Genomic DNA, 1,153,433 nt, shown 5'->3' on the forward strand with positions numbered 1-1,153,433 from the left:
TGATACAGAAGATGAAACCACGTGGGATCAGCGGTGAGCTGGTAAAATGGATACAGAACTCGCTTAGCCATAGAAGACAGAGAATAGCAGTGAAAGGGTGCTTTTCTGACTGGATATCTGTGACGAGTGGTGTTTCATTGGGACCAATGTTGAGACTCCTGTTGTTGGTAATATACACATATATAAATAATTTAGAGGAGAATGCAGATGGTATGATTAGCCTGTAAATGACATGAAGATTGGAGGAGCTGCGGATAGCGAAGAGGATAGCCAAAGGATATAGCAGGATCCTGTTTTGGGGTAGTATGGTCACTCAATGGTTAGCATTGCTGCCTCACGACACCAGGGTCCTGGGCTCAATTCTAGGCTTGGGTGCCTGTCTGTGTGAAGTTTGCATGGAAGTGTGCTTTAGAGGATTGTAGAGAAACACAACGATTTGTTAGTGTCATGAGCCATTGGTGTTCCAGGTGCAGCTGATATTAGCAGATTGGAGGCATTCTTACTGGACAATTATAGGATTTGATCCTCCCATCAGCACTTTCATGATCCCCTTAACCTCCTGCCAGATTGCCAGTCACAACGTCTTGGTGATTACTGTGCGTGATCTGCTGCAGAACAGGAAAAGCGGTAAAAGGCATTAGAACATGAGCACCATGCCTATATAGATATACAGATAGAGCACCTATCCCTGGGCATTATCCATGAACTTTCTCATCCAGCACTATTCCGGTGGCGCTCACCCATTTAGTTGCCTCTCTACCCACTCTTGTCATTTTGAGATAGTTGAAAAATTTTGTCAATTTCACCCATGGAGTTACAAACATGTTAGATTTTGTGCGTTCATGTTGTCTTGGTTACCAGAAATTTCAGTTAAAGAGAAAAAAGAGCAAATGAAAACCTTTTGTGCAATTTGACTGCTTTGTAAACAAGATGCAATGGCACAATTTTTTTTGCATGATAAAATGTCACTTGTTGACATTCAGATTTTGCAAATTATAATTGTGAGACAAGAAGTGGGGTTAAATTGAACTCTAAGTGCCTGCCAGATACATATAAATTATGCAGCAATGCTGCTTTTATTTTAGCATCTGCCTCTTATACACTACTTGCTCTATCATTGCCAGAACTTAACAAATCAAAGCAAAAGAAGTGTGAAAAGAACACGAGCAGTATGTTGTCAAGGTGTCTGCAATTTTGGACATTTAACCTAAATTATTTATATTAACTTTGTGTTTATGTTGCAAAAACATAAAACAATAAGATGAGATCTTGAAAAGATACTGTCAAGCTACTATCAGGATCCCTACGGTTACAAGAAGGAATTGCAGCGTTAGTTTGAAATTAACTGCTGATAGAATGGCTTCTGAAATATTGCAAGGCATGATGTTATTTTTATTATGCTATAAATGGGAAATTGTTAATTGCAAAATATTCTACATTTGAGTATAGTCAACTATGTAATAGCTTTTTTGTTCCAGCAAGTAGAACATTTCAGGATTATTTATGATGTTTTGTCAGTACTTACTCTATTCTGTCAACCTCCGTAAAATGTTTTTTGTTAACAACAGATCCAAGATTACAAATTGGATTGCATTTCTTTTCATGCAGGGGCCATAGTTTCTTAACTGCCCACACCAGGCCCAGTGGGGATAAGCAGCATGCACATTTCTTACTCCCTCATCACTTATGATTGTTAGTGTGCAGTGCATTGTGATCATCCATGACTGCTGGCTGCCTGCTCACACAACAAGAGATCTAAGACCATGTGAGCCTTGCATATGCTCTAGCTTGCCTCCAGCTCTTTAAAGCAGTGTGCTCCTCTTAAAAGCTGTGCTGAGAAAATAAGACTGCAAATAACTGAGGTTGCAACAGTCAAAGAGAAGGAAAATAAAACACTAGGTAATGACTCCAAGGTTTTAAGATATTGCTTGGAGGCACTTGTGTCGGACATAAGACCGTAAGAAATAGGACAGGGTTAGGCCATTTCACCCCTCAAGCCTAATCTGCATATTCGACAAGATCATGGTTGATTCAACATACCTCATGTCTACTTTCCTGCATTTTTCCCATAAATAAGACGCACATAAGACCTCAAAGAGAAAGGCATCAGTTTTTCAGGATCCTAGGCTGCTCTGACAGCAGACCATCTACAGGGAGTGGAATAGGGAGGGAAGTGCTAGAGCTTGGCTCAGAGGACTGGGCAGCAGAGTCAGATGAAATTTGAATAACCTAATATACATTATCAAATTTAGTGAATGCATCTAGACATCATCACAGAAACCCATCGAAATATCAACCTCTGATGCTGCTCAATGCATCCCATCAAATCTGATGCATGGGCTTTCCCCATTGTCATACCTGATTGACTGTTTCTACCACATGCCCTGACCCACCAGCCTCCCCTTCCCATCCCTTTGCCACTGCCTGGATGCCCGACCCTTCTCACTTCACTCCTCCTTGGTCCTGAGCACACTCCACGTCTTCTTCCATCATCCTTGGCTCAGACAGGTATCGAGCCTCCAAGCAAGTTGGCATTTTCTTGTTCCCCACCTTTTGCAATTGAATTCAGCAGGAAGATGGCTGATCTCAATGAATATGAACTAGACACGATAAGATTTTTGTGTGTTGTTGGCTTAACATTGAAGGTATGATGCAATTACATAACATTTTAATACAAGGAGTATTTACACGTTGTACATGTATTACAAGAAGGAACTTACTACTGGGCAAGCATGAGGTCTGAGTGCCATGAACGTACCACTGACTGACCTTAGAGCTTGAACCTATTGTCAAGAAAACAAAATTTCACCTCATTCCTAATGAAGTCAACCAGTTTGCTATATTTGTTCTTGCAGGCACCATATTACATAGCCCCAATAACTGGTCTCCCCTTCTTTGCAGAACAAGGCCTTTCATGACAGGTTTCATTAGTCAGGAGGTTAGAAAGACCGTGACATCACCCACTCAGCCTGATGATGGAGACGGTCATTGCAAACCTGGGGCTGGCTGCAAAACAGCATCTGGCATTGTTGAGAACAAGTCGGCTGCACTTAGAGTATTGTGTACAGTTCTGGTCACTGCCTTATAAGAAGGATGTGGAAGCTTCGGAAAGGGTGCAGAGGAGATTTACTTGGATGTTGCCTGGTATGGAGGGAAGGTCTTATGAGGAAAGGCTGAGGGACTTGAGGCTGTTTTCGTTAGAGTGAAGAAGGTTGAGAGGTGACTTAATTGAGACATATAAAATAATCAGAGGGTTAGATAGGGTGGATAGGGAGAGCCTTTTTCCTAGGACGGTGACAGCGAGCACGAGGGGGCATAGCTTTTAATTGAGGGGTGAAAGATATAGGACAGATGTCAGAGGTAGTTTCTTTACTCAGAGAGTAGTAAGGGAATGGAACACTTTGCCTGCAACGGTAGTAGATTCGCCAACTTTAAGTACATTTAAGTCATCATTGGACAAGCATATGGATGTACATGGAATAGTATAGGTTAGATGGGCTTCAGATTGGTATGACAGGTCGGCACAACATCGAGGGCCGAAGGGCCTGTACTGTGCTGTAATGTTCTATGTTCTATGTTCTTTGGGAAGGCGGGAAATGAGTTATTCACCAAAACACTCCTAGCCTTCAATCTTCCCATGTGACCATAGTATTTAGACAGCTGGTCCAGTTTAGTTTTGGACAATGGTAACCTCAGGTTATAATATTTGTAAATTCAATGATTGCCATTGAAAGTCAAGGGGAGATAGTTAGGTTATCTCTTTTGGAGGTGGTCATTATGTGTCAAGAATATTGTTTTTTGCATATTAGCCTAGGCTTGAATGTTGTCCAGATTTTGCTGCATAATATAAGTGCTATACATTTGTATTTTTCTGGACTGAAGTGGGGAAAGAACTGTATGCAAAGGCAAGGATGGTTGAAGGAAGGCTGCATGTTATGAAAGCAAGTTACCTGATACTCATTGTAAATGTTGTTTATACAGCTGTTAGTTCAGGCAATGGATAAATCCTTGTTACGAACAAGCTGGAACCAGGGGATTGTGTAGAAGTAGAAATTTGGCCAGCAACAAGTCGCTGATAGGTCTGTATATGGTGACCACTTATTGGTGGCAAAGACCTTCTGCCTGGCAAAATCTATATGCTGGCTCAAGGTCACTGAACAGCTTGGGGAGTGATTATTCAGATCAGAAGCCATTCAACGCCCAGGGGGAAAGGATCTGCTTTGCTCTGTCGTAAAAAGCAACTCGTATCTGATGTAAGCAATTCATTTCTCCTTATCAGTTGCTATAAGCTGTGACTTATAATTAATCAGTCAGAAATCTCTATAAATGCAAACAAGGCACCCTCTACTTCCTGCAACCAAGTGAATACACTGGGAAAGAAGATTGAGAAGCAGTGTCCTGATCACAGAAGATTATCTTCAGCAAACTCTGTGGACGGGGGCCACTGTATTCTCTTCCCAGTCTTTCCATCTGGCCATAGCATCCATGCATGTGTTTGTCTTTGTTTGTCTGTAGTGTGTGCTTAGAGTGGGTGTTTACTTTTTGGGTTCAAGTTTTAACGAATAGAGATATCTTTGATGGCTAAATATTGATTAGCCACTGTTACAGTCTATTTGTTTGTAATAAACAGTAATTTTTGTTTAGTATAGAAACCTCATCTGTACTTACTGTCAATATGGGTCTAAAAGATAGATTCTTCAGGGAATTCTGCACACTTAATAAAATGTTTAACATTTTTGATGGTTCTGAAAATAGAGGGGCTTGATTTCTGGTAACAATGAGAACATGTGCCTGAGGAGTTGCAGGTGATGCTGAATGTTTTACAATCATTGCGGATCAATTCCCAATTCTGACCTTACATTAAAAGGAAGGTCTTTGATGAAGCTACAACAGACAGTTGGGTCCAAGGCAATACCAAAGGGGACTCTCTCGACAATGTCCAGGGATTATTGACTTTCAATGACCATATCCATCTTCCTTTGTATACTTCTTAGGTATGGTTCCTGTCAGTGGTGAGCTTTCCCTCAATTTCCATTTTGTCCCAGCTCTGGGATGCCACACCAGATCAAATGTTGTCTTGATGACAAAGGTAATCACTCTAACCCACCTCTGGAGTTCAGCTTTTACTGTTCAAGAGGGAGCAGCAATGATTGAGTGACTGGGGTGAAGGTGGACAGGAGCGGTGTTGGTGGATCAGTGACAGAAGGCAATAATGAGTAGGGATCTTCTTTGTTCATACTTGACCTCATGGGTTTTGAACATTTTCAGGATAATTTCCTAATGACTATTTACCACTGCGCCACCAAGGCTGTATTTGTCATTGTCGTATCCAATGTTTACAGTGGTGTCAGGTAGTCAATTCATTCACTTGCTAAACAAATTGAAAGTGCATTTCAGGAATCAGGCTTCCTTCACGAAAGACTTCAGTGAACCTGATGTGTTTTCACAAGAATAAAGAATTGCTCCATGGCCACTGTTACAGAGATTCTCTTTCAAGTCCAGATTTATTAACTGAGTTTAAATTCCACTAGACACCAATAGTGGTGGGCCTGGGCCAGACCTCCGAGCAATGTCAGTGTGGTGACGGCAGTGGAGCGGAGGACACCTGGGTCATCAGCTGGACCCAGAATGGGGGCTCATTGTGACCTGGATACCGGAACACTTAACAGGCACCCCAGCAACATTAGGAAAACCCAGAGCCATGCTTGGCAAGAAGACTGTATAGCTGAACATTATTTCTTCTCTTTTTGCCTTTATATTTCTCTATCAATTGAACAGATGAAGCTCTATTTAAATAATCTTGTTTTATTCATTTGTAATCCAAAATGGTGCCAGACTATGTCTACAAAACACTTTTCACTGTATCTTCCCAAATAATATGTGACAATAAAAATCATTCATTCATAGTTGTTTATTCAGCTACTATGGTGGGTCTGGAACCCAAAGTATTAGCATAATCCTTTGTATTACTAATCCAATGATCTCATCACTGTGCATCTGCCTCCAGAGATTAGGGGTCCAGGCAACTGAAGACACCAATGATGGAGCAGTTAAAATAAGAATTCTGAAGAGGCTTTATAGATATATTGGAGGCCTGGAGGATGGGAGGAGATGATAGAGATAGGGGAAAGACCATAGAGGGATTTGAAAAAACTGGTTGTGTGCCAGTTCAGCAGAGTATGGGGTTGCAGACAGGAAATCCTGTCAAGGATTTAGATCACAGTCATGATGGGACAGAATGCTGGAGAGTGTTGATAAGCATACACACCAAGATCCCTGGGTATATTGACTGCTTTGTCAGGGAGCCTGCTGTCACTATAAGGAGCAGACAGGAACCTAGCTCCAATTTGGTAGAGGGTTTCATGGAGAGCTTGCCCTTGCTGCAGTCCCTGCAATGATCAACTATTTCTGGCCTAGCACCATTAGCAGCCTTTGTGTTGTCTGGTTTCCTGATCCTCAAATCTCCCTGAAAGATGCAGAAATACTCACTTTGAAGAATCTCCAGGTCCTGATCTAGTGTATTCAGGGTGTTGTGGGAAGTTAGGGAGGAAATTGTGGGTCCCCTTGTAGAAATATTCACATCATCTGTAACAACAGATGAGGTGCCAGAGGACTGGAGGGTGGGTAATGTTGGGATGTAAGGAGAAGCCTGGGAACTATCGACCTGTGAGTCTGACTTCGTGACTGCTAATTTGTTGAGGCTGATCTTGAATGATAGAATTTACATGTATTTGGAGAGGTGGGAAATGATTAGGGATTGTCAGCATGGTTTTGTGTGAGGAAAATCATATCTTACAAACTTGATTGAGTTTTCTGAGGAAGTAACCAAAAAGATTGATGATGGCAAAGCAGTAGACATTGTTTACTTGGACTTTACTAAAGCCTTTGACAAGGTTCTACATGGTAGATTAATTAGTAAAGTTAGATCAAGTGGGATTCAGCAAGAACTTGTCAATCAGACACAGAATTGGCTTAACTGCAGGGGTCAGAGAGTAATGATGAAGAGTTGTGTTTTTTGGACTGGAGGCCTGTTATAAGCTGGGTTCCACAGGGATCAGTGTTTTTTTTGTAATGTATATAAATGATTTTGATGTAAATATAGATGACATGATTAGTAAATTTGTGGATGACACCAAAATTGGTGGCATAGTGGACAGGAAAGAAGGTTATCCAAGATTACAAAGAGATCTTGATCAATTAGGTCAAAGGGCTGAAGAGTGACAGATGGGGTTTCATTTGGATAAATGCCAGGAATTGCGTTTTGGTAAAACAAACATGGGCAGGGCCTAAACAATTAAAAGCACAGCCTTAGAGAGGGCTGTAGAACTGGGAGGTCCAAGGTTTCTGGTAAATAATTCTTTGAAGTTTGCAACACGTGTACACTGGGTGGTTAATAAAGCGTTTAGCATGTTTGCCTTCATTGCTTAAACTTTTGAGTGTGGGAGTTGGGACGGCATGTTGTGTTTGTGCAGGCTGTTGGTGAGGCCTCTTCTGGAGTAGTGTGCCAAGTATGGTTATTCTGTTATAAGAAGGATATCACTAAACTGAAGAGGGTATAGAGGAATTTATCAGGTGGTTGCTGGGAATGGAGAGTTTGAGTTATGAAGAGAGGCTGGATAGACTGCGATATTTTTCACTGAAACATAGGAGTTTGAGAGGTAACCTTTATAGAGGCTTATAAAATCATAAAGTGTGTAAAAAGGTGAATGGCAGGTGTTTATTTTTCCCTAGGGTGGGGGATTTCAAGACTAGCGTCATAATTTTAAGGTGAAAGGAGAAAGACTTAAAAAAGACACGAGATGCAATTTTTTTTACACATTCGTGCATGGAATGAACTTACAGAAGAAGTTGCGGATACGGGTTTTGTAACTATGTTTAAAAGACATTTGGATAAGTATATGAATAAGAAATGTTTAGAGGGATATGAGCCAAGTGTAGGCAAGTGGGGCTAGTTTAATTTGGGATTATGATCGGCATTGACTGGCTGGATTGAAGGGTTTGCTTCCATGCTGTATGACTCAATGACTCTAAATGAAACCAGAACAATCACATGACAATTACCCAGGTACCGGAAAAGACCACATGACAGAAACAGCCCGATACTGCAACCTCCTCCTAACATCAGGGGGCAACTGCCATAATGACTAATAGATTAGTCAAACAACAGTCTTACTTAGTCATACTCATGGAATCATACCTTACGGACAACGTCCCAGACACTGCCAACACCACCGCTGGATATGTCCCCTCCCACGACTGGACAGATGCAACAGAGGTGATGGCACAGTGGGATACTGTCAGGAAGGAGCTGCCTTGGGATACCTCCACATTTACGCCGGACCCCACGAAGTCTCATAGTTTCATGTTAAGCATGGGCAAGGAAACTGCCTGCTGACTACCACATACCATTATCCCTCAGCTGATGAATCAGTGCTCCTTCATGTTGAACAACAGTTGGAGGAAGGATTGAGGATGGCAAGGGCACAAAATGTACTCTAGGTGGGGGATTTCAATGAGGCGTCACGGTTACCAGTCTGCCAGTTGCAGATGCGTCTGTCCATGACAGCATCATTAAGGGTGACCATTGCACAGTCCTTGCAGAGATAAATTTCTATCTTCACATAGCGAATACCTGTCATCATTTTGTGTGGCACTATCAACATGGTAAATGAGACATGAGTTAAACAGTTCCAACAATTCAAGACTGGGCATCTACGAAGTGCAATGGGTTATCAACAGCAGCAGAATTGTACTCCAGCACAATCTGTAACCTCATGGCCCGGCATGTCCTCCACTCAACCATTACCACCAAGCCAGGGGCACAACCCTGATTCATTTGAGAGTGCAGAAGGGCATGCCAGGGACAGCACCAGGCATACCTAAAAATTAGATGCCAACCTGTTGAAGCTACCCATCAGCATAATCAGCAAGTCATAGATAGAGCTAAGCAATCCAACAACCAACAGATTAGACCTAAACTCAGGAGTCTTGCCATATCTAGTTGGAGAATGGAGGTGAATAATTAAACAATTCACTGGAGGAGTTGGATGGAATATCCCCATCCTCCATGATGGAAGAGTCCAGCACATCAGTCAAAAGATAAGACTGAAGCGTTCATAACAATCTTCAGCCAGAAGTGCTGAGTGGATGATCCAACTCAGCCTCCTCCTGTGGTCCTTAGCATTACAGATACCAATCTTCAGCCAATTCGATTCACTCCATATGCTATCAAGACATGCTTGCATGGATTGGATACGACAAAGGCTATGGGCCCTGACAACATTTTAGCAATAGTATTGAAGGCTTGTGTTCCAGAAATTGCCACTCTCCTAGCCTAGCTCTTGTAGTAAATTACAACACCGCCATCTATCTGACAATGTGGGAAATTGTCCAGGTATGTCCTGTACGCTCAAAGCAGAGCAAATCCAACCCAGCCAATTTCCGCCCCACCCAGTCTATTCTTGATCATAAGTGAAGTGATGGAAGGTGTCATCAACAGTGCTTTCAAGTAACAGACGCTCAGCAATAATCTGCTCACTGATGCCCAGTTTGAGTTCTGCCAGGACCACTCAGCCCCTGACCTCATTACAGCCTTGGTTTAAACATGCATAAAAGAGTTGAATTCCAGAGGTGAGCTGAAAGTGACAGCCTTTTACATCAAGGCTGCATTCAACCATGAATGTATCAAGCAACCCTAGCAAAACTAGAATCAATGGCTACTGGGGGTGGGGGGGGGGGGGCGCAATTGTCCTGATGGTTGGAATCATACCTGGCATACAGGAAACTGTTTGTTAGAGTCAGTCATCTCAGCTCCAGGACATCTCTGCAGGCATGCCTGAGGGAGTGGTGTCTAAGGCTCAACCATCTCCAACTGTTCCATGAATGACCTTCCTTCTATCAAAGGTCAGAAGTGGGGACCATCTCTAATGATTGCACAATGTTCGGTACCACTTGCAACTCCTCAGATACTGCTCAAATCCAAAAAGATCTGGACAATATCCAGATTTGGGTTGGCAAATTACAAGTAACATTTTCACCACACAAATGCCAGGCATAACCATCTACAAAAAGAGACAATCTAACCACCAGCCCATGACATTCACTGGTGTCCCCATCACTGAATCCCCCGCTATTAAAATCCCAGGGGTTACCATTGACCAAAAACTCAACTGGACTCACCACATAAACTACAAGAGCAGATCAGAAGCTAGGAATACTATGGTGAGTATGTCACATCCTGACTCCAAGAAGATTGTCCACCATTGACAAGGAACAAGCCTGGGTGATCAAAGAAGTGTGATGGAATAATCCCTACTTGCCTGGATAGGTGCAGCTTTAGAAACATTCAAAAAGCTTGACTCCATCCAGGACAAAGCAGCCTGCTTAATTAGCATCACATCTAATTTTTCTACCACACTCACTCAGTAGCAGCAGTGTGTACTATCTACAAGGTACACTGCAGAAATTCACCAAAGATCCTCAGCCAGCACCTTCCAAACCCACATCCACTTTCATCCAGAAGGACAAGGGCAGCATATGTTTTGGAACAAATACCCTTCCAAGCCACTCACCATCCTGACATGGTAATATATTGTTGTTCCTTTACTGTCGCTGCGTCAAAATCCTGGAATTCCCTCCCTCAGGGCATTGCAGACCTACCTACAGCACGTGGACTGCAACAGTTCAAGAAGGCAGTCCCCTGCTTTCTCAAGGAGAACTGGGGACGGGCAATAAATGTTAACCAGCCAGTGATGCCCATGAGCCACGAATCAACAAAAAAAACCTGTCTGCACTGTTTACGTAAATGCTGAGTTATACATGACTTAACACATCTACCGTATACTTGTAACAGTGGATGATCTATTAAACATTTTTTTTGAACAATTTAATTTCAAAAATCAATTATCAGCAATTAATATTAACATTAAAAAGTGCACTTAGCAAAAAGTTTAAGTGTTATTGACTCAAGGAAGGTAGCTAAGCTGGAACTCTCATGAAGCAGAGGTGATATCTGCAATGATACAGTTATGAGATGTTTCAATTACTTAATTTTAATAAGGTTTATAAATTCATTTTCAGTGTACTGCGCCAAAGGGCCAATGCCAGTGAGATCTGACTGCTGTTATTTCACTTCTTGACCCATGTTACTTGTGAAGTTACAACAGCAAAATAGGAGAAGCTCCAAGGAATTTTCCAGCAATATCACTGGCAAACTCGTTTCTTGAGATTTCATCAAATTTATTGCATAATGAGTCCAAAATAAAACTGAGATGAGCCATTCACAGGGTTCACTCACCATTGTTTCATCTTTTGAAACAGGTTTGACCTCAGCTTTGATTAGTAGCCGCAAAACTGACAGCCTTGCTCTGGGAGGCTGTTAGGTTATCTGATGCAGGCAACTGAAGCATTGTGTGAATTTTTGGCTACAGTCTGTTTGCTAGACACAGAAAAGGGAGCATAAGCCTGTGTGTAACCAATGCTATGGTTGACCTGAGAGTACTAGATGTGGAAACTGGCTTTACAATCGACATTATTCAACATTATTACACTTCCCATTACAGATTTCACTTGCCTTGTAAATTAAGTGTCCATTAATAAGATATGGAATAAAGCAAACTGATAAGCAGTGCTAACATACATAAAAATGAATTATGATTCTTCATAGATAGGAGGAACTGCAGATACTGGAGAATCTGAGATTTCATGGTGTAGAGCTGGATGAACACAGCAGGCCAAGCAGCATCAGAGGAGCAGGAAAGCTGATGTTTCGGACCTAGGCCCTTCTTCAGTAATAAAAATGAATTTCTGAAGAAGGGTCCAGGCCCGAAAAGTCAGCTTTCCTGCTCCTCTGATGCTGCGTGACCTGCTGTGTTCATCCAGCTCTACACCTTGTTATCTTATAAATCTTCATAACTGCTTAATTTTAGTTGTGTCATGTTACTGAGCTGTTATTTTCCAAATTTACCTGAAGTAAAGGTAATTTTAAAAAGCAACAGAAATTGTTCCATTTATGCTGAAACAATATGGGCTTATATCCACAATCTGTTAATCATCAATTCATCTTCATGCAAAGATAATGATCATATTACGAATGCTTTTCAATGGTATAAATCACAATTGTTCTTCTCTGCACATGTGTTGAAGCAAAGGAACTAATTGTGAACTTGTCTACACCCTAATACACCTCTAATACTTTAATGCTGGGCTTCGCAAATTCTAAGCTGCATCTTTCAGTTCAAGGCCACTTTAACTCCTTGTGCCCCACCTCAATCTCATATCTCTCCAAGTCTCTGGTCCCAGAACCCTAATTGTGAGGTCCTTGTAATTTTCAAACCTTGGAATAGAATCACAGTGGAGAAAAGTTTGGGAAGTGCTGCTTTTTCAATGTGCCTTTTCTAGTCATCAATTCTATATGATCCAAAACATATCAGATAGAAGCAGGTGGTCAGAAGATGTGTCTGAATAAATACCGATTTGCACTGGATGTAGTAATTCCTTAGGCAGTGCTGGAAAAATTCAGAATTACTTGCATGACTGATAATGAAAATGACAGTTAGTTTACAAAAATCCTCTTCTCCCAAAGGCGTGCACTTAATTGTGAATAAAATTAAAATAGATAATTACACAAAATGGACAGAAATGTGCAGCTAACTCTGATAATTAGTACAACTGATTATATAACTAGTCATCCACATCCAGATGCACTTCAGCGAAGCTGGCTAAAAAGCCAGTACACGCAAAACCATAGCACCATTTGTATGTGTGACCAGATACAGTTACAAATGTTGCAATGGTTTGTTCATTACTCACTGAGGTAAAGTAGGTCCCAGAGCTATTGCAATTGCTTCACAGCTGTCTTCCTTTAGAGCATATGGATGTGATTAGCAGTCTGTGTTCTTAGTCACAGCTCACCATTCAGTAAAAGCCACAAGGATTAACAAAAATACCACACACTTGTCATTGATAATATCGAGGTAATTAAATGAAATTGAAGTGATTACTGCAAAGGTTAGAATTGGATTATCTTGAGAAGTCTTTTGAACTAAATGACGCAAGTTATTAGGCTACACATATCTTTACCATATTACATTTGTTAATGGCTCTGAGGTAAGGTGCGGTTAGATTCTTCTAACACATTAATTCTGATAGCCAAAAGTTGTTGCGCACTAAGGTAAGTAAAAGCATGCATTTTTTTCAGTGGCAACAGTAATTGTTACATTCCGATAGCTCTCACTGTAAAAACAATGAAAGCAGTAGGTATTAGCTTTTGGGAGCACTTCCAGATAAAAACGGAGAATGATAATACTTAGAATCCTTCTCAGATGTTGAGTACGTTTGTATGAGCTGCAGTATCTCTTACGGCTCTAGTTGCAATGTTATCCTTTTGTATACATCTAGATTTATCCTTGTTGTATTCATCAAAGGAAGAAGGATTTAGTGAAAAATACTAAATTACCTACCCCATCTATAATATGATCCAGCAGATTTGAGATTTTCCAATCTAAATTGAGAACTTCAAAGTCTTAATCAGAAATTCATAACAGTCATGCTTAGATTTTTCAATGAAGAGATTTTAAAATTCCCACAATATATTGAACTGTCAGTTAAACTAATTGAAATCTACCAATAGATAAGTTTGCTGCAGGAATACTGGTTTTATCCTTAAGTGGTTAGAATGGGCTTTTCCACTCACATTTTCTTCCCTAAGCTTATGCTTGAACAACACCATTTGTATGACCATGAATATGTGTATTTTTTTTTGATCAACAGCGGGGCAAGCTTTATTATTTTAGGGTTTAACTTAAACATTTTTTGCAGCCTAAACCACTCTGGAAAGATGATGACAATGAGACAGAGGAGATCCTCACTTGTTAATGTGACCTGGTTTGGAACCTCTAAAAGGTTCAATGCATTCTGGTCTAATTTTTACAATCGTCCACTCTCATCCTCTACTTCGAACAATTTAATATCTGCAACACTTCAGCATCTCTTTCAAGTGGGCATGCTTTGAGTTTGCACTGGTCAATCACAAGTGAATTAGGCTTTTTTCTTTCCTTAATGCAGTTCACTGGCTTTAAAATTCAAGTCAAATTGGTATGACATTGGGAGGAATCATTCAAAATTCAAACAAGAGACAATACGCTTGTGAAGTTTTACAGTTTTTAATATAGCTGTATAAATGGCCTGAGAAAAGTGATAACTGCAATTTCAATGTGAATACTTGCAGTGGTCCACACCAACTGGAAATCAAATGAAAGACTACAAACAAAACAATGATGTTGTATTTGTACCAGTTATCATTTTTGTCATCAGCTGCTTTTGTTTGAAATTTGTAATTCTCTTGTGGCTAATTCTAGATAGAGAAAAAAGAGTTCATTTATCTATTAGAAAAGCAGACCGAAAAATATTTGAAACGAGCCAGATCTACAACGCAAAGATAACAGGAAATTTTCTTTTCCTGAAATTATTAGCCTATTTAATCAAGGAGGCCAGTAATGATTATTACAATTGCTTAATGAAAGGAATACTATTTTTTTCAGCTCAATTTGTGAATTTGGTAAACTAAACATTGTTTTTAGTCAAAAACAGCAAATGGAAATGATAGAGGAGAGTCATGTGAACAACTTGCTATTTCACAAATGAATAAGACAATGATATAAAGAAAAAAATGAGATTAAATAACACAGAATAGTTTTTGAGGAAGGATTCAGAGAAATCCACATCAAATCCAGAGCTGAGAATAGCTTTGGGAATGAGCAAATGCATTCTGCAGAAAAAAAAACATAACTTTGCAAGTTCAAGGGCTTAGTAGAATCTCATTAGATCTCTGTTTTAATTAAAATCTCCCATTTGAGCAATCAGACATGCAATAAGTCACACCATACCTGAAAAGAGGTTTATTGAACATGAATGAAAAATCATTTCGGCAGCCATATTGTTTTGAATATGGACACATTTTCTATGGAATTTAAAATAAAACTTCAAGCCTCATCATCATTTATTACATCTTGTGCTTTTTATATCAATGCTCTGGATCACACAAATTCTCCAATGCTGTTTTGTTTATAATTCTAATCCAAATTCTTGCATATAGTTTTTTTTTGTCAATGCTTGGGATTTCAGAGTGTATAATTATGCAATCTTTATACTAAAAAGTATTTTTTGAATTAATTTAAAAGATCAAATAATTTAAACAAAAAGGATCACAGAATTTTAAAACCAGCAAGATGAGAGTAGTCAAGAACAATTTGAGACCACTTGGCTAAGGTCTGATGTGTATTCATGTGACTTGATTGTGACCTTGTCCATTTCATCTTGAGTTCCAAAGGCAACATTACATTTTCCACCCCTGTTAAAGTAGGAAAATAAGATGTAACAATCGGCACAGATTTGGATAATGGGGCAGAGGCATGTTGCCTTCTTGCAGTCTTGCATCAAGTCTTCAATCCCAAAGAAAATTCCGTGCTTGCAAGCTTAAAAATCACAGGGTGATTCTGCACAGTTTGTCTTGTCACTAAAGCGTTTTCACACAGACTGCCTATTTTTCAATCTGAATAGAGATTACTGTAAATAAGTACAATCCATCATCTGTTTGCTACTTCAGCATTGTGCACATTTCCAGAGACCTTTGTTCTGGTCATCGCATTTGCACTCAATAACTGTACAAAGTGGTGCTCCCAATTTTCCATGGGATCACAGGTTGCAAGCCACCTTGATGGCTTTAACTGATTGCCCTGTCCAAGGACTTTGATTGTAACTTGAGTTTCTCTTGGAGGAACGATGCAGGGGTTGTTTACTTTCCTTGCCTGTTATTTCTACGAATCAGCTGCAATACATATACAAAAGGTTCCACACACTCCATTATTAGCAGTGCAAAATGTTTTGTATTTAAATGATTCAGGCAATTCTTCTACATACTTTTTTTTTCCAAATTGAAGGCACTTAGTTTTATGGCATGTCGTCAACAGTGGGTGGTTTAGGTTCCTCACTTCAGACAGATGACTGGTTGTGTTATTGTGGCCACAAGCTACTCTTATATAGCCCAGTACTATTTGAGCCTCAGTTCACATACAGTGGGCAGAAATGCATGCAGAGACACCAAACATATAATAAAGCACAGCAAAGTTAACAGTGAAGAGGTGGGAAAGGAATAAAACATTTGCTAAAGACGGTTGAGAGATCAGGTATTCACAGCAGAATAGACAGCCACAGTTATCGTATGCTTTGCTGAAAACTCTGAAGGCAAGTAATTGTCAGCACTTCTTTTACCCTGTCTCAGTAGGAAATCCCTTTGTTGGCCAGCCATTATGTCTCCTGGTGACAAGCATCTCCATTCAACTGTAATAAAACTAGCCAGATCTTTGTGCTTTGACAGGATTTCTATAGCTCTTTCAGAGTCCACCTTGATGCAGTTGTATTTTCAAATCCCTCTAAAGCAACATGGAAAGCTCTTCTCTTTTTTGGGTCCACCACTTTACGCATATACTTTTTAAAAAATTTGTTTTTGTTTAATTCTGGCATCCTTCCTGATCCCATGATGCCTTCCACCGTCACATGTACAGTTTGAGTCTGCAATCAGCTGATGAATCTTTGGTAATTATTCTCGAAGGTCCATGGATAAAGATTCATCCTTTGTGCAGTGCCCGATGAATCTTTTCACAGCCTCTGCCACAATAAGGTCACCTTCGATGGCTTAGCATGGCGATGAGAAGAGTGACTGGAAACAGCCATATATGTATTAATACGGAGGCTTCACCACCAGTTTTTAAATCTATTTTGAGAAAAAGTGGACATTAGTAAATTTCTTTAAAGGTGCAAACCTGTTTTTGAAAAATGCTGCTTTCATTAATAATAGAGATTTTCAAAAGAAATAAAAACATTTTGTTAAAGGTTAAAAATTGTGATTGCTAGAAGTACAAACTTTGTATAGCAGTGGGTAGATTTTTATCTCATCCCTTTGGCTAGTTAGGGCTATCTAGCTAGAGGTAATTTGTCTGAGAGGAATCACTGTATCTGAGACCAATAATGATTGTTTTATAGGTGATTTCTTTCCTTTGCTATTAATCACCCAGACTTACAAAGACGACATCCATTCTTTGTAGAGAGGAGAGAAGAAAGTAAGGAGGGAAAGTTGGAAGTTCTGAGTCGGAAGTGTAGACCATTTGATTCATTGAGTATATTGTACCAAACAATATGATTTTGGCCGAACTGGTCTTAACTCCTTTTCTTGATATCAACTCATAACCCTTGAATTCCATGTCTATCAAAAATCTAAATTCATTCGTGGCTGAATTAGATAAAGATGTCTAATTCTTGCTTTCTTCTGTGGAAGACAGTCCCTTATAGTAGTAGATATAGCAGTGTGGAGCTGGAAGAACACAGCAGGGCAGGCAGCATCAGAGGAGCAGGAAAGCTGATGTTTTGGGTTGTGGCCCTTCTTCAGAAATGGGGGAGGGGGAAGGGAGCTCAGAAATAAATAGAGAGCGGAGGGGTGGAGCTGGGAAAGGTAGGTGGGATGGTGATAGTTCAGTTTACTAGAGGGTTGCAGTGGGAGACAGATCCACTGAGGTCTTTCTGGAGGGAGGAGAAGAACTTCTTCAAGTGGGCATTTGGCAGAAAAAAATTCTCCTCCTTCTGTCTTAAAGAGGAAATCTTATCATTCAACTATGTTCTTTGGTTTGCATCTCCTTCACAAGACGTAATATCCTCTGGGCATCTACCATTTCCAATCTGCTCAAGATGTTATAATGGAAGAAAGTAAGCACAGAACACAGGAAGAATGAAGCAGAGAAAGAAGGAAGAAAGTTGAAAGAACAAAAGAAGAAAGGAACAAATGAAGGAAAGAGAGAAGGGAGAAAGTGAGGAAGAACAAAAGAAAGAGGAATATGTATGCATAGTTCACACATTCAGGAGTTGCAAAAGCAACAACTATTTATCACAGTTATAATTTAGGAAACAGAGCAGCCAATCCTTGCACAACAAAGCCTCGCAAACATCAATAAATTAAATGACCATGTCTTCAGATTTCTTCCAGATGCTTAGCTCATACATGAAAATGGAAAATTGACTTTTCATAGAATGATTGGAGAGTCACTATTACAGAGACAGTTGCAATCTTTGTAAAAGCAACTGAATTAGGCTATCTTTCAATCTGTTCCCTCAAGGTTCAGGTAATCTCTGTAATGAGAAACAGTTCTGAATTTTGGTCCACCCTTCAGATATTTTGATTGACCAATGTGGAGAAATGCAATTAAAATCAAGGGCCAATTTCCATTTTCTTAAATGTATGTTTCATTATGGCGTGTTTAAATCATATGATAGGCTTCAAAGCAAGCCTTTGATCTTGATATGCCAGCGTTGTCACTATTGTTTGAATTGTGATAATTACATGTTTGTCCACAGGATCCTGACCAAAATGGTTCTTATTCTTAGACGGTGCAATCCACACTTGGTGCCGAAACCATTGTGAATGAAACAAAAAATATTCTGCAAAATGTTCAAATTTTTCTGTATGCTCTCTGTGAAAAGCTAGTCTTTACATTTGTTTCTTTGCAGGGGGCATGTACCACAAAGATAACCTTTTGAAAACTTATGATGCAGAAAATTATGGAAAACATAAACTATGAAGCAAATAGAGTTGCATTTGGCATCATCAGAAAAAGACTACTTGTTCAGATTACAGAAACACATATCCTGGCAATGTTCTCCACACTCTCACGCTTTAAACTGCTGAACAAATATAAGCTTGGTTCTCAGTTTATTTTCTGATACTGTCAATTATGTTGCTGGCCTGCAGCATCTTATCACTTACCAGCTCCTCTATATGGAGAAATATTGTTGAAGTGTCATTATCAAATGCTGACTAACTCCTCGAAAGAATTTGATTCACCATATCATAGAAACAAAAAGGAATATAAGAACATAAAAAAAAAGACTGCTCCACCTCTCAACGAGATCATGGCTGATCTTCCACTTCAGCACCATATGCTCACACTATCCTTTTGATATTTTTAATATGTAGAAATCTATTGATGTCAGCCTTGAACATACTCAATGACTGAGCCTCCACCATTCTCTGGGCCAGAGAATTTTGAAGAAACACCACTCTCAGTGAAAAAAAATTCTCCTTATTCTACTTCCAAAAGGCTTATCACTTATTTTGGGGCTATGTCCCCTGGTTCTGGACGTGCCAACCAAGGATAACGTCTTTCATACATCAATTCTGTTGACCCCTGTAAGAATTTTGAATGGTTGAATGAGATCACCTTTCATTCTTCTAGGTCTAGTCTATTTAACCTTTCCCTGTAGAACATTTGTTTTCATTCCAGGAACTAGCTAGTGGACATTTATTGCACTTCCTCCATGGCAAGCATCTCTTTTCTTGGTAATGGGACAGAAACTGTTATGTTCCAGATGTAATTTCACCAAAGTTTCATATAATTACAGTAAATCACCTGTACTGCTACATTCCAATGCTTTTGTGATAAAGGCTGACATTCCACTTGTCTTCTTAAATGTTTACTGCATCTGACACGTTCAGTTTCATTGTCTCATGCACACGTACACCAAGTCTCTTTGAAGTGCAATATTTGCCAACTTTTCACGATTTGAGCAATAATTTGCATTTCTGTTTTCCTTGGATGACCTCACATTTCTCCACAGAGTATTCCATCTGCCAAATTTATGCTCATTCATTTAGCCTTTCCAAATGTCCTTAAAATGTCTTTACATCCTCCTCACAACTCACATTACTACCCAGTTTAGTGTCACCTACAAACTTGGAAATCACAGCCTGCCAATCTGAAAATGACCCATGTATTTCTACCCTTTGTGTCTGTTAACTGGTTCTCAATCCATGATGGCATATTTTCCCGAATTCCATGAGCACTAGTTTTGTTTGCTGGCATCTTGTGTGGCACCTTATCAAAAGTTTTCTGAAAATTTAACAATATTAAACAATGTTACAACACAACAATAACCCCTTGTCTATTCTGCTAGATACATCATCAGATTCATGTTGACTCTACCCGTTTCGATTTTCAAAGTGTGCCTCTCGTCAGTATAGAATTCAATATTTTCCCCACAACGAATATTAGGCTAACAAACCTTTAGATACCGTTTGCCACTTGCTATTTACCTGCAGGGGCCATTCCAGAATCCATAAAATTTTGAAGATGACTATCAATGTTTCTATTATCTCAACAGCCACCTCTTTCAATGCTCTGGGATGTAGATCATCAACTCCACGGAATTCATCTACTTTAAGCCCAGTTCATTTCTTTAATGCTATGATTTCACTAATATTAATATCCTGAAATTTCTCATTTCCAGGCGTCCCTAGATTCTCCATTTTTATTGGAGGTTTGTGGTATTTTCCCACTTGAATAGTGATAAAATATTTGTTTAGCTTTCTTTGTCATTTTCTTATTTTTCATTATAAATTCTCCTGACTCCACTTGTAATGTGTCAAATTTGTTTTCATTGATCCTTTCCTTTTTATGTATCAACAGAAGCCTTTGTAGTCTATTTTTATGTTTCTTGTTGGTTTACTCTTACATTGTATTTTCCCTTTATTATGTCCTTACTTAAAGAATTCTAAAATGCTCCCAGTCTTCACATTTACCATTTTCCAGCTTCACAAATCTCATTAGCCATGGTTGGAACACTTTCCTTGCTAGATCTTTGCGCATAAAGGAACATATTTTTGTTGTAAATGTTATCAATTGCATCTCTACCACATCTTTTAATTTAGTTTCTTAATCCATCAGAGCTAAATTTTTCCTGATCATTTCACAGTTCCTTGGTTTAGATTTAACATCCTAGCTTCTACTACAACTATACCAGTTTCAAACTTAACATAAAACTTTATCATATTGTGCTTACACATTTTTGAACAAGGTTATTAACAAGTCTATGTTCATTGCGTGATCCTGGATTTTAAAAATAAAACCTGTTCCCTCATTGATTCCTAAATATATACTGCTCCAGAAGCAAATATTTCAAGAATTCACCTTGCACATTAGGATTAATTAGTATTACCTAGACTTTTTGCTGATTGAAACCTCTCATGATTACTGTATTACTTTGTTACATATACCTCTTATTTCTGGATTTATACCATAGTTTGCATTGTCGCTGATATTTGGCACCTCACACCAAAGTTTTGTGTACTTTGGTGTTTCTTAGTTCCACCTAAATTGATTCTACATCTTGAACTTTGAACTATTGTATCAATGCCTCTTTAATTAACAGAGCCATCCCTGCATCCTTCCCCTCCTTTCGGAGCTTTCTGAATGCAACATTCTCTGGATATTCATGCCCTGACTTTAATTTACTTACAACCACATCTATGTAAGGGCCTTTTGGATCGAATGAATGAACTTCAATTTGAGCTAATAATTCATCCGTTCTATTGTGAGTGCTGCAGGCATTTGGATACAGAGCCTTTAATTTAACATTTTTTGTAAACTCTAACCTTAGTTGCTGGCATGCTCTTACATATGGCTTCATTGCCCCGCCCCTTCCTCTCATATTTTGATTATCATTCATAATGGGAACTGCAGATGCTGGAGAATCCAAGATAATAAAGTGTGAAGCTGGATGAACACAGCAGGCCAAGCAGCATCTCAGGAGCACAAAAGCTAACGTTTCGGGTCTAGACCCTTCATCATGATGAAGGGTCTAGGCCCGAAAAGTCAGCTTTTGTGCTCCTGAGATGCTGCTTGGCCTGCTGTGTTCATCCAGCTTCACACTTTATTATCTTTGATTATCGCTACCTTTATTGCTATTCAGGTGAAGTCCATCCCAATGGTACAGCTCCCACATTTCCCAATGCAAGTACCAGTGCCACAGAAATCAGAAGCTACTGCTCCCATACCAGATTAATACCCTTCTTTACTCTCTTCCGAAAACCTAAATAGTTAGAACATCAAAGGAGGCTATTCATTCAATTACATTTGTGCCATAATGTGATCAAAACATAAAACTTGGGTGCTGGAATTATCCACCTAACACCTCAATGGCAGTCCATAAATTTTCATTTTTAATATTTGGCTAGAACTGCCTCAATGTCATTCTGTTACTTTCACGTATGTGAAGTACTCAAAATAATAGTCACTTGCATTTGAATATAAGAACACGGTTAATTAAAAGCTTTAATTGCTGTATAAAATTAATAAATCCTTGAAGGAGAACTCATCTGTGATATACCACGAGAATAAACTATCCTTTAACATTCTCCACCATGTGTTCTATGCTACATGAGGCCTGGCAGCATCTGTAAAGGAAAAAACAGAATTGATTTTCGGGTCTGGTGACCCTTCAAAACGTTATGAAACGGTAACTCTGTTTTTCCTTCACAGATGTCGCCAGACCTGCTGAGCTTTTCCAGCATTTTCATTTGTTCCTGATTCACAGTATCCATAGTTCTCTTTGGTTTTTATTTTGTTCTACGTTACATGTTGGTAGCCATACTGAAAAACAAAATCCCAGCTTCTGACTGGGAGAGGGGGTGTGGAGCAAAGCACAGCCTCTTTCCATTTTACCCGGACCACTCTAGATAATAATCTAAAGTGATACCGTGGGTCTATATTGTTTGTTGTTTTCATTTTGTAGTCTTCTAAAAATATATGGCTCACAAAGGAAATGCTGGCATCAAAGTCAGCCTGGTACAAGGTTCACTGAATGTCTAGCAGCTAATGACCAGCTGCCTATGAAGTGTTGGCAGTCAATAATGATGGCAGTCAGACATTATAACTTAATTTAATGAGGCAATAAAATTTTAACATTACCAAATTAACAGTGGCAATTATGTCAATTATTGGGAGATGGATGTAATTCATTTTCACCAGGCTGCAAACCTGAATTTTTGATTTTGCTTTCATTTTTTGCCGAAGCACACTGAGATTCAGAGTTAAATGTAACATGGTCAATGCAATGAAAAATGTTGATATGAACATTGAAACAATGATTGCTCCCTGGGCATCAGTGTAGCAGGGTTACTTGTGTCCAATGCCCATAGCGGGGGTTAATTACATTGAGAAACAAGAAAGACTTGTATGAAAACGTGCACATCCATAGAATGTCTCAAGCACGTCTGATCAATTAACTACTTTTGAAGTATAGATTGCCTCAGTTTTGTAACAAAATGTGGGAGTTCGCTTATGTAAGTTAGAAAATTAAGGAAAAATTTGCTTCAGGAATGAATGCTAACCAGAACACGAACATTTTTATTCTTTTTTAAAGATCACCACAGATTTTTTTCACATCAAAATGAACAAATAAGCTGCTGCCAGTTCAGTATTTCATCTGAAATACAGCACCACTGACTCTGAAGCATAACACTAAAAAAATTCATAGCTTTGATTAGACGAGACTAGACTGGACCTAAGTCAAGGGACCAAACTTAAAGCTCAATGCATTGGCTCCATTCACCAACTGGTGAGCCTAGGCAAACCCACAATGTCAATTCTACACGCCCAATTTGCAATTTGTTGTTAATCAGGCACTTACAGTGGTTAGTGTTGGGCTCCTTGTTGTGGTCAGGACAATATCCTGTCTTCATAAGACAGAAGCCAGTCAGAGGCCATCAATTTGCTGTATTGGCAGCCCTGGCCCTTCTCTACAGCAGGAAGCTGAGGGTGTAGGATCATCATTAGAGTGAAGGTTTATAAGATGGATTCCCAACAGCCTCCCAGCAGGTTCATGTTGATGGGAGGTGCCTGTCATGACATGTGGGTGCCCATGCATATGATAGATCATATTGTTGGGCACAGGCTGCCACCATGCCACCCCCTCATTAGGCCATAGGTAAACCTAGGCAGGATGTGTACATAGCATAGACTCCACTCACTGCACACTAGGTACCAGTGGAGCTGGGGTAAAAAATTTTCAAGAACCTCAGCTTCTGGGTGGGAAGGCAGTCCTCAACTCTTCCCACCCAAAGTTAGTTGAGGGAGCCAGGCAAGCGACACAGTCTCTAGCTATTTTCCCCAATCAGATGGGAGCCCCTGCAGGGGTTATAACATTACCAATTCCCAGAAAAGAGTGGGAACTAATTTCCACAAAAGATTGTGCTGGAAATTATTGTCAATTCACAGAAGAAAAATGTTTCTCAGATGCATTATTACTTTGTAGTACATGGCTACACTGTTTGAGACTAAGCGCATGTGAATCACTGGGCAACAATTGTTGTGGTGTATCAGGAGGCCATTTCACCCAAGGGGTTTACTCTGGCTTTCTGGCACTTTAGCTCTGTATCACTCTCTTCGTTTTTCCCTTTGTTTCTCCTTTGTTTCTATTTGAGTCATCATTCAATAGGCTTTTGAATCTTCATTGGTCCCATCTTCAGGACACCTTCATGATGTGCATTCCACATATGCTATCTGCGAAATGATTTTTCTCAGATCTGATCTGCTTCTTTGGTGAATCACTTCCAGGCTGTGCCCTATGGTTCTTGATTATGTTTATGTGTTTTCTTATAGTCTTGAAAACTTCTATCAAATCTCCTTTCAGCATTCTCCTCTCCAAGTAAACCAGTCCCAACTTATTCAATCTTTCCTCATAAACGAAGTTTCTCATCACTGGAACCATTCTCACAAACCTCTTCTGCACGTTCTCCAACACATTCACATCCTTCTTATGGAGTGTCACCTAGAAATGTACACAATACACCAGCTGAGGTCTAACCAGTGTCTTATGTAAGTTCATCATAACCTCCCTGCTCTTGGACACTCTGCCCTTATTTATGATGCCTAGAATTGTGTACGCTTTATTATAAGCTCTCTTTTCCTGCCCACCACTGTTAATGATTTACATGTATGAATACCTAGTTCTCTCTGCTCCTGTATACAATTTAGAATTATACTTTTTTACTTCATACTGTCTCACCATGTTGTTTGTATCAAATTATATCACATTATACTTCCTTGCAAGGGCACTTGCGCTACAATGGTCCCTACCGCTGGGTCAGAAAGTCTGAGTTAGAGTCCCAACATGCGTCAAAACATACATGAACAGATTGATTAAAAATATCAACATTTCTTTGCATTGAATTTCTATCTGCAACCTATCTTTTGACTCAACCAATATGTCAATACCCTTTTGAATTTCTATATTGTCCTCTTCACAGCTTACAATTGCATGCAGTTTAGTGTCATCTGTGAACTTTGAAATTGTTTTCTTCACACCAAGCTCTAATCCAATTATGAAGTAGACAAACAGGATGCTGGAAGAACACAGCAGGCCAGGCTGCATCTGGAGGAAAGGAGCAGTCAATGTTTCAGGTGTTACCTTTCTTCAGGGCTGGATGTGGGGAGTTGCAGACAAAGGAGAGGGGAGGGGTGGAGGTGAAATGGTGGTGATAGGTGGACACTGGTGGTAGGTACGACCTGGTTGGTCGATGGGAGCGATGAATCCAGTTGGTAGCTGGAAGGAAGGATCAGAAGGTGGGATGGAAGGGAGGAGGTGGGGCTGGAAGGGGAGGTGGGAGATGGGTGGGAAGGTTATTTGAAATTGGAGAACTCAATGTTGAGTCCTCTGGGGTGTTGGGTGCCCAGGCAGAAGATAAGGCATTGTTCTTCAAATTTGTGTTCCGAGTCGCTGCGACACCGGAGGAGGCCAAGGACGGACATGTCAGAGGGGGAATGGGGCAGGGAGTTGAAATGGGTGGTGACCAGGAGGTTAGGTTGGGTTGGTCGTTACGGGCCAGGGCAGGTGGAGATGCTTGGCAAAACGGTCAATTATATTTGTTAGACGCCTGAAAAATTCCAAAACAAACTTTCTTCAAGCCTAGAAAAGCCCCTTTTGCTTCATGATTTATTACCTTCCTCAAAACCTATTGTGTGACACTGTATTAAATGCTTTTTAGACATCCATGTGCACCACTTCAATGGCCTTACCTTCAGCATTGACCATTTTATGTTTAATCTGATTTTTATTTTTAAATGAAGTAGAATTTGACGGAGTGGCATAATTGTTTAATAATTATTATAACGAATATAATGCGCCTCTGATAATTGTTTTCAGTTCCCAGTGTGTGGCTTGGAGAGTTCTGAGAAAAATAAGACTAAAACATGGATAAACAAAATCGAGGAAAACAATTACAAGCCAGTTCTTTTACTTACTGTTGACAGGCTGGTGTATTTTCCTGCATTCACCTTCTGTTACAGTAACATCATCGATTGCAATGTCCCCTTCTATACTGGGCCCCCGAATACCTTCAAATATCAGCTGCACAACAACAGGCAAAAAGGTTAGTGCTGCGTTGGAAACACAGGAAGCAATAGACTGCTCTGGCGAACATGTTATCGGGAAAACTGTAGAACATTCATCGCAATGTTTAACAATGTCACATCCAATGTGCTTGGGTTCTTTAAAAATTCAAGATATCTTCAGAAATCACTGTCCTCTTCTTTCTAATTCCCAGCATTTTGTACTGTGGTTTTGGTGTAAAGGATGATTCTGTAATCACAACCAAGTGAAAAGTTGCCTTTAGGAGAGCTATTCTCTGGAGATTGGAATAAAAGTTCACACTCTGATTCTCCAAAATGCACAGCTGTGAGCACAGCTCTCTGTTGAGGGCAGAGGACTCCCGAAGCATACCGTGGATGTTTTGATTAAAGTGAGGAATGACAACAATAAGGAATAGCTTATGATCCCTTTCAGAGCCTGGTAACACCATGTTTTCCCAAACTGGGTACTTCTTACATCTGATGTAGGGTTCATTCTACCTAACCTGAAATACCAAAATGTCCATCTCTTGACAACACTCGTTACCGAAACACATTGATTCTTTTACTTGTAAGCTTGTCAAATTAAGGGTCTAGGCCCGAAACATCAGCCTTCCTGCTCCTAAGATGCTGCTTGGCCTGCTGTGTTCATCCAGCTCTACAACTTGTTATCTCAAATCTATGGTTAGATAAATTTAAATTACTCAATGTAATTTGGAATCTGAATGTCTCATCGATCAGGGATGTAGAATCACAGAATCCCTACAGTATGGGAGCAGGACATTTGGCCCATCATGTTCACACCAACTCTCTGAACAGCATCTCACCCAAACCTATTCCCCTACCTTATAACCCTACAATTCCCATGGCTAGTCCTCCTAAACTACACAACCCTGGACACTATGGGCAATTTAGCATGGCTATTCCACCCAATCTGCACATTGTTGTGACTGTGGGAGGAAACTGGAGCACTCCACACAAACATGGGAGAATGTGCAAGCTCTACACAGACAGTCGTTTGAGGATGAAATCGAGTCCCGGGTCCTTGGTATTGTGAGACAACATTGTCAGCCACTGAACCATCATGTATGTGAACACTGTATACCTCAAGGCAGTTTTGTTTTAATAAATCTTGCCTATAAAACCACACCAATTCAGTTTAGAACTGAATGCAATTCACCTGCCCCAGTTTGGTTTGTATTGTGCAAAACACTAATATTTGAATTCAGAATTGTGGCTGGCTGAGTAAAGAGAGATAAAGGAGCTATGTTTATGTAATCAGAAACAAAAACATAAATTGCTGGAGAAATTCAGCAGGTCTGGCAGCATCTGTGGAGAGAGTGCAGAGTTAACATTTTGTGTTCGGTGATCCTTCTTCTGAATTGACTGTAATTGAGAAAAGATTACTATAAAAGTTAAAGGTGGAAAGGGAGGAGGGAGGAGAAAACTTAGAGAGAGACAACAACAGTTGGGCAAAAAAAAAAGACTGGGTAAAGGTCAGCGTGGGAGAATCGTTAGCTGGTAATGGGGAACATTTAAGCCGTCATTAGATGAGCATATGGACGTACATGGAATAGTGAAGGTTAGATGGGCTTCAGAGTGGTATGACAGGTCGGCACAAAATCGAGGGCCGAAGGGCCTGCACTGTGCTGTAATGTTCTATGTTCTATGTTAGTGGCTGACAATGGGTTATTTATGGTAGCGGCCCATGTGATAATGAGGGCTAGTATGTTGGGTTTGGGGTAAGGACATGGGATTAGGTGTTCAGGCCCTAAAATTATTGAACTCTACATTAAGTCCCGAAGGGTACACAAGTGATAATGAGGTGCTGTTCTTCCAGCTTGCACTGAGCTTCGCTGGAACACTGCAGCAAGCCTGAGGCAGAGATGTTGGGCAGGGAGCAGGATGGTGTGTTGAAATAGCAGGCGTCAGCTTGTCTGCCTGTCCAGCTGCTTTTCTGTCTCTTTGGTCTCCATCTCCATTGATCATTTACTTTTTCCCTCTCCCCCACCCCATCATCAGCCAATATGCCAACAACTGATGTCTCAGCTCCAAACAGTTCTGAAGAAGGGTCATTGGTGCTGAAAGATTAACACTCCTCATATGCTGCCAGACTTGCTGTATTTTTCCAGCAATTTCTGTTTTGGCTTCTGATTTCCAGCACCTGCAGTTCTCTTTTCTTTTACATCATGTAGTGCTGTTTATTTCCACAACAAGTCGAAGTGTTTCGCATCCAAGTAATTCCTTCTAAATTAGAATTGGGGCCATTTTATGAGAAAATACTTCAGCCAGTCGGCGCACACAGCCAAACTCACAAAGGTCAAAGAAATGAATCACAATTTCATCTGCTTTTTGACAATGATTTTTCTTTCGGAAAGCTCCCCGCTTCTTTGATTGTGCTAGCTTGAATAGGCAGGCAATTTCTCTGATAATTGCCAAATGAAAGACAGCATCTTTGACTGTGCAGTATTCTGTCAGTACTGTATATGAGTGTCAACATAGCAAAGGTGATCAAGTCCTACAGTAGGGCTTACATATCAAAATGCAATCTTTGCTAGAAATACAAACTGCAATGTATTGTCATGCTAAATTTCAACTTAATCAGTCGATTGGGGGCCATATTCCTGAGTATCTATTATCTGGTGGCCACTTCTGCAAATCTACAATGAAGCAACCTAATTATTTCTCTGTGTTAAAGCAAACATATCTGTATGCTTGGCTGTCTTCCTCTTTCCCTTCTCTAAGAATGGGTTTGAGCTTGGAAATTCTGGCCTGAGGTCAGCAGACAGGTAACAGCAAAACAGCAAGAGTTTGATGGTGATCAGCGGGGGCTAGATTGGCCATATTAATTGAATAGAATTCTGGAACATAGCCATTAAGGAGAACACATTCATAATCTATTGAGAGATCAGAGACCTGGGAAGCAGCATTTTTGTTACAAATAGTGACGTGGTTGTCTCAGGCAGTACAAGTTCAGTTTGTGCTTTCTGCTTCACAAATGTTGTTACATTCTACAATCGGAACTCCTGTGAGAATTGTGTGAAATGTACAATATGTGAATAAATCACAGTCTTTGAAGCAATTAGCAAATGTTGTTAATATTGCTTAGTAATGTTGTTAGCAATACAAGAAAAGCTCAGGTCATGAAGCAGGCTAGTATTGGACTACAAAAACCAACCTCCACTTTTATGTCATCAATAATTAACTTGGTGTTGAATTAATCTTGCGAAGATCACCCAGCAAAACAAATTATTACTGTACATTTATTGGGATGCATTCAGTCATTAAATACTAACATTACATTAACTGCTCTAGTAAAGCATATCAGAAGGAAAAGTGAGAGCAGGAGAATGCCATTCAACTCATCAAACCTGACCTGCCATTCAACATGATCATGACTGGAAAGTGGAATCAGTATAGATAGATCTGTACAGACCGGATGGGATGAAGGGTCTCTTCTGTGCTATATGACTCCATGGTTAAACCTTTGCCTCAAGTCCACCTTCCTACCTACTCCCAGATTCCATAATTCCCTGAGAATCCAAAAACCTGACTGTCAGTTTGAAATATATTCAATGGATTCCGAAGATTCATACGCATTGCGTAAAGAAAATACTCCTCATTTTAGTCCTAAATACTCGGCTACTTCTTGTTCTAATTTCCCCATTCATGGAAACCAGCTTCTCTGTGTGTCCCATGTTCAAACCTCTTCATAACTGTAAATATTTCAATGAGATCACATCTTAACTTTCTAAACTCCAGAAAATATAAACTAAATTTGCTCAATCTCTCATCAGAGGACAATCCTCACGTCCTGGGGTCCAATCTAGTTAACCTTCACTGTACTGTCTCCACGATGAGTAAATTCTTCCTTGTAAAATCCTGCCAAAATCACACACAGCATTCCAGGTAAAATTTCAACAAAACTCCATATTTTGTAGCAAAACTTGCTTCTTCTCGTCGTCCAATCCTGTGTAAAATAAAGCACAACATAATACTTGCTTTCCTGATCTCTTGCTATAACTGCACGCTAAATGTTTCCTCCTTTCTGCTAATGTATCAATTCTCTCTGGACATCAACATTTATATGATTCACGCCTTTTAAACGATATTCTGCTGGATAACTTTACACTTCTCTGCATAATCCTTCCTCTGCCCATGGTTACACAAGCATGACTTTTGATATATCTTTGCTAAGACTTAAAATGAACCAAAATGTACCACCTCTGTCCAGAAGCAGGTCAGGTCAGTCTTCTCATGTAATTAGGTTCCTCTCTGCTCATTACATGTTCAGTGCGTGGATAGGAAGAATCTCTGGACCCCAATTCCCATTTAAAAGGCACGTCGATGGGACTCCACTCATTACAACTCAGGAACTTCACTCAGTCTCTCCACATCATTCCCATCTGGAGATGGCAGGGATCAGGCAAGAAATGGCTCTGCATTTTAACAATGCCACCCCCAAGATTCTCCTGAAGGCTGTTCAGGGGAGAAGTGAGATTCTTTTCCCTACGATAGCAAGATTTGGCCATCTTGATTGATGACCCCAAAGAAAACGAACAATAATAAAACTAGTGACTCAGACATGCTAGACTGACTTGTATGCTTCACAATGGAGGCACTTTCATTTTCAGTTATTTACAACTGCTGGTTAAAAAGTCTCAAATCTGCTTTATCTTGTGACACAGCAATCACCAATATGTCTTCACAAAACCTTGGGCATGGTTGCAACTAACAAATCCTTGTGTTTTCTCAACAGGGTCTGGGTACCACTCTTAAAATAGAACAAACAAAAGCAGAATGCCAGCCTCCAGGCCAATCAACACAGCTACTTGAGTTACACCTCTGAGGAGAGATAGCTGTGAACCTCAAGGGATGGACCTTCAAAGCCTACCTCCCATCCACCACCAGCACAAGTCACTCATCTTGCTGAGTAACCTATCTAGAGTAGGCTTGGGTTCAGATTCTGGTGAGCCCAACACTTGTAGCTAGAGCAAGAAGACATAGTCAAAGTCTTTGAAATGAAAGAATGCTGGGGAACAAGACTCTGCTAGGGCTAGTATAGATAATGAGCCTCCAGATGAAATAAGCTGATGGAGATGTAGAGATAAGTAGAGGAAAGTCTGGCAGAAGTATAAACAATAATTCATGGACTGGGGTGAAGGACAAAGGGGACAGTTCTGACTGACGGTATGCCTCAAGTATGCATTTTCAAGGTTGCCTGTATGAAAGAGGTGGTTGTCACCACGGGCAGCCAGTAGCAGTGAGCAATCAATGTATGTCAGCTTTCTGTAGAGTCCATTACTCCATAATTTGACCCAGTTCAGAGGGGACTGAGGCACTGTGACCTCCCTCCAAGTGACTCTGTCCCCTCAACTGGGGAGGGTGGTGCCATCACGCACTGATGGACAGGAGAAGAAACAGAGAGTCACCAAGAGAGTGCCATCCCAGTATACCCCAGTGGTGCTCTACTGCACTAACGCCCCTCTTCAGGAAGCCAAATGTCTCCACCAGGTCAGACTGATTAAGTTTCACCTGTGTGTGTACAAGACAGCCTCAGCAGGCCAGAAGCCTCCAGCCCTGGACCTTAGAGAACACACACCAAAGTCATCTGAGACAAGGCCTAAAGTAGTGTGCCTTACAGCTTTCTCTGAAGAAACTGTTTCTCCCTTTCCTGTCTGTGTTGTTGGTATCCATGTACACCACACAACAAATCCATGTTTCTATCCAGAACTTAATTACACAATACGGAATGGCTTGAACAGAGTGGATGTTGGGAAGATATTTCCTTTGGCAGGAGAGACTAGTATCCAAGCGCACAGCCATAGATTAAGGGGAAGATCTATGAAAATGGAGATAAAGAGAAGCTTCTTCAGCCAAAGAGTGGTGAATCTATGGAATTCACTGCGACAGAAGGCTGTGGAGGCCAGGTCGTTGAGCATACTTAAGATAGAGATAGATAGCTTCTTGATTGACAAGGGGATCAAGGGTTATGGGGAGAAAGGAGGAGAATGGGGAGAAGACTTGATGGGGCTGAATGGCCTAATTTCTGCTCCTATGTCTTATGGTCTTATGGAGTGAGGAGTTGACTTTCATGCTGACACTGGAATGACAACATTATTATTGGGTCTTGCACTTTGGCTGCAGGAAATAATATCAATTCCTCTAACTAAACGGTCCCTTACCACAACTGCATTCCTCCTCTCCTGCTTCAATGGCTCCTTGGGCCAAGGTGCCATGATCATTTTGTTACCGAGGAAATGTAAATTATTGATTTGGGATGACAAGTTTTAAACTACAGATCTTTATTTTAGCCACTTTTAGCAAGTTACATTCTGCTTCAACCTCACCACGGCTGAAAATAATACACTTACATAAAATATATTCCCACTTTCTCATTTAGGAAAGTAAAATGTAACCAAGTGTGAGCAACTTTGCTTCAGGAAATAGTTTCAACGTATTTTGCACAACTGTACAAAAAGACTAAATACTGAAGAACACAAAAAGCTAACTCCCTCCAGATGCTTCATTTAAGAAAAAGGAACAATCTGCTCTCTGATGAAGGGTCTAGTCCCGAAACATCAGCTTTTGTGCTCCTGAGATGCTGCTTGGCCTGCTGTGTTCACCCAGTTCCACACTTTGTTAATCTGCTTAATATTGTGCAGCTGGAGCAGAAGTCCTCTCTCCCTGGCCAGCTTGTCCCACGTCACTGGCCAGCTGCCTGAACAGTTTGATTTCTATGAGGTACAATGGTATTTGGTGCTTGTATCTGTTTTTATTCTCAGAATATCTCTACACAATACTAGCTTTTAGTGAAAACTGTCAACCTACCATCCCAGTGTGGAGTATTCCAGTGTAACATAACCCTGAATGAATTTAAATGAATAATGTCGCTGCAGTTGGAATTAGAGTGAACAGTAGTTCAAATGTTGATTTATCATGCCGTGTTGCCAGGATTTCAGACATCCAATCGGAAACACAACAGATACCTGCTAACATTCACATCCTGCAAATGAAGAGCTCAATCTTAATTTTCTTTGGCTAAGTGCCAGTTGTGTGGAGTTCTTTTTTGGAGGGATTTTCACTGTAGAGCCTACCAAATTTTCTCACCGCATTTTCGCAAACTCACTCCATTAATTATCGAGCCCAGCCCAATGTACCCTTTACATTAAATTCAAATTCCTTTTAAATGCCCAGAACAACACACCACTGCTGGGATATCCCAGGATCCCTAGCACCAATGCCAATATGTCAAAGACCACTGTGCACCTGGAGTAGCATTGTCAGTCTGGAACTGCCCTGAATAGTTCCTGATATTTATCCAGACATGGCAGTTCGGGGGAAATTGTGCTCTGCTTTTCAGGCAAGGGCCTAATGGTCCCATTGGAAGGGCAGAACACGTGTGGGACCTTAAGGCCAGAAGAGGAAGCCACTTGGATCAGTGCAGAGTCAGCCATATGGAGGAATGCCCAGCATTTTAGGAAAAATGTCAATGACCTTCTCCTGTCCACCAGTGTTGGTACCACACTGTTCTCTCCAAGACCTCACACTCACTCTATCTCTGCTGCTGTAGCCCATTGCCCACCAAGGCTCATGTTCTGATACACTCAGTATTGTTTCTAAAAACTTACTTCACTTGATTTCACCCACCCGAACTCCAACCGTCACTAACTCTGCATAATCTCTGTACAGCCTACTCACTCAATCAGGACATATGCACCAGCTGTACCGCCCACTTTAACTTTCCTTTGTACCTGCCTCCCCTCTTATTCCAGGAGAAGAAACATTCCACAGTGGGACAGAAAGAATTTAGGGGAATAGTGGGCTTCCTGATATTCAGCTCATCATCCGTAATGAGGAGAGGATTCTAACTCTGGCTACCCAATAGCTGACTGACTGTGTCCAAGCCCCTGAACTGGTCTCAGAAGCTATTCCTGATATCTTTCGCCCCTACCCCTGACAGGAGGCTTACTCTCCCCCAACTGAGGTCTGCCAACATCCATGACAAGCTTCCAAGCTTTGTGTTTATGCTAAATGGCATGGCAGTTCTAGGAAACAAAACCGGAAATTGCTTACAAAACTCAATGAGTCTGGCAGTTTCTGTGGGGAGAAAACAATGTCATGAGTCTGGTCACTCTTCAGCCGAACCGTTAGCAGATTGGAAATTGTGATGTTTGTACTGAAGCCAAAATTATGGAGTGAGGGGGATTGTGAGGGTGGTTGATGGAAGGGAGGGGTGAGCGAATGGGGAGACAGAGCCCAGAGAGAGAGATTTGAAGGAGTTGGGTAAACAAGGAGATTGCGGATAACAGGTCAGCACAGAAGAAAAGCTGAATAAGTGATGATAAGAGTTAACAGTAGGAGAAAACAGATGAGCTGCTGTGAAAGCAAGATACAATGCAGAAAGTAATAATAGGCCTAGGAATATGTGAGGATGGGTTGTTTGTACTAGAAGTATTCCATCTCATAGCAGGACCAGGGGATGGGGGGGGGGCTAAAAAAACATAAAAGGATGGCCTCATGCTGTCAAATTACTGAAGTCAATATTGAGTCCTAGAGGCTGCAGAGTCTTCAAAGCAGAAAATCAAATATTGCTCTTTGAACTTGTGCAAAAGCTCCCTGGAACACTGGAGCAGGCTTCCATAAATGCTACTTTTTTGTAGCTATTAACAATGCTGCTGAAGAGTCACCAGGCTCAAAACGTTACCTCTGGTTTCTCTCCTGTTGCTGCCAGACCTGTTGAGTCTCACCAGCAATTTCTGCTTTTGTTTCACATCTCCAACATCTGTAGCTGTCTATTTTATTGCAGCAGTTATGTGAGCCTGGTATCTCTGGCTGGGGGTCAAAGTGCAGAAAGTCAAGGAAAGCTAATGCAAATCAATGATGCTGTGAGCAAGCAGGCATGGTTGGAGAGAGTGAGCATGGTGAGAGCGAGCGAGTAGTTGGAGATGCAGTCTGGCCTAGTTCTTGAGCTGGGTACAAGTCCCTGAGCCCATTGTGTCCTTGCTACAGTATTAGAATGATAGTTGCTGGTGCAGCCCAAGTCGCAGCGTTGAAGTGCAGAAGCAACCTGGAAGTGCACATGTGTTATGAGCATTCTTAGAGGTTGGCATATTTTGGACACATTGAAGTGGACATTGGTGCCTATGTCAACCACTGACGCCCTTTGAAGCAAGTGGCAAGCTGTAGCCATCAGATACCCGCTCTGGCTTCTACATCGAAAATTGGTGACATTAGCTTCTTCAGCATATTTGTTAAAATAGGAAGTTGAATATTAATGCGGAGTGCTATGGTGTTAATAAAGCATTTAAAAGCAATAATTCCCCTTAATTGGCAAGTTGCTGTTGCCAAGCAAGAAACTTGCCAAACCACTCAGCAAATGCATAAAAAATGTGGAAAACGATCTTGATGTTGAGTTAGACCTTTCTGGATTTCTCACCAATTCTGCCACAAATGTTGCAAAACGATTCTGCTCATAACCTTCCTGTGGAAAGTGCTAATTAAGTACAATTTAAATACATCATGTTAAGAACACTATTCAAGCATTCAGTTGTTCTTCTGGCTCCACAAGCTCATGCATACACAATCATGAAGCACTGTGATCACTACCTTTATGTTTCCAACTGCTTACCGCCTTCAGGGACCTACTTGATGTAACAGTGCTGCCTCATTTACAGGATTGCCATACAATGTCAGCAATGCCTCAGATGACAACACTGAACAATGAAAGTAGCAAATATCATCCATCTTCCTCTGATATATGGAGCATGAAGAGAAAGTTATCCAGAAGCTTCATTATGTTTTAGACATTTATCCCTGACAATGTGTTATGTAATTTCAAAACTTGATGTGGAAGTTTACAATTATTTTGTGACATAAATTCCAAAAAGTAAGAATTTGCATTTATCTAGATTTTTTTGATCTCTGAAAATCCTAAAACATTGCACAGCTATTACATACTTTTTACATGTGGTAACCATTGAAATGAGGGAAAGCAACAATCAGCAAGTTTGCACACATTTCTTTTAAGCTCATTTGTGGGATGTGGGCGTTGCTGGCTGGCCAGCATTTATTGCCCGTCCTTAGTTGCTCTTGAGAAGGTAATGGTGAGCTGCCTTCTTGAACCATTGCAGTCCACATGTTGTTGGGAGATCACAATGCCATTAGGGACGGAATCTAGGATTTTGTACGAGTGACAATGAAGGGCTGGTGATATATTTCTGAGTCAGGATGGTGACTTGAAGGGGAATTTAGAGGTCGTGGTATTCCTGTACATCTGCTGCCTTTGTCTTTGTGGGTTTGGAAGGTGCTGTCTGAGGATCTTTGGTGAATTTCTGCAGTGCATCTTGTAGATAGTACACACTGCTGCTACTGAGGGTTGGTTGTGGAGGGAGTGGATGCTTGTGGATGTACTGGGTTGCTCTCTCTTGATTGTTGATATTTGATTTTCAGTGGCTTTGGTGCAATAATCAATGTTTGGTGGGTTACAAGAGGAGAAATTTCTTGCTCTTCTTCAACCAGTGCAATGGTATCTTGTACATCATCCTTTGTGTACGTAGGATTTTGCTTTAAAATTTCTTTTGAAAGATGACACCTCCAACAATGCAGCATTCCCTTAGTGTAGGCTGCTATCTCAATGGTGTACTATGTGCTCAAGCCTCTGGAGTGGGGTTTCAGCTCAGAGCCCTCTGATTTGCTGCTGTGAGAATATTGAGAGGAAAAGAGGTAATGAAAGACCTTGGATTGCACGTGCATAGGCCCCTGGAGGTTGTATACATAAGGTGGTAAAGTAAACACATGAAATGTTTTCCTTTATTGGAAAGACCATAGCTGGAATTTACATACAGTTCTTGTCACCGTATTGCATGAAGGAGATAATTGCTATAGACAGAATACAGAAGAGATGGTGTCACAGCCGGAAAATTGCAGCTACAAAGAAAGATTGGATAGCTAACTCGGTGTCTGTTCAGTCATTGGTCCCTCAAATGTATGTAAATATAGCTTGGTTCAAGGAAGAGATGCCTTTGGTTTGTTTGGGTAGAGCCAAACTCCAATGTTTGTTTCCATGGTATATTACTGTACAGAACCAAACTGTGTTGGTGACTATATATATATTGAGCAAAGTATATTTTAAACTTTAAGTTGTTTCCTTAGAACAGAGGAGGCTGTGGAGTGATTTGATGGAGGTGTACAAAATTATAAGGTGCTTAGAAAGAGTGGGCAGTGAAGACATATTTTCTTGGATTTAAGGTGATTGCTAAAAGGAGTAGAGAGTACAGAGGGAAGAAAAAAAAACAGCTCCTCCAGAGGATGGAAGGTGTGGTGCCTGGAATTCAATGACCAGCATGAAGCCGGATGCAGAAACCCTCAACAAATAAAAACAATGTAATCTTCAAGGCTCAGAACAAAGTGCGAGAAGTTGGGGTTAGAATGGGTGGTAGTTTTCTTCAAATCAGGTTGGCTGAATGGCTTCTTTCCATACTGTACCTTTTCTAAGGTGCCATTGAATACTGAGTCACACTGACATAAAGTATCAAATGTCATGAAGTTAAATTGCTTCCATTCAGTAGCCCGTACAGATTGTTTCAAACACTGTCATTGAATTAGTCTCATAATGTAAGTGTTCTTATCTTTTCTGTTAATGGATGTAGGATGTGATTTATGTGACAGAATCATTTTCAGCCTGGTGTTGCATATTTCTATTATTGTCTGTGAATGTTTGAATACTTATGAGTACCATTGTTGTACAGCATCAAATTGAATGATTAAATTAGGATTGGGGATGAAAGCAGTTGCTCCATTCCCATGATCAAAGGGCTACATGCAAGATCAGTAAATAAAGACTGAACATATGGAAAATGATTGCACATAGCAGAGTACTATTATGTATTATGAATTGCACCGTACCAATTTAATTGATAGTGCTGCAGTGTGTTTCTGTTTTTGGTTAGCAATGGCCTTTCTCTTCTTTGGGTACAGAGGGTACAATCGGCCTGCAATGGCTGGGGAATGTGGTGGGGCATGGATTTGTGATGAGCCACAGTGTCATCGGGCATGGAGGTGGGCTGGAGCAGGAGATAGGCTTGCATCTCGGTGGGTGCATTGGTTTGTAGCAGCGTCGATCGTGGTAGCAAGGTGGCCCTGAGGTGGGAGAATGATGTATCTGTGATCAGGCATGAGGATAAATCCATGACGGAGGCAGGTGATGGGCCTGTAGAGTGGTCAACCTGGGTGGTGGTGGGAGAAAGACATTGTGATGGGCCTGGGCTTGGTCTATAGCATGTAGAAATAGGAAAGGTCTGCTTTGCATGTAACATAGAGGTGCATTAGAGAGCTGATAAATGAGTCTTGCTATCTAATGGCTTTACGTTTGTTTTTCTGAAGGTTGGGATAGATGTTTTCATCACTTCTAGCAGTCTGCAATTGTGAGCACTCTGCCCTGGGCTCTGAATTAACCTTTGTTGTTGTGAATCTAAAGGTACTGAAGGCAAGCATGACCTTGCATGACTTTTGGACCAATTTTGTGCTGCACTAATTTTGGCAAGATTATTTGAGTATTTGGTCCTATCTCTGATAAAAGGGGTGTACACTGCTTCAAGCATTCTGGCAATGCAACTCCACATTAACAGGTAATGTCAACAGTGTGTTGATCACAGAATCCCTACAGTGTAAAATCAGGTCATTTGGCCCACCAAATTTAAACTGATCCTCTGAAGAGCATCTCCAGGCCTGTCCCCTATCCCATAACGCTGCATTTCCCACAGCTAATCCACCTAGACTGCACATCCCTGAACACTTTGGGCAATTTAGCACAGCCAGTCTACCTAACCGGCACATCTTTGGGCTCTGGGAAGAAACAGGAGCATCCAGAGGAAACTCACACAGACACCAAATGGACAGTCATTTCAGGCTGGAATTGAATCTAGGTTCCTCATGCACTTACCCAACCTGCCACCTGGAAAGTGACATTGTGTCACCTGGGTGGGTTAAGAGAGGTGACAGACCTGACTCTAATCCTGTCCTCATTTATTGTCAACAAAACATACTTTCAAAGTGGATTGATCTGGAGGATCAGTCATGGTTCATTTTCATTCGCTTCTTTTGCCCAGGACAATGTGACTAACTACAGAAATCACCATTGGTGTTGTAATTGAAAATCAGCATATAATACAAAACGGAACAATGTCTCAGTACCAGATCATGATACAATTACCCAATGAGTTATCAGAAGATCCAGAAAGATTATTTTAACTGTGTCAATCAGTGATTGTCCCCATTCCTGATATACATCCACAAAGAGTATAAAAAACTTACAAATAATTAAAATGCTATTGTTATCTGATGTGATGCAAATAGTACCATAGTAGGCATTGTAGATAGTTTCATCTTAAAAACAGCTACATAAAAATTGCAGGGCTTTGAATGAATTCCGAAAACCATTCCACAGAATCTTTTATTAATTGAGTGCCTTGGGTCTGGAACCTGTACAATACAAATGATGAAAATTAAGCAAGTGATGCTGAAGGTCATCACTAAATTTTGTTCCAGCAGATTTAGTCGAAATCCAGTGGGCTGTATGTTGAAAGGACATAACTGTTTAATTTAGTAGTCTGGACTCTAAAAGACCCGAGTTTCTCTCGAGAATGAAAACCGTTTTTAGACAGGAAGCTAATTTCCTAAGGAAACAAATGACAGTACAAAGCCAGAGTGATGTTAGGATGACAATTACTAAAACAGAATTGCAATAGCATGGAAAACATTTCATCTTGCCTTGATGGAACAAATCCAGCTACTTACATGCAATTGTTCTCAGAGGGATTTTTCAGGGTGTTAACAGATTTCAGGTTAAGATGACACTATTACCAGTCTACAATCACCCTACGTAACACAGAGACACAAAGAGCCAGCTCTGCCCCCAGCAACCAAGTGGAGCAAAACTTTCAGTCACTGATTGCTAAGGATGTCAACCTTTTACCAAACTCCAACAAAGGGCCCTTTCTAATAAACAGTGTGGATGGCTTGTACCTGTAGAGTCACCAGGCGGGATGGAATTCCAGAAATTCTCAGAGTGACACCTTGAAACTCTGATGGAGCAAGCTAGAGGCTCTTTTTGGAAATAATAACAACATTTCTTTTTTCTCCGATTCACTTCTTTTTTTACTCCTTACACTTTTGGCTACTGCATACATGGGATGGAGCAGGATTCTCTTTGGAGGGTCGCTGCAGAATTGACGGGCCAAATGGCCTCACTCTGCACTGTAGGAATTTTATGAATATATGATCATTTCCACCAAGGTTGAACAAATTAATTAACCTATCATATGCTAGTTAGCTACAGTAGAAATCAATGCCATTAGCTTTACAAAGATGTCTTTGCATTTGCAAATGCTCCTTTGTATTTTTCTCACATAAGATGTGGTTGGCATTTTAAAAAAGTGAATTTTATATGTATACAATGTCCATATTGTAGAAATACCTGTCTCTCTATATTCTTTTACTTTCACATTCTCACCTGGAAAGTTCCGCTTGGATTGATGTTGATATTTGCATGCATCCACTGTTCCCCTTGGTTTCCAGACATAGTCCAGATGAGATTTTCAGTTACTGTTGATCCTTTGAATCGCAAAAACACATTCAAAGTACCTGGAAAATAACACGTTATAAAACAATTTCAATGTTGAACTGCCCTTAGAAACTGCCCAAGACTTTTTTGACAGGTGTAAGTTAGCACAGCTTGGTGAGACACTCTATCATTTCTCATTAAACTTGAATTCTGAAAGATGGCACGTAACTAAAAATACCGATAATTGGGAAAGATGACAAGGATAAAAGTAGTTTCAGCTCCCCAGGGAATCACGGCCCTTTGAATTGCTTCCACTATCACAAAATGATTTTGGACCCAATCCAAGATCAGCATTGACTATATCCAGTCTTACGTAGAGGCAAACTAAGTAGACAGCCTCACAGGTAGCTTTCAAACAAATATGCAGTCGACCTGGAAGGGGCAAGTATCTCAGACATTTGAGCAATAGGTAAAGTTAGAGGTTTCATACTGCTAATGTGTAATAATGTAAGTGGAGTTTGCCACAAACTAAATGTCGTCAAGCCAAAAAGATGTTCTCCCCATCATAAAAATGTTTAATGTGCCGAATGAATTTCTGTCCTCATGTGATGCTAGATATGTAGACTCTACACCTGAAAGACTGGTGAAATGGTGGATTGTATCAACCAACATTTTCCTTCAGAAATTTTCAAGAAGCGACTGTATATAACTAGCTCAGCTTGTAAAACACATTGTCCATTGAGGTCAGCATTTGAATACATTGACCACTGAGGACAATATTGGGAGCACTTGCCCACTGAGGACAATATTGGGAACACTTGCCCACTGAGGTCAGTATTTGGAACACTGCTTTTCATAACTTGTACTACTAACCATGACTTTGGTGTGCAAGTGTTTCTTTCTTAGTTTATGGATGACACAAAACTAGTAAGTATTTGAATTGTGTCATGCGTATTGATAGAGCTCCAAAGGATGTTGGGCAGCTGATGGAATAGGCAGCAATGTGAAAAATGTAATGTAGAAACATGTGAAGTCATGCCTTTTGTTAGGGGAGGCAATATAAACAAAGGAAACAATTCTAAAGAGATGCAGAAGCAGAGGGGCCTTGGGTTAGATGTATACAGTTCACTGGAAGTGAGACAATATGTTGAGAAATTAATGACGAAGATTCACAGGATCCTAGTCTTTATAAAGAGAAGCGTACAAACTGAACAAAAACAAGCAAGTTCTGTTGAACTTGTGTTCAATTGTGGGCACCATAATTTAGGAAACATTCGAAAGGGTGCAGGAAAGATTAATGAGAATTGTTGAAGGGATGAGGGATCTATAGTTATGTGGATAGACTGGAGAAAATGGGGCTGTTCTCTTTAGAGTAAGTAAGGTTGAGAGAAGATTTGAAAGAAGTGTTCAAAATTATGAGGGGTCCAGACTCAGTATACAGAGAAATTGCTCCTGTTGGTGGAAGGATTGAGAACTAGGCAACACTGACTTAAGCTGAATGACAAAGAAAAATGATATAAGGAAAAGCTTTTCTCATTCAACAAGCATTTAAGATCCGGAATGCACTACATAAGAGCTTGGTTGAGCCAGACTCCGTCCAACTTTCGAAAGATAATTGGTAATTATGTGAATGGAGAAAATTTATAGGACTACATGAAACATGTGGGAGAGTCAGAGTGGCTGGCATGCTCTTTCAGAAAGCTGACATGGACACTAAAATTTAAGTGGGCTCCTTATATACTGCTATGATTCTGCAATTAATATATAATATGATCTTCACCCAGACAATTCAAACCATCAAATCAAACTGTGAAATGATCAAACATATTGCCAAATGATCTGCCACAAGTTATTAATGTATTGTGTTACAGAATAAACACAAGTGATTTTCTATTGTGAAATCTAGATCAAATACAGCAGTTCACTGCCTTCAAAAATTTTAACACATTGTTTTAATCAGGCATCTGATCGCAGAGCAGTAGCAAATATTCACACAATAAACGCGACATGATACTTGTATTGATAACACTTTCAATAAGATTCGCTGGATGTGGCTGTTTCCTTGGATGTGGGGTTGGTCTTATGTCTAAAATTGAATGGTTTGAAACCGTACTCATTCAAGTTTAGATGAATGAGAAGAAGTCATTGAAACATAGTAAGCTTGAGGAGCCGAATAGCTTATTTCTGCTTCTCTCTCTTACATTCTCATGAACAGGTGGGTTTATACATCAGCTCGGTATATTTCACTGTAGATTCTCCTTTCCCATGTTTTAACCTGGAGAGAGACAAGCAGGGCTGCAAATCCGGATTTAGCAGCGTGCTGAGGAAAGCTGCTGGCAATTCTGTCAGTAATAACTTTATACTTTTATCAAGGAGCCTACTTCACTTGTTCAACAGTAAAAATAAATGAACTAATAGGTTGAAAAAGTGTTACATTGTGACTTTGATACAGGTTTATTAGCATCCTCCTTTTACTAAACCCAGTAAGACAGATGTATTTACCTTTTCTTCATGATCATTGTGGAAAATTTCACTATCTGTACATAACAGATTTTTGATGTCTGCCCGAATAAACTAAATATAAAATGGTTTCACTTTGTTCTCAGAGTAAAAAGATCAGATAAGAAGGGTTTAAACCACAGCAAATCACAGCATAACATTTGAAAATGCTTATCTTGAACCAAATATCTTTATGTACTTGTTTTGAAAGACCTTTAAACAGAACTGACTGGCTTCAGCAAATTTATTGCACACGTGGTCCTAGAAAGAAAGGGATGACATGTCCATCAGCCTGGATTAACAGCTTTGTGAGGCAGAAAATTATAACAAAGGGCTTTCAACAGCAGCTGGGAATCAACCTGATCATTCACAGATTGCTAATGTCCACTATTCGAGGAAAAAGCTCCTGGACCCTGCCTGCTTCCTGCTGACCTCAATTATTGCCTGGAGATAATTGAGCTCATCCAGTCATTGGACATATTACTCAACAGAACACTTTTGACCTAAACAAAACAAAAATCCCAGTCTTATGAGAAGCATTTACAAGCTCTTCAATCTCAAATATTCCACTCTTTGCCACAGATTTAATAGTTGTGAATCAGACGGACATAAAGTACAATATGTTGCCAGCATTTTTTTTTCAGTCTCATAGATATTTTAATTTAAATTATTATCCTTTAAATTGAGAAGACAATGTCCATGTGCCTTCAATTTTTCTTTCTCTTCTGGTGTTGTTTAAGAGGACCACTGATCACTACCAAATTTAGTGCACTGTTTTATTCACCATGGGAGAACAGTTTAAAGAGGTTATGCATCATTTTGACAATGTGCCATACACAAATGACAGTGAGGTGATTTTCATGACCCTTTAAATAGAATCGACTTGAGCTATATCACCTCTTGGTAATATAGAATGAAATAAAACCTAATTCAAAGCAGTTCAAATTATTTTGCAATAACTTCTTCATTCTAAATACATTAGTCATGTTTAGGAACATAACATTCCTTGCTCTCTGCGAGTTATATTTACTGTCATAAAGCAAAACAAAGAAAAGCGAATCAAGCTCTCAATTCCCAAATGAAGCTGTATGTTACTGAAAATAACACAAGATCGATAATGTTCCATGGACGTAGAATAGCTCGGCATGTGCCCTGATGCTTTATAATGCCAACTTCTGTCATTATGTACAACCTACGTGTTGAATCTTGGTACGAAAATTGATTGGGTTCAGACGCAACTTATGTGGCTCTGAAAAAAAATCTCAAATTACCGATTGTGGGTTACGGCACACAAATCTAAACAGTGGTAGCTGTTTCCTCAGCTGTTAAGTACTGATTCAAGACATGGTAAACCTGAATGTATAAGTGGTCTGCAACTTCATTTCCAGCTTTCCCAATGTCTTTGGTTAGTCAGTTGCACAGAAAAATGCAAATCAGGAGCAGGGGTAGGCCACTCAGCCCCTCAAGGCTACTCTGCAATTCAGTAAGCTCATGGTTCATCTGAGTGATACCTCAAACCCATATTCCTGACTATCTTGATAACCTTTCAACTTCTCCCTTCACAAGGAAACCAGGAGTCGGTAGTCTTTGCATAGTAACGTACATCCCTAATGAAGTCTCAATTAACTTATTGTAATTCAGATCTCTCCACAGTTGACTATGTCATTCCTTCTGTTCTGCAAATTTCCAACTTTGCTGGCTTGGTCTACCAAGGTGCCTGGGCCAGAGGTGCAGGGGTGGCTTGGCATGGATGTGTGGGTGAAGAGTCAACCTGCAGGAGAGATCAGGGCTGCAGATGTTTAGATTTTTGTCCGAGGGACCAGAGTGGTTTTGACACTTTTCTTGGGCTCACTAATAAATGTACTTGACTCACCTTCAAAGGTCTCCATTACTTTCAAGAGATGACACTGAGCCCTTCTCTGAAAAGGATGTAGGTGCCATCAGAGTCCTCTCCATGTGGAAGGACTCTGACAGTATTTATGCTTGAGAATCGCCTGTGGAAACCTCATCCACCAACCAAAACCAGCGTCATTATACACTCAGGATCAATGCAGGTAATAGAGTTACTCCACTTTAACTGAATATAAACTCTGTTCCTGTAGGAAGAGTAAGACGTTAACAAAATTGGCCCTGAAATGCAGTACTAAAAGAAGGATTGGCGAAAGCACTCTAACCCAAACAATATCTGGTCGCGGTTGGTTCTGCAGTAAACAGTTTTGGACATTGTTGTTTAAGTACCACAAGGTAATGACAACAGTGGGAAAAGTCCACTGGGGCTTGGAGATTAAACAAAATTGAGGTAACAAGGAAGTTTTCCACCTTAAAAACTTCATCGCTTTAAGAGTGCACAAGCAGTCAGACAGTTAGAAACTGCAAGTGCAGTAACAAATAAGCAATCAACAGCTTATGTGGAAAGAACAACAAAGCAGGACCAACATTTGAGGATAGAATCTTCACTTCTCACCTGGTAAAGCAGCATAAGCTGGTAAAAGTTTTTTAAAAACTAGTCACATTTGGAAGCGACAGTGAGTTTAGAGAAGAGGGATCTTTAAGGGCCATCTACAATCCGATCCCACCACCCAAGACATTTTTCCATCCCCACCCCTGTCTGCCTTCCGGAGAGACCACTCTCTCCGTGACTCCCTTGTCCACTCCACACTCCCCTCCAACCCCACCACACCCGGCACCTTCCCCTGCAACGGGAGGAAGTGCTACACTTGTCCCCACACCTCCTCCCTCATCCCTATCCCAGGCCCCAAGATGACCTTCCATATCAAGCAGAGGTTCACCTGCACATCTGCCAATGTGGTATATTGTATCCATTGCACCCGGTGTGGCTTCCTCTACATTGGGGAAACCAAGCGGAGGCTTGGGGACCGCTTTGCAAAACTCCGCTCGGTTCGCAACAAACAACTGCACCTCCCAGTCACCAACCATTTCAACTCCCCCTCCCATTCTTTAGATGACATGTCCATCATGGGCCTCCTGCAGTGCCACAATGATGCCACCCGAAGGTTGCAGGAAGAGCAACTCGTATTCCGCTTGGGAACCCTGCAGCCCGATGGTATCAATGTGGACTTCACAAGCTTCAAAATCTCCCCTTCCCCCACTGCATCACAATACCAACCCAGCTCGTCCCCTACCCCCACTGCATCCCAAGACCAGCCCAGCCTATCTCCGCTTCCCTAACCTGTTCATCCTCTCACCCATCCCTTCCTCCCACCTCAAGCCGCACCTCCAGTTCCTACCTACCACCTCATCCCACCTCCTTGACCTGTCCATCTTCCCTGGACTGACCTATCCCCTTCCTACCTCCTCACCTATACTCTCCTCTCTACCTATTTTGTTTTGTCTCCATCTTCGGTCCACCTCCCCCTCTCTCGCATTTTATTCCAGTTCCCTCTCCCCATCCCCCTCTCTGCTGAAGAGTCCAGGCCCGAAACATCAGCTTTTGTGCTCCTGAGATGCTGCTGGGCCTGCTGTGTTCATCCAGCCTCACATTTTATTATCTTGGATTCTCCAGCATCCGCAGTTCCCATTATCACTGATACAATCCTAAACTCTGAGCTGGCTCACCAGTGACACTTGCCACACCATCCTTGCTCCACCATCTCACTGCCAGCTGTGCTGGACCTACTAACAGAAGAGTCACCACTCTTTAGTGCCATTTTTTCACCAGTGGGCCCAGCTCGCTGCTGCTGATACTGATGCTGAGTCCCATGCTGAACCCACTCTCGCCCAACAACCAGGAGTCCTGCATCCGGGCATACTCTGCTGCAGCCGCTGCCTTGCCAACATCAGGAGTTCCTGCTCTGGGCCTACTATAACCAAGAGTTTCTGACTCTGCTGCCAGACCAGGGCTTCACCAAGAATCCTGCCATCCTCAGGGATGTCAACTTGCTGGCACTGCTATTTTGAAAAGCCTGCTGCCACAGCCACCACTTCCAAACACTGGAGGAGCTTTGCCGTTGCTGAAGACAGTGCTATCAACAGGACCAAATATGGGGAGGACTTTCCTGCTGCCACCACCCACTTCTACACAGTTGCCATGAGGAGCCTTGTCCACCACTGACTCTGGCGGTTGGGCATCACTGCATTTCACACAAGGCCCACTCCAGCTGCCATGCTGATTTAGCCCACTAACCCATTACAAACTGCTTCAAAGAACAGAAAAATGAAAGTAAAAATTGAAAGGACCAGAGCAGAAGTAAAAAGAGAAAAGAAAGGAATGAACCTGGGCCAGAGCCTGCATGCGGCCCTGCTATGCCGCTGCCATCTTGAATCAGTCATTAGACATCTTGGAGGAAACAGTACTTAAAGGGACAAAATTACCTCAAAACTGATAATAAATTTTAAGTTATATAAGTAAATATACCACTGCATTCAATAGTACCTACAGTAAAAGAATTATTAATCATAAAAGTGTGAAATAAGGCAGATACTTTTCAAGAAAATCTTTACGTTTTTGGTAATTGCTTTAATTTTGGAAAAAAAAATCAAAATTCTTGAAAAGCAAGGCTTAATAGAAGAGTTTAACAGGTAGAGAAATCCATTGATAACTTCATGAATAATTTCTCTAGATTAATGGAAAATTTTGATTACGGAGCTTTGCAATCAGAATTTATAACTGAGGTAATTGTTGATTGATTTACTGATGAGGCTTCATCAGATTTATTACAGTCCAAAGAAGATTTGAATTTGATGAGAGTTTTACAAAGTTCATTAGAAGCAGAAACCTGGAAGACTCTTATTCAATGATAATGGGAACTGCAGATGCTGGAGAATCCAAGATAACAAAGTGTGGAGCTGGATGAACACAGCAGGCCAAGCAGCATCTCAGGAGCATAAAAGCTGACGTTTCGGGCCTAGACCCTCACCAGTGGCACTTGCCACGCCATCCTTGGTTGCATTGTTGCATTAATTCTGCTCCACTGCAGCCTCAGTATAAAGTAAATCCAAGGCGCTTGACTCTGTCCCTGCAGTTGTGCCTAATGGTGTGTGTTTGCAGCAACAGTGACACCTGTTTGAATGGTAAGTACTCCTCCCTTAATTTATATCTTTCCCAACTTGATCCTTTTACCATCAATTTAGATTTCTTTCCCTCATTGAACAAGATTTTTTTGTTTTACTCTTGGAGCTCAGAAATGCCTGCTTCCAGCTGAGCTTCAAAACAGGACAGCCCTTAAAGATAACAAGGTGTGGAGCTGGACGAAACGTCAGCTTTTGTGCTCCTGAGATGCTGCTTGGCCTGTTGTGTTCATCTAGCTCCACACTTTGTTATCTTAGACTCTTAAACAAATCCTGAGAGGAGAATGAAAACATTATTACAGGAAAATGACAGAATCCATCATGTTGTAAGGTATAAGTATTCTGCAGATACACACCACAAGCCAACACAGGCCAGACAGCAGACGGTAAGAGTCAGTGTCAATGGTATGGAACAAAAGAGCCTCACTAGCGCAAGCAGTACTCAGCTAGGACAAAAGAATGCTACATCTATAAACCTACAGGTCACTGCCAAATTATGTATAGAAGAAGAATGCAGTGTCAGAGCAGCAAAAATGCGAAATGTTCACTCACGTAAAGATGTCAATGTGATGAAATTACTACCACTATGACAGAATCTAATTATGGCGTTAAACCTCTCAATGACATCATGACTTAATTTTATAAATTTAATGCAGGAGCTGCACTATCAGATCAAATACTGAGACTAAAGAAAAAGATGTTACAGATAACAGATACAAAAGTTACACAGTCCAGGTGGAATAACTCTCAACATTAGAGATATTCTCGAAGCAACTTTGTAAGAGAGTTGAAAATGTAGATAATACATAATAAACACTTCTTCCTTTTGAGCTAGCGCACAAATCTTGACTTGAAAATCCTTGTGCAACCAGAAGATGTTCAACCAATGTCAAGGGAAAGCTAACCCAGGAATAAATTGTCATTGATCAACTAATCAAGGCAAATCCAGTAAAAGATTTCAATGGGCCTCCTCGACTCATGGCCAAACTCAAAAAGAACATTATAATCCACTGAGTTTACCTACAATGGCATAAAGATGTGTTTCAGAAGGCTCAGAAGTACCAGTGGCCAGCAAGATGAAAGAACCTCAAATAAATTCAACAAAAATTTCAAGGGAATAGTGATGAAGACTATGCTACCACTTTCCAGTGTTGCAGTGAAGAATGGTCAGATCAAAAGTTCAGTGAATTGGCTGAAAACACACACTTAGCACTCCCACAATTTCAAATATATAGAGCACTCACTAGTTTACGACCAAAGGCCAGTTATTCCAGCAACCCATCAGAAAGATGTCTTGGAAACGATATACCACAGAGCACTATGGGCATTGCTGGATGATGAGATGAACATAGGTCCAATTCAATTTCAATCCTTTGCATTTCATAGCGAGTTATCACTAGTGACAGAGGTCATGCTAAGTAAGCAGCAAACCTCCCATAAGATGGTGAAGATTTTGAAAATGCTGAGTTTGCCAGATGAGATCGGTGGAGGGCAAGTGAAGATGAACAATCAGCTCAAAAAGTTGAAGTCAAGCTCTAACATACTTCAATACAGATGTATCAGATTTGAGAAAAATTGAGATGAACTGTGTTTTACTCCATGGAAGCCAGATCAACTTCCACATATTCATAACATAATTAAGAAAAAAATGATGTACCTCAGAAATTGGGATATCATAAAAAAAAGTACATTTCCATTGAGAAGCCACCGTCTATGGTAACAATTCATGAAATTAAGTGATTCCCAGATGATGCTATGGGACAGCTACAGGAAATGAAGAGTCCTCCAGATAATGTAGTAGACAAAACATTAGGTTTAGATGGAAGAATATCCACCACATAGTACATCCATGAGATAAACGAGCCTCCAGGAGAGAAATGATTTACAGAATAATCAAGGCCAGTGTTCTGAAGCCTGTCTGAAAGTTCAGCCCTGAAATCAAGAGCAAATTTAAATCAGTGAAAACTGATGAGGGTGCTCAGCCAGTGCTTATAAATGACTCGAGTTTTTGTAGACAGATATAACCAGCGGTCAAATTAGTTCCATGATTTCCTCACAGAACATACACATAAATTATATACCTCTCTATGACAACATGTGCACAAGGATTCCTCAGAGAGGAGTACTTAGCTTTGTGCTGCTCTAATCTTCAGCTTCATTAATTATTTGGTGGATATTATTCCAAAAAGCAATATTGTTGATGACACTACCTTCTGCTGAGTAATTAATCTGTCAGGTAAAAGACAAGTTGCAACCAAATTATTGCACAAAAATACATGCAAAACTGCACAGTGGGTGAATAGGTTTTATGTTATCTTCTCTTCGGGAGGCCAGTCATTCTGTCAGGAAAGCTTGACTCAAATGTCACCAATCAATTTCCACAATAAAAAAACTTTTGTTTAAGTAAAAAAAAATGCCTTCTAAGCTTTGTGCAGAAGTTCAATCGATGCAAGTAAGTGCTAGAGGTGACTTGAAATGTGGGCTTTAAAAGGCAATATTTATGTTCTAAAAAGCATATGAGACATACAATTCATTTCTGTGGTTTTTGGGCATGGAGATTGTAATTTGTAGTCTCTGATTTTATTAAGGTGACTCTAGCATTCTGTCAAATGTAACACATGTTGTTGGCTTGACTGAACACTTAACAGGGACTGAGCAGTGCGCATGGTTAGTGTGTGTGTTTGGTTAGTCATGAGATGCCAAGATCCAGGACTATGGATGAAGGCCTGGGGTACATATTGACGTACATGGGTAGGGCTCAGTGAGAAGGAAACACTCGGGGATCAAGCTGAGTCCACTCAATACTCTTACTTTCCAAGGACCAGTGCAGTGTGAGGTTCGGAGAGAAATCGACACGGCCTCCTAAAAGACCAAATGGGTTTGATTACTGGGCCTTTTTCCTGAGATCAGATGGTTTTATGTCAAATTAGGGGCATTTAAACAGTCCTTGGATAAGCATATGGATAATGATGGGATAGTGTAGGGGGAGGGGCTTAGATTAGTTCACAGGTCGGCACAACATTGAGGGCCGAAGGGCCTGTTCTGCGCTGTATTGTTCTCTGTTCTATGTTCTATGTCAGAGAGACATTACTGGGAGGTGAAGGTGGGGAACAGGACTTATTGCCAATTGTATGTAGCCCAAGAGATAGTGGAGAGAGAAGGAAGAATCAATCTGAGACCTGGATTTGGCTATTGAATTATCTGCATGAGGACCAGTTGTGACTATGTTGAATGGGACCGGGAAGAACTGGACAATATCAGCTTTGGGAATGACAAGTGGTAAATGATGTTTGAGCCACATTAGTACCAGGCAATGATCATATTCAACAAAATAAAATCTAACTATCACCTGCTGATATTCAAAGGCATTGCCATCACAAAATCCATCACCATCAACATCCTCTAGGCTAACAATGAAAGGGAACAGAACCGTTCTAGACATTTAAACACTATTGTTGTAAGAGCAGGTCAGAGGCTTGGAATACTGTGGCGCATAACTCACCTCCTTAACTCTCAAAAACCTCTCCACCCTCTACAAGTGGGATGCAATATTCTCCACTTGCCTGGATAGGTGCAGATCCAACAACACTCAAGAAGCTTGCCACCATCCAGGATAAAGTAACCCACTCCAATGGCACTTCATTCATAAGTGTTCTTTCCCTCCACCACCAATACTGTGTAATAACACACATTATCTACAAGATTCACTGCAGAAATTCACCAAGTTTCATTAGGTAACACCTGCCAAATCCACGACCACTGCCATCTGGAAGGACAAGATCAGCTCTGACTCCCTTCATGCCACTCACCAGCCTGACTTTTTGTTTTCATTTTTCATTCGTCGGTTGTGGGCATTGCTGACAAGACTAACATTTGTTGCCTTTGAACTGAATGGGTTGCTTGGCTATTTCAGAGAACAGGCAAGAGTCAAAAATAATCAGCATGAAGAAAAGCTACTTGATCCATCGAATCCACACCGCCTCTCTATACAGCACCTTACCCAGACCCACCTCCCCTCCCTATCCCTGCAACCCTGCATTTCCCATTGCTAACCCACTTACCCAGCATGTCATTAGACACAATGGGCAATTTAACATGGCTAATCTATCTAAACTGCACATCTTCGGGCTTTGGGAGGAAACCGGATCATCCAGAAGAAACCCAAGCAGGGATGAGGAGAATGTGCAAACTCCACACAGTTGCCCAAGGATGGAACTGCTAACCTGGGTCGCTGAAGCTGAGAGACAGCAGTGTTAAGCACTCAGCCACCAGGCCATGCAGTGGATCAGAAATTATACATAGACCAGACCAGGTAAGGGTAGCAGATTTCCTTCCATAAAGGAGTTGTGATCTAGTGATACTGAACCAGATTGTTTTTTCAATGGCAATTACTGTTAGTTTATTGGCACCTTTACTGAGGGTAGGTATTCCAGGTTTATTATCCAGGTCCCATTGAGGGATTTGAAACCATGTCCCACAGAGCATTAGGCTGCACCTCTGGATTACAAGTCCAGTGACACCACCCTGAGCTACATTGCTTTTTTAACAACATCACTTGATCAAAATCCTCGAACTCCCTTTTACAAGCGCTGAGTACATTCCTAACACAACACCGTAGTGATTATAATGAAGTCAGCCAGGTGGACAACATAGAATATGAGTCCCCTGATTGGGATTCTTAATCTGGTCCAATCAGGGAGCACTGGATGACTGATGTAAACTGGGGATTATATTAGAATGATATTCTAACACTCTGAGAGCTGGCTCTGAGGAGTCTGGACCAGTGTCAAGGACTTCCCATGCTTAAACAAAAGGTGACATGGTGATGGGATATTGGCTTCGGTGGAGCTATTTCAGTGGCAATGAGAGAAAAGCACATTCTTGAAGAGCTCACTCACAACTGTAGTTTTTGAGACACAGTAAGCATTTCTAACATTATGCCATTATTTGGGAAGTTTCACTCAATCAACCATGCCATTGAAGACTTGGCCCAATATGGAAAGAATGCATTTTTTTATGGCTAAATGGCATTGAGGCAGATGCGAAGCAATGAGAAATTCTCCTGACAGCTTGTGAGCCCATAGCTTTTTTGATTATTAGGAGCTTAACTTTCCCTGAGGTACTAGATGCTAACGCCTTTCAAGAGTTGATGGATATAGTTAAGGAATATTATGACCCAAATCTCCTTTAATTCTGAAATGCTGTTATTTTTACTTGGCAATTTGAGAACCAGGGGAATCCATATCGGGACTTTTGACTGGGTTAAGGTGACTGGCAGAGGCATGTGACTTTGTTTTAAACCTTAATGAGGTGCTGACAGGCCAGGTGGTATGTGTGTGAATGATGTAACCATGCAAAATTGCTTACTGGCTGATGGCCAATTGAACTATAAATAGGCATGACAACTTGTTGTAGCATTGGAAAATGCAGCAAGTGGAATCTATAAGCTGCAAGGTATTCTGATAGAATTGGACACTCACGTCAGTCTGACTGAGCTCGGAGAATACCACTTAAGTGAAGGAAATTGCACAGCCTCACTCAGGACATATCCTGAACAGAGGGACTCTCGGTTGGCCCACAGCAAAAGCCCAAAACAAAGACAAGCGTCAGCCAAATGATTAAAATTTTCTTCAGGATTTGGAACGGCAAGCCATGGTTGTTGCTGCCAGTGTGTAGATTCAATACAATCAGACCTAAATTCCCATCAGACCTAAATTGAGTAAGAGAACTCAAAAGCCGGCATCAGGAGAGTGCACACACACTGGAAAGACCACCCACATCTGGTTTGGAACGTCAGCTTTTGTGCTCCTGAGATGCTGCTTGGCCTGCTGTGTTCATCCAGCCTCACATTTTATTATCTTGGATTCTCCAGCATCTGCAGTTCCCATTATCTCTGGTTTGGAACTGTTACTTTGCTTAGCAACATCCAAATCAGAACCAATCAAAATAAATGTCTGGTTAAATGGTCATCCAGTTCAAATGGGGATTGATAGCTGTTTCAGTGATTGCAGAACCATCTTTAACAAAATTCATTCTGGACTCCAACCTTTAAGTTTACACAAGACCTTGGCTAAACTAAAGACCTACACTGGGTAACCTTTACAGATTAAGGGTACAATTTTGGTTCTGATCTCTTATGCGAAGCAGCTGGTTCAGTTACCACTTATTGCAATAAAAGTCTCAGGCCCAAGCCTGATGGGATGAAATCAGTTGAAAGAGATTCACCCTAGATTAGCTCTACATTTTTCAGTTAGAAAGTGGCTACCTCAGCGAAGTCTTAATTAAATACCCGGAAGATTTTCAGGAAGAGTTCACAATGGTTTTAAATTTTCTGGACACACTTCCAGTCACAATTAACACATCAGGCTTCAGACACAGAAAGATCCGATCCCAGCAAAGCTGAAAAAGCTGGTGTTAATGAGGGAAATCAAACGGTGGTCTCAACCAGAATGGAAACCTTTTTGGACCCAGACAGACCAGATCATGGACATATAACTGTAGGGAGCAAGAATAATTGCCTTGAGTGAAGGTTACTGCCGGATACTGGCTGGCAATCATTCAGGGGTGTCCAAAATGAAAATATTGGCAAGAAGTTACATCTAGTGGCCAGGATTGGTTACAGAGATAGCTGTGTTGGTGGGAAAGTGCCCAGAGTGCCAACAAGAACAAATTTTAACCATAGTAGCTCTCCCACATTTGTGGAAATGGATCAGTAAACCCTGGGCTCGGTTACACATTGACCATGCAGTTCCTTTATGGGCTGTGTTCTTAGTCATTGTAGACCCCCACTCAAAATGGTTGGATGTGCACAGAGTTCGTTTGTCAAACATGGGAATGACGATGGAAAAACTGCACACATTGTTTTGTGATACGTAGACTCTCGGAAGTGCTGGTCACAGATAACAAGACATCGTTCACCGCTGGGAATTTGAGTATTTCCTAAAGTCGAACAGCACTTGTTATTTAAGGACAGCTCCATACCATCAATCATCCAATGGGCTGGCATTAAGACCAGTCCAAACTTTGAAGACAGGCTTGAAGGAACAGTCTGCAGTCTCACGAGACACTAAACCGTCCTGTTTCCTAACTGATTAGAGGACCACAGCTCATGCAACTTCAGGGATAGCTCTAGCAGAATGCTAATGGAATGAAGATTCCGCACTGGATTAAGTCTGATCATCCCAGACCTGGAGGAGGGTGGTGGGGGTTGGGTGTTGAAATGGCATCAGACACGCCAATGGGCAAGGGACATGGTTGATGCAAGGTCAGGACCAGTAATGTATAAATTTCAGGTAGGAGTGACAGTCCTGAACCAGCATGTGGACTACATGAAAGCCATGACTTGCAATTGGTGTGGGAACAAAATGTACCCAGCTTGTCGACAGCCTTCCCTACTGTTCTCCCTGGATTCTCCCCATCCGTCAAGCATTGACAAGACCTCAGAATCTGAGATGGACATGGTAATTCTCATCGCATTGCTGCCTTTGCTGCCAGTTAGAAAAGAGTGAATTTCTTCCGAGAATCTCTGGGTGCCAGTGGTGAGCTCCCGTGCATAACACGCTGCCTGTATCAGAGCCAGAGTTGGACGATCCTGACCCGGTGCTAAAATGCCCCAGGGAATCACTACAAGACAAAAGACCAGCCTGTGTCCTCACACTCAGAGGGATAGGGCTGTAATGATTATAATGAGGCTAGTCAGGTGGACTTGATAGAACAGGAAACCGAAAGAACTGTGGGTATTGGAAATTGGAAACAAAAGCAGAAATTGCTGCAAAATCTCAGCAGGTATGGCAGTATCTGCAGAGAGAAATTAGAGTTAACGTTTCAATTCCAGTGGCCCTTCTTTGGAAATGATGGTAGCTGGAAAAAAGTTGTATTTTTATGTAGAAGCTAGGGTGGAGAGGATGGGTTAAGGATTAAATGATCGGTGGAGATAGAGCCCAAAAAGAGAGAAGAACAGTTGGACAGGTAAAGGAGTGAATAACCAAGAGAATGATTAGCTATAATGGGTACTTGTAGTGACTAACAATGGCTTGTATATAATATCAGACCATATGATAACAAGACTAGATGGATTGGGGTTGGGGTAAACACATGGGACAAAATGTTTCAAATGCAAAAACTGTTGAATTCAATATTTAGTCCAGAACACTGTAGAATTCCCAAGTGGAAAATTATGTGTTATTCTTCCAGCTTGCACTGAGCTTCATTGGAACACTGCAGCAAGCCTGAGGCAGAGACGTTGGCCAGGGAACAGGATGGTGTTAAGCTGGAGGGCAACTGGAAGCTCAGGGTCTTTTCTGTGGGACAGAATGTAGGTGTTCTATGAAGCGGTCACCCAATTTACACTTTGTTTCCCTGATGTAGAGGAGACCACATTGTGAGCTGTGAATGCAGTAGACTAGATTGTGGGAAGTGTAGCTAGAGCACTGCTTCACCTAGAAGTGTGTTTGGGCTGAGGACCGATATCTTGGATACTGAAGAAGGAGGAAGTAAATGGAAGGGTGTTATACCTGCTACCATTTCAGGGGAGGGTGGCTTGGGGCTGAGGGGTTGTTTGGATGGAGAGTGGACCAGGGTATCCCGGAGTAAACGGTCTTTGCATAAGGCTGACATGAGAGGGGAGGGTATATGTGTCTGGTGGTGGAAGTGGTGGCTATCAATCCTCTGGATGAGGATACTGGTGGAATGGTAGGTGAGGGCAAGAGGGGCTTGATCGCTGTTGAGGGAGAGAAGAGAGGGGTTGAAGGCCAAAATGCAGGAGATGGATTGGTCCCAGCTGAAAAATGAGGGAGAAGGTGCATATTTTGGAAGTTCCCTTGGAGATGGAGAAACTGAGAGAACAAGAATAGAGTCTTTACAGAAAATTGGGTGTGAGGATGTATTGTCAAGGTAATTGTGGTAGTCCATGCATTTGTAGTGGATATTGGTGACTAGCCTATCCCCTGAAATGGAAAGAGCGATGTCAAGGGGGAAAAGAGAGGTGTCAGAGATGAGCCAGGGGAAGATGAGAGCCAGGTGGAAATTGGAAATGAAATTGTTAAACTTTTCTAATTCTGGATAAGACAAAGAAGCAGCACAGATGATAGAACCAATATACTGGAGAACAAAGATGTGAGCGGGTGCTGGAATAGAACTTGAACTGGGTATGTTCCACATACCCCAAAAAGAAACAGGCATGAAGAAAGTGGGAGGAGTTGAAAATGAAGTTGCTCAGGGTGAGGATGACCGTGGCCAGGCAGAGGAGCGTGGTGGGTGGGACGGACGATTCAGCCCTTTTTCCAGGAAGCAGTGGAGAGTTCTGAGACCATCCTGATGGGGATGGACATGTAAAGACATTACACATAGACACTAAAAAAGAAGTGGCTGGAGCACGCAGAATGAAACTTCTGAAACTGACTAAAAGCATCAGAGGAATTTTGGATATAAACGGGAAAGGACTGGACAAGGGAGAAAAAGAAAAGTAGAAAAATACAAAATAGCTTTTGTTATATACTCAAGTTAAATGCTGTCTAAGATAGCAAATTTGATGATGGAGATTTACTCCTTTATAAAGTTCACTCTCTTCAGCACGTTGCACAATCCTCTATAGAACTATGTGCAGAACAAAACAAGAAAATTCTGCTGAGAACTGTCTGAACCGAACTGCTACTTCATAAGAACCAAAGAACTGCGGATGCTGTAAATCAGGAACAAAAACAAAGTTGCTGGAAAAGCTCAGCAGGTTTGGCAACTGTGTTCTGAGGAAGGGTCACTGGACCCGAAATGTTAACTCCTTTTTCTCCTCCACAGATGCTGCCAGACCTGCTGAGCTTTTCCAGCAACTTTGTTTTTGTTGCTACTTCATAAGCCAGATCTCTCTGCACCAGCAAAACATAAGTTCTCATATCTGTCACACCTGAACACAGTTCCAAAATGTTCTGCAATGAATACCAGTTGCAATGCTTTGTTCCCACTCTCCTACCTGCAGAAACATCACCAGAATGGAGTGCAACACCCATCTCTGTCCCTTAAATGCAGTAACTTAAAGGCAGGGCCACTGTAGATTGAAGAATTGTGGAACTGCGAAATGCAGCACAGTCAGGGAAATAGAACCAGAAAACACTGGAAGTACATTCTGGGTTTCACTGGAAAACAAATTCTCTTTTCAGATGTTAATAGAACTTCTGTGCCTTTCCTGAAAGCACTTAAGAATCCGAGCATTTGGGACTCTTTGGTGTGGTTTTCAAACTTGTATCAAAATAAAATATTTCCACGTCATTGGGGGGCTCAAACATCCACATTTGTCATAATTGCTTTACACTTACTTGATGCTATTAAAAAAATGCCTCTGATCTCTTCAACTGAAATAACTTAATTCTGGGTGTCCTCATGCTCATTACTTTCCATGACGCAAGTCTACTGCACTGCCTATAACTGGGAGCATTAATTAAATTCACCTCTGCTAAAATCATAAGCCATGTACAAGTTCTTGTTAACATTAATTTTATAGACGCTTATTTTGAACTTTGTCTATGATTTATCTTTAGTATTCTTTAACATGGATTAAATTGGTTACTTTCTGAATTTGTAATGAATACCTGATAATTACTTATTTTTGGAATCAAGATGAGTAACGTTTGAATCTGACTTACTAACTTTAGCACTCTACTTATTTCAAAAATTAATACTTTCAATATCAATAGAGATACTGAGCCTCTAATCACAATGGCCAAAGTTTTAAATTTTCTCCAGGTTGCAGAATACAGTTTTGTTTTAAGGTAAGTTAATGGCTCCACAGCAATCTGTAATTTCGACTGGACCCCAGAAACTTCCTTGTTCAAAATTTTGCTATTAAACCAACAGCTGCTAGTGGGCTTTGGCAAGTATTAAATGTCAAAGGAGGCAGTGCTGAGAAAGGCAATGAATAATTTAATAAAGACAGAAGTAACTGAAAAGTCTCAAAGTGCAAGTGATAATGATGCATTTTAGTTTTAACATTTTGACCCTGCGTGCCACAGGAATCTTAACTGACCTTTCATTTCTGAGCCACTGGCCACGAATAGGAGTACTTTCTTCAGCTCCTGTGAATGAATGATGATCATTCTGCCCTCTGTAAAAGTATCTGCTATGTTTTCTGATCAAACACTAAAATACATTTGTTGGTCATGTACAAACTAAAGCATAACACCAATAGTGCAAGAGGAGTACCTTTGACAACTACAATACACAGAAGGTGTGTATTTGTGGGATTTCTGTCCAATGGCTAGGTGAACTCCAATCTTGGGAGCAGATGCAATGAGCCGACTGCATTGATGATCAAAGAGTAATGAGGTATGAAAACTGAAAGACTGCAACAGAGTAAAGAGGTCGATGACTCAAAAAGTTGAAAGTTTGTTCTCTTTTACGATTTCCCTGGAGATCATCAGGTAACAGAGCGAGATCCCCTGAAGAGAATTCCAAAAGCAACCCAAACAGAAAAGATTTCAACAAATTTGAATGGCACCTGCACGAAACAAAGCACTGGAAAGATGTACTGAAATTGTTCAACAATCTTAAAACAAAGACAATGGTGCTACAGTGATAATGGGAACTGCAGATGCTGGAGAATCCGAGATAATAAAATGTGATGCTGGATGAACACAGCAGGCCCAGCAGCATCTCAGGAGCACAAAAGCTGACGTTTCGGGCCTAGACCCTTCATCAGAGAGGGGGATGGGGTGAGGGTTCTGGAATAAATAGGGGGAGAGGGGGAGGCGGACCGAAGATGGAGAGAAAAGAAGATAGGTGGAGAGGAGAGTATAGGTGGGGAGGTAGGGAGGGGATAGGTTAGTCCAGGGAAGACAGACAGGTCAAGGAGGTGGGATGAGGTTAGTAGGTAGGAGATGGAGGTGCGGCTTGGGATGGGAGGAAGGGATGGATGAGAGGAAGAACAGGTTAGGGAAGCAGAGACAGGTTGGGCTGGTTTTGGGATGCAGTGGGTGGAGGGGAAGAGCTGGGCTGGTTGTGTGGTGCAGTGGGGGGAGGGGATGCACTGGGCTGGTTTTGGGATGCGGTGGAGAAAGGGGAGATTTTGAAGCTGGTGAAGTCCACATTGATACCATTGGGCTGCAGGGTTCCCAAGCGGAATATGAGTTGCTGTTCCTGCAACCTTTGGGTGGCATCATTGTGGCACTGCAGGAGGCCCATGATGGACATGTCATCTAAAGAATGGGAGGGGGAGTGGAAATGGTTCGCGACTGGGAGGTGCAGTTGTTTATTGCGAACTGAGCGGAGGTGTTCTGCAAAGCGGTCCCCAAGCCTCCGCTTGGTTTCCCCAATGTAGAGGAAGCCACACCGGGTACAATGGATGCAGTTATACCACATTGGCAGATGTGCAGGTGAACCTCTGCTTAATGTGGAATGTCATCTTGGGGCCTGGGATAGGGGTGAGGGAGGAGGTGTGGGGGCAAGGGTAGCATCCCAAAACCAGCCCAGTTCGTCCCCTCCCTCCACTGCACCACACAACCAGCCCAGCTTTTCCCCTCCACCCACTGCATCCCAAAACCAGTCCAACTTGTCTCTGCCTCCCTAATCTGTTCTTCCTCTCACCCATCCCTTCCTCCCACCCCAAGCCGCACCTCCATCTCCTACCTACTAACCTCATCCCACTTCCTTGACCTGTCCGTCTTCCCTGGACTGACTTATCCCCTCCCTACCTCCCCACCTATACACTCCTCTCCACCTATCTTCTTTTCTCTCCATCTTCGGTCCGCCTCCCCCTCTCTCCCTATTTATTCCAGAACCCTCACCCCATCCCCCTCTCTGATGAAGGGTCTAGGCCTGAAACGTCAGCTTTTGTGCTTCTGAGATGCTGCTGGGCCTGCTGTGTTCATCCACCTCACATTTTATTACAATGGTACTGCAGTCTGCCATCGATGCACTGTGATTAAATTGTATGAGAATAGCATTTATTACAATGTCACAGGATTCAAGAGCTCTTTTGAATTCTGATGGTGCTGCAAAGTCCACTTTCCATCTCTAGCCTTTATCTGGCTTCTTCTCTCATATCGTCCCAAGTGCCCATTTGAAAATGATCCTCTGTCTAATCTAGCCAAATGCTACATTTACAGGCACTAGGCACACTATGAGCTGTGTGCTTACATTCTGATCTCAACCATCAGGAAGGCATTTGAAAATTTGTAAGCTTGGGCCTTCATTGCTGTTCACTTCATTCTTGTGTCATTGTCCTGATGAGTGCAAGCGAGAATTTGTTGACTTTTTGCCTACTTTTAGAAATGTTATTTTCATTCACTGCTAAAAAAGCATATGAAGCAGCATAAATCCTATGGAAAATTTTACACAAAGGCTTCTTATAAAGTCAGCATTTACAGACTAATCCTCTTCTCTTTCCGCCCAGATGTTCTGTTCTTTGCATGGAATCTCCCACCTCCAATTATTCACAAGTACTGCAGACATTTATCTCGCTTCCTTCTCTGAACAATGTCAACTGGAATGAAGAACAGGTAGTCCTGAGAGAAAAAAAGTTACAAAATGTCTTTTTGGACTTTCCTGAATTATTTTCTGAGTATTAATCATTTTCAACGGGAATCAAAGAAGGGATCAATCGGACTTAAAATGTAGAGATTGGGTGACAAGATTAAAAAGAGGGGACAATGCCAGAACAGAGATAAATGCGACAGGGAGTGCAAAAAATAGATGGGAGTGAATTTTGCTGGAGAGTAGAGTACAATGGAGCAACAAGGCGCTGATAAATATGGATGGGAAAATAGGAAGAAAGTAGTAGAAAATTCAGGACATGATTTGACAGTAAACAAGAATGTGGTGGGAATGAGGGGCATGAAGGTAAGAAGGGAGCTATTTACTAGAATTTGACCCAGGTCAGAAACATGAAATGGTTGCAGCACAGAAGGAAGTGCTGGTGTTGGTCAGTTTCATAACAGCTCTTTGTAAGACAAAACTAGCCAGTCCAAATCTTGCCGTTTCCCCGTCTATCTTCAAATTTTCTACTTATTAATGATTGTCCAATTCCCCTTTGAAAACCACAATTGAATCTGCCTCTACATACTCTCAGGAACTCCAGTTCAGAACTACTCACAGCATAAGTTGGAATTCTTCTTATCTCGCCTTTGGCTCCTTTGCTAAACAACTTTAAAACTGTATCCTTTCTTCTTAAGCTTCCTACCAATGGCAACAGTTTTGATCTACACTGTCCAGACCTCTCATGATTTTGATTACCTCGATTACATCTCCTTTCTAGGTATGTATTTTCAAAGGGGAACAAATGCAATTTCTCCTATTGTTCCATAGAACTGAAATCTGTCATACCTGGAAATATCTTTGCAAGTCATTTCTACATTCTCTCAAAACTCTTCACTTTATTTTCAAGTGTGGAGTCCAAAACTGGGCTCAATACCACCACCATGGACAAACTCATGATAATTTTTATGCCCTTGTAATCTGTGACGTCATTTATAAAGCCCAGGAATCTGTGTGCACTTTATGCTCATATAACCTCATGTTTCTTTGTCCCTGTCCCCGCTTTAGAAAACCCTTGACTTTGTAATGTCTTTCCTTATTCTTCCTCCCAAAATGTGTTATTTTAGATTACTCTGCAGGAAGTTTCAGCTGCCATATGTCTGCTCACTACACCAGCCTCTTGAATACTATCACCTTCCTCCTCATAGCTGACCATATTTCGACATCTTGTATCACACCCTTTAAGTTCCAAGAACGACGACAAGTGCACAGATTTAACCAGAAAGAAAAAAAACCTGGTAAATGTGACGGAATGAACAATTTTGATGACATTTAACCCTTTATCTAGGATGGAGGTTATGATGAAGAGCAGGAACAAGAAAAGACTAGAAAAGTAGCTTGAGACTGTTGAGGTGCTGAGTCTGAGTGGTGTCAGCGAAGGCAAAGAGAGACCGGAGAATCAAGAAGCAGTACAGGAGTAAGAGTGTTAGTGGTCCAGACTCAGGAAAATGCTCATTGAGCCAACAACAACTACCGAGCTGTTCTAAGCTCATTTTCCAGCTGTTTGGCCCATACCCTTGTATATCTTGTCATTGCAAGTGCACGTCTAAATACCTCTTAAATATTATGAGGGTTTCTGCCTCTACCACCCTTCCAGACATTGATTCCTGTCACTCTCTGGGCGAAATTAGATGCTCCTCAAATCTCCTTTAAACCTCCTGCTCCTTACCTTAAGTGGGGAGGCGATGGCCTAGCGATGTTATCACTGGACTGTTAATCCAGAGGCCCAGATAAATTTCTGCGGACCTGGGTTCGAGTCCCACCAAGGCAAATGGTGGAATTTAAGTTCAATAAATATCTGGAATTAAGAACCTAATGATGACCATGAATCCATTGTTGAGTGTCAGAAAAGCCCATCTGGTTAATGTCCTTCAGGGAAGGAAACTGCCATCCTGAACTGTCTGGCCTACATGTGACTCCAGACCCCCAACAATGTGGGTGACTCTTAATTGCCCTCTGGGTAATGCTGCCTGGCCATTGACGCCCTCATCCCATGAACAAATAAAGGAAAAAATAATCGATGCCACACAGTTACTGATCCCTTCTTCAAGGGAAAAAACTTCCCTCCTTAAACTCTACACCTCAGCTAATAAAAGCAAGAATCCCATATGCCCCCTTAGCCACAGGGAGATAACTGTCCTAACACCTTAACAGAATAAAATACATGCACACTAAGGTCCCTCTAGCCTTCAGTGCTTCTCAGGGTCCTACTGCTCACCATGTATCCCTTGACTTGTTTGTCTGGCCCAACTGCATCACCATACACTTACCCACACTTAGCAAAATAAAGGAGAAGCTGCAGAGCTCAGGAGCTGAGGAAAGCAGCTGTTATAGCTGAAATGAGTTAAAGAAAAGAAAAAAAATCAAAATAACATCCAAAACTAAAGCAAATGGAGTTAATTAATTAAAAAAGAAAATCAGATCGAAGTAAAAACAAAATGTCTAATGGAAGTGGGAAGGACACAGTACTTTGTTGTCAGTGAAATACGTAACTAGAGAGTGACAAAATAGATTGCATATAAACAGTTACAATGCAATGTTTCAATGTTAACTGCTCAGACAATATTAAATGTCGAAAATGTTAAGACAGCTCATCTGTGTAAAAACAATAACTAACTCGTTCAAGCACACGGTCCAAAACAACCATCGATATTTACAGAGAAATTTGAAATCCCTATTAGCTTCTGAAATAATGATCCTGTAGGCCGCTATAGTTTAAAGGAATATATAAGAATCATACAAAACAAACGCTACCAATCAAACATTACCTTAGTTTATCAACTTACAATACAGAAAAAAAAGCAAAATCACTTGTACTTTAAAACTGAAGTCTTCAAATGAACTTTTCTCTTTTAACTTTATTTTCCTCACACAAAGTCTTTGGCTACTTATCAGGCACTTGAAAGCACTTTCAGTTCCTGCAACTAAACTGTAATGCAACTGCACTCAGGAATTTATTTTGATTACGCTCAGATTTCATGCTCTTCTTTGAGTTATGAGATTTCTTCATGTCTACCCATCAGCCTCCAGTCAAATGACTCTTGACCAATTTTAAAGGACCTCACAATTGTAGAAGCTCCAGCTCAACTATGGACTTCATTCGGCTCCAAAGCTTGGTGACTGCACATTAGAATTGCTCTTGATTTTTAATTTCCTTGTTGCTTCTGGTCTGAAGTTGCTTTATCTCTCTCTCTCTTTCTCTACCTGTTCCAAAGCTGACTTGCTTTTTCTCAGATGAAAATTGCAATGCATTTCTTTCTCTCGCTCTTTCATGTCTCTTTCATGAATTGTATCCCTAAACTGATCTGGAGCTCCCACTTATATTACACTTGATGAGTCGTAATGTTAATACTTTAACTGTGTAAGACACAAATCTGGCTAACATTTATCTTTTTTGCTCTCACAACCCAGTGACCTGAAATGTAATGAAATAAACTGTAACTCCCAATATCTGCTGGTTCAATAAATTAAATCAAGAAACCTTCCTAACTCCACCGTCCATCTCCATGGCACTGTGGCAACTCTGAGGTGTTCCAAAAAGAAATGCAAATTAACTAAGACTTACCTTCTCACCATCCTTTTTGATTCTGGAACCTAGATAAATAATTTATATATCTGATGATCCCCAAATCGAGAGTTACTGTTTCTGCTAAGAAACACCTTTGATTACAAGTTGCTTTTAGTTGATTTTGATCTGGGAATCAGATAATTTAAATTGTTGTCAGATAATTTTAGACCCTCTGGTTCCACTGCAAGATTAGAGATCGGTCATCCATCATTAATTAATTACCTAGGGCTGTTTGAATTACTCATGGTGGAGGGTTATTTATCAGGTGTCTATATCAGGTACTTCCATTTGCCTTACAATTAACATATTAATCTTCAGTCTACAGATTATAGTCATAAACATAAAAGTTATGCCTTCAAAATGCATGAAATGCATCAGATATTCAAAACAAGTTGATGTCTTGTGCCACTGCACTGTACAGAGGGCTAAGACTAAGCATGATGAAAGTCTGTTAGACAGCTGTTAAGGTTGTTCAGATGTAATTCAGCTACTGTGCAAGGTCATAAATTCTTTTTTAAGAGATATTGTGGATTGAGAGGTAGTTTGAGGGCACCTGCGATGTGGCTATTTTTGTCAAACTATCCACACTGACTTGTATTAACCTACTAACCAACAAGAAGCCACATAACAAACCCTACAAATTAGCATCTTGCTTGAAAATTAGTGCCTTTATTCTATTTTAGCTGTTAGATATTTCGTTCTGCAAATTCAGGTTAATCTGAAATTGAGTTACAAAATGAAACACAGCAATTAAATAATGTCAAATATGATTAAGATAACACAAATAGCAAGCTTTAATGTTGTGTACCATGAATAATTCTGAACTGGACTAAAGTTGTGGCTTTTATGGATTCAAAGTAATGTATTTTTGGAATAAAGAATATCTATTAAACTGTACTGAAGCATTTCTCCAGAAAGTATAATCCTATAGCTCCATATTTCAATTCTCATAAAATAATATCAGCCTGAAACACTGAACACAGTTGTACCATGTACTTCAGGAATCCCAATAGTAGGACAAAAGGTGTTCAAAAACTGTGCTTGCATGCAGTAGGATTAGTTCAGTGATTTTACCAAAATTGGCCTTCAAATTGGCTGACTCAGAGCCCCATATCCATTTAGGCAAAAACTAGGGCCTCACATTATGATCGGCCTGTAAATATGAAAAAAGACTGAACTTCACACTGTACAAAATCAGTTAAGAGATAAAAGATGCAGGGAGACATGGCTCTCTGAAACAGAGATTTGTTCCTTGATATGACAGAACTATATTTATATGGCTGCATAATTATTACATGAAACAGTCCTGCTTAGATATTAAACACAACCAGAAAGCTTTGATTTACTCCTATACTCCATTCGTGAAGTGCCGTACACAGGCTTTTGGGTTCCTGTGACACACACTGATTATCTACAGCCAAATCTGTCCTTTGACTATAACAGTCACATGTAGAAGCTTTGCTCAATAACTAAATCTTCTCTGGGGGGATTTATCAAGACAATATTAAATGTAAAGCACAGATACTCTTTTCAACTTTAAAAAAAAGTATACATTGATTTTCTAGGAGATAATAAATCTTGAAAAACGCTACTTTCCTTTGCACCACATAGATATACATATTATTAAAATGTATGCATTGTAGTTTTTACTTTTACTTCACTTGTGAACTTATTAAGGAAGGGTGTAAGTTGCAGCCCAAGGTTGCGGGAGCAGGAACAAGCTGCAAGGCCGTGAAAGCAGGCAGTCTGGGCTGGCAGCACGAGCGAAGAAAACCCTGAGGTGGGCAAAATGAAGCCCTTGTGAGGATTGCAAATCCAGCAAGACTTGGTGTTTATGGACTGTGGTGGTGAACTATTAGCTGTGTTTCTTTGTCTTTCTACCTTTTTAGTAAGTAGGTCTGTCATTTTTAATTTTTTAAACTTTATTTTCTGTATTTTTCAGCTTTGTACCAAGTTTCTGTACCTAGGTACCTTGTACCCAAGATGGCGCTTTAAATGGTGATAAGCAAACATTTGCTGTACTCATGACAGTTCATGTGACAATAAATCTAAATCAGTTCAATGCAATTCAATTCAATGTAAATATGTCAGAAATTATTCAGAGAAGGTGTACTAGACTGGAATATCTGGAATGGGAAGGTTGTATTATGGGGAAAAGTTAGACACCCTTGGCTTATATTTCTCCTTATTTCTCCTCCTATATAACTTCTCCTTCGATAGCTCAGCTGGTAGATTGGAGGGCTGCAGAGTTCACCAAGACATCCTTAGGTCATTGGTTTGATTCCGGCTTGAAGGAGACTACTTTTGCAAGCAGCAAGATGGCTCTGTGGTTAGCACTGCTGTCTCGCAGTGCCAGTGATCTGGGTTCAATTCCAGCCTCGGGTAACTGTCTGTATGGAGTTTGCACGTTCTCCCTGTGTCTGTGTGGGTTTCCTCCAGATGCTCTGATTTCCTCCCACAGTCCAAGGATGTGTAGGGCAGTTAGATTGGCCATGCTAATTTGCCCATAAGTACTCAGGGATGTTAAGGTTAGATGTGTTGACATGGGAAATGCAGGGATAGGGGAATTGATCTGGGTGGGATGCTCTTCGGAGGTGTAGTGTGGACTTGTTGAGCCAAATGGCCTGTTTCCACACTGTAGGGATTCTGTGATTTGCTGGAGTTTAGAATTGTAAGAATTGACTTGATTGAAATACATACGTTTCTGTCAGGAATTTACCAGATGGATGTGGAGAGGAAGTACCCTTTTATGGAAGAATTTAGAACTAGTGGTTGCCTTTTAAAAGCAAAGGTTGCCCATTTAAAACAGAGATTAGGTAAGTGTGTTCTTCTCAAAGGGTCATGGGTCATTGGAATTCTCTTCCTGAAAATGCAGCGGAAGCTACATATATTTGAATATAGTTAAGGCAGAGGTGAATAGGTTCCTGGTGAGCAAGGAGATGGAAGCTTATCAGGGCACATTGGATGCCTTCAAGGCAGAGATCGGGACGTTGGATGCCTTCAAGGCAGAGATCGACAAATTCTTGATCTCAGAAGGAATCAAGGGCTACGGGGAGAGTGCAGGGAAGTGGAGTTGAAATGCCCATCAGCCATGATTTAAATGGCAGAGTGGACTTGATGGGTCGAATGGCCTTACTTCCACTCCTATGTCTTATGGTCTTATGGTAGGCAGGAATGCAGGGATGATGTTATAATTATTATTGAATAATGGTGTAGAATTGAGGAGCAAAATGGCCTACTCTGCTCCTTTCCAGTATGTTAGTAAGCATTGAGTTGAATAAGTATTATTAAGGAGTGCCATCAAAAAATTTGTTTTGGGTTTATTTCAGTCATTATTTTAGAGATGCCTGTTAAAAAAAAACAAGAGGCTTTTTGGAAATGAGAGAAAAAGCAGCATCAATGACTGAAAGTTGAAAGGAGGAACATCATACTCAAGAGTAATCCAATCCCATGGCAACCACAAGCATTCACCTCCTATATTTGGATAGATGCCATAGAGGTGAAAGTGACTACTACACCTGAGAATGTTACTAAGCCTAAAATTCATCTGAAGAAAATAAATGCACAAAGTCCAATGATCTTGGTCTCTGTGGCAGCTTGCCCAAGGAGGAGATGTTATCCTGGATGAAGATATGTTCCCAATGTTGTCACCATTTTAATGACCCTTTTGAGAATTCAATGCAGTCATTCAGAAACCAAGTTAAATTTTATTCAACAAAAGTTTCTTAAAGTTCCCCTCCAAGCCAATCATCATCCTGATTTGAAAATATATCACAGTTCCTTCACTGACGCTGGGCCAAAATCCTGGAATTTTCTCCCTACTGGCATTGTGGGTCAGCCCACAGCAGATGGACAGCAATGGTTCAAGATGCAGCTCACCACCACATTCTCAAAGGCATGCAAAGATAGGCAATAAACGCTGACTGGCCAGCAATGTCCACATCACACAAATGAGTTTTTTTTAAAAGTTAACAATGGAAAATGCAATCAGGCTGCAGAATATGCTCTGCAACAATTGATCATATTCATTGTTTTATCTGAAAACTCTTCTCACCCTCATTGACTGCACTGGCTAATGATGGGTTTAAGGACTGGTGAAACTCTGTTGAAGGCCATTCAGTGAGCAGGCCGTAGCCATCAGAAAATTTAATGACCCCAAGGAAATTGTCCATGGGAATGCCTGAGTCTCATCCATAAAAGAGATGGTGTGGAGAATAGTGCGTGACTGAGTGTGGGGTGTTATTATAAGCATAAAACAGATCTGGAGGTATTCTGGCCCCTTTCGTTTAGTCACAGGAGGCAAGTGTGTACATAATTAAGAACAGCGTGGTTGAATTATCCTTTGGATGACAGAGGGTGGTAAGGCTGTTGTCAATACCATAGACCTTGCAAAGCTTCTGTGGGATCTTGCTCTTGAAGTTGCACTTCTATTCAACATTAGTCCGTCACGGAATTCCAAAACAGCCATATCAATTACACACCGTCAGTCTGGCTATAGTTGAGGCCTGTTGGTTACCAGTGGGAACGGAAACTTTTTAGCTTATTATTTGGGAACATCATCAGTCAGTTTGCTGTCCAAAAATTATGAAACACATGTTGTAAATTTTACGCAGCCTGTATTGCTGTTTCCATTTGGTAAATACTAATCTTTGTCATTGATCTTCTGTTGCTATAGATTAAAGGTTTGGAATGTACGCTAATTAAGAAATCATTAAGTATTTTCATTTGAAAGTATTTCCTATTTCAAATCGGTTTATTGCAAGATATATGTTTGAAATAGATATTTTCTGCTGTTCATTTGCCTATGTGAAAATGTAGAGTTTTGATATTTCCATTTTCATTGTTCTTCCTGTTTGAATAAATTAATTTTTGGCCTCTCAAGCCTGACATATCTTAACCAAATTAAAAATAAAAGTTTAGGCGTGAGAAGGTTTGAAGAAAAACCTTTCCAACGAGACCATTGTAGTTGTGCAGGGCTGCCATTTTTACTTGTATTGCCTCCAATATCCATGCTCCTCTCTGCCCATCCTGCTGCAAAGAGACTAATTGGGCCTTAACAAAGCAAGAACCCTGCCAGCCCCACAGCTAATTCACACCACAATCTGTCTCCTGTACACTGCTAAGTAACTTTGTCCATTGTCGAGGAGGTGGCCCAGTGATATTTCTAGATGATTAACCCAGAGAACCAAGTAATGTTCTTGAGATCCAGGTTTGAATGCTGCCACGGCAAATAGTGGAATTTGAAATCAATAAATTTCTGGAATTAGGAGTCTAACGATGACTATGAAACCATAATTGATTGTTGGCAAAACCCATCTGATTCATTAATGACCTTTAGGGAAAGTAAACTGCCTTTATCTGGTCTGGCCTACGTGCAACTCCAGACCAACAGCAATATAGTTGACACTTAATTGCCCTCTGAACAATTAGGGATGGGTAATAAATGCTGGCCTAACCATCAATGCCCACATCCAATGAAGGAATAAAAAGAAAAGGATTGTATCAGGGAGCCTCACGCCACCCCCAATCCAACCTGGCTACTTCCACTTTTCTGTCCCTGGTAGCTGGTAACATTCAGCCTATTTAATCCTGATTCCCTTCCTGCACATATTGCCAAGTACTTCCAGCATTTTCTGTTTAGTTTTCAGATTTCCAGCTTCCGCAACAATCTGGCCCAATGGACCAAGAGAGAGCCTGAGTGATTTTCTGGCTGTAAACAGGACCCTAATTCATTTGGAACACTGTGCTGATTATCAATGTTTCCATACCAACCTGAGAGTTCCAGCTTCCTGTTCTCCAAGAGGTCAGAGCACTTTGCTAAATTGCATCTGATGCAAGACAGATTGCCTTTATGTAAATGGGAGAATGTTGACATTCTGTCACAAGTGTCACCACTGCAGAGTGGATCTGAGATCTTCAATGGTTCTGCTCGGGGCAACCTACTGTGTGTCAAAACCTTGCAGCTTATCACAGACCGCAGCTAAAAAAAATTGACTTGAAATGTGAAAAGTTCTTAGAGTATAATGTGGCCTAGTCAAGCTCTGTTCAATCTGTCATCAGCAACGATCTAAGATTTTAAACAAATTGCCATGTGGTGAATGAGCCTTTGTTTTGAAAAGGCTAGTCACAGAGACGTAGAGTCATACAGCATGGAAACAGACGGTCTAACTCATCCATGTCAACCAAGTTTCCCAAACTAAACTGGTCTTACTTTCTGGGATTTGGCCCATATCCCTCTAAACCTTTCCTATTCATGTACCTGTCCAAATGACTTTTAAATGTTATAACTGTACCTGTATCTATCATTTCCTCTGGCATTTTCATTCCACACACAAACTACTCTCTGTGTGAAAAAGTTGCCACTCAGGTCCCACTTAAATTTTTCCCCTCTCACCTTAAAAATATGCCCCCTAGTTTTGAATTCCCCTACTTTAGGGGAAAGACCTTTGCTATTTACCTTATCTATGCCTCTCATGGTTTCATAAACCTTTGTAAGGTCATCTCCCAACCTCCTACGCTCCAGTGAAAAATATTCCAGCATATCTAGCCTCTCCTATAATTCAAAGCCTCCCAATTCTGGAAACATCCTGATAAATCTTTTCTGAACTCTCCCCAATTTAACCTTTCTACAGGAGGGTGAACAAAGCTGCGTATAGTACTTCAGAGATAACAACGTGTAGAGCCAGATGAACACAGCAGGCCTAGCAGCAGCAAAGGAGCAGGAAGGCTAACATTTCTTGCCTTGACCCTTACCCTCATCTATAGTACTCCAGAAGTAGCCTCACCATTGTCCCATACAACATCAGTATAGCATCCCAATTCCTGTACTCAACAATCTGAGCAATGAAAGCAAGTGTGCTAAATGCCTTCTTAACCACCTATCTAGCTGTGATAAGCTTTCATAGAACCATGTACATGAACCCTCAGGTGTCTCTGTTCGACAACATTACTCAGGGCCCTACCATCAGAAGGTTATGCCCTGACCTTGTTTGTTTTACCAAAATGCAATATCTCACATTTATAAAAATTAAACTCTATTTGCCACTGCTCAGTTCATTTACCCAAATGATCAAGATCCCTTTGTAACCTTGGATGACCTCCTTCCCTGTCGAATATGACACCAATTTTGGTATCATCCGCAAACTTAACAAACATGCCTCCTAAGGTCTCATCCAAACTATTTACATAAATGGCAAAGAAAAATGGACCCATCACCGATCCCTGCAGAGCATCATTGGTCACCGGCCTCTAGTCTGACAACCAACACTCTACCACCACATTCTGTCTCCTACCACCAAGCCAATTTTCATATCTAATTGGCAAGCACTCCTTGAATCCCATGAGGTCTAACTTTATTAATTCGTCTACCATACAGAACCTTGTTAAAGGCTTTACTAAAGCCCATATAGACAATGTCTACCATGCTACCCTCATCATGCGTTTTGGTTATATCCTCAAAAAACTCAATAAGTTTTATGAGACATAATTTCCCATGCATAAAGCCATGCTGATTATCCCTAATCAGACCTTGCCTCTCCAAATGCATATAAATCCCCTCTCTCAGAATCCCCTCCCACAACTCACCCTTCACTGATGTCAGGCTCACAGGTCATTACAGCATTTTTTAAATAAAAGTACAACACTGGCCACCCTCCAGCAACTCACCCGTGGCTGTAAATCAGACAAATATCTCTGCTAGGGACCTGGCAATTTCTTTCTTAACTTCCCAAAAGGTCCTGGGATACACTTGACCATGTTCCTGAGATTTATTCACCTTTATGTTTCTTTTTAAGACCTCCAGGACTTTTCTTCTGTAATATGAACTGTTTCACAGTTATCAATATTTATTTCCCCAAGTCCCCTATCCTCCACTTCTTTCTCCACAGTAAAAACTGACATGAAATATGCATTTAATATGCCTCCCATCTCCTGTGGTTCCACCCATAGAGTGCCTCATTGATCCTTAAGGGGCCCTATTTTCTACCTAGTTGTTCTTATGCTCTTAATATACTTGTAGAATATCTTTGGATTATCCTTAATCTTATCTGTCAAGGCTATCTCATATCGCCTGTCAACCCTCCTGGTTTCCCATTTAAGAATGTCCCCACTCTCCTCATACTCTTCAAGAGTTTCATTTAATCCCAGTTGTCTGTACCTAATATATGACTCCTTCTTATTCTTGACCAGAGCCTCAATATATTTACTAATCCATTGTTCCCTACTCTTATCAACTTTGCCCTTCAGTCTAACAGGAACATAACACTGCTGAACTCTTGTTATCTCATTTTTGAAAGCTTCCCACTTGCCAGTCATTCCTTTATCTGTGAAGAGACTACTCCAATCGACCTTTGGAAGTTCCTATCTCATACTGTCAAAATTGGCCTTCCTCTAATTTAGAACTTAACTTTTAGACAAGGCCTATCCTTTTCCATAATTATGGGGCCAGTGATCATAATTCTGTTAGTTTTAAAATATTATGAAAAAGGATAGTCCTGATAAAAACGTTGAAGTTCTAAATGGGAATAAGGCTAATTTTGACAGTATGAGGCAAGAACTTTCAAAAGTTGATTGGGAGAGGCTATTTCCAGGTAAAGGGACAGTTGGAAATTGGGAAGCCTTCAAAAATGGGATAATGAGAGTCCAGAGGAAGTATGTTCCTGTGGGCGCAAAGGACAAGGCTGACAGGTGTAGGCAATGCTGGGTGACTAGAGAAATTGAGGCTCTGGTCAAAAAAAAAGAAAATAGCACGTATAGAAAGCTATGATAGAGTGAGGCTGGATGAACACAGCAGGCCAAGCAGCATCTCAGGAGCACATGCTGCTTGGCCTGCTGTGTTCATCCAGCCTCACATTTTATTATCTTGGAATCTCCAGCATCTGCAGTTCCCATTATCTATGATAGAGTGAATCGCTCGAAGAGCATAAGGTCGGCAGAAGTATACTCGAGAAGGAAACCATGAGGGCAAAAAGGGGTCATGAGATAATTTTGGCAAATAGGGTTAAGGAGAACCCAAAGAGATTCAACAAGTACATTAAGGGCAAAAGAATAACGAGGGAGAGAACAGGCCACTTAAAGATCAACAAAGCTGTTTTTGTGTGGAACAGTAGGAGATTGGTGAGATGTTAAATGAATACTTCGCATCAGCATTTACAGTGAAAAAGAAATGTGGAAGCTAGAGAACATGGAGAAATAAACAGTGATATCTTGAAAAGTGTCCATATTACGTAGGAGGGCATGCTGGATGTCTTAAAATGCATATAGATGGATACATTCCTGAGACCTGATCAGGCACATCCTCGAACTTTGTAGGAAGCTAGCAAAGTAATTGCTGGGCCCTCTTGCTGAGATATTTGTATCATTGATAGCCACAATTGAAGGGCCATAAGACCGGAGAGTGGCTAATGTGGAAACATTATTTAAGAAAGATGGTAAGGGTCCTGAGGAATAGAGACTGAGGGGTGCAGGTTCATAGTTCCTTGAAGGTGGAGGTGCAGGTAGACAGGGTAATGAAGAAGGCATTTGGTACACTTGCCTTTATTGGCCAGTGCATTGAGTACTGGAGTTGAGATGTCATGACGTGCTGTATATGATATTGGCCAGGCTACTTTTGGAATACTGTGTTCAATTCTGGCCTCCATGCTATAGAAAAATGTTAAATCTGAAAGAGTGCAGAAAAGATTTACAAGGATGTTGCCAGTGTTGGAGGGTTTGAGCAATAGGGAGAGGCTGTATAGGCTGGATTTTCTTTTTTTATTTTCCAGTAGTGTCGGAGGCCGTGGAGTGACCTTATAGAGGCCTGTAAAATGAGGGGCATGGATAGGATGAACAGCCAAGGTATTTTTCCCTCGGTAGGGGAGTCCAAAACTAGAGGGCATAGGTTTAAGGTGAGAGGGGGAAGATTTAAATGTGATCTAAGGGGCAGGATTTTCATGCAGAGAATGGTATGTATATGGAATGAGCTGCCAGAGGAAGTGGTGGAGGCTGGTACATTTGCAACATTTAAAAGGCATCTGCTGGGGTACATGAAAAGGAAGGGTTTAGAGGGATATGGGTTAAATGCTGGCAAGTGGGGCTCAATTAATTTAGGACATCTGGTCAGCATATAGTTGGTATGAAGCATCTGTTTCCAGGCTGTACAATGCTATAACTCTAATAGAATTATGATCAATGGTCACAAAGTGATTCCCCGCTAACATCTCAGTCACTTGTCCTGCCTTACATCCCAAGAGAAGGTCAAGTTTTGCTCCTTCTCTTTTAGGTAGCTCTACATATTGATAAAGAAAATTTTCTCGAACACATTTAACAAATTTCTCAGCATCCAAGCCCGTAACACCATGGTAGTCCCAGCCTATGTTTGCAAAATTAAAATCCTTTACTATTACAATGCTATTATTCTGATATATATATGAGATCTTTCTGCATACTTCTACATCAATTTTCCTCTCACCATCAGGGGGTTATAGGATGATCTCATCAAGGTGATCATCACTTTTTTATTTCTGACTTCTACTCATATAGCTTCACTGGATGATCCCTCAGAAATATCCTTTCGAAGTGCAGCAGTATTGTTTTCCTTTATCAAAAATACCACGCCCCCTCCACTCTTGCCTCACTTTTTATCCTTCCTAAGTCATTTAAACCTCAGAACATTGAGCTGACAGTCCTCTCCATCTCAGCCAAGTTTCTGTAATAGCTGTGATGTTCCAGTCCTGTGCTCCCATATATTCTCTGAGTTTATCTTTCTTACCTGTATGGCCCCTTACATTAAAATAAATTAAATTTAATTCCTCAGCATTACTTAATTGTTCTTGCCTGCCTTTTCTAATTAACTTGCTCTTTTTAAATTTTGAACTATCCTCGTTCGCCTTTTCCCAGCCCTCTCCTTACTAATTTGCTGGCTCCCAAATAGCACTGACAAATTTTCCTGCCAGGATGTTGGTACCTTTCCAGTTTAGGTGAAATCTGTGCCTTTTGAAAAGGTCTTTTCTGCCTCAGAAGAGACCCCAGTGATCCAAAAATCTGAATATTTGCCTCCTGCACCACCTCCTCTGCCAATTTTTGATACCTGTTCTGCCTTTTTATGCCGGCTGTCAGAGGGTCTGATATCGTTGGCCAGATATCAATATTTGTACCTGTACTCTGCTTCCTCTCTGTTATGTATCCTTTTCCAGTCCCATCTGAATTTGCTTCCATCCTTTGGTCACCACCATGGACCATTTTCCTCTATTCCTTCCATCACTCCTTCCTCTGTCTTGTTTTTCAATCTCTTTCCCCCAATTTCTTATTCTCTGTCCCTCATTTCATTCCTTTACCCATTCTTTCTCAAATCTTCTCTACATGCCTCAAATCCATCCCTCCAGGTTTCCCCATTTCTACCATTTCTGGACATTTTCTTCTGATCCCAAAAACTTCTAATTCTTCTCCTCAAGCCTATCGACCACTAATTCTCCTCCTTTGGTTCAGTATGGTATTCCCTTCCCTATTTTTCCCTCCTTCTCTGCTTCCTCAATCCACTCTCTTGTCAGCTTACCTGTATCACTCTACTCTCACATTAACCTCCATCCTAGTCATATCCCAATAATAGCAGTTCTATCTCAGCCTTGACTCAAATAATAGCCCTCTTTAATCTGAAAACTTCATTGTCCTAGCTCTCTAGGTCCAACCCCAGAGAGATTGACAAATTATACATTATGCTATGACATTACATGCTGCTTTCCAAATTTTGCATACACAATGTTTAAAAAAGACATTTTAGAACAATAAACAGTTGTCTTTAACAATTTCTCTTATCACAAACTGATACTACCACATTCCATGGTAATGTTTCTGTGCACAAAATGTAGCATAAATGAATGCTTCCTGTGGGATTCAATGTAAATATTGCAGGAATGCACACTAATATTCTGCTACTTTTAACTATGTCTATTGTTTAACCTATGTCAATTGTCTTCCTGTTAGCAATATTATTTTGGCCACTTCTCTTCTGCGTTCTATTGGCTCTGTACCAAAGAGGTAAATGTTAAACTGAAGATGCTGTTAAACATGTTATAAATCAAACATAAATGAACAAATTTATCTTTACTCACACATACCTATGTGCTTTCCATACATGTTATAGTAGAAGCTGACGCAGTAAGCACTGTTAATGGATCCATATGGATTTTTAGGCAGTGTGCTGAAAATAGGACTTAGGAGTCGAGCCCTTTCACCTTCTGTTCGAGGGCGAGAAGTCTCTATATACATGTAGAAACCTGTAGAGATTAAGGAACAGTGATTCAGCTAAATTTATACAACAAACATTCAAGAGCTCCAATTCACTTCAAATGACGTTTACACAAAATCATATTTAGTGTCAATCAGAGCAATTTTTGAAATTAAACAAAGAACATTAAATGGTACAGCAGAGAAACGGGCCCTTCGGCTCACCGTGTCTGTGCCTACTATGATACCATTCTAAAGTAATTCCATCTGCCTGGATATGGTCCTTATCACTCCAGTCCCTGCCAATTCATGTGTCTGTCTAAATGCTTCTTAAACATTAATATCGTGTTTTCTTCAACCACCTTTCCTGTCAAAACATGCAAGTCATCTACTGTGTCAGTCACTGTGTGAAAAAACTTGCTTCACACATCTTCTTTAACTTTTCCCTTTGCACCTTAAACCTAAGCCCCACCCCAGTATTTAACATTTCTGCCTTGGGAAAAAGGCTCCAACTATCCATACTATCCAAACTTCTCTCAATTTTATAAATTTCTCAAGCCCTCAATGTCCGAAGCTGTAGCGAAAATAATCCAAGTTTGTCCAAGATAACAAGATGTAGAGCTAGATGAACACAGTAGGCCAAGCAGCATCAGGGGAGCAGGAAGGCTGACGTTTCGTGCCTAGACCCTTCTTCAGAAATGGAGGATGGGAAGGAGGTTCTGAAAGAAATAGGGAAGGGGGGAGGCAGATAGAAGACGGAAAATGGAGAAGATAGGTGGAGAGGAGACAGACCGATCAAAGAGGCGGGGATGAAGCCAGTAAAGCTGAGTTTAGGTGAGGAGGTAGGGAGGAGATAGAACAGTCCACGGAGGGCGAACATGTCAAGGGGGCGGGATGAGGTTAGTAGGTAGGAAATGGGGGTGGGCCCTGAGGTGGGAGGAGAGGATAAGTGGGAGGAAGGACAGGTTAGGGAGGCAGGGACAAGCTGGGCTGGTTTTGGGATGCAGTAGTGGGAGGAGAGATTTTGAAGCTTGTGAAGTTCACATTGATACCATTGGGCTGCAGGGTTCCCAAGTGGAATATGAGTTGCTGTTCCTGCAACTTTTGGGTAGCATCATTGTGGCACTGCAGGAGGCCCAGGATGGACATGTCATCTGCGGAATAGGAGGGAAAGTTGAAATGGTTCGCGACTGGGGGGTGCAGGTGTTTACTGCAAACTGAGCGTAGGTGTTCTGCAAAGCGGTCCCCAAGCCTCCGCTTGGTTTCCCCAATGTAAAGGTAGCCACACCGTGTACAGCGGATGTAGTATGCCACATTGGCGGATGTGCAGGTGAACATCTGCTTGATGTGGAAAGTCATCTTGGGGCCTGGGAGGGGGGTGAGGGAGGTGGTGTGGGGGCAGGTGTAACACTTTCTGTGGTTGCAGGGGAAGGTGCTGGGTGTGGTGAGGCTGGAGGGGAGTGTGGAGCGGACAAGGGAGTCGCAGAGAGAGTGGTCTCTCCAGAAGGCAGACAAGGGGGTGGTGGGAAAAATGTCTTTGGTGGTGGGGTCGGATTGTAGACGGCACAAGTGTCGGAAGATGATGCATTGTATCCGGAGGTTGGTGGGGTGGTATGTGAGGACTAGGGGGATTCTTTTCGGGCAGTTATTGCGAGGGCGGGGTGTGAGGGATGAGGTGTGGGAAATGCAGGAGACACGGTTGAGGGCATTCTCAACCACTGCGGGGGGGAAGTTGCGGTCCTTAAAGAACAAGGACATCTGGAACGTGCAGGAGTGAAATGCCTCATCCTGGGAACAGACGAGGCGGAGGCGAAGGAATTGGGAATAGGGGATGGAATGTTTGCAGGAAGGTGGGTGGGAGGAGGTGTATTCCAGGTAGCTGTGGGAGTCGGTGGGCTTGAAATGGATATTGGTTTGTAGGTGGTTGCCTGAGGTGGAGACAGAGGGGTCCAGGAAGGTAAGGGATGTGTTGGAGATGGCCCAGGTGAACTTGAGGTTGGGGTGGAATGTGTTGGTGAAGTGGATGAACTGTTTGAGCTCCTCTGGGGAGCAAGAGGTGGCGCTGATACAGTCATCAATGTAACGGAGGAAGAGGTGGGGTTTGGGGCCTGTGTAGGTGCGGAAGAGGGACTGTTCCACGTAACCTACAAAGTGGCAGGCATAGCTGGGGCCCATGCAGGTACCCATGGCCACCCCCTTTGTCTGTAGGAAGTGGGAGGAATCAAAAGAGAAGTTGTTGAGGGTGAGTACAAGTTCGGCCATGTGGATGAGGGTGTCTGTGGAGGGGGACTGGTCGGGTCTGCGGGACAGGAAGAAGCGGAGGGCCTGAAGGCCATCTGCATGAGGAATACAGGTGTATAGGGACTGGACGTTCATGGTGAAAATGAGGTATTGGGGGCCAGGGAATTGGAAGTTCTGGAGGAGGTGGAGGGCGTGGGTGGTGTCACAGAAGTACGTAGGGAGTTCCTGGACCAAGGGGGAGAAAATGGAGTCCAGATAGGTGGAGATGAGTTCGGTGGGGCAGGAACAGACGGAGACAATAGGTCAACCAGGGCAGGCGGAGGCTGTGGGTGGGAGGTCACCTGCGTTGATGAGATCATGGATGGTTTGGGAGATGATGGTTCAGTGCTTGGGGGTGGGGTCATGATCATTGGGGCAGTAGGAGGAGGGGTCAGCAAGTTGGCATCTGGCCTCAGCAATATCAAGGTCAGTGCGCCATCCTACAACTGCGCCTCCCTTGTCTGCGGGTTTGATGGTGAGGTTGGGGTTGGAGCTGAGGGAGCTGAGGGCTGCTACGTCTGTGACACCACCGATGCCCCCCACTTCTTCCAGAACTTCCAATTCTCCGGTCCCCAATACCTCAATTTCTCTTTGTTGGTGAAACATGCCACATTTATTGGCATCATACAAGACTTAGATGTTTGCTAAGAGGTCTCCGTAGTTCAGTGGTTCAAACAGGATCTATAGTTCAGTGGTTAGAACACTGGTCTTGTAAACCAGCTGGGATTGGTGACAACTTTTATACACTTCCTGTTTTAGGGCAGCTCAGTGGTTAGCACTGCAGCCTCACAGTGCTAGGGACCTGGGTTCAATTCTACCCTCGGGTAACTGTCTGTGCGGAGGTTGCACATTCTCCCCATGTCTGCGTGGGTTTCCTTCGGGTGCATCGGTTTCCTCCCACAGTCCAAAGATGTGCAGGCTAGTTGGATTGGCCATGCTAAATTGTCCGTAGTGTTCAGGGATGCGTAGAGTAGGTGGGTTATAGTGGGGTGGGTCTGGGTGGGGTGCTCCAAGGGTCAATGTGGACTTGTTGGGCTGAAGGGCCTGTTTTGTTGTGTAGGGGTTCTACGATGATGATTCTAATCATGATACTACTGACAGCTGCAGTAGTTGGTCTTGGGCATGCTGGCTTGCTACAATTTCCTCAAAATGGGGCCTTCTTCCATTTTTCTCTGTTTCATTTATTCAGAAGGATTGGATGCGTGTAGAGGAAATGATAAGTTCCATAAGCCTTTTGGCTTAAGTAACTTTGGATAAATCCCATTCGGTATCTGTGCTCTGGCATCTACCAATGGATTAGCCAATTATTTCAACTGGCTATTGAGTGAACTCAAGCCTGTGTATACTAAACTTGGCTCAAAGCAGATCTTTTAAAATCTAAAATAAAATGTTGCCAGGATGTTTGCAGTCATAAACAGAAATACCAGATCATTTTGTTCTTCTTAGCATTTCAGAGTCCAAAGCAGGATAAAAAAAACTGACTACCTGTCACTCTTTATCAGTTATCTGTTTCTTATTAGTCACTCACAAGATGTGGGTCCCTCTAGCTAGCCCAAGCATTTATTGCTCTTTCCTAATTGCCCAGCAGCAGTTAAGAGTCAACCACATTGCTATGGGTCTGGAGTCACACGTAGATCAGACCAGGTGAGGATGGCAGATTTCCCTCCATAAAAGACATAAAGGGAAACAAATGTTTGTTTTTCCCTGGCAATTGATTCACAGACATCATTAGACCCTCAATTCCAGATTCTTCATTGAGTTTAAATTCCACCACCTGTCATGATGGAATTTGAACCTTGGACCCCACAACATTAGCAGAGTTTCTGGATTAATAGTCTGGCTATAATACAAGTTGATCTTTGTCTCAACTGATCATTGAAGATTGATGTTTTCTTTAAACAACTAAAATCCTGACAGTGCCAATGCAATGCCAATCTACAGTTATGCGTTTGCTGCCTATGTTGCTGTTCTTTCGAATGTTAGTGTAAGAACCTGAATTACAATGTTGAGGGTTTCTACACTTCTTGTTGGTTTCTCTGTGTTTCTTTCTTGTATGTTGCTGACCCTTTAAAAAGTATAGACGAGGAGAAGTACCTGGTTGTGCCTGTGCTGACATTTGTAGCAAAATAAGAGCGATGATGCTCCATGGGATTTTTATTCTTTTTTGCACTGATTTGGTAAAATAAATTAAGGAATCAACTGAAATCTAGACGTAGGTAACACCTCTTTAGTACAGAAAGTATTTTTCAGTGTTTTTAATCTGCGTTTCTTTCCAAGAGTATTTGATTTAGTATTTCAAAGAGCACTTAAAATATTCCTTTTTTAAAATTGAGTTAGCAGCAGCCTGTCCTGTTTTTGTTTTAATTAGTGAAAGTGGTAGAGTAGTCACTGTGGTTCAGTGCAGGTTTGTGGTCATTAGTGCTTCAATCTCAGTTGTTAATGCCAACTCTGGACTCAGGTAGGTGGCAAGAATGGATGATTCTTAGGAAAAAACACTTTTCACAAATGTCACCATGGTATCACTTTTTCAACTTTTAATGCCTACTTAGTGTCAACAACTAGCTATCACAACTAACTTTTCCTTCCCAGCGTGATGTTATTTTGCAGTTTTCAATATATCTTATTCCTCGTAACATATATGATGAAGACTGGACTTTATTGAGCCAGGTATCATGAATTATCATTGAAATGTTATTGAAAATGCAACCTTATCCCAGATTTGCACTCTTCCCAGATTTGCACACAAGAGTCCAGGTTTTGTGCTTACGACAATCACTGTGTATCATAACCGATGGATTCGACTGACTCCATTTCACAGAGAGAGTGATCAAAGATGAGGCTGATATCTTTGCACTAGAACATTGCATGCTGCGATGAGTCATCTAATTTCGTTAAAGGTACAGGCCACATGGACAGCATCTATGCCATAATACATCACCACTGATAAAGCTAGGTGAATCCAACATGGCGTAGCTACTTGGCTAGGTCAAGATGGTAAAGGAGCAAACAAGAAGGGAAAACCTACTTGGTCTCATCTTCACCAATGTATCTATTGCAGCTGCAACTTTCCATGATTGGTACTTTCCAAATATTGGTAGGAATGACCACTGCACAGTCGTTCTGGAGACAAAGCCCCATCTTCATATCATGCACACCCGCCATTATGTTCTCCAGCACTACAGACAAAAAGATCTGCCAACTCATAATTAAGTATCCATGATATATTTCGGCTGATGGGCTGTAGCAGCAGACAAAATATATTCATCCAGAATCTGTAAGCTCATGATCCACACTATACCATTACCAAAAAGCCCAAGGTACAGTCCCAGTTAAATGAAGAGTGCAGGAGGACATGCCAGGAGAATCAGCAAACATATTTAAATATCAGGTGCCAAACTAGTGAAGATGCAACACAGGACTAACCAGCAACACACTCACCCTGTGAATGATGAGGAAAGAGGAAAATAGCTGAAACAGTTTGCAATAGACTTAATCGAAAGCAATGGATCAAATCAAAATGCTGCAGGCGCTGCCACATCCTGCCATGAATTATGTTTGTCAATGAAAGAAGTTACAAGAGACGGATGCAGAAATATCTCCTTTTTTTAATGATGGGGAATCCAACATGTCAGTGCAAAAGACAAAGTCAAAAAGAAAAGCACCAATTGAAGTTCCTGACACTGAAATAGTTTGCAACAGTGTCCAAACTTGGACTGATTTATGGTAAGTAACATTTATGCCATACAAATGCCAGTCAATGACCATACTCAATAAGAGTGAATCTACCCATGTCCGCTTGACATTCAATGGCATTACTATCATTGAATTCCCCACTATCAACGGCATTCAGGATGTTCAAAGTGGCAAAGAGTGCTGCCATTGACCAGAAACTAATCTGGAACAGCCACATAACACAATGGCTACAAAAGCAGGTCAGAAGTTAGGAATTCTGAAGTGACAAACTCACCTCCTGACTCTTCAAAGCCTGTCTACCATCTACAAGGCTCTCGTCAGGAGTGTGAATGAACACTCTCTATTTGCTTGGATGACTGCAGCTTCAAGTACACACAAGGCTCAAAGCAGACCACTTGATCAGCACCCTATTTATCATCTTTAACTTTCACTTCCCTCAGAACAAACACATGGACAGCAGTGTGTACTGCCTGCGAGATGCAATGCAGCAACTCCTCAAGGCTTGTTAGAAAATGCCTTCCAAATCCATGCTATTTATCAATTAGAAAATTAAGGGCAGCAATGCATGGGAATTTCACTGTCTGCAAATTCTCATCCAAGCCATAGTCCGACCATTGCAACTTGAAATTATATCACAGTTCTTCATAGTCATCGAATTACAAATTTTAAAACACCTTCATCAGCAGCAGCGTGGGTGTAACTAAACCCCAAAATTAACAATGGCTCAAGAAAACAGATATTGCCATAATAGCTCATAATAACTGCCAATGCCGGAGTCAGAGAGAACACAGTGTGGAGCAGGAGGAACTCAACAGGCCAGGCAGCATCAGAGGAGCAGGAAAGCTGACGTTTCAGTTCTGAAGAGGGGTTCCGACCCGAAACGCCTCTGCTCCTCTGATGCGGCCTCGCCGGCTGTGTTCCTCCTGCTCCACACTGTGTTACCTAAGACCATAAGACACAGGAACAGAAGTAGGCTAATCAGCCCATTGTGTCTGCTCCATCTCTCAGTGAAATCATGGCTGAGCTGATAACCCTCAACTCCACTTTTTTGCTTTCTCTTCATTACCCTCCATTCTCTTACTGATTTAAAATCTGTCTGTCTCAGCCTTGAATATATTTAACAATCCAGCCTCTGTGGCCTTCTGCAGTGAAAATGATCAACAAAGTCATGACCCTTTAATTGCAGAAATTCTTCCTTAATGGGAAACAATGTTTCTGTCCTATCAAGTCTCTTAAGAATCTTCCATGCTTCAATAAGGTCACCTGTCATTCTTCTAAACTCCAAAGTGTACAGGCCCATCTTATTCAGCCTCCTCTCAGAAGACTATCCCTCTATACGTGGGATTATCCTTGTGAAGCTTTTCCAGACTACATCCGTGCCTGTGGAGCATGTAAAACAACATTTTTCAATTTGATTTGCTGTATGTGACCTTCAGGTCAACACAGCGTCAGAATGGGATGCTCCAGTCAGAGTTCCTCCACTCTTTCTGGTTCCTTCTCTTTTTTTCCTCTTTTCTCCCCACTTTGATCTTTTGGCTGGTCTTGGCCTGGTCTCCCAGCAGCTTGTGGTGCGTCCAACCTGGTCCCCCAGTAGCTTGTGGTGCGTCCAGCCTGGTCTCCCAGCAGCTCATGGTGGGTCTCTCTGATGAAGAGTCCAGGCCCGAAACGTCAGCTTTTGTGCTCCTGAGATGCTGCTTGGCCTGCTGTGTTCATCCAGCCTCACATTTTATTATCTTGGAATTCTCCAGCATCTGCAGTTGCCATTATCTCTGATACTATTTTAACCTCACTGCGAAGCCTCTTCCAGGGATGCCTAACCTGAAGAAGTTACCCTCCTCCCTCCGGACTAACCTCAGGGAATATCTCTCCCATTGCAACTCTCTTGTAATCTCTTCGGCCTTGAAACTGCTGGACCATGTCCTGAAGCAAACCAGGTATCACAGCCACATCACCTTCCTCAGCTCTCTGATGAAGGGTCCAGGCCCGAAACGTCAGCTTTTGTGCTCCTGAGATGCTGCTTGGCCTGCTGTGTTCATCCAGCCTCACATTTTATTATATTGATTATAGGAGTTGAGATGTCATGTTGGGGTTGTACAGAACATTGATGAGGCCACTTTTGGAGTACTGGGTGCAGTTCTGGATGCTCTGCTAAAGGAAGGATATTATTAATTAGGAGAGGGTTCAGACAAGATTTATAAGGATGTTACCAGGACTGCAGATTTTAAGCTATAAGGAGAGGTTGGATGGGCTGAGACATGTTTCGCTGGAGCGTCAGAGGTTGAGGTATGACTTTATAGAGGTTTGTAAAATCATGAGGGGCATAGATAAGGTGAATAGCAAAGGTCTTTTCCCTAGGGTGGGGGAGTCCAAAAATAAAGGGCACATTTTTAAGGTAAGAGGAGAAAGATTTAAAAGGGATCTAAGACCAACTTTTTTTTACATAAAGTGTGGTTCGTAGGTGGAATGAACTTCCAGAGGAAGTGGTAGATGCAGGTACAGTTATGGCACTTAAAAGACATTTGGACGAGTTTAGAGGGATATGGGCCAAACATAGGCAAGTGGGACTAGTTTTGTTTGGGAAAATTGATTAGCATGGATGTTTTGGACCGAAGGGTCTGTTTCTGTGCTGGATGCCTCTCTGGCTCGATAAAAAGTCTATAAGAAGTTGGAAAGCATCTGTGATGCAGAGGAAGAACACTCTCAGGCTGATACAGCTCGCTCAAAACGTCCAATCATAGCCAGGGAATCACTTGCAATGGTTTCTCTTCCTGCTTCATACAACAGAGCCTGGCGTCTTTCAAGGATCACATATACACAGATAATACCCAATTCCATCTCCAATTCCATCTGCATTTAGCTATCCAAGTGGTGGAATTCACTCCCCATGTCCCAGTTTGTATGTACATCTACATATGTCACTTTCTACACTCCTTAAGGCTTACTTCTTGAGTCAAACATCTCGTCGTCTTACTGAATATCTGACCTTGCACTATTTTACAATGCAAATAGCACTACATAATGAAAGCTCTTATTGCTGTTGTTTAACTGCAAGCTCGCACCCACACATACCCTCACTTAGAAGTTAAAATCCTGTCCAATGAATTTAGTTGTTTAATCATTTACTGCTGCATTATTGGATGCTCAGAGAGAAATTTGAAATTAAAGCTTCTTCTGATTCTACATGATTACAGAAAGAATGAAGTCTTCTACTCTTCAGGCACTGTGGATATGCTAAATTATCTGGTTGCTGTTAGGCTGCAGAGGCAGGCACTGACAATAGTCATTTGGCAGCTGTTTTTGGTTTTGACAGTAAAACGATACGGTGGATTAAGCCAGTCTCGATTATAAGACCACATCAACTATTTAAGACTGAGCTGTCAAATCTGAAAAATTCACTAACAAACTCCAGTCTTCAGTGTGAAAGCACTCAAGAAAATGATGAACAGCCATGCAAGTAATTTCTAAGGTACCAAGATTACTAATGATAAAATACAAACAGGACGAAATTAGTGGAAAGGAGAAGCTCAGTGAACATGGGAGAGCAGAGAGAGCCGAACTAATGCATTTTTAAGTTTTAGTTTGAATAATGCTTTTACTAATTGTTTGTAATAACTTGCTTTTTGACAGTAACTACTACTAGTGTTTCAGTGTCCAAGTACATAAGGTAAAATCAACAATTCATGTGATCAGAAAGTAAAATATGAAATAGTAACACGCACAGAAAAGATTAAATATTCTGATCAAATGTGAATTATTACTGCATAAAAGCAGAGGAACAGAGGAGCCCTTCACTGCATGACAAAGGGTCATTGGACTCAAACTATGTTCCCTCTCCAGATGCAGCCAGACTTACTGCGTTTCTCCACCATTTCCTGTTTTTGAGCCATCCGTCACAATCAACAGTAATTCATAAACTATGTTTAGATCAACACAGTGAAATATTCATACAGATAATGGGAACATGAAGAATCCATTTACATTAATGATATAATTTCATGAATTCTTGTAATGAAAGCTTTGATTGCATGAAGGACTAAAGCAGAGGATTCTGTGCAATAATACACATTACCATGTTTCCATCACTCCAGTTCTTGCGAAAATAGAAGGAAATATTGCCTCTCTATTGAAGTAGCAAACAATAGTAAAGCCATTGAGTGTTTTCAGAAAATACACTGATTGGATTTCTGCTTCAAAGTTGCACAGCCTCCCACAAAGGGAGGAGGTAGTGTAATAGTAAGATCACTAGACTCAGGGCCTTAGTTTGGTATTCAAGCAACATGGGTTCAGATCCCACCACAGCCGCTAGGTATGTTTGAATTCAACACAAATTAATTTTTAATTAAAAGCAAGCCTAATGTAAAACCTGTTAACTGTTGTAAATCCCCATCTGGTTCACTAAAGCATTTGAGAGAATAAAACCTGCTGAATCCAGAGTCACAGCCATGTGTTTGACTCTAAATAGCAATTAGGGTAATAAATGCTAGTCCAACCAGTGATGCCTGAATGGGTTTCAAAAATAGCCCATAGGTCGATTGTTTAGAATCAATTATTATTCTGTAGCTGAAGTATACCTTGTTCTTATAAATAAGTTTATTTTATGACAACAAGGTGTAGAGCTGGATGAACACAGCAGGCCAAGCAGCATCAGAGGAGCAGGAAGGCTGACGTTTTGGGTCTACACCCTTCTTCAGAAAGATGGTCTAGGCCCGAAACGTCAGCCTTCATGCTCGTCTGATGCTGCTTGGCCTGCTGTGTTCCTCCAGCTCTACGTCTTGTTATCTCTGATTCTCTAGCATCTGCAGTTCCTACTATCTCCAAAAAAAGTTTAACTTACATATTGTTTCATGTGCTGAGATGGCTTTTGTTTATAACTGTTCTTGGGAGCTTGGTGGTTGGAGGTTTGGAGACCTGTTTGTCTACATGCACTTTGGGGTCCAACGACACATACAGACAAAGGAAAATCCAGGAGGGAAGCAATCAGTCACAGTGTGAATGCACCACAGGCTGTCAAACTGTTGAGTCAGAAATCTTTCAGGGATGCTGGAAAGTGGATTTAGAAAATCTGTGTGTTTGCTCTAACGTTAAAAGATTTGAGAATCTGAGATAACAAGGTATAGAGCTGGATGAACACAGCAGGCCAAGCACCATCTTAGGAGCACAAAAGCTCATTGGCCTAGCCAAACTAGTCCTCACACTCAATAACTTCTCTTTCAATTCCTCCCACTTCCTACAGACAAAGGTGGTGGCCATGGGCACCTGCAAGGGCCCAAGCTATGGCTGCCTCTTTGTGGGTTACGTGAAACAGTCCCTCTTCCGCACCCATGCTTGCCCCAAACCCGACTTCTTCCTCCGTTACATTGATGACTGTATCGGTGCCGCCTCATGCTCCCAAGAGGAGCTTGAACAGTTCATCCGTTTCACCAACACGTTCTACCCCAACCTCAAGTTCACCTGGACCATCTCCAACACATCCCTCACCTTCCTGGACCTCTCTGTCTCCATCTCAGGTAACCACCTAGAAGCCGATATCCATTTCAAGTCCACCGACTCCCACAGCTACCTAGAATACACCTCCTCCCACCCACTTTCCTGCAAAAGTGCCATCCCCCATTCCCAATTCCTTCACCACTGCTGCATCTGCTCCCAGGATAAGGCATTCCACTCCGGTACATCTCAGACGTTCTCGTTTTCAAGGACCGCAATGTCCCCCCTCCCACCGCGGTGGTCAAGAACGCCCTCGACCATGTCTCCCGCATTTACCGCAACACATTCCTCAGACCCTGTCCCCACAATAACAACCAAAAGAGAATCTACCTCGTCCTCACATACCACCCCACCAACCTCTGGATCCAATACACCATCCTCCGACACTTCCGCCATCTACAATCCGAACCCACCACCAAAGACAATTTTCCCTCCTCATCCTTGTCTGCTTTCCAGAAGGATCACTCTCTTCGTGACTCCCTTGTCCGCTCCACACTCCCCTCCAACCCCACCAGATCCAGCATTTTCTCCTGCAACCGCAGGAATTGCTACACCTGCCCCCCACCTCCTCCCTCACCCCCAACCCAGGCCCCAAGATGACTTTTCATATCAAACAGATGTTCACTTGCACATCCGTCAATGTGTTATACTGCACCTGCTGCACCCGGTGTTGCCTCCGCCACGTCGGGGAAAACAAGCGGAGGCTTGGGGATGGCTTTGCAGAACACCTACGCTTGGTCTGCAATAAACAACTGCACCTCCCAGTCGTGAACCATTTCAACTCAGATGACATGTCCATCCGGGCCTCCTGCAGTGCCATAATGATGCCACCTGAAGGTTGCAGGAACAGCAACTCATATTCCGCTTGGGAACCCTGCAGCCCAATGGTATCAATGTGGATTTCACAAGATTCAAAATCTTTCCTCCCCCCACTGCATCCCAAAACCAGCCCAGCTCGTCCGTGCCTCCCTAACCTGTTCTTCCTCTCACCTATCCCCTCCTCCCACCTGAAGCCACATCCCAATTTCCTACCTTCTAATCTCATCCCGGCCCCTTGACCTGTCCGTCCTCCCTGGACTGACCTATCTCCTTCCTACCTACAGTCACCTTTACAGGCTCCATTCCCGCCTCTTTAACTTGTCGGTCTCCTCTCCACCTGTCTTCTCCTCTGCCCATCTTCGATCCGCCTCCCCCTCTTTCCCTATTTATTTCAGAACCCTCTTCCCCTCCTCCATTTCTGATGAAGGGTCAAGGTCCGAAACATCAGCATTCCTGCTCCTAAGATGCTGCTTGGCCTGTCGTGTTCATCCAGCTCCACACCTTGTTATCTCGGATTCTCCAGCATCTGCAGTTCCTCTTATCTGTGATACAGATTTGAGAATCTGTTTGCTTTGGGTGTCTCAGAGAGAAATAGTACCTGAAGAAAAGAATTATTGAATGAATATTCACCAGAAGGAAACTAGTCGTAGCTGAGCAAAAAACTTTGGTGTGAAGACTATGAGAGCCAGTGTCAAAGCCCAGATTGATTAGTAATCACTAGAGAAATGTGGATTTTTCTCCCTGGAAAGGAAACATGTGAAGTGATCTGACAAAAGTTTGCAAATATAAATGAGGACAACGCATTAGAACCAAAATAAGAGAGTCAAGGACACTCTGCAATGGGTGGAAAGTGGAGTCATGAAAAATACTATAAAAGTTCATTCTTCATATTATTTATTCATTCAGGATATAAATATCCAACAAGGCCAGAACTTACCATCCCTAGTTGCCTAACTTTGCTACAACTGAATGGTTTACTAGGGCACTTCAGAAGGCAATTCAGAGTCAAGTACATTGATGTGAGATATATAGGTCAGACAATGAGCGGGTAAACGACACTCTTATGCAAAGAACATTAGTGAGCCATTTGGGGTTTTATAATAATCGAGCAGCTTTTCTTTTAACAAAACCAAACATTTTATTAATTTTGCACGTAATCTTATAGATGTATATAAGCATAAGTTTTAAAACTTAATTCAAACTTCCAAACTGTCATTCTGATGACAGTGGGATTATTAGTCCGGACATCTAATTACAAACAAATTACCAATGTAGAACTCTATTCATTGCCCAACACAAATGAAGGTGTACAAACAAGGCGAGAAAGAGATAACAGCTTTTAAGATGTCCAAGAAAGGAAACAAAAGCAAAGATCTGTGACAAATTGAGGAATAAATAACATAAGGAATGATGGTAAAATTCAGAAAGGGTTGGTAATAAAGCAAGTGTAGAAACAATCCAGGCAAGTGGGATGGAATACTCCCCACTTTCCTGGATGAGTGCACCTCCAACAACACTCAAGAAGCTTGACATCATCCAGGGAAAAGGGTCTAATTTAAAAATCGAAAGAACTGCAGATGCTGTAAATCAAGAACAAAAACAAAGTTGCTGGAAAAGCTTAGCAGGCCTGGCAGCATCTGTGAAAGAAAAAGAACTTTTTTTTGAATTCTGAGGAAGGGTCATCAGACCCAAAATGTTAACTCTGTTTCTTCCTTCACAGATGCTGCCAGACCTGCTGAGCATTTCCAGCAACTTTGTTTTCGTGTTGAAAGTGTCTAATTTGATTGGCATCACAATGTCAAATATCCACTCCCTCTCCCACTGACAGGCAGTAGCAGCTGTGCATACTATCTACAAGATGCACTGCAGAAATTCACCAGAAATCCTTAGACACCAGCTTCCAAACCCACAACAACAACTATACTGAAGGACAAGTGCAGCAGATACATGGAATTCTCACCACCTGCAAGTTCCCTTCCAGGCCACTTATCATTCTAACTTGAAAATATTTCACCATTCCTTCAGTATTGTTGAGTCAATATTCTGGAATTCTGTCCTTAAAAGCATTGAGAGTGTTTTTACACCAAAGGGTCTGCAGCGGTTCAAGGGGAAGCTCGCCATTTCCTTCTCACAGGCAACTAGGAATAGGCAATAAATGCTGGTTCAGCCAGCAATGCCCATGCCGCATGAGTGAATTTAAAATGGTGAAAAATAAATATTGAAGAAGTGTTCATTATTTAAAGCAAACTGGAGGCAACAATGCAAAATGTGGCCTAGGATAATGGATCAAAGGGCACATCAGGACAATGGACAACTTGACCAACTATGTCATGATAGGGGATTCCAACCCATGCACTGGTCCATATCTTCCCTCGTCCTGATAGGTCTGAAGCAGCACCCCTCACTGTTAATGCCTGCTATTTGAGAGAAAATGGGAGCAGGATCTAAATCTTCTAACTGCATTGTCAGAAAGCCGGTCGAGCAGAAAGCTCCGGTGCTGTTCATGGTGCTGAGCTTCATTGGAAATGTTGATGAATCCAAAAACAGGGCATTTATGATTTCAATTTCATTATGCCAGCATTTGCAGTCTTGCTTTACCCAAGAAGAAAATTAGGGTATACCTTAATTTTGTTTACAAGTTCCTTTTTAGTACTTTTAAGTTCATGTGCATTCACACATTATGGTCCTGAACTGTAACCAGGGCTGTGGTTAAGTCAGCAGCATTTACAGGGCAGTACCAGACTAAGCTATGGTCAACAGCTACATATTGTGCTCTTTCCCAGCATGTGTTCAGCTTGAATACTGGCCTGTAGCAACCAGTAATATTGTGGGTGAAGAGAATTTACATTTGATCACTGACATTTACAGCGTCGTTATCAACAAAAAGTGTATCTTCTGAATGGAAACTGACATTGTGAATGGATCTCATAGCTTATAGTATAATCAAATACCATTTTACTACCAGTTGCACTTCTTTAATTTTACATTTTCTGAATCTTGAAGCTTATCCCAGGAGGTAAGCTTTAATTCACAAAGATTAGTTCTGTATATTGAATCCATCAATAGATTAACCAGCAATGATGTATATTTGCTACAAAGATGTATATCCACACTGCAATTACTACATCTATAAAGTTTCGACATTAAAAACAACAGGGAGCATTTTATTATCAAATAATGTCACATTGAGGGTTCCATGTTTGGGTAATTGATTGTGATGAGATTTATACAATAAAATATTGTGATTCAAGTGCAATAAATACTGGGCTCAGCACACAGACTGATGGCAAAGATTATCAGTATGAAGAATTCTATTATAAATTTTCTCCAATAAACTGTATATAAAGTTTTTTGCTGCAGTGTAATTTATAGAAAAAAGTTGGTGTTCAATTATTAATAAATTGATGCACTTTAACACTTGCATCAATCATGGCTACATTCCCATTATGTAACATAATCTGCCAACTTACATGGCTTCACTACACCCACAGCATCAATCAGATAAGGTTAGAATAATTTCTTATATTAATTCCTGCTTGTCCCTGCAAAACTCAAATTTTGTGTCTGCATTCTCAAATAATCATCTGTTTAACCACCAGCCCTCTGTTTACCATCACTTCCTATAGTTGCCTTTATTCTCAAACAAAATCCCACCTATACCTTCAATGCTTTTGACCCTATTGAAACCATTCCTTTTCCTCACCTTGACCATCCAGCAATATGGCCCCCTCCTATGCTCCCCCCATCCAAGGGATGCAAACATGGATCAATATGGTGGACATCAAGGTAAAGCCCAGATTCTTTACTTTAAAACTCTCTTAAAATCCATCATTTCCTCCACCCTCACCTGGACCAGCCATGATTGAATAGTGGAGGAGGCTTGATGGGCCAAACAGTCTAATTCTGCTCCTGTGTCTTATGGCCTTATGGCAGGAAGTTTGCAGAGTTCTTTGTATCCAGGCTTGAAACAATCTGATCAGCTGCTTCGGTCATTTCCCTCACTTCCAGCAATTCCTAGCATTCTGGGGTGAACCTCCTTGAAGACTACCTTTTGCCCTTGTCTTGAATATGTTAACTGTTTTAGTTCTTGTCCTTACCTGAGCCTTGTCAGGCAGTTCCTCTCCAATCTCCTCTCGTGCTCATTCCAAGCGGATCTTCTCTACGGGATTTACCATCTGCTCTCTTGACCCTATTCCCACTATAACATGGTGACCACTCACAGATATTGCTCATAATTCACTCTCTTCTTCAAATCTGGCATCACCTTCATCTTCAGAAAAACAATGTTTTAAACTTCTGGCCCTCTAAAATGGCTTCAATTGTGCTGTCACCTTCAAATATATGCTCCCATATACAGAAGCTCCACGTTTGAATTGCTCCTATCAGTTATTTACTTCTCTCTTGAAATTATATGTTGTCTAATATATAAAGCCCTCATTGTACTTCTTACGTTGTCAGCAATCTTTGACGCACTTGATCAAACCATCCTCTTCCGAAGATTCTCCGTTGTCATACATCTGGTCAAGACTACACTTGTCTTGTTCCCTTCTTATCTGTCTACTTACAGTTCATGAACCATCATCATTGCCTTCCCGTCCTATTCCTACATATTTATCGCTGGTGGCTTTCAAAGTTCTATCTTTGGCCCCACTTCCATTTCCCAGCTACATGCTGTACTCCGTGGCACTCAAATCAGTTTCCTTATGAAGGCTGGTGACATGCAGCTCTACTTCACCCACACATATCCGAATCTCTTCACTATCTCTCGATTGTCAAAACTACTTGTCCAAAATCCAGTACAGCGTAAGCACAAATTTTCTCCTAATTAATATTGGGAAGACCAAAACATTATCATCAGGCCCTTCCAGAAATTCTGTTGACTCACCATCAGCTCCAGATTTTTAGATTTTAGATTTATTGTCACGTGTACTCAACTACAGAAGTAGTGGAATACAGCAAAAAGTGTACAATGTTGCCACACGTAGTGCCATCTTAGGTACAAAGACACCTAAGCACAAAAAAATCTTAGGTACAAAGTTGTAAGAGAAATTTGAGTTAAGAAGTTAAGCATTATTTCATTGAATACCACAAAAATAAAGAAATTGGTAATAGTTTACATTGAAGTCTTTTGTAGTTTAAAGTAGGAAAATAATGGAATAAATTAAAAGTTCAACAGTCTTTGATGAGTCCTCCACTTATCTTGCTGAGCTGTCTGTTCTCAGTGTCGCTGCCACACTGATCCCATCGCTGCTGCTGAAACTGCTGTCTCTCCAATTTTCTCCAGTGCCACGGGAACATGCCCGGGCAGGGTCCACTCACATACCGAGCTGTGACATCACCGTGAGCTGCCGAGAGACAAGTCGCCCCATTGCCCTGAGACCAGTGGGAACCCACCGCAACCCACTGAGAGACCAGGCTGAGACCCGCCAAGAGTCCAAATAGGAACGTAAAGGAAACAGAAGGCATAGAGGAGCTCCAGTTGGAAAGTCTTATTCCACCATTGTCTTAACCGCTACGTGGCAACTGTTTTTGAAGCAGAACCAGACTGTTTGCAACTTCAGTGGTGTAGCTGACCCCAAGGTGAGCTTTTAACCACTTATTCACAGCATCATTAGAACTTCATAACAATTGCCCATTTCCACCCCAACCTCAGATTTTCTGCTTTACAAGTATTAATAATGCTCTTGTTACATCTACACTTGCCTTTTCTAATGCACTTTCAGCTGACCTCGGACATATTCTAATGATGTCAGGTCATCAAAACTCTGTTGGTGCTGTCCTAAACTCAGGCTAAATGCCATTCACCTATTATCCTTGTACTTACTGACCTGCACTACTTTCACTTTTAAAGTTTTCATTCTACATTTAAAATTCCTGCATTTTCTGAACCCTCACACTCTCTATATAATCTCCTCTAAGTCCATAATCTCCCAATAATCACCTATTTCTAGCATCTGATGGATGTGATTTCAATCGCTGTGCCCTCACGTCTGAAATACCCTCTGCTAAAGTTCACCAGACTAATTCCTCAGTTAGCCTAGTATTCTCTTGAGGTTTGGTGATTGAGAAGTGATTTCATTCAGTGATTTCATGTTCAACAGTGCAATAGGTGGATGCAGAAGGGATTTTTTTTTCGTGGCTGGAGGGTCCAGACCCAGGAAACACAATCTCAGAATAAAAGGACAGAGATGAAGAGTCATTTCTTCATTCAGGCACTAATAATTCTTGGGAATTCTCTGTGGAAGCTTAGTCATTGACGCTGTTCAGGCCGAGGATTAAAAGATTAATGGATATGAATGACTCCAAAGAGATATGGTGATCCACAGGAAAATGGCATTGAACAACTAAGCCATGAATGGTGGGCAATGCATGAGGAGTTGAATATCCTGCTCCTGCTCCTATGTCTGTAAATTTGCAATGTGACTTATATGTTCCTTTACCTACGTGCAACAATAAAAGCTTTATCTAATATTTCAGTTATCAGTGGTCTACCCAGTATGATAACAAAGTGTGAAGCTGGATGAACACAGCAGGCCAAGCAGCATCTACCCAGTATGACTTGTTTTTAGATATTTAGAGGATCGCAGGTTTGATAGCTGCTGCAGAGGCACATACATCCACCAATTTTCCACAGTCTCTATTTGACCATTGATACTTCCAATCTGAAGACAGTGAACAACTTCAAGCACCTTGATTTGATGATAAGCACCAAGTTCATGCACGAATGAACTTCAGGTTTGATGAGTTATGCCAAGAAACATGTGTTTTGACATAAAGAGCATCTACAAGCCCAAAAATATCAGTGGAACACTTGAAAAATTTAGTACGGTCACCAGTGTGAACTATTACACTCTATGAATGTAAGAGATGGACTCTGAAGAAAGCGTTTAAGCAGAGGGTAACAGCTTTTGAAATGTGCAGGATGCTCAGAATCAGCTGATGGATAGAAAGACAAATGTGTGGGTAAGATCAAAATCAAAATAAAGAAGGTTCTTAGAACTATGAGAGGCAGAAAAATAGCCAAATGTAGAAATTGGAAACAAACTTCAGATAGTCTTGACCAGGCAATAATTGAAGGAAAAATTAACATTATAAACAGGAGGAAAGAGAAAAGCTCAGGTAGTTGATTAGTATTGAGATATGTACAAAGGGAGGTTTGAAGAAAGCTGAGGAGAAGTAAGACATTGCTACCAGGCCCACGAAGGTGATTGTGAAAACTATCAAAGGGACAAAGCATTGAATTTAGTTTAATGGAAAATCAAGAAGTGCACATCAGTCAATCAATTTATTCTTTCTAATAATCCCTCTCACCAGTGAAAATTAAGATCTATTCACGTTTGTTTGAATTATTTTCAAATTATCTCCAAAGGTTCCACAACTCTGTGCAATGATAAGCAGAGCTGGAGATAATATTTTCCATGTGCCTCTCTGACAGGGAGAAATGAGGAAAAACTTTTTGAATAAGTGGTTAAGATCTGGAGCGTGGTTGAATGCAAATTGAATGGAGCCATTCAAAAGGGAGTTAGATCATTATTTGAAAAGAACAACATGAAGGATTACAAGAGGGATTTGGGGGAATGGTACTTGCTGTATTGCCCCTTCAGAGACCTGGTACAGACGCAATGGGCAAAATAGCCTCCTGCACTGTAAGAATTATGTCATGTGTGTTTCATATCTGATTGATCCATTTATACAACTCAATATTTTCTTTACCTTCACAGCAATTCCACATTGCAATAGCAACTTCAGTGTTAATGCTATAATTACATATTTTTCACCCATCTCACTTCAGATTTTCTTTTTAACATTCATTTTTAGAACTCTCACATATTAACATTAATGTTTCATGAATTATACGAAGTGATTTATCTGTCCAGTTGATAAGTCCTGATGTACGTCATACTCCATAATTTTATTATGTGGCCTTACACATTCTACTCTTGATTATCTTATTGAAAGACTTTCTAAATTTGAACAAAGTTGTAAGAGCTGATCCTCAGGGTATTCATCTGGCTACAGATAACCAATTCAAATCGCCTGCAGCCGCCTATGCCTAAACTCTGTGGTTGCCTCCCTGGACATCTCTACCTCTTCTTTTTTATGTTTTAAGATGCCCCTTAAAACCTAGCTCTTTCATCAAGCTCTTTATGTGGTTCAGTGTGAAATGTCAATTGATAATGTTCTTATAAATGCATAGGAAAGTTAACAGCTCTGCTAAAGATGTAATATAAATCTAATTAACTGTTCTTATTGCTTCAGTCATAAGCCACATTATTTAGCTAATACATTTGCTATTTCCTCCTTTGTCTTAACATTTCGCTGAGCCTCACAGGTCTCTTGTGAGGTACTTTATGAAAACCTTTTCAAAATTATCAAACCCACTAACCACACAAGCACGGCGCATCAATTTTGCATCAGAAAATTCTTGTAAACGTGTCAGATATAACCTATCCTTTCTAAGGCTGTGCAAAACAAGAGTGATTACATTTGTTTTTGTTAAATGAATGAACACTGCTCAAATTGTTTCCTTTACAATAAATGTTTCTGCCACTTTTTCCTGGTTTTGATGTCAGCTTTACATTGATGTCTAAGTCAAAAGTGTAGATTATCGGATAACACTAATAAGAACATAAGAACATAAGAATTAACCGCAGGAGCAGGCCATCCAGTCCCTAAAGCCTGCCCTGCCATTTAATTAGATCATGGCTGATCTTATTGAGACTCAGCTCCACTTACCTGCCCACTCACCATAACACTTAATTTCTTTACTGTTAAAATATTTATCTCACCTTGCCTGAAAAAACATTCAGTGAGGTAGCTTCAACTGCTTCTTTGGGCAGGGAATTCCACAGATTTACAATCCTTTGGGTGAAAAAGTTCCCCCTGACCTCAGTCCTACATCTGCTTCCCTTTATTTTGAGGCTATAACCCTGAGTCCTAGTTTCACCTGCTAGTGGAAACAACTTCCCTGCTTCCACCTTATCTATTCCCTTCATAATCTAATTTGTTTCTGTAAGATGTCCCCTCATTCTTCTGAATTCCAATGAGTATAATCCCAGTCTACTCAGTATCTCCTCATAATCCAACACTCTCAACTCTGGAATCAACTGAGTGAATCTCCTCTGCACCCCCTCCAGTGCTAGTATATGTCTTCTCAAATAGGGAGACCAAAACTGCACACAGTACTCCAGGACCCTATACAGCTGCAGCATAGCCTCCCTGTTTTTAAACTCCATCCCTCTAGTAATGGCAGACAAAATTCCATTTGCCTTTTTAATTACCTGCTGCACCGGCAATCCTACTTTGAGGATTCATGCAGAAGGACACCCAAGTCCCTCTGCACAGTAGCATGCTGCAAATTTTACCATTTAAAACATAGTCCATTTTGTTGTTATTCCTACCAAAATGGATGACCTCACACTTATCAACACTGTGCTCCATCTGCCAGACCTTTGCCCACTCACTTAGATTATCTATGTCCATCTGCAGACTTGCAGTGTCTTCTACACACTTTATTCTACCATTCACCTTAGTATCATCTGCAAACTTTGACACACCACACTTAGTCCCCAACTCCAAATCATCTATGTAAACTGTAAACAATTGCAGCCCCAACACTGAGCCCTGAGGCACACCACTAGCCACTGACCGCCAACCAGAAAAACACCCATTTACCCCTACTCTTTGCTTTCTACTAGTCAACCAATCCTCTATCCATGCCAATATATTACCTGTAATACCAGCCAACTTTATCTTATGTAGCAGCCTTTGGTGTGGCACCTTGCCAAATGCCTTCTGGAAATCCAGATACACCACATCCACAGGTTCCCCATTGTCCACCATGCAAGTAATGTCCTCAAAGAATTCCACCAAACTAGTAAAACATAACCTACCCTTCATGAACCCGTGCTGGGTGTTCCCAATGAGACAAGTCATATCCTGATGTCTTGTTATTTCTTCCTTAATGATAGATTCAAGCATTTTCCCCATTATCGAAGTTAAACTAACTGGCATATAGTTACCTGCTTTTAGTCTACTTCCTTTTTTAAACAGTGGCGTCACATTGGCTGTTTTCCAATCTGCAGGAACCACCCCAGAGTCCAGTGAATTTTGGTAAATAATTACTCATGCATTTGCTATTTCCCCCGTCACCTCTTTTAGTACCCTGAGATGCATTTCATCAGGGCCAGGAGGCTTGTCCATCTTTAGCCCCATTAGCTTGCCCAGCACTATCTCCTTAGTGATAATGATAGTTTCTAGGTCTTCACCTGCTCTAACCTTCTTGCCAGTAGTTTTCAGCCTGTTATTTGTGTCTTCCACTGTGAAGACCAATACAAAATAATTGTTTAATGTCTCAGCTATTTTGTCATTCCCAGTTATTAAATTGGTCTTCTCATCCTCTAAAGGACCAATGTTTACCTTCGCTACTCTTTTATGACTTACATATTTATGGAAATTTTTGCTGCCTGTTTTTATATTCTGAGCTGGTTTACTCTCATAATCTAACTTGTTTTGCTTTATAATTTTTTGTGGCTTTCTGTTGGCCTTTAAAGGTTTCCCAGTCTACTAGTTTCCCACTACTCTTTGCTTTTTCGTATGTTTTTTTTTCAATCTGATACTTTCCTTTATTTCCTTAGACATCCATGGCTGGCTCTCTCTTTTCCTACAGTTCTTCCTTATCACTGGAATATACTTCTGCAGAGCACTATGAAAAATCATTTTGAAAGTTCTCCACTGTTCCTCAATTGACCCACCATAAAGTATTTGCTCCCATTCTACCTTAGCTAACTCCTCCCTCATTATTTCATAGTCTCCTTTGCTTAAACACAGGACAAAGGTACTGGATTTAACTTCTCATGCTCCATTTGTGTTTTAAATTCGATCGTGCTGTGACCGCTCCTTCCAAGAGGATCCCTCAGCCTATGTAATTTGCTATTACTTTAAAGAGAAATGTAAATCTTTGGATGTAACACCTTGCACTGTTACTACTACACTTCCTTAAATATTTGAAGTTGCTTTTTACCAGATCCTGCAGCCCTATAGATCCAAAGAATCATTTGCATCAAAGTGTGATATCAGTCAACCAATCAAGCCTGTTGGCTCTCTGTCCCATGGAACAGTCTAGTTTATCGATTTTCACTTACTCCAGTAAATGATTATTTCATGACCAAACACCAATTTGTCTAAGTGAAACCGGTAATGATTTATTTATTTCAATTTTAATTTATACTCATGATTTTGAAAATAAAACAGCCCTGTGGTTTATTTCGAACTGGCAATTAACAAGTTATGAGGTCAAATACCAGTAATTCTCCATGCTGAAGAAAGATTCTACTCTTAGCATCTTGAATAATTTCACCAGGTTTCATTAGTCAGCATTTTTTGATGAGGGATTACTCAATCAGACAAAAAGTGTGGAATAAAGAATACCACATAGATACAGTCAATTGTTCTAAAAACTCATCTGGTTCACGGTTATCCTTTAGAGAAGGCGACTGACATCCTTACCAGGTCTGGTCTGCATGTGACTTCAGACCCACAGCAATGTGGTTAGCACTTAACTGCTTCCTGGGCAATGTGGGAGGTGCAATAAATACTGGCTTAGCAAGTGATGGCCACAAAGTGGGAATAATTTTAAAAAAATGATTTCCTTTGAAACCTAAAGTTCTGATGAAAGATAACTGATCTAAAACGTTACCTTTGTTTTTCTCTCTCAGGATGTTAATAAAAGAAATCACCCTGGTCTCACTCTCTTATCAGATAGAGATGGCTGGTGGCAGATTTAACCTGGGGATCACGTGTCTCAGGCGAGAAGCAAAGTTGAGAAAGAACAACCTTCATGTAGACTTCAGTCGGCACAGCACTGTTAGCATTTCTTTGCATCGCAAACTAACCATTGAGCCGAAAGGGCCAATCAATCCTGTAAGTATGAATGTCGAAGCAGAAGTATGTCTTTCAGCCCAGTGAGCTTGTCTTGCCATTCTAGAACATGGGTGATCATCTACCTTGATGCGGTATTATTGTGCCATTCCCATAGGGCTGACGTTATCAGGAACTTGAAATCTAACACTCTCTGATTTAATTTTAGTTAATGTCTGAGCTTCCACAGCCCTCAACAGTAAAATTTCCCAAAGGATCATTATCAATTTCTCTTCATCTCAATCCTAAATGTTTTGCCTTTTATTCTAAGAGAATTTCCCTGGTTCTGATTTGTACCTGTTCGCTAGTTATCAATCCATGCCAATAAATTTTCCAAATCCCATGCACCTATTGAACCTTTCCATGTTATTTTTATGTTTCTATTTTACATTCATATTCTGTACTCTCTGTTGGACATTCCTCGGTCCCTCCTTGCTGAATCTTAAAATTCTCCCTATTATCAGACTTACATTTATTAACCTTCTCCGTTGAACTAAGACTTTGTTCAACTTCCCTTGTTAGCTATGTTCCTCTCATTTCCCCTGTTGAATGTTTTGCCATAAAGTAATGCTGTATTTTTGTTTGAAAACCAAGCATTAAATCTTTAAACACAAATCATTTCCTACATAATGTCAAACTTTTTAATACATTTTTCTAATCGATCACAGCCAAATTCCTCCCCATAATTTCATAGTTATACTTATTCAGATTTAATTCAGACTGAACTACATCATTATTGTATAATATTATGTCTAAAATAACCTGTGTCCTAGTTGGCTCCTCAACATATTACTTGATCTGCTATTTCTAGCATTGAATCTTTTTATTTCAGGATAAATAACTTGCAACTTCTTTTCAGGACAACAATTTAACCCATCCTTCAATCTTGAACAATCAAACCATGTTTGCTTATTCTCAGGCAAACTTCAGAACAGGTTACATGACCTCACCCAGTTACCTTAAATTAAAGCTACAGTCACAAACTATAAATTGTAATAATTACATAAACAAGGTAAACAACATAATTAAGTTTATCATTAAATATGTTTTATGCCTTTGTATCCACACTTAACTACCAATTAGCATCATTCTGAATAGGTCTAAAATTATGACAAAGATAATTACATTTCACAGCATCTTGTTTTCCTGTAAGTGAATAAGCCATAGTCATACAGCACAAAAACAGACCCTTCAGTCCCTGCTGACCATAATTCCAAACTAAAGTAGTCCCATTGCCTGTGTTTGGCCCATCTCCTTCCAAACATTTCATATCCAAATGACTTTTAAACATTGTAATTGCCCACGCGCACCATTTTCTCTGGAAGTATCCACACACGAGCCAATTTCTGTGTAAAAAATGTTGTCCCTTATGTCTTTTGTAAACCTTTCTCCTCTCACCTTAAAAATATGTTCCCTGGTCTTGGATTCTCCAACCCTAGGGAAAAGACATCTATGTCCCGCATGATTTTATTAAGCTCTATAAAGTCACCCTTCAACCTCATGCTCCAGTGAAAGAAATCCCAGCCTTTCCACATTCTTGAGATTGTTGGCTCGCCGAGCTGGTTTGTTATTTTGCAGACGTTTCGTTACTTTGCTTGATAACATTCTCAGTGCAGCCTCTGATGAAGTGTCAGTGTGTTTTCCTGCCTGGTTTTTAAACTCTGGGGTCCATTGAGATGGATTGCTTCACTTCCCGGTGTCCTTCATAGTGGAAAGTATACGGGGTCAAGTTCAATTTGTTTATTAATAGCATAAAAGGGCAACAACACACTGCAGCAACATGGAACTACAGCAAGAGGAAGAAGAATACCTCTTCCAAGTGTTCAAGGATAATGGATATCCAAAGACTTGCTACTAATAAACACATTGAACTCAACACTATGTACAAACCAGCTCAGCGAATCAACCAACCTCAACACCCATAACCCAAGCTACAGATCTACTCCATATCCAGTTTCTCCTTAAAAATCAAACCCTCCATTCCGGGCAACAACCTGGTAAATCTTTTCCGAAACTTCTCCAATTTATTGATGTGCTTCCTCCGACAGGGTGATCAGAACTGTACACAGTATTCCAAAGAAGCTTTGCCAACTTCCTGTCCAACCTCATGCCATCTAATCCTTTTGCGGGTTTTATAGATTCCAAGAATGAGAACACAATAAAAATAAATGTGAATAGCTTGACATTCCAACAATAAAGTCCCTTTCTCTTGAAGAATAGTTAACCTTCAAGGCATAGAATATAGGCACACCTTTAATAATGAGAACTTCACCTTTGGTTGCTTCAAAGAGATTCCTACTATATTTTGTGAACAATCATGCTGGACTTTTGAATACTCAAATCAGACAAACTTTATAATAAGTAAAAACTGGAAGTAAAAACAGAAAATTCTGGAAAAACTTATTGGTCATGAAGAATCTGTGAAGGGCTGAAATGTCACCAACTTTAAGTGTTAACTCTATTTCTGTCTCCAGAGATGCTGCCAATCTGCTGAGAAATTCCAGCAATTTCTATTCCTACTTTAAATTATTCAGTTTCCATGGTATTTTGTTTTCTGCAGACTAATGGCTCATTTATAAGTAAATCAAAATAAATTAAAAAAAAACTCATGACACAAATACATTCAATTTTTCAGGACTGTTTTATTTAAGAAAGACTTTTCGATATTTAGCAGTCATTGTCTGCAATCATTTTCATGAACAGTGATTAATTGGCAAATGTCTTCAGGTGCCATATTTTGATTCATTAGCATTAGAATTAAAATGAGCTTTATTGTCACATATTCAAATTAGAGAAAGTTTATAAGTCCCCACTTACAGCGCCATCTTAGATCAAAGGTACCTAGGTACAACTTCTTAAGTACAAAATTTTTGAGGGGAAAGTAATTGGAAATATAAAGTTCAGAATAACAATCCTTCCAACCCAGCAGCCCCTGGTATGTAGCTTCCAGACCAAGCTTCATATCAAGGTTGCATGTCCAGGTTGAGGCCACACCGGGCCGAGGGACTGCCACACCAGGCCAAGAGACCACCACACCGGGCCGAGGGACTGCCACACCAGACCAAGAGACCACCATGCCAGGCTGAGGGACCGCCACACCAGGCCATGAGACCACCACGCCGGGCTGAGTGACCGCCCCACCAGGCCAAGAGACCACCACGCCGGGCTGAGGGACTGCCACACCAGGCCAAGACAACACCACGCCAGGCTGAGATACTGCCATGTCGAGCTGAGGGAATGTCACGCCAGGCCAAGAGACTGACATGCTGAGCCGAAACACTGGCACACCAGGCCAAGACACCAAAGCTCCAGGCTGAGACACCGCCACACGGGGCCGAGAGACTGCCACGATGGGCCGAGGGAATGTAACGCCGGGCTGAAACACTGCCATGCCGGGCCAAGGGACTGCCACACCAGGCCAAGAGGCCACAACGCTGGGCCGAGAGATTGCCATGCGGGGCCGGGAGACCCGCCACGCTGGGCTGACACACAGCCACGCAAGGCCAAGACACCACCACGCCCGGCTGATACACTGCCAAACCGGGCAGAGACACTGCCACGCTGGGCCGAGCCACCACCATGCCGGGCCGAGACACTGCCATGCCAGGCCGCTGAAAGGCTGCCACGCTGAGACTGTGCTGAGGCTGAGAGCCTGAGTCTGCACTGAGGCTGGGAGTTCAGGACATCATCAAGAAGGAATAGGGCAAAATAAGCCATGAAAGAGAAGTAAAAAAGAGAAAAAATAAGTAATGAAATGGATGGTGTAGATGAGCTGTCACTTGAGATTCCTGCTACAATTATGGAATAGAATGTTTTTTGATGAAATTATTGAGCAGGCCATGTACAGAGATTGCTCCTGTTCCCTGCAGTTTTCTTGGATTTGTTGTGTGTTAAAAATCATGTTCATCATGCCTCTTGATGGGTGAAAAACATATTGAGATTCTTCAGCCACTGGATTGAGGTGGTTGAGGAGAGTTCTTGAAATGATCTTTCCCAGAATAAATATTCAGAAAATATCTCCATAATTTCTCGCCAGGCCTGTCTCCTCTCTTGAAGGTGATCATTTTCTGTTTGGGGTCCCTGCAGCCCTCCGGACTCAATGTTGAGTTCAATCATTCTACGACCTTTTGTACACCTCAACAGACCCCCACCTCAGCCTTCGCTGCTCCCAAGGAAACAATCCCAATCTATATTAGCTCCCGTCATAGATGAAATGCTCTCGCCCAAGGAATATCCTGGTGATTCTCTTCTGCCCCATCTCCAGTGTAATCTCCTCCTTCCTCTAATATGGCAACCAGAAGTATAGCGCAACATCTGTGGGAATTTTAATGGTAGCATTTCTTCAACACACCTATTAAGCTTTAAGAAACACTGTTTATGATTTCTACCATGGTGAGATGTTATTGGTGCTTGGCAAAGTTGAGAGTATGTGCCACACGTGTGGTGTCATTGGTGACTTTGGGTTTACTGTGCATCATTTATGGTGCTCAAAGAAGGAATGAATTGGAAAAGAGAGAATTAATCTCAATACAAAAATTCAATGATGATGTTGTCACCACTCATAACAAAGGTATATTGTTCCTTATAATAACACTGCTGCATCTAATTGTTCAGGAATGATAAGTTATATATAATTTGTACACGCATGAAGGCTCAATTGGCAGCTGCGCTGCACAATGTGGTACTCAAGCCTAAAAGGTCACAAGTTTCATCCTTAGCCCATGCAGAGCTGGCGGAGGTCAATCGGACTGCTAGCAGAAGCACTTTATTTGGTTGCAGTACTCCAACCCCCTAAACAGGTGCTCTCAATCTTAATTGAATGACTGACTTTGGAAAAGTACATGTGTGGAGGCTGCGTCAGAATTGGCTCTGATGCCCACCTTAATCAGGCTCACATATGGGAAACAGCTACTTTGGTAAAGATTTGTGTCGTGATTATAACAAGGTCAGCCAGGTGGACCTCATGGAATATGAGTTCCCTAGCTCTGGGACCATTAATCTGGTCCAATCAGGGAGCCCTGACTGACAGATATCAACAGGAATGTCAGATACCCTGTTCAATCAGACAGCTGGCCCTGAGGGAGCTGGATCAGTGCCAAGAAATCTCCACATGTATATAAAGGGTTACTTGGTGATCGGATACCAGCCTCTTTGGACTTATTTCAGTTTAGAAAGGCATCTGGTACCATACCACCCAGCCAGGGCCCTCAAGTTAAGAGGGAAGGTAAGTTTGAGGAAGAAAATATGGAAGCTGGTAGTTCCTGACAACAGCTCTGCCCCAATTCCTACTGAGATTATCTGCTTGAGCCAGGAATTGTTGGCCTTGTTTCTAATTAGGCATAGTTTTATTATCTAATCTGTAAATAGCTATATTATTTATGACAATGTATGCTTAACATCACTGCACTTGTCAATCAGCAAACAGAACCAAATGCTCATAAATTCACAAAAGACTATCTAGGGAATTCCTAATTTGCCCTTTCTTTTATTATAGAAAGCGTTAAATGTACAGCACTTGTTCCAAGATGCTTGTAAATGATTATATTTCTGGTTATAAAGCCACCCATGTCCATTTGCAAACACATCATTTACAACAGGCAATTTTCTTCAAATGCAATCTCTGATATTCATTAGCTCTGAATGCTTGCACAACGAATAACATGTGGTTAATGGGCATCAGAGAGGCACCAGCCTTTTCTTATTAAACATTCTACATGATCCCTTGCAGTGTTCAATGACTAAAGTGGTTTTAAAGAGTGATTCATAAGACTGAATTAGGTCAGCTTTGACTTATTATTCAAAACTAAAGGTCAGGCAAGTGGGAATTGAAACTCTTTCAATCAGTCCGTTTTTCTTCCTATCATGGCAGCAAACATATGAGTTTAACTGTAAAACACTGTTATTTTCCCTCCTACTATCTTAATTGCTACACAGTTGCATTTTTGACAAATGGATTTCACAAATTATATCTATCTTTTCACCAATACACTAGATATGATGGGATTTGCAGTGGAATACTGATGTAACAGATATTTCTTTAGTTTATATGAAAATCTCCATTACAAAACTTTGCTTTGGACATGAAATAATGTTCCATTATGATACAGAAAGTTCAGAATAAATATTTGTCAATTTCAAACAACACGGTTTCAGTGTTAGCTACAAACAGCATTAGGGAAATAAACAGTGTGACACACTAATTGTCTTCAGCAGTACGCACGCAGTAAGGATTCCCTTTCCCTGATTTTATATTATAAATAGGAGAAACTTTGTTGAGATTTCCTTTTCTTACACAGATTAAGATGCAAGGTTACCCTGATGCCACTAACCCCGAAGCGATAGACTTTCCAATCCCACCACTCTCTGAATGCTGTTTTTACAACCCTGCAGCCTGCTCACAGCTTCTGAGCAATCCCTCTGTAAACTGATCTGTTGCCACCCTTTGCACACACCATCATAAACATCAAGATTGCATCACCCCTGCCCCCCGCCCCCCATCACAGATTTACACAGTCTTAGAGTCTTCACTGGCTGACTTCCTGGCCAACTGGAAGGTTTGGCTTCTAGTCAGTGATCCGATTGGTGTGAGTTAAGTGAAAGTTCTGCAGAATGTGAGGAAAGCTTGCTTTCCAGGTTCCCCATGGCCCATCTGCTCCAGGCAGGTGCGATGGTTCAGTCCTGTCAATTTGCAGCGTTCATTCATTGCAGCAAAACACCCATCAGGTGGGAAACCGGATGAAGTAGCCAAGCACTGGGACACAGAGTGGAGGGAACACTTCAGGTCATGTGAGTTTGGTAAAAGCAGTGCAGTGAGTTGGACAGAGGAAAAAAAAAGGCAAGGGAAGGTAAAAAGACAGTAAATCAGAATTAGGAAAGTGTGAATGCATCTGACCAAAGGCTTGTACAAAAGAGTAATTAGCTATGAAGAGTGGCTGCATAAGCCAAGATTGTTTTTCTTGGTACAGAGAAGGTTGGGTTTGGGGGTTGTGGGGGGGAGGGGATGATCTGACTGAGGTGTACAAGATTGTGAGGGGCATGGACAGGTTGGATAGAAATCAGCTATTCCCCTTGGGTGAAGGATCAATAATAAAGGATCATAATGTTAGGGAGAAAAGCAAGACATTTAGAGGGGATTTGAAGTGAAATATTTTCACCCAGAAAGTGGTGGGGATGTGGAATGCACTGCCTGGGCAGCTAGTCGAAACCGGAAATCTCACAACCTTTAAAAAATACTTTCATGAGTACCTGAAGAGTCGAATCTTTCAAAGTTGTAGGCCTAATGCTGGAAGATGGGTCCACTGTGGGTTTAGTGGAGTTTTGGTTGTGCCGACTTGATGTGTTAAAGGGCCTCTTCTGTACTGTCTGATTTTATGATTTGATGAGCAGTTTTGAGGTGGACATTGAAAGTAGGTATGACAAAGAATTCAGGTCTGTAATGTTTCTAGTACTGATTCTAAACAGTGGGCTTGAGGGGTTATAGTAGACCATATGCAAAATAGAACTCCAACTCCAACCCAACTCTAATACTGTAAAACTGAAATGAAAATGGCAAATAGCAGCTTTATGGTGGCCCAAGGAAGCACCTGCCATATCAAACATAAAAAAGAAATAGAAAAATTAAACTGTCAATTAAGCCAGTGCATGTTATTATAATTGTGCATAGAGTTCTCGTGAAAATGTTTGTAAATTCCTCTCTCGCGCTGCTCATAGCTGCCAAGAGAAATATTGCTTCCCTTGTTTGAAATGTTGTTTATGGATTCTCATTGTTCTTATGCTAATTTGAATCTGAACACACAATTTACTTCTCACTTGTCTGGATCTGCTGGACTAATGACAAGTTATTCTATTTCTTTTCAATACTTTCTTGAACCAATGAAATATAGTGCGAATGGTTTACAATTGCCTTCCAATTTTTTTTGTCAGCATAATTAAGGTTCATTACACTATATTAATTCTGTTGTTTTCTTCTTATGCTTTATGTTACCATGTCAACAAAACAAGTCTTAATTCTGCTGCTAAAATAACCATGAGGTTCATGGCATTTATGTAAATTGGTGCAAATGCCACAGCATCTTTAGGCATGCACAAATGCACAGTTAAAGTTGTAGATTCAAAAGTCACTGTCCAAGACGCAAAACCCCTCAATTAAGGCTGGATTTCACCGGTTCATTATTTAAGACCATGAGGCTGCTATGTTAGTATGGTCGGTTAGGGCTAAACTGACAACAGAAAGTAAAATCTTACACATTCAAGTATATGTAATGAGCATTAATTGATGTCAGACCACATAAAATTCAGTCATACAGTTGTAACCTGATTTTGATGTTGAAAATTCACTGACTTAAATTTACATTTCCTCCTCAATTTCTGAACTGCTTATTTCCCAATCCTTTAAGATAATTCATTAAGAAGCTATACTGTTACTTGCACTGTTCACGGATGCCCCCGACACACTGTTAGATTCCCAGTTTGTGCTGTTTGCAAATGGTAATGCAAAACATTTCCAAAATTTAAAGACGAGAGCAAGTCTAACATATCGCATGGATCCTGTGACGGGAAATTGTAGCTATTCCTATTTTTCCCTACTGAAAATTGGATCCTGAATTTTTAAAGGTCAGTTTACAACTAAATGTAAAATGCACTGAATTTTTGAAATTATCCCTGTTTTTGTTTTATAACTTGTAGACCATGCAAAAACAAAAGGCATTTGTTCTTTAAAAAAGTGTCAACCTATAAAGGTAACAAAGTGTGGAGCTGGATGAACGCAGCAGGCCAAACAACATCTTCGGAGCACAAAAGCTGATGTTTCAGGCCTAGACATCTCCCCATGTATTTCAGAACCCTGTCCCCATCCCCCTCTCTGATGAAGGGCCCAGGCCTGAAACGTCAGCTTTCGTGCTCCTGAGATGCTGCTTGGCCTGCTGTGTTCATCCAGCCTCACATTTTATTATCTTGGATTCTCCAGCATCTGCAGTTCCCATTATCTCTCTCTCAACCTATAAAGGATTGGGTTTTACTCCAATGAAGTTCACTGCGTCTGTTAGAAACAGCATGGTACTCTGTAGGAGCTCTGGGTTCATTTAGTTCAAGGTGTAACTACATTAATCCATTTTATCCAAGCAATTATTTTTGCCCACGTTATGTATCCATTGTTAATGGTTAAGTTTTAGACCAATTGCATATCCCAGCTCGGAGCTGCTGTTGTATCAACCAAATAAAAGATCATGAGGTAAAATAGTGGCAGTGAAAGGAAATAGGATTATGTTACACGGAATTCTTTCAGAATTGTGAACTTACTTGTGCTTAGTGAGGGACCTTTTGATAAATGTAAATTGCTACTTTACCTTGCTTGGAGCCACTTCGGTCAGCGCTGGGTCCAGTATTTGGAGTGTATTTTGGGTTCCGGGTTGAAGCACTTTGTCTCGTCCAGTCAAAATTATCAAGCCGATCTTGTGTGAACCCACAGATCTTCTCATTTTCAAATGCACAGTTGAATTCTCCTGTTAATAAATACATGCAACTTCTAATCATTTTATTATAGCTGTGTTTATCATTACATATTTTGAATACATGATGGTCCAGCAACAGCTTAAAAATACTAGTAATTAGATGATAGAGGTATGATATAATCATGTTTGTTATGATCCTGTTATAGCTGGAGAAGTCAGATCCAGATTAAACCTAGATTGGTAGATCTTATTTCGTTCTATTTTGGTTTTAATAAAGTAGTCTCTTGCTGAAACATATGGACATAATGCTGCAGATGCTGGCTTGACAATAAATAAGAAGTTTGTTAACAGAATAAACACAAATAAAATAGGATAAACCAAGCCTACTTATATCATGCATTAAAGGATTTTTAACCAAGCAGGGAAAGTAAATTCCCATTATTTCCAAAACTCTCTCACAAATTGCAAAGAAAAATGACAGTTTTTGCATAGTACGCAAACATGACTGATGCATCAACCAAACAAGAATCTCTGTCTCTGACAGCCTAACAAGTGTCAGTCACTTGTGAGTTTAACGTATAAATTGGAACTGAATTGCTCACGTGGTGCAGTGATAGTGTTCCTCCCCATGAACCAGGAGTCCAGGATCAAATCCTACCTGGGTACTACTATCTCTGAACAGCTTGATTAGGGGAAAAAAAGGTATAAATCGGAATTGCAGCAGTGGTGTCTCTACTCCTGTACCAGGAGGCTTAAGTTCAAATCCCACCTGCCCTGAGGAGGTGTGTAACAGCATCTCTGAACAGGTTGTTTCGGAAAGAAATATAAGGTGGAACTGCAATTAACTTCTTCCTGAAATCGCTACATTTTGTGACCAATGATATCATAAATTCAAAGGAATCAGACATTTTGACATACAAGATTCCATTTGTTAACTAAATTCAATGTGGATGAGTACAAAAAGTTGACAAAACAGCATTGGCCACATTAATTTTCCCTACCATTTGATTGTACAACTTCATTTGCCACGCTCTCCAAAAGGCAAAATAACTAACCCGAGAGGCAAAAGAAAAGAAAAGCATCTGAAAAGAATCTGTAAAAAAGAATTCAGAAAAATTCCTCCGTATCTGAATAAGATCCCCATGGAAACGGCAAACGGTCCATATTTATCTATGACTCATCATTAGACATAGTGCAATCACAGAATTTACTCTCATTGTCACTGTCAAGCTGTGCTAATATCTTTGAGAACATAAGGCTATAAAGAACCAGTTATTGATCAAGCTTGGTTAATAATGAGACAATTAGTTGTAAACTTCCAAATATTCATATTGTTGTCATTTTTACCATGTAAAATATTCAGCTCAGTGGCACTGCATCACACCCTTCATCAGAGTCTCAACACATTGACTTCACAGGCTTCACATTAACAAATCAACTCCAACGCATCATCAAAACACTCTGCTGGATCCATCAAGCAAAATGTACAACTTGTCAACCCATTCAGGCCATTTATCTTTCAGTCACAGTTCATATACTTGGTGACTCTGTGGTCTCCTCCCATGTGTAGTCTTATGCACCAAATAGGACAGATTCACCATAATAATAAAGTGTGAGTGATAATCGGAACTGCAGATGCTGGAGAATCCAAGATAATAAAATGTGAGGCTGGATGAACACAGCAGGCCCAGCAGCATCTCAGGAGCATAAAAGCTGACGTTTCGGGCCTAGACCCTTCATCAGAGAGGGTCTAGGCCCGAAACGTCAGCTTTTATACTCCTAAGATGCTGCTGGGCCTGCTGTGTTCATCCAGCCTCACATTTTATTATAATAAAGTGTGAAGCTGGATGAACACAGCAGGCCAAGCAGCATCTCCGGAGCCTTCTCTGATGAAGGGTCTAGGCCTGAAATGTCAGCTTTTGTGCTCCTGAGATGCTGCTTGGCCTGCTGTGTTCATCCAGCTTCACACTTTATTATCTTGGATTCTCCAGCATCTGCAGTTCCCATTATCTCAGGACAGATTCACCATACTGCCAGAAAGTTTGTTATCTCTAAACAGGGCCAGCCTTAATGAATCCGGCAATATTGTTTTGGGGATTTCCATTAGCTGTCAGAATTTTCCATGTATCATGAACCAATGGCAATAGTATGCATGTCAGACAGTATAAAAACAGTTTTCATAATGAGCAGGCATTAACATAATTTCAGAGGTGGAAGATCTTGGTTTGGTAAATTTGCTGCATCTCGTTGAGGATGTGAAAACAGTTAGTTTAGATGACCTTGGTGAATTCTTGGATGTGTTACTGGCAATGGAAAATCCATGGGCTTAGAGCTGGTGCTATTACCATAATTTTACATTAAAAAAAACATAGAATACAGGAGCAGGCTGTTCAGCCCCTCAATCCTGCTCCGCCATTTAATATGATCCTGGCTGAACATCCAAGTCAGGTCCCTGTTTCTGCTTTCTTCCCATATATATTCTCAACATCATATCTCATCCTTGCAAGATACTAGCCCGTCCTGCTCTCTGTACTTCCTACTCACTCACTGAGAACGCTGTACAACCTCTCCTGGTCCTGCATCAGCACTAACTTTTTTTAATTAATTCACTAGGTAGCAGTTATTGCTCATCACTAATTGTCCAGGGGGATGTTAAGGGTCAATCACATTGCTGTGGGCCTGGAGTCACATAGTAATGGTAGATTTCCTTGCCAGAAGGAAATTATTGAGCCAGATGGGTATTTCCAACAATCAACAATTAATTCATGGCCATCGTTATATTCTTAATTCAAGATATTTATTAAACTCAAAATTCACCACCTGCTGTGGCAGGATTCAAACCCAGGTCCCTAGAACATTATCCACTAATGCCACTAGGCCGTTGCTTCCCATCTTCTCTTCCATCCATTGTCATCATACTCAGTGCCTCCTTGTGTTTCATTAGAAACTATCTAGTGCACCTTCATGACAGATGCCTCCACACTATCCCAACTACCAGCCCTGTAATCTTCACACTGGTTGCACTTTACCTGTAAGGTTGGCTAAGGCACAATCCCCAGACTACACAGGCATGGATCCTTTCACTCTGTTCGGACTGAGCACCTAACGTACCATGGGCAGCAATCTGAGCTGAAAAAGGCAACCTGTTAATTAAGAGCTTCCACCTCACTGAGTATTGAAGCAATCTTACAATCTGCTCTGAAAACTGTACTCACACTTTAGCAGTCCTGCCAATCCACAAGGTTCTAAAACAATCATCTACATTCCAAATGAGACAACCCATAATACTAAAGACATTAACCTTCCCACCTCACAATAATGGCAGATCTTTTATTTTACAGGTTCCTATATTCAGATCCACATCTTAGTTAAACACTAATCAGCTCTTCTTTTGACCATACCCTTGATGGAAATTAAAATTATAGGGGCAGACGAAGGGTTAAATCTTACAGTGATCAGCAGGATGATGTACTGATTTATGGAGTGTTACAATAATCAATAGAATGCTGTACCTTAACAGAATGAAGTGAATGAAGCTTGAGCATAGGTTAAGGAAGTGTAAAACAAAGGTAGGACATCTAGGTTAGCTATTAACGGCAGCTTAATTAGGTTAATTAAAGCATGTAACATAGAAGTAAGGACTAGCATGATGTAATGGGCTCAACCCGAGGCAAAGGACCATTGTGGAAAATGTAGTAATAAATAAGAAACTTGGGTACAGGCACAAGATGGCTTCTCAGTGCATATTAGCAACAAAATGGCTTCTAGGCTGCGAACTTTATTAATTCTGCTAGAGCTACATAAATCACTAACCCTCAGACTGCTGCAAAGGAAGACAGTAGACAATGCGCCTTTCGGAATACAGCAGTAACCTGATAAGATAGAGGAGCACTAACCGCTCTGACTGACCTTCAAGTGCAGGTGCAATGGCTCTCTGTCGTGAGATAGAAATGATCTAAGAGTAGTGACATAAGTTGTTTACCAATTAATACCATTGGGCATGCTGATAATTTGAAGAAAATAGGTTAGCAAAAAGGTATAAAAAATGACGAGCCCAAGGATCGGGGGCAATCGGGAAGCCATTTTCTGATTGTTACAGCTTCTGTTTGCAAATAAAAGTTTAACTTCCTGAAGAATTCTCCACGTCTGCTGGTAGTTTCTCCACTACACCCTGAATACGAAGATACATTGGAATCAGTACTTTAGTTTTTGAGATTACTGTTTATGAATAGACAAACACATGGGTAAAACCATTACCTCCCCCAACTTCAGGAGTAGAGGTAATGTGTTATGTAAATACATCCTTAATTTGTGCATGTCACACTTTAAATCAACATCTTTTATTTTTAAGGTTATATCCTCTTTAATTTCAAATGAAGTTTGTACTATAATGTGCATTAAGAATAATGTTGACTCTAAATTTGCGTGAGTTTATAATCCTTGCAAATTAGGTGATAATGAAGCTTCGCATACATTGTCCAATTTATTTGCAAGCTCAGTTCTGCTTATTTTTGACTTCTACACATCAGCACCGAGTCTGTCAAACTGGAAATGGGCAATCAAATCAAGTTTACTACATCGCCTTCTTGATCATCTTTTCAGGTAAATTGGCTTCCCATGCTAGTACAAAATAACACTAATTTTGCACACAGATCATTTTCATTCCCATGAAATCATTGGGATATAAAATGGTAAAAGTGGAAAGCTGTTCCAGGGCTGGGTTTTCAGAGCAGGTCAAGAATCCAAAACCCAGATAAATTTTGGTTCGTAACTCTGCAATGTGATTTTGATAAGTAAATGATCTAATTAGGTGCCCAATTAACGGTGCCATGTAAATTTGGGAGGTGGGAGGTATTTGTCTCGAACCAGCTGCAAAAGCAGGTGGCTGCCATGATGAGGCCTGCATTCATTGGCAGCTCCTTAGAAGAGGCCAGCAGTGTGGACACAGAGAAAAGTGACGATGAAGGTAAAATGCAGGTACTACACTTGACTTGGCACAAGCTGGTTGACGAAACAACCGAATTTTACAAATAAAACAAATTTTTAGATGTCCTATCAAGGGAATCTGACAGCTAGGAACCTGTGTGTATCAAACTGTTTGGCTTTGCGGACTTGCACTTTGAAAAGTCTATTGTCAATATTCGAATGGAGTCTGTCAGGCTGTTAACTGGACCTGAATGAGTTCCTGGCTCCCTGAGCCCACTGGCAGCAGCTCGAGAATTAGAGACTGTCCTTGAGGTGTCATGATTCAGAGACATACTCCAAGACTTTAAAATCCCACCCAGAGTAGGTCCTAGCCTTGAAGACATTTGAAACTCAGGTTTTAAGTACAGGAGCACCCAGGCATTTATGGGGACTCTCTCAGCCTGGAGAAACACTGGTACTCTAACCCAAGCCTAGTCTGCCATTTGGAGGCAACTTCAGACAGTGTTGTCCAATGCCCAGAGACTGACTGGACAATTCGAGTTGGTTTTCAACAATGGACTTCAATAGATCATCATCCGGGAGAATTGGCTAACTGCTACTTGCAGGTGAGTGACTCTGTTGACTCACCCCCACACAATCCTGCCTCCAGGATAATAACTGGGGAGGGGTGGGGAGATGAGGGGGGAGTTGAGACTGATACAGGAAAATGACAGGTCGGCTTGCAGAGAGGTGCTTTGCATTCACCCACCTCTATGCTGGCCCCATCGGGGCCCATACATTCAGTTTCCAACTGTACACTGGTTACACTCAGCTCGACCTCTCACCCATCCACTGCCTCTGTGCTGCTAAATTACTTCACTGGCATCCAGTCTTGGGGGCTCCAGTTTCCTGCAGTTCAACACATAAACTAACTGTATCTTTATCCTGACAGAATCTTTATATGTTTTCCGTTATTTCCTTTGCTCCTTGACTCCTTTATTTTATTGCAAAGAGGGTCTTCATCCATTTCCTTAATATGTCTTGTGGGCATTCCCATTAGCGTCGTCCCACTGCTAAAAATAACTCAATGCCAGGGGTTCGAAACCCATGATTAGTAAGCCATCTCCTGTCTCCATAAAACCAATCCAGCATTTGAAAAACAGGACAGTGATGGAATTACCCCACTTGCCTGGATGGCTACAGCTCCAACAACATAAGAAACTCAACACCATGCGGAACAAAGCAGCCCATTTTACTGGCACCTCATTTGACACCATGAACATTCATTTCCTTCACCACTAACTTACAGTGGCAGTGGTATGTATCATCTAAAATATACACAGCAGGTACTCACTGAGGCTCTTGGGTTGAACCTTCTAACCCTAAGAAGTCTATCACCTAGAAATACAGGGGCAGAAGATATATTGAAATGACACCACTTGCAAGTTCACCTTAAAACTATGTACCATCTTGATGCTGAATTATGGCTGGCATTGTGTTTTCACTATTGCTGCGGCAAAATCCCGGAACTTTCCTCCTGACAGCATTGTGTGTAAACCTACACTGCATGGACTGTAGATGTTCAAGAAAGTGGTCCGGAGCAATTAAGGATGAGCAATAAATGCTGGTAAAGCCTCATCCCATGAGTGGATTAGAAAAATCACACATGGATTGAAAAGTTCATTGCTATGATGTGAGACATTATTAATGTAGCTCTTTACTGATCTATTATTCACAGTTTATATTGGTCTGGCTAGTGTTAATAACTTGAAGACATTCTTCTCATGAGAATACTGCAACATGTTATCTTAAACTTGCATTAATAATGCTGTCATTGTACATAAAATAAAACTTTGTACTCATTCTGATAGGCGTAGAACTCTGCCAATATCCATTTAATTGATTTTTAATTTAATATGAAGGAATAAATTATTACTGCATTTATTTGTACACTGTGAACATTAGGTTTTGTCCACATTAAACTGTTAATGAATAATGTACGTTGTTATCACACCATGTCTTTAATGCATCAATGCCCAAAGAAATTAAGTGGGTATTTTTCAACAAATACCCACTGGAAATATGAAATAAAAAGAGAAAGTGAGCGTAAAACACAGCAATTCCAGCAATATTTGTGGAGAGGGAAGCATGAGTTAGTGTTTCAAGTCTGATATGACTTTTCTTTGGAAAAAGAACTATATCAGATTCAAAACATTAATTATGTTACTCTCTCCACACATGCTAACAGATCTACTGAGTTCCTTCAGCACTGTCTATGTTTTGGGGCATTTGTAAAATTCTGGAAGCACAAAACTGAAGTGTTCCAATGTTTAACTGGGATTTAATCAATTGTAACAATCAACAATTGAATGTCTCTTGTTCATAATTACTGATAATAGTATAAGAAAAATAGGAAGCGTAAGACCTCAGGCCCCTTGGCTCTGCTAATCATAGGAATCATGACTGAACTTCTCTCTCATCTATACTTTCTTACATTTCCACAGAGCTTTAGAGTGCTCTTGCATCCAAATTATTTATCAGTCTCTTGACTTGAAAATACTCAATTATTCTAACACTTTGGATCTCCAGGTAAGCATAAAGGTTCAGCAGGCAGTAAATAAGGCAAATGGTATATTGGCCTTCATTGTGAGAGTTTCGAGTACAGGAGCAGGGATATGTTGTTGCAGTTGTACAGGGCCTTGGTGAGACCACACCTGGAATATTGTGTGCAGTTTTGGTCTCATTTTCTGAGGAAGAATGCTCTTGCTCTCGAGGGAGTGAAGTGAGGTTTACCAGGCTGATCCCGGGGATGGCAGGTTTGACATATGAGGAAAGATTGACCAGGTTGGGAATATTTTTGTATTTTTAAGGTTAGGCACTTCACATTTTTGTTCACTGCATGTTTAGAGCTATCTCTTCAGATCTACTTATTCCACCCATGTCTCACAACGACACAAATACATGGAAGCAGCTTCATGTCAGTTTGCCAGCTACAAATTCAGAAGGTCAGGAGGAATGGGATACAGGGGAACTTAGCTGCTTGGATACAGAATTGGCTGGCCAACAGAAGACAGCGAGTGGTAGTAGAAGGAAAATATTCTGCCTGGAAGTCAGTGGTGAGTGGGGTTCCACAGGGCTCTGTCCTTGGGCCTCTACTGTTTGTAATTTTTATTAATGACTTGGACGAGGGAATTGAAGGATGGGTCAGCAAGTTTGCAGACGACACAAAGGTCGGAGGTGTCGTTGACAGTGTAGAGGGCTGTTGTAGGCTGCAGCGGGACATTGACAGGATGCAGAGATGGGCTGAGAGGTGGCAGATGGAGTTCAACCTGGATAAATGCGAGGTGATGCATTTTGGAAGGTCGAATTTGAAAGCTGAGTACAGGATTAAGGATAGGATTCTTGGCAGCGTGGAGGAACAGAGGGATCTTGGTGTGCAGATACATAGATCCCTTAAAATGGCCACCCAAGTGGACAGGGTTGTTAAGAAAGCATATGGTGTTTTGGCTTTCATTAACAGGGGGATTGAGTTTAAGAGTCGTGAGATCTTGTTGCAGCTCTATAAAACTTTGGTTAGACCGCACTTGGAATACTGCGTCCAGTTCTGGGCGCCCTATTATAGGAAAGATGTGGATGCTTTGGAGAGGGTTCAGAGGAGGTTTACCAGGATGCTGCCTGGACTGGAGGGCTTATCTTATGAAGAGAGGTTGACTGAGCTCGGTCTCTTTTCATTGGAGAAAAGGAGGAGGAGAGGTGACCTAATTGAGGTATACAAGATAATGAGAGGCATGGATAGAGTTGATAGCCAGAGACTATTTCCCAGGGCAGAAATGGCTAGCACGAGGGGTCATAGTTTTAAGCTGGTTGGTGGAAAGTATAGAGGGGATGTCAGAGGCAGGTTCTTTACGCAGAGAGTTGTGAGAGCATGGAATGCGTTGCCAGCAGCAGTTGTGGAAGCAAGGTCATTGGGGTCATTTAAGAGACTGCTGGACATGCATATGGTCACAGAAATTTGAGGGTGCATACATGAGGATCAATGGTCGGCACAACATTGTGGGCTGAAGGGCCTGTTCTGTGCTGTACTGTTCTATGTTCTATGTTCTATGTTCTAAATGCGACAGCCCACAACTTACATGGAAGTCATTGCATTCCTTTGTGAAAGTGCCATGATACCAGTACACTCATGCATGAAACTTTTGCATTGGAATGATACTCTCTCAGATTCACATCATGATATGTACACCTGTGAAATTATTGTCTTGGCTTTGGTCAAGTGAACACCGGCACTTTCATTTTATCCAACCTATTCAGTGTTTCTTGTAGATTTTGCATGCTGCAGGCCCAAATGCACATGATACTGGCTGGAGACTTTTTGAACTCAATTCACAAAGGCACCTTCCAACCAGGAGACATAACAAACAAACAAACTTTTATCAAATTAGATCGGATAGGTTTTCATGTCAGGTCCATGAGGCAAAGGCAGAATGTACTGAGATATTGTGTCATCCTGTCCTTTCGTATTGCCCAGTGGAAGTTGTTATAAAACATCTTTTATTGCACTTAAATTTAGATTTTATGTCAATAGACGGTAAGAAATACACACTGTGAAAAGGGAAGGGTAAAGTCAGACTTAGTGATCAATGAGGAATGTTGCAACATTTTTCAACAATTTCATATCTTTCCCACCCTACCAACTGCCTAGTTTTTAGTTAGATCTTAACAGCTAGGCAGCAAGGAGGGTCATCTTATTGAAATGCAGAGTTTGATGTAAAATAAGTACTGCACTTTTTGTTTGATCATTTCCAGACATTGATGAAAAGTCATTTGATGGACAACAGACTCTTGAACTAACCTTACTTTTCTACACACAGAGGTGCATATAATCCAGTAACAGCTGCCCAGAATTATGGGGGGAGATCTGAACAATGTGGGCTGCAGAGAAACTTGTGCCAGAATTGGACAAGAAGTCCTCAGAGGTCAATCTCAACATCAGGAGCCTCTCGCTGCATCTTTTGGGGTGAATTGGCAGTTAAGAGGGATTGTTGCCTGTTAAATGTTTGTTGACAGTCCAATGTGCCTCAATAATTTTCAGTTTTCTATCTTGGCAAATTTGCCAAACAAGCTAGACACTGAGGAAAACTGACATGGAAATCAGAATCTGATGAATTCAGCTCACCACTTGTTCCAAAGTAGCTCCATGTTGGACATTGGTCAGCAATATCTCAGGCCACACTTAATGGGTAATGGGCCACATGCACTACACATCCATGAGCATTGGCATCTGGTATGCACCAGTCTGTAACTAATCATCTAACATGACAGATTTCCAGTTCACTTACAAGAACTCCATTACCTCAATGCTGCATGGATAACTATCATTATAATGTGGGAGTAAAGACATTCATTTCCATAGACTAGACTAGGATCCATCTCTGGCATCTTCACTTCCTGTCATAGTCCTTATTCACTCTGAGTTTACCTGGATGCCTTACATTGCCTCACCTTGCCTTGCCTTTGTGTGCTTTATTCCCTCAGCCAAAGATACCAGGCTTGTATTACTGCTGAGTTTCTTTGCCTAGTTTTGTACAGTCACGAAGCCAAGAAGTTTGTCATGGCTGTGAGCTAGCTTCAGTAAAATCAAGGGGATAGCCCTTGTTCAGGGGCACCAGCACAGTAAGTCAAGAACAACTTCCGATACCACTCCTGGAGCTTGGAAACTGTCAGTCAGTTACTTGAGGGTGGTCAAAGCCAGGATGGTCTCCACACAAGAGGTGAGGAGCTGAACATCAGCTAGCCCACCAACTGCCTTGAGTTTTACTGCATTACCTGGGGGAGCAGCTTTACTTCAGGACTGAGAAAGGGACAGATATTAAAGGAGACAAAAGTGTGTGGCATAACTGTTAAAGTTTGTGCAGGTTGAGAGGTGTCCTAAGCGAGAAAATAGGCAGGACAGAGGGTATGCAGGGTTAATGGTGTTAGGGATTGGGCTATGTGAGAGAAACAGGCAATAGTGAAAGTGGTGCAGAGAGCCTTGGCTCCAAGAGCAGTGATAGTTTAGATGTCAGATGGCAGCAATTACATTGATGGAGTGGTGAAGGTCATTACCCATCTCTACAGTGCAATGCATTTCTCCAAACAAACATGAATGGTTAATACAGATGGCACTCTTAGATCAAGCTGCATGGTTTGGTGACATGGCCTCCATTGCTGGTCTTTGGGGAAGAGGAACTCCTGCCTCCGCATCACATCACCCAGCAGGAGCTTCAGTTCCTGTCTGCACAGGCTGATGCAAATGTCAGGAACTGTGCAGAGCAGCTCTGGACTAACGATGCTTATCCTGGTGCATGGCAGACTTTTAAAGATGGTAAGGCAAAGGATGCCAGTGAATTCCAGTTTATCTACTGAATAATAAATTGTCCTGGGCATGACATTGTAAAGGGGAGTTACAACTGGATGTGATGGATGCCCAGTAGGTAGCTAATGGAGCGAGTATGAAGACACAGTGAGAAAACTCATAGTGCTTCACAACAGAAAATGCAGCAAAAAATCCGACGCAACTCAGACTTCGCCAAAAAACCATAAGATACAGCCTTATGCTTTAGTTGCCCCATTTTGTGTCATCTTATTCACAAGTTATCATCACAGTCAATAGAATGTAAGTAGAACTTAGTCTTTGGAAACTCGTGCTTGATAAACATTATTCTTTTTTAAAAAATTATATGCTAAATCGCTCATTGCTTCAGGAGTTAAGATGTAGCTGCAGGCTTACTATGCACTCAGTGTATTCTGTTGACATTGATAAAATTGACTCCCAGTGCTCCTCTAAACTGCAGGTAGAAACAAATGGGTCAACCTGAGCTAGCATAAGACTATGAGAAATAGGAGCAGAAGTGAGCCATTCAGCCCAATGAGTCTACTCTGTTGTTCAACGAGATCACAGATGATCTGATAATACTCAACTCTACTTTCCTTTCTTTTCCCCATAACCCTTGATTTCCTCACTGATTGGAAATCTGTTTGACTCAGCTTTGAACAACTCAGCCTCATCAGACCTCTGTGGTAAGAAATTCCATAGATTCACTACCCTCAGAGAAGAAATTCCTCCTCATCTCTGCCTTAATTGTGCAACTCCTTATTCTGAAATTATGCCCTTGACTTTTCCAAAAGGGGAAACAACCTTTCCACATCTAGCCTGTGAAGTCCCCTAAATATCCTGTATGTTTTGTGGCAATGATGTTGCTTTCAAGAAGTTATTTTTTCCAGGTTTCTTTTTGAACGGAGATTGTAGGGCAGAGACGACAAGCTATCTCTAAGAAAGTGAAGCCTTAGGAATTTTTTTCTTAAAAGTTGGAACAATGGAAACAGCCTGGGTGTGGTCAGCTCTCACACACCAGGCTTTGTAGTTTTTTTTCAGGTTTTAGATCTAGCTTGAAGCAGAAGCTTTTGAGGGCCCAATAGAGTTTAAAGCTTAAGTGACTGTCTCTTGGCTGCTACTGTCTTTGAATTTTCCCCTGAGGGTTTTTTTTTCCCTCCTGGATTGGGGTACTGCGCGTGAGAATCTGTGTCTGAATTTTCATTTTGCTAAGGTCTCTATTAATGGGATGTTGTGACATCGGAGCAGTTAGTTAGGAATAGATACTGTGTCTATTATTCTGTGAAGTTTTTCAAAGAAGTCAAATGATTCTAAACTCATCTTTCTTTGGTTGAATTTTTATCTATAGCATATAAATAATTTTTGTTCTTCTTAATGTAAAATACTTTAACCAATCGTATGGCATCTAGAACACAGGACCTGACATTTACCTTTAAAAGTAAGAAAACGTTAGGATCTTGGCAAAATATTTTGAGGGGTTCGCATCTGGTCCTTAACAGTTTCAATAAGGTCATCTCTCATTCTGCTACATTCCAATGAATACAGAACGGCCCATTCAATCTCTCCTCATAAAACAAAAAGTATCTCTCTAATCCCTGAGCTGAACTAAGTTCCTGTTCCCCAGCGATTATGAGGCACAGGCTGGGCATCTCAGTTACCTTCAGCAACAGTGACATCAGCATCAAGCAGAAGCACATTTGGACATTTGAAGAAAATTTGTGTCAGCTAGACAAATGAGGAGCAGCTAATCCAAATGTCACACTATATGTTGTGAAACCTACAGACAGCACAGCCTCCCGGCATTAAACAAAAACAAAGAACCATGGATGGTGGAAATCTGAAACAAAAACAGAAATTGCTGGAGAAAGTCAGCAGACTTGGCAGCATTGGTGAAGAGAGAAACAGATTTAACATTTTAAGTCCAGTGACCCTTCTTCAGAACTGATAGTAGGTAGGAAAAGTTCTTTTATATGTAAATGTGATCATAGCCAGCATTTCCACCACTTCCAGTGGGATGACACTATCAGATACATATTCTCCTCTCCTCCTATGTTAATATTTTGCAGGTTTCCTTGAGAACACCTTGATATACTCCTCCTCCATTCCTAACACCATCTACACCTCTACGGTACCTTCTGATGCAATTGCAGAAGAGACCATTTACCTCCCCACTATCCAAGAGTCCAGACAACCTTCCAGATAAAGCAGCAATTTACGTGTATTACTTCGCTCAAACATGCTTACTGCATTCACTGCTCACAGTGTGGTCTCTACTACACCGGACAAATGAAACGCAACTGGGCAACAACTTTGCTGGACAACAATGTTCACCAAAATCATTCCAAACTTCCAGTTGCCTACCACCATGCTCCCTAGCCAACATTTCTGTCTCAGACCTTATGTAGCGTTCAACTATGCTTAATGCAGCCTTCAGGACTCAATATTGAGTTCAATAATTTTAGAGCCTGAACATGTCCTCTACCTACCCTTACTACCCAGGCCCATTATGATCTGGGCTGCTTTCTGTACAGCCAACATTTTCACCAACTTATGGTCCGCATTTTTAGCTGTTCTTCTCTGGGTTTCTATTATCCATCCTTTTGTCTCCCTGTCATTTGTTATCTCTCTCTCTCTGGGCTCCATCTTTGCCCACCTGTTCACTCCTTTGCCCCTCTACCCCCCAGACCTTACCTTCAGAATATATACCAAATTTACCTGGCTACTATCAGTTATGAACAAAAGCCATTGAACCCAAAACATTAACTCTGCTTTTTCTCCCTGCCAGACTTGCTGACTTTCTTCAGCTAATTCTGTTTTTGTTTTCCCTATACATCAGGACAAGCGTTTAAATAATTCACAACATGTGGACTGTTCCCTCAGCTAGTTCACTCAGGTCATTAAGACAGATATTATCAAACAATAGTCCTCACAGTAATTCCTGCAGGATTCCGCATTATCCAGTTCCATTAATGACAATCTTCTGGTTGCCAAGATGCTACTAATTTTTTATGTAACTTGTTCTCTTGTTCTTCAGTCCTAAATTATCAACATGGTATTTGTGGCATTCAGCCTTGATACTGATCATTTTCAAGCTAGAAACAAGACCACGGCTTCAGAATATTTAACTTGGAGACCTTAACAGGTTTGAAGCCAAAGCCCAATGAAGAAATCTTAGTTAGGGAAGAGTACATTTTCAAGCTTTTTCTTCAAACGCTAATTTTTTTTTAGTGTCACCAGGTATGAATATTCAACAGAAAGCTGGGATTGGCACACATGAATCTGAGACATCTTTGTATGAAAAATTGTATTTGGTAAATATACAGCAGAAAACCCCAATTCAAACTGTAACAAATGACATAATTATGGTCACAATCCTCCAGCCAGAAAATAAATCAAATAATACAAACAGATTGGTGGCTACATTGAAGAAAAAATAGTGTACTTACCTAAATGAGGATTTGTCATGGGAGCTATGGATAAAAGAAAAAGGAATTGTGAATCCCTCCTACATTATTACAGGATTTCTACAGTTTACATATTTCTGTTCATTCCATTTTGTCATTGCCATGCCTTTTCTATCACTTAAAACCAAAATAGTCCAAACATATTGTAGCATATAAATTCATTTACACTTATTTGGCCTCAAGATCAGTGCTACATAGTCACATTTAGACAACATTTTGGTTCAAACATTTCTTTTAAACTGGAGAACCAAAGGCTAGTGATTAGTTTAGAAGATGTGATGACAGTTAGCTACAGCACATCATTAATTGCATAACATAAAACAGTGCTAATTTTTGAAACATTTTTTCAGTCCCTTTTTTACGCATTACAAAAGTTTTTGCTTCAATATTTTCAAATACCATCACAAATCTTAGCTCTCTGTGAATTTGAGCTTGTTTTTCATCTGCTCAGATAATCTTTCAATGTGTCCCTGGAATACAGAGGGAACCTTTCACATAGTTATTGTGCAAATTTAATTCTGTCTCATGTTTTCACATAATCATTGTTTCTGGATGGCAGCAGAATAACGATGCATTCGGTTACAAGACTGATAATTCTCTTTGTACTGTCGCTTCTATCAATGAAGAACATTGTGTGGGCCATGTGTCTATAAGTGACATCACTGCCTGCCCTGGGGAAATCACTGTGCATCTGCAAAGCATCAACAGAAATGAGATGCTACATAAAACAATTTCTCTCCCCATATCTTTAGCAATCAGGTAAAGCTATTAAACATTAACAAATAGATAGATGATAATGTTTATGCATATTATATAAGTTCTAAACTTAACTAGCTCCCTTGTGAACTGGAAAGTAACGAATCGAGAAGTGAGTGGGGGAAATGGGAAAGAATTGATTTATTTTGGGTATTCATTGAGAAAGTTAGTTGACGATAGAGTGAAAGTTTAAGGGAAACTAGTATTGCTCAGATTGGAGGAAGGTTGAAAGTGATGTGCGTAACATCTACTTTGGTTCTTCTCTTTTTTAGAGATTTGGACTTGACAATACAAAAATAGAAAACAAACCAATGAAATCTGTTTGGTGAAGAAAGGATTGTGATTGCGCTTGACTCAAAAAATATGAAAGGTGCGGCCAAACAGAGGGATGTAAAAGTGCAAAGATGTAAACCCCTGAAAGTGCAGATTCAGGTCCATAAGCCCAAAAGAAGACCAATAGCATGTTAAATTTTACACAGAGGAGCATTTTGAAACAAGTGTAAAAGAACAAGTCACTGTTGAAGAATCTTGTGCAGTTTTGCATGCCCAATTAAATAAAAGCCATTATGGCCATTTACTGTGCTCTACACACTGACCCGGACATTGTCAGAGAGAGAAACTGTAATTAGGAGAAGAAATATGAGATACTGGAAATATTTCTGTTGGAGCAGATGAGGTTAACTGGAGGTTGAATTGAATTCTTTTATTAAATGACTGAGAACTTTGCAAAGAATTATTTAACTTGCATCTGTAGGAAGCAGCAAGTGAGCCTTGGGTACTTCTTGACTAAGAGATTGTGGAGATAGCCTAGGAAAAATTTGTCTTCTTGAAAGATTGTTAAACCATATGTCACGTTTGACTCCAAGATGAGCTTCTAGCTACATAGTAATAAATTCAATAAGATTGCCTTTCTACACTACTACCATTTCTCGACATACCCTGTCTCAACTATTCTATTAGTGAAATACTCTTCTATACTTTTCTTCTCTTTAGACTCATCTCTGCTGGTATACCACTGGCTGGTTTCCACATCATATCCTTTGTAAACTTGAGTGTACCAAAAACTCTGCTTTCCCAGTCCCAACACACTTCAAAATCATATTAATTTGTTACTCCTGTGCTTGCTACAATGGTTACTGGGCAAACATCATCTTGGTTTAAAATTCTGTCCTTGTTTTCAAATTTTTACAAGCCTCAAGCTTCTGTACCACTTCCAGTCTTATATCCCTCACGGATATCTATGTTCGTCCAATTCCAGAGTCCCTAATGCCCTGGTGTTTTAATCCACCATTGGAGACCATGCCTTTAATTGCCTGGTCCTACATTCTGGAAATCCTTCTTTAGGCATCTCTGACTCTGTACCCCTCTTTCTTTCTCAAATGCTTCTTTTAAAACATACTTCTTTGACAAAGTTTTTGGCCATCTGTCCTAATTGCTTTGTGACGCTTCTGGAAAAGCCCTGGAACATTTCCTTAACTTAAAACACTGTACAAATATAGGCTTTTGTTGATAGAAAATGATTGAATCATTCCAGAAAGAAATCAATAAGTATTTGAAACAAAGAAAAATACAGAGCTACATGGCCAAAGGGAACATGGCAAATGGATTTTATTTTAATTGTTGGCATAGGGAGTTGAGATATAAGGCGAATTGACAGGCCTCTATGCTATCAATATCTGTAGCATGTATCACAATGTTTCAAAAAACATTTAGCAGCAATTGTTTTGAAGTACAGTGAATGTGTTGTTGGCAATACCAGAGCCAATAATGATGAGCTGCCTAATGAACAGACTAATCATGCTTCAACTTCATATTTCTAACAGGAAAAGGATCTGCAAGAGTTGACTGGTTTATATCAAAGTGTAATCTTTCTTTCAGCACTTTGCAGTACAAATCAGTGAAATTAACAACACAGGAAAAGAAAACTGTTTTGATAAGATTTTAAAGAAAGACCTTCAACTGGAACAGTTAATGGGATAATTTCTTTTCTAAAACATATCAAAGCCTGCTAGGTTACTGCAAAGTATCAAAACCAGACAGTGCCATCGAAACAAAAAGGTATTGTGTAGTCAAAACAAAAGGCCTGTGCAAAATAATGTTCTACATTGATTCACCCTGTGAAATAAACTGTCAACAGGGAGTATCTTAGTTAGACATGTGTGATTTCATCCATCCAGCCATTCAACTATTAATGTCGTCTTCAAATTGAATTTACAGAAAGGAAGTCTAAAGATGGGCAGTGTTATGTGGTTTTAACTTTAAGAATGAAACAAAATGTGATCTATCACTGATTATCTTGATCCAAGGCTGTCATTGATCAGCCATTGAGGCCTTGACGATGTAACATTATGTTCAGCATTGAAAGAAACTAGATGTAAAAGAACCTTGTGGCTGCAGGCACATTGATCAATCACAGAAGGAGAGCTACAGCCAAGGGAAGGAGAATAGCAGTCAAAAGGGGAACGGACTCATCTGAAGAACAAATGTCAGTTTTGTGCTCGGGATGAGACAATTAAGGGGCATACAACCCATCTCTAGCGGAATATTTAAGAAAGCCTAAACCCTTGTTTGGTGAATGTTTAAAGAGAGACAAGCTCATTGTTGCAAAAATATCTATGGAGGTCTGGCACATTATCAGAAGAATAGTGGGAGCCTGACCCATCATCAAAAATAAATCTGCAACAGAAAGCAGTTTACAATTCATGCAACTATATAACAATTTATTAAGCTGGGTATTGCATTGTTAAATCATCTTTACTCTTCAGATAGGCTAAGGAGACTAATTTCTGTTTGAAGAATGTAGCTCTGTATGTGTTTGCTTTCTATAAGCTCTGCAGTTTTGTTTTATTTTCTGCTTTGAACTTTTATTGTAAGTGAAGTCGCAGTATTTGGACTTTTTTCTGCATTGTCTGGGTTGAGCTAATAAAGCTTAATATTTAATTTCAATATTTGTGAATAGTTATGTATGTAGTTGGGTGTCTGTTGCTTCTTTACAAGAGTGGGTCAGATGAACAGGAGGTGGGAGCTAGAGGAGCAGTCTTAAATCCAACTGTGGAGCCAAGAGACCTGCAATAACATATTCCCTGTTCAAGTTGTCTCTCTGTCTATCTTGTGTTCTATTTAAGGTTCTAATGAACGACGAACATAATAACTGGTGACAAGACGGAGATCCGGTCCACAAACTGTGTGCAAAAGCCATTTTGTTTTTGGGGAGGAAGGATGAAGCCCAACCTTTGAAAATGATGTGGGATTGCAAGGGCAACATTGAGGGAAGTGGTTGTGAGGGGGCTTAGGCTGTGGGTGACAGCAGGGAGAATAGTACACCAATATAGCCAGTGAGGGAGGGGCCAGCACAGAGAACATTCACTGAGGGAGCTCAGGTGGCAATGGCTGCTAGACCCGAGCGGCAGAAAAACTTCCACCAGTGGGAAAACGAAATGGTGGGCCAACTTGGAGTGACGGTACAGTTTGTGGAAGAGGCAGAAAGTTGGATTCCGTAGACTGAACATTTTAATGTGTACTTAAAGGCAAATAAAGTGGCTGAAAACATAATGGTTCTTGAGCACCACCGGGACCAAGACCTTCATGATTTTAATTTGTCTGTACAACCCGAGGAACCAACAGAGAGGATATATCAATATTCATGTGAAAGCATTGAGGAGTTATTTTGCACCAAAGCCACTGACGATTATGGAACATTTCAGCTTTTATAAATTTGTGACTGCCTTAAAGAGATTAGTGGAACATTGCAAATTTGGCGGGAATCCTCCAAGAAAGCTGTGGGGCAGTGAGGTTTGTGACTTCCAACATGATTGTGGCCATCCAACAGAAGCTACTAACAAGGAGAGACCTGGATTTAAAGGCAGCTTGCAAAATCAGTACCTCACTGGAACTGGCCACCAACACTGCTGAGTGATAATGCCTGGATACACACAACGGTGAAAGGTCAGCAAAATGCAGTACCAACCACAGAATGCCACCGCTGTGGTAAGAGTGGCTGCAAGGAGTCAATGTGTTGTACTTGAGAAGCTCACTGCCGCAGGTGTAAGCCTGTGGGCCACATTGACCGAAATCATTTGGTACAACTCAAGTAAAAGAAGGATCCCATTCAGTGGACAAGACAAGAAGTACATGGTGCCAGCTAAGGAGTAGACCAGGAATCAGCTGGATCTGCAGGAGAAGCAGGAGACCCAGAGTCAACAGAGTTTCAGTTAAACTTCCTGTTGGCATGAGGCGAGGCTGATTGTTTCTTGGTTTTTCCCAAATTGGAGGCGAAGACAGTAAAGATTGAAGTGGATATGGCTATAGCAGTGCCCTGATTTCTAGATCAGACAACAGAGAGAAGTCAAAGGCACTACAATTGAAGGCTGCCCTTTCCAGAACACGCGGTGCCACTGAAAGGCTATGTACTGGTGGAGGTACAGCAAGGACTATTATGCAGAACTTACTCTGTAAATAGTGAAAGGCATTATCTGGGCACTCCTGGTTGCAGTAATTAAAGTTAAATTAGGGTGTGGTTTACAGACTGGCATACTCAAAAATAAGTTTGCAAGAGATTATGGACAGCTATAAAGCTGTCTTCAAGGGAATCTTGGAGGAAATGAAAAGAGTAGAAAGTAAACTTCAGTTGAAGTAGAGGCTTGTCCTAGCAGCTTGAAGGTGTGGCTAGTGCCATACATCATCTAGATGGTGAACCTAGGAGCAATAACCACCAGGGAATGGACCACTCCAATCGTGCTGGTCTTAAAAACAGATGGTGCAGTGAGGATTGTGGTGATTTTAAGGTCACAGTCAACCCAGCCCTAAGTGCTGATCAGTACTCACTTCCATTCATTGAGGACCCACACAGTGCATTGGCTTGGAGAAAGATATTCTCAAAATGGATCTGCCGCAAGCCTGCTTACAGTTGGAGGTCACAAAAGAGTCCCAGCCAGTGCTGACCATAATGATAAACAGAGGTTTGTTCCACCATAAGTGACTTTGCTTTGGCATCATGTCAGTGCCGGCTCTATTCCGGAGGGCCATGGACCAAATTGTGAGTGAATTGCCAGCAGTCTGACGTTATCTGGACAATGTTTTGATTACTGGATCCTCTGAAAAGGAACATTTGAAAAGCCTAGAATAAACCCCAGAAAGATTGTAGGAAGTGGTAGAGGTGGGCACGATGGCATCATTTAAGATGTATCTAGACAGGTACATGAATGGGCAGGGAGCAGGGGCGTACAGATCCTTGGAAAACAGATGACGGGTTTAGATAGAAGATCTGGATCTTCACAGACTTGGCGGCCGAAGGGCCTCTTCCTGTGCTATAATTTTATTTGTTCTTTGTTCTAGCACAGCCTTCAATTTAAAAGGGAGAAATGTGAGTTTTTGTAAAGAACGCACAGAGTACCTTGGCCATGTAATCAATGGCTAGGGATTACACAAGGCATCCAGGAAGATGAAGGCCCCTCAGCCAGTGAATGTGTCTCAACAGAGATTGGTCCTGGGACATGTAAATTACTCTGGCAAGTTTATGTCTGATCTGGTAACTGTGCTGAAACCCCTGCATTGTTTGTTGGGCAAAAGGCAGGCGTGGAAATGTGAGGAGGCTTACCACAAGGTGAAGCAAACCCTAAGAGGTTGGAAGTGTTGGCTCATTTCAACACGAAATTGACACTGCATTTGGCGTGTGATGCTTCACCTTATGGGGTTGGTGCCATATTGTCACACATCCTGCTGAAAGAAGATGAAAGGCCCATTGCATTCATATTGAGGTCACTAGTAAAGACGGAGGAGGAGTATGCCCAATTGGAAAATCAATAATTGGGCACCGTGTTCAGCGTTAAAAAGCTCACCCATTTCCTTTACAGCAGGCACTTTGTGCTACTGACTGGCCCCAGGCCTCTAACCTCCATTTATGGCCATATACAGGAATGATAAAATATAATTGAAAGAAGGTCCATCTTCATTCCACTGCCTCCACCATGAGTCCTGAACCCTGAGCTGGCTCACTAACAACACCAGCATCATTACCCTCCTCCACCATCTCACCACCACCCACACTAGATTCACCAATATAGGGGCTGCCACTCATTAGGCGTCATCTCTTTGCCACTGTGCCCACGTTGCCAATGCCACCATTGATGCCGGGTCCTGTGCTGGACCCGCATGCCTGCCGCAACAAGGAATCCTTGGCTTCGGGCTAACCACAACCAGGAGCTGCCTCATTGATAATCAGGAATCCCTGCTTTGAGCCTGCCTCAACTGCAGCCAGGAGTCTCTGGCTCCACTGCCACCTTGATGATACCAGGAGGCCTATGGGCATACCATGCTGCAGCCACTACCTGGCCAATGCCAAGAGTCCCTGCTCTGGGTCTACTGCAACCAGGACTCCCTTGCCAGGCCACTTCCCTCCTCTAAGTTGTCGCTGTGCCAGTGCCACCCTCTTGAAAAGTCCACTGCTGTCACCACACCCAAACACCAGGAGGAGCTGTCAGCCACTGCAGCTGCCTTCGACTTGTAGGAGGCTCACACCATTCTGTGCAGGGTCTACTCTTGCTGCCGTGCCAATACCATCAATTAGCCTTCTGCAAAAAGCTTTAAAGAAAAGAAAAACAAACTAAAATGTGAAAGAAAAGAAAGAAAAGGACCGGAATTTAAAACAAAAATGAAAGCAAGCAGAAGGGAACAGTTGAGCCCTGGGCTCAAGGGCCCCGTTACTACACTGCCATCTTGCTCAATACCATTAATTTACCATCAATGGCAGCAGCAAGCCTGTTGAGAAGATCATTGGCTCTGACAGCCTATTCCAATGAAATCAGATACAAAGAGTTCAGAGAAGCACTGCAACAAAGATGCTTTCTTATTAAAACTAGGATGCTCCCGATTGGAACCTGGAAAGTGTGTACTTTTCGCTGGATGACAAGGTGCCAGTGTCAGCCAGTCAGGTGCAGAATGCAACCTGGAATATCCCTGTTTTGAGCTAAGTGGTAGAATTAGTCCTCAGAGGAAGGACTTGTCACAGGAGCTGCTCTGGATTATGCCCTTACCTGTCTGAGAGGTGGAAGCAATCCATATCAGACAGTTTTTAAAAGATTCACTCATGGGATGAGGGCTAGAGCAGAATTTATTGCTCATCATTAGATTCTTAATTCCAGAAATTTATTGAATTCAAATTCCACCATCTGCCATGGTGGGATTCGAGCCTGGGTCCCCAGAATGTTATCTGGGACTCTGGATTAACAGTTTAGTGATAATACCACGAGGCCATGGGGGAGCCATGCTCTTGCGGCAGAAGAGATCGTGGAGAACCTGCAAAGTCATGGAGGCAGACATGTGAGATCGGCTCCATACCACCCTGCAACAAATAACCAGGAAGAGGGATTTGCACAAACCTTGAAGTAGGCCTTAAAGACCTCACAAGTGGAGGGCCCACTAAGACAACGGGGAGAATTAGGGTTGTTACCTTTCTCACCCATGAAAAGGAAAGGTGCTGGAATAAGTGCACCAAGGGCACCCCGGTGTGGTGTGAATGAAGGAAATAGTCAGAAGATACTTTTGGTGGTTGAAGTTGGACTCCCAGATTGAGGAAAAAGTGGGATCACATGAATCATGTGCATTAGCCAAGAAGGTGTCACAGTTATTACCCCTTCACCCATGGGAATGCCTCAATCACAGTGGCAGCAGAATTATGTCAATTTAATGGGACCAGTAGACGGGCAGACGTTACTAGTCATCATTGATGCTTGCTCCAAGTGGCCCAAGGTGGCGATCATGAAGTTGATCTCAGCAGAAGCCGTGATAGACTGACTGGGTAAAATATTTATCAGGCTCAGGAGCCCTGACAAGTTGTGAGTGACAATGGTCCATTGTTTGCGGCAGAAGAGATTGTGGAGAACCAGCAAAATCATGGAGGCAGACATGTGAGATCAGCTCCATGCCACCCTGCAACAAATAACCAGGAAGAGGGATTGGCACAAATCTTGAAGTAGGCCTTAAAGACCTCACAAGGGGAAGGGTCACTAAGACAATGACCCAAATTCCTCAGCATGTGCAGGAGCACACCACACAACAACAACCCCAGTGTCCACCGTTGTCCCTAACTTTCAACCACCAGCTGAGAACCATGTTTGATTTACTGTCGCCAGAAGAGACCAGGGAGGTGGCAATGCGAAATCAAGAAGGACAGCTAGAAGAGCAGGAACCTAAAGGTTGTGGATATTCCAAAAGGGACAGAAAATTTGGCCCAGAATTACACATTTGGGGAAAATGGATCCAAGCAGTGGTGTGAATCAAGCAGGACCATTGTCATACACAGTCCAGACCAGAGATGAAGTGATCTGAAAGTGATACATCAGCAAGCCGGCTGCTGCACCTTCTCCTGGGGGGTGGTGGAGTTCTCCCTTAGAACACTGAGATGCTCCAGGTGGGACCAGTGGTGGCAATCAGGTGTCTCTGAGGCCGAGTTGGTCGTACCCAGGGAGAAGGCAGCAGCTGTGTTACGGGACAATGGCAGTCATTGAGAGAGGGATGTACATGTGAAGGAACAGGACCCAACGGCCTTTGAGGAATCACCTTCTCCCGGAGAGACTGGTCATGTCAACGTAGACCACCAGAAAGCCATCTTCTTTCTCTATGACTTTTCCCCCTTTGTAGATATTCCTGATGATGTAAGTATACTAGCTACCCTGTCTATACAATATAGTAATTGTTGAATGTATAAATATATATTTGGGGAGTATTGAAATAAAGGGGGGAGTGGTGACATGTATGTAGTTGCACGCGTGTTGCTGTTTGTTGACCAGCATGGAAGCTAGGAGATACAGTCTAAAAACTTACTGTGGAGCTGGGAGATCTACCATAAAATGTTCCCTGTTCAAATTTACCCTCCATCTGCCTTGTGTTCTATTTATGGCTCTCGTGAAACACAAACATAATCAGTCTGTTCTCATTATTTCTCAGAATTCTGGTGTCCCAAGTATGAAGAAACCTATTGAAGATGAGAAGCTCCAGTCCTGCAATAAGCATATGACAAATCAGCCATACATAGAGAAGGCAATCTGTAGTATTTTCTGAGACAGAGAACATCCATCATTATTTAACAAATTACATTAGGTATCCCTTAACTCATTTGCACATTTACCAATTGCTCAAAATTAAAATCAACAAACATAACAAACCAAAATGATGAAACAAACAATAACCAATGGCAGCAAGTAGAAAATCAACTTGTGGTCCTTCTTACAATCAATATTCGGGAGCTGGAATAGAAGTCTACGGACGGATGAAGGCTTGAGGATGGGGTCAATGTGTTGCTCAGCTGAGTAGCTTGCTGACATTTATCTGAATAATTATCTGTTCAGCAATCTATTTCGATTTCCAGAAGGCCTTTGACAAGGTGCCATGCAGGAAGCTGCCAAACAAGATAACAGCCCATGGTGACAGGAGCAAGGTACTGGCATGGGTAGAAGATTGGTTGTCTTGCAGAAGGCAGAGAGTGGAGAGAATAAGGTCTTTCTCAGAATTGTAGCTTGTGACCGATGGATTTCCACAGGGCTCTGGTTTGAGACCACAACTATCCACATTATACATTAGTAATCTGGATGAAGGAACTGGGGGCATTGTTGCAAAGTTTGCATATGACACAGAGATGGCTGTAGGGACAGAGAGTGTTGATGAAATGGGAAGACTGCAGATGGACATGGACAGGCTAGGATGGTTGGAAAAGAAGTGGCAGATGGACTACAATGTGGGAGACCGTGATATTGTGCACTGTGGTGGGAAGAATTGAAATGTAGACTATTTTCTAAACAGGGACAGGCTTGGAAATCTGAAGCACAAAGGGGCTTAGAAGTATGAGTTCAGGTACATCTCAAGGTTAACGTGCAGGTTCAATTTGCAGTTAAGAAGGGAAATGTGGTATTCATAATCATTTCAAGTGGATTAGAATTCAAGAGCAGGGGCTACTGCTGAGCTACATAATGTTCTGATCAGACTGTATTTGGAATATTGTGAGCAGTTTTGGGCACTGTATCTAAAGAAGTATTGAGCTGAGCAGGCTGAAAGGGTTGAAATGCCTATTCCCGCTCCTGGTTCCTATGAAGGACACACTGGAGGAGATCTGAAGAATGATCCTGGGGATGAACAGTTTGTCACATTAGGAGTGCTTAAGGACTTTGGGTCTGTACTTGATAGATGTTAAAAGGATCAGGGGATATCTTATAGAAACTTACAGAATACTGACAGGCCTGGATAGAGTGGATGTGGAGAAAATGTTTCCACTTGTGGGAGAGACTAGGACCCAAGGGCACCGCCTCAGAGTGGAGGGATGGCCCTTTCAAATTAAGATGAGGAGGAATTTCTTCAGCCAGATGGTGGGTAATTTTGGAACTCACAGCAGCAGAAGACGGTGGGGGCCAAGTTATTGAGTGTATTTAGGTCAGAGATAGGCAGTTTGTCGGTTTGTAAGCAGATCAAGGGTCAGGGGGAGAAAGCAGGAGAATGGGATAGAGAAACATATTAGCCATGATTGAATGGAGGAGCAAGAGACTTGATGGTCCAAATGGCCTAATTCTGCTCCGATAGCTTATGCTCTTATGGTTTGGTAAGATATCAGAGTACAACAGGACTTCATATCCTTGCAAAGTGTGATTATCTTCAGAGCAGACAGTAGGGGTGCAAAGAGACAAACAAAAAACAATGAAGGGATCCGACCAGCTTAAAACATTCCACAGAGGAGTTGCTAACTACTGTTTACGACTGACTATGTCTCAACTTTAAACTGCAACAAAGGCAGCACTTGACACATGCCACTGGGTTGAAACAGACAATTTTCTCACACCTGATATTTTACTGCAACGTGTGTGGAATTTTCTTTGATAAAGCTACTGTGAGGCGCCTCAGGACATTTTGTACTGCTAAAAATGCTACAGAAACACAAAACGTTGTTGTTCAATTCCAATACAGCTTGCACACCAGGCTGGTAATGTCAGTGGTTCTCAGACTGTGGGAGATAGCCATTCAATAGACAAACAAGCGAAAAATTGTCTTCAATCACAAATCACTTATTCGTATCAAAGTGATAGGCCGCAGTTCAACTTTTTTTGTTTTCATAGTGATAAAATGGAGTAAGTATAAGCCAGAGCTTGGTTTTGAAAACAATGATGTGGGGAAAACTTGACAATTCCATAGAAAGTATTTTGCATAGAGGCAGCTCCTTGCCAAGTTCTTCACATGTCGGTAGTCAGCTTTCCATTGCTACTGTGCACATTTTACTGCTGCACATATTTACCTCTGAATCATTACTGTGGACCCAACCTGAGACTAGTCACAAAGGGAGACAGAGAGACACAAGAGAAACAGATGTACTGAGAAGCCTAAGAAATGGGAAGAAATATAAAAAGTGTCAGAGAGAGATGAAAGTGCTAGACAGGCACAGAGGAGAGGGAGAGAGAGCACACAGAAACATAAAAACAAAGATGCAGATCAATGGGCAATAAAATAGAAAACAAACATAGACACACATGGATGAAGAAATTCTGTGGGACTATGAAAGCACTTGCTAAGTCCAATTGGATATTAGCTTTTTGAATAGTTCACTGAAACTGTAAAAGCAATTTACTATATATTCTGTTGCCATGTCAACATTTCCCCAATGTTTAAGCTTGCTTTCACCATCAGATTGTCATTCCAAGGGCTTGTAAAAAGACATTTACCCTTTAATAACCAATAGGTTGGTGGTTTCAGATATTTGAAAAGATGTTGGAATCAAATTTCACAGTTAATAAGCAACAAAGGCCCATTTCGAGTAATTGAGCATAGGCTTGTACATCCTTCAATCCAACTTGCCCATACCAACCAGAATAAATAAATCGAGTCCCATTTCCTCAAAACCCTTCCAATTGATATACTCATTCAGATGCCTTTAAAATGTAGTTGCATCAACTTAACATAACATTATTTAAAACATTGATTATTTACAGTGGTAGCAAAGGGTTTATTCAGTAGTTTTTTTGTCAAGAAACATTTTCTAAATCCAATTATTGCACATGAGCATTATATCAATTATACCAGCACTAATAGAAAAGTGTCCATACTCTGTCACCAGCTGAAATACTGACAATTTTAAATACTTTGATATTTCAAAAATAAATCAGTGCACAAAGGCAAATAATATTGTTAACTTAAAAATATTGTGCTTTAATCATGTATAACTTTACAATTAGTATTCAACAGTATTTACTCTAGAAAACGACAATGTTGTCGAGGAGAATACTGAGATACAGGCTACTAGACTAGGTGGGATTGAGGTTCACAAGGAAGAGGTATTAGAAATCCTACAGAGGGTGAAGATAGATAAGTCCCCTGGGCTGGATGGGATTTATCCTAGGATCGTCTGGGAAGCCAGGGAGGAGATTGCTGAGCCTTTGGCATTGGTCTTTACCTCGTCATTGTCTACAGAAATACTGCCAGACGACTGGAGGATTGCAAATGTGGTTCCCCTGTTCAAGAAGGGGAGTAGAGACAACCCTGGTAATTATAGACCAGTGAGCCTTACCTCAGTTGTTGGTAAAGTGTTGGAAAAGGTTATAAGAGATAGGACTTATAATCATCTCGAAAAGAATAAATTGATTAGGGATAGTCAGCACGGTTTTGTGAAGGGAAGGTCGTGCCTCACAAACCTTATTGAGATCTTTGTGAAGGTGACCAAACAGGTAGATAAGAGTAAACCGGTTGATGTGGTATATATGGATTTCAGCAAGGTGTTTGATAAGGTTCCCCATAGTAGGCTATTGTACAAAATGCGGAGGAATGGAATTGTGGGAGATATAGCAGTTTGGATCGGAAATTGGTTTGCTGAAAGAAGATAGATGGTGGTAGTTGATGGGAAATGTTCATCCTGGAGACCAGTTACTAGTGGTGTACCGCAAGGGTCGGTGTTGGGTCCACCGCTGTTTGTCATTTTTATAAATGACCTCGATGAGGGCATAGAAGGATGGGTTAGTAAATTTGCAGACGACACTGAAGTTGGTGGAGTTGTGGATAGTGACGAAGGATGCTGCAGGTTGCAGAGAGACTTAGATAAGCTGCAGAGCTGGGCTGAGAGGTCGAAAATGGAGTTTAATGCGGACAAGTGTGAGGTGATGCACTTTGGTAGGAGTAACCGGAAGGCAAAGTACTGGGCTAATGGTAAGATTCTTAGTAGTGTAGATGAGCAGAGAGATCTCGGTGTCCATGTACACAGATCTGTTAAGAAGGCATACAGTGTTTGAGCTTTTATAAATAGAGGGATCGAGTTCCGGAACCAAGAGGTTATGGTGAAGCTGTACAAAGCTCTGGTGTGGCCGCACTTGGAGTACTGTGTACAGTTCTGGTCACCGCATTATAAGAAGGATGTGGAAGCTTTGGAAAGGGTGCAGAGGAGATTTACTAGGATGTTGCCTGGTATGCTGGGAAGGTCTTACGAGGAAAGGCTGAGGGACTTGAGGCTTATTTCATTAGAGAGAAGAAGGTTGAGAGGTGACTTAATTGAAACATATAAAATAATCAAAGGGTGAGATAGGGTGGATAGGGAGAGCATTTTTCCTAGGATGGTGACGGCGAGCACGAGGGGGCATAGCTTTAAACTGAGGGGTGAAAGATATAGGTCAGATGTCAGAGGTAATTTCTTTACTCAGAGAGGAGTAAGGGAATGGAACGCTTTGCCTGCAACGGTAGTAGATTCGCCAACTTTAGGTACGTTTAAGTCGTCATTGGATAAGCATATGGACGTACATGGAATAGTGTAGGTTAGATGGGCTTGAGATCGGTATGATGGGTCGGCACAACATCGAGGGTCGAAGGGCCTGTACTGTGCTGTAATGTTCTATATTCTATGTTCTATAGTTTCCCAGTTGTCACAAATGCAAAAGCTAATCTGCTAATTACATCACTATATTCTTTTGATGTCACACTAAAATCTTCAGTTTCATAAAGCTATCATAAATACAAATAATAAATAAATTTTACCCACAAAGGGTGAAAGAAGTTAACGAGAAATCTGATAGATAAATAAATTGCTTGGTCATGCTGGAATAGCAACACCAAAATCCAAAATGTAACTCAATCTTTCTCAATCTGCCAAAAGAATGGGACTATGTCTTCTAACCCTCAGGCCTGTTTTATTATTAAATGAGCTCTTGGTTAGTCTGTGAATGAATTTCACATACCCTTCTTTGGCCAATATCCCTCAACACCTTCAGAAGCAAATAAACCTCAATCTCAGACTTAAAATTAGTGTCAATTGCTGGCACAGAAGAGTTCCTTAATTCTACCATCTCTTTGTGTGGACATATCAAATTGTCATTTTGACTACCAAAGGGCCCGGCTTCAACTTTTCTACAGTACCTGCGACCCTACCCACCCCAGTGCTGAACTCTCTGACTCACAGATCTAGGATAAATAGAGAGAAAATGTTTCCCATAACACCTTGACAACTTTGACCACATCACGTTGTACTATGTAAATTGTAGGCAATAGAATCTTTGGAGTCTAGGTATCATTTGACAAACTATTCTCTAGTCTTTCAAATTCCAATGTATCTTTTATGGATATGGTGTCCCCAGTACTCCAAGTGTGATCAAATAATAGCTCTGTATGGCTTTGTATGGCCTCTACCTCATTGTATGCTTGTCCTTTAGCACTGAAGGTCTGCATTTAATTGGCCTTTTCTGTCATTTTCTGCTGATTTTCATCTCATTTTTTATGATCTATGTGACTACACCCCAAAGTCTCCGTGGATCTTCAGTATTTCTGGCTTTTCACCATTTAGAAAGCATTCTTGTGCATCCTTTTTCGGTCCAATTTGTCATATCTCACATTTGCCTACACTGAAATCCATCTGCTACAATTTTGCCCACTCACATCGTCTCTCTGAAATTTTACGCTTCCAATTTCACAATTTACAGTTCTGCCTTTCTTTGTGGCATCAATAAATCTGGAAATGTGACTTTTCTAACCCAATATTTAAATGATTAATAAATAGTGAAAAGTTAAGTCCCAGCAAAGAATCATTGTCTCCCTGCAAAAGTATTTCATTTTCACAAATGGCAAGTTCTATTAAAAAAACACAAAATAAGGAAGCATGGGTAAGAAAAATTATACATTTCACATGAATGAAAAGCCTCAGGGTAATTTGTTAAACAAAGTTCTCAGTTTGGAGATTATTTGAAGGACAATGAACTTGGCTTTTGGTTTGAGGGTTCCAGCCTGATATAAGTCTATTTTTTCCTACACAAAACACAAGCTCTTCTTTGCTTACAACTCCAGTAGTCTTCTGAATGTAACCTTTGAATATTGAGAATTAAGATCATGCAATTTGACTCTAACAATCTATTGTGGCCTTATTTAAAGGCATTCTTTGCAGACTGAATTTTTTCAATTATTGGTTTAGCCTTATCCAGTCTATTTTATACAATGCCAATAAATTTATGTTCAATGAGCACATGATGCCTTTAAATTATTTCCTTGATCATGAATGGTATGAAAGTAAAATAGAAAAGACTTAAAAACAGTCTAACCTCTTTCTAATGGTTCTACGATATAAAATGGATTATTACAGATAAAGTCAACACCAAATTTGAAGCTTGGAGCTTAAAGGTAAACCTGACGCCTGAACATTACTTGATCACTAGTCAAGAGATTTGATTATTATTCAGACAAAGGAGCAGTTGCTATTGAGAGTAGTTGTTGGCTCAATAGTGGCACATTCACCTATTATCTGGGGGGTCATGGGGGGGGCGTAGATGAATGACAGTCAACCTCACTGAAACACAGAAATGTTTCCCCTGGCTGGTGAGTCTAGAATCAGTATTCACAGTCTCAGAGCAAGAGGCGTACAATTTAGGAATGAGGTATACGGACTTTTCTTCCCTCCAAAGGCACTAAGGATTGCAGGGATACTGCAGGAAAATGGTGCTGAAGTGCAAGATCAGTCATGATCGAGTTGAATGGCAGAGTGGGTTCAAAAGCCAAATGGCCTCTTACAGCTCCTATTTCCTATGTTCCAGTAATTGAACATAGCACAAAGATTCACTGATACTGCTTCTCTGGGTGACAAGGGCATGAAAGGGAGTTTTGTTCCCTTGAAACAACAGGAGGCAATAAGCTAGTGGAATGAATTAGGTCTGGATAGAAATAGCAGAGGAGGCAAGCAGCCGACTGTTCTGCATATTTAGCTGTGGACCCTTAAAGGGATCAATGGCCTGATTTTTTCTGGCAAAGTGGATGCAGCACATAATATTAAGCTGATGTAATATTAAGTTAAATGTGACTTAAAGTAAATATGGCATTGGAGTAGTGAGGAGACAGTAAGAAAGTAGAAATAGCATTAGTTTCAAATAGGAGGTATTTAAAATTGCAAGAAAAAGCAACAAGCCTGAGGATTGGGAAGGGATTAAAATTTAGCAAAAGAGGACAAAAAGATCACTCATGAAGGGGAAAATAGAATATGAGAGGAAACTTGCAAGAAACCTAAAAACTATATGCATGTTGGCCTTCTTTGCAGGACAATTTGAGTTCAGAAATAAGTATGTCTTACTGCAGTTATACAGGGCCTTGGTGAGACTACATGTGAAGTCTTGAATATCTAAGGTTCTTGAGCATATCTGTAGCTCAGGTTCTGGATGCTGTGGTTGGTTGGTTCACCGAACCGGTTCGCAGATGTGTCATTACCCTGCTGGGTAACATCATCACCGCAGACTCTGATGAAGCGCTGTTGTGTTTTCCCGCCTGTTATTTAAAATCTGGGTTCCACTGGATTTGATGAACTCATTTCCGGTTTTTCTTCGCAGTGGTGTATATAAAGCGTCTAGCTCTACATGTTTGTTGATGACCTTCTTGGTGGAGAGCCACACCTATAGGAATTCCTGTGCTTGTCTCTATTTGACCTGTGCTAGGATCCTGGTGTTGTCCTAATTGAATTGCTGGTTTCCCTTATCCATGTGAATGGAGATGAGTGAGTATTGGTCATGTTTTTTGTTGCTAGATGGTGTTCATTAACAAACACATAGGACTGTATAGTTTTGGCCTCCCTAATAGAAGATACTTGCCATAGAGGGACTGCAGCAAAAGTTCATAGACTCATATTGGGGATGGCAGGAGCATTCTAAAGGAAAGAACATAGAGCATAGAACATAAAGCAATACAGCTCAGAACAGGCCCTTTGGCCCTCGATGTTGTACCGACCTGTGAACTAATCTAAGCCCCTCCCCTTACACTATCCCATCATCATCCATATGCTTATCCAAGGAGCATTTAAATGCCCCTAATGTGGTTTAGTTAACTACATTGGCAGGCAGGGCATTCCACACCCTTACCACTCTCTGAGTAAAGAACCTGCATCTGACATCTGTCTTAAATCTATCACCCCTCAATTTGCAGCTATGCCCCCTCGTACAAGCCAACGTCATCATCCTCGAAAAAAGACTCTCGCTGTCCACCCTAACTAATCCTCTGATCATCTTTATGTCTCGATTAAATCCCCTCTCAGCCTTCTTCTCTCCAATGACCTAAGTCCCTCAGCCTTTCCTCATAAGACCTTCGCTCCAGACCAGGCAACATCCTGGTAAATCTCCTCTGCATCTTTTCCAATACTTCCACATCCTTCCTATAATGGGGTGACCAGAACTGTACACAATATTCCAAGTGAGGCCGCACTAGCGTTTTGTACAGTCGCAGCATGACATCACGGCTCCAAAACTCAATCCCTCCAACAATAAAACCTAACACACAGTAAGCCTTCTTAACAGCACTATCAACCTGGGTGGCAACTTTCAAGGATCTATGTACATGGACACCAAGATCCCTCTGCACATCCACACAACCAAGAATCTTTCCATTGACCCATTATTCTGCCTTCTTATTATTTTTCCCAAGTGAATCACCTCACATTTATTTGCATTGAACTCCATTTGCCACCTTTCAGCCCAATTCTGCAGTTTATCCAAGTCTCCCTGCAACCTGCAACATTCTTCCACACTGTCCACCAGTGCACCAACTTCAGTGTCATTTGCAAACTTACTAACCCACCCACTTATGCCTGCGTCCAAGTCATTTATAAAAATGACAAACAGCAGTGGTCCCAAAACAGATCCTTGTGGCACACCACTGGTAACCGGTTTGACTGGTTGAAAGACTGGTTTGACTGGGCCTGTATTCACTAGAGTTTAGAAGAATGAAAAGGGAACTGATTGTAACACAAGATTGGACTGCGTAGTGTGAAGCTGGATGAACACAACAGGCCAAGCAGCATCTGAGGAGCACAAAAGCTGACGTTTCGGGCCTAGACCCTTCATCAGAGAGGGGGATGGGGAGAGGATTCTGAAATAAATAGGGAGAGGGGGGAAGACGAAGTGAAGATGGATGGAGGACAAGAGAGATCCCCTGAGGTTGGGCTGGAGGAAGGAGGGTAACATGAAGAAGTTACTCTCCTCCCTCCGGACAAACCTCAGGGGATCTCTCTTCTCCTCTATCCATCTCCGGTCCACCTCCCTCTCTCTCCCTATTTATTTCAGAACCCTGTCCCCATCCCCCTTTTCTGATGAAGGGTCTAGGCCCAATACGTCAGCTTTTGTGCTCCTATGATGCTGCTTGGCCTGCTGTGTTCATCCAGCTCCACACTTTGTTATCTTGGATTCTCCAGCATCTGCAGTTCCCATTATCCCTCTTCAATAGAACATTGCTTAATGCGGAACCTTAATGGGGGGAATGAGCTACAGAATACTTGATTCCATAGATATCAATAATGGATTCTGGGAATGATCCTGAGGTGTAGAGATTCAGTACAACCGACTGAATCACTACAGCCTGGGGAGTGTACCACTTCCCATTGGTCTTGGATCTTCTCCCATCACATTGTATGGTCTCACTGGAGAGACACAATCTTTGGCGACACTGCTGCTCCAGCATTTGTGGAAAGCAGGGCTTTGAAAATAAAACATTTCTGATGGGTGGTGTGTTCTATGCAAGAGGCTGGTAGTTCACAAGTCTGTGCCTTTTTTGTCCTTCCAGCCCCTGATCTTGCTGCCTGAGTGCTGCAGTCCTGTTCCCATGGCTGCAACATCTTCCCTCTATGATGCTCCTAACTAAGGATCTCATGATCTTACTGAAAGGGGTATATTGAAAATTGTTGCAATCAGTTCTCAGGGCCTTGAACGCCAAACTCCAAGCATACAACTGCTAAGCCAGAGAGAACACTCAATCAGAATACCTCCATTGTGCCAGTCAGATTTGGTTAGCCTCCGGGCTGGTATAGCCACTGCCTACTCTTTTTCACCCTCCCTACAGCTACCACTTACAATGGTTGCTAACTATAGTAACAACCGATCTTCAATCGAACATCCACTTGAGATTGTTGACCTGCTCACCGAGCTGGCATGGTTTGGTTCAGACAATTCATCCCCGTGCTAGGTGATAACATTGGTGGATCCTCCAATGAAGGGATGTTATTCTACTCCACTGAGAACTTATACTGTCCGGTCTGTTATGGTGAGTCATGTCATTTCCAGTTTTGATCTGTATGGGTTTGTATATGGGGCCCAATTCTACATTTGTTGATTGCATTATGCATTGAGAACCATGCCTCTAGGAATTCCTGTATGTGTTTATGTTTGGCTTGGGCTACTACTCTTACCATGCCCCAGTTAAACTGATGGCCTTCATTGTCTGAGTGTATTGATGTTAAGGAGAGTTTGTTGTGTCATTTTGCTGCTAGCTGATGTTCATGTATTCTGATGTCTAGTTTCCTTCCTGTCTGTCTGATGTAATGTTTGTGGCAGTCATTGCAAGGTATTTTATAAACCACATTGGTTCTGCATGTTGTGGGAACGGGGTCTTTAATCCTTGTGAGTGTTTGTCATAGAGTGGCTGTGGGCTTGTGCACTACTATGAGCTCTAGTGGTTGCAGGAGTCTCGTTGTCAGAAGATAGTTTCCAAAATACCATGCAATGACCGCCACAAACATTGCGTCGGACAGACAGGAAGTAAACTAGCCATCAGAATGCATGAACGTCAACCAGCAACAAAACTGCACAACAAACTCTCCTTAATACCAGTACACTCAGAAAATGAAGGTCATCAGGTCTGGCAGCATCTGTGAAGGAGAAAACAGAGTTAATGTTTTGTGTCCAGTGACCCTTCCTCAGAATACAGATTTACAGCATCCGCAGTTCTTTCGGTTTTTAATGAAGGCCATCAGTTTAACTAGGGCAATGTAACCATAGTAGCCCAAGCCAAGAGTAAACACACACAGGAATTCCTAGAGGCATGGTTCTCCACCAGTAATGCACTCAACAAACACGTAGAATTGGACCCATATATAAACCCTTACAGATCAAAACCCTGAAATGACAGTATTCACTGTAATGGACCATATAGTATAAATTCCAAGCAGAGTAGAATAACATCGCTTCATCAGAGGCCTCACTGATGACGTCACCTAGCATGGTGATGAAATGTCTGAATGAGGACAAACCACCTCAGTGAGCAAGTCAACAAACTCACTCACAGGCTGGGCTACAAATCTTTGATGAAACCTTGAACATTCACTTCCTTAGAGCTGGCAAAGATGAAGCCCTGTTTTCTCATGCTCCAAAATATAAAATCTCTAGTAAAGTAGCTTTTCATGGCCCAACTGTTTAGCAGGTATATTTACCTTCCCATTGCCTTTAATTATGCTTTCTACCTGCCAGAATGACCTCCTGTGGGAACTACCCTCCCCAACAGCAGGAACACATCAGGTTTCCCTCCTGAAGCCATTTTACCATTATTCTTTTGCTCCACCTACCTCTCAGCCATCTCCAATTGTCACAAAACCCTGGGCTAAATCTCAACATATCTTGACTACATGGACCACTGGGAGAATGTATAAGTTATTGTATAAACAAATACAGGACGATCTTAAAAAAAGAATCAGTGTAGTACATTTTCTACTTCACTTTATCTTATAGGCCATTGGTTTGCTTACAACATAGAGTTCGAAATCTTTTTGACAAGATTCTCAAGTGTTCTATTGCGTGTCTTAAAATTAGTTAACATTAACAGGCTGACTGGACTGTCTTGCAGTTTTATCAAATTAGATCAAGATCCGAATCTAAGTAATTATATTGAATCAAAGACCTTTCCAGCATATAAAAAGCAAGGTATGAAAAGGCTATGTCAGTGCTATATGAATTCCTTCCTAAAAGCTGTAAACAATGCCCTGTAGAATCAAAGGATATGTTCATAAATTATATATTGTAAAATATTAAACACGCTGACATATTCCTGAATTTATCTCAAGTAACTTATCTCTGGAGAATTTACAAAATTTTCAAATATCTCTTAGTAAAAATTCTTACCATCAGTGTACTTAATGACTCGAATGGTGGAATCACCTTCTCCAAATCGTGTGATCGGTGTCAAGCGAACTTCATAGGCCTCAGGCTTCAGTAGTTCAGTCAGGTTGTGTGTGATTAATTCTCCTGATTGGATCATAGCATTCATCGAAATTTCTTGTTCCCACCAACGCTGTTGGCCAGTCTGAAAATAAAGTGAGCAATAACACTGATCAGGAAACCGGGAATCACTTCAACAGACTTTTTGTTGTCAGCATCATTCAGAAAACTGACAAGAAGTGAAAAAAAACACCTGAATTTGGCATTAATAAATGTCAAAATTTTCTGTTTCACTAAAACTCAGAATCAAGAACAAGTCGAAGCTGAGCCAAATTTCTCAGAGATAAATCTATATTTATCTGGTAGGATGATTTTCAAATCTCGATGGAGAGGCAGTGAAACATGCACCTGGGAGGTGCTGCAGGACGCACACAAGCTATAATGGCGGGGTCGCAGAAAAACAGATTAAGAAGACCAAAGAGGCTGGTATGGAAGGCTGAAGGCAATTGCAAAGGTACCCATGCTTGTATTACTTCTAGGCCTGACTACTGAAATGAAGGTGGACTCTGGGAATCTAAAAGGAACAAGAAGCATATTGAAAAAACACAGCAGGATTGGCAATATGTAATGGATTGAGAAAAACAGAGATAACATTTTAAGTCCAGTATGGCTTCTTCAGAAATGATCACCCAGACCATTTCTTCTTCTCCTGATTATTGCAATGTACTCCTAATTGGCATTCCACATTGTAAGAATTGTAAACTTCAAATCATTTAAAACTTCATTTCAGTTCTGACTTGTTCAAAATCTTGTTCCCTCATTACCCTGTGCTCACTGACCTAACTACAATGCATCACAGTTAGACGATCCCTCAATTATGAAATTTTCACTGAATCTGAGAGATTCATCTCCTCTCCTTCAATTCACTTGTTTTAAGGGGCCTTGGTTTTAATCCCTCTAATATTGGTGACTGTGCTTTTAGCTACCTGGGCCTATCCTATGGAATTCCTCTCCAGGCCTGTCTTCGTCTCCAACTCCCTTCCTCTCTTCAAGACATTGCTTTAAACTTACCTCTTTGATGCTTTAGGCCATTGGCTCTGACACAGTATCAAATTTTGCTTCATTTTGTCTGTGAAGCTCACAATGATGTTTTGTTATGTAAAAGGTGTGCTGGAAGATGGGAAGCACATGGAAACCAGCAACACAAGGAGTGAGGTTGTAAGCTGCAGAACTTTGTTTGAACAGGAGTACACATTGAAGAACATTGGGAAATAAGAAGTGTTCTGAAATTTGAGACTTCAGGTAATGTAAGGATTTAACAATTTATGAGGTGACTGGCAATAGCTGCATTGAGGTAACGTGGCAGCAATGAAAGTACGTCACTGTTTTGGTGAATGGGATATAGAGTCAATGGGTCAGCTCTGGTCTAACTTGGGCACTGAGACGGTGCTTGGTTTTACATGATCAAGCACAGCAGGAAAGGAAGAAAGTTAAGAGTTGAGATCTTGGCAGGAACTGAATTACATGACTTTACGTACTTCAAATCAGAGTCATATTGCATGGAAACAGACCCTTCTGCCCAACTTATCCACACCGGCCGTGCTCCCAAATTAAACTAGTCCCACTTGCCTGCATTTGACCCATATCTCCCCAAATCTTTCCTTTTCATGTACTTACCCAAATGTCTTTTAAATGCTGGAACTGTACCTGTATCCACCGCATCGTCTGCCAGTTCACTCCACACACTAAACACTCTCTGTGCAAAAATGTTGTACTTGGCATCCTTGTTAAAACCTTCTCCGCACAGCTTAAAAATACACCCCCCTAGTTTTGAACTCTCCCACCCCAGGGAAAAGACACTTGTTATTCACCTTGTCCATGCCCTTCATGATTTTGATAAATCTCTATAAGATTACCTTCAACCTTCTATGCTTAACAGAAGAGATGGACAAATATAAATGATAGGGCCAGGAAATTGGTGATACCCAAATGGCCAAAATTGGAGGAGTGCAAAGAATGATGCAGAGACTGGAGACATATATTCAGATGCCCAAAATGAGCTGGAGAACTAGCCGTGATCAACAGGTAGCCATTCAAATAGGAATTAAAACAGTGAGATCAACCTGCAATGTATTTAAATACATGGAGAGAAGTTTAACAAGCCTGGTCCTTTCTCAGAAGTTCTGGAGAGAGATCTCTCGAGACAAGACGTTGGCTCTGGTTTCTCTCCATGAATGTTGTTGGACCTGCTGAGCTTTTCCAGCAGTTTATATTTTTGCTTCTGATTTACAGCATCTACAGTTCTTTTGGTTTTTACTTTCCTAGCTACCATCAGATCTGAGGGTCACTCAACCTGAAGCAGTAATTCTGATTTCACTCCACAGATGCTGCCAGACGTACTGGGCTTTTCCAGCAATTTCTGTTTTCATTTCTGATATGTAGCATCCACAGTTCTTTCAGTTTCTAACGAGTCTGGAGTGTGGTGGAATATTCTTCACATACCTGGATGGTTATAGTTCTAAACTCATTCAAGAAGTTCTGCACAAGTTTAGAACAAAGGAGCTCAGTTGATTGACATCCCATCTATCATCAGAAGGAAACATTCTCCCTCCCAGTGGAGTATGTGTGTAGCATCTAGAGGGTGCAATGCAGCAACTTATCAAGGTTTCTGTAGCATGACCTTCTGAACCCATGACCTTACCATCTAGACACATGCAACACCATCACTTCTAGGTTATCCAGCTTTGTGACTTGAACATATAGTACTTCACCATTGCTGAATCAAAACTCCAGAACTCTATACTTAACAACACTTCACTTGACAAAGGAGCAGCACTCCAAAAGCTTCTGACTTCAAATAAACCTGTTGGACTATAAATTAGTGGAATGACTTCTGACCTTGCCCACCTCATTCCAAGACCAGCACTTCCACATCATTACAACACTATGGCAGCACCTTCATCACAAGCACAGAAGCAATGGGAAAAGACCCCCTTATAATTGCAATGTGGGATGGGCAAATGTTGATCATGCCAATAACACTTTCATTCTGGGGATGAATTATTCAGAAAAAAAAACAATTTTAAGGTTACTGTCTCAGAATACAGGTTCTAAAGTCATAAAATTTTAAATATGCTTTTATAAACCCACGGCACAACACTGTGGGCCGAAAGGCTTGTACTGTGCTGTACTTTTCTGTTCTAAACCTCTATAAGGTCAACCCTCAAACACGTTCGCTCCAGCGAAAAAAGTTCCAGCCGATCCAGGCCCTCCTTACAACTCAAACCCTCCATTTCTGGCAACATTCTAGTAAATCTCTTCTGAGCCTCTCCAATTTAAGTCTCCTTCTCATAACAGGGAGACTAGAACTGGACATGGTCCTCCAGAAAAGGCCTCACTAACATCCTGCACAAGTTCATGATGGCATAGTATATTACTTCTTAACCACCCCGTCCACTTGTCATGCAAATCTCGTACAATTATGAACCCGAATGCCTCAGTCTCTCTGTCCTAGGTGATGGCCTAATGGTATTAAAACTGGACTGTTAATTCGGAGGCCCAGGTAAAGAGCTGGGGACCTGGATTCGAGTCTCACCACAACAGATGTTAGAATTTGAATTCAATAAAAATCTAGAATTAGGATTCTTATGATGACCATGATAAACATATCTGGTTTACTAATGCCCTATAGGGAAGGAAACCGCCTTACCAAGTCTGGTCTACATATGACTCCAGGTCCATAGCAATTTGCTTGGCTCTTAACTGCCCGAGGTAGATAGGGATGGGGAATAAATGTTGGCCTAGCCGCCATCCTGTGACTTAATTATAAAAACCCTAAATCCCTACTTTTAATTGTATAGGTCTTGCCTTTGTTTGTTTTACCAAAATGCAAGACCTTGCATGTATCCAAATTCAACTCCATTTGTCACTCTTCAGCCAGTTGACATAATTGATCAAGATTGCTTTGTAATCTTAGCTAACCTTCTTCACTGTCCACTATACTACAAACCTTGGAGTCATCTGCAAACTTACTGCCATGCTTCCGAAAATCTCATCTAAATTATTTATATATATAAGTATAAATATATAATTAATACATAAATATATTATTTTTAAATTTATTTATGACGAGCAAAAATGGACCCAGCACCAACCCCTGTGAAACAATGCATGTCACAGGCCTTCAGTTCAAAAAACAACTCTCCATCATCATTCGTTGTCTCCTGCTGTTAAGTCAATCTTGTATCCAATTGGCAAGCTCACCCTGAATCCTACGTGATCTAACTTTGCTAATGAGTCTTCTTTACAGAAATTTGTCAAAGGTTTTATTAAAGTTCATGAAAATAACATCTCATGCTCAGCCCTCATCAATCTCCTTGGTTATTTCCTCAAAATATTCACTCACGTTTATGAGACATGGTTGGGATGCTGGCAAAGCATTCCCACAAGCAATGGCATGAGGATTCCATAACAGGGTGCATGCTCTCTAGCTACTGAAAATTGTTACAATGCTCATTTTGACATGAAATGTGGCAGATTTTAAATTTTTGAAAATTCAGCAGTAGGATTGAGGGAATGTGCCAATGTCAGCTTCCCAGTTGAAGTAGTTTGCTTGTCTGGGTTCTAAAGAAGCTCAGGCTTTCCTTTGGGACAAATGAAGCCTGTTTGGTTAAAGTAAGTGAGACCATATATAAAGCTGGAGAATTTGGAGCCAGTGCATTTTGTATTTAAAAGTTCCCCTGCCTTCAGTAAAACAACTGTCAGCTCAGAATTCAATTACTGTTTATTGCTTCATCAAATATTATAATTTCATGGGTATGCGCTTCCCTGTTAAGAGACAAACCAGACTGTGCATGTGGTACAACTTCATACATATGGGGAATTGAACAGTTCAAGAACTTTTATCTACATTTGTTTGATCGACTAAATAGCCCCAAACCTCAATTATTTTGAATGAGTGGGCATTATGATTCTGCTTAAAAGGTTAGAGTGCGGTTCATCTTTATTATAAACAAAAATTTTGATAAATTAGGTAACAATTTCCTACTTAATTTTGTGTACGTCCTACATAGGTCATGAAATGCATAAAGCGATGACAAACATATTATGCCTGTGTGCGGTGCTGTAGCCACAATGTTGAGTTATTAATCACAATGAAGCAGATCTGAATGGTCAACAACAAAAAAAATAAGCTGTCAACCCCATATTAAAGGTTCGGATATAATTTACTGACAAGCGCCAAAGAAAAATCAATGCCAGTCATTATGAGAGTAAGTATGAAAGAATAAATCCTGATTCCTGCGCTCATTAAGGTAGACAATAAAATTAGTCACCCCTTAAAATATTCATTAAGAGTACTTGGAACAGTTTCTTAAAAATGCTGTGGATCAAAACCAAGGATCAGAATACCTTGGATCTGGTAATGTCTCATGAGACAGGTTAAAAAAAATGCCAGGGTAAAAGAGGCCCCAGGAAACAGGGGGCACAACAGGGTAGAATTTAGCATTCAGTTTAAGAGAGAAAAAACTTGGACTCGAAACAACTGTGCTAAACTTAAATAAGAGTAATTATCAAAGAGCGAGTGGAGAGCTGGCCAGGATTAACTGGGGAAAGAGTTTAGCAGCAAAGCTGATTTAGAAGCAATGGAGATGTTTAAGAAAATAGCTCATGGCTCATTATATTATATATCCTCGTGAGAAAGGAGGATTCTGGGAAGGGATAACCAGCCTTTGTTAATCAGGGAAGTTAATGATAATATGAAATTTTAAAAAAGTGCATACAATGTCTTACCACTCGTCTTTGTTACAGAGACCTAAGAAAGTTTCTAAAAACAACAATAGATAACTAAATAAAAACAAAGCAAGCAAAGATAATCTATGAAAGCTAACTAGCAAGTAGCATAAAACAGAAGGCCAGAGCTTCTTTAAACAAAAAGAGGCCAAGGTTAACACAGGAGCATGAGGCTGGATAAATAGTAATTGAGAACCAAGGAAATGGCAGCCAATTTGAAGAAATGCTTTTCCTCAGTCACAATAGCATTCTAACAATAATAAACACTCAAGGGGTGAGAGGAAGTGATGAAATAAACATATTAACTATTATTGAGGAAATGTAATAGGGAAATTAATGGGTTAAAGACTGATAATTACCCTGGATCTGTCGGGATGCCAGTTAGGATGTGAAAATAAATAGATACAGAGATATTTAAAGAACTGGTAGCAGTCTTCCCTGAGGATTGGAAAACTGGCAATGTAATGTCTTTGTTCAAAAAAACAGAAAAGGAAACAAAAAATTGGGTAATTATGCACAATTATTGATGAATCTGGATAAATAATAATGACAAACCAGAAAATGGCAGAGAATGAATATTTGCATAAGTATTTTGTATAAGTCTTCACAGTGACAGTATGAAGATGGGTCGAGTTGTGGACAGTGTGGAGGGCTTTTCTAGGTTACAAAGGGATATTGACAGGATGCAGATCTGGGCTGAGAAGTGGCAGATGGAGTTTAACCCTGAAAAGTGTGAGGTGATTCATTTTGGAAGGAAAAATTTGAATGCAGAATACACGATTAACGGAAAGATTCTTGGCAGTGTGGAGGAGCAAAGAGATCTTGGGTTTCATGTCCACAGTTCCCTGAAAGCTGCCACCCAGGTGGACAGAGTTGTAAAGAAGGCGTATGGTGTGTCAGCTTTCATTAACAGAGGGATTGAGTTCAAGTGCATTGAAGTTATGCCCCAGCTATACGAAAGCCTGGTTTGGCCACATCTGGAATATTGTGTCCTGTTCTGGTCACCTCATTACAGGAAAGAAGTGGAAGCATTGGAAAAGGTGCAGAGAAGATTTTCCAGGATGTTGCCTGGAATGGAGAGAAGGTCTCACGAGGAAAGGTTGAGAGAGCTAGGGCTTTTCTCTTTAGAATGACGAAGGAGGAGAGGTGACTTGATAGAAGTGCACAAAATGATCAGCAGGAGAGATAAAGTGGACAGCCAGAGACTTTTTCCTAGGGTGGAGGTAGCTATTATGAGGGGCCATAGTTTTAAAGTGAGTGGAGGTAGATATAAGGGAGACATCAGAGGTAGGTTCTTTACTCAGAGAGTGGTCGGGGCATGGAATGCATTGCTGGAGAGAGTAGTGGAGTTGGCCTCATTAGGGACATTTAAGTGACTATTAGATAGGCATATGGATGAAAGTATAAGATAGGGGTGGAGGTTAGATAGATCTTAAGAATAGTGTAAAAGTTCGGCACAACATTGTGGGCCGAAGGGCCTGTACTTTCCTATACTGTTCTGTGTTCTATATTAGTAGATTGTAATAGCATTCCACAACTACTAAACAATCAAGGAGCAAAAGGAGTATAGGAAATAAAAGCAATAGATATCACAAAAGAAGTACTAGGGAAACTAATGAGGCTAGAGACTATTAATTTCCCTGGACCTGATGGGATGCACAGTGAGACAATAAAAGAAGCAGCCACTGAGATGGTGGATGCTGTAGAGATCTTCCTCGAATCCTTAAAGTCTGGAAAAGTCTTGGAGGCTGAGAAAACTGTTAATGCAACATCCATATTCAAGAAGGAGAGACAAGGTCAGCTACCCAACATCTGTTATTGGGAAATTTTAAAGTCAATTTTCAAGAATGTAATGAAAAAGCACTTAAAAATATATAATATGATCGAGCAGAGTCCACATAGCTTCATGAAGGGGAAATCATACATGACAAATTTATTGAGGAGGTAACAAGCAGGATAAATAAAGGGGACGTGGCAATGCACTACATTTTATCCTCCAAAGGCTTTTGATAAGGTACCACACTTTAGGCTATTCAATGAGACAGGAGGCCATGATTTTGGAAATTGCATATTAGCATGGATAGAGTATTGGCTAAATAATGGAGTTCTACATTCAGACACATGGAACAGTCATGGGGACCAGTTTTGCACCCCAAAATGCCAATGTTTACTTGCACAAATTTGAACAAGAATTCTTTACTGTGCAGGACCTTTGACCAATCCTATACACCAGATACATGGATGATATTTCCTTCTTTTGGGCTCATAGTGAGGAATCAATAAAACAACTACATAGCTATGTCAACAAGTTTCATCCCATCATCAGACTTCCCGATGGACTACTCTTTAGAATTGGTTTCATTCTTGGACACATGCATTTCCATCAAAGATGGATACCTCAAAACAGCACTCTACCGCCTGTCAACAGATTACCTCACCTCGAAGATTGGTGGGCTAGCAGATAGTGAAGGGGTCTGTCAGAGATTACAGCAGAATATAGACAGATTGGAGAATTGGGCAGGTAAATCGTAGATGGAGTTCAATCCAGGCAAATGCGAGGTGATATATTTTGGAAGATCTAATTCAAGAGTGAACCAGACAGTAAATAGAAAAGTCCTGGGGAAAAATGATGTGCAGAGAGATCTGGGTGTTCAGGTCCATTGTTCCCTGAAGGTGGCAACGCAGGTCAATAGTGTGGTCAAGAAGGCATATGGCATGCTTTCCTTCATTGGACGGGGTATTGAGAACAAGAGTTGAAAGGTCATGTTGCAGTTGTATAAGACTTTGGTTCAGCCACAAGTAGTGTACTGTGTACAGTTCTGGTCGCCACATTACCAGAAGGATGTGGATGCTTCGGAGAGAGTGCAGAGGAGGTTCACCAGGATGCTGTCTGATATGAAGGGCACTAGCTATCAAGAAAGGTTGAGTAGATTAGGGTTATTTTCATTAGGAAGACGGAGATTGAGGGGGGACCAGATTGAGGTCTACAAAATGATGAGGAGTATAGACAGAGTGGATAGCAAAAAGCTTTTTCCCAGAGCGGGGGACTCAATTACTAGCGGTCATGAGTTCAAAGTGAGAGGAGGAAAGTTTAAGGGAGATATACGTGGTAAGTTCTTTACACAGAGGGTGGTGGGTGCCCGGAACGCATTTTGCCAGCGGAGGTGGTAGACACAGACACGGTAGTGTCTTCTAAGATGTATCTGGACAGGAACATGGATGGGCAGGGAGCAAAGGGATACAGACCCTGAGAAAATAGATGACAGGTTTAGACAGAGGATCTCGATCAGCGCAGGCTTGGAGGACCGAAGGGCCTGTTCCTGCGTTGTCATTTTCTTTGTTCTTTGTTCTTTTTTCACACAATATTGCACTTCTCTAGCTTCTACCCAAAACCCGTCAAAAAAGGCATTCTCTGCGCATTACACAGGATCTGGTCAGATGAGGAAGAATGTGACAGACGCCTGAAGGTGTTGAGGGACACGGTCATAAGAATGAGTTATGATGCACTACTTGTCGATCGCCTGGTCTGATGGGCCACAGCAAAAATTGTAACGATCCCTCAGAAGACAGACATGGGATACCACCAGTAGGATACTGTTCAATGTCCAGTATTTCCCGGGAGTGGAGAAACTGCATCATGTTCTTCGTAGACTTCAACACATTGTCAATGATGATGAACACCACGCCAAGATCTTCCCTATGCCCCCACTTCTCATCTTCAAACAACTGCCAAACCTTAAACAGAACATAGTTCACAGCATTCTACCCAGCCTTCAGGACTACATTGACCACAAAACTATACAACCCTGCCATAACAAGCTCTGCAAGGTGTGCCAGATCATTGACATGGATTCTATCATTACAAGTGCGAACACCACCCACCATGTGTACAGCAGACACTCATGCTACTCGGCCAATGTTGTCTATCTCATATGCTGCAGGCAAGGCTGTCCTGAGGCACGGTACACTGGCAGATGCTACGACAACGGGTGGATGGACACCACACGGCAATCACCAAACAGGGATGTTCCTTCTCCAAGGGGGAACACTTCAACAGTCAAGGACAATTGGCCTTGGATCTTGCCCTCCAAGGTGGACTCCGGGATCCACAACAATGCAGATTCACCGAGCAGAGGCTGATAGCAAAGTTCGGGGCCCACGAGGATGGCCCCAACTGTGATCTTGCGTTCATGTTGCACTACAGGTGACCCCGCCACAATATACATTCATTCACACACACACACACACACACACACACACACACACACACACACACACACACACATGGCTGACTGATTGATTTTATTGTCATGAGTACAGAAATACAGTGAAAAGCTTTGTTTAAGAGCGGTACAGGCAGATCACAGGCAGCAAAAGAAGTACAGATCAAAAAGACTTAGAAGCATACAAGTTACACTGCAGGTTATTTTTTTTGAGGCTGGGGTCCATTCAACAGTCTGATAACAGATGGGAAGAAGCTGTTTCTGAACGTGCTCATGCATATGTTCAGCCTTCTGTACCTTCTGCCTGATGGAAGAGGTTGTAGGAGATCATTTCTGGGATGTAATGAGACATTGATGGTGTTGGCCGCCATTCCAAGGCAGCGAGCTGTGTAAATGGAGTCCATGGGTGGAAGCTTGACTTCTGTGATTCTCAGGGCTGTGCACACCACCTTCTGTAGTTTCTTACAGTCCTGGGCAAAGCAGTTGATATACCAGGCTATTATGCACGTGGACAGTGTGTTTTCAATGGTACATCTGTAGAAATTGGTGAGGATCCATATGGACATGCCAAATTTCCTGAGCCGCCAGAGGAGGAAGAAGCGTTGTTGTGCCCTCTTGACTGTTGTATCTACGTGGGAAGTACAGGTCATTGTTCATCGTCACTCTGAGGAACTTGATGCTGTTCACCTTCTCAAACTGAGTTCCATTGATTAGATAGGGATGTGTTATCATCCCTTCTTTCTGAAATCGATGGTCATTTCTTTAGTTTTGCCAACATTTAGAGACAGATTGTTTTCATTGCACCATGTCACCAAGCCCTCTATCTCCCTTCTATATTTTGACTCACTGCTGGATATCTGTTTCACTATATTGGTGTCGTCAGTGAACTTATAGATGACATTTGTTCGGAATTTGGCAACATATATAAATTCATGAGGGGATTTTGCATTTGCAGATTTGTATTTGCAGATACGTTCTATTTTATTCCAAAAGCACATAGTTTTTAGATACAGTCAGCCAATAAGGCATTTTATAAATTCCTGCTTTGGAAATAAAACCAGTCTGACTCTGTGTCAAAATACAGATTCTAAACAAGGCCTCACACCTAAAATGCGTTGTCTGACCTCTCACACAGACCGATTAAGTTATCTCAGGGCAGTGACTTGAAAGAAACTCTGGGATTTGCATTTTAGTCAATCAAAACCTGCATCTCCTTTTTAACTGATTAAAGATTTAATAAGAAGGAGACAGCCAGCCATTTTAGGTTTATTCAATACATTAGCATCAGTTGCATGATCCTTTGATTTTTATTTTAAAATTCTGTATTTTGATGTCTCTCTCACTACACCTGATTAAGGAACAATGCTTTCAAAACTAATGTTTTCAAATAAACCCGTTGGACCATAACCTGGTGTCATGTGATTTTTAACTGATAGAAGACAGAAATTTGGGATATTTGGGGTCCATCCTCAGCATGGTAATCTGTAAGTAATAGAGTGCCACATCAGTCAGTGAAGGAGCTGTAATTATTGGCAGTATATATTAATGATTGGGATGAGGGAAGTCCTATAACAAAGACAGAGAGACTTTGGGTTCAGTTTCATAATTTTTTGAAACTTGCATCACAGGCAGACAAGGTGCTTAAAAAGGCATTTTACATTTTTGCCTTCATTGCTCAGACCTTTGAGTACCAGAGCTGGGATGGCATCTTGATGTTGCACAAGACTTTGGTGAGGCCTCTTCTGGAGTACTGGGTACAGGTCTAGTCACACTGCTATACAAAGGATATTACTAAATTAGAGAGCGTTCGGAAAAGAGACACAAGGATGTTGTCGAGAATGGAGTGTTTAAGTTACAAAAATAGGCTGGGACTTTCTCATTGTAGCATAGGAAGTTAAGGGGTGACATTTTTGAGGTTTATATAATCATAAGGAGCATAGATAAAGTGAATAGCTAAGGTCTTCTTGATAGGGAAGTTCAAAACTATGGGGCATATTTCTAAGGTGAAATGAGAAAGATTTGAAAAGGACGTAAGGGGCAAATTATTTTAGACAGAGAGTGGTTCATGAGTGGAATAAACTACCAGAGGAAGTGGTGATGCGGGTATAGTTACAACATTTAAAAGACATTTGGATATGTACATTATTAGGAAATGTCTGTGGGATTTTGGGCCAAATGCAGGCAAGTGGGACTAGTTTCGTTTGGGAATGTGGTCAGCATGGACTGGTTGGAATGAAGGGCTTGTTTCCATGCTGTATGACTCTATGACTCAGTGACACAAAAATAGGTAGGGTGTCAAGCGATAAAAATGACACAAGGAGTCTATAGAGGGATATGGACAATTTAAGAGAGTAAGCAAAAGCTTGTCAGATAGAATATAATGTGGAAATGTGTGAAGTTATGCGCCTTGGAAGCAATAGAGGATCTGAATTAAGAAAGGTTGCAGAAAGCTGCAGCACAGAGGAATTTAGGAGTTATCAAGCAAAGTTACAAACTGCTAACAAACAAATTCAGCAGCTAATAGGGAAGGCAAATTAAATGTTGGCTTTTATTTTGAGGGGAACAGAGTACATAGGTACCGAAGTTTTGCTAAAATTATGCATAAAAGGTAAAGTCACCCATAGTCCTGCTCTCTCATTAGAAAGAGATGATTGGTGGTGGTTTAACATGAGGGCAACCAGGCCTCAGGGAGGGGCAGAGGCTGAGAATGAGTGTCCTTCATGTTAACATCATGGTGTACGAATTGAACCCACACTGTTTGCATCACTCTGCAATACAAACCAGCCATCCAGCCAACTGAGCTAAAGGACCCTCAAAAAGTGGACAAGGTCCAAGTCAGACAACATCTGAAATACTGTGGACAGCTTTAGTTCCTTTAGGGAGGCAGTCTAAGGTAGGTCCCTTAGACTGATAACTGGATTGTCAAGAAGAAGGATTGCGCAAGTTGAGCCTTTATGCGTTGGACTATAGAACAGTGAGAGGCAATCTCATTGAAACAGAGAAATATCTTAGCGGACTTGACAATGTAGATGCAGAAATGTTGTTTTCCTGCATGGGAGGGGCAAGAGCAAGAGGTCACAAGCTTGAGTGAAGGTTGCCCATTTACAACAGAGTTGGAATTTCTTCTCTCAGAGGGTATTGTAGTGGAATGCCGAGGCTGTGTCATTAAACATATTCAAGACTGAGATAGATTTAATCAGGAAGGAAGTCAAGGGTTACGGGGAAAAACAAGAAACTGGAGTTGATGGTCAACAATCACACCATCGAATGGCAGAGCAGGCTTGATGAATTGAATGGCCTACTTCTGCTCCTATCTCTTATTGTTTTCCACTGTACTGAAATCCCATTTGAACACCCTGCACTTTCTACCAGAATGTAATCTATTTAATGACATCTACTCAATCTGACAAATGAGATAGAAATATAGCCATTCAGCAGAATCTATCACAACATTCTCCCCCACAAAAAAAATGAGAAAGGAGTTCCGAGCCTTTCCCAACACTGTAAAGAAATCAGTACACGGTACCCTCTTAAACTGAATAAAGACCTGCTATGAGCATCTTTGTTGTCTCAAATCAGTGTTTAATACAAACATTTCCATGCAAATTGAAGCAGTCAATTTCACAAAGAAATACCTTTTATGGAGTTTCTAGCATTGCTAGAGTCAGAGTCATAGAGGAGTACAGCTCGAAAACAGTTCCTTCGTCCGACTCGTCCAAGCCACTTGAACATCCTAAATTAATCCAATCCCATTTGCCAGCATTGGGCCTATATCCCTTCCTATTCATGTACCCATTTAGATGGCTTTTAACTGTTGTAATTGTACCAGCCTCCACAACTTCCTCAGGCAGTTCATTCCATACACGCACCACCCTTTGTGAGAAACAGTTGCCCCAAGGCCCCTTTTAAATTTTTTCCCTCTCACCTTGAACCTACACCCTCTAGTTTTGGACTCCCCCACCCTGGGAAAAAAAGACCTTAGCTATTCACAATACCCATGTCCCTCATGATTTTATAAACTTCTATAAGATGACCCCTCAGCTTCTGCTGCTTCATGGAAAATAGCTTCAGCTAATTCAGCCTTTCCCCATTGTTCAAACCCTCCAACCCTGACAACATCCACGTAAATCTTTTGACGAGAAACAGCTGACAATACCTTGAGAAACGACTAAAACCAAATCACTGAGATAACAAGGTATAGAGCTGGATGAACACTGCAGGCCAAGGAGCATCAGAGAAGCAGGAAGGCTGATGTTTCGGGGCTAGGCCCTTCTCCATTTTCTGAAGAAAGGTGTGAGCCCGAAACGTCAGCCTTCCTGCTCCTCTGATGCTCCTTGGCCTGCAGTGTTCATCCAGCTCTACACCTTTTTATCTCAGATTCTCCAGCATCTGCAGTTCCTACTATCTCCAAAACCAAATCACTGGCAGCTACCCATCTTGAGGCATCATAATAGAGTAAGGAAGCGCTGGATACAGTGCATGCAGAAACTAAAATGACAGGGATCTTGACAACTTTATCTGGCTGAAGGCACGCTTTCAGTGGAGTGCTAGCTACTTCCAATGAGGTTCACCTGGAAATTGGAATGGACAGCCAATCAACAATAATTTCCTGCTTCTGTTCATTTAAACAACACGTGAGAATAATTGACCTAAACAACTTGCAGTATCTGTGATTTCTTTGTTCCACTTGACATATTGAATCATGAGAAATCAATGAGCCAAATGTGTTATCATGGCATAAGAGCCCTGATGTTGCAAGATAGCACATTCCCCTGACTGACATATCGGCACAATTTACACTTTTATACCCAGTATTTGCTTGGCACAGAAAGATAAGCCACTCCCATAAATGAGCACTTAAGTACCAAAGTGACTGATACTTTGGAAAATGTTAACAAGAGCTAAGATGAAGCAGAGAACCCTTATTTTACACACCAACTCCTCCAATCACAGGCATCACTTACAAACATGCCTCAATGTGATTCTTTTTTCATCATAATGGATTAAGATGTACTCTTAGTGGTCTGAGCTTCAGCCTTTTACTTTGTTTACTTCTCTGTATATTTTTCAACTAAATTAATAGCATATTGTAGAAAACTACCTGTTACTACAATAAACATATCTGGCTTGCACTTCTTCATGACATGCAGATTGCTTTATTCTGCCTGATACAGAATATAATAAACTTCCTCTTTAAACAGAGATGATAAACTGAGTTTTACAGTTTGTAACTTCATCTGGCTTCATTCCCTTTCCAGGCTGAATCAACATTTTAAAAACACACAATTATTAATTTGTTGGCTGCAAATCTGAAACTGACAAGAGACTACCCTCTAGGTAAAATAAGCTTGCCACAGAAATACAAGCCAATCTGCTCGAAATCAAACAAGAACAAAGGGTGTTGACATTTCTTAATAACTTCAGGTTGACTGTCATTCAGCGATAAAGTTGTCAATCCTCCAGTTTGGCCCTGTAGTCCTCTGGAATTAAAGAACAATTTCCAGGTTTCTACAGTGAGCAGAATGGGAGTACATTTGAAGAACATGACAAGGTGTGTGGCTTTAAAACAAATTCCAGTGACTTTAAAGTTTTTGAGAAGATTTGTAGCTTGGGTTGTGGATGACGTTGTAGACTTGCCCACCGAGCCAGTGGGTTTGGGTCAAATGTTTTGTCACCCTGCTCGGTAACATCATCAGTGTGTCTCCGGTGAAGCGTTGGAGCTCTGTCCAGCTTGTTCCTTCTATGCCTCGGTTTGCTGGGATGGTTGGTATTACTTCCGGTTCTGTTTTTCCATGGTTTGTACACAGGGTCTAAATCAATGTGTCTGTTGATGGAGTTCCGGTTGGAATAGCAGGCCTCCAGGAATTCCCTGGTGTGTCTCTGTTTGGCTTGTGCTATTATTGATATGTTATCCAAGTCAACTTTATGTCTCTCTCTGTCAGTGTGTAGTGAGACCAGTGAGAATTGGTCATGTCTCTTGGTGGCTAGTTGTGTTCATATATCCTTATAGTCAGTTTTCTTCTGGTTTGGCCTGTGTAGTGTTTCTCACAGTCCTTGCATGGGATTTTGTACATTACTCCAGTTTTGCTGGTTTTGGGTATGGGATCCTTTACATTTGTCAGTAGTGTTATGGAGTGGTTGTCAATTTGTGGGCTACTCTGATACCTGGGGGTCTGAGTAGTCTTGTGGTAACCTCTGAAAAGTCTGTGATACATGGTAGGATGATTAGTGAGCCTGGTCGTGTTGTGTTTCCCTATTGTGGTCTGTCTTGGAGCTAACAGCAGATATAGCTGAAAGGCACAATCCATTGTTACCTCCGAGACACACCACAATGGGAAGACACAACAGGACCAGACTCAGTAGTCACCCTACAATACATCAAGTACATTTCAGAGATGACCACAAGAATACACAGACTCCCAGGTACATGGGCCAAACTGGAAGGAAATTGACAATAAGGATACATGAACATCAACTAGTCACCAAGAGACACAACCAATTCTAACTTGTCTCATTACATATGGACAATAAGGGACACAAATTTGACTGGGACAACACATCCCTAATAGCACAAGCCAAACAGAGATATGCCAGGGAATTCCTGGTGGCCTGGTATTCCAATCGGAACTCCATCAACAAACACAATGAATTATGCCCTGTGTATAAACCATTGACAAACAAAACCGGAAGTAATACTGACCACCCCAGCAAACCTAAGCAAATGAATAACAAGTGGGACAGAACACCAAATCTTCACCTGAGGTGCACTGATAATGTTACCTAGCAGGGTAATGAAACATTTGCAACTAAACACACCAGTTCAGCGAGCAAGTCTACAAGTCTCAAGTTCTTGGAACACTTTCAGTTTTGTGGGCTTATTAACAGCTGACAATGGAAAAAATGTTTCTCTGACATAAAATAACCAATCCATTGGTAATGAAGTCCATTTTGCTTTCTAATTAATGTGACAAGGTTGTGCGCTTAGTGAAGAGGCACATGAGCAACTGATCGTGAGATCACTGTCAGGGCAATAGGAGGAAATGGTCATGCAGTAAAACTCCAGGAACTGGTCCCACCAGAGTTAGTAACTCTAATCAGAGCTATTGCATTTGTTGGAATATTTGTCCAATGCAATAGAAAGGAAGTAAAGAATGGAGTTAAATTCCAGCCTTTTTGTCTGTTTGACTTAAGATCTCAAAGTGGATTACTTGAATAGAATGGCTCTCGGTATCATACAATGCTCCTGAAGTGACTTGTCTAGAATGCTAATCTGTACAAATAGGACATGGCAAGCAATGCAGCTATTTAAAGCCTACTGCATCAAAACATCAGAGCTGATGCAGGTCCTCATGCTTCTGGGGGTGTCTGTCACACTTGAAATGTCACGCTTCAAAGTATAATGGAATTTCATTAGGGAGGAAGAAAAACAGTTATGTCATTATTTCATAGTTCGCACACCCCACCCCACCCCACCAAACAATCTGCAATTGCCTTGCTTCTCTCCATGGGGATTTACAAGAAACTGAGCTACTGAAAAATCCTACGACAAGCAGCCTCTAATTAACGTCATGAGATATTTATTTAAAGTACACCTCCACAAAGTTAGCCCGAGCAGTTAATTTAAGGAGATGCTTCTGTGAAACCTTCCTGCACCTTTACAAATGACTCTTCACATCCATCAGAGCAGATGAAGTAGTTCATTTACTCGTCTAATTGTTTTTTCACTGACACTAACAGTCCTTGGAAATGCATTGGTCTTAGATATTTACTGCTCCATCTGGCTTTGCTAATATCAAGGATTAAGTTAGTAGAAGTGGGACATTAGCCTCTGCACTTCAAGTCACAGAAATTTCAATGTCATATCAAGCCATATTTTTCAAAAGTTAATGGTGTGTGCAGAGCAAAATTAACAATGTTGTTATAATTTCTGTGGCATTTGCATTTCAAACCTTGGCAAATTTTTAAATTATTGGAAATCTTTTTGGTTATCACTGCAACATCATCTGTCACCACACATTTATATTTTACATGTGCTGTACTAAGCATCAAAAGCAATTCTGATGCCTAGTTCAGTACATGCAAACGTCAATGATATCCATTGTGTTTTTTATAAATTATACTTAGTGAATATACTTTTTGTCTTGACGTACTTTCTCTTCAGGGTTTTCCAATATGTGCGTGCACATGTTTGACAATGTTTAATAACATTCTATTATTAACTCATTTTTTTGCCAAGCAAAAATGGGCAGCCAGAATATATTTAAAGATGAGCTTGCATTAGTGAAGAAATAATAAAGATGGGAGTTACATGGGGTCTTAGTGTTTCCTTTAACTATAACGCATTCATGTTTATTACAAAGAAATGAACAGTATACTAACTATAATCACGCTTTTGTATTCAAAATGCAACTTAAGAAAGAAAAGTATTTCATTGTGTATTAAGCATGTTAGGATGTCCTAAGAGATCAAAAGGCATCACTTCAATGTAAGTCCTTGTTATGCTGCATAATAGAACCCTTAAGGCAGTTGTGTTCTGCTCATGGCAATTGGTGCTGAAATTGCATCAAAACCTAGACAGATCTAAATGGGCCAAATTGCAAGAAAAAAATCATGAATTCAGAGTAAACTTAAGATTAGTGATAATGGGAACTGCAGATGCTGGAGAATCCAAGATAATAAAATGTGAGGCTGGATGAACACAGCAGGCCCAGCAGCTCTGATGAAGGGTCTAGGCCCGAAACGTCAGCTTTTGTGCTCCTGAGATGCTGCTGGGCCTGCTGTGTTCATCCAGCCTCACATTTTATTAAACTTAAGATTAGATTTTTGCAGAGTCACAAGCTTTTAAAAATGGTGGGCAAGACCAGGATTTGCCTCACTCCCGTTTCTGACAGATACAACTTTTTTTTCTGTCAGGGGAAGGAGGTAGAGAATGTTTCACATAAGCATATTCAAACTCAGCAGGGCTGTTTGAAATTATTCCTGAATTCAAACAAACCTCATATTGGAGATAATGGGAACTGCAGATGCTGGAGATTCCAAGATAATAAAATGTGAGGCTGGATGAACACAGCAGGCCAAGCAGCATCTCAGGAGCACAAAAGCTGACGTTTCGGGCCTAGACCCTTCATCAGAGAGGGGGATGGGGAGAGGGAACTGGAATAAATAGGGAGAGAGGGGGAGGCGGACCGAAGATGGAGAGTAAAGAAGATAGGTGGAGAGAGTGTAGGTGGGGAGGTAGGGAGGGGATAGGTCAGTCCAGGGAAGACGGACAGGTCAAGGAGGTGGGATGAGGTTAGTAGGTAGCTGGGGGTGCGGCTTGGGGTGGGAGGAAGGGATGGGTGAGAGGAAGAACCGGTTAGGGAGGCAGAGACAGGTTGGACTGGTTTTGGGATGCAGTGGGTGGGGGGGAAGAGCTGGGCTGGTTGTGTGGTGCAGTGGGGGGAGGGGATGAACTGGGCTGGTTTAAGGATGCAGTAGGGGAAGGGGAGATTTTGAAACTGGTGAAGTCCACATTGATACCATATGGCTGCAGGGTTCCCAGCGCCAAGACATTTTTCCATCCCCTCCCCTGTCTGCTTTCCGGAGAGACCACTCTCTCCGTGACTCCCTTGTTCGCTCCACACTGCCCTCCAACCCCACCACACCCGGCACCTTCCCCTGCAACCGCAGGAAATGCTACACTTGTCCCCATACCTCCTCCCTCACCCCCATCCCAGGCCCCAAGATGACATTCCACATTAAGCAGAGGTTCACCTGCACATCTGCCAATGTGGTATACTGCATCCACTGTACCCGGTGCGGCTTCCTCTACATTGGGGAAACCAAGCGGAAGCTTGGGGACCGCTTTGCAGAACACCTCCGCTCAGTTCGCAACAAACAACTGCACCTCCCAGTCGCAAACCGTTTCCACTCCCCCTCCCATTCTCTTGACGACATGTCCATCATGGGCCTCCTGCACTGCCACAATGATGCCACCCGAAGGTTGCAGGAACAGCAACTCATATTCCGCATGGGAACCCTGCAGCCATATGGTATCAATGTGGACTTCACCAGTTTCAAAATCTCCCCTTCCCCTACTGCATCCCTAAACCAGCCCAGTTCATCCCCTCCCCCCACTGCACCACACAACCAGCCCAGCTCTTCCCCCCCACCCACTGCATCCCAAAACCAGTCCAACCTGTCTCTGCCTCCCTAACCGGTTCTACCTCTCACCCATCCCTTCCTCCCACCCCAAGCCGCACCCCCAGCTACCTACTAACCTCATCCCACCTCCTTGACCTGTCCGTCTTCCCTGGACTGACCTATCCCCTCCCTACCTCCCCACCTACACTCTCTCCACCTATCTTCTTTACTCTCCATCTTCGGTCCGCCTCCCCCTCTCTCCCTATTTATTCCAGTTCCCTCCCCCCATCCCCCTCTCTGATGAAGGGCCTAGGCCCGAAACGTCAGCTTTTGTGCTCCTGAGATGCTGCTTGGCCTGCTGTGTTCATCCAGCCTCACATTTTATTATCTTGAAACCTCATATTGGCTCTGGCAAGGACATTGCCCAAAGTGGAGGACTCACACATTGTTAAAATAGATTAAAAATGATCTTCTGAAGGGTAGATAAAGTCTTTTTAATTGTCATGATCGGAAGCTTCCTTTTAAATCCTCTGCTTTTTAAACATTAAAGAAACAGACTGAAGCTGCTCGCAAGGCAGAAGAAAATACCTTTGTGGCTTACTTTGACAGATCAGCTTTTGTAAATTTGAATAAGAAGAAATTGCTTGGACAATTCCAACAGAGGTTTTAGCTGATATTCCCTAATGCCTATTATTATGTCATTTCTAAAATTTAGTTGAGTTTCAAGTGCTATAATCATGTTAGCATGTGTTTCTAAGTTTATAGGGTAATTAGCAGTTTAAATAAGCTATTAAAGGATCAGCTTTCTTTGGTATGGGGTGTCTCTTTTTTTTCTTTTATGAGAGTAAACATTTGAAATTTCAAAGCTTTGCATAGGTTTCATGAATAAGTGTAAGAGTTAGAATCTAATGGACCCTTCATATGGAGACAGTGTAGATTACCATGTACAGTTCTGGTCGCCATATTAACAAAGTCACATTGTGGAACTGCAGGTGAGAAGGTATATAAGGACAATAACACACTGCATTCCAGGAGTGTCCTAGGGAAGGTTCAATACAGGCAGAGCATAGCTTCTCTACTTTGCAAGGATTTCCCTCAAGAAATAATGCCTACCTCTTATTTTGTGTTTCAGAGAACTTTACTAACCAGTAACACAACTTCGAATGGGCATTGTACTCTGCGATCCTTTGTTCTTCTGCTTTGCTGAGACAAGGATGGTAATAGAAATGTGTGGCAATGACAGGATAGGCAAAAGGAAGTTTGAGTGGTACATAAAAACCAGCATGAATTGGTTGGGCTGAATGGCTCATATCTGTACTATAAACCCAAATCAAGATAATTGAATTTTTCAATGGTATTGTTGCTCTTTTTATTTTTAAACGTATGCTTAATGCTGCCAAGTAAAACAGTTTCAGTACATTTACAATTTAATACAATTACATGAATGACAATGGGCAACGGCTGCTCGAGCTTTGCATGCTCCACGAACTATGTGTCACCAAAACCTACTTCCAGGCCAAAGCTCAGCACAAAGTCTCAAGACAACATTCCCGCTCCAAGCACTGGCGCCAGCTCGTCCTGATCCTCACAAGACGCAGCCACCTGAAAAACGTGCTCTTGACTCGGACCTTTCAGAGAGCCGACTGTGACACGGATCACTCCCTGGTTTGCTGCAAATTCAGACTCCAACCAAAGAAGACGCGCTATGCCAAGCCTGTAGACAAGCAGCGTATCAATGCTACTATGACCCAACATTCAGACAAAGTGGCAGCATTCATCAAGTCACTGGAGGACACCCTCCTTGTAGACCCACTGGAAGGAGCTGCTCAGCAGACTTGGGACTCCCTAAGGGACACTATCCATAGCACTGCGTTGAAGACCATTGGGAAGAAGTGGAGCAGGATGCAGGACTAGTTCGTAGCAAACGCGAATGAGCTCAACGTGACCATTGAGGTGAAGCGTGCTGCACTGTTGAAACACAAACACCAACCCACCCAGGTAACACTGCAAGCACTGAGGACAGCAAGAAACAATGCACAGGAGACAGCCAGACGCTGTGCAAATGACTACTGGCTACAACTATGCGAAAGCATCCAGTTATCATTTGACACAGGCAACATACGTGGAATGAAAGCCATCGGTCCAATTCAGACCAAGACAGCTCCACTAAAATCCAGGACAGGCGAGATCAAAGGCAAAAGCAAGCATATGGAGAAATGGGTGCAGCATTACTCCGAACTCTACTCCAGGGAAAATGGCATCTCGGACAACGTGTTGGACACAGCGGAATGGAGGAGCTGGATGCATTGCCGACTGCTGATGAACTGAGCCGAGCCATCGACAGCTTACCCACTGGGGAGGCACCAGGGTTGGATGGCATCCCACCAGAGATCATCAAGTGTGTAAAGGGAGTTCTGCTTAGCCACCTGCTGGAATTACTGTGCCAGTGCTGGGAGGAGGGAACAGTGCCGCAAGACATGAGAGACTGTAACATTGCAGCCCTCTATAAGAACAAAGGGGACAGAAGCGGTTGTAACAAGTGCAGAGGAATCTCGCTGCTGAGCATCGTTGGGAAGGTCTTCGTCCGTGTGGTCCTGAACAGACTACAAAAAAAAATCGTTGAAAGGGTATACCGTGAATCCCAGTGCAGTGTCAGGTCAGAACGCTTCACAATCGACATGATCTTCTCCCTCCGACAGCTACAAGAGAAATGCCGAGAGCAAAGACAGCCACTCTGCGTCACTTTCATTGACCTCACAAAGGCATTCGACCTTGTGAGCAGAGACGGCTTGTTCAAAATCTTCGCCAGGATTGGCTGTCCTCCGAGACTCCTCAGAATAGTCAAATCGTTTCACGCGGATATGAAGGGCATCGTTCAATTTGACGGCTCCTCTTCAGAGGCTTTCAACATCCGCAGCGGCGTGAAGCAGGGCTGTGTGCTTGCCCCAACCCTGTTCGGCATCTTCTTCGCAGTCATGCTGAAACACGCGTTTGGAACATCAACTGATGGGGTCTACCTCCACACCAGATCGGACGGAAGGCTGTTTAGTCTGTCCCGGCTGAGGGAAATATCCAAGGTTCGTGAAGTTCTCATTAGAGACATGTTGTTTGCGGACGACCTAGCGTTGGCAGCACACTCTGAGAGCAACTGCAGCACCTCATGGACAACCTCTCAAGAGCCTGCCAGGAATTCAGCCTGACCTTTAGCCTGAAGAAGACCAATGTGCTGGGTCAAGGCATTGAGCACCCCCCCTGTCATCACCATCAACAACTACAAGCTGGAGGTAGTCCACGAATTCACATACCTCGGCTCCACCATCACAGGCAGCCTCTCCCTGGACTCCGAGATCAACAGGTGGATTGGACGAGCAGTCTCCACATTCGTCAGGCTGACCGAGAGAGCCTGACAGAACAAACAGCTGACTACGAACACCAAGATTGCAGTCTACAGGACGTGCGTCCTCAGCACACTGCTTTACGGCAGCGCGGCCTGGAGGCTCTACTCCAGACAAGAGCGGCGTCTCAACACTTTACACCTTCGCTACCTGTGACGCATTCTGGACATCAAGTGGACCGACCGAGTCACCAACAGCAAAGCCCTCACCCGCGCTCAGGTACCCAGCCTCTTCACCCGACTCCAACAGCGCCGCCTCCGCTGGTTGGGTCATGTACATCGTATGCCAGATAGGAGGATCCCGAAAGATGTGCTGCACGGGGAATTGGCCATCGGCAAGAGAGCACGAGGACAACCTCATCTTCATCTCAAAGATGTCTGCAAAAGGGACATGATGTCAATGGACCTGGATGTTGAGAGATGGGAAGATGTCACAAACGATCTCCCACGCTGGAGACAGGAAGTACGCAGAGGGCTGGAGTGAAGAGAGGAGAAACTGAGGCTTGCCGCTGAGGAAAAGCGTACTCGATGGAAAGACAGCAACACGGCAACACCAGAGGAGAGTGTCTTCAAATGCAGTCGCTGCAACCAAGACTGTCACTCCTGTGTGGGCCTGTCCAGCCACAACAGATGCTGCGCTATCATCAGCAGCTGAATCAAAACTCTCCAGGCACAGATCCATGGTCTCTCGAGACTGACAGATGCCACAATGAACAATTACAGGTTAGTGTGAAATGGAAAATGGAAGTTAATCAGTCCACACAGGCTAATCACTATAAACTAATTCTGATTTGGAGTAAAAGCACAGAATACAAAAACTATAGGTGTCTAGGGTAAAAATTATTGAAATGCTATAATTTCATATTAATCGGATTGAGATGAAAAGAAAATCAAATTAATATTAAGCCTTGAATTTTATTGTTTAACACTGTTAAATGGTGTTAAAATTATATTTATTTTGAGTGATTATTTTCTCCCTCATTCTGGTATTAGTACTTGAGTGATGACGTTCTTCAAAATTGCAAGGAAATCACATGAGAAGAGCAATGTGATAATTAAAACAAAAGTTTGAACATGAAGGAATGTGCCCATTCATGTATTTTGCTCTGATGCATTTCATTTGCACACACTAAACAATAGGATCAACTTTCATTAACACAGTATTAAATTAACTGAGGGCCTTCATAAATGTATTTTAAATAAATAAAAATGGAAAGCAGCTACTGAAGGTGCCATGTATTATCAAAATTAATCAGAATATTTAAAAAATGGATTTATAGACATTTTAAGTGAGATTGGCAGAATTGCACCTTACCCTACTATATTGCAACTTCCAATCCAAGAGAGAGGCAGGTAATCATTTAACTTTGCCTGACTCTCTTGCCCATATCCCACAAACCTAAATGAATTGACTTCTATTTAGTAACAGCATGCATATTGAATATCCTTACGTTTTCAAGATGATGTCTAAAATATTTTTGGTCGAAACTATGGACTGAAGAAGTGCTGTGATATGACCTGACTCTAAAAATGCTTCAATTTGACTCAATAGCTTTGCAGCAAAACAATGCTTGAATATTCTGTCTAATTTTCATGATGCTGGAATGAAAATATCAGCTGTTGTCCTTTTGTGAAAGTATAAAATGCAAACAGAGCATCCAGATACTTGGAGAAGCAATGTTTGATCCTGTAACCAAATTCCCTTTACTGTGAATTTTTTCTTTTTTTTACCCATCTACAAAGAAGTACGGAGAAAAATAAAAGCAATACGACAGAATGATTCTTACAGGAGCCTTGAACCAAATTCTCAAATCCATCAAGGCTGATTCTTCAAGTGCATTCTGATTATATGATTGCTTCTTTTGAATGGTTGACTTTATGTACCATTGAAACATGAAGTCTTTGAATCATAGAGTCTACTGTAGTGAAAAAGGCCCTTCTGCCCATCATTTCTGTGCCAGAATCTACTCTATTCTAATTTTCCAGCACTTGGACATTAATCTTGTATTCTACATTGCTTCAAGTGTACATCCGAATATTTCTTAAAAGCTGTGACAGTTCCCACATCTCCATCCTTTCAAGCGGTGAATTCCAGAGAACCACCACCATTGGAATGAACAGATTATTTCTCAAATCCACTCTAAACCTCCATGCTTTACCTTAAATCAATGCCCCTTGGTGAAGTGTATCAGAGATAATAAGAACCGCAGATGCTGAAGAATCCGAGATAACAAAGTGTAGAGCTGGATGAACACAGCAGGCCAAGCAGCATCTTAGGAACAGAAAAGCTGACATTTTGGGCCTAGACCCGTCATCAGAAAAGTGGGAGGGGGACAGGGTTCTGAAATACATAGGGAGAGAGGGTGAGGCGGATCGAAGATGGACAGAGGAGAAGATAGGTGAAGGGGAGACAGACAAGTTAAAGAGGCAGGGATGGAGCCTGTAGATGTGAGTGTAGGTGGGGAGGAAGGGAGGGGATAGGTCAGTCCAGGGAGGACGGACAGGTCAAGGGGGCGGGATGAGGTTAGTAGGGAGGAAATGGAGGTGCGGCTTGAGGTGGGAGAAGGGGATACGTGAGAGAAAGAACAGGGTAGGGAAGTGGGGATGAGCTGGGCTGGTTTTGGGATGCGGTGGGGGAAGGGGAGGTTTTGAAGCTTGTGAAATCCACATTGATACCATTGGGCTGCAGGGTTCCCAAGCGGAATATGAGTTGCTGTTCCTGCAACCTTTGGGTGGCATCATTGTGGCACTGCAGGAGGCCCATGATGGACATATGGACATGTCATCTAAGGAATGGGAGGGGAAGTTAAAATGGTTCGTGACTGGTGCAGTTGTTTATTGCAAACTGAGCATAGGTGTTCTGCAAAGCGGTCCCCAAGCCTCCGCTTGGTTTCCCCGATATAGAGGATGCACAACGGGTACAGCGGATGCAGTCTACCACATTGGCAGATTTGCAGATGAACATCTGCTTGACGTGGAAAGTCTTCTTGGGTCCTGGGATGGGGGTGAGGGAGGAGGTGTGGGGGCAGGTGTAGTGCTTGCTGCGGTTGCAGGAGAAGGTGCCGGGTGTGGCGGGGTTGGAGGGGAGTGTGGAACAGACGAGGCAGTCATGGAGAGAGTGGTCCGTCTGGAAAGCAGACAAGGGTGGGGAGGGAAAAATGTCTTTGGTGGTGGGGTCAGATTGCAGATGGTGGAAGTGTCGGAGGATGATGCGTTGTATCCGGAGGTTGGTGGGGTGGTACGTGAGGATGACGGGGATTCTCTTTTGGTGATTATTGCAGGGATGGAGTGTGAGGGATGAGTTGCGGGAAATGCAGGAGACACGGTCGAGGAAGTTCTCGACCACTGCGGGGGGTAGGTTGTTGTTCTTGACATAGGAAGACATCTGAGATGTGCAAGAATGGAATGCCTCATCCTGGGAGTAGATGCGGCGGAGGCGAAGGAATTGGGATTAGGGGATGGAATTTTTGCGGGAGGGTGGATAGGAGGAGATGTCTTCTAGGTAGCTGTGGGAGTCAGTGGGCTTGAAATGGACATCAGTTTCTAGGTGGCTGCCTGAGAAGGAGACAGAGAGGTCCAGGAAGGTGAGGGATGTGTTGGAGATGGCCCAGGTGAACTTGAGGCTGGGGTGGAAGGTGTTGGTGAAGTGGATGAACTGTTCGAGCTCCTCTTGGGGGCACGAGGTGGCGCTGATACAGTCATCAATGTAATGGAGGAAGAAGTGGGGTTTAGGGCCAGTGTAGGTACAGAAGAGGGATTGTTCTATGTAACCTGCAAAGAAGCAGGCATAGCTTGGGCCCATGCGGGTACCCATGGCCACCCCTTTGTCTGTAGGAAGTGGGAGGAATCAAAAGAGAAGTTGTTGAGGGTGAGGATGAGTTCGTGGAGGCAGATGAGGGTGTCGGTGGAGGGGGACTGGTCGGGCTTGCGGGACAGGAAGGAGCGGAGGGCCATTGGGCCATCTGCATGAGGAATACTGGTGCATAGGGACTGGATGTCCATGGTGAAAATGAGGTGATGGGGACCAGGGAATTGGAAGCTCTGGAGGAGTTGGAGGGCGTGGATGGTGTCATGGATGTAGGTAGGGAACTCCTGGGCCAATTTCTCCCCTTTGGTGAAGGAGTTCCATACGCCTACTTGTCCTCACACTCAGCAACTTCTCTTTTGATTCCTCCCACTTCCTAAAGACAAAGGGGGTGGCCATGGAACTATCTCTAACACCTTCCTCACCTTCCTGGACCTCTCTTTCTCCATCTCAGGCAACCACTTGAAAACCAATATCCATTTCAAGCCCACCGACTCCCACAGCTACCTAGAATACACCTCCTCCCACCCACCTTCCTGCAAAAATGCCATCCCCTATTCCCAATTCCTTCACCTCCTCTGCATCTGCTCCCAGGTTGAGGCATTCCACCCCCGCACATCTCAGATGTCCTCGTTTTTCAACGATCACAACTACCCCCGGCAGTGGTTGAGAACACACTCAACCACGTCTCCCACATTTCCCACAACTCATCCCTCACATCCTGTCCCTGCAATAACCACCAAAAGAGAATCCCCCTCATCCTAACATACCACCTCACCAACCTCCGGATCCAATGCCTCATCCTGCAACACTTCCGCCATCTACAATCCGACCCCACCACAAAAGCCTTTTTCCCTCCCCAACCTGGTCTGCTTTCTGGAGGGACAACTCTCTGCGTGACTCCCTTGTCCACTCCACACTCCCCTCCAACCCCACCACACCCGGCACCTTCCCCTGCAACCGCAGGAAGTGCTACACTTGCCCCCACACCTCCTCCCTCACCCCTATCCCAGGCCCCAAGATGACTTTCCACATCAAGCAGATGTTCACCTGCACATCTGCCAATGTGGTACACTGCATCTGCTGTACCCATTGTGGCCTCCTCTACATTGGGGAAAGTAAGCAGTGGCTTGGGGACTGCTTTGCAGAACACCTCTGCTCAGTTTACAATTAACAACTGCACCTCCCAGTCGTGAACCATTTCAACTCCCCCTCCCATTTCTTAGATGACATGTCCATCCTGGGCCTCCTGTAGTGCCACAACGATGCCACCCGAAGTTGCAGGAACAGCAACTCACATTCCACTTGGGAACCCTGCAGCCCAATGGCATCAATGTGGATTTCACATGCTTCAAAATCTCACCTCCCCCACTGCATCCCAAAACCAGCCCAGTTCGTCCCAGCCTGCCTAACCTGTTCTTCCTGTCACCTATCGTCTTCTCCCACCTCTAGCCGGACCCCCATTTTCTACCTACTAACCTCATCCCACCCCTGTGACCTGTCCATCCTCCCCAGACTGACCTATCCCATCCCCACCTACACTCACCTTTACTGACTCCATCCTCGCCTCTTTAACTTGTCTGTCTCCTCTCCACCTATCTTCTCCTCTGTCCATCTTTGATCTGCCTCCCCCTCTCTCCCAATGTATTTCAGAACCCTCTCCCCCTCCCCCTTTTCTGATGAAGGGTCTCAGCCCGAAACGTCAGCTTTTCTGCTTCTAAGATGCTGCTTGGCCTGCTGTGTTCATCCAGCTCTATACTTTGTTAGCCTCTTGGTTATTGATTCCTTCACTAAGGGTAAATGTTTAGTCCAATCTATTCTATCATAGATTCAAGATGGCAGTGGGCAGTGTAAGCAGCATCCGAACTTCAGAGCCCGGGCTTGTCCATTTTGCATGCTTTTCTTTATTTCCCCTACTTTTCTTTTTTTTTAGATTTTGTTTCTGCTTCTCTTCTGGGGAGAGCTCGGTTGTGGCATCGACAGCATTGTGGATGAAGGCAGAAGGCATTAGAAAGGTGACTGTGTCAGAGCATGGCAGTGGTTGAGCATGGCGTGGCTGTGAGTGCGGAGCAGATGGCAGAAATGATGTGGTTGGTGATGAGGCGAGCATGGGACCTGGCATTGGCTGCTACACTGGAGGTGGCAATGTCAACGAGGTCGCCCTTGTGGAGCCTGAGGAGCTGTATCTTTGACATCGGTTGGGTCTGGCACTGATGGCAGTGAAGCAGTGGTGGAAGGGTTACGGACTCCCTTTAAGTTATCCCTTATTTTCATTATTCTCAAAATGGCGTCGGATCATGGTGACAGTGGAAGTTTTTCACTGCTTTTACTGTATTTTTCACTGCAAAATACACGTCAAATTAAAATCATTGAAATCATTTACTCACCTTTTAATTCCCCTCACAATCAGATCTGGCTCAGCCTTCTCCGGTCTAAGGAAAACAATATTTGTCTATTTCATCTCTCTCCACAGCCAAAATGCTCCATCAGTCACATGTCAGCACATCAGTCACACACACCACACACTCAAAAGATACAATTATACAGAGTAGTGCAATTTACAAATATTGGACTAAAGGACTAGTCAACAGTTCCGATTTTCAGAGTCCACAGGAAAACAAAACTTTTCCCACTCTTGACTTGTATTTTAAATACTTTCAAACAGCTGGGGTTCAGATATCTGGATTAAAAGCAGGCTTCCTTTGAGGAGAAGGCTGTTCAGCATGTCATGCAGACAGGCACTTGTAGCTGTCATACCAGAAGCTCCAATCTCTTTATAGGTAAACTCACAGTTTGCAATCAGCTTGGGAGGCATTTAAAAATTCTTTCATGCCTCTCAGATTCTTGAAAGGCAAAGCCTTTTCCTGCAGCTGATCTCTTGATGTTATTCTACAGACTGCTCCAGGTCTCTTCTCAGATTTGGGATGCAATAGAAGTCAGATGGTGGTCTTTCCATATCAGGGAACCAGTTTTGGTCACATGTTTAACAGCCGTTGATTTTAACAGAAGGTAGTACTTCACAACTAATTTGTGAATGACTGGCCTCATTAGCTTCCCGTTGTTGTATTGCAAACCATGAGACAAAGAGATTAAGATCCCAGGGTCAACTGCTAAACAGTTACAAAAACTTCCTACATAACAGTCCGTGTTAAAGTTGTGAATATGAAATGCCTTTTAGTAGACATGAAATAAGACCCTTTTGAAACACCGTGCGACCTTTAAATGTTAAAACACCAGTTACCATTGTTGTGCATTTTTATTTCTGACTCTTAAATTTTGCCAAATAATTTTGCGACTTTCTGATTTCAGTTTCTTAATCTATGGAATTTTATTCCCAAACCTCTCCATCTTTCCACTTCTCTTTCATCTTTTAAAACTGTCCTTCAAATCTACTTGTCTAATCAAGATATTGGAAATTTTCCCGTATATCTCAAGTGGCTCAACATCAATGTGCACTACATAAAAACAAAATAAAAGAACTGTGCATACTGAGAACCAAAAATAAAAACAGAAATTGCTAGGAAACGCTTAGCAGGTCTGGTAGCATCTGGGCCATCCTTCTGGAAGGGTCACTGGACCCAACATGCAACTTGTATTTCTCTCCACAAATGCAGCCTGCCTCACAGATACAGCCCTGAGATGGGAGGCTGCCCCTGAGCACTAAGTGTCCTGGTAGCAGCATTACAATGAATTGTACCTGTCCACTTTAAGTGTGTAACATTAAAGTGGAGTACCATACTATAAGTAGATCAAATATGTGCCATGATGATGTGGTGAGGCTGGCCTGTGTCGGATGCCAATGTCTATGGATAGTGTCACTACCCTTGGTTAGTGCCTTGAGTTGTTGGTGCCTGATATCCAAGGTGAACGTAGAAAGTAGAACGGTACAGCACAGTACAAGCCCTTCAGCCCACGATGTTGTGCCGACCTATTATCCTACTCTAAGATCAAACTACTCAACATACCCTACATTTTACTATCATCCATATGCCTATGCAAGAGCCGCTTAAATGTCCGTAATGTATCTGAAAAGGTGAAGGTATGTAGGATGAAGTGGTGAGCTGGAGTTGCCACATAACCGCTTTGACACAGAACGGAAAACTATGAGACAAGATTAACAAAGAGTGAGATGTGAACGTATGCTCATGAGTGCAGATGGTTTTTTAGTTGCTCATTCGTGAGAATTTCATCATACCATTCAACACTTTGTTAAAAAATGGGACTTTTTGCTGTTGTCACTGAATTCTTTGCTGGCCATCTCAGGTGATTCTCTGAATTTGCTCACAATGGCTCATACTATTTGGTGCCTGAGAATGTTGTGGCCTACGTTTTGAAAGTAATTGCTTCGTTGAGCATCAGTTTGGGGCATCATGAGATCAGGAAAGTGGATATATGCAGGCAAGTTGCTCCTATACCATGGTTCATGGCTTTGCTGGAAATACTGATAGGTGATTGCTATTTGCATGCATTGAAATGCTCATTATTAATACTTCAACAGTATTTTGCTTTAACACAGTACAATTCTTACCTCTCCACTGTTTTATAGCTGCAAGCATATGGCATTCATCCAAAAGTTTCTACCGAAAAACTGAAATCATTGGAGAAACAACTCCACTGTAAATATTGGCAGACATTCTACAATGCCAGAGGCTGTCTTTGTATTTTAAAAGAGTGCTGTTTGTCTGTTTACAGTTATAAAATTGGCATATTTTAATAAAAGCTTCTCCTGTGCTATTATCATGCCTTCTAAAGTGTTCTTTTGTCTTTTGCATAATGACCAACTGAGTAATCAGTTTCACTGAGAGGAGGAGCTGGAATTTTAGTCATACCTGTTTGGTGGTTGAATTCCACAATATTCAATTTCAATTTTCATTTACACAATGCAGCAAAGGCACCTCCTGAAGCCAGTACAGCCGTCTCTTATGCAACTTAATCAGAATTGAGCGACACCAGTCAGACCTCTACAGATTTTAATACTGACCAAGTGCTCCACATCATCCATGAACTTTGCAAGTCAGAAAAGAGTCAGGGCACAGAAAAATTCAGAAAACCAATGTTCTTAAGGGTTCCACCTGGAAAGTTTAAGCTTCCTTTCTCATAAACTTTACTCCATCCCCCAGTTGTTCAAACACATCTAAATACCACTGAGCAACCAGGGTCAGTTGCCCCTTTTGCAAGGCTTGCAGTTACATCTTGCCTATTCTATGAAGTGGGTCAACAGCACAATAATGAAATCCAGCAGCTTTAATTTCATCATAGCTTTACTCGACTGTAGGCATGAAACTGAGAGAGTCTTCCTTCTTCTTAAAATCTTATGAGTTGTAAAGCCATTTGTGCACAAAGGTGCCCTACATTAAGGCCTGACATTTTACCATGATGGAGAGACCATAAAACCATAAGATAAAGGGGCACAATTAGGCCATTTGGTCCATGGCCAATATGTTTCTCCTGTCTTCTCCCTGTAACTTTTCATCCCCTTACTAATCAAGAAACTACCTATCTCTGTTTCAAATACACTCAATGACTTGGTCTCCACCTTCTGTGAAGCAATGAGTTTTGTGGATTCACCATCCACTAGCTGAAGAAATTTCTCCTTATCTTAGATCTAAAGGGTTGCCCCCTCACACTGAGGCTGTGCCTTTGTGTCCTATTAGTAGAAATACCTTCTCCACATCAGCTCGATCTATACCTCTCAATGCTCTCTAAGCTTCAAAGTGATCCTCCTCATCCTTCTAAACTTCATGTACAGGGCCAGAGTCCTAAACTGCTCCTCATTTGACAGGCCCTTCATCATCAGGATTATACTTGCAAACTTCCTCCAAGGACAGCATATCCTTCCTTAAATACAGGGCCTAAAACTGCTCACAATATTCCAATTGCAATCTGACCAGAGCCTGATTCAGCCTCAGTAGTATATCCCTGTTCTTATCTTTTAGCCATCTTGAAATGAACGCTAATTTTGCATTTGTCTTCCTAACTGCTGACTGAACCTGCATGTTAACCTTAAGAGAATCCTGAACTAGGGCTCGTAAGTCCCTTTGTGCTTCAGAAAATAGCTAGAAAATTAGAAAATAGTCAACACCTCTATTCTTCTTACGCAAGTGCATAACCTCATCCTTTCCCACATCATGTTCCATCGACCACTCCTTTTTTGCCCACTCACAAAAGCTGTTCAAGTTCTTCTGCAGCCTCCCCAGTTCCTCAACACTATCTGTCCTTCCACTTTGTGTTATCTGCAAACTTAGCAATAATGCTCTCAATTCCTTCATCCAGATCGTTAATGCATAATGTGAGTAGTTGAGGTCCCAACAGAAACCCCTGCGGAACTCCACTTATAACTGGCTGCCAACCTGAAAAAAAATACATCTTTATCCCTACTCTCTGTCTTCTGCCAGTCAGCCAACCCTCTATCCATGGTGGTACCTTGCCCCTAACATCAGGGTTCTTATCTTATTTGGCAGCATCTCTTGTTGAAGGCTTTCCGGAAATATAAATAGATCACATCCACTGGCTCTCCTTTCTTCACGAGTCTTTCCCTTGTGTCAAATTTAAAAGATTAAAAGAAATAACCAAAAATCAGAAATAGCACCCTTCTGCACAGTACCTGCGAATCCCGGGGAACTGACAGTGGGGTCAGGTCATGATTTGGACATGCACATTTTGTGGAAGCAGCTGAGTCCAATCCTGTGTGATATTAGTGACCTGAAAGACTGAAACACTAGCTACAAATATTAGGCTTCCAGGAGGAAGTCTGAAACTTTTTGGAATTTCTTAGGTAGCCAAGGTTCCCTTTTAGAGAAGTAAAGTATTCCTACGGATGTGTTCCCAGAACAGTCTTGGAAGAAGTAGGATACCATTTAGGTGAGCTGCCTTTTGGAATTTTTAGAAGTAGGCATACATGTGTATGAAAAAAAATAGATAACCTGATTAGCCCATTGAAACTGTTTAACTCATTGGAACTGTCAACAGAACTGTCCAAAGCAACTGTCAAGAGGTGTCAAAAGTGTCGAGAGGATGTGTCCAAATCTATTGCTCTTCAAATGTTTGAAAGTCTAAGAGGGTATTGGTGATTATGGGAGTGTATTCATAGCATGAGATGGCATGGGAAGTATATTGGGTTTAAGGACTGAGAGGAGCAAGGTCTGGAAGGATATTTTATTCTTTTTAAATTTTGACACTGTACTGGTGTGCTGGGGCAGGTCTTAATCCCAGCCTATCTCTAACAGTCTCCTACTTTTGAGGTTACCTACTCCAACATCTAATTTAGCCCACCACTCCCCAATCCTGAATGAGAACCTGATGTTCAGATATACAGTTTTAGAAGACAGCCTTGCAGAGCTAAAAAATGCTCTGCTTGCACATCCAACTTGTAGAAAAGAAAACTTAGGTCTAAGAGTTGTGATTCTTTATCTTGGTGTTCCCAATCAAACAATGATATAAAAATACTTCAAATAAAGAAGTCAGTCAGCACAAAAAAAATGACATTTTGTATTTTTGTTAAAATAGAGTGAAAAATAATGCAACATGAGATTGGAAATTTATCTAAGCTTTTGCACTTCTAATAGAAATATGAAATAGATGAGCCAGGACCTTTCAGGAAGTAAATAGAATTTTCTAGATTATTTTTTACATCTGTAACAGTTGTTTCAAGCTTTCAGTTTTTAATACTTTGTCAGTGCTGAATAATTGATCAGCAGTAATTAGTAGTCTCAAATCTGTCAGGTTATGAGGCAAAGTTCCAGGATATTATTCTCTCCACATATCTGCGTCAATTCTGGCTGTTGGCCGACAAAAACAACAATTATTCATGAGCAAGAGATAATGGGAACTGCAGATGCTGGAGAATTCCAAGATAATAAAATGTGAGGCTGGATGAACACAGCAGGCCAAGCAGCATCTCAGGAGCACAAAAGCTGACGTTTTGGGCCTAGACCCTTCATCAGAGAGGGGGATGGGGAGAGGGAACTGGAATAAATAGGGAGAGAGGGGGAGGCGGACCGAAGATGGAGAGTAAAGGAGATAGGTGGAGAGAGTATAGGTGGGGAGGTAGGGAGGGGATAGGTCAGTCCAGGGAAGACGGACAGGTCAAGGAGGTGGGATGAGGTTAGTAGGTAGATGGGGGTGCGGCTTGGGGTGGGAGGAAGGGATGGGTGAGAGGAAGAACCGGTTAGGGAGGCAGAGACAGGTTGGACTGGTTTTGGGATGCAGTGGGTTGGGGTGAAGAGCTGGGCTGGTTGTGTGGTGCAGTGGGGGGAGGGGACGAACTGGGTTGGTTTAGGGATGCAGTAGGGGAAGGGGAGATTTTGAAACTGGTGAAGTCCACATTGATACCATATGGCTGCAGGGTTCCCAGGCGGAATATGAGTTGCTGTTCCTGCAACCTTCGGGTGGCATCATTGTGGCAGTGCAGGAGGCCCATGATGGACATGTCATCAAGAGAATGGGAGGGGGAGTGGAAATGGTTTGCGACTGGGAGGTGCAGTTGTTTGTTGCGAACTGAGCGGAGGTGTTCTGCAAAGCGGTCCCCAAGCCTCCACTTGGTTTCCCCAATGTAGAGGAAGCCGCACCGGGTACAGTGGATGCAGTATACCACATTGGCAGATGTGCAGGTGAACCTCTGCTTAATGTGGAATGTCATCTTGGGGCCTGGGGTAGGGGTGACGGAGGAGGTGTGGGGACAAGTGTAGCATTTCCTGCGGTTGCAGGGGAAGGTGCCGGGTGTGGTGGGGTTGGAGGGCAGTGTGGAGCGAACAAGGGAGTCACGGAGAGAGTGGTCTCTCCAGAAAGCAGACAGGGGTGGGGATGGGAAAATGTTTTGGGTGGTGGGGTCCGACCCCACCACCCAAGACATTTTTCCATCCCCACCCCTGTCTGCTTTCCGGAGAGTCCACTCTCTCCGTGACTCCCTTGTTCGCTCCACACTGCCCTCCAACCCCACCACACCCGGCACCTTCCCCTGCAACCGCAGGAAATGCTACACTTGTCCCCACACCTCCTCCCTCACCCCTATCCCAGGCCCCAAGATGACATTCCACATTAAGCAGAGGTTCACCTGCACATCTGCCAATGTGGTATACTGCATCCACTGTACCCGGTGCGGCTTCCTCTACATTGGGGAAACCAAGCGGAGGCTTGGGGACCGCTTTGCAGAACACCTCCGCTCAGTTCGCAACAAACAACTGCACCTCCCAGTCGCAAACCATTTCCACTCCCCCTCCCATTCTCTAGATGACATGTCCATCATGGGCCTCCTGCACTGCCACAATGATGCCACCCGAAGGTTGCAGGAACAGCAACTCATATTCCGCCTGGGAACCCTGCAGCCATATGGTATCAATGTGGACTTCACCAGTTTCAAAATCTCCCCTTCCCCTACTGCATCCCTAAACCAGTCCAGTTCGTCCCCTCGCCCCACTGCACCACACAACCAGCCCAGCTCTTCCCCCCCACCCACTGCATCCCAAAACCAGTCCAACCTGTCTCTGCCTCCCTAACCGGTTCTTCCTCTCACCCATCCCTTCCTCCCACCCCAAGCCGCACCCCCATCTACCTACTAACCTCATCCCACCTCCTTGACCTGTCCGTCTTCCCTGGACTGACCTATCCCCTCCCTACCTCCCCACCTATACTCTCTCCACCTATCTCCTTTACTCTCCATCTTCGGTCCGCCTCCCCCTCTCTCCCTATTTATTCCAGTTCCCTCTCCCCATCCCCCTCTCTGATGAAGGGTCTACACCCGAAACGTCAGCTTTTGTGCTCCTGAGATGCTGCTTGGCCTGCTGTGTTCATCCAGCCTCACATTTTATTATCTAATTATTCATGAGCACTGAGACGAATAAGCCCCAAGGAGGATACATCATCTTAATGTGTATTTTTCTCATAATGTCCAACACTAGCCAAAACCAGACGTTAATCTAGTTCCCTTTCCAAAATTCCACATCCTTTGACTGCTGATTCCTTTAATGTCCAAAATCATACCTGATTAATAAATGTAGGCAAGTTAATCCAATAATTCATGTCAATACTTCTGCATCACTTTAATTTCCTTCATCCTATATTCTAAATGCATACCTGCATTCCCCCAGTACTTTTGTCTTGAACATCTACGATTTTAATTGTTTTAGCACTGATGGTTGCTGCCTCAGCTATTGAGGCCTGGAACTCTGGAATTTCGCCTCTAAATCTCTCTGCTGCTCTTCATCTCTTTCCATTTTTAATATGCACCTTAAAAAAAACACTTCTTTGTCTTAAATTCTCAAGTGGTGTTTTGTCATATTTTGTTCAATGACGCTTCTGTAAAGCAACTTGGACCAGTTTATGATATTAGAATTATGATATAATCATAAGCTGGTTTTGGTTATTCCAAAGGTTGTTTAAATTTTGTAGTCTGCTTTCTTTTCATTTAAATACATTTCAGTCCATTCTCTTTTAAAGCACAAACCACAGGTATAACCCAATCCAGAAAACATGCGTATGAACTGATGAGAAATGATCAAAAATCCTAAACTGCGGCTTGGTTTACAGTGCCTCCTAATAGAATGTGTGCATCTATGGATGTTAGCTAAGTGCTAGGCTATAATGCCCATCTTGATGAGAATGCACAATTCATTCAGATTGATAATGGGGAGCAGAGGTTTTAATTTGGAGTGTGCCTGCATCCAGAGGCCATCTATAAGTGGCCCCTGTGTAAACTGAGTTTCCATTTCATCAGAGTTGCTCTCTCCACACTCCAGAGAACTTAATCAGATTCTGAACAAGCTGCCGGCACCCTTCCCTTCTTCAAAGTGCAATCTGTATACAAGGGGAAGCTACAACCAGGCACAGCAAGCTGCTGGATAATTTATCTCCTACTTTTCAGGGAGAAGTGATGACACAAACGAAAGAAAGGTCTCTTGGATCTTGTCACACCATCCTGGACTCTCTTGGTTGAGACGTCTAGAGCAGGGAAGGCACCCTGTTTCCAGAGAAGGCTGGAAGCACATCATACTGATCTTGTGAAGGGAATGGGGAAAGGGAATGGGGGAGGTCAATGCCCACAATATGGCCCTAAAGATTTGGCAGTAGGGCCACAAATACCTGCTTATCTTATTTAGATCATCAGAGCGAGTGAATCAAACTCAGCAAATCCTACTTCACTGGCTTTTTCCATAGTTCGAAAAATTATTTTCTTTTCAGTTAATTTTAAAATCCCCTTTTCCAAGGTATTATTGAAACAATTTCCATATAGCATTTCAGATCTTACACACTCATTGCCAAAATGCATTTATCTCCCCATCGTCTTCGGTTTTTATGCTACACTCCACAGCTCAATGTCTTTTGTTTTTCTACTTTTCTGTCATTTGAAGCATCTTCTCCCCTTTTGGTCTGTCAGGAACTTCATGATTTTGAACAATACTGTCAAATCTCCACTTTCTAATGAGAACAGACCTCCAATTTATCCACAAGGTTCCCTCATCCCTGGAACCTCTCCTGGAAATCTTTGCTGCAGCACCTAAAGCCTTCATATTCTTCCTGATGTGCAGTTTCCAGAATTGGACATGAACTGTGGTTGAGGCCCAACCAATGTTTATAAATGTTCACCATAACTTTCCTGCTTTTGTATTTTATACATAAAATTCAGGATTCCTTTGGCCTTATTAACTGCTTTCTCAAGCTACCATTTCTAATTATTTGGTCACAAATATCCCCGAGTCACTGTGCATCTGTACCCACTTCAGGATTGCATCCTTAATTTTAATTCACCTCTCCTCATCCATCTCATCAAAATGTATAATTGTGTATTTCTCCGAATTAAATTCCATTTCAGTAGTTTAATATCCAACCCTGGGAAGTTCCACTATATATTTTCTCCTAGTCTAAAAAACATCCATTCACTACTACTCTGTTGCCTGTCTCTCAGAAAACTTCATATTTACATCAGTACTATTGCTTTTAATCCATGAACTTTGAGTTTGCTGACAAGCCTGTAATGTATCACTTTATCAAATGCCTTTTGGAAGTCCACATAAAACACAACAACTCCATTATCCTCGTAAACCCTCTCTGAAATTGTATGAGAAACTCAATCATGTCAGTTTCCCTTCACAAATACATACTGGTTTTCCTTAATTAATCCATAGCTGTATCCAAGGATGCAGAACAAATTAGCACTGACCCTTTCGAGTGATATTCACAGAAATTCTAATTGGAAGCCAGCAGTCCCCCTAGTTTTCTTTAAATGTCAGACTGTGTCCTTTGTAAGATTTTATTCCTGAAATCATATGCTGCATTTGTGTGCAAAAGTTGTTACTGTTTCGTTCATTTAACAGCTCCCTGTCACTGCTCAACTTCCTTATGGGATAGGTCAATGAGAAAGCAGAGGTGTTGGTATTTGGATACAAGTTATTTTCTTAGAAATGAAATGTCAATATTCATCTCAGGCGTAATGTAATTCTTAAACAGGACAAATCTAAAGGAGTTTTCCCTGTTGTTACCAGTAATGACTTCAAAGTTTCTCGACATGAACATGAATTTCCTTTCAACAATGCTTTCAATGCATCTAATGTAAGTGACTTTACATTATTTTTATGCTCATCTTAATGAAAAATCAGCAAAGAAAGGCACACGCTCCCAAAACGGTTTCAACTGCAACACTGTAATAATGCACAAAAAGGAATCACTTAGGGAAATTTCTATAGTGAAACTCGGAAAAGAAAGGCTGGTTATGACCAGCTGATAACTGATAGAGTTTAATGAACAGAAGGGCTAAGTGTATATTAAATGTGAAGCTATTTGGGTAAACACAAGATGCACAACTTTGGGGCAGGAAGGCAACAGACTAGTCTTGAAAAAGAAAGCAGAGGCAAGCCAGAAGCACTGTTTTAGCAAAATCGTGGAGGATGGAGAGGGTGGCGGGAGATGGCTATTGTGGAAGGTGAGAGGGTAGGATGGGGAAGTGGAGGCTAATGACATTATAGAAGCATTGTCAGAGTGCAAAACATTTTTGCGGTCTCCTTGCAATTGTATTTTGCAAGGAAAATGAATGCCAGTGCCAAAAATATTTACCATGCTGTTTCAGGCTCTAATGGGTCCCTTTCATTAATTGAATTTTATTTCATGTTATCTCAACAAAATTCTGTTCTAGGGAAATTTTTGAGAAAGTATAATGTTGCATTACAGCCTTACTGTAAAACTTAATATTGGGATCCATTGTTGAAAGCTGATTTTTGATTGGCTGATATAGCAGTTGGACTCTCGCTAGTATAGGCGCAAGACCCTCCTCTGTCATCACAGGTATCCATGTAGGGTTAAAGATGCAGATGCATTGAGTGGCCAGGATAAGGCGGTGCAGGTGACAGTGAAAAGGTTAGAACAAGAACCTTGGGTAGGAGAAGGGTAGAGTGGCAGAGATAGAGCAAGTGTGAGGTAGCAGAGAATTGATCACTGATTTTTCTGCAGCACTGCTGTACTGACCCAGGGCCAGCCTCAGACCAGGATGGCAGGGCCCGGGAGCTTGGCCTCCTCTACCAGTCCTGGGGGTTGTGGACAGCCCTTCCCATGCATTGGCTATCCACGAATCTCCAGATCATTGTCCACAAAACAGCCAATTTCGCCTTACCCACCATATCTGGGATAAATATCAATTACCGCACAGGGTAGACAGCACTTGACTGGATATACAACACCGTTTTAAAGATGACACTGGCATCAGAAATCCCAGCATGCCCCGGCTGCATTGAGTTGGAGAATTGGGCCAATGTCAGGCGAGAGGGATGCCACAGTACCTTGTTAAAAAGGTGGGTGCAGGATGATGGCACAAGAAAACTTGTTAGATCTTGCAGAGAGAAGCCCTCCAGGAAACGTGTCAAAATTGACACTTCGCTGATTTCTGCTAAAGTTCAGCCTCATGTTTCTTCAGACAGAAGTGAATCCTAAAACTGATTCCCTTCATCCTTTTTCCCTTCCCATTGCCAACCTCAATCCCATGAAATTGATGTTTCATTTAATTTTTTATGCCACTGAAAATAATTATCAGTTTAATTATTTTTAAGAATTCACTCTGAGTTTCACACTATTCCACCTGAAAGCTTGTGTTCAGCAAAAACCTCATTTTGGAGATGGCTCCATATAATTGCAATCCCATTCCTTGTTATATTTTTGAGCCACAAATTGGATTAGTTCTTCTTAATGTGAAATTTATTCATTGTGCATTGTGTCCACACATAGCATGAAATAATAACACCAGGAAAGTCCAGACAGGACGTACACTGAGTAGAATAACCATCGATTTTCATACCATGTTTGAGACAGCCTTTCTGTTAGCAGTAATCTTACTGAGTAATACATTTGCTCAATTTTCTTATGATTTTTTTCATGTTCCGATAGCTTTAATCATGTAATATGTACTTTCTTGTTTGCTATTTCCCTTCTGCAATCCTTCTTTTGCTTGTCTTTTGGCTGCCACTGCTGGTGACATTACCTTTTTATAGCTCGTTGTGAGCATGTGTCATCTGGATATTTAAGCAAGCAAGGTGCAAACATGACCGTCAATGAGTTCCTATTGTACTTACACCTCTGCTTTTACAACTCAGTTTTTAAGAAGGCGAGCAAACAAGCTCCTCATTTACAGAGTATAGTATACAGGAAATGATCTGGTCTAGTATAAGTTAAAAGTCACATCACCAAAGGTAACATGGGTTAAAGGAGATGTCACCTGGATTATGTGGACTTGCTATTCTGCAATTTCATTGTGTGATTGCAAGGGATGAGCAAATAAATGACTGCTCTTAAGAATCGTGATTTTTAAAGAACATATTGCATATGCCTTATGGTGAAGTGCAAGTGAAATAACCTCAGAGACCTTATTTCAATTTACAAATTATAATCAGAAGACTAGTTTGAATATTAGAAATCTGGTGCAAAGTGTATCGTCACCTCTTGGTACATCTGAATCTACAACATATTCTGCATGCATATGAATGTCAATTAAATTCAAAAGCAAATGTTCTGATTTTTTTTATGAAGTTAATATAGGAGACATGAATTTTAAAATGTTGCAAAATGTAATTGCTCATACAGAAGAAAGGAGGAGAAAGAGAGTTGCTAAATTGTGGATTTAATTTTTATTGCTCAAACCAATATTTGCGCTCTGATGATGTTCATCAACATGAAATCTTAATTGTTCTCTCTCCCTAGATACTGCCAGATCTTCTGAATATATTCCAGCATTTTCTATTATTATTACAGAGGAATAGCTTGATCCATATAATTACGGGTGTAAAGAACCATGTCATCATTGGAGAGATACATTTAATTTTATGAGCACCAAATGTTATAGCTTGCATTACATTAATTTGTTGTGCACCAAGTAAGACAATATCACTTGGACTCTGCAATATAGTGTCTCACAAACGCTGTTCAGAATAAAGCAAATTTCACTACTCCACTCTGATAATGTTGCAGCTGTGGAGTGTGCTGAAGGTACATTTTACATAATGGTTACTCTGCTTGTGCGTAAGGAGTTACATTAGCGGCATTCCATCACGTGGAATTGGAATCTGTGCCTGTAGGATTCCAGTGACATTGCCTCTCAACAGCCCTTGTATGCATTTATCTTTAATAAAGCCTGCTAATGTTTACTTATCTTTGGACCACCGTCAGCTTAACATTTGGAGGCTGCATTGCCCAGTCAGAATCTGAACGTATCAGTGCATGGGAAGATGGTACCCTGATTCTCTGATCTTGGTGTCCTGTCAAAGGATAATGCAAAGGAGAGGCATCCTCTTCCTGTACTGTTGCATCATCCTGGGAGGTTGGTCTGAGATCACCACCTTGGTAAGTTCCATCTCAACAGTACTGATAAATGGCAGCATTGCTAAGAACATCAATGACTTTTACTGCCAAAGTAAATGCTACAGTCTTCTTTCTTCTACCTCAAGTGGAGAGGTGCTGGCCTGGTTGTATTCATTCAGTGACCCAGATAACATTCTGAGGACCCAGGTTCAAATCCTACCTGGACAGATGGTGGAATTTGAATTCAATAAATATCTGGAATTTAGGGTCTCATGATGATCATGAATCCATTGTCGATTGTTGGAAAACCCCGACTGGTTCACTAATGTCCTTCAGGGAAGGAAAGTGCCTCATCCTGTGAATGAATTACCTGAGCACCTGCTTAGTCTCAGGCTGGAGGCGACTCTGTGGTATCGGTCATTAGGGACTTCATCCACAGAGAGGGACTGAAGCAGCAGATAGGAATGTGGGATGTGATGGTCCTTACTGCTCAGAAGGTGTGGTAAGTTACGTGCCAGAGGTAACCAGGCCCTCCATTCCATCTTGCCTGCTCACCTCTGAAAGTTGTACCTGTAGCAGATGAAGAAGACCCTCAGAAATCGATCCATATGGTCCGTAATTATCTCACATTCTCTCAAGGAGAAGCACATTGGGGCTGTTCTTCTAAGTTTGAAGGTTGATTCACATTGATGGAAAAAAAATCGAGTAGGTTTTGCACTTAGCTGCATAGCACTGGAAATGGGAGTGCTTGTTGCTGATGCAAGAGGTCTGAAATTGGAAAAAAATTTGATTCAACAACAATATGTTCATCATGCTCATAAAAGGAAATGTTCTGAACCCCCAGGTAGCCTAGGTTTAATAAATGGATCCCACTGGTGATAAAATGATTTTAATTCTGGGGATAATGCAAATTTTGTCATGATTTAAGATGAATGAATAAACTGACGTAAGGAATCTGTAGTTAGTAAACTGAAAATAACCGTTTAAACACGAAGGTCAAAGTGTTAAGGGAAGAAAACAAACACTTGCTCAGTGACACCCTGAGTCCGCCAGAGCCAGTCAGCTCCTGATCTCCTTACAGCATTGGTTCAAACATCGACACAAGAGCTGATTCCAGAGGTGAGGTGAGAGCAACAGATCCCTTGACATCAAGGCTGCATTTGACCAAGTGTGTCATCAAGAAGCCCTAGCAAAACTGGAATCAATGGGGGCAAACTCTGCAGTGGTTGGAGTCATATCTGACACATAGGAAGATGGTAGTGACTGTTGAAGGTCAGTCACCTCAGCTGCAGGCCATTTCTTCCGAGTTCCTCAGGGTCGTGTGTAGGCCTAGCCATCTTCAGCTGCTTCATCAATAACCTTCCCTCCACCAATAGGTCAGAAATGGGGATGTTTGCTGATGATTGCACAATGTTCATCACCATTCACAGCTCTTCAGATACTGAAGCAGTCTGTGTTCAAATGCAGCAAGATCTGGACAATATCCAGGCTTAGGCTGACAAGTGATGAATGACATTCACGCCACACAAATGCCAGGCTATGACTATCACCAATAAAAGACAATCTAACCACCGCGACTTGAAATTCAATGATGTGGCCATCGCTATATCCCCCACTAGCAACATCCGGGGGTTATCATTGACCAGAAACTCAACTAGACTCACCACATATACACAGCAGCCACAAGAGCAGGTCAGAGCCAGGAATACTGCGGTGAGTAACTTACGTGCTGGCTCCCCAAAGCCTGTCCACCATCTACAAGGTACAAGTCAGAAGTGTGATGGAGTGCTCCCCACTTGTAAGATCATAAGGCCATCCAACATAGGAGCAGAAATTAGGCCATTCAGCCCATCGAGTCTTCTCCACCATCCAATCATAGCTGATAAGTTTCTCAACTCCATTCTCCTGCTTTTTCCCAGTAACCTTTGATCCCTTTGAGAATCAAGAACCTATCTATCTCCATATTAAATACACTCAATGGCCTGGCCTCCACAGCCTTCTGTGGCAGTGAATTCCATAGATTCATCAGTCTCTGACTGACGAAGTTTCTCCTTATCTCCGTTCTAAAATGCCTTCCCATTTCTCTAAGTCTCTGCCCTTAGGTCCTAGTCTCTCCCACTAATGGAAACATCTTCCCAACATCCACTCTGTCCAGGCCATTCAGTATTCTCTAAGTTTCTATTAGATTGCCCCTTATCCTTCTAAATTCCATCAAGTAAAGATCCAGAGTCCTCAAATGTTCCTCAAACATTAAGCTTTTCATTCTAGGGACCATTCTTGTGAACCACCTCTGAAGCTGCTCCAGGGCCAGCACATCCTTTCTGAGGTGTGGGGCACAAGCCTGCACATGATACTCCAAATGTGGCTTGACTAGAGCCTTACAGAGCCTCAAAAGTACACCCTTACTTTTATAATCATGCCCTCTCAAAATAAATGCAAAAGCTACATTTGCCTTCCTAACTATCGACTCAACCTGCAAGTTTACCTGGAGAGAATCCTGGACGAGAACTCCCAAGTCTCTTTGCACTGGCGACCTCTGAATTTTCTCTCCATTTAAAAAATAGTCCGTGCTTTTATTCTTCTTCCCAAAGTGCATGACCTCACAACTTCCCCTATTATACTCCACCTGCCACTTCTTTGCCCAGTCTTCTAACCTGTCCAAATCTTTCTGCAGCTTTCCTGCCTCCTCAGTATGACTTGCCCCTCAACCTGTCATTGTATCATCTGAAAACGTAGCCAGAATGCCCGCAGTTCCTTCATCTGGATCATTTATATATAAAGTGAAAATCTGTGGTCCCAACACTGAACGTTGTAGAACACCACTAGTCACCAGCTTCTATCATGAGAAAGACCCTTTTATCCCCAGTCTCTGCTTTCTGCCAGAGATTCAATCTCCTATCCATGCTAGCACCTTACCTCTAACACAATGAGCCCTTATCTTACTCAGCAGCCTCCTGGGTGGCACCTTGTCAAAGGTCTTCTTGAAGTCCAGGTAGATAACATTCATTGGCTGTCCTTGGTCTAACCTGCTCGTTACTCCCTCAAATAATTTTAACCGGTTTTTCAGGCATGACTGCCTCTTGATGAAGCCAAGCTGACTTTGCCCGATTTTACCATTCACTTCCAAGTATTCAGAAATCCCATCCCTCACTATGGGCTCTAAAATCTTACCCAAGGCCAAAGCTAGGCTAATCATCCTGTAACTTTCTATCTTTTGCCTTACTCCCTTTTTAAGCAGGGGATTTTCCAGAGATTTTCCAGTCCTCTGGGATCTATCCTGACTCTAGCGATTCCTGAAAGATCACCACTAATGCTGGCACTATCTCTTCAGCTATCTCCTTAAGAACTGTGGGATGTAGTCCATCTGGTCCTGGTGGTTTATCCACCTTCTGGCCAATCAGTTTTTTTTGGCACCTTTTCCTTGATGGTGGTATTTCCCCTTTTCGCCAGAACATTGGTCCTAGCTCGGTTAAGGTGGAGACTGTCCCATTGTTTTAGATCCCTCCTGTTCCATTACTGATGCCAGTGCCCCATCAAAAGGACCCCCTCTTTCCTGGACCACTCCTTTAGCCATGTATTCTCATATCCCTATGGAAATTCACACATTGCTCGGGGAGTAATCTGGAGATTATAACTCTTGAGGACTTGCTCTGTAATATTGTTCCTAGCTCCTAATAATCCCTGAATAGATCCTATTTCCCAGCCCTGCCTATGTTGTTTGTTCCTACATGGATCACAATAATTGGATCTCCCCCCTCCCTCTCTGATATCCTTTCAAGTCAGTCAGAGGTATCCTTGATGCTGGCACTAGGCAAGCAACATACATAGATAATAGAACATAGAACAGTCCAGCACAGTACAGGCCCTTCTGCCCACGAGTTATGCCAACCTATTTCCTATTAAGATCAATCTACCCTGCATACCCTACATTTCACTATCCTCCATGTACCTATCCAGGAGTCGCTTAAAAGTCTCTAAATAATCTGACTCCACTACCACTGCCAGCAACACATCCCGCACACCCACCACTCTCTGCATAAAGAACCTACCTCTGACATCTTCCCTACACCTTCTTCCAACCACCTTAAAATTATGCCCCCTTGTAATAGCCATTTTGGCCCTGGGAAAAAGTCTCTGACTATCCACTGTATCTACGTCTCTCATCATCTTGTAAACATCTATCAAGTCATCGCTCATCCTTCTTCGCTCCAATGAAAAAAGCCCTATTTCCATCAACCTTTCTTCATAAGACCTGCCCTCCAGTCCAGGCAGCATCCTGGTAAATCTCCTCTGCACCCTCTCTAAAGCTTCCACATCTTTCCGATAATGAAATGACCAGAACTGAACACAATATTCTAAGTGTGGTCTAACCAGAGTTTTGGAGAGCTGCAGCATAACCTTGCGGCTCTTAAACTCAATGTCCCTGCCAATGAAAGCCAAAACACCATACACTCTTTTTTGCAACTCTATCAACATGGGTAGTGATTTTGAGGGATCTATGGTCATGGACCTCAAGATCCATCTGTTTCTCCACACTGCTGAGAATCCTGCCATTAACTCTGTATTCTGCATTCAAATTCAATCTTCCAAAATGAATCACTTCACACTTTCCTGGGTTGAATTCCATCTGCCACTTCTTTGCCCAGCTCTGCATCCTGTCAATGTCCAGTTACCTACCAGCAACCTACAACAGCCCTCCACACTATCCACAACTTTACCCATCTTTGTGTCGTCAGCAAACTTACTAACCCACCCTTCCATTTCTTCATTCAAGTCATTTATAAAGATCAAAAAGAGCAGAGGTCCCATAACAGATCCCTGCGGCACACCATTGGTCCCCGAACTCCAGGGTGAATATTTTCCATCCACTACCACCCTCTGGCTTCTATTGGACAAGCCAGTTTTGTAGCCAGACAGCCAAATGTCCCTGAATCCCATGCATCCTAACTTTCTGAATGAGCCTACCATATGGAACCTTATTGAATGTCTTGCTAAAATCCATACACATCCATTGCTTGGCCTTCATCGATGTGTTTTGTCACATTGTTGAAGAATTCAATAAGGCTAGTGAGGCATGACCTGCCCCTCACAAAGCCACGCTGACTATTTCTAATCAAGCTGTGCTTTTCCAAATAATCATAAATACTATCCCTCAGAATCCTCTCCAATAATTTGCCCACCACAGAAGTAAGACTGACCGGTTTGTAATTTCCAGGATTATCCCTATTCTCTTTCTTGAACAAGGGAATGACATTTGCCACCCTCTAATCTTCTGGTACTACTTTGGACAGTGTGGACATAAAGATCATTGCCAAAGGGGCTGCAATCTCTTCCCTCCCTTCCCATGGGAACCTTACTTATATCCTGTCTGGCCCAAGGGACCTGTCTATCCTAATAGAAACCAAAAGAACTGCAGATGTTGTAAATCAGGAACAAAAACAAAGTTGCTGGAGCATCTGTGAAGGAGAAAACAGAGTTAGCGCTTTGGGTCCAGTGACCCTTCCTCAGGCTTATCTCTCCTCATATTTTTCAAAATTTCTAGCGTATCCTCCTTCTTAACATATACCTGTTCGAGCATATCTGCCTGTTTCATGCTGTCCTCACAAACATCATGGTCCCTCTCATTGGTGAATACTGAAGCAAGGTATTCATTAAGGACCTCCACTACCTCCTCTGACTCTGCTCACAAGTTCCCTCCACTGCTTGGCCCCACCTTCACTCTGGCCATACTCTTGCTGCTCACATAAGTCTTGAAAACCTTGGGCTTTTCCTTGATCCTACCCGCAAGGCTTTCTCATATCCCATTCTAGCTCTCCTAAGTCCATTCTTCAGTTCCTTCCTGGCTACTTTGTAGCCCTCTCAAGCCCTGTCTGATTCTTGCCTCCTCAACCATAAGTAAGCTTCCTTCTTCCTCTTGACTAGATGTTCCACACGTCTTGTCATCCAAGGTTCCTTCACCTTACCATTCTTTCCTTGCTTCAGTGGAACAAATCTATCCAGTACTTATAGCAACTTCTCACTAAAAAACACTCACATTTCTGTCGTGCATTTTCCTGAGAACATCTGATCCCATTTAATGCTCTGAAGTTCTTGCCAAATAACATTGTAATTCCCCCTCCTCCAATTAAATACTTTCCCATACTGTCTGATCCTATCCCTCTCCATGACTACAGAAAAGGTCAGAGAGTTATGATCCCCCTCATTAAAATGCTCTCCCACCGAGAGATCTGACACCTGGCCTAATTCATTGCCAAGCACAAAATCCAAAACGGCCTCCCCTCTAGTCTGCCTATCTACATATTGAGTCAGAAATCCTTCCCAGACACACCTGACAAAACCTGCTCCATTCAAACTATTTGCGCTTAGGAGGTTCTAGTCTATATTAGGGAAGTTGAAGTGACCCATGACAACAACCTTATTACTTTTGCACCTTTCCAGAATCTGCCTCCCAATCTGGTCCTCAGTGTCTCTGCTGCTGTTGGGGGTGGGTGTCTACAGAAAGCTCCCAGTAAAGTGGCTGCTCTTTTCCTGTTTCTGACTTCCACCCATACTGGCTCAGTGGACAGACCCTCCTCAACAACCTCTCTTTCTGCAGCTGTGATACCATCCCTGATTAACAATGCCATTCCCCTACTTTTTATTTCACATACCATGGCAGACTCTCGATCCTGCTTACAAAGGATGGTATCAGTCCCCCTAATTATAGAGTCCCCTACAACTACCAGTTGTCTTTTTGCTCCCCCTTCTTAAATGGCCTCCTATAACAAGGTGCAATGGTCAGCTGGCTCATCCTCCCTCCAGCCTTTTTCCTCATCCACACAGGGAGCTAGTACTTTGTACCAGTTGGACAAGGTCAAGAGCTGAGGCTCCTCCATTCCTGAATTCAGGATCCCTCTACTTGCCTCACTTGCAGTCACATGCTGCTGTCCCTGATAGCTGACTGAATTTGAAGTATTTAATCTACCAGGTGTGCCTGCCTCTTGAAACACAGTGTCCAGCTACTGCTCCTATCTTGGATGTACCACCGTCTTTGAATCTCAGAGGCAAAGTTCCTCCAACAACAAACACTTGCTGCAAATGTGATCACTGCAGATTGCAACAGGAACTGCCAGCTCCCATATCATAAGGCTACAATGCATCACCTGTCCATCCATTTGTGCTCTATTAATTATCTAATTGAGTTAATTAAATTTATTGATACTTGACAACACTTGCTCCACAAACCCCTGTTTGGAAGTAGTGACTGTGCTGATGCAAATCTTCGTCCCAGTTGCCAATCAACATCGTAGCTGCCCTGTGTTGGACCTAGATGAGTGCAATTCCAACAACACTCAAGAAGCTTGCCATCGCCCAGGACAAAGCAGCCCACTTCATTGGCATGGCATCCACAAGCATCCATTTCCTCCACCACCGACGCTCCGTAGCAGCAGTGTGTACTATCTACCAGAGGCACTGCAGAAATTCACCAAAGATCCTCAGGCAGCACCTTCTAAAATCACAACCACTTCCATCTAGAAGGACAAGGGCAGCAGATAGATGGGAACACCACCACTTTCAAGTTCTCCTCTGAGCCATTCACCACTCTGACTTGGAAATATATTGCCGATCCTTCACTGTTTCGGGGTCAAATGCTAGAATTCCCTCCTTAAGGGCCTTGTGGGTCAACCCACACCAGGTGGACCACAGCGGTTCAAAGAGGCAGCTCATCACCACCACCTTCTCACGGGCAACTAGAGACGGGCAGTAAATGCCAGCCAGTGACACTCATATTCCACAAATGAATAAAAAAAACTGCAGTGTAAAATTAGTGTCAATATATTGTGAGCTCCTGCATATAATATGATGGTACTGGCTAGTTCCATGTCCACAGTAAAATACAAAATTAACAGCTTGATTTGAATTCACCTACTGAACCAGTAATAATTCAATGCATTTTTTCCCAAGGGAAGATAATGTATTAATTAAAACAATGCAGTAGCCTGAAAAATGAGTTATTAAAAAACATTAATTACATTTGCAATAATATGCATTTCTCTCATTAACTTATACTATTATCAAAATAGAACACACAATAAATCATTTTTAAAAATACAAATTAAAATTACTTTATTCATAAGCATGACTTTAAGCAAGTCGATTTACATTATTGTGTCTGCTTGGCCTAGACAAGTCGAATATCATTTCATACACATTGAACTGAGTGTGGCTTTCTATAAGCTACAGCTTTGATAAGATCCATTCACTGCCATTGAGTGTGGTCCAGATTGCATTATTATCTCAGGCTTGAGTGACAGCACCAATAGTCTACCTTTCTAAAGAATCACTCTCAATGAACCCTCCAGGAACTAATTCATTTCATTTGTGAACAATGATGTGTTTAGGCTTCACTAATAGGACGGCATCATTATAAAGGGATATTAACAGGCAGTCAGATCGAAGGTTTCTTTAGAATGAAACAATTTTTGATTCCAGGAATTGAGAAGAACTCCCCTCCAATGGTGTGAAGGAAATTATATATTCTCCATATGAATTTTTCAGTGGGACTATATTTTTTTTCTAAATAAGCTGATTGTTAATTTTATTTAGTTTTCGTTACAGTGAAGAATATCAAGTCACGAATCATTTCCCATTGCAATGACCTCATGCAGTACAAACTAGGTTTAGCTGGGCTCAAGGAAAGAAACATAGAAACAAAAAAAGAAATTGATGGAGTAATTCAGCAAGTCTGGTAGCATCAGTAGGGAGAAAACACAGTCAACATTTCAGGTCCAGTGGCCCATTTGAAGGGTTTGCTTTCACTTCATACCACCTGATGCCTTTAAGATCTAATCATTTATTTATCCCTTCCTTGAACATATTCAGTGACTTGGCCTCCACAGCCTTCTTGGATGGAGAATTCCACAGGTTCGCTACTCTTTGAGTGAAAAGCATTTTCTTCATTTCAGTCCTAAATGATCCACCCCTGAGACTATGTGGCCAAGTTCTAGACTCCCCATTCATTGTTAGCATTTATCTTTCATCTAGTTTGTCGAGCCTGTTAGGCTTCCATATGTTTCAGTCAAATCCCCTCTCATTCTTCTGAACTCTAGAGTATACAGGCCCTGTCGAATCAATCACTCCTCACAGGACAGTTTTGCCATCCCTGGTATCAGCCTAATGAACTGTTACCGCTCCTTTGACCCAATGACAAGCCTCAAGCACAATCTCAAAATTAATCTTCATTAACTCCATGACTGTGGCATTCTGTTTAATTTGCACCAGATACATTGTGGGATTTTTTTCTTTTGACCGAGATTGCCAATTTATTTCAACTTGGCAGGTTGGCACACTCAGTCTAAAGACAATAATAAAACAGAGAAGGCAATCATTCAATAAATTCCTAGTTTAAAATTTCTTCACTAACACGAGCAATATTGGAAGAGTATAGACTTAGACGGAATGTGAATCAGTCATTTAAAGCTATGACGGCATTCTGGATATTGTCTACGTGATTAAATTATCCAAGGTAAGCATCGAAGAACCATAGGTCATCGGTATAATTAACAGTGGCATCTGGGTTAGACGTGAAGAGGCAGTAGAGAGCTGTAAACTCATGATAGAAGGCACACTGCAGGTGAAGAGTTCAGATTCAATCTAACCAACAGCTGGATTTTTATCCAAGAATGGAAGATATATGCATATACTGGCATCATACTGCAAGGTGCAATACTCAGGTCATAACATATATCAATGAATTAGATGTGGATAAAATTTAATATTTTCCAATTTACAGATGATAAAAGCTAAGTGGGCATGTGCATTGTCAGAAAGATGTGCAAAGCAGCTTAAGTAAGATTTGGACTTGCTTACTGATTGGACAAGATAATGCAAGTGAAATATAATGTCGTAAAATCTGAGATTATCAAATTTGGGAGAAGTAACAAATATGCAAATTATTTTTTAAATGGTGAGACATTGGAAAGTGTAGATGCCCCTGTCAACAACTCACTGACATGTGGGAACAGCAAGAAAGTAGGAAAGCCTATACAGTGTTACTTGTATTGCAAGAGGATTTAAGCACAGGAGCAGTGAAGTCTTGGTTCAGTTAGTTAGAAGCTTGTTTAGAAGATACCTAAAGTATTGTGTACAGTTTTGGTTGCCCTATCTCAGGAAAGATATCATTGCACCAGGTGGTGGCACCATCCTATGAAGACAGGTTCAGAAATGGAGCCTGTATTCTCCACAGTTTCAATGATTCAGTTATGATCTCATTGAACCCTAGATAATATTTAAAAGAATAGACAGAATGAATTCAGCTCAGATGCTTCCATTGCTTTGAAAGTCTATTACCAGGGGACACATATAAAGATAAGGGAGACGACACTCAGAATCATGTTAAGGAGAAATTTCTTTACTCAAACAGTGGTGCATCTTTAGAACTCTCAACCTTATTGGGTTGTGGAAGAGATAATGGGAACTGCAGATGCTGGAGATTCCAAAATAATAAAATGTGAGGCTGGATGAACACAGCAGGCCAAGCAGCATCTCAGGAGCACAAAAGCTGACGTTTCGGGCCCAGACTGAAGGGTCTGGGCCCGAAACGTCAGCTTTTGTGCTCCTGAGATGCTGTTTGGCCTGCTGTGTTCATCCAGCCTCACATTTTATTATCTTGGGTTGTGGAAGCTCAGTTTTTGAGTATATTTGTAGTAGAGGTTAGTACAATGGTGTAAATGGTGATGGAGATAATGAGGATTAAAGATTAAGTGTTCAATCAGACATAATTATATTAAATGACAGGGCAGACTCAATGGTTTACTGGCTTATTTCTTTCACTTGTGGGAGTGGGCATTGCTGGCTGGTCAGCATTTATTGTTCATCCTTAACTATCCTTGAACAGAGGGGCTTGCTAGGTCATTTCAGAGGGAAGTCGTGGGTTGACCACATTACTGTGGGTCAGGAGTCACATGTAGGCCAGACCATGTGAGGACAGCAGATTTCCTCTCCTGAAGGGCATTAGTGAACCAGATGGGTTTTTTTTCTGACAATCAACAATGGCTTTACGAACATCAGTAGATTCTTAATTCCAGATATTTTTTATTAAAGCTAAATTTCAACATTTGCAGTGGTGGGATTTGAATCTGATCCTGAGACCTTTCGCTGAATTTGTGGATTAATTTCTAGCGATAATATCTCTAGGCCATCACCTCCTCTTTCTCAAATGTCCTGATGCCATTGTGACACTAGTAGCCAAGTCCATTTGATTGACAAGGAATCAGGCTTGATTCAGGTCTCCCTCACCTTTTCAGTAGTTTGAATACAGAGAGAATCTTTCCCCTTGTGGAGAAGTGCATAGCTAAGAGGTCATCACTACCAAGAAATCCAACAAGGAATTCAGAAGAAAATTCAGAATGTAGAGCTTGTTACCTTAGTGAATGGCTGAAGTAAATAGTGTACATACATTCAATCAGAAGTATATGAAGGAGATATATATGGTTAAACTGATAGATTTAGTTGAAGGAGGATAGGAGGAAGCTTGAATTAAAATCATCATAATCAGCTGCATGACCTTATGCCCAATGTAATTCTACATTTGTACAATATGCATCTAAACTTATTCAGGGCCCTTACAGTTATCTGATAAACAATAAATTAATTTCAAATAATATTCGGTTATTCTATGTATCATGATGTGATTGAATGATGCAAGGTAATGGGAGTTCTGAGATCATGAAAAAATTCAGTGAAAAGGCAAACTACTTCCTTTCTTAAGTTTCAAACTTCGCAATGAGACTCTGGTTTTGTTGCATTTTTTTGCCATTCACTAGCCCTTTGGCATGAAGCATTTTTATGCAGGATTTTGGAAATTTTTGGTAGCATTTCTCAGATCCCCCATCTAATCAACCCTTTCAGCATTCAGGAATACAGATCGGTCTGCACAGCAGGACTTTTCAAGGTTTGTAAAGTAAGCATTGTCCAATGAAAATTAATTTACCTTGATGCATCCTTCTACCGCAATAGCATTTAGGATAATCTATAACACAATAGATTTTAAGATTGGCAAAGTAGAAAATACCATGGGGTTTAAGCACAGTGTGCTGCTGAAAAGAAGGAAGCACTAAAACTATTGATGCATTGGGAACACGTTTTACTGAAAAATTTAGAATACCTAGTGAGACGTAATGAAAAATAACTGAATTATACAACAGTGCTATACTAATGTATTTTCAGTGATGGAAGCAAAGATATGGTTTTGATTAGGTTATTAGGATTCTTCAGGCTATACCTAAGTGAGTATGATGCACTGGTGAACTTGGAAGGATCAAGGGAGTTCCGGAATCAAAGATTGTTCATTTGGAGACAATAGCCTAAATTTTTATCACATGAATCACATGACTCTCTCCGTTGTTGCAAAAATGGCAGACCGTGATTGAACATCAGAATTCCCACCTCAAATATGACACTTCCCATTTTTACAGTTGCAGGAATGGGGTTGGGACTGGATTCCTTTGTGTGTCTTTTACAGAAGTGACCTCCTATAGATGTCAGCAGTCACATTTTCATTCAACAGATTTTGATAGCCAAGGGGTGAGAAACCCAATGCATGAAATGTTGAGGTGGCATGTGGCTCAGTGGTTAGCACTAATGCTTCACAATACCAGGGACCAAGGTTCAATTCCACCCTCAGGTGACTGGCTGTGTGGAGTTTGCACATTCTCCATATCTCTACTTGTTTGCCCTGGTTTTTCCCCATAGTCCAGAGGTGTAGAGCTGGATGAACTCAGCAGGCTGAGGAGCAAGAAGGCTGATGTTTTGGGCCTAGGCCCTTGTTCAGAAAAGAAAGGTCTAGGCCTGAAAAGTCAACATTCCTGATGCTGGTTGGCCTGCTGTGTTCTTCCTGCTCTACACCTTGTTATCTCAGATTCTCCAGCATCTGCAGTTCCTGGTGTCTCCAAAGCTGTATAACTTGGGTGAATTGGCCATGTTAAATTATCCACAGTACATAGGGATGTGTAGTTTAGATGGGTTATGAGGAGGAGAGGTCTGGATGGGATCGTCTGAGGGGTAGTGTGAAATTTTGGGCTGAAGGGTCTGTTTTCACACTCCAGGGATTCTATGATCTAGACCTGGTAAGACCAGGCTGTATAGCCAATGTACCCATCTGGAAGATAGATTACTCCATTAGGTATGATCTGGCAACACTTTTAGGGAGAGAAAATACCCTTTGGGGGAGGATAAGTGTGCTTTGGAATTGATAAAAGTTGGCATGAATGTGCATAAAAAGTGCATAATCTCATTAACAATGAGCTCATCGGAATTGCCAACTGACATATCAAAACTGGCAAAATTGTCAATGGAGTATGTGGGTCACTGAGTTGACAAAGATGGGTTCCATCAGACTCACAATAAGGTCCAAGTAACAGGAAATGTGCCGCTTCTGCTGAATATTTCTGATATAGTAAATCATCACAGTAAATTCACAGTTTGTATTCATTGCCCCAACTATTCAGCAAAGCTGTTCCTCAGTTGGATTAATGTGTTTCCGTTGAATTGAAGCATAAATGGCAAACTTTAGAGAGTCTGTATCATTCATTTAGTGTTTTATGCCTTTCCAGAGGAAACTGTGCCTGCCAACAGGCAGCTTGTTCAGATAAGTTTTGAAATCTTGAGTGAGAGTGGAGATTTCTGACTGACAGCTGCTCGTCCACTCAAAACAAAGTCAGAAAAACAGGGAGAGTAGGAACTGCCGATGCTGGAGAATCTGAGATAACACGGTATAGAGCTGGATGAACACAGCCGGCCAAGCAGCATCAGAGGAGCAGGAAAGCTGATGTTTCAGGTCTGGACCGTTCTTTTCTGTGACCCGCCCACTTCTGAAGAAGGGTCCAGAACTGAAACATCAGCTTTCCTGCTAGGCCTGCTGTGTTCATCCAATTCTACACCTTGTTATCTCAGAACAATAGGTAACAAGCTTATAATAATGTAAGGGATATATGCCTAGTACAAACAGGAAAATAAAGACAAATGCAGTTGTAGTTCTTAAGAATTTCTTGGGTTGCAAGAAAGAAAAGACTTAAGTCCAACTGTTTAGCTGCTATTTTAGCAATAGATCTCTAGGAATACTAGACTAAAACTATACTCAAGCCTTCCAGCCATGAACAACTTAGGGAGATTGGGAAGGGCACAGTTATCCGCCTTGCTGCATCATTCCATCTGACTGGATGCCTCACATTCAGAAAAGGAGACAGAATGAAATACTGCCTGATGCAGATGAACTGCTGTGTAAAGCAGGCCTATTTTCCCATTGGAACAGAGTACCATTTTACAGCTGTCCATTTTCAGGGAAGTACGCAATGACCTGCAATTCCTTTAATAGCTCAAAAAAGCAAATGTTGTCCTCTTGCAGTTAACCTAAATCATACACCATGTTTGAGAACATTCAATCCAAAGCAACCACTTCTGTTTGCTGATGAGTCTGAAATCCCAACAGTATGAACACACAAAGCACAATCCAATTTATCAGTCACACTTTTGGCAAAACATGCATTAAGCAAGAATAAAAAGAAAAGAACTCATTAAACTAAATAAAAGAACTAATTAAACTGCAATAAAAAGTTACCAGGGTTGTTAGAGAGTGATATTTCTACTTTACGGGGTGAAAAGCAAGAAACTAAAAATTATTAGTCAAATAAAATGCACACATACCAAGGCAATTTCATAATTAGCGTCATATCTTCAGAATTTACTCAAGTGTAATTACATAAGGGAAAGAAACACGTATCCTGTGGCAAAAAAAAACTCATCAGACTAGCATTTGAACACAATATTCTAAAGCTAGAAGAAACATTTTCTCCAACGCTGTAATCTAATTCAACGTCTCCTATGAGCTCAATTAATTTAACAACTGAAACTGTTTCTCTAGGTATTGCACAAATAAACATCCACTGGTTGATTTGACTGAAAGGAAATTGTTAAGTTTTCACTTTGCTACAGCAAATCTTAACTCCCTGCCCAACAATTATGAATCATGGCAAGATTATTTTGTCAGTGTCTGAAACCTATTTCTCTTCTTGGATCTGTTTGGACCTCCCAAATCCCTGCGTATTTTCCTTAAGCTTTAAATCTGAATTAGATTTATGTCCCTACCACAGCACTGAAACAGCTCTTACCAAAGCCATAAATGGCATCCTCTGTGGTTGTGATTAAGCTATGTCTTCACTATTGTTACTGGGCTAGATTTTTATTCTGCATAGATCCAGGCCCTTGCCCTGTTTGACAAGCTTTAGATGCATCCTCTGTAATTTTCAATGCTCCAGGCATCTGAAGGCCTGGGATCTCACTCCCCATCCAAGCAGTGACAGCAGGCAGGAGGTCTCCCAGTGCCAGAGGGCCAATCATTTGCAATCAATGATCCTACTATGGCCTCATCCCCGCACTGACTGATGTCAGGCAGCAATGTAGGAAGCTCATGTCCAGGGGTCTTTTCAGCACAAGGTGAAAATGTATGGTTGATGAGGAGGACGGTTTGTGTGGACTGGGAGTGGGGTGGGGTGGGGTGGCTTACAGCAATGTAAAGTGAGGGAACCACCTCCTAATACATAACCTATAACACAGGCTGGGCCACAGCTAAAATCTACACCCTCCACCAAAAAAACCCAGTCCACTCCACCTTACCAGGGGAGTTAGGTCATCCACAGTCATGGCTACGCTGCTATGGCTTGGGTAGGAGCTTTCAATCTGTGCATGGAAACTGCAAAAGGGAGGCGAAGGTTGTTTTAACCTTCTAATGTGCCACAACAGCCTGTTCAGCTATCACACCTATTGCTGACTTACACTGGTTGTTGGTCAAGCAATGTCTTGTTTTCAAAATGCTTGTTCTGTGTTTTCAGTTCCCTCCATGGACAAGGCTTCCCTATTTCTGTAATCTTCCCCAGCCCACAAACCCTCTGAGAATCATGTGCTCCTCTCATTCTGGCCTCTTCTGCCAATCTAGAATTATTCTATCATTGGTGCTATTGCCTTCATTTGCCTGGAGCCCATGTTCTGAAATAACGTCCCTACAGCTCTCGGCTTCTCTACCTCAGTTTCCTCATTTACAGCACCCCTTAAAACCTGCATCTTTAACTGAATCTTTTTCACCTTTGTCATCTCGTTTGATGTCATATTTTGATCTTTATGCCATATGAAATTCTTTCAGGTGTTTTGGTACATTACAGGCATTGTACAAATATAGCAGCTTAAAGATTAAAAATGTTGATGGCTTTTTCTGGCACATTTGAACTCCAAACTGAAAGTTGTCAAATACCGTAATCCTGAAGATTCTTTTCAATCTGACCACAATTCTAGCTACTGTCTGTTTGCCATGGATTTATACTTTATGTTAGCCCTTTGTCAAAAATGTATCAGTCTCATGTTGAAAGCTTGCACACATTTGAGGATAATTTTTTTTATTTATTCAAATATATTCTGCACACGTTTGCCACTCAGAATAAATAAAGGACCTGAAAATAGTACATTTATTCTATATGTCCAACTTACAGAACAGTCAGGCAGAATCCTCCCAGTATGCTACATCGTGGGCCATGGTGGGAAACATGGGAACCTTCTCAGAATTGGAAGCAAAATGTCTCATTTGTCAAGGAAGTTTTGAATAAGGAGACTAGATTCTAACTAGTGAGTAGCCAGAGGCCTATTAGCATGGATTATTCCTTATTATCATGTTTCTTATTACTTAAGCTCACCACATTTTTATGTAGTTTCTCATTTCCCCACCCACTGAATGAGAATGAGATTTCCCTGACTTCCCAAGATTGCCAAGAATTCCCTGACATGAAAGTCAGAGCAAGCATCTGGTTACTCCAGCTTGTATATTGCTTCCTTGGAGCTCCAGCTTATGCTCCTGCGAACAGAATCTCAGCACACACTGTTTTCTCCAGAGCCCTGAGACAGTCTCCGTCCATGGACCTTGATATCTGACATGCACCAGCCTTGTTGCATCATCATGGATCATCTCCAATCCACTGACAGGGCACTTCTGGACTTCAATGTTGTTCTCTGGAGTGCACCAGAACCTTTCATCGCCATGCTGCTGACAAGACACTTTGCTAATAGGCACAAGCACCCACATCATAGACTGGACCAGGCTGCACCTCAGGGTTCTGCACCTGTTCTCTCATTTACTTTGAGTCTTCCTAAATGCTCAGAGTACTTTTGCTTTGCTTTGCCATTCTATTTTGTACTTTGCCCCATTGTCTGGCACTTAAAGCCTCACATTACATCCATCCTGTCCTGTGTTTTAACACTGCCACAACGTTAGTCAACCTGGCATGGATGTCAGCAGTGATCAGGAAATGAAGCGGACATGTCATTTTACAGCACTGTGCTATGCAATCTTAAACCTGCACCTTGTGCCTGCAGTGCACTGCATGTGCTTTAGACAAATGGCCAAGTCTCAAAGTCTGAGGGGAATAACCCTCCATCATGTTAGGGGAGACACCCTTCAGATAGGAGGTTGCAATGTAGTCAAGCAAGGGCAGCATCCAGTACAGGTTCAGGGGCTTGGGCATGATTAGTCAGCAACTCAGGACAGGCACAGTCAGCATTCTGTCTTCATAATGAGTGGGGAACCAGTGTCCAGCATTCCACTACCAGTCTTTGTGCTTTCTGCTTTATTATGAGCCATTTTCTCTGGCAATTAGACAGGTTTATATGGGTAACCCCTTATTCTGAGATCATGCCTTCTGATCCTAGACTTTCCCAAAAGGGGAACAACTATTCCATACCTATTCTTCCAAATTCCTTAAGAATTTTGTACTCTTCTGTAAGGTCACTTCATTGTTCTAAAAAACCTAAGCTTGCTCAATCTCCCGTCGTAAGTCAGTCCCTCAGTACCAGAGGTCAGCCTACGGAATGTTCTCTGGATTGCCCGCAATGTCAGTATGTCCTTCCTTAGATAGAAATTCTGATTTGATCTATTTATTGACACATTTATCTTGTTACAAAATTCAGTGAAAAGTGATCTATAGTGTCACCACTGTCCGGTGCCATCTTAAAACACAGAAAAATAAACCAAAACGTTGAATATGAAGGAAGAAAAATGAAGAAGTAAAGAAAGTTTCCAAATTTAAAGTCCTTCTTGTTATGTGCTCCATCTTTTGCCATGGTCCTAGTGGCCAGGCATGAGTGCCCTTCACCATGCTGCCTCCTCTGGCACTCTTCAGCACTATCTTGCTTACCGCTAACATAACCCACACCGTCTTGGTTACACACTTGATTGTAAAACCAGAATAAAATAAACAACAGAAATAAAGGAATGAGAAATGTCCTGATATCAAACTCTTATTTAAGCCTTGGCTCCATCGAGTTACCTGGGACAAACCACAGCCTGGAGTCTCGGGAGAAGCTGAGAGCTTGCTACTGCTCTCCTCCTGCTGCTGCCACTACCTTCAATTGCTGCAACTGAGTCCTCTAACATGATCAGGTAGGGCACGCTCACAGCCTCCTATTGCCCATGTACCCATCCAGGTGCCTTTTAAATGATTCAATCGTTCCTGTCTCCAACACCTCCTCTGGCAGCTCAATCCATACACGCACCACTTTTCTCTAATTTGCCTTACCAAAATGCAACACCTCACATTTATCTGGATTAAACCTGCCACTCCTTGGTCCATTGGCCCATCTGATCAAGATCACAGTGTACCTGAGATAACCACCTTCACTGTCCACTACACCATCAATCTTGGTGTCATCTGCAAACTTACGAACCATACTCCTATACCTATATTCACATCCAAATCATTTACATAAGAGACAAAAAGTGGTGGACCCAAAACCGATTCTTGCAGCACACCGCAGGTCACAGGCCTCCAGTCTGAAATACAACCTTCAACTACCAGCATTGGTCTCCAACCTTCAAGCCAATTTTTTATCCAAATGGCCGGCTCTCCCGGGATTCCATGTGATCTACCCTTGCTAACCAGTCTACCGTGTAGAACCTTGTCGAATGCCTTGCTGAAGTCTGTATAGTCAATGCCATCGCTTTGCTTTCATCAATCGTCTTTCTCACTTATTCAAAGAAACCAATCATATTAGTGAGAAAAGATTTCCCTTGCACAAAACCATGTTGACTATCCCTAATCAGTTCTTGCATTTCCCCAAATACATGCAAATCCTATTCTTCAGAATCCCCTCTAATACCTCACCCACCACTGACGTAAGGCTGACCCGTCTATAGATTCCTGGCCTATTGTTTCAACCTTTCTTAAATAATGGCACGACACCCGTCAATCTCCAGTCTTCCATCAGCTCACCCATAGCTGTCAATGATACAAATATCTCAGCAGGACCAAGCAATCACTTCCCTAGCTTCCCAAAGAGTTCTGGGATACACCTGATCAGGTCACCAGGATTTATCAACCTTTATTGTGTTTTAAGATGTCCACCACATCCTCCTGAAAATACGAACACCTTTCAAGGTATCACCAATTATTTTTCCAAGTTCTCTAGCTTCCACATTTCCCACAACAATTCCTGACACAAAATATGCATTTTGTACCTCTGCCATCTCTTACGGTTTCACACATAAATGGCTTTATCGATCTTTAAGGGGCCCTATTTACTCTTTTGCCCTCAATGTATTTGTAGAATCTACTGGGACTCTCCTTAACCCTATTTGCCAAAGCACTCTCATGTCCCCTTTCTGCCCTCCTGATTTCCCTCTTGAATGCCCTTATATCCCTTGAGGGATCTCAGCTGTCTATACCTGTTATGTGTCTCCCTCTTTATCTAGTCCAGCGCCTCAGTTTTTCTAGCCATCCTGCATTCCATACACCTCCCAGCCTTGCCCTTCACATTAACAGAAACATGCTTCCTCTGGATCTCATTATCTCATTTTTGAAGGTCTTCCACTTTTCAACTGTCCATTTACCTGTGAATGGCCTCTCCCAATCAACTTTTGAAAGTGTTTGGCTAATACTGTCAATACTCCAATTTAGAACTTTAACTTTTATACCAGGCTGATCTTTTTCCATAGCTGCTTTAAAACTAGTGGAATTATGATCACTGACCCCAAATTGCTCCCCCACTGATACCTCAGTCATCTGTCCTGCCTTATTTCCCAAGAGAAGGTCAGGTTTTGATTCCTCTCTACATCTACCTGCTGAATAATAAAATTTTCTTGCCCACACATAACACATTTCTCTCCATCCAAGCCCTCAAGACTATGGCAGTCCTAGTCTATCTTTGGAAATTTAAAATCCCCTTCCTTTACAACCCTAAAATTCTAACAGATATCTGAGATGTCCATACAAATTTGCTTATCAATTTCCTGCTGACTTTTTTGGGGTGTGCAACAGTACAATCCTAATATGATGATCATTCCTTTGTTATTTCTCAGTTCCACCTAAATAACCTCACCGGACATACTCCCAGGGCTATCCTCCCTAAGTACAGCTATAATGTTATCCCTACCCAAAATCACCACTCCCCCTCTTCTCTTGCCGCACTTTCCATCCTTCCTATAGCACCTACACCCTGCCAGCCCTGTTCACCCCTGAGACATATTTCTGTAATTGCTATAATATCCCAGTCCCATGATCCCAATCATGCCCCGAGTTCATCTGCCTTGCTTATCAGTCCTCTTGCATTGAAATAGATGCTACTTAATTTTATCAGTCTAAACTCATCCTCTTGCCTGCCTTGACTGTTGGACGGCACCTCTTCTTAACTGTACCAGCCACAAACTTACCTCTTTTCTCACTATCTCTTTGGGTCCCAGCAACCCGCTTATTAGTTTAAAGCCTCCTGAGCAGTACCAGCAAATCTTCCCCCCAGAATATTGGACTCCATTCCATTCAGTTGAAACCTGTCTTTCTTATACAGGTCACTTCGATCCTAGAAGAGAATCCAATGATCCAAAAGTACAAATCCCTGTCACCTACACCAGCTTCTCATCTACACATTCATATGCTCAAATCCTCCTCTCCCTACTTTCACCAGTACCTGGCATCGGGAATAATCCAGATGTTGCTAGCCTCGAAGATCTACCTTTTAAATTCCTCCCTAATTTCCTCTTCTCTCTCTTCAGAACCTCATCCTTTTATTTTGCTATGTCATTAGTTCCAATGTGTAAATGACCTCTTGCTGGTCCCTCTCCCTTTTGAGAATATTCTGCACTCTCTCTGAGATATTCTTGACCCTGGCACCAGGGAGGCAACACACCATTCTAATGTCTTGCTGTTGGCTGCAAAAACATCTGTCTGTGCCTCTGACTAGAGAGTCCCCTATCACAATCGATAACTTGGTACCTGATGCACCCCGCATCACATTAAAGCCAGTCTCCATACCAGAAACCTGACTGTAAGTGCTCCATTCCCCTGAGAGCCTATCACCCCTACATTTTCCAAACCAGCATACTAGTCTGAGATGGGGATAGCCACAGGAGACTCCTCCTTTACATGCTTACACCTCCAATGTACCGGACTATATCTAAAAACCAAAAGAACTGTGGATGCTCTAAATCAGGAACAAAAACAAAGTTTCTGGAAAAGCTCAGCAGTTGTGGCAGCATCTGTGGAGGAGAACACAGAGTTAATGTTTCGGGTCCGGTGACCCTTTCTCAGAACTAACTGACTGTATCTGCTGTTCTTCTATCTTCCAGCAAGAGCTAAACATCACTCTCCCAGTTCTTGTCAATTCCTCATTGTCTCTAGCTACTGCACCAATGGATCCATGTGATCAACGCCTTTTGTAGTCCAGTGCAGCTAGCCTCTTTCCTTTATAATTACCCTTTTTTTAGGTTAGTACATTTATTTCCAAGCCAAGTTCCTCCTTCTCAAACTGAACGGTAACTTGTACCATGTTATGGTTATTGTTTCCTAGAGGTTCTTTTACTCTTACATCATTTATTAAACATGCCCCATCGTGTATCATAAGATCTAAAATAGCCTAATCCCTGGTTGGATCCATGACATTTTTGGGAAAACATTCTTGAATACACTGTATTAATTCTTCCTCTGTCAATCAGACTATCCCAATCCACATGTAGATTAACATCATCGACGATTAAGACACCGCTATTTTTACATGCCCTCATTACCTCATGATTTATTTGTCTATCTCATTGTATAGCAACCACTGGGGAGCTTATAGATTACTCCCATCAATGACTTTGTCACTTTTCCAATTCAATGTTTGTATGAACATGAATTTATTAGCGTATAGAGCATAACCCTGGGTCAAAAAGACAACACTTACAAATTACTGTTCTGGAAACTAGGAAAAGTTTTGTGATTTAATTTGATAATTTTGATAGCAGGATTGTCATGGGACTTGCAAGCCAAAGAATTAAGTAGGAGAGCTACTTCTCCAAGTTTCAAATTGGTATATAAGTCTTTTGTTAAGCACAGTTAGGCAGTGAAATCTTCTCATTATGAATGGCATGCTGCAAATCACTGTCACTCTACTGCAATGGTGTTGTTGCTAGTCTGAAGTTGTTTGATGTCTCATTCATTTTCTCTGTCCAGCACCAAAACACTGCTCAGTGTGTTGCTGTAGCTGAAACATTTATACACAATTTATAATAAAGCATGCAATAAGATTGGTTATTGTATTTATTGACGCATGAAACTGGCCTATTAGCATTTTTACGCTATCACTGGAACCATTTCTGCATAAATAGTTTAAATTTGTCAGTTAGAGTCAGCTCAATTGCACTATTGGAATTACCAAATAGTTTTAACATCGCATCACATTTCTAGATAACTATGTTCAGAAAATTGTATTTTTGTCAATTGCAATTACGTGGCACAAAGAACAATCAAAAGCCACAGGAAGAAAATGTCCCTGAAAGTGTCTCATCCATTAAACAAGAATCTTTATTAAACTGTTTGTAATTATGAGCACACGTAAGCAGAAAAACACTGAAATGTAAGATAGCTACGGTACTACTATCGCTTTTTAACTCTTTCTAATTAACAGCAACAGCAGCTTGTAATTAAATGTAGCATCTTTAGCATAGTAAAACTTCCCAGGAGCATAATCAGGCAAAAACTAACACCAAGCCACATAGAGACTTTAAGAGAGGTGACCAAAAGCTTTGTCAAAGATGTTGCTTTAAAGGAGTAATTTAAAGGTGCAGCAAGAGATGAAAAGGCAGAGAGATAAGATTCTGGAGTTAAATGCTTGAACACTGCGTCAAGCCCTTGTCCCCTGGGTAATCCAAGATGGAGGACGGGAAAACGTTGTGGCTGTAAGAGCTGCTCCTTTTTGGAGGTACTTTCAGTGTTGTGGCTGATTTCCTTGAATTCTAGGAGCAGTAATTACTGTCTTATAGCTGCTGCACTGTTTTGGAACTTTGGGAAAAAAATTATCAAAACAACGTCACCTTGAAAAAGGAGACAAAGACAGTGGGAAGGCACATGGTGGAAAATGAATCAACAGAGAATGAATTCTACACTGCTGCCTGACATTGGTTCAGTCATTTTTGAAGCGTTGCATTCAATTCTGGTCTCCCTGCTACAGAAACGTTGTTGTGAAACGAGAAAGGGTTCATAAAAGATTTGCAAGGATGTTGCTGGGGTTGGAGGGTTTGACCTATAGAAAGAGGTTGAATGGGCTGGGGCTATTTTCCCTGGAGTATTGGAGGCTGAGGTATGATCTTATAGTGGCTTATAAAATCATGAGGGGTATGGATAGGACAAATAGGCAAGGTCTTTTCCCAGGTTGGGGGGAGTCCAAAACGCTTGAGGTGAGAGGGGAAAGATTTAAAAGGGCCCTAAGGGGCAACTTCTTCATGCAAAGGGTGGTTCCTTCATGGAATGCGTTACCAGAGGAAGTGTTGGAGATGGGTACGATTACAACATTTAAAAGACATCTAGATGAGATATGAATAGGAAAGGTTCAGAGGGATATGGGCCAAATGCTGGCAAATGGGGCTAGGTTTATACAGGATATCTGGTCAGCATGGACCAGTTGGACTGACGGGTCTGTTTCCATGTCATGTAGCTCTATGACTCTACTGTGCCTTCGATGGCAGCAATAGAGTGCAAATCCATGCACAAATCTCTGATGTTATGATATTCTGAGATTCTGAGAAGGCTCTGATATTTTGCTGGATGTCCTGTTTCTCAAAGGTAGTCATCAACTTGACCATGGAGCCAGCCAGATGTATACATGCCAGAGCCTGCACTGTGCAAATAGCGCTGATGTGGTCCCCCATCCTTCAGTCCTGTCTATTAATGCTTTCTGACATATTGGCCCGATATTCGTGTGCCTGTCTACGCATTTAAACAAAGTCATTAATGGCCTACACCATAGGATCATTTTCTGCCTGGGGCTGAGTAGGCACATCATCTGTCGTAGCCCTCAGAGGTTCAGAGACGTAGGCCTTCTTCCTCAACCAGCTGTGGAAACATGCCAGTGATATTCTCACCAGACTGTGCTTCTGAGCCTAATCTAGAAAGCAAACCCACCAAAGTGACCTGAGCTGGTGGACAGCTTGCATCAAAGTCTTGACATAGCACCTCTAGGGATAGAGTTGCTTCCTCCTCAGAGGTAGAGGTGGGGCTGAGGGTCTCCAGTGCTGCATCTTCCTGCTGGCCCTTCATTAGGTGTCACCAGTGGCAGCATGGGTAAAGAGAGGGAGTGAGTTGTCTAAGTGGGACAAAGCTTGTTCAGGTTAAGAATGAATTAACTTGGATGAGAATGGAAGATTAGCACAGCTCAGTGCCATGAAGCTTAGCTGAACAGTTGCCCTTGAGGTCTCCACATCATCGTGAGAGCAGCTGTGCCCTTCGCCAACCAACTTGAGGTATTTTTTCCTGATGTCTGCTATTCCCTCATGAGTCTTGAACCTGCTGGCCTGGTTATGGGCCAACGTTTCCTGCAATAAGATAAAGTAAGGGATTGAGCTTTAGAAGTTATGGAAGAACAATTAGTAGCGATGCAGGAGCAAGCAGGTCATAAAATGTTCCCAGTGAGTGATTAGCAAGCACAGAGTGCAGAAAGGGTAAATATTTTGGAAGCATGAGGTGACTGGGAACCACTGAGAGGATATACTGTTTCAATAATGAAAGTGTAGTCTGTGAGCCCCTGTGAGAGACATGTGCAGTGGCAGAGTTAGTGTGAGTCGTACCCTTATGAGTGTGAGGTCACAGAAAGCAGTTGGTGACACTTACCGTTGTGGAGCACAGAAAATCATTGGACCTCTTCCTGCACTGCAATGTGTTCTGTTTAACATAGACATGGCACCATCATCGGCTGTGATTTGTGTTTTCCACTTGTTTCGAACTAGTGATGTGCCCCCCTTCACCAGTCAGCAGGATAAGGTGCTGCCCATCCTGTCCATGACCACATCCAGGTCTCTGTGGCTGAAGTGCAGAGCTGCTTTGTCTTTCTGGGCTAGGTGCTCATTGAGAATGGTGGATTACCACAATGTGAGAGACGGGTCCTGTTTGGCAGTGTTTATTGTGGGTGCAGCTGGGCTTCAAACATGGTACCAGCACTTCAGTAATGGAAGGTCTCAGCAGTGGCCAGCACTTCTCCCTTTCTGCCATGTGATTGCACATGAAAGGCAATGTGGAGTCCGGATGCATAACTAACAAGGGTGGCAGGCAGAACACTGCATGAGTAAAGTGACTCCAAGCCATGGCGGATTGGGCATCATGAATCTATTTTAACTCAAAATGAGGAAAAAAAAGCTCACTTCCCTAGATCATCAAAGCAATTCATAATGAGTAAAGTGGTCATGCAGCACCATTAAAGTAACATAGCAAACATAGGTGCCAATTTGTGCACAGTCAACTCCTATTCTCAGTTATAATGGAGGTGACCAGACAATTTAGTTTTAGTGAGTTTGGGTCAGGTGTAAATGGTACGTCAGATTCCCTGGGTTTAAAGTTTTGAGAAGATTTGTAGCTCGTGTTGTGGATGAGGTTTTAAACTTGCTTGCAGAGCTGATGTGATAATGGGAACTGCAGATGCTGGAGAATCCAAGATAACAAAGTGTGAAGCTGGATGAACACAGCAGGCCAAGCAGCATCTCAGGAGCACAAAAGCTGACGTTTTGGGCCTAGACCCTTCATCAGAGAGGCTCTCTGATGAAGGGTCTAGGCCCGAAACGTCAGCTTTTGTGCTCCTGAGATGCTGCTTGGCCTGCTGTGTTCATCCAGCTTCACACTTTGTTATCTGCAGAGCTGATGTGTTTGGTTGCAGATGTTTCATCACCCTGCTTGGTAACATCATCAGTGCACCTCCAGTGAAGCAGTGGTGTTCTATCCTATTTATTATTTATATGCCTCAGTTTGCTGGGGCGATTGGTATCAAATCCCGTTCTGTTCTTCAGTGGTTTGTATATCGGATCCAGTTCAATGTGTTTGTTACGCACTGACAAAGAAAGACATGAATTCGACTGGGACAACACATCCATTATAACACAAGATGAACAGAGACATGTCAGGGAATTCCTGGAGACCTGACATTCCAACCGGAACTCCATCAACAAACACACTGAACAGGACCCGATACACAAGCCACTGAAAGATAGAACCAGAAGTGATGCCAACTACCCCAGAAAACCGAGGCATATAAACAACAAGCAGGATAGAACACTAATGCTTCATTGGAGGTGTACTGACAGTGTTGCCTAGCAGCGTGAAGAAATGTCTTCTACCAAATGCTCCAGCTCGGTGAGCAAGTCTGCAGATTCCCTGGGATTTTTTCAAATAGTGTCTACCCTAGACCACCCTAGACCCTCAGATTAAGATATTTTTAGATATTAAGATATTATTTAGATATTTAACCTGAGTCTTCTAAAGTAAAGGTAGGGACAGTAGCACTGTACCACAAGAGCCCCACAATTCTCACTCTACATATTTTCTAATTAACCTGCTCCAAGATAGTACACATCTCTGGAGCAGGTGGGACTTGATCCTTGATCTGTTGGTCTATGATAGGACCTTGCTATCACTCCACTACCAGAGGGTTATCCTCCATCCTCACACTACACTTCAACTCTACTTGGAAGTGATTTTGTACTGTAGGTTTCTGTTTAGAGGGAACTGGACTAAAATTATCGAACAACATTTTACAGCAAACATTTAGCTAGCTGAGAGAAATAATTGTTCATTAATTGTTTAATATTTATGGTGTGAGACATGAAGGCAAGCCAAAAGATTACAAAACAGAACCCAATACACTGTGAAATTCTGTGAAGAAATTAAACTTTGACTAAATCAATTCATTTTCTACAAAATTATGTTATTGCAATTTTCATTAGAGCAGGATCTATCCATTTGTGATTTGTGCCAAACCTTCATCTTTATCACTTGCATTTTGGCTGATATTTCTCAAAACGATGAAAAATAATGACAGCAAGTCTCATCCAGTGACTGAACCATGCAAAACGTCAATACAAACGGCCGTAAGCAAACATCTTTTGAATATATTTACATATCTTTACTGCTTGTCATAAGTTTCAGAACCTACCCTTAAGGAAATTTGCCACAAGCACAATTCAGACAATTATAAGAAGTGCTCCCATGTTTGAACCCACTTTTGGTGAGCTAAAAAAGGAATTATCCTATGACTAGTTGCTGCCAACATGATAATTATTTTACAGTAACAATGATATTATTTATCGCCACATGAATAAAAAGTCTCATTTCTTCTTCACAACGTCTCCAGTGTACTGAACGAATAAATCACGCGGAGACATTGCACCTTTAAACTCACTAATCAAACCACTGTCACAGCACAACTAGTCAAATTAGTGCCCATCATTGTACCTTCAAGCGATAATCCTTGAAGAACAGCAAAATTATTTCTATGGGAGGGAGAGATAGAGGTCATTAACATTTCATACCTGCCTGATCCCCAAACGATATGCAAGGATACGGTCAACAGCATTCGGGTTCATCTGAGTCCACTGCAACATGTAGGAGTACACGCGTGCTCGGTTTTGCCAGAGTGGGTTTGGCGTATCATAATAGAATTCAGGAGGGTAAGCTTTACCTGGAACACAGAACAATATTAGAGTTACTGAGATACTGTGCCATGAAGTGCACAGTGCATTAAAATAAAACAAACAGTTCGTAATGTGCTTCACCCATGATAAGCAATGCTAACACACCGTGAACAATAGAATATATAAGACGATACATTACAAGCAGCTTTAGAAATCAGTAATTCCAACAAAGCAGACGACATTAACGTTGTAGTGAAATTCACAAGACTCATTATGAATGGTACAACTTTTTTTTCCACTCGGAAGTTATTATTGTTTTTGAAGTCACATAAAATAGAGATTATGAGAAACAGAACTTTCAGAACATATAACTGAACTCCAAATAACAAGGTATGATTTCATTTATAGAAATAGATTATGAAAGACCATTTAAAAATTATTCAGTATTTGCAAAATAATCTTAGGGTATTGAAATACTGAACAAAACAAATCAAAATTTCATAGAAAGTGGATTTGAAATGATGATTTCTTCAGAAGTTTATACAGTGGGGCTTTGCACAGTGAGCCCTCATTTAAAGTTGCCTTGCTTAATGGTGTTTTGCTTTAAATTTGGTAAATTAATGGAGTTTATAATCTCATTAGGTATCATTGAGATTTGTTTTAACATAACCTGATTGGTGCCTCTCCTGTTACCTGACCTTTTGCCTTTCTCCACAATCTTCAAAATGCAGCCTCTACGCCACCCCGAATTCTTTGTTTTGGTCTCTCCATACTCCTGGCCGATATGTTTTGGTCCCTCCACATTCCTCCCTCCATGTTTTGGTGTCTCCACATGCCTGACCTCCACATTTTGGACTCTCTGTGCTCCTGCCCTCCACATTTTGGTCTCTCCACATTCCTGATCTCTGAATTGTGGACTCTCCTCCTCTCTAATCTTTGACTTGTAACTTCTCCCTATTCTCTGGCTTCTGAGTTTCAGCATCTTCCCACTTCCTGACCTCTACGATGGGACTTTTTCTCTTTCCCCAGCTCACTCTGGAGCACTTTCCCTCTCCTGTTCTTGCGTTTCAGATCACAGCTAATATTCTGGAGGTGAGAGTCCTGGGGATTCGGAAGTGCTCAGGTTTTTGTAATCCATATATTTTAAAAATAACATTCAAAGCTATTTCTGCCTTGTTGCCTTTTTCCAAAGTCACCATTCACATCATGGGTTCAGGAGAGGGAGGCCAAGAGTGGGAACATTTAGAAATAACAAGGAATGGCAAAACCCTGGCAGTTCTGAATCATCAGGATCTGCACATCTACATTGGAATGGATTGACTCTGAGTTTCGACTGGAAATGAAAGGGAAGCGATGAGAGGATGGGCTGCAAGGAAGAAAGAGCCCATAATCTGTGGGTCTGCAGGGAGCGGGAGGTTAGGGAGGCAGGATTATTATTGAGGAGGAGGTATGGTAGGTAGGAAAATATGTTTCTCTTTTTAAACATTTTAGTTTAAAAATTGCTTCGATTATGAATAGGTAAATTTAGAATGTAAAATAGTTCAATAGAGTTATCTGATTTTTCTTTTATTCATTTACTTTAAAAAAAATGGTTAGGCTGCACTATGGGAATATTATTGTCCTGTCTGGTCCAGGATGTATTAGGTGCAAACGATGAAGACCAAACGTTATCTGTGCTAGTTTCAAGGGGTTATTTCCACCATTGGTCAGCTGGGCTGTGACCTGATTGAGCAGATATAACATTCTTAAGAACATCTGTAAAAAGTCAATGATACATTCCACCAAGTGACTGCCCAGGTCCTGAAGTTGAAAATTAACACTTCCCATAACACAGAACACTCTAAGGATAAGAAACAATTACAATAAAGTTAGAACTATATCAAACATAAGTTGACAGCCTATTAAAAAAACTGTCAATTTCAGGAAGATTGAAAATACAAATACTTTCTTCTCACATGCAGATGGTTTTAAAGAGATGGGTAAAATCTGTGTTCTGATCTACTGTATTATCAAATCTCCTAACCTGGACAGTGCACTTTTCATATTGTACTTAGTACCTCAAAAAATGGCCACTTGGTGTCCAAATCAGTTAGGATAGCTGCTATTATGGTTGGTTTAAGAACTATGCATGAGTACAATTTGCAGGTTACTCACTGAAATGCAACTAGTTCATCTAATTCACATCATTAAAGGAATATCTAGACAAGCGAAATATAGGCACACAATTGAAAAATATAGTTGCTGCGTGACAGGCTAAACAGAAGAATGATTTCCAAGATATTAAATTACTGTACCAAGTGTTGATGTGGAGGTGATGAGAATGAAGGTGTGTCATTATAAACAATTTATTTTTGAATTTGTTTTGACACTTACATATCAAAGAACAAAGAACAAAGAAAATTACAGCACAGGAACAGGCCCTTCAGCCCTCCAAGCCTGCGCTGATCGAGATACTCGGTCTAGCCTGTCATCTATTTTCTAACGGTCTGTGTCCATTTGCTCCCTGCCCACCCATGTACCTGTCCAAATATATCTTACAAGACGCTAACGTGTCTGCGTCAACCACCTCCTCTGGCAATGCGTTCCAGGCACCCACCACCCTCTGTGTAAAGAACTTTCCACGCATATCTCCCTTAAACTTTCCTCCTCTCACTTTGAACTCATGACCCCTAGTAATTGAGACCCCACTCTGGGAAAAAGCTTTTTGCTATCCACCCTGTCTATACCCCTCATGATTTTGTGGACCTCAATCAGGTCCACCCTCAATCTCCGTCTTTCTACTGAAAATAATCCTAATCTACTCAACCCCTCTTCATAGCTAGCACCCTCCATACCAGGCAGCATCCTGGTGAACCTCCTCTGCACCCTCTCCTTTTGGTAATGTGGCGACCAGAACTGTACACAGTACTCCAAATGTGGCCGAACCAAAGTCCTACACAACTACAACATGACCTGCCAACTCTTGTACTCAATACCCCGTCCAATGAAGGAAAGCATGCCATATGCCTTCTTGACCACACTATCCTTGACTATCCCTGACTATCCCTGACATTATTTGAAAGACATTTGTTGGTTTTAACATTGAGGAATAAGAGTTAAATGAGGAAAATTTCATAAAAAACACTCTCAACTTTCATAGAATTAGTTAAAATAACAACTCACTAAAGCTGTTAATGAAGTTTCACTGACTAACAAATACAATGAAGTTTCACTGACCGACAATGCAAGTGATCTTTTCTCCACAAGATCCTATTAGGTAGAGATTGTGCCTGGTTAGTTCCTTACCAGTTCTAAAGGAAAATCTTGAAACCTGCTCTGAAGTGATACAAACATTATATCCCTAAAAAGGAGAGCAGAGCCTACCAATCCTGATTGTGGATTAACATGTGGTCAACTCTGAAGGACAATTAACTTACCATTATTTGTGGCTCTTATTGAGACTATCAATAACACCTGATTTGCCTAATTCCTCCACTGTATATCAATGTGAGACTTAGGGCTCATATCTAGTATTATTTTAGACAGTTTTGTATTCTGACAAATGATGGCAATAATATTAACTATTCCCATCTGTTCAAGGTTTGCAACAATCTGGCTGGTTCCATGGGTAAATCTGTAAAGTTCAAAGACATGTTGACTGCCAAAAGTACCTCACTGCTGATATAGGTCAAATGAATTACTGATAGAAATGAGCAATAATGAAGGGTCTAGGCCCGAAACGTCAGCTTTTGTGCTCCTGAGATGCTGCTTGGCCTGCTGTGTTCATCCAGCTTCACACTTTATTATCTTGGATTCTCCAGCATCTGCAGTTCCCATTATCTCCAATAAACAGCTTGGTCTGTTTTCCTATGGTATCACTAATTGGCTGAGTTGTCGAGTCCAATCTCAATGCTTTAAACTAGAGATGTTACTTGGCTGTAGGTAACATTCAAAGTGATATGGCTCCTGTTGTATTACAAGACAACATCGTAAATTCTGGGACATTACAAGCATGATCCTTCCTGGGAATGCTGATCTTTTTATTGTTTATAAAATCATTTTAACAACCTCTGTATACATTGCATCCTGCTAGCTAGTTAGAAGAGAAGAGTTTTCCAGTGGATTTCCAACTCCTTTCATCCTAAATGCTTTCATAAGTAATCATCATACATTCACAGAAGAGCTATCAATGCAGAACAAATCCGAGGCACGAGATTCTCATTCACAAATTAGCCACATTCCTGAGGTACGGAAATAAATGCAGAAAGTTACATGCTTCACACAGGCCTCAAGAGACAACCTGTCTGGGCTTTCATTTGAATCCGCAACCTTGACACTTTCACTGTTTTGAACCATTAATGTTCTTTAGTGATTAAAGTGACTGAATTCCCTCTTTTTACAGCTGTGGCTGGAACTACTATTGCCCAAACATCAATCTGAAGTCAAGTGCTAGTCTCAGATGGACAAGAACGTGCATTAAGTGCTAAAAGAAGTAGTTGGTGAATGAAGGGGAAATACTGGAGTTCAATTTTGAGCTATACTATACAAGTCGGATAGTATGCTCAATTCACAACTGTTATTAGTTTTTCCTGCTGGGACAAGAATTTAAAGTTAAAACCAAATTCTGGTGGACCTAATGCAGTTAGTTTTTATTGCTATCTCTCTACAGCCTTTCCTGGTAATTTAAAGACAATTCTGTACCCAAGAAATTAAATCACACTATCATTCAAATCAACCAAGAAACGAAGCACAGCATAACAGTAATTTACTGATATATTTATTACAAAATTTGAATGAAGTGATTGAATAACTGGAATGCATATTTATTCATATATCCTGCTTAATTTTGTTTTGTCATAAACAATAAAATAGAATGTATATAAGGAGTTATGTATATTTGCTGCTAGTTTGTGTGGATTTCAACGTACCCATCAGTAAAATAAATTCCAATTAGCTCACATTTCAAGACCCTCAAAAATATTCATTACACTGTTTTGAGCCACATCCCTCACAAAACTTTGTCAAGCTTCGTTCAGATTTTGTTCTCAGACTGTTAACATTTTCAGCCTGGAGAGGTTACCAGAAATGTGCCATTACAACAACACGCAAGACAGTAAACTACATGGAAAGGAAAACTGGGAAAATTACATCCAACTGAATTGAAAGTATGACAGGGTGACTGAGATTAGTGTTAGCAAAAGGCACATTAAGGGCGGATATCAGCAAGTCATTTTATACACGCACATACAAACCTAATTCACCTGTACTCCTGTGTTTTCATTCATTGATATGATCACTAGCTAGATCAGCATTTATTGCGCATCCCTAATTGCCCAGAGGGCACTTAGGAGTTAATCATATTGTTGTTGGTCTGGAGTCACATGTCAGCCAGACCAGCGAAGGATGGTAGTTTGCTTCCCTAAAGGAGATTAGTGAACCAGATGGGTTTTTCCAACAATCAAAAATGAATTTATGGTCATCATTAGGCTCTTCAATCCAGAGTTTCCTTTTTTCTTTTTATTGGATTCAAATTCTGCCATCTGCCATGATGGGATTCAAACCAGGTCCCCAGAACATTATCTGGGTCTCTGATTAAAAGTCCAATGATAATACCATTAGGCCATCAATCCATGTTCTTTTGATCATTCATTTCACCTTCCATGATTTCTTTCTAATTGAGATGGTGGCAGAACAACTTGGTGTTTCTTCCAGTGTCACCCAGTCCTCCAAGGAGCTCATTTTATAAAAGTCGACAGCATCCAAACTTATTTACTTCCTTCCACCGAATAACCTCATTTAGACTTTGCAATACCAATTCTTCATACTTCTTTGGATCAATTGTAATCCTAAACTCAAGAGGCTATTTCATTATGAAAGGGAGAATGTGATCCTACAATTGGACAGCAGTTGAATGTGCTAAAGTTTACAGTAGAAAATAACAAAGAATCACTGGCCAGGCACACTATGTGGCTCATTTACACTTACTAGAAGCCATGTGTGTTCATATGCAGCGGCCTGTTCTCTGCATAAACAAGGAATATATCTAGGCATTGCACCCTGTTTGAAATAAACAAAAGTATGGGTGACAATAGGAACAAAAGACTATTAAATATTAAAGACCAGAGAGATTTGGGTGTACTTGTACACAAACAAGTTGGCGGGTAGATAGGAAGGCAAATGACATTTTACTGCAAGAGACTAAAGCAAATCACCTGCATGTACAACATTAGAAATGATAGTAAAGATGATCACATCAAGTTGCACAAACTATTGTTGCTATATTTTTCTTGGTGCGTGAAAGTGACTGGATTGTTTTTTGTATGGGGTATGACATGAACATTTTTTCTGAAGTAATCTTTTTAGACTATAAATAAGTTATCCAACTTCATAGCCTCCTTGCAGCATGTGTACGGGTTACTTTCAAAAGCTCTCTGTCACCGTTGTAAGATACTGTTATTGTACTTCAGTGAGCTACCTACTGTTGCAAAGGTCTTTCTGCAGTTTCCACCTCTAAGAAGAAGCTGGAAACCTGGAGAAACCTCAGGGGTCACACAACATTAGATTGCTAATATCTGCATCACTTTACAGCTCTCCAGTTACAATGAAAGACAGTGATTAGAATATACTTCAGGCAAGCTTGGCTCTGATTGTGAATTAACTAACTGGATTTATTGAGAACAAATAATCAAGGAAGAGATATATGATACTGTCCTAGATGGCCCATAACCTGCTGCTGACGGAATTAAACACAAAGGAGTCAATATTAGCCCATAATCAATAGCTTGCTTCAAGGCTTCTTTTCAAGTTTCATTGATCCTAAGGTCATAGCTTTGGGCCCAGCATTAACTGTCTGTACCTAGTGAGAAGCATCAGAGAGCTATGAAAGAAAAAACAAAAATTGGTTATGCCCTTCAATCCCATTTCCATTCTGATGTATTCCCTTGTTAACATGCTCTTCTGAGCTGGGAATAAAGGAAGGAAGCAGGGATTCAGTTTTATTGGGTCCAAGTATGTCATCTAATCTCCAACTGAATATGGGACCTGAATAGTAAAGTGCGTAAGGCAGGAGGGAATGAGAATGATTTTCTGAAGAAGGGTCTAGGCCCGAAATGTCAGCCTTCCTGCTTCTCTGATGCTGCTTGGCTTGCAGTGTTCATCCAGCTCTACACCTTGTTAACTCCAATTATCCAGCATCTGCAGTTCCTACTATCTCCAGGGAATGAGAATAGCTGCTCCTTCTAAGGCAACGCCTGTTAACAGGTTTAAGTTAGGACAAAAGTGGCTCAGGAAAGAAGTTTGAAATGTATTTTACAAATTTCCACACAAGTCAGGAACATCTTCCCACGTCTCACTGAGAACCCTTGTGTATCCTCTAAACAGGTCATCACACTCACCCCCAGACATTTGAAGCCACTAACTCCAGCCCCAGTGCTTTTGTTTGCATCATTTAAATGATGAATTAATCATATGTTGAACACTAAAAGGAACTTTAAGATTAAAGAATAGAGGACAAGCCCTGTAAGAGTCTGAGTGACATGGGCTAAGGGAAGATACATTGCAGAATTGGGCGAGAAGTACGGTTGGGTCCGGGGCCCAATTTGAAGTTGAGATAATATTGCCCCATCATACACTTTTCACAAGTGATATTGTGAAATGCTCAAAAGGCAGAAACAACATACCAATTGTCAGTGATTAACACTTATGAAGGTCTTTATTAACAGCAAAATTCACATTCTCATAGCAATCTTATCGAACTTGCCCAACAAACTAGATGTTGAAAAACTCAACATGGAAACCAGAGCAGGTGTTTAGCTATATCTCTTCCCACCCAGTCCCATGGCCTCACATATCCTTCATGCCAAACTGTGATATATCCATGCCTATTCAACTGCTAAAATTCTCTGAAAAATAAATGAACCTTATACTGATAAGAAGATGTATAAACAAAGCTTTTATAAAATCTTGTTTGCCAGTTTCTACGCTACATGATTCTATAATCATCCCGGCTCTTTATGTTATCAATAATAAAAACGCTACTACTTAAAACACCTTTATTTCATGTAAATGAACATTGGACAACTAACAGAAGAGATTAAAGAAGCATAGCAGTCAGGTGAGACACAGTTTCCCTGAGGTTCAGCTGTTCCACCACCCTAAAAGTTGTCTGGTGACTTCAATTCACCACTAGTTCCAAAGACTTACATCTTAGATACTGGAGTCAAGCATTTCAGAGCAGACTCCAATGAGTGTCATAGTGATTGCAATGAGGTCAGCCAGATGGACCTCATAGAACTGCAGTTCCCTGAGCGGGGATATTAATCTGTTTCAATCAAGGAGCCCTGGCTGACAATTGAGAACAGGAATGGCAGAGGTTCTGTTCCCTCTGACAGCTGGCTCTGGGGAAGCTGGATCAGTGTCAAGGACTCTTCACATGTCAATAATTGGTGACTTGGTGATGGGATACTAGTTGCTATGGAGTTATTTCAGGAGCAATGACGGAAAAGCACGAAATTCACAGTCATCTTTGAGACAGGGTAAGCATTTCAGGCAGCAATCTGTTATTTGGGAAGCTTGATTTGTTTAGTTCTGCTATCAAAGACTGGGCCCAACATGTGGAAAAAATGTCATTTTTTTCCAGGCAAATGATTTGGGGCAGATGAAAAGCATTAAGTAATTCTGACAGCTCGTGGACTCACAACTTTTGATTATAAGCCTAACTTTCCCTGAGGCACCAGATACTAAAACCTTTTGAGAGTTGATGGATTACGACTCCAAGCTGCCTCTAATTCTGAGATGCTATCAACTTTATTCCGCAACTGGAGAGCCAGGGTATCCATAATCAGGATTTTTGTCGAGGTTAAGGTGACTGGCAAGGGCATGTGACTTTGCTTTAACATTAATGAGATGCTGAGAGACTGGTATGCGGAATTAATGATGTAGCCATGCAAAAGCACCCAACTGGACTTCAAACAGGCATTAAACTGATTTCATCATTGGAAAATAGGGCAGGTGGAGCATATGAGTTGCAGGGAATTCTGATGGAAGTGAACATTCTTGGTAGTTTGACTGAGCTTGGGGAATACCACTTGAGTGAATACAATTGCATAGCTTCACTCAGGACATATCCTGAACAGAGGGACTCCAGGTCAGCCCACAGTAAAAGCCCAAAACAAAGCCAAGCCTCAGCCAAATAGCTAAAATTTTCTTCAGGATCCAGGCCAGTTAACCACTGTTGTTGCTGTCAGTATGTGACTGTGATACAGCAAAAAGAGTCCCATTAGACCAAAACTGAGTAAGAGAATTCATAGGCCAGTATCCAGGAGTGTGCACAGCCAGGCAAGTCTGCCTACATCTGGTTTGGAACAGTTAAATTGCTTAGCAACATCCAAATTAGAAACATCAAAATAAACGTGCGATTAAATGGTCTCCCAGTTCTAATGAAGATTGACACTGGCATGGTTTTATCAGTGATTGCAGAACCAGTCTTTTCCAAAATTCGCTTTGATCTCCAACTCGCAAGTTTGTGCAAGACCTCAGCTGGACTGAGAACACAGACCAGGGAACATTTACAGATTAAGGATACAACTTTCAGTTCCAGTCTCTTCCAAGAAGCAGCAGGTTCAATTACTACTGATTGTAGTAAAGGCTTGAGCTCAACTTCTATGGGGCAAAATTGGTTGATTAAAATTCATCTAGGTTGGGTCAACATTTTTTGAATAGAAAATGGCTGCTTAAGTAAGGGCCTAGTTAAATATCAAGATGATTTTCAAGAAGGTCTAGGGAATATCAAAGTTCACTGCCAGATATAGGCTGAACTCCTCCAGGGTCATTCAAATTGAAAATGTTGGCAAGATGTTCTGTTTGGTAGCCAGGATTGGATGAGGACATAGTTGCATTGGTGGGGCATAGCCCAGAGTGCCAACAAGGACAGAAATTACTGCTAGCAGCTCCCCCACATACATGACAATGGCTGGGCAAACTCTGGATTCGACAATACGTTAACTATTCAGGTACTTTCATGGACTTGATGTTCTTAGTCATTGTGGATGCCCATTCAAAATGGTTTGATGTGCATAGAGTTTATTCATCAAATCAGGAAGGACGACAGAAAAACTGTGCAATCTTTTGCAGTACTCGGACTCCCAGAAGTACTGGTAAAAGATAACAGGCCATCATTTAGCAGCAGAGAATTTGAGTATTCCCTAAATTTGAATGGTTTTCACCATACAAGGACAGCCCCATACCATTCATCATTCAGAAACAGCAGTCCAAACTTTGAGGGCAGTCTGAAAGAAATGGCCAAAACCTTCACTAAATACAAAACGATGCCAGTTCCTGATAACAAAGTGTGGAGCTGGATGAACACAGCAGGCCAAGCAGCATCTCAGGAGCACAAAAGCTGATGTTTCAGGTCTAGGCCTGAAATGTCAGCTTTTGTGCTCCTGAGACGCTGCTTGGCCTGCTGTGTTCATCCAGCTCCACATTTTGTTATCTCGGATTCTCCAGCATCTGCAGTTCCCATTATCTCTATGCCAGTTCCTATTTGATTACAGGACCACCCCTCATACTACTATAGAGATAGCTCCAGCAGAGTTGATAATGGGGAGAAGGCTCCACACCAGGCTCACCCTGATCTTCCTGGACCTGAGGGTTTGTGATTGAAACGGTATCAGGAATGTCAGTACCGGACACAAGACTCCATTAAGCGACAGAGACACTTAACAACAGGGAGAAAAGGTTGGCGTCAGAACCATGGGAATTGTCCTGCAAGGGTAAGAGGTGTGGTTGACATGAGGTCAGGGTCAGCGATGTATAGGGTAGGTGTGACAGCCCTGAACAAGCACATGGACCATAGGAAAGCTGCAAACTCACAAATAGTGCGGTAAAAATGTGCCCAGCTCCTCAATAGCCTTTCCAACTGTTTTGGAACCTGTGGGTTCTCCCTCTCTGTCAAGCATTGAAGATACTTCAGAATCTGAGATGGACATGATGGACGTTGCCACCTTGACATCCTTGCCCCTGAAGATGAGAATTCATTTCTTCTGAGACCCTCCAGGTGCAATAAGTGTGATATCTGTATCAGAGGCCGAGTTGGAAGAGCCTGATCCTGTGCCAACATGTCACAGGAGGAGCTACCAAAAATAAAGCTGGTTTATGATCTCAGACTCAGAGGGAGAGGGATATATTGATTGTAACAAGGTCAGCCAGGTGGACCTCATAGATGTGAACTTCCTAATTGGGCTGTTAACCTGAGCCAATCAGGGAGTCCTGGCTGACAGATAAAAATAGGAGTGACAGATATCCTGCTCACTCTGAGAGTTGGCTCTGAAGGAGCTGGATCAGTGTGAAGGGCTTTCCAGGTGTAACTGGAAGGTGACCGGGTACTAGTTTCTGCAGACTAATTTTTGACACTGGCTATGCTCAACCCTTGTCCAAATGTATTGGCCTCTGATATGTGCCAGCCTCTACCAACTGTCATGACACAACTCTCATTTACATTTACATTTACATTTACAAGATGTGTGTCTAGTTCAATGGTGTACCTCAGGGTGTCATTTCAATGTTGCTACAAGGACACAGCTCAGGGATGGGCACCCAGCTCGTGGGTTGGAACAGACCACATCTCTAGGCATATCACTCACCATTGCAATGCTCACTCACTTTTTAAGCCAACCTGGATGTTCACAGCATCTCTGCCTTACATTGCCTTTTTGTGGACTTTCTCCTCAGCCGGAGATACTAGGTTCACGCTACTGTTCCATTGACTTTCTGTTAGTGCAAATAGAAAGGCAGGGTACAAGTCCCGGTTGTCTGTAGTCTTCAGTCAAGTTAAGGGGGAGGCGCTTTGGTCAGTGGGAGCCTGGTTCAATAACTCAAGGCCAGCATCCCATACTAGCCCAGAGTCTTTCACATGATCAGTCACCTGCTCAGGGTAGTCACAGGAAGGATATTTTCCTCAGAAAGGGTGCAGGCTGAAATTTGGGCAGCCAACAAATTCAGCTTAGAGATGGTAAAAACTGCCGATGCTGGAGTCAGAGATAACACATTGTGAAGGTGGAGAAACACAGCAGGTCGGGCTGCATCAGTGTAACAGGAAAGCTGATGTTTCAAGTCGGGACTCTTCGCGGCTTGACTTTTTTTTCCCCCTATTGTGGGTTGTTTGCCTTCTGGAATAAGAGAGGAGCAGGTGCTGTGGAAGATGAAAGTGGGTGACAAAACTAATTTTTGGTACAGATGGGGAGCTGTCCTGAGCCAATGGTTTGGCAGTGCTGAACATATGTGCTATCAAGGGTTGGGGTGAGTGAGAACGAATGCAAAATATGCTCCAGGCAGTAGGGAGAGTGATAGAGCACGAGGTGTGGTGAGGCACAGATGCAGCCACAGAAATATCAGAGAGGAGATGACAGAACTTACACTGATGCTGTGGAAAAACACATTAACCTTCCCATGTTACTGTGTATTCTTCACGATGACTGAGACTGCTTTAACCTAGATGGCAACCATGGAGAAGGCTAGCATTGTCTGATGTTATGTTCTCCTCTTGTTGTCCTGGAGGAAGAGGAAGTCCTGCCTGTGCAGTGTTCCATTCAGCAAGACCTCCAGCTCCCTGCCTGCAGTGCAGCCTTTCTTCCTTGACTGCTATATCCAGGGCAAATGTTTTGAACTGTAGAGAGCATCTCCAGACTGACAGTGATTGCACAGATGCACAATAGGTTTCTAAAGATAATATGGAAGCTTACGATCCCGGGGGTGGGGCTCGCAGCAGAGAAGGATGCTGGGGTTAAAGTTTGATATTACAAGGGCAGATTACATGGAGTTAGCTTTTTTTCACTTGAGCGAAGCTAAATATAATGTTGAAAGGATTCAACAGAAAGGATCTATTTGCTCTCGTGAAGAAATCCAGACCTGGGGGATTGGAAGTGGTGGGATGATATTTAAACTAGAACTAGGATATCTGGGAGAGAAGTCAGGAAACATATCTACAGACAATGGTAGCAGATATCTGGTATTCTAGGAAGCTTGTAGATGATAGACGAATTAAAGATTTTAAGAATGAGATAGAAAGATTAGCTAATGGCATATGGAACAATAGTGCGTGGATGAGATTGAGGCACAGACCGCATGTGATTGAATGGTGGAACTGGACCGCAGAGCTAAATGGCCTCTGCCTGTATTTTCTTTTATTATTAAATACAGAGGGAGTAGATAAAAAGAAATGAAGGACAAATTTGTACCTTTGCAAAAACAGCGTGAGTCATGGACAAGACCCAAACACGCATTTGCAAATCCAACTTACTCTAAAGTGTTTTAATGCAGTGATGAGGACAAAACAATAGGTTCAGGCAGCAACTAATCATAATATTTTTCGAGAACAAAGATTCAAATTTTGCTTTGACCAAGTTGGGAGGCATGCGCTAGCTTTCTCTATTCCCACTATTCCTTAGTCAGAGACTAAATTTAGTTGCTGTCCCCAGGTCCAATTCAAAATGACCAATTGTTTGTTAATTCTAAATTAGACTTGAAAAGAATCAATGCCAAGTTTCTTTATCAAACTCAAAATTATTGATGCATTATAAATACAACTTATTCAATGATGTTATAAACAAACATGGTCAACACACTTATAATTTCTAAGATGGAAATAAAAATATTCAAACCTCCAAATAACCCAAAGCACACACAAACACAGAACCACACAGAGGAGGTAAAGAAGGAATAAAATAAATTCCCTCTGCAGAAATTCGGTTTGAAAAAAAAACTACTTTTGGCCTGTATATCTTACTTCTTGAAGGCAAAAAAAATACAGTGTGAAATTTTCTGACAGTTATCAGTCTGATGTTCCATTGCATAATGGTGGATATCACTAAAAGTGAGCTGATGTCTATGGGATCTTTGCCAACACAATTTGCTCAGGAAACACAATATAGAGGATTCTTCTGGATGCTTTTCATGGGGACAATCAGAAATCAGACTGGACCTAGACTCCAATTAACCACTGTGGGACACACTCCAAAGGCTTTCTCAGAGACAGGAGGGCTGGGTGGGAAAGCTACTTTCATTCCCAGGGTGACCAAAAACAGAAAAAAAATCCAAAGAATCTCCAAAGCAGAATCACAACGGCATCCTGTGTGTCATAAACCCAGACAGGGGCTTGACACTAAATGCTCAGTTTGCACAGGACACGTGACATTTACAGAATCAAAGAATTGTTACAGTGAAGAAGGAGGCCATTTTGTCATTTCATCTGCATTGACTTACAAAAATGCTTTATTTCAAATATGTCCCTCTGTCCTTTAGTTGATTTAGAACATAGAACATAGAACAGTACAGCACAGAACAGGCCCTTCAGCCCACGATGTTGTGCCGACCATTGATCCTCATGTATGCACCCTCAAATTTCTGTGACCAAATGCATGTCCAGTAGTCTCTTAAATGACCCCAATGACCTTGCTTCCACAACTGCTGCTGGCAACGCATTCCATGCTCTCAACTCTGTGAGAAGAACTCGCCTCTGACATCCCCTCTATACTTTCCTCCAACCAGCTTAAAACTATGACCCCTCGTGTTAGCCATTTCTGCCCTGGGAAATAGTCTCTGGCTATCAACTCTATCTATGCCTCTCATTATTTTGTATACCTCAATGAGGGCCCCTCGCCTCCTCCTTTTCTCCAATGAAAAAAGTCCGAGCTCAGTCAACCTCTCTTCATAAGATAAGCCCTCCAGTCCAGGCAGCATCCTGGTAAACCTCCTCTGAACCGTCTCCAAAGCATCCACATCTTTCCTATAATAGGGCGACTAACCAAAGTTGTATAGAGCTGCAACAAGATCTCACAACTCAAACTCAATCCCCCTGTTATATGAAGCCAAAACACCATACGCTTTCTTAATAACCCTGTCCACTTGGGTGGCCATTTTAAGCGATCTATGTATCTGCACACCAAGATCCCTCTGTTCCTCCACACTGCCAAGAATCCTATCCTTAATCCTGTACTCAGCTTTCAAATTCAACCTTCCAAAATGCATCACCTCGCATTTATCCAGGTTGAACTCCATCTGCCACCTCTCAGCCCATCTCTGCATCCTGTCAATGTCCCGCTGCAGCCTACAACAGCCCTCTATACTGTCAACGACACCTCCAAACTTTATGTCGTCTGCAAACTTGCTGACCCATCATTCAATCCCCTCATCCAAGTCATTAATAAAAATTACAAGTCCAGATATCCACAACACTTCAAACTCAAGTCCACAAAATTTACTAAAATGAAATGACCATAAGAATATAATGATATATTCATGTCTGAAATTGAAAATTATAAAGGATTCTCTATCGTACCTTTATGGATACTTCCAGGTCTTCATTTTATCCGATGGCTTTGAGAATTTTAATTTTTGTTTTCATGACAGGCTTCACCAGAAGTGTGACATTGGGCTAAATTATTTCTTCTATCGTTTTGTTGACTAAATCTCTGCGAAATCTAAATGACTAATTTCAGATCTCCTTGGGTCAATGTTTTCCATCGAAAGAATTTCACTTGCAATGCCATTGATTAGTGCAGCTTCACATATTTGAATATTACCGTAGTCCAAAATTTCAGCAATCAATTGTCGACAATTGAACTTAATTTAAAATGCAAGCTCACATCAACCTTTTTAGAGTTATACACGTCTGAGTGATTTCACTGTGTTGATATTAAGACTTCTAATCTTTGAGTCAAAACTTTAATTCCTTCCCATCCATTCTGTAACATTTTCTCATTCTTTCAGTCTCATTGTTATACAATGCACAGCAGGCTTTGCATGTGCTGTGTGTCAGGAAAGTGCACACAGTTTATCAGCTTATACTGCTGAGGTGGAAGAAGGCTTCAAGGATACTCAGAAATGTGAGAAATGACTACCACAAGAGCACCTTCAGGATTTAAAGAGTGGAAGAGATAAAGCTGCATGGAAAATATGGAGAAATTTTGGCCTCTGTTCAGGCCAGTTAAGTCCAAAATAGACTCAATAAAGCCCAAAATGACAAAATGAAGCAAGTATCAAAGTTAAAGCTTTTGTAATTCCAGTATGGCTCACAATCACTGAAAGCGTTCATCCTACAACATAATATGCAGGTACAATATCAGTCCTGAAGATGGTCAAAATTGTCTTATTCACATCACAGGACTTGGAATTGCATATTACAATTAGCATCTAAGGCAGAATGATAAACTCCTATAGAAATGGCTCTGGACAAAATATTAACATTAACAAGGAGGTGAACCAACAAACCCAAGTTTAAGACTGTTGCTGTTCCATTAATGGTGAGTTCAGCAAATGAAAAATAATGGGTTGTCTGTCTGTACCACATTATTATCTTTCTGGGGCAGCAGCTCTAAAAATAACTGCTGCATATCAAGAATTACTCAAAACGTCAAGCTGCATCCATAGAGAGAAAAAGTAAAGTTAATGTTTCTGCTCAGTGACCAAAACTATTAATGTTCATGGACATGAAACCCCTTCAACTTTCAACAGATGCAGCCTAACATGCTGAGTATTTCCAGTAGTTACTATTTTTACTTCAAATTTCCAGCATCTGCAGTACTTTGCTTGTGTTGTTGGATATCAAGCTTATGGTCTTACAATTACAGTAGTTGAATTTTACATGCAATTATTTAATATATACATCAATGTTTATTGCTTCGATGAAGAACGTGAATGTAGTACAGACAAGTATTCAGATGACCAAAAACAGCTGAGAAGACAAGTGAAGAGGTTGACTCAAAGAATCTATAGATGGATATAGACCTTTGTCATATGCAATACAATGTGAGAAGATGTGGGTTTATGCACTTTGGCAGGAAGAATAGAGGAGCTGAGTAGTATTTAAAGAGAGAAAGACTGCACAAAGTTATGGAACACAGGGAATAGGGAGCCCTCATCTATGAATCACAAAAATCTAGCATCCAAGTTCAGCAGGTAATAAGGAAGGTAAATAGAATGATGGCCTTAATTTCAAAGGAATGGAGTAAAAACATTTGGAGTTTTGCTTAAACTGTGAAAGGCATTAGTCAGACCACAGCTGTAATGCACCCAAAATAATGCCACAGGGGCCTGGATCCCATCATTAAGTCACTCTTAATTACACATGGAGAGTCCATTATACTGATCCAGCTCTATTAGAGCCAACTCTCAGGCTGAACAGAACCTCTGACACTTCTGTTCTCATCTGTCAGCCAAGGCTCCCTGATTGGACCAGGTTATCAGCATGAATCAGGGAACTCATCTTCCATGAGGCCTACCAGGCTGACTTTGTCACGATCACTGCATCCACCCCACGGGTCTAAGGGCATAGGCTGGTTGTCCGGAGGTACAACGATTTGAGTGGGTGTCCGCAATCAGTAAGAACATTGAACCCATGAAAGGACCTGCATAGTAAATGTGTAACTAAGTCCAAAGTTCACTTGGCTGTTCCCATGAATGTGTTGGGAGTTGCTGGCGGTAAATGTTGTCCTTGTTTGCACTCTGGCCACTGCCCCACCAACACAGCTATGTCTGCATTCAATCCTGGCCACCAGATATAACTTCTCACTAACATCTTCATTTTGGAAGCCCCTGAATGACCCTCTTGGAGTTGAGTCAGTATCTTTCAGGGACCTTTGCTCAGAACAATTATTGTTGCTCCCATAATAATATGCCATCTTCTACATTAGGGGGAGGTAATGGCCCAGTGGTATCATTGCTGGACTGTTAATCCAGACACCCAGATAATATTCTGGGGACCCAGGTTCAAATCCCACTATGGAAGATGGTAGAATTTGAATTCAATAAAATATCTGGAATTAAGAATCTAATGATGATCATGAATCCATTGTTGATTGTTGGGAAAACCCATCTGGTTCACTAATGTCCTTTAGGGAAGGAAAATACCATCCTTACCTGGCCTGGTCTACATGTGACTCCAGATCCACAGCAATGTGTACACTCTGAGCTACCCTCTCGGCAATTAGGAATGGGCAATAAATTCTGCCTAGCCAGCAATGCCCACATCCAATTAATGAATAAAGAGAAACTGTGAACTGGCCTCTCTTGGTCCAAAAAGACATCAATTCTGGTTATGACAGCCCTTTGGATTCTCCCATCACTGCTAGCCATTTCAGTTTTGCCAGGACCGGATCTTTGTGTCCAAAGTCTGATATTTCAACTGTGACTGGAAGCATGTCCAGAACATTTAAAACCATTATGGACTCTTCCAATGATGGTACCTCTGGTGATGTATCTGCCAGCAGAAGGCAGCTTAATGCATCTGAATTTGTTACATGTCCTCACAGACGGTGTTCCAACTTGTAATTAAATGCACATGCTATTATATCCCATTGCTGAATTTAGGGTGGCACTGCCTTGACCTCTTTAAGTAGACCTAGCAAGGGTTTGTGGTCCATTATTATTAAAAATTTATATGTGTAAATGTAGCGGTGGAACCTCCATACTCCAAATATGACAACTAAATCTTCCTTCTTTATCTGGGTTTATTTATGCTCTGCATTAATCAAAGACCTAGATGCATATGTAATTGGGTATTCCTCTTCTTTGGGCTATGAGTTAATGCTACCCTGATGCTGAATGGGGAGGTATTGCATGTCAATAGCAGTTTTCACTTGAGAACATAGTGCATCAACACTTTAGAGGGCGATAGCTGTTTCCTCATTTCCCTGAAAGCTATGACTTGGCTACGTGAGCATTTCCAAGGCTGACCCTTTATTAAGAGTTGAAGCATAGGTACCAAGATGGAGGTCAGGTTATGAATGACCTTCCTGTAATAATTCACCAGCCCAAGGAAAGGTCCAGTACAGACATGGGAGTTGGGTTACCTTTGATCGCCCTCACTTTATCTTCCAAATGAGGTAACCCGGTCTTGTTGACATTGTAACCCAAATAGACCACTTGGAATGCCTGGAACACATTTTTTTCCCCTTCTAAGGTGCATGCCTGCCTGGGAGAAACATTTAAGGATTATGTCCAAATTCTCTAAGTGTTCCTTATTAGCTTTCCCTGATATTAGCACATCATCTGGATAAATGGCAACCTATGGTAGACCTTATAAAATGTTCTCCATCGTCCACTGAAAAATTGTAAAGGCTGACAATACCCCCAAATGGCACCCTTGCATCCTGATACAAAGCTTTGTGGGAATTAATTGTAGCATACATCTGGGAATCTTCATCTAACTGCAATTGCAAGTACGGATGGCTCATATCCAGCTTTGTGAAGGACAGACATGTACCCCAATCAGCTTTCCATATCACTCCTCTATGCAAGGGCTTGAGCATTTATCAAGCTGCAAGAAGTGGTTTGCCATTTGTTTAAAATCCCCACAAATGTGAACCAACACATTGGGCATCACCATCATTACAACTGGTGCTGTCCCTTCTGCAAATTGGACTGGTTTGATGATTTGAGATGGGATAATGGGAATTGCAGATGCTGGAGAATCCGAGATAACAAAGTGTGTAGCTGGATGAACACAGCAGGCCAAGCATCATATCAGGAGCACAAAAGCTAATGTTTTGGGCCTAGACCCTTCATCAGATGGAAGGTCTAGAAAACATCAGCTTTTGTGCTCCGAAGATGCTGCTTGGCCTGCTGTGTTGATCCAGCTCCACATTTTATTATCTTGGTTTGATGATTTCTTTGCTTTCCAACCTCCTGAATTTTTTCTCTACTTTTGCACATAAGGCAAATGGCCCTGGGCATGCCTTGCAGAATCACTTCCTGGCCAACAACATAAGGTGGCCTTGGGTCCTTTGATAGTCCCTAAACTTACCTGGGAAACTTGCGGGTACTTAATTTAGGCTTCACTCGGTGATGGGGATTAATGAGGGAAATAGATCTGTTTAATTCTTTAGGCAGAGCATTGTTGAGGCTGGGTCATTCAGAATATTCAAGTCTTAAGTAGGTAGGTTTTTAATCAGTCAGGCAATTGACTTTTATGGGGAAAAGGCAGGAAAGTGAAGCTGAGGGACCAGCAAGGGTCTCATTGAAAGGCAGAGCAGGCTTGATGGGCTGAATAGCCCAATTTTACTCCTGTGGCTTGCGGTCTCATTCTTCTGTGATGGATGGTGAAAAGATATCAATTTTAATATCAGGGATTCAAGTACTTTGATATTGTCTCTTGTTTTTCTCATTTATCATCTACAGCTGTTGCAGAATGTATCTCAAAATTATATCTGTAACTTACTTTACTGGTTTTCCAGATGACAACCTCAGCCAGCATTATTAAATTACACTGAAGTGTTACATCCCTCAGCTAGTTTTTCAACATCAAAACATTTTTAAATAGGACATTCCTCTTGTTTGCAGGTACAGTGTGAAGATCATTTGACATTGTAAAGGAAGCACTGGAGCATTATATGAAAAACTTGTTAAAAAAAAACAAACAAAGCCAGTACAGTCAACATCTCCCCCTCATTTTTAACCACTTGCTTGTGTTTTAAAAATAATATTTCAAGTTTACATTGGGAATTTGTAGTTTTTGTTTCAATAAACACCTAGCTCTGCCGGGATTTGCAGGACCATGATGGATAGATTATACCTCTTCTTAGCTTTGGAAAATCTTATTCAGGTCTGTCCCTGAGGGAAAGCACCAGTGTAAGGATTGTTTACAACAGATTTTCATCAGATTTGAGCCAAAAGCATAGAGCATTAACATTTAGCCTGCACGGCAATCAGAATTGCTACAATTGTTTATCCCTACAGTTCAATGACAAAATGAAAACTCCATTACTGTCAAGTCCCTTCTTGGCCACATATTTAGAAATGGAACCAGGATCATAACCAAAGGAACTCTATCAGCTTGTGTAAAATCTGATATTTGGCTCTGAGCTAAGTGCTCCAAGTACGTCAGCACTGAAGTTTGGTGTAATTTGTTTTGTCTTTGTTACGCTGTTCACTTTCATACCTATTGTTTATACATATTTTTAATTCATACATAGGATGTGGCATTGCTGCCTGGCCAGCAGTTATTGCCCGTCCCTAGTTGCACTTGAGAAGGTGGTGTTGAGCTACCTTTTTAAAACGCTGCAGTTGACCCACAATGCCTTTAGGGACGGAACTTCAGGATTTTGATGCAGTGACAGTGAAGGAATGATGATAAGTTTTCAAGTTAGGATGGTGAGCAGCATGGAGGGGAATTCTCAGATGGTGGTGTTTCCATATATATGCTGCCCCGTTCCCCTCGATGGAAGTGGTCCTGGATTTGGATGGTGCTGTCTGAGGATCTATGGTGAATCTATGCAGTTCATCTTGTAAATAGTACACACAGCTGCTACTGAGCATTGGCGGTGGAATGAGTGGATGCTTGTGGATGTAAAGCCGATCAAGTAGGCTGCTTTGTCCTGGACGGTGTCAAGCATTTTGGAGTGTTGTTGGGCTGCACTCATCCAGGCAAGTGGGGAATATTCCATCACACTCCTGGCTTGTGCCTTGTAGACGGTGGACAGGTTTTGACGTGTCAAGAGGTGAGTTACTTACCACGGTATTCCCAGCTTCTGGCCTGTTCTTGTAGCCATTCTGTTAATGTGGTGAGTGCAGTTGAGTTTCTGGTCAATGGTAACCCCCAGGGCATTGATAGTTGGGGATTCAGTGATGATAAGGCATTGAATGTCAAGAGGCATTGATTAGACTGTTTCTTATTGGTGAAGGTCGCATTTGTGTGGCACAAATTTTACTTGTCACTTGTCAGCCCAAGCCTAATATTGTCCAGATCTTGCTGAATTTGAACATGGCTGCTTCAGTATCTGAAGAGTCATGAATGATGCTGAACATTGTGCAAACATTGGCGAACATCCTCAGTTCTGACCTCTGATGGAGGGAAAACCACTGATGAAGCAGCAGAAGATGATTGGGTGTCAGATACTAACCTGAGGAACTCCTGCAGCGATGTTCTAGAGCTGAGGTGACTGATCTCCGTGCTCCAGTTTCCTCCCACAGTCCAAAGATGTGCAGGCCAGGTGGATTGGCCATGCTAAATTGCCCATAGTGTTCAGGGGTGTGTGGGTTACAAGGTGATGGGTCTGGGTGGGATGCTGCATGGGTCAGTGTGGACTTGTTGGGCCGAAAGGTCTGTTCCCACACTGTAGGGAACCTAATCTAATCTAAACCAGAACCATCGGACGATGTGTGAGGTATGACTCCAAACAATGTAGGATCTGCCCCAGTACCCACTGATTCTAATATTCAGTCGAATATGGCCGTCACTCTCACTTCATGTTTGGGATTCAGCTCCTTTATCCAGATTTGAACTAAGAATGTGATGAAGTTGGGAGCTGAGTGGACCTGGCAGAATGCAAACTGGGTGACACTGAGCAGGTTATTGCTGAGCAGATGCGGCTTGATAGTACTGTTGATGACACCTTCCATTGCTTTACTGATGTGTAGACTGATGTGATAGGAATTGGCCGATTTGAATTTGTCCTGCATTTAATGTACAGGACATCCCTGGGCAATTTTCCACATCGTCGTGTAAATGCCAGTGTTGTAACTGTACTGGGAAAGCTTGGCTAGGGGACCAACAAGTTCTGGAGCACGAGTCTTCACCTTATTGGCAGAATACTGTTAAGGTCCATAGCCCTTGCAGTGTCCATTGCCTCCAGCTTTTTCTTTAAATCATGTGGAGTGAATTGAATTGGCTGAAAATGAGTATCTGTGGTGGTGGGGCCATTGGAGGAGGCTAAGGTTGTACCCTCTTGGTTGTAATTGTAAACTTAATGAGGGTGCTTTTCTTCCCAGCTTTTGTTCCAGTCTATTAATATGTTGGTTTACCTTTAATTTTGTAGTTCAGAAAGATTCTGTCCCAGTTATGTGGTGTCTCTACTGATGCGAACAGTCTGATTACGTATTATTACAGTTTCTATCTTTCTAACCATTTATCATAATTTTCCCATAGAATTTACAGTCAACGAACTGGATGTATTGCTAACGATGTTGCAAAACTCATTGTCACATAATAAAAAATGACCAAGGGTCATAAATACTGCATGAATTTCAATTGCCTGTTGTTAACCAATTTGGTGTGCAAAGGAATTAAAACTAATGAGTAAAAAAAATTTTTAATTTTCATTAGATTTGAATTCTATTTACAGTTAATGTTAACTTGTTATCAATGATTGGGGTTAAATCTTGTATTATATGAGCCCTTGAATACTGTAAGATTTTGAACAAGATTCTTTTGCATGCATTATTCAATAATCTGGAAGCTCATTAATTTTTTAATCTAATCTGATGCAATATTTCACCTTAGAGTTAATCTGACTTATTCTAGAAGTTCATTTTTCTATCTTTCCTTAAACCACAATATCAACAACCTTTTGAAATTGTGGATGATTTGGATTTTATTGTCAATATCATATGACGCGTTAAATACATGTTTCTTTGGTAATTATATCCTAAACTTGAATAGCATCATTAAAGAACACAAGCGGTTTCCACTGTTGTGCTGTTCACTTAAAAATGCATTAGCGTTATCATCACTGTATAAGTTCATGAATTTCAGGTTGTAAGTGACCATCAAGTAAAGACAATGGCAACACAGATATTTGGCTGTTTGGCAAGTAATCTGTCATTTATTTCCCCCTATCATCTATGATTAAGCTTTATTATTTGATATCTGGTGTCTGATTAATTTCTTTGACAATAAGGTGACCAGGTGAAACTCTCAAGCTTAACTCTCCCATAAGTATTGTGACAAGGTACCAAACAAACAGTCCACAGGAACGATGGTTTGAAAACTCTGAACTCAAGGCCAGAAATGTCCCTTCTCCATTAAAAAAAGCAAATTATTTACTGATGCAAAATGCTCTCCAAAGAACACTTTTACTGATTCAGTTGGTGCATCTGCATTCATCACTTTTATATAGAGTCTTTCCAATATAAGATGCTTCTTTATGACGGCAGGAGCCTATTCTTTGAAGTGATTATTTTCGAGAAAGAGCAATGACATGATACATGAACTGAATTTTCCTTGTACTGATTCATCTAGTTGTTCCGGGAGTCTGGTTAAGGGGAATAGTCTGTTCTTTATTTATGAAGGAACTGAAGGGGAAGCAAATAGCTGAAGAAATGAGTACGGTGATTGATTTGGCTATGAGTGTGAAGTGGCTTGGCATGTTGCTCTTGAAAACAACTAATCTATGGAACCAATAGCCTGGAATGAACTGAGAAGACCAATTTCCCCTCAGGTCTTATTGAATATAGCACCAGGAATTCACTAGAATTTTCTGCCTCTGTCTCCTAGTCACAGCCAAGAGGTTGTCAAGCAGTCAAGCCTAAGGCTTTGGGCGACATTGGAGGACCAGAAGGGAGGGAGACAGAGATCAAGCATCAGGGAAGGCATCAATGGATTATCTGGTCAAATCAATGACTGGCACAATGATGGTGGAGAAGATTACACATTGAAGATAATATTGGGATGGTAAAATTGTGGTGGTTAAAGTAGGGAGGGGGAAATATTAGGGGGGGTCCAGTCACTGGGGAGGTTAAAAAGTGAGCTTGTTAGACAGCTCTTCCTGATCTACAGGTTGTGCTGGGAGGGCACGTTCTTGTTCTGCACAACTTCCTCACCTCATTGTGGAAATACCTTAAATTGGAAGCAGAAAAAATACCTTGGGCACACAGCTTCATTTTAATATTAGAATGAAGGATCTTCCTAAGAGAAGTTTGGTCTCATGCTTCTATTCCTCCTTTGTTAAAAACAGAAGTACATTGATTCAAGGTACTGAAAACAAAAAATGCTGGAGATCACAGTGACTCAGGCAGCATCCATACAGAGAAAGCGAGCTAACATTTTGAGTATAGATGACCCATCATCAGAACTTGTTTCCCATCTTATCTTCCAACAACCTAAATCCACAAACTGCCAATAACATTTCACTGAGTGAGTAATCAACCTGATGAACACACTCAAAGGGAGAAGCGGTTAGTGCTGATTCATTTAAATTGAAATTAAATTCAATTCAAATCGATAAATTACTTTGGGATATGGTACGTGGGTAATTTGAGATATGGTATTTGATAACTCACTTGGAAGGAACAACTAACCTTGGTTTTCTGGGTCCCAAAGCTCTCTACCACTGGTGTTTGCCTCATGTCATGAACATGACGTGATGGTGATTGATTGCTAGGATTCATGAACAATCCCATGAGCATTGTATCATAAAACCACCACAGTTTTCAAAGCAAATGAAGTGGCCCTCAACCTTTCCTCACTTAGCAATTCTTGCATAAATACTCTCACCAGGTGGGAGTTTTCTGTCCATTCTATGAAAATACATGTCAAGAACAAAGTGGGTGGAAACACAGTGTTCTAGATTTTGCTCCTGTTTTCATTTATCTTATTGCTGCTAAATCTGATACATAATGGACGTCAGGAGGAGAAACGCAGACCACATCAAACAGATCACCACTTTGCCACAATCATGTTTCAAATCACTTGACAATTGATTATGCTAAAGCTGTCATTGAGAAAGAGGAATGAAAAACACAACCAGTCATTTATTTTTGGAATGAAATGCTGCTTTGTCCTTTCATATTCAATGCAGTTGACTTTGCTGGAAATATGTGCAGCATAATGCAGATAAATATGTTTCAGTAAGTTTATCTATTGAGATCATCACATTCATACAATTTTGTTTCGCAGGTTTTGAAACTGATGTATCAATGCCTTTACAGTAGGTGAGGAATATTTTATGTTTGATCAGTGCTGCAATGCAGAAAGACAATGTGAGTATCACACTGACTGAAATCAGAGCTGCTGCTTCAATGTCACAGTAGTAAACTCAATGGCTTATCACAAAAGACAATCCCTGTCGCTCTCCAGTGAATATGTTTCAAAATCACAGACATACATGCAGTGATTCATCAATAAGAATCAGCTTCCCACTTAATTTTGCACCCACACAGGAGCACTTTCACAGCCCAGCTATAATAATATATATGCTGCTTCAAGACTGTAGGGAATTCTTTTGCTACAATGGTTCCTGCATGGAGCAGTCAGATTGCTGCCATAAATCCCATCAAGCAAAGTGAATGAATCTGTATTGTCTTTTAGAGACACAAAAAGCCATTAGCCTCATCAACACATTATTTTTCTGTTGCAAAAATAGGACAAACGTGCATTAAAAATTGGCATTTTTTTTGATTGACTATTGTAGTCATGGGATCACTTGAGTTTTAGCAGTGCCCAATAAAACTAGGTCAGAGTTGACTGTGAAAAAGCAAGTTTTTACATCTATGGTGTATCATGTTTCTATCTGTCTTTCTACATAGGGGTTATTGGCCTTGGTCACCAATTGAGAACAGCTTAACTTGTTTTGAAAGAACCCAGATATGATTTTAGTTCAGAAATCAGGTATCAGTCAATACTTTTGAACTTATTTCTTTATTTTTTCTATTTTTCTATCTGAGATTTTGTACCCAAGCACTTCTGTACCTAAGATGGTGCCATGAATGACAACTTTGTGCACTTTTCACTGTACTCCTGTACTGAGTATACATCACAATAAAACCTAATTTTAATTCTAATTCTAATCTTAGACATTTATTTCACAGAAAAAGATCCTGTTTGAACGCAGACGTGATTGGCAGTTCTATCCAAGTTTAAGAGGTATATATTTCAATTTCTTCTGTCATGTTCAAATTTTGAACGATACATTGGAAATTGTCTTTTTTCAATTGAGTTATTCATCTGAATCCATCACAGAGAAATAATAGGCTGGTGAGGATCAGTCAATGGTCAGAAACTGATCTACCAACCATGTAAAGGTTAATATTCAGGGACTGTGTGCCTGGTTCAGTGCATATCACAGAACATCAAAGTGAGCAACTACGACATATCTACAGTGTATCATTACTACTGTTCAATTAATTCAATAATAACTACTCATCAAAGAAGGGAATGCTAAGTTTGTGTTTTAAATCCCTCCAGCTCAGAGTCATTGAACTGTAGTCATTTTGACAAATGAGGAGGAATATCTAGATAGTTTATTGAAAAACACAGTCAATCCACACTGACATATGTAAGTGCAGTAAGAGTATGACTGACAGAAATGAACCTCATAAACCAATTCTGTTCAACATTATACTTACTATATAGAAGCAAAGTTAATGAGAAGATACAATATATAGCACCGGCAATTCAACATATAATTCAAAATAGTGAAGTAGAAATTTTAGTGGATTCAGTTGTTACGAGGAAAGACTCCATCATCTGCAGGTCTGATGGAGATTTAGGGAGAATTCATTGTGTAACTCATGCCATGTAAGGAAAGCATTCATGACCCTGAGAAGAAACTTGACAGAGGAAAATGAATTACAGGCTAATTGGAAATAGAACAAGAAATGATATCTCATGACTAGTGCTGCCTGATGGGAAACATATTGGTATAGGATTCACTACAAAAGAAATTGGTCAGTCATTGTCCAGACTAGTGACATTAATGGTATTTTTCACTTTGATCTTCCTTGTTGATTATTGGCATCAAAGAAGTCTTGTTTCTAGGCTTAGTAACAAAATAATAAAGGAGTTTTCATTGCTCTGGATTCTTCTCCCCATCTAAAACCAAAAATCAATATCAGATAGATAGTGATGGCTGAATCTGATCAATAGGAGTCTGTAACATGTACAGCCTTTTTATTTCATGTTCATCCACCAATTTGACGAGAAAATGACACTACAAGACACATTGAAAAATAATGTATCAGGAAATGCCAACTATATTGTAGCAGCAAGACTGCAAAATACTGTTAGAACTCAGAATTCAAAACAACTTATTCAGCAACCAACCAGATATGAATAGATAAAAAAGAACAAATGAATTCAAATACAATGCATTGATTACAAAAAGGATTAGCTGCAGGCCAAAGTTAATGGATTCATGGGAACGGTTCATGGGAGCAATTACACTAATGACCACTATTTCAGACTTAATTATATCTGTGAGGAGGCAACTTGGTACTAATATGACGGTGCCAATAAATATCAATTCATTGCTGCAACCTGGAGAAGGAAACCTCAAGATGTTTGTAGTGGGGCCAGCTTGGCAGGGTTCCATTTCAGGACGAGTTATAATCATAAAAAATGGCAAAATAATGACTGCATATTGTCCAAATTACAGGCCTATGCTGTTTAGGAATTTGTTTGGATTTTCAAATTCTCTGCTAAATTAATTAGGCAATTAGACAGTGTAAGAGCCCTGACTGGATTTGCACAATTTTTTTTTCTGGCAGAGATATATACATTTAATTTATACAGCTGAAATAAAAGCTAATTACCTTCTGGGGAATTTGAGTTGACAATTAATTAACAAACTACTACAAAGGGAAAGAAATACTATGTTATCCCACAGAATAAATGATTTGTTGTGCACCTGATCCTGTAGATGGTGTGCAAGTCTACACAACCTGCCAGTTTGGAAGGATACTTCATACATACTGCCCTTCAGGGGAACATATACATGCTGACAAATCACCAACAGACTCCCATTATCATATACAACATAAAAACCAAAAGAACTGTGGATGCTGTAAATCAGGAACAAAAACAAAGTTGCTCGAAAAGCCCAGCAGGTCTGGCAGCATCTGTAGAGGAGAAAACTGAGCTAACGTTTCGCGACCAGTGACCCTCCCTCAGAACTCATCATTTGTTCCCATTATCATATTCAGTTGTAAATGCAAGTAAGCAGTTACATTGTCATTAGATTCCTAGGGAAATCAGACACCACTCTTCCAGTAACATGAAAGAACAGACTTACATTCTCTATGGCAGGTACATGTGTTTACATAGCATCTGCATTTAGAGCCACTTCAAAGAAGTGTATGGGAAATGAAAATGATGCCAAGCCAAACAAAAAGATATTTGTAGGAATATCAACATGTTGGTGAAAGATGTTCATCATGATTTTAAAGGATGGCTGATGGACTCAAGTAGACATATCATTTCGGAACAAGAGACCAAGTTAGTTGAAGACATGGTTGCCATTACTAGTGTGAAGTTCAAGAAGCTATGTACAAAAGCATAACGCCAGTGGAATATAGAGTCATTGAGACTGAAAGGCTGGTGGTGTTAGAGTGTAGTAAGAAACTGGAGATTAAAAGAATACACAACCTGGATGTGTTTTAAAGAGAAATGTGAAGTCAATGTAGGTACAGAAGTGCTGGACTATGCAGAGCTTCCCGTGGAATAAGATTTAGAGATCAGAGTTTTTATTAAGTTGAAAGAAATGGAATGCGGCCGATGGGAGGTTGTCCAGGAGTATATTGAAATTATTCAGTTTGCAGCCGATCTAGCATGGCTGAAGATCGCAACAACGACCTTGTTGTAAGGACAGTTATGGATGGAGGCAGTTAGTCTTGGAAATAACAGCTGAACCCAGAGTTGAACAAAGCATTGAATTTGCAAGTGTTAAGTTTGCTGAAAGGAATTGAGTCTGTGAGAAGGATTAGAGATTGAGTTTGGGGAAAAGGGTGATGGCTTCAATCTTCACAGCAGGGTTTGATCATAGTTTGATGTCAGACGTGCAGTCTGATATTACAAATACAATGAAGGTGTCAAGGAAGGTAGCACGGAGGTCACATTAGCTGTAGAAGTTGACAACTTGTGTATTGGTGATGGTATCAAGAGATAGTATAAACAAGGAAGAGAAAAGGACACGGATCATTTTTCCTGGAGCTCCTAAGCTAGAGAGGTTCTGTCTGCAATTGAATAAGTGAGAGTGAAATCAAGTGAGGCTCTTATTTATAGGGCAAGTTGCCTAATTCTGATCCTATATGTTATGGACTTGTTAGTAAGGGGATCAAGGGCTACAAGGAGAAGGCAGGAGAATGGGGTTGAGAAACATATCAGCCATAGTTGAATGGTGGAGCAAACACAATGGGCTGAATGGTCTAATTCTGCTCCTATATCTTCTTGTCTTCATACGTAAGTCCAGTTCAATATTGTGGAAAGTGGGGGTGTTGAAATTTAATCGAAGGAATTCAAACGTGGATTTCTGTGAAGACTGGAAAGGGAAGATGCATGGGAACACCACCACTTGCAAATTCCCCTCCAAGTCACCCACCAGAAATATATTGCTGTTTCATCAGAGTCATTGGGTCAAAATCCTGGAATTGGCTTACTGACAGGATTATGGATCCAACTATCACACATGAACTGCGGTGGTTCAAGAAGACTGCTCAGCACCATCTTCAAGGGCAACTAGGAACAGGTAATGAATACTGGCCCAGCCAGTGATGCTAATGTTTCATGTGAATTGAATGAAAAAGGCAACAGATAATCCAAGAAATTTTGGCATGGGGAAAAAGGTTGGAGATGGAAGAGCATTTTGCCACTCAGAGGGTTTTTTATTAGAAATGTACGGAACAGTACCGAAGGAAGGAGAACAAATCAAAGTATGAATTATTATGGGAGTTAGTATGAGAAGTTGATTTGTTATATTTTATAACTGCAGTGAAAATAGAGTTGAAGGGAGTAAGAGTCAAGCCTAATGAACAAAATGAATTTGAATGAGGACTAGAGGAGATTGGAGATCTTCTCAGAGTGGCATGGTGACACAGTGGTTAGTACTGCTGCCTCACAGTGCCAGGGACCTGGGTTTGATTCCAGCTTTGGGTGGCTAAAGGAGTACTGATTCACCAACTGAGGGAGGATGGTACGTGGTAATCAGCAAGAGGTTTCCTTGCCCATGTTTATCTCGAAACCATGAGACTTTGAGGGGTCCAGAGTCAATGATGAAGACTCCAGGGCAACTCCCTCCCAACTGTATACTACAGTGTCACCCCCCTCTGCTGGGTCTGTCCAGTCTTTGGGACAGGGCATATGCAGGGATAGTGATGGCAGTGTCTGCGGCATTGTCTGTAAGGTATGATTCTGTGAGCACATCTATGTCAGGCTGTTGCTTAGCTAGATTGTGAGATAGACTTCCCAATTTTGTCACTAGCCCCCAGACGTTAGTGAGGAGGACTTTGTGGGGTCAACAGGGTTGTTTCTGCCATGTCTTTTCCAGTGCCTAGGTCAATGCCTGGTGATCCATCCAGTTCCATTTCTTTGAGACTTTGTAGCGAATGGTACAACTAAATAGCTTGCTAGGACATTTCACGAGGCAACTGAGAGTTAGCCACATTGCTGGACTGTCATGCCATTGAATTCAAAAAAAGATGCTGAGACACTGCAAATGAAATTTCTTTAGTGCACTTATGTATCACGGCTACGTAATCCAGGATTCACTGCAGTACAGAAGTATGGTGGCAACTTTTCAGTGTATTAGGATATTTGTTTCAAACATTTGCTCCCGTATTTTTTAGAAAATTGAGGCAGAGCAACTGATCTAGTCATGGATCTCCTCAACAATATAGGCTTTCTTAGGACGGTGGCTGCTGAGGTATGGGAAGGCTTCAAATTATTCCAGAGTCTCTCCTTCAATATATTTATCAGAGGAGGAATATTTGACTGGCCAGTTGTGGTTGACATTTGCATTTTCATTTAGCAACATTTACGAACAGGTCAAGGTTGTTATATATAGGATTGCAAAGCGTGGCAGTGGTGTCTAAGTTAGGTTCAGAGTGGACAATGACACTGTAGTCACCTGAAAGTTATAGATGGTGTAAATTTATGGTGTTCAGTTTAGTTCTGGCACAAAGGTGATTGAGGTTAAAAAGCTTCCCGTCCAATAATATTTAATACTGACACTAGGGGGCAAATTGATCTTTGATGAGGTGACCGGACAATGTCAGGTATACTGTAAACAGCATGAAGGCAATTACACAATCTTGCTTGAGTCTAGAACAAATTTGGAAGGCATTTATGTCAGATCTCTCAAGGCACTTGTAGTCACATCATCATAAAACAAATGGAGAATGGTGAAAATGGAGTAATGAATAGGAATTGATGCTATTGGTGGGGCTGGGGTCATAGCAGCCAGTTTATCGGTGGAAAATTGAAACAAAAATGTCTACACTACCCTCGGATTCCAGGGATCACAGGGACAATGCTACAGCTGCAATTAAAATGAAATGTATAATTTGCTGTTCGAACAAAAATGAATTCAAATAAATTTGATTCCGACAACCAACCTGCAAAGAACGTGAACAGAAACTCAACCACTAACAGGAAGTACACACCAGTGGGCTGAGAATAATTTTTTTTAAACTTTACCTACTCATTTACACCTTGTAAAAAGTGCTGGAAACATCCCTGAAGCAACAGAATGGGGAATAAGTGGTCGATGATCAAAGCAGGAATGACTTGTTTGCTTTGAATGTCTACTTTGAATGGAAAACTATTCTTGGTCATAATCACAAACTTTGTTTGTAGATTCCTACGTAACAGTTTTATCCAGGGGGTTTTACGTGATTGGAGTATGAGTGGAAGAAAATATCACAGTTCATGGATAATTATTGCTTTTAATACTAAAACTTCTGAGGACACAAAGGCACAATTAAGTTGAACATGTCAGAGAGCATTAGATCATTGGAATCTATGGAAACAGTAAGATTTCCAAGAATCCAAGTAATTTATTTCATCTTTAAAATGGGAATAACATACAAAACATGGAAAGAAGATAATCTTTATCTTCACTGCATAACCTACAGGATGATATGTTTCAACCAAAAAGTGCTGGTTCCTTGCTATTTCAAATCTGCATCTCACTCTGATCGTTCGGCCCTTGGCCGCTAACACGTTTCAAACCGATTTGATCGTAGCTGGAATACTTTGTCCAGTTCCATATACATAAGCTTTCAACACATGAAAGCTTTACAAGCTAAGCAGAAAAGATTTATGAGGATGGTTTCAATTGATGATGGATGGATTGGAGAAGCTGAGGTTGGTCTTCTTAAAGAAGAGAAGGCTAACAAAAGATTGAATGGACATGTTCGAGATCATGAGAGATTTAAACAGTGTAGATGGAGAGAAACTGATCTCAGTGGCAGATGGGTTAAGAACCATATAACAGGAATTAAAAGCCATTAGCAGAAGAGATAAAGACAGCATGAGGAAAACTTATTTCTTAATGCAGTGAGTGGTTACGATCTGGGATGCACTGCTTCAAAGGGTGGCAGATCACTGGCACTGGTTCTCATAGGTTATCAACCACAGACAGACTGTTTGTGCCCAACTTGTCAGGAAATTCAGCGTCAGTGCTTGCAAGAGCTTTACTTTTGGAATTTTATCTATTTTCTGCTGCTATAGTTGTGTTGTATTGTATTATTTTTATGACGGCCATAGAGTTTTCCTTTGCTTCAATTCAAATTGATTGTAATCTGGAAGATATTTATCTTCATGCCAATGAAAAGGATAGTGCAGAATGAGCTATGCCGATCTTAGTCAACACCATTTTGAGGTCCTGACTGATGAAGTTTGATCATTTTTCTCTTGCATTAATTTGTCAGTTACTGACTGTCTTGACTGCTCTCCCTGATGAGCTTCTAATTTTTTGCTCTGAGAGGTTTAATTTGCGTCTTTCATTTCCATCGTCCTGTTGGCATCTGAAAGCTGTCAGAATCTCCTTGAAGCTGGAATATGTGGCCTCCTGGTATCTGTTTAGCTGGACACTTCTTGAAGATTTCAGATCCAAAATTCATAAATTCTATATATATATATATATATATATATATATTCATAACTCAAATGAAATGGAGTTCAACAAATGCTTTGAAACATATTCTAATGAAGATGAATTACTTCTCTCAACCTAGATTTTTGAAATTCAGCTCTAATGCCCATTTCCAAGCTATTAACAGTTTATTGTCCAACAGTGCATTTTCATTCAAAGTAAGAGTGAGAGACAAAAATTCTTGCAGAGAGTGAATTTAACATTAGTATTGGGAATATTCTAAAATATTTCATTATGGACATAGGAAAGCGGTATATGGCAAAGCACAAGAGAGAGATGGTTTAGTTTTTGAAAGGAAAGTGGTATCTAAATAGTCGAACTAAACATTTTACAGAGTCAAACTGGCAATCCTGCATTGATGGCACTGGAGCTAGGGGCCCCAGTTTTTAAATGAGCTGTGCTTGGAAACAGAGGGAACTATATTCAAATTTTCGGTTGATGATAAACAAGGTGGCCCCTTAGATTTGAGCTAAGCCTGTGAGGAGTGAGATCTTGATCTGATGTAAGAATTTGTGCAATTATGTATCACAAGCCACACAGGGCCATCAACGGGAAGGCAGGTAACAGTTTCAAAGGAAATGGAAAAGTGCAGCAAATTGAAAGTGAAAATGAAAGTGAAGCCTGGCTTACTTGCAAGAACAGGGTCGTGAGCTGAATGGCCCACTGCTGTGCACATGAAGTTAACTGAGATAAAGCGCTACTCTGACAAGCAAAAAATTATTCATCTGAAATATTAACTCATTTTCTTTCTTTTAGTTTCTGCATTTTCTGCACATACTAGATGTTTCTCTCTGAAAGTGAGAGCAAGGTAATCTGTTGTGTTGAACAATTGTGATGACAATAAGATTACCAACATTGCATTCCATGATCAGCTTATAAAATATACCCAAGGTAACAATGAAAATAAAAATCACCAAAGAATAAATGTTGCCTGAGTTGATAACTTTGAATCATGTCATTTAGCATCTTAAAGAAAAGTTTTTTCTATTTGGAATTTGTTATCAGCTTGTCTGTGGAATTTACTGGATCAGACATTAGATTAACTTTGCAGTCAATGGAGAACAAGTCATGCAGAACACTTCCTACGCCAGCTCGCAGATTCTCCTTGGACTTCTGTACTGTAACATGCGGCACAAGACAGTCAAACAGTATGGTCTACCACAGAGAGTCTTGGATTTATGTGAAATAACAAAAAAAAACTCTTCAAGCTAAACCTAAACATAGCCTTAACTAGGAACTGCAAGCTAGAAAATTTAATGCAATGGCAAAACTTGCACAGAATGTGAAATAAAGTGAGTGAAAGACAGAAGGGATGAAATAACAAAAAGAAGAAAAAGCATAAAATTAATTAACTTTTAAAATCTCCAACAATAATTCAACTCTGAAGGATGTAGCAGCCACATATTTAAAATTAACAATTTTGGCCCTGGAATATTATTTGACGTGTGATAATGGGAACTGCAGATGCTGGAGAATCCAAGATAATAAAGTGTGAGGCTGGATGAACACAGCAGGCCAAGCAGCATCTCAGGTGCTCCTGAGATGCTGCTGGGCCTGCTGAGTTCATCCAGCCTCACATTTTATTATATTATTTGACTTAATCATTTTTCCCATCCTAGATCCAATGTTAGCTTTTATTGTTAATAGTTCTCCCTCTCAGATACTGTCATACGTCCCACCTTAATACTTTTCTTGCCTCCTTGAAGACACACTTTGAAAACAACATCCTTGACAAGGAGATAACAAGGTGTCAAGGATAATAGGAACTGCAGATGCTGGAGAATCCAAGATAACAAGGTGTCGAGCTGGATGAACACAGCAGGCCAGCAATCATCTTAGGAGCAGGAAAGCTGGTGTTTTGGGCCGAGACCCTTCTTCATTTTCTGTTGAAGGATCTAGGCCCGAAACGTCAACTTTCCTTCTCCTAAGATGCTGCTTGGCCTGCTGTGTTCATCCAGCCCCACACTTTGTTATCTTGGATTCTCCAGCATCTGTAGTTCCCATTATCCTTGACAAGGATATTCGTAATTTGCCCAAATATCTCTTAATGTGGGCCAGTGCCACTTCTTTAGCTGGCAACGCTTCTATGAAGCAGTCTGGGGTGTTTAACTATTTTAAAGGCTCTTTATAGATATAAATATTGGTGTTGACTTAAAAATTCACTTAGATTTGAATAGATGTCTGTTAATGACTTTGGTGTACTAAGAATTGGGGTTTATATCCTCACATGTTTGAATGCCATATCTCTCAGTGAGGTAGCAGTATAGCACAGTACTCAGACAGCAGTTTCCTGATTTCTACATTTAACTAGGCACTTTATGTCTGATTTACTGCTAAATAGCACCAAGGGGGATAACTCACTAACACTTATATGTTGAAATCGGTTTTTATTCGGTATTGCAATACCATATAGCTCCAGCAGGTGGAGCTTGACAATACCGTGGAAAGATTTGCTTCTTGACAAATCTCAGTATTTGTCACACTTCCATGTGGCAAAGCAATACAGTCTTGCGCTGTACTTTTTAAAAATTCTATCTTGGTGTCTCAATAGTAACTGTACCCTTGAGAGATTCAGAGAAAGATCTGGGCCTTCTCTCCCCTCTGGGATCTTTTCAGAATTCTGCCACTTTCTTAACATTCTTAACTTACATTTTCAAACATCGCTGAGCAAACAGATTTTTCAGAATGCTAATGAAACGGAGACATTTTATTTCCATTAGCCCTGGGACACGAGCAACAATTCACAATTCTGTTCTCATGATAGTAGCACAATGTCTCTTTCTCTCTATAGTGTACAAGGAAGTGTATAAATCCTGTAACATCTTCACACCAACTTCGGGATAGGAGGAACTGCTGATGCTGGAGAATCTGAGATAACAAGGTGTAGAGCTGGATGAACACAGCAGGCCATGCAGAAAATGAAGAAGGGTCTAGGCCCTAAACATCAGCTCTCCTGCTCCTCTGATGCTGCTTGCCCTGCTGTGTTCATCCAGCTCTACACGTTGTTATCTCTTTTCTTCACACCAGCTTACTTGTTTTGTGTCAAATTTGGCAGTTTGAGTTGCTAGGCGTCATTCTAAGCTGTAGGGCGCAGAAAGTTTTGTAATCACTTGGGATGAATTAAAATATTTATTGCCAAATTTCCTAACCACGTCGGTGGAAGTCTTCCTACCTTGCAGCAATTGGAGTCTACAAGAGGTGAACAGGCACCAGGCTGGAACATGTCATCACCCTGTTAATGTCACAAGTTAAGGAGGATTTTACTTGAAACCACAAAGCCTAGAGGGATCAAATGGGTTCCAATTGCTAGTTCAATCGGAGTTCAAACCCCAGCAAAATTTCCTTTCCAGTTTGCAACTCAAAAGTGATGTCTATAAACTTGCTGTAATATAAATCAAGTTTGCTTTACAGATGCAAAGGCATCTGCTGATAAATGCCCAAAGGCAGTTGCTGGGAAGTCAGTGAAGTAACACAATGAGCAAAATCTGGCACAGGAATGGACATCAGCCTGTAATTCAGTGATAAAATATGTGGAATCTATTTGCTCTGTGACACGCAATCATCAAGGTAAAGAAACTCCACCACAGATGAAAGGGAGAGGAACGTGTGGACGGTGTACCCCAGACCAGAGCCTTACCACACAGAGACATACCGTGATTGAAGTGTGCAACTGAAAATCTGCAGTGGTGGGAGAACCTCAAAGACATAGAGAATGAGGGGCTGTAAAATCTGAACTATATGTGAATATATGTGCTACCTGTGTGGGTAAAGAAATACGCTGCAGGAGAGATAGCTAAAGGTCTGAATGTCAGAAACTTGAAATGAAAACAGCAAATGTTGTAAATAAAACTGATCAATTAACATCTGTGAAATAAACTTATAAAGATGGATAAATATCCAGGACCCGATCAGATTTACCCCAGAACTCTGTGGGAAGCTACAGAAGTGATTGCTGGGCCCCTTGCTGAGATATTTGTATCATCAATAGCCACAGGTGCTGGAAGACTGGACGTTGGCTAATGCGTTGCCACTATTTAAGAAAGGTGGTAAGGAAAAGCCAGGGAACTATCGACTGGGGGCCTGATATCAGTGGTAGGCATATTGTTGGAGGGAATCGGGAGGAACAGGATTTATATATATTTGGAAATGAAAGGCCTGATTATGGATCATCAACACGGCTTTCTGTGTGGGAAATCATGTCTTACTTGATTGAATTTTTTGAAGAAGTAACAATAAGAATGAATGAGGGCAGAGTGATGGATGTGATCTATATGGGCTTCAGTAAGGGCATTTAACAAGGTTCCTCATGGTAGACTGGTTAGCAAGGGTAGATCACGTGGAATACAGGAAGAACTAGCCACTTGGAAATAGAACTGGCTCAAAGGTAGAAGACAGAGGATGATGGTAGTGTGTTGCTTTTTAGACTGGAGACCTGTGACAAGAGGTGTGCCACAAGGATCGGTGCTGGGTCCACTGCTTTTCATCATTTTTGTAAATCATTTAGATGTGAGCATAGGAGGCATTGTTAGTAAGTTTGCAGACAACACCAAAATTGGATGTGTACTAGACAACGAAGAAGGTTACCTCCGAGTACAATGGGACCTTGACAGGATGGGCCAATGGACCAAGGAGTGGCAGATGGAGTTTTATTTAGATAATTAGATGCATTTTGGAAAGGAAAATCAGGGTAGGACCTATACACTTAAGAGTAAGGTCCTGGAGAGTATTGCTGAACATAGAGATCATCTCAATAGTTCATTGAGAGTGGAGTCCCAGGTAAACAGTTTAGTGAAGAAGGTGTTCGGTCAGCTTGCCTTTATTTCTCAGTGCATTGAGTATCAGAGTTTGGAAGTCATGTTACAGCTGCACAGGACATTGGTTAGGCCAGTATTGGAACACTGTGTGCAATTCTGGTCTCCCCGCTATAGGAAGGGTGTTGTGAAACTTGAGAGGGTTCAGAAAATATTTCCAAGGATGTTGCCTGGGTTGGAGGGTTTGAGCTATAGTGATAGGCTGAATAGGCTGGGGTGACTTTCCCTGGAGCATTAGAGGCTGAAGGGTGATCTTACAGAGGGAAGCTATGCTTCTCCTTCCAACTACAACAGATGTGTTATCGGTCATTTGCTTCTTTCTATACCATTGTTAGGAATATGGAAAATAATTGTCATTCTCATAAGTTACACTCACGAATGCTCACTAATGTATTTCACTGATAAAATCACGAGGGATATGGATGGGATGAATAGCCAAAATCTTTTCTCCAGAGCGTGGGAGTCCAAATTTAGTGAGTTTAGATTTAAGGTAAGAGGGGGAAGACTTAGAAGGTTTTTAAGGGGCAACTTATTCACACAGTGAGTGGTATGTGTATGGAATAGGCTGGCAGAGGAAGTGGTGGAGGCTGGTACAATTACAACATTTAAAAGGCATTTGGATGGGTATATGAATAGGAAGGGTTTTGAGGATATGGTCCAAATGCTGGCAAATGTGGCTAGATTAATTTAGGATATCTGGGTGGCATGGAAGATTGAACCGAAGGATCTGTTTCCATACTGTACAGCTCTGTGGCTTTGAAACAGAAATGTTGATGTTTCAAAATGTGAACTTACATCAACCACATGGAGGAATGGCAAGGTCATAGCCTTTCATAGAAGTAGTCAAATTAAAATAAAATCCATAAACATCACTGCAAAAGCTTTAAAAGCATAGGGAAGATTATTCAGAGATAATGGGAACTGCAGATGCTGGAGATTCCAAGATAATAAAATGTGAGGCTGGATGAACACAGCAGGCCAAGCAGCATCTCAGGAGCACAAAAGCTGACGTTTCGGGCCGAGACCCTTCATCAGAGAGGGGGATGGGGGGAGGGAACTGGAATAAATAGGGAGAGAGGGGGAGGCGGACCGAAGATGGAGAGTAAAGAAGATAGGTGGAGAGAGTGTAGGTGGGGAGGTAGGGAGGGGATAGGTCAGTCCAGGGAAGACGGACAGGTCAAGGAGGTGGGATGAGGTTAGTAGGTAGCTGGGGGTGCGGCTTGGGGTGGGAGGAAGGGATGGGTGAGAGGAAGAACCGGTTAGGGAGGCAGAGACAGGTTGGACTGGTTTTGGGATGCAGTGGGTGGGGGGGAAGAGCTGGGCTGGTTGTGTGGTGCAGTGGGGGGAGGGGATGAACTGGGCTGGTTTAGGGATGCAGTAGGGGAAGGGGAGATTTTGAAACTGGTGAAGTCCACATTGATACCATATGGCTGCAGGGTTCCCAGGCGGAATATGAGTTGCTGTTCCTGCAACCTTCGGGTGGCATCATTGTGGCAGTGCAGGAGGCCCATGATGGACATGTCATCAAGAGAATGGGAGGGGGAGTGGAAATGGTTTGCGACTGGGAGGTGCAGTTGTTTGTTGCGAACTGAGCGGAGGTGTTCTGCAAAGCGGTCCCCAAGCCTCCGCTTGGTTTCCCCAATGTAGAGGAAGCCGCACCGGGTACAGTGGATGCAGTATACCACATTGGCAGATGTGCAGGTGAACCTCTGCTTGATGTGGAATGTCATCTTGGGGCCTGGGATGGGGGTGAGGGAGGAGGTGTGGGGACAAGTGTAGCATTTCCTGCGGTTGCAGGGGAAGGTGCCGGGTGTGGTGGGGTTGGAGGGCAGTGTGGAGCGAACAAGGGAGTCACGGAGAGAGTGGTCTCTCCGGAAAGCAGACAGAGGAGGGGAGACAGTCCCTCTTCCGCACCTATACAGGCACCATACCCCACCTCTTCCTCCGGTACATTGATGACTGTATCGGCGCCGCCTCTTGCTCCCCAGAGGAGCTCGAACAGTTCATCCACTTCACCAACACCTTCCACCCCAACCTTCAGTTCACCTGGGCCATCTCCAGCACATCCCTCACCTTCCTGGACCTCTCAGTCTCCATCTCAGGCAACCAGCTTGTAACTGATGTCCATTTCAAGCCCACCGACTCCCACAGCTACCTAGAATACACCTCCTCCCACCCACCCTCCTGCAAAAATTCCATCCCCTATTCCCAATTCCTCCGCCTCCGCCCCCACGATAAGACATTCCACTCCCGCACATCCCAGATGTCCAAGTTCTTTAAGGACCGCAACTTTCCCCCCACGGTGATCGAGAACGCCCTTGACCGCGTCTCCCGCATTTCCCGCGACACATCCCTCACACCCCACCCCCGCCACAACCGCCCCAAGAGGATCCCCCTCGTTCTCACACACCACCCTACCAACCTCCGGATACAACGCATTATCCTCCGACACTTCCGCCATTTACAATCCGACCCCACCACCCAAGACATTTTACCATCCCATCCCCTGTCTGCTTTCCGGAGAGACCACTCTCTCCGTGACTCCCTTGTTCGCTCCACACTGCCCTCCAACCCCACCACACCCGGCACCTTCCCCTGCAACCGCAGGAAATGCTACACTTGTCCCCACACCTCCTCCCTCACCCCCACCCCAGGCCCCAAGATGACATTCCACATCAAGCAGAGGTTCACCTGCACATCTGCCAATGTGGTATACTGCATCCACTGTACCCGGTGCGGCTTCCTCTACATTGGGGAAACCAAGCGGAGGCTTGGGGACCGCTTTGCAGAACACCTCCGCTCAGTTCGCAACAAACAACTGCACCTCCCAGTCGCAAACCATTTCCACTCCCCCTCCCATTCTCTTGATGACATGTCCATTATGGGCCTCCTGCACTGCCACAATGATGCCACCCGAAGGTTGCAGGAACAGCAACTCATATTCCGCCTGGGAACCCTGCAGCCATATGGTATCAATGCGGACTTCACCAGTTTCAAAATCTCCCCTTCCCCTACTGCATCCCTAAACCAGCCCAGTTCATCCCCTCCCCCCACTGCACCACACAACCAGCCCAGCTCATCCCCCCCACCCACTGCATCCCAAAACCAGTCCAACCTGTCTCTGCCTCCCTAACCGGTTCTTCCTCTCACCCATCCCTTCCTCCCACCCCAAGCCGCACCCCCAGCTACCTACTAACCTCATCCCACCTCCTTGACCTGTCCGTCTTCCCTGGACTGACCTATCCCCTCCCTACCTCCCCACCTATACTCTCCTCTCCACCTATCTTCTTTACTCTCCATCTTCGGTCCGCCTCCCCCTCTCTCCCTATTTATTCCAGTTCCCTCCCCCCATCCCCCTCTCTGATGAAGGGTCTAGGCCCGAAACGTCAGCTTTTGTGCTCCTGAGATGCTGCTTGGCCTGCTGGGAAGATTATTCATTCCTGTTTCCATAGTTTATGGCTACTTGATTCGAGCACTGCAGTATCCCAAAGCTGTAAAACTTTGAGAATCACAGATCTAGAATAGCTTAATGACCAAGAAGTCATGGTTTCATGGTACTTAAGGCAAAATGAAATTGCCTTTTAAGTACAGCAGAGCTTAACACAATCATAGCATTTTATACTGTTCTATCTGCTTCCTTTTTTATTCTTTTTAAAATCAACCTTTATTCAACCTTCATTCACTCAACACATCTGTTATGAGCTGTGCTTCCCTTTTCAACTGCAACAGATGTGTTACCTGGTCATTTGCTTCTTTCTATCCAATTGTTTGGAATATGGAAAATAATTGTTATTCTCATAACTTACACTCACTAATGCTCACGTACATATTTCCCTGAACAACCTATTCTCACATAAAACAAAGCCTGCACAACATTCAGAAGCAAAAACAGAACTTGCTGGAAAATCTCAGTCAGTCTGATAGCATCTGTGGAGAGAAATCTGAGTTAATGTTTCGGATCCAGTGACCATTCCTCAGAACTGAGGAACTTGCATTGAGAAGTACCAAGCAATATTGCTACCAACTGTACCAGTCAACAACCACCTCCAACATGAGAAATTGTAATCATCTGCTTTTGACATTCAATAGCATTGGATTTACTGGAGCTTACAATGTTCGGTGGTTTACTATTGACCAGAAAGTGAACTGGACCAGCCACAAAATTACTATGGCAACAAGGCCAAGTCAGAGGCTGAGAACTTTGCAGTAACTAACTCAGCTCCTGACTCTCCAATGACTGTCCACCATTTACAGAATACAAATCTGATGTGTGATTTTTGAAATGAAGCCCGGATAAAATCAAAAAGCTCAACATCATCCAAGACAGAGCAACATATTTGATCACTTACCTTGGGTTCTACCATTCGTAGTATAATGCCTTGTTTTATTCGCCCTCTCTAAGTGCATTAGCTCATACTTTTTCCTGTTGAATTCTATTTGCCGCTGCTTTGCCCAGTTGAGTAGTCCATTGGCATCTTCCTGCTATTTACAACTATCACCCTCACTATTTACCACCCTACCTATTCATCATGACATTTGCAAGCAGTGTTGATGATAACCCCAATATTTAACATAAATCACAAACTGCAAGAGCCCTGGCACCAAGCTGTGCAAAATCCCACTGGAAATACACCTCCAAGCACTGAAACATCCCTCTATCACCTACCTCTCAGCCTTAGATTCAATGTGTCACTTTGATTTGCATCCTATGGGTTCTTACTTTCTTGACCAATCCATCATGCAGGGCCTTATCAAAAGCTTTGCAAAAGTCCATGTAATCCAGACCAAATGCATTACCTTCAACAGTACATTGGGTTACCACCTCAAATATTTGTTCAAATTTCTTAAACATGATCTTGTCTGAATAAACCCGGCCTGAACATTCCTGATTAATCAGTGTCTCTCCAAGTTTGGTAGCTCAGAATTCTTTCTTACAAAATTCACCATTGCCAGAATTAGACAAACTGGCCTATAATTTCCTGGGCCATCCCTTCTTCCCAGTTTCTTGAATACTGGGACAATATTAGCAGTCCTCCAATCCTCTGGAACCCATCTCACCTGCTGCCAGAGAATATTGCTAAATTACTGATGTCCCCTACTTTGTCTCCCACAGCATTCTGGGTTACATCTCATTTTAGGCTGCAAATTTATCCACTAATAAGTCCTCTCTCTCTATGTTAATGTCTCCTAATATTTCTCCACCCTAATGTGTATACATGAGTTGTCCTTTTCCATTGTGAAGACCAATGTAAAGCATTAGTTGAGGATTATGGTCATGTCTTCCATGTCCACACACAACTTACCCTTATGGTCACTAATAGTATCAAACTGTTCCGTGGTTATTCTCTTGCTGTTTACATAATTAGAAAAACTGCACAATTTTGGTCACCACATTATAGGAAGGATACGATTGCACTGGAGGGAATGCAAAAAAAGGTTCACCAAGATGTTGGACAACAAAATGTGAGGCTGGATGAACACAGCAGGCCAAGCAGCATCTCAGGAGCACAAAAGCTGACGTTTCGGGCCTAGACCCTTCATCAGAGACCAAGATGTTGCATGGGATAGAGCATGTTAGCTATGTACAGAGGCTGGATAAACTCAGGCTGTTTTCTTTAGAGTAGAGAAGGCTGAGAGGGAACTAGATTGGAGGTGTGTACGATTATGAGGGGCATGAACAGGGTGGACAGGAAGCAGCTGTTATCCTTAGTTGACGGGTCAATAATAAGGAGGCATAATTTCAAAGTGAAAGACAGGAGGTTTTGAGGGGGTTTGAGGAAAGGCTTTTTCACCCAAAGGGTGGTCTGGAATCCACTGCCTGGGAAGGTAGTTGAGGTTGGAGGCCATCACATATTTAAAAAGGACTTGGAGGAATACTTGAACTATTAATATTCAGGGCGAAAGATCTAGTGCAGGAAAGTAGGAGCAAACTTAGAATAGCTTTTCTCGGTGCAAACTTGATGAACTGCCAGGCCCCTTCTGTATTGTATGTTTCTATGATTCGCTTATAATTATGTATTTAAAATCCCCCACTATTCATGCCTTATTATTGCCATATTTCTCTAAAATTTGATTTCAAACTCGTTCCTCTGTATCTCCCTGACCATTTGGGGATCTGTAGTTCACACCCAGTGTGTTTGCCCCTTATGTGCTTTTTTTTATATTTCTAACTCTATGGTTCAGTTTGCTGATTCTTCCAAAATATCATCTGCCTCACTATTATAATTGGTCAATTATACGACCCCCATCCTCCCTCTATCCCTATCTCTACCTTGTCTGAAAACCCTATCACCAGAAATGGTGAGGTGCCAACATGCCCATCTTTCAACAAGCCCTAGTCATTGGTTTGATGTTACACTCCCATGTTCCTATCTGTGCCCTCAGATCATCTGTCATATTCTTCAGGCTTGTTGAATTAAAATCTATTCCAATTAGCCTTGCTAAACTTACCTCCTTCTTATTTAGCTCATGTTTTCTCTGCCTTCCAGACTCACTCACTCATGTTGTAACTTCCAAATCCATATCAGTTTCTTTCCCCTCTGAATTACTTAACAGGATCTCATCCTTTTGCCAATCTAGTTTAAATCTCTCTGACAGCATCAGCAAACCTCATTGTGGAGATATTGGCCCTATCCCTGCTCAGATACTACCATCTAACTTGTACAGGATCTACATCCCCTCGAAACCTCTGAATCTAAAGGCCTCCCTCATGCACCGTCTCTCTGGTCACAACATTCACTTGCTCCTTATTTCTATTCCTACAGTCAATACTGTCTGGAACTGAGACCAACCCAAAAACTCTTACATTTGAACTCCGCTTTTCAATTACCGGCTTAACTGTCTGAAGTCTGCTTTCAGGACTTACTTTCTCTTTCTTCCTATGCCATTGGTCTCAGCATGACCTCTGGCTGTTCACCCTCCCCTTTTTAGAATGCCTCTCAGCTGTTCCCTAACATCCTTAACTCTGGCAACTGCGAGGCAATCTATCATCCTTGAGTCACACCTACAGCTGAACTACCTGTCTACTCCCCTCGCTAATCTATCCCTTACCATTATTGCCCTTCCATGCTTCTTCCTCCTACACTGAGCGCCTGAAACATTCATTATGCTGTGGCCTTGCCTCTGGCTGGCTTCCACAGAGGAACTGTCATTCTCACTACTTTCCAAAGCTGAAAATGGGCTAGGAAGTGAGATGCCCTCAGCGATTCTCTCACTGCCTGTATGGTTTCCTTCTTCTGTCTGGCAGTCAGCAAATTTCTCACTGCCTGCACTTTCTTAACTTACGAGGTGACCACGCCCTGAAATGTACCAGCGTTGTGAATGCACTGGAATGCCCCAATGTCCTTCAAGCTCCAAAACCTGGAGCTCAAGTTAGAGCACAGAACATAAGACAGCACCACACAGGAACAGGTCTTTTGACCCCGCAGCGTTGTGCTGAACCTGACACCAAATTAAACTGAGATAATGGGAACTGCAGATGCTGGAGACTCCAAGATAATAAAATGTGAGGCTGGATGAACACAGCAGGCCAAGCAGCATCCCAGGAGCACAAAAGCTGACGTTTCGGGCCTAGGCCCTTCATCAGAGAGCTCTGATGAAGGGCCTAGGCCCGAAACGTCAGCTTTTGTGCTCCTGGGATGCTGCTTGGCCTGCTGTGTTCATCCAGCCTCACATTTTATTATCACCAAATTAAACTAATCCCTTCTGCATGCTCTTGGTCCTTATCCTTCCATTTTTTGCATAATCATGTGCTTATCTAAAAGTATCTTAAACGTCCCTATTGTATCTGCATCTACCACCACTCGTGGCAGCACTTTCCACACTCCTACCATTCCCTGTGCAAAAAGCTTATCCCTCACACCTCCTTTGATCTTTCCTCCTCTCACCTTAAATGCATGTCCTTAGATTTAGACATTCAAACTCTAGGAAAAAGATTCGGACCTATCTATCATCTCATGATTTTATAGGCTTCTTTCAAGATCCCCCCGCTACCAGCCTCCGCAGCTCCAGGGAAAACAATACAAATTTTTCCAGCTTATAGCTCCTTCTCCTTATAGCTCATACCCTCTAATCCAGGCAGCATCCTGGTAAACCCCTTCTGCACCCTGTCCAAAGCCTCCGCATCCTTCTTGTAATGTGGCAACTAGAATTGAATGCTGTACTCTAAATGTGGGTTAGCCAAAGTCTTATAAAGCGTGACATCTTGGCACTTGTAACTAATTCCCTGACCAATAAAGGTAAGCATACTATGCTAGATAATAGGAACTGTAGATGCTGGAAAATCCAAGATAACAAGGTGTAGAGCTGGATGAACACAGCAGGCCAAGCAGCATCAGAGGAGCAGAAAAGCTGACATTTCAGTCCTGATGAAGGGTCTAGGCCCGAAATATCAGCTTTTCTGCTCCTAAAATGCTGCTTGACCTGCTATACGCCCTCTTTACCACCCTATCTACTTGGGTAGCCACTTTCAGGAAGCTATGTACTTAAACCCGAAGATGCCCCTGTACATCAATGCTGTTCAGGGTCCTGCCATTAACTATATACTGTTCCTCAACATTTGATTTCTTAAAGAGCAGCACCTCAAACTTACCTGGATTAAACTCCATTTGCCATTTCTCGGCCTATAACCACAACTGATCTATTCCTGCTGTATACTGAGACAATCTTCTGTACTATCCACAACTCCACTGATCCTTGCATCATCTGCAAGCTTACTAACCCACCCATCTGCATTTTCATCCACGCCATCAGGAGTTGCTCCAGCCAGGGTTACATCCTGCACACGGGATCATGAAGACTGCCAGGAGCAGCTAGGAATTCCACATTGTACAAGGTGACCAAATCGCAGACCAGACATACTTCAACCAAACAGAATATAACCCCTTTCTTTCACTTTATCCTTACTCCTGCTTAAGTATCAATCAGACAAACATCTTTTCTTGTATGTGTCCTGAATGAGGCCCAAAATCTGTATTTCTCCCTCTCTGCAAGGTTCCTCAGTTGTCTGGTCCTCACTGACTGCCTGTAACAGCGTCCTCACCTACACCTCTCAGTAACACTGACTGCCTGTAACAGCGTCCTCACCTACTCCTCTCAGTAACCCTGACTGCCTGTAATAGGATCCTCACATACTCCTCTCAGTAAACCTGACTGCCTGTAACAGGATCCTCACATACTCCTCTCAGTAACCCTGACTACCTGTAACAGGATCCTCACATACTCCTCTCAGTAACACTGACTGCCTGTAAAAGGGCCCTCACATACTCCTCTCAGTAACACTGACTGCCTGTTACAGGATCCTCACATACTCCTCTCAGTAACCCTGACTGCCTGTAATAGGATCCTCACATACTCCTCTCAGTAACCCTGACTGCCTGTAACAGGATCCTCACATACTCCTCTCAGTAACACTGACTGCCTGTAACAGGGCCCTCACCTACTTCTCTCAGTAACACTGACTACCTGCCACACGGCCTTCACCTTAACTGCTCATCTTGTCATCATAGTGCACTGCAGTGGAACCGGAAGTACTATGCCTATTTTTGTGCCCTCTCCTTTGTTGTCCCTCTTTCCACCCCCTCACTACTGGCTGAAGTCCTGGCTTCCCATTCATCACTGGTTCTCTGCTCCCTAACCCCTCGCTGCTCCCCTTACAGTCCTGCTGACCATTCGTCTCACTGCTTCACTCACCATGTGGTCCAGCTCACCACCTGCTTCAGGGAGCAGGGTAAAGTGAAGTGATGGGTGACACACTGAGTGCTCTTCCTGGGCACTGTTCTAGGTCAATAGTTTTCATTTCAAGGACACTAGGTTGCTGCACTAAATACACTTTCAGTATGAAGCCACTGTCCAATTGCTGTGGCTCAGTGGCAGTAATGTCACAGGGCCTGAGGAAGGGTCACCGGACCCGCAACGTTAACTCTGTTTTTGCCTTCACAGATGCTGCCAGTCCTGCAGAGCTTTTCCAGCAATTTTGTTTTTGTCACAGCTCTTGTGTTGGAGGAGCTGTGAGTGTGGCCCATGAAGAAAAGGTGCATCAAACACTAGCTAATAATAATAAAAAAAAATTCTGTAAGGGCTAATTCCGAAGAAAAGTCATGACTGGGCCTAAATGTTAACTCTATTATTTCTTTCTCCGTAGATGCAGCTAGACCTGCTGAGCTTCTCCAGCATGCTCTGTGTTTGTTTCAAATTTCCAGCATCCTCCCTTTCATCTTTTTAAAACCCAGTTCAATGTTCTTTTTCCTTATTCATTACCAAATTTCACTCTTTTTTTCACCTTATTTTCTGTTTTGGTCAATTCTATAAAAGTTAAATTGCCATTTCTTTCTAATAGTACCACAGTTAGAACTCAAGAGCATTATCCTGACTTTTCTCAGTACCAACACAAAAGGGCACATTGTGTTGTTCCAGCTGTCTGTGCTTTTATTTACATAATTGTACAGCTGTTGTAATCACCCAAGATCTCAAAGTACTAGCAAATAATTGAATTTGAACTCTCTTGCAAGAATGATGTGCATGAAGTAATTGGTAATGTACCGGAAGAACTGGTCTTTCAGAATCTAACAAACCATGTTATTGATGGAAGAACGATGGTGAATGGATTTTGTACAAACATCTCAGCTCTTCCTTGTGGTATGTCTGGAATGGATTGTGCTCCCACATAATAAATGTTCAAAACAGACCTTTCACAGAATGCACTTGATGTATAAGGCACATTGGAGCAAATCTTAAATAATTCTGAATTTTTGTAGTGTCTAATGTGCATTCCCAGGAATTGGCCCAGTTCACATCCCTAACTCTCCTGAATAGCATTTACCCTTCATCCAACATGATAAAAACAAATTGATCAGTCATTATCTGATTGCTGTTTGTGGGACCTTGCACTGTGCAAATTCATGGAATCCCTACAGCGTGGAAAAAAGCCATTTGGGTTGACAAGTCCTCACCAACCCTCTGAAGACCATCCCACCCAGACCCTTTCCCCAACCCCTGCATTTTCCATGTCTAACCCACCGAACCTAAACATCCCCGGATGTTATAGGCAATTTCCATGGCCAATCCACCTACCCTGACATCTTTGGACTGTGGGGCGAAACTGGAGTGCCCAGAGGAAACCCACGCAGACATGGGGAGAAAGTGCAAGCTCCACACACAGAGTTGCTTGGGGATGGAATCAAACCCAGACCCCTGGCGCTGCGAGGCACCAGTGCTAACCACATAGCCACTGTGCTGTCCCTTAACAATTTGTAAAGATTCCTACAAAGATTTGCAGATAAGGGTCACTGGGACTAAAATGTTAACTCTGATTTCTCTCTATAGATGCTGCTGGACCTGAGGCTGAGCTTTTCCAACAATTTTTGTTTTTGTTAACAACAATAATGAGATTGTTTCATCAGGTCAGATCTTCTGTCCCCACATTTCTTTGTGACATATAAAATTGAAAGGTGGAGAGGTTGAGACAAATTGTCTGCTGCCTGGATGGTTAGAGATTAGACATGCCCCAGAAGATGCATGGTACACCTCAAAAGTCCCAACACAGGCAGGCACTGGGTATTGACTGGGAAGTTTGAATTTCAGGTGGCCAATTTACTACCTGCAAGATATTCTGAAAAAAATCTGCAGTTCTCCCTGTAATTATACAGGAAATGTTATATAGAAAAGAGATTTAGTCTAAATCCTGTGTGACTTTTGCAAATTGGCACCAATCACTCACACTGACCATCGCCCTCCCACTGTCCCCAACTACTTCCCTGACCTGCCCTTGGCTTTTCCGATCTGATCTACTAATCAATCTGACTTCCTCCTCAGTTAGCCACTGGCCATCTGATTCCCATCTGCCCTTCAACTATACGCTGATCTTTCACACTAACCTCTGACTAACCTTAACTGAACTCCCCTCCAAGCTAACTATCTACCTCCCACAGCTATCCAATCTGCCCATATGCCACCCTATCCTCCTACCCATTTACTTCAGCCTTCTTATTCACATTCACCACTTACCTCACCTAGTCCACTTACCCATGCCAACCTACTATTTCCCCCACTGCTGTGATAGTAATGAGGATCAGCCAGGTGGACCTCAATATGAGTTCCCTGATTGAGGCTGTTAATCTGGTTCACTTAGGGAGCCCCAGCTGGCAGACACAAACAGGGGTGTCAGAGGCTCTTTTCACTCTGACACCTGACTCTGGAGACAGAAGATCTGCACCATTATCATTAATTGAACCTTGCTGGGTCACATTTGGAATAGTGTGAACGATCTCCATATTATAAAAAACAACTTAGAGGCACACAGAAGGTGCAAAGATGTTGTAGAATGGGGCCATTTTGTATCCTAAATGTAAGGCATGCTGAGTGGTGATAGACTCTCAGCCCCTCCAAACAGCGGGGCTGTTCAGCAAATCGCTGGCCATTGCATTGAATAGCTGCCCTGCCTGTGCTGCCAGCCAATCAGAGCACTTCTGATTTGAGACACAAGAGATCATCTTTGCAGGCATGGTCTCCAGAGGATCCAATGACAAGAAGGTCAATCATTTTCTTTTGACTCTCACAAGGAGTGAGGGATCCCAGGTGTTGGAATCATTGTTGGGAGTGGTTTGCAGTAGCAACTCCTCTGATTTGATATGCCTCAGATTCAGAATGCACTGAAGTCATGAAAAGCATTTTTAAAAAATTTCTAGCTGATCAATCTATCAATAATTTGATTTTGAATGATTTAAGCGACTGCTGGACATGCACACGGACAGCAGTGAATTGAGGGGAATGTAGGTTAGGTTATTTTATTTTTGGATTAGGATTATTCCATGGTACAACATCATGGGCTGAAGGGCCTGTACTGTGCTGTACTTTTCTATGTTCTATGTTCTATGTTCTATAAATTGAAGAACACGTTTTCAGGATGTTTTGCATGATTTGCATTATTCCCATGTTCTTACAGTTACTTCATTACAGTCATTTAAATCAAAAGGTACTTTGGATAATTTTTCATGAAACTTGCGGCCACTCAGCTGAACCAAGATACCAAGGAATGCTCTTTAACATATTCAATACTGAAAGCCAAAAAGCCTTATCTTCACATTTTAAGAAAACATTGTGCTGGTTTACAAATTCAAAAAACCTGGAACAGAAACCAAACCTGCAAACCCCATCTTCAAATTTTGGTGAAAGTAGGTTGAAGGCAAGTTGCGAATGTCAATGTTATAATGAGGCCGTCTGTCCTTATTTTAATAGTCATTCTATTTTTAACCACAAAGTGCCTGGTTTCTCAGTTCATCGGACATTCAGCAACTTAAAGAAGGCAGGAATGGTGCATACTATGAGGCAGATGCCTTTACAGCAAGACGTACGTGTTAGCAAGAGTAGAGGTGTTTCTTCCACAACCACAAGCCCTCCAAGGTCTGCCTAATTCCAAAAACACCACCAGGCACTTTTTCTTTTCTTTTTCTCCCTCCTTCTCTTTCTCTCTGTGGTCATGTTATCTACCCCACCCTTTTTAACTACCTAAACGAAGGAGTGGAGAAGGTGTTGGGTCACAACCGGGAACAACGTGGTGGGAGCTGAAGACGTGGGTGGCGTCCTCCAGAGAAGGCGGATCAAGAGTAGACCGGCAAAATATGGCCAAAGTTGCAGCGGCGGTGAGATTGGGCCCGTGAGGCAGTGGCAGTGAGATTGGGGCGGTGAGGCAACGGCGGTGAGATCGGGCCGGTGAGGCAGCGGTGGTGAGATTGGGCTGGTGAGGCAGCGGCAGTGAGATTGGGCCCGTGAGGCAGCAGCGGTGAGATTGGGCCAGTGAGGCAGCGGCGGGGAGATTGGGCCAGTGAGGCAGCGGCGGCGAGATTGGGCCAGTGAGGCAGCGGCAGTGAGATTGGGCCGGTGAGGCAGCGTGGTGAGATTGGGCCGGTGAGGCAGCGGCGGCGAGATTGGGCCGGTGAGGCAATGGCAGTGAGATTGGGCCGGTGAGGCAGCGGCAGTGAGATTGGGCCAGTGAGGCAGCGGCAGTGAGATTGGGCCGGTGAGGCAGCGTGGTGAGATTGGGCCGGTGAGGCAATGGCAGTGAGATTGGGCCGGTGAGGCAGCGGCGGTGAGATTGGGCCGGTGAGGCAATGGCAGTGAGATTGGGCCGGTGAGGCAGCGGCAGTGAGATTGGGCTGGTGAGGCAGCAGCAGTGAGATTGATCCAGTGAGGCAGCGGCGGTGAGATTGGGCCAGTGAGGCAGCGGCGGGGAGATTGGGCCAGTGAGGCAATGGCAGTGAGATTGGGCCGGTGAGGCAGCGGCAGTGAGATTGGGCCGGTGAGGCAGCGGCAGTGAGATTGGGCCGGTGAGGCAATGGCAGTGAGATTGGGCCGGTGAGGCAGCGGCAGTGAGATTGGGCCAGTGAGGCAGCGGCGGGAAGATTGGGCCAGTGAGGCAGCGGCAGTGAGATTGGGCCGGTGAGGCAACGGCAGTGAGATTGGGCCGGTGAGGCAGTGGCAGTGAGATTGGGCCAGTGAGGCAGCGGCGGTGAGATCGGGCCGGTGAGGCAGCGGCAGTGGGATTGGGCCGGTGAGGCAGCGGCAGTGAGATTGGGCCGGTGAGGCAGCGGCAGTGAGATTGGGCCGGTGAGGCAGCGGCGGTGAGATCGGGCCGGTGAGGCAGCGGCAGTGGGATTGGGCCGGTGAGGCAGCGGCAGTGAGATTGCGCCGGTGAGGCAGCGGCAGTGAGATTGCGCCGGTGAGGCAGCGGCAGTGAGATTGGGCCGGTGAGGCAGCGGCAGTGAGATTGGGCCAGTGAGGCAGCGGCGGTGAGATTGGGCCGGTGAGGCAGCAGCAGTGAGATTGGGCCGGTGAGGCAACGGCAGTGAGATTGGGCCAGTGAGGCAGCGGCGGTGAGATTGGGCCGGTGAGGCAGCGGCAGTGAGATTGGGCCGGTGAGGCAACGGCAGTGAGATTGGGCCAGTGAGGCAGCGGCGGTGAGATTGGGCCGGTGAGGCAGCGGCGGTGAGATTGGGCCGGTGAGGCAGCAGCAGTGAGATTGGGCCGGTGAGGCAACGGCAGTGAGATTGGGCCGGTGAGGCAATGGCAGTGAGATTGGGCCAATGAGGCAGCGGTGGTGAGATTGGGCTGGTGAGGCAGCGGCGGTGAGATTGGGCCGGTGAGACAGTGTCAGTGAGGCAGCCGTGTGCAGGGCTGGCTGAGACATGGTGAGAGCTGGAAAGCCGGGAGCGGGACTCTGGCAAAGGCAGGGCAAAGCCTGGAAAACCTGGAGCAGGACTGCGACAGTTGAAAGGGAAATCGGACTCTCTTAAAGTATTTTTTTCTTATCTTACTATAAACTAATGTGAATTGTGCCATGTATGTACAGCGAAGTTATACACTTTTCACTGTATTTTTTACATTGAATACACGTGTCACTAAATGATTCAATTCAATTTGGCTGGTGATTTCCTGAATGACCACTAGGCACATACCTTGCAGCTTGAACCCCAGATGAGCATCACACCTCCCCACTCCACGTGTCCTGCAACCTCCCATCAACCAGAACTCACACCTAACTTCACACTAACCTCTCCCACCTACTGTCCACAGACCCACTGCAATGATCTGACCCTTGAGTTATCACAATCTCCTATACACCCATCTTTTGCCTAGACTGTAGGGCTGTAAGCCAGGCCCCGAGAGAACTCAAATCTGTCAGATTGCAATGTCAATGAAACTCCATTGAAAACAAAGTATAAAAGCAGTCCTGCAGTTAGATTCTGCACTACATTTCAGTATCCTGAAGTTCCCAGGCTTTCCCAACCTCACAATGGCCTCTCCCTCACCCTAATCATCACACTCCAGATCCAAACATACAACGCAGACTCAAATGTCCACAGTTTGCATAAATAGAACTGAAAGCAAGCAGAACTGATATATTACCTCAGAGTCATGCTAAAAGCAACTGTGGCAATAGCTGCACAAACACGACCATATTGTAAATAAAAATGAAGCCAGTTGGGATACTATTAAAGCTGACTGAGACAAGCTATTGAACAAATCCTAAGACTATCAAAAAATTCCCCAAACAGCTAAATTGATGTTGCTCAGCAAAGTTTCATTCATGCATTATTCATTTCACACCTGTGATAGAGAATCTGATTCGGCTGGGAGAAAATAGTGCACAAATCTCAAAAAATTTCTTAGCCATTCGTGAAGTCAGAAAACTATATTTAAATTCAAACTTTGTCTTAACAACTTATCGAAACACAAAATGTTGCAACATAGGTCCAGGCCATTTAACTGATTCAGCAAATGGTATTTTTCCTTATTTGAGACATCAAGTCTCATGTAACTCTGCTTTTTATTCCCCATGACCTTTTAATACATTTTTTTTAGGAATTAATTCACTATTAAAACAATTTAAGGGCTTCACTGTGTGGCAGATGTCCAATTAATTCATCAAATTCCCTCTTATTACCCTCTAAAATTTATTATTAAACAGGTAGAGACGCAGTAAACACTTATAACTGTGGGCTGTGTCACTTTTATTATAATCTAATATTAAACTGAGTAGATATGCATCTGTATTATTTGCTGCTTTACAGAATTTACAGCCAGGAGAGGTATTCAACCCAATGAGGTACAAGCCCTTCCAGTCAGGTGGTGAATTCATTTCACTTGATCTTCAAATGCTTCTGAAATTGCCTTTATACATGCTGCTGGAATGTCACAATATCGATTTGTGCTCATAATTCCATATTGTCATGACCTTGAGGAGGAAATAGCTTCAAAATTTCCCCTTCATTTGTCTCCTGGTAATGCTCCCATTACCGATTCACTAATCAATGTGATCTATTATAGTGTATCTTTTCAAAACCTTTCATAATTTTGGAACCAACTTTTAGACATTTGTTCAACTGAAAGAGCCACCGTTATTTTCCTTTGTAACTAAAAGCTTTAATCTACCTGTGGCCTAACTAATACAATGTACAAATTCAACAGCAGTTGTTTATTTATACACGTAATCCCCCAGTGCCTCCTGATACAAGATCCACTTAAGGCTTTTTACTACCTGCACTCACATCTTTAAAGTTGTACATAGGTCACTCTGCACCTCCACACCTATCGTTAGTGAATGACTTTGTTTATTCGTTTTTTTTCTGCAGAATTAGCTCCATTTTTCCAACCCATTACATGACTCAATAAACTGTCCATTTCTTCATGTAATATCCAAATAGATTACTATTCACTGTCTAGAACAGCGACTAAGCTGGTATTATCAACAAACTTTTTCATCAATCCTGTTGTACTTTAGTCCAAATTATTGATGCAAATGGAACCCAAAAATGGGTCAGCACTGAGATATTGTATTATGATTCTCTTTACTAATTCACTGACAAGTGGCCTATGCTTACTACACCACAATTCCATTCAGTCATTCGTAAAACCGCAATTTTGGAGTACATTTTACTTTTATAAGATAAACTAAATTAAACAGCCCTTCCTCGGCTGCCAACCCATTATTGTTTCTTTACACCATTCAATTCTCATTTGCACCATGCTGCAAGTAGTTTTTAGACTTGTTTCTGTATCAAAGGCTATCCCTGAATAAGTGTTAATACAGTTACCTACTCAGAATAATGCCAAACCTGCCAGCATGTCTCCATAACTCAATTGACAGTATGGAAAGATTATAATATTAATCAACCTGCAACAACCTCTGAATAAGCTGCATGACATCAAACAGTTTCCTCCAACAGCATGTCCCTACAGTCTGCTGCTTTTTATCTCTTTGAAATTTCCTTAGACAATACATACTTCTACAACACTGTACTACCTATTTATAACCTTTATTTAGGACGACCATCTGCTACTAACATATGGATTTATACTTTTTAAATGCATACTAAATAGGGATGCTATTCCTTTAAGAAACTTACTATCAAAGCAGTGTAAGCGCTTAAACCATTCCCTGCTCCCCCAGGACAGATTTCTTGTAAATTTGTGTACAATAGATATAGCTATGTGGTACCTCAGTGCTAAAATTTTAACGTATGTAAAAGCTGTGCATAAAAGAGGCTACTGTAAAACTGCCACCTCAAACTGTGCCTTTGCAAATGCTCAATAAAGAGGCTATTTTCACTACTCACTGATCTCAGTCGTTATTGAACACGATCCCACAGCACAGATTCACTAAGAACATAAAATAAACAAAAATTTCCTTACTTTCTTTACTTGTGCCTCATCTTCTTACTAGTTATGTGGCTCTATTTACTTTGAAATAATTTCTTTTGTTTTCCTTAAGAGGGCTCCTGCACAGTATTGGTGACTTACCCAGGAGTAAGCCCTCTGCTCATTTCTCCATGCTTCACAATCTTGTGTTTTCCCCCTTTTATTGCTCATTTTAAATCTCAAGTCGACTAACATCATTTTCTTTCAGTTTCTTGCTCTAGATCTCTCTTTTCTTCTGTCAATCACCACCTTCATTTCAGATGATATAGTTAATCCAATGTTATTGATTTCTCTTAATATTCAGTGACGATGTTTTCTCCTTCACAATTCTAAGAACTTATTGCTCTTGTGTCCTTTCCAAATGACTCATATTATTCTTCTCCATAACCCCATTACACAACTTTTCATTTTTTAGATGTCTCAAAGTCCATGTTTCAACCCCAGATAAGAAAACACGAGAATCATAGTGTTGATATTCATTCCAATATCTATACGTTGGAAGAATGCATACTTTGCCTCTCATCTCTTGCGTAGCACCTTAAGAAAATCCATGGCTACAACACCTATTCTATTGTCTATACATTCATTTTATTTTTCTAAAAATTTTCAATTAAATCAGACATATTCTGTTATATCCATGCTGGCAATCTCTGTCTAGTCCAGGCCTTCACTAACTTGAATCCAAATTATGAAGTCCAAACCGGAAGACATAGTGGGGCAGAGTGAGCGTGAAGGGTGTTGGACAGGCAGTCAGGAGAGAGAGAGACAGAAAAACAGAGAGCGAGAGATTTAGGGGATAACAACAGGAGGAGAAGCCAGTAACCAGAGGAAGGAAGAACAGAATCAAGACCACAGTTTTGATGGTGGTAAGGTCCTAGCTTGAGAAACCCAACCTGCAGGCGTTATATTTAAATCAGGCTCTCATCTGTATTGCAGTTTTCTGATATCAATTTTATAATGATATACATGGTGTACTAAGACAAAGGACCAGGCATGGAATAAAACCTGTTAACATAAAAATGTTTGCAAGTAGATTGGCAATCGTTTGAGATTTGGAGGAAGAATATCACATTTTTAACATTGTTCCTCCACACACACTCTCCTGCCCATTATGAGGCCTTACTATCTCTGCACAAATGAGGCATTGGCATTTAGTCAAAGATTGACTGTTCTTCTCCTCTCTGTTCAAGGCTAGAACATTTGCTACTGTATTTTGGCGTAACTAAGTTTTAACCTAATCTTTGGAACATGCTTCTCCATATTAACACCTCAAGCAATCACAGTATGCTGAACAACCAAGCAATCCTCTGGTGCACATGTAACATAAATTGTTGTTCCTTTTGAAATTTGGTATTCTTGCATCTGCCCCAAGAAGTGCAAAACAAAACCAAAACCTCTTTTTCTCAACTGTATTGAAAACTTATTTTACTACTGTCCTTTCACTTTTCTGTTCTGTAATTATGAATCTGCACCTCATGGGTCTTTTGAATTCACTATTTTAATTCATTTTCTTAAAAATACAATCATGATTTGGATATTTAACTCCAACAGTGTTTCTCCTGCATCCTTTGTAGCTCTCATTGTTAAATTATCCCTCCTTTCCTCAATCCTAAAAATGGGATGCACTTTTTTATCAATGACAGATAAAAACTCTCCTTTCACTGTATTTTGCTTGCATGCTAATAAAAAGTGTACTTGTCCTGCTTCAATCACCCAGAACCAGATTCAACACTTCATCTATCCTTGACGGATCTGTGCTAATCTGGAAACTAATTTTGGATACATTGTAAGAGTCCTTCCCCACCTTTGAAACTTTTGCCTTCCTGCAATATTTTAGATGTTTATGTGCTCAGGCAGGGAATAAAGGCATACAGACCATATGCAGACTGATGGGATTTGTTTAAAATGGCATCATCTCAATTGGCATCATGGCCAACACCGATGTGGTAGGCTGAATGGCCTGTTGCTGCGCTGTGCTGTACTCTTTGTTTTATGCTCAAATTGCAACAACTTATATTTGTGCAGCACCTTTAACAGTATAAAAAAATCAAAAAGACTTCAAGGAAGCATCCAAAGCAAAAAAAAACTGACACTGACACACATAGGGAAACGTTAGGTCAATCGCCAAATGTTTGCTCAAAATGGTGAATTTTCAGGAGAAAAACATGGAAGGAGAAAGGAGCACCAATGCTTCAGAGGTTTCAGGGTTGAAGGAATGAGCAGATATGGGGAGGGTCATGGTAACAAAGGGATTTTGAAACAACTTTAAAAATATTAACTTCCAGATATTGTTTGACTGCGAGCCAGTGCTGGTCAAGCATGTTGGATGAACAGAACCTGGTGGAAGTTGAGACTTAGGGAGCAGAGTTTTGAAAGGTCCCAAGTTTAAGGAAGGTACAATGTGGGAGGCCAGTCAAACGTGTGCTAGAATGGTCAAGATAGCAAACACTTATATGAAGGTTTTAATAGTTGATGAACTCAGACAGGCTGAAATCAGGTAATGTTTGATGTTCAGAATGATTTTGTAATGTCATGACTATACAGTCAGAAGCTCATCCTGGGACCAAATGTCATTCCATAGTTGCAAACAGACTGGTGAAGTTTCAATCTAGTTGTTAATTCCATCCTGACACCAGTGAAGAGTCTGGAGTTGAGACAATGACTTAACTCCTGTAATTGAAGGAAACCTTTGTATATCTCATACCGGATATTGGAAAGGTAATCTGATAATTTAACAGCTGCGGGAGTCATGTGAAGGTGGTAGTGATGGAGAACTGGGTGTCATTAGAGTACAACTGAAAGTTAATGTTGTGGTTTTAGATGTTGTCATTGAGAGGCAGTGCGGATGTAAGAAATAGAAGATTATGGGTACATTATTGGAAGATTAGTTTTTGGAAGTGAAACTTTGGGTACAAATAGATAAATAGATATGGAACCGAATTAGAGTGATCCCACCCTGCTGGGTGATAGTGGGAAAACATTGGAGAAAGATTGTGCGGCCAACCATGTCAAAGGCAGCAGACAGGCTGGGAAAGATAAGGAAGAAAAAAGTTAGCTTCATCACAGACACGAAGGATGTCATTTGCAACTCCCTTCCCTATGTAAACCTCTCTGAATCACCAATCGATATTACCCTTGAAAAGACTCTTTGTAATCTCTTCATAGAGCCACTGTTTTTAGATATCAGATTTGTTGCCCTGTTCTACACTGCTCTACATTATTTCTTTTTCTTCCTTCATGGGACGTAGGTGTCACTGGCTGGGCCAACAATTATTGCCCATCCCTCGATGCCTTGACAACATGGTGGTGAGCTACCTACATAAACCACTGCATGAGGCATTACAATAACCAGGGTAATATACATTACTTTAGGTGTGGCCACTTTAATATTTTGCAGAGACAAATATAACCCGAGCTGTTTACACTTTTGTCACCAAGTCGGAAGATGATCAGTTCAACCTCCATCACAGAGAATCGAATACAAAGTCGATTGTTACAATGCACCACTGACAATGTTGCAAAGTTAACGGTGTTGCTTTTTGGATCAGATGTTAAACTAAAGCAATCACAACAATGTAAATGATCCCATTGTACTCTTTTAAAGAAAAATTGGTGGGTTTCCATCAGTATGTTGGTCAATGTATTATCCCCTCAGCTAAATGTATGGTCATTTTTTTTTGCTATTTGTAGGAGAACATTGTGCATAAATTAACTGCTGTGTTTCATGTCAACTATACTTTACAAGGTATGCACGTAACACTGGAATAGTTCGTGACATCTTAAAGTTGTGAAAGGTGATATTTTGTGAAATCCAAGTCTTCTTCTAAAAAAAATGAATTCTATGCCCTTGGGCAAACATCACAGAATCTGGGTTGGTTCTTTGTTTACTAATTCTAGCCAAACAGATAGCATCACCAGAATTTTTATTTAAATGCTGTGAATGTTTGAACCCTTTGATTAAATGGCTTGCTCCTCAAATTTTCTTTTAAGCTTTCTGGAAAAGTTATAGACAGGAATACCCAATGAGAGTTTTGCCCTGCCTGAAGTGAACTTTCTATCAACGCTATGATATCATGATCTTCATTTCAATTTGCAGCATTAGTATGCCAACTTTATTTCGAACGTTTTGCATCCTTATACAAAGTCAAATATACTAATACTAGGTATTACCTTTTCCGTTTTAATGTTTTTGGATTATTTCATCATTATGTTCCTTTTCCTACATTCCAAAAATCATTGTATTCAAAACACTAAACCAAAAGATTTTGAGAGACATGATAGAAATACAAGCCTTTCCTTTTTGGGACTTTTTCGAAGTTGGGAACGGTGCTGCCTCAATACAGGTTACTAAGTAACTTTTCAAAGTCAGCCAAAATCTATCAGTGAAATCAATCACCACACACACTCATCCTGTTATAAATAAACGTAGTCAAATTCATAATCTATCTCCTTCCCAAAATAGTCTCTATGATTTTGTCACAGGTTTGATACTATTTTCTTTACAGGCTTCAAAAATGGAATACTCAAATTTCAATCTCCCTATCATAGACTTTCTACCTGGTTTTGTGTTGCACCCTTCTCTATTCAACTGACGTCACTAATATTGCTCCAAGGAAAGTGGGCATCTGAATAATTTCTAATCCTGCTCTGGGACATTTGCAAAGAGCTGTCATGAAGGCTGGCCCAGTGATAACTCTTCACATTGCTTCACCTGCCTGTGCTGGTTACCATGATGCCTATTCGGTTCCTCCTCAGGTGCTGCAACCGTGAATGGGAACTGAACAAGTGTGGGGGGAGGTGGATTACAAGCTTAAATCTCATTACTTCACAACGTTTATGTTCGAGCCTGCTGATGCAACTCAGTGAAGTTGTTCGGCAGACATCTGAAGGACAAACCACACAGGCAAGATTATAATTCTGTCCATGAATGCTGTCAGGAGTTTGAGAATTCTAGTGTTCAGTACAATTATAATCAGAACTGTTTAGTCACAACAATGGTTTAGTCCACTGATCACACACAAACTGCCACTTGTGAAGGACCCCCTGTCAGAAGTGACTGATTAAAGAGCCCATTCTTCACGACAATCAACTCAGTGAATAAAGCCCAGTTTACCTACGAGCTAATTTAAAGTACAGAACAAGTGACCTCTTAGTTAAGCACACTGAATCACTGAGTGCCAGCACAGTAGCCAATGTGCACTGTGTTAACATTCAATACATGGTATTGAACTGAGAACAGATAAGCATTGTGTCCTGTGAGGAAAAGCAGCACCATAGCCAAAGGAAAGCGGCTTTAGTATAATCTGACTTTGCTTTCATACTGCACTTTTGGCATCATTGCAGCATGCTCTTGGGCACTGCATAAATGATGAAAATGCAGCTCATTGCATACAAATATAGATTACAGCAGTGTAACTGGGACCACCTGGGAGAGGTGACAGCAGGTGGGGGGAGGTGGATGCAGCAGACGACTTTCATAAAGAACCATCCCATACATTGCTTCAATCCATATTATAGCAAATTAATAATGATTCAAATGGATTCTGGTCATGCATACTTGTGCAGAGCTGTGAAAGGATTAAAAGAGCAGATACAATGTAAGGCTTGGAAATTCCTCTTCAACACTCCTGAATACACTGAGAGAGTATGTTAGTCCATTTCACAATGTAGCCCCTTTTCAGTGGTTGAAAAATCAAATCTGAGAATGGAAACTTACTTGGTATTTGTGTTGTGGGATGTTGCGGCCGAACATCCACGTCATATTATATAAAGAAATTCACTGTCACATCAGCTTTTTTTTACTGTTAGCCAAACCATTTCTCCCTTTTTGCTACTGCAGTCATAGTCTATGTCTACGTCATGCAGATGATCTTCACTAAAGTCCTGATCTCTCTGCTTCAAACCTCCAGTGTCACTGATTACACCCTCAATTTACAGGGCCTCGCCTACCAGCTGGAGAGCCAGGTAAGAGCCTCACATTGTCTCTTTTCAGGAAACCCAGCCAAAATGAATGCCAATTAAACTCTCAGCTGGGCAGAGACAGACCTTGCTGAGGAAAAAAGAACCTGGGTGGCAGGGATGAATCCCAATGTCTGAAAGCCGACAAATGTGCACTGGATGGACCACCGTGGAAGCGGTGGCAGGTGGTAATACCCATTGATTGTGGCAGTGTTTGTGCATGAGGGATAGTATCAGGGTAGGCAGCAAGGGGAGGTCTCTTTCAGCTGGATCCCTTTCCTAATGTTGGGTTCATCAATCAGTCACAGAGTCTAAACTAGGGAATCCTCACTTGGGAACCTGCAAACAATCCTGACAAGGTAAGCTTGGCCAATTTCTCACTGCCAAGCAGTGTGGGGATGAGGTCCCTAGGTGGGCATTCATGGCTCATTTGCGGGCATCTTATTGGAGGTAGGCAATGGAAGGCAGGCAGTGAACTTCATTCCTACAGTCTTAATCAGGGCAGAGGATGGAAGGGGTCCCCACTTACCACATCCAATGTGATGAAACATTTCCCAGCACTAAGCTCACCTCAGAAGATTGTTAAGTCCTACCCTAAGTCTTACACTTCTGGAACAGCCTCCTTTCAAATGCACGAGCTCTCTTTGCTCTACTATATTTATTTTAAAATGCTCACAATTATTCACAACCATCTCAATGATTTCGGCCCCAACCCAACTACATAAACATTTCCTAATCTATACTTCCAATAAGCCGTCAGATTCTCAGATTCTTTTTACCTCTCTATTTTACCATATCCAGCTGCTTATTCACAGGGATCCTGCTCTTTAAAAGTCTATTTCCCATCTCTCTGACTTTAGAAGCTTCTCTGCTTCCACTTTAGCTTCCCCAGCCTAAGTACATTCAGTGTCCATTTCCCAGAGACAATCCTGAGAAATGCTCTGAAATATCAATTTCTACATGAGGAGCAATATAAAAATATTTAATATGAATTTTGCAAAACTAATTACAGTTTCACAGTGCCACATTTTGTGATTACCAAAATCTTGATTTTTTTTAAATTCAGTCATGATATGTGGGTGTCACTTGCTGGGCCAGAATTCATTGCCTATCTTTTGTTGTCCTTGAGAAGGTGATGGTGAGCTGGCTTCTTGAACTGTTACAGTTCAGATGTAATGTCCTTCAAGTGGGCTGTTTCTCCCAAATGGTGCTAAACTTCTTAAGTGTTGTTGGTTCTGCACTCATCCAGGAACGTGGTGAATATTCTATCACAAATCCCGATTTGTGACTTGTAGACAATGCACAGGCAAAGGGGAGTGGGAGGTGAGTTACTCACTGCAGGATATCTGGCAACTGAGTTGCTATTACACTCACCAAACTTACAATGATTTGCCTAGCTTGGTTTCTAGTTAATGGCAACAGTCCCCCCAAAGGGTGTTGATATTGGGAGCTTCACTGTTCGCAACACCAATGAACATCAGGGGGCAAGGGTTAAATTCTCTCTTGTTGGAAATGGTCACCATCTGGCATTTAATAGTGCGAATGTTACTTGATATTCATAAGCCTAAGCCTGGATATTGTTTAAATTTATCTTAGCATTTGAGTATGGACTACTTCAATATCGGAGGAATCACAAATAATGTTAACAATAGTGCAGTCTTCATTGAACATCTCTGCTTCTGACCTCATGATAGTGGGAAGGGCATTGATAAAGCAGCAAAAGATGGTTGGGCCTAGGACACTATCCCGAGAAACTCCTGTAGATGACTGACCTCTAACCACGGCAACCATCTACATTTGTGCCAGGTATGACTCCAACCAGTGAACGTTTGCCAAAAAATAACCTATTTGTTTATCTTTACCTCTAGCTGTACTGGCAAGAATGAAAACATATTGGGATAACAAGGTATAGAGCTGGATGAACACAGCAGGCCAAGCAGCATCAGAGGATCAGGAAAGCAGATGTTTCAGGCCTAGGCCCTTCTTCAGAAATGGGGGAGGGGAAGGGGATTCTGAAATAAATAGGGGGAGGGGGGGAGGCAGATAGAAGATGGATAACGGAGAAGATCGGTGGAGAGGAGACAGACAGGTCAAAGAGGCAGGGGTGGAGCCAGTAAAGGTGAGTGTAGGTGGGGATTTAGGGAGGGGATAGGTCAGTCCAGGGAGAGCAGACAGGTCAAGGGGGTGAGATGAGTCTATTTTGAAGATCTTGAAGATTTTGAAAATCTCCCCTCCCAAATTGCCTCCCAAAACCAGCCCAGCTTGTCTCCAACTCCCTAACCTGTCCTTCCTCTCACCTATCCCCTCCTCCAACCTCAAGCCAGATCCCCATCTCCTGCCTACTAGCCTCATCCCACCCCCTTGACCTGGCCGTCCTCCCTGGACTGACAAATCCCTTCCGTAACTCCCCACCTACACTCACCTTTACTGGCTCCACCTCCACCTCCTTGACCTGTCTGTCTCCTCTCCACCTATCTTCTCCGTTATCCATCTTCTATCTGCCTCCCCCCCTCCCCCTATTTATTTCAGAATCCCCTTCCCCTCCCCCATTTCTGAAGAAGGGTCTAGGCCTGAAATGTCAGCTTTCCTGCTCCTCTGATGCGGCATGGCCTGCTGTGTTCGTCCAACACTACACCTTGTTATCTCAGATTCTCCAGCATCTGCAGTTCCTACTATCTCTGAAAACATTTTGGACCTGATTTTAGCTCATGCAACTAATTTGGTTTTGAATTGTCCATTGTCAGGAAAGCCTACATTGGTCTTTTTCATACCCACTATCTCTGTCCCTACTTGGCTTATCTTTACCCATGCTTTTGTTATCTCTGGACTCAACTTTCCACAGTTGGCATTTAATAACCATTTCAAACCTGAACTCAACTAAAACTCTACTGGCCTGATATCATAAATATTCACCAAGTCTTGATCAACCAACAACTCTGTTCTTGTTCACATAATTTAGCTTTCACTCCTAACTTTAAAATGATCACCTTTCTGCTGAAATCAGGTTGTGTTTTCACCTATCCCCTCTCCATATATGCCTCTCACCTCACCAAATTCCTGTCAAGCTGTTCTCTTGCTCCTCCTTACACCACCGTTGGTGACCATGCCTTCTGCTAGCTCGTGCCTCCCTCTTTCCCTTGATGCCATTCCTTAAAAGCTACCACTAGAGTATCTCAAGCAGTTTGGCATCAGACTTTGTCTGATAACACTCCTGTGGTAAGACTTGGGGCATCTCATTATGTTAAGGGTGTTATATACAATTGCAGCACTTTACAGATATTCTTGACAGGTATGGAGTCAAGCAGAGCCATTCCAACTTCTTGCATAGGGTAAGCAGCATAATCAGCACTATTTGCTACAGCTCGGGAGAACTAACCTTTCAGAATTATTGAAAGCTGAGGTCAAGGCAAAAAGTGGGGATATTATGTAAATTTGCTTAGATCATTAATTTGCATATGTTAAGAATTTGCACATTGGAAGTTGGATTTTTCCTTCGCCAAAATGTAGCTGGTTAGTATCATGGAAAATAACCTAACACTATTTTCTGCAGCCTTAATCAGCATAACTTACTTACAAATTGCATCCAACCTATACTCCAATCTGTGTAAAGTTCTCTTTGCATTTTCCAAAGAACATGCCTCACACTCAGTCTTAAAATATTCCCAACTGCAACACCGTTACATTCCTTTGCAGCTTTTCTGTATGACTGGGTAAATATACAGCTTAATCACTTTACAGGTGGCATGACACTGATGATACTCAGATTAAAGTAAGCTATTCTAACATTTTATGCAAATCCTTCCTGTATCAGATGATGTCGAAGACAAGGTCTGAATGAGAAAGAAGAGTATGTTAATATAATTCATCATCCAAGTCCAGTGCAACCCCAAGAATAAACATAATTTTACAACTAAACCCTAGATTACATTTACTAGAAGAAAATCATAAGTTCAATAAGTTCACTCTGGCTCCTGGTGCACTGTGAAATGATTCAAGTAACTTCTCACTTGGATTTATCAAATGAATCATGTTTGATTCCAGAGCTACTGATTTTACAATGAGCCTCAGATTTCAACAAGGCAGCTGTGCTAAGTGCAGTGTGACAGCACAGAATAGAGATGGTAAGTTGCAGGTATTTTTTTTTTGTTTTACTTCCTTTCATAGTCCTAAGGAAGAGAGGAAATATCAGTGAGATCCAGGGTGATGAATTCAGTGCCACAAAAGTGCACAACAATGATTTCTCACAATGTACGGCAGAAAATATGATTTATCCAGGCAGTGAGGGATAGCCTTCACTTTCTCTGATCAGCTGAAATAAGCAGAAGTGGTTATGAAATTCAAAAGCTTGACGTGTTGTGTGGAGCTGTCGAGCGTTGAAGATTTTAATGACGCACAGCTGGGAATGAAAAAATAGTGGGTGGAGGCAGTGACTCCAGTCCATATCCAAGCTCAGTGTGCAGTAAGTTGACTGTAAGTTGCACATGATGATTAAAATAAGCTGTTCAGACAGCTGGTAAGGGCACAGGCAGTGTTGCTCAATACTACTTGCATTTCTATTTTGTTGGAAAGGGGGCAGGATGTTAGACTGTATGACATTATATTGGATGACATCACTGACACAGACATTTGACCACAAAGCAAACGTTACTTATAAAGGACGACAAAGAAGATCTGTTGGCTGTGAGGGCTTGCCAGAAAATTTGCCAGGCCTTTGAGTGGACAGTACCTTTGACCTATATTTATTAAGCAGCATTGCATAACCTCAGAATAATGCTGGTAATATCATATTACAGGGTCATACAAGTACCAGGTTACAAAGTTAACTGTTTAATATTGAACCATGCTTGTGTACTGTACCAATGGAATGACTCATATCACAAAAAAATGAAACTGGTATTATTTACAATCCTACACACAATTCTCCCTGGTGTATTTCTTTGAGCTATTTCTTTTATCTCACTGATCCCCGGTTGTAATTCCCCACCTGTCAGTACTGTGAGACCATAACCAATAAAATTTCTCCTTTATCCTGCATCGTAATTCTGGTGTGTGATAAGAAAGATAATCAAGAAATTTACTGGGATGCTAGCAATTTGCTAAGGGCAGGGAGTCACTGAATCAGAAATCAATCCACATGCCAAGTTTGAAAAGTATCTAAAACGTTCCCCAGGAAACTGCTGAGCGTAGAAGATTTTGGAGATGTTGCAGATGAAATACTTAAATGTACAGATGCAATATGGAGATTGAGCCATGGATAAGAATCCATTTAAAACAGATGTGCTGAATATAGGATTCCTTCTCCACAGATAAATCTAAATGAAGAGATCTCTTTTCTTTTTGCACAATGGTGGGGCAAAAAATTCTCAAAGACACTTAAAATCAATGCATAGAGGTGGTGTCAACTACAAACTAAATAGACAGTTTTTTTTTAATGTTGGCTGCTCAAAAGCACAAACATACAAAAATGACAGTTGTTAAACAAACAGTTATACTTGAGTCAAAACATTATCTGTCTCTATCTCTGCAGATGCTGCCAGACCTTTTGAGTTTCTCCAGCACTTTTTACATTTCAAAAATGATAGAGAAGGAGGCTGGTTGGCCCTTTGAGTTATGATGGTTTATCAATCATGGGACAGGCTCCACCCAACTTGGACGTTGTAATCTCCTTATGGAAGAGCAAAAAAAAACAGATAAAAGCCTAAACTTTCAATAAGGGAGAAAAAAAAATGGATAGTTCTACCTTTGGGCAAGCAAATCTCACAAACTAGATTTATATTACAATTTAGCAATATCTTGTACAATTAAGGCCCCAGGTAGAAGCAGATCCAGCTCACTCTTGAAGAAACATAATGAAGCAGGATTCATAGTCCCAGCACCTTTGAGGAAAATAACCAACTATTCAATCAACCATTCAATCTAGTTTTATGCTTACATAACTTGTAAATGTGACCTCTGGTGCTACCTAACCCATTGAGTTGAATTAATTGAATCCTGTAAACACGGTCTTGGTCCCATCACTATTTTATGAACCGAGATCAAATTGCCTGTGAGGCTTTTTTTAAAGTATAGTTTATTCTTTATTATTAAAATATGAGTTTATTTGCTAAGGTGCCAAAATATTGCCTATTTTATGAGCAGATCACAAATCTACAGATACCTAATTAAGTTCTAGTACAAAAACATGAAGGTTATTTGTTTCATAGTGTACTGTCTTGTGAATTAAATTTAAATCCATGCTTGCTTCGGTTAAACTTCATATCTCTGATCATGAACCTTTCAAGTGTGACAGAAAGCTGTTTACCTTTGCTGTTCTGACATTTATGACATAGGTTTGCCAAGTCTTCATCCAAGAAGTACTCTAGTTGACAACATTACCCTAGAATTCTATGAAGAACACCTTCAGATGAAAAGGACAAACTGTTAATTTGAATATTAGCATTCGGAAGATAAAGTTAATGGTTCCAAATGCTGTCATATTACTAGCTCTCACCATTGACTATGTGATGCTGGTGATTGTTGATAACTGTACATACCTTAGCTCCACAATCACCAGAAATTAGTCACTCAATGCTGAAATCGACGTGTGCATCACAAAAGCTGATTCTGTTATGACTAAGATGATGAAGAGAATGTGCAATCGCACCAACCTGAATGAGAACACCAATCTAAGAGTCTACTAAGCCTGAGTCCTCAGTGCAATCCTATAATGTGATGAGAACAGGATGACATATGTGATGCAGAAGAAAAGCCTGAACAGTTTTAACCTTCATTGTCTCCTGCTTATCTACAGCACCTTACATGAAGTAGAGAGGTATTGTCACTGGATGAATGTAGGATCTAGGGACCTGGATTTGAATTCCATCATTGCAGATGCATGGAATTAGATTTTGTTTTAAATCTGGAAATAAAAGAACCATGACAACCGTGAAACTATTGTTGCAATAACCCGTCTGGCTGATTAATTTCTTTTAGCAAAGGAAATCTGGCCTACATGTTACTCCAGACCAACATGGTTGATTGTTAACTGCCCTTGAAATGGTCTAGCAATGTTAAATCACAAAGATATAAAAGCAGGTAGGCCACTTGGGCAGTGGAAATGGAAAACGTCAAACTCAGCTGTGTCAACAATACAAAGCCCTTTTAATTGGGGATCACCCCCAAAATTGGGAAAGCAGTCTCATAGGTTAGTCAAACAGCAGCCTGACATAGTCATAGTCATGAAATTGTACCTTACAGATAATGTCTCAAGAACTATTATGAACATTCCTGGGTGTGTTCAACAAGACAGACACAGTAGATGTGGAAGCATGTCACAAGTCAAGAAGGATTTGCCCTGAGACTCCACAACATTGAATCTGGATCCCATAAATTGTGGCATGAAGTCAAAAGAATAAGAAAAAATGTTGCTGATTATTACTACCATTTCCAACCTCCCCCAGCAGATGAATCAGTACTCCTCCATGTTGAATAACTCTTGGAGGAATCACTTTTGATGACAGAATGTATCTGGGTGAGGAACTTCAATGTCCATCACTAAGAGCAGCTTACAGCACCATGACTGACAGATCTAGTTGAGCCCAGAAGCGTACAATTGCTTTACTGGCTCAAGATCCGTCTTCACAATGAACATATCCTCCATCATGCTATGTGGCACTACCACTGTGCAAAATGGGATAGATTTCAGATTGAGCAACATAAACCTGGCAATTCATGAGGTGTTGTGGATGATTAGCACAGTGTAATTGTACTCAGTCACAATTTGCAACTTCACAGTCTCTCATATCCCTCACTCTACTGTTACTGTCAAGCCAGCAAATCAATCCTGCTTCAGTCAATAATTCAAAAAGGCATTTCAGAAGCAGCATCAGGCATGCCAAAAAAAAGGAGGTGCTAACCTGGTGAAGTTAAAATATAGAGCTACTTGCGTATCAAATAGCATAGGAAGCAACTGATACAAAAAGCTAAGCCATGACCAATGATTTTTACCTGTTTAATTCACACTTAGAAACAAACCATTTTGAAATAACTCTACAGAGGACGGTATCCCATCACCAAGCAACTCTTTCTATACACTCGAACACTCCTTGACTACAGAACTGCCTGTGATAGAGCCAAGTACAAGAGTGGCATTATCTCTGAAACCCAACCATTTTATATCAGCCAGGACCCCTGATTGGACCAGATTAACAGCTCCAATCAGGGAACTCAGAAACCCCTGAGGCCCTGCTGGCTACATCCCTTCCCCATTGAGTCTGAGGACACAGGCTGGTCCTTTTTTTCTTGGAAAGCCTCCTGCGGTATTTTAGCACTGGGTCAGATTCCTCTGACCTGGCATCTGAAATGGGTGACAGATAATGCACAGGAGCTTGCACCAGGAGTGCCTCAGTAGAATTTCACTCTCTCCTCTTCTGGTAGCAAAGCCATTATGTCCATCTCTGAATCCGAGGACTCACCAACACTCAGCCATGGTAAACTATGGGTTCAGCAGCTTTCTGAGAGCTCCAAGGGGGAGGGTACATTTTGTTCCCGCACCGTTTGCGAATTCATGGCTTTCATATGGTCCTCATGCTTGTTTAAGACCATCCCAAACCTTTCACCTCGCTGGTCCTGACCTCGAGCCAACCGTGCCTCTAACCGACGTGAGGCCACTTCTGTGATTCTTACACCCTGTATCAAGCTGTCTCTCTTGCTTGGCAGGGTCTTACATCGAGTTCCTGATGCCGTTTTCCCCTCCCCACCTGGTCCAGGAAGATCAGACTTAACGTGGTAAGGAGGCTTCTCCCCATGGGAACTATCCCTGTGGTTGCATGTGGGGTCCTCCTATAATCAAATAAGAACCATGGCAGCTTGTCACCTAGCAAGGATGCAGGCTGTTCTTATATTCCAGCCTTCAAAGTTTGGACCGCACTTTCTGCCAGGCCATTGGACAATGGATGGTATGGAGCTATCATTTTTTGTAAAATCCCATTTGACTTTCAGAATACCCAAGTTCCCTGCTGGTAAACAATGGCCCATTATCTGTGACCAACACTTCTGGGACTCCATGTATTGCAAAAAATGAATGCAGTTTTCTGTCATCATCCCAGTGATTGACAAATGAATGCTATGCACATCCAACCACTTTGAGTGGGCATCTACAATGGCTAAGAACATTGAATCCCTTAAAGGACTTCATAGTTAATTTGCAAACCAATTCCAAGATTTACCCAGCTATTCCAATGTTGATACTCTGGGTATTGTCCCACCAACTGCCCAGGCCGAGCCACCAGATATAACTCCTCACCAATATTTCCATTTTGGAGGCCACTAGCTAGTCCTGGTGGAGTTCAGCAATTATTTACCAGTGACCTTTGCTTAAAACAACCACCTTTGATCCCTATAACAATAAGTTTCTACCATGAGTTGGTCTCTCTGAACCCAGAAAGGTTTCAATTCTAGTTGTGATGGCCCTTTAGTTTCCCCCATCAATATGAGTTGCTTCAGTTTGAAAAGGACTGGATCCTTCTGAGTCCAAAGTCTGATATTGTCAGCTGTGACTGAAAATATGCCCAGAAAATATACTATGATTACAGACTCTTCCATCGAATTGTATACCCTTTGGCCCACTGTGTCTATGCTGATCACCAAACATCAAACAACAGTAATCCCATTTATCAGCACTTGGTCCATAGCCTACTACACCCTGGCCTTTTAAGTGCTCAACCAGGTGCTTCTTAAATTATGCTCGTGCAGCTACCTCTACCACCCTCTCAGACAGCATGTTCCATATTCCTAACTCTACCATTCCATTTAGCCAGGAAACTAAACCTGCTTTTATGAGGAGCATGTAAGGAGCAGTTGTGACGAAGAATCACATTAGTCTCATCGTGTTAACTTTATTTCTCTTTCCACAGGTGTTGTCAAACTTGCTGCGATATGAAGACCAGCACCAGACATATCTCAAAAATGAGTTATCAACTTGTTGAAGCTACAACACAGGGCTACATCCATGACCAATGGGCCAAATCAAAAGCCAGCTTTCCTGTCACATCCCAGTGTGAATGTGGTGGAAAACTCAACAAATAATTAAAAGGGTAGGAGGTTCCATGAAGATCTCCATCCTTAATGATGGTCGAGCACGTGAGTGTAAAAGAAATGGCTGAAGCCTTTGCAATCACCTTCACCCAGGGTGTTAAGACTATGGTCCACATCATTACAAATGCCAATAATCATCCATTCTAATTAGTTACACCCAATATCCATAAACAATTGAAATCACTGGATACAGCAAAGGCTACAAACTTCAACAATATTTCTTTATTCATTCATGGGGTAAGGGCATCACTGGCTGGGCAATATTTATTGCCCAACCCTAATTGCCCAGAGGTCAGTTGAGAGTCAACCATATTGCTGTGGGTCTGGACTCACATGTATGCCAGACTAAGTAAGAACGGCAGTTTCTTTGCCTAAAGGACATTAATTGGTTTTTCCCGACAATTGGCAATGATCATCATTATGTTCTTAATTCCAGATATTTTAGTGAATTCAAATTCCACCATGTGTTGTGGCGGGATTCAAATTCAGGTCCCCAGAATGTAATCTGGATCTCTGGATTGGCAGACCAGCAATAGTACCACCAGTGCATCCCTTCCCTGACATCCCGGCAGTAGTACTGAAGGCAGAGCTGCAGAATTAGCTGTGCCTCTAGCCAAGCAGCTCCAGTTAAGTCACAACACTATGGCATCTAACCATAACGTGGCTCATTGGAAAGTGGAAAATTATGTCTTGTCAGGTCAAATCCAATCCAACTAATTACAACCCTCTGCACCCACTCTCAATCATCACCAAACCGATAGAAGTTGTTGTTGATATTGCTTACGAACAGCACTTATTCACCAATAACTCTCTCACTGATGCTTAGTTTGGGTTCTACCAAGAGGAGCTGGCGCCAGATATCATTGCAGTGTTGGTCCAAACATGGAAAAACAAATTGAACCCAAGACGTGAGATGAGAAATACCACCATTAACATCAGGACAGCATTTAATCAAATGTAACACCAACAGCTTTAGAAAAATTGAAGACAGTGGCAATAAGGAAGAAATCTCTTTAGCCAGCCAAAGTTGTATCTAGTACAAAGGAAGGCATTTATTGTTGTTGTAGGTCCAATGCCTCTAGCCCAGGTCATTGCTATTGGAAAACATCCGGGAAATGTACATATCAAACCACTTCAGTTGCTAAATCAATTTCTTTATTAGACCAGAAGTGGTGATATTCACTATCAGCTTTGAATTCTACAAGTAACACCTCAGAAATGAAGCCAGCCTTGCCTGTATGCAGCGAGACCCGAGCAACATTCAAGCTGGGGTTGATTAAGTGGTACATAACATTCACACCACATGAGTGCCTGGCAACCACTGCCTACAAGTGCCAGATAATCAAACTGATTTCGCTTGATACTCACCAGAGTTAACTGAGTTGAGTCTCCCACCATTGACATTTTAGGGTTTACCCACTGTCACAAAGATAAATGTATTAGCTGTTAATTTATTGCTTATTTCTAGTTGCCCTTGAGATGGTGGTGGCCCTGCTGGGGTCAGGTCAGTGGACAATAACTCCACAGTGAGTAATTTGTCTTCTGACTCCCCAAAGGCTATCCACTATCAACAAGACACAAACAAGGGTAACAAAGCATGGAGCTGGATGAACACAGCAGGCCAAGCAGCATCTTAGGAGTATAAAAGCTGACGTTTCAGGCCTAGACCCTTTGAGGAATCTGATTAAATACTCTCCATTTGCCTTCGAGAGCAAAGATCTAACAACACACAAGAAAATGATGACGATTCAAGACATGGCTGGCACTCCATCCATTGCCTTAATATTTCTTCTTCGACCACAAGCAGAAACTGGCAGTAATGTATGACAAGAACAAGCGACTTTGCAGCAACTCACCAATGTTCCTTTAACATCATCTGGTGAACCCAAACATTCTACTATCTAAATAAACAAGGGCTGTAGTGCATTGCAACATCAATATGTGCAAATTCCCCTCAAACTCAGAGCCCATCCCAGCTTGAAATTGTATCATTGTTTCTTCATCATTGCAGAGTCAAAATCTGGAACACCATAAGAGCATAAAACTGGGAACACAAGTAAACATTCAGCCCCCTGTGCCTGATCTGCCATTTGATATGACCATGACTGACCTCATTTCAGCTTCAACTCCACTTTCCTGCCTGCTATCCATAAGCCTTCAAACCATTACTACTGAACAATGTGTCTCTTCTTTAAGAGGTAATGGGAACTGCAGATGCTGGAGAATCCAAGATAACAAAGTGTGGAGCTGGATGAAAACAGCAGGCCAAGCAGCATCTCAGGAGCACAAAAGCTGACGTTTCGGGCCTAGACCCTTCATCAGAGAGAGGGATGGGTCTCGGCCCGAAACATCAGCTTTTGTGCTCCTGAAATGCTGCTTGTCTCTTCATTAAATTTGCTTAATGTCCCAGTATCCGCCACACTCTGGAGTAGTGAATTCCACAGATTCACAACACTTTGACAGAAGTAATTTCTCCCCTTCTCCTTTTTTAAAAAAATTTTACTACCCCTTATCATAAAACAATGGCTTCTCATTCCAGATTGTCCCAAATGAGGAAACATCATTTCTACGTCTATTTTGTCAATCCCGTTTAGCATCTTATATACCTCACCTAGATATCCACCTATTCATCTAAAATCCAGAGAGACCTGAACTGCTCAATCTCTCTTTGTAAGACAAACCCCTTCTATGGAACCAATCTAGTGAACCTCCTTTGAACTGCCACTAATAAAACTACATCCCTCCTCAAGTAAGGCATCCCCAAAATTGTACACAATTCTCATTGCCACATTGTGCACATACCGACATCATGCGGTCTGCAGCAGTTAAAAATGGCATCTCATCGCCACCTTCTTAAGGGAAAAAATGAAAAGGGAATAAACTTTATCCTTACATCAATGCTGACATCCCACTGCAGATGAAATAAAACACTTAACTAATTCATCTGAGACACTGACTGCAGAATAAAAGCAGCTTAATGACAATTATATGTGTTGATGCTGTTTGTTAATTTTCCAACATGGATGGGCTATCATAGACCAGATGGTATGCCTCATACATATTAACTTGATGGTGTGTAAACTTTCATTGATGTTCAGTGGAGCAGCACATGCAACATTTTTGCGCATGAGAAAATAAAATGTTTTAATGAGAAGCTATTTTGTTCAAGGTGCAACAAAATGACGGACATGTTATGCCCACTAAAGGGTGAACTATATTATTAAAAAATGAAGTACAAGTTAGAAAGGACTCTTTCATTTTACATCCTTGATATTGACCACATAATGATCTATGAAATCATTAATTAACAAGTTCCACTGCAGAGGTCCCAGTGCCACTGTACAGCAGGAAACACCTGCTCATATGAATAAGTTGGCACTATTTCAGTGGGATGTCAAATTTAAGCAGCTTTAAATTGAAATCCCAGGACATATTCCTATGTAACCTCACTGATTGCCATGCTGACAGTAAAAAATCATTAATGAAGCCAGTGTCAAGCTGCTAATAAAGCTTTATGAACTGAGACAGCTTACGGGCTATAGCACCATACTGCTTTCAGCTATGCTGGGAGTTCAACACATTCTTCTGTCTTTATTGTTCGATATTTCAAACATTTCTATTCACAGAATGGAATAGGTGTAAATTCTTTGCTGGAGTAACGCTGAGTCAACTGGATTCTTTTATTATGAGCCATATTTCCAATCACATTGAGATTTTCACTCCACCCCCTCCTTTTTCAGAAAACCTCAGGGTTCCACATTTCAGACAGGAGATTCTGCTCAGGGCTCCTTCAGATACGCAAAGCTATAATTCCACTCTAATAGCTACCTCAAGTAGGGAACTGTCAGGGCTAGACAAACAATGTCCCTTTTCCACAGCATTGAGTTGCTGTATTTTGAAATTCAAAGGCCCAGAATTGCAGACAGCCTCTGACAACTGTTGTCAAACAAAAGGTAAGTGGTAAGTAAGTGGAAAGGTGAATGAGGGTTATCGGGTCAGAGTCAGGGGGAATGATGTCAGTGGTTTGGAGGAGTTTTAATTGACAGTCTATGAGTTTCATACAGGTGTCACTTGTATAGTTACTCATGGGAAGTCAAACTTCTCCTGAGTAATTATCTTACTTAATTTAGAATTTTAGAATAGAATGAGATAATGTTTCAAAATAAGGTTATTCTTTTTGAGACAGGATGATAAACTTGAATAAGGGAAACTATGAAGGTGTTGACAAAACTATTGATTATGGTGGGCTGGAAAGTTTTATTGTAAAGTATGACTGTGCACAAACATTGGATCGTTTTTAACGAACTAGCACATAGCTTACAGCAACAATACTTTCTTTCAAAGTGCAAAAACTCCCAAAAGGGCAGTCAATCGTGGCTAACAAACGAAGCTCAGGATTATAAAGATTAATAGAAAAGGCCTATGAAATTGGCAGAAATAGCAATAATTCTGAGGATTTGGAGCTTTATAAGGCACAATGAAAGGGGAACCAAGAAACTTTTAAAGAACGATAGAATCACAAATGAACGTAATCTATAAAAAAAAATTAAAATGGACAATAAAAACATCTATACGACTATAAAATAGACCACTTGCAACAAAATTGCCTTGGGGGTAGAAGGCAGAGGATGGTGGTGGAGGGTTGCTTTTCAGACCGGAAAGGTGTGACTAGCGGTGTACTGCAAGGATCAGTGCTGGGTCCCTGCTTTTGGAATTTATATGAATGATTTGGATGTGAACATAGCAGGTATGGTTTGCAATTTTGCAGATGGCACTAAAATTGGTGATATAGTGGACAGTGAAGAAGGCTACCTCAGAGTACGATGGGACCCTGATCAGATGCACCGAGAAGGGGCAGATGGGGTTTAATTTATATCAATGTGAGCTGTTGCATTTCGGTTAGACAAACCAGGGCATGACTTATACAGGCAATGGTAGGGCCCTGGGGAGTGTTGTCAAACAAAGAAACCAAAGGTTCATGCGCGTAATTCCTTGAAAGTGGAGCCATGGGTGGACAGGGTGGTGAAGAAGGCATTTGGCACGCTTGCCTTTATTGGTCAGTGTATTGAGTAGAGGAGTTGAAATGCCAAGTTATGGACGCAAAGAACAATGGTGAGGTTTTAATAATTCTGCATTCAATTCTGGCCTCCCGTCTATCAGAAAGATGTTGTTCAACTTGAGATGGTTCAGAAAAGATTTACAAGGATGTTGCCAGGGTTGGAGGGTTTGAGCTAGTGGGAAAATATTAAATAGACTGGGGCTTATTTCCCTGGTGCTTCAGAGGCTAAGGAGTGACTTTATAGAGGTTTATAAAATTATGAGGTGTATAGATAGGATAAATAGCTTAGGTCTTCTTCCGTCCTTTGGGGAGTCCAAAACTAAACAGCGTAAATTTAAGGTGAGAGGGGAAAGATTAAAAAGACACCTGAGGGGCAATGTTATCATGCAGAGGGTGGTCGATGTATGGAAAGAGCTGCTAGAGGATATGTCAGAGGCAGGTACAATTACAACATTTAATGGATGGGTACATGAATAGGAAGGGTTTGGAGAAATGCTGGCAAATGGGACTAGATTAGTTTAGCATATCTGCACGGTATAGATGAATTGCACTGAAGAGTCTGTTTCCACACTGTACAACTCAATGACTCTATGACCCTATAATGACCGTTTGTTGATGACAAGTGAGTCAGGACAATTTATAGCAGTGAATAGAGAAATGGCAGAGACACTAAATGCTTACTTTCTGCCTGTTTTAATGGACAAAGAAACGCGAAATCTCTTAGTATTAGCGATTTAAGTGATGAGAGAGAAGAAGTTGATGAAAATTAGTATCATAGAATCTCTACAGTGTGGAAACAGGCTCTTCGGCCCACAAGTCCACACCAACCCTCAGAGCATCCCACTCAGATCCATCCCCCGTAACCCATGCATCTCTGAACATTATAGGCACTTTAGCATGGCCAATCCACCTAGCCTGCACATCTTTGGACTGTGGGAGGAACCCAGAGGAAACTCACGTAGTCATGAGGACAATGTGCAAACTCTACGCAGACAGTCGTCTGAGGGTAGAATCAAAACCAGGTCTCTGGTGCTATGGAGCAGCAGTGCTAACCACTGAACCACCATGCCACCAATAGTAAGATTGTACTAGAGACATTAATGGGCCTTAAGGCCAATAAAACCTTGCCATATGATGGTTTACATCCCAGAATGAAGGAGGTGGCTATAGAGATATTCGATGCATTGATGATTATCTTACAAAATTCGATACAGTCTGGAATGATCCCTCTGCTTTGGATGGCAGCATACATCACCCCATTATTTAAGAAGGAAGGGTGAGGGAAAACCACAAAGTAGCGACTTTCCAGCCTTAAAGCAGTAGTAGAGGAAATGCTGGAATTTATTATAAAGGATTGGGTAAATAGGCACTTGCACAATGATAATGTTCTGATTGGATATATTCAGCATGCATTTGTGACTGGGAAAGAGTGTTTGCCAAACTTAGAGTTGTTTTTGGAAATGTAACTAACTAATTGATAAAGGAGAGTTGATGGATGTAGTATACTTAGCTTTCCAGAGGGCTTTGATAAGGATAGTTGCAGCGATTGTTAAGGTATTTGTGGTGACCTTTCAGCAATCACTGAGTCATGGAGGGTTCCAGAATACTGGAAAATGGCTAATGTCACACCCCTGTTTAAGAATGGAGGGAGGTGGAAGACAGGAAAATGGTGGCTGCTTAATTGTTATTGTTAAGATTTTAGAGCCCATTACTAAGGATGACATTTTAGATTACTTGGCAGTGAATGGCAAAGTCCAATTGAAACAAAACAACTGGAAATCATGCCTGACACATCTGTTGGAAACCTTTGAGGGGGTAGAAAGAAAATTAAACAAAGGAGAGCCAGTAGATGCAAAGTATTTGGCTTCGACAAGGTGCCATACAGAATGCTACTGATTAAGATAAAAACAGATGGTGGAGGGGGCAAGTTAAGGGAAAGAAGATTTCCTGACTGGCAGAAGGCAGGGAGTTGGATAAAAAGGAATTTGTTTTTCCAAAATGACAGCTAGTGACTGTTGCAATTCCATAAGTCAGTTCTGGGGCCACAACTAATCATGTTATATATCACAAAAGTCTAGTTAGAAAAATTAAAGAACATGGGACAGAAGCTAGCATATTGGCATAGATTAGTGTTGCTAACAGACAGAAAACAGAGGGTAAATTTTAGTGGATCACTGTCATCTTGGCAAGCTACGAATGACAGCTAGAACTATGACTGGAAGAATCTACATCACTCCACTCCAAACTCTACAGACCTACTCCCCAACACTTTGGCCCTAAATCCCCAGGCAATTCATGGATGAGTGCATGAATAAGTAAAGTTTAAAGGGATATGGGCCAAGTGCAGGCAGGTGGGATTATTCAGTTTGGGATTACCGTCGGCATGGACTAGTTGGACCAAAAAGTCTGTTTCTGACTCCATGACTCTATGGCTAACATCTATGGAGCTGCAGAACTTATTGTGATCCACTCCTTGGACTACAGAGTCATGGACCCAGAGTGAGAACACACCAATCAGTGCCTGACCCTAGCCAATCCCCTGAACTGATACCAGAGGCTGACTTTCACTGTTGGGACCTAGTGACTGACAAGTGTCTCTTCAGACTTCAGTGAGGATTACTCCTCAAATGCTGAAGAAAAGTATAGGTGAGCAGATTCTATACACAGGGGCACAGACAGGCATTTCTGTGGCTATGAGTGAGACTTCAGGGTGGTGTTTTGCCTCCCTGGGGCCAGAGCCAAGGATGTCTCTGAGCGTGCACAGGATGTTCTGAAGGGGGCGTATGAAAGTCCCTAACGGTACTAGTAACACAGGCAGAAAGAGGGATGAAGTCCTGCAAAGGGAATTAGGTAGAAAGTTGAAAAGCATGATGTCTAGGTTTGCAATCTTGGGTTTATTCCCCATGGCACATGCTAATGAGGCCAGAAATAGGAAGATTGAATGAATTGGCTAACGAGCTGGTAAAGGAGGGAGGGCTTCAGATATCTAGATCATTGGGATCTCTTCCAGGTCAGGATCCACAGAAGGATGGGTTGCACCTAAACTGGAGGGGAACTAATATCCTTGCAGGAAGGTTTATTAGTGCCAGTCAGGAGTGTTTAATTAATGTGATGGGGGTTGCAGGAACCAGACCAGTAGGTCAACATGTGGACTAATTGAGGAGAAGCTACAGTTTAAGTCAACTAAGCCTTACAGGAAGAACAGGCAGGGCTAGGTAATAAACATGGCAGGTCTGGCAGTCTGAAGTAGATTTATCTTAATGTAGATGAGTTTAGAGCGTGGATTATTGCATTGGGCTACATATGGTAACCATTATAGAGACAAGTTGAGTGGAGGGCACAACCAGCAACTCAACACTCCAGGGTCTAGATATTTCAGATGAGGCAAAGAGGAATGGTAAAAGGGTGGTGGACCTTCACTACTGATTGAGGAGAATGCCACAGCTGCGCGAAGATGGGACATCCTGCAAGGCCATACGGGTTGAACTCTGGAATAGGAAAGGTGCAAGTACTAAGATGGGCTTATACAATAACCCTTCCAAAAGCCAGCAGGAAATAAAGCAACATATGTGTGTGCAAGTCATGTAAAAACACCAGGGCTGATTTTAACTTTTGCAGTATTTACTGGGACTCCCTTCGTGTCAGGTGTTTGGATGGAACAATATTTTTTAGGTGCATCCATGACAAACTTCTTTGAAACAAAATATAAATAAGCCAATCAAGGAAGGGGTCAAACGAGACCTTATATTAAGGGAATGAGCCTGCTGGTTATTGAATTTTCAGTGGGGATGCATTTTGGGAACAGTGATCATAATTTCATAAATTTCTAAATAGTATTGGATAAGGATAAGACTGACCCTGCGGTCAAAGTGCTAAACTGGGGGAAGGCAAATTATTACTATTAGGCAGGAACTGGGAAATTTAAGTTGGAGGTAGATGTTTGAGGAAGAATCAACATTTGACTTCTGGGAGTCTTTTAAAGGCCACCTGATTGGAGTTCATGACTGGCATGTTCCAGTGGAGTTGAAGGATAAGGGTGGCAAGATTTGGGAACCTTGAATGATAAGACATATTGAAAGTTTGGTAAAAACAAAAACAGGAAGAATACCTAAGGCTTAGGAAAATGGAATCAAACAAGACCCTAGAGGATTATCAAAGAAGCAAGAAAGAACTTAAACAAGGAATTGGGAGGGCTAAAAGGATCCATGTAATGTCCTTAGAAAGTCAGATTAGGGACAGTCCCAAAGCATTTTAAACTTATAATAGAAGTAAGAGGGTAGCCTGGGAATTGATAGTTCCAGTCAAGGCAAAAAGGTGGAAATTTATATGTGCAGCTAAAGGAAACGGGCGAGTTCCTTAATGAGCACTCTGCATTGGTATTCACTAAGGAGAAGGATATGGATGGTGGTAGAATTAGGGAGGAGTGTGTTGATATTCTGGGGCATTTAGCTATTAAGAAGGAGAAGCCAATAGGTGTCTTGAAATACTTTGAACAGATAAGTTCCTCGGCTCTGATGGGATCTATCCGAGGACATTGAGAAAGGGGTCAAGGGAGGAGAGTGCTGGGGCCTTGACAGAGATCTTTGATTCCACTTTAGCCACAGGCGAGACCCCAGAAGGCTGGAGTACAGCCACTGCTGTTCATTTAAGAAAGGCAATTTAGAATATCTAGGAAATTATAGGCTGGTGAGCCTCACATCAGAGATAGGAAAATTATTGGAGGAGAAGATTCTTAGGGACAGGATTTACTTGTGTTTGGAAAATAATGGACTTATTAGGGATAGTCACCATGACTTCTTGGGAGAGGTCTTGTCTTACTAATTTCAGTGAGTTTTTTGAGCAAGTTACAAATATAACGATTGAGGGTAGGGCAATGCATGTTAACTACACTGACTTTACTGAAGCTTTTGATAAAGTCCCTTATGATACAGAAGTTTAAATCACATGGGATCCATGTGATAATAAAGTGTGAAGCTGGATGAACACAGCAGGCCAAGCAGCATCTCAGGAGCACAAAAGCGGACATTTCGGGCCTAGACCCTTCATCAGAGAGGGGGATGGGGAGAGGGAACTGGAATAAATAGGGAGAGAGGGGTGGTGGACCGAAGATGGAGAGAAAAGAAGATAGGTGGAGAGGAGCGTATAGGTGGGGAGGTAGGGAGGGGATAGGTCAGTCCAGGGAAGACGGGCAGGTCAAGGAGGTGGGATGAGGTTAGTAGGTAGGAAATGGAGGTGCGGCTTGGGGTGGGAGGAAGGGATGGGTGAGAGGAAGAACAGGTTAGGGAGACAGAGACAGGCTGGGCTGGTTTTGGGATGCAGTGGGGCAAGGGGATGAGCTGGGCTGGTTTTGGGAGGCAGTGGGGGGAGGGGAAGAGCTGGGCTGGTTGTGTGGTGCAGTGGGGGGAGGGGACGAACTGGGCTGGTTTAGGGATGCAGTTGGGGAAGGGGGGATTTTGAAACTGGTGAAGTCCACATTGATACCATTGGGCTGCAGGGTTCCCAAGCGGAATATGAGTTGCTGTTCCTGCAACCTTGGGGTGGCACCCTTGTGGCACTGCAGGAGGCTCATGATGGACATGTCATCTAAAGAATGGGAGGGGGAGTTGAAATCCTGCAGTGCCACAATGATGCCACCCGAAGGTTGCAGGAACAGCAACTCATATTCTGCTTGGGAATCCTGCAGCCCAATGGTATCAATGTGGACTTCACCAGCTTCAAAATCTCCCCTTCCCCCACCGCATCCCAAAACCAGCCCAGTTCGTCCCCTCCCCCCACTGCACCACACAACCAGCCCAGCTCATCCCCTCCACCCACTGCATCCCAAAACCAGTCCAACCTGTCTCTGCCTCCCTAACCTGTTCTTCTCTCACCCATTCCTTCCTCCCAACCCCAAGCTGCACCTCCATTTCCTACCTACTAACCTCATCCCACCTCCTTGACCTGTCCATCTTCCCTGGACTGACCTATCCCCTCCCTACCTCCCCACCTATACTCTTCTCTCCACCTATCTTCTTGTCTCTCCATCTTCGGTCCGCCTCCCCCTCTCTCCCTATTTATTCCAGAACCCTCACCCCATCCCCCTCTCTGATGAAGGGTCTAGGCCCGAAATATCAGCTTTTGTGCTCCTGAGATGCTGCTTGGCCTGCTGTGTTCATCCAGCTTCACACTTTATTATCTTGGATTCTCCATCATCTGCAGTTCCCATTATCACTGGGATCCATGTGAGTTGGTTTGTGGGATACAAAATTTGCTTGATCATAGAAGACATTGGGTAGTTGTGGAGCAGTGTTTTTCTGACTGAGGGTCTTTGACCAGTGGTATTTTGCCTGGATTGGCTTGGCATCTTCGTGTTTGTAATATATAAATGAATTGGATAAATTATAGATAGTCTGATTAGTAAATTTGTAGATGTAATGAAAAATGGTGGATATGTGTGGTGTGAGGAATGCTGTCAAATATAGATCAGTTGGAAAATTTGACTGAGAAATGGCAAGTGCAGTTTAATCCAGACAAGCGTGGTGACGCATTTTGCGAGATCAATTGCACGAGGAATATTGGGTGTAGAGGGATCTTGGGGTGCCTGCCCAAAGCTCCTTGAAAATTACAAAGCAAGTGGATAAGGTGGTAAAGAGGGCATGTGATATACTTGCTTCATCCATTGGAGCATTGAATATAAAAGCTGACAAGTGAAGCAGCATAAGACTTCATATTAGGCCATATTTGGAAAATTGTCTGCATTTCTGGTTCCAACACTAAAGGAAGGGTGTGGAGCCCATGGAGAGGGTGCAATACAGGTTTACCAGAATATTGCCCTGATTGGAGCCTATTAGCTATAAGGAGAGGTTAGACAATTAAGTATTGCTTTTGCTAGAGCTTTGTAAGCTAGGGATGACCTGATAGAAGCATATAAAAATATGAGAGACATGGATAGGATGGATAGTCTTTTTCCATGGTAGAAATGTCAAATACACGAGGGCACAGGTTTAAGACATGAGGGGAAAGTTTAAGTGAGATGTGTGAAGCAAGTTTTTTAAACATAGGGTGATAGGTGCCTGGAATGCGCCTCCAGAGGAGATGGTAGAAGCACACATGATAGCAATGTATGAGAGGCATTTGGACAGACCCATGAAAAGGCAGGGAATGGGGTGATATGGGGCATGCGCAAGCAGATGGGACCAGTTTACAATGGCATCCTTATCAGCAATGACCTGTTCTAGTGCTGTACTTTGTAATGTTTCATGTTTCTTCCATTTAGCTTTTTGTCAATTCTTATTTTGTCTCACAAGGCAGTGTCGGGAAATAGGGTTTGAACTAACAGAGGCCATTAAAGACAAAAGTTCACTCGAAGTCTGGGCTAAGATGCACCTCTTCAACCCTGGGGAGCCCAAACAGCAAGAGAAAAAAAATTAAGGGAGGGGTAAACATCGAATAGTAGCAGATAGCCACAGTTGGCCAGGAGGAGGTAACTGTCCAGAGCCATTTAGTTAGCAGAATCAGCACTATCTGCAGAGAGAGAAGCTCAGTGTCCATTACCAGGCAAGTGCTTGAACGGAAGTTCTTGACCTGAAATGATCACTGTTTTTCACTTCACATACTGCCAAATCTGGTGAATATTTCCAGCTTCTTCAGGCTTTATTTCAGATTTCCAGTGTCCACAGTATTTTAGCCTTTGTCCTATAGGCCAAAGGGAGGTAAGGCCTCTAGGTATTATCACTAGACTATTAATCTGGAGACCCAGGTAATGTTGTGGGGACCCAGATTCAAATCCTTCTGTGGAAGATTGTGGAATCAGTAAATGATGTTTTGACATCAATACCTCAGTACAACATTGAAATCACAATGCTCTATTCAATAAATGTCTAGAATTTAAATTCTAATAATTACGAAGAAACCATTGTCGATTGTCAGGAAAAAACCCATCTGGTTCGCTAAAGTCCTTTAGGGAAGGAAAATGCTGTAGTTACCTGATCTGACCGACACGTGACTCCAGACTCACAGCAATATTATTGACTTTCAACTGCCCTCTGGGCAATTAAGGATGGGCAATCAATGCTGGCCTAGTCAGTAATACCATATCCTGTGATTGAATAAAAATTAGAATCTCCTGGCTGCACTTTTCATCACTCACTCCATCAATTCAGTTGTGTTGCTTCACATTAGCTCACCTTTTGCCGCATCCTCGACCTCCCCAGGCCTTCCTCTTTCTCTTAGAGTTTCACCTTGTTCCACCTTCTCAGCACTCATTCCAAATATTTGTTCCTTACTGACAGGAATATCATAAAGAAAAATTCTCACAAGTTCTGTTTTCTTCCCTCAGCCTCTGTCATTGCATAACATTGGATCTTCCAGTATGTGATGAGCAAACATTAAACACTGGCATGACAGAAAGTCACTTTATAGACCACTATCTGTGCCCTAGCTACCAAAACCGTCTCTCTTCCTGTCACCTAGTTGAAAGTGAAACAGACTGTTGACAACAATAGCCTCATGTATAATTCTGGGACAAGTTCACAATCATATGCTCATTCAACCACTTGCTTAGCATATTCCCATTTCCATCATATTGCTCAACTTGGCACCTGTCTCACCTCATCAGCTGCCACTTATGCCTTCATTATCTCTAAAATTGACCGCTACAACTCACCTGAAAGTGACCTTTCGTGTTTTATCCATGATAAACTCAGTTATCCTAAACTCTGCTGCCTGTGTCCTGACTCGACCACATCCCATTTTCCCATCATCTCTGTGCTTGCTGATCTACATTGGCTCCCATTCAAACATCATCACATTTTGAAAATTTTCATCCTTTTTTCTTTTTAACATCATCAATGCCTCAAACTTCCCTTTGGGTTCCATGCCCATAACCCTTCATGATACCTGCAATACCTAATTCTGGCCTCTTGGGAAACTTTGATTTTAATTATTCCACTGTGGCATTCCTTCACTTGCCTAGGTCTCAAGCAGAAACAAATTGCTGGAAAAAGCTCAGCAGGTCTGGCAGCATCTGTGGAGAGAAATCTGAGTCAACGTTTCAGGTCCGGTGACCATTCTTCAGAATTACACCCAGAACTCAAACTTTGGAACTCACTTGCTAATCCTTTCCACTTCACTTCCTCCTCTAAGGCAATCCTCAAAATCCACCTCTTTGACCATAATCTTAAGTCACCTGACCTAACATCTCCTCACAGGGCTTAGTGAGATATTTTTGAGATGTGTTTGACACTGTTCCTGGAGACCATCTGAGGCCTGTTTATGGTGCTTAATAAATATATGACTTTGTTGACATTGAACTCCTGCACCTTACCAGGATGTTGAGCCTATAATGGGTTCAACAATGATAATCTCAAAACGTGAGGTACTTAATTTGTTTTCTATCTGGACACAACGACAACCACTTCATCTTTGGCACAGATGTTAATGACACAGAAACGCTTAGAAGAAGCAAAAGCTCAGTTACAGCCAACAACCCTCACCCCACTGTGTGATATTTATACAATAATGTTTGAATACGTGGAGACTCTTGTTGCCAAATTAAGGCTATGTTGAATGATTAAAATCACAGACAGAAATTGATGATTGTTTATGTCCTTAATCCAGGCTCTCACCAATGTAAAACTGCACACAACACTATTAATGTTATTTAAAATGATTGCACCAATGCCAGAGACATCTGTTCTTCAGTAAAGGATGTTTTGACACCAATACCTCAGTGCAACATTGAAATCACAATGCCCTATTTGTTAATGCTTGATTAGATTTCCTTACATTATGGAAACAGGCCCTTCAGCCCAACAAGTCCACAATGCCGCTTGAACCATCCCACCCAGACCCATCCCCCTATAACCCACACACCCCTGTACACTACAGGCAATTTAGCATGGCCAATCCACCTAGCCTGCACATCTTTGGACTGTGGGAGGAAACCAAAGCACCCGGGGGAAACCGACACAGACACTGGGAGAATGTGCAAACTCCATACAGACAGTCGCCCGGGGCGGGAATCGAACCCGGGTCCCTGGCGCTGTGAGGCTGCAGTGATAACCACTGAGCCACCGTGCCACCCTAGGGGTTAAGATGTTGAGACACCCTGAAGGATGAGGTTGGTGTATTTTACTAGATTCTTAGAATAACACAGATAGAACCTGATCTTTCTTAGATTTGATGACCCAGTAATGTGCTGTTCAGCATTTTAAAACAGACCATGAACACTGACATTCCAAAAATTGACTCATCCTATCTCAATATCTGCCTTCACTACCCATGAAAAGCCACTTTAGTTTCCTAAGTAATGCTCAAACATAACTCATTCCCAAATCATTTCCATGAAGGAAAAAAAAGTCTCACTAACATCTTAACGCATTATAACCATGAACCTTGAAAAGGTTTATAAATGTCATCCCCACCTCGAGACTAAAATCTGCCTTTTTACTTGCTACCATCTGTTGCTTGAAGTTCCAATAATTAATTTTAACCATGGTTATTAATTCAATTTATTTCCATTCTAGGCTTGTATTTCAGTCTTCAGGCAGGAGAATGTACCTTTACTCTGCTGCTACTATGTGTTATAATAGCAAGAAGGTGAAAATAATGCCAATGGCAGTCAGAAGTGGAAATGAAGCTACCACTGGATTTTATGAGAGTCACAATCCTGGCCTGCCGCTAGCTTAAAGTTCAGGGTCAATCTACGTACCTTCCCGATAGCTTATCTGCAGCAATTTAACACGGGGAGCATTATCAACAGCTTTAAAGCAAGACCTTGGTCTCTGCAGGACACCCATTTTAGAAAGCTGCCCACTAATCGACACCTCTGTAGACCCACCAACACCAGCAGTAGCATTGGCAATTGTAGGGAGCTTCACCGTGCTAGGGATCTCAAAGAAATCTGGTCTTCGGTATCTCGTAAGAAAATGATAGGGGTCAAGAGTAGGCCATTCAACCCCTCAAATCTGCTCCTCTATTGAGTTCAATATCCTAATCCTACCATCTCCTAATATTCCATTTCTCCTTTAGCCATAGAGCAATACCCATCTCTTTCTTGAAAACACAAAGTATTTTGACCTCAACCACTTTCTGTGGTAATAAATTCCACAGGCTCCCAGTCGCTGGGTTTCTCCTCAACTCAGTCCTATGAGATTTACCCCTTATCCTTAAACTAAGACCTCTTGATGAGGGGTTTGAGGTGTGGTTCAAGAGGCTGGGATGGGAACTGACGATATTTCCTTAGGGCATAATTCCCTGTAAAAGAGGCTCTTCACAGCAATTAGGCAGACCAGTCGGGGAGTTAAAGGCTTCTCATGGGATGTGCTACCCCCTACCCACCCCAGTCACGGATGAAATATCAGGTAGAGATGGAGCCCATAAGTGGCCACGAAATGATGATTTCATGTTCTCAATAGCTCCAAGAAAAGTGTAAAATCCAGTCCTATGCTTCTTGGACACTAAGCTCTTGGTTGCAAACTCTCTGCAAAATGATTCTGCCAGGTGAATTGGACAAATGCAGAAAAGAAACATATTTACCATGCTAAATTAAGACAGCAGGGGAATAAGATGCAGTCTGTAATATAAATGTATCACATTATTGACATTTCAGATGAATACCTGTCACAAGGAAACTACACGTGCCAGCGCCAGCTTCATTGATTATGCTGCAGTTGTAAACTCCATAGCTGTCTTTGGAAAGATTGTCCACTCTGATCTGCGTATAATCTTGTGACTCAAATCGTCCCGTTAGTAAAATCTTATTGCCCAGCTTCCACTCGAAGGTCAAAACCCGGGTTGGGTAAGCTTTCAGTACTCTGCAGGTCATGGTAATGCTCCTGCCTTGACCCTGTCGAATCTCCAGAAATGTAGGGTCCACGCTTGGTGGGTCTGCAAAAGGGAAAGACAGGCCTGAATCAATGTGTTAATCTTGTGATAAAATTTCTTCATGGTAAACAGAAAACGTAGATAAAGTGCCGATTAAAAAAAAAATTCAAGGAAGTATCCAGTGATGTAGCCTATAGAGATGACTATGAACAATTAGCAATATATCCAATTAAGACATATAAAGGGAATGATATCCTTTCAAGAACAAAACTGATTGAAAAAGAAGAAAAAGCTGCATTTTACTCGCACCTTATCAAATTTATCAGAAATATTTAGAAGTATTTTAGAAATTTTAACCAGAATTTGCTGAAAAAGTGCATTTGATCAACTCACACTATTATAAATCTGTACGTTGACCAGTGCATGGTGTTGAGGAAGAGATACCATATAAAGTTTTAGCAAATTAAGCTGGAGAAGTAGAGGGAGTGGAAATGGGAGAACAGTTTTATAATAATCATAGTTTGGACAGTTTTAAGAAATTTGTGGAACAGAACAAAATAGAACAAGAGTCAAAATTCTACTTTGGGGCAAGGCCAATTTTCTAAGCGTGTAGATTTTGCAAAAGTGCTCTGCAAACAGTTAATTGTAGGTGAATCAGCAGCAGACGGGTGGGAGGCATTCAAAGAATTAGAACAAATATGCTGTCACAATAAAAAAAACATGAAGCATACAAATTTAGCTCCCCCCAAACCCCCCGAATGTTAGGCAGTGCACAGGGTAGGGTAAGTCAGAAGAGGAAAGCTTATGTGTGACACCAAGAACTGAATACTATAGAAAGCTGGGAGAAGCATAGACCATGTAGGGCTGAAACTGGTATGAAAATTAGGAAAGCAAAGGGGGAGCAAGAGAGAATAATGGTAAGCAGAATCAACATGAATTCAAAGATGTTTTATTAATTGAGGAAAGACTCAGGCCAATAAAAGACCAAAAATTAATCTGTGTAGAGGCAGCAGAGATGGGAATAAAGCAAAGACTGTGCTTTCTGTGGTTTTGTGTTTTTGTTGTCATTTATGTGGGTTTAATATTTAAGGATATTTTGTGCCTGTCTTCACAAATAAAGCAGATGATGTAGATGATGTATTTAAGGAGTAAGAGAGAGAATGAGTGGATGTGATAAATATTGGGAGAATGCACATTTTAATAGGATTAGCGTAAATCATCACTGCTGGATTAAATGTACACCATCACTTAAAAGAAGTGAGGGAAGAACTCAAAGAAAATCCGATCATAATTTTCTTTTTTTCTGTTTTTTTAAAATTACCTGCGATTAATTTCATATTTTTTTTTAGTGAGGCAGAAAATGAAGACATCCTTTTGAATAGATTTTATTATTATTTTAATTTCCACCACTAGGAAAACTGTTGTGCGGACAATTGAATTTTTGCAAGCGAAGCCTGAAAGGTCACAGACTCAGATTCATACAGCAAAGAAACAGGCTCTTTGGTCCAACCGGTCCATGTTGATCATGTTCTCAAAACCAAACCATCCCATTTGCCTGTGTTTGGCCTATATCCCCCTAAACATTTCCCAGTCATATATTTATCGAAATGTCTTTTAAACGTTATAACTCTACCCACATCCATCACTTCCTCTGGAAGTGCATTCCACGTATTAACCCCCTTTTATGTAAAAAAGTTGTTCCTCATTACCTTTTTAAAATTTTTGTCCTCTCACCTTCAAAATATGCACCTTAGTTTTAAACTCCCCCATCCTGGAGAAAGACACTTGCTATTCACAATATTTGTGCTTCCCATGATTTTATAAACCTCTTTAAGGCCACCCCTTAACCTCCTTCGCTCCAGTGAAAAATGTCCTAGCCTACACAGTCTATCTTTATAACTCCAGCAACATCCTGGGAAATCTTTTCTGAACCCTCTCTAATTTTTAATATTCTTCCTATAGCAGGGTGGCCAGAACTGTACACAGTACACCAGCAGTGGCCTGACCAACATCCTGTACAACTTCAACATATAATCTGTAATTAAAGGTCTGAGCAATGAAGGCAAGCATGTGAGATGCCTTCTTAACCACCCTGTCTATCTGTGACACAAATTTCAAGGAATTATGTACCTGAACCCCTAGGTCTTTCTGCTCTACAACACGACCTAAGGCTCCAATAATTATGTAGGTACTGCCCTAGAATGTTTTAGCAAAATGCAATACCTATTTATCCAAATTAAACACCATCTGTCACTCCTGAGCCCATTGATCCAATTGATCAAGATCTCCTTGTAATCTTAGATAACCTCGACCCTGCCCATTTTTAGGCTGATGCAAACACAATGCTCCAGTGGGCTTTTTTCTTGTTCCGTTGACTATCTATGATTCTATGAATTGCAAATTATCATAAGCCACTAGATATAGAAACATAAAAGGCTTTAATCCCCTATCAATCCCTGCAGTGTGGAAACAGATCCTTCAGCGCGACAACTCTCCAAAGAGAATCCCAACCAGACTCAACTGCCCTACTCTATCCCTGGTCCCAAAATCCTGTTTTTTTCCATGGCAAATCCACCTAACCTACGTATCCCTGGACAATATGGGATAATCCACCTCATCTGCACATCTTCAGATTGTGCGAAGAAACTGGAGCACCCAGAGAAAACCCACACAGACATAGAGAGAATGTCCAAGCTCCACACAGACTGTTGTTTGAGACTGGAATTAAACCTGGGTCCCTGGTGTTATGAGGCAGCAGTGCTAACCATTGAGCCACTGTGTCACCCTCAGCATGACAAAAAGTACGTCATTTGTCCTTTGAGACTGCTTCGCTATTGAATAAGATCATCCAAATCAATAACCTGTTTCCACTTTCATCTCATACACTTTGATTACTTTAGCACTCAGAACAATATTTTGAAAGTATACTTATTTTGGTCTCATCATTTTCTGTGGCACAGAATTCCACATAATCACCACTCCCTTGGTCATCATTTCAATCCTAAATGTTTATTCCCTATCCTCAGAATGTAACTCCTGGTTCTGGACTTCTCAGTAATCAGCAACATCCCTCTCGATTGATTAATTGATTTATTATCATGTGTACCAAAGTACAATGAAAAGCCTTATTTACAAGCAGTACAGGCAGATCATAGTAAGCAGGATATACTGACCAGAGGTTGCAAGATATAGAACATAGAACAATGCAGCGCAGAACAGGCCCTTCGGCCCCCAATGTTGCGCCGACCTATGAACCAATTTAAGTCCCTCCCCCTACACTATCCCATCATTATCCAGAAAGACTTAGATAGATGTATGCAGGTCACATTGCACAGGGCATGCACTAGGCAATATCAACATTAGCAACATTAACATTATTTGAGTCTAGAGATTCCGTTCATCACTCTAATAATGGCCGGGAAGAAGCTGTTCCTGAACCTGCTGGCGCATGTCTTCAGGCTTCTGTATTTTCTGCCTGATGGAAGAGGTTGTAGATCATTACCAGGGTGCGATGGGTCTTTAATGACATTGGCAGCCTTTCGATAGCAGTGAGCAGTGTAAATGGAGTCCATGGGTGGAAGAGTTAGGGAAGAGATAGGCGCCCTGGTAATGCTCTCCTACAACCTCTTCCATCAGGCAGAAGATACAGAAGCCTGAAGACACTCACCAGAAGGTTCAGGAGCAGCTTCTTCACGGCCGTTATTAGAGTGATGAAAGAACCTCAAAAGCCTCAAATAATGTTAATCCATTTCCTCCACTTCAGTTCATCCACTTCACCAGCACCTTCCACCCCAAACTTAAGTTCACCTGGACCATCTCTGGTACCTCGCTCTCTTTCCTGGACCTTTCTGTCTCCATCTCCATCCAACACCTGGAAACCGATATCCATTTCAAGCCAACCGACTCCCACAGCTACCTAGAATACACCTCCTCCCACCCACCTTCCTGAAAAAATGCCATCCCCTATTCCCAATTTCTTCACCTCCGCCGCATCTGCTCCCAGGATGAGGCATTCCACTCCCGGACATTTCAGATGTGCTCGTTTTTTCAAGGACTGCAACTTGCCCCCCGCAGTGGTCGAGAACGCCCTCAACCGTGTCTCCCGCATTTCTCACAACTCATCCCTTACACCCTCTCCCCACAATAACAATGAAAACAGAATCCCCCCATCCTCACATGCCAGCCCACCAACCCCCGGATCCAATGCATCATTCTCCGACACTTCCAGCATCTGCAATCCGACCCCACCACCAACGACGTTTTTCCCTCCCCACCTTTTTCTGCTTTCTGGAGGGACCACTCTCTCCGTGACTCCCTTGTCCACTCCACACTCCCCTCCAGCCCCACCACGCCCGACACTTTTCCCTGCAACCGCAGGAAGTGCTACACCTGCCCCCATACCTCCTCCCTCACCCCCATCCCAGGCACCAAAAAGACTTTCCACATCAAGCAGATGTTCACCTGCACGTCTGCTAATATGGTATTCTGCACCCGCTGTACCTGTTGTGGCCTCCTCTACATCGGGAAAACCAAGCGGAGGCTTGGGGGCCGCTTTGCAGGACACCTACGCTTGGTTTGCAATAAACAACTGCACCTCCCAGCCTTGAAACATTTCAATGCTGCAAGGCGCTGTACTGTTTTGTAATATACAAAAGCAACAGCCAATGATTTTATTGAAAGTTTTTTATTGAAATCAATGATTTGATAACAAATGGCTTCTGATATTCTAGGCTCAGTTCTGTGATGTTAGTGAGAATTCCAAATATCGATCTAATAAAGTTATCTGAACCACCTCCAACATATTTACAGCCTTCCTTACACAAGGAGAACAAAACCGTACACATTAATGAGATGTTGTCTCAGCAGTGCACTGTATAACTGAAGTGTAAAATCCTTTCTTTAATGTTCGATTCCTCTTGTAACAAAGTATAGCATTTAATTAGCCTTCTTAATTACTTGCAATACTTGCACACTAACCTTCTATGATTCGTGATTAACTAGATCCCTCTGCACCTCAGAATTCTACAATATTCTTTTTTGTCTCTTTGGTCCTCTCATCTGGCAATTTCTCCTAGCTTGACATTCAGCTGCTAAGGTGTGGTGCAATCACCAAATCAGATCATGGAGTTTGGGCTTTAGGATCACTTGAAGATGTCCCATCTACCTTCCTTTCTGTTTCTTGTCAATCACTCACATCTTATTCTTCCCTATTTTGGTAAATTGGTATTCCTCCTCAGAGTCATACAGCATGGAAACAGGCCATTCTGTCCAACCAGCCCATGATGACCATGATCCCACATGCATAATGATAGTATAAGGCAGCGGTGGAGGTTAGATAGACCTTAGGTTTTGGGTAAAGGTTCGGCACAACATCGTGGGCCAAAGGGCCTGTACTGTGCTGTACTGTTCTATGTTCTAACTGCCCCTCCTACTCCTCAGACGACATGTCCATTCTGGGCCTCCTGGAGTGCCACAAAGATGCTACCCGTAGGTTGCAGGAACAGCAGCTCATATTCCGCTTGGGAACCCTGCAGCCTAATGGTATCAATGTGGGCTTCACAAGCTTCAACATCTCCCCTTCCCCCAATTGCATCCCAAAACCAGCCCAGCTCGACCCTCCTCCCTAACCCGTTCTTCCTCTCACCTATCCCCTCCTCCCACCACAAACCTCACCCCCATCTTCTACCTACTAACCTCATCCTGCCCCCTTGACCTGTCCATCCTCCCTGGACTGATCTATCTCCGCCCTACCTTCTCAAATACACTCACCTTTACTGGCTCCATCCCTGCCTCTTCGACCTGTCTGTCTCCTCTCCACCTATCTTCTCCTCTATCCATTTTCTGTCTGCCTCCCCCTATCTCCCTATTTATTTCAGAAACACCTTCCCCTTCCCCATTTCTGAAGAAGGGTCTAGGCCCGAAATATCAGCCGTCCTGCTCCTCTGATGCTGCTTGGCCTGCTGTGTTCATCCAGCTCTACACCTTGTTATCTCACATTCTCCAGCATCTGCAGTTCCTACTATCCATGGGTGGCAAGTTGGTTTCCGTGATGGTCTGGGTTGTGCACATTGCCTCCTGTAGTTTCTTACAGTCTTGGGCAGAGCAATTGCCATACCAGGCTGTTATGCACCCAGACGGCATAGTTTCAGTGCTGCATCTGTAGAAGTTGTTGAGGGACCTTATGGACATGCCAAAATTCCTGGGCTGACTGAGGAAGAAGTGGTGTTCTTGTACTGTCCTGATTATCACATCTACGTGGGTAGTCCAGGGAGGGCTTGAATTTAGTCTTTCTATTCCTGTTATAATCTAACAGATTTCTGGAAGTCCACCCATCTTTTTTCGCAACTCTAGCGCACATTAGCCCTAACCAAGCCATTGTCCCTTCATATGTCCTGTGTTCACAGGAATCGGCCTTTATCCTTTGTGGCACTCCCTCTATAGGAAAAATACCATTTCTTAGATAAGGAGACCAAGCTGCAAACAATACTCCAGATGTGGTCTCACCATAGCCCTGTACAATTGCATTTTTGCTTCTGTACTCAAATCCTCTTGCTATGAGGCCAATATACTATTTGTCTTCTTCACCACCTGCTGCTTCTGTAAGCTGATTTTCACAGTGAAAAGGACACTCTAATCTTTTTTTCCTCTCCCCCTTTCCCAATCTATGGCCATTTCGATAATAATCTGTGTCCTTATTTTTGCTACCAAAGAGCATAGCCTTACACTTATCTACATTATAGATCAGCTACCAAGCATTTGCCCGCTCACTCAACTTGTCTGAATCACACTGAAGCATCTCCACATCCTTGCCATAGCTCACCCTCTCACTCCATTTTATGTCATCTGTAAACTTGAAAAGACTCATGCACAATTTCAATGTTAGCATGAGAAAAATGGCATTCCATCCCAACCTTCCCAGTCTTTCACACAGATGTTGCAATTGCACATTAAGTTCCCATTAGAGATTAAGTCTAATGGTTCACAGAATAAGTAATCTTTTAAAGATGTATAAAGTGTTAATGACTCTCATTCAAAATTGAGCTTAGAATGTAAATAATTAAAAGTTTAGTATCTCATCTTTTAAACAGTAAGTAGTTGGAAATTTTAAAATGTCAAAGCTTTGAACATTGAACATTTTTTCTCACTTTTCTTTCTGTCTCCTTGTTTTCTCTACACACACACACACACACACACACACACACACACACACACACGCACACACATCTATGGGGTACATTTATAGATACATTTAATTTTGTTCACAACACATGCAATTTACAGTCAATGTGGCGTTTTATATATTCCTACTTTAGAAATAGAACCAGTCTGACTACAAACTAAAACACAAATAGATTCTAAACAAGGCCTCACACCAAACATGCATTATCCGACCTAAAATGTCAACTCTTCTTTATACTGATAAAACTTCTGGTTCTCTCAGGACAGTGACTTGAAAGGAAATTGCAGATATTAATCAATTAAAACATTCTACTGATTAAAAATTTAACAAGCACCTGAGGTTTGTTTAATACAGTGGTGTGACCCTTTGATCTTTTACTTATAAATTTTCTGTCTGGTACTACCTCTCTCACTAACACCTGAAGAAGGAGCAAGTCTTAGAAAGCTTGTGATTTCAAATAAACCTGTTGGACTATAACCTGGTGTTGTGTGATTTCTGACCATGTCCACCCCAGTGCAACACCAGCACCTCCACATCATCTCAACTCTTTAGCTGTTTTTTTGACCCTAATTTAACAGCATATACATCCCCTTTAATTCATCCTCTTCCTCTTTTACTTCTCAATGCTTACATTTAATTGATTGTAGACATATGTCTCTGTTTCCATTGCACACCAACTGTTCCAGGTTCTCTGCTGCCTGCGTTCACCATCATCAGCTCAGTCCAAACAAGATAGATGGCAAATAAAATTGAAATGAAATGCACAGGGAAGTCTACCTGACTCAGCATATCACAAGATGATGCACTCTAACAAATTCCAGCCAACAAAATAACCAGTTACTGTGCCATATGTAAATAAACACAACAATTTTAGACAAAACAAAACGCTCAAAACAGCAATAATGCTGGGTGGAAATTGATGACCAGAATGCTGAGAGTGTAATTTTTGTAATGGTTAAAATGCGGTTGAGTCCCAGATTAGACTTGCACCAGCATCCATTTGAAGAACAGTATTTTTGACATATACTGAACTGTACAATTAGATCATGCCCTCAGATCTTGGCATGAGGCTTGAACTCAATCCTCAAACTCAAAGGTGAGTGTTTAATGGTGGTTTCAACCTTTTCAGTACGAAGGCACACTTCAATGAGACAAATGATTCCACAGCACACCCACGTTTTTCAAATGTACTGATTGCACAGAAACGTCACATTTTCTTGCACTTACTATGGTCACACCCACTTGTTTCAGTGTTGAACAATTTACGTACTACTCAACATGGTAGTCTCCATAGCCGAAGGTCTTGGAGAGGAGGGACAAAAATGCACAAGTCTCGAGGCTAGACCTTCCATGAAGACTTGCAGCAAAACTCATGACAAAAGACTGTGCAGTAACCCAAGGAGCCCCAGAAGAAAATCCACCCTGACCTGAGAGACCCAACTTTGTGGAAGAGAGCGAGCTTTGCGTCGGAGAGGAAGGAGATTCCAACAGCCCAGCTTAAACATGTGGACCATTCTGGGTAATATTTCCTCTCAGAGAGATTGGCTAGATAAAGAGTAAATATTGTGGGGGTCTGCGAAATGTTCACATAGCGTTTTCAATAAGGACTACGTTGTTTATAAAATCAAGTTGAACTAGAAACCAAATTTAGTGTCCTTTTGTCTGCCTCGCCAGCAACAGCACTTGAATAAAGTATTGGAATTTGCTTGAAGAGTCCAGAACACAGACAACATCTATTTGACATTGATCATTCAAGGTTATTTGTTATGAGGATGAGTTTGGCTATTTCGTTTGAAATATGATGACTGTGCCTATAAATAGAATGTATAATTTTAACTGTCTTGTTCCTAATTTTAAATAGTGCTGTCAAAAAGGGCTTTCACTTCTCCATATCAACCTTGCATTTTCATAGAGTCCCTACAATGTGGAAAGAGGCCATTTGACCCAACAAGTCCACACTTCCCCTCCAAAGAGCATCCCACCCAGAACCATTTGCCTACCCCTGCATTTCCCATGATTAACCCACCCAACCCAAACATCCCCGGGCACTATTGGCAATTTAGCATGGCCAATCCAACAACCCTGCACATCCTTGGACTATAGGAAGAAACCAGAACACCCACAGGAAACTCACACAGACACAGGGAGAATGTGCAAACTTCAAAATGGCAGTTGCCCAAACCTCAAACCAAACTCAGGTCCCTGGTGCTGTGAGGCAGCAGTGCTAATCAGTGAGTCACCGTGCCGCCCATATATTCAGGATATTTTCCTTAACCAAAATTAAGAAGAAACAAAACTTTACTTGGCTCTGGAAAATTCTTGTGCCTTTACAACAGTAATATCAATAGAGTGATGTTTCTGTAAAAGAGGCATGTAGTGCGCAATATTTAAACAAAACTTCCTGCTGACTTTACAACGCAATTCTGCTATTTTCCATCATACCTCATTTTCATCCCCAACCTATTGGTCATATAAAAGATTAAATCTTTCACAATGACTCACTTCCATGATCAGGAATATTCTCATAGAATAAAATCAAAACATTGAACTCCCTACAGTACAGGTAAATGCCATTCAGCCCATCAAGTCTGCACGGACCCTCCAAAGGACATCTGACCCAGCCAACCACATGCCCCCACCTTGTCCTTGTAACCCCATATTTATCATGGCTAACCCACCTAGCCTGCACATCTCTGGATACTGTCTGGCAACTAGCATAGCCAATCCAGCTAACTTGCACATCTTTGGATGGTGGGAGGAAACCAGGGCACAGCAGTGCTAAACAGTTCTAATCTGTACCGGTGCTCTACATCTGCTGTGATTTTAATTTAAATCTCTTATGTAACCGGTTATAATGGTATGGATTTTCCAATGGCTGGACAGTCATTTCTGAAGTGTAGATCAGAGTTGCTGATGCCAATCCCGCAGAATTATCATTGTAGCAGCCTCAGAAGGAGTTGCGTGGGAAATTGAAAACTCCACTGGGCAATTCCCATGAAACTAGAATACTCTGCAAGTATCCATGGGAGAATGTTGAAGGGGCTGCTGCAGTAAAATGAGTAATTAAACCAGCTAACATATTAAATAATTGGTCGAACTTCTGAATAATTATTAAATTGACACACCAAACCTCTGGCAGTCCTCCCCTAGACCCTGCCATGACAACCCCACTGCACTCCCAGAACCTGATATTGGCTTTGCGACAGACTGTGCGTTTGCAGATTTGATACGATAAATTTGTTTAAAATTCTGCATACATGTGGGCACGCATGCATGCAGAGTTGTGAGTAGTGCCAGCAAACACAGGCTTATTTTCCTTGGCCTTTTTCCCATTATTTTGGATCTATACCTTCTAAAAATCAACTGTCGAACCAATGGAAACATTTTCTTTCCATGTGGAAAAGCAGAGACAGGTAAAGGTTTCAAAAGTAGATTGGATAGTCTTTTAATGGAAATAAACTTGCAGGACTATAGGGCTAGATCCCAGGAAGGGGACTGGCTGCTTCCCCGAGAGTCACCATGGATTCAGTGGCTGAATGGCCTCCTTTTGTTCCATAATTGACTCCATCAATTTGACCTTCATGATTTCGAATGCCTCTCTTGAATCTCTGCTTCAATTTACTCGGCTCTGACTAAAATCTGGCCATTCTATTCTCGACTTGATATTTTAATATAAGAACTTCTTTTCCTTCGTCAGAATTTGAAGTCAGTCATGCTAATTAGCTTTACAATTCTTTATTCTGCCAGCTAGGAGGGAAACGACAATAAAACAATTTCCATTTATATAACATTTTTAATGTATTAAAATAGTCTGAAGCAATTACAAAGATGAAAAAGGGAAGATTTGCATTTATATAATGCCTTTCACAGCCTTAAAACACCGCAAAGTACTTCTGAAGAAGGGTCTAGGCCCGAAACGTCAGCTTTCCTGCTCCTATGATGCTGCTTGGCCTGCTGTGTTCATCCAGCTCTACACTTTGTTATCTCAGATTCTCCAGCATCTGCAGTTCCCACTATCTCTCACAGCTAATTAAGTACTTTCAAAGTGTAGTCACTGCTATAAGTTAGAAAATATGGTGGCAAGTGCAATGTGATAACGGCGAAATAATTTGTTTTACTGATGTTGTTTGACAGATAAATAATGGACACAATATCAGTAATAACACCCTTACAATAATCAAATAATCAAAAGATGCTGGAGAATTTTTTTTCGGTTTCTGCGGAGAGAAAAAAAGAGTCAATATTTCAAACCCAATTGGCCGTCTTTAGAACTACAGATGCTGCTAGACCTGTTGAGTATTTACAGCACTTCCTATTTTATTTCAGATCTCTGGCATTTGTAGCATTTGGTTTTACTTGAAGTATAGCTCCTTTGCTCTTTTTCAAAACAAGTAACTTGTAAATGCTTAAATTCACCGGAGAGAGCAGACAGGATTACAGTTTAATATCTCGTCAAAAGACATCATCTCTGACAATGCAACACCCCATCAGTACTGCACAGGAGTATGAAAGATGAAGCTGATGATAAATTGAGAATCACAAAATTATTACAATGTATGCCATTCAATATATCATATCTATGCCTGATCTCTGAATGAGCAATGAATCTTGTCTCATTCTCCTGCCTTCTCCCCATACCCAGACCAAGCGTTCTTTACAGATAAAAACCCAGTTTTCTCTTGAATACGCTAATTGAATGTGACTCCATTAACTCTCAGGCAGCTCATACTCAGTTCGCAACAAACACCTGCACCTCCCAGCCGTGAACCATTTCAATTCCCCCTCCCACTCCTGAGATGACATGTCCCTCCTGGGCATCCTGCAGTGCCATAATGATGCCACCCGTAGGTTGCAGGAACAGCAACTCATATTCCACTTGGGAACCCTGCAGCCCAATGGTATCAATGTGGACTTCACAAGCTTCAAAATCTCCCCTCCCCCTACTGCATCCCGAAACCAGCCCAGCTCGTCCCCGCCTGCCTAAACTGTTCTTCCTCTTACCTATCCCGTCCTCCGACCTCAACCTGCACCTCCATTTCCTACGTACTAACCTCATCCCGCCCCCTTGACCTGTCCGTCCTCCCTAGACTGACCTGTCCCCTCCCAGCTCCCCACCCATACTCTCCTCTCCACCTATCTTCTCCTCTATCCTCTTCGGTCCACCTCCCCCTCTCTCCCTATTTATTTTGGAACTGTCTCGCCATCCCCCTTTTCTGATGAAGGGTCTAATCCAAAACGTCAGCTTTTGTGCTCCTGAGATGCTGCTTGGCCTGCTGTGTTCATCCAGCTCCACACTTTGTTATCTTGGATTCTCCAGCATCTGCAGTTCCCATTATTTCTCTCTCTCTCATACTCAACCTTAACAACCTACTAAAGGTGGTAGAGATTTCTCCTCACATTGCCATTCCTTCTTTTCCACTTATCTCAAGTCTCTGCCCTGCCATTCCCAATCCTTCCACCAATAGGAACAATTATTCCCTATCTATTTTGTTAATACCTATTCAGATTGATACTATTTGATAAGCTATTTAGTTCCATACCAGTTTTTATGAGCTATGTTATGGCTTAGAACAAAAGGATTCTAACAATGTGGATAAAAAAATTTGATGGGAAGCAAGGAGCTGTAAGTTTCAAACTGGAAGAAAGTTTGTAGTGAAGTTCTCCAGGCAGTGGTGTTGGGATACTTGATCTCCTGATTTATATAAGGGAAGGACCAACTCCATATACACAGCACAGTTTCAAAATTTATGGATCATACTAAATTTGGAAGCATTGTGAACAGTGAAAAAGATGGTTTAGAACTGGTGCAATGGGTGGAAAAGTGATTGATGTGTTGCAAAAAATTGTAAAAAAAAAGTTTAATATTGGAAGTGTGACTAGCTTCTACAAAATTCACAAGAATTCCAAAGAATCAGCACTGTTGAGTGAAGAGATTCCTCTTCATCTGAGTTGTAAATCATCTAACTCTTATTCAGAGATTGCCACCCTTTGGACTTTCTTTGGATTTTGACTTGCTATGCTTTAATGAAATCACTAGTCATTTTTCTAAACTCTAGAGAATACAGAGCCAGCCTCCTCACTGTTTTTCTCATGGGATAATTTTGCCAGCCTAGCAGTCAGTCTGGCAAACCTGCATTGTACTCTTTCTGGCAAAGAGAAATAAAAACTACAATATACTCCAGGCATAGTCTCACCAAGTTTCTCTATAATTGCAGCGAAATTTTTCTTTACTTCACTAAACAAGTCTTTTCGTAATAAAGAGTGATGTGCCACTCGCCTTCCTAATTGCTAGCCGCAGCTGCAAGTTGACTTTTAGTTGCTCATAAGCAAGGAAATCAAGTTGTCTTTATGTATCAATACTTCTGAATGCCTCACCATTGCATAATTTATGTTTGTACTATTTAACAAATTTCCCATCCATAAATCTATGTTGATTTTGCACAATCAGATCATTATTTTCTAAATGTCCAGTTATCACTGATATTAGGCTAACAGATAGTCCTTGTTTTTTCTCTCCTTCCTTCCATAATAATGGGGTTAAAGTTGCTACCATAACATGACCGTAACATTTACAAACTATAGATATTTGGATGATGATTACCAATATATCTAATATCCAAACATGCACCTCTTTCAACATTCTGGGATTTCAATTATCTGGCACATGAGATCTATTAACTTTAAGTCCCATTCACTTTTCTTTCACTAATACTACCTTCTATCACCTCCACATCCTTGCTAGTTTCTTGGTTCCCTCATATTCCCTGTTTTTTTTTTAACCTGTTTTTTCATGAAGACAAGCACAGAGAACTTGTTTACTTTCTCTGTCATTTCCTGATTTACTGTTATAAATTTTCCTCTCACTGCCGAGGCTGGGTTCAAATATTTCTTTGCTAATCTTTTCCTTTTTAGATACCCATGAAAGATTTTTAAGTTTCCCACTCGTTTACTTTCATATCATATTTTTTTTAACATCAGTTTTTTAGTCAACCTTTTCCTGAATTCTAAATTGCCCTAACCCTCATGCTTACTACCATTTTTTGAAACTTTGTAAGCTTCTAATACAGCTTTAGTGAGCAAAGGATGAAGCATCATTGGACCCAAAATGTTAGCTCTGCTGCCAGACGTGCTGAGTTTCTCTAGCAATTTCTGTTTTTGTTTCACAATAGTCTTGTTAAATTGCATTTTGAACACTAACTTCACCAGCAGAAATGTAAAGAATTTTGGATAATTCTTTAAAAATCAAAATTTATTTCATATTTGAATTAAAATTGCTTTAGCTATTGTGTCATGAATGCAAATCATATTACTGCTATTTTCGGTGTTGAGCAATTTGCACATTGTTCAAAGTGGTAGTCTCCTGTTTGAAACTGATCACTGAAGGTGAGCAATGGTTAATTAGTTTTCTTACTGTGGTTTTATATCTTAAAGGAAGATAAATTTGTTGCATACCACACATATACTATTTAAATGCTAGCCATTACCTGTCTATTGTCCTATCTTTCAACGCAGTTCCCTGATCTACCACAGCTCATCTGTCCACCTCCTGCTTTCAATTGTTTCCTTTGTTCAATTTAAGAGCCTACTTTCAGATACAATTACAAGATTCAACCACAGCCCGTGCTGAGGAAGGGTCACCGGACTTAAGACGTTAACACTGTTTTTTCCTACACAGATGCTGCCAGACCTGCTGAGCTTTTCCAGCCACTGTTTTGTTTCCTGATTTAGAGCATCCACGAATCTTTGGGTTTTTATTCAGATTCAGCTACATGTTCAAACCTGATGTACAGTTCTAGCAAATTATTGTCACTCTTCTCTAGGTACTACTTTACATTTGGATTATTAATTAGCCTCACCTCATAGATTGGAGAGTAGATAATGTCACTCCAATATTCAGAAAGGGAGGTAAGAGAGAAAGCAGGGAATTATAGGTCAGTGAGCCTCTCATCGGTAGTGGGAAAGATTCTTGAATTCATTATCAAGGATTTTATAGTAGAATGTTTAGAAAGGAATGGCAGGATCAGACAGAGTCAGCATAGATTTATGAAGGGGAAAAGCATGCTTAACAAATCTGTTGGAAGTCTTTGAAGATGGAACCAGTAGAGTTGACAAGATGAAGCCATTCGATGTGGTATATTTGGACTTTCAGAACGAGATTAATGTGTAAGATTAAAGAGCATGGAATTGGGGGAAATGTATTGAGATGGACAGAAAACTGGTTGTCAGAGAAGAAACAACGAAGTTTGAATTAATGGGTCCTTCTTAAATTGGCAGGCAGTAACTGGCAGGGTTCCACAGGGACTGATGCTGGGACCCCAGATATTTACAATATATATTGTTGATTTGGATGAGGGAACAAAATCTAACATCTCCAAGTTTGCAGATGATACCATGTTAGTTGGGAGGGTTAACTGTGATGAGGATGCAGAGATCCTTCAGCATGATCTCGACAGGTTGGGTGAGTGGTCAAATCAATGGCAGATGCAGTATAATTTGGATAAATGTGAGGTTATTCACTTCGGAAGCAAAAACAAGGAAGCAGATTACTACCTGAATGGCTATAAATTGGGAGAGGGGAGTGTGCAGCGGGACCTGGGCGTCCTTGAACACCAGCCTCTGAAGGTAAGAATGTAGGTGTAGCAGGTTGTAAAGAAGGCAAATGGTATATTGTCCTTCATTGTGGGCAGTTTCGAGTACAGGAGCAGGATTGTGTTATTGCAGTTGTACTAGGCCTTGGCAAGACCACACCTGGAATATTGTGTGCAGTTTTGTCTCCTTTTCTGAGGAAGGATGTTCTTGCTCTCCAGGGTTTACAGACTGATTCCAGGGATGGCGGGTCTGATGTATGAGGAGAGATTGACTAGGTTGGGATTGTTTTTTGCTGGAATTCAGATAAATGAGGGGGGATCTCAAAGTCTTATAAAATTCTAACAAGACTGGACACAGTAGATGCAAGGAGAATGTTCCCAATGGTGGATGTGTCCAGAACCAAGGGTCACAGTTCGAGGGTTTGGGGTAGATAAATTAGGAAGGAGAAGAGGAGACATTTGTTCACCCAAAGAATGGTGAGCCTGTAGAATTCATTACCACAGGAAGTAGTTGATGCCAAAACACCAAATGTATTCAAGAGGCCACTAGGTACAGCACTTGGGGCAAAAGGGATCAAAGGTTTTGGGGAGAAAGCAGGATTAGGCCATTGAGTTGGACGATTAGCCATGATTGTGAAGAATGGTGGAGCAGGCTCAAAGGGCCAAATGTTCCCCTCCAGCTCCTATCTTCTATGTTGCTGCACCAAACATTAGATCACAAAGCAGTCCTTTCAAGTTGATTTATTACCATTCTTTCCTAGAAAACCATCTTGTCTAAATACCACAACATATTCTAATTTATACCATACCCTACCGTCCCCCTACTATTTGGTGGCCTATATATAGCTGTTGCCAATGTTTTCCATCTCATACTCTTCCTTAGCTGCACCCAACATGATTGTACATCTTACCTGTCTCACTACTGCACTGTTCTAATCTTTTATTAACGGTGCTAACCATCTCCATTTTTCTTTTTGCCTATCCATCTGAAATGACTAATGTCCTTGAACATTCAGCTGCAAACCTTGATCACTGTGTGTCCTTGAAAATCAGTGAAAGAATATGGAGAAAACCAACTGAGAAGCAACATTCTGACCAGGATAAGAATAATCTCATCAATTTGTAAATAGGAAGCAGTGAACTGCCTCCCGGCTTTCTTCTGCCAGTTGGCCTATTTTTCCCTGTATTGTTGTTTGTCTGTGTGCACGAGTGTGTGTGTGTGTGTGTGTGTGTGTGTGTGTGTGTGTGTGTGTGTGTGTGTGTGTGTGTGTGTGTGTGTGTGTGCGCGTGAGAGGGAGGGGGAGAGAGAGAGAGAGAGGTAAGGAGGACTTTATGAGAGGATTACCCTTTTAACATAGTGTTAAATGCCAATAGTTCATAACTCTTTACCTATACAGCCTAATTACACACAAATAAATTGTCATTCTTGTTAAGTACAGACACGTGGCTCATGCCTTCGACCACATTAGGTCTGAAAATCAGCTAAGTTGCAGAATTTTGTGTATTTATTTTCTTTGTGTATTATTATCGTCAATATTTTTGATGATATCAGCAAAGCAAGGCTGGCTTTCTAGTGCGCTGTCCCAGTGAGATGTTACAAAGTATTACATTACAATCTGTTGTTCCGCTAAATTTGTCATTGGTTCATTTATTATTGACTGAAAATGTCTGCCTGCATAGCAGTCAAATTTCCCATCATGTACCAGCTGCGTTTAGATTACTAAAACTTGGTGTAGGAAAACCAATTGGATGATTCATCATTCGTTATCATCAAAGCTCCAAACTGAGCTACCAATCCAACGTATTATACAACAACTCTATTATTCCTTACACCAAACTGCAGAATATCAGTCAGCTCCTGCTCAGTGCATCAGTAAAATATTAATCCTTCAGTGAGGACATTCTCTCACATCAGCTATAGAGAGTGCTTTGATGGATGGCTACCACAGTAACACAGCAATAGCACAATGTTAGTTTTTAAAAAATACGTGGAAAGGATTACATTTTTTGCAAAGTGTAAACCAATTATACAAAACATTTGGAGGCGGCAAACTGATTTGAGATTGATTGGGATCCATTATTTTCAACACAAGCCTTAAATATTCAGTGCTGCTACTTAATCTCCCTAATTGTTATTCATCATTTCCTTTGAATGCTTTGATGAGTTTACAATAGTGGTATTTGTTCATTAGGTTTTGCGTTAATGCCCATTTCAAACATATCCTAATATCTGCCCGAAGTGAATACCTATCAAGGATGTTTGGGGAGGAATGAGGAAGGCATTGGGAGTATGAAGAAGCCTGGGGAGATTATGCACAAGGTTACAAAGGGGCAATTGGGGTCAGTGGGAGAATGAGGAGTGAGAGCTTGAGGGGCTGATATTCACAATTAGACTGGTACTGATGTCCCAGTAAATGGAGGCAGCTGATCTAGCTTGTGAGCTTGTCCCACCCACCACAGTCCATTGACACCTCAGGCCCACCTCCAGACACAGTGAGTCTGACTCTACCCCAGCCATGACTTCACAGAACAAAAGAAAAATGGCAGCCTTTTTAAAGGAAGCTGGTCAGCAAATTTAATAACTTAACCTTCCCATGACTTTTACAAACATCAAGTCTGTAGCAATGGCAAGGTAGAATGATTTTGAACTGGCCATTCAGGAGAAATTAGTTTGAAGTTAATGTCAAGCTGTTTCTGATTGAATGAAGGGAAACATTGCCCACAATCATTGTTATTTATCCTCCTCAGCCAGCACCGGATACGTCTCTCCTTCTTCCAATGGCTAAGACTGAACAATGCTTTCCAAGCAGAACAGCGTGTTGTAGACCTTTAGAAAGTCTAATTTCAGCAGCTATGTCATGAATCTTAGCAGCCTGCCTGTACTGCTGCTGAAGTCACACTGAATATACTACGCTGAAGTGGCAAGCAGTCTCAGTTAAAGATATTGCAATTTTCTAAGGGGATGCATATGGGTATTTGGCATCATGCTGGCAACTGTCTTTTATTCATATACCACACAATATTTAATGACTATGCCCGGTCTAGATTAGTATTCTACCATGTCTTAGGTGCAAACTTTTCTTTTCACTTGTTTTATGATCAATGCCGTCACATGATAGTATACGTTGGACAGATGTGCAATGTGTAAAATGTAAATGCAAGTCCCTAAGGACCTGCTCTCCAGGAAAGAGTAGGCTGGTATTGAGCTTAACTTAGGGGGCACAATGCATCAGGCTTGGGGCAAGGTTAAGAAGGCAGGATCTTCACATTGACATCAACCGGTGCAGAAATTGAGCCCACGTATCACAAAGCATCACCAGCTGTGCAGCCAATGGAGCTAACTGACTCCCAGTGTAATGGGTACATATAAAGTTGAAGGCTTTCAATGAAAAGCAAACTGGCAGGGAGAGCGAACATGTTGATTGTGGAATTTTGTTTTTTTTCTCTGGTAGTCAACGTTACAAAATATTTTGAACCATTAAAACATTCCCCCAATTCTAGGAAGCAAAATACATTTGTGAAGAACGGTCTAGGCCCGAAACGCCAACTTTCCTGCTCCTCTAATGCTGCAGGGCCTGCTATGTTCATCCAGCTCTACACCTTGTTATCTCAGCAAAATACACCACTGGTCCGGCAATGGCTGCCAAATGCTCATTCTCCTTCTCTGCTTCCTCCTCCTGGACTTCTTTAATGGGCTCCTCAGCAGAAACTGCTTGATGTAGGCCTTGGTCATCTTTCATCTGTGATCCTTTGTACTGTGCAATATTTTACAGGATCCAGCTCACCTTGTTAAAGTAGTGAATGGTGTCTGCAGACCTACCTGAATACCTGCAACACGCATTCAGCCTGGTGGTATCTTCTGGTGTTCCTCACAGGTAATATAAGCCAGGTTTGACAGAGCATATCCCTTGACTCCTACTAGCCTGTTATATTATTTCGGTATCCTCAAGCAGGGTGATTTGAAATTTAGATTGTTATATTGTAAAAGCATCATCAAATATCCTTGTAAACTGGTGATCTTGCAGAAACCTCTTCTTGTCATTAGATACTAGCTGTACATTGATGGAATTAAACCTCTTGTAGATGAAGCTTTCCATTGGTCTATGGTCAGTTTATGTCACCCCTAACTCATGGGAAGACAGGCAGAGAAATAAACCCAGTTCTGAGATGCATCATTCCAGACACAAAATGTTAGCTCTGTTTCTCTCTTCATAGATGATGCCAAACTGTTGAGTTTCTCCAGCATTCTCTGTGTTTGTTCGAGAAATGATGTCAACTGCCCATTCATTCTGGACATTACCATTCAGGGGAAGCATACATGAAACCTGGGTTTTATTAGAGAAACAGAGTATATGATCAAGGTTATGCTGGACTGATATGAGATAGTTCTTACAGCTCAACTGGAGTATTGTTTATTGAATACAGCACAGTTCTGGGTACCATATTACAGGAGGGAATGTGAGCGCATTGAAAAAAGAATGCAGAAGAGATTTATGAAAAACAGTTTGAGAAACTTCAGTTATGAGGGCAGATTGAAGAAGTTGGGACAGTTCTCCTCAGAGAGAAAAAGGCTGAGAGGGGAACTTCAATAAGTATGAAATTCATGAGCGTTTGGGTAACGTACTTGGGGAAAAACTGGTCTGGCTCAAAAGAATTTAGAATGAGGCAGCACAGATTTAAAGTGATGTGCAAAGTAGCAGATGTGATGTGCAAATGAACATTTTCACACAGTGAATGGTGCAAGTTTCGAATGTACTGACAGCAAATGTGGTGGAGCCAGAGTCAATTGAGTTCACTGCTGCTCCCATTTTTTTCAGAAAGAAAATTCCAAAAACTTACAATCCTCTGAGGGAACTTTAAAAACTCTGATGAAATGCTGTTAAATTTCATTTTCCTTTCACTGCACATGCTGGAAATTTGAAGACTGTCTTGGCATCATTTCCTAACAATCAATACATCTCCAGAGAGTAGATAGTTCCCATGCAGCCGTGCGTTACTCCAAATAACCCAGAAGTGAGCCTTTTTAAAGATGGGTTGCATCAACACTTTTTTTTCTTATTTTTCCTTCCCATCTAAATCCAACTTTTCCAATCCTTGATGGTTAAAATCTCCCCTACTGTTCAAACTGGCTGAGGTGGCTGTAAGCTCTATGAACAGTTTTGTGCCTCTTACTTAAGGAAAGATGTACTGGTATTGGAGGCTACTTACAGATCTTGCACCACGCTGATACCAGGTACAAAGGGATTCTATTCCAAGCAGAAGTTCAGTAGGTTGGGCCCATACTCATTGGAATGAGAATATTTATTTGAATAGAAACAAAGCTCAAGAATACAGGGAAAGTGCACATGAATGGCACTAAGTCATGACGCTCATTGGATTGACAGCGCCAACATGATAGCCGGAGTAGCTTCCTTAATAATATGCTTCACCATAACAATTCTACAATTCTGTGGGAAGCTCTCATAAATTGATGTCTTAATAAACAATCTGTGATTTTCCCTGTTAGCCTAAGTGCAACGAAATGAGAGCCTATTGAGATAAACATTGGAAGCTGTCTAAGATGAAGGAATTGATGGCTCTGGTAGCTTTCACATCAACAGAAAATGTGGCAAATGGTTCAGTAAGGAGTATGTCTATACTTTAAAGATGCAGCAGATGCCTGAATCTCCTGCCATTGTCAGTTTGACCTGATCAAAACATTGTTCACTAACAGGGTATATTATAAAATTCAAATAGGTCAAGGAAGTTGAACTTCTGTCTATAAACATTCTCACATGGGTCATGTCTCTCTGACATTAGCCTCTGTATTATTTTCCTGTGTGCTGTTCTTCAGTCTGTCCTTGAAAGCAGTCCTGTGCTCCTTTCTTGAGCATCTGCAGGTCCCACCACAGCACAACGCTGTAGCTGTGGATGGAAAATTCATGGCATCCTGTCACAACCATCAAAGATGCATCATCACACCCTGAGAACTCCAAACTTCTCAAAAAGATTTATATTCACAAGAACTCTCTGCAAAATATTTATCAGAAGGAACTGAAAAAGCAGGTGGAAACATGAACCTTTTTCAATTTCAAGTCATTCGAACACCCAAACCAACAAATTGGAGCAGGAGGAAAGCATTCAGCCACTTGAACCTGCTTACCCATTTAAAAATATCATGGCTGATCTGATTGTCACATAAAATGCATGTTCTGGTAACCTTTCACCCCATTGCTTAACAAGAACCTGTTCACCTCTGCCTTAAAAATATTCAATGTCACTACTGCTACCGTTTTTCAGGAAGAAAGTTACAAAGACTCACAATCCTCTGAGCGAACTTTAAAAACTCTCATGAAATGCTATTAAATGTCATTTTCGTTTCACTGCACATGCTGGAGATTTGAAAACTGTCTTGGCATCATGTCCTAACAATCGATCCAGTTTCCAAGCAGCCTTGCATCACTCCAATCAACCCAGAAGTGAGCCTTTACAAGATGGGCTGCATCCATGCTTTAATTTTTTTTAAGGTTTTCCTTCCTAACTGATTCCAACTTGCCCAATCCTTGAGAGTTAAAATCTCCCCTGTTGCCCAAACTGGCTCAGGTGGTCATAAGCATGATGAACAATTTCCTTGTTTAAGGAAAGATGTACTGGCATGAGAGGCTGCCGAGAGAAGGTCCGTTCAGTTGATACCATGTATGAAGGGATTGTCTGCTGAAAAGAAGTTGAGTGGGTTCAGCCCATACTCCATGGAATTTAGAAGAATGAAGACAACCTAATTAAAAGGTCCATGATTCCTAAGGGACTGGACAGGAGTTGCTGCTTCCCCTTGTGGAAAATATAGGAACATTATAAAAGAAAGGGATTGCATATTTAAGACAGAGCTGAGGAATAATTTCTTCTCTCAAAAGAGAATCTGAGGGGCTGGTGAAATTTCTTTTACAGTAGAGGGCCGTTGAAGCTGTCTCCTTAACAATATTTGAGGCTGTGATAGGCAGATTTTTAATCACTAACATAATCAAGGGTTACATGGAAAAGGTCTGAAAGTGGAGTTGAAAGCTATCAGATCATCCATGACCTTGTAGAATGGTGGAGCATACTCCTGGTCTCAACAGCCTATTGTGTTCCTATGTCTATGGTCTTAAACTCAGCATAATTATTAAAAGAATAAACTATGAAGTTAAGAGCAGGAGTTTTTTTTTAATATTCCCCTGTTCAAAAGAGTATTAGAAAAGAAGTGTTTTTATAAAAGTGATGACTGAGAAAGGCATTCTCTCAAGACGCAACTGCACAAGTACTTGGAAATGAAAAGTGTAAAAGAAGGGGGAGGAATCAGATCAGGACATATTAAAGTAGAAAACATCAGGAGTGCAACAAATCTTTATCAGACTGATTCCTGGGATGATAAAACTATGAAATGAATAAGGAGTGAATCAGTTGTGACTATATTCCCTGGAGTCTAGCACAAAGAGAGGGTTCTCATCAAAGCGTATAATATTCAAGCAGGATTAGAAATGGTAAATGAAAATAGGATATTCCCATTAACTAAAGAAGAAACAGACATCGTGGCATCAGAATATAGAGTAAGCCAGTGAGATGAGGAGAAATTTCTTCCCCTAGAGACTGAGAGTCGGTGGATTCTCTGCCCTAGAAGGAGATTGTGGACAAAACATTGCACGTTTTCAAGAAGGAGTTAGATATACTTCTTAGTGCGAATGAAATCTAAAAGAATGGGGAGAAAGCAAGAACAGGGTACAGAGTTGGATGATCCGCGATGATCATATTGAATAGTGTAGCAAGTTCAAAAGGCCAGATGACCTACTCCTTCTCCTATTCTCTGTATTCCTATGTTAAGACAATTGGCGTGATGCATGTGTATGGTTCTTCTCCTTAGATGAATATGTTCAAAATTATTGCCTTTATTGGTCAGTGCATTGTCAGGCTGCTTTTGGAATACTGCTTACTATTCTGGTCCCCCTGGTATTGGAAGGATATTGTGAAACTTGAAAAGATTTGTAAAAGATTTACAAGGATGTTGCAAGGGTTGGAGGTTTTGAGCTAGAGGGAGATGCTGAATAGACTGGGGCTATTTTCCCTGGAGCATCGGAGGCTGAGGGGTGATCTTTACAGGTTTCTAAAATCATGAGGGGTAGACAACCCCGCACCAGACCGCTTCTATCTCCTTCCCAAAATCCACAAATCTGCCTGCCCTGGTTGACCCATTGTGCCCACCTGCTCCTGTCCCACCGAACTCATCTCCACCTATCTGGACATTATTTCCTCCCCCTTGGTCCAGGAAATCTCTACCTATGTCCATGGCACCACCCAAACCCGGCACCTCCTCCAGAACCTCTAATTGCCTGGTCCCCAACACCTCATTTTTACCATGTATGTCCAGTCCCTGTATACCTGCATTCCCTATGCAAATGGCCTAAAGGCCCTCCGCTTCTTCCGGTCCCGCAAGCACAACCAGTCCCCCTCCACCGACACCCCGATCCACCTGCCGAACACATCGTCACCCTCAACAACTTCTCTTTCAATTCCTCCCACTTCCTACATGGGTACCCACATGGTCCAAGCTATGCCTGCCTCTTTGTAGGTTTTGTGGAACAACCCCTCTTCCGCACCTACACTGGCCCCAAACCCCACCTCTTCCTGCGTTACATTGATGACTGTATCGGCGCTGCCTCATGCTCCCAAGAAGAGCTCGAACAATTCATCCACTTCACCAACACCTTCCACCCCAACCTTAAGTTCACCTGGACCATCTCTAACACATCCCTTACCTTCCTGGACCTCTCTGTCTCCATCTCAGGCAACCACCGAGAAAATGATAACCATTTCAAGCCAACCGACTCCCACAACTACATAGAATACACCTCCTCCCACCCACCATCCTGCAAAAATTCCATTCCCTATTCACAATTCCTTAACCTTCGTCACATCTGCTCCCAGGATGAGGCATTCTACTCCTGTATATCTCAGATGTCCTCGTTGTTCAAGGACCACAACGTGCCCCCGCAGTGGTCGAGCATGCCCTCAACCTTGAATTCCGCCATTTCCGGCAACTCATCCCTCATACCCCGTCCCTGCAATAACCACTAAAACAGAATCCCCCTCATTCTCACGTACCACCCACCAACCTCCGGATCCAACGTATCATCCTCCCACACTTCTGCCATCTGCAATCCAACCCCACCAGCAAAGACATTTTTCCATCCCCACCCTTGTCTGCCTTCCAGAGGGACCACTCTCTCCGTGACTCACTTGTCCGCTTCACACTCCCCTCCAGGCCCACCACACGCAGCTCTTTCCCCTGCAACTGCAGGAAGTGCTACACCTGCCCCCACACCTCCTCCCTCACCCCCATCCCAGGCCCCAAGATGACTCCGTTTCCTACCTACTAACTTCATTCCACCCCCTTGACCTGTCCGCCCTCCCTGGACTGACCTATCCCCTCCCTACCTCCCCACCTACAATCACCTCTACTGGTTCCGTCCCCGCCTCGTTAACTTGTCTGTCTCCTCTCCACTTATCTTCTCCTCTATCCATCTTCGATCCGCCTCCCCCTCTCTCCCTATTTATTTCAGAACCCTCTCCCCGTCCCCCTTTTCTGATGAAGGGTCTGGGCCTGAAACATCAGCTTTTGTGCTCCTAAGATGCTGCTTGATCTACTGTGTTCATCCATCTCCACAGTTTGTTATCGGGGTAGATAGGCATGGTCTTTACCCTGGGGTGGGGTGTTCCATAACTGGAGGGCATAGGTTTAAGGTGAGAGGGGCAAGATTTAAAAGGACATAAGATGCAACTTTTGCACACAGAACGTGGTGCACATATGGAATGAACTGCCAGAGGAAGTTGTGGAGATTGGTACAATTACAACATTGAAAAAAGGTGTCTGGATGAGTACATGAATTGGAAGGGATATAGACTAAATGCTGGCAACTGGGACTAGATTAATTTGAGATATCAGGCCGACATGGACAAGTTGGAGTGAAGAGTCTGTTTCCATGCTGTACATCTCCATGGTTCCATAGACTTTCAATCATAAAGTTTATAAAATTATAATTTTGATTCTTTGATTTGCTTTGGAAAATTGCATTAGTTGATTTTTATTTGCCTCAGTGGAGAGAAGATTACTTTGTGGGATGGCAAAATAAGGAGCAGCTCTCCAGTTCTTGTAAATTACTGCAGTATTCTCAATCGTGCAAAAGTGACATCACTCAAAGATGCTGCAGGCCTGGATAAGTTATGAAGCTCTTCCATACAAGTGAAAGAAGGCCTTGACCTCATCATCAAGGTTAGATATTCTGTTTATTCTGTGGCTGAGGGATTCTTAGCAGGAACATGACACAGGTTTAAATGATTTGTGGAATGCTGCCCATCTCCACCAACCTTTGATTGGAATATCACAGAGATAAATAGCCATTTTTCATTTCCTATGCTTTAAATTAAATATTGATCGAGTGAGCAGTAAATTATGGTATGTTCATGGAATAAACATAAACTTTACATGGGGTCAGCTCAAAAGGTTACCCGACAATGGAATCAGTTTTAAATGTGATGTAATGGGCAATATGTCTGTCTCTGGAAGTTAGACAGTTCACCCAATGCCTCACGGTGTGCTGGTCATGCTGCTAAAAACAAGATGATCCTGTTGGCCAAGGATATCTCACTGCTGTGGCTTCTAAAAAAAACATTTTTGAGGTATGGGCATCGATGGCTAGCCCGGTATTCATTGGCCATTGCTGACTGTTCTGGATAAGATGGCTGAACTGCCTTTTGGAATCGCTGTAGATCTGAGGCCATGGGGACAATCACAAGAGTTGTCAAGAGGAGAGTTCCAGGACTCTGGCCTAGAGACAGTGAGGGAACAATGATACAGTTCCAAGTCAGGGTAATGTGTGGCTTGTAGGGAACTAAAACATTCCCAAGGATCTACTACAATCAGTGGTAACTTAGCCAGCTGCATCTCATATCAGACCAGAACTGCAGTGGTACCCCTAATGTGTAAAGGTTCCCCAGTATTGGTTCTCAGTCTAGTGAGGTCTTTCACAAATATAAGGGCTGGAGTCCAGAGGGAGATTTTTTTTAAAGACTGGTCCTGCAATCATTGATACAGTTGCTCCAGTATCAACCTCCATTAGAACCTGGTAACTATTTAACCAGATATTTATTTTAATTGTTTCTGATTTGGATGCTACTAAATAACTTTTCTGTTCCAAGCAGTTGTAATTAGACATTCCAGGGTGTACACAGTCCTGGATACCAGCCTAGGAGTTCTCTTACTTGATTCAGACCTGGTAGGATTCTTGCTGTCTCCAGTCCAAAGACTGGTAGCAACTATAATGGCTTGCCATTCCAGTAACTGAAGAAAATGTTAACCATTTGGTAGAGACGTGGCTTTGGTTTGGGCCTTTGTTGTGGGCTGACCTAAAGTGCTTTTGTTCAGGATATGTGCTGACTGAGGCTATGCAGTTGTCTTCATTCAAATGGCATTTTGCAAGCTCATTCGGACTATGCCGAGGGTGTCTGCTTCCATCAGAATTCCCTGCAACATGTATGCTCCACTTGCCACATTAATAACAAAGTCAGTTGTAGCGCCTGTTTGAAGCCCAGTTGGGCTTCAGCTAGTAGGTGCTTTTGTATGGTTATATCATTAATCCCTCATACCAAACAGGCTCAAGCATCTGATTAAGGGTTAAATGAAAGTAACATGTTTCTGTCAGTCATCTTAATCTTGTCAAAAATCCCAGCATAGATTCTCAAACTGCTGAGCAAAACAGATAGCGCCTTAAAATTAGTGGAGGCATGAGGCCCTTAACCAAATCTGTCAACTCCTGACAGGTTTTAATATGTGGTGCCTCGGGGAAAGTTAAGCTTCTCATAACCAAGAAGCTGTAGGTCCACAAGCTCTCAAGATGATTACTCATTGCTTTTCATCCGTTCTAATGTCATTTACCCAGGAAAATAATGCATTCTTTCCACATACTGGACCCAGTTTTCAATGGCTGAATCAAATGAGTCAGGCTTCCCAAATAACAGCATGATGCCAGAAATGCTTACCCCAATTCCAAGACAAATGTTATGACCAAATTTCTTCAGGAGTATTTTTTTTCTTGCCGCCACTGACATAACTCCACAGTGGCTGATATCCCATCACCAAGTCATCCTTTGTTTACACATTCATGGTACTTGACATTGTTCTGGGTCCCTCAGAGCCAGCTCTCAGAGTGACCAGATCCTCTGACACTCCTGTTTCTATCTATCAACCAGGGCTTCCTGATTGGATCACATTAACAGCTCCAAGCAGGAACTCATATTCTGTAAGGCCCACCTGGCTGACCTTGTTGCAATTATTACATGCTGAGGCCTGAAACATCAGCTTTCCTGCTCCTCTGATGCTGCTTGGCCTGCTGTGTTCATCCAGCTCTACACCTTGTTATCTCGGATTGTCCTGCATTGGCAGTTCCTAATATCTCCGAACCCATATCAATTGAGATTTTTTTGACAGTCTGTTCCACAGTAGTTTTTGGTTTATCAACATACATGCCTGAACATATCTTGGAACCACTGTCAAATCTGAAGCCCAGGCACAATGAAACAGGTTCTGACACAGTTTGGAAATGACGGTGTTAGATCATTAATGTCTTGGTCTACATTGTAATATGGAGGGGGATGAGTAAACTGAATTGTTAGTTTTCTTATTCCACACAATGTGAAGCTATTTAAAAATTTGTTGAAGTCCAAAGGCAAATAATTCAGCAGTCAAACAGCTAATGGCGTTTTGTCCAAGCTGGGTCCATCTCTGTTCAACAGTAAACGATAAAAATAAAATCCACAGCTCCTCTTTCACATTTAACAGTTTCTCCACATCTGACAAATTGACTAATTGTGTTTTAGAAAAGAAGATAAATGCAAGCACTGAAGGAAATTACCATCACAACGGGCTCTATTCAAAGCCATTAGCAATCTATTGCATGCACTTGTCACTTGGCTCATTTACCAATACTGTATATCAGTTATAAAGTTGCAGAAGGAGTAGGAAAATGCAGAGCAACGTGGTCATGTATAAAGTCTTCAGAAGAATAGTGGTTACTACCTGTGCAATATCCTAAGACTTTGGATGTATGGCAGTAGAAGCAACATATTTGTTCCATTTTGATTCATTGCATTGCTAACAGATCACTTATTAACACACTGGCAGTTCAAGAAGATGAAAACGTGCAAAGAATAATACATTGTCTGGTATTGACCACAAGAAAAACATGAGCTTGCACACAGAATGCATCTTCACAAAGATCCAAGATAATAAAATGTGAGGCTGGATGAACACAGCAGGCCAAGCAGCATCTCAGGAGCACAAAAGCTGACGTTTCGGGCCTAGACCTTTCATCAGAGAGGGGGATGGGGGGAGGGAACTGGAATAAATAGGGAGAGAGGGGGAGGCGGACCGAAGATGGAGAGTAAAGAAGATAGGTGGAGAGAGTGTAGGTGGGGAGGTAGGGAGGGGATAGGTCAGTCCAGGGAAGATGGACAGGTCAAGGAGGTGGGATGAGGTTAGTAGGTAGCTGGGGGTGCGGCTTGGGGTGGGAGGAAGGGATGGGTGAGAGGAAGAACCGGTTAGGGAGGCAGAGACAGGTTGGACTAGTTTAGGGATGCAGTGGGTGGGGGGGAAGAGCTGGGCTGGTTGTGTGGTGCAGTGGGGGGAGGGGATGAACTGGGCTGGTTTAGGGATGCAGTAGGGGAAGGGGAGATTTTGAAACTGGTGAAGTCCACATTGATACCATATGGCTGCAGGGCTCCCAGGCGGAATATGAGTTGCTGTTCCTGCAACCTTCGGGTGGCATCATTGTGGCAGTGCAGGAGGCCCATGATGGACATGTCATCAAGAGAATGGGAGGGGGAGTGGAAATGGTTTGCGACTGGGAGGTGCAGTTGTTTGTTGCGAACTGAGCGGAGGTGTTCTGCAAAGCGGTCCCCAAGCCTCCGCTTGGTTTCCCCAATGTAGAGGAAGCCGCACCGGGTACAGTGGATGCAGTATACCACATTGGCAGATGTGCAGGTGAACCTCTGCTTGATGTGGAATGTCATCTTGGGGCCTGGGATGGGGGTGAGGGAGGAGGTATGGGGACAAGTGTAGCATTTCCTGCGGTTGCAAGGGAAGGTGCCGGGTGTGGTGGGGTTGGAGGGCAGTGTGGAGCGAACAAGGGAGTCACGGAGAGAGTGGTCTCTCCGGAAAGCAGACAGGGGAGGGGATGGAAAAATGTCTTGGGTGGTGGGGTCGGATTGTAAATGGCGGAAGTGTCGGAGGATAATGCGTTGTATCCGGAGGTTGGTGGGGTGGTGTGTGAGAACAAGGGGGATCCTCTTTGGGCGGTTGTGGCGGGGGCGGGGTGTGAGGGATGTGTCGCGGGAAATGCGGGAGACGCGGTCAAGGGCGTCCTCGATTACCGTGGGGGGAAAGTTGCGGTCCTTAAAGAACTTGGACATCTGGGATGTGCGGGAGTGGAATGTCTTATCGTGGGAGCAGATGCGGCGGAGGCGGAGGAATTGGGAATAGGGGATGGAATTTTTGCAGGACGGTGGGTAGGAGGAGGTGTATTCTAGGTAGCTGTGGGAGTCGGTGGGCTTGAAATGGACATCAGTTACAAGCTGGTTGCCTGAGATGGAGACTGAGAGGTGCAGGAAGGTGAGGGATGTGCTGGAGATGGCCCAGGTGAACTGAAGGTTGGGGTGGAAGGTGTTGGTGAAGTGGATGAACTGTTCGAGCTCCTCTGGGGAGCAAGAGGCGGCGTCGATACAGTCATCAATGTACCGGAGGAAGAGGTGGGGTTTGGGCCCTGTGTAGGTGCGGAAGAGGGACTGTTCCACGTAACCTACAAAGAGGCAGGCATAGCTGGGGCCTCTTCACAAAGATCCAAATCAGTTTGATCCACTATACCATGCTCAATAACAGCACCTGTGCTTCGTGTACTAGCACCCGATGTTAATACATTAGAACATTTTTCAGTCAATTTTTCTCACTTTAACATTAGACCAGTGGTACTCATAATGCAACCTGTGAAGGCCTCTGGACGCACTGGGGCTCAGTAGGTACCACTGCTGTCAGGAATCGCTGGATTCAAGTCTCACTCCAGGATATCTTACAAGGGTGTTCACATTGCAGTGCAACTGTTGATAAACAACTCACTAAGAATTTCAACATATCCATATAATAACCTAGAGGGAAAAAGTGGTGCAAAAATGTAAAAGAAATAATAAAAATTAACCGGCTTTCCTCTATCTCACTGTAGGAAACCAGAGAATTATATAGCACATTCATCCTATTTACCTGTTGCAGGTCTTTAAAAAAAACACCCAGCTCATCCCACGGCCTCTGTTCTTTACCTCCGGCCCCACAAGGTCTCCTCCATTTTGAGCATTTGCCCAAACCTCTTTTGAAAGTTATGTTTTAATTTCTTTCATCATATATTATGCACCACTACTGGTGATATAGTAGACAGTGATGAATGTTATCAAAGATTATAAACAGGCCGTAATCAATTGGATCAATGGGCTGAGGAGTGGCAGATGGAATTTAAATTGGAAAATGTGAGGTATTGCATTTTGGTAAAACAAACAGGGGCAGGACTAATACAATCAACGGTAGGGCCCTGGGTAGTGTTGTAGGAGAAAGATACTAGGGGTTCAGGTACATAATCCTTTGAAATTTGTGTCATAGGTAGTCAGAGTGCTTAAGAAGACATTTAGCATGCTTGCCTTCATTGTTCAGACCTCTTGAGTAAAGGAGTTGGAATGTCATGTTGAAGTTGTACAAAATATTGGTGAGGCCTCTTCAAGCACTGTGTGCAGTTCTGGTTGTCCTGGTATATAAAGGATGTTATTAAAGGGCTCAGAAATGATTTCCAAGGATGTTGCGGGAATAGAAGGCTTGGGTTATAAAGATTGGCTAGATAGGCTTGGACTGTTTTTCACTGGACCATAGGAGGTTGAGGGGTGGCTTATAGAGTTGGGTAAAATCATGAGGGTCGTAGATAAGAGACATTTCCCTAAGCTGGGAGAGTTCAAAACTAGGGGGCATATTTTTTAAGGTGAGAAGAGAAAGATTGTAGAGAATATGAGGGGCACCTTTTTACATAGAAAGTGGTTAGGCTTTGGAATGAACTGCCATCGGAGGTGGTAGATGCAGGTACAGTTACAATGTTTTAAAGACATTTGGATAAATATATGAATAAGAAAGGTTTGGGGAGATACAGGCCAACAACAGGCAGATGTAACTAGTTTAGTTTGGGAACATGGTGGACATGTACGAGCTGGACCAAACGGTCTGTTTCCATGCTGTATGTCTTTATGGCCCTCTGATTCTATGATATCTAGTCAGCAACATCCAAACTTAATTGAAACTTGTTGTATAAATAGAAATGCTTCTCTCACCTGTCATTGACTTCTCAGCTTCTTTCTTGATATCAACAGCTCCTGCTGTTTTAACATCAGGATTCTTTTTAAGTATCAGTTTTATTTTAGTAAAGCATTTTAATGGACCGTAAAGGAGCTGATTTATATAAGTTCAGTGGGGAAAAAACCAGCAGGATGGTCATCATTTAAATGGGAAGAAAAGGTTAACTTTTCAGCTTGATTGATCAGCAAATTGTCAGAGCTTTGGCAAAATGTTACAAAAAGCATTCAGTTCTCTTTCAATTGCTGATTAATCTAGTGTGTATTTTCAATTTTTTATGTTGTTATTTTGGATTTTCATTGTTCACCATTTTCTTTTATAGCTACGTTCAATTGCAAGATTGAAAGGCTTTTATTTTTTATGTATGTACATGTGGGAATATTGAGGAAGGGAGTGAAGAATAAAGTTGGAATAATGTATTGTTTCAAAATAAGTCTGCAATCCTTTTTTATGCGAGGTATTCTGATTATCTCTGAAAAGTTCTAGAGAAAGCAATAAAAGTTCAAAAATAGGTTGTGTCATTTCCTAAGATGTTACTGATACACAATTACATTCAGAAATGGCTTTTTTGACAGTATCTTACTTTTAAAACACATTTTCCTGTTCTTGTGCTGTCAAGATGACTGGGATTTGAGCAAATGCTGCTGGTCTTGAAATTCCACCTCAATAGCACTGGTTCATTTCTATTTTCTTTCACTGTGCTGAAAAACTTTATTATATGCCTGGTTCATCCTGAAAGTGCCTTCCTTGTATTTTATGCTCAATCCATCCATCAATCAGTCGATACCGGAGTTCAAATCACTAAATCTAGAAAAAAATGCTTACCCATGAAGCTTTTCTTTGTACTTTGGACCTCTTTCATTTCATTTCATCTAAACTCACCAGGCTGTTAGAACAGTCTCTTTAATGGACATTCTTGTCACTGTTCGATTTCTAAGGTGGAGCTGTGCAATGTGAAGCTAATTACTTCTCTCACCTTTATCAAGGTCACACAGTCAGAAACTCTCCTTCATTTATCATAATGTTTACTTCTGCATCGCAGCAGATTACAATCATACATTATTGTACAATGTCACTCACACAGAAAAAGGCTAAAACATGACTTGTTGCCTAAATCTGTTTGAGAAACCATCCATGGGTGGAATTGAGGCAAAAATAATATGCTCAATGTTTATCTACATAGCATAAAATCAAATTGTAAGAGTTGAGTATAAACATTTCATAACATGAGGAATTTAATTCCCACACATTCGGTAGGTTTCGAGAGGTAGGTATTGTACTACATCTGGAATATTAACTTTGAGATCAGCCTGCAGCTGCTTTGTTGTTTCTTACCTTCATTCACCTTCTGTCTCGCAAGTCAATCCCTTCCATCATTTCCACCTTGCCTAGCCCTGAAATTGTAACATTCTTTCTAATCCCCCCAACAGCTCGCTCCCGATATTTTCTCATCAGCCTGATGTTATTAAACACTTCTGGAGCAGATGAGGCTTAAAGCTGGGCCTTCTGGGATCAGAGGTAGGGATATTACCACTCAATGACAAGAAGCCTCAAATAGCCTACTGTGTCCTGTTTATTTTCTGATTAACTTGCTCTGAGTTTTTTTTATTATACACCTCATGAGAATGTAGGACTTGGATCCAGCCTTCCTATTTCAGAGATACGGGGCAGGACTGGTGCGCCGCCAAGAAATGGTTCAGCTTTGTTTAATAAATATTTTTTAAAAAAACTGTTCAGAGATGTTATGTCACAACTCTGGAGCTCGGATTCTTCTGACTTAAAGGTAGGGACACTATCACAGTGCCACACAAACCCATTTTAAAACCCAAATCAACTGTTCAGACATCTTGTGACACAACTTTGGAAGAAGTGGGGCTTGAACACTGAGCTTCTCGCTCAGAGGTAAAGACATTGCCACTGTGTAACACAAGCTAATAGCTCACGCCAAGCTAATCTTGTGTAAAGCACTGGGTTTGTTAAAATATTGGTCATTTAACATTGTCCTGGTTCCCTTGCTAGTTATCATCATAAAAGCAGTTTTCTCTCACGACGCACTGTTCCTACCTGTTTACAGATAGATCTACTGTGACTGAATCAGGAGAAACAAACATGTAGAAAACAGAGAAGCACAGTGACGGGTAACAAGAGGAGACACAGTCCTCTCAAGCCAACAGTCAGTCAGGGTCAGAAAACTAACCAGGAATAACTAAATACGCTCATAAGGCAGTAGGATGTATTTAACCTTTCCTTGTTCTCAAAAGGGGCATAAAGCTAATTGGACTATGTTACAGTTTGATTATATGTATGCACATCTCTCTGAAATGCTTCAATCTACCGATTAAAGATTGGTGATAACAGGTCTGAGCTGATCACATTGTGTTCTGGGAACTTAGCCAATAATGTAAACAAGTTGCTGGTGCCTGCCAGGCCTCAGTGGACAACTCATTTATTTCTGTGAGCTGATTTTGGGCAGCTCACCGCCTAGACAAGTGCAAGAAGTTTGGCTGAGGAGCACAGTGGCAAATGAATCAAGACTAGGAAGGGATGCAATGATGGCCATCGACACCAACTGAAGAGCTGGTGTGCTGGAAGGGGCATTTCTGCTGCTCCCAGATCCACATGAATTGAAATAACATAAAAATGGCATTAAGGGCTTAAAAGCTAATGCTGTTCCACTATGGGCCTCCCAAATTCAGGAAGGTGATCCAAAACAAACATCAGACCCCTCATGAGTATATAAAAGAAGCCCAATGGCGGAGAATCTTTCAGGACCAATATAGCAGCCAATGGCTTTTCTGGAGATATTGGGATGGAGCATTAGGGAGTGACCAAAAATCAAGGGCCTGTGTCACTCTTAGCCTGGACCTTTGGCTGTGCCCTGAGCACAACGGGCTATGTCCCTGACAAGAGGGCAACAAACGTCCCAGAGCCCTGGCAGCACCATTATTGGGCCCGAAAGTAAAAATCTCCCTACCCGAGCAGCAACATTATGTTTGGCCTTGGGCACAGTTGATCACTTTAAGATAAATTTTCATAGGCAAAATATTGATGACATTTTCCATAAAACTCAATCCAGATTGTAAATGGCTCATTCTGTTACAGCGTCAAGTTGAAGGCACATTGGATATTCCTTTAGGCCAAAGCAAAGAAAACCAGAAATTTATAATGCATAATCATTCAGAAACTATCAGGAGCTGAGCTGAGAATGGGTGTCATATGAAAGAGGGAGAATCAAACTGAAGGAAATGTTGGATGTGAGTCTAAATTGAACATTGGAGGGTACCTATTAGGAGAGTTTTGTAAAAACAAACTACTGGGGATATTGGAAACCTGAAATAAAAGACAAAATATGTTGCAGAAACTCAGCAGATCTTGCACCACCAGTGGAGACAAAAACAGAGCTTTGACAGTGACCTTTCAGAACTGGAGAGCTCTAAAGGAGAACTATATAAAGGATTCAGAGAAGATTGTGATGTGTAAATAGCATCTGCATCGCAAAGTAACAATGCATAATAGTAATGAGAAGCAATCTATCTTGTGTGACATGCACATTGGAACTGAATTCAAATGTAATACTTTAGTGAAGGGCAAGTACTGACGTAATTTAACTCTATGTTTAAGACTTGCAACTTTTAATACATTTTATCAACTCATTATAAACTTGGTAACAGAACTATATTTACACTCAAAATAAAGAAAGGATTCAGTTAGGTGTTAAGATGTGATGTGAGCCAAGAATGCAGGTCAGAGCTTAGTTTAGACATAAAAGTTCCACGCTCATGATTCAAAGACGGCAAAGACGATGTGGCATTCTCTCCAATGTTATTGCCATTATTTATTGAGTAATTAACACATTTCTGCATATGGTACCAGAGATAATGGGAACTGCAGATGCTGGAGAATCCAAGATAATAAAATATGAGGCTGGATGAACACAGCAGACCAAGCAGCATCTCAGGAGCACAAAAGCTGACGTTTCGGGCCTAGACCCTTCATCAGAGAGGGGGATGGGGAGAGGGAACTGGAATAAATAGGGAGAGAGGGGGAGGCGGACCGAAGATGGAGAGAAAAGAAGATAGGTGGAGAGAGTATAGGTGGGGAGGTAGGGAGGGGATAGGTCAGTCCAGGGAAGACGGACAGGTCAAGGAGGTGGGATGAGGTTAGTACGTAGGAGATGGGGGTGCGGCTTGGGGTGGGAGGAAGGGATGGGTGAGAGGAAGAACCGGTTAGGGAGGCAGAGACAGGTTGGACTGGTTTTGGGTGGAGGGGAAGAGCTGGGCTGGTTGTGTGGTGCAGTGGGGGGAGGGGACGAACTGGGCTGGTTTTGGGATGCGGTGGGGGAAGGGGAGATTTTGAAGCTGGTGAAGTCCACATTGATACCATTAGGCTGCAGGGTTCCCAAGTGGAATATGAGTTGCTGTTCCTGCAACCTTCGGGTGGCATCATTGTGGCATTGCAGGAGGCCCATGATGGACATGTCATCTAAAGAATGGGAGGGGGAGTGGAAATGGTTTGCGACTGGGAGGTGCAGTTGTTTGTTGCGAACTGAGTGGAGGTGTTCTGCAAAGCGGCCCCCAAGCCTCCGCTTGGTTTCCCCAATGTAGAGGAAGCCACACTGGGTACAGTGGATGCAGTATACCACATTGGCAGATGTGCAGGTGAACCTCTGTTTAATGTGGAATGTCATCTTGGAGCCTGGGATAGGGGTGAGGGAGGAGGTGTGGGGGCAAGTGTAGCATTTCCTGCGGTTGCAGGGGAAGGTGCCGGGTGTGGTGGGGTTGGAGGGCAGTGTGGAGCGAACAAGGGAGTCACGGAGAGAGTGGTCTCTCCGGAAAGCAGACAGGGGTGGGAATTGGAAAAATGTCTTGGGTGGTGGGGTCGGATTGTAGATGGCAGAAGTGTCGGAGGATGATGCGTTGTATCTGGAGGTTGGTGGGGTGGTGTGTGAGAACGAGGAAGATCCTCTTTGGGCGGTTGTGGCGGGGGCGGGGTGTGAGGAATGTGTTGCGGGAAATGTGGGAGACGCGGTCAAGGGCGTTCTTGATCACTGTGGGGGGAAAGTTGCGGTCCTTGAAGAACTTGGACATCTGGGATGTGCGGGAGTGGAATGCCTCATCCTGGGAGCAGATGCGGCGGAGGCGGAGGAATTGTGTGTGGAGCCTGAGGAGGTAGGGGAAGCCCTAAATGAGTTTTTTGCTTCTGTCTTTACGAAAGAAACGAACTGTGTAGTGAATGAAACCTTTGAGGAGCAGGTGTGCATGCTGGAATGGATAGAGATAGAGGAAGCTGATGTACTGAAAATTTTGTCAAACATTAAGATTGACAAGTCGCCAGGGCCGGATCAGATTTGTCCTCGGCTGCTTTGGGAAGCGAGAAATGCAATTGCTTCGCCACTTGCGAAGATCTTTGCATCCTCGCTCTCCACTGGAGTCGTACCTGAGGACTGGAGAGAGGCAAATGTAATTCCTCTCTTCAAGAAAGGAAATAGGGAAATCCCCGGCAATTATAGACCGGTAAGTCTCACGTCTGTTGTCTGCAAGGTGTTAGAAAGGATTCTGAGGGATAAGATTTATGACCATCTGGAAGAGCATGGCTTGATCAAATACAGTCAACACGGCTTTGTGAGGGGTAGGTCATGCCTTACAAACCTTATCGAGTTTTTTGAGGATGTGACTAGAAAGGTTGATGAGGGTCGAGCTGTGGATGTGGTGTATATGGACTTCAGTAAGGCATTTGATAAGGTTCCCCATGGAAGGCTCATTCAGAAGGTCAGGAGGAATGGGATACAGGGGAACTTAGCTGCTTGGATACAGAATTGGCTGGCCAACAGAAGACAGCGAGTGGTAGTAGAAGGAAAATATTCTGCCTGGAAGTCAGTGGTGAGTGGGGTTCCACAGGGCTCTGTCCTTGGGCCTCTACTGTTTGTAATTTTTATTAATGACTTGGACGAGGGAATTGAAGGATGGGTCAGCAAGTTTGCAGACGACACAAAGGTCGGAGGTGTCGTTGACAGTGTAGAGGGCTGTTGTAGGCTGCAGCGGGACATTGACAGGATGCAGAGATGGGCTGAGAGGTGGCAGATGGAGTTCAACCTGGATAAATGCGAGGTGATGCATTTTGGAAGGTCGAATTTGAAAGCTGAGTACAGGATTAAGGATAGGATTCTTGGCAGCGTGGAGGAACAGAGGGATCTTGGTGTGCAGATACATAGATCCCTTAAAATGGCCACCCAAGTGGACAGGGTTGTTAAGAAAGCATATGGTGTTTTGGCTTTCATTAACAGGGGGATTGAGTTTAAGAGTCGTGAGATCTTGTTGCAGCTCTATAAAACTTTGGTTAGACCGCACTTGGAATACTGCGTCCAGTTCTGGGCGCCCTATTATAGGAAAGATGTGGATGCTTTGGAGAGGGTTCAGAGGAGGTTTACCAGGATGCTGCCTGGACTGGAGGGCTTATCTTATGAAGAGAGGTTGACTGAGCTCGGTCTCTTTTCATTGGAGAAAAGGAGGAGGAGAGGGGACCTAATTGAGGTATACAAGATAATGAGAGGCATAGATAGAGTCGATAGCCAGAGACTATTTCCCAGGGCAGAAATGGCTAGCACGAGGGGTCATAGTTTTAAGCTGGTTGGTGGAAAGTATAGAGGGGATGTCAGAGGCAGGTTCTTTACGCAGAGAGTTGTGAGAGCATGGAATGCGTTGCCAGCAGCAGTTGTGGAAGCAAGGTCATTGGGGTCATTTAAGAGACTGCTGGACATGTATATGGTCACAGAAATTTGAGGGTGCATCCATGAGGATCAATGGTCGGCACAACATTGTGGGCTGAAGGGCCTGTTCTGTGCTGTACTGTTCTATGTTCTATGTTCTATGAATTGGGAATAGGGGATGGAATTTTTGCAGGACGGTGGGTGGGTGGGAGGAGGTGTATTCTAGGTAGCTGTGGGAGTCGGTGGGCTTGAAATGGACATCAGTTATAAGCTGGTTGCCTGAGATGGAGACTGAGAGATCCAGGAAGGTGAGGAATGTGCTGGAGATGGCCCAGGTGAACTGAAGGTTGGGGTGGAAGGTGTTGGTGAAGTGGATGAACTGTTTGAGCTCCTCTGGGGAGCAAGAGGCGGCGCCGACACAGTCATCAATGTAACGGAGGTAGAGGTGGGGTTTGGGGCCTGTGTAGGTACGGAAGACGGACTGTTCCACGTAACCAACAAAGAGGCTCGCATAGCTGGGGCCCATGCGGGTGCCCATGGCCACCCCCTTAGTCTGTAGGAAGTGGGAGGAGTTGAAAGAGAAGTTGTTGAGGGTGAGGACGAGTTCGGCTAGGCGGATGAGGGTGTTAGTGGAGGGGGACTGGTCGGGCCTGCAGGACAGGATGAAGCGGAGGGCCTGTGTTTTGTGAAACTGTCTGTGAGATTCTCTACCTTACAATTGTGACTACATCAGAAAAAGTGTCTAATTGATAGCAAAATGCTTTGAGACATTCTAAGAACATGAAAGGCAATATATAAATGCCAGTCATTCTTTTTCACACTGCAACCAACTTTCCCAGGTAACATCTAATATAACTGAGAACTTGTTCATCCTTAATTGAAAAAGTTGGCAGAAAGGCTCTGTTTTATAATCAGGGACTTGTCAATCTCCTGAGGCATTGCTGATCGCGACTTAACACTTAGAATTGCAGGCTTGGAGTGAAATCGGGTTAAAGTCAAGGAAATAATTTTGCCAAGATGTTCACATCAGGTTCCCAACTTCAAGTTCAAAATTCTATTCTGATTTTTATGCTTCTCTTGTTGATTCTTCCATACCTATTTATAATAGAAACTCTCAATGTCCACTTCTCAGAAAATTATGCAAACATCTGCCTCCTAACACTTTCTTTCTCACCCCTTCTCTAGCTTTCCATCTTCTGTCGTTATTTCTCTCAAGTGCCCTTTCTACCTCCTATTCCACTCAAACTTCCAACCCCCTTTCCACCCTTCTCTCAGAGTCTTTGGTTGTTTTCAAAATGCAGATTCCTTAAAAGGCAAAATATCAAATTAGAATGTGGGAAACAAGAGAATAAACAATTTGTGGGTATTTCTTTGTAGTGTCTTTCACACTAGCTGACCTCATCTCTCTCAGAAATGTTTTCAATGAGAATTACTCTTTCAAAGGTAGGAACTATAGTGACTTTTTTAAAGGATAGACTAAACACAAGTGGGGTCATTATGTATTCCATGTAATTAAACTTCGGCATGAATAAAAATATTCTTATCTACTTCTCAGCCTTTCAATCCATTACTCTCTGTTCCATATCTGTACAAAATTCACACAAAAGATTTGAAGTGTGAGGCAGGAGCCTCTCCACTATTCTTAAAAAAAAATCGTTGTGAATTCAACATTCTAAAATTCATCAACTAGCTTTTTTATTGAATAAATTTAATTGAACTTTTGAGTTGAAACAATAGTAGAAGTTAAAGAACAAAGTGAAGAAATATAGCTGACACACCCTAGAAAATATACTCAGGAACAAAAACAAAGTTGCTGGAAAAGCTCAGCTAGTCCGGCAGCATCTGTGATCGGAGAAAAACAGAGTTAACGTTTCGGGTCCAGTGACCCTGGAAAATATATTACTCTGCGACTGCCTGAGAGAAAAGATCAAGTGTCACTGGGCAATGGGATATGGGGCTACAGTGTTCCCATTACATAATAAACATCAGGCAGGGATGCACCTGCAGCCTCGTTGTATTGATCCATAGCCACTTAGGGACTCTCAGGCCTTTGAATGGTTAGCACCCTATCAAAGCCTCTAAATATGTCAGGCATCTAGTTCCACCTGCTCTGCTCAGAGTTATGGCCACTTCTGAAGAGAAAGTGAAGATAGTACCCAGATTCTCCATATGTTTATGGTCTCCACAGGACCAAATTGGCAAGCTACAGACAAGGATTTTTTTCTGCTAGGGATGCTGAAGCTGCACTTGACAGATCAGGGAGGAAGGGAAACCTAGTAGCACAGAGGAAATCTGGTAGAAATACCTTGAATTTGTCCTCTATTGAATACATCTTAACATTAAGCAACAACTCTTCCCTGCTTTGCTACCAACAGCATCGACTGGCAGCATAAATATTTAATGTGGGCTCCCAAGTACAGGAAAAATCCAAAAAATAGTAGGAGGATGGCCTAAACTGACCATGTGTGTGCATCTGATGCCCCGTCATCATGGATAAAAGACCTATGAAGTCTATGAAGTGATAGTTATGGTATCACTGCAATGGTAATTATCCACCTGCTCCTCTCTGTCATCCTTATCTCAGGAAAAGTGTAAATCTTAGACCATTAGCACAGCTAAAAACAAACATTAACTGAAGCCCATACTTTCAGTCAAACCTGAATGCTCCAAGTAAAAACAATCTTAATTTTAATTAAGAAAATGGAATTACACAAAAGCAGTTCAATAGATAAATCTAAGTCATGGTATTGTGAAAAAAATGCAGTTGTTAAAAAAAAGTTAAATTTTCCATTAAGCCTTGATTATGAAATATCTACTGCTTAAAAATAGGGGAAAGCACTTAAAAATTAAAAAGAAAACATTTAAGGATTGTGAGAAACTTGTGGATGTAAAACAGAATTAGATTTATGAGTTTATCCAAGTGTTTTCTGATATGTGCACAAAATCTTGAAATTGATAATGGCAAAGGGTGGTTTGAAACTGTGTCAGAAACATATGAATGCAAAGGTAAATGAGAAAAGTCTGCACAGACATTATGAATTTAAAGTTATCATGGACCGACTGACTTGTTAATTACACCAATCGATTAGCGTAACAACACGTAAATTAGTCAATACATGTAGTTCTCCTATAACATGATAGTTATGCTCTTGTCTGATCTCACGCTACAGAAAATTGCACTTTAGAAAATTGCCATAGAAAATCACGTTATAGAAAAATCACTATAGAATATCATTATATCTGTACAGTATAAAGTTCGCTTTACCCAAACAGCATCCACTGTACATCAATCGTGTTACAGCTAACGCGAGTTAAGGAAACACGTGTTATAGCAGAGCTACATGTACTTCCAACAATTTTTAAATAAAAGTTTATGCTAATTCATCAAAATAAAGTATCTCTTCAACTTTCCACAGGTATTAGAACCAATATAATCTGAATTTTCACTCATCAGAAATTCAAATGTCAAGAAAATTTCTGACTCAGCAAAGCCAACTCGGGAGAAAGTGGTTGAAACACGGAAAGCACTTTCATCAAAGGTTCTTAAAAGATGTGATGTAAAACAAAGAGACATTGGTCAAAATGTTCTAAAACATACTGGGTTCTAGGGTTAGAAAGATTAGAAAACCACTGTTGTGATATCCTGTTCAAGAAGAGAGGAAGATAGAAAGCAGGAAATTACAGACCAGCTTATCTTAATATCTATAGCTAAGTCTACCCCAGCCCATGATTAAGGAAGAAATAACAGGATATTTAGAGAAGCTTAATGCAATCAATACAAGTCAACATGGTTTTGTGAAATGAGAATCATGTATGACAAAATTGCTTGTATTCTTTGAGGATACAACACACACAGTTGTTAAAGGAGAACTGACAGATATTTGAATTTCCTTAAGGCATTTGATAATGTGCTGTATGTAGGTTATTACACAGACAGCATAGACCCGCTTCAGTGGACCTCTACTTTAAAGAAAAGAGCATAAGAACCAGCAGTTTAGCCCTCAGGCCCTCACACCCCTTGTTCTCCTATTCATTTGCTATGCCAAATCATGCCACTTCATCTCCCCAATCACATCCCATGTTCCTTCTTTCCCTTGACACCAACCCTTGCCTCCCTCATAATATTTTCTCCTTCTTACACAATCTCTTATAGCCAAGGATTAATTCTTTCCACAATGAAATTGTGGTTCTTGATGTGATTAAGTAGTGAAATGTTGGATCTGCAAAGACCTTCACAGGTAGGGAGGTGGTTTTTGCTGAAGGAAGTGAATTAGATACTTGGGTTCTCGCATGGTCCTTCAACCGTTTGTGTTTTGGGTCCATCAGAGTTACTTGGAATGGTTGACAACTTCACGTATTATAGTTCCTGAGCCAACTCAAACTCACTATCCCTCCCAGCCATTTCATTTTGCTCTTACAATCTCAATGCTACTCATCCAGTATCGATGATGGACAAACCCCAAGAGCAATGCTAAGATTAAACAGCTGTGTATTTGGTGATGATTCACGGTCAAATAAAAACGCTTTCATCCATTACACTAAAATTCCTTCAAAACCTTAATTTCTCATAAAAAAAGAATTCATAACCACCTTCATTTGATAATCATACTGTGAAATGGACAAGCACCCGTCTGTGATAATAATAGATTGTGGAACAGTCATGTATCGTGAATCCTATCATAATAGTAATTAGGCTTTTGTCATCAGAGTGAAAGAAACAAGCATTTGTCTTTTAAAGCAACCAATTTTTTTCAAGGCCTGGAGATTTAAATCCTTCATTAAAATAAACTGAAGAAACTGTGGATGCTGTAAATTGAGACAAAAATAAAAATTGTTGGTAAAGCTCAGCAGGTTTTACAGCATCTATGCAGAGAAATCAGAGTTAATAGTTTGGGTCAAGTGCTCCTTCCTCAGGCCCTTCCAAGGATTGAAATCCTTGACATTTGCCAGTTCAAATAAATTTTACAGTTCCAATGAGTTTATTCATATCTGGGAATAATAATTGCAAAGGTCAGTTAAGTCTTCCACTCTCCCAAAACACTCTCTAAAACTATCCAAATAGGTCACTTGAGCTATCCAAATGAGTCCATGAGTTCTCCAAGGAAACTCAATACATTTTGACACTTTGAAAAGTATAAAGTTCACAAGCCATGCTTCAGAATACCACAGTTAAAAACTTAAATCTATTGGCCCTCTGTGAAATAGCTCTGTGCAAGATACAACCTGCTTTTCACTCTCCTCAAAAAAAATGTCATGATTGGATTCAGGAGCACTATTTCGGCCACATCAGAAATCCTCTCCATCCTTTTTTGTATTTCGAAGAATGTTTGTTGCTTCACTAATATTCTGGCTAGAGACAGACAATGAGGAAACCAAAGTTTCTATTTGTATTATAAAATAGATTTATATTGGAACGTTCAAAGTAGTAAAATTATATTAAGCATATGGTCTTAGACCAACGAAGTCTGGCATCAAGAGCCTGAAGAATGAAGAGTATTGTTTCATTAAAAACAGAGCAAATAATTTTTCAATGGTGCCCATCTGAGAAAAATGTCTACTTCTACCAATACTGGGCATTGTGTGTAGCTTCCCTACCAATTGTACAATTGACAGAAGGGTAAAAAGCATGAGTGTGGAAATTTGAAAATGTTGAATTGTAGATTGGACTCCTTGTAAATTATATGTGATGGCTCAACCTATTTGCTGGTGATGAGGTGCCTGCCACCAAGTAACGCCTGACAAGGCAATACAAAGAAATTGAAAGGGAAACTGCACAAGGGAAACCATTTTGCCTTCATCTGGTGCTTGCTTACCATTTCTGAGAAAAGTTAGTGATCTAAAGAAGATTCGCACTTCAGACAACTTGCATGGCACATTCAGCAAATTCCATGCAGAGGAATACCACACAGAACACAATAATGTTTCCGAGTTACAACAGGCATTAACGATTGCTGGAAACATTCTATTTAATAGAATTTATTGAACTCCATACAAGATAGATTTTCAGCTACAATGCTAAAAGGTTTTGTCTGAAAACTGGGAAGTAAGAATAAAGGAGACTGGTTCAGGCGAATCAGCTAACATAATGGAAGGTATTCTTCTGAGAATAAGCTCAAGCTGGTACATCAAAATCATGCTGCACCTTTCACTGCAACTGAGCCCGTGATATCTGACGCAGGAGCACTTAACACGGTGTGAAAGAAAATGTTTTATTTTCCTGCTCTGTCTTCATCACCTTCAAAAATACACACAGCATAGTCAGCAACAGAAGCTTCCAAAATGACACATACTAATTGCACAACCTGCAGCAATATGCCACAGAAAGACTGAAAATTCTATTGAATGAATGAAAACCAAAAGGTAAAAATGGCTCTGAATGTTGATAACTGATGGTTAGCCGAACATATCCCAAGCTGATTAATTAAACTGACAAAAACTTTATCTAGATCACATCAATAGGTTTAAGACAATCTAAATCAACAGCATTACATTAACTCAGTGATAATGGGAACTGCAGATGCTGGAGAATCCAAGATAATAAAATGTGAGGCTGGATGAACACAGCAGGCCCAGCAGCCACTCAGGAGCACAAAAGCTGATGTTTCGGGCCTAGACCCTTCATCAGAGAGGGGGTTGGGGAGAGGGAACTGGAATAAATAGGGAGAGAGGGGGAGGCGGACCAAAGATGGAGAGAAAAGAAGATAGGTGGAGAGGAGAGTATAGGTGGGGAGATAGACAGCAACTCATATTCAGCTTGGGAACCCTGCAGCCCAATGGTATCAATGTGGACTTCACCAGCTTCAAAATCTCCCCTTCGCCCACCGCATCCCAAAACCAGCCCAGTTCGTCCCCTCCCCCCACTGCACCACACAACCAGCCCAGCTCTTCCCCTCCACCCACTGTATCCCAAAACCAGTCCAACCTGTCTCTGCTTCCGTAACCTGTTCTTCCTCTCACCCATCCCTTCCTCCCACCCCATACCGCACTTCCATCTCCTACCTACTAACCTCATCCCACCTCCTTGACCTGTCCGTCTTCCCTGGACTGACCTATCCCCTCCCTACCTCCCCACCTATACTCTCCTCTCCACCTATCTTCTTTTCTCTCCATCTTCGGTCCACCTCCCCCTCTCTCCCTATTTATTCCAGAACCCTCACCCCATCCCCCTCTCTGATGAAGGGTCTAGGCCCGAAACATCAGCTTTTGTGCTCCTGAGATGCTGCTGGGCGTGCTGTGTTCATCCAGCCTCACATTTCATTATCTAGCATTACATTAACTGCTGTATTTGCAGCTCATTGGCATATACATTTTAGACTAAGATCAAAACACTGAGTATAAATTGCAAGAAAAAAATGCAAGAAAAAGTCCCATAGCACTTCCAAATAAATTCCTGAAAAATATGATGTCCTCTTAGCCTTTGTGTCTCTTCTAATGAGTAGCAAAACTCTACAATCATCAAAGGTCATTGTCTATCCGCAGAAAAATGCTGAATTTGACAGATATCTTCTGACTGCAATTAGAAAACTTCCTTTCTATAAATGCAGAGTCCAATTTTTCAAATTATCTGCTGGGATTTGAACACATGGTGTCTGAATTATTAGTCAGAAAGCTTATAATATGAACAGAATACTGACGTACCTAAAAGGTTGAGTTTTTTGTTGCTGCACAGGGAGTTGGAGGTGGCAGGGGTGGTGGGCGCCTACTGGGACATGACAGGGAATGAGGAGCAAGAGGCCGGATGGTAGGGGAAAGGCCTGGAAATAGACCCAGGATAAAAGATGAGAGTGGTGAGGTGGCAACTGCAGTGGTAGCGGCAGAAAAGGGAGTAAGTGGAGGGAGAGCAAATGAGGGAGAGTCAGTGGAGAGAAGTGATTTGGAGGAAGAGGCTAAAGCATCCCAATGCAGGCTCAAAGTCTCATTTTTAACCACAGGCACATTTCCAACTCTCACTGTAATGACCATCACCAGAGGTAACCACAACTGAAAGACGTTAAAATATTTATAAAGTCTATATTCAACTAACACTTTCTGCATTTTAAACTTTTTAAAACTATTCACTACAGGTAACCTTGTTTATTAACCCATTTACAGTGAAAATCAGATATAGTAGGATCAAGGCTCTGAACAAGTATTCTAGAGACCCGGATTAGTCATCCAGAGATGTTAGAATCTATAACCCACCACATTCATAACTCTCTTTCAGTTTACACTACAAAACAATTAGCTTACGGCATAGATCATCTCACAAAACTGTTCGTTTTGCATTCCTCAACGAGCCTCGGAAAGCTCAATTAAATCTTCTCTTCATTTCTTGTTAACTGTTTGGATGACTATAGTTTATTTCTAAACAAACGCTTCTCATTAACCTAATTGCAGTCCTTCTACCAGTATAAGGATATTGAGGCTAAGGCATTCATGCAGGTTCCAAGATAAGGACTGTTCATTTTTAAACACATGCACATTTTTAACTGTTAAATGCTGTTTGTGCTGTAGTTTTACTTGCAATATACTTCTCACCTTGGGAATTGTTCCAACTGGACAATGTAGTTTCATCTTTGTAGGCTGATTTTCTATTTCTTCAGCCATTAAATCTGATCTGACAGTGTAGTGACCCCTGTTCCTGTATCAGGCTTCATTATCACCAGATGGACATTGGCTTCAATATGTTCTATGTAAGTCCCAGTTCGGTTGAATCACTAATTTTGTTTCATATCTCCTTGGAATAACTCTGGTATCTTTTCTGCCTGAGGTATCTTGTCTAATGCAAGTTGCATTTCTAATTGAGCTAAACAACTGGAATATCCTCCAAGAGAAATTATTTACTGTTCCAAATCTGTGCCCTACTTCGGCATGTTTTATGGAAGTGATCAGCAACTTACAGAAGCAGCATTACTTTATCCTGGTCAGATATTACCTATGTCTGTAAAGTTCTTGTTCTTTCACCACACTGACATTGACTCTTAGAATTTGCTTTTGACTTGCTCCACATTGGCTTCTCACATGCCTCTTTATAATATTTGTTTGTTATGAAGTGATTGGATCTGTTGCTCACCTAAGATAAGGTTATTTTCCTTCTCTTACAATCTGTCTGAGAGCCTAAGATAATAAAATGTGAGGCTGGATGTACACAGCAGGCCAAGCAGCATCTCAGGAGCACAAAAGCTGACGTTTCGGGCCTAGACCCTTCATCAGAGACCTCTCTGATGAAGGGTCTAGGCCCGAAACGTCAGTTTTTGTGCTCCTGAGATGCTGCTTGGCCTGATGTGTTCATCCAGCCTCACATTTTATTATCTTGGAATTCTCCAGCACCTGCAGTTCCCATTATCTCTGTCTGAGAGCCTTTCTGGTTTTTGCTTTGAGAACAATTTGAATGCATTTCTCCAAAATTAAATCTTCCTTGTATTATATAAAAAAACTAACAATAGCGCATCAATAATTCTGAAAACAATCCTGTTTCTTATAAATTTTAATATCAAATCTCCATTGTCAGTTTTCCACTTATCTACAGAGGTAATTAATGGAACTGAAGTTCCTCTGGAATGCAAACTCTTCTATTAAATTTGGTTTGATTTATTAATGTCACATGTACCTAGGTAGAGTGAAAAGTGTCATTTTGCATGCTGTATGGTCAGATTGTACCATACAAAGATCACAGGGTGTTTGAACAAAATATGGCTGTGAAGAAGGTGCACAGAAAGCAAGATCAACATTAGCTTTGAAAATTGAAACGCTCATGACCATCTCCACCTCAACACCATTAATGTTGCTCATTAAAGAATCATATAAAATATATTTTTTTTGTTTCAGATTGAAGTAATTATCAAAGGTTTTTAAAACTTTATCATAAAACTTCATCACAAATATTTTATTTGTTTTGATATTCTGGCATCACTGCTCACCATGTTTTTTCTCCTGATGACAAACCACTAGTGACTTGTGGCTTAAATAGATTTCTGCCATCAATCCTTTTTCTGAGAACCTACCTAACTAAAAGTGAAAGAGGAGAGGCTACTGGAGAGTTTTAACAAGAAGAAACACTTGTCTTACTTAACAAGATGCAGTTAATTGCATAAATCTATAGGTATATTAGCATCAACTAGTTAGGCATTATACAACTATTAGGAGTTAAGTATCTTACATTCGTTTCCATCTGGCCGAAGCACAAGCTGAACTGTTCCTTAACTGAACAACAATGCAACGTCATCAGATTGGGTGAAGTTCAATAGAGGTCAGTAATAATTCTCTTAGAACCATTAACTTTAACAACAAAGCACAAAAGAGAAATTGAATAGAAGGATATGCTAATAAGATTAGAGAGGAATTATCTATTTCTGAATTGCAACTTCTACACATTTACAAACAGGTTTATATGGTATACATGTTTTATGACAAATTCCATCAATTCTTTCAAGCTGATCCTTGGCTGCTTCAGTTCAGATGTGAAGAAGCCTAAGCTCAAAGTAGTTCACTTCTTTCCACAAAATCACAGCTAGCTACTGTCAAAATAGCTGACCAGATATAGCTAAGAACTTATATTATCCATATTTTGCTTTTCCAAAGAAAAATCTTACAAATGTTGCCCTTTTCTCTATCTTAAAATTATAATCATAGAATCTCTAAAGTGCGAAGCAGACCATTCAGCCCACTGAGTTTGCAGCAAATCACCAAACAGCATTCCACCTAGACCCTCACCCTTCCCACCACACCCCACAACTCACCTATCTCTGTAATCCTGCATTTGCTATGGCTTATCCACCTAACCTGCTCATTTGTGGGCAATTTAACATGATCAGTACAGGCCTACACATTGTTGGACTGTGGGAGGAAATCACAGGGAGAATGTGTAAACCCCACTGAGACAGAGATGGAGACAGAAACGTTCACCCAAGGGTATGATCAAACCTGGGTCCATGGTGCTGGGAGGCAGTACTGCTAACCACTAAGCCCCTGTACAACCCTAAGTTAGCTGGGGTTACTCACACTATCAATCATTTGCCTTTTTGGTTTCTGATATTGAAGGGTAAAACACTGTTTACAGTTCAATATATATTAATATCTTGCTTTTGTTGTTCAGTCAAATCCACATGGAACAGAGTATTTCCAAATGCCCAATATTGTGCTATTTGGAAAAAAATTCTGTATTAACATTTACGCCCATTTTGCTTTTTACTCCAGTTTTATCACAGCATATTCTTTCAATTCCTTTGAGTTTGATTCCACCAAACTTTCAATTTTTGCAGAGCACTTTTTAAAAATATTTTTCTAGTCTCAGTATGAAAGATTTAACACAATTAAAGTTTATTCTTTGTGCACCTTATTACTTCATCTTCTTTGATTGTATTCTTGTTCAAAGCTTACAGCTAGCAATATATTTCCTCAGCCAGATGCCCCAATTGATACAAAAAGTATACAATCAGAACCATTTAAATTACCATTTCAGAAGGATAATGAAGTTGAACAAATGCTAAAGGTGCACAGTTATCTTCACGCTATTACTTTGCTTCTTAATGAAAATTTTGATGCTTTTTTTTGTTTTCAAAAGTTCTTACTTGGAAATAGATCGAAGATATTTCTTTGCATTTGCCTCCTCAACTCTGTTGTTACTGCAGACAAGATTGCAGTGTTGCCAAAACTTTCCAACCAAAAGCAGAAGTTATTTTGCTGGCAGTTCAAAGCTGAAAGTGTACCACACTCCTGACTACAGATCAAAGTGATTGGTTTTAATAATATACCCAGTGCTATCTACAGGTGCCGGAATGATGCTGCCAAGATGCCCTTAAAGGCATTTAGGTTGGCATACAGTCTGTGAGAGCTTGCTGTAGGCACTGGTAAGAAGCACCTTATCACTTCCTTTTCATGTGATTTAAAACAGCTTCTGATTAACTCAATGTTTGCACAATATCCATTCTTGGGGAACAAAATAGTTGTGATAAGGAGGCACTTTTCTTAGTAAGGATGGAAACTGAAACATAGTCTGGCACAAGAGTGGCATTTTCTGCTGATGACACTATGCTACTGTAACTGAATACATTCGCTATAGACTTGTGCTTATATTCGAAGCAAATGACTCTCGACGCCATATTTTATTTAGGATTAAGTGGCACAGTGAATGCATCTGACTGCTGAAGCACTGATGGTAAGTCAACATTTCCAATGCTGGGGTTTCTTTGGAGAATTAATTTCATTAATCTTCTAATCAGGCATTATTGAAGTTGTCTAACTTCAATGGTTGGACATGGGAATCTGACATTTTTACAGTGAGAAAAGATCACTGCAGCAGTTCAACATTAGGTTTTCTTGACTTTAGATATACGCCACATTTTTATTAAAGTGGGGATACTTTAACAAGCCTGCCCTCCCAGTGTGCAGCATTTCGCACCCAAAGTTCAGATCAACTTAAAGAATTCAGTGATTCAGTCATAAAATTCTAAGTCACTGTTTTACACTTTCAATATGGTTTTCAGGCAAATCTACATTTCGTCCAGAATCAATAACCTTTTTACCTGCCTGAATCTCAGTTTGACTTAGTTAATCTCTGTCAAAACAGCCACAAGTAGGATCCTTTTTCACTCAGGTCATTGACCTGAAACATGTATTTTGTTCTTTACTTATGTTGTCAGACCCACTGAGTATTTATAAACATTTCTGTTTTGTTCACAATTCAAGAATTTACACTATTTTGGTTTTGGATTGCCTTCCCTTTTCCAACTGTCTGTCTAAAGGCAGTTCCTGCAAAATAAATGCACAGAGGGTAGTATCCTATCACCAAGTCACCCCTTGTTCACCTTCGACACTGATCCATCTCTATCAGAGCCAGCTCTCAGAGTGAGCAGAACCTCGGACTCTCCTGTTCTTATCTGTCAGCCAGGGCTCCCTAACTGGATCAGATTAACAGCTCGAATCAGGAAATTCATATTCTATGAGGTCCAGCTGGCTGACCTCATTACAATCACAACATCCGTTCTTCTCGGACTTGGAAGACATAGGCCTGTTGATTTTTATTGAAGCTCCCCCAGAGTGTTTTATTACTGGGTCAGGATCCTCCAACTCTGCCTTTGATGGGAGCAACATATAACACATAGTAGCTTATCTTTTGTGCACAGAGCTGCTTGTAAAATATTCATTTTCTTCTTCAGGTAGTAAAGGTGTCACTGTGGTGACATCTGCCATGTCCAGCTCAGATTCCAAGGTATCTTTAACACTTGATGGAGTGGGATAACCCACAGGTTCCGGAACAGTCCGAAGGATTGTCAAGGAGCCAAGAACGTTTTGGGCCCAGCCTGTTTGTGAGTTTGCAGCTTTCATATCATCCACGTGCTTGTTCAGGACCAATGGGCCTATCCAAACGTTATAAGTCACTGACCCTGAGCTCACATTGACTAGCCGTCTTACCCATGCAGGGCCATTCCCGTTGCTACTTCAAATTGAAGTAAGTGACCCTCCCAGTGAGCAGAGTTTTTTTTCCAGCATTGGCATTCCTGATGCCACTTCACCACCACACACCCCATGTCCGGGAAGATTAAATTTAACCTGGTGCGATGTCTTCACCCCAGTAGCAACCCTGGTGGAGTTCTCCCTGCGGTTGCATGAGTGGTGGTCGTGTCATCAAATAGGAACCGAGAGAGTTTGGTATCTAGCGAAGCTGCAGGCTGTTTCTTTACGCCTGCCTTCAAAGTTTAGAGTGCTCTTTCTGCCAGACCATTGGAAGATGAATGGCATGGAACTGTCCTGATATGTTAAATATCATTCGAATGCAAGAAATGCTCAAATTCCCTGCTGGCAAACAATGGCCCCGTATCTGTGACCAAAACCTCCGGGAGTCTGTGTACTACAAAAGATGTGTGCAGGTTTTCTAGCATCATCTCCGTGTTTGATAAATGAACTCGATGTACGCCCAGCCATTTGAATGGGCCTCCACAATGACTGAGACCATTGACTCCATGGAAGGACCTGCATTGTCACTGTGTAACAGATTCCAGGGTTTACCTGGCCATTTCCATGAATATAGGTGAGTTGCTGACAGTAATTTTTGTTGCTGTTGGCACTCTGGCACTGCCACACCAATGCAACTATGCCTACATCTAATCCTGGCCACCAGACATTTTTTTATTTGGAAACCCGAGTGGAGTTCAACTAGTATCTGGTGGTGGCCTTCACTCAGGATAATCATTCTTGCTCCTTGTAATAATATGCCGTCCTCTACAGTGAGCTGATCTCTCTGGGTCCAAAAAGGTTTCAGTTTTGATTATGATGGCCCTTTTCTCTCCCCCATCACCACCACTTGTTTCAGTGGTACCAGGATCGGATGGCTCTGTCTCCAAAGTCTGATATTGTCACCTGTGATTGGATGTGTGTCCAGAAAATTTAAAACCATTACAGACTCTTCCAGTGGCATTACCACCAGCGGTGTATCTGCCAGCGGGAGGCAGATCAATGCATCCGCACTCGCTACTTAGCCTCCCAGATGGTGTTGCAACCTGTAATTATACACATTTACTATTAGAGCCCGGAGCAGAATTCAGTCTGACGCTATGGGTAACACTGCCTTGTCCTCTTTAAGCTGACCCAGTAAGGGTTTGTGGTCCGTTATTGTTACAAAGTTACACCCATAAAGGTATTGGTGAAACTTCCTGACTCCAAACATGACCGCCAAACTTTCCTTTTCTCTCTGGGCATACTAATGCTCTGCATTAGCCAAAGTGCAGCATGCAGATGCAATTGTGCATTCCTCTCCGCTAGGCGACCTATGAGCTAATACTACCCTGATGCTATATGAGGAAGCATCGCATGTCAGTACCAGATCTCACGCAGGAGCATAGTGTGCCAATGCCTTAGAGGATGATAACTATTTCTTCACTTCAATAAAAGCTATGGCTCGGCTACGTGACCATTTCCAAGGCTGGCCTTTTTAAAGAGTTGTTGCAAAGATGTCAGGATAGGCACCCAGTTATGTACGAACTTTCCGTAATATTTCTCTAACCCAAGGAAAGACCTAAGCTCTGGTACAGACGTGGGAGCTGGGTTACATGGATCACCCTCACTTTGTCTTCCAACAGGTGTAACCAAGTCTTGTTGAGTCTGTAGCCGAAGAAAGTCACTTGGGGGGCCTGGAACACACATTTTTTACCTTCGAAGGCATATGCCCACCAAGGAGAAATGTCTAAGGACGATGTCCAAGTTCTCTAAGTGCTCCTTATTGGTCTTCCTTGTTATTTGCATGTCATCGAGATAAATGGCAACCTGGACCTTGTAAAATATTCTCTACTGTCCACTGAAAATTACACAAACTGATGATACACCAAATGGCAATCCTGATATTGGTACAAATCCTCATTCATCTCAATTGTAACATTTTTCTAGGAATTCTCATCTAACCTCAATTGCAAATAAGCACGGCTTATGTCCAGCTTTGTGAAGGACAGCCCACCCCCGCCAACTGCAGATGTCTGACACTTTTGTTCTTATCTGTCAGCCAGGGTTCTCTGTTTAGAGCAAATCAACAGTCCCAGTCAGGGAATTCATACTTATGAGGTCCACCTGCAGTCCCAGCATCCACTGCAGTCTGGGTACCTGCTGTTCTCTAAAATAGTGCCATAGGATCATTTACACCCAACTGAAAAGCCAGAAAGGACCTAGGTTTAACAACTCATCTGAAAGATGGCACTTCCAACAATGCTGTGCTCCTTAATACTACACTGGAGTTCTAATCTTATGCAGCACAGGCTTGGCTACGGGAGTAACAGTGTGTGCATGTGTGATTGTGTGCGCGTGTGCGTGTGTGTGCGTGCATGCGTGTGTGCTTTTGTGAATATGTGTCTGATTGTGTGCAGGTAAAATGGGCTGTAGTGACTGATTGTTTGACCCATGTAGGCTTGAGTGAGATTTCCGTCATTACGCTGAGTTTACCTATATTTATATAGAATGCTGAGCTTCAAATCATGGCTTTTTTCACCAGCCATCCTCATATGTTGTCAATCATACAAACATTTCCTGGTCAAAGGAAATGTAGTTCATAATGGACTAAATTTACATAAGCATCATTCTAAACAAGAAACTTAAATCTTCCCTATTTATCATCTGCATGATGGACAACCATATTTATCTATTGTATAGGCTTCCAAAAGTACTGATTTAGACAACACACAACATATTATCAGTTAATGTTTTGGCATGGACATTTTGACACAATAATGTAGTCAAAAATACCACAGCTTTAGAGTTGGTAGGAACTGCAGATGCTGGAGAATCTGAGATAACAAGGTGTATAGCTGGATGAACACAGCAGGCCAAGCAGCATCAGAGGAGCAGGAAAGCTGACGTTTTGGGCCTAGAACCCTCTTCAGAAAAAAGCGTTTTACAGTGGCAGGTCAAGCACCGTCTGATTATCATTGAGGTCCATCACGCCCCATTCCTGAGACAATGAACACCAGATGGTGCGAGTAGAAAGCAGCTTTGTTGTGAGGGATCAGTACAATGTGCGCAACAGTTATCAAGGCAGCATCCTATGCAAATTAGGAACCTCCTGTAATTTTCCTAAAAGCCTCAGCAGCACACCAGTCACTCAGCGGACATTAGGAATAAATAGCAATGGGGAGATTTTGTAGGATTCTTGTCATGTTTTTCAAAACGGTTCATTTTTGTCAAATGGTCCACATCTATTTGAACTTCAAAGGCCAATGCTTGGAAGCATAAAAGGTTGGTAGTAGACAGGTAGCCAGCAGTCCTTCTTTCATGCTTTTTACACTTGTGGTGCATCAAGTAGGAAAACAAGAAATGACACTAAAATATTTAAAAGTGAACTTTACTGTACAATTCTCATGATGGACAAGCACAGTTATCAAAAAAAATGCCAACAGCAGGAAAATGGTAACATAGAACAGAGAACAGGACAGCACAAAACACTTCAGCCCACCATGCCTGTGGCAACCATAATGCCATCCTCAACTAATCCATCTGCCTGAAAGTGGTCCATATCCCGTATTTCCCTGTCTGCTGATGGCTCTTTCTAAGTACCTTTCAAACATTTCTTTTGTATTTTGCTTCTTCCACATCTTCTGGCAGTTGTTCCAGGCACCTATCGCACTCTGTAAAAAAACTTGCCTTGCACATCTTTTTTAAACTTTTCCCCTCTCATTTTAAAACCTAAGCCCTACACTATTTAATGCTGACACCCTGGGGGAAAAGCATTCCAATTATCCACCCTATCCATGTCTCTCATAATTTTAAATACTTCTCTTTGGTTGTCACTCATCCTCTAACACTTCAGTGAAAACAATCCAAGTTTGTCCATCTCTCCTTATAACTAATATACTCCAATCCAGACAACATGCTGGGACCCTTCCAAACTCTTTGGCACACTCTCCAAAGCCTTCCTATAGTGTGGTGACCAGAAGTGCACACAATACTCCAAATGTGACCTAACTAAAGTCTTATACAGCTGCATTGTGAGTTGTTAACTTTTATGCTTAATGTGCTGACTGGTGAAGGTACAGAAGTCACATGACACCAAGTTATGGTCCAACAGGTTTGTTTGAAATCACAAGCTTTCGAAGTGCTGCTCCTTCGATAAGTGAAGGAATTTCATTGGCGAAGGAGCAGTGCTATGAAAGCTTGTGATTTCAAATAAACCCGTTGGATCATAACCTCGTATCATGTGACTTCTGACTTTGTCCACCCACTCCAACACTGGCATCTCCACTTTCACTTTCTTGTACCCCAAGAATCACCTGCATATCAGTTCTCCTAAGGATCCTGCCATTCACTGTATTTTCCTGTTGCATTGATTTCCCAAGATGCATCACCAACCAGCCACTTGTTTGGATTAAACTCTATTTGCCATTTCTCCACCCAGCTAGTGGGTGGAGAAACCTGCTGTATTCTTTAATGTCCTATCTCATCATCCACATCTCCACTGATCATGATTTCATCAGCATATATAAGCAACAGAGGTGCCACTACTGGTCACAGACATCCAGTCAGAAAGACACCTCTCCCACAGCTATCCTCTATTTTCTACGACCAAGCCAGTTTTGTATTTAGCTTCCCAACTCATTCCCAGAGACTTAATCTTCTGAGCCCAGTCTATCACAAGGGACCTTGTCAAATGCTTTCGTAAAGCCCACGTAGACAACGGAGGCTTGGAGACCGCTTTGCAGAACACCTCCGCTCAGTTCGCAACAAACAACTGCACCTCCCAGTCGCAAACCATTTCCACTCCCCCTCCCATTCTCTAGATGACATGTCCATCATGGGCCTCCTGCACTGCCACAATGATGCCACCCGAAGGTTGCAGGAACAGCAACTCATATTCCGCCTGGGAACCCTGCAGCCTAATGGTATCAATGTGGACTTCACCAGTTTCAAAATCTCCCCTTCCCCTACTGCATCCATAAACCAGCCCAGTTCATCCCCTCCCCCCACTGCACCACACAACCAGCCCAGCTCTTACCCCCTACCCACTGCATCCCAAAACCAGTCCAACCTGTCTCTGCCTCCCTAACCGGTTCTTCCTCTCACCCATCCCTTCCTCCCACCCCAAGCCGCACCCCCATCTACCTACTAACCTCATCCCACCTCCTTGACCTGTCCGTCTTCCCTGGACTGACCTATCCCCTCCCTACCTCCCCACCTATACTCTCTCCACCTATCTTCTTTACTCTACATCTTCGGTCCGCCTCCCCCTCTCTCCCTATTTATTCCAGTTCCCTCTCCCCATGCCCCTCTCTGATGAAGGGTCCAGGCCCGAAACGTCAGCTTTTGTGCTCCTGAGATGCTGCTTGGCCTGCTGTGTTCATCCAGCCTCACATTTTATTATCTTGGAATTCTCCAGCATCTGCAGTTCCCATTATCTCTCGTAGACAACTTCTATTGCGTTACCCTCATCAATCATCTGTTATTTGATCAAAAAACTCAAATTTGTAAGACAAGATCTCTCCCACATAAAGCCATGCTGACTATCCCTAATAAGTCCATTATTTTCTAAATATGAATAAATCCTGTCCTTAAAAATCTTCTCCAGTAATTTCCCTACCATTGATGTAATGTTCTCCAGTTTATAATTTCCTGTATTAAACCCTCCAAAGTGGCACTAGCGAACCTCCCTGTCAGGATTTTAGTGCCCCACCAGTTTGGGTGCAACTCATGCACCTTTTGCAGATGGAAGAGATTCTAATGATCTTGATATCTGAATCCCTTCCTTATACACCAGCTCTTTAGCCAGACGTTCCACTGTATTATCTTTGTATATCTGTCCTCGCTGGCATGTGCACAGAGAGTAATCATGAGATTATAACCAGAATGGTCCTGCTTTTCAACTTCCTACCTAACCCCTTTCCATGACCTTATCTCTCTTTTTGCCTTTGTTGTTTATACCAATATGGACTACAATGTCTGGTTGCTCACCCTTCACTTCCAAAATATCCTGTGCCTGCTCAGAGACATTGTTGCTCCTGGCACCAGGGAGGTAGCACGTTACCCTGTAACATCATGGTTACCTCTCCTGACCAATAAAACGAAATTCGCTGGAGGTCTGTCTATCCTTTATCTCATACCTGGCCACTTAAAATAAACAAAAGAACAAAACTATATTTCCCTCAAAAATTCCTGGAGGCAACAATTGGTGAAAAACAAGCAGCAAGTTGCAAAAATCTTTAATGTACCAGTGGTGATACCAGTATCTGTGAGAGAAACATTTAGTAGAAAGAAAACCAGAATGGGGGAAAGTGCTCGCATTCATGAAAGGATTGGGAATGAGAGGCACAAATTTAAAGTCTTCAAAGAGTCAAAAGTGATAGAAAGACAAATATTTTCAAACAATCAATGATTAGGGTCTGGAATGCACTGGCTGACAGTATGATGGAGTCAGGATCTATTAAGGTATTTACAAGAGAATCAGATGGTCATCTGAAAAGGAAGAAAGCACAGAGTAATGGAGGAAGGCAGGAGAATGAAAGTACATGTGATGCACACTTGGAGGGCTGGCACAGGCATGGTGAGGCAAACAGCCTCTTTCTGTAATACTACAACACATCAGTGATTCTATGAAAATGTTTTCTCTCTTTCAACTTCCCTACCAGGTGCTGTAATGATTGGAGATGTGATTCAACAGAGGGACCTATCTTTTTAACTGTAAGTTGACCCAACATTAACTATCCTTGCGTGATTGTAGCACACATTACTCTGCTTTTCCAATAAAGGAGGCACCATGATTCAATGAGCATGGAAATAAATGCTTTCTGCTGCCATGTTTTTGTCCTTGTATTTAAATTGACCATCATATCTAGCATTAAGAAAATAATCTGCTTCTGATGGTTGAAAAATGGTTTGCATCTGTCCCGCCAGCAAGTGAATGGTGGCCATTCCACTTTGAAATGGAAATTAATACCTGTGCTATCAGTGAAACAGAAAAGGTTTGTCATGACCATTGCTCCATTATGTGTGTTTGGCTGAGTTTCAAAAGCTCCAGCTCCACAGGCGGTCTTCACAGAACAGAATTCTATTTTGCCCATTTGCCTGAACTGTCTTTCTCAGTAATATTATGTAGTTCCAATCTCCTGCATTTTCATCATAGTCCTGCACATTCAAATCATCATCCCAGGCAGTGTTGAATGCCGCCATTGAGCCTGCCTCCCCTACACTCAACAGTCCACAGCTAGGTAATACTTTCCAAGCACTGACTACCCACTGGGTGAGGATCTCTTTGCTAACATTCTATTTACTTCTCTTACAAAACACTACATAATAGTGGCCTTTGGCTCACAATCCTTTCATGAGCATAAATGTTTCCTCCCTATTAACTCTATGAGGATCGCCCCTGATTTGGAAAACATCAAATATCGTTTCAAGATAATAAAGTGTGGAGCTGGATGAACACAGATGCTGCTTGGCCTGCTGTGTTCATCCATCTCCACACTTTATTATCTTGGATTCTCCAGCATCTGCAGTTCCCATTATCACAAATATCGTTTCAGCCTTCTTCTCTCCAGAGGAAACAGGTTCGAACTTCTCCAAATGAACCTTGTAAGTGAAGCTTCATAGTGTCAGAGCCATTCCAATAAAATTCTTTTGTGCTGTTTCTAATTCATTCACATCTTTCGTAAAGTTTAGTACCCAGAAGTGTACACAATACTCCAGCTGAGGCCTATCCAATGTCCTGTACAAATTCATAACTGACCTGCTCTTGTATTCCATGTCCCTATTAATGAAGTTTAAAAAACTGTCTGTTTAATAAACAGTTCTCTCCCGCTGCCCTGCCAAATTTAATAACTCATGTATAAACATCCATACCTCTGATATATAGTTTCTCCAGAATTTCCCTTCGTTTATACTCCATTTCTTTACAAATTATGGCCAGCATTCTGTTTGGCTTCAGTATTATCCCACTGAAATCGAAAGCTCGCTTTTTGAAATTCTCAGCCAAGGACCCCAAATCCCTGTTATCCAAAGCTTTCAGCAGTCTTTCTCCATTTAAATAACATTCAGCTCATCTATTCTTCCTGCCAAAGTGCATAACCTCATATCGCCCACATTCCCAGTGCTGAGTGGTGACCCGCAGGGCTCTGTTCTTGGGCCTCTGTTCTTTGTAGCTTTTATAAATGACATGGATGAGGAGGTTGAGGGGTGAGTTAGTATGTTTGCTGATGACATAAAGGTTGGAGGTGCCATTGATAGTATCGAGGGCTATTGCAGGCTTCAGCGAGACATTGACAGAATGCAGAGCTGGGCTGAGAAATGGCAGATGGAGTTCAACCTGGATAAGTGCAAAGTGATGCATTTTGGAAGGTCAAACTTAAATGCTGAATATAGGATTAAAGGCAGGATTCTCGGCAGTGTGGAGGAACAGCAGGATCTTGGTGTTCAAGTGCATAGCTCCCTCAAAGTTGCCACCCAGGTGGATAAGGTTGTTAAGAAAGCATATGGTGTTTTGGCTTTCATTAACAGGGGGATCGAGTTTAAGAGTCGCGAGGTTATGCTGCAGCTCTACAAAACCCTGGTGAGACCACACTCTAATATTGTGTCCAGTTCTGGTCGCCCTATTATAGGAAAGATGTGGAGGCTTTGGAGAGGGTGCAAAGGAGGTTTACCAGGATGCTGCCTGGACTGGAGGGCTTGTCTTACGAGGAAAGGTTGACTGAGCTCGGACTTTTCTTTCTGGAGAGAAGGCGGAAGAGAGGTGACCTGATCGAGGTGTACAAGGTAATGAGAGGCATGGATAGAGTCGATAGCCAGAGACTTTTCCCCAGAGCAGGATTGACTGCCACGAGGGGTCATAGTTTTAAGGTGTTAGGAGGAAGGTATAGAGGAGATGTCAGAGGGAGGTTCTTAACCCAGAGAGTTGTGAGCGGATGGAATAGTTTACCAGTGGTAGTCGTGGAAGCGGAGTCATTAGTGACATCTAAGCCACTGCTGGACATGCACATGGACAGCAGTGAATTGAGGGGAATGTAGGTTAGGTTATTTTATTTTTGGATTAGGATTATCCCACAGCACAACACCGTGGGCCGAAGGGCCTGTACTGTGCTGTACTTTTCTATGTTCTATGTTCTATTTTCCATTCTAAGTTTGTCTGTTTGTCTTTGTGTCAGTGTGGGGGCTAGAATCAAAGAAAATTAGATTTAAATCATATACATTAATTTTGGCTGTAAGGAGAGGTTGGACAAACTTGGATAGTTTTGCAAGAGCATCAGAGACTGAGGGGTGACCTGATACAGGTGTATATAAAATTATGAGAGGCATAGTTAGGGTGGATAGTCAGAGTTTCTTCCATAGCCTGGAAATGTCAAATACCAGGGGAATTTGGCTTAAGGTGAGAGAGGGAAAGTTTAACGAAGATGTGTGAGAATAGTATGTGTCTGGAACACACTGCCAGGGGGGTGATCAAAGTAAATATGATAGCTGACAGAGGAGATGGTTGAAGTAAAAATGATTACAAGTTTAAGAGACATTTAGATAGACACATGAACAGGCAGAGAATAGTGGGATATGGACCATGTGCAGGCTGGTGGGATTAGTTTAGAAAGACATCATGGTGATGCAGACATGGTGGGCCAAAAGACTTGTTCCTGTGTTGTAATATTTGATGCTTTATCAGTCAACTTTTTGCCTGCTCGCTTAACATGTCTATATTCTTCTATAGCCTCATTGGTAATCCTCACCACTTGCCTTTACCCACATTCGTGGGTCATTCACAAACTTGACTAATGTGCAGTCACTTTCCTCATCCAAGTTATTAATATATATAGCAAACAATTATGGCCTCAGCACGTATCCCGAGGGTGCATCACTAGTTACAGGTTGCTATCATGAAAACGTCACTGCTCAATGCAGAATCTGTCTGCTATTAATTAGTTAATCCTGTACCCATGCCAATATACCACCTCCTATACTATGGACTTATTAAATAGCACAATATGTGTTGGACCTTATCAAACATCTTGTGCTGAATTACTGTAGTTTATTCAATATATCTTTTAATTTCATTGTTGGTAGGGGTATGCAGGCTATTTGTTGAACTGTACAATCTCTTTAAACTATGTGGGTAATAAAGGGCTGACTTGTGCGTGGTGGACCTTGAGTTTTTGCAAAGCTAAGCCACTTAGTTGGAGAATTGGTTGTGTCAAAGCTGTCCGGAAACAGCCTATGGAATCACATCATTTATATTTGTGAAAAAAGGAAACATCTTGATTGTGTGGCATGCAACTATTCAACATTCAGAATCTGCAGAAGGAACTTGCCCTGCACAGTTTTGGGTGGCCTTGCAACAAGTGTTGGAGGTTTAAACCTTCATGCTGAATAGACTAATAGACTGGCTTCTAAAGCAAAGACCTCAAACTAGTTGATCATGCATCTTTTCCCTCGCAATACGTTTGGCAATAATTTCCAAATTTCATAATTTCCAAATCTTGGTTTTCCCTCTCTCCTACATGTTATGTTCATTGGATGAAATTCAAAGATAATTGAATATCTGAGCTTTTACGTTACAACACACATTTTGTTCGGGTCAAACCCCACTTTGTTTCAGCTCGACCTTCTGTTTATCACATAACAGCCCTCAGTTCAAGGCTTCAGCTGTCTCAGTGCAACATCTGGAACTGAGTTAATTTGGATTTGCAACATCCTCTCCACATTTATGAGCATCTTCAAAACTTAAATTTTCAAAAGATCTATTAATTCTTTATTTGACAATTGCTCAATCTATTTTCTTCAACAAATGAAATGTCGTGGGATGTTTTGTTATGTCAAAAATTCTACATAACCATGAGTTAGCTATTTGTAGGGTGCTGGAACTACAGATGGTGACATTAAGAGCCTAGCTTCCTTGAGGTCCCCACCTTCCTTATATCCCTTGAAGCTGTTTTCACTAGTTGCTTCCTCCAATGTAGACCAAATATGATTACCGAGCTAATAAGCGGAATTCTTACAATAGATGAGACTGTGCAACTTCTCCCGAACTGCTAAAATCTACATTATAGACAGTGGAGTTATTAATTCAGTATAAATGAAAAAGAAGAATTCAAATGTTAAAAAAAACTGAAATAAGAAAAAGGCAATCCTAGAAATAAATGATCAACTGTAAAGTGAAAAATCATGTTAAACTTCTAATAAGAGGATTCTAGGAAATGGTTAAGTTAACCATGGTTATCATGGGTCACAGAATCTCTGCAGTGCGTAAAAAGGCTATTCGGCCCATTGAGTCTGCACTGACCCTCCAGAAAGCATCCCACCCTATCCCCATAGCCTTGCCTTTATCATAGCTAACCCATTTCGCCTGCATCCCTGGGTCATTATGGCAATCCACCCGTACTGCATTTTGAACTGTGGGCAGAAACTGGAGTACACTGAGGAAACCCACGCAGGCATAGGGAGAATGTGCAAACTCCACATAGCCAGCCATCCAAGGCTGGAATCGAATGCAGGTCCCAGCTGCTGTGAGGCAGCAATGCTAACTATTGAGGTACAATGCCCTCGTGAAATGAAGGATATTATCAAATAGAAAGAAAAGAAAATCATACAAAGTGGCAAAGATTCGAGGTAGTAAAAGTGGAGATAAAGGTGGAAACGATCTTGCAAAGATTAGCGGTGAGATCAGAAAAATTTGAAAAGGCAACAAAGGATGACCAAAGAGGGAGAAAATAAAGCTTTAAACGTAAGCTGCCATCTAACATGAAAAAGGAAAGTAAGAACAAATCAGAAAGGTTCATTACTTTGATCCGAGACATGGAGGGTTTTCTTATGAGGTTTGAGTAGGTTGTACTTGTACCCATTGGAATTTAGAAGAATTAGAGGTGATTTTGTTGAAACATGTAAGATGCTTAGGGAATGTGAAAGGATGATTCCAATCAGGTTGTGTTCCCTTTTGGGACCATCATGGGCCAGAGAATGTAACCTCAGAACAAGGGGTGCCCGTATAAAACAGAGATGAGGAAGAAATTACTCTTCTCAGAAGGAAGTGAATCTAAGAAATTATTTACTCCAGCATGCTGTCAAGGCTGGGTTGTTAGTGACATTCTAGACTAGCATTTTCAATCAGTAAGGGAATCAAGGGTTGTAGGGAAAAGGCAGGAAAGTTTAAATGAGGATAAAAAAATCTTGTTGAACAGTGAATCCTAGAAACCCAACAGTGTGGCAAGAGGACATTCGACCCATCAAGTCCACACTGACCCACTTACATGGGTGACCCAAACCCTCACCCTATCCGTTTAACCCCACATTGTTTTTTACTATGGCCAATCCACCTAACCTATATATCTTTGGACTGTGGGGCGAAACTAGAGCACCCAACCGAAATTCATGAAAGCACGAGAAGACTGGCTGTAGAAGGGGAATTGAGTATCAATGAAAAGCAATAAAATCTTTTCTAAGGAGATAGGCTGATTGCTTCCATGATTGGTGGAGCAGGCTGCTGGGAGTGAGAGGCACATTACTGAGGAGATGAAATTGAACACAACCGTGAAATCGGAACAGCGATTCTCACAGTGGCATTTTCAGTCTTTTGGTGACTGCAGTGCTGAGGGACTACAGTTCATTTTATATTCCCTCTATCTCTATGTCTTTATGTCTCTCTATTGCCGCGTTTTTGTGATTTAATATTAGACGAGTTTCTCCAACAGCACAACAAGCAAACACCAGCTGGAGTGCAGCAAAGCCCATCTGAGCAGACAGTGCACCACAACATTCTAAGCCTGTGTGCAATGTAAATGGGGCCGGTTACCAGTTTGAGACAGAAGGTGACAATCAGTGCTCATTGGGGAAAGAATGTTGAATGTGGGAACAGAGCGGACAGGAATCTGACCAAGGGTACTGTCCACAGAATCTGTCTCTGTTGCGCTGGGCCGGAGTTCCTTCCAGACTATGTCCCAGACACCACCATCATCATCGTCCTGTCTGACCAGCAGGACAGATCCAGCAGAGATGATGGCATAGTAATATACACTCAAGAGGGAGTTGTCCAGGGATTCTTCAACATTGACTTTGGACTCATGAAGTCTTGTGAATTCAGATTAAAAATGGGCAAGGAAACCTCCTTCTGATTACCATGTACCATCTTCCCCTGACTGATGAATTGGTACTCCACCATGTTGAACATTACAAGCAGTGAAGATGGCAAGGGCACAAATGCACTCTGGGTGGGCAACTTCAATGTCCACCGTCATGAGTGGCTTGGCAGCAGTACTACTGATCAAGTTAGCTGGGTCCTAAAGGACATAGCTGCTAGATTGGGTCTGCAGCAGGTGGTGAGAGAAACAACAAGAGATAAAAACATACTTGACCTCATCCTCACCAATCTGCCAGCTACGGATGCATCTGTTCATTACAGTATTGGTACAAATGGCTACTGCACAGTCCCTCTGAAAACAAAGTTCTGTCTTCACATTGAGAATAACCTCCACTATGTTGTGTGGCACTAACACTGTGCTGAATAGGTCAAATCTCGGACAGGAACAAAAACAAAAGTTGCTGGAAAACCTCAGCAGTCTGACAGCATCTGTGAAGGAAAAAACGGAGTTAATGTTTTGGGTCTGGTGACCCTTCCTCAGAACTGAGGACGACTTCAAATAGGTCTAGCAACTCAAAACTGGGCATCCAAGGGTCACTGTGGGCCATTAACCCAGGAGAATAATACTCCAGCACGGTCTGTAACCTCATAGGCTGGCATATCCTCCCACTGAACCATTATCATTGTGCCAGGGAACCAACTCTGGTTCAATGGAGAGTATAAAGGACAAGCCAGGAGCAGCACCAGGCATACATGAAGATGAAGTTTCAACCTGGTGAAGCCATCAAACAGGACTAGTGGTGGACTGAGCTTCATGAGCCCACAACCAATGGATCAGATATAAGCTCTGCAGTCCTGCCATATCCAGCCAGGAATGTGGTGGAAAGTCAAACAACTCACTGAAGGTGGAAGCTCCACAAACACCTCTATCCTCAACGATCGAAGAACCCAACAAATCAATAGAAAAAAATGAGTATGAAGCATTCACAGCAATCTTCAGCCAGAAGTGCCAAGTGAATGATCCATCTTGGCTTCCTTAGTCTGCAGCATTGAAGATAACAGTCTTCCGCCAATTTGATTCATTCCACATGATATCAAGAAACAGTTAGAGGCATTGGATACTTCAATAGCAATGCACACTAATAACATTCTGGCAATAGTACTGAAGACTTGTGCTCTAGAACTTGCCCCTCCCAAAGGCAAGCTCTTTCAGTCAAATTACAACACTGGTATCTATGCGACAATGTAGAAAATTGTCCAGGTATGTCAATTGTAAATAAAGGATGTTGGTAAGAGGGGAATTCAGTGATGGTTACATTATATGTAAAATGCAGGGCAAATCTAACCCAGTCAACTACCGCCCCATAAGTCTCAATCATTAGTAAAACAAAGGAATGTGTCAGCAAAAGTGCTATGAAGTAGCACCTGCTCAGCAGTAACCTGTTGAGTGACACCAAAGACAACAAGGTGTGGAGCTGGAGAAACACAGCAGGCCAGGCAGCATCAGAGCAGCAGAAAAGTCGACTTTTCAGATCGGGGCCCCTCTTCAGAAATTTTCTTTGAGGTTTTCTGAAGGAGGGTCCTAAATCAAAACATCAACTTTCCTGCTCCGCTGTTGCTGTCTGGCCTATTGTATTCCTCCAGCTCCACACAGTCTTATCTCTGACTCCAGCATCTGCAGTTCTTACTATCTCTCAGTAACACCCAGTTTGGCCACTCAGGCCACTCAGCACCTGATGTAATTGCAATTTTGGTTGAAAAATGGACAAAAGAGCTGAATTCCAAAGGTGAGTTGAGAGTGACAGCCCTTGACTCAGCCTTGAATGAGTGTGGCATCCAGGAGCCCTACTGAAACTGGAAACAATGAGCTTCAAAGGCAAACTCCCACTGAGTGGAGTCATACTTGACACATTGGAAGATGGTTGTGGTTGTTGGAGGTCAGTCATCTCAGTTCTAGAACATCTTGACAGGAGTTCCTCAGGGTAGTGTCCTCAGCCCAACCATCAACAGCTGCTACATAAATGATCTTTCTTCCTTCATAAAGGCAGAACTGAGGATGTTTGCTGATGATTGAACAATATTCAGCAGTGTTCACAACTCCTCATATGCTGAAGCAGTCCATGTTCAAATGCAACAAGATCTGGACAATATTCAGGCTTGGACTGACAAGTCTGTCACACAAATGCCAGGCAATGAGTATCTCCAATAAGAGACAATCTAACCGTCTGAATTCCTCCATTATCAACATCCTTGGTTTACCAGTGACAAAAAACTCAATTGGACTCAAAGCATAAACATAGTGACTACAAGAGCAGGTCAGAGGTTAGGAATACTGCAGCGAGTAACTGACCTCCTAAAGCCTGTACATTGTTCTACAAGACACAAGTGAGGACTGATATGGAATACTCCCCACTGGCTTTGATACGTGTAGCTCCAATAGCACTCAAGGAGCTTGATGTCACTGATGACAAAGCAGCCTGCTTGATTGGCACCACATCCATAAATATCCATTCCCTCTATCACTGATACTCAGTAGTAGCAATGTGTACAATCTACAAGATATATTGCAGAACTTCAGCAAAGGTCCTCTCAACCCACAACCGCTTCCATCTTGAAGGGCAAAGGCAGCAGAAATATGGCAACTCCACCACCTGCATTTTCCCCTTCAAGTCAGTCACCATCCTGACTTGGAAATATACCACCATTCTTTCACAGTTGCTGGCTCAAAATCCTTAAATTCTCTCCCTCAGGGCATTGTGGGCCAACCTGCAGGATGTAGACTCCTGCAGTTCCAAAAGGCAGCTCACCACCTTCTCAAGGGCAAATAGGAGCAGGCAATAAATGCTGGGCAAACCAATGATGCCCACATCCCAAGTATGAATAAAAAAAATGAATAAAGCTGCTGTGAGAAGGAGCTGGAATTTTATTGGAAGAAGCTTAAAGATTTGAAGGATTTTGAGGTTGAAATTATATTATGTGAGTTGTCTAGCAGCTCCATGGGGCCTATCATAGGTGTCTCTTCTATTCAAAGCATATTTTCTATTTCGTATTGACTGCTATTTAACTTCTAATTCATGTTTACCAATCACACCTAAATCAACATAAAATCAAAGTCAACTCTTGTTTATTGATTTCCTGGTCTGGTTTGAGCAGTTCTTTTGGTTTATTAGTCTCCAGAGGATCATGACAATATCAAAATACAGACACTGTTAGAACTGTGTCCTGAGCATCACTTTGATTGGTACTTCCTTCTCCATGAACCTGATCTTGGCAGTCCTTTTGAATGATAAACATGTTTATAATTTCTCAATGAAATTCTTGTAAGCCTTTCTGTGGTGATTATTATTGAAGATTTTTATTTTATTTGTACCTCTGGATCGATGCCAAAGATTGCACTTGACTTAAAGCATCTACATAAAAATATATCAGGCATTATATTGGGTCTTTTCCATTTCTGCTACCTCAGTTATGAAGTTCATTATGATTGTGTTAAATGTCAGTACTTGGGAAGAACCTGAGCTAGTGCAGAATGTACTTTTCTATGTGGGAAAATTAAGCTAATTTGGAAACGTTTACTCTCTCAATTCAGAATGTTTGTTTGCCCTGGTGGTCAATGTGAAGCTGTAAAGCCAGCAATATCCCTGAAAAGTTATACATACAGTCTGAGGATTCACCGGTAAATCATTAGTGATTGTGTAGTATCTCCAATGTGAAACAAAGCTGAAGAAATATCAACTAAAATATCGTCCTCACACTCAACAACTTCTCTTTTGACTCCTCCCACTTCCTACAGACTAAGGGGGTGGCCATGGGCACCCGCATGGGCCCCAGCTATGCCTGCCTCTTTGTAGGTTACGTGGAACAGTCCCTCTTCCGCACCTACACAGGCCCCAAAACCCACCTCTTCCTCCGGTACATTGATGACTGTATCGGCGCCACCTCTTGCTCCCCAGAGGAGCTCGAACAGTTCATCCACTTCACCAACACCTTCCACCCCAACCTTCAGTTCACCTGGGCCATCTCCAGCACATCCCTCACCTTCCTGGACCTCTCAGTCTCCATCTCAGGCAACCAGCTTGTAACTGATATCCATTTCAAGCCCACCGACTCCCACAGCTACCTAGAATACACCTCCTCCCACCCACCCTCCTGCAAAAATTCCATCCCCTATTCCCAATTCCTCCGCCTCCGCCGCATCTGCTCCCACGATAAGACATTCCACTCCCGCACATCCCAGATGTCCAAGTTCTTTAAGGACCGCAACTTTCCCCCCACAGTGATCGAGAACGCCCTTGACCGCGTCTCCCGCATTTCCCGCAACACATCCCTCACACCCCGCCCCCGCCACAACCGCCCCAAGAGGATCCCCCTCGTTCTCACACGCCACCCTACCAACCTCCGGATACAACGCATTATCCTCCAACACTTCCGCCATTTACAATCCGACCCCACCACCCAAGACATTTTTCCATCCCTTCCCCTGTCTGCTTTCCGGAGAGACCACTCTCTCCGTGACTCCCTTGTTCGCTCCACACTGCCCTCCAACCCCACCACACCCGGCACCTTCCCCTGCAACCGCAGGAAATGCTACACTTGTCCCCACACCTCCTCCCTCACCCCCATCCCAGGCCCCAAGATGACATTCCACATTAAGCAGAGGTTCACCTGCACATCTGCCAATGTGGTATACTGCATCCACTGTACCCGGTGCGGCTTCCTCTACATTGGGGAAACCAAGCGGAGGATTGGGGACCGCTTTGCAGAACACCTCCGCTCAGTTCGCAACAAACAACTGCACCTCCCAGTCGCAAACCACTTCCACTCCCCCTCCCATTCTTTAGATGACATGTCCATCATGGGCCTCCTGCACTGCCACAATGATGCCACCCGAAGGTTGCAGGAACAGCAACTCATATTCCGCCTGGGAACCCTGCAGCCATATGGTATCAATGTGGACTTCACCAGTTTCAAAATCTCTCCTTCCCCTACTGCATCCCTAAACCAGCCCAGTTCATCCCCTCCCCCCACTGCACCACACAACCAGCCCAGCTCTTCCCCCCCACCCACTGCATCCCAAAACCAGTCCAACCTGTCTCTGCCTCCCTAACCGGTTCTTCCTCTCACCCATCCCTTCCTCCCACCCCAAGCCGCACCCCCAGCTACCTACTAACCTCATCCCACCTCCTTGACCTGTCCGTCTTCCCTGGACTGACCTATCCCCTCCCTACCTCCCCACCTACACTCTCTCCACCTATCTTCTTTACTCTCCATCTTCGGTCCGCCTCCCCCTCTCTCCCTATTTATTCCAGTTCCCTCTCCCCATCCCCCTCTCTGATGAAGGGTCTAGGCCCGAAACGTCAGCTTTTGTGCTCCTGAGATGCTGCTTGGCCTGCTGTGTTCATCCAGCCTCACATTTTATTATCTTGGAATTCTCCAGCATCTGCAGTTCCCATTATCTCTGAAGAAATATCAACTGCTGTTTTTACAACTTTACATTGAATATCAGGAGAATCAAATATTTTGCGACCAAAGGCTGTCTGCAGATACATGATGGATTCTGGTCCTGCGCCTAAACATACTCATCAATTTCCCCAACTGAACCCTTAATTGTATTTACCTGCAAGAATAAAATGTGACTATTTGCTCCAAGGTGTCTTGAAGGGCCACGAAAGATGTGGAATACACTATATAAGTGCACAGTTTATTTTAGTTACTGCTTTATTACCTTGAGCAAGGAATAGCACTCCTAGACCATAAAGTAACATATAAAAAAGTTAAAATTTGAATTTGTCCTCAGTTTGCAACAAATTCAAGGAAAACCATTCATGTAATTTTCTACATTAACAAAGTGAACTGCAAGTTTAGAATGCAAGAGGAAGTTTGATTTTTTTCAATGCTGTTTACAAGACTATTTCATTCTGTTTATCATGTATCACTTTGATAGTGTGACTTGAAGGAACACTGTGAAGGATTCACTACATAAAGGTTACTGCTCCTTTTCTGCTGTGATTGCATATTGAAGAAAAGTGTTTGCCTTGAAGCTATATCCTGAGTCCCGTTATGCTTGTGCTCAGGTTTGTCTTTGTCAGGGTGAGATGGTCTTATTGTTTCCTCGAGAGAAGTCACAACAAGCCTTAATTGGAAACAGTTGCAAAAGAGCAAGAGACATGTCAACGTTGTGATCTGTTTCAGCACTACTCTTCTGAGATCCTTAACTCAAAGACATAAATGGCTTCTGGCACTTTAGAAGTGAAAGCAATTAAAACAGACAGCAAACCACCACAATGCTGCAGAATAGATCACACAGTGAAGATTGTAAACTTCAGGGTGAATAATGGACCACAGAAATAAATATGGAAAACGCAGAAAAGGGAGAAAGGAGCAGAATCTGACAAACTGTAACCAACATCCACAGACATGAATAAACTTTTCATTTCATTGATAAAAAGCACAGAAATAAAATACTTACATTTTGCTATATGCCTGACTTCCAACTTTGCCTTGCCAATCAGAGGAGCATCCCAAGAGCTAAGCATTAGCTGTTTCTACAATCCACTGCAACTGAATGGAATAGGAGTTCCAGATTGCTCTCTGGTGGGAACTAGTACTAATGCATTACTACCACATTAGTTCAATGTTCTGCTTTCAGAAACTTACTGATGTTGCACTGAAAACACTAACAAATATAATTTCCTGTGCTTCAGCTTCATAGGACACTCAAGTACGAAGAATGAGTCATTGTCTGAATTTCTAGAAATCCTGAAAAGTGGAAAGCAAAGCAATCTTGGCACCCAGAAGTTTTCAGCAAGGCGGTTAAATGAAATCAACATGATAAATACACAAAAGCATTGTGTAAAGCTTTTCACACAAGAGCTTTAGCAAAACTGACATTATTTAATGGTCTCCAACCAGAGCACTGAATAATTGGTTTTGTGTAAAAACAGTCATGTGAAAGCTGTTGCCATAGGGATAAAACAGCTCTACTAACCTGCACTGTTGGTATTTAGAACACTCTTAAAATAGATAGCTTTGACGCACTAGCAGAAACATCAAGAGCCAGTTCTCTAGTGCATTGCTTGGAATACAGATTGCTCATTTTGGAAGTGACTTACTCATGTAATCTCTCCTCTTAATCCTGCACACAGGTGAAAACAATGTTAATTAGGAACTCTCAAGCAGTAATTCGGCATGAACAGTTCATCCTGAAAGTAATAGTCATCCTGTCATTTCCACACACAAAGGAGTTTGTCATTTGAATTGCAAAGCAGTGAGAAGCAGTGAGAGTGCAAGAATCATCTGCAGTTGAACACAAGTCAAGTAGTCAAAGGCAGGAATGCTTTAAGTGGCAAATCTTACAGTGCTGCTTGGCTGCTTTTACCTTCTTGCCTCTATTACCTCAAGCAAGCAAATAATCTAATTTGAGGGAGGCTGACTTCCAGTTTGACCTGACCTACAGTTAAATTACATACAACTTTACTCATTGCATGGCTTCACCTACTTTGCTGTAATTCTATGGAAGTGAAAGAGAATAGTATGGTTTTGGACATAATTTCCACTTAGAAAGTTAATACAATGTTCCATAGACCATACTATATAAGAGGTTCATGGCATACATCCATATTTTCCTGTCTTTGCTGGAACCATAGGAATCTATTGCAACATTTCAATCTGTTGATTCAATGACAATTCTTCACTCAAATATATTTCATCTCCATAATTCCTTTCAATAGCCCCCCTGTATTAGCATTTATCCAAAATCTCTTAAAAGGTTTCAGTCTCTAACATTTATGTGGCAAAACATTGCACATTGTAACTATCTCTCTTCTCAGTCCCCATTCGCAGTCTGTGGCTGATAATTTTAAATTGATTCCTCATTAAACACAATCAGTTTTCTCCATGGAAATCTTTCATGAATTGACAAAGCTGCATTCACTTTCTTTTTAGCTTTCTTTGTTCAGTGAAAATAGTTTCAGCATCCCGGGTCTTCCTTTATAACTGTCGTGTCATATGCTTGGCATCATACATCCACTATGGTTTTAATACTGCTGTTATATTGATGTTAAAAGCACCTCAAGTAGCCCTCTTTGTGGCTTTACTAGCACTTTATATAAATAGAGTAATGCTACTTTACTCTGAGCCCTCTATACGCGATCTATTAAACTAAAAATAATTTGCCGCTGCCCTTTCAAAGAATGTTGCATTTAAGCCTTAAGTCTATTTGCTTATTCATACCTTTTTGTAAATTTCCATTTTACGCATTCTCATATTCCTTGTATTTTTCCTAAAATATATTGCCTAAAATTCATCCACACTAAACAGAACTCAATTCCAACTTTTGATTTCCATGAATCTGACTTTAGAACATAGAACATAGAACACTACAGCTCAGTACAGGCCCTTCAGCGCTTGACGTTGCACCAACCTGTGAAACCAAATCAAAGCCCATCTCGCCTACACTATTCCATTATCAAACATATGTATATCCAATGACCAGTTAAATGCCCTTAAACTTGACAAATCTACTACTGTTGCAGACAGGGCATTCCAAGGCCTTTCTAATCTCTGAGTAAAGAACATACCTCTGACATCTGTCCTTTGTCTATCACCCCTCAATTTAAAGCTATATACCCTTGTGCTAGCCATCTCCATCTGAGGAAAAAGGCTCTCACTGTCCACCTTATCTAATCCTCTGATCGTCTTGTATGTCTCTATTAGGTCACCGCTTAACTTTCTTCTCTCTAACGAAAACAGCTTCAAGTCCCTCAGCCTTTCCTCATAAGACCTCTCCCCCATACCAGGCAACATCCTGGTAAATCTCCTCTGCACCCTTTGTTTTCTTCTTTTATAGCATTGTGTCACTGTTTGTCAAATTGTCTACTTTCTTGTCCTTAGCAGATATTGAGGTGGTGGTCTGTACGATACCCAAGGTGTGGAGATACATTTTGGTATTTAATGGCTTTTCGGCAGAAATCCAATCTCCCTCTACATCTTCAATGCACACACACACACACACACCTCCACTGAGACTGGGATTGCTGTTTTCAATCAGGGAGGAAAATGAAATTTCCTCCTGTGTACCATTTTTAACTGTTCACTTGAGGTTTTGAAAACCTATTTAAACAGTCATTTTTTGGAAATTTGTGAAGGAAATGGAAAGCCTGCTGGGCAGTCAGGAGCATTCTGGAAGTGTGAAGTGCTTTCAAACCTTCAAATGTCATTTTTTGCTGCAAGATCATAATGTAGATATGCTTTTCATGCAGAGATGTATCATGGACATTTGACCTTTAAAGGTAAGGTGATCTTTACATTGAGCAACCTTGTGTATTTGTTCACATGCATCAAATTACAATTCTACTGGAGAAAACACCACAATGTTGCATATGAACATATGAATTAGGGGGAGAAGTAGGCCACTTAGCCTTTTAAGTCTGCTCTGCTATTAAGTAAATTCATAACTAATTGGATTACATCTCTATTTTGCCTACCCTGACAACCTTTCACAATCGACCTATGTCTTAAAAATATTGAAGAACTTTATTTCCACTGCCCTTTGAGGAAAAAGGCTCCAAAGAGTCATGCATGATCTTCTGTAAGAAAAATTCTCCTCATCTCTCATAATTTCCACAACTCCTTAATTTAAAACAGTGACAACTAGTTCTAGATTCTCTTCTAAGAGGAAACACCTTTTTCACATCCACTCTGTCAAGACCTCTCAGGATCTTACATGTTTCAACCAAATCACCACAATGTTCAGTTCTGAAGAAGGGTCCCGACCTGAAACATTGACCTTTCTACTTGTCTGATGCTGCCTGACCTGTTGCGTTCCTCCAGCTCCAGACTGTGTTGCTCTGTCTCCAGCATCTGCAGTTTGTGGTATCTTCATTCTAGGTCATAGTCAAGTAAACCTCTTCTAGTGCATTCGTATTATTTCGTAACTAAAGAAAACAATATTGTATACAACATCCAAATATAATTTCACCAATGCCTTGTATCATTGAAGCACAATCCTCCTACTTTTGATTGCATTCCCCTCACAATAAATGGTAACTTTCTATTATTTTTTCTAATTACTTAATGTATCTGTAAGCTGACCTTTGGTCATTCATGCACAAGAACACCCAGATCATGCTCTAATTCAGAGTTTTGTACCTTTCACCATGTGGATAACATGCTCTTTCTTTTTCCTCCTATCGAAATGGACAATTGTACAGTATCTCATGTTATACTCCATTTACCATATTTCTGCCCATTCATTTAATATTCACTTCTATGTTTCCCTGTGAAGCCTCCATTTGTCCCCTTCTCAATTTACATTCTTATTTATTTCTGTGTCACCAGCAAATTTAGCCATGGTATCTTCAGTCTCTTCATTAAAGTAATTTGAATAAATTATAAAATATTGAGGCCCTAGCATTGATTCCTGTGGCACACATTCGTTATGTTTTGCCATCAGAAAATGTTGGCACATTTATGCCAACTCTTTTCTTGTTAGCCAGCCTGGCTTCTATCCATGTAGCTATATTGCCTTGAACTTGTAGTTTCTGCAATAACCTTTTGATCTGGAACCTCATCAAATGCTTTCTGAAAATCTAAATACTGCATACCCATCAGTTCTCCTTTATCCACAGCACATATAACGTCCTCAAAGACATCAACAAACTGCTTAATTGTGATTTCCCTTTCATAAAAGCATGCTGACCTCTGACTGATTACTTTGAATCTCTTTGAAACCACTGTTGTAACTTCTGTATTCATGAGTCCACCATTTGCCTTACAACAAAGTTTAAGCTAACTGGCCTGCAGTCCTGCTTCTGCTTCCCATTTAAATGAAAGGACTAACATTCACTATATTCCAATCCAATGGAGCCTTTCCTGAATTAAGAAATTTTGGAAATTTCAAAAAACACATCAATTATCTCACCAGCCAGTTCTTCTAAGACTTGAGGATGAAGTCCAGCAGGACCTGGGGACACTTGTTGGTTTGAAGCTCCAATCACTTTCTCAGAAACACTTCCCCGAAAATTGTAATTTTGATTTCCTGTCCCCCTTCCATTTCCTGATACAAACTATTGCTGAGATGTTTCCTGTATCACCTGCAGTGAAGACTGATGCAAAGCACTGACTCAATTCATCTGCCATCTGCTTATTTTCCATTATTCTCCAGATGCACTTGCTATAAGAACAGCAAGCACTTTGTAAACTCCTTTCAGTTTTAAATATCTATGACTTGTTTTTGTTTTTCCAGATAACGTTCTCATATACTCAATTTTATTTCCCCGCCTTTTAGTCACTTACGCTGTTTTTATATTGTGTCCAATCTTCTGGCTTGTTGCACATTTTTACATAATTATCTCCTTTTTATTCGAGCCTGATATTATTTTTAATTCTTTTAGCTAACACAGGTCCTTGGAATTTTTCTTCCTCTTTGGAAGAATCTATCTTGTGTATTCTGAAATGTCTCCCGAAAAGTCAGCCTTTGCAGCTCTAGTGACATATCCACAAAGTTAAAAGAAACAAAAAAAATGTGGACACTGAAAATTGGAAACAAAAACAGGAATTGCTGATAAAAGCTCAGCAGGTCTGACAGCAATAAGGTGAGCCTGGCTGCCTCACAGCACCAGGAACATGGGTTTGACTCCAGCCTCAGGTGATTATCTGTGTGGAGTTTGCATGTTCTCCCTGTGTCAACATGGGTTTCCTCTGGATTCTCTGGTTTCCCCCCATAGTCCAAAAGATATGCAGTTTAGGTGGATTAAGCCATGGAAATGCAGGGTTACAGGGGTCTGGGTGGGATACTCTTCAGAGGGCTGGTGTGGGCCTGACAGGCTGAATGGCCTCCTTCCACACTGCAGGGATTCTATGATCTGTGGACAAAATGCAAAATTAACATTTTGGGCCCAAGGACCCTTCTTCAGAACTGATTGCAGCAAGGAAAAGGAGAAGGTAAAGATACATGCTGGAGATGAAGTGAGGTGTGTGGGAAGAGTAAATAATAGGTGGAGATGGAGCCTAGAGAGAGAGAAAACAGCAACTAGGCAGGTAAAGAAATGGGTAAAGGCCAGCCTGGGAGAGTCAATAGCTGCTAAAGAGGGCCAATAGTAGCTGACAATGGGTTGGTTTGTCATGGAACATGGTGGTGTGTTTAATAGCAGGCAACAGGAAGCTCAGAGTCATTTTTATACACTGACAACACTCTGATCCTGGCCAACAGCTCTGTCTCAGGCTTGATCCTGTGCTCCAGTGAAACTCAGTGAAAACTGGAAGAACAACATTTCATTTTCCACTGAGGAACTCTGCAGTCTTCAGGACTCAACGCCCCATTCAACAATTTTAGGGCCTGAACACCTTCACCGACGTCCTTAACCCAAGCATACCTCTGCTGCCCCCCTGCCACACTAGGCTTTGTCATCAGATCGGCTGTTACCACAAACATCTCATTGTCAGTTATGAATGGTCCCTTTTAGCAGCTATTGTTTCTCCCAGGCTGATCTTTACTCATTCCTTGTTGATCCCATCTATTTCCAATCTATCATAATTTAAATAATGCTTTGTCATTTTGTATTTGCTACCGAATTGGATAACTTCACAATTCCACACATTTGCATCTGGCATGTATTTGCTGGCTCATTCAACTTTTCTGAATTATCTTGAAGCCTGTTTACATCCTCCTCATTACCCTCAATTCCACCTGGTTTTGTGCTGTCATCAAATTTGAAAATAGCATATTTGATTCCCTCATTCAAATCATTAATATATATTGTAAATAGCTGTGAAGGTAAAATTCTACCATATTATGATCACTGTTACCTCATGGCACATCCACTATAAGATCATTAGTTAACCCTGTCTCAGTGTACAAATCCAAATCAAGTGCAGCCTGTTCTCTGGTTGGTTCCAGAACATGATGTTCTAAGGAAATAACTCAGAAATAATGTATGAGCTCCTCATCTATGCCACCATTGTCCACCTATTTTTTAACCAGTCTACTGCATGCTACTGCATCAATCTGTGAGCAATGTATTCACATCTCTAACCTTATTGTCTAGTCACAAAAATGTCCTGAAAGTCTCTGCTGTTTTTTTTCTATAACTCTTTTAAATGGCTCTAGTTAATAACAACTTTGCACTATAATAATAACTTTGACACTTGAAACGTCTTACTGCCTACTTTCTCATAATGACTTGCAAGCACTCTGCTTTGAAATTAAAATAAACACCTCTGTCTTTCCCTTCTCAGGGAGACAGCTATTATTTAGACAGATATGGCCATTCTGAATCCTTTTGAGTTTCAAACGCACACTGTTTTTGGCACAGTAGGTGTTCCATTCATGTGAGATTAAATAACAGTTTCACAAAATTCTTGTCCATCTGCTGCCTTCATTCATCTAGATGGTAAAGGTTATAGATTTGTGAGATGTGATTGAAGAAGCCTTTGTGTGTTAGAATCATAGAATTTTACAGAAGGAGGCTATTCAACACATAATGCCTGTACTGGCTCCCGAACGAGTTACCCAGCTATTCCTTCTATCCAGTCCTATCTCTATAGTCCTCTAACTTAAGCAATTCCAAATACATATCCAGCTCCCTTTTGAAAGTTCCTATGAAACCTGCCTTTACCACGCTCTGAGGAAAGAAGTTTCTCTTTATCTGCCTCCTAGGTCTTTTGCCGACAATCTTGAAATTGTGACCCCTGATTACTGACATAACAACTAATAAAAATAGAATATTCTTCTTTACCCTGTCAAAATTGTTAATAATTTTGAACATATCAATAAGGCCATCTTTTAAGGGCCAGATGGTCTACTCCTGCTCCTGGCTCTTATGTTCTTATGTTCTTAAGTTTCTAATCTTCTCTGCTCCAAGGACAATACGTCCAATCTGTGTAATCTTTCCTTGTATGTAAAATCCTTTGTTCCTGATATCATTTTGGAAATCTCCTCTGAACTCACTCTAGTTGATACAGTGCATTTGGTAGATGGAACACACAATGTACCAATAGTGATGGAAGTAAATGTTGAATGTTCAAGTGAGCTTTTTTGTCTTAATTGTTTTGAGTTTCCTGAGCATTGCTGTAGTGGGCAGGATTCCATCATACTCTTAACTTCAACACTGTAGTTGGCGAGTAGGCTTTGGAGAGCCTGGAAATAGGCTCCTCAGTGATAAATATTCTGCCTCTGACCTACCATTGTAGTTATATTCTTGTCTATTAGAGTTAGCATTGCAACCAAAGAAATCTTTTTTTTATCGCCAAAGTTGTAATGTTGCAAACATAGCAACTATTTTACACAGAACTGAGTTTTGTGAACAACAATGTCTATTTTCCAAAATTAATGCTCAATTTCCTTCACATTGTTAGTTGGACATAACAATATTGAAAGATGAGTAACTGTTAACAAAAGGTATATTAATTTTAACATTATTTTGAATTTGATTTGTTTTTACCTTGACAGCCTGGATCCCGGGGGAGCCAACTAAGTGTATCTCTTTACCACATCTAGCTAACTTTGCAAAATAAAACTGATATTTATATAAATGAAGTACACCACATGGGTCTAACAAATTATGCATGTGTCGGACTAGCCAGGAAATTTAGGCCGGTGCACTTGAGCAGAATGTTGAAGCAAGCTGGCATCATACATCATTGCTGTGACCGATTAGGAATAGTGTGTGATAACCTCATACTGTCACCACAAGAAGTGACCCTGCAAGCAGAGCCAATCAATGAGGGTCTGTGAAATAAAAAGTATTTCTTGTTCATTGAAAATAAAATATCCATCTGGTTAACACCGATGTCAGAAGCAAAAGGCCAAAGAGTAGTGCAAAATCAGCTGTAAAAGAGAACAGTCGCAAAGCATGCCAATAGTCTTCAATTGATTTGAGTGACACATTGCGGTTTATTCCAACTGAGAAAAATCCAACAGCTAAAAGTATGCTTTTAGAAAATATTGAAGGGTTATTTCCCTTTAGCAGATTTAAGTCATGTTAGAAAGTGCACAAAAGAATGTGCAGGATTTTAAGTAGTCTGTTACTTCTTATATCCCTAATTTTTAAAAATCCCTCTGGTGCTCTAGTGAGAGGGAGTAGGGGAGAAGCTGGCTTACTGGCATTATCACTAGACTATTAATCCAGAGATGGAGGAAATGTTCTGGGGATGCACACATAATTCTGCCATGGCAGATGGTGGAATTTGAATTCAATAAAAATCTGAAATTAAGGGTCTAATGATGACCATGAATCGATTGTTGGGAAAAGCTCATCTGGTTCACTAATGTCCTTTAGAGAAGAAGATTGCCAGCCTTACCTGGTCTGGCCTACAATGTGACTCCAGACCCACAGCAATGTAGTTAACTCTTAATAGCCCTCTGGGAAATTAGGGAATGGAAATAAATACTGGTTTAGATACCAATGCCCTCATAGAGTGAATGAGTCACATTGTTCAATAGCAGTGCTGGCAATACCAGAAAAAGCCACCTAGACCCACCATTGAATCAGTGTTGGCTCAAAGGGAGAATTCTCACCAGTGAGTCAAAAAAATGTGAACTGATTATGGTTCTGTTACTGAGCACAGGAGCTTGGCTTGCTATTCAATACTGTAGTGAAGGTGTACTGTGCTATCAGAAATGTTGTCCTTTTCATGAAATGTTAAACAAAGCTGGCCTCTCAGGCAGACATAAGAAGAGGCATCTAATGGCTTTATTCCAAGAAGACCTAAAGAGTTAGGTCTAAATGTACTGGCCAACATTTATTCTCCATCGATTTTTGTACTGCAGATTATCGGTTGATGGTCTCCATGTGGGCCAATGCTGTAAGAACTGGCTGCTGAGTTTGCCTACATTTCATTAGTAATGGCACTTCAAAAGCTTTAAATTAGCTGTAAAGCGTTAATTGGGAAATCATGACTCTGTGAAAGGAATTAAATAATTACATGTTCTTTCTTTGACTGACATTTTTAGCAGTCATCCATATATATGAGGTGTTCTGCATCGAAAGTGCGCTTCTAGCTGAATGCAACAAACTGTGGTTATCATATTGTTTGCAACAGACAGGCGACAGGCAACTTTTTAAAATTAACTTTCATTATCACTTTTTCCTTCTTTCTTTTGCCTACAACAGAGGCCTCACAATAAAAGGATTTTTAAAAAAATGTTAATTCTTCTGGGATATGTGGACAACACTGAATCCTCTGGTCTCGGATGTCTGCCATGTAGAAGACATTCTCACAGTCTACTGCCTCTGCCTGTCATAATTTTGTTAAGCCTCTATCAGATTGCCTCTCAGCCACAAAAACAAAGTTGCTGGAAAAGCTCAGCAGGTCTGGCAGCATCTGTGAAGGAGAAAACAGAGTTAATGTTTCGGGTCCGGTGACTCTTCATCAGAACTTACCTCTCAGCCACATCTGCTCCAGGGAAAGCAAACCCAGTCTATCCAATCTCTCTTCATAACTGAGACTTTCCATCCCAGGCAACATCCTAGTCACTCTGCTCTGCACCCCTTCCAGTGCAATCAACTCCTTCTGACAGTGTGGTGACCAGAACTGCTTGCAATTTTCCATCTGTGGTCTAACCAATGTTTTAAAGAGCTCCTATATCTATTCCCTGGCTAATGAAGGCAAGCGTGCTGTATGCTGCCTTCACCACCCTGTCTATGTGCTGACACTTTTAGAGATCTATAGATTTGTAAACTAAGGTCCCTTTGTTCCTCAGTACTCTCTAGGGACCTACCACTCATTCACTAAATCCTTCTCTTGTTAGGCCTCTCAAAGCGTATCGCTTTGCACTTAGTGCGATTAAATTCTGTCTGCCATTGCTCTGCCCAATTTACCAGCTAAGTAACATCAGGCATTAGCCCAAGAATACCATCTCAGTATCAACAACACCCCTAATTTTCATGTCACCTGCAAAATAACATCCTCTACGTTCATATCCGTGCTGTTAAAGTAAATAACACTCAGCAAGGGTCTCAGCACTGATCTCTGCGGTACATCGCTGATCGCAGGCTTCCAATTACAAAAACAAGCTCCACCATCATACTCTGCCTCCTAATTGTTTGCCAATTTTGGATCTAGTTTGCCAACTCACCTTAGAACCATGGGTTGTAAGGTATCATTTGGCTGGATAGCACAATGTTTTTCACTATCCCCTGGCACAAGTGACGATAATAAATCGCATCAAATCAAGAGAAGGTACATTAGCCAGCATGAGCAAGTTTACTCTTCGAGCAAGCCAGAGGCACAGTAAATGGACGAAAAAGACTTCTGGTTTAAAGTGCATTGATTTTAATGCACGAGGCCTGACAGGTAAGGCAGATGAGCCCAGAGCATGGGTTGGCTTTGGGGGCTAGTATGCTACAGCCATATCAGAAACATGGCATCAGGTGACAGAAGCTACAGGTGTGACAGAAGTACAAGTAAGTGAGGAGGGGGAGGTTGCCCTTTTGATAAGGGATGACATAACAAAAGTGCTTAGAGAGGATATTCTTAAGGGTTTATCAACTAAGGCCATATGCTTAAAACCTAGAAGCAAGAAGGGGATGGTTACTCTGGGGCTGTACTATAGACCCCAGATAGCCAGCGGGTACCTATAGGAATAATAATGTAGTATTGGTTGGAGATTTGAAATTCCCCTGTATTATCTGGGCCACCAGTGTGTAAAAGGCCCAGACAGGGTGAAATTTCACACGTGTCCAAGAAAGTTTCCTGAATCAAAATGTAGAAGACCCTACTTGAGAGGATGCAACACTGGACTTCCTCTCAGAAAATGAAGCAAGTGACTGAAGGATCAATCAGGGGCCACTTTTGGTCCAGTGACCATAACCCTCTCACTTTTAAGATAGTTATGGAAAAAGATAGGACGGCTACACAGGTTAACATGCTGAACTGGAACACAGCTAATTTTGGATCCACGAGGCGGGATCTAGCAGAGGTTGACTGGGTGAGACTGTTTGAAGGAAAAACAATGACTGGCAAATGGGAGGGTTTTGAAAGTGTGATATCAAGCATCCAGGGACAATATGTCCCTGTTACGATGAAGGGAAAAGCTGGCAGGTTTGGGGATCCCCGGCTGATGAGGGATTTTGAGGCTTCTGTCAGAAAAAAGAAAGCTGCATGCACTGAGTTTAAGCCATCGGGCTCAAGTGAATCCTTAGATTACTATAAAAAGTGTCGGAGCGCACTTAAGAGGAAAATCAGTAGAGCAAAAAGAGGATAAGAGATGGATCTGGCAGATAAGTTTAAAGGTGATCCCAAGAGGTTCTGTAGCTATATTAAGAGTAAAACAGTGGCTAGGGAGAGAATAGATCATCTTAAAGATCAGCCATCTATGCGTGGAGCCACAGGAGATGGGGGTGATTTTTAATGAATATTTCTCTTCAGTGTTTTGCAAGGCGAGAGTCATGGATGCTAGGGAAACAAATGGGGATGTTTTGGACTGCATACATATTACCAGAGAGGTGGTATTTGCATCTTTAGATCGCACTAAGGTGGATAAATCCCCGTGGCCTGATCACGCCCTTCCTGGGATGTTGTGGGAGGCAAAAAAAAAATTGCAGAGGCCCTTCCAGAGATTTTTGTTTAATTTTTAGCCACTGGAGAAGTTCCGGAAGACTGGAGGGTGACTAATGTTGTTCCATTGTTTAAGAAAGGCAGCAAAGACAAGCCAGGGAACTATAGGCTGGTGAGCCTGACATCAGTAGTATTGGAGAGGATACTCAGGGATAGGATCAACCAACATTTGGATAGTCAAGATCTGATCAGGCATAGTCAGCATGGATTTCTCCATGGGAAGTCATGCCTGACAAATCTTTTGAGCTTTTGAAAGAAGTAACCAAGATGACCGATGAGGGTAGGGCAGTGCATTTTATCCATATGGACTTCAGTAAGGCCTTTGATAAGGCCAGTCATGAAGGTTAGGTCACATGGGATCTAGGGATGAACTAATTGGATTCAAAATTAGCTTGATGGTAGGAAGCAGAGGTTGTTTCTTAGACTTGAGGCGTGTGATTAGTGGTGTGCTATGGTTCAGTGCTGGGACCTTTGTTATTTGTTATTTACACAAAAGATCTAGATGTGAATGTACAAGTCATGATTAGTATGTTTACACATAATACAAAATTAGGAAGTATTGTTTGAAGTAGGCTGAGGATGGTCCGATGCAATTCAATACAGATAAAAGTGAGGTGTTGCACCTTGGAAAGTCAAACCAAGGTAGGATTTGTACAGTAAATGGTAATGTCCTGAGGAGTGTTGTGGAACAAAATACATAATTTGTTGAAAGCTGCATCAGAGGTGGACAGGGTGGTGAAGAAGTTGTTTAGCATGCTGCTTTCATCAGTCGAGGCAGTGAGTTCAGGAGTTGGGTCATTATGTAATTGTTCTGTAAATCGTTGGTAAGGCCACACTTGGAGTATTGCGCACGGTTTTGGTCACCCTGTTGTAGTGAAACTGGAAAGTGTGCAAAGAAGATTTACAAGGATGTTGCCAGGACTGGTAGGCCTGAGTTACAGGGAGAAGTTGGCCAGGATTAAACTTTATTCCTTGGGATGTAGGAGAATGAGGGGTGACCTTATTGAGGTGCATAAAATCGTGAAGGGCGTAGATAGGATGAATGCATATGGTCTTTTTTCCAGGGATGGGAAATTGAAAATTAGAGGGCACAGGTTTAAGGTGAGAGGGGAAAGATTTAAGAACGAAATGAGGGGCAACTTCTTCCTGTAGAGAGTGGTGTGTACATCAAATGCGCTGCCAGAGAAAGTGGTTGAGGAAGGTACAACAGCAACATTTAAAAAAAACATTTGGATATGTACATGACTGTGAAGGTTTTAGAGGGATATGGGCCAAATGTGGTAGCTGAGTGGCCACCAGGGTCAGCATGGACCAATTTGGGCAGAAGCACCTGTTTCCATGCTGTATTACTCTGACTCTAACACTAGCAAGGCCAGTATTTGTTACTCATCACAAACTGCCTTTACTGAAAGGTTTGTTGATCATTGCAGAGCGCAGTTAAGAGTAAATGTTGTTGTGTAGATCTGGAAGCACGGATAAGGCAGATATGAGTAAGGACTGCAGGTTTGCTTCCCTAAAGGACAGTGGGGAATCAGATGGGTTTTTACAACAATCAATGATTGATCACCATCACTTATAACTCCAGAATTATCAGATGACTTCCAATTTCACTAATTGTCATGTTGGGATTTAAATCATGGATGAAATCTCCCCAGCTACAGAACAACATGGGCCACAGTGAGAAAGGTGGAAAATCATTTGATGGCTAATGAGGTGCTTTCATGACGTCAAGGGCAAAAAGTTCAATTTTCCAAGCAGGCTCTGAACAGTGAAATGAGATGCTTGCTAGTGAGCAGAGAGAGACCTATTTGGATGCAATTGCAAGCATTAATATATTAATATAATTTAATATCATCTCATTAACACATAGTTTCTCATTCTCCACCCACAGAACAGAAACTAGACAGTGACAATTCCCAATGTGAAAGTCAGGACAGGCCCCTAGCAAGTTCAACATGCCATATCCTTCAGCTTGGATACGAAAATCTCAGGGCATGCTCCATTGATAGCAAACACATGCAACCTCCATCCATGGACTACATTACCTGACAAGTACTAGCCTCACTGCATCATGGCACATTTCTGATCACTTCAATTTTTCACCTGGAAGGGTACTGTCACTTTTCATTGGAATGGTGCTACTAGAAGAAAACTTCGCACTAAGGGATAGGCACTCAACTCATGGATTGGATATGTTGCATTTCAAAGCTGCTTGCTCACGTTCTCAGCATTCACGTGATGCTTATTTCAAGGCTCACTGCACCTTTGCCATGACTTTTGGCATTTTACATCTTCATCCAGAGCTTAAAGACCTATGGTCCTTCGGTCTTGCCTTCCTGTTTAGTGCAGATACAAAGTCAAGCAGTTTGTCACAGTTACCAACGAACAAGAGGGTGGACATGTGATGCAACACCGTGCTATGTCAATTTCTCACTTGCAGCATGTGATAGCAGCTTATGCAGCAGATACACTACACGTGCATCAACTAGTAGTCATGTCCCAAAGACTATGGGGAGTAATCCTCAACAAATTATATTTTTATTCATTCAGGGATATAGACATCACTGGCCAGGCCAGCATTCATTACACGTGCCCAATTGGCCCGGGGCAATTAAAAATAAACCACATTCCTGCATGACTGGAGTCACACGTCAGCTAGAATTGGGGCGGCATGGTGGCTCAGTGGTTAGCACTGCTGCCTCACTGCACCAGGGACCTGGGTTCAATTACAGGCAACCGTCTGTGTGGAGTGTGTACGTTCTTCCCATGCCTGTGTGGGTTTCCTTCAGGTGCTCCAGTTTCCTCCTGTAGCCTAAAGATGTGCAGGCTAGGTGGATTGGTCATGCCAAATTGTTCATAGTGTTCAGGCATGTGTAAATTAGGTGGGATGGGTTTGGGTCAGTGTGGACTTATTGGGCCAAAGGACCTGTTTCCACATTGTCAGGATTCTGTAAACTCTGGAATGGGTTGATTTCTTTTCCTAAAGGATAATAGTAAACCAGATGGATTTTTATGACAATCAACAGAGATTACTTGATCACCTTTCAGCTCGGAACAAAAACAAAGTTTCTGAAAAAGCTCAGCAGGTCTGGCAGCATCTGTGCAGGTAAAAAACAGAGTTAACTTTTAGGGTATGGTGACCCATCCTCAGAACTATTCTGAGGAAAGATCACTGGAACCAAAATGTTAATTCTGCTTTTTACCTTCACAGATGCTGCTAGACCTGCTGAGCTTTTTCAGAAACTTTGTTTCTGTTCCTGATTTACAGCATCTGTAGTTCTTTTGGTTTCTACCTTTAGGCTAGATTCCCAGAGTTTTATTGAATTCACCATCTGAAATGGTGGGGTTGAAACTCATCTCCCCAAAACATTAACCTGGGTTTCTGGATTATAACCCAGTCATATTAACACCAGCCACCACCTCCCCTTATTCAAACAGTTGTCGGGTCTGGGTGCAATAAGTCATGGGCATCATCCAACTTCAGTCAGAGGCTCGGAGATGGTCAGTTGACCGCTTGGGGTGGAGACGTCAGCAGTGAGTATCACTACGGCTCAGAAAGTTGGCTATAGTCAGCCTTCTGGATCCACTGCAGTCAATCAGGAGAGTTTTAGTCGGTCAGTGAGGGTGCTGCACAAAGATCAACTGGAATCTGGTCAGTTATCAATCAGGAAAATCCATTAAAGTCAAGAAATAAGTTTCACTGAACAATGTAAACAAACTGGGCTGCCTTGAACATCAGAAACAGTAGTAGTGACTTAAAATTGGATGAGACTAAGGACAAACACATTGTGGTGGCTTGGATCCTAAACAGCAAGAAATGCAAAACAATGCATTTGTATGCCATGAAGTGTCAGCCCCGTCTCCTGTGAGCACTGAGAGGCATTAATTTGTGGTTGCTTTTTCACTGAAGAGCAACTCTAGACTGCCAGCACTTGACAGGTTTATGGGCTTCAAATGTATTTCTTCTCTATGTCTTATAGCCTTAAGGCCTACTCCTACAGCCACAGTCCCTACACGTCAGGCCCAGTTCAGTGTTTCATCAATGCCAACTGTCTATATGTTGGTAGTGAAGGATTGAGAGATAGTAATGCCATTGAATGTCAAAGGGGGAAAGCTGTATTTCTCCTGCTGGAGTTACCCATTGCCTCACATGGATTGTGTGAATGTGACTTGTTACTTATTTGCCTAAGCCTGGATGCTGTCCAGATCTCACTGCATGTAGACATGGACTGCTTTCAAGGAGGAGAACCAACCAGTGCAATTTCAAACTCATAATTTTGGGAGGAATAACAAGAAATTCTTCTTTATACAATGAAGAAGGTCGAATACCTTTCTACATTGACAAACAGAGACTAAATCCATGAAATAATTTGATGAAAGTTTGAATTTTAAATGAATTACTTTCCGGGTAAATAAATTAGATTGAGTTGACCAAATCCCTCCTCCATAATTATCTTATCATGTACTGACAATCCCTGGAGAAAACAGCAACAATTACCATCCAAATATCCATATATCTGAATACAAGATCCAACATCTCAGTAGCCAAGTCCTTTCAAAATGCTTTCATGAGTGAGACTTGTAGCTAGTGAATGGCTTGAATGAGTAAAGACAACAAATACGATCTATTGCATGATTCATTCTTGTTTTTGCAAAAATAAAATATCTACTTTCACCTCTTCAAACCATGAACTGACTATAAGACATATTCAGAAAGACAAAACAGTCAAATATTGCTGATTTATGTTCTGTTATTATTTGAATTCTTAATCATGGCAAACATTACTCGAACTACCTCGATCACAAGCACAGCTCCAGTTAAGGGGACTGTCATGTACAAGATATCCTTGGCATGATGTCACAATGTTCAGCACCTTTATTAACTTCTAAGACACTGAAGCAGTCCATGTCTACATGAAGCTTTCAGCCTGACTTGACAAAAGAGCAGCGCCTTAAAAGCTTGTGATTCCAAATAAATCTGTTAGATTATAATCTGGTTTCATGTGACTTTTGTGCTTGTCCACCCTAGTCCAACACTAGCACCTACACATCAGCATTTATTTGGACATTATCAACATTGCTTCCAGCTTTCAGTACCGCATTCGATTAAGTTTTATTTGACAGGGATTTGTTCAATGAGTTCAAACTTTCAAAATCGTAGCGTGGGAACAATCATCAAATGAATGCATTAAAGCACTATGGGAACGCAATGACTAGATCACTCTAATTTTGTTTCAATGCTGTGGACTGAAATGACAGGGAGCTGTTTTAAAACAAGCATTTGAAAGGATGGCAAGATATTCTGAAAATAAGTAACCTGATGATCATGCCAAGCATCATGTAAACAAATGTGTGAACAGGCAGTAATTGAAGCTTGAGTTTTCGGCAACTTAAAGCCAAGGGGGTGTACAGATACAGCTCTGGTTGACAACAAGAATTTGATTGTCTATGGACTAATAACCAGTTATTGATGACACACACTTTTTGCCTATCAACAAATGTGTGATTGGCCTTCAGGTAAACTGAACAGTGTGGAGCTGGGACCAAGTCACAGAGAGAAGTATTCAGTTCTTACACAGTTAACGATGTTATCTCTGTTCTCTGCAGTTAAAATGAACTTTAAATCTAGAGAAACCAGTTTATTTTTCCAGCAAGAGTTGTTGCAAACTGTGACTTTTAGCTGAGAAATCAGAGATCTTTTACCAATGAATCAGTGACCTCATATCTGTTGACAACCAGTGGAAGCATCCAGAGAAAGACAACTAAAGCAATGTGCTGACCAGGAGAAGAATTATAAGCATCATTTCAACAACAGAATCTGGGAACAAAGGAAACTGAACTGTCTTTCCTTTTTCTACTCTCTGCCCATAACCCATTTTTCTCAATCTGTTTTTCTGTCTGTCAGTGAGAAAGAAGAAGTTTATAAGGTGGGGAGAGTTTTAATTAATAGCATAAATGCTGACAGTTTAAACTGTTGACCTGTAACTCTCTCACCCTAAAATCCTGGTTCATACTTCTATTGTCAGCTTTCCTGCTCCTCTGGTACTGCCTGGTCTGCTGTGATCATCCAGCTCTACACCTTGTTACTTCACACTTTCTATCAACCTGAGCCTGAAAGTCACATAATTTGGGAACTGTGCATACTTTATAAAATCTTTAACTTTTATAATGACTTCAGGAATAGGCATTCATGATTCCCAGAGCGCTATCCTCGCGAGGTGTAATACTTATCTGATAATAAATTATATAAATCACAATAACTTACCTCCCATTTTTTTTCTTTTCAAATAACGTTTGATAAATATCTTCTAATTGCCTAAAAGATTCTACTTCTGTTTAGGATAGATTTCAGTGCAGGCACGCTACAATATTGATTCAGAATACAGATTCTTCACAATAACTTCAATATAATTTTAGGCTTATCCTTCTTACAACAAAACAAAACTATAGTGAAAAGTTTTGTTTTGCATCCAGCACAGGCAAATCTTGCGGTACAAAGTGCATTAGGGTAATAAAACAGAGAGGCCTGATGGCCCAGTGGTTAGCACAGCTGTCTCACAGCACAAGGGACCAGGATTCAATTTCACCCTTGAATGAGGGAGTTTGTGGAGTTTGTACATTCTCCCCATGTCTGCATGGGTTTCTTCTCACAGTGCAAAGATATGCGGGCAGTGGATTGGCCATGTTAAATTTCTCGTAGTGTTCAGGGATGTATATAAATTATGGGTTATGGGGGATGGGCTGGTTGGGATGCTCTGAGGGTTGACGTGGATTGTTGGGCTGAAGAGCCTGTTTCCACACTGTAGGGAATCAATGAAACATGCCTCAATATCTAATACTCCATCATATCCATGGGCAAATTGCAAAGTTAAAATTAAAATATTCTGTAAAATAATTCTACAGTATTTAAGGCTTTAAGGTGACCAAACGCTTTAGAGTACAATCTGCCCTCAGTTTCACAATATAATGGCATTAACAGATATCGATAGACTTTGAATGGAAAACATCATTGTCAGAGAAATTGTAGTCTCCAGAAAGTAAAATCTATGAGACATAGAAGCGGAGATTCTGCAATACTTTCAGCTTTTTAATTATAGCAGGTAAAAATCCATGGAGAATTAATTAGAAAGTACGTGATAATCTCATTCTTCAGCTTACATAATTTAAATTTCATCTTTTGAATTTTTGTTCTCTGCTGACACACAAAAATGAGAATGAATTTTGCATTGTGGAGAGGACTAAGGAGAATGAAGCTTGTAATCAAACTTCTGCAAAAACCTGTCATTGTGTTTTCCACATGTCATCGGCAGAGATCATAAACTGAGCACAATCCAATAAAATTAGAGAAAATTGAAACATTTATTTCAGTAAACTACACCAATTTAGAATGTCGGTAGTTAACCTAACATCTGAAATGGACTTGTCGGAAAAGTACAAAAACGCAAGACAAAAGAGGGCTGTATGGTCTGATGGTGTATTTCAAAGTTTCTACAGAATGATGTTTCCAATTGGCAAAATGACCTCAGTCAATTTAGAAAAATTACTTTGAATCCATCATAAACATTTGCCTTTACAAAACATTTTCCCACTTTTTTGTGCCATTCTGTTCAATACTTATTCAAACACATGGACAATTTGTTCTCTGAATTTTACCAGTTGCAATCTATAACTTGGGAACACATTTGTCTCAGGTTCATTCAAGTCATTGAGATATACATATCATTCTCAGTGCACTATAGTATACTATGGTCACCTACTTCTCAAATTATTTACTTCTCTCAACATCAGCGAAATTACTTTTGGACCAGTTTTCCAAAGTGGTTGCACATAAAATAGTAGCTGTGAAATGAATTGCTTTTACATTGACAACATCTTGAGTTGAGCATTCAGTTCCTAGTAATAACATTGCCGTGTCTGTCAGATACATTCAAATTAAAGGTTTGAAGGTATACCATGACGGCTTGTTTCAAAGTTAGCAAATTAATAAAAAGAAGGAAGGGTCTGAGGGAGGGTCACCAGACCCGAAATATTAATTCTGTTTTTCTTCACAGATGCTGCCAGACCAGCTGAGTTTTTCCAACAACTTCTGTTTTTGTTCCTGATTACATCATCCGCAGTTTTTTTGGTTTTTATTTAGTAAAAAGAAGGAATTAATTATCACTATTGATGAAGGAGACAATCAGAAGAATCTATTCACAGAGAGACATAACAACTCTTTTGTGCGAATGGTTATTTAGGCTGAGAATATATATTCTGTTGGTGGAAAGAAAATTGCATAAGTTTTGAAAGGTTTTGAAAGAAAGAAAAACAAAGTGATAGGATACAAGAGAAAAATCATAGAAAAAAGATTAGAACAGCAAATTCTAATTTCAAGAACAAACACAATCACTTCAGTCAAAAACAGAAATTGCTGAAAAAGCTCAGCAGGTCTGGCTGCATCGGTGGAGAGAAATCAGAGTTAATGTTTTAGGTCCAGTAACCCCTCTTCAGAACTGATGGTACCTAGGTAAAAATGACCTTTTATAGAGAAAATAAGGTGGAAAGATGGGGCAACGAGTAAACAATAGATGGAGATAGAATGCAAAAAGAGGAATAGGCAATTGGACAGACAGTTGAGTGGATAATGATCAGCCTAGGAGAATGAATAGCTACTAAATGGGGACTGTTTGTGATTAACAATGAGATTGTGTGTAATACTAGACTGTGTGAGAACAAGGCCAGGTGTGTGGGGTTTGGGGAAAGGACTTCACAGAAAGTGTTTCAAGCCCTAAAGTTGTTAAACCAGAAGGCTGCAGAGATGGAGATGTTGGCCAGGGAACAATTTGGTGTATTGAAGTGACAGGCAACTGGAAGCTCAGGCTCTTTTTTTTTATGGACAGACCATAGATGTTCTGCAAAACAGTAAACCAGTCTGGGGTCTATTTCCCCAATGTAGTGGAGACCACAGCGTGAGCAGCGAATCTAGTAGACCAGGTTGCAGGCATGCTTGCTGTGCCGGTGTCTTTGATTGCAGACGATTCGGAAATGATTTGGATGTAGGAGTGGAAGGATGGATTAGCAAGTTCACGGACGATACAAAGGTGGGTCACGTTGTGGACAGTGCAGAGGGTTGTTCTAGGTTACAAAGGGACATTGATAGCATGCAGAGCTGGGCTGAGAAGTGGCAGATGGAGTTTCACCCTGAAAAGTGTGAGGTGATTCATTTTGGAAGGACAAACCTGAAAGCAGAATACAGAGTTAAAGGAAAGATTCTTGGCAGTGTGGAAGAGCAGAGGGATCTTGGGGTTCACGCCCACAGTCCCCGAAAGCTGCCACCCAGGTGGGTAGAGTTGTTAAGAAGGCGTATATTAGCTTTCATTAATAGAGGCATTGAGCTCAAGAGCCGTGAAGTTATGCTCCAGCTATCGAAAAGCCTGGTTCAGCCACATTTGGAATATTGTGTTCAGTTCTGGTTGCCTCATTACAGGAAAGATGTGGAGGCATTGGAAAATGTTCAGAGGAGATTTACCAGGATGCTGCCTGGAATGGATAGAAGTCTTATGAAGAAAGGTTGAGAGAGCTAGGGTTTTTCTGTTTAGAATGATGAAGGATGAGAAGTGACTTGATAGAGGTGTACAAAATGATCAGAGGTATAGATAAAGTGGACAGCCAGAGACTTTTTTCCTAGGGTGGAGGTAGCTATTACAGGGGGCATGGTTTTCAAGTGAGTGAAGTTAGATATCGGGGAGACGTCAGAGGTAGGTTCTTTACTCAGAGAGTGGCCAGGACGTGGAATGCATTGCCAGAGAGGGTAGTGGAGTTGGCCTCATTAGGGGCATTTAAGCAGCTATTAGTTAGGCATATGGATGATAATATCGGGTAGAGGTGGAGATTAGAATGGCCAGAGGATTAGGGTAAAAGTTCGGCACAACATTGTGGACAGAAGCGCCTTTACTGTACTGTACTGTTTTATGTTCTATGTTACCCTACTTGATAACATAGTCAGTGCACCTCCAGAGAAGTGTTGGTGTTCTGTCCCGCTTGTTATTTCTATGCCTTGTTTTGCTGGGGTGGTTGGTATTACTTCCGGTTCTGTTTGTCAGGGGTTTATATATTGGGTCCAGTTCAATGTGTTTGTTAATGGAGCTCCAGTTGGAATGCCAGGCTTCCAGGAATTCCCTGGAGTGTCTCCATTCAGCTTGTGCAGTTATGGATGTGTTGTCCCAGTTGAAATTGTGTCATTCTTTATCCTTGTGTATTGAGAGCAATGAGAATTGGTCGTGTCTCTTGGTGACTAGTTGGTGATTATGTATCCTTATTGTCAGTTTTTTTTTCCAGTTTGGCCTATGTAATGTTTCTCACAGTCCTTGCATGGTATTTGGTATCTGAAATTAGTTTCATTCATTGTGGGAATGGGATCCTTCATGTTCGTTGGTAGCTGTCGCAGGGTGGTTGTTGGTTTTTGGCTAACCTGATACCTAGGGGTCTGAATAGTCTTGTGCTCGCATCTGATCTGTCTCCGATCGGGTCACTAGTGTGTTTAGCTGTGTTGGGTCTTCTCGTTGTGGTCTAGCAGGATGACAAAACATCTGCAAACAAACACACCAGCTCGGCGAGCAAGTCTACAACCTCATCCACACCCGTGCTGCAAATCTTCACGAATCCAGTTGACCAGACTGACTGAAGTGCAGGTAAAGTGCTGCTTAACCTGTGTTTTGGCCCTTGGATACTGAGGAGGCAGAAAGTAAAAGGATACACTTTCTGTGGCTGCAGGGGAAATAGACATTGTGCTGCGGTTGGAGGGTGTAGGGAGTGAAGGAGGAGTGGACCAGGGTGTCCAGGAGGAAATGGTCCTTGCGGAAGAATAACAGGGAGGGGCAGGTGGCATCAGTCAGTGGAAATGGCTGCTAATGATCCTCTGGATGTAGATGCTTGTTGGATGGATGGTGAGGACAAGGGGGGTAATATTGTTGTTGCGGGAGGGAAGAGATGGGAGAGGGATGAAGTGCAGGAGATGGGTCAGACCCGGTGATGGCCCTGTCAACTACGGCCCTGGGATTCCTCAGTTGAGGAAGAAGGTGGACAGATCAGAGGCCCGCTTGTCAAAGTTGATATTTTCAGAACAGATGCCATGGAAACATAGGAACTGGGAGAATGGAATAGAATCTTTACCGGAAGCAGGGTGTGAGGATGCATTGTCAAGGTAACTATAGGTTTATAGTGGATATTAGTGGCAGTCTATCCCCTGAAATGGAAACAGAGATGTTGAGGAAGGAAGGGAAGAGTCAGAGATGGACCAGGTGCAAGTGACAGTGGGGTAGAAATTGGAAGCAAAATTGATAAACATTTTCAATTCTGTATCAGAGAGGGAAACACCACTGTTGATATCATTGATTTAGTGGAGAAAGAGTTATGGGTGGAAGACAGAATAGGACTGGAACAAATATTACTCCATTTACCACACAAAGGGACAGGCATAACTGCGACCCATGCGTTTACCCACAGTCAGCTGTTTGGCCTCAAGCAAGTTGGAGGAGTTAAAAGAGAAGTTGTTCAGGGTAAGGACGAGCTAGGCCAGCTGGAGGAGGGTGGTGGTCGATGGGAACAGTTTAGGCCTTTCTTCCAGGACAAAGCGGATATCCCAGAGACCACCCTATTAGAGGATGGATGTCTAAAGGGATTGCACGTCCAGGGTAAAAGGAGGCAGCTGGAGCCCGCAAACTAGAAAATCTGAAACTGACATAAAATATCAGTGGAATCATAGATGTAAGTGGTAAGGGGCTGGACAAGGCGATAAAAAAATTGAGTTGAAATAGGAAGAGATGAGTTCTGTGGGGGCAGGAGCAGGCAGAAACAATCTGTCAGTAAGTCACAACATAAGGACAAAAGCAACATTTTAGTCTCACAAACCTGTCTTGCCATTCAATGAAATTAAGTGTAATCTGTGACTTAACTGCATGGAGTGAACTTTCAGTGGTATTATCGCTGTACTGTTAATCTAGCTACCCATGTAATGTCCTGGGGACCCAGGTTCGAATCCAGCGATGGCAGCTAGTGGAATTTGAATTTTGAATTAAGAGTCTCATGGTCGTCAGCCATTGTCAGTTGTTGGGGAAAAGACCCATCTGGCTCACGATTGGTCTTTAAGGAAGGAAACTGCTGTCTTTCCCTTGTCTGGCCCGATTTGACTCCAGACCCACAGCAATATAGAGCCATAGAAATGATACAGGGCAGAAGGGACCATTCAGCCCATCTTGTTCATGCTAACCCAAAGACACCCGTACATACTTGCTAATCCCATCTGACTGCATGCAGCTTATAGCAGATCCAGGCACTTTTTGAAAGGATTTTAGGGTCTTTCCACCACCAACTCAGGCACTGAATTCCAGACACCCACCAGCTTCTGCACAATAAAGTTTTTTCTCATGCCTCCTCTAATCTTTCTGCCATTTAGTTTGAATCTATGACCCCTAATTTTGAACTGTCTGCCAAGGGACACAGATTCCTTCTGTCTATCTCTACCCCTCACAATTTTGTATACCCCAATTATGTCGCCCCTCAGCTTTCTCTATTCCAAGAAAACAACCCCAACCTGTTTGTTTACAAAAATCTATTGACCTTGCAGATGCAAAATTAGCAACTGATCTGGCTTCAACTGCTGTTTACAAAAGAGAGTTCCAAACTTTTACACCCTTTCTGTGCGTTCCCTAACCTCACTTTTGAAAGTGATGCATCTAAGTTTTAGGCTGTGTGCCTAGTCACGGACTCACTAATACCAGAAAGTTAGTTTCTGCTGTCATCTTGTTTAGTGTTCATATTATGAAAACTTTGGTAAAATTACCCCTTAACCTTCTAATTGCCAAAGAATCAAACTCTAATTTGTTCAATCTCTCCACATATTTAGGCTCCAGCAATACTGCACTCCCTCCCATATCACTGTATCCCTCCCAAAGTGTTATACCCAAAAATGAACTCAGTGTGGTGTAATTAAGTAATGTATGGATGACAAATAATTTCTACTCCCTTGCACCCTCAGATATTAGATACAAAATCTACCACTTCATGAAACTTGTTTTTATTATTTTTAGTCACTGTCAATGATATTTGCATGATCTATATTCGTGAACCCTTGAGTAGTCAATAAATAGAATAAATTTCAAGCCCCCAACATTGCTCAACTTCCTGTGTAATCTTTCTTGGCTGTATCCTACAGCTACTAAATTTGAACCATGTCATAAAGGTCAGAACCCAGAATTTGTTTTACTTACTACAAATATAGCACTCTCATGTTTCAAAATTAAAGTAGCTTGTTAGTAGATCTCCTGAGGAACTACTTGAGTGAAATGTGAGAATAAATTTTGTAACAAAACAACAGCTATGTCATGCATCACAAAGTATAATATTGGCTTTAAGATTGTCTACATGCCATCTATGTTCTCTGCTATGTTCCTTCAAGATTAACAAGCCTAATAGCTGACAAGTGATGCTACTCAGTGAAGTAAATTGCTATGATAATCAAATACCAGTTCCAAGTCAAAAGAACAAGCAGCAGGGCATGGCTTTCTTTTAAGCAAAACTATTTCTTTATTTCTATGTGCCCTGTCTCATCAATCATAATTTTTTATTGTTGCTGAATCTAGAGTTTGAGGCTAAATGTTGCACAGATTTTTCACAGTTGCTATTTTCAAGTGGGTCAGATTCAATAATCACATTACCCTTATCTTTCTAGCTCCGTATTAGATGTTTATGTCTTCCTCCTATGCAGTCAATGATATAAGTTTGCAAGTGATAATAAATCATTTAATTCAAATTCAAATTCAAACATCTCCTGACCGAAACATTTACCCTTGGTAATTATCCATTTGCTTTCTTTGTGAAGATGTTTTAAGTCATTGCTTGACTCGGTTGATAGCACATTCATGTCACAATCTGAAGATAGCAACATGTGGAGCTGGGTGAACACAGAAGATCAAGCAGCATCTTAGGATCAAAAAAGCTGATGTTTCTGGCCTAGACCCCCCGCAAGGGTCTCGGCCTGAAACATCACCTTTAGTGCTCCTAAGATGCTGCTTCACATGCTGCGTTCATCCAGCTCCACACTTTGTAATCTCGGATTCTCCAGCATCTGCAGTTCCCATTATCTTTGACACAATCTGAAGATCTGGGTTCAACTAGTTCTAGTCAGATACTTGAAAATGTAATTTCACCAGATACACCAATGCAGACCAAGATATTGACACATTTTCAGAAGGGCTATATTTTATGTGAAACGTCAAACTGATGGCCTATTTGCTGAGATGGGTTAACAACATTGGTCAACATTTTGCAAAGCAGAGATGGGAGTTCTTCCATTGTCCAAGCCAACTTTCAGATCTCAACCAAGAGACTGAATTTTTATTTCATTATTTTTGAGCCTTTGATGTGCATAAATTAATTGCCTTGTGCACCTACAAAGTGACAGTGATTGCAATTGGAATATATTTGATTGGTTGTAAAGCACTTTTTAATATTCTGAAAATATCAGGTGTATGGTATTCCGTTGTGATCTGGTTAGAAATGTTAGTAATTGAAAGAGTGTAAGATGATTGAGCAGCTCTATGCAAAAAGATTATTGTCAATTCTTATTTTGCTTGCACATTCCCCAAAACTGTGGATCTTTCTAAATATATACGTTGACAGTTAACCGTTTTGAAGCTTGAATCTGAACCCCACATACTCTTTTGTAACTTGGCTTTACCAACAGCTTTGGAAAGGAATATTTGGTATTCTCCACATCTTTGCAGAACCATTAAAATCTCATTTGAGTTACATCAAACCTTCCTGTATTGCTCTACTGTCATGACTGGACAGTACTCTTGGATTTATAGGCCGTTCCAGAACAATATTTGATTTGCTTCATTAAGTATCCACTTGCATTACTGAAACTTTGCAATGTTTAATCTTACAATTACTGCCAAATAGAAAGTCAATGTATGCATTTAAACAGCAAGTTATCATTATCCTCAGGACAAGCTCATTATGCTTCAGAGTCATCGAGTTGTTTTGAAGAACATTGAAACAAGTTAAGATGTGATCTTTCCACACAAGTCCACAGTGAAATGATAACTGCTTTTAAGATATAATCCCAGAATTATATTCCTTATTTAATAACAATGAATAATTCACTCCTTTTGGTTTTGGAACACCTACATCAATAAATGCAATGAGCATTTATTGCCAATTTGCTAGCTGGTCGGAGAAGTTGATAGTGAACCTTTTCTTTGGACTGGTTTGGGAATGGTTGTGTCACTATAGTTCTTGGTAGGGATTTCCAGCATTTTTAATCATAGGAACATAGGAACGTTAAAACTGGAGTTGGCCATTCAGCCCCTCGAATCTGTTCCAACAAACAGTGAGACCATGGCAAATTTGTGACCTAACTCCATATTCCTCCCTTTGGCTCATATTCCTTAACACCTTTGCTCAACAAAAATCTAACTATCCCAGATTTAAAATGAATAACTGATGTAATATCCACAGCCATTTATGCAGTCAGAAGTCACACTGAGGGAGCAGCGCTTCAAAAGCTTATGATTTCAAGTAAACCTGTGTGACTCCTGACTTTGTCCAGTTCAATCCAACACCGGTACCTCCACATTTATAGAAGGACATCTATCCTTGTGCGTAGAAGTGCTTCTTAACATGTGAAGACATTGGAATCATCGTCTGCGTCCAAGTCAGGATATTAAGAGTTTTGATGAAATTAGAACAGGGGACAAGAACAAAGAATAGTACAGCACAGGCAATACTGTGGCTCAGAGATTGACACTGCTGCCTCACAGCACCAGTGATCCAGGTTCAATTTCACCCTGGGGCAACTGTGTGATGTTTTCTTTGGATGCTCTGGTTTCTTCCTGCAGTCTAAACATGTGCAAGGTAGGATGATTGACTATGTTAAAGTGCCCATTGTGTCCAAGGATGTGCAGCTAGGTGGGTTAGTCATGGAATATGCAGAGATAGGATAAAGAGGTGGATCTGGGTGGCATGCTTTTCAGAGGGGTGGCAAGGACTCGATGGGCCAAATAGACTCTTTCTGCAAAGATTCTATGAACACTGGAACAGGCCCTTTGGCTCACCGAGCCTGTACTGACACATGATACCTATCTAAACTAAAACCCTTTTGCCTCTAAGCTATCTATATCTTTCTATTCCCTGCCTGTTCACACATCTGTAAATGTTATTCTTAAATGTTGTTATTGTATCTGCTTCTACTACCTCCTCTGGCAGCATGCCATTTGCTGTGTTGACCACCTTAACAACTTGTTCTGCCACTTTCAGGAAATTGTGGGCCTTTATGTCTGGATCCCTTTGTATGTTAATGTTTCTAATGGTACTTCCATTTTCTGTATACTTCCCTCCTGCATTAGACCCTCCAAAATGCATCAGCTTACATTTGTCCAGATTAAATTCTACCTTCTATTTCTCCACCCAAGTCTCCACCCTCTCTAGATCTTATTTTATCATCTGGCAATTCTCATCATCCACAGTGTAACAGTACTGTGGCTTTAAGAGGTGAATGTAGTTCTGTTTTTTTATGAAGAGAGGTTTTTAGACAGCGGTACAGAATAGTCTACTAAAGCCATGAGAGTAAATAGCTTGTGAGGATTTTGTTGTTTTTTTAAAGTTGGAACAATAGAAGCAGCCTGAATGAGTGTGGTCAAGACCACGGAACTAAAATTTTTAGTTTTCGCTTTCAGCATTTGCTGTTGAAGTCTTGAAGAACTCTCCTCATTAAAGCCACAAGCTAAGGGTTCTCTGCCTGCTGCAGGAGTTGCATGTGAGACAATCTATTTTCTGAATTTTCCTTTTGATAAGCATGTGTTTATGAGATGTTACTATATTGGAACAGTTACTTAGTAATAGTTAATGTATTTATTATTCTGCTAAGTTTTCGAACAAAATTAAGTTATTCCAATTCCTGACATTTCGGGCCTAGAACCTTCATCACTCCCTCTCTGATGAAGGGTCTAGGCCCGAAACGTCAGCTTTTGTGCTCCCGAGATGCTGCTTGGCCTGCTGTGTTCATCCAGCCTCACATTTTATTATCTTGGAATTCTCCAGCATCTGCAGTTCCCATTATCTCTTATTCCAATTCCTTCTTTCTTTTGTTGTATTTTATCTATACAGGATAAATAAAGTGCGTTTTACTTTACATCTGGTAGTTTCACCAATGGAATTGGTTCTGGAATGCAACACTTCCATTTCCCTTTAAAATAAGAAAACAGTCTAGGCAATCTTCTTAAAATGTTTTGAGAGTGTTTGGTCTCATGCATAATGGCTGTTCCCCAAATCATTGTATCATCTACAAACTTACTAATCAAACCACCCACATTCTCCTCCAAACCATTTACATATGTATTACAAGTTACAGGTGTTCCCAACTGTGATCCCTGCAGAACATTACTGGACACACATCTCCAGTCCGTAAAACATCCTTCCACTGCTACATTTTGTTTTCTATGAGCAAACCATCTTACCAACTCAATGTAGATCCTACATGACTTTACCTTCTGCATCCATCTACCATCAGGGACCTTGTCAAAGGCCTTGCTAAAGTCCATGTAAACATCATTCAATATCCTGCCCTCATCAATCATCTTTTTCACTTCCTCAAAATACTCATTCAAGTTTCTGAAACATGACCTGCCTCTGCATAGAGCTCTGCTGCCTATCGATAATAAGTCCATATTTTTCCAAATGTGAGTAAATCCTGTCCCTAAGAATCTTCTCTATAATTTGCTTACCACTTACATAAGGGTCACCAGCCTGTTATTTCCCACATTATCCCTGCTGCCCTTCCAAACCACAGGAACAATGTGGGCTATTCTCTCTTCCTCTGGGAATTCTCCTGTGACTAAAGAGGATACAAATATTTCGTAAAAAGCCCCAGTAATTCCTTGTCTCACTTCCCTCATTATTCTGGGATAGATCTCTTCAGGTCCTGGGGACTTGTCTACTTTGAAGCTTTTCAAAACACCCAACACCTCCTCCTTTTAATATTGACATGTGCTAGATTTTTTTTCTATTCATTTGTGGGATGTGGGTGTCACTGGCTGGCCAGCATTTTATGCCCATTCCCCATCCCTAGTTGCCATTGAGAAGGTGGTGGTGAGCTGCCTTCTTAAACCGCTGCTGTCTTCCTGCTGTGGGTTGACCCACAATGCCATTAGAAAGGGAATTCTAGGATTTTGATCCAGCAATAATGAAGGAACGGCAATATATTTCTAAGTCAGGATTGTGAGTGGCTTGGAGGGGAACTTGGAGGCGGTGGCGTTACCATATGTGGGCCACCCTTGTCCTTTTAGATGGAAGTGGTCGTGGGTTTGGAAGGTGGTGTCTGAGGATCTTTTCTGCAGTGCTTTTTGTAGATAGCACACACTGCTGCTACTGCGTGTCAGTGGTGGAGGGAGTGGATGCTTGTGGATGCAGTGTCAATCAAGCGGGCTACTTTGTCCTGGATGGTGTCAAGCTTCCTGAGTGTTGTTGCAGCTACAGGTAAGGGATAAATATTTCACTTCACTTCTGATTTGATTCTCATAAATGATAGTAAGAGATTAAGGAATCACTCAGTCAGCACCTTCCAATTCAACAACCTTTGCCAATGAGCAGGAAAAGGGCAGCAGATTCATTTGAGCCACCACCCTTTGCAAGTTCCTCTCCAAGACACAAACCATCTTGACTTCGAACTTTCATGCCCAGCCTTCAGTGTCACAGGATCAAAAATGATGAAACTTCTCTCTTAACAGTCATGGGGGTGTAACTGCACAGCAAGGACTGCATTGGCTCAAAATGGCAGCTCATGATCACCATCCCTGGACAATAAATAATAGCTTGCTATTCATGAATGAATAAAAGAAACAAATCTCACATTAACCTGATGATAATACTTAAGGCCACATCCTTGTTCCTTTGTTAAAATTAGAAATGCATGAGCTACATTTGAACAGTTGAGCTGCTCTCTGAAGAGTTTTCTGAAGGCAGTCTACTTTCTCCTTTGCATTCATCAAAATTCCCAGGTGTTTCCATTCATTTTGAGGTATCTAATGTCTGCTGTCAAAGCATTAACCTTCTCAATAATACTTCCACAAATGTCTGTCATCTTTATATGCTCCCCTGGTGGCCCAGCTGTCCAAATTGCAGGATCGGTCATGGTTTCATAGTCCTCTCTTGTAATAGAAAACACAAGTGGAAAGCCTTCTCCTTTATGACCAAAGCACTATGTTTATCCATTAGGTCAAACTGGTTACTTAATCACAAAAACACAATAAACATATTTTTTTAAAAATTGTCTTCTATGGAAAATGTGGCTTTTATAACTTGATTGAAATTTTGGCTTTTTTTTTTAAAAAATGTATTTCAATCCTCTTTTTACCTCAATTTTTTTTAGCCATAAATCTGACTATCTTTCAGTGATACTTCTGTCTGTCTATTCCCATTTTATACTCCAGTGTGTAAAGTACATAAATAGCTTTTTCTAGGTTCAAATAAATGGCCACTTTTCAGAGTGTCTAGTCATCTATGTTAGCAGCTAAGCATCTGACAAACACACTAGAATCAATTAACAAGATGATATATTTAAAGAAAAACAGTGAAAGGGATAAAGATTGCTTAAATGTGAGAACATTGGAGTTAAATTTTCAAAAGAGGGCCATAGTCAAGTATCCCTTTTATTTGTCTGGCTTTTAAATGTAATGATTTCTAATTTGATAACATGGACCATTGACTCAAAATTAATTTTCTTAATTAATGTATTATTAATTCCACTTGATCATTGCCAAAGTAACACATCATTTACGGATGAGGTTATTTGCTTTCTCTCAATGTAATTTAAATTTTAAATATGCTTTAGTCTCAAAAATGTTCAGAATCAATTGGCTTGAGCCCTTAAATTTCTAATACTTGCATCTTCTGCCTGAACAAAAACAGCAGGTTATGAGTAGCTACAGTTACTTGCATTTAGTCACGTAGACCTATGTTTTAAAGGAAGGTCAGAAACTAAACAAAGCATGCTTTACTCCCCAGTTGAGGTTTTGCCAGTATTTTCATTAAATATAACAAGAAAATTACCATGGAATTGTCTGTTCCACAGACAGGCTCTCATGCTTGAAATAAAAATATGAACAAAACACCACGCTACACAAGATTAAAATGATACCAGTTTGTTGTTTGATAGTACGTGAGCATTGTTGAAAAGACACACATTTTGTTGAAGTGTTTCATCTTGCACTCATCAAGATGGTTTGAAAACATTTCAATTAAGGAGGAAGCCAAAATGTATACTGTCTGAGGAAAGTGGTGATTCGCTGACAAGTAAGATTTGATTGGTAGATACATTACTATGGCAAATGCATCCCCAATGTAGAGGAAGCCACACCGGGTACAATGGATGCAGTATACCACATTGGCAGATGTGCAGGTGAACATCTGTTTAATATGGAAAGTCATTTTGGGGCCTGGGATGGGGGTGAGGGAGGAGGTGTGGGGGCAAGTGTAGCACTTCCTGCGGTTGCAGGGGAAGGTGCCGGGTGTGGTGGGGTTGGAGGGTAGTGTGGAACGTACAAGGGAGTCACAGAGAGAGTGGTCTCTCTGGAAGTCAGACAAGAGTGGGGATGGAAAAATGTCCTGGGTGGTGGGGTCAGATTGTGGATGGCGGAAGTGTCGGAGGATGATGCGTTGTATCCGGACGTTGGTGGGGTAGTGTGTGAAAACGAGGGGGATCCTCTTGGGGCTGTTGTGGCGGGGGCGGGGTGTGAGGGATGTGTTGCGGGAAATGCGGGAGATGCGGTCAAGGGCGTTCTCGACCACTGTGGGGGGAAAGTTGCGGTCCTTGAAGAGCTTGGACATCTGGGATGTGCGGGAGTGGAATGCCTCATCCTGGGAGCAGATGCGGTGGAGGTGGAGGAATTGGGAATAGGGGATGGAATTTTTGCAGGAGGGTGGGTGGGAGGTGGTGTATTCTAGGTAGCTGTGGGAGTCAGTGGGCTTGAAATGGACATCAGTTTCTAGCTGGTTACCTGAGATGGAGACTGCGAGGTCCAGGAAGGTGAGGGATGTGTTGGAGATGGCCCAGGTGAACTTGAGGTTGGGGTGGAAGGTGTTGGTGAAGTGGATGAACTGTTCGAGCTTCTCTGGTGATCAAGAAGCGGCGCTGATACAGTCATCAATGTAACAGAGGAAGAGGTGGGGTTTGGGGCCTGTGTAGGTGCGGAAGAGGGACTGTTCCACGTAACCTACAAAGAGGTAGGCATAGCTGGGGCCCATGCGGGTACCCATGGCCACCCCCTTTGTCTGTAGGAAGTGGGAGAAATCGAAAGAGAAGTTGTTGAGGGTGAGGACGAGTTTGGCTGGGCAGATGAGGGTGTCGTTGGAAGGGGTTTGGTCGGGCCTGCAGGACAGGAAGAAGCAGAGGTCCTTGAGGCCATCTGCCTGAGGAATACAGGTGTATAGGGACTGGATGTCCATGGTGAAAATGAGGTGTTGGGGGCCAGGGAATTGGAAGTTCTGGAGGAGGTGGAGGGCGTGGGTGGTGTCACGGATGTAGGTAGGGAGTTCCTGGACCAAAGGGGAGAAAATGGAGTCCAGATAGATGGAGATGAGTTCGGTGGGGCAGGAACAGGCTGAGACAATGGGTCAATCAGGGCAGGCAGTTTTGTGGATTTTGGGAAGGAGATAGAAACGGGCCGTGCAGGGTTGGGGAACAATAAGGTTGGAGACTGTAGCGGGGAGGTCCCCTGAGGTGATGAGGTCATGGGTGGTATTGGAGATGATGGTTTGGTGCTTGGGGGTGGGGTCCTGATCAAGGAGGCAGTAGGAGGAGGTTTCGGAGAGTTGGCGTTTGGCCTCGGCGATGTAGAGGTCAGTGTGCCATACTACCACTGCTCCTCACTTGTCTGCCGATCATTAAGTGATGACTCTACTTGGAATCTCTTAAATCACATTTCAATCGCCAACAAATCAGTAACCTTCTCTCATACAGTATAAATATTGGTTTTCCCTTGAATTGATATTATTGTGAATTGTCCCAATGTTTCAAGGGGATGAACTTCAATGAAATGTGTCATTTTTCAGCAATGCCAGCTTGTACTCAATGATCCCCAAGAGAAGTTGTTGATTTCTCCAAAAAGACAGTGTCTGAAAAGCTCTTCACCACAGGCAACAGAGGAAAAGAAATCAGGTTAAAAAAAATGAGCTCAGTGTGCTCTAGTACACCTCCTTTCAGTTGTGGTCCTCATCCTAATTGCTAGCATTCTTACCGGAAGGGAAGAAGGTCATAGGTTCAATTCCCACTCTTGGGGCTTGAGCGCACAATTGATATTAACGTTCCATTGGATAGGCTGGAACTATTTTAACTGAAGTGTAGGATGTTGATGGGTGACCTTACAGGGGTTTCGACAATCATGAGGGGAATACATAAAGTGAATGACAGCTGTCTTTTCCTGAGGGTTAGGGATTTCAAGACTCAGGGCCATATATTCAAGGTGAGGAATGAAGGATTTTTAAAAGAAATGAAGGGCAATGTCTTTACACAGAGAGTGATTAGTGTGTGGAATGAACTGCTGGAAGGAGTGGTGGATGGGGGTACAGTTACAACGTTTAAAAGACATATGGATAAGCACATGAATAAGAAATGTTTGGAACTAATAAAGTTTAGGATTATGATCAGCATGGAATGGTTGGACTGAAGTGACTGTTTCTGTGTTGTGTGACTCTATGACTCTATAACTGAGGGAGGACTGTCAGTCAGAGATGCTATCCAGCAGATGTAATATTAGACTAAGGCCTCAAGCTGACCCTAAAAGAGCCAAAGAAGGAATAGCGATTTTCTCTGTGATGACAAAGTAAAAATATTTTCTTCAACCAAAATAACAAAGCAGATGATCTGATCATTACCACATGACTGAGGGAGTCTGTTGTTTACAGTTTGGCTGATGCATTTCCTACATCAAAGCAGAGGCTGCACTTCAAAAGGCTATAAAGCTGTGCAATATCTTGAGGCTGTCAACGATACTATATACATGAAAAGCATCATTCCATTCATGGAACCACACACCAGCATCATCAGTGACAGGAGTTATTATCTAACAGATCAATGACATTTTGGAAGACTCAAGATTGCCCGTTAGATCACTTAAATGGGTATTATAAAGATGGCAGTAACAAAGTGAACGAGTAAAAATATTGACATAATAACCAAAAATGAAGTCATAATTTGACCCACTATTAGGTATCTTTTTTTGGTGACCTGTTAAAGGGATCACATTAATGGACTTCAAAGATTTTTCAGAAAAAAGATACATAGCTCATAAAAAATAGGAACGGGAGTAGCACATTTGGTCCATAGAGCTTGCTGTGCAATTCAATATGATTTTCCCTGGTCATCCAACTCTCAATTCCTGCTTCCCCCAATATTCTCTGATTCCTTTAGCCTTAAGAATAATATCTATCTCCTTCTTGTAAACATTAATAACAGTTGGAGAAAAGTTGGAACAGAATGTTAGCATGAAAATGTTTGAGTGTAACTTTTACAAGATTCCACACTCTTGATGTAAAGCTTTGTTTGATGGGAGTGTGGATTAGAGAATGAGGAAGAGAGGTCAGCATGCCCTGATTCTGGTTAGGTTAATTTAATTGGGCATAGTGACCCCTCCACTTTATTTGTTAATTCACACTCCTGCCCGGGATCTTCGAATTTTTTTCTCACATTGCCAAAGGTAACAGCTGCAATCTTGAGATTATCTTGTGCCTTTTGGAGTCCAGTTCACCAAAAGCTCAGCATTCTATGCATTTTCTAATCCAATGATAGAACAAAATAGCACATATCTGAGAGAATGAATGCTATTTCTCTTATGTAAAAATGACAATAATATTTAAGTCTACAAAAATAGTGCCAGCTTACTCTGAAAGCAATTGAAGTATTAAGAAGATTACCAGTGATAGATATTTTATCTATCAATAAACTTCTAAACTATCAATGACAAGTGGTATTATATCAGATTACAGGTTAGTTGTAGCCTCAACAATTTCTCAACAGTGAAAATTTGCTTTTGTGACCATCATTTCTCTCACACTCCAGTATTTTATTGACACTAGTGACAAATATACAATTGTAAACATATATGAATCACACCATGAGAAAGATTCTTCACCCAGTTTGTCCGATCTTCCACATGAAAGAAAAAAAAATTAATGCTCATTTTATCAAAAAGCATTAATGAATTTTTATAAGAATACTAAAATTAACTTTAGAAAGCAGTGTTATGAAATTACATTCTATATTGCTTATCAAATGTCACCCATACTTGTAACTCTGGTCATAAATGTCCGGGCAAAATATTATCTATTAGTTCACATTTAGTGAGCTACAGGATAGATATTAGTCTTAGAACTGACTGCAGCATAAGTCACTTGCAACCTTCACCAACCGTTCAGGCTTTTACCAGAAATGTTTGCAATACATAAGTAGGTATAGTCTGAGCATGCACAGTAGGACAACTGGCCTTTCGAAAATATTTACAGGGCATGGAGATGATTCACTTCAGTGGGGATTTTCACAACCCATTCCTCTTCATTTTACTTATTCTGGCTGTAACGGCTTTCTTTTAATGAAAGATGGCATATTGTATGTAGGTGTTACAATTCAGTACACTCACCACCAAACTTTTTTTTCATTAAACAATTTTCACAAGCACAAGGCTCAGCAGTCAATGAACTGCGACTTTACCCATCTGGCTCTGACACTGCAGTTAGCCTGTGGATGGCAGCTGAGTGATTTCCTTTCATGAAAATGAATCACAGCAACCAGACATGGACAACATGAGACATCAGGACCTTCAATTTTATTCCCCAGTGGGATCACAGAGTCAGTATAATTCCTGGCTCTGTTAATTCCACCCCACTGTTAACTCAACCCAGGGAGAGAATGCCCAGGCACTTTGTATTTAGGCACTGGGGTCAGGGCGTTTTGGGAATTATGGCAGCTTTCCAAAAGGATTTAACCTTTCTCTTACTTGGTCTGACTAGTTACAAGCTACATTGGCGTGGTAACTATCATTAGAAGACTGTGAGGAAGATCCAGGTGGTGGAATTTACATCTTTGAGATCTCCCGTCCAATCAGTAAACCGTTATCATAGTGGATGGTGTTTAATGGACTCCTTAGTATTAATTCTTTCTTATTCTTATGCCAGCATGCAACTTCTCCAACTCTATGAAAACCCAGACCATGGAATGGGGTCTTTCCTCATCTGTCCAAGTAAAAGATATCAATTCCTCATGCTAAGGGAACTTGTGGTGGCATGAGCTTCATTGAGTTCAATCTAGAGCTATTTATGATTTCTACAAAGCAAAGGATACCCTGGCACTGGGAAACCATTGTTCCAGTCTTGTTTCCCTTTCAGATCATGATAAGATTGTGGACTGGCAGAATATGATAGCATTTTCAGAATTGCCAAGATAGAAATGCTTTCATTTGAATGATTTGATTACCACAGAATGGGTCTATATGCTCTTCAAATAGGCCATAGTGTAAATGTTGCCGTCCAACTGCAGATAAAATGTAGCACACTTTTAGGAAATCCTCCCACAAGAAAGGGTGGCATCTTTTATCTTCACTCAATGAGAGAAGCATTTATATTGCCAGACTCTGCCCTTGCTGTTCATTTTACATTGTGATCTTCAATCCACTAAGTGAATTTGACAATATCCTAACTTACAAGGGCTTGGTACCACATAGGTAAGAACTTGTAGTCGTGAGTAGAAATACTGCGGTGTTGAAACATTTCTGCAACATGGACTGAAGGAGAAGGAATAAATCATTGATTGTATCCTCACTAAAGTGGAAGCTGCAACGGCAGATCTGTCTTGACATTCCCAGGAGCCCCACTATGGTAAGGGCAAGTACATCATAACATCTCAAGTGTAAACAAATATATCTCTTTTGTCTGTTCCTCTGTATCCAAATCTAACAAGGTCAATGGAATCCTCAATGGGATCTGTGTTGAGCCTATTTGGCTGCTGTAAGTAAAAGAGCAGCCAAGAGCAAGGCTGCTATTTGAAAGAAAAGGTGGAGAAGAAAATACTGAAACACAAAAAGTGAGCCCTAAGGAGTAAGCAATGAAAGCAATGATCTAAACACAGAGAAAGGAAAGCAATTATTTCTTCTGCTATTTAACTCGGGCTTCTTGAAAGCTTGGACGCTATCGGTCTGAAAATATTCACAGCACAGTGAATCAGGCAAGGTTCTGCTCACCAATCTCCTACAATAAGTCAGGAGGCTCCCAGCGCAAATTACAAAATTGGTTCAAGTAAAGATGGCTTCAGGACATCAGCAATTGTATTTTTATGATGTTTAAACAAAGCGACAAAAAAAGATCCTCACTGGAATCTGCTCTGTGCTTTCCATTTCTTTGAGTGGATTTTACAGCATAAGTTGCATTAAAACTTGAGAAGGATCCCTGATTACAGGTTTCCAAACATGCTATATCCAAGAAGTATGAATGATAGTTAAAACAGCAAACATGTTTTCATACAGAAGGCGGAAGTAAGTGTTTGCCAATTTTCCTAAGCTCCTTTCCTTTTACCCTGATATATGTCTCTCCTCACTTTATGCATGGTCTATCTGGGGATCTTTGAACCTGACTTGACAATGACTGAATGATCACATACTGCAGTCTGTCTTTTTGATTACAGATCATATTTGTTTTGTTTTGTTTTATTCTTCCATGTAATGGGGCTGTCACTGGCAAGGTCACCATCTTGACTGGTGTTGGACTAAGTGACTGAGGGTAGTTGAGTCAACTATTTTATTATGGGTCCAGAATCACCTGAAGGGCAGACTTTCTTCCCAAAAGAAGATTAGTGGAGCAAATTTACTTTTAATCACATGGTTAGCAACACTTAGACTAGCATAATATTTTAACTTTATTCATTGATTTTTAAATTTTACCAGCTGTTATGGTGGGATTTGAACCCCTACCCCTGAGTATTTTCCTGCCCATCGGATTACTAATATTGTGATGTTATCTCTACTCTTCCAACTCTCCCAAATATTTTTGGCTGCATCCATTTTGCATTTAACAAAAAGCCAGCATTCTGAAATATAATACTGTTCAGAGGGCCAGCACAGTCTTAATGGGCTGAACAGCCTCTATCTGCATGGTAGGGATTCTATGACCATGGGATGCTGGGAGAGGTGATTACTGTGGAGGTTTAGGGAAGGTAAGTATGGGATTTTGGGGTGGAGGGTTGTCACTACCAGGAGATAGGGATCTATGAGAAAAGCAGAATTCAGTCCTTGTGCAAGAAAGTAGATGATTGCCATTCCTCAAAAATCCAGACAATCACATTAAAAAATGCCCACCTATCTCACTGTGTTTTCTGTAGTCAAACATCAGTGACAATCTGACCGCGATACCTCTATCGCAGCTTGGTATCTCCACGCCTTGATGCAGTGAAGCTACACATCTCCCACACCTGCCATAATATCAGAAGTCCTGGGAATACCAACAAACAGGAGAAGCAAACAAGACAAGGACTTAGATGGAAAGTTAAGTCCAATGTAACTTCTGTAGCATTTTTTAAAGATATGAAATGGAATGACAGAATCATAGGATTTTACAGTACAGAAGGAAGCATTCAACCCATTACATTTTTACCAGCTTCTGAAAGAGCTGCTCAGCTAGTCCCATTCTCCAGCCCTACCCCACTGCCTGCTAACTTTATCAATTTCAGATGTATATCTAGCTCTCTTTTGAAACCTCTTATGGAATCTGCTTCCACCACTCTCCCAGGTAAGGCATTCCAAATCTTTACAACTCTGAGTTTCTCCTCATCTCATTCCGAGCTCTTTTGCTGACAATCTTGAATGTGTGACACTTACTTACTGGCATACCAACTAGTAGAAACAGAATATCCTTTTCAACCATGTCAAAGTTGTGCATAATTTTGAACACCTCAATAAGGCCACCTCTTAATCTTCTCAGCTCCAAGGAGAACACACCCAATTTGTCTATTCTGTCCTTGTATCTAAAATTCCTTATTCTCCATATCTTTCTAGTACATCTCTTTTGAATTCTTTCCAGGGCAATAACAATGTTCCTTAAATACGACGCTCAGAACACGATAGTGGTCTACGTAATGATTTGTACAGAAATAGCAGTATTTCCTTGCTTTTATACGATATACATCTACGTATGAACCCAAGGATCTTATAAGCCTTCTTAACAACAGTTTCAGCCGGCCTGGCCGCCTGCGGACAGAGGAGGTAAATGGGCAGGTGTTGCACACTCACCGGTTACAGGGGAAGGTGCCGTAGGGCTGTGGGGAGATGTCGGGGGTGAAGGAGGTATGGACCAGGGTGTCCCAGAGAGAACAGTCCCTGCGGAAGGCGGTCAAGGGAGGGGAGGGGAATATGTGTCTGGTGGTGGCATCTTGATGGAGGTGGAGGAAATGGCATCTGATGATCTTCTGGATGCTGGTGGGGTGGTAGGTGAGGACAAGGGGAACCCTATGACCGTTGTGGGAGGGAAGAGAAGGGGTGAGGGCAGAGGTACAGGAGATGGGTCAGACCCGATTGAGGGTCCTGTTGACAAAGGAGTTGGGGAATCCTCGGTTGAGGAAGAATGTGGACATTTCAGAGGCTCCCTTGTCGAAGTTAGCCTCATCTGAATGTATGTGATGGAGACGGAGGAACTGAGAGAATGGGATGGTGTCTTTATAGGATGTCGGGTGTGAGGATGTATAGTCCAGGTAGCTGTGGGAGACAGTGGGTTTGTAATGGATAGTAGTGTCCAGCCTATACCCAGAAATTGAAACAGAAATATCGACGAGAAGTCAGAGACAGATGAGGTGAAAGTGAGGGCAGGGTGAAGAGTGGGGTACATGGAACATTCCTTGTTCCAGTCCTATTCTGGCCCCCACCCACAACTCTTTCTCAGATACATCAATGATATCATCGGTGTTGCTTCCCTCTCTCGTTGAGAATTGGAATACTTCATTAATTTGGCCTCCAATCTCCACCCTGCCCTTAGTGAAGCAACTTCACCTGCACTTGCAAGAATCTAGTCTACTGCATTTGCTGCTCACAATGTGGTCTCCTCTACATTGGGGAAACAAAGCATAGTCTGGGCGACTGCTTCGCAGAACATCTACGTCTACTCGCAAAAAAGACCCATAACTACCCCTTGCCTGCCACTTCAATGCACCACCTTGCTCCCTGGTCAATATCTCCGTCTCTGGCTTGCTACAGTGTTCCAATGAAGCCCTGCGTAAGCTGGAGGAACAACACCTCATTTTCTGCTTGGGGGCCCTACAGCCCTCCGGACTCAATACTGAGTTCAATAATTAGAGCCTAAACTCTCCCATGTCCCAGCCCCCCACCCCACACACCAGGCCTTGTTACCACATAGCCTGCACTACACACCCCCTGTTGTTAATCACTAACAGTCCCCATTAACAACTATTCATCTTCCCAACCTGATCATGAGCAAATCCTTTGTCTGCCCAACTGTCTTTCTCTTTCTTTTGGCTCTGTCCTATTGTTTACTCGCTACCCCACCCACCTCCCTGTTTTCTGCACATCGACTGACATTTTCCAGCCACCGTCAGTTCTGAGGAAGGGTCATCGGGCCCAAAACGTTAACTCTGTTTTCTCCTTAACAGATGCTGCCAGACCTGTTGAGCTTTTCAAGCAACTTTGTTTTTGTTCCTAACTTCTAATCTATACTGCCAAGGACCCATCAATCCTAAACATTTTTAATTTGCTTACCAACCTGCCATATGGCACTGCATCAATTTCTTTCTGAAAGTCCAAATAGACATCATGCATAGCTCTAACCTCATCCACTGTCTTTATCGTATCATCAAAGAATTCAATTAAATTTGTCAGACATGACCTGTCTTTGACAAACCAATCTGTGACAGTAAGAACTGCAGATGCTGGAGTCAGAGTCAACATAATGTAAAACAGGAGGAACACAGAAGGTCAGGAAGCATCAGAGGTGAAAATTTTCTGAAGAATGGTCCTGACCCAAAATGTCAACTTTCCTGCTCCTCTGATGCTGCCTGGCCTGCTTTGTTCCTCCAGCTCCACACTGTGGTGTCTTTGACAAATCAATGTTGACTGTCTAGTGTTAACTTACTTTTGTCGAAGTGTATAAATTTAACTTGCCATATTATAGGCTCCATAGTTTTCCTATTATTGATGCTAAACTGGCAGGTCTGTGGTTTCTTGGGCGTTCCTTTGCCCTCTTCTTAAACAACAGTGTCACATTTACAGTCCTCTAGTCCCTTGGTACTATTCCTGTGTTCAGAGATGCCCAGAAAATTTCTGTCAATGGCTTCACAATTTGTTGCCTTGCCTCCCTCAATAATCTAGGATACATCCCATCCAGGCCTGGTGACTTCCCTACCTGGAGTGCTGGCAGTCTTTTTAGCATCTCTCCTTTATCTATCACTATACTGCGCAGTTGCTCAACACCCATATTTTAACCCAGGCCATTGCCACTATTTTCTGATTTGGTAAAGACAGAAACAAAATATTCATTTAGCATATATTGCCTCAGTGAGCAACTTTCCCTGTTTGTTCTTCATGGGCCCCATTCTACCTTCATTAAGCATTTAATATTAATATATTTGAGGGCATTTTATGATTTGTTTTAGTGCAGCTGTCATCCTTTCCTCATGCTTCCTCTCAGTCTTCCTTATTCCAGTCTTAGCTTCTCTCTTGTTTTTGAGATACATTTCCTCATTGATTTCTATTGCTGTTAAAATTCCAGCCTGCATCGTATGTCTCCTTTTGCTACCTATTCTCATCAATATCCTTATCCATCCAGGGTACTCTAGATTTGATTCCCTATAAATTTTTCTCACAGGTACGTATCTAGCTTGCCCCTATTCAGAAACAAGAGCTGAAATTGCTGGAAAAACTCAGCAAATCTTGCAGCAAATGCGGAGAAAAAGCAGAGTTAACACTTCGGATCTTGCTTTAATAGGGCAAGATAAATATACACTTAGAGAAAAATACATTAACACTAGACAGTCAACATTAATGGGCAGCACGGTGGCTCAGTGGTTAGCACTGCAGCCTCACAGCACCAGGGACCCAGGTTCAATTCCACCCTCAGGTGACTGTCTGTGTGGAGTTTGCACATTCTCCCCATGTCTGTGTGGGTCTCCTCTGGGTACTCCAGTTTCCTCCCACAATCCAAAGATGTATAGACGAGGTGGATTGGCCATGCCAAATTGCCTGTGGTGTTCAGGGATGTGTAGATTAGCTGGGTTATAGGGCGATGGGTCTGGGTGGGGCTCTGTCGGCCAATGTGGACTTGTCGGGCTGAAGGGCCTGTTTCCACACTGTACGGATTCTATGATATTCTGTTGTTTTGATAAAGGCACCGCAGTGTGAAGCTGCAGGAACACAGCAGATCAGGCAGCATCAGAGGAGCAGGAAATGACCCCTCTGCACTCTACTTTCTCTCCACAGATACTGCAAGACATGCTGAGTTTTTCTAACAATTTCTGCTTTAAGCACTTGTTCATCTCTTTTGAAATTCTCCCAATTTACACCCACTGTTTTATCCACCAAAATGTTTTTCCAATCAACATGCTCCAATTCAACTTTTAGACTATTAAATCTGCCCTTTTCCAGCCTCTGATTCCATTCATTGACTGATTTTTCTACTTCATCGTTCTTTTGACTTGTATTCTTGTTTCCTTTAAATAATTAATGGCATTTTTATTTACGAATTGTAAATTTGTAAATAGACTTTAAAATCTATTTTAAAGATTGAATCTCACTAGCATTTAATAACTGAATACAATTAGATTTTCTTAACATTTTTCATTCATTCACCATATGCGGGTGATGCTGGCTGGGCCAGAAGTTATTGATCGTCCTTAATTTCCCTGGTGGTGTGATAGCTATCTTCACGAACTGCTGCAGTTTGCGGCATGTAGAGACACCCACAGCACTGTTAGGGAGGGTATTCCAGGATTTTGACCCAGTAACCATAAAGAAACAGGAGTGCAGTTTTGAGTCAGTATGATGCATGACGTGCAGGTGAGCTGCAAGTGGTTGGTTTGCTCATGTAATTCTTGTCGAAGTCCATCTCAATAGCAGAGATCATGGGTTTGGAGGATGCTATCTTAGGAGCCTCGATGAGTTGCTACAACACATCTTGCAGATGGTACACGCCGTTGTCAGTTTACGTACATAGTGGTGGGAGTAAATGCTGAAGTTTGTGAATGGTATGCCAGACAAGTGGGCTGCTTTGTCCTGGATGGCTTCAACCTTCTTGAGCATTGTTGGAGTTGGACTCACCCAAGCAAATGGTGAGTATTGCGACAAGCTTCTGACTTGTGCCTTGTAGATGGGGGACAGGCTTTGAGGAAACAAGAGGCACATTAGCTGCAGAGTTCCTAGCCCCCGACATATTTATTTTAACATTCACCAATAGTTCATGATTACTGGCAAATGATTGTGGATGAGTGAGGTTAGGGAATCAGTCGGGAGCGAGGTACGTGGGTGAGGTAAAGTGATGTCATAATGCAATTGAGGACTGGTCAGGGTAGGTGGGATGTTGGAATTAGTAGGGGTTATCGGGGTGGGTCAGCGAGACAGAGTGGAGAGTTGGGCGAGTGAGGAGCTGAGTCATGGATGTGAGTTCAGCCCTTCCCCAGGGATTAGAGCAGGTTCTACTCCTTCAGCTTTTCATGGGTAACTAGTAACTCAATCAGAACAGTCTGAAATCTTCAACTTTAACACAAAGCTGGGAACTCTTTGAGAGTGTATGCTCATCAGAAGCTTCAGCTTCCTGGTTATTCCTGCAGAATCAAGTACAGGAGGAATCCCGCTGGGTCCGGTCACACACAATGCCAGTTCACAGTTCAGCAACAACTATCTTCTAAACAGAGCATCTGGGCTGATTGATATTACTTTTGATGAGCTCTCTCTTTAAGCACTTAGAGACTCTTATTACAATTCAGTTTACAGTGTGCAGAGCAGTGTTTTCCAAAATGTTCTCATTGTGACACCATATTGATAATTAAAAACTGCCTTGACCCAGAACTGACAGATCACCAGGACTGGCAACGGGGAGGGGTCAGGGTGTTGGTTGCAATGGAGAGCTGTGAGACCAGGGCGTAGCTTTTAAGTAAAAAAACTGGGTTTTTCAGGATAGGGATCAGGGCTCGAAAACCAACCAGTTAGGTTCTACACCCACTATTAAAACAAAGATGAGATTTTAAAGAGCTTCACCATTCTTCACACTCTGTCAGAGCTCTGTGACAGCTCCTTCCGAATTCAAAATCACAAAACTCTGGCTAATGACACTCATTCTCTGGGAAGCCCTGCCAACAGAGAATACAGAACTGAAAACGGACAGAACGCTGCATTACCTGTGCTTGGAAAATATGCTGCTATTCTTGTGTCACTGCAGTGGCCAGGCAATTGAATGTTAATGGTCACAAAGTCTCGGTAAGTGAATATTAATGAGCACAAGTGCTGTTGCAATTGATTATTAATATTCAATATGACAACATGCATATAATAGGCCTATAAGTCTTTAAACCAGCACTGTGCTCATGCTTCGCTGCAGTCTGACAAGCTAACACAATCTGATGAGTAAGAGGTGTACAGAAAATGTCAAACGAAGCTGAATGGGGCTGGAAGCAGTGAGGAGTTGAAGGCAGTCACCTGAGGTAGAACTTATTTTCAGGACAATTCAAAGACAATACAAAGCAATAATTATTTCATTTACACGTGAAAAACTGCAAGTGACAGTTGCTGTCATCCAACACCTCTTGAGCACAACTTTGCGAATCACTTGTGGTAATTAGTTGGGTGTAACTTATTTCAAAAAGATGATATTCCACTATTATGCAGCCCCTGAATCAGGGTTATTTAGTCATTCGTAATTGGGAAAATAGTGCACTGAAAAGATCATCAAAATACACTCAAAAATAATTTAACTTTCCCTTTAATATATTGATTTCTTTCTCGATTAGAATTCTTTCAGTCAAGGCCAAAGAGTATTTATGCTGACCAATAATAGTGTCAACCAAGTATTTGAGGCATTCTAGTCATTTGCTTTAGGGACATGTTAATCCCACCAACCTAAATTTTCATCTACTTGTTGCACCCAAAAAATATTTAATGACCATTCATAGAACATTTGCAGGCTTTCCTTCATCAGACAGGGTATTGAATACAAGAGTTGGCGGGTCATGTTACAGTTGGATAGCACTTTGGTTCGGCCACATTTGGAGTACTGTGTACAGTTCTGGTCACCACATTACCAAAAGGATGTGGATGCTTTGGAGAGGGTGCAGAGGAGGTTCACCAGGATGTTGCCTGGTATGGAGGGTGCTAACTATGAAGAGAGGTTGAATAGATTAGGATTATTTTCATTAGAAAGACGGAGATTGAGGGGGGACCTGATTGAGGACTCAGTATGTCGAAGGGCCGACAAGAGGGGAGGCCACACTGGGTCTGGTACTTGGTAATGAACCAGGCCAGGTGTTTGATTTAGTGGTAGGTGAACACTTTGGAGAGAGTGACCATAATTCGGTTATGCTTACTTGAGCGATGGAAAGGAATAGGAAGATGTCACAGGGCAAGAGTTATAGATGGGGGAAGGGCAACTATATGCAATTAGGCAAAACTTAGGAGGCATTGAATGGGTTAGCAAAATGCAGGGGATGGGGACAATCGAAATGTGGAGCTGGTATAAGGAACAGATATTGCATGTCCTTGATCGGTATGTCCCTGTCAGGCGGGGAGGAAGCGATAAGGTAAGGGAACTGTGGTTTACTAAAGAAATTGTATCTCCTGTTAAGCTGAAGAGGGAGGCTTATGTGATGATGAGACGAGATGGTTCAGATGAGGTGATGGAGAGTTACAGATTAGCCAGGAAGGATTTAAAGAGAGAGTTAAGAAGAGCAAGGAGGGGACATTGGCAGGTAGAATAAAGGAGAACCCTAAAGCTTTCTATAGGTATGTGAGGAATAAGAGGATGACCATGGTAGGAATAGGGCCAGTCAAAGACAGAAGTGGGAAGTTGTGTGTGGACCCTGTGGAGATTGGAGAGGTGCTAAATGAATATTTCTCATCTGTTTTCACTGAGGAACAGGAGAATATTGTAGAGGAGATGACTGAGTTACAGGCTACTAGAATTGAAAGGATTAAGGTTAGTAAGGAGGAGGTGTTATCGATTCTAGAAGGTGTGAAGGTAGATAAATCCCCTGGGCCAGATGGGATGTTTCCGAGGATTGTCTGGGAAGCTAGGGAGGTGGTGGCAGAGCCTTTGGCCTTGATCTTTGAGTCCTCATTGTCTACAGGTTTAGTACCAGAGGACAGGAGGGCTGCAAATGTTGTGTCCTTATTCAAGAAGGGCAGTAGGGATGACCCAGGTAATTAAAGACCTGTGAGCCTTACGTCTGTTGTAGGAAAAATTTTGGAAAGGATTATAAGAGATAGGATTTATAATCATCTAGCAAGCAACAATTTGAGTGGAGATAGTCAGCATGGATTTGTCAAGGGAAGGTCGTGTTTCACAAACCTCACTGAGTTTTTTGAGAAGGTGACCAAGCATGTGGATGAGGGCAGGACAGTGGGCATGGTGTACATGGACTTCAGTAAAGCCTTTGATAAGGTTCCACATGGTAGGCTATTGGAGAAAATACAGAGGCACGGGATTGAGGGAGATTTATCAGTTTGGATTAGAAACTGGCTTTCTGTATGAAGTCAACGAGTGGTGGTCGATGGAAAATATTCACCCTGGAGCCAGGTCACCAGTGGCGTGCCTCAAGGATCTGTTTTGGGACCACTGCTGTTTGTCATTTTTATAAATTACTTGGATGCAGGCATAGATGGGTGGGTTAGTAAGTTTGCAGATGACACGAAAGTCGGTGGAGTGGTGGACAGTTTGGAAGAATGTTGCAGGTTGCAGGGAGGCTCGGATAAACTGTAGAATTGGGCTGAAAGGTGGCAAATGGAGTTTAATACGGATAAATGTGAGGTGATTCACTTTGGGAGGAATAATAGGAAGGCAGAATACCGGGTCAATGGAAAGATTCTTGGTAGTGTGGATGTGCAGAGGCTTCTTGGTGTCCATGTACATAGATCCCTGAAAGTTGCAACCCAGGTTGATAGTGCTGTTAAGAAGGCTTAGGGTGTCTTAGGTTTTATTAGTAGAGGGATTGAGTTCCAGAGCCGTTATGTCATGCTGCAACTGTACAAAACGCTAGTGCGGCCTCATTTGGAATATTGCATGCAGTTCTGGTCGTCCCATTACAGGAAGGATGTGGAAGCATTGGAAAAGGTGCAGAGGAGATTTACCAGGATGTTGCCTGGTCTGGAGCACAGGACCTATGAAGAAGGGTTGAGGGACTTGGGTCTGTTCTCATTGCAGAGAAGGAAGCTAAGAGGGGATTTAATAGAGACATACATGATGATCAGAGGATTAGATAGGGTGGACAGTGAGAGTCTTTTTCTGAGGATGATGACTTTAGGTTGTACAAGGGGGCATCGCTACAAATTGAGGGGTGATAGATTTAAGACAGCTGTCAGAAGCAGGTTCTTTACTCAGAGAAAGTGGTAAGGGCGTGGAATGCCCTTCCTGCCAATGTAGTTAACTCAGCCACATAGGGGCATTTAAACAGTCCTTGAATAATCATATGGATGATGGTGGGATAGTGTAGGGGGAGGGGCTTAGATTAGTTCACAGGTCGGCGCAACATCAAGGGCCGAAAGGCCTGTTCTACGCTATATTGTTCTATGTATAGGTCTACAAAATCACGAGGGGCATAGACAAGGTGGATAGCAAGAAGCTTTTTCCCAGAGTGGGGGACTCAATTACTCGGGGTCATGAGTTCAAAGTGAGAGGAGGAAAGTTTAAGGGAGATATGCGTGGAAAGTTCTTTACACAGAGGGTGGCGGGTGCCTGGAACGTGTTGCCAGTGGAGGTGATAGACGCAGACACGTTAGCGTCTTTTAAGATGTTTCTGGACAGGTACATGGATGGGCAGGGAGCAAAGGGATACAGACCCTTAGAAAATAGATGGCAGGTTTAGACAGAGGATCTCAATCGGTGCAGGCTTAGAGGGCCGAGGGGCCTGTTCCTGTGCTGTAATTTTCTTTGTTCTTTGTTCTTTGTAGAACAGGAAGACCTTTGTCATGACAAGCTTTACACTGGGATCTTAACACTCAGCTCGAGATAACCATGGAAACATTTACTTAAACAAGTAATATGGCATTGCCCAGACTACCAATAACACATCTTCTGATGCTTTCTGCTGCTAATTGTGTCTGCTTTAGCCACTTGGAACCTTGAAGCACTTTTATGCACATCTGAAAACCACCAAACCCCATTTCATACCTAAAGGATGCTAGACACTCCAGGCTTAAGCAAGTGAAATGTGTACCTATAGGAAGAGAGTACACATTACTTTCTGAAGCAAATGGAAACTCTGTATAACTTTACAGGAATCATATTAGAGTTTCTTAAATGCACAGATGATTTTCCATGTGTTATACATTTGCAGGAACATGTTTTTGCTTTTGAACCACCAAATGTAAATGGCTGAAATTTGCTAGAAATGTAATGGCATGTGATCCAGGTGTATTCTTCCCAACGTGAGATCAACTTATGCCATGTGCCAACAATCTCAATGCTGTACCTCAGATAGGGTCTGACCAAGTTTCAGTACAACTGAAACATTCAATCCTTTGTTTTGAATCATTCAGCCATTAATTGGGCACCTAAGGGCCTCAAGTTGGTGGTGAGGTCAAAGGTTGACCACAGACCTGTCCAGACATGAGTTAATTCTGGCATGAGTTAATACCATCCCACGTAATAAAATGCTTTTTTCCACCTTCAAGCTTGTCATTAAGAATTGGTAGAGGATCCTCCCTGTGTTTTTGATTTTTGTATGTGAGTATTGTTATTACAGTCCATGGCATATCACGTTATTGCTAAGATCTAAAACATGCTGAGTGAGCAGAGAATTCCAAATTCTAGGTACAAGGGTATTTTAGTATAAAAGTGCCACTTACCAGCTGGGGAATGTCTTATCCAGTTTTGATTCATATTAATCCAAAGTCCCATGTAGCAGAAATATGTGAACATGCCATATTTCTGGACAATGTCATTTCCTGTATTTTATTGTTATCATTGCATTCAAATGGACCAGCAATATTCAATTTTCTTAATTTGATTTGACTTAAAGTGGCTGCTGCGATCAAAACCAAGTCCAGGCAACTCAGATGGAATACATTTCAAATACAATAGGAATTAGTATTTTAATCAAGAAGCACCAAAATTTTCTAAGGGTCAAGAAATTTCCACCTCTTGTTTTACTCATACTTATATGATAACTTCACATATTGATGATAAAAGGTTACTTGCTTAATGTTCAGTTTGGAAAAGGCAATGGAGCTAGACTTGAAGTATAAAAATGAACCATATTTCAATAGGTGGCAGTGAACTAAAAAGAGATAGAAAGCAACCTGTACATATAGCAAGATAAGGAATGTTCCTCTCCCTCTCAAAACTTCAATCTCCGTGAACAAATATCAGTGAAAAATAAGCTTGAAAATACATCAGTTGACTAAGAAATCAAGGCAGTCCTAAATATTGTCACTCCAGAAGATACAGAATGGCAGTGAAGCAGTTGGGACATAGGTTTCACTTCTGCAGCTCAAAAACTTAAAAAATTGGTAAATTGCCTTAATCTTCCTTTCTTTACGAGGTAGCTCTCCTTCTCTATCTTCTTTGTAATCTCATTGCCTGTGTTTTACATGTGCCATGTGTATATATATCTATCTGTTTGCATCACACTTTATTATTCTTTGGAGTGGAATAAAGCTCGACTTTTTAAGACTCAAGAAAATTGGTCTTCCTTGATTATTTTTAATCTGGTTAAATAAGTTCAGTTAAAATGTTACACCTCCACATTTCAAAGGGAGAAAAGCCGCAACTATTTGTTGATACTAAGTGAGGGACAGTTCAAAAAGGGTGAGCACTTATCTCTCCTTAGCTGCTTGTAACAGAGTGAATGGTGACAATGATTTGGTTGTTGTTGTCACAGAGTGTTACCCACTTCTTGTTTACGATTCCTCAAGACTTTTCTTATTGATTTTTCCTCCTTTGAAATAATTGTTATTTTGTGTGCAACTTACCAAATGAGGGATCAAGCAAATATGTCCCTGGCTTTGCAGCATGTCCCAAAGTAATTGATATAGTAGAACTCTTGCTACGTCTGGTGAAATATATCTGGAATACAGATGCACGGAATGCATTACTGCATTACAGAGGCCAAAACACATGCCTGTTTTTATGACATGCAACAGTGAATTTTAGTCCAAAGCTAATGACACAAAGGCAGATAAGCAGGAATCTCATTCAATGGCAGAACAAGATCAGTTATGGTATGTGTGTGCGTGTGTGTGCATGTTTGTTGGTGGGATGGGGGGAGGGGGCTGTCTGAGTGCCCTGTTCCTGTTTCAAAATTCATTTAGATAGAAGCGTAGAAAAACAGAAAATAGGTGAAGTAACAGGCTATTGGGCCTTTCGAGTCTGCACCACCATTCAATACAATCATGGCTGATTATGCAATTTCAGTATCCCACTCCCACTTTCTATCCACACTCCTTGATCTCGTTAACCGCAGTGCCATGCCCAGCTCCCTCTTGAATATATCTAAGAAACTGGCCCTAGCAGCATTCTGTGGTAGAGAATTCCATAGGTTCACAACTCTCTGAGTGAAGAAATTCTTCTTCACCTCAGTCCTGAATGGCTTACCCCTTATTCTTCAACTGTGACCCATAGTTCTGGACTCCCCAACACTGGAAGCATTTTTTCTGCATCTACATTTTATGAGGTTCTATGAGATTCCTCCTCATTCCTCAGAGAGTACAAGCCAGGTTGATCCATTCATTGACAGCTGGCTACTTGGATTACATGAAATCATCCTACAAGAAGGAGCTATGAGGACATGATTCAAACTGGAGGTCCAAATGGAAAACACGGTGGTTGGAATTGTTCCTTTCGGTAAAGAACATAAGGAGTAAATGTAAGTAACAAAGATAAGTTATAGTGCATTTTTTCTGCAGATAAATGGTCATCTGTCAAGGCCACAACAAATTGAAATCATCTCATAAGTCATTTCTTCGAGCTGCACTGAAAAAGATGGTGTGGTTTTGCATTGGAGAAAGCATGTCATACAGTCATAGAGCCCTACAGCATGGAGACAGGCCCTTCAGCCCAAACTGGTCCATGCTGACCAAACTGTCCATCATGTTAACCCCATTTTCCTGCACTTGGCACATATTCTTCTAATCCTTTCCTATCCATGTAGTTGTCCAAATACCCTTTAAATGTTGTTAATGTACCTGCCTCAACCATTTCCACAGGCAGCTAACTCCATATGCGCACCACCCTCTGTGTAAATAACTAGCCTCAATTCCCCAGTCTTGGGAAAAATACTGAGTGCATTCATCTGATCTATGCCTCTCATGATCTCACACGCTTTGAAAAGATCCCCCTCAGTCTCCTACACTCTATAGAAAAAAGTCCTAGCTTGTCCGAACTCTCCCTTTGGCTCAGTCCCTTTCGTCCTGGCAAAATCCTTGTAAATCTCCTCTGCACTCTTTCCAGTTTATTCATATCCTTTGTATAGCAAGGTGACCAAAAATCATCGCAATACTTCAAGTGCAGCCTTACCGATGTCCTTTACAACTGCATCATAACTTCCCAACTTCCATAATCAATACCCAGACTGATAAAGGCTAGTGTGCCAAAAGCCTTCCTCACTGCCCTGTCTACTTGTGACTCCACTTTCAAAGAACCATGCACCTGAACTCCAAGGTCCCTCTGTTCCACCAAACTCCAAAAGGCCCTACCATTCACCATGAAGCTCCTAGCTTGATTTGACTTTGAAAAATGCAATACCTCACACTTTTCTACATTAAACTCCATTTGCCATTTCTCGGCCGACTTCCCCAGCTGAATGAGATCCTGCTGCAATTTCTGATAACCTTCCTCACTGCCCACGATATCACCTATTTTAGTGTCATCTGCAATCCTACTAATCATGCCTTGTACATTCTCGTCCAAATCATTAATACAGAGTGACTGATATGGTAAAGAACAAACTGTATAGTAAATGGAAAAGCCCTGGGGAAAATTGATGCACAGAGAGATCTGGATGTTCAGGTCCATTGTACCCTGAAGGTGGCAATGCAGATTGAATGAGTGGCCAAGAAGGCATACAACATGTTTTCATTCATCGGACGGGGTATTGAGTACAAGAGTTGGCAGGGCATGTTACGCTGTATTGGACTTTGGTTCAACCACGTTTGGAGTACTGTGTACAGTTTTGGTAGCCACATTACCAAAAGGATGTGGATGCTTTGGAGAGGGTGCAGCGGAGGTTCACCAGGATGTTGCCTAGTATGGAGGGCACTAGCTATGAAGAGGGGTTGGGTAGATTAGGATTATTTACATTAGAAAGATGGAGGTTGAGGAGTGACTGATTAAGGCCTACAAAATCATGAGGGGTATAGACAGGGTGGATAGCAAGAAGCTTTTTCCAGAGTGGGTAACTCAGTTACTAGGGGTGATGATTTCAAGGTGAGAGGGGAAAGGTTTAAGGGAGATATGCTTGGAAAGTTCTTTACCCAGAGGGTGATGGGTGCCTGGAACATGTTGCTAGGAGGTGGTAGAGGCGGGCATGACAGCATCATTTAAGATGTATCTAGACAGATACAAGAATGGACAGGGAGCAGAGGGATACAAATCCTTGGAAAATAGGTGACAGGTTTAGATAGAAGATCTGGATCGGCACAGGCTTGGAGGGATGAAGGGCCTGTTCCTGTGCTGTAATTTTCTTTGTTCTTTGTTCTTTATAACAAACAAGAATGGGCCCAGCATCGATCCCTGAGACACACCACTAGTCATAGACCTCCAGATCAACAAGAATCCTTCCAGTATTACTCTCTGCTTCCTACATTCAAGCCAATTGTATGTCCAATCTACCAGCTCCTTCTTGCACTCTAACCTTCCAGAGAAGCCTACCATGGGGAACCTAATCAAAAGCCTCACTGAAATCCACGTAGGCTACATTTAATGCCCTTCCCTTGTCAACCTTCCTCATCACTTCATCCAAGAACTCTAACAAATTTGTGAGGTATGATCTCCCACGCACAAAGCCATGCTGACTACTCTTAATCAAACTCTGTTTTTCTAAAGGCATGCATATCCCATCCCTCAGAATCTTCTCAAGTAACTTACCTACCACAGATGTTAGGCTTAAGTGCATACTTCCTACATTTTTCTTTTTAGCCCTCCTTGAATAAGGGCACAACATTGAACACCCTCCAGACTACTGGGACCTCACCCATGGCTAATGATGAAGCAAATACGTCAGCCAGGGCACCTGCAATTTCCTCTCTAGCCTCTTGCAGTGTTCTTGGATATATCTGGTCAGGACCAGGAAATTTATACACCTTCATACATTCTAATAGTCCAACCCTCCTCTACTGTCACCATATCATTACTAACTTCCCCAAGTTCCAATATCTTTGCGTCTTTCTCCATGGTAAACACAGGGGGAAATATTGAGGACCTTGCCCATCTCCTATGGCGCCACACATACATGTCCAGTTTTGTCCTTGATGAATCTTATTTTCTCTCTAGTTATTCTTTTTCCTTTAATATACTGAAAGAACCTCTTTGGATTCATCATAATCTTCTCAGCCAAAGCTATCTCATGTCCCCTTTTTGCCCTCCTGATTTCCTTCTTCAGTAAGCTCCTGTATCCCCTATACATCTCCAAGGACTCCTTTGATCCCAGCTGCATGTTCCTGAGACATGCCTCCTTCTTTTTTCTGATCAAAACATCAATATCTCTTGTCACCCAGGGTTCCCTACTCCAACCAACTTTGGCCTTTACCCTCACAGGAACATGTAGAACTTGAGCTCTAGCTATCACACTTTTAAAGGCCTCCCACATTCCAGACGTCCCTTTGCCTGCAAACAAACTACTCCAATCAACCCCTGCAATCTCCTGTCTAATTCCATCAAAATTTACCTCTCCCCAATTTAGAACTTGAACCCCTGGAACAGTTTCGTCCCTCTCTATAACTATTTTAAAATTAATAAAACTATGCTCACTGGTTCCAAATTGCTCCCTCACTGTCACCTCAGTCACCTATTTCCCAAGAATAGGTTGAGTTTTGCCCCTTCCTGAGTAGAGGTCTCTCCATACTGCTTAAGGAAACTTTCCCGAACACACTTAACAAATTCCACCCCTCCTCAGCCCTTAACACTGTGGCAGTCCCAGTCTATGTTAGAAAAATTATAATCCCCCACTATGACAACCTTCTTACTCCTGCAAGTCTCCCCAATCTCCCTGCATATTTGTTCCTCTAATTCCTGTTGACTATTTGGGGGCCTATTGTATAACTCCAATTATGCCGCCATCCCCTTCTTACTTCTTAGCTCCACTCACAAAGCCTCACTGGATGATCCCTCAGTCATTTCACCTCTGACTCCTTCTGTGACACTCCCCAAATCAAAAATGCAACTTCTCCTCCCTTCTTTCCTCCACCTCTGTCCCACCTAGAACACCTGTACCTGGTACATTAAGCTGCCAGTCTTGTTTCCCCCTCAGCCCTTGTAATGGCTATAATATTCTAGTCCCATGTATCTATCCCCACCCTGATTTCATCAGCCTTATCTGTCAGCCCTCTTGCATTGAAATAGATGCAATTTAATCCACCAGGCATTCCTCGCTCCCTGTCGTGTTCCAGCTGACCTGTCTCTTCGACTTGCTGCTTCTGTTTGCTGTATCTCCTTCCAGCCTCACACTTGCCTCCCTGCAGTTGAGGATCCCACCCCTGCCAATCTAATTTAACCCCTCCCTGGTACTTTATCAAAATCCTAATCTAAAGCTCGGTCTTGACTGGATTGCTGATATTGTGTGAACCTAAACCGCAGCCTCGGATTTATACTAATTCCTAACAGGGGTCCTAGGATGTTTACCTCTATTATAATCTCATGTCTGTAGATTTGCGGCTTATTTTACAATCCTCAGTGGGTGCAATTTATTTTTACACAATTTCTTGTCAAAAATTTCATCAGTTATTTTTATTTTCTGTCATATCTATTTCCATTTTCTCAATACAGTCCTGTCTGTAAATGCATTCCTGCAGGTTTTACAAATCAATATTGCAGAGGGGTGAGTTACATTTTTATATAGTTTTGTATCTGTGTTTCAGACAGCCCTTGTCGGTGATCTCTGACTATGCTCTGAATAGTGTTTACCCTTGTCTTTATGTATTGGCAAGCTTGATGATGTGCTCTGAATTACCTTTCTCTAGATTTCTTTAGCTATTAGTTCTCTCCTGTTCCCACTGGCCGTTCTCATGTTCAAGACCTCTGAAGTAGCACACTCAGTATTGCTTCAATGTCAACTATATTTACTATTAGCAAATGAATCAGTAATTTAGTTGCAGAATTATTTCACATAGCCAGCGAATTAACCTTATAAATTTATAAAATGAATAGTTTGTTACTCTGCATTAAACTAATGTCTTGTTCATCAATTCCTTATGATGGAATCTCAACCTTTTTCCCCTCAACTGTAGATATAGTTAAAACCTTAGCTAACACTCTTGCTTTGTCCCAAATAAATTAAGCTCAAAGACTCTCATAAATTCAATTCATTTGAAAGCTTAAGTCTGATAAATACCTCCAAGGACTGTTGTGGAGCAATGATAATGGCCTTACCTCTGATCTAAATTGTCTGGGTTCAAATCAATGGTGTTACTACCACTGAATACCCCCACTATCAACATCCTTGAGTTATCATTGACCAGAAACTCAGCTGGACTCATCACATAAGCACAGTTGCTATAATAGTAGGCCAGAGGCTAGGAATACTGCTGCAAGTAACTCATCTTTTGACTCCTCCAAAGCCTGTCCACCATCTACAAGTCAAGAGTGTGATCAAATGCTCACCACTTGCCCGGGTGGGTGCAGCCCAAAAAGAGGCAAGGAGCTTCACACCATCCAGGACAAAGCAGTCCACTTGATTGGCATTACATCCACAAGGATCCAAACCCTCCACCACCGACACGCAGTAGCAGCAGTATGTACTACCTACAAGGTGCACAGCAGAAATTCACCAAAACATCCTCAGGGTAGCACATTCAGAACCCACGATCATTTCCATTCCGAGGGATAAGGGCAGTTGAAGGGAACACCACCACTTTCAAGTTCCCCTCCAAGCCGTTCACTTGGAAATATGATGCCATTCCTTCACTGTTGCTGGTTCAAAATCCTGGAATTCCCTCCTTAACTGCATTGTGGGTCAACCCACCGAAGGTGGACTACAGCAGTTCAAGAAGGCAGCTCACCACCACTTTCTCAAGGGCAATTAGAAACAGGCAATGAATGTTGGCCAGCCAGCGATGCCCACATCGCACTTAAAAGAAGTGTCAACTGCCTCAGGATAGTTCTTTGAGGAAGTCACGAGAAAGGTTGATGAGGGTCGAGCAGTGGATGTGGTGTACATGGACTTCAGCAAGGCATTTGATAAGGTTCCCCACGGCAGGTTCATTCATAAAGTCAGGAGGTGTGTGATACAGGGTGATTTGGCTGTCTGGATTCAGAATTGGTTGGCTGACAGGAGGCAGAGAGTGGTTGTAGATGGTAAGTATTCTGCCTGGAGGTCAGTGCTGAGTGTGTCCAGCAGGGCTGTGTTCTTGGGCCTCTGCTCTTTGTAGTGTGTATAAATGGCTTGGATGAGGAGGTTGAGGGGTGGGTTAGTATGTTTGCTGATGACACAAAGGTTGGAGGTGCCGTTGATAGTATCGAGGGCTATTGCAGGCTTCAGCGAGACATTGACAGAATGCTGAGCTGGGCTGAGAAATGGCAGATGGAGTTCAACCTGGATAAGTGCAAAGTGATGCATGTTGGAAGGTCGAACTTAAATGCTGAATATAGAATTAAAGGCAGGATTCTCGGCAGTGTGGAGGAACAGCAGGATCTTGGTGTTCAAGTGCATAGCTCCCTCAAAGTTGCCACCCAGGTGGATAAGGTTGTTAAGAAAGCATATGGTGTTTTGGCTTTCATTAACAGGGGGATTGAGTTTAAGACCTGCGAGATTATGCTGCAGCTCTACAAAACTCGGGTGAGACCACACTTGGAATATTGTGTCCAGTTCTGGTCGCCCTATTATAGGAAAGATGTGGAGGCTTTGGAGAGGATGCAATGAAGGGTTACCAGGATGCTGCCTGGGCTGGAGGGCTTGTCTTACGAGGAGAGGTTGACTGAGCTCGGACTTTTCTCTCTGGAGAGAAGGCGGAAGAGAGCTGACCTGATCGAGTTGTACAAGGTAATGAGAGGCATGGATAGAGTCGATAGCCAGAGACTTTTCCCCAGGGCAGGATTCATTGCCACGAGGGGTCATAGTTTTAAGGTGTTAGGAGGAAGGTATAGAGGAGACGTCAGAGGGAGGTTCTTCACCCAGAGAGTTGTGAGCGGATGGAATAGTTTGCCAGTGGTAGTCATGGAAGCGGAGTCATTAGTGACATCTAAGGGACTGCTGGACATGCACATGGACAGCAGTGAATTGAGGGGAATGTAGTTTAGGTTATTTTATTTTTGGATTAGGATTATTCCACGGTACAACATCATGGGCCAAAGGGCCTGTACTGTGCTGTACTTTTCCATGTTCTATGTTCTATGACCAATCAGCATGATTTGACATAAAATTTTAAAAACATAGTTGATCTCAGGAATAAATGCTTCCTGAAACTATTATCAACGTTCTGTGAATTTAATTCTTCTGGTGAATTTAAGCTAAGCCAAATGATGAATATTTCTGCTGGGGAAATGGAGCACCATTCAATAATTGTTTTACTTCCTTTTTTGAAAAGTTTTGTTCACATCTTCTAACACAGGCATCAAGCACACACCAGTTATAGTGGTGCATAGCCACCTACAGTGAAAGGTTTCCTCCACACCTTTCAAGTGCTTTATCTGAAACACTGTGGAGAATCCCTTGTTTCCATTTCCTAATCAGTAGCTCTGTTGCCATTCTGAGTTAGTTGGCCCATTATTGCCAAATGAGAAACAATTCTGCTCAAAGCTTTCTCAGCTAAATGATACTGCCCAAGCTTTCTTTACAAATGTCCTTGACATCCAAAAGACAGAAGTGATTGTTCACAGAAAGAGCTGGATAAAAATCCAAGACACTGAGGAAGATGCAGGACATATCCTGAACTACCCAGTTATGTACCTTTTAAATCTACTTCCATGCCTTTATGGCTGACAAAAGCATTCAATAAAATGTAAGAATAATTAGCCTCCTGATTGCTTACTGCGAGATGGAAATCTAGGACTGAATCTTACATTTCATTCAGCAGTGTCAATTTCATTGAGTTGCATGAAGAATTTCTTATCACAAAGTCAAGCAAGTTTCTCACTATGCCTTACGATGAGCACTGGCATTCTGAAGTTGCACTGCTTGATGATAGACTCTCATTCTGAAGATGCCAGAGGAGGGAAACATGCTTCTGTGATTCTCTGATATGGACCTGGAAGTTATGGTGGATAAGTTGATGCAGAGGAGAGGCATTCCTGTACGACTGGCAGTGGAGACCACCAAACCTGGTTCAAAGTCACTTCCTCAGTCAGTGCTATATCTACACCTGAAGGAATGGACAGCACTAATGAAGGAAAGTCAATGACCATCTCTGCTCTGCCAGGGTAAGTGTCACACCGTGTGGAAGGGAGTGTCTGAAATCTATTCACGGGAATTGGGGACTAATTTGGAGGAAGGGGGCAGGACAACTGTAAAGGGGCAGCTGTATGAATGGCATACAGTAAAACATGAATAGGGTAATGCAGAAGCATAGTTCGTTGAAGTATATTACCCAGATTAGTTCCTTAGTAGATTAATTTAATCTTAGTAAACCCATGATTGTTTGTAGCCTGATCTCATTGGAACATCTTGTGTCATAATTAGTTTGTCTACTCTGAACATGCTAGTGAAGTAGCTTTATTGATGCTATCTTACTACCTTTGTGACAAGGTAACTGGACTATTGCATAAAACATTATCTCTGCTAAGATTATAGATTCATTAGATTTTACACAGCTGCAGGAAAATCATGTGACTGCAATCAGGCAGAGGTCATGCGAATGCAACAACGGGCCACGTATCCAAAGCTATCACTACAATATCAAATTCCCTTGATAGTCCCTTCTCATATTCTACAGTTGTAAAGTTTTATTAGAGCAGAAATAATCTCTGTTGAGAAGCTCCTCTTAAAAATTGTAATAAAACAGTGTGTCTTGAGTCAAAAAATCCACGCTGAGCATTTGCATATGCTGTGTCTTTTCAGGCGTAGGAGTAATCTTAAATTCTTTGCAGGATTCCACATGAAACTCATTTTAACTAAATTTGACACCTGGCACCCTGATGAAAGTATAAAACATTGAATTATTGATCTTAACAGTACAATATGCCAGTTGTTGCATACTAAATGAAAAACGGCTTCAACCTCTGTGCCAGATCCTTTGTTAAATAGGATCCTAGGGCTACGGCGAGAGAGCTGGGAGAATCAACTGAGAAATAGGATTACTTGTTGCATTTACAATCAAGAGTTGTGATGATATTCTCACTAGGCAGCAGCAAGTTGCCTATTAAGTGGGATTATTGCTTGCTAACAGCCTCATTGATGATGAATTGCACTTCATTAATATGCACTTTCCCACTCTACCACTCACTGTGAAGAAACCAGATGTCAATAATTCACAACATGTAAATCAGAGTGGGTACCTGGCAACAACAGCTCACCCCTGGATCTTCTAAGCCGCTATCATTGACACCCGACACGTATCAGTACATGCTTCAGGGCACCACCACATGCACCCCACATTCATGGACACTGGCATGCAAAACCTGTCTGCCTCTCAGGACTCTCGCGGTCACTCTGTGGCTCACTTACATGGTGGTTCTATGCTTTAAAGCTTCACTTGGGTTGCATTGTCAGCTATCATTGGAATACTGTTGCAAGAACTGGCACCCATCTCATGGATTGGATCAGATTGCATCTCAGGGTAGCTAGTTCACTTTCTTAGCACTCATTCACTTTAAGTATCTCTGTCTTGCCTTGGCTTTTAGCACTTTGCCCCCTCAGCAAGAGATACTAGGCTCGTATTACCTCTGTCTTGATTTTCTGTTTGGCAACTCACAATGCCTGGATGCTTTATGTCATTCAATCCCTTTCAATCAGAGAGTCACGGGTATACTGAGTCAAGGCAGCCACCAGCATCTGTATTGAGACTTGGGCATGTGCAGTATGATATATGGAACTGATAGGGTCACGAGCTTCTACTCTTAGGAAGAGGAGCAGAATGTCAGGAAGTACACCATCTATCTTGACTCTTTCTGCGCTATTATGCACTATTTTCTCCTGAAATGAATGGGAGAGACTGAATAAGATGAAAGTGAGTGGCACAACTGTATTGGTGTAATTATGGTAAAAGTGAGTGGTGAATTGTCCTGAATGAGTGTTTAGGCAGTGCAGAGGGTATACATGGCAGTGCTGGCTATTGGGATGGGCAAAGAGTAAGGGAAGGTGTTGTCATCAATAATGAGAGTGATAGAACTTGACTCCTGAAGGCAAGTGGATGCAGCAGAAGTTGTAGAGTTAGTTCAAGATCATGGCTTACCTAGAGAGCTTAGACAGCACTGACCCTTTTGTAAATGTCAGATCAGGCTGGATGGATCTGCTATTCTGGCATCGAATACCAGTCCGAGCATCATCCCAACCAACAAGACTTCCAGAACCTTGTCAAAAAGCAAGATGTCAATCTCCCCTTGTCCGCTATGTACGGGGAAAATGTTATTTACTATGCAGGACAGCTCTAGGTTGACAGTGCTTGTCTGGGGAAATAATCCCCTTTTAATAATGGTACCAATACCACAGATGATGGCCTATTTCGAGATATCCTGATGTGACAAGTCCTGTTGGGTATGGCAAGTTAACGCAACTGTGTTAGCATCAGATGAGTGCATCACCATGAGATGGCGAGCTAATTAATGAGGAAAATTTGGCACTATATGATAAGAAATTGGTCTAGACCATAGACAGAGAAACATTGATATGACAAGGTTATGCTCATTTTACAAAATATACAGTTTTTTTTCAACATTATATGAATAGGAAGGATTGATAAGGATATGGACCAAATGCTGGCACATGGGACTAGATTAATTTAGTTTAAGATATCTGGTCAGCACGGATGAATTGGACAGAAGGGTCTGTTTCCATGCTGTACATCTCTATAGCTTTTTGACTCTACTGTTATACACCAAGCTTGCAAAAACACAGATTTGGTCACATCATAACCTGGAATTCAGATGTGAACCACAAAGTGTAAAACAATACAAATCTACCAGTTTTCCCACTATGATTTGACTCATAATCACGAGGAAAGGTTTACTAGACAGGTTCCTGGGATTGCAGGGCTGATGTATAAGGATCGGTTAAAATTATAATCACTGGAGTTTCGAAAAATGAGATGGGAAACCTTTAACATTCTAATAGGGTAAATATGAAGGATGTTCTCCATCACCCGGGAGTTCCAGAAGTAAAGCTCACAGTCCATTGAGGTGAGGGTAAATTTCTTCATCTAAAGAGTGGTAAGCGTGTGGACACCAAAACCAAATGAGGCTAAAACACTGAATGTTTTTAAAAAGAATTTAGACATAGTTTTTCAGGCTGAAGGAATCAAAGGATATGCGGAGAAAGTGGGAACAGGCTATGGAGTTGGATGATCAGCCATGACCATATTAAAGAGCACAGCAGGCTCAAACAGATCAGTGGCCAAACCTTGCTCTTATTTACTGTGTTAAATTGATTGAAGGCATTGACATCAAGTAACATTTGCACAGACAAACAATACTTCAGTCAGTAAGTCAATGCTGCACCAGAAGAACTCAGCTTCTAGAACTCATTACAGCCTTAACTCAAATATGGACAAGAAAACTAAATTCCAGATCTGAGGTAAGTGTGCTCTTAAACATCAAAGCAGCATTTGGTTGAGTGTAACATAATGGAACTCTAATGAATCTACAAGTCTAATTCTTGAGTACAGGTAAAAACATTACTTAAATCATAGGAAGATACAAGTACTTATCAGCAAAGAAATATCTGGGTGGAAGTGGTGGGGGTACCTTAGCGATGCTCAAACACAACACATAGTTTCGTACACTGAAATGACTGAAAACGAGAAATGCAAAAGAAATAGATTGAACTTTCTAGGGGTGCCAAACTAAAGTGGATAATGATAATGGAAGAGGCAATGCAGAATCTATGGAATGGATTAGACTAAAGTCTTGAAAGTTTAAATGATGAAAAAAGTTGCAGAAACCTGGGCTTCTCAATGCAGAAATATACATCTGAGGTATGATCTTAAAGAAGTATAGGGGATTGTAAAATGAAAAGTAGAGCTAAAATTTGCTTCAAATTAAATTCAAAGGTACTACAAAAGGAAACAGGTTCAATTTAGCAATTTTAGGATTGCATCACCAAATTCTTGTTTAACCAACTAAAACATAGAACATAGAACATTACAGCACTTTCAGGCCTCGAAGTTGTGCCGACCTGTCATACCGATCTGAAGCCAATCTGACCTACACTATTCCATGTACGTCCATATGCTTGTCCAATGACGACTTAAATGTTCCTAAAGTTAGCAAATCTACTACCGTTGCAGGCAAAGCATTCCATTCTCTTACTACTCTCTGAATAAAGAAACTACCTCTGATATCTGTCCTATATCTTTCACCCCTCAATTTAAAGCTATACCCCCTCATCACCATCCTAGGAAAAAGGCTCTCCCTATCCACCCTATTCAACTCTCTGATTATTTTATATGTTTCAATTAAGTCACCTCTCAACCTTCTTCTCTCTAATGAAAACAGCCTCAAGTCCCTCAGCCTTTCCTCATAAGACCTTCCCTCCATACCAGGCAACATCCTAGTAAATCTCCTCTGCACCCTTTCCAAAGCTTCCACATCCTTCTTATAATGCGGTGACCAGAACTGTACACAATACTCCAAGTGCGGCCGCTCCAGAGTTTTGTACAGCTTCACCATAACCTCTTGGTTCCGGAACTCGATCCCTCTATTAATAAAAGCTAAAACACTGTATGCCTTCTTAACAGCCCTGTCAACCTGGGTGGCAACTTTCAAGGATCTGTGTACATGGACACCGAGATCTCTCTGCTCATCTACACTACCAAGAATCTTACCATTAGCCCAGTACTTGGCCTTCCAGTTACTCCTACCAAAGTGCATCACCTCACACTTGTCTGCATTAAGCTCCATTTGCCACCTCTCAGCCCAGCTCTGCAGCTTATCTATGTCTCTCTGCAACCTACAGCATCCTTCATCACTATCCACAACTCCACCAACTTCAGTGTCGTCTGCAAATTTACTAACCCATCCTTCTACGCCCTCATCCAGGTCATTTATAAAAATGACAAACAGCAGTGGACCCAACATCGATCCTAGTAACTGGTCTCCAGGATGAACATTTCCCATCAACTACCTCCTCTGTCTTCTTTCAGCAAGCCAATTTCCAATCCAAACTGCTATATCTCCCACAATCCCATTCCTACGCATTTTGTACAATAGCCTACTGTGGGGAACCTTATCGAACGCCTTGCTGAAATCCATGTACACCACATCAACCAGTTTACTCTCATCTACCTGTCTGGTCACCTTCTCAAAGAACTCAATAAGGTTTGTGAGGCACGACCTTCTCTTCACAAAACCGTGCTGACTATCCCTAATCAGTTTATTCTTTTCTAGATGATTATAAATCCTATCCCTTATAACCTTTTCCAGCACTTTACCAACAACTGAGGTCAGGCTCACTGGTCTATAATTACCAGGGTTGTCTCTACTCCCCTTCTTGAACAGGGGAACCACATTTGCAAACCTCCAGTCGTCTGGCACTATTCCTGTAGATAATGATGAGTTAAAGATCAATGCCAAAGGCTCGGCAATCTCCTCCCTGGCTTCCCAGAGGATCCTAGGATAAATGCCATCTGGCCCAGGGGACTTATCTATCTTCACCCTCTGTAGGATTTCTAATACCCCTTCCTTGTGAACCTTAATCCCACCTAGTCTAGTAGCCTGTATATCAGTATTCTCCTCAACAACATTGTCGTTTTCTGGAGTGAATACTGATGAAAAATATTCATTTAGCGCTTCCCCTATCTCTTCTGGCTCCACACACAATTTACCACTACTATCTTTGATTGGCCCTAATCTTACTTTTGTCATTCTTTTATTCCTTAAATACCTATAGAAAGCCTTAGGGTTTAGCCTGATTGTATCCGCCAACAACTTCTCATGTCTCTTCCTGGCTCTATTTTGAGAAAGAACATTAAAATGTGGAAGTTGGAGGTGAGATTGAAATCATTTAAGGGCTATTTTGTTAAAACAACATTGAGAGCTTTAAGTCATTCTGAGTAATTGAATAATAAGAGAGCAAGTCGTCTTCTCCATCCATAATAATCTTGGCTCGTCACATCTGCCCCTCAACTAGACATATCATTGACATGTCATCCTGCAAATGCAACACTGAGAACATATTACAGAACCATTGTACAATTTCTCTTCTTTGTTTTTTAAGTATTAATTTGAAAATAATTTCATCCATTGCCTATGGATACAAAAATAACATGAGAAAAACCAATCATGTGTTGTACTGTTAGAAATATCGCATTCTGTTCAAATTTTATCTGCTTGGTTAATGGGTGCCATTGGCACAGTTGAAATTGATGCATGATGACCTGTATTAGAAGAGATTACCCGCTCTGTGAATGAAACCATAATGAATTGATTGATCTGATGAATTGATGTCTTCAGTTTTGTGTCTGGAAGTACCAAATGGTACAAAAGTTAGGTGCAGTGCAATATACCAGACACGCTGCTGTTAATATCTTTCTGCATAGCGTCAGGAGCTGATATGGATCTCATATCCCATTCTGGCTAAAATGTAGCCTCCTTCAGAAGATCAAGAAAGTGACGAGAGCAGATTTGTGTACAAAGTGCTGGTTATGAAAATATGTAAATGCATGCTTTATTGCCTCAAACCAAGACTGACTGTCGTTGAGAAGTATACTGCAATGATAAATGGAAACCAAGATACACCCATGATGCAGGGCTATAAGACTAAAAGACATCTGTTTTATTAACTATGTCCTACTCTCCTAGCAGGAACACACAGATACAACTATCCTCAAAAAGCAGGTGGTGCTCTCCATCATTGTTAGCAGCCAATGCTAGGAGGGTTAAAACCTTGAAGACAATGAAATCTTCAGACCTAATTCTATATTTCATGTCTAAAACTGACCCTAACCCCCAACACCCTCACTCCCATCACACAATCTATTTTGATGAGTAACAAATGCAAGATAAACTGATAACCAGACATTTGTTTCTCCAGATAGTCTCATAATGAATGCTTGGCTGAGCACGAAGATGAAAAAGTGAACTTAATCCAGTAAGGGTTACTAATAGAAAGGAGGGTGGATGGGAAGGGAGAGGAATGGATTCTTGTCTTTGTTTGATTAATAGACTTATAAGCTTATCATAAGTTCATCAACAGCAGACTATTTGCAATATTTACGTTGACTGTAAGTATTCATAGGGTAAAGTTTAAACAGGACTAAGGCTGAAATCTGCACAAGTGTATGAACAAAAATGGATGTCATACTCTATAATACAAAAATGGCACCTAAGAAGCAAAATGTATTTGATTTACATTTTGTTTATTTGTAGAAAACAGATTTTATCAATTGATTACTCAAAAGTGGAAGATAACTGTGTAAACTTTAATAAAGATCAAATCAGCCCCAGAATCATTTCAACCAAAAGCCTGTTAATGCCAGTAAAAAGCGTAAAGTATCCAATAAATGCAACACTGATATGAGAATCTGACTATTGTTAAACAGATGTTATCACTTCACAGCAAGATAGCAACCATAGTAACAGAGCAGCTTTGAACAGCGTCACCAGTATCTCCATTAATCCAACACCAAGACCAGTGATTTATGATTTACTTGGGAAAAACAGATGGAATGAGATAATTCAATTCACAAGACCATGAGAATAAGTCAAAAGTCCTATTAAAAAACAAAGAATTTGACTTTGTCAACCTGAAGAAGGAGTGAAGCCTGTTGGACTGTAACCTGGTGTTGTGTGATTTCAGACATTGTCCACCCGAGACCAACACCGGCACCTCCACATCATTTAATATTCAGGAAGGATGTTAACAAAGTTGAGGGAGGCAAGTAATGGGAAAGGTTGAGGGACCTCAAAATATAGAAGACCAAGTCCTGGCCACAGTTTTCAAAATTATCAGAAATTTCAATAGTGCTGATGAGGACAAATGGCTTCCATTTATAGATGAGATCAGAGCAAGAAGTATAGATATCACAAACAAAATGAAGTAATTTAAAGACATCTTTCCACTTTTACAGAGACTTGTGAGAATGAAATATTCACTAGAAAATAGAATAGGTTAAGTGAATGAATAACAGTGATTGAAGGGAAAGCAGGAGAAGCACAATAGGAAGAATTGCGAAAGGCAATTAGATTGGGATGGGATAACATAGTGTAAAGCTGGATGAACACAGCAGGCCAGGCAGCAGCAGAGGAGCAGGAAAGTTGATGTTTCAGGTTGGGACACTTCTCTAAAGAAAACAACTTTCCTGCTCCTCTGTTGTTGCCTGGCCTGCTGTGTTCCTCCAGCTCCACAGTGTTATCTCTGACTCCAGCATCTGCAGTTCTTGCTACCTCTAGATTGGAATAAGGCTCATGTGGAGTCTATAGCATAATTCTAGTTTACATCTATATTGTAATTCCTATGTGAAAGCACATGAAGATGATCAGGTCAGTGATTGGTTAGCACTAACTAACTCCAGTTTGTCAAATTTTTGTTCTCTTGACTTAATCAACAGCTTGCTAACTGATAGCCATCTCCTCAGTCTCCTACCCTTGACCCTGGTTCAGTTGTTACTTCTATCCCTTCTCAGATCTGAGGGTTGCTGACTTATATCATTCTGTGCTTGACCAACCTAGCTGTCTGCCACATCTGCCAGATGATGGTGGCAGGGTGGCTCAATGGGTAGCACTGCTGCCTCACAGTGCCAGGGACCTGGATTCGATTCCACCTTCAGGCAACTGTCTGTGTGGAGTTTGCACATTCTCCCCCTGTCTGCGAGTGTTTCCTTCAGGTGTTCTAGTTTCCTCCCACTGTCCAAAGATGTGCAGGCAAGGGGGATTGGTGTTCTGGGATGTATAAATTAGGTGTGTTATATGAGGGATGGGGCTGGGTGGGTTGCTTTGACGGTTGGTGAGGACTTGTTGTCCGAAGGGCCTGTTTGCACTCTGTAGGGATTTTATGATCTGGCCAGACCACCTTAAACAGAGACATGGTATTCTCCCTGTGATACAACATTGTTCAAATCCAGATTTACACTGGAGGATAAACATGAGATTTTGCTTTTACTCTTACTTCCAGCTCAACATTGCTTTGCTAATTTCCCATACTACACTACACATTTACTATCATTTGTTGTTTAGGTGTCCTCCTCCAAGCACTATTCTCCCAATACTTCTGCTCTTGTAATTCATAAGTTACCACGAGGAATCACTCCAAACTCACTCAAAAATCATTAAAAAGCCCACACACTGAATTCAAAAAGTTTGCGCTCATTTACAAATTCCTCAATGCATACTTTGTTAGTGCAACCCTTTCAATTTGATGTGTCAGTGAGCTTGGCTTGGTTTAAAATCCCCTATCCTCCTTCTTCTCCAACAGAGGCAAGGCCTTTAATTCGCTGGGCGCTAAACTCTGAACCTCTTCTTCTAATCCCTCTACATTGGTACAGTTGACGGGTCCTGCTCAACAGTGTTTCACACTGAACCATTGCTTCGCTCATAGAAATTTGGAAATGTACAGAACAGAAGCAGGCTTAATGGCTAGGTCTATGAAACAGCAGTTATGTTAAACCCCATGTACCTCTTCCTTTAGCTGTAACCCCAAAGTTCCTGATCGTCAAGTTCCACGCTTTTTTAAAATTTTGTTCTAAAATTAGCTTCCAGCCTGGTCTGCCATTTAATACAGTCATGGCTGATCTCATCTCGGTCTCAACTCTACTTTCTTGCCCACTCTCCATAATCCTTCAACCCACTACAAAAACCAGTCTATATTCTCTATAAGTTTACTCAATGTGTAGTGAATTCCACAGATTGATGATCTTTTGTGAGATTCTTGCTCAACTCTGTTTTAAATCTGCTATCCCTAATCCTAGAACTATGACCCTTCATGACAAAGTGAACTCTAGAACTTTAGTAACTTCATGGATTGAAAGAATCAGTAATAACCCTTTCTGGAATAAACCTTTTCATGAGATGAAAGGGACAAGGACAAACTGTCGTAATGGAATTAAAAGCAACATGCTAATTGACCGTGATAACAAGGCGTGGAGCTGCATAAACACAGCAGGCCAAAAAGCATCCTAGGAGCAGGAAAGCTGACGGTCTAGGCCCAAAATGTCAGCTTTCCTGCTCCTAAGATGCTGCTTGGCCTGCTGTGTTCATCCAGCTCCACATCTTCTTATCTCAGATTCTCCAGCATCTGCAGTGCCTATTATCTATGCTAATTAACCATACCTGGGAAGAAGGAGTTGAAGCAACATAACACTGCAGCCTGCTCGTATGCCTGCATGTCTGTCCTCAGCAAGCTGCAGTTCTCCAGTGAATCACAGCACAAACTGGAGGATCAACATTTCTTCTTCAGATTAGGCACTTTATAGCCTTCTGGATTTAATATTGAGTTCAATACCCTTAACTGTAACCATTTCTTCCCTTTCCTTTAGTTTATTATCACCTTGTCCACTCCCCCCATCCTAATTACTGCCCTTTCAAGTCTGGCAGGAGACACACCAATGTTTTGCCATTCTCACATTCCAAACACTTAATCTGAACTATCAACATCTTTTCTTCACCAGCACCACTATTCTCCATACCGCCCCCACCACTCCCCCAAAAGAACGAGCCAAAATATGGTGCCCTCCACACTTCCCTTCAGCTCTGATGAAGAGTCATCTAGACTTGAAACGTTAGCTTGCCCCTCCTCCATGGACACTGTCTGACCTGTTGTGATCTCCAGCATTTGTTCTTTTACGGATTCCAGCATCTGCAGTAATTTATTCCTAAACAAGCTGTTTTCTGGGAGAGAGGAGATAACAGCTGTTTGATAATCTGCTGCCTTATGACAAAAGGGCAACTAAGAGTGCCTATCGAAGGAATGTCCTGATGTGAAGAGGCTAATTATAGGACAGGCTGTTTAAAATAGATAGCTAACACCAAATATAACAAGGATCAGGAGATCTACTTCTGATAAGAAGGCAAGCTACAGACCTAAGGACTCCAGAAGTGTAATCAATGTTGGGGATGAAAGAATCTAAAGGACCATCAGTAATGTCACACCGCATACTTGAAGGAGGGAAAATTGTATAAGAAAGCAACTCTAGAACTTTCTCATAGTATAGTTTTGAAGAACAACACTGCATAAGGATCAAACGGGCCTAAACTGGTCAATCTCTCTTCATAAGATGAATACCTCATCTCTGGAATGAATCAAGTGAACCTCCTCTGAACTGCTTACCACTACACCTCTCCTTCAAGTAAGGGGAACAGACTTGTACAAAATCACCAAGTATGGACTCAATAATGCCTGGTACACATTCAGCAATGCTTCCCTAGTTCTATACTCTACTCCTTTGGCAATAAATGCCAAAATTCCATTTGTCTTCCTTATTACCTGCTGTACCTGCATAGTAGTTTTCTGTGATTCATGCATAAGGACACCCAGATTCCTCTACAACAAAGAACTGTGACATTTCCCTCCATTTAAATAATAACTTGCCTTTCTATTCCTCCAACCAAAATGGATAAGTTCACAATTATCCATGTTAAATTTCATCCACTGAATTTTTATCCATTCACCTAGCCTATCTATATTCATTTTTAAATTCCTTATTTCTTCATTGCGACTCACCTTACCACCTATTTTAGTGTTATCTGCAAGTTTAGCTACATTACTTTCTATTCCCACATCCAAGGAATCGGGTGTCATGGCGGCTCAGTGGTACTGCAGCCTTACAGCGCCAGGGACCCAGGTTTGATTCTAGCCTCGGGCAACTGTCTGTGTGGAGTTTACACATTCTCCCCATGTCTGCGTGAGTTCCCTCCGGGTGCTACAGTTTCCTCCCACAGTCCAAAGATGTGCAGGGCAGGTGGATTGGCCATGCTGAATTGCCCGTAGTGTTCAGGGGTGTGTGGGTAATAGGGGGATGGGTCTGGGTGGGATGCTTCAAGGGGCGGTGTGGACTTGTTGGGCCGAAGGGCCTGTTTCCACACTGCAGGGAATCTAATCATCAAGTTATTTATACAGACTGTACATAGTTGGGGTCAAGGACCGAACCCCGTGGTACCCCATTGGTTATGTCTTGCCAACCAGTAAAAAGTGCCATTTATCATGACTCTCTGCTTTCTGTTGGTTAGCCAATCCTCTATCCAAGCTAATGAATCAACCCTAACCCTATGTGATCTCACTAATGTATTACCTTTAATATAATGAAATGCCTTCTGGAATTTCAGATGTACTACACCTACAGTATCCCTGTTATCCACATCGCTTGTTACATCCTCAAAGAACTCTAGAAAATTAGTCAAACATAATTTACTCTCTATTGTCTATGCTGACTCTGATGGACTGTAATTTGATTTTCCAAATATCCTGCTATTAGTACCTTTATAATAAAGAACAAAGAACAAGGAAAATTACAGCACAGGAACAGGCCCTTTGGCCCTCCAAGCCTGCGCCGATCAAGATCTTCTGTCTAGCCTGTCATCTATTTTCTAACAGTCTGTGTCCATTTGCTCCCTGCCCATCCATGTACCTGTCCAGATATATCTTAAAAGACGCTAACGTGTCTGCGTCTACCACCTCCGCTGGCAACGTGTTCCAGGCACCCATCACCCTCTGTGTAAAAAACTTTCCACGCATATCTCCCTTAAACTTTCCTCCTCTCACTTTGAACTCATGACCCCTAGTAATTGAGTCCCCCACTCTGGGAAAAAGCTTCTTGCTATCCCCCCTGTCTATACCCCTCATGATTTTGTAGACCTTAATCAGGTCCCCCCTGAAGTCTATTAATTTCCCAACAATCCAGGTTCAACTAACTGGTTTATAGCTTCCTTCTTTCCATATCCCTCCCTTTTTGAATGAGGATGTTATATCAGCATTTTTCCAATCCACTGGAGCCTTCCCCACATCCAGGGAATTTTAGAATATTGTAACCAATTGATCCATTATTTCTGCTGCACTTCCATTAGCACCTGAGTATGTAGGCTATCATTCCCTGGGGACAAATCAGCCTTCAATTCCATAGTTTGTTCATTACTTTTCTTTCCCATGTGATGTTGCTTGTTTTAAGTTTCTCCCTTTCTTTAACAACTGCATTATGTGTTACTTTTGGGATGATAATAGTGTCCTCCATTATAAAAACTGAAGTAAAATATTGATTTTGTGACTCTACTATTTCTATGTTCCCCATTATTAACTTCCCTACCTCATCGTCCAAGAGACCAACATTCACTTTAACTACTTTCTTTCCTTTCATATATTTATAGAAGCTTTTCCTATCTATTTAGATATTTGTGCTAGTTTTCTTTCAAACTTTACCTTTGCTTTATTTTAAAAGTAAAACTCTTTGTTGATCTTTAATGTTTCTCATTCTTCCACTGGCATTTGCAATATGGTATATCTTGTTTTTTGTCTGTCTATTACCTTTAACTTCCTTGGTTAACCATGAATACTTGTACCCTGCTTACAATTTTTCTTCCTTTCTGGAAAATATTTTACTTGGGGCCAGTTGAGTAACTCCTTAAACATCTGCCACACCTGACCAACTATCATAGAACCTAGAACATAGAACAATACAGCGCAGTACATGCCCTTCGGCCCTCGATGTTGCGCCGACCTGTGAACTAATCTAAGCCCCTCCCCCTACACTATCCCATCATCATCCATATGCTTATCCAAGGACTGTTTAAATGCCCCTAATGTGCCTGACTTAACTACATTGGCAGGAAGGGCGTTCCACGCCCTTACCACTCCCAGAGTAAAGAACCTGCCTCTGACATCTGTCTTAAATCTATCATCCCTCAATTTGCAGCTATGCCCCCTTGTACAACCTGAAGTCATCATCCTCAGAAAAAGACTCTCACTGTCCACTCTATCCAATCCTCTGATCATCTTGTATGTCTCTATTAAATCCCCTCTTAGCCTCCTTCTCTCCAATGGGAACAGACCCAAGTCCCTCAGCCTTTCTTCATAGGACCTGCACTCCAGATCAGGCAACATCCTGGTAAATCTCCTCTGCACCTTTTCCAATGCTTCCACATCCTTCCTGTAATGGGGCGACCAGAACTGCATGCAATATTCCAAATGAGGCCGCACTAGCGTTTTGTACAGTTGCAGCATGACATAACGGCTCCGGAACTCAATCCCTCTACTAATAAAACCTAACACACTGTAAGCCTTCTTAACAGCACTGTCAACCTGGGTGGCAACTTTCAGGGATCTATGTACATGGACACCAAGAAGCCTCTGCACATTCACACTACCAAGAATCTTTCCATTGACCCGGTATTCTGCCTTCCTATTATTCCTCCCAAAGTGAATCACCTCACATTTATCCGTATTAAACTTCATTTGCCACCTTTCAGCCCAATTCTGCTGTTTATCCGAGTCTCCCTGCAACCTGCAACATTCTTCCAACCTATCTTTCAGTCGTTGTGTCCAGTCCACTAGGCCCGGATCTGTACTCATGCCTATATAATTATTTTTACTTAACTCCAGAACTCTGTGGGAACTCCAGTTCCTTGCCCTTCAATTGATATTGAAATTCTAGCACATTATGATCACTCTTCCCTAGAGGATTCTTTCTTATGAGATCATTAACAAGACCAAGCCCACAGAGACAGTGAAGCAATCTCAAAGCAAGTCGACCAACCACAGCGTGATTAAGAATCAATGAAGTAACATCCTATTAACTTCACAATGACAAGCTACATCCTCACTGACTCTAACTACCTTAGTGACCATTTAACTTCAGGGACAGTGCACTGACTTTACATTGACAGACTATCAAACTGTGGTGAGAGTCTGCTAGTGAAGCATAATAGCACAATGGGTAAACATTGAGCAGGACATGTGGCTGTGCTTTCTGAAGCTACTTCGTCATATTGAGAGAATTGCTGCAATAATTTTTGATAGCAATTAAAAAATAATTGTGTTGCTGAGTATTCATGGAATATTATAATATTTGAGGGTGAAATCTCAGAAGCCTGAAGCTGGAGGACTCATTGAAAGATTGTATCATTCTCAATGTGGAAGAAACAGCAAAAACATATCGCATGTAGTGTAGTATGGTCAGCTTATCTCTGGATATTCAGACCTCCTGTGTAAATGCTAATGGTCTTGAACAGGATCATTGAAAGCATTATGTCTCTGATGCTTAAACTGTTACCAATACCGATTCAAATTTGAATGATTAAATGCAAAACCCAAGGGAGGTCATAAACTTATCAAATAGGTGAATTATCAACTTTCAGTAATGCTAATATTTAGTAGGTCTTATCTATCCCACAGCTATCATTTAGCATTCTGAAATAAACCGATTATAAAACTTTATTGTTCTAAACTTCTGGGTTGAAGCTTCTCAATAGGAGACAGCATACCTGAATTCAATATGTGAGAACATCTCAGCTGTACCCAGGTATCAATGTATCTCAAGTAATGAATAAATTGGTCTCCGATTACATTATCATATGAAATGCACACAGAACTTGTCCTGATTACAACAGTTAAAACCAATGAATAGAAGCATTGGCATCACTTTCAAACATGAATACATTAGTTTCAATCTCTCACATAAATTTCCTAATATTTTGATTCCCTCTGTAAACAGTACATCTTATTTCCTGTTAATGACACAACGAATAATTACTTAATGCTACAAAATGGTTGAGTCCAGACTATATGGACAAACACAGTAATGATTTGAGTTGTGTTACTGGCATAACCACACACAACAACATATTTTGTAAAATGAACATTCTACATTTTTATCTTGTGTCCGAGTTAAGTTTTATCTGGAGTATGAAAAATTTCTGGGACAGACATAATGTGCAGAAATTACTTAGCTGCTGCATTGCTGAAAAAAGACAGTTTGGCGAAGGAGAACAGTTCACTTCTCAATCAACCAGCACTGCCCTCTCATACAGTATTTTTCCCCTTTACTGGTATTCTCACAAATTGTCCTGATGAATAAAGACTAAAAAACCTGGACAAAGTGCCACTTTTTTCCAGCAATACTCAAGTTTTGCATGACAAAATATTTATACTTAACTATTTTTTGCTTCTACGTATTTTTATCAAGAGATGTGGTGCTACTCAAATTAACATTATCCTATAACATACTGTATTTCCATTAATCCATTGCAATATTTCTAACTTCAAACAAACTCATTTCATCTATTTCTTCAGTAATTTCTAATCAAAATACTTCTTTGGAAATATTCTGAACATTGAGGACTCCACATAGTTGTACTGTGTTGTGTTTTCTCTTTAAATGTGGATAATGTTATTAAGGGACATGATCATTCCTGCAGTAATATTAAGGGATCATTTACTCAGGACCTGACTTAACCATTTGTACTCAAACAGAAGACTCATAGTTCAAATGGTAGTTTAAGTCAGAATTCCAATTTAAACCAAATCAAGTTTAAATCAGAAGTTTGTTTCGTTCATCATGGGATTTGCAGAGAAAGTTATTTTGAACAGAAGTAAATACCATTTGGAAATGTTTGACAAGGACTGGCAAAAGGTCAAGTTGGAGTTTTCCAAAGTTCATGTGAAGAAATATTCATACATTAGAATATGAGACAGTGAATTTCTGCATACAATAAACCACACAGGATGGTTGCACACCAAAGATGAGTGCTGCAAATGCTTTGGAATATCATTACATAAAAGTTCTCCCCCAAGCCATGCACATTCTTATCTGTGTCTTGATCCACTAGGATATTGCCCTTTAAACCGAGTCCTGCTATTCCCGGAGACATAGCAAAATGTTGTTTTTTCCTAAGGTACTTACAGAACCCCAGTTTATTTGACTTTCAGACCAATGTTGATAGAAACTATAGACCAGTTTTCTGTATTGAACAGGAATTATGTCATTTTACAAGTAATTACTCTAAAAGTAAACAGATATAAAGCATTGGCATGTAATACTACTGACTAAATCCAAAATCCCCTGAAAAACTCCCCTTACACATTATCACATGCACAAACCAACAAATAACGAAAATAAATTATAGACAAAGCTAGAACAAATGGAATGACCATTCAATGCTCTTTGCTTTCAGATTCTGATGTTGAGATGATAATTCATCGCTGGACCCATTGTTGTTCAGATGTGTTACTTTGAAAGCTTCCATTAATTTGCATTAAGTACAGACTGATTCACTTGGAAATTCAATTTAAAAGGCACGACCAACAGAACTCCTGAACTTAATGTAACTGGTTTGTTGCAGGTTTAAATCTGAGTTTTTGGCCACAGAGAGCAGGAAGCTTCTAGGCTGGGAGATCTGCTAACTTCATATTTTCTCTCTTTCAACATCCTGCAAATTCCTCCCTAACAGCATTTTGTGTGTTCCTATACCTTGACATGTGCAAAGTTTCAGGAAGACAACCACCATTACCTTTTAAGGGCAATTAGGAACAGGTAGTAAATGCTGTTTAACTAGTGATGCACACTAACCATGAAAGAATTTTAAAAAGCTCTTGGATGTTTAACTTGGTCTTGGGCAGCAGTGTAAATGGGCGGAAGAGAAACATGATTTGACCTGTGAGAAAGAGTATGGATATTCTGCAGTAATTATTGATGTAGCTGGTCCTAAATAAAGATGCTTCAGGTTTGGGGATGTCTCCATTTATAAAATCTTCTCTGGACTTTCACATCGGTTCAGTTACATGTTGTTGGCTTCATGCGGTCTTTCTCAAGTGATTAAATGCAGAGTCTGAAAGCTACTTTAATCACTCATAAAGTCACAGAGATGTACAGCACAGAAACAAACTTTTCAGTCCAACTCATCCATGCCAACCAGATATCCTAAATTAATTTTATTCCGTTTGTCAAAATTTGGCCACTTTCCCTCTAAACCCTTCCTATTCATATACCCGTGCCTTTTAAATATTGCAATTGTACCAGCCTCCACTAATTCCCCTGGCAGCTCATTCCATACATTAAATTCCATTCTCTGATATAAACATTACAGTGCAACTCGGATTAACCAAGTCAACATGCAATCTTGCGGCCCAAATGTTATCTGTCTTAACCATTCCAGTTGCAATAATTTTGACATTGCCAGCGTTCTTCAAATTAATTGAAAATAAATAAATTCTACAACTTTAATCAGACTTGTTAGTGGCTATCTTTCAGTTTTGCTTTCTGTTTTTGGGACTTATCCAAAACTGAAAACGCTTTCCTGACTCTATTCATTTTTCTATTTACATATGTAAAACTAGTGTCTCTGCTTTGTCCTTGCTAGTTTCTTGTTTGTTTCAAGTGAGAAATTAAACGTCAGCTTTATCTTTCATTTCTTTTTGTGTTTTAATTGTAGTGTCTAAATACGACACTTCCCATCGACCTTTGAAATGAGAAAAAGTTAGGGTCTAGGATAGCTTCTTAAAACATTTTGATGGGGTCTGGTCAGGTCCATAACAAACTGGGGACTCGTCCAGGATCGAGATCTATAATTCCAAGTTTGGGTTATGATTGTTTCGGCTGTTGAATTCAGTTGGTTTAAACAAGATGTGCCTTATATAGCAATGGTTCTTTCAAACAATAAGAGTTTGGGGTTGGAAAAAGTAAACAAGGCAAAGCTGTTGGAACAAAAACAAAGTTGCTGGAAAAGCTCAGCAGGCCTGGCAGCATCTGGGGAGGAGAAAACAGAGTTAATGTTTCGGGTCCGGTGACTCTGTTCTGAGGAAGGGTCACCAGACCCAAAACGTTAACTCTGTTTTCTCCTTCACAGGTGCTGCCAGACCTGCTGAGCTTTTCCAGCAACTTTGTTTTTGTTTTATTAGATCTGCAGTTCTTTAGGTTTTTATTTTGCAAAGCTGTTGGAATTGGCAGACAAGCTGGAGTTGAGGTTGCCTTTTTCTGTGAGGAAACAAGAGATAATTGCAGCAATAGCTCAACATTTAAAATTGCTGGAAATGCCAATCTTTGAAAATGACTCAAATTCAATTGCACATGAAGCAAGCAAAAGCAAAGGAAGGAATATCCCGAGCAGAACGAAGAGACAGAGAGAAAGAAATGAAACAGTTTCAATTACGATTGAAAGCACAGCAAAAAGAAAAGGGGAGGAAGGCCCGAGCAAAGAAAGAGAAAAAGAGAGAGAATTTGAACTTCAGAATTTGGCAATTAGAAAGGAAAGTAGACTTAAAAGGGCAGAATGAAAGTTAGAGCTTAGTAGGCTTAGTGTGAAGGATAGTGAGCACGAGCAATTTCCATCCTGCCCTCACTTTCACCTGGTCTATCTTGGACTCCTCCCTTCCCTCTCTCGACATTTCTGTTTCCATTTTTGGGGATAGACTGGCCACCAATGTCCATTACAAACCCACTGACTCCCACAGCTACCTGAACTATATATCCTCGCACCCCACTTCCTGTAAAAATTCCATCCCATTCTCTCAGTTCATCCATCTCCATCTCATACATTCAGATGAGGCCACCTTCGACAAGGGAGTGTCTGAAATGTTCACATTCTTTCTCAACCGAGGGTTCCCCAGCTCCGTTGTTGACAGGGCCCTCAATCGGGTCCGACCCATCTCCCACACTTCTGCCCTCACCCCTTCTCTCCCCTCCTGCAACAGAGATCGGGTCCCCCTTATCCTCACCTACCATCCCACCAGCATCCACATCCCGAAGATCGTCAGACCCCATTTCTGCCACCTCCAGTAGGATGCCACTACCAGACACATACTCCCCTCCCCTCCCTTGTCTGCCTTCTACAGGGACCATTCCCTCCGGGACACCCTGATCCATACCTCCTTCACCCCCAACACCTCCCCACAGCCCTATGGCACCTTCCCCTGTAACCGGCGAAGGTGTAACACCTGCCCATTTACCTCCTCCCTCCCCAGTATCCAAGGGCCTAAACATACCTTCCAGGCGAAGCAACACTTCACCTGCACTTCCCAGAATCTAGTCTACTGCATTCGCTGTTCACAATGTGGTCTCCTCTACATTGGGGAAAGGAAGCGCAGACTTGGTGACCGCTTCGCAGAACATCTATGTTCTGCTCACAAAAAAGACCCTGAACTACCTATTGCCTGCCACTTCAATGCACCACTCTGCTCCCTGGCCAATATCTCTGTCTCTGGCTTGCTACAGTGTTCCAGTGAGGCTCAGCGCAAACTGGAGGAACAACACCTCATTTTCCGCTTGGGGACGCTGCAGTCCTCCGGACTCAATATTGAGTTCAATAATTTTAGGGCCTAAACTCTCCCATGTCCCAGCCCCCCACCCCACACACCAGGCCTTGTTACTACATAGTCTGCCACTACACACCCCCTGTTGATAGTCACTAACAGACACCATTAGCAACTATTCGCCCTCACATCCTGATCATTAGCAATTCCTTTGTCCGTCTAACTGACTTTCTCTCTCTTTGGGCTCTATCCTATTGTTTACTCCCTACCATACACCTCTCTTTTTCTGCATATAAACTGACGTTTTTCCAGCCACCATCAGTTCTGAGGAAGGGTCACTGGACCCGAAACGTTAGCTCTTTTTTCACCTCAACAGATGCTGCTAGACCTGCTGAGCTTTTCCAGCAACTTTGCTTTTGTTCCTGATTTACAGCATCCGCAGTTCTTTTGGTTCTTGTGTAGTGAGCACAAGCAAACTCATCGTTGCCAAAGGGCTGGTGGGGATCTGTTTAAATATGTTCAGGCATTGCTTAAATTTGACAAGAAGGATGTCGAAGCCTTTTTTAATTTCATTTGAGAAAGTGGCTAAGCAAATGAAATGTCTAGTGACCATGTTGGTGTTGTTGGTCCAAATAAAGTTGACAGTCGGTAGAGCTAGCGAGACATTTGCATTACTATCAGAGGAGGTATCTGGAGAGGATGAGGAGGTGAAGAAAACTATCTTAAATGCCTATCAGCAAGTAGCAAAAGCCTACAGGCAATGTTTCAGGAATCTTAGGAGGGCCTCTGTTCAAATATACAGGGAGTTTGAAAGGATCAAATAAAGTAATTTTGCTAGGTGGATAAGGGCATTGAAAATAGATCAAACATATGACACTCTTAGAAAGTTGATTATTTTGAAGGAGTTCAAAAATTCACTTCCTGAAGTAATGAGAACCCATGTGGAAGAGCAGAGAGTTAAAACTACAAGAATTTATCAGTTGAAATGGCCTATAATTGTGAGTAGGCTCATAAATCAAATTTTGGCTTCTGACATCAATCTCAATTTGTGAGGGATTGGAAATGGGGAAAAGGGAAATCTTGAGGTAGTCATTGAAGATAATAAAGATCATTTATCACAGGGTGAAAAGGAAACGCATGAATGGGAAAGAGAACTAATAAAGCTCAGGCATTTTCACTGTAATAAAGCAGGCCACATGAAGCGGCAGTGTTGGTGGTTTAGAAAAAGCACCAGGAAGATGGATAACAAGATATGTAGCTGGATGAACACAGTAGGCCAAGCAGCATCTCAGGAGCACAGGAGCTACACACTTTGTTATCTTGGATTCTCCAGCATCTGCAGTTCCCATTATCTCTGACCGGGAAGATGGATATGAGGCAACAGGATAAGCCAGTATGTTTTGTTGAAGTGGTAAAGGAAAGCATAGTGGAGGCTAAAAAGCTGCATTGGAATTTACAACTTGGTCAAAAGTTGGTTGAGAAGAAAGTACCAGATCTTCTTAAACCATTTCACTGCGAGAGAAGGTTTACTGACATAGGCCAGGAGGAGCAGGTTAAAAAATTAGTTTTAAGAGATACAAGATGACAATCTTTGATGTGGTGAGATGAGGATATATGTCATTCAGGAGGACTGTTGTCGGAAGAAGTGGTAATATGTGGAATTCATGGTGAAATGAGAAATGTTTCATTATGTAAATAAGGTTGGAGCATACGGTGAAAAGTGGAGAAGTGGTGGTTGGAGTGTGAGAGGAACTCGCAGCTCTAGGGATACAGCTTGTCCTTGGTAATGACACAGCGGATCACAGGTGGGAGTGCTGCCCACTATGGCTGAAAAGCCAGTGGAAAATCAATTAACTGAGGTACCACAGGAAGTACATCCTGAGATTTTTCCTGATTCTATGATAACAAGGTCAGAAAGCCACCTGTTGGAGCAGGAGAAGAAATCAAAGAATACAGATGAGGAGGCTGAAATAAAATCATCAGAGACCCTCTTTGATCAAATGGTTGGATAAAAAAACAAGAACAGGTGGAGGACAAAGTGGACATTTTTAGCTGAGAGAGATTACCTGCCTCACGTCAGAAAAATGAAAAACTGAAGCAATTGTATCAAAAAGCATACATAAGAGAAAACTCAATGTGTAACTTTGAATGTTACTATCTTAAAAATGACATCTTGATGGGGAAATGGAGACAATCATATTTTGAGGCAGAAGAGAAATGGGCAGAAGTTCATCAAATTGTATTACTGGTGGGTTACGGAATGGAGGTCCTGTGGTTAGCACAGGAATTACCGATCGGGGGTCAATTGGGAATAGGGGAAGGTTCAAGGCAAAATACAGAAACATTTTCGCTGGCCTGGACACATAGGGATGTAGTTGAATTTTGCCAGATATGTCATATGTGTCAGTTAATTGGAAAACCTCAGGCAATGATAAAACTAGCACATTTAATATATAATTTGAGGAACTTTTTCCAAGGGTCTTAGTTGATTGTGTAGGACCCCTACCTAAAACAAAAAGTGGGAATCAGTATTTGTTGACCATAATGGATATGTCTACTAGATTCCCAGAGGCCATTCCATTATGCAATATCACAGCTAAAAGGATCGTAGAAGAGTTACACGTATTTTTCACCAGATATGGACTACCCAAAGAGATACAAACAGATAAACTATCAAATTTTGCATCAAAATTATTCAAGGAAGCTATGGATAGATTAGAAATAAAACAATTCAAAACCACTGTGCACCATCCAGAATCACAGGGAGCATTAGAACAGTGGCATCAAACTTTGAAGAATATGTTGAGACCTTACACTCAAGATTATCCAGAGGATTTTGATAAAGAAATTCCATTTATTTTTTCAATTAGGGATACACCAAAAGAATCTACCAAATTCAGTCCATTTGAATTAGGTTTTGGGCATGAGGTGAGAGAAGCACTGAGGCTAATTGAGGAGAAACTGGTGAGTCAGAGTTCAGAGACTACATACTTGGACTACATGTCAAATTTTCAGGAAAGATTAAATAGAGCAGGGGAGTTGGACAGACAGCATTTAATTGTAGCACAGCATATAATGAAAGAGGAAGCAGACAAGAAATTAAAATTTCTCAATTTTGCGAGTGGAGGTAAAGTGTTAGTATTACTTCCAGTGATAGGGGTCCCTTTAAAAGCAAAGCTTATCAAATCAAAAGGAGATTGAGTGAGATGAATTAGTTGATAAGAAAGCCAGGCAGAAAGAAATCTCACAGTGGTGTGTCTTGTGACTATGTTCAAATAGTGTTTGATAGGGAAGGAAAGCAAAAGGAGAATGTGTTACTAGGTACAACACAGAGTGTAGAACAGGTTTTTGATTAGGTTGTGAATTAGACATCCCGCAAATTAAATTGGACAATGACATTCTCAAAAATTTGGAGAAATGATGAAAAAATGAGGAAAACTGAAATGGCCTGAAAGAGTTATTACTATCGCATGAGGAGATACTTGGAAATATGCTGGGAAGTACTAGTCTAATTACACATGATGTACATACAGGAAATGCTGTACCAATTAAGCAACCTCCTTACAGACTTAGCCTTCTGAAGTTGGCACTGGTTCAAAAAGAGATGGCGCGCATGCTCAAAACCAACATAATTGCAGTGAATTGCAGTGACCAGAGCTCACCCACAATAATGGCGCAGAACCAGATGGTACCCAATGATTATGTGGGCGCTATTGCGAAGTCAATATAGTTACAAAGTCTGATTTATACCCTTTTCCACATTTGGAAGACTGTATTGAGATGCAGTTTGTATTTTCTATTTGGACTTACTCAGAGGTTACTGGCAGGTACTTCTATCTGAAGGAGCAAAGACAATTATGGCTTTCATTATACTGAATGTACTATACCAATTTGGTATGAAATTGCCATTTGGAATGAAAAATGCCCCAGCCACATTTCAAAGACTAACTAATAAAATCATTTCTGGATTACCCAATTGGGTGGTGGACATTGATGCCTGATGATTTTCAGTCACACATGGAAGGAACATTTGCAACATTTATTGGAATGGTTTGACTGACTTCGGGAGGCAGGCTTGGTGATCCACCTGTCTAAGAGTGAATTTGGAATAAGCCCAGGTCATGTTCCTGGGCCATGTTATTGGACATGGACAGATGGCCCCATGGAATGTGAAAATAAAGGCTACAGGGGATTTTCCCATACCATTGATGCAGAGAGCAGTACTATGATTCCTGGGATTGAGTGGGTTTGATCAGAAGTTCATACTGAATGTTTGCAGTATGGTTGCTCTATTGACTAACTTATTGAAGACGTTCAGAAAATTTCGGTTGACGGCAGACTGCCAGCCTGAAATCTGTGTTAACCACTGCCCAAGGGTTAGCCACACCTAATTACACAAAGCCATTCAAGGTCACTATCGATGTGAGTGATGTGGAAGTCGGTGCTGTGCTCTTTCAAAAACATGATGAGAAATTAGAAAGACCTATCGGGTATTTTTCCAGAAAATTGAATACTCATCGACAGAAATATTCCACAACTGAGAGGGAAACCTTGAGCTTGGAGTTGCCATTACAATATCTCAGCAGCAAATTATCAGAATTGTGTCTGAGACAATTGTAGATACTGATATAACCCATCAAGATTTTTGGAGAAATTTAAGGACAAAAATTCCAGACTGTTTAGGCGGACATTATTATTGCAGCCATTCAAGTTGAAAATTACAGATGTGGCAAGATGAGAAAACATAATTGCTGACACATTGTCGCAACTTTGATGAAGAAAGATGGAGGCGTTTGTTGGCAAGAGTAAACAGACTGAAATAGAATGTCGTAGTGAATGTTTGCAAGCTTGGAGTCAATATAATGTATATGTATTGTACTGTACTAATAGAGTAAGACAAAGTGTTTTAAAGATGAGACCATCTTTGTGTATCGATGTTTTTTGAGCGGGGGGAACAGTGTGACGATGCTATCACTTCAAAGGGTTATTTTGTCATTATTTTTTGAGAGAAGTTGTAAAGGCAGGGGTACAGAACAGTCTACCAGAGCCACAAGTATAAACAACATGTGAGGCCTCTCTGATGAAGGGTCTAGGCCCGAAACGTCAACTTTTGTGCTCCTGAGATGCTGCTTGGCCTGCTGTGTTCATCCAGCCTCACATTTTATTATCATGTGAGGCCTTGGGTTTGTTTTTGCCTGAATGGGTGCGGCCAGCTCTCACAGACCAGGCTTTCTAGTGATAACAAGGTGGGGAGCTGGATGAACACAGCAGGCCAACCAGCATCAGAGGAGCAGGAAAGCTGATGTTTCGAGTCTGGACCCTTCTTCAGAAGTGGCTTTCACTTTTTTTAAACATTTGGCAGCAAAAACTATTTGGAATCTCAGAAGTGCCAGAGGGGCTTCAGTGAATGATTCCTAGACATTACCTTCTCTGAAATTTTGCTTGATATCTTTTAAACCTGGATTAAGAACTGCATGTAAGGATCTGGGTCTGAATTTGCCTTTTCTGCTAAGGGGTGTGTTTATTGGACATTACTATATTGGGACAGTTAACTAAAAATAGGTACTGTGTCTGTGATTTGGTTAGGTTTCCTAATAGTTAAGTTATTCTAAATTCATCTTTCTTTAGTTTGTATTTTAACTGTAGTGTTGAAATAAATTGTGTTTTGCTTAATATCAAGTCATTTGACCAGTTGCATTGCATCTGGAACACAAAACTTCCCATCTACCTTTGAACTGAGAAAAAGTTAGCATCTAGGATACCTTCTTGCAATATTTTGAGGGGGCCCGGTCTAGTCCATATCAGCAGGGAATATTCTCTGCCTTTTGACTACCATTTCTTCCCTGAAGAAAACCATCAAAAATTGAAATGACTAGTTCATTACTATTTGTAGGATATTATTATGGCAAAGTAAATGTCCTTATTGCAAGCAGAACAGTTAGACCATTCAGAGATCAATTCATTTGAAGTGCTTGAAAACAGTTTAAAGCAACCGAGCATTTCCTGCATTTACCTTTTGATTTGTCGACATTTATCTATGATAACTTACACAATGTGGAAAAGAGAAAAATAAACTACTACAGCAAACCATTCAGAAGCACATCATGTTCATTAATTATGTAAAGTAGCACAGATTGACTTGCAATAAAGATGAATCTTTTGAAATTAATGGAAGATTCTTTTTCAAGCAAGGTATACTTCTGTTGCCACTTGACATTGATCTTGTTATGAGAAACGAAGGGTTTCCAACTCTTTTTCAACAATGCAAAGCAGCTACAATGTAGGTTTCACATTAACTAATAATATTGTTACAATGATCAGTATCAGGGACAGACATCATGGACCCCCGAGCTGCACAAAATTTGGCCCCCAGACTCCAAATTGAGCACAGTGGAGTCATCTCCGACTGGAGCTCAGCAACCACTCCCCACACTTACTAAATATGTTAACTTTAAATGTATATCATTTACAAGCAACATAAGTTTCTTACACAAAGCTCCAAAAAACTCAAGTGTCCTATCAAACCTTTTCTGTTAACTATACATTTAATGCGAGACAAAATTTCTTAAGTAGTTGGACAACACAACTCACAAATAAAATCATAACCCTTTGTAAGAGGCGCTTTGTGGTTTTGTTGCCTGTCTAATCTAGAACATTTTGTGTTTTCTTGTCAACATTATGAATCATGTCCATATATATGCATATAATGCAAAAATTTGAGTTACTTGGTAAATTTACTGCCAGATGCCAGTGCAGACACAATGGGCCAAATGGCCTCCTGCTGCACTGTAACAATTCTGTGATTCTGCACATCTTTGGACTTACTTAAAAAGCCATCCACATTTATTAACTAGCATCTCCTCCTTCCGTCAATCTACTTCTGAATTTATAGAACTTCATACCAAAATTCTATCCATGTGTAGAGACAGGAAGTTATTAATCTATGCATTAAATTATATTTTCAATGAGTTCATCTGAACACCAAGTGATAACCTCAGAAAACAGCCATTTGCATTGTTTCAGGAGACATAATGACATATTGATCCCAAGCAGGTTTGGACCAAAATTTCTAAAGTGCTTGTCCAGGCCATAATGATCACACTACTCTGATAAAGTTATAGTATTCTTTACAATAATCCCAAAATTCTGATTTGCAACTGTTTTTCAGTGTCCTTCAAACCTCTTCCAACTGTTTCACTGCAGAAAAATCCTTGAGAATCACTTGCCTGCCCAGATTCATATTAAATGTACGCAGGGGAACCTGAAGCATCTGCAGTCATTTCATGCTTCCTCCCAGTGGAATTAGATTGAACACATCAACTAGTCTGACAATTTATTTGTGCTCAGATTAAAGCTTGTCCAGACTGTCTAAAAAAAGAAGTGACTGGCACATAATTCCCTTCAAATCTTTCATTTTAGTGGGCTGTAAAGATACTAAATCAAAATGCTGCCAAGAAGTTGGATCTTTAGAAGTTGGCATGTGTAAGGCTGAGAGCATAAAACTGATATGAATGCTGGGAAATTTGTAAACTGGATTAAAACTTTTGCTCAATAGTTAATTATACGGTGTTTGTTAAGAACCAAAGAACTATAAATGGATGATAATTTGACTGACTATATACTCAACAGAAATTAGCTGAATTTCTAATTCGTCAAATGAAAAAGTCTCTGGTAATACATCAATTGCAGAATACTGCAATAGTTGGAAAGCATCAAGTTATTAGTATCCAGGAAGTTATAGTGCAAAGAGAAATATGATTTACTCACACTGTACGATAAGCTGCACGGCTGCTTCCCTTGGTTTCACATTAAACCCATTATACTGGCTTGTTTGGCATTTGTATATTCCATTCATATCCCTCGACACATTCACAATACGTAGTAATCCATCATAGCTTTCCATCAGCATGGTGCCATCAGGCATTGGGAGCTCCTTTTCTTTTTCCTTATCAAAGCGGGACCAAAGAATTATGGGTTTGGGTTTTCCAGAAACCAAACACTGTAGCTCCACCGTGTCACCTTCTCGTGTTACCATTGGTGACCTTCCTTTTGGGACGGATAAAGTTGGTGGCACTTGTAAACAGAAATAAAAAACAACTCAGTTTCACCAAATAGCTCTTCATCTCATTGTCACATCATGAACTGAGCACTAGAAACATTGAGAAAGCTCGGAAAATCACAGCATTGCAATGCTTATTAATAGTTCCTCGGTTCCCATTATTTCACTATATTTATGTGAAGTAACTAGAGGTCATATTGACCCTGAGATAGTAGGAACTGCTCATGCTGAAGCATCTGAGATAGAGGTGGATGGAATCAAGAGTAACATTTCAGGTACTGTGAATAATTTAATTAAAATGTTAATACCTAAAGTACTTCACAGGCGAAGTATAGAACAAAATGTTACAGTAAGTTTCATGAGTGAAATCTTGATAAAAGCTTAATCAAAATGGTGAGTACAGGAAGTGTCTTAAAGGAGGAATGTGAGGTGGAAATGCAGAGTATCAGGGAAGGAATTCCAACCTTTAGAGCTTTGACAGGTTGTGGTATGACCACAAATAGTGTAATAATCAGAATTGAGGATGCTCAGAAGACATAATTACACCGATATCTTGGAGAGTTCTGAGCTGGAAGAGTTTATAGAGATAGGGACGGACAGGTCTAGGATGGATTTTAAAATAAGGATGAGAAATTTAAACTTGAGTCATTGTTTAATTGGGTACTAGTGCAGGTCACCAAGCACAGGGGCGATGGGTAAGTAATGTTTGTTGTGTATGAGGGCACACAGAGTTTTGGATATCTTCAAAGTAGCAGAGAACGGAATGTGGGAGAATAGCCAGTAATTATCCAATAGTCAAGTCCAGGCATAACAAAGGCAGAGCTGAATGTTTTAGCAGCACAAGAGCCAAGGCAGGTGAGGAGTTAAGTGGAAATAGTCTCAGGAAGAATACAGGTATTTGGTTGAGGGCTGAACTCAGAATGCTATATAACACCAGATTTATGAACTATCTAGGTGGCCTCAAGTCATTGTCAGGGTAAGGGATGGAATTGGTAGCAAAAAATTGTCACTGGGACTTATGATATTGGTATTAGTCTTGCCAATATTTTACTTGGAGAATAAACCATCTGACTATTTTAGAGATAGTGAAGGGGTGGCTGATGTTAGGGTAGTCCTGGAATTTATCAGTGTACTTGAGGAAAATTCAGATGATATCACTGAGGGGTAGGTAAATCCTGTGATGGGCTGTCACCTGAGGTATCTTGATTTAACCATCAGGCAGTTGTCCAACACACTGATGTTGTTGGTTTTTTTTTAACTCACTTATGAAACGTCACTGCCTGGGCCAGCATTTATTGCCCATTTCTAGTTGTCCTTGAGATGCAATCTGAGATGAACAGTGACAATAACAGCTTACGCTTACATAGTGCCTCAAATGTAATGAATTATCCTAGAGTACTGTATAGCAGGTGTATTGAACTCAGCATGATGCCAACATATTGAAGGGGACATACAGTAGGACTCGGAGGTAATCCTGGATTAGAGGAGTGAGCAAATTACTAGGATTTGAATGGCACAATGAAGTTTGATTTGACAAAAGATGACATGATATTAATAAAAAGGAAATATTGTGTTTAAGAAAAGGTGACCAGTGAACTTCCAAAAAGTGGCATAATGAAATCCCATTTATAAATGATTTAGAATTTGGCTTTAGCAGCAGTTTTATTTGATGACCAAATCTCAGCATGGATATAAATTGTGTCAATGTCATCTAGGATGCTGGCCATGGCTGTACAAAGAAATCCATGGCCTCTCATAATGCTCATGTAGTTACAAGGTAACAGCATGGAGAAGTATGGAGAGCATGGACTTCAGTAAGCCTGAAACAAGGTTCTTCTGGTAGACCAGATGGCAAGGATAGATCTATTGGGATACAGGGAGATCTAGTTATTTGGATACAGAAGTAGAAGACAGAGAGTGGTGGTAGAAGGTTGCTTTTCAGACTGGAGGCCCCTGACCAGAGGTGTGCTATGAGGATCAGTGGTGGGCTCCACTGCTTTTTGTCATTTATGGAAATGATTTGATGTGAACATAAGAGCAATGGTTAGTAAGTTTGCAGATAACACCAAAATTGGAGGTGTCCTGCACAGTGAAGAAGATTACTTCAGAGTACAATGGGATCTTGATCAGATGGGCCAATGGGCCAAGGAGTGGCCGATGGTGTTTAACTGAGATAAATATGAGGTGCTGTATTTTGGAAAGGCAAATCAGAGTTATAGGACATAGTACATAGAACCATACAGCACAGCACACAATGTTGTGCCGAACTTTTACCCTAAACCTAAGGTTTACCCTTATCCTCCACTGCTACCTTATGCTATCATCCATATGCCTATCTAATAACCGCTGAAATGCCTCTAATGTGGCCGACTCCACTACCCTCTCTGGCAATGCATTCCACGCCCCTACCACTCTCTGAGTAAAGAGCCTACCTCTGACGTCTCCCCGATATCTACCTCCACTCACTTGGCCAAACCAGGGTTTTGTGTAGCTGGAGCATAACTTCACAGCTCTTGAACTCAATCCCTCTATTAATGAAAGCTAACACCATATGCCTTCTTAATAACTCTATCCACCTGGGTGGCAGCTTTCAGGGAACTGTGGACATGAACCCCAAGATCCCTCTGCTCCTCCACACTGCCAAGAATCTTTCCTTTAACCCTTATTCTGCTTTCAAGATTTCCCTTCCAGAATGAATCACTTCACTCTTTTCAGGGTTAAACTTCATCTACCACTTCTCAGCCCAGTTCTGCATCCAATCAATGTCCCTTTGTAATCTAGAGCAGTCCTCCGCACCATCCACAACTCGAGCAACCTGTAGCGACAAGTTCCTGGGAACAAAAGACCTTGGAATGCCGGCCGGTTCATAGTTCCTTGAAAGTGGAGTCGCAAGTGGGTAGAATAATGAAGAAACGTTTGCTACACTTGCCTTCGTTGGTCAGTGCATTGATTATAGGAGTTGGAAGATCATGTTGTGGCTGTACAGGTCATTGGTTAGACAACTTTTGGAATACTCATTCAATTCTGGTCACCCTGCTATAGGAAGTATGTTGTGAAACTCAAAAAGGTTCAGAGAAAGATTTACAAGGATATTGCCAGGTTTGGAGGGTTGAACTATTGGGAGAGGCTGAAGAGGCTGGGGCTATTTTCACTGGAGTATCGGAGGCTAAGAGCTGACCTTATAGAGTGTGGGAGTCCGAAACTAGAGGGCGTAGGTTTAGGGTGAGAAGGAAAGGGTTTAAAAGGGACCTAAGAGGCGGCTTTTTCACACAGAGGGCTGTGCATGTATGGAATGAGATTGCTAAAGGAAGTGGTAGAAAATGGTACATTACAACATTTAAAAGGCATCTGGACATCGATATGAAAAGGAAGGATTCAGAGGAATATGGGCCAAGTGCTGGCAAATGGGATTATATTTATTTCGTATATCTGATCGGCATGGACTACTTGGATCGAAGGGTCTGTTTTTGTGCTGTATGTCCCTGTGACTCTGTGACTCTAAGTTTAAGTGTAAACTACCATTCACGATTCTGTAACCTAAGATTCCCAATGTTGATTCATCTATGCAGATTGGCATTCAATTTCTCACAAGATAATGAGTTCAATGATCTTTCCTTTACATTTTTAAAAGTCTTCTCTCTTGTTTCATTCCCTTCATAATACCAGGCATACCTCCTTGCATTTTTCCCCTCTCTGATATTTTACCCTACCCCAAATCCAAATTCTTTTCTCAAACGTACATTTTATCATGACATTCACACTCCCTTGGCCCCATCCCAGGCTCAGCAAACTTTTTAATAAGATCCATTCTCTTCCTGTGCCTCCCTGAGCATTCTCTGGGGGCCAATGAAGAATTAATCTTTGGCTACTAACGAGCAGCAATTCTACGTATCCTATTGCACTCTCTTAGTAATTTTCATCCTAGCACTTGCCGGAGACTAACCTCAGTATCCTCCTTCCCATCATTACTATTCCTTTCATTGTTAACTCTCTCTAATTAGGCAGCAGATCAACAATACCTGCCCTTCCACTTGTCCCTTCAATCACTTATAAACGAGGCCTTTGTTATTCATGTCCTTAGCCCATCAAGCTTATGTTCTTGATGGAAATTTCACCATCCTCTTCTTTGGCTCAGTGTTCATGTTTATTTGTGCATGCTTCTGTGAATCAGTTCAGATTGTTTTACTACCCTACAGGCACTATAAAAATTCAATTGTTGTTAATTGCTCGATAGTAGCAATTGCTGTTTTCAAATCAACAAGCGCAAGGAAATACACAACATGACCACGCAGCCTTCCAGCAGAAGAAGGAAATCATCGGCATTCTGTGGTATTCCAGTGGCCCAGCGACTGGATAGAAAAGTAGTAAAATCCATATCGATACAATCTAACTCTCCCATCAACTTCAGACCCACATGAAATCCCTGTACAGATCATCTTACACACTTCCTATGATAGCCCATGTCGTCACATTCTTTAAAATGCAAAAAGGCAATGCTGGAGGAATTGAGGAGTGATATTGAAATGGAAGAAAATACTGATCAGCAACTAATTCAGGATAAACTGGTCATCTCAACCTTGTTTGAACACTCACCAGTACTGCTGGAGATGTTTACGTCAATGCTGATGTCAGGTACAGCCTGGCTATTTAGAGATGCTACACAAGTGTATGTTCCAAAATCAGTGAACCTCAGGTCAATTATGTCCAGGCTGGTTGTGCCAGGTGAGACATCAGGATCTGTTGTTGAGATAACCATTCTTTCTGAACTCCGAAGAGGACGTCCATTCTTGAACCAAGAGAATGTCAACTCATCTGGAGGAATGGCCTCCACCTGACAGGAAATTTTAACTTCACGGCCAATCTGAATGTTGTCATCATCATGGTATGGATCTGGTGTAATCCAGAAACGTCCTTTTCTCAGAGCTAGTAAAAAGAGTAAACATAATTGTCATTAGATTATTACATAAATCACAAGAAGAATTAAGCAGGTATTCCTCACACTCTGAATGGAGAGATATAACTCATGTCTAATAAAAGCAGAATACTGTGGATGCTAGATCCAAAATATAAGTCCTCAAATATTGAAGAAACTTCACAGGCCTGATAATATCTGCAGAGAGAGAAAAGCAGAGTTATCTGTCTGAATGAACTGACTCTTTGCAATTTAACTTTGGTTCCAACGAAGAGTTATATTGGACTCAAAACTTTAACCCAGTTTCTCTCTCCACAGATGCTGCCAGGCCTGCTGAGTTTCTCCAGCATACTGTGCTTGTGTTTCATGAGTCATGTCTAATGTGTGTAAACGACATCAACATAATGCCCAGAGTAGTTATCAGATCACCAATGCAATGGAGATGTTTGCATTTCCCATCAGAATGTAGAATTCAAATAAAAGGGCTCATCACCACTTACTGTATTTAATTCAACAACAATGCTTCTCCATAGCTTGATGATTAAAATTATGCTCACAAAGGTACTGAAGTATAAAGACCCAAAACATCCACATTTGTTCTTGAACCTGAGCTGTCTGATTTCAATGTGTGGCATGGCCACAAGCACCTAATTGTCTGGACTCACACAGGAAGACTTCTTGTAACCCGCACAAAGCAGAGAATGCTAAAGACAAACAAATCTGCCATATTATTTTTTACATTTAATCTCTTCAAACATTGATATTACTAGACAAGTACCCTGAACAGTATCTTTCAAGCAACAGTATTGGAATATTTCAATAAAAAGTGCAACATGGAACATTTTATAATTTTTTTTAACAGCAGAAGTGGAGTCGAATCCACAGCTTTGATAACATCAGCTAAAACGTATTATGGCCTTGGTGTGATGGCTGTATGGTTGCTCCATTGCTTTCTGACTTTGTAAGTATTTTCATACCACTGATTTAATTTAATGTATCATAATATTTGGAACCTTTCAAGGTGACATCGAAGGCTTACATATTGTAGATAATTTCTCATTGCCTCATGAACATCACAGGCAAGGACTGCCCACTTGCTACCCCAAAACTTCAGTAAAAGCCCCTCTCAAAACACGCTGCAAGGGATGGCTTCAGTTTCCATCCCGATGTGTTTAAATGCAGAGGCTAGTTGGTGAGCTGCAAGTGGAGGAAGTTCTGAGGAATGGTCACTGACCCCGAAATGGTAACTCTGTTTTTTCCCCTCACAGTTACTGCCAGACCTGCTGAGCCTCTACTGCAACCTTGTTTTTGCTCCTGATTTACAGCATCCTCAATTCTTTCAGCTTAGTTTTTAGCTGGAAGTAGAAGTTGCCTCATGGAAATACGATGTACTGTCTATAACTGACAAATGGCCCACATAAAGGGAGGGTAGAAATGTTAATATTCTTGGATGTACAGTAGCTCAGTGGATAGCACTACTGCCTCACAGCACCAGGGTCCTGGGTTTGTTTCCAGCCTTGGGCAACTGTCGGTGTGGAGTTTTCACATTCTCCTCGTGTCTGCATGGTTTCCTCTGGGTGTTTCAGTTTCCTCCCCCAGCCCAAGACGGGCACATTAAATGGGGTGGCCATGCTAAATTTCCTATAGTGTCCAAGGATGTGCAGGATAGGTGGGTTAGTCATGGGAGATTCAAGGTTACAGAGATAGGGTAGGATGGTGGGCTCGGGGTAGGGGATGCTCTTCACACGGTCAGTGTGGAATCAATAAGCCGAATAGCCTGCTTCCACACTGTAGGGATTCTACGATTGTATACTAGGTATTTAGGAAAAGTAGAACTGGCCAAAAGGGGAAGCTAACAACTTTGATACAGGAAAATTATTTCAATGCTAGAAAGAAACAATGTTTTGCTGGGCTATGACAAAACCTGTTTAGTTGAAACCAAAAATCAAAAATAATTGTTATGCTGCATAGTATGTCTGATACACCAACAAGCAATGGAAAAACAAGTAAGAAATTGATTTGCCACAGGATTACTGAGTGGTACAATATCAGTCTGCTAATGGGAGGCTTTAAGTAACCTGATATCGGATGGGGCAATGACTTTGCTGATGACAGAAAGGTTATTTTGATTAGTGTGTAGACAGAATCACACACAGAATTGTTGCAGCACAGAATCATAGAATCCCTGCAGTGTGGAAGAAGGCCAATCAGCCCATCGGGGCCACATGAATCCTCTAAGAGAATTCCATGCAGACCCAAACCCCGTGCCCCTGTACCCCGTAACCCCGCATTTATCATGGTTAACCCATCTAGCCTGCACCTCCCCTGGCACTTTGGGCAATTTGGCATGGCCAATCTACTAACCTGCACATCATTACCCTGTGGGAGAAAACCCAAACAGACACAGAGAGAATGTGAAAACTCCACACAGTCGCCCAAGGGTGGAATTGAACCCGTGTCCCTGGCAGTGTGAGAGAGCAATACTGAGCACTGAGCCACTATGCCACCAGAAGGAGGCCACTCATTTGGGTTCATGCATGCGTGTGCATGTGTGCGTGTATGTGTTCTCCACAGGAGTAATTACCTGATGTAATTCTCATATCTTTTCCCCTTGGTTCTATGTATTCATTTTCAGAAAAATATGCAACTGCCTCATGAGATCCTTAACTGAGCCTATTTCCACAAGTTCCCTAATCTGTATACATAACTGAAGTTCCTCATTTCTGGCACCATGCTCATGAATCTTTTCTGAACTCTATCCAAATCACTTATTTAATCTAAAGTCTTCACCTCTTTTCAATCTCCTAGTTGAGGTCAAAACACTGTTCTTTAAAATTTAACATAACTGATTTGATTTTACTCTTTATTTCCCCATTAATAAAACCTAGGATGTTGAGACCTATGTTGTTGCTCTATCTGAGATACAAGGTGTAGAGCTGGATGAACACAGCAGGCCAAGCAGCATAAGAGCAGGAAGGCTGACATTTCAGGCCTAGACGCTTAATTCTGTTGAAGGGTCAAGGCCCGAAACATTAGCCTTGCTGCACCTATTATGCTGCTGGGTCTGCTGTGTTCATCCAGCTCTACAACTTGTTATCTTGGATTTTCCAGCATCTGCAGTTCCTACTATCTCTGATATTGTTGATCTATCCTGCCAGTTTCAATAATATATGTACACCCAGGAACCACCTCACATTGATATTCTTTATTTTGTGCCTCTGCACTCTTTTGTTCAAAATGAAACACTTGACATTTCCCTGAATTAGGTTTAATCATTCCACCAATATCCATGTGAATATTGCTCTCACAAATTATGATTCTTCCATTATTGTATCATCTACAAAATTTGAAATGGGGTCCTGTACACCAGGATCTTGGACATTACAATGTACCAGGAAGAGCAAGGGTCCCAGCACTAATCCCTGGAACTCCGTTGCAAACTTTTATCTTGTCTTCAAAACATGACTGTTTGCTTCACTCAATCAATTCCATATCCATGTTGCTACTGTGTCTTTTATTCCACAGGCTATAACTTCATCCAGAAAGTATTAGCAGTTGCAGCAAGCTTAAAATTGGATCTGTCCCCAGGCCCAGATGAGATTTAAAAATGGAAAGAGCTGTGGATGCTGTTAATCAGGAATAGAAACAGAAGTTAATAAAATGTGAGGCTGGACGAACACAGCAGGCCAAGCAGCATCTCAGGAGCACAGTGCTCCTGAGATGCTGCTTGGCCTGCTGTGTTCGTCCAGCCTCACATTTTATTATCTTGGAATCTCCAGCATCTGCAGTTCCCATTATCTTAGAAACAGAAGTTGCTGGGAAAGCTCAGCAGGTCTGGCAGTGTCTGTGAAGTGAATATCAGAATTAACGTTTCAGGCCTAGTAAACTTTCCTCAGACCCTTTGGAGGAAGTGTCACGGATCCAAAGCATTAACTCTGATTTGTTTTTCTTCACAGATGCTGCCAGACTTGCTGGGATTTTCCACTAGATGAGGTATATCCCAGGCTGCCGTGGAAGGAAAAGGAAGAGATTGCAGGGGCCTTGGCAATAATGTTCAAATCCTCTCCAGACATAGAAGAGGTACCAGAGAACTGGAAGATTGCTCATGTGGTACCATTATTCAAGGGTGATAGGGATAAATAAGGGAAATATATGCCAGTGAGTTTAACCTCAGTAATAGGGTAACAGCTGGAAAAAATACCTGAGGGACATGGTTAATCTCTACTTGGAGAGGAAAAATTGATTAAGGAGAGTCAGTTTGGCTTTGTCGCAGGAAGATCATATCTGACAGGTTTAATTGTTTTTCCAGGAGAAGACTGTATGTATGGTTCAGGCTCCTGTAGTTAATATAGTCTACATGGATTATGGTAAGGCATTTGACAAAGTCTTGTATGGAAAATTGGTCAAGAAAGTGACAGCCCATGGAATCCAAAACTGGCTTAGTAGCAAGAGGCACAGGGTAATAGCGAAAGGTTGATTTTGTGAATAAAAGCTTGTGCCCTGTGGTGTACCATAGTGTCCCTTGCTGTTTGTAGTCTACATTAATGGTCTAAACAGGAATGTAGGAGGTTTGATCAGTAATTTCACAGATTACATAAATACTGAGGAGAAAAATGTTAGATCAAAGAACAATACAGCTGGGCAGGTCAGGTAGCCTCAACAGTGGCAAATGGAGTTCAACCCTTGAAAGTGTAACAAGGATTAGCAACGTATGGAGGGAATGGTAAAACTGTAGGATGTGAATGGGATCAGAGGGACCGTGGAGTGCATGTCCACAGATCATTGAAGGCAGCAGGACAAGTGGATAAAGTGGTTAAGAAGGCATATAGAATACTTGTCTTTATTTGTTGAAATATTGAATATCAGAGCAGGGACATTATAATGGGTGCTCTGGATGCAGGAAATCTGAAAGAAAAACAAAAATTGCTGCAGAAAATCAGCAGCTCTGGCGGCTTCAACGGAGAGAAAGCAAAGTTAATGTTTTGAATCTAGTGAACCTCCTTCAGAACTCATTGGACTCAAAACATTAACTTTATTTTCTCTCCACAGATGTTGAGACTATGATGGAGTTGCATAAGATGATAATTAGGCCATGCTGGAATATTGTATGCATTTCTGATTGCTACACTATATAAAGGATGTGCATGCACTGGAGAGAGTACAGAGGTGTTTCAGCACGGTGTTGCCTGGCCTGGGGAATTTCAGCTATGAAAAGTGTTTAAGTAGATAATGGTTGTCTTCCTTAGAGCAAAGAAGCCTTTCATTTGACAAGTGGCTATTCATTTTGTCCAGAATATTAAGTTGCAGAAATTTCCTAACCACTGAGATTGGATTAATTGGCCTGCAGCTGCTGAATTTATTTTTACACACTTTTTTAGATAGGGGAGTAACATTTGCAATTCTCCAATCCTCAGGTATCACCTCTCAGTCCAAGGAAAATAAGAAAATTATTGCTAGTATTTGCATTTTTCCAATCTAACGTCATTCAGTCTGTTTGGATGAATCCCATCAGTTGTACTGCTTTAGCAACTTCAGGTACAGTCAATCCAACACGACTGCTTGATTAATTTGAAATCCATCAAGTGTCAGAAATGTTTTCCTCTTTCACCATGACCTGTTTGGCCTTTCTGAAAAAGAATCCCTTATCCCTTTTCCAAAGAAGGGTCCCAACCTGAAACATTATCTTTCCTGCTCTTCTGATGTTGCCAGGCTCGCTGTGTTCCTCCAGCTCTACACTGTGTTGTCTCTGACTGCAGCATCTGCAGTTCTTTCTATCTCCCTTGTCCCTCTTACTGTTTCGTGCCCATCAGCCGAGTCCCTATTGTGCCAATATTTTACCTCCAACACTGTGGGCCCTAAGCTTGTGAGGTAACTTGTCAAATGCCTTTTGGAAGTCCAAATACAATATATCTACTAGTTCCCTTCTATCAACTCTGGTTGAGGCTTCCTCAAAAAGCTCTACTCAATTAGTCAGATTTGACTTCCCTCTCATGAATCCATGCTGCTTTTGCTTGAGTAGCTGACAATTTTTAAAATGTTCTGCTTTTACTTTCTTAATTGATTCGAACAATTTCCAATAGATGTTAGGCTAATCAGCCTAAAGTTGTCTGGTTTTTGCCATTTTTTGGGGTTTCCTGTTTTTCTAAATAGGGGTGTCATATTGGTACTTTTCTAATCATCTGGTACATCTCCTAAATCCAACAACTTTTGGAAAATTACAACAAGTGCATCCACTATCTCTGTAGCTAGCTCTTGTTAGATCCTATTACGTAAGACATCATAACCAAGGGACTTATCTGCCTTATGCCCAATTAGGTTGTCTAATACTATTTCTCTAGTGATGGTTATGGTACTTAATTCCACCTATTCTTTAGTATTAATGCGATGTTTGAATAATTTTCCACTGTAATGATTGAAGCAAAATATCCGTGTAACCCCTGTGCCATTTCTCTGTTCCCAAAACCTTCTCTTCATATTTATTTTCTAGGGACCTATGTTCACTTTGACCTTCATTTATTGCCAGTTCTTATATTTCAGACTAGCTTGACCTCATAGTTTATTTTTTCTGTCTTTATTATCTTTTTAATCCTCCCTTGCTGAATTCTGAATTTATCCCAGTCTTTTAGGCTATCATTAACTTTGGTCTCCTTATGCGCATTTGCTTTCAACTTAATATTCTCCTTAATTTGCTTGGTCAACCATGGCTATTTATCACTCTCGTAGAATCATTCCTTCTTGCTGGCGTGTACAGTTTGTTTGGTTTTGCATCCTGATGACAGCAGGAATAATAGTAACTGCACCTCATGGTTGCACATTTTGGTGTCAACCCACAAGGTCTTCATATTTTTGGCCATCTTTTAACACTTTGGTAATATCCTGACCTTCCCTGTTACTCTAAAATGATTCTTTGGAAGACTTTGATTGGTGTTGAAGCTGTCTAGTGGTAGAGGTGATAAAATCCACACTGCTATGGTTGTAGCATATATCGTGGTTTACCTGAACCATCTGAGATGCTTTAGGTAGAACCTCTGTCACCAATCCTTCTTTTTGCTATTAGTTCTAAGTGTCTGACACCAAGGATGCCCAAAAAAGTCTTTGGTAGAAGACAGGTTTAGTCATGATTGACAGAAGAGATTTGTGGAAGAGGACTTAATAGCTAAGTACACCTGGGTTACATGGAAGACATCATGTCAGGCATCAGGCCAGACATACCACCATGGGAATCCTCCTAGAAATAGTCTTTTATAACCTGATAGGTGGCATTTACCTCATGATGTCAGTTAACTCTTTCAAGTATAACACCCTGATACAGCAACTAGCTACGTTATCCATTCCGACAGCTCAGCTTCTGAAAACGTCACAATCTTTAACTGTGTCGCTGCAATCACTGACAAAATGATCAATGATCTTTTGTGGCTGTTACCTGTAAGCCACAGGCTTCAATTGGTATATTCTAAGGTTCACTTTTGCAAAAAGCTTTTGCTGCAGTATGTTCTGCAGCTTAAGAAGGTCTTTCTGATCATCCACCAATAAGTCTGAAGTGTTTCTAATGGTCATATTTACTTTCACCATGTGTTTATCGATTTTGTGATGAATAAGTTTATAGTGGATAACCCCATCCTTTGTTTAAAACAAAACTTTGTGGCTAAGTCAAGTGGCCTTCCTTCTTTTTGGTGAATTTGGTGGTCATTATAATATTTCCAGTCTTTCACAGACCTTTCTGACTAATGGGGGATTTGTAACCGTTTTTCTCCTCCGAGAGATTAGTTCATGCAGCTGCTGTTTTTTTTTCGTTTGCCTCACTCCTTTCTCAGCTCAGGTTCCGATTTTCATCCTGGTGGCTCTGTTTTCAAATTTCACTTGCCTTTTGTCCTTAATGCAGGAATAGCACCTAGAGATGTTTCAAGGAACCTGTAGTGTCTTTGCCCAATTCAAAACCAACTTCACAACATGATTCTGAACTATAATTACAACTGAACTTGGCACTCAACATTTCTGGAAAGTATTGTGTGTGAAGGGACTGTATGTTGCAAGATTTCAATTATCTGTGGCCTCTGTATTGCACAATACTTAGTCTGGTACTCACCAGGCTGGGTTTGCCCAGCATGCAGGCTCCCAGTCAGATGAGCAGAGGCAAAGCTCTCCCTCACTCAAAGGGATTAAATGCCTGCTTGGTACATAACAAAATCATAAGATGTAGGAGCAGGAATAGGCTATTCAGTCCATTGGGTCTGCTCCACCATTCAATTAGATGAAGGTTGATCTGATAATCCTCAACTCTCCTGCCTTGCCCATATACCCCTCAATTCCCTTACTGATTAAATTTGGAAGGCTTCCACTAAAGAAAGTGGTGCAGTGCTCCCTTCAGTACTGCCACCAGGGAGCAAGACAACAATTACTCTGATTCAATCCACATAATTGCTAGGCTTATCCTTAACTCTTTCTTTGAATAAAAGTGTACCATTTATAATTCATCAGTCCTCTGCCATCACCCTTGTAACTTTGAAGCTCTGAACGGTTATGGACAGTGCCTCTAAAATTTCAACCCTTACTTTCTTTGGACGTATTTCATCTTGTCCCAATGACCATGAGAACAGGCAGCCTAAATAATATCTCCTCTTTGTCAATTTTTGTCCCTTAAAGTGTCTTAACCACCACCATTTTGTGTTTGGTCTAATTAGTAAGTTTCCGGACGATGCAAAGTTTGTTGAAGTTGCAGATAGTGAGGAGGATCATTGAGCGGATGTAGCAGGGCATAGATCAGTTGGAGGCATGGGCAGAAGAATGCCAGAGGATGATTAATCTGGACAAATGCAAGGTGATGCATTTTGGAAAGTCAAGTACAGATGAAAATTATACAGTGAATCGCAGAACCCTTGGGAGTATTGATATGCAGAGGGATCTGGGTGTGTAAGTCCACAGGCCACTGAAGGTGGCAACGCAGATAGATAAGGAATTAAAAAAGGCTTATGGCATGCTTGCCTTCATTGGAAGGGGCATTGAGTATAAGGATAGACAGATTATGATACAGCTTTATGGAACTTTAGTTCAGCAACACGTGGAATATTGTATATAATTCAGGTCACCACACTACCAGAAGGATGTGGATGTTTTGGAGAGGGTACAGAAAAGGTTTACCAGGATGTTGCCTGGTATGGGGGACTTTAGCTCTGAAGAAAAGTTGGATCGACTAGGTTTGTTTTCACTGGAACACAGGAGGTTGAGGGGCAACCTGACAGAAGTTTATAAGGTTATGAATGGCAGTGGAAAGTATCAGGCTTTTTTCCCCAGAGTGAAAGAGTCAATTCCTAGGAGACACAGGTTCAAGGCCTGGGGAGGTGGGAATGCTAAATGAGATGTGCAAAACAAGTTTTTGACACAAAGGGTGGTGAGTGCTTGGAACATGCTGCCAGAAGAGGGGCAGCATTCATAAAGCACTTGGAAGGATAGTAAGGGAATTGAGGGATACAGATTCTGTAAATGAAGATAGTTTTAGTATCGAAGGCAAAATATACTGGCTCCTGCTTGGAGAGCTGAGGGGCCTGTTCCTGTGCTGTGTTGTTCTTTGTTCTTTGTATTTCACTTTGGCAAACCACAGCGTCCACTCCAGTGCTCAAGCTATACAATGAACCTCATGCTCTACCAGCTGAGCAAGCTGAATAACAGATGTTTAAATATCATAGTGTTATTGACTATGGTTACGTTCACACAGTATTTGGATTTCATCATCATGTTTAATATGCAATTCATCTTCATTTAACTTAAAACTTCTGTTCCACCTTGGATTGACTTCAAGTCTGATGATTTATGTTTGAAAAATATGAGTAATAGACAAATAAAGATAAGCGCGATCATGATGAAAATTCTGTAGGAATATAAGAGCAGATTTTATGATTGGAAATCCCAAGGAAGATTGAAATTCACAGCAGTACTCAAATGTAATCAGAAAGCCCTAATCCAATGTGTCATCCAAAAAAGGATCAAATGTTTTGAGTATTTGGTCTTACACATTCCATGTTAACTTAGCAACATTTTGGACAATTGGCAACATTTTCTGCTTAATGTGAAATCAAGTATAACAGAAGATCTAATGGAGGTTTACAAGATGTTAGAGTAGCTGTAGAAAGTACGTTTCCATGCGGAACAACCTAGGACAAGAGGTCATAGTTTTAGAATGAATGGTAGCAGATTTAAAACAGAGATAAGGAGAAATTACTTCTCTCAAAGGATCTGTGGAATTCACTATCCCAGAATGCAGTGGATTCTGGGAATATTGAATAAATCTAAGGAGGATACAGACAGATTCTTAATTAGTAATGGGTAGAACGGTTCTGGATAATGGGCAGGAAAATGGTGTTTCATCACGATCATGTCATTGGCAGAGCAGGCTTGAAGAGCTGACTTGCCTATTCCTGCTCCTAGTTCTTCTGTTTTTGTATAAAAATAGTTCCAGAATTTGGCTATCTCTGTACTTGACACAAATGCCCCTCCACAGGGAACATACCATGAATTGTTTTATACAAAATTTAAGGCATCATCTACAGGTTTCTAACAGATTTCATCAAAATGTCTCAGTACTAATTATCATCTTGTTAGCCTTGATCTTTGACAGATTGGCTGATGTTTTTGACAGATGTGAAAGGCTTTTAATTGCCTTGGCAAGCAGGCTTGTTGTGTTATCTCCTTTGAGTGCTGATTAGAGTCATGCATTGATGAAATATTCCACAATGGAGCAGTATGAGCTTGCAACTATTCAGTACGATCATAAATGGAATTGTTTGAAAAATTCAGTATCAACAATGGAATTAGCTTTGTATCAATTAGCTTTGACCCTGACACAGAGCTCCATTGTAAATGCAATAGAAGATGATGAAAATGAAACAGCTGATTTCAGGTGCATGCTAGTAATCACACCACTTGAAAAACAAAAGGTTGGCGTGGACAGCATTGTACAGAGTACTGTCTATTTCAATCCAAGCAAAACAGCCTGGCTCAGAGAGAAGAATCTTTTTGCAAGGTCACATTTGTACACTGAGCTCATAATGGCAGGGGGAAAGCAAAATGTTTGCAGGAAATGGTAGTGAGCAGAATCCATCTCTTCAGGTGACTGAAAAATGCAGTGAAGCGCAAATGAAAGCAGGGTGAACAAATCCACGGATTGTGAAGGGGTGGAGTTGGGGGCGTGCGGGTGCGCGTGTGGAGCAGTGATATGGAGATGGGTGCAGTATTAGCTGCTGACCAGAAAGGAACAGAGGTTGGATCCTGACTACGCCTGAGAAGCTTCAGATGAGGAGGACGGCAAGGTTTGGCAAAACCCAAGGCCCAGTCTGATTTGTTCACCACTCCTTTTTCAGCTTCTCCCTTTCAGAGTGAGTCTCCAAAGACCCCTCTTATTCTGTTCCACTCGGGCCAGCTGAGCAGCCATATCTTCCTAACACCACACCCACCGCTCCCCAAAATGGACTGGGAGGGCTGCCACTGAAGCAGCCATTACCAAACCTGAATGTGGAGAATCACGCATCCAAGGAGGCCTAAATTGCAGCTGACTGCCTGGAGAATGAATAGCTGCTAATGGGAACTATCAGTGGCTAACAATGGGTAGAGTGTAATAGCAGACCACGTGTGGGGTTTGTGATGGGGAGCAGCTATTCATTCTCCCAGGGCTGATCATTATCCTCTCCTTTGTCCAACTGCTCTCTCTCTTTAGACTTTATCTCTACCTATCATTTACTCCTCACCCCTTCTCTTCACCCTATCTTCCACATTAAAAAAAAACTCAGCTACCATCAGTTCTGAAGAAGGGTCACCAGACCCAAAATGTTATCTCTGATTTCTCTCCACAGATGCAGCCAGACCTACTGAGCACTTGCAGAAACTTATGTTTTTGTCATCAATTTGCGAGATCAGGTTGTATAAATGTAACTTGCATTTCATTGAATTAAGAATATTGAAGGGTGTTTCAATTTATGTGGAAGATGATGGTGTAGTGGTGATGTCAGCTGGACTCACAATTCAGAGACCTAGGCTAATAGAATCATAGAATCCCTACAGTGTGGAAACAGGCCCTTCAGCCCAACAAGTTCACACCAACCCTCAGAGCATCCCACCCAGCCCATCCCCTTCTAACCTATCTAATCTACACACCGCTGAACACTTCAGGCAATTTAGCATGGTCAATCCACCTAGCCTGCACATCTTTGGACTGTGGGAAGAAACCAGAGCAAGTCTGCTACTGAAGGCTAGACTTAATGACAGTAATCATGAAAACATTATCACTTGTTGTAAAAAGCATATCTAATTCATGAAAATTTTAAGGAAAGGAGCTCTGGCATCATTATACGATCTAACCTACATGTGACACCGAACCCATAGGAATGTTTTTGGCTTTGAAATGATCTTGTAAACTCTTAATTCAAGGGCTGTTAGGGATGGTGAACAAATGCTAGCCTTAAAAGCAATGCCCATATCCCATGAAAGAATAAAAGAAAGGTTATTTAATGGTGAAAGAATTAGATAAGGTAGATACAAATGCATCATTTCTTCCAATGTGGGAATTCAGAACAAGAGAAATAATCTTAAAATTAGATTAAAGCTCTATCAAAAATTAGGAAGCACTTTATCCAAAGACAGGGAGAAGAACCTGCAATTCTCTTCCCAAAAAATCCTGCAAACATTGTGTAAATCAAAAATTTTCAGGCCCGAGGAGGACTGACTTTAGTTATTTACAATATCAAACAATATTGAGTTGAACAAAGGTTGGCAAACAGCTTAATGTATAGATCTAACAATGACTAGTTAAGTGAATAAGGCCTACTCTTGTTTCTATGTTCCAATGATTCAAGGTTACAGTTTCTAAAGCCTGGTAAAATTACAATTCTTTCTCATCACATCATATCAGAGGTACAGAGAAAACAGAAATCTAAGAACGCATTCACCAGAAATTATTGGGAAGAATTACAATCGAAAGGAAAGATATAAGGTAAAATGTCTTCTAAATGAAAACGACATTCGTAACTGACAATGTTTCATCTCTTTGTACTGCACTGGAATGTGAAGTGGACCTTGAACATATAGGCAACTGATTCAGAGATAGAATGCTTTTAATTGAATGACTGGAAATGTGCTACAATACATAATTACTTGATTGATTGATTAATTGTCACATCTACTGAAATACAGTGAAAAGCTTTGTTAATGAGTGGCACAGGCTGATCATAGCAAGCAAAGGATGTACAGATCAAAGGACTTAGAGGCATACTGGTTACATTGCACAGGGCATGCACTCGGCAAGATCAATGTTCGGAAGATCAATGTTATTTGATAATAGACAGTGCATTTATCAGTCTGATAATGGTCAGGAAGAAACTGTTTCTGAACCTGCTCGTGCATGTGTTCAGGTTTCTATATCTTCTGTCTAATGGAAGAGGTTGTAGGATATCATTACTGGGGTGTGATGGGTCTTTGATGATGTTGGCAGCTTTTCTGTGGCAATGAAGTCAAATGGAGTTGGCAAAAGGTTGGCTTCTGTGATGGCTTGGGCTATGCTCTTCTGTAGTTTCCTATGGTCCTGGACAGAACAGTTGCCATACCAGGCCGTTATGCACCCAGACAGTATGCTTCCAATGATGCATCTGTAAAAGTTGGTGAGGAATCTTATGGAGATGCCAAATTTCCTAAGCTGCCTGAGGAGGAAGAGGCATTGTTGTGCCAACTTGACTGTCGCATCTACATGGGGACTCTGATTTTAAAAATAAACTCTACATTTTGTCAGAAAACCTAAGCATTGAAAATAGTAACCATGCTTAGTTATATAATGTAAACATGTCATGTGATGGCTAAAATGTGAAATTCACTACCTTAAAGAAATACATATCTGTATTTTCAACATACTTCTGCATACGCCTTATAATAACAAATACATTTATGTCGCATTTTTTACTTCTATACAATGTAATTCATTTTCCAGGAGATTGTCCCAGCTTCCTTAAGACATTTAAAAAGAAAATTCTTATTTTGCAGTTGACAGTCTTTATCACATTCCTCATTTTCTTTGGCATTACTAGCACTTAAATGATGGGGCATTATAATTAAAATGAAACCTTATTCACTTTGGCTCATACCTGTAGCAGCCTGAATCTAATAAGTCAAAATGAACCCATGTTCATATATCACTTTTCACATTCTCAAGAGGCCCCCAAGTATTTCACATATGAAGAAACACATTTGAACCATAGTCCTGAATATAAAAACATCAGCCTTTTCACGTGACCAATAGCCCACAAGTAGCAGCAAGATAAATGACCAGATAATCTCAGAACAGTGATATTGATTAAGAAATAATTATAGTAGCGTCACTTGAAGGACTTTGCTATTGTTCATTGAATAAGGTCATGGAAGCTTCTACAGTCATTTCTTGAGATGGAAAACAAAGTGTCATCTCAGCAAAAAGAATCCAGTCCCTGCCACATCTCAATGTTCAGTAGATGAGCTGAAATTAAGCACTTGTCTGTAGCATGGGGCTTAAATCCACAACATTCTGTCTCAGTGATGAGAAAGCTCCCACTGAGCCAATGTTGCCATATTCTACCACATTGTTCACCAATCTGCCATAGCTGATTTGCTTCAAATCAAACATTATTTGAAAATGGAAAAACAGCAATAACAGCAGATAATACAGGGCAGCCCAGTGGCTCAGTGGTTAGCACTGCAGCCTCACAGCTCCAGGGACCCGGGTTCGATTCCCACCTCAGGTGACTGTCTGTGTGGAGTTTGCACATTCTCCCCGTGTTTGCGGGGGTTTCCTCCAGGTGCTCCGGTTTCCTCCCACAGTCCAAAGATGTGCAGGTTAGGTGGATTGGCCATGCTAAAATTGCCCATAGTTCTCAGGGGTGTGTGGGTTATGGGGGATGGGTCTGGGTGGGATGCTTCAATGGGCAGTGTGGACTTGTTGGACCAAAGAGCCTGCTTCCACACTGTAGGGAATCTAATCTAATCTAATACCACAATGCATGCGTTTTAACCACGTTTAGACATATTTCTATATCCTTGTTTGACTACTTATCTCCCTTTTGGTATAATTAAATGCCTGTACCAATAAACTCCTTTGGCAAAGTCTTCCCAAAGAGAAATTTTGGACAGATTTTCCAGGCCAACATTAAAATGGTCAGATAAGAGGTAGAATGCACTAACCTTCATGGCTCCTCATATTCATTGATGTCCTGGACTTTCCAATTGTCAATAACATGACATTCAGGGCCACACAAGGGCAATAATGGGGCTATACAAGGCCAAAACACCATGCTGTAGGTGAAAAGCATCTCAGCAATTTGGGTCAACAAATTCTCAGTTCACTGCAGATATTGTAAATGTTCTTGAGAAATCTGGTTTTATAATGAAAATGAAAGGATAATGACAAAATAGATGAAAACATAAGTCTACAGGAGGACTAGGGGCACAAAAGCTCAGAATGACAGAAATGTCCGAAAATATTTTGAAAGGTGAATTAATTATACAAGGCAGATAGCCTGAAAGAAAGAATGTCTAAAGTAAAAATTTAAACTCAGAGATAAAATTTGTTGACAGTGACAATAATTCTGTGAAAGGGCACCCTGTACAAAAGTAAGACTTGCAGTGGGTGCCCGAGGGAAAATTTGCGACGACAGGCTATTATCCAAATTTTGGATTATGTTTTCCAGCCCTTTTCTTCAAATGTGAGTCTTTTTTCCAGATCTATTATGTTAAAGAGGGTGGGACAAATATATATCAAATAATTGTCGCAGAACAAAAGTCCTGTGGAAAATCATTGTCCAAATAGCAGACAGAGTGATTTTGAAGGAAAACACTGATTGTTTAAAGTTATCATAGGTTAAGGAGCCAGTTTAGGATTTTACAGATAAAAACACACAAATAGAAAATACTGGAAGGTCGCAGTCGACTGCCACTATATGTAAAGCAAAACTACAAGTGAATGCTTCTGATTAAAAGCCTACACTTGATATGTTAAGTCTTTACTCTTTACAGCTGTGACCTTACCAAATGTGCATTTCCAGATTTCTCAGGTCTCTTTCAGATGAAAAATTTGTTTCATCTTTTTATGTAAAAAAAACTGAGATATTGCATGACATAAATAATATGATTTCTTTGGAATAGTTTGCCAAAAGTTTAGTTGAAAAATTAGAGTGAGAGATAACAGGTTGAGCAAAGATATAGGAATGGGCGTAAAAATGGTTGGATCATATGTTCTAGAGAATTACCTGCAGTTATCATGTGACGTTCCATTTGAAGAAATATTAAACATTCGTAATATGGAAACTGAAATTTGTCCAATAAATCTGTAGTTACATGGATTGGACTTGGTCGACAATGTCAGCTAGGATTTCTGTGCCTTATGCACATGTCAAATTTATAGGTGATACAAAATATGAATGAGCAACAAAGGTTCATACTATGATTCCACGGGGATCTCGTTAACATCTTCTCTAGGAGAAACTAAAATTTATTAATTGCTTTCAGAGGTATTCACATGATTTATGCATTTTAGTAAGACAAATGACAAATTACATTTAATACTGGCAATGAACAACACAAGCACAGGATGTGAGTTTGCTCGCTGAGCTGGAAGGTTTGTTTACAGACGTTTCGTCAGCATACTAGGTAACATCATCAGTGAGCCTCCGACGAAGTGCTGGTGTTATGTCCTGCTTTCTATTTATCTGGTTAGGTTTCTTTTGGTTGGTGATGTCATTTCCTGCATTGGTGATGTCATTTCCTGTTCTTTTTCTCAGGGGATGGTAGATTGGCTCCAAATCAATGTGTTTGCTGCTGGAGTTCTGGTTGGAATGCCATGCTTCTAGGAATTCTCGTGCGTGTCTCTGTTTGGCTTGTCCTAGGATGGATGTGTTGTCCCAATCAAAGTGGTGTCCTTCCTCATCTGTATGTAAGGATACGAGTGATAGTGGGTCATGTCATCACTAGCCACAAAACGACATGACCCACTATCACTCATATCCTTACATACAGATGAGGAAGGACACCACTTTGATTGGGACAACACATCCATCCTAGGACAAGCCAAACAGAGACACGTACGAGAATTCCTAGAAGCATGGCATTCCAACCGGAACTCCAGCAACAAACACATTGATTTGGAGCCAATCTACCATGCCCTGAAAAAAGAACAGGAAATGACATCACCAACACAGGAAATGACATCACCAACCCAAGGAAACCTAACCAGATAAATAGAAAGCAGGACATAACACCAGCGCTTCGTCGGAGGCTCACTGATGATGTTACCTAGTATGGTGATGAAACATCTGAAAACGAACCTTCCAGCTCAGCGAGCAAACTCACATCCAGAACCTCAACCTGAGCTACAAATCTTCTCAAAACTCGCTAACATAAGCACAAAATGAAAGGATTAGTTTAGCAGTGAAAAATTCAGAAAGGGAGTTGGCAGCAACAGCGAATCTATAGGCAATGTGGCGAGTCAATTAAATCAAATAAAATACTGGATATATAACCTTTCTGAATACAAGTCTATTGAGGTTGTAAAATGCACTTGCCAAATTCTGCTGACAGTAATGTGTATCGTTCTGGTCACAGTATGGTAGAAGGATTGGGGAGAAATGATGAAAAACACTATGCATATGTTGGGAAGAAGCAGTGAAAGACAACATTAATAATTCCAAGTAGAAAGGATGTGAGGGGGCGGTGTTGTATCTCTGAAGATTCAAATGGCTCAATTTTACAAAGTGGAAAGAAGGCCGTTAGTTAAGGGGGAACTTTCTGAAGCATACAAAACATTAATAAACTCAGATAAGGAAAAGTAGACCCTTGCTTCAGAGTGAGAGACACTAGTAAGACTGGAGATCATAAGTATAACTCGCACGTGAGTGTGTCAGAGAGTGATAAACATCTCGGGTAGATAGCAGTAACTTATTGCTTTGGAGCATTCATGCTTCAATTGGATGCTGACTGGAAGAGGCTGAATGTTATTTTATTAATAAAATGAAGTTGAGTTTGGTGAATAGTTTTAATTTGGCCTTCAGGATCATCCACTGATTGATTGCTTACACGTTTGTACGCATGTAATATATTGAATCAACACTGAAATCCAGCAATTTAATTTAAGTGTGAGGGATAGAGAGAAATCTAAATCTTACAAGCATAATGCATGTGAGATGAGATCTTGGGAGGAGAAGAAACAGATAAAAATAAAGAAATTTACACAACTGTCCAAGGCATATTATTGTAGGGGTTTATTCAAAATAAATCAAGTTGTTTGTAGGCAGGTCGACAATATCACCAAGAATCGGCTCCTTACTTAGTGAAGATTAGCACAGACTCTTCATCTTTCTACACTGGTGCCCAAATGTAGACTAAAACCCACAACCCTCGAGCAATGAATCAGCCACTAGAAAATCTTATCTAGTCGTTACAGTGAATTTTATTGCTCAGGAATCGTTCAGTGATAAACCAGTGCAAAAGATTGCCAGGGTAATGCCTCTATTGGAACTGCTCCTCCACAGAAACCCTTTCTGACCACTATATATTATAATAGCAGATGTGCTTTGTGTTTGCGTAAACACAGCATCTGTTATATGCTCAGAAACAAAATCACAACCATCCACTCGCACAAACAGCAAGCAAATTACAGCTGCGCTCTTGTCCCTCTGCGAGAATCTAGCAGAACAGGTCAACTTCATGCAATGTACCCAGCTGAATTCATTTACTGTGCCTGGATGAAAGCACAAGGCTCATGTTAAACAAAGTTGACAATATAATTAAGTTATCGCGATTCCATCTATCATTTATAATATTATCACACATATAACCAACAGGACCAGCATTAGGAACTTTGCCCTCACACAGAGACATACACTTTTCCCATAGCTTCTGAGAATTAGTTTAATGCTGGTTGAGTAGTAGAATTTTCATAACATTTGCTTAATAACAGTTAATTGATAATTATTCCACGAAGATACCTTCCAAGTATTTGCCAGAGAAGCTAAGAGTAAACAAAATGGAATTGCAGAATTCATGCTGGATTATTCTGCAAATGAAGAAGGAGTAAGTAGAGCTAAGTTTAACCTAGAGACATCCTTTAGCATTGCCCATTCGACATTGACTTCAGCCTCAATTTAAACAGTCACGCAAACAGGCACCCCAATGCACTTGTAACATGGAATCAAGTGCTAGGGTCATCAGGCATTTTATCCTGGGAACAGATGTGAGTGACCTACTCAGAATGCCACTCAATCATGGCCAAGATACAGCTCCTGGGTATAGCTGCTCATAAATGACATACATGGAAAATCCATCATTGTTCACAAATCAGTGTTCAACGAAAACATATTGTAGATTAGGTGAGAGTGAAATCTATGTGAGACTGTGCAATCAGTACCACACTCTCTGTGCATTTTAGTTTAAACCTTTGTACTCAGATTAGTTTAATCTTTCAGTACTGAAGGAGTTTGCTGTAACTCAGTTACTTTGTTAGGTGGACAATTAAATATTAGGAAATCATTTAGCATCTCGAATATCTCCCTTCTAACACAACTGACAAGATGTGAGTATGAGCTGACTGCTTGCTGCAATTATGCAAGGCCTTGTTGAGGTCACACCTGGAATCTTGTGAGCAGTGTTGTTCTCCTTATTTGAGAAAGTGTGTTCTTGCTATGGAGAGAGTGCAGCAATGTTTACCAGTCCAATTCCTGGGATGGAAGAACTAAGATATGAGAAGGTATGGAATCAGAAAGAACTATATTCGCTGGAGTCCAAAAGAATGGGGGAGGAACCTCAGAGAAACCTTTAAAATTCAACAGGACTGGACAGGGAAGATGCAACGAGGATGTTCCTGTTAGCAGGATAATCCAGAAACGGGGTCAGAGTCTAAAGGGGTAGGACTGAAATGAGGAGAAATTTATTCTCCCAGACTGGTGAGTCTGTGGAATTCACTTGCACAGAAAGCAGTCAAGGCCAACATTAATATGATTTCAATTTTAATACTCTTACTATAGATGGGGCAGCACTAGACCTAATCCTCGGGAATGAAGCCAGTCATGTAGTTGAAGGCAAGCATTTTGAGAGTAGTGACCAAAACTTGCAAAGTCATTAGTGCAGAAGTAAAGTCCCTTAAAGTGTGGGAAAGTCAATTTTAATTTCATTAGACAGGATCTGAAAAACATTGACTGTGAGCAGTTTCCTTCAATTAAGTCTGCATTTGGAAAGTGGGAGGCTTTTAGAAATATTGCAGTGAGAATTCAGGGCCAACAGGTTTTTCTAACACTGAAGGGCAAGGGCAGCAAATATCTAGGGATATCGTAAGTTTAGAAGAACAAAATAACAAAACATATGTCAGGTACACTGCATTAAAAACAGGGGAGGCCCTCAAAAGTATACAATATATAGGAGGTGCTTATGAAAGAAACCAGGAAGGCAAAGAGGGGCCACAAAACATCTTTGGCAGGCAGCATTGAAATATCCAAAGCTTGTTCCAAGTATAGTAAAAGTAAAGGGATTACCAGGGAAAGTTTAGGGCCTATTAGAGACCAAAGGGACATACTGTGCATGGAAACAGAGTGTGGGTGAGATCTTAAATGAACAATTCTCATCTGCATTCACAAAGAAGAAATACATTGTAGCCAAGGATTTCAGTTGGGTTGGTGAGGTTCTAGAGCATGTTAACATTAATAAGGAGGAGGACTTAGATGTTTTAACAGGTGTGCAGGTGCATAAATCACGAGGGTTTGATGAGATGCATCCCAGGCTGCAATGAGAGGCAAGGGAGGAGATGGCTGGGGCCCTGGCAGAGATATTTAATACTTTGCTGGCCACAGGTGAAGTGACAGTTGACTATGGGATAGCTAATATGGTTCCTCTGTACAAGAAGGGCAGCAGGGATAGTCTAGGCTATTACAGACCACTTAACTTGATGTTAGTGAGAGGGAAATGATTGGAAAAAAGTTCTGAAAGACAGGATTATTCAATATTTGGAATGCAAGGATAATCAGCATGAATTTAGCAGTAGTAGCTCCTATTTAATTAATTATTTTTTTAAAAAATAGTGACTAAATATATTGATGAGGTTTAATATATTCATATGGTTTACGTGGACTTCTGTAAGGCCTTTTAGAAGGTCCCACATGAAAGGTTAAAAGGTAGGAGCCACAGGATCCAACTCAAGTTGGCAAAATTTGGTATGCAAACAATGAGTGATGGTGCAGGATTGTTTCTGTTAATGGGAGACTGTGGTCAGCAGTGTACCACAGGGACCCTAGCTGTCTGTTATGTACATTAATGACTAGGATGTGAATGTGAAGGTATAATTAGTAAGTTTGCAGATGGCATGATAATTGGTGGTTTTGTTGATAGTGAAGAAGATGGTCTTAGTTTACAGTCTGATGTTGATCAGCTGGTAAACTGGGCAGAGCAATGGCAGATGGAATTTAATCCCAATAAGTGTGACGTGATGCATTTTGGGAGGTTTAATAAGAGAAGCATTTACACAACGATTGGTAGGTTCCCCAGGGACTACCAGAAAACAAACCCACAGGTGTACAAATCCACTTGGTGTACAAATCCACAGATCCCTGAAGGTGTCAGCACAGGTGGACAAGTTGGTGAAGAAGGCATAAGGGATGTTTGCCTTCATTTGCTGTGTGTAGAATAGAGGAATAAGGAAGTCTTGTTACAACTTTATATAACATTAGTCAGGCCTCAGATAGAATACTATGTGCAGTTCTGGTCACCACACTATCGGAAGAATGTGATTGCGCTGGAGTGAATACAGAGGAGATTAACCAGGATGTTGCCTGCGATGAAAAGTCTCAGTTATGAGGATATTGAATAGGCTAGATTTGTTTTCCCTGGGGTAGGCTGAGGTTGGATTTAATGAGTTGTACAAAAATATGAGACATATAGACAGGGTAGATGATGAGAATCTCTTCCCTATGACAGACATATCTAATACTAGAGGACATAAGTTTAAGGTAAGGATCAAGTAGTTTAAAGGTGATCTGAGAAAGAGGGTGGTAGCAATATGGAACTTGTTGCCTGAGAGGGTGGTAAAGGCAGGTATTCTCATAATATTTAAGAATAATCTGGATGAGTGCTTAGAATGCCAGGACATAGTAGGCTATGGACTAAGTTCAGGTAACTAGGATACTGTAGTTGGTGTTTCATGGTCATCATAAAGATGTTGGGCCAAAGAGCTTGTTTCTCTGCTGTATGGTGCCATAAGTTGAATATAGCACTTGGGGCTAAAAGGCACAAAGGATGTGGTGAAAAACAGGAAGAGATTATTGAGTTGGATGATCAGCAATGATCATAACGAATGGCAGAGTAAGATTGGAAGGCTGAATGGCCTACTCTTGCTCCTATTTTCAATGTTTCTATGTGTAAGTGTACACATAAGTTCATGTGAAAGTACAGGTAGTGCTCCATTCAATAATTCAACCTTCCAGTCCTTCCTTCATTCAATCAATCAGGCATTTATTCACTGAATCACTCAATCATTCAGTTATTCATTTAATCATCCAATGAGGTGAAGCAGGCCTACTCCACTTTTGTGTGTTTCTAATAGTTCACTATTCTAGTCACTTGCTTGTTTACTGTTTCCCATTTCTTGGACATAGAATTCAATTAGGTTCCAAGAACTCTTTAGCTTCACCTTTGTCTATTTTGGCAATACCCATGAAGTACATATACTGCCTATTTATATATTTTCCCTCTGAACGATTTTACACTTATCTCATTAAGCTTCATTTCTGATTTTGGTATCTACTTTTGGATTATTTTCTAACTCAGCCTGGACATTCTGGCTTTTTAAATATTATATATTTCCATGTTAATACAGAGTTCCCTATTTTTTTTTGACAGAACTAACATACACATGCATTCAACCTGTTTCCGTTTTCCAGAATAAGTGACAGCTATTCTCTTGGTTTATTACTTACAGTAATGCCACAAATAATCAAATATCAATTTGTCTGGTTTAAATTTAAATAAAACCTGGCAGTTAACTGGCTGTTATCAATGTGGTGCATTCTCTACTACAAAATCATTACCAATCAGAGTCAATGTGCTGACCAGTCAGTATCTCTTGTCATACTATTATGAAATATTGTTCACCTTGATGAGCATTAGATGAAAAGCTTCAAAAGGTGTGTTTTTTTTCACCAATAATATTGTTTAATATATTCACTAATGGGAATAAGGATTGGGGGAAAATGTTGTAGAAGGTAATAATAACTATCTAATCTGAAGATGTCATAGTCTTTAGGTAGAGGCAAGGAATTCTGCTTTGGCCTTTATAATGAACAGTTGTAATCTATACAGCTCCTCAAAGTCCTCAGCAATTATAACTGGCGACTAATGTGAATTGTACTTATTGCTGTCTTACCAATAAACAATTTTATCTAAGACAAATGCCTCTTTTGTTTAGGCTGTCAATTGGTCTACCTCTACCACTGATAATTAGACAGGCTTTAGACCTAGCATGGCTATTTAAGAATTGGTGGCAGCAAATTACCTCAAATAACCCTTACTCTGAGCCACAAACTGCAGAGGTAGCAGACATCATTAGGTGTCAGCAGTGGCATTCCGTGCAATTAGCACATATAACAATCCTTTAGCCCATATCCCACCAAGATGTTCACAGATGACCAAACAGTTTATTGTTAACCAAGAGCTTTTTGGGTGTTGCATATTGTCATTTTCTTTCTGCTTGGTAAAAGGTAGACTGTATAGAGAAGACAGTAACATAATTAATGAAGAGAAGCTTTTGGAGCATTTCTGAAGATAATTGTTGTGGTTTCTGAAGATAATTGTTGTGGTTACTTGCCTGCCTACCGATGCTCTAGATTAAATATTAACTTTTGTTTAGCTGGTGCCATAAGTTATAAACAAACACTCAACAGAGTTCAGAACTAAAAAAAATTCTTAAAATGGACCTATTCCACTCTCAAAACTGTAAAGAATCATGAACTCTCCAGGGCAATTTTCTTGTTTTCCTTCACAGTATGAAGCCTATCCACGACAATCTCTGTTTAAAGGAAACATATGGCTACACTGAAGAGCCTTATAAAATTCAATTTATTTTTAAACTAATATATAGTTTACTTTCTCAAGATCTATTGATAAAAAAAACATGCTATTATAGTATTTACCTGTGTAGTTAACTTATTTTATAGATATATCCATGACATGTTGATAAATATTTATAGGTCATACATGAAAATAAATCATAAATGTCACAAACTAAATTTCACAGGACATAGACATCCAAAATGCAACAATAATTGGAATTCAAGTTTCCATTTCATCCTGTTATCAGTTCTAGCTAACTATAAAGACCAGGAATCACTGAAATAAACCATTTTTTGTCATATAATCTCCATAATATTTGTCCATAGAAATTAATCTGCTGATAAAAGTGCATTCTGCATTCCCAAAATGATCAACATATGATTATACTTTAAAATGCACAACTAAAGAAAATGCCACTCTGAGATTTACATTGATCCAGATCAAAACTACATCTTATTGTTTTGTGTCCTTTATATTACACATTTGGTATTTGTACATAAAGAGCACCTTTTACACAGTATCTATCATGGATAAAGAAACCAGATTGGGTGGAGCTGTAGACGATAACGGATTCATTTCTTGTTCTGTAGCCACAAATATCAATACTCAGGCCAAACTACTATTTCTTATTAATAAACCAGCCAGTCAAAACGAGAATTGTTCTATTTTCGTACTTTGTGATATTCAGCACTGACAGAATATCCAGTAACTCCCAGCTAATAAGATATTGTGAATTTTCTATCAAAGAAAATTCATTTGAAATTGCAAAGAAAATTATGCTTTATTGTTTAGATCAGCAGCTTGCACCATAAACTTAACGCGACGCAACATTTGATGCATCTTTCATGGACCAATTTTAACTGAGCCCAAAAAACTGAACAGATTTTTTAAAATAAGCATAGCTTGAAAGCAAACTAAAGTAAAAGCGTTTAACACTAAACTTCCAATAATGCCATAGTCCTTAGAGCTCAGTTTGGAGCTGCAGTAGATTTAATAGATATAGATCACAGCCTTATAACACTCAATAGTACGTTGCAATTTTCAATGGTATATCCTTTCAAGAATGTAGCTATGCAATTTTGCAACAGGTTGCATTTGGTAAAATCTACCACACTGGTATAAATAGCACTGATACCAGCTTTTTCACATCTGATTCCAGGAAGACAATTTATGATTGCCTGTCTTCAGGTATTTCTCTCAAGTTGGAGGCTAAAGGTCCCAGGTGAGGAAGGGACACCGGACCCAAAATATTAACTCTGATTTTTTTCTTTGCAGATGCTGTGAAGATGCTCAGCAGTCTCATTCTCAAATCTATTCTTAACACTCACTGTTTAAGCTCATATAGAATCAAAAAAATCATAGTAACATGCTGTACAGAAGAGATCTTTAGTCCCAGTTGAGCTGCACTGACAAAAACTATTCTAAATCTACACTTAATTCACGTTCCAGCACTTGGACCATAGACTTGAGAGATATGAAATCTTAAGATTCCTTCCAAGTACTTTTAAAGGTTATGAGGTTTCATGCCTCAACTATCATTTTAGGCAGTACTTTCAAATTTTCCACTGCCTTCTGGTTGAATGATTTTTCATCAAATCCCGCTACACCTCCAGCCTTTCAGCCTAAAATTATGTCCCCTCGCATTGACCCTCCAACTAAGGGGAACAGTTGCTTCCAATCCACTCATTCCATCCTATTCTTAATCTTATACACTTCAATCAGGTTCCTCCTCAGCTTTCTCTGCTCAACAGAAAGCAGCCTGAGCTTATCCAGCCTCTCTACATGTTAAAATGCTTTATCTCGGGCAACATCCTGGTGAATCTCCTCTGCACCTCTCCAGTGCAATCAAATCCTTCCTGTACTGCAGTGACTAGAACTGCACACAATACTCCAGCTGGGGCCTAACCAAATCTTATACAGCTCTAACATGACTTCCCTGCTCTGACAATACGTGCTTTGTCTGTGCTCTTAACCACCCTATTAACCTGTCCTGCCATCTTCAGGGATCTGTCGACAAGATGCCTCAGTTCCTCTGAGCTTCCCTGTGACCTGCAGAGTACAAATGAAAAAAGTTGCCTCATTAATATACTCCAGTAAGAAGCCAAAACAGTCAAGAGATGAGGGCTGAGAAGGTTAATAGAAAAAAGATGCTGGGAAGGACAAACAGCAGATGAAGATTTTGGCAATGAACATTTGGAAGCAATTAGCTGCTTACATTTGATAAATGAATTGTTCTAAATTATAACACCTTATGGCAGATCGGATAACAGAAATTCAATATTTGTCAAAAAGATTGTTTTGCCAATTTCCAGGTGGTGCTGAATCCTATATGCTCCACAAGGCCTCAACTATAGCATAGTAGTGTATAATTAGTGTCAACATCAGTAGCCCTTTAAGGAATGCTTACGATTGCTATTAAAATGCTGAATGAACAACTGATAGAGATTCAATATTTCAGAAGTTCCATCCTTAGTTACAGCACTAATTACCACATCCCAAGATGCCTTACTCGGAGGTCAGCAGACTTGGGGATTGAAGCTGCCATTATTTCTTAATTATGGAACATTTTTTGTTAATTACAAGTGTTGTGTAGCCAATTATAACATTGTAACATTGTTCCTTTTTCAATTTTCTATTTTCAACAATTCATGTCTCAATACCGAGCTGGTCTATTACGTCTTGCTAATACTGAACTCTGTAAAGAAAGAAAAACATTAGACTGATTTTGGTTCCTGAAAGCCTTTATCCATTTTGACAAATCTGCGACAGGTGACAGTCTTAACAGCTAAACATCAAGAGTTCCTTCCTGTTATTGAGCATTATCTCAGCAACAAGCTTCATTTATCAGCACAAGACTATTCTCATTTCATCAAAAAACTAATCACATTCAACAGATTTTTTTCTGCATAAAAGCAGAGCAGGAATTTAAAATACACTTGCATTAACTATCCTTCTTGTCATAGTATACAGTCTTATCACACCATTTGATGACTTTGGCAATACTGGAACTTCCACAACAATGAATCCAACGAACAAGTTGTTTATTCACCAAACTTTAAATGAACAAACTCGTTTTGCATAGACATAGAACATTACAGCACAGTACAGGCCCTTCAGCCCTCGATGTTGTGCCGACCTGACAGACCGATCTCAAGCCCATCTAACCTACACTATTCCATGTACGTCCATATGCTTATCCAATGACATATTAAATGTACCTAAAGTTGGCGAATCTACTATGGTTGCAGGCAAAGCGTTCCAGTCCCTTACTACTCTCTGAGTAAAGAAACTACCTCTGGCATCTGTTCTATATCTTTCACCCCTCAATTTAAAGCTATGCCTCCTCGTGCTCGCCGTCACCATCCTAGGAAAAAGGCTCTCCCTATCCACCCTATTCAACCCTCTGATTATTTTATATGCCTCAATGAAGTCACCTCTCAACCCTCTTCTCTCTAATGAAAACAGCCTCAAGTCCCTCAGCCTTTCCTCGTAAGACCTTCCCTCCATACCAGGCAACATCCTAGTAAATCCCCTTTCCAAAGCTTCCACATCCTTCTTATAACGCGGTGACCAGAACTGTACGCAATACTCCAAGTGCGGCCGCACCAGAGTTTTGTACAGCTGCAGCATAACCTCTTGGTCCCGGAACTCGATCCCTGTATTAATAAAAGCTAAAACACTGTATGCCTTCTTAATGGCCCTGTCAACCTGGGTGGCAACTTTCAAGGACCTGTGTACATGGACACCGAGATCTCTCTGCTCATCTACACTACTAAGAATCTTACCATTAGCCCATTTATTATAATGTATTGTCACATTTAGCTACAATTTAGGGCATAATTAAACTAAATGTTCACCACTCTGAGTTTACTGAATTACTTTGAGTTAATACAGGACAGTAATTATATTCTTTAATGAAATATATATCCTGGAAACAATGAAGGGGATAAAATAAATTAAGCTGTCTATTTAAGTTCAGCACTATTTAAATTAATACAGCTGTTTATTAATGGTTGTAGGATTAAGAACTTTAAGACTCAATTTAACTTATACAGAGTAAAATACATTTTAATTCATTCACAGAATGAGGTCGTCTCTGGCTAAGCCAACATTTATTGCCCATCCTTAATTGTTCAGAGGGCATTTGAAAGTCAATCACATTGCTACAGGTCTGGGGTGCAATGTAGGCCACACCAGGTAAGGATGGCAGTTTCATTCCCTAAAAGGCATGAGTGACCCAGATGGGTTTTTCTGGCAAGCAGCAATGGATTCACTGTCATCATTGACTCATAATTCCAGATATTTATTGAATTCAAATTCCACTGTCTGCTGCAGTGGGAATCAAACCCAGGTCCCCAGAACATTACCGGGGTCTTGGGACTAACAGCCTAGTAATAATACAACTAGGTTATTAGCTTTCTAAGCTGCCAAGTCCAAGAGATGAACCATCATGGGATTGTTTCATTGTTATGGAGTTGGCAATAAGCACAAATGGATGGATTTTTCCTCGCATCAGGTAGTAGAATTCCAGATCCATTTTCTGGATCATCATACCCTCTTCAAAGGAAAATGCATCAAATAGCAGAATCTTTATTCTGGAGGGGTGAGATGTGCATAATGGATTTGGGCCTTGACCACCCTACCAGAGGTGGTCACAGCAGCTGCCCTCTGTTAAGGCAGGCTGTTTAAAAGTTCTGCCCTGGTTCCCTGGGATTTGTTCTCAGTTGATTTTTTTTTAAAATATTAGGTCTTATTGCCCTTGAATCTTGCCCTCAAGATCCCATTCATTCTTCGTTGCATACATGCCAACAGATTACCAACTATCCATCCATCCCCATGAAGCCTGTAGACATTATGCCAATATGGTGCTAACTCATGTCACTCTTTGACCTCCCATTCACATCCCCATGCCATTACACCTCAATGCCAACTGATACCGACAATACATAGACCTCAGATGCCATGCTGTGATTAAATGAAATATAAAAAAGAGCTTACAATATTAAAAACTCACACCACAGATAGCTAGTCCCTTAATAACCTCTTTATGCTGTTAAGCAAACGTTGAACATACAGCATTCCTAGATGATAATGATCCTTGTGGAAATCAGACAAGCTATATTATTCCTCTAATGACATTATTTAGGTTTTTAACTGCAAACAGATATTGAAATTTCTCAAAAGTTTGTTTCAATTTTGACAGAAAGCAGGCAGGCAAATTTTATTTCAGACTTCAAAGGGTTCACCATTTAACTAACTTGTTGGTTTAAAGATTTTCTTGCTGACTGCTTTTTAAGTTTTTAAAGGTCTAATAATTTAAATAATCTGACAGCTTTGACATTTTTCAACTTTCAGACATGGGCAGACAGCTTTTGTTTTAAAAGATTGACAATGAAAGTAACTTTGTAGTTTGATGTTTCTAAAAGCCTTGTCTTTTTTAGACTTCTTTAAAGTTTTACCATTCACACGCTGTGGATGGAATCTGGTAGCAGTCTGAGCAGCATGGGCAATGATGGAAATTATGGAAAAATCAGATGAAAAGACCAACATTAGGACAATTTTGCTCAATCTTTTAGCTGTGTTTTTGGTTGCATGAAAAGGAAAAGTAAAATTATTCTGTTTTTTGTCTTAACAAACTTATTGACTTGAAACTTAGCATTTAGCCTGAAGTGCTTTTAGTGTTTTGTTGATCCTTTCAGCTATTAACTGCGAGTTCCACTTTATTTTTAAAAGTCATCAGTTTCTGTGGAGATTGACAGAGTAGGAATGGGAAATATGGGCATATTTCCTTTCTACATTCCATTTACATCTTCGGACCTCAGATCCCAAACCTATAGCACTCAATTGAGATAGCTAGGTACCATGCGTAGGTGCCTGTGTTGGACTGGGGTGGGCAAGGTCAGATGTCACACTACACCAAGTTGAACAGGTTTATTTGAAATCACAAGCTTTCAGAGTGATGCTCTGAAAGTGGCTTCACCTGAAGAAGCAGCACGCTGAACGCTTTGATTTCAAATAAGCGAGTTGGACTGTAACCTGATGTAGTGTGATTCTGAGATAGTTAGTTACAGATGAGGGTGAGTTAGATGCCTCTTTGTCTCTACAGGAACTCGTTAACAGAGCAACCAACCTTCTACTAAAGTGGAGAATTGGAATTGCACTCTTGATTTGAAGGAATCGTGAAGCCTTCCATCTCCAGGGCAGTCATAAAAGCGACACTACTTTTAGTGATTTTTAGAAACTATTAGCAGGAGAAAAGACTGATGAAGCTAATGAAAAACACAGAACGATAACAATTTGTGTAGGAGGACATACAGATAGTAGAATCAGAGCTAATATGTGGCCTTTCACAGTACACAAATGTTCTAAAAATATTTTGTGAAAATGATTTTCTGCTAGACACAAGAGATATTAAAAAATGGAAGTGGAATAAAGGGAAAAAAAAGCCCATACCAAATTGATCTATAAAAGTAATAATGCAAGTGTTTTCAGCACATTTTGCTGTAGAGTGGCAAAGGTAATTTGTTTCTTTTGTTTCAGTTTCTGGTACAAAGTGAATTTTTGAAAATTCCTTGATATGAGAATGAACAACTTAAAAGAATCATAGAATTCCTACAGTGTGGCTTCAGGCCATTTGGCCCAACAAGTTCACACTACCCGTCCAAACAGCATTCCACCCAACCTCCCCTATCCTGTAACCCTGTGTTTTCCATGTCCACCTAACTTACACAGCTTTGGACACTACACAGGCAATTTAGCATGACCAATTGACCTAACCTGCCCATCTTTGGACTGAGCACCTGGCGGAAACCCATGCAGGATCAGGGACAATGTGCAAACTCCGCACAAGGGTGGAATCAAACCCAGTTGCAGTGAGGTAGCAGTGCTAACCAACATGCCACTCAAAATATCTGTATAATGTTCTTGATGTGACCACCACCTTTCGTTCTATTCACCATCTGTTGCTTAGTTTGTGATTTTGGAACCATTAAGTTTTAATTAATGTAATTTCTACAAGTGTGTGCTGTTACAAATTAGATCATTGTTTTCTCATTGTATCCAAATATATGCATATTACTTTGCAGATACTTCAGTCGTGATTTTGCTTTTGAACTGCATTTAAGTTGTATATTCTTTGGACTTCTCATTTATAAATAGGGTCTTGGAATTTATAATCCACTTCAAGTCTAAATGACCCAGATTTTGTGTTGGACTGTGGGGAGGACGATAGTGACCATTTGACTTCAATAGCTCTTTGAAACTGACAATAACTCAAGGATTATGGGTATGCACAGGTTAACACAGAAATATTTTGAAGATGTGACTCAAGGCTTTGCCACAGCTCAGGTTTCCCAGAGCCAGAAAACATTTAAATCAGGAAGGATTTCAACATCGTCATTCTGCTTTCACTGTCAGAAACTCTACTAAAGAATATACCTTGTTCAATCAGGTATAATTGAATTTTAATTGCACTGTGAGCAGAACTAGCCCCAAGAAACTGCTCACATATTAATTGTCCTCTGTTAATTAAAGTATTTTAAAAACTAAATCTTCTAATAATTTAATAATAACAGAAAAGCATAGCTTCTACCTTTATCTCATGTGTATGTCCCATCTTGAATGCGTTCTGTCAAATGATTTTTGAAATGATTTTGGTTACCGGCTTGGATGTCTGTGAAAATTCATTCATCTGATTGGTTGCTTGGACAGAATGATGACGTCAACCCACTCTGTGCTGGACATTTCTTGGAAGGAAGGCTGCAAATGGCTGCAATAGCACTGCATATTGATGAAGGTAAGTGTCTCAGCAAAGACATCTCAACACAACCATTGTTCAAGATTAGAGATAGCAAGGTGGAGATCTGGATGAATACAGCAGGCCATGCAGCATCAGAGGAGCAGGAAGGCTGATGCTTTGGGCCTAGACCCTTCTTCCTGTTCCTCCGATGCTGCATGGCCTGCAGTGTTCATCCAGTTCCACAGCTTGTTATCTCAGATTCTCCAGCATCTGCAGTTCCTATTACCTCTGAAACATTGTTCAAGATTAACAGTAAAAGCCTATGCTTTGCTGATGACTACAAGGTCTAAATTATTATTTGAAAGTGTCAATGTGATTATTCATTGTGCTCTTTATAATTTATGATTGTGTACCCAGAATGGGGAAACATTAAAGACTTGTTAAAGATATCAGTGTAGATTTTATTTGGCTAAATTGTACTTCCGTATTTGTGAAACACTGAGACAAAACTTATTTGGAATTTTCAAAGTACTTTGTCTTACTTGGAGTAGAACTGGAAGTTGTGATTGCTTTATACAGTTTTAGTTAGAAATGTGTGGTCTCACTTCAAATTAACTTAAGTGCTCACAAGACACTATTCTCTTAATTTGGTTTCTTTTGGTCTGAATTTCCCAGTCGCTGAGGTTCCAACAAGTAAAACACAATCAGAAATTGTAAATTGAGTTCAGAGTTAAAGACATTCAATTAACCTGTGGTAAAATAAGGAGGAAAAATAAATATTCTTCCCCATTACTACTGCCACAAGTTGAAAATATTCTATTATTTTTAACAGAGTACATATTTAAAAAGCTGGTATAAATGTTTTGCAATTCATCAACTATTGGAATCTCCTCCCTTTTTGATCATATTGTGTGAGAATGTGGAAATTAACCTCTTTTGTTAAATTCAATATCTGTGCAGTAATTTGTAAAACCAACATAAGAAGGAAGAAGATAACACAAATTGCTCTTTTGATTAATTTATCTGGTCCTTACTGTATTTAGTTAATAAGATATTGGTTTGAATAATGTAAAATGAGCTTAATTAAACTACTAAATTGTGGAAATCTTAACTTTTCTCATATTTCTGAAATTGCGCCAAGGACTCAGTATTGACTGTGATTATCTTAGTGGTACTGGAACGTATGACCAGAAAAAACAATAGAGGATTGCTGAGCCGTAGCATGATATCATAAAGACATATTGTAGTTGAAATGCACCACTGAAATGCAGTATTTTTAAAATGCTATAGTGACGCTGCTAATCTGCATTTTTATAAACCTGGAAAGGAGTTAATCATTTCAACTGATGATTATTTTTTATTTAATTCACCAAGCCACAAAGTCTACATTTTTGAATGTAAACTAGTAAATTGGCCATCATTTGTTACTGAAACTGCAACTGATTAGATGAGTTATGAGAAGAGCTGTTTCAATAAATGAACATTTACTTTCAGCAATCAGTTGTTTGGCTCAGCTGTTTGTTTAGAACATGATCGATATAATTGTATAACGAAGTGTGGATCTGGATGAACACAGCAGGCCAAGCAGCATCTTTAAGATGTTATTGTTATTTGTTATTTTGGATTCTCCAGCGTCTGCAGTTCCCATTATCTCTAATATGATATAATCGTATGGTCAGTTCTTACACTAGCACCTTCTCAGTTACTAATACTGATGATTTTGATTTACTAAGGATCGTGTGTTGGAATTCAGGACTACAATGACATAATATTATTGGACAGGCGAGTAAGCATGTAAAGATATGACCCAGACAAAGAATAGAAAATTATGGGAATTTGGAAATGGAATTCTCACAGCTCACAACTAACTGGATGTCCGATGCAACCTGTGAGGTCAGCGCATGATGAGTTAAAACAGCTTTCTGCTGAGCATGGGATTGTCAAGTATGTATTACATTAGGGAGCTTAAGGCAACCATATCTCTACATATAAGGAAGAATGATGGAATGTATAAAATTCTCTCAGCCATGTCCATGATGATCTGGAATACGTCAGCTTCAGTACTGGTGTTTATGAGAAATGGCATTGAATTCAAGAAGACAATTTGACAATGGCAATATGATTATTGGAAGAGATTAAGCAAGACTAAAAATCAAGACTAATTTTTCAGCTGTCCCTTATATGTATTTTTCCTCCTTTACAATTTATTTATAATACGCAAGGAAGTTTTTTTTATTAATTCACAGGATGCAGGTGCAACTGGCTCGACCAGCATTTACTCTCAGAGGGCAGTTAAGAGTCAGCCATGTCACCGTGGATCTAGAGTCACATATAGGCCAGACCAAGTAATTTCGGCAGATTTCCTTCCCATAAGGGTATTAGTGAACCAGTCAGATTTTTCCTGATTATAGGCACTGGTTTCACGGTCATCATTAAACTCGTGATTCCAGGTTATTATCGAATTCAAATTCCACCATCTGCTGTGGTGTGATTTGAAACCAGGTCCCCAGAACATTACTGGGGCGCTGGATTAATAGTCTAGCAGCAATACCACTAGGCCATTGGCCACCCCAAATGATCAAAGTGGATCATACAATGATCGAAAATAAAAAAATAGTATGAGCTGAATCTCACCAGAAAGCAGTTATGTGTAATAGTTGGCAAGTTTCAGAGAAAGTTTCTCTCTGTGAGCATGAGCAACATTGTTCAAACTTGTTTCATAAAGTACGCAGCCTAAGGCCCCCCAGTGACGGCATTTTCCAACTCATTGTAGGTATATGTACTAGCCACTGCCCCGGAGCTACTTTCATGCTTCTTCGGTGACTGATGAAGATCCAGAAGTGGAAGTGGCAGGCTGGAGTTTCCTGGTTACTGTCTTCCATGCTGGGAATTGTCACAACCCAGTTTCTATGTAGGGGATGGAAGAATGGGAAACTGCATATCAATGAGTCAAGATGATACATAAGGATGCTGATTGCACTCGTGCCTCACAATTGAGAATTGCATCTCATCTCACTGTTCAACACCCGCATGGAAATGGGATTCTTGTTCTCAATGATGGGAAGCTCCTTGTTGTCAATACCACATGATTCTCCCAACTTTCTCACCAATGTCAATGTCATTTAAGGCTGGGTAGATTCCACCCTACGTTTGTGTGAGAGAGCAATATGGGAGCATTGCATGCAATATTCCCAGTGAGCTACACAACAACCTTCAAGATAGCAAGAACTGCAGATGCTGGAGTCAGAGTCAACACAGTGTGGAGCCATAGGAACACAGCATCCGTGGAACAGAATAGTCAACATTCTGGGTCAGGACCCTTCTTCATACCTGGGGAGGGGGACGGGAGCTGGGAAATAAATAGGGTGGGGCGGGGCTGACGAAGATAGGTGGGGTGGTGATAAGTGGATGCAGGTAGGGATAGTGGGATTGGTCAGTTGAATGGATGGGGCAGATAAGTGAAAGAGATGATGGACAGGTTGTGCCAGGTCAAGGAGGCAGGGATGAGAGTGGGAGTGGGGAGATTTTAAAACTGGTGAATTTACACTCAGGCTGCCAGGCTGTAGGCTCCTGGGGCAGAATATGAGGTGTTGCACCTCCAGTTTGCATGTGGCATCATTGTAGCGCTGGCAGAGGCCCAGGATGGACAAGTTATCAAGGGAGTTACTGGCCAGAATGTGTTTATTGTGTTAATGTGATTATTACACACAGAGCACAGATGTTCCATGAATCAGTCCCTGAATCTACGCTTGGTCTCACTAACATAGAGAAGGCCACACCAGGAGCAACAGATATAGTAGACTGGGTTGGAGGATGTGCAGGTGAACCCCTGTCGGATATGGAAAGCTTGTTTCGGGAGCAGATAGGTGGAGGTGGAAGAATTGGGACACTACCTGTCCGTCTTCTAACCCATTTATCTGCTGCACACTGACCAATCCCTACGGCCCTCTACCTGCTTCCACCTATCACTATCCCACCATCCCTCCCCCACCCCCACCCATCTTCCCTCTCACCTCCTCGACCCGACACAACCTGTCCATCTTCTCTCCCACCTATCCGCCCCACCCTTCTCGCTGACCAATCCCCACTCCTCCCTACCTGCATCTACCTATCACCACCCCACGTACCTTTCCCCAGCCCCAATCATCCTCCTTCTCAAGGGTCCTGACCTGAAACGTCAACTTTCCTGTTCCTCTGATGCCGCCTGACTTGCTGTGTTCCTCCAGCTGCACACTGCATCGGCAGTGACTTGCAAGTTGCCACACAGGCCACTCACAAATCATCTTGCTTCAAGATAGCACACACACCTGTGGCTGTTTATTTTAGTTCAAAATTATTAAATTTGCATGAAGACTGCCTACAATAGAAGACATTTAAATGGGGCAATACTATTAAATATGAATATCTCAATAAAGCTTCATCCTACGTTATTACAAATATATGTGCATTTATACTCTGTAGCATAAGGTCATAAAACAAATTTAAATAATAAAGCAATCCAATATGCATCAGTGTAGCCAGTAAGTCATTCAATATAACTTTTCTAAACAATTATCAGGTAATTAAAATTTGGTTACTCACAGATGGTGGACTGGGCACTGACAGAAAAACAAAAACAGAAAGAACTGCAGATGCTGTAAACCAGGAACAAAAATAGAAATTACTGGAAAAACTCAGTAGGTCTGGCAGCATCTGTGAAGAGAAAAAACACAGAGTTAATATTTTGGGTCTGGTGACTGAGGAAGGGTCACTAGACCTGAACTGAGGAATGGTCACCGGACCCGAAACATTAACTCTGTTTTTTTCTTCACTGAATGGAAAACGTTTTTTAATGACGAAACTACTTTTAGGTGTTTAAGCAATACTCTATTACCACTCGAGGATAATAATGATTTTTACAAATGTAGTATATTAGAGAAGTACTTTATAAAATACCACCTAAATGTGCTGGCCCATAACAGATTCTCCATGTTGCAATGTACAACTATTTATGAATGGAAACGAAACAAACAACTATCATGTCTCAAACTACTATACTTTACTGTCAGATTGCTCTTGAAATTGCATTGTTTGGTCATAATTTTAAAACATTAATTTTCAGAATATGGCATTAGTATAAAGCTGACAGGTATTGTCCATTCAGTTTCCCTCATAAAATGATTGTGGTTTTTCTTCTTGAACTATGGCAGATTATAAACCTTGTATCCTACATTCAGTTCGTAAATGGCATGTCCGAACTAATCTTCAGCCTGTTTTCCAACTTCTGAAACATATTACAATCTGACATGCCCCTGTCCCCTTGTAAGATCTTTGACAACCAAGGTCCTCGTGTTTCTCTTCCCTGGCTTCTCCAAAAGTTCAGGCCAACCTATGCCCCTTTACCCATCCCAGATAGCAAATGTCAATATGTGTCCTTCTCCCATCACCCCTTGCTGTGCTTTATAGCGTCTAAGACAATTTACTGGCCAACTCAACTCTACCACTGCTTCCCATCCACCACCTTTTATTCTTAAATCTTCTGTGCTAATTGTACAAGCATTGATCATGTGCAGATGGGACACATGCAGAGATGAAAAAATTCTTAAGTGTCTATTAAGACACTATTTAAGAAAGAAATGCTTTCATTGATAAAAGTTTATGAATGACATTTAATATCCTTTAATTCATTATAAAAGCAAATATTTCACAGTCCCACTTGAAGCATCAAACTATGAATTGACAATAATTCCACTGTGACGATGATAAGCTGTATAATTGGCTACATAGCATTAATCATATAATGACAATCCTCAGGTTATTTGACAACAGTGTTCTGGACTCATATCCAAAAAGATATCTGACCTGTCCAAAAATGAACCCTCCCCTACCAAAGGGCCCCTGTAAATTCAGATTCTCTCCTGTTGGGTCTAATTGTACATGTCATGTTTTGAAAATCCCGCTAATGAAACTCAGGTCTACTAGAAAGCAGCGGCACTTTAACAAACGCTAGTGTATCCATGAAGCATGAATGCACAAACCACAATTTTCTATCCTCCACCATTCCCCACCTCGCCAAAATGTTTGGGAGTATGTTCAGCTATGGCATAGCTCGATTTGAGCCTCTGGTGCTATTGTAGCTTAGTCTCTCTGCAAACAAAAATAAATCGGGGCTTGCTCTTCAGTTCTGGGTGATTTCCAGCTTCACCAGCAAAGTGTTAAATTGGTGAAGCAGATTGCTGCTCTTCATAAGATCTACTACCCCACTGCCCAATTTAAAATTGCAAAGCAAGAATTATCCCTAAATACAATATTGCTTGTGAACCCTAGGGAAGTTGTGTTTCCATAGTCTTACCAGACTATAGGGCTGTTCTCTCCTCAGAGAGAGACACTGAGTGATGATTTAACCTGAGGGCCACTATATGTTGGATGAAGGGAAAGGTTGAGAAGGAGAGGCCTTGGTGTTTATCTTAGCTAGGATAGGAATTGAACCCACACTGATGGCATCACATTCTCCACACACCAACTGTCCAGTCAACTGAGCTAAACCAACCCCCAGGCAAGTTGGCCAATTTTATCTTGATTAGCTGTGATTATTATCAAAAGAAAAACAATATCATGAGGTACTATTATACATGAAACATATGGAAGATGAACAAGTTAAGGAATAATTTGTTTTCACAAGTTAATCCATTTCTAGAATGGAATAACAGTAAAAATGATAAACTGTAGGCTGCAATACAGATAAAAAATTGTATTTAAAATCAGGTATCTGACTAACATCATGGAAAACAATGTGGACAAGATAGTGGGAGATTGATGTAGAAACTTACACCAACCAAGAAATTATTATTAAAAATCTTAAAGTTGTTTTTTTTTACTTTTCCATGGGCTTATCCTAAAATCTATAATGGAATCAGAGTACATTGTCTCATATTACAATTCTAGTCATAGTTTCAAAACATTCTTTATACTTGTGTGGTTTTAGATCATGATTATGCAGAGTAAACACTTGCACTATTTCAATGAGCAGATAGCAAAATCCATTGGTCCTTTAAAAATTAAATCATTGATAACTGGCAGAAAATGGAATAGATATTCAGGTACACAAAGCTAAAGGTTTTAGAATTTCTGCAACAAGGAAATCATCCATTAATATTTATTGGCCCATTAACAATGTGCTGAATTCCTTCTTTTGGTGGTGTACTACCCTGAGATATCAAAATGTAAATATCTTACATTGCCATGGCTAAGGTAGAGACCAATGCTTCATCTTTCACCGTCAATCCATAAGGTTACCTTTGATTCTCTCCATAGGCAAAGTCCAACCTATTGTGTATTTCTACCATTTTATATCTATTTTTACTTGAGCCTACATTTGTAAATATATTAAATCCACCTTCCCAGTTAGATCTATTCACCATGCTGGTATATTGATGGACAATATGATCTGGGTAAAACCCATTCCTTCTTTCAGTAGTCACCATGTTGGCCAAAATTTTGATACCTTTTTATCATCCTCAAGAAACTGAACTTTCTGTGCACAAATGACCTCATTTAATTTTTCTTTCCTAGAAGAAAATCTGACTTTTCTTTTACAACTGATAGCAGCATATAGCCATTATCATTTGTTGTAAAAACCCATCCATTTCAAAACTGTTCTTCAGGAAATTAAATGTACCGTCCTTACTCTGATCTGACCTGTGTGTGACTCCATACCCACAGCAATAAATTCTGGCCTAGACAGTGATGCAAACAACTCATGAATGGATAAAAATCCACTTCTCTCTAAGTCCTTTTCCCTCCTCATCTGCATTATGATCAGTGACATCCACTGGACCTTACAGACAAGATATTATTACACAGACAATTTATTGTTGGATACGTCAGAAGAAATGTTGCTTTGGATTCAAGAAACCCTAACATGCACACGTAGGTGCTTACAAACTGCAAACCATACCCACACATGATCTCTCCTCCAAGCCACTCACTATCCTGACTTGGAGGAAAAAAATCACCATTCTTTCAAGATAACAAAGTGTGAAGCTGGATGAACACAGCAGGCCAAGCAGCATCTCAGGAGCACAAAAGCTGACGTTTCGGGCCTAGACCCTTCATCAGAGAGGGGGATGGGGAGAGGGTTCTGGAATAAATAGGGAGAGAGGGGGAGGCGGACTGAAGATGGAGAGAAAAGAAGATAGGTGGAGAGGCAAGAGAGTTGCAATGGGAGAGAGATTCTCTCAGGGTCCCTTCAAACCTGCAATCAGTTAAATGGGCTTTCTCTGGACTGCCTCCAATGCCAATATTCCTTTCCTTAAATAAAGGCCCCAAACAGTTGACAGTGTTCCAACTATAGTCCGACTAATGCCTTTTTGCAAAACCATCTTCCATTCTCTTTGAAATAAAAGCCCACTCCTCTGTCCTCCTGACATTGGTAGCATTCCACTCTTTGGTAAAGGCAAGTACAAAGTATGCACTTTACACCTCAGATATGGCCCTTGCCTCTTGGTGTAAATCATCCTCTTGGTCCATAATTGGTGCTATTCCTTCTTTTACCATTTATATGCTGATAGAAGACTTTAGAACACCTCTTTAAATTGGCTGATAGTTTTTTTCTCATAATTCATCTTTGTTTTTCTTGTTTACTTTCCCATCTCTGCTCTAAATTTTCAGTTTTTCTTTTGACTCTCAATTTTATTTTCTACTTGACTGCTGTCACAAGCACGATTTTTCTTCTTTATATGAATTTCTATCTCCTTTATCATCTGTGGAGCCCTCAGTGCTCCCTTTAATGGCAATGGAAATGGTGAGAAACCTTTTAAAAATAAGAATCTTGACATCAAGTTGAGAATTTCCCATCTTCTCCTCAATATATATCTGACATGTTCATAATCTCACTAATGAGTGATGATTACCATCTTTCCATGCATTTTCATTGTTATTAGCTAATTTCTATGCAGCACCACTGAATTCTTCTCTCCTTCCCAAGAACCCAGACAGCTCCGATACCCAGATGAATGTCAGAACAGTAACAGCTCCTGGTGGCAGCAAACACCACTTGCTTCCCTGGTCCTCTGTCCTCATCCCAACATAGACACCATCCTAGATAAGGAAATGTGAGGCTGGATGAACACAGCAGGCCCAGCAGCATCTCAGGAGCACAAAAGCTGACGTTTCAGGCCTAGACCCTTCATCAGAGAGGGGGATGGGATGAGGCTTCTGGAATAAAAAGGGAGAGAGGGGGAGGCGGACCGAAGATGGAGAGAAAAGAAGATAGGTGGAGAGGAGAGTATAGGTGGGGAGGTAGGGAGGGGATAGGTCAGTCCAGGGAAGACGGACAGGTCAAGGAGGTGGGATGAGGTTAGTAGGTAGGAAATGGAGGTGCGGCTTGGGGTTGGGAGGAAGGGATGGGTGAGAGGAAGAACAGGTTAGGGAGGCAGAGACAGGTTGTACTGGTTTTGGGATGCAGTGGGTGGAGGGGAAGAGCTGGGCTGGTTGTGTGGTGCAGTGGGGGGAGGGGACGAACTGGGCTGGCTTTGGGATGCGGTGAGGGAAGGGGTGATTTTGAAGCTGGTGAAGTCCACATTGATACCATTGGGCTGCAGGGTTCCCAAGCGGAATATGAGTTGCTGCTCCTGCAACCTTCGGGTGGCATCATTGTGGCACTGCAGGAGGCCCATGATGGACATGTCATCTAAAGAATGGGAGGGGGAGTGGAAATGGTTTGCGACTGGGAGGTGCAGTTGTTTATTGCGAACTGAGCAGAGGTGTTCTACAAAGCGATCCCCAAGCCTCCGCTTGGTTTCCCCAATGTAGAGGAAGCCACACCGGGCACAGTGGATGCAGTATACCACATTGGCAGATGTGCAGGGAAACCTCTGCTTAATGTGGAAAGTCATCTTGAGGCCTGGGATAGGGGTGAGGGAGGAGGTGTGGGGGCAAGTGTAGCATTTCCTGCGGTTGCAGGGGAAGGTGCCGGGTGTGGTGGGGTTGGAGGGCAGTGTGGAGCGAACAAGGGAGTCACGGAGAGAGTGGTCTCTCCGGAAAGCAGACAGGGGTGCGGATGGAAAAATGTCTTGGGTGGTGGGGTCGGATTATAGATGGCGGAAGTGTCGGAGGATGATGCGTTGTATCCGGAGGTTGGTGGGGTGGTGTGTGAGAATGAGGGGGATCCTCTTTGGGCGGTTGTGGCAGGGGCGGGGTGTGAGGGATGTGTTGCGGTAAATGTGGGAGACGCGGTCAAGGGCGTTCTTGATCACTGTGGGGGGAAAGTTGCGGTCCTTGAAGAACATCCCAGATGTCCAAGTTCTTCAAGGACCGCAACTTTCCCCCCACAGTGGTCGAGAACGCCCTTGACCGCGTCTCTTGCATCACATCCCTCACACCCCGCCCCCGCCACAACCGCCCAAAGAGGAACCCCCTCGTTCTCACACACCACCCCACCAACCTCTGTCATACCTGCTCCAGAGATAAGTCATGCCATATATTATAATAGTATTTTATGCTGTTTCAAACAATCTCATTTCTGGAGGTTATTATGAATGCATGATTTTGTCAATAGATTAGTATATTACGTTATTATTCTTTTTAGCTCAATTGATAAGTGACAATTCTGATTAACTTAAAGCAATTTGATTTTTGTTTGTTTTAGGATTCTGAAATTAGAGGTCTCATTGGCAGTAGCACAGGTTTATAAAATTATGCTTGAAGATTCCAATGAGGATCAATGACCAAATTTCAGGAATCTGCTGGTGGATTCTTGACATCAAAGGAAATTTTGCAGTTATGTTCGTATATGGTAATGGTAATAAATCAGCCCAGATTTTCAAACTAGTTTAAAATTAATAAGTTATCATTAGCATCAAAATAATGCCAATCAAACACATAGTTTGTCACAGTTATACTAATAACCCTTAATGGCAGATCATCAATACTATCTATTTAAGCCATGTGAATTCCTCTTCCAGAATTAAATCTGAATTTCTAGTTAAATACATGGTTAAATCTAAAATGATTAATATGGTTGCAAATAGTCTCCAGATGTTCAAATTGTTTGGGGCACTTTGCAAGTCTTCATTGCACCATCTTTAATACTTCAAAGATACACTTAAATGAAACTAATAGCATTACATTTAAAGAATTAGATTTCCTGCATCAAATCATTCCTACTAGTTAAAATTTTCAGTTTAGACAAACTCAGAATTAGCAGATAGTTAAAATGACAAATGCTTATTCTCGAGGATCATCTCTTCCATCCCTTGAAAATATTTCCATGAAACATCACCAGTAACTGAAGGAACTAAACATTTGCTTTGTTACAAGTTAATTTAGTGCCCACCTAAATGAAGGATGTGAAGACATTTATTTCTCTATTGAACAGATCACTGGCATATTCCTGACCAGTTTGTTCCAACACAGAATAGCTGCTCTTGTGGTTGCAGCTTGAGAGCAATAGCCCAAGGAATCGAGTTCATCTGCACACATAACACAAATTTTGAAACAAGCCTTTGTCTTCTACTTCAGTTGTTGCTGGACCCCTTCAGACTGGAGTGTCTCAGAGAACTGAAGCTGAAATCAAGGTGCAAGTGTTGTTTGGGAGGGATGCATGTGTCAAGAGGTCAGTGCTATTTATTCTGTTTATTGGTAATTCATTGATTGAGGTGGTGGAAGAGAAAGCGTGCGATATGACCTCTAACTCTTGCAGGTGAGACACACTTTAGCTGCAGTTGTCAGCACTGGACGTGAATGGACGAAATATTAGGCAGAGTTGAAAGCCATACAGCACAGAAACAGACTCTTCAGTCTAAATCATCCACACCAATCAAGTTTTCCAAACTAAGCTAATCCCGGTTGCCTGCAGCTTGCCCATTTCTCTCCAAACTTTTCCTATCTTTTAAATATTTTAATGGTACCTACATCTAACACCTCCTCTGGCAGTTCATTCCACCCTCAGTGTGAAAAAGTTGATCCTCAGTCCCCTTTTAAATTTTTCTCCTCTCACCTTAAAATATGTCCTCTAGCATTGAATTTCCTTGCTTTAGGGAAAAGACTCTTAATATTCAGTTTATCTATACCCCTTATGATTTTATAAACTTCTATAAGGTCACTCCTCAACTCCTCTGCCCCAGTGAAAATAGTCCTAGACTCTCCTTATAACTCAAACCCTCCAGTCCCGGTAACATGCTGGTAAATCTTTTTTGCAGTCACTGAAATTTAATAATATCCTTCCTATAGCAGGGCAATCAAAACTGGATACAATACTCTAAAAGTGGCATCACCAACATCCTGTACAACTGCAACATGATGTCCCAACTCTTATAGCCAATGGTCTGAGCAATAAAGGCAAGTGTGCCAAATGCCTTCTTAACACTCTGTCTGAGGTAATGTGGGAAGTGCCCTCTACCTTTCGTAAGCAGCTTTAGAAGTGTCAGGAGATGAGGTGATCAGATAGAGGGAATTTCTCTTCCTTCTAAAGAGTATAGTACATCATGCCAATTTTCCCAGCATCAATGAGCAGAAATGGTAGGACATTGTTGTAAAGCTGCATGAATTGCAATGATCCCAACTGACACTGTTAAGGTAAGACTCTGCTCTCATCTTTTACTCTAATGTTAACCATGCACCAACCATATCCCTCTCCATTTCAAGCTGCACCTTCTCTGCTTCCCCTCACTCTCCTCTAAACTTCAAACAGGATCTTCTGCTGAACAGCTGCATACTGCACCCACTACCATGACATGATAATGCTTAGACTTTTGTCATCTTTCAGGAACCAACAACATGCATTCCTCAATACTGATACTTTCACAACACAGCAGTTACACATGATTTGCTCACCATAGACTCTCTCTGTTCTTGCCATTATCTTTTTGTAAAACACTCTGCACATCAAAGTTAAGTAGTTTTCTAGTTGCCACTCATCATTAATTACTAACCCTTGCAGCTGTCTTCCCTTTCCATTGTTCACATAAGTCTTAGGCTCAGCAGAAGCTGGAAGGGAGAAGACCAGAACAAACTGTCACCAATTCAGAAAGTGCCAGCCCACATGATTTAGATACTCAGTTAGATAATGTCTACACTGGGAAATTCACTGAGTGCATGTGCAGCGGTGCCAGGACAAAGGATTAGGATGTCCCGGGAAGCAGTTTTTTTTAAATCTCTGGCTGAAAAACATGGAAACACTAATAACAACTGACCAGTAAACTTAAAATAAGACCAATGGGTGTGCACCTTTAACTATTTGGTCTGTCAGGCTGCTCGTGTGTGGGGGCCGAGAACATGGAGCAATCTGGTTGCAACTTGGTGGGCATTTGCTGAAGTCATAATAGGGCTTGTAATGCTGTATCCTCCATGCTCTGTTTCAACACCAATCTGCCTACCAGAAAACTCATCCATTTTAAGAGAACCTTGTCTATATTCTGCTTAAGCAATTTCGCATTCTGTTCTGAGCTGCAAATCAGAAAACAGATAAAATTCCCTACATTGTGCAAGCAGACCTATCCCCCTATAACCCACCTAATCTACATGTCCCTGAACACTACGGGCAATTTAGCATGGCCAATCCAGCTAGCCTGCACATCTTTGGACTGTGGGACGAAACCAGAGTACCCAGAGGAAATCCACGCAGACACAGGGAGAATGTGCAAATTCTACACAGACAATGACCCAATGGTAGAATCAAACCCAGATCCCTAGTGCTGTGAGGCAGCAGTACTAACCATTGATCCACCATGCTGCCCAACCACAATGCAATTAGCTTTCTGATTACTTCTGCTTTGTCATTGTTCATCACCATAGCAATCTCAAATCACATAGGGGTTTCTTATAAGATAGTGATGTTATAATCAGGAAACCAATAGCCAACTTACGTATCTGTGGCCATTTTCTTCCAAAAGGGACATTCATTGTAGAAACGAAAGTACAGGCTTTTCCCAGCACATAGGTTATCACAATAACATAGGATGAATGGAATGGCATGGGATGATGATTACATAGGAAAACAGGGATGGCTAGGGAGGGATGGGTGAGATGATAGAAGTGCAGACAAATGTCTGATACAATTCATTGCTTGAAACTTATCCTTGTGATAGAAATGAAAATTTGTGGAATTTATATAGAAACTTGCTGAAAAATTGTTAGGTGATTCAAAAGAATAGTTCAGCTTTAATTCTATAGATGAAAATGATGTCGGCAGTCTATACCATTCTTTGGAATTCAAAAGAAGAGTTATATTTTCCAATCCCTTTCAGTTCTGCAGAAGAGTCATTTTGGAGTTGGAATGTTAACATTGTTACTGTTGCCACATATTCTGCCAAAACTGAGTTTCTCCAGCACTTTGTGTTTAATATTTGTTATGAAACCATTTCTTTAATGATAGATAGTGATATTATAACAGTCAGATTACAAGGAAATTGTGTGTTTAATATAATAATATTGATCCTATCATAATAAAGCTGCCTTTTCAAATCAGGAGAAAACAGTTCCAAATTAGGCTTTCGGGTTGTCCGACTATAAACAAACTGCATGGCCAGACCATTGACAAGATTTGCATTTCTACTTCAAGGACCTTTCTTTTAAAAACAGACAACAGTCATGTAGCTTTTTGCAAAGGGTGATGATTTGATTCTACTAAGGTCTTAATAAAATAATACATTCTACATTTAAAATATTGTTGCAATAAGGATTCTAATTTGATCACGTGTTTTGTGAGTCTCTGTCAATAATAAATAATTCACAACAGACAATTCCTTAAGCGAATAAAAACCGCATGGGAAAAATGTTCCGAAAATGTTACCAAAATAAAATAAAAATGCTACGGGATCAAAAGATTTGGTTTTATAACATTTTTTTAAAGAATAGCAAACTTGAATTTGGGGAAATTAGCAATTCAGGTAACATTATTAAGCTGAGGGGAAACTGAGTGAATAAATCACCAAGAAATATAAAAATGTAAAAGATTTTATCACTGTAAAAGGCAAGTGATTAGCAAATGTGCACGTGGGCAGCTTAAAGGCAGAGATAAAAGATATTAGCTCAACCCTTCCAACCAGCATTGTAATAATTACGTCCAACAATAATCAGACAAAGAAGTAAACACTTATTGGGATCTGACTTCCAATACAGTTACTAGAAGAACGGCCTCCTTCCAGGAATCCACACAGACATCAGCAAAGTGAATCAGTGCAGAAGATATGCCCTGTTTTTATGGCACTAGCTGCCTTAAAGAAAGTTTAAATATGCAGTGTGAATGTAAATGAATGGAAGAATGGATGAATAAGTGAATGGATAGGGCCTCGTGGTATTATTACTGGACCGTTAATCCAGAGACACAGATAACCTTCTGGGGACCCATGTTTGAATCTTGCTGTAGCAAATGGTGGAATTTGACTTCTATTTTTAAAAAATCTGGAATTAAGAATCTAATGATGATCATAAATCCATTGTTGATTGTTGTAAAAACCCATCTGGTTCACTAATGCCCTTTAGGAAAGGAAGCAGCCATCCTTACCTACATGTGAGTCCAGACCCACAACAATGTGGTTGACTCTTAACTACACTCTGGGCAACTAGGGATAGGTAATAAATGCTGCCGAGCCAGCAATGCCATCATCCCATGAATGATTAAAGGAAAAAAAACAAATGAGGTATGTAAGTGAATGGATAGGAAGACTTGTGGGTAAGTTGGTTCATGATTAGTGTTTTCAGTTGGCCGATGGAGAGAATAGCAGATGGGCAGCATGCATGGGGATGAGAGGGTAAAGGCCAAGCTGAATGGTTGCAGGTAGGCATGATGGGGAGCATGAACTGCTAAGAGAGTATTTGTCAGGTTAGTGGATGGCCAGTTCAGGTCAGAGGGTAGTCAGATGAAGACAGTTGGTCAGAATTATAACCTGAAATTGGAGGTTGACGTTAGGGGAGAGCTGGTTAGGCTTTGTTGAGTTTGGACCTGTGCTGGAATTTGGCAGAAGCCAAATAAGATGCAGATTTGGGCATCATATTCATCATAGATCACAGATTATGAGGGGTTTCTAGAAATGACGTGTCTTACATAATTGTGTGAAACATAAAACACACCGGGAAAAAAATATTTAAAGCTGATCTGACAAAAATATACTTTTATTAATGTACGGCTACACAATTACTGCACAAATCAATCCTGTTTGTCTAATAAACATGTTCAGAAGTCTTTGATTTACTTCTAGTCTCCACTACAACAAGGCAGGAGTCAGACTGCCAGTCTCCTGTGTCTCACACTAATGAATGTGGGTCAAATACACCTCCATGGTGCTGACCCCTTCCCTTCATTTCTGACAGCCACGTGATCGATTTTGAAACTTTGATCATGAAATAAAATTGCCTTCTATGGCTTTTTCAAGGCAACACTAAATATAAAATCGAGTTTGATGAAAGAGAACTCAAAACAAAATGAAACCTGCCTGATGTAGAGACAAGTGTGTGAATAAAAAGGGGGGGTGGGAACGAGAAAAAACTAAATAAATAAATAGTGGTGAAACACAAATTCTGATGAAATGTTTCTTCTGAGAGACACTTTTCAAGTGACCTTCATTAATCCTATGCTGGATGCACTTGAAACGAACTTGAAGAAACAGCAATCATACAAAAATGTAGCAAACATATTTTATTTTTGTTTGATTTGGATGTTGCCTATAAAGAGCTGTCTAAATCTTCGAAGCTTCTGACGAAAGGTTACCCTGGTGATGTGGATCTTAATCCTGTTAGAAAAGTAACACACTGTCAAGTTTATATATAGGAAAAAGAATTCAGATAAAGGACATGCATACCACTATGACCTGTATGAAGTTATCATCCAAGGTAGCACTCAGTTGACTTCCCTGGATGTTGAAGCAATATTGCAACTCTTCCTGAGTCTGCTGGTAACAAACTACTCAGGAGAAAGGTCATTTTTTGCAGTTGAAAAACGCCAAGAATGAATCGCAGCCAACGACACTGCAAAAAAAGAGCTCACTGCTGTCAGCACTACCTGCAGAGAAAGTGATAAACTTCATAGCTTATCATTAGAGGACATCATCAGCAACATTGGTGTCCAAAAATCACAAAGAAAATGTTTCAAATTTTATGCAGGTGATATTGTTGCTTCCATTTAGTGAGAGCTGATCTATATAAATGACCTTGAGTTGCTGCAGATTAAATGTTTTTACTTCGCTGACTTAGAAATTATAAAGCATTTTCATTTTAAAGTATTTTATAATGGGAATGGACTTATTGCAAGAAATATCTTCCTTTTTTTTAGTTGTGATGTCATTTATTAAATGTGCAAATATATAGCTTTCATATTTCTATATTAATTGTCCTTTCTGCTAGAATAATAATTTATTTTTGGGCATACTGTTGAGTGCCTTAAAGTAGACGTGGCTAAGGGCCTCAGCATGTTTTAATCAGACCCTTGGCAGAAGGAATAATCAGGTTGATTAAGAAGGGAGTCATCAGTGTGGATAACTGGTAGTGTGGGGGGCGGTTAGGGTTGCTGGGTTTGGGAGGCAGTGGGGTAGGCTGTGATGTATCAAGAGGTCAATTGTATTGGAATCCAGGAGTTGGGCTAGGAACTTTCTGTTTAAGATTTCATGAGTATCTAGCCAGGTGAGGTCTCTGACTCTAACTGAGTTAGAAACTTTTCTAGATGTCTCAGATGTGCAAATGTCCCAAGCAATTGCTATTGTGGAATATTGTGGCCAATGCAATAGGGAATAAAGAAATGAATTAGACATACATGGATCCGTTCGTGTATCTATTTTCAGAACAAAAGATATAGCCATGCCTAATCTTAGATGATGTGGAGGTGCCGGTGTTGGACTGGGATGAACAAGGTCAGAAATCTTACACCTAAAGCTTGTATTTTCAAATAAACCTGGTGAACTATAACCTGGTGTAATGTGATTTCTGACTTAATCTTGGGTGATTTAATGACTTAGATGAGTCCAGTGTTTCCAGTTTTGCTAATGATTTAAAATAAAGTGGGAAAGTAAGCAGTTGGCAAGGACACATAGTCTGCAAATGGAAACAGACTGGTTAAGTGTAAGTGTAAGAATGCGAAAATAGCATATAATGTGGAGACATCTTTTAAAAATGTGGGTAATTGGGAATATGAGTATTCAGAAAGACATGTGTGCCTTCTTACACAAATCAAAGAAAATTAACATGCAGCTTCAACAATCAATTAGGAAAGCAAATAGCACTTGAGCCATCCAACAATTACAATAAATCATCAAATTAGATAAGTCTTACTACATTATATAGGGCCTTAGTGAAACCCATACCTGGAATATAGTGCACTGTTTTGGTTTCATTCCAGCAAGAAGGCTACGTTGTGAAATTAACAAAAGAAATAGGAATAGGAGCAGGCCATTTGGCCCCTCAAATCTGCTGTACCATTCAGTAGGAACATGGCTGATCGTACATTCCTCACATCCACTTTCCTGCCTTTTCCTTGTAAGTCTTGATTCTTCCACTGTTGAAGAATCTATCTATCTCAGAACTGCATGTAGGTATGATCACAGAAAAGGAGTTGAATCCATCCATGATCTCATTAATCTATATCTCTGTTAAGCATGACACCAATGGGAACATCTGACGCAATCTACATTTTGACAATGATACACTCTGCCATTTTAAACATAACTCCGTATAAAGGACAAACTCAAAATAGAATTCAATGCAATTGAAGGCGCCAATGTTATCCAATAGGGTCACACATCACATCTATTGGAACAATGCCATCACTTGTCTGTTTAAAAAAATATATACTATATGTTATTGTTTTGACTGCAGCTAACTAAATCACACATTGAAAAGATGTCCACATTGGGCTATATCCGGACAATAGTAACAATGAATCATTAACTCTGCAGGTACATGACATTACAAGCACTGAAAGTATTGCATTTAAACAATAATGACAACTTGTTTACAGTAATCAGTACACATTAAACTACAATAGCAGACAATATGTAACTGCATAACTTGGCAAAGCCACATCCACAGAATTGTAAAAGAGCTTGATTTAATTGGATTATACATCATTGAAATGTTATCTTGATTTGAAATTCTCATGGGAGAAATCCTATTCCATAATCAGACAAACATGCACATTTTAAACAAGGGTTAGGTATTGACATTAATGTGACATGTCATATGATATTCTGGTGTAAAGGTATTAGTTTCTTCTTGAGTGGTTACTGCTATAGTTTATAATCAATCAAGAAAGCTAGTTAGCCAACCAGTCTGAGCCCAGAACATCTGATTGAGCTGGACTCAGTTTAAATGCTCTATGAATAAGTATTGTGTTACTATTTCAGAGTAAGAAGTCAATCTCAGTGTTTATATTACCAGAATTAGTATCATCTCCCCAGCATACATACAGGTAGATTCACCCTAGAAGAAATGTCCTCTCAGCTGATTCCTGAAGTGGGTATAGTTGTCTAATCAGATTGATAGTCTCAGATAAATTTTCATTGAATTTAGAAGAGTGAGAGGTGATCTCATTGAAATGCAGAGAATTCCTCAGGGGTGAGATTGTAGACAGCTCGCCGAGCCCATGGGTTTGGCTACAAAACATTTCATCACCCTGCTAGGTAACATCGTCAGTGCACCTCTGGTGAAGTGTTGGTGTTCTGTCCCTCTTGATATTTATAAGCTTTGGCTTGTTGGGGTGTTTGGTACCACTTCAGGTTCTGTTTCTCAGCAGTTTGCACACAGGGTCTAATTCAATGCGTTTATTGATGCAGTTCTGGTTAGAATACCAGGCCTCCAGGAATTCCCTGACGTGTCTCTGGTTGGCTTGTGCAATTTTGAATGTGTTGTTCCAGTTGAATTTGTGTCCCTTGTTGTCCATGTGTAGTGAGACAAGTGAGAATTGGTCACGTCTCTTGGTGGCTAGTTGGTGTTCATGTATGCCTATTGTCAGCTTTCTTTCAAGCATTAACAAGTGGGACAGAACACCGACACTTCAGCACAGGTGCACTGACGATGTCATCTAGCAGATTGACAAAACATTTGCAACCAAACCCACGAGCTCGGTAAGTATGTCTACAACCTCATCCACAACCCAAGCTACAAATCTTCTCAAAAACATTAAATTCTTAAGGGGCCTGAAAGGGTGGGTGCTGGGGTATATTGGCCTTGGCTGGGAATCTAAATCTAGGTATACAGTTTCTTGTGATAAGACATTGACTTTTTAGAACTTAGATGAGGAAAAGATTCTTTGCTCAGATCTTGGTTTCCCTTTTGAACACTCTACCTGAAGGAGCCATGGATGTTCATTCATTCAAAATATTCAAGAAAGAGGCTCGTGGATTTTTAGACATTAGACCATGTGGTGAGCTTGCCAACTGGATTCAAAATTGGCCTTACCGAGAGGAGACCAAGGGTAATGGTGGAGAGTTGCTTTTTGAACTGAGGCCTGTGGGCCAGCAGCGTTCCAAAGGGATCAGCATTTGGTCCACTTCTGTTTGTCATTTACATTAACAATTGAAATGAGGATATAGGAGGCACAGTCAGTAAGTTTGCAGATAACACCAAAATTGGTGGTACAGTGGACAGTGAAAAAAGGTGATCTAAGATTACAAAGAGATCTTGATCAATTGAGTCAATGGTCTGAGGAGTGGAAGATGGAGTTTAATTTAGGTAAATGTCTTTGAAATTTGCAACACAGATAGAGAGGTTAAAAATGCATTTAGCTCACTTGCCTTTATTGCTGAGGCCTTTGAGTTTCGGAGTTGGAATGTCATGTTGAGGTTGTACAAGACATTGGTGAGACCTCTCCAGAGGGCTGTTATTGTGCCTTGTTATTGCAAGGATATTATTAAACTGGACAGGGTTCAGAAAAGATTTACCAGGATGTTGCAAGGAATGGAGGGTTTGAGTTATAAAAATAGATTGGATAGGCTGGGACTTTTTTCAGTGGAGCATAGGAGTTTGAGGGTTGACCTTATAGCGGTTAATAAAATCATAAGGACCATAGATAAGGTGAATGACAAGGTTTTTTTTCCCTAGGGTGGAGGAGCTTAAAACTAGGGGGCATATGTTTAAGATGAGAGGAGAAAGATTTAAAAAGGACAGGAGGGGAACATTTTACAAAGAGAATGGTTGGTGTGTGGAATTCACTGTCAGAGAAATTGTGGATGCAGGTACAGTTACAATGCCTAAAAGACATTTGGATAAGTGCATGAATAGGAAAGGTTTGGAGGCATATGGGCCAAATGCAAGCATGGGGGCTAGTTTAGATTGCAAACATGGTTGGCATGGACTGGTTGGATCAGAGAGTTTGTTTCCATACTATATGACTCTATAAACAATGAAAAGTCAGTGTGAGGTTGAAGATCAACCATGATTTTCTCAAATAGTTAGTAAGGCATGTGAATGACCTTTATCTGGTCCTTTTCTTTATGTATTTATTTGACAGGTTTGTCTTGCTTTTGGTGATATGATTCCTTTGCTGTTGATCCATGTTCCAGCTGTAGGTTGTGGAATTTGGGAAAATCAATAAAATAGACCATTTTTACTTGCAGCACTGTAACATACATCAGAAGTATGTCATTTACATGTACATTTTACAGTATATTGCCATTTTCAGTTCTCAGATAGCAAGTATTCTTAGTGTCAAGGCTGGAGGGTTTTGGGCTTGATCCAGTCTAGGCTTTTATAAGGGGAAAGGACAGCCATAATTTTAACCCATGTATATATTCTCAAAGGCCAAATTCAAAGCTTTCAAAACTTGTTTCTCAACCCACTACCAATCCTCCGATGAAGCATTAGTATAACTTGTCGACACGATTGAAAATACAGGAATAGTTAAAAAAAATAGAATAAGGGAAAGAGTAAACTATCAACAGTAAATGTTCAAGTTTGTTATATGTCACAGATGGTGTCTATACAGCTAAAACATTTTTCACAGCCCAACTGTCAAAGTTTGCCTTTGAATCAGTGGAAATCAAATCTGAATCAGTGCGTATTTCAGGTTTGACTTAAGCTAAGATTATAAATTGTCTATGAGGCATCAGCCTTGTTTAATTTATTCAAGAGTCAGATTACTCAGCGTAATTAGTCGGACTGAAAAAAAGTGAGACATTTCTGGTGGAGCAATCCAAGTGGACATTCTAGGAGCATTTTTTAATTGTTCAAGAAGAAGTATTATCATTTCACAGATAGTAGGAACTGCAGATGCTGGAGAATCTGAGATAACAAGGTGTAGAGCTGGATGAACACAGCAGGCCAAGCAGCATCAGAGAAGCAGGAAGACTGAGGTTTCAGGTCTGGACCTTCTGAAGAAGGGTCAGACCCGAAACATCAGCTTATCATTTCACAGTTCCGTGACATCACATTTACGTGTAAATCTCATCTCAAGACTGCTGTTCTGTATTTTTTTTTAAAAATAGGTTTGCTAAAATCAATTTTGGTGTCCCTCCTCATTCAAATATTTTTCAAAATGATCTCCAGCTTACAATATTAGTTGATAGCAAATAGCGCAGCTCTGCTTCTTGACTGAATCTCAATGTGAACTTAATATATATGCAAACTTCAATAAACAGAGTTATTTCAATTTAAATGTAAACCATCAGAACTAAAGACTGAGAAGCTCACGAGTTTAAGATTTTTAATGATATCTCCTTGAATTTCTTGGAAATGCTCCCTCATTCAAATATTCCCTGAAAACTGATTCTCACATCAATCTGTCAGAACCTTTCATTATCTAAAGGCTCTAGCAGTTTATTGTTCTTATGTTCAAATGCATGTGAAGGCCCGCAATGGATATTCAGAATTTTTTCTTTTAGAAAGTAACTGAAGTGTTCACTGTAACAACATAAAAGGCATTTTATGTATCTGTGGGATAATTTTTCATGGTGTTTGAGAGGCAATCTCATTGAAATATATCTGATTGGCATTGGCATTTTATTCCTCTCGGCAGATAATAAATTACCTCTAGATACAACTCTATAAGATGATGACAAAAATATTTTGTTTCTCATTAATTTTTATTATTAGGAGAAAGTGGTGTCAGTGTAATATTGTTGGACTGGTGTTTCAGAGGCTCTGTTAACATGGCTTCAAATTTGACTACGTAGCTGGTGCAATTTATCTTAATTAGTAAAAGAAATCTAGAACTGAAAGTTAATGACTGTAATAGTGACCATGAAATTATCGTCCACTGTTGTGAAATCTCATCTTATTCACAAATATCCTTCAGGAAAGGAAATCTGTCACTCTCACCTACTCTGGCCTCCACATAACTTCAGATGCATGGCAGCGGTTGACACTTAATCATCCCTCAAAGTGGCCTGGCAAGTCAATCAGTTCAAGAGCAACTAGGGACGGGCAACAAATACTGGAAGTAGCAGGCATGCTCACATCCCATGAAAAAAAATGTTTAAAAAGATCTCTAATATTTCAATTGTGCATCCTCCAAATATATGACTTATATCAGTAAATGTGGAGACAGAAGTCAGGAAAGTGGTCCAATATTGAGAAAGAGTGTTGCACATAGCCTCAGGTGTTAACCCTTATAAGCTGAATCTAACTTTACAGAAATGCTATAGAAGAACTGATAATTGTGACAATAGTTACTTCTATAGAATTGCACATGCCTTAATTGGTTTTAGGCCAAGAGGCAGTACTGGATCAAGTTAGAGGGCCAGGCCTACTAAACAGACTCCTGCTGTCTATGGCTAGGCCTAAACAATATTATGGGATACGAAGTGAAACGGTGTAAGGTACCGGTCAAAGACACATCCTTCCTTGATGTGTTGGATGCTTTCTATGCTCAGTTTGAGCAGAATATCACCAGCGTAGCGGCACCTGCCCCGACAGCCCCATTCACACCTGTTCCCTCTGTCACAGCTTTAGAAGTCAGATCAGTCTTCCTGGGAGTCAACCCAAGGAAAGTGATGGGCCCGGACGTTGTCCCCGGCCAAGGACTGAGATTATGCAAGGACCATCTGGTAGAGGTATTCACTTTCATCTTCAACCTCTCCCTCCTACAAGACAAAGTCTCCATCTGCTTCAAGAAGACCACCATCATCCCCGTACTCCAGAAAACACACGCAGTATGCTATAATGCCTACTGCTCAATAGCTCTGACTTCAATAATCATGGAGTGCTTTGAGAGGCTGATCATGGCCCACATCACCTCCAGTCTCCCAACCTGCCTCGATCCCCTACAGTTTGTCTACCAATATAACAGGTCCACAGAGAATGCCATATACCTAGCCCTGCACCCATCCCTGGAACATCTAGACAACAAACGCCTATGTCAGACTCCTGCTTGTTGACTGCAGCTCCACTTTCAACACCATTATCCCCTCCAGACTGATCTCAAACCTCCGTGACCTTGGTCTTGGCTCCACCCTCTTCAACTGAATCCTCAGCTTTCTGACCCATTGGCGGCAAACAGTGAGGACAGGCAACTGCACCTCCTCCACAATAACATGCAACACTGGAATCATCCCTCCTCCCCCCACACTGCCACCCCCTCATGCCAAGGATGGGTCTGCAGCCCCCTAATGTATTCCCTCTACAGCTATGACTGAGTTGTCATATTCCGGACGAATGCCACCTACAAGTTCACTGATGACATAATCATGGTGGGACAGCTATCTAATAATGATAAGTCAAACTACAGAGGTGAGGTAAAGGGCTTGGTGACATGGTGCAATGAAAATAATCTGTCTCTTAATGTTAGCAAAACAAAGAACTGATCATTGACTTCAGAAAGAAGGGAAGAAAACATACCCCAAATACATCAACAGAACTGAGGTCAAGAGAGTGAAGAGCATCAAGTTCCTCAGAGTGATGGTAACCAATGACTAGTCCTGGCCTTTCCAGATAGATGTGACAGTCAAGATGGCATAACAATGTCTCTTCTTCCTCAGGTGATTCAGGAAGTTTGGCATGTCCATAACGTTCCTCACCAATTTCTACAGATGCACCATTGAAAACACACTGTCTGGATGCACAATGGCCTGGTATGGCACTGTCCAGGACCACAAGGAGCTACAGATGATGATAAGCACAGCCCAGACTATTATGGAAGCCAACCTTTCATTTACTACTCTATTTACTCAATTTACATGTTTACTCAATTTCCCATTGATGGGGAAAGGCAGCCAACATCATCAAAGACCCATCACACCCTGGTAATGATCTCCAACAACATCTTCCGTCAGGCAGAAGACACAGAAGCCTGAACACACGCGCCAACAGGTTCAGGGACAGATCCTTTCCAGCTGTTGTCAGACTGTTGAATAACTCTAGCCTCAAATAATGTAATGAACAATGTAACCTGTACGCCTCTGAGTCTTTTTGACTGTGCATCCTTTGCTTGTTGTGATCTGCCTGTACTACCCATGAACAAAGCTTTTCACTTCAATTTGGTACACGTGGCAATAGAAGACAAAATCAAAATCAAACTCTCCTTGTTTAACGATGTACCTTGGGAATGAAAAAAATGTCATTTTTTGAGCTTTTGGTGCATTTGACATTTATTCATTTTCAATCTCTTCACCATTACTGAATTAGCACTTGTGGGGATCGGGTTTGAGAATAATTGATAAGCTGTCTTATTTCACAAGTGAAATCGAGAGCAATTATTATAACCAGACTCATTGATTTCAAACAGCACAAAACAAGTTACCTTGAAAGAATGATAGAAAGTGAATATTACACATGCTTTCTTTTATCACTTGGTTTTCTATTCAAACAATTTGTCTGTTAACATTCCCCCAGCATGAGGAGATAACAAGAGCTGCAGGTGCTCGAGTCAGAGTCAATGCAGTGTGGAGCTGGAGGAACACAGCAGGTCGCGCAACATGAGAGGAGCAAGAAAGTTGACATTTTGGGTTTACACCCTTCATCAGGACTGGAGAGGGGGAAGGGAGCTGTGAAATAAATAGAGAAAGGGGATAGGGCTGGGGGAAGCTAAGTGGGTTGGTGATAGGTAAATGCAGGTAGGGGGTAGTGGAGATATGCAGTGGAAAGGGTGGGTTGGATCACTGAGAAAGAAGATGGACGGGTTGTGTGAGGTCAAGGAGGCCGGAATGAGAGGAAGGGTTGGACATTGGATGAGTCTGGCGATGGGGAGGTTTTAAAACTGGTGAATTCCATGTTCAAGCCATCAGGCTGCAGGCTCCCAAGGCAAAAAGTGAGGTGTTGCTCTTCCAGTTGAGGGTGGTGTCACTGTGACATTGGAGGAGGCCCATGATGGACATGTAACCAAGGGATTGGGAGGGGGAGTTAAAATGGTTGGCAACCAGAAAGTGCTGTCGATTATAGCGTACGGAGTGCAGATGCTCCAAGAATTGATCACTGAGTCTGCACTTGGTCTCACCGATGTGGAGGAGTCCACATCAGGAGCAACAGATACAGTAGACCAGGTTGGGGGATATACAGGTGAACCCTTGTCAGTTATGAAAATTATGTCTTGGACCTTGGATGGGGGTGAGGGGGGGAGATGTAGAGGCAGGTGTAGCACCTCCTGCAGTTGCAGGGAAAGGTGCCCAGTGTGGTGGAGTTGGTAGGGAGTACGGAGTGGATGAGAAGTAACTGAGTGAATAATACCTATGAAAGGCAGACAGGGGTTTGGAAAGGAAATATCGCTTTGGTGGTGGGGTCAGATTTCAGGTGGCAAAAATGATGGAGGAGGAGGCACTGGAGGTAGAGCTTGATGGGATGGTATGTGAGGACCAGGGGACTCTTGTCCTTATTTTTGTTGGGGGAGGGGTTTGAGGGCAGAAGTGCGTGAAATGCTGGTTGAGGGCATTTTGGATCAACAGAGAGGGTAAGATGCAGTCCTTGAATTAGGAGATATTTAGGATGTCTGGAAGTGGAACACTCCATTTTGGGACCAGATGTGGAAAAGGCAGAGGAATTGGGAGTAAGGGATCACATTCTTGCAGGAAGGTGGGTGAGAGGAGTTGTAGTCCAGGTGGCAATGGGAGTCTATCAGTTTGAAATAGATATCAGAGCTGAGATGGTTATTAGGGATGGAGACAGAGAGGTCCATGAAAGGGAGGGAGGTATTGGAGATGGTCCAAGTGAATTTGAGGTTGGGGTGAAAGGTGTTAGTAAAGTTGATGAACTGTTCAAGCTCCTTGTAGGAGCACGAGGCAGCGCTGATACAGTCAGAGGTGTCCCACATATCCCATGAATGGGAAGGTATAGCTCGGGCCCATGTGGGTACACATAGCCAACCCCTTAGTCTGTAGGAAGTGGGAGGAGTAAAAGGAAAAGTTGTTGAGAGTGAGTACGAGTTCTGTTAAGCAGATGAGGGTGTCGGTGGAGGGGGATGGATTGGGCCTGTGGGAGAGGAAGAAGCAGAGGGCTTTTAGGCCATTCTCATGGGGGTACAGGTGTACAGGAACTGGACGTCCATGGTGAAGATGACGTGTTGGGGGTCAGGTCAGCTGAGGTGGAGGGCATGAGCGGTGTCCTGAACGGAGGTCGGGAGTTCTTGATCTCGGGGGAGAAAAAGAGAGAAATTTCTCCAGCCTTTCTGACTTTATTAAAGCATATAATGTTTTAAAGCATAACTCTGTTGTGGGCTTTCTTTCCCTTTTACTTCTCTCTGTTTGGGCACTGGATAAAAGACTCGATGATTGTATCATGAACATTAGGTACTTTTCCTCAATTACCTAAACAAGCAAGAAAAGCTTTATTGTTTAATGTGTGTGGAAAGCAATTAGCATTGATTGGAATGACCATCTTGCATCTGGAGGCCACTTAAAAAAGGGGTGCAAGAGTGCAGTGCTTTAAAAGACAAATAAAAGTAACTAATTTATGCGCAAATCTCTTTTCTCAGAATAGTCTAAAATCACTGCAAGTGACGAGAGCTAATGGGCTTCTCATTGAATTTACCGTTCTTACAACCTCAGTTTGTCTGCTGAGCTGACATCTTTGCAAATGTTTAAATTATGTTCTGCTCTCCAGTAAAACAATTTGCTTGATTTTAAGTTTGACATGAAAATGCTCCACTATCCTCACCAAACAAAATTAAGCAAAAATGTGAAACCCACAAAAACAAAAGGAACCAAAGCCTGTGCAAAATGTACATTGGAAACAATTGCATCAAGAAATTAACCACCTTTAAGAGATCCATTAGAGATGACACTTTCTTTTACACCCACTACAGATCAATTCACATCGTGGCCCCATCCTAAACTGAATAAAATTTTGCTGTGTTTCGTTTAAATCTACTTAAATGCATTTTAACATTTAAACTGAACTGTTGAATTTTAGATGACTAGAAGGTCACGTGCTGGCCAATGGATGTAAATCAAGTACGTGCTGCTCTCTCCAATTTCCCATTCACCAATCATCTGTTCCACCTTCTACACTAGCAGTCATGGCAACTGATCATAACATCCCACCAGAGAATGCTGTGCAGCACAGGCTGAATCTTTGAAGCACAATTAATGAGCAGACAGTATTTGATTAGATTGACATTTTACACATACAGAGTGATGAGTAAGCCATATGTGCAACCCTGAAGCTGATTTGGATTGCTTGCAAACCTTAAGAATACATTTATGTCTTCCACCAATTTCCATCACATGTGTCTCTCCTGCTTTCTACTCTCACTTCAATCATTCCAATTCACCTTGTCATCTTTCTCTTTTTTTCTATTTTCCTCCATTTCACTTCTGCTCATTTTCTGAATGTTCCTGTTCACACTTTTCAGTTATCCTTGGCCTTCCACACATTTTCCACATTCACTTCATGCACACTTCTCCTTCCCAATCACATTCTTCTTCATTGTCAAGTACTTTACATTGTCTCCTTATTACTTCAATCTCTTTTTTCTCCCTTCACTGTTTGTTCCTTCACATCTTGCCCGCTCTCAGATAGGAGGGGGTGATGTGACAGTGCTGAGACTTGGGCAAGTGATTAGAGACACCAGTTGGTGGCTTTTGCAGGATTGTGAATTCATAACAGAGCAAAACTGGAGCTGCCAGATGTCAGCTTGCAGTGCACCTGCTAAGAAAGTCAACATTTTTTTTATCAAGTTTATTTAAATTCCTGTAATCCCACAGGGTTTTCCAGAATTGAGCACTTTTCATTAACAACACCAACTCATGTAATTTTATTGATAGCATTGTGTGGGAGGAATCCATTAAGTTGGAGCACCACGAACCAGATGAAACTATTTTTGATGTACAGCCACATAGTATCCACAGGAAAGGAAAACAATGAAAACATCTCCAGTGAAATGCTCGACAGAATTTTGTGTGAGACTGTGAACGTCACAGATTTTTGTGATGCCTGTCCCATGTGGGTGTGAACCGTGGTTGATTTATTTGCAACCTGAATGATATTGCTTTTCCATCTTTGGCACATTTGCAGAATTTCTCTTTCAACTGATTTCCTTTCAATTGTCACTCTTCACTCACCTTCTCATGTTTCATTCTGGTTCCTCCCCTCCCAGGCATCTTTCACTATCTCTAATCAAGGAAGAATTGGAAATCTTGCTGTACAAAATCCCTTAGGACAATAATAAGATAAAATTCTTCATTTAGATGAACTTTGATGTAGATGCTTCCGAGACCCGCGACCTGATCATAAATAAAACATAAAGTTGCCATAGTGCCAGTGGATTGACTTTTCATGAAGACATGTCTGGCAAGGACTGATGTGGAGAAAGCAGAACCTTTGGGTTAACCTCAGCTGGTGAGGGAATTAAACACTGGCTGCTTGCGCCACACTGCAGTACAAACTAGCAGTCCAGCCAACTGAGCTAATCAACTCACTTAAATATGGGAAACTACAAAGAGCTGGCTAGGATACCTTGGGGAGTATAACTTAAAGGGATGACAGCAGATAGGCAATGGCAAACATTTAAGGGGTGGATGGATGAACTGCAACAATTGGTCATATCTGTCTGGCACAAAAATACAACAGAAAAGGTGTTCATGGCCAACAAAAGAAATTAGGGACAGTAAAAGATTCTAGGAAGTGGCTTACAAATTGGCCAAAGAAAAGGAGCAGACCTGAAGGTTGGGAGTAGTTTTGACTTCAGCAAAGAAGGACAAAGGGATTGATTAAGAGAGTTAAAACAGAGACCAAGAGTATGCTTGTGGGGAACATACAAACTGATTGGTCATATTGCACGATTCTCTAAATTCTGGAACAGTTTGTCTGTAGGGTAGCTAATATAACCCCACTATTTAAAAATAGACCAAAAAGAAAACAGGGAATGATAGAACGGTTAGCCTGACATCAGTACGGGGAATTGCTGGAGTCCATTATAATTGATTTAATAACGGAGCACTTGGTAAACAGTGAGAAGATTGGAGAGAGTTAGCATGGATGCATGAAAGGGAAACCATAATTGACAAATCTTTTGGAATTTTGAGGATGCAATGAGGACACTTGATAAAAGGGAGTCAGTAGATATGGTTCACTTGGAGTTTCAGAAGGCATTTGATAAATTTCCACATGAATAAAGTGAAAGGTCCTGGGATTGGGGTAATGTACTGTCATGGACCGGTTGACAGACAGCAAAGAGTAGGATTGAATGAGTCTTTTATACAAGTAGCAGCCAGTGGCTAGTAGGGTGCTGCATGGATCAGCACTTGGACCCCAGCAATCCACAATATACATTCATGATTTAGATAAAGGAGCTAAATATAACAACTGATGACACAAAGCTAGGCAGAAGGGTGTACTATAAGGAGATTGCAGAGATGCCTTAGTGTGATTTGAACAAGATGTGGAGGTGCCGGTGTTAGATTGGGGTGGGCAAGGTCAGAAATCACACAACACCAGGTTATGGTCCAACAGGTTTATTTGAAATCACAAGCTTTTGGACCCTTGGTCCTTCTTCAGGTGTTAGTGTGGTGGTATCTGACACAGAATTTATAGGTAAAAGCTCAAAGGGTCACACCACTGATGAAGATATGTTAAATCAACCTGAGATGATGTTAAAGTTTTAATCAGTTAAAAGGTTTTAATTGATTATTATGTGTATGTAAATCCCCAAATTCTTTTCAAGTATTGGCCTTGAGAGAACCAAAGGTTTTATCAATGTAAAGAAGAGGTGACATTTTACAGACAATGCCAGTTAGGTGTGAGGCCTTGCTCAGAATCTGGTTGTGTTTTGGTTTGGAGTCAGATTGGTTTTAGTTTTAAAGTAAGAAAACACACACACATATATTTTTGTCTCTGATCCCACCTCACTAATACTTGTGTTTTTAAACAAACCTGTTGGACTATAACCTGGTGTTGAGTGATTTGAAAAAGTTGAATGAGACGGCAAATCCATGGCAGATGAGGAATAATGTGGATAAATGTGAGGTTATCCACACTGGTAGCAAAAGCAGGAAGGCAATTAGTTAACATGAATGGTGATAGATTGGCTGGTACAAGGAGACCTGGGTGTTCTTATTTATGAGTCACTGAAAGTAAGAATGCGGGTGGAGAGGAAGGCACATATTGTGTTGGTCTTCATAGCAAGAGGATCAAATACGGGAGCGTGGAGGTCTTGCTGCAATTGTGCAGGACCTTGGAGAGACAACAGAGTATTGTAAACAATAAGGCATGCAACAAAAGTTTACTAGGTTGATTCCTGGGGTGGCACGGTTGACATGAGAAGAACTTGAGGGATCGGTTAGGACTATATTCTCTCCCAAACAATGTCCTTACTTTCCACCTCTGGCCTCGACATTGAACCAGTGCTATTTCCACCCTCTCCAGTGGGATGGATCCACCAAACACATTTTTCTCTCAAGCATTCACAAGGAACTTTTCCCTCAGCAACAACCTGATCCATTCGTCAATCAGTCCCTGCCTTCCCACTGTACTTTATCATGGAAACACAGGAAACGCCATCAATGAACATGGGGATCATGCACAGAGATGGACGTCATCCTGGATCTGCTTGAACAGCAGGTTGAATGGCCAACTCCTGCTCCTGTTTCCTGTATTCTTATGAAATGCAAACCTTTTTATGTCCACTTAACTCAGGGGCCTCATGTACTCTTTCCAACTGAAACAGTAATTTCCTTGTCCTGTCTCTAAATCAGAATCCAGTATTTGCCATCACATTGATCTCCTCTACACGAGGGGAAATCAAACACGAGCTTGAGTGAAGAACTCCATTCTGTCTACAAGGCCTCACCCTGAGCTTCCAATTGCTTCTTATTTTGAATTTCTGAGCCATTCCCATTCATCTTACTTGTTATCTTACGCTGTTCCAGTGAAGCTCACTGTAAACTCCAGGAACAGAATCTCACCCTTGATTAGGCAATCTAGCCTTCCAAGCACAAACAAATCTAAATTATAGCTCTGCCTCCAATCAGTTCAGCAGAAGTTGCTCTTTGTAATTCTCCTGCTGCCGTTTGAACCTTTTCCTGTCCCAAATTTTGTCCCTTTATCTTGTTGCATTCCGATCTTTCTTTTTGCCTTCCATCATCAACCCTTTGGCAATTCAGTCTCTCCTGACTTGCACCATATCAAACATTCTTGCTCAGGTTTCCATGTGCTAAGCAGCGTGGAATGCCTCTGACAGACTTTCTTCCCATGACATGTTGTGTTTGACCAAGTCAGCTAACAAAATCTAAAGGGATTGCAGATTAAAAACACAGTTGCAAACCACATTGAAATTTTACAGGAAACAGCTTTTGAAACCTGTAATGAAGGCCACTAACTGATTAGAAACCTCAAGCAAGCAGAGAATGGAATGTTCAGACACACTTTCCTTTTCATTGTGAGGTTTCAAATCGATCAGAAGCAGGTGAAATGGCAGGGAAATAAAAGGACTCTTGAAATGTTGCTGCAGGTAAAGAGCCTGACGATAGGAAAGCTGATTAAGGAAGTGAACGGCTACAGTTAGGGCTGGGAGAAAGTGAACCAAGCAGTCAACATCGTTAATACAGGGGCAGACTGTAATGAGGAGTGCTGTATTGGAACAGCCTGCCTTGACCAAGTGTTAGACTTAATTTACAAGTGTGTTGAAGTGTCTTTCTGAATTGACACCTTAGAAGATACACAAATGCATGAATGAAGAAGTTATGAATGATTTTAACTCCAATCATTATTTAGAGTCTTTGAGCTACATTCTGTTTTCATTGTATTTGCCGCATGCTTCCTGTTTCGAAAATGTAATAGAGTGACTGAAGAATCAAACAGAGCAAACCACATTACAAAATTCAAGCACTCAGTCAAGGGCTAGGCAGTGATCATCCCAACAGAAAGAACCCCGCCACCTGGTACACTACCTCACACACCAGACAATTACTTATGTTGGGGGATTACAATAGCATTCCATACCACAGTCCAACCAGCAAATAAAACCTATCCCACTAGGAGGAGCTCTGGAGCAGTCCACAAAAACCACTCAGACCCTAATAATCAGAAGGGGCTCATAGAAACTGCATAATACATTTCATACCAGTATTTATTACATGCAAAAAATATTAAAAATAAACTTTATTGGAATTACACAGCAGCACTGCAACTGATATCCATTGAGAACTAAAATGTATAACAAATGTAACAAGTAAAAATCCTCCATTAATGTAATGAAATGGAAAGCAGAAAAGCCCACAATAAATATATAATCTATTGTTAGTAATGATGCATAGGAGGGTACCTATTGTGGATTTTAGATCACCAGTGTTTATTGCAGGATTCATCTTCACCTTGTGCCAAAAATAAAAACCTATAATGAAGAGCACACATTTGAGTTCATTGTGTCTAACAAACCAGTGTCCTGGATCCCTCATTGTCACCCTGTACGTCATCTATTCTGTTTCTGCTGTTTAAGCACCGGATATACCAATGAACAAGACTTTCTTAAATGTATGCATTTTTTTAGAAAATGAACTTTCCTATTATGTCCTTGTTCAGTACGTTAGCTTTAACTATCAGCTATCTAATGATTACCACCACATTAAGTGCTAGGAGTCAAATGCTGCATTTCAATATGCCATTAGTTTCAGTACCTGCTAACTACTTGGAGCATTAACTCATGTATCTTTCAAAGTACTTGTCTCCCAGCTTGTCGGCATCAAAGTAACCAGATTACAGAGCAAGTTGTGTTCAACATCATTGCACTAAAATTATTGAACATTTCTTATCTAACTGAGCATATTTTAACTTTGAGCATCGCCCAGCTGCAAAAGCTAGATGCACAGCCCTGCATTAACTTGGATTGTTTATAATAACAATTCATATTGAATGACATCAAGCCACTTCAATTACCAATAGGTGTGTTTCATTGAAGATTCTACATAAAGAGGGCCATGTACAATAAAAAGTCCAATTTTCAATCAGAATTCAAATTGGACTCTATATTAAACACAGTTCAAAGATTTGCCTCCCAATGCACTGAATCTAGTTATTGTATGCTGAATGTCTGAGGGCTCTGGTTATTTCAATACAATTTTCAGCAAAGGTAAATACGTCAATAATTGACAAGGGAACACTTGAGTGTTCCCAATCAGACCCCAGTTTTCATTCTTTTCATTCTTTCTCTCAGTTACTCTACTGAGATACAGTTGCAACTGGTCATTCCTCCTGTTTGAACCAAGCCAACCAGTATCTATGGGCTTTTTGTGCCTTCCCCTATGCATATCATTTGTTCAAATAGTGTATCATCAGCTCCATGGCAATCAGAAACAGGGATTAAAGCCAACATTTCCCTCCCTAGAGCATGGGCGCTGATGCCAGTTGCAGCACCGCATAACATCCCAAGTGAGTGTGGCTAGCCTACATGAGGCCAAATACTCTCAGCACCATTATAGCATGATCATTTTGAAACAGGCATATCTAGTGTTGTAAAACTTCCTTACCTCGCACAGTGATTGTACTTGACTTTTTGGCAGGGTTGCCCACATTGTTGTTAGCAAGGCAGCTGTAAGCTCCGGCCTCCTCAGCATTGATTGAGTGCAATGTTAATGTCCCTCCCTTCAAGACACTTGTTTTAGGCAGAGATCCAATGGCCTTGACCCAGGTTAGGGTGGGAGGGGGGTCTCCTCCAGTCGTGACACACACCATCGAAAGTGAATCCCCAGGGTTTACAACAATATGCTCAGGAACCAACAACTTGATGGAAGGGGAAGCTGTAAGGAACAAAAGTAGTGGCAGAATTATAAACACAGATGTTTGCTCATGTTTTACCATGTCTGCAAAGAGCATGCCTTTATCAGAAAATTAAAATTTTTATGTGACGGCACACAGCTTAGTAAATGGCCAGTAATTAGATGGTTATTCATCAAAAAAAGCAAATATTTCTATGGTCTGTGGTACATTCAACATAAAGGTATTAGTAGTGAGAAAAAAATTAAACAGTTCAGTTATATTTTGAATTCTAATATTGAACAATCAGTAATATTAAGATCTGCAAAGCCAATTTGTAGCTTATCGGTGGAACCATTTACTGACATTCCTGGTCATTCATGTCAAAGCAGCATCTCTTGCCATCTGTGGACGCTCAAATGAACCACCTCTATTGTTGAAAGGAGAGAATCCACTTAAAATGGGATCATTTATTCACCAGGTAAATCTGCCCTTAATAATGCTTCGTAACTATCGTGTGGGAATGTTGTTTTACTGAAAGTCCCATTGTGTATACAGTACATTTTTTATTTACTCTTTAAGGCAGTACCTAATGTTATCTCACACATTCTCCATTCATGCGGCATTTTAACATAAAACAAGAGCAGCATGCATTACAGTCTATGGGCACCATGCAAGTCTATCTTGATCCATGAGATGACTCTGAAGCGGGTTGAGAAAAATATTGATCTCCGGCTGTATGATGGACGCACAATTTCATGAGTGCAAGTTGAATGTCAGGATCTTGGATTTTTGGTTTACATAACCTACTATAAACTAAACTCAATGGTTCTACCCCTATTCAGTGGTCCATCACAATTTAAGTCCTGTTTAGTGTGTGAAGGTTCTTGCCCTTCTGAGATTAAAGTGACTGATTGACAATTTCCATGCAGCCTAAATAAATACCTGGGCTGTCAATCATGATCATATTTCAAAGCATATCAGGCAACAAGTCTTAAGACTAATCGTTTATCTTGGATACTCTCTGTAAGCGGGGTGTATAAAAGGGCGTTTTGGTGCAGGAGTGGCCAACTGAGTTACAAGTGACATTTTAAAACCCTGTGTGGCAAAGCTAATTATCTCTCTTTGTAAATTTTCCTCAATGTTCAAGATTGATTTTAGTAAGAACAATAATGGGCTCATTCAATGGGAATCACCTGGAAATCGCTGGTTTGAAGCATGGTGGTCTCTGTCTATTTTTAGTCCTGATTTCACAGTGGAGTGTTCTGGACCTGCAGGGAGTGCATGTCATTATTCATCTTTCCCATTGGTAATAATCAAGCCGGCTGGTGCATGTGGCATATGAAGGTCATTGTGCCTGAAGCGGCAGCTTGTTTTCCTACCGATAATGTTTCTGCACAGAGGCTCATAGAAAGATATTATGTGTCAGTAACTCATCCTGATTTAGCATATTCATTGTAATACAGTAGCTGCTTTTCACCAGCCATGGAGGCAAAGTCAATAGGCTAGACATCATACTCCATTTATTGAGAGCAATTGGTTCCTAGAAACAACAAAAATGCCCCAGATGCCATATGCAGTTTAAAGACTATTACGTGACCAACAAGATAAAATTATGATGTGAATTTTCATTAATACTAACATCGTTGTCAGGAATAGGCACAATCAGTGTTACAATCCCATCACTGTATAGCAGTGAATTCACTTCAAATGTACTGTACATGATTGACTATAAGGCAATTTGGAACACACTGGGATCATGAAAGGATCTGTCTGATGCAGGTTCTTCTGTTTTTATCTCCCTTTATTTATTGTAGCACCACGAATTTGATCTATTCATGTTTTCCAAGCTGCTGATTAGTCAAGTCTAAAGTTGAACCAATCCAGATGTTACACCATGTAAATCATTTTTTCAGCAATACAATGAGGAAACTAAGCTTGGAGATGACTCTGCAAGACTGCCAGAAATAATGTCTGATTTTGTTTATTCCAACATGCCTTCAGCTTTCTCTGTTTATCATAATAACCTTCACCATATATTTTTGCAGCATGAGTGTTATTTCTTGTCCCTGTGGGGGTTATCAAGACATTTGCGGATTACATAAACTTATGGGGAGGTAAATAGAGAGGACAATAGCTGCACACTGCAGAAGGACATCAAAAGACTAGTCAGGTGGTCAGAGCAGTTGGCAAATAGAATCCAACCCAGGAATCTGCAAAGTAATACACTTGGGAGGATGAGTTTGGCAAGAAATAACACCATGTATATTAGGTCCCTGAGAAGTAGTGAACATCAGGGGGATCTTGGTGTACATATCTATAGATCCCAGAAAGTAGCAGGGTAGGCACATAAAATGTTTAGGAAGGCATATGAGTTATTTGCCTATATTAGCGGAGGCATTGGATACAAGAGCAATGTGGTTATGTTAAAACTATGTAAAATGTTAGAAGTAATGTGTCCAGTTCTAGTCACCACATGATATGAAGGGTGTGATTGTACCAGATAGGGTACTGAGGAAGATTTACAAGGATGTTGTCTGGGCTGGAAGGTTTGAGCAATAAGAAAAGTTTGGAGAGACTGAGTTTGTTTTCTTTGGAGAATCAAAGTTTGAGAAAGAACCTGTGGAGAGACGTATAAGATTATGAGTATAGGATGGATTGGAATGCATTTTCTTCCAATGATAGAGGGGGCTACTAACCAAGGGGCAGAGAATACTGTAAGTGGTAGAAGTCGAAGAAGAGAGTTGAAGAGAAACATTTTTTGAGAGTCTGAAACACATTGTCTGAAAGGACAGTGCAGTCAGCAACTCTCATAACATTTAAGTAGTATTTAGTTAATCACTGCTATTGTCAAAACCTTCAGGTCTGAGTCAAAATCTATAAAATGGGTCGAGTGTATTCAGATTATGTCAGCTGGTACAGACATGATCGTCAAAATGGCCTCCTGTGGTGTAAAAGTCTTTGAGTCTCTGAGTTAAGATTTTGAAAATTTGAGAAACTCTTACTGAGTGAGAGCACTGTGTACAATGGCAGGGAGTAGCTATGTTGGAGGCTTCACAAAGATACATTACTCCCTGTTTTGAGAGGTGTCAAATGTGCATTATGTAACGTGAAAATTTCTACAGCAATTTGAGTTTCACATCAATTTTATGTATGAAAGCTAACTTGGGCAATTAAACACATTATTTCTCATGTAAATGCACACAATACTAAAAATACAACCTTCCAGAATCAGTGAACATAACAGTGCTCAACAGCGTCCTCCCAAACACATGATCCAGTGAAAATTCATACAATTTGCCTTGCTGTGTCTTTGTTGTGTACTGAAACTCTAACCAGACTGCCACCCCTGTTAAAGTTACAACTCCCGATGCATATACAAGCTGCTATGGTTAGTGCTAAACTCAGTTATTAAGGCTAATGAAAAGGTATTTGCATCGATTGAACTGGGTGGCACTTAGCAGCAAAGGATTCAACACATTAGCATCCTGAGGGCTTTTAACCTCAAAAAATGCCTCTGCCTGGAGTTAGAAAGGCCACAAAAATCAATAGAATAGATGCAAGCCATTCATAACAGGGAAATCAAGTGCAGTGCATTGCTGACAGTTATGTGGTCTGTAGACTGCTTGGAATCACTTGCTGCTTCCAGAAACCCTTGTAACCCTGTAGTACAAAGCTCATCTTTCACTGTGAGCCTCTTGTGCGCTCATTGAAAGTGTTCAGGTCTCTTGTTTGTATGATAATGCTTGGCATCTGTGTTGGGCTTCACTGCCAAGGTGTGAGGCAATAATTACAACTAAATGCCAACACAGTAGCTTAGCCCTCTACTTGTAAATTGTGGTCAGCTTTCTTTTGGCTGCTGCAGAAAAGATGATAGCCAAACATCTGGCCCATCTCAGTAGTCATCTTAGGGACGAATAGTGGTAACGAAAGGAAAATAGATAAAGGTAGGACAGTGAGAGGGAATATGTTCATAATGGTAACAAAAACCCAACTGATGCAAAGATTTCCTTCATTATAGTAACGATTTTGAAGCATTTGAAACACGTTAGTTATAATGATGACACTGAATTAGTTTAACAGAATTCTGCTTTACTTTCAGTTTGTAATAGCAATTTTACTGGCGGTCAGCTGGTAATTCAGGTTTGATGGCCTACTCAGTTAACTAGCATGTAATCACTTAACAACTGGAGCTCCTCGAAGAATCATAGAAAACCAGTGGTCTATAATGGCCCAGATTTTGCTGCGAGCAATGAAGGTTGAGGTTTCACCATTCACCTTGCTTACAGCTGCCCACAGACCATTTGCAGGTTTATTGGCAGTGATTTCCAATAATCCGGTGCCAGTTTGAATTCAGTGCCCTGTGAAGGACATCTCTGTGTTGTTTATGGAAAGGACAAGTAAACAGGCAACTTTTCAACCAATCAAATTAAAGAACCTTTGATAAAACACAATCAGTAAAAAAAAGCAAGGAAAAATCAGGATATATAAATTACATATAAATCATATTTGAAGAGAAATCGAGATTGATTAATGCACATGGGAATGAAGAGAAGATATGCAAACGAAAGACAGGAAAATATTTTCAAAGTTTAAATAAATGCAAAGTTAATGTCTTTATTAGTGCAAAATTATTACATTTTTTCCTTCATGGTTAGAGGGGTTGTTCAGTTGTCCAAAGGTCCACAGAAGAAGAAAGAAGGTTAAGCTCAAAATGGATATAGGAGATTCTTATATCAAGTATGGCATCCATTTGGTCCATTATGATTTTCTAGCTCTTTAAAAATGTTATCCTATTAATTCAATGCCCTAAATCTAATACATGTATCTTCCATGATGACACTCAATATTGTCTGCATTAATATTGGTTCATTTAACTTTTAACCAGTCTTCAAGTGATTGGCTGTGTCATGCATGCATATTTGTTTAGGGGTAAGGTATATGACAGCAGCCCTTGACTATTAAAAAAAAAATCACATTTCTATCATTGCCAATAACCTCCCCAAACATTGCTGCTTCTACCTTCAAAAGCTTCCTTAAAACATAATTTTTTGATCTTCAGTAGCATCCTCTAATTATCCTGCTGTTTTAACTTTGCCTGAAGCTGTAAAAGTATTTTGCATTGTTTTGAACAGTCCATAAATAGAAGTTGCTATCGAAGTAGGGTGCAAGATTCCAATTGCACTTTAAAAAAAAATTTATGCCAAGTCAGGGCTGCACGACAAGCAGCGACACTTCAGGGCAACTCTTCCTGTTGTCACACTGACTAATGCTATACTGTTTGAACCAATAAACATAAGGAATTGCTCAGCTTGAATACCAAATACCTGGTTTGAGGAATATGTACCTCAATGAGTTCTTGGTGGTTGCTACATCTAGTATGTCTTTTAGCTCCTACTAGTTTGGAATAATTGCCCGTTTAGATTCAAAATCTTCATCAAGCCTATTTCGTACAGTTCTCCATGTGACTGCATGGAGGCTCATTGCACAGTGGGAGTTAACAGTGAAACAGTGAATGTGACACCCAGGGCATCCATTCCATTAAAGATCAATTCATAACTTTTTTGTAACTATAAAACATCCTCACTTCTTTAAAGGCGTAATGCCTCTAGATCAATATAACCATTACAATCATTAACTTTGTATTATTTAAACTGTATAAGGTTAATGATCAACTGCCATAATTTAACTGAACACCTTAAGAATCTGTTTTGGCTGTTTTTCTCAGTGTATTACTCATACTATCACATAGCTTTTAGGGTTTTGTGTTTCTATCTTGTAGATTTGGCATTCATTATTCTTATTGGAGAGTTGGCGCACATAGTATTGTTTTGAAATTATGATTTCATCACACAAGTATTCCAGAATCAAGAAGTATGATATTTTTAAAACAATGGGGACTTGCAGATACAGCATTTTAAATTATTTTAACTTTGAATTAGAGTGAAATAAATCAATTCAAATTAGTGCCATTGTAGCAAGAGAAAAATTGATTGAAATATACAGATTAAAAATATTTTGCCATGCAATAATGCATAGCTACTGCTCATGATCAACTGTGAGGCTGATGTTGTAAAGTCATTTAGGAATTCCAAGTAAAAATGTACATATAGAATCTTTTCAACAGGCATCTAGTGAAGAGGAAATGGTCAGCTAGCTCCTTTAGTGGGCTGAAAAGAAAAGGTAAGAATTTATGTAATGCTGTGAGATGAATGGGTTTGAGAATAAAAGTCAGGTCAGAGCTTTTCAGAAACTCAGCTCACCCTCTCATGCCATAGTCAAATCATCCAACTCAGTGCCATGAGTTTCAGAACTGAGGCAGGAGTCAATTAAAACTGTTGAACATCTTAGTAAGTGTTATGATCCTAACTGATGGTAATGCTAGACAAGTCAGGTTCCAGAGTAAAACCTGTTTATTTTTAGACCATAAGTGTAACTTTTGCTTTCTGTTTACTTAGTGATCAGTCACTGATCATGTTTCCAGTAGGATTGCCAATGTACATTAAACAAAAGTTTGTCACAGAAAAGAAAACAAAAACACAAACTTCATTATTCTATAAAGGAACTACATGAAAAAAATCTTGTTACAAATATCAGATAGATAGATTCAACCCTTTAACTCACAATAACTACCTACAAATTCTAAAACCTCAGTGAAGGTCATCTTGTGTGCATTCTAGAGACCCTTCCTCTGTCAGTATGATTGTAATCAATTTCTTTTTTGGAAACATTCTGCATTCATTTGATGCTCCTTTTTAATTTATACATCTCCCTTGGACCCATTAATAAATTGCTAACACAGCTCATTTATATCTTAACATAGAATCCCAAAACTCTTCTTCCATATCTTCTGTTTCCGAGAAATTTTCTTGTTGTGGCTCTTTAGCCACTCAAGACTGTTCTTCATCCTAAACTGCTTTGGAAACTGGAAAACTGCACAACTGCTGATGCAGGCTTTTACTTTCTGAATGACCTGCTTCTCTCCAACTGAAAACCTACACATTGCCTTTCAAAAATAATTTGTTTATTGACCTGTTTACCTGTGTCATTGGACATCTTGTTGCTAAGCAACAGGGTGGTTATTGTTCTCTCCTCTACGCAGGTTTCTAATGCACTGAATTATTCACCCCAAATGTGTTTAAAGTTCTCATCTAAATGTGTGCAAACAAGCTTCCAGACAACACCACTCCAAGAACTCAAAAATGAAACTTAAACATATGTTCTTCTCTTCTTAACAATATAGAAACACAAATCAAACTCAAATTAATACATAAGTTTTCCACTTCAGAACCTAAATTTCCAAGTAATAATATGTATCATAGACACATAACTTGAAATTGAAAGATACAGCCTGAAAATGTAATTTCAGGGAAACAGATGGATCAGTTTATTTAGGCCTTGCGTATCCTGAAGTACAAAACAATTTGATTGGAAAAGACAAGCTTACAATATTGCAGGCTGTAACTCAAGAAGGCACAACTAGATGGACAAAGACACTGGCAGCCCAAATGGCTTCAGTTAAGACAAGAGAAAAGCACTAGGACTGATACAGTGAAACATCAACAAAATAAGGTACACCAAGCAGAAGGAAAGATGTACAAAGCTGTGGACAGTCGCACAAATTCACAGACAAAGTAATTTATGGATAAGCTACAGAGCATGTTGGTCTGTGAACAAAAACAAAGTTAATATTTCAAATTTGAAATGTCTCTTCTTCATAACTCAATATGATGGCTTTTATGTTGTTTGCAAAGGAGTAACAGCAAATGGAACAGGTTGTGGGGCGTCCAGAGAAAAAGGGGGAGTACTAACATTGGTAATGAAAATGTAGAGATTTGAAATGGGTGCAAATGAAGGTCTGAAAAAGAGAAAATCTGTCTGCTATGCTGAGAGCAGAAATGATAAGAGAAGAAATATGGAGGACAGAGATCACACTATGAAGTGTTTTTTTGTGGAATACTGAGTACTTGAGGCTGTAAAGCCTAAGGGGAAAATGTGATGTTGCTCCTAAAGCTTATTGTTGAGCTTTGCCGAATCACTGTGGCAGGCCCAGGATGAAAATGTTAGCAAGGCAGCAAGGAGGCTAATTGGAACAGTTGGAATGTTAGAACTTGCCTATGGACAGATTGGAGGTGTTTTGCAAAGTGACCTCCCAGTCTACATTTGCTCTTGCAAATGTGATGCAGACTGCATTGTGAGTGGCAAATACACCAGACTTAAAGAAATACAAGTAAAATGCTGCTTGGCCTTGGATGGTGGGGAAGGAGGGAAATTGAATTACCAAGTGTTAGGGAAGATACCATGGGAGAGTGAAGAAGTACTCGGTGTGATGGAGGAGTTGACCGGGATTTTGTAGATGAAATGGTTATGTTGAAAGATGAGACTTGAAGGGAGGGGAGGACACGTCTGGGTGTGGTATCCTGCTAGGAATGGTAAAGTGGTGGAGGAGGATCCTTTGAATGCGGGTGGGATGGGAAGTTTGAACATAGGGAAACCTATCACAGACTGGAAAGGATAAAACAGTGAGAGCATAAGTGTGGGTGATGAATCAGACAGTTGAAGGCCCTATCAACCACAGTGGGGAAATCCTTGGTTGAGGAAATTGGACACCATGTTGAAGGCACCCTGGCGGAAGTTGGTATCAACAGAATTGACAGAGATGGAAAAAAAGAACAGGAGAATGGAGTGGAATCCTTGAAAATCAAACTGTGAGGATGTCTAGTCAAGGTAACTGTGGGAGTCAGTGGTCTTGTAATTAATATTGGCAGATAGTCTATCCCTAGAAATAGAAACAATGATGTCAAGAAAGGACCCAGCCCCGATGAAGGGTTTTAGCCTGAAACATTGACTTCCCACCTCCTTGGGTGATGTCTGACTTGCTGTGCTTTTCCAGTTCCACATTTATGGACTCATGCTTCCAGCATCTGCAGTCCTAATTGCCTGCAAAACACCGGAACAAAGAATATTCCATATATCTCACAAAGAAAAGATCATACCTGGGATCTGTATGGGTAACCATGGCCATAACTTTAATTTGCAGAAAATGAGGTGAGTTAATGTAAAAATTGTTTCAAATGAGAGTGAGCTCAGCCAAGTGAAGAAGGGTAGTCATGGATAAAGACTGTGCAGGTCTTTTTTCAAGGAAGAAATGGAGTGCCTCCAGGCCATTCTGATGGGGAATGTATGTGTGGAGGAATTGCGCATCCACGGTGAAGAGGTGGTGGCTAGCGCCAGAAAACTGGAAATTGTGAAACCCCAAAGTAAAGTGTCAAAATAAATGACAAATGTAAGTGAGATTGAGAAAGAGAAGCAAACATAGAGTCAAAATAGGAAGAAGTAAGGTTGGTGGGGGGAGAACAGGTTGAACAGATGAGTCTGTCAAGATAGTCCAGTTTGTGGATTTTAGAAAGAAGGCAGAAGTGGGCTATGCTTGACTGGGACTTTTGAAATGGGAAGCTGTGCAAGGGAGAACTCCAGGAGAAACTTCAGGGAAAAACACCCGGCACCTTCCCCTGCAACCGCAGGAAGTGCTACACTTGCCCCCACACCTCCTCCCTCACCCCCATCCCAGGCCCCAAGAAGACTTTCCACATCAAGCAGGTGTTCACCTGCACATCCGCCAATGTGGTATACTGCATCCGCTGTACTTGTTGTGGCTTCCTCTACGTTGGGGAAACCAAGTGGAGGCTTGGCGACCACTTCGCAGAACACCTACGCTCGGTTCGCAATAAACAACTGCACCTCCCAGTCGCGAACCATTTTAACTCCCCCTCCCATTCTTCAGATGATATGTCCATCATGGGCCTCCTGCAGTGCCACAAGGATGCCACCCAAAGGTTGCAGAAACAGCAACTCATATTCCACTTGGGAACCCTGCAGCCCAATGGTATCAATGTGGATTTCACCAACTTCAAAATTCCCCCTTCTCCCACCGCATCCCACAACCAGCCCAGTTCGTCCCCTCCCCTCACTGCATCCCAACACCAGCCCAACTCATCTCCTCCCCACACTGCATCCCAAAACCAGCCCAGCCTGTCTCTGCCTCCCTAACCTGTTCTTCCTCTCACCCATCCCTTCCTCCCATCTCAAGCCGCACCTCAATTTCCTACCTACTAACCTCATCCCACCTCCTTGACCTGTCCGTCTTCCCTGGACTGACCTATCCCTTCCTACCTCCCCACATATACTCTCCTCTCCACCTATCTTCTTTTCTCTCCATCTTCGGTCCGCCTCCCCCTCTCTCCCTATTTATTCCAGGAACCTCTCCCCATCCCCCTCTCTGATGAAGGGTCTAGGCCTGAAACGTCAGCTTTTGTGCTCCTGAGATGCTGCTTGGCCTGCTGTGTTCATCCAGCTCCACACTTTGTTATCTTGGATTCTCCAGTGTCTGCAGTTCCCATTATCTCAGAACTCCAGGGGAGATGAGGTCACTGGCAGTCTTGGAAATGTATGGGGTAGAGACAAAGAAGTGTCTGGGAGTTGGCTGTCAGCCTGCATAAGGTAAAAGTCAGCAAACTGAATGACATCAGCACTACCCTTCTAAACTGGTGTGATAGCAAAGTCAGGGTTAGCCCTGAAAGAATAGGATGCAGCAAATACAGAGGGAGAAAAGTCAGATGGGTGAGGGGACCAGATAAAGCAGCTATTGTCATATTGTCAGTTCTCAAAGAAGAGATCGGGTGCAGACAAAAGGCCAAATGGAGTGCTCTGGGTGGAGACAGATCGAAAGGGCCTTCGAGGTGGGCACAGGTTAGGGTTAGGGTTATACAAGCGAAATGGGCGCTAAGGCGTGCCTGCAACCATGATACGTTATCGTTCCATTCTTGTAAAAAATAACTGAATTTCAGATGTTTTCTGTTCAAAAATACAGTTGCTGGTGGGAAACACTGATCACAATACTCGAGCTTTATTGAACCAATTTCCCGTTTGGTGGTCTGATACATTGTGGTTTGTTATGTAGCTGCGATGTAACAATAAATGTAACACAGCCAGACATACATTCCAATACTAATTAGTTCCTAACTCTTACGTATAAGGCAACAAAATAGCAGCATCAATCTATTTTGCTTCAGTCCAGTGTGCAACCTGTCCACAAAAAAAGTGTTTCCAACCATTTAGAGGATTGGCCTGCCATCTCCAGAGATCAGAGACCGACCTCTCAAAGACAGCTCCAAACAATGTGATGGATCATGTGATGAAACCTCCACAAACATCTTCAACTGAAGTCATGATCCGTAAATTATAAAGTATAGAGGAGAAAGAGTGGACAATGTGAGGCACAATGCTTCCAAAAATGTGTTCTATTTGCATTCTGTTTTTTATGGAACTGACGAGAAAATATTAAGCATTAAGCCATGATAGAAACCGTAACAAGTTATTGCTTGCCACCTCTTGTGTGATGTTAAATATTCACCACAGATGCAGTTGTTTCTTGCAATGATACATTAGGTCATTGTGTGGAAGCTGATGAGGTGAACATACTGCAATATTTAGGTAAGATATTTCGTTACTAAGATATGCATTTTGATTCCAAAGTGATTTCCATTTTTGCATAAACAATGAATGCAATAACATGCACTTCTATTACCTATAAGTGAGTTTGAGTCAGGGGCATAATACAACATAACCACAAAGATTTAAAAGCACATGATCATCTATGGAATTTTGCTAAGTTTCAGTTATGAAGCTGATTTAGTAAGGATGTTTTATAATGTTTTTCATGTTTCAAATGAGAGGTTGTCAACTGGCAGCTAGCATATGAAACATTGACCTGCTGTTATTTCTCCATAGATGTTAAATGGCTCTCTGTGTACTTCCAACCTTTACTGATTTTATTTCCCACCAGCCTTGGTAACATAATTCATGGAATGGTACTTACACTCCCTATGCCAACATCACTAAAGGACTGAACTGCCATGTGGCTCTCAGAAGGTTGTATTCTAATAGAATACGAGGTTGCCCTTCGAGCAGTGCATATTGAATCACTCCAGTCTGTTCAGTATCAAGACCATGTAAAAATTAGCAGTTTGAAGGTTTGGCAGAAGTTTGAGAACTAAGTGTCTCTTCAGCTTTCACAATAACAGTCAACACTAACCAAAAAGCACATAAGTCAGGGATTTGCAGATAATAAACTCACCCAGAAAAACACAAACTGGATCCTAAAACACAGTGATCCCTCAAAAATTGTACATATCAACTCATTGCTGAACCATCACTAAACACGAAAATAAGTAAAATGTCGTTGGGCTTTGCACATTCCTATGCTTGCATGGTTCTGAAGATGTGACAAATTTGCACCTTAATGATCTGCTTATACAGATGTATGACAGGGTGGTTATTCATTCCCCTCATCTCCACCGATACTGTCTGAGTGATACATGATGGTATACATGATGGTAGAGGAGGCTAGAAATATGCAGTGAAGTAATTCCTGCCCACACCAATTACAATTTGGCTTTAGGAGTAATAATTGTTAAAGTAGAACCATTTGAAGTGCTATGGAAATATCTGACAATATCAATATATCTTTTAAAAATGAATTCCAATTTTTCATCAGAATTTTTTTTGGTTAGTGGCCAAAAAGAAAAGTGCATAACTATTACAAATAAGTGATTACAGTTTAAAGCACCTTCCTGCAATGGTGCCAATCAGTGTGCATTTATTACCTTATTATCACGCATCTAGTGACTCAACAATTCATTATTACAATGCACTGATATCTATAATTCTAGCTTGTGTTTCAGCCAACAGAGTGCGGTCTTTGTTTTGTTACTCATAGAATTTGCAGTTACAAGTGCTGCTTACACATATCTCTGCGTTATATTGTCCTATGGGATGTTTTTGCTTGCTTCTTGGATTGCACCCACACAATGACCCTCCCTCGACCCAATGGTCTATGGAACATTATTTTTGCATGGAAGTTATTTCTTGTCATTCAAGATGAAGCTCTGGTGTGTTTACCATCAATAGAGATCGGTAGAGTTCTGGACACAAAACATTAACTCTGATTTCTCTTCACAAATGTTGTCAGATCTGCTGAGCTGTTCTAGAAATTTCTGATTTTGTTTGTGTTTGGTAGAGTTCTGGTAGGCACACGAGTGGCTGCTAAGGCTAATTTGTGCCGAGAATGCATAACCATCCTGTCACACATCAGTATAGGCAGATGATTAAGATGCAATTTTGTCACATCTGCAGGTGTGCTTTAGACAAGCTTCTTGTCCTGGATTGCCTCAATCTTGCATTTTCTCTGTACTTGTGATCTGCTTACTTTCGAAGGACGCACATTCAATTTGGTTGTACCAGATGAAGTGATCCTGAACTTTCCCCATTACTCAGCAATTATTGCCCATCTGTTGAGAAGCTGGTGGTGAAATATCATCCTGAACTGCTGCACTCCCCGTGGTGCAGGTACACAGGCTTTATTACATGACCATCCCACCCCAGTTGTGACTGTAATAATATGACATGTACTTGGCACGCCAGTTTGACTGAGCACCTCAGTTTCTTGCATTTTGTCCTGCTGTCTCACCTTCAGAAATTTTGAAAAGTAGCTCAAGTAAAAGATGTCAAGTTTCTTAGCCTGGCATTAGTACACAATCTAATCCTCACATGCAGAGAGCAGAGTGGGTGGGAGTGTCCCTCTATGGACTTAGTCATCCTCATTTCCTACTACTGGATGAAGTTTAAGAAGGATACAATTGCTTTGCCAAATTTTATATGTTTTTCATCATCAGTTTGGACAACTAGAGACAGCCAAGATAAGTGAAGATATAAGTTGACAGCATCTGGCCAGGGGCTTTGAGATCCATATACAACTTTAATAGAGCAGGCTGGTAAATTACTTCAGTATTCTTCATGGTGATCATGAGGCTAAAATTGGATTTATAGGAGGGCAAAATCATGTTACATTGCATTTCCAGCTCTGAGACAACAACAATCACTTGCAAGCAAGAAATCATGAAGTATGTCCTTTGCCTGGAGTCTTTTTAACTAGAATGTCTAAAAGTTCAATGGAATTTGAAACATCTGCTCCCAATTTGGAAAGGGCTTGTTGAATGAGGTGGGAAGAAAATGTTCCTTGAAAGTTTGGCTCTGCTTTGGCCAATTTTGTGCTCAGACACTCAACATCACTTTTACTATGGGCATTCATTGAACTACAATGCAAAAATAAACCCCACCACATTACTGTTCAAAGTTACTGATATGAAGAAGTCATCATTCAAAGCCATGATCCTGAAATGATGAGCTAGGACACAGTGTACAAACAATCAATGGTCATTGAAAGTCCTATTTACTAATATTTCAGTCAAGGTTTTAGCCCTTTTTTTCAAAAATGGGTTGTGGTTTTTGCTAAGCAAGTATAGAAATAAATGTACAATGGGGTAAGTCTCTACATAAGTGTGACAAAAAATGTAATTTAGCACCCCGGCATTTGCCCTATTCTTATGCATTTTGACCTTTCTCTTATTGTGGTGTTTAATAGAAAGTAAACCATGAAAAAAACATTTAGCATCTGTAAAAATTACTAAATGTTGCAATGATTGTACACTTTCTAAAATAACCTTATTACATGCAATAAATCAATTGAAAATGTTTTACCATTGTTCCTGTAGTATTTTGCATTTTATAGTGAGAAACCCAAGAGAAACATTTAAAACGTATTTAAGTTGTTAACTTTCCGAAATCATAGTTTCTATTACTCACCAACACGCCCAATCTATTGTAAGAAACTATTTATGAAATGTTGTCTCTTATAAAGCATGCCCTACGATGAAAATTACCTTAAATATCACAAATACCATGTATAATCACAAACATATCATTCATAATGACCATTTATCTTTAATTTTGGTGAGACAGCATTGACTTTGGCTTGTAGCTCCATTTAGAAACAATTTATCTGTGAAGAGCAGCTGTGTGGACTATAGTGATGACCATTTTAAGTAAATTTCACTGTGTAAATTTATTGCAGTCCAGCAATAACACTGCAGGGCTCTAAACTGCAAAGCCCGTTCCTTAAAGCCAAGTGACTTGATGATTTGTATTGAATAATACAAACAATGCTCATAAAATTCTGGTGCCCCGAGGAAATAAATATAAGCCAACCTTCAGACACATCCATTGCACTAACGTCGTAAATTACATAGTTAGGCTGTCAGGCCAATAATATAAGTTCAGTTGTAAGGTAATAATCAATAACCCATATTAGAGCAGTGGGATGAAAGTTAATTACATACATTGACATTGTGCATTTTTAATGAACGGTATAAGGTAGAAACAATATATTTTACGTTAAGACTAGAAGGTGGTCATAAATTATACTTAGAAGAATTATAAGCCACCATACAATTATGTACATTGAGGTGGGAGGCTAAAATGAATGACACATGTTAGAGCTGTAAAATGATTTCATGCCAATTCATGATGATTGCATCATATGTTGCTGTGAACACTGTCACTATTGTCTATATGCTGAAGTGTGCCTAAATATTTTGAATCAAACAGATTTCACTGAAATAAGAATATGCTTTTACCAAGAGACATTTAAGCAGATAAATCAGTGGAGCAGACGTAGAATCAGGTCTATCATTCAATCTGAGACGTACACAGTACCACGACATGTACTGAAACTGCCCAATGTCCCCTTATCAATATGAGTCTGATTTTGAAGTGAATAGATTTGAAGTCGTGGATCAGTTCAGCATTCATGGCAAGGCCTTATCCAAAACAGGAGCCATGCTTGCTAACCTACACCTACATCTAATTCACCAGCCACAGAATTTTTTTTTAAAAGGTATCATTTTTGTTTTCAAATCATTCCCAGGCTTTGCCTGTCCTGATCTCAGCAACCTCCTTCAGCCCTACAACACTTATAAATTTCTGCACTTCTCTATTTTTGGGTCTTCTACATACACAGTTTTCATCACTTCTTCATTGGACCTAATGCTCCTAGCCATCTAGAACTCAAGCTCTGAAATGCTTTCCCTGAATCTCTCTGCACCTCTATCTGTCTCTCCTCCAATGAGCTGCACCCTAGAATCCAGCTCTTCAGTCAAGCACTTGGTCACCTGTCCTAATATAGTATTCTCTTAATTTTGTGTTATTTCACTCTGATTAGTTAGAGGTGCAAAATAATTGAAAATTATTGTTGCTACCGTAACCGGCAGATGACGATGATCGTGTTTAGTGGCTCAGAAGAAACAGAGAGCTCAATATATGTAACTGAAGCTGCATTAAAATAAAACTGCCTTCCTTGGGCAGCCAGGTACATACAAAACCAGTATGTAGTTCAATAACTAGTCTGGAAAGCACAGTGTAAATGGACAGTGGGCATCTCTGCTCACAAACATTTGAGTAGAAGATAATTGATTCTTTCCAGCAGCCCACCACATTGTACATGTGTTGTGCTACACATTGTGAACTTACAGGGCTGTTGCCAAGGTACCATAAATCAAAAAGGACTCAGTGGATACGAGTTGACTATTAAGAGGAACAAGGCACCTGGAAAGGCATCATCTTTCTACATGGCTGCATTTAAAGTGAGACTTTACCTACCGGTAGCATTGCTGAGCTTGAATGAAACCATCTTGTCAGGGATATTACAAACATTTCTGACTGATGCAATACAACTATAATTCGCATAATCCAGAGGACGTAGATTCTTCAATTTCAGGATCTTTATTTCACCCTGTTTAAAAAATAGTAATTGAGTAAAAATATATTTTTTGTAATGTAACATTGAATAAACAATCCACTTCGTGCAAAAGTACCCCAAAAGGTAGCAACATACAATAGTGAGTGAAAATCGAAACTCAATGACCCAAACTTTTGAATAGGTGTTATTATTTCATGAAATGATGTAACAATACTGAAGATTCTTGTAACTGAATCTGGTTGATATCTTGGGCTTGGCTTTAAATTATACAGCAAACTTGACATGGTAGAAAATGTGAAATGTTTACAGTCTGGAAGAAAGCACAGCCTACACTTCAACTGACTAGATTTCAGTTTTCAAAGGAGACGTGATCATCAGTTGAAATTGTGGTGATGTTAAGCTTGAATTTGACCTCAGTTGAGGTCGCTATCGCAAATTACAAACAAAGCAGGCTGAACACATTTTTAATAGCTGATATGATCCAGAGGCATTTATTTTTGAGGGAAAGAGATTTACACCTCGACGATCTTAGTAATTACTGTGCTTCAATTGGTGATGTTAACCTGAACGAGAGGACTCTAACTTCTAAGTTATCTTCTAACATCAAATGATTGAACCAAATAATCTGGCAGTGAAATACAAATGAAAGCTCTTATCAAATTTAAGACAACATGAGACCCTAATACATTTCATCTTCAGTCTCATATTTTAACCATGTAATTAATCCTCAATTTACTCATATCATTTTAATGTTGTTCTGATTATAACAGCTGTACTCGATGACCAGCTAGTATTCATGTCTCGTTTTCTTTTCTTTTACTGAACTATAAATTTCCCTACATTCAAAGGTCTATTTAAATTTCAACATGATCTTAAAAGGCAAGTGGTGAAACAACAGTTTTTCTTCTTTTTTGAACTTTTTTATCCCATGATGAAAAGGGAGCACTTAACCTAGAGTGGATAACTGACCACTTCTGGGTACTAAACATTGAATGTACTTGCAATCGATTAGAACATAGCACATTAAACTAAGTATTTTACTACTTTATGATCAATTCATAGACTTCAAATTATTTTGCATGTCAGTGTTCAATTCTCAAGTACAGCATGTAAATATATTTTCAAGAATTTAAGTACCAGTATATTTCTGCATGTGCATGTTTTTGAATCAGTAATTACACATTTTGTGCTAGAATATACAAGTTATTAGAGTGGACTAGCAAAAGTAAATTAACAAAACTTCTTTAATGATCTCAAACTGAAATTGGTTAACAATGGGAGGTATACTAAGCAGCAAATCCTGGTTTGAATTAAAATTAAATTGAAATAACAATTGTAAGCAGATACATAGATTCAAGTGTATAGATTTGCAGTTGCTGCCTGTTTTGATCAGCAACGTATATGCCAGATAATTCTCTCAATCAATTCGAAATTCAGGATCATGTTTCTTTAGTGATATAGAAGATTTAAGCCTCAAGATCCTTCTGATCTTTTGGGTTTAAGCAAGTGATATCAGAGAAGTTACCCCAGGGATAACTGGTTCGTAGCAACCAAACATTCATAGTAGTGTCAACTTTGGATCCTTCAGTGTCAGCTCTTCTATCATTGTAAAGCAAAACTCAGCAAGTATTGGATTTTTCACCTACTAATAGGGAATGTGAGCTAGGATTAGACCATCATGAGACAGGCTAGTTTTAGCCTCCAGCCGATTGTGATGCTGCAATGCTAATCCTTCTTAGTACGAGAGCAACTGCATTTTCAATATGTTAAAATGAGTGATTACTGGGTTAGCTGATGCATGATAAGTATATTCATTTCCAGATATTACCCTCTGGATATTCCAAAATTCCTTAAATTCAGGGAAGGTTCCAGATTGGAAAATAGTTAATATAACTCCTTTATTCACAATGCAAGGAACACGGAAGTCTGGAAATTACAGGCCAGTTAACTTAAAGTCCATTATAGAGAACATGTTAAAAACTTTTATGAAAGATGTTGTAATAGAATGCTTAGAAAAATTCAAAGTAATCAGGCAGACTCAATATAGTTTTGTGAAAGTGAAGTCAAGTTAATCCAATTTGTTAGAATTCTCTGAATTACTAACACATTGATGAAGGACAATTAGTGGATGTACTGTACTTAGGTTGCCAGAAAACACTTCATGAAATGTTTCATTAAATGTTATTGTGAAAAATAAAAGTTCACAGTAAAAGTGTAACATATTGGTCTGGATGAAAGATTGGCGAGCAAACAGAAAACAGACTATGGACAAATAAGTCATTTTCTGTTGACAAGATATAAAGAATGGTGCCTCAGGGATCAGTGCTTCAGCCCCAACTTTTTAAAACTTATATAAATGATTTCACTGAAGGGAGCTAGGTATGATTGCCACATTTGCTGATGACAAAATGATAAGTTGGAAAGTAAGATTTGAAGAGGACATAAAGAGCCTACAAATATGGAAGTTCAGTGAATAGGTAATGACCAGGCAAATGGAGTATGCATCATGTCTACGCCAACCAACAAACACCAAACCTCACGAATCCCTTTTACCTGAACTTGGCCCATAGCCTAATATATCCCAGCCGCTTGAGTGCTTGTCCAGATACTTCTTGAATGTTGTAAGAGTACCTGCCACAACCACCCTCTCAGGTAGCACATTCTCTACTTCTATCGCCCTCTGTATGAAAACATTTTTTTTCAGTTAGCAAGTTAGGGGAGAAATTGTGTGACCCTTAGCAGAGATGGTTATATCATCAACAGCTACAGGTGAGGTGCCAGAGGACTGGACGTTGGCTAATGTCGTGCCTTTATTTAAGAAAGGCTGTAAGGTGAAGCCTGGGAATTATAGATAAGGTGAATGACAGGTGTCTTCTCCTCAGGGTGGGGAATTTCAAGACAAGGGGGCATATTTTTAAAGTGAAAGGAGAAAAATATAAGAACGGCAGAAGGGGCAACTTTTTTACATGGAGAATGGTTCATGTGTGGAATGAACTTTGAGAAGAACTGGTAGATGTGGGTACAGTTACTGCACTTAAAAGACATTTGGATAAGTAATGAATAAGAAACATTTGGAGGGATATGGGCCAAGCACACGCAGATGGGATTTGTTTAGTTTGGGAATGTGGGAGCATGGAATGGTTGGACAGAAGTGTCTGTTACCATGCTTTATGACTCTATAATGCTATCTCCTTCCAATAAATCTATGGCGACTATTCTTGATCAATCCTTGCCTTTCCAATTGTTTATTAATCCATTCTCTCAAATTTTTTTCCAATGATTTTCCTCCCACTAACATCAGACTAACTGTTCTGTAATTACATGGACTATCCCTACTGCCCTTCTTAATACAAGAACCACAATAACTATCCTCCAATTATCTGGCACTTTACCTGTGGCCAGTGAAGTGTTCATATCTCTGCCAGGGCCCCAACAATCTCCTCCCTTACCTCCCATAGCAATCTGTGATTAAGTCACTTCAGGCCCTGAGGATTTATGCACCTTTATGCCAGCCAAAACATTTAATATCGCCTCCTTATTAATGTTAAACATGTTCTAGCAATTCACTTCTCAACTGAAATATCCAGCTACAATGTCTTTTTCTTCCATCAATACAGATGGGAAGTGTTTATTTAAGACCTCACCCATATCCATTGGCTCTAAACACAGATTGCTCCTTTGGCCTCTAATAAGCCTCACATTTTCCCTGGTAATCTTTTACCCTTAACATACATACAAAATGGCTTGTGTTTTTACTTATTCCTACCTGCCAAAGTTATTGCATAGCCTCTCTCTCGTGCCCTAATTTTTTTTAAACAACCTCCATACGCTCTATACTTCGGAATGCCAGCCCTGTTTTTAATGGTCTATACACGACATATGCTTTCTTCTTTTCTTCATCAAACTCTCAGTATTCCTTGTTGTCCAAGATTCCCTAGATCTGCTGCTCTTCACTCTTCAATCCACACTGGCCTGACTCTCAGCATGATTCTTTTAAAAGAGTCCCATTTCCAAATTTAGACTTAGCTGAAAGTAACCGTTCCCAGTCTCTCTTCGCCAGATCCTGTCTAATGACATTAAAATTGGCCTTCTCCAATTTATACACTTAACTTCTGCAATATGCTTAAGGACTTTGAAACTGATAGAGTTATGGTCACTAACCCCATGCTCAGCCTTTGATACTTCAACTACTTTTTCTTTTAGAATCCCTACAGAATGGAAACAGGTCCTTTCAGCCCAAAAAGTCCACACCAACCCTCCGAACATCATCCCACCTAGACCCATTCCCCCTTACCCTTTCCCTGTAACCCTGCATTTCCCATGGATAACATTGATAATCTAAACATCCCTGAACACTACGGGCAATTTAGCATGGCCAATTCACCAAACCCGCACATATTTGGATTGTGGGAAGAAACCGGAGCACCCGAAGGAAACTCATGCAGACATGGGAAGAATGTGCAAAATCCACGCAGACAGACAACCGAGAGTGGAAGCAAACCTGAACTTGACCAGCTTCATTCCCTATGATTAGGCGTAGCACTGCCTCATCTCTATGACAAACTACGCACTGACAGAAAAAGCTCTCCTGGGTACACTTTAAAAATTCCACCTTGGCCAGTCCTTTCGTACAAAAGTGATCCCAGTTAACATTAGCAAAGTTGAAATCCCCTAATACTATAACTATATTCCTCTCACACCTTTCTGTGATTTGTCTACATATCTGCTTTTCTCTCTCCCTCTGACTACTAAGAGACCTTTAGTGTAATCCCAACAATTTGATTACTCTTTTTTCATTTCCAAGCTGTACTGAGATGGCCTGATTTGAAAAGCCTTTTAAGACATTCTCCGCCTTTCTGCAGTGATGATTTCCTTTATCAATAATGCCGTGCCTCCACCTCTCTAACACCCATCCCCTAACATGCCTGAAACTTCTCTTCCTTCAAATACGTCTGAGTGAATGCAACAATGTCATATTCTCACGTGCTGATCAATGAGCTAAGTTCATCTGCCTTAGCAATCAAGCTCTTTGCATTAAAATAGCAACAATTTAGCCATCCCATTCTCTTGTGTGCCTTATCATGGGCATATCATTTCTGTCTACTGAACTATCCTAGTATTCCTGAAATATCTGATTGGATATCACTTCCAACCTTACATCTTCTGTATGTCAAATTAGTTTAAAATCCTCCCTAAAAGCATGGGAAAACATCCCAGAAAGGATAAGGAAACCATTCTGGTCCACCTTGTACAAGTCTTACTGACCCTAGAAACTGATCCAAAAATCTAAGTCTCTCCCTCCTACACCATCACTTTTAGCCATGAGTTAAGGTGATCTTTCTTCTTATTCTCATACTCAGTAGCATCTGGCTCTGGAAGTAATCGGAGATTACAATCTTCATACTCTTCCTTTTCAATCTATTACCTATTTATCCAACTTTCCCTTGAACAATCTAATTTCTTTTTTTAATACATATTGTTGGTATTGACATGTGCCAAGGCTATTGGCTGTTCACCCTCCCCCTACAGAATGCCCTGCAGCTGCCCCAAGACATCTATGATGCTGACATCAGGGACGCAACATACCATTTGGGAAATCCACACAGCTGCCTATCAGCTCCCCTTACAATCACGTTCTCAACCACTAAAGTTCTCCCAGTTTTTTCCCTCCCCTGCCATGCAGCAGAGCCAAACATGATGCCACAAACTTGGCTGACACCCCTTTCCCCAACAATATCCAGCATGGTATAACTGTTTGAGATAGGATGACCACAGGAAACTCATCTACTGCCTGTGCACACTTGTTTATCTTCCTGGTGGTCACCCAACATTTTTCTGCTTTTAGTAGTGGTGTGACCAGCTTGCTAAACATGTTAGGCACAATGTCCTTGACATCATGGATGTTCCATAGTGAGTCCATCTGCAGCTCCATGTAGTGAATCAGGAGTTGCAGATGAACACATTTCCTGCATATGTGATCACCGTGGACACTGGAAGTGTCCTCAATTTCCCACATGTGAAGAAATATTGGAGTGAGTGGGAACATGAAATAATAAAATCAGCTATGACCTTATCGAACGACAGAGCAAGAATGAAGGTCTGATTGGCATCACCCAACCCACATGTTTTGAGTTTGTAAAGGAACAGAAAACTCTGGGAACACTGAACGAGCCACTCATGATCTCTGGAGAAAAGATGATTGAGTTAATGTTTGAGATCGATGACCATTTGACAGTTATCAGAAAGGACTTGAATTGTTTACCCAATGTTACTCTCTATGGACGCTATGGAAGTGTCAATTTTGTTTCTATTTCATTCTTTTCCGTGCCTGTGGTATAGTACTTCGAAACTTGTCTGACTGTTTATTTGCACTATTTATGATTAATCTGTGTGCTGGGCAATCCCAAAAGCAAAAAGCCCAAAGCATGAGAATGGATATTTCAGTGGCACTTGGAAACAAAGCTCACGTTACACACATAAAACCTACATATTGCCAAAATATAAAACACAATAATTGGCTCCGACTGACTTGTGCTTTTTGGGGAGTCAGTAAATTAGTTAATTCTTCGCCTCTGACCTGTTCTTGTAGCCATACGATTTACATGCCATGCACAGTTCAGTTTCTGGTCAATGGAAAGCCTGCAGATATTGATGGTGGGTGTTTCAAAGTTGTAGATGCCCTTGAATGTCAAGAGGAGATTGTCCTTTCCTACGACTTATATGGTATGAATGTATAGTGCTCGTTATTAGCCCAAGCTTGAACTTGGGGTATTGCTATGTGACAGCAGGGATTGCTTTATTATGTGAGAACCTACTTTTGGGTGGCATGATGGCTCAGTGGTTAGCACTGCAGCCTCACAGCACCAGGGACCCAGATTCGATTCCAGCCTTGGGCAACTGTCTGTGTGGAGTTTGCACATTCTCCCTGTGTCTGCGTGGGTTTCCTCCGGGTGCTCTGGTTTTCTCCCACAGTCCAAAGATGTGCAGGCTAGGTGAATCGGCCATGCTAAATTGCCCGTAGTGTTCAGGGGTGTGTGGGATATGGGGGATGGGTCTGGGTGGGATGCTTTAAGGGGCAGTGTAGAACGTTTAGGTCGAAGGGCCTGTTTCCACAGTGCAGGGAATCTAATCTAAACCCATAATAGAACTGAACCAAACAGCAAACATTCCCATTCTGGTTATATGATAGACAAAATGCCATTGATCACGTAGCTAAAGGTAATTGGACCTAGAGCACTGCTCAGATGAACTCCTGAGCCAATATTCTGAGGTTGAGATCGTTGGCTTCCACCAATCACAACCATCTTCCTCCATACTAGATACTGGGGCATAAAATCAGTTCTCACTGATTAAAAGGACTGAATTCCAGAAGAAGAGTAAGTGTGTTTTTTGTTGTAAATGTTGAGATTTTCCACTCTTAGCCCCCAAAGTGGACAACATCACGTTTTTTCCACATTATTCTCCATCGTCCACATTTGCGTCCACTCCAAAGGGACTTTGCTGGCTGTGTTAGGCCTTCACAAAATTGAGGTCGCTGAGGACCTTGCTCCTGCTATTTGTTATAATAAAACAAAAAACTGCAGATGCTGATGGTCTGAAACAAAAACAGAAATTGCTGACAAAACTCAGCAAGTCTGACAGCATCTGGTGAAAGAAAGCAGAGTTAATGTTTTCAGTTCCGTGACTCTCCATGATAATCCTACCATTCGTTGTTTAGATGTCTAGTGCCACACACAAAACTGTCCATAGCGAAACTGCAGAGTTTTAATCAGTTCTGCTAGTTGCAGCATCACTTTGATTTAACTACCTCATGATGCCTCCACTGCTTTTGAAGGATGTTTCCTTCTGAGGAAATTCCTAGATTAAGGAGGACAGGAACTGTCAGATTTACTCAGGAGTAACAATCTCATGCAGTTGCCACTTTGCCCCTTCTTTTTCCAAAGGAGAGGATGGAGCTCCATATTCCCAAGAGGAGATTCTGATCAGGGTACCTTCCAAAAGGTGCAGCTGTGCTTTCATTCTCTCAGTTCTTTTGTAGCACCGACCTGTGGGGAAAATAAACCAGAGGGCCTTTCACAGCAGTGAGCTGTCATACTCAGGAATATAAACATCCAGAGTCATTGACAGGCTCATTGACAGCTGTTGTTAAAACATAAGCACACACTAAAGTGTGAGGACATAGTGATTAAAGGACAAGGTGCAGCTGGTAGGAGGTAGCCTGCCAAATGGATAGGATGCCAACTGCAAGCTCACAAGGGGAGCAGGAAATGATACAACAGTGAGGATGTGTAACAAAGTGTGGAGCTGGATGAACACAGCAGGCCAAGCAGCATCTCAGGAGCACAAAAGCTGACATTTCGGGCCTAGACCCTTCATCAGAGAGGGGGTTGGGGGGAGGGAACTGGAATAAATAGGGAGAGAGGGGGAGGCGGACCGAAGATGGAGAGAAAACAAGATGGGTAGAGAGGAGAGTATAGGTGAGGAGGTAGGGAGGGGATAGGTCAGTCCAGGGAAGATGGACAGGTCAAGGAGGCGGGATAAGGTGGTAGGTAGGAAATGGAGGTGCGGCTTGAGGTGGGAGGAAGGGAAGAACAGGTTACGGAAGCAGAGACAGGCTGGGCTGGTTTTGTGATGCAGTGGGGGGAGGGGATGAGCTGGGCTGGTTTGGTGATGCAGTGGGGGGAGGGGAAGAACTGGGCTGGTTTTGAGATGCCGTAGGGGAAGGGGAGATTTTGAAGCTTGTGAAGTCCACATTGATACCATTGGGCTGCAGGTTTCCCAAGTGGAATATGAGTTGCTGTTCCTGCAACCTTCGGGTGGCATCATTGTGGTACTGCAGGAGGCCCATGATGGACATGTCGTCTGAGGAATGGGAGGGGGAGTTGAAACGGCTCACGACTGGGAGGTGCAGTTGTTTGTTGCGAACCGAGCGGATGTGCTCTGCAAAGCGGTCCCCAAGCCTCCGCTTGGTTTCCCCAATGTAGAGGAAGCCACACCGGGTACAATGGATACAGTATACCACGTTGGCAGATGTGCAGGTGAACCTCTGCTTAATATGGAAAGTCATCTTGGGGCCCTGGATGGGGGTGAGGGAGGAGGTGCGGGGGCAAGTGTAGCACTTCCTGCGGTTGCAGGGGAAGGTGCCGGGTGTGGTGGGGTTTGGCCAGTTGCTGGGATCCAGCAGCATGGTAAGGGGTGTTGAGTTCAGAATGGGAAACGAGGCAGCATGTCCACCTGCAGGGGTGGGTGAGACATATAGAGGAAGGGAAGTAATGGTCCGGTATGATGGAGGACCAGGGGGTCGGTGAAGTACAGAGGACAACAGTTTCAGGTCAGGGTTGGTGGAATACACATCTTCTGGGGAAGATGCAGTTGAGGGTGTACGAGGTAAGTATGGAGTCAGCTGAACAGCTATCAAGAAGTTAAACTATATGTTTAATAGTCCTATTTTTCCTGACTTTTGGTTACCCTTCATTTTATCAGAACCATCTGAATTCTTTGATTTAAATGGAGACTTTTGGTGGATTGCAGGTAGAAACAAATAGCCCAGTGAAATCTTCAAAATCATGGGCGATTCCCTAAAATATAGGAGCAGAAATAGGCCATTTCAACCTGTTGAGTGCCTGCCACTCAATGACAACGTGGATAATCTGATAATTCTCAACTGCTCTTTTCTAACTATCCCTCATAACCTTGATTCAGTTAGTTGTTAGATAGTGTCAGCCTTGTATATACCAAACAGATGGCCCTCTGCGGTAAAGAGTTCTGTAGATTGGCAGCCCTCAGAGAAAAAATTTCTCCTCACCTCTGTGTTAAATGTGGGATCCTTTATTCTAAAAGTATGACCTCCAGCCCTAAACTCTCCCACAAGGACAAACTTTTCACAGGCACCCTCTCAAGTCCTTTAAGAAAAATGTATGTTTTGGTAAAGACACCTCTCATTCTTGTAACTGAACTCTACTAACAACTGCCTAGCCTCCCAGAAAATCTGGGCCAATGTAAAAATTTTAGTAGACGAGGAGGGAATTTCTTCCTCTCATATGTTCAAATGTTTGAAACTCTCTTACCTAGAGTGCAGTTGAGACAGAGTCCTTTTTTTTAAAGGCAAAGATAGATAAATTCTCAGTTAACAGGGGAGTTAAATCTCACTCGGGATAATAGGAACTGCAGATGCTGGAGAATCCGAGATAACAAAGCGTAGAGCTGGATGAACACAGCAGGGCTAGGTTAGAAGGTAGAGTTTCTGCCACAATCGGATCAGCCATAATCTTATTGAATGGCAAAGCAGGCTTGAGGAGCTAAATGAGTTTACGAATTATGAAAAATATAGTTACCCTGCAAATGTTGGCTCATAGCTCCCAATGATAATCAGGTTTTTCGGTTTAAACCTATTATAAACTGTTCTGAATCTGTCTCATCCAGTACTCCAGTTCTGAAGAAGGGTCACTGGATCGGACACATTGCATCTGCTTTCTCTTCACAGATGCTGCTCAACCTGCTGACTTTTTCACAGCAATTTCTATTTAAGTTTCACATTTCCAGCATCTGCAGTTTCTGTGTACCTTGGTCATATCACATCTGATACCTAAGTCAATGGTGACACTTGCCCTAACCTATCCTCATTTGCTATACCAGGGGGAACTTGCTTGACAATTTTAGAGGACAGCTAAGAGTCAACTACAATGCCATGCATTTCAGATTGCACATAGGCCAGAACAGATAAAGATTTTCTTTACTCATCAATAACCAGTTTGACTTATAATGTCAGTCTCATCCTGGGACCAGCTTTCTATTCCAGATTTCTTAGAGTTAATTGTATTTCAATTTCCTTAGCTGCTGTGGTGGGATTTGAAATCATATTTCTCAAGCATTCATCCAGATGTCTACACCAATGGCTAAATTACATTATTACTATGCTACCCTTCTCATTTTCAGTTTTAAAAAAAACAGTAAAGTAAGAAATGCATCAATAAAGACCCTTCCGTAATCTCAGGTCATCACAAAACAGTTAATACACAGTAAAGTATTTTTTGAAGTGTACGCACTGTTGTAACATTGGAAGTGAGGAAGTCAATTTCCACAATGCACACTCCCACAAACAGCAATGTGATAATGGCAAGATAATCAGCCTGTGTGATATTGATTGGAAGGGGATAGAGGGAAATCTCTCTTGGCTGTTCAATATAATGCCACAGCAACTTTTGGTTTTAAATGAGGGAGCAAACGTATTAGTGGTTTCATATCACATCTGAAAAACATAGCTCTGGCTATGTAAAATTCCTTCAGTAGTGCCCTGGAGTGTCAAACTATATTTCCTTGCTCTCGTCATCAAATGAACCTTCAACTTACATCCTTGTGATTCAGCCATTGAACAATGGCTAACACAATTTGCAGACTTACTTCATCCCAAACTGTTGATAATTCAAGGACATGTTAGGACTAACAGCCCAGTTTCATGAGCATTTTTTTAAAATGTAAGAATTTTGCTCCAAAGTTAGTATGATAGTTGATATTAATTTAATTTGCAGCATCATCTACTAAGAAATTAATTTTTAGGATGAATATTGAAGTAGATAATGAAACCTGCAAGGGTTTGAATTCTCAAATTTAATTAAATCATCAGGTGAACAGGAGAAATTTTCTCTCCACTTTGGCGAAGGTGGCTGCAGGTAATTCTTCAGCTCAAAACATCAACTTATTTTGTTATCAACAACTTTGCATGTTTTTAATGTTAATTCAACTATCAAAACAACAAAAGCAATTGTAATTACACATTAATCCAATTTACCATATCACTTCATCTGTGATAAATATGTGTAGAATTTGAACTGTAAAATAGATTTAGTAGACAGTGACTTCTGGATGTAGATGTTTTTTTTTCTTTAATTAGGAATAGTGGCAAAAGGCAGACAGCTGGAGCATGCTTGAACAAGTTGGCTGATATTGCGACTTTGGGTGAAGCAAAACCCTGCAGTTTCCCTGAAGTTATAATGGTGGGATATTTCTTTCAGTTAATGGTATCTAAAATTCAGATGGGCAACCTGCGCTGAGAATACTTCCTTTTACTATTCATCTCCTGAAATCAATAGTAAAATTCAACACATTTGTGGCACAACAATAAGACACACTTTGCTCTGATCTGTTCAAATGGACAAGTCGGCATTACCAAGGGTCCAATTGTTTTTATGTTTCATAAATTAAACTCAATAGCTAGTGACGGTTGAACAATGTTTAGAAAATCCTATAGCTATAGTTGTACAAATGCTGAAAGAGAGCTACTCCATCTGTTCATCTGCTCCAGGCCATTACCACAATCTGAGGCTTTTATCATTGTACAATTAAGTGGACAGACCTTGGGTCAAAGAGGATGCATTAATCTTGGATCACTTGAGCATACTGTTGTTAGAAAACATATCTCTCTGATTAGTGACACAGCTCGATCTTGTCACAAAATTGGTGCCATGGAGAAAAAAAATGGGGTGGGAGGTGTGCAAAATCTGCAATTGTGTGAAATGCTTCCATCAGCACAATTTGCTATTAATCAGCATGCTGTAATTAGACCAGTTAGAAGAGCATTAGTAAAATAAACGCACATACAAAAATTTTGCGTTTTGCATTTTATATTAAAAATAGATAATTAAAGTATATTTTAACAATAAATATTTAAAATTTTACATGTGATATCTGACGACTTCCATATTGCACTATTTCACCAGCAACATCAGCTTCATTCATTTAATTTGTTATATCTTAATTTGCATCAAAAGTTTTGTTGTGAGGAAGATTGCCCATGTGCAAATACTCCTAATGCAGACAGTCTGGAGACTGGCTGAACTATCAAAAAGTGAGCATGGAGGGAGAGTGCAGTTAGATTATTTTCCTGAGCCATTATCCCAAAGTTGAAGCCAATTTGGAACACACCATACTAGGATGCATTTTCAACCAGGCCATCGACAAGCAAGTCACATCTGCTATATTACTACAAATCAAATGAGATTCAGTTACTTTGTTCAGATATTGACAACAAGATTTATAATGTACCTGGGTAAAAAAGGGTTCATAGATCTCAATCCCCTTGTCTGATCCCTGTGATAGAATTTCTCTTCCTCGGCGCCAACTGTATCGGACAGGGGGATTTGAATTGACTGAACACCTAAGGAATACAGTTCGTTCAAAGTAAAACAATTCCTTTGCTTCACCTATACTATGATGTATCGTCAGTACGGGATCATCCAAATCTGCAAAAGACAAAAAGAAAATTCCTCAGTTGAGTTGCATAACTTTTAATATCCATCGGTTTTAATACTGTTTATGGAATTTGTATCAGAAACATTAGGTGAAATGTTAGCTAAAGCTTCAGAAGCAAAGTACTCATCTAACTTTCCAATGACTTAAACTGATGGGGGAGATATCATTATGTTTTTCTGCTACTCAGTTTTATGAAATTTGTGTTCAAGGTTAATAATGTCAATGGCAAGAAACAAAATTTTTTCTATTTGTTTCGAATCCTGTCAACAACAAACATTCTCAGGGAGTGACCAACTTTCCCTCAACCCTGTCAAAGTGTCTCAGTCTCAATTCCTGAGAAGGGCTCATGCCTGCGCCAGTATAAGATTAAGTGCTCCCTGGCCTTTCTGAACATGTTTTTCAATTTAGATTTGATCAACATCCAAGTAACAGTAGATTTTGCTGTAAGACATAGTCACTAGATTTAGGCAGTTCAAACTGGACCCTAAGAGGCTGTAACTAAGAGAGAGATTGAAATTAATGAGAATGCACAACTAATACGAACAGCAGGCATGAGCAACCTAGAGCTAATATGCTCAGTTTTAACTCCATGCAAGTTCTGCAGAAGTTAAAATTTCACCCAATGAAGAGAAGTTTTAACTGACCCTACCTTCATCCAAATGGGTGTATTTGTGTCAAAAGCATGAACAGAAAACATCTCAGGTATGAAGGTAACATGTCCCAAAGTGTCCAAAACTTCCAGTTTCGATGGCAGGTGACTGACCAACCTATTGCTGGGAAGTGGGTTGGTCAGGGAGCTTCTTTTTCTTGCTCCAACATTAAGTGATGCCTGCTTGGGCTTTCCAGATCTCAGAAAATTCCAGAACTAAAGGGAGGAATAAACTGATGCAAAAAATAAGCAAGGTCTTTGCCAGCACTGTTTGTATTCAAGGAGTAGGATTGCTTCCCACTGACCCACCAGGGACACCTTTCTATGATCACAGCAATCAAACAGTTGTTCATGAATCAATGTTCTCCTGATGTCTACTTTGACCTGATAGCCTTGCCTTCAGCTCCCCTGTCATTTGCAGAAATATCACAACCACTCCTCCTTGATCTTCAAGCCTTGTTGAATTCTTCTCTCCTCTTCCTCTGATTTCCCTAAGAAGTTTGTTGATGCCCCTCAATAACCCTGCTTCTGCCTGCCATAGCCACATGCTGAGGACCAACCTGCCCAACAGCTAACCAACCTCACAATCAGGTTGACAAAATTGAATCATAGAGTCATAGAGATGTACAGCACAGAAACAGAACATTCAGTCTAACTAGTCCATGCCAACCAGATATCCTCAATTAATCTAGTCCCATTTGCCAATGTTTAGCCAATTTCGCTCGAAACTCTTCACATTCTTGTACCCAAATGCCTTTTAAATGTTGTAATTATACCAGCCTCCACCACTTCCTCCAGTACCTGATTCCATACACGCAACACCCTCTGTGTGAAAAAGTTACCCTTCATGTCCTTTTTAAATTATTCCCCTTAAAGCTATGCTCTCTAGTTTTGGATTCTTTACCCTAGGAAAAAGACCTTGGCTATTCAGCCTTTCTAAACCCCTCATGATTTTATCAATCTCTGTAAGGTCCCTGGGAAACTGATTCCAAAAATACTAATCATGCCCTGCAGCTAAATTTGTCATGAACTCCAGAGAATACAAGTTTCCTAACGACTAAACTTTGTACCAGTTACCACTCCAACTCACTACAGCTCAGGATTTATACCAGGACAATGAAGCATCTGTGGACAGTGATCATGTACGTTAAATTTTAATGCGATCATGAATATAATAGATCTCAACCACTGAATGATAGAAAATGAAATTATCTTTCTTTTACCAATTTTTTTTTCACACAATGTAGATTGATGGAAGGAGTGTAAGATCCAAATTTCTCAGATTGAAATAGGTTTAAAATGAATCATCATAAAAAGTATCAGTCTTGGTTGAATAATAAGGGTTTGAAATTGAGTTAAAAGAGACAGAATAATTATTAAAGTACAAGCTTATTGAGAATGAAATTATAACACATTTAGTTTTCTAATTCAAGGCTTCACTGAAAAACAACATAGCCATTGAGATTTAAGTAATTAACAACAACCAGGAATGCCTATACAGTCTTCTCTGAAATCGCCATGATTCAAACTAATTAAGATGTATTGCTGGTCAATGACTGCTAAAAGTTACGCAAGGTCTCTTTAGTGGTCTCTAATTATTCAACAGTTGACACAAATCCTAATTAAAGACAGCTAGCAAACAAACTACTTGCAACTGAAGGCCTTAGTTACAAGTCAATACCTGTATATCAAAGTCACTGCAAGACATTGCAGACTAACAGTGTACAAGCAGTATTATGCATTCGAATCAGAACACTGCACACTTGCAATAATCTAATAGTGTACTCATTAATGAGTACCCACTTCATTATACTAAAAATCTCGGACTTGGTGTCAAACAGTTGTCTTCCCTCAGATTTGACAGTTTATCAGGAGAGGTAATGTCATGAATTCACAGTCATGTTTCTAAGCTATGTTACACCTTATGAAATAATTCCACAGGGGTCATCATCCCATCACCAAGTCACCCTTTACTTACACGTAAATAGTATTTGGCGCTAGTCTGACTTCCTCAAAGCCAACTCTCAGAGTGAACTGACACTAACACTCTCGTTTATGTCTGTCAGGACCTGGTTAACAATCCTAATCACGGAACTCATATTCTATGGCATCCATATTGTTGGCCTCTGTATAATCACTACACCTTTCTTTAGTACAGCACATCCAACCTGTGAAAAGATGGAGCCCCCTGTTACAGAGAAGGACCATTGCATGCTCATCTATATGCAAAATTAATAAACCAGCTTTATTAAAGCCTTCCCAACAGAGGGAGCAATAGAGAGGGCAATATGGCAAAATTCTCAGATCTTAAAATATACCACAAGCTAGCCCACTTTAAAAAGAATTGTACATTAAAACATAAGATAGCATGTGCACAAAATTTCCGAGAATACAATAGGACCAATCTAACAGGAACAATCTAACACATTGGATTTCATATTTGTTCTTACTGTAGTTACAAATGAAACTTACGTCACTGTGTCCAGGCATGTACAAGCCAGGTGGATTAGTCTGGGTTACAGGGATAGGCTGGCAGTGTAGGGCTGGATAGAATGCTATACAGAGGGTTAATGTGGACTCAATGATCCAAATGGTCTGCTTCCACACTGTAGGGATTTGATTTGGTGATGAAGGGTCTAGGCCCGAAACATCAGCTTTCCTGCTCCTAAGATGCTGCTTGGCCTGCTGTGTTCATCCAACTCTACAGCTTGTTATCAGGGATTTGAGTTGATTTATTATTCTGAACATTTCAAAGAAGTTGGGTGATGGCACTGTGATTCTCTGACTGGGACTTGAGGTCCTGATGGATGGGGTGGTGTAGAGGATGGGCATGGTTTTCCCAGAAGTCCACTGGAGAAGGCCACGCCACCAGCCTCCTTGTACCCTGGAGGTCATCATTTTAGTCACTGCCATCTCAATGGTGTGGAATAATCGCAAGAGATGCCATAAGACTGACAATAACATGTCAGGGTAACTGCCATATTCATCTCTCTGCTGTTCAACAATTACCATTTCCCTGCTACTCCCAACTCCAACTGAAGCTCATACTCTGTCACCCTCACTTTCACTTGCAACAACTTTCCTGTCTTTCTTTCATCACCATTCATCCATGCCCCAACACCCCCATGTCCCTCTCCACGTATATGCCTCCCCCTTACCAATCTCCCATACCATGTACCCTGCATGGCCTCCGCTATTTGCTTACTTGGAATACCTCACCACCCCACTTGCACCAGCTGGAAAACCCTTGCCACTTACTTTCAGTTCATTCAATCCCTCCTTTTCATTGCAGGAGGATGCAGCCCAGAACAGAGCAGACATTTAACTCCTCAGCCCTGGTGAGGAGAGATTCTAGGCCCTCACAGGATGGAATTGGGATCAATTCTGTGGAGAAGCCAATACATCCATGTCAAACCAACTGAACAATTACTATTCTTCATTCCAGGTTCGATTCCACCCTTGGGCTGTGTGGAGTTTGCACGTTCTCCCCGTGTCTACGTGGGTTTCCTCTGGGTGCTCTGGTTTCCTCCCACAGTCCAAAGATGTACAGGTTAGGTGGATTGTCCATGCTAAATTTCTCATAGTGTTCAGGGATGTGTAGATTAGGAGTTTTATAGGGTAATGGGCCTGGGTGGGATGCTCTGAGGGCCAGCGTGGACTTGTTGGGCTGAAGGGCCTATTTCCACACTGTAGGGAATCTATGATGATTCCACTGCAACACCCACATTAACTTCATTGTCAGTGTCAGTCATTACACACGGTGGCTTACCACAGGTTATCACACCCTCATTACCTTTCATCTTGCAAGTGACGCCTACATCTCCACCAGGTCCATGGTGAAATGGCCTGCTCTCCCAGAAACCACCCACTCAGGCCCCAGGCTGCCCCCTGCACAACCAGCAGCACACATTCTGACACCTGACTGCGAACATGAGATTTCAAATTTTAGTGAGCATAAACTGGTCAGTACCTCGGCTTCACTGTTGGCCCAGATGAGATACTTCAGGCCATTTGGTACTCAGAGGACTGCTAGAGAGCAAACACCTGTTCAGTGCCAGGCAGCAGAGGACCCTGTGATAGTTGACCATCAAGGATTTTTGCCCAGATGCACAGAGACAGACTTGAGCAGCAGATGGGTATGTGGGACACAAAGGGTCTCAGTGCTCAGAAGCTGTAGCAGTGCTGAGAGTCATGCAACCATTTGTCCATCTGAGTGCAAAGGTTGATGTCTGTCATGGAGACCTGGGCCTGCTGAAAGGAGGCCCACGTCTACACCCCGTCACCCCACCCACTGGTGGTCAGGCTCCCCAGCTCCATCCTGCCTGCTAATCCCAAGGAATGTCAAATTGCCTCTGGCTAGCAGCCCCGCTGCACATCACAAAAGATTCTACTCCATCCCCTAGGTTGCACACCTAAACCTCCTTGGTCACAGGGTTCCACTGCAGAGCAGGCTCTCTCCACCCAAAAGTGGAACCAGGGACTACACTGAGATACAGTGAGAATGAAAGAAAGAGGAAAACGTATTGACGGCACATTCGTGGTACAGGTTACATTGCACTTCATATGGTGTCTCACATTTGTATAAAGTCCATTGTTTTACAACTACATCTGTCTGCTTGAGACTCTGTGCAGTTAAGAATGTAACAGTGCTCGCATGATACCAACTTCAAGTCCACACAGGATGCATCAATAGATCAATGTCTGCATTGAGAGTCTGCTGCAACATCTGGAAGCAAGAGGAACAAGTCTTTCTAAAACCATCGCCCCTACCCTGCAACATCCTTATTCTTGCCTTGGCTTCTGTATTCAAAAGTTTGTGAATGAGTTAGTCAGAGATATATTGGAAAGGGAGATATGCAGCACACAAGGAGCATTAATATCTTCAGGGATTAGGGGCCCTACGCATGAATCAAAATAATTGTGAAAGATAATTCTCACCCACCATCGGAGTTACCTTTGTTTTGTTTATTGCACTAAACAAGACTAACACAGGCTGAGCTGTGGGTAACCATTGTTGAATAAGCTTATTTATACTTCCCTAACAGAGAAGGGGCCAGAAAGGATAAGATAATGGGATGGTCAGATGGTGAAACATACCCCAGTTTCAGCATTTTGCTTATCTAACAGTAACAAATTGTGAAACTTTGCTATTGTAGCTTTATGTGTCTTGATGTAGGGTGAAAGCATCTTGAAAGGTAGCTCACTGCACTTGCAGCAACAGACTGGTCTGAAGAAGGGTCTAGGCCTGAAATGTCAGCTTTTGTGCTCCTGAGATGCTGCTTGGTCTGCTGTGTTCATCCAGCTTCACACTTTATGATCTTGGATTCTCCAGCATCTGCAGTTCCCATTATCACTGCAGTCAGACTATAGCATGGTTTTCAATTGAAACTAATCAAGATATTGGTCCTTTAATGTTTTGTACATTAACACCAACTTCAATGCTGATTTTTAATTATCATTGATGAATTTTTAAATTGAACTGGAATTGGCATTCTTAATAAGTCAAATAAGATAAACTTTTAGATTTTTCTTTTCATTGTTTTGGGATTTGGTAAAATTAGCAAAGGATACTAAACATTGTTCTGTAAATAGGCATCAAAGTAGTTTTCAAAAATGTGTGAAGGTTTATGCCGATTAACCCTATACATTGAAAATAAATAATATGCAAAAGCCATGAAGTGACTATTGACTCAAGATCAAATCTCAGCAAACACACCAAACATTTACATTAACTGTTCACAGGACTAGATCCATTCTTGGGATAGGGATTGGTTTTGCCCACATTACAGTTTTAAAACTGTCATTAAAACAATCACATTAAAGCCATTAAAAGTTCAATAAATCTAATCTAAATCTCATTCAAGCTCTAGTTACAGGGCTAAAGATTATTTATTCTATTGAAGGGCTCCTGGAAACGTACACAGGGGAATATTCTATAATCATTTCATTTTGCGGAGGAAATCTGTTAATGAGGGTATTTGTTACTGAGGTTTGTGGTTAGAATGAATGAATGTATGACTTAGAAATAAAACAAATTGTTCCCTTTCATCGTGGTTTCTTCAGAATAAAATTTCCATTAAGCTAAGGCACATTTTTGTTCTCACGGTGTACATTTTCCTCACATGAAGTAATTTTCTTCACGTGTTTCATTAGCCCCCAAACAACACCCACTGCAAATGCCAACCCACCCCTGATGAGTAGATTTGTTTTGTGCTTCTTGTACATAAGTATTACTTAGTTGAGAGAGAAAGATAGATGAACTATTCTTTGGCTGGTGCCAGAGCTCTTCTCTCATCATTCATTAGGATGGATGTAAGAACAAAGTGACAATGATCTGTTTGGCATCTTTCTTGATTGCACTGGGGGGATTTATGTACACACTCCAAAGGTGAATGCCAAAATGGCCTTGACAATGTAATTCAAGAGGTTGCTGATTGTCCTTTCTCTTCATGAAAATTCCAAAAACTGATCATTAGTTACGGAAGGATATTTGGATCTATCTATTGTGTTTGAATGATAGTTTAATAATCTGAAACATAGGTCATCTTTCACAATCTACTGGAGAATGTAGTCTTAGACTGTTTGTTACTGTAAAAGTGATAATGCAGATGCTGGAATTTTGAAATAATGAGATAATTTTTTCAGAAATATATAACAGTCAAAATTTGTGAAGGGAAATGCAAAACTTAATTTCACATCAAATTTTCATTACTCCCGGGAGATCCAATTCTGATTGTAAAAAGGTTTCTGTCTCGAAGATTCAATTCTACCTGCTGTATATTTTTAGCATAGTTTCTGAAATGAACAGAAAGCCTTTGCAATGAAATCCAAAATGCTTCTCCATTGGAAAAGCTAGAGGAAGCCACTGATGAAGTTTTCGGAGAGATAAAATTATTAAACAAGGATATATCCACACCATATCTAATTCATACATTCCTACAGAGTTCCATAAGCTTCCTTAGTTCCATGAACTAATTTATAAATACTTGAAAAGAAATTAATAAATTTACAATAATTTTAGTATTGATAACCCATAAAGCTAACCAAAGGAACTTGTAAATTGAAAAACATTATGAACTTCCTATTTATCAGACCTGGACCCATTGGTTTTCTTTTCTGAGACCACAATTGATTTCACTCCATAAATTTTGATGAACTTCTGCCTTATTAGATGGTTTTTCTTATCATTAATGAAATGACCTTGTTACAAGGCACATCTATTAAACATTGTTTTAGTTTACTTATTTTGACAGCAGCCAGACAACACCAGGTTATAGTCTACAGATTTATTTGAAATCACAAGCTTTTGAAGCTCAACTCCTTCATCGGGTGAAGTAGAGAGAAGTGCACAGGCACAGAATTTATATGCGGAGAGATAATGGCAAGACAATTCCAGGTAATCAAGAGTGTCAAAAGGTAAATACAAATAGTGTGAGTGGAGTGTCACCAGCTGAACAACAGGCCTTTGTAGTTGATCAATTGTGTCAAACGTTGTAAGCAAAATGTCAACAGCTGAATAACAAGTGAAAGAATGACCGATGATAATGGGAACAGCAGATGCTGGAGAATCCAAGATAACAAAGTGTGAATCTGGATGAACACAGCAGGCCCAGCAGCATCCCAGGAGCACAAAAGCTGACGTTTCAGGCCTAGACCCTTCATCAGAGAGGGGGATGGGGAGAGGGAACTGGAATAAATAGGGAGAGAGGGGGAGGCGGACCGAAGATGGAGAGAAAACAAGATAGGTGGAGAGGACAGTACAGGTGTGGATGTAGGGAGGGGATAGGTCAGTCCAGGGAAGATGGACAGGTCAAGGAGGCGGAATGAGGTTAGTAGGTAGGAAATGGAGGTGCGGCTTGGGGTGGGAGGAAGGGATGGGTGAGAGGAAGAACAGGTTAGGGAAGCGGAGACAGACTGGGCTGGTTTTGGGATGCAGTGGGGGCAGGGGACGAGCTGGGCTTGTTTTGTGATGCAGTGGGGGGAGGGGAAGAACTGGGCTGGTTTTGGGATGCAGTGGGGGAAGGGGAGATTTTGAAGCTTGTGAAGCCCACATTGATACCATTGGGCTGCAGGGTTCCCGAGCGGAATATGAGTTGCTGTTCCTGCAACCTTCGGGTGGCATCATTGTGGCACTGCAGGAGGCCCATGATGGACATGTCGTCTGATGAATGGGAGGGGGAAGTTGAAATGGTTCGCAACTCGGAGGTGCAGTTGTTTGTTGCAAACTGAGTGGAGGTACTCTGCAAAGTGGTCCCCAAGCCTCCGCTTGGTTTCCCCAATGCAGAGGAAGCCACACCGGGTGCAATGGATACAATATACCACGTTGGCAGATGTGCAGGTCAACATCTGTTTGATATGGAAGGTCATTCTAGGGCCTGGGATGGGGGTGAGGGAGGAGGTGTGGGGGCAAGTGTAGCACTTCCTGCGGTTGCAGGGGAAGGTGCCGGGTGTGGTGGGGTTGGAGGGCAGTGTGGAGCGGACAAGGGAGTCACGGAGGGAGTGGTCTCTCCGGAAGGCAGACAAGGATGGGGATGGAAAAATGGCTTGGGTGGTGGAGTTGGATTGTAGATGGCGGAAGTGTCGGAGGATGATACGTTGTATCCGGAGGTTGGTGGGGTGGTATGTGAGGACGAGGGGGATCCGCTTTGGGCGGTTGTGGCGGGGGCGGGGTGTGAGGGATGTGTTGCAGGAAATGTGGGAGATACGGTCAAGGGCATTCTCGACCACTGCGGGGGGAAAGTTGGGGTCCTGAAAGAATGTGGACATCTGGGATGTGCGGGAGTGGAATGCCTTATCCTGGGAGCAGTTGCGGCGGAGGCAGAGGAATTGGGAATAGGGGATGGAATTTTTGCATGAGGGTGGGTAGGAGGAGGTGTATTCTAGGTAGCTGTGGGAGTCAGTGGGCTTGAAATGGACATCAGTTTCTAGCTGGTTACCTGAGATGGAGACTGAGAGGCCCAGGAAGGTGAGGAATGTGTTGGAGATGGCCCAGGTGAACCAGCCCAGTTCTTCCCCTCCCCCCACTGCATCACAAAACCAGACCAGCTCGTCCCCTCCCCTCACTGCATCACAAAACCAGCCCAGCCTGTCTCTGCCTCCCCAACCTGTTCTTCCTCTCACCCATCCCTTCCTCCCACCTCAAGCTGCACCTCCATTTCCTGCCTACCACCTCATCCCACCTCCTTGACGTGTCCGTCTTCCCTGGACTGACCTATCCCCTCCCTACCTCCCCACCTATACTCTCCTCTCTACCTATCTTGTTTTCTCTCCATCTTCGGTCCGCCTCCCCCTCTCTCCCTATTTATTCCAGTTCCCTCTCCCCATCCCCCTCTCTGATGAAGGGTCTAGGCCCGAAACGTCAGATTTTGTGATCCTGAGATGCTGCTTGGCCTGCTGTGTTCATCCAGCTCCACACTTTGTTATCAAGGAATGATCGATGAGCCGGTTAATAAACTACCCAGCCTTCAGAAGAACTGTGACCTCTACACCACACAGCCCTGCTCTGGCAACCTCTGCAAAGCTTGTCAGATCATCAACGTGGATATTACCATCGTATGTGGGAACATCACCCACCACTTACACCGTACATACTAATGTGACCCAGCCAATGTTGTCTACCTCATATGCTGCAGGAAACGCTGCCCCAATGACACCATGCACATTCTACAACACTGATGAATGGATACCACAAAGCAATTGCCAGGCAGGACTGTTCCCTCTCAACCAGGGAACATTTCAGTCGGGTAAAGGACATTCAGCTTCCAACTTTCATGTAAGTATCCTACAAAGTGGCGTTCGAGATACACTACAATGCAGACTTGGTGAGCCGAAACTTATCACCAAATTCTCTACCCATAATGATGGCGTTAATCCAGAAATTGAGAGAGGAAAGGAGGACCAATATTTTGACAAAAATCTTACGTACAGCTTTGGGAGAAAAGGATTTATGGCCAAGAAAAGAATTTCAAAGACAACAGAAGGATGAAAAGCAGCAATATCCTTGAAGGAAGGAATGGAGTAAGGGGAGATATTTGATGATGGGAGACATGATGCTATCACCAGCAGTTTGATCAGAGCAGATAGTACAAAGTATAGCCATATAGGGACCTTTCAGTGAAGAGTACTGTCACCAACACAGGGGTGAAGTGAATTGAATTATTAGCTCAGTTCTTGTTTTCTGTCCTTAATAGGGCTGGATTTAAATTTAGATTTTATTTTTATGCATTTCATCTTTGAAGTTGTGTTGTTGTGCATGCGTCCCAAAATCCTCTACTTGTGAAGAGCAGTCTTTAAATGATTCACAACAAACAGTCTTTATTGTTATTTATGCAAGCAGTCAATCCAGGGTATATGGTTCACCACTGCACCCCCAACACGCACGCGCACGCACACACACACACACACGCACACACACACACTGCAGGGGAAGAAAGAAAGGCAAACAATGGAAAAGAAGAATTACTGGGAGACAAAAGTTATGGCATTAATTCACATGGATTTAAGCCTAGTAAGTCAATGTCTAGTTACTATGATGGGAAGACGGTAGCATAGTGGTAATGTCAAAACCTCGAATTAAAAGGAAATCTAACGGCAATTGCTGTTTAAAAAATACACCAACCCAGTTCTCTAATAGCCTTTAGGGAATGAAATCCAGCATTCTTACCTGGTCTGGTCTCTGTATTACTCCAGACCCACAGAAAAGTGGTTAATTTCTAACTGGCAAATAGGGATGGGTAATAAATACAAATTTAGCCAGCAGCGCCTGCATCCCACAACAAATATATTTTTACAAAACGAGTTCTTGCAGTTGGCTGAACTGGTAGAATTCTTTTCTGTACAAGCTCAGATGTAGGTGGATTTCCCTAAAGGCTCAGAAATGCACTTCTTGTAGGGTAGGAAATAAGTCCACTTTGACGTGTGTTTTGAAAACACTTTGTGTTTTGTAGCAGTTAACTGTGGGACCATTAGTGCTATATCAGATATAAGGAATTTTGATAGCCCACCCTTTGTTCAGAACTGCCTGGTATTGACAACCTCTCTGCCAATCTTTTATGATAACAAAGCGTGGAGCTGGATGAACAAAGCAGGACAAGCAGCATCTTAGGAGCACAAAAGCTGACGTTTCAGGCCTTGACCCTTCATCAGAAAATTTTCTGATGAAGGGTCTAGGCCCGAAACATCAGCTTTTGAGCTCCTAAGATGCTGCTTGGCCTGCTGTGTTCATCTAACTCCACACCTTGTTATCTCGGATTCTCCAGCATCTGCTGTTCCCATTATCTCTGTCATTCTTTTGTGTTAGTTTGACTGGAGAATCACCAGTAGTGTGACATTCCAGGAGGACAGTGTAAGTTTTTGTCCCATCTTTATTATGGATCAGATAACAATTAAAATAAAGGAGACAGATAAGCTTATGACACGGATCAGGTTAAAAAAAACACAACTGAGAACCAAGATGAATGTAGAAGGTTCAAAGAGGATATGAAAAAGCATGTTAAAGACATGAAGAAAGGGATAGATTATGAGAAAAGTTTGGTGACTAAGATAAAGGAGAATCCCAAAGTCTTCTACATGCATATCAATTCTAAAACAATGATAAAACACCAATTAGGGGCAAATAAAAGGGATTTACCTGTGTAAGCAAAAGTCATGGCTGAAGTGTTAAATGATAACTTTCCATCTGTCTTTACCAAGGAAGCAGATACTGTGTACGAAACAAAGACAGAGCTGGAAACTGTCACTATCAGGGTTCAAGATTGATAAGAATGAAATGTTGAATCAGCTATCACCACTTAAACTTGACAAGACACCAGTATCAGATGAGATGCATCTACAAATATAGAAGGAAGTGGAAACTGACTACAATATCTTAGTCTTAACCAGACTCAGGAAAAATACCAGAGGGTTGAAGAACAGGAGGCAGTTCAATAAGGATATGCCTAGCAATTTCTTATTTAATTTCCTGGAGGGAAAGTTTCCAAAACAAATTAATCAGAAAAAAAAAATCATATGGAAAATGATAGATTGTTTAAGAAGAGTTGGCATGGATTTAAGTCATGGTTTTTTTGAGGAGTCAACAGAAAAGGCCAATGAATGTAGTACAGTTTGGTGTGGTGGGTTTGGACTTTCAACAGGCATTTGATCAAGTTCCACACAACAGGTGTTTGGAGGAAATGTTATAGCACATGGAATAATAGTAATGGTAACAACATGGATACACGATTGACTGATTAATAGGAAATAACGTATAATGGTCAATGGAAATTTTGAGCTGGATGTTGGTTTGTGGTGGGGATTTCAAGGGGTCTGTATTGGGACCCTTACTTATTCTGATATATATTTATAATATAGATCTTCTTATGCAGGGGGCAATTTCAAAGTATTTTGATAATACAAAACTGAGAGGAATTGTAAACTGTGTGGAAGACAGTGTAGATCGCCAGACAAATTGATGGAGTGGTCAGAAAGGTGGAAGTTCAAAGTGGATCAGCATGTGGTGATGTATTTTGTAGGAAGAACATTGACAAACAATGTAAAATAGGGGTTATACTCCTCAAGAAGGTGCAGGAGCACGGGGACCTGTGTGTGTATATGTATGTGGATCACTAAAGGTGACAGAACAGGTATACAGAGCAGTTGATAAAGCAAACAACGTCCTTGAGCTGTATTAATAGTGGCATAGATAGCAAGGGGAGGAGAGTAAGCTGAACTTAGACACGACGTTTGTTAGACCTTGGGCAGGATATTGTTTACATTTCTGGGTATTTATACCATAGAAAGGATGTGAACATATTGGAGATAATCCAGAAGTGTTTTACTAAAATGGCTTCATGGATGGTAAACTTCAGTTATGAGGATAGATTGGAGAGGTTGGGACTATTCTCTTTGGAAATAAAGAACTAAAATGTATACTGTAGAAAGTGACAAGTAGTAAACTTTGAGGCAGTTAAGCTGTATTATCAAAAGCTAGCTAAATCCATTGTATATTTGCTTCAGATTTGAGGCAGTTGAAAAGCTGTTAATGTAGCAAAAGCAGAAATGAAAGGCTGTTGGAGATATCGTGAGGACAAGGACACATGAGTTAGAGGGAAGTGATTACACTGGAGAGGATGCAGAAAAGAATTACCAGGATGTTGCCCGTGCTGGTGAGTTTTGGTTATGAAGAAAGATTGGACAGAGTGGGACTAACAAAAACAGAAATGCTGAACTTTGTTTTCTCTGCATAGTTATTGCCAGAGCAGCTGAGTTTCTCCAGCAATTTTTATTTTTGTTTATTTGAGATCTCCACTTTTCTTTGTTTTATTTATTTCTTTTATTTGTTTTTGGAAAGGCTGGGGTTGCTTTCCTTGGAGCAGAGGAGACTAAGGGGAGGACTGACTGTGATGTTTAAAATTATGATGGGCATGCATAAGGTACTCGCAAAGGAATTTTTCCCCTTGATGGAGCGATTAAAAAGTGTGGGGATGGGGTGTGACATACATTTAAGGTAAAGTCAGGAAGTTTAGAGGGGATGTGAGGAAAGATTTTTCTTCAACCAGAGGATGGTGGGAATCTGGAACTCACTACCTGTAGGGGTGGTCAAGGCAGAAAGCCTCATAACATTCAAAAGGTATTTAGTTGCACACTTGTAATGCCCAGGCATATAAGTCTATGAGTCAAGCACTGGAAAATAGGATTAGAATAGTTAGGTGCTTGTCTTTAATGGGCACCGAGCCCATAGGCCAAAGGGTCATTTTCTGTGCTGTAAACCTCTATGATTCTGTGATTCAGACAGAAACCTCTGGACCCACTGAAACCCTTGTTCTATTTCTACATTCTTTCTGGCATACACAATCTTACCAATCACTCCTGCTCATCAGCTTGCTCACACTGTCTCAGCCTCAGACTCAAGTCCCATCCTAGCACATACTCAGTACCTCCATTGCATGCACATTTTTTTTCAATTGAAGCCATTTGAAAGATCAGATAGTAACATAAAACAAAGAACTGAGTATGGTGGAAATCTAAAATAAAACAGTGACTCAGCAGGTCTGGCAGCATCTGTGGAGAGACAGCAAGGTTAATGTTTTGGGTCCAGTGACCCTTCTTCAGAACAGAAAGATTAAATCATTTTGTAGAAAGCAGAAGGTTGTAGTAATGAGTCTGACTTTAAAGTTCAATGGCATTTGGAAGCAAAAGAAACAAGGAGGGAGATCACCTGAATCCCTCCATTAGATTACTGTCCAGCATCCGTGACTTAGACGTTTTATGGAGCTTTTAGATGACGCCATTGGAACACCCACACAATATTGATCGAGACGTTACAGCTTTTTGGCTATTAGTGAATAAATATTTCAGAGCGTTAATCATTCACAAGATAAATCAGCTCATTTAAACTGAAGTAACTCTTACTTATATGTTTGAGCCTTCCCTCTGATTAGCTGCAATCCAACTACTTTGACTGAAAACTGATTTAGGTTTTGCTTTTAACATTGGTTCCTGCTTATTTCAATACACATGGTATTATTTGTTCAAACAAGTTTAAATCACAGCTCCAATAAAAATGCCATCTGTTTATGGGCCATTTTATATCCTTCACACTAAGCCAGTATCAGTATAGCTCAAGAACTAGAGCAAGAAAATCGCAGGCAATCAAGGGCTTTGTTTTGAAGCCTTCTAGCAAATCAACTGATAAAGTACCAGTTCCACTGGAAACAAGCTGACCAAGGCCGTTTGCAACTTACTTATTCCCAAACTAAGATTCTGGCCAAAATGTCCATCACAACATCTCCACAGCATCACTTGTCCAAACCTCAGGCCAATTTACTGCTAAGACCTCAGGAATATCCAGATTTGACTATTCTTTAATGGCCTTGTTGCTGGCCTTCCACACAAATTGTCAGCTGATACAAATCTCTGCTGCTCTTATCATTCTACCAAAACCATTCCTTTGCTGAATTGCTTCAATCACTAATCTCAAGGCGTTCAATTGAAAAGTTTACTCTTTGACAAAAATGTCCCCATGCCTTCACCCTTCTCAACATGTCTATACTTTTGTCCCATACCGCAGGCATAGAACCATAGATAATAGGAGCAGAGCTATGCTGCATAGCCCTTCAAGCCTGCTGCACCGTTGAATTCCCTCTTGACTGATCATCCAGTTCAGTACCCTGTTCTCACTTGCTCCCCATACATTTTAATCACTCACTCCTAAGAACTACATCTACATGTTTCTTGAAAGCCTTCAGTATTTTGGCCACAACAGTTTCCTGTGTCAGAGAATTCCACAGGCTCACCACTCTCTGGTGAAGAAATTCCTCCTCATTGCTGCCTTAAAAGGTCTACCTTTTATCTTTCGGCTGTCACCCCTGGCTCTGGACACCCTGATCATTGAGAACATCCTTCTTGTACCCACCCTTTCTAATCCTGTTTTTATAGGTTACTGTGAGAAGCCCCTCTCATTTTTCTAAACTCATGTGAATATAGCCCTAACCAACTCAATCTCTCCAATTACATCAGTCCCACCATTTCAGGGATCAGTCCAGTGCAACCGCAGGAAGTGCTACACTTGCCCCCACATCTCCTCCCTCACCCCCAGGCCCCAAGATGACTTTCCATATTAAGCAGATGTTCACCTGCACATCTGCCAATGTAGTATACTGTATCCATTGTACCCGGTGTGGCTACCTCTACATTGGGGAAACCAAGCGGAGGCTTGGGGACTGCTTTGCAGAACACCTCCACTCAGTTCGCAATAAACAACTGCACCTCCCAGTCGCGAACCATTTTAACTCCCCCGCCCATTCCTCAGACGACATGTCTATCATGGGCCTCCTGCAGTGCCACAATGATGCCACCCGAAGGTTGCAGGAACAGCAACTCATATTCTGCTTGGGAACCCTGCAGCCCAATGGTATCAATGCGGACTTCACAAGCTTCAAAATCTCCCCTTCCCCCACTGCATCCCAAAACCAGACCAGTTCATCCCCTGCCCCCACTGCATCCCAAAACCAGCTTAGCTTGTCCCCGCCTCCCTAACCTGTTCTTCCTCTCACCCATCCCTTCCTCCCATCTCAAGCTGCACCTCCATTTCCAACCTACCAACCTCATCCCGCCTCCTTGACCTGTCCGTCCTCCCCGGACTGACCTATCCCCTCTCCACCACCCCAACTATACTCTCCTCTCCACCTATCTTCTTTTCTCTCCATCTTCGGTCAGCCTTCCCCTCTCTCCCTATTTATTTCAGAACCCTCTCCCCATCCCCCTCTCTGATGAAGGGTCTCGGCCTGAAACATTAGCTTTTGTGCTCCTGAGCTGCTGCTTGGCCTACTGTGTTCATCCAGCTACACACTTTGTTATCAGTCCAGTGAACACTTTTTTGCATTCCCTCAATGGCCAGAACATCTTCCCCAGGATAACGAGACCAAAACTGCACACAATACTCCTGGTGTAGTCTCACCGAAGCCCTGTACAATTGCAGCCAAATATCTATGGTCTTGTATTCAAATCATCTCATTATGAAGGCCTACATGCCATTTGCTATTGTCACCGTCTGCTGTGCCTGCATGTTTGTTTTCAGTGACAAGTGTATGAGGACACCCAGGTCTTGTTGCTTCTCCTCCTTTCCCACACCATCGCCAATTACAGAATCATCTGCCTTCCGGTTATTGTTCCCAATATTGATAACCTCTCATCTATCCACATTCTATTGCATCTGCCATGAATTTCCCACTTACTTTATATGTCCAAATCACACTAAAGTATCTCTGTATCGTTCTCAAAGTTCAGCCTCCCACTCAGATCTGTTTCATTTGCAAACTTGGAGATAAGACATGTAGTTTAGTAATCTGCTACCGCTTCAAATTCTCCATTCATGTTTCCCTGCTTTTCTTTTTAGTCTGCTAGATCCCATATTATGCGAGTGTCTCCTAAAATTCCTGTCTCTTTCTTCTCCATCTTAAATGCCCTCCTTAAGTTGATACCTTTGATCAAAATCTTACCTAATATCCTCTTTTGAGGCTTGCTATCCATATTTTCTATTTATACATTGGTAAATATTTTTTCTATTTTAAAGATGCTACATTAATAGAACCTATGGTTATCACCACAATCAGAGAGTAAGTTTGAATCCGTGGAAGTTAGCATTCCTCTATAAGAAATGCAACTGTCAAAGGTTTCACATCAAGATTCATCACAGTTAAGCTCTTCCAATTTTGCCACACAAAATATAATGAGGTAAATTCATCAATCTTATGTTTCTCATGGAAAACTACATTAAAAGGCACCATGGAGTGGAGAGTGGAATCAGTAGTCTTTTTCAATCCTAGGCTTAGATATTCTGATCCCTGGGTAGTGAAGAATGGATGGACCCTAAGAGACCCCTTGGAAGTCCCAACATAATAATCTCATAGTCATTGCCCAGAAAGTTCAAAGTCCCAATGGCTAATGACCTTATGTCTGGAATTGGCTAAAATATGCACCCAGCTCTGGGATAGAGTGGGGCCTTCAGATGGTTTTACCTCCCTTATCTGATCTAGGAGACATTAGACACATTAAAACCTGCTATAATTCTTTGTTAAGAGATAGTAACAACTGCCGATGCTGAAGTCAAAGATAACATAGTGTGGAGCTGGAGGAATTTAGCAGGCTAGGCAGCATCAGAGGGGCAGGAAAGCCAACAATTCAAGTTTACACCCTTCATCAGAACTGGGGAGGAAGAAATAAATAGAGGAGTGGTGGGGCTGGAGGAAGGTAGCTGGGATGGTGACAGGTGAGTGCGTGTAGGCAGTGGTGGAGATTGGTCAGTGGGATGGTTGGGTGGATAGGTGGGAGAGATGATGGACAGGTTGTGTCAGGTCAAGGAGGTGGGAATGAGAGGGAGGGTTGGTCATGCGATGAGGCCAGAGGTGGGGAGATTTTGAAACTGGTGAATTCGATGTTAAGGCCATTGGGCTGTATGCTCCCGAGGCAGAATGTGTGGTGCTCTCCTCCAGTTTGTGGGTGGCATCATTGTGACATGGAGGCTTCCCTCTCATCCCTGATACAACCTGTCCATCTTCTCTCCCACCTATCTGCCTCTCCCATTTCACTAACCAATCCCCACCATTCCCTACCTGTACTCACCTATCACCATCCCACCCACCCTCCCCAGCCCCACCCCTCCTCTCTCTATTTATTTCAGACCTCCCTGCCCCATCCGCATTTCTGAAGAAGGGTCCTGACCTGAAACATCAACTTTCCTGCTTCTCTGATTCTGCCTGACCTGCTGTGTTCCTCTGCCTCCACACTGTGTTATCCATAATTCTTTGCTAACTGTTTTACTGAGTTCCTCCAACTCCTCATTATCCCATATCATAAGGTTTGAGCTACCATCCTTGGTTTGTGTTGTTTTCAAACCTGACTTCCTATTGGTTTAGAATGAATGAAGGTGTGACTAAATCTTCTTACTGTTATTTATTACTTAGATAATTTTGAGAAATGTTAAATGTAGACAACTATATTATACTGACTACAGAAATTGTAGTTATTTGGTTATTAATGAATAAATATTTTATGAGGGTTAATCATTCACAAAATAAATCAGCTTGCTTGAAATCACTACTTTCTATTTAATTGTTTGAGTCTTCCTCCAATTATTTCCAATCCAATCTCTTTAATTGAACACTTATTTATACAAAGTAATTAGATCTTTCTTTTAAAACTGATTCCTGTGTATTTATTTGCATGAGCTTCTCTTTATGCAAACAATTTTGCTGTTTTATCCACCAACGTATCTGTTCTTTCCTCAGATTATATGTTATATTAAATGGCGTAGTGTTTTCCCATGCTTAGAAAAATGAACATGTTTATATTAAATTAGTTTCAATATACAAAGTACCACAAAGAATCCAATTGCTTCAAGATTTGCCACACAGTGAAAGAAGAGATAAGTGTTTGATTTAAGTTGCAGCCAGACTCCAGGCTTGTTGGGACCTTTGTGTTTGAATCAGAGTTTCTGGGTTCATAGCCCACTATGAGCAGATGATCTGTGCTGACACTTTAGGTCAGTAGAGAAGGAGTGAAACTCTTCAGGGATGCCTTCTTGTTTGATGAGACATTAAACTGTCAAGGCTTTCTTAACATCTCAAGATGGGAATTAAATTGCTCCAATGCAGCCACTGAGCATACAATAGGATGATTTCATTAAATGTGTATTCCAAGTGCATTCAAAGATGCGAAAGGATAGAAAAAAAATCATCACGTATTCAACTCAGTTCCAGAATGACTGAATCAAATAAAATCAGCTTTACTGGGCTCCTGTGCCAGGATGACTGGCATTGAGCATCATCATCACCAGCACTGTGTCAACAAGAATGGTGACAAAATATATGGCCTCTTGAATAGAATGCAGCAGTCTTCATTGCCTGACAGAACAACCAAGGTCACAACCTTAAAGAGAGCATTCCAGCAGCTCAAAGCTGAACATAGAACATAGAACACAGAACAGTACAACACAATATAGGCCCTTCAGCCCACGATGTTGTGCTGACCTATTATCCTACTCTAAGATCAAACTACCCTGCATTCCCTCCATTTTACTATCATCCATGTGCCCATCCAAGTGTCACTTAAATGTTCCTAATGTATCTGACACCACTACCACCGCTGGCAGTGCATTCCACACACCCACCACTCTCAATGTCAAGAACCTACCTCGGACATCTCCCTTATACCTTCCTCAAATCATCTTCAAATTATGTACCCTCGTAATAGTCACTTCTGCCCTGAGAAAAAGCCTCTGGCTGTCCACTCTATCTATGCCTCTCATCACCTTGTACATCTCCATCAAGTCACCTCTCATCCTTCTTCGCTCCAATGAGAAAAGCCCTAGCTGCCTCAACCTTTCCTCGTAAGACCTGCTCTCCAGTCCGGGCAGCACTATGGTAAATCTCCTCTGCACTCCTCTGCCAAAGCCATTCAAAGATACAAATCCAAAAGATTTCAATGAGAAGAGAAAATTCAAGAGACCCAGTAGACTGACCACTGTGACATACAAAGCTTTTTTGAAGCCACCAGGGCCACCAATTGACTAAGGCCAAATTAACAAAACTTCTCTTCATTCATAGCATGGTGATTCTCTTCTTGAAGATGATACTGTTATCTGTCAATCTTGAAACAAACACTTTGAACAATTCCCCATCTGTGAATCCACAGTCATTGATGAAACTTGCGAGACTGCTCCCAGCGCCCTGTGGTAGAATCCACAAGTGAACCATCTTCAATTCCAGCAAGCAATCAAATGGATGAAAAATAACAAATCCTGTAAGAGAAGCAGAAATACCTCACTTGGTTTCTCAAGCCTGCTGTGCCATTCAGTAAGATCATGGCTGATCTGATTTTTGCACACTCTTGCTTATGCCTAATAACCTTTCACCTACTTACTTTTCTAAAATAAGAATCAAGCTCTGCCTTAAAAATATTCAAAGATTCTCCTTCCACTGCCTTTTGAGGAACAGCATTCCAAGACATATGCCCCCTGTAAGAAAAAAAACTCCATAGAGGTAAAATCTTATTGTGAATGATTTTTAAGTAGAGACCCATTGTTTATATGTCTCTCACAAGGGGAATCATCCTTTCCACATCCATTCTGTCATGCATTTCAGGATTTCATATATTTCAATCAATTGACATTTATTCTTTTAAATTCAAATGACAAATAACAGCAGTAGAGAAACCCCACCAAATCATCTGGATTCAATGAGAGGACCAAATGCTGATGCCCTTCTTGAACTTTCCCCCATAAGCATTCAGGCAAAAATACTAAATTAACTTAGGTGGACTGGATACAGTGACCAGATGACAGAAGTCCAAGTTCCCCACCAGTTCTTGTTTTCTTAAATCTCAAATGGCTAATATTCAGATGGAGGAAAAAGAGAACATTGTAGAAACGTTCTGAAACTCTCCTTGAAACAAAGCAGCATTCACACTGACAGGTGACCAATTTTTCAGAATGGAAGCAAGCTCTTCTTCAAGCTACACCACACTTCTGGTCTCAATGCCTTAATTATGAGACTGAACTATGGCAGAGAACTGAAGGAAAGGAGACAAGTCCATCTGTCTGGATCCCATTACCTCATGGGCCAACATTTGTAGAGAATATATGTTGAGAATCAGCCTACTCAAGTCAAATGGTGTCCATGCCTGAAACTTGTGATCCTGAATTAATGTCATCCTCCAAACAAGGACAGCCACTGATAACAAGATTAAGGAGAATAAAGAAAGTCCCATGGCATTATTTCAAAGAATATTGAGGTTCTGCAGTTTCTTGCATAATATTTATTATCAACCATCTTCATTTAAAAAAAATAGATTACATGTACATGATCACACTGCTGCTGGCAGGGCCTTGCTGTGCGAAATTAGCTGCAGCAGCTCTTACTTAATAGCAGTGATTACACTTTAAAAATATATTAAGTGCTTTGGGATGTCCATTACATAAACTCAAGGCAAAGGCTTTATTGTTGTCAGCAAATCAATGCTCGTTATGGGTCTTGTAGTAGTAATGTTCCTATCTCTGGGCTAGAAGACCTGGGTTCAACTCCCATCTGCTCCAAATGTTGATTAAACATATTCATGAATATATGCCCTTTCTTTCTTAATACTTTCTGTTCTATACGTTAAATGTCATAAAGCTCTATTCAAATGTGCTACGAACTAAGCATGGATTAAAATGCTCCAATTAAAATGCTCCATGCAAATATTCACTTCTCAAAACTAGAGGGTTAGTACAAAAATATGCATAATTACAGACTAGTATATTCTCCAGAGTAACAGCTTTTAAATATGATGCTGGAATAGAAACCAGATTGTTATGGGAGTGGCTCCTTAATTAGTTAAAATCTCCTTCTTTCAAGAGACAAGATTATGCATTCAGGCAGGACAGCGATGACCTCTCACAATACCACTTCCAAATTCTAATTGCACTGTAGATACTTGTGTCCCTCTATGCATTAATGGTTGTCTCTGCCAATTTGTGTATGAAATGTGTAATCTATTAATAATTTATAACACATCTTTAAATCATTTATTAGTATAAGCAACACCAACACACACCAGAACAATTTGGATGAGACTGCTAAACAGAACTTTGGATTCAAATTTTATGTTATTTATGATCGACAAATATACCTTTAAAATTCTGTGCCTGAGTTTTGTTGGAATGATAGTGGTCTCTTGCAGCAGTTGGATAGCAAGTGGATATCCCACGTCGATTGCACAGGGAGGTCTGATGGAATCAAGTACCCTGCAAGCACCTAACTGGCATCTCTCAAGTCTTCCCCATGCCTCCAGTTGCCAGTAGTGGAGGTTTCACTCACTGAAGGGCTGGAGGCTAGGGCTGAGAGGTGTGTTTTGGCAGCCATTCCCTTGCCTGAAGCCAGGTCCCTCGATTGGGCACAGAGTGCCTGATGGCAAGGGACCCTTTTCCTACATGGTCCCTTCCTCCAAGTCTCGCACTACCTACTGTCCACCTCAGAGATTGAGAGAAAGCCTGATGTGTTTTGCTGAGCAAATTTCTGAGGAATCGGGAGACCTGTGCTGCTTTCTTTTAATCTCTTGGCCGCTCGGAAATTGTGCTAAGCTCAAGGATATTGGACTTTAATTGGACTCATTAATGAGCCTAACTAACATCTTGTTGCTGATAGCTCAGAATCCCCTGCCAGCCACTTCCTGTCTTTCTGACCTAATCTAGAAAGACCCTATCATTGACATGATGCAAGGCCTGGGCCATATTTAATTGGGCCTGGTTGCCATGGTTTCCAACACACACGTCTGCATTAAACCCAAACCCTGCAGTTGGTTGGGGAATCTTTACTAAACATTTAAAACTCTCGACCAACGTTCTGGTATGCAGGCAAAAAAATCAATTTTGCAAAGGTACTTTATATTTTCATTTCAACATCTGCCCGAGAGGAGAGCTGTAATGTTGTCAAACAGTACTTCTATGATGTGATTTCTGCTCTACCAACCCCACACCAGGGCTCCATAACAACCTTTGAAATCCTCCAGTACACACAGAATGAGAATTTACAGCAAAACATGGAAAACCTGGGGAATTTTTAATCAAGTCTTTCTACGTAATATCTATGATGAAAGGTGGGTAATTCTAGATCACTGTCAATTGCTTTAAACTAGCCAAGACCTCATGGTCAGGATTATGCCCACAGAAGGCAAAATATGGGATACACCAAGAAATAAAAGCAATCACAGTTATTTGAAATGGTCAGTCAGTAGGGATGCCAGTATAGGCTTTGTCATAAAATCATAGAATTCCTACAGTGCAGAGAGACAGCCATTTGGCCTATTAAATATGCATCAAGCCTCAAAAGACTATCCCACCCAGACCCACACCTCCATCCTATCCCTACAGTTACCATGGCTAACCCACCTAACTTACAGCTCTTTGAACCGTGGAAGGAAACTGGAGCACCTGGCATAAACAGGGAGAATGAGTGAGCTCCATGCAGACAGTTACACAAAGCTGAAACTGAACCTGGGTCCCTGGCATTGTGAAGCAGCAGTGCTATACCACTGCTATGGAATGTATGACCTCCAAGGGCTGAATTTTAACATGTGGACCTGTTCTCAACAGGGCTGGCCAATGGTGGGTAGAAACGTGAACATTTGAAGAGTAGGCTTTCCCAGGGCTTTTTGACACAGGCATGGCACTAGCATTCCACATTCAGTTTCCTGACCAATTGATGCAAGTGAAAGTTGATGATGACCAACACATGACTGTCTCCAGTTGGACAGCAATTAGGGCCACAATTTATCTACTCTCAAAGAATCAGTATACGTCAACATGTGCCCCACCCTCCCATCCCTCCAATTCTCTGAGGCACACCAGGGGCTTGTGTTACAGGCAAAGAAAGGATGCATTATTCAGAGTGGCCTACAGATAAAGATCAGAAACTACAAGCTAACAGACACAGTTGGTTGTTGCAAAGTTGATCAACGGCAGGGGTGTGGTCATGTAACCCTGGATCCAATATGGAGTGAGATGATGTTATAGGGACAAGACGGTTGAATGACACACCAATTTCAATCATAAACTTCTCACATTATACCTGTGGTTATCTCCAGCACAGCACTTGTCAGACCAACTTACTTGCTTTCTTTAGGCATTTACTTATATTCTACATCCGAACAGCCAACACAGCCAACCACTTCCTTATTGCCATCCTCCACAGTCCCGTTTCATGAATGTGCAAGCATGCTTTAAAAATATTCCATTTCATACACTGACAACTCTCTTTTTTTTCTCTTTGCAGAAGTCAGAAGTAGAACTCAAGGGAGAGGCAGAGAATCAAATGTGCTCCTCCTGTTGTCGGTGCACTGAGCACTTGCAAATCAAATACATCAAAAATCACCAAGTTATAGAATGACTATCCACTGGAGACACAGAAATGAGGACCTCCTAGACATCTAATAGATATTTCACAGACATAAACCACAGTAAACTCATAAATCTTAATGTCCTGTCACCCAAAACGGAAATTCAATCAATCATCGGCACAATTAGAACTTTGAACCTTTTCCCTTTGTGAGTTACAGTATGTGTTGTTCTTCTCCTGCAAAAGTTTCAAGCATGGCACAGGAGCTGGTGCAGGGAGGAGCAAAGGAGTTCTTGGTCAAGGTTGGGCACACTGAGGAATCACATTGACACTTTCTATTAGCTCAGACACAGACACCTTGTTGGTACCTTCAAAACACATAGTTGCATTGTAGAATAATCAGTTACAAATCACAAGTGAGCTGGAGTACAGAGATAATGGGAACTGCAGATGCTGGAGAATCCAAGATAACAAAGTGTGGAGCTGGATGAACACAGCAGGCCAAGCAGCATCTTAGGAGCACAAAAGCTAACGTTTCGGGTTTTTGGTGAAGGGTCTAGGCCCGAAACGTCAGCTTTTGTGCTCCTAAGATGCTGCTTGGCCTGCTGTGTTCATCCAGCTTCACGCTTTGAGCTGGAGTACATACTGGAGACAGCAGTTGGAGGCTGTACAGTCTTCCAATGTCTGCTCAGCTAGATGTGGATGCTAAGCTTCAGAGTTCATTGACAAAAACACTACTATTGGAGCAGCAGCAGAAAATACAGGATGTTAAATTAGCATTTGCTGATGTATTACTCAGTACTGTGTCGAGAGATTGGAGCAGTGTGTTTCCACAGAAGAACCAGGATATCTCAAGCATTTGTATTGTTTCTACTTCTTTTCAGAAGATCCAGATGTGAAAGGAGCAGAGTGTATGCCAGCCCCCAGCAGTGGCCTGCGTTCTCCATTTGCAGAATCAAACAGAATAGAAAAAAAACCCTGCAAAGACCAGCAAAGTCCTTGGCAACTTCTGGCCAGCAGAAAAATGCAGGTGAGCAATAAGAAGGAAGATACAGAAGTGAGACAGGGCAAAAAGACATCTGTTCAAGGAGCTCCTATTCCTTCTTTGTCACCCTCTCCCCCATCCCATCCTGATGGCCGGGTCTGCCCCTGCACTGTTGCACATTCAGCAGGGCCCTTACAGGCTCCAAACTGCAGAGAGAGTCAGCACAAGCAGTTCAACTGCCAGTGTCTGCCAATAGTTCAAGTGATATGGATAGCATCACATGGGAGTCATCGCTGAAGGACAAAACGGACCTTGTATCCAGGATACAAAATTCACTTGGGCACACAAATGTCTGTAAATCTGTTCACTTTATTGCAATTGTTAAGCACCATAAACTTTATTTCAAAGCTATTGTCTCTGCATCACCATGTTCACCTTTTAGCAGCCAAATGGGCACAGCTTTAGGTAAACAGCAAAATGGAAGTAGTAGTTGAGTTGAGTAGTGTCAGTGAATCAGAAGGGTGACTGTGAGAATGTTTTATATTGGAGGAGGGAGAGGGTATTGTGGTGAAGCCTCACATCTGAACAGCTTCAGATAAATTGAATTGTGCCTATATTCTGATCCTGAGTATCACTGGCAGCTAAGTGTGCAGCTAGAGGCACATAAGGTTCATCCTTCATCAGTCCTTCCTTCTTTTCCTTCTAAGATGCAGTATTGTCCTCACTTACCACCTTTGATAAATGCAGACCTCTCAGCTGGGATATGTAGTGCAAAGCATAGCAGACCAATGTCATACTCATTGGTGTTTAATGATGGGCGTTCCCAGATCTGCCAAGGTTCCTGAATTGTGGCTTCAGTATCTGAATAGATAACTCAATTACCCCACTTGTGCTCATATGGTTTTGGTTGCATCATTTAATGATAGGGCTCCTGACCGGGTGCCGCTTGCCTCCACTCAGTCTGCTTAAACTTGGAAGATATGTGCAAGATCCAACAAGCACAATATGACTGGGATTATAGCTACTTCCCAGAAACCTTACAGTGACATGCATGGTATCTTTTGGTGGATTCCAGTGAATAAATCTCCCTGATTTACATAAATCCCTGAGAGAAAAAAAAACATGACACCTAATTCTGGATTCATCCACAAACAGAAACATCCTTCCCATATTCACTTTGTTAAGACTGATCAAGTCATGTCTGTCATCTTCAAAACTCCAATGGAGACAATCCCAGTCTATCCAAACTCTCCCTTATCAATCAACACATTCATTCCAGTTATCTATCTAGGAAATCTCCTTTGAAATATCCAATCTACTTGTATTCTTCCTGAAATGAAAAAAAATACCGTATGCAGTTTGCGATGTGGTGTTACCAAAGGCCCTATGTTACTGAAGTATAATAATCTTCTGTTTATATCATTAAGTAAAGCATTTCATTTGCCTTTTTAATTACTTGCTGTACCAGTATGCCAACTTTTTGTGGTTGATGGAATGCAGGGTTAATCTGCTTCTCAGAATTCAATAGTCATTCTCCACTTAAATAATACTCTGCTTTTTAATCTTTCTGTAAAGTGAACAATTTCATATTTACACACATGGCTCATCTGCCAGAATTTTGCTCACATATTAAACTTATCTGAGCCCACCCATATCTTCTTTGTATCATCCTCACAACCTACTACTCTACCTATCTTAGTGTCATCGGCAAGTTTACCTGCTGTACCTTTGCTGATCACTTCAAAGTCACTGGCAGAAGTTGTAAAAATCGGAGGCTTTAGCTTAGGCTCATGAGAAACTCCATTCATTTCATTCTGCCCTTATAACACAAAATCTATTTTCTACCAACCAGCTAATTTTCTATCCAAGCTCTATGTTTGCTGTACACCAAATCCTACTTTACACATTAATCTTTTATGTTTTACCTTGTCAAATGCCTTCCGAAAGTGAAAGTACAGTATGTCTACAGGCTCCAGGAAATCTGTAGTGCATGTTACTTTTTCAAAGAATACCAACAAATTGGTTGGACATGATTTCTTTTTCACAAAACCATGCTGACTCTTCCAAACATCTTCAGTTTTCTAAAATGCCCAGCTATGGCTTCTTTAAGGATCGATTCTTACATGTTTCCCACGAGAGACATGAAGCTAACTTGCTATAATTTTCTGAGATAATGGGAACTGCAGATGCTGGAGAATCCAAGATCGCCTCCCCCTCTCTCCCTATTTATTCCAGAACCTTCACCCTATCCCCCTCTCTGATGAAGGGTCTAGGCCCGAAACATTAGCTTTTGTGCTCCTGAGATGCTGCTTTGCCTGCTGTGTTCATCCAGCTCCGCACTTTATTGTCTTGCTATAATTTTCTGTTTGCTGCCTTCCTCACTTCTTGAATTGAAGAGTTACATTAGCTATTTTCCAGCCTGATGGAACTTTTACAGTTTCTTTATTGGACATTGCAATCCAAGATGGAGCTTGATATTGCAATAGTGTCAGGTCAGTGTAGTAATCTGTCCAACATTGAAAGTTAGATATACAGTTGTTGTTAAGGGAATCTGATTGCTACAGTCAGTCAAAGGGATAAGTGACTTGGTTATTTACTGAAGAAACTATGCTCAATATGAAGCATAGGTGACAATATGTATCGTCCCTTGCATTATATTTTGCAGACTGTATGCAGTATCCATTGTATTACAATCATACAGTGCTGAAGAAGTGCTTCAGCACATCAAATCTGTGCTGACAAAAACTCTTCTAAATCTTCAAGCATTTGGCCCATAGTGTTGAACATTATGACATTTCAAACGTTCATGAAAATATTTTGAAAAAGTTGTGAGATTTCCCACTTCTACTATTCTCCCAGGCAGTGCATTCCAGATATCCACCATCTTCTGAGTAAAAAAATATTTTCCTCAAATCCCTTCTAAATCTCTAAGCCTTTCACCTTAAAATTATGCCCAGTGTTACGGACTGTTCGACTAAGCGGATCAACAGCTTTTTATCTACCGTGTCCATGCCTCTCATAATCTTTTATATCTCAATCAGGTTCCCTCTCAGCCTTCCCTGCTCTAAAGGAAACAACCCAGCTCATCCAGTCTCTCTTCATAGCAAAATCTTCAATCCCAAAGCAACACTTATCAGAGTTAAATTCCACTTTCAAATGATCTGTTCAGCTGACCAATCCTTCTGTATCCACTCATAACCTAAGACTTTCTTTCTTACTGTCAAATGCCCAGCCAGTCCTGAGTCATCCGTAAACTTACATATCTTTCACCCACCCCTACATTTTCTTCTGTATCATTTATGCATATCACAAACAATAAAGGACCCAGTACTGACCCCTGTCATATGTCATACACAGCAGCCTCCAGTCACACAACCAGTCTTCTACTACCACCCTCTGACACATAACACTCAGCTAGATTCGGGTCCAGTTTATCTAGTTATACTGGATCCCATGTGCACTTACCTTCTTTAATAGTCTCGCATGTGAGATCTTATCAAAGACTTTGCAGAAATCCATATGCATTGCATCAACTGCATTACCCATCTACACATCTGATCACACCCTTGAAAAGTTCAATCAAATTTGTTAGGCATAACCTCCTTCTGACAAAGTCACACTGGCTATCCCTAACCAGACTTTGCTTCTCTAAATGGAGATAAATTCTGTCCATCAGAATTTTCTCCAATATTTTCCATTTTACTGGTGTAAGGCTCATTGGCCTGCAGTTCCCTGGCTTACCTCTAGCACCTTTCAGGAAACTTGGAATCACGTTAGCATCCTCCAGTCCTCTGGCACCTCCTTTGTGGCCAGAGAGGTATTAAAGGTTTGGATCTGAGGCCCTGTAATTTCCTCCCTTGGCTCCCAAGCCTGGGTTGCTCATATTGACCTGGGTTTTATCACCTTTTTTAGCCTCATCAAAATCTCCATTACCTCCACATTCTCTATGCCAAACTAACCAAGAGCCTGACACACTCTCTTTCTGAATTTTGTCCTGATTCTCCCGTGTGAAGACAGATGTGAATTACTCATTTAACAATCTACTAATGCTCTCCAACAACACTCACAGATTGCACTCTTGGCCCTGAATGTGCCCTACTTTTTTTTCCTTGGTATCTTCTTCCCCTTAACACACTGATAGAATATCTAACGATTCTGTGTAATCTTATCCACCAGGGGTTTTCTACAAACCCCTTTGTGCTTAAGGCATACTCCAACAAAATAATAAATAATAATAATAATAATAAATAAAAGTCTGTGTTGATTTGTTCCCCTTGCATTTATTAAAAGTCTTTAATTTTCTTCTTATTGAATCTTTAATATTCTTAGACATCAAAGGTAGCTCCTACATTTCATCCGAGAAGGAACATGTTGGTTCTTTCTCTCATCTATTCCATTTCGAGTGCATTCCACTGACCTGCTGTAGATTTTTGCAGAAGTAGCTTCCCTCAGTCTACTTTGGGTATATCCTGTCTTATATTAATAAAATGTGCATTGATAGTGACAGTTGTGATCTGGGTCCCCAGAACATTACCAGGATCTCTGGATTAAAAAATTGACAATAATATCATTAAGCCAATGCCTCTGAAATGGAAAACTGATTTTTGAGCAGAACACAAGGGATTCTTGCACTAAATATCCTTCGGCTTCTTGATAATCACCAGCTCTTTTCTTTCCTCCAGCCCCTTGAGCTGTGATGTGACCACCTTTACAAATGTCCTATCCATGTAACTCTCAGCATCATGGATGAGCCACAGAACTAAAAACTGGAACCAGACTAAGTTGGGGTTGAATATACAACCATTTCAGCAGTATCGTGGTAAATTTACTGTAAAAGTCCATCGGAAAAGCTATTGATTGTTGGGACAATGGTAACTACAAGCTTGGATATTAAGAATAGTTAGTTGCTGTTGGCATGAAGGGAAGAGGGAGGGAGGTAAGCAGTTAAATAGCTTTTGTGTTTTCATAAAGTTTAGGAATGGGAAAGAAGATACAACCGTGCAATGTGGGCTTTGCCTCCAGCAGGGTATTTTACCTGGTGCAGCAATGATTATGCTATCTCTTGTAACATCTGAAATTAGGTATCGATTACATAATATTGATATTCATTCTTGCTTGTAATACATAAATAACATATATATCTATATATATATACCTATATATAGATAGTCTCTTTAGTCTCTTGGCAAGTATTAGGCTATTTGCCTGCAGCAAAGGACCAATACTTCTGGGAATTGATATGCTTCAAATGATCCACATTGAGATGGAGTTTAAGACCTTCAAACTCTCAGAGCACATATCAGTGATGAAACAATGTGTTTTTATAGGTACATTGTTATATTTTGTTGCTTAAAAGTGTACTGACATACTGATACATAATGAGCCAATCATGTCACAAGGACACAAGTAAGATGAAACTCTTGTGCAAAATGCAATTTCTGGAGCTCAAGAAGAACAGGAGGAAGTTCAGGTGGTAAATGATTAGCAAAGATGGGAAGTGTGACAGAGAAAGCATGGAGGCCAAGAAAATCTACCTTTTCCTGACATGCTCATGGAGGTTCAAATGCGGACCTAACTATCTCCATACACATTGAGGACAGCAAAGTCTTCTTCAATCCACCCAACATAGACCTTCCTCGTGAGTCCACCTTTCTATTCTGTTTTCTCGGTGCATGGAAATTTGCACAAAAATATTAATGATTGGAGTTATCCCTCATCCTTAGAAACTCATGACCACTCTTATTATCAAAGTTCATCTTGTTGAGATTTGCAATCCTCTCCTCATTGTATTGATCCTTCCCTGTTAAAATTTGCGAGAGTTTATAAATAGTACAATTCCATTGTCTATTAATTAAAACTATTCTTTCAATCATTAAAATTCATCACCACAAATGATCAGTGGCCAACATTTGAAAGACAAAGAAATCCAACTTAAATTTTAGGCGTCATTTTGTATTAAGTATGATAAAGTTATAAAGTTAACTGTTTGGCAATTTCCATGTGATTTATACAGGTTAGTTGAGCAGTCACAATTAACACTAAAAGGGATGCTTTGTATGCCTAATAAAAAAAAATGAGGCCATGCTCCACTAACCTGGTAAGATGTCAGTCCTTTGATAACTTCTCCACAATTTCACTCGTCTGCCAAAAGGAATCAGCTCAGTCATTCATCTGCCTCTTAGCAGTGATATTCAAAGTTTTAATAGTTGGATAGTACCAGATAATCAAAAGTTAGATTGGTGCAATCTGAATCCTAATACAAATTGTTCTCAAATCAAGAAGTTCATTATTCAATAAAGTGCTTGCCATAGTTTGGAAAACTGCATTGGAAGATTTTCTTGAATACATGATTCACAAAACAAATGAAAGCAGATTAATTAGATTGAACTCAGGAGGTGATGGCCCGGTGGTATTATCACTGGGCCATTAATCCAGAGGCCCAGGATATGTTCTGAGGACTCAGAAGCAAATCCCACCATAACAGGTAGAATTTGAATTCGACAAAGAAAAACCTGGAATTACAGGTCTACTAATAATCATGAATCTATTGTCAGTAAAAACCCATCTGGCTTCCTAATGTCCTTTAGGGAAGGAAACTATTATTACCTGGTGTGGCCTAGGTGTCACTCCAGACCCACAGCAAATGTGGCTGACTCTTAACTGTTAGGAATGGGTAATAAATGATGGTCTAGCCAGCAATGCCACCATCCCATGAATGATTTAAATTATTAAAAACTCAGGCCCTTATACATCTTAGAACCATGTTATGATTTTAGTAATGGAACAGGTAACAAATGATGGAAAATGATTTATGGTCAGTGTTCCACATAAAGCCATATTGAGAAGTGAAGGTAGGCTTCATATCATTCCAAGTTCTATTATATTTTTAGTGTTGTCATTAGACATGAGCAAAGAAAATCCATTTCTTCAGTTATGCACTTTAATAACTTTGGTCCTTAGTCTGCTGTAAAAACCCATAAACTTATTTAAGAGCCATTTATTATGTGCTAAATCTATGTCTTAAATTTACATCATCAATTTTCCTGACAGTCTGAAAGCAGTTTTAGATTATCATCTAAGATTATCCATACCTTTAGTCATTTAGTGCATATAATTTGCATAATATCTCGCTTTTGATTGCATTTTGAACACACATCGATTGATATTTGAAAATAATTAGCAGATGAAATGCACAACTGAAATTTTGTACACAATCATTCCTTTCCAAAATCATCCATTTAGTTTCACATGGAAAAACTCCTAGGATAAATTTGTTCCTTCTACAGAAACAAATGCCTGTTTCAATCCTTCTCCCACGTAATCTCAAATGTGAAACACAGCTAGTTTATAACCCCATATTTATTCAACTAAAATGTAAGTCATGCTACCTGTTAAAATAAAATTGTTGCTTTTTTTATTGCAATCCTTATGTAGTTTAGCAAATAATTCGGTCATGATGGAACCTGAAACATTTGAAGCATACGAACAGAAAACGAACATACGAACATACGAACATTAACAACATTTATCGTATGTAGACTGGTTGCACAATTGCAGGAATGACCAGCAAGTCATTAAAACTAAGAAAAATCAGTCTTAGAAAGGAAGGAGCATTTATGCATTTATTTTTATCAGAAGTAAGTTCAATTTGGAAAAGGGAGTGTCAATGAACAGCATATTTATTTCATCAGTTGAATGCACAGCCACAACCAGGACAGGTGTAAATTGTACATTAAATGTAGCCATCATCATCCATCTTAAATAATCAGTGGGGTAGACTTTATAATGACAAGTGCGCCATCTTCACATCAGTAAATATGAAATCAGAAAAGCTAACCTTGTCTATCGCAAACCTAGATGCTGCCTAGTCAATCCCTTGAGGAATCCCACACAGTATTCTCAGTGAATGGGTTAGGCAGTTTCACATTAAGGTTGAGAAGCTTTAACAATGCATGGAGGCTGGAAGCTACAGCCTTACTGATTAGCCCAGCAACTTCTCCTCACAGAAGTGACTGACACAAAAGCCACCAGCCCTTGGCCACATCTTCAAAAGCTGTTTTTCCTTTCCAAGGTCCTTTCCAGTGACATTCCTACAGCTTTTCTGTTATCTGCCTGGGAATCTCCTGTTAAGACCGAGTTTACACAGAAATAACCAGATACATTAATTGTGACCCTATGTAGGATCCGCTAAGAAATTTTCAATAAAACACTGGAAAAATATTAACAATGCTGATCTGTGTTACATTCCTGTCGGAACATCCAATATCAATTCTGATTCCCACTGGAAAACATGGCACCAAGATATGGAATAAACCGAGTTACTTATCACCTAACAATTCCATCATATCTAATGAACCTTCCTGCAGATCAGTTGCTTCAAATTGCTAAAATTAATGTATTTAAGGCTTATTGGGATTACAATTTATAACTTACTGTTAAATATCTTTCAACTCATAAAGTAATTTGATTGGATAATAATACAGACACCCTCTCTTCCCCCATATATATTTCTAATAATGCAGAAGACACCCTCTCTTTCCCCATATATTATTGGCTTCTAACTCTTCCTCTCAAGTCAGCTCACTAGTTTCTCATTAGTTTCATGACTTTCTCTAAAAGGTTACTTATTGAACACATTCAACATTCTATCTAATTATTTTGACTGTTAATTACTTCCTCAAAAAAATCCAAATGATCAATGACATGTGACTTCTCATTTATGGCTGAAGAATGAATGAAATGAACAAATTATTGTACAGAATGTTCAATTCTTCTCACTGAGCAAAAATGGAGTAAATGTACAGTTAAAATGGAATGGCTTCCGGTCCTGATCCTTGCCTGTCTCTCTCAGGCTTTAACACAATGGGCTTTGGCAGCTGATGACTGGGCAAACAGATTCGGGAATTGGGGATTAAAGGTTGGGGAAAGACGCCCAAAAGCTAGTTGCATGTTGCTTGTACAATCTAAATGGCATTTCATTGGCAGGCTGAACAGGAAAGCCTACTGTTAGGCTCAAACAGTTGGTAGTCAGAAGGGCAAAGAAGAGCTGGAGAAAAATTCCCTTATGGAGTGAAGAAAAGCACAAATCACCTTTTGGATTCAACAGGTAAAGTCATGATTTTCCCTCATCCAAACAAAAGAAGAAATCACCTCCTGAATTTCAAAACCAGCCCACCATCTACAGGCACAAGTCAGGAGAGTGACGGCATATTCCACACTTCCCTGGATGATTGCTGCTCCAACAATGTTCAAAAAACTTGAGGCAATTCAACACAACGATGTCCACTTGATTGGCATCTCATAGATTCCCTACAGTGTGGAAACAGGCCCTTCGGCCCAACAAGTCCACACCGACCCTGAGAGCATCCCACCCAGACCCATCCCCCTATTACCCACCTAATCTATACATCTCTGAACACTATGGACAATTTAGCATGGCCAATCCACCTAGCCTGCACATCTTTGGGCTGTGGGAGGAATCTGGAGCACCCGGAGGAAACCCAAACAGACACGGGAGAATGTGTAAACTCCACACAGACAGTTGCCTGAGGGTGGAATCATTGCGGGTCCCTGGCGCTGTGAGGCTGCAGTGCTAACCACTGAGCCACCGTGCCAGTCTAACACTTTTAACATTCATTCCATCCTCATCAATTCCAGTGGCAGTGTGTACCATCCACAAGATACACTTCAATCTCTGAGCAGGGCCCCTTAGACAACCTTTGAAACCTATGAGCTCGACCATGTAGACAGACAAGGACAACAGATACAACAGGCTATCACTTACAATGTAAAAGGAGCAAATCAATAGAGGCCCTGGTAGAGTACAGAAAACGTGGGAGAGCTTAAGAAAGCAATTAGGCAAGCAAACAGGGCAAAAAAAAAACACTGGCAGGTAAAATTAGGGAGAATCCCAAGATATTCTGACAACATCTTAGAGGGAAGAGAATAACCAGTTAAAGTGTAGGAGCCTTTAGGAACCAAGGGGGCAATCTGCGTATGGAACTGGAGGATATTGGCAGGGTGTTAAACAAATCCTTCACATCTGTCTTCATTTGGGGAAAGCAGAGCGTAGATATAGGATTCGGATAGAGGGACTTTGAGGTTCTTGAGCAGATTGACATAGGGAATGCGGAAGTATTCGAGGATATGACAAGCTTTAAAAGTTGACAAATTCTCCACTTGCAGAAATAAAATTTGATCTGGGATAATCAGCATAGTTTTGACAGAAGGTGGTCATGCCTAACAAATTTACTTGAATTTTTCAAGAAGGTGGTCAGGTCTGGAGATGAGGGTAATATAGTTCATAGAATTCCTAACAATGTGGAAACAGGGCCTTTGGCGCAACAAGCCCACACTGGCCCTTGAAGCATCCTACCCAGACCCATCACCCTATAACCCACACAATCTACAGACCCCTGAACACTACAGGCAATTTAGCTTCGCCAATCCACTTAACCTGCACATCTTTGGATTGTGGGAGGAAACTAGAGTACCCAGAGGGAACCCACGCAGACACGGGGAGAATGTGCAACCTCCAGACAGAAAGTCACTCAAGGATGAAATTGAACCCAGGTCCCTGGTGCTGTGAGCCACCGTGCGGCCCTTGATGTTGTGTATATGGATTTCAGCAAAACCTTTTGACAAGATCTCACGTGAGAGGTTATTGAAGAAGGTAAAAACATATGGGATCCAGGATAACTTGGCCAGATGGATCAATTTAAATCACAGGAATACAAAAGAATATTCAATAAATAGCAGGACAATAGGAAGCTCAAAGGAATGGTGGGATCTTTCAGTACTTATTAACAGATGCTGACAAGTAAATAGGACAGTTAAGAGGCCATATGGGGCATTTGCCTTTATTAGCCATGGCATCAAATATATGAGCAGAAAAATCTTACTGGAGACGTACAGAGCGTAGGCAACAGCTGGAGTACTATGTGTGATAATGGGAACTACAGATGCTGGAGAATCCAAGATAACAAAGTGTGGAGCTGGATGAACACAGCAGGCCAAGCAGCATCTCAGGAGCACAAAATCTGACGTTTCGGGCCTAGACCCTTCATCAGAGAGGGGGATGGGGAGGGGGAACTGGAATAAATAGGGAGAGAGGGGGAGGGGACCGAAGATGGAGAGAAAACAAGATAGGTAGAGAGGAGAGTATAGGTGAGGAGGTAGGGAGGGGATAGCTTAGTCCAGGGAAGGCGGGCAGGTCAAGGAGGTGGGATGAGGTGGTAGGTAGGAAATTGAGGTGTGGCGTGAAGTGGGAGGAAGGGATGGGTGAGAGGAAGAACAGGTTAGGGAAGCAGAGACAGGCTGGGCTGGTTTTGGGATGCAGTGGGATGAGAGGACGAGCTGGGCTGGTTTTGTGATGCAGTGGGGGGAGGGGAAGAACTGGGCTTGTTTTGGGATGCAGTGGGGGAAGGGGAGATTTTGAAGCTGGTGAAGTCCACATTGATACCATTGGGCTGCAGGGTTCCCAAGTGGAATATGAGTTGCTGTTCCTGCAACCTTCGGGTGGCATCATTGTGGCACTGCAGGAGGCCCATGATGGACATGTCGTCTGAGGAATGGGAGGGGGAGTTGAAATGGTTTGCGACTGGGAGGTGCAGTTGTTTGTTGCGAACTGAGCGGAGGTGTTCTGCAAAGCGGTCCCCAAGCCTCTGCTTGGTTTCCCCAATGTAGAGGAAGCCACACCGGGTACAAAGGATGCAATATACCACATTGGCAGATGTGCAGGTGAACATCATACAACGCATCATCCTCCGACACTTCCGCCATCTACAATCCGACCCCACCACCCAAGCTATTTTTCCATCCCCACCCTTGTCTGCCTTCTGGAGAGACCACTCTCTCCGCGACTCCCTTGTCCGCTCCACACTCCCCTCCAAACCCACCTCACCCGGCACCTTTCCCTGCAACCGCAGGAAGTACTACACTTGCCCCCATATCTCCTCCCTCAACCCTATCCCAGGCCCCAAGATGACCTTCCATATCAAGCAGATGCTCACTTGCACATCTGCCAAAGTGGTATACTGTATCCATTGTACCCGGTGTGGCTTCCTCTACATTGGGGAAACCAAGCGGAGGCTTGGGGACCGTTTTGCAGAACACCTCCGCTCAGTTCGCAACAAACAACTGCACTTCCCAGTCACGAACCATTTCAACTCCCCCTCCCATTCCTCAGACGACATGTCCATCATGGGCCTCCTGCAGTGCCTCAATGATGCCACCTGAAGGTTGCATGAACAGCAACTCATATTCCGCTTGGGAACTCTGCAGCCCAATGGTATCAATGTGGACTTCACAAGCTTCAAAATCTCCCTTTCCCCCACTGCATCCCAAAACCAACCCAATTCTTCCCCTCCCCCCACTGCATCCCAAAACCAGCCCAGCCTCTCTCTGCCTCCCTAACCTGTTCTTCCTCTCACCTATCCCTTCCTCCCACCTCAAGCCGCACCTCCATTTCCTACCTACAACCTCATCCTGCTTCCTTGACCTGTCCATCTTCCCTGGACTGACCTATCCCCTCCCTACCTCCTCACCTGTACTCTCCTCTCTACCTATCTTGTTTTCTCTCCATCTTCGGTCCGCCTACCTCCTCTCCCTATTTATTCCAGTTCCCTCCCCCCATCCCCCTCTCTGATGAAGGATCTAGGCCTGAAACGTCAGCTTTTGTGCTCCTGAGATGCTGCTTGGCCTGCTGTGTTCATCCAGCCTCACACTTTGTTAGCTGGAGTACTATGTGCAGCTCTTGTCACCACACTAGAATCATAGAATCCCTACAGTGTTGAAGCAGGCCATTCAGCCCCTGAAGCCCACACAGGGTCCCTAATGAGCATCCCACCCAGACCCACCACCCTACCCTAACCCTGCATTTCCCACAGCCAATCCACATAATCTGCACACTTTTGGGCTGTTGGAGTGAACCAGAGCACACGGAGGAAACCCACACTGACACATGGAGAATGTGCAAACTCCATACAGATAGTCATCTACATCTGGAATCAAACCCAGATCCAGAGGCACTGCACCACCCTTAGAAGGAAGATGTGATTGTGCTGGAGTTGGTGCAGAAGGAATTCACCAGAATGCTGCCCATGATTGAACACGGTAGCTTTTAAGAGACGCTGAATAAGCTCAGCATGTTCTCTTTAGAGCAGAGAAGGCTGAGAGAGGTCATGATTGAGGTGTGTAAGATTATGAGGGGTATGAACAAGGTGGAGAGGAATCAGCTGTTTCCCCTTAGTTGAAGGGTCATTTAAAACAGGCATTTTATGAGTAGGCAGAACAGGAAAGCTCAGGAGTTGGCAGTTGGATGCTTAAAGATGTGACTGAAGGATGATTCTGTTGAGGTGAGGAAAAGCAGTAATGATCTTTCAGTGAAAGGCAGGAGGCTTAGAGGAGTTTTGAGGAAAATAAAATTTCACTTAGAGGGTGGTGGGAACCTTGATTGCACTGCCTAAGTGAGTACGGAAGGTAGGAAACCTTACAACCTTTAAAACATACTTGGATGTGCACTTGAAATATCATGCTTTTCAAGAATAAGGCCAAGAGCTGGAAAATGAGATCAGTATAAGCTTAGGCTTAATGGGATAAAGGGCCTCTTCTGTGCAATATGACTCCATCACCACTTATAAGTTCTCCTCCTATTCGCACACCAACTTAATTTCGAATTATACTGTCATTCCTCACTGTTGGAAATCCTGAAAAAAACCCATGGTCCCTTACAGCACTGAGGGCGCACCCATACCACAAGAACTAGTATGGTTTAAGGAGCTAGTTCAAAACCACCTTCTCAAAGGTCTGTAGAGGTGGGCAATAAATACTGGCCTAGCCATCAATGCCCACATCCTATGAATGAATTTAAAATAAACCTTATGAAGAGCAATTCGAGGTTAAGCAACAAATTCTAGCATAATGATTGTCAAATCCCATGAATTAATTAAAAAACACCCCTGCCATTCTAGCAACATATGTCAGCTGGTGGGTGGGTCCGTGCCAACCAATGTTTGCCTTCATGCAGTTTCACTGGATCTTTTTCTGATTTTAGGTGGAAGTACAGCAGTGTTGCTTATGTAAGGCTAGACGTCAAACATAGGTCTGTAAGCCAATTATTGAAATTTCTCACTTTTGTTCTCATTTTCCCCATTTTCTTCCTTTTCTTACCTGATCAGTTCTCAGTTAACGACATATCCCTGACTATCACACAAACAGAGAACATTCATCAGAATGAAGAAAGGGGGAAAGCTCATGGAAGTAGAATTGAGATTCCAATAGTGAACTCTTCCCAACAGCATGTCTCATTCACTCCAAATCCTGGCATCAAGTTCAGCTGGCACGCAAAAGACTTCCACTGTTGTGTCCCATATCAAATTCAGTAGAGGGTGACCAAAAGTTTGATTTTTTTCCCTCTTTTCTTATACATTCCTTCCTTGGCATCTAATGCAAAATTCACTGCATTTTTTTTCATATGGTGCAAAAAGTGTTGTATGTTGTTTCTTCAGTTACCGCTAGTATTGCCTGCGGACCTGTCTTAGATGCTCTCTATTTCTTATCTACATGCTGAGATGGCATGTGGAAACCAGGGCAGGATCTTTGATCTTAGACCCTGACTGAACAACAGGATAACTCACAGTTGGGAACCTGAATGACTAATTTGTATGTCTTGCTGCTGTTTTTCCTTAGAAGAGTTTAAATATCGCTCTACAATGAGAGGCAATTGAAATTCAAGAGAAAGCCTGCATGTAGGCATTCATTGCACAGTAATTATTTTCTGGTAAGGAATCTGGCTGTTTGGTCAGTCAGTGCATTGATGGCTACGTGAATGCAACTGTCGACTCCTGGACCTGAGGCCCTCCCTCAGAGGCAGCAAAGCCGACAGCTTATTGTGCCTGCATTGTCCTGTCTGTCTCAAAATGGATACAGTCTCCAACTCTCTGGAGCTTGATGGCTGAGAGCTGCCATATTGTCTGAAGCTGCTATTTGGAATCTGCCAAACATATCAAGATTCAGCATCATGGTCACTTTGATTGAACCAAAGCACAAATGTCCAAAGCCATCTGCCTGGATTGCCATAGTCTCCTGCAGCACTGGTGGCCTGTAATTTGCAGTTAGCTGACATTTAGGCGATACACCCAGAACAGAATTTCCATAGAATTCTTACAGTGTGGAAACAGGTCATTCAGTCCAACAAGTCCACACTGACTTGCCAAAAAATATCTCACCCAGATCCATCTCCCTACGCTATATTTCTCATGGCTAACGCACCTAACCTACACATCCCTGAATACTATGGGTAATTTAAGCGTGGCCAATCCACCTAACGTGCACATTGTTAGACCTTGGGTCAAAACAGGGCAGCCCAGCAGTCACCCACGCAGACACAGCAAGAATGTACAAACGCCACACAGGCTGTTGCCCGAGGGTGGAATCAAGCCGGGGTCCCTGGTGCTGTGAGGCAGCAGTGCTAACCACTGAGCCACCGTGCTGCCCTTGATGTCTTGGGCAATCCTTTCTTCCCTTTATGGCCTCCACTCTGCTTCTCTGACCTTCCAGACCAGGACGATGTATGAAGCTTGCCCTCATTGCTTTGTCCAATATCAGAGTTCCCTGTTACTTTTTCAATGCTGTCATCAATTGGTTTACTCTGGATTTCCACATCAACTGATGCCCAGGTGATGCCAGGCTAAATCCTTCTGAAAAGGCCAACTACTCACTCCTCACATATGCAACCTCTCAGTACCAGTGATGGAAAATCTGTGCCACTGGTTCAGCATCTGAATACATCTCTCCTGTTTCACATAACTGCACTCATCGATCCCTGGTCTCTTCCCAACAGCCACGCCCTAATGCATCACAGAGCCTCCAGTTTCCCATAGTCCTTCATGAAACAGTGAAGAGGGCAGTTCCCCAGGCTGTTAAAAGGTTTTACAATTAGGTCAACAATCCCATCCTGCCTTTGAAAATCACAATGTGTTCCAGGGGAAACTATAACCAGTGATGAATCTGATTTTGATATTTTCAATATGTATCCACATCACCTCATCCTCACGGGCCTTTTAAATCCAGAAACTGTTGACAGCTCTCTCTTAACGACAAGCACACACCACTCCGCTCCCCCCCAACCAAGTCAAAAGTCATTTCTATTGAGGATTGCTGACATATCAGAGGCTAGAAGCTCAATTAAAAAGCAGCACCACTCAGGAAATGGCATAAAGTTTTCTTTCCCATGCTCTCCTCCTTTAAGATCATCCATAAAATGGTCATCTGCCTTAAAACCATCTTACATGCTGCAATGACAAATTTGGTCTGATAACATTCTTGTCAAGTGCCTCAAGGCATTTTATTGAGATAAAAGTGCCATATAAATAAGTCATTGCTTTTGTTGCATTTTGAGGTATTGAATATAATCATAGAACTATTTTTATCTTATCTACAAGAGATCAAAAAATAATACTAAAGGAGAAGTAGAAGATTACACTGATACTGGTAAGAGTTGGCAGATTCATCAGCAGACCACTGTGCAACTTTATTTAATAGACATGTACTCTTTTATTCTTACAACTAAACAGTCAGACTCATTTCTGCACAACATGACTCCACATCACATTATAATTCATGCGCCCAGTTAACACAAGTACTGTCAAAAGGATCAAAATTGTATAAAATTCAACTGAAGAGCAAGCTGATCTCAGATTATTTCTTTCAAGATCTTGTTACATTTGATTCTAGAATCAGCTACAAAATGATGGAATAACTATCTCAATTTCTCTTCACTTCAGTTAATGAAAATATTCAATGATATTCCACATTCACTCAATGTCAGGAGTTGCTAGAACAAACTGCATTGTGCTCTTCACAGATTAGCCTCATACAAAGTTCCAGGAGCATTCATACAAATTGAATGGTCCTCCTCAGGGAGACGGGTTAGTTTTTTTTTAACAAAAAGCCAATTGGACATTCAGCTATTGCCCATAGATAAGAGGAGCTAGATGGCAGGCCGAGGGAAAATATTCTATCAGTAATCAAATAATTTCTAATTAAGAGGTTTATTTGGAATAGATTGAAATTAATGCCTTTTTACTGCTTCATTTAATTGTTTCAAAATCATTCTCACATCCAGTAATTGTTAATCCAATAAACATTAAATAAATATACTTTACAACAAGTAAACAAAATATTCTGAGCTTCTTTTAATCTAATATGATGTAAACTGTGGTATGTGTACATATAATTTCTAATGTTCTTTGTTGTCAGTTTGGGTTTCTGTTTTTTCTGAATTTGTAACCGGTGGGTTTTCTATGTGCCTGGAGTTAATAATTCGCTTATAATCATTTCTATAACCAATGGTAATTTCTTTTACAAACAGTTTTTGAAGCCTGGCTTTGCAGTGAATAGGTTTTGTGAAATAATAGTGGGCTTTTGTTTATTTAGATTGTTTTGTAAGCCAGTATGGTAAAGTGCTGGGACATTAAAGCTTGTTAGAAAATCCCACAACTTGATTTTTTTTAAACGGAACTGAAGTCCACAGCTGAGACTCTGTGTGTGTGTGTGTGTGTGTGTGTGTGTGTGTGTGTGTGTGTGTGTGTGTGTGTGTGTGTGTGTGAGAGAGAGAGAGAGAGAGAGATGGTCTTATCATGGGCAGTCCTGTGAAGTTGTTAGAATAGGATGGCTGTATAGACATGTGATTCTCAGTAGGCAAGGATATACAGTGAACTCGGCTACCTTAGAGTAAAGAAATAATGTTAACCAGTATTAGGTAAGTTAATAAACCTGCCACAACAAATTTTTAACTATGAGAAAAGTATCCACTCGAGATAGTAGTGATCAAGCAGCACTGGAAGATGTTTCCTGGATTACTGCTTTCCTGGAAGTAAACCTTTTTCAGTCACTTCTGCAACAATATTACATCCCCACTGCAGTCTACAACTCCACCACGACTACAAATAATACCCTCAAAGCTACAAACATTTCAATCTTTTCTCATAGGCTTTGTGCTTATTTAAACACTGTACCTGCTGAGCTATGCAAGCACTGACTAACATTCACTTCTGTTTAATATTAGGCTCCTTTGTGTAAAGTTTTACTCATCCACAGTATGTGACAATAACTCAGTTCTTAGGATGCTCAGCAATCTTGGCACTGGCTTATGAAAAACATTGAAGTCGGAACCCAGAGGTCAACAAAACAGTTCAGTGCTGTGTCGGAGAAAGGAGTCTTCCGTTCATCAATTCAGTATATCATACAGATGATCAAATATTATACACTAGAACTGAATTTGCAAACATATATAGTTTAAAATAACAGAGTCTGGGAGCGACCAAGGTCAGCATTCAAGCATAAAAGAAACCAAAAGACTTCTCTTTATACTTTTCACAATAGACTAGAATATAAATTTTCTGTGAATTGACTATGAACGAATTTTAAAAATCTAGCCCTAGGACATTTTAGCTCCAAACTCAACACAAGCTGAAAGAGTAATAATCACTGACAAATGCATGCCAATAAATGTAATTGATGAGTTGGTAACAGGAATGATTCTGGACTGCCCCAGTCTAGTTCAGGAGGAGTGTAGGATTCAGCAGTATATTGTCAATTGCAAGCATCAAGGTTTATAAACATGCCTGGAGATGAAACAAGTTGAATCAAGGGGAGGAGAAAGTTTCAAAAGTCTCATAGACAAATCAAGTGAGTGAGAAAAACTGCAGCAGTTCCAACTCGATGTAACAAGGTGCAAAGCTATACACAGAAATATAGAAATAGGAATAGGATATTTAGTCCTAGAGTCTATTCCACCACACGTGAGCCAAGAGGTAACTCCATACACCCATCTTCACCCTATACCCTTTTACACCTTTGCTTACAAAAAAAAGCAATCTCAGTTTTAAAGTTAAAAACAGATTTAACATTGATTGCAAACTGCAAAAGAGAATTCTAAACATCGACCATGAAAAAGAGTTTACGAATATCACTTGAGAAAAGTATGGACGCAGGCAACCAATGGCCTGAAATGGGGATGCCAGCCACCCACGCCCAAGTGGTGATAGCCCGGTGCAGAGCGTGGTGGCAGCCAGCAGTCAGACCACATGGAGGGCCCCTGTGCTGGTCTGCTGTAGAGAACCTTCGGACAGAGACTGTGATCTTTGCCTTTGTAACTTTGCTTTCTGTTTCTGACCTATTGTTGTACTGTATATAGCTGTAAAGTAACATTTTTTTCCTTTCATTTCTCTATTCTGTAACTCAGGATTGTACCTAGGCACTTTTGTAGCAATGGTAGTTCAGTGAGTGGCGACTTATAAATTTTTCACTGTGCTTATTTGAGTACATGTGACAAGAAAGCTAATTCAATTCAATTCAATTAGTTATAACCTTTGCACCATACACCCTCAAGCTACTGGAAAAGTTTCTCCCAAACTACCCTATTTATTCCTTTCAATATCTTGATGACTTTGAAGGTTAACAGGGCGTTTTAATCAAATTCCAATGAGTACAACCCTACTTTGTTTAATTTCTCCTTGCATCTTCTCCTTTAAGTCCTGTTATTATAACAATCAATGCTGAACTCCCTCAAAAATCAATAAACCTATCTTATGAAGTGTGGTGCTAAATAATCAATCAGAAGTGGTCAATTCAAAAATGAGGAGGTTATGTTCAGTTGCACAGAGCCTTGGTCAGTCCCCCTCGAAACAATTTCAATTAGTTGTACAGTTAGAACCTCAGGAATATATGCTAGTCCTGAAGGATGTATGGCACTGATTTACCAGAGTGCAATCCATGCATAAGAAGTTAAATTGTGAGTATATGACCTGAAGACTGGACCCCGAACATTAACTCTGATTTCTCTTCACAGATGCTGCCAGATCTGCTGAGCTTTTTCAGCAACGTCTGTTTTTGTTTCAAATTATGAGGATAGTTTGCATAAATTTTAATATGAATCTGAGAGTGATATAGTTGAGATCATTAAAATTATTCAAAAGGTTAGATGAAAAGAAATTACTTCCTTTGGTGAGAGAACCTAAAAGGAGGCATAAATCTAAAATTAGAACCAAGCCGTTTAGGAATGAAATCCAGAAGTGCATTTTCGCACATTGTAGAAATCTGAAACTCTTTTTTTTCCCCAGAAACCTGTAGACATCAAGTTAATTGAAATGTTTAAGCCTGACATTGATAGATTTATATTAGGTAAGGGTATTCAGAAATATACAACAAAGGCAGGAAATCAATTTGAAGTACAGATCAGTCAGGATCTAATTGAATGTGGATTAGATTGAAGAGGCTAAATGACCTACTGTTGTTCCCAAGCCTTATGTAGCATGAATAAATTGGCTGGAATTTGCATCTCTGAATAATCAGAGATTGGGCATTACCTGAAAGATGCATGTCTGGATCACTCAGAGATCCTGATGCAATGATTACATGGTAATTGACAAGAAGATTACATTTCCAATGGGGAATTATCTGCTGCTTAAAACCCTCCAAAAAAAAGTCCATATTTCTGAATGAGATTCAGAGACTTTGGAAGGTTTTGGTTCATTCTCCTTCATAATGAGGCAAGAAAAGTTACAGAAGTGCCCCTAGTGCCGGGTGAGGAAATTCTAATGTACAAATAAAAGTTAACAACTTGAGACGGGGAAAATAACTTTTATTTTTCCACTCCAACATCTTTCATCATTGTCGAGAGTACAATCTAGTCAACCTGATCAAGTTCTTTTTTCAACAAGAAACATATAATCCTGCCAAATATTTTACTGACACTATTCATTAATCGCATAATGCTGATGAATTTTAGGGACACAGATGAACAAGAGAAGCAAGATTGGTCGTCTTCAATATAGAGATAGTAAGAACTGCAGATGCTGGAGTGAGTGATAACACAGTGTGGAGCTGGAGGAACACAACTGGCCATGCAGAATTAGAGGAGCAGGAAAGCTGACATTTTGGGTCAGGACCCTATCAACTTTCCTGCTCCTCTGATGCTGCTTGGCCTGCTGTGTTCATCCAGCTCTACACTTTGATATCTCAGATTCTCCAGCATCTGCAGTTCCTAATCTCTCTGAAGGAGAATATAGCTGCCTTGGTGACAGTAGAGTGAAGTTTCCTTTATTGAGAGGACTATCTTCTAATAGGTTGAATATACTGCATCTAAACACTTTACAGTTCAGAAAAATAAGAGATGGCCTAATTGAACCATATAAGATTATGAAGGAAGTTGGCAGAGCAGGCACAAGGATTGTTTCCCCTGTTGGACAATACAGAGCAAGGACGCAGGGTCTTAGGTCAGGGGCTTGTCATTTGGACTGAACAGAAATATCTCCACTCAGAGGGTTGTGAATCTTTGAAATAGTTAAATAACTGTGGATATTCCATCATTTAACTCATTTAAGACTGACAGAAGTTTGATCTTTCAGGGGATGGAGAGCAAATGGGAGAGTAGAGTTGATGTAAATAACCTTCTATGATTATCGTGAATTGCAGAACAAACAAAGGTTATATGGTCTGCTTTTACTCCAATTTATGTTCTCATATTTGAAAGAAATCTATTGTAAGCTTATGACAGGAATGACTATGTGGCTAAAAGGGATTATGTAAATATATGGATATTCAAAACATGGAAGTGATCTGCAAGAGACTTGTTAAAAAAATTACTGACTTATATTTTGAGAAGAATATTAACTCACGGATTAAAATCAGATTTACAAATCAGAAGCAAAGTTAAGTTAAATATTACATTTTAAATGCTGACATTATGGAATGGGAAAGTAATGTTAGTCAGGTGTCAAGGCTGAGTCCAGCTTGGTGCATTCATGGATAGTTGGATGCTTTGGACTTGAATAAAAAGAGCACAATCTCAAAATTTGTTAAATGCACAAAATTAAGCAAACAGCCAAAATCTTGAGGAAAGCATGGACGCCTAATGGCTATAATTCAATGGCGATAAGTGTAAGTAGAAAATCAAAAGATTATATTTTGCATTCAATGAAAAAAGCTGAATGGTGTAGGGCAGGTGGGACCTGAAATTAGGCATTCTGGCTCAGAGGTAGGATGACAAGATCCTTTATAAATTTCAATACGATTAATTCAGCCGTTCTCAAACATGTCTCCTCGATATTTGGCATCCTCTTATACAAATTACATACTGACATGGATGAACAAAAAGAATAATATTGTGCTAATATATAACTAAAATATTGCAGTGCAGAAGTCCTGATATATTTGTACAAAACATTACTCATGCTATGAATAGAGTGAATGCAGCTTTGGCTACTTTTGGAATAACACTAACATCATACAGCATGGTTGATTCACTAGAACAATGATAGCGATAATAATGTATAGTTCTGAAAAGAGATTCCAGATTTTGGGTCAATTTTCATTGGAGTAGAAAAGTGTGAAGAGTTTGGTTTTGCCCAGTTTTGCGAGCAGAACAATAGTAAAGCTGCCAGTAATATGGTTGTGACACTACTAAAACGAACAACAGGGAGTCTGTACATGAACAGAATAATGCAGAAATTCAGAAAATGCTATCAGTTATTCTGCACTTCTAATGTTCTTGATGATTGCCCCTGTGCTCAATGGGAAATCTTTGAATAGACATAAACATGCACTTTTATATTAGCTGTAAAAACCTATGAAAAATTATACCTTGAACTGAATAAGGTGAAATTGAGTATTTACAGGCTAACTAACTTAATTATTACTCTCATCGAACTACAGGTCTGGAATAAATAAATATTAAAAAACATTGTATTGAAACAAACTCTTCACTGTAAAGTCACTGTTCTACCCAGAGCATGCCTACTGCTCCAGATAAACTTGTGGCAGGTTTGGTGCAAGACCTGTCCTCAACAAATAAGGAAAGTTACTCCAAAGAAATGAATCTATATGGAATGAAATGTCAACATTCCCTATTATGATGAAAAATATTGTAAACATTTTAAAAGTAACATATTAAAGAACATTTGGTTACCTTCAGTTCACCACCTATCTTCATCGAACTGAAAAACTTTATTTTATCATTTAAAAATTTAAGAATGAAGGATAATATTCTGGGGAAATCATGAAAAAGGCATATCATTTTATCACAAATAAGGAAAAGTGTTCATAAAATTGTTTTCACACAGAGAAGGTAAATCAAGAACATGAAAAAGAATGCAAATAACCTTCTCCTGCATTCTTGTATTGATTGTTTCAACAGAGGAAGTATGTAATTCATTTTACATGTATTAGCAAATCTACTATGTTAAAGGACAAAGCAATGCCTTATATATCCACTAAACACATAAATAAAAACATAATTTTTCAAGGCATTTTGTTAGCCATCTGCTTCACCATTTGAACTGTCATTCTTTGAAAAATTGTTGAATGTTGAACCTCAAGCAATTAAAAATCAGTAACATTTTACAGCACAATGTGGCTCCAACATTCAACAAGCTACTATAGAGACAAGCATGTTCCTTTAAAATGTTGCTATTCTTAAAGCGACTCCTACTGCATCAGATAAACTGGTAGAACAGGTATCAGTTTGCTGTATATAATAAAATGTGAGGCTGGACGAACACAGCAGGCGAAGCAGCATCTCAGGAGCACAAAAGCTGACGTTTCAGGCCTAGACCCTTCATCAGAGCTGCTCTGATGAAGGGTCTAGGCCCGAAATGTCAGCTTTTGTGCTCCTGAGATGCTGCTGGGCCTGCTGTGTTCATCCAGCCTCACATTTTATTATCTTGGAATCTCCAGCATCTGCAGTTCCCATTATCTCTGATATCAGTTCGCTGTATTTTGGTCAGGGCACATATGTTCAAAGCAGCAATCTGGGCAGTGTTCCAGCCAGGCCACTGTACTCAAAATGTTTTCAAATTACATAGTTTCAATTAACGAATTGTTAAGAAGTAAAAAAAAAACAAATGTCCAATTCTTCCACTAAACGCACATTGAGGGAGAATAAGGGATGTGGAACTTGTGCTGGCCCGGGGCCAGCAATGCCCATGTCCAATGAGTCAATTTTTTTTTATTCACTGATTGGACGTGGGCATTGCAGGCTGGGTCAGCATATATTGTATGTTCCTTGTTCTCCTAAAGAAGGTGGTGGTTAGCTATCTTCTTGAACAGTTGCAGTCCATATACGATAGAATCAGAATTTCTGAGCATTTCCAATATTCTGTGTTTACTCTTAGCTTCTACAGTCTTTTTTTGTTTTGCTCCCTAAGTATTTTCAACCCTTTTTAAAGTCTAAATCCAAACTAGCTGCCCAAATACAAACAAGCTCCTAGTTCTAATATTCCTCTCACGAAAAATGACCTCATTTCAAACCCCTGGTGTATACTGCATAGCAACATCGGGTACTATCCCCTATATTACACTTCTCTTCATGCCCCAGGAGTGCCTCTGTACAACAACACATCCAGCAGCATGAGACAGAGCAGTAGATTAGTCAGCAACACTGTCAATCGGCTTATGGTTTCCTCTTGTATCTCTTCATTTCCTCTCATGATTGAAGCTACTTCGCCAGAATTGTCACAAATATGCAAAGTTATCCTGATCATTTCCAAATTTGTATCTGTGTTTTATCTAGTGCCTGAGAAGTAACAATATGACATGGATTACTTACAGTATACATCTACTCTGATGGATTTGATTGCAGGGGTACTCAAGCCATTGTCAGCCTTGCAGTAGTAACGGCCTCCCTGGTGACGCTGGATTTTTGTGATCCTCAGAGTCTCATTGAAGACACTGTTGTCATGGAACCTGTCAGAGGCACTTCCTGCTGTTTTGGTCCATCTGATCTGAGCAAGCATCATTAGAAATGGTTATTATATACTGTACTTAAAGGAGAAGACACAAGAAAGAGCCTATCAATTAACAAGATAGGTTGCTGAGTTATTTAAAATCTGTTTCTTTGTGATAGCTTAGATGAACACAGAACATAAAGATATTTTAAACAATTTTGATGCATCAAAAGATTAAAAAAAGTTGGAAAGATTCAGAAATATACAGGGTTCCTGAGTCTAGCGTAAAAGCAGCTAGTCTGAACAACATCGAGGCCGAACTTTGCACTCAATTAGCTGACATTACCTAATGTTCCACTGGAATACTACAGTGTAATTTCATCGTTCCATAGGAACTGTGGATAAAACCCAATCTCCTCCCATGACGTTGTGCCTGGGAGACTCCCACATCCATTAATAAGATGGTTTTCATTAACACATGGTGTTCTTTTTTGCTGCAAAAAGGCAACACTGAAGGAAACCATTTTGCAAATTTTCAAGAAACGCTGAACCTTTCGATTTGAAACTGAACATTCACTGCATTTAATATTATATTTAATTTTGAGAGCATCATGTTAGGTATAAATATTGAGTAACCTTAATCTTCAGGGCCAGGAATCAGGAGTGAGGACATTGAAAACTATCCCGAGGAGAAACAGTCACAGGCTTAAGATTTTTGTAGAGGTAGCCCATTAACTGGTATGGTTACAGTCTCCCTGTTTAATTAAGGGGGTGTAGAGAAAGGCATTCTCTCAAAACTATTTTCAATTTGTCTTGTGTTCATTGGCAGACGGCTTGGTTGTACTTTCCCAAAGCTGAAATAATGCCTCCTAGTGCTGTTAGTACATCCCAGGCAATTAGGAGGAGTCTCATGAAATGACGATTCCATGATGCAAGAAAGGTTAGGGTTGAATAGAAGTCTTTGAAGCCATTAATAGCTCACCATAGTTGAGAGTGGGGTGAAGGAAGCACATAAGTAACATTTGCTTGATTCATTGGAAGAGGGCTGATGCTAATAGAAATTCAGTGGCGACTTGATGAAATGAGCTACTTTATAATAGATGGTAACCTTCCGGTAATTGGATGCTTGTGAGCAATCTCAGAACTGCTGGAGAATTCAGTTCCACGAGATGAGATCTAACGATCAATATGTGAGCGACCATTGAGGCAGTCTCAGTAAGAGAAGTTTTAAGAGAAACCGTTAAAAGCGCAGACTTGGAATTCCTCGCAAAGGAAATAGATTTTAATTAGTTTCAGTGGCTCTGTGTGGGATCTATCTTGACCACATTGACTAACTGAAATAGAGTTGGCAAAGTATTTGACCACATTTATATGTTAACATGTATTTACCTACTATTAACACTGATTGCTTATAAATTATATACATATTACATATGGTTAAGAATTATTATCTAAAATATTCAGTATATTTACTTAGTTACTATTATTTATGTTTGTTTTGTTCAAAATTGTATAATAAATTGTTCTGTATGTCAACTTAACTGTTGAAACCAGCCAGTTATTTCTTACCATATGCTCTTCCACACATTCAGTTCCTTAAAATATTATGGTCTACCAAGCCTGATCTGAAAGATCTGGTTTGTCGAGTCTTTCATAACTGAGATCATCAATAGGCTGTAGCAAGATCTAAAAATATACTCCACATGCCTTCACAAGATTATAAAATCCTTAAGGCCAAGTAGGATTTTCAAACCTGTAGAAAAAGATGATTCAATCGAACTGCTGTGAAAGTAAATAAACAGAATGTTATGACGAAATTGATGGTATTTGTTGAAAATGACTCAGTTGTACAACTTTTCTGAAGAAAGCAGAAGCAGCTCTAGTCTTTAAAAATGATAGTATAGGGAATAGCATGAAGCAGTTCCTTGATTATGTTGAGCTTGTCAAATTCTCCAAAATTGCCATGGCCAGATACAAAAAGCCTATTGTCAATAATGAGCTATTGAAGGAAAAATTGATCAATGTGGAGATCCAACCTTTGCCAACAGTAAATAAGTTTGCTAATGAAAACTAAGAGCTATTGAGAATAATTCAGTGTCGATCACTGGAACTAGGACACTTGAATGAGGGCTGAAGCAAACTGCATTGTGATAGATCTTCAATTAAAACTTGATGAATTGCAAGTATCAGAAGTTTCTATCAAGCATTGTGAAAAATACCTTGAAAATAACATGAAAAAGAATTGCTGATGAATCAAAACATTGCTTGAATGTAGAATTTAAAACCAAGAGGGCTAGTAATGTGTCAGAGAAAAATGTAATGCAAGTTTTGAGCTCCAGTATAATTTAGGGAATGAAAAGACTGAGATGAGTGATATAGAAGAACACATCAAGATCTTCAAAGTAGGAGGAAGCCAGGGAAGGTAAAATTCACAAAAGAATGTTTAAAACTGGAAACTGTTGACTTTCCATACAAAGAACGAAATAAGAAATTTTGGAATGGAACCAAGTCAAAAATCAGTTTTAACAAGAATGTAACGTAATATCATGTGAACATAAAAAAAAGTCAATAACAACAACTTATATTTGTTTAGCACTTTTAAAACGAGATGTAGTAAGATTAGTCCCAAATGCTTTCCGTGGGACTATAACACATAGAAAACCAACTGATATAAGGAAATATTAAGTCAGATGACCAAGCAAATTAGGCAAACAGGTAGATGTTATAATGTATTTGAAGGAGGCAGGCAAGGTAGAGAATGGACAGGTGTAGGGAAGTGATACCAACACTTGAGATCTAAACAGCTGCCGCCAGTGATGGAGCAATAATGTCAGGAAATGCAGAAGGGACTGGAATGAAAAGAGTTGGGTATCCCCGGTGCTTATAGTGCTTGAGGAGATTAGAATGATTACAAGTGATGACTCTGTAGAGAAATTTGAATACAAATTCAGAAAATGAAAACAAAGGTATTGTTTGTCTGGGGTCAATTTTGGTCAGCAAGCACGACACAACTGGCGAAAGGAACACGCTGTAGTAAAGTTTTGGATGACTTTAGTTTTATAGTCAGTGGAATGTTACAGACCAGCCATGAGTGCTTCAGAAGAGGTGATGCTAAAGATAATGAATGAATGAGGCTATTCCTGTGGCAGATCAACTGAAACAGGGTCAATGTTGACTAATGTTATAGAAGTGAAAATTGGCACTGTGAGTGAAGACAGAAATATGTGCTTGGAAGCTCATCTCAGGATCAGATATGATGCCAAGGTTTTGAGCAGACTAGCTTCATCTTAGATTTCTGTCAGAGAAAAGGACAGAGCTAGTAGCTAGGGAACAGAGTTTGAAAGCAGGAATCAAAAACAAGGGCTACAATCTTCCATACAATAACTTGGAGGAAATTTCAGCTCAATGTTGAATAAGCAGAAAGGTAATTTACAAAACACTGCAACAAAAAAGATTGTGGATTCAATTGATCAACACAGTTACAAGAAATATATTTAAGAATGCAAACTTGTTTTCTCAAACAGGTTCTGGACAGGCTGCCTAAATATTTACAATGAACAGAAATGACTAAAAGTGGATTTACTGCCTTCCCAAAATATTGCATTCAGCCCTGAGGTTTTGGTGTAGAATGACATTCTACCAACTATGTAGCTATGTGTTAGATGGAGTCAGCAAACACTGACATTTTGTGAGCATTGGAATGAATTGAATTAGTTCTAGTCGGACAATACTTCAGAATAGTCAATAAAGTGTGAAGCTGGATGAACACAGCAGGCCAAGCAGCATTTCAGGAGCACAAAAGCTGATGTTTTGAGCCTTGACCCTTCATCAGAGACCCCTCTGATGAAGGATCTAGGCCCGAAACGTCAGCTTTTGTGCTCCTGAGATGCTGCTTGGCCTGCTTTATTCATCCAGCTTCACACTTTGTTATCATTTTCAGGTATGTCTGGTGCTGCTCCTGCATTCCTCACTGAACCAGGGTTGATCTCCCAGCTTAATAGCAATGGTAGATTCACTCAACTAGGCAGTAAATTACAGCACTGATTGAGCAAATTTCCGTTATCACTGAGCGGTGCAGATAAAGTCAAGTTGCCTTTTCCTTCATGTTCGTTCCCTTTCCACTTGCTGGCAGATACAGTTTACCAGCTGTATCTTTGATGAATTGTTAGGACTCTTAAATCTGACTTTTTAAATAAGCCTTTCTTAAAAATTTCCTTGCAATCTTTCAGCTTGTGATTTAACCCAACATTTATGCCCACGTCTTTAATTTGCTCTCTGCAATATGTTTTTTTTAACCAGAATTTGAATATTACTGTTTTTCATTTCCAGGTTTGCTATTCATGAGAATTCTTTAAAATAATTTCCTACTTAGTTAGCTAGCTGATATCATTGAAGCTCAATATTGGGAACACCCATCAAACAACACTGGAATCAACTGTCCCTCAAGAAAAATAAACGTCATATGCCAAAATGGTCACAAAATCCACTGAAGCATAGTTTTCTTCAAGATCAGCAACAATCACCATCGCTTTGCACCTGACTGCAAGTTGAGATGAAGGCTTTGTCAAGATGGTACTGCAGCTCTCCTGTGGCATAGATGAAATTGTATTCTACATTCTGGAATGGTGTGGAACACACTGTACTTCACCTCAAAGATTATCCTTGTTAGAAGAAGTGATAGCATAATCCCAAGCTTCAAGGCAAGTTTTTGATTCTCATCAGCTATCTCTGCAAAACTCTCAGCTTATCAAATAACACCATCATAGGATGAAAGCATGTTTGAAGCTGACTGGGAGGAGTAATGGTCATAATATCCATTGCTACATTTGACCTAATTATTCTGGAGTGATAGTGTTTTCTGTTTCTGAGCATTTGCCTCAAGGTAGCTGTCTACTATGCTAAAAGAGAATATTTAATTGCCCAAGCTGCAGCAATACCTCAGGCACCTTGGGCCACATTGGCAACCATTGTGTAAACTTAACGAGACCTTATGGGGTAAAGAATCAATTGAATCAGGTAGGGGAGTACTGAAATGGAATATTCATGAAATGCGCTTAAGCTTCTTAAGGACAACTTGTCTAACAATGTCACCTTCAAATTCTGCAATACATTGTTACTACAGAAATAAAGGGCAATTCTAGGATGCCTGTCATAATGGATGTCATTTTGGTCCCATGGAATTTTGTCTTACAAATTCATTAACAAGAGAATGTAATTCTTCTCTTCTAAGGTTAACACTGAAAGGTTTTCCTTGTTGGATGAAATGAGTCATGAATATATACAGTACATACTTATGTGGTGAGAAATGTTTTTGTTTCCTTCATCCATGTAGTTTCCAGGTGTTGAGCATTTGCAGCTGCCTGAAGCAATTTAATTTTGAAGCATGGTGTAGCAAAATCAGCATTAATATTCCAAACAGAATGACTTGCAATCAGAGTTAACAAAGAAACAGATGCTTCTGAATACATCATTCTGTTCAAAAAAATGTCGGATTATTATTGTACAGAGTTTTTGGCCAAATTGTATAAGGAGGTAGATGGCTAGGATTTGTCACCTCCAAAATTGCTTTAGAATTCTACCAATTAGGCACTCCTTTCGAATTAAAGTTGTCAAATTCAGAAGATTTAAGAAAAGAAGCGCTAGTAAGGTTAAGAAATGAACAGTATTCCCATCCCCAGTTAATGCCACAGAAAACTTACCACAGTCAAAATCACCAGTATCTTTTCTGGGCAGCTGGAGATTGGGTACAAATTGGGAGTTGTGTCAGAACCCTGTGGAATTCCTCGTGCACATGCTTGTGTGGTAATTGCCTGGGAAGTTTTAACTTCCAACGGGTTGGTTTCCACTGTATTTCGCAAGTTTTCCAATAGTGTCAAAGGCCTGGGTCATAGATAGCTCAGGCTAGAGCTGTTACCCTGGTTGATAACCTGGTCTGATTCAGTGATTAAACAACATAACCAACTGAGCACCGCAACCATCAACTACCACCAGATCAAACTAATCCTCACCCGACCACCCATCTCAGTCACTCTTTCACCCACACACCAATCCACCAAAAGACTTGGATTTTTAAAAATACACTGAGATACATCAGCTAAAGTATGAAAAGTGGTGTGTCTTTACATTGTCTTTTCTTGTACTCAGTGGTCTACCCATGGATGTTGCATTGACCCGTCAATGCTTCAATCAGCATCAAAAGATAAAGAATGATGCAAGGATTGTAGCGCAAAAATCCACATGAACAGCTTCAGTGCACTGAGCATTGATTCTGACCAGAAGATTTTGGGCGCTGGGTTAAATCTGCTTTCTTTCAGAAAGATGGGGATAACTGTTAAGGCAAACTAAATTTTTGAGTAACTTGAACATAATTTTATTTAGGTTTGATGGAAATCAAGCCTGTCGAAATTCTATTTGTTCATGTGGTTGTGCAACATCAATGTCAATGACAATCTAATGGGTCGGTCTGTACAAGATGTCAATATAGCTGATAAATTTGTATGCATTTATAATCTTGGTTATTCCACTTCAGGCAGAATGAAAAATTAATGAAAATGGTACAACATAGATTCATTACGCAATTACTAGCTAGTCTGCAGGAGCAGTCGGAAGATGGAACAGCAGCACAGAGTGAGTATAAAACTAACTGAGCTCAGGGATTGTGGCCCCTCTGCAGGGAGCAGTCAGAAGGTGGAGCAACAGCACAGAGTGAGTACAAAACTAACTGAGCTCAGGATAACAAAGTGTGGGGTTGGATGAACACAGCAGGCCAAGCAGCATCTCAGGAGCACAAAAGCTGACGTTTCGGGCCTAGACTCTGCATCAGAAAAGGGGGATGGGGAGAGGGTTCTGAAATAAATAGGGAGGGAGGAGGAGGCAGACCGATGAAGGATAGAGGAGAAGATAAGTGGAGAGGAGAGTATAGGTGGGGACGTGGGGAGGGGATAGGTCAGTCCGGGGAGGACGGGTAGGTCAAGGGGGTGGGATGAGGTTGGTAGGTAGGAAATGGAGGTGCGGCTTGAGGAGGGAGGAGGGGATAGGTGAGAGGAAGAACAGGTTAGGGAGGCGGGGACAAGATGGGCTGGTTTTGGGATGCAGTGGGGAGAGGGGATGAGCTGGGCTGGTTTTGGGATGCGGTGGGGGAAGGGGAGATTTTGAAGCTGGTGAAATCCACATTGATACCATAAGTCTGCAGGGTTCCCAAGCGGAATAGGGGTTGCTGTTCCTGCAACCTGCGGGTGGCAACATTATGGCACTGCAGGAGGCTCATGATGGACATGTCATCTAGAGAATGGGAGGGGGAGTGGAAATGGTTCGCAACTGGGAGGTGCAATTGTTTATTGTGAACCAATCGTAGGTGTTCTGCAAAGCAGTCCCCAAGCCTTCGCTTGGTTTCCCTGATGTAGAGGAGGCCACACCGGGTACAACGGATGGAGTATACCACATTGGCAGATGTGCAGGTGAACATCTGCTTGACGTGGAAAGTCATCTTGGGGCCTGGGATGGGGGTGAGGGAGGAGGTGTGGGGGCAGGCGAACTCAGGGATCGTGGCCTCTCTGCAGGGAGCAGTCCGAGGGTGGAGCAGCAGCACAGAGTGAGTATAAAACTCACTGGGCTCAGGGATCATTGTAACTGTGAAGAAAAAGCTGGAGTGATGTCACAGGGAAGCTGTGACCCGATTAGCTGGTAGGAAACCTGCACTAAATTTGAAAAAGAATAGTGCACGGAAGTATGAATAAATTAATTAACTCCTTAATATATCTATATAAATAACTAAAGTAATTAACTAAGTCGAGATGGCTGGACAGATGATGTACTGTAGCTGTATGATGTGGGAGTTGGCAGTTCCCATTGTGAATGGCAGTGGTCACATCTGCAGCATGTCAAGAGCTTCGGCTCAGAGTTGATGAGCTAAAATCTGAGCTTCAAATGCTGCAGCACAACCAGGAAGGGGAGAAGTACCTGAACGCTGTGTTTCAGGAGGCAGTCAAACCCGGTGGATTAAGCACTCCAAATTCAGTCAGTTATCAGGGACAGCAGCGTGTGACTGCAAGTGAGGCAGGTAGAGGGATCCTGAATTCAGGAATGGAGGAGCCTCAGCTCTTGACCTTGTTCAACTGGTAGAAAGTACTTGCTCCCTGTGTTCATGAGGAAATAGGCTGGTGGGAGGATGAGCCAGCTGACTACTGCACCTTGTTACAGGAGGCCATTTAAGAAGGGGGAGCAAAAAGACAACTGGTAGTTGTAGGGGGCTCTATAATTAGGGGGATTGATTAGCATCCTTTGTAAGCAGGATCAAGAGTTTGGTATGATGTGTTGCCTTCCGGTGCCAGGGTGAAGGGCATCTCTGACACGGCTGATGGGACATTGGAATGGGAGGGCGAGGATCCAGTTGTTGTGATCTGCTTTGGGGCATACAACATAGGCAAGGCAAAGAGTGCTTGTTTGTGGACTATCAAGCACGAGGAACAAATTAAGGAACAAGTATTCAAGGGTTATAATCTCCAGATAACTATCCGAACCATGTGCAAATTGTCTTAGGAGTAAGGAAATTAAGAAAGTGGTGAAGGGAGTTGTGTGGTTTCAGTTTTGGAATAGATGGGACTGCTTCTACCTGAACTGATCTGGGACCAGTGTTCTGGCGAAAAGGATAAATAGGGTTCTCACTGGGACAGACAGAAAGGTAAGAGGGTTGGTGTAGCTCTGATATTTAAGGACGACATCAGGGCTGTAAATGAGAGATGATATAGGTTGTATGAAGAATAAGGTTGAATCAATTTTGGTGCAAATTAGAAATTATAAGAAGAGAAAACCACTGATAAGCATAGTCTATAGGCTGCCATAGAACAACATTGCATTGTCCAGGTGAATGGGGGGAAAGGAAGGCGAAAATGACATGAAGTATAACAGTAACTGGGAAAGAACAGGTTAACATGTGTGCAGAAGGGTTTAACCACATTGAACAAGATGAAAGAAGTCAAAAGGAAGGAAAGCTCAGGAGATATTATTAATACAGTTGTCAGAATTCCAAAAGAAGGTACATAAACTAGCATAAAAGCACTTTACCTGAATTCTTGTAGCATTCAAAACAAGATAGGTGAGTTAACAGCACAAATTAATGCGAATGGCTAGCATTGTGTAGCCATACAGATACATGGTTGCAGGATGATAACGACTGGGAATTAAACATCCAGGGATTTCAGACTGTTCGGAAGGACAGACAGAAAGGTAAGAGGGTTGGTGTAGCTCTGATATTTAAGGACGACATCAGGGCTGTAAATGAGAGATGATATAGGTTGTATGAAGAATAAGGTTGAATCAATTTTGGTGCAAATTAGAAATTCTAAGAAGAGAAAACCACTGATAAGCATAGTCTATAGGCCGCCAAAGAATAACATTGCATTGTGGCAGGCAATAAACAAAGAAATAAATAATGCCTGTAAAAATGGCGCAGCAATTATCACAAGGGAATTAATCTACATGTTGATTAGTTTAACCAGGTCAGTCAAGGCAGCCTTGAGGAGGAGTTCATTGAACGTATCTGCTGTAGTTTTCTTGCACAGTATGTAATGGAATCGGTGAGGGAGCAAGCTATCTTAGATCTGGCCCTGTGTAATGAAACAGGAATCACTAATGATCTCATAGTTAGGGATACTCTAGGAAGAAGCAACCACAGTATGGTTGAATTTAGAATACAGATGGAAAGTGAGAAGATAAAATCCAATGTCAGAGTCCTGTGCTTGAACAAAGGAGACCACAACAGAATGAGGGAGAAGTTGACTAAAGTAGACTGGAAGCAGACTTTATGGTGGGACAGTTGAAGAACAGTGGAGGACTTTCAACACAATTTTTCAAAGTGCTCAACAAAAGCATGTGCCAATAAAAAGGTCGGACTATAAGAAAAGGGTTAATTAGCCATGGAAGTCTAAGGAAATAAGGGAGACAAACTGAAAGATAAAGCATACAAAGTGGTAAAGACCAGTGTGAAACTAGAAGACTGGGAAAAGATTTACAGGAAGCCACAAAAAAACGCTATAAAGAAAAGTAAGGTAGATTCTAAGAGTAAACTAGTTCAGAATATAAAAAGAAATAGCAGAAGTTTCCAAAAACATATAAAATGAAAAAGAGTGGCTCAGGTAAACATTGGTCCTTCAGAGGATGGGAAGTGGGGTTTACTAATGGGAAATGAGGAAATAGCTGAGGCATTGAACAGGTATTTTGAGTCAGTATTCATAGTGGAGGACACGAATAACTTACCAGTAATTGATGACAAAGAGACCAAGGTAGGTGAGAAACTAGACACAATCATTATCAAGAGAGAGGTCATGTTGTGCAAGCTACGGAACTAAAAGTAGTGAAGTCTCCTGGCCCTAATAGAATGTATCCCAGGGTACTAAAAGAGATTGTGGGAGTAATAGCAAATGGACTCATGGTAATTTTCCAAAATTCACTGGACTCCGGGACAGTTACAGCAGATTGGAAAACAGCCAAAGTGATGCCACTGTTCAAAACAAAAGGTAGGCAAATGATGAGGAATTATAATTTGGTTAACTTCTGTAGTGGGGAAAATGCTTGAATCTATCATCAGGGAAGAAATAACAAAATATCTAGATAGACTTTGCCCCATTTGGCAGATGCAGTATGGGTTCATGAAGGGCAGGTCATGCTTGACTAATTTACTAGCATTCTATGAAGACATTATGAGTGCAGTGGACACTGGGGACCCAGTAGATGTGATATATCTGGATTTCCAAAAGGCATTTGGCAAGGTGCCACACAAAAGGCTGCTGCATAAGACAAAGGTGTATGGCATTACAGGTAATTATTAGCATGGATTGTTTAACTAACAGGAAGCAAAGAATAGGGATAAATGAGTGATTTTCTGGTTGGCCATCAGAGACTAGTGGTTTGCCTCAGGGATCAGGGTTGTGACCATAATTGTTTATAATATACATGGATGATTTGGAGTTGGGGACAATGTGCAGTGTGTCAAAGTTTGTAGATTACACTGAGATAAGTGGTAGAGCAAAGTGTGCAGAGTACTTTGAAAGTTTGTAGATGGATATAAATAGTTTAAGTGAGTGGGCAAAGGTCTGGCAGATGGAGTACAACATTGAAAAGTGTAAAGTCATTTATTTTGGTCAGAATAACAGTTAAAAGGTCCATTTTTTAAATAGTTAAAAAAACTTGCAGTGTGCTGCTGTGCAGAGGGACCTGGGTGTCAAAAAATGTTTCCGAACCGAAGTGTCATCTTTCCTACCCCTTTGATGCTGCCTGGCCTGCTGTGTTCCTCCAGCTCCACACTATGCTATCTCTGACTCCGGCATCTGCCGTTCTTGCTACCTACAACCTTGGTGTCCTTGTGCATGATTCGCAGAAGGTTATTTTGCAGGTACAATGGGTAATTAAGAAGGCAAATGGAATTTTGTGCTTCATTGCTAGAGGGATTGAGTTTGAAATTAGGGAGGTTATGTTGCAACTGGTGAGGCCACACCTGGAGTACTGGGTGCATTTTGGTCTCCTTGTGTGAGAAAGGGTGTACTAGCACTGGAGGGGAAGCAGAGGAGATTGGTTAGGTTGATTTTGGAGTTGAGGGGGCTGGCTAATGAGGAGAGACTGAGTAGGCTGGGATTATATTCATCAGAATTTAGAAGAATGAGGGGGGATTTTATCAAAATTATGAAGGGAATATATAGGATAGAAGCAGGGAAGATGTTTCCACTGGTGGATCAAACTAGAAGAGGGCATAGCCTCAAAATTGGGGGGGAGCTGATTTAGGACTGAAATGAAGACGAACTTCTTCACCCAAAGTGCTGTGAATCTATGAAATTTCCTACCCAATGAAGTATATGAGGCTTCCTCATTGAATGTTTTTCAATCTAAAATAGATAATGTTTTGAACAGTGAAGGAACAGGATTATGGTGCAAGGGTGGGTAAGTGAAATTGAGGCTACAGAAAGATCAGCCATGATCTTATTGACAACTGACAATAGACAATAGACAATAGGTGCTGGAGTAGGCCATTCAGCCCTTAGAGCCAGCACCACCATTCATTATGATCATGGATGATCATTGACAATCAGTATCCTGTTCCTGCCTTATCCCTATAACCCTTGATTCCACTATCTTTAAGAGCTCTATCCATCTCTTTCTTGAAAGTATCCAGAGACTTGGCCTCCACTGCCATCTGGGGCAAAGCATTCCGTATATTCACCACTCTCTGGGTGAAGAAGTTTTTCCTCAGCTCTGTTCTAAATGGCCTACCTCTTATTTTTAAACCGTTTCCTCTGGTTCTGGACTCACCCATCAGCGGAAACATGCCCCCTGCCTCCACAGTGTCCAATCCCTTAAAAATCTTATACATCTCAATCAGAGTCCAGTTGCTCCAATCTTTCAACATTTGATAGTCCCGCCATTCCAGGAATTGACCTTGTGAACCTACACTGCACTCCCTCAATAGCAAGAATGTCCTTCCTCAAATTTGGAGACCAAAACTGCACACAATATTCCAGATGCTGTCTCACCCAGGGCCCTGTACAGCTGCAGAAGGACCTCTTTGCTCCTATACTCAATTGCTCTTGTTATGAAGGCCAGCATGACATTAGCTTTCTTCACTGCCTGCTGTACCTGCATGCTTGCTTTCATTGACTGATGTACAAGAACACCTAGATCTCGTTGTACTTCCCCGTTACCTTTCTCTTGAATGCCGGAGCAGGCTCAAAGGACCAGATGGCCTCCACCTGCTCCTGGTTTTTATGTTCTTATAATCAGAATTATAGTTAGCAGAAGGAACTTGTGAAGTTAGACCTCTTTCAGGTCAGCAAAATATGTTAAGTGGCGACCAATCATGATCATGGTAGGCCAACTAAATTGTTTTTACTGGCCAATCAAATTGGTCAAGAAGGTCACAAATTTAAGTAATGAACAAAAAGAATTTTAAGTGGATATTAGAAAGACATTCTTTACAAGTTTCTTTTTTAGTTACAGAGTGCAATTTTCTTTCATAATTCTTCTGAGTGGAAAAAATGATATTTAAATATAAGGATGGGGTTAATGAAGCATTGGATCAGACAAGGTCAAAATCGCTTTGTCTCTTCTGTGACTTCAGTTAAAGCTTTAAGAGCATATTATGGTCTGTTAACTATTTGATGAAAAAATATCCTTAATGATTTTTGTGTTTGACAAGAAAAATATTTCTGAGGCACACTTTATCACCAGAGAAGATTTAACAGATAAATTTTAAATAATTGCATGAATGTTGTTGAGCCTGCAGCATAAGTTGGGCCTTCTCCCAGTTTATTAGCTGAATTGCTATATGTTTAAATAACTGTTTTTTTTCATTATCCCTAATTATTTACTGCTCTGTTTAGAAAATGGTTGGTAATTTTTTATGGCACGTCAAATTTTCCAGTGCTTCCAGCTGTTGCAAATATTCCTTGGCTGAGGGTGAGAGAGAATGTTCTTTGCTGGATGAACTTAGTCTACATATGCTATTATTGAAACTTAAAGCATATCTAATTGAAACTGGCTTCATTTGCTAGGAAACAAAATTAAATCTTTCAAAACAATTAACTCAAATCACTCTCATCACTAAGGATTCTTGTATTTTATTGACTTCTACCTGAAATTTGTCGGTACATAAACTGAAAAGGTTCCCTAATCTCCAATCATTATAATAATGGGGTAACTTTTAAAGTGGCCATAGAGACTGTAGAAAATCTTGAACATTTGGAGCTGGATCTTTAATGCCCCCACCCAATGTGTTTTCAGTAGGGGATTGGTGGGGGCCCTTATCTGACTGTTCCATTGACATCTGTCTAAAGTCTACTAGGAGCAGTAGGTTGTGTAGAACTGCTGCCTCACAGCACCAGGGACCCAGGTTCAATTCCACCCTCGGACAACTGTCTGTGTGGAATTTGTACATTCTCCCCGTACCTGCGTGGGTTTCCTCTGGATGCTCCAGTTTCCTCCCATAGTCCAAATATGTACAGGCTATGTGGATTGGCCACGCTAAATTGTCCGTAGTGTTCAGGGATATGTAGATTAGGAGGGTTATATGGGATGGGTCTGGGTGGGATGCTTTGAGGGTTGGTGTGGACTTGTTGGGCCGAATGTAGGGATTCTACAAACATTTCTTTTAAGTATTTTTATTCAAGACAGGAAATTCAATTTGGAACATTGACCAGCTCAGCAGACTTCCCCTACCCAGAAAGTGTTTTGGAGGTGGCCACACAGATATGTGAGAGTAAAGCCAAGCTGATTTGCAAACCCTGCTCTGAAGCTTTGGCTCAGTTGTATAAAAGGCCTTAAGCCTGTAAATGTGACTCTTAAATCCCTACCCAAACCCATGCCCCCAGAGGTCAATGAACCAGTATTTATCATCCCTTGGAGATTTGAGAAAGGAATTCAAATTCCTACAATCTAATTAAACTCTCACTCATAATCATTTGATACTGAAAAACTCCCAATCATGAAATTCATTCAAAAATGTCATATTTCTACAAGTGGTCAATCTGTTGTCAAATCCAACTTCTATTCACAAATCACATCAGAGACAGATCATGTTGTAAAAGTCTCTTAAAACTGTCAATCAAAATATGAACTGTGAAAATATTTGAATTTGATATTAATTTAAAACAGCCTTGCTGAGTTTGAGTTCCTCACTCATGTGATTGTTATCCCCCATCTATTCTCCCTGCAGTCAGAAATAGAACCTGTCAGTACAAGGGGAGGTGATGGCCTAGTGATATTATCGCTAGGCTATTAATCCAGGGACCAAGGTAATATCCTGGGGACCTAGATTCATATCCTAACATGAAAGATGGTGTAACTTGAATTCAATTTAAAAAGTCTGGCATTAAGAGTCTTACAATGACCATGAATCCATTGTTGATTGTTGGAAGAATCTATCTAATTTGCTAATGACCTTTAGGGAAGGACATTACCTGGTCTGGCCAGCACGTGACTCTAGGCCCACAGAAATGTGGTTGACTCTTAAACAATTAGGGCAATAAATGCTGGCCTAGAGAACAATGCCCTCATCCTGTGAATGATTCAAAGAAAATGCTGCGCTTCAACAGATTGTCCTCCATTATTAAAGTTGGCCTGATATATGAAAATCTGATCCTATATGTGCATGTCTTTCATTTTTATTCACAATGGTTTTGATTTGGAAGAGAATGCTTTCAGATATGCACATGGTGAGGAAATTTTTTTTTTTAATTTGAAAATGGTGCCAGTGCCAACTCTACCTGTCAAAAGTGCAAATGAGTTGCAATGTGTTTGACAAGTGCATTTTCAATCAGAGAAAATAGAGTACTACGCACCGTAGAGGTATAGACAGATTATGAATCACTGCATACGTCAGACTGAAGGCAATCCAGAGTGATGGCTAAGGTGGAAATATGCTGATAAAAACACCAGCAAGCAAATTGGAAGATGTTTTGTGATACACTTATCTTAATTTTTACTTTCTTGTACCTCAGAATGATGTTAGTGCCATATATTTTTCCACCCAATGCACCAAAACCAATACACTCAAATACAGGTAGTTCTCCTATAACACAATAGTTGCGTTCTTGGGTGATCTTGTGTTATAGAAAACTGCACAACAGAAAGTTGCGATAGAAAATCGTGTTATACAGAAATTGCTATACCTGTACAGGACAAAGTTTGCGTTATCCAAAGGGTATCCGCTATTAATCAATTGTGTTACAGCCGATTCACGTTAATGAAACAGACTTTATAGCAGAGATATCTGTAAGTTATGACAATTCAGTCTAACAACTCTGGTCCCCCATTAATCTGTCCCAGCTCCAACATGAGGAGAGCACTCCTGATGTCATGAGAGAAACATTTGTTCCCATTTTTCCCAGCAGCAATTTTATGACCACAATTAAGTTGCAAATTTGCAGAGCCAATAAGAAGCAAATCAGGTATGTTTCACGAAATGTCCTATTTCTACTGGCCACAGGATTGAAGTAGCTCATTGTCAAGCTAAACACTTAGCAGACGGGCAGTTTCATTGTATTTCTCTGCAAGCATTGAACTGAAAGACCAACATCAACCCATTGCATTAAGTGCCTCATAACTTATATTTGCAAGGAATATATTAATATTTTAATTGTTCATTGTGTAAAATCAAATTAATAAAATAACTGCGTAACAAAGTGAAGAAGACGTATTGGTAACTTCAGTTGGAAAAGGATTTTGGATTCACCTGTGGTCGAGGGTGACCTCTAACAAGGCAGGTTAGCTCCAAGGTTTCTCCTTCCCGAATTGTGTACACTCTTTCTGTATATCTTTCTTCTTCTATGTTACATGCTTGACCAGAGTGCATGATGCTCACAGTTGGCGGAGCTGGAGAATAATAAAAAAAAGTGATGTCAGTGCTAATTATACAATGCCTGATTAATATTTCCTGTTCAGTGAAAATCCAAGACCTTTTCTATCCCGATTTCAATCAATTCAGCTGCTGTAAATTCCTATTTTCTGAACAATGTTCCATCCAGATGACATTTGTAAGTTTACAGCCCAGAAGCTGTACTCAGCTCAGTGAAATGAGCTGCTAAGTGGCAGTAATTCTGTTTTCTTCAAGTTTGCAGGAAGTTGCACCTGAAATACTTCATATTTCAGAATATTCTGGAGGAATTGGCCAGTCCTTACAAGCATCTGACTCTGCAATGATTATGTGCTAATTGGCTAATGCAGAAAGGACAGTTGTGCAGAAAAAAAACAAGATTAAGAAAATAGTGAATGGGAGAAAGGCAAAAAATTGGTTTCTTTTCATTGTTCGTCAGTGAGTGACAAGGCAGGATGTGCATACACTCCAATATTGTTTGCCCATATAGTGCTTTCCTCATGACTAGTGAACCATCAAAACAGAAGATACTTCTCCAGGGAACGGTCAGCACGAGAACAACATTGACATTGACTTGAAAATAGTTCACTTATATTCCATACAACAGCTTGGTTCAATAATATCAAACACACGTAGATATCTGAAGACTGTTACATTGAACCCTACTTCAGAATTGCAGCATGCAATTTGAACTAACACTTCAATGAAGAATTGAGAGACTGCCACTCTGTTGGAGATTCTATCTTTCTGACTGAGTTAAGTTCAAGATGTACACCAGATAGATGTACAATATGCCAATATACAACAGAATTCATTGAAAGACAGAGGATTGCTCTCATTTTTTGACCAATATTTCTCCCTCAATCACCAATACCAAAATAGGTCAAAAGAGAGCTATTTGTGATTGTAATCTTAATATTGCCTTCTGAAGTACAGCTTTCTATAAATACAACACTATACTCCAGAGTTAAAGGAATTCTGTACTGAAACAGTGAAGTATGTGAAAGTAATTTATAAGAATCATGTTAGTTACGCCTGTAATATTGCCGCTGTGAAGAAGGACAAGTAAAGATCAGCTGCTGCACTGAGCCTATCCCATTCTGGCACCGCGGATCTTCTGCACATAATCATCCTATTACTCCACTCTGCTGCTAAAACAGCCAAATGATTTTCTAGAGAAAGTATAAACATCACTAAACACTATACCCAGCTGTGCTAAATATTTGCTGGATGATATTACGAGATTGAAAACCCACAAAGATATAAAATGTCAAATGATATTGACTATCACGCTTAATCGTTCAAGGACAGCAATGACTGAATAGTATACTTTATCTTATGAAATGCTCTGATAAATTGAAAAAAGCTAAATTATCATTGTAGCTCAGTCTTGTACATATAATAAAACTGATCTACAACTAACGTTCCTCTGAATAGCAGAATGAATTGTTCGCTTCCTTCAACTGTTTCATTACAAAATAGCATTTCAGAAACTGTTTTAAAATTTTTTAAAAAGTTAAAAATGATTCTAAATTAGAATTTAGTGTACTGTATGTTGAAAATCTGAAATTAAAAACAAAAAATTGCTGGAAACACTCCAGAGATTAGACAGCATCTATGGAGAGAGAAAACAGTGAAGGGCACAGAAATTTCAATGGCCAGTTGTTGTTTCTGTAAAGTCGATAGAACTGCACATGGAACTGTGTGAAAATCCCAAAATGCAGCTGATTCTATGGGAGGAAATAGAAATTTTCTTCGGCTAATTACCCCGCATCTGAAACTCTCTGAAAAGGTCGCTTATAATTGTCAATTTTAGAGGGCTCTTATTCATTTTAAATATGCATAATGGGAAAGTTACAAGATTAAAAACCTATTCTAATTCCTGGGCAACTATTAAACTGAACCACTGACTCACCACTAACCCATATAAAAGTACACATACCCAACATCTGCCTGTCTCCCAAGACAAAACCACCAGCACAATTCAACCCAACTGGACCTGATACTAGCTCTTTTCTCAACACTTTGACCTACCCTAAGCACTCATCTATTTCCCTGATACCAAAGGATCTCACTTATCTCCCTTCCTGACCCCTCACCCACATGGTACTCCAATTCCCTCATGTGTCAGCCATCCTACCTCGACCTTCCATCTGCTACCACAATGCCAAACTCAACTGTTGCACTAATCCTTTACGCAACGACACCCTAATCTTCCACCAACCTGGTGCATTAGACCCTACCCACCTGGTACCCTAACCCCTTACCCACTGACGCTGTCACCCACCAGCCACTCAATGTCTTCAACCACCTAGTATCCTAACCTCTTAACAAATTGGCACACATGCCCCTACCCCCTCCACTCTCCACTCTCCAACACCATATGTGCCATCTTAACCACTCTCAGCTGCTGTCGGAACACCTGAAGAACCTTGAGACTACAAAATGCAACACGTTGTAAACAGGGCATGGTTTCCTAACTGATTCTCCCTACTGCTGGATTGGTCTCCACTGTCTCATACAAGGAGGCTCCTGTCCAAGAAATTCCAGGACAGAACTGATCAAAGGTAAATATGTATGTTTTAGCCCAACTAGACTTAAAACAGTGTTTCTGACCCTGTTTAGAATAACTGGACCATCACAATACTTCAGGCCATTGATCTTTATTCAGAATTGCAAGAAATCAGCACAAATTTGGAAACCAAGTTTCTAGAATTTTTAGGAAAATGCATGTTTGAATGTAATGCTCCCCTCATGTACTTGAACCGACAGTGCTACTGTATCAAAATGGCACTATGTTTATGGAATATAAGACAACATGCATTAATTCACACATCTACAGTATTCCAATTATTGAATTGAAATCCTTTCAAGGAATTAGCAAATTTCTGTTTTCCCTCCTGCTTACAAGATTATTTTGCTCTATCCCTCTGACACAGCAGCTGACAGCTTTACATAATTACAGATAATTTACCCTTGAAATTCCTATCAATAAACCAAGATGGCCACTCATCATCAACACTGCTCTAAACATCACAGGAATTTGTCTCTGCACTGTGATGTCCCAGGTGAGATAAAGACAGAACAGGCTTCTCTAAAGGTAGCACTAATCAGCACCATAGAATGTTCAATAATAATATCCAGAGTATCACCAAGCTGGCTATTTGCTGCCTGGCAAGTTCAAAGCATTGTGTATATCTTTGTCCTCATTTATGCAGACTCTGTCAAAGACTTGAAGGTTTTCTGGGAAAGCATTATGAAGGACCCGGTAAAACACATTGAATACAAGTTCAATTCTGTCATGGATGTGGTCTGTGTCCTCAACTGCCAAGGAAACCTTCTCTATGAATTTAATGGTGCGAAACTCTGAAGGAAATATCTCAACACTGCGCTGGCATCCTCAGTACTTGCTTAGATCGGTAATCTACTATCCCAGTCAGCCACAAAGAGCTATTCTGGTATGGATATTATATCTGTTAGCATCTTGTTGGCCTCGTTTGACTCTTCTTCAGGAAAAGAATCATTAGTTAGTTCCAGCACAGTTCGCACCATTTCAGTCCTTAATAGTAAGATAGCGAATCTTGCAAGTTGTGAAAGGAACACGACAATTCTCAATAAATTGTACAAATGCAGTGTAACTATCCTCCTCGTGATAAGAATTCTGCCCATCTCTTTGAATGACAGTTTCACCAATTGGAGATGCAGACTGTTGACTGCATCTCCATTGATTGCTGAATTATGATCATCTCAAAATCACACAGAAAAGAACCCGAAATCATTCATTTTTTGACAATCATGGTAGGAAGGATTCCTCTGGACCACTGTAACAACAGACAAACAATAAACCCACAGTAAAACCTCAGGAGCACAAAAGCTGATGTTTCGGGCCTAGACCCTTCATCAGAGAGGGGGATGGGGAGAGGGTTCTGGAATAAATAGGGAGAGAGGGGGAGGCAGACCGAAGATGGAGAGAAAAGAAGATAGGTGGAGAGGAGAGTATAGGTGGGGAGGTAGGGAGGAGATAGGTCAGTCCAGGGAAGACGGACAGGTCAAGGAGGTGGGATGAGGTGGTAGGTAGGAGATGGAGGTGCGGCTTGAGGTGGGAGGGAGGGATGGGTGAGAGGAAAAACAGGTGAGGGAAGCAGGGACAGGCTGGGCTGGTTTTGGGATGCAGTAGGGGAAGGGGAGATTTTGAAGCTCGTGAAGTCCACGTTGATATCATTGGGCTGCAGGGTTCCCAAGCGGAATATGAGTTGCTGCTCCTGCAACCTTCGGGTGGCATCATTGTGGCACTGCAGGAGGTCCATGATGGACATGTCGTCTGGGGAATAGGGGGGGAGTTGAAATGGTTCGCAACTGGGAGGTGCAGTTGTTTGTTGCAAACAGAGTGGAGGTGTTCTGCAAAGCGGTCCCCAAGCTTCCGCTTGGTTTCCCCAATGTAGAGGAAGCCACACCGGGTGCAATGGATGCAGTATACCACATTGGCAGATGTGCAGGTGAACAACTGTTTGATATGGAAGGTCATCCTGGGGCCTGGGATGGGGGTGAGGGAGGAGGTGTGGGGGCAAGTGTAGCACTTCCTGCGGTTGCAGGGGAAGGTGCCACGTGTGGTGGGGTTGGAGGGCAGTGTGGAGCGAACAAGGGAGTCGCGGAGAGAGTGGTCTCTCCGGAAAGCAGACAAGGGTGGGGATGGAAAAATGTCTTGGGTGGTGGGGTCGGATTGCAGGAACAGCAACTCATATTCCGCTTGGGAACCCTGCAGCCCAATGGTATCAATGTGGACTTCACAAGCTTCAAAATCTTCCCTCCCCCAGCATCCCAAAACCAGCCCAGTTCTTCCCCTCCCCCCACTGCATCACAAAACCAGCCCAGCTCGTCCCCTCCACGTACTGCATCCCAAAACCAGCCCAGCCTGTCTCTCCTTCCCTAACCTGTTCTTCCTCTCACCCATCCCTTCCTCCCACCTCAAGCCACACCTCCATTTCTTACCTACCACCTCATCCCGCCTCCTTGACCTGTCCAACTTCCCTGAACTGACCTATCCCCTCCCTACCTCCTCACCTATACTCTCCTCTCTACCTATCTTGTTTTCTATTCATCTTCGATCTGCCTCCCCTCTCTCCCTATTTATTCCAGTTCCCTCTCCCCATCCCCCTCTCTGATGAAGGGTCTAGGCCTGAAACATCAGCTTTCGTGCTCCTGAGATGCTGCTTGGCCTGCTGTGTTCATCCAGCTCCACACTTTGTTATGTTGGATTCTCCAGCATCTGCAGTTCCCATTATCACTGATACAAAATAAACCCACAGTGATGTCTTTGTGGTCTGGAGGCAATGTCATACCAAGTTGTCATTGAGCCAATGGATTACCCAAAAATTGGAAAAATCCACAAGAGTATTGCATTCATAGAAATGCTTCGAAACCAAATCAGTGAAAGGTAGTGGACACCTCACTGTGTTGCCTACCTAAACACGAATGGGGAGGTGTTAGGTAATGTTTCACTAAATTCCTAAAAGCTGGTTTAGGTAAAAACTGATCGTTCATGATGACTTGAAAATCAGAGCTAGGGGCAGTCAAAGTGCCTCAAAGTTGGGAGTTTTATTTGGGGAGCACATGACTGAATAATATGATTGATTAAAAAGCCCGATGACTTGTCATGCTTAAACTAATGTAACATCTGTTCCAAGTATCAATGGCTTGCACAGAAAATATTGCCTCAAACAGATTGTTTTGAAGTATTAACTTATTCACCATCATTAGGTTCTTTGATTGTTCATGGAAACATATAGCTGAGTAAACAGTAACTATAATTAGCAATGAACCTATAGAAAAACTCACAAATGTAATGATGAGATTAACTAGTGAATTGATTCCATGAATTAATTCAATATAAATTGATATAACTCGAGGATTGGCCATTCAAATAGGACTGCCCTTTTAACAACATATCAATTAAACTTGGTATCCAAAAATCATTTATTTAATCATGTCCTTTCTCATACGTAACATGTACAAGTGGATCTATGAAACTTAAAGAACACACATACAATTTAGAAACATATGTTAATAAAATCTACTGTTTATATCTAACCTTGTACATTTCAAAAGTAATTTACCTCAATAACACGATTATAAATGCTCTCTAAACAATGATGTTGCATCTAAAAGAAGTTTCAACTTCCCTTTCCAACGTTTTGCACTAAAACCGAGGTTGATGCTCTGGTGCTATTCTGAAGGACTCTGCACCCTTGAAGGTGTCATCTTTCCGAGACTCTGTTTGGCTGCCCGAATGAATAACAAAGGATCACATGGAAGTATTTTGATAATGAACAGAGTTATCCTCAGTATCCATTGCTAAATCAGCTTCAGAAAGGCAGATTAGCTTGTCATTATTACATTGCTACTGAAATAACTCCACAGAGGCTGATATCCCATCAACAAATCACTGTTTATTTGCATGTCGAATGTCCTTGACATGATCTAGCTTCCTCACAGCCAACTCTTAGAGTGAACAGAGCCTATGACATTCCTGTTTATACCAGCCAGTGCTTCCTGATTGGACCAGGTCGGCAGCCCCAAACTGGGAACTCATATTCTATGTAGTCTAGTGATAATGGGAACTGCAGATGCTGGAGAATCCAAGATAATAAAGTGTGGGGCTGGATGAACACAGCAGGCCAAGCAGCATCTGTGATCCTGAGATGCTGCTGGGCTTTCTATGTAGTGTACTTGGCTGGCCTTGTTACATTCACTACAGCTACCTGTGGCAGCTTGCTGTGTACAAATTGCTTGTCACGTTGCCTACATTACAGCATGATGAATATCTTTTTCTGTTGTTTTGGTATCTTTTGTCTCAGGATTTTGGCCAAGAGATTGCTGTGATGATCCTTTCAACATCGCTGGTAATGACAGCATGGCATCTCTGAGGAATCAGTATTGAAGCGTTAGTTTTCATTGCCCTTTATTGGTTGATAAGAGTGACATTCAGAATTGCTGTACCTGTGGAAAATGGAAGCAAAGGAGGAACCCACGATAATCACATTCACGGGAGAAATGATACAGAACATATTATTGAATCTGGGAGCTGACAAATGCCAAGGTCTCAGTGGACTTCTTCCCTACGGTCTTAAAAGAAGTGGATAGATAGTCGATGTGTTACGTTTTAAATTTTTAATATTCCGTGGATTTTGATAAATTCTATTAGATAGACATTAGTGAATGTAACTGTTTTTATTTAAAAGGGATAGAAGACACAAAACAGGAATTTACAAAACAATTAGCTTAATATTTGCCAGAAGAAAGACATTAGATGCTTTTATTCAAGATCTTACAGCAGAAACTTAGAAAAGTTCAAGATAATCAAGCAGATTGAACATGGATTTGGAAAGGGAAATCATTTTTTAACAATTTGTTAGGGTACTGCAACAAAGTGTCGTGCACCGTTAAAAAACGGGAAACAGAACTGAAGCAGTTCTGAGGAAGGGTCACCGTATCCATAATGTTAACTCTGATTTTTTTTTCACAGCTGCTGTCAGGCCTGCTGAGTGTTTCCAACAACTTCTGTTTTTGTTCCTGATTTACAGTATGTGGTGTTCTTTTGATTTTTAGAAAGGAGCGATGTTTCTGTTTGGGAAGAAGGTAGTGTTGCAAAATTTACTGATGATACAAAGAAAATTAGGAAAGTAAGTTGTGAGGAGACTTAAGAAGTGTACAAAGTGATAGAAGTAGGTTAAGTGAGCGAACAAAAATCTGACAAATGAAGTATAATGTGAGAAGATACAAAATTTTCCAGCTCAGCAGAAGGAATGAAAACAAAAGCATATTACCTAATTGAAAAGAGGTTGCTGAGATCTGAGATGCAAAATCGTGAATAGGAGTAGGTTACAATGCAGATACAGCAGATAATTAGGAAAACTAACAGAATGTTATCACTTATTGCAAGGGGAATTGAATATAAAAATTGAGAGGTTATACTTCAGTTATAAAAGAAATTGGTGAAACCACACATTCTGCATTGTGTACAGTGTTGGTGTCCTTATTTAGGGAAGGATTTAAATACATTGGAAGGTTGACTGGACTAGTACCTGAAATAGGTTTATCATCTTATGAGGAATGACTAGAAAGGCTAGCCTCGTATCTGCTGGAGTTCAGAAGAACAAGTGATCACTTGATTGAAACATATAAAATGCTGAGAGGTCTTACAGTGTAAATGTAGAAAGGATGTTGTCTCTTGTGGGACAATATGGAATTAGGATTCACTATTTAAAAATAAGAAATTTAAAACAGACTGAATCTCTCTTTCACATAGCGGGCTGCAAATCTTTAGAATTCTTTCTCAAAATACAGCAGAAGCAAAGGTTTGAGCACCCTTAAGGCAAAGGTAAATAGATTCTTGATAAGGAAGTGAAAGTTTTTTCAAGGGTCTGCAGAAACACGGAATAATCAAATCAGCCATGATCTTTTGAATAGAGCAGTCTTGAGTGGTCGAACGTCCTAATTTTGGTGGAATGGATACATTCGTACATATGGATGTTTGGAGTATCCATAGTTGCTTGCATGAAGATGTATCCTACCTGGCTCCTTTTCTTTCCCTTCCTCCTACTAAGGTAGCCCTGAATACTAGAGTTAAATGTTGCATTCCCATACAAGATGTACCATTAACTTGAACTCTGCTCTAATGAGAACTGAGAACTCTTTAATCCTGCCTGTTATAGTATCCATGCAAGTACAAAGCGCTGAGCAAGCCACCACTGATTACGGCCAGAGGCATTGCTTCGTCCATTTTCAATTTCTGTAGATTTCTTTGAAACAGCTCCAAAGCTGGTCAAGCCATGTCTTGTGACCTTAATGCTCTGTAAGTTCACACTCATAAGAGCAATTCGATTGGAAAGCAGAAAGTTAATGGAAGTCAATATTTCCAAGTTTTAAAATATGATTTTAATCAATTGGTAAAACAATTAGTGCAGAAATCATTTTTGCTTTACGAACGGAAAATGAGAAATAAAAGATCAAAATAAACTTTTTGAACTTTGGCAGCCATTTTAACTGTGCATGAAAAGGTCAATGGATAGTTTGACATTGTTTGGTTTATTTTTATTTATTCCGAAAGATGTTCTGAAAAGATGTATAAATGCCCTTTTCGAAAACACATGATGAACGGACAACATAATAAACACAATTCCTGACATGTATGATGGAGCTGTGAAATACCGTTGAAATTAATACTAAACAAAACTTTTGTCATTTTAAACAAATACAGTAGAAAAAATAAATTCACTTTCCGCCTTTATTACCGTTGAAAGACTTTCTATGTAAATAATTTTAAAAAGACAATTGCCTTATTTGTTTGAAATTCAATTATTATTTGCATTTTTAGAAAGGTCAGAATTTGCTATCACTGTTTCAAGGACAAACAAAACACAGGTGTTTACATACAGCTTTCTATCAAAGCAAAATGAAAACATATTTATAGCGATGAATTCCAGAACCAGTTTGATTACTTGCTAGAATTGACGCACACAGCACGCAAGTTGCTGTAGTATCAGCAGCCTTGCTAATTTCATAATAGATGGAGAGGACAACTCTTGAAAGGATAAGTGCTCAGGAAATGTGGCTTCTCAGAGCAGGCCTCAGAAAAAATGATCAATGTCGTGGTCATCAGTCAAGTTACTACTTTCCAGAACGTGCAAAGCTCCATTGCTCAGAATTATACTCATCCCATTAACTTTATTCCTGCACTGCTCCTATACCTTGATTACCAATACTCAAGGACAAACTAAGGACCATCTTCAAAATGTGCAAATTCTGTATTAAATTAGCGCAAAAAAACTAAAATCTGTGTGCAGTCCTGACTATTGCCAGTTGACCAACAGACTCATAACAAACTTTCTGCATGACAAAATGATAGGAATTTCAGACACAGCAGTAACTTTCACTTCATAAGCAGTCAATTCAAAAAGATTTTCCTGATGCCTTCACCCCAGTCTCCACCCCATTCCCTCTCTTTGTTCTTGGTTTTATTATGCTACTAACCCTGAATAAATCAATACTATCCTTCGGCCTCCACTGGCAAACGGCACAGAGGTTTGGCTAGTTATACATTTTATTTTGCTCATAGGAAATGCATAATAATTTCAGGTGCAATTGCTTTGTTTATATACTGTTAGCTAGGGGGCTGTTTAGCTCAGTTGGGGTTGCATTGCTGCTTTGCAAAATGGAGTGATGCCAACAGTGTGGGCCCAATTCCCATACCAGCTGACCTTCCCATGAAGGGCCTTTCTTCAACCTCTCCTCTCACTTGAGGCACAATGAGCCTCACTTTAAAGCACTGCGGGCATTTCTCTGTGATGAGAGAATAGTGCTATTGTTCTCAGGGACTATTGCAACTTCTACCACTTTATTGTTCTTTCAATAAATCAATCATATGGTCAGTTTTTGTTTTGTTTCTATTTCATTGAGAATAGAGGAATTCAAAGTATCAACGATAACAGTATCAGGCCATGATGGGGTAAAAGGGCTTCTGGTGACTGAATTGGAAAGTAGAGTTACGAAGGCAATAAGAATAATTTGCCTTTAAAGATTCCATTCAGCGCCCTGCTATATTACACATTAATTTTGCCCTATTATGCATAAAGTGATAGAAAACTAAAGCATCCACAACCCTTCTTTCTTTTATATCCAGCTTTTCATTTGTCAACGTTCAATGCTATTTGGGTCATAAATCCATTGTTTCATGGACGTCTGACATTGATACCATTGCTTTTCACTTGAGTTTTACAAACAGGTCGCTTCCAAGAATCATTTCCTCAGAGGAGAGGAAATTATGTGAAATTATATGCCACCTGACCTTGTTCAACTGCAGAAAGAGAACAGAAAGGAGAAGCTCACTTAACTGCCTTCCAAGTTTCTCTGTCGTGGCAAGCTTTTAAACATTTAAAGGAAAAGCCCTGAGGAGTGACAGTAGGTTTTCTTTTTAAACAGAATTGCTTCTAATTAAATCTGTGAAGGTTCATCTGCACTTTATGGACTGTTGTGTTTTATGAGGTGCTCTGTCTTTCATTGCATTTGGCAAAAAACTCTTAAAATGGTTGTGCTCTATTACTTCTCATCTACGATGTTGTAAGACATTTATAGGCGAAAAGACAGAGATCAACCAGCTGAATCTATCTTTTAAATTATCTTTTCTATGTCTTAGTGGCTGCCAAGATCTTCTAGCAGCAGGTTTCAAGATTTTGGAACAATCTGGATGACACTGAGGGATTTACCCCTCACACTGCCCCCACCGTCACTCATTCCTATCTCCTAATGATACGTAACACAGCGAACAAAAGGACTGAAGGAAATTTCATAAAAGAGAAAAAAATTGCAGCTCAGCTAATTTAATAAGACACAATGAATGCTAGTTTAGCAAAAGGGAATTAATATATCCGATTAGCATTTGCATTGTAACTTTTGCTACCAAAAATGTATATGTTCAGTTGAATATTTTGTGCAAAGGTTATACAGAAAGCTGAAAATACGCTGTATTCAAATTTAACGCATTGCTTACTAATTTCACTTAGAATCAGTGCTACAGTGCCACTACAACAGAGCAAGCTATTAATTCAGCTCTGTGATTTTGGATGTAGGCTGTAGCTAATGGTAGAACTATGGCAATGTGAAGTGGTCAAGATAATGATAGTTGTGGGAGGAGTTTCTGCTAGAATTAACTGATCTTTTTTCAGCTCAACTTGCCAATGTAAGCCAAAGCAGCATTAAGAAACAAGAATTGTGGGCATAAATTCTATCCAAAGAAAATTGATTGCCTAAAATGTAGTGGGCGAGATTAAAATTGTCTCGCACCTGGCCCAGCACACAAACTGATGAATTCCATCTCAAATTAGCCACAATTGGAAACTTCAAAGAGGATCATAAAATCAAATTGTCCTCTTAGCCACAAAGATATTAATGATGCCTTTTAAAAGTTTGCATTTAGTAAGGAACTGATTATTGTACACCACTGAAAAGGCTAGTTGTTTCCTCATAACTCTTTGGAATAATTTTCAGTTACTTAAAATCAGACTATTTCCATGCAACAAACTAGAAACTGATAAAACAAAGTTAATTTTTTTTGTCTCATGAACTTATACACAGTTGTAGTAACTTAACTGCATCAAGTTACCACTCAAATATATCCAGAAATATTGATTTTTATGCATTTTTTTCAGGAAGCTGAAATACTGTTTTGCAAATGTTCATAGAATTCCTTTTTTTAATTCAGCAACATGCATATAGATAACAGTAGAAGTATAACGAAACAAAAATTTCTAAAAGCTAGCACAATTTTGAACATAATTTATCCTTTGATTACCAATTATAGATAAAGCAAAAATACTTGACCACCATGCTTAATTTGCATGGATCTAATTTTATACTGATCCACAGTGTCTGTTAAGCTGTGAAGGAATGAATTTGCTTATTCACTTTCAAATTATGACTTATATTCTATCATGGAATATCCTAGATTAGAAATGTATTGAAATTGTTACTTCATCTCTTGAACCCCGGCCTGTTAAGTGTGAATATTGAATTCTGAGACACAACGTATGCAAGATTGTTATATAAATAATCTGAATCCTTACAATGAATGCAGAAAGAATAGTCTGAAATTATTTGTTTCCGGTGCCACTTCAGAAGCTTAAAGTAGCTCACTTGGCTCTCTTACAATCACCAACATAAAACTTTCTAGCAAGTATTGCACCAATCATTAAACAAAGTGCATGACCTTTGAAAAATCATTTAATTTGATTCTGGATATTGCATGTGAGAATATATGTGCTCTATCTGAAAATAGGTTCTTGGTTCACTGTGCTTTGGTGCTTTGAGCCATTATATTGTCAATGATAGGTTTTCTCTGCTTTCTACTCTCAGTGTCAGGATAAGACAGATCCACAACTGGTTTTGGAATTGCACGCATGTTGTTGGCGTTAATCTGAGCCTTATTCCAGCCACCTATCTGCCTGACCTACCTGACCTCCCAGACTTATGATTGCATGAGACCAAAAAGAAACAGCAGTACAAAATTATTTTTCATGTCACTTTTACTTTCCCATCTCAAAGCATGTAAAGACAAAGTTATCAAAATTCTCATTATAAGGAGCATAATAACCTGGCTTCAAAATAACTTGCAGTTTCTTGGCCAAACGATCAATAGCAGTCAAATTGATTCAAGTCAGTGGCAACTGTAAAAAAGATTGCACATTCCTTGTTATAGCAATGCCCATAACATTGGATCAATACCTGCTCTTTTAAATTCATTTGGCTTTGTCTCTTCTTACAATGGGATGATGATCGCATCTGGGTTATGACTGTCATGATTGTTCTACATTCAGCAGTTCTTCAGACTCAACCTGTGTCTTGTCACTGTTAGCTTATCCCCATTAGGAATGAGAGCAAACATGTTCAAACTGAATCAATTAATCTATCCAATTGTTAAACCAGGGAAAGAAAGGCAGGCAGAAATCTTGGGGTTATAATATTGATCAATGTTTGACTTGAAATAATAAGTCCACACAGTGGGTCACAGCATCTAAGCCATCAGGAAATGGGAGGTTATCCCATGTCAAAATCACTCCTTAAAGACAGAAAACAATGCAGACTGTAGTGCAGTGAAACTCAGAGGACAATATCAAAAAGTCAGAGAAGTGGTCACCTTAGCCAATACTCGTGTGATTCAACAAATTTACAGAGTAGAAGCAAAAGTAGCTGCAACCCCCTTTTTGGGACTGGAGTACATCAGTCTAGAATTTTCGCATAACCTCAAAGGCTTTCCAGCCAACCTCGGGCCAAGCAGAGCTTTAAACGTGGCCGGGAACTAATTTCACCATACTACAAATCCAATCTCTCCTCAGTTACATGATCTGATGGCCTAAAGTATCTCCAGCTTTGTCAGTGAGAATACCCAAACAAAAAATAAATTCAGAATAGAACTGTGAATCAGAGGAGAAAGCAAGCAAGTACTTTCTCTGAATTTACTAAATAGGGATTGTAAATGATTGAATCAAAAATTTAAACAGGGTGCAGGTGGAGGAACCTTTTATGCTGATTTATTCCCTGCTAAATTTTTGTTGATATTTTGTAGCCAACCTGTAACAGAAGAAGAATAAACATTATTTTGCAATGTAGTTGCATATTTTTGACTTCTTTTTCAAAATAATTAGGAATTGATTCTGCAGCTAGTATTATAACTTCTCATATAAATACAACACTAAAGCTTTTTCCTGCCATCTTAAAAATGCCCCTATATTTCCACAATCTGGCTCCAAAAGTGAGTTATTATTACTCTTGGTCACAGTAACAGTGAAAGATTTTAGATCCATGATGGGGGATTTTCAAAAACCACAAACTTTAATTAAGTTCAGTTTCACAGTTTGATTGAAATATTCCAAATTTTGATTTAAAATTAGTTCCACCTTGGATTTAAAACTTTGTCCAGTCAAACTTTCTAACAGCCAAGGTTGGTTTGCATGACTTCAGCTAAAGCAAAGGAAATTGTAATTTTAGAAATTTTGAACATATCTACAACAGTTTTTTTAATCACTTGAGATAAGTCCAGCTCAAAATGTTTTGAATCAAGTTATTTTGTGTTGGAGGAGGAGGAAGAAGTTGAGTTGCACGATTGGTTCCAAAGGCAATAGTGTGAATACATTCACTTTACAGATTTATAGCTCACATTTACAAAATATTCATTGCGTGAATTGCATCTCTATCTCTTCTCTACAGAAATAGGATCCAAAGGGGGCACTTTAAAAGCATTTCCAAAAAATTCAATAATTCCACTAATAGCTTTGCTGAAATATTAACAAATGTATTCAATAAGCAACCAATGACCTTTACTGGCCTCATTCACATCTTGTGAACAAAGAAATATTGACCACCTCACCATTATTTTATGTAGAGAATGCTAGTCCAATCAGCTGAATCCCAAAAAGAACAGCAATTAGCCGTGGTGAAATGTGCGACCTTCACTCTCAACTGCAGAAACCATGGCAAAGGAGAAATACACAACAAATGCAAAAGATGGGAGAATGCAGTATCAGCCATCTGGAGTTTATATCCTTCTGCTCTTGTTTTAAATTATTTGCAACTTGTGTCATAGATAATGGTAGTTAATGGTTTGCATCCTGGTAGTTGTAATGACTAAGCTGGTCTGCTGGCTCTGGAGTCAGGTGAATATTGAAGGGGCTGGTAGAAAGTCCCATCCCAAAACCACAAAATATCTGCTACGTTTATAAAAGACAGTTTGATCATCTAGCTCTAAGCTCTCCAATATACTCCCATGCCACTTTGTACCACCTCACACCGTTCCACCTCTGTACCAACTCATCTAGTATCCACCAGGGAACCAAGTAGAAAAAACAAAAAGACGAAGAGATATCTCACATCTACACAATTGGAGCAAAAAAAAACTCTCATTCATGACTCCCGTTTAAAGATTTTAAACACTCTCAAGTGGTCAGTCTGTTACAAAAACAAACTTCGAATCAGTCACCACAACAAAAAAACAGCATTTATTTTTTATAAGAGATAACAAGGTGTAGAGCTGGATGAACACAGCAGGCCAAGCAGCGTCAGAGGAGCAGGAAGGCTGACGTTTTGGGCATAGACCCTTCTTCAGGTCCTTTTTCTGAGGAAGGGTCTCGGACCGAAACATCAGCTTTCCTGCTCCTCTGAATGTGATTGGCCTGCTGTGTTCTTCCAGCTCTATACCTTGTTATCTCAGATTCTCCAGCATCTACAATTCTTACTATCTCTGAAACAACTTATTTTTAGTAGCCTCTTTAAACTGTGCATTCAAATACAAACTCAGCCTCCCAGCAGAGGTAAGTGGTTGTGGAAAATTCAGCCATTCAAAATGAGCTAATAGTAATGGTGGTACACTGAAAAACATCAACAATTAAGGCTATGGTAATTGCAGCAGCAGATAAGTACATAGTATTGAATTTTATCCCATGTAAAACCAGATGATGCATCAATCAATGCACCACCATAGCACTTTTTAAAAACAAAATCGTTGACAGCTGCACTTTTTTAAAAAACAATTACACTTAAAGTGCTGGACATTTGAATGACTTAATGGCACTTAAACAAACTTTTCTGTCCATCAAGAACATTTACATCTCTCTCATCAATTCATGACTTGGACCCTGCAGGTGTAGGCTGTACGAACAGACGGAGAGTCTGCTTGAACTGAGGACCAAGTTTTCGGTGGCATCAGGTTTCCCACCTGTGTGATTCCTGGCCTGCTCCCTTCCTCTGGCTGCCAACACTGGAAGCTGCTGGAAATTGGAGCAGGACTTGTTTATCCATCCCATCCACGCCCTGCCCATCATTTTATGAATGCGTCAGGAGTCAGCCCAACTGTACAAAAATTCAGCTGGTCATCTATCCGAAATTATCTGGCTTGTGTCAGGCACAGAAGGAATGTTCAAGAATTGATTCTCAGGCATTAGAGAAGGGAAGGTTAGGCAATACTTCTATTCCAGATCACAATCCAGCAATAACTGAAGTGAATGGTTTATAGTTAAGATAGTAGAGATTATCAATCGAGGAAGACAGGAAAGGAATTCGAACAAGAAAATAAATAACTCCACGAGTAATCCCAGGACTTTCAATATAAGGAGCTGAGCTGAAGATCAAACAAGTAAGCCATTCCAAAACTACGGCCTTCAACATTGCATGTAATTCTTCAAACTTTCACCATTAGCACCTTCCAAAATGCTTAGTACAAACCCGACATTAGTCTCTAGCTGTTTACTGGATTTCACACTTCTAAATTGCCACTCTGAAAATTTATAACTGAATCAAGACAATGAAATTATCCATTACTATTCATTATTTACAAACTAATTCTGTTAAAGTCTACAAAAGCATTAAAACATTTTTGTTAATTTTGACGAGTCAACTTAAATCAGATTTGATACGGTATTTAGGGCTTTGTGAAAAACACAGCTATCTGCAGGCCAAAAGCATTTTCCAATGAAGTAAAATTAGCTTCTCTGTCTCCAATTCCATATTCACAAATTGCTTTCAATCTAGTATTTTAATTAAAAATACAGACAGATAAACAAGGCTGGTAACTGGATGACAAGCATTTGAAACTCATAACAGGAATGCTGATCTCAGTGTTTGGGATGAGACAAGGAATTTAAGGTATCACGATCTAGCAACCCAAAGCTAATTGGGGTCCTGTAACACATACAACAGTGATTCAGCTTCTGGATGAAATGTGCACTAAAAGTTGGTGGAATGTAGTTAGGGAAAAAAGGTGCTGTTGAGAAGGATTCGGGGAGTAGTTGTCTCAATCATTGTGATTGCGGGACGGGGTGCAGAAGAGCTGGTGTCAGTGAATGGTGCAGGGCATCCATCAGAGGGCGTTCCTGAGAAGGATTCTGGGAGGAGTCATCTCGGCCTCTGCCCAGGAGTGAAAGAAAGGAAGGCAAACTTAAAGCAGAGCTGCCATTTTGAGATGGGCAACTTTGCTTTGGAAGTGATGCTGGAAGTTTAACTGTAAGGTGCAGTGAATACCGGGCTTCAGTCAGGAGGGTGAGCAGCAAAGAGGTAAGGCATTTGGAGAAGGAGCGAACAACCGCAGCTGCTGAAGACATGAAGGAAAAGGTGTAGTGGAAGAAGTTTAACAGTAAGGTCACAGGCAGCAGCTAAGTGAGTGGCAGGTGACTGGTGAGTGGTTTTTCCTCTCTCTTATTTCCTCTTTGCTTTACTATTATTGTTAATTTAAGGGTTAAATCATGCCATGAGATCCCAGACCCAAGTCATGCTTCTCCAGTGCGATGTGGGAATTCAGAGACCATTCCAATGTCCCTGTCTCCTTCATGATCAGGAAGTGTGTCCAGCTGCAGTGTCTGCCTGACTGCTTGACAGCTCTGGAGCTGCAGCTAGATTCACTTTGACGGTCGAGGTGCAGGGAATCATAGATAACATGGTCAGTAAGTTCTTTACAGATAAAAATTACTGAGGAAGATAAGGAATGGGTGACCAAGAGACACAGGAAGTGTAGCAAGGTAGTGCAGGTGTCCCCTGCGGTCATCTCCCTCCAAAACAGGATACCACTGTGGATACTATTGGGGGAGATGGTCGTCAGGGAAAGATTGCAGCAGCCAAGTTCATGCCTCTGTGGCTGGCTCTGCTGCATAAGGGGGCAGGAGAAAGAATGGCAAAGGTATAGTGATAGGGGATTCAATTGCAAGGGGAATAGATAGGTGTTTGTGTGGCTGCAAATGAGAGTTCAGGGTGGTATGTTACCTCCCTGGTGCTAGCGTCAAGGGTGTCTCGGAGCAGCTGCAGGAAATTCTGGAGGGGAGGGTGAATAGTCAGCTGTGCTGGCCCATTTAGGCACAAATAATATCGGTAAGAAATGGGGTGAGGTCCATTGGGCTGAGTTTAGGGAGTAAGGAGTTAAACTAAAAAGGAGGACCTCAGGATTGCTACCAGTGCTACATGCTCATCAGAATAGGAATGGCAGGATAGCTAAGATGAATATGCAGCTTGAAGGATGATGCAAGTGGAAGGGATTCAAATTCCTGGGACATTGGAACCGGTTCTTGGGGAGATGGAATAAGTACAAAGCAGATGGTCTGCGCCTGGGAAGGACTGGCACCAATGTCCTAGGAGCAAGTTTGCTAATTCTGTTGGGGAACTTTGAAACTAACATGGCAGGGGGATGGGAACCAATGCAGAAAGTTGGAGGCAAGGAAAGTGGGGAACAGAAACAAAGGACAGGAAGGGGAAAAGTGAAAGTGGAAGGCAGAGAAAACAAAGATAAAAATCAAAAAGAACCACATTACACCATCACTCAAAAAGGGCAATAAACGTCAAAAGAATGAACGTGAATGCTTTGTGTCTCAATGGGGGGAGCATTTGTAATGAGGTGGATGAATTTACTGCACAGACAGTTACTTTTACATATGATGCAATTGGGATCACAAACACCTGGCTCCAAGATGATCAAGGATAGGAACTCAACATTCAGGGTCATTCAATTTTCAGGAAAGATAGATGAAAGGGAAAGGGAAGTGAGGGAGCATTGGTGCTTAAAGAGGAGATTAACATAATCGTAATATTAAGGGAGAACATTAGCCTGGATGATGTGTGGGTGGAGTATGGGTGGACTTGCGGAACACCAAAGGGACAAATACATTACTGGGAGATGTGAACAGACACCAGACAGTATTTGTGAGGTTGGGAACTTATCAACCAGGAAATTAGAGACGCATACAGTAAGGGGGCTGCAGTTATTATGGATGACGTCAAGCTACATATAGATTGGACTAACCAAACTGGTAGCAATGTGATAGAGGAGGATTCCCTGGAATGTATGAGGGTTGATTTCCTCAACCAATGTGTAGAGGAACTAGAGAGTAAGCCATCCTCGACTTGGTATTGTGTAATGGGAGAGGATTTGTTAGCAACATTGTAATACCAGATCCATGGGAAGAGTCGCCATAATATGGTAGAATTCTTCAGTAAGATGGAGAGTGACACAACTAAATCTGAAATGAGGGTCCTGAACTTAAAGTAAGCTAATTTTGATGGTATGAGGCATGCACTTGCTAGGGTAAATTGGCCAAAGATACTTATGGTTTCAATGGGCAATGGCAGACATTTAAAGAACATATGGATGAACTTCAACAATTGTACATCCCTGTCTGGTGTAGAACAGGGAAGGTGGCTCGACCACGGATAACAAGTGAAATCAGGAACAGTGTTAAAATCAAAAAGGAGGCATATAAATTGGCCAGAAAATACAGCAAACCTGAGGACTGGGAGAAATTTAAAATTCAGCAGAGGAGGAAAAAGGGTTTAATTCAGAAAGGGAAAATAGAATCTGAAAGTAAGCTTGTGGAAATAGATATATATGTGAAGAGAAAAATTCTGGTGAAGATAAATGTAGGTGCCTATCAGTTAGAATCAGGCGAATTCATATTGGGCCACAAAGAGACGGCAGACCAGTTAAAAAAAAAACTTTGGATCTGTTTTCACGAAGGAGGATACAAATAATCTTCAGATAATGCTAAGGGGCAGAGGATCAAGCATAAAGGAGGAACTGAAGGAAATCCTTATTAGTCAGGAAATGGTATTGGGGAAATTGATGGGATTAAACACAGTAAGAGCCCAGGGCCTAGTAAGAACTGCCGATGCTGGAGTCAGAGATACCACAGAGTGGAGCTGAGGACAGTGGGCCAGGCAGCATCAGAGGAGCAGGAAGGTTAATGTTTTGGGTCAGGACCCTTCTTCAGAGCCACCCCAACAGCCACCAGATTTCCAAATAGCCCCAGCCCCAATCCCTGCCAGGTCTTCAACACCGTCCCAGACCTCCCCCTCACTGAGGATAAATGGTCAGTCCTAGTAAAGGACTCACCTTCAGCATCCTCTGCCCACACATGAATGAATACCGTGCATGCCTGGACCTTCAACAGTTTTTCCACCGCCATCACAAACACGCCTATTTCTTTAACCATTAGCCTAGCCCACCCTTTACAGATCCCTTCTCCTATCTCCAACGCACCCCATCCTCATGGACACCACTCCAGTGCCTCCTACCCTCCCTCAACTGAAAAAAAAGCCATTTCTGAAGAAGGGTCCTGACTCAAAACATCAACTTTCTTTTTCCTCTGATGCTGCCTGGCCTGCCGCACTCCTCCATCTCCACACTGTGTTATTTAAGACCCCAGGGCCTGAAGCTTTGCATCCCAGAGTACTTAAGGAAGTGTCCCTAGAAATAACAGATGCATTGATGATCATTTTCCAGCATTCTGTACACTCTAGAAGAGTTCCAATGGATGGAAGGTAGCTATGTAACCCCACTCTATCAAAAAGGAGGGAGAGAGAAAATGGGGAATTATAGGCCATTTAGCTGAGTCAATTATTAAGGATATAATACTGAGCATTTGGTAAGCGGTGACAGGATCAGTCCTAGTCAGTGTGGATTCACTAAATGGATATCGTACTTTACAAATCTTCTGGATATTTTTGAGGATGTGACCAGAAGAGTGGACAAGGGTGAATCAGTCGATTTTGTGCATCTGGATTTTCAAAAGGCTTTTGACAATGTTCCACAAAGGAGACGAGTAAGAAAACTTAAAGCTCATGGTATCAGAGGTAATGTATTGGTATGGACAGAGAAGTGATTGGCAGACAGGAAGCAGAGGCTTGGAGTAAACAGGTCCCGATCAGAGTGGCAGGTAGCGGTGGGTGGGGTACTGCAGGGTTCAGTGCCGGGACCCAGCTGTTCATTATATACATTAACAATTCAAACGAAGGAATTGCATGCATTATCTCTATAAGCTGGGTGGCAGTGTGTGTGTGAGGAGAACGCTAAGAGGCTACAGGGGGACTTGGACACACTGGCCGAGTGCACAAATACTTGGTAAATGCAAGATAATGTGAGGTTATCCATTTAGTCACAAAAACAGGAAGGCAGATTATTGTGTCTCAGCCTGTCTCTGCCTCCCTAACCTGTTCTTCCTCTCACCCATGCCTTCCTCCCACCACAAGCCGCACCTCCATCTCCTACCTACTAACCTCATCCCACCTCCTGGACCAGTCCATCTTCCCCGGACTGACCTATCCCCTCCTTACCTCCCCACCTATACTCTCCTGTCCACCTATCTTCTTTTCTCTCCATCTTCGGTCCGCCTCCCCCTCTCTCCCTATTTATTCCAGAACCCTCACCCCATCCCCCTCTCTGATGAAGGGTCTAGGCCCGAAACGTCAGCTTTTGTGCTCCCGAGATGCTGCTGGGCCTGCTGTGTTCATCCAGCCTCACATTTTATTATCTTGGATTCTCCAGCATCTGCAGTTCCCATTATCACTGGCAGATTATTATCTGAATGGTGGCAGTTTAGGAAAAGCTGAGGTACAACAAGACCTGTGTGTTGTGGAACAGTCACTAAAGGTTGGCATGCAGGTGCAGCAGGCTATGAGGAAAGCAAATGGCATGCTGGCCTTCATAGCAAGAGGATTTGAATATTGGAGCAGGGATGTCTTGCTGCAGTTATTCAGGGCCTTGGTGAGGTCACACTTTGCGTATTGTGTGCAGTTTTGATCTCCTAGTCTGAGGAAGGGCATTCTTGCTATTGGGGGAGTCCAGTGAAGATTCACCAGATTGATACCTGAAATGGCAGAATTGACATATGAGGTAAGACTGGATTGACTGGGCTTACACTTGCTGGAATTTAGAAGAATGAACGGGGACTCTCATAGAAGCATATAAAATCTTGATGGGACTGGACAGGCTAGATGCAGGAAGAATGTTCTCGACATTAGGGAAATCTAGAACTAAGGGTCACTCTCTCAGAATAAGGGATAAGGACTGAGATGAGGAAAGATATCACACAGAGCTGTTAGCCTGTGGAATTCTGTCTCACAGGAAGTTGTTGAAGCCAGTTCGTTAGATATATTCAAGAGGAAGCTGGACGTGGACCTTGTGGCTAGAGGAATTGGGGGTATGGAGAGAAAGCGGGAATGGGATGCTGAAATTGCACAATCAGCCATGATCATATTAAATGGTAGGGCAGACTTGAAGGGCCTAATAGCCTAAGCCTGCTCCTATGTTCTCTGTTTCTATGTTAATACACAAATGTTGAGGCCAATTCATCCTTACCACATGGGTGAACCATTTTGTTAGCAGTCTGATAAATCAACAACAAGGCTGAAGAAGGCAACAGGCCAGGATAAATTGAGAATCATCTACTGTTTTAAAACACCCTCTGACTAGGAAGGGCAAAACTACATCCTCCCAAGACAACCACCCCCACTGGCTCACAAGGAGAATTACAAATCCTAAACCACTGAGTGCTGTTTGTTTATTCCTTCACACTAACTCCAACTGATTCCACCCTCTCAGTCCTCCCCTCCTTTAATCCTGATTTTTTATACCTCCCCGAACTCCAAATTTGACTGTAACCTCTCATGCCTCCACCTTCCCAATCGTTGCCAGGTCTGCTCTCGTCTCCCCTGCTACTGACTGCTAGGCAGGATTCCCATTGGTTTCTGGCTACAATCTCCTGGTACTAATATTAGTCCTGCCCATCATGAGGACATTCCATTAGCTCATTGTCAAGTAGGAGTCTGCACTGATTTATCCAAATAGGCCCTTGCCCCTGCAGGGTATTTTTTTGTCCACTAATGTGTTTAACTCAACCCGTCCACCTCAGAGCCATGATTCTTAACCAATCACATAACCTTTCTTCAATTGCTGGTCTTCAATATTTCTGTTACCATGCAGAAAAATTCATTTTTCTTTCAGTAAAAACATGATTTTACTTCTATTTTCATATTGATTAAATACTTAAGTCAATGTTCCTTTAAACTTTCCTGGCTCACTATTTCAATGCTCAGAAAAGAACCATACAACACATCATTCTTTGTCATTAAAACTCATTATCCAATTGTAATCCAATGTTCCCAGACTCTGAAAGCTGTGGCTGACCATTCCTCTGTCAGTCTTCCCATTTCCAGTTTGTCAAGACCCAAGAATGGATGCACCTCAATGCTCTTCCCAGCTCTACCTCCTTAGTAGTTTTATTTTTTCCAATTGTGGTGATTTACAATATGATAGATCATACTATTACCTGTGGTATTTCAGTATAAGGCAGAAAAACAACTTGTTACTTTGGTCAACATGTAAATATTTTGTGCTAATTCAATGCCTTATATTCATAAGAGAGATTACTGTTGCAATAACATTTCAATTTATCACAGGTCTAACACAGGTTGACAATCAAAGAATTTCATCAATCTTGACTAACTAATTCAGTTAGAATTTTAGTCAGTCACTGCTCTCATCCTTACATTCAAAGACCCAATTCCACACTCAAGGGGTTGCTCAGCATATTGCTTCAGGACTGTCATATTTTGTGAAGGGAAGGTCGTGCGTCACAAACATTATTGAGTTCTTTGAGAAGGTGACCAAACAGGTAGATGAGAGTAAACTGGTTGATGTGGTGTATATAGATTTCAGCAAGGCGTTCAATAAGGTTCCCCACAATAGGCTATTGTACAAAATGCGGAGGAATAGGATTGTGGGAGATCTAGCAGTTTAGATTAGAAATTGGCTTGCTGAAAGATGACAGAGGGTGGTAGTTGATGGGAAATGTTCGTCCTGGAGACCAGTTACTAGTGGTGTACCTCAAGGGTCGGTGTTGGGTCCACTGCTGTTTGTCATTTTTATAAATGACCTGGATGAGGGCATAGAAGGATGGGTTAGTAAATTTGCAGACGATACTAAGGTCGGTGGAGTTGTGGATAGTGACGAAGGATACTGTAGGTTGCAGAGAGACATAGATAAGCTGCAGAGCTGGGCTGAGAGATGGCAAATGGAGTTTAATGCAGACAAGTGTGAGGTGATGCACTTTGGTAGGAGTAACCGGAAGGCAAAGTACTGGATTAATGGTAAGATTCTTCGTAGTGTAGATGAGCAGAGAGATCTCGGTGTCCATGTACACAGATCCTTGAAAGTTGCCACCCAGGTTGACAGGGCTGTTAAGAAGGCATACGGTGTTTTAGCTTTTATTAATAGAGGGATCGAGTTCCGGAACCAAGAGGTTATGCTGCAGCTGTACAAAACTCCGGTGCGGCCGCACTTGGAGTATTGCGCACAGTTCTGGTCACCGCATTATAAGAAGGATGTGGAAACTTTGGAACGGGTGCAGAGGAGATTTACTAGGATGTTGCCTGGTATGGAGGGAAGGTCTTACGAGGAAAGGCTGAGGGACTTGAGGCTGTTTTCATTAGAGAGAAGAAGGTTGAGAGGTGACTTAATTGAGACATATAAAATAATCAGAGGGTTAGATAGGGTGGATAGGGAGAGCCTTTTTCCAAGGTGGAGACGGCAAGCATAAGGGGGCATAGCTTTAAATTGAGGGGTGAAAGATATAGAACAGATGTCAGAGGTGGTTTCTTTACTCAGAGAGTAGTAAGGGAATGGAACGCTTTGCCTGCAACGGTAGTAGATTCGCCAACTTTAGGTACATTTAATATGTCATTGGATAAGCATATGGACGTACATGGAATAGTGTAGGTTAGATGGGCTTCAGATTGGTATGACAGGCTGACACAACATCGACGGCCGAAGGGCCTGTATTGTGCTGCAATGTTCTATGTTCTATATTTAAGCAAATATTGTTACTTAACACTTTTCAAGTAGTCTCTTTCACAGAACATTAAAAATGTTATGAGGATGTATAATTCTAAAATCAAAACAATTAGTTCCATGAGTCTTCCATTCAACTGCAAGGTTTTAGTTCTAAAAACACAAGCTCTATCATTCACCATAGCTCAATTGATCACATTTTTCCCTTTGAATCACAATGTTTTGGGTTCAAGTCCCACTCCAGGACTTGGAGAATTGACGCTTGAGCCTTGGGAATTGTCTGGAGTCGTGAAAACTCAGACAGAACCGTAAGAGTCTTTGGCAATTAAATGCAGCTGAAGATGGGGGTGAGAGAAGCCGTAAGCAGTATTTGATTGACGTAGTTATGAAGCATTCCAGTTTGAAGAAACCCAGGAGCAATATCAGCATTCTCTTGGTGAAGCCAACCGTTTGTGAAGGAGAGGAAACTGTGTCTTGAGAGTGGATAATGGATCACAATCTTGAGAATCCAGTGGAATGCTGTCTCAGGGGAAGAGATTGTACACCAGAATGTGAGCTGTTTTTGACGCAGTCTAAGATGGAGCAATCTTTGAGACACTTCCAAAGTTAGAGCTTTGAAAGTGAAGAAATGGAACCTCTTGTCAAGAAGAAAAATATTTAATGGTATTTAGTGAGACAGAGTCTCTAAGGTCTGGGAGTCAAGAATGGTGAGAACTGTTTTGAACACATTTAGTGTTTAATGGCCTTTGCTAAGTGCTGAATTATATGTTACCCGTATTTACCTCATTTTCATTCTTAGCCTATTTATTTGGGGGAGAAGTTGTATGTGGTAGATTGTTTTACTATTCTTACTTCATAAAGTTTAGTTCATTGGTTCAAAACCAGGGAATTGTATGGCCTTATTCTATTATTAGATAATAAAATGTGAGGCTGGATGAACACAGCAGGCCAAGCAGCATCTCAGGAGCACAAAAGCTGACGTTTCGGGCCTAGACCCTTCATCAGAGAGGGGGATGGGGGGAGGGAACTGGAATAAATAGGGAGAGAGGGGGAGGCGGACCGAAGATGGAGAGTAAAGAAGATAGGTGGAGAGGGTGTAGGTGGGGAGGTAGGGAGGGGATAGGTCAGTCCAGGGAAGACGGACAGGTCAAGGAGGTGGGATGAGGTTAGTAGGTAGCTGGGGGTGCGGCTTGGGGTGGGAGGAAGGGATGGGTGAGAGGAAGAACCGGTTAGGGAGGCAGAGACAGGTTGGACTGGTTTTGGGATGCAGTGGGTGGGGGGGAAGAGCTGGGCTGGTTGTGTGGTGCAGTGGGGGGAGGGGATGAACTGGGCTGGTTTAGGGATGCAGTAGGGGAAGGGGAGATTTTGAAACTGGTGAAGTCCACATTGATACCATATGGCTGCAGGGTTCCCAGGCGGAATATGAGTTGCTGTTCCTGCAACCTTCGGGTGGCATCATTGTGGCAGTGCAGGAGGCCCATGATGGACATGTCATCAAGAGAATGGGAGGGGGAGTGGAAATGGTTTGCGACTGGGAGGTGCAGTTGTTTGTTGCGAACTGAGCGGAGGTGTTCTGCAAAGCGGTCCCCAAGCCTCCGCTTGGTTTCCCCAATGAGGAGGCTTGGGGACCGCTTTGCAGAACACCTCCGCTCAGTTCGCAACAAACAACTGCACCTCCCAGTCGCAAACCATTTCCACTCCCCCTCCCATTCTCTTGATGACATGTCCATCATGGGCCTCCTGCACTGCCACAATGATGCCACCCGAAGGTTGCAGGAACAGCAACTCATATTCCGCCTGGGAACCCTGCAGCCATATGGTATCAATGTGGACTTCACCAGTTTCAAAATCTCCCCTTCCCCTACTGCATCCCTAAACCAGCCCAGTTCATCCCCTCCCCCCACTGCACCACACAACCAGCCCAGCTCTTCCCCCCCACCCACTGCATCCCAAAACCAGTCCAACCTGTCTCTGCCTCCCTAACCGGTTCTTCCTCTCACCCATCCCTTCCTCCCACCCCAAGCCGCACCCCCAGCTACCTACTAACCTCATCCCACCTCCTTGACCTGTCCGTCTTCCCTGGACTGACCTATCCCCTCCCTACCTCCCCACCTACACCCTCTCCACCTATCTTCTTTACTCTCCATCTTCGGTCCGCCTCCCCCTCTCTCCCTATTTATTCCAGTTCCCTCCCCCCATCCCCCTCTCTGATGAAGGGTCTAGGCCCGAAACGTCAGCTTTTGTGCTCCTGAGATGCTGCTTGGCCTGCTGTGTTCATCCAGCCTCACATTTTATTATCTTGGAATCTCCAGCATCTGCAGTTCCCATTATTTCTATTATTAGATAACTGGGATTTCAAACTTTCTCAGCTTGAAACACAAAAGGTTACTGGTCCCGGGTGAGAGCAAATAAATTTGGTGATCTTAGTTACTATTACAACACTGCCTTCTATTTAAGATGTGAACAGCCACTCAGATCTTGATAGTTCTGAATTCTTACTCTTTGCCAAGGGGTGGCATAATTAAATTGGTCAAGGGGCAATGCCTTGCGGCATATGGATGTAAATGTAGAATTCTGTCTCAATACTAGCTCATTAGGGTCATACTGCATTAAGCAGTCAGTTTTATACAGGACAGTACACAGATCCCAGCCACTGCAAGGACATCCTAAAGACTTGGTTGATGCTTATAGCAGTGAAACAGACAGCAATTAGATTAACAGTAGCAGAAATTTCAGACTGAAATTATGGGAGACTATATTGGCAGACATTTCCATATATTAGCAGAATTCAAATTAACTCTATTCCTCATGGCAATGTTTGTGCCGTCAGTGATGACCAAAAAGCATTTTAAAAGAGGGCTGCAATTTCAACTTTGATTAGTATGGAACTAACTATTTCTTGGAACTGTTGTTTATTGCATTAGTGCCAAAATATCTATCATTTCTAAATATTCTGTCCTAACGCCATTACCCTGCAGAACAATAGGCTGCAGAGCTGTCAGCTCTATGTCATGTTCTCCTTAGTACCATTGAGCAGCTTCCAGACGCCAGCCTTTCTATCAGGTGCCTCATAGGTAGATGACAGCCTCATTAATATTTAGACTTTGGAGTCTTATAATGCAAATTAGAATTAAAACAACAATTTAAACTGTCGATTATAATGGTTGAGCAAAGTGTCAGATCTTCCAGTGAAACCTGACAGTCAGTCAAAGTAGGACCTGGAGACAAGCTCTTCCCACCCACCCCACACAACGTCCTTAGTTTAGGATGAAAATATTGGATCCTAGACGATAACCCGAGTGTTCACTCCCTCTTGCTGAACAGCTATCTACAAGATCTTTAATGATCTGGTCTCCAGTTTGTCAGAGACTAGATATCCACTGAAAGATGTATACTCAAATCCTTCACAACTCTCAACACAATGACTATACAAAAGTTTAAATTTCTGGTGGAACCTGGAACCTGCTAAAAAACATTTACAACTCTGAATGAGAGTTGGAAACTTCAGATGGTTCGGCTTTAACTATCTGGATAGTTACCCAGGAAGTGTTACAGGACTAACACTTGCTCTAATTCAATCACTTACGTGCTGCCTAACCCTCCCCTTTCCAACAACACCTGACAACTTTTACGCTCCTTGGAAGGCACATGAAACTCAAAAGCTCTGTTCAAAAGGACACAGATTTTTATCGTCAGGGGTTATCAATGAAGAGGACTATTCTGGAGCAGAAAGAAAAGATGTGTGTTTCTTTTGGTACTTCCAGCTGCGTTGTACAATGTTGGAGAGAATGATTGGAGACCATTCAAAGTATCAACACCATGATGCTTCAGTCCTTTGCACAGTATCAAGAACCACAGAAACATTAGTCCCATGTATGGTAATCAGATGCCTCAAGTAACGATGTGCTTGATGCCCCGAATGGTCTGCAATCAGCCTGCAGCATTAAACAGGACAGACGAAAAACTCAACTTAGTCATTGAGAACATCACGAATGTTCAAAGTGCTCCCCTATTCTTTGCTGATGGAAAAACAGCCATGGGAGAGATGATAATGAAAGCTAATGATAATACCTAATAAGAGTATGTAAAGCTCCTTTCAGCTGGGGCTGTACTACAGGCCTCCCAACAGCGAGCGTGAGATAGAGGTACAAATATGTAAACAGATAATGGAAAGGTGTAGGAGAAACAGGGTGGTGGTGCTGGGAGATTTTAATTTTCCCAACATTGACTGGGATTTGCTCAGTGTTAGGGGTCAAGACGGAGCAGAATTTGTAAGGTGTGTCCAGGAGGGCTTTCTAGAGCAGTATGTATGTAGTCCAACTCGGGAAAGGGCCATACTGGACCTGGTGTCGGGGAATGAACCCGGCCAGGTGGTTGATATTACAGTAGGGGACTACTTTGGAAATAGCAACCACAATTCCGTAAGTTTTACAATACTCATGGACAAGGATAGGAGTGGTCCTAAAGGAAGAGTACTAAACTGGGAGAAGGCCGACTATACTAAGATTTGGCAGGATCTGGGGAATGTAGATTGGGAGAAACTGTTTGAAAGTAAATCCACATTTAATATGTGGGAGGCTTTTAAGGAAAGGTTGATTAGCGTGCAGGAGAGACATGTTCCTGTGAAAATGGGGAATAGAAAAGGCAAGATTAGGGAGCCATGGATGACAGGTGAAATTGTGAGACTAGCCAAGAGAAAAAAGGAAGCATACATGAGGTCTAGGCAGCTGAAGACAGACAAAGCTTTGCAAGAATATCGGGAATGTAGAGCGAATCTGAAACGAGAGATTAAGAGGGCTAAGAGAGGACATGAGATATTGCTGGCAAACATGGTTAAGGAAAATCCCAAAGCCTTTTATTCATATATAAAGAGCAAGAGGGTAACTAGAGAAAGGATTCGCCCACTTAAGGACAAAGAAGGAAAGTTATGCGCTGAGTGAGAGAAAATGGGTGACATTCTTAACGAGTACTTTGCATCGGTATTCACCAAAGAGAGGGACATGACGGATGTTGAGGTTAGGGATAGATGTTTGCTTAGTCTAGGTCAAGTTGACATAAAGAAGGAGGAAGTGTTAGGCATCCTAAAAGACATTAAGGTGGACAAGTCCCCAGGTCCGGATGGGATCTATCCCAGGTTACTGAGGGAAGCGAGAGAGGAAATAGCCGGGGCCCTAACAGATATCTTTGCAGTGTTCTTAGACACGGGTGAGGTCCCAGAGAACAGGAGACTTGCTAATGTTGTCCCCTTGTTTCAAAAGGGCAGCAAGGATAATCCAGGTAATTATCAACCGGTGAGCCTGACGTCAGTGGTAGGGAAGCTACTGGAGAAGATATTGAGGGATAGGATCTATTCCCATTTGGAAGAAAATTGGCTTATCAGTGAAAGGCAACATGGTTTTGTACAGGGAAGGTCATGTCTTAACAACTTAATAGAATTCTTTGAGGACGTGACAAGGTTTATTGATGAGGGAAAGGCTGTAGATGTCATATACGTGGACTTCAGTAAGGCATTTGATAAGGTTCCCCATGGCAGGCTGATGAAGAAAGTGAAGTCACATGGGGTCCAGGGTGTGCTAGCTAGATGGATAAAAAACTGGCTGGGCAACAGGAGACCGAGGGTAGTAGTAGAAGGGAGTTTCTCAAATTGGAGACCTGTGACCAGTGGTGTTCCACAGGGATCTGTGCTGGGGTCACTGTTGTTTGTGATATATGTAAATGATCTGGAGGAAGGTGTAGGTGGTCTGATCAGCAAGTTTGCTAAAGACACTAAGATTGGCGGATAAGCTGATAGTGAAGGGGACTGTCAGAGATTACAGCAGAATATAGATAGACTGGAGAGTTGGGCAGATAAATGGCAGATGGAGTTCAATACGGGCAAATGCGAGGTGATGCATTTTGGAAGATCAAATTCAAGGGCGAACTATACAGTAAATGGAAAAGTCCTAGGGAAAATTGATGAACAGAGAGATCTGGGTGTTCAGGTCCATTGTTCCCTGAAGGTGGCAATGCAGGTCAATAGGGTGGTCAAGAAGGCATATGGCATGCTTTCCTTCATCGGACGGGGTATTGAGTACAATAGTTGGCAGGTCATGTTACAGTTGTATAAGACTTTGATTCGGCCACATTTGGAGTACTGCGTACAATTATGGTCGCCACATTACCAAAAGGATGTGGATGTTTTGGAGAGGGTGCAGAGGAGGATCACCAGGATGTTGCCTGGTATGGAGGGTGCTAGCTATGAAGAGAGGTTGAATGGATTAGGATTATATTCATTAGAAAGACAGAGGTTGAGGGGGGACCTGATTGAGGTCTACAAAATCATGAGGGGTATAGACAGGGTGGATAGCAAAAAGCTTTTTCCCCAGAGTGGGGTCTCAATTATTAGGGGTCATGAGTTCAAAGTGAGAGGAGGAAAGTTTAAGGGAGATATGCATGGAAAGTTCTTTACACAGAGGGTGGTGGGCACCTGGAACGCGTTGCCAGCAGAGGTGGTAGACGCAGACACGTTAGCATCTTTTAAGATATATTTGGACAGGTACATGGATGGGCAGGGAGCAAATGGACACAGACCATTAGAAAATAGATGACAGGTTAGACAGAGGATCTTGATCGGTGCAGGCTTGGAGGGCTGAAGGGCCTGTTCCTGTGCTGTAGGTTTCTTTGTTTCCTTGTATTCCTTGCACTCCTGTCCCAGTCTGTGTTTTACCCTTAGTAATAGAAACCTGTGATGAGGGTCTGCCAGGCTGCAAACCTGGAGGAAATATTGAGCTGCAAATCCAGAGGACATCAGCCAAGAGCACTGGAACCACCACAGCAGGAATATGAACAGCCTGCCTCAAGATCCTCTGACACCATAAGAGTTGCATCATGTGGGAGTGGATGAGAAAGGAAATGTCATTGCTCAAGGGTATGGAGCTGGTTACATTTTTCAATACCGTTATGACGCAATAGCAGTTAATGACGTGTAATGCTTATCTGTGAAACTTGTTGATTGTGAGACTAGTTAGTGCTAGAGTTTCATAGGAATCAGTGGATTCAGAATGTGTGTGCCATCTGCTGCACTGCCTCAGTCTAAATCAAATGTGTTGAAATCAGACCATCCTGAACATGTTGTGATATTAGGCCTATTGTATCTATTGTATCTTAGCTGTACCCTGTTTTTACACTTGGCAAGTATCATCAGCCATGTTTTTCAAGGTTTTCCATCAGTTTACAAGTGCCATCCGCTGCCTCTGATCCAGGTGTGAGTACCTTGGGGAGGCTTGTTTGGCAAGAGGTGAGAGCAAAGTGGCATATTTTTGTATTTAGTAATCCCAGAGATCTAATTTTCAGCACTGATTCATCATTTTACAGGAAAAAAAAAATTTTTAAATCTTTTCAGCTGTCAAAAACTGTTGCTGACATTTCAGTTTTGAATATTTTCATATAATGCAGTTTTCAGTGAAAGATTTTGTACCCAATGTGTTTGCCTATATCCTTCCTTGTTCAGTTTCGGCTGCTTGCTGTGTATGAAAATAAAATTAGCAATAATTAACTTGCATTTTGCAAGTCAAGTCTGAGTGTTGTCATATGATAAATACAAGGTTTATGTTGCTGGATCAAGACAGAATTGAAACAGTTCTTGACTTGTCTAGACAATACACTGTCAAATTCCTGGAGACTGTAGATCACAGCACCCACTTCAGAACAAGTGTCCAACTGTCAAGCATTGTCAAAAATCTCAATATTATTGGTTCCTTGGGGTTCTACATCAGTTGAACAAACATCGCATACAAGTTTCCATGTGACAGAACTCAGGCACACATGTGACCCCGTGTCATTGTTTCAAAGACATTTGCCAACCTCTGGAAAATAAGCTTGCTTTTCCAGTACTCTAACGGAATCAAAACTATGGTTGCACTGCTGAGAACATTTGATGAAGAATCATCAACCTGAAATATTAACTCTGTTTTTCTTTCAACAGATACTGTCAGACTTGCGGAGTATTTTTAGAAAGTTTTTTTTTCAAATGATTATCCACATCTGCCTGTGTGTTCAGAACAATTGAAATTAGTTTGAACCAGATCTCTTCCTACATATTTTCAACATTATCCATCAGCTTGTATCAGCAATAATGCTTAACACAGTAATCCGTTCTCACAGCAAAATGTTGCATGTCATTTTTGAGAATTACGAAAGCAGACGGATAGCAGTTTTCACCTTTAGTGATAGGCTTTGCATAGCTAGCTCAATAATTCAACTCACTCCCTGCCAGAAAATATCTTTTTAAAAATTATGATTCAGGTGTTACATGGTTTGCAGAAATAACAAAACTTTGTATTTATATACCAGCTTTAATGAATTATAATGCCCCAGAGCACTTCACAGGAGAATGTGTATTTTAGGTTAATTTCTAGTGCCTAAATTTGAGAGCAGAAGGGGTGATAGAGACAATGTACCAATGAAGCTCAACGCAAGCTTTCAGAGTAGCACTTAACATGCCTGAAAGATTTAAGCATTCTATAGCCTCTAGAACTCAATATTGAATTCTACAACTTCAGAGAATGACCTCTTCTCCTCATTCTGTCTTATGGCTATCCAGTGAGGGGGCCAGCTTTTCCATCAATCCAATACTTGTCTTTAGTTCATACATAAATGTACTAATCACATAAAAGGAAACAATAATGTGGGTTCTTCATTTGTAGATAAGACAATATACAGTTATCATTCAGTAAGACCCACAAATAGTCTGATCCACTAATACACTGCTTTTTCAGACTGTGTCAAGTAAGGGAACTAGGACTGATAATAAAGTGTGAAGCTGGATGAACACAGCAGGCCAAGCAGCATCTCAGGAGCACAAAAGCTGACGTTTCGGGCCTAGGCCCTTCCCCGAAACGTCAGCTTTTGTGCTCCTGAGATGCTGCTTGGCCTGCTGTGTTCATTCAGCTTCACACTTTATTATCTTGGATTCTCCAGTATCTGCAGTTCCTATTATCTCTGAACTAGGACTGATGTGGTGTGATATACTGATGATCTGTAACTATCATACTGTGATATTTAAATTAGCTTTTGTAACACAAAGACAAGATGTTGGTCATGTTACTGAAGAATCCACAAACCTTTATTATACTTTCTGGCATTTACATATATACACGAAAATCAAAGACACTTGTGTGTCTGACCTAACGCTCAGTACTTTAGATGTACTTTCGAACACTTCCCTCAGTATACCCTGTAGCAAAAGGACAGAGTTCAATAAGATGGAGACATTGGGTCACGTTTCATGATTTATGGATAGTGACATTATTATGGAGTGGCACAGTGGCTCACTGGTTAGCACTGCTACCTCACAGTGCCCAAAAACCTGGGTTCAACTCCCCCCTGCAGTGACTGCTAGCTTGGAACTTGTACCTTCTCCTTGTGGCTGTGCAGGTGTGCTCTGGTTTCCTCCCATAATCCAAAGATGTACAGGCTAGGTGACCGGCAATGCTAAATTGCCCCTAGTCTTCAGGAATGTGTGGGTCTGGGTGGGATGCCCTGAGGATTGGGTTGGGTTGAAGGGCCTGTTTCTATACTGTAGGGACTCTATAATAACATAAAGAGTAGGTCATCTGGCCTGTCAAGCCTGCTCCACTGTTCAATAAGATCATGGCTGATCTTCTAATGGAGTCAGCTCCACTTACCCACCCACTCACCATAACCCGTAATTCCTTTACTGTTCAAAGACTTACCTATCTTTGCCTCAACTGGCCAGGGAATTCCACAGATTCATAACCCTTTTGGTGAAGAAGTTCCTCCTCAACTCAGTCCGAAATCTGCTCTGCCTTATTTTGATGCTATGTCCCCCACTTCTAGTTTTACTCGCTGGTGGAAACAATTTCTCTGCTTCTATCTCATCTATTTCCTTTATAATTTTATGTGTTTCTATAAGATATCTGCTTCCCCCCGCCATGCTGCACACACATTCTTTGAAATTCCAATGAGTTTAGTTCCAGTCTATTCAATCTCAATTCCAGAATCAACCTGGAGAGCTGTCCCCTTGGCAGCCATCTGGTGCCAGTTCCTTAACAACACCTTACAGGCATTTGTATATTTGCTGCAAGGGCTTCGATATTTCTTATTTCTGGGCCAGGAGGCCCGAGTTCAAATTCAACCTGCTCCAGATGTGTGTGATAATATCTGTCAACAGGCTGATTAGAAAGGTTGGTTGCGTGGCTGAGTGGCCTAAGGCAGTGCATTTAGGTTCCAGTCTCTGAGGAGGCCTGGGTTTGAGTCCCACCACTGCAACTAGCCATAAGGGGCTGACCGATTAGCTCAATTGGCTGAGTGTCTGGTTTGCAAGGCAATATAATGTGCCAGTAGCATGGGTTTAATCCCTACAACAGCTGATGTTACCACGAAGGACTCTATTTCTCAACCTCTTCCTTCACTTGATGTGTGGTGACCCACAGATTGAACTACCATCAATTATCTCTCTCTAATGAGAGTCCTGTGATCCAGTAAAACTAAGGCGTCTTTACATTTAGTCTCTGTGGTGCCATCAGTTAGTGTTCTTGGCTGATAACTGGGCGGTTGGTGGTTTGAACCCACCAGAAACAATGACCTCCCTTGCTTTTGCATGGGTCAGTTTTTTTAATTCATTTGTGGGATGTTGGTGTTGCTGTCTGGCCAGCATTTCATGTCCATCCCGAGGTGGTAGTGAGCAGCCTTTTTGAACCACTACAGTCCTCCTGCTGTGGGTTGACCCACAATGCCATTAGGAAATGAATTCCAGGATTTTGACCCAGCGACAGTGAAGGAACGACAATATATTTCCAAGTCAGGATGATGAGTGACTTGGAGGGGAACTTCAGTGTGGTGGTGTTCCCATATGTCTGCTGCCCTTGTCCTTCTAGATGGAAGTGGTCGTGGCTTTGGAACGTGCTGTCTGAGGATCTTTAGTGAATTTCTGCAGTGCATCTTGTAGATGGTACACACTGCTGCTACTGAGCTTCGGCGGTGGAGGGAGTGGATGCTTGTGGATGTAGTGCCAATCAAGCGGGCTGCGTTGTCCTGGATAGCGTCAAGCTTCTTGAGTGCTGTTGGGGCTGCAATCATCCAGGCAAGTGGATTCTGTCACACTCCTGACCTGTGCCCTGTAGATGGTGGACAGATTTTGAGGTGTCAGGAGGTGAGTTACTCACCATAGTATTCCCAGCTTCTGGCCTGTTCTTGTAGCCAGTCTGTTAACGTGGTGAGTGCAGTTGAGTTTCTGGTCAATGGTAACCCCCAGGATGTTGATAGTGGGGGATTCAGTGATAGTAACACCATTCAATGCCAAGGGGCAGTGGATAGATTGTCTCGTATTGTTTATGGTCATGGCCTGGCATTTGTGTGGTGCAAATGTCACTTTCCACTTGTCAGCCCAAGCCTGGATATTTCCAGGTCTTGTTACATTTGAACATGGACTGCTTCAGTACCTGAGGAGCCACGAATCGTGCTGAACATTCTGTAATCATTGGCGAACATTCCCACTTCTGACCTTATAATGGAGGGAAGGTCATTGATGAAGCATCTGAAGATGGCTGAGTCTCTAACACTACCCTGAAAAACTCCTGCTGAGATGTCCTGGAGCTGAGAAGATTGATGTCCCACAACCATGACCATCTTCCTATGTGTCAGATATGACTCCGACCACCGGAGAGTTTGCCCCCTTATACTCATCGATTCCAGTTTTGCCAGGGCTCCTTGATGCCACACTTTGTCGAATGCAGCCTTGATGTCAAGGGCTGTCACTCTCACCTCACCTCTGGAATTTAGCTCTTTTGTCCATCTTTAAATCAAGGCTGTAATGAGGTCAGAAGCTGAGTGGCCCTGGCGGAACCCAAACTGGGCATCACTGAGCAGGTTATTGCTGAGCAGGTGCATCTTGATAGCACTGTTGAAGTCATCTTCCATCACTTCACTGATGACCAAGAGGAAGCTGATGGGATGGTAACTGGCCGGGTTGGATTTGTCCTGCTTTTTGTGTACTGGACATACTTGGGCAATTTTCCACATTGTCGGGTAGATACCAGTGTTGTAACTATTCTGGAACAGTTTGGCTAAGGGAACGGCAAGTTCTGGGGCACAAGTCTTCCGTACTATTGCCAGAATGCTATCAGGACCGGTAATCTTTGCAGTATCCAGTGTCTCCAATCATTTCTTGATATCACGTGGAGCGAATTGAATTGGCTGAAGGCTGAGATAACAAAGTGTAGAGCTGGATGAACACAGCAGGCCAAGCAGCATCTTAGGAGCACAAAAGCCGACGTTTGTTATCTCGGATTCTCCAGTATCTGGAGCTCCCATTATCTCTTATGATTGAAGGCTGATATCTGTAATGCTGGGGATCACTGGAGGAGGCCGAGGTGGATTATCCACTCAGCATTTCTGGCTGAAGATCGCCGTGAATTTTTCAGTCCTATCTTTTGCACTGTCTACTGGGCTCTTCCACCAATCAGGATGGGGATATTTGTGGAACGTCCTCCTCCAGTGAGTCGTTTAATTGTCCACCACCATTCATAACTGAATGTGGCAGGACTGCAGAGCTTCGATCTGATCTGTAGGTTGTGAGATCATTTAGCTCTGTCTATCACTTGCTGCTTTTGCTGTTTAATGTCCAGGTATTCCTGTTTGGTGGCTTCACCAGGTTGATACCTCAGATGGAGCTAATAATGCCAAGGTTGTGCGTTCAGTCCCCATACTGACAAAGTCTATAGGTTTCTAGCCATAAATCTGGGGCAGCAGGTTGGCCTAGTGGTTAGCACTGCTGCCTCACAGTGCCAGGGACCCAGGTTCAATTCTACCCTTGGGTGACTGTCGTATGGGGTTTGCACATTGCCTGTGTGGGTTTCCTCCAGGTGTACTGCTTTCTTCCCAGAGTCCAAAGATGTGTAGGTTAGGTGGATTGGCCATGCTAAATTGCCCAGAGAGTTCAGGGATATGTAGCTTATGTGGGTTATGAAGGGGATGGGTCTCATTGGGATGCTTTGAGGATCAGTGTGGACTTGTTTGGCTGAAGGCCCTGGTTCCACACTATAGGGATTCTATAATTGTGATTTTCTAAAATATCTATATTTGCTACAACATAAAAACACCACATTCTACCATGGTATGTAATAAGTGACAGCAATTTAAGATACCCTCCCTTAAAGGTATATATTATCATAACACAACACTCAGTTTAGCAGTAATGTTCTGAGGAAGGATCACTCTACCTCAAATGTTAATTCTGATTTCTCTTCGCAAATGTTGCCAGACCTGCTGAGTTTTTCCGGCAATTTCTACTTACGTCAAAGTTGCACGTTTGCTGACATCGGAAGAAGTTTAAATGAAATAAAACTACGGATGTTACCAAATTGGATATTGCCACTATCAAGACAGATACTGATGTTTGAGGTTGGCAGTGAAGAAACAGGTCCACCCAAGTGCAAGAACATTTAAAAACTGAAAGAATTGAGGTTGCTGTGAATCAGAAAGGGTCTGAGGAAGGGTCGCTCAACCCGAAATATTAACTCTGATTTTTCTCAACAGATGTTGCCAATCTGCTGAGCTTTTCCAGCAATCTCTACTTTTATTGCAAAGACATTTCCTTCGGCAGTGAACAGTGAAAAGGTGTAAACCCAAAACGGCGACCTTCTTGCTCCTCTGATGCTGTCTGCCCTGCTGTCTTCCTCCAGCTCCTCATGGTATTAACAACGAAACCCTGGGATGGACAAACCCAGCTAACAGAATACACATTCATTTAAACACAATTCCTGAGAGTAACTGAGTACACTGAAATTGAGAAAGTGAATGAACTGAAAGATGATATTTGACTGAGAACGGCCATTCAAATTACCAACGTTACAAATTAAGATGGAAAGAGAGCATTAATGTCCTTTCAGTCCTTTTGTGCCTAAACTCTTGATGTGAGCCAACTAGGATATTTTGTGAAAAGCAGGAATTCGCACTGGTGTTTCAATGGATGGGAATTCCATTCAAGTCACAGTGCTTCTATAAAATATATTCTCCTTGATTTCCTCTGCCAGGCCATTTGGAGGCATTATTCAAAAGCACAAAGCAAAGGCACACCACTGATAAAAAATAAATGCTGGTCCTCATTTCCGGGTATTATTATAATGCATTCCCTTCACAACTAGGCAGTACATTGATAAAGTTACTTCTTAAATATCATGCTTTTAAAAGATAGAAGGATAAGTGCGGGGCCTAGTCGTCAAGTAAAATTGCAAAGAATAAACTGTTTTCCTTTTAATTGATTTCTGCTTTTGGAGCAAAGAGAAATAGGGAGGTCTTGCGGATAATGAAATGAGGTCCAGGAGAAGAATGCAAAGTACAAGTGCAGTGTGATGCGGAAATGAAGCAAACAGTCCTTTTCACTGTCGTAAAGTTGAGCAGAATCCCAACATTGTGCTGAGCAGATGAATGTATCACAGAAATACTTGAACAAAAATAATTTTGATTCTGTCTAATTTGGAATCTTGACGTTAACTGTCAGCAGAAGCGGGCAAGAGCCAAGACAAATGAGAAATCATTTAGCTCACAGTATCGTGAAGGTTGGGAGACCTGAACTCCCAGGCCATACTAGCATAGTTCGCAAGTGATTCCTGCCTGAATATAGCTTTAAGTTATAAATCAACTGGATGGCAAAGGCGGTCTCTCAGGCCAAAGTAGGTGGTGGGAGGAGTCATAAGAAGGTCACAATTGGATGAAAGGCAGCAGAAGCCCAAAATTTTATTGTGGAGCATCTCAAACTATAACACTGTAGAAATTTATAACAATATAACAATGTCACTCAGGTCTTTATTTCTGCCAACTCTTTGCTGCAGCTGTTTGTATTAAATCCACTGCCTCCCTTGCTTTCGGAGCTCCTTGATTTCAAATATTCCTCGATGATGCAATAGTCCCTACCAATGATCTGTTCCATTCTGTGCAAAGACAGAAAATAAAACAAGTTTGCCATTTCCACCATTTAGTATTTCAACATGTGAACTTATCTCAACAACAGCAATTAGTCGCAAATTACCATCAAGATATGCTTAATTAGAGTAAAGCTCTGCAGGGAGTAGTTTAGCAAGTGGAAGATTGGATTTCAGCACCAGTCCAGTTAAAGTTTGAAGCCTTAAATCAAATTAAACAAAGCTTCACCTGATCAGCAGACAGCTTACGTCATGGCATTCATTTTGTTCAGACTCAGCTGTGACTAAGTTGGTAACGGTCTTGCCTCTGAATCCAAGATTCTGTCTGACCGCAAGGCTTAACAAAAAAAAATCTACGCTGACATGCTCGTGCACAACCAAGAGAGCGCTGCATCGTTGATTCTGCTGTCTTTTAGATGAGCAATTAAATGAAGACCCCAATGCCTGCCTGTTTGGATGTAAAAGATCACATAGTAATATTCTGAATAAGAGTTAGGGGCATTATCCCTTGGAATACTGGCTGACATTTATCCCACAGTCAAAAATATTACAACAGATTAGCTGGTCGTTATTACATCGTTGTGTGAATGTTGGCTGTCACTTTTATTTCTGACATTACAACAGCGGCTACACTTTGAATGTACTTAATTAGCTGTAAAGTGCTTTGAGGTGCCTGGTGGTCATGAAAAGTACTGTATAAGTGGAAGATTTTTTCTCTATTTGTGGAAGGGCATTTAATATACCCCTCATTGATGCAGAATAATAGGTTGTAAATTAATACTTGCATTTGGTGTGTGTTTCCATTTTGTTATTTTTTCGCTTGAAGCGTAAAGAATTAACATTGAACCAACTGTACTTTCAAACATAAGGTTGAATTTTATCCACAATCAGCCTGATGTCAGTTTTTAGGGAGTTTCATGGTGGATTTCTATCTGTGAGCATTAGTGAGCTCATTCACACTAATCTTCACAGCTCACATCTTTTACAACTCAGCACAACTCGAGGGTGCCCCACTTGCGCTATTATCTGTTCACCAGGTACTCTCCCCTTCCAGGGCCTTGGGGATTCTTGGTGCTCTTTTGTCTGCGTATAGCAGAGTGGCATATTCCAAAGTGCAGTACTACATGCTAAGGTATGTACTAAAGCTTAGACCACTATCTAAGGTCTTTCTGCCAAAGTATAAGGGGGGGGTCTGTTTGGAACATGGACTCTCTTGTTGCCTCAATATATGTAAATACAGTCCTGCATGTGTAAGAAATGCCCTTGGTTTTATAATAACAGGGAATGTCAAATTCCAATGTTTGTTTTTGTTAATATGCAAAGATTATACAGAACTGTTTCAATATCTGAGGATGTATGTAAAGTTTTTTTATGAATAAAGTATATTTTTGCAATTTAAAAAAGTTAAAATCCATTATGCACCAGGCCAAGTGTCATACGTCCAGATATGCCCTGCACAGCATTCCTGTCTGTGAGGAATTACTTGGAGATAGCCAAAACAGGGAAGTTATTTGCCTGCTTTAATGTCAGGCAACTGGAGGTCCTGGAGGATAGGGTGGTGAGGAGCAAGCCCATCCTTTTTCCTCAAGACCACAAAGGGAGCCCATGGCACCAGACTATGCCATCCTGGTTTAGTGCCATTTCCACAGACCAGAGAAAAACTCAGAAATGCTGCAAGAAGATTAGTGAAAAGGTTACAAGGCAAAGGCAGGAAAGCAGATTTAGGGATTATCAGATCAATGATCTCATTGAATGTCTCAGCAAAATCAGTGGGCTTTATGGCCTACTTCTGCTCCTGTCTCTTAATGCTTTATGGTTTAAGTTTTTATATTTCATAAGGTTAAGTGCCACCATCTTGTCTCTGTTACCTCAAACTCACCTTAATTCTGCACCCACACCCAGACAAAGCTTATGGTCCACAACTCTCACTGCTGCATGCAGCATTTTCCCTCACTCACTGCCACCCGCTCAAACCTCAACATTAATATCATTACATGCTCTCCACACTGCTTTCACACTCACTCAGGACACCAGACCCACTGCCTTCCCTTGTCCATGCCAGCACGACCAGCCGTGCATCTCACTCAATCCCTTGCTTTTTTCTCATTCCAGGAAAGAAAATGGCTCACAACTGGCCAGAGGGAGCCAAGGTAAGTGGTGGGAGTGCCCTACATCTGTGTTCTCAATCTCTACGAAAAGAGGGTCCTTGCCTTAGCACAAGTGGATGAAGGCAGCTCATGTGAGCAGGCTGAATCCTCCATGTCCCAACAATAACATAAGAAACATTGTTGCTGTCCTGCTCTCCAAATACCAAATACTCTCATCATGCCTAAATAGTTATCCCTATTTGGAAATTCATTTTCTTTTCTGTTTCCTACAGGTGCCAGGCATCTCCACAGTCTCTGCCCTTAAGAGAGTGGCACTAAAAAAAATTCTCATCCTCCATCAACTCTGAAGGAGAAAGCTACACATCCCTGACAGGATGCACCAGCAAAGGCTGCTTCCTGCATTCTCACAGACTGACACATTGGTGGGTACATTAGAATACTGTTGGGTACGCACGCAACGGGGACATCATTGCTATGTCTCTGCTGCTAATCAAGGTAGAAATTCTCCAGGTGACTGATATTCGAAGGACTGCAGAAACCAGGCATTTGCTTTGCCCCAGACAGGAGAGGACACCTTGGTGTCAGCTGTTACAAACTTCATCCAAATGTACAAACAGAAACAAAGGCACAGGGAAGGTTTCTCAGAGGCCCTGGAGTAAGCTGACGCAAAGGTTGGACAACTCCACCAATGCCATTTGTAAGCACGCTGCCTCTAGTATGTGAACATCTGGCTGCCTCAGGGTGGCAGATGCCATGGAGAGCCAGGTTCAGCACCCTCAGGGTCTGTTGGATGTGCTTATAGACCTGTATGTCATTGCCCTTGACACTGTGCTCAATACCAGCAGCAAAACGAAGAATGAGGGAACTCGATTTCAGTCCAAGTGCCTTTTCCTCGCATCGATACAGGGCAGTAGCAGCAATTACCCCTTCAGAGGAGGAACCACATAGCTGGGAGGGCATTTGAGATGGGAAACGTCACAACCTTTAAAAAGTACTTGGATAAGCATTTGCAATGTTATAACAATCAAGACTGTAGGTGCGGAGTAAAAAAGTAGGACTGGTGTGGATTTAGAGAAGTTTTTGTTTAGTTGGTGCAGATTCGATGGGCCTCTTATGTAATGAATGATTCTATGACTAGGCAAGTCACCAGACTGGTTGAACTAGGTTTGCAGGGCTGACCATGGCCTTCTCCCCAGGCTGTAGCGTTATGAACCCCTGACCCTGGATACCTCAAATATCCAACCAACTTGTATCCAAGCCTCTGCATTGATATTGAACAATCTCCTTGGTTGGATGTGTCACTAGCCCCTGACTGAAAGCAGATGGCTCCCTTTAGCCCTTGAGGCATTGCATCTGATTAAGCAAATGATCATGTGCATTTCTCTGTATGCTGCTGGCACATGGTGCAGGTGGGAGAGTGATGTAGCACAGTGCCACACAGTACCATGTCTGCCCCCTTGACTGATGACTGCTGACAACTGCCACAAGCTGCTTGGCTTTATTATGCACCAAAAGAAAGGACAAAAGCACTGTGAGCCTTTGAGCCATGCATACAGAAACCAAGTGCAAAAAGACAAGGCAAGGGATGGTGGATCAGCCACAGGCAGCTGTCCATGTGGAGTTTAGATGTTGTCCCCATGTCTGTGTGGGTTTCCTTCAGGTGCTCTTGTTTCCTCACACAGCCCAAAGATGTGCACTTTAGACGGATTGACTATGTTAAAGTGACCAGGGATGTACAGGCTAGGGGCATTAGCATTAGATATGGGAAATGCAGGATTACAGAGGTGGGTTAGGGGGGTGGGTCTGGGCTTGATGAGCCAAATGGCCTGCTTCCACACTGTCTGGATTCTCTCTAAGAGAAATGACGCGCAAATCCATATAGTGATAAAAGTGATGAAGAAGGAATCTTGAGATGTACCCTGCCCTAATCCATACAATGAGTGTTTGGAACAACATGCAAAGTGTCTGGGCAGCAATATTGTAACGAAAGGTGCTGGTGCAAGCCAGAGATCAGAACTGAGGTGGAAAATTGTAATGCATGTGGGTTAGAGATACACCATGAGTGTGCAGAAAGACAGGCATTGATCTCCATGGATATGTGCGCTCCATGGACCTGTGGACAGTTACTGTCCAGGCAGCGCACATACAGACATTAGTGACTGCTGTACAAGATAGAGCCCCACGACAGCAAGCATCCATTCTCTAGATACCCATATTAACTTTCATGGTGGGAAATGTCACCCTCTTGTATCTGTCTGGCAAGTGAGGGAATACAAAAAATGCATACCAACGAAGCAAAGTAAGGTACTAAATAACATTAAAATAGGTGTCTTGTCACTCACTTGTTTTTCATCTCACCATTCAAAACATTGTTGAACAACTGGTCTTTTCCTTGCTTGACATTGAGTATCTACTTTCTGCCAGTATTGGCATAATTTCCCAACTGACTCACCACATAGCCCATCACTCAGGGGCAGGGAAGATTCCACCCATCAATTTGTTTCATGCTGCAGGCTTTCTTATTTTGATTTTTGACTAACTAATGCATATTAAACAATGTCTTACTCAAAGCATGCTTTAATTGTAGAGGGAGGTGCAGAACCACAATACGTAATAAAAATTAGCACACAACGCAGCATTAACCGAATTAAAAGCAACAGATTGCTGGGCCTAAAGTGCTATTTTCATACCAATGGCAACTTGTTACTTTATAATCACTTTATTCGGAGGAATTCAGGCCTGAATCACATCAGGACTGTTTCACAGTTATTAGATTTCCACAGTCCCAGCCACACACCAATCCATGAAGCAAGATCAGCCTCCATTGGGTAGGCTTGAAAATTGGTGGAGGGTGGAGCAGGGAGTTGGGAGTGACATCCAGGAATCCTATTTCTGGGAATTTAGAACAGCATTGGCTAAGCATGCAGGTTGCTTGGCCACATGCAACTGTCCTGACATTGCAGTCTCCACTGCAGAGATGGTCACTTCAGATTCTTGCAATTCTAATATGTTTGGGCCAACTTTTAAAGACACCATGATTCACACTCGTTCAGCATTTTCAGAAGCTTCTGAGTTCGGTTCTGGTCTCAGGCACTTTGATCTTCCTCATAACCATTTCATTCAAAACAGGTTGCCAAATTCACTTCTCAAAATGAAATGTTATATGATAAACCACATATGTTCAAGTGCAACAACTATAGTTGTGCAATGGCATCTCATTATGAATGTCTAGCTGAACTCCAAACTCTGTAATAGATTCATCTTAGCAGGAGTTGTTGATAGCAGCTGTTAAGCTGTGAGCTTAGTAATTTTGATGATTATGTATGGCTTCTTAGTAGTGTAACATTTTGAAATGGTTTTTGATAGTCTGTTTATCTGAACAATTTTATGAGGCTTTAATATGATTATACTTTCACAAGTGCATTATGATTGTATATGTTGATATTTTAATGCACATTTAAAATACTTTCCATTGTTATTACAGCAATCCTGAGTTTAGACATAGTGGATAGCGGGTCAAGAAAAACATGGAGGGAGAGAGGGTTGAGGTGGTGAGTGGGTAGGAAATGAAGCATAGGGCCCAGTTCATTTGCCAAACTAAGGTGGTGTTCCAGTGAATACAGGCAAAGGTCTTAACCTTCCAGCATTGGCATCCACATTTCTCCAAAACTACCTCAAACTTACTTCTGGAGACAACAGTCTTCGCTTCAGCTCATCTCTCTGTCCCATCATGCATATAGCTGGGCAGGATTGTGAAGTCAGAAAATGCCCTGACTCCGAAATTCCACATCAAAGATGAGCATTTGGCTCCCAGTCTCTGATTGGAGGAGCTGTCCACAAGCAGCAATCCCATTTTGTTTCAGTAGTATTTTTTTTCTCACCACACGCAAAAAAAAAACTCCTGTGTTGAAATAATTTTTCAACAATGTTCCTCTGTTTTTAGGGACATTGTTGGAAATGAATTGCAATTTTGCTTTGTTTTAATTGTCCAATGAAGGTACAATAAAAAAAATTACCTCACAATTATATTCCCAAGACTAACCTGAAACATTCTCATGTCAATTGTCAAGCCAGTGTATACCCTTGCATAGATTTTCACAAAAAAAGCCTTGATCTTCCCCTTCCATTAACAGTCTGATGCATGATGGGTACACTCTTGCCAAGTTAACTTCACCAGCCCATTCAGCTGACTGATTCCTTACATTCAGTGGACTCCTTATTAGCTTGGATGCCTTCCTGCTATTAAAACTATTATTTTTATGAGCCCACCAATTGTCCAGGCTTTAACATGAATGCAGGGCATCCAGGTGACACCTGACATTCAGACATCTGCAGCGCCTCAGCAAACTCCCGATGTGACTAATGTTTGAACTACAGAATTAACTAAAACAAACTGGATAGCATTGAGACCAGAGAATCTGCACGAAGTTTTAAAACCCAATGATGTGGGAGCAGAGAAATGGTGAACTAAAACAGTACGTTATGTGGCCATGAGAGTGGTTGCAGAAAATGTGCATGCACTCACAATGGTTTAGAGACAAAGAGAGAAGGCATGGGCCTCATTCAAACTAGACCAGCTATCTATCAGAAACATTAGCATTTGAAGAATAAGGTAGGGCCTCAGTGAATCAGATCTGGGTAATACAGCAGGACACCAACTGATATTAATGTGATAATGCTCCCAGTCAGAATGTGAATTGATAAGAAGCTGTAAACACAACACAAGATAATGTAGGAAATAATAGAAATTGTTTTCTTGACAGGAATACATGGCAATGAATACAATAAGAGAGACGCTTCAAATGGTTAGATAAAATGGGCAAAACTTGATGGAAATAACGGTAGATCCACTAAGTGGCCTCTTTCTAAAGAACTACAATACCTCTATTCTTGGGAGACTTCTATCAAGTTGCTGACAGGAGTACCCTTACACAATTTTCTCATTTAATATCATTTCCACTAAATTTGCCATGCAATAGGTGTTAGGATTTTTAGCTGCTCCCTTACCGACCTTTCTGCATCATAATTGAGTTATGTTTATTTTTCCTTTGCCACGTTAATTTTTGCTCATCCACCCCTTCTGTCTTGCTACGAGTTCCTTACAGTTTGAAGTGCATTGGAGGACCTAACCTATTGTCTCACCATTTAACATAATAAAGACAGATAACCCTAAGGGTTTCAAACTCACACCTTCAGCTAAATTTCTATTTGAGAGCAAGGTTATGTGTGGTTAATTATGTGGACAAGCTGAACAGTGGTTATATGTACTGCAGTGAACATCTGACCCATTTTGTATCAGTTCCCTAACCAGTACAGGCTGAACATCATTTAGATCTGCATCAATTTGAAGAAAACAATCAATGGGCAAATGACAAGACATCAATGTAAAACTTACCACAATTCAGCAAAGTTAAACTTCAGCATAATATTCTCATCAGCACAATAATACTAGTGGTCACTGTTCTTAAAGACCAAGTTTTCTCACCTTAAACTGATCATCATTCACTTCCTTCAAGATTTGCCTAACTTGTTACACTGTGAGATCCATGGTGAATGAACAACATCCTTTTCTCTCACTCAATTTCTAATGAAAAGCGTGACAATTAGAAAAGTATCAAGCAAAAAGAAATTAAATTCCAAAAGAGCTACTTGGCATGCAACCATGAGTAATGGTTGCCCTCCGCTCAGTTCACAACAAACAGCTGCACCTCCCAGTCGGGAACCATTTCAGCTCCTCCTCCCATTCCTCAGATGACATGTCCATCATAGGCCTCCTGCAGTGCCACAATGATGCCACCCGAAGGTTGCAAGAACAGCAACTCATATTCTGCTTGGAAACCCTGCAGCCCAATGGTATCAATGTGGGCTTCACAAGCTTCAAAATCTCCCCTTCCACCACTGCATCCCAAAACCAGCCCAGTTCTTCCCCTCCCCCCACTGCATCACTTAACCAGTCCAGCTCGTCCCCTCCCCTCACCGCATCCCAAAACCAGCTCAGCCTGTCTCTGCTTCTCTAACCTGTTCCTCCTCTCACTTATCCCTTCCTCCCACCTCAAGCCACACCTCCATTTCCTACCTACTAACCTCATCCCGCCTCCTCCTTGACCTGTCCATCTTCCCTGGACTGACCTATCACCTCCCTACCTCCCCACCTATACTCTCCTCTCCACCTATCTTCTTTTCTCTCCATCTTCGGTCTGCCTCCCCCTCTCTCCCTATTTATTCCAGTTCCCTCTCCCCATCCCCCTCTCTGATGAAGGGTCTAGGCCCGAAACGTCAGCTTTTGTGCTCCTGAGATGCTGCTTGGCCTGCTGTGTTCATCCAGCCTCACATTTCATTATCTTGGATTCTCCAGCATCTGCAGTTCCCATTATCAATGGTTGCCCTTGATTTGCTAAAAGAAATCACTGGTCAGAACTTTCTAGCTCATTTCAAGCAATGAAGATCACAGAACTGAGCTCAGCTCCAAGGAACAGCAACACAGGTTGAGGTTCATTCTGGAATCGGCCAAAAAAGGTGTAGCATAGTTTCACTGTTTTTTGATAGGTTCCTAGATTTGTAAATACAAGACAAGACATTTTTGGTCCCCTTCAGGGGCAGAAACTGAGGTGGGCCTGGCCTGAAAACATGTCAATTTTCTGATGTCCTTCTGGGCACCGTCCATTTTAGAGGAGGTGAGATCACTGTTCACTGAACTATTTGCTCTGATGTGAAAGCCGATTAGGTTCACAAAGTTCCCTTGTCTAACTAATTTACTAATAAACGGCTTTATTTTTCCAGTCAACCTCCAGTTTCAGACATTAGCAGCAGTCAGTTCAGCTTCTTAGAGGCAGGCATGATGGATTCGACAAGAGGAGAGCACTCTAGGAAAGGCCTGGAAGTCCTCGCTACCAACTTGAATGTAAATACAGTCCCATGCCATCATAAAGAGGTGCCTTATACCCACAGCAGTGATATCATTGGAAAGAAAAATACTTAACTTTAAAGCCTTAGTAACATCAGTGATGAGGCACCTTCATGTTGAAGCATCTTCTCTGTTACTTACCTGTCATCACACTCTAGTTGCTTCTCCCTCGCTGGAATGCCACATGATAAATCATCCAGCTTTGGGTAGCCATCAATTACCTTTAATTGGCCAAGCAACCTGTATCGATGCTAATTATGAAGACCATTCTGAAAAGTAAGTGACCAGATGCGGGTGTGTGCCACAGAAAAAGTCCTGTCTTCTGCTGCCTGCCACCATTTGCAAAATTCAGCCATTTCTGTCAGACTGAAATTCCATTATGCCAATGTTAAGTGTGTCTCCATTTGTGACCAAGGTAATAGTTAATTTGAAGGTTGAATCCACCCGAGCTCCATTGGGGGTGGTAAGGGTAGGTAATTATGACAAAACAAAAAAAATGTATTTTGTTATATAGTTTTAATATGGATTCCTTTAATTTCCGTCGTTCAGTATTGAAAGGTTTTGGCTAAAAGCCAGTGTCAGTGAAATTAAAAAGTTTCAATGACTGAAAATAAAATCTCCTGCAAATCCATCAAAGATTTTAAAATTGCATCAACGGACCTATGCTTTTTTAAAACAATTTACTATTTACAGGAGCTAAAATATTAAATCAGATGGACAAGGTTGATCAAGGCTCAATAACAATTTCAAAAAACATACTCCTAAATTCCATTCATTTTTCCATAAAATTGAGTACTTAAAAGTTGCAGACAATATTAAAATCAATCAGCTATCATATGTGGAGGATGGCAACTTTATTCCTGGGAAATGTTAATGTAATTGTTGCAATTAATTTATTTGGTTACTAAAGATTTATGATGTTGAACACAATCCCAGATATTGATTTGTGATTAGATTTACTTACAATCTACTAAAGTGATTACAAAGGGATCAGCCAGGTAGGCTTCATAGAATTAGAGTTCCCTAACTGGGGCTGTTAATCTGGTCTAATCAGAGAGCCCTGGCAGACAGATATAAACAAGAGTGTCAGACATCCTGTTCACTCTGACAGCTGGCTCTGAGGGAGCTGGATCAGTGTCAAGGATTCTCCACATGTAAATAAAGGGTGATTTGGTGATGGGATGCCAGCCTCTGTAAGGTCAGTTAGCCTAAATAACATTGATCTTTTAGAGCATTTATTTGGCCTTGCTGAATTTGTAAATATTACTACAAGTTGTAAAACCCTCCAATGAAATCATGGGCTAATGGCGTGTTTCCAGTGAGCTTAAAGCATATTACAGGAAATCATGGCTGATTTACCATGGGCAGAAAATCACAGGCTATGCACCTGCGGATTTCAATGACGCACTGCCTAGGAACACCATGATGCTTTGGGAGTACAGTGCTAAGCCTTTCCAAACACATACAGTACCTGCCTTGCTGCTGTAGTCATGTTTGCTCCATCCCAATCATTTATCTAAAGACAGATGGTTTCATGGCAATTAAAATAATTGTCACATATCTTACCTAGAATATTTCGTTGAAGCTATGAGGTATCAGGACAGTGCTGTGTGCCAGGACATTGGCATAGCACTGTCACAGAGTGTACTTATTTGCTGGACTGTAATTTTTGCCATCTGTTTTGCATCTGAGGCAGAGGGTTCACAGAGTCCATGCAAATTTCATTAACAAAAAAAAGCATTCTATAGAGTTTTCGTGAAATGAAAATATCCCAAAGTGTTTCACAGACTACATTTCAAAATGTTTGGTTGACATGTTGTAAGGTACATAAATTTTATTTCATCATGGGATTGTGGGCATTGCTGTTTGGACTACCATTCATTGCCCATCCTTAGTTGCCCTTCACAAGGTGGTGATAAGCTGCTTTCTTGAACCATGGCAGTCCATTTGTTGTAGGTACCTCAACAATGCTGTTAAGGAGGGAGTTCTAAGATTTTGATTCAGCAACTCTGAAGGAACAACAGAACATTTCCAAGTCAGAATGGTGTGTGGTTCAGAGGGAATGTGCAAGCGGTGGTATTCCCATGTAGCTGCAGCCCTTGTCCCTCTAGATAGTAGTGTTCATGGATTTGGAACGTGTCAAGAAACTGAATTTCTGCTAACTGAATGTCATTGTGGAGGGTATGAATGTTTGTAGATGTGGGTATCAATCAAGTGGCCTGATCTGTCCTGGATGGTGTAAAGCTTCTTAAGTATTGTTAGAGCTGCATTTAATCAGGCAAGTGGGGAGCATTCACTCTCAGTTCTGACTTGTGCCTTGTGGACAGGCTTTGGAGAGACAGGAGGTGAGATTCACCACTGAAGAATTCCACATTGCTGAATAGCTGCCAGTTTTGGAGCTCCCATTCTGCTCTCTTCATTCAACCAGAGTCAATTGCCTGGCTTAATGGTAATATGTCAGGCCATGATGTTGTAGATTGTGTTGGCGTACAATTTGACTGCTGCTGATGATCCATATTGCTTCATGAATTTCCAGTCGTCAGTTGCTAAATGTTTGAATTGTAGAATCATACAGTACAGAAGAGGCTCTTCAGCCACTGAGTGTGCACTGCACCAATGTCCCACTTTCCCATAGCCCACGGCCTTTAAAGTTATAACATTTCAAGTGCTCATCCAAGTGCATTTTAAAGGTTGTAAAATGTCCTGCTTCAACTACCCTCCAAGGCAGAACATCCCATATTTCCAGCACGCTTTGGATAAAAAAATACTTGTCCTCAAATCCCCTCGAGACGTCCTGCATTTCACCCTAAAATAATGTCCCCTTGGTGTTGATCCATCAAATAAGGGGAACAGCTGCTTTATACCAACCATATCTATGCCCCTCAATCTTATACAGCTCACTTCAGTCTCCTTTAAAACTTTTCTGATCTAAAGAATTTAAATTCAGCTTATCCAGCCACCCTTCACAGCTAAACCACACCTCCATCCCAAATAGGTAAGCTCATGGTGAATCTCCTACACATCCCCTGCAGTGCTATTACACCCTTCCTTCAGTGCAGTGATCAGAACGGCATACTGTACTCCAATCTAACCAAAGTTTTGTGTACCTCCAACATAACGTACTGCTCTTTTAATCTATGCTATGATTGATGAGGGCAAGCATCCCTTATGCCTTCTTACTACCCTATTAACCTGTCCTGCCATCTTCAGATATCTGTGGACAACCAACCCATGATTCCCCTGTTCATCTAAGATTCTTATGATCCTGCTATTCATTGAGCACTCCCTTGTCTTGTTGCTTCTTCCAAAGTCCATCACCTCTGGTCAAATGCCATCTGCCACTGATCTGTCCATCTGACCAATCAGCCTCTATCCTCCTACAGCCTTAGACACTTTACCTCACTATTAACCACCCAGGCAATCTCCATGTCACCTGCAAACTTATCATCCTCCCAACATTTTCTTCTGTAATAGAACATAGAGCATAGAACAGTACAGGGCAGTGCAGGCGCTCCAGCCCACGATGTTGTGCCGACCTGTTGTCCTACTGAGATCAGTGATCACTCAGATACATCACAAACAATAAGGGACCCAGCAATGACTGCTGTGGGCATCAGCCTCCAATCAGGCAAACAGTCTTCAAACAGCACCCTCTGTCTTCTACCCATGATACCCTAGATACCCATGTGTGACTTCATCAAATGACTTTATGAAATCCATACAAGCTACATCAACTGCATGACCCTTATTTACACACCTGGTTATGTCCTCAAAAAACTTAATCAAATTTAGTAATGACCTTCCTTTGATAAAACAATGTTGACTATTCCTGATTAAACCTTGACTCTCCAAGTGGGGATGAATTCTGTCCTTCAGGATTTCCTCCAATACTTTCCCTATCACTGATGTGAAACTCTCTGGTCTGTAATTCCCTAGTTTATTTCTACCAATCCTCTTGGAAAGTGGAAGCACCTTAGTTGTCCTCCAGTCCTCTGGCACCTTCACTTTAGCTCCAGAGGTATTAAAAATTTGGGTCAGAGTCCCTGTAATTTCCTCCCTTGACTCCCGCAGCAGTCTGTGATAAAACTCATCTGGCAATCTGTTGCCTTCTAAACTTACCAAAACTTTCAATACCTTCTCACCTCCATGTCAAACTGTTCAAGCACAAGACTCTCCAACTTCATAAATTTTGTACCTTTGTATTTTTCTAATCAGCCTATTCAGAGATTTTATTGCAGAGCTCTGGAGCAGGTGGGATTTGAAATAGGGACTCCTGGTTCAGAGAGAAGGGCACTACCACTGTGCCACCAGAGCTCTAATTCTGACCCCACTCAAAGTGAAGACGGATGTGAAATATTTGTTTAATACCCTATCAATGTCCTCTGGTTAAATACACAGATCCTTGGTCCCTAATGGTCTCTGTTCTTTTTCTCATCTTTTGAGCCTGTAATCTTCCCCAATTCTATTTACAGTGTCGCCACCCCATTGTTTTGCTGTAGGTTTACCCAGAAGTGACTGCTCCCATTTACTTTGGCCAGATCCTGCCTTATTTTAATAAAATCTGCCTTCACCCAATCCAAAACCTTTTTTTTTTGAAGATCACCTTGTCCCTTTTCTACACCAAACTCAAAACACATACTTAGCACAGTGTGGAACTGGAGGAGCACAGCAGGCCAGGCAGCATCAGAGGAGCAGGAAAGTTGACATTTCCGGTCAGGACCCTTTGTCCAAAACATCAACTGTCCTGCTCCTATGATGCTGCCTGGCCTCCTGTGTTCCTCCAGCTCCACACAGTGTTGTCTCTGCAGTTCATACTATCTCAGAGTGATTTAAAACACACAATGTTATCAGAGATAATGGGAACTGCAGATGCTGGAGAATCTGAGATAACAAAGTGCGGAGCTGGATGAACACAGCAGGCCAAGCAGCATCTTAGGAACACAAAAGTTGGCGTTTTTGTGAAACGTCAGCTTCTGTGCTCCTAAGATGCTGCTTGGCCTGTGGTGTTCATCCAGCTCCACACTTTGTTATTTCACACAGTGTTATGTTCACTTTCACTAAAATGCACTCTCACTACCTCTTCATCCCCCTGTCTAACTTTGCTCCCCAGTATTAGGTCCAGCCCTGGATTGTCCCTTGTTGGACTTTTCTCATGTTGATATATAAAGGTCTCTTGAATATACTGAGAAATCTTTCCCCTCTCGATCCTTTACACAATGACCATCCCAATTAATGCAGGAGAAGTTGATATCCTGTAATATAGTTACCATTCGGTTTTTACACACTTCAGGTAAGTCATCTACATATCTGCTCCTCTACTGCCCACAGGCTATTTGGGTACCTATAATACACTCCCAGCCATGTGACTGCACCCTTGTTCACTCCAAGCTCTACCCACAAAGCCACACTCCCAACTGTAACAACAACTGACTCCTTTAATAATAATGTGACACTACCTCCTCTTTTACACCCTCTCCTGACCTGCCTGAAGATCCCATCTCTAGGAATGTATATTTGCCATTCCTGTCCTTTCCTTTACATCTGTGATGTCAACTATTTTGCAATTCCATGTGTCAATCCATGCCTTTTTCTCAACTGCCTTATCTATAGTATGCCTAGCATTAAAGCATCTTATTCCCTTGAAACTCAACATGGCTGAAATCCCTCTCTCTTTACTAAAACTGCGCCACTCCCCCAGCCAAATTAGTTTAAATTCCTCCCAACGGCACTGCCAAACCCAATTGCAAGAATGTTAGTCCATCCTGGTTCAGGTGTAGACCATTCTGCTTGTACAGGTCCAACATTTCTAGAAAGGATCCCAGTGACCCAGATATCTAAAGCCTCCCCTTCCTGCATCAACTCTTGATTCATATATTCATCTCCCCTCTTCTATTTCTGTACTCACGAGCCCATTTGAAGTCTTTTGATCGCCATTCTAAAGTTGGCATATATACCAAATTTGCTTAAGTAATGCATTTTATAAGGATGCAGCACCTTTAAAGTTTGCAAGGAAAAGTGCCGCAATTTGAAGTTGCAATTTACAATGTCATTTAGTGCAGGTGCTGGTGTTGCATGAGGGTGGACAAAGTCAGAAGCCGCATGATACCAGGTTATACTTCACCTAACGAAGGAGCACCGGTTCAAAAGCTTGTGATTTCAAATAAACCTGTTGGACTGCAACCTGGTGTCATGTGACTTCTGACTTTATCACGTTTAGCACAGTGATAGTGTCATACAAAATGATGCAAGGTATTTTCAAAGTAAAGATGGGACTTAGTCTCCAAAGGGTCTGTGTTGTGGACACTCTTACTGACACTATCATGGACAAGTGTATATGCAGCAGAGTGGTGACGATGAAGTGAAGTATGTTTTTCCCTCTTGTTAGTCTCTTCACCACCTGATGCACAGCCAGTTGGGAGCTATGTACTTTGGGACTCGAACAACTCGATCAGTGCTGTCAATCCACCATTTGTGATGGACAATGAAGTCCCCTACCCAGAGTACATTCTGCCCCCTAGCCACCCTCAATGCTTCCTCCAAGTGTTGTACAGCATGGGAAGTATAGATTTATCAGCTAAGAAGCTAATCAGCAGGGTTCCTTGCCTACATTTGCCTGATGACATGAGATATCATGGCATTCAGACTCAGTGTTGAGAACTCCCAGAGAAACTTTTTCCCAATTCTGTACTACTGTGCTTTCACCCAAGCTGGTTCTATTTTATTCGGGGATAATGATGGCGTTATCTGGTACATTGTCTGTAGGGTATGGGTCTGTTAGTATGTCTATTTCAGACTGTTGTTTGACTAGTCTATGAGATAGCTCTCTCAATTTTGGCACAAGCCCCCAGGAATTAGTAAAGAGGCCTTTCCGGGATTTACAGGCTGTGCTTACTGTTGTTAGTTGAAGTGTCTTAGTCAATACCAAGTGTTCCACCCATTTAATTCTCCTTTTAAGACTTTGTAGACACTTAATCCCGTTGAATGGCTTGATAGGTAATTTCAGGGGGCAGTTAAGTGTCAACCATGTTGCTATAGGTCTGAAGTCACTTGTAGGCCAAACCAGGTAAGGATATTTGTTTTGTTCCTTATTGGACATTACTGAGACAGGTAGAGTTTTACGACAATGGTTTCATGGTCAGCATTAAACTTTTAGTTCAAACCTACCTGGCTAGATCTCCAGGACATTCCCTGAGTCTCTGGATTACTAGTCTAGCAACAATATCTCTGGATCATCACCTCACCCCAATTTCGCTTCCAGATTTCAGAAAGCCTACGTTCCCCTTCACACTTGTATGAGATTTGCATTTTGTTTGTTCTTTCATCATACAGTTGACTGATTTATTGGCTTAATACTTCTAGCACTGACAACACAATGATGTGCATCTCAACATTGAAAAGGTCACCAATGTTTGACATCACTCAACATGCAGCTCATCTGGATCATGAGCTAACTGCATCAGTGTTAAAATTTTTTGATGTGTGAAACCCTTTGGACATGCAAGACATTGTAAATTGTAACTTTAAATTGCGGCACTTTTCCTTGCAAACTTTAAAGGTGCTTCATCCTTATAAAATGCATTGCTTAAGCAAATTTGGTATACATGCCAACTTTAGATTGGCGATAAAAATCTTTGGTGCATGCTTTATCTTCTATTTATTTTAATCTGCAGGAAAAGCACTTAATGGATGCAGTTACAATTTCTCCTGCATCCAATATTACTTTGTTCTCAGTCAGAAGACTGTCTACATCCAAGGAAATGTGAACAGGGAACACATTAATCATTTACATGATCTCGGGCTGGTAGAGATTAGTATATTCATGCTATATGATCCAAAGAAATGCTGTTTTACCATCACACAGATCAAGATTGCCCCAGTCGATTTTGTCGAGCTAACCAAGTTATTTTAATCTATTACCCATCTATTTTTGAACAGCAAAAATCTGCTAAGAACCAAAAAGCCATGCACAGCTTCTAATCAACTAAAGCTGGGAAGATCTAACAGCGAAGTGTGGAGCTGGATGAACACAGCAGGCCAAGCAACATCTCAGGAGCACAAAAGCTGACTTTTCGGGCCCAGACCCTTTATCAGAGGCATTCTATTGTCGTGCCAATAATCGACTGCCAGAAGAGGTTTAAAATACATTAGTGGACATCAACTTCTAAAAGTTAAATAAAAGTGTATTTCAGAGACCAATGATATTAGCAAAATCAAAAGCTGGAATCTTGTACTTCTAAGCTCATTATTGACAGTTTTCCTTACAGTAAGGAAAATGCATCACAACTGCACATATCTTGGTCAAAAGTTTGTTGTAATTCAAATTGCTGTTTGCTTCCAAATTGCCTTGAATAATACCATTCTCCAAGAGAGTAGCAGTCTTGTGAACAAAGAAAAAACTGGTCAGTAGACAAAAGATAATTCTGAACCAAATCCAATCAAACAAAGCTCAAATTTTCATTTGAGTGTATGTACGGTCAAAACAGCTTTGTGAAGGAAGCGAAAAAACAAATAATTTGTGGTTGCATAATACCTCATCACATTGCAAGGTCATGCCAAAGCATTCTAAATCACTGTATTACCTTGTAGTCCACTCACTGGCATTACATAAGCAAATTTGACAAGTAATTAAGGTCTCTCAAACAGCAAAGGATTATCTGGTTTTAATGGTGTTAGTTTAGCCAGGACGCTAAATGAGTCCTTAGTTCTTCGTTGGCAGTCAATGAGACATTTTACAGCAATTCAAACACACAGCTGGGGTTAGTTCAGTCTGTAAGTCTAAAAAAAATACCCAGAGAAATGTCAGCCTTCTTTACCGCACCTGCAGAAACAATATTTAACTCAATGGCAAGAGTGTTACCAAGCTTACTAAATTCACACAGTAAGAAAAATAAATTGTAATTCTCCAGATTACATTACTTAAATATATTCAGGAATTTTTAAAAAACTAGAATACTTAGTTAGTAGTTGTTGCCTTTTGCCAAATCGTTATGTGAGGTCAGAAATCAAATATCTTCATTTTAACATGTTCGTCATTAAAAATCTAAGCGACTCCAATCAACACCAATGTCATACCTTTCTGGGATGTCATAAAAATTGGAAAAAGATATTGACTAATGTTGAAATATTAAGGATAAATAATTTTTCATTGTCCACTTTATATTTTAGAACTTTCTAGACAGCCTGGCTATACAGTTCAATATAAGCTAGGTGGTAAATTGTGTCTAAACATGTATATTTAGCAGAGGCTCTGCTCAGATAATAGCACATGACATCTTATCATGACAGGGTCTGTTCAAACAGATAATTAGTTGATTGATCTCTACAGAGAATTTCAAATCACGGAAAGCTAACGAAATGATTTCTGCTCTCAAAATGCCTTAAGTACCATGTCAAAATGTTCAAAGATATTTCACAAATGGGCAGGGGGAGAAAATGAAAGATAAATGGAAATGCAAGAGGTGATGATAATGAAAATATCAAAAGAAAGCAGTGTATGAAATCACAGCATGGTATAGCAAGGCAGAACGGTTTAGAGGGAGAGATCTTCAGCTACCAGCAAACAGTTCCATAGTACTTTGAGGTGCCTGTTAAGTCTCTAAGAGCCTTGTTAAAGTCTGTAAAGTGTATAGGTGTGCAGGCAGAACTGCTGCTCAGTAAATCACAATGTTAGCTTCACATTTGAGATCTACTCCATCATTAATCATTTCCTCAGTTCGCTGAAGGCAGAAATGAATTTTGCAATATAGTCCTACCTTTGCTGAGAGCTGGTGGCCAAAAAAAGTTCGCATTTTCTCGGATCTTGCCATTGATCTTAATTGATGGTGAGTCGGGAAGCTGGTTGGAAGAGGATCTCTGCTTTTACACACTTGGTATACTTCAGAGGAGTAGATGACAATGAATCACAGCTTAGTTTTCATACTGAAGCTTTATGATTGAAGTTGGAGATCATGGGAGTAACAGGTGGTAAGGCAACATGTGTGGAGGAAGAGGTTAGTTTGAGTATTTTTAAGCTAGGAAACTCCTCCCCAAACCTTTCTAAACAACACAACTAGGCATTGGCACCCACACACGTAGCCTACTACACTGCAACGCAAACAATGCATATTACCTGAGCATGAAAATCTGACATTGGAACAAGTGTAGCCTTCCCCTATATCAATGTTATCCCACTGTTCAATATGATCACAACTGATCATCCACTTCAGTGCCTTTTCCTCACACCATCTCCATATTGCTTTACATCATGAGTATTCAGAAATCAATTTCTACTTTAAACGTATTCAATGCTTGAGCCTCTTTAACTGTCTTGGGTAGGGAAGTCTCCTCATCTTTTAATTCTTAGCTGTGTTGAGGGAGGACACATCGGAGGCATCTTGCAGTGAGGCATCATGGGTGGAGCTCAGGAATAGGAATGGTGAAATCATAATGCCTGCAGTTTTCTATAGATCTCCCAATGGCCTGCGACACACCGAGGAGCAGATATGTAGTCAGATACAGGAAAAGTGTGAAAAAAGCAGGGTAGTTGTGGTGGGTGACTTCAACTTTTCTGTTATCGACTGTGACTCCCTTACAGTCAAGGACTCTGATGGAGAACAATTTACTAGATGTGTCCAGGAGAGCTTTTTGAATTAGTATGTTGACAATCCAAACAGAGAAGAGGCCATATGAGCCTTGATACTCAGCAATGAGCCAGGAAAGATGATCAGCGTTTTGGTAGGAGAGCATTTTGGGTTAGTGGCCATAACTCCTTAAGAATTGAGTATTCACAAGTGGCCTTTGGGTGAGTGGCTTCATTGGGCAAAGGCCAATTGTATCCACATTCGACAGGAACTGGGGAATGTGGGTTGGGAGAAGTTATCTGAGGGCAAATCTACATCTGGCACATGGGAGTCTTGAAAAGACAAGATGATTAAAGTGCAGGAAATTCTTGTCCCTTCAAAACTGAAGAATAGGGATGGCAGGAACCAAGAACCATGGATGACAAGGGAAATTGTAAACTTCATTAAAAGGGAAAAGGCAGCATATGATAGGCCTAGGCAGCTACAAACTGATGAAACCCTTGAGGAATATAGAGAAGGCAAGAAGGAACTTAAACACAAAATTAGGAAGGCCAAAACAGGCCATGAAATGTCTTTAGCAAATGAGGTCAGGGACAATCCCAAGGCCTTTTATGCATATAATAGAGGGAATAGGGTAGCAAGGGCAAAAGTAAAACCACTCAAGGATAAAGGAGGGAGGGTATATGTGGAGCCACGGAAAGTGGGGGAGATCCTTAATGAATACATTGTAATGGTGTTCACCAAGTAGAAGGACATGACTGATGTTGAGCTCAGGGATGAGTGTGTGAATACCCTAGAGAAGGTCAATATATTGAAGGAGGAAGTTTTGGGTATGCTAAATTGCATTAAGGTAGACTAGTCCCCAGAACCAGAGGGGATCTATCCCAGGTTGTTGCGAGACGCAAAGGAAGATGTAGCTGGTGCATTAGCAGATATCTTCACATCCTTTTGGACCACAGGCAAGGTTCCAGAGGACTAGAGATTAGCTAATACTGTTTATAAGTTCCTTGATTAAGAAAGGAAGCAGGGCTAATCTAGGAAATTATAGTCCAGTGAGCCTGAAGTCTGTGGTGGGGAAGCTCTTGGAGAAGGTACTGAGGGACAAGAAGTTATTTGAGGGCACATTTGGAAGGAAATGGACCAGGTAATGACAGGCAGTATGGTTTTGTGTGAGAAACCTGATTGCATTTCTTGAAGAGGTGACAAAGATAACTGATGAGGTTATGTAGTTTAGATGGAATTTAGTAAAGCATTTGATAAAGTCCCTGCCATTTTGTACCATGGCAGGATGGTACAAAACTAAAATCACATGGATTCAGTGTGGGTTGGCTGGATGGACACAAAGCTGGCTTGGTCTCAGAAGACAGAGGGTAGAGGTGGAAGGGTGTTTTTCAGAATGGAGACTGGTAACTAGTGGTGTTCCACAGGGGTCAGCCTTAGGTCCTCTGCTGTTTGAAGTATATACATATGATCTGGAGGAAAATGTGGGTGGTCTGATAAGCAAGTTTGCTGATGACATGAAGATTGGTGAAGTTGCTGACAGTGCCAACGACTATGGAAGGATACAACATGATGTAGATAGATTGGCGACTTAGGATAACAAATGGCAGATGGAGTTTAATACAGACAAATTTGAGGTGGTGTATTTTGAAAGATCAAATTTAGGCATGAATTACACTGTGAATGGCAGAACCCTTAGGAACATTAACATACAGACAGATCTGGGCATGCAGGTCCACAGTTCCTTACAAGTGGCCACACTGATGGCCAGGGTGATGAAGAAGCTTGCCCTCATCAGCCTGAGCATGGAGTACAAGAGTTAGCAAACCATGTGGTAGCCATATAAAACCCTTGTTAGGCCACATTTGGAGTATTGTGCACAGTTTTGGGTGCCACACTACCAGAAGGATGTGGAAGCTTTGGAAAAAGTACAGAGAAGGTTCACCAAGATCTTGCCTGGTCTCCAGGGCACTGACTATGAGGAAAGGTTAAAAAGACTACAATTGTTTTCACTGCATAGGCGATGGCCAAGAAGAGACTTGATAGAGGTCTACAAAATTATGAGTATCATAGATAGGGTCGATAGTCAGGGGCTTTTTCTCAGGGCTGAAGTTTCAATTACAAGGGGGCACAGGTTCAGGGTGAGAGGGGAAAGTTTAAGGGAGATGTGTGAAGGAGGTTTTTCACACAGACAGTGGTAGGATCCTGAACGAACTGCCAGAAGAGGTGGTGGAAGCGAACATGTTGGCGACATTTAAGAGACTCTTGGATGGTTACATGAATAGGTAGGGAATAGAGGGATATGGACCAAATAAGGGCAGAAGGTTTGTTTTTGTTTTAGATTAGTCAGGGCATGATGATAGACATAGTTTGGAAGTGCTGTACTTCTCTTTTATTCTTTTGTTCTTTTGGCTTCCCCATTATTTTGAAACTGTGTCTGCTGGCTTTAGACTCCATATCTTACCTGAATCTACGCTATCTATCCCTTTGAGAATTTCATTAGTTTCAATGAAATCATCTCTCATTCTTCAAAACACTGAAGTAAACAGTCCTAGTTCTCCAAATCTCTCTTTGTAGGACAATGTTACCAGACCAAATCTGCTGGGTTTCTCCAGCATTTTCTGTTTTCATACTACATCTACCAATTCCCCTTTATCAATCTTGTTTGCAACATTCTCAAAATCTCCAAAAAAGTTAATCAGGTAAGATTTTCCATTTACGAATCCATACTGACTTATGCCCATCAGATCATGATTATCCAGGGTCCATTTATCACATTCCCAATGCAAAACAGAAGTTAGACATGAGACAGAGTGTGTTTCTGAAGACATAATTGCACCTGCCTTGCATGTTGCTGGTCCAAGATAAAAATCTGGGCGCACAAGTCAAATTCTGTCAATTGTAGCATATGCACTTTGCTCTCTGTCCTCATTCCCAGTCCATTTTCCCAAACATGCAAAACGTTCCCTCAACTCTGCGCACTTTTTTTTTGCTAATAATCTTCTGGTTTTGTGGATACTGATAACATAACAGCTCACCAAGACTATTTTATTATGTTGAACATCTAGTCCAGTCACATTCTATCAATAGAATTTTATAACTTGGAGGTTTACGGTAGAATTGTCGACTTGATAATTATTTGTGAACAAGAACCCTGTTTTCACCATGTTTTTCTGGTACACACATATTTTTACATCAAAGTAATTCTCAAAGCCAAGCCATTCAGTGAAGAAATCTCACTTCTGACCATAAGACATGATGATATCACTCCTCATAATTTCAATCCAAAACATTAATTCAAATATCCACATAGCAGAGCTTAAGCTCCATTGGAGAAATAAAATACTAACAACTTACAATTTCTGTCAGAAAAGAACACCGTTTTGAGGGGGAGTTTCTGACCAAATTGTAACATCATCTCTGACTGCTGCTAAAGTGCAAAAGCCTTTTTATCCAGCGCAGCTTGAGTTTGGTGATTGTGGAGCTGGGAACAGACATCCTTACAGTCTATCACATTAAATGTAGACACTAATGTAGGGCTCAGCAGGACTTCTCACATACATCAATCATTCAGATGTTTGGTGAGGAAGAACCTGAGGACCTGCAATACAAACACAGGCTGTCCAGGTTAGCAGGATTTCCTGCAGGGCATTTAGCACTGGCAGAACTCCTTGCTGTTATTGTCTGAGAGCTTTGCCTATGAAAGCAGGCAGCATTATTTATGTTCCATTGATTACAATTATGCAGAAAGGGTATCTGAAAGCATATTTCTAAAATTAGTAATGATTGTTAAGATTCATTTCTCCATGAAAAATCAAAGCGGAGATACGTAACTCAGTTTTGCTGCCACAAAAATTTAAAACAGGTATGATACCACCATCTTTACTTTGGAAGCACTAAGTGCAAATAAACTAACATAAAGAACAATAAGTGACCTGGACTTTTGAGCCTCTCCCAATATTCCATAAGATCACGGCTAAGCTGAGTGTTCACATTCATATGTACCCCTTATAACTTTTCGCCCCTTGCTTATCAAGAACTTAGCCCTACCTTGAAAAAATTCAGAATTTCAGATAGAACATTCCAAAGACTCAGTACCCTTGGAAAAAAAAATCATTCCTTGTCTTCATTTTAAATGGGTGACCCCAGATTTTTAAAATAGTAAAATCATTCTCCCACAAGAGGAAAATCCTATCCACATCTATCCTATCAAAAACTTTGAGGATCTTGCATCCTCCAATCAAGTCACCACATACTCTTCTCAACTCCAGTGGACACAAGCCCAGCCTTTCCCTCATCAGACAACTAACCTAATCCAGATATTGATCAAGTAAACTGTCTCCGAACATTTTCCAATACATTCACCACCTCTTTTAAATAAGGAAATTGATGCTGCACACAATACTCCAGCTCTGGTCTCACCAATGTCCAGTACACCTGAAGCATAACCTCTCTACTTTTGTCTTCAATTCCCAAGCTCATCATAACCATGAAAAAAAACGAAAGAGATGCAACCAAATGTGGAAAAAAAACCCAAGAGCAAAGAAAAGCGCATGAAATCAGGCTCAAGAACGTCAGTTTGACTTCATCTAATGAACTTAAACAGAACATGTCAAATATCTTTCATAACACTCATTAAAACAATTGCACTTCAGCTGAAGATGAGCATCAATGCTGGAAATGCAGCATAAAGAGTAATTCTTTAGCTATTCATCCAATTGCAAATATCTAATTCATAATTCACATGGTTGGAAATATAAATTTTGGAACTGCAACTTTTAAACGTAGAAAATTTGGATTAAATACAAGTAAAGCAAGCTTGACACTACATTGACTGAAGAGGTCATGAATTAGAAAGGTACGATCAAAAAAACAGCAAGTGGATGACCTCTTGGTGGAGTCAAGGTTCATTTATTTCTTCAGATCAAAGAAGAAATCATGTATGAGGGATAATTAACCTGAAGGTCTGTTTGAGAGCATCCCCAAAGCATGCCACATTGTCACAGAGATGTGTGAAGCTTAGAAAAATTCCCTGGTTTCAAACTTAGCTGGATTTTTGCTGTGAGTTTTAGTTGTAGCTTGGACCTAGTGGCATAGTCACAGGGGCCTTGACACAGAACTGCAGGTCCATATTCTACTCAACAGAGTGAAATAGCTCAGTTAACCAGGGTTTCCATGAACATCAGCAGGACAATTGCTTGTCTGAACCAAATACTAAGAGAAATTTCCCATTTTGCCTCAGCTCCATCAGTCATTTCCCCAAATATACAACCAAAGCCAGCTAAACTCAAGTTCTGGGTATGAGGTCATAGGTGTTCAAGATCAGCATTGGAACTTAAATCAAAAGTAGAATCCACCACAAAAGCTGACCAGTGATAATCCATGATCAGACCCAATTCTTTCATGGTCAATCTATAATGTCAAGTATAAAGTCAATCGCTGAGAGGATTAGGACACAAAATAATCCAACATCCCATAATTTATCTATCCATGCCCTTAATCTCTTCAGCATTCAGTGATATTAGTGCAGCACAGAAAGCTATTTTCAAAGGAAGATTCATTTGGATAATTTCTTTCAAAAGCTGATTTTCTGTGTCAGATGTGCGTGCCCAGCTTAGCCCATTTTTCTCCTGGATTTAAAGTCTTAGAACAAGGTATTTATAAAGTGTTGCAGAGCAAGTTGCATTTCATTGGTGATTATTTTTTTCCATCACGGCTTAGATTCTTTGTAATCCATCACAAATTATGTCAGTTCCAAAACAAGACCCCTTGATTACAAAGTTTGTTGGCATTGTTTGACATTTTAGGCATGAAAGTATTTCAGAACTACAACCCTGTTCAATGCAGAAAACTGTAAGCTCAATTCATAATATTTATATGAAAAAGTTTGATTAGATTCCCTACAGTGTGGAACCAGGCCCTTTGGCCCAACAAGTCCACACTGTCCCTTGAAGCATCCCACCCAGACCCATCCCCCTATAACCCACACATCCCTGAACACTACGAGCAATTTAGCATGGCCGATCCACTTAGCCTGCACATCTTTGGACTATGGGAGGAAACTGGAGCACCCGGAGGAAACCCACGCAGATGCAGGGAGAATGTGTAAACTTCACACAAACAGTCACCTGAGGCTGGAATCAAACCTGGGTGGCTGATGCTGTGAGGCTGCAGTGCTAACCACTGAGACACCGTGCCGCCCCAGGTTAACCTTAACAAATGCACCTGCCAATTGCTGTGTTTCAAATGGAGACTGATGTACCTTTTGTTTGAAGTCAAACAGAATACATTTGTAAATGGTGACTGCCTCTTCACAGCATCAATATTTCCTGCCAATTAGGCAACAGGAAAGTTGAGGTATAAAAGCTTGATGCTAGAGTTTATGTTTACACAATAAAACAAGCCATTTATATTTCCTATTGCCATATAATTCAAAGAGGAAATTCCTGGGAATCAGACAGTGAATGATGCAGCATATCTGGAACTGTATTTACAAAATTGAGCCTGAAAATCAACGCACCTCTGGCATCTGGAGCGTCAATCTCTCCTGCAAGTGGCCTGAGCATTATACTGACCTGCCCCTGCACACAAATGGATGAGTGCCTAATAGATCTTTGTGACCAGTATTAGATCTTTGAGCTAAATCTTACATATTTTGGCTAATTTGGAGCTTGCCACATAAATTAACTATCAGGGCCCAATGGTGTGTCACATTGGAATTCCATCCCAACTCACCATGTGACATCACCAGAACAAACCCCCACCTCTCAGGTATCTCAAAATTCACTGGCGTCCCTTGCAGGGAGCCATGTATAAAAGCTCCTTGTGCACCCAGACAAACATGGTCAGCCCAGAGTTACCCTGCACAGTCGCTGACCTTTGTCCTGGATATGGCATACAGGAGGAAAATCAGTATCTTGCTCTGTGGGCAGGGAGCTGACATAGAATAGCCTCCTCAGTCTCCCAGACCAGCGGTGGAGGCCACGACGCCAGAACATGCCAGCCTGGACTGAGACTGCCACTCAGGTCTGCGTACTTTCAATCATCAGGAGGAATGCACAACATTGTAAGGAGAAAGTCAATGTCTTTCTCCATTTCACCCAACTCTCTACTCAGTCATCTTTCTCTGAATTGCTCACACTTACTCCCTGCTTCTATATCCACCTCCCACTAAGGGTCGCATAACTATTATTCTCACTAAAGGCCTATAACATCTTCCTGACTCACCCTCAGGAACCCCAGTTCCCAACGCTATTAACTCTACATGACCTCTGCTCTAATTTGTATCAACAACAATAGTGATGCTACATACTTCAATTTCTCATAATACTTGCATTTCTCTCATTCCATGAAGGAAATAGCTCACAATAGAGCAGAAAATGGTCACATCAGATGGTATCCTGTTAATAGTCAGCTCCTAATCCCTTATGAAGATAAAATCCAGAGTCTTACTGGCTCATGCATGGCCTGGACTGGTGTCAGTGGCTGTCCTTGATTTACTGAACTGGAACCCCCTGATAGAAGTCTGTTCCCCTGGTTTTGACTGAGCTAATGAAAGTCATGACAAGCTTCCTGCTGTGTGACTACATTAAACAGTACAGGATTAATGAGAGCCTGATATCTCTGGCGGAAGGGGCAAAACACAAAAAGGCAAGGGCAGGTAATACAAAGCGTGGATATTGTGAGCATCCACCTATCGGTTCGGAGTGAGTGAGCATTATGACAGCCAGCGAAGAGCTCAGAGATGTAGCCTGGTGCAGTCTGTGAGTTGGATGAGTGTCCTTGAGTACAGTGTCCTTGCTGTAGCATCATAAAGACAGCTCGCAGTGCAGCCAGAGGTGCAGAAGCGTACTATAAGTCGATTGGAAATGTGCAAAGACGGTTCTTACAAACTGGTACATATTGGATGCCAACCGATGTGGGCATGGGGTGTGTGTGGCCAGTGCCCATGAGATGCATCTTGAGATGTCGGTGCCTGGTTTCCAACATGGTTGCAGCTCAGAACAAATGGTGAGTTGATGGCACAGGGGCTCACTCTGGTCCCGTTATCAAATTTTCTGATGTTGACATTGTTTGGTGAATTGTTAAGATGGGACGTTTAATATAAATGAGATGAGTTGGGCTGTTATCAAGGCGTTTAACAAGAAATAAAAACCATCAATTAGAAAATCGCCTCTGCCCAGTGAGAATCTTACCATATCCCTTGTCTAAAGCATAAAAACTTACACCTTCATTACCTCTGCAGGCTTCAGACACACAGCAGTTCTTGACAAGGTTGAGTTGATTTATTTAAGTAGCAGTTATGATTAGATTCATTTATTTTAGTCACAATCTATACAACAATACTATGTGTCAATATATTCATGGCTTCAGCACATTCCAATCGTTCACAGTAGAGGATGAATATGTTTTGCTGAAATTATACAAGTCTTTCATATTTTGACCTGTAGTCCAAGGAAAAACCCCCAGCCTTTGCATCTTATAGATGGAATTTAATTCTACTTCACAAAGATGTGGCCTCTGTCACATGAGACGTGTGGGGGAAGGGTGCCAAGTAAAACCAGAATATCTTGTCCTGCTGAAGATCTGTTCAGAATATCTCAGAAGATGAGCGAAGGATCATCAGTTGCTGAATGACAACTTAGTAAAACAGGGAAAAACGAGCTCAATGGAAGCTGGGAGTAACTTTGAAATTGCAATCCTGCAGACTGCATGCTGCAATCTATAACCACAATGAATGCTGTCAACTGTAAATGTCGCTTGGCTTTGAGTACATTATAACAATTATAATGATATCAGTTCTAAAGAACTGGACGTATAACGTTAACTCTTCTTTCTTTCTCCACAGATGCTGACAGGCTTGCCCAGTGTCTCCAGCAATTTGTTTCAAATGTCCAGCATCTGTGTCCTTTGGTTTTAGCTACCAGCTGTGCTGATTTTTCACTACAATTTCTGGTTTTCTTTCATAATAATGTATTTTCTGTAGTTAATTGCATTAGTTGTTAATTAAATAATGATCAGTTGATGTTGCATTTAGTTTATTGCAGTTAAAATCCTGTCCGAGGATCGCTACCTTAATATATAGGAGATACTTGAACTTTATATGATGTTTGTTTGAGCAATGCAATTGGGAATCTATTACTCTTGGCGGGGCTACCCATGATGGCAAATTCAGAGAGGGGCATGTCATATGATTGGTGCTTAATTCAGCAGGTCTTCCTGAAAGACGGCAAATGTGAGCCCTTCCATCCTCAGTGTGAAATTCCGATCATTAAATGCCACATAATGATGGTGAGGTAGGATTTGTCAATTCCCAAGAGAAGCTATTAAATTCTAATGTTACCTTTTCAAGCAGCAAACATGTTCAGCCTTTTGAGAGTGCACTTTTGTTTAGAACAATAACAATTTCTCATTTTCAATTTCTTTCGACCAAATAGTGACATTAATACACAGAATGTGATAGATATCGTGTAACGTAAAGTGAATCAAAAATAAAGCTGTGCAACTTCAGTATTATAGCCTTACAAGGGTTTGTTACAGGAAATAATATTTGCTTGTAGCTAGCAAATAAAGTAGAAATTGCAAGAGCTGTCATTCCAATTTTTAAAATTTCTTTCTGTAATTAAAACAGTTCAGTTTATAGCTGTAGAAAATAATTTGTTTCTCTACATGGCTGCGAAAATCTAATTTCATTTGATTTTTTTTTCGCAGTTATATTAATTGCTTCAGTCCCAGAAAGAGAACATAGGATATTGTTGTCAGGAACACAAATAATTTAAATTTACATTTTAGAAAGGGATATTGACAATTTACTTCAAGGGTTCTCAGTGGTTAGTATAATAGAAAAGACGTTTTGTAGCACAGGTAGCATTAATACTTCTTGGAGAGCTGGGCACATTGGTCAGTAATTTATCAGCATGGAGCAGAAACTGGGCATGCTGACATTTTTCACTTTGGTTGGAGGAAAATATATCTGTACTGTATAGAGTCAGTACTTTTGACATAACAAAATACCTTGGCAGAGTGGGCACTCAGTGAGCTATTGCAAAAGGGTCTTGGAAACCCAATTTATTCTGGAAATATCAAATAACAGCCTGTCTGGCTTTATAATCTTGTTGGTATTGTACTTCAGCCAAGTTACCGACAAAATTTTAGAAGCCTTGACCCAGGAATTTTAAGCTGCATCTAAGTCTATACCAGCAGAATGACTGATGTCAGCCAAGCGAAAGCAAATCTGTTTCCCTAAACACTACATATCTGTTAATGGTACATTCTACTAAAAGCAGCAGATGGCAATGCTGAAGTTTTCCATAAATACTTAAGGCTACACTAAAACAGATGAACTGATTTAGTGCCATCCTCCAACAGAGAACAATAGCAACAGAGCCCATCCAATCACAGGATTTAAATGCACCATGGCAAATTTGTGGAATTGTAAACTCAAGTAAAGACCCAATGTAATATCTTTCAGCTCAGTCATGAAACAAAGCACAAGCCTCAGTACCTCATACTTAAGTATACAATTTATTGTGTGTAAACAGTAGTCTGTTAAAATTGAACACCAATTCCAGTAAATGTCTTGAGATTTTTAGTTATTGAAAGTATGAGTTACTCTTGAGTTTCACCTTTTCAAGAAATCAATAAAAAAAAGTCATCCAGGGAGGTGGTGGCATAATGATAATGTCATTCTACTAAATCAAAGATCCAGCTGAATGTTCTGGGGGCATAGGTTCAAATCTGGCTACTGCAGCTGGTGGGATTTAACTTTAACTAATAAACTGGAATTTTAAATATCAACTTCATAAAATGGCCTAAAACAACTATCATTGATTTTTGTATGAAAAATAACTTATCTAGGTCAATAATGTCTTCTTTTTGGATGGAAAATCTGCCATCTTTACCCAATCTGGCCTACATGTGACTCCAGTCTCTTGGTGGACTTTAGCAAAGCATTCGACAATGTTCCTTATGGCAGACTGCTTAGTAAGTTTAGATCACATGGTATTTAAGGGGAGCTAGTCAACTGATCACAAGGCTTGAAGGCATGAGACAGATGGTGGTGATGGAAGGTTGCTTTTTGGGCTGGAAGCATGTGACTAGCAGTGTGCCACAAGGATCTGTGCTGGTTCTGCTGTTTTTTGTCATTTATGTAAATGATTTGGATGTGAACATATCAGGTACAGTTAATAATTTTGGAGATGACACCAAAATAGGTGATGTAGTGAACAGTGAAGGCAATTATCTTCAGTGTACAATATGACCATTGATCAAACAGGCCAATGAGCCACAAAGTGCATGTATTGAATGAGCTGCCATAGGAAGTGGTGGAGATGAGCGTAATTACAACACTTAAAAGACATTTGGATGGTATATGAATAGGAAGGGTTTCAAAGGATATGGGCCAAATGCTGGCAAAAGGGACTAGGTCAAAGGGTCTAGGCCTGAAACTTCAACCTTCCTGCTCCTCTTGTGTTGCTTGGCCTGCTGTGTTCATCCAACTCTACACCTTGTTATGTCTAGGTCAGATTGGGACGTCTGGTCAGCACAGTGTCGGACTGAAGGGTCTGTTTCCATTCTGTATGGCTCTATGAGTGGTTGGCTGTTAACTGGCCTCAGCTGAATGGCAACCAAGGATGAGGAATAAGTGTTTTCTTGCCAACTATGGACACATTCAAAGAAATAGTAAAAAAAAATGAAATTGGCTGAACTTGCTGGGAGTCTTATTGAGGTTCTGAATGTGGTGAAGAAAATTGGCACTCAATTTGTATGGTTAGTTAGGCTCTCAGTTATGTTTCTAGTACAGATCCTGTGGCTTCCCAATTACAGCAGTTGTGAGCCAATCAGCACCCATATCTCAAGATAATACCTCTCACCAGCCCTCCCCACCAAAAAAAGGCATCATATTTATCATGTTGCCTTCCCCACCAACGTTGCATCTTGAAAATCAATCAGACGCTTTGGTTGCACAATGGATATTTTTCACTCACCATAACTTTGTGCAATGTCATCTTTTGTTATATTTACTAACTTTCACACTTCCTTATGACACTAGTTCTGACAGTTCTTATTCATTCTGCCTAAATGTGAAATTCTGCATTTTCCTCTGGCCCGTCACATAGCAAGAAGCCAGGCAGTAACTATCGAGGCAATGGCTTTACCAAGCATCACATTCTGAAATAAATGTCCCTTTGCAAACTTTTCTGCACGTATCCACATCTTGAAAGCATCACTGAAATAAACATTCAGATGAATTTCAGGAATTAAAAATACACTGGAAGAGAAATTCATTCATGTATGCCACTCATAGATATGAAAAGGAAGTTCCAGGGGCTGCACAGGTAATGATGTCTGGCACTGCCAAATGGGGAATCAAAGTAAGCCTGCTGGTAACATCTCTTCGTAAATGAATTTCTTCTGACTATGTTTGATTTGTAGGTAATTGCTGATTAGAGATAAAGCAAAAAAGCAATGCTGTTAGGTACTGATGTTTGAGCTAAGGATACAATCTATGTGATCAAAAATAAGTCATAAAGCAAAATGAATTGCAATGATTCCATGTTTTACACAGTTACAAAATAAGTTGTTGTTTATATCAGTGCATTAAGTTGTTGGTATAGATTTGCAATATATTAAGGAATGGATTAACAACAGGAGTCTAAGAAATCTTCACGAAGTGATGCAAGGCCACATGACTAGATGGGAATCTGCAGCAGTCCCATTAAGGACACATTCAAAGTTTATCTGCAATGATAATTAGGAAGTTTGTAAAAAAAAAACTTGTTGAAATGGAGACAGATCACAACAGAATTAATAAAAATATAATTAGGCAGAGCTTCAGGATGAAAGGTTGAGCCTGTACTCAATGAAGTGTAGAAAAATGAGAGGTAACCTTCTTGAAACATACAATATTCCCTGAGGGAATTGACAGGGTAGATGCAGAAAGGTTGTTTCTCCTCATTGGAAGTCTTTAGGGCCAGATGGTATAAACTCAGAACAAGGGGTCACACATTTCAGGTACAGGAGGAGGAATTTCTCTCTCAAAGGGTAGTGAATCAATGGAATTCTTTCCCGCAGAGGGCTATTGAATCTAATTACTGACCCAACTTCAAGGCTGAGATAGATAGCAAAGGAATCATATGTCATCGGGAAAGTGGAGTAGTGGATTATCAAATTAACATGATTTCATTGAAGGGTGGAATAGATTCAATGATAAACAAAAACAGAAAATGCTGGAAAAGATCAGCAGATCTGGCAGCTTCTGTGGAGAGAAATCAGAGTTAACGTTTCCGGTTGAGTGACCCTTCTCAGAACTGAAGTGAGACTCAGTGGGCTGATGTTCTACTTCTACTACTACATTTTATGGTCTGAACAGCTCAACAAGATGACAGAACCCACACAAGATACTCAGAAATAATTGGGAACAACTGGAGTGAACATCACTTTTGAGTTTGTTAGCATGGTTTAATCAGAAAATATTGCAGGCAGATAACATTGCCTTTAAGAATAGCACTCCTTTAATTCTGCATTTAAACAATACTATGTTTCCCCTTTGCTAGCCTCGTATCAAATTAGATTTGGGCCACAGTTCTGCAGCCTGAATGGACGGGAAATGGGGTATGAACCCAACCCAGTAAGCCACAGAATAGATCACATGATGTGATAGAATCTTCTGGCAGTGCCAAGGTCATGAGTGGTGGGTCAGAAGGTGAGCATTTGTTCCACTCAGAATGGATTGGCTGGATATACATGACCGTGCAATAGCTAGCTAATTACCTATGCATGGTTGAGGACTATGGCATACAACACAGCAATGGCAGTAGAAGGTCAATATCTCACCATTATCTCAAAGCACCAAAGGTATAAGTCATCATATTTAAGGCATACCCAGACAGGTGTTTATTTCTTACAAGCTAGCTTCACTGTGGCTGTGTTTGAAGGCTCAATAATTATTATTGCCATCCTTTCAAACTCCCAGAAAGCCAACTGCCACTACCATAGACCATCAGCTCATGTGTGCAGTTTTTCCTGGTCTATCTTAACTACACCTGTCACAATCTTTTCCAACCCTACTTGATCTTGCCCTAATCTCCGCTAGAGATGTGAGGCTATGTAAGAAGGAACACCAGAGCTTGGGTCATGACAACTGAACGTGCTGTTGCTGTCTCAAACCAGTCTTCCAGCCAACTGCGCTTTACAAATGCACAAAGCCCATCTGTCTAATTGACATATTAATTGTTTACTCACTAATAATAACAATTGCATGTGTAGTTGATTATGTTTCATGATTTCTTGGCTATGAACAGAAATATTGCACAAATTAACAAAACAATCCCAAACTTCTCAACCCTCTCACCGAACATTTAATTGCAATAACTTTACATAACTTGTTTGAAAGGAAAGTGATAAAGTACAACTTTTTAACTCATTGAGGAACATTGCCTAGAGTGGTCAAATTTGTACATACCATCCAAGAACTATAATCTTTACTAAAACAAGAGGTCCCAGTGATATGGCATGGGTCATTGTCATTGAACTGCTGCAGCTTAAAAAGTTAAGAGGACTCTTCTTAACCATTTAACTAGAAAGCAGTCTGGTCAAAGGGGACAGTGTAACATGAGTTTTCAGTGAATACAGGATTGGAATTCAAGTAGTTCTACTTTTTGGTACAAATATGAGACAGCAGTGCCCAAGAACAAATCTGCACAATTGAATAAAAGTGCAGGGCCATTTAGGGAGAGGACAGTTGGTCGGCGAAATGTTTTGCCGGATCAAAGAAAACCAACACATTGAATTGTTTTCAGCTTCTGAAAGGAGCCAAGTCCAGGAGAATTGTTCGTATCATATCATCATGCATTTCTAAACAATTGGAAGAGTTGAAACATGTCATGCCCAAACATAGCACATGGAATTCAAAACACAAAGATAAATATCAAAGGTTTCAAGAAATCAATGGCACAAGTCACCATCACTCCTATAATGAATACTCCCATGGCAACAACTTAGACAAGGACAAAATCATAAATTTCACCTGCACTGTCAGCAACTGAAGGATTCTGATTTTTGTTGGAGGAAGAACACCCTTGCTGTCTTTAGTGTTTTTTATTAAATATGTTTAGCACTCTTACTGAATAAATTCTGCTTTGTCTCATAGAACATGGAACATAGAACATTACAGCACAGTACAGGCCCTTCGGCCCTCGATGTTGTGCCGAACTGTCATATCGATCTGAAGCCCATCTAACCTACACTATTCCATGTACGTCCATATGCTCATCCAATGACGACTTAAATGTACCTAAAGTTGGCGAATCTACTACCATTGCAGGCAAAGTGTTCCATACCCTTACTACTCTCTGAGTAAAGAAACTACCTCTGACATCTGTCCTATATCTTTCACCCCTCAGTTTAAAGCTATGCCCCCTCGTGCTCGCCGTCACCATCTCCTTTGTTGATTATTTCTTGTAGGTGACCTGTAGAAGTATTTAAGGCACAAAGTTAAATTACCATTAGAAACTTGCAATCTGAATTTTAAATCAGGTCTGGATTGTACAATTATTTGCAGCAAATTCGGCAATCAACAAAGCAAACTTGCACAAACACCAATGAGATAATGACCAGGTTATCCGCACTTTTGTTTACAGGACAAAGACATTTACAACAGAGAAGGTGGTCATTTGGTCCATCCTACCTGTACTGGCCAACAAAGATCTGACTGCTCAAATCCCACTTTCCAGCTTTGGCCTATTTCCTTGACACTACGGCAACTCAAGCAAATATCTAAAAGCTGCTTAAATTGACGCAAACATTCTTTCAGGCAGTGAGTTCTAGGCACCCAAGACCTCAGGGGGAAAAATTCTTAATTCATCTCAGCCTTCCATTTGTTACTTAAATCTACTCCCTGGTAATGACCCCTCCTTAAATGGAAGAATCCTTTCCAATCTCTCACATTCACCTCTGGTAGGTGCCCTCTCAATCTTCGCTACTCCAAGGAAAACCAACACCCCTGAACTAAATCTTTCTTCATAGAGCAAACGCTGTAGCTCAGGCAACAACTATTAAACCTTCTCTGCACCCTCATTCGTGCAATCACATCCTTTCTATCATGCGACCACCAGAAATGCACACAGTGCTCCCGTTGTGGCCTAACCAGTGTCTTATACAGTTCCAGCATAACCTCTTTGCTCTTATATTCTATGCCTCTGCTAATAACAGGCAAGTAGCTTAAATCCCCTCTTAACCATCTTGTTGACCTGCCCTTCTGTGGATGTGCACGCCAAGTCTCAAAGACAAAACTTAAAATGTGCAAAATGAAGTGTATCTGTAAAACCTCAAAATTGACTGCAGCAATTATATGAACAATGTGCACTTAATGATAATATCATGCTATTCCAAACATAATCTGCATTGAGCATTACATTCATAAGACTTTTGAAATATTTATACTTTATGACCCTGGTGGTGTTGCACTATTTCTGCAGCCATCATTATACAATGCACTGTCTCATCACAAACTTTACTGACAAAACAGCTTGATGGTATTTTGTGATCATGGAAACTTGAACAACATTAATTTCCCAACAGTTGCTGAAGTGCACAAAAGTGGTGTGTGGGAACTGTGAGGATAATTGCTGGTTGTCATTTAGATTAACAGTGGTTGGTTTGACTCTTGCCAGTTTCGGTGAGCTTTAATGATGTTCAAAATAAACTGATTTTACTTTACAGACTTTCTCAACAATTGGAGGATCTAATTCCACATCCTCACTGCTTATCTGTTCCTCTAGAATGTAAAGAAATGATGAATAGGAGCAAGGCATTTAAGGCAGGGCGCTGAATGCAAGTACAGCAATTTCTTTCCCATTTCCTTTACTTTACAAACATTACAAAAAATTAAAGGTTGTTCTGATTAAAATAACATACATAAAACTCCTCTTAGTTTTATAAGAGACTCCATAATGAATATTTTCCAATAGCTGTCCCCAGTTTAAATCCTCTATTTCTAGAAACCAATCTATAACATAAAAGAAAGGAAACAGGCAGAATGCAAAGAAGCAAGAACAAAGTCCGAATAATAATGAGCAACAATCAATTTCATATCTCTGCCACTCAGGACAAAATACTATAATCCTCTTTCACTTATTTAAGCATTGTGATTTATTGTTGAGAAAACCAGTGGATGCAGAAGCTCGTGAACTGACTGTAGCTTCACACTGCATGAAAAGGGCACTGTCTCTACTGGTATATTATCAATCATCTTCAAGGCCTGCCAGGATAGCAAATATCATTATCATTGCATCTTTAAGTGATAGTGCAGTTTTGGAAAACTGCCTGTAATGCAAAACTTGCCAGTATTATAGATTGTTACAGAGTTAGAAGAGGGCACCAGCTGTTTAAAATGCTATCTGCACAAACAGGTGAGCAGGCTTCTGGTCCTAGTTCTCAGCAGATTCAGATAGTTTGGTCTGCATTGCTTTGCTGGAATCAGGATGGACTCTGTGTGGCTGGTTCGGCTGGGCTTGCTTTTGGAACATAGTGATCATTGCAGAAACCCAGAAACCCTCAAGAGGTTAAGCAAAACAAAACAACTGAAGCAGGAATCTAGTACCCTGGTCAGACATTTTGGTTCTCTTTTTAGCTTTGAGGCTTCTTCACACTTACCTATATCTTCCAAACTTTCCAAGAGCCAAGCTGTCTGAATCAACAGCCATAGAATGTCAAAAGATAGCATTCAATTATTATGGACCTCAAAGGTGAAGAATTGGCAGGATCATCTCTACAAGTTATAATTTAAATTCTGTTAGTATCACAATTTCAGACAACAAAGGCAGCTCATCAACTCTGTGACTGTTCTCTTAAAAAGTCGCCGGTTAGTCCCCTTCTTCAAAAGGCTTAATCAGTTTTCACTTTTCAACATTTTACCATAAAATATTTTTAACAACAATATTATATAAGGAGTTATAATTTGGGATTTGCCACATAAATAGATATGTCAAATGTAAACTGAAATATTGCTGGATACTGGAGCTAAGTATACAGATGTATCCTGAAATGGACTAGGACAAAATAGATACTACGTGATGCAATCAGAGTTGTCCCTTGAAATGATGTCTGATATTTAATACATTCTTTAATTGATAATTGTGTTATTTATTCAGTTACTGTAAGAGAGGCTTCTATCATTATTTATGCAGTGAGCCAAGTACATTTAAAGTGCCATCACTCAAATGGTTTCACAAATGCATTTGTTAACACTGAGATACAACTGACACGTCCAAACAGACACAGAAACAGAAATTGCTGGTAAAACTCAACAGGTCTGGCAGCATCCGTGGACAGAAAGCAGAATTATCATTTTGAGATAAGAGTTCTTCAGAACTGGACTCTGGTCTCTGGACCCAAAATATTTGCTCTGTTTCTCCCTCCGGAGATGCTGCCTGATCTGCTGAGTTTGTCCATCAAATTTTGTTTCCTTGTCTGCTTTCTAGCATCTGCAGTTTTTTTTGTGGTTTGTACAGCTGAATAGACCTTGCTGTCAACACAAAATGGTCTTAAGGGAGAGCCTGTGTTTGATAAGTGAAACATGTGAAGTAAATCAACAATTGCTATGGTTAGTAAAATATAAATGGAATAAATGTAACAATGATGACTTTTGATCCTGTCCAAAAACAGAACAGCAAAAAGGATCCCTTTTCAAATGTTGGTTATGAGCGTGAAGCATACGCCCATGATGAATGAGCATAAGGGATTTAACCTTGCCAGGTAAGCAGCAAAACTAGCAAATGAGCTGGTGTGGAAATTACTACAGGCTTGTTCTTACCATAGCATTCAAGATTCCGTTCAACTGGGGTCTTGAGCCTGCACTTGCTGGAAGTTGGCACAAGATTTCCGGAAGTAGCCTCTTATTAAGAATGGTGGGCTAGCTTCCGATGTTACTGGCCAAATCAGAGGGCCAGCAGCTCTGGAACATTGGAAGTCCAGGTGGGACATTTGTCTTTAGAGAATGTTCCTCAGGGTCTGAATGTTTCCTATGTTGCCAGAGGGGTGCTTAGTCCATTAAGATAGCAGTTTCTGTGCATGATTTGGAGCTATTCCACCAGCGCCAAAATGTGAATGAGACGGTAAACATCCCTCGTGTGGGACAGGCTGACTCAGTCAGATTACCTGCACTTTGGGACATAAAAGTAGAAGGAATTTAATAATCATGTAGAGGAATATATGACAATGTGGTGGGAAACTTGCGCAAGTAGTTATTGGGGGGGGGGTGCAGGGTGCACGGTGGCTCAGTGGTTAGCACTGCAGCCTCACAGTGCCAGGAATCCGGGTTCAATTTCCGCCTCGGGTGACTGTCTGTGTGGAGTTTGCACATTCTCCCCGTGTCTGTGTGGGTTTCTTCCGGGTGCTCCGGTTTCCTCCCACAGTCCAAAGATGTGCAGGCTAGGTGGATTGCCCATGCTAAATTGCCCGTAGTATGCAGGGGTGTGTGGGTTATAATGTGATGGGTCTGGGTGGGATGCTTCAAGGGGCGGTGTGGACTTGTTGGGCCAAAATGGCCAGCTTCCACACTGTAGGGAATCTAATGTTGACAGAGCCTTGCATCTACTTAGCTCAAAAAAAACAACATTCTGCAGTGTCCAGAAGCCAAGATGGTGTTATCTAATCTGCATGCAACTGGAAACTAATTGCTACCTAATCACTGTAACATGTTGATTTCTGCTGTGCGCCAACAAAATGTTTGCTATAACCAATTGTATTAAGTTTGAGCAATTTGAAATTCTGAGAATGCCCTTTCTCCAGGCTTAAGTCCCCAGGAACTGGATGCACTGTTGCATTAGGTTTAATGAGCTCATGAGTGGTCATAGTGAATGAAAGCAGCTTGACATGCCATATCCCATTGCCTACATTACTAGCCTCAGATACAGCTCAATTCACATCAACCCCATTACTCACCTACCAACAATTTCCTTCAATTAGGACACATACTTAGCATTCATATGCTTTGCTTCACCTTCACATTTAGCACTGCAGCAATGCACATCAAACATTAATAGGCATGTCCAAATCTAATGTGCACAGAGAAATCTATTGCAAGTGTCCAGTGATAATTTCTGTAAGAAAGATTAAACGGTTGATAGCTGTGATCAAAGAGTTTCTGTGACAGTCGACTGCCTCAGGCTTGAAATCACTGTCAGCAGTGTGATGAGATACAAAACAACAGTCAGCATTCATTCGATTTTGAAAGGTTCTGTCTCATGTCAGCTTATTTTGGTCAGCTTGTTACCTGGTTTGCAAAATCCAATCACCAAGTTCCGAGTCTCCGAAACCAAATTGGTTGAGAATCCACAGTTACTTTGATTTATTTGAACTGGGGTCCCCTCTCTCTATTCAACATGACATCCAAGTCTGGCAAATTTGGGTTAGTAAGTTTTCAGATGACATCAAAATTGGTGGTATGGTGGACAGTGAAGAAGATTATCTAAGATTACAAAGGTATATTTATCAATTGGGCCTATTGGCTGAGGAATGGCCAATGGAATTTAGTTTCAATAAATGGGATGTATTGCATTTTGGTATGGCAAACAAAGGCATGACTTATACAATTAACGGTATGGCTCAGTGGGCTTTTGCCAAACAGAGATTCCTAGGGGTTCAGGTATGTAGTTCTTTTGAAAGTTGTGTCACAGGTAGGCAGGGTGGTAACAAAGGTTTTTGGCACGCTTGCCTTCGTTGCTCAGGCCAATGAATATAGGAGTTGGCACATCACGTTGTGGTTGTTCAGGATGTTTATAAGGCCACATTTGGGGTGATACGTACGGTTCTGGTTGACCTGCTACAGGAAGGATATTATGAACTGGAGAGGGTGCAGAACACATTTGTAAGGATGCTACTGGGACTGGGGGGTTTGAGTAATAGGGAGAGGCTAGGTAGTCGAGAACATTTTTTCACTGGAGCAGAGGAGATTGAAAAATTACCTGATGGAGGCTACGAAAACATGAGGGGCATAGATAAGGTGAATGGCTAAGGTCTTTTTCTCAGGGTAGGGGAGTTCAAAACTACAGAGCATATTTTTAAGGTAATAGGAGAAAGATGTAAAATGGCCCTGAGGGGCAACTTTTTCACACAGCATGGTTTGTATATGGATTGAACTGCCAGAGGAAGTGGTATATGGAGGTACAGTTAGAGCATTTAAAAAACATTTTGACAGGTATATGAATAGGATAAGTTTAGAGGGATATGAGCCAAACACAGCCAAATGGAACTAGTTTAGTTTGGTAAAACTTGGTCGGCATGGAACAGTCAGACCAAAAAGATGGTTATTGTGCCATATGACTCTAGTTAGACTCTTCAAGAATGCAAGTGTGCGCAGTTGAAGTTTAGCAAAATAAATTTCAGCCATCCAGCAGAAGGGAGTACAAAGTTGCTAGTGTTGAGACACCATGACCACTCCAAACCAGAGTGCTGGCTGAAAAAAGTTGAACTTTTGGTTCTAAGTTTATTAGAAAATTGCTGATACTGTCATGTGGTATTATGGATCTGCTAACCTCTGATTAGAGTTTACCAATTTAGTGCCAATGTGCCGTTATCAAATCTGCCACTTCGAAGATCAGTCACTGCAAAGAGTAACCCTTCCATTCATAAAGAGAAAGCTATTAGAATTATGTTGGTGATCTATCTGGTATAAATTTTAAGCCTAATGTCAGCAATTTTCCCAGTTGCATAGCATGAAGACAAAAGAGAAAGGAAGGAACGTATATTTTTCTCTGGCCTAAAAATTTGATTTTATTTCTACCACCAAACATCGTCCAGTTGGAGATAGCAAGAACTGCAGATGCTGGAGTCAGACACAACACAGTGGGGAGCTGGAGGAATGCAGCAGGTCAGACATTATCAGAGGAGCAGGAAAGTTGACGTTTTGGGTCTTGATCCTTCTTCTGAAGAAGGGTCCGAACCCAAAACGTCAACTTTTCTGCTCCTCTGATGTCTGACCTGCTGCATTCCTCCATAACACCCAATTGCATTGCTGTAACATTTTACAGGGCTTAGCGATTAAAATTGATTATAGGGCAGTTTGACATCTCAGAATCTTTAGAACACAGAAGGGAGCCATTCAGCCCATTACATTTTTGCAGGGTCTCCAACTGAGTTTTTTCACTGCCTAATTCCATTATTCTGCACAATCTTCCTTTTCAAGTAGCAACCTAATTCCTTTTTGAATCTCAATTGAACCTACCTTACATTGCACTTTCATGAAGTTCATTCTAGATCCTAAATGCTCACTGCATGAAAACGTTTTTCCTCTCATCATTTATGCTTCTTTCTTTAAATCTGTGTCCTTGTGTTTGTACCTTTCTCAAGTGGAAAAATATTTTGCTCATTTACTCGGTCTGGACCTCACTGGATTCACCATTTCTTTGAAACTTAGTTTAGAATATTTGCAGCAATCAAACAGAGCAGCATTGCAGCACATTAAACTGACCTGTGTTAAGAGTAGGATTCCAGAGATTGTAAAAATGGATGCTATTCATTTCTGCCTTTTATCACCATTTAGGTTCAAGGTTCCGGTGGAACTTTCTTGCTCTAAGAATTACAAGGGACTCTTGTAACAAATTACCTCAAAGGTTCTGTCAGATTTTTTGATGTCTCATCCTCCCTATTACATGACAGATTAGTGAAAGTTCTAATAAGATGACATTTCGAGACATGAAACAAGAACACACCAATTGGAAAAATCAGTCCTGTTTGTTTTATATTAGTACATGTTTTAAACATTTGCATTGTATATAATTCTATTGTTTCATTTGACATTAGAGACCAGAGAACTAAACAGTCTATTCAAACTCTTTACTAGCAATTCTTCACTGTGAATTAATTATCAAAGTTATCTTTCATTAAGCCTGAAGGCTAATTTATTTAGTGTTTTTTATGTAGTTACAAGAGACGCTCTAAAAGAGCTTGTTTTTAAATAATCGTTGTCATATGCAAGAACTGTACTGTTTTGGGATCCATCCTGAAGATTGGCCATGGGGTCATTTGGCAATCACAGAACCACTCAAGCAAGAGTCAACACCTTCAGCAGAGAAGAGGAAATGAGAGCCACCCTATCAGGATAAGCATAAAATATCACGGAAATCTGAAATAAAACCAAAGTGCTGGAGAAACTCAGCAGGCCTAGCAGCATCTGCAAAGAGAGAAACAAAGTTATTGTTACAAGTACGATATGACTCTTCTTCAGAGCTTCAGAGTCTCGAAGATAAAAACATACTCTGTACTGCATCTTTTTCAGAGAAATGCTTCAGTCAGCATAGCCATCATATGCAGGCACTTGAGACATGAAAGCAATTGTAATATGCCAAACATCACAAAAGTATCTAATGATCAAACATTGGCTGTTTACCAGTTCAGTCAGGAATTATCAGATTTCAGCTGAATTTTGTCAAGTCGCACTGTTTCTCTGATTGTAAATTTAGGTCATGTTTTGCAAAGGGCACTTGTCACATAATTATCTGTAGGCCTTAGCTGCAACTTGCTTCTGTTCAAGAATAAATCACTAATAAAGAATACATTTCAAAGAGGTCAGAAAATAGAAAGAAAGATCTAAAGAAAGATCCATTCCAAAACAAGGTGTCTGGTCAACCTGTTTCAGGGGGAAATATATTAAGATTTGGTTTATATTCCTGAAATCACTCATCGCTGAACTAACTATTATTGCTTCAGATATGATTGCTCTCTCAAACTTTGATTCATTTGCATTTAGTGATTTGAATCACAAAAAATCATTTTTGCACAATCTTTTATACAACCAAGCCACACATCACATCTGAAGTTTATTAGAGTAATCAACTCAAGAACAGTTCCCTTATTGTTATCAGATTTGATTCACATTAAAATTCGTGAAATGATTATACATATGTATTTTCAAATTCCAAGGCTCAATAAATCTTATCTAAATCAAAAACCAGGAATGTAATCATGCTGCAACTTATCATATTTTGAGAGAAACTTACAAGACAAAATGCTTAACACAGAATCCCTTCAATTTCTCAAACTCTAGCAAACACCAAAAGTTACCCTGGATGTTAAATTCTCCAAAATAAATTTCAACAGCAACCTAAAGAAATCAAGGCTACGTGCACAGCAACTTACGTAATCCTTTGAAGATAACAGGCCATGCAGAGCTTTTTCTTTGATTCTGCTTTTAATGTGCATTCAGCACTCCTTCACTTCAGTATCTGGATGGCGATTGATGCTGGCAATGATGCCAATCAATTCCATATATTATAAAGTATGTTGACATTTAATATCATACATTACGTGTACAGTAATGAACTCTGCACAATTTAAAAAGTGACAACTTACACATTTATGAATGATAATGGGAACTGCAGATGCTGGAGAATCCAAGATAACAAAGTGTGAGGCTGGATGAACACAGCAGGCCCAGCAGCATCTCAGGAGCACAAAAGCTGATGTTTCGGGCCTAGACCCTTCATCAGAGAGCTCTCTGATGAAGGGTCTAGGCCCGAAACATCAGCTTCTGTGCTCCTGAGATGCTGCTGGGCCTGCTGTGTTCATCCAGCCTCACACTTTGTTAACTTACACATTTATCACCTGTTTAATATCACAAAATGCCCCAAACACTTCAGGCAGTCAAAGAGATAAATTTTAGGACAATATAACAAAGTACTGCAGGTGATAGAAGCCTGAGGTAAGGAAATCCTGGAAAAGAGTCCCTCTGCCGGCTCTACTTGGCTTGTTAATTATTCTAGCTGTTATTGCTTCCATTTTAAATTTAAAGGTGGTTTTCAAAGAAGAGAAGAGGGTATATGGTGGAGACATTCAGTCAAGAGTGTCCAAACATAAGAACTAGGAGCAGGCACAAATATTTCAAGACTCAAGCATGCTCCATCATTTAATATGATCATGGGTGATCTCATCTCAGTCTCAACTCCACTTTCCCACTCATTCTCCATATCTTTTCAACCAATTATTGATGAAATCAGTCTACCTCCTTGTTACATTTACTCCATATCCCAGCATTCACCATTCTCTGGGGCAGTGAATTCCACAGATTCAGAACGCTTTGAGAGAAGCAATTCCTGCTCATGTCAGTTTTAAATTTTACAATGCTTATCCCAAAACCATGACCTCTCATTCTACATTGCCCCATGAGGAAACATCTTTTCAACATCTGTTTGGTCAATCCTTTTTAGCATGTTAGATCTCCTCTCATTCTTCATAACTGGAGAGTATGGGCATAAACTGCTCAATTTCTCTTCATAAAATAAACCCCTCATCTCTGGAACCAATCTAGTGAGCCTCTTCTGAACTGCTTCCAATACATTCTTCCACAAGTAATTTTTTTTTAATGGGTGCAATGCTACATGAAAATTTCATAGTTGAAGCTGGAATGGATATCAAAGAGAGAAGATCCAGTAGAGCCGCAGAAAATCCAGAGCAGCAGGAGGGGTATTACAAGGCCATGGAGGGCCTGGCAGACAAAGGAAAAATCTTTATGGAAAATTCAATGTAGTGGCATTAAAAAGTTGGCTTAGGACAGGAATGAGAGAGGAGTGGAACTCTGCATTTTAAGCAAATTATTCCAAACACCTACTTTTAAACAGGCTCACTTTCAGCCAGGAATACACTTAAAGTCCAAGAGTGTTTTTTTTAAACACGTGAATTATATTTCCATGCAAAGGGTATGAAATAACTCATTAACCAGAAAGAACAAGGTGGCCCAAAATTGATGAAAGGAAATGAAATTTGCATTATCTTAATGTTTCTAAGCAATTATCATCGAATTGTGACCATGGGATAACACAGGAGAAAAAAATTGAACATGACTAAATTAAGTATTTGGTCATATACTTTTATAATGGCTAAGGTTAGTGCAAGTGAGTATTTAGCCATCAGATTTCAGCATAAAGCCTAAATACTGCAACAGAATTATGGTAAGCCATATATAGAAACAGTTTGTCATCACTGAATTAATTTTGTTTTGTTTTTAAACCAGACTCCATGCTGTGGTAAACATAATTTACCATTAATTTGTTTTTGTTGTGTTTTGCCCTGCAGGACACAACTGTGAAAATGCTATCTATCCTGCAATCCACGACGGTGCTTTCATGTTGTGAACTGAGACTCATGACTATCTATTTCACCAACATGACATGCTCCACCATTTAAAGAGGAGTGCCTAACGAAGAGAACTGGGGTCCATTTTGTGAAGCTGAACGTAAATATCGCTTCCGCCAAAAAAACTCCCCAATTTTGCAAGTGCCCAGGCATAATGGAAACGGTACACTTTCTAACATTAAGTTTTTTTAATTGATTACAGTAGCAGCTGTAAAGTTACTTTCAGAAAGAAAATCCAACCCTGCACAGCAGAAAGTTGAATGATGGCACTTCAGCAAACACAAAGAAAAAATATTGTGAGGAACACAAAAGATCATGTTTCAGTTACACGTGCAAATCTGAATTGTTCTGAATCTCAAGGCTCTATGAGCTATTCAAGGCAAAGGGCTTTCAGGCAATCTGAGAGCTTTTGAGTATTAATGATATAGACACGTTATCGGGAAGATTTATGTCTCGGATACATCACGACAGTCTGCAAGAAATACGATGGCTGAGAGAAAACATTTAAACTGTATGAGAGGAAATTGTTGATTGATAAATCCATTTTCATGGAGAATGCACCATTGCCAATGACTGACGGCTAACTGGAAGTTTTGCCTAAAATTAAACCAGATAAGTTGACTTTGAATGATCAAGGTTATGTCACGAGAAATGAATCTGAAAATGGCTATTGCCACTTGCATTGAAATAGATGCAATATGTGTCCATGTACTTTCTGTCTGCAAACACCAGAGCTCTGTGTATTAATCTATGTAGTTTCCAGTATGGGCTTGCACGTAAGTCTGACTGAATCCTAAATTGAGTGTCAATGTAATTCTCAGCACACCCTGCTCTATTTAGCAAATGTTGCAAATCACAAAATCACATATAAATTTTAACATGGTGTTTTAAGTTTTGATTGGCTATGCTTGTCAAGAAAAGCTGAAGAGATATTCAACTTGATATAATCCACCAGTGCTTGGCATCTATGGTCGACATGCCATGCATCACATTGGAACTGAAATTCAAAAACAACATTCCTCATTTGTAAGAAAGGCAGGATCTCTTTCTGGTTTGACGGCAACACCCTGTTTTGGTGAACACCACTCATGTTGCTACTACACAGCATTAGTGTGTTGCAGCCACCATCACCTGTTGCTTGAATGTATGAGACCCCCTAACCTACTAGGGTAACCTGAAACAGACTGGGCACTTCTATACTATCCATCAAAACTTCCAACAGTGAATGAGGGAGGCAAAACTGAAACAAATAGTTTTAAATGCAATATCCCAATAAGGAGTACGTTGGCCACAAGCTGTCGGTATTCACCATTATTAGCCCTCTGTAAATGAGCACACTCCAGGTTCAGGTTAATTTCGGAATTGTGAAGTTGTGGACTTAGGTCTTTGGTACACCATGGGCCTCCCACAGAATCAGCCATCATTGCAATCAGTGAGAATGCCAGTTTTATCACTCCCACATCACTGTCAGAAACTCTAGCAGAAAATAAACATTATTCAGGCAAATGTAATTGGATTTTTAATACCAATGTGATTAATAAAATTTGACGTATAATTGAATGGAGCCTGAAGAAATAGTTTTATATTTGTGAAGTATCATTAAATGATCGACTATTTTTAATGTTCGTTTTGCCTTACTGATTTAAAAGAATCTTTTTCAGAATATTTCAGCTTCTCCCTCCATTCCACGTGTAAGTATCTTAGAACTTTTAATTCACCCTGTGCAAAAAATTTTAAAAGCAACTTTATTTTACTGCTTTGTGTTTCTGGTATATTTGTCTGTGAAAATCCCTTAATGTAATCACTACAGCTCGACAGTATGAATGCCCAGCAAAGGATACTGGAATCAATTGCAACAGCAATGCTTCATTGCTAATTGTAAACTCCATGTCAAAGCTTTATTTACTACTGGACAAATTCCAAGAAGTATTTTCCATCACAACTGTAATAGCATGGCTGTATCAAAAATGGTGTTTGTTTAAACTCCTCATTAATCATATTTAGGCAGAGAGTGATATCAAATTCAGGTTACATAGAGCATGACTGAACTTTGGGACAGAAGTGGAAAATGGCATATTCTGATGACTGATCATAATCCACATTATAGGAAGGATGTGATAGTTCTGCAGAGGAGGTTTACTCATTGAGATGTATAAAACTATAAGGGACATAGATACAGTAGATAGAAGAAATATTTCCCCTTGGAGGGATCAATGACTAGGGGGCACAGATTAAAGGCAAGGGGCAGGAGTTAGAGAAGATGTGAGGAACAGCTTTTTCACCGAGGGTGATGAAAATATGGGACTCACTGCCTGTAAGAGTGGTAGATGCAGAAACCATCAGAACATTTATGGACCAATAGAAAGTTGATTGTTTTTGACTGGCTCAGACTCAATGGGCCAAAGGGCATTTTAATTGAGCTGTACATCTCTATGGCTCTATCAATTAATAGTTAAACAATTCAAACTATTTGGTTAACAAGAATGATTGCAGTGAAGGTAATTACAATATGGGTTTAATTTTCATATTTGTGTTTTCCTTATTTACAAAAAAAACACATAATTCCTCATACCAAACATTTTCTGTTCCCATAAGAACTTTCAAAGAAATATAATTTAGTGCCAGGCTTACACTCCTGGACAAGATAAAGGCAAAGCATTTCTTGTCTCACCTCTAATATTCAAAGTATTGAATCAGTGATCAGTACCCCTCTAAACTTTCCATCTTAGTTTCCTTTGCTATAAATCTCTCAGTTTCCCTCTGCACGACATGTTATCATTAAGAAATTGATGATCTTTGCAAAGTTTTTAACTCATCATTTATGAAATTGTTTATTTTTTAATTCCTTAGCCTTGCCTTTCTTTACAAGGCTCTGGCAGTCCAATCTGGCATATTCAAAAATGTACATTCAAATAGCGACATGTTTGGGGGCAGTTAGCCCAATTGACTGGATGCCTGATTTGTGATGTCGAATTACAACAACAGTGTGAGTTTAATTACTGTACCAAATGGAGTTGCACCTTCTTGACATTGTCCTACTCCTGTGGCATGAAGATCCTTAGGGTTAAACTATCACCTGTCATTGCTTTCTCATGAGAGATTAGCGTTTGGTCCTCTGGTGACTTTACTTACTCACTATTTCAAATAGTTTTGTCTAATTCCACCACCCCAACGCTTCTGTCCCTTGACATTCCTGGCAGAACTGCACTGTCAAATGTAAAGTCCCAATGAACAGAACAGCATTTGAAAAATGATGAAAGGTCACAATTTGAAAGATTTACCCAGTTTGTTCCTCAACAGATACTGCCAGAATGCTGATTTTTTTCCATCATTCCCTGTACCAAATTCAGATGTGCAGAACCTGCATATTTTTTTGCTGTGACATTATTGAAGACTGCTGCTAGAACAGGGTCTATCAGGCAGTTGATATTGCCAACTATGGTCAATAGCAAGTGAATACTACTTTTTCTCCCACTGGATAAGCTTGAAAGAAAAATATTTGCAGTCAACTAAAATGCAACAAGCTGCAGAAGTTTCAGCACAGAATTGAAATGCTGATCATTATACATTTCCATAAAAGTTAAAAATGAAGATTTTTTTTAAGAGAGTAGAAACAGAGAGACGTTGGGTGATACTGCCCTAACCAGATTCATATCAGCAATTCTGAAATGGAGGTCTCAGCAATGTCCAGAAATTAGACAGGTAATCAAGTGATCATTTTGAAAATACGTCTCAGTAAATATTACAGGGGCAGAGTCCTCCACTTGAAGTTACTGATTTGTTTCTTTGTGATAAATTACAATTCCATATACTAAAGTTATTTTTGTTCACGGCAAAAAGTCTGTTTATAGACAGTATGGATATAAAAAATTGTGAGCTATTTCATGTTAAGTGGTCTTCCAGGTACTTTATTTATACGAGAATTATTTTGTTGTTATTTGGACTAAAATATCACCGCAGGTTTAATCTTTTCCATTCTATATGTTCAAGCTGACAGCAACTTCAAAAGAACACATGAGCTCGGAGCAGAACTACACATTTAAGCTGCTCAAGCCTGCTCTGCCATTTAATACAATCATGGCTGATCTCAACTCAGCCCAACTCTACTTTTCTGCCTGTTGCATAACCTTTCAACTAATGCCTGATTAAAAATCTGTCTCCTCAGATTTATGCAGTGTTCTAGCATCCAACTCACTTTGGGAGGTGAATCACACAGATCCATAATGCTTTGTGAAAAGTAATTTCTCCTCATCTATTTTATAAAGCTGCTAACTCTTAGCCTTGAAGACATGAACTCATATTCTGGGTTGCCTCATGAGATGAATCATCCACTCTATGCCTATTTTGTCAGCGATTTTAGTATCTTCAGTATCTCAATTAGATCTCCTTTCATTCTTCGAAAGTCTAGTGAGTTTAAAAGGTTAAGGTAAAGTCTCCATTGCCTTATCAGTTCATAGGGCTACTTTCTCACTTGAGAGAGACTACCTTGTGGTGCTTTAACTGAAAGGTCACCACACCTCAGATGAGGGGATAGATTGAGAAGGAGAATCCTTCATAATAATATTGGGCAGCACGGTGGCTCAGTAGTTAGCACTGCAGCCTCACAGCACCAGGGACCCAGGTTCAATTCCCGCCTCGGGTGACTGTCTGTGTGGAGTTTGCACATTCTCCCCGTGTCTGCGTGGGTTTCCTTCACGTGCTCGGGTTTCCTCCCACAGTCCAAAGATGTGCGGGTTAGGTGGATCGGCCATGCTAAATTGCCCATAGTGTTCAGGGGTGTGTGGGCTATAGGGGGTTGGGTCTGGATGTGATGCTTCAAGGGGCGGTGTGGACTTGTTGGGGCGAAGGGCCTGTTTCCGCACTGTAAGGAATCTAATCTAATATTAACCAGTGCAGGAATTGAATCTACACTACTGGCATCACTTTGCATTACAACACAGCCATCCAGCCAACCGAGCTAACCAACACTAGTATAACCAGGTAGAGGCCTAAATTGCTCAATCTTTGATCATAAGAGAAGGCTTTCATCTCCGGAATTAATGTAGTAAACTTCTTTGAAATTCCTCGAATGAATTATATACTTCCTAAAGTAAGGGAATGAAAATTGTGAACAGTATTCCAGCTGAAATATCTCTAATGCCTAGTACTGTTGCAACAAACTTTCCTACTTTTATATTCTGTTCCTTTAGTGATGGATGCCACAATTCCATTTGCTCTCATTATATGCCGTATCTGTATAATAGTTTTCTACGATTCATGCACGAGGACACTCAGCTCCTGAAGCACTAGAACTTTCTCTCCATTTAGAAAATAATTTGCCTTTCTATTCTTCTGACCAAAATGGATAACCTCACAATTATCCATGGTAACCACCAACTGCCAAGTTTTGGCTTCTTCATCTAACTTGCCCATACCCACTCATAAATTTCTTATTTCTTAATTGCAACTTACTTTACCACCAGTTTTAGTGTCATCTGCAAATATGGCAATAGCATATTTAACCATTCATCCAAGTCATTAATACAGATTGCAAATAGTTGGGACCCTGAGGATTAAACACAGTGGCACCCCACTGGTTACAGATTGTCAACTAGAAAGAGGTCTATTTATTCTGAATTCTGTTGATCAGCCAATCCTTTGCCGAAGCAAATATATTACTCCTTACCCTGTGTGATCTTATACTGTTTATTAACCTTTTGCACAGCACCTCATCGATATGTTGCACGTACAGGACCTCTTTTATTCACTTTGCTTGTTACACCATTGAAGAACTCTAGAAAATTACTTAATCGTGCTTTACCTTCATAAAACATGCTGACTTTGATAGATTGTGTCCAAATGTCCTGTTATTATTCTTAACTAATTCTTATAATTTCCCAATGACAGATGCTACACTAACTGGTCTATACCTTCCTACTTTCTGCCTCTCTCTTCCCTCTCTCAACTTTTTGAATTCTTTCACATCGGGAGTTTAATATTAGATAGCTTAAAATTAAAGGGCATGGTAGTCTTGACCTATGTGCTGCAGCTCAGCTCAATTTCTTCTTGGCATGATGGAATACTTGACCAAGGTTTGAGTAATGTCCATCTAGCAATTGTAACAATAACAGTCTGTGCAAACATACCATCATTGCTGCAGAGATGAAGGGGATAAGAGTAACTGAAGACTAGAGAAGACGGTTGAGTCACCATGGAAATTTGCAGACCATAAAGTGAAGGTTAAGATTACATAGACCTACATGAAGTTGAGTATTACAGATATGAGCTGGGTAACCGAAAACCTCTCCCTTGCATGTGGTTGAATAAAATGTTTGCTTCCTTGGCTCATGCAGACTCGGATGTAACCATTTTTCATCATGACCTGCCTAACTCCATTGTACCTTAAAATAAATCCAGTTTATTAAACAGTGACGTAAATTAGCCAACTCACTGATGGAGATGGAACATGAATACTCAGATGTTTCATTTAGTATATTTAAACACAAAACATTTGAGCATTTGAGACCAGTATTTACAATGAATAAACTGAGCAATGAACCAGTGAGTGAACCCAGAATATAAGATGACCCAAAAATCATGTTTTGCATATACACTGCATACTAAGTCAACTTCCTGTGTACTATAATATTGTATGTCCTCAGGAGTGGATAGCCTCAATTTTCCATCCCACTGATGCATGTCTTGCTTGCCTTATAACAAAGGTACAAGATATTGAGTAGGTGATAAGGGTTATACTGTGCATTTAGAACATAGAACATAGAACATTACGGCACAGTACAGGCCCTTCAGCCCTCGATGTTGTGCTGACATGTCATACCGATCTCAAGCCCATAAGGGGCAAGAGTTTAAGATGTCCACACAAGCGGCACAGTGGTTTCGTGGTTAGCACTGCTGCCTCACAGCACCAGGGACCTGGGTTCAATTCCACAGTCAGACGACTGTCTGCGTGGAGTTCGCACATTCTCCCGTGTCTGTGTAGGTTTTCTCTGGATACTCCGGTTTCCTACCACAGTCCAAAGATGTGCGGGTTAGGTGGATTGGCCATGCTAAATTGCCTGTAGTGTTTAGAATGTATAGATTAGGTGGGTTATAGGGGGATGCTCCAAGGGTTGGTTGGGCTGAAGGTGCTGTTTCCACACTGTAGGGATTCAGTGATCCAGAGTAGATCTTGCATGCTAAATGACAAAGAGAAATTAGTCTTCCAACTAAATGAAGAAGTATGAAACTGGTTACAGGTATAGCGTTTTCTTGTCAAATAACTGTGTTACAGAGAGGAAGTTTGGCATAACTGAAAAATTGGTGTAAGAATGAAGGAAAAGGGAATCTTCCTGAAGATAATTGTCAAGACGAAAGTGCCATGAGAATGGCCACCAGCCAATGGAATGATCTTGCAGTGGATTGTTCCATGAAAATCATCACCAGAAATATGAAGCAAATAGAGAAACTTAAGTGGGTCAAATCAAACCTTGAGTTCATAGAATCTTCACAGTATGGAAACAGGCTATTCTGCCCAGGAAGTCGACACTGACCCTCAGAGCATCCCATCCAGACACATCCCCTACCCTATCCCTATAACCCTGCATTTATTGTGGCTAATGAACCTAACCTTCACTTCCCTGACCACTATGGGCAATTTAACATGGCCAATCCGCCTAACTTACACGTCTTTGGACTGTGGGAGAAAAGCAGAGCATCTAGCGGAAATCCAAACAGACACAGGGAGAACATACAAACTCCACACAGACAGGTGCCTGAGGCTGGAAGCAAACCTGGATCCCTGGCACTGTGAGGCAGCAGTGCTAACCCCTGAGCCACTGTGCTGCCGCCAATCGAAGATTTCAGAGCATCGGCTAATTGCTATAGTCCTTGAATGGCACAAAAGATATCACGTGTTGCAGCAGAAGACTAAGATCAGCCAGGGACTATCAAAAGACCTTGATACCAAAATGAACAGCATCCAGCAATTCTTCAGACAGCATCAAAAACATAAGTGCCCATAATGTCTTATTGAGAATCTGGATTTTTAATGTCCATTCATGTGTTGAGGGCATCACTGGCAGGCACAGCATTTATTGTACATTTCAGTTTCAGAAGGTGGTAGTCAGTTGACCCACTGCAGTCCATTTGTTGTAAGTAGACTCATAATGCCACTAGGGAGGGAGTTCCAGGATTTTGACTCAAGGACAATAAAGGAATGAATGGTAATATATTTTCAAGTTAGGGTGGAGAGTATCTTGGGTGATAACTTGCAGTTAGTGCTGTTACCCCCCTTGTCCTTCTAGTTGGGAGAGGTCAAGGCTTCGGAAGATGCTGTCTAAAGAGCCTTAGTGAATTTCTGCCAAGCATCTTATCATTAGTACAACAGCTGCTACTGAGCAGCAATGGTGGTAGGAGTGAATATTTTTAGATATAGTTTCAATCAAACATCCAGCTTTTTTCTGGAATGCATTAAGGTTCTTAAGGATCGTTAGAACTGGGCTCATACAAGCAAGTGGAGAGCACACTCTTGAATTGTGCCTTATAGATGGTGGGTAGTTCTTTGGGAAATAGAAGGTGAGTTATTTACTGAAGGATTCCTAACCTCTGACCTGGACTTGGGGCCGTCGTGTTCATACGGCTAGTCCAGTTGAGTTTCTAGTCAGTTGTAACTGACAGTATGTTAATAGTGATGGATTCAGCAATGCAAAACCTTTCGAATATGAAGAGGTAGCAAGACCTTCAGATGCTGGAGTCAGAGATAACAAAGTGTGGAGCTGGAGGAGAACAGTCGGCCAGGCAGCATCAGCAGAGCAGAAAAGCTGATGTTTCGGGTTGGGACCCTTCTTCAGAAGTGGAGAGGAGCAGCTCAGGAACAAAATTTTATTTCTGAAGAAGGGTCCCAACCCAAAACATCAGATTTCCTGTTCCTCTGATGATGTCTGCCTGCTGTGCTCCTCCAGTGCCACACTTTGTTATCTATTGAATATGAAGATGGCTCAGTTAGATTCTCTTGATGGAGATTGCCATTGCCTAGCACTTGTGTGATGTGAATGTTAGTTGCCTATTGTCAGCCCAAATCTGGATATTGTCTACATGGGCGGCCGCCATATCCATAAATTTTAAAATGCCTTGTAACTGACCTATGGCATTGAAAGGTTAAAACACAATCCTCATGAAAACCAGATAATAAAAGATGACAAAATTTGCTGTGCTTTTACCCAGCATGGCTTTTGCAACATTAAAGCTTCTGGTAATTTTCAACATAAAACCATAAATCAAATTCCCTGCAGAGGTTTTTTTGTGTCCATGACAATGTTGGACTAGTTGAGGAGGATGGAGTGAAGTTATGATTGTGAGGGGATTTAATATCCTTGTGGCCTACAACAAGCCTACAACTCATTAGTGTGATACACGTTGCTATCACCAATAACCAATGAAACCAAGATGCATCTGTAAAATGGAACATTTACATTGCAATTATACCAAGGGGATTAACATCGGTGGACTAAACCTTTTGATATTTTTTACAACAAGCCATTCAAGGATGGATGCTCGATGGAAATATACATTTTCAAAGTGAATGTATGTGATGTTTTGTGTAGTTTTACCATCAAGCCATGAAATCCTAAGAGTGCAGAAAGTGTCATCACATACATTCCAAAAAAAAGTATATACCATTTTCAATGGATAGGTGGGAAGCTTATGTGTTGTGGAGGGATAATCGTGAAATCAAAGCCGCCACATCTGATCCATAGTGCGAGAATGATGCCATAACCAAAGTGCGTCAGAATGAATTTGATGAATTATTGCATCTACTGATAAGGACAATGACATTGACATGCTTTAAATACTTTCACTTTCTTTAAAGGTGACTTTATGCAATTAAGTTATTTAATGATCTGCACCACCTTAATTTAATGTGAATTACCAATGATATGTCATGCTTCTCTCTTTTCAAAATAGTGAACACCCTCTGTGTGTAGGTCATATTTGGATCAACAAATGTGGATACGTTAAGATTCACCTGCAAGGCAGGAGGAACTTGAACCCAGACCTTCTAGTAGGGATGCTACCACTTCACCACAAGACGCTCAAAGATCAAATTATATGATAACATATTCTTGCCACTTTTTAATAAAAATGACAGACAGCCTTTCTGCCAGAAAATAAAGCCTGCAGATGAGAAATAAAATATTCCAAAGGATGGAAAGCAAAATAAATTTAAATTTCTCAGATGAATCTGAAAATTAAAATGCTTAGCAGTGGGTGTAGCTATGGTGTTAATCCTTGGATATACAAGTGTTCTAATTGAGGGTTGTGATAATTGCTAAATCAGACATCAGTATTTAGAGGTCACTCCACACTATATTGTATGCAATCTTTGACCAAATAAGGTTGAATATGGCAATGAAAAATGTGCAGCTGTTGGTTAAGCTTAACAATCCATTTTATTTACAAGTAAACCAATGCTTATCTATGAGGATATATTTTACAAATGGTACTGTTGTTTTGGGGGTTGCAGAGCTTCTAAAGTAAATGGCATGTTGCCTTACAATTCTCTATCATATTATATGAATAGAGCTCTTTGAGGAATGCCAATAGCTGTACATCTTCAGTACAAAACCTAATGACTCCAATGCCCGAGAAGCTGAATTCGCACGTCTATGGCTCATTTAAAAAATGTAGCTGTACTCAAATAAACAAAAAAAACTACTGGCAAAAACCCATTAGGTCTGGCAGCATATGTGGAGAGACGGAGTTTAATATTAAGATATGAATGATTCTTGCTTGGACAGGTCAGTCATAGAGTCAGCATGAAGACACACACTTCAGTCCAAATTGTCCACGCCAACCAGACATCGCAATCTGACCTAGTTCCATTTGCTAGCATTTGGCCCACGTCCTTCTGGATGTTTCTTATTCATCCCATCCAAATGCCTTTTAAATGTAATTGTATCCACCTCCACCACATCCTCTGTCAGCTCTTTCCAAACACACCCAACCTTCTGTGAGAAAATATTACCGTCCAGGTCTTTTTTAATCTTTCCCCTCTCACCTTAAACCTATGCCCATAGTTTTGGTCTTCCCTGCCCTAGGAAAAAGACTTGGGCTATTCACCCTATCTGAGCCCCTTGTGAATATATAAACCTCTATAAGGTCACCCCTCAGCCTCCAACGCACTCAGGATAAAAGCCCAAGTCTATTCATTCTCACCTTATAAATTCAAACACTCTAGTCCCGGTAATGCCTTTGTAAATATTTTCTGCTCTCTCTCAAGTTTAACAACATCACAGGAAGGCAACCAAAATTATAAGCAGTATTCTAAAAGCCGTCTCACTAATGTCTTGTACAGCCACAACATGACCTTACAACGAGTTTTGAGAAGAGTTGTAGCTCAGGTTGAGGTTCTGGATGTGAGTTTGCTCGCTCAGCTGGAAGGTTAGTTTTCAGACGTTTCGTCACCTTTTATTTTATTTGCAAAAATATATTTTATTCATAAGATGTACAAAAAATAAAACATATTTATATACCTACGCAGTCATGCCAGCCGCTCCGGGTTACCCAGGGGGTACGTACACCAACTAAAGGAAAAAAACAAAACAAAGAAGAAAAAAAAACAAAGCAAAGAAAATACCCCGGCAGTCATCTCCCCGCACAGTCCCCATTGATCCCCTGACCAGTTGGGGAAGGCGCCAGCTGGGCCCAGTTACCAGATAGGGCCCTTTTTTTCTATTCTGGACGAGGGGTTTCATACCGTGGTCTTTCCCCACCGCGCCTTGGCGGCGGCTGCCCCAAGCTTTAGCACGTCCCTCAGCACGTAATCCTGGACCTTGGAGTGCGCCAGTCTGCAACACTCGGTCGGGGTCAGTTCTTTCAGCTGGAAGACCAGCAAGTTGCGGGCAGACCAAAGAGCGTCTTTCACCGCATTGATGGTCCTCCAGGCGCAGTTGATGTTGATCTTGGTGTGCGTCCCGGGAAACAGCCCGTAGAGCACGGAGTCCCACGTCACGGACCTGCTGGGGACGAACCTCGACAAATACCACTGCATCCCCCTCCAGACCTCCTGCGCATAGGCACACTCCAGAAGGAGGTGGTCGACAGACTCATCCCCCGACAGCCACCTCGAGGGCAGCATGCGGTGGTGCAGAGATTCCGGGCATGCATAAAGGATCTCACTGGCAGGGCCCCTCTCACCGCCAGCCAAGCAATGTCCTTGTGCTTGTTTGAAAGTTCTGGCGATGAGGCATTCTGCCAGACAACTTAGGCAGTCTGCGTGGGGAACCACATGAAGGGATCCACCCTCTCCTTTTCCTCAAGGGTCTTGAGATACTACACGCTGACCACTGCTTGGTGGCCCTGTGGTCAAAGGTGTTTCCCTTCAAAAATTTCTCCACGAAGGACAGGTGGTACGGGACGGTCCAACTACTCAGACCGTTCCGCGGCAACGAGGCCAGGCCCATCCTTCGCAACACCGGGGACAGGTAGAACCTCAGTAAGTAGTGACACTTGGTGTTAGCGTACTGAGGATTTATCACAGCTTGATGCAGCCGCACACAAAGGTAGCCAGCAGGGCGAGAGTGGCGTTCGGTACACCCTTTCCCCCAATTTCCAGGTCTTTGTACATGCTGTCCCTGCGGACCCGGTCCATCCTCGACCCCCAAATGAAGTGGAAGATGGCCCGGGTGACCGCAGCGGCGCAGGTCCAGGGAATAGGCCTGGCCTGCGCCACATACAACAGTACCGAAAGCCCCACACACCTGACAGCCAGGTTCTTACCCGCAATGGAGGGGGACCGGAACGTCCACCTGCCCAGCTTCTGCTTCAGTTTGGTGATACGCTCCTCCCAAGTCTTAGGGCACGCCCCAGCTCCACCGAACCAAACACCCAGCACCTTCAGGTAGTCTGTCCTGACAGTGAAGGGCATGAAGGAGCGGTCGTCCCAGTTCCCGAAGAACATGGCCTCGCTCTTACCCCTACTGACTTTGGCACCCGAGGCCAGTTCAAACTGGCCGCAGATGTCCAGCAGCCTACTCACCGACCGATGATCGGTGCAGAAGACGGCAACATCGTCCATGTACAGGGAGGTCTTGACCTGAAGGCTTCCGCTGCCTGGGATAGTCACACCCTTCAGGGTCATGTCCTTCCCGATGGATGCAGCGAAGCACTCCACACAGCACACGAACAAGGCAGGAGAGAGCGGGGCAGCCCTGCCTGACACCAGATCTGACGGGAAAACTGTCCGATTCCAACCCGTTGATCGAGACTGCGCTAACGATGTTGGTGTAGAGCAGCCGGATCCAATTGCGGATGCCCTCCCTGAACCCCAGTTTGGAGAGGACGTCCCTCATGTAAGTATGAGAGACCCTGTCGAAGGTCTTCTCCTGGTCCAGGCTGACAAGGCAGGTGTCCACCCTCCTGTCCTGCAGGTAGGCGATCGTATCCCTGATGAGCGCGAGGCTATCAGCGATCTTCCTGCCCGGCACAGCACAGGTTTGGTCAGGGTGAATCACCGACTCCAGGACAGACCTGACCCGGTTGGCTATGACCTTGGCCAGGATTTTGTAGTGCACGTTCAATAGTGAAATGGGACGTCAATTCTTAATTTTTTCCCTCTCCCCCTTCCTCTTGTAAATGAGGGTGATGATGCCCTTCCTCATGGACTTGCACATTTCCCCTGCCCGAAGCGCACTATCGTACACCTCCAGCAGGTCCTGGCCGACCAGCTCCCATAGAGCGGAATACAGCTCGACCGGTAAGCCGTCGCTCCCGGGAGTCTTATTCCTCTCCAAGGACTTGAGGGCTCTGGCCAGCTCATCCAGGGATATCAGCCGGTCCAGCCACTCCCTTGTGCCATCATCTAAGACCTCCATGATAGACCGCAAGTACGACTTGTAGGCCATGCTGTCCGTGGGCTTGGCGTCGTACAGTCCAGCATAGAAGGATCTGCTGATCCTCAAAATGTCGGGTCGAGACGACGTCACCGAGCCGTCGTCCTCCTTCAGCCAGCTAAGCACAGAGCTCTCTTTGTGCACCCTCTGAAAGAAGAAACGCAAGCACGTCTCGTCCTGCTCCACGGACCAGACCCTGGACCGGAAGATTATCCTGGAGGCCTCCGCAAAGAGCGGGGCTTGCTGGCCCCTCACCTCGCGAAGGTCGTCCGTGACATCAACCCCCATCAACTGCAGAAGGAGCAGGTTCTGCACCCTTTTCTGGAGTCACGACAGCTTTCCCCGCCTCTCTCTCGCCTTCCGAACACCCTTGAGAACAAAGAACGTTTTGATGTTCTCCTTCACTGTCTCCCACCAGTCGCCCGGAGACTCAAAAGAGGGGCTTCACGGTTCTCCAACCGGCGTACTCCCTCTTCAGCTCCTCGACGTTCTCTGGGGTCAACAGAGTTGTGTTGAGCTTCCACATCCCCTTGCCGGCCGGCTGGTCATCCTGTAAGTGACAGTCGGCCAGCAGGAGGCAGTGGTCAGAGAAGAACACCGGCTCGACGCCGGTGGACATGACCGAGAACTCCCGTGACACAAACAGGAAGTCTATCCTTGAGCGAATAGACCCGTCTGGCCACAACCAGGTGTACCTCTGCTGCGCTCCGTCTTCAGGGGTGCTGAAGACGTCGAGCAGCTTGGCGTCCTTCACAGTACCCAGGAATCTGGACGTGACGTCCAGTTGACTCCCCCCACCCGCTGTCCCCACGCCGGATCTTCCATCTGCATCGATGATGCAGTTGAAGTCTCCGCCTACGATGACCGGCCTGGACGTAGCCAGCAGGGGTGGAAGCCGCTGCAGGATGGCCAACCGCTCACTCCGTACCACTGGGGCGTACACGTTGATTAGCCTCAGGGGAGCGTTCCTGTAGGTGACGTCAGCCACAAGGAGACGCCCCCCCACCACCTCCTGAACTTGAGAGATGGTGAAGTTGTGCCCCCGCAGCAGAATAGCCAGGCCCGAGGAGCGACAGTCGTTACCCGCCGACCAGATCGAAGGCCCACAAGTCCAGACGCCGGACTATTTCCCGTAACTGCTGAGGTGCGGTATCCCGCACTCCTGCAGAAACAGGAGGTCTGCCTTGACGGTGGTCAGGTAGGCCAACGTGGACACACATCTTGCGGTGGACTTGACGCTGGGCACATTAATGCTCGCAACCCGTACCCCCATTGTGGGCCATGACTGCAGTACACTCCCCAAGTCCAAGGTCCAGCCCCTCTATCTGTCCCTTCATGCCCATTGCCCGGGCTAACTGCTGGACGCTCTCCGGGCTCAGGAAACCGTCCGTGCTGCCTTCCGGGTGGCATCCCCCCGTCGGGGGTACGGAGGCAGAGAGTCCGGCTCTGAGTCAGGCTGGGGACGCGCTGTTTCCTCCTTCCCGCCTGAAAGTCCTGGGGGGCCCTCCAGGGTGCCAGCAGCGCATGGCTGGGTGTCGGATGGAGCCTCAGGACACCTCCCATCACCTGGACTCGGGGTGCTGCTTTCCTTCTCCCTTGAGATCTTTAGCTTCTACTTTGGGCGGGCCACCTCCGAATCTCCCTTGTCAGAGGAGCTCTTATAGCCCCCCTGTAGCTGCCACTTCCCGCCTGATGGTTGCGGTACCGGGGCCCGCCGGCGTGCCTTCCTCCTCACTTTCCGGACGGTCGTCCACTCCCCTGGGTCACCTGTCGCCTCCTCCATCGACTCCGGGTTGTCAGTGGAGGGGAGCAGAGCCTGCAGGGGTGCTTTGCTGGCCTCGGGTCCATCCTGCGGGGCTGGGCCCTCCTGCACGACCTGGCCCTCCTGCACATTAGGGGGGGGTCCTTGCAGGGCCCTGGTGCCTTCCTTTCCTCCGGGGGGGCTTGCCCTGCATTGCCCCTGCCGGTGACCTGGGCGTGGGTGGTCCCCCGCTGCGGGCATGCCCTATAGAGGTGGCCCACTTCCCCGCAAAGGTTGCAGCTTTTTTCTTTCGGGCAATCCTTTGCAAGGTGTCCCTCCTCCCTGCAGTTCCTGCAGATGGTGGCTTTGCTGTCGGCCGCCACGTGATCTGGCCTACCACAGGCATGGCAGACTTTAGGTTGCCCTGTGTAGGTCAGGTAGCCCTTGCTCCCGCCGATCGCGAAGCTGAACGGTGGGTGTACGATGCTCCCGTCCGAGCCCGTCCTCAGCGTCACCCTGACTTGCCTCTAACTGTTCCAGATCCCGAAGCGGTCCATGAAGTTGGGTAGGTCCCCTTCCACCTTCACGTACCTTCCGAGGGAGGTCAGGACATCAACTGCTGGCACATACGGGTTGTACATGTGTACAGTCACCATACGGCTCCTCTGCACCAGCATCACGAACAGCGCGACAGCGGTCAGTACAGAGAGGGGGCCCTCACCTCCTTTCTCCTTGAAAACTTCCAGGAAGCACTCGTAAAGCTTGGCACTCCTAAAGGTTACATCGTAAAAACCTCCTCCAGGGAAATCCTGCAGGCAGTAAATGTCCGCAGCAGCGAACCCACAACAGTCCAACAGGACCCTCTTCACGAAGAAGATGCAGTCCACAGGTGCACTTTCATCCACCTTCTTCACGGAAACACGGATGGTGTTCTGGACCCCCTGACCTGGGGCACGAGCACTTGCCGCAGCCATCGTTGCAGGTTGGCTGCTCCCCTGAACCAGCGTTAGGCCGAAGCCAGCATTAAGATCCACCAGTTGCAAGGGTGCACAGCCAACCCAACATCTTCCTTCCACCTCCAACACAGTCGCACTCTCCCCTTCTTGGTCCACAAAAGAGTGGGTCTTTATTTTGTTCCGGATGTAAGCTGGTTCACTGAGCTGGAAGGTTTGTTCCCAGATGTTTCCTCACCACTCTAGGTAACGTCAACAGTGAGCCTCCGATGAAACGCTGGTGTTATGTCCCGCTTTCTATTTATCTGTCTAGGTTTCCTTGGGTTGGTGATGTCATTTCCTGCATTGGTGATGTCATTTCCTGTTCTTTTTCTCAGAGGATGGTAGATTGGCTCCAAATCAATGCGTTTGTTGATGGAGTTCCGGTTGGAATGCCATGTTTCTGGGAATTCTCGTGCGAGAACCAACGCAGAAAATGACATCACCAACCCAAGGAAACCTAAACAGATAAATAGAAAGCGGGGCATTACACCAGCGCTTCGTCGGAGGCTCACTGATGATGTTACCTAGTATGGTGACGAAATGTCTGAAAACTAACCTTCCAGCTCAGCGAGCAAAATCACATCCATGACCTTACAACTCCTATGTTAATGGATGCAAGTGTGTTGAAGATCTTCCTCACTGCTTTCTTTATCTGCGACTCCATTTTCAAGAAACTACGCACCTGCACCCTGGGTCCTTATGTTTGGCAACACTCCCCAGGGCCCTACCATTAACTGTATAAGCCCTGATAATAAAATGTGAGGCTGGATGAACACAGCAGGCCAAGCAGCATCTCAGGAGCACAAAAGCGGACATTTCGGGCCTAGACCCTTCATCATTTTGTGGTCCTGAGATGCTGCTTGGCCTGCTGTGTTCATCCAGCCTCACATTTTATTATCTTGGAATTCGCCAGCATCTGCAGTTCCCATTATCTCTGAACTGTATAAGCCAATCTGGTTTTCCTTCCCAACATGCAGCACCTCACATTTATCTAAACTAAATTCCATCTGCCACTCCTCAGCCCATTGGCCATTCCCAATGAGAAACATGAACTGTTTTTCCGCAAATGCTGCCAGATCTGTTGAGTATATCAGTACTTATTGTTTTGTTATATTTCATATTTCCAACATCTGAAGTACTTTACTTCTTTTTTAATGCAACAACACTAGAAGAAACATGTCACTAATACCATGGCATTAGTATCCAGCGTTTCTATCAAGATGGTGGCAGAGTAGTATGCTCCGATTGGAGTTCCTCTGCTCGCCAGCCCCATTACCTTTTTCTCCATCATTTTTTCTCTCCTTTCTGTGGTTTTCCCTTTCTTCACCACTCCCACACACTAACCCTATCCGGACAGCAGCGTTTCAGAATTGCGGGCCAGGTGCCACAGTGGACGGAAGAGAGGACAGGCTGAGGCCCACGGTGGAACCGGCATGGACAGCAAACTCTTGTGTTGTGGGGCCTGCAGGCACATCCCGAGAGTGCCAGGACACCACCAGCAGTGAGCCCTGGAGCAGTGATGGGAAGAAGCCTTGCAGCAGCACATGGAAGCTGCACACAGGCAGCGAGTCCTGGATGGAGACCAGTGTGAGGGAACAATCCTTACCTTAGAAAAAAGTCATGTTAACTCCTTAGTATTTTCCTATTTTTAACTTATTTTCAACTCTGTAATTCAGCAATTACTTCTACTCCTCTGCTATATCCAAGAATTGCACATAAGTACTTGTACCTAAGGTGTTCCCATAAGTCGGCAGACATTATAAAAGATTTTCACTGCACTCCTACAATGGAGTACATGTGACAATAAAATAATCAGTGAACACCCCATTCTGACATTATATGTTGTAAATAGGGGGCCCTCACTGACATTAATTTGATTTTTGTGATTTATCGTAGGGATAACGTATATTGATTAATGGAACTGAATTGTGACAAGGACCTACAATAAAAGCTTTAGATAACATACCATGTATGGTCTGGATGCTGTGCTCTTTAATGCAATTGGTTTCATGCAACGTCATTACACAGCTGAAGTAAAATAATCTGGAAATGGTAGTCAGTGACAATAAGTGCTATTCTATTCTATTCATTAGAAGTAAAATATGCATTAACATATTTCTCGTGATTATAAGTCCCATTTTCTTCATGTTTTGTTCATGTAAATTCGCTGTAATGCAGTTGTCGTCCTAACGCACCAAGCCACTACAGCAGGAGTTTCTCAGGGCTATGACCTGGGCCGAATCTTTTACATTTGCTTCATCAATGATGTTACCCCTTCATAATGTCAGAATGGGGTGTTCACTGATTATTGCACAGTAATCATTTATCATTTCTCATACAATGAAGCAATCGACACTCACAGGATTCAAGACCCAGTTGACAATGCCAAGTGGCAAATAGTATTTGCACCACTCAAGTACCAGACAGAGATTGTCTCAAGCAAGAGACAGTCTAACCAGTTACATTCAATGACATTGTCGTCACTGAATCCCCCACTATCAACATCTTGCGGTTGCCATTGACCAGAAACTAAACTGAAACCAGTCATACAAATGCTGTGCTTACAAAAGCAGGTTACAGGCTGGGATTTCTTGAAGAGTAGGTGATCCGTTTCTCCAGGAACATCAGGAGTGTTATGCAATGCCCCCAACTTGTCAACTTGTGTGGATGGGTGCAGATTATCGCATGAGAAGTTCAACAGCATTTAATATCTCAATTCATCCACCACTGAAACACCACAGCTGTAGTCTCTCATATCTACAGTACACACTGCAGCAACTCATCAAGAATTCCTCAAAAACATCCAACAAACCTACAGCTTCTGCTGCCAGGAAAGAATCGGGCGAAAGATACATGGGAGTGTCATCATCTGCAAGCTCAGGTTCAAGGCACATACCATCCAGACTGGGAGCCACACGGCAGTTTCTTCTTTTTGGTCGGGTCAATATCCTGGAATGTGACCGACTGTATGGAACCACTTTCTCAAAGGCAGTTACTGATGAAAAACAAATGCTAGCCTTGTGACAATAATAACATAATCTGACCAAATTTAAAATTAATTTGGGTTGCAAAAGGCAACAGTGATGAGTTACACTAATTACCATACATTCCTCCTATCAGGACATGTGGACATGTCCTCACACACAAATGCTGATGTCCAAATACCAGTTTGGTAATAAAACATTTTAATTAGTAGGTTGGGCATTATCACTCCTTGGATACAACCTTTCATCATGTGTTTGTTACCATAAGCGATGTGGGCTATTGCAGAATTTGTGGCCGAATCAGACACAATGTCTGAGGAGACATATCATGACGTTGAGAATATCTCACTGCTTCTTAATCCACTTACTAAGCGGCAAGCCAAGGCTCCAATCAGGCAGCAACAACTTGCCAATTAAGACTTGTTAACCACCTAATAATTCCACACTTCACCAAATTAATATTCGGCTCCCAATCTTACCAAATATGAACAAACCTTGAGTCAGATGTGAGAGCAGCTACCTAACGACCCCAGGAACATGCAGCAAGCTAAGGATTTCAATGATGGAAACCAAGTGACATCTACTCAGGAAACACTTCTTGGGTATCAGCCAGTGGTACCCCATATCCACTGACAAGGGCATCTGACATATGCCAGCTTCTAATAACTTTCATGGCATAGATCTCCGATCCACTTAATAGTACTATTTTCCAATTCAATGCTGCACAAGCAGCTATTATTGTAATGATGCAGCATGGACATTTTGCACTCAGTGACACCCAGCTCATGGACTGCACTCGGCAGCGTCTCAGGGCTCTTCACTCTTGGCCCGATTGTTAACTACCCCAGACGAGCTGATGCTCACAGCATCTCTATCTTACTTTGCTTTGCTTTTTTGCACTTTATTCTCCCCAACCAATCTCACATTTCTTCCGCCTTGCCTTGCCATTTAGCACAGGCACATTCCGGGAAGCTTTTCATGATTGTCAATAGTCTTCAGTCAAGTCTAAGGAGGTAGCTTAAGGGGGTCCTGGGATGGCAAGAGCAGTCTCCATTAGCAGATCTGAGACATAGATGTGGTGGGCAGGTTGCTCAGGATGGTCAGAATCAAGATGTTTTCCATGCAAGGGGTGAAGTGCTGAGCAATAGGGAGCCCACTACCCATCTTGATTCTTTATGCCCTATTGTGGGGTCCTTCTTTTGGAGATGTAGGTACTATGGGAGATAAACTGGACAGCACATTGTTACTTCAAGTGAAGTGTCTTCTGTGAGTGAGCAGGCAGTACAGAGGGTATGCAGGGTTAATGGCGTTATCATTGGGCTGGGGTTGATAGTATATGGGTAAAATTTGCAGACAATAGTGAAAATAGCAGAGCATAAGCATAAGACACTCTGATGCTGCCTGGCTTGCTATGTTTCTCTAGCTCCATACTGTGTTATCTCTGACTCTTGCATCTGCAGTTCTGGCTGTCAGAGAACACAAGTGCTGTTGGGTACAGTAGCAGGGATGGAGTGAGTGAAAGATGGTGGCTCCTACAGCGGAAGATTGGAGAGTGTTGACTTGCTCCTATTGCACTGTGCATTCCTCCAGACAACCAAGTCTGCACTGACGTCAGCGGCAACTTCGTACAAAGCTGCTACCTTGTGTCTAGTGTGCTGTTTCCCTCTGCTGGGGTTGGGCTTTGGGAGGGGGTGGCAGGGAGAGAAGAGACATTCCCATCTGCACTACCCCATCCAGCAGGATCTCCAAGCTCCTGCTGACAAAGGATTCTAATTTCTTCATCTACCATGTCAGAGCTTCAGTTGCAGCTGCAGGGCAGCTTCAGATGGAGTGCACTTGTCAGGGTGAAAAATGGCCTTTTAAAAATGGCATAGATACATGGAATGCTGCTATTTTGGCGAGTACCCAGCGAATAACAAGTTGTCCTGGGGTGACACATGGTAACCTAGGGCTAGATTTGGGACATGAGACAGACCACTAAGGTGAGGTAAGTAGTTAATTTTCCCCTCAGTATTTATTTCAGAGACTCTCACATTCCACTGATATCTGCTTTGACCCTTGCAGAAGGTTCTAACTCCATCCACATTGTGAAATTTCTCCCTAGTGGTGCACAGCTGTGAGACCACTCAAGGTTGTTCCAGGCTCTTAATTCCCTTACTTAACAAATTAATTCCAGAAGCATTACTTCTTAGATTAAAAGTTAACATTCTGAAATGTTTGAATAGTTTACTATTCAATGTGTTCTGGCTGTAATTCAGGAATAGTTTATGTGAAGCCATTGTATTGAGACCCATATCCTTCAGAATCCATAACAGTCAATATATTCTCAGACAGCTCTATTTTGTGGCTTCATTTAACCCGAAACGTCAGCTTTTGTGCTCCTGAGATGCTGCTTGGCTTGCTGTGTTCATCCAGCCTCATATTTTATTATCTTGGAATTCTCCAGCATCTGCAGTTCCCATTATCTCTGATACTATTTTAACCTCACTGCGAAGCCTCTTCCAGGGATGCCTAACCTGAAGAAGTTACCCTCCTCCCTCCGGGCCAACTTCAGGGAATCTCTACTCTCCATCTTCGGTCCGCCTCCCCCTCTCTCCCTATTTATTCCAGTTCCCTCTCCCCATCCCCCTCTCTGATGAAGGGTCTAGGCCCGAAACGTCAGCTTTTGTGCTCCTGAGATGCTGCTTGGCCTGCTGTGTTCATCCAGCCTCACATTTTATTATCTTGGAATTCTCCAGCATCTGCAGTTCCCATTATCTCTAACTACTTTACATGGGTTGCTTTGTATTGACGGGATATGAAAACCACACCGAACCAAAATAAAACTGCAGCAGGAATGAACAAAAAATAAGGTACAACACTCGACCCTTTAAAAAGGAAGAGAAGGTTCAGTGCATGTTTGTGGGATTGAGGCAACTATGCAGATTGATTTATCTATGCTGTATAGTTTGCGACACAGTTTCAGTTTCACACATGCGGTTCAGCCTTCTTTCATGCACCCTGCTGTTTTATTTCTTGCCTTCATTTGATGTTTTAATGTTCAAATGTGGAGAAATTCTATTAGTCCAGAAAACATACAGACATCATTCGACATCATCATCAGAAATTGGAGCAGTCTCATTTTAGAAAAACATTAGGTTGATTATCTCAACATCAAACAAATATGGAAGTGCCAAAAACATGTTGTAAGTCAATAATCAAGGTCCTTACTGACAAGGGCATGTGGCAAATTCAGTACATTTTTTCCTCAAAATGTGCAAATCAGTATCAGGTGAGACCAGCTCTCTGGGGTATAACTAGTTTTAAGAATATTCAGTAAATGTCTCTTAGTGTACAAGATGATAGGTGGCCGTAAATATATATTTTGCATCACGCTATTTGCCAGGTTGGAAGTTATCGCATTTTATTTTAGACCTCAGAGTTTCACCCTTAACAAGGTTGATATTTAAATGTGTGAGACATTATAAATGATAATTCACAGTGTGAATTCACCAAATGCTGTATACACAGTTCCTGATTGAATAGCAGCACAGCGTCAAGGTGCACAGCTACAGAATGAACAGTATGTTTCACTTTGACAATTTTACCTTCAAGAGTATGAGTTTGGAAAAGCAAAAATGACTTGCCTCTAACAGAAGTCTAGTCTCAAGATTATGCAACACGGATCACAGATAAATTGCTTTAATGATAGCAGCGCTCATAAGAAAATCAGACTGCTTTTATATAGTAGCTGTCTGAAGCACATTTAGCCTCTTCTGCATATTAAAGCTTCTATATAAAAGAAGCTTTAAGATGCAAAAGGCGCCAAATGTGCTTCATACAGCGAAAATAAGACAAATTCAAAGATATATATTTGAGGCATATCTTAAAGTGAAAGTACTACTGCATTTTAGGGAATAGCAGGGCACAGGGCCAAGTTGTCTTATATACAATTGATAGTCGTTAGCTGATAAATTGTGGGCAGGACAGGGGTGGTGGTTATCACTGGAGAGATGGAAGGGAGGCAAAGTTGGAAGCAACTGTCAAAGGGTTGGAAAACTCTGGGAAGGAGTGGGATTCTGAACATGTCTGGACTAGAGAACAACAAGGTCATGAAGCTGTTAAAAAGACACATGAGGATTTTAGAGATAGTAGGAACTGCAGATGCTGGAGAATCTGAGATAACAAGGTGTAGAGCTGGATGAACACAGCAGGCCAAGCAGCATCATAAGACCAGGAAAGCTGACGCTTCGGGCCTAGATTCTAAAGAAGGGTCTAGGCCTGAAACGTCAGCTTTCCTGCTCTTATGTTGCTTGGTCTGCTGTGTTCATCCAGCTCTACACCTTGTGACTTTACATGAGGATTTTAAATTAGATTAGAGAGGTTTAGATTTAGTGGGAGACTGTGAACCAATGTAAGTCAGCAAGAACAAGATTAATAGGTGAGCAGATAAAACAGTGTGGAGCTGGAGGAGCCCAGCAGGCCAGGCAGCATCAGAGGAGCAGGAAAGTTGATGTTTCAGATTAGAACCTTTCTTTTTTTCTGAAGAAGGATCCCAAACTGAAACGTCAACTTTCCTGCTCTTTTGATGCTGCCTGGCTTGCTGTGTTCCTCCAGCTCCACTCTGTTTTAACTGCGGCTCCAGCATTTGCAGTCCTTACTATCTCTAATAGGTAAGCAGCTCTTGGTCCAGAATTGGATACAGACAGCAGGGATTTTGATCAGTTGAAGTTTATAGAAGGGAGGTAATCAGGGGTCTACTGCACTGTTTCAATCAGAAGATGCCAAACAATGGGCAACAGTTTTATAACCAAAGGAGCTGAAGCATGGGACTGAGGTGAAACAGGGAAATCTTTATGAGGGAGATTTCAAAATCTCAATTCAGAGTTTGATAGGATGCTGAGAAAAGTTTGTTTCAATTTGAGACAGTGACAAAGAAGGGAACAGTATCAGTGATAACTAGAAAGGATAGTGGCAAACAAAATCACAACAGAGTTTGTGTTGAAGATTAGAAACAGTGGCATTGGTTTTCTCGTATTCATTAACTGGAGGAAACTATATCTAGAATTCATTAACTGGAGGAAACTGTATTCCATTGAAGACTATATTTGGACATTCATTCTGAAAGCAGAGGCAAAGATGATGACAGATATGCATCATCAGCATATACAGACAAGCTGACTGTACATTGTCAAATTAACTCACCAAATGGATTACAAGCAGGTTATAAACTTCTGAAGGTTATTATTCAGGTACAGTAAGTAATCAGGAATGCTAATATGATGTTACTTTTTATTGCAAGGGGAATTGAATGCAAGAGTAAAGAGGTTATGCTTCAGTTGTACAGGCATTGGTGAGACTGCATCTGGAGTGCTGTGTACAGCACTGGTCACCATACTTATGAAAAGACATTGATGTTTTAGATACAGTTTAGATAAAATATACTAGACTAATGCCTGGAATGAGCAGATTGCCTTGTGAGGAATGGCTAGACAGGCTGGGCATGTGTCCTCTGAAGTTTAGAAGCGTCAGAGGTAACTTGAATCAAACATAAATCCTGATGGGACTTGACCTGATGGATGTTGATTTGTCTTGTGGAAGAATCTAGAATTGGGGGTAATAATTTATAAATAAGGGGTCACTCATTGATGACAGATGAGAAAACAGTTTTCTCATCATTCAGAATCTTTGGAAATCCCCTCCTCGAAAGGCAGTGAATTCAGAATCTTTAAATTTTAAGTAGAGGTAGACAGATTCTTGGATAGTGATTACTAAAACCCCCAGGAAGATGAAACATTAATCAGTGATACACAAGAATGTTAAAATAGGATTGGCCATGATCTTACTGCATGTGGATCTAGCTTCAAAGACTGAACAGCTGACTCCTGCTCTGTTTGCATTTTTGCATGTAGGGGTGGGTGACAGAGTGGATTGATTTTTGTGGAATTCCAATAATAACATTATCAGGCAGAGAAAAGAATAGATTACTTGAGATAACACGATGTGAAGCTGGATGAACACAGCAGGCCAAGTAGCATCAGAGGAGCAAGAAAGTTTGATGTTTCGGGTCAAGAACCTTCTTCAGAAAAATTACTTGAGTTTGTTTCTTTAATAATGGATATGTAAGGATAAGCCCAAAGAGTGCCTCGGAGCTGGGAAAGTGCACTGAAACATTGAAGCAGGAGACTAAGGTGGTCGGCTGTGTTAGTGAAAATGAGAGAAGTGTACCAAGGCCACAGAGAAAGAGGAAATAATTTAGGCCTCTGATTAGCGTACATTAGAGAAGTGTCATTGCTCTGGCCAGTGTTGAAATCTATGTAAAATCATTCAACTGCAGAGTTCCAGGAAAAAGTGACACAAATTTGGTTCATCTATCATATGAACTTTTATCTAGCATTATAGAGGTTTTCCAATTATTTGACATAATCCTGTACGAGACCAGAATGAGATATGTATTTATCTTTCACTCAGTCAATAGGCTGACTACTTTAAACAGTTTCAGTAATTGCAAAGCATTAGCCTCTCCTAAATATAGCCACTTCAATTATGGCTTGAAGAGAAGAATTCAGCAACAGAAGTTTAATCACATGCTTTATAAATTCAATTTAAATATACATCAAACTAATTGGCAAAGTAAAACACTAATTCAAAACTCATGCTTCACCAATAATTCAGAGCATTTGCATAAGCCAAAGTTAACTTAGCAATCTTGATAGTGAGCAAATCTAAACTTAGTGCATAAAAGGTACAACATTTGATATTACAACGGAAAAAGCTGCTCATCTCTGCTAAAATCGGATGGTGAGTTTTGGGTACATCTAAGTCATATTTCCTCAAAAGGGAAATGGATAGGCAAATCCTAAACTCCCTAATAATGATATAGAAATTAAGATGCAGATGAAAAAAAATAAGTTTATGATGGATACCAGGTAGGAAATGCACTTGAGAATCAAACTGAATTAAAAGCTGAGCAATGAGACTGAAAAAGCAAATAGCTTTCATGAAATATGACTGGCAGCTAACACAAAGGAGAATCAGAGACCTGCTCCTGCTCCTCTGATGCTGCCTGGCCTGCTGTGTTCCTCCAGTTCCACACTGTGTTATCCCTGACTCCAGCATCGGCAGTTCTTACTATCTGGGAACTACAGGCCAGTGAGCCTGACAGCAGTGTTAGGCACGTTATTGGAGAGGATACTGAGGGACAGGATCAGCAAGTATGTTGAAAGTCGAGATCTGATCAGCGATAGTCAGCATGGATTTGTGTGCAGGACATCATGTCTGACAAATCTTTTAGAGTTTTAAAAAGAGGTAGTGAGAGGATGTATGAGGGTGGGGCAACGTATGTTGTCTTTACGGACTTCAGTAAGATCTTTGACAAAGTCCCACACAGCAAGCTAGTAATGAAAGTTAGGTTGCACGGGATCCAGGGCGAGCTAGCTAATTGGATTCACATCTGGTTCAATGGTCGGAAGCAAGATGATGGTTGAAAATTGTTTCTCAGACTGGAGGCCTGTGACTGCTGGTTAGCACAGGGGTCATTTCTAGGACCTTTGTTATTTGTTATTTACATGAATGATCTGGATGTGAATGTACAAGGCATGATTAGTAAATTTGCAGATGATACAAAATTAGGAGGTATCATTGATAACAAAGCAGGTTGTTAAAAACTACAGAGGGATCTTGGCCAGATGCGAAGTGGTTTGAGGATTGGCAAATGTGATTCAACACAGGTAAGTCTGAGGTGTTGCACTTTGTAAAATCAAACCAAGGTAGGGCTTATACAGTAAATGGGAAGGTCCTGAGGAGTGTTGTGGAACAGAGGGACCTGGGAGTACAAATGCACAGTTCATTGAAAGTGGCTTCACAGCTGGACAGGGTGGTGAAGGCGGCATGAAACATGCTGGCCTCCATTATTCAAGGCATTAAGTATAGGAGTTGGGACCTTATGTTACAGTTGTATAAGTTGTTGGTGAGGCCACACTCAGAATATTGTGTACAGTTTTGGTCATGCTGTTATAGGAAAGACATAGTTAAACTAGAAAGTGACCAAAGAAGATTTACCAGGATGTTGCCAGGAATAGCAGGCCTGAGTTGTAGGGAGAGGCTGGACAGGATAGGACTTTATTCTTTGGAATATAGGAGAATGCGGAGTGACCTTGTTGAGGTATACTAAATCATGAGGAGCATAGTTAGGATGAATGAATATCGTCTTTTTTCCCAGGGATGGGGAATTGAAAACTGGAGGGTGATAATGGGAACTGCAGACACTGGAGAGTCCAAGATAATAAAATGTGAGGCTGGATGAACACAGCAGGCCCAGCAGCATCCCAGGAGCACAAAAGCTGACGTTTCGGATCTGGACCCTTCATCAGTGAGGGGGATGGGGTGAGGGTTCTGGAATAAATAGGGAGAGAGGGGGAGGCGGACCAAAGATGGAGAGAAAAGAAGATAGGTGGAGAGGAGAGTATAGGTGGGGAGGTAGGGAGGGGAGAGGTCAGTCCAGGGAAGATGGACAGGTCAAGGAGGTGGGATGAGGTTAGTACGTAGGAGATGGAGGTGCGGCTTGGGGTGGGAGGAAGGGATGGGTGACAGGAAGAACAGGTTAGGGAGGCAGAGACAGGTTGCACTGGTTTTGGGATGCAGTGGGTGGAGGGGAAGAGCTGGGCTGGTTGTGTGGTGCAGTGGGGGAAGGGGACGAACTAGGCTGGTTTTGGGATGCGGTGGGGGAAGGGGAGATTTTGAAGCTGGTGAAGTCCACATTGATGTCATTGGGCTGCAGGGTTCCCAAGCGGAATATGAGTTGCTGTTCCTGCAACCTTCGGGTGGCATCATTGTGGCACTGCAGGAGGCCCATGATGGACATGTCATCTAAATAATGGGAAGGGGAGTGGAAATGGTTTGCGACTGGGAGGTGCAGTTGTTTATTGCGAACCGAATCGTGGTGTTCTGCAAAGTGGTCTCCAAGCCTCCGCTTGGTTTCCCCAATGTAGAGGAAGCCACACCGGGTACAATGGATGCAGTATACCACATTGGCAGATGTGCAGGTGAACCTCTGCTTAATATGGAAAGTCATCTTGGGGCCTGGGATGGGGTGAGGGAGGTGGTTTGGGGGCAAGTATAGCATTTCCTGTGGTTGCAGGGGAAGGTGCCGGGTGTGGTGGGGGGAGGGCAGTGTGAAGTGAACAAGGGAGTCACGGAGAGAGTGGTCTCTCCGGAAAGCAGACAAGGGTGGGGATGGAAAAATGTCTTGGGTGGTGGGGTCGGATTGTAGATGGCGGAAGTGTCGGAGGATGATGCGTTGTATCCAGAGGTTGGTGGGGTGGTGTGTGAGAACGAGGAAGATCCTCTTTGGGTGGTTGTGGCGGGGACGGGGTGTGAGGGATGTGTTGCGGGAAATGCGGGAGATGCAGTCAAGGGCGTTCTCGACCAATGTGGGGGGAAAGTTGCGGTCCTTCAAGAACTTGGACATCTGGGATGTGCAGGAGTGTAATGCCTCATCGTGGGAGCAGATGCGGCGGAGGCGAAGGAATTGGGAATAGGGGATGGAATTTTTGCAGGACGGTGGGTGGGAGGAGGTGTATTCTAGGTAGCTGTGGGAGTCGGTGGGCTTGAAATGGACATCAGTTACAAGCTGGTTGCCTGAGATGGAGACTGAGAGGTCCAGGAAGTTGAGGGATGTGCTGGAGATGGCCCAGGTGAACTGAAAGTTGGGGTGGAAGGTGTTGGTGAAGTGGATGGGCTGTTCGAGCTCCTCTGGGGAGCAAGAGGCGGCGCCGATACAGTCATCAATGTGACGGAGGAAGAGGTGGGGTTTGGGGCCTGTGTAGGTGCGGAAGAGGGACTGTTCCACGTAACCTACAAAGAGGCAGCATAGCTGGGGCCCATGCAGGTGCCCATGGCCACCCACTTTGTCTGTAGGAAGTGGGAGGAATCGAAAGAGAAGTTGTTGAGCGTGAGGACGAGTTCGGCTAGGTGGATGAGGGTGTCGGTGGAGGGGGACTGGTCGGGCCTGCGGGACACCACCCACGCCCTCCACCTCCTCCAGGACTCCCAATTCCCTGGCCCCTAACACCTCATTTTCACCATGGACGTCCAGTCCCTATACACCTGTATTCCGCATGCAGATGGCCTCAAGGCCCTCTGCTTCTTCCTGTCCCGCAGGCCTGACCATCTTTCTTTCTCAGCTTGAACCAATGCCCTCCAGTTTTGAATTTCCCAACCCTAGGGAAAAAAACCTTTGTTATTCACCTTGTCTATGCTGTTTATACTTGTATAAACTTCTATAAGGTCATCCCCAATGCTAGAGGTCAGCCAATAAAAAGGGATGGGAGCAAATTGAATACAAATTGCCTGACTTATTGGAAACAGAGACTAGAAGTTAATTGCTATTTTTCAGACTGGAGGAATTTCCCAGTGGTCATTATTAGGCTTTGTTTCTCCTGATACCTATTAAGAACAAAATCCTTGTTGTACATCGGACAGTTTCAAAGTTTGTTGATGATGCAATACTTCCCTGATTTGCATACTATAAGGAGAACAATGCAAAACGTTACAGAACATTGACAAGTTGGTGGGCTTGCAAATTGGAAACGGACATCTTCAGTCAAATAGATTGTCCTCAAACTCAACTTAGTGCTCTGAAGCAAAGTCATCGGACTTTAAATGTTGACTCTCTTTGTCCCTCCATGGATACTGCCAGACCTTCTGTGTTTCATCACTACTTTCAGGTTTTACTTTGAAGCTTTCAGTTTTGTGATTATTCATATATGATGATTTCACAATCCACAGGAAAGAACTGTTAGAATCAGATGAGTTGAATGTCAGGACTTGAATTAGAGGGATTCTTTTTCTGGCTTGTGTTGAGGGAAATAGATTATATGTAATTTTATTGTTTATTGTAAAGTCTTTCAAACTGTGTTCTGTTGAGAAAAGCTTGGTTTGCTTACTTTTCCCTTTTGTGTAATAAACTTCTATTTTATTGTTAAAGAAATTCTGTAGTCTTGTTTGTTTATGTGTCAGTGAATAACCACAATATTGAAATTTTTTTTAAAAGATACATTGTCAGATATAATTCTGGATCTCACTTGTCCAGCACTAACATCAACAGTTGATTAACATCAACTGTATTTGCAACTCTGGTGCATCTACAAATGCGGGATTTGAACCCAGGTCTCTAGGATTAGAACTTTCAGTCCAGCAACTATACCACCAATCTCCCACATTGTATTTATACTCAATTCCCTTTACTTGGCTTTGATTAACGTCTCACGAGAACCACAACCGAATAAAAATCTGTCCTATTCAACCAAAATTTTTAATTGACGAAGCTTCTGAAATTGTTGGGGTGATCTTACTATTTTACGATTTAATTCATTTTAAAAAAACCTCTGATTTTATTCCTTACTTTAAATTAGCATTAAGCCCATTCATTTTAGGTTCTCTCCTGAAAATAAAGTTTGTTTGCATTTGCTCCAATCATTTGAAAACAGCCAAATTTTATTACCTTTCAACTTAATTCCCCTCAAGGGAGTGAAAGTTTCCAAAGTCTGTTAGCAGCTGATGGCAGACTATATCAGAACAGGATTTTTCAGTTAACCCTTTCGCCTAATGTAACATGAGACACAAGAATATAAGTCTTGGCATTTGGAGTTCTCAGAAATGGAACATTATTCAAGAATGTGTTTACCTGAAGAATCCTGGCATTTTACATTATTTCTTTATTTTGGGTCTTTAATTTGCAACTTTACATGACTAAGAATTCCAACTGCTAGCTGTAGGACACCCTGAGCTAAAAATATTGGTCAACAAGTTATACAATCCAGCACCTTAAATTGTAATGATCTCAGATCAATCATATTATTGAACAGTGTCACATATTGAGTCACATTGATTCTGCAGTAAGCAACAAGACCATTTGCCACATCACAGTATTTATATTCCACACAAGACTCCTCTCACTCTTCATCACCCAACCCTAAAACCAGAGCCTTGCATTGTTTTCTCTTTGTGTACTCATCCATCTTCCCCTTAAATGTGGGATACACATGCTTATTATTCTTTGTGTGAGGAAGTTTCTGCTGAGTCAATATCATATTTAAGAGCAATAATATCATATTCATGAGCTCTAGGTTTGGGCTTCCTGTAAGCAGAAGCATAGTCTCCAAATCTTTTTAGTAAAAAACTTTAAGACCCCATCAGTTCATATTGTTTCCTAGAGAAAAGCACCTTAACTGGCTCAATCCTTCCTGATCCAGCTTGCCCATTCTTCTTGTAAATATTTTGCCCCTTTTCCAATTGGTTGCAACATTCCACATCTATACCGTTTTGATATTGTTCCGAGTACAAATGCAACATTTCCTTATAAAGGAAATGAAGTCTCTCCAGGTCTTGTTATGACCTTAAAATGGCAGTAAAAAAAAGCTGCCTCAGAAATATTGATGTAAAATCAAGGCTCTGCTGAAAGACAAGTTCTATGGGGTCTGTCTCATTTTCTGTTGCCCTCAAAGTCCAGGCAGAATACTGATTTAGAACATCTGTCAATCACTGAAAGGTCATTAAGATAACCATCAGCTTAATTAACAGAGATAATGGGAACTGCAGATGCTGGAGAATCTGAGATAACAAGGCGTGGAGCTGGATGAACACAGTAGGCCCAGCAGCATCAGAGGAGCAGGAAAGCTGATGTTTTGGGTCTGGAGGCTTCTTCAGAAATGGGGGAGGGGAAGAGGCTTCTAAAATAAATAGAGATGGGGGGAGATGGGTGGAAGATGGATAAAGGATCAGATCGGTGGAAAGGAGACGAACAGGTCAAAGAAGCGGGGATGGAGCAGGTAAAGGAGAGTGCAGGTGGGGAGTTAAGGTGGGGATAGGTCAGTCCAGGGAAGACAAACAGGTCAAGGAGGTGGGGTGAGGCTGGTAGATAGGAGGTGGGGGTGGGGCTTGAAATGGGAGGAGTAGTTAGGAGGGAGGAAAGACAGACAGGTTAGGGAGGTGGGGATGAGCTGGGCTGGTGTTGGGATGTAGTCAGGGGAGGGGAAGTGGCCTCCTCTACATCGAGGAAACCAAGCGGAGGCTTGGAGACCTTTTTGCGGAACACCTACGCTTGGCTCATGACAAACGACTGCACCTCCCAGTCGTGAACCATTTCAACTCCCCCTCCCACTCCTTGGACGACATGTCCATTCTAGAACTCCTGCAGTGCCACAATGATGCCACCTGAAGGTTGAAGGAACAACACATCATATTTCACTTGGGATCCCTGCGGCCCAAGAATATCAATGAGGATTTCACAAGCTTCAAAATCTCCCCTTCCCCCACTGCATCCCAAAACCAGCCCAGCTCGTCCCCGCCTTCCTAACCTGTCCACCCTTCCTCCCTCCTATCCCGTCCTCCCACTTCAAGCCCCATGCCCACTTCCTACCTCCCAGCCCCATGTCACCTCCCTGACCTGTCCATTCTCCCTGTACTGGCCTATCCCCTCCCTAACTCCCCACCTACACTTACCTTTACTGGCTCCATCCCCGCCTCTTTGACCTGTCTGTCTCCTCTCCACCTATCTGCTCCTTTATCCAACTTCCAACCACTTCCCCCTCTCTCTATTTATTTCAGAAACCCCTTACCCTCCCCCATTTCTGAAGAAGGGTCCAGACCTGAAACGTCAGCTTTCCTGCTCCTCTGATGCTGCTTGGCCTGCTGTGTTCATCCAGCTCAACACCTTGTTATTCATTTATACACATGCTTTCAGTAGGAAATCACGCATTCATTTGAAAATTGAGAATTGCTGGCAGGAAGCAAAAGATGTTAATTCTCATCCTGGGCAGGGTTGCAAGTCATTTATATAAAACAAAGAACTGTGGAAGTTGGAGTTCTGAAACAAAGAAAAACATGAACAAAAATTGCTGAAGAATCTCAGCAGGTCTGGTCACTCCTGTGAGGGAGAAACAAAGTTAAGTTTAGTGACTCTTCTTCAGACCCTTCCGAAGGGTCACTGTATTGGAAACAGTTAACTTAGTTTTCTCTCCCAAGGTGCTGCCAGACTTGTTAGTTTCTCTAGCAACTTCTGCTTTTGTTTGTTTTAAAACTCATTTGTCTGGTCATGGTAAAAGAGTTGTGAGCAAAAATAATCTGCACAAATATTTTATCACAAAGCATTTGATACTGTCCTGGAAAAATTAATACATCATTCATCCCACCACCCTTTCTTAAAAGGCAACAGATTAATTGGCAAAGAATGTATAAATACTGAATTAAAAAAGGTTTACCACGATACTATTTTCCAGTTTTGATCAGATGTCATCAACATACCTTTTGCATGATTGATAAAGAGGAAATGTGACATTTATTGTGCCTGGATTTCCATTTGTTTTATTATCCAGCTGGAAATGGATATTTGTCACAATGGGATCATGAACCTCTCTATTATGATTTTCACATTACAGAATGAAATCTTTATTGTACGATGATCATTTTAGAAAGTATAACGAAGAATTGATTATTGCAATGTTCCAGAATACTATTATTTCTGTAATTTCAAACAGGGCATGGGATTTAAATAGAAAGTAGTGAAGTGGTGTACAGATGTAATGCATTGGATAATGTGTGTATGTGGTGAGACAGAATGTTAATGATGTAACCAGGGCAACCTGAATATAAAGAACAATAGCAGACGGAGAATGAGAGCATAGTCACAAAGCGAATAGGGAATGTACACCAATAAAGAAGAATGATGTGTTGAATGCAAGGACAATGATCATTACAAAAAGAAGAGCGGAAGAATTTATGACTAATAAGAATCATAGAATCCCGACAGTGTGGAAGCAGACCACTTGGCTCATCAAGTTCACATTAACCCTCCTATTTCGCTAACCTATCCCTGTAACCCTGCATTTCCCATGGCCAATCCACATGGCCTGTACATCCATGGATACTTTGGGCAACATAGCATGGCCAGTCTTCCTAACCTACACATCTTTGGACTGTGGGAGGAAACCAATGCAGGCACAGGGAGAATGTGCAAACTCCACACAGACAGTGACCCAAGAGTGGAACTGAATTCAGGACTCTGGTGCTGTGATGGATCATAACTCAGCCATTGAAAACTTTGATAGCAATCCATCATCAATAAGGATGAAGAGTCAGCTGATCCATTGGAGGATCAAATACAGTGAAGATACAGAGCAGGATGTAGACAAACTTCTTGGAAAACTGAACACTGGTCTTCAGAATTCAATTTTTTGAAAAAGATGGCAATAGAATATAAATAGTTATGGGAATTGTTATTTGAAGTGGAGAAAATAGTTGAAGCATGAAATATGAGTTGAAAGCTGTAAATAATTTTGCATATACACTCACATCAATCTACTCCTGTGCCCATTTCAGAGTAGCAGCTTTTGTTTTATGTTGACTTTGCATTTTCTTCACAGAAAAAATATATTCGCTCACGTTATCCACCACCCATCTGACACAAATTTGTTCACATCTTTTTTGGAGTTCTACACTCGTACCAATTTCAAATGCTTCCAAATTCCATGACATTCAAAAATTTTGAAATTGTGCCCTACACCCAAGTGGTAAACCAGTGGGGGTAGGTTGGCTTTAGGGAGTGGCCCTTGATTGATACTAAAGTGTGCATGATGGAGGGCACAGACCTAGGGCAGTGGGGTGTTGCTTGAGAGCTGACCACTGCCCTTTCCCCTGACCTTCCACTGCCCTCATCACAGAAACTGTGCCCCATGCCATTCAAAAGCATTTCATTAAGATCATGGTCCTTGTGATCTTGGTCACCCATCTGGCAGTGCCAACGCATTCTCAGTGGAGGCGCTAAGTGCAAGTTCTGCTGGTTTGCTGCTGATAACCCTGTATAGGTGGGACTTCTGCCTCTAGGGACATGAATTCAAAAGGAAAGCATGCTGCTGTCTTCCAAACTGCTTGATTGGAGGAAGGTAGAGCAGACATGCTCTGGAGAGTCAACTGAATGTCTCTTTTGGCAAGTGAGGCACCCAATGAAAATGGAAGATGCTGCCTTATAAGCAGAGGTGGGAATGGAGGCAAGAGGATAAATTTGTGCTGTCACCTGACATGTCCATTTTCCAAAATCACCCCAGCCCCAGTCTATGTTCTGAAGGATGGATCAGTGGCAGAATTGCAAGCAACAGGTAACTGAAGAAGCCAATTAAGCCATTGGTCAGAGTCAACTGGAATTTTGCAGTTTACTGTGCCCATTCCTATTCTCATCCTGCCCTACTCCAGTAGTACGGTGCATGGAAGACACCTCCCAAGGTTAGGGAGATCTTGAGGCCCATTCCCCACTTGCCCAACCACCGTTGTGTCTGCACCACAATAGCAGGACTGGAAACTTTGGTTACTTTTGACTGCAAATATTTAAGCTGGAGATGCTTGCTGTTTATGCTGCAGGTCCTTTTATGTCAGGCGGCCTTCCATTGGCCAGGAGATCACCTACCACCCTTCATGGTTGGCAATGCCACCCTCTGGCTGCTAATCATTTACTCCAGGCAAAATTGGTATTCAATAAAAACCAAAAGAACCAGGAACAAAAACAAATTTGCTGGAAAAGATCAGCAGGTCTGGCAGCATCTGTGAAGGTTCTGAGGAAGGGTCACCAGACCTGAACTGTTAGCTCTGAATTTTTCCTTCAAAAACATTGATGTTCAGTTTGACTAATCCCAACATGGTAAGGGGCTCATTTCAGCATTTGACAGAGACAGCAGGGTCTCAACCCAAAATACAAAATTCCACCACATGTTTTGAACAGGCTTTAAATTTAGAGCCAAAAATGTACCTCTCACCATTTTGAAAATGCAACATAAATTACAAATTTTAAACATTTTTCAAGAAAATAAATGTTAACAATATCACTAATACAATGCTGAAAGATTTAAATATCTTAAACAAGTGTGACTGCCCTGTAAATTCCAAGGACTGATAAAATTTGGAAAACACTTATCCGTTTAACTAAATTAGCACTAAGCAGCAAAAGTGACCTCCTGTTCTTTAAATTCTCAGAGGAATCAAGCAGCAATACAATAACTACTACCCTGGTGAAAGATGGCAGAAAAAGGCTGAAATGTATTGCCTTTTAGATCTACACATGTTGGGTTTGATTTTCAATTGCCAAAGGCATCAGGAGTTGGTATGAGCAATGAAACTGGAGATTATTTTGAGATTATTTTGCAGGGCTGTTCCAGATTTTCAAAGAGAGGATTATGGGAGAAAGTGAGGAACATGGATACTGCCAAATTAATGGCCTTTGAGCACCTTTTAGGGAGCTTTTTTTGGAGCTGTCTCAGACTGGGATGGAATTTTCAAAACTTTTCAGGTGAGCGTGATCACTCTTGTGCATGTCAATGCACCACTGTCAGCTTTATTGCTATGGGACCTAAATAACTTCATTGGCAATCATTTGGGGGCAAGAAATGACTGTACAAACTTTGCCATGTTGAGTTCCTTTCCACCATCTTCCACTTAGAGTTGTTTTCTCTAACCTGCAGGATAATGGAAGCCCCTTACATGACTGCCACTTGCTTTTGATGTTGATGCAAGACAACAACCTGTCCCTCCTGGTAAATTAGGCCATTGAAACTTGAAAATCATGCTGTAACAGAGATGCAGCTCAGGTATAGGGTTGGGATCCTGAATTCATCTGAATACTAAGTTTCTCATCCCTCCATTCAAAACCTGGACCAATACATTAGTGGTTGATGTGAACAATTTTATTCTCAACCCCTCATTCTCTTCTGCCATTGCACCAACATCTACATCCAGAGGATTATTAGGCACCATTTCTGCCACCTCCAGTGGGATGCCACCACCAGACACATACTTCCCTCCCCTTCCTGAATTTTGGCAGGGACCATTCCCTGGGACAGCCTGGCTCATTCCTCCTTTACTCTCAATATCACCCCGACCCTCCACAGTACTTACACATGCAGCAGGAGAAGGTACAACAGTTGTTCTTTCACTTGCTCCCTCTTCACTATCCAAAACCCCATATATACTTTCAGATGGGATTCAGATTGCGATTGCCAATTGGATACAGACTTGGCAGCAGACATTGGGTAATGGTAGAGGGTTGCTTTTCGGATTGGAGGACTGTCACCAACAGTGTTCCACAGGGATCGGTTTTGGATCCTCCCCCACTTATCATTCATATAAATGATGAGGATGAGAAGGTAGAAGGCATGGTGGGTAAGTTTGCGGGAAACACCAAAATTGGTGGCATTGTAGACAGTGAAGAACAATTTCTACGATTACAAATAAATATTAATTAAATGGGTCAATGGCCTGAAATAGCCTGGAGTTCAATATGGATAAATGCAAGGTATTGCATTTTGGTACAACCGACTAGTATAGGGCTTATACAATGAAAGGCAGGGCCTTGGCTAGTGTTGTAGAACAGAGGGACTTGGGCATTCAGGTACACAATTCTTTGAAGTTTACGTCAAATATAAACAGGGTGGTTAATAAGATATTTGGCACACTTGCCTTCATTGCTCAGTCCTTTGAGTACACGAGTTGGGAAGTCACATTGAGTTTGTACAGGACATTGGTGAGACCTCTTCTGGAACATTAGTTTTGGTTGCACAGTTATAGGAAGGATATTTTTAAGCTGGAGAGGGTTCAGAAGAGATTTAGCAGGATGTTGCTGGGTTTGGAAGACTTGAGTTATAAAGGAAAGCTGGATCGGCTGGAACTTTTCTCACTGGAGAGAAGGAGGTTGAGGGCAACCTTATAGAAGTTTATAAAATAATGAGGGACATAGAGTAGTTGTTCTTTTCCTAGGATGGGAGATTTCAAGACTGAGGGAACATTTTTAAGGTGAGAGGACAGAGGTTTCAAAAAGACTTGGGGTAAATCTGTCACACAATGGGTGGTCTGTGTGTGCAATAGACTTCCTGAGGAAGTGGTGAATGTGGGTACAATTACAATGTTTAAAAGACACTTGGATATGTGCAGGAATAGAAAAGACTTTCAGGGATATGAGTCAGGAGCAGGAAGGTGGGTTTAGTTTATTTTAGGATTAGGTTCGGCATGGACTGGTTGGACCAAAGGGTCTGGATCAATGAAGCACCAATTTATCTGGAATTTGCTCAATCTAGTCGTGTGCATACGCTGCTCACAATGCTCATTTACACTGGGGAGATGAAACACAGACTGGGAGACTACTTTGCAAAACATTTACATTCATTCTGCAAAAATGATCCCAAACTTCTGATTGCCTACCATTTCCAAATACCACTGTGAGCCCCTGCCAACATTTTGTCCCATGCTTGCTGCAGTGTTCCAGCAAAGCTCAGTGCAAGCTGGAAGAACAATTCACTTTCCACTAGGGGACCCTGCAACCTACAGGACTCAATATCAAGTGGAATAATTTTAGGGCTGAGCACCTTCTCCCATTTTCTTACCCTAAACTCGATACACCAGACCTTGTACTATATGGGCTGCTCCAAAGAACCCATTGTCAATCATTGATTGTCATTGACTGACAATCATTGTCAGTCCCCATTAGCAGCTCCCAGGCTGACCTTTGTCTGCCCTACTGCTTTTTTCTCTCTCTCTGAGCTCAATCTCCACCTAACATTTACTACCCCCCTCCTTCTGACCCATTCTTCAGCGTATTTGCCAATCTTTTCTGGCTAAAATCAGTTCTGAAGGCAGCTCACTGGACCTGAAACATTAATTCGACTTACTCTCCACAGATGCTGCCCGATCTGCTAAACTTGACAGCAATTTTTGATTTTGAACGATATTGTTGCTGGAACTTTACAAATATATCTATATCTCTCATATTGCATTGCCCACTGATGGTGGTTTCAATCTCACTGATAGAGTTGATAGATGCAAGCAAAATCCCTAATATGGTCATCAAAGCTGTGAAACGTTTTTAGGTGTTTGTAGGGTTTACTCATTGTGATTTTTATCAGCATTCATACATTTTGCAGAGAATTTGAAAAACGTTCAAGATTATGCCTCATGTCACCCCACAAACTTTCAAACATGTTGCCTTGCTGTGCACCTTTTCATTGGAATTTCAATCAGAAATTATTTTCCAATGTCAAAGTTTTGATTCACAAATTTCATCCACACTCACCAACGAAATTCAAGTATTGCCACCAAATTTCATTTCAAACATCAGTTGTGATGCTAACCAGAAAAGTTGCGTAATTGTAGTAGGTTCACATTAACCAAACTGCTGGACCTATTCTAATTAAAGTTACTTTCCATTATGGGATGAAAATGCACTTGTCCTTGCTGTGGTAATGCAGTTTAAAAATAGCAGCTCCTTTTAGTTCAAGATGATTCGGGGCTGCAATGCAAAAATACTCCATGATATGTGACAGGGCAATGGATTACACATCAAATTGCTCATCTCATCTATGATAGAGGTGAAAAAGGGAGGTATCTGACTGAGTTTATAGAAGAAACAATTAACAAGAATAAAGACAAACAAAACCATGCATTCAATTGTCCAACAGAAAGAGGTAATAGCACAAGCTTAAGATTGCATTGTCAAATGCCAGAAAGCTAGTCTCAAGTGAACAGTAGCTAGGCATCATCATGGGTAGATTACAGGGTTGCAATTTCAGCTGGGTCAAAAGATTTTTCTTGCATTTCTATTTGACATGAATCTCCACTATGTGCATGAATGCATCATCAGGACAGGATTGTGAATGATAAAATTAGAACGAAAGTGAGTGAGTGATTATAAAAAATCCTTAGGTACCCAGCATAATTTTAAGACTAAATTTAATATCAATGCTGTGTACAAAGGTTCTTATTATCTTGAAAACAGTGCAGAAGACTAGGTGCATGGGGTGATCCATGGGACATTGAGAAGAATGGTATAAACCTCATGAGTTGTTAAGATTTGAATCATATCAACTATAAAAATCGTTTTCTGAAAATGAAACATCAAATTCCAAAAGATTTCTATGGAATAAGTAAACAATCCAGTTTTGTCTGAGAAAGGGTTATAGCACTGTTCTTTCAGACCTGTGACCCAAATTTAAATTTAAGACTAGTATAAAAATAACTCATGTTAATTGAGTTGGGTAGATGTAAACCAGTTTCTTGTATTGCAATTGAGCATAAAACAACCCGTAACTTGGAATAGTCACAAACAGACTTTCTGGTCATTTTAAAATCAAAAGAAAGGATAAATATTTATTTTCACAGCAGCCAAACATAAATACGACACTCATACCTCGACAGTACAAAGAAAAGATAATTTGAGAGATCGAATAGGCACTTAAATTACTTGGAGAGTAAAACATAAATAAATCACATTATGCAGTTCTTATGATGGTGGCTTAGAATGTTGTGGGTCTGCAGACTTCTGTCCTTGATAATGGAGTACAGGGGGAGGAAGGAAGCATATGCCCTTTACAGTTGGTGCCAATATCCCATTTTGCTGTTTTAATGGATGGAAATATCCATTTTGATTAAACTTTGCTGATACAGCATGAGTATAAAGGGTATTTGGCACTTCCTGATGTAGCACGAACTAGAATAGTTTGTGATTTAATCCCTGATTTTTATTTAATTAGATACTTTCAGATGCACCAGCATTGAAAGATGAAGAAAACAATACAATTACAGTCTTCCACTTTGTAAGATGGTAGTTGACATAATGGTGAGCAACTCTGTTTAAACATCACCTGAGCACAGGAACCTCACTTTGGAATAGCAGTCTCTGCTGCATTTGTTGTCCTATCTTTTCACTGGATAGACTGCTCGGTCAGTTAGGAAATGTCTTGAAAATAGGTGAGATAACTGAAAAACCAAATTAGTTCGCCTCCATAGGCCACAGATATCAGCTTTCATCTGCCAGTTGTCATGGCCCATACCCATCATCTTCATATTTTGGTTGGAAGTGTTCTTGTAGTGGAGCAATACAACAGGTCCTCATTCTGTGGCTAGTAAGTTCACCACACAGAATATCTTTGTGTATGAAGCTATCTCCATCTGATGAATCTCACTGAGCCACAGCAGATGCCATTGCCTCAGTAAGGAGTGCACCATGCTGTTTGTCAGATACTGGTTTAAAATCATTGTGTAATAATGGAGTGAGTCTTGGGGAATTGGGCATAAAAGGAAATTGTATAAAAATGTAAATAACAGTAGACTGCTTCCATTGTTAGGTGAGGCAATATGGGCAGTAGAAAACTGGAGTTAAATATGGAAATTCTATATGGATTTGTAACTCTATAAATTCAAAGTTTGTTGGAATTTGTAATCTCAGGTCATAAGTTATTGCAGAAGCAAGACCAATTAATTATTCTCATAGAGAATTAGTTGTTTGAAAGAATGAGAACAATTAAAAAGGATGGCATTGAATGGGATACTGTTTCAAGTCTAGGCAACTCATATGATACAAAATGCCAAGACAGCACTATTTCTGTGTTGAAATATTCAATAATCTCACAATGTGCTATGCCACAAGCACTTGATGTAAATTATCTGCTGGCGAATGAATTCATTTGTAAAGTTACAGAGCGCAAAATACTTTTAGTATATTTCTACAGTAAAACCATAAACAGGACCTAAGTGGACAGCGACATTTTTCTATCATTCCTTCTTTGCAAAAAGGATACTTGATTCTTTAAAAATGAGTCTGAATTACACTTATTCCTCTCAGATTCTGTCCTACCTGGCAGCTGGGAAGTCACCTATTTGATGATTTGGTATTGAGGTGTGTAGTCATCCAGCATTGAGAAATCCAAAATTATTAAAGCTAGGTTAGCTCATAACCACAACACATTTTTACTAATTTAAATATCTGCAATTGACAACAATAAAACTTAATTTGTAATAAATAAATGAGGTCCTTTTTGAATTTTCTTTTTTGAAATAACAAGCAACCTGCAATGCTCGCTCAGTCACATCATTCTCTGTGGCTCTGAGCTACTTAAATGGACACATTCGTAGAAAAGCAATTCGCATGAGTGCTATCCAAATTACACATTAACTTCGAGTTCAGGATGATCCAGATTGTTTCTACTGAGTGCATCTTAGAAACCAATTTAAATGACTTTCTTTCATGGCTTTTGTTAATCTCATTCTTAACAGGGAGAATGAATGCATTCTGAGTGGACTTATTTTCTGTTAATCATCCAGAAAGTTGTGCTGTTTTTTTTCACAATGAAGGACACTTGGTTTAGGATCCAGTATAACATTGGAGGCTATAATCTGCTTAAGTGCATTTCAATTATTGTTTCATGTCTTCAAATGAAAACAACATTGCCAACATTTCAGTGGATTTATACATAGGCTCGAAATTGCGAGAAAAGTTTGCTGTAAAATGGCCAGCTATCATAGTTGTTAGACTAGCTGCAGCATATGATGTCACTGGTGAAGTGGCTGGTTAAGGTCTGACTTTAATACACAGAAAACCATCATGGACAGCCAGTGAAAGGCACAGGCCTCACTAATAACAGGCTGAAATCGAGTGTATCCATGCCTGAAGCTATCTAGAGTGATGTCAAGACTGCTTGGTTGGAGTTGGTGCAGGGGGTCAAAAGCCAGACCAGCGTACATACAACACACAGTCCATTTGGCCCGACTACCCCATGCTGGAGTTTATGTTCCTCCTGAGATTCCTTCCATCATTTCTCATCCATATACATAATTGTAGCCCTCTGTACATTTTATTTGTCTAGCTTCTCCCTTAATGCATCTATGCTATTTGCTTCAAACTCACCCTATTATAGCAAGTTCCACATGCTCACTACCTTTGGTGAAAGATGTTTCCCCTGAATTCCCTACTGGATTTCCTTGTGACTATCTTCTAGTAATGGCCTCTAGTTACGCTGTTCCCCACAATATGAACCATTCTCTCTGTATCCAATACCATTAGTCCAATAGATCACTCTTTTTTTGTCTGTCTTTTCCTGGTATGTACCATAGAAGTCATGCAGGAGCAGATGTCATAGATCAATCATGGCTGGAGGGGCGGGGTGCCCATGGTATCTTTACTTCTTTTCCTGCTCTTCCTGAGCCCAAACAGCCTTCAAAATACACACACATACATACATACTTAGAACATAGAACATAGAACATTACAGCACAATACAGGCCCTTCGGCCCTCGATGTTGTGCAGACCTGTCATACCGATCTCAAGCCCATCTAACCTACACTAACCTACACTATTCCATGTACGTCCATGTATGTCTTCTGTTCCAGACTACGTCCTGATCATCCATCACTGCTGTTCTTCCTAACCCAATAGCAAATGTTTGTAATTGATGTCCTGAATATAAAATCCTCATTCATTCAAACCTTTCACTCAATCTCATCACTGTGACCACCTCCACTTTTGCATTCTCTCACACACTTTTTGGTGACACCATTCCTGGCAATTGTTTCAAAACAGTGGCTAGTCTGCAGAATACTTTATATACCCATTGTAAGATTAGGACAAAGTGCAAGCAAATTTACATGACTATTCGAACTGATTTATCACATCCTGTCCCATCAGTGAGCAGTGGAATTACTGGAACCTGTCAGATCCCAGATTTGCCAGGAGTTTCCAAAAGCGTCTGCCCTTCCCAAAGAAGGAATAAAATTGATTTTTAAAAATTCATTCACTGGATGTAAGCATCACTGGCTCTGCCAGCATTTATTGCCCATCCCTAATTACCTAGATGTTAGTTAAGCGTCAACCATACTGATGTGGGCCTGGAATCACATGTAAATCAGACCAGGTAAGGATGACAATTTCCTTCCCTAAAAGACTTTGGTGAAGTAGCTGAATTTTTCCCAACAATTGACAATGGTGTAATAATCATCATTAGACTCTTAATTCCAGGCATTTATTGAATTCACATTCTGCCATAGCAATATTTGAACCCAGGTCACAGAACATTACTTGGGTCTCTGGATTAATAGTCTAACCATAAAACCATGAGGCTATTACCTTCCCTAGAGCAAGAACTTAGCAAAAAGGGGAGGAAATGGGGAAAGATAAGTCCAATTTTTTAGAGGTTACAAAGAAATGCGCAAATTGTTTTATCATCACTCTCCCCATCATACAGCCATTGGTAAGAAGTAAACAAAAGGATTGAAATTTCCAGGAACCATCAACACATACGTCAGAACCATGTGGGTCCCAAGCCTGTCCTTGTCACTGGAGCACCAGATGCAGCAGTTTTACATGCGGCAGGATCCTAATTTCTCACACACACATTTGCCATCAACTGGGGAGAATGGCTGGGCTTCCAGGAGTGAGCAACTGGCACTCTGGGTGGGAGAGGTGGGCATTGATGAGGCAGAAACCACAATATGAGTGGACCTCACATTCAATGGAAATAAGCTCAGATACCTGCCAAAAAATTTTTAAAATTAAAAATTGATATAAAATGTTAGAAATGGAAGGGAGAAGCCCACCACAGGAATGGTTTCAAGCATTACTGATCTTTTCATAGTTGTGGCTCATTCATTGAAACAGCAAGAGGAGACACTGATAGTCCTCTGGCTAGCTCCAGAGTCAGTGGGATAGGGGCCAACACCAGAGAAACCAGAGTTCTGGAAATATGTCCTAAATGGGGTCTTAATTTATTTCCCACCAAAATGCAGTGAGCTGCCCATTCCTTTGGTAATCTTTACTGCAAAATACTTGAGAATGGGAGAGAATAGGGGAGCCATCCCAACTGGAAGCTGTCTGAATTCCCTTGACTCCATTCACAACCCCAACTATGTATTTGTATACAAAGAATCATAACATTCATAACTCTGAACTTACTGAAAATAAGAAACCATAATGTGATATCATATCCAATGTCAGTGCCACACACCAGCGTCTTCAGGTTCTATACAAAAAAGATTACAAACCACCAGACAGATATCTGAATGACAGGAGGTCTGCTGGTCCAAGGGGAATAATGATAGGCAAATGCTTGGTTGGGTTTTACTTCTGCTTATTCACCCAGGAAAAATCTGTCCTGGTTACTGCTAAGTTCAGGTTCCCAGCACACTTTTTTAAACCATTGGTTCATCCACTTCTTTGCAGGTTGTTGTGGAGATGGTGATAAAGAAATTTTCATGTTAGTTGCAAATTTGAGCAAGCAATTACTCACTTTTTTTGAAGAATTTAAGGAATCTTTTACAAGATTGATTTTGATTGGTCTTTATAACAAATCTAAGCAAAGTGACACTCAACATTTTAAATGCCTGTCTCCCATACTGTCCTTAAACCAAATAGAACAATCAACATTCTGAGATCACAATGAGTGAGACCATGTTGAAAGGCACATCCCCATCACACTTTGGGACTAACTAACTTGTTTTAATTATTAATACCTCATGTCATTTGACAGAAAATCCCACAAGTGTCTTAGGACAATAGGGAGAAACAGGAAAATGTCACTTGTGCTATCTTAGTTCAAAAACTGAGCACAGTGGTGCAGTAAATCCAAGCCACACAAATTTATTTTCAGTTACATACTGATCTCTCTGTACTCTAGAACTGCAATCAAACAAAATGTATTTTTCATTGTGAAAATCAGTTTGTGAAAACCGCCTGGACTGGTTGTTAAGGGGCGTACAGTTGATCAAGCGTCCTGACAGATTTCCTCTCCTCCCATATGCATCCTCCAATCTGTGTGACTCAGAGAAGGAGTTGAAAAATGTAGGGGAGTGAAATTACTTCCACCCACTGAGTGACCTCACACCTTTGTGCTCTTGTGCATGGCAACGCACAACTCTCCACTGTTTTTTTTTCTCGCAACAATGAAAGAAGTGGCAATGTATCAAGAAAAAAGAACTCAAAATAAAGCACAAATGAATAGTAGGAAATGCTGCTGCTCAGTGGTATTCAATGAACACCATACACTCAAGTAATTGATGATCTCATGTATGCATTACCACTGACTTTAGACACCCTAATCCTAGGTTTGTCAGAACTCTTATACTAGCTTTTAGAGTAGGGTTGGTGGTAACAGCTTCTTGAGTGTTTTTCACAATTTGTTTTTCTTATGCAAATGTCAGAATATTAGTAGGTCACCTGGCACAGGCTTTCCCTGCTGAATGTCAGGACCAAAGTCAATGTTATAGAACACAAGTTTGGATGACCAGTGTTGATTTATTTTTTCCTTTATTCATTCACAAGATGAGGGTGTCACTGGCTAAGCCAGCAGTTATTACCCATCCCTAATTACCAAGAGGGCAGTTAAGAGTCAACCACATTGCTGTGGGTCCAGAGTCATGTGTAGGCCAGACCAGGAAAGGATGGCAGTTTCCTTCCCTAAAGGACATTAGTGAACCAGATGTGTTTTTGCAACAATCGACAATGAATTCACACTCATCATTAGATTGTTACTTCCAGATATTTTATTGGATTCAAATTCCACCATCTCCCCAGGCAGGATTCAAATTCAAATCCCCGGATGGGTCTCTGGATTAACAGTCTGGCGATAATACCATGATTGGTCCCCCACAACTGGCATCACACATCAGGACCATGCGGAAATTCCAATGCAGCTGAGTGTGTATGAAATGTAATTTACCTGACATCTGAGTCTCTTTTAAGAAGTCCCTAAGGGTTTGAAATTGTTGAATTTTTTAAAATTCTCTCATTGGATGTGCTTGTCACCTGCTGGGCCAGCATTTATTTCCCATCCTTAGTTGATCTTCAGAAGGAAGTGGCAAGCTGCCATCTTGAATCACTGAAGTCCATTTGGTGTTGGAAGATCATTAGGGAGAAAAGTCCAGGATTTTGACACAGCAGCACAGAAGGCAATGTATTTCCAAGTCAGGATGGTGACTGACTTGGAAGGGAACTGACAAGTGGTGGTGCCCCATGTGATAGGGTCTGGAACAAGGGCTCTCAACACCAACTGGAAAATCTGGGACAATATTGACCATTCTAAAAATCTTGAAATCTGGAATTTCAACTTACTAAAAAGTTAGCCTATTATTTTTTGCCTAAAAGAGTTCCCAAAGAAAACCATCACAGATAAATATGGCTTTGCAAACAATGTGCAGGATTTCACGTTTTAATAAAGAAGGAAAATTTTACTGGCATCTTCACTATGGTGAATAATTACACACCTAAAAGAACTGAAACTCAAATTAAGTCAGAAATTTCATTATTTTTGTGTTCAAAGATGTAATTCAGCACAATAAGTTTGAAAAATTCCTGATGTGTATATTTATTGATGCAGCAATTTGATAGGAAATAAAGTAAAATAACTCCAAATTACCTATATCAGTAGGGCTTTGGTCTTCCTACAAGATTGAAGACCGCAGCAAAGTTGAATGGTTTCCAGTACAGTATGGCACTAATTCAGCTCATTGAATCCTTTGCAACACTGCCTTTATACTTAGATTGTATTTTCTTCATTTACTTACTGCCAATCTTTCCTTTATTCTTCTTACAGCCTAGGTGTATGTTGAGGTACTGTTTACAGAGTCACAGGCACATTGTGGAACTAAATATTTTTTGTCTGACAATCAACATCAAACACGACTACATCAGGAAGTTTGGATTTCCACCAGCAATATCAGTGCAGAGCAGAATGAAGAAATCAGCACCAAAGATTGGGGAATTTTTAAGTGTAAATTTTATACCCTCAAATCATGGGTAGGTGTTTCCCCCAATCTTTTGTACTGATTCTGCCCATAGCACCAGACTAAACCCCTCAGTCAAAATTGAAAGATTGAGGATTCCAGCCTCTGATCTGTAATTATTCAAATTAGTGTTAGAAAAGATGGAAACATTCTCATCACATCAATCCATCAATGGCCCTGAGAAGTCAAAGAATATTTACTGATGCCTGTTCAATTCCAAATAAATAACAACTTTATGATGTCTCCAATAATTTGCTTTTGAACAAATCTGAATGAACAGGAAGTTTGACAGATGACCCCAGGACCTCGGCTGCTAAAACTGACCTTGGCCATTTGACAGTAAACGTGGCTGCTAAACTTTTACTGTACAACTTATCATCAAGCAATTCAATTTCCATCAGTGGTGTATTTCAGGCCAAACATTCATTCTGGATTCTTGCCTGCTAATTCAGCCAAAACTCTTGCTCCAATAATGTTGCTTAGGAAACTGATGAAACTTTGAGGACTCCTGAATCTACAAATTGAACTACAATATTTTCCATTTTATATCTGCTTCACTGCAATTAGAACTATTTTTTCACCCAGCATGACCTCAGTGTGAACTGAAATCTCTGCTCACTTATGCCAGTAGTTAGGGCAAAATTGATGAAGTAAGTACCGAATGATCCAGGAATGTTACATACAAGTGAGTTATACTTAAAATCACTGACATTTATGTTTTGCATTATCTTTTATGTTGTTTCAAGATATAGTTGACCCAAATCAGGCTCTATATTGAAGACTTATCACCGCACCATGTCAAAGTTCAATGACCTCACATTCACGCAGCAGTAAAGTTCTGTACAATGAGCTCACATTACGGAATAAACTTTGCCTGCAGCTACAATAAACTCTTCTAAATATGATGGGCATGTTCCCCCCACCCCCGCACCCCCCATTATCTCCATAGAATTCAGGCAGAAAGCTTTGCAACTGACTTTCATTTTTCTGGTGCACATGCATTACTGGGTATATTTGAATCTCTTTTCAAAAAATATTCTTCATGACAAATTATTAGACATCAAAATTATAATGGTCCTGCATTGTTCTTTTAAAGCCATTTTCAGTGATTTGAAATCAAGATTACAGTAGACAGGATATTATTACTAAAATGCCTATTTTTTCTGGAAACTTACTTTCAGCTGTACTAAAATTGCGTTAGGCTATCACCCTTAAATACATCCAGGTAAAGCTTCTGATTGGAAATCAAACCAAATTAAATAATTACTTTCTTTGTTGCAGTTTCTTGGAGGTTTGTGACAATGTCAATGAATATTGGCAGAAACCTGAATTATAAATGTGACTGTAATTTAAATGCATTTTGAGTGCAATTTCCTAATTGTGCTCAAGTGGACCCTTTAAACCTTTGTGTTTTGCATTAGGAATTTAGGGTTAATTATAACAGATTATGGATCAGATTACGGATCATTAAAACAAACGATGTGGAGATAGTTTTAATTTAAATTTAAGAAGTCATGATGGGAGTCATAGTGGGTAGATATGGAGTGTTGTATGAACCACCTGCACTACAGCTCCCTGTACTATTGCCGACTATAAGATAGATTTTTTTGTACTATCCTCTTACAGGGCAGAGACCTATAAAGCTTGCTTGCTCTAGCATAACTGAGCAATACCACTTTGGAATCTAATAAACGGCTCTTGTCTTAAACAAGATGTAGTTTGTTCCAACTACACAAATGCCAGGTCTCACTCCCTTGAGATCCTAAGCTAGCAAGCACACATGACATAATGATAGAATGAAGACCCTACTCGGCTTTGACACTTTCATTTGCTAACAACTTTATACAACATGGAGGAATTCAACTTGACTGGCTGAGGAAAACAAGTCAAATACAATTACAAGCATGCAAACGCCAGTTGAGCTTGTGGAAATACTTTCAACTGAACTGTACATTCAGGACAGATACATGACTTTAGCAAATAATATAGGCTATTGCCATTCACAACAGGAACAGACCTGAACTTAGCACCCAATTACACCTTTTGTCTGGTCTTCACTTTTTGATAACCCTATTCGCAGAATTTGTACAGTGTGGAAACAGGCCCTTTGGCCCAACAAGTCCACACCGGCCCTTGGAGCATCCCACCCAGACCCATTCCCCTATAACCCACCTAACCTACGGACCCCTGAATACTACAGTTTTTCCCAACAATCATATTATCTAAGAAGTCAATGGAAGCAGGAACCAAAACAGCACTGGATTTTCTAATTTTCAGGCAGTTTCACTGGCTCACAACAATTTTCAAACATCATCTTCTGTTGCTCACCTCAATTTATGCAACCAACTTCTTTAAAGTCCTTCTCATTGAATCATGTGCAGCCGACATGACATTTCTCCACTGCTGGGACCTTTGGATATAGCAGCCCAATGATACATCCTACGCAAATGCATATTATTCATGTATGTCCAGGTACACAAAGTGACCTGACAAGAGCATACAATTCAAGGGTGGTCCTGGACTCCAGAGTGAAGTCCTGAAGGGCTGAAATGAATTCTGAAGTTAATCCAAAAATCGGCCAAGATAATGTAGTGAGTTTGCCAGTACCAACTCGGCGAACAAAGAATGGAGGAGGACATGGCTGATAAGCATTTAAGGACATTTAAGTGAAGGGACAACAAAGTGAATGGAAATGGTGAGCTGCGTCTACCAGGTAACCACACTGACTTTCAGGTAAGGAATAGTGAACATCCAGTTTCTTGGGAGAGGACTGAAGAATGGAAAGTTGCATGCTAATGAGGGAATTGACAAGTTGCAATATCATGGAAATAAAATGATTGTCGCTTGTCAGAAAGATTCTGATCTTGATGTGAAAGATGTAGGAAAGAACAAAGTCTATTTCTCAATGTCACAAACATTTCATTTTCATTCTAACTTTATTTTACCACATTTTTCACCATCTCTCATGTTGACTAAGGTTTGGAAGTATTCCAACCAATGGCTTCAGTTTGTCAATATTAATTTGGAGGAAATTTGGGCTCATCCGGTATTGGATGTCAGATGAACAGTCTGATCATTATCAACAGCGTAGGAGTCAAGAGAGATAGCCTTGAAATGGACAATATTTACTTCTAAATTTACAACAAAAACAGACGCATTTTCTTCATATTTCTGGAACTCTTCTGTGGTGAAATTAACTCACAGTATTTTTCTACATTACAACAGCAACTATGCTTCTAAAGAAACAAAAGCTATGCAACATGATCAGATATGTTGAGACACAATACCATTGCATTACTTTTTAACTGTCATTTACGGAGAAAACCTTGAAATAAATTTGGAAAATTAAAAATTCACACTTGCAATTTAATGAAAGAAAGTGGTTCAGGAAATAGCAAATACGCAACTTAAGTTTGATGGTCAATAGTAAAATGCCATTAACAAATATTAAAAAAAACTTTACTTTGTTCCAACGCTGCATTTTTATAATTTTTCATTCAGTTCAGCGGTTAGAGCTCCTAATGAAAATTAATGAATAATTTGATATTTTTTGTCGCCCATGAGGAGTAACAACATTTTGCATAGAAACAGAAGAATTTATTGATGAAGAATGCTTTGCCTGCATTAACCATGCACCTTCTGCCTGAAGAATAGTATGGATGCAGAGATGGAATCAACCTAGCATTATATCCTGATACATACTCTGAGGTTAACTTAGATGGATGACTTTTCGTGGCTCTGGATATTAAATCAGTCCCTGGGTCATTTTTATCCTGTCATCAATGATATATTATAGATTACCAATATACCAATATAGAAAAGATTCCTGAGTGACCTGTGAAAACCACTGATCAGATGGAAAATGGTTCTGAACCTAGAAAATGCCCAGCGTTGTTAAATCTTCAGCTTCACTTTTGCCAATGGGGTTTTGCTCCAATTAAAGTAGAGGAATTGATGGAACATGTCATTAACTTCAAGTCGTTCTTTTGACTCATGGGTTCACTCTCACAAGGTCTCAGATTCCAGTGTTAAAAATTTACATTCATAAATTACATTTACATTCAGCATGTAAAAGAGGGTTTCATAATAATTCATTTGAAGAGGAAAGGAGGGTGAAATTAATTATATGAATAAAGAGCTAGATTTTAGGAAATATTTGAAGGTGTGAAGAGGGTGACTTCACCCAAGTTGTTTAAGAAGTGAATTCTACCCATCATGCATTTAATGGTGATAGCCTAAACTTCGATAGTGGAGAACATTTTTGCTCGAAGTACCAGAGAGTTCCTTAAAGGCATAAATCAAGAACTTCACAACACAATAATTGTGTGGTATGCGAGGTAAAGAGGTTTGATTAGCCAATACCACATCATTAGTCAAAAATTTGCTGTACCAATTATTTACAATCTATATTAATGACTTGGACGTAGGGATAGAAGGCACTATTGACAAATTCAGCATGTGAAGCTGAAATAGATGAGAAAGGAAGCAGTAATAAAGAAACAAAAAAAATTATAAGTGGAAGTGGATAGGTTAGGTGAATGAGACAAAATCTGGCAGATGGAGTTTAATATGGATGAATGAGGTTATCTAACTTGATTGGAAGAATAGAAAGACAACTTATATAAATGGAGAGGAACTTTATAGTGTTTTGATGCAGTGGAATATGAGTGCCCTTGTGCAGAATCACAAAAATATTGTACTCTATTAGATTATAAGGCAAATGGAATTTTGTCATTGATTGCTAAAGGGATGGAGTATCGAAGTAGGGCAGTGTTGCTGCACTGTACAAGGCAACAGTGAGACTGTATCTGGTGTTTTGCATACAGTTTTGCTCCCCTTACTTGCGGATGGATGTAAATGCATTGGAGGTTCACTAATCTGATTCAAGAGATTAGGGGCCTGTCTTATGATGAGAATTTGAACAGTTTAGGCCTATACTGTCTTGAGTGTAGAACAATGCAAGGAGATCGAATTGACGCAAACAAAATGCTGAAGAGGATTGACAACGTAGATGTAGAAAGGGTGTTTCCTCATGTGGGGGTATCTAGAATGAGAGGTCATAGTTATTGGATAAGGGATAGCAGATTTAAAACAGAGATGAGGAGAAGTTACTTTTCTCAAAGGGTCGTGAATCTGTGGAATTCATTATTCTCAAGTGCAGAGGATGCTGGCACACTGAGTAAATTTGAGGCAGAGATAAACATATTATTAATTAATCAGTTGAAGAGCTATGGAGAGCAGGAAGGTGGAGCCGAGACTGAGATGAGTCACCAGTGAACATATTTAATGGTAGAGAAGGCATGGGGCGGGGGGGTTAAAGTTGCTTACTCTGGTTCCTAGATCTTACTAATTAGTACAAGTAACAGCAAGGATAGAAAGTTGGAAGAGTTACTTCAACATAGAAAATTACGTTGTAATTATAAATAATTACAAATTAATTTTGTGATTAAAACATAGAATGTGGAACTTACTGCTGTATGTAGTTGAGGCAAGTAACACAAATTCACTTAAAAAGAAAAGCTAGATAAATACATGAGAGAGAAAGTAGTAAAATAACAAATATTTCAATCTATATTTGAAAGGAAGTGTTAGAGAAAAGCTTTGCCACATACTAGAAAAGTATTCCCTGGATACAGATGTTCAATTTTTTTGTTCATTACCTATCTCAAAGAAGAAATGCATGCATTTCCTTGAGCTCCACCAACATCAGTCTATAGCTGACCTGGGTTAAGCTCACGACATATTACTACTACAAAACATTCGATTCTGATCAATGTTGATGAGCTTCATTTCAAGAGAAAAACCTATAATTATCCCACTCATATCTTCCTATGGTCGATGATTTTCACATTAAGATTCTTCCCTCGATTTCTCCTTGCAAATTCCTTTCAGTACATTTACACTGGGAAGTGCTGGTAATCGGGAATTATTTCACTGCTGTTCACAAAGTTACATCTTTGATAATTGTTTCATCCTGCACCACTGATGTGCTGACAAGATGCCTAGATAGATAATACATATCTGCAGTGAGTTCAGGAAAAAAATGATGACTCATTGCTCTGTCGAGATAAAATTGTAATTATAAAGAAATTTACTGATTATTTTGCAAGACAACGTACAGTGAGTCAACACAGCAAATTGTATGTATTGCAGGATTTTTTTGTCAAACTGTGAATCACCAGTACAATTAGATTAGTACTCTGGTTCCCAACCAGGACATTGTTTTAATTGTTCCAGTCAATGAGGGGGCTTAATACATTCTGTTCATCTTTTAGGCACTACTTGTATCAGCCCATCCACAATTCTTTAAGGCTGGCTTTGTTGACACTGTCATGGTCACAGTCCCAAAATGTCTGGCCTTCAAGGCAATTACTTCAATCAAATTCATTGCAAGAGGATTTGAATGTAATGTTAGGTATGTGGAGACTTGTTTCAATTGTATAGGAGCTTGGTTAGACCACACCTGGAGTACTGTGTGCATCTTTGGTCTCCTTGGTGCAGGAAAGGTATCATTATCACAGAAGGAGTATGACAAAGATTCACCAGACTTCTTGCCAAGTTGGCAGGACCATCTAGTGAAGGTTGGGCAAATTGGGCCTCTATTATCCTGGAGTTTTGAAGAATGAGAACATTGAAACTTACAAAATACTCAAAAGGATAGACGTGGTAGATACTTACAAGATGTTCCCCCTGGTTTGGGAGTCAAGAATCAGGGACAAATTTAAATGCAAGGGTGATGCTACTTAGGTCCGAGATTAGGGACCTTTTTCTTTAAACTCAGAATGCTGTGAAATTTTGGATTTCCCTACGACAGAGGGCTGTGGAAATTCAGTCTTTGAGTAGGGATTGATGGATTTCTGATTGCAGTGATGTGCAGTGTTATCAGGACTGGGCGAGTAAAATTCATTGAAAAGTTGATCAGCCAGGACCATATTGAATGCTCAGTTGGTTGAATGGCATTCTCTTGGTCCTGTGGTGCTAGATTATTACAATGCGCACATGAATATTATGTCCCTGTCAGTTGGAGTACAGTTTAGAAAGAAATGCAAAGAAGAGTGAAACATTTAAGTGCTTGCTACTAAAAAATCTGTCCAAGAATGCCTTTGCTAATGGCCAGTTGTTTTGTTTGTATGGAATAATCCAAACACCTTTTGAAACTATGCATTAAAACTATACCTCAACAGTGACTACATATCAAAAGTTTTTTTCATGTGTTGTACACTGTTTTAGGGTACATTAAGGTAATGAAAAGTTCTATGTAAACACACGTTCTTTTGGGATTGGAAGGACTACTATAAAATACAGTTTGCAATTTCTTGGAAACTTCCCACTAGACTGTTACCCACTAACAAAAAGACTAAGGATCACCAGACATTATTCACAACAGACAGGCTCCAAGCATCGTGTAGATGATGACCACTTACGTACCTGGAAATGAGACCACACGAAACTAGATTTGCAATTCATATAAACATTCCTTCTGCTCATTGCTCAGATTCTTGGCATGAACTCCGAGTTCAGTCTCTCAATGCTGCTCTCAAATCCAAGGAGACACTGTTGCATTGGTAGAATCCTATTGCATGGTCGGGATGATATTTGGTAAGAGTCAGACACTGAAAGAATCAACTAACATCACAAGACAAACTCCACTCATTAGGATATAAATAACTGCTCCTGAGAGGAAATACAACTTTTCTCCATATGTTCTCCTTTAGCCATTCAACACCAAATCCTTGTTTCCTACAGAGGTAAGAGCATGGGCCTCATCTGGACAACCCTAAACAAGGATAGTAGGATAATAAAATTTCCTATCAACTGCATAGGACTGCACTCTCTACCAAGACCTTTCCATTAGGGAAAAAAGTTGGGTCTGGGATTGACCTCATGAGTACACAGACGGGTAGATCATGCATTTGTGAACACCAAGGACTGACGGTAGTGCTTAGTGATTGTTACAAATGCTAGTTAATGCAGTAATCTGTTCTTGATCTTTACTTGAGCCTGTTGTCACATCAGGGAACATCATGCATCTCTGATGTAATGTAACTGTCTATTAAGTAATAAGTAATAAGCTTATTGTCTATTCATCAAGATTAAACCGTGGGCATTTTTCCCTGCACAATATTAGTAACTTAATACACCAATAAGGATTGATGGCAGCAAGTCTACCTGAGTTTTTCAAATGGCAGACACACCGTTTTAAAGAGGTGGGGTCATTCGTGAAAGTTTTGGGAGCTCAAAAACTGCAGAATTTCTATAAGCTACATCAGGCACCCTATTCAACAAGAGTAAGAGGTAGCAGCAATAGGACAGGATACAAGAGTGTCACTTTGACTTAAAGAAAGAATTGTAAGAGGGAGGAAAGGTCAAGCACTCCAGTATCTGTGTTTCAGTTGAACTATCTCCTACCTGACATCATCTTATTCCATCAGTATACCCTTTGATTATGGGCTAGTAGCCATAAATTTAAGAGTCATTAAAAATACGAAAGGGAATTTGAGGTACTTAATATTCCCAGTGTGGTTGAAATATATCAGACACTAAAACACAATAGTTGGAGGTGAAAGATGGATGCAAGATGTTATGGAGAAAGGAATGGAGGTATAAATGAAATAGTGTGGAAGAAGTGTTTGTATGGAACAATCCAAGAAACTTTTGTAAAATATGCATTAAAACTTTAACTCAATAGAGACTACATGTCAAAAGTTTTTTTCATGTGTTGTACATTGTTTTAGGGTACATTAAGGTAATGAAAAGTTCTATGTAAATGCATGTTCTTTAGGGATTGGCAGGACTGCTACAAAATACAGTTTGCAATTTCTCGGAAACTTCCAATGCTGCATTACCAGCTAGGCTGAATGGCTTGTTTTTTGCGCTATAAATACTGTGTAAATACTTAATCTAGCTTCCAGAAAGGTGGGAGAATGGGTAGAGTTAGGCTTAGGATTCAAGACTACCCATACAATTAAGGTTATCTACAGTAACACCATTTTCTCTGCAAATAAGGGTCTGCTGTTGCCACAGACTGGTAAAATGATAGCGATTGTACATAGTTACATCTCAAGTTATGAAGAACCTATTTCTAGCTAACTACTGACTATAATTTTCACAACTATGCTCTTGGTGAGTAGGTAATTTGGAATGTCATATCTCCTGCTTTGATTTTCTAAACATTAATTTTGATGGATGTGAAATGAAATCTTAGAGAAGAAGGATGAGAATATTGCCACAACATGAGTATTTCTAAGGTGTCAGCTCATTTGAAGCTGTTGACTAGGTTTTGCCAGTTTTTCATATCAGTTAGATTAAAAAGGAAAACAGAGACACCTGCCTTTGATCTTGTGCATTTAGTTAAAGCTGCCAACAGTTTCTGTGCCAATTGTGTTGCTTTTGAGAGGGCACAGAAAGGGGAATATTCATGGCAAAAGGCACATTTGGCACCAGTACTGCCTTTTCTAAATTGAGTGCTTCAAAATGATACACTAGGAATTCATGAAAAACAAATACAACAGCCTGAATCATGCATCCAGCGCACCATTTTTCGAAAGGAATTCTGATCACCAAACAACACAGGGTGGAATCTTATCAAGCTCTGAACAAAATGGACAAGTGAGACATGTGTAAGTTTCAGTAAGACCCATTTTGATGTTGAGAAATTTTCGCTGCATCATTTTATTAAGTTCCACATATTTAATGGAGAGTTGCCCATTAAAGGGAAATTAGTGCTTGCTAACAACCTAATTAAGTACTCATCTCACTTCATCAATATTCAGTTTCCTATCTCACCATCCATTGCAAATAAACAAGATACCAAGAAGTTCAGGTGAAAGAAGGCAAAGCAGGTACTTGGAGACTTCATCTCACTATTAGCTGGAAAGTGCCTCCATGTTGGTTGTCATGCAACAGCATCCAGGAGATGATCCATAGGCACCAGCCACATGCAGCCACTTCCAAAGACAGTGGTATCTGATAATTGCAAATCTCTCAGGAGCCTCATATCACCTCCCTGGTCTACTCACAGGAAACTTCCACTGCAGGGTGAACCAGCAACTAACATTTGAAAAGCTGCTGTAGGTTTACTGCGTGAAGGGACAAGCACCCAGTTTGCTGAGTGGACAAGGCTGTATCTCAGGGCTGCTTATCTGGCACCCATGTACTGACCGCCTAACTCATTTGGAGCAATTTCTCCAACTTGCTGTGCCATGAATGCTAGTGCCTTCAACCAGAGCTTAAAGGCTAATGTACTGCTGTGCAAATTAGCTTTCCCCACAGTCTCACACTCTCTCACATGTACATGGACACACGCAAAGCACACATACAACACACACAGGCTGCTTGACATGTATTTCAGTAGGGGCCTGCCATGGGGCAGAGGGTTGGTGGGGTACTTATTGCTGAAAAGTACAGCATGACCATGTCAGAAATTGGATTTTTGGGGGGGTTCATGGTGGAAGAGGCAGGCGAGGTGGTTGTCATCATGCCCAGTCCCCAGGGGATTTCACTGTTGTTACTCTTAGTTCACAGCCCATTAGCTGTAGACCATTGTCCACTTGGGTCTCACGTGATCAAAGATTGTGCCTAACTAAAGTCCAGCTAGTGGGCAATGGTCAGTCCTGCAGTGCCATCACAAGCAGCCAGAGAATCAGATATCTTTAATTGGTGAGCTACACACACAGTGTTCAGTCACTTCCATAGGCTCTTCAAAGCTGGTCAGGATCAAATTCAATCCAGTTGAGTGTGGTGGGTTTGGTGGGGAAGAAGAGTGTGGCAGATAGAAAACAGAATCATGAGCCCAAAGACACTAACTACAATTGGAAAATGGATTGAACAACAGGCAGAAACAGTGTATGTTTGATGAGCAAAAAGCAGAAGATACACATCTGCTGGAGGCTAGAACAGTGAAGGGCCAAATCCATGAAATATGTGTTTGCAAATTGCAGCCATGTTATAACAATTTCATTGTTGATTTAGAATGCATGCAGAGTGAACATGTTTAGGGTTCAAGTGCAGGTCAAAGATGATTTGCACCATGCCATTAGTCCCAGCAAATTGCATATGGTCTTTAATTTCTGAATCATCAGATGTTGATGACTTAGAAAGTTGAATGAAGGCCAAAATGAGCCATAACCTGTGACATCTGCAAGATGCTGTGGAAGGCAAGACAATTACTTCATCATCTACCATGCATTATCATGGATTGCACTGAAGATAAGTGTCATGGTTGAAGTGTGCTTGGGATGAGAAAAGATTTTTGATGAAATTGATGTTGATCACTCAACCAGCACGGGGCCTTCATTTTGCTGAGACTGAGAATGAAGCTGAATGAGTGATGGAGACATGGCTCTCATTATTGGGCTGCTGCATGTCTCACTGTGAGGAGAATGTGCAGCCTTCATCTGCAGGAGATTCCATGACTGACTATGCTTTGAGGTAAAACTTATTTGGCTCCCTACATTCCCAGCGGCTTGTCGAATGTTGGTCGCATCCTCAGAAGTTGAATGCAAATGTGCTACGACCAGGGTTGATGGTAAGCCTAGGAGCAGCAGGAGGAAGAGGAGATTGCAGCTCAGATATCACAGCCACAGGGCCACTCAGGATATGCCTTTTCCACAGGAATTGAAGTGTATTGCAAATGTAGGCTCTGTATGTCCTCAGACACAGAACAACGGACTGGTCCAGAAGGGGTGTGTATGTGCATGCGTGTGTGTATGCATGTGTGTGCGTACGTGCATATTTGTGTGGCAATCCTCTCCCAGGAGCTATGCAGGTGAAAGCCATTTTGAACTTCCACATGAATGGACCTCCTCAGGGAGAGACAGATGACCATGTGGGGCCTCTCAGCCAAACCCACACAAATGCATCCGGACAGTGACCGACACCATCAATGCAACATCACAGTGGCTCATTTTGTTTCCCCAGTGACAAGGTCAGTGCAGTCATTTAGACAGTAAGATTTGGAAACATAGCAGGCTTCCCCAGAGTACCATTGGCTATACACTACATGACACTGAGGGGGCAATATCATAACGCTGCAGAATTCAGCAACAGAAAGGGATTTCATTTGATTAACATGCAAGTCATCTGTCAACATCATTACTTGGAGACTAGTAGCTCCTACAACACCTACATCCTGGAGGAATCTCTTGTATCTGGTGCATATCAGCGGCTATATGCCTCAAGGGGGGATACTGGGGGATAAGGGCTACCCACTATGACCATGCCTGAAAGATGCTGAGCAATACTCTGACCGATGTGGAGTAAAGCTATGATGTCACCTGCGCTTAACCAGGCCTGCAACTGGAGCAGATAATCATCTTCAGCGTCCCACCCTGGGATCCCTGTAGTACAGTCTAGAGCATGCCACATCATCCTGGAGTACTATGCTCTGCACATTTGTAGCAATGTAACAGATGCTGAGGAATTAGACAATTTAGGAGAGATATTTTGAGGACAGGCTGATGGAGAAAGTGAAGTCACAAGGGGTCCAGGTGTGCTCGCCAGATGGATAAAAAAACGGGCTGGGCAACAGGAGACCGAGGGTAGTAGTAGAAGGGAGTTTCTCAAATTGGAGACCTGTGACCAGTGGTGTTCCACAGGGATCTGTGCTGGGACCACTGTTGTTTGTGATATATGTAAATGATTTGGAGGAAGGTGTAGGTGGTCTGATCAGCAAGTTTGCTAAAGACACTAAGATTGGTGGAGTAGCTGATAGTGAAGTGGACTGTCAGAAATTACAGCAGAATATAGATAGACTGGTGAGTTGGGCAGATAAATGGCAGATGGAGTTCAATCTTGGCAAATGCGAGATGATGCATTTTGGAAGATCAAATTCAAGGGCGAATTATACAGTAAATGGAAAAGTCCTAGGGAAAATTGATGAAGAGAGATCTGGGTGTTCAGGTCCATTGTTCCCTGAAGGTGACAACGCAGGTCAATAGAGTGGTCAAGAAGGCATATGGCATGCTTTCCTTCATTGGGCGGAGTATTGACTACAAGAGTTGGCAGGTCATGTTGCAGTTGTATAGGACTTTGGTTCGGCCATATTTGGAGTACTGTGTACAGTTCTGGTTGCCACATTACCAAAAGGATGTGGATGTTTTGGAGAGGGTGCAGAGGAGGTTCACCAGGCTGTTGCCTGGTATGGAGGGCGCTAGCTATGAAGAGAGGTTGAATAGATTAGGATTATTTTCATTAGAAAGACGGAGATTGAGGGGGGACCTGATTGAGGTCTACAAAATCATGAGGGGTTTGGACAGGGTGGATAGCAAAAAGCTTTTTCCCCAGAGTGGGGGACTCAATTACTAGGGGTCATGAGTTCAAAGTGAGAGGAGGAAAGTTTAAGGGAGATATGCGTGGAAAGTTCTTTACACAGAGGGTGGTGGGTGCCTGGAACGCATTGCCAGTGGAGGTAGTAGACGCAGACACGTTAGTGTCTTTTAAGATATATTGGACAGGTACATGGATGAGCAGGGAGCAAATGGACACAGACCGTTAGAAAATAGATGACAGGTTAGACAGAGGATCTTGATCGGCACAGGCTTGGAGGGCCGAAGGGCCTGTTCCTGTGCTGTAGGTTTCTTTGTTCTTTGTTATTTGTTTGGCAAGGGCGCTCTCCTTGTAAATGACTGAATACGGCTGTATTGGGCACCTGATTCTAAGAGCGAATGGGCGCAGCATGTCATGATGGATTGTAAAATAGTTGTTGCTCATGGTGCCGACATTTGATTTCCATCGTGCAGGCAAACTTCAGCCATTTTTCATTTCACAGGTGTTCCATTTTGCTGTCTGAAAATAAAAACTCATCTCTGGATTTGTCCAACTACATATGAGGTTTCCTTACTGGGAAACACCAAGCAGCTGCAAGTTTGCAGTGGGCACTGGGGACAGAATAGCAGTAAAATAGAGCGTGTGCTTAGATGGATATTGCTGGATACAGATAAACTATGTATCGTGGTAGATATACAGGAATTAGGGTGAGTGAGTGACATTATACATGTGACAGAGTGTCAGCCTTTCCAGCTATGTGCAGTGAACATTGTGGCTTTTTGGATGGTGAGCTGTTATGTTGCTGGTGAAGGGCATCGTGAGTGACATATAGCCAAAAAAAAGGTTTAAAATTCAGTGAGAATACCACATTCTTCTCTGCACTATTGTTACACAAGAGGTACCTATAAAGAAGCGATGCAAAACTATGTTGTTTCTGTGACTAATTATAAGCTCTAAATGTCAGAAGTCATCAAAATACAATCAAATACATCGGTCAGGGTATTGCTCAGCATCTTTCAGGCATGGTCATAGTGGGTAGCCCTTATCCCCCAGTATCCCCCCTTGAGGCATATAGCCGCTGAAATGCACCAGATACAAGAGATTCCTCCAGGATGTAGGTGTTGTAGGAGCTACTAGTCTCCAAGAAATGATGTCGACAGATGACTTGCATGTTAGTTAATTGCAAAATGTACGCCAAAGATGCTATAATAGTTTTCTATAATAGTATTACATCACAAGTGGAATGGAAGAAAGCATTAAGCACGTACTCACATGTTCAAAACAGCACACTAACAGGTTTCAGTGAGCTATAAGTCTACAGTACAAATTGATTGTATTTTGATGACTTCTGACATTCATCTTAATTAACTTTTGGTATTATGAGACTTATAGTGACAAATTTGAAATTAAGTAAAGTTATGGTCTGATTACTTATAGGATTGTGTACACCATAATGATCACACAACAATGATACTCTGCCTGCAACAATTTTTCTGTAAAACCTTTCTAAAGCCTAATTAGACAGAGGCAGAAATTTGTCTTGGACAGTGGTGGAAAACAATGGAATCATTTAATATGTAGCAATAGATATTCTGTTTATTTGTAGTCAATGGAATTGAGAGACAGACATTGTAAATAATAGGTGCTCAATCCAATAATTTATGTTTTGCACCACCACCAGTGAATAAATTTCTACACCAAGGTTTTGAAGTTGCTTATATGAGCAAAGCTGACTCAGTATTGTGAAAGAGCAGAGATAATTGAGGTACAGGTTGCTGGACAATTCCTTGGATTGACCTAATCTCTGGAGATATAGAAGACAATAGCTAAGTGATAATGATTAGCCCTATATAAAACCATAAGGGATCTTAGAATATGTACGCTCAATACTATACATAAGATTTTGAATCTTTAGAGAGGTAACAGTTTCACTTAGAGGCTGTCTGGTACGGGTATAAATTATTCTGGAAACAATTTGAAGGATATCAATCGAGTTTTCACTGTGATTCATCCATGTGTGCCAGAAGCTACATTTATTCACACATGGGATCTCTTTACTTGGCAATAAAAGTAATATATCTTTTATTATCATTGCACCTTTTCACTCAGGATAGGACTATGGAGACAACAAGTCACTACTGCATCTCCACAGCAGTCAAATTTGACTTAACTGGTTTGAATTTAATTAGTTAACCAACAGTTCCAGTTGTATCACCATGTCTAAAATCAATCCAAAATCAGCACGCTCTTCTGTTGTGTAAATCGTTCTTTCTTACTAAAGTTCTATTTTTGTACATTTCAGTCCTGATGAACACAAGCTGAAATTTCAAGTCTTTTTTTTGAAACAATTGTTAAGTTTTGCACTCAAGTCCTTTAAAATTGATAGTTAGATTATGGGGCAATATCCTAGAAATTTAAAATAAAAGGTTGGGACATGTCGATAAATCACGTGGTTTCCAGCAGAAGGGTGAAGAACAAGAGGCTAAAGATACACGAATAATTATAAATAGTCTAAAATCGAGATCAGGCCTGTGAAGTTGTACACTTCCAGGTTTCGTAATGTAGGAAGAATTAACGTCAAGACCAGATTAAATAAACAGATGAAGGAAAAGGCATTGACGAGAAATGTAAAGAAGCTGGGTAAATGTGAGCAGACCTAATTTGAAATATAGAGGGTACATGCTGAAGTATTGCTGGATCAAATTATTTGTTTTCAATGTAAATTGTTTTACATCTGGGTGTTACCTGATGAATGTATTTGCTGACATAGAACACAGAAAGCACAGCAAGTGTCATTTTTTTGAAGCTTTAGTGCAGCAATGCAGATTAACAAAGTTGTAATCTATGAGACAGAAAACCTGCATGTCTCTCAAAAGAATGAGAATAGCTAAAATGCGTCACTAGTAATTCACAAGCCCACTCAAGCTAGTCGAGCACATGTATATAGATCATACAGTAGAAAAATCTACTAGCTTATCCATATTAAACAAATGTTGTGCGACTTAATGTTAAATGGATGTGAAAGGAAGTGAACTCAAGTTAGTGTTTCAGTGAATTGTTTCTTAATCAAACATGTCTAAGTGACCAAAATGGAGAGCACAGCAATCAGATGACTAGAAGAATAAGACACTTACTTGAATGTAAAACGATGAAATAACAGGGAAAATGAAATTCTAAGATTCAACTGCAGTTTATTATCCCAAAACATACTGAATACAGAAGCAATGGGAGATATGGAACTGAAGGCTTTCCTCAAGCTGATGATAGGACTATCATTTCCTTTTTGCAATATATCTTACTGAGTACCAAAGTTCGGTGGAGGAAGAAAACAATAAGTACAGTAGGAAGAGGTAACTGCATAACTACATTCTGCTTCACTGAACCAATTCTGTTTCTCATGAAATGAGAAGAACACAATAATTCAGTAAACAGTGCCAACAGAAAACAGCAACTCAGCACATTTTTATGTTATGATTACCAGCATAGCTGCACATCCTTAGTGTCATCCTCAGTGTGGTTCGAAAGAGCGCAGGTAGAGATTTACAGTGTAAAAGTTGAGAATGAGGAAGAAATGTTATCTGGACAAATTTAGGCATCTCATGATGGATATTACTGACCCTAGTACTATGCTTCAAAATGCAGATCTCACATGAACTGCTCAGACAGTTTTGGATTCAGCAGAATTGTCCATGTGATTCATTTGTCTCCATAACACATAAGCTCAGGCAATGGGTATACACGAATGCAACATACAGATCTACATAGTCCTGGTGGATGCTTGGCTGCAATGGAGTAGTGAACAGCATTAGTAACTTCTGAATGATCCAGCTCATGGGGGCAATGAGGATATCTGAGAGTCTGTATAGGTTTCAAACTCCAAGGTACATTCTCTGTCTAAGGAATGACTATAGACAACTTGGCCGGGTTTCCACAGGTGTTATCAGCATTCATTATTCTACATTCTCAAAGTGCTTCCAGAGGTCAAGCATGAAGTGATTGCTTTATATAATAATACAACACTCAATCCAATTAGCACCTGCCCAGTCATAAACATACAAATAAAAAGCAGGATTAAGCCTTTGGCTCCTTGGGTTTGCTCCCCTTTCAATAATAAGGCAAGTCAGATTGTGGCTAAATTCTATTTTACTGTCTACCCTCTAACAGGATCAAAACATTTAAAAAACAGGATGAGACAATCAGAGTCCAAGATTTGGATGACTCAGATGCTACATTTGGGCCAACGGTATCTGGAGTTTTTATACTACTACAATAGAAACAGCCTGCAGTCTTTAATGTTATTTCTAACTGCTGAGACTATATTGCTACCCATAAATTCACAAACAGTAATACAATTCAGTTTATGCATTCAAATTGATCAGCACAATGAGGCAGCCAGAGCTGTTTCACCATCTCCAGAAAATGATTAAGACAAAGTCAGCTGGGAGTCCAATGCCAGAGTTATTTAACATGTAAGTGGGGGAAAGGTCATAAGTAAACAATGCTGACGACACTCACTGCACACAGAATGGCAGAAATATAAATATTAGGCTGGAATTGTACATAGCATTTATCTTAAGAGTGTGCCGGACACTTTCCTACATCCTTGTAAGACTACTGCTGTGATAAAAATGTATCATCCTTTCCTACTGATGCTTTGATCCATCTGGAATGATTGGCTTAACAAAAGAGAAGCCATTTGTGACCTTGGGAATGGATCTCACCATGGAGCTTATTATAACACAGACATTCAAATTAATGCTTAAAGCAAATGCCAGTGTATACTTGGTTAAATTCCATCCAAGTGGGGAAGAACTAGTAATAATGTGAATCATGCAACCACCCACAAGATCTTATTCTTTAAATTAATCAATCTTTAAACTAAAGCAAAGTAAATGGGTTGACTAAATTGTTTAAATGATTTTATTTGAGAACAATTGAATCTTTGTGGTGAATACCAATGTTTTTTTTCTTTTTTCTTCAAGTGAGTGTGAAAAAATTAGTGAGAAAGTTTGTCCAAAATGACACACTTATCGAAAGTGCACGTTGTTTCTCATGTGTGACTAATGCATTTCTTATCATCGAGTTACTGCTGCTTCATTGTCAAACAAATTGGTGCACATTGGAGACCTCTGCCAATCAATTCTCGTTTGACACCTGGGTTTTGTTCAGAATAACTAAAATAGGTTATTACGCAGAATACCTTCTGCTTCTAATTTTTGCTCATTTACTGTGCCAAAGCTAGCCATTGATTGCTAAACAGTACTGCTGACATAAATGCAATCATATCCAACAGGAGCTGGTTTACTGACAGAGAGTTTCTCAGTCAGCAAGTACCACAAAATAGAAGGTGATCCACCAAATCTATATTTCAAGGGCTTCAATTATAAAGAATGCGATCAAACTGTTTCAGTGCCTTAGAACATAGAACATAGAACATAGGAAAGTACAGCACAGTACAGGCCCTTCGGCCCACGATGTTGTGCCGTGGAATATTTCTAATCCAAAAATAAAATAACCTAACCTACATTCCCCTCAATTCACTGCTGTCCATGTGCATGTCCAGCAGTCGCTTAAATGTCACTAATGGCTCCGCTTCCACGACTACCACTGGCAAACTATTCCATGCGCTCACAACTCTCTGAGTGAAGAACCTCCCTCTGATGTCTCCTCTATACATTCCTCCTAACACCTTAAAATTATGACCCTTCGTGGCAGTCAATCCTGCCCTGGGGAAAAGTCTCTGGCTATCGATCATTCTCAGAGTCAGGGTTATAATGTGCAGTTACAGGAATTCACCACTCGTAATTTCAGTTCAATCCACACATGACAAAAACACCTCCTAAATAATTTCAGGGAAGAGTATTGCCACTTACTGTTGCTCTCTGATTCCTCAGCCTAAAAGTACTATTCACTGTTGTGTTCAAGCATCGGAAGTCCTGTTCTTCAACTTCACTGAAATAAGACATTTCTTATCTCAGGTCAAATCAGATCCAAAATACTTTCCAGTATATTGAAACGTTGATTATATCACAATCACTCAAAATTTTAAAACATTGCAGAAAACAGTGAGAATTGGAAGCAAAAAGGTTCAATTTTGATTCCTCTTTACTGATTTTCTGTCTAGAACTCCATTAGGTACATAACTCCTTGGAACTGTGGCCATGAAAAGATCAGCCATGATCTTATTGAATGGCAGAGTAGGTTCAAAGGGCAAGATGGCCTTTTCCTGGCAAAAAATAGTTGAGGAAAAACATTAATTATTTGTCCTCTGGTGCCTCTGTCTGGGTGGCCAATTACACAGTGAGCCCTGATAATGTGACTACCTGACTGGCTTACATGCATGGAAACCATGCAGTGAAAATAACTCACCAGCCTACATTTAACCCTTGCAAAAATGAAAACTGAGGTTGCACTGGAGAACACCAGGACCATTGTGACCCAGACCTTCTTTGGTACTATAACATAAGGAGGGCAAATACTGAAGCAAAATGTCTTCCCTCTAACTCGGACTGTAGCGTATTCTGTCCTCCCAAGCTAAGGAAGAGGTCAATGCCACTTGTCTTCAGGGAAGTGCAAAGCAAAGCATCAACATGAAGAGTAGTGGGTGTTCAATCATCCCACTTTAACAGTTGGATGGACCTGGTCCAAAAAAGAATTCATGCAGGTCATTAGATGCTACACAAATAGAAAGTTACATTTAATTTGGGTAAGTATGACAGACCAGAAAGACTGGTCTAGGGTTAGAATTTATTAATTATGATTTATAGTCTAACTGACCATGTAGCATATTCTATTGAGAATATTTAGTTATCCCAGGTGTGGCAGTTAATTGGTAGGCTTAAAACATAAGAGCAAATATCCTCTCATTGTCATTTAAATTTGTACAATCATGGTTGTCACATGTAAACAAAGCATATTAACAATGTTATATAAACCACTTAAAACAAAGCTGCCAAATAGCCTTATGTTCCTCGATTTCATACAGGTTCCAATGTTCAGACTTTCTTGGAAATCTAAATGATTTTTTCTTGACACAGAAGGAAACCGCAGAGCTGAACATATCCGGATGAGTCCAAAACTAGAGGACATAAGTGTAAGTTATTAATAAATACAATAAGGGATTTAGGAGTAACTTACTCACAGGTTGGAATGTGTAATTTGCTATCACATAAATTAGTTGAGGAAAGAAATATACAGGCATTCAAGGAAAATCTGGATGAATAAACGTGGCAGATAGGAATAGACAAATTTGTTGATAGGATTGTATGAAGGAGTCAGAGGAAGCTTAGAGAGTACAACACCAATTGAAACACTTGGCCTGTTTCCATATAGATATTATTCTTTCTTGGAACAAGAGTCACAAACCCAAATGAAGTAGTAACCATTTATGAAAATGAACAATTGGAGTGAAAGTAACACTAATTGTAATAGAGTTCTAAAGATCAAATAATATCATCCAATAATCTAAGCTCTGCAGTCCAGCCAATCCAGTCATATATGGCGGTGGACACTTAAACAATTCATTGGAAGAGGAAGACAAATATCGCAATTCACAATAATGGAAGTGCACATCAGAGCAAAACATAAGACTGAACCATTTTCAGCAATGTCTTGCCAAATGTGCTGAGTGAATGGTCGTTCTCAGCTTCCTCCATTGCTCCCCAGCATCAGTTAGCAATCTTCAGCCATTTCAATTCACCCCAGTGATATCAAGAAATGGGTGAAGGCATTGGAAACTGCAAAGGCAATGGACGCCGAAAATATTCCTGGTCTGCACATAATTCAAGATAGTACTGAAGACATGTATCCCAGAACTTGCTGCACTTCTAGCCAAGCTATTCCAGTACATCAACAACACTAGCATCTACCTGACAATGTCAAAAATTGCTCAGGTGTATCCTGTACACAATAAAGCATGACAAACCCAACTTCACCATTTACCATTTCAACAGCGTACTGTTAATCTTCAGTAACGCGATGGAAAGTGTGGTCAATGGTGCTATCAAGCAGCTCTTGCTTAGGAATAACTTAATCACTAACAAAGAGTTTTGGTTCCTCCAGTGCTACTCAGCCCTGACCTTATTAAAACATTGGTTTGGACAAGAACAAAAGAGCTGAATTCCAGAGATGAGGTGAGAGTGACAGCCCATGACATCAAAGCCACATTTGACCAAGTATGCTATTAATGAACCTTACCAAAACAGGAATTAATAAGACTCATGGGAGCAAACTCCATTCCTTAGCCAAACCTAGCACAAAGGAAGTTGGTTATGGTTGCTGAAGTCATCTTCACTCTAGAATATCAGGAGTTCCTCAGAGAAGGTTTTTTTTTACATCAGTCTGTTCAGATGTGTTAGGACACATTTCTGGACAGATGGGACTTGAACATGGACCTTCTGACCCAGAGAGAGGAATACTGTCATTGTGCCACACTATGCCCTGAGCTCCTCAAGATGTTGTCTTAGGCATGACCAATATCAGCTGCTTCAACTATCACCTTTCCTTCATCATAAGGTCAAAAATGGTGATGTTTGCACAATGTTTATCAACATTCATGACTCTTTGGATATTAAAGCAATCCACGTCCAAATGCGGCAAGATGTTGACAATATCCAGGCATGGCCTTGTTTGATAGAAAATGACTATGTCCAACTTAACATTCAATGGTATTACAATCACAGAATCCCCTGCTATCCAGGTGATCACCATTGACCAGAAACCAGACTAGCCATATGAATACAATGGCTATAAGGGAAGTGAATATCTCAGCTCCTGACGCCCCAAAGCCTGTTTACTATCTGTAACACACAAGTGAGGAATGTGACGGAATACTTCCAACCTTCCTGGACAGCTCGAATATTCAAAAGATTTGATACCACCCAGGACAAAGCAATCTGATTGATTGGCACTATCTCCACAAACATTCACTCCATTCACCACCTGTAGTACTTAGCTGTAGTCACAGTGTGCATGGTTTCTTATTTATTCTTGTGTGTTTAAAAGCTGTGGACTAAAATGACAAAGAACTGTTCTTAAAAACAGGGACTTAAGAGAATGACTTTATAGCAAGGAATTTAATACCTACTGTAATCTAGAACATAGAACATAGAACATTACTGCACAGTACAGGCCCTTCAGCCCTCGATGTTGTGCCGACCTGTCATACCGATCTCAAGCCCATCTAACCTACACTATTCCATGTACGTCCATATGCTTGTCCAATGACATATTAAATGTACCTAAAATTGGTGAATCTACTACCGTTGCAGGCAAAGCGTTCCATTTCCTTACTACTCTGAGTAAAGAAACTACCTCTGACATCTGTCCTATATCTTTCACCCCTCAGTTTAAAGCTATGCCCCCTCGTGCTCACCATCACCATCGTAGGAAAAAGGCTCTCCCGATCCACCCTCTCTAACCCTCTGATTATTTTATATGTTTCAATTAAGTCACCTCTCAACCTTCTTCTCTCTAATGAAAACAACCTCAAGTCCCTCAGCCTTTCCTCATAAGACCTTCCCTCCATACCAGGCAACATCCTAGTAAATCTCCTCTGCACCCTTTCCAAAGCTTCCACATCCTTCTTATAATGCGGTGACCAGAACTGTACACAATACTCCAAGTGCGGCTGCACCAGAGTTTTGTACAGCTTCACCGTAACCTCTTGGTTCTGGAACTCGATCCCTCTATTAATAAAAGCTAAAACACTGTATGCCTTCTTAACAGCCCTGTCAACCTGGGTGGCAACTTTCAAGGATCTATGTACATGGACACCAAGATCTCTCTGCTCATCTACACTACTAAGAATCTTACCGTTAGCCCTGTACTTTGCCTTCCGGTTACTCCTACCAAAGTGCATCTCCTCACACTTGTCTGCATTAAACTCCATTTCTCACCTCTCAGCCCAGCTCTGCAGCTGATCTATGTCTCTCTGCAACCTACAGCATCCTTCATCACTATCCACAACTCCACCGACCTTAGTGTCATCTGCAAATTTACTAACCCATCCTTTACGCCCTCAACCAGGTCATTTATAAAAATGACAAACAGCCGTGGATCCAACACCGACCCTTGTGGTACACCACTAGTAACTGGTCTCCAGGATGAACATTTCCCATCAACTACCACCCTCTGTATTCTTTCAGCAAGCCAATTTCCGATCCAATCTGTTTTTGGGGCTATTGGTTCTTGAAATCCATAGATGATCAGAAACTAAGGAGTTGTTCACAACTCAAACTGATTGATCAATTCTCAGCTAACGGAGCAGGTAGGAACTGGAAACGAGGTATAGAGACACACACACAGAGAAAGAATGACACAGAAAAGTGGGCAATTATTCTCCCCGGCAGAACCTGCCTGTTCTCTGCAGTAAAACAAAACTCACTTTAAACCTACAGCTATGAGCTGTGACATTATGATTGATAAATGGAAAGTATTTTCTGAGGGGGTCAGTAACTCAGTGTTTCTTATGAACCTGTGGAAGCTTCCAAATAGAGATGATCGAAACCAAGGCCTTAGCTAGCTGAAGTGGGATCATCTCATCAGAGGGAAGCAAAGAATACTTAATTGATATTGCATTTTTAGTACCTCTGCCAATCGTCTCTTTTCCCTGACTGTTTGTCTGAATGTGTGAGGGGGAGTTAAAAAGGGAATCAGATTTTTAGTTATGAGTGTTATATGCCAGTGGTTTATATCTGTTTATCTTTAGCTGTAGTTTCATTACATATATACTAAAGAATAATTTTGGTTCAGTGCAAAAATGTGGTCTAAATTTCTGTCAAATGTTTGTCTGCAAGTCAGATAAATTTGGGTAGTGTGCATACTTTAAAACAAAGACTTTAAGAGAAATGGTAAATAACAGAGCTTTAATTACAGCGTACAATCCCAATAGGCCATAACCATACAATCCTCAAGAAGAACTTTAGAAATTCACTGATACCCCCTTGTGTCGCTCCTTCAAACACATGACCACTGCCATCATGAAGGACAATGATATCAGATATATAGCAAGACCACCACCTGCACGTTCTCCTGTCTCCGGGGCAAAATCCTTCATGAAAGCATTGTAAATAGACTTACACCAAGAAGATCGTAGCACTTTAAGAAGTTACTCTCCACTTCTCCATTAGCTTCTCAAGGGTAACTAAGGGTGGGGGATAAATGCTAACGCCGCCACTGAGGCCACAAGCCTTAAGTGAATGTTTTTTTTTTAAATTGATTCATGGTAGACACAAATAGTTCTCTTAGAAAAGTTTTGAGAATTTCTTAGGGCAACCCATAAATGGGTATTAACTTAGATGTTGAAATAAATGAAAGAATAATGAATTGTAAGTTTATTTCTCTCCTTCAAATTTTCTGCTGCACTGTCTATCTATTTTCCAACCTTCAGTTTTCTTCCACTTCCTTGCACAAGTGTGGAATCGTGGGTAACAGGAGCTGTTCTCCGGTACATTAATCATTCTTCATATTTAACCTCAAACCTCTGGAAATGACAAATTTAGTTCAATGTCCCATGTATTCTGGAAGTTGCCAGATAGCAGTCACACATGGGAACGCGAGATGATCGTCCTCCACAATCAATTGACACAAGATGTTGACTGCACCAATACCTTTCCATGGTTTGTGATTGATTTTGTTGGCACAGAAAAGGGTTTATTGTCTTGGTTGGCATGATTCACTTCCACTAAGGGTGGGGGATAAATGCTAACGCCACCACTGAGGCCACAAGCCTTAAGTGAATGTTAAGTCAACCTCTTGTGTCAATTGATTGTGGAGGAAGATCATCTCGAGTTCCCATGTGTGACTGCTATCCAGCAACTTCCAGAATACATGGGACATTGAACTAAACTCGTCATTTCCAGAGGAGCAAAACACCTCCCATCTGAGTTTATGGGTGAACTGAGAGTTGCTGGTATACTCAGTGAATATCACAGTTACTCTATTTACAAGAAATTTGAAGAACGTTTATTGAAAAAGGGCAACATTAACAGATTCATTGCCAATTTTTTTTTACAGTTATAATGACTTTGTTGGTGAGTGAGACTCCTCGTCTCAGTCATTTTCATGGAACAGTATGGATTTCAGCTTATGTGGCTGCAGCTGTTCTTTCAGTAACCCTGACTGCCAGTATTTCAAAGAGATTCAGTTCCTCTTAAGATACAATACTCAGGTCAGATTTCACATTTCATTAATTGAAATACTTTGGCTGTTTTTACTCCTATTATCTGCTCAATAACAGGAATTTCTCTTCCAAATGCAAAATTTTAGCAACTTTAAACATTTCCAACTTCTTAAGAACTAGGTAGGTAAAAATCAATGGTGGCAGTGTCCTGAGGTCCCTGTAACAAACGGATTACGCTTCCATGTGAACAGTATCGCTCTTATCAAAACACATCACGCTCATTTGGACCAAAGTGGGCCAATCAAGCCTCAATTTCAACCGAATGCAAGAACATGTCTAAAGTATTTATGATAGAAAAGTCAGCAATATCACTGACACAAATCATTAACAATAACCGGCGGAACTTGTCGAGAAATCACTACCCAAAATGCAGCTTCCTTGCACTTAGTTGGACGTAGAGCACATTATAACGTCCAGAGGTCATGAAAGCCACTAGCCAGATGCAAAACTTTTCCTTCACACTATTAACACATGTAACATGCATTGAAACATTCTCTGATTTTGTGACATTAGTCATTCCTGTCATAGTCTGAGAATCTTACTAGTGGTAGGGAGACATGGGTTGACGAATATTGCCTGGTAGCAACTTGAACAAAAAAAAGAGCAAAACAAAGCACTTATGACCTGAGATAATAGGAACTGCAGATGCTGGAGAATCCAAGATAATAAAGTGTGGGGCTGGATGAACACAGCAGGCCAAGCAGCATCTCAGGAGCACAAAAGCTGACGTTTCGGGCCTAGACCATTCATCAGAGAGGGGGATGGGGTGAGGGTTCTGGAATAAATAGGGAGAGAGGGGGAGGCGGACCGAAGATGGAGAGAAAAGAAGATAGGTGGAGAGAGTATAGGTGGGGAGGTAGGGAGGGGATAGGTCAGTCCAGGGAAGACGGACAGGTCAAGGAGGTGGGATGAGGTTAGTAGGTAGATTGGGGTGCGGCTTGGGGTGGGAGGAAGGGATGGGTGAGAGGAAGAACCGGTTAGATTGGCAGAGACAGGTTGGACTGGTTTTGGGATGCAGTGGGTGGAGGGGAAGAGCTGGGCTGGTTGTGTGGTGCATTGGGGGGAGGGGACGAACTGGGCTGGTTTAGGGATGCAGTTGGGGAAGGGGAGATTTTGAAACTGGTGAAGTCCACATTGATACCATTAGGCTGCAGGGTTCCCAGGCAGAATATGAATTGCTGTTCCTGCAACCTTCGGGTGGCATCATTGTGGCAGTGCAGGAGGCCCATGATGGACATGTCATCTAAAGAATGGGAGGGGGAGTGTAAATGGTTTGCGACTGGGAGGTGCAGTTGTTTGTTGCGAACTGAGCGGAGGTGTTCTGCAAAGCGGTCTCCAAGCCTCCGCTTGGTTTCCCCAATGTAGAGGAAACCACACCGGGTACAGTGGATGCAGTATACCACATTGGCAGATGTGCAGGTGAACCTCTGCTTAATGTGGAATGTCATCTTGGGGCCTGGGATAGGGGTGAGGGAGGAGGTGTGGGGGCAAGTGTAGCATTTCCTGCGGTTGCAGGGGAAGGTGCCGGGTGTGGTGGGGTTGGAGGGCAGTGTGGAGCGAACAAGGGAGTCACGGAGAGAGTGGTCTCTCTGGAAAGCAGACAGGGGTGGGGATGGAAAAATGTCTTGGGTGGTGGGGTCGGATTGTAGATGGCGGAAGTGTCGGAGGATGATGCGTTGTATCCGGAGGTTGGTGGGGTGGTGTGTGAGAACAAGGGGGATCCTCTTTGGGCGGTTGTGGCGGGGGCGGGGTGTGAGGGATGTGTTGCGGGAAATGCGGGAGACGCGGTCAAGGGCGTTCTCGATCACTGTGGGGGGAAAGTTGCGGTCCTTGAAGAACTTGGACATCTGGGATGTGCGGGAGTGACCTTATGACCTGAATCCGCTTTGTGCCTTTCAAATGAGAACTTTCGAGTCTTGTCAAAAGTGAGCTGAACAAATGTTTAGCGGAATGAGGCATGATACATGTTATTAATTAACTTCTTTACCACAGAGCAAGTCAAAATACAGAGCAACCTTAATAATGGGACTCAATCACTGGTGGCTAGAATTCATTCCAAAGCTGATTGCATCTTAGGGTAACACAATGCATGCACACTTCCAGCTGACAGATGGAGATTTCATCCATTTTTCCCCACCTGTTCCTAGTCAGAACCAGTGAAACACATTCCAGGGTGTAAGCCCAAGTCCTCCCTTTTTTTTTGGCTGACCTACTGACTAAATATTTTAAACATTAGTAAGTGATCAAGAAAGCCCATGCAGTATCACAATTTCACTTTATTTACTTTCCATTGCTGGTTCCTGCTACTATGTTGAATCTATTAAGGTAGGAGAGACAGTTTGAGTTAAATACTCTCACAGCCATTAACATTGCATCAATATCCCTGGGTGGTCCCACTTCCTTGGGGAGAAACTTCTGTAGCCAAGCTGTTGAAGTTTTGGCAGTTCCAGCGTTAAAACTTCCATCACCGTGTGATATAAATCTGAGGGTAGGACAGAAGTATAGAGGTCACAGCTAGATTGTTGAGGAGGTGGGTTACAACTTAAGGGTTGTTTCACATTTGAGAGAGCTGAAAATGCCTCCTTAGGTTCTTTGAAGTCACTCATACCCAAATCTAGGCTGAATAATTTTTTTTTGGAGCTGACTATACCTACTTGAAGACATTGTAAAATAAGGATTCAAACATAGCTAGCCGTTGTGATCTGACTTAAATATTGGTTTTTTGCACATGTTTTTGTTCAAATTCTCTAAATGCACTTTGAGTGCACTTGGGAGTTAAGGACTGACATGAATCAGTAAGTCGCATTATTTCCCATCTGCTAAATATGCATAACAATAACTATGACCAGATTTAGATGTTTCCATCAGCAAAACTGGTCTTGCATAGTAAAACAGAATAATGAACTGTACAATCCCAATTTAGTTGGTTGGCATTAGGCTAATTTTCTACCTCCTGACTCTTGTATTCCGTTTTTCTCTTTGCCCTTTTTCTGTCTGATTTGCACTAGCTTCACAGTTCTGTTTTTTTTAGAAATCTGGCACTAGTGTCATCTTTTAGTCAAACATAACCCCCTACAGAGCAAAATGAATCAGCCTAACTTGGCAACCCACACTGCAATGATCTAATGAATAGAGTTGATGCAAAAGCAATGGTGAATGGTGAACAGAATGTCAAACTATCTTTTATCATCTCTAGTGATGAACACCAACTGAAATAAGCTTAATGCCTTATCATCTGCAAGGTTAACCCTTTAACTTTACTTAGATCATTGCATTCTCAATGTATATCAAGCCAAAGTTCCAAAACACGATTGAAGACTTATAACTATGGCAGAAGCAAGGGAATTGAAAAAAGAGATATTTCTGTAAAGGTCGAGAATGAACCAATTCCTACAAATCATGACTGAAGAGGATCTACGTGAATTATTAATAGCAAAACCGAAGTGACAGTCAAGATTATACTCATTTTTGCAGTCATACTTATTTAGGCTATATTGAAAAGCTCAAAGTGTGCAGCTTGATTGAAAAACTATTTTAATCTTGACAGAGGACACTTATAGATTTCATGTAGCATAAAATCATGATGACAATGCAACATTTTTGCACTGAGAGCAAAGTTGGAAACTAAAATTTTTAGCTAAAAAGATGTTTGCTGACTTTGGTTTTGATGAAAAACAGTTAGGAATTATCCAAGGGTTAATTTTTTTCATCAATCACATCAATTATAGATTGGAATGCCACAGGGAAAGCATGGGCGCCCCAACTATGTCTGAACTATGTTAAATACTTTTATAAAGTGTATTACGGCCAAATTTGCCAGTGGTACAGAAGAAAAAGTCAGAAGGCAAGTTGTGAAATGGGCAGAAATATTTCACAAAGGGATATAGATAGGTTACATGAATGGGTACATATTTGGGAGGTGAAGAATAAATGTGAGAACATTTGATGTTGTCCACTTTGGCAAGAACAGAAGAACTAAATGAAGAGACACTGCAGAATTCTGCAGTAGAGGGAATGGGTTTCTTCATATACAAATTGCAAAAACAAAGCAACCAGTTAGTAACTGGGAGGCAAAGGCAATATTCAATTTTATTACAAAATGTTATAATCTAAAAGGAAAGACATATTTGCATTGTTTGCAATTAAGAGAAGATAGGTAAGGTTGATTTCAGTAATTAAGGAAAGGTTATGAATAAAGGTTGAGCAGGTAAGGCTGAAAATCATTGGAGTTTAGAAAAATGTTAGATGAACTCATTGAAGTGTATAACAGTGATCTTGACATGATAAATACTGAGAGAACATTTCTGTGTGATAGTCCAGAAATAGTGGGTACATTTTCATAATAATACTGTTTTCTTTGTTAGTGTGTGACGATATTATGACTTTAAGAAGTACATTTTGTCCTTTTTTTTTGAACAGCTTTTAAGGCAGAGGTACTGAGCTGTCTATTGAAACCTCAGTAAACAGCTGTGAGGTCTTGCTTTTTTTTCACATCAGAACAATAGAAGCAGCCTGAACAGGTGTGGCCAGCTCCCAAAGAACCAAGGCTTTTAGAGTTTTTTTTAGTGGCAGTAGTTGTTGCCGAGATCTCAGCATGGTTTGGAAGCTGCCGCACAGCTCTCCCTGCTACACTCTCCCAGAATTATCTCTTGATGTTTTTCCTCCTGGGCTGCTAGAATTCCATGTGAGACAATCTATTTTATTGGCTTTGCTTTTGCCATCTGTGTGTTTATGTGATGTTATTATATTGGCACAGTTAGGGTTTAGGCATGTCTATTGTTCCCAATGTGGTTAAATTGTTCTAAATTCCTCTTTCTTTTGTTGTATTTTTAACTATAGTGTGTGAATAAGGTGCATTTTGCTTCAGATCTGGTAATTTGACCAATCTATCTGCATCTGGAACAGAGTATCTGGTGCTTTGACTTTAAAATAAGATAAAATTAGGGTCTAGGTGATCTTGTTAATATAGTTGAGGGGGTTTGGTGTCATTTATAACAAGAGGAAGATGAGGAACTCTTCTCTCAAGAAGGTAATTAAGCTTTGGAATTATCTACCTGGCATAGTAGAGGAAGTTGACGTTTGTGTCAAGACATATAAGGCAAGAAAGTGAAAATAAAGTCAACCATGATCTTATTGAATAGTGGAGCAGGTCTGAGGCTAAATGATCTAAACTCCAAATCTGATTTTTCATGCTCTTAAATTATCTGCCAATTTATTTTTCATAAATGGCAATTGACATATTTCAAGTTATTGTCTTCTCATAAACAAAGTCTTCATTTTCTTCCCAAATAAAGCACTGGCCTTCAGCCACTAAAAAATATCAAATTTGTTCTAAGTTTCATCATGAAAAGTACTTTCAACCACATGATCGCAAATACTGCTTGTTGGTTCATTTAAACCTATATTTGACAGAAGGATTGCTCTTTTGTTTTTCCATTGGCAATTAAAATTTAGTTTTGAGAAAACAAGAACTACATCAAAACTCAAACTGTACTCTTTTTATTTCAGATGAGGCTGATATCTGAAAGTGGCATTCAATGAAGACATTGGAAAGCCATACCGCAAAACAATCTTCATCGTTCTCTTCCATTAATGAAATTATAGTAGAACCTGTACCAGAGCAGACTTATCAGAAATGCAAGAAACGTAACTCAACTGGAGGTATGGGTGATTCATGTTGGATTAGAATGTTTTCTGTCATTCACGCTGAGAAACAACATGGGCAGTTAATTTGGACATATTCTCTCCTTATATCTGGAAGAGGCTTGAATGAAATACATGCAATTCCATCTGCACAGTATTTCTCACACTTTAGCACCAACTAGCAGTCTCCCATAGAAATGGCACAGGATAGATGATGCAGGCGAAGTCAAAGTCTCACAATGGCAGGCTGTAACCTCAGGCTGGAGTTGAGGTGTCTTGTTTTGATCAGGAAGAACTATGCATCACCAACATACACTTAACTCCACTTGGGAATCCTGGGTGTCTTCCCGAGGAGAGGTACACTTTGTTTTCAAGAGCGTTTGTCTCCCAAAAATAGAAAAATCAACTTAAACTGATGTGGCTGGGTGTGAAATTGAAATTTGTGCTTCACTGATTATGCAATCCATGCCTTTCAATTGTTTAACTGTTAATTTGCTTGGATCTGAACCTTCAATGATGAGGATTACAATTCACTGAAGATAGTGAATAATCTATCCATGGCAAAATGTTATGTTTTATAAGAAAGAAGCTGATGACATTTGACTAAATAAAGATTAAACACTGTCTATGAAATCTTAGGTGTTGGAAGCAATGTTGTGATTTGAATGCTGACAAGCAATTACAATGGATTTCATACAGTTCTGCATAAAATTCTCCACCTTTTTCCTATTTTCCATTTCTATGAACAGTACGTGCCTAAAGTCCTACATTCAAAGCATGGTCTTTGATAGCTGAGCAGTGTCTCAAATACAGAGCCTAAACTTTATAACTCAGATTGATATTGAGAAAGGCTTACCTTGTAACATCTGATGTGTTCAGGAAGAACAACACATAAATGTGTTCTACTGTCTACTGTCTACAGTCTTATTATACCACATTACTAAAAGGTCAACAATAACTGATCTTAGTATCAAATTTTCTGCATAAATATACAGGTTTGTAACAAAGAAGTTGATTTTTAAGATTTAACATATTAAATTACTTAAAACTGCAAAAAGTGTTCTTTTGGTGCAATCTCCAAAATAAAAACACAGGTTGACCATTAATGAGAAGAAAATTAGGTCACCATTTCCATCAACAAGTAATAGACATGATTTAAGACTCAAACCATACGTCTGCTAAAATTCAACTCATCTGTTAAATGTATCTTGATAAATTGGGTCCAAGTTATGGAAAAATGTACTTTTAAGAAGCAGCACAATTGTAGACAATAGTGAAGGATGAAAAAGGGTTAATGCATATCTACAAGTAAAGTCTGTTTAGTGAGTGGCTCAGATGTTCCAAATGGTTCTACCTTAATGCTATTAATTTGAAGAGAACTTCTCTGCAATCTCCAATGCAGTGATGAATTGTAAATGTGCCAGCACAGCCTTTGTCGGAATTTGCTGTTGACAGCACACAGCATGTACTGGATTGCCAAAGGGCTAAAGGAACACAAATATACATCTAACAACAGCTTCTGAGTATTAAGTAGTTCTGATTGATTAGTTACTGGCCAGCTGCTTTAATGCTAAGACAATAGTGCAATCAAAGTAGTTCTCTATTGATGTCGACACTGCTTGAGTGAATTGTTGAAGCAAGAATGGTGAACAGTTTTCATTATTCATTTCACTCATTTTTAAAACACATACATATCATATCCAATGGAGCAGGACAGATAAATCTTCTGAAAAACTTCTGAAGAAGGGCCTAGGCCCAAAACATCAGCCATCCTGCTCCTCTGATGCTGCTTGGCCTGCTGTGTTCATCCACTTCAACACCTTGTTATCTCAAATAAAATCATACTACAGTTACAATGGACAGAACGTAAGAACATAAGAACATAAAAACTAGGAGCAGGAGTAGGCCATTCGGCCCTTTGAGCCTGCTTGACCACTCAATAAGAACATGGCTGATCTTTTCGTGGACTCAGATCCACTTGCCCGCGTTCTCACCAAATCCACTAATTCCTTTATTGTTAAAAAAATCTACCTTAGCTTTAAAAATGTTTACTGAAGTAGCGTCAACCTACTTCACTGGGCAAGGAATTCCATAGATTAATAACCCTCTGAGTGAAGAAGTTCCTTCTCAACTCAGTCCTAAATCTGCTCCCTCTAATGTTGAGGCTATGCCCTCTTGTCCTAGTTTCACCTGCCAGCAGGAACATGCTCTCTACTTGTATTTTATCTATTCCCTTCATAATTTTATATGTTTCTATAAGATTCCCCCCTTGATCTTCTGAATTCCAATGAATATAATCCCAGTCTACTCAGTCTCTCCTCATAAGCCAGCCCCCTTAATTCCGGAATCAACCTCGTGAACCTCTTCTGCACACCCTCCAGCGCCAGTACATCCTTCCTCAAGAAAGGAGACTAAAACTGTGCACAGAACTCTAGGTGTGGCCTCACCAGCACCTTGTACAGCTGCAACATAACTTCTCTGCTTTTAAGCTCAATCCCCTTAGCAATGAAGGACAATTTTATTGAACAGTTGACATGGGATCTAAAACTCTCTTCTCCTTCAGTGTAATTTTTAAATACTATTTTAAGTGAGTATATGGTCCATGTTTCTATAGAAATGCAACAAAACATTTCCTGCTCTGATAACTATTTGTGTGGAAATAATTTGGACAATCCTATTGTTCTTCCAGTCATAATTGTACTAGCCTTACATGCCTTGTGTCAACATTTTGCCAACCAGTACAGACAACAGAGTTAATTTCAAACTTGAAAAAAAAGTGAATGGAATTGGAGTAGTTGAGATATTAAAGCATAGGCCAGTAGTTCCCCAAATTATTTTACTGCCATGACTCTATTTTGAAGAACCTACCAGTGAGAACTGAGAGAGTATAATCCTGTTAGAGTGGGGTCATTAGAGCAGGGATACAGTTGTTCTGGATCTGTCAAACTTCCACAGTGCACACTGTCCACACCTCGACTCCAAACTTTCACCTTGTGGCACCAGGGGTCCTACTTGAGGAATATAAGCAGTTTCCCAATCCAAATCTACTTCTGGCTTTAAATGAAATGAGAATGTACCAAGAAACATGGCAGCTCCATCAAGGTGAACTCATGGCAGATTTAGGAGAGAGTGACTTTCCACTAACCTCTTGGATCTAGGTACATGCTGGAGAGGATCCACAGTTGGCTAGCCCTTTGCCCAACACTAATCACCCCCTCAGTCCCCAGCTCCACATGACCTTTGATCCCCTCATGGGCCTTTCCGTTTCCTTCCACCATGAGACCTCGGATTCCACAGTCCACCACGAGGATCACCATCACTTTAGCATCAACTCACTGTGAAAACATCTGCCCCAAATCCTTCAGTCAGGGGTCAGCAACCAATCTCATGGACCTCCTCTTGAACAAACTGTCACCCTCTCCCTCCACCTGCCTCAGGTGTTGCCTTACTTGGCCATGTGTGTTTTTCAGTCACATGTTCTTGTCTTTCTCTATGCAGCCTTTCTCCATTCTGTTCAGTTAACTTAATAGGAAAAGTTTGAATCACGAAATGTCACCCATTGCAAATTCTCAGTGAGGAGAGCTAAATATATGGAAATTCAATTCTATGCAATGTATACATAAAATTCTAGTTGCTAAGCAAATTTTCTGAAGAAGATTGCTTTAAAAAATGGCACAGCATACATCAAAACATTCTGTTGGAGTTCAACTATGTACAAGTGTAAAAATAGGGAAGTTGTCATAAATCTTCATGAAACATAGACCTGGTCTCAACTGAAATGTTGCATTCATTTCTTTGAAAAGAATGTCAAATCATCACACAGAGACCACTGGAACAATTCATGAGAAAAATTCCAGGAATGGAGAACTCCCATCACATAGATAGATTGAAGAAGTTGTCTTTTCTCCCCAGAGAAAGGAAGGTTCACATTTCTACAAAGTCATGAAGAGTCCTCGATGGAATACATTTGGAGAAACACTTCCCAATAGAACAATCAAGAATCAAATGACATTGATTTAAAGTGATGGATGAAAGAAGCAATAATTGCATGAAAGAAAGCATTTTTTAAATGCAGCATGTGTTCTAAAATATACTGCCTAAAATTGTGGTGTGGCAGATTCAATCGTAGCTTTCAACTGCTAACTGGACAATTATCTGGCGATGTAAAATTTTCTGGGTTATGGAGAAAAGTAGGACTAGGTGAACTGATTTAGCATGGAGGCAATAGATACAATGAGCCAAATAGTGTACTGCAACCATTTTGTGATCCTAATTGTCAGGAATCCTAGACATTAAACCTAACGCCACAATTGAGGTAAAGGCCTATAACAAAACTTGTGCCATGAATATCTGTTTTCAATAATTGAGGATGGTCTTTTGCAACTGAAATCAGGTCCAAAGGTTATAATTATCACAAACGTTCTACTATTTCAAATGTTCCAGATCTAGATCTAGATCTAATCATCATTAGATCTCCCATTGTCTTTTTTCTGTTCGAGCAAGTAATCTCGAGTCATTTGAATCATTTTTCTTAAATAGAAACCTTGATTTCTTGGTGGCATTTTGGCACATCTTTGCAATAGACTTTTCACTAATGGTGTGTCCAAAACAGCACACAATTTTCCACCTGGGGCCTAATTAGTGTCTTTCACACTGTCAACAATACCTTTTTTCTTTTGTACTTAACTATAACATACCTAGGGTCCAATTTTCTTTCCTGACCTTTTCTATGTGCACTGACTACTTAAAAGGCATATATGCATATCTTTTGATCATGTTTTATTAGTGTACATTTAACCTGTTAACATTCATTGTCTCTACATGCACTTCTTAATTTCACTGTATTGAACTCCATTTGCCACTGAACTTCCCACTGATCTAACTTGGCCCTGTTTTCCTACTACGTTTGTATTCTTCATCAGTCACCCATGCTTCCCAGTTAGCAACAAGTATTAATTTTATTCCTCTGTAATAATGTTTAATTAATTTAATGAAGGAAAAGATGACACATCATTATTCATAAGCTCGGTGGATTGTGTCTCCGAATTATCTCTCTACCTGTGGCTAATTCCTTGCAAGGCCACATGCCTGATTTTCTTGTTGCAATAAAGCTGTTGGTGTTGCACACATTAATAATGGGTAGCGTAATAATGATATATTTTGTGCATGCCCTGTTCTGACAGTGTGAGGCCCATTATTTCAATGACATTTCTTCCTTATCGCATAGATTTCAAGGTCTGGAGTTTCCATACAATTGTGGTGTGAATTGATCACTACTGGGGAGCTTCTGGTAACTGTATTCATTTGTAGGCCTTTGAGGAGGCTGTCAAAACTCTATTCTATGCGAGGAGAATAAAAAGGTCATTATCGAGCCTTGATTGTTATTTCCAATGTCGTCACTATCAGGAGATTTGACAATTGCAGGTGAACCAGTTGTATGGAGTGGTCATAAGAGGAGTACAATGGAAATGAAGTGCCATTAATGTGAATTTAGTATAAATGGAAATTTTCTTGTCAGTCTTGTTGAGTATATCTAAACCTGAAATTGAGTTGAACATTTTAAATTTCAAAAAGAAATTTTACAACTTAAATATACTGGAAGTTATGTCACAAAACATGCCTGTCAGCAGCAGTAAACTACAAATCAGCCAGAGCAATATTACATTTGGTTTACATTTATGTTAAAGCGGGGTATGAGAAATGTGGATCCGTCAAAGTGAAACAATAATACTGTTGATGAAAGCGAGAAAATGGCAGGCATGCTAAATAATGACTGTATATCAGTTTCTAAATATTGATGAAGAGGTCACTATTCCACACAGCCCACTGAAAATCATCAGAAATGATGTGAGCAAAATAAGTGAAGAGAATAATGTTGCTAAGAAGTGGCAAAAATAACCCACTCAGATGGTTTAAATCTCAGGACTTTTAACAGGCTAAGTGAGACCCACTGTGAATGCCCTTTCTATAATCTTTTAAGGTTCTCTCTGTTCAGCATCATTCCTTAAGTTCGGAAAACTCCACATCAGTCCATTGTGTAAGAGAGGAAAGAGGAGAAGACCATGACATTATAATACAGTTAGCCTAACCATCATCATAAAGAAATTGAGACTGAGCATGTTAAGTTTTCAGCCAATCAAAGAGAAACAGCATGAATTTGGAAAGGTTAGATTGTGCCTGGCATACGCATTGAATTTTTCGAAAAGGTGACACTAAAGTCTTTGACAGTGTAATTTCTATCAATGTATTTTCCATGGAAGTATGGAAGGTATTTGATTAAGTCTCTCAAAAGATACTGTTAAATAAAGCTGAGCTCAAGAGATTGAATAAAAATAATTTACATTTTGTAAAAATTGGAGTATAGCTACAACATTAGCATCTACCCGGAAACATAGAAAGTTGCTCAGGTATGTCTTATTCACAAAAAAACAGGAAAAATCCAAGCTATCGAATCCCTGCTTCATCAATCTAATCTCAATGAGCAGCAAATGATGATTCAACAATGCTATCAAGAGGCATGTACACTCAGCAATTACCTTCTCACTGATGCTTAGTTTGAGTTCTGCCAGAGAGACTCAACTCTTGATCTCATTACATACTTGATCCAAAGATGGTCAAAGACTGGGGAGAAAGTGATTGATCTGACATCCAGGTGGTATTTGAATATAGCATCAAAAAGCCATGGTAAGCTTAAGTCAATGGGAATCAGGGGAATCTCACCACTGATTGGAGTTATACTTAACACAAAAGGAGATAGTCAGAAGTTGCATGACATCTGGTTATAGTCCAACAGGTTTATATGAAATCACAAGCTTTCAGAATGCTGCTCCTTTGTCAGGTGAAGTCAGCAACATGAGGTCCTCCCAGTAATGCTCTCAGTCCAAATAATTCTCACCCACTTCATTGATGATAGTCTTTGCACCATAAGGTCAGAAGGGTGCGCACTTGCTAATGATTCCACGGTCTTCAGTGCCACTCACAACCTTTCTGGTACTGAAGCAATTGGCCCACATAGTGTAAGACTGGACAAGATTCAGCGTTGGCTTGATAAGTGGCAAGCAATATTTTCTCAGATTGGATGCAAGGCAATGATCATTTCCGATAAGACAGTACCTAACCATTGTACTTTGATGTTCAACAGCATTGTTATTGCTGAATCACCCCCATCATAAACATGCTGGGAGTTACCACTGACTAGAAACTTAACTGGGGCATAGATTTCGTGCCCAATATCTTGCCTTCTAACTTGCCAAAACATCTCCAATATCTACACGGTAAAAATCAGGTTTCTGATGGAATGCCCCTCACTTACCTGGATAATGTAATCACATGTATTAGTTCAAATATGATTGGATAATATAGCTCTGTGTATGAGTTTGAATGTGATTGGATAATATAGTGCATTAACTTTGAATGTAAACTGTGCAAAAATGACTGGGTAGAGATAAGAGTAAAGTGTAACATTTTGATTCCAAATTATTATTTGCAAGAAAGGAAGCTTGTTATATGTTAAAATAATATAAAGCCTGATTTCTTCTGATAAAATTTTGAGCTGTATACTATTTTCTTGACGTGTACATCTCCTGTGTATACACAAATAAACATTTAAATGAAGAAACCCGAGCCTCATCAATCTAAGAGAAAATAAAGGGTAGAGCTCACTCTTTCAATACATACATTAGGCAATTCAATGTGTATTTACACTTGTTTTGTTTACCTAATGTTTGAATATTTTATGGGATGTAGACAGTGCTGGGAAATCCAGTATTTATTCCCCATCCCTAATCATTTTGAGATGGAGCTCACTGTCTAGAGTACTTTCCTTTAACTTTTACATCGATGAATCAATGCTAAAACTGAACAAGTTATACTTTATTGCCTAGAAGTAAACTTCATTATTCAATGGACTGTTACATAGCGCCTGGTGTCTTCTTATGTTTCATTGTTAATTCATAAACAAACATCCATTGGGAATGTCATCATAGCCCTTCTGCCATTGGATTATAATCCAAAGGTCTAGACAAATGATCTGGAAAAACTAGTTCAAATCCCCTGCTGCAACTTGGGAACTTTAATTCAGTTAATTAAATAAGCCTATCATAAAGAGCTAGTTTTAACAACAGCCACCATATAACTGTTAATTGTAGAAACATGCTGGGTCAATGGTTAAGACTGCTGCCTCACAGCCCCAGGGACCTGGGCTTGATTCTAGCCTTGGGTACTGTGTAGAGTTTACACATTCTGCATAGGCTTGTTTCCCAGAATCTGAAGATGTGCAGGTTAGATGGATTGGCCACGACAAATGTGAGGTAACTGAGGCAGGATAGGGGGCTGGGTCTGGGTGGAATGCCCTAGAAAGGACTCAATGGGCCAAATGGCCTCTTTCCTCACTGTAGGAATTCTGTAATATAAAAAGCCCATTCAGTTCACCAACAAAAGCAAAAAAATGATAGAAATATCCACCAGGAAGGATAACAAAATGTGAGGCTGGATGAACACAGCAGGCCAAGCAGCATCTCAGGAGCACAAAAGCTGACGTTTTGGGCCTAGACCCTTCATCAGAGGAAGGATCCTGCTCTTGTAGTTATGATGAAACTCACCAATAACCCTTATGAAAGAAAATCTGTCATCTTCATCCGGTGTGACCTATTTAATTGTTAACTAACTTCAGAAATGGTCCGTCAAAGAAAATAGCTCACTACCACCTTCAAGAAAATTAGGGATGGGCAATAAATGCTGGATTTCCCAGCACTGCCTACATCCCATAAAATGTTCAAAGATTAGGTAAACAAAATGAGTGTACAAGTGGGTGATTATAAAATCAATACTCTTTTGTCAGTAAGAATGAGTTTCAAGGTATAAACCAGTTTCATTTTTCTTGAAAAATAAACCATTTACTTGCTCTTTAATGTTCTGATATCTGATTAGTCTAAATAAGTCAGCTGTACAGACTGTCACTCAGCTGATCCTTCAGAAATCCTTGTTGTGATGATTATGAACTGGTTTTGTAATGTTGTTGAAATATTTATGAGTTCCTGTAGCTTGTTCTCAAACAAAAATCTATCAAAGTCCGTTTCAGTGGTATATGCTAATACCTGTGTACAATTTAGAAATTCTGTGACTGAGACTCAATCAAATAATGAAAAGAAAGAAAATTGATGCCTTTCATCAATATCCATTGAAGTGACACATCTGCTATTGTAAATTTCTTGAGCTATTCAAGACAGAAACTGAGTCAGCCAAGGATCCTATCACATTTTCTGACCAATGACCCATAAAGTTGGTATCAGGTGAAGAACATCGGATGCAGAATGAAGAGACAAATATCTACATCTAAGTTCAGACAACCACCTTCCATGAAACTACAATAAAACCTCTGCACCAGAATTAATCAGTGGTTCTGGTCAAGAAGATAAAATTCTGTGGCCAAACAAAAGTTACACAATTAGATCACCCTTAAATAAAACAAGCAAAATTGACTTCTTGCATTTAGATATTTGTGAAACATTGAAGTTGTATAACATTTCCTTGGAATATTGTTGGAAGTTTAAAAACTCTGTAAAGATTCACAATTACACAAGAAAATCAAAAATTCTGTTCTGGTTGTTGGACCATTTTGAAATGTACACTCTTCAAGAATGGTACAGTCATAGAAGGAGGCCATCAGCCCATTTTACCTACTCTGTGCCTTCAAAAGAGTTCTTCAGCTAATTCCACCTTCCTGATTTTAACCATAGCCTTGCAATTTTTTTGCATTTCAAGTGTAATTCCATCACCTATTTTGATTCTGCTTCTAGGTATTCATCGTAGACATGAGGATCAGAAATTGGCTTGCTGAAGGAAGACAGAGGGTGGTAGTTGATGGAAAATGTTCATCCTGGAGACCAGTTACTAGTGGTGTACCACAAGGGTCGGTGTTGGGTCCACTGCTGTTTGTCATTTTTATAAATGACCTGGATGAGGGCGTAGAAGGATGGGTTAGTAAATTTGCAGATGACACTAAGGTCGGTGGAGTTGTGGATAGTGATGAAGGATGCTGTAGGTTGCAGAGAGACATAGATCAGCTGCAGAGCTGGGCTGAGAGGTGAGAAATGGAGTTTAATGCAGACAAGTGTGAGGTGATGCACTTTGGTAGGAGTAACCGGAAGGCAAAGTACAGGGCTAACGGTAAGATTCTTAGCAGTGTAGATGAGCAGAAAGATCTCGGTGTCCATGTACACAGATCCTTGAAAGTTGCCACCCAGGTTGACAGGGCTGTTAAGAAGGCATACAGTGTTTTAGCTTTTATTAATAGAGGGATCGAGTTCTGGAGCCAAGAGGTTATGCTGCAGCTGTACAAAACTCTGGTGCAGCCGCACTTGGAGTATTGTGTACAGTTCTGGTCACCGCATTATAAGAAGGATGTGGAACCTTTGGAAAGGGTGCAGAGGAGATTTACTAGGATGTTGCCTGGTATGGAGGGAAGGTCTTACGAGGAAAGGCTGAGGGACTTGAGGCTGTTTTCATTAGAGAGAAGAAGGTTGAGAGGTGACTTAATTGAAACATATAAAATAACCAGAGGGTTAGAGAGGGTGGATCGGGAGAGCCTTTTTCCTACAATGGTGATGGTGAGCACGAGGGGGCATAGCTTTAAATTGAGGGGTGAAAGATATAGGACAGATGTCAGAGGTAGTTTCTTTACTCAGAGAGTAGTAAGGGAATGGAACGCTTTGCCTGCAACGGTAGTAGATTCGCCAATTTTAGGTACATTTATGGACGTACATGGAATAGTGTAGGTTAGTTGGGCTTGAGATTGGTATGACAGGTCGGCACAACATCAAGGGCCGAAGGGCCTGTACTGTGCTGTAATGTTCTATGTTCTATGAGTAATCACAAAAATGCTGAGAAATACACAAATAATTCATTCATTTTACAGCAAGGTAAGCTAACAAGTAAAAATAGTCCTTCAACATCAATTGTCACTTTGCACAAATTATTCCAGGACTTTTAGTGACAATGTAAACAAGCTACATGATTTCTTAGACTTACATATGGAATATATACTATATTATGCACATATATTTACCAGCAGGAATCACAATGTAATGTTAGCACAATCCTAGATTTCATAGATCATAGAATCATAGATCGTAGATTCCCACAGCGCGGAAAAGACCCTTCGGCCCAGCAAGTCCACACCGAGCCCAGAGCAACCCATCCAGAACCATCCCCCTGTAACCCACCTAATCTACACATCCCTGAATACTATGGGCAATTTAGAATAGCCAATTTACTTTACTTGCACATCTTTGGATTGTGGGAGGAAACCGGAGCACCCAGAGGAAACCCATGCAGACACGGGAAGAACGTGCAAACTCCACACAGACAGTCACCCGAGGGTGGAATCAAACCCGAGTTGCTGGTGCTGAGGTAGCAGTGACAATGAGCCACCGTGCTGCCCTTTTTGATGCTTATCATTACCATTTGAAACCAATCAAACAAAATGGAGAAAAAAATACAGAGGGAGCTTGGACTTTCCTTGAATCACAGGCAGAAAGTAGCTTGGCCTCATATTTATACACCAAGAATGATGTATCTCCCACATGTTTACCCCTTCTGTGGGCAAGATTAGTACCTTTTGTTTTAAATTAACAACACTTCTTTTCATTCATTCATTCATAGGATGAGGGCGTCACTGACTAAGCAGCACTTATTGCCCATCCCCTAATTGCCCAGAGGGCAGTTCAGAGTCAACCACATTGCTGTGCGTCTGGAGTCACTTGTAGGCCAGACCAGGTAAGGATGGCAGTTTTCTTCTCTAAAGGGCATTAGTGAACCACGTGGGTTTTTCACGACAATCGACAATGGATTCATGGTCATCATTTTACTCTTAATTCAAGATGTTCATTGATTCAAATTCCACCATCTGCTGTGGCAGGATTCAAAGCTGGCTCTTCAGAATGTTATTTGGGTCTCTGGATTAACAGTCTAGTGATAATACCACTAAGCCATCACCTCCCCATACTGGCTTGGACAATGTATTAAATAACTTTATACAGTTAACTTTGAGACTAAAATTTTTCAATTTTTTTGACCATTTCCTGGGAAATCTTTCCATCAATTTCCCATAATTAGCAATGGGATCCTTTCTTTTTTTTCATTTTAATTGACAACTGAATAGATGGCAAATTTATGGATTACGCTTTTATTCGGTGTGTCACATTTGTCGTCAATTGTGGAATGGTAATGGTGCTGTGTCAACATAAGACTATTTTGATTTGACACATTCCCTTGAATAGTTTCAAACATTTGGCTACTATGAATTCTCACTTCTATTTTGATGGGTGCTTTTCACTTTTGATCTTCTCTCTTAGCCATTACTTCCTGTGATCTTATGGCCTAGTTTTGAGTGCTTTTCAAAATTAAACTCATTTGCAAATCACATTGCTTTCACTTCATTTCTGTGCACATTATTTGTGGAGACAAGCTTAGTCACAGACCTAAATGTACCAGTACTTCCCACGGTTGGCCATATTAATGAATAAAGGCAAGCCAGAGCCATTTTCTTTACTGGGGAAGAAACAAAATTGTGTCTTTTTGTTCATTGAATGTTCATGCTTGAGATCAGTGCTGTACACACCACTCTATGATATGACAGAACTTGTCGGCTTAACTAATTATTCTGTCTACGTGTGGTAAAAGACACTGACTAAGAGCAATCTTAGTGGAAATAATCAAAATATTGTAGCAAAACTCAAAACTGTAAGGAGTCTGCCAGCCTAAAATGGTAAACATTTGATCATACTGCCTCTCACTTTCTTACACTGACAAACTGTCCCCACAAAATCTGCCCATCCACCCATCACACCCAGGAAACGAGGTCCTTCAAACTTCACTCCACTATACACCTGACCCTATCTTCTATCCTTCCCTGGTTCCTCTATCCTCTATACTCCCAACCCAATCCAATATCCCTGTTCACCGCTCACTCATGCTTGTCAGTCCTGAACCATATGCAACAGCACATTCTTCTGCTCCTCCCTTATACCTTTGACTTAAATAATTCACTGATCTCACACACACACACACACACACAATTGCACAAAGTTGACAATTGCTTGCCACTTTTGAATGTCCATGAATTAGATGCCATGAGATTTTCAAGTCTCCTTTTATTGTGGAGGCAGGACATTATTGAGAACTGTTTCTCAGTATTACATTAATGTAATTTTCTTCAAATACATCACTGACATTATCACTGCATCCCAAACAGTCTTCACAAAACTGAAAATTCACAGCCTGCCTAATTAAGTCACCCACCACAACACATTGCTCTTCCCTCTGGCATCCACAAAATCCAACCTACCACAGTATTTACATGATGAAGAATTATATGGAAGATCAATATTTCAGTTGCTACTTGGTTTTAGTTTCTCAGATCACTTGGGTGCCAAAAGCACAGCTGCAGTAAGTTCAACTTTGTCTTCAAGAATCAATCTCAGTCCAGATAATGCACCTTATGAATATTTTATTCAGTACAATTCATGGATTCATTTCCCAAAACGTTTCTTTATTTCCCGAGCCATTTATATGATCGTATCCTATGCATCTTTGAATATTTTGATCAGCATTATTAGTGAGCATGCAATCAGGACCTGATAAAATGCTCATGAATGTTTATAGCCAAAAAGCCCAATCTCATCAAACAAAAATCAGTTCTCCTAAATTAGAATGAATAGTATTCCAAATCCAATCTACTGAAGTCAAAGGAATGGAAGTAAAAGCACAGAAAGACTCTCCATTGCCATTGGGTTAGTTGAATTTTTTACCATAACTTATTGAACAAGAACCATGCGGAGTTGGTGGTTAGGCAAACTCTCATTTCCTACATTTTTCATTCACTTGAGTGGAGTTGAGTTCATTGCATTATAAAATTCATCTTGGTTCCATGTTATTGACGTTATTATGCAAAAGACATACCTTTCTGAGTCACTATTCCTTTCAATCATAACAGTCTTCTGCCATCAAAACTCTCATTACTATTTAAAGACAAGTTTAATAAATATAAATCTTTTAAACTCTTGAATCATTGAACTAGCTCCCATGTTAATGTTTCAACAGACTTCTATTTATAGGAACTAGATGCTTGAAAATTGAAGTCACTATTCCCAAGGAGGTTGGTATGAAGGGAATCTGAGTTTTAATCCCAAAGACAAGTGATTCTCCAGTAATAGATAACTGATGCCCTTAATTGAAGAAATAAAAATGACAAAAGACCTTTGAGGCAGATCAGCAACGTCTATCATTAAAGCATTTTAATAATTCCTATGTATGAGTTTCAATGGAATCAAACCACTGTGAGTAAAGATTGCCACCAAGGCCTCAATGCACCAGAAACACAGTGTTTTATGTTTTCTTTTCATAGAATAGAATTCCTACAGTGTAGGAATGGGCCATTTGTCCCAATAAGCCTACACTGGCTTTTCCAAAAGCATCCACCTAGACTCACTCCTCTATCCTATCCCTGTATTTCCCATGGCCAATCCACCTAACCTGCACACCTTTGGACTGTAGGAGGGAACCCACATAGACTGGGGAAAAATGTGCAAGTTCTACATAAATAGTCACCTAAAACTGATTGAACCCAGGTCCTTGGCACTGTGAGGCAGCAGTGTAACCACTGAGCCACCGTACTGCCTTAAACAATACATGAGAACCAAAAAAGGACCAGTCATGATTCAACAATGATACCAATGGCATTTCAACTGGATCTGGAGAAACTAGATGTACTGAAAATGTAGTAAATCGGTTATTATCAGCTCTTATGTTTCCACTGGTGGTCACATTAAAAAGAAACTCAGTGCCAAAGTTTTGTAAAGCAATAAACTAGAAAGAACAGGTTCAATTCTTATACACATAAATAAATTGATCTCCTCTGAGTATTGGTGAGGTGCTACAATTTGCGTAATTTTCCCAAGCACTTGGAACAAAATTAAGGAACAGGTCCTCAAGGATTATAATCTCTGGATTACTACCCAAGCCATGTGAAAATTGGCTTAGGGGTAAGGAAATTAGAGTAGAAAACACATGGCTAAAGGAGTGGTGTGGGAAAGAGAGGTTCCATTTCATGTGGCATTGGCATTTTGGAACAGGAGAGATCTATATCGTTGGGAAGGTCTCTACCTGAACCGAATGTTCTCGAAAAATGAATAAATAGGACTTTGAACTTGCAAAATGGGGATGGGGGCGTTGGTAAGGAGGAGAAAATGACAGGAATTATATTATTAATAGAAAAGGAAACAGCAGGTTAACATTTATGCAGAAGGCTTTAACCTAATCAAGGATTATGAAGGAAATTAGCACGAGAGAAAGTTCAGGACATATTATTAATGGGAATGTTAGAATTCAAAAAGATCAGCGTAGTCTATAAGCCACCAAATAATAATGTCACATTGGAGCAGGCAAAAAACAAAGAAATAACTAATGCCTGTAAAAATGGTACTGCAATTATCATGGGGGATTTTAATCTACATATCCATTGGTTGAACTAGGTTGGTCAAGGCAGTCTTGAGGAGGAACTAATTGAACGTATCTGCGATAGTTGTCTTGAACATTATGTATTGGAATTAATAAGGGAGGGAGTAATCCTAGATCTGGTCCTGTGTAATGACACAGGATAATTAATGATCTCATAGTTAGACATCCTCTTGGAAGGAACTATCACAGTGTGGTTGGATATAGAATACAGATGGAAAGTGAGAAGATAAAATCCAATACCAGGGTCCTGTGCTTATACAAAGGAGACCACAATTGGATGAGGGAGGAGTTGGCTAAAGTAGACTGAAAGGAATGACTGTATGGTGGGACTGTTGAGGAAGAGTGGAGAACTTTCAAAGCAATTTTTCAAAGTGTTCATCAAAAGTATATGCTAGTGAAAAGGAAGAACTGTAATAAAAGGCATAATTAGTCATGGATATCTAAGGAAATGAGGGAGGTTATCAAACTGAAAGATAAGACCATAACGCCATAAAACACAGGAGCAGAAATTAGGCCATTTGGCCCATCACATGTGCTCCATCATTCAATCATGGCTGATAAGTTCCTCAACCCCATTCTCCTGCTTTCTCCCCATAACCCTTGATCCCCTTGATAGTCAAGAACCTATCTATCTCAGTCTTAAATGTACTTAATGACCTGGCCTCCACAGCCTGCTGTGGCAGTGAATTCCATAGATTCCCTACTCTCTGGTTGAAGAAGTTTCTCCTTATCTCCATTCTGATAGGTCTTCCCTTTACTCTAAGGCTGTGCCCTCAGTTCCCAGCCCCTCCTACAAATGAAAACATCTTCCTAACATCCACTGTGTCCAGGCCATGTAGTATTCTGTAAGTTTCAATTATATCCCACCCCTCGTCCTTCTAAACTCCAATGAGTATAACTCAGAGTCCTCAAACATTTCAAATATTTTAAGCTTTTCATTCCTGGGACCATTCTGGTGAACCTGCTCTGAACCTGCTGCAGGGCCAGTACATGATTCCTGAGATATGAGGCCCAAAACTGCACACAGTACTCCAAATGTGGCCTGACCAGAGCCGTATGAAGCCTCAGTAGTACATCCCTTATCCCAAGATAAGGCATACAAAATAACAAAGACTGTGAAACTAGAAGATTGAGAAAACATTAAAGATCAATAGAAAGCCACAAAAAGGGCTATAAAGATAGGGAAGATAGATTATGGGGCTAACATAGCCCAGAATATAAAAACAGACAGCAGAAGTTTCTATAAATGTGTAAAATGAAAAAGAGTAGCTAAAGTAAACATTGGTCCTTCAGAGTATGAGAAGGGGGTTTACTAATGGGAAATAAGGAAATAGCTGAGGCATTGAACAGGTATTTTTTGTGTCAATCTTCACAGTGGAGGACACAAATGACTTGCCAGTAATTGCTGCCAAAGAGACTAAGGTGGGTGACGACCTAGACACAATCGTTATCATGAAACAGGTAGTGTTGGGCAAGCTAATGGAGCTAAAGTGGTGGCCGTGTGGACTGCACTGCCAGCAGTGATAGTGGAGTCAGATACGTTAGAAACTTTTAAGTGACTCTTGGATTGGCATACGGAAAAAAGTAAAATGTAGGGCATGCAGGGTAGTTTGATCTTAGTCAGATAATAGATCAGCACAACATTGTGGGCCGAAGGGCCTGTACTGTACTGTACTATTCTATGTTCTATGTTTGTTAAAAGTAGACAAGTTTCCTGGCCCTAAAGGAATGCATTCCAGGGTGCTAAAAGAAATAGCTTCTAAAAGAGATAGCGGGAGTAATAGTAAATGCACTGGTGGTAATTTTCCAAAAGTCACTGGACTCTGGTGCAGTAATAGCAGATTGGAAAACAGCCTAAGTGATGCCACTGTTCAAAAAAGGAGGAAGACAGAAGATGGGGAATTATAGGTTGGTTAGCTTAACTTCTGTAGTGGGGAAAATGCTTGAAACCTATCATCAAGAAAGAAATAGCAAAATATCCGGATAGAATTTGCCCAATTGGGCAGACACAACATGGGTTCATGAAAGGTCATGCTTGACTAATTTGCTGGAATTCTATTACGAACACGTTGGACACTGAGGAACCAGTAGATGTGGTGTGTCTGGATTTCCAAAAGGCATTCGGCAAGGGGCCACATAAAAGGCTGCTGCATAAGATAAAGGTCACAGCATTACAGGCAATGTATTAGCATGGATCAAGGACTGGTTAACTAACAGGAAGCAAAGAGTAAGGCTGAATGAGTGCTTTTCTGGTTGGCGAACAATGACTAGTGGTGTACCTCAGGGATCAGTGGTTACAATTGTTTCCAATATGCACAGATGATTTGGAGTTGGGAACCATGTGCAGTGTGTCAATGTTTGCAGATGATATTCAGGTGTGTGGAAGAGCAAACTGCATAGGATTCTGATAGCTTCTGGAAGGACCTAGATAGTATAAGTTAGTGGGCAAAGGTCTTGTAGACGGAATTCAATATTGATAAAAGTGAGGTCATCCATTTTGATAGGAATAACAGTAAAAAGGGTTTTTTTACTTGAACAGTAAAGGACTGCAGCATGCTGCTGCTCAGAGGGACCTGGATGTCCTTGTGCATGAATCACAAAATAGTGGTTTGCAGGTACAATAGGTAATTAAGAAGTCAAATGGAATGTTGTCCTTCATTGCTGGATGGATTGAGTTTAAAAGCAGGGAGATTATGTTACAACTGTATAGGGTGCTAGTGAGGCCACAGCTGGAGTAGTGAATGCAGTTTTGGTCTCCTTACTTGACAGAGGATGTACTAGTGCTGCAGGGGATGCAGAGAAGATTCACTAGGTTGTTGCCAGAGTTAAGAGGCTTAGCTTATGAGGAGAGCCTGAATAGGCTGGGAGTGAGGGGGTCTTATAGAAACATACAAAATCATGGAGGGAGTAGATAATATAGAAGCAGGGAGGACGTTTCCACTGGCAGGTGAAACTATAACTGGGGAGCATAGCCTCAAAATGAGGGGGAGCAGATTTAGGACTAAATTGAGGAGGAACTTCTTCACCCAAAGGGTTGTAAATCTGTGGAATTCCCTGCCCAGTGAAATAGTTGAGGTTTCCTCATTGAATGTTTTTAAAGCTAAGATAGTTAATGTTTTGAATAGTAAAGGAATTAAGGGTTATGGTGAGAGGATGGGTTAGTGGAGGTGAGGCCATGAAAAGATCAGCCATGATCTTATTGAATGGCAGAGCAGGTTCGAGGGGCCAAATGGCCTACACCTGCTCCTTCTGCTGGTTCTCATGTTCTTGTAATAACACTGAAAGAAATCAATGAGGATTCCTTGCTCTGGTTGCTAATTAGATATTTGTGGGGTGAAATATAAATATCTACTGTGCAGATAGAGAAATTCAGCCCATTGAGTCTGCACCAACACTCAGAAGTGCATACAATCCAGACCTACCTGCACACCTCCCCACCCCCACTCTATCCCTGTAACCCCACATTTCCCATGGCTAATCCACCTCACCTGCACATCTCTGGACTGCGGGAGGAAACTGGAGCACCCAACAGAGCTCACACAGACATGGGGAGGACACGTAAACTCCATATAGTCACCCAAGGCTGGAATCAAACCCAAGTCTCTGGCGCAATGAGGTAAAAGAGCCAGCCACTGTGCCACCATGCTACCTTCAGGGTAATACCAAGTGGTATTATGTGTGAGAATATCAGGTGAGAACAAGATTAAGCTCAGCTCAGAAGATGGTACCGTGGGTAACCTCCCTGCCTCTGATCCAGAAGCTGCAGCATCAGGATCCACTTCAAGACTTGATGGACAAGGAATAGGCACTCATATCATAACTGAAAAGTCTGAAAGTGAACTTGTAAGTCTTAGAGACTTAGATATAGGAACAGCAGTAGGCTATTCAGCCCTTCAAGCACATTTGGCCATTTAACATGATCATAGGCAAGGGAAACATCCCTTCATCCAAAATGTCCACTTGTATCACAATTTTACATTTCAATGAAATTCCCTTTGATTGTTCTGAACTCCAGTGAACACAACCCAGCAAACCTTATTCCTCCTTAAATGATGAAGCTGCCTACTCAGGAATCAGTCTGGTGAACCAGACTTCCTTTAGAACTGCATCTCTGGCAAATAAATAGTTTCTTGGGTAAAGAGTCCAAAACTGCACACAATATTTCAGGTGTGGTCTCACCAAGGCCTCCTAAGGAAGTAGTAATAATTGCTTGACCTATTGCTCAAAGGAGGCTAGAATTTGAGGCTTTTTCATCTTGCAGTCATCTAGGTAAAGATGCAAGAAGCAAACATGAGACAAGAGATGCCATTTTATAAAGCATGAGAAGGGGGACATCATTGAGACATCATTGGCATGGCGATGTAGTAAGGGCAATTCACTGCTAATTTTAATTATCAGACCAGACTGGTCTGTAACAAATCTGTTAACTGTCAATCTTAATTCTGAGAAGCAGGCAGAAAGACTCTGATTAGTGAGCATGTTGCCATGGGGATGGAGAAACAATCACCTCCATTTTATAAAAAAGGTGGAATGTTTGTACAAATTCATTTTACCTTCATCAAACAGTACACAAAAATGATAAGATAAGAAGGTGCAGAGCTGGATGAACACAGCAGGCCAAGCAGCAACGGAGGAGAAGGAAAGCTGACGTTTTGGATCCAGACCCTTAGATTTTTTTTCTGCAGAAGTGTCTAGACCCGAAACGTCAGCTTCTTTGCTCCTCTGATGCTGCTTGGCCTGCTGTGTTCATTGAGCTCTACACCTTGCTATCTCAGATTCTCCAGTATTGGCAGTTCCTACTATCTCTGTAACATAATATTTGTATATAGCTTCTAGCAGGTGCAAAGCCATCACTCTCCCAGCCTGATTGATGATCTGTAACTGGTTGCCAGTGTAACTTTTTGCACTGTCTGGAAAATTATCTTTCCCTGCTATAGAAACAGCCAGTCTCTGCTGTGTCTCATTGGCTACAACCTGACCAATTGGAGCCTATCTGCCTGCTTCTCAGAGTTAAGATTGACAGTTCACAGTTTTTGATGTATCTCCATGCATGGCACAACTAGTCACCAACCTCTTCTCACACTATATAAAATGATGTTTTTTATTTCATGTCTCCTTCTTACAACAATTTACGGCGAGGTGATGGCCTAGTGGTATTCTCGCCAGGCTGTTAACCCAGAGACCCAGATAACTTTCTGGGGACCAGGGTTTGAATCCCGCTTTGGCAAAAGGTAGAATTTGAACTCAACAAAATATCTGGAATTAAGAATCTAATGATGGACTATGAATCCATTGTCAATTGTCAGGAAAAACCCATCTAGTTCACTGTTGTCCTTTAGGGAAAGAAACTGCCATCCTTATCTGGTCTGGCCTACAAGTGATTCCGGACCCACAGCAATGTGGTTGACTCTCAACTGGCCGCTGGGCAGTGAGGGATGGGCAATAAATACTGGCCTGGCTAGCACTGCCCTCATCCCATGAATGATTTTCTTTTTTAAAATGCATCATTCTGATGAGCACAAAACACATGCTTTCAGTGACCAGTGTAGAAAGATAACCAGGTCCCTACGGCCATTGACATTTCCAACTCTATCATTACTGAACTACCATTCCGCCATTTTAATTTCGATCAAAGTCGACAACGGTACATTTATCAGCATTATATTGCATCTGCCGTATGTTTGCCCACTCACTCAGCTTGTCTAAATTACCTTAAAGTCTCTCTACAGGATCCTCACCACTCATAATCCCACCTAGTTATGTGCTAACAGCAAATTCTTTTCATGTGTTAATGGCACATGATAAGATTGGGAGATATTCCTGGTCAGACATGTGTGGGAAAATGTTTGCAACATCCAAAGCCACAGCAACTCAGATTTCTTTGGTGATGGTGGCGAGGGTGGGGGGAGATCTTCAGCAGTGGCATTTGTCTGGACAATATGGCTGGCAGACATTAGATTGGTACCAACTGTGTAGGGTTCAACCTCTACTCTGGCTGGAGGGGATTTGGAATCCATTGTCTTCACTATGTTAAAGTCATGACAATATTCCTGCCTTCAGGGGGAGAAGTCAAGAACAAGAAGAAATAAATCAGATTTTTATTTGCATGATACTCCCCATCAAGGTTCAGACCTGAATAACAAGGCTTTGTGCTTGAGAGTTATCAGCACTCTGAAATTTATACTTGATCCATATTTACCATTACAGTATGCAAGAAGGAAAGTGTAAAACTCAGTTATGAAAACCAAGTCTGATATTATTTGATTTATACTAATGCCTGTGACTTCACTAACTGACTCCATGACTATCTTCCAACCCAGATATGGATTATAGAATGAGCTAAACAAGGTCATTGAAAGCATTTGTTTTACTGTGATCCAATACAGTGATAAATATCTTCATCTGTAATTGGGTTTTAATAGAGGCCAGGCAGCATGAGGAACAAGACTATGAATCTTGACCTTCTGGCTTCCTGTTTGACTGCATGTTAATTGTCCTGTGCAAAATTTACTTGAACTAAGATGCACTGTTTTTTGCTCCCCACATTAATACTGTGACATCAAGAGCATATCTAGGGAGGTTGGACAGTGAGTTGAAAGTTTGTTATGCAATGCAGTAATGGATGGGTTTTCTTGGAGGTTAATTCAACTCATTAATATTGTTGATTAATAAATATTTAAATGGCTCCCTATTTAACATGCATTACTTATTCATTAAGATTATTTTCGAGAGCCACCTATAAGGTCTTTATCCCTGCACTGACTGGGCACAGAGATAACGGTTGACACAGATTACTAATATCTTTCCAAGCACGTTAGAACCACGGCAGTGAAAGTACTAAATTCTGATTTGAAAACGGAGATGCAAAACTACCACTGTCCTGTTCCTCTGATGCTGCTTGGTCTGCTGTGTTCATCCAGCTCTACACATTGTTATCACTGTCTATTGTGAATTTTTAATAACCAAATTATTACCCTAATTCCAGTATCAGTTTGGCTCAGTGGGAGCATTCTAATCTCCCAAATAGCCAAATTAGTGCTCAAGTCACATTTCAGGACAAATACATAATCTAGGCCAACATGTCAGTGTAGTATTGAAAAAGCACTGCAATGTATTTCACATGCAATCCAATAAATGGCTTTTTGCAACTGAAGCATTAAACCAGGTCCCGCCCACCAGTTCAGGGGGATATATGATTTGATTGGCGTTCCTCTGAAGAGAAGTAAGTAGTTTCCTAGTGTCATCTCCAACGTTTATCTCTGCACACACTGCACCAACACAGATTGAACGTCATTCATCCCGTTACTTTTTGTAGGAAAATTGACATTCACTTCTGTTTGAATGACAATGATAAACAAAGATTAATTAATTGGCTGAAAAGAACTTGAAGGCATTTTTATTTGCTCAAGAAATATAAAGAAATAGAAGCTAGGCAATCCTTATTTCCCATCCCCAGTTGCCTGAGAACACCAAGGGCCAACCACGCTTTGTGGGACCCGAGTCGTATATAGAAATGATAGAGACTTCCACGAAGGGCCGTTGGTTTTTACAATAATTGAATGTTATAACAGTAGTTGTACTGGGTAACAACTGGTCATATTTATTGAATTTAATATCATACTTAACAAATGGTGGAAACAGAAGATAGTTCAGAATTTCGGGATGCTGCCTGGACGTCAGGGTGTGAGCTATAAGGAGAAGCTAGAAAACCTCAGGAGTTTCCTCTGGAGCAGTGGAGGCTGAGCAGAGACATGATAGAAGTCTATAAAATTATAAGATGCATAGATAGGGTTGATGGTCAGAATCTTTTGCCCAGAGTTGAAATGTCTAATACTAGGGAGCATGCACTTACGTTGAGAGTGGAAAATTTCAAAGGAGATGTAAGGGTCAAACTGTTTTAAAACAGAGATTGGTAGGAGTCTGAAAAGCACTGTCAGAGATAATGGTGGAGGCAGATATGGGTACTTAGGGACTTTTATATCAGTAACAAAATCAATAACTTTTAAAGGAAAATTGATGATGATATCATCTAGCCACCTGTCATCTAGATGTCCCAGCATCTCAGTAGTTACAAATATGCTGATTCTTGGTTCAGTAATCACATCCAATCTGTACTTGGTGTCAAAAAGTTATAAAAGCTTCAGAATAAATCCTCAAGAATGCCTAGCTCTGCTTATCACTATCAAAGACTTTGCAGTCCTCCAAAGTATTTGACTCAGCTGTGATTGACTATTTGGCCCTGTCTGGCACACTTCAATGTTAACCATGTTGGGGCAGTGATGTCATGGAAGTAGTTTGTCTAATTAACATAATAACAGAACTGTATAGATTAAAACTGGAGCAGTACCAAAAGAGTAGCTATCCTTAAACCAGAAAGGCAAAATTTTGTGTGAATGGCAAGTAGAATATCTACCAATACCAAGTGCCACACTTGACAACACAAGAGCAATTTAAAGAGAAAGACCATCACTAAGAATATAAAGCTCTCATTATAGCTTTAAATTCTTAAATAGTTTGCCTGCATTCCATTATTCTGAAGCCAATGCCAAGTGTTGATAACAATCTGTGTGAAGAACTTCCTGGAACCATACCTTATCTTGCCTGTGAGCTCTCTTCTACAAAGTGTCACAACTGTAACTCCATTCATCATTTACAGAAATCTAAATACAGAATGAACCTGAACTTACTCAAAACATGCATTAGTCTACAGTAAATCTAAGAATTGCTCAGCCCCTCAAGTACTACTTCACATCTTTTGCTGCCCCAGCAGCTATCAGAATTCAATACCTTGAAGTACCTCGCTAAGTTGTTGTATCATCCAATACATTTTGGAAAGAAAAGAGGGTGAAAAACAGGTTGATGTGGCCATTGTTTCCCCAAACTTTTGTAGTGCTTCTCCAAAATGTTATAATACAATGTTGCACAATGACGTATAAAGCCCCGTCCTATAAGAATCTGTGATGCATAGTTCCCTTAACAAAATAAATCATTCTATAGTGTATCACAGAGAGGTACTCAACAAAAATGGACTCCTCCAAATCAAAGGACAAAATGTGGAGCAATTAAATAGCTGGTAACATTCACGCCATGCAAGAACCACGAAATTACCTTTTCCAACAAGAGACAATCTAACCATTACCCCTTGATGTTCAAGAACATTACCACCACTGAAGTCCCCATTATCAACATATTGGTTACTATATACCAGCCCTAAATACAAGAGCAGTTAGAGGGTAGGAATTCCATGATGGGTAACTCAACTCTTAGCTGCTCAAAACATGTCCACCATCTATAAAACACAAGTTAAGAGCGCTATTAGGGAATGTCTAGATAACTGAATATGTGCAGCTCCTAGAACAATCAACAAGTTGGATACCATTCCAGGGTGAAGTAGCGTGCTTGGCTGGCATCCTAACCGCCACCTTCCGTGTTCACTTTCTACACCACAATTGCATAGTGCAGCAGCGTTTACTGTCTCTAAAATGCCCTGCATAACTCAGTAAGGATCCTTTGGCAAGATCTTCCAAACCTGAGACCTCTGCCACCTAGAAGGACAAAGGCAGCAAGTGCATAGGAACAGCATCACCTGAAAGTTCCCCTCCAAAATGCACACCATCCTAATATGGAACTAAACCATCATTCCTGCCCTGTTACAGGGTCAAAACTCTGGAACATCCATCCTACCAGCATTGTGGATATCCCAACACACCAGAGACAATAGCTGTTCAAAAAGCAATCTCACTACCACCTTCTGCAGTGTACTTAGAGATGCACAATAAATGCTGGCCCAGACAGCAGTAACCACATTGCATGATACTTTTTCAAAAAAAAAAGGAGCACATTATCACATTTCAAATGTTCATACTTCAAGACTAAGTGCAGCTCTCAATATTACTCATTTCTGCAGCATGCTTTTCTATACAGGAGTCAGCCAGGCTTCTTATGGAAAAGTGACGGTGTCCCTCCATCTAGGACAGAAGGCCCTGGCCCACATTTGTGTTGTAATATGTCTGAGCAAGTTGACTAAATATATCTACAGGATATAAAAAAGTTAACAGCTGCCTCCACTTTCACCATCAAATTAAGGGCAGGAGGGCACAGATTTGGCAAGATGGCACTCATGCCAGTAGACCATGCTGACACTGGTCAGAGAGATTGCGTGCACCTTGAAATAGGCAATCTGCTTAATTTTTGTATATTGAATAAGTTTTTTGTTCACTTACTATGGAGGGGAGAGCCCTTCATGAGAATGGATTTAGCTCAGGCTTCAACATTTTCATTGCTGCAGCATTCTGTTGGGCTCGTAAGAGGAGGAGCCAATAACTCAACGGCCACAGAGGTGAGAAAAGGTACAAAACATCTTCCTCATCTCAGGTTAGAACAGAGGGATCTGAATTTTGGTTTGATTTATACAATGACTGCTGCTGATGTATGATTCATATGTTTGAGTGTGGAGCTGTGTAGATGTACTCAAGAAGCTGAGCAGGCATCCAACCATAAACTGCTTCATCAGATTGTCTGTGGGACCCCAACTGTTCAGTCAAATAAAAAGCTCTCATGTCACATTCTTTGAAGCAGCAGGAAATGCATTAAAATGTTTGCTCATATCAGATAGCCATTTAAAAATGAACCAAGACTTTAGTCCCACAGAGCAGGGCAAAAGAGATGGTGGAGGAGGGTCCTTCCAATTGTGCAGCTCACGCCTCATTGCAGAATGTATCAAGTTATCTGTACCTACGTGCATACACAAGTAGATAATCATGGTTAAAATTTTTTAAAAAGAAGAGATTAAGCAGGCGGATTAGTACATTTTGTGAAGTATAGGGGTCGAAACCATTCTCCAGCAGTAATAAAAAATAAACAGTGAGTTGGCAGTCTTTTCTACATCCCACCTGGTTTCTTTCCCTTTGATTCATTACATTTTAAGTATTTTCATAGTTAATCCAAGAGAAAAAGTAAGTGTGGGTTGGATATTTAAACAGAGCCCAGAGACCCCTAAAATCTATCTCAGATATGTTCATTCCCCACTGAGGCACACAGTCATGTATTGGCAATCTTTACTTCTTCTTTCAATTAAAGCTATGCACCCCACAAGTCTTCCACTCTGATTCAAGCTGGTAGATTCCTTATGCCATTTGGAGCTGGCACTCTTCTTCCTGCCCACAGTCCAAGGTGGCAGACAATTATACTCCTTATGCAAACAGCATACTGCTCACCTCAGGTGGAAGGTTCACTTGTCTCTGCCTCCTGGTTAGTACGCTATTGAATCCCATTCCCTTACATAGTCGGCAGACTCAATGTTCCTTGGAAAGTTGCTTGCCAGGGCATCAAAGTTCAACTTAAATAGATACATGGCCAGGAGTCTCTCACAATAGCTAATTTTCTGAAATTGGAATTAAAACAGAGCCAATATAAAGCAGCTTGTTTTGGAAGAACAAGAACAGAGCTGTAGTCAGCAAATATAAGGCAGTTTGCAGTCTTCAAACAATGTCTTTCCTCCCTATCCACAGTTATTTGGAAGTGAATTATCTAGATGTGAAGAGGATGGGTGGCTTAGATTAAAATACTGGATAATGGATTAACTATTCACAATATAGGCAGACTTGCTGATGTATAGTTAGAGTCTTGGTTTCATTGCCTATACAGAGTAGACTGGAAGAAACTTTAAATTATATTGCACCTTTTATTTGATGTGGTTCACAACAAATCATTTTTGAAGAGCAGTCACTTTTAAAGCCAATGTTGTATTTACTTTCTGCAGTAGGCACCATTAAAATGGTCATGAGGTACATTGATAACAAAGTGTGGAGCTGGATGAACACAGCAGGCCAAGCAGCATCTTCGGAGCACAAAAACTCACGTTTCGGCCCTAGGCCCTTCATCAGAAAAGGGGGATGGGGAGAGAGTTCCGAAATAAATAGGGAGAGAGGAGGAGGCGGATCAAAGATGGACAGAGGAGAAGATAGGTGGAGAGGACAAGAGAGTTGCAGTGGGAGACAGAACCCCTGAGGTTTGCTTGGAGGGAGGAGGGTAACTTCTTCAGGTTAGGTATCCCTGGAAGAAGCTTCACAGTCCGGTTAAAATTGTGATCAGAGATAATGGGAACTGCAGATGCTGGGGATTGTCCTGAATGGTTTTGTTTTCATACTTTACCTCCATTTGATTTTTTTTCTTCATTTTTTACTGAGATTTAGCATTGCTTGCCAGGCCAACATTTACTGTCCATCTCAAACTACCCTTCAAGCTATCTATTTGAACAGAAGACCAGATAGTGAAAGTACTCGATGAACAGTGAGGTTTTCATTGTACAAACAGGAAGCAGAAACTCAGCAGTTCTGGAAGCCTCAGTGAAGAGACCAATAGAGTTAAGGTTTCAAATCCAATACGACTCTCTTGCAAAACTGTGAAGGGGCTGGAAAAGTGATTTTTCTTTATATACCGGTATCAGGAACATGTGGAATAGACGGGAAAGGGTCCCCAGAGAAAAAGGCAAAGAGAGTATGAATAGCTGAAGAAAGGAAACATAGAGGAAGAGTAAGTATAAAAAGCAAAAGATAGGTTAGCTCTGCTGAGAACAAAACCATGCAAACAACACACTGCAGGGGTGAAGAAGGGGATGATTCAAAATGAAGGTCAGAGTTCATGGTCTGTAGCTGTTAAATTCAAATGTGAGTCTTGAAGGTTGCAAAATGCCTGAGGGAAATATGGCTCAATTCCTCCAGTTCACTGGCTTAGGACAGAAATGTTCACATAAGAGTAAGACAGTTTATTGAAATGGCAATGGAAGATCAAGTCCATTCATACACACAGAGCAAAGATGCTCTGCAGAGCGATTCCAAAATTTGTGCTTGGTCTCATCAGTGAAGAGGAGACCACATTGTCAGAAGCAAATACAGCAGACTGGATTGAAAGGAGAAGTAGTAAAATGCTGCTTCACCTTGAAGGTGTCTTTGGGCTTTGAACAAGGAAGTGGTGACTGGGCAATTATTACAGTATCTGAGATTGCATTGGGAAAGTGCTAATGGGTGGTGAAGAGGTGATGGAGTTTTGGATCAAGAAGTCACAGAATAAAAATTGAGGGATGTCAGAATTCTGTGAATGGAAGGGAGGTGAAGTTATGTTTAATTGTGGCATCCTGCTGGAGGTGGCAGAAGTAGCAGATGATGACCATTTGAACTCAGAGATTGATGGATAGAAAATGAAGACAAATAGAATCCCATTGTTATTTGGGAGTGAAGAGATAATATGAGTGGTAGAAGTATGAGAAATAGACTGGACATAGCTCAGGGTGCTGTCAAAAACAGTGGAAAATAAAACTCAGTTGAGGAAAAAATATATTGTAAGTAAGTTCCCATTTCTGGTTGCAGCAGCAGCGCGAGTGGGAGCTTGCACCAGGGGCCTGTCGGGAAGCTGGTGAGTCACTGTTTTTGAATCTATAAAAAGCTTACCTTGTGAGTAGGTGGAGGTACGCTGAGCAGGAGCCGACACGGGATTGGTGAGTGAGTGAGATAATATATTTGTGTGGTTGCGTTACCCGAAACACTACTCGGGTAGTATCTCCCACCCATCCTCCTCCTCTAACCAAAAAAATGGTTCTGTGTGCCTGATTGGTAAGGGAACAAGTTTATTTTTTATTTTTCATTTGTTAACAGCCTCTTTGGGAATTTAGAACAATGGGAACAGAGATCAGGGCAGTTGAATGTTCCTCCTGCAGAATGTAGGAGGTAAGGTCACCACTAGTGTCCCTGCTGACTACATCTGCAGGAAGTGCACCCAACTCCAGCTCCTTGAAAACCGCGTTAGGGAACTGGAGCTGGAGCTGGAGCTGGATGATCTTCGGATCATTCAGGAGGCAGAGGGGGTTATTGAGAGGAGTTACAGGGAGGTAGTCACTCCTCAAGTACAGGAAAAAGCAGATGGGTTACGGTCAGGGGGCGGAAAGGGAACCGGCAGGCAGTGCAGGGATCCCTATCAGCCATTCCCCTCAACAATAAGTATACTGTTTTGGATACTGTTGGGGGGGACGACTTACCGGGGAAAGTAGTGGGGCTCAGGTCTCTGGCACAGAGTCTGTACCTGCTGCTCAGAAGGGAAGGGGGAAGAGGAGCAGAGCAGTAGTCATTGGGGACTCCATATTTAGGGGGACAGATGGGAGGTTCTGTGGGGACGAGAGAGACTCATGGTTGGTGTGTTGCCTCCCAGGTGCCACGGTGCGTGATATCTCTGATTGTGTTTTTGGCATCCTTAAGGGGGAGGGGGAGCAGTCCCAAGTCGTGGTCCACATAGGCACCAGCGACATAGGCAGGAAGAGAGATGGGGATTTAAGGCAGAAATTCAGGGAGCTAGGATGGAAGCTTAGAGGTAGGATGAACAGAGTTGTTGTCTCTGGTTTGTTGCCCGTGCCACGTGCTAGTGAGGCGAGGAATAGGGAGAGAGAGAGGAGTTGAACACGTGGCGACAGGGATGGTGCAGGAGGGAGGGTTTTGGATTCTTGGATAATTGGGGCTCTTTCTGGGGTAGGTGGGACCTCTACAAGCAAGATGGTCTTCACCTAAACCAGAGGGGTACCGATATCCTGGGGGGGAAATTTGCTAAGGCTATTCGGGTGGAAGTGGTATGATGGAAAGGGATAGGTGTACACCACTGGGCAAGTGTTATAGCTGGGGGAAAGGCAATTACGATGAGATTAGGCAAGATTTAGGGAGCATAGGATGGGGAAGGAAACTGCAGTGGATGGGCACATTAGAAATGTGGAGCCTATTCAAGGAAAAGCTCCTGTGTGCCCTAGCTAAGTTTATACCTGTCAGGCAGGGAGGAAACGGTAGAGCGTGAGAGCCGTGGTTTACGAAGGAAGTGGAATCTCTAGTCAAGAAGAAGAAGAAAGCTTCTGTTCGGATGAGGTGCGAAGGCTCAGTTAGGGTGCTTGAGGGCTACGAGGTAGCCAGGAAAGACCTAAAGAGAGACCTCAGAAGAGCCAGAAGGAGACATGAGAAGTCATTGGCGGATAGGATCAGGGTAAACCCTAAGGCTTTCTATAGGTATTTAAGGAATAAAAGAATGACGAGAGTAAGATTAGGGCCAATCAAGGACAGTAGTGGGAAGTTGTGTGTGGAGTCAGAGGAGATAGGGGAAGCACTAAATGAATATTTTTCGACAGTATTCACTCTAGAAAACGACAATGTTGTCGAGGACAATACTGAGATACAGGCTACTAGGCTAGGTGGGATTGAGGTAGACAAGGAAGAGGTATTAGAAATCCTACAGAGTGTGAAGATAGATAAGTCCCCTGGGCCGGATGGGATTTATCCTAGGATCCTCTGGGAAGCCAGGGAGGATATTGCCGAGCCTTTGGCATTGATCTTTAACTCATCATTGTCTACAGGAATAGTGACAGACGACTGGAGGTTAGCAAATGTGGTTCCCCTGTTCAAGAAGGGGAATAGAGACAACCCTGGTAATTATAGACCAGTGAGCCTGACCTCAGTTGTTGGTAAAGTATTGGAAAAGGTTATAAGAGATAGGATTTATAATCATCTAGAAAAGAATAAATTGATTAGGGATAGTCAGCATGATTTTGTGAAGGGAAGGTCATGCCTCACAAACCTTATTGAGTTCTTTGAGAAGGTGACCAAACAGGTAGGTGAGAGTAAACTGGTTGATGTGGTGTATATGGATTTCACCAAGGCGTTCGATAAGGTTCCCCACAGTAGGCTATTGTACGAAATGCGGAGGAATAGGATTATGGGAGATATAGCAGTTTCGATCAGAAATTGGCTTGCTGAAAGAAGACAGAGGGTGGTAGTTGATGGGAAATGTTCATCCTGGAGACCAGTTACTAGTGGTGTACCGCAAGGGTCGGTGTTGGGTCCACTGCTGTTTGTCATTTTTATAAATGACCTCGATGAGGGCGTAGAAGGATGGATTAGTAAATTTGCAGACGACACTAAGGTCGGTGGAGTTGTGGATAGTGACGAAGGATGCTGTAGGTTGCAGAGAGGCATAGATAAGCTACAGAGCTGGGCTGAGAGGTGGCAAATGGAGTTTAATGCAGACGAGTGTGAGGTGATGCACTTTCGTAGGAGTAACCAGAAGGCCAAGTACTGGGCTAATGGTAAGATTCTTTGTAGTGTAGATGAGCAGAAAGATCTTGGTGTCCATATACACAGATCCTTGAAAGTTGCCACCCAGGTTGACAGGACTGTTAAGGCGGCATACAGTGTTTTAGCTTTTATTAATAGAGGGGTCGAGTTCTGGAACCAAGAGGTTATGCTGCATCTGTACAAAACTCTGGTGCGGCCACACTTGGAGTATTGTGTACAGTTCTGGTCACCGCATTATAAGAAGGATGTGGAAGCTTTGGAAAGGGTGCAGAGGAGATTTACTCGGATGTTGCCTGGTATGGAGGGAAGGTCTTATGAGGAAAGGCTGAGGGACTTGAGGCTGTTTTCGTTAGAGAGAAGAAGGTTGAGAGGTGACTTAATTGAAACATATAAAATAATCAGAGGGTTAGATAGGGTGGATAGGGAGAGTATTTTTCCTAGGATGGTGACGGCAAGCACGAGGGGGCATAGCTTTAAATTGAAGGATGAAAGATATAGGACAGATGTCAGAGGTAGTTTCTTTACTCGGAGAGTAGTAAGGGAATGAAACGCTTTGCCTGCAACGGTAGTAGATTCGTCAACTTTAGGTACATTTAAGTCATGATTGGGCAAGCATATGGACATACATGGAATAGTGTAGGTTAGATGGGCTTGAGATCGGTATGACAGGTCAGCACAACATCGAGGGCTGAATGGCCTGTACTTCTGTGAATGCTGACATTATCCAAACAGGCATGATGGAACATGCCCAACAGCTGATTCCACAGTGGTTTAACTCTTCCAAAGATTCACCACCTTCTAAATGAAAGAATTTCACTCCATCTTAAATAGTCTACTGCTTATTCTGAGATTATGTCCATTATTCCCTTATCTAGTTTTCTAAACGGTTAAGCAGCAAAATACTGCCTATATGTTCTTCACCTGTTAATGTTTGAAAGTGAAATCTTGACCAACAGTTTTCTTTCCATTGGTACCATGGGAATTCCTTTCTTTTTGAAAAGTAATCAGTCATTATTGGGATTGTAACAGTAAAAGCATTGCCTGAGCACCTGAAATTTCCTCTCCAAGCCACTCGCCATCCTGACTTTGAAATATACCACCATTCCTTCACTGTTGCTTTGTCAAAATCCTGGAATTCCCCTCCTAATGGCATTGTGGATCAACCTACAGCTTGTGGACTACAGCAATTCAAGAAAGCTGCTCATCGCTACCATCTCAAGGACAATCCCGGACGAACAATAAATACTCACACAGCCTTCGACATCCACGTCCCACAAGAGAATAAAAAAAATGTAACAAAAACTCACACCAACCAAAAATCCAAAGAATGCTCTTTATCTGATTGACTTAATTGATCTGAAGCAATATTCCTGATTGCGCTCCAGGTAGATTCAGCATTTCTAGATTAGGAAGGAGAAAAACAAGACAGTGTTCTTTGTCCTGATTGTTATCCAATGGCCTTTGTTAGGAATCTTAAACCTTTTCTAATCAACTTGTTTGGAGATGGTGTTACACACCTCTGGGGCAATTGGGATTTGACCCAGGCCTCTGGGCTCCATGGTAAGTACTGTACCATTGTGCCACAAGTGCCCTTCCAAAGCCCCATAGATTGTTACAGTGTACAAACCAACCTCAGCTATGGTATGCCCATGTTTAAATTGGCAGCCGATGGCCCTGTGGAAGACAGCAATTTTGGCAAATTATCCAAGGGTTGTTCATGTCAATAAGGATTTAAACCAGGAGGCAATATCATCAGAAAAGACAAAAAAAATGGAGAGGATATGTGGAAACAAATGCTCGCTCCAGACGTGATCAGGTGAGACAGTACAGGATGGATATCCTGCTCTGACCTGCCCCCTCCTGATTAGGCCTGGATGTCAACTGGGGTTCTTTATTGTCAATGTAATCCTTATTTGAGGAACATACTCTGCTGCTACAACTGGTATTCAACTACTGGCAGTCAGGCAACTTGCCATGCTGGGCCACTGCCCAGCAAGGTCTATTGGATTTGCCCGTGGTATAGCTGATGGGGGTGGGGGAAGGGATCCAACTTCTATCTAAGGTCCTTGGTTTCCAAGCCAACTCCTAGCTGATAGCCTGTTTCCTGCTCCACCACCTGGCCTATACTCAGTGTAATTTGGGGATCATCAGTGAATCTCAAGGTAGGCCTTAGCATAGTTCTATTGTGGGGACCACTCCTACCAATATTGGAGAGCTCCTGGCTTCAACTGTTTGGGAAGCAAAAGCTATCCAGGCAGGTTCCTGCTGATTTCAGAATAGTGCATGCTGCCTCTACGGGAAAAGCTGCATGGGACTCACTCCAGTTCTCTCACTGTTGAGCGAGTGCTTCTGGCCCACACTGGCCCAGGTATGATAATGGCAGAGGCTGCTGTGACTGTGCTGTTTTGCTGCTAATATGAATTGGAACATAATAGAATCTCGCATCTAACTATGTTACTCCAGATGTAGAGAAACTAATCGTGTATAACCAACAGGAACATTTCTAGTTATTACCCATGTCAGGTCACAGCATCTACATTGCCTTACCAGTCAATTCAACATAATCACCTGAATTCCCTCTGTACACATAACTACAGCTTCGCGTTTTGTCTCTTAGCAGGCTCTGCGTATTTAATAACATTAAGTTAACTTTAAGAAAATGGATGCTAATGTTTGCCCTGGGTTTCTATGCTGGAGGGTATGCTTAAAAACTGTTGTTTCTTTCATTTTGCAGTTCAGAAATCAGCATTATCACTGCTATTATCCCTTCTTGGTTGCAAAGCCAATTTCCTATTTAACATTTATTCCCTATTTAACATTTATTCCTCATTTCGTGTCCTGATGTTTATTACTGGGCTTGATCCTCATCCAGGATCAAGATAATCTCAGGCAAGAAGACACAAACCAGACGCAGAAGCTCACACTATTGCACTGCACTGCACAAAAAGTAACACACTGTAATCTGCTCACAATGTAAAATTAAAAACAGCTGGTCATCCAAGACAAAGTAAAAGTATAATCACAGGAGTGAAACCAATCCAATTTGTGCAGCTTTATGCATCTCATTGCAGCGCCGCAGTACCTTAAAAGCAGACAGTGGGTTTAATTCAACTGACATTTATCAAGCACTACCTACAGATGTCACTTTGAATTACTTCAGGTAATTCAAGATTCTTGATAATTCTTGCAAAACTTAAGCCAGTTGCTTAGCCACTGAAGATTGAATGTGTTTAAAAATCTTTTTCTAACATCTTCAGCAAGCAAGACTAATAATCCAGCTGCAATTGTTGCCAATCCACAATGCAGACCATCAATCATTTTTCTAAATCAAACTGTTTGGTCATGTTATGGTATACCTCTGGGACAACAAGAAATGAACCTAGACCTTCTGGCCCAAAGATGGGGAACTAACTTTAAGTTATATGAATGCAATACATTGAGCTCTTTATGGTGCAGTGATATTGCCCTCTCCTTAAAAAGCCATGAGGTCTGAGTTCAAGCCTTACCTATTCCAAATTTGTGCCTGAACAGGTTGATTCAAAATATCTAGATACAAGTGACAGTAATCTTGAAATGATTGCAGGCACATGGGTTTGTTACTAAAGGCTAGCATCATTGTTATTTTGATCTTTAAAAGTCAGATTTGAGAGCATAACATTGAAAGGTTGTTTCCTTTTTGTTATACCATTAATTCTGATTTCATGGCAACAGACTTGTACACTTTAGAGTGTGGGGTCTTCCAATCTACAATCAGCCTGCAAAAACTAGATTTACTGGCAAATGGCAGGAGGTGCCATACAGACATTGGGCCATTGAAAACCAATCAGAAAAACCAATATTAAAAGCCTATGGTAGAACAATTGATTCCAGGAAAATGGAACTAGTTCTTAGCTTAAATCACCAGAGAGTTATTGAAGGGATGTTTTCTTCATTTGCCAAAATGTAAGATAAAATGTCAGTTGGAATTTGATGTGGAGATTTCATTCAGACAGGATGTTAAGATTTTGCATGATTTGCTTCAGCCATGATGGACTGGAATGAGCGAATAGTGAAAGGTTGTAATTGGCTTTAATTCATCAAAGAATTGGTATTGGCCAGGCTTTTAGATAACACTCAAGTGGTAATGAGGAAGGATAGATATTATTAGCAAACATGGAAACTGGTCTCATGAGGATGAGGAGAACATTGGATAGATGCTTTGGAGTTTTGGAAGTAAATCATTTCGGAAGAAAATGCGTGGCAGCATTCAGCCGGATAAGAGTGGAACCATGAGGGTGGTCCCCTGAGGATAGGTGACTGGGAATAAAGTTTCCAGAAGATAGAAAGTGAATTTGATCTGTATCATTTCAATGCTCCAAGAAAGCAGGCTGCAGGGAGTCCACCTGAATTTGTTAAATATTAACATTCTGATTCTGAAAACTATAGTCTCAAACATGTTTTGACATTTACTTGTTTAACCAGACTTGCAAATAATGCTTTTCAAAAAAAGCAACAAGTTTTTAAAGATAACCTTTTTACATTGATGCGCGCTACTTTTAAAGGTACCAAAGGTCAGATTTCTGAATTTTTATGGAGTTGAAATTGGATAATGAACATTTTATGTTCTGTTCAAATTAAATGCTGCCAACATGATCAGATTGTCATGAGGCTCTGGAGCAATACACCTGCTTTAGCTCTCGAAATTGATGTTTGAAAAAATATAAATTTGATAAAAATTAGCTCTTATCCTCAGTATATATTTCATTCCAGGCCTGATTTCTTTATGTTACATCAGAATGCACATATACGGGCCGAGTTAGCACTTGTATTTCAGATTGATGTCATTTGAAAAATATACTGGCTCTTAATGAACTACTTTCACACACCATTTCAGTAGGTATGCCCTTGTGGTATTACTGCTAGGCTGTTAATCCAGCTAATGTTCTAGGGACCTGAGTTTGAATCCCACCATGGCAGATTGTAGAATTCAAAATTTCTAAGAAGAGTCTAATGATGTCAATTTTCAGGAAAATCCTACCTGGTTCACTCATGTTCTTAAGGGAAGGAAATCTGCCATCCTTACCTGGTCAGGTCTACAAGATGACTCCAGACTCTGATCTAGCTAGTAACACCCACATTCAATGAATGAATAAAACACAATAACTTTTATAAATTGGGTCATATTCAGTTGGACACTGCACCCTGAATACAACTTATTTATGTTGTTCAAAATACAGTTACTACAGAATTGTCTACAAATATTGCCTGACCTACAGAGGGTCATCTGACATTTTCTGTTTTTATTTAAGATCTCCAATATCCATTCTAATCTGCTCAGCTCCATTGGGTGGAAATTTCCAGCCTCTCTTGTGTTTGGAGATGCAAATGGAAATTAATGAGGTAGTTTGGCAGTCTGCCTGAACTCTGCTGCATTCCTGCCTCCACTGAAATTAAGTCATAGTAGTAATCCCATGGTAGACTTCCCACCCCCACTAACATAGGCTGTTGTGGTCATTAACGAGCATTTATGTCTTCATTCCACAGTTGCTGGAATGAACCTGGTTGAGTCTGTCAGCAAGCAGTGTGCATAACAGGAAAGCTAGTGTGGCGTGCTTATAGTCTGTGAAACAAGACATCAGCAAGGTGTGTGGGAAACGCCGCAGAGTCACTTCCCTGCCTTTGCTGCCAACCTTCCCAAATCCTTCTAACCGCCCACCCCATAAAACTATATCCACCGTTACTGACCTGTAGCATGGGCTTCTCCTCAATCCTGGGCCTGCAGTGGTTGCTGTCCTAACAATAATCATGGTCACTGCAGTGGCCCTGCCATTCAAAACAGCTGCCATCCTCTAAGTGACACAATACAGAGAGGATTTCCTGGAGGAAGCACACAATCTCTCACCATCTGGTCTAGTTAGCAAATAAGATTCCAAAGCCTTCATAAACCAGCCTTGAATCTATACCTTGAAAGTTGAAATAACTGCACAGGTGCCGCTGTCCTGTCAACAAGTCACCCTCTATTCACTAGTTCACAGTAAACTGGTTGTGGCCAACCAGCCCAGAGTCAGTCTTCCATTGAGGATATTCTAATCTCCTGGTTATATTGGTCAGCTAGGACTTTCCTGTTTGGCCTAGATTAACAAACTCGATCAGGAACCTCTTAGTTAATGAAGTCCACCTGGATCCAATCACTACATCCTTCCACCACTAAGTCCAGGCATGTAGGCCTGGTCTTTCGCCTGTAGCTTCTTTTGTGATGCCTTCGCTCTGGGTCTGGTTCCTCTGGCTCAGACTCATACACAGGCAATGTGTACCAGGCTATTCCTTACGTCCAGAACATCTCAGAAGAGTCTATTCCCCTTCTTCCAACATCAACAATATCAACGCTGCATCTATTTCAGTCTCTGAGGTTTCTTCAACACTAGACAGAAGGGGAGCATCTGCAGTTCCTGCCCGTCGTTCCGGCTGATCTGAGGGGCCAGGTATGTTCTGGTCCTGCCCGTTTGCGAGGTAACAGCTTTTAGGCAATTGATATGTTTGTTCTGAACTCTATCACCTACCTGAACTTCGTAAGTCGTGGGACCTGACCTCACGTTAACCTTGCCTTTTACCCATACAGGGCCATTTCCAACAAACTTTATCTCCAGAATTAAATTTTCTCTCTCGCTTAGAGGAGGCATGTGGTTGCCATGTTACGCTCCACTCCAGGTCTGGAAATATCAGGTTTAATGTGGTATGGAGTCTTTGCCCCATCAGCAGCTCTGCTGGACCTCTCCCTGTTATTGCATGTGGCGTGGTTATATGATTAAACAAGAACTGGGACAAAAACAAAATTGCTGGAGAGGCTCAGCAGGCCGTTGGCTGCCTCTTTAAGCCTGCCTTTAATGTTTGGATCACTCTTTTCACTAGGCCATTGGACGTTGGGTGCCATGGAGCTATCCTTATGTGCCAAATGCCACTGGGCTTCAGGAAATGTTCACATTCCCTGCTGATGAACAACATCCTCTTGTCAGTGACCAATACTTCCGTGAGCCTGCGTATCATGAACAATGATAATAAAATGTGAGGCTGGATGAACACAGCAGGCCCAGCAGCATCTCAGGAGCACAAAAGCTGACGTTTCGGGCCTAGACCCTTCATCAGAGAGGGGGATGGGGTGAGGGTTCTGGAATAAATAGGGAGAGAGGGGGAGGCGGACCGAAGATGGGGAGAGAAAAGAAGATAGGTGGAGAGGAGAATATAGGTGGGGAGGTAGGGAGGGGATAGGTCAGTCCAGGGAAGACGGACAGGTCAAGGAGGTGGGATGAGGTTAGTACGTAGGAGATGGAGGTGCGGCTTGGGGTGGGAGGAAGGGATGGATGAGACGAAGAACAGGTTAGGGAGGCAGGGACAGGTTGTACTGGTTTTGGGATGCAGTGGGTGGAGGGGAAGAGCTGGGCTGGTTGTGTGGTGCAGTGGGGGGAGGGGACGAACTGGGCTGGTTTTGGGATGCGGTGGGGGAAGGGGAGATTTTGAAGCTGGTGAAGTCCGCATTGATGCCATTGGGCTGCAGGGTTCCCAAGCGGAATATGAGTTGCTGTTCCTGCAACCTTCGGGTGGCATCATTGTGGCACTGCAGGAGGCCCATGATGGACATGTCATCCAAAGAATGGGAGGGGGAGTGGAAATGGTTTGCGACTGGGAGGTGCAGTTGCTTATTGCGAACCGAGCGGAGGTGTTCTGCAAAGCGGTACCCAAGCCACCGCTTGGTTTCCCCAATGTAGAGGAAGCCACACCGGGTACAATGGATGCAGTATACCACATTGGCAGATGAGCAGGTGAACCTCTGCTTAATATGGAAAGTCATCTGGAGGCCTGGGATAGCGGTGAGGGAGGAGGTGTGGGGGCAAGTGTAGCATTTCCTGCCGTTGCAGGGGAATGTGTTGGGTGTGGTGGGGTTGGAGGGCAGTGTGGAGCGAACAAGGGAGTCATGGAGAGAGTGGTCTCTCCGGAAAGCAGACAAGGGTGGGGATGGAAAAATGTCTTGGGTGGTGGGGTCAGATTGTGGATGGCGGAAGTGTCGGAGGATGATGCGTTGTATCTGGAGGTTGGTGGGATGGTGTGTGAGAACAAGGGGGATCCTCTTTGGGCGGTTATGGCGGGGGCGGGGTGTGAGGGATGTGTTGCGGGAAATGCGGGAGACGCGCTCAGGTGTAGCCTCACCATTGTCCACTGTGCAAGTAATGTCCTCAAAGAATTCCACCAAATTAGTTAAACATGACCCACCTTTCATGAACCCATGCTGGGTGTTCCCAATGGGACAATTTATATCCAGATGTCTTGCTATTTCTTCCTTAATGATAGAATCAAGCAATTTCCCCACTATCGAAGTTAAACTGACTGGCCTAAAGTGACCTGTTTTTTTGTCTACTTCATTACTTTAAACAGTGGTGTCACATTGGCTGTTTTCCAATCTGTGGGAACCACCCCAGAGTCCAGTGAATTTTGGTAATTAATTACTAGTGCATTTGCTATATTTCCCCTGTCACCTCTTTTAGTACCCTGGGATGCATTTCATCAGGGCCAGGAGGCTTGTCTTCCTTTAGCCCCATTAGCTTGCCCAGCACTGCCTCCTTAGTGATAATGATAGTTTCTAGGTCCTCATCTGTTATAACCTTCTTGCCATTAGTTTTTGGCATGTTATTTGTGTCTTCCACAGTGAAGACCGACACAAAATAATTGGTTAATGCCTCGGCTATTTCGTCATTCCCAGTTATTAAATTGATCTTCTCGTCCTCTAAAGGATCAATGTTTACCTTCACCACTCTTTCATGATTTACATATTTATAGAAACTTCTGCTGCCTGCTTTTGTATTCTGAGCTAGTTTACTCTCATAATTTACTTTACTTTTTATGGCTTTCTGTTGGCCTTTAAAGATTTCCCAGTCTAATAGTTTCCCACTACTCTTTGCTTTTTTGCATGTGTGTTTTTCAATCTGATACTTTCCTTTATTTCCTTAGACATCCATGGCTGAGTGTTTCCTTTCCTACAGTTCTTATCACTGGAATATATTTCAGCTGAACACTGCAAAAAAATCATTTTGAAAGTCCTTCACTGTTCCTCAACTGAGCCCCCATAAAGTTTTTGTTCCCATTCTACCTTAGCTAACTCCTCCCTCATTATTTCATAGTCTCCTTTGCTTAAGCACAGGACAAAGGTACTGGATTTAATCTTCTCATGTTCCATCTGTATTTTAAATTCGACCATATTGTGATCGCTCCTTCCGAGAGGACCCCTAACTGTGAGATCATAAATTATTCCTGGCTCAGTACACAGGACTAGATCTAGGATAGCTTGCTCCCTCATAGGTTCCATTACGTATTGTTTAAGTAAATTATTGTGGATGCTTTCTATGAACACCTCCTCAAGGCTGCCATAACCAACCTGGTTTGACCAATCAATATGTAATTTAAAATCCCCCATGATAATTGCTGTACCATTTTTACATGTATTAGCTATTTCTATGTTTATTGCCTGTCCCACCATGGTGTTATTATTTGGTGGCCTATCAGTGACTTCTTCTCCATGCTATTTCTAATTTCCACTCAAATGGATTCATCCTTTTGTTCAATAGAACCTGTATCATCTCTCACCACCGTCCTGATATCATCCTTAAAAATAAGAGCAACACCACCTCCCTTACCTTCCTGTCTGTCCTTCTCAACAGTTTCATATTCCTGGATATTTAACTCCCAGTCATGACCATCCTATAACCATGTCTCTGTAATGGCCACTAAATCATACCTATTTGCCATGATTTGCACCGTCAACTCGTTTGTTTCAAATGCTCCAAGCATTTAGATAAAGTGCCCTTATGCCAGTTTTTGCACCTTCTTTTTGAGTCCTATCACCTCCATTGCCAACTTGATTTCTCCTTCCCTTTAATTTTTTTCCTAATTTTCAATGGAATTGAAGCTTCCTTGTTGCATGCTAACCTGCTGCTTTGCCTTCTGTTTATTGTTATATTCCCTGTATGCTCACTCCTCCCTTCTGCCCTACTTACTAGTTTGAAGCCCTTTACTTTTTACCACGAAATCGGTTTGGATAGTTTCAGTGTTGTGGGTTTATTCAAATGTAACTAGAAATACGCAAAGAATATTGTAGGATCTATTCTTCTGAAGTTGTAACAGACTTGATTGACCTTTATTTTGCCTCAACTGCACTGAAGCTGATCTGGCCCAGAAACTCATGAGCTGTCTCCTGTTTTCCAATGTTCACAACCTTAACCTTGCCAAGCAAACACAATAAAACCCTTGTGTATATGCTCAGATTTTTAAAAAAATGTATTCCACTTCAAATAAATTTGGCTCAATGTAGATAACAAATGTAAGTTTAACCAGATATATGAGCAATTTAATACAAAAATTACAACCTTGAGCTTCTATTACACGTGGATTTGTGGGAAATAAAAAGTTGATTGGTCCTTTCGCATGTGAAAACAGAAATTAAAACAGAAATGTTACACAAGGTTCTGCGGTGAGGTGGACAATAATGTTCAGGGTAGTAGGCACGGGACAGAAAGTAAATTGAATGGATTTGTAAAACAGGCTGCCTATTTGTTATGGGAGATAATGGGAACTGCAGATGCTGGAGAATTCCAAGATAATAAAATGTGAGGCTGGATGAACACAGCAGGCCAAGCAGCATCTCAGGAGCACAAAAGCTCCTGAGATGCTGCTTGGCCTGCTGTGTTCATCCAGCCTCACATTTTATTATCTTGCCTATTTGTTATGGCTTCCTTTCTGTGGCATCTAAGATTACTTTCAGTCCCTAATTACTCAGAGAGAGAGAGAGCACAAGAAATTGAAGGAAACTTTAAGATAATCTGGAGGTAAACAAATTAATTTCAAATATTTAATGACTGATTCTATCAATCTACTACTTCTCAATTTTCCTTGACCCGACTGTTCATTTCAAAGTTCAATATAATTTGACTTATTTTCTTTCACCAATACCTAGCACAATTTCATAGTACAAATCAATCATAATACAATTTCAGTAGTTTGTCCTTTATTTGCATTTAATATACTTATAGAAAATACAGCTACTGCTTTTACAACCATTTGCTTTGCCCTTGAACATGTTCCTTCAAAGAGAATGTTTTACTTTATGCTTGTGTGCTCAAAACATATTTCAATACATTACTTTTGGCACTTATGAGGTGCAGTGAGCAAAATAATTATTTGATTCTGAATGATTGCTATGGGACAACTTTCAGTTGGTATGAGATAATTTGTGACAGATTAGTTTTCAATAAGGCTGAAAAAGAAGTCAATATTATGAGGAATCTGAAGTTGAGGGGACAGAAGAATTCCCACATGAACATTATAATCCACCACATAGGATCATCTGTTTATATCAATGTTCTTCAGTAAACTGACAAGGCAATTATGTCACAAAAATGTAACCTTTCACATTACAAAAGAGTATGATTGTGGCCTGAGGCTTAACAAGATTAAACATTTTCCTAGATATACGAGAAAACAAGCAGTTAGAGCTCATATGCCAAAATTAGGCACAAGTGACAAGGTAGAACATTAACACATATCATTTACATATTTTGAGATGGATGTCTATTGTATCTATCAGCTTCAATAACTCATGTTTATAATTTACCACTAAGAGAAATACCATAATGTACTTCATAGAAGCAGAATCGGACAAAACTGGAAGCAAAACCAATGCAGAGATTATAGAAAAGTTAGCCCAAAGCTTAAGAATAAGAAGCTACTATTAGGGAAGTGTGCGTAAAGAGGTGCAGGTCCTAGGTATTTGATCATCCAGGCATTACAATTAACAATTGTGAGGTGAAGAAAGAACAAGAGATCAGAGCTGGAGGAATGGAGAGTGGTCAGTTTAAAGGCTAGTAAAAGTTACTTAGATCAGTACATACAAGATGATGGAGGAATTTAAATGTGACAAGGAGGATTTTAATATAGAGGATTTTATGCGCTTTGAATGACCAATATTTACAGAGTATGGAGGATCTGAGGTTGACCAGAATTTCATTGGACTGCTCAAATTTACAAAGAAAAAAAAAGTTTAGAATAAAATGTCAACACCTGATGAGCAGACCATGTTACAGAGACAGGTCTGGGTTACATTTGCGCTGGAAGAAGACATGGGTTTAGTAGCTCATCTAGCAATGAGGACACCAAAGTTTCAAGCAGACTAGGTTAAACTAAAAATGTACCCAAAGATAGGAAAAGGTAGGCACGGATTTAGGATCAGCCCATAGGATTTGAGAGATAAAGAAGCAATACCTGAGGACAAAGAAATGTTGATATTGTAAACTGACAATTATAATTGAGGATGAGTAAAGGGAGCAGGAAGTGCATGGACAAATAATCTTCGAACGGGAATTCCCTCCCTCCACCTTGGGTATACCACATCAGGATAGATACAGCGTAGATTTGTTTAATCTACACAAATGCCTTAATAATTCATGAAGACTGCTTCAAAAGCACTTTCTAAACTCAAATCTACCCAAACAACTACCTAAATGGGTGGGCAATGGTCTATTGGTATTATTGTTAGACTATTAATCCAGAAACTTTGTTAATTTCCTGGAGACCAGGGTTCAAATCCCATCAGAGCAGATAGAGGCATTTGACTTCATTTTAAAATATCTGCAATTAAGAATCTACTGATGACCATGAAATCATTGTCCATCATCAGAAAAAACCCTCTGGTTCACTAATGTCCTTCAGGGAAGGAAATCTGCCACCCTCACCTGATCTGGCCTACGTGTCACTCCAGACCCACAGCAATGTGGTTGATTCTCAATTGCCCTCTGAAATGACCCAGCAAGCCATTCAGTTGTAGCAATGACTACAGGATCTCCAAGAAATGAAACTGGACGGGTCACCTGGCACTGACCTTGGCACCGGAAAAGGCAATGACAGAAACAGCTCTGTCAACCCTGCAAAGTCCTCCTCGCTAACATCTGGGGGCTAATGGTAAAATTGGGAGAGCTATCTCATAGACTAGTCAAGCAATACTTGACATAGGCATGCTCATGGAATCATACCTATAAGATAATGTCCCAGACACCACCGTCACCATCACTGGATATGTCCTGTCTCACCGGCAGGACAGATCCGGCAGAGGCGGCAGCACAGTGAGATACAGCCAAGAGGAAGTTGCCCTGGGAGCCCTCAACATTGAGTCCCACCCCCATGAGTTCTCATGACTTCAGGTTAAACATGGGCAAGGAAACCTCCTGCTGATTACCACGTACCATCCTCCCTCGAGCGGATGATCCATGTCAGCCTCCTCCAGTGGCCTCCAGAAGTACACATGTCAGCCTTCAACCAATTCAATCAATCCCATGCGATATCAAGAAACGATCAGAGATGCTTGATACTGCAAAGGCTGTGGGCTCTGGCAAAGCTTCCAGCAATAGTATTGAAGACTTGTACCCCAGAACTTGATGTTCCCCTGGGGGGAAGCTGTTCCAGTACAGTTACAACACTGACATATACCCAACAATGTGGAAACTTGCCCAAGTATGTCTTCTAAATAAAATGCAGGACAAACCCAACCCTACAAATTAACACCCCATCAGTTTACTCTTGATCGTTAGTAAAGGATGGAAGATGTCATCAACAGTACTATCAAGCAGCACCTGCTCAGCAATAACCTGCTCAGTGATGCCCAATTTGGGTTCTCCCAGGGCCACTCAGCTCCTGACCTCATTACAGCCTTGGTTCAAACATGGACAAAAAAGCTGAATTCCAGAGGTGAGGTGAGAGTGACAGCCCTTGACATCAAAGCTGCATTCGACCAAGTGTGGCATCAAGGAGCCCTGGCAAAACTGGAATCAATGGATATCAGTGGGCAAACTTGCCAGTGGTTAGAGTCATACTTGACACATATGAATATGATTGTAATTGTTGGAGGTCAGTCATCTCAGCTCCAGGACATCTCTGCTGAAGTTCCTCAGGGTAGTGTCCTAGGCTCAACCATCTTCAGCTGCTTCATCAATGACCCTCCCTCCATCATAAGATCAGAAGTGGAGATGTTCACTGATGATTGCACAATGTTCAGCACCACTCATGACTCTTCAGATACTGAAGCAGTCCAAGTTCAAATGCAACAAGACCTGGTCAATGCCAAGGCTTGTGCTGACAGGTGGCAAATAAATTCATGTCTCTCAAATGCCCAGCATCAATAAGAGACAATCTAACGACCGTCCCTTGGCATTAAATGATGTTACTATCACTGAATCCCCCATTATCAACATCCTGGGGGTTGCCATTGACCAGGAAGTCACCTGGACTCACAACATAAACACAGTGACTACAAGAGCAGGCTAGAAGCTAGGAATGCTGCAATAAGCAACTCACCTCCTGACTCCTCAAAGCCTGTCCACCATCTACAAGGTACAAGTCAGGAGTGTGAAGGAATACTCCCCACTTGCCTGGATGAGTGCAGTCCCAACAACACTCAAGAAGTTTGACACCATGCAGGACAAAGCAGCTCGCTTAATTGGCACTGCATCCACAAGCATCCATTCCCTCTACCACAGACATTCAGTAGCAGCAGTGTGTACTATCTCCAAGATGCACTGCAGAAATTCACCAAAGATCGTCAGACAGAACATTCCAAATCCACAAACACTTCGATCTAGAACGACAAGGGCAGCAGACATATGGGTACACCACCGAATTCAAGTTCCCCTCCATGTCACTCACCATTTCGACTTTGAAATATATCACCATTCCTTCTCTGTCGCTGGGTCAAAATCTTGGAATTCCTTCCCTCAAGGCATTGTGGTCAACCCATAGCAGGGCAGCTAGGAACAGGCAATAAATGCTGGCCAGCCAGTGACACCAATATCCCACAAATGAATAAAAAATGAAGAGGACAGCAGGCACATGTGAACACAACCACATGCAGGCTTCCCTCAAAGCGATGCATGATCTTGGCTAGGAGCTGTATTCCTGTTCCTTCATTACGGCTGGATTCATTGTGGCAGTCCTTTCTTAAAAACACTGCAAAAGTGCCTCACTCCATTGACAGTGTTAATTCATCGTCTCAGCACTGCTCATATCCCATGACTGCAGAAATACGAGCGGGATAGACGGGAGTACAGCAACTGGCTAAGGCAGAGAAAGCAGAGGGAGAGACCTGATTAGGATTGCAAGTGCAAGAGAGAAACTCACAACTGAATGCATCTTCTTGCATCAGTAAAGCTAAATCTAAGGGAAATTGGAAAATTAGCTCAATTCCATCATGCCTTCTTGTTTTTGGTGTGCTAATAGATAAAGCAATTCATATATATGCAGGGGTATAAGCAGCATAAGACAATAAGAATGAGGTGGAGTGGAGTGAGTAATTTGGCTGTTTGAGTTTGCTACACTACTCAGAAGGATCGTGGTTGATTCTTTGTTTCAATTCCAAATTCTCACATTATTTCACATCCCTTAATTCCCTTATGATCTATAAATATATCAACCTCTGCCTTGAATATACTTAACGATTGAATGTCCATAGCTCTCTGAGGTAGAATAAGAAAATAATCAAATATTCAAGGAATATCAAGATGTAAGGTTTTCAAAACTTTGTTTCATATCTAGATAGTTTATCAAATTCATATTTACATAAATATTCTAAACATTCCTCCAGAATAGTTTTTTTGTGACAGAACTGACCCCATACCCTATTTAATATAAATAATGTCTGCTTAGAGTTCTAATTCCTATCTCTGTTTATTATTCATTCTATTTGCCAATAACCATTCACACATCTTCATCCAAACAAATGTGCATAGGATCATATCTCTGCATCAGTCGTACAAATACACATTGTTGAGTGTCATATCTGAGCCTTCACAATCTGAAATTAACAGAAATCACATTTAGTTATCAATATGGAAATGTATGAATGAAATTAATTTGAACTGGGATTTATAAAGAGCATTAGAGTCAGGGTCTGGTGTGGGCAGACTTTCACAATTGTGATTTGACGGTGCAGTATGATCCTGTGCCTCCAGAACAGTTGGAATTTTCAAAACACAGGAGGGGTGCAGAATGTGGGAAATATGCTTGCAGCCAATTAATGGTCTATTCAACTTCTTTTTTGGGGGCTTGTTTATTCACAAACACAATTTTAGTTTTTTTTTCCATGAACAGTCATGTGCACATCTCTGTAGAGTTTTCAGGTTTGCTGCAGAGCTAAACAAATTTTTGTTGTTTTTGAAACTTTTTTAAAAGGGCCAACTTTCATCAACTAGTGGTACTGTCAATGGGTGAATAATACAGAGGCCCACACAAATTCTCTAGTGATGTGAATTACAATCCCATTCTGATAGCAAGTGGAATTTAAATTCAAGTAATGTACCTGGAACAAAAAGGCCATTTGTGATGGTGACCATGACAACGATCATTGATTGTTGATTAAAAATAAAACGTCTGGATCCCTAATCACCTTTTAGTCTCCCATCTTAATAACTTGTTCAACCTGAAGTACAAAAGTGAAATGTCTCAGAGATTGACACCAGGCTGCTAAGAGCTTTAAACTCTGCCCTATCACACATTGAGTACAGCTTACTTCCAGCATTACCTTGTGTGTGACAATCTGTTAACATGGGTCTGACTGGGACTGAAATGATGCAGCTATTGAGTAAGAAAATCTAAATTTATATTTTGTAAAAATGAAATGTTGTTTATAGCTTATAGTTAGCATTAAACTGAAGGCAACAGTCTAAATTCTGAAGTGCCAGCCTTAAGCAGGGTTTCTTCCATTGAAAGTGCAACTTAGTTGGAATCAGTTGAAAATTGATCCTCATTAACTAAGTTAAATGGCCCTTTTGTGTTAATAACATATACACCTAGCCAAACGAGTGCAACTTAGTATTTGAGTGAGACTTCCAATAGAGTACTGTAGTTAAGTGAAGGAAAGCAAAGTGGTCATATTAGAATTCTACCATTCTACAGTATGAAAAGAGACCATCATGCCTGCAATGGTCATTGAGCACCTTTTTACTCTAGTCCCATATTCCAGTACTTGGCCTATAGCCTTCTATTCCATGACACTTCAAGCACACATTTGAATTCTTCATAAACGTTATGGTGGTTCTGGTCTCTACCACCCCTTCAAGCAATGAGTTCCAGATTCCCACCACCCTGTGAGTGGGGAACTATTCATCTACAAATCCTGTTTTCAGCTTCTTCCTTTTACTTTAAATCTTTGCCCTTTGTTTATTGTTCCCTCTGCTAAGGAGAAAGGCTTCATCCTGTCCAATCTATCAATGTTCTTCATAATTTTGTACACCTTCCGAGTCTCCGAGCCTTCTCTGCTCTAAGCAAAGTAACCCCAGCCTGTCTAGTCTGTCTTCAAAAATGAAGTGGTCCACTCTAGCCAATATCCTGGAAAATCGATTCTATACCCTCTCAAGTACTCTCACATCTTTCCGACAGTGTGATGACCAGACGTATACACAGAACTTCAGCTGATGTACCCCCATAATAACCTGCATCTGTCTAATTTCTCCAGCTGCTACATGCAGCTCTGAGGTAAGACGAGATTTTGAAACACAAAACTTTTGAAGATTTGTGAGAGAGTATATGTGAAGAGGATATTTCCTCTTCTGAGAGAACCAAGATCTAAGTTCTGTTTAGAAGGCCAATTAAAACAAATTTAAGGAGATTCTTCTTTTCTTTCTGAGAAGACTATGAGGCTTTTCAATGCTCTTGTTGCAAATGTAGTGGAAGCAAAGTGCTTAGATATTCTTAAGGCAGAGCTAGATGGATTCTTGTTGAGCACGGAAATGAAAGACTATCACGGGTCTGTGAGAATGTGGATACAGGGTTAGAATCAGATCAGCCATGAATTTACTGAGCATGAGAACAGGCATTAGGAGCCGAATACTTTACTCCTGCTCCTGATTCATATATTTCTGTGGCTGACATGTGACTCTAGATCCATAGTGGTTTGGCTGACTTAAAAATAACCACTGAAGTGGCTGAGAAATTCTACCATACTGTAGAATGGTAGAATTCTATTATGACCACTTTGCTTTCCTTCACTTAACTACAGTACTCTATTGGAAGTCTCACTCAAATACTAAGTTGCACTCATTTGGCTAGGTGTATATGTTATTAACACAAAAGGGCCATTTAACTCTGTTTAAGGCCTATTAGGGATGGACACAAAATGCTAGCCTTGCCAGCAATGCCCCCTTCCCATGAAAGAATAAATTTTAAAAAGCATGAACACAGCTTGTAGTGGAAAACTATTGTCCATCTTGAACCGTCTCCTTTTCCTCAGCAGGAGCTGCTGTTCCAATTGGCAAGGTAGCATTAGCAACCCCCAGCATAGCCGCTGCTTGAGTGTGGCATGGCTGCCAGGCAGGCAAGCTTTCTTGAAGGTGCTCATCAACAATTATTGAGTAAATAAAAACAAAGTTGCTGATAAAGCTCAGCAGGTCTGCAGCATCTGTGAAGGAAAAAACTGGTGTTTACTCAGCCACCATCTTAGTTCAGAGCAAGGGCCACCGGACCCAAAACATTAACTCTATTTTTGCCTCCACAGATGCTGCCAGGTCAGCTGACCTTTCCCAGCAACTTTGTTTATTTTTCTTCATTTACAGCATCCACAGTTCTTTCCGTTTTTATTTAACAATTACTCAGTGCCAATCCCACCTCCAGACCAATCAGATCATTTACATTTAAAGTTTGCATTCCATAAGAAGCTCAGGAAACAGTATTGGAACACAAAGTTCACCCAAATGTCAAGTTGCCAGCATTACTCAGAAAATTCAGAGCCTATTCATGATGATCCTGGGAATTACAGGTCAAATTTGTCAGCAATTTTTGATCCGATTATGAAAAATCTTGCAATGATTTTTTTCCGGTTGCTTAAAGCAAAACTGAAACAAGTTGGAACTCTTTTACAGTGCATGCTCTGAACTTATTGTTGTAGGACATTTTGCTAATTCTACAATGCCACAATAACATTTATCTTGTCCTCTCATTAAAAGCACAGTGGAGAATACTGAGTGACCAAACCATATTCATTCACATAAATCAGATGGTATCAGTAAATGTTCAAAGTTTGTCTGATAATTTACACATCAATCTTTTGATTTTGAGTGCTTCCTCACAAACCAAATCCACAGAGCCCTCTTTAAGCCTGACTGAAATTAACATATTTTTGCCTTAGAGTCAAATATTAATTTGTGAACTGATCTGTGATGTTCAAACTATCACTGGAGCCAAGTTCCACTCAATACACCATAGGGCAGAGTTCAAGGCTCTCAGGAGACTGGTGTCAGTCTCAGAGACAATTCATTCCAGCATTTTAAATCTAACAAGCTGTTAAGAGAGATTGAGATTGATCTTGAAAATATCAAATTGCTTCTGTTGGCAACATGAGAGAGATTGTCACTGCATTGTCTCAGATTGCATTCCATTTCTAAAATTATTTCACAGATTTAATAGTCTTTGTTATGGTTTTAACATTCATGAGGTAATATAAATACACCCAACATATTTTTCAATAAAGTTCACAATCATAAGCACAGTCAAATATTCATGAAATCCAAATTCATTTTGCTTAAGATCCACATAACCTCATTATTTCTACAGTTTTACAATCAGAAGCAGTCTTTCCTTGTTGTTTAGATTTTATTCTATAAATATGAACCAAAACCATTTGGATTCTACATCCCATGCTGTGCAATTGAGTATTCTTTTCTAATAGAACCATTATTCTGGTCCTGAGATTTTGCATACTGAGAGCTCAAGAGTTTGATTTAGCTTGAAGGACATTTTGTTTGAACTCACCATGATGCACTGCGGGTTATTATGATGTTACCTCAGAGCTTTCAGTTCCAACATATGCTGCTCTTTATATGCCATGTTTTTCATTTGCTGCACACCATTTTTACTTCTGCCACAATTTTCTTTCTGGTCTAGTTAGGTGATACCAGGAAATGGATTCTCTTCTTTTAGTCTTTTGGGCAGCACAGTAGCTCAGTAGTTAGAGACTTGGTTCAGGGAAGGGCAAGATTGGTAACTAAATATCCCAGGATAAAGATGCTTCAGGCGGGATAGAGAGGGAGGTAAAAGGGATGGAGGAGTTGTATTACTGGTCAAAGAGGTTATCACAGCTGTGCTGAAGGAGGGCACTATGGAGGACTCAAGCAGTGGGGCAATATGGGCAGAGTTCAGAAATAGGAAGGGTGCAGTAACAATGTTGGGGCTGTACAAAAGGCCTCACAACAGTGAGCATGAGATAGAGACACAAATATATAGTCAGATTATGGAACGATGTAGGAGTAACTGGGCGGTGGTGATGGGAAATTTTAATTTTCCCAACACTGACTGGGATTCACTTAGTGTTAGGGGTTTAGATGGAGCAGAATTTGTCAGGAGCATCCAGGAGGGTTTTCTGGAGTAGCATATAAATAGTTCAACTCGAGAAGGGGCCATACTGGACCTGGTGTTGGGGAATGAGCCCGGCTAGGTGGCTGAAGTTTCAGTAGGGGATTACTTTGGGAATAGTCATCATAATTCCATAAGTTTTAGAATACTGATGGACAGAGACAAGAGTGGCCCTAAAAGAAGAATGTTGAATTGGGGAAAGGCCAACTATAGCAAAATTCAACAGGAGCTGGGGAATGTGGATTGGGAGCAGCTCTTTGAGGGTAAATTCACATTTGATATGTGGCAGGCTTTTAAAGAGAGGCTGATTAGAGTGCAGGACAGACATCTCCCTGTGAAAATGAGGGATAGAAAGGGCAAGATTAGGGAACCATGGAAAAATGAAACATACATAAGGTCTAAGTGACTGAAAATGGACGAAGCTTTGGAAGAATATTGGGAAAGTAGAAACCAATCTGAAAACGAGGAGTTAAGAGGGCTAAAAGGGGTCACGAAATATCTTGAGCAAACAGGATTAAGGAAAATCCTAAAGCCTTTTATTCAAACATAAGGAGCAAGAGGGTAACTAAAGAAAGACTTAGCCCACTCAAGGACAAAGGAGGGAAGTTCTGCGAGGAATCAGAGAAAATGAGTGAGATTCTTAATGAGTACTTTCCGTGAGTATTCACCAAGGAGAGGGACATGACAGATGTTGACGTTAGGGATAGATGTTTGATTACCCGAAGTCAAGTCGGCATAAGGAGGCAGGAAGTGTTGGGTATTCTAAAAGTCATGAGTGTGGGCAAGTCCCCAGGTCCAGATGGGATCTATCCCAGGTTGCTGAGGGGAGCGAGAGAGGAAGTAGCTGAGGCCTTAACAGATATTTTTGCAGCACCCTTGAGCACAGGTGAGGCCCCAGAGGACTGGAGAATTGCTAACGATGTCCTTTTGTTTAAGAAGGGTGGCAAGGATAACCCAGGAAATTATTGACCGGTGAGTCTGAAGCCAGTAGTGGGGAAGCTGCTGGAGAAGATACTGAGGGATAGGATTTATTTATATTTGGAAGAAAATGGGCTTATTAGTGATAGGCAGCATGGTTATGTGCAGGGAAGGTCATGTTTTACCAAATTGATAGGATTCTTTGAGGACGTGACAAAGTTGATATATGAGGGAAGGGCTGTAGATGTCATATACTTGGACATGTCAAATACATAAAGTTCCCCATGGTAGGCTGATGGAGAAAGTGAAGTTGCATGGGGTCCAGGGTGTACTAGCTAGATGGATAGAGAACTGGCTGGGCAACAGGAGACCAAGTTGTAGTGGAAGGGAGTTTCTTAAAATGGAGAACTGAGACCAGTGGTGTTCCACAGGGATCCATGTTGGGACCACTGTTGTTTGTGATACACGTAAATGATCTAGAACAAGGTATAGATGGTCTGATTATCAAGTTTTCAGATGACGCTAAGATTGGTGGAGTAGCAGATAGTGAAGGGACTGTCAGAGAATGCAGCAGAATGTAGATAGATTGGAGAGTTGGGCAGAGAAATGGCAGATGGAGCTCAATCCAGGCAAATGCGAGGTGATGCATTTTGGAAGATCCAATTCAAGAGCGAATTATATGGTAAATGGAAAAGCCCTGGGGATAATTGATGCACAAAGAGATCTGGATGTTCAGGTCCATTGTACCCTGAAGGTGGCAGTGCAGGTCATTAAGTGGTCAAGAAGGCATATAGCATGTTTTCCTTCATCGGACAGGATATTGAGTACAAGAGTTGGCAGGTCATGTTACCGTTGTATAGGACTTTGGTTCGACTACATTTGGACTTAAATTACTAGGGGTCACGAATTTAAGGGTGAGAGGGGAAAAGTTTAAGGGAGATATGAGTGGAAAGTTCTTTACGCAGAGGGTGGTGGGTGTCTGGAACACCTTGTCAGCAGAGGCGGCAGAAGCGGGCACGATAGTCATTTAAGATGCATCTAGACAGATATGTAAATGGGCAGGGAGCAGAGGGATGCAGATCCTTGGAAAATAGGTGACAGGTTTAGATAGAGGATCTGGATCAGCACAGGCTTGGTGGGCCAACGGGGCTGTTCTTGTGCTGTAATTTTCTTTGTTCTTTGCTCACTGCTGCCTCACAGCACCAGGAACCCAGGGTTTATCCTAACCTTGAGTAACCGTTTGTACATTCTCCCTATTTGCGCCAGGTGCTGTAGTTTCCTCCCATAGTCCAAATGTGTGCAGGTTAGGTGGATTGGCCATGCTAAAATGCTCCATAATGTCCAGGGACATGCAGACGACATGGCTTAGCCATGATGATTGGGGCAGGTCTGGGTGGAATGGAAGAGTTAGTGCAGACCTGATGGGACAAATGGCCACTAGCTGCACTGTAGGGATTCTAGTCCATTCTGACTGTAACTAATTTCATAGCTGACTCATCAATTTATTCATATCTATACACTATATGACGTATCGTTACTAAGCCAGCTCTCTGTTTTCTGGCACAGTTTATGCATCAATGTAGTCTTTCACTGAAGCAACACAGACTTTAGACTGGAGTATGGTGCATTTCCAGACAGCAAAGTATTACAGGTGCCAAGGTGGCAATTGCCCATTGAGTGGCCATTTAACAAATAAAAAGCAATTTGCTTATAATGTATTTTGTAAAAACTACATTGAAACTATCTATCAATTCTCAATTCATACCAATACTTTTATGTGTGGCTAGCAGTTTTCAAGATCAATTATGGGGAGACAATGGCCTAATGGTATTTTCACTAGGCTGTTAATCCAGAAACTCAGTGAATGGAAGACGGTGGAATTTGAATTAGTTAAGGAATCTGAAATTAAGAGTCTAATTAATGATGACCATGAAATCATTGTTGATTGTTAGGAAAAAAACAAAGAATTCACTGATGTTCTCCAGGAAAGAAAATCTGTCATCCTCACATCGTCTGGTCGACATTTGACACCGAACCCACAGCATCTCGTGGGCTCTTAACTGCCCTCTGTGTAGTTGGGGACAGGCAATAAATGCTAACTCAAACTTGAAAAGCTGGGTTGAACTTGAAATTCAGGAGTGAAATTTCTCAGCAATTGGCACCAGACTGGAGCCATGCACCCCAGCATACAATACAGTTTAATCATCAGGAGAGTTTGGTTCCAGCCATTATATTTTATTTCAGCTTTCCCAAAAAGACTAAAAATGTGGACATGGACCTGAGCCAACTTAATTGAAAATATCCATTTAGTTATTTATTTCTAGTCTGAAAACTGGGAGATACTCCCTGTGTCCCAGTCAACGTTTAACCTTCAATCGACAGATCAAAAACAGGTTATCTGGTCATTATCACATTACTATTTGTCACAATTTTCTGTGTGTAATTTAGTTGCTAATTTGTCTTGCTGATATACTGAATTACGATGCTGGCTACATTTCAAAGGTGCTTCATTGGCTATAATGCACTTGAGGCATCGAGTGGTCATGAAAGACACTATACAAATGCAAGTCTATTTCACTGTTTGTCATTACCTAAACCCTGCATTTTGCATTTCATTTCAGAGGATGGTGTCAGGTTCAACGGTCAGAAGATGTACCACCTTCATCCTAATGGTAACATCTGTTCATAATACCGCCCAATTATTTTTCCAAAAGATGTGTGGACCTAGTTTAATTCATTCCATTCTAAATTATGGACCCATGGTGTCAGGGCAACTGTCATGGTGGATCTGCTTCAATAAACTTCATTTGGAATAACAGTACTTATCAGTGTGTGGTTTATGGTTTTACAAAAACACAAACTAATATTGTCAAAAAAGTAATAGATCTTTAATGTTTATGCAGTATATGTACACAAATAGGTTTCACGACACTAGATTCTTGTAGTAAAAATGGTGCACTGTCATAATGGGTTAGATTTTTAAATGGATAGAAATCTAATGCAGATTGTAACTCAGGCTCCACCATGTTATGAAAGAAGAGGCTCTGCATTTCTGAGGGGAGGTTCCATTCAGGGTTCCCTCATAGCGTGGAACTGTCAGCAGATGACAAACTGCACTCTCATTTCACAGCAGTCAGCTGTTGTAAACTGAAATTTCAATGTCCATACAGCTATTTGGACAGCTGCTGTCCAACTGTAAGTAACTAAAATATGTATGATGTGACGGTGCTTGGAAGGTGGGTGCCAGGCGGCTGGTTGGATGGGGTGTCATGTCAGTAGTGTGCCAGCGGGGTAGAGTTCCAGCTGGGAAGTGTATCAGCTGTGGAGAAACAGAGTGCCAGGGGTACAAAGCAAGGGGTTATGGTGCCAGATTAATAGAGTGCTAGCTGGGTAGGGTGTCAATCAAGTAGGGTGTCAGCTGGCTAGAGTACCAGCTCGAAAGGGGGCACAGTATCAGATAAATAGAGTGCCTGAAGGGTGAGTGCCCAGCTCCAAATAAATAGACAGCCAGCTGAGTAGGGTGTCAGCTAGAGAGGGTGGTAAGGCACCTGGTATAAGGTGCCAGATGAGTAGGGAGCAGGGTGCCAGGTAAGTAACAGGATAGATTAATATGGATATGGTACCAGGTGAGTAAAGTGATAATTGGGAAGGACTTCAGCTTGTTAGGATGTAGGATTTCCGGGGTATGATACCAAGTGGGTCAGATGCCAGCATGCAAGGTGGCAAGGTAAATGATGCAGTGTTCAGGGTAAGTCTATATGGGTGCATATAGGTCCAGCAGGAGGAGAGGATGGTATGTGCGAGGTCTACTTCTTTCAGGTCCAATGTGGGGAGCAGGGGGTGGTCAGGTCATGTCAAGTCCAGTGGCATGCGACAGAGGGTGGTGGAAACTCATGTCCAGTCAAGGGGGACAGGAGTGTCAGGTCCTGGGGCCGTTAGTTCAGTGTCTGGGAGCATGAGTGATCTGAGGGAGAAGTGATTTCAAATAAACCTGTTGGACTATAATCTGTTGTTGTGTGACTTCTGGCTTTGTCCACACCAGTCCAACACCGGCACCTCCACATTACATGTACTTAATAGTTCAAATTTTCCTGAGTAATTATGTACTTAATTTCTTTGATATCCTCTAAAGTCTCTGATTTAAATGCAGTCTTTCAAAGACTTCTTGGCAAAGAAGAATTGGCCAGTAGAAAGTTACATTTCTGAGACAATCTTCTCAGACTGTGTATTATGGAGATTCCTATACTTTTAGAGCTGGAAACCAAGAAACCAATGAAACAAAAACTGAAGAACTACGGATGTTGGAACCAAAAACAGAAATTGCTGGGAAAACTCAGAAAATCAGGCAGCATCTATAAAGAGTAACTAGAATTAATGTTTTGGGTTAAGTGACTCTTCTTCAAAACAAACAAATGAAGATTCGTATCCAAACTTCTCATTCATATTTCCAGAAAACTTGTATGTGTGATAAAGGAAACAAGAGAATAAAATGGTTGCCTCAGAGGTCACATGATTAAAGCCCTGCTTCGAGAAAATAAAGCTTTCTATCCTACTCCTTCGAACCTCTACTTACATTTTTACATTGCAACATGGAATGTTGTACCATATTACTAGTACGATGGATTAACAAGGTATCTGTTCAATTCTCTCCCTCGCTCTGCTGAAAGGCATGTATTCTGGTGTGTGACTAGTCCACTGACATAGACTATATGACCATGTCAGGCATTAAAGTCAAGTTGGATCCTGTACAAAGATGTGAAGCTTTAAGCATGACAGTGCAATAGTCATGCATGGAATACATAATTTTTTTAAAATCTCTCTTTCCTTTGGGATCCTGAAGTCATCAGTAATACTGTCTGAGGACTATTTGCTGTGATGTAGCCGCAGGGCAGCTGAAGCCATTAATACTATCATCTGATCTTCCTGGCAGTGAATGCCAATGGATGGCCCTGTAGCTGCACCAGGACCAATAAACATCACGTGCCTTAGGATCACAAGGCAATACTGCCATCCTTCTGTAAAAGAATTATTTTCAAGCATCACAATTTATATTCAGTGTCATGAGAATAATTACATGGCTGTAATGCAATCTATGGGCACAGACAATATAACAATGCACAGAGTGAATCATAGGTTTCTAACAGCCATTGCAATAGAGTTGTCGTGTTACTCCCTGCCAAATGATATTTCTTGACACTTGCACTATCTTCATTATAAAACATGTGGTAGTTTTTAATGCAATCAGAAGGTATTAACTATCTACTTCCTACTAAAGATGAATCAAGAAGTTCAAACTAAACAAGCGCTGCATTTAAAATTTCCAGAACAGTCAGCAATTTTTCAGGGACTCAAAGGTTTATGTAGGACATAAAAAATAAAAACATCTTGGCCATGTGCTACACTATGATCAATGTCAGTGCTATCAACCTTCATTCATTTCAGTTTGACAATGTACCTTCTTTAGATGTATCTCCATACTGAGCCAATGTCTCCTTCCTTCTCAGCTCACTCATTCCTGTTGATAGCTGAACCAATGTAAATTGCAAAATGCCAAACATCACATATATGCGTGTGGAAGATACCCCTCGGCTCCTAGATTCTTGGGAACAACACTCAGCGTGAGTCTACTTTGAAAATTACTAAGAACATTGCAGAGAGAAAAAAATATCATCAGTGGAAGACAGTAGTACTCCAATCTGAAGGTACTCTAGTGATAAAAGTTAATCAAGCAATGTTTGTATGGCACAAGAGGCCATTTAACTACCACAGTTACACAATAATCATTTAAACCCACTGCTGTTCACTGGTCTTTATTTTTTTCATTTGATTATAAGTTTTAAATTATCAAACAAATGTAACATTTTACTGAGCACTCTACTGGTCATCTAATATGGTCACAGTTTGGCCCTTAAGGGGTCTAACTAGTTCTTAAGTTCCTTTAGCACAGACATTGGAGGTTTCTCAGCAAAAAGGCAATTTATCATGTATTTATTAATTCTTCCCAAAGGTAGTGAATCATATTAGAATTCACATCTTTGGTGCCAGAGCCTCTGTCTTATCTTGCCAATATGATCATTCTTCATCAACAATGGCGCAAAAGAGTTTAACTTGAGGCCAGGAGGGAAAGGATTTCTGAAACATGACCATTGACACATTCATGCAGTTTCTGGAAAACCCCAATGCCTCCCAATGGCCTTTGAAGTTAATGCATTGCCCAACAATAGCCCAAGAGCAGTTTTAGTCAAATGATCGACATATTGGCTAAGAAATGGATCAGGAAGTCAGACTAGGAATAACTGCTAAAACAAACAGGCTATTGAGCAAATCACAGCATGTGTAAGGAAATAGCATGCAGTATCTTTTTATATGCTGTTTTAAAGTTCTAATCAATCATTTTGGCTATCACCAGGGTATTATCTAACTGGCACGTGCTTGAATCTTCTTTAGCTATGTAGCTAAATTACAGGGTCAGAATATACATTTGGGATTGTGTTTCACTGTAATTACTCATTCACATCATAAATGTAATCCTTTTGGATTCAACTTATACCAGGCACTATATTTGGTACCAGCAGAGCAACATACCCCTTTTAAAAGAGCATGATCAGTGGCCAGGATAATAAAACTTTAAGAACTAATTGATATTTTGTTTAATTACAGTTGGAATCAAAAGGATTTGAAAGCAAACAAAAAGAAGTTTGGTGAATAAAACAGACTTGATTACTTTTGAGAAGTTTCTGTTTGAAATGCGTATTTTTCTCTAGATCAAAGTTGAGAATTTTATTTTAACTTGAGGAAATCTGGAAACTGTACCCTGCATTTTCAGCAGTTGTTTTCTGTGTAGTTCATTAAAAAATGCTGTGTAAGGAGTTAGTAACGTGTTTTTCATAATTGTTAGTGTGCATTATCAATGATTCAGATCACATGGAGCTGAAACCTGAGAAAAACTCTAACTATGTCCTGCAATATATAATGCAAATAGCCAACTAAAGTTTCTTGAGTTATAACACAATAGTTTCCAGCTCTGTTCTATCAGTCAGCTGAAGATGTCAGCTGCTGTACAGCATATTTCTGCAGTAAATCTCAAACAATCTACAGCTGTGTTTACAATTCCAGTAGACAGGTTTCTACAAGGGTTAACTCTGCACATAAAAGTATCAGTTCTGCATTGTCTTTTCCCCCCATTGCTGGCTAGTGGTTTCTTTTACTTCTGAACCCAACAGGACACAGCCAAGCTCTTTGGGAAAGGAAACTCAGGCTGTGCACCCATCTAGCTGGTATCCTAACACAACTGCCATTCTATTTACTGGAAATAAAATTAAATAAAGACAAAGCAGGATCTAACAGCTGGTTAGATCATAGAGTAAAGAGCTGCGCAGTGTTCCTTATGGGTCACCTCATGAGCACATGACTCCAAGTCAACTTGAGACTGCAAACACCTGTGTGATCCACACCGACCATCTGTTCAAATTTGTGTTGTCTCTCTGCATTAAATTAGAGCATTTTTCAGATGATCAAATACACTGAATTACAAAAACCAAAAACCCCACCATTATCTTATAGTCAATGTCAACTATTTCAAAACAAATCATTGTAAATAAAATACAAATCAAGCAATACCGGTTGTGACTATAATTTAAGCAACACCATCATTTATCTTAGTATTAATTCAACTCTGATGAAATAAAATGCAAAAATATTCTTTTTTAAACAGTTTATGTAAATGCAAATGAAAAACAAATCATGCAAATGATTTGTGGGAATATCAGTATAACGGTTATGTAACGGACAATATTAATAGACTAGTAATCCAAAAACACAACTTTAATTCCCACCTTCACAATTAAGGAATATAAATTCAGTTAATTAAATAAGTTAGCATAATAAGTAATGGTGATGATATATCCAATGGAATGTCATATCAATAAAAAAAACAACTTGGTTTACAACTGATCAATTTCCTTTGGGAAGAAAACCTGCCTTCCTGCCCAGCCGAGCCTATGTACAAATTCATTCCTCAGCAGTCTAATGCACAATACATTTCTGAAGGGCCTAGCAAGCTACTCAGTTGTTAAGAAGTTGGTTCACCTCATTGTCTCAAATGCAATTCACCAAGGCTCCTCTGACAGGACCTTCCAGACTTGCAATCTCTTCCATCTCACAAGACAAGGACAGCAAGTGCATGGAACAACAAGCTACATGCAAATTGCCCTTCAAGCTACGTGCTATCCTGACTTGGAGCATAACCATTGTCATTGGAGAAGCTCGTTTGTATACCCCATCTGCAAGACTTTGAGAAGTCAGCCAACCACCACCTTCTGATCTAATTAGGGGTAGATAATAAATATTGTCCTCGCCAGCAATACCCACATCCCATGAACGAATAAAATAACATTGACGTTGATAATAAATGCAGGGCTTGCTAGGAACAATCACACCTCATGGACAACTTAAAGACAGCAACATTGTATTATGCTGATTTACCATTATATAGCAATGATCCAGAAGCTTACTAAAACCAATTATAGCAGTCAGCAGTTAGGAATAATAGATAACTTGGCGCACAACTATGATTGGATGTGAAATCCTCCTAGCCTGTGACAGTTAATAAATATTAGGTTAAGAACCAAAAACGGTGGAAATAATCAGCTAGTTTGGTGACGGCTGCAGTTCTGAAAAGTATCATATTTGATTGAAATATTAATTCTTCTTTTCTCACTCCATAGATGCTACCAGGCATGTTGAGTAATTTCAATGCTTTCTGTTTTGTCCAATTTGCAAGATCCACAGTATTTTGCCTTTATAATAAATATTAGGCGTTGTTTTTAACTCCTGAGATGTGGGTATTACTGGTAAGGACAATATTTATTGTCCACCGCTAATTGCCACCTCCTCAACCAATAAGCAAGAAAGGCCACATCAGTGAAAAAATTCAACTGGTTTGTCAAACCTCTAGAAACGCACTTAAGCCAAACCTAGCAAAACAATACCAGATTTCTTTCCCTAAAGGAAGTCAGCAAACAACATGGATATGAATATAGGAGGCATGGTTAATAAGTTTGCAGATGACACCAAAATAGGTGGTGTAGCGGACAGTGAAGAAGGTTATCTCATAGTAAAGCAAGGCCTTGATCAGATGACCCCATGGGTCAAGCAGTAATAGATGGTGTTTAATTTAGGTAAGTGTGAGGTGTTGCATTTTGGTAAGGCAAACCAGAGCAGAACTTATACAGTTAATGGTAGGACACTGGGGAGCGTTACCAAACAAAGAGACCAAGGATGCACATGCATAGTTCCTTGAAAGTGCAGTCACGGGTAGGCAGGGTGGCGAAGAAGACATTTGGCATGCTTGCCTTCATTCATTAATGCATTGAGTACAGAAGATGTATGGCTGTACAGGACATTGGTGAGGCCACTTTTAAAATATTGCATTCAATTCTGCTCTCTCTGTATTGGAAAGATATTGTTAAACTTGACAGGATTCAGAAAAGATTCACAAGGATATTGTTGGGACTAGAGGGTTTGACATATAGGGAAAGGCTGAATAGGCTGGGCCTTATTCCCTGGAGCATAGGAGGCTGAGTGACCTTAAAAATGTTTCTAAAATCATGAAGGGCATGAATGCGGTGAATAGCCAAGGTCATTTTCCCAGGGTAAGGGAGTTCAAGACCAGAGGGCATAGATTTAAGCTGAGAGGATTAAAAGGGACCTCAGGGGAAAACGTTTCATGCAGAGGGTGGTGTATAAAATGGGCTGCCAGAGAAGGTGGTGGAGGCAGGTCAATTAGAACATTTAAAAGGCATCTAGATCGGTTTATAAATTGAAAGGGTTGAAAGGGATTGGGCCAAATGCTGGCAAAAGGAACTAGATTGGTCTAGGATATCTGATCGGTGCATACGAGTTGGATAGAAGGAACTGTTTCCATGCTGTACAACTCTATGGCTCTACGGGTTGGATTTTTAATAGCAATCTTATGGATACATGGCCACAATTACTGATACTAGCTTTTTTTTCATTGCAGATTTATTTAATAAATTGAATTTAAGTTCTCCAGCTTCTATAGTGACAATTGGACTCATCTCACTGAATCATAAGCTCAGGCCTCTGGACTACAGATCCTAGAGCATAATTGTTATATTGCTATTCAGATTATTATATAAATTATTCATTGTATATTTACATAAATTGTTTATTTAGCTTTACAGTCCACTGCTTATCACTACCCAAATTTACAAGTTAACAGTGCAGCAGTTTTTGAAATTAGCTAATTTAGCTAAGAAACAAAAAGGGTTTCATTTAAAGGAAATGTCCTTGCATATTTTACCCTGGTTACCCGATGATTAAAAAATTGGATATGATCAAAATTTTAAAAAAAGATTTTAATACTAAAATGTCATTGATTACCCAACTTATTTTTTCAGTGAAACTGCTATGGCTCAGTCCAACAAACACTGTAGAGCTAATTCCACTTGAACAAATTTTTTTAGCTCAATGTGTAGCACCATGCTAAGCATAATAAGCTATGCATGTATTTACGTAACATCTCACTATCGCTATGGTTCATTGACTTGTGGAAAATTCAGTTATTTCCTTTAATTAAAAGCACTACGTTCAGGGATTTCTTTTCAAACAAAAAAATAAGGTTATTACCATACTCTCGGCAAACACAAAAGTTACAACGCATCGCCCTCAGTCTGGCCATTGTGATAATGTGTATGAGTGATCTCTGATGATTTTCTCTCTAAAGTAATGGCAAATGTTCATTCCAGAAGAACTGGTAAGGTCAGGTTTGAAATCAATATATTCATCAATCAGTATCTTCCAAAGGAGGCATTTGGGAGATTTTACTGGCAATCCTCTGCTGTAATCTGTTCATTGAACTGAGGTAGGGCAAATTAGAAAACGGAACTGAAGCTATAATGCCCTATTATTGAAATATCTAGCTCTAGTTTTCACTTGAGCAACAGCAATACGGTCCAACTGTAATAATAAAATGTTCCATTTTTCAGAACGTAAAACATAAGTGACCAAGAAAAGCCCAACCAAGTCATTGTGCTGAATTCTCTCATTCTCCCATAATGTGTGTGGCAAGACAGTTTCATGGTGCCCAGTCTACTATGGCCCTGTGTCAATGTACTCACATAATCTCAACATAATTTTCGCTTCACTCATCATTATACCACGCTCTTAGACACAACTCTCAGAAAATCACATGGCAGAAGTGAACCTTTCCAGCAAACATGTCTCTGGCACCATATTTAATGCCCAGATGCACACCACTCTGGATGCTGAAAACAGGAGCTACCTCTCAACAGCAGTGTTCAACCTTGAAAATATCACATAAAAAAGGCTAGCTTGCTCTTTGCTTCCAGGACAGGAATCTGAAGGTGCTGGACGGGGTGGTGGATCGGATTGATATGCCTACTCCTGCAAAAGGAGGCCAAGCCATCAACTAGCACGGAAAGAAATTTCAGTATGAGTCGATGCTATGTTCAATATCAAAAGAGTCGTACAGCAAAGTCATGTGTAGATCAAACATTTTCTGCTCTCTGCAAGAGGAAGTGCCATAATTTTCCCTCCAATATCTCACACTCACATGGGTAGCACTTACTCGCACTCTGCCACTGCATGGAAATCTTACCAAGATTTATGGGTGGCAACTCACAATTTTCCATTCACCTTGTCCATTCAAGGGTTCATATCTACCTCATTCTCCAAAGCTACTAACTTTTCCTGCCCTCTGCAATTACTACTCACTTACTTGGGACACCTCACTAGTACTTCTGCTCCTGCATGACCAATAACTGCTCTTGCATCTACTTCCACCATAATCAATCTCTTCCTTTGTCTCAAGCAGGAGAGGCAGGCTCACTATCTTGCTGCGACAGTGACATGCAGATTGGGTAGACCTGGGAGATAAGGTTTCCTCTTAGAGAAGAATCTAGAACTGGGTGTCACTTTAAGAATAAGGGGCTGCCAATTTATATCCGTGATAAGAAAATATTGAGAGTCTTTGGAACATTCTTCCTCAAATTGTACCGAAAGCAGAATCTCTAAGTATTTTTAAAGGGAGATTTGTTCAGGTTTACGGTAAGCAAGGCTTGGGGGGGGGAGGGGAACGGAATTGCTTATTAGCATTAGGCAGGAAAATAGAATAATTCGATCAACAATGAGCGTATTGAACGGCAGAGCAGGGTTGAGCAGCTGACCGGCCCATTCCTGCTCCTAATTTGTCTTTATAAATAATAATTTATACAATATTTGAATATTCTTTTTAACAGTACACCTGATGACCTCTGATGGAAATAATAATGGTAATAATAATAATCTTGTGAGTTGTCATTAGCTAGAAGCACAAGTGGGCTCTCCACACAAATGTTATGCTTATTACAACCGCATATACTCTGAACAGCTCAACTAAATCTTTCCATAGAACGTAGTCCTTTTGTACAGTGGCCTATTGTAATTATCCCTTTCTCCATTGGTCCATGTACCTACAGTACACTCTAGCTGTAAGATAAACTTTGTTAATTTGTCACTGCTTCTTTAATATCAACTTCCTAACCTGGCCTGAAATGTTAACTCTGATTTCTCCCCATAGATGCCACCAGACCTCCTGAGCTTTTCCAGCACCTTGTGTTTTCGTTTCCAAACCCGTGATCTCAATAACCAGAAAGACAAGATTGGGAGGAGCAAGAACATAAACATCTCCAGGACATACCGTTCTGACGAGAACACTAGATCCTGCCAGCCTGCTCCAAGGTTTCTACCCAGGTCAGCATCTTAGAGGAATGGCGAGCAATGCAGGAAGAAGATCACTGACCCTCTTCACTCCAAGTAAGTCACTTACCCCATCCAGTCTGGGTATGGGTACAGATATTTTCATCTCCATTATATATTTCCAGCATCATGAAGCAAACAATGATTGCACCTCCAGCACTGAGCCTCAGGCTCAGCCTCTCCATCATGGTGAACACCCAAGTATAAGCATTCCCTTCCTGTTAGGCCAAGTAATAACCATAGCCAAACAAAAAATCATTAGTCAATTCAGATTTTGGATTCCTAACTCATTCAGTTCAATGGCAATCATAAATCACAATACCCCACACCATACCATCTTTCATTTTCCTCAGAATCACCAAATCAAATGACTGAGAAATCCACACATGTAGAATAAGACCAGAAGACAAGAGCAGAAGTAAGCCACGTGGCCCCTCACTCTACTCCACCATTCAATTAGATCATGGCATTTAATAAGGTCATGGCTAATCTGATGATCTTTAACTCCACTTTCCTCCTTTTCCTCATAATGCTTGACCCTCTTAACTGATGAAAAATCTCTCTACCTCAGTCTTTAATATACCAACTTCAACAGGCTCTGCAGGAATGAATTCCACAGTCAATGAGAAAAAAAAGCCCCCCCCATTACTGTCCAACACATGTGGTCCCTTACTATGAGAATAATCTGCTCTAGAATGCCCTCTCTTGCTAGATTTCCCACAATGGAAAATGACCTCTCGGCATCTAACATGTCAATCCATCTAAATATCTTGTATACATTCAAGTGGGGAAAGGAATTAGGAATGAAGTTGCAGTAGGGGACAGCAAAATTAGGGGGATAGATACTGTTCTCTGAAGCTGTAAGTGGAAGTTCCAAAAAACTGTGTTGACCACTGATGTCAGTGTTAAGGACATTTTCTCAGGGCTAGACAGCAATTTGAAGAGAGACCGGATGAATCCATCAGTTGTCATCTATTTTGGTGCCAATGGCATTGATAGGATTAGAAAGGAGAAAGAATTTGTTGAAAGAATTTAACAGTTAAAACCTAAATTGGAACACAAAACCTCCAAGACAATAAGCTCTGGATTATTACCGGAGGCATGGGCAACATCGGACAGGGTAAATGTAGTCAAGGAGTTCAATGCATTGTTCCATGATTAATATGTGTAGAATGCATTTCAATTCATGAGGCACTAGCACCAGTGCTTGGGTAGAAGGGAGCTGTTCTTGTGGGATAGGTTCACATGAACTGTACTGGGACTGATGTCCTGGCAAATCAATAACAAGGGCGGTAGAGAGAGATTTACACTAATTAAAGGCAGGAGGGTTTGGGAGAGAGAAAATGTAGGTTTACATTTACAAGACAAAAAGGCAGCATTGCAAGATAACTATTTGGATCATGATCTATAGAGTGGGACAAGAAGGGACAGAGTACACAAAAATCAGCCAGAAATAAGATCAAAATGGGAAAGATGGTAAAAGGGCAAAATTTATGGCTGACTATTTAAATGCACTTTATTCTGACCATTTAAATAATATGGATGAATTAAGTGCATTAAACACAGGCTAATAAATATGATTTCATAGTCATTGCAGAAATATGGGGTCACAAGGAGATCAAAGCTGAGGACTATATATTCAAGGAATATGACTTTTTGAAATGACAGGCAGGAAGGAAAGGATGGTGGGAAAGCTTTGTTAGCGTGGGACAGGATAAGTACAATAGCAAGAAATTATCTGGAATCGGAAAAATCCATACTCTGCAAGTAAGAACAAAAAGGGAAAGAAGACGCTCGCAGAAGTAGTCTATAGGTCCCTTGACAGTAGGTATAAATCAGGAAAAATGACAGCATGCAACAAAGGCACTATGTTGATCGTAGATTACGTTAATGTTCTTGTAGATTGGAATTGCAGAGGAAGCTATGAGGAAAAATTCAAGGAGCTTACTCAGGACAGCTTCATACAACAATAAGTTGTGGATCCAACCATGTTATTTTGGATCTGGTGATTTATAACGAGGCAGGTGATAAACACTATCAGTGTAAAAGATCCCCTAGGAAACAGTGACCTCAACATGGTAGAATTTAGCATACATTTTAAGGGGGAGGAACTTGGGCCAGAAACAACTGTGCAAAGCTTAATTCAAGGTAATTTCAAAGTTATGAGGGAAGACCTGGCCAGAGTGCGCTGGAAACAATGTTTCGCAGCAAAGATAACTCAGGAACAATGCAGGACAATTCAAAGGCAAAGGTTAAGAAAATAGTTAATAGCTCACAGCAAAAATATCTTTCAGTGAGGAAAAAGGATTCTCTGAATGGGATAACTCAACCATAGTTAACCTGGAAAGTTAAGGACAGCATCAGATTGAAATAAAAAGAATGATACACTTACTTTGGAGGCTGACCCTGGGAATGAAGAGGCTGTTTTATGAGGTGTTGCGTAGATGGGCCTGTACTCATTGAAATAAAGAAGAATGAGAGGTGACATTATTGAAACCTACAAGATTCCTAGGGGACTTGACAGGATAATTGTAGTTTGTTTTTTTTTCACATCGTGGGACAATCTATGAGCAAAAGGTAGAATCTCAGAATAAGTCTTTACACATTTAAGACAGAAATGAACAGAAATTTGTTCTCCCAGAGGTTAGCGAAACTGCAGAATTCTTCAGGGGACTATTGAGGTTGGATTGTTATGTATATTCAAGGCTACGATGGGCAGGTTTTTCATCAATAAGGCAATCAAGGATTTTGGGAACAAGGTAGTGAAGAGGAGTTCAGGATTATCAGAGCAACTATGGCTTAATTGAATAGTACAGCAGACTTGATGGGCTGAATAGCTGACTTCTGCTCTATGCTTATGGTCTCATGCTTTTAATAACGTCTCCCTTCATTCCTCTAAACTCCAATAAGTACAAGCCTAACCTCTCCTCATAGCAAAGTGCCTCCATACCTGAAATCAACCGAGAGAACATTCGCTGGAATGGTTCCAATGCCAGTCAACCTTTCCTTAGATGAGGGGGCCAAAATTATTCAGAGTAATCTAGGTGTGGTCTGACCGGTGCTTTACATAATTTTGGAAAGACCTCCACATTATCTATATTGTCTTCAAGTCCACTTACCTTCCATTACCCACTGAACTTGGGTGCCAGCTTTCTGTGATCCTCAAATCTCTCTTTACTGCAACTTTCTGCAATCTTTTCCCATTTGTACATTCTTCTATTTCCTGTCAAAGTGCATAACCTCACATTTTTCCACATTATGTTCCATCTACAAAGTTTTTGTCCACTCACTTAACCTGTCTACATCCCTCTGTAAACTCATTGTGTCATCCTCATGACATGTCTTCCTAACTACTGTTGTGTGCTTTGCTATAGTACATTCACTTCCATTATCCAAGTCATGAATACATATTGTATACATTTGGGGCTCCAGAACTGATCCCTACAGCACTCTATTAATTGCAAGTGGCCATACTGAAAACGCCCCCTTATTCCAACTTTCTGTCTTTTATTAATTGGCTGATCCTCTATGTGAATATACCATCCTCAAAACTATGGTCTATTTTCTTAATAAGTAGCTTTCTATGTGGTTGTTAGTAAATGCCTTTTGGAAAGTCAAAGATACAGCATCTACAGACTCCCCTTTATCTTGAACAGACAGAACATTTTTCCTCACCGGGGGATACAATACATTTAGCATAGAAAATAATTGAGACATCAGGACTGATCCTTCTGGTGCTTATCTAGTTATATCTTTACAACCTGAAAATGACCCATAAATCCTGACTATCTTCCATGTTAACTGATTGTCAAATATCTAAAATCATCCTCTAAAATCTAAAATCTTAATCATTCTCTAAAATTGTCAGAACAGGTCTGCCATCTTCCAGAACAAAGCATATACAGAATCTTATTTGGAACAAATAAAACATGAGTCTAGGGAAGATTTTAGAGCAACAGCAAAACTTGATTTGAAGCCCATGGCCAGTCAGACTGTAAAAAGACCTCAATTCTAAAGCAACCAGTTACCTGCAATTTCTCATCAGATGGCAGAAAAAACATGAGTTGCCTTAATGCAGTTAAAAACAAAAGCATGGAAAACTCAGCTGTTCTGAGAGCATCTGTGGAGGATGAAATAGATTTAACGTTTCAAGTTCAACATCTTTGCAACTTCAAACATAAAATGTAAACAGTGTTTGTGTCCACAGATGCTGCCAGGCCTGCTGAGTTTCTCTACTACTTTCTCTTTATTTCAGATTTCCAGCATCCTCAGACTTTATTTCAGCCACAATGCCATATTGACAATGTGCTTGAAATGTTCATGATTTCTGTTATGCCTGACAACTGAGTTGTGTTGTGGAAAGTTTCAAAAACCTCTTGTGAAAACAACAGGATGTGAGTAGATAGGATTTATGGCTGTACAACTGAAAGAGCAAAATTAATGTCTTTGTTTATTATCAGATATAAAACAATGTCACAAGTTCTCTGTGGTTCCCTTAATTCAAGATACCATCTGATGAGAAATCGCAGGTAACTGCTTGCTTTAGAATTGAGGTCTTTTTACAGTCTGACTGGCTGTGGGCTTCAAATCAAGTTTTGCTGTTGCTCTAAAATCTTCCCTAGACTCATGTTTTATTTGTTCCAAATAAGACTTTCCAAAAGGCATTTACTAAGCCATAGAATCATAGAACGTTATAATATAGGAGGAAACCATTCAACTCACAGTGCCTGTGTTGACTCCTAAAGGAGCCACACAACTACTCCCATTCTCCAGATCTACCTCCATAGCCCTCGAAATTCATTATTTTTCAAATATAGGTTCAGCTCTCCCTTGAATCACATGGAATCCTAAGTGCATTCTCTGTCTCAACCTTCACAATAAAGGAGGTGGACATCTTACCAAACAGTTAAAAAAGCTAAAAATGAATTAAGGAGAGGAAAAGCAGATTTCACATATGCAAAAAGTGAAAATATAAATGGGATTTAAGATAAACGAATTTCAGGTGTATGATGATTTTCACCCCAGAGTATTAAAGGAAATAAATGAGAAAATTGAGAATGCAGAAATCATGGCCTCCATGTTGACTCATTCCCCAATAACCTTTCATATTCTTCATATCAGTTTAATAGCAGCTCATACTCCAAACATAATTCATTGATCCTTATGCATCCTCTTTAAAATCTTTATGCCAGTTTATCTGCCTCACCCACCCTTAGATTCCCTCCATCACTGCTCACACAAAATCAACCAGGGAGTGAGTTCAGAAGCCATGTGGAGATCAAAGAGTAAGCTTCTAACCATCTAAAAGCATCCTTTTAAATACTTAATAGTGAAAAGAACTCCCATTCATTGAATCCAGTCAGGCTTTTATTCAGAGATAATGGAAACTGCAGATGCTGAAGAATCCAAGATAACAAAGTGTGAAGCAGTTTTTGTGCTCCTGAGATGCTGCTTGGCCTGCTGTGTTCATCCAGCTTCACACTTTGTTATCTAGGCTTTTATTCAGATCCCACATGACTAGAGGTAATCCTTTCATGACCTCTTCAAACTGTCAATCAAACTGTGAATGAAGAAACACTTGCTGAGATGGTTAGAGATTTGAAAGTCAGCCAAACATTCAGAATAACTTATTAGTAGCTCTTATATAGCCATCAAGAGCATTTATGTATACTCCACAACTTATGACAGCCATACTGCAGGCTAAGGCCCGTGCATCAGCCAAAATGGTCTACTTGAAGGCTGAATTTATTTGAAATGATGCTCTTCAGTTTGGGTTTTGGAGTATCTGGGTCCCCTAAAACACTTTGAAAGGCCTATGGAATTTTAATAACTTAGAGAAAATCCAACACAAGTACAAAACTCCAAAAAGTAGTAATTTAACCTGTCATGACCCTATTCGCTTCTAATTTCAACAAATTTGAGCTGATGGTCTGCAAGACATCTGCAGTATGTAGCTTTTATGTAATTGTCTGCTGATATTACCTAAATGGGCTTCCAGAAGTTATTTGATAAAACTGGGTGCAAAAGGCTATTAGTAAAAGTGACAAAATTCACAAAATTAGATATAACCTCATGGTCCACGTTGGTTGTTAGCAAACCAAAAGTAAGGACAAGTGAGACAAAAAATAGAGATCAAGGATTCGCTCTTAGATCAACATAATGTGGCAAGTGATGCTCTCCAGAAATCTGCAGTTAGACTTCAGATTTTTATCCAGCATATCATTGTCATGGATGAAGTAATTGAGAGTTATATAACTTTGTTTGTAGGTGACTTTTAGTTAGTTGGATTGAAAAAAAAGTTGTGTTGATAGGACCTAGAAGTTAAAAATGAATATACAGAGAGTACAAAGCAATGGCAGATGGAGTTCAAGGGAGGATATAAGGTCAATCATTTTCATTCTGAGAAAGACAAAAATCAAAATATTCGTCTAATGTCAATGTAATCATTTTGGAGAGGCAATGGGCTTTGGGTGTCCATACACACAAACGTATATACAAATGCAAAATGTAACGAAAGATGGAATGCTGGCTTTTGGGAATTAGAATATAACAGTGAAGCAGTAATGCTTCTGTTGTACAAAGCTCTAGTAGACCTTATCTTGTTACAATTGAGACCAGAGAAAATGATGGAAATCATGCCCCAGTACACTATCAGTCACAGCAATTATGTAAATATTTTGATTCTACCTGTCATCAAAAAGATCACTTTTGGTTCTACTATGCAAAATTTTTTAAAAGCCTTTTGCTGGATTCCCTTAATTCACTCAAAAATAATTAGTTTATTATAAATGAATTCTCAATGGTAAAACTGGTTAACAACTCAGCCACAATTTAGAATTAACACTATATTCTCTTTCAATCCCAGCACAAATGCACCCACACAATACAAAATACAACAACTCTGCAGAGAAGATATTTGAAAATAAATAAAGAAAACAAAATCACATTTGTTGGACAATGATCTGAAAAATAAAAGATAGAATTTGATAAATTCACAAAGTTCACCAGATTTGTTGTTGATGGCAATGGAAGATCTTCCAGGTAAATGTTGGCTTTTATGAAAATTGGATTGATTCCGGAAAGTGGTCACAGTTCATCTTTTCAGGATTTACAAAGTAATCAAATTACCAAGACATGGAAACTCTATCAGGTTTCTGATTATTTCAACCAAGAGAGAGACTTGCACCTTTGAACGTTTTTCTTCATTATGACTCCCTAAGATTTTAGAACTGAAACCAGCATGAGAAAGGATTGGTCATCACAGGGTCCGAATGCCTCTTCCAATGCTAAGTTTTTTTTAGCAGTTAAAGGCATTAAACCCTATCTCTTTTATCCGCAACAGATTTGCTTGGCTATTTTTCCAAAGTCATATGGCTTCAGTATCAGCCAATGGCTTACAATCCAGAATATATGTTGACCTTATTTCTAATTAAAACCTGGCCCGACACACACACACACACACACACACACATATACATAGGAGTGTGTGTGTCTGTGTGTCTCTGTAAGTGTGAGTGTGGGTGTGTGTGCATGAGATCCCAGTAATCTGTAAGAATGTATTCAAGTTTGGCCAACAAACTTCTGTAAAGATATGTTGCCCTTGTAAATAATGTAACATGATGATACTAGGACTTAAAAGAGTCAATGAACAAGGATAGATTGTTTATATTTGGCGTCTACTTTCAGATTAGAAGGTTGAGATGTGATCTGTAATTGATTTGTTTAAAATGATAAAAAGGACTCCGCAAGGTGAATCAAGAGCAACTGTTAGTAGAGGATCAAGAGCCTGAACCTTAATCTAGTCCTTATCGGAGTGAAGCTGGAAGGTATGCTTTGCCCTGTACAAAGTAATGGAAATCTGGAAGTCTCCTTGCTCCTAAGGGGTTGTGAGCACTAGGACAATTGGAATTTTCATGATTTAGATTCTTCTTGGGTAAGAGCATCAAGGGCATGGAAGAAAAATAAGAGAATGATTTGGATTTTAGTTCTCACTCAGCAATTGACAGCGAACAATGCAGTGCAATATCATTCTGGTGACCACAGTGTGACACACAACAAACCTTACAGAGAAACAAAAGAAAAGTGTGGAAGCTGAAATAAAAACAAAAAGTTCTGCAGAAACTTAACAGTATCTGTGAAGAAAGAAATAAAGTTAACATTTTGAGTCCAATATGACTCAAAATATTAACTCTGTTTGTCTCCTCAGACACTGCCAGGCCCACTGAATTTCTCGAGTATTTTCTGTTGTTATTTAAAACCCTATTGTTAAGTGGTTCCACTAATTAGACGATCAAATGGAATAAATACATCATCAAACATTTACACAAAAGGTGAACAAGAGATTATGGTGATATATAACAGCAGTTTTCAACTGCAGCTTGGATGATGCATTCAAAACCTGAATAGTATGTGTTTAATTGCCAACACTCTGTATCAATTAGAAGTACAATTTGGAACTCATTCGTTGAGAATGAGAATGTGGATCCACACAGATGCCAGAATAAATACAAGAGTATGTTTATAGTGTCTGTACTACACTGATTGATCAATGTGTTTGCATACCACTGCCTCAATAACAATTGCAGGTAAGACAACATAAAATGCAGCCAGTGTGAAAACAAGAATTGAATGTCAAATAGCTACAGCAGCATCTTGGTTACAAAGTTGGCCAAGGGACAAAAATCAGTGTGCGGAATGAACAGTTGCTTCTCAGGCTGGAAGGGACTATGTAGTGGTTTTCCCCAGCAACTATAATAAGCGCACTGTCTATTTCATTTATGTAAACAATCAAGGTGTTAAAGGCATACTTTTCCAATATTTAATGTGATGACTTGGAAATGTAATAAACAGTCAGAAAGATACAGACTGACGAAATAGGCAAATGGATGTGAAATTACATTTAATGCAGATATGTGAAATAGTAGGTAGGAAAAGCGATGACAGGCACGATGAATGAAATGATACAATTTTTGACATGCTGCAAGAAAAGTGACAGCTGAAGGCATACGTACATGAATCCTCAAATGGGCTGGGATCAGATGAGAAGTGTGTTAACAAAAAACAGATGAGATCCTTGACTATATTAACAAAGGCATTTGTTAATATAGTCATATTAAAAAGTAAATAAGCAGGTAAGTTATCCCAAACCTTTGCAGAACAATGGTGAGAACTCAGGTAGAGTTCAATTTTGTGCACTACCCTTTGGGAAGGATGTTAAGGCCTTACAGAGTGTTAAGGGAGATTTACGTAAATGGTACCAGGGATGAAAGATTTAGGATACATAGAGAGATTGAAGTAATCAGTGTTGCTCTCGCTGGAGCTGAAAAACTTGAGAAGACATTTGATAGAGAGGTTCAAAACCATTCAAAATTCTCAAGAGCAAATCCAAAGAAACTCTTCCAAAAGTAAAACAGGCAGGAACAATGGGGCTATAGGTTTAAGGTGACTGGCAAGGTATTAGAGATGGTGACATGAGGAAACTTATATTTTGCGATCGCATACTGAAATGTTGTGAACTGATTGTTTGAAAAGATGAAGGAAGCAGATTCACGAACATTCAAAATAGAATTGGGAAAAATTACGTTAAGGGAAAAAGTATTTAAAAAATGGAATTAAACAGCTGTAACTACCAAATAACCAACATTGACATGATAAGATGAAAAGCCTTCATCTGTAGTACATTCACTTGTTTAATGTATAAATATTGTAAATCAGTTAAAGGTGAAAGACACCAGCTCATTCCTGTTTGATATTTTTAACCTCTCCACATAACTTATAAATTCACTTTTTTACTCTTATTTCCATTGCTTTTTACCTTTGTATAATGTTTCCATAGTAAAACATTACAAATTCCTTATTATTATGCCTAAAAAGCATATATTTTAAATGTCTATAATTCAGTGAACAGCATTCTTATGTCAGTCAGTAGGTTGTAAGTTCAAGCAGATTTAATCACATAAACCAGGTTTTTTTTGATCTGCAGGGAAATCCCATCCCTTCCTCCCTTCTTCCCCATTCCCACCAGAAGAACCAGGAAAGGCACTGCAGCTATGCTGGCTTCCCTGCTGCCATTCATTGTTCAGTAGGGCCATGGACATACAACTAAGAGTGAGACTTCCAACTCCACCCAGGGAGAGGCTCCTTCTTAGATAGCTGCCTGTCAATCTAATGAGCTAGCAGCTTTATATCCCAACAGCACAGAATTTCAGCAGTAAAGGAGATAATGGAGGCCAGACTTTGTGCAAGTCCAGGGTATCAGTGTAGCCTAGCTACAGTGCACAGCAACATGATGTGGGGCTGGCGTCTAGGTTTGAGAGAGTGGGAAAAGGACTGAAGGAGCTATCTCAAATCAGTACGGGCATCAAAAGACTTCATTACCTGACACCTGCTTGCACAGTAAAAGCTGCCAGGCTATGCAGCCAGTATGGGTGGGCACATGCCACAGATAAATTAATGGTGGAGGTCGGATAAGGCATTGAAGTGACTGTTAATTGGCTGCTTAAGTGCCTCAATTTGCCCAAGGATAAGTGGGCCACACAACAGCTTTACTGCCTCCTTGCAGAATGGAAGGAAGGAAAGATTGATGGGTGGGTGATGGGTGGCAGGCTGCCCATATCTGCTATTCTATCAGAGACTCCCCTCCTTCTAACCCATTAGCAAGGTCTATAAAATGTATAATCTGGGTAAGCACTTCACTGCAATACTGATTAAATGCTGTATTACCGGAGATGTATTAAAATCAAGACCTGCCTTCACTTTGATTTCTTATGGACTTGACCCAACAAAACAGCAGCAGAGAAATCAGTAAATGAGATTATCTAGTCATTAAAACATTGATGTATGCAAATTCTTTGCTGCATTGCCTAAGTTGTAACAAAAACACATCAAATAATTTTCTTACCAATTAGTGCTTGGGGCAGCTTAAGATTTGCATAAAACTACAGAAATGGAAGTTCTTCTGCTCATTTATAACATGAAATCCAGTTGTAGAAATGGAGTTGGAATGCTTACTTTCAATAAAGAACTCTCATGAGTGCAATCACAGTGAGTCAAATGATAGCTTTCTACACAGAAATTTCCACAACCTTCTATAGATAGTGGCATTTACAAGGAGTTACGCTGGAGCTTCAATAAAATCAATAGCTTCAACATAATGAAGGAACAATAAATTGTATAATCAATTGAATTTCCCACTAATGATGCTGAATTTTAAAAAAAATGGATAAATTGCATCCAAAACTAACCTCAGCAAAATGGAATTACTCAGATGATAGCATATATTGGTCTGGATTTTGTGACTGTAATGGTGACAGTGATACTAGTGTTCATCAGCATTACACCTCTGAAACTGACAATCATTTCTAGAGTCTGCTAATGTGTTATTAAACACAGAATTCCAAAACGGTCAGTGATTCTAAGTTTTTCCTTCAGGTTGAAGGCCCACAGTTACGTTCAGTTAAATATCACTGAGCTCATCAGCAAAAACTCTTCTGAAAGTTACATCATGTTAAATAACATGGGTTTTAATAGCATACTCAGTTTAGAACTACTGTTGCACAACTTTTCTGACCTCGAAAACTAATCTTGTATATTTTTAAAATTTTAAAACGGTATAAAGTATGTATATAATATTTTTGTTCTATCTTTACCCTTGTATATAACCCCAATAGTTTATTTGATTCTCTTATAACAATTGAGCTTAATTGTAGGATGTATCAGCCTTTTAATCTCGTGACTTATTGTCTGTGAGAATTTCAAGTTTATTGACTGTTCATGTAAATTGATGACGTTACTGTTGCTGAATGCCTTGAGATTCCCTCGAAGGGTCTGTTTCTGTGCTGTATGTCTATGGCTCTGTGACATGGCCTGCATTCAAACTAACATCAGGAGAGGTAAAATTCACACTACAGAAATTTTGAGATATCTCTGTACATCTTTCTTTGAGGTCAATAGTAACTACCATCAGTTCACTGCTAATTGCCAGAAATGTGCCATTATGTCTGGCACATGTTAAAATGTTATTCATGAATTTGGCTTCTAAAGGTTATAAGCAATCAGAACTGCACCCTGACACGAGTACTTTATAAATAGTTACAATCACAAAGTGTTTTAAAAAAGCAGAGTTTGGTTGGCAAACATCAGGAGAATGCTCTGGGCAAAAGTTATGGTCAATGTAAAACACACTGAGGAAGTGAGGGCAAAAGAATTAAAGTAACTTGCCTTGCAGCCTGGCAACCCAAGTAAATATTCCAAGGACACAGGTTCATAATCCCATCATGTTAGATCATGATATTTGAATTTAGGAAAAAAAATCGGGAATTACAAAGCTACCTTAGTAACAACTGTGCAACTATTGTTGTTTGTCAGGAAAAAATCCATGTGGTTTGCAAATGTCATTTTGGAAATGAAATCTGTCATCTCTACCTGGTCCAGCCTACTTGTGACTCCAGACCCACAGCAATATAGCAGACTCTTAACTGCCCTTTTGGCAATAGGAGGTGGACAATAAGTGATGGCCCAGCCAGCGATGCACACAATCCACAAATAATAAAGGAAAATCAATAATTTATACAGATAGTACAGATACAATTAGGGGAAGCCAGATGGACTCAGAATCATAGAGACATAGAGATGCAAAGCATGGAAACAGACCTTTTGATTCAACTCGCCCATACTGGCCAGATATCCTAAATAAATATAGTCCCATTTGCCAGCATTTGGCCCACATCCCACTAAACGATTCCTACACACATACCCATCCAGATGCCTTTTAAATGTTGTAATTGTACCAGCCTCCATTACTTCCTATGGCAGCTCATTCCATTAACATACTACCTTCTGTGTGAACAAAAATTGCCCCTTAGGTCCCTTTTAAATCTTTCCCCTTAAATCTATGCCCATTAGTTTTGTGCTCCCTTATCCTGGAGAACAGACCTTTGGCTGTTCACCCTATCTGTGACCCCTATGATTTATAAACTTCTATAAGGTCACCTCTCAGCCTCTGATGCTGCAGGGAAAATAGCCCCAGCCTATTCAGCCTCTCCATGTAGTTCAAACCCTCTCACCCTAGCAACACCCTTATAAATTTGCTCTCAACCCTTTCAAGTTTCTCAATATCTTTCCTACAGCAGGGAAACCAGGACTGAATGCAATATTCCAAAAGTGACCTAACCAATGTCTTGTACAGCTGCATCATGACCTCTCAACTTCCATACTCAATGCACTAATCAATAAAGGCAACAATACCAAGTGCCTTCTTCACTATTTAATCCACCTGCAACCCCACTTTTAAGGAACAATGAACCAGCACTCCAAGGTCTCTTTGCTCAGCAACACTCCCCAGGACCTTACCATACCGTGTATGTATAAGTCCTGCCCTGATTTGTCCTACCAAAATGCAGCATTTCACATTTATCTAAATTAAACTCCATCTGCTACTCTTTGGCCCATCAGCCTATCCGATCAAAGTCCCACTGTACTCCTAGGTAACCTTCTTTGCTGTCCACTATACCACCAATTTTGGTATTGACCTACAAACTAACTAAACATACCTCCTACATTTGCATCGAAATTATTTCTGTAAATGACAAAAAGCAGTAGAACCCGACACTTATCCTTATGGCACACTGCCGGTCACAGGCCCCCAGTCCAAAAAGCAACCCTCCACCAATACCCTCTGTCTCCTACATTCAAGCCAATTCTATATCCAAATGGCTAATACTCCCTGTATTCCATTCGATTTAACCTTGTTAACCACTCTACCATGCAGAACTTGTCAAACATCTTACTGAAGTTTATATAAATTACATTCACCAATCCTCTTCATCATTTCTTCAAAAAACTAAATCAAGTCAATGAGACATGACTTCCTGCGCACAAAGCCATGTTGACTACTCCTAACATAATTTCAAAACACATATAAATTCCATCCCTCTGAATCCCCTTCAACAACTTGCCCACCACTGATGTCAGTCTCACCAGACTATAGTTTCCTGCCTTTCCCTTACCACCTTTTGTAAATAATGGCACCACGTTAGCCAACCTCCAGCCTTCCAGCAGCTCACTTGTGGCTATCGATGATACAAATATGTCAGCAAGGAGCTCAGCAATCTCTTCCCGAGCTTCCCACAGAATTCTAGGTTACACCTGACCAGGTCTTGGGGATTTATCCACCTTTATGCATTTTAGGGCATCCAGTACCTTGTCCGCTGTAATACAGATACGTTGCAAGATCTTACTATTTACTTCCCCAAGTTCTCTATCTTCGGTATCCCTTTCCACAGTAAACACTGATGTAAAATACTCATTTAGTAACTTCCCTATCTCCTGCAGTTCCACACATAGGCAGTCTTGCTGATCTTTAAGGGGTTGTATTCTCTCCCTAGTTACTTTTTTTTATCCTTTCTGTATTTGTAGAATCCCTTTAGATTCTCCTTAACCCCATTTTCCAAAGCTGTCTGATATCCCCTTTGCGCCCTCCTGATTTCCCACTTAAGTATACTCCTACTGCCTTCATATTCTTCTCGGAATTCACTTGATTTCTGCTGTCTATACCTGACATATGCTTCCTTCTTTTTCTTGACCAAAGACTTAATATCTCTAGTGATCCAGCGCTCCCTACACCTACCATTCTGCTCTTCTCCCAATCAAGAACATACTGTCTCTGGACTCTCATTATCTCATCTTTTTGGAAGTTCTTGCCTGAAAGTGTCAAAATTGGCCTTCCTCCAATTTCGAACATGAACTTTTAGATCAGGTCGATCCTTTTCCATCACAATGTTAAAACTCAAAGGAAAGAAGAATAGAAGATGCTGATGGAGATCGGAAAGGAGTAGGTGCTTCATATAGAGCAGAAAAGCCTGAATGGATTGTCGTACTTCCATATCACGGACAGCCAATTCTATGTAATTTATGACAATCCACAAAAAAACCTTCAAGTCCTCCCAATACAGCAACTCATTTAGAAAACAATGTGTGTTTTTATTTTGTCATTGCTACTGGATCTTAACTTTTGGTTAGTTCTGTCTGGATGAGCAGAACTTGGTGAAGTGCAAAATTTTATATTCATCTTTTATTACCATGAACTTCTGGCCTATGTCCTACTTTTGCAACTTTATGTTAATTCATCACAATCATCTTTCCTGTACAATTAACTGTTTTAAGTGCCTCCACTTCCAGCTGTTAAATAAAAATAGAATGCCAAATATGGGTTACAGCAGCAGGAATGAATTTCATCGATGGAATGAATGTCTCCCTCTTTCTCTCTTTGTAGATTTAATACAAAATAAAATTCAAAGTTTGATCTTGTTCTTCATATTCTTACTATAAAAACATAAACTGCACTGAAATATTGCCACATTGTAAAAAGTCACTGAAAATCAATCACTTTGGTAAATGAGAGAAGGAAGGGCACCTCTGCAAAGTTATCCAGGAACAAAACAATGATGTTCTCACTGATTCAATCAGTCCATTTGCTAACTTGAATTCATAACTCAACTTAATGGAATATATCTGGCCTCCACCGGGACTGACATTTTCAGCCTTGCCAGCAGGTTTGGTAAATGACCAATTTCAGGATTCTGCCACCAGATAACTGTAATTTGTGGGCAGAGTCAGTTCCTATAAAAGAATACCAAATTTCCAATGGAAGTTTATTTCAGCTGAAGCAGAAAATTGTAACCCAAGTTTTATGGCTGATAAGCTCAAATCTTATCTTGGCTTTGTTTTAGGGCAGACAATTTTAACAGAAGCCGAACTAATCTGGTTACCAAAGCCAGCTGTCGGTATATCCTGATAATTTTTATAATGCGAAATGTCACTTTAGTTGACTGCCTTCCCCTTTAATTTGTTTGATCTTGGATCTAAGCAGAGAAGCCATTGGCCTTGACAAGAGTGATTCTCACTTCTGCATCGAGAATAATCCGTACATGTGCCAACATCTAAACTCTACATTGAATACGTCTCTCTATATGACTAAGTTCAGTTCGCTGTTCTCTTTTACAAATTACTTGCGCTCACAGCTCGTGATCCGGGCATTTCTGGACAGTCACAAAGCCAGGGGTTTACAGGAAACCTCCAAGACTTACACAATCAACTATTTCCCTATTAATCATTTCACGAGTTGTTTTAAAATTATAATATGATTTGTTTAGCTATTTATCTTGCATAAGAGCGGAGGCGCGTACACAACAGAAACTGACATTTACAAGTGCTTCTAATAGATTTGATTTCCCACGAATCCTGTAATATTGATTGGTCACCAGGGGACAGGGCTGTCAGTTTCACTCGCGAAATTAACATAACTACTGACAGCTCGCTGCTGAACTCATGCGTGCCAGCAGTTGGTGACTGGCCAGAAACTGAGAGGTTCAGGCATTAAAATCCACAATCTCAGCGAGCAAATTTGCGGCGCCGTCGTTCGAGAGGGTGCACGACAGTTATATTTTTGACAAGGGATTGAAGTCTGAGATAGTGGCGGTGAGAAGGAGGAGTGGGGAGTGGAGGCGGGGGGCGTGGGTGTAGGGGGCGGCTTAATGGTGGAGTCAGCCGAGTCTATTGATCGCTTCACAATGGGACCTCTGCGACCATCTATATTGTTAACCACTTCCCCGATATTAATCTGGGGTTTTTTTTTATTTTATTCCCCCACAGGTTCCGCGTCAACCCGTGAACATGCCGGTTGCAGAATCGGTTAGTGTGACTAAACTCGCATTTCCGCTAGGCGAACCACCTTCCTCTTAACCCTCTGCTTTCGGGGTGAGGGGAGAATAAATATATCAGGTGGTGCGACTCACTGGAGCCTGGATGCTGCCATCCACGACAGCGCTGTCGGATCCATCGCTCGGCAGTGTTAAACATTATCTAATGTTAGAATTTGATGCAGAATCTGCAGCATGGGACAATATGTTGACAGTTAAGGCAACACCTTCATTTCACGGCTTCCGTTTGAAAGGATGGGAAATTGGGGGTGGGGGGGTGGGAGTAATTCCATGAAACAGGTGGCACCGCTTTTGCAAATATTTTGTCATTTCGAAGTTTAAGAATGCAACAACTCTCCTTGAGGAAGGAAGCGCTGAACCGAACAGTTGCCAGGCCTCTCTTTTAGCAATATACAGGGGTTTGCCTGCCAGGAAAGATATCACTTCCCTTTAAAATCCTGAGCAAAAAAAAATATTTAATTTGCATAAATGGTAACATTGCCCTCTCAATCCAGTTGACACAGAGTGTGACGGGAGTAAATAACTAGGGAGGTTATTAATGTTTAACAGCGCCCACTCCAACCACCCCCCCCCCGCCTCAATGACAGGGGGCAGCCTTTATTTCTTATTATTGCACTTTCCAAGCAAGCTAGAGATGACAATGCCGGTACGTTTGCTTTGGTGTCAGTTTCTTTTTCCCACACTTTGGAAACTTGGCGCTTAAACGCCGCAAATCAATCAGGAAGGAGCACCTCGAACAGCGTCTCCTTTCGCTTCGGCAGCTCAGACTCCCAAGTTTGAGATCGCACTTTCATCGGGGCTTGCTGTGTCACGTGTGCAGAGCCCCTTGAAGATATTTCAAACCCAGGCACACTGACAGAGGTGGAAGTGGGTATCTCTCTCTCTCCCACACACACACACGATTCAGCTCCACATATCCTCAAATACAAGCGTTCCCACTGCACAGCGCTCGTCACATTCACAGTGTGTGGATGGGAGAGAGCAGGACACGTTCCAGAGCAGCTCTGACCGCCTTGAAAGCGTTTTACAGGAGCTACACTTTAATGGGCCAGCGGATTACGCGCCGCGGTTTCAATGATTTCCCACTGAAGATCCGTATTTGCATTTACCACAATGGAGTCACTCAGTGCAAATCAGTACATCAAACGGGATTCTACCTGCTGGAAGGGAAAACACGCTCAGAGCTTTCAGCCACTGGTCGGGGGCGGGAGGGTTGTTCAGCCACCGGCTAGCAATTTGCCTCGGCCGAATGCAGCGGTAAATTCATGGCAAGTGTAGAGAGACGCTCCGGTGTGCAGTCAACGGAGGACAATTCGGTACCCATTCCCAGAAAAAGGGGAGTCACTTCGGCTTTCAAACTTACCGTACACCCCCTGGCCAGAAACGCTTTCCAGTGCGAGTGTCAGCAGCCACGGCAAGAGATAAGCAAAATCCATCTTCACGTTGGTGTGAACATATCCGTTCGGTGAGCTCGCTCTGGGTACGGGGGTCCTCCGTCACCGATGCCCCTTCCCCCTCTGCCAGTCCCGGGGGTGGGCGAGCACAGGAAGAGGCCACACCAGCTGCCGGGTCACTTGCTCTGGGCAGCACGATGGAGGGGGCGGTGGGGAGGGGGCGGTGGGGTGGGGGTGGCAGGATCTGGGCTCTGGCGTCGGCGGGTCAAGGTTCCGGGAGCCGGGTCGAGGAGCCCGTCTCTGCTTGGGGCACAGCTGACAGTAAAGCCATTGGAAAGCGGTCCGTCCGAGCAAAAGGGGTTTTTGCCAGCTGCGAATGGAGAGGTGGGGGTGGGAGGGAAGGGGAGGGAGAAGAGCTTTCCAAGTAACTCACGCTAAGCTCCCTGAAGAACGATTAACAAAAGCCTATCGGTCGCCGCTCAGCCACATCAATCCTCTAAGTGCATTCCGCTCAGATCAGCAGCAGGCACTAAAAATGAAACAGCAAACTCCTGTGTCTCCCGGATTTCAGCCGCTACACATCAGGCTGTAACCTGTTTCCGTGGGGGGAGGGGGTTGGAGAAGGTGTCGGCCGTCCAAGTAGCAATCTGCCCCTCCTCTTTACATGCACATACAGACAGGGAGAGCTTGATCCGCCAGGGTTCACACGCAAACACATTAAATCACTGAAACAAGAAGTTGAGGACGTGCAGAGAGAGAGACGCTGCTTCACCGCTCGATCCGGGCTTAAAGGAGACTGTGAAGATGTCACCGCGCAGGAGAGAGACAGACAGGCAGCTGCAAACCTTCCCCAACCTCCCGTTCGCTGGCAATAACTGGAGGTGAGAGAGCTGGGAGGCAGAGCCACGGACTGGGCACTGCTGCTGCTGGAGGGGTGTGGAGAGACGGCTGAGATGTGGAAAGTAGAGATTGAGCGCAGCTGGGAGAATCACGTTGCTCAGTACGTGCCCCCGACGCTGTGCATGAAGCTCGCCCACAGCCGGAGACGTACAGACTGCGTGATTGAAGCTCGTCAGCAGCGAGAGGGCAGCTTCCAAACGCGCTCCATCTCACTCAGTGAGCGCTGCCCCACTTCCCCATACCCCTCCCCTCAGTGCTCACACCCACCGGTTCCTCATCCCGACACCGAGTCCTCAGGGGGCACCACGCAAACCCTTTCAGCAAAGCTTTTTATAACCGCGCTGCTATTATTTTTATCTCTCTCGGAAAATAGATTCCGTTTGGCCGGGGGTTCCACATTATCGGTTGAGGCACATTTGCAACTTGGTAGAATTTACGAGGGGGGCCATTAGGAAAACTTCAAAGCCCAACTCCAAAAGGGAGTCCTCCCTGCTGAAGGCAGTGAATCGGCACTGTTGGAGTTTTCTGTGATGCGTTGAGAGTGTTGTGTCTAATGGTTTCCGGTTCCACACTGGATCACTTGGAACTGTGATTCTGCTTCCACTCGCAACTGGGAGAAAACACCATTAGCAAAACAAGAAGTCAGACTTTATTCTCTTTTTTTCCCCAAAAGTTCAACTGGATGCCTGGCATAGCTGCTTGTCAAACGACCCAGAAATGTTTACTGTGTGTATTCCCCATGGGGACCAGACCCGACAGTGCTGCCCCTCGGAGCTCGGGCTAGAGTGCTGTTCCAATGTGTGCAGGGGAATAGTGAAACAGGACAGGTTCCTCCTACTCCCTCCTCCCAAACAGTCCAAAAACACACAAACTTCCCAACAGGAAGCGTCTGCAATCAACGGGAGCCAGGCAACAAAGCCACCCTCCAGGTATCATAGCTGGTCTTAGCTGGGTAAGAATCAGTTCGCTGGTGTCGTGGCCCCATTATGGGAAAACTCACCGGCTCCGTCCACAATTTCTAACGTCAAATATGAGATCTTGGAGTCACCCCCGACTCTATCAGCTACACCCCAAAAAAGTCAGCTAGTGTTTGGTTTTTGAGCTGGTCTATAACCTTTTCTTCTGATACACAATAGTTCTCATCATTCAATTCCATGACATATGACTTGATATTTCTGCCTTTCGAGCCCAGCGACACATTCTACGCTCCTCTATTACCTGAATCCAGGTCCTCCTGTGGGGAATATTTTGAAACAGCCGTGTCTGGCCTAAGACTGACATCCCTAGCTGGATTCCCACTCCCCTGCCCCATCCGTCATGTACACACTTGCACCTTGGAAATCACCCTGTGCATTACAGCAGGGTCAGTAACTACTCCATCTGCACCAGCTCAGCTGACAGCTTTTGTGTTCCTAAGATGCTGCTTGTCCTGCTGTGTTCATCCAGCTCCGCACTTTGTTATCTCGGATTCTCCAGCATCTGCAGTTCCCATTATCACTGACGCAATTTTGACCTCGTTAACAGTGAAAGTGCCTTATAGAATCTTCAATTGCCTACAGTGCAAGAGACCCTTTGGCTCCCCCTTGTCTCTGCCTTTGTATGAGCTATTCCTCCAGTCCAGTTACACTATCCGCCTTCTCAAGGACACTGCATTTTCCCCTGTTCAGATAATGACACAAATACCTTTTGAAAGACCCCACCTCACTCTTCGGCGGATCTGCATTCTAGATCTTTAACACCTGGCTGTCTATATTTAAAAAAATTCCATATTGCCATTCATTCATTTGGAATTTATCGTAAATCTTTGGCCTGGATTCTGGAACCTTCTATCAATGGAAACAATTTCTCCCTGTCTACTCTATGCAGATTTCCCTTGCTTGTAAATACCTCGATCAATTCTTAACTACTTTTCTATGAGGACAGCAATCTCAACTTCTCTAAATCTCCCACATAACTGAAATTTCTCATCCATGGAACCATTCTCCTGGATTTTTTCAGTCCCCCCAAAACCTTTACATCCTCAAGTGTGGTGCTCAGAACAGGACACAGGTACACCAGTTGAAACTGAAATTGTATTTTTAGACTGGTTAAATATAAGCATGCTTTTGTACTCTGTGCCATTGTTGGGCAAGTGCAAGATGCTGTATGTTTTTCTAAACACTCTCTCGACCGGTCATATAACTTTCAATGAACTGTACACATATGCACCCAGAATACTTGTGCTTCTGCATCTCCTTTAGAATTGCACCCTTTAGTTTAGATTGTCCTTCCACATTCTTCTATCAAAATGAATCATTTCACACTTCTCTGTATTAAATTTAAACTGCCATTAGTCTGCCCATACCACCATCATGTCAATTTGTTTTTGAAGCCTTAAATTACAATTTTCATGGTTAATAGTACTTCTGAATGTTGGCTCATTAGCAAATTTTGAAATTGTGCCTATACAATGATGGCAGTATCAAAGTCAGTGAAATCACAAACAACGTCATAATGACTGTGGCTAGAATCAGGCAGCAAAAGTGAAGGAACAAAACATTTATTTGTCTTGCAGTTGGCAAGATTTTGCTATCAGAGATAATGACTGAAAGCTAGCATTCCCAGGAATGGAAATAATGCCACCATTAAAACTAGCTGCAGTCTTTTCCAATGCTCCCAATGCACACATACCCTTGAAGTTAACCTTGCAAAGTAACTAGCTGATAATAGACCATAAGACCATAAGACATAGGAGTGGAAGTAAGGCCATTTGACCCATCAAGTCCACTCTGCCATTTAAATCATGGCTGATGGGCATTTCAACTCCACTTCCCTGCTCTCTCCCTGTAGCCCTTGATTCCTTGTGAGATCAAGAATTTGTCGATCTCTGCCTTGAAGGCATCCAACGTCCCAACCTCCACTGCACTCTGTGGCAATGAATTCCACAAGCCCACCACTCTCTGGCTGAAGAAACGTCATCTCATTTCAGTTTTAAATTTACCCCTCTAATTTTAAGGCTGTGCCCACAGGTCCTAGTCTCCCCGCCTAACTGAAACATCTTCCTAGTTTCCATCCCTTCTAAGCCATACATTATCTTGTAAGTTTCTATTAGCTCTCCCTTCAACCTTCTAAACTCTAATGAGTACAATCCCAGGATCCTTAGCGTACATTAAACCTATCATTCCAGGGATCATCCGTGTGAATCTCCGCTGGACATGCTCCCGGGCTAGTATGTCCTTCCTGAGGTGTGGGGCCCAAAATTGGACACAATATTCTAAATGGGGCCTAACTAGAGCTTTATAAAGCCTCAGAAGCACATTGCTGTTTTTATATTCCAACCCTCTTGAAATACACAACAACATTACATTCACTTTCTTAATCATGGACTCTACCTGCAAGTTAACCTTTAAAGAATTCTGGACCAACACTCCCAGATCCCTTTGTACTTCTGCTTTATGAATTTTCTCACCATTTGGAAAATAGTCCATGCCTGTATTCTTTTTGCTAAAGTGCAAAACCTCACATTTACTCACATTGAATTTCATTAGCCATTTCCTGGACCACTCTCCTAAACTGTCTAAATCTTTCTGCAGCTTCCCCACCTCCCATAATAATAGGTTAGTGGTGCACTGGACTACAGTGGAATGCTTGCTATTAATATGTCTTTATTTTCTTTTTGTAACTTGAATGTTGGACATGGATGAATATCCCTCACTGTGCTACACCTCATGAAAGCAAGAAAATGAAAGATCCACCCCAAGCCAATTGTTTATTGTCAAATTGCAGATTGTAAGATCGTAACCCTTTGCATAATATAATAGACTGAAATGGAGTAAAATTGCTCAAGCTGTTTCACGCCAAGCTCATCAGACAAAACTTGACAAAGAGTCAAAGATGCTTTGTCAAAGGCTTGAGCTTCAAGGGAGATTTGAGACAAAGAGAGAGGATTGGGGAAGGATTGAATGGGATGGCTTGAATGACATTCAGAGAGAATTAATCAAGGTTGACATGTCAAGGTTTTCATATGCCCAACAATACAATGAGGACTCTGGGGTTTAGATAACACACAGGCTTCCTTTTGTCTGTTCAGGTTTAACAGGAGCTGAGTGGAAAGAATCCCTCCAACAGTCAGAGTTCTCTGTAATAAGCCAGTCCGGTGTGCTGAGCATTAACAGTGGTAACTGCTGTACATCTCAGAACCAACTTATGATTCCTCTTGTATCTAACACCTCCCATGGAAGAAGGGATACTGTTTAAAAAACATTGTTATCTGTTGGTTCTTGAAAAGGAACTGTCACCTGCCTGAAAGCAGCAAGCGATGTGACTTTGTACACATAGGCAACTGCCCCTTTTTGATCATGGATGTTTGGGGCAAGATTCAGTATCAGGTGGTTCAACAGTGCAAAATTGCTTGTGGCTTTGGACTGATGGTGTGATAAATTAAATATCTATTGGAGAAGATCATATGAAAATTAAAATGCATTTATGTAGTGTATTATGGACCAGAGCAGAACCCCTCAAAACATTTTAAGAAGGTTGCTCTATTCCCAACTTTTTTTTTCTTATTTAAAAGGTGAATGTGAAGTGCTGTATTCCAAATGCAGTGCGACTGGTCAAACTACTTGACATTCAATCAAACACAATTTATTTAAACACTACCATTAAAATACAAACAAAAGAAACAGGATTCAGAATAACTTAACCATTGGAAAACCTAACCAAATTTTAAAAACAATACCAATTACTAATTAACTGTTCCAATATAGTAACATCCCTTAAACACACCCCTTAGCAAAAAGGCAAATTCTGACACAGATTCTTGCATGTAGTTTGCCAATCCAAGAGGAAATAACATCAAGAGAAGGTACAGAGAGAGTAGCAACTAGGAATCTTTCAATGAAGCTCCCAATTCTTTTGGGATGCCAAACAGTTTCTGATGCTGAGGGAAAAACAAAGCAGAAATCCCAATCTGTGAAAGTTGGCCACATCCATTAAGGCTGTGAGAAAAAAACCCAAGGAGTCACCAGTTAACTCGTCTTTTTTCTGGTACACTGCTTGGCATCCACCCTTCAACTGCCTTCAAAACAAAAGAAAAGACAAAATAACCTTTCAAAGTGACAGCATGGCCACAAGTGCCTTTTCACTTTCTGGAGCTTCAGATGCCAACAGGATAACGTGCGACCTGAAATGTGGAGGCTAGCACTGTGGTCCACGGCAGGGTCCGACAAATACCTGACTCACTGATCTGTTTCAGTCAACTTATTTGAGAGAGGAATTTTGGTTGAAACATCTGAAGACATCCTTATGCCACTGAATCTTGCATACGTACTAAGTAGGCTGATGGGCCTAAACCCAAGGTCTCAGCCGAGACACGGGCAGTTCTGAAACGGAGGGTTAATCCTTGTGAAGATCTAAGTCTATACTCTTCCTCATCCTGGTGTGCTACATTCTGTCATTGAATGTATGGTGGAATTTAATTTCCGACTCTTCCTTCCCATTATCTTGATAAGCGCAGCGAAGGCGCCATTAATTAGTGAACAACGGAATCGGGAAGTTGATTCTGGGTTTGCCTCATGTAAGTATAGAAGTCAATTAAAAACTCCCAGTTATTAACAACCCTGCAAAACAGAAGACTGGAAGCTCCAACAAAGCTTCAGGGATTTATTAATGGTATCCTTAAATCCACTGACTTTTACTAAAATAAAAGATGTGAATGAGGTTGAAGGTATCCTCTCGCTGGTTAGAACTTCCATTTCCTGCACGTGGCTCTGAGGGAATGTTCGCCCTCAGTCCAACATCAACGTAGTTATTTCTAAAATGGTTCCCATGGAAACCAAAATTACATACAGTAAAATACGATTTTCTCATCTTCTTCATTCTGCAACTGTGTTATGGCCGAACCGAATGAATATCGAGACGTCACACATTGATGACCCATTAACAGTTCAATTAGGGTACCAGATTCAATCGATTTAAAAAGGCAGAAAATTAATGCTCTTATTAACTTATACATACTGCCTCGTACAACCTGAATCTCAATACAAAACAGAACCCTCCGTACGGACAGGGGGAGAGAAATATAACCCAAACGATATATGTTTGCTTTCCCTGCATTTCTAGTAGGGATATGACAAGTCTTTGCTGAACGCGAGCCCTTGCGCTGAGTTCATTCAAAATTAGCAAGTTTTCCCTGTCGGCTTACTTCTTCTGTGAGGTTGAATAAGAAATCAAAATATGCCACTGCTTGATATAAACGTGCTCCCAATAAATATACAGCAGGGCAAATGTGCTCAGCACCGGGTTATTCGCGGAAGGCAATCTCCTTAAACTGAATGCCCAGTATCAAATTCCCACAGGCTCCATCATGTGAAGTGCAATATGAGTTCCTACCATTAGCATCTCCGAGTTACACACAGATTAGCAGCATGCCAACAGAACACTCCTTCTTTAAACTAGAAGTGGAACTAAAGCGGTTTGCAGACGCGATGATGATTAACGCTAACAATGTTTCTTTAAGAGGCTTAATTGTCACGCAGCCTGCAGAAAGACACACACGCCGGGGAGACGCTGACATGCGCTCTTTGATTCAACGTACCCTTCCCCCCCCCCCTCCCCCCCAACTCGTGGATCTACGATTTACATCCTTCAGTAAGACTGTCGATGATTTTTGGCTGGAATCTTTGACTGTTATGCTCCTGTGAGAGTTGATGCTGCTTTCTGTAGCTCGACTGTTCGTTACAAAACAGGAAGGCGCTCTAACAAGATTCCATTTTTTCTAAGTAGGCTTTCTTGATTCAGAATCTCCCAAGTTGCAGTTTATTGCCTTTGGTGCAAATTTTGAAAATTCACAAGTAAACACATTGAGCGTGAAAGGGCAATGTCAAACATTAATGCGTCTTTGCACCCTGTCCGCCCCCTCCCCGCCGTTACTAAATCATTTTTCTTTGATAATCATTCCCGCAGTTTTAACCGCAAGTTAACAATATTGGTATTGTTTTGTCAAAGCCAATTCAAACAAGCTCTACTGTGTAAATCTACATATGGGAGCATGCACATATCGTACGGTTCAGTATTTTTATATGATCTCATGAGTTGTCAATGTCTCGGTTGTTCCTGAACTTGGCCGCAACTGGCCTGGATTTCAACACTGCCATGCTGCTTTGGCCTTTTGACACTTTACAACGATAATGCCTTCCTTGCAACTTGAACAGTCGAGGCCGATGGGCATATATGAACAATTGGCTGCCATGCCTGAAATTCTTCATTGGCGGTCATAACAGACGCTTATTCTCGAGACTTATCCTTCCATTGCGATCAAGTGTTCGCAGCTTTTGAATGGTGCTGTCATAGATTTCCACCCTGCCCCATTCCCGAGATATGCTGTTTAATATCCGTGCATTAGTATCAGAGTGCAGCTTAGCAATGAATGATATGTTATGTCGCATGTTTCTTCTTAATATGTTGCCAATGTCGTGAGAATTGGAGTTCAGAAGGTTGCGAACAAGTAAAACCGGACTTTAAACATTAAAGTATGATCACTGGGCGCAGAAGTTGGCAGATGACAATCATCTACTGATAAGGGCACTTCAAGTGATCCCTTGCCCATTGTTCGGATTCTCGGCAGGTGTTAGCGTGCAGCTTCAGACAGACCCATCTCTCTGAATGGCCAATTAGTTTCTCGCTTTCCCTCAATGACTGTGAGTTCTCTGCTTTCCTGGAGCACATGCCACGACTGAAGCTAAACGGCAACTGCGCTGAGGGACAACATGAGCTAATATGCACTATGCAGCACTGCTGCACCGTGTCTGTCCAACACCCGCGACCGTCAATTCTTCAGCAGCAAAGATACGGGATGGAGTAAGCTTTCTGGTTACAACTGTTGCATCTGGTACAATAGAAATGATCTGGTGAAAAATAAACAGTTAAATCATGTGTTTCCATATTAATTCGGAATAGGGTATATATATATGTCATTATCCTGACAATTGTTTACCATGAATGTCCATGGTTCTTTTTAAGGGCACGTAAGCAGATAGAAACTAAATATACAGTTGTGTGGAGGCAGCCAGTCCCAAACCTCTTGCAGTATTAATGTAGTGAGTGCACTCTGCTGGCCAACAGGCTGAGCAACACGTAGACATCCAACAGCGCGAGTCCATCTGCTGCCGTTCCACTCGATTCCGAGTACATTCATGTCAAACCCAATTGCAGAGAGCTAGCACAGGAGCGTTACAAAATCAGTTTGTTGCCTTTTTGATTCAAACCAAGGTTATCCATGCCAGCCGATGTCCCTTTTGCCATTAAATATATGACTCGAGGCATTCAAAACTAGTTTAATGTTAACTGCTCTACTCGACAAAAAAGAACTAAGTGACACGAATCCGGAACAATGAGCCCAAACTCATATGTATATTTCGTAACGTCTGTTTATTTTAAAACATGGGAAATTCAAAGAAGACTTCCTGACTGTATTGGGCGAGTTTTCTAATCCACTTGTGTGTGAATGTGGGTGTTAAGTACCCATAAATATGTATAATCAACATATGCTGTTTCGTTAACTTCAGAAAAATAACTGATGAAAGATGCCTTCTAGTTAGATTTTTTTCGGTCTTAATCTTCCTAATTATAATGAATCAACAAACTGTCACATCATTGATGCTTTATTGTATGGTAAAGATTTAAGAATTTTTTTAAAAGAAGAATTCAACCACACACACACGAATTCAGTCCAAAAGAACAGTTGGCACTGGTTGGCATAAATAGTGGAATTACTCAAGGTATATTACATGGCCAATTAATTGACAGCAATAAATGTGCAAAATGGGTGTCACTGTGCGCTACGTGTTGTTTGTTTCTGCAAGCTCTTAGCGATTTGAACGCCACTGCATTCCCCGCTACCCCCACCCCACCCCCACCCCAACCGTCAGTAAGATCACAGCAGACATACAAATGTTGAGCTGCCGGTCTCTAACATTGCTGCTTGGTATAGATAAGACAGACTATCTGCACAAAATGCTTGAGCTCTTCCTTTCATAAAGGATCGTGCGACCGTAAATAATCGGTCGTTATTTTTAGAGTGGAGTTAAATAATCCAGGCTTATAGTCTCCCTGTAGATGCCTGCCACCTCAAGGAAGAAGGGGCTATTCATTTGGCAGAGCAGATGCCTTTCAGTAATAATTAGTATATCCATTTGAAAAGTTCAGCAAATAACCTTCAATTGATTTTTTTCCTTTTGCGAGGTAATTCTTTCAAGTGACGATGATAACCGCAGGATTTTAAATAAAGAAAATCATGATGCGTTGTCTTTATGTCAATGCAATAAATGACGAAATGAAAGAAATGGTCGTTTTAAATAATCACAACTATAAGAATATGGGTCAAACTAGTTCCTAGCAAATTAACAACATATCAACGTGACATTACTGAAGCCCCACAAATGGACAAAGAACTGCATTAAGGGCCGGGTGGTAAGGCGGTTTGTTTCCTGTAAGAGGCCTGCATCATAATTGACAGATCCCGTTTTTTCAACTTCAATCAGCAAACAACAGGAAGCCGGTAAACCGTTTATTAATGTTCTCCATCATCATATGATGGCATGAATGGAGCTTAGCTTAAATTTTGATTCTCACTTATTTCACCCTATGAGCTCAGTGAAGTTTAAAATTAATTCTGATGATATTCCATTTTACTACAAAAATCATTGTAACTATTAGCTTTAAATGATTATTTAGTGTCTATCATAACATAGGAGAATAAGGAAGAACATAACATGTTAGAGGAAGTGTTTTTCATGGGGACAGAATATTTGCAGCTCAAAAGGAATCCATTTGACCCACTGTACTTGCGCAAGTTCAAGCACACATTTCGGTTCTTGGCCTGTAGCCTTGAGAGTTTTGACGCTTCAAGTGTTATGAAGCAAAGTAAGTGGAAATAGGGTTTTTGCTAAGGCCCAGACCATGCCCAACAGCTCCTGAGTGCCACATCACACATAACCCAACAATCATCATCTACCATCTGTGTGAAATTCCAAAATTCACTTCACCACTCCTCTCTTCTGCCAATTATTTTAAATTGCTGCCATTTGAAATGATATCTCTGCTGAGAGAAAAATTCTTTCCTATCCATTCAATTTACTATTCTTTGTTCGGGATATCTCATTTTAACAGTTCCTCAGACTTCTCTGCTTCAAACTCTCCAATTTTTCTTCATGGCTAAGATTTTCCATTCTGCAAATATTGTCACAATTCTCTTTTGTGTCTTCTCTAGTGTCATCTTATTTTTCTTCTAACATGCGTCCAGAATAATAGGCACTGGTCCAATTTGTCTTTTATGCAGTTTCCAGTGTATTCTTCTGCTCTGATCTTCTATTCCTCAAATAATAAAGGAAAATGTCCATGTACTTTGTTATTTACTCATTTTGCTGCCTTCAGAAATCTGTAGATATTTACTTTCAGGCTCCTCCACAGTTTCTCAGAATCCTGTAACTTATTGTGCATTCCTTTGCCTCATTTGCTCACCTGAAGTGCATATTCATTTGTTTGAAACAGCATGTTTTTTTTCTTATGGGGCATAATGGAGAAGTATTGGAAGGATTAGTAGGCTGATTATGAACTGACTGAACTGCATCATGAATGTCCCTTTTGTCACCAATAAGTCTTGAAACTGGGGCTTGAACCTGAAGCTCCCAGTTTAGAGACAGGGAAATTACCAGTTAAGCCACAATATTTCCTCCTCAAAGCCATTTCACATTTCTTCAGGTTGAATTCCATTTGCTGTTTTCCTACTCACCTGACCAATCCAATTATATCTGCTGGTATTCTTCAACTTTGATCATTACCATCAAGCACAGAACCAAGTTTTGAATCATCTGCTAACTTCTTAATTATGACCCATGCATTTACAAGTAAATAATCAAACAGAAAGCTCGGACACCAGTACTGAACTCCATCAACCTCTACTGGAAATAACCTTTTGACCACCAAAACACTCTTCCAACATTACCTGTACCCTCCTGCCACTGTGCTGATTTTGGATTAATCTTGTCACATACGCATCATCTTCTCTCATGCACCCTTACTTCCCTGACTTGTCTACTATGTTAGAGCTTTACCAAAGCCTTGCTAAAGTCATTGATGACTGCACTAAGACATTACCCTTATTGATTTTTCTTGTTACCTCTTCAAGTATTTCGGTGAAATTTCTTGACAATTTTCACTCTGCAGACTTTTTTTTGAATATGTATATCAAAACCCAGAGAGTAATTAACCAGAGATAATGGGAACTGCAGATACTGAGAATCCAAGATAACAAAGTGTGGAGCTGGATGAACACAGCAGGCCAAGCAGCATCTTAGGAGCCCAAAAGCTGACGTTTTGGGCCTAGATCCTTCATCAGAAAAGGAGTAAATAACCAGACACTACAGTTGATGTAAAAGGTTGGAAAGCATTACATTACATTGGAAGTGGATGAGTCACCAGGCCCGGATGAAAACTGTCCTACGCTATTAAGGAAACAAAAAATAATAACAGATGATCTAATATTTTAAAAAAAAAACTCTGACTATGGATACAGATCAAAGAACTGAAGTGCAATTAATACAGTGCTTTTGTATAATAAAGGGGGAAAGCAACAGACCAAGTAATTCCAGGTCTGCTACTCTGATCTTGGTGGTAGGAAAAATATTCCAAAAATTTTCAGGGATGGGATAAACATTTAGAAAGATACAAATTAGTCAGTCAATTTAGATTGTTACAGGAAATTAATGTCTGATTTAATATAAGTTTTTTTTTGAGAAGGCGCAAGAAGGTTCAAGTGATTGATGAGATATCGTATTACTGACTGGCCATGTAACAGAATGCCCGTACTGTAGGATCCAAGGAAAATAGGCAATGTGGGTTGAAATTTAGCTCAGAAGTTGGAGGCAAATACTATTGGGTATTTTTATGAGGAAAATTGTTTCTAATAGGATTCCAAAGGACTTAGTATTGAGTTGAGGACATGAGCAAGATGTTTCCTAAGGATACAAACATTGGTCATGAGGTTGATGTGAAGAAAAAAAGCAGCTGCAGGATGCAAGAGCTATCAAGGGACTGAAGAAGGATCTTTGGACCTGAAACGTTAACTCTGATTTTTTACATCACAGATGTTGCCAGACCTGCTGAGCTTTTCCAGCAACTTCTGTTTTTTTCCTCCTCAAAGCCATCACTTCACATTTCTTCAGGTTGAATTCCATTTGCCACTTTCCTATTCACCTGACCAATCCAATTATATCTGCTGGTACTCTTCAACTTTGATCATCACCATCAAGCACAGAACCAAGTTTTGAATCATCTGCTAACTTCTTAATTATGACCCATGCATTTACAAGTAAATCATCTGTTCAGTGGGATTGTTCAGTGAGTGCACTGTAGCAAATAGATTTCAACCAAGACAACTAGAAAATAATGCATTTGGAGAGAGCTAACAAGACAAGAGAGCATATGAAAAATATAATGAGAAGGGTAGTGCAACAGCTAAGAGTATGGTTTTCATAGTGACTGCTGCAAAATATAAAAATGTGCTAACATGTTGGACCAGTGATGACCAAACACTCTGAGCCTAGCCAGCAATGTTTATGTTCTCTGAACAAATGAAAAGAAATCCTCGTGCGCATATTTGCTTCACAAGTATGTCAACTGCAAAACTTAGTCTGACTGAAATGTTCCAGTTAAATATATATATTTAAATCAGAACTTTAATCAGAATATGCCTCACAATTAGAAAGAGAATGCAGTCCTCCTGGAACCTTTGACATTTTTTCATGTACGTAATGGCTGTTGTTCAATTTGGAGGTCACTGAGCATAAATAAAATGCGTTAAAAATCTTATTCTAAGCACTTCTCCACATGTCATTTTCAACATTGTTTAGATTCAACTTTTTAAAAATGATTATTGCATTAATTAGCAAATCCATGCAAAATACTGAAATCTGAATACAAACAGAAAATTTTGAAAATACTCAGCAGTTCTCACAGCACTTGTGGCAAGAGAAACAGAGTTAACTAAGCAGGTATATGACCTTTCATCAATATACAATATATCATGGTTATGGTTTTAATATTATGTGGAGTTCATGCATTATCTTGTTTTTGACTAGTATAGAAAGAAAGCCGATATAAAAATTACTTTAACTCTGCCAATAATAACTCCCCTGAGAGCACTCATCTGCAATAGCTTTCCATTCATAAGAAGGCAAGAGCTACTAGAAAGAACTATGAATGCTATGCCTTGCTATCAATCACTCTTTAACAATGTTGCAAGTTCTTAAAAAAATGTTTGAATCATATTTACAATCTGGGAAATCTTTTATTGTCGGAATGATAGCCCTGGGGAAACCTCCTGAACTTCCTGCTGACAGTTCTTATATAGATGTGATTCTCCAAAGGAAAAGCATTTCATACATAGCAAATGCACTTGTTTGGAAAATGTTTGCTTGTAATGGTTTATACCTTGTTTATATTGTAACCTCACATGAGTGGGAAGTATCAATTTAATGGAGAAATCAAGATCACAATAGAAAGAATTGCCTAAATAAATTTATGCCATTTTACTTGTCATTGTTTTGACATGCTTAACTTTGATTCATTTATTGTCAGGAATGGAGTCTTTCATTCCTGCTTGCAGTTGTTAATTGCCATGTTTCCACTTGGACTGATTTGTTGCTCTTTATGTAAGTGGCAGTTCAGTTATTCAAGTGCAAGTGTATTGTGTAACACAAACGATGCTTGAAATGTGACATCTAAGGTGTGGCGAGAAAAGGTGGCATCTGAATGCTAAAATGAGATGTTTACCTCCTTATAAATACCTGTATACACATCTTATTAGCTTCTTATTATATGTTTTTCTGTTCATTTTAACCTGTCACACTGTAATTACACCTGCCACGAGAAGAATTACTACAGTGATATAAGTTTACGCAGGAAACCTCCATTATAAAAGTGGGTACAGGAAATTTCAATGGAAAAGAAATGAAACCCATCTTTTGTGTTGTGTATATGAAGGAGAGTTAATTTTAACTAAATTAATCAAATTTTATTTTGACTATGTTAGTATGGACTTGTGAAATTTCTTCGTCTTTCTTTTCACTTTTTCTGGACAGTCACAAAGATGATTCATTCTTTATTTAAGACTAATTAATTTGAAAAGATTGAGAACAGATACCTGAAGTTGTTTTTAAAGGAGACGCTAAAAGGACGTTGAGACTTTTTTTTTCAGAAGAGAAATTTTGGAAGTCACTTGACTTAAGCTGGTTGCTTCAACTTGTTTACTGGAAATCACAATCCTACTTTTATGGTAATAAAATGTGAGGCTGGATGAACACAGCAGGCCCAGCAGCATCTCAGGAGCACAAAAGCTGACGTTTCGGGCCTAGACCCTTCATCAGATAGGGGGATGGGGTGACGGTTCTGGAATAAATAGGGAGAGATGGGGAGGTGGACCGAAGATGGAGAGAAAAGAAGTTAGGTGGAGAGGAGAGTATAGGTGGGGAGGTGGGGAGAGGATAGGTCAGTCCAGGGAAGACGGACAGGTCAAGGAGGTGGGATGAGGTTAGTAGGTAGGAGATGGAGGTGCTGCTTGGGGTGGGAGGAAGGCATGGGTGAGAGGAAGAACAGGTTAGGGAGGCAGAGACAGGTTGGACTGGTTTTGGGATGCAGATGATGTTCAGAGTTCATCTGAGATACAGACTACTAAGAAAGATAGAGAAGCTACCTGGCTCATCTTTTTGAGAAAACCTTTTCAAAGACTCCACTGATTGAAGAACTGATTCTATCATTTAAAATCAGGTCTATTGAAATGAAGGAAATTTAACGTTCAGTGAAATCATGTCAATTTTATTCCAATCAATGATGATCCAGTCAGGTCATGTATTCTTTATAGATCTAAGGGCAAAATCAAACAAATAGGCTAATGACTTCTGGATATTTGAGTTTAAACACACATCTGTAATTTTTGCATCAATAATGATGAGAGCTGTTAACTTGAGTTACTCTCGTTGCAAATTATGGCCTTTGGTGCAATAAACCTGCCTATGTGACTTGTGCTTATCGTGGAAGTTATGCAGTACTGGATCTCACAGCCACTAAAACTGTTCTTTCATGCTGAGGTTGTCCATGGTGCTGAAAGCGCTGTAACTATACCGAGAGAAACCTCGGTGTTAATTTACCGTTCATCCTATCCCAAAGAGCTTTCCAGCCAATGAAGCAATTTTTCAAATGTGGTCGAGGAAACCGTGTAAGTACCACGCTAAATTGTTTCAGAGCTTCATACTAGGCTGCTCAGGCTATGCTTAGAATTTAAATCCCACAACTGCACAACACATTTTGAACCTTTTGATGTTGGATTTCTGGTGAGTGCGACTGCAACAGAAAGAGAAAATATCAGAAACTGTGAAAATTTTTTTTTACGGTCACACACGGTTATTAATATTTTTGTAAAGCTCCATGAAAACATCAGAAGACTATTTTTTAAGCGAAACACTAGTAAATGTGTTGTGGGAAAGTTAAATCGAGAGCATATCAATTTCACAATTAAAACTGTTTAGCAATTCCATTGAGACATTCTGCAATTGTTTCAGGCTATGGAAAGAATAATCCACAAATAAAGATATCGATGTAGTTTAGGATCATTATACTTCAAATTCTTCCAATGTTTTCAAATAGCCATTCCGTTAACATTGCTTTGACTCACAAAGTGCCTAAAAGATAAATTCATTATTGTCAAGAGCTTTCCTTATCCAATGCTACAATATATACTTTTCCCAGATCTCCATCTCAAACAGTGCCTCTAGATGTTGAAGCAAGAAAATTTCATCGAGCGGCAGGCCCAGACTTTTGATACTGGAGATGGAGATGTGAAGTCTGCGTGTAGAGCATTCAGACTACACGCTGTCCTTTTGATCTCACTCAAGTAAGCGAGGCATGGGCACCACAGTCTGAATGGGTGGATGTGCAATGGTCCAGGCCGCAACAATATGACCTATCTGCACATGTTCCAGACATTCTACTCAAGCGGGAACAATCATAAAGAACATTGAACCATAACTTTAAAATACCTTTCAAGAAACGAAAATCATTCATCCCTCAGATTACTTTGAATCTACCCACTTTTAACTGACTGAATGTCCCAATTGCAATGAATGCTTAACAATTCAAAAGATTGCGCACGCCCTTTGCATTCGCGGTCATGATTTATGGCTATTTCTAGCTTAAATTTAGAAGGTGATTATAAAAGACAGTATAAAAAAAAGATAAGAAGTAAAACTCAGTGCCAGGCAAAGGATCTTGTTGGGGCCGAAGGGAAGATAACTTCTAGATTCAGGGAAGCAAGAAACAATGAAAATATGAAATGTGGCAGGCAGCCTATGACTCCCCCTCGTGGCTCGCTGTCAGAGACCGAAGAAAAACATTAGCGAGCATCAGGGGTGCCAATTCGCCCTGTAATATACAATGGAGAACACTCTTGAAGAATTCGGATGAATGGAAATGATGCACATACATAATTACCCAAAACAGTCAGAGTGCAAGCAGAAGAATTTACAAACAACTGACAGATAGGATTTAAGATCTTGTAAGTTCATAAAGTTCAGATTTTTTTACACATCTGTTGTTGGGTTACCCATCAGATACTGTGTTGTTGAGTTTTGTGCTCTCCCAGGACCTTGAAACCTCCTGTAACCAACAGTGTAGTTCAGAATGTGGCCAGTAATAAGAAATTATAATTGTGGAGGACTTTTTTTAGCTTTATTCATTCACAGGATGAAGGCGTCATTTCCCCCGACAGAATTTATTGCCCATCCCTAAATGCCCCAGAGGGCAGTTAAGAGTCAACCACATTGTTGTGAGTCTAGAGTCACATGTAAGCCAGACCAGGTAAGGATGGCAGTTTCCTTCCCTAAATGTCATTACTGAACCAGATGGGTTTTTCCTGACAATCAACAATGGAGTCATGGTCATCATTAAATCCTTAATTCCAGATTGTTATCAAATTCAACTTCCACCATCTGCTAAGGTGGGATTTGAATCCAGGTCCCCAGAATGTTATCTGAGTCTCTGGATTAACAGTCCAGTGATAATACCATTAGGCCATTTGCTCCACAATTTGGGATGCTGAGACTGTTCTCTCAGAGAAAACATAGCAGAAAATTACTAGAGATTTAAAGCAAAAATTCAAGATCTGAATTATTTAGAAGAAGTAGAGAGTGAGATTTTGTTTTGTTATTGGGGATTCAGTGACATAGGTCATATTGTAAAATTACCACTCAGGAAGTGAGGAAAAGAATAGGTGGTATTTCTGTTGAGAGAGGATCTTTGGAATATGACCATGACAGGAAATGGTCCATGTACTGTTTTCGAGAAAAAAAGAACAATTGGAAAGACATTGTAAGACACTGAAAATGCAAATAAAACTCTAAAAATATAATTTTAAAAACAAAGATTGCATTTTCTAAAGCAAAAGGAGAAAGAACACCTCTTCGATTTGACCATATTTCATCTGATTCCAACTCAGCCATTTGTAAATACTGGACAAGTCAGGCAGTGTATATGGAGAGAGAAAATCACAATAATTCAGGTTGTTAAGCTTTCATTATAACTGACAAAAATTGAGGCAAAATAAGTTTTGAGCAGATGCAAAGAAAGGAAGCAATAGAATAGAATCCCTACAATGTGGAAACAGGCCCTTTGGCCCAACAAGCCCACACTGAATCTCAGGGCATTCCATCCAGACCCATCCCCCATTAGCCCACCTAATCAACACAGCCCTGAGCACTATGGACAATTTAGCTTGGCCGATATACCTAGCCTGCACATATTTAGACTGTGGGAGGAAACTGGACACCCAGAGCTAACCCATACAGATACAGAGAGAATGTGCAAACTCCACACTGACAGTTGCCTGAGGCTGGAATCAAACCCAGGTCCCTGGTGCTGTGTGGCAGCAATGCGAACCACTGAGCTACCGTGCTGCCCTAAAAAATGGCAAAAACTAAAGGGTTGCTCAGCAAAAGGATGGTTGGCAGGATAGTTTAAATTATGTTGTGATATCTGAGTCATATGTTTTAGAATATAATCTGTATTTTTGGAAATTAATATTTTAACATTAGCAAATTGGTGAAAATTCACCTAAAACTGGTAAACATCTGATGTGATGCAATATAACTAAAGTGGGAGGTCATACACTTAAAAGGTCAGAAGAAAAGATTTAAAATGCTGAGTAGAAAACTGAATATGACCAAACAGAAAACAGAAACTGAAAAGTGAAACAGAAAATGTTAAGCAAATGGACAAATAGTTGGCAAATAGAGCAGAATGTGGGAAAATGTGATGTTGTTCATTTTGGAAAGGAGAACAAAAGAACTGAGTGTTATTTAAGCACAAAAATCTTCAGCACAAAGGGACTTGGGAGTACCCATGCATGAGACATAGAAAACTAGCACACAGGTACAGCAAGTAATTAGGAAAGTGGATGGAACGTTGGCACTTAATTCAGGGAGGTTGGAATACAAGAATAGGGAACTGTTCAAGGCACTCGTAAGACCACATCTGGAATACTGTGAGCTATTTCTGTCCCCTTTTCTAACAAAATATATCATTTCATTGGAGACAGTTCAGAGACAGTTTTATAGGATAATCACTGATATGGAGTGATTGTTTTATGAGCAGGGTTTTCATCTGAGTTCAAAAGAATGAGAGCTGACCTCACTGACGTATATAAGATTCTTATGGAGTTTGGCAGGGTCAATACTGAGAGGATGTTTCCTTCATAGGAGAGTCTAGGATGAAGAGCAGAGTCTCGGAATTAAGCTAGCAGTTTAAGACTGAGATGAGGAGGAATTACTCCTACCAGACCGTTGTGAGTCTTTGAAATTCCTTGCCACAAACAGCTGTGGGGGCAGAGTCCTTGTGTTTATTAATGGTTGTGATAATTGGATTCTTGATCAGTTGAGGAATCAAGGGTTATGGGAAAGGGCAGGAAAGTGAATGTGAGGAGTGTCAGATCAGCCATGATCCTACTGAATGATGAAGCAGGATCACAAAGCTGAATGGCCTACTCCTGTTCCTATTTCTGATACTCTTATAGCAGAATAAGGAAAAAATAGAGATTAGGTTACTTAATAAGATGAGCCCATGGTGTTGAACTTTGTATATTAGCATGGATAGAGGACTTACTAGCAAGTAGCAGATCATGAGTGGGCTATTTTCAGGATGGCAACCTGGAACTTTGTGGAGTGGAGGAGCACAGGGATTAGTGCTGGGCTTGCAAATATTTACAATATATTAATGACATGGATCAGGAAAGTTTACAGGTGACAAAAAATAGTTGGGAACGGAAGTGATGAAGTTGACACAAAGATTCTGCAAAGGGATATAGACAGAATGAGCATGTGGGCAAAAACTTGTCTGAAGAATTACAATGTGGGAAAATGTGAGGTTGTGCAATTTGGCAGAATTACAATGTGGGAAAATGTGAGGTTGTGCAATTTGGCAGGAAAAATAGAGGAATTGAATATTATTAAAATGGAGAAAGACTGCAAGAAGCTATTGAACACAGAAAATTGGGAGCCCTCATCAATGAATCATAGAAAAGTAGCATTGAAGTTCAGTGAAAATAGGGAAGACAATGAAATATTGGTGTTTTTAATCTTGAAAATGGGGAGGTTTTGCTGAACAAGGCATTAGTCAGTCTACAGCTGAAATACTGACCAGATTTGGGACACATATTGAAAGACACAAATACCGATATTGGTGGCAGCCCAGAGAAAATTCACACAGTTGATACCAGGTACGGATGGATGGTCTTGCGAGGAGACGTTTACTAGATTGAGCCTACACTTGTTGGGATTTGGAAGAATGAGAGGTGACCTTATTGAAACATGAACGAATCTCAGGGGACTTGACAGGGTCGAGATGGAAAGAATGTTTCCACTTTTGGGCAGCCAAGGATCAGAGGACATAATCTCAGAATAAGTGGTTACACATTTAAGATAGAATCAAGGAGGACTTTCTTCTCTAGGAGTGTTGTGAATCTGTGGAACTCTTTACCACAGAGAGCTCTTGAGGCTGAGTCATTAAGTATATTCAAGGCTGAGATTTTTCATCCGTGATGCTATAAAGGTTAATGAGGAAAAGGTAGGAAAGTAGAGTTGAGGGTTTTCAGCTCAGTTCTAATTGAATGGTGGAGCAGATCTGATGGGTAAATGATTTACTTCCGCTCCTATGTCTTATGGTCTTGTGGCCTAAAGCGTAACTGACCCTCCCAGTTTCCAAGAAAACACAAACTGAGCCTTAGCTTTGGAAACCAAAGCTTCTGAGCAAAGTGAAACTGGTTGAGTCTTTGTGTAGGGACACATAAACCACTGTACATAGACCTGGGCAGTAAATTTTTACTTAACTTGATCATTTTGGTTATTTTCATATTGTAGTCTCTTGCAAAATGATGAGGCTAAATAAGCCATTCTGAGACTATCTCGGGTTTGAAGAAGGAATTCTGTATTCTTTGCGTTCTGTACTTTGTAATTATTAAAATACATTAATCAAGAATTACTGTATAATTAATAACCAATCAGAAATCAGGGTTGACTAAGTGATGAGTTTCAAATAAGCTACAACTGAATAATTCATATTTAATTAATATTTGTATTAATAATGTTAGGCTATGCTAAAATAACTTTAAGCTTGTCTTAAATCTATTAACTAGCTATTGTAACTTCATCCTGTAGAAAAAAAATATGCAATTAAATGCTATGTGCAGTCTGGAATCTTCCTGGTGCTGGACCAGGCTTGTCCAATCATTTTACATGGAGGACAGCATTCCAATTTTTTGCTCACTTGGGTGAGCAGGGAATGCATTCAAGAAAGAAAGCATTTACATTAATAGTTAACAATAAAATTAAGAAATAAAACTATTCCCAAAGCAAACAGTTTGGGGTGGCATGGTGACTCAGTGGTTAGCACTCACAGCACCAGGGACCTGGGTTTGATTCCTCCCTCGGGCATCTGCCTGTGTCGAGCTTGCACATTCTCCTTCCCGTCTGTGTGGGTTTCCTCCGGGTACACTGGTTTCACCCCACAGCCCAAAGATGGGCACTTTAGGTGGATTGGCCATGCTAAATTGCCCGTAGTGTTGAGGGACTGTGTAGGTTAAGTGGGTTATCAGGGGCTGGGTCTGGGTGGGATGCTCTGAGGGTTGGTGTGGGCTTATTGGGCCAAAGGTCCTGTTTCCACGCTGTAGGGATTCTATAATCTAAATAGTTAATTATTTTAATGAGTAATTAATACAAATGACTGATAAACCGTACCAAAGAGCAAAGCTGATAAAAATGTTTGCCTTTTCAGTTAAGAGGTAAGGCTTGAGATAAACAGAACAAACATCAAGTACTGATCACCGGGGAAGGGTTAGGGACCAGGACAGAGCTAACGACCCATTTCTGAAGAAGGGTCTAGGCCCAAAATATCAGCTTTCCTATTCCCCTAATGCTGTTTGGCCTGCTGAGTTCATCCAGCTCAACACCTTGTCATCTCAGAGCTAAAGTGTCAGGTTTAACTAACACTGACTAGTGGTGCACACTCAGAGCTGGCCTCAGCAAATTTCATTCAGAAGTGGCGGTTGGAAGCAGGTTTGCCTTTAGCCTGATTTTTCCTCCTCACCCAGCCTACTTCGCAGATATGTTTTCCCTTCCTGTCCAACTTTCATTCCCCAAACTCCACCAGCCTGTCTCTTAATGGATTTTCCAAACCCTACCAGATCTATTCTCACTCTGCCTAACAAAAGAGTTTGAGCATTGTACTTCTCCAGCCTGATCAGTCTCATGAAGTTGCAAACAGTATTTTTTCCTAAAATTGTTAAGTATTATTTCTTTAAAAGTTATTATCCAGAATTCTGCTTTTGCGTCAATAGGATCACATCTTGTCCATTCAGAATAAACTTATTAAGTTCGCAAGTTGAGGTGATTAAAATCAATTAAGTTGCAAATAACTGAACCAGATATCAAAAATTATCATAAATTCTCCACATTAACAGCAGCCCTAATATGAGCTTCCTATAATAATGCATTTCATAACCTCACAGGCCACTTTGTAAAATGTTTCTCCTCTTTATTCAAAACTTGTCACGCTTAATCCCCCATCTAAGTCATTTCTTTGCAGATTGCTCAACCATTGGAAACATTCTGGATAATTTAATATTGTGTGACCTTACAATAATATTCACTTGAAAGTGATTGGTAGAAGTTTATTGTAATAATGACATCAGAAAAGTTTGTCTCAGTATACCAAGGCTTATTGATCCAGTTAGTAACTGTTTGTAATTTTGTGTAGCAGTGACTCTACAAATGTATGAACATGCATGAAAGAAGGCTAGGGAAAGACCAATGGGCCTGACACAGATATTCCAATGAGATGGCCTTATCTCAGTGCAACATATAATGTGCAAACTATTATTGCCATTCTCTATGAACATCATGATATTTGTTTGATTGGAAAAATACAGGAATATTACAAGCCAGTTTTGGGGAAAAAAAACTAATCTAGGAAGTTCCTCTTTGGTTGTGAAAGGTACTTTATCAAGTTTCAACAGACTTCAGTGTTTTTAGCGACAGTTTCATCATTCTCAAGAATTTGTCTTTCTCTTTTGACCTTTTACAGAAAAACTACACTCAAGAAGGTTGAGCAATTTTCAAGGTCTGAAATTAAATATTTTCTGGCATTAAACAAATCTGATTGCTTTTGTAACTTTTATGTTCTACCATTCTTCCAAACCAACCTAACTAAAGTAGCTTAATGGCCCACTCGTGCCTAATAGAGTGTGTTCTCGCAACAGTGGCATAATAGAAAACATGTATCTTGAATTTCACTTATTATCAACTCCTCCACAAATTTCAACATACAAAGAAGAAAATTATGAATCTGTTCAGATCTACGTTGCTGACAGATGTACTTTATCATTGTATTTATCCAACATTATGAATACTTTTGAAATAATACTGGCATGACATAAACAAAATCAAAAACCCCTGTTTTAAATTTATACAGAAATTTAATAGTTTATTTATAGATGTTAAAAAAACCTTCGTTGCAATATATCTAGCTATATTGCATTATATCTGCCATGGAGAGTTAAAAATCAATGCCCACTATTCAGAATAATTAAGTCAATCTCTTTGCCAGGCAGTTCATATTCTTAGGTCAGTTTAAGCACCCATTTAAACTATGCATTATCAAAGAAGCATTCATAGCTCTTTTTCTTTAAATGCCCATAATCCCTTCACCACACCAATTAGTCCTTTTGTTATAAAGCAGAATGTCTGTGACGCGGGAAGCATGTCTCAGCTAATGCATACATTAGTAGCTTGTTGCTTTGAAAGGTCTTCTTGGGGATAGACAGTCTCTTGTGATCTTGTATTGCATTTACTATTCAAAAAAGACATCAAACTGGCAAGTAATTTGCTAAATCTAGTTTCCTTTCAGAATATTAAATAACCCATATTTAGCCAAAGTGTCTGACTTTCAAATTGCCTCAAGCTAATCTTGACTAACTTGCAATGTATCCTAAAGTTTGGCAGCTGGCTAACCATTAAGCCGAACTCACAAATGAATTCTTCCTAACTCTCTTCTCCCTTGACTAATTTTTACCCCTACTCATCCTGGACACTGTCCAAGGCTGGCTAGAAAGAATGAACATTTAATAATTATTTTTAAGTTAAATTTACAATGCATAAATATATTGATACATCAACTGTGATTTACATGGATCTTCAATTTTCATTTGCAAACTGCCACATACCAGTCAGATGAGCAGGGAAAGAGTTTGGAATAAATTTGACACAAGTAACATAAATAAATAACCAACATTAATTCAGCAAGTCATTATGTTTCTCTTAAAATTCTAATTTTTATTTTATAATATTAGATTACATCATTAACCAAGATTAAAAATTTCCCACTGTGTGGTCATTGTAATTATGAGGGCAGAAAATGAATGGTGAAGGTGAAGGCAATGTGTTCCTCTATCTAACAGCATTTTAAACCACCTCTAGAGGACATATGTGCTGCTGAAATACAGCCAGATGCTATTACGTCTAGGACCTGAAATTGTGTGAGCCAAAAACTAGATAGCATTAGTTTAAGGTGAGAGGGGAAGTGTTTAAAAAGGACCTGAGGGGTAACTTTTTCATACAGATGGTGTTGCGTGTATGGAACAAGCTGCCAGAGGAAGTGGTGCAGTAATGACTCAATGACTCTATGTTCCTGTCAATAGCACTAGAATACACATATTGGTGTCTTCCAACTTTGGCCACATCGAAGCATTTCATTTTCTATGTGGCATCGGATTTCTCATGCCATGATTGCAACCAACCGTTTCTTGCCTTGCAGTTATATTCTTCACGTGATTCAGGCCCAAGTCGTATAAGATAACAATCTGTAACAGATTCATATTAATGTTGTTCTCATACCACTGGGTTGCAGTATTTCATAAAAGGTAATAAATAATATCACATGAGGACAAGGTTAGTCAGGCTTGAAACCCTTGTTGACTGAAGACAATGTGAAACAAAGTTCAACTGTCCACTAGATTGCTATAATATTTATAGACTCTACTTGTATTCTATTTGGTATCCACATGTTCACCGCAGTAATGTTTTACTTTCCTACCAAGCTAAAGTCATAGTGAATCTTGGTAATGTAATATCCAAACCACGCCTGTCTCTAATTTAGTCTTATAAGTTTGCTATTGCTTCTCTTCTGATCTGTATCTCATGACCTTGTGTGTTAACATTGAAAGCATTCCAAATCAGATATTGATTAGTCTGTTGTGTTGATGCTGCAATTACATCAGTTATTTTTCTACTGAATTCTGTAATTATATGAACATGCACTTGGAGTAGAGTTAGTAATTTGGCACCTCAAATCTACTCCATCATTCAATAAGATCATACAATATACATGTTCTTTCCCCTTTACTTTGATATTTCATGTGAATTGTCCTGATGGAGTGCAAAATGAAAAGCTTTGAGAAAAGTGCAGACATTATGCCATAGTTTACAGTTCATCAGTGAGGCCACATTTCAAATACCATGTTCAGTTCTGGATGTAAGTTTGCTCGTTGAGCTGGAAGGTTAGTTTTCAGACGTTTCGTCACCTTTTTTTTGATTTGAAAAAATATACTTCATTCGTAAGATGTACAAAAAAAAACATATTTACACACCTACCCAGTCATGCAAGCCGCTCCGGGTTACCCAGAGGGTACATACATCAACTAAAGGAAAAAAAAACAAAGAAGGAAAAAAAAACAAAGCAAAGAAAAGACCCCAGCAGTCGTCACCCCGCACAGTCCCTGTTGGCCCCCCTGGCCAGTTGGGGAAGGCGCCAGCTGGGCCCAGTTACCAGATAGGGCCTTTTTTTCTATTCTGGACGAGGGGTTTCATACGGTGGTCTTTCCCCACCGCGCCTTGGCGGCGGCTGCCCCAAGCTTTAGCGCGTCCCTCAGCACGTAGTCCTGGACCCTGGAGTGCGCCAGTCTGCAACACTCGGTCGGGGTCAGTTCTTTCAGCTGGCAGACCAGCAAGTTGCGGGCAGATCAAAGAGCGTCTTTCACCGCATTGATGGTCCTCCAGGCGCAGTTGATGTTGGTCTCGGTGTGCGCCCCGGGAAACAGCCCGTAGAGCACGGAGTCCCGCGTCACGGAGCTGCTCGGGACGAACCTCGACAAATACCACTGCATCCCCCTCCAGACCTCCTGCGCATAGGCACACTCCAGAAGGAGGTGATCGACAGTCTCATCCCCCCCGCACCCACCTCGAGGGCAGCGTGCGGTGGTGCAGAGATTCCAGGCATGCATAAAGGATCTCACTGGCAGAGCACCCCTCTCACCGCCAGCCAAGCAATGTCCTTGTGCTTGTTGGAAAGTTCTGGCGATGAGGCATTCTGCCAAACGACGTTGGCAGTCTGCGTGGGGAGCCACACGACGGGATCCATCCTCTCCTTTTCCCGAAGGGTCCCGAGGATACTATGTGCTGACCACTGCCTGACGGCCTTGTGGTCAAAGGTGTTTCCCTTCAAAAATTTCTCCACGAAGGACAGGTGGTACGGGACGGTCCAACTACTCGGAGTGTTCCGCAGCAACGAGGCCAGGCCCATCCTTCGCAACACCGGGGACAGGTAGAACCTCAGTAAGTAGTGACACTTGGTGTTTGCGTACTGAGGATCTACGCACATCTTGATGCAGCCGCACACAAAGGTAGCCGTCAGGGCGAGAGTGGCGTTCGGTACGCCCTTTCCCCCATTTCCCAGGTCTTTGTACATGGTGTCCCTGCGGACCCGGTCCATCCTCAACCCCCAAATGAAGTGGAAGATGGCCCGGGTGACCACAGCAGCTCAGGTCCAGGGAATAGACCAGGCCTGCGCCACATACAACAGTACCGAAAGCCCCTCGCACCTGACAACCAGGTTCTTACCCGCGATGGAGAGGGACCGGAGCGTCCAACTGCCCAGCTTCTGCTTCAATTTGGTGATATGCTCCTCCCAGGTCTTAGTGCAGGCCCAGCTCCACCAAACCAAACACCCAGCACCTTCAGGTAGCCTGTCCTGACGGTGAAGGGGATGAAAGAGCGGTCGTCCCAGTTCCCGAAGAACATGACCTCGCTCTTACCCCTATTGACTTTGGCACCCGAGGCCAGTTCAAACTGGCCGCAGATGTCCAATAGTCTACTCACCGACTGACGATCGGTGCAGAAGACGGCGACATCGTCCACGTACTGGGAGGTCTTGACCTGAAGGCCTCCGCTGCCTGGGATAGTCACGCCCTTCAGGCTCACGTCCTTCCTGATGGATGCGGCGAAGGGCTCCACACAGCACACGAACAAGGCAGGAGAGAGCGGGTAGCCCTGCCTGACTCCAGATCTAACAGGAAAACTGTCTGATTCCCACCCGTTGATCGAGACTGCGCGAACGATGTTGGCGTAGAGCAGCCGGATCCAATTGTGGATGCCCTCTCCGAACCCCAATTTGGAGAGGACGTCCCTCATGTAAGCGTGAGAGACCCTGTCAAAGGCCTTCTCCTGGTCCAGGCTGATGAGGCAGGTGTCCACCCGCCTGTCCTGTACATAGGCGATCGTATCCCTGATGAGCGCGAGGCTCTCAGCGATCTTCCTGCCCGGCACAGCACAGGTTTGGTCAGGGTGAATCACTGACTCCAGGACAGACCTGACCCGGTTGGCAATGACCTTGGCCAGGATTTTGTAGTCCACGTTCAATAGTGAAATGGAACGCCAATTCATAATTTCTTCCCTCTCCCCCTTCCTCTTGTAAATGAGGGTGATGATGCCCTTCCTCATGGACTTGCACATTTCCCCTGCCCGAAGTGCACTATCGTACACTTCCAGCAGGTCCTGGCTGACCAGGTCCCACAGAGCGGAATACAGCGCGACCGGTAAGCCGTCGCTTCCGGGAGTCCTATTCCTCTCCAAGGACTTGAGGGCTCTGGTCAGCTCGTCCATGGATATCGGCCGGTCCAGCCACTCACTCGTGCCGTCGTCTAAGACCTCCGTGATAGATGACAGGAACGACTCGGAGGCCGTGCTGTCTGTGGGTTTTGTGTCGTACAGTCCGGCATAGAAGGATCTGCTGATCCTCAAAATGTCGGTCCAAGACGACGTCATCGAGCCATCGTCCTCCTTCAGCCGGCAAAGCACAGAGCTCTCTTTGTGCACCTTCTGAAAGAAGAAACGCGAGCATGTCTCGTCCTGCTCCACGGAGTGGACCCTGGACCGGAAGATTATCCTGGAGGCCTCCGCGGCGAAGAGCAAGGCTCACTGGCCCCTCACCTCGCGGAGGTCCTCCGTGACATCGACCCCCATCAACTGCAGAAGGAGCAGGTTCTGCACCCTTTTCTGGAGTCGCGACAGCTTTCCCCACCTCTCTCTTGCCTTCTGAACACCGTTGAGGATGAAGAAAGTTGATGTTCTCCTTCACCGTCTCCCACCAGTTGCCCGGAGACTCAAAGAGGGGTTCCACGGTTCTCCAACCGGCGTACTCCCTCTTAAGCTCCTCGACGTTCTCTAGGGTCAACAGTGTCGTGTTGAGCTTCCACATCCCCTTGCCGGCTGGCTGGTCATCCTGTAAGTGACAGTCGGCCAGCAGGAGGCAGTGGTCAGGGAAGAACACTGGCTCGATGCCGGTGGACCTGACCGAGAACGCCCGTGACACAAACAGGAAGTCTATCCTTGAGCGAATAGACCCGTCTGGCCGCGACCAGGTGTACCTCCGCTGTGCTCCGTCTGCAGGGATGCTGAAGTCGTCGAGCAGCTTGGCGTCCTTCACCGTGCCCATCAGGAATCTGGACGTGACCTCCAGTTGACTCCCCCCACCCGCTGTCCCCACGCCGGATCTTCCATCTGCATCGATGATGCAGTTGAAGTCTCCGCCTAGGATGACCGGCCTGGACGTAGCCAGCAGGGGTGGAAGCCGCTGCAGGATGGCCAACCGCTCACTTTGTACCGCTGGGGCGTACACGTTGATTAGCCTCAGGGGAGCGTTCCTCTAGGTGACGTCATCCTCTAGGAGGCGCCCCCCCACCACCTCCTGAACTTGAGAGATGGTGAAGTCGCGCCCCCGCAGCAGAATAGCCAGGCCCGAGGAGCGACAGTTGTTACCCCCCCCGACCAGATCGAAGGCCCACAGGTCCAGGCGCCCGACCATTTCCCGTACCTGCCGAGGTGCGGTATCCCGCTCTCCTGCAGAAACAGGAGGTCTGTCTTGATGGTGGTCAGGTAGGCCAACGTGGATACACATCTTGCGGTGGACTTGACACTGCGCACATTAATGCTCACAACCGGTACCCCCAGTGTGGGCAGTGACCATAGTACCCTCCCCAAGTCCAAGGTCCAGCCCCTTCATCTGTCCCTTCATGCCCATTGCCCGGGCTTACTGCTGGACGCTCTCCGGGCTCAGGAAACCGTCCGTGCTGCCTTCCGGGTGGCATCCCCCGTTAGGGGTGCGGAGGCAGGAGGGTCCGGGTCTGGGTCAGGCTGGGGACGCGCTATTTCCTCCTTCCCGCCTGGAAGTAAGAGACAGGTCAAGGTGACGCTGAGGATGGGTACGGACGGGAATGTCATACACCCACCATCCAGCTTCGCGATCGGCGCGAGCAAGGGCTACCTGACCTATGCAGGGCAACCTAAAGTCTGCCATGCCTGTGGTAGGTCAGGTCACGTGGCGGCCGACTGCAAAGCCACCATCTGCAGGAACTGCAGGGAGGAGGGACACCTTGTAAAGGATTGCCCACAAGAGAAACGCTGCAACCTTTGCGGGGAAGCGGGCCACCTCTATAGGGCATGCCTGCAGCGGGGGACCACCTACGCCCAGGTCGCCGGCAGGAACAATGCGGGGCCAGCAAAGGAGGAAATAGCGCGTCCCCAGCCTGACCCAGACCCGGACCCTCCTGCCTCCGCACCCCTGACGGGGGATGCCAACCGGAAGGCAGCACGGACGGTTTCCTGAGCCCGGAGAGCGTCCAGCAGTTAGCCCGGGGGGCCCTCCAGGGTCTCCAGCGGCACTTGACTGGGTGTCGGAGGGAGCCTCAGGACGCCTCCCGTCACCTGGAAGCAGGGTGCTGCTTTCCTTCTCCCTCGAGATCTTTAACTTCTGCTTCGGGCAGGCCATCTCCGAATCCCCCTCGTCAGAGGAGCTCTTATAGCCCCCCTCTAACTGCCTCTTCCGCCTGATGGTTGCGGTTCCTGGGCCCGTCGATGCACCTTCCTCCTCGCTTTGTGGACCACCGTCTAATCTCCTGGGTCGCCTGTCGCCGCATCCATCGACTCCGGGTTGTTGGGGGGGACCGGAGCCTGCAGGGGTGCTTTGCTGGCCTCGTGCCCATCCTGCGGGGCTGGGCCCTCCCAAACGACCTGGCCCTCGTGCACATTAGTGGGGTCCTTGCTGGGTCCTGGTGCCTTCCTCTCCTCCGGGGGGGCTGGCCCCGCATTGCTCCTGCCGGCGACCTGGGCGTAGGTGGTCCCCCGCTGCGGGCATGCCCTATAGAGGTGGCCCGCTTCCCCGCAAAGGTTGCAGCGTTTCTCTTGTGGGCAATCCTTTACAAGGTGTCCCTCCTCCCTGCAGATGGTGGCTTTGCAGTCGGCCGCCACATGACCTGACCTACCACAGGCATGGCAGACTTTAGCTTGCCCTGCATAGGTCAGGTAGCCCTTGCTCCCGCCGATCGCGAAGCTGGATGGTGGGTGTATGACATTCCCGTTCGCACCCATCCTCAGCGTCACCTTGACCTGTCTCTTACTGGTCCAGATGCCAAAGGGGTCCATGAAGTCAGTTAGGTCCCCTTCCACCTTCACTTACCTTCCAAGGAAGGTCAGGACATCAACTGCTGGCACATGCGGGTTGTACATGTGTACAGTCACCATACGGCTCCTCTGCACTGGCATCATAAACAGCAGGACAGTGGTCAATACAGAGAGGGGGACTCACCTCCTTTCTCCTTGAAAACCTCCAGGAAGCGCTGGCAAAGTTTGGCACTCCTGAAGGTCACATCGTAAAAACCTCCTCCGGGGAAATCCTGCAGGCAGTAAATGTCCACAGCAGCGAACCCACAACAGTCCAACAGGACCCTCTTCACGAAGAAGGTGCGGTCCACAGGTGCACCTTCATCCACCTTCTTCACGGAAACGTGGATGGTGTTCCGGACCCCCTGACCTGGTGCACGAGCACTTGCCGCAGCCATCGTTGCAGGTTGGCTGCTCCCCTGAACCAGCGTTAGGCCAAAGCCAGTATTAAGATCCACTGGTTGCAAGGGTGCACAGCCAACCTGACGTCCTCCTTTCACCTCCAAGACAGCACTCTCCTCCTCTCAGTCCACAAGAGAGTGGGTCTTTATTTTGTCCCAGATGTAAGCTATTTCACTGAGCTTGAAGGTTTGTTCCCAGATGTTTTGTCACCATTCTAGGTAACATCAACAGTAAGCCTCCGACGAAGCACTGGTGTTACGTCCTGCTTTCTATTTATCTGGTTAGGTTTCCTTGGGTTGGTGATGTCATTTCCTGCATTGGTGATGTCATTTCATGTTCTTTTTCTCAGGGGATGGTAGATTGGCTCCAAATCAATGTGTTTGTTGATGGAATTCCGGTTGGAATGCCATGCTTCTAGGAATTCTTGTGCGTATCTCTGTTTGGCTTGTCTTCGGATGGATGTGTTGTTCCAATCAAAATGGTGTCCTTCCTCATCTGTGTGTAAGGATACGAGTGATAGTGGGTCATGTCGTTTTATGGCTAGTTGATGTTCATGTATCCTGGTGGCTAGCTTTCTGCCTGTTTGTCCATCAACAAACACATTGATTTGGATCCAATCTACCACCCCCTGAGAAAAAGAACAGGAAATGACATCACCAACACAGGAAATGACATCACCAATCCAAGGAAACGTAACCAGATAAATAGAAAGCAGGACGTAATACCAGCGCTTTGTCGGAGGCTCACTGATGATGTTACCTAGAATGGTGACGAAACGTCTGAAAACTAACCTTCCAGCTCAGCGAGCAAGCTCACACCCAGAACCTCAACCTGAGCTACAAATCTTCTCAAAACCCGCTACCATGTTCAGTGTTTGTCTCCTTGTTTAAGAAAGGATGCAATTGCTTTAGTGATGGATCATGGGAGTTTTGTCACTGATAACTGGAATGAGAAATTTGTCTTATGAAGAAATGTTGGGCAGACTAGGATTATTTTCACTGAAGTTTATAACAGCGAAGGTGTGACTTGATTAAAACATATAAGATCGTGAACAGTCTTGAGGAGGTGTACAATAAAATGTTGATCCTGCTTATGGGTGAATCCAGAACTTGGAAGTATTGTTCAAAAAGTAATGACCAACTCTTTAAGCAGAGAAGAGGAAAATCCTTTTCTTTAAGAGGGTTGTTGACTTTGGAGCTCTCTGTCTTAGAAAGGGAGACAGTGGCTATTATTGCTGAACTATTAATCCAGAAGCTCAGCTAATATTCTAGGGGCAGGGTTCAAATCCTGTCATGGCAGATGGTGGAATTTGAATTCAATAAAACTATAATCTGGATTTGACAATCTATTGATAACCATGAAGCCATTGCTGATTGCTGAGGAAAAACATATCTGGTTCAACAATGCCCTTCAGGAATGAATTCGACCACCCTCACCTGGTCTGGCCTACATGTGACTCTCAAATGGCCTAACAAGCCATTCAGTTTAAAGGCAGCTAGGAGTGGGTAATGAATGCTGGCCAGCCAGTGACACCTATGTCCCACGAGCGAATGGGAAAAAAGAAAGTAGTGGAGGTTCTGTCATTGACTATTTTGAAATGGACATAGATAGATTATTGTTGGGGCATCAAAGGCTATCTAGGCTAGCTAGGAATGTGGATTTCAGAGCACAAAATGATCAGACACGCAAATCCTCATGCCCATTAAGGATTAGGCTATCCAGCTGGCTTTGGAAGAATACAGCCATTTCTGTAGCAATAGGGATATAAGAATGGCCCCCGAATCCAGTAAGAAATAATATGGTTTGCTCTTCCCAGATGTGAACAAAGGCAAACACTCTGCATAGGTGTCTGATAATTTCACATCACCTTTTGAGGACCTAGCAACACCCAGGAACAAATCCAACAAAAGAAACTGTAGCTTGACCCCGCTGTACACCAGCATCAACTTTGAGGAGGAAGTTTGTGGCAGAAACCCAACCAGTAAGTATTCTCTTGCACTAGCACAGAGATGGTTACCTTGCTGGGTGCATTGTTTAGCTAAATTACACCCAGACAGACAATCTGGTGAGCACATCACTGACATACGTTCACAGCTCATGGAGGAAGAAACAATGGAGTTCTCTGGCATTTTGAGGACCACCAAAGATCAACTGCTCTGTCCCATGCAGTAGGTGAGTCTCTGTACTTTCCCATGCTCAACCTTAAGAACGAAACAAAGGGACATCAGACAAGTGTGCCAGAGGAGTCAGTCCATGTTCTCAATACCATGGTGCCTCTAGTGTTTGAGTGCTTAAGGGCTGCCTCCATGGAAACTATGGCGGCCAATTGGCGATTCATTCAGCCATAGGTTCTCCGCATCAATGGCAAAGTATGAGGAAGATGGGGCACTGTGACTGCATTCCAGCAACCTCTGCTGCTCAAAGACACAGGCAGTGCCAGGAACCACCCACATGAAGGAGGACAGCAAGCTAGGCACCCTAACAGCCTCTTCTCAGGACACCACAGAGGTGCCCTGCCCCTCCACTTTGCCTCTGTCTGTGATCACATTGCCTCGACCAACTGAAGCCGAGGAGGATGAGTCTGCACCTCTGTTGAAATCTGCAGAGAGCAGGACCAGTTTAGGCACAGAGCCACCAGAGGTCACCACCATGTCTTCAAAGTCACCAAGGCATACCAGTCAGCAAGCTAACTTCACCTAAGCTGTGGATGTCAGGCCTGCACCTCAAACCAGTGAAAAAGAAACCTTTCTAAGGGCACATCAGTGGCATGGATGTTCATCATTGTATATATTAACCAACTTTTGTAAGTATATTTTCACTTGCACTGTTCTAATGCCTGTTGTCATCTTATGATACCAAGTGTATCTTCTACTATCGGAAGGATGCACTGCTTTTCACAATAATTCTTACCCTCAATCTTTATAGATGCACCATAGAAAGCATCCTATCTGAATGCATCAAGCTTGGTTTGGCAACTGCTCTCCCCAAGGCTGCAAGAAATTACGGTGAATTGTGAACACATCCTGGTCAATCAAGAAAGCCAGCCTTCCATCCATTGACTCCATCTACACTTCCCACTGCTTCAGGAAAGCAACCATCATAGACCCCACCCACTCTGATTATGCTCTCTTCCACCCTCTTCCATTAGACAGAAGATACAAAAGCATTAAAATACATACCAACAGATTCAGAACAACTTCTTCCCCGCTGTTATTAGACTAATGAAGAACTTGTCATATATTAGAGTTGATCATTCTCTGCACCTTCTCTGTTGCTGCAACACTATTTGCTGCAAGCACACAGAACAATAACTTTCACTGCATCTCGGTACAGATGACAATAATAAATAAAATCAAACAATAAATCAAATCAAATCAAATGCTCAGACATTGCAAATGTATTGTGAAGATTCATTGACTTCTGTAGTTCTGCTGGGATTTTGAGAGTCTAAGGTGTATGGGGAGTTGTCTGAAGATATGGGACAACTTATTAGTATTCATCCACAAGTGGACTTTCTCATGTGATTCATGGAGTCTTTGCTGCAAGGATAATTTTATTCCAACAACCCTAGAGTGCATGGTTGTGGAAGTGCTCATTGTATCACAGTTGCTTTACTGCTAACATTGACAGCAAGGTTTGTACCCACACACTTTGGTTTCACAGAAGTGAGAAGACCTGAACCAAAGTTAGAAGAAAAAGTTGCCATTTGTTACATAGATAAATTAAATAGAAAAATAACTCATTCTTGACGAATGTGGCATACAGTAAGCAGATGGGTGACAACCAATTCCTTCACTGTAAGGCATTTGGATCCCTTAGTGGTTCAGTGGGTAATGGTGGATTCCTTTTCCAATGGAAAGCATTTTTCAGAAGAATTCCACATTGCTCAGAGAGAGTTAAGCACTGTGTGATATTTTTGTGATAATGATTTGCAGGCATGATTAGGAAATATGGCCAATGAGTCAACACTGTGTAGTTGACTGTGAAGTGAATGGCTGTTAATGTCTGAATGAAGGTTTGGTTGAATAGGCAGAAAAGAGGGAAATGGAATTCAATTCAGACAAGATTGAAATAATACACTTGTGGAGAATAAATGAAACAAGGGAATGCACATAATCAGGAGAATGTTGAGTGGGGTTGAGGAAGTGAGAGACCTCAGAATGCATGTCCCTGATGGCATCAAACAACTAGATAAAATGGTGAAGAAAGAATGTGGAATGTTTTCTTTTAATGAACAATGTATATAATACAAAAGCTGAAATTTAATGTGGAATTTTTATAAAAGGCTTGGAATCAGTTGGAACTTTAAGTACAATCTGGTCATGACCGTCCAGGTAGGAGAACATCCAGAGGAGACATATAGTAATGTTGAAAACTGCAGCTGTAAAGAAACATTAGACAGGCTCAGGCTGTTTTTCTTAGAACAGAGGAAGCTGGGGAGTGACTTAATTGGGTTGGACAAAATAATGAGGGACCTGGATATAGTGGACTGGGAAGATTTCTTTTCTCAGCTGAGAAGTAAGTTGCAAGATGTGATGTATTTGGTAGAAGGATTAGAGAGGACATGAGGAATAACTTTTCAACAGAAGTTGATGGGTGTGTTGAATTCACTGCCTGAGAGAGCCAGAGGCTTCAACTAGTTTAAAAGAAGCCTGGATCTATGCCTGAAGTGCTGTATAGCATGTTGGGCTGAATGGCCTTTTTCTGTGCTATAACATTTTGATGGTTCTATCATTCTATATCAATTCAGTGGCAGTCTGTGGATTTCTTAAAGGTATAATGAGCCAGATGTGGATGGTATATCCCAATGCCAAGCAACTATTTTTGTATGGGCCAAGGATCTTTCAAAGTGGATGGCTCCTACAAGGAGTCCTGGAGCTTTGAGGCATGGTAGCTCTGTAATTATTGGGTGTAGACCTGCATTATCTGGATGTTGTGGTCACAAAGGATTCGAACATTAGGGATTGCAATCCTTTCTTACTGACCATCACTGCTGGCTGATGATGGGAGACTGATCGGTAATGCACCATGAAACCAGTGCCACCTGGAAAGCTTAATGCCCTAACTGCTCGATATCCCTCATGCCACCATAAAAAAGGGCAAAAGTAATGAATTGGTGGCTATTGCAAGACAGAATAAGTGACATTCCAAATGTTCCCAATGAGTTGATAACCGTGAAAGGCCACAGCATAACTCACAGAAATTAGTCACTGGCAAAGAACTTGAGGGAATCTGTTACCTTTAGGGCATCTGAAATGAATTGTACCTCTGTCCAATGTTCCCTCTCAGCTGCAAAGTTGCTGGGAAACCCAACAGCATGTTGATCATTATGCCATTTTATGACTTCCACATCTGGAAGCTGCTGCCACACATAAACCTTAGGGATCGACGTGGGAGGAAGTGCAATTAGATAGAACATTCGCCTTTGCCCAGCAGCTTGTGTAGGTATGAGACAAAAGCTTAGGACATTCTGAGTTCTCAGAGCTGGCTATCACTCATCTGCTGATAACAACATCTAAACTGTAGATTCTGTCTTGTGCTAGGGGTCTCCTTCTCTATCACGGTTCTTATCTTGCTGCTTCTCCCCATGCAGGCTACACCATTTTCTGCTGCCATTGCTGTAATAGCAGTTTTTAGCAACAGCTCTCAGGAGTAGCAGATTAATAACAGGCTTGATCACTGGCATGATCCTTTCACCTACAGGAGATCTATAAGAATTAAATGTAAATGAAAACTTACTGTCTTGAGAAAGGCACATTTTACCCCTGACGTCCTTCTCCATGAAGTGCCAATTTGTGCTGTCACAGAAGTAAGCCCCATACCTAGAAAAGTCAACAACCAGCATACCGCCCATTGTCAATCTTCATTGATGTGTGGCTTGAGAGGACAGGTCCTTGCCACCAGAATCACAGAGTCTTTGAAGTAACTATAACTGTATCTTCTAGCCAGCCAATATCCCTTCACATGTGCACTTGTCATGCTGACCTCATTTAGTGTTGCCTGAAGTGTCAATGTGGCAATGACCTAAAGCTACTGCCCCTCTGTCCTATTTCCCTGAGCCTTCCTCCCGCAAGATTGTCACACTGGTTGATATTGACAGCACATTTATCTATGGATTGAAATGGTGAACTTTAGAATTAACATTAACCGCAGCGAGTTGCAGGCTTTCCTTGTGATGTATACTATTTCCAGTTTTTCACCTCTTTCCCCATCTCACCATGTCCTCCAACTGTTTCAGCAATGACTCTTCAACCTTACCTCTTCTTTGGTTGAAACCTTTCATATTACTATTACGGTCCTCAATTTAACCCCAAATCTCCTGACCTACTGGGTTTTTGATGCCCTCACTGGCCCTGCACCATCCCCATATCAAGGTCAGTGCTATCATAGCTTGCTTTGACCGTGCACTCTGTTTGCTGCGTATGCACAGAAAATATATCAAATATTGATGGAGCTTTGTGACCTCCAGCCACAGGTATTCTGCCACTCATGCCCCTTTCATGTTGATGTTTCACTGTTCCTTACAGACACAAGCTTCCTCCTTGCCTATTGCACTAAATTACGAGTCTGAGATAAAAGCTGTTAGCTAACTCTTATGCACTAAACTGCCACTGTAAGCAGAAACTGGTGTGTTGCTGCTCTCTGCTTCTGAGATAGGCTAGGGGCAAATTCTGCCTGCGTCTCTTAAAGATGGCTACTACAGATGTAAAGCTAACAGCAAAGGTAAAGTTGATGAACATTGAGAAGGTTTCACTGGCAACCAAAGCTCACCTAGACTAGAGGCTGAAACGTAAGTCAACAAGTCCATATGTGATGTATGTGGTGGAGTTGCTGAAACCAAATGTCTCAACTGGACAGGAGGTAATTGATAAGGCAAAGTTAATGCCACAGAGTTGTGAATTAATGAGGGATAAATACACACAAATCAGCTTTTTGCCACCTGATGACAAGAAATGATCTCATTTAAGTGGGGAGGAACTTAATTGCTGATATTTAACTCAAAGGCAAGAATCTGATTGTTTGGACTCTCGCCCGATGACGTCATTACACTTGTCATTATACTCACCCTCTGTGGGCAAATTACACCCTATGCAAAGGCAGATTATTGATATTGCTGTTGCTCATTCATTGATACAATTTTCTATGTGCATTTGGTACTGAACTTAAAAATGCTCCAGATTCTCCCTATTTAGCCTCTATTATTCTTCACTCCATTTCCAGGATCATAGGAATAATAAATCACTTCAGAAATAAATAAATAAATAAATTCATTCTCATACCAATTGTTACACATTGTAAGTGTATGCCTAGAGTTAATGTTCTGCTTATTTTCTACATTGTCTTGTGATGCAAACACCATGTAAACATCTCCCAGAAATCATACCTCCACCACCAAAGTCAAGAACTCTATTAAAGAGTTACTTACAGAAGTCTATTTCCAGCACTTCATGACATTGACTCAGAACATAAAAAAAGGTGCAGGGGTCAACCCTTCAGCCTTGAGGTTGCTCCGTTGCTAATGAGATCATGACTGAATTTTTGTTTTGAGATCACCTTCCTGAACTATCACTGTATTCCTTGATTTTTTTTGTTTAAAATGTAGAAATTTAACAATTTCTGTCTTGAACATTCTCAGCTATTGAGCCTCTAACACCCACTGGGACATAAAATTGAAAAGATTCACTACTGCCTGAACGAAGAAATTCTTCTCATCTCAATCTCAAGTTCTTGTGATATGGTCAACATAGACGGAGAAACGTATTATTTCAGTCTAGTCACTCCAAAGCTGTTTAAAATTAGTGTGGAATAGGAGGATCCTGTAGATCAGACAGAGCTGGGAGATTTCCTTATCCTAAAAGCCTTTATAGGTTTATAACAAGTGGCAGCTTTCAGCTCATCTGAAAGTCTATCTCATTGAATATCTCTGTTTGTTTTTGTACTACCTTGCAATGCTCAGCTCACTACTTTGTCTGCCTTCAGTGGATACTCTCCTTTGAGACATGTTTTAAAATTCTTGTGAAAACCATAAGTGCCATTCATTACACAATCTGACAGTCTCCTCTTTGTGCCAAGAATTCTCCTACATACCTGTAGTGCAAAACATCTGTACAGGTGATATATAGTTTGAACATATCTCACAAATGAACATACAGATTAGGAACTGGTCATTCAGTCCCTTGAATCTGCTTTAACACTTGCTAAAATCATGTTGATCTCATTGTGGCCTCAACTCTACTTTGTTTTACTTTATTCATTTGTGGGATAAGGGCATCTCTGGCTGGGAAGCATTTATTGCCCATCCCAGAGGGCAGTTAAGAGTCAACCACATTGTTGTGGGTCTGGAGTCACATGTAAGCCAGATCACGTAAGGTTGGCAGTTCCCTTCCTAAAGGACATTAGTGAATCAGATGGATTTTTCCCCTGATAATCAACAATGGATTCAGGGTCATCATTAGATTCTTAATTCCACCACCTGCCATGGTGGAATTCAACCCTGGATTCCCCAGAACGTTATCTGGATCTCTGGAATAGCAGTCCAGTGATAATACCACTAGGCCATCGCCTCCCCCTGACGAGTCCTATATTCTATGATTCTCCAGTCAACCAAGAATCTATCTAACACAACCCTAAAGGTATTGACTGATTCTGCCTCCACTGTCATAGAATCGTAGAGTCATTCACACAGAAACAGATAGTTCATTTGAACTCGTACATGCTGATGAGGTTCCCCAAACTGAACTAACCCCATTTGCCTGCATTTGGCCCATATTCCCTTAAACGTTTCCTATACATGAACCTGTCCAACTGTCTTTTAAATGTTTTAATTGCACCTGCCTCTACCACTTCCTCTGGCAGCTTAATCCACATGTGCACCACCTTCAGTGTGAAAAAGCTGCCCCTCAATTTTTCCCCCAATACCTTAAACCTATGCTGTATGGTTTTGGACTCCCCTACCCTGGAAAATACCTTAGCTATTCAGCTTATCTATGGCCCTCATGATAATATAAATCTCTATAAGTTCACCCCTCAGCTTCCTACCCTTTACAGAAAAATGTCTCAGCCTATCCACCGTGCACCCCCGACCCCCACCCCCCGTTATAATTAAAACTTCCAATCTTGGTAACATTTATATTTTGTGCTCTTTCCAGTCTAATAACATTACTCCAACAGCAGGGTCTCCAGGATTGTATGCAATACTGCAATTGTGACCTCATACAACCGTAACATGACATCCTGACTCCTGACCAGTGCTCTGACCAATGAAAGGCATGTGTGCCAAATGCTTTCTTTACCGTCCTGTTTTTCTTTGATGCCACTTTCAAGGAACCATGTACCTATACCCATAGGTCTCTCTGCTTGACAACACTCTCCACAGCGCTACTATTAACTGTATAAGTCCTCCCTGGTTCGTCTTACCAAAATGCAACACCTTGCATTTATCTAAATTAAACTCCATCTGCCATTCCTCAGCCCATTGTCACAGTTAATCAAAATGCTGTTGTACTCTTCAATAACCTTCTTCACTCTCTACTGTACCATCAGCTTTGGTGTCATCCACAAACTTACTAACTATGTTTCTTATATTTTCATCCAAATCATCAATATAAATGATGAACAACAGTGATCCATTGATTCTTGCAGCAAACTGCTGGTCACGGACATCCAGTCTGAACAACAACCCTCTACACCACTCTCTGTTTCCTACCATCAAGCCACTTTTGCATCTAATTAGCTAGCTCTCCCAGGAACCCAAGTAATCTAACCTTATAGAGTCATAGAATGTTACAGCACGGAAACAGACTTTTCGGTCCAACCAGCTCATGCCAAACATAATCCCAAGCTAAATTAGTCCTAACTGCCTGCTCCTGGCTCATATCCCTCCAAACCTTTCCTATTCACGTTTCCATCCAAATGTCCTTTGAACATTGTAATTGCACCTGAATCCACCACTTTATCTGAAAGTTCACTCCACACATGAACCACCCGCTGTGTAAAAAAGTTGCCTGTCATTTCTTTTATAAATCTCTCTCTCCTCTCACCTTAAAAATGTGCCCCCAGCCTTGAAATTCACCATCCTAGTGAAAAAATGGCATCATCAATTCTATCCATACCTCTCATTATTTTATAAACTTCCAATCAAGTCATCTTTCAACCTCCTACACTCCAGTAAAAATGTCCCTGCCTATCCAGCCTTTCCTTAGAACTCAAACATTCCACAGCTCGCAACATCCTGGTAAATCTCTTCTTAACTCTTCCCAGTTTAATAATATCCTTCCTGTAACAGGGACACCAGGAGTGGACACAGTATTCCTGAAGAGGCCTCGCCAAAGTCCTATACAACCTCAACGTGACTTCCCAATTCCTATACTGAACGGGCTGAGCAATATGAAGGCAAATATGTCAAACACCTTTCTTTTACTACTCTGTCTATATGTGTTGCAAACTTGAAAGAACTATATATTATATGTATTATATAAAGAATTAAGGTCCGTCTGTCCTACAACATTATCACTGACAGTATAAACCCTACCCTTTGGTTGTACCAAAATGCAGTACCTTGCATTTATCCAGACTGAACTCCATCTGCCATTTTTCAACCCATTGATCCATTTGATCAAGATCCCTTTGTAATCTTAGAAAACTTTCCTCACTGCCTACAATGCCACCAACTTTATTGTCATCGGCAACCTTACTAACCATGCCTTCTGTATTCTCATTCAAATCATTGAAATAAATGATAAACAAAAAAGATCCTGGTGGAACACTGCTGGTGACAGGCCTCCAGTCCAAGAAAAAACTCTCCACCATTACTCTCTGTCTCCTGCTATTAAACCAATTGGCGAGCTCACGCTGGATCCCATATGGCCCAATTTTACTAATTAGTCTATTGTGCAGAACCTTGTCAAAGGCTTTACTAAAACCAAAACAAACAACATCTACTGCTCTGCTATCATCAATCTTTTTGGTGACTTCCTCAAAAATGCATTTAAGTTTGTGAGACGCAAATTTTCTCGCTCAAAACGATGTTGGCTACCTCTAATCAATTTCTGCCTCTCAAAATGTTTATAAATCCCATCTTTTATAATCACCTCCAACAATTTACACACAACCAAAGTCAGACACACAGGTCTATAGTTCCCCTGTTTCCTTTACAGCCTTTCTTGAAAAGAGGTACAACATTAGCCAGCCTCCAGGTCTCAGGTACCTCACCCCCAGTTATAGTTGATGCAAATATTTATGCAAGGGGTCTCATAATTTCCTCCGTTACTTCCCACAACTTTCTAGGATACATTAGATCAGAGTGTGGAGATTTATCTACCTTTGTATTCTCTAAGGCCACCCGAAGTTCTTCTGCTTTAATGTTTTTAAACCATCAACATTTATTTCTCTGCATTCTCAACACTCTTTTCTTTCTCCAAAGTAAAGCTGATGTGAAATATTAATTTAGTATCTCTCATCTTCTGGTGTTCAATGCAAAACAACCTCCTTGATCTTTAAGAGGCCCAGCCCTCTCTCTATTTACCCTCCTACTCCTAATATATTTGTAGAATCTCTTTGGATTATCCTTAACCTTATTGGCCAATGCTATCTCATAACTCCTCTCTGCTTTCCTGATTTCTCTCTTAAGAATGCCATTATACTCTTTATACTGATTAAGAAATTCAATTGAACCAAGTTGTCTATGTCTAAAAAATGATTCTTTTTTTATTCTTGACCAGACCCTCAATATTTTTATGCTTCCATTGTTCCGTTATCTTACCAGCCTTAGCCTTCAGTCTAACAGGAACAAAATGCTTCTGAACTCTCATCATCACACTCTTGAATGGCTCCTACTTGTCAGACATCCTTTTACCTGTGAACAGGCAACTACAATCAACTTCTGAAAGTTCTTCTCTCACACCATTAAAATTTGCCCTACTCCAATTAAAATCTTTAACTTTTATGGAAGGCTTATCCATTTCCGCAACCATTCTGAAACTAATAGAATTATAATTGATAGACCTAAAGCATTCCCCTACTTTAACTTTACTCATCTGCCCAGACTTGTTGCCCAAAAGAAGATTTAGTTTTTCTCCTTTTCTAATAGATTCATCCACATATTGATGAGGAAAATTTTCTTGAGCGCATTTGACAAATTCTTCACCACCCAAACTTTTAACACTATGGTAGTCCTGTTCAATGTTTGGAAAATTAAAACCCCCATGATTGCACTCTTTATCATGTTTACATATATCTGAGATCTTCCTGCACATTTGTTTCTCAATTTCTCTCTGACAATTGGGTCGGCCTAAAGCACAATCTCATCAAAGTGATTTTCCATTTTCACTGGATGATTTTTCAGAAATATCTTCCCTAGTTACAGCATTAATGTATTCCTTATTCAGAAACACCACATTCCTTCCTGTCTTGCCTCTTTTTCTGTCCTTCCTATAGCATCTTTAACCTGGAACATTAAGCTGTCAGCCTTGTCTGTCTCTCGGCCAAGTTTCTGTAATAACTGTGATGTTGTAATCCCATGTTCTTAAACATGCCCTGAGCTCATCAGCCTTAACTGTAAGACCCTTTGCATTGAAATAAACCTTGCTATGCAGAACCTTGATGAAGGCCTTGCTAACATCCATGTGGACGAACATCTACTACTCTGCCTTCATCTATCTTCTTGGTCACATCTTCAAAAAACTCAACCTGGTTTGTCAGACACAGATTCCCATGCAGAAGGCCATGCAGACTATCCCTAATCATGGTGTGGAGATGTCAGTGTTGGACTGAGATGGACAAAATCAGAAGTCACACAACATCAGGCTATAGTCTAACAGCTTTATTTAAAATCGCAAGCTTTCTGAGAGCAGCTCCTTCATTAGGTGAAGTGGAGGGAGATGCACAGGCACCGAATATATAGACAGAGATAATTCCAGGTAACTAAAAATGTCAACAGATAAGTACAAATAGTGTGAGTGGAATGTCGACAGGCTGAATGACAAATATTTGCATGTAATCAAGAGTATCAACAGATTAATACATATGGTGCTGAGTAAAGTGTCAACAACTGAATAACAAGTAAAGGGTTGACCTATGAACCAATTAATTAAGGCTGAGAGATAATTACAAAATAATCAAAAGTAAGATGGTGCTAGAAACAAACCTTATTGCTTTGGCTAGACCCTCATCATGCAACTCTAATGCTTACTCGTGATTCCAGCCGTTTGGTTTGTCGTAATTGCATCAAAGTGATCAACACATTCATATTTCTCAGTTCCATCCATTTAGTTTCACTGGATGATCCTTCAAGAAAATCCTCTCTAAATTCTGCTCTGATGCTTTCCCGAATTAAAAATACCACTCCCCCTCCTGTCTTGCTTCCCTTTCTATCCATCCTATAATATCTGTACCCTGGAACATCAAACCTCCACTCCTATCCCTCTCTCAATCATGTTTCTGTTGTAGCGGTGATAACCCTGTCCCATGTTCCCATTCATGCCCTGAGTTCACCTGCCTTACTTGCCAGGCCTCTTGAATTGAAATAAATACAGTTTAATTCATCAATCTTCCCTCATTCCCTGTCATGCTCTTGGCTGCCTGGTTATTTAATTTTCTGCCTTTAACTTCTGTACCAGCCCCAGCCTTCTCTCTTATATCACTGCTGCTTGGGGTCCCTACCCTGAATTTAAACAGACTAGTTCAAACCCTCCCACGTAGCTCTAGCAAAGCTCCTGCCAGGATATTGGACCACCTCCAGTTCAGGTGCAACCTATCCCTGTTATACAGATCACTTCTGCACCTCAATGATCCAAAATTCTGAATCTCTAAATAATGTCATCAGGCTGTGGAATAAATTGTAAGATTTTATCATTGCTGAAAATTATATTTCCCTCAAAACAATAATTATTTTGATACTTAGCAATTGCCTGAGATGCAGGAAAGCAAACAATCCCAGAGGTAGAACATGGCCAGACCATAGCTCCACCGTAATGGAAGAGTATTTGGATAGTTATATAAAAGATATCTAGTACATGGTGAGAAGAAATTTCCTCCAATTAAGTTTTGGAATCATAATAATTGTATGTATTTCCCAATCACTGATTCCATCCCTTTCCCTGACAATTGTTTCAGGTCAAACCATATTGCAGCATCAGACTCAAAAACAATCTACATATCACATACTCCATGTTATCACTCGCTCCATCATTACCATGACATACGGCCTTATGTTAACCATTAGCTACACATTTACACTGGTACAAAACATTGCCTAGTTCCACCTCCATTATATTGCATGTGTCTGCCCGTATCATTCCTCATCTGATGATGATATATTTATTACTCATAATCTTAGCTATTCCAAAGTACTCCTGGGTGGTCACTTATGCTCTATTCACCTTAAACTTGAGATCATCCTAATGGCCTTATCCTAATTTGCTCAAAATTCCTTTCATCCATCTGGCCGGTGTTTGTGGACATACCATGTTCCCTAGTGAAGCAGTGGTTTTAAAACGCTCATCCTCATTTTCAAATTACTCTGCAGCCTCTCCTCTCTCCACCCCTGTAATGTGTTCCAGTCACAAAAGCATCCATTTCTCGACTCTTGAACGTCGCTGATTTGAATTGTTCTACTGCTGTCAGCAGTGCCTTCATCTGCTGAAGTCCCAAGCTTTGGAATTTTGTCCCTTAAACACCCCCTGTAACCCATCTCACTGGCCTCCTTTAAGACACTTTAAAACTTAATTATTTTACCAAGTTCAGTGTAAACTTTTGCTGGTAATCTTTCAATAAAGGGCTTTGAAATGTTTTATTACATTAAAAGTGCTGTATAAATGCAAATTGCAGTTGCTGTTCCTGATATCATTACTTAACAAACATCAGAAGTCTGACAAATCTTATTTGGTCTAGTATCCACAGCATTCTGGGGAAGGCATTGTTTGTAAAAGAGTAATCTCACTCTAAATTTAATATTATGCCCTGTTTCTTCTGTATTCCCTCATCAGAGGAAATCATTTATTTGTTTCTACGTTATCAACTATGTTTTTCATTCTAAAGTCATTAATTCAAACAATCTTCAACTTTTTTTTATCTCAAGCCAATACAAGACAAGTTTAGCCAATAAAATCAGAAAATGTTGGAAATGCCTAGTCGATCAGGCAGCAATGTCCAGAGACAGAAGCAGAGCTCATTGGCTCTGAAGAAAAACCATTGACCGCAATAAAGGTTCAGTACATTTGTGGTGAGAAGTAGGTGAGGTGAAGCTGTAAGCATCACTGGGAGGAGAAGCAAGTTAAGGTCGCTGAAGCAGGCAGCCAGTATGAGTGTGAGGGGTAGGCAACGTGAAGACTTGAAGACAGTCAGTGACAGAACTAAATTCTTTGGAACCAATTGGAAATGGTTAGTGTTGTCCTACAGAGAAATAAACTAACTGTTCTATTGCCTTTAGGGAAAGATGAAGGGTTTTTAAAACTTTTAGAAGTTGATATAATATAAGATTTGGTGGTACAAGGTGTTAAAGTAACTAAAAGAATGTGAAGAACATAGTTTTACTTATTCGTACAAATCTGCCTGCTGCAGGTTCATTTGCCTTTGAATGTGTAAGTACGAGTGAGCACTTTACAGGTCATGCACCATGTTGTGTGGCATTAACATGATGCTAAATGGGATAAAGCGCAAGCAAGTCTAGATTGGGCTCCCAAGTAGAACTGTGAGCCATCAGCAGCATTGGACTTGCACTCAAGAACAATGTACATTTCCCTCACTCCATCATTACCATCAAGCCAGTGGTCAAAACTGACTCAATGAAAAGTGCAATAGAGTATGCCCGGAGCAGCATCAGGTATACTTAAAAATGAGGCATCAACTTAGTGAACCCCACAAGTAGTGTCAAACTACATAAGCAGCAAGTGATAGAGCTAAGCAGTTGCACAAGCAATGGATCAGATGTGAATGGTAATAAATAATTTAACAACTCACTGGAGAAGGAGGCTCCACAAGTATCCTCAATGATGGAGGAGATCAGCACATTAATGTAAAAGATAAGGCTGAAGTATTGGCAACAACTTTCAGCCAGAAATATTGAATCGATGATCCATCTCAGCCTTCTCTAGAGATCACAGGTTCCAGTCTTCAGCCACTTTAATTCATTCTGCATGGTATCATAAAATGGCTGAAGACACTCAATACGACAAAGGTGGTGGGCCTCAAAAAGATTCATATTGATATATTTCTACAATATAACTGTTAACTTTTCTTGGTTTTAACTTGTTTATAATTTTCCAGGCCTGTGTGGTGAAATGTATAAAATTCGAGAGGACTGCAGCAGAGCAATTGAAACATTCATTGAGGTGGCCAAGCAAAGACTTCCAAATACTCAGAAATGAGTAGGCCATCATCACATATCCAAAACTTATATTATACAAAGAAACCTTCAAAAACATCAATATGATTAACAAGAGATAGAAGGAACTGCAGATGCTGGAGAATCTGAGATAACAAGGTGTAGAGCTGAATGAACAGCATCAAGCAGCATCAGAGGAGCAGGAAAGCTGATGTTTCGGGCCTAGACCCTTCTTCAGAAATGGAGGAAGGGAAAGGGGTCCTGAAATAAATAGGGAGAGAGGGAGAGGCGGATAGAAGATGGATAGAGGGGAAGATAGGTGGAGAGGAGACAGACAGGTTAAAGAGGCGGGAATGGAGTCAGTTAAGATGAGTATAGGTGGGGAGGTAGGGAGGGGATAGGTCAGTCCAGGGAGGATGGACAGGTCAAGGGGACGGGATGAGGTTAGTAGGTAGGAGACGGGGGTGGGGCTTGAGGTGGGAGGAAGGGAGAAGTGGGAGGAAGGACAGGTTAGGGAGGCAGAGACGAGCTGGGCTGGTTTTGGGATACGGTAGGGGGAGGAGAGATTTTGAAGCTTGAGAAATCCACATTGATATCATTAGGCTGCAGGGTTCCCAAGCGGAATATGAGTTGCTGTTCCTGCAACCTTCGGGTGGCATCATTGTGGCACTGCAGGGGGCCCATGATGGACATGTCGTCTGAGGAATGGGAGGGGGAGTTGGAGTTGTCGTGAACCATTTCCACTCCCCCTCCCATTCCTCAGACGACATGTCCATCATGGGCCTCCTGCAGTGCCACAATGATGCCACCCGAAGGTTGTAGGAACAACAACTCATATTCCGCCTGGGAACCCTGCAGCCCAATGGTATCAATGTGGATTTCACAAGCTTCAAAATCTCCCCTCCCCCCACGGCATCCCAAAACCAGTCCAGCTTGTCCCCGCCTTCTAACCTGTCCTTCCTCCCACCTATCCCCTCCTCACACCCCAAGCCCCACCCCATCGCCTACCTACTAATCTCATCCCGCCCCCTTGACCTGTCCATCCTCCCTGGACTGACCTATCTCCTCCCTAGCTCCCCACCTACACTCACCTTTACTCGCTCCATCCCCGCCTCTTTGACCTGTCTGCCTCCTCTCTACCTATCTTCCCCTCTATCCAACTTCCATCCGCCTCCCCGCTCTCCCTATTTATTTCAGAACTTCCTTCCCCTCCCCCTTTTCTGAGAAAGGGTCTAGGCCCAAAACGTTAGCCTTCCTGCTCCTCTGATGCTGCTAGGCTTGCTGTGTTCATCCAGCTCTACACCTTCTTAATACGATTAACAAACCTTGTTTCACAAATGAGAAGACAGGTGTTTATTTCTAACTATTTTTTGAGTATATGCGTATGCCTCACCTGACAGTCAAGTGTTAATTATTTAGATACATAACTTGACCAGTTTAGAATAGAAAATATATGTCTAGCAAATAGCAAGATAAAATACATGCCATGGGTGCAAATAACCTAATTTTCAACTTCATTGCATTCTGTTGAGTGTCTGGCTGAAAGTACTGTTTATCCAAAATAGCTCTGATATTCAATTCATCAGATTCAAGCTGAGATTTCCTGGGGGAAATTAATGTACAAAATGGCAATGTTAATCCAAGTTTTCATTTAGTTGCCACAATAGCATTTTGCCTAAAATAATTTACATCCAGCATTTTAAACAAGATCAGTTGTTTTTATCTTCAATTTAAATTTGAAAAACAAAATTTAAAAATGCAGTTTTTAAAAAAATATGAGCTTGATCATATCTGGTATTCTGAGGAGCAAATTTACAATCTACACCTTTTTAAATGTCTCAGCAGCAGCAAAAACAGATGATTGCTGGAATGCTGCTTTGCAATTATTTCATTAGTATTATTCTTGATCCAGATAAATGTATTTCGTTAAGTGAATAACTTCAATCATTAGTTTAATTATTTTTGCCTCATTTCTTCACTTTTCCCTTTTGCTTTGCGAATTCTGACTGTACTTTATTTCTTATTAATCTTTGTCGAATAATGCTTTATAGATAGCATTGACTGAAGTTCTGAAATATGAATTTAATTGAGATATTTTAGTTTAAGATTTAATAATAATTGTATGATAGGTTCTCAATTCTCGAAAACTGTTTGTACCTCTTGTATGTTAAGGAATTCTAATAGGTCTGTTTTTATAAATTGCAATATATTTTTCCTTATAACTAGCATGAAACTAAACACTCTCGTTAATTAATGTTGACTGTAATCCTGTTTCACATTACAATAGCTCTCCTGCGATTGACAGCAGATGTTATTTATGTAAACTGTTTTCAAACCTGAAGAAAGGTCTAGGCCCAGAACATCAGCCTTCCTGATCCTCTGATGCTGCTTGGCCTGCTGTGTTCCTCCAACTCTGCCCCTTGTTATCCTTGACATCTTTGCAAGGATTACCCCAAACTGTGGAAAATGCATTCAATCATAAAATTATTGTTTCCTCCATCACTTTCCATCCTCACAGCCACCCCTTGCCCTGCACATTTTTATGCAACTGCAATAGATACAACACCAAATCGTTCTTAATAAAAACCCATAGAACTGCAGATGCTGTAAATCAAGAACAAAAACGAAGTTGCTGGAAAAGCCAGAAAATCATTCTTATATCATTTTTTTCCCAGAATGCCAAAAAACTTAGCTTCCTCAAGTTAAAAATACTGTTTCACTGCTCACAGCAGCATCTTTTTTGTACTGGGGAGGAACAAATGTGGATTAGGTGATTTTCCCTGCTCTATTCTCAAATGCGGCCCTAAGCTCCCTGTCGCATAAAACTTCAAATTGCTGTATCACCCCTCCCAATACGCCATTCAGAGAAATTCTCAAGCTTCAGTATTCCAACCCTACTCAGAGCATGTGTTCTTTTATAAATCAACGGATTAGTATTTTTATACACTCACAGAATTTGGAATCATTGACTGGCCAGCATTTTATCACTCATCCCTAGTTGCCTATGAAAAGGTGGTAGTGAGTTGCCTTCATGAACACTTGCAGATGGTGGTGTTCCCATGTATCTGCTGCTGTTGTACTTCTAGTTGGAAGTGGATGTGGGCTTGGAAGGTGCTCTCTAAGGATCTGATGAACCTTTGCATTGCTTATTGTAGATTCTACACACTGCTGGCATTGTGGAGGCACTGGATGATTATGGATCTAGTGCCAATTGACTGGGCTGCTTTGTCCTAAATGGTGTCACACTTCTTGAGTGTTGTTGGATATGGTCCCATCCAGGCAAGTGGGGAGTATTCCTTCACACTCCAAACTTTTGCCTTGTAGTTGGTGGAGAGGCTTGGGGAATCAGGAGGTGAGCTACTAGCTGCAGTATTCCTAGCTTCTGACCTGCCTTTGTAGCCACTGTATAAATGTGGCAAGTTTGGTTGAGTTTCTGATCAATGGTAACCCCCAGGATATTGATATGGGAGATTCAATGATGGTCACACCATTGAATGACAAGGATCAGTGGTCAGCTTGACTCTTATTGGAGACTGTAATTGTCTGGCATTTGCGTGGCACAAATGTTACTCGTCACTTGTCAGCCCAAGCCTGGATATTGTCCTAATATTGTTGCACTTGGACATAGACTGCGAATGGTGTGGAGCATTATGCCATTAGCTGCGAATGACACCCCCCTTCTCTCCTTATGATGTAGGTCAGATCATTGATGAAGCAGCTTAAGATGTTTGAGCCTAGGACACCACCCCGGGGAACACCAGTAGAGATATCCTGAAGCTGAGATGACTGACCTCCAACAACCACAACCATCTTCCTATGTACCATGTATAACTTCAACCAGCAGAGAGTTTGCCCTCGCGTACCTATTGATTCCAGTTTTGTTAGAGCTCCTTGATTCTACACTTCATCAAATCTTCAGCCGACGTAGCAAGTGGATGATCTATCTCGGCCTCCTCCAGTCATCCTCAGCATTACAGATACCAGTTTTTAGCCAATTTGATTCACTCAATGTGATATCATGAAATGGTTGGAGGCAGGTGACAAGGTAAAGATTTAAAAGGCACCATGCCTCATAATAAAGAATTGTTAACAACAATACTGGAATTATGTGTTCCCAAGCTTTGAATCATAAGGAAGTCAACAAAAATCTGATGCACTTTGAGCCAAACTCTTTGAACCCTAAACTGTCAAACTCTAGCTATCATACCAGCACACTAATCACATGTGATATTCTGGCACCCAACGTGAATAAGATTACGCAATCTAATGCTGTTAAAAAAGTGCATAAAGCCTTGTGCAAGTCCTTTAAGATTCTTGTTATGCTGATACGTCAAGCAAAGTCAGAAGTCACACAGTACCAGATTATAGCCCAGCAATTTTATTTGAAATCACAAGCTTTCAGAGCACTGCTCTTTCATCACTTCACCTGGCAAAAGAGCAGTGCTTCAAAAGCTTGTGATTACAAATAAACCTGTTGGATTATAACCTAGTACTGTGTGACTTCTGACTTTGTCTGTCCCAGTCCAAAACTGGCACCTACACATCAATACATCATGCATTTCAACATCTATACCCATCAAACTTTTTTATGTACATTGCCTCATCAAAGTCCTTACTTGAGTCCTCTACAGCAGAACAATATGTGACTTGGCTAGCTGAGAGCTGTACTGTCCTTTTCCCACTGCCCTGGTTGCAGGCCACTAATTTCCAGAGTTCACTTTATCTGCAGATCCTATCTCAAGGCCAGACTCTAAATTATTCGTAGTATTGGTATCTGAGCTAGAACCTGTGAATATGAAAGCAAGTGGCAGTCTTTCTTCATAACAGTCTTTTGTCCCTCTCCTGCCCTGATCTTGAATTACTGGTGACAGTTCTTTCTGTGACATCTGAAAAGTCTAACATTCAACAGTAGGCTTACTATGAGGAAAGGATCTAAGGAAGGGTCACCAGACCCCAAGCATTAACTCTTTTCTTTTTCTTCACAGATGCTGCCAGACCTGTTGAGTTTTGCCAGCAACTTCTGGTTTTGTTCCTCATTTGCCTACATTTGGCCCATATTCCTCTCAACATTTCCTATCCATGTACCTTCCCAAATGTCTCATAAATGTTGCAATTGTAATCACCTCTACCACTTCCTCTGGCAGCTTGTTCCATATAAGCACCACCTACTGTGTGAAAAAATTGGCCAATTATGGTTTTGTTGAAGTGTCAAAACCAGACAGCAAGCTGTAAAGATAAAAAGTATAATGGGTAATGAGGACCTTCCCACTTTACACATGTCAGGTGTTATAAGAAGAAGCACAAAAGAATCAAATACCATATGGTACATCTTAGTAGACGAAGTGTACTGTGAACAAATTCATTATAAACTTCCAATGCTCTTCTCTTTCCATCATATTCTGCTGTAGAGCAAAGGGAAGAGATTGCCAATCTTCTGACACAGGTTTGGCTAATAGAATCATCAAATAGGTGACAACAACAAAGCCTTTTGAGGTTTATCAAAAGGGTCTCCTGTAAAAACTAAAAACTAAACTGCTTGAGGCTCTACTTAAGGTAATAAATAAATATAAGGTAATTGTTGCAGAGTGGCAAAGTCGACAAGCCCTGTGTGGAGCTTCAATAATTGGCATGGTTGCTAGCTGAACCAAGTCCTGCAAACCATGTGGAAGATATTGTCTTGAGCATGCTACTCACAGTCTTCTGGCACATCATGTGATGTGCGAGTCTTGGGACAAAGGACAGTGGAAACACCAACTTAAATAACCTTACAAAACAGATATGATCAAAGCTCATGACAAAACCTGGAGAGGTGATAAAAAAAATACAACACTCTCTCAGGAAAAGAGGCCATGACAAACCCATTGGGAAGTACATCTAGGAAATGGCTAGAAAAACTGAAGAAGAGAACAATGACCAAGGCCCTAGACAATACAATGACCAAGCACTTGAAATGATTAATATCACAAAATGCAGGAATGCTGTTGCACCATTCAAAGATTTGTAACCATTAACATTATCAACTGTAGAAAGCACATATCACGAGCAAAGATTGACACTGGAATGAGAGCCAATATCATCTCTCTTGGAGTTCTAAAGGTCATGCACATACTGAAATGGAAGACAACGTCACCCCCAACAAGCGCAAAGCTCATAACTTCAATGGATCAACACTCTGTGCTTTAGATCCATAACACTGGGGTGCAGGTACATGCAAGCCTAATAGTCATCATGTTTATTCTACATCATTAATACGAAAGATCCAGCAGCTGCTGGCCTACCAGTATGTGGAGACCTGACCTCTCTATAATTCATGGGATTGATCAACTTCCTGAAGTAAGATCAGATCAAAAGAACAATTCTATCAATTTGGTCTTCAACATTACATTGCAACATTCATTTCTTTTCCAATTTACATTCACTCTAGGCTTATCTTTTATTTATTTACAAGTCTCACTACCATGTCCATTTTTCTTGCACCATCAACTCCTTTGCAATTTAATTTCTCCTGTCTTCTCTGGGACCCCAAGGCTTTTCCTTTTTCCTAAACATTCCTTGCCACTCCTCTTTTTTAAAACCTAGCTTTTCCCATTCTGATGAAAGGTCATCGAGCTGGCTTGTCAACTCAATTTCTCTTAACAGTTAAGGACAGTTAAGAGTCAACCACATTCTGTGCGGCTGGAGTTTCATGTAGGCCAGAGCAGGTAAGGATGGCAGTTTCCTTCCCTAATGCACATTAGTGAACCAGATGGGTTTTTCCAACAATTGACAATGGATTCTCAGTCATCATTAGATCCTTAATTCCAGATATTTATTGAATTCAAATTCCACCATCTGCCATGGCAGGATTCAAACCTGGGTCACCAGAATATTACCTGGGTTTCTGGAATAACAGTCCAGTGATAATACCAGTAGGCCATCACCTCCCCCTTATTACTTCAATCAGAAAAAATGCTGTAAAACAGGCATTAGTTTAACCTGACTTCCTACCCTGTGTGGGAGGTATTTGCTAACATTTGCCTTCTTTTTGACATTCATATGACTATTCCAGGAGGTACATTCCTGCCAAATAGCTCTTTGGTTCATAAGAACACAAAAGCTTCCCTCTTGCATCAATGCATAATCTTTATGGAAAGAATTAAGGAATATGATGGAGAGAGAAGAACAGTGGGATTTCATAATGAATTTGTGTTGCAGTACAGAAGCTATAAGTGGGGAAAACACCAAACATACTCAATTTCAGCCACATTAAATGGGATGGTAGATGGAAGCTGATTGTATTCATAAAAGCAGAGATAGTGGTCTGGAAAGGGCAGTGGTACAAATGAAAATCTGCAGTATTTTAAGATGTCATGGTAAGGTATAAAAAATATTTTAAGACAGCATGAGGGTAGTGCATTGGAGCAGTTGTACATTTTTATTGTACAACATAAACACAAAGAGATATGGCATCTCTTACTTCACTGGATTTTCCTGGACCTTCTTATGGCACTCTGCCAGCATGGTGCTAGACCCCATCTTTCGTCATATCACTGGGGTCACAGTGGGTCTGCAGACTTTTTATTGTACATTTTGCGCAGAAGTTTACTGGTCTCCAAACAGGAAGGAACAACAGCTTACCTGTTTAAGAGTTTTAAAGATGATAACAGTGCATAATTTTCCAAGCATCACCCGGTGAGTTCCCAAACACAGATCTTTGCAATATCTGAAGCTCAGCAACAATATTTAAATTAGACACAAGCCAGCAACTCATGCACTATCACCACACTATGGTTTGGACAGGAGAGACGATTTGTATACTGCATTAGTTCCACTTGAGCTTAAAACTGACTGGATAATTCAGACAAATGTCTTCTGTGCTGTTGGGTTGTGACATGTCTGGGGAGGCTAGACATTGACTACAGATGACAGCAGGCCCAAGTTGCATGGTGAAAAAATGAGGACACATAACAATTTTGCTTGATTATTCTTGCAAATCTGTGAACACAAATGGAGTGCACAACATGATGAATTGTTGTAGGATTAGGGTCAAGTTGTTGTTATTCTGTTGTTTAAAATATATACGGAAAATACTTAATTTGTTTTCTTGTAGATGGCAGTAACAAGTCAACACAGTAACCAAGCTACAATCAAGTCAAATGCCCATATATTAGTAAATTCCTTCTTTTTATTTAGTGACTAGAGTGTTCCATTCTCTTGCTGTAACTCAATGTTCAGCAGACAACATCCAGAAATGGAAAGAACCATGGGAAACTGGGAGGATGCCACACAGACATTACTGGTGATCAATCCTTAGGGGATCACGTAAGCAACTAAAATTCTCCAAACTGAACAATTTAACTAAAAAGACAGACTTCTTATTATTGAGAATATTTTCAGGTGCAATTATGATCAGTCCTCAAGATATTCTAAACCTGTGAATTCTAATTATTCAAATTATAACCTTGTTCAAAGCAGCTGTCAGAATAATCCCATCAATTAAAAACCAGTCAGTTCAATTTCTGTAATGGGGAAACTTTCATAAATAATTATTCAGGATAGAATCAGTAGTCACACAGATAAAGGTGGGTTAATTAGAAAGTTAGCATGAATTTCTAATGGGAAAGTCAACTAACTGGCTGGAGTTTTTTGAAAAGGTAATGGAAAGTGTTGTTGAAGATAATGCCTTTGAAGTGGTTTACATGGGTTACCAGAAGGAATTTGATACAACTCCACACAACAAACTTGTGATAAATGTATTAGATCATGGTATAAAAAGGACAGAGGCAACATGATTATAAAATTGGCCGTGTGATAGGAAACGAGAGTAATGAGCTATTTGCATTTTTGTGCACTGGACAGAGGTTTGTAATGCAGCTCCGAGAGACCTATTGGGAACTTTGCTTTTCCTGATTTATATTAATGACCTAGATCTTGAGGTGCAAGGGTCAATTTCCAAGCTGGCAGATGACACTAACCTTGGAAGAATTATAAACTATGGGGATAGTGTGAAACTCCAAAAAGATATTGACAGGTAGGTGGAGTGGGCAGATAGATGGCAGATGAGGTTCGATTCAGCAATGTGTGAAATGATGCACTTTATTTGGTGGAAACTGAAAGAAAATATTAAATAGAAGATAAAATTCTAAAGGGGATGCAGGAGAAGGAGTTAGTGGTATGCTTGTACAGATCATTGACAGGAGAGGTTGAGAGAACAGTTAATAAAGCATGCAGTGTTCTCAGCTTTATTATTCCGGGCAGAGAGTACAAGAGCAAAGAGATAATGTTGAACTTGTACAAGACCCTTAAGATGTTAAGAAATAAGAACAGGACCAGGCCATTCAGCCCCTTGAGCCTGCTCCACCATTCAATAGATTGATCTGACATACCGAGTGAATTTCCAGAAACAGTGACCAGGATTCTCACCTTTAGTGAGGCCTGATCATCTTGGTACATGTCCCATTTTGTACATAATTGAAACCATTATGAAGGACAGTCATTTGAAACTATGAATGTTTCACAATAATCACATCATAATTGTTCTATATACCATGTAACACATCAGCACATACACTTGATAAATGACCACAGAATTCCTCTATAATACCAGTATTTAAAAAAATCTTATTCCAAGATAATTTTCTCATCTTCTGTATTTTGTTTTTGCTATGCAATCTTAAATGTTTTGATATAATTATCCTACACAGTCTTCTTCTCAGCAAAGTATAAGTAGTACAATAAGCCCATCATGCTCTGCCGCAAAACTGTTTTATAACTTTGCATACAGCTAGCAAAATCAACCATTGAGTGGCTTCCTCTTCAGTGGTATTATTTGGTGTTGTAGCAAATTAGTACACTTAATTAATGCATTTCATAGTGTTACTTTATTATCACATTATCTCAGGAAGCCTTGTTTAGTGACTTCATTTCATCGCTGATTTAATCCTCCTCAACATTTCAATTTTCTCTTTCTTCATAAACAGGAACTTAAATGAAGAAATAGATGATCAAATTGTGATGGCTGAGGTAAGCAGCTCCTCAGGAGAAGTATTGGTTGTAGCAAAAACTGGCTCCATCAATATGTGCTTGTTATTTTCAAGCTGAGACTTGAATTGCTGCTGAAAATAACAAACGCCAATACTGATTGTGGTGACATTGTTCTTCTTAAGTAAAGTGATTTCTATTGTTAATTTATTTGTCATAATCATGTTCCCCAGGTATCACAACATGACTTCTAAAACCATTTTGCAGGATGTTCTCTAAGGCTACAGAAAGAGGAACTCAGGTGAGAAATGTCAAAGGAGGCAACATCAATCATGGTTATCCCTGTTGGCTTATTGGGATTAAATAGACTATAAAAATAACTTTCCCATGCTACAGTTTTTTAGAGTGGAAAAAAAATTCTATCTGAGCTCTTCATTGACTTGCAATAGGTGCAAAAGTGTTAGTGATTAAACACTTATCAAATGGTTAGGATAATGCTCTGGCATTATGCACCCAATCAGAGTATGCAACTGCTGGGAGTGCATTTTAAACTGCATGTTGCACTTTATAACTTTGGTGGCAAGTATTTTGCAGCGTTCGGCAATATTTCTAACATATCCAAAAACATTAAATTAAAAGTTCTTCTTATAATGTCTGTATCATTAGAATTAAGTAGGTTATTACATAACATTTCATAAATACAATTACAGCAAGCACAAATTTCAACTACAGACTTTTAAAATTTACTTTGAAATTTGTTACAACCAAATTATCAGAAAGTTACATCTATGTAGTATCTCTAAATTAGGGGAGATTCTCAAGACACTTCACAAGGACATAAAACAGAAATAGTTATGTTGGTCCAAAGATAGAGATACCAAGAGGGATTGCAAATACAGGGATATTTTAAGTGAACAATTACATCGCTGGACTTGTAAGCCAGAGACCCGGACAAATAATCCAAAGGATATGACTTAATAGCATAAAATATCAGGATCAATAGATCATTCAGTATCTTAAGCCTACTTTGCCATCTGAAATGATTCTCTCCATTTTCTTGCATGTTCCCTACACCTCTTGATTCCCTTAGAGACCAAAAAATCTGTTAACTTCAGTCTTCAATATGTTCAATGATGGCATACCCACAACTATTTGGAATATAGAATTCCATGGAATTACAATCTTTTCAGTGAAGAAAATTGTCCTCATCTCAGTTGTAAATGACACTGCCCTTATTCTGAGATTGCATCACTATGTTCTCAATTCCCCAGCCCATGGAAACAATCTCTCAATGTTGTCCTCATCAAACCCTTTTAGAATCATTCCTGTTTCAATGAGATTGGCTCTATTATACTAAACTCAAAAATCCTCAAACTATTCAGCATTTCATCATACGGTATTTAAGGCTAACGCATGGCTTCTGATCATTTTTAAATTGGATCCTTCAAAAAACTGAAAGAAGAAATAAATAAGCTGTACAAATTCACAGTTCACAGGCTTGTGAGGTATTCCTTAGTAATAAATTCCAGCATTTTTCTGATGACTGCTGCTCAATCAATCTAACCGTAAAAGTGCAATAATATGGAGTATCACATGAAAGTAGAAAAGTATTGACATGAATAGCAGTGCTGATAAAGTTGGTAGATTGTGAAAACAACTCAGCTGGTTCACTAATGTCCTTTAGGGATGGAAACCTGCCATTATTTCCTGGTCTGACCAATATGTGACTCCAGACCTACACTAACATGAGTGACTTTTGATTATTCCCTAAGTTAGCCCTGCAAACTATTCAGTTGTCAAAAAAACTACAGCCAGATGTTCCAGATGAAGACCCATCATTACCTTCTCCAAATAACTAAGAATGGTCAAACTGTTCCAACCAAACCAGCAAAACCTGTATTCGAAGATGTTATTTAAAATCTCGAACTTGGTCAAAGAGATGAGTTTTAAAATGACCCCAGTAGAAGAGTGAAGAGGCAGTCAGATGGGATTCAGAAGAGTGGAGGCCTGGGCCAGATTTTGTGGTGCTGTGATGGAAATGGAATCAGCGAGAAATTGCTGCCAAGTGATGAAAATGGAATTCCAGCCTCTGTTTCCATCTCCAGCTACTCTCCAGCATATTGAAAGGGGGCAGATTGTGAACTTGACTTGCACAGAATTACAAAAATAGTGGTGCCATTTTGTGAAAGTGCTAACTTCAGAACTTACAGATTTTTTTATAAAACAGGCAATGAGTTGGAAAACTTCATGAACTGTTGGTACACTGTGGAGACAGAGATGTTATGGTAGGCCATTCAGAAGACACATAAATTATAGAATCGTAGAATGCCTACAGTGTGGAAACAGCTCCTTCAACACAGTAAGTCCACACCAACCCTTGGAGCATCCCACTCAGACTCATCCCCCAGAAGGGACAGACTGGAACTTGAGTACTCATGGTCACTTATTATCATTCTGACTTTTTCCACTGTGTCACGCTAATATATATTCTTTTTAACTCTGTAACAGCACTGTTTTTTAACTCTGTAAGATTTGTACCAAAGTACCTGCACCTAAGATGGCTCATTGAAGGCAGCTACTGTAAAAACTTTTCACTGTTAGCGAGTTTTGAGAAGATTTGTAGCTCAGGTTGAGGTTCTGGATGTGAGTTTGCTTGCTGAGCTGGAAGGTTAGTTTTCAGACGTTTTGTCACCATTCTAGGTAACATCATCAGTGAGCCTCCAACGAAGCGCTGGTGTTATGTCCAGCTTTCAATTTATAAATAGAAAGCGGGACATAACACCAGCGCTTCGTTGGAGGCTCATTGATGATGTTACCTAGAATGGTGACGAAACGTCTGAAAACTAACCTTCCAGCTCAGCAAGCAAACTCACATCCAGAACTTTTCACTGTATTCCTGTACTTCTATACTGGAGTACAGGTGACAGTAAAGGATATTCTATTCTATTCTCCTAAGTTACATTATCAAAATGGTGGCAGTTTCCTAAGTTCGAAGTATAGAGGGATTTTGGCATTCCCATGTATGAATTGCAAATAGAGGTCCAAGCAAGTCATTTGTAAAATTAACCACAAATGGAACTGATAACTGATGTTGCTATTTACACAAGAGGAATTGAATAGAAAAGTACAGAGGTTATGCTTAAGGTGCACAGGGTGCAAATGAGTATATACCCAGAATATAGTATTGCTGATCTTATTTAGCAAGGTCATAACTGCATTGAAACCAGTTCAGAGAAGGTTTATTAGATTTTTACTGGGAACTGGGGGGTGTGGGGGTGGGTGGGGAATTGGAAGGGTTCTTTACAAGGAAAGGTTGGAGAATATCAGCTTTTAGCCACTGAGTTTAGGATAGTAAGAGGCGAGCACCACATGTACGATTAGCAAGGGGGTTCAAACGTTGGGAGTGATTAGGCAAATAGGAAAAGGAAGACATTGTGGTGTTTTATTGCAGTTATCTTTGCAAGAAGCTGCTTTGTTGTCGAGGTGTTGCTGGTTAGATCTAAAAATGGCCCTATCTGAAAACTGAGCTTTGCTGAAAAGATAAGCACCAACAATGTAAGGGCGAGGGAGGATTTTTTTTTCCCCTAAGTGATCTAGATGTTAAAGGGCCAAAGATTGCAGCCAATGGAGTGGTATTCTCCTTCTGTCAGATGTGGGAGATCAGGGAGCCGATGAACATCCCTGGTAACTATGTCTGCAGGAAGTATGTTTGGCTGTGGCTCCTCTTAGGCGCATAGATTTATTGGAGTAGCAGTAGGAAGCACTGAGGAGCATACAGGAGGCAGAAAGTGTGATAGATAGTAGGTGGTCACACACCACAGGATCAGTCAGGTAGATGGGTGATTGTCAGGAGAGGTAGGCAGGTAATGTAGCAGTCTCCTGTGGCTATCCCACTATGATACCATCTTGGAGAGCTGGGGCAATAGCATCTGAAGGGAAAATAGCAGCAGCAGCCAGTTCTTTGGCACCATAACTGGCTCTACTGTAAAGCAATGCATGGACAAGCCCAAGTGAGCATTTGTGATAGGGGACTCTTTCTGGTCAGGGCGCAGACAGGCATTTCTGTGACTGTGAATGAAAGTCCAAGAATTTGCATGGTCAAGGATTTCTTGGAGCAGTTGCAAAAAATTCTCAAAGATGAGCTGAACAGGTAGAAGTTGCTGTACACAATGGTACCAATGACATCTGTAGGAAAAGGGATGAGGTCGTCCGGAGTGTACTAAGGGAGTTAGGCAGGAGGTTAAAAAGCAGGACCTCAGGATTAGAAATCTCTGGATTGCTTCCAGTGTCACATGCTGTTGAGAATAGTGTGGCTAAGGAGCTGCTGCAGGGTGCAGGGATTCAGATTTTGGATCATTTGGATCTCTTCAGAGGCAGATGTGACATGGACAAGAGGGTTAAGTTGCACCTGAACTGGAGAGGGACCAATATCCTGATGGGGAGATTTGCTAGAGCTATTCGGGAGGGTTTAAGCTGGTCTGGCAGGGGAGTGTGATCCTAAGAGTATGATCCAACAGAGAAGGTACAGAAGTTAAAGATGTGCAGACATGGTTAATTTTGTATGCACATCACCGTATCTCTAAACATTATTGTTGAATTATTGTTTATTGTTTTATTAATCCTTGTCTTTGATGGTTATGTTAATACTAGAAATAACCAATAGAACGCCCACTGCAACACCATGCTCACATCAATCTCTTCGATGGCCATATACTTCTGGAAGGGGGAATTACCATTAAAACACTCTCTTGTGAAGATTCCCTTGCAATTTGTGTGCTCCTTTCCCCGCCTTTGCCAGGAGCATTGGAATTCCATCAATGGCCTCAGCCATCTTGTGGTGAATGTGTTTTTGCAAGGACCAGAAGATAGGGGAGATGATGCCATGAAATGCAGCATAGAAAATGGCAGATCCTTCAGATGATTTGAGTCAATATTTAATCAGCGCTGTGCAAACCCATTTAAGCCAGCTTTGCCTGAACACAGAAGCACTGAGAGCTGACAATCCTCCAAAGACGAGGGGCAGCATATGTCCTGTATCCACTTTAAATACTGTGCATTTTAAATACTGTGAGCCAAAGGGGCCTCTTTGAATAGTGGGAGGTCTCACATGCCTTTCTAGACCTCACAGTTTATGGATAGCTAGAGCCATCTGTTATTCACCCTTTAGAGATACCTTACCGCAGAGTAATCTGAGACAGACTGAGCTCTTTGCAGCAACAAAAATGATGACCTTAGGTCTGTTCATAAACTTGCATGATATGCAGTGAGAAGCAATATGATCAGTGTAGTCATCATCAAGCAGGATCACTGAGATGCACCTTGCTACCAGATTCAGTATCAAGCTTGCAGAGTGGAAAAATAGCTTAGACTATTTTTTCATGCTTTACAGTCAGGCCATGTTGTAGAGTGTGGAATTGCAGAAATCCTAATGTGTATATTGTCCTTGAAGGTAGACTTGTGGTAGACCATAGTAGAAAACCACCTGACTGATTCCTCAACTAGGGAACTCATTTGACTTCCATTTCAAAGGTGAGTTTGAGCACAGCATGCAGCCCATTGAGATATCTCAGGAAATTCTTACATAAACCCGCAGAATCAAATTTACATTAATGTATCATCGACATTTCAGAAATGTGCAGCAGGATAAATAGTTAGATGTTATTCTAAAAGACAAGTTTTGAATCTGCTGCTCTTCACTGCCACTGCTCGAGTCAAATTTAAACCTCCCCCACATCCAGCTAATGAGCCAGATGAAAACAAAACAAATGTTTCTTTAGTCTATCAGGCATTTTATTTCTAAGAGGCAAGGCTCAGATCTTTCAATAATCCTCATAAAATGATTTAATTTAATTTAAACTCTACTGCTAACTTGGCATAATTAGTTACTGCTTCCTTCAAATATCCAGATGCCAACTATATCCTTTTACAGCAAGCCTTTCTGCCTCATTGTCTTCACTACTGAAGGTAGATGAAGTTAACATTTTTGCCGTTGTGGATTAGTTTGTCTACAATTAAAAATGTCGAGGACTTATGGATTTATTTCAGCAAAACAAAGTATACAGATAAGGTTTGACCCTGGTAAGAACTAAGTCGTAATTGGCAAGGATGAAAATCTAGATTTTTTTTAAAAGGATGTTAAAATTGGATAAACTAACTATTTTAAAAGAACATAGTGCGTTGCTTGATTTAGGATGTTGTGGGATTTTCTCAGCTGTTATGGTGGAATTTTTCACAGCATTCAAAATGTGAGCACAGTTTTCAGTGTGGGCTGCTGGATATGAATTGACCTCAAATCTTCTCAGTGAGATGGAAGCTCTTAATCAATTTTCTTTTCGTGCAAGAGTGGCCTACATTCAGTATCACAGTGAAGCACATTGGGAAGAATTGCTTTCACACACCATTGAGGTGAGGCAGACTGGGAAGAGAGGCCTGCAGTCAATTCTTATTCAGAAAATCAAGATTTGTATCATAAGAAGTTTATAAGATCATTGCCTGATGTTGGAAAGGGAGGAACTGAAGCCAGAAGTCCGGACCTGACACAGATACTTGTTTGTCACAAAGACTACCTTTTAATTAGTTAACACTTACTTTATTCTCAAGTTTTAACCTTGTATAAACATTGCTGGTAAAGTTAATTGTATGTAGAAAAATCAAAGTAAATAAGTAAACAATTCTAGTAAATAAGTGACAGAAATCTCTTTAAAAGTGTCAAGCATCAAAGCTGTAACACATGGGAGCTCACAGGCTAACATCTCCACTGTGTGATCCAAAGCCAACATATCCATTGTATGATCCAGGGCTAACATCTCCACTGTATGATCCAGGGCTAACATATCTGCTGTGTGATCCAGGGCTTAAATATTCACGGCCAGGCACTGGGGTTTGAGTTGGTTTAGCTCAGAGATTGAGCTAGAGGCTGGACTACATACTCTGCCATCATGGAGGAGAAAAGTTACCTGGTTTCTTTATACCAGGAAGTAGTCACAACCCATTGTGTAGGGTGTTCTGATATCAGCGCAGGCAGGAGAATGTGATTGTAAATGAAGAAGGTAAGGGAACCCAGAGGACAGGAGTGCAGGTGTGTTAGCCTCTGCAATTATCTAACGTGGAGCTCTCTCTGCTTGTTTGGATAAGAGCAAGGGTTGTGAGATGGATGAGCTAAATAGTCATGGCACAGTTGTACAGAAAGCTGTTCAATCAGGGGAGTCAAAAGGAACGTAATGGTTGTTGGGATAGCATGGTCAGGGGATTGACACCGTTTTCGGCAGCAAAAAGCATGAGTCCAGGTGGCTGTGTCGTTTGCCCATCACCAGGGTTTAGGATATCAGCACTGGTCTGGAGAAGAATTTGCAGGATGTGGATCCACTTGTCATGATCCATGCAGGCCTTAATAATATAAGTAGAACTAGGAAAGAGGTTCTGTGCTGCCAGTATGAGGAGCTGGCCAACAAATTAAGAAGTAAGAACCACATATAAATTGGCATAGGATAACAAGGTTAGAGAGATGAACGTGTGGCTCAAAGACCAGTGTAGGAGAAATGGCCTCCAATCATGGAGCACTGGCACCAATGCGGGCAAAAGTGGGATCCACACCGTGAGGATGTTCTAAACCTGAACTGTGCTGGGACCGGTGTTCTTATGAACTGGATAACTAGGAAAGTTGAAAAGGTCTTAAACTAAATTGTGGGGTAAAGGGCCAAAATTTAGAAACGTATGATGAATCAAAGAGTGAGGAAATTGCAATTCACGCAGGAATTAATACAGGAAGTGACAGGACAATGACAGGAATGGACAAAATGCAGATCGAAAAGCAATCTAGAATTTACAAAATTAATAAAAAGACAGAGTTTGAGGCATTTTATTTGAATGCAAATAGTAATCAAAATGAAACAGACAAACTAGTATACAAATTGAGAATTATAAATACAATCTAGTGGCAATTACTAAAATGTGGCTGCAGGATGATCTAGTTTGGTACCTGAATATTGATGGGTATAAAACATTTCGGAAGAATAGGAAGATAGGAAACAGTGGAATAGTGATTTTATTAATTAAAGATGACGTTAACACAGTAATTTCTAAATTCAAGAAACCTACGATATAGAGTCAAACTGCACAGAGATGAAGAATTACAAAGGCAATAGGTCACATGTGTAAGTTGAGTTCAGGCCTCTTAACAGTAACAACATAGTAGGACAGGGTATCAAGGAAGAAATAATGGGAGCTTTTCAAAAGGCTACAGCAATCATTATGGGGGATTTTATCCTGCATACAAAGGAGAAAAATCAGACAGAAAAAGTTTCAAGGTGGCGACAATGGGGTGGCAGCGATAGGGTTCCTATGCCTGGGCTTGTCCTCTTCGTCTGCATTTTTTTCCCTTTCTAGCCCTTCATCTTTCTCCAACTTACCTGATAAAGAGAACTCTTTGGTAGGGGGTGGCTTCAACATGCTCTGGAGCAACAGTAGCAGTGTCTTCAGAGGCACCGTGGCTACAGAGTCAGTCTGTCAGCCTGTCAAGCCTGGAACTGGGCCCTTGCTTTGGCGTGGAGTGGGCCCCTGGTGGAGGTGTGGCAGGAGCGGGGAAGACCAGTGCAGGACTCTGACAACAACATGCTATAGCAGCAGGAAAGGAAAAATTGGACTGTCTTTAAGATTTTTAAAATGTTATTCCAAGTTATTGTGACTGGCACATATGTACTGGAGACAGTACACACTTTTCACTATATTTCATATTGAATACATGTGACAATAAAGGATATTCTAAATTCTAACCTAAATGAAGACTTCATTAAATGTTTTAAGAATAATGTCTTAGACCAGCATGTGATGACACTAACCAAACAACAGTCTATTCTAGACATGCTGTTGACAAGCAAAAGAGAATAAATTACTAACCTCATGATAAAAGCACCTCTGGGTTGCAGGAGCCATAAAATAATTGAATTTTACGAACAGTTTAAGGGAAAGAAGTGTGGATCCAAGACTCCTATTTTAAATCTAAAGAAGGGCAATTGTAAGAGTAAGAAAGCAGACTTAGAAAAATTGTAGATGGTACTTAAGTAAAACAGATAGGTTCGTAGGAACATAATGGCAAGCATTTAATTGGGATTTCCCAGAAAGTGCAGAATCGATGCATTCAACAAATAAGGAAAATTTTAAAGGATTAGATTAGATTTCCTACAGTGTGGAAACAGGCCCTTCAGTGCAACAAGTCCACACTGCCCTTTGATGAACCTATCAACTGTGTTAACTAAAATGTCAAAATAGTATCAAACTCAAAGAAAAGATTTATGTGCAAATATAGCTGGCAGGTCATAAAATTGAGCAGAATATCAAAAAAAAGAATTACTAAAATGTTAATAAGAAGAGAAAAATTGGAGTACAGGAGCAAGTTAGCTAAAAATATAAAAACAGATAGAAAGCATATTTTCGAATACATAAAAAAAGAGTGAAGAGTGAGCAAAGTGTTAGCCCTATAGAAAATGAGTCTGGGGAATTAATAATAGAGGATAAAGAGATGGCAGACAAATTGAACAGATATTTTGTGTTCATCATTACTAAACAGGATATAAGTAATAAAGAAGAAATAGCTGTCAATAAGGAACTCATAGAGAGGGGGAAAAGCAGAAAATTACAATTACCAGGGAATTAGTACTGAATAAATTGTTGAAACTGAAATTGGACAAGCCCCCAGGTCCAAATGGATCTTATGCTAGGTTCTTAAAAGAAGTAATTAGTGGAATAGTTGATGCATTGGTTTTAAATTTTCAAAACTCTGTCGAGGTAAGTTCCTTTAGAAAATAGCTATTCCTACTCTTTTATTCATTAGAAGAGAGAGGCAGAAAGCAGGAAACTATAGAGCAGTTAACATTTGTCATAGGAAAAATGTTAGAAACTGTTATCAAACATGTTAAAACAGACAACTTGTATAAGTTCAAGATAATCAAGCAAAGCCCACATAGTTTTGTCAAAAGGAAATCACATTTAACCAATTTATTAGAGTTATTTGAAAAAGGTAACTTCTGCTGTAGATGAAGCGAATCAGTGATTCACAGTATTTAGATTTCACATCAAAAGGTTATTGCAGAAAATAAAGACAAATGGTGCAGGAGTAACTTAATGACTTAGAAGATTGGCTTGCTAATGGGAAGCAAAGAGTAGGAATGAATGGGTGCTTTTCAGGCTGGCAACATGTTACAAGTGTGTTATAGGGCTCAGTACTATGGCATCAACTTTTTACAATTTAGATAAATTTTTGAATGAATGACTTGAAGGTGTGACAGCTAAAACTGCAGGTGACACAAAGGTAAGTAGGAAGGCGAGCTATAGAGATAAAATAGTGAGTCTACACAAGTTATAGATAGATTATGCACAAAGTGGTCAAGTACAGGTGGAAGCTATGCAGTAAGTGGCAGGACCATTACAAGTATTTATATGCACAGGGATCTGGGTGTGCAGGTCCACAAATCACTGAACGTGGCAGTGTAGGTAGGTAAGGTAGTTTAAAAAAAAGCCTATGGCATGCTTACCTTCATTGAAAGGGGTATTGAGTATAAGGATAGACAAGTTATGCTGCAGCTTTATAAAACTTTAGTTCGGCCACACTTAGAATATTGCACATAGTTCTGCTCACCAAATGACCAGAAGGAGGTGGATGCTTTGGAGATGGTACAGAAAGGGTTTACCAGGATGTTGCCTAGTATGGGGGATTTAGCTATGAAGAAAGGTTGGATAGACTGGGTTTATTTTCACTGGAACTCAAGAGGTTCAGGGGTGACCTAATAGAAGTTTACAAATTATGAATGGAGCGGATAAAGTGGAAATTATGAGACTTTTTCTCAGGATGGAGGGGTCAACAACTAGGGGACATAGGTTCAAGGTGCAGTGGGGGGTGTGGAGTTTAAAAGAGATGTTCAAGGCATGTTTTTCACACGGAGGATGGTGAGTGTCTGGAACACATTGCCAGAGGAAGTGGTGGAAGCAGGCACAAAAACAGTATTGAAGAAGCACCTGGATGAATGCATGAATAAGAAGGCAACAGAGGGGTAGCGATTTGGTGAGTTTAGTACGGAAGGCAAAATGTGTCGACACAGACTTGTACAGCCAAAAGGTCTGCTCCTGTGCTGTATTCTTCTTTATTATGTGAGTGGTCAAAGATCTAGCAAGTAGAAAGTGTAAAATTGTCCATTTTGGCACAAAGAATAAATTTGTTATTTAAATGGTGAGAGGCTGCAGAGCTCTGAGATGCAGAGGGATCTGGGTTTTTTAGGGCAAGAATCACTGGATATTAGCTTGCAGGTACACAAGTAATGAGGAAGGCTAATAAAATGTTATGTATTATTGGAAAAGGAACTGAGTACCAGAGTAGAGAGGTTATGCGTCAGTTATACAAAGTATTGGTAAGACTGCATCTGGAATATTGTGTACAGCACTGGTCACCATACCTATAGAGGGATGTAGAATCGAGGTTAAACTCAGATCGGCCATGATCTCACTGATTGTGTGATGAAACTATGGCTTGAAGAGGTGTACATGGTCTTGGGTTCTTTCATGAAGACAGGCTGGGACAGAGGTGGTGAGCAGTCTGTTCCAAAACCAATAAAGTAAAACAGCTTGTGGAGTCTTGGCTTTTTATTAACATTTGAACAATAGGAGCAGCCTGAATAGTTAGAGTCAGGATTTCTTCAGTTTTAGACTGTAGTAGCAGTTTCTGCTGGGGTCTTCAAGCTGGATGTGGAAGCTGTTTTTCCTCCCATTGTCACAGCTAAAAGCTGGGGGTTCTCTTTTTGCTGCTACAATTATATGTGAGACAATCTATTTCCTGAATTTGCCTTTGCTAAGGGTGTATTTATGGGATGTCATAATATTGGAACTGTTACTGTTTGGTAGTTAAATAACCTAATATTCTGGTAAGTTTTTCATTAGAGTTAAGTTATTCAAATTCTTTCTTTTGTTGTATTTTAACCAGAGTGTATGAATAAACTGAGGTATACTTCAAGATTAGCTGTTTGAACAATCAAGTAGCATCTGCAACACAAGCCTGGCATTTACCTTTAAAATAAGTTATGTCTAGGCTATCTTCTAATATACTTTGAGGGGCTTTGGTCTGATCCATGACATGGTGATAGGACAGGCTTGAAAGGCTGAATGGCATGTTCTTGTTCTTGTTAGCACGTTTAGCTTTGTAGTCATACACATCTATCAGGAAGGGACAAGCTGCAAGGAAAAGCAGTGTAATGGTAATAAAATTGACTTAACACAATCTGATGGAGGTAAATGCTCCACTGAGAGCCTGCTTCCCTTGCTTAAATATTGTTTATACTGGCTATGTTGGAATGTTATATGTTACAACAGTTTACTGCATACAGTTCTGATCGCTGCATTACAGGAAGGAAATGATTGCACTGGACAGAATGTAGATGAGATTTTAGGATACTGCCTTAAATGGAAGATCTGAGCTGTGAGGAAGGACTGGATTGGCTAAGTTTGCTTTCTTTGGAAGAGCAGAAGTTGAGAGGGGATGTGATAAAGATGCATAAGATTACGAGGGCTGTAGATAAGGTGGCTCAGAAGGCAATTTTTGCATTCATAGAGGAGTCAATAAGGAGAGGGGGCACAGATTTATGGTAAGCAGAAGGCTCAGAGATCAATTGAGGAGAAATGTTTTATCCAGAGAATGGTGGGAGTCTGTAAACTCATTGCCTCAAAGGGTACTTGTGTGAAACATTTATATCATTTAAGCAGCAGTTAGATATTCACTTGCGCTGCTGGAGCATTCAGACTCTGGGGTGAGAGCTGGAAAATGGAAGTGATATTGTCAGATTGTGGATGGCATGGACATGATGGGCTGAATAGTCTCCTACAGTGCTGTGCTTAAGTGTCTACTGACTCTAAGTGAATATTCCATGAATGATATGTGTTCAATGCATAATTTGATTGTGTTAGCACTATGTCTGAATTAAATGTTCAAAAGAAGAGACTGTGCAGATGTCGTTTGCTTAGGTTGTGGTAGGAGAGAGGATTTATCATTTCAGTGTTGACATTAATATTCTAAAAATGGAAATTATGGTTTTTACAGAGCTTAAGAGATTGGGATAGAATCTATCAAAATCAATAATGATGAAAAATTATTTTGCTCCAACTCATATTTCCAATTCAGGAGCCAAACCTAGGGAAAACATTCTAATCTCTATCACAATTATCCCAACAAGATAAAGAATAAAAGTCCTTCAACATGTATTTACATGTAGCTCTGAGTTCAATCAGTATATTTTTCATGAAAATGTGAGCCCTTTTTAACTTGCATTAAATATTAAAAATGTTTTTGTATAAAACACAAACTAGTGATGACTGATATATTGGAATAATTAAGTGAGGTAATGTGAGGCTGTGTTAAACTATGCAGTTAATGTCACGGCTGAGTTCTTTTGATTCTTGGAAGTTATCAGTGGAACATTTGAAAACAGCAGCAGTAAATGCACTAAATGCAATCCTGCCTTACTCATATAAAATTGGATATGAAATTTCAAAAACAAAAATGGAATTTGCAATTTCTTCAGCAGTGGGGATGTTCTTTTATCTATTTTTTAGAATTATTTAATACAGATAAGATTTTTTCACCATCTTTCTCACAGAGCATGCACCAGACTTGGCTCCCTGACTGTTTTAATTTATAAATCTACTTCTTTATACAAACACCCAATTAGACTTGAAATGTCTGCTTCCAAAATTGGTTTTCTATATCTCCCGTGGCTGTCTGGAGAGCATTAATCACAGCAAAGAAGTTTGTGTTGAAGTTAAACATTAAGTATTTTGCTCTTGGTAAATTTTGCTTACTATCTCTAATTGACTGCAACTTTCTACTTACTTACATTAACGTGTTTTATGGTCTTAAACAGGTGAGTCTGATTTAACACATATCCCCATAACGTAGAACAGAGACATGCCATTGACAAGATTTGGGTTTTGTAAAGGTGTGAACATAGAGAAGACCATTTTAATGTTACAGTTATTTAAAGTGGTGGAGGTTGCATTTTACATAATTTACTGTAAATAACAATAAAAGAGCATAGTCTCAATGGGTTGCATTTATTTTCACTGCAATTGTTGGAGGCACATTTACCAGCTATGTAGATGCAGTGCCTGGGACATTAATATTGGTGGCTTCCCCTAATATTATTATTACAGGTAACAGCTTATGTCAAGGAATATGACAAAAGGAGTTTATGAGTACAGAACTTGATCATTGTCAATAAAAGACACATTTTGCTGAAGATTTTCATCTTGTATTCTTCAGGATAATCAGCAAGGATTTTATTTTTAAGCAGAAAACAAACTCAGTGCATGGGAAGTAAGAGTGCCCATTAGTTGTCAAATGAACTCTGATTAGTAAAGGCGGTACAATGTCAAATGCACCAACTAATGATGATTGACAACTAGCTGTCAGGAATTGTTAAGTTTTAAGGCAGGCAGGTTGACTGACTGGCCAAAACATTACCCTGAGAAATGAGCTAGTAAATGGCTGTCATTATTTTGTTGAGTTGAAACAGGTAATTGTACTGCCATACTGTACAAGGAGTAGGGCCTTACATATTAATATATAATTATATAATTAATACATGTAATGTCCAGTCCACGTCTGCACATTAAACTGCGAGTTCAAAATAAAAGTTCTAAATTGGCTGTTATCATAATACTTTTTATATTCAGGATTATTCAGTAAATGTTGACCAAAGCAGATATTCAAATGATCATGCCTTGTGTGGTTTTCAGGCAAACACCATTTTAAATTGTACTGTAGAGATCGGGACCCTGAACATAGGCCAGGGTAGTGCATAGGGGGAAGGGATTATACTATCACAACTCGTCCAGGACCTTTACATGTAAAATCTAAAACACCACCCTCAGTTTTGGCTACACATTCCAGCCAGGGTAGGCCTAATCAAGCTCACAGATATCCACATGAGGAGTGAGATCTTTATCAATGTCAGTGACGAGCTCTGACAAACATTTCAGAAGATTATTGGGAGAAGTGTGACATTAACATTGAACTGCTACCAGAAAAATTATAGCAGGTCAGGCCACAATTGGCAAATGCTCGTCCAATGGTAGTGGGTTATCGTTGATATTTGCTTACAGGTGGCACGGTGGCCCAGTGGTTAGCACTGCTGCCTCACAGCACCAGGGACCTGGGTTCAATTCCACCCTCAGGCATCTGTCTGTGTGGAGTTTGCATGTTCTCCCTGTGTCTGTGTGTGTTTCTTACGGGAGCTCTGGTTTCCTCCCACAGTCTGAAGATGTGCAGGTTAGGTGGATCGACCATGCTAAATTGCCCATAGTGATCAGGGATGTGTGGCTTAGGTGGGCTATAGGGGGATTGGTCAAGTTGGGTTGCTCCAAGCGTTGGTGTTAGGCTTGTTGGGCCAAAGGGCTTATGTCCACACTGTAGGAATTCTTTGTTTTTGCTACTGTTATTCAGCAGACAGAGCAAATTCAGAAGGGTATCAGTGAAATTAAAGTGACTAATTGGTATGCTGACTTCTGGAACTGGGTCTGAAACATGCAGATATATCTATGGGTGTGTCATTTATCATACCTCGCTGTGTTCAACCTGTTTATTTTGATCTCCCTCACTGTCCTAATGTTAAATTTGCCTGTTGGAAGAAGGAACTCATCCAGAAACTAATTCTCTATTTTATGGTCCTACGGCAAGAGCCAAGAAATCAATGAACATAGACTGCGCCATGAAAGGACTGTGTAAATTTTTCTGCAGTACGACTGTAATTAGATGGTAATTAGATTATACCTACAGGTAAACAGGTACAAATTATCAACATACACACTCTCTCTCTCTCTCTCTCTCTCTCACACACACACACACACACACACACACACACACAAATGTACACACACACATATCTTGAAGTATTCTTCAGGGACCCTTGAACTGTTTTATTTGATAACAATAAGCCCCACCCCTAACTTTTGCAGCTGTTGGAACTCAGATCAACAACCCTTTGATCTATATGTTTCCTGAATGTTACAATGTTTGCAGTGTGCTGACTTAGTACAAAGTACATAAAACAAAAAAAAGATTTTGTCAGAAAGCTCATTCTCTGACCTTAAGAAACAAACAAAAATATTTTTGATACTGCATCCACGCCATCAGGAAAGTACTGTTGTATTAACCATACTTTATTTCTGCTTTAGTTTCCTTCTAAGTGCTTGTAAGAAGAGCCTCAGGTAGCTATCAGAAAGGAAATATCTCTGTTCCTTCCAGCTCCTGCAATGAGGCAAGGACTGCAACAAAGAACCAAGTAATCAGCTCTTTGACTTTTTGTTTCAATTCAGAGACTCTTTCCAAACAACCTCTACATCTACAGTGGGCATTTGCATGAAGATCATAGAATCCCTACAGTATGGAAACAGGCCATTCAGCTCCACAAGTCCACACCACCCCTCTGAAGAGTTTCTCATCCAGACCCATTCCCTTACATTTCCCATGTCTAACCCACCTATCCCTGAACAATACAGGCAATTTAGTGTGGCCAATCCACATACCCTGAACATTTTTGGACTATGGGAGGAAACAGAGCACCCAGAGGAAACCCATGCATACACAGGGAAAATGTGCCAACTCCACACAGTCATCCAAAGTTGGAATCGAACCCAGGTCCCTGGTGCTGTGAGGCAGCAGTGCTAACCACTGAGCCACCGTGCCCCCATAGCTTTAACACAGAAAATCATGCAATTGTTGACACAGCCAACAAGGCCTTTTTCATTGATAACTGATCAGCATTTCTCAGAGCAACCCAGTTATTTATAGCTGGCTGAATTTCTATTGGTACACAGTCCTTGGCTCCAACTAGTCTGTAATTAGAATTTCCCATTTAGACTCACAGAGTCATAGAGGTCTACAGATTGGAAACAGGTCCTTCAGTCCAACTTGCCCACATTACCAAATTGTCACAATTTAAAGTTGTCCCACTTGCCTGCATTTGGTCTATACTTATCCCATCCATGTACCTAAATGTGTCGAAATGCTTCTTTAATCACAAAATTATACTAGTTTCCACCACTACGTCTGGCAGCTCGTTCCAGGCACTCACCACTCCCCGTGTAAAAAAATTGCCCCTCTGGACCTTTTTGTATCTCTTCCCTCTCTCCTTAAACCTATGCCCTCTAGCTTTAGACTCCCCTACCCTGGGGAAAAGCTGTTGGCTATCTACCTTAACTATGCCTCTCATGATTTGATAGGCTCTATAAATCACCCCATGCTCCAGGGGAAAAAGTCTCAGCCTATCCAACCTCTCATTATAACTCAAACCTTTCAGTCCAGGTGGCATCCTAGTAAATCTTTTCTGCACTTTTCTAGTTTAATAATATCCTTTCTACGGTAGGGCGACTGGAACGGCATGCAGTATTCCAAGTATGGCCTCATCCACATTTTGCAAAGCTGCAACAAGACATCCTAACTTCTACACTCAGTGCCCTGACTGATGAAGACAAGCATGTTGATAACCTTCTTCATCACCCTGTCTACCTGTGACTCAAGTTTCAAGAAACTATGAACCCGCACCCCGAGATCTCTTTATGATACAACACTCTCAGGACTCTACCATTGACTGTACAAGTCCTCTCTGGTTTGCCTTACCAAAATGCAACACTTTGCATTTATCTGAATTAAATTCCATCTGCCATTCCTCAGCGACTGGCCCAGCTAACCTTCTTCACTGCCCACTATACCACCAATCTTGGCGTCGTCCACAAGCTTACTAACTATACCTCCAAAATTCTCATCCAAACCATTTATATAAATAATGAATAACAGAGGAAGCAGCACCGATCTCTGTGGCACACCAGTCTGAAAAGCAACCCTCTACTACCATCTCCTGACTTCTACCATCAAGGTAATTTTGTATCCAATTGGCTAGCTTCCCCTGTATCATAGATCATAGAACATAGAACTTAGAACAGTACAGCACAGAACAGGCCCTTCAGCCCACGATGTTGTGCCAACCATTGATCCTCATGTATGCACCCTCAAATTTCTGTGACCATATGCATGTCCAGCAGTCTCTTAAATGTCCCCAATGACCTTGCTTCCACAACTGCTGCTGGCAACGCATTCCATGCTCTCACAACTCTCTGTGTAAAGAACCCGCCTCTGACATCCCCTCTATACTTTCCTCCAACCAGCTTAAAACTATGATCCCTCATGTTAGCTTTTTCTGCCCTGGGAAATAGTCTCTGGCTATCAACTCTATCTATGCCTCTCATTAGCTTGTATAACTCAATTAGGTCCCCTCTCCTCCTTCTTTTCTCCAATGAAAATAGTCCGAGCTCAGTCAACCTCTCTTCATAAGATACGCCCTCCAGTCCAGGCAGCATCCTGGTAAACCTCCTCTGAACCCTCTCCAAATCATCCATATCTTTCCTATAATAGGGCGACCAGAGCTGGACGCAGTATTCCAAGTGCGGTCTAACCAAAGTTTTATAGAGCTGCAACAAGATCTCACGACTCTTAAACTCAATCCCTCTGTTAATGAAAGCCAAAACACCATATGCTTTCTTAACAACCCTGTCCACTTGGGTGGCCATTTTAAGGGATCTATGTATCTGCACACCAAGATCCCTCTGTTCCTCCACACTGCCAAGAATCCTATCCTTAATCCTGTACTCAGCTTTCAAATTCGACCTTCCAAAATGCATCACCTCGCATTTATCCAGGTTGAACTCCATCTGCCACCTCTCAGCCCATCTCTGCATCCTGTCAATGTCCCGCTGCAGCCTACAACTGCCCTCTATACTGTCAACGACACCTCCAACCTTTGTGTCGTCTGCAAACTTGCTGACCCATCCTTCAATCCCCTCATCCAAGTCATTAATAAAAATTACAAACAGTAGAGGCCCAAGGACAGAGCCCTGTGGAACACCACTCACCACTGACTTCCAGGCAGAATATTTTCCTTCTACTACCACTCGCTGTCTTCTGTTGGCCAGCCAATTCTGTATCCAGTCAACTAAGTTCCCCTGTATCCCATTCCTCCTGACCTTCTGAATGAGCCTACCATGGGGAACCTTATCAAATGCCTTGCTGAAGTCCATATACACCACATCCACAGCTCAACCCTCATCAACGTTTCTAGTCACATCCTCAAAGAACTCAATAAGGTTTGTGAGGCATGACCTGCCCCTCACAAAGCCGTGTTGACTGCATTTAATCAAGCCATGCTCTTTCACATGGTCATAAATCCTATCCCTCAGAATCCTTTCTAACACCTTGCAGACGACAGACGTGAGACTTACTGGTCTGTAATTGCTGGGGATTTCCCTATTTCTTTTCTTGAAGAGAGGGATTACATTTGCCGCTCTCCAGTCCTCAGGTATGACTCCAGTGGAGAGCGAGGATGCAAAGATGTTCGCAAGTGGCGAAGCAATTGCATTTCTCATTTCCCAAAGCAGCCGAGGACAAATCTGGTCTGGGCCTGGCGACTTGTCAATCTTAATGTTTGACAAAATTTTCAGCACATCAGCTTCCTCTATCTCTATCCATTCCAGCATGCACACCTGCTCTTCAAAGGTTTCATTCACTACAAAGTTCATTTCTTTCGTAAAGACAAAAGTAAAAAACTCATTTAGGGCTTCCCCTACCTCCTCAGACTCCACACACAAGTTCCCTATGCTATCCCTGATCGGCCCTACTCTTTCTTTGACCATTCTCTTATTCCTCACATAAGTGTAAAATGCCTTTGTGTTCTCCCTAATCCGTTCTGCCAAGCCTTTCTCGTGCCCCCTCCTGGCTCTCCTCAGACCATTTTTGAGCTCTTTCCTCGCCTGCCTGTAATCCTCTAGAGCTGAGCTTGACCCTAGCTTCCTCCACCTTATGTAAGCTACCTTCTTCCTTTTGACAAGAAGCTCCACCGCTCTCGTCATCCAAGGTTCCTTTATCTTACCCCTTCTTGCCTGTCTCAGAGGGACATATTTATTCATCACTCGCAACAACTGTTCCTTAAACAGTCTCCACATGTCTCTCGTGCCTTTACCATGGAACAATTGCTCCCAGTCCATGCTTCCTAACTCATGTCTAATCGCATCATAGTTTCCTCTTCCCCAATTAAATATCCTCCCATTTTGCCTAATCCTCTCCTTCTCCATAGCTATGTAGAATGTGAGGCAGTTATGGTCACTATCACCAAAATGCTCCCCCACCACAAGATCTGATACCTGCCCCGGCTCGTTTCCGAGCACCAAGTCTAAAATGGCCTCTCCCCTCGTCGGCCTGTCAACGTACTGAGTTAGGAAACCCTCCTGAACACACCTTACAAAAACAGCTCCATTCAAATCTTCTGCTTGAAGGAGGTTCCAATCAATATTGGGAAAGTTAAAGTCACCCATTACAACAACCCTACTACGTCCACACTTTTCCAAAATCTGCCGACCGATGCTTTCTTCAATCTCCCTGCTGCTATTGGGGGGCCTGTAGTAAACCCCTAACGAGGTGACTACTCCCTTGCTGTTCCTAATTTCCACCCATACTGACTCAGTAGGCAGATCTTCCTCGACAATGGAAGCTTCTGTCGCTGTGATACCCTCTCTGATTAGTAGTGCTACACCCCCTCCTCTTTTTCCCCCCTCCCTATTCTTTTTAAATGCTCTAAACCCTGGAACATCCAGCAACCATTCCTGCCCCTGAGAAACCCATGTCTCTGTTATGGCTACAACATCATAGCACCAGGTACTGATCCATGCTCTAAGTTCATCACTTTTATTCCTGATACTCCTTGCGTTAAAGCAAACACACTTTAACCGATCCCTTTGTTCCTTCCCAGGAAAATCCTTCCCACTAGCTAGCCTACCTCTTGCTATTGCCTCACCTGCATCAACTCTCACCTCCAGTATACAGCTCAGGTTCCCACCCTCCTGCCATACTAGTTTAAACCCTCTCAAACTACTCGAGCAAACCTTCCACCCAGGACATTGGTCCCCTTCCAGATGCAACCTGTCCTTCTTGTGCAGGTCCCACCTTCCCCAGAAGGCATCCCAATTATCTACATATCTGAAGCCCTCTCTCCTACACCAGCTGCGCAGCCACGCGTTAAGCTGCGCCCGCTCCCTGTTCCTCGCCTCGCTATCTCGTGGCACCAGTAGTAAACTAGAGAACACTACTCTGTTCATCCTGCTTTGCAGCTTCCATCCTAACTCCCTGAAATCACTTTTTATATCCTCAATCCCTTTTCTGGCTATATTATTAGTGCCAATATGTAACACGATTTCTGGCTGTTCGCCCTCCCTTTTTAGAACCTTATACACCCGATCGGAGACGTCCCGGACCCTGGCACCAGGGAGGCAACATACCTTCCGGGAATCCCGATCCTGACCACAAAATCTCCTGTCGATTCCCCTAACTATTGAGTCCCCTACCACAAGTGCTTTTCTATTCTGCCCCCTTCCCTTCTTTGCCACAGTGTCAGGCTCAGTGCCAGAGAACTGACTACTATGGCTTTCCTCTGGTAGGTCATCCCCCCCAGCAGTATCCGAAATGGTATACTTATTGTTGAGGGGAATGCCCACAGGGGATCTCTGCACTGTCTGTCTGTCCCCTTTCCTCCCCCTAACTGTAACCCATCTATCCTTGTCCTGAGCCTTAGGAGTGACCAACTCCTGGTAACTCCTCTCAGTTACCCCCTCTGCCTCCCGAATGATCCGTAGTTCATCCAGCTCCAGCTCCATTTCCCTAACACGGTTTTCAAGGAGCTGGAGATGGGTGCACTTCCCGCAGATGTAGCCAGCGGAGACATGTGCCACATCTCCCAACTGCCACATTCTGCAGGAGGAGCAAGCAACTGCCCTAGCATCCATACCCCACTTATCTGAACACCCACTCAGAACTAAAGTAGAAAGCTTAGTTCAAGTTGCTATAAAATTAATAACAAACTTATATTCAATAGAGAAAGTTTAGAATGAACCTTACCTTATTAACTAGGTTAGAGGAGGAGGGCGGCTGGGAGACACTACAGTTGTAGAGTCTCGGGTTTAGCCACCTTGCTGATATATATGGTCACTGTTTTGTGAGATATAATCTTATTCAACAAACTACCCTACAGTACCTTGTCAAAGGTCTTGCTAAAATCGATGTAGACCACATCGGTCGCATTGTCCTTGCCTCTCCAAATACCTGTAGATCCTGTCTCTCAGAATCCCCTCTGATCCCCTTTACCCACCATGGATATCAGGCTCATTGGTCCATAGTTGCCAGGCATTTCCCTGCAGCCTTTCTTAAATGATGGCACAATATTAATCACCCTCCAACTTTCAGGCACTTCACCTGTAGTTGATGATGGTACAGGTATCTCTGCTAGGGACTACACAATTTCCTCTCTTGCCTCCCACAAAGTCCTGGGATGCACTTCATCAGGTTCCAGGGATTTATCTACCTTTGTGCAGTTTAGAAATTTCAGCACCTCTTCTTCCATAATGTGGATTTTCTTTCAAGACATCACTATTTATTTCCCTGAGTTCCTTAACATCCATAACTTTCTCGACAGTAAATGCTGACAAGAAATATTAATGTAGGATCTCACCCATCTCACGTGGCTCAGCCTGTAGATGACCTTGTTGATCTATAAGAGACCCTAATCTGTCCCTAGTTATTGTTTTGTCCTACACATGCCTGTAAAATCTCTTTGGGTTCTCCTTTACATTATTTACCAAAGCCATCCCATGTCCCCTTTTAGCTTTCCTGATTTTTCTCTTAAGTGTATTCTGACACCCTCTATATTCCTTCTTGTATAAACAGCACTTACAATGAGTGTCAGGTAACTTGCTTTTAAAAAAAGTTGCAGCCAATCCTTTTGCAATCCTTGGCTTTTAAACTGGTCTGTTCTCCATTTAAGTCCACAATCAAAAATACAGAAAAGAAGTATGGTCTTTTAGATCGAGCATTTATTTCCTTCAAAATTCTTCCAATTTTGCCACTGCAGTTCATATAATTTATGTCTGTCTTCCAAAAAACAAGCCTGCAAATGATTGCTAGTGCTTCAGATTTGCCTTAAAGAATGGAACATCAATTTCCTACATACTACTCCTGTGAGCTACTCTGGAGAAAAATTATAGGAGAATTAAAAACAATTTTATGTAATTTCATTTTCTATTGGCTAAAAATTTCTTTTCTTTTCTATAAATAAAGAAAGCCTGGAAAGGAAAGAAATTCCATTTGCCTGATAGTTTGGAAACACCCAACAGAGTAATGTAGAGTCTATTAATTTTCTAACTGGCCATGGGATGCCATGATAACCATTGTGTTCAGCAGACGGTGATGAGATTGCGAGCAGACCAACTAGCAACAGAAAATCAATGGATGAACTTTTAAGGAATGAATCAGAACTTGCTGTTAAATTGTTAGTCATCTATTTGCCAAAGCTGGAAGCAGTTGTCTTCTACAGCTGTTTATTTATATTAGAGGATGTCCAGTTTCACAGTTACAGCATTGTCACTGACAATCCTTAGGAACAAGAAAGGCTTTCACACTAACATTTGCTTGCCCTCAAGTCCAGCAGATTTGTGTGAATCTGCTGCTTCTGCTGCCTGCCTGTGCTAGTCAAAATGCAATAAAGCAGAAAGTGCTGTTGGGGAAACGTTATTGTTGACAAATTTCCTTTATTAACACAGAGGTCGCTCAAGTACACAGAACATAGAACATAGAACATTACAGCACAGTACAGGCTCTTCGGCCCTCGATGTGGTGCCGACCTGTCATACCGATCTCAAGCCCATCTAACCTACATTATTCCATGTACGTCCATATGCTTATCCAATGACGACTTAAATGTACCTAAAGTTGGCGAATCTACTACCGTTGCAGGCAAAGCGTTCCATTCCCTTACTACTCTCTGAGTAAAGAAACTACCTCTGACATCTGTCCTATATCTTTCACCCCTCAATTTAAAGCTATGCCCCCTCGTGCTCGCCGTCACATCCAAGGAAAAAGGCTCTCCCTATCCACCCTATCTAACCCTCTGATTATTTTATATGTTTCAATTAAGTCACCTCTCAACCTTCTTCTCTCTAATGAAAACAGCCTCAAGTCCCGCAGCCTTTCCTCATAAGACCTTCGCTCCAAACCAGGCAACATCCTAGTAAATCTCCTCTGCGCCCTTTCCAAAGCTTCCACATCCTTCTTATAATGCGGTGACCAGAACTGTACGCAATACTCCAAGTGTGGCCGCACCAGAGTTTTGTACAGCTGCAGCATAACCTCTTGGTTCTGGAACTCGATCCCTCTATTAATAAAAGCTAAAACACTGTATGCCTTCTTAACAGCCCTGTCAACCTGGGTGGCAACTTTCAAGGACCTGTGTACATGGACACCGAGATCTCTCTGCTCATCTACACTACCAAGAATCTTATCATTAGCCCAGTACTTTGCCTTCTGGTTACTCCTACCAAAGTGCATCACCTCACACTTGTCCGCATTAAACTCCATTTGCCACGTCTCAGCCCAGCTCTGCAGCTTATCTATGTCTCTCTGCAACCTACAGCATCCTTCGTCACTATCCACAACTCCACCGACCTTAGTGTCGTCTGCAAATTTACTAACCCATCCTTCTACGCCCTCATCCAGGTCATTTATAAAAATGACAAACAGCAGTGGACCCAACACCGACCCTTGCGGTACACCACTAGTAACTGGCCTCCAGGATGAACATTTCCTATCAACTACCACCCTCTGTCTTCTTTCAGCAAGCCAATTTCCGATCCAAACTGCTATATCTCCCACAATTCCATTCCTCTGCATTTTGTACAATAGCCTACTGTGGGGAACCTTATCTAATGCCTTGCTGAAATCCACATACACCACATCAATCGGTTTACTCTCATCTACCTGTTTGGTCACCTTCTCAAAGAATTTTTGCAAACGCTTTTCAAAGCTACTGCATCTGACAATGGAATGGTCAAATAGCAAATTTTAATAAAAGCATTCTTTATTCTGTATAAGACCATATCTAGCAATCATATTTGTAAGGAAAAATGTTACCAATAATCAGTACCATTAAAATTTTTCTCATATCTTATCGCAATTAATTGAAATGCCTAGTTATATTAGCAGCAGGCAATAGCTAAAACAGACATTTTGTTACTAAAATATAAATGTGAATTTAGGATTAGATGCCTGTTCCTTTTTTATCTCTCTGTTGAGATTGTTGAAGATATTTCTCAGCAAGTTATGCTCTTGAAGTGGATCTGACACAAGGCATTCAAAAGGAAATGATGGAGCCAAAGACAGTTTTCCAAGCCTGTTACTGGTGCTCTCCTCTGCAATATCGATTCATGTCTTAATGTTAAGTCTGGCGCTCCTGAGGAAACTGAGTTGCGTGGCCAATGTACAATCCCCAGTTCTCCAGATAACTGGCCTTTTCATATTTGTGGCAATGAGTGCCAATGGATCATCTTTCCACAGTTTTAGATAATCCAGTGTAAGCACTGAAAATCCACTTGAGAGGCCTTGTGGCACAGTGGTAGTGGCCATACTTGCGGGGCAGAAGATGCAGGTTCACAAGCCATCTGATCCAAAGTTTTATCATAGCATGTCTGAAAAGGTTGATTAGTCTAAAATTCGTTCATGCACACTTTCCAGGAAGAATCCTTGAATAGCAATCAGGCGTGTGAAAATTTGACATTCAAAATGGTATGAAAGTATGCGATGGAAACTTGGTTAACTGGGACAGTGAACCAAAGAATGGCAGATGGAGTTTAATTTAGATAAATGCAAGGTGCTGCATTTTGATAAGACAAACCAGGGCAGGACTTATGCAGTTAATAGTAGGGTCCTGGGGATTGTTGTAGAAAAGAGAGACCTAGGGGTGCAGGCACATAGTTCCTTGAAAGTGGAGCCACAGGTAGACAGGGTGGTGAATGCAGCGTTCGGGATGCTTTCATTCATCAGTCAGAGCATTGAGTACAGGAGTTGGGATGTCATGATATTGGTAAGGCCACAATTGTGGTCGCCCTGCTATAGGAAGGATGTTATTAAACAGGAAACGGTGAAAAAAGGATTTACAACGATGTTACCTGGAGTGGATGGTTTGCAATATAAGGAGAGGCTGCATGGGCTGGGACATTTATCCTTGTAGCTTCGGAGGCTGAGGGAAGACCTGATAGAAGTTTATAAAATCGTAGGGGCATGGGTAAGATGAATAGTCAAAGTCTTTTCACAAGGGTATGGGGATCCAAAACAAAAAGCCAAAAAGGTTTAAAGTGAAAGGGGAAAGATTCAAAAGGTATCTGAGGGGACAACTTTTCACACAGCAGGTGTTGTGTATTTGGACCTAGCTGCCAGAGGAAGTGGTAGAGGCAGGTACAATTACAATATTTGAATGACATTTGAACCGGGATATGGATAGAAAAAGTTTAGAGGGATATGGGCCAAATACAGGCAAAAGGGACTAGTTTAGTTTAGGAAATCTAGTCAGCATGGACGAGTTGGCCTGAAAGGCCTAGCTCTGCCTTGACTGAGGACTACTGCCCGCACACTTTGACACATTGTCATTTGTTTGAGTCACATGCAGTGTCTTTGCTTTGTACACTGTTGGCACATGGTGCAGGTGTGAAACTGACATTGCACTGTGCTGTTCAGCAATATGTCTACCCCCTTGACAGATGAATGCTGACAACCATGACAAGCTTGCTGACTCTGCATCTGTTAGCAGCAAGGTAGAAGCACTGTGAGTCTTTCAGCTCTGGCCGAGGAGCAAAGTGCCAAAAAGGAAAGACAAGGCAATGCAAAACAGGACATGGCAAGGCAGGTCAGGACAATGAACAATGAAGTAGGTATAAAGTGATAGAATATAACAAGAGCAAACAAGGAACCCAAAGATGCACCCTGGTCTAATCCATGCAAAGTTTCCTGACAACAACATTACATTGAAAGATGCTAATGTGCTACAAAGTGCAGTTTTGGAATGCAGAACCACATTGTAAGTGGATGGAAGATGTACCATAAGGGTGTGGTGTAGCTGGTACATGTCCAATGCCAATGTCCATGGACAAGATTAGAGTTACATACAGTCACTGCCCATGAAGCATACCCTGTGATGTTGATAATTGCTTTCCAAGATAGAGGGCGTTAGAAGCAAGTCGTGGCTGAAGTCATGAGGTAACCATTCTGATGTGAGTTGTCACTATTTAGACAAAAGATTTAAAAAGGGCCTGAGGGGCAACTTTTCACACATGGGATGGTGCATATATGGAAGTAGCTGTCAGAGGAAGAGGTAGAGGCGAATACAATTACAACACTTAAAAGACATGTAGACAGGTGCACAGTTAGGAAAGGTTGACAGGGATGTGGGCCAAACACAGGCAAATGGGTCTAGTTCACTTTAAGAACCCCGGTCAGGATGAAATAGTTGTGCCGAAGGTTCTTTTTATGTATTATATGTTTGCATGAATTGATGACTGCCACCTTAGCTGAAGTCAGCTTTCTCGTCACAGATTGAACTATGTGGTTCAGGTCAATGTAACACAGTCATAGGCATTCAGTGCACGCTCTCCAATAGGTAATGTTAGGAGCAAACCATCAGCTCCCATTTGCTCCCATTTCCCACTTCATGAAAAAATATATTGCAAAAGATAGAAAGGATGCAGCTGATAATTAGTTATAACTCTGACTTCATTAAAGAGTTAGTGACAATGGTGCTCATCGTTTAAGTATGCTTTTAGCCATCTAATAACAACTTTTACATGGTGACCTGTATCCTTTCAGAAATAAAATGTCAAACATTTTACAAAGAAAATAGATGGCTCAGGTTGGTACAGTTTTGAATTTTATATTCTGTCAGATTGTTAATTTTAAGTTTATTACAAGTATCCATAGGGATCTCTGATATTTAAGTAGTGTTGCAGTAAGCCCATCATGAACTGATGGTGCCTGAAAATGGTTACAACTCTGTCAATTTCAGAAATTAACAGCATGTGAAATTGCAAGGACAAGGGGGTGAAATAATAAATGAGAGTCTCTGATGCAGCCGTGAAAATCATACAAACCTTGTCAGTGCAGTCACCTATCTCAATAAAAGCATTTATATCACATACTAGTGCACCGTTTTAAGTGCCAAGATGGTAAAACTATTGAAATAGAACATCTCACAATGGTAATGCACCAGTACAACTTTTTATTTAACTCTAATTGGTTTCCTAAAGTAGTCATAACATGAAGAAATCAGCCTTCAACTCTGGACAATTTCTAAAACTGGTTCAGTGCTGCATAGCTGTCTTTTATTTTCTGTTGTTTATGAGCCCTTATAGATTCCTTTTGCCGTGATTTTCCAGCTGTCAGTGGCTGAAATTCTTCAAACCTGCTCCCTAATATATTCTTAGCATGTTTCTGTCTTTCTTTTTGTTTTCTCATTTTCACTCATTCAAATGACTGTCCCAATTAGTCTTCTTACGAGGGCACCATAAACCAAAATTACCACATTTTTCAAATGTCACCAAAATCAAGCGATGACCAGGAATTCACTGTTTGTCACATGTATTTTAGCACAAATCAGTACCTATGCAAATTAAACCTGAATTATAGACCAAATGGCAATAAGATAAATTTCATTTTGGTTCTTCTATTATGTTGTTCTACAAATGCAACCCCTTGCAAATGTACCTTCCCTGTTCTCTCCACTGCTCCAGCTCTCTTTTCTGTCTTGTCACCTGATTTTCATATGTTGACTTGACACTCAGTATTACTTCTAGGTCAAGGATCTCCAGGTCAGATACTCCTATGTTTCTTACTATTCAAATAAAATATATATGATTCTGATGCAACTGATGCCAATTCTGAAATTATTGAAAATTCTTTGAAGTGTTTGGAGATTACGTGGTCATTTAAAGAAATTAGATATTTTCCTTATTTGCTTCTGTGTCAATGGCCATCACAACTCTTCACTCAAGCTTTGCATCTACACACATCTTCTGAATGACTAACCCTGTAATAAAAGGAGTTTGAATTCTCAATGCCAGTGACCCAAAAGGACTGCAGCTCCATTTTTGTTCAACCAGGAAATTTTCCTGTAATGTAGGTCATTACACATATAAAACAATGGCGAAAAAGGGAACTGGTTATTGTAGCTGAAGTATCTGCATTACAAGCAAAGTTACAGAGGGTGTATTATGCTAAATGAACAACTCATGAGGCAGCCACAAGAATCAACTCATGCCTGTATCACTCAATTGTTATTTTCTCCATTTACATGTTGTATTGCAGAAGTGTATTTAATGACCAGGACGAAATGAGAATGAAATTATTGAGGGAATGGACCAATATTTATTTCTGTGGCTATCAACGTGTGTCCTGGATAGTATGTTGCCTTCCTGGTGCTAGGATTAAGGACGTCACTGAATGCCCACTGGATATTCTTCAGGGGAAAGGATTAACAGCCAGATTTTGATGTCTATGTTGGTACCAAACCCATAGGGAGGTGGAAGGATGTGATCCTAACATTAGAATTTAGGGAGCTAGGTAAAAAGTTAGCAAGCAGGACCTCAAATGCAATCAACTTTGGATTACTCCCGGTGCCACATGTAAGTGAGGACAGAAATAGCAAGATAAAGCAGATGAATGTGTGGGTGGAAAGATGGTTCAGGGGTTTAGATTACTGGGACACTGGGACTGGCTCTGGAAAAGATGGCGCTTCGACAAACTAAATGTGTTACATCCAGACGGAGCTAGGACTAAGGTCCTTGTGAGGCATTTGCTTGTGCCATGGGGAGGCTTTAACCCAAATTGGCAAGGGATGGGAACAAAGGGATAATGGTAGAGGAGAGTAGCAGTGTTCTTAAAATAGTTGGGATACAAATGCCACTGGATTAGAGAACAGCAATTTAATGGGTGAAGTTAATGTAGGGAACAAAGAAAGGAACTCTAAAACAGAGTTAATATCCATGTGTGTTAATGCATGGAGTATATAAAAATGGTTGGGCAGTTACAGTTGCGGATCGCCATGTGGAAGTATGCTGTCAGGCAATACCACAGACTTTGTTCAAGGAAAGGCAAAACTGGATGTTGAATATTTCAGTGTATAAGTTGTTCATGAAAACTAGAAAAGAACAACAAAGATCAAAGAACAAAGAACAATACATTGAGGGAGCAGGCCCTTCTGCCCTCCAGGCCTGTGCTGACAGATTTTCCCCTTCCATATAAAGACTGTCTTCATTTACAGGGTGTGTACCCTCTATTCCCTTCCTAATCATGCATTTGTCCAGGTGTTTCTTGAAAGCTGCTATAGTGTCTGCTTCCACCATTTCCTTTGGCAGCGTGTTTTAGGAACTCACTGCACTTTGTGTGAAAACTGTCCCTCATACATCTGTTTGAAACTCCCCCCCTCGCACCTTGAACCTGTGTTGCCTGTTAATTGACCCCTCCACACTAGGAAAAAGCCTCATACTGTTCACTGTATCCATGCCATTCGCAATCTTATAACCTTCTATCAGGTCGACCCTCAACCTCCTGTTTTCCAGTGAAAACAAACGCGATCTATCCAACCTTTCTTCATGTCTAAAATCCCCCATATTAGGCAATACCCTGGTAAACCTTTTCTATACCCTCTCCAAAGCATCCACATCCTTCTGGTAGTGTGGTGACCGGAACTGTCTGCAATATTCCAAGTGTGGCCTAACTAAGGTTCTATAAAGCTGCAGCATAACTTGTCTATCTTTATACTCAATGCCCATTCCAGTGATGGCAACCATGACATAGGTCATTTTTTTGCTGCCATTTCAGTGACCTGAGAACCTGCACACTCAGGTCCCTCTTCATATTGATACTGGGGAGGTGATGGCCTAGTGGTATTGTTGCTGGACGGCAAATCCAGAGACCCAGACAACATTCTGGGTACCCAGGTTGGAAGCCTGCCATGACAGATAGTGGAATTTGACTTCAATTTTGTTTCATTTTAAATCTGGAATTAAAAATCTAATGATGACTATGAATCCACTGATGATTGCTGGCTCTCTAATGTCATTTAGGGAAGGAAACTGCCATCCTTACCTGGCCTGACCTACATGTGACTTCAGACCCACAGCAAGGTGGTTGACTCTGAACTGCCCCCTGGGCCTGCCTGGCCAGCGACATTCTCATCCTGTTAATAAATAAATAAATTCCTAAGGGTTCTGCCATTTGCTGCTTAACTTCCACTTGTACTTGACTTTCCAAAAGGCATCAGCTCACATTTGGCCAAATTAAACACCATTTAACATGTTTCTGCCCACCCTGCTAGACCTTACATCTGTTTCTTTTTCCTTTTTGACCAAGGTTATAACATCCCTAGTCATCCAAGGTTCATGTAACTTGCTGTACCCATCTTTCATTCTTATAGGAATGTGCCACTCCTGAGCTCTTATCAACTGTCATTTGAAATACTCCCATATGTCCAATGTGGATTTATCCTCAACAGCCAGCTCCAATCAATGTTCTCCAGCTCCTGCCTAATTTTGTTGTAGTTTGCCTACCCCCAGTTTAACACCTTCACCCAAAGATTGCTGTTGTCTCTATCCATGAGTAACTGAAAACTCTCGGTATTGTGACACTACTACCAAAACGCTCCTCTACTGAAAGTTCACTTACCTGGCCAGGGTCATTTCCCAAATGCAGGTCCAGTACAACCCCTTCCCTGGTTGGACTGATTATATACTGGGTCAAGAAATCCTCCAGATCAATGCAGAATCACCAAGCAGAAACTGATAGCCACGTTGCCTACCTATGAAGATGGCTTCAACCGTGATCTAACACTCATTTTATGCTACATGTAACCTTACTATACTGTTTTATATTTGTAAAATCTTCCTTAGTGCCCTGTTTTGACACTATCACCTTGGTATCTTCTTATGGTCTCTCTATTTTATTTGGTTTGTACAGTTATGGATTACTTATTACTTTGGTTAGACCCTCAGCATGCAACTCTTTTACCGACACCGTCATTCCATATATTTGGTTTATCTCCAGCACCATTTTATTTTTACTTTGTCTAATTATCTATCTGCCTCAATTAATTGAATCATAGATCATTACTTCACTTGTTGATGCTTTACTCACACTATCTGACACATTTGATCACATGCAAATACATGTTATTCGGCCTATCGACACTCACACCATTTGTACGATCTTTTGACCCCTGTGCCTATAAATTCTGTGTTTGTGTGCTTTTCTCCACTCCACCTGATAAATGAACAGTGCTCCAAAATCTTGAAATGTCACATCAAACTGTTGGACTGTAACCTGGTGTCACGTGACTTCTGACTCTAAATGTTATTAAAGGGACAAGACCATCCTGTATCTCACCACAATACTTATCAACTCCCTATCAACAGGTTCATGCACCATTAAGTAACATCTTTAATACTCATCTGAAGAAGGATCATTGGACACAAAATGTTAACTCTGCCGATCTTCTCCAGAAATTTTGATTTTTGTTTCAAATCTTCAGCAACAACGGTTCTTTGTTTAATTTTATCTTCCATTCCTTGCTCAGCTATTGCCATTTCACGCGGATTCCATTCATTGGACTTTTCTGGTTTGTTTCTCTGTGAATATTTTAATATTCATAGCCTGCCTAAATGATAATATGATGAGGTCTAAGGGTACATTTATGGACCATTCTATTCTAGTTTACTATTTTAATGTATTATTTACATTGGATGTGAAATGCTGATGAATGTAGGCCGCAATTTGCATTTCTCAATTCACTAGCAATGGATGTGTGTTTTTGATTGAAATACAGTATACATTTCTGTCATGTGAAATCATAATTAGATAACAAAATATGGTAGCACAGAGGGACATATTGGATTAAGTGACTAATATTTGTCAAATTACACATAGTCATATGCACACGTTATTATGCCTTCATAGTCATTTAAACTCAACTAATCAAATTTTGTTCACATTTGGAAGCTAATGAGTTAGTCCAGATAATACAATATTCATAGAGTAAAACTTACTGAAAGTTAGGAAGAATAATGATTATGTTCAGTAACAGGGAACATTTTAGTTCAAAAAACCATACCACTGAGCACAGCAAGATGGAACAGGAAATATATTAGATTTCAAAAAGCCATGCTGATAATTTTACTTTAACTAAAACACATTTTCACACTAAGTCTAAACCCTGCTGTTCTAGCAGTTCTTTTCTGTGTAATATTCGATATTCTTGTTGCTCTGGGGTACCAAAGAATTAACATTCTTAATACTATGAAAAGTCCATGCTAACAAATCTTAATAAATACACCAAAAGGATTATAAAAAGGCAAGGCCCAATCCCTGAGAGTTTAGCTTATCTACTGGATACTGTAAAAAGATATGGGGTGTTGCTAAAGGTTTAAAACAAGTGCAATGATAGCAAAGAGTTAACTTTGAAGTAAAACTGAAAACAAAATTCATAATTGCCAATTACAATCTCTCTGTTACATGATTTGAGTGGCCTTGTTTTTATCAAACCTTAAATCAAAACTCATATGACAGATCTTTCATCTTATGTTAGACTATAAATTAGTATTTCAGGAGCAGAACCTGTGTTCATATGAGTGCAAGAACAAAGAAATCTTGCTTTAATTGTACTGAACACTGGTGAGACTAGGACATTATGTGTAGTTCTGGTTCCCTTGCCAAAGGAAGGAAACACTTGTCATAAAGGGAGTGCAGTTATGTTCTCAACGTTATTTCATGAGATGGTGGGACCATCCTTGGGCTTGAACTCTCTAGAATTCAGAAGACTGAGAGACAATACCATAGAAGCTTGTAAAATCCTGAAAGGCACAGAGAGAAGATGCAGATAAGATACATCTCCAGCTCTGGGACCTAGAGCAAGGGGCCTCAATCACAAAACAAAAGGGAAAACTATCTAGGACTGAGATAAAGAGGAACTTCTTCAGTCACAGGGTGGTGAATCTAATGTTAAAGTAGCTTGCAGGACTCTGAGGAAAGATCAAGGAAGACAGATCAAATAGGTAGCTCTTTCAATAATACCAGCTTAGAAAGGTGGCCAATTTGTCCTTCTGTGCAGTATAAAGATGTAATTCCACCATATCAGTCCAGAGAATCTCAATGGTTTTCCAGCAGTAGTTTTACTGCTTAGAATATCTTACCTGCCAGTTTAATGGAATTTATGTGTAGATTGTATAATGAGTGCAATGGCACAAATGACAAGTGACTATATCACACAAATGGTGCACTTTTATATTCATGTACTTTTTTTTAGATTAGATTCCCTACAGTGTGGAAACAGGCCCTTCGGCCCAACAAGCCCATATTGCCCCTTGGAGCATCCCACCCAGACCCATCCCCCCATAACCCACACACCCCTGAACACTACAGGAAATTTAGCATGGCCAATCCACCTAACCTGCACAACTTTTGGACTGTGGGAGGAAACCAGAGCACCCGGAGGAAACCCACGCAAACACAGGGAGAATGTGCAAACTCCACACATTCCCGAGGCGGGAATCGAACCTGGGTCCCTGGCGATGTGAGGCTGCAGTGCTAACCACTGAGGCACCATGCCGCCCCACATAATAGTTTAAAGAATATTTTTCTATCTATTTTCTCCAAACATTTCACACCACAATCAAGGTAACTGCCTACTCAATGTGCTGCAAATATCAATCTGTAATTGAATAAGAAGTGCTGAGTGAGAAGAGTTTCATAGATAACAAAGTGTGGAGCTGGATGAACACAGCAGGCCAAGCAGCATCTGAGAAGCACTCTGATTACGAGTTTCATATATACATTGGAACATCGGGATTAGGAGCAGGAATATGCAATTCAGCCTTTAAAACCCACTCTGCCATTTGACATGATTCGGGCCAGACTTATCCTAATTTCAACTCCACTTTTCAGCCTGCTCCCCATGTAATACAATATTCATAGTGTAAAGCTTAACTGTAAGTCAGGAAGTACAATGATTTTTTTTTCTGAAGAAGGGTCCCGACCTGAAACGTCAAGCTTTTCTACTCCTCTGATGTTGCTTGGCCTGCTGTATTCATCCAGCTTCACACGGTGTTATCTCAGACTCTCCAACATCGGCAGTTCCTACTATCTCAGCATAATGATTAAGTTCAGTTACAGGGAACATTTTAGCTCAAGAGACCATACCACTAAACACAGCACGATGGAACAGGCCTGCTTCCCATATCCTTTACCCTGCTTTTCATCGGGAACATATCTATTTCTTTCTTGAATCTGTTCATTGATTCTGCCTTTGTGGGAGTGTGTTCCACGTAATAACGAACCTCTGGGAGAAGTAGTTTCTCCTCATCTCAATTTTGAACCTACCCCCCTAACACTATACCTATGTCTTCTTATTTGAAACTGTCTTACAGGGGGAACATCTGTTCAATGTCCACCTTATCAATCCCTTTAGCATTTTATATACCTCAATCAGATCCCCCATCATTCTTCTGACCTCCAGTGAGTACAAGCCCAAGCTATCGAACCACTCCTTTAATCCCTGGAATCAATCTGGTGAACATTCTCTGAACTGCATCCAGTGCCACCACATCCTTCCTCAAAGTAAGGAGACCAAAACTAGACATAAAATTTTAGGTCTGGTCACACAGACACTTCATGTAATTGTAACAACACTTCTTTACTTTTATAATCCAATCCTTTTGCCTTTCTTATTATATGCTGCACCTGAATACCTACTTTCTTCAATTCATACACAAAGACTCCCAGATCCATCTACACTGACACATTTTGCATCTGCTTCCTATTTAAATAATAATTTGCTATATTATTTTTCTGGTCAAAATGGACAACCTCGCACTTACCCTTACTAAACTCCATCTGCCAGATTCTGGCCCACTTTCCTAGGCTAACAATATCCATCTCTAACTCTTTATCTCCTCATCACAGCCTACTGTCCCACCTACTTTAGTACCATCTGTGAACTTTGCTATGTTACAGTCTGTCCCCGCTTGCAGGTCATTTACATTGATTGTAAATAATTGAGGTCCAACAGCTGAATCCTACAGCACCCCAGTAGTTACAGTTCAGCATTCAGAGAAGGACCCATTCGTCTCAAGCCTCTGCTTTCTTTCAGTCAGCCAATCCTCGATCCAAGCCAAAACTCCATCCCTAGCTTCCTGGCATCTAACCTTCTGGAATTTTTTTTGTAGCACCTTTTCAAATGCCTTCTGAAAGTCTAGGTACACTGCAACTACTGGATCCCCATAATCGACTTTGCTGGTTATATCCTCAAAGAACTTGAGGAGTTTTGTTAAGCATGACTTGACCTTCATGAAACTGGGCTGACACTGGTGAATTGAGCTTTGCTTTTCCAAGTATTCAGTTATCTCTTCCTTCACGATTCATTCCAGCAACTTCCCCAAGACAGAGTCAAACTATCTCGGCTGTAGTTCCCCAATTTTTGCCTATCCCCTTTTTTGAATAAGGGTGTCACATTGCATTCATTACCTCTGCTGTCACCTCCTTTAGCATCCTAGGGTGCAGGCCACCAGGCCTTGGGGACTTATCTGCCTTTAATTCCATCAGTTTATTTCATATTCTGTCCCTAGTTACAGTAATTTTGCCAAATTCCTCTGTAGCAATAAAAATAGAAGCTCCTGGAAAAACTCAGCAGGTCTGGCAGCATCTGTAAAGAGAAATCAGAGTTAATGTTTTGGGTCTGGTGACCATTCCTCAGAACTGATGGTAGCTGGGAAACTGTAGATTTAAAAGCAGAATTTAGGGTGGGGGTGGGAGTAAGGAGTAAATGATTGGAGTGGATAAAGCCCAGAGAGAAAGAAGGACAGTTGGACAGACAAAGGAGTTGAAAACAATCTGGCTAGCAGGGTTAATAACTGTTAATGGGAACTTTTGGTGACTAACAATAGATAGTGTGTAATTGCAGGCTCTGTGATAACAAGGCCTGGTGTGGGGGGGCCTGGGCCCTGGGAGAGTCCAGGCCCTAAAATTATTGAACTGTTCAATTATTAAGTCTGGAGGGCTGCAGGGTCCCCAGGTGGAGAATCACGTGTTATTCTTCCAGCGTGAGATTCACTTCGCTGGAACATTGCAGTAAGCCTGAGGCAGAATTTGGCCAGGGAACAGGGTGGTGTGTTAAAATGACAGGCAACAGAAGCTCCGGGTCTTTTTTGTGGGCAGAATGTAAATGTTCTATGAAGCCACCACTCAGCCTACGCTTCGTTTCCCCAGTGTAGAGGAGACCACATTGTGAACGGCAAATGTAGTAGACTAGATTGTGGGAAATGCAGGTAAGGTGCTGCTTCATCTGGAAGGTGTGTTTGGGCTCTTGGATACTAGAGGGAGGAGGTAAATGGGCAGGTGGAAGGTGCCATGGGGTTGTGAGAGAGTGGGGATGGTGGGAGTAAAGGAAGAGTGGACCGGGTTGTCCCAGAGGGAATGGCCCTGGGGAAGGCGGACAAAGGACAGGAGGGGAATATGTGTCTGGTGGTGGCATCACGCTGGAGGTGGTGAAAAGGTGTTTGATGATCTTCTGGAACTGTTTGCTAGTGGAATAGTAGGTAAGTACAAGGGAAACCTTATCACTGTTGCAGGAAGGGAGAGGGGGGGTGAAGGGCGAAAGTGCAGGGTATGAGTCAGACCCAGTTGAGGGTCCTGTTGACAATCTTTTTTGTCATCTTTTGTCTTTTTCAACTCTTCTTATTGATTTCTCAAACATTTTTCTTCAGTTAGCAATCAAGTCAGTTCTGGACCAAAAGAATAGCAATAAATTCTTCTGGTCACACCTTCTGAACAAAAGCCAGGAGCTAGGAACAGAGAAAATTAAGTCAATGACAATTTATCTTGCACTGAAGTTGAACTACTCGCATTGTCATGTATTCTATCCAGCCACACCAAGTACAAGTTACGTGCTTTCTTCTTGCAAAGGAGAGATTCTAGACAGTGATTTACCCTGGATTGCAGCCAGTTATTGAGCAGCATTGGCAGAGGCCAATAGGAGATTTTGCTATTGGCCTGGGCATACTGTATACATGAGTCACTGAGCATAGATCAAGGCAATAAGTCTGAACATATCATCAATTATAGCATTTCTCATTTTCTGCACTGATTCATTGTCTTAACAAGATGATTTGGTGTGATCATGAAATATTTACAGCAGCAATCCCTGATCAAAGGTATTAATCACATGATTCCTGAGTTGCACAATGAATATGAACATTATTTCAATGAAGGCTACCAATCAAATATGAATCCTGTAGAATATTGCAAAGAAGTTGCATTCCAGATTTTTGTTTCATCTACCTCAGGGAGCAGAGGAAAGCCTCATAGAATTTTTCTTCAGGGAACAAAACTCTTTGAATAACATCAATGATAAACCAGGTTCTACATTGTGGAAGAAATAACCTTGATCAGAAGGATAATGGTTTCCCGGTTCATGTTCTGTATGTGTTTTCAATCATTGCCAATGCTATGGTAAAAAAATCTGTATGTGTTTATGATCTTTGCCAATCGTATGTTAAAGAAAAGCAATATAATGAAAGCAGTCAGATCCTTCCTGGCCATCAGGCCTTTTGAAGTTGATGATAAAGTAATTTTCAAAAATACAACCACCAGATATAGGAGCAGAAGCTGGCCATTCAGCCCATCAAGTGCGCTCCATCACTCAATGAGATCAAGGCTGATATGATAATTCTCAATTTTACTTTCCTGCTTTTTCCCTATAAACCTTGACGCCCTTATCAATTAAAAATCTGTCTATCTGAGAAATGGTTTTGTGTTGTACATGATGCTAATCAGGACATTTTTTTCTCCCTGAGATGTTGCGTCTTAATGATCATGGAGTCACAAAGTAGGGCCTTTGATTGTATGAATAGTAAGTAAGTGGCTTGGGGTGTATCTCTCCATAAGTTAAAATTATTTTTTTTTCTCTGATACAGCAGATTCTGCTGCAACCAGGGTGTACAGCTAATAGGGACAAGTCTTTCACTATGGGTCCTGGGTAACCTGGGGGCAGTACACAGTGTGAGTCAGAGAATACACATGCAAAGAAATCTGTCTGACTGTCTTTCTATCTAATAGCATAAATGAAGCTGGTTCTGGAACAACAATAGTTGATCCATGCAGTAATAAGAATTCAAAAACGGAATTTTGCCTTATTGCTTAAGATTTGGGTACTCACGAATTTAGATCAATGGTTCTGTAGTAAAATATTTATCACTATCTGAATTGCCTTTTTAAGTATCCTTAAAGCAATTGTTACATATCCTCCCACTACAAGCAATACTGCTATTGCATCTGCAAAAGATTTATTGCCTTTCCAACGAGTTACTACATATTTTACTTTCATAGCATTACAGCAGCTGAATCAGAAGTAGTAAGCTGATGAAAATTCAAATAAACAGAGGGAGAAATGATTTATAACATTTGAAAATAAAACAAAGCTTTCTTATTGCTGGAAAAAAGCTTTTTGATTGAAGCATTGTCCAATGTGTATGCAAAATTTGGAAAATTGTGCATTTAACACATCTACAAAATTATCAATAAGCTTACGGCACATGCAATTGTTCCAAGAGCTCCCTTATAGATGTGATGCCTTTTATATATGCCATAAATTATGTGCAGCTGCCTGGTGTTATATTTTAGTAAGGCATCACCTACAGATACAAATATGAAGAAATATGTTTGATGGATTGGCACCAGCACAACAATCTCCATCTGCAACTGTGCCAAAGAATGAGCAGTCACATTGTGGTATTTTTGTGGGCAGGACAGTAGCAAGCAGAAGGATGAAAGGTATTATCACTGTCTGAAAGTTGCCAATATTCATGACACATGCACTAACAGATGAAAATGGTATATGAAGATAAAAGGTGCCAAATCCTAATTCAAAGATTTCTTGCACATAATAATTCAGTGTGCATGGTGAAATGAAAACTAACTTTTACTGTTCAAAAGTACAGCTTGTAACAAACTGTAGTACACAAATGGTGCAAACTCACAAACAGAAAGAGAATTCCATTAACAACAGGTGTCCATGCTGTTTTCCATTATCACTTTAAATTAGCTCCCCCAATGGCCCTGCTAGCCCAGAAAATGAGGCACAAAAGCCAGGAAAGTTTGACATTAAAGATGAAATCTTCCAGTGCCAGAGGTGGTGGGGCTGAGGGCAGACACGTAACATCACTGGGTAGGATAGTGGTAATCCAGGACCAACTTCAATCTGGCTGTGAGGCCTTAAGTTGTCAACAAACAATCACTGAAACATCCGAATGTTTCCTGATCCCAAAGTGGGTGGGCTGTTGGATGGAGCAGTGTATGTGATGGTGTTCCTCAATTTGTAGTGATTTGCACACGATTGAGGGCCTGACATAGGGCAGAGTGATGACTGCAGAGTTCACCTTATATCCTTGCTGAAGCTTGTCAGCTCCTGACTTCCACCATTGTATGCGTAGTGTTCACGGAGGTGTAGATTAGGTGGATTATAGGGGGATGGGTCTGGGTGGGATGTCCTGATGTTCAGTGTGGACTTGTTGGGCTGAACGGCCTGTTTCCACACTGTGGGGATTCTCTGAGAAATATTTTACTCACACAATGGTGGAAGTCAGGAGCTGATAAGCTTCTTGTTAAAGCAGCAGAAGCAGTGACCCTGCGGAGTGATGAATGACAGAAAGCTGAGATCAAATGCACAATTCTCCAAAGTAGTAAAAATACTTCTAAAATTATGTAAGTTGCGTCTCAGAACAAGTAAGGGGGAGGTGTTGACCTTGTAGAATCATGGCTCGACTATTAATCAAGGGGACCGGGCAATGTTTTGTGGACCTGGGCTCCAGTGATAGATCATGGAATTTGAGTTCAATAAAAATCCTAAATCAAGGGTCTAATGATGACCCTGAAACCATTGTTCATCGGCAGAGAAGTAAAGAATCTGGTTCACTAATGTTCTTCAGGGAAGGAAGCTGCTGTTCTCACGTAGTCTGCAACACAGGTGACTCCGGACCCACAGCAATGTGGTTACCTCTTAAATGCCATCTGGGCAATTAGATATGGGCAATAAATGCTGGCCTAGCCAATGATGCCCATATTCCGTGATCAAACAACAAAAGTAATGTGAGTAAAAACACTTTCACTTAGACTGGATAAGTGGTGGAGGACATTGGATCTGCATTTAGTGTCAGAGTCAGACTTCGGTCTAACTCGTCAGCACTGACCATACATCCCAGTCTTACCTAGTCCCATTTGTCAGCATATGGCCCATATCCCTCTAAACTTTTCCAAGACATGTACCTATCCAGGTGCCTTTTAAATGTTGTAATTTTACCAGCCTCGACCACTTTCTGTGGCAGCTCGTTCCTTACACACACCAACTTCTAAGTGAAAATGTCGCCCTTTATGTCCTTTTGAAATCTTTCCCCTCTCACCTTAAACCTACGCCCTTGTGTTTTGGACTCTTCTACCCTGAGTAAAAGACCTTTGCTGTTTACCCTATCCATGCTCCTCATGATTTTATAAACTCCACAACGTCAGTATTCAGGCTCCGATGCTCCAGGAAGGAAAAGGCCCAGCCTATTCAGCCCGTCCCTATAACTCAAACCCTCCAGGCCCAGCAACAAACTTGTCAATCTTTTCTGCACCCTCTGAAGTTCAACGATATCCATCAATGTCCTGTACAGCCACAGCATGATGTCCTAACTCCTATACTCAATGTTCTGATCAATGAAGGCAAGCATGCCAAATGCTTTCTTCACCATCCTGTCTACCTGTGATGCAACTTTCAAGGAGATATGTACCTGCACCCCTAGGCCTCTTTGTTTGGTTACACTTCCCAGTGTCCTAACGTTAATTGTATAAGCCCTTCCCTGATTGGCCTTATCAAATGCAACACCTTACATTTATCTAAATTAAACTCCTTCAGCCACACCTCGGCCCATTGGCCCATCTGATCGAGGTCCCACTCCTCTACCCTTCTGATTTTCCCACTATCGGGAATAATACATTCCTTAGTTGATGGAATTTAGAAAGATGGATGGGCATTTCATTAAAATTAAGAGAAATGAATAGAGTGGATGTGGAGAAGATGTTTCTACTAAGTTGACAGACCAGGAGCTGAGGGCACAGCCTCAGAGTGAGGTTATGACCCTTCAGGACCGAGATGAGGAGGGATTTCTTCAGCCAGCGGCTGGTGAATCTATGGAACTTATTACCACAGAAGGCTTTGGAGGCCAGTAGTGTCATTGAGTGCCTCTAATACAGAGAAAGGTAGGTTTGTGATTAATAAGGGGGTCAAGGATTATGGAGAGAAGGCAGGAGAATGGGGCTGAGAAACATATCAGCTACTATTTGAATGGTTGAGCAGATAAGTTGGGCTGAAAGGCCCAATGCTGCTCCTGTATCTTATGATCTTATGATTTAGACAAGGAACTCATTGTTAGACCTTATTATTTCTATAGTATTCCCTTGTCATACCTTCAGCCTTTTTAATAGCCACCAAACTCTCACTTCACGTTCAATACTGAATTCCAGAAGGCCCAGGAAACGTGTACACCTACAAAGTTGAAATTGCTGGTAATAATCTTCTAACATATCTAATTAGCAACCTACAACTCCCAATGGCATTTTTCACACAAACAGTAAGTGCTGAATGCACTATAGAGATCAGTGAGTTGACCTCCTGGCATGCTTCGCCGAATCCCGTTGTCAAAGGCACTTTCTCCCATAGCGCATTTCTAAATCCCTTCATCCTTTTCAGTTATAATTTCATCAATGGAATCATAGGCACAACTTCTAGACTACTGCATGAAACTGGGCACGTGTGGACTCCAGAGGTTGGTGTCAGTTTTAGCAGAGCAATGAAGGTGGAGACTAATAATATTGCTCTCACAAAGGTCATGCCAATAATTTGAGTGTTAAGAGCTATGAACACAGAATGGGAATTTGGGATTAAACTGATGGAGCTACCACAGCTAACAGAATGCAGAGCAGGTTTGATGTGCTCAATCACTTCTTCCCATCCCTTTCTTCTTGATCCTAATCACTTATAAAACACTGTGACTGGATTTGCTTACCCATTAATGTGAACTCTCAATTGGTCAAATAGCTTGCTGCAACTCACCAACAATACTTGCACTTCATCAGTGATTCCATGTGTAAAGCCAAGGAGGGTAAACTGTCCTCAGTACTGATAGGTTAGAGACAAAATAGAGGAGAAAAGAAATTAATGTAGAATATCAAACAGCAAACTCTAGTGAAAGCTTTGTTTACTGCACTTCCAAAAACACAAGCACATTTCATACAGAACTGTGATGTTATTGCTATCACAGAGATATGATTGAAAGGGGACTGGATCGGCAGCTTAACGTTCTGGGATATCAATGTCTCAGACAAGACAGAGGAGGAAGCAAAAGAGGTGGGGGAGCCACATTGCTGGTTAGGGAGGATATCACAGTTGTATGAAGGGAAGACACACTAGAGGGATTTTGCAGCAAAGCATTATGGGTAGAGATCAGGAATAGGAAGGGGGCAATCACAATGGTGGTATTGTACCACAGACCTCCCAGCTACCAGAAGTAGATAGAAGAAGAGATATGTCGTCAGATTCTGAAAAGATGTGAAAATAACAAGGTTGTTGTGCTAGGGCCATGGATGGGGAGCAATTTGGTAGGTGTGTCTAAGGAGGCTTTTTGAAATGGTATGTTGATAATCCAAGAAAAATGGGGGCCATATTGGATCTGCCAGTGGGAAATGAGCCCAGTCAGTTGATCAAAGTTTCAGTGTGTGAGCATTTTGAGAATAGTGGCCATAATCCATAAGTTTTCAAATGCTTATGGATAAGGATGAGAACGGACCTCAGATGAAGGTATTAAATTGGAGAAAGGCTAACTAAAACTGCATTAGAATTGTAAAGTGTGGATTGGTAATGGCTGTTTGAGGGTATATCCACGTCTGACAAATGGGAGTCTTTTAAAGACCAGTCGATTAGAGTGTAGGACAGGCATGTTCCTATGAAAATGAAGGTCAGGAATGGAAGGATTTGAGAACCATGGATTACAGAGGGAAATATCAGTTTAGTCAAAAAAAGGAAACATATCTAAAGTCTAGGCAACCATAAACAAATGAAGTCCTTGAAGATTATGAAGGAAGTAGGAAAGACCTCAAATGGGGAGTTAGGAAGGCTAAAAGGGGTCATGAAATGTCCTTGACCAGCAGGGTTAAGGAGCATCTCAAGGCAAGAGTGCAGACAGGGAGAGAATAACCCCACTCAAGGATCGAGGAGGAAGGTTACGTGTGGAGCCAGAGGAAATGAGTGAGATCTTTTACAGTGGTATTCACCAAAGCAAGAGATATGAGGGATATTGGTAATAAGGTGTTTAGCACACTTGCCTCCATTGCACAGACTTTTGAGGATAGAGTAGGAATGTCAAGTTGAGGTTGTACAGGACATTGGTGATCTCTTGTCTGGAGTACTGTATGCAGTTCTGTAAAAGGAAAGAAATTATTAGACTGGAGAAATTTCAGAAAAGTCTTACCAGGATGTTGCTGGGATTGGAAGGTTTGAGTTATAAAAATAGACAGCAACTTTTTTTCATTGGAACCTAAAAGATTGAGAGATGACCTTATAGAAGTTTTTAAAATTATGAAGGGCATAGATAAGGTGAATAGCAAAGGTCTTTTCCCTAAAGTGAGGAGCTCAAAAGTGAGGGCATATATTTTTAAGGTGAGAGAGGAAAGATTTGAAAAGGAAGTGAGGGGAAATGTTGTTTTTACACAGATAGTGATTAGTGTGAGCAATGAACTGCTAGAGGAAGTGATGGATGTAGGTACAGTTACAATGTTTAAAAGTCATTTAGATTAGTATATGAAAGGAGGGATTTGAGCTAAATACAGTCAGGTGGGACCTAGTTTGGTTTGGGAATATGGTCAGTGTGGACTAGTTGGACCAAAGGGTCTGGTTCTATGCTATATGACTGTATGATAAGGTGGAGGAAAGGCGTGTGAATATTTTCAGGCAGGCCAACATAATTAAGGAGGAAGCATCGGTATCTTCAAATGTATTAAGGTCCACAACTCCCTCTGGCCAGATGGGGTCGATCCTAGGATACTGTGGGTGGCAAAGGAGGAAATAGCTGGGGTGTTAACAGATACCTTTGCATTCTCTTTGGCTTCAGGCAAGGTCTACAGCACTGGAGAATGGCCAATGTTGTTCCCTTGTTTAAGAAGGAGACAGAGATAATCCAAACAATTACAGGCCAACGAGCCTGACATTAGAGATGGGGAAGCTATTGGAGAAAATACTGAAAGACAGGATTTATTCACATTTGGAAATGAATGGACTTGTTAGTATAGGCAGCATGGGGTTGTTAGGGGAAGGTCATGACTCATTAACTTGATTGGCTGTTTTGAAGATGTGACTAGAATGATTTGAAGGTTTTGTCTACATAGACTTTGGTAAGGCATCTGATAAGTTATTCATGGCAGGTTGGTACAAAGGGTTGAGTCTCACGGGATCTGGGCTATGCTGGCCAGATGGATAGGGAACTGGCTTGATTGCAGAAGACAATGAGTATCGATGGAAGGGTGCTTTTCGGAATGGAGATCAGCAACTAGTCGTGTTCCACAGAGATCAATGCTGGGACCTTTGTTGTCTGTAATATGTATAAATAATCTGGACAAAACTGTAGGTGGTCTGATTATTAAGTTTGTGGATGACTCCAAATTGGTGGAATTGAAGATAGTGAGCAGGATTATCAAAGGATACTGAAGGGGAAAGAACAAAGAGAAATAGCAGATGGAGCTTCATCTAGACAAATGTAAGGCTTGAGTACAGGAACAAGGAAGTATATAGAAGGATATAGATAGTTTGGAGATTTGGGCAGAGAAATAGCAGGTAGAATTTAATCTGGACAACTGCAAGGTGATGCATTTCGTAAGATCAAATTCAGTTGCAAGTTATACAACAATGATAGAACTCTTAGCATCATTGACATACAGAGGGATCTAGACATATCGGTCCACTGATCTCAGAAAGTGGCAACACAGGTCAATAAGGTGGCCAAGAAGGCATACAGCATGATTGCCTTGGTCAGACAGGGAATCAAATATAAAAGTTGGCAAGTCATGTTTCAGCTGTATAAATATTAGTTAAGCCACATTTGGAATTTTGTTGCAGTTCTGATCACCACACTGCCAGAAGGACGTGGATAGTTTGGAGACAGTGGAGAGAAATTTCACCAGGAAGTTGCCTGGGCTGGAGGGTTTCAGATATGAGGGCAGCTACACTTGTCCCCACACCTCCTCCCTCACCCCCATCCCAGGCCCCAAGATGACATTCCACATCAAGCAGAGGTTCACCTGCACATCTGCCAATGTGGTATACTGCATCCACTGTACCCGGTGCGGCTTCCTCTACATTGGGGAAACCAAGCGGAGGCTTGGGGACCGCTTTGCAGAACACCTCCGCTCAGTTCGCAAAAAACAACTGCACCTCCCAGTCGCAAACCATTTCCACTCCCCCTCCCATTCTCTTGATGACATGTCCATCATGGGCCTCCTGCACTGCCACAATGATGCCACCCGAAGGTTGCAGGAACAGCAACTCATATTCCGCCTGGGAACCCTGCAGCCATATGGTATCAATGTGGACTTCACCAGTTTCAAAATCTCCCCTTCCCCTACTGCATCCCTCAACCAGCCCAGTTCGTCCCCTCCCCCCACTGCACCACACAACCAGCCCAGCTCTTCCCCCTCACCCACTGCATCCCAAAACCAGTCCAACCTGTCTCTGCCTCCCTAACCGGTTCTTCCTCTCACCCATCCCTTCCTCCCACCCCAAGCCGCACCCCCCGCTACCTACTAACCTCATCCCACCTCCTTGACCTGTCCGTCTTCCCTGGACTGACCTATCCCCTCCCTACCTCCCCACCTACACTCTCTCCACCTATCTTCTTTACTCTCCATCTTCGGTCCGCCTCCCCCTCTCTCCCTATTTATTCCAGTTCCCTCCCCCCATCCCCCTCTCTGATGAAGGGTCTAGGCCCGAAACGTCAGCTTTTGTGCTCCTGAGATGCTGCTTGGCCTGCTGTGTTCATCCAGCCTCACATTTTATTATCTTGGAATCTCCAGCATCTGCAGTTCCCATTATCTCTGATACCATTCTCTTGGATAAACTCAGACTGTTTTCTCTGGAAAGACACAGGCTGAGGAGTTACCTGATAGAGGTTTACAAAATTATGAGAGGCATAGATAGGGAGATAGTGAAAGATTTTTCTTCCCCAAGTTGGAAAGGTCAACTACAAGAGGACACAAGTTCAAGATGAGAAGGGGAGGTTTAGGGAAAAGCGCAGGGAAAGTTTTTTGCACAGAGGGTGGTGGGTGCCTGGAACGCAATGCCAGTGCAAATGTTGGAAGCAGGCTTGTCAGCAACATTTAAGGTATACCTTGACAGACACATGAAGGAGAGGCAAAGAGAGGGATAGAAATCACATGCGGGCAATAAGTCGTGGGTAAAAATAAGGACTAAGAATTGGTGGAGGCTTAGTGGGCCGATAGGCCTGTTCCTGTGCTGTAATGTATTATATTATTGTATTATTACAATAGAAGGGATGGCAATTAATGCCAACATTATCAACGACACCCACATTCCATGAAAAACAGGTTAAAATTGATTCATGATTTTGTTAAATGTAACATACAAAATAAATCGTCTTCCTCTGTAACAGATCTTAGTTTGCTACAAAATTGAAAGCCAAGTGATATTTTCTTAGAATAGACTTTCTGCCTTACAAAAGGTAAAAAGCAGAAACCAAGAGAGGGCAAAGCTTTGCATTTGCAATTTTGAATGGCAAACAACTCTATTCTTTCAAGTTTGTGAGCTCTGCCAATTACAAATGGTTTTGATTTAAAATGACAAGCTGTCCTTTCTAATTTTGTATTTTGTAGCCCTGTTTTCTCTTCCTTATCTCAAACATGATGTGCAATTATTATCAAAAGTATAATGGAATATTCATGACATTACAATGCAAGAGTTGTTTCCAACTGTCACATACAAAAACTAGTAGTCTAAATTAATTGGTGGTTGAAATCTTTTGTGTGGGTGCTTTTCCTTACATTATTTTCTATTGTACTTGTTGCTGAAAAGCACATCTTAGTAATTCAAAGCAAATGCAGTTAATTGTAATAACTTAGGAAATGTTGTCAGGCACTGTGTCTCTCTAGTATGTAATGACAAAGATGCACAAAGCAGGTCTATGACCCCTGGCTGTTGCTGACATTCAGCCAGTTTTTTAAGATACAATGCATTGTGCCATCTTGGAGCAATAAATATTTCTACCGGTTCTCACTCAGAGTCTTTATGAAGATTGAAGTGTGCAAAACCAAATCACTTCTTTACCATCAGTCAGCCTTTGTCAACCTTACAAACAATTTTCCAAATATTCACTGGAGAATTCCCACTCTTACACAACCATACTTATTACTGCACAACTATTAGGGACGTTTTGGTTAACTTACACATTCATTGTCATCAAAGACACATATGGGATGGAGGGAAGCCATTCTAAGAAAAAAATGTACTTATTTGATAACTTTCCCAATAACCGAACATCACAATCTATAAAGTGCAATCACTGTTGTAAAGTGGGAAATGCAGCTGCCAATTTGCGTGCATTGACCTCCCTGAAATGCCTCAAAGAGAAATATGATAATAACAAGTAATGTGTTTGTCATACCATTGGAGGGATGAATGTTGCCCAGATGACTGGAGATAATTCCAGTTCTTCTACAAAATAGTGTTATGGAATCTTTATGCCCACCTGAGAGGACAAACAGTATCTTGATTTAATCTGATTTTTATATGTCCATGGACTATGGTATCACTCACTTAGCTACCATTTAGTAAGAGTTAACTGCATCGCTGTGGGTCTGAAGTCATATGTAGGCAGACCAGGTAAGAACAGCAAATTTCCTTCCCTAAAGGCCATTAGTGAATTATAACAATCAACAATGGTTATCTGGTCACTATTAGGCTAGCTTTCAATTTCAGATGTTTGTATTGGATTTAAATTTCAACATTTTCCATGGTGACTTTTGTACTAAATATTTAAAATATGGCCTGGGACACTGGGTTACCAGTCCAGTGACATTACCTCCACATCAACACCTTCCACCATCTCTTCCAACAGTACAGCCCTCCCTCCCTACTGTTAGACTCTGCCCAGATCCTTCTATTTTTGTAAAATGACTTGAATCCTCAACTCTTTCATTCAGATATGAGACTGCCACCTTGGGATCACAGCTGGAACTGCATCCACCACATTGAAATAGGAACCAATTATGCAGTTCCCTTTTGAAAGTTAATATTGAGTTTTCATCCATCGCTACTTCAGGCATGCAGTCAAATTCATAACAACTCACCATTGTAAAAGACTTTGAAATCTCACTTCTGGTGTTTGTGCTAATTGAGTTACAGCATCCCAAGACAAACCTCAAATTGAAGAGAAAGGCCATAGAACGCATCAAATCATCAGAGGATTATTCCTAATATTTGTTCATGAGATGGACAACCAAATATTGGGTCAACAAGTAGTGTTTGAAAAGCTTTTTAAGGAAGATGAGCAAAGGTTCACCTCAAGTCTCTAGGGGCAGAGACAAAAGCAACTGCTCCCAAAGAGAGAAAACAGACATGGCTGAAAGGTTTCTACAGAAGCAAATATAAACCCTGCCAACAAAGGCAAACATGGATTTGAAGCCAAGGACATAGCTTTGGGCTTAAAAGAATAATCAACGGGAGAAAAATTGTGTTGCTTGTGTATTTTGGCAAGGATGGAAAATGGATGGGTAAGCTTGACTTATGAGTCCATTGGAATGAGTTAAAGCTTTTGGAGAATGGAGCATGAGAAGCCAGTAAGAAGGATATAGGAAAAATTAGGAGTAAAGTTAGATTGAGGAAAGCAACCTCTATGCTAAAAGGTAAAGGCTTGAAGCTAGATTGAAAGTGTGCTTCAGACCACCTTTTAATTGGTCCAATGAACTGTAGAAACCTACAGCACATTACCAAGCAGCTTGATGATAAATTGGATATAACTGTAGCAGTGGTCATCAGGTAGATCTCATTGGACGGACAGGTCAGAGAGAAGCAAGCTTTAGGGAGGGTACAAAGCAGGAGTTTGCAATGTCTTTTGAGATTGATGTAATGCAAAGTAAAGTGTTCTATGAACAAAGAGTCAAGCACGTTTTCAACTATGATTACCTATACTTCAGCCTATGACAATATGTTGGACAATGTAGCTGTGTTTCAGAATCCAACCGTTGTTTCAATGTTTCAAAGGAGAACAGATAGCCAAGGCTTAGATCTCAGTGAGTGATTCTATTTCTAAAATTTTATCTTACCCACAAGGAATGGACTGGCAACCCTTCCTGCTCTCTCGGCTGAGAGCTGTCTACCCACTGATACAGCTAACTTGATAGGTCTTGGTCAGCCTGTCCCCTTCATCTGTCCTTTGTGCCTCCCTTGGTTCCCAGTTAGGAATGCGCTCTAGTCAGTGATTATTAGTCTCAATGGCACTGCAGGTACTGAGCAGCTGTCAGTCCTCTCATTGGCTTTCAGGTCCTGTGGAAAAAGAGTTGTTCTTCACTTTCCAGACAATTATTGCAGCCATCATTTTCATATTAACTCCAGCTGATCTGTCCCCTGATTAGCCCCTAATCTATCCAGAAAGTTGACTGGAAGAGTATCAGTTGAATTGAATTGAATTAGCTTTATTGTCACATGTACTGAAATGAGTACAGCGATAAGTTTACAGTTACCACGTTGGGACTGGTGAGTCCACAAGGCCTTCTGAACTTTTGTGTCGCTTTCTCCTTTTCCTCCATTACAAACTAATTTACTTCGACTCTACCTTCGTGGCCTAGGTTAAAAAAAAACTGAAAATAATTTTGTTCTCAACACTTACTATCATGTTTGTGACTCTTCTGTTCCACCATCTTGAGTGATACCAGTCTCTCCCCACAAATTAGCAAGAAGAAATCCAAGACAATAATAATTGGAAACAATGACCAATTTCCCCTTTCCGCAACTAGGGCTACGGAGGCCAGTTCTGAAGAAGAGTCATAGTGAATTCATAATGCTAAAACAACTTCTCCCCACACAGAAGCTGCAAGACCTGTTGAGTTTCTCCAATCTTCACCTGTTCTTTCTACTGAAGCCTATTCTTGCACCACTCATCTTAAATCAGCCAAATCATCAAAATTATACATCAAGCTTTAAATTAGCTAATTTTTTTAATGATCCTGCTTAACAGAGTTCTGGAGGCAAATTTTTATGGCCGCATTTTATTTTATTTGGAAAATATTAGAAGTAAATTTCAAACGAGGGTGTTGATTGGAATATTAGGTTCAGTAGCATTTTTTAATGAATTGAAATCCCTCTGCTGCTCATGAAGTTGTTTCAGCCCCAACTCAAATTTAGTGAGATATAAATACCTTTCAGTGAAATTTACTTAAGCACAGGCCTTGGTACATTGTCAAATAATTTATATTGGAAGACCTATGTAATGACTTATTTTGTATTATGCTGGTGTAAAAGTATAAAGGTCTTTCTTTATGTTACTTGCTCTTAGCTTTCTCTTATTTCTGACCTGAATGTGGACAGAGTTCAAAAGAAAGTTAAGCTTATCAATGCAGAACTCCACCTGTAGATTTTGCTCATATGCAATCTAGTGCTTTTTAAACTGAAGGTGACATGCCTGTCAAATAAGCACTTGTAGGGCAACCTCAAATAATAACTACACACCTGGATTACAGGGAGGTTGGTTGACTTTATCATAATCAACTTCCTATACAATATTAACAAATAAAAGAGCCAAATAAAAATGATAGATAGTTGTTTCATAGTACAGAGCAGCAATAAAGAAATGATTTTTTTTAAATATTCGTTTTTAGCCAGCAGAAAAATCACCCAAGGTACAATGTCTCTCTCCTTTCTGGATCAAGATATCATGACCCAACCTTCACTCTAACTTCAAGGAAATGCTGTCATTAAAAATAAAAACATTACTTCTGAAAATCCATCAAACAATCATCACAAGATTTAAACACAATATTTTGCTGAAATGCCTTTGTTTAGGAACTTAATAAGTTTCATTAGTACAGATTGTGCTAGACTGATAGCCTGAAAGTTTTGAAAGTTTTGATGAAAGTTTTATCTTCAAATAAATATTTCCGTTGGAAGTGATGATTTTATGTTCTGGATGTGAGTTTGCTCGCTGAGCAGAAAGGTTAATTTTCAGACGTTTTATCACCTTTTTTTTATTTGAAAAAATATGCTTTATTCATAAGATGTACAAAAAATAAAACATTCATATACCTACCCAGTCATGCAAGCCGCTCCAGGTTACCCAGAGGGTACGTACACCAACTAAAGGAAAAAAAAACAAACAAAGAAGAAAAAAAAACAAAGCAAAGAAAATACCCCGGCAGTCGTCACCCCGCACAGTCCCAGTTGGCCCCCTGACCAGTTGGGGAAGGCGTCAGCTGGGCCCAGTTACCAGATAGGGTTCTCTTTTCTGTTCTGGACAAGGAGTTTCATACGGTGGTCTTTCCCCACCACGCCTTGGCGGCGGCTGCCCCAAGCTTTAGCACGCCCCTCAGCACGTAGTCCTGGACCCTGGAGTGCGCCAGTCTGCAACACTCGGTCGGGGTCAGTTCTTTCAGCTGGCAGACCAGCAAGTTGCGGGCAGACCAAAGAGCATCTTTCACCGCATTGATGGTCCTCCAGGCGCAGTTGATGTTGGTCTCAGTGTGCGTCCCGGGAAACAGCCTGTAGAGCACGGAGTCCCGCGTCACGGAGCTGCTCGGGACGAACCTCGGCAAATACCACTGCATCCCCCTCCAGACCTCCTGCGCATAGGCGCACTCCAGAAGGAGGTGATCGACAGTCTCGTCCCCCCCGCAGCCACCTCAAGGGCAGCGTGCGGTGTGCAGAGATTCCGGGCATGCATAAAGGATCTCACTGGCAGAGCCCCTCTCACCGCCAGCCAAGCAATGTCCTTGTGCTCGTTTGAAAGTTCTGGCGATGAGGCATTCTGCCAAACTACTTTAGCAGTGTGCGTGGGGAACCACACAACGGGATCCATCCTCTACTTTTCCTGAAGGGTCTCGAGGATACTACGTGCTGACCACTGCCTGACGGCCTTGTGGTCAGTGGTGCTTCCCTTCAAAAATTTCTCCACGAAGGACAGGTGGTACAGAACGGTCCAACTACTCGGAGCGTTCCGCGGCAACGAGGCCAGGCCCATCCTTCGCAACACCGGGGACAGGTAGAACCTCAGTAAGTAGTGACACTTGGTGTTTGCGTACTGAGGATCTAAGCACAGCTTGATGCAGCCGCACACAAAGGTAGCCATCAGGGCGAGGGTGGCGTTCGGTACGTCCTTTCCCCCATTTTCCAGGTCTTTGTACATGGTGTCCCTGCGGACCCGGTCCATCCTCGACCCCCAAATGAAGTGGAAGATGGCCCGGGTGACCACAGCAGCTCAGGTCCAGGGAATAGGCCAGGCCTGCGCCACATACAACAGTACCGAAAGCCCCTCACACCTGACAACCAGGTTCTTGCCCGCGATGGAGAGGGACGGAGCGTCCACCTGCCCAGCTTCTGCTTCAGTTTGGTGATACACTCCTCCCAAGTCATAGTGCACGCCCCAGCTCCACCAAACCATACACCCAGCACCTTCAGGTAGTCCGTCCTGACGGTGAAGGGGATGAAGGAGCGGTCGTCCCAGTTCCCGAAGAACATGACCTCGCTCTTACCCCTATTGACTTTGGCACCCGAGGCCAGTTCAAACTGGCCGCAGATGTCCAATAGCCTACTCACCGACCGACGATCGGTGCAGAAGACGGCGACATCGTCCACGTACAGGGAGGTCTTGACCTGAAGGCCTCCGCTGCCTGGGATAGTCACGCCCTTCAGGCTCACGTCCTTCCTGATGGATGCGGCGAAGGGCTCCACACAGCACATGAGCAAGGCAGGAGAGAGCGGGTAGCCCTGCTTGACTCCAGATCTAACAGGAAAACTGTCTGATTCCCACCCGTTGATCGAGACTGCGCTAACGATGTTGGCGTAGAGCAGTCGGATCCAATTGCGGATGCCCTCTCCGAACCCCAATTTGGAGAGGACGTCCCTCATGTAAGCGTGAGGGACCCTGTCGAAGGCCTTCTCCTGGTCCAGGCTGACGAGGCAGGTGTCCACCCGCCTGTCCTGTACGTAGGCGATCGTATCCCTGATGAGTGCGAGGCTCTCAGCGATCTTCCTGCCTGGCACAGCACAGGTTTGGTCAGGGTGAATCACCGACTCCAGGACAGATCTGACCCGGTTGGCTATGACCTTGGTCAGGATTTTGTAGTCCACGTTCAATAGTGAAATGGAACGCCAATTCATAATTTCTTCCCTCTCCCCCTTCCTCTTGTAAATGAGGGTGATGATGCCCTTCCTCATGGACTTGCACATTTCCCCTGCCCGAAGCGCACTTTCATACACCTCCAGCAGGTCCTGGCTGACTAGGTCCCACAGAGCGGAATACAGCTCGACCAGTAAGTCGTCACTCCTGGGAGCCCTATTCCTCTGCAAGGACTTGAGGGCTCTGGTCAGCTCGTCCAGGGATATCGGCCGGTCCAGCCACTCCCTCGTGCCGTCGTCTAAGACCTTCGTGATAGACGACAGGAACGACTCAGAGGTCGTGCTGTCCGTGGGCTTCGTGTCATACAGTCCGGCATAGAAGGATCTGCTGATCCTCAAAATGTTGGTCCAAGACGACGTCCCCAAGCCGTCGTCCTCCTTCAGCCGGTTAAGCACAGAGCTCTCTTTGTGCACCTTCTGAAAGATGAAACGCGAGCATGTCTCGCCCTGCTCCACGGAGCGGACCCTGGACCAGAAGATTATCCTGGAGGCCTCCGCGGCGAAGAGGGAGGCTCGCTGGCCACTCACCTCGCGGAGGTCCTCCGTGACATCGACCCCCATCAACTGCAGAAGGAGCAGGTTCTGCACCATTTTCTGGAGTTGCGACAGCTTTCCCCGCCTCTCTCTCACCTTCCGAACACCCTTGAGGACAAAGAACCTCCTGATGTTCTCCTTCACCGTCTCCCACCAGTCGCCCGAAGACTCAAAGAGGGGTTTCACGGTTCTCCAACCGGCGTACTCCCTCTTAAGCTCCTCGACGTTCTCTGGGGTCAACAGAGTCGTGTTGAGCTTCCACGTCCCCTTGCCGGCCGGCTGGTCGTCCTGTAAGTGACAGTCGGCCAGCAGGAGGCAGTGGTCAGAGAAGAACACTGGCTCGATGCCGGTGGACCTGACCGAGAACGCCCGTGACACAAACAGGAAGTCTATCCTTGAGCGAATAGACCCATCTGGCTGAGACCAGGTGTACCTCTGCTGCGCTCCGTCTGCAGGGGTGCTGAAGATGTCGAGCAGCTTGGCGTCCTTCACCGTGCCCATCAGGAATCTGGGCGTGACGTCCAGTTGACTCCCCCCACCCGCTGTCCCCACGCTGGATTGAAGTCTCCGCCTAGGATGAACGGCCTGGACGTAGCCAGCAGGGGTGGAAGCCGCTGCAGGACGGCCAACCGCTCACTCCGTACCGCTGGGGCGTACACGTTGATCAGCCTCAGGGGAGCGTTCCTGTAGGTGATGTCAGCCACTAGGAGGCGCCCCCCCACCACCTCCTGAACTTGAGAGATGGTGAAGTTGCACGCCCGCAGCAGATTATCCAGGCCCGAGGAGCGACAGTCGTTACCCCCCGACCAGATCGAAGGCCCACAGGTCCAGGCGCCGGACCATTTCCTGTACCTGCTGAGGTGCGGTATCCCGCACTCCTGCAGAAACAGGAGGTCCGCCTTGATGGTGGTCAGGTAGGCCAACGTGGACGCACATCTTGCGGTTGACTTGACGCTGCGCACATTAATGCTCGCAACTCGTACCCCCATTGTGGGCAGTGACCGTAGTACCCTCCCCAAGTCCAAGGACCAGCCCCTCTATCTGTCCCTTCATGCAGTTAGAGCATCCGGCTAACTGCTGGATGCTCTCCGGGCTCAGGAAACCGTCCGTGCTGCCTTCCGGGTGGCATCCCCCCGTTGGGGGTACGGAGGCACGAGAGTCCGGCTCTGGGTCAGGCTGGGGACGCCGTGTTTCCTCCTTCCCGCCTGAAGTCCCGGGGGGCCCTCCAGGGTCCCCAGTGGCACTTGACTGGGTGTCGGAGGGAGCCTCAGGACGCCTCCCATCACCTGGAAGCAGGGTGCTGCTTTCCTTCTCCCTCGAGATCTTTAACTTCTGCTTCGGGCGGGCCCTCTCCGAATCTCCCTCGTCAGAGGAGCTCTTATAGCCCCCTGTAGCTGCCTCTTCCAGCCTGATGGTTGCAGTTCCTGGGCCCGTCGACGCACGTTCCTCCTCACTTTCCGGACCATCGTCCACTCCCCTGGGTCGCCTGTCGCCGCCTCCATCGACTCTGGGTTGTCGGTGGGGAGCGGAGCCTGCAGGGGCGCTTTGCTGGCCTCGGGCCCATCCTGCGGGGCAGGGCCCTCCTGCACGACCTGGCCCTCTTGCACATTAGTGGGGTCCTTGCTGGGCCCTGGTGCCTTCCTCTCCTCTGGGGTGGCTGGCCCCGCATTGCCCCTGCCGGCGACCTGGGTGTAGGTGATCCCCCGCTGCGGGCATGCCCTATAGAGGTGGCCTGCTTCCCCGCAAAGGTTGCAGCTTTTCTCTTGTGGGCAATCCTTTGCAAGGTGTCCCTCCTCCCTGCTGTTCCTGCAGATGGTGGCTTTGCAGTCGGCCGCCACGTGACCTGACCTACCACAGGCATGGCAGACTTTAGGTTGCCCTGCATAGGTCAGGTAGCCCTTGCTCCCGTCGATCGCGAAGCTGGGCAGTGGGTGTACGACGTTCCCGTCCGCGCCCATCCTCAGCGTCACCTTGACCTGCCTCTTACTGGTCCAGATGCCAAAGGGGTCCATGATGTTGGTTAGGTCCCCTTCCACCTTCACGTACCTTCCAAGGAAGGTCAGGACATCAACTGCTGGCACATGCGGGTTGTACATGTGTACAGTCACCATACGGCTCCTCTGCACTGGCATCACAAACAGCAGGACAGCGGTCAATACAGAGAGGGGGCCCTCACCTCCTTTCTCCTTGAAAACCTCCAGGAAGCGCTCGCAAAGCTTGGCACTCCTGAAGGTCACATCGTAAAACCCTCCTCCGGGGAAATCCTGCAGGCAGTAAATGTCCGCAGCAGCGAACCCACAACAGTCCAACAGGACCCTCTACACGAAGAAGGTGCGGTCCACAGGTGCACCTTCATCCACCTTCTTCACGGAAACACGGATGGTGTTCCGGACCCCCTGACCTGGGGCACGAGCACTTGCCGCAGCCATCGTTGCTGCTCCCCTGTACCAGCGTTAGGCCAAAGCCAGCATTAAGATCCACTGGTTGCAAGGGTGCACAGCCAACTCGACGTCCTCCTTTCACCTCCAAGATAGCACTCTCCTCCTCTCGGTCCACAAGAGAGTGGGTCTTTATTTTGTTCCAGATGTAAGCTGGTTCACTGAGCTTGAAGGTGTGTTCCCAGATGTTTCGTCACCATTCTAGGTAACATCATCAGTGAGCCTCCGATGAAGCGCTGGTGTTATGTCCCGCTTTCTACTTATCTGTTTAGGTTTCCTTGGGTTGGTGATGTCATTTCCTGCGTTGGTGATGTCATTTCCTGTTCTTTTTCTCAGAGGATGGCAGATTGGCTCCATTATGTTCCATTTATGTTCCATTTAAGTAGGCATCTCTTGGTTCACAAAATTGAACTACTCTGCTCCTTATAGTAATTGGCATTCTGTACATTTGAAGTGAGAGAGACAAATCCAAAACAAACAGGGTTCCTCTTACTCCACTGGAAAGCTTTATCAAAAAATACATTTTTCAACTTTTAATTTTGTTTTTTTTTCTTGATGCTTCACATGAGCTATTGGGAGAGAGCACATCTTGTGAGGCAGTGCCTGAATGAGCATGGGGTTTATGGAATTTGGAATTACATGGAAATTGAACTAGTTTTTTTTCTGTCCTTTTCTTTAAGTTTAAAATTCAGTAGTGTAGTTAAATGCTTAATATCTATCTGAGCGTCAGTATTCGTCAATCACCTAAAGCCTGAATTGATCCTCAGTAAGTTTTCATTTTGAATGAAGTTTCATGACCCTGAATTATTTCAATTCATCTCATCTGTGGAGAATTTGGATTGCTGTAGGAATTCAGGGCAGAGGGGAAGGACTGATTTTGGCTTGTAGTTTACAAGGCTATATTTTTCAGTTGCAACTGAGCAGAGTGAAGGGCATCGTCATGTCACAGTAGCAGCTTCAGAGGTCTGCGGATTAGGACAATAAGTTTGCAACAAACAACAACAGTAACAAACCACTTCAACTGCCCTTCCCACTCCTTGGATGAAATGTCCATCCTGGGCCTCCTCCAGTGCCACAATGTTGCTACCCAAAGATCGCAGGAACAGCACCTCATGCAGTCTCGTGTTATAAAGAAATCGTGCAATAGTGACACCTTTAAAATTAATGGGGCGAGAATCGGATGATAGCCATCACTGGTAAGGAACACTGCGTTCTACAAATAGCAGTCTAACTTCTTCAATCAAGTTAAAGTAATTTACACTGAAAAAACACACTTTATATTAGAACCGACAGTATGAGTATGATTAACTTGGCTTCATAAAAAGGATGAACTCAGGGGTTTAAGGGAAATCATGGCAGCAGAGCTCACACCCTTGACATGGTTCTCCTGTGCTATATAGAAAATCACGGAAGCTTCAGTTGTCCCTGGTGACCGCGTTTGCAGGAAGTGTGTCGAGGTGCAAATACTGGCCAACTGCAATTCAGAGCTTGAGCTGTGGAGAATCCATGGTGCTGAGTGAGTTGTGGATCACAGTTTCAGTGTTCAGGGTCTGTTATGGCTATCCCCCTTCTAACAGATATATCATTGTGGATTGTTGAGGGAGAAACTGGACAGGGAAAGTAGTGGGAGACCACTTCATGGAATCGTTCACGGAACTGCTGTGCAGGCAGGGTGAAGGAGAATGGCATAGCTAAAGCGGCAGTGGATTCAATTTCAAAGGAGTAGACGGGTGGTTCTGGGGCTTAAAAGAGAATATAGGATGGTATCAGAGACAATGGGAACTGCTGATGCTGGAGGATCCGAGTTAACAAAGTATAGAGCTGGACGAACACAGCAGGCCAAGCATCATCCAAGAAGCACAAAAGCTGACGTTTCAGGCCTAGACCCTTCATCAGAAAAGGGCGAGGGGGTGAGGGTTCTGGAATAAATAGGGAGAAGGGAGGAGGCAGATCGAAGATGGACGAGGAGAAGATAGATGGAGAAGAGACAGACAAATTAAAGGGGCGGGGATGGCGCCAGTAGAGGTGAGTGTAGGTGGGAAGGTAGGGAGGGGATAGGTCAGTCCAGGGAGGACGGACAGGTCAAGGAGGCAGGATGAGGTTAGTAGGTAGGAAATGGGGGTGCGGCTTGAGGTGGGAGGAGAGGACAGGTGCGAGGAAGAACAAGTTAGGGAGGGGGATTGAGCTGGGCCGGTTTTGGGTGCAATGGGGGAGGGGAAAGATTTTGAAGCTGGTGAAATCCACATTGATACCATTGGGCTGCAGGGTTCCCAAGTGGTATATGAGTTGCTGTTCCTGCAACCTTTGGGTGGCATCATCGTGGCACTGTAGGAGGCCCAGGATGGACATGTCATCTAAGGAATGGGAGGGGGAGTTGAAATGATTCCCGACTGGGAGGTGCAATTGTTTATTGCGGACCGAACGGAGGTGTTCTGCAAAGCAGTCCCCAAGCCTCCTCTTGGTTTCCCCAATGTAGAGGAAGCCACACCGGGTACAGTGGATGCAGTATACCACATTGGTGGGTGTACAGGTGAACATCTGCTCGATGTGGAAGGTCATCTTGGGGCCTGGGATGGGTGTGAGGGAGGAGGTACGGGGGCAGGTGTAGCACTTACTTCAGTTGCAGGGGAAAGTGCTGGGTGTGGTGGGCTTGGAGGGGAGTGTGGAGCAGACAAGGGAGTCGCGGAGAGAGTGGTCTCTCTGGAAAGCAGACAAGGGTGGGGAGGGAAAAATGTCTTTGGTGGTGGGGTCGGATTGCAAATGGCAGAAGTGTGGTAGGATGATACATTGGATCCGGAGGTTGTTGAGGTGGTACGTGAGGATAAGGGGGATTCTCTTTTGTGGTTGTTGCGGGGACGAGGTGTGAGGGATGAGATGCGGGAAATGTGGGAGACAAGGTTGAGGACATTCTCGACCACTGCAGGGGTAAAGTTGTGGTCCTTGAAAAACGAGGACATTTGGGATGCACGGGAGTGGAATGCCTCATCCTCGGAGAGATGCGGCAGAAGAGAAGGGATTGGGAATAGGGGACGGCAATTTTACAGGAAGTTGGGGTGGGAGGCGATGTATTCTAGGGAGCTGTGGGAGTCAGTGGGCTTGAAATGGATATCAGTTTATAGATGGTTGCCTGAGATGGAGACAGAGAGGTCCAGGAAGGTGAGGGAGGTGTTAGAGATAGCCCATATGAACTTGAGGTTGGGTAGAAGGTATTGGTGAAGTGGATGAACTGTTCGAGCTCATCTTGGGAGCATGAGGCGGCACCGATACAGTCATCAACGTAACGGAGGAAGAGGTGGGGTTTGGGGCCAGTGTAGGTACAGGAGAGGGATTGTTCCACGTAACCTACAAAAAGGCAGGCATAGCTTGGGCCCATGCTGGTACCCATCCGCCCACAGCCAATGCCGACATAACCCCGCCCACCACTGACACCGACATTGCTCTGCCCACAGCTTCCACTGCCAGCCACTGCAGAGGAGACAGCCACACTGAGCCCGGCCAAATCTTCACCATCCGCCCAGACCTCCCCTGACTGAGGGCGCATGTTCAGTCCTCAGTAAGGGGCTAACTTTTGTCCCCCTCCATCCACACATCAACGAATACCAGTCACGTTTGGACATTGAGCAGTTTTTCAGCCGCCTCCGCCTCCATGCTTACTTCTTTAACCGGGAGCCTAACCCTCCCTCCACTGACCCCTTCACCCGTCTCCAACACAAGTCCTCCTCCTGGACACCACCCCAAGGCCTCGTACCCTCCCTCGACCTCTTCATCTCCAACTGCCATTGAGACATCAATTGCCTCAACCTCCCCACCCCTCTCATCCACTCCAATCCCTCCCCCGCAGAACGGGCAGCCCTCCGCTCCATCCGCTCCAATCCCAGCCTCACCATAAAAGCCATGGACAAGGGGGGTGCAGTTGCAGTATGGAGCTCTGACCTTTAAATCACTGAGGCCAGATGCCAACTCTCCGACACCTCCTCCTACTGCTGCCTTGATCATGTCCCCATCCCCGAGCACCAATCCATCATCTCCCAAACCATCCACAAACTCATCACCTCAGGTGACATCCCACCCACAGCCTCCAAACTCATTGTCCCCCAACCCCGTACCGCCCATGTCAATCTCCTTCCCAAAGCCGAAAAACCTGACTGCCCTGGTTGACCCATTGCCTCCGCCTTCTGCTGCCCCACGGAACTCACCTCCACCTATCTGGACTCCATTTTCTCCCCTATGGTCCAGGAACTCCCTGCCTATAGCCGTGGCACCACCCATGCCTTCCACCTCCTCCTGAACTTCCAATTCCCCGGTCCCCTACACCTCATTTTTACCATGGACGTCCAGTCCCTATACACCTGCTTTCACCATGCAGATGGCCTAAAGGTCCTTCACTTCTTGCTGTCCCGCAGGCCCAACCAGTCCCCCTCCACCGACACCCTCATCTGCCTAGCCGAACTCGTCCTCACCCTCAACAACTTCTCTTTTAGATTAGATTCCTTACAGTGTGGAAACAGGCCCTTTGGCCCAAAAAGTCCACACCGCCCCTTGGAGCATCCCACCCAGACCCATCTCCCTATAACCCACATACCCCTGAACACTACGGGCAATTCTTCCCACTTCCTACAGACAAAGGGGGTGGCCATGGGTACCTGCATGGGCCCAAGCTATGCCTGTCTCTTTGTAGGTTACATGGAATAATCCCTCTTCTGCACCTACACTCGCCCTAAACCCCACCTCTTCCTCTGTTATATTGTATGACTGCATTGGCGCCGCCTCATGCTCCCATGAGGAGCTCGAACATTTCATCCACTTCACCAACATCTTCCATCCCAACCTCAAGTTCACCTGGACTATCTCTAACACCTCCCTCACCTTCCTGGAGCTCTCTGTCTCCAACTCAGGCAACCATCTAGAAACTGATATCCATTTCAAGCCCACTGACTCCCACAGTTACCTGGAACACACCTCCACACACCCACCTTCCTGCAAAAATTCCATCCCCTATTCCCAATTCCTTTGCCTCTGCTGCATCTGCTCCTGGGATGAGGCATTCCACTCCCACACACCTCAGATGTCCTGTTTTTTAAGGACCGCAACATCCACACTGCAGTGGCCGAGAATGCCCTCAACCGTGTCCACCGCATTTCCCGCAAATCATCCCTCACAGCCTGCCCCTGCAACAACCACCAAAAGAGAATCCCCCTAGTCCTCACATACCACCCCACCAACCTCCGGATACAACGCATCATCCTCCGACACTTCTGCCATCTGCAATCCGACCCCACCACCAAAGACATTTTCCCATCCCCACCTTTGTCTGCCTTCTGGAGGAACTATTGTCTCCATCACTCCCTTGTACGCTCCACACACCCTCCAACCCCAACGCACCCGGCACTTTCCCCTGCAACCGCAGGAAATGCTACACCTGTCCCCACACCTCCTCCCTCACCACCATCCCAAGCCCCAAGAAGACTTTCCACATCAAGCAAATGTTCACCTGCACATCTGCCAATGTGGTATACCACATCCGCTGCATCCAGTGTGGCCTCCTCTACATTGGGGAAAGCAAGCGGATGCTTGGAGATCAAGATAACAAAGTGTGAAGCTAGATGAACACAGCAGGCCAAGCAGCATCACAGGAGCACAAAAGCTGACATTTCAGGACTAGACTCTTCATCAGAGAGGCTTGGAGATCGCTTTGCAGAACATCTACACTCGGTTCGCAATAAACAACTGCACCTCCCAGTCACGAACCATTTCAACTGCCCCTCCCACTCCTTGGACGACATGTCCATCCTGGGCCTCCTGCAGTGCCACAATGATGCCACCCAAAGGTTGCAGGAACAGCAACTCATATTCCGCTTGGGGACCCTGCAGCCCAATGGTATCAATGTGGATTTCACAAGCGTTAATATCTCCTCTCCCCACACTGCATCCCAAAACCAGCCCAGCTCGTCCCTGCCTCCCTACCCTGTCCTTCCTCTCACCTATCCCGTCCTCCCACCTCAAGCCGCACACCCATTTCCTACCTACTAACGTCATCCTGCCCCCTTGACCTGTCCATCCTCGCTGGTCTAACTTATCTCCTCCCTACCTCCCCACCTACACTCACCTTTACTGGCTCCAGCCCCACCTGTTTAACTTGTCTGTCTCCTCTCCACCTATGTTCTCCTCTATCTATCTTCGATCCTCCTTCCTCCCCCTATTTATTTCAGAACCCTCTTCCCCTCCCCCTTTTCTGATGAACGGTCTGGGCTCGAAACGTCAGCCTTTGTGCTCCTAAGATGCTGCTTGGCCTGCTGTGCTCATCCAGCCCCACACTTTGTTATATCGGATGGTTTGTTGCTTTCCTGCTGCCGGGAACAGTGGGATCGCTGAACAGCAAGCAGACAGAAATCATGGCACATATGGGTGGCAATGACATTGGTAGAGAAAGGGATGAGCTTCTGAAAGCAAAGATTTGGAACCTGGGAAGTAAATTGAAAATAGGACTCAGGCCCTAGTAATCTCTGTCTTAACTCTGCTACCATGTTCTAGCGAGTACAGAAATAGGTGGTTAGTCTAGATGAATGCGCGGCTGGATAGGTTGTACAGGAGGGAAGGCTTCTGGGACATTGGGACTGCTTTTCGGGGTGGTAGGACCGATATAAGGCAGATGAGTTGCACCTGAATTGGAACGGGGCCAGCATCCTCATTGGGAGATTTGTGAGTGCTGCATGGAATAGTTTAAACTAATTTGGGAGCAGTTGAGATATAGGAAGAATATTCAGCCGGCGATGAATGGCTAAAATTAGAAGAAACAGCAAAGGAATCAAGAAGGCATGGAAATTATAGACCAGTTAAGACACAAGGGAGTTTGGCAAGATTGGATGGTATGTATTTTAGTGAAAGGAGTTAAATGAACAAGGGGATTGAATTGAGGCTATAAATTAACATATTGAGGTATGACATAATTGCTTTCACTGGCACTTGGCTGAGAGAAAGGGGCAGCATTGGCAGTTCTCTATTTCAAGATATTTGGCCTTCAGGTGAGAAAGGAACGTGGTAAAAGAAGAGGGAATGTTGCATTCTGGATCAGGGAATCAATTACAACCTGAAGGAAAGATGGCATCTTAGAAGGCTCCTCAAATGAAGCTAATGAGTAGAACTTAAAAACCAAACATTGTTGGGATAGAGTATTGTTCTCCTGAAAGAACTAGAAGGCCAGGTATGTGAACAAATTTCAGAGAAGTGTAAAAGTAATAGGCTAGTGATAGAAAGAGATTATAACTTTCTCAGCATTGAATGGGGCTGTCATAGTGTGAAAGGTTTAGAGGGAGCAGAATTCTCAAAATGGATCCAAGAGAGCTTTTTACAGACCCTACAAATCCTGGCCTTAATTTTAGGTCATGAAGTAGGACAAATGATAGAAGTTTTAACAGGAAAGCAGGTTGCAGACAGTGATCATAACTCAGCTAGATTCAAGACTGTTATTAAAAAGGAAAGGAATTGGCCTGACAGCAAAATTCTAAACCGAGGGAAGGCAAATTTTGATAAGAACACGTGATTTTGGCAAAGTGGAATAGAGTAATTTCACTTGGGTGGATCTGTGTCAGAGCGGTAGGACACATTCAAGAAGGAAATAAGGAAAATACATAACCAACATGTTCCAGGAACGTCAAAGGGTAACACCAACAAATCTTGTGTACCCCGAATACCAAGGGATGTACAGAATTGAATAAAGAGAAAAAGGAAGGCTAACGGCTGACGTCAAGGCTGCAAACAGCAGAAGTCCTGAAGGAGTACAGAGTTTGCAAGGGAAAGTTTAAAAAGGGAATCAGGACAGTAAGGAGGAGGCATAAAGGAATAATGGCAGATAAAATAATCCTTAATGTACAAGTGCATTGAAGATAAAAGGATATCTAGGGAAACAGTAGGGCCTCATAATGACCACAGCTGTAATTTGTGCATGGAGCCAGAGGGTGTAGATAGGTTTCTAAATGAATACCTCATTTTGGTATTCCCTACAGAGAGAAACAACGTGGGTATAAAAATCAAGAAGGGCTATAACATACTCAAACAAGTTAGTATAGATTGAGAGGTTATTCTGTACGGTCTGGCAGCCTTAAAGTTTGATAAGCATCCAGGGCTGGATGAAATATATCCCAAGCTGTTGAGTGAGGAAACAGCAGAATGTTAGCAATATTTTTCATTTCCTCTCTGGTGCAGGAGAAGTGCCAGTGGACGAGAGGAAAGCCATGTGGTACCACTATTCAACAAGGGACTAAAGGGTAAACCAGGATACTACAGGTCAGCCAGTCAGTCTAACCTCAAAGATGGGGAAACTATTGGAAGCAGTTCTGAGGGACAGACTTAATCAGCATTCATTAATCAAGATTAGCTAAAGGATTAATCAAAAAGACTGAGCATGGCTATGTTAAGAGAAGGACATGTCTGGCCAACTTGAGTTAATTTTTCAAAGAGGTAACCAGGTGAGTAGATGAGGGTAATGCATTCAACATGGCCTACTTGGACTTCCGCAAGGTTTGTGATAAGGTCCCGCATAGGATATTGAAAGCAAAGGTAAGGGCCCATGTTATCCAAGGAAATTAGGCAAATTGGTGACAGAATTGGCTGAGTGGCATGAAGCAAAGGGTGATAGTCCAGGGGCATTTTGACACAGGACGCTTATATTCAGTGGAAGTCTGCAGGGTTTGGAGCCTTTGCTGTTTATGTTATAGAAATGATTTAGACTTGAAGGTAGGAGTGTTAATTAGTAAGTCTGGGCAAGATACAAAAATTAGTTGCAAATGAATGAGTGAATGATTTGAAGGAACGATTTTATTGTCATGTGTATTTTACAGTGAGAATCCAACAAAATACCATGAAAAACTTTCATTTGTTGCCATGATTCAGTGCCATTTTGAATAATTAAGAATAAACAAAAAAAATGAAAAATATAGCTTACAAAGAGTCCAGCAGTCCTGAACCAGCTTGTCACCATCAATAATGCCTGCACCACTGTCAAGGTTGAAGTCACTGATCCTCAGCCATTGGGCCAATACACCTCCACCAGTGGCTATGCAGGACCAACCAATGTCAGAGCCGCCTCTCTCGCTGTTGAGCCCACTTGCTGCGATGGCCTTCCGCTACTGCTTCACTGCCGCCAGCACTGGACTGAAGTCGCCAATTCTCAGACACCGTCTTTCACTCTTGGGCCTACCTCACCATCATCGCCTCTGCTGAAGGTAGCAGCCATCAATTCCAATGCTAGGCCCTGTGCTCACCCCACGAAAGTAAGTCAGGGCTCGCTCAAGGTCCATGCGCTGGGCCCACTCAAGGTCCGCATGCTGGATCCACTCAAGGTCCACCCACTCGCGATTCATGCTGGGCTCTAACCACCACTGATGCCAGCCAAGCTCACCACAAGAGGTAAGTAAAGGTATAGAAAGAGAAAAAAAGTGTTTGGAGAGGATGAGCTCCAACTGTGGAGCTGTGGATGCCATCTTTCTCATCTAACTAAATAGTGAGGAGTATAGCCTTCGACTACAGAAGGATATAAGTTCACGGTGATGCACTTGGACAGGATAAATAGGGAAGGGAACACATGTTGAGTCATAAGATCTTAAAAAGCACGGAAGATCAGAGGGACCTTGATGTGCATATCCATTAAGGCAGTGATACAGGTAAATAAAATGATTAAGAAGGCATAGGGCATACTTGCCTTTATTCGCTGAAGAATAGAGTTTAAGAAAAAATTCAAAAGAACTGCGGATGCACTAAATCAGGAACAAAAACAAAGTTGCTAGAAAAGCTCAGCGGGTCAGGCAGTATCTGTGAAGGAGAAGACAGAGTTAAGTTTTCAGGTCCGATGACCCTTCCTCAGAACTGCATGGAATTTAAGAGCAGGGAGGTCTGAACTATGTAGAATATTGATTAGGCCACAGCTAGTATATTGTGTGGAGCATTGTAGGAAGGGTATGATTGCATTGGCAAGAATGCAGATGAGATTTACTGCGATATTGCCTGGGCTGGAGAGTTTTAGCTATGAAGAGATAGACTGGGGTTGTTTCTCCTTGGAGTATTAGGTCTGACAGGGGACATGATTGAGATGTATAAAACTATGACAGGCAAGGAAAGGGTGGACTGGAGGAATCCTTTCCCTTTAGTGGAGAGATCAGCGACCATGGGGGAAAGATTTAAAGTAAGGGGCAGATGATTTGGAAGAGATATGAGGATTTTTTTTTTCCCAACCAAGAAGGGTGACAGTCTGGAACTATCTAGCTGTCAGTGTGCTAGAGGCAAAAGTGTACTTGTGATGCCAAGGCAGACAAGGCTGTGGGCCAAGTGCTGAAACGTAGTTATGTGATTGTTTTTATCCATCACAGTCTTAATGAGTTGGAGGAAATTCTTCTGTGCTGTAGGCCTCTATGATGTTAAGACTTACGGAAGTTTTGGAAATCATCGAGACCGTTATTTTGCTGTATGATAATAAAAAGGGACACATCATTATTGGCTGTAGTACGTTAATGCCATCAGCAGATGGCAGATGCTTTTTGGAAGCATTCCAAACAGTGTCTTGAAAACAGATTTATTTATATTGGTGTAATCAAAGAACATTTTTAACTTGAAAGAATCAATTGAAATGATGTAAATGTCAGTAAGTGGGAATACTTATTTAAAGGGAACAAGTATTACTTTACTTCCTATACATTACAATGGCAATGCGATAGCAGTAAAGCTGTACAAACCTGCTTGACTGAAATAAATTCAGGCAGTGATATATGATTGGATTCACATAAATTAAACTAAAACCACGTGCAGAGAGCCACTAGTACATAACTGGTAAAGCAATGTCAGGTTGATTGAATACAAATTTCATGTTCAGTTTTTTTTAATGTTTGTTTAAGTGAATCCATTTGCTCTTGAAGTTCACTCAGTTAAACTTGGGTGTGGACTCAAGGAGAAGTAAAGAAAGCTGCAGAAAGAGTTGGAAGTTGCTAATAGCATGCAGAAGGCATATTAAAATGTAAGCAAAAGCTGATATATAGCAAACTAATGTCACCTTTTAACTGATCTGAGCTATTACATTGACAATAACGAGGATTTTTATAACTGCGTGACATTCCCAATCACCTGCTCTGTACTTCCAGTTAGATGTAGCTTAGTGATTTAAATCGAAATAGCTACAAAGCCCATGAATGCCAATGGACACTGGATATATATTTTATGGTTCTAATGAAGTCATAGAGCTGAAATGTTGTGGATCGAATTTATGGGTCAATTGCTTGGTGTTGTGGCATTATACAACAAACCAGATAGATAGTGTAATTTTAATATGACATTACAGCATGTGCTCTCTGAGTATGACGGAGTAAGTGCAGTGTGTTCAGTCAATTATACATTTGTCATAAACTGTAACAACATTAAGCACAGCATATAGACTCTGTATAAGTCTATGATAGAATAGCAATGTAAAAGTTAATGTTACAAATAAACTTCAAGATATCTGCCTAAGGTCCCGGTATTCATAGTATATGTTACGTCTGTTAATATATAGGACAGCACTCAGACTATAACATACTGGCGGCATGGTTCCATGTATTGGTGGCAGGAGTTGGGCATTAAAATTTAATGGTGTCAGCAGATCAATGGCAGCTAGTTGGTACTGAAGGCTGGAATGCTGATTACAACAGACATTGTTCACTATTTACCTAAGTTCAAAGCTGATGTTACAACCACAACCAAGGCAAAAGCTCAATAAGTCTGCATTGAAAAACAACAACCAGACATAAAATAACATTTTGAATTTGGGAAGGCAGATCAGAGTCGGATTTATACGCTTAATGGCAAGGTTCTGGGGAGTGCTGCTGAACAAACTGACCTTGGAGTCCAGGTTCATAGTTCCGTGAAAGTGGGGCCATGGGTAGATAGGATAGTGATGAAGGCACTTGGTATATTTGCCTTTATTGGTCAGTGCATTGAGTTAGGAGTTCATGTTGCAGCTATACAGGACATTAGTTAGGCCTCTTTTGGAATACTGTGTGCAATTCTGGTCTCCCTGCTACAGGAAGGATGTTGTGAAATTTGAGAAAATATTTACAAGTATGTTGCCAGGGTTGTAAGGTTTGGTCTATAGGGAGAGGCTGAATAGGCTGGGGTTATTTTCCCTGGAGTGCAGAGGCTGAGGGGTGAACTTATAGTGTTTTATAAAACTGAGGGGTATGGAGAGGGTGAATAGCCAAGGTCTTTTTCTGGGGTAGGGGAGTCCAAAACTAGAAGGTAAAGGTTTAAACTGAGGGGCAAAGATTTAAAGGGTACCTTAAGGACAACTTTTTCACACAGAGGGTGATGGAATGAGCAGACGAAATGGTGGAGGCGAGTACAATACAACATTTAAAAGGCATCTGAAAGGGTACATGAATAGGAAGGCTTTAGATGGGTTTGGAACAAATGCTGGCAAACAGGACTTGTTTAGTTTAGGATATCTGGTCAGCTTGGACGAGTTGGACTGAAAGGTCTGATTCCATATTGTACATCTCTATGACTCTTTGATTCTATGAGTAAATTTTATTACTTTTTAGAAAAGCATAGCAACACCTGATCCAATTTAAAAACAGGATTTTTAAATGTGACTGGAGGGCAATGACAATTTATCAAATTACCCAGAATAAAATACAGCTGTAACTAAACTGTTTTTCATGTTAATAAGTTTCACCCACATCTAGACATCAGTGAACTGCACCATCTTTACCCTTGAAATTGTGTGAAAATTAAATGAAAGGTACATGTGGTGTCACAATACTTTTTTAAAAAAAATCTGACCATTGTCTGCAGTTACAAGCATATAGTTTTTAATTATACTTAAAAACAACAGAAAAATACTCTAGAAGTACATACTGCCCTGCAATACATATTCATACATTGACATTTCAAAAGAATATAACCAACACAGTAAAATAGAAATCAAATATTTGAGCATGAACTGGAAATCAACTGACATTCTGCCAGAATTTTGTTATATAAAGAAAGAATCATTCATTCTCTCTAGATCAACAAGTAGCTTTCAAAGAAAGACAGGCATTAAAACCCTTGATAACAAAGTGTGAAGCTGGATGAACACAATAGGCAAAGCAGCATCTCAGGAGCACAAATGGCTTTATTGCTTTGGGAAATGAAGGTTCAAGAAGAAAAAAAGACAGTGTTTCTAATGCTGACTGCAAAAATCCCAACAATCCTGTCAGGATTGTAAGATAAACTTAAAGTTTGAGTCAAATTCAGGGTAGACCAGCTTGAGTCTTTTCATACCAATAACAGCCAGGTGGAACAATTGGCCAACACACAGGCAGATTTTGATACAAAGGTGTGGTACATATTTTAACAAAAGTCAACACAGCTAAAGGCTAATAGAACTTGTGATTGGTTATAAATGTATTAAACTTTTCAGAAAAAAAAACTAGACCAATCCAAAGAATATATCATTGAAACATAGTTCAAAGAAGGACTAAGATAACGAAGTGTGGAGCTGGATGAACACAGCAGGCCAAGCAGCATCTCAGGAGCACAAAAGCTGACGTTTCGGGCCTAGACCCTCATCCTCTGATGAAGGGTCTAGGCCCGAAACGTCAGCTTTTGTGCTCCTGAGATGCTGCTTGGCCTGCTGTGTTCATCCAGCTTCACACTTTGTTATCTTGGATTCTCCAGCATCTGCAGTTCTCATTATCAAATAAGGACTGTTCAAAGCAATTGCAACTTGTCAACAACATCTGCAGGTGTCTGATTTTCCAACAACTGATATGTCCTGTTAGAATCCTTGCTGATATTTCATGGTTTTCCTTACTTTTGTTTTATTAATTTTCAATAATGAGCTAAAAATGACTGGTGGTTTTGAGACAGCTTGAGGAAAAATGAAAAGAACAGACCCAATAGGCTTTGTTATGCATAACACAGTGTGGAGCTTGAGGAACACAGCAGGCCAGGCAGCATCAGAGGACCAGGGAAGCTGACGTTTCAGATTGGGACCTCACAACTCGAAACATCAGCTTTCCTGCTTTTCTGAAGAAGGGTCCTGACTCACAACATCAGCCTTCCTGCTCCACTGATGCTGCCTAGCCTGCTGAGTTCCTCCAGCTCTCCACCTTGTTATCTCTGACTCCAGCATCTGCAATTCTTACTATTTCTTGTTTGTTGCACAACCAGAGCTAGAGGCTGAACATTAATTTAAAAAAAGGTTCTAACGGACACTTACACGAGGAAGAGCATTGTGTTTAAATAGATAGCATGTTTTGGCTATTAATGAGATCAGCACCTGGGAGTTGATACTGGGAAGTCTGGAAGAGCCCCTGTGTTCAAGCAGATGGCAGTTGTTGAATGGTAATTGAGGCCTCAGGCAGACATGATCAGTGTAACAGGGCAGAATCTGAATTAAAATTAGATTTTTTTGAACAACGTTTTCTGAGACATGGTTCTGGATTGTTGTTGAGACAGTATGAAGATTAGAAAGGCCTCTGCCTAATCTCATACACCAGTTTCTAGAAACCCAAAAGGAGAACATGGAGTTAGAAGCATTGCTACCTGCTGTTGGGTGAGCAGAGAAAGAGATCCTGATCAATGATTCAGAAAATCAACAAAGGTTTCCACATTTGTGCCTGTGAAACAATGCATTTTGAAAGGTTTTTAAGAAATCTGGACAGTTTTGTTATTTTCTTTTGTTTTTCCCTTATCTGTGTTTGTTTGTCTACCATTTTTATGAATGGAAGTTGAAAACAAATGTTTCAGGTTTAAAGCATAGATAGTAATCAGATTACCATGGTTTTAAAAAATTCTCTCTGCTAAAGTTAGTGAGTACTTAAAAATAGTTAAGTCTTTCATTTGAGTTACAAAACTGATGTCTGGAAATCATTCTTCACAAAGCCTGGAATTGGTTATTAAAAATAAAAATGCAAAGAACTGTGGGTGCTGTAAATCCGGAACAAAAACAAGAATTTGCTGAGAAAGCTCAGCAGGTCAGGCAGCAGATGTGAAGACAAAATCAGAATTAATGTTTCAGGTCTGGTGATCCTTCCTCAGAACTCAGACCCAAAATGTTAACTCTGATTTTGTCTTTTCTGTTGCTGCCAGACCTGCTGACCTTTACCAGCAGCCTCTGTTTTTTGTTCATGGTCATTCAAAAGTCTGGTTAGGAACCATTAGAGTGACTATTTGGGTTCTTCAAACTTTGTTACAAATAAAGAGATAGAAAGGCAGATTTCATTCAACTGGCTGTCTCCGTCTCATAACAACATGTCAAAATGTTCAACAAAAAAGGCACATCTTGTATAACATGTGACTCGTCTTGCCACAAATACAATGTCCACCATTTTGTAACACATGCAAGCTAGAAGATTCTGCTGAGCCATTTAAAAAATCCAACTGCCTAGGGAAACCCAAACCACAGTGTTCTGATGGAGCAAGTAAACAAGAATCAAACAAGGAACAACTCTGGGCCATTTCCAAAGTATCATAGCTGGCATGCAATTATGTCAATGAAGTCCACTGGGTATCTGACATAGCTTACACACCTCAGTCAGGCAGTATTTGAGGTTAATTTGTCGCATTGTATGGACAACATCAGAGAAGTTGGTGTTCTTGCTTCTACCTAAGTAATGGTATACTCCAAGAGGAAAAGACAGCATGTACCAAGTGCCAAGATTGACAATGATTATTCTATTTCACATTTTCCATGAGACACTTTCAAGGAAGTGGCACAATATGATGTAGCATAGGAGGACCAATGGGGGCCATTGGGACCATCGCACCTCAACTAATTCTATTATCCAGTGCCAACTTCCTCCCTTTTCCCCACATTCTGGAACACCATTTCTATCCAATAATCGTGCCATGCTCTCTTGAATGCCTCAATTCCAGTCAGTATATTCCACCTCTGATTAGTAGCATATCAGTTTGCACAGAAATACATATGATCGTGATCCATATGGTTAAAAATCCATCACAACAACATCAAAAGGTTCTAGAGTGCAACAGTGAATCTAGCCATCACCTCAACAATCGACAGAACCTCTGATTCCACATGAGAGTCCTATAGTGCCATGATGCAGTATTCTGATTGCTTTTTACTGTGTCCAAGGCCGTGATTAATTTCTGGTGACTGACTACTTCATCAAGTTCCCTTTGTGTGACAAAGAAAAGATATCCTGAATCATCAGTAATTGACACATTAATTGTCATGTTTGCTGTGTACCTCAACAAATTATGTCTGACTACAGTCAACAACACATGGGTGCACATTCCAAAACATATTGAAAATGTATTAATTTGTTTCCTCACTATCCTCAGTTTCATAGTTTCAATAAATGCACTGGTCAAGCACTAAAGTCCATGATAGTCAAATCTGAAGTGATTTGCCACGATTTCTGGCTGGCTACACTAAATCATTCTGCTACTTCTCGAGGTAAAACTTTGCGTTCACAAGCAGCTGTAATGTTTGGAAGACAATCCCAAACAGTTCTTCCATCCATATTTTATCCAATCAAACATGTACATTTTTGAAAAAAAGAAGAACATGGTCAAATCACAAAAAGAACATAATCGACAAACATAGAGACCGTTATCTCAGATTGAACTAAGCACTGAGATTTAAGATTTTCATACAAACACGTAGGTTTATTGCAATGATATGTCAGTATGTTCAACCTAGTTCATACAATGTTGCAATGAGCAGTGGTCAAGCCCTGCAGTGAGATAGGTGATGTGTCCAGACTATACATAATCAGACACAGTTAACTCAGGATGATAGTGAGGATAATGAGGATATAGAAATATAGAAACGAGAAGGTTAGTCCATTTGGCCCATCAAGCTCAACTCACCATTCAACATAACCATGCTGATCCACATTCTCAATAATGTACTCCTAATCTCTCCCCAAACCCCTTGACACCTTCATTCTCCAGAATTATCTTCTTCTTACATAGTTTCAGTGACTTGACCTCCACAGCTTTCTGTGGCAGAGAATTCCACAGTTTCACCAACCTCTAAGAGAAGAATTTCTCCTGATCCCAATTATTAGAACCCTTGCTGAGAATTCATTATCTTATTTCATTCTTTTCATCATTTTTGATTTGGAGCTGTGAATTGGGAGCTGAGACCTAAAAGATGACCTTTGGTCCGCGAGTAGCATCTTATGTTAAGAAAATGACACTAAACAAATTAAAGATTGTTTTGAATCCAGGACTGAACTTTAATTGCAGGTTGTTTCTTGTTAAAAAAAAGTGTTCTACGTATGCTTTGATTCCAGAGAAACTCTGTGAAAATCTGTGAAGAAAAATATCAGAGTTCACGTTTTGTATCCAGTGCCCCTTCCACAGAACTATGTTTTTTATTTCGCAGATGTTGCCAGATCGGCTGAGCTTTTCCAGCAACTTATGTTTTTGGACCTCAAGGGTACTGATCTCTGGGTTACTCCCAGTGCCACATGCCAATGAGTATAGAAATAGAAGACAGGCCAGATGAATGCCAAAGCTATCTTGTGATCCCCTTTTCACCCTCCTGATTTCCTTCTTCACTAAACTCCTGTACCCCCTCTAAACCTCCAGGGATTCCCGAGATCTGGGGTGCCATGGTGGCTCAGCGGTTAGCATTGCAGCCTCACAGCACCAGGGACCCGGGTTCGATTCCAGCCTCGGGCGACTGTCTGTGTGGAGTTTGCATGTTCTCCCTGTGTCTGCGTGGGTTTCCTCTGGGTGCTCCGGTTTCCTCCCACAGTCCAAAGGTGTGCAGGCTAGGTGGATTGGCCATGCTAAATTGCCCATAGTGTTTAGAGGTGTGTGGGTTATAGGGGGATGGGTCTGGGTGGGAAGAGTTGTTGGGCCGAAGGGCCTGTTTCCACACTGTAGGGAATCTAATCTAATCTAATCTAATCAAAGTAGTATTATCTATATACAATCCCTACAGTGTGGAAACAGGCCGTTCGACCCAACAAGTCCACAACAAACCTCAGAGCATCCCAGCCAGACCCATCCCCCTAAAACCCACACTTCCCTGAGTACTACAGGCAATTTAGCATGGCCAATCCACCTAACATGCATATCTTTGGACTGTGGAAGGAAACCAGAGCACCCAGAGGAAACCCCCGTAGACACGAGGAGAATGTGCAAACTCCACACAGACAGCCGCCCGAGGGTGGAATGGAACCCAGGTCCCTGGTATGTTTGGAGATTTTAATTACCCCTGTATTGACTGGGCCCCCAAAGTGTAAAAGGCCCAGACAGGGTGGAATTTGTCAAATGTGTCCAAAAAACTTTCCTAAATTACTATGTAGAGGGCTGTACTCGGAGAGTGCAACACTATGACACCTCTTAGGAAACCAGGCCAGGCAAGTGACTGAAGTGTCAGTCAGAGAGCATTTTGGGTCCAGTGACCATAACGCTCTTGGTTTTAACACAGTTATGGAAAAAGATAGGACAGGTCCACAGGTAAAGGGGCTAAACTGGAGCAGGGCCAATTTTGGGGCCATTAGGCAGGATCTAGCAGAAGTCAAGGTAACAAAGTGTGGAGCTGGATGAACGCAACAGGCCAAGCGGCATCTTAGGAGCACAAAAGCTGACACTTCAGGCCTAGACCCTTCATTATCTCTAGCAGAAGTCAATTGGGTGAGTCTGTTTGAAGCAAACGGAAACCCTGGCAACTGGGAGACTTATAAAAGTGCGATATCAAGAGCTCAGGAACAGTATGTCCTGTTAGGGTGAAGGGAAAAGCTGGCAGGTTTAGGGATCCCTGGCTGATGAGGGATATTGAGGCTCTGGTAAGGAAAAACAAAGGCATACATTGTGTTTAAGTTATTGGGCTAAAGTGAATCCCTAGATGACTACGAAAAGTGTAGGAGCACACATAAGAGGGAAATCAGAAGAGCAAAAAGAGGATATGAGATGGGTCCGGCAGATAAGGTTAAAGATAATCCCAAGAGATTCTTTAGTTATATCAAGAGTAAAAGGGTAGCTAGAGAGAGAATAGGTCCCCTTGAAAAATCAGCATGGCCATCTATATGTGGAGCGACAGGAGATGGGGGAGATTTTTAATGAATACTTTTCCTCAATGTTTACTGAGGAAAGAATCATGGATGCTGAGGAAATATGGGAAACAAGTGCGGATATTTTGGAACACATACATATCACCCGGAGAGGAGGTATCTGCAGCTTTAAATTGCATTAAGGTGGATCAGTCTCCTCGACCTGATCAAGTATATCCTTGGACATTGTGGGAGGCACGAAATTGCAGAGAACCTTGCAGAGATTGTTGTTTCATCTTTAGCCCTGACGAAGTTCCAGAAGACTGGAGGGTAGGGAATGTTATTCCATTTTTAACAAAAGTAGCAAAGACAAGCCAGGCAACCACAGGCCTGGGAGCCTGACATCAGTGGTCAGCAAGCTATTGGAGAGGATATTAAGGGACAGGATCAACCAACATTTCAATAGTCAAGGTCTGATTATGGACAGTCAGTATGGATTTGTGCAGAGGAAGTCATGTCTGGCAAACTTTTTAGAGTTTTTCGAACAGGTAGCCAAGAGGATGGATGAGGGTAGGGCTGTGAATGTTGTCTATATGGACCTTAGTATCACTTTTGACAAGATCCCACATGGCAGGCTAGTCATGAAAGTTAGGTTGCGTGGGATCCAGGGAGAGCTAGCTAATTGGATTCAATTGGATAGTAGGAAGTAAAGGGTAAGGTTGAAGGTTGTTTCTCAGACTGGAGGCCTGTGGCTAAAGGTCTGTGCCACAGGAGTCAGTGCTGGGACCTTTGTTATTTGATATTTACACAAATTGTAATTAAATGGTAAGGTCCAGAGAAGTGTTGTCGAACTGAGGGACCTAGAAGTACACATACATAGTCCATTGAAAGCTGTGTTATAGGTGGACAGGATGGTGAAGAAGGCATTTAGCATACTGGCCTTCATTAGTCAAGGCATTGAGTATAGGAGTTGGGACGTTATGTTACAGTTGTATAAGTCTTTGGTGAGTATTATGTTCAGTTTTTGTCACCCTGTTATATGAAAAACAAAGTTAAACTGGAAAGTGTGCAAAGGAGATTTACAAGGATGTCGTAGGCCTGAGTTATAGGGAGAGGTTGGACAGGGTAGGACTTTATTCCTTGGAATGTGGGAGATTGAGGGGTGACAGTATTGAGGTCTATAAAATCATGAGGGGCATTAATAGGACGAATGCATACAGTCTTTTTCCCAGGAATGGGGAGTTGAAAACTAGAGGGCATAGTTTTAAAATGAGGGGAAAAGATTTATGAAGGACCTGAGGGGCAACTTCTTCACACAGAGAGTGATGTATATATTGAATGGGCTGCCAGAGAAAGTGGTTGAGGTAGGTTCTGTGGGAACATTTTTAAAAATACATTTAGATAGATACATGATTGGGAGGGATTTAAATGGGATATGGACCAAATGCAGGCAATTGGAACTTGTTGGATGGGCACAATGGTCAGCATGGTGAAAATACCACCAGACCACCGCCTGCCCATTTGCAAATTTCCTTAAATAAGCTCATCAAAACTGCACACAGTACATAAATGCAGTTTCACCAATGCCTTGTGTAACCAAAGTAAGTACACAATAATATTTGAGATATCGTAGAACGTCTACAGTGCAAACAGAGACCATGTGGCCCATTGAGTCTGCACTGAGCCTCCAAAGAGCATCCCATCAACACCACCCATTCTTTGGGCTGAAGGGTCAGTTTTCCATGCTGTATTACTCTCTGACTCTATGCCTCTATGATTTGATTGGCCTGTCTGCCTCTGAAATGTGACACAGTCCAAAATGATCTACAGCATACTCTGAGACTGTGACTCCTTGCAATGGATCTGTCAGCCAGGAGTGTCACCATCCTGCAGCCATGTCAGAAATCATCGATATATGCGGTGAATTAGCTATAGCTGAAAGGGTAATTCCTGTGGCATCACGCATATCACTGCTTTCCCCCCTGGAAAAGATCCTTTTATTCACAATGCATGTTTCTTGTCTGCTAACCAATTCTCAATCCATTCCAGTTTACTACCACTAATCTCATGCATGTTTGACTTTGCAGACCAAAGTCCTCACATGCCAGGCCACAACCACACATGTACGACAAATGATACACATCCATCCACAATGGGCAGCACACAGCAGCATGGAGCTAATTAACTATAATTACTTTCTCTAATAACCAGCCTTGATCTGGGTTGGGTTGTACATCTATGAAAGCCTTATCTAAACATGTAGAAATAAATAATGCATCTATACATTTGGCTAACTTGCTCTCATTTCCTGCTTTCTCTTTCCTGCCCTCTTTCACAGGTCTATCACATTAACAGTTTCACAATCTGCTGGAAAACTCATGGAATCCCATAAGCCTGGAATATTTCAGTCAATGCCTCCACCCTCTCTGTAGCCACTTCTATTAAAACTTTTGGTAATGGGTCATCAGGCCCTGGAGACTTGACATCTTTCGTCCTATTAGTTTGTCAATTATTTTGTTCCTCAGGATAGAAACTGTTACAACTTTTTCACCTACCTTTTGGGAGTTTATAGTATCCTCAATTATGAAAGCTGATTCAAAGTATTCGTTAAAAATTTGGCATTTCAACATTCCCCATTCTTAATTCCCCAGTTGCATCCTCCAAGGGTGAGTTTCTTAGCCATTCTTTGAATTTATTTACTAGGATTTTGCTGTAGCAGCATGCTTAACTGTCTCTTGATAATACATGGAATGCAATGGGCTGACTGAAGACTGGCATCTATGATATTGGTGATTCCAGGAAAGCAAGGTGGAACGTTCTCTCTGCCTTTCTGGTGGAAAATAGATTCAAATGCTTTTGCTTTATTTTATACTCTTCCAGGCTGGACTCTGTCTGGTCATTTTACTGGTTGTGGTAAAATTAGAAAACTTTGATCCAATCTAGTAATTGATCTGCTAATCGCCGGCCTTTGGTATGTGGCTGCCACCGTCTCGCTTATTCGTAATCCTATGTTGCAGCTTTTCATTAAACAAATAATTGTCAGGATGCAGGCAGTGTTGGCCAGCATTTATTGGCCGTCCCTAATTGCCTTTGAGAAAGAGGTGATGAGCTTCCTTCTTAAACCACTGTATTCCAAGTACACCCACTGTGCTTTTAGGAAGTGAGTTCCCGAATATTGGCACAGTGACAATGAAGGAAAAACAATATATTATCAAGTCATAATGATGGGGAATCTATAGGGAAATTTGTAGGAAGTGGAATCTCCTGCAACTACCCTCCTTGTCCTTCTAGATGTTCGAGGTGGGGCTTTGGAAAATGCTGTTAAAAGAGCCTCGGTGAGTTTTTGCAGTGCAGCTTGTATACAGAAGGGCTTAAGTGATTCCACACTTAATGGATTTAATCTCTTGCCATTATACCACATCCAGTCATGAATAATAATTAAACAAATAAGAGAAGGATGATCCATAAATATCCACATCCATGCAATAAAGAAGACTGAAGCATTTACATCCATCTTCAATCAGAAATACTTTGAGAATGATCCATTCTGGCCTCCTACTGATCACTGTCACTGATGCCAGTTTTCAGTTAATTTGATTTACACTACATGATATCAAGAAACTGCTGAGAGCATCTTATGTTATAAAGCTTAGGAGCCCTGACAATATCCACAATAGTACTGAAGACATGTGTTGCATAATTAGCCATATAACTAGCCAGGCTGTTTCAACACATCTACAACACTGACATGCACTGGAACTTTGGCCAAGTTTGTCCATGTTGTAGCTGCACACTGAGAAAAACTCAAATAATGGGGCAGAGTCTGCATGATTTGTCAAGAGAAAACCATGTTTAGTCAATTTATTAGCCTTTTTGGAAGAAATAACACAGGTTGTGGATAAAAGGGAGTCTGTAGAATTCCAGAATGCACTTCAGAAGGTGCCACCACAGAGGTTGGGTGTTCTACTACATGAGTCATATATGTTTAGTTTGCAGGTACAGCAATTATTCAAGAAGGATAATAGGATGCAATCCTTTATTAGGGGTGGAATTGAATATAAAATTTTACATTTGCATGTAATAATATCAGAGGTATTTGATGAATAAAGATGTGTAGTTGAGGTGGATTAGCCATGCTAAATTTTAGCATAGTGTCTAGGCTTGTGAAGGCTGGGCAGATTAGCTATGGCATATGCAGGATTAATGGGGAATGAGTGGTGTTGGTGGGATGCTCTTTGGAGGGTCAGTACAGACTCAATGGACCACATGGCTTCTATCTGCACTGGAGACATTCTATAATATCTCAAATACTATAGTGTTCTTAATTTTGTTACACAGGGCATTGGTGAAACTGCATTTATGTACGTGTTTTGATCTCCTTACTTAAGGAATGATGCAAATGGGAAAGCAACGGTCTGGTGGTAGTATCACTTGACTCATAATTCAAAGATCTAAGTAATTACCTCTTCTGGGACAGAAATCTATCCATTGAAAGAAAGAGTAGGCTATCATTTTGGTGCACATTTAAATGGAACTGAGGTAGTTGCCAGGTAATTATCACAACTCAAGAGTTTACAAAAAATAAATGAGATCTACATATGTAGACTTTCTATTTCAATACTACTGAGTGCACGTTAACCCCATCTGAAGACATGTCATAAACTCCCTTACATCTTGGGTGCTGGTAGTTTTAGAGATTGTTTGCAAGAGTACTGCTAGAGTTTAAAAAGCTAAAGCAGATTAGATTTCACTGTCTGAGATGGAGGTCAATGAGCTTTGAACTGAATGCAACGAAAAGCAATCCTCACAATATCATCCGTTTTATATTTGTGTGAGCTGATCAGTTAGTTCAGAACAAGGCTTAATGAAGCAGGTACTGGCGTTCTCAATTTTTTTTTCAATGTCTATGTGAACGAAAAAGTGAGGGGGAGGGTAGGGATAAAATCAAAGTAGATTTCGAGGGGTAATAAAGCAGTCCACACCCCACAGTACCCACCTCTCTCAAAAGGCATCGAGAACACTGCATGCTCCCTTCCTGCACATAGCCATGGAAGAGGGACAGACATTCGCCATAACGACCCCTCCACAACCCACTGCCAGGGCCTATTAAGGACCAGCTTGGGCAGGCCCAGAAGCAGACCCGTGAGGAGATCCTCAGATCTGCCCAGCCCCTTCCACAACAGGTGCCCAAAGATCAGGAAGGTGGGGCTGAAGTCCAACCAAAAAGACAAAATGAAATCTTTAAGATAACTGACAAGGGAGTGCAAGTGTCCACACCCAATGTATACATGGTCCATGGACTCCACAACACCACAAAACAAACAGTTGGACTGGGAGTCCATGAACCACCACAATCTGCAATTACAGGGGACTGCTGTGTGCAACACCCTCCACCCCAAATCCCCAAGAGAAAGAGACAGGACCCTACCCCCACCCCATGTATAGAGCCCTCTACTGGGGATCCCCACCACCCAGTGGCAAATGGGCAACTGGTGTTCTTAATTGCTGTGCAAATTAATTGATGATCTTCAATTAGAGTGTAACTGCGGAATGGAGCATGAAGGATGGAAGGTGTTCAAAATATTGGCAAAATGTGGAATTTAAATTAGACAAGCTGAGCTGATCCAATTAGACTCACTGTCATTAATTACAAAAAGGAAATGTTGTATGATAAGATCATAGGCGTAAGGGATCCTATTCATCTTGTCTACTAAGCTGCAGGACATATATTTGATTGTTTGTGAGGAATTTGGTTTGTTAATTAAATATAGGCTTGGTATATACTTGCTTGTCAGTTTCTACTTCCATGTAATTACTTTCATTCTTTTGGTACACATGTGCAGTAAACAGATATAGCAGTCATGTGAGCTAGTAGGTTGGGGTTCCAAAGGTGAGACTTTGAACAGCTCCATTCAATCCAATTACTGAAAGAATGCATTTTGATGGATTTAATTCAAGTCAGCACATTTATTGGTGTTTGATAGTATGTCTGTTCATGTTGGCCTACAGTTGATAAATGGGGCTTTGTTTTTATTGTGTTGTATCTTGCCTTACCAAAAATTAAAAGGATAAGGTTGTAGAGTCTCTTCATTTGAGAGTTTTTGAAAAAAGTGAAAGTTGATGGATAGATTAGTGTTCAAAGTGTTAGGGATTAGACTAGCTCCTCCAAACTATATTATGGAGATAGCTGAGATCCAAATTTCTGATGTATTTTGAAAGCAAGTGTAAGCTGCTGTGTTCCAGATATAATTCAATTGGTCCACCACTAAGTTTTAATCAAAACAAAATTCGTCCTTACAATGCAATTAGATGGCATAAAAATGAAGAATCAATATAACTTTATGCCATTGACATAGTTAACATGATCATGGATTATTTAACCATTAATTATTAGCTGTATAAATATTGGCAGTATCCCATAAACAGGTCATTTAGCAATATGCAAGATAACAAAGTGTGGAGCTGGATGAACACAGCAGGCCAAGCAGCATCTTAGGAGCACAAAAGCTGATGTTTTGGGCCTAGACCCTTCATCAGAAAAGCCTTTTCTGATCTTGGATTCTCCAGCATCTGCAGTTCCCATTATCTCTGATCATACTTTAGCAAAATGCAATGTAGCTTTCAGTTATTATTCTCACGTGTTGTCTCTCTCCAGTCCAATAGATTTCTAAGAGGGAATCTCTCAGATTAAGTTTTCAAACTAACAGCAGAGAGAACTGTAGCAGTCAGCTCCAGTAGCTATCTGACAAAAACAACTCACTGAAAGCAATGCCAAAGTCCCCTTGTTCTATGTAAGCCTGACGCTGAACAGTCATGATTCTTTTGGCTAACTCTTAAAAAAAACACCCAGGGAGACACCCAAAGCTAGTAACAAACTGCTTACTGGGAGGAGACACCTTGGTACCATCATGACAAAATCTGCAACAGCTATTTCTGCACACAGCAGACTTCCACAAACAACAATCTGTTTCTTGCAATGTTTAGTGAGGGATAAATATTGATCTGAACATGCTGGTAATTATCCTGCACCTTTTCAACAAAATACAGCCACAGGAACTTTTTTGCTGGCACCCAATCAGGCAAAAAGGAAGGAGGCAAGCCTCAGGAGCAGGCATCCATAGAATCCCTACAGTGTGGAAACAGGCCCTTCCACCCAAACAAGTCCAAACCAAACCTCAAAGCTTCCCACCCAATATATGTCCCCTACCTCACTGAACACTATGTACAATTTAGCATGGCCAATCCACCTAACCTGCACATCTTTGGACTGTGGGAGAAAACCAGAGCACCTGGAGGAAACCCATGCAGACATGGGGAGAATGTGCAAACTCCACACTGAGTGTCGCCCAAGGCTAGAATTGAACCTGGGTCCCTGGTGCTGTGAGGCAGCAGTGCTAACCACTGAGCCACCGTGCCACCCCAGATCTCAGGAATTCCTGGAGGTTTAGAGAGGATACAGGAGTTTAGTGAAGAAGGAAATCAGGAGGGCAAAAAGGGGGTCACGAGATGGCTTTGGATGAGAAGCTTAGGGTGAATCCAAAGAGATTCTTCAAGCATGTTAAAGGACAAAGAGTAACAAGAGAGAGATTAGGACCAGTCAAGGGCCAAAGTGGACATGTATGTGTAGAACTGCAGAATATGGGCAAGGTCCTCACTAAATACTTCTCCTCCGTGTTTACCATAGAGAAAGACCTGAAAACTTGAGAACTGGGAGAAGTTAGTGGCAATATCTTGAGGACAGTCCGTAACATGGTACAGGAGGTGTTTGTAGTATTAAAATGTATTAAGGTAGAAATGTCTCCTGGCCTTGACCAGATATATCCAAGAACCCTGCAAGAGGCTAGGGAAAAAATTGCAGGTGTCCTGACTGATATATTTGTACCATCATTAGCTATGAGTGAGGTCCCGGAAGACTAGAGGGTAGTGTTTGTTGTGCCCTTATTCAAGAACAGCTGCAAAGAAAAACCTGGGAATTATAGACCAATAAACCTAACAACTGTGGTAGGTACGTTACTTGAGAAGATTCTGAGGGATAAGATAGAATATAATTGATTAGGAGTAGCCAGCATGGTTTTGTGCATGGGAGATCATGCCTCACAAATTTGCTACAGTTCTTTGATGAAGTCACCAGGAAGGTTGATGAGAGCAGGGTATTAGATGAAGTCTATATGGATTTCAGCAAGGCATTTGATAAGCTTCCATATGGTAGGCTGCTTTGGAAAGTTCGAGTGAATGGAACCCAGGGAGAGCTGGCAAATTGGATATACAATGGATTGCTGGTAGGAAGCAGAGCATAATACTGGAAGATGCTTCTCGGACTGGCGGCCTGTGACTAGTCGCATGTCTCAGGGCTTAGAGTTGGTCCCATTGCTGTTTGTTATCTATATCAATGATTTGGATGAGAATGTACAAGGCATGATTAGTAAGTTTGCAAATGACACTAAAATAAGCGATATTGCGGACAGAGAGGAAGGTTGTCAGAAATTGCAACAGGATCTTGATCAGCTGGGGAAGTTGGCCAAGAAAGGAGTTCAATATAGGTAAGTGTGAGGTGTTGCATTTTGGAAAGTCAAATCAAGGTCGGAACTTCATGGTAAATGGTAGAACCTGAAAGAGTGTAGTGGAAGAGGGACCTTGGAATTCAGGTACACAATTCTCTGAAAGTGGAGTCACAGGTAAACAGGGCAGTGAACAAGGCTTTTGGCACACTGGCCTTCATCAGTCAGAGTATTGAGTACAAAAGTTGGAAAGTTATGATGCAGTTGTACATGATGTTGGTGAGTCTGCACTTGGAGTATTACGTTCAGTTTTGATCACATTGCTATAGGAAGGATGTTATTAAACTGGAAAGAGGGCAGAAGAAATTTACAAGGATGTTGCCAGGACTCAAGGAACTGAGTTATAGGGAGAGGTGGGACAAGTTGGGGCTTTTTTCACGGGGGGGGGGGGATCTTGTAGAAGTGTATAAGATCATGAGATGCATGGATAGGGTGAGTGCACTCAGTTTTTTTTCCCCAGGGTAACAGAATTGAGGAGCAGAGAGCATCAGTTTAAGGTAAGAGGGGAAAGAATACATGGGAACTTGAGGGGCAACTTTTTTACGCAAAGGGTACGCATATGGAATGGGCTACTAGCAGAAGTGGTTGAGGCACATTGACAACATTTAAAGGGCATTTGGACAAAAGCATACATAGGCAAGATTTAGATGGATATGGGCCAAATGCAGGGAAATAGATGATCATCTTGGTAGGCATTGACCCAGTGCACTGCAATTTCAATCACAAAAGTTGTTATTTGATTGTGCAAGGCTGCTGACCATCACAGCCTGACATGAAACAAAAGGATATTTACCGAATGCTCTACATCTACTTACATAAGTACTTACATTGGGTCTGTCTCTGTGTTGTAGAATTCTCTATGACTTTCTATGTTTTGGGGACCTGAGCTCAGATCCTGCAATTGCAGATAGTCAAATTTGAATTCAATATAAAATCTGGAACTAAGTGTCTAGTGATGACTGTAAACCCATTGTCGACTGTTGGAAAAACTCATCTGGTTCACTAATGTCCTTAAGGGAGGGAAACTACCATCCTTAACTGGTCTGGCATTTACATGACTCCAGGTCCACAGAAGATCGTTGACTCTTAACTGTGCTCTGGGCTGCTGGGATGGGCAATAAATCCTGTCCAAGCCAGCAATGCCCTCATCCTATGAATGAATTGAAAAAGGAATGCTTTACAAATGCTTCAGAGGAGATTTATTTGATGGGTAACTGGAATGAGTGGATTGTCTGATGAGGATAGGTTGGGCAGGTTGTGCCTGTTCCTCTCGAGTTTAAAAGAGTGAGAGGTGACTTGATTGAAGGGTATAAAATCCTGAATGATCTCGACAGGTGGACATGGAAAAGAATTGAGTCCAGAATTCGGGAACACATTTTTTTAAAATTTAGTTATCACTCTTTCATGATAAGGACGTGCAAAAATGGGGTTTCCCCCAGAGGGTTGTATGACTTTGGAACTTTCTGCATTTGGAAGTTGTGGAAGCGGGGTCATTGAATTTTACTTAAGAAGAGGTGGATAATTTTTTCTTCAGCTAGGGAATGAACGGTTCAATGGGAATGTGGGAATAAAAACCACATACAGATCGGCTGTAATCTTATTGAATGGTGGACCAGACGCGAGAGGCTGCATGGTTGACTTCTGCTCCTATTTTGTATGTTCCTGTGTCTTTTTCCATGAGAAGAAATGGTAAGTTCCATAGAAATAATTTCACCTTAGTCGTCACTGCACTTTGAAGTTAGTAATTAGGAATAATTCTGGCTTTATATACAGTGGTGCAATTAAGAATCAACAACTTGTTTTGTGTTTTCTCCGTTGCTAACTTTATTGACCTTACAAAAGTGGAGCTTATGTAAGTAGATGTAGAGCATTCGATAAATATCCTTTTGTTTCATGTCAGTCTGTGATGGTCAGCAGCCTTGCACAATCAAATAACAACTTTTGTGATTGAAATTGCAGTGCACTGGGTTATATTTAACAGAGTAATCCATCGTTTATGTATTATAATTAGGAACAAAAACAGAAGTTGCTGGAAAAGCTCAGCAGGTCTGAACGTATCATTGAAGAAAAAATTCAGAGTTAATGTTTTAGGCCCAGTGACCCTTCCTCAGAACTCTGTATTAGAATTAAAGTTGTATGCTATGCATTGAGTGCTTTGCTTTCATAGGCCCTCTAATATTCTACAAGGTAGAGAAAATCTAATGCATTTCAGAGTTGTGATCAATATAGAAAGTTGAAGGAAAGAAATCATATTTACACAGCAGCCTTCATGTCCTCAGGACACTCTGAAATACTTCATCAGTTGTCACTGTTATAATGCTAAATGAGATAGTATCCTATTTGTGCAGAGTGAAATCCCACAAAAAGCAATGAGATGAATGTCCAGGTAATCTAGTATGGTGGTGTTGATTGAGGAATAAATATTCATAAAAATTATTAAGCAATCACCTTTACTGCTCTTTGATGAGTACTGCATGATTGTTTACATTCGTCTAAATAGGGAAATGGGTCCTACACAAAAGAATACAGGCTTCCTGACTGTCAGGTGAATTTACATTCTAGACATTTTAAAATCCTGTTGGATTCCTAGGTAAAGGACTAGACTACTATTAAAATTTATTAATGAGGCTTCCTTCTAAGTTTGGCAGGCATCTGCCATTAGTAAAGAACAGGACTGAGATTGAAGGAACAAATAAGGCACTTGCTTTTAGTTCCCTTGCTGCCTGAGCGTCAGATATAGATCAAGCAGTAGCATTTTTGCTTCTGAGTTAAAGGGTTATGAATTCCAATCCTACATCAAAATCTTAAATAAAATATTGCAATGATGGTGCTGAATGTGTGCTACACTGCTCAAAGTGTTGTCTTTATGATAGGGCCCTACAACTGAACATCGGTCTATATTAAGGAGGATATAACAGCTTCAGTTTGAAGAAGAGCAGGTGAGACATCCCTGACATCTTGACTAATAATTGTCAAGAACTCAACATTACTAAAAACAAGATAAACTGATTAAAAGCACATTGCTGGTTCTGGGTCTTACTGTAAGCAAATTGGCTGTTTGCTATATCGTAGTACAGCAGTTACACTCCCTCAAAGGCGCTTAATTGACTACAAAATGCCTTATATCCTGAGGTTGCAGAAGATGCAACAAAAATAAAAGAATTTGCTTTTCTTTTTGCATAAAAGAGGAGTTAAACTTCCCAACTGAGGCCTAAACCAACACTGTTCTGAGTTGGAGATAGTAAGAGCTGCTGATGCTCGAGTCAGAGATAACACAGTGTGGAGCAGGAGGAACACAGCGGGCCAGGCAGCATCAGAGGAACAGGAAAGTTGATGTTTCAGGTCAGGACCCTTCTTCAGAAAAGGGTCCTTTCCGAAAACATCAGCTTTCCTCCTTCTCTGATGTTCTGAGTTGGAAAGGACACAATTAGATAGAAGATTATATTAAGTATATTCGGGCCATTTCCCGTCCAGCTTCTGAACACTGAAAATGAATGTGTTTCAGGAAAAGGACAGCCCCAATTGCAATGTATTTCTTTCAATCTTGAAGGCACAAGGAAAGACGGTGAAAGTCACTTCTAGTACAACAGCTACAATTGTTCCCTTGATAATTGCATTTGTGGTTAATTGCAGTTTTCCCATGCTGGGGTTATGTGATAGTAATTAACAGGTGTAAACTGATTCCTTACTTCATATAGTTTGATGTCTCCTGGGACTGACAAGGACACAAAAATGTCACCAGTCTGTACTTATACATCTATAGCTAAGTAGTGGTAAATGTTCTTGTGACAATCACACAAAAATTCTAGCTGTACTCTATCCAACGATTTCTCATAGTTCAGAAAAAGTGGACATTTCTGCATCTATTGACTGCTTTAATTCAAAATATTTAAAGAGTTAGAAAAATTCGGATTAAAGATTCATCATAAGAGAAATATACATGGTAGGCTGCTGAATTAATACAAATATATCTTGAATGTTCAATGGAATTATTGAAGGAATTGAATCAAGACACATGAACTCGGCTGTACGCTTTAGTAAATGTCCAACTGGACTATCCAGCTCCAGATCACACAACGCTTCAAAACAAACTGATCTTACACAGTGTGATTGGAAATGTCTGGAACAAAATATTGTAAACAAACAAAAGGATCTCCATTGGAAATGGGAAAATTTAAGAAGGGGAATTGAATGTCAATTGAAGAGGTAATCTTTGAAAGCCTTTGGGATGAAGGGTAAATAGTTTGGGGAGGGGGTTGGATAATGGGAGAAACGGAACAAAATGGCAAATAATTTATATTGCCCAATCTGAGGCTCTCCCAAAGCTTTTCACATCCAATAAATTACAGGAGTCACTCCTGCTGTGTAGACAAGCACAACAGCCAAAAGAGAAAGAATGGGAATCTTTCCGGGTAAAGCAGAATTTCACAAGTATCTTTGCTTTTTAGAACACCATGCACAAACATGATCCCAACCCTCCTGTAGCCAGTCATTTTAGCACAGCATCCTGTTCTCAATCTGACTGGCCTGGCCTTGGCATACAGTTGTGCTCCAGTGAATCACAGCACAACCGGAGGAACAGCATCACATCTTCAGACAAGGCACTTTACAACCTTCTGGACTTAATATTGAGTTCAACAGTTTCAGATTGTGAACCCACTCCCATTCCTTCCCTTTTTAAAAAATTACTTTTTGCATTTTCTTTCACCGTGTCCTCTCTCCCCTCCCCCAACTCCATTAGGATTGTTTGTGCCTTCCCGTCTGGCAGTTAGACACAACCAATGTTCTGCCATTCTCATGTTCCAATCACTTAATCTGCACTCTCAGCATCCTTTCTCCCCCCAGCACTCCACGCCCCCCACCCACTATTGCATCAGTATTACCCCCTCCACACTAAACTTGAAACATTAGCTTTCTCTCTCTCCATGGATGCTCCCTGACCCAATGTGATTTCCAGCATTTATTTTATGTTTTCTGTATAGATGTCAGTATCTGCGGTAATCTGCTCCAGGAAAAATCAGCTTGATTTATCAGCTCTACAATAGCCACCGACAAAATTCAGTCCCTCCATGCATTCATAATCACACAGATACAACATCCACAAGTTGCACAGTAACAACTTGTCAAAACTTCTTTGAAAATACCTTCCAAACCTGTGACTTCTATCACTCAGAAAGCCATAACAATAGTCAGAAGGAACATTACAACCTGCACGTTCATTCCAAGTCACATGCAAACCTGGCTTCAAATTATTTTGTCATTCCTTCATTTGTCACTGGATCAAAATCCTGAGACTCCCTTCGAAAAAGCATTCTGTGTGTACTTATACCACAGAGATTGAAGCAGTTTAAAAAGTGCAACCCCTCATCAAGACCAGTTCGGGAGCAACAATTGGCTGAACCAGCAATGTTTTTTTTCACACATGTATGGAACTTGGCCATCGCTCACTGGACTAGCGTTTATTGCCCATTCCCAGTTGCCCTTGAGAAGATGGCAGTGATAGCTTTCTTGAGCTGCTGCAGTCCATGTTCTGTATGACCCATAATGTCACTAGGAGGGAATTCTGGATTTTAGCCCATGACGTTGAAGAGATGGTAATATATTTCAAAGTCAGGAAGGTGAATGGCTTGAAAGAAGACTTTGCAGATAGTGGTGTTCCCATTTTCTGCTGCCCTGGTCCTTCAGCTGAAAGTAGCTATGGGTTTGGAAGGTGCTGTCTAAGGATTTTTGATGAATTTCTGCGGTGCATCTTGTAGATGATACATACAACAAGCACTCAGCATCAGTAGTGGAGGGACGGATGTTGTGTCAATCAAATGGGCTGCTTTGTCCTGGCTGGTGTCAAGCTTCTTGTTGGAGCTGCATCCAACTGGACAAACAGAGAGTATTCCATCACACTTTGACTTGCACTGAAAACGTCAAAATGCCGGAGGTCAGAGTGGGTCGGGCAGCATCTATGGAGAGAAAGAGAGCTAATAGTGATGGCTCTCCATCAGAATTGACATGAAGTGTGGAGGGGGCAGCATTTATTCAATAGTGGGAGGGTGGAGTGCTGGGGGAGAAAAGACATTGACAGTTCAGATGAAGTGATCTGTACAGATTCCAGCATCTGCAGTAATTTTCTCTTGCACTTTGACTTGTGCCTTGTAGAAGGTGGACAGGCTCTGGGGAGTCGGGAGTTGAGTTACTTGCTGCAGTATCCCTCGCCTTTGATCTACTCTTCTAGCCATTGTACTTACATGGCTACTTCATTTTGGTTTTAGGCAATGTTGTCATAGGATATTGATAGCAGGGATGTTCTCTGTCTTTAAAATAATTTTTAAAAAAGACATGTTGATCAGAATATCATAAAAACTCCCCTGATTGGCATTAGTTAGTGCCCTTTTGTATTAAGCTGAAGCAGTGGAGTTATTCATATATGATCTAAGATACAGCATCATTAATATTATGGAATATTACACCAAAGTGTGATCCTACCTTTTGTGTTCAAGCCCTGGAATAGGCCTTAAAACCACAGGCCGTCATTTAGAGGTGAGATGATTTCAGTGCACTGTGCTGAATCTTGAAGTGCATATGCATAATTAAAATGACGGTCATTAGTGATGGAACAAAGAAAATGGAAAATCTATCACATTATCGTTCAAATTGCAGTAGAATTTTTTTTTGTGTGGAGAAAATTGGTTAGATGGGATGGTATAACATTAATTATAATGCTGTCTGCATCTAGATCCCTAAAAATACATACTTATGCCATTATTTACCAACTTCCCTCAATCAACTTCCATTCATACCTCTCATCAAACTTTGTCAGAACGAAGGAATTTCACTTGCATTTCTTATTATAACTTCGCTGGAGGTGGGTAATTGGGTTTTTCACCATATTTCTGAAGCAGTAATAGCAGGGGACCAACTCCAAGGAAATTCTGGACCAATATCTGTATGCTAGCCTAATATGGTTTGAAATTCACTTAGTAAATATGTGCCCAATGCTTCTCACTGCTGTAGTTCCACTTAACGACAGCATGTAAACTATGTGCCTTTTTCATTAACTTCTGTTGTTTGTGAATTCACTTTCTCATGGAAGCTAAGTGCTAAGATCTGCTACAGGGAGTACTTTATTTCCTATTTTGTGGGGAGCTGGCCTATATGTCTTTTTAGCGACAAGTTTTAGTGCTGAGTTGGAGGGCACATAGCCTGTGGTCATCATCCATGCATCTTTCCTGGCCATGGGCTCTGTTTCCCCACAATCATTAATCTGGAGGAAGGTGTACATAATATTCTCAGTGTACTAAGTGAAGGACTGTGTGTTGGTTCTTTGCAAATTGTTACAGAGCCTGACAATAATGCAAAGATGGCCCTCTTCATTCTGCTGTCTGAAGCCACTGGAGCAACACTCTGAATAGGAAGCATAGATTTCTGAGGTAGCATTGATCGCTGTATAAATTCTTGGAACTCCATTATGCTCCATGGCAGATTGCTAGTACAAACTCCTCCTTATAAACTCCCAAGCTGCCACCCAAGCTGTTACCTACAGAACATAGACTGACATGGATTCCTGCACCTGCAGCATTCTAACAGCATAGACCATGAAAATCAACTTAGAGGTGATGCCTTCTAATGCACTGTACCTTCCTGCACACATGCCACCACTCTCTGCTCCTACTGATTTGTGCTCTGTCACAAATTGCACATGGGTTAGTGAGGACTCTTCAATTTCTGGCAAAAATCTGCTTGTGAGGAAAGTGTCGTAATAACATGTGATCGACTTCTCTCACCAGAAGGCATTAGATCATTTTCAACTGCCCACTGTCAGCTGTATAAATTCTGGATGCCAATAAATTCAAATATGACTGTCATCCAGCATTAAGATGGCCATGATGAAAAACACAATGCTGATGATATATGATGATTTGATGATGCATTCTATTATACAGAGTAAAAGAAGAAAATAAATGTGGAGGTACATACAGACAAGGACCCGTGCCAGGTACCTTGCTAGAAAACTGGCACAGCTCAGACAAAAGCTGCCTGCCTAAGGCAGTAAATGTGTAGACAGTATGGCCAACTCCGTTTACCTTAAATGCCTTTCTGCTTTGATAGAAAATCCGAGATGCCGATTACCTTACTGTATAATCCTGAGATCCTCTCATCCTTTCAGAAGCTTCCGCTCCCTGTCCTGTTCCTAAACTCTGGTCTGAATAATTTCTATATCAATTTTGTCAAATCTCAACACTTTGTGCCCTGCAGCCAGTATGAGAAATGTATTGAATGTGTTTGTCCCTTCAAACTCTTAGCATAAAAGCGTGCTACAGCTTATCCTTTCCCAGATCGAATCGAACAGCTCTCTGAGAGAGACATTTACAGTACTTGATACTTTGCTGTGCTTTACACATCAGGTGGACCTAGAAATTGTGGTGATCCCAGCCCAGCAAAGGTCTCCCCCATTATCTTGTTCTGGGAGACACATCTCAAGAAAAGATTTAGATTTGTGTGGTAGAATGCCACTGTGAATTTGACTTTTTTTTTAAAATAACTCAAAATTTCTTCATAAATGGCCATTCATATTTTAATTGAAACATATTATTTGATGCAATTTATTGAAACTAAAATGCCAAGGCTTATCATATTGAAGCATTTAAAAGCAAGGCTCAAAAGGAAGTGATTTATTGGAAGGCAAAACACATCTTGAATTTTCACTTCAATCATTTAGTTCAACATCACAAGTTCTCTATGCTTCGGAGAATATAACGGAAATATCCATTGAATTGTAATCCCTCTTATGTTGTGTAGAGAATAATTGCCATTTTAATCAATATGCATCAATTCTCTGTTCAGCTGAGCCAAGTATTGCAAAAACTGTCAGTCAGTTTTAAACAAGTAGTGTCTGCAACGTGGAGATACAAAGAAATCAGAAAGATGTAGCTTGTAAGCCAATGTCTCGGAGGAACGAAAGCACTGCTATAGTACTCAGTGTATGTTTCAGGGTATCTTGGTAAGCTGGAACCCTATTGTGACATTGAAACCATCACCAAGTCTTGTGAGATAATTACTAGTTTGAACATGATTCCCAATAAGAATATATTTCAGAGATTACTGTTATTTGGAGGAAGACAAGATGCTCTTTTTTTAACTGAAATAATTAAGAAAGGGGAACAGCAAAAATAGCTAACATTGATGTCTTGAAGAGCTGTTCGATTGCCTTGACTTCACTAGTGTATTTTGTATTCCAACTACACTTTGAGATATTGTCTGAAATATATGTTGCCTCTGCTTCTGCCATAAGTCAAACCAAAAACGTACTAGTTACTGCATCTGCACGGTTAGTTGTAATTAAGTCAGCAGAATATTCTTCCCCGTTTCCAGCACAAAACTATGGGAACAGATTTGCAACATCAAATTATAAGAAAATGATGGCCAAGCCATTTAAACTAGGAGAATATTTTGGAAAAATGAGTCAGAAAGGAGGGGCAATAGTTGAGGCAAATAGCTTCAACAGTTTCAAAAGGAATTAGATATGCATAGGCTACAAAAAAGGCAAGAGAAAAATATACTGAAATGTGGAATTGTATGAGATGAATGGAAACTCATGTGGCATTTAAGTGTCAGATAGGAATGTATATCTATCAGAGAGCAATATATATTGGATGCTCACATCCAATGAATGAATTTTTAAAATAATCATCACTCCCAAAATATATTATCTTACATTTTTCTGCACTGAATTTCATATCCTATGTCTGCCTATTCTACAAGCCTATCTATGCCCTATTGAAGCCTATTGCTTTCTTCTTTAATATTGTATTACATTTCTAAGTTTTGCACCATTTGCAAGTTTCAGATATGTTGCATGTACCTCTAATTCCAATACATCAGTGTACATCAAAAACAATAGTGGTCCCAATGCTGAATTAAGTGTGGCACTGATGCAAATCCCTCGAAGTCTAGCAGAAGCCCTTTGGATATACAAAGAGTATTGAAAGAATTATTTTCAACAACAAAAGTACCTGAGTATTTGAGATTTGTTTTGCAATACAATTGAGTTTTTATTGACACTGAGGTGCTGAGTTAGGGGAGATACATTTGGTAAACAGGAGAATGAAGCTAGATAAATAGAAGATACACTTACGGCAGCCTTTACTCATCTTGATTACGTGTGACTCCATTTGATTCTGTTTTTCATTGAGTAACAAATTTTGGGATGGTAGCTATATAAGTGCATTGTATTGTCCAGTCTTGTTTCAAAATTGGTTACAGCTGTATTTTGATCTGTAGTAAAATTCCAATGATGACACCGTCTCCCCTCATCTAATTATTAACAAAGGCAACACCTCTCAAGAATTAAATACATTCTGCAAAATTATCACTTCAAAGCTATATTTTGCTTCTAGTTAAATTATTACGTATAAAATGTCTCTATGGTTGCTTCTATAACAAATACTATTCCATGCCTAGACTGAATCTAATGCACGTTACATATGAAATAACCATATTTCTAAAATGGTTAGTTCTGAACAAATTTGGTTTTAGTATTCATATACAAGACATGCTATGTATTTACTTTCCGACGTTGGCTGCCAAGAATTGGAACAAAATATCGAAGAGCAGTCTACAACTAGGTGTAGCCTGTAATTAATTTTACCAATGTTCCCCAGTGCAGATACTTTAAAATGAATTGTAAGGAGCATGCGTTTTCCTGGTGATAGCTGCTTTAATTTTGCCTTCTCCATCAAATGTAAATATTGTTATAGATCATTTGAGCCTTAGGTCAATTGTCAAAAATGGATTGGAGTGTTTGCATAATGTAAATTTTAACCCAGATATACCCAGATAATGCATCACTGATTTGAGAAATAAGTGAATACCTGTGTTATAAATGCATTATGATGACGGCACAGTGGGAAATGCTAAAGCACTCTGCCTATTATCAGATAAAAAACAGTTTGAGAGTAGTGTTAATGACACATATTCTTGCGTTTATGTAACTCTTCAACTAATACAACAGCAGATATACAAGTGAAATCGTTATGTCCTGCACTGAGTAAGACAAACACATGTTCCACTGCAGGCAGCCATTACAGAGGTGTATTATTTACTCCTCCCCCCGTACAGAAGACAGTATAAGAAAATGCTCAGAACTTCAACATACTGGACTCCTTTCCCACTTATAATCAAAAACATACGTATTAAAATGGGAATTTTTTGAGAGAAAAATAGAAATAAACCAAAATCAACAAGCTGAAATTTAACAAGTTGGATTATATGCTTCTTTTTTTACTGTCATCACTACCAAAATACACATATAAATAACATGCTCAGAGTAATGTGCATAGAAATGTCATCAAGTATTTAACAAAAGCGTCATCATTTGACAAGAAGTAATGAAATACACAACTCATTTCCTCTTCCTACCTACATTTTCTCGATTAGCATACCTGGCTTCTCATTTTCTTTGTCTATCTTCTTCTACTTCCATTTACTTGATTAATCTCTCTCAACACCTCTGACTGTGTCAATATTGAACTTTGATTTTGGCTACAAACTGGACTGGGACTTTAACATTGCAACTCTGTCCTTAATTGATTTATTGCAATCCAAAATCCTGACTCACATTGATTAAATGGTGGATTTTGCAATACTAGAAAATGTTCTGATACTTTTTCACTGTCATTTTATTTTAGGTTGTCAGGACGAATTTGGATGATGGGATTTTTATCATCCTCTGTCTTTGTCAGATTTCCTCTTTCAAGCAAATTATTTACCTGACACTAACGGACTATCCCTCCAATCTTCACTCAATTGTGAACGCATCTAGTCTCTTTCAAACAACATCAGTTGCATCGTTCTTATCACCACCATGGGTTTTCACAATGACATTTGAATCAGCATAGAACTCTTTCATTTTCGTGCCTGATGTATTACAACTCATCTTCAGTTTATGTTGTTTTCTATTACTTCACTATCATATCAGGTTGAGCAAACCAAATCTTGTCCTGGGAGTGTATATGAGTTAATTTCTCATCTTTCTGTTTTTATTAAGGTTCATTTATAAAAATCAAACTCACAGAGGCATTCTATGACACAAATCTAAAGCATTCCTACACTAACTCTTCAGCTGAACAACCTAATGTAAACTGAGGAGTTATTCTGGAAAAGAACAAAAAACAAATTCCAGCTTGCATTGAAGAAGAAGTTGGAAATTACTGCCTGGCTTTTCATCTAGAAAATGCTTCAGGAAAGGCCCGTTGACAAACGATTAACTTATTTTTGTAGCATCATTCAGTAGTGAGTGAGATGGTAACATCACAGTTTGTTTGATTCTTCTTAATAAGAAATATTTCAACCTCTTCCGATGTAAATGAGAGATATTTATCAGACACCAACATTGACAGGATGCAGATATGAGCTGAGAGGTGGCAGATGGAGTTCAACCTGGATAAATGCGAGGTGATGCATTTTGGAAGGTCGAATTTGAAAGCTGAGTACAGGATTAAGGATAGGATTCTTGGCAGTGTGGAGGAACAGAGGGATCTTGGTGTGCACATACATAGATCCCTTAAAATGGCCACCCAAGTGGACAGGGTTCTTAAGAAAGCATATGGTGTTTTGGCTTTCATTAACAGGGGGATTGAGTTTAAGAGTCATGAGATCTTGTTGTAGCTCTATAAAACTTTGGTTAGACCGCACTTGGAATACTGCGTCCAGCTCTGGTCGCCCTATTATAGGAAAGATGTGGATGTTTTGGAGAGGGTTCAGAGGAGGTTTACCAGGATGCTGCCTGGACTGGAGGGCTTATCTTATGAAGATAGTTTGACTGAGCTCAGACTTTTTTCATTGGAGAAAAGGAGGAGGAGAGGGGACCTAATTGAGGTATACAAGATAATGAGAGGCATAGATAGAGTTGATAGCCAGAGACTATTTCCCAGGGCAGAAATGGCTAACACGAGGGGTCATAGTTTTAAGCTGGTTGGAGGAAAGTATAGAGGGGATGTCAGAGGCGGGTTCTTTACACAGAGAGTTGTGAGAGCATGGAATGCGTTGCCAGCAGCAGTTGTGGAAGCAAGGTCATTGGGGACATTTAAGAGACTGCTGGACATGCATATGGTCACAGAAATTTGAGGGTGCATACATGAGGATCAATGGTTGGCACAACATCGTGGGCTGAAGGGCCTGTTCTGTGCTGTACTGTTCTATGTTCTATGTCTATAGGTATGTGAGGAATAAGAGGATGATTAGGGTAGGAATAGAGCCAGTCAAAGACAGAAGTGGGAAGTTGTGTGTGGGGCCTGTGGAGATTGGAGAGGTGCTAAGTGATTATTTCTCATCTGTTTTCACTGAGGAACAGGAGAATATTGTAGAGGAGATGACTGAGTTGCAGGGCTATTAGAATTGAAAGGATTATGGTTAAGAAGGAGGAGGTGTTATCAATTCTAGAAGTGTGAAGGTAGATAAATCCCCTGGGCCAGATGGGATTTTTCTGAGGATTGTCTGGGAAGCTAGGGAGGTGGTGGCAGAGCCTTTGGCCTTGATCTTTGAGTCCTCATTGTCTACAGGTTTAGTACCAGAGGACTGGAGGGCTGCAAATGTTGTGCCCTTGTTCAAGAAGGGCAGTAGGGCTGACCCAGGTAATTATAGACCTGCGAGCCTTACGTCTGTTGTAGGAAAAATTTTGGAAAGGATTATAAGAGATAGGATTTATAATCATCTAGCAAGCAACAATTTGATTGGAGATAGTCAGCATGGATTTGCCAAGGGCAGGTCGTGTTTCACAAACCTCACTGAGTTTTTTGAGAAGGTGACCAAGCATGTGGATGAGGGCAGCACAGTGGATATGGTGTACATGGACTTCAGTAAAGCCTTTGATAAGGTTCCACATGGTAGGCTATTGGAGAAAATACAGAGGCATGAGATTGAGGGAGATTTAGCAGTTTGGATTAGAAACTGACTTTCTGTAAGTAGGCAACGAGTGGTGGTTGATGGAAAACATTCAGCCTGGAGTCAGGTCACCAGTGGTGTGCCTCAAGGATCTGTTTTGGGACCACTGCTGTTTGTCGTTTTTATAAATGACTTGGACGCAGGCATAGGTGGATGGGTTAGTAAGTTTGCAGATGACACTAAAGTCGGTGGAGTGGTGGACAGTTTGGAAGAATGTTGCAGGTTGCAGGGAGACTCGGATAAACTGCAGAATTGGGCTGAAAGGTGGCAAATGGAGTTTAATACGGATAAATGTGAGCTGATTCACTTTGGGAAGAATAATAGGGAGGCAGAATACTGGGTCAATGGAAAGATTCTCGGTAATGTGGATGTGCAGAGGGATCTTGGTGTCCATGTACATAGATCCCTGAAAGTTGCCACCCAGGTTGATAGTGCTGTTAAGAAGGCATACGGTATGTTAGGTTTTATTGGTAGAGGGATGGCATTCCAGAGCCAAGATGTCATGCTGCAACTGTACAAAACGCTCGTGCGGCCTCAATTGGAATATTGCGTACAGTTCTGGTCGTCCCATTACAGGAAGGATGTGGAAGCATTGGAAAAGGTGCAGAGGAGATTTACCAGGATGTTGCCAGGTCTGGAGCGCAGGCCCTATGAAGAAAGGCTGAGGGACTTGGGTCTGTTCTCATTGGAGAGAAGGAGGCTAGAGGGGATTTAATAGAGACATACAAGATGATCAGAGGATTAGATAGGGTGGACAGTGAGAGTCTTTTTCCGAGGGTGATGATTTCAGCTTATACAAGGGGGCATAGCTACAAATTGAGGGGTGATAGATTTAAGACAGATATCAGAGGCAGGTTCTTTACTCAGAGAGTGGTAAGGGCATGGAACGCCCTGCCTGACAATGTAGTTAACTCAGCCACGTTAGGGACATTTAAACTGCCCTTGGATAAGCATATGGATGATGATGGGATAGTGTCAGGGGACGGGCTTAGATTAGTTCACAGGTTGGCACAACATCGAGGGCCGAAGGGCCTGTTCTGTGCTGTATTGTTCTATGTTCTATTTTCTATAACCCATAAATTGAAAACAACTTCTCAAAACATTAATAACTTTGGCACTTGAAGTAATGATCATAGAATATATCCTAAATTCAGTTTGTACACTTGCTATTACTTTTGACTGAAACGATGTACCCTTTCCCTTCTGATTTAAAGAAATTGACATGTGGTCATTTCCACTGCTTCCTTGTATTTGATTACAAAATGAAAGGATTCTTGGCTTGATCATTTGTCATTCAGAGACATTCTTCATAACAGCTCACCAACTCATTAAGTTCTCTACCTTGCTTTGAATATATGAAAAAGTTTCTTGTTACTGCTTTCGTACAGATTATTTCTTTGTGTTCATGTTGAAATTTCTCTAGCAATCTTCCTCTAAATCTAAGATAACAAAGCATGGAGCTGGATGAACACAGCAGGCCAAGCAGCATCTTTGCTTCACAAAAGCTGACATTTCGGACCTAGATCCTTCAGGCCTAGATATCAGAAAAGCTGCTTGGCCTGCTGTGTTCATCCAGCTCGACACTTTGTTATCTCGGATTCTCCAGCATCTGCAGTTCCCATTGTCTCTTCCTCTAAATCTAATTGGAATAATGACTGTTAAACCTCATAAGAGACTCTTTAAGCTGTACTCGGTTTCGTTTTACCCGTGCAATACGCCTGCAATTTCTCATTGTTACACTCCAGGACTATACTAAGCACCCTTTCCTTGTGAGTTTTTTTTTAGCAACTTCTCTGACAGTCATTGTCATGTGACTTGCATACATAAATTAATATCCAGGTAAAGTAGTGACTAAAAATAAACTCATCTCAATAGGAAATTTTAAGAGAATGCCAACATTTGTATGATCTGCTGACTTCTTGTAGGGAGGATTAGATCACTTTGTGCACTACTGTGAAAAATTCTCTCAGTGTAACTGTATCACTTTCAGACAATTCCTTCTACCAGTGAGACTTGCTTCCCACTTATTACACAAAATGGCAAGTAATAGGATACAGTATCATATTCCACTCTGATACAACCTCACCCAAAAAACTGTTATTAAAGTCAGTTTCACAAAGTGTGGAGCTGGATGAACACAGCAGGCCAAGCAGCATCTTAGGAGCACAAAAGCTGACACTTCAGGCCTGGACCTTTTCGATGAAGGGCCTGGGCCCGAAATGTCAACTTTTGGACTCATAAGATGCTGCTTGGCCTGCTGTGTTCATCCAGCTCCACACTTTGTTGTCTTGGATTCTCCAGCATCTGCAGTTCCCATTATCTCTGTTTCAAGTCAGTTTAGACTGGTTTTACATAAATGGATGCCTGCATTTGTACTCTTCTTCTGATATTACCGACATAGCTGCAGTTGTTTCAGTAATGGAAGTAAATTATAAATTTCTGACTTTCATTCGTACTGTGGGTGCTGGGCTTTTATCTTAGACTCTATTATCCTCATTTTCTATGTGGTGTTTGGCTTTTCTCCATGACCTAGTACCCAACACTGCTTAATGACATTAACCTCCAATTCCACATCTACCACATGCACCTTCAAAGAATTACAGACTCCAAAACTGGCTTTAGATTTTCAACAATATTGACCTGGTACAAGGCTAAGCTTGAAACAGTGCTACTTTCCCTACTCCACAAGTTGGAGAGGATCGACTTTCCCACAGGAATTGTACTTTGATTGGAAATACATTGGAGGCAATCTAAGTGGAGAAACCTATTTTCCTGACACCCAGGTGGTGAACTTGGCAATCCTGGCCTGGATCATACGGAAGTCTAATGAAACTCCCTGCTGGTTCAAAAAATGAACCTGCTTGTAAACTAGAGATAATGGGGACTGCAGATGCTGGAGATTCCAAGATAATAAAATGTGAGGCTGGATGAACACAGCAGGCCAAGCAGCATCTCAGGAGCACAAAAGCTGACGTTTCGGGCCTAGACCCTTCATCAGAGAGGGGGATGGGGGGAGGGAACTGGAATAAATAGGGAGAGAGGGGGAGGCGGACCGAAGATGGAGAGTAAAGAAGATAGGTGGAGAGAGTGTAGGTGGGGAGGTAGGGAGGGGATAGGTCAGTCCAGGGAAGACGGACAGGTCAAGGAGGTGGGATGAGGTTAGTAGGTAGCGGGGGGTGCGGCTTGGGGTGGGAGGAAGGGATGGGTGAGAGGAAGAACCGGTTAGGGAGGCAGAGACCGGTTGGACTGGTTTTGGGATGCAGTGGGTGGGGGGGAAGAGCTGGGCTGGTTGTGTGGTGCAGTGGGGGGAGGGGACGAACTGGGCTGGTTGAGGGATGCAGTAGGGGAAGGGGAGATTATGAAACTGGAATCATAATCTCCCCTTCCCCTACTGCATCCCTCAACCAGCCCAGTTCGTCCCCTCCCCCCACTGCACCACACAACCAGCCCAGCTCTTCCCCCCCACCCACTGCATCCCAAAACCAGTCCAACCGGTCTCTGCCTCCCTAACCGGTTCTTCCTCTCACCCATCCCTTCCTCCCACCCCAAGCCGCACCCCCCGCTACCTACTAACCTCATCCCACCTCCTTGACCTGTCCGTCTTCCCTGGACTGACCTATCCCCTCCCTACCTCCCCACCTACACTCTCTCCACCTATCTACTTTACTCTCCATCTTCGGTCCGCCTCCCCCTCTCTCCCTATTTATTCCAGTTCCCTCCCCCCATCCCCCTCTCTGATGAAGGGTCTAGGCCCGAAACGTCAGCTTTTGTGCTCCTGAGATGCTGCTTGGCCTGCTGTGTTCATCCAGCCTCACATTTTATTATCTGCTTGTAAACTATTTCTTTCTCCGTTTCAATAGCTGTGCATTCATCTCAGACCTCTTCAATATCTACCTATTGTGTTCATTTAAAAACTTGGCAAAGATTTTACTGTTCATTAAGCCACATACAGATGTGTTTCTTAAGTTCATTGTATGCCATTGTCTTAGTTGATAACTGTCTCATTTCAATACAACTCTCAATGCAATCTCATTCTTAGTCATGCTTATAACAAGTCCATAATCTCTGTTTCAGACCTGCCCACAGTCTTGGCATTAGTTAGGCACCATCATGATGAAGAAAGTGTACTTTTCTTTTTTTTTCTGTATTTTATTTACTTTCACACTAATATTTGTACTCATTCTGTTTGGCAGGGTTGAATTCCCCCATGTCCAAAATATGCCCTTAGAGCTGTAGTGATGTTAATGAAGTCAGCCAGCTGGATGTCATGGAGTATGAGTTCCCTGATTGGAGCTGGTCCAATCCAGGAGCCCTGGCTGATGTATAAACAAATTGAGTGTTAGAGATATTGACAGTCTGGTATCTGACTCTGTATGAGGCAATTCTATAGTTAAGGACTGTTCTTGTATAAATAGTGACATGATGATGGGATAGCTGCCTCTGTGGAGTTATTTCAAGAGCAATTTCTGTCCATGTTTGAACCAAGGCTGGAGTCAAGACAGGGGCTGAGTTGCCCTGGCAAATCTCAAACTGAACATCATTGAACAGCTTCAGAGATAATGGGAACTGCAGATGCTGGAGAATTCCAAGATAATAAAATGTGAGGCTGGATGAACACAGCAGGCCAAGCAGCATCTCAGGAGCACAAAAGCTGACGTTTCGGGCCTAGACCCTTCATCAGAGAGGGGGATGGGGAGAGGGAACTGGAATAAATAGGGAGAGAGGGGGAGGCGGACCGAAGATGGAAAGAAAAGAAGATAGGTGGAGAGAGTATAGGTGGGGAGGTAGGGAGGGAATAGGTCAGTCCAGGGAAGACAGACAGGTCAAGGAGGTGGGATGAGGTTACTAGGTAGATGGGGGTGCGGCTTGGAGTGGGAGGAAGGGATGGATGAGAGGAAGAACCGGTTAGGGAGGCAGAGACAGGTTGGACTGGTTTTGGGATGCAGTGGGTGGGGGGGAAGAGCTGGGCAGGTTGTGTGGTGCAGTGGGGGGAGGGGATGAACTGGGCTGGTTTAGGGATGCAGTAGGGGAAGGGGAGATTTTGAAACTGGTGAAGTCCACATTGATACCATTAGGCTGCAGGGTTCCCAAGCGGAATATGAGTTGCTGTTCCTGCAACCTTCGGGTGGCATCATTGTGGCACTGCAGGAGGCCCATGATGGACATGTCATCTAGAGAATGGGAGGGGGAGTGGAAATGGTTTGCGACTGGGAGGTGCAGTTGTTTGTTGCGAACTGAGCGGAGGTGTTCTGCAAAGCGGTCTCCAAGCCTCCGCTTGGTTTCCCCAATGTAGAGGAAGCCACACCGGGTACAGTGGATGCAGTATACCACATTAAGCAGAGGTTCACCTGCACATCTGCCAATGTGGAATGTCATCTTGGGGCCTGGGATAGGGGTGAGGGAGGAGGTGTGGGGGCAAGTGTAGCATTTCCTGCAGTTGCAGGGGAAGGTGCCAGGTGTGGCGGGGTTGGAGGGCAGTGTGGAGCGAACAAGGGAGTCACGGAAAGAGTGGTCTCTCCGGAAAGCAGACAGGGGTGGGGATGGAAAAATGTCTTGGGTGGTGGGGTCGGATTGTAAATGGCGGAAGTGTCGGAGGATGATGCGTTGTATCCGGAGGTTGGTAGGGTGGTGTGTGAGATCGAGGGGGATCCTCTTTGGGCGGTTGTGGTGGGGGCGGGGTGTGAGGGATGTGTTGCGGGAAATGCGGGAGACGCGGTCAAGGGCGTTCTCGATCACTGTGGGGGGAAAGTTGCGGTCCTTGAAGAACTTGGACATCTGGGATGTGCGGGTGTGGAATGTCTTATCGTGGGAGCAGATGCGGCGGAGGCGGAGGAATTGGGAACAGGGGATGGAATTTTTGCAGGAGGGTGGGTGGGAGGAGGTGTATTCTAGGTAGCTGTGGGAGTCAGTGGGCTTGAAATGGACATCAGTTACAAGCTGGTTGCCTGAGATGGAGACTGAGAGGTCCAGGAAGGTGAGGGATGTGCTGGAGATGGCCCAGGTGAACTGAAGGTTGGGGTGGAAGGTGTTGATGAAGTGGATGAACTGTTCGAGCACAATATGAATCATCCACCCAGCACTTGTGACTAAAGATTGTTCTAAACTCTTCAGCCTTATAATAAGACCGTGAGAATAGTTTGCATTGAAGGGTTGGGTTTCCGCAATATTGAGGATGGGATATTTTTGGGGACTCCTCCTCATTTAAGTTGTTTAATTATCCAACACCACATGGCAGGATCTGATCCATTGGATGTGGAACCACATAGCTCTGATTGTCACTGCAGTTCGTCACGCTAGTAATCCTGTTTAGTAGCTTTAGCAGTTGACATCACATTTTGCCCTGGTGCTTCTACATTCTTCATTGAACCAGAGTTGATCTCTGGCTTGATGGTAATTGGAATTGCTCTATGACTAACATTATTGATCAAACCTAATTTGTACTTCCACCACAGAGAGGACACAGTATAATAAAGGGCTCAACATTGCAGAAATTCAGGAAAATTCACCCTCTCTGTCCCTGCACATTCCCACAGTTCATTTTTATTGCAAGTTCTTCAGCAAATGCCTTTCTTTCTTTCCCATGGTTCATGAAATAGCATTTTCAGTTTCAAACCTACCATTTACTCCGGCTTTCTCTCGGCAACCTACACCCTCTTCTACTTTGGTACTGAGCGCTCAGGCACATGTTAGCCAAAACAAAGCTTAAGAACTCACAGATATGCTCAGTGATAGCCCAAGGATCAAACCTATGAAGCGCACAGAAGCTCAGAAAACTGACAGGTTTTTTTCACCAGGAGTCCACCTTCTACTATCAGGCAGCAATTTTCTTACCACACATCTTGGCATTGTCATGCTTCTGAAATTGTGCACACAAAGGTTTCAATTTAAATTGTTCCTGCCTGAAAGAATCTCGGCTGGAGGTGAGGTTGCAGTTTAATTAAGGTGAGTCACTTAGCAAATCAAATCATGTTAAACTTCGCCCTTTCCCACAAACTCAATCCATGTCTGAGCTGTGAACAGGGTTCCCTTAGGAACAATATGGGCTCCTTTTCTAAAAACACAGATTGGACCATGCCTTTAAACTATCGCGAATGATATTATGAAATGATCTTAGGGCAGCACGGTGGCTCAGTGGTTAGCACTGCAGCCTCACAGCACCAGGGACCCAGGTTCAATTCCAGCCTCGGGTGACTGTCTGTGTGGAGTTTGCACATTCTCCCCATGTCTGCGTGGGTTTCCTCCGGGTGCTCCAGTTTCCTCCCACAGTCCAAAGATGTGCAGGGCAGGTGGATTGGCCATGCTAAATTGCCCGTAGTGTTCAGGGGTGTGTGGGCTATAGGGGGATAGGTCTGGATGGGATGCTCCAAGGGGCGGTGTGGACTTATTGGGCCGAAGGGTCTGTTTCCACACTGTAGGGAATCTAATCTAATATAATCTTCAAAATCCTGCAAGACATGAATGAACTGAAATACTAAGAGTATTGAGGCTCACTGTTAAAAATAAAACTACACAAACTTAAATTGGCCTTTCACTGACTTTGTCGAGTGGTGGGTGCCCTGTAGTAAGCAATGCAGAAATATGTGCGGTATTCATGGATAATTTATTAGCGCCTCCACAATTGACAACACAATGTGGTATTGCTCTGGATCTTCAGAGAAACAAAGCTTTAACAATAGTGATGAATAAGCAGCCTGAAATCTTACAATCTGTTCATGCAAAATTCATCATTTCAGTGGCCATGAAAATAAATGCAAACTTCGCCCCATCACCCTTTGCTCATTGGAAGGACTCTGATTCAGATAATGTTGTGTTCGTAATCCCATACCTCAGTGTGTAATCCAGGTTGACATTTCAGTGTAATTGCCTGGGAGTACTGTTTTGAGATGCTTCCTTCCAAAGCCCTGTCTACTGTCTCAGATGGACCCATGGCACTATTGAAGAACATGAGACGGCTTCTCCACGTGTCCTGGTGAGAAATTATCAGTCAACTAACAGAATATCTAATCATACTGTTCTGAGCTTTTGCATTGCTGCACATTCACTAGGCTTAATTGTGCCACTAGCACACCAATCTGACATTGAGATGAATTCCAATTCCAGAACAGAGAACTGACCGATGTGGGACATTGGTTAAGCATAGAACATAGAACATTACAGCGCAGTACAGGCTCTTCGGTCCTCGATGCTGCACCGATCTGTGAAACCAATCTGAAGCCCATCTTTATTGGTAAGATTTTAGAATCCATTATTAAAGGTAAGATTGCTGAGTGCTTGGAAGTGCATGATAAAATAAGGCTGATTTGGCACGGCTTCATCAAGGAGAAGTCATGCCTGGCAAATTTGTTAGAATTTTTTGAGAAGGCAGTAAGTAAATTCGCCAAAGGAGAGCCAGTGGACATGAATAATTTGGATTTCCAGAAGGCCTTTGATAGGGTGCCACAAAGAAGGCTGATAAATATGATAAGAGCCCATGATGTGAGGGGTAAGGCACTGGCAATGATGGAGGATTGGCTGACTGGCAGAAGGCAGAGAGTGGGGATAAAGGAGCCTTTTTTAGAATAGCAGCCAGTGGCTCATGGAGTTCCACAGGGACCAGAGTGGGGCCCCAACCAAGCAAGTTATGCATTAATGTTCTGATGAAGGAACTGAGGGCATTGTTGCTATGTTTGCAGATGATGCAATGATAAGTGGAGAGACAAGTAGTGTTGAGGAATTTGGGAGGTTGCTGAAGGGCTCGAACAGGCTAGGAGAGTGGGCAAAAAGGTGGTAGATGCAATACAATGTCGGAAAGTGTCAGGTTAATGCCCTTCCATATTAAGAAGAGAGATGTAGGCTGTTTTCTAAATGGTGAAGGACTTTGGAAATCTGAAGCACAAGGGACCTAAGAGTCCTAGTCAGGATTCTCTTCAGGCTAACATGCAGGCTCAGTTTCAGTTAGGAAAGTAAATACAATGTTAGCATTAGAATTGAAAGGGCTAAAATACAAGAGCAGAGAGGTACTGCTGAGCCTGTAAAAGGCTGTGGTATCTGACGGCATTTGAAACATTGTGAACAATTTTGGGCTCTGTAGCTAAGGAAAAATGTACTAGACTTGGAGGGGATCCCAAGGGGGTTTGCAAGGAATGAACCTGGAAATGAAGGGCTTATCATACGAGGAGTAATTGTAGACTCTGGCTCTGTACTCAACTGAGTTTAGAAAAATGAAGGGAATCTGATTGAAACTCATGGAAGACCAAGAGGCCTGGCTAAAGTGACATGGAGAAGACGTTTCCACTTGTAGGAGAGACTAGGGCCCAAGGGTACATCTTCAGAGTGAAAGAATGACCCTTTCGAACTGAGATGAGGAAGAGGGCGGTGAATCATTGTGAAGGTCACATTTTTGAGAGATAGCTAAGTTTGATTAGTAAGGGGATCAAGGATTACAGGGGGAAGCTAAGAGTCCTGAGCAAGGGGCTCACCTTTGTCCCCCTACAACCACACATCAACGAATACCAGTCACGGTCGGACATAGAGCAGTTTTTCCGCCGTCTTCGCCTGCATGCCTACTTCTTCCACCGGGAACCCAACCCTCCTTCCACTGACCCCTTCACCCGCTTCCAACACAAGTCCTCCTCCTGGACACCACCCCCAGGCCTCCTACCCTCCCTCGACCTCTTCATCTCCAACTGCCGTCGAGACATCAACCGCCTCAACCTCTCCACCCCTCTCACCCACTCCAACCTCTCCCCCGCAGAACGGGCAGCCCTCCGCTCCCTCCGCTCCAACCCCAACCTCACCATCAAACCCGCAGACAAGGGTGGCGCAGTGGTAGTATGGCGTACTGACCTCTACATCGCCGAGGCCAGACGCCAACTCTCCGACACCACCTCCTACCGCCTCCTCGATCATGACCCCACACCCGAGCACCAAACCATCATCTCCAACACCATTCATGACCTCATCACCTCAGGGGACCTCCCACCCACAGCCTCCAACCTCATTGTTCCCCAACCCCGCACGGCCCGTTTCTATCTCCTTCCCAAAATCCACAAACCTGCCTGCCCTGGTCGACCCATCGTCTCAGCCTGCTCCTGCCCCACTGAACTCATCTCCACCTATCTGGACTCCATTTTCTCCCCTTTGGTCCAGGAACTCCCCACCTATGTCCGTGACACCACCCACGCCCTCCACCTCCTCCAGGACTTCCAATTCCCTGGCCCCCAACACCTCATATTCACCATGGACGTCCAGTCCCTGTACACCTGCATTCCGCATGGAGATGGCCTCAAGGCCCTCCGCTTCTTCCTGTCCCACAGGCCCGAACAGGCCCCCTCCACCGACACTCTCATCCGCCTAGCGGAACTCGTCCTCACACTCAACAACTTCTCTTTTGACTCCTCCCACTTCCTACAGACTAAGGGGGTGGCCATGGGCACCCGCATGGGCCCCAGCTATGCCTGCCTCTTTGTAGGTTACGTGGAACAGTCCATCTTCCGCACCTACACAGGCCCCAAACCCCACCTCTTCCTCCGGTACATTGATGACTGTATCGGCGCCGCCTCTTGCTCCCCAGAGGAGCTTGAACAGTTCATCCACTTCATCAACACCTTCCACCCCAACCTTCAGTTCACCTGGGCCATCTCCAGCACATCCCTCACCTTCCTGGACCTCTCAGTCTCCATCTCAGGCAACCAGCTTGTAACTGATGTCCATTTCAAGCCCACCGACTCCCACAGCTACCTAGAATACACCTCCTCCCACCCACCCTCCTGCAAAAATTCCATCCCCTATTCCCAATTCCTCCGCCTCCGCCGCATCTGCTCCCACGATAAGACATTCCACTCCCGCACATCCCAGATGTCCAAGTTCTTTAAGGACCGCAACTTTCCCCCCACGGTGATTGAGAACGCCCTTGACCGCGTCTCCCGCATTTCCCGCGACACATCCCTCACACCCCGCCCCCGCCACAACCGCCCCAAGAGGATCCCCCTCGTTCTCACACACCACCCTACCAACCTCCGGATACAACGCATTATCCTCCGACACTTCCGCCATTTACAATCCGACCCCACCACCCAAGACATTTTTCCATCCCCTCCCCTGTCCGCTTTCCGGAGAGACCACTCTCTCCGTGACTCCCTTGTTCGCTCCACACTGCCCTCCAACCCCACCACACCCGGCACCTTCCCCTGCAACCGCAGGAAATGCTACACTTGTCCCCACACCTCCTCCCTCACCCCCATCCCAGGCCCCAAGATGACATTCCACATTAAGCAGAGGTTCACCTGCACATCTGCCAATGTGGTATACTGCATCCACTGTACCCGGTGCGGCTTCCTCTACATTGGGGAAACCAAGCGGAGGCTTGGGGACCGCTTTGCAGAACACCTCCGCTCAGTTCGCAACAAACAACTGCACCTCCCAGTCGCAAACCATTTCCACTCCCCCTCCCATTCTCTTGATGACATGTCCATCATGGGCCTCCTGCACTGCCACAATGATGCCACCCGAAGGTTGCAGGAACAGCAACTCATATTCCGCCTGGGAACCCTGCAGCCATATGGTATCAATGTGGACTTCACCAGTTTCAAAATCTCCCCTTCCCCCACTGCATCCCTAAACCAGCCCAGTTCTTCCCCTCCCCCCACTGCACCACACAACCAGCCCAGCTCTTCCCCCCCACCCACTGCATCCCAAAACCAGTCCAACCTGTCTCTGCCTCCCTAACCGGTTCTTCCTCTCACCCATCCCTTCCTCCCACCCCAAGCCGCACCCCCAGCTACCTACTAACCTCATCCCACCTCCTTGACCTGTCCGTCTTCCCTGGACTGACCTATCCCCTCCCTACCTCCCCACCTACACCCTCTCCACCTATCTTCTTTACTCTCCATCTTCGGTCCGCCTCCCCCTCTCTCCCTATTTATTCCAGTTCCCTCCCCCCATCCCCCTCTCTGATGAAGGGTCTAGGCCCGAAACGTCAGCTTTTGTGCTCCTGAGATGCTGCTTGGCCTGCTGTGTTCATCCAGCCTCACATTTTATTATCTTGAGAAACAAATCAGCTATGAAAGAATGGCGGAGCAGGGTTGATGGGCCGAATGCCTTTATTTGCTCCTATGTCTTATGATTCTATGTTCTTAAAATTTTCATCATATTAGAGCTAGTCAACTAAGAACACGTCTTCATGAGCCCCAACAAATTAAAGATGATGACCAGTCCCTGCCATCACTGGAGCCAATTAGCACCTCTCCTGCCTCCTCCCCGTACTTGGGATTACTGGCCACTTCAGCTGTCTGGGAAATTCCTGGCCAGGAGGAATGGAAGCAGAGATAAATAGCATCTGTTGAAGCAGTTATAAGTATTAGTTGAGACATCAGTCTCCATGAAGTGGCTGCCAGGGCATGTCTGCTACTTGGGGTTAGATCCCCTGTGGAATAAGTTTAACTGAATTCCACTGTTTCTGGCAGCCTAATGTCAAATCCTCGAATCTGTAATATCCATGAAAGACACTGAAGCTGTTCAGGGAACACTGGACCCTCAGGCATTGACAGAGAAAATTGAGATATCTAAACCAAACCAAGGGTAGACTCGTAATCTGTGTTCACTTGATGCTATAGGGGAATGAGACCTTACCCTTGGTCGGATTTTCTACTTGCTGAGAGTAGGTTTCTGGATAGATTCTGGAAGACTGGAAACAGAAAGCAGGACAAATCCAACCCAGCCAATTAATGCCCCATTAGTCTATTCTCAATCAAGTGTAAAGCGATGGAAGGTGTCAGCAACAGTGCTATCAAGTAGAACTGCTTAGCAATAACCTGCTCAGTAAGCCCAGTTTGGGTTCTGTCAAGACCACTCATCTCTATTCCATCACTTCCTTGGTTCATACAAGCAGAATAGAGCTGAATTCGAGGGATGTGGTGAGAGTGACAGTTCTTGATATGAAGGCCACTTCTGACCAAATCTGGCATCAAAGACCCATTGCAAAACTGTAATTAATGGTATCAGGGACTAACTCTCTGCTGGGTGGACACCTGACACATAGGAAGACAGTTGCAGTTGTTGGAGGTCAGTCTTCTCAACAATAAGATATCTCTGCAGGAGTTCCTCAGTGTAGTACTCTTTGTCCAACCATCTTCAGCTGTTTCATGAATGACCTTCCCTCCATCATAAGGTCAGAAGTGGGGACGCTCACCAAGGATTGTGCAACATTCAGCACTATTCACAATTCCTCTGCTGCCAAAGCAAGGTCCATGTTCAAATGCAGCAAGATTGGGACGATATCCAGATGTGACAAGTGGGAAGTAACATTTGCACCACACAAATGGCAGGCAATGACCATTTTCAATAAGAGATAATCAGACCACCATGTCTTGACAGTCAATCGTGTAGCCCCACAACCAACACCCTTGGCCTTACCAGGCACCAGAAACTTAACTGGATTCATCATATAAATACAGTGGGTACAACAGCAGATCAGAGGGTAGATACTGTGGTGAGTTACTCAGCTCCTGGCTCCCTAAATCCTGCCCATCACCAACAAGGCACAAGTCAGGAGTGAGATGGAATACTCCCCACTTGCCTGGATGAGCGCAGCCCTAAAAACACTCAAGAAACTTGACATCATCCAGGACAAAGCAGCTGCTTGATTGGCACCACACCTACAAACATCCACTCCCTCCACCACCAGCACTCATTAGCAGCAGTTTGTACTAGCTACACAATCCACTGAGGAAATTTACTGAAGATCCTCAGGCAGCACCTTCCAAACGCATGACCACTTCCATCAAGGAGGACAAGGGCAACAAAGACACTTCAAATCCTGGTGTGGAGATACGTCACTGTTCCTTCACTGGTGCTGGGTCAAAATCCTGGAATTCTGTCATCGACAGCATTGTGGGTCAACCTAAAGCATGGGGGCTACAACTGTTCAAGGTGACAGCTCACCACTACCTTTTCAAGGTGCGAGCAATAAATGCTAGCCGATCAGCAATGCCCACATTCTACAAATGAGTTAAAAAAAACAGAAATTCACCTTGTCAAATTTTCTTGTTCTCCAGATTCCAAAGCCTGCCGACCTGGGAAAGATCAACTGTCTCATGCAGTGCTCGCAGGTCAGCATTTCAAAAGTACTTTGTGGCTTTAAAGCACTTTAAGATGATTTGAGGTTGTTAAAAGAAGTATAGAAATGCTCTTTGTTGATTTTTATTGTATGATAGAAGAAGATACATAAATTCAGATATATGACCTTTTTGAATCCAGAATATAATAATGTAAGGAATAGAACCAGAAATTACCTAAAATTATCAGCAAATATGAAAGCAGCTATGAATAGAAAATAGATTCAATGTTTCAGATCAATGATCTCTCATGAAAACCAGAGACAGTTAGAGATGTAACAGGTGTTAAATAAGTACAAAGGGAGGGACAGAAAAAAAGGACCAGCAATGACAGAAAAGTCCATAAAAGACAAGGGGGAGATGCACAACATTTTCTCAGCGTGCTGTTAATTTTTGACAAGACAATGTAACTCCTAACTGTATTCTAGAGGGATAGCTGTGTCACTGGGTATCATATCTTCTCATTTGCTTCAAAAACTGTGAGTAAATGAGGACTATTTAGAATCACAGAATCCCCATTGTGCAAAAAGGGGTCATTCAGCCCATTGACACTGCACTAACTCTCTGAATAGAATTCCCCCCAGACTCAGAATCGCACATTTCCCATGGAAAACTTGCACATCTTTGGACTATGGGAGGAAACTGGAGCATCTGGAGGAAACAGAAACGGGAGAATGTGCAAACTCCACCCAGGCAGTCACCCAAGGGTGGAATTGAACCCAGATCCCTGATATAAGGAGGCAGCAGTGTTAATGCTATGCCACCGATTTCCCAAAAGGGCTTCCATTTATTTTAGTAACGTGATTTTCTTATTTTTGCATTAATCCTCTCGAATTCTAAAATGAAATGAAAAATCGAGGGAATTTGTAATGGGGCCTCCAGCAATAGGTGGCAATAGTCAAGGTGGGAAATGAACGGAGAAATAGCCATGCTAACCCTCTCCGAAGGAAAGGATATCATAGAGGGATGGAAAGACAGACAATGGATTTCATCAAATAGATGAAAACTATTAATCTTATTAACTATTTTCCCTTGCTGGTTTAATTTTAATTTCTCTTCATGTTTATAAAGACTCGATATCTTTGGAATAAAGAATCTTTAAATTTCATGTTGCAATTCTGGCACAGTCAGCAGGATTCCACAAAATGGACATCAAGCCAAGATAGATAACATTGAAAGCAGCCTGGAGCAGATGGTAGAAGAGTTGAAATTGGAAATGTCCATGAAGGAAGCTGAAGATATTCCAGGATCATTGGAGACTCAGGCATCAACTGTGAAAATGGGATATCTTGACCAAACCCAGGAGAGACTCGCCATGTGTGGTGTCTTGATGCTTTAGAGGAAAGGCAGCTAAAGGTGTGCTGTAAGGCTCTATGACTGCCTAGCCAAAGTGATGACAGATAGGCATGTTCAGATGGAGTTGAGGAGTGACAATCCTTAAACATCTTTCATTGATATGTGGGATCATGTCAATTGGATAATAGGAACATTTGGACTCCTGAGAACAGGATAGAGAGCACCATCTGACTGTGGATGACAATATAGATATCAAACTGTAGAGCCAAGCAAAATAGATTGCTAACAGACAGTGCAGATCCAGTCCTTGCTGTCCTTTCTCTACCTTATATCTCATGGTTGATGCTGTCCAAGGGGTGTTCCAACAGGTCTTACAATAGTAACATTGCTGGCCACTTAAAATGAGACTGCACTCAATAATAAACAATTTTAAAAACTCACTGGAAGAGGAATTACCTTAAAATGCCCATTTCAGCCTCCTCCAGGAGGTCCCCATCGTCAATATGCCAGCCTTCCGCCGAATTCATTCACTCCATGTGAAATCAAGCAACTGGGTGCTGAAAAGGCTATGGCCCCAGACAACATTCAGGTAATAGTACTGAAGACATGCTCCAGAACTTGCTGCACCACTGTAGCAAAACTGAAGTCCATGCGAATCCAGGTAAAACCTTCTGCTAGTTGGAGCCACATAAGTTGATGTTTGTAGGAGTTCAATCATCTTGGCTCCAGGACATCCCTGCAGGAGTTCATCAGCATGTTGTCCTTGGTTCAAACATTATCAGTGTTTCATCAACGGTCTCCCCTCCATCATAAGGTCAAAAGTGAAGGTTGCCAATAATTGCACAATGTTCAGCACATTCACAGCTCCTCAGATACTGAAGCATTCCATTTTCAAATGCAGCAAGAGGTGGACAATTTCCAGGCTTGAGTTGTAAAGTGACAAGTAACATTTGTGCCACACAAATGCGAGGCCATAAGCATCTTCAATAAAAATAATTTAACTATTATCCCTGGACTTTCAATGACATTACTGTCACTCGGTCCCCATCTACCAATCATCTGATGCAAGAAGAGAATGCTGGCACTAATGTGAATGTTCTAGTCATCATGGTACAATCAAACCTGCTGGTTGCGCTGCGACTTAAGAAATGGTCACTGTGTGCTATGTGCAGTTGCATGGATGGAAAGTCACAAGCAAGGAAATGTGCACTGAGTTCTCTGTAGTAGGTAATGATGATAAGGGAGGAAACTAAGGAAAGGAAATTTGAGCAGTCAACTGGATCCTCTCTGAAGGATCTTTGTCAGAAAAAAGACACATGTTGAGATGGAGAGGCAGACTAAGGATTTTATCAAACCAATATGAACTACATGCTTGATCTCACGTATACATTCTGTGTATATAGTTTATCTTAATATATGTATGTAAATACCTGATGGCAGTGGACTGAAGAATTCCTCATTCATAATCTTTGGGCTTCCCATGTGTTCAAATATCAATTTACCGAGCTCACTTCAGGTAATTTGACACTTTACATTTTTGGCAAGACCACGTAAGAGTTCCTTAGTAATACTTAACATTTGAAATGTCACTAAGCTCATCAGTTCACAAAGAATGTTTTATTTGATGAACTTTTGATTATTCTGGCCTTTCCAGAATTAACTTTGTAGAACACATTTTACAGAAATTAAGTCTGCAGGCAGAGTAGCAACACTGCTTCTGCGTAGAGAGCTTTTAAGACAGTGGCTACTCCACTTTAGATATTGGAATTTATTCGAAAGCCCTTAATAGCAATGTACCTGAGAACTCCTGGATGCAGTCAGTATCATGGCGATAGATAAAGTGTCAAAAGGTTGAGATACATGTAAGAAAATTACAAATGTAGTGAAAGAGTCTTAAAGAGATGTCACACTCATATTTTCCATTGTACTGTTGTGAATGAGCAGCTCCCAAAACACATAATGAATTCACATGAGGTAATACTGCTACACATTAACTTGGTAAAAATATCCTTCTGAATAGACAGCACTTAACCCCATTTCCAATGTGACTATTAATGGAAGACAATAACATGGATCTATGATGTGGCAAGTGGCTCATTGGCTTCCCTTTCTCAGGTCGAATGCTTAACAATCACTCTAATTGTTATTCTCATCATTGTCAACAATGTATTAAATTGTGCTTAACTGGCTGTGGAAAAAGGAAGCATGAAGTAATTATGGCAAAGTCGGATTACAGCCAAAATAGTAAAGTGTGAAGCTGGATGAACACAGCAGGCCAAGCAGCATCTCAGGAGCATAAAAACTGACTTTTTGGGCCTAGACCCTTCATCAGACAGCCAAAATAACCATTTTGTTATGTAGCAAACAAGTGCTAAGATTACAGGAGGCAATACAATTTCACCCATGACTATTGTATACTGATTGAATCACATTTAGTCTGCAAGCATTGTTCTGAAAGTGATGGAAATAAATAAATTTCATGTGATTATATTAGAGAATGAAGCACATATTCCCTTACAGCAATGTGAGTCCCCTTACTTTATTACCAAGTTTTACTCTTTCGTTTCATGCCCCTCATGCCTGGTGCAACCCAAATAGCTTCAGCTATTGTAGACAGGCTACTCAGATCCATGACTCCAAATGATCAGATCCTCTTGGCTGAGATCTTTCCAAATTGTCTTACAACATTGTATATTTTTAATAAATATATGTACTTCTGTTAATGGTATTGGCAGACTTAAAGTCATAGAGTCATACAGCACAGAAAACGGACCTGAGGCCCATTCAGTCTCTGCGCTGTTCAAACACAATTACCTAACTATTCTAATCCCATTTCCAACACTTGGCCCACAGCTTCCTATGACTTGGCTTTGTAACTGCACATCTAAGTACTTCTTCAATGTTATGAGGTGCCTATGTGAATGTATTTACTGACTGACTGGCATGATAGCCAAATTGCGAATATAAAACTTTACCCCACAGGACCTCATGGATTTTCCCATACTATCTTCCCAAGCTTATCTTATTACCCATGCTCTGCCATCTTAAGGTGCCACTAGTTGTACTCTCCCACTCACTGTTGGTAGATGTACTGTCCATTATCATATCCACCCAAGATTTAGCACTCCGTTTTGATGACAAGGATCTGAAAGTCCTAATGGGGTGAAGCATGTAATTGGTGCCCATGGAGTATTCTCTGAGATGTCTGTGATGGATAGGGATCCAGAGTTGAGCTGAACATTGTGCAATTATTGGCAACCTTCACTTTTGTTACTGCTCTGACTTTCATGTTAGTAATTGTTACCTTCTGGTTTCTTGCTGGCAAGTGGGGGAATGGGAACGTGCATAGCAATGAGTTGAGATGACATCATACTAAGGATGGTAATACAATGCTGACAATGTTAAATTGGCCTCTTGCCACTCACCAGCAAGAATCCCTTCTCAGTGTTCAATACTTGGTTGGAGAATGTGGTGTTTTGCTCTCAACATCGAGAAGTTTCTTGTTGACCATCTCATAGAATTCTCCCAACCTACTAGCTATTACCCATGTCTCTAAGGGTCTGCAAAGACTACAACCAGTGTTTTCCTTAACTGAGGAGACTTGGCAACTATTCCAGAGCAACATAATCAGGCCGAGAATATTGAAAATCACTGGGGAGCTAACGTTGCTCCTTTATCCTTCCTGTGCTGTCATTATAACTTCTCATATCACTGTTCAATGTAAGCTCTGGTTGACAGTTGAAAATCTTCACCTCTTCAGAATTGCATGCCACTGGTATTAAAGGACATTCTAGGTGATGTTTCATTGCTCAGGATAGATCTTCACATTTAGTGTCAGCGGATTTTTTTTGGATTGCTTCCATAGTATGACATCATAATCTTGCACGAACAAATGCAATTGCTGTGGTGCCTGAGGCATGGCCAACTATTCCCTGATTTACTGGCTCCTGGTGGAATGGGTTTCCCCAGGTCATTAGATAATTCATGTGCGTTCGACTATAGATCAACCAGAGAGGTGATAACAGTGTGCGGAGAGGAGGTCACAATCTTAGAGGTGGACAATGGTAAAAGCTTAACCTGAGTCCCTTTGTCTTTTCCTAGAAGCAAGATTGGTGAGGGTCTTTGGCCCTTTCTTCTCAATGTAACTTGCCTTTTCTTGAGCAATGCCAGCAAGTATAAGATATGTGTTAACCATTTTTATTAGTTTCAGACAGCCAGGAAAATCTCTGAAAACTATACTGAAGATAGGTTTCAATTTCATGCAAAGATGATAGCATCCTCAGAATAGGAAAGCATGGTGAGCTGCTGAGAAACACAGAGCAAGGGTAATTGTTTATATTATTCTCAGATTAGTTCCCTACTCAGAGTTCATCAGGCTCCTTAACTATCACCTTCTCTTTGCTTTGACCTTTGAAGCATAGGGTGCCATTTAATATTACTCCAAGTTAAACTGATGTAAAATTGTGTGCGAGTACTGTCTCAAACAAATATGGGCTCATACATTATTGACCAATTTGGTATGATGCACGTTATTAAAAGATAATGTGATGGTCCCTGAGAGGTCATATTCAGTCTGTGGATCCTCCTAGAAAGCTATACCCAACACTGATGTTTGGAAAGGTAAATAGAAAATGTTGAGGAAAATATCGTCCAGTTTGTGTAATATCAATGAATGGAAACGCTTTGGAATCCCCACTGAGGAAGGAATAGAAAACATGTAGGAATGTAAAACATCATAACAGTGACAATGACAATGCAATGAACTTATAAAAGTGCATTTTGAAAGGTTACTTTGCAAAAACAAAAGATTGAAATTTAAAATGGTTCACATAGCAGACAATTAGCCAGAATTGTAGTTTCAAATTCTCCCTTAACTCTGGAGGAAACAACAGAAGATATTCCCAAACATAAAAGATATTTCAGAATTCAGTGGATGTCCACAGAAGTAAATAGACTCTACTTTGATTGCCTTCATTCAAGCACAACAACATCTAACTAAGAAGAATCTTTAAGATGTGAAAGCCATTGACTACCTATAGACTATGGTGGTGTATGAATTATTCAGATTGTGAAATAAAATTTTGACAATGCCTTATCTGAAACATGATTCAGTATTTGTTATAGAGTCCTGTGATACAGTGGCCATCTTTCCTCCTTGTTTAAAATCTGGTTGCATCATAAGAATGCCGCCACAAGTAAGCAGATACAGAAACTCTACCTTCCAGTACTGCATCACTGCCAAGTGGCAAACACAGCTGGCTTCTAACTGCAAGAATAGTCTATTTAGTCAGACCCTGGATTCAGTAAAGCAGCAGCTCCTGAGTGCGAGGTTGTGCAATATCTTTGGTACAGTCAGTATTTCTTCAAATAATGTCACAAACTTCAAATAATGTTGATCTTGCTTTCTGCACCTACATTACAGCTATAACCTTGTTTGTCTTGCTCTGACTAAGGACCCTATGATCTGTATGTCTGTGTTTGCTATGCATCGTCTGTATTGCGCTAAAAACAAACTTTTCACTGTGCTTAGGTCCATGTGACCACAATAAATCAAATCAAATCAAATTCACCCCAAATCTAAATTCATCCCAGAGCCGATCTCTCTCTTTGCTCAACACAAAGAACTGCCTGGCTTCACTGCTCCTTTTTTTTTAATACATTTGTGGGATGTGGGTGTTGCTGCCTGGTCAGCATTTACTGCCAATCCCTAGTTGCCTCTGAGAATGTAGTAAAGAGCTGCCTTATTGAGCCGCTGCTGTGGGTTGACCCATAATGCTCTTAGGGAGGTAACTCCAGCATTTTGATGCAGACAGTGAACAAATGGTGATATATTTCCAAGTCACGCTGGTGAGTTGCTTGGAGGTGGGCTTGCAGGTGATGATATCTGCTGCCCTTGTCCTTTTAGAGTTCGTGAATTTAGAAAGTGCAGCCTGAGGATCTCTGGTGAATTTCTGCAGTGCATCTTGTAGATCATACATACTGTTGTTACCGAGCATCAGTGATGGAGGGAGTGGATGTCATGCCAATCAAGCAGACAGCTTCGACCTAGAGGGTGTCAAGCTTCTTGAGTATTGCTGGGGCTGTACTCATCCACGCAAATGGAGAGTATTCCATCATATTCATGACTTATGCCTTGTAGGTGGTGGACAGGCTTTGGGGAGTCAGGAAGTGAGATACTTGCTGCAGAACTCCTCACCTCTGACTTGCAAGTCCAGTTGAGTTTCTGGTCAATGGTGATCCCCAGGATGTTGATAGTGGAGGATTCAGTGATGGTAACACCATTAAATGTCAAGGGGCAGTGGTTATATTGTCTCTTATTGGAGATGGTCATTGCCTGGCATTTGTGGGACAAATGTTACTTGCTATTTGTCAACCCAATTCTAAAAGTTGTCCAGATCTTGTTGCATTTGAACATGGACAGCTGCACTACCTGAGGAGTCATGAATGATGCTAAACATTGTGCAATCATTGGCAAATATCTCCACTTCTAGTTTTATGATTGAGTGAAGGTAGTTGATGAAGCAGCTGAAGATGGTACTCAACAGCCAGTGCTACTTTACTAGCCTTTGCCTCTACTTCCAGCATTTGCCCAAGCTCCTAGATCCTCTATCCCAAGCTCCCTTGGTCAGGCTGAAGTCTGGCTTCAAAAGGGCGATCCGTGAATGTACAGATGATGATATTATTGCATATGAACTGTAACACATGTGTAGACTCATTCTGGCTGTAGGGTGGTCAGCTGCTAGTAACTGACAGTACCCAGTCGGTAGTTTTAACCACCACCTTTGTGCTTGGGCTAATTATTTTGTTAAACTGTACCAAACAGCTGCAAACTGAAAGGTTCTCTGACCTGGCAATGTTCATCAAGGAAAAAAGGACTAACAGAGCCTGCTATCGTATTATAACCAAGATGTAGAAGTTCACACCTCTCGCACTAACCTGAAACTAACCTCTCGCTGAATGACACAGATTAATTGAAACCAGGGAACCCTCTTAACTTGCACCCATATCTGTGACAATGTAATGAAGAAGGGAAGCCCTTCTCTCCTTCCTCACCTGTGATCACAATGAATTAAGGCATTGTAGTTGCAAAGGAACTAGCCAAAAACAAGAGAGTGGAGGTGATGTCTACTTCTGGTTCTGTTGTCAAGAACAATCGTCATAGGTTCAAATTTCAGACAACATGCCTACAGGACCTTCACTAGTACATACAGAGGCTTATACAGACCTCTAGCTACATATGTAAGCTTTTACATCTTACATTTTCTTTGAATACTTCTGCTGCTTTCTAATATCTCAGCTTTCTCTACATTTTTCCCTTGCTTCTTTCCTGGCCACCTTCATGTTGCTTTTTCTTGCCATTTGTGTACTGAAGTCTTCACTTTTCATTGTTTTTAATTTTTTTTCTCCTTTACAAGTCAATGGGCAGTACTATAAATCCAAGCAAAATGATGAAGAATGCTACAGGAACTTTCGCACCTTTATAGTTGCCTAAACTACATGGTCAAAATTCTCTGTCATGTATAAAACTGAAATTTCCAATCTTTGAAATCAACCTTAACAGTTTTAGTCCCAGAGAGAATCTTGCTGAGGTTGAGAAATGCAATTATTTGAGCTGCTGTCAAGAACACCTGTCAAAACATCTTGGTGATTTTCAAATATTATTAAACAATACTTACAAGGTCTTTATGAAAATGGTACTGTTGAAGTAAATTAATTGTTGCATGTAGAATGGTACAAATTGAATTTTTGTAAATTGCAAAGTAATGTAATTTGACAATTGTGATTCTATACAGTATCTCTACTGTATAAAGAAAGTATAGATAGCACTAAGTCTGTCCAATGACGTTATGTTTTGAGTCATTCATTTTACATTCAAGACAACTGAACTGTACCAGTTGCTTTCAGTGGTTCTGTTCCATGCATGTATTATCTTAATGGGCTTACCAGAAATACAATGCTGTACATATATTACATGGACTATGCATTTACCAGATGTCTCTTTTTATGGTCTTGTGGTTTCAGCTAGTCAAGTGCCATTGTTATTGATCTTATGCATTTTGTTCTGCTTTGCTTTTTATTTTGGTAGAAATTCCATGATAGGTTTACATTTACAAATAACAAAGAAACAAAGAAAATTACAGCACAGGAACAGGCCCTTTGGCCCTCCAAGCCTGCGCCGATCAAGATCCTCTGTCTAACCTGTCATCTATTTTCTAACGGTCTGTGTCCATTTGCTCCATGCCCATCCATGTACCTGTCCAAAAATATCTTAAAAGACGCTAACGTGTCTGCGTCTACCACTTCCGCTGGCAACGCGTTCCAGGCCCCCACCATCCTCTGTGTAAAGAACTTTCCACACATATCTCCCTTAAACTTTCCTCCTCTCACTTTGAACTCATGACCCCTAGTAATTGAGTCCCCCACTTTGGGAAAAAGCTTTTTGCTATCCACCCTGTCTACACCCCTCATGATTTTGTAGACCTCAATCAGGTCCCCCCTCTATCTCCGTCTTTCTAATGAAAATAATCCTAATCCATTCAACCTCTCTTCATAGCTAGCACCCTCCATACCAGGCAAGATCCTGGGGAACCTCCTCTGCACCCTCTCCAAAGCATCCACATTCTTTTGGTAATGTGGTGACCAGAACTGTACACAGTACTCCAAATGTGGCCGAACCAAAGTACTATACAACTGCAACATGACCTGCCAACTCTTGTACTCAATACCCCGCCCAATGAAGGAAAGCATGCCATATGCCTTCTTGGCCACCTTATTGACCTGCGTTGTCACCTTCAGGGAACAATGGACCTGAACACCCAGATTTCTCTGTTCATCAATTTTCCCTAGGACTTTTCCATTTACTGTATAGTTCGCCCTTGAATTTGATCTTCCAAAATGCATGACCTCGCATTTGCCCGAATTGAACTCACAATACTGATAGCACAATACTGAATGATAACAGCTTTTTTTCTCGCAGTGGCACATATCAATGCTGCTCAGCAACATATTGTCATTAATTTATTTTGTTCCCTCAAGCTTTTTCTGCAGCAAGCTAATTGTACTGAAAATAAAGTAAAAGTGAGTAGCAACTTCCATTTATGCAATACTTTTAACATGGCACAACATTCCAAAATACTTCACAAAATGTTATCAGAAAAAATTTGACACTGACCTACATATTGAAAACTCACTCAATAAAAAGTCTTATTATTAAAAAGTTAAATGACAGCCTCAGCTTCATGACATATACTCACACACAAAACTAGCGGACATTGATTACAAATCACTTTAAAGGCTGAGATCAGGATTGTTTTTCTTACAAAGGGTCAACAGAGTGGAATTGTCTTCCCCAGAATCTAGTGGATGCTGAGGTATTAAATTCTTTTTCCTTTATTCATTCACAGGATGGAGGGCGTCACTGACCAGGCAGCAGTTATTGCCCAAATTGCTCAGAGGGTAGTTCAGAGTCAACCACATTGCTATAGATCTTGAGTCACATGTAGGCCAGACCAGGTAAGGATGACAGTTTCCTTCCCTAAAGGGCATTAGTGAACCAGATGTTTTTTTCCAACAATCGAGAATGGTCATCATTAGATTCTTAATTCCAGATATTTTACTGAATTCAAATTCCACCATCTGCCACCTTTAATCAAGGTTGAGTTAGATATATTTCTGATAGACAAGGCAGTCAAGGGTGTGGAAAGTCAAGGAAAGTGAAACTCTGACCAGAACCAGATCAGTTCTGTTCTTTTTGAAAGGTGGAGATAGCTCAAGGGCCAAATGGTTTGCAACTCCTCCTAAGTTCAATGCTCCTTGTATCACATTAGCATTCAAGCAAGCAGATCAATATACATTAAAAACTGAAAGAGGTGTAGATGCTATAAATCAGAAACAAAAATAGAAATCACTGGAAAAGCTCAGCAGGTCAGGCTGCGTCTTGTGGAGAAGGTCAGAGTTAATGTTTTATGTCGAGTGACACTTCCTCAGAATGCTCGGAACTCTCCACAAGATGGAGAAGGTCAGAGTTAATGTTTCATGTTGAGCGACCCTTCCTCATAATTCTTGGAACTCTCCACAAGATGCTGCCAGACCTGCTGAGCTTTTCAATAATTTCTATTGTTGTTTCAGAACAAGATGCATTGTTGGGAATAGGTGGAACTGAATAATAATTACAATTCATGCAGGAGAAGGTTATACGTTCTGATGCTCAATTTGAAGTTCTAGTGAGGAGGGGCAGTGGGGTTAAGCCAAACTGGTTCATTTGTTCATCTGAAAGCACACAGTTCCAAATTGTACTCTAATTTGAGATTTGGATTTTAAAATAGAAACAGATAAATTTTAATTTGTGAAGTTTATATTTTTCTCAAAAGTCAGAAAAGTATTTCGAACAGTGACCTAAATACATTCTTTCCTATTAGGTATATTTCTTCAGTCAAGGAGGCCTATGGTGTTAATGGATGGAATGTTCACATTGCTGAGTGCACAAATAAACCAGAGGCTACTAGTTCATATTTGACAACATTTCAGTGTAGAAAAATCAAGAGGTCAATTCTAAAGGGACAACTGACTTTTATTTTGCTAGCAGGAGAACCAGGTAAGAACTGGAAGTCAAAAAGATGCTTAGGATACTAGAAGCTAGGAGAAACATAGCCTAACATCGAACATAGTTTGAAACCAGGAAAAAAAAATGAAATCAAGGGCACTGTACCCAAATGCATGCAGCATTTGCAACAGGCAAATGATCTAAAGGCACAAATAGAGATCCATGGACATGGTCTAATTGCCGTTATGTGTCTATATGGTGACCAGGACTGGGAACAGAATATTCAACATTTAGGAGGGACTGACAAGAAGGAAATTAAGATGGCGTTGTTCTGATATTATGGGATATATCAATATATTAGGAAGGGAGAATCTGTAATCAGAAAATCAACGGATGGAATCTGTTTGAGTTGAGCTAAGAAACAGAAAGAGCCAGAAGAGACTGGTTAGAATTATTTAAAGGCCATCGAATAATATTGGTAGTATGGGGCATTGTGCTAATCAGGAGATGGGAGAAGCTTGTAGCGTATGCAACGCAATAATCATGGATGATTTCAATCTGTCTATGAACTGAGTAAACTGGTTGAGCACTAAAGCTGTGGAGGATGATTTTCTGGAGGGTAATAAGGATATTTTTCTAGGGCAATATGTTGTATAGTCAAATAAAGCTGAACTATTTTAAACCTAGCATTATGTAGTGAAAAAGAACCAATTAGCAATCTTATAAAATAACTTTTAGAGATGAGTAGCCACAATATGATAAAACTTTTAAATGTCTGAATAAGAGGTAGTTCATCCTGAACCAAGGGTGTTTAATTTTAATAAGTGAAATTATGAAGCCATCAGACACAAATTAGCTAAAATGAACTTATGAAGTATATTAAAGGTACGACATTATACAAGCAATGGGTAATCTTTAAGGTTCTATTGTCTGACTTACAGCAACTTAATATTCCCTCAACGTGTAAAAACTCAAAAAAAGTTCTATCAACTGTTTCTAACAAAGGTGTTCAGGACTATGTAAGATTAAAAGAAAAGGGCTAAACTGTTGCCAGAAATATTAGTAGTTAACAACAACAAAAACAAAGCTGCTGGAAAAGCTCAGCAGGTCTGGCAGCATCTATGGGCGAGAAAACTGAGTTAACGTTTTGGGTCTGGTGACCCTTCATCAGAACTGACGTTGGCTGGGAAAACGTCAGTTTATATGCAGAAAATAAGGAGGTGGATGGGGTAGGGAGTAAATGATAGGATAGAGCCCAAAGAGAGAAAAAAAGCAATTGGACAGACAAAGGAGTTGCTGACGATCAGGCTGAGAGGGTGAATAGTTGTTAATGGGGACTGTTAGTGACTAACAACAGGGGGTGTGTAGTGGCAGGCTATGTGATAACAAGGCCTGTTGTGTGGGGTGGGGTCCGGGGCATAGGAGAGTTTAGGCCCTAAAATTATTGAACCCAATATTGAGTCCGGAGGGCTGTAGGCTCTCCAAGTGAAAAATGAGGTGTTGTTCCTCCAGGTTGCGTTGGGCTTCACTGGAACACTGTTACAAGCCAGAGAGAGAGATCTTGGCCAGGGAGAAAGATATTGCATTGAAGTGGCAGGCCACAGGTAGTTCAGGGTCTTTTATGCGAACAGAAATCGTAATTAACAATGTTGGGTGTTTGTCAAATGGAACAAAGGAGTACCAAGAACCTGACAACAAATTGAGAATTGAATAAGAATGTAATCTATTGATAAACAATAAAAGGACTGTAAATGCTTCTATTGGCACATAAAAAGGAAACATTTGGCTCAAACAAATGTGGTTCCATTAAAAGAATTTCAAGATAGAAAATTGCCAAAGATGCTAAATGTCAATTTTCACTGAGGAAGATACCAAAAATATCCTAAGGTAGAGATCTGATTGGTCCAGGAGGATGAGAAATTGAAGCAAATTAGCAAAGGTAAGAATTATTTACTGTATAAATAATTGTGGCTGAAGTTAATAAACCTCCAGAACCTCATGGTCTACATCAAAGAGTGTTGACATAAGTGCCTTAGAGAAAGTTAATGTTTATCTTTAAAATTCCATAGACTTGAAAATGTTGCCTGCAAGTTGGAAAGTAATGAATGTCACCCCATTATTTAAGAAGCGAGTGAGAGAGAAAACAGGGAACTACTGACCTGTTAGCCTTACATCAGTGGTGGGGAAATGCAAGAAACTATTATAAATGATGGATGATACAGACATTTGTCTGATAATGACCTCATTGGGCATAGTTAATGGATTTGTGAATCAGAAATTATGTTTGATAAATTTGCTGGAGATGTTTGAAGATGTTACTGAGAAAGTTGATAGAGGAGAGCCAATGAAGGTGGTACAGTTAGATTTTCAGACAGTTTTTAATAGGTCCACCATAGAGACTGGTTGGAAAGATTAAAGTTCATGGGATAAAAGGTATGGACTGGCATGGATTAACAATTGGCTAATAGATAGAAAACAGGGAGCAGGCTTTCATTGGTGAAACTCATGTTGGCAGGCTGCAGCCAGTGGAATACCTCAAGATCAGTGCTTGAGACCCAACTGTTTGGAATAATAATTAATGAGTTGGAGTTGGGGACCAATTGTAATATTTCCAAATTTACAGCTGATGCAATACCACATGGAAGTTTGTTTTGTGAGGAAAATGTAAAGCAACTTCAGGAAGATTTGATTAGCCATGAATATAAAATATAGAATATAATATAGGAAAATGTAAGGTTGTGGCTTTGATAAAAGAAACAGATATACATTGTATTTCTTCAATGGTTAAGAGGATGGAAAGTGAAGATGTGTAAAAGGAACTGGATATCCTTGGAAGTATGTTACTGAAGGCTAACATGCAGGCACAGGGGGCTATTAGGAAGATGAATCAAATGTTAGCCTTTACTACAAGACAATTTGTGTACAGGAGTCATGAAGACTTGCTTCAATTGCAGAAGAGCTAAGTTAAACCCACATATAGTGCTGTGTGCAATTTTGTTCTCCTTATGTCAGTAATGATATTACAAGAATAAAGAGTCGTTCAATTAAGAGAGAAATGGTAATTTTGACTTTTATTCTCTCGAACTTGAAAGCATAAGAGGTGATGTCATTGAAGCTAACAAAATACTTAAAGTGATAGACAAGACAGATGCAGGTCACATCTTTCAGAAATGAGAACTCACATCCGCAGAGACATTTGAAATCTCATTGTGGTCTGTATATACAGATAATGAATTAGAATTATTCCAGCATATCCTTTTCATAGTGTGGTACGTGGTTTCATCCGTTGTTTTTGTAAATTTCTATTACATTTGGGGACTTTCAGGTCAGATGATTTTAGCCATTTTAAAAAGTGTCCAAGATTATATTTTACTGCTTTTTCTCAAACCACAGTCAAAGCTGTTTAGCTTGTTGACAATACTTAGTTGATGATAGTGTGTATTGTAAAAAAAATGCCTTTCAACACATACAAGGAGCTCGAACCACAACAAGAATGATGTTAAATCTCATTCTTAGGCCCAGTGCTGATCGATGTGCTGTTTCTAGGACAAAGGCTCTTGTGTTAGCTTTACTTAAAATATGTACATATTAAAATTAAACAAAAGTAACAAGCCAGATGCTAAGCTATTTCAAAGGAAGTCACTTGGCCATAATTAGTAACCTAGTCAGCTATTCGGAGATATTTATACTGACATGTAAGCAATCAAATTAATGAGCGACAGGACTTGTCATATTGTCCCAATCCAGTTGTTTATATTTACTTTTAATAAATATGATAATTGACAAACTAAATTACTCAGCCATATGCACACACAAGTCACTTTGCAATCTTTTTTTCCATCATTTGATATGATTGCTACGAGGCAAATTTCTCCTTGTTTTATTTACTGAGCTAATTATTGGGGTGTTTTTCATTGAGCACAAGAGGAATCTGACCTGTTTGATCAGATCCAGTGGAGGGGGCCAAGCACATAAATTTGGTACAGCCACCTCAATTACTTATCCTGGCATAAGAGGAATGGCCTCTGCCCAGCTAGCCGGTCTTACCTTCAACGGCGATTTGAACTACATTAATAGCACATGATGCAACCAGCTTTCCATTCCTAAGGACAGTCTGTCCTGCTTAAATGAAAGTAGCACTGAATTACTGTAACTTTCAATAAGAGAAATGGAACATAAAAGACAAGGCTCCAGAATCATAACTGCAGAGCAGGAGACTTTGGAGATGAACAGAAGGAGCGATGCTATAGTTCTTCAGAGGGTTTAAGAGCCCCTAAAATATAACTCTCAGAAGGCATTTGGATCAAAAAGCCAAAGACACCAATTCCTGGCATTTAGTGTCAAGGACCAGGCGGCAGTGCCACAAGAAGTGATCTCACACAAGTGGTCAAAGTCAGCAAATTCAAGTTTGCAGGGCGTCTGTCATCGGCTGCACCACTGTCAGATGTTGTGGAATGTACCACACCCTCAACACACGGCCAGGCTATTGACTGAATAAATGAATGTTTTTATTATCATATGTACTTTACAGTGAAAATTGTTTCCATTGTTACCATGATCTGAAGCCATTTTGAATAGTTCTAAAAATAAGAAAATAAAAGTTATAGTTTAAAGACAGTTCAGCGGTCCTAAGCCAGCTTATCATCAATGATGCCTGTGTCATCAACCTCCTTCGCTGCCTCACTGTTGTCTACACCAGGCCCAACCAATGTTGAAGTCGCCACTGCTCATGTGCCATTTTTCACCGCTGGGCCGAATCCCCCCTATCGCTGCCTTGGCACCACCTCTGCTGAAGCAACCAACATCAGAGTTGCATCTCTCACTGCTGGGCCCACCTATCAATGTCACCGTGATGCCCTTCTGCAAACATTTCAATGCCACCAGCGCTGGACTCAACCAACAAAGTCATCGACCATCAGGCGCTATCTTTCACTACTGAGCCTACCTCATCAATGGCGCATCTGTTGATGTTGCAGCTGCCATTCCTGATGTCAGGTTCGGTGCTCATCCCAGAGAAGTAAGTAGGGGCTCCCTCACCACTGCCATGTGATCGTCGTCCCTTCTCACCGGACCACTATCCAAGAACTCAGCTCATGTGCTGAGGATCCCACCAGGGCAGACAGTAGAATTTGAATCCAATTTTAAAAGTTTGGAATTAAGAATCTACTTATGACCAAGAAACCATTGCTGAAACCACATCTAATTCACTAATACAGGAACAAGAACAGAAGTTGCTGGAAAAGGTCAGCAGGTATGGGCAGCATCTGTGAAGAATTAATGCTTTGGGTCCAGTGACCCTTCCTCAGAACTCTAGTTCACTAATGTACTTCAGGGAAAGAAATCTGCCATCCTCAGCTGGTCTGACCTACAGATGACTCCATGAGAACATAAGAAATAGGAGCAGGAGGAGGCCAAGTGGCCCATTAAGTCTACCTCCCGCCCCATTCAATAAGATCATGGCTGATTTGTGGGCTCAGCTCCACTTACAATCCCACCCAGCGTAACTCTTAATTCCTTTACTGTTCAACAATCTACTTAACTTTGCCTTAATAAAACATTCAATGGGATAGCCTTAACTAATTCGCTGGGCAGGGAACTCCACAGATTCACAACCCTCTGGGTGAAGAAGTTCTGCCTAATTCAGTCCTAAATCTGCTCCACCTCATTCTGAGGCTCTGCTCTCTAGTTCTATTTTCACCCCCGCCCCCCACCCCCCCCCCCCCCCCACCAGTGGAAACAACATGTTTGCCTCTACCTTATCTATTCCCTTCATAATTTTACATGCTTCTGTAAGATCCCCTCTCATTTTTCAAAATTCCAATGAGAATAGTCCCAGTCTACTCAATCTCTCCAGACTCATAGAAATATGGTTGACTCTCAATCGCCTTCTGAAATAGCCTAGCAAGCCAGTATAGTCACCACAAAGTCTCAAAGAAATGAAGCAGACGCAACATGGAATAGATCGCCTGACACCGACTACAAAAGCCAATGGCAGAAACAGCCTGTGAACTCTGCAAAGTTCACATTAACATTTGGGGGGCTAGTACCAAAATTTGGAGAGCCATCTCATAACTAGTCAAGCAACAGCCTGACATAATCATCCTCACGGAATCATACTTCATCAACAATGTTCCAGACACCACCATTACCATCCCTGGATATGTCCTGTCCCACTGGCAGGACAGACCCAGCAGAGGTGGTGGCGCGGTGGTATGCAGTTGAGACGTTATTTCTCTGGGAGTCCTCAACATTGATTCCAGATCCCATGAAGCCTCATGGCTTTGGGTTAAATATGGACAAGAAAACCTCTGTTACCGTCAGCCTTCAGTTGAAGAATTGGTACTCAACAGTTGGAGGAATCACTTAGGATGGTAAGAGCGCAAAATGTCAATATCTATCACAAGCGTAGCTCGGCAGCAGCATTACTGATTGAGCTGGTTGGTTCCTAAAGGACATTGCTGCTAGTCTGGGTCTGTGGCAGGTGGTGAGAGAACCAACAAGAGGGAAAAACATACTTGACATTATCCTTGCCATTCTGCCAGCTGCTGTTGCATCTGTCCATGACAGTATCTTAAAAGTGATTATCAAACAGTCCTGCAGAGACCAAGTCCTACCTTTACTTCCCACTGTGTTTGTGGCACTATCATTGTGCTAAATAGGACAGACATTGAACTGATCTAGCACCTCAAGACTGAGCATCCGTGAGATCCATCGACAGCCGCAGAATGTACTCCAGCACAGTCTGTAACCTCACAGCCCTGTATGTACTCACTCAATCATTACCATCAAGCCAGGGGAAGAATCCAATAGGAGGACATGCCAGGAGCAGCACTAGGCATACCGAAAGATGAAGTGTCAACCCTGGTGAAGACAACTAATGGGCCTACTTGCATATCAAATTGCATAAGCAGCAAGTGATAGAAAGAGCTGAGCGACCCCACAACCAACAAATCAGATCTAAGCTCTGCAATCCTATCACATCCAATCATGAATGGCAGTGGACAATTAATCAACACACTGAAGGATGAGTCTCCGCAAATATCCCATATGTCAATGATGGAAGATCCCATCACGTCAGTGCAAAAGATAAGGCCGAAGCCAAAAGTGCTGAGTGGATGATCCATCTAAGCCTTCTCCTGAGGTCCCCAGCATTACAGATGCCAGTCTTCAGCCAATTTGATTCACTCTACAGAATATCAAGAAATGGTTGGAGACACTGAAAACAGCAAAGGCCATGGGCCTTGACAACATTGCTGCAATAGTACTGAAGGCTTATGCTCCAGATCTTGGTGCTCACCTAGTCAAGCTCTTCCAGTACAGTTACAACACTGGCATTTACCCGACAATGTGGAAAATTGCTCAGGTATGTCCTGCGCATAAAAGGCAGAACAAATCTAACCCAGTCAATCACTGCCCATCAATCATCAGTCATGTGATGGAAGGTGTCATCAACAGTACTATCAAGCAGATCGGTAGCAACCTGCTCAGTGACGTCCAGTCTGGGTTCCGCCAGGGCCACTCAGCTCCTTACCTCATTATAGTCTTGGTTCAAAGGTGAACAAAAGATTTGGATTCCAGAGCTGGGGTAAGAGTGACAGCCCTTGACATAGGCTACATCAAGGAATCCTAGAAAAACTGAAATCAAAGAGTAATGGGGGCAAAGTCTCCAGTGGTTGGAGTCATACATGGCACAAAGGAAGATGTTCATGGTTGTTGGAGGTCAGTCGTCTCAGACCCAAGACTTCTCTGCAGGAGTTTCTCTGGGCAGTGTCTTTGGCCCAACCATCTTCAGCTGCTTTGTCAATGACCTTCCCTCCACCATAAGGTCAGAAGTGGCGATGTTTGCAGATGATTGTACAATGTTCAGCATTATTTGCATCTCCTCAGATACTAAAGCAATCCATGTTCAAATTCAACACGATCTGGACAATAGCCAGGATTGGGCAGACAAGTGGCAAGTAAAATGTGTGCCACACAAATGCCAGGCAATGACCATCACCAATAAGAAACAGACAGACAATCTAATCACTGCCCTTTGATATTCAGTAGGGCGACCATCACTGAATCCACTGCTATCAACATCCTGGGAGTTACCATTAACCAGAAACTCCATTAGACTCACCACATAAACACAGTGGCTACAAAAGTGAGTTGGAGGCAAGGAGGTCTGTAATAAGTAACTCTCCTCCTGGCACCCCAAAGCCTGTCCAGCATCTACAAGGCACAAATCAGCAGTGTGATGGAATATTCCCCAGTTGCCTGGTTGGGTGCAGCTCCAACAACACTAAAGAAGCTTAACATCACCCAGGACCAAGCAGTCCATTTAATTAGCACCATATCTACAGCATCCATTCCCTCCACCACTAATGTTCATTGACAGCAGTGTGTACAATCTACATGACGCACTGCAAAAGCTCACCGAAGATCCTTAAAAAGCACCTTCCAAACCTACAAAGACTTCCATCTTTAAGGACAAGGGCAGCAGATGCATGGGAATACCACAAACTTCCAATTCCCCTCCAAGCCACTGACTATCTTCATTCGAAAATATATCATCGTTCCTTCACTGTTGCTGGGATAAAATCCTGGCATTCTCTTCCTAATGGCATGATGGGTTAAGTCACAGCAGGTTGGTTATAATTGTTGAAGAGGCAACTTGCTACCACCTTCTCAAGGCCAAGTTGAGACAGGCTATAAATGCTGGTCAGACTCTGGGCCCACATCAACAAATGAATAAAAAAAATCCTGTCCCTCAACATTCATCTAGTCTCAGCCATCTTTAGCTCATTCTTCAACTAAGTAAACCTTCTCTGAAACACGTCAAACGCTTTACCATCCACTCCTAAATAAGGAGTCTAAAACAGCAAGATGTAGTCTCACCATTGCTCTGTATAATGAAGCATAGCATCGTTACTTATACTTTCAATTCTTCACATAACAAATGATAGCATCCCATTAATATTCTTTAATCATGTATGTACCCCTACATACTAACATTTTTGTGTCTCATGCACCCAAACATCTAAATCCCTCAGCATATTGGAATTCTGCACTCATTCTCAGTTTGAGTAATATACTGCTTTTTCATGCTTGCAACCAAAGTGAACCACTCCACATTTTGCCACATCATATTCCATCTCCCAGATGTTTTTGCTTACTCACTTAACCTATCTATATCTGTCTGCAACGTCTTTATGGCTTTTCCCAACATGTAATCCTGCCTATTGTGATATCATCTGTGGAATTAGCGACCATGCCTTTTCTCCCGCATCTATGTTATTTGATCCAGCACAGAGCTCTGGAGCACAACAATCAACTTGTCCTGCCGTTCAGGTAAGGATTAATTTGTGCATACTCTCAGCTTTCTACCAGCCAGCCAATCTTCTAACCATACAAGTGCGTTACCCCTCCCCCACCGAGTCTTTATTTTCTGCAATAACCTTTGACGTGGTGCCTTATACCTTCTGGGAATTCGAGTATTATATGTATGCAAATTCCCCCTTAAACACAGCATAACTATTCCTACAAATATCTTAGATGAAACCATGCTGACTCATTCTGATCACCGTGAGGTTTTTTACAGTTATAATCTGTTTAATGAACAATTCTAACACCTTCCCATGTCTGACATCAAGCTGACTGACCTACAGTTTCCTGTTTCCTGCATCTTTCCCGTCTTCAACAGAGGAGATATATTTACTGCTTTCCAGTCTGATAGAGCCATTCCTGAAACTAGGGAATTTTGAAAAATTGTCATCAATTTACTTACTCGTTAGCAACCCCTTATAAGATCCTGGGATAAAGAACAAAGAACAAAGAAAATTACTGCACAGGAACAGGCTTTTGGCCCTCCAAGCCTGCGCCGATCAAGATCCTCTGTTTAGCCTGTCATCTATTTTCTAAGGGTCGGTGTCCATTTGCTCCCTGCCATTCCATGTACCTGTCCAAATATGTCTTAAAAAACGCTAACGTGTCTGCGTCAACCACCTCCACTGACAACGCGTTCCAGGCACCCACCACCCTCTGTGGAAAGAGCTTTCCACGTATATCTCCCTTAAACTTTCCTCCTCTCACTTTGAACTCATGATCCCTAGTAATTGAGTCCCCCACTCTGGGAAAAAGCTTCTTGCTATCCACCCTGTCTATACCCCTCATCATTTTGTAGACTTCAATCAGGTCCCTGCTCAATCTCCGTCTTTCTAACGAAAATAATCCTAATCTACTCAACCTCTCTTCATAGCTAGCACCCTCCACACCAGGCAACATCCTGGTGAACCTCCTCTACACCTTCTCCAAAGCATCCACCTCCTTTTGGTAATGTGGCGACCAGAACTGTACACAGTACTCCAAATGTGGTCGAACCAAAGTCTGTTACAACTGCAACATGACCTGCCAATTCTTGTACTCAATACCCCGCCCAATGAAGGAAAGCATGCCATATGCCTTCTTGACCGCCCTATTGACCTGCGTTGTCACCTTCAGGGAACAATGGACCTGAACACCCAGATCTCTCTGTTCATCAATTTTCCCTCGGACTTTTCCATTTACTGCATAGTTCGTCCTTGAATTTGATCTTCCAAAATGCATCACCTCGCATTTGCCTGGATTGAACTCCATCTGCCATTTATCTGCCCAACTCTCCAGTCTATCTATATTCTGCTGTAATCTCTGACAGTTCCCTTCACTATCTTCTACTCCACCAATCTTAGTGACATCTGCAAACTTGCTGATCAGGCCACCTACACCTTCCTCCAAATCATTTACATATATCAGAAACAACAGTGGTCCCAGCACAGTTCCCTGTGGAACACCACTAGTCACAGGTCTCCAATTTGAGAAACTCCCTGCTACTAGTACTCTCTGTCTCCTGTTGCCTGGCCATTTTTTATCCATCTAGCTAGCACACCCTGGACCCCATGTGACTTCACTTTCTCCATCAGCCTGCCATGGGGAGCCTTATCAAACGCCTTACCGAATTCCATGTATATGACATCTACAGCCTTTCCCTCATCAATCAACTTTGTCGTGTCCTCAAAGAATTCTATTAAGTTGGTAAGACATGACCTTCCCTGTACAAAACCATGTTGCCTATCACTGGTAAGCCCATTTTCTTCTAAATGGGAATCGATCCTGTCCCTCAGTATCTTCTCCAGTAACTTCCCTACCACTGACATCAGGCTCACCAGGATGATAGCCATCTGGACCCAGAAAGGAGATAACCACAGCTCCATCAGTTTGATTAGTATTATTTTAGTTGTTATTGAAATTTCAAAAAGTTCCACTTTCCTTTCCTTGTTCTGATTTACAGCTTTTATTGGAATAGTTTTTGTATTTCTTTTAATATTTGTAGTCAAGTTTAATTTTTGAGAACAGCAACATTAGCCATCTAACCTGATTCCTTCGATAAAAAGATGTCTAGGCACTCTAACAAAGCCAGTTAAATCACAAATTATGTGCCTTGATGCACTTTTTTTAAAATCCTGACTCAGCAAACAGCTTGACTGTCTTGAGATAATTTGTAAAAATTTTTTTTAGTTGGCATTGGAAAAAGGGCTAGATTTTTTTGGGTCTTTACTCCCATACAGTGAGGAAAGTTGACAGGGAGCCTGCCTACAATCTCAATAGGTGTCTGCAACAATCTAATACCAGGAGCAGCATTAATTGCATTCTACCAAGATATCCCTCACCCCCAACCTTATCTTGGGGAAAAAGTTCTACCTTTTACACCCACTTGCCAATTGGACAGACATTAGCTCTCCCACCTCAGCAGCACCAACTGTTTAGTGGCCACTCACCCAAGAAGCCCCAGCAAGCTCAGGTCCATTGACTTGGAGTTAGGAATGAATGCCAGATTCAAATGTCTATAGGGTATTCATTAAGGGAATTACCTTTGGGGTAGATGTGTTCATGAGGCCCAGATTTCCAGGGGAACAATAGGACACTGACTGAGAATCTGCACAAGACTTTTTCTCATGGTTGCCCATCTGATGAACAATGATGGAAAGCAAGCCTTTGAGGTTGCTGAATAGTCATGGTTGATGAATGTACAATGAAAAATGCAAACCCCAGTTTCTTGGTGAAGCGGGCATCATTATTTTCCCTCATAAATGAGCCTGGTACATTGGTGTGCTGCCAATTGGGATATTCTGGATATGTGTCTGGTACAACCTTGGAATGAAATAGTGGCAAAAATAGTTTAGGCCGGTGCTCACTTCACATCCAATAGTTTGTACGTGGTCGCTACATCCAGCAGGGAACAGGACTTTTACTAATGGGCTGCAGATGTTTACTATCATCTGGCAAAATATGCTCAGTATTGACAGCCCGTGGTGTTAGTAACAAAGAGCAAGGAGGTGGAGCTATCTGCTGTGCAGTGACGGCAGTTCAGAACTCTGAAGTAAGTACGGACATACTAAACTTCTCGTCACAATATGTGTTTTTTTCTTTAAAAAGGACATGCAGCTAAAAGGTGACTGTGTTGTAATTTCAGTTTTTTGTCAGGAGAGGGAATGTTGCACTTGAAGATGGCAACCGTCCGAAGGGTGAGAGGCAACTCTAAATGAGCTGGACTAAGACCTCCAGCAAAAACAACAAACCACATCCCCACCCCAGCAGTAAGCCATCTCCTGCGGATTATGTCCCAAATTGCAGACGTGTTTGTATTTTTTTCCTTCCAAGGATGTATGTGAATGGGAGTTTGAAGCAACCTTCAACAATGGCCTGTATTTATTGGTGAAGTTGTGTGCTGTGAGGCTAACAACTTGGAAAACCATTAGCTATCCCTGTGCTACAGGTGAGAAGAAAGGAAAATCTCTCTCTATCTCACTGTCTTTGCTGAATCCAGAAAACACGCCAGCCAATACTAAAGGAAAACAGAACAAAAGATTTTCCACTGCCATGTTTTGTTAAGAACCTCAAAATCAACTGCTCAACTAATAATGTATCTGAGATAATGGGAACTGCAGATGCTGGAGAATCCAAGATAACAAAGTGTGGAGCTGGATGAACACAGCAGGCTAAGCTTTTGTGCTCCTAAGATGCTGCTTAGCCTGCTGTGTTCATCCTGCTCCACACTTTGTTTGCTCAGTTAATAATGACAGTTCTATAGGTATCACTCTGTGTAAAGGCTGCAATATCCCATTGTCTCAGTGATGAAGGGTCTAGACCCGAAACGTCAGCTTTTGTGCTCCTGATATGCTGCTTGGCCTGCTGTGTTCATTCAGCTTCACACTTTGTTATCTAATATCCCATTTTCTACTGTTCACAAGAACCAAAGGTCCATAACAGGATTTTAACTTTACTTTTGGACTCAACTCTTAATCTGTGTGCACGTGTGCTACATTATTAATTTTTCTTGAGTTTAGTAACCAATGAACTCAATCTCCTATTAACTCAAAAGCCTGATCACATTGGCTCCTTAAAACATATATCCATTTGGTCTGATTAAAAGGGAAGAGCTGTTGTTAAAATTAACCTCACTGTGTCAAAATAAGAGGGCAGTTGAATAAAGAAGGGGAGAAAATTCATCATTCCTTACTCACATGGTTGACAATTAGGTATTCCATCTGGAACTGCAAGATATTGGAGAAAATCACTGAAAGATTGATTATCACAAAATCTTTTTATACAGACCATTCTTCCCCAAGGTCCAAACAAAAGCAGCCCATGGTGTCAGCCATCTTGATTTTGATCATATTATGACGAGAAGTTTAGTATGTCCGTGCTTACTTTGGAGCTTTGAACTGTCATCACTACACAGCAGGTAGCTCCACCTCCTTGCTCTTTGTTACTAACACCACTGGCTGTCAATACTGAGCATATTTTGCCAGATGATAGTAAACATCTGCAGCCCATTAGTAAAAGCCCTGCTCCCTGCTGGATGCAGCAACCATGTATGAACTATTGGATGTGAAGTGAGCACCAGCCTAAACTATTTTTGCCACTATTTCATTCCAAGGTTGTACCAGACACATATCCAGAATATCCCAATTGGCAGCACACCAATGTACCAGGCTCATTTATGAGGGAAAATAATGATGCCCACTTCACCAAGAAACTGGGGTTTGCATTTTTCATTGTACATTCATCAACCATGACTATTCAGCAACCTCAAAGGCTTGCTTTCCATCATTGTTCATCAGACGGGCAACCATGAGAAAAAGTCTTGTGCAGATTCTCAGCCAGTGTCCTATTGTTCCCCTGGAAATCTGGGCCTATTGGAGACATCTACCCCAAAGGTAATTCCCTTATGCAGTTTAGACTCTCATTCTAATTATTCAAATAACTCCCTTCCCAACGGGAGGTAATGTGAGTCCTCTATATTTACCAACCCAAATGTATCCAATAGCTTGCTGTTGATTCTCTTTGGTGTTCGGTTCAAAGAACAATTTCCAGAATCTCAGGAAACCTGTGCACATGACACTAAATCTGTACAAAAATTTCAATTTTCCAAATTTCAATTGTATATTCCTTAGCCCACTTATCTGGAGGAGCTTACAATTTTGCATAAAAATACTCAGTACTTAAATTCTGAAGCCGATGCATTGGATCAAACATGCTGTGTACTATGAAAATTTTCTTCCTTCAAATGAGAATATCTGCAGTGTATCCTAAGGGGAAGAAAGAAAGCACTAATACAAATAATGGAAGTACACACAATAGAGAGAAGTAAAATCTATGTCTTGAACATTCAAATTATTTCAAGGATCACATAGGCCTCATACTGCGAGTGCTGCACTGAATAAAATGTTTCTTTTGCCTCTAAACTTCTGAATTTTAATAAGGGTATTGAGTCACACCAAGGTACGAAATTGCCCTTACACATACAGATCATCTATTGATCAATCCATTATGCAGCAATCAGACAAAGTGAAATTCTCAGGACAGACAGAAAACATACAAATAGAAGCTATATTTGGCATCAATGTCAGCATTTCTATCATTGAATGCAGATGTATATTTGGTGACCTGAAATGCAATTTTTTTATATTTTCTGAAATTATTGCCTGAATAAATAAATAATGTTAAATCGACAAAATTTTGAAAACTGTCCTCCCAAAGGTTGGGATGCCACTGCTATTAAAGTAGTTCAAGACATACTGTTTGAAGTCTTTGATCTAAACAAGACATGATTTTGATTATTTTCCAATTTTGAAGTGGATTTTCCATCTTGTTTTGGGTATTCAACCATCAGACCTGGTTGCCTGAGTGAAGGAATAAACAAAAATCTACCTCTCAGGTATCCTCCACTACTGCCTTAAAGACTGCAGTGTGGAAATGTAAAATTAATTTAATGCTGGAGGAAAATGAAACACTTCAACTTACTGGCTTTGAAAAATGACTCAGAGACTGCAAGAACTGCAGGTTCTGGAGGTTGGTGTTTCACGTTAAGATCGTTCTTCAGAACAAAGCATCGTGACCCAAAACATCAACTTGCCTGCTCCTCTGATGCTGCCAGGCCTGCTGTGTTCCTCCTGCTCCACACTGTGTTGACTTTCAAAACTGTTTTCTAAAGGTCTTTCTCCTTGCATTGGGGATCTAATCTCCATCCTCACATTGATCAGCTTGACCAGGGTCTTCAAAATGGCATCAGAAAACCTAGCAAGCCAAGTTATAGGCTTTGAGCATTATTGCTTGAGTGCTGCTTTTCTGTACTTGGTCAGATGCAGCTTCTCTTTAAGAGCTAGTGACTGCCATTAGGTTGTACCAGAGAAGCTTATTTCCCAGCCTGGCCAAACGGGCTGCAGTCAATCTGTTGCAGACATAGCATTGGCTGGATCTGCCACCTGTTAAAATGAGCTACCTAAACTAATTTCATGAGGTCCTTTGTAGTGATTATAATGAGGTCAGGCAATTGAATCCCAGAGAATATGTGTTCCTTGTTTGGGGCTGTTAACCTGGGTCAATTGTGGAGCCCAGGCTAACATACAAACAAGTGTGTCAGACATCCTGTTCATTCAGAGCTGGCTCTGAGGAAGGTGGATCAGTGACAAGAACTTTCCATGTGTAAATTAAGAGTGACTTGGTGACAGTATCCTGGCCTCTATGGAGCTATTTCACCTGTGCTCACGTCAAGGAATGCTTCTAGCATAAGCACTGTCTCTGCATGTCTGTTTTTAAGTGTTATCAAACTCCTAGGCCAAGCTCTTAAAATGGAGAATACACCATGGACATTGATATAGCGAAGACATCAGAAAGCAGCATCAAGACAAGATAGAACCCAAAGCCTTTGCAACAGAAAATAGATGAAAGATCAATACATTGTGGAGAGCAGTAGTAGTTAAGTTTTACTGTGCATTGTTTCCACAGGCAGAGATAGTGACTCATAAAGACCTTTATGATAAAACTGAGATTTTAGAAACACTCAGTTGTGATGCCAGGCTAATTTCGCATACATTACAGTCAATTCAACATGAACACAGAATCCAAATTAAGGTTAATTAATTCCATCCCGAGCTGAAACATCTAAAAATGAATAAGAGTTTAAATGAAAACTAAAACCTGATATAAACTTGACTTACACAGTATGATCCAAAGTCCTCAAGGTCCAATTTAGATCAGCAATATCAAACATTGATGAGAAGGAACAGGTAAGTACTTATTTTGTGAATTCATTTCATCGTACACTTCTAGCGAGTACTTTATAGGGAACATCTTATCTCCTATGGAATTAAATTTAAAATTCACAGTTGCTGACATTCACTCTAGGTGTGCTCCTCTGAATATATTAGAGGCCTGAAGGTTTTATCCAAGGGCTAAACAGCAAGCTCAATAATTATACCCTACATTTTCTGCAAAGGGATTAGTTTCTTTCATGGAAATGAACAGTGTATCACAGATAGTGACCTGAGGTTTGATATGTCAAGTTTGAGGCAGGAGTGCAACATCTGTACAGCTGTATTTTTTATATATTAATAACAAACAGTTCAGTAAGTCACAAGATTTTTTTTCCTCAGAAACTGCTTAGTACAGCAATAGTGTTCTTTTTTTTCAACCTAATGCCCAGGGGCAACAAAGATGAAATAACAGAAATTGGATTCTTTCCAAAGTTCAAAAATACACAGGCAATATTTTCTTCACAGCTGCCATTTCTTTTTGTAATGCTGCAGTAGCCTCACAAACATTGTCATTTTAAATCCAGTGTGATTGTCCATAATGCCAAAATGGCTGATCCACATGCACATTTGCACTGTAATCTCAGCTAGCTGCGACAGACAGCCTACAGAAAGCATCTGTGTATGTGCATATATTACATCAAGGGCTCATGTGGTGCAGTGATAGCATCCCTACCTTTGAGCTAGGAGGCTTGGGTTTAAGTCTCACCTAATGCACAGGTGAGTAACAAAATTTCTGAACATGTTGTTTAGAAAATAGCTCTTTTGTTCAAACATTGCTAGCATCACAAGTTTGGTGAAGACGAATCCAAGGGGGGTGGGCTGACAAATTTGAGCTTCCCTCCCTGGAAGTATCTATGGAGTAGTTTGCTGCACTCATTCCAGCCATAACACTGCCCAAGGAGAGGCCCTTCCTGAGGTTAGGATGCCATACCCAGGGGTGGAGCCTGTTTCTGCACAGTTACCTGTTTGTTGTTGCAACCACTGTCAAAGAGTGATCCACCTCCTCCACCCTGATGTCAAAATGACCACTGATAGAATTGCAGACAGGGTCAGTGACATCATCTGGCCTCAACACTGTTCTTGTGTGTGTTCTAGCACTCCTCATTCCATCTGATGGTGGTGTTTCCAGTAAATGCAGCTTAATAAGTTAGTAAAGATGTGAAGTACATGTAAGCAAATGATTCCATGATGTGGAATGTCTTTTCAATTTAAATGATGCTTGGATGTACATCAACAAACTTATCGTACACATTGTCATTCACCTTGCTTGGTTTAGCTGACTTGTTAACACTTTGGCATTATCCATGGCGTATGTCGCTGAGAGAAATTTCTTCCTCAATGTGCAACTTGAGTTTATTCTATATTCAATGTTGCTAAAATTGATTGGGCATCTAAAACCATTTCTCCAAGGGATAACACTAATCTCCTAGCAGCTGGAGGAGAACATCTGTATAATTTCAGTCCAATGCAAATGATCACTGTGTCCTTTCCATTTTGAAGCTGTGGAATGTAAATGACAATGAAAACAAAAGAAAACATTTTAGGACCATGGAGAAGGAAAGACTGAATTGAACTTTCAGACAGATTTTCTAAAGAGCTAGCACTGATATGATAGGATAAATAGTCCCTGTGTTACTTTTGTTTCTATGATTCCACATGAAATTGAGGGGTCTGCTATGATCCATACATTAGAGTAGGTGCATGGATTATAAAACACCACAAGGTGTAACAGTCTTGTGTCAGTACTATTGGAGCAGCGTTTAATGTTTCTGTCTATAGCCCCAAAACTTACCCTGAGCACCAATAGCTGTGAATCCACCATAACCGGCGTTTTTGCTTTTTTAAGAGTCTCAAAAGAAACAGTAATTTCATAAGCTTTGGCATGAAATGAAAATGTTGTTATTGGAACTTAACACTGATGTTATAACAGTGGGAAGAATGACATAGTGTGTGAATCTCCAAGATGTACCAAGTTATTTTGAATAATCATATGTGTTTATTTTTCTGTTATGAGTCTGGAAAATGAGTTGGACATTTATCTCGAAAATATGTCAGAATAGACAAGCATTAGTTAACTGCGTTAGAAGTAAAAAACAAAACTTGTGGAAAGCGTGCATCTGGTCCAACAACACCTTCGAAGGACAATGATATAATTTTGGCAGAAAACCCATCATAAAAATCAATTTAGTTTGCAACATTTTCTACAACTGCACTTGTATTTGTTGGGTCTATTATCAAGGACTATTTGATTTGTTCCTAACATTATTGAAATCTTCTTTAAAATTACCGTACAGAATACCTACAAGGAGTCAATAAATATGTACGGGCACAAATTACCACAAAACAAATCATGACACAAACATTTTGTTCATTTATTGACTGCTTCATTGATTATTATTCAATGGTCATGACCTCTCACGCAGTGTAATCATAAAAGGATAATACCAATTTTTTACAAGTTGCCCTCAACATCTCAGAACTGCACCACATGAACAGATTTTGCATTGATCCTGTCACTTTCCTTCACAGCCTGAATTCAATGAAAAACAGACTAAACCATAACTTAAACTGCAAAACATAACTTGACCATACATAAACACTTAACCCTGTAAAATGCCAGGAGGCTCAGGAAATAACAGCCTCCTTGGATTCACCTAAAACTTCACATGTTTTGGTCACAAATACCTGGGAATATAGTGATAAAAATGTCGAATGAAAGTAGGCCTTCATTACTGTTATGTTAATCAGAAAATGTAAAATGAAGTTATGGGAACATTACCATTTGCAAATTACCTGCTAAGTAACCCATTATCCTGATTTGGAACTAAATCACTAATCCTTCATTGTTGTTCAGCCAAAATCCTGGTACTCCCTTCCTAACAGCATGGTGTAGGAAATAACAGTTCAAGAAAACTGCAATTAGGGATGGAGAACAAATGTTACACTTGTCAACAACCACATCCTGAGAATGAAGGAAAGTAAAATTAAAATATACAGTAAAATCCTGAGTCAGCCTGCTTCTGCTATCTACTTTGTGGCCCCCAATTTCTATTTCGCTTTATTCCATCTGATTTTGTTTATTCTACTTCTTCTGACTCAAACATTCAAAATTACTTAAGTGTTGCCTTCTTGGGCTCAAGTGGAGCAGCTTCCAGAACAAGGCACTTGATAGGCAGGTAAAGAAATAGGAGTCTTAGAGCAGGAATAGATTTTAAGCCTCTTCATTGGCCAAGGAGCTCATGGCAGATCTATGATCAACTCTATATACCCAGACTGCATGCATTGTTAAAATCATTTAGTTCTAACTACAGCATGCCACAGTGGAAGTGGTATGCTATAGTCAGAACTAAGTGATCCTGTAATTAGAACAATACGGCACAGAACAGGCCCTTCGGCCCTCGACGTTGCGCCGACCTGTGAACTAATCTAAGCCCCTCCCCTGACACAATCCCATCATTATCCATATGCTTATCCAAGGACTGTTGAAATGCCCCTAATGTGGCTGAGTTAACTACTTTGGCATGCGGGGCATTCCACGCCCATAGCACTCTCTGAGTAAAGAACCTGCCTCTGACATCTGTCTTAAATCTATCACCCCTCAATTTGTAGCTATGCCCCCTTGTACAAGCTGAAATCATCATCCTCTGAAAAAGACTCTCACTGTCCACAATATCTAATTTTCTGATCATCTTATATGTCTCTATTAAATCCCCCCTTAGCCTCCTTTTCTCCAATGAGAACAGACCCAAGTCTCTCAGCCTTTCTTCATAGGGCCTGTGCTCCAGACCAGGCTGCATCCTGGTAAATCTCCTCTGCACCTTTTCCAATGCTTCAACATCCTTCCTGTCATGGGGCGACCAGAACTGCACGCAATATTCCAAATGAGGCTGCACTAGCATTTTGTACAGTTGGAGCATGACATCATGGCTCCGGAAGTCAATCCCTATAAATCCCGTGACTGTACAAAACGCTAGTCGAGTAGCCTGTATCTCAGTATTCTCCTCGACAACATTGTCGTTTTCCAGAGTGAATACTGTCAAAAAATATTCAATTAGTGCTTCCCCTATCTCCTCTGACTCCACACACAACTTCCCACTACTGTCCTTGATTGGCCCTCATCTTACTCTCGTCATTCTTTTATCTTTTATCTTATTTATCTTCATGATGTACTTTATGAACAATACCACACATCCCCACATCACTTTAAACCTTTGGAACCTTAACAAGTTGTAGATATCTCCAATTAGCTCACTTCTTCGCTTGAAGCAGAGCAAGGACTAAGTCCTGCACGGTGAAAATGTTAGCAACAACAATGAGCACTGTCCTGCCGAGCCTTACCTAACTTCGTTACTGACCAAACTACCAGCACCCAGTTCAAAGTTGCACAATTGCTCAAGCTTTGCATTTCAGAGAGTGACTATTGTAAACATGGAAGCTAGGAGGAGGGAGGAGGCCAAATGGCTCTTTGAGCCTGCTCCACCATTCTTCATGATCATGACTGATCATCCAACTCAACAGCCTAATCCTGCTTTCTCTCCATAACACTTGATCCCATTCACCCCAAGTGTTATATCTAGCCATATCTTGAATACGTTCAATGTTTTGACATGAACTGCTTGCTTTGGTAATGATTTCCACGGACTCACCATTCTTTGGGTGAAGAAATACCTCCGAAATCGTCTATCCTGAATCCTCATACTGTGACCCCTGGTTCTGGACACACCCACCACTGGGAACTGCATCTATCCTGTCCAGTCCTGTTCGAATTTTATAAGTCACCTCATTCATTTGAATTCCAGCGAGAACAATCCTAACCGAGTCAATCTCTGATCATACATCAGACCTGCCATTCCGGGAAACAGGCTGATAAACATGCGCTGCACTGATAAACTATGAGAGCAACAGCATCCTTCCGCAGAAAAGGAGCACAAAACTGCACACACTATTTTAGGTGCGGCTTCACCAAGGTGCTGCGTAACTGCAACACCACATTCTGGCTTCTGTACTCGAAACCTCTCGGAACGAAGGCCAACAGACCATTTCAGAGACGGGAGGAACTGCCAATGCTGGAGAATCTGAGATAACAAGGTGTGGAGCCGGATGAACACAGCTGGCCAAGCGGTATCAGAGGAGCAGGAAAGATGACGTTTCGGGTTTGGGCCCTTTTTCAGAAATGGGGGAGGGGAACGGGATTCTGAAATAAATAAAGAGAGAAGGGGAGGTGGATAGAAGATGGATAGAGGAGAAGATAGGTGGAGACAGATCAAAGAGGCGGTGCTGTAGCCAGTAAAGGTGAGTGTTGTTGGGGAGTTATGATGGAGGTTCATCAGTCAAGGGAAGACAGACAGGTCAAGGAGGAGGGGATGACGCCGGCAGGTAGGAGGCGGGGCGGAGACTAGGGTGAGAGTTCGGGTTAGGGTTACACCCTAACCCCACCCCACCTCCCACCCACCAGCGTCAGCCCCGCCTCCCCGACCTGTCCGTCTTCCCTTGACTGGTCAACCCCCTTCCTAACATTTGTCTTTACCAGTCTCTTTCTCTTCACGTATCTATAGAAACTCTGTCAGTCTTTATGTTCCCTGTATGCTTACTTTACTGCATTTACCCCTTCTTAATCAATCCCTTGGTCCTTCTTTGCTAAATTCTACTATGCTGCCAATCCTCAAATGTTGTTTCCATGGATCAGATACTATCGCTAATTGCCTTTGTTAAGTCATGGATTGGTCCTCTTACCCATTTTGCTTTCATGCCAGACAGGAATAAACAGTTGTTGTAGTCCGCCCACGTGCTCCTTAAATGTTTGCCATTGCCTATCCACTGTCATCCCTTTAAGCAACTCTTTGTGATCTATCAAGGCTAATTTCATGCCTCATATCTTCAGCTTTCATTATTAAGATGCAGCACCCTGGTCTCCAAGTCAACTCTCACACTCTCCATCTTGATTGAAAAAATTCTATCATGTTGCGGCCACTCATCTCGAAGAAATCTTGCACAGCCAGATTGGCAATGATTCCCTTCTCATTACACAGCATCCAGTCTTAGATGCACTGCTTTCCAGTTGGTTCCTCAACATATTGCTCAAGAAAACCATCCCGTATCCATTCCAGGTCTGTTCTAGTTCTGTTATAAACTAGTAGAGCTCTCAACAATAAATTAGAAGGTTATGGCTTCAAGCTGTAATTTATATTTAAGCATAATTTTTAGAACATAGAACATAGAACATAGAACATAGAACAGTACAGCACAGAACAGGCCCTTCAGCCCACAATGTTGTGCCGACCATTGATCCTCATGGATGCACCCTCAAATTTCTGTGACCATATGCATGTCCAGCAGTCTCTTAAATGACCCCAATGACCTTGCTTCCACAACTGCTGCTGGCAACGCATTCCATGCTCTCACAACTCTCTGCGTAAAGAACCTGCCTCTGACATCCCCTCTATACTTTCCACCAACCAGCTTAAAACTATGACCCCTCGTGCTAGCCATTTCTGCCCTGGGAAATAGTCTCTGGCTATCGACTCTATCTATGCCTCTCATTATCTTGTATACCTCAATTAGGTCCCCTCTCCTCCTCCTTTTCTCCAATGAAAAGAGACCGAGCTCAGTCAACCTCTCTTCATAAGATAAGCCCTCCAGTCCAGGCAGCATCCTGGTAAACCTCCTCTGAACCCTCTCCAAAGCATCCACATCTTTCCTATAATAGGGCGCCCAGAACTGGACGCAGTATTCCAAGTGCGGTCTAACCAAAGTTTTATAGAGCTGCAACAAGATCTCACGACTCTTAAACTCAATCCCCCTGTTAATGAAAGCCAAAACACCATATGCTTTCTTAACAACCCTGTCCACTTGGGTGGCCATTTTAAGGGATCTATGTATCTGCACACCAAGATCCCTCTGTTCCTCCACGCTGCCAAGAATCCTATCCTTAATCCTGTACTCAGCTTTCAAATTCGACCTTCCAAAATGCATCACCTCGCATTTATCCAGGTTGAACTCCATCTGCCACCTCTCAGCCCATCTCTGCATCCTGTCAATGTCCCGCTGCAGCCTACAACAGCCCTCTACACTGTCAACGACACCTCCGACCTTTGTGTCGTCTGCAAACTTGCTGACCCATCCTTCAATTCCCTCGTCCAAGTCATTAATAAAAATTACAAACAGTAGAGGCCCAAGGACAGAGCCCTGTGGAACCCCACTCACCACTGACTTCCAGGCAGAATATTTTCCTTCTACTACCACTCGCTGTCTTCTGTTGGCCAGCCAATTCTGTATCCAAGCAGCTAAGTTCCCCTGTATCCCATTCCTCCTGACCTTCTGAATGAGCCTTCCATGGGGAACCTTATCAAATGCCTTACTGAAGTCCATATACACCACATCCACAGCTTGACCCTCATCAACCTTACTAGTCACATCCTCAAAAAACTCGATAAGGTTTGTAAGGCATGACCTACCCCTCACAAAGCCGTGTTGACTGTATTTGATCAAGCCATGCTCTTCCAGATGGTCATAAATCTTATCCCTCAGAATCCTTTCTAACACCTTGCAGACGACAGACGTGAGACTTACCGGTCTATAATTGCCGGGGATTTCCCTATTTCCTTTCTTGAAGAGAGGAATTACATTTGCCTCTCTCCAGTCCTCAGGTACGACTCCAGTGGAGAGCGAGGATGCAAAGATCTTCGCAAGTGGCGAAGCAATTGCATTTCTCGCTTCCCAAAGCAGCCGAGGACAAATCTGATCCGGGCCTGGCGACTTGTCAATCTTAATGTTTGACAAAATTTTCAGTACATCAGCTTCCTCTATCTCTATCCATTCCAGCATGCACACCTGCTCTTCAAAGGTTTCATTCACTACACAGGTCGTTTCTTTCGTAAAGACAGAAGCAAAAAACTCATTTAGGGCTTCCCCTACCTCCTCAGGCTCCACACACAAGTTCCCTATGCTATCCCTGATCGGCCCTACTCTTTCTTTGACCATTCTCTTATTCCTCACGTAAGTGTAAAATGCCTTTGTGTTTTCCCGGATTCCTTCTGCCAAGCCTTTCTCGTGCCCCCTCCTGGCTCTCCTCAGACCATTTTTGAGCTCCTTCCTTGCCTGCATGTAATCCTCTCTAGCTGAACTTGACCCTAGCTTCCTCCACCTTATGTAAGCTACCTTCTTCCTTTTCACTAGAAGCTCCACCGCTCTCGTCATCCAAGGTTCCTTTATCTTACCCCGTCTTGCCTGTCTCAGAGGGACATATTTACTCATCACTCCCAACAACTGTTCCTTAAACAAACTCCACATGTCTATACTTCCCTTACCATGGAACAACTGCTCCCAGTCCATGCTTCCTAACTCGTGTCTAATCGCATCATAGTTTCCTCTTCCCCAATTAAATATCCTCCCATTCTGCCTAATCCTCTCCTTCTCCATAGCTATGTAGAATGAGAGAGTGTTATGGTCACTATCACCAAAATGCTCTCCCACCACAAGATCTGATACCTGCCCCGGCTCGTTTCCGAGCACCAAGTCTAGAATGGCCTCTCCCCTCGTCGGCCTGTCAACGTACTGCATTAGGAAACCCTCCTGAACACACCTTACAAAAACAGCTCCATTCAAATCTTCTGCTCGAAGGAGGTTCCAATCAATATTAGGAAAGTTAAAGTCACCCATTACAACAACCCTACTGCGTCCACACTTTTCCAAAATCTGTCGACCTATGCTTTCTACAATCTCCCTGCTGCTATTGGGGGGCCTGTAGTAAACCCCTAACGAGGTGACTACTCCCTTGCTGCTCCTAATTTCCACCCATACTGACTCAGTAGGCAGATCTTCCTCGACAATGGAAGCTTCTGTAGCTGTGATACCCTCTCTGATTAGTAGTGCTACACCCCCTCCTCTTTTTGCCCCCTCCCTATTCTTTTTAAATGTTCTAAACCCTGGAATATCCAGCAACCATTCCAGCCCATGAGAAACCCATGTCTCTGTTATGGCCACAACATCATAGCACCAGGTACTGATCCATGCTCTAAGTTCATCACTTTTATTCCTGATACTCCTTGCATTAAAGCAAACACACTTTAACCGATCCCTTGGTTCCTTCCCAGGAAAATCCTTCCCACTAGCTGGTCTACCTCTTGCTACTGCCTCACCTGCATCAACGCTCACCTCTGGTATACAGCTCAGGTTCCCACCCCCCTGCCATACTAGTTTAAACCCTCTCGAACTACTCGAGCAAACCTTCCACCCAGGACATTGGTCCCCTTCCAGTTCAGATGCAACCCGTCCTTCTTGTACAGGTCCCACCTTCCCCAGAAGGCATCCCAATTATCAACATATCTGAAACCCTCCCTCCTACACCAGCTGCGTAGCCACGTGTTCAGCTGCGCCCGCTCCCTGTTCCTCACCTCGCTATCTCGTGGCACCGGTAGTAAACCAGAGAACACCACTCTGTTCGTCCTGCTCTGCAGCTTCCATCCTAACTCCCTGAAATCACTTTTTATATCCTCAAACCTATTTCTGGCTATATCATTTGTGCCAATATGTAACACGATTTCTGGCTGTTCACCCTCCCCTTTCAGAACTTTATACACCCGATCGGAGACGTCCCGGACCCTGGCACCAGGGAGGCAACATACCTTCCGGGAATCCCGATCTTGCCCACAAAATCTCCTGTCGATTCCCCTAACTATCGAGTCCCCTACCACGAGTACTTTTCTATTCTGCCCCCTTCCCTTCTTTGCCACAGTGTCAGGCTCAGTGCCAGAGAACTGACTACTATGGCTTTCCTCTGGTAGGTCAACCCCCCCAGCAGTATCCAAAACGGTATACTTATTGCTGAGGGGAATGCCCACAGGGGATCTCTGCACTGTCTGTCTGTCCCCTTTCCTCCCCCTAACTGTAACCCATCTATCCTCGTCCTGAGCCTTAGGAGTGACCAACTCCCGATAACTCCTCTCAATTACCCCCTCTGCCTCCCGAATGATCCGTAGTTCATCCAGCTCCAGCTCCATTTCCCTAACACGGTTTTCAAGGAGCTGTAGCTGGGTGCACTTCCCGCAGATGTAGCCAGCGGAGACGTGTGCCACATCTCCCAACTGCCACATTTTGCAGGAGGAGCAAGCAACTGCCCTAGCATCCATACCCGACTTATCTGAACACCCACTCAATACTAAAGCAGAAAGCTTACTTCAAGTAATAATAACAAACTTATGTTCAATAGAGAAAGTTTAGAATGAACCTTACCTTATTAACTAGGTTAGAGGAGGAGGGCGGGTGGGAGACACTACAGTTGTAGAGTCTCGGGTTTAGCCGCCTTGCTGATATATATGGTCACTGCTTTCCTTCCTTGATAGGGTTAGATCAAAACTCTGCAGTTCTACCACATCAGGTTTTGAATAATGATGGACAATTAAAGAACTTTGGATGAAGCAAGATTCTTAAATATCCCCAACCTCAATGATGAAAGAGTCCAAAACACCAGTGCTAAAGATAGGCCTGAGCACTTATGATTACCTTGAGGCAGAAGTACACAATCAAAGTGTACCTCCTCCGGATTGTCCACCTTCATAGAAGTGGCTGTTCAGCTACTTTGATTCAACTCACGTGATTTCAGACAAGAACTGAGTGCACTGGAGACAGTAAAAGCTATGAGTCTTGACAACATTTCACCTGAAATGCTGACAGCCTACGCTCCTGAACTGACAATGATTCATACAACCTCCTCCATTGAAAGTCAGCAGCTGTCGGCAATTCATCCTGCAGCTGTTCTAGGGTAGCATTGTGCAGCAAAACAGAGAGTCAAAAACACTTAACAAGGTAGGGATAAAGGAAACACACAGCAGTGAGTAGTTCTGTTTTATTTGTATAATTGAATAAATTCTTGGATAAGGTCATTAGGGTGTATTTAATTTTGAAGCATCCTTTACTTCAGGATTTTCACAGACAGAACACTGTGATCATTTGTAGCTGAGGGATTGTAATATCTGGAATTGTGAAGCAATGGTAATCTAGGAATATTTCCAGAAAACCAGAATCTGACGACGTGGACAGCCCATACCGAGTAATGATGCTATCTTCCTTTCTCCTTTTCCTGATCTTCCTTTTTTGAGGTGCTTGCCAAAGCCATGCCAACAAGAATTGCGCCCCCACAATCGTAGGGATGTGGAGTATGCAGAAGGCACTCCTAAATTTGTAAGAGACTCCTGAGCATATAGGAAGCCACCAATACCCCCTTTCCCACACTTTAGTCCTTGCAAATGACTGTTGCTTCAGATGTTGATAGTGTCCTTCCACAAGTTTCTGGTTACATTAGGGTTATGACATTCTTACTTAAATTAAACTCTAATTACCATGCTTTTGCCCACTTAACTTTTGATATCCCCTTGCAGATTCTTTATCTCCTGATCAACACGTGTCCTCCCATCTATTTTGATATCATCAGCAAATTTGGATACATTATACACTGCACTCCTCCAAGACATAGACAGTAAAAAATTAAGGCCCATGCTGGCCCTTGTGGCACCCCACTAGTTGTGTCTTTCTGATCTGAAAACGACCCATATTCCCAACTTTGTTTTCATTGTGCTAACAAATCATCAATCCTTCCCACTATTTTAACCAAATATCATGACCTCCTAATGTTTCAATGATCCCATATGTGACAACTTATCAAATATCTTTTGAAAATCCAAATACACCAATTCTCCTAGCTCCCCTTTTATCAACTCTTCCTGTTATGTCGTCAAAGAACTTTGGCAAATTTGTCATACCTGAGGTCCCTTCCACAAAAAAAACCATGTTAACTATGTTTGATTGCATTAAGCTTCTCTAAGTTTGCTGCTATTCCTTTTTAATAATGGGTTCCAATTTTTCTAATGAGATCTTTGGCTAAATGGTCTATAGTCTCCAGCATGATGTTTGCTGTTTTCCAAACTGCTGGATCTCGCACAATCCAGTGAGGTCTGGAATATTTTGACCAATGCCACTACTTCCCTTTGCAGTTAATTCTTTTGAAACCATTGGATTCAGACCATCAGGTTCTTGTGACCTGTTTGCATTTAGCCCCATTAGTGGGTCAAACACTTTGTTCCTCATTTTAGAGACTATTACAAGGTCTTTCTTCCTACTAGGACATTAATTATCAGTAATCTTTGTGATTTTATAACATCCTCCACATGAATACCAACACAAAACGTTGGTTTAAATTATCCACCATTTCGCTGCTCTTCATTATTACTTTCACAGATGCATCTTCCAAAGTCCCATACTCACTTCAGCTACACTTCTTCCTATTGGGCATTGTAATAGACCTTGCTGATTGTTTTCATGTTTGTTGCCAATTTACATTTGGAAACAATTTTATTCCTCTTTATTAAATTTTTCATCTGCTGCTATCTCCTAAAATATGTCTAGTTATTTGGCCAATCATTAATTTTCACTGCCAAACATGCCTTTGGCTTTGATTGAAAACACTCCCTGACCGCCTTTGTTAACTACGCGTGGCTCTTCCTTTTGTGCAGAATAAATTTTTTGCTGATTGTTATGAAGTGTCTACTTAAATGTCTACCACTACCCTGACAGTGCTCTGTGAATAACTTCTTGATGTTTGCTGTCTCTGCTCTGCTCCAATATAATGCTTTAGGTCAAAAGGAACTTTAACTACAGCCTTCATGACTAGGAGTGATTATTGTACTTCTAAGCTTTTAGATTTAGGCAACTTGTTCCAAAGTTCTCTGTTGTCATTTGAACAAAAGAAATTCCAGCCACTTCACTGACAGCACACTTACTCCACTCGCTCTGCAAAAGCAAAGGGAAATCAAGAGGATCTCATCAAAACGTTGAGTGGTGATAAATTTAAGTAATTCCAGCAAGGATGACAAGGTCCCAGCACAGCACAGCACTGGAATTGTGTGTGACCCAGATCACCACCAAATCTTTCTCACTTCCCATCTTCAGCCGAAACCAGCCGCGCTACAATATGAATTTTGTGGAGCAAAGTTAGGGCAATTCTATTCTAGACACAGCCAGAATACATCAAACGAGAAAGCTTGGTTTTGAGCACCACTCCAGGCCTCATCATCAACAAAGGAAGCAACTGCAACTTCAATTATTCTGTTTGTGTGGATACTCAGCCAGAATATTTTAAGGCCCAATTCGTGTTTTCATGCATCTTTAAAAACAAAATTCTGTTACGCTAACACCTTTATAGGATTTTCTTTTCACAGGCATAACTACATTAACTGATCTAATCATTATAGTAATAAATACAATTGTTCTGCCTGTAACACTATACATTCTTTCTTTTTTTTGATAACAGGGTAGTTTTCTGTTGGATATTTAAATTGAACCTGCTTCCAACACAGGAGATTCATTCCATGCCTTAACTCTCCAATGTGTGAAAACTTATTTCTTATCCTAGGCAGACTAATGAGCCCATTCATTCAAAGAGGTGATAAAAAAAACTTGTTGACAGTGGTTAATATTTTCAGTTCTCAGGCATTGAGTACCATTTTCTTATTAATCAGGGTCTGCACAAATAATAAGTGACGTTTGACTTTAGTAGCAGTGCAGAAGAAATCACGGTACATTGGCAGCTGGTTTTACACTCTGCTCAATCTACCTCTCCATTGAAATAGGAAGTCCATTAACTATGGCTCATTTTTCGCTGTTGTCCAGACTGAATCTCTCTCCCAGTAAAATTGTCAGATCAGGTGAATGCTGCAACCAAAATGGTGTTCTGGAAGCTCCAACTGCAATAATGAAAGGTCATTTGGCATTTTAAAATAAATTCCTACAACACAATGAATTATAGCAGTTAATCCCTGTTGAGCTAAGTGTTGTAAGAGACTTAATGCACAGTGCTGTGGGCAGCTAGCTTGGAGACAAGGCTCTGTGGACATGTCTCGATTCGGTAGAAACTACATATATAAGGCAACCATAAGGCATATAATTACAGAGCTTAAATTCATGAAAAGGCTTGTAACAATTCTAACACTTGTTGCAAGTGCTATTGGCCTATTTAATAACACAGGAAAGAAACTGGAGTTATTTCCTTTTGAGCATAATTACATACTGAACTAAATATTATGTTTTTAACCATAGAGAATCATCCTAATACCAACACATCAAACCTCCCCTAACACCCGGATTTAAGGCAAATATCTTCATTTCTCAGGAAACAAGGAGCTATAAAAAGGCTGTGATAAGCAACAGTTACAGTTACAAGCAACAGCTGGAGAAAAACAGGAAGATTGTTTTCCAGATGATAACTTCCTTGATTTGATTTATTACTGTCATGTGTACCAAGGTACAGTGAGAAGTGTTGTATTATGTGCCTTACGGGCAGGCCATACTGTGCAAGTGCATCACAATAACAGAATAGAGTACAGGATACAATGTTACAGCTGCATTAGGGCTATGAGTAAATGGTATCATGTTTAAGCATGACCTGCAAAATAAGTCCCTCAGAAAGAGTATTTGAAATATATAGCAAGGCATAAGACAGCATGGATGAGGATAGATACCTTTCTGGTCTAATTAGAAAGCCTCCTGTAGTAAATAATATGAATTTATTGCATTATGTTAGTGATTGGTAGATTACATGAATATGATCTATATCACTACAGAGACTATCTTCCACCAGCTGCTGCATCACAGTGGCCAAGTCCCTGTGAAATTATTACACCAAGTGATGCTTAATGCACTCATTCATTCACTTACACTTTCTAATCCTTTTTGACCCATAAATAGCTTCTGTCTCCCCTTCATGCAGTTGTTTTTATGCATTTATATATTCACATTTACCAATTTACCGCTACCACATCTCCCTTCCTGCCCCTGCTTAAGTTTTTACAAGTCTAGGTAATCTGGGCTTTTTTAATTCATTCTGAGCATGCTATCTTCTGGCTTGTAGATTGGTAACATGTTGATTCGAACATCATCGACATGCACAGCCCTCCTGACAGCCTCAGGTCTATAGTCTATCTTGAATTGAAGAGACATTAACATTTTGCATTTCTTTTACAAAAGGTTTCACTGAAGCTGCTGGAGAAGACACTGTGGGAAAGGATCTATTTACATTTGGAAGAAAATGAACTTATTAGTGATAGGCAGCATGGTTTTGTGCAGGAAAGGTCATGTCTTACCAACTTGATAGAATTCTTTCAGGAAGTGACAAAGTTGATAGATGAGGGAAAGGCTGCAGATGTGATATACATGGACTTCAGTAAGGTGTTTGATAACATTCCCCATGGTAGGCTGATGGAGAAAGTGAAGTTGCATGGGGTCCAGGGTGTACTAGCTAGATGGATAGAGAACTGGCTGGGCAACAGGAGACGGATATTTGTAGTGGAAGGGAGTTTCTCAAAATGGAGACCTGTGACCAGTGGTGTTCCACAGGGTTTCGTGCTGGGACCACTGTTGTTTGTGATATACATAATTGATCTGGAGGAAGGTATAGATGGTCTGATCAGCAAGTTTGCAGATGACACTAAGATTGGGTGAGTAGCAGATAATGAAGGGGACTGTTGGAGAATGCAGCAGAACGTAAATAGATTGGAGAGTTGAGCGGAGAAATGGCAAATGGAGTTCAATCCAGGCTAATGCGAGGTGATGCATTTTGGAGGATCCAATTCAAAAGTGAATTATACGGTAAATGGAAAAGCCCTGGGAAAATTGATGCATAGAGAGATCTGGGTGTTAAGGTCCATTGTACCCTGAAGGTGGCAACACAATTCGATAGAGTGATCAAGAAGGCATACAGCATGCTTTCATTCATCGGATGGGGTTTGAGTACAAGAGTTGCAGGACAATTTGCAGTTGTATAGGACTTTGGTTCGACCACATATGGAATATTGTGTACAGTTCTGGTTGCCACATTACCAAAAGGATGTGGATGCTTTGGAGAGGGTGCAGGGGAGGTTCACCAGGAGGTTGCCTGGTATGGAGGGCGCTAGCTATGAAGCGAGGTTGCGTAGATTAGGATTATTTACATTAGAAAGACGGAGGTTGAGGGGGGACCTGATGAGGTCTACAAAATCATGAGAGGTATAGACAGGGTGGATAGCAAGAAGATCCCCCCCCCCCCCACAAGTAGGGGACTCAATTACTAGAGGTCATGATTTCAAGGTGAGAGAGGTAAAGTTTCAGGGAGATATGAGTGGAAAGTTCTTTATGCAGAGGGTGGTGGATGCCTGGAACATGTTGCCAGTGGAGGTGGTAGAATCGGGCATGATAGCATCATTTAAGATGCATCTAGACAGATACGTGAATGGGCAGGGAGCAGAGGGATACAGATTCTTGGAAAGTAGACAATAGATTTGGGCAGAGGATCAGGATTAGCACAGGCTTGGAGGGTCAAAGGGCCTGTTCCTGTGCTCTAATTTTCTTTGTTCCTTGTTCTTTGATGTATATCCTTGCTTTATAGCTGTCAGTGTGGTTCCTGCTAAATGCAGATGGTTTTTTGTTTGTGTTATCTTACATCGTTTGCATGTTGTTGGCCTCTCATTCATGGTATCTTCTGCAGAGTTGCATTATATCTCCAATTTGATTCAGTGGAATATGCTTATCATTCCACCTGTAGATCTGTGCTGACCTAGATAAGCTATCACTTAAATATCTTGAAAATGTTGGGTTTTGCGTTTCCCTCTCAGTGATTGAATATTGGTGAAAACAGCTTGTTCACTTTGAACATTTATGTTACCTGGAGATACTACCTTGCTGGTAAGATACCTTTTATTGTTAGAGGTAATGGGAACTGCAGATGCTGGAGAATCCAAGATAGTAAAATGTGAGGCTGGATGAACACAGCAGGCCAAGCAGCATCTCAGGAGCACAAAAGCTGACGTTTCGGGCTTAAACGTTAGGCCCGAAACGTCAGTTTTTGTGCTCCTGAGATGCTGCTTGGCCTGCTGTGTTCATCCAGCCTCACATTTTATTACCTTTTATTGTTGTTGGTGATCCTTCCTCGGAAGATAGGGCAGTAGGACATTTTTGTGAACTTGTCCACTATTAATCACCTCAGTCCTTAATGGCAGTTTGAATTTGGAGTGGAAAATTGTTCACAAGGCCATGTGTAAATATGACTCAATTCAGTTGAAGATGCTTTTATTTGCTGAAATAATGATGGTGTATATCAGTTGTGGTCACCATCATTGAATCCCCTATTATCAATATACTGAGTGTTGCCATTGACCAGAATTTCACCAAAGTTCTTCGGATAGCACCTTTCAATCTTGTGACGATTACCATCTAGAAAGACAAGGACAGTATGAGAGCACTGGCAGCTGCAGGTTCCACTGCAAACAACACACAATCCTTTATTGCAACTAAATTGCTGGTCTATCATTGTTGCTTGGTCAGAATTCTAGAACTCCCCTTCTAATAACATTGTGGGCGTACCTAGATCACCATGGATTACAACAATTCAAGAAAGCAGCTCACTACCAATATTTTAGTGACAACTATGGATGGGCAATAAATGCTGGATTTGGCAACAACAGGATCATTCTGTGAATAAAGAAAATGAAACCCGTTCTTGTGGCACATTTGAAATTCATGAGATATCCCATTGATATTGACAGCTGGCTGTAAAATGTTTGGCCTAATTTACTAATGCTCCTTAAGAAAGCCTTGGAATTATCTTCTACAGAAAACTGTTCTACCATATTTATATTTGTGTGTTTCTGTAGTTTTGCTTTTTAATCCTGTTTCAAGTGTCTAACTTCTAACAATAAAAGCATTTTGTTTTTTAAAGATAAACAATGCCCTTGGCTGTGTGATCTCTTTCTCAGTAGCATTGCTATACGTACTTTTACTGGTTGGTGTCTATCTCACCGATCCCATTAGATTAGCTTCTCTGATATTATTTCATAGTTTTTCTTTTTACCTTAACACATTAATAGGTTCCATATATGTTCTCATGTTAGGATTTATCTATTTGCTTCAGATCGTTCACCATCTGAACGACATTTTCTGTGTTAGGTCTTCTTTGGGATCTCATAAATCTGACAAAGACTCATCTGTAATGCTCAGGACAACTTAACATTCAGTTTAGAAGCTACTCCATACCTCAAAAATTGTGTTCTCCACTTGTCTAATTTCGAGGCCTTTTTGTCCTCTCCCTGAAATTAAATAGAAAGTTCTGCATTTTAGCAAGCTCTACTTTTCAGTAATGACATACCTCATTCTCACCTTAAAGTGAAGAGAAAAAGAAACTACAAAAATGATTGGAACTGCTTATATTGTCCGAAATTCTGATTTTATTATCAATATCTTTGTAATCCATCAAAAGACACATCCTATTGAATCTGAGAGCAAGTTTTACAAACTTAAATACTTATCATGCAATTGTAAACCAATACTTACTGTTAAGGAAAAGCAGCTGTTTTGATGGAAGGAGGAACTAAGTTTTCATTTCTGAAGAAGGGTCCTGACCCAAAAGGTCAATCTTCCGGCTCCTCTGATGCTGCCTGGCCTGTAGTGTTCCTCCAGTTCCACACTGTGTTATCTATAACCTTCCATTTGAACCCATCTTTATGTTACATTAATTATACTGTAGCTTTTATTGCATGGTTTGTGGCCATACTGTGAGTCTCGGAACTTTACAAGCTTATCATAGAGAAAGCAAAGTTAAGGAACTGTCTTCAGACTTCAACTTCAAACTAAAATTGTTTATTATAGATTAAAACTAAATACTGCTACATGTGGACATAATGGGCTCTGACTGATAGTTATATTTAGTAATGACTGACATCTTTTTTATGTGCTGAAGTCCATGTTTTCATGTAGGTCTTCAAGTCTTGCAGTCTGGTGATGTTCTTCCAAAGTGTTCTAACTCTGCTCACTCTGCCATTTATACTCAATGATGTGCAATTCTATGACAGAATTGCAAGGTTGCTGCAGGGTCCTGATGTTCTTTCACAAAATAGCAGAGAAACTAATCAGAAGATACACCATAATTTTTAAGTTGATTTCTCATTCCGCATCATTGAACAACAGATTAAAACAAAACATTTGGACCTCCTGGACACTGAACAAGGTGATGAGCAGGCACCAAATAGTAAATAAAGGAATAAGAGCATCAGCATGACCAAAGAGAAATGCATTTAGGGCTTCCGCTGTGATGCAGCATAAATGCACAGATTCACAAAATAGTTGAGTAAGCAAGTCAATATCTTGAGGGAAAGGAATAAATTTTAAATTAGAAACAGCTGCAGCTAAATACTCCCGTGATGGTCATTGTTATCAACATTAATGAATGATTAATGAACTTCAAGTTTTGGTCAAAATCCAGTTACAGCACATACTGCTTGATTTGCGCCTTTTGATTGATTGCTCGTCTAACTCTGTAAAACTGCTCCAATATGCTGTAAAATTGCTGTTCAATGTGCTAAACTATTTGGACTGCCTGAGACTATGGAGGTCATGGTGCTTTTAAAAGAAATCACTGATAGCTCAAAGTGAATATCCCATTTGAGACTGTTTTCCAGCTCTTTATGCACTTGTTGATGGTCTAATATAAGTGCCATGATTTAAGGCAGTGAATGAATGTCTATAACATGGATAAATATTCTAGTCACTAATGTGATGGCAATTCTGGCAGAATTGGAAGGAGTAAATGAGGCTTAATATAAGAAAACCATAGATAGTGTGGCAGTTCCCTTGGGAAGTTATGAGAACAACTCTGGTGTGGGACAGTACCTTGATAGGGCCTAAAGTCATATGACAGAGCAGCAGAAGTAGGCCATTCAGTCCTTTCAGTCTACTCCACCATTTATTGAGATCACAGTGAATTTGATTATTCTCAACACAACTTTCCCACCTTTCCCCCAGAACCCTGGATCCCCTTACTGATTAAGAATTTGTCTCTTTCATCCCTAAATATTCTTAACGACCGATCCTCATCACTTTCTGCTGTAAAGAATTCTACAGAAACTCTACCTACTGGGAGCAGGCATTTTTCCTCACCTCTGTCTTAAATGTGTATTGCTTAATCTGAAACTATAACCTCTAATCCTAGACCCTCCTAGGCAGAGGACATGGCCTTTCTACACCTACCATGTCAAGCCCCCAAAGAATCTTTCTTTTAATATATTCATTCATGGGATATGGGTGTCACTGGCTATGTCTGTATTTAATACCCATTACAGCATTTATTAAGTGTCAACCGTATTGCTATCGGTCTGGAGTCATGTATAGGCTAGACCATGTAAGGACAGTGGTTTCTTTCCCTAAAGGCCATTAGTGAACCAAATGGACTTTCCCAACAAGCAACAATGGTTTCATGATCACCATTTGACTCCTAATTCTAGGCATTTATTGAATGCAAATGCCATCATCTACCATGGCAGGATTCAAAACTGAGCCCCCAGAACATTACCAGGGTCACTGGTCTAGTCTTCTAGTGATTATACCACTGAGCTATCACCCCTCCTTTATGAGTGCAGGTCCATCTTACTGAACGTCTTCTCATAACGAAATCCATCCATTCCTGTTAACAACCTAATGAAACTTCTCTGGACTGCTTCCAATCTTTCCTTGGATAATGGGACCAAAACTATTCACAATATTCTCAGAATGGTCTAAGTAGTGGCTCATCTAATTTTAACAAAGCCTCCAGACTAGGTGGCTCAGTGGTTCGCAGTGCTGCCTCACAGTACTAGGGGACCTGGGTTCAATTCCAGCATCAGGCAACTGTCTGTGTGGAGTTTGCATATTCTCACTGTGTCTGTGTGGGGTCCCTCCCACAATCAAGAGATGTGCAGGTTAGGTGAATTGGCCATGCTAAATTGCCTGTAGTGTTCAGGGCTGTGTAAAATAGGGGGATGGGTCTGGCTGGGATGTTCTTTGTGTTGGCATGGACTTGTTGGGCCAGAGGGTCTGTTTCCACACTGTAGGGATCCTATGGTTACTTTTGTATTCCATTCTTTTTGATAAAACAGCCAAAAATCTATTTGCCTTCTCTGTCACTTGCTGAGGTTAGATGTCAGTTTTTTGTGATTCTTGGACAAGATTCCTTCTGTGCTATAGCTTTCAGCATTGGTTTTCCATGTAAATAATATTCACCTTTATTTTCCCTGGAAAATGTATTACCTTATATTTTCCCACGTTATATTCCATCTGCCAAGTTTTGCCCAATCACTTAATATGTCCACATCGTTCTGTAGGCTCTGAGCGTTATCCTTACCAGTTGTCTTCTCAACTATTTTTGTGTCACTTGCAAACATGACTAAATTACATTCACTTCCCCCAACCAATTCAGTTTCCTTTCAGCCTACTCTGCCCAATGGTGAAGGAATTGATGCTTGCAGTGGGATATTGTTTCTGCTTTTCAGGTTGTGACTGTTGTATAAACATGTGATGCCAACTATCGCCAACATGCTGTTGCCTAGACTGTTACTACTCTCCTCATTTTTTAACAGGGTCTACTTGGTCTTAAGTGTTAGAAAAATCAAACAAGAAAAGGGCCTTTTCGTAGACATGTTATAGTTTATTGCATGACAGCAATAACATAAAAATTACGTTAATCGGATAGACATTATTATTTAGATTACTAGGAGAGGTTGGATAACATATTTGACCTTTTCAAGATCTCATCACTTTTGCATTTCCACAAGCAAGTACTTAGAATATATTTAGGTTCAGATGAAGCTTAATGCATCAACACTTTCAATACCAAAACTAATACAAAATTTTCTGCCCTTTTAAGTTCTTTTACCAGTTTCTTTGTGCTGTCGTAATGTTTCCACTTAGCACAACCAACTCCTCTCTCATCCACTGGGGACCTTCCAATGGAGGACTATGTTTGACATCTCTGTTCTACATACACTTACTGAACTCTGACATAAGAAAATGGATAGGGGTTAAGGTCAATAAAACCTATTGCTGGTTTTTGAGGAAATTGAATCTTGTACAAAACAGCAAATATTTTCAGCTATCTCATGATTTCAACAAAGAACAAAGAAACCTACAGCACAGGAACAGCCCCATCGGCCCTCCAAGCCTGCGCCGATCAAGATCCTCTGTCTAACCTGTCATCTATTTTCTAACGGCCTGTGCCCATTTGCTCCATGCCCATCCATGTACCTGTCCAAATATATCTTAAAAGACGCTAACGTGTCTGCATCTACAACCTGCGCTGGCAACGCATTCCAGGCACCCACCACCATCTGTGTAAAGAACTTTCCACGCATATCTCCCTTAAACTTTCCTCCTCTCACTTTGAACTCATGGCCCCTAGTAATTGAGTCCCCCACTCTGGGAAAATCTTTTTGCTATCCACTCTGTCTATACCCCTCATGATTTTGTAGACCTCAATCAGGTCCCCCCTCCATCTCCGTCTTTCTAATGAAAATAATCCTAATCTACTCAACCTCTCTTCATTGCTAGCACCCTCCATACCAGGCAACATCCTGGTGAGCCTCCTCTGCACCCTCTCCAAAACATCCATGTTCTTTTGGTAATGTGGCAACCAGAACTGCACACAGTACTCCAAATGTGGCCAAGCCAAAGTCCTATACAACTGCAACATGACCTGCCAATTCTTGTACTCAATACCCCGTCCAATGAGGGAAAGCATGCCATATGCCTTTTTGACCACCCTATTGATCTGTGTTGTCACCTTCAGGGAACAATGGACCTGAACACCCAGATCTCTCTGTTTATCAATTTTCCCTCGGACTTTTCCTTTTACTGTATAGTTCGCCCTTGAGTTTGATCTCCCAAAATGCATCACCTCGCATTTGCCCGTATTGAACTCCATCTGCCATTTATCTGCCCAACTCTCCAGTCTATCTATATTCTGCTGCAATCTCTGACAGTCCCCTTCACTATCTGCTACTCCACCAATCTCAGTGTCATCAGCAAACTTGCTGATCAGACCCCCTACACCTTCCTCCAGATCATTTACATGGTTCACAAACAACAGTGGTCCCAGCACAGATCCCTGTGGAATACCACTGGTCACAGGTCTCCAATTTGAGAAACTCCCTTCTACTACTACCCTCTGTCTCCTGTTGCCTAGCCAGTTTTTTTATCCATCTAGCTAGCACACCCTGGACCCCATATGACTTCATTTTCTCCATCAGCCTGCCATGGGGAACCTTATCAAACGCCTTACTGAAGTCCATGTATATGACATCTATATTTCAGTCCCAGTTTTTACTCAGGAACAAAACAGAAATTGCTAGGAAATCTCAGCAGGTCTGGCAGCATCAGAGTTAATGTTTCGGGTCCAGTGACACTTCCTCAGAACATTTTTTACTCAATTCATTCAGCCAATTGTCTGGTAACAGATCTGCATTGATGACACCATCATTTTAAAAGTGGCTTTTCATGTGTCCCTGCAAACCAGCCCAGCCTCTTTGATCAATCTATCTTCTCTCCACCTATCTTCTCCTCGATCCATCTTCTATCCACATCCCCATTTGTCCCTATTTATTTCAGAACCCCCTTCCACTCCCCCATTTCTGAAGAAGGGTCTAGGCCTGAAATGTCAGCTTTCCTGCTCCTTTGATGCTGCTTGGCCTGACATGTTCATCCAGCTCTACACCTTGTTATCTCTCAAGTCCTTAAGCCCTCTGTATATAGCCCTAATGCACGATTCAAGATGCTCTCGTCAGCTTGGACAATCTTCACCAAATCAATTGTTACACCTGCTCCATCGGTTTTCTTGTCTGAGATGAAGAGATTGCAGCAGGCCCACGGCCATCCAGTGGTTAGTTGTCTTCTTATTGCCCTTGCAGTAGAACATACCTGAAAGCCAGAAAGTAAAATGTTCCAAAACTGATTTTGTAGAAATGGGGAGGCCACCTCTCTTGGCATGAAAGGCTCTGAAAACTCATACAAATTATTGAACAAAGGCCCAGTTTCAGACTTCTATGTGGAGCATTATCTATTGGTTCTGTACCCAGAAACTGGTCAGAAATAATCCCTGCTACTAACATCTGTGTGTTCCCTTTCAGCTGCTGCTTCACCGGCTCTCGAGTCCAATATTCTGTGTTCATATTTCAGATTTTCCCATTGGGGTGATTTTAAGTTAACTAAATGATTGGAAAATTAATGGAATGAGATCACGGGCCAGATTTATACCTCATATGATTTGTTCTGGCTCAGTGTTTGTGTTGAAATGACACCTATTGATTTATTATGCAAAAATGTGTGAATGTTCATCCATGGTGCACTGATAGTGGATCCAGAATAAGCTTTCAGGAGGTAGTTGTATCCGTGGGGAGGTCTACCCTATAACAGAGAGCCAAACTAACATACATTCACAGACATCTAATCTTCATGTCCCCCAATTTTAGTGGTAGGGAGACAATAATAGGAATAGTTCAAATCAGCAATTCTAGTATTTATGTAAATAGCAACTTTCTTGAAAGCTATTGCCTGTACTCTCTACAAGTGGTCTGAAGATGATTTAGTTCAACTTTTAAACAAAAAATCTGTGAAAACAGCATTATAGGAATCAAAATACTTGAACCTTTTATAGCAAGATTTTCAGCACAGTATGGTTTCCCAGCTGAATGTGAAAACATTCACTGAGACTGTTACTAGACAAGGAATGTGGAAACATAACATCATCCAGCTATCTTAACTTACAGTAATAAAGAGACAATCACTCTGTATCTTTATAAAGTGAGCCGCACTGCTGATGTCCTACAGAGGTATTCCATTAACTGGCTCATCTCCTTTGTATACCCTTGGAGGAGTAACTGATATAAAAAACTTTGCAGTGTTTGAAAACTAAATTGGAACTTTTAAAAAATATTTCAGCTAAAGCTTGGAATTGCTGACTGTGCACTAGTTATTAAGAAATACTATTTGATCACTCAGTTGACTATTAATTAGCTTATCAATTAGACTGAATATCCCATCACTGTTTCTCATTCCACTTTTGTCTAACACTGGAATAGCTGTTATAGGGACATAAGCATATTCCCAGGCCACAGTAGAACAAGCAAAGATTACTGATGTTGGTCTGCAAAACCCTTTTGAATGAAACTGGTCCAAAGAGCAACAGTCTGATGTAGACTTTGGTAGAAATCCTGCCATAAATGTTAGCATGAACCACACGGAATGTGGTAGTGCTGGCTCTGAATGCAAACCCTTCCATCCCTTAAACAGCTAACTCGCGCTTTACAAGTGATGTGAGCAGGTCAGGCAACCATAACTCTCCTGGTCGTTTTTTGGGTACCAGCTCATTGTCATGCTGTAAACCTAATAGTGGTACAACAAACAATGCACTCAAATAAAAGGTTGTGAGCAAAGTTTTGAAATAAAAGGGTCAGTGGGTCAGTAGCCACCTAGATGCAATGTTGACTGTGTGATAGGAAACAAAGAATAATGGTCAGTGGATATTTTTCAGACTGGGGGAAGGTACTGGCACTATTGCCTTTCCAGAAATAGATTAACGATCTGGATCTTGGTGTGTAGGGACACTTTCAAAGTATGGCATAAGGATTTCAAAAAACTTGGAAGATATGTATACTGTGAGAAGGACAGTGTAAAATGCCAGAAAGACAAAGACAAGTTGATAGAATGGGAAGATAGGTGGTAGATGAGGTACGATGCAGAGGAGAGAGAGATGTTACACTTTAGTAGGAAGAATATAGAAAGACAATATAAAATAGGGAGCACAATTCTAAGGTGGGGTGGGTGCGTGTGTAAGAGCAGAGGGAACTGAGTGTATATGTGCACAGATCATTGAAAGTGCCAGGACAGTTAGAGAGAGCACTAAGTAAAGCATACAATATCCCTAGTTTTATTAAGGAGGCATAGAGTACAAAAGTATTGAAATGATGTTGAATTTGCATAAGGCAGTTCTTAGACATCAGCTGGAGTATTGTGTACAGTTCTTGGTGACACATTTTGGGAAGGGTGTAATGCTTGAAGACAATACAGAAGCAGTTGATGGGAATGTTTCCAGGAATGAGGAAGTTCACTAATAGTGATAGATAGAAGGAGTTGGTGCAGACTTGATGGACTAAAAGGCATTTTCCAACTTTATGGTTCTACGATTTTGTAATTTGGAGACTTGGAAACAATAAAACTGAGCAGAGATCGACTGGAGCCTAGATCTATCTTTCGATCATGGCCGATATGTTTCTCAAGCCCATTCTCCTGCCTTTCCCCTATAATCCTTGCCCCCCCCCCCTTATCAATCAAGAACCTATCTAGATTGGCCTTAAAAACACTCAATGACTTGACCTCCGCAGTCTTTGGTGGCAATGAGTTCCACAGATTCACGACACTCTGGCTAAAGAAATTCCTCATCATCTCAGTTCTAAAGAGTGGCCCCTTCATCCTGAGGCTATGTCCTCAGGTCCTAGTCTGTCTTCCTACTGGAAAATATTATCCATGTCCACTCCATTCAGACCTCTCAGTATTCTGTAAGTTTCAATCAGATACCTCGCCCCTCCAAACTCCTCTGAGCACAGACTAGATATTCTTAACCACTCCTCATATGACAAGCCGGTCATCTCCAGGATCATTCTTGTAACCACCTCTCCTCTCCACCAAGGCCCAAAACTGCTCACAATATTCCAAATGCAGTCTGGCCAGAGCCTTATAAGCCTCAGCAGTACATCTCTGCCCTTGCATTCTAGCCCCCTTGAAATGAATATTAACATTATACTTGCTTTCATAACTGCCATCTGAAACTACAAGTTAATCTTAAGAGACTCCTGAACTAAGACTCCTAAGTCCCTTTGTGATTCAGATTTCCAAAGCCTTTCCCCATTTAGAAAATAGTCTACATCTCTATTCTTTCTGTCAAAGTACAATACTTCACACTTTCCCACATTGCATTCCATCTGTCACTCCTTTGCCCAGTGTCCTAGCCTATTAAAGTCTTCCTGTAGGGTCCCTGCTTCCTCAACACTATTTGGCTTGTCATCCATCTTTGTATCATCTGCAAATTTAGCAACAGTGCCCTCAGTTCCTTCATCCAGATTGCAAATGTATGATATGGATAGTTGTGGTCCCACAATTGACTCCTGTAAGGTGGAGCAAAAATCCACCTCAGTTTGTGGACATACCATGGAAGTAAACATCTCTGAAGGCAGAAGTTGTGGAAATTATACTGTATTGGATTAAAGTCAATGAGACTCCAGAAACCATGAGCAGCAACTGAGTCAGAAAGAGGCTGGCTGGGACAGACTGAGAAATATACAAGCTCATGGGCAGATGTCTAGGACAGGGATTAGCTAACTGAAATGAAAGGAAAAGCCCATTCATGTTTCAGCTAAAACAAAGTAAGCTAGTCTACAGGAAATAAACAACCTCAACAATTTAAAGATAGTAGGAAGTGCTGATGCTGGAGAATCTGAGATAGCAAGGTGTAGAGCTGGATGAATACAGCAGGCCAAGCAGCATCAGAGGAGCCGGAAAGCTGATGTTTCAGGTCGGGAGGCTTCTTCAGAAATGGTGCAGGGGAAGGGGTGATTCTTAAATAAATAGAGAGGCGGGGGGAGGTGGATGGAAGATGGATACTCCATCTATCAGCTCCTTTATCTACCTTCCATCCACCTCCCCCCCCCTCTCTATTTAATTCAGAATCCCCTTCCCCTCTCCCATTTCTGAAGAAGAGTCCAGACCCGAAACATCAGCTTTCCTGCTCCTCTGATGCTGCTTGGCCTGCTGTGTTCATCCAGCTCTACACCTTGTTATCTCAACAATTTAAGCCCCTTTGGATCTTATACAGATATATACCCATTCAATTCCAAATCATTGTGTTACATGCAAACCTGTCTCAACTTGGGTGTAAAAAAATACTTCACACCACTATGCAAACTGAACAAATCCACAACCAAGGGAAATGCTGGACATTCCACACCCATCAAAACCATTCACATCTACTCCAGTTTTCAGGAAGCCCATTCAGCCCCATGAGGAGGAACAATAGCTCAACAGATTTGGAAGGTGATAACGTAGCAGACAGTCCATTTAGCTGCTAGCTCTGATTTGAGAGTAGAGAGAGAACCATCCCCGCAGCTACCAACAGAAGAGGGATTCCAGACAGCTACTCCCGCCAAGAACTATCTTCACAGCTATCTCCCTGAAGCCTACAGAGACAGGGCTGTTCCATACCAGGGGATCCAATGGCAAACGGGCACTACCAGATCAGATGACCAACGACCTCCAAAAACCACCGACATGACTGACAAGGCCTCAGGCACATCCCGGAGGAGAAAACCAGCTCACAAAACGACCACAAATGTAGAAGAAAAAGTTCTCAAATCCAACTGAAGGCCTACACCGTCCGAAGTCTTCAGCAAAGCACCGGCTACGTCAATTGGGAACAGCCAGCTGTATTTGAAAATCGTGTTTATCCCCAGTGATGGGCCTATTCCCTCAAGATCCAAAGTACCCAACCTAGATATCAGGGAGGGCAAGGTGGCTTGGTGACAGTGCAGGGACCCCCAAGGTCAGGGCATCTGATTAAAATGTCTGTGTTTAAAACTACTGTTTTAGTTTCTTATAATAATTAGCCTGTGTTATGTTAATAACTGATTGTGTCAGTTTCATTGTTTGCATTTGCCTTCTTAACTCTTGTTTTGTTATTAACCTTTGTTTTATTTCCCTGTTAATTACTTTTGTCTTTTCTTGTGATATACTCTCCTTTGCATTTAATAAATGCAGTGATTCTTTGCTCTGAAACACCTTACTACTGCCTTCTTCATTTCACATTCCTAAATTAAGTCCAGTGCCAGAACCAGGAAGCTGGGGGTGCTTTGAACCGCCCAAAAATCAGCAGATTACTGATCATAAACCAGAAACCCCACTCCCCTGCAGAACGACACTGGTCACCAGTTGCCATCCTGAAAAGACCCCTTTTCCCCTACACTGTGCCTTCTGTCAGTCTTTATCCCTGCCTATACCTTAGCCCCAACATCAATATCTCTTACCTTCTTTAATAGCTTCCTGTATGGCACCTTGTCAAGGGGACTGAGAACTGGGACAACTGATTTTTAATGCACCAAAATTTCACGCATGCTCATTAAAACACATAGTTAACAATTTCAGTCACACCATTGTGATTAAGTTAGCTGAAAATGAGAAACTGCCTTCAGTTTCGTCACTGGATAAAGTTGGCAACAGCAGATAAGGCAGTCCTGCTGGTTTGAAGGAGGAAAGAGCAACTATTGTTTTCTACAGGGATCTGGCAAGAGAAAGGTACACTCTTTATTGACTTCAGGTAATGATTGTTCAGAGAATTGGATCATGACTTTCCTTGTGACAAGTTCCAGGTATCCAAATGTGGCAGCAGTTTCAGTTCAAAAAACTGATGCAGCTGACTTTCAGGGAGTCAATGCCCTTTCTGATATCATTTAAGTATAGCCCTCAGACCTTTGACCCCAGAAGGCTATGATAGCGGTCAATGATTGCTTCCTACTCCTCTGCACTGTCTAATCAAAGGAGCTCAGGATCTGAGACTGTTATCATTTAGAACTCAAGACACATTCTTCTTTTGAATAGAATTCATTGATTTTTAAGTCACGCAATTTCTACACAGTTACTTAATCAATTAACTTCAGACAGAAGCCTTAACTATTGCGATCCTGACATGCTCGTAAAGCTAAAGAACTGATCAATAACTTCAGAAAGAAAGGAGGATAACAGGCCCTCATCTACATCGACAAACTGAGGATGAGAGAGTGAAGAGTGTCAAGTTCCTCAAGTGACAATAACTGATACCCGTCCTGGACTTCCCATGTAGATGTGACCATCAAGAAGGCACAAGAACACCTCTTGTTCCTCAGGCTGCTCAGGAAGTTTGGCATGACCGTAAGGTCCCTCACCAACTTCTACAGATGCACCATTGAAAGCATGTGGCCTGGGTGCATAATGCCCTGGTATGGCAACTGCTCTGCCCAGGACTGTAAGAAACTACAGAAGGTGGTGAACACAGACTAGACAATCACAGAAGCCAACCTTCCATCCAGGGGCTCGATTTAAATGGCTTGCTGCTATGGAAAAGGCTGCCAACATCACCAAAGACCCATTGCACCCTGTTAATGATCTCCTCCAATCCCTTCTGTCAGGCAGAAGATACAGAAGCCTGAACGCATGCACCAGCAGGAACAGATTCTTCCTGGTCATTATCAGACTGATGAATAGACTCTCTAGCTTCAAATAACACTGACCTTGCTAATGTTGATCTCGCCTAGCACACACTCTGTGCAACGTAACCTGTGTGCCTCTGTCTAAGAGGTACACGTGACAAGAAATCAAGCAATCGATCAATCACAATTGACTGGGCCTCTTGTACACGCATAAGTCATTGTATTTTAGAATGATGAGAGAGTAATGAAGGTATTGCAGACAATAGCGAGAATGGGAGAACATGAGCCTTGGTTGAAGGTGGGTACATGAGCAAAGAGTAAGTGTGAGGTATTGGAGAGAAGATAGTTCCACTTACCCTGGCTGAGAGCAGAAAAATGTTGCCCTTCTTCCTACAGTGCTGGGCATTCCTCAAGTGGCTGAGAATGTTCTAACTCATGTGGCAACAAAGATCCAGGCTGGCATAATATCTGGTATCCTGATCTCCACTGCTGATCCTGGGGGAGTAGGGAGTCCCAATCAGTACCACCCATCCAGCAGCAGCTCCAGAAGCCTGGCCATAAGGTGTTCATCCAGGAAAAGTACATGTAGAATACAGAGATTATGCAGAGCATGTGACTATGTAAGGACATTTCGAGATCAAGAAAGAAGTGGTATTGGATTTCTTGAAGAGGATTAAGGTAGATAATTCCCCAGGGCCAGGTGATATCTACCACGGGTTGTAGGGGAGGCAAGAGAGGAGATTGCTGGGGCCTTGGCTAAGATCCTTGTAGCCTTGTTAGCCACTGCAGAGGTCCCAGAAGGCTGGTGAGGAGCTATTGTTGTTCCTCTGTTCAAGATGGAAAATAGGGTATCCCAGTATAGACTGACGAGTCTTACATCAGTGGTTGGAAAGCTATTAGAGAGAATTCTTAGGGTAGGATTTATGGGCATTTGGAAAAGCATGGCCTAATTAGGGGCAGTCAGCATGGCTTTGTGTTGGCATATCATACCTTACTAACTTGATTGAATTTTCAAAGAGGTGCCAAAGATGATTGATGATGGCGCAGCAGTTGATGTTGTCGACATGGATTTCAGCAAGGCTTTCAATAAGGTCTCTCATGATAAGATCATCCAGAAGATTAAGATGTATGGGATCCATGGTGACTTGGCGACCTGGTGACTTTGGATTCAGAATTGGCTTTCCCTTAGAAGGCACAAAGTAGTGTGGAAGAGTGATTGTCTGATTGGAGGTCAGTGACTAGTGGTGTTCCGCAGGGATCCATACTGGGACCTCTGCTGTTTGTGATCTATATAAATGACTCGGATGAAAATGTGGATGGGTAAGTTAGTAATTTTGCAGACATTACAGTGGATTTGTGGATAATGTAGAAGGTTGACAAGAGATATAGTGGGATATAGACAGTTGCAAGTTACGGGTGGAGAAATGACAGATGGAGTTTAATCTGGGTGAGTGTGAGGTGCTGCACGTTAGGAGGTCAAATGTTAAGGGAAAGTATCAGGGCAGGGCCCTGAAAAGCACTGATGCCCAGAGGGATCTTGGGGTTCAAGTCCATAGCTTCCTGAAAATGGCCACACAAGTAGATAGGGTGATATGGAAGGTGTATGGCATGCTTGCTTTTATTGGTCGGGGAAATAAGCACTAGAGTCGGGATGTCATGTTGCAGCTTTATAGGACTTTGGTTAGGCCACACAGCATTCAGTTTTGGTTGCTACATTACAGGAAGGATGAGGAGGCTTTGGAGAGGGTGCAGATGAAATTTATGAGGATGCTGCCTGGGTTAGAGGGTATGAGGTATAAGGAGAGGCTAAAAGAGCTCTGATTGTTTTCTCTGGAGCTCAGGAGGTTAAGGGGAGACTTGATACAAGTCAAAAAAATTATGAGATGCATAGAGAGGCTTGATGGTCAGAATGTTTTTGCCAGAGTTGAAATGTCTAAAATTAGGGGACATGCATTTAAGGTGAGAGGGGCAAAGTCCAGAGGAGATGTGAGGGGCAAGTTTGTTAAACAGAGACTTGTAGGAGTCTGGAATGTGCTGTGGGAGGTGGTAGTGAAGGCAGAAATGATAGGGGCATTTAAGAGACTTCCAGATAAGCACATGAATATGCACGGGATAGAGGGATAGGGACCAAGGGCTTGCAAAAGGGATGAGATTAATTTGGCATCATGTTTGGCATAACAACATGGGCTGAAGGGCCTGAACATGTGCTACTGTTCTATGTTCTAAGGCACGGTGCTAATTTTCTCCTCTTCACCAAGGCTGGGGCAAACATCAAGAACCAATGCAGCTCCAGATTGAAAATGCATCTCTGAGTGCCCAATGGGCTTTTAAAGATGGTGCAGGTGTAAGAAATGCCAGTGATTCATTGGATATCCTCAGAGCAGCAGGTTATTTCAGGAACAGCATACGGTGAGATTTGGTAGAATTCGATTGTGAGAGACTCCATTCAGGTGTAACAGGTAATTTATGAGATAAGTTTAGTAAGACAGGTTAAGAGAAGTTGCTGTGCCCCACGAGCAAAATACCAGTGAACACCTCATTGAGACTCAGACTTAGAGTCATAGAGTCATTGACATACAGAACAGAGACAGACCATCTGTCCAATTTATCCACGCTGACCAGACATCGCTGTCTGACCTAGTCCCATTTGCCACCATATGACCCATATCCTTTTAAACCTTTCCTATTCATACTTCTACGTGTCTTTTACATGGTGCAATTATACTAGCCTCCACCACTTCCTCTGGCAGTTCGTTCCATATATGCACCACCCTCTGTGTGAAAAAGTTACCCCTCAGATCCTTTTTAATAAATCTTTCCCCTCTCACCTTAAAACTATGTACTCTAGTTTCAGTCACCCCCATGCTAGAAAAAGACTTTGCCAATTTACTTTATCATGCCCCTCATAATTTTATGAAATTCTAAAAGGTCACCCCACAGTCTCCGACAGCCCGGGTAAAAGATGCCCATCCTGTTCATCCTCTCCATATAGCTCAAACCGTCCAGTCCGAACAACATCCTTGCAAATCTTTTCTGCACCCTCTCAAGTTTAACAACATCCTTCCTATTGAAAGGCAACGAGTGTTATACGCAGTATTCCAAAAGTGGCCTCACCAATGTCCTGTATAGCTGCAACATGACAATCCCAACTCCTATACTCAATGTCATGACCATTGAAGGCAAGTGTGCCAAATGCCTTCTTCATCAACCTGTCTATTTATGACTCCACTTTCAAGGAACTTGTGCCATTATGAAACCATTTTCATGCATTTCGGGTTTCATATTGGAGAATGATACAAAAATTATTTCTGACAATGACTTTTCGATCAGTTGAAAAGTCAGTTATGTTGAAAAGTAATTGTGGAACTAAAAGGTCAAGCTTTGATGAATTTTAAATGATAGCTGAAATAAAATAAAGTGTTTTGCAGATTTGAAAGAATATATAAAGCCAGGTCTCCTTTCAGACAGTTCAAAGAACCTGAGAAAATAATATTTCTACTTTTGAAAGTTCAGACAAGTAATAAAATTGATGACTCATCTATTTTATATGTATGAATGTCAACATTTTGACAAAATAGTTAGAGAACAGAATGGATAGTGTCTGGACTAGATTAAGTTGGTTTCTTTTTGAGTCAAGCTTTTTTGTAATAGCAAACTGTTACTTTTTATCTCTTTGGGCCACAAGGCACATTGATGTCTACATAATCTTTGCTTTCCATGGCGTGGCAAGGTAACTAATAGAATGGACCAAAAGTATTGCCAGTTCTCTTTGAGACAGATTGATAACATTCTATGATTGCACAAAATTATAAGTTACTTACGGATGAGGAAGGTTATTGAGTTTGTGCTGGCTGTCCAAAAGGGGAAGTTTATGCTCCCTCTGTTAAAGCATCCAGTTGGCAGCAAGGCTCCATTGTTCTATCCAAGCATCCAACGAAGTGTTGAGTGCTCCTTTGGAGAGAATGTCACCTTCCTGTAACATCCCTTCCCCCAGTTTTACCCATGGCCCATTGTCCTAATTATCAAGGAGTGGACCTAATCTTTCCAAACTGTTTCAATTTTGGAATTGAAACAAAACTTGGTCATTCTATCCAGATACTTCAAAGAAAGACTCCCCACAATGAACAGTTCACTATGTCTCTTTAACTGTAATGGATAGCCTAACTCCAGTTCACATCTCAAATGAATAAAAAAGTTGTTCTTTTTTTAAGCCAGGGCCTGTGCATGAGGAATTTTCTTACAAATTTGGCTTCTTCACCACAATATCAGAAGGGACTTAGCAGAAATCCTGGGTGGGCTAGCTGAGGGCAAGAATTTCACTCAAAACAAAAGATGGCATAGGAATGGATGAATTGGGGTTTAATTCTGACTTGATTTTTCACTGCCAAATGCAATTCTCATCAAATTGCTCACTTTATTTTACAGGGTGAAATGACAGGGAGCAGCAATATCAGAAATCTAATTAATGCAGGCAGAAAGGTACATATTGCCCCAATTAACATCATGAGAAGATAGTAATAAAGTCTTTGCAAATATGTTTTAACCTAGCTCAAAATTTAATATGTACAGCACAGTTTCCCTGAGGGCTTGGGAAACTGAGTGGAGACCAGAGATGAGTTTAAGCCAGAGATAATGGGAACGGCAGATGCTGGAGAATCTGAGATAACAAAGCGTGGAGCTGGATGAACACAGCAGGCCAAGCAGCACTTTAGGAGCACAAAAGCTGACGTTTCGGCCAGTTTTGTTAGGTATTTAACTTCATCTCTGTCTCTTCAGAATAAAAACTCAATCACTCTGGCAAATACTTGGAAAGAGTGCTTGTGAAGATGCAGCTTTTTACCACACACAGAGGCTTCAGGATACAAGGTGCATAACGAAAAGAAGAATATCACCATCTGTAACAGTAATGACATGCAGTGGTGGGATCAGCAATTACGCTGGAGAGAAGTGCCTATCCGAGACTCCAGGAGGAAATTGTACAGTTTGTAACAGCACTGCAGGTTGATTTACATACTAACATATGAATTAACAACAGACAAGATTAGGCTATTTAACCCCTTGACTCTCTTCTGACATATCATAATATTATAGCTGATCAAATCAGAGACAGAAGAACTGCAGATCCTGGAGTCAGAGATACCAACTAATTAGATTTAAACTGATAAGACATACATTGCCTTCATTGATCATGGCATTGAATGTAAAAATTGGTAAGTCATGTTGCAACTGTATAAGACTTTGGCCAGACTACATTTTGGAGTATTGTGTGCAGTTCTGGTCACCGCACTTATAGGAAGGATGCGGAGCTTTTGAAGAGGGTGGAGAAAAGGTTAACCAGGATGTTGCCTGCATTGGAATATATTGACTATAATGAGAGTTTGGACAAAATTGGATTGTTTTCCTTGGAGCACTGATGGCTGAGTTGTTACCTCACAGAAGTTTAACTAATTTTTTGGAACTGTCAAGCTGCCAAGGGGAAATAAAAAGCTCTTAAAGGATTTAAATATCATTTTCTATCAATTTTAAAACAAACTGCTAGCAGTATATTTTAAAAAAGTTAATGTTTGCTATTTCACTCTATCTGTTGACGAACTGGGAGGGCTGTCATCATTTTATTTGTGATAGCTGACTGATTTCACAATTAATCATTTGCATAATGGGATGCCTCACAGTTTGATTCACACATCTCCACGTGCTTGTAAAGTTAGTGAGTTGTGGTTATGATTACAAATGTTCACTTTTTTAAGGTATCAGTTAACTTAAGGATGTTAAGTACAACAAATGGAGTTTTATCAATGAGAGAGTATTGCTTTTTAGACCGTAAAATCATCATGGACACTTAACATCTTGAAATCATCTGAGCATGAGAGCTGATGTCTATCCATTGTGGATACTCAGTGCATTAGCACATGTATGAGCAAAGAGAGGATGACAATTTTGGACATGCATATTGGGCCTATGTTGACATAGGGGCTAAAAAAAATCCCTGGTGGTAAAGAGGCATATGCAGACATAGACAGTGTGTGACCTCCAAGACAAATAAAGTGCAAGGCACTTTCTCTTGAATAAAAACAGAAATTGCTGGAAAAACTCAGTAGGTCTGGCAGCATCTGTGAAGAGATATCAGAGTTTATGCATCAGGTCCTGTTAGCCTTTCTCAGAACTGACACTTTCTTTTGAGTCTGAGTTTGCCCATTCAGGAATTTTCTCAAATATAAGTTCCTGACTCAGAGGTACATTCAGTGTTGTATTAGCCATGGTCATAATTACAGTGGCTACATGGCCAAGGTAGAGGCTAGAGGTCCTGAAGCATGTAATTCACCTCCTAACTCCCGTAGGTCTATCTATCATCAACAAGGCACAAATCAAGACTGTGATGGAATATTTCTCACTTACTGGGTGGGAGCAATTCCAATAACACTTGAGAAGCTTGACACTATCCACAATTGATTGGCATCCACAAATATTTGCACTATATATAATGGATGCTCAGTAGCAGCAGTGCTTACAATCTACAAAATGTTTAAATCTACTGCAGAAATTCACCAGGGTTGTTCAGAAAGCACTTTTCATAACCATGACCACTTCCATCTAGAAGTAGAAGGGCAGCGGATACATTGGAATGCCTCAGCCTATAAGTCCTCTTCAAGCTACCTACTATCCTGATTTGGAAATATATTGTCATTCTTTCAGTGTTGCTGGGTCAAAATCTGGGAACTTGCTCCCTAATAACATTATGGATGTATCTACACCAAATGGACTGCAACAGTTACAAAGGCAACGCACCATCACTTTCTCAGAAAAACTGGGGATGAGCAGCAAATGCTGGCCCAATCAGCAATGACCACATGCCATGAATGAGTAAGAAATAATATGGTGCTGGATATTGTTCAATCAGCAAGAGGTGTTTTTGTCCATGTTTGAACTGATGCAGTGAGATTTCATGAGGTACAGAGTCAAATTTGAGGATTTGCAGGGCAGCTCCTTCCTGACTATATACTACTGTGTTGCCATGTTTCATGAATCTGAGGTGCCAATGGAACTGAACATATGTAGGGATGCTGGTGATGGTATCTGGGACATTGTCCATAAGGTATAATTCTACAAGAATCACTGTGTCGAGCTATTGCTTGACTGGTATGCGGGACAGCTCTTAGATTTGTTGCTGGGATATGTAGGGTGAGTGGGAGGCAGTAGCATTGTAGTAACTTCAGAGGAAAAGTCATCCGAAACCACAGGCTAATGGTTTGAGGACATGGATTCAAATCCCACAATGGCAGATGATAAAATTTGAATTCAATAAAAGTCTGGAATGAAAAACTAGTCTCTGGATGGCCATTTAATCAATCATCATAAAAGCCCATTTGATTCACTACTGCCCTTCAGGGAAGGAAATATTTGCTGGTTTGACCTACATCTGACTCCAGATACACAGTCATTTAGGTTGACTGTTTTCTTCCCTCTGGGCAATTAGTGGTAGGCGATTAATGCTGACCTATCCATCAACATTCACATCTCATGCACGACAAAGTTAAAAAACAGTTGGCACAATCCCTCAGATATTCGTAAAGTCAACTTTGCAGGGTTGATAGAGCTATATGTTTCGTGGCTCCTTCCTGTCCCTTGGCCAGTGCAGGGCAACCAAACTGGTTTCATTCCTTTGTAGTTGTTATATACAACTGAGTGCAATTAAGAGTCACCCACATTACTGTGGGCTTGGAGTCACATGCAGGCCAGGCCAGGTAAGGATGGCAGATTTTTCTTCCCTAAAAGACATGAGTGAACCAGTTTTTATAGGGAGTGGTTTCATGGTCACTATTAGACCAGTTTTTAATCCCAGTTTAGTTAATTGAATTCAAATTTTACCAGCTGCAGTAGGGAGACTCAAACATTTGTCCCCAGATCATTAGCCTTGTCTCTAGATTAATCGAAGACTATCCCATTAGCCTTCCCCTCTTCTCCAACTTTGGTTCTTGAAGCTGCTGTCGACCTTCAGGTCTTCTGAAACATAATGATGCATCAGTCCAGCTAATTCCTGGCAGTGCAAAGAGAAAACAAATGTAGTGAAGGTTACAAAATCTTTTCATTTTAGACTGTGAATCGCAATTACATTATAAAAGTCTCACTGTATGTTAAACAAAACTTCCAAGTCCAGTGATTAAAATATCCCTAATTGGAAAGAAAGTGATGGAAATTCACAACATATCAGTCAACATCTTCAAAAAGAAAATATTATTGATGTTTTGGATGATAATTCTGACTTGACAGGCAACAGCAAAGATGTTCTTTGCTTTTCTTTCCAAATATTGTAATTCTCAACATTTCAGGATGAATCTTACAGGGTCCACAGTGAGAAATATGACAAGAGTCATGTGAGAAGTCCAACATGATCTAGCTCAACATTGGAATAAACTGTCCTGCACCAAAACTAACAGCTGTACCAACCACTTTCATCTCCTGAAATAACTACCTCTAACAACTTTTAATTACATTCTGGGTATCAAGGCAAAATTTTCACTTGGCAGTGATGAATTGTCTATTAGCAAGATTAATTATTTGTCTTTATTAACTGCCTCACTACGGTGCAACTTTCCATGGTCGCATCCACTGCAAGAAAATTCTTGAAAGGGAAGTCAGAGCGGGTACCCGACAGCTTCAGCTCACTGCTTGCTCCATTCTTGGATATTAGCAAATGACACATGCTGGGCTCAAACAGCCCTCATAGCACATCTCCAATCCACCCATAAAACATTTCTGCACTTCAATTCTGCACTTTGGGGTACAATGGCAATGATGTTTGTAACATTGCAGCAAGGACACTTTGCATTCAGTGATGGCCAGCTCATGGGCTGGACCAGGTTGCATCTCCAGGCTGTTTGCTTGTTCTTTTTGCACACACTCACGTTGAGTCTCCCTGGATATTCACAGCAATCCTTCCTTGCCTTCCCTGTCTGCGCTCTGCCCATTAGCCAGAGATACTAAGCTCACAGTACTGTGTGCTGGCCTGCCATTTGGCGCAGACGCTAAGGGAGCTTATCACGGCTGTCAATAGCCCTTAGTCAAGTAAAGAGAGATAATCTTCACTCAGGAGGGCTTGACATGATAAGTCAAGGGCAGCCTCCAATGATAACCCGGAGCCAGGAAACTTGCATTGGTTGTCAAGGGTTCCTGGTACATTATAAGTAGCATCAGGTGAATCCTGGCTCTGTTTGGAGTGGTCAGGCTCCTCTCTTCATAAGAAGTCAGAAGCAGAATGACAGGCAGACTACCAACCATCTGGGCTCCTTCTGGAATGAGAGAGAGAGATAGTTATTTCAGGAGATGAAAGTGGTTGGTAGAGCTGTTAGTTTTGGTGCAGACAATGGTTCCAAGTGAGTAAGTAGGTGATGCAAAAGTGTTATGCAGGGTTAATGGAATTTAGGGGTTGGACTGGTGAGACCAATTGAGGAAGACATTTGCTGGCAATTTTGAGATTAAGAACGTGAGTTTTAGTGAGAGATGGGAACAGTAACAGTGACAGAGTGAGTGGAACATATCAGAGAGAAGATGATGTCACTTACGCTTCTTCCTACAGTACTGGCTCTTCCTCCCAGTAGCTGAGACGACAATGGTCCAAGTGGCAACCCCAGACCAAGCTGAAATAATCCAGTCATGTGGTCCCCACCGCTGGTCCTGGGGAGGAGGACAAACCACCTCAGTACCACCCATGTACCAGGACCTCCAGGTACTGATTATCCCTTCACTGCCATGTCTAAGGAAATGCAAAGAACTGTACAGAGGAACCCAAGACTGATATGCTTGTCTGGGTCCATTGAGGCCTTTTAAAGGCGGTGCCAGGGATACCTGACCAACTGAGTTATTCTGGAAGTGGCAAGTTGTTCTGTCTGTTAAATGGTGTAATTGGGATAGGAACAGTCAAAAGGGGCTACATGGGTGGTGTGGTTAGTTAATGAGGCCTGTTTGATAAAGATATGTAGAGAAAACAAGCAGAACCACATGGAGAGAAATGCTCCAGGATACTGACACCACCAAAAAAAAATAAGATTTAGCCCTTCGTGTTTCAATTTCGACATTTTTTTTCTTTTCATGTTAACGTTTGCATTATTATTCACCACAAATCTCAGCATATTTACAAGAGAAAGGATTTAGACATTTTTGACTAACACTGATCATATCAATAAAATTGTGAAAGCTATTTGTAAAGATGAAATTCCAGTGAAGCCTCTGCACATTAATAACTTATTAAGGAACATAAATTCAGAGTTGAAGATTTCTGCAAAATCTTCTTTAATTCTTTGAGGTTACAGATAAAGAGGAGTGGATATATTTTATATAAGCTCGCACAACGTCTTTGACTAAGTCCCACGTGATAGGTCTCCAATGAAACTGTAAGCTACAGTTCCAGGGTAAATCTTGGAAATGGATCAGGAGTTATTTAAGATAAGAAACTGCCTACTCAGAATAGGAAGAAAGTTGACTGGAGTCCCACAGAGGCCGTTGCTTGAATCCTTGTTGCTTCTGTTCTACATTAATGACTTAGCGATATAAATTATATATATAAACTTGTCATATGTATTAGTCTAATAAAGTCTAATCTGGAAAGGACCAATTGTTGCAACAAAGGATCTTGGGTAAGATTTAGATGGGACAATTTGGCAGCTGGAATGTAAAATCTGATGCTCATAAATATTTTAAGATTTGCACATTCAATAACTGTTCTCAGAATAATAAATCCTTGGAATAAGTTTCCAAGGAAGGTTGCAAAGCAAAACTATGAAGAATTTTATAAATAAGGCTGATGCTATATAGGGAATGTTGAAGCACTTAAACGAATGAATTTTGATGATCCAAATGCCCTTTGGCATCCTTGAAGTGACAATGTTCTTCGAAAAGGCATTAGTTATTGAAAAGTCTAATGAAGTTGAGGTTTTTGCTGTGAATTACCCATCAGATGAAAAACATTTCTGCTCCAGAGAAGGTGACCTAATTCTCCATGATGTTTCTGACAGATGTTAATGTTGTGGAAGTGTTCTCAGGATCATCCCTCTATATTAATCTCAACTTTGATCTTGAGGATAGGTTTAACTGCTCTGTTTAAGCCTGTAGAAAAGGAAGGTAATCTGTGTGAAATGTCAGCTGAGGGGTGGATAGATATGACATTGACAGTCTGCAGTGTTTATCCACCATTTCAGATTTGATTGGGCTAATTAGAAAAGTCTTTTTAGTCAGATTTACTTCAAGGTAAATATTTACACCAGTTGCCCTGTAGTTATTTCGCACAAAAACATCACTCCCACTCTTTCCCATGGAACCTACCATGAGCATTCTCATATTTGTTCATGGCAGAACAAGAGAAAGAGGATGTGAAAGGATAAGGTTAAAACAGAGGTGGAAAAGACATCTTCAGAGATAACCTTTCACTGGAGCATGCAGACTCTTTTCTTGTCTATTCACCCATGGGATGTGGGTATCATTGGCTGGACCAGCATTGAAAGCCCATTCCTCGCTGGCCTTAAGAAGGTGGGTGTAAGTTTCCCTCTTGAACTGCTGCAGCCCATAGGCTGTAGGTGCATCAACCACCCCCTTGAGAATGTCGCAGGCAACAGTTCAACAATGAGACATAAAGGGGCAATGCTCGCGTCTGAGCAATTGTGTAAAAGATGGAGAGCTGATTCCTGTATGCTGCAATGAAAATGAGCAGTATTTCAGGAGCACGTTTAATAAAAATGTTTCAAGATCACGGAAAGCATCATGCAGGTGAATTCAGGTCTGTCACTTCTGCTGGACCTTGAATTTATGTTGGCAACCCAATTGTATCAGACACATCCTGCAGACCCTGAAAGATATTATTGTAAATAATTTGCCTTTGTAAAGGGCACATTCAGAATTTCCATGCTGTATGACCCCATGACTCGATTCAGTGATCACGCAGTGTTGAGATCAGTGTGAAACCAACTCAGAGGCTCAGAAATGAACACGAAGACATTATAGTAGCGATTTTTGATACAGTCACAAAGTCAATGAACTTCGTTGATTGAAGCCATTTTGAGAAAGCTTCTACTCACAAATTCTTTTGTCTGCATTCAGCCAAGTTGGATAAGGAATATCCAATTTTGGCATAGATTATAAGAGTAGGGAGAAAATGCCCAAAAAATTCTGACAATAGTAATCAGAAACTAAAACAGACATTGCTGGAAAAACTTAACAGGTCTGGCGGCATCTGTGAATTGAAAGTAGAGTTAAAGTTTCGTGTCCAGTGATCTTTCTTAAGTACTGATTTTAGCTCAGAAAAAAGTTGGTATATATCAATGAGTGTCAGGTTATTTGCTTTTAAAAAATACAGTTATCCTTCAACAGCCTTTGCTTTTGAAACCAATTAACTTCTTATTTTAGCTTGATCAAATATACAGCAAAATATAAAGATATGGACTTTTCATAAGTAACTCATTTCTAAATTGGGGCAAGTCAAATTTTGATGGAGTTAGACAGGAGCTTGCAGGAGTTCACTGGAGTAGTTTGCTGGAAACTGGGCCTTTGGCAAGTGCAAGGCCTTTAAAAGTGTGGTAGCTCGAGTTCAAGATTCTTATATTCCTGTGAGGGCGAAGGGCAAGGTTGGCATGAGTTGGCAACCCTGGATGACAAGAGATATTAATGCTTTGACCGGAAGAAAGAAGGAGGCATGGCTCAGGAGCAAGCAGCTGGGATCAAGGGAATCCCCGGAGGTATGTAGGGGATAAATTTTATTGAAGAAGGAAATCAGGAAGGTGAAAAGGAGGCAGGAGATAGCTTTGGCTGAGAAGATTAGGTGAATCCAAAGAGATTCTTTAAGTATGTTCAAGGAAGAAGAATAACTAGAGAGAGATTAGGACCTCTCAAGGACCATAGTGGACATGTATGTGTGGAGCTGCAAGAGATCGGTGAGGTCCTCAATGAATACTTGTCCTCTGCGTTTTCCAGGGAGAAATACAGACAGACTTGGAAACTTGGGGAAGTTAGTGGGGATAACTTGAGGACAGTCCATATCACAATAATGGAGGCGTTGGAAGTATTAGAATGTAAAAAGGTGGATAAATCTCCAAGATATATCCAAAAATCTTGCAAGAGGCTACGGAAGAAATTGTGGGGGCCCTGGCTGATATATTTTGCATCACTGTTAGCCATGGGCGAGGTCTTGGAAGACTGGAGGGTAGCGAATGTTGTGCGCTTACTCAAGAAGGTCTGCAAAGAAAAACTTGGGAATTATAGACCAGTAAGCTTTACACCTGTGGTAGGTAAGTTACTTGAGAAGATTCTGAGGGATAAGATATACATGCATTTGGCAAGACAGGGTTCGATTAGGAGTAGCCAGCATGGCTTTGTGCATGGGAGATCATGCTTCACAAATTTGCTGCAGTTCTTTGATGAAGTGACCAGGAAGGTTGATGAGGGCAGGGCAGTAGGTGTAGTCCATATATAGATTTCATTAAGGCCTTTGATAAGGTTCCCTATGGTAGATTGTTCTGGAAGGTTAGATCACGTGTCATCCAGGGAGAGCTGGCAAATTGGATACACAATTAGCTTGATGGTAGAAAGCAGAGAATAATAGTGGAAGGATGCTTGTCAGACTGAAGGCCTATGACTAGTGGTGTGCCTCAGGGGTCACTGCTGGGCCCATTGCTGTTTGTTATCTATATCAATGATTTGGATGAGAATGTACAAGGCATGATTAGTAAGTTTGCAGTTGACACTAAAATAGGCAGTATCATGGACAGTGAGAAAGGTTATCAGAAATTGCAGCAGGCTCTTGATCAGCTGGGGAAGTCAGCCGAGAAATGGCAAATGGAGTTTAATATAGGTTAGTGTGAGGTGTTGAATTTTAGAAAGTCTAATCCAGTTAGGAGTTTCATGGTGAATAGTAGAGCTTTAAGGAGTGTAGTGGAAGAAAGGGACTTTGGAGTTCAGGTCCATGATTCTCTGAAAAGTGGAGTCACAGGTAGATAGGACAGTGAAGAAGGCTTTTGGCACACTAGCCTTCATCAGTCAGGGTACTGAGTATAGAAATTGGGTAGTTAAGATGCAGTTGTGCAGGACATTGGTGAGGCTGTACTTGGAGTATTATATTCAGGTTTGGACTCCTTGCTATAGAAAGGATATTATTGAACAGGAAAAAATCAGAAGGAATTTACAAGGATGTTGCCAGGACTCAAGGGACTGAGTTATATGGAGAGGTTGGACGAGTTAGGAGTTTTTTCTTTCGAGTGTAGGGGAGTTCTTATAGTTGTGCATGAAACCATATGAGGCATGGATAGGGTGAATGCACTCAGTCTTTTTTTCCCAGCGTTGAGGTATTGAGAAGTAGAGAGCATCAGTTTAATGTAAGACAGGAAAAAATACATGGGAACCTGAGGGGTAAATTTTTCACACAGAGGGTGGTATGCATATGGAACGAGCTGACAGCAGAAGTGGTTGAGGCAGGTGCATTAACAGCATTTAAAAGGCATTTGGACAAACACATATGGATAGGAAACGGTTACAAGAATATGGGCCGAGTGCAGGGAAATGGGCTTAATGTGGATGGTCATTTTGGTTGGCACGGACCAGTTGAGTCAAAGGGCCTGGCTCTGTGTGTAGGACTCTGTGACTCTATGGCTCTATTTGGGAATCTACATCAATATTAGTCAATGTTTATGATAAAGGAAAAAAGTTTTGGGAAGTGTGTTGAGGGAAGGCTTTTGCGCAATCTTGAGATGACTCACATTGAGCATAAACAGCTCAATGTTAACAAAAATGGTTAGGTAATGAGATGATGAAAGATAGAGTTCAGATACTGTTCTTTTAGTAAGTAATGGCAAGATTTGAGCCTTGTATGTCTCAAATATCATATATGTGTATTTAGCATAAATACAATATGAGGACTTCTAAATTGGCTGGACATAATTTTTGACTTTGCCTTCTCCTCAATGAGCGTGTCTTGAAACCAAGCTCATGGCTTTGGACATAGAACTGCAAAAAAAAAACAAGCTTGGAACTTCTGCATCATCTTGACTCACATTTCCCACAACATTGGATTGCTAGCTTCACATTGGATCTGGATCTTGAGTGGGAACTCAGGTCCAGGAGAGGAACGCGCCAAGTGGGTGAGTCAGGGAACTGGAGATGCTAAAACCTGGAGATCAGTGAGTAGGGAGAGACTCCAACTCAGAGCTTGGGCTTGGCAGAGGTTCCAACTCAGAAGTTGGGTTTGAGAGAGGTTCCAACTCGGACGCTGCAGTTGGGAGAGGGTCCAGCATGGAGGTGGGAGTGGGGAGATGCTTCAACATGGAGGTTGGAGATGACAGAGTGTCCAATTAGAGGCTGGATAGTAGAAAGAGACTACGGCCTGGTGGTTGGCGTCCTGGAAGGGGCATTAGTCAGAGGTCAGGTATTGGGTAATGTCCATTCAATGGCAAGAGGTTGTGATTCAGAGGTAGTAAAGTGGGAAAATGCTTAACTCAGAGGTGGGGGAATGGGAAGAGGTAACAACTCAGACATTGATGAGTTGAGAATGCAAAAAAGAGTTCCAGGTGAAGTTCTTGACACTTTTCTTCCTTTTTTCTAGCATTTGAATCCAGGTCAGAGTTTCCTCTAGACGGTTGGCTGCCACACTTCATCACTTAGAGAACTTTGTAACCAACAGGAAATTAGGCCGTCAGGAGAATGTAGGTTAGAGTTTCCAGACAATCACTCTTGAGATTATCCATTAGCTTTGCACATTTCAAGCTGCAAAATTTAAAGTTTTCTTCCTTTGACCACAAAGTTGGTGGTTCCACAGAACGTAGTCCTGTTTCTGAGAACGCAACACAACTTAGTTCTCAAGCTTTTGTGCTCCTGAGATGCTGCTGGGCCTGCTGTGTTCATCCAGCCTCACATTTTATTATCTTAGTTCTCAAGTAGCTTTTCTTGTTCCTCCCCCATTTAGCATCCTGCAGGCAACTGCTCAGTCAGAGATGCTTCTGCCCAAGGCAACCCTGTGCATCTGTCATCTATGTGTGAATTGTTGACCAGGGGCTCCCAGGTCACAACGCTGTCTCTATTTGCCTATTCATTGCAGAACTTGGCAGATGGAGCCTGGTAAAAACCTGAGCATGTCTTTTTTTAACATGGGACATTGGAGATCCAGCATTGCCCATGCATTCGCAGTTGGTGGTGAACTGCAGATGACATGTTAAACCATGAGGACCACGCCTACATTATCATTACAGTCTTTTGTATCAGTAGCCAGTGAAACATACCCTTCCCTGTTCTGTTTTAGAAGACTGTTTGGAGCAAATTTTGCCCAGAACGTCTTGACCTTGTCACCGTGGGTGACATTACCAGGAACAAAGAGCTCCTGAAAGCAGCACTCAAAGATTCATTAAAATGCACAAGTCTCTCCATCACGTCAAGATGGTAACCCACTAATGGAAGTGTAATTTCAGAAGGTTTATACATTAGGAACATAATTTCATCCTGAATGTCCTCAGCAGCCCTCCCCGCCAGACCTCAGTGATTGCTAGCTATGTGATGTGGAGTACTGTCTACTTCAAAGGCCTCAGGAGATGCTGTCATAACTGTCAGCGGTAGGTTCTATGCTGTTCCCTGTATTATGCATGACCTTGGCCTCCAAGAGAGGAAGAATGTCAGTAAATGTGCTGCAGTATGTTTGCGGGATGCACTGTCAATGCGGAACCTCTAGAAGGCTGTAGAAGCTGCAAAAGGTAAGTGCATGGATAAGAGTATTGTTGATGGGTCAATGAAGGGCCATGATGCACTATGCAACATAAAAGGTACAAGACGTAATTTAAAGACTTACTCAATGACCATTATGTGCTGTATGACGTTATTGAACTTATTAGCATTACAACCAAGTCACAGAAATTAACTGTCACAGGCACCTGCTTCAATTTGCATTGCAAGATGCGCCTTGAGGATTTCCTGACCCACGTGGAAACATCCTCTCTCTGGACCTCTCAATCTTCAGCACAAGGCTTCCAGCATCACTTCCAAGATGATGGGACTTGTCCCCTTTGTCTGTGGCCCCTTCATCAGCCTCCATTCTTCTTTAAAACACTTTAGAACATGATTTCAGCAGCTGAAGTAAAGTGTGTACCTCCCCTTTGTGAGGGATGGACCGGCTTTAAGAAGTATCAACTGAAAATATCTCTTAGCAGCTATGCATAACCTGGATCCCTGCTGTATATGCATCCAGTCAGCAGGGTGGTTAGGACTGGGCTGTACGCTACAATTAGCATGAAGATTGCACGCTCCCTGTTTCAACTTGATTTCGTGCAGAGTCATTTCATGTGGAAAACAAAACCAAAAGAACTGCGGAAGCTGTAAATCAGGATCAAAAACAGAAGTTGCTGGAAAAGCTCAGCAAGTCTGTGGAGAAAGAAAAGTCAGAGTTAATGTCTCAGGTCTCATGACCCTACCTCAGAACTGTCCCTTCTGAGGGAGGGTCACCGGATCCGAAATGTCAACTCTGATTTTTTTTATCTCACATTGAGAACCCCACAGCAGCTGACTGGCTAAAGCAAATATTTATCTCAAGAATAGAGATCATAAAGTCTCAAACAAAGTCCATGACCCCTTTACAATGTTCTGAACATTTTTATTGAGAGAAATAATACTGTGTTCCAATTTTATGTTTTATTCACAAAGTCAGTGGAGTTGATCTGACAACATTTCAGCATTTATTTTTCTGCTTAGCTGAAACTTTTTCAAGATGAAGCATCCTGATTACTGTCATTAATCCCAATGTGCTTTTAACGCCTTTTCATTTTTGTTCCTTTCTGCTAGAAAAATCAAGAATTTAATTAAAATGGTAATTATATGCATTGCCTTTCTTATGTACTTCTCAGTCATAATTTAAATGAATTAAAGATTTAAAATAAGCTGTAGAGGTCTAGAAATATAATTAGGAATTTGATGCTTCATCTCATACTGAATGATGAAATTCTGTATTCTTCAAAACAGAACGTTTGATCGAACCGTGTAATAACCATTTAATCGTATTCCTTCCACTTTCTGAAGCTACTGCTCTAGTTGCACAGTTAGTGTCAATATTGTCACTTAAGGCTTGCATGGTAAATACAATCTGTTTTAATAAATATAGAAGAGAATGTGGAACGGGTCAATGCAGATCGGAAAACCAATGCACCCTCACGAGTTCTACCACCCAGTAATTGCTGACATTAGTTGAAGGATAGTTAGCCTATTATCAAGTCTGATACAGTAAATTAATTTAAAAGAAACCTCTGCTCTCACACAACTGATTGTAACTAAATTATCATTTCATGTTTAAAAGTCAATACTGACATACTCCCCACAATGAGGAAATAAAGACTTTATGCTTGATTCACCTCCAGGATGGCATCAAAGTAGTGTTACAAATTATTATACACATTCAAGTGGGTCATCTTAATTCTCAGACAGCTCCCCACAAACGTCAATCTCAGATAAAGAGCTCGCGGAACCCATGAGCCAAAATGTTTTTAATCTCCTCTAACTCCACCCAATTATTCACATCTCTGACACACCTATATATCCTCATGGATTAATAATTACAAATTGTCATAGATTTATTGATATTTGAATTAAGGACATGAATAATTTTTCACATGATTCGACTTCCATTATCGATATTTTTAAGTAAATTTGTGCTTCATTCTGAGCTGCGAGATGTAATATGACTTGAATAGACAAGGACATCAGACTGTGATTATGCTTCAATTCTGATAAAAACATTAAGCCAAGTGTCGCAAATGGGTTCTGAAGATTTTATTAATCATTGATCATATAATTAACTGGGCGGGGATTACACTGGGTTTAGACTTGCTGTATATACTGATCACATATGCAATCCTGCCATATACATTTTGGTTAGCTAGAGGATAAAATGCTAAGTAAAACAGTAGGTGGAAAAGATGAGACCATTTTTACTAACATTTACTAAGCTGAGCTTGGAACAACAGATAAAATTTAATTTGAGCTGGATGTGGTACAAATGTTGTAATTCTGTGGTTATTCCCAGTTCTGACTTGGCTGATACCAATGGGAAGGAAATTATCACTTGATTTATTGCTTAAAACACGCAAAGTATCAAACCCCTACTTTGAATTGAACTACAAAACCTTTACTTTGTCCCTAGATATTTCCTCTGTGATATAATTGACCTTTGCAAATATGAAATACTGTGTGCGCTCTCTACTAAATACTTGTTGCAAAACTATATTAAGTTCACAGATTTCCTCTCTGCCAGCATCACTAAATCAAAGGTTTAAGGTGTGTACTGCTGATAAGTGGAGTCCCTTTTTCTAACCAATCAGGCAAAATATTTTGATTACATGTCCCAAAGCTAAATAAAACCACTTCTATTTTCACATTGATAGGTTGGGTGAGTGCTTCAAATGATTGATAAAGTAGAAAATTAGTTTGTTTTGCTTCTGATTTGGTGATTTGGGATGCAAGATGTTGTGTTGTACCCACAAAAGACTTGGTTCTATTTTTGTGGCAATCAAAAATCTTGCTGCCCAACTGGGTAACACAAAATTCAATGACAAGTCCAAAATCAGGAAAAAACTAAAACACTTCATTCAACAGCAAGAAAAATAGGTCTATTTCCCAACTTACTGTTGTGACATGACTTTGTGTCAATGAAAATAAAGGCACAGCTATACAGGAGATTTGATGCAATGGATATGGGATAACAGTCTCATGTGCGTGTTATTCAGGGTTTTTAGCCATGGAAAGTGGAGCTTCACATGTGATTTGCTGCTTATTGAGTGGTATTTTATTTTCAACACTGTTGTACTGGGTGTGGGGTCAAGTGAATTGCATAGAATATACAGACCAGAAACAAGTTGTTCGGTGCAACTTGGCTGTTTTGGTGTATATAGTCTCTTCTATATGTTTCATCTTAGCCTTTCAGATAAAAGAAATGCTTGCACTGGAAAGGATGCAGAGGAGATTTGTAATAATATTGCCCAGACTGAAAAATTTGAGGAATCGAAACCGTCTCTCCTGCACCAACTCTTTAGCCACACATTTGTCTTTTCTATCTGTCTATTCCAAGACACACTAGCCCAGGAATAATCAAGAGGTTTTAACCTTTGAGGTTCTACTTTTTAATCTGATTCCTAGCTCCCTAAACTCTTGTGGGACTTCATCCCTCTTTCTATCTATATCATCAGTCCTAATGCGAACCATGGCGTGGCTGCTCACTCTCTCCTTTCAGGATGTTCTGCAGCCATTCAGTGACATCTTTGACCCTGCTCCCAGGGAGGCAACAAACCATCCTGAGGTCTGCAGCATCTTTCTATCCCTCACTGTTGAACCTTCTTGTGCAGCTTGGCTTTGGCTGCACTTCCCAAAAGGAACAATTACTCTTATCATTTTCCAATACATATAAACTATTCTTGTGTTGGATACACACAGTGTCTTCCTGACTATCTGCCTGCCTCTTTCTTCTGACAGATGGACAAGCACAGCTATTTTCTTTTGTGCTAGATATGATTCCAGCCAGTGGAAAGTTTCCAGAATTCTCAGTGACCTTCTCTTGGATCAAAGTGCCCAGATAGCTATCCATTTTTTAACAACCTCTACAATATCTGTGAACTGTGGGATGCCGACAATTGCCTCTGTGTGATTACCTGGCATTTCAATGTTCCTCACAGGCTTAATTACTTGATATCATTTCACTTACACATGCAGTGAATTAAATGTTTGTCTGTAACATGATCAGTACAAGTATTGGAGGCAAAAACAACACCCTCTAGTCTTTCTGCACTCAGGTGCCATTTGTACCAACTTTTAAAGTCACACTCTTTTCTGCAACTACTCTCTACTCACACTCAGTTAAATGCTGACTCAATGATAAAGCATCGTCAACTCACCTCTGCAAGTCACCTACTCTTGTCCATCTTTGGTTAGAGGTTGTAACGAGGTCTCGAACTGAATGATTCTGACAGTACCTAAACTGAGCATCAGTCAGTAGCTATTGGTGACTAAGTGCCCCTTGATAGCAATGCTGATAACACCTTCCATCACTTTGCTGATCATTGAGGGTAGGCTGATGGAGCAGTTATTGGCCCAAATGGGTTTGTTCTTACATTTTAATATTGATTTAAGATGTTCACTAATAAGAACTTGTTATTTTGTTGATCATAATGACTAGACTATCACCTCTTTGCTCGATATTATTATTGCGCTCAGTGGAATCATCCAAATATAACACTTTACCAAGCTGAAAATGGTGCACTTTTTCTCGCACATAAAAAACCCTCACAACATCCTTACAATCGAATACAATTCCAGTGTTCCTGTAGAAAGCTAACCATCCAGAATTAGCAAGGTCAGGTATACTGTTCCTGAAATATGTACTGCATATAAAGTGGTTGAACTGATGTATAATTCCAAACAGGCAAAAGGAAATTTAAGACAGAATAGGGTCCTTTGTAAGAGTTTTCATTTAATCCACACCCTGGTGATCTGGACTTCAGAAATATTTATCTGCAGTTTGACATTACATCCAGCACTGAATAAGTAGTTTTTTCTTTCATTTCCTTCTTTTCATGAACATAAAGAAACCAACCCAAACTAAGTAATTGAGGCTTTTAGCATGCTGTAATATTCATACCTCTCTTTATTGACTTATCCTTTGCTGCCCTTTTTAGTAATGTTCTTACTCAGGATCATGTTATTTGACCAAGGGAGCAGTTATGATTTTTGCTATGTATGCCTCAATGAATAATGATGAGAACAGACTGCGACTACTTGAGCTTTGCTGCTCCCATGAGTTTTGTGCAACTAGCACCTTCTTTCAGAATAAACTAAGCCATAAATGTCCCAAAGACGTTCAAGATCATGCACTGATATCAAGTGGATCTGATCATCATCAGACTCGATTCTCCAAAAAGCATTCTCAACACATGCATCTTTCACAGCATCGAGTATGATACAGATCATTCCCTGCTGAGTATGCAACATTTGAAGCTTTTTTCAGTCAAAGCAGAAATGTCATCCTCATATCAACATTGCCCACGCTACCTTGCTATGCAATTTTGCAACTTGAATGAATAAACAGTCTTCAACTCTCTCCCAAACAGTACAGAAATTAAATGGAGCATACTTTGAGACATCATCTATAATAATGCATTCTGAACATATGGGAAGCAAGAGTGGAAGACAGTTCTGTCATTGAAACAAAGCAGTTCAGTCTCAGTAATTAAAAGAGATCTAACAAGAAGGTTCTGAAATCATGCAGAGCTGCTCAAAGTAAAGCCCAACATATTATTTGGCAGTGTGCCAATGGCTACAGGCTGTAACTCTTCCAGAATATCCAGAGGGCTTTCAGCACAGGGAATATCAAGGGCATGTATGAAGGATTTAAAAAGAGCAATAGATCCCTCAGCAAAGAAAACAAAGGTAGAGGAGCTCATCACTGATTGTGAACAGTGGTTGGAAAGATGAGTGGAACACTATCTTGAGTTGTACTCTGGGAAAAAAATGTTACCACGCAAGGAAGCTCCAGACACCAAAGTAAACCCACCTGTATGAATATCGAACTCTCAACGTAGGAGCTTAGTAAAGCTGTTGACAACTTACCTTCGACAAACTTCACACAGGGTTGGGCCTGAACTCTGGTATTCCAACAGCATTTCTGTCCCTCCTGGAGAGAGGATAGTGCCTCAAGACTTACATGAAGCAAAGATTGTGACCCTATGTAAGAACAAGGGTGACCACAGCAGCCACAACAACAATTAAAGCACCTCCCCCTGAACTTTGTGGGAGAAGGATTTGTCTCTGTCGTTTCTGACAAACTGCAAATTTTAGCTGAATCCACCTATCCCGAATTCCAATGCAGTTTCAGAACTGGAAAATCATCAGCTGACATAATCCTCTCAGTCTGGCAGCTGGAAGAGAAATAATATGAACAGAGGAGAACATTAGATAGTATCCTCATCAATCTCATTAAGCTATTCAACCATGTGAACAAGGGCAAGTTATTTAAGCAGTTGTTTACTGAAGCTGCTCACAATGAACTTCTTTTTCCATGATGGCTGTGATAAGGCAGCATCATAAACCTTTGAGATTCACAGTGAGATACCATTCTACCATCTAACAGCATTGACAGCATGACTCTGGTGGTTGTTGATAGGTTCCAATACCTGGGCTCCATAATAACCAACAATCTGTCACTTGATGCTGAAATCCACACGTTTCATAAAAGCTGCAGCTGTTCAGTCCAGGCTAAGCAGGACAATGTGAAACACAGCACCCCAACATGGAGGAGCGTAAAATTGAGAGTCAAACACCCTGTAACCTCAGTGCATTCCACTAGATAGGTGAGATTTGGGCATCATATTCTTGACAGGAGGAAGAGATAAACAGTTTCCACACTCAGATCTAAGCGCTATTCTTAGCATCTCCTGACAGGATAAATTTGCCAACAGGAGAGGTTTTCAAGTGTTCTAATTCCACCAGAACTCATTGTGCTCATTGTTCAGCCAACAATGCCTAAACTGGCTCAGTCATATTTATCTGATGGAAGAAAGCCACGTACCCAAGAATTTTCTGCATGGTGAACTGGCCTCTGAGTCACAACCTCCTGGGTAACCCTACCACTGCTACAGGCTCACAAACATGTGAGGTAGGAAAATAAATAAAGACATTGTCTCCTAATTGGCAGTCATTGACAGTCATTGCATTTGGAGGCTGCCTGTTCAGACAGAAATTGGATGAGGAGAAGCAAAAAGCTCATTGGCCTGACAAAAGAACTCAAAGAGGGCGGGGCCAGGAAATTGTGCAATTTCTCACCCCGCTGTCTTCCTCTGTAGTGAATGTGGCAGAAACCACCATGCCAGAGTGAGGATCCTGAGCCACACCAGGCAGTGCTTGACACTGAGTTGAACATCAAGATGTAAACCCATTGCCTTGCAAGGTGAAGACTGCCACAGATGATGAAGGCGGATGGATACATTCTCACTTTAAACATAATTATCTCTGGTGTGTATTTTCTGTAACTTTGCTGTGCTTGGGTGGAGTTTCTCTTCTTGTAACGAAAGTCTGAACAGCTCAGAGGTGCAGTGACTGGATGTATGTAATTAGTCAATGGCCAGCCAGTTGGGTGTAGAGAAGCAATGGCACAGCATAATCATGCAGTGAGGGCCGGCAGGAGGGCCTGCCAAGGCCTGTTGTTGGGAAGCATGACCCACCATCAACCTGCTGAAGCCTGAGCTTTCATCCCACCATCTGGAAATTTTCACATTGTCTCCTGCCTTACCTGCCACATTTCCTGCTCCTGAGAGCTTCAATAGTTTCTATACCATGATATTGATCAAATGCTGCTTCAAGTCTGAAACATTTCTTTCAAACTGCTGATTGCTGGTTGTTCAAACTAATTTATTGAACCTTTGCAGATTCTTATTTTTTATTGGTATTATTAGCTCCCCAGAGCACTTGTTATCTACAAAGAATGTTTTGATTAATAATATCGCTCCTGATAGAAACACAAGAGCAGGAATAGGCCATTCACACCTACGCCACTGTTCCAGATCCTGGCTGATCATCTACCTCAATGCCACATTCCCACATTATCCCCCAATCCCTTGATGTCATGAATATCTATAAATCTGTCAATCTCTATCTTAAACCAACTTAATGACTGAGCTTCTACACTCCTCTATGTCTTATAACCTGATGGTTTCTCAGTTCACTGAATTGATCATTCAGTGTCCTTGAGCAAGGCAAGGAGTGGTGGGGTTAACCTCCTAATCAACTTTTCATGGTGCCCTGTGAGTTACCACTCCCCAGACCTAGAATATCTTACAGTGAAGTGCTGTCTTGAGTACCTGCCATGTGAATTTACCTCCACTATCCTGGCAGCGGTCTTCATCCCACCCCATGCGGAAGTGAAGAATGCACTCGATGATGTATAGAATGCTACAGTCTTGAGATAGAATACCACAAGGCCTTGTTCATCGTAGCCAGTGACTTCAACCAAGCCAACCTCAAGAATGTGCTACCAAAATACCATCAATATGTCTCCTGTCCCACAAGAGGTCTGAACATGCCTGACTATTGCTATACAATCATCAAGGATGCCTACTGCCCCATCCCCAGTCCACATTTTGTGCTCCTCCTCCTAAAAGCATAAATTGAAGCATGAGGACCCAGCACAGAAAGTAGTGCAGTGATAATCTGAGGCAATGGAAGGGCTTCTATGGGACTGCTTACAGTCAGAAACCTGGGTCATATTCAAGAACTCAGTAGCCAAGCTAAACATGTATGCCACTACCATACAGACTTCATTAGTAAGTAGAAGTGTAGAAGGCTGCATGCCAAAGAAGTTAATCCATTTTTTTTTTCCAACCAAAAACCCTAGATGAACCAGGAGAACCACTCTCTACTGAAGTCCAGGTCTGAGGCATTCAAGTTGTGCAACCCTGACCTACACAAGAAAATACAAGTACAACTTTTGTAAGGCCTTCAGAGATGCCATGAGGCAACAGCAAACTAAGCTTAAGATCCAGACTAAACACATGGATACCCTTATTTGTGGCAAGGCTTGCACAACATAACAAGCTACAAAGTGAAGTCAAACAGAATCATGGGTAAAAATATATCCTTAACTGATGAGCTCAATTCCATGCTCACTTTGAACAGAAGGTCAGTGAAACAATGTCATCCATCTTAACAGCCTCAGATGCACTTGTACCCACTGTCACCACCACAAAGGTTAGAGCAGCCTGCTTGGGAGTGAACCCACAGAAAATGACCAGCTTTGATGGAGTCTCCAGCCATGCACTCAGATCCTATGTGGACCAGCTGATGGGAGTTTTCATTGATATCTTTAACATCTCCTCCTTTCTACAATCTGAAGTCTTGATCTACTTCAAGAAGACCACCATCATCACAGTGCCAAAAAAAAGCATGCAATGACTACTGCCCAATGGCTCTGACCTCCATAACGATGAATTGATTTAACAGAGTAGTCATGGCTCACAGCAGATCAGCCTTCTAAATTGCCTTGAATCTTTGCAATTCACCACTTGGCAGAATATGTCCATGGCAGACACCATTTCCCTGACCCTACACTTATCCTTGGTACATCTGGTTAACAAGGTTACCTAAGTCTCCTAGATAATAAAATGTGAGGCTGGATGAACACAGCAGGCCAAGCAGCATCTCAGGAGCACAAAAGCTGACGTTTCGGGCCTAGACCCTTCATGCTCTCTGATGAAGGGTCTAGGCCCGAAACATCAGCTTTTGTGCTCCTGAGATGCTGCTTGGCCTGCTGTGTTCATCCAGCCTCACATTTTATTATCTTGGAATCTCTAGCATCTGCAGTTCCCATTATCTCTGATACCTAAGTCTCCTACTTATTTTCTACGGTTCTGCCTTCAACCTCCTAATTCCAAACAAACTCATCTCCAAACTCTGAGGGCTAGGTCTCAGTTCTCCCCTCTGCAACTGGATCCTTGACTTCCTGACCCATAGACTGCAATCAGTAAGAATAGATGGCACACCTCTTCCACGATAATCCTTAACATCAGTGCACTGCAAAGCTGCATACTCAGCCTTCTGCTGTGCCCCTTATACACTCACAACCATGCAGCCAAATTCAACACCAATTCTATTTACAAATTTGCTGACACCACCTTTGTAGGTCAGGCTTCAAACAATGATGAGACAGAGTACAAAAGGAGATTGAGTGTTTAGCAGCATGGTGTAAAGACAACAATCTCTTCATCAATGTCAGCAAAATGAGGGAGCTTGTCATTGACTTCAGGAAGTGGAATGGAGGATATGCTCCTATCTATATCAATGGTGCTGAGGTAGAGATGGTCGAGAGCGGCAAATTCCTGGGAGTATTGATCACCAACAATGTGTCCTGGTCATAATGGCTAAGAAAGTACAACAACATCTATATTTTCTCTGATAAGAAGGTGCAGAGCTGGATGAAAACAGGAGGCCAGGCAGCATCAGAGGAACAGGGAAGCTGACGTTTTGGATCAGAACTTTCTGAAGACAGGTCCCGACCTGAAATGTCAGCTTTCCTGCTCCTCTGATGCTGCCTGGCCTACTGTGTTCATCCAGCTCTACATCTTGTTATCTCAGTTTCTCTAGTATTGGCAGTTCGTACTATTTCTATACTTTCTCACGAGGCTCAGGAAATTTGGCATGTCCGCAAGAGCTCTTACCAATTTTTATAGATGCACCACAGGAAACATCAAACCCAGATGCACCACAGCGTGGTATGACAACTGCTCTTCCCAAGGCTGCCAGAAACTACAGAGAGGTGTAGCCACAGCCCCATGCATCATGCAAACCAACCTTCCATCTATTGACTTCATCTATACTTTCCTGCTACATCAAGAAAGAAAAGAACATAATCAAAGACTCCTTCCACCATGGTTATATTCTCTGACACCCTCATCCATTGGTTAGAAAATATAAAATTTTGTATACGTGCATGAACAGATTGAAGAACAGCTTCTTCCCTGCTGTTATCAGACTTTTGAACAGACCTCTCAAGGTTGATCTTTCTCTGCACCTTCTCTGTGATTGTAACATTGTATTCTACACTCTGTTTTGTTACCCTGATGTACTTTGTATGATACGATCAGCCTGTGGAGCAGGAAACAATATTTCAGTACATATAACAACAATATATCAAAATTTTTTAAAAATCAAGCATGGAGAATTGCAAAGTTTCACTACCCTCTGAGTGATGAAATTTCTCGTCATCTCGGTCCTAAATGGTTTACCTCTTACTCTGAGACTATCCCCAAATAATGTATTTAGATTGTGAACAGCTAGGGCTGTAACACAGATATTGTGGCATCCCATTGGATATAGCCTACCAAATGAGAATGACCCATTTATTCGTTCCCTTTTCTTCCTGCCTGTTAATTAATCCTCAATCAATTCTACCGTCCTCCCTCCAATACTTTGTACATTAATTTCGCTTACGAACCTCCTGTGCAGGATTTAATCACCCTGTGATTCCCACAGCCAGGGGAAACAAAGCTTTTGTGCTCCTGAGATGCTGCTTGGCCTGCTGTGTTCATCCAGCTTCACACTTTGTTATCTTGGATTCTCCAGCATCTGCAGTTCCCATTATCTATGATCACAATTCCTTTTCATCTATTTTGTTTACCTCTTTAAAAACGTTACAAGTTTCTGTGAGATCACCTCTCATTCTGCTAAACTCCAGGGAAGACAGGCCCAATCTCCTCATTCTCTTCTCATATGATAGACCTGCCATTCCAGGAATCAGTCTGGAGAACATCGACGGCATTCCCTCTATAACAAGTATATTCTTACTTAGGCAAAGAGACCGGAACTGCACACAATACTTCAGGTGTCATCTCATCCATGTTCTTTCCGATTTAAGAAAGCTTTACTTGTTCCTGTACTCAAATTATCTGGTGATAAAGACTAAAACACCATTTACCTTCCAAATTTCTTGCTGCACCTGAATCCCATCTTTCAGTGACTTATGAATAAGGACACTTAGCATCAATGTCTTACAATCTCACACTGTTTAGGAAATATTCTGCACTTTTATTCCTCCTGCCAGAGTTAATAACCTTGCACATATCCACATTAAATTCCAGCTGCCATGCTCTTACCCATACACTTAGCCTGCTAAAATCCCCTAATATCCTCTCATAACTCTTGTTCCTAGCAAGTTTATATCATTTGCAACGGGGGGCATATCCCCAAATAATGTATTTAGATTGTGAACAGCTAGGGCTGTAACACAGATATTGTGGCATCCCATTGGATATAGCCTACCAAATGAGAATGACCCATTTATTCGTTCCCTTTTCTTCCTGCCTGTTAATTAATCCTCAATCAATTCTACCGTCCTCCCTCCAATACTTTGTACATTAATTTCGCTTACGAACCTCCTGTGCAGGATTTAATCAAAAGCCTTCTGAACGAGCAAATAGACCAGGAGGAGACTATAGCCTAGTGGTCGTATCACTGGACTGTTAATCCAGATGGTGATTTGGGGATCCAGGTTCATAATCCTGTCATGGCTGATGGTGGAATTTGAATTCAGTAAAATATCTGGAATTAAGAATCTAATGATGACTACGAACCCATTGTTAGAAAAAACCATCAGGTTCAGTAGTATCTTTTAGGGAAGGGAACTGCCAGCCTGGCTTACATGTGACTTCAGACCCATGGCAATATGACTGACTCAGAACCGCCTTCTGGGCAATAAGAGATGGGCACTAAATGCTGCCTAGCTAGCAATGCCCTAATCCTGTTGACGAATTTTAAAACCTATCAGATTTGACGAACAGAATTTCCCTTTCATAAAACCGTTTGACTCTGTACAATCAGATTTATTTTTTAAATATCCAGGAATCACATCCTTAATAATAGATTCCTGTGTTTTCCTTTTAGCGATGTCAGGAGGACAGGTTTTCTTTCACTCCTTTACTCTTTTTGTAAGCAATGGGATAATGTTTGAAACCTTTCCATCTGCAGGTACTGTTGCAAAATTAATAGAATTTGGAAGATGATCGCTAATGTACCTATTATCTTTCTAACCATAATTCTTTCAATGCCACAGGGTTATAGCCATCAAGTCATAAGGAACTTTCAACCTTCAGTCCCACTAATTTCTCCCATGCAATCTTTTGTCGCAATACTCATTTCTTTCAATTCCATACTTTCACGAGATCCTTGGACTCTAAATATTTCAGATAGATATCTTGACGTCTGTGATGACAGACACAAAGTACTTTTTTTAAAAACTTCCGTGCCATTTCTCTATTTCCTATTAATAATTCTCCCATGTCTGCCTGTATTGAGTCTATATTTGCCTTTGTTAATCTTTCCTTTTTACGTACCTGTATAAACTCGAATTTTTTTATATGTTTCCTATGAATTTACATGTATATTTTAGTCTTTCTTTATCAATTTCATGGTCCACATTAGCTAAATTCTAAAATTTTCTCAATCGGCTGCATTATGATTTTTCTTTACCAGTCTCCTCTTTTGATCTGACACTGTCTTTGACTTCACTTGTTAGCCATGGCTCTCTTGCAGTTGCAATTGTCTTAAAGGAATGCACTTTCTAAAAGAACAACTTAATCCTAATTCCTTAAAGGATAACCACTATGTACTGTCACAGTTTTTAATGTAATTTTCCAATCAACCACAGCCAACTTCCCCCTCACAACTTCATAGTTGCCCTCAGAGATAATGGGAACTGCAGATGCTGGAGAATCCAAGAGCTCTGATGAAGGGTCTAGGCCCAAAACGTCAGCTTTTGTGCTCCTGAGACGCTGCTTGGCCTGCTGTGTTCATCCAGCTCCACACTTTGTTATAGATAACAAAGTGTGAAGATGGAAGAACACAGCAGGCCAAGCAGCATCTCAGGAGCACAAAAGCTGACGTTTTGGGACTAGACCCTTCATCAGAAAAGGGGGATGGGGAGAAGATTCTGAAATAATTAGGGAGAGAGGGGGAGGCGGATTGAAGATGGATAGAGGAGAAGATAGGTGGGGAGGAGAGTATAGGTGGGGAGGTAGGGAGGGGATAGGTGAGTCCGTGGAGGAGATACAGGTCAAGGGGGCGGGATTAGGTTAGTAGGTAGGAAATGGAGGTGTGATTGAGGTGGGAGGAGGGGATAGGTGAGAGGAACAACAGGTTAGGCAGGCGGGGACGAGCTGGGCTGGTTTTGGGGTGCAGTGGGGGGAGGGGAACTGCAGATGCTAGAGAATCCGAGATAACAAAATGTGAGGCTGGATGAACACAGCAGGCCAAGCAGATCTCAGGAGCACAAAAGCTGACGTTTCGGGCCTAGACCCTTCATCTCTGATGTCAGCTTTTGTGCTCCTGAGACGCTGCTTGGCCTGCTGTGTTCATCCAGCTCCACACTTTGTTATCTTCATAATTGCCCTCGTTTTGATTTAAAACTATGGTTTCAGGATGAACAACATCATTTTAAAGTATGTTGGAAGATTCTATCATTCAATAGTTGCTATCACTGAAATGTTCTGTCCGCCGAGATTATTAATTAGTCTAATTAATTAGTCTTGCATAATACCAAATTTTAAAAAATAATCTGTGACTTAATTGATTCCTCAACATATTGCTCCATAAGACGATCTCAACGTCATTTCAAAAATTCTTCTTCAACAACATATGCAGTTTGTAGTCAACAATGATACCCCTTGCGACATGCACCGTTATTTTCCTGATTTATGCTATGCCCTGCATCGTTACTACTGTTTGGTAGCCTGTAAATAACTTCTAGCAATGTTTGTTCCCCCTTCCTGTTTCTCAGCTCTAATCAAACAAATTCTACATCATGTTCTTCCAATTAGATATTCTGCCTCTAATACACTGATCCTATCCCTTATTTTTGACACCACACCATACTCTTTTTGCCTATCCTTCCTAAATGCTGACTATCTTTTAATAGTCAGTCGCTTTTCTTGTTCACCTTGCAGCTATGTCTCTGTAATAGCAATTAAACCATGCTCTTTGACTTCTACTGGCGCTATCAATTATCTTGTCGTGAAAACTGTCTATATTCATATAGAGTGCTTTTAATTCTACGTCTTTTATGTTATTCCATAAATTGATGTTGGTTGATTCCAGGATTTCTTTTCTATATTTCTCACTTTCATTCATAGTTGTTATACTTTCCATTATCAGCTTCAATTTTATTCTCTCTGAAAGACATCTCAGTTTGTCATCCCCCTGACAAACTCATTTATATTCTCCCCAAAAGCACTAACCATTCTCCCTCTGAGGATATTTATCCAGTCCTGCTAAGCTGTAAGCATCCTCCTTGTGTAGATCCCAACTGCACCAGAACCAGTTCCAATGTTCCAGAAATATAAAGCCTTCTCTCTTGCACATTTTTCCAGCCAATTGTTGAGTCATTCAATATTCCATTTCTAAACTGTGGTATTGGAAGCAATCTTGAGATTGCTGACTTAGATATCCTGCTACAGTCTCTAACTCCTTAAATTCTACTTTTAAGACCTAGCTTCTCTGTCTATCTGTACAATTGGTGTCAAAGGGGACCATGAAATCTGACTCTTTATCATCCCTGAGAAGAACATCCTGCTTGTGGCATCTTCGACTTTGGCACCAAGGAAGCATCATATTGTTTGGAGTCACATCCACGACCAGTGATTTTTTTTCCTCTCTTTTTCTTTTATCGAGTTTTTTTCCGAACCAACCCTGTTCAGAGATGTCATTACACACCTCTGGAACAGGTGAAACTTGAACCTGGCCCTCCCTGGTTCTGTCCCACAAAATTTCAAGACAATGGAACAGCTTGTAAAACAGCAATTACTACTTCTCAAATTTAAGGAAATCGGCTCCAATTCTTAAAGCACCTCACTGAAGGATGAGGCTCTACAGCCACAATTTTCTCCCATCCTCCATGGTGGATTTCCCAGAATCATTTTTGTTATATTTTGTGTTTCCTTTGTCCACAATGCCAATAGTTTTCCAGAAATTTAAATTAATTCATTGGACATGACTTTCCCTCCAAGAATCCAGTTTAGATTTTGGTTATTGCTTTCAGCGCTGATGAATGATCTTGAAATGTCTACACTGCAGTCCATTACTAAATCTTTAGCATTATCAGTGTTAAGCTATCTGCACCATAATTCTTTGGTTCACTGTGCATTGAATCCCTACAGTGTGGAAACAGGCCCTTTCGCTCAACAAGTCACCAATGAACCTCATGCATCCCACCCAAACCCATCCTCCTATCATCCACCTGAGCTACACATCCCTGAACACTATGAGCAATTTAGCATGGCCAATCCACCTAACCTGCACATCTCTGGACTGTGGGAAGAAATCAGAGCACTTGGAGAAAACCTACGCAGACATGTGGAGAATGTGCAAACTCCACACAGACAGACACCCGAGGCTGGAATCGAACCTGTGTCCCTGGTACTGAGGCAGCAGTGCTAGCCACTGAGCCAGTGTGCCGCCCCCTATCCTTTGAAGAAGGTTGAAATCATATTCATTTATTTTCAATGCCCCTCCTATTATATATGATACAAGCACTTAATTAGCAATACTCAAGCTTCACTGTCCTTAACTTCCTCAAGATAGTACTTGTAAATGATGATCAAAATAAACTCTTTGAAGGATTTCTGTACAATTAAGATTTGTGGGATGTATCAGTTAGTTTGGCTCTCAAACAAATAAGGAGCATTGAACTTGTTAATTTCTTGATCATTGTACAGTGACATCTGCATTGCTATCAGGATATATAGGTGAATTAACATCATGGGGTGCAGCTATATGGGCAACAAGTTAAAAGAGTAGAAATTACCAAAGGTTCCAGAAGTAGGCAAGATCCCACTGAATTCCACATTTAACTGAAAGGTTGCTGCAGACCTGGATAAACATTGGCAATCCAGTGTTCATCCTCATGTGCTATTTAATGACATATAAAATAATCAGAGGGTTAGATTGAGACATATAAAATAATCAGAGGGTTCGATAGGGTGGATAGGGATGGTGACAGCGAGCACGAGGCGCCATAGCTTTAAATTCAGGGGTGAAAGATATAGGACAGATGTCAGAGGTAGTTTCTTTACTCAGAAAGTAGTAAGGGAATGGAACGCTTTGCCTGCAACGGTAGTAGATTCGCCAACTTTAAGTACATTTAAGTCATCATTCGACAAGCATATGGATGTACATGGAATAGTGTAGGTTAGATGGACTTCAGATTGGTATGACAGGTCAGCACAACATCGAGGGCCAAAGGGCCTGTACTGTGCTGTAATGTTCTATGTTCTATCAGCTCAAAGAAACTTTGCTCATGGCACATCAGTGGCATGGCTGACACTGCCTCAAACAACCAACCTCAATCTCTAAGCCTAGTTCCTGTTTAACCACCAACTAACCTGTCCTTAGCTACATTTCTAGGTTAACCAATACTCTGTCCTTAGTGATGATGAACTATCCTACATTTGTAGCTCAGGTTGAGGTTCTGGATGTGAGTGTGCTCGCTGAGCTGGAAGGTTAGTTTTCAGATGTTTTGTCACCATTCTAGGTAACATCATCAGTGCGCCTCTGGTGAAGCCTTCGTCGGAGGCTCACTGATGATGTTACTTAGAATGGTGACGAAATGTCTGAAAACTAACCTTCCAGCTCAGCGAGCAAACTCACATCCAGAACTATCCTACATCTAGTCATCGTCCAGGAGGTGAACATCACATGCAGGCAACAAATCAGACAATTTCAAACATGAGCTATTATTTAGAGCCAGCAAATCAAACACATACAAAAGCAATAGGCACTGCTGTTCACTCCTGTGTTGCAAAGCCAAATGCAGGTTTTATGACCAGCAAATGTTTTAAAGTCAATGATGCTCCCAGCTCTCATTGAGAACTGGGTGTCAACCAGGTCCTGCCTAGCCAGTAGTACAGCTGAGCTCCGTCATACACAAGGAGAGCCTCTTCCTCTGCAAAATCCTCAGCCACTGCCACATAAGACAGCTCCCATTCCCCTGGGTCCTCAGCATCTCTCTCATTCTTTTTCCCAGAGTGGGGGACTCAGTTACTAGGGGTCATGAGTTCAAAGTGAGAGGAGGAAGGTTTAAGGGAGATACGTGTGGAAAGTTCTTTACACAGAGGGTGGTGGGTGCCTGGAATGCGTTGCCAGCAGAGGTGGTAGACGCAGACATGTTAAGCGTCTTTTAAGATATATTTGGACAGGTACATGGATGGGCAGGGAGCAAATGGACACAGACCGTTAGAAAATAGATGACAGCTTAGACAGAGGATCTTGATCGGCGCAGGCTTGGAGGGCCGAAGGGCCTGTTCCTGTGCTGTAATTTTGTTTGTTCTATTCCCTAATCACCTGATTTCACATTCACTGTCAGAATCATTTACATAGCTTCTGATTTGAGGCGGATGGGGACAGAGACAAATGTACTTGCCAAAGCTCCTCTTCTCCGTAACTTTGTTTTCTCTTTCTTTTCACTTTTTCTCCCCCGTGAAGGGAATAGACGAGCTGGGGAGGCCTGGAGGCAAACTCTGGAGCAAAGATCGGCAATGTGAATTCCCAGGCAGCAGCTGATGCGGGCATATCAGTCCCGGTGCTGACGTTGACACGGTGGGGGGGAGGAAAAATGGCCCCGGTGCAGTGAGTGACACGGTGCGGGGGTGGGGGGGAAACAGTCCCGGTGCAGTGAGTGACACGGTGTGGGGGTGGGGGGGAAACAGTCCCGGTGCAGTGAGTGACACGGTGCGGGGGAGGGTGGGGGGGTTTGATTTCTGCTCACTAAATCGATGAGGCATACAGTTTCAACATATTCCTTCTGTTTGAAGAGAATGACTTTTTGAATATGGTATGTATATTGTTTCTAACAAGTGTGAATGAGCTCTGTTAATGAGCCAATCACGTTGTAGGTATGCCCCCTTTTCAAAATTTTTACAAACCGGAAAAGGATAATTCATTTTTGTAAAACTTCATCAGAACTTTCCAAAGTGCATCGTGGCTAATTAATTACTGGAATTTTTTTTGTTGCTGGCTTAAGCACAATCAATTTATACATGGCATTATACCATCAGTAATAATGTCCAGACAAACTATTTTTAGCAATGGCCTTCAGTTCAGTTCAAGACTTTGCTGTTTATGTATAAAACTTTAAGGTGGCTACCACGACACAAGCTGCATGAGCCTTTCTGCCACACTGGGAGAAGACGACCGTCGCAAAGCTAGTAATGCTATTAAATGTGAAGCTACAGACTTTAGAAGCTTTTGTACATTGGCAGGCTTGATGCCACATTTGAACTAGAGGGATGTGAGCTCATTGACGACTGCTAAAAACCTCCAAGTGACACTGGAAGGATTAAAATTGATAAAGATGTGTTAGGTAGATTGTCTGTACGTAGGTTGGTAAGACCTGATGACCAAATGTGATGCATCCAAGGATATTGAGTGAATTGGGAGTTAGTGGCCTAGTGGTAACATCACTGGAATCACAATCCAGAAACACAGACTACAGGTCTGGTGACATGGGTTTGAATTCCCACCATGTCTGACGGTGAAATTTGAATTCAATTAAAATTAGGAATTAAAAATCTTGCTTAATTGTAGTATAAACCTATTTGATTCACAATTTCCTTCAGGGGAGGAAATTTGCTGTTCTTACCCGGTCTGACTTACATGTAACTCCAAACCAACATCAATGTGTTTGATTCCTAACACTCCTGTGGGCAATTAGCAATTGGAGATAAAGGCTGTAATTCCAAAGGAGCTGTAGGAACAGAAGTACTGGGTGAACATGTGTAAGTAATTAAAAAGGGCAAGACAGGGTGAGAGTGTGATGAATAAAGCATTCAGTTTCTTGGATTTTATTAACAGGGGTATAGATTGTACAAATAAGGAAGTTATAATCTATTGGTTCACTCTCAATTGGAGTATTATGTCCAGCTCTGGACACACTTTATGAAGGATGAGAAAAGATTGAAAGAAGTGCAGAAAAGTGCCATGGATGTGAAACTTCAGTTATGTAAATGGTTTGAAGAAGTTAGGATTGTTTTAATTCGGAAAGGAGTTATTCAAAATCATGGAGGGTGCCCACATAGAGAATATAGGGAGTAACTGTTGCCATTTGTGGTAGGATTGAGAACAGGAGGACACAGATTTTCAGATAATTAACAAAAAAAAGCAATGGAGACATGGAAAAAATATTTCATGCAGCAAGTTGTTAAGAACTGAAATACATTTCCTGAGAAAGTAGTGGAGGCATATTCAATTGAGATACTGAAAAAGGAATTGGATTATTATCTGATTTTAAAACACTGAACCTGTTATTTTCCCAATATTTGAAGGAATAGAATCTTAGATGCCTTACCAGCGTCCTCTCACAGCTCTGTTGATAATTCTGTTTACAGTTCTCTTGACAGCTTAATGAGTTTGACAGCTTAATTGAGTTTATATACTCTTTTTAGATATCGATGCCAAATTCTAACAATTCCAAAGGACAACCCATCTTTCCCAAAGAGTTCACATTCTCCCCTAATGTTTAGCAGATCTCCAAACATGTCCCAGTGCCATATCCAGTAGTGTGCTGTACTTGTCCAAAAGGGTGCTCCATTTCTCTAAACAACTTTGGCAGCTTTAGGCCTTCTCCTCAACAACAACAGACCTTCTCCTATCTGGCCTAAAGTACATCAGCCATGTTTTGGATATTGCACATGTGAAAGTCAGGTCAACATGTGGCGGCTGCACTCAAGCACGTGCATTCACCTCAGTGAACGTCGGATGTACAAACTAAAACTCATCACCCAACCCTTCCCTGAAAAAGCAGATACTGTGCTCAGAGGCAGGGCTTGCAAACCTCTGCCACCATTTTTGTAACAACAGAGAGTTTCTGCATCTGTGAGAAAATGCAGGCCTAAGTGTGGTCTAATCAAGGTTTGATATAAGTTTAACATTGCTTCTTTACTTTTCAGTTCTATTCCTCTCGAAAAATAAGCCATAGAGCTTCTTTGGTTATGTTATCACCCCATCGATCTGCATTACAACTTGTGTATTGGAACTTCTGGACTGCCTAACTTCTCTTGTCACTTAACATCTTATTTTGTAATTATTATGTGACGTCTTTGATTTTCTTAGCAAAATGTAATATCTCATACCAGCCGATTATTGATATTGCACATTCTGCTGGTGGTGGGTAACTGTTGCAGTTTTGACCTACAGCAAACTTCATTTTGACTTTATGAACTGGCACCCTTGATAAACTGGCAAAAATTATATACCTATTATATTCCAAGGACCCAGGTTCCATTCCACCCTCAGCAACTGTCTAAGTGGAGCTTGCACATTCTTCCTTATCTACATGGATTTCCATTGGGTTTCTCCCACAGTCCAAAGATGTGCAGGCTAGGTGGATTAGCCATGAGAAATACAGGGATATGTTGTAGGGTCAGTTGGGGGGGTGGGGGGGGGGGGGCGCAGTGGTTGTGGTGTTGGTGGGATGCTCTTCAGAGGGACAGTGTTGACTCAGTGGGCCAAATGGCCTGATTCCACACTGTAGGAATTCTGTGATTATTCTGTCCAATTATTGTAGTC

General features: G+C 41.4%; 1 protein-coding gene across 2 annotated transcripts; it reads right to left on the bottom strand.

The window, feature by feature from the left end:
* Positions 1–15,298: 15,298 nt before the first annotated feature.
* On the bottom strand, positions 15,299–886,961 carry mdga2a (MAM domain containing glycosylphosphatidylinositol anchor 2a). Of its 2 annotated transcripts, XM_048538414.2 has the most exons (18): positions 885,935–886,961; positions 636,982–637,121; positions 620,648–620,822; positions 569,853–570,049; positions 556,712–556,844; positions 539,932–540,201; positions 538,731–538,799; positions 472,995–473,324; positions 468,110–468,415; positions 308,488–308,757; positions 219,080–219,228; positions 148,104–148,284; positions 125,974–125,997; positions 111,145–111,300; positions 77,497–77,655; positions 40,741–40,871; positions 26,124–26,229; positions 15,299–16,771 (listed from the first exon to the last, which is right to left on the bottom strand). In XM_048538414.2, exons 1-18 carry the CDS (start codon positions 886,005–886,007, stop codon positions 16,680–16,682), a joined length of 2,961 nt encoding a protein of 986 aa, XP_048394371.1. In that variant the 5' UTR covers positions 886,008–886,961; the 3' UTR covers positions 15,299–16,679. The 2 variants fall into 2 exon arrangements, with proteins under 2 accessions (XP_048394371.1, XP_048394372.1); XM_048538415.2 differs by lacking the exon at positions 538,731–538,799.
* Between the last annotated feature and the right edge of the window lie 266,472 nt (positions 886,962–1,153,433).

This window comes from Stegostoma tigrinum, chromosome 10 (assembly GCF_030684315.1).
Source record: "Stegostoma tigrinum isolate sSteTig4 chromosome 10, sSteTig4.hap1, whole genome shotgun sequence".
Classification (NCBI taxonomy): domain Eukaryota; kingdom Metazoa; phylum Chordata; class Chondrichthyes; order Orectolobiformes; family Stegostomatidae; genus Stegostoma; species Stegostoma tigrinum.

Bases quoted from the DNA above. Each gene is read 5' to 3' on its own strand.
- mdga2a (XM_048538414.2), bottom strand. From the start codon at position 886,007: ATGGATTTTGCTTATCTCTTGCCGTGGCTGCTGACACTCGCACTGGAA. The intron at 148,285-219,079 runs GTATGAAATGTT...CTTTATTTTCAG, and splicing joins ATCGTTTGGGGATCAGGCAG to ACTGGCCAACAGCGTTGGTG. The intron at 111,301-125,973 runs GTAAGTACACTA...ATTTATTAACAG, and splicing joins CATGACAAATCCTCATTTAG to GAGAATTCAACTGTGCATTT.